At 37.5% G+C, this 1153433-nt stretch overlaps 21 protein-coding genes, 1 long non-coding RNA gene and 2 other non-coding genes across 32 annotated transcripts; 12 read left to right on the top strand and 12 right to left on the bottom strand.

Annotated features, from left to right (window-relative positions):
* Positions 1-56922: 56922 nt before the first annotated feature.
* LOC134670759 (cytochrome P450 6B2-like) lies at positions 56923-69656 on the bottom strand. Its single transcript, XM_063528574.1, has 3 exons — positions 67672-69656; positions 60293-60546; positions 56923-59060 (listed from the first exon to the last, which is right to left on the bottom strand). Exons 1-3 carry the CDS (start codon positions 68775-68777, stop codon positions 58882-58884), a joined length of 1539 nt encoding a protein of 512 aa, XP_063384644.1. The 5' UTR covers positions 68778-69656; the 3' UTR covers positions 56923-58881.
* Trnaa-agc (transfer RNA alanine (anticodon AGC)) lies at positions 57811-57882 on the top strand. The gene has a single exon. It is a non-coding gene; the product is annotated as a tRNA-Ala (tRNA).
* A 3112-nt stretch (positions 69657-72768) lies between the features above and the next one.
* Positions 72769-76049, bottom strand: LOC134670758 (cytochrome P450 6B6-like). Its single transcript, XM_063528573.1, has 3 exons — positions 74890-76049; positions 74169-74422; positions 72769-73619 (listed from the first exon to the last, which is right to left on the bottom strand). The coding sequence occupies exons 1-3, from the start codon at positions 75999-76001 to the stop codon at positions 73441-73443; spliced, it is 1545 nt and encodes a 514-aa protein (XP_063384643.1). The 5' UTR covers positions 76002-76049; the 3' UTR covers positions 72769-73440.
* Positions 76050-80894: 4845 nt separating this feature from the next.
* On the bottom strand, positions 80895-140931 carry LOC134670791 (U8-agatoxin-Ao1a-like). Of its 4 annotated transcripts, none has more exons than XM_063528612.1 (4): positions 140773-140931; positions 85635-85739; positions 83581-83656; positions 80895-81974 (listed from the first exon to the last, which is right to left on the bottom strand). In XM_063528612.1, exons 2-4 carry the CDS (start codon positions 85717-85719, stop codon positions 81812-81814), a joined length of 324 nt encoding a protein of 107 aa, XP_063384682.1. In that variant the 5' UTR covers positions 85720-85739; positions 140773-140931; the 3' UTR covers positions 80895-81811. The 4 variants fall into 4 exon arrangements, with proteins under 4 accessions (XP_063384682.1, XP_063384684.1, XP_063384681.1 ...); XM_063528614.1 differs by having other exon boundaries at positions 80895-81947; XM_063528611.1 differs by having other exon boundaries at positions 83581-83659; positions 140773-140929.
* Positions 140932-242627: 101696 nt separating this feature from the next.
* LOC134670545 (uncharacterized) lies at positions 242628-246193 on the top strand. Of its 2 annotated transcripts, XM_063528354.1 has the most exons (3): positions 242647-242797; positions 244910-245135; positions 245994-246193. In XM_063528354.1, exons 1-3 carry the CDS (start codon positions 242791-242793, stop codon positions 246154-246156), a joined length of 396 nt encoding a protein of 131 aa, XP_063384424.1. In that variant the 5' UTR covers positions 242647-242790; the 3' UTR covers positions 246157-246193. The 2 variants fall into 2 exon arrangements, with proteins under 2 accessions (XP_063384423.1, XP_063384424.1); XM_063528353.1 differs by lacking the exons at positions 244910-245135; positions 245994-246193 and adding an exon at positions 243756-244327 and having other exon boundaries at positions 242628-242797.
* Positions 246194-266003: 19810 nt separating this feature from the next.
* On the top strand, positions 266004-287648 carry LOC134670790 (uncharacterized). The gene is made up of 5 exons (XM_063528610.1): positions 266004-266163; positions 266324-266420; positions 281978-282151; positions 283278-283519; positions 287561-287648. Exons 2-5 carry the CDS (start codon positions 266328-266330, stop codon positions 287580-287582), a joined length of 531 nt encoding a protein of 176 aa, XP_063384680.1. The 5' UTR covers positions 266004-266163; positions 266324-266327; the 3' UTR covers positions 287583-287648.
* Positions 287649-313381: 25733 nt separating this feature from the next.
* On the bottom strand, positions 313382-322801 carry LOC134670757 (beta-1,4-glucuronyltransferase 1-like). The gene is made up of 4 exons (XM_063528571.1): positions 320999-322801; positions 319800-319920; positions 316113-316238; positions 313382-314936 (listed from the first exon to the last, which is right to left on the bottom strand). The coding sequence occupies exons 1-4, from the start codon at positions 322093-322095 to the stop codon at positions 314736-314738; spliced, it is 1545 nt and encodes a 514-aa protein (XP_063384641.1). The 5' UTR covers positions 322096-322801; the 3' UTR covers positions 313382-314735.
* Positions 322802-323555: 754 nt separating this feature from the next.
* LOC134670544 (uncharacterized) lies at positions 323556-325185 on the bottom strand. Its single transcript, XM_063528352.1, has 6 exons — positions 325053-325185; positions 324748-324878; positions 324589-324649; positions 324350-324458; positions 324138-324230; positions 323556-323603 (listed from the first exon to the last, which is right to left on the bottom strand). The coding sequence occupies exons 1-6, from the start codon at positions 325133-325135 to the stop codon at positions 323556-323558; spliced, it is 525 nt and encodes a 174-aa protein (XP_063384422.1). The 5' UTR covers positions 325136-325185.
* Positions 325186-327403: 2218 nt separating this feature from the next.
* LOC134671014 (uncharacterized) lies at positions 327404-330007 on the top strand. The gene is made up of 7 exons (XM_063528834.1): positions 327404-327479; positions 327557-327695; positions 329006-329136; positions 329233-329293; positions 329417-329525; positions 329653-329745; positions 329906-330007. Exons 1-7 carry the CDS (start codon positions 327404-327406, stop codon positions 329951-329953), a joined length of 657 nt encoding a protein of 218 aa, XP_063384904.1. The 3' UTR covers positions 329954-330007.
* A 9148-nt stretch (positions 330008-339155) lies between these two features.
* Positions 339156-400363, top strand: LOC134671013 (uncharacterized). The gene is made up of 13 exons (XM_063528833.1): positions 339156-339716; positions 342162-342318; positions 342805-342887; positions 379495-379660; positions 380048-380137; positions 386544-386645; positions 390568-390620; positions 397205-397369; positions 397587-397779; positions 397830-398039; positions 398256-398358; positions 398478-398640; positions 399416-400363. The coding sequence occupies exons 1-13, from the start codon at positions 339336-339338 to the stop codon at positions 399560-399562; spliced, it is 2013 nt and encodes a 670-aa protein (XP_063384903.1). The 5' UTR covers positions 339156-339335; the 3' UTR covers positions 399563-400363.
* A 10-nt stretch (positions 400364-400373) lies between these two features.
* On the bottom strand, positions 400374-417532 carry LOC134670783 (protein tumorous imaginal discs, mitochondrial-like). Of its 2 annotated transcripts, none has more exons than XM_063528599.1 (10): positions 417327-417530; positions 416954-417168; positions 415065-415298; positions 414175-414343; positions 413229-413323; positions 410942-411100; positions 409809-409880; positions 408892-408999; positions 407820-407925; positions 400374-401458 (listed from the first exon to the last, which is right to left on the bottom strand). In XM_063528599.1, exons 1-10 carry the CDS (start codon positions 417499-417501, stop codon positions 401304-401306), a joined length of 1488 nt encoding a protein of 495 aa, XP_063384669.1. In that variant the 5' UTR covers positions 417502-417530; the 3' UTR covers positions 400374-401303. The 2 variants fall into 2 exon arrangements, with proteins under 2 accessions (XP_063384669.1, XP_063384668.1); XM_063528598.1 differs by lacking the exon at positions 400374-401458 and adding an exon at positions 406258-406780 and having other exon boundaries at positions 417327-417532.
* A 208-nt stretch (positions 417533-417740) lies between these two features.
* Positions 417741-426684, top strand: LOC134670796 (protein king tubby). Its single transcript, XM_063528619.1, has 7 exons — positions 417741-418010; positions 418119-418242; positions 418379-418468; positions 420487-420671; positions 421331-421514; positions 422440-422639; positions 425596-426684. The coding sequence occupies exons 1-7, from the start codon at positions 417969-417971 to the stop codon at positions 425998-426000; spliced, it is 1230 nt and encodes a 409-aa protein (XP_063384689.1). The 5' UTR covers positions 417741-417968; the 3' UTR covers positions 426001-426684.
* Positions 426685-437998: 11314 nt separating this feature from the next.
* On the bottom strand, positions 437999-438548 carry LOC134670756 (large ribosomal subunit protein eL28). Its single transcript, XM_063528570.1, has one exon. The coding sequence runs from the start codon at positions 438457-438459 to the stop codon at positions 438040-438042; it is 420 nt and encodes a 139-aa protein (XP_063384640.1). The 5' UTR covers positions 438460-438548; the 3' UTR covers positions 437999-438039.
* A 2030-nt stretch (positions 438549-440578) lies between these two features.
* LOC134670794 (uncharacterized) lies at positions 440579-473809 on the top strand. Its single transcript, XM_063528616.1, has 15 exons — positions 440579-440846; positions 442409-442551; positions 454924-455198; positions 456435-456562; positions 457841-458016; positions 459073-460064; positions 460695-460806; positions 463706-464050; positions 464467-464577; positions 465068-465222; positions 466187-466306; positions 467839-467892; positions 469443-469533; positions 470151-470232; positions 471440-473809. Exons 1-15 carry the CDS (start codon positions 440755-440757, stop codon positions 471489-471491), a joined length of 2928 nt encoding a protein of 975 aa, XP_063384686.1. The 5' UTR covers positions 440579-440754; the 3' UTR covers positions 471492-473809.
* A 977-nt stretch (positions 473810-474786) lies between these two features.
* LOC134670778 (AF4/FMR2 family member 3) lies at positions 474787-785852 on the top strand. Of its 4 annotated transcripts, none has more exons than XM_063528591.1 (21): positions 474787-475226; positions 579156-579185; positions 630306-630486; positions 648986-649118; positions 723403-723494; positions 725870-725944; positions 728956-729000; positions 730673-730768; positions 732037-732094; positions 772214-772256; positions 772617-772721; positions 773035-773353; positions 774987-775106; positions 775274-775525; positions 775764-776484; positions 777056-777189; positions 777782-777897; positions 778834-779088; positions 780109-780214; positions 780798-781032; positions 781981-785852. In XM_063528591.1, the coding sequence occupies exons 1-21, from the start codon at positions 475216-475218 to the stop codon at positions 782097-782099; spliced, it is 3246 nt and encodes a 1081-aa protein (XP_063384661.1). In that variant the 5' UTR covers positions 474787-475215; the 3' UTR covers positions 782100-785852. The 4 variants fall into 4 exon arrangements, with proteins under 4 accessions (XP_063384661.1, XP_063384660.1, XP_063384659.1 ...); XM_063528590.1 differs by lacking the exons at positions 474787-475226; positions 579156-579185 and adding exons at positions 608211-608770; positions 611172-611396 and having other exon boundaries at positions 780109-780205; XM_063528589.1 differs by lacking the exons at positions 474787-475226; positions 579156-579185 and adding exons at positions 608211-608770; positions 611172-611396.
* A 1926-nt stretch (positions 785853-787778) lies between these two features.
* Positions 787779-790101, bottom strand: LOC134670799 (uncharacterized). Its single transcript, XR_010099132.1, has 2 exons — positions 788684-790101; positions 787779-788593 (listed from the first exon to the last, which is right to left on the bottom strand). It is a non-coding gene; the product is annotated as an uncharacterized LOC134670799 (long non-coding RNA).
* A 2434-nt stretch (positions 790102-792535) lies between these two features.
* LOC134670779 (RNA cytidine acetyltransferase) lies at positions 792536-813127 on the bottom strand. The gene is made up of 19 exons (XM_063528594.1): positions 812938-813127; positions 812633-812727; positions 812392-812551; positions 811693-811829; positions 810977-811139; positions 808781-808923; positions 807936-808212; positions 806916-807131; positions 806058-806285; positions 805256-805401; positions 803308-803455; positions 802275-802417; positions 801069-801206; positions 800353-800549; positions 798420-798586; positions 795858-796020; positions 795299-795381; positions 793480-793619; positions 792536-792656 (listed from the first exon to the last, which is right to left on the bottom strand). Exons 1-19 carry the CDS (start codon positions 813043-813045, stop codon positions 792554-792556), a joined length of 2955 nt encoding a protein of 984 aa, XP_063384664.1. The 5' UTR covers positions 813046-813127; the 3' UTR covers positions 792536-792553.
* Positions 813128-814806: 1679 nt separating this feature from the next.
* Positions 814807-865743, top strand: LOC134670793 (AT-rich interactive domain-containing protein 2). Its single transcript, XM_063528615.1, has 37 exons — positions 814807-815122; positions 815331-815421; positions 815670-815779; positions 816168-816295; positions 817177-817389; positions 818684-818928; positions 819602-819877; positions 820278-820439; positions 821065-821229; positions 823109-823231; positions 824364-824486; positions 825019-825188; positions 825943-826058; positions 828604-828686; positions 829802-829921; positions 833641-833712; positions 834417-834509; positions 835276-835303; positions 835387-835442; positions 835631-836062; positions 836609-836695; positions 837734-837778; positions 838487-838588; positions 839561-839644; positions 840856-840958; positions 841394-841468; positions 842139-842236; positions 842787-842876; positions 844721-844819; positions 847227-847568; positions 847933-848043; positions 848387-848496; positions 849410-849578; positions 850365-850511; positions 858102-858134; positions 862466-862557; positions 863901-865743. The coding sequence occupies exons 1-37, from the start codon at positions 815028-815030 to the stop codon at positions 864001-864003; spliced, it is 4791 nt and encodes a 1596-aa protein (XP_063384685.1). The 5' UTR covers positions 814807-815027; the 3' UTR covers positions 864004-865743.
* Trnar-acg (transfer RNA arginine (anticodon ACG)) lies at positions 841920-841992 on the top strand. The gene has a single exon. It is a non-coding gene; the product is annotated as a tRNA-Arg (tRNA).
* A 20683-nt stretch (positions 865744-886426) lies between the features above and the next one.
* Positions 886427-922556, bottom strand: LOC134671012 (chitinase-3-like protein 1). The gene is made up of 9 exons (XM_063528832.1): positions 922469-922556; positions 891072-891257; positions 890314-890414; positions 889816-889947; positions 889377-889504; positions 888452-888572; positions 887725-887910; positions 887213-887338; positions 886427-886627 (listed from the first exon to the last, which is right to left on the bottom strand). The coding sequence occupies exons 1-9, from the start codon at positions 922551-922553 to the stop codon at positions 886427-886429; spliced, it is 1266 nt and encodes a 421-aa protein (XP_063384902.1). The 5' UTR covers positions 922554-922556.
* Positions 922557-925552: 2996 nt separating this feature from the next.
* LOC134671011 (endochitinase-like) lies at positions 925553-928268 on the bottom strand. The gene is made up of 4 exons (XM_063528831.1): positions 928177-928268; positions 926911-927090; positions 926285-926385; positions 925553-925714 (listed from the first exon to the last, which is right to left on the bottom strand). Exons 1-4 carry the CDS (start codon positions 928259-928261, stop codon positions 925553-925555), a joined length of 528 nt encoding a protein of 175 aa, XP_063384901.1. The 5' UTR covers positions 928262-928268.
* A 1378-nt stretch (positions 928269-929646) lies between these two features.
* On the top strand, positions 929647-938221 carry LOC134671010 (acidic mammalian chitinase-like). The gene is made up of 9 exons (XM_063528830.1): positions 929647-929821; positions 933090-933272; positions 933806-933906; positions 934554-934685; positions 935261-935388; positions 935770-935890; positions 936681-936866; positions 937266-937391; positions 938085-938221. Exons 1-9 carry the CDS (start codon positions 929647-929649, stop codon positions 938214-938216), a joined length of 1284 nt encoding a protein of 427 aa, XP_063384900.1. The 3' UTR covers positions 938217-938221.
* Positions 938222-944642: 6421 nt separating this feature from the next.
* LOC134671009 (endochitinase-like) lies at positions 944643-947476 on the bottom strand. Its single transcript, XM_063528829.1, has 4 exons — positions 947392-947476; positions 946007-946186; positions 945326-945426; positions 944643-944789 (listed from the first exon to the last, which is right to left on the bottom strand). The coding sequence occupies exons 1-4, from the start codon at positions 947474-947476 to the stop codon at positions 944643-944645; spliced, it is 513 nt and encodes a 170-aa protein (XP_063384899.1).
* Positions 947477-956772: 9296 nt separating this feature from the next.
* LOC134671008 (acidic mammalian chitinase-like) lies at positions 956773-963981 on the top strand. The gene is made up of 9 exons (XM_063528828.1): positions 956773-956827; positions 957778-957960; positions 959724-959824; positions 960334-960465; positions 961021-961148; positions 961530-961650; positions 962441-962626; positions 963026-963151; positions 963845-963981. Exons 1-9 carry the CDS (start codon positions 956773-956775, stop codon positions 963974-963976), a joined length of 1164 nt encoding a protein of 387 aa, XP_063384898.1. The 3' UTR covers positions 963977-963981.
* The last annotated feature ends 189452 nt before the right edge of the window (positions 963982-1153433 follow it).

The following is a 1153433-nucleotide window of genomic DNA, read 5'->3' as shown; positions in this document are numbered from 1 at the left end:
ATGAGTATTAGTTGTCTGTCGTAAGAAAAGTACAGTCAGCGATAAAAGCTTGTACCAAAAATTAAATTTTTGCCAAAAATTTATTTTTCCTCAACAAATCAGTAATACGCACCTACACTAGACACATCACATATAGCTTCTATACGACAAAGAGCAACCGGCCGCCCGTATTTTTAGCGAGAACCGATTGACTCACACAAATGACAGAAATAAAAAAAAACCTGTAAACCTAGGGCCGTAGCCAAGATGACAATCGTTTATCTGACTAATACTGAGTCTCCACTCTAAAGTAGGTAAATGCCTTAAAGTTCCTTAAAGTTTCGCTAACCATTGTTACTTGGCTATGCCCCTTGATTATAAAATTATGATAGAAATAAAAAAAAATATTGAAATTGAAAAGCAATTTAAACCGGTTTACCTTGTGTTAGCACTAAGCCGGAATTAATCGACGTAATCCGATGAGATCGAATCGAGAGCACTAGAGCTAGTGCTGAAGTAGGCACTAATCGAGTATGAAGTGCCTAGAATAATTATTTGATTTGAATAACCTAGGTCTAGCTTTTAATTACTCCTTAAGTACCTACTTATAGGTTAACTTTTTAATTACTCCTTAAGTACCTAGCTATAGGTTAACTGGAAGAGATTCCTCTTAGGGATAAGTTCGGATTATAATTTGCGAAAATTTTAAGTTATTTTTTTCACAGAATCGCTAGTTCTTTCTCGAAGGAAAAGGAAAAAAAATGCTTAAAGATTTTTATTCCCAATCCGTTAACATTTTTCATAGGCTTTTGTATGGCGGTAACGGAACGGAATAACTACGAGCTATACCAAATGTATAATGAGCCTAACGTCATTAAGACCGTAAAGATTACAGGTGCACCGGATATCCGGTTACTATCCGATATCCGGCCTATCCGGCCATTATTTTACTATCCGGCCGGATACCGGTTAGTGACCTACTATCTGGCCGGATACCGGATGGTAACATTGCTTGATTTCGGAGTAAACAAATTGGATTTAAGAAACAGACACGGTCATAATCGTACTTGTTTATTATTTTAAAACAATTTATAATTCCATTGACTTGCACGCGCACTCATTTCGAACCTAGAAATTAGTCCGCGCGAATGTTACTAGGAAACAGGTCAAACCTCCAAAATGCGCACCTGAAAAACCGAAATGTAGGTATAGTTCTGCTGGCCGAATATCCGGCGGCCGGATACCGAATATTCGGCTGATGGTCAGGCCGAATATTGAATTGAAGATTAAAAAAAAAAACTAAACTAAAATTAAAATAAACCTACTTAAAAATTAAACTAATACTGGGATACTTTTTTTTCTCCTATTTGATGAAGCTCCTGGTTCTGACAATAAATAATATTAAATTTAAGAAAGTGTAGCGTACAATACAACTTTCATATCTTATCTTTATAATATTGATGAATGAAATTGTATGTAAATTGTATTTAATTTAATGTTTTAGAATTAAATGTGTAAGTTTACTAATTTTAAACCTCAAACTTCTATGAAATTATGACGTATAAATAACACTTGCACTGCGTGGGCCATCAAAATCGCTGCAGACTTTTCTTGGTGTAACTCTATCGATCTCGTATTGAGTTGCGCCTCTTTGGTAATTATTCGGCCGAGATCCGGCTTTGAGCGCAGCTTCGCACTCAATTATGCGATTTTCCGGAGATGTTTTAAACCACCGGCCGCACATAATGGCTCATTGTGTGGCAATAGCGCTCCAGATGATAGGGCTGCCACAAGTAAAGCCCGTTAATGTGTTTTTTTATTCAAATTGACTGGAGACTTTGTCAGTGGTGCTCTTGTTAATTTAATTTAATTTTGCTTGTGCAATTAAAGTGTATTTTTTTACTTTAGGTAACAGAAGCGTGAGTTTAACAAACAACGCGAAAAAGACAAAAGCCGAATGTAAATAATGTACAAAACTGGACATATCCACATTGAGGATCTCTTCCAGCTAACCTAATCCTTGTTCATAATTCTAACGAAATTATCTTTTGAGATAATTGCTATACTATTTACTAAAACTTTCGCAAATATTACATATAAATTAGGTACACCAATGTTAAAGAAAAAACAAAAAAAAATAAAACTTAAAGTTATTTGCTAAACTTGAAAATGTCGCATGGCAAAATAATTATACTACCTACTAATTCCATTAATTTGAAAAAATAATAAGGAGTACATTTTGAGGTGCTGGTACTCGTATTGTAGGTACTGGCTACATCTGATTTAAATTAAATTGATTTGATTAAATTGATTTGTTTAAAATCTAACTGACAACCCTAAGCACTCCGTCTCAACTACCAAGGCTTCAGCCTTTGTCACCCTCATTCTTAAAGCTTGACATTAAAATTCTAAATACCCGTAGCGGCGTAGCACAGGTGTAGCCCCTGGCGTAGACCTGCTACGGGTGCTACGGTATGCAAGATTTCTAGTACAAAAGTTTTTCTTAGGCTTAAGTTTAATATTCTGTCCTGAACCTGAGTAGGATAATGTCAACGTAATACGATTTCAATGCAATTAGAATTTTTCTTTATCTCAAACCAAAGGTTCTTAGAGTTGGACCGTAAAAAGTCTGCAACGATTTTGATAGCCCACGCGGGGCAAGTGTCATTTTAAACGTAAAACTTCTATGTTTTTTTTTGTATAGCCTATATTGTGTCCCACTGCTGGGCAAAGGCCTCTCTGCTGGGGAAAGGGTGTTTCGCCACACGTCACGGCTTTGTGCATGCTCCCGCCAGTCGCCAAAAAATGAGTACAGTTCGTTTATGAAATTATGACGTATATATAACACTTACACTGCGTGGGCTATCAAATCTGCTACAGACTTTTATTGGTGCGACTATAGTTTACTTGTATGTTTGCGAGTCGTACCTCTATAAGACAGGTAAAAAAAAAAACTACTTTAGAGTTTTTGTTTTGTTTCAAAAGGTGATAAAATGTGATAAATAGTAGGTGTTTTTTGGAGAGAGATGCACCTTTAGGTATATGGAAATTGTCAGTTTTACTCTTGACATGTCTTTGGCAGGTAGTGTTATATCCCCGGCACAGTTTGTATTCTTATTTTATCGCTCGGTCAACATTTTGTCGCCTGAGGCTGCGTCTACACAGAAGCTGTCTATAAAAGCTTTTTTTTCTTTTTCTTGGTAAGATAAAATTCCGATGGCTATATAGGGTCAACTTGACCCTATATAGCCATCAGAATTTTAGACCCGGTCAACGATGGAAACCATAGCGTATTTCACACGGCCCATACAATCGAAGCTTAATTTACGGTAGAACGGTGTGACTTTCAAATGCAGGGGCGACTTTAAAATTCTAGTTTTTAAGCCATAATATATTTTTATGCGAGATTTTTTACAGTAGCTGAATATGAATATATAGTAATCTAACTAATTATAGGGACATTTTCAGTTAATACTGAATAATAGTTATTCTATGGCCGTTTTAAATCTATCAAAGTAACCCCAAATTTTCCAAAGTCACCCCGGTCTACGGTACATTGTAAAACTTCTACTCGCTCTATTTTCTTTTCTCGTAAGTCCCCGCGTACTCGTACAAGTACAAATTAAATTCGAGTTTTGAACTCTTATAGAAATAAAAGAAAGTTCCAAATTCAAAAGCGCAAAAATTGACTTGGGTCTTATGAGGTTAAAACAACTTTTAGGAACGAAAGGACAGTCATCTGCAAAAATATGTTACAGAAGGAAGGCCGCAAACATTTCTCACACGATTTTATTTGTAGCGCAATAAGAGCACAGACATATTTTTGCGGCCTCAGGAGAGTAACATATTATTGCAGGTGACTGTACCTCACATAAAAGGCTAATTCAAATGTAAACTTTTCCGATTTGAACGAAAAGTCTGTGCAAGTGAATCTCTGTGGGCTAAATTGACCGCTTTACATTAGGGTGGTTCAAAAAAAAATTTTTTTTATTTTCCGACGGGCCATCCCCTTATTTTGTTACACTTATTATGCTGATAAAATACACCAAGTTTCGTAATTTTATCTCAACTACAAGGGGGTGCTCAACCACTTTGAAAATTTTGTATGTTGTATGAAAACCAAAAAAACAGAAGTATTTATTATTCAGATTTTTATTTAAGTATCTGTTTTCACATTATTTGCACATGTGATTTATAAGTTTTTAAGTAGAAAAACAGTTTTATTTCTATTTTTTATAATTTTTCGAAAAGTAAGATTTTTAGAATTTCACCTAAAAAATCATAAAAAATAGAAATAAAAATGGTTTTTCATCAAATAACTTTTAAATCACACTTTAAAATAATGTGAAAACTACTACTTACATAAAACTGAAAAAAATAATAACTTGTTTCTTTTGGATTTCATACAACTTTGAAAAATTTCAAAGTGTTTGAGCATCCCCTTGTAGTTGAGATAAGATTACAAAACTTGGCATATTTAGTCAACAGAACACGTGTAATAAAATGAGAGGGTGCCGCTTTTTCTAGCTGGAGTTTGAATTTTTCCCATACAAACGTGAACCACCCTACTTTACATCAAGCTTCTTTTATGGCTCCTCTACAGTCTACACGATGGGCCAACGCCGGCCACTCCAAGGGACGCATTTATGCGTTAGAGGGAGTGATATCGCTATCTCATTCTACCGCATGGCTGCGTCCCTTGGAGTGGCCGGCGCTGGCCCATCGTGTAGAGGAGCCGTTAAGTTTATTTGCCACCAGTTAAAAAGACCATGGTCCTCGTGAACAGCCAAGCGCCTCGAGCTTTATAAAGCTCCTATTGTCTGCACTTTTTGGCAAAACCTCTTTGTTTAGCACTAACATTGTTCACGGCTTTATGAAGTGGAAGCCAGATTCGTGCCTAAAAAGGGAATAAAATAAAAAGCGTCGGTGGGCAGTGTTTTTAGGGTTCCGTACCCAAAGGGTAAAACGGGACTCTATTACTAAGACTTCGCTGTCCGTCCGTCTGTCCGTCTGTCTGTCACCAGGCTGTATCTCACGAACCGTGATAGCTAGACAGTTGAAATTTTCACAGATGATGTATTTCTGTTGCCGCTATAACAACAAATACTAAAAACAGAATAAAATAAAGATTTAAATGGGGCTTCCATACAACAAACGTGATTTTTGACCAAAGTTAAGCAACGTCGGGAGTGGTCAGTACTTGGACGGGTGACCGTTTTTTTTTGCTTTTTTTTCGTTTTTTTTTTGCATTATGGTACGGAACCCTTCGTGCGCGAGTCCGACTCGCACTTGCCTGGTTTTTTTTCTTACTCAAAGGCAGTGAATATCATTAGGTACCTATTTTTAAATTTGTTCAGGTTTTGATATTGTTTGATTTATGATTTCACTGGCGCTGATTAGTGCACACTAGATGATTTGCGAGTCGTGTCATTACACATCTCATCATAATGGGCCCGATTCGGATTTTGAAATATATATCTATTAGACATCTTTTAGACAGAACTTCAAAATATTCACAAGAGACGACACGTACTAGATCCATTCTAGATACATTTATAGTTTAGATATCAACTAGTTCTCTTTTGCAGCGCAATTCGGGCAAGATTAGATAGAGTAAGATATCTATTAGATGTGAATTGGATCTTTAAGTCATAACCTGAGGAAATCGTTCAAGAGTATCTCCAGAATCGCACAAATGTCAAATTTGGCAGGTTAGATCTTAAACATATCGTTATCGTATCTTGGTGATGTCTAAAAAATATCTAATAGATGTCTATTTCAAAATCCGTATCGGGCCCAGAGACTAAGGAGTTAACGATTTGAACGTTGGCTACGCGCTCTGGTAGGGAGTTCCTATGTCGGTTAGGGAGTTCCTATGTCGATAGACTCAATTATCGACGCTTTTCCAGTGTTAGTCAGTGATCACTACATAGAAATAGATGTAGAAATAGATCTAGGTGTAGATTTGCTTGAAACAAGTTCTTCTTCTATATATTTTAAAAAGATTTTTGAAAATTTACTCATCATCACGTTTTCCTCAAGTGTGTAATTTCAAAAAACCATTCCATGTTATTTCTGTTTTCGCTACGCTATTTAATTATATAAAGATATAACTACTCGCATTCTTGATTTGGCAAGAACTCATTGTAGGTACCTGTACCCAGTTATTTCAGGCAATCAACTCTGTATGACCCTTGAAATTCGAGTGACACGATCATTGTTATATTGACCATCGTATCTTGACCCCCATGGACCTTCGCAGCTCGATTAAAACGGACCATATCGGTGACATTCAAGAAAATTGGAAGAGCATGTTATAGTGGTTAGACTTGCGAAAAATAAGACTACAGATACAATGTTCTACGTATTCTTTTAAATAATTGCTAATTGTACTTTATTACGCTACAAATAGCATTAAAATTTCCTTAACACTTTTTCTTCTCTTGCAACCCTTGTATTGTCAGCTTAAAAAGGTACAGTCAGTAGTAATTGTTACGCTGCTGATTGAACCACTTACATTATAAAAAATTCCGTTTCCGATTTAAGTGTCCTCAAACAAAATTGTAGCTTAGTATACCTACTTACATTTAATCTATCGTTAAATATAAAGATTTCCAACAAGTGTTCTTTATTCAATGTAGCAAATATCTAAAATGGTTCATATTTAGGGTTCCAATACTGACCTAATTTTATGAAATTATCCTGATCGAAGGTATATTATCATGCTAGACGCCTACTTAAATATTAGCATAGATTTATTTCTACCAAAGGGTGGGAAAAGGACAAGTTAAATGATATCCATACGGATGGAGATGAGATTAATTACTTTACTTCTCCAGCCACTGCCTCTACCAACCATTGCTTAAGTACTTTGTTTTCTAGAAATTTCCAGAAAATTAAATTGCGACTAGCCCAGCTCACAGCCTAGCTAGCTAGGTCTAGACAGCGTCTACAATGCTTAAATCCTAAACCATTCGAATAGAATAGGGACTATTTCAAAATTGGATTCCGAGATCGTGTTCTAGTGAAGTTTATTGCTTTTAGACTATTCTAACATCGACTTAGAAACGACGTAAGTGCCTATAGAGGTATCTTGAACGTGTAATATAAATAAGGTAGGTAAGGTTCTTTTAAATGGACTTAAAAGACTGCAGTATAAGATTCCTCACAATTTTAGCTCGGGAATTTTTATTTAATTCTAGACAACGTCCTTTGAATTCACATTTAATCACATTTTTGGTAACGAGGTATTTAGATTACTGTCTGTTAAAGAATACGAGACGGATTAATGTATTTAAAAAAATATCCTCCAGTTATTTGTTTACCATGGGTTACTTATTTATAGTAAGGTTCGTAAAAAAACGTTGTTTTTAGAGTTCCGTACCCAAAGGGTAAAAAACCCTATTACTAAAACTCTGCTGTCCGTCCGTCTGTCACCAGGCTGTATCTCACGAACCGTGATAGCTAGACAGTTGAAATTTTCACAGATGATGTATTTCTGTTGCCGCTATAACAAAAAATACTAAAAACAGAATAAAATAAAGATTTAAGTGGGGCTCCCATACAACAAACGTGATTTTTGACCGAAGTTAAGCAACGTCGGGCGGGGTCAGTACTTGGATAGGTGACCGTTTTTTTTTGCCTTTTTTTGCATTATGGTACGGAACCCTTCGTGCGCAAGTCCGACTCGCACTTGCCCGGTTTTTTTAACCAACTCACAAGAATAGGGAAACTAATGTAGAAGTGATCACTCTTTAAAAAAATAAGTTTTTACGTTTATATTTGTTATGGCGTGCAACAAGAAATATTTTACAGTAAGTACACTTGTAATGTAAACTTCTAAAAAACAAGTGTTTAACTATAATGGAAAAAAATCTCAGCAGATACCTCCGAGAAATGGAGACGGCACGTACTCAAATATATATTGTTCTCTATTCTAAACCTAGGTCTCATATACTATTCTAGACGTGACCCTTTTGTCACCCGCGCCCGTTTAGAATACTGAAATTTTAAATATTCTCCGCTTTTTCTAGAACCCAGGATGATAAACGTCCTATGTACATTAAAAGACTAAGGCGTTTAGTACATTGTAAAGTTACAGTCAGATTTTCACAGTCTTTGAGAAACGAAACTGCAGACACCTGAGATCGAGGAGAAATAAAAATGTAGGTTATTTTGCGAGTATGATAAGAGTATTGTGTATTTTATCTGTCTCGTGAGACTATGTTGAACTCGTGGATTTAGAGCTGAGAATATTAAATTTCAAGTTGAGCATTTTGTTTATTGTTAAGAGTCTTGTTTCCATTACATTATTATTGCATATTAATTAATTACTATGTAGGATGTGTATTTGTGTTTAATAGTCTCCATATTTACCTGTTGACTTTTGTATGAGTTCTACATTTCCTGCTACCCAAAGGTTATCTGGAAGAGATCGCTTTATAGCGATAATATCGCCTGTTTTTACCTGGTTCTATTTTCATGTAAAATTTCTTTGTAGTTTTACATGTATATATATAAAATTTATAATTATTGGTGCAATAATAGTACATTACTACAGAGGCCGGGACGAAAGGGGTTGCCGGCCGAAGACATATAGACGGCCGAGCGAAGCGAGGTCGAATAGGTCTGAGCGCGGGCAACCCCATTTCCCGCCGAGGTATGTATAGTGCTTTTCTCAAACATGCAATGAAATAAATAAAATAAAAAATCCACGAAACCCAAGTTTTATTTATAGAAAAAACTAAACGTAAACTACACCCAAAATATAACCAACACGTACCTATATCATTATCACTCGTATGTTTTACACGAGTCGTGTATTTTTACTACCCGTATATTTTCATGTATCTTTGATTTTTTCGCCATGTAGCCGTCTGACTGTCGTTTTCGTCACATACGTTTACATAGTCTTTCATGTTGATATCATGTTTCACATACATCGTTGCTTTATGCATGGAGTAAATAAGTATAATTTCCACAGTGTTGACGAATTTGTAGTTACATTCATTTAAAATATGCCACAAAACTGTTTCTAATAAACTGTAAGCCATTTTTCTTAGTTTCTCAAATAATAAAATTGCCATAAGCAACCATATACATACTTCGTCTTTGACTTGGCGGCAGAGGCAGCAAGTTATTTAAAATCAATTCTGCTTACGCTGCCAATTCCAACACCTACGATTACAATTAATATTAATTTCATTATTTCGTCAGAACTCATATTAAAGTCAAAAAATCAACAACGTACCATAAATCCAATAAAACAGAATGAATATTTTTCAACTTTACCTCCATAACAATTTAAAAAATATAACTACGCGTGTTTGAGTAGACCTTTTTACCGCTAACGTTTAGATGAAATATTTTAAATGTTTTTATTTGTGTAGTTAAATTTATAATTTAAAATTATAAAATTATAGAATGTATTATTTATTAAGTTCATGTTGATTTTATACAAATAAAACTGCAAATTACAGCAAACATTGTTTTTTGTTTTTTTTTTATAGGCGTAGTGGCAGAGTGTCATTACGAACCATAAAGCAAAGAATATTTACTTACTTATGTAGTTAAGCAATAAGTTAACCAATAAAATAAATATTGATCTCACCTTATTCCCCTATAGTTTTTTTTAGCATATTAGAAAGAACTTCGCAGAAGTAAGCTTGTGGTTTGAAATCCGACACTTATAGCGGTAATAATTTGAAGTAAATTATATGTATTGACCATGCTACATTAGATAATTCAATTATTATTAACAATTAAAGAGCCTGATAAAAACTGCACGCTTGCTTCTGTGGAGTTCTTTCTAATGCTAAAAACCGGGCAAGTACGAGTCGGACTCGCGCACGAAGGGTTCCGCACCATAATGCAAAAAAAGGAAAAAAAAAACGGTCACTCATCCAAATACTGACCCCGCCCGACGTTGCTTAACTTCAGTCAAAAATCACGTTTGTTGTATGGGAGCCCCACTTAAATCTTTATTTTATTCTGTTTTTAGTATTTGTTGTTATAGCGGCAACAGAAATACATCATCTGTGAAAATTTCAACTGTCTAGCTATCACGGTTCGTGAGATACAGCCTGGTGACAGACAGACGGACGGACGGACAGCGAAGTCTTAGTAATAGGGTCCCGTTTTACCCTTTGGGTACGGAACCCTAAAAAGCGTCAACTGCTCTAAGCAGTTATGTTGTTTTTGTAAACATCCCTTCAATTACTATGTGAGATGTGTATTTGTGTTTAATAGTCTCCATATTTAGCTTAGATTACCTGTTGACTTTTGTATGAGTTCTACATTTCCTGCTAAATACCCAAAGGTTGTCTGAAAGAGATCGATGCAATAAAGAATATTTACTTACTTAGTTAATAGTAACGCATCAACCAATAAAATAAATATCGATCTCACCTTATTCCCCTTGTAAGCAGGGGCCCACTGATTAACAGTCCGCCGGACGGTATCAGCCTGTCAGTTGTTCGGAACTGTCAAAATTTTGTTCTAACTGACAGGCCGAAACCGTCCGGCGAACTGTTAATCAGTGGGCCCTTGAGAAGCTTGCGTTGTGAATATTAGATAACGACGAATTAAATCACAAATACGAGTATTTCACCATCCGATAAAGTCCCTAGATTAACGTAAGTAGATCTGTAGTAAGCGATATGTCGACGTCGACCTCCATCAATCTTTATCGTGGATCGGACATGTTTGTCTTTGGGAACCATTTCTATACAATTCGCTGTATTGGCGCATAAACGGCTTCGCATCTCCTTTGTGTTTCTATAATAGGAAACAGATGCAATACGAATATTTGGGCTACAACGGTGTGATCAATATTCTATATTCTTTTTTTTACTTACTGTAAGATAACACATATTATCATCTACTATACTATGATAGAAATGAACTACTTAATAAAAACTATGAGGGTTCCGTACAGGGTGAAAACGGGACCCTGTTACTAAGACCCTACGTCCGTCTGTCTGTCTATCACCAGGCTGTACCTCATGAACCGTGATAGCTAGACAGTTGAAATTTTCACAGATGATGTATTTATGTTGGCGCTATAACAACTAATACTAAAAAAAGAATAAAATAAATATTTAAGTGCCCACACAACAAACGTGATTTTTTGCTGTTTTTGCGGTATGGTATGGAACCTTTCGTGCGCGAGTCCGACTCGCACTTGGTCGGTTTTTTGGTAGGTGCCCAGGTATGTTTATTATACTCGTAGAAACTATTTGAACTTATGAAACTAGCGGAATGGGGTGTTTCGAAAAGTTAAAATAGTTTCTACCTACTTGAGATTAAGTACTTTCGCAACGAAAATAGCAACAAGCAAGATAGGGACATCATTCAAAGTTGCGATATATCATCATATATTTAAGAGCAAGACTCTTGTAGGTGGAGCAATTTTTCTATTTGGCGTTCTTCTGCCTTCTCTTGCGGCCCGATTCGAACTTTAACATACGTCAGATATTACGGCTAGATACGATATGGATTAGATATGTCAGTGTCAAACGTGACTTTTCTTCAAATACAAACGTCATTTTTGACACTGACATATCTAATCCATATCGAATCTAGCTGTAATATTTGATGTACCTTAAAGTTCGGTTCGAATCGGCCGTGATACCATTAATAAAAACGTGTCATCGCACGTAACACCTCTGGAGTTGCAGGCGTCCATAGGCTACGGTGACTGCTTACCATCAGGTGGGCCGTATGCTTGTTTGCCACCGATGTGGTATAAAAAAAATCTAGCCCGTTTAAAGAAGTCTGTAAAGTGTGACATTGTTTTTGAAATGCCTTCAACTCAGTATGTCTTCGTCCTAAGAAGTAAAGAGCTTAGTTACGAAACAAAGGCGTGTTTGTGGCAACGTGTAGGGTTTTGTCGGTCCTGTGTAACCGCAGCCTATGTGGCAATGTGTAGTAGGTGTTGTGTAACCGCAGCCTAATGTTACACAGAGGTTGTTGTCGAAAATGTACTTTTCGTCGCTCGTCTCCAATGCCGGGCCCACACTAATGGGAAACGCAGTTGACTATCGCGATAATAGGGAATATTAGGCAAAGCTCTGCGTAGGTGGCACCACTAGCACATACAGTAAACAAACCTCATTGACATCATCAATGACACATCATGCGTCACTAGGTCAATCACATGGCCTACCGTGAAACACGATAATCGAAAGTTCGGTTTCTGCCTCTCTCTCACTCTTCTTATTCGATAGATAGAGAGGCAGATAAAGAAATTTCGATTTTCGCGTTTCGCGGTAGGCCAACTGTAAACAAACCGCCTTGGTGCATCAATGTCACGGTGAAAACTCGTCAAAAACTGTTTCTTGTCTATTGACACTTTTCATATTTCATACGGCCACACTGTAATTAGGTATCGCAATAATCACCGGCGTTTCCCGTTAGTGTGTCCCCGCCATAAAATTACACATACCGTAAAAACCAGGTTTTCAAGTAACAAGTATTATAAAATATATAAATTGTTTTCTAAATTTAAAGATACCTAACTAAAAATTACTTTAAACCATATTATGTGTTAGGTGGTGTAAATAAGCAACGATACCTTAATATTGCGTGTATATACATACCTCAAGGACGAGGACACAAGGAGGCGCTTGCTTCTTTTCTTAATATAGTTAGTGAAATTATCACCGATCGGCCTGATGATTTGTTTCTCTTAACAGGGGATTTTAACATACCAGACGCCAACTGGGCAGCTTCCTCATCACCTGATTTGATCTTAACTTCAAGTGGTACTTATGCAACGAATTTACTACAAGATTTTTTGAGTTTTACTGACCTAAAACAATATAATGGTATTTTAAACTGCAATAATCGCATTCTAGATTTAATATTAAGTAATTGTGTTTGTACTGTCACCGCTTGTGATTATCCTTTAACTATTGAAGATAGCCACCACAGATCGCTCACTTTTGATTTAATGCTAAACTGTTCCATTTACCCATTTAGATCGGCTCCTGGTTTGGCGTATAACTTTCACTTGGCAGATTTTAAAAATATGAATATAGAACTGTCTTAGATTAATTGGTTAAATTTGTTTGATACGTGTAATTTAGAGGAATGTACTGAAACCTTTTATAAAATTATAAATGATCTTTTTGCTAAGTATGTGCCCCGTCGAAAAATATACACCTCTTGTACAGCTCCCGTCTGGCATAGTAAAGCGTTAAGAAAACTTTTAAACGAAAAACGTAAGTATCACAAATTGTGGAAAACATACAAAAACCCTCTTGATTACCTTCATTTTAAAAACCTACGAAAGCGTGCCGAGAAAATGGAGTCACAATGTTATAAAAGTTATATTGCCTATTCGGAACAAAAAATAAAAACACATCCCGCTTTTTTTTGGACATATGTTAAATCCGTGTTCTCTAAAAATAAACTCCCTCAAACAATGTCTTACAATGGTACCTCTTCCTCAGACGCTAAACAAATTTGTGATCATTTTAACGATTATTTCCACTCTGTTTTCGAGAAATTTTCAGATAATATACCAAATATAAATAATAATTTAGATTCACCTTCGAATCCTCTCATTGATATAAATTCAATAGAAATTAATATTAACATAGTTCTTAAACATTTAAATTCCGTTAATGTCCATAAAGGCTCTGGTCCTGACGGGGTCCACCCTGTGTTCATAAAAAAATGTTCTAACTCTTTGGCAAAACCATTATGTTATTTATTTAAGAGATCTCTAAGTGAAGGCTATGTTCCAAAAATATGGAAACAAGCATGGATAACTCCCATACCAAAAGGAAAAGTTAGTCACGAAATTGAGAAGTACCGACCTATATCGAAACTTTGTCAATTTAGTAAAATTCTAGAAAAGATAGTAAAATGTCAACTCTTTGAAGTCGTCAAGAATCATATTACCCCCTATCAGCATGGTTTCTTTAAGGGTCGTTCGGTAGACAGTAATTTATTAATCTTTACAGGGGAAGTTCTTGGTGCAATGGAGAGTGGATACTGTGTCGACGCCGTGTATACCGATTTTGCCAAGGCATTTGATAAAATCTGTCACAGTACATTATTACATAAGCTTTGGCGACTCGGTATACATGGTGATCTGTTTCGATGGATTAAATCCTATGTCGAATTTAGGACTCAGGCAGTCGTATTGTCCGGTTACACATCACAGTACAAGGTCGTCACTTCAGGAGTCCCACAGGGATCCCATTTGGGGCCTCTTCTTTTTGTGTTATATATTAATGATATAACCGACTACATTAAGTACTCTAAAGTTTTACTCTACGCTGATGATGCCAAAATTTTTAAAATTATTAAAGATGTTTCAGATTGTTATTTATTACAAGAGGATTTATTTAACTTAGAGAAATACTGTACTGATAATAATCTATTTTTGAACAATGAAAAGTGTAGCATTATAACTTTCTCTAGGAAAAAGAAAAATATTGATCATAATTACACAATTTACGGTAAAATATTAAATAGGGTAACGCAAATTCGAGATCTAGGAGTAATAATGGATTCTAAGTTGTCATTTATTCCTCACATTGATAATGTAGTTGCTAAATCGTTTAAGCTATTAGGTTTCATCTTAAGAGTCTGCAAACCCTTTAAAAATTCTTTTAGTTACATAACTCTCTATAACAGCTATGTAAGAAGTCGTCTTGAATTTGCGTGTGCTGTTTGGAAGCCATTTCATGCTGTCCATATTGACAGAATAGAAAGGCTTCAAAAGAAGTTTGTAAAAACGTTAGATTTTAGAACTGGACAAAATTATGTTGATTACCCCTCCTCATTGCAATACCATAAAATTCAGTCTCTTAAAGACCGCCGTGACTGCGTAGACTCGGTCTTACTTTATAAAATCTTAAATTCTAAATTGGAGATTCCCTCACTACTTCAAAAAATAAATATAAAAGTCCCTCGTGCGCGTCAGCGCAAATGTCGCAAAAAGGAGTTATTTGCTGTCCCGTTTAGCAGAACTTGCTATGCACGAAATATGTTTATAAGGCGTGCCTGTAGACTTTATAACGAATGTTTAAATCTCTGTAATATTGATGTTTTTTACTGTGATATAGTCTCCATAAAAAAAGCATTTGTTTGTGAAAGAAAATATAGCTAGGAATATATTTTATTAAGTAAAATATATGTATAACTAGATATTTTGTATATGGCGTATATTTAGTTAGTATAGTATAGTAAGTTAATAACTTTGCAGTTAAACAAGTTTTGTATTTTTTAATAATTAGAGAAATAATAAGCACCGATCTTCTGTATTTTCTGTAGCAATAAAAATGTAAAAGAAAAACCATAGTGTATAAAAATTTAGCACGATTATATTCAATTAAGGAAACTGTAGGTCTAACCTTAAGATGCAATGTTAAACCATTACGCATTAATGTAAATGACCGTTTGTTTCTTGATTCACAATAAAAAAAAAAATTATACATGATATTTTGAGCAGACTAATGTTGAATTGGTGGTATTATTTCACAGTATAGGTCTGGAGTTTCCAAAGTAGGTATCCAACTGTAAAGTATTCAAAAAGCTCAGCAATATAGCATGGAATATTCACATTGAAACTCAGCGCAATATTGCACTACAAGTGTACATTGTACCACATTTCATATCGTTTCGAGCTAGGGATCGAACTGCCAATAAAGCACTTCAGTGTAGATAGGTGCATTCGTACTGGAGTAGATATGATTGGCCCTTGTACTGCCGTTGGCCCATTTTTGCTTTTAACCCTTCAATAGGCGCCAGCGAAAACGCAAAAAGTAGTCAAGTGGTGCCGCGGATTTGCGCAAAAGCAGTCACGTGGCGGGGCCCCGATGGATGGTCTGCGCAGATTAAAAGAATTTTACAAAATCGATTATTGGTTTTCGCATCGACCCGTGAGTGGTGGCCGCCAGTTTACTGCTTCTCGATCTGACCATTAACGGGTTGACCGCCACTTGAAAAATAATAGTTGTACACATTTTCTTAATTTAACAAATCTGTAAGATGGCCCGCCAGCCAAAATAAAACGAGCTAGTTAGTTTCAAGCTCGCATGGAAAACTTGCTGTATATTTCACACTAAATGTCTTTTAAAGTTTCGGATATCTCGAACGGTCGTGTCACCTGAAAAGTGGAGACACTTGCGAGTCCTAGTATTTTATAGGTATAAGTAATTATGAGCACCTGTGAGACAAATGGCGGATCTAAGACAAATGGCGCGGATAGAATTCATAACAGGGACTAAAGATATAAGATAAATAAGACAAGTTATTTAAATAGGCAACAAAATGTTATTAATTACAACTAATTTGAATTTATTTATGTATTTTTATAATTTGTTTTTAAGATAACTACGTTATTTCTGTAATAAGAGACCAAAGCAAGCTCTCACGCTGGGCAAATATTATTAGTATAAACCTCGGAGTATTTATTATTACAATAGAAAATACAGCGCTGATTATTAATATTAATTTTAGGTTTTATTTATTTATACTTGTAACTGTTGAATAAATGTAAATACTTACTCGTAACTAAATACCCCTGTAGTTTTTGGTTTTCAAAGTTTAAATCATGGTTTACCAACTTACGTTTTTGAATAGATATAAATTTTAATTTGAAATGTTGGCTAAATACAAATTATATTAGTTGGGTTTCTATTAAAATTTTAAAAGTAATAATAATTTCCCATATAATAACTGATATATTGGAACCTTTTTAGGTACTGACGCTAATTCGAAAGCTGAATTTGGTATAGGTACTAATGAAAGACTATAATATAAATATGATGACTAAAATACAAAGATAAAAACTATTAACGGGACAATTGCTTTGCAGTTCAAACTTTTATTAGTTTCGTGAGATCAAGTAAAAGTATAAACAAGTTTTATAATTTACGAAGGTACAGGATTCCTCTGAATCTTTTCTCCTTAATACTAACATGTGACAACGAGATAAAGTCAGACCGCTTAAATCCGTTGTTACTTAGATAAATACCTCTCAATTCCTTTCTGGCGACCCTCTAATAGATACCATCAGAAATGGATCAACCGCAACGCGAGGGTCACGCCGTTTATTCGATTTGTTCCAAAAACATTTGGCGTAAATACCCACATTCTTTCACCTTTATCAGACTACTGTCCTCTTGATTTATTCAAATGAAAACTTTCCTGCACAAGATAGCTACTTATATAATTTAACCTTTAAGGCTAGGCTAACCTTTTGGCGTTTTTCCCGTATACGGGATTTTATCGAATACTTTAGTGACAGCAAAATTTATACGTCTACTTACAAAATCACACGGCGTCTGTGCGTCTAAAGCCATCTTGTCGTGTGAAAGATTTTGAAAGTTACGGTTTTCAGGTTACGGCTTATATCGATCGATCGATTGGAGTTATTAAAATTAATAAGACATCGCCAATGCTATTATCCGTATGAATGTTAAATTATATATTTTTTTAATATCAAACAGCTTCTAAAATATACGTCAAACGAAACGCATTCAGTACGGGCAAGTACGGGTATGGCCGAAGCACCATCTCACGAAATCTATTATCAACATTGAGGCAAGACGAGAGCATGACGATAGTTGTCATTCAAACCCGTCAGATGACATTAATTCAGAATCACACTTATTGCAACATTTGACACTACTAGAGACATCTGCTATACTTTTGGGAACTAAATATAAAGTCACGCTACCCAATATGGCGATTGCTAGTCCTTATAGGCTAGTCCGTGATCGAGTGCAGTCAAAAATAAGTAGGTCCTTTTTTTAAACCATCACAATAAAATTTCTTGAACGAAAACCTACCCGTGTTATGAGGCCCTTTATAACTATTTCCTTGTAATATCGTTTGTACAGGAATTTAGGAACCTCATATCTCGATTGAAATAAAAGGAAATCACAAAAAAGAGAGCCCTTTACGCGTAACTGATGAACTTGTGACGGCAAAAGACATGTAAAAGGCCTTTGTAAATAAATGACACTTGCAGTTGTAGCTCGTATTTTTAAATGTTGCATTCCAGATCTACTGAAATTGCGGTGTTATAGTATAATAAATAATAATAATAAATAAATATTATAGAACATTCTTTACACAGATTGACCGAGTCCCACAGTAAGCTCAAGAAGGCTTGTGTTGTGGGTACTCAGACAACGATATATATAATATATAATATATAAATACTTAAATACATAAGAAAACAACCATGACCCAGGAACAAATATCTGTATCATCACACAAATATATGCCCTTACTGGGATTCGAACCCAGGACCATCGGCTTCACAGGCAGGGTCACTACCCACTAGGCCAGACCGGTCGTATAGTGGGAAATGACAATGTGTTTAATAAATATAGTGGCGATCCCTACCATACAAATATAAGTATTATTGGCGTGCGATTGCAAATCTTGAGTAGGTAACTGTAATCGCCACTGCCACTCAAATTATTTAGGGTTTTGACATTTAAGGATGACTCCCACTAGAACCGACAGGTTCCGGGCCGAGTCGTCCAACACTTCGGTTTGATGATGACATTGCCACACTTTGTCATTGCAAATGCCATTCAGAGTTAGTTTGGTCCAACTCTAAATACTTTTGACAGAATAGTCACAATTTTGACATAATAATTACTTTTGGTGCTGACTGTACTTAAACACGGCAAAATGATATACATATTTACAAAATAGCTAACTTCAGTTTTAACAACTCATAACTTCCTATTTTTACCGACATTTACAGGAGGAGCCATCTAGCGCCCGCGAAAATAACAGTAAACCAGCCCAAGCCCTCATAAACGAACCCACAGTTGCATTTGTCGTCCAAACGAAGCCTATGTCATTCCACCAAGACAACTTACGTCCCTCGCAAACTTGCGCCAACCTCGCGTCATCAAAACGTTATATTTTTACGGAGTTTCGGAGTTTTATAAGCTCTTTTGCTACTAAACAGAGGCGGCCCTAATGAATATATAGTGTTACTAACATTTTACTACCCGCTCGGAAGTTGGAGACGTGTACGCGTTTTACTCCAAGTTTTAGCTTACCGCTCGTATTTTTCTCAATTTGCTAGGAAAATAAACAGAAATGTCATGAATTTTTCAATCGAACCGCTGTCAGTTTAGAGTGACATTGGCAGTTGCCTCTTCTCTTGCGAGTGACGCCACCGACTAGTGACAAAGCTACAAGTAAAGACATATGTAACTTCGTATAAGATGAATAAAGTCTAAGGAAAAAACGTGCCTCGGAAATCAAGAAAAAGTCATTCTCGGATAGATGCCGCACACACCTTTAGCCTATGCTCGGCTAGATGGCGTAACGATACCGTTTCATATTTAACAATTTTAACACATAGATATGAGTGAATGAACATGGATCTAAATGATATAAAAATAATAAAATAATTTATCCATATATATATACATTTTTTTGATAATTTTATACGTTTTCATTTTGAGTTTTAGTCGTAGTATAGATGTGTGACTACAAAATTCACAATGACAGGACCCCTCTATACTATCTATTCTTTTTGCTATAAGTCAACGTGTCACGGTATGATAACCGTGCAGACAATGCATGGGGAATGACTCGAATTCTATAACAGTGACATTAATGTTTTAGAGTATATTTTACCACATGAGTTCATGTCATGTCACAAGTCATGGGTAAAATGGCTCTATGTCGTGCCTGTGTCACCGTTGTCTTGACAATTTTGCTATTCACTCCGATGTTGTGTGTTAACTTCCTTCAGATAACATAAGAAGTTACACTCATAATTGAATAAAGCCCTTCTACCATATTCTATAAACAATATTCTTATACCAAAACATCTTCGTATGTAGTAGAAGTCAAACACTATAAAGTACCTAATCTTGGAAATTAGCTTTACGGTATGATGGGTTTGCAGTAGAAAAAAAATCACTGCAAAAACAATGAAATAAGAATCAGTATAAATATACCACCGAGGAACATATTAAGTAATGGCACATTATTGGAAATACAAATTTGTCCTTGCTACTGCTCGATGCTCGAATGATATCATAAAAATTTGCATACAGATACCTACATACGTAAGAGCCAGTGTCGGAACAGATAGGTAGGTACGTGATATTCGCCAAAATGCACGGTCCCTAGAGAAGAAAAATGCGTTTGGATGGCGGGCCAAAAGTCGTAAAATAAAGGTACGTTAGGTAAACATTACCTAACATGGGAAAATATTTACCTACGTATAAAGGGTCCCATATTTATGCACCGAATAATACTGTTCCTTTTCATATATGTTCTCTAAGAAAATAACATAAAAATATTGCCATTAAGTAGTTAATTATTTCATACAGGCTTTTTAAAACTGGAAGGTTGAGTTATAATACATATAAAAATGGAATTCCCTACGAAATAACTACAAGTTTTACAATTTACATCGATGATATATTATAAAAAAATAGATACTTCCAACTAGGTACATATACTCGTATATTATGTATGTTATTAAATTATCATTAAAAACAAGTTGTAGTAGGTCCCTGAAATCAGGCAAGGGTAAATCAAATCAAATATTTGTGTCACTAATTACGAAACTTCACGAGCTTGGGCCCGATCAACAAAAACAAACTAGGGATTAACTACATGTCCGTGGTTTCCGAATAATTTGCTAATTAAAAATTGTTAGTGTGGAGGAAAAAACACAATAGACGATTTCTAGATATGGGTAAGTTCTTTAAATAGTTAGAGAATGATCAGGAAATCGTATACAATTGGCAAAATGGGGTTCAAACACGTAAATTAGTATCTATCAGGTAAGTAGGTAGGCTATATTGAGTGTCAAAGATAACCCAAACTTCTATACATCTCGTAGTGAGGCGAGTACAAGACGCACAAGGGCACAATACAAAAATTTGCTGCACCAACCTCCTTGCCAGTCCTATATTTATAAAAATAACTGTTACAATATGTGTATAACCTTGTTTAATAAATTACCTGACGAAATTAAATTAGAAAGTAGAGACGAAATTACCTGACGAAATTAAATTAAAATTAGGTTGACACAATGGCTCCACGAAAAATGTTTTTATAGTAGGTATTAAGGAGTATTTGACATAAATAATAATTTTAATAAGTAGGGTAATAATGATATTTGTAAATAAGTATAGAATTCTAGATTTTAAGTAGGTAATAATAAGTGATGCTTAGCAGCACATTGCATGTTAATTTGCACACCTGCTTGCAGGTTGAATACGTGGAACTTTTATATTTTTAAGACCTTTTATTGTAACCGTGTTCTTGCAAATAATAATTTTATGATTATGATTTATGAGGCATTTTACAGTATTATTACAATTTACAGTTATAATTATTATTGTAATTTTTCCTCTGTTGAAGTATTTTGAGAAATCTTACAAGGCGACAGTAGGTCGTGAACAACGCCCTTAAAATTTCGGTGGAAAAGTAATAAAAATAACAAAAGAACCTGACGAACATTTTATCTCGCCCACAATAGATTTATGGACTCTGGGTGCGAAATTGACGAAAAAAAAATAGACGAGAAGTAGGTTAATCCAATTTGGTCCTATTTTTGTTTTTTTCTCTCTTTACTTAAATAATATAAAATTCTTCCTGTATATATAAAACCCGAAGTGATTTTGCTGAGTCGCTCCTGCTTTTTAACTACAATTTCAGGCCATTTCGTACTAGGTGGATCAACTTTTTTTGTTGGTATTCTGTTCCGTCAGGTAAGTAGAAGCATAGTTTGTTAGATGAAATGTTATAGGTAAGTACCTACTACGTTCTACTAATATGATCATGACATGATCCACTATGGAAAGGGCTTATACAATTATTAATTGCTACAAATATATTAACTGCCATAATACATTAAGTTTGGTTATTTTAAATACCGTAAAACAAGGGTTTTAAGAGTGACCCAGGCGGCCGTAACGTTACGTGACGTGGGCGAAAAGAAAAAGATGGTTCACTCTGCAGCAAAAGTAGCGTTGCTTGATAAACGATTACGTTACATATTTTAATGTAGTTATTATGTTATAATATATATAACACATTTGTGTTATGATATACATTGTGATATGATATACATGTGTGTTGTGATATACATTTGTATATCTTAATAGAAATGCAATAGGTTATCTACACAGTTAGCAATACATCGATGACAGAATAAAGAGTAGGTACTTGCCCGTTACAAACTCCAACTTGCAGTACTTTTTCGTTTGTGTTTTACTCTGCAGCAACAGAGGACCTACTGCGAACCAAGTTCGATGTGTTGCCTCCCTGTCACGCTTACGTACGATTTAACAAGTGCGACAGAGAGGCAACACGTCGAACCGTTGCACCGTTGCAGCAGCAGGTAATGGGCGATGTTATTGTGAATTTCCTTGGTAAATTGCATTGAGTGATATCGTTTCCGCATAGTTTTGGCAAAAAGAAATCGACAGTGACATCTCCCATCTCCCGCTGATGCAAAGCTGCACCAGCACTAATATCCCTTGTATCCGTCTGTCAGCTTTACGTTAGCCATTTTGCGAGACGCATTCATCTAAGTATTTAGACACTTATAAGTGCTGGCTCTGTGTGCGCTGGTGCATGGAGCGGGAGAATGCCTATTGAACAATAGAATGGACATTAGGACAACGCTAACCGGCGCGAACTTGTGCGACAGATTTTTAAGTGGTATCCAGACGGGAGTGATCGCAATCCGTCATTTGATCAGAAATGAAATTGGTGTCAATCTCCAATTTTAGATTTATGGTGACATTAGAGCCCTCTAAATTGAAAAAATGCCCCAGAATGAAAATACTGGCGTCACAAATTGGTATCTTGCGTCCGCACCTCATTTTATCGATAATATCGGTCATTATCGGTGAGCCAAATTGGCGTTTGCGTCCGCACGTCGTGATTGGATCGGGCAATTTAGTCAGATTGGCGAAAAATTTACTAATCTGGATACGGCTTTACCTGCTACGTGCAATCACGCAAGACAGCGGAGGCACTAATTTTATTTATTTCAAAATACAGAAAAAGGAAAATGGCGCAATACTTATTCCTTTTAAACATTTTCTGTAATGTTCATTTAGTTTAAAGTAAAATACTGCACAAATGCTTTGCCATGAATTATTTATTTTTGCTCAAAGTTATTTGACTGAGACGAGCTTTTCATAAAGAAGGAAGTATTCGGGTGAGTTGTGCACAAAAGGGAGTAAGTCACAATTTCTTGCAATGAAAATACGCCATTTGGGCAGCGAATGAATGGACATGGAATAGCCAAACTGAGTTTGCGTTAGTTTGGCTTCGCTAGAACTAGTAAAGGAGCAGTAGGATTCATTCAATTCAGGAACAGATACAACTCAAGGGAGACTTTATTTAACTTTGGTAATGAGTACGTACCTAGGTACCAATAAGCAGAGCTCTGAAAGAACAATACATGCGTAGTGGTAATATTTATCCAGAAGGTCCATAACTATTATTTATATCCTATGGCATATGCCACAATAATTTTTCTTCCTAAGTTCCCAATAATACATAAATACCTAGCCCGGCCTTACTGGTCTAGTTCCCCCTCTGAAATGGAAGGTCTGATGGCAGTCGCTTTTCTAAAAGCAAGACCACTGCTTTTTTTAACTACGGAGCCGCAGCTGACGTTTGGGAGGCTTCATGGTCACAACTTTCTGAAGCATTTTCATAAGTAACACTTAATTTACAAATTCAGAGTGTAATAAAACAGTTTATTAGTTGCCTGCTGGCGGTTATTACATCTTACATATTCTGTGGCTAACTTTTATTAACAGTTTTCAACGTGATACCTCCAACGCGACCAAATTATCTTGTTTAACTGCGGTAACACGAAACACCGGCTTTAGACTTTAGACAGACACGGTGAAGCCACATGCTAAACTTGCAACGGATTTCAGAGTTGTTGACGGTTGGAAATTGCGTTTGAAAATGGAGTGAGATTCTTGAAAATGTTAACTCTTTAGTGTATAGCCAGACCAAAACCGTTCCACACAAGTGTTCGAAAATACCACGTACGTAACGTATGTGATAACGTTTAAAATTACTTATTGGGTGTCTCAACTAAACATTAAGTCACATACCACGCGTGTTCACTTAGCCACTTACTGTCACCTGAAAGTACATTCTCTCAGCTCACATACATGAGGAAATAACTCAAAATTTACATAAAAAATATTAACTTTACACTCGAGGATGAAATTCATCTTTGCTCACAAACAAAGAATAAAGACAGCTTTTGCTAGCGAAATATATTTTTACCGCTACCCTACTGTCGTATTATCGACTACCCAATGTAACTAGAACTGCTAAACGAACAGTTTTCTACGTGATACCTCCAACTTGGCCAAATTAACTTGTATAAACTACGGAACTCCGTCGGACAAGACACGCTGCACGCTGAAGCCACAGGCGAGCACAATGCCGTATGCAATACAGTGCAACTAGGAGGCCAATTTAAACGTACACTTTGATGTCAAATTATATACCGGGTGTGGCCTGTAATATGAGCAATAAATTAAACTGTAGGCTGTACTCCTCATTCTGACCAACTTTTGTTCAGCGACTTTTAAAAATAACTTGTGGTTTTTATTTTTAATACACTTCAAAGTTTATTCTAAGACGCAATGTATTGCGAATTTAGTTATGTTTAAAGGCGTGACAAGCAACGTCAATCACAATGATATGGCGTGACGATGGCGTCCATTGAAGATAATATTTATTTTGTATGAAAAATAGGGAGTCAAAATACTTTATAATTTTTAAAAGTTGTTGAACAAAAGTGTCACCGTTTGAGGAGTACAATCTAAGTTATAATTATTTGCTCGTGTTACAGGCCACACCCGGTATACCTGGCTAAATGTCAGTCGCCCGTGCGTTTCACTCGCGCCAATTCGCCATGTATGAGTGAAAAACACGCGCGACAGTCATCATTTAAATATAATTTTGATGCCACAATGTAAGATTAAATTGGCCTCTAGAACTAAGACAGGAGCAGAATCTTACTACTGGAATTTTACAGGCTTTTAATAGGTACTTACAACTATTCTGCCGTGCTAACAACATATGCAGTAATCGCAGTTGAAAAGTCATTCAATTTTTTATCTTGTTCTCTTTGAATAAGTTCTTTATTTAAACGATGATTTTCATGCAAGTACTGCACATACAATAAGCAGGGCAGTATTGTGTGGCTGTAATCAAATATTGCAAGTTCTTTAATGCCAATCTAGTATAACATAGCTGCGTACATATTCTACCTACCCACAAAAAGATCCTAGAAATTAATAGACAACAGCTTTGGTTATTTAGGTAAAATATTCATATATTATTTTATTTACATAACATAATTTATTTTAAATTACAGGTATTGTATTGTATTGTAGTACGGGCGATTTTCCGCAACTCGACGTCCTGCGCCTATTTTGCGTGATTATTATTATAAAATAACTGTCACTTTTTATCACCGCGGGATAGAAAGTGAGGGACACCGTTTTATCACGCTGTCACGTAGATAAGAACAACCATCATATTCGTACTGTGGGCGCAGCACGGTTCCATTTTTATCGACTATCACTATGCGCGTTCCTTTCGCACTTACATACTTGTTAGAACGTGACAGATATTGTGACAAGGGATAAAAACGCGACCGTGCTACGCCGCCTGGTATAAGATAATTCCCATATTCACACTGGTACAAGATAATGCCGCACGCATCGCCGATTTAATTAACCGGTTCTGCTTAATCCCCACTCATAGTTAATTGATTATTAACTAAATCCCTCTGCTACAGCGCGGTATGGTATCTAATCCTAGCAAATATCGTGGTTTTAGAATGTTAGTAGTTACCAGTAACGTTAGTGCTTGCTAGTTAAGCCTATTAGCCAGGATCTAGGTACTTGGTACCTAAGATAATCCCGATTGGCGTAGGCACTAGATACTGCATAGTTACAATTTTTAATCGTGAATTCATGAACATGTACCAAAAATGAGACAGAGAGAGATATATATTTTATTTAACACCACAAACATTTAGGTACATTCAAGGTAAATCTTAAAATCGACTTAACTACTTAAGACGAAACGGGAGCTGAATTTTAAATATTTTAGGTAAATATACCCGTCTCGCTAACGGAAGCGGCTCCTAAAACTAGTGCGATAAGGACAAGGCGAAAAATCCTGCATAAAAATCTCAAAAATCGAGGTTTCGTACTCGACTGTTTCCTCCTCCAAAACTTAACCAATCGTAACCAAATTTGGAAATCTAAATGATTATGAAATTATCTGTGTCGGACCGTTTTGCTTTTTTGGCTAATTGATATCAGTTTTGAATACTGGCGTAGTATTCAAAACTGATATCAATTATTATATTGCGGCATAGTCAATGAGGCCATTTTGGCCATATTTGAAGGGCTCTAGCGCTTTAAAAAACAAAAATATCAAAAAAAGCAAAACGGTCCGACACAGATATTGACAATATTAATCTGTGTTGAAAAAATCATTGCTCTTGCATCAAAACCCACGGAGGAAACAGTCGAGTACGTTTGTATGGAGAAATGACCACTCCTGTTGGCTCTAAGTAGCTCTGCGTGGGCGTAGCGTTGCATCCGAAAACGTAGACAACGATGCGCCGCGCCGGAAGCTCCGGCCCGGACACGGCGCGGGCTAACGTGAGTCATGCTTAATTGTTGATTAACAATATTAACATGATAAAACTCACCTTGAATATGTAAGAGATTAACCGCATGCATAACGGAGGCTTGTTTGTTCTGCGTACCGTACAAGGCTGTTATTGTCGCTGATTACAGAGCTTTTGTCGTGTTAATAAATAAAAAAACCGGACAAGTGCGAGTCGGACTCGCCCACCGAGGGTTCCGTACTTTTTAGTATCTGTTGTTATAGCGGCAATCTATCTATATACATAATCTGGAAAATTTCAACTGTCTAGCTATCACGGTCCATGAGATACAGCCCAGTGACAGACAGGCGGACTCAGTGTATCTCTATAAATTGCACATCTTCAATTGATTTTACAACCCCTTTGTTGCCCATCCACTCTCACACCCACCGCTGAACAGCTGCCAGGCGCCCGGATTAATAAATAATCGTAGTATGGCACACTAACTAGAGGGATTTCGTTGCTCTATAAATTGCATACCTATTTCCGTAGCTAGCTTTTAGACCATAATAATACGAAGTTGATAGGTACATACATAATTCAGTTCAACGTAAAGGCCATAAAATAATTAATAGTATTTTATGCAACCGTTGTTTAAGAGAGGTCAAAAAAGGAGAGTGGCGTGAGTAACAATTTGAAGCGAAGCCGAAAATTGTTAATAAAGACGCCACGAGTATTTTTTGACTCAGTTAAACAACGTTGCATACAATACTTTTTCTACGACAAGTCACTTACTTTGAAATAAAATTATAAATTTAACGAATATTTTTCATTCAAGAAATAGCAAAGAATGAAGGGTACGGGCGGGAAAAGAATGAATGAAAAAAAAAACATGTCTATGGTTCACTCATCTGTCAAAGATGACTATTAAAATTAGGTTGGCAACAATGTACAGTGAAACCTGGTTAAGTGGGACCTGGATAAGTGAGAAACCTCTATAGCTGGGACTCATGGTGCGGTCCCGACACTTTAGCACTTAATTACCTCTGTTACTGAGATAAAACGAACCTCTATAACTGGGATTCGTTGTTGTGATTTTATAGTCACATTTACCTCTATAATTGAGACAGAGAGTGTATTTTACCTCTTTTACTGAGACTATATTTATAAGATTACATTTTCCTACTTGTTTTTTAGAATTTTATAGAGAATTGACTTCTGTATCTGAGATAACGTCAATCTATGACCTCTCTAACTTGGACTTCATTGTACAATTTCCGTATTCTTATTCTTACTAACTTATTCTTAGTCTATCCACAAATTCCGCATTTGCCTAATTGTGTCTAAACAACTTCAAGTTTGATTTAGTTAATTTATGTAAGTAGTTAAAATTAAAACTATCGAAACGAAAGCTGAAATTTTGATAACAACACGAAAAAATATTTTTTTATTTATTAAATTTCTAATACGCAATGAACTCCGTATCAAATTTAATTTAATTTTGAAATATCTATCCTTTGGAGAATCATTCAAAATAAAATTCAAAGAAATATTTAAACAGACTTAAAAATATTTAGAGACAAGGATTATTTTACCTAAACATTTAAAGATAATTACAAAATACCTTATTAACCACCTCTATAACTGAAATATACTCTATTCTCACCTCTATTAATGGAACCCTCTGTAAATGAGACCGAAATTTATTTGTACCTGGCTAACTGGGAGCCTGGGTAAGTGGGAAACCTCTTTAAGTGAGACAAATTTGCTCGTCCCTTGAGATCTCACTTATCCAGGTTTCACTGTATTTCATACAATATTTTTTAAGTGGTGATTACACGAAGTATCGTAAAAGTGCCAAAAAGATACTGCGTGTATGCACAAATACTTTTTTTGAGAATAGACTAAAGACTTGTCTTGACAACTATAAGACAGGGGTTTAAAGGTATGTGCACAACCCTTTAAATGACAAATAAAAGTACGGGAGTAGAAAAATATATTAAAAAAAACCGGTACCGAGCCTTGGTTTCCAAGGCGATTGCTTTCCTGTACCGGGAAATACAGGAACGGCTTACCTTTCATTATTCATTACATCGATCTGACGTACGCGACTCCTGTGACGTCATTAGTTCGTATCGACTTGAACACATTCGCATTCGTAAGCCGATAAAGACATTAATGAGGTTAACTAATTGGATTAATTAACCAATTAGTTACACATGGATACATTTACGTATAGTGAAATCAGAGATGTAATCAGCATAAATGATTAATGTTATAAATATTTTAATAATGATGAATTTTTGACGTGATAAAGTCTTAAGGCTCCAAGTACACAGTGGTCAAGAATGGTCCATGCCAAGCCATGCTTTGCAATGCGCAACAGTAGGCCTATATCACGTAGGTGTTCACACAATGGTGCATCAAAAAAAAAAAATCAAAATTGCAGGCTCTGATTGATATAAATCTATAATAAACTGATAAGTCTCTTCGTTGCTCCACAATAATGACATTTTGGGTTATTAACATTTAATCAAGCGGTCAAAAATTCAAGAAACTAAACAAACAATGGCGACTGTGTGAACACCACAGGCCACGGTACGCCACGATTCGTTTGAAATGTGCCAAAAAACCGACAACTCCCCGATTGCTCACCACGGCTGACAACTGAAGGCAGTCGTCCGCTATTGCATACCATAGCCCCCTGTACACAATGGCCAGAGCGTGGCATGGCCCATCCTTCACCACTGTGTACTGGGGCCTTTATAAACACCGGTAGCATGCACGAAAAATTGTCACGTTGTGGACAGATCTCTATGGTAAAGATGTGGACAAATCTCCATGGTAACGTTACGTAATGTAATGGTAATATTTTCTTATGACGTTATTACGCAAAATTATCGTCCGTAAACCGACTTTACAGACAACCATATTTTTTTTAAAGGTTGCATATACCTCGTTCGTCAAGACCTTTCTTTATTGAGGAAGCATTTAATATTTATCCCACCAAAAACATTTTTATGTAAAATGTTGTCAAGACGAAACCATAAGGCTCGCACTGTCAAAAGTTATCAGATCTCTTGTAGAGCCAAGCTTATCTCTACAAGCCCTACTTCACAAACTCTACACTTTAGCCTTGTGGCTTGGCCTTGAACTCGCAAATACGTTAATACTTTAACTTTCCCACGATTGTCGGTGGTTAGCTCAAACTGCCGTATTCGAACTTCAAGATATTCACAAGAGACGACACGTACTAGATGCATTCTAGATACGTTATAGTATCAACTAGTTCTCTTTTGCAGCGCAATTCGGGCAACCAATGTCACTTTTACGTTAGATAGAGTAAGATATCTATTAGATGTGAGTTGGATCTCTAAGTCATATCCTGTGGAAATCGTTCAAGAGTATCTCCAGAACCGCGCAAATGTCAAATTTGACAGGTTAGATCTTAAATATATCGTTATAGTTATAGTATCTTTGTGATGTCTAAAATATGTCTAATAGATGTCTATTTCAAAATCCGAATCGGGCCCAAAGTCTCGGCAATATAAAATTAAACGACTTTTTCCGCCTGAAATGGGTAGAAAATGCACCCGATTAGTGAGCACTCAACACCCGATCTGTCACTGGCTAAGTGCGAACCCATAAACTAGGAATCCTCTAGCCTCTTGGAGTTCAATGTCCTAATACTAGTACAAATTACCTCCAATGAAATTTAAATCTTAATTCAAATTCGATTGTCAATTTTCCTTGTATGGTGGGCCGCTAGAGGCTAGACCGAGTTTAGAGCAATTATTTCATGCAACCGATGATGCCATAAATGCGGGGGTGCGCGGGACGAGGTGAGCGAAGTCCCGTGCCGTGATTGGTCCGTTCAAAGACACGGACGTCACACAAAGACACTTTCGACTCGAACATGGAGTAAAATTACCGTATGCGTGGCAGAGGGGGTAGCGCGACTATGCTCAGTCTGGAGGATGTTTTGTTTGTGTGCGAACCCAACAACCTGTCACTTAGGGTACAGTCGGTTCCCTAACATAAGTATCCACTTTTCTATGTACGTAATTTAGTATGGTAACGTTACTTAAGTTGGGGCACCGACCGTACCATATTAACTTCGGGAGTTAAAAACGTATTGGAATATTATATTTTAAGCAAATGATTTGTGTAAGTATGGATGAGACAGATAAAATTTGTTTATCGTTAATAAATCGTCACAATAAGAATAGCAAATATATGTTAATGTCAGGTAGTTTTTTTTTGTAAACAGTAGGGGAAATCTCTAAATTGTCGGGCTTTAGTGAGTTTACTTCGTGTCCACAAAAGATTATTTTATACGTATAGGTATGGCTTTAGGATTTTATCGCTTTTTTCGCTATGACCTTTATTCCCATTCTAAGTTGGTTACGACGTGTGCGTTGATCTCATTGGGCTCATAATATATATGTTATCTCTGCTGTTCTGCTTCGGAAAAAATGCCTTTCCAAACAAAGTAGCGAAGCGGCAAGGATATGGCGTCCAATCAACCATGTTTGATGGATTCGTATTCATTTTCGCTTGATGTGCCTCTCTGCCGTGAAAACATGAAAGTTACTCGTGTCGACTTGGTTTGGAATATTCGGTGAACTGGAAAAGGCCTGTCGACTAATTGATGTATTTCATACTCGTAATTTGAATACGAACTAAATAATAAAAACATTGTAAGTTGGTTTTTGGTAAAAATATTAAAAATGAATCCTTTTGATATTTTTATACGCCGTATAAAAATGTATCAAAAGGATAGACTAACGAACAACTAATGAAGTGACGAAAAAAGATTTAAATAAGTGTCTAATATTGACTACTCATCGGTTCTGAAATGAGTTTGCGTTTTCGACACGACTTGATATTTAGAGATAGAGTATCTGGGAGGCAGATAACGAAAATTCGATTTTCGTTTTTCACGGTAGGCCCTCTGTGATATGAGACACGACACGACATTAGATATTGGTTTTAAGTAGTAACACTGGGTGGGTCTTACATCAGCTGTGCACAGTTTTAAAAGCGGCAAACTCTGAATATCACGTGAAGACACGAAAAAGTTTAAAAAGTTGAAAAAAAAAGCTGTTAAAAGCTACGTCTATACTATAGTCTATACCGGGTGTGGCCTGTAATACGCGAGTAAATTAATTAAAACATAGATTGTACTCCTCAAACGGTGACACTTTTGTTCAACAACTTTAAAAAATGATGAAGTATTTAGGGTCCCTATTTTTCATACAAAATAAATATTATCTTCAATGGACGCCATCGCCACGACATATAATTGTAATTGACGTTGCTTGTTACGCCTTAATATAACAAAATTCGCAAAACATTGCGTCTTAGAATAAACTTCAATAGTACATTATTGTCGAGGCTCGGAAGTAGCTACTTGCAGGCTGAGGATTCGTTTTAAACGGACGACCTTGGGAGTCCGTTTAATTGAATCCGAAGCCAGCAAGTAGCCTTCCAGCCGAGTCATATATAGTGCTTTTCTCAAAAATGGTGCAAGAAATATAAATATCATAGAAATATTTTGCAAAAGCAACGTTCTTACGTAGACATTTTCACAGAAAAAAGCCCTTGCCGCCTTTTTATTTTTTTAATAATAAAATAGAAGTAGAAAATACGCCAACCGATTTGAGACAGCTAAATAGTCGCGGTACTAATCATCTGTTTGGCTGTTTAATGGGCCTGTGCCTTAATTTGATATGGCCATTTCAACTTTTAAAAAGTTTGGAACACGACAAATAATGGAATTTATATGCAACATTGCAGTCCCAAAATCGAGACTGCAATATTTTTAACTTTTTAATTTTTGACTGACCATAAACTACGCGCTTCGCGACCTATTTTGTAGACGGATTTTTGAGAAAAATGTATTAAAAATCAAACTACAAGTTATTTTTGAAAGTTGCTGAACAAATGTTGGTCACTATGAGGAGGACAGCCTACAGTTTAATTTTTTGCTCATATTACACGCCACACCCGGTATATATTATTTTAACTTGGGCTAGACAGTATCGTATAATTCTAGAATGATCCTGGTAAAATATAGAAAAAGGCTGCATGTTATTGCCCTGTACTGTACGCCGTAAATAATATTATACCAACAACCCGCAATAACCAATCCAATATCAATTTGAAGTAGAATATCGAGTGTACAAAAACGACGCACGATACCTCGAAAAAGTATCGAGTGTTTTCAGAGGACAATATACCTTGTGAAGTACTCCAATATACGAATAACGTGGTATGTTATTGGGTGGCGGTACTCACAGGTCAGTTCACATGGGCTGACACAAAGTCTGTACTTGTCAATATTTTTATAGACTTCGGGCTCTATAGAATTACTCTATCTAACCTAACCTAACTATAAAAATAAAATATAACTTTCACTGCGTCTGAATTGACAGTTTCATTAGCCTCCATCATAACTATAATTCTGGCGGATAAATTATTACGATTTTCTTTTTTCGCTTTTTACATGATATTATAGTGAGATAATACTTTAAGAAATCTCTCTAGCCATTAGTAGCGCCGGCAGCGAGTTATATTTATTATTTTCTCAGAAACTTCGCTCCCTCCAGTGGTTTGACAAATTACTTTTGCTCTTCTCTTTACAGTAGGCCTAGCCAAGGTTACAATCGCTATCGCTTCGACAACGAAAAGCTTTATGTCTCTCTATCACTCTTCCATATTAGTGTGACAGTGACAGTTGCGTTTCGATCGCTACGGAGCGTGAGCGATTGGCATCTTGGCTACGCGGCCAGGGATACACTATTTCATACAACTGTCTACGTTATTGATGTAAGGATACCTAATGGGCTCCACTGACGTCACCGATAATTGCATACGATTTGCGGTACAGTCGCCATCAGATATATCGGAGCGGCCAAGGTGTTCACAATATCTGACCACGCACTCTAACGCCTTGACAATAGAGGCGTATTCAGATATTTGTGAACACCTTGGCTGCTCCAATATATCTGATGGCGACTGTACATTGCTTATATTGACTACTCAGGCGCAACTAATTAAATGCCGCTATGTTCCGAAAGTCGAAGGCGATAACGGTGAGAGGTTTGTGTAGAGCCCCTGGGGCCAAATTCGACATGTACAACTATCAGATTTCGCATCCACGTCAAATCAACAGTTGATTTTATTGCATACTGAGTGTTGATTCCATCAACGGTGGATAATATCATTTGGTACAACCAAAACTCAACTCTAAACTAAGGGTGGTTCGGTTTGGTTTGCTTGTCACCCTAACTGTGGATTGTTAATGTCAAATTTTGACATTGTACGTATTCGAGAACTTATGATTTTTCCCACATCAACGGGAGATCAACACGATACGTCAAACGTCGCTTGTCGAATAGGGGTCCTGAAAGCTAAAATCATGTTTGTATGGTATTTGGCTACTTGGCATCCTAATTTAAAGGCCAAGTGCGAGTCGGACTCGCGTTCCAAGGGTTCCGTACATTACTCAATTTTTAACAATGTATTTTTTGTATGTGAAACGCGAGTGAATTGCCTTTACAAACCCGTAGGGGTCGAATCAAAAACTAAGTAATTAGTCCGACTCACGCTTGACTACATATTTCTAATAGGTTCTCCTGACATCTATGGGTAAAGACCTATTTTTTTTGTCAAAATTTTGGACCCAGTAGTTTCGGAGATAAAGGGGTGGGGGGAATGGTCATTTTTTGCCTATTTTCTTGAATTACTTCTAAACTGTTTATATTAAAATTATAAAAAATATATATTTGAGATTCTTATAATGAGCTCTTTCATTTGACATGTAACATGATATAGTTTAAAAAACTTTATTTTTTAATTTTCTCATTTACCCCCCAAAAGTGGCCCCTATGTTCAAAATTCATTTGTTTACGTTACATGCCCGTCTTTGGGTCGTAATCTTACATATGTGTACCAAATTTCAACTTAATTGGTCTATTAGTTTCGGAGAAAATAGGCTGTGACAGACGGACAGACAGACAGACAGACGCACGAGTGATCCTATAAGGGTTCCGTTTTTTTCCTTTTGAAGTACGGAACCCTAAAAAGAAAGTGATTCAAATTAAGTATAAAATGGTTGTTTGGTAAAGTCGGTTTAAGGACGATAATTTTGCGTGATAACTGATAACGTCATAAGAAAACATAATGAAAAATTACATACTTTGGCTGTAACGTTACCATGGAGATCTGTCCACAACGTGGCATGGAGATTTGTCCATAACCTGACACTTTTTCTTGCATGCTACCGGTATTCATCGATTTATAAGACGTTATCACGTCATATCACAGACAAAACATCCTCCAGACTGAGCATAGTCGCGCTACCCCCTCTGCCACGCATACAGTAATTTTACTCCATGTTCGAGTCGAAAGTGTCTTTGTGTGACGTCCGTGTCTTTGAACGGACCAATCACGGCACGGAACTTTGCTCACCTCGTCCCGCGCACCCCCGCATTTTTGGCATCATCGGTTGCATGAAATAATAACTCGGTCTAGAGGATTCCTAGTTTATGCGTCATATAATCTATAAACATTCGGACGATGGAAACAGTGGAATGGAACCGTAATATTCCATTACAATTTAACGTAACGTAGTCAAGGCGACAATAGTCAATCGTGGACGCTGATCGAAGTAACCACGTCACTTTTCGTTTGTAGGGGAGACCCAGGTGAGTTGTGACAGAGGAGAGTTGTGACATTGTCGATTTTTTGGAATCTATTAACTAAAAACTAGGTCGCAATAGCGCGCGTTTGTTAGTTCAAGTTGCGAGCTAACAAACGCACACTGGTACGAGCTCACTAACATTTTCAGATTAACAGATTCCAATAAATCGACAATGTCACAACTCTCCTCTGTCAAAACTCACTTTGGTCTCCCCTACCTACCTGTCATTTCAGTTTTTAAACCTTTTACTTTCATATCGACTAGATATATGAAGATAATCATCGTAGCTACGCCTCAAAAAATTCAGATAAATACTCAACAACAAAACCATCATATTATTTATTTGACAACAAAAAAATATCTATGAATACATTGTGACCGTTCTACTTCTACTAAGTACATAATTTACGAATGTAAGTATGTCAAGAACATGTCCTAAAATATTAAGCCAAGAAAACAAACATGTCCGGAACAGAACCTCCATTTATCCCCATTTATGCCACCAAAACTAAAATTATTTATTGAATATCTGATACATCGCTAGGACATAACACTTTTTGCAAACTTCTTAAGCGGAGTCCTTCGAGACTCCAAATATTGTCCAGCTTACAAGAAAAAGCTTATGTCGATATATTATTGTCGTTTCTCGGGTACGATAACTGTTTTACTCACTGTCGACACTTAGGCCCGGCACGATTTTGCTGCGCGAAAAGGAGATAGTAACTTTCCTATTATATTAGAGAGAAATGTAGTTATTTTATAAGGTTGACTAATGTATCGGCGATAATTGTATCGCAAGTTATTTATTTATTTTCTTTATTTATTTTTCTTCTTAAGTTAGGTTAATTATAATATGAATATAAAAGTAAAATATAAAAACACTTACAAAACAATAAAAAAAATTATAAACACACATTATTTATTTATTATTATTTATTTATTAAGTGATCACTTCCCAAATATTTTTGAAGTGAAAACTTCTTTAGCGGCGCTGTACACTTTTTGTGATAGGGAAAAAATGTTAAACTTGCGAGAGCGTAATGGTAACATTCCATTTCTAACCGCAGCTGCACTACCGGTACTGAACGCGTCGCTGTCATTGTCAATTTCCATAGTAAAATTGACAGTAATGCAGCTGCGGTTAGAAATGGAATGTTACCATAAGACGTAAGACGTAAGATGCTTCGTAAGACGGACACGGACGGACTCTTCACTTCTGCCGGCACTCCACGAAGTGCAACCCGTTGTTTTTTTTTTCAACATAAAATGGCACAGGTACAAAATTTCCAGTATATAACTTCTACTTGTTCTAATCCCTTAGTATGTATTACAATTTCTACAACGAAAACTACCACACAGATATATCGCTGGCTCATTATTACAAAGTTCTGTTAAATTTTCAAGATAGTTGAAATCCGACTTAATGTCACTATGACAATGTTCAAATTTCAGTTGGATAAAAGTGAAACAAAGAACCCTGTAATATTGGGCCAGCGATATGTTCCGCAAATGTTCATGGCAAGTATTTGTGTGACTTTGAAAAAACCTCTTCCAATCTCCTCATAGGCTTCAACAAAGTAATTTATATGCATTACCACGCGCGGTTGCTCCCACTCTTTTACCTGTAAAATAAGATGGATGGATTTGAATACACCATGCTTATCTGAATATTGCTAATGTATGTCACTCACAAAATTCTATAAACAAACCACAGGGAAAACGCGACCAAGTGTTCTTTAAGTTAAGGTTTAAATTTCAGTGGAGGGAATGGAGAAGAAGCCGCAATCCTGGTTGGGAGCTGTCTTAATGCGATTCTGTGGTATGTAAAGCAATTACTAAGACATATTAATGCTATGAGCTATGACATTCCGTGTAATGATAGCGGTTCTCGCTTCCTGATTGCTTCCTTTAGTTATCTAAATATGGAGAACAGGAACTATCTAGTTATTGTCTCTCTCTGGCTTCTAAAAATAAAAGCTAGTGGTAAATATCAGATGATATTTCGTACATAAGTTCCGAAAAACTTATTGGTACGAGCCAGGATTTGAAGCCGCGACCTCCGGTTTTGAAAGTCGGGCGTCATATCCACTCGGCCACCAACGCTTAGTATCGTTTTAGTGGGCATAATAAATATAAGTAAACATACAAACATGAACGCTGAAAACAATACACTCTTTTTGTTTGGGCAGTCGTGTAAAAAATTGACAAGTCTCACTAGTAGAAACCCAAATATCATTGACCTTGAGGCATCGCAGCCAAATCTTTTTTCCACGAATTTAATATCGAAAGGTAAATCTGATCCTTACCCAAGTTGCTATGCTCATAATGCTTCTCGAAAATCAACCTTAATGCTCCTTTAATAGGGTTGCTGGATTTATTGTTCTGATAGAAAAGGGTGTCGGAATAATGTAATGTGCGAATAAAAGGGTCGGGAAGGTAATTCGTGGCTACCGGGGTCATGTGAAGCTTTTGGAGGGTTCATTGAACATGGATAATATTGAACACATTTCCATTTCAATGTCACCTATTACCCAGCAGCCTTTTTAGGGTTCCGTAGCCAAATTGCAAAAAACGGAACCCTTATGGATTCGTCATGTCTGTCTGTCCGTGTATGTCACAGCCACTTTTTTCCAACTATAAGAACTATACTGTTGAAACTTGGTAAGTAGATGTAATCTGTGAACCGCATTGAGGAACAAAACATACGCAAAGCGACAATATTAAAAACACGTTTTAACATTCTTGACAACATACCAATAACAATCTACGTAATTATGTAGACGTTCCAAGAAGCAGTGGTGGCCGAGTGGATATGACGTCTGACTTTCAATCTCCGAGGTCGCGGGTTCAAATCCTGGCTCGTACTAATGAGTTTTTCGGAACTTATGTACGAAATATCATTTGATATTTACCACTAGCTTTTCGGTGAAGGAAAACATCGTGAGGAAACCTACATACATCTGCGAAGAAATTCAAAGGTGTATGTGAAGTCCCCAATCCGCAATGGGCTAGCGTGGGGACTATAGCCCAAGCCCTCTCGCGCATGAGAGGAGGCCTGTGCTCAGCAGTGGGACGTATATAGGCTGAAATGAAAAAATGATGTAGACGTTACGTATTCGGTCGGGTTATTTGTTGCCCACCATAAACCATACTAAATTTTTGGTGGGGAACATACAAAAAGTGAGACTGTGACAAGGACAAGAAATAATACCGCTTTCTCTGATACTCCTACTGAAATTTCCATAAGTGCATCTCGTTAGGTCGTTTGGCCCCTCCCCCGTGTCATCTCTATGTACCCCTCTGTATGTATCTCTGTGTATTTATGTACCTCTATATGGATAGAAGCTATATGTGATGTGTCTAGTAGTTGCATATTACTGATTTGTTGGGGCTGGTCCTCGCAGCAAATACGGGTGGCCTTGTCCTAAGTTTCCAGGTCTTCGCCGGGATTGGCGGTGTCATGGTGTAACCCAGCCAATTTTATTAGGTCTTATTAAAGGTTTTTAAGGTGTCAATTATATATTTCGTGTATTTGATAAAGGAATCAAGTGTGTCTTATTTTCCTATAATGTGTTTTACGGTTCTATGTCCTGGTACTTTCCGCAGATAGTTTCGTGGTCATATCTGGCATGTGCATATCTGGGATAATATAATTATAATTTATTTCATTTCATTTATTTCATTTATTCATTGTATAATCATCTACATAAACGCAAACAGGTGTAAATAATTAAATAAAGTCAGCCCATGACGCCCTGCTAGGGCACACAACATAGGTACTTAAAACTTGCTTTATTTGTTGCTGCCTGGGTTTTTGACATTTGCGGCATCAATGTCAACGCAATACTGCAGCAGGAATGCTGGAATAGGTAGTCTGAATTAGAGATGCACCGGATATCCGGTTACTATCCGGTATCTGGCCTATCCGGCCATTATTTTAGTATCCGGCTGGATACCGGATAGTGACCTACTATCCGGCCGGATACCGCATAGTAACATTGCTCGATTTCGGAGTAAACAAATTGGATTTAAGAAACAGACACGGTCATAATCGTACTTGTTTATTATTTTAAAACAATTTAATCATTCTACTCACTTGCACGCGCACTCATTTCGAACCTAGAAATGAGTCCGCGCGAACGTTTACTAGGAAACAGCGTCAAACCTGCAGAATACGCACCTGAAAAACCCGAAATGTAGGTATAGTTCCGCTGGCCGAATATTTGGCGGCCGGACACCGGATATTCCGCCGAATATTCGGCGGCCGGATACCGATAACGGCTGATGGTCAGGCCGAATATCCGGTATCCGGCCAAACAACTATCCGTTACATCTCTAGTCTGAATTCGAACAGTACCTTAACTGTTGTTTTGATTGATTGGCAGGGCTTACCCGCTGGCATGCCGCAATACAATGCTCTGCGGTGACACGATGTATGTATACTGCGTGTAGCCAATGTAAGCCGATTGTTAAAATGCTTCGTTCTATTTTCGTCGTTCCTCTATGTTTTCGCATTATGGATTATGACCAATTAAAGTATTTTATCGCGCGCCGTGCCGTCGCTTGCCCGAAGCTTGATCATAAAAAAGTGGCTGTGACATACAGACGGACAGACAGACATGACGAATCCATAAGGGTTCCGTTTTTGCCGTTTGGCAAAAATGAGTCCCTAAAAATTACCCTAAAAATGAGTCTTTGAAACTAAAAAAAAACCAATGCGTCACATGTGAATGAAAAAAAAAAACAAAGACAATGAAATTGTAGCTGGCAGAATGCTTACGCTACGTAATTTTCAACTACCACGCGAAGCCTTTTAGGTACTGCATAAACTCTCATTTTCGGCAGTTTCCGTTGCTGTCCTCGGGCCCGATTCGGATTTTGAAATAGATATCTATTAGATATCTTTTAGACATCACCAAGATACGATAACGATATGTTTATGATCTAACCTGTCAAATTTGACATTTACGCGATTCTGGAGATACTCTTGAACGATTTCCACAGGATATGACTTAGAGATCCAATTCACATCTAATAGATTATCTTACGCTATCTAACGTAAAAGTGACATTGGTTGCCCGAATTGCGCTGCAAAAGAGAACTAGTTGATATCTAAACCATAACGTATCTAGAATGGATCTAGTACGTGTCGCCTCTTGTGAATATCTTGAAGTTCGAATACGGCAGCTTGTTGTGTTATGTACTGAAGTAAACAAGGAACGGAAGTAAAGGAAGTAGTAACGTCTCTCCTAAATCTTTAGTCACTTAACACAGGAACGGACTCTACGGCCACTACATTAGGATTTATTCGTTTAAAGCAGGCAAACTTTCACTACATTTCACTATTAGGGTTGTCCAAAGCTATTTTTTTGACATTGGTAGGTTTGATGGCGCAGGATCGGGAATAGTGGCATGAGCTTGTTTCGGAGGTCGAGACCCTCTTTGGGTCGTTGAGCCACACTGGTTAGTTACATTGGTAGGTAGATACTCAATCCAAAATATGACGATGCAAAAACCATTCCTTTCTGTCTGTCAGGTAGTTCATTAGTTTATTTCGGGTGTAAAAAAGATTAATGATAATTCATTTCATAAAAAATTTGCAAGGACTTAATTCGATAAGTCTTTCTTTGTCCTAAAAAAAACTTGTCTTAAAAAAACTTAGACTTTTTGGTAATTTCTCTCAGGTCAGGCTCTATTTCAGTAGGTAACGTTTATGAGTACAAAAACGCAAGCGTAAATAATTTTAACAGAGAAAAGAAACAAATAAACCACGAGTACCGCACAATCCCAATCCAATCAATATGTCTTGAATATGTAAATAAGCGGTGGCGGCGGTCGACAGCCCTGTAGGCTAGGCTACGTAAGGGTCAGCACTTAGCCTTTATGTGCCACAAATTACTGGATATATATTCACATTGCTTACAGTACAGTTAACACCAGATTGGCACGGGCATAAACGCTCGTGAACGTAACTTACTTTCTATATAATACAACGTAATAATGCGTTTTTCTACATGCCAGGTTTCAGAAGACTGCTCAAATAACTTCGGATGTGAAGTTTTGTATAGAAAGTCGCAGTAATATTTCATCCTGTTGGTAAGTACCTAAACATAATTTCAACCCTCTATAGTTCGTTTTTTTTAGCATTAGAAAGAACTCCGCAGAAGCAAGCGTGCAGTTTTTATCAGGCTCGTTAATTGTTAATAATTATTGAATTACCTAATGTAGCATGGTCAATACATATAATTTACTTCAAATTGTTACCGCTAAAAGTGCCAGATTTAGAACCACAAGCAAACTTCTGCGAAGTTCTTTCTAATGCTAAAAAAAACGGACTATAGATTCTAGAAGGTACATAAAACATGGATTAGATTAGAATCTAATAGTGGGATTCCTAAGTCAACGTCTTTCGTCTTGAGACCATTTTAAGGACTTTAATAACAATACTTCCGTGAGACACAGACATATTAAATATCTTAAGAACGGGTCACTCACGTATTTTAAGTCGAAAAACGCTCGACATGTTTCACTCCGTACCGAGGAGTGTCATCAGGAGCTTGTGTTTACGGTGACGGACCGGCGCAGACTGCGGGCCGCAGCTCTCCGCGCCCGATGACTCGGCGCAGGCGCCGGTGGCGGCAGGGGGAGCGAGAAACTACCCTCGTTTATGGCATTATTGTCAAATGATGGGTTGCACACAATACTCACTACTCGGTACGGAGTGAAACATGTCGAGGGTTTTTCGACTTAAAATACGTTAGTGACCCGTTCTTAAGATATTTAACATTTTAAGGACCTTCAGAAACAAGCTTCCGTATTCGTATCTATCCTAAATTACGCGAAGGAGATCCAAAAGGGTCGGTAAATTAAATTAGACTTTGGACAAATGTTTAAATTGGATTATGAGTGCCTAATATTAACTCGTTGGACCTTGAGTTTTCCGCTACGTTCCGTAACTTCTGTAACTGTTTTAAATAAGTTCTTAAATTTTTTAGCAATTAATTTATAGTGAAACCATTGGATAATATAATGTTAACGTATTTAAATTTATAGAATAATTTGTTACTTATTGTCTGAACGTTTGCAAGATAAGTTTAAACCATGACAATAATAATGAAGAAATAGGTAATTGAAATTCCAACCTATAAACGCTGTTGCCGTATTTTATTCAATTTTTGTTTTGTAACTTTTGTATGAATATTGGTAACAAATGGGCCGGTCATATTAGCCGTAGAACCGATAACTGTTGGGGTACACGAGTTCTCGAGTGGAGACCGCCTCGGAGTAATTAACAATGGAGCCGCCATTAACAGGCGTTCCCCTCTGTCGAAAATAGGCGGCCAATGGTCAACCACATGTCAACCATATGTATGGACTGACGTTTATCTGACATGGCGTACCTATACATTTGATGTGCCCCTCCCCCGCAAAAAACGGCAGACTATTTTGTACCGAAAATTTTAGACATGGCGTCTCCATTGGTTATATCCTCTAAGGAGACCGCGCATCGGCAAACGTAGCGTAGGATGCCCGCAGACTAGATGGAGCGATGACCTTCGCAAGGCGAGGCGGCTGGCAAGAGCTGGATCAGAGTTGCCGCAAATCGTGTTCAATGGCGTGCAATAGGAGAGGCCTATGTCCAACAGTGGACGAAAGTAGGCTGATGATGATGATGATTGGTAACAAAACGCTTTAGTTTCGAAAAGTTCCAATGACATTCTGTACCCGTACCATGAGTCATCGACAGTATCAAAACTGATATATATTAGGTACGTAATTTACTTATATACATCTCGCTCACAGTAATATGCGAGTACGAACGAGATGCATAGGAAGTAGGTACTTAAGTTACGTTCATGTTATGTCAGTGCCAAACTGGTAGTAGCCACACTGTTCCATTGTTTCTGTTGTCGTTACCGATCTTACTTTTGCATAAATATGTATAAAGGACACAACGCAAATATCCAGCCGGCCTAGCCAAAGTTACAATCGCCATCGCATCGACAACGAAAAGCATTAAATTATGTCTCTATCACTCTTCCATATTAGTGTGACAGTGACAGTTGCGTTTCGATTGCTACGGAGCGTAAGCAATTGGCATCTTGGGCCAAATTCGACACGTACAACTGTCAGATTTCGCATCCACGACAAATCAACAGTTGATTTTATCGCATACTGAGTTATGATTCCATCAACGGTGGATAATATCATTTGGTACCTACAACCAAAACTCCACTCTAAACTAAGGGTGGTTCGGTTTGGTTTGCTTGTCACCCTAACTGTGGATTGTTAATGTCAAATTTTCGACATTGTACGTATTCGAGAACTTATGATTTTTCCCACATCAACGGGATATCAACACGATACGTCAAACGTCGCTTGTCGAATAGGGGTCCTTGGCTATGCGGCCAGATTCGTCATCGGTTCATTACCGAGCCGGTCTTTGATAAATCTGGGTCGTAGTAATTAAAAGCGTCGTTACATACTAGACTCGATCACAACTTTTCACAGCTAGCACAGCGGCCAAGTGCGGGTTGGACTCGCGCACGAAGGGTTCCGTACTATTACGCAAAAAAACGGCAAAAAAATCACGTTTGTTGTATGGGAGCCCCACTTAAATATTTATTTTATTGTGTTTTTAATTTTTGTTATTATAGCGGCAACAGAAATACATCATCTGTGAAATTTTCAACTGTCTATCTACCACTATTCATGAGTTACAGCCTGGTGACAGACAGATGGACGGACAGACGGACAGCGGAGTCTTAGTAATAGGGTCACGTTTTTACCCTTTGGATACGGAACCTTAAAAAGCTCTTAAGCGTGACCACACTTCATTTGACCTCAATGTCGATACCTACTCTACGTATTTGTCCCTTACGCAGAACGTATTCGTCCCTTAGCGTGTTCAAAGCTTTATGTAGCAACTTGTGAACTATTATGGTGAAATATGTTCAGGGCACGTGTGAGTGGGCTTACCGTACTTGGGCAATTTAGTTATACGACCGCCATATTCATATTATATTTGCTCACTTTGGGCGTTGGGCCGGCACGGCAGTACGAAGTTAGATCCATGTTTGATTGTTTGAAGTTCCACGCACAAATCGCTCTGTGGTTGATTTAAATGTTACTTTATTCGAATGTATGTACTTATCTGTTACGGTACCGTACAGTAGTTTTCTGTTGTCATAATATTTGTGTGATTTGGAGTGTTTGGTTGGCTTCGTTTACGTTTTATATCGGGATTTCATAAACATTAACTTTGAGGTTACTTGAAACATTTTTGTTAACGTAATTAACACGTACAGATACAGACTTTAATTGTCCTACACTATTGTGTGGTAGTCCTACACTATTTAAAGTGTTCTAGGTATTATTTTTTAAAATATGGCTATGTGGCTTAGATCCTGGCACTTTCAGTTATACCATACAGCTTATTTAAAAGACAAATATTGTATAAGTTGACCCAAATATTTTTTAAAAAATTTTTAGAATACAATAGATTAAACATACAAATTATAAATTAAAATAAACCTAAAAATGAGTAAAACTAACTTAACAAATAAAATATTGCCCCCCACTCTGATTGTCTCCCGGATCAAATGTGCCAAAAATACTGGCGGCATTACCCCGCTGAATGGCTTGTATAAGTTGTATACTCGTAGGGCCTTTTATAAGTTCAATGTGTGTCAGTGCCATTTAGCTAATTGGAGAATGTGTAGATGCATCACGTCAACACGCCTTTGCAAACAATAACGAAAGTAGGCGACGTATGGACATGTTATGATAGATTTTGTTTCTTATACTGTTAATTAATTAGTTTATTAATAGCCCATCAACGTGCACACTAGCGCCACTGCTTGATAATCATATTTAAATTTAACGAAAGATATTTAAAAGAGGGGGCCGCTACGTACTGTATTTTGCATTTAAGTAACTTTTAATACATCAAACTATTTTTTATGTTAATCTGACTCACAATGTGTGAAGTACCTACCCTACCTGTTGACCGTTTGCTGCTGTTGGTAACGCTGCCGGACCGGGGGCATTAAAAAAAAAACAAATACCAGTAGTAAATGGTAAATATCAGATCAGCCATATAAAAAGGAAATAACATTCCGGTTTACACTTCAAAACAAAATGATTAAAGAAAACTTGCTTAATGTAAGGAAATGAATATTTATGTAAACGGTTCATATTATAAATTTACGAGACGATAAAACCGTTTACAGCCTTTATAAATTCCTATATAAGCCTTAAGGTCGCACAAAAAAGAGGGGAAAAAACAAAAAGGCGGCAAATAGACATCGTAGTGTAATAGTGCTGTACTCCTAACTTAAGAAAAAGCGGTTTTTTCCGCTCTTGCTTTCATTTTTAACGATTAATACTTCACTACACCTTATAAAACAAAGTCCCCCGCCGCGTCTGTCTGTTTGTATGTATGCTCGCGATATACTGGAAAATTACTGAACGGATTTTCATGCGGTTTTTACCTATCAATATAGAGTGATTATTGAGGAAGGTTAAGATTTATATTTTTTTAAGGTTTTGTGTAACTCGTGCGAAGCCAGGCCGGGTCGCTAGTTAAATATTACAAGAGGGGATATAAGAGAAAGTAAAAGTTCCAATGTGACAGTTCATTCTGTGTGGAATGTGATATACAGGGTTGGGCAGATTAAGTGTCCTAGTTTTAAATAACCATAAAATTAAAACAAAGCTTCAAATCTGAATATTAAACTTGTTTTTATTTTAAGCATACTCTATATTTACATAATTAATTCATTAGCTCAAATCGCTCTCCTTTAACCTGTATAACTTTACGCATTCTACCATAGAATGAGTTGCACGCGGCACGCACTACCTCATCTGGTATATCGTCACATATCTTGACCAACCGATGATTGAATGAATTTAAATTAATTCCCTGTGTGCTGCCAATCCTGCTGAGCATGTATCCCCATATAGAAAAGTCCAACGGATTCAAGTCTGGTGAAGATGCAAGCCATTCTTGCCACGGTATAAAATCTGTCAAATTTGTTCGACACCAATCTTGTGTACGTTTAGCTTTGTGAGACGGGCCTGGCACTGTCTTGTTGAAAGCAATAATAGTCATCCCCAAACAACTTTCGGATATTTTCTAGCATATGACCCTGCAACACGTTCTGAATATAATAGTCGTAGTTAATTTTTACTCCCCGATCAATGAACAGCAGTGGTAGTTTGCCCCTAGGTAGAGATGGGTAACTACCCGGGTAAATACCCGAGAGCGGGTATTTACCCGGTAAATACCCGATATTTACCTACCCGCGGGTAAATACGCGGGTATTTTCGTATTTCTTCTAAATTTGATGTGTTTAATGGTATGTGAGTATAAATAAGATTACCTGTAATAAAATATACTTGTTGAATGATTATAAATGATGTTTGTATTTTTATGTTCTTTAATTTAGGAAAAACATTTAGGAACAAAGAATGGAAAACATCGGGAATATTCCAACTCCACATCCCCAATCATAATGGTAAAACTGCGCGCAATAAAATTTGTAAAATACTACGCAAAAAGCTCTATAATGGGTAATAAGTGCAAAATTATAGTCTATGAATAATTTATTCCTTCCAACAATATGAGGGATAAAGGAATTTGTGGATAATGTTTGATATTCATTTTCATTAGGTACCTAACTAAACCTCTGCGGAATGCCGGACGACTTGTGGGCCAAGTTAACCACAGAGTGTGAACCCCACAAATCTAACCGGGGAGCCGGCAGGCCTCATCGGCGATGGCGGGATTTGGACTCCTTCTTGAGAGGCTGGCCAGATATAGGACTAAACAGAGACGACTGGAAGAAGAGGGGAGAGGCCTTTGCCCAGCAGTGGGACACAGTGGGCTCTGAATAATAATAATAATAACTAAACCTCTCGTGTCAAATGATGGTCCTCATGACAATTCACTTAAAATTAATGAAGACATTTATTTTAAAGTTTAGCACATTCATTTAGAAATGTAACATTCCTTTAGTACCGTTTGGTAACCAAAATTTCGTAACCAGCTACAGAATGGGAATCAAGATTCCCAGTTTGTAGCCGGTTACGTATTGGGCCAGCGTGGTACCGCTTGGTAACTAAATTTGGTAACTTAGCTACAAAATGGGAATCTAAAATTCCCTGTATGTAGCCAGTTACGAATTAGGCCAGAGTGGTACCATTTGGTAACTAAATTTTGTAACCGGCTACAAAATGGGAATCCAAAATTACCTATTTGTAGCCGGTTACGTATTGGGCCAGAGTTAATGATCGGAGTTTTTTGTACCAAATCGAGGCTAACGGTGTAGGTACATACGAAAGCACTTCAGACCTAATGTCATTGCATACGTTTATTTTAAGTTTTAATGATAATTTCTCGCTGACTATCCATTTTATCAAAAATCTGTGAATGCCAATTGCCACCACTTAAACAGTTAGAGATGGCTTCCAAAGACCATTTTCGAGTGATAGCAAACTGCCTATACTGCCCCATCTCTACTTTCCACCCTTAATACAACTTAATGAACCACTTCAAAAGTCCCATTTTGTAACCAGTTACAACGCGGGATATTTTTTCCCGTTTGGAAGCTGGTTACCAACCGTGGCTATGAATCGGTAATTCAAAAGTCCCATTTTGTAACCAGTTACAAACCGGGATTTATTTTTCCCGTTTCGAAGCCGGTTACCAAACGTGGTTACAAATCGGTAATGGAAAAGTCCCAATTTGAAGCCAGTTACGATGAAGCCAGTTACGAATTGGTATTTCTTTCCCGTTTCGAAGCTGGTTACCAATTTATAGTTACCAAACGGTACTAAAGGTGTAACATTTAAGTAGTACACAGTAAAACATTTTTTTCAATTATTTTTGAAATACTTTAGGAAAAGTATGTAAACGAAGCATTAAAATTAAAACTAAACTATGATCAATCTTAACTTATACTTAAATAAATGCGAGTACGACCGAGATACTTAGGAAGTGAGGTACAGTCAGCAGCAGAAGTTGTTGAGCGGCCCAGGTGTTCAAAATGATCTTGACGCGGCTTTATTGTTAAGAGAATAAGAGCGTGTCAAGGTAATTCGGGTTAGCAACTTATGCTGCTGACTGTACACGCTAGCGAATAATATTTCAGTGTCAAACTGGTGGTAGCATCACATGTATACTCGTAAATCGAACGGAATTTTTCTTTGACGTAACTAATAGCGTAAACGCTTTTCGAAAGCGATGAAAAACAATCTCAGCCAAGCAATTATTTGAAGAAGAGTTCAATATTGGACAATCGTTTTTCAATCGTGTGTCACACGAATTGGTTTTCCGTTTCGCTAAAATCCGTTACACGTGATGAAAGTGGATTGTGTTTAGTTTTCCAATCAACGAGCGGTTTGCTTGGGATTGGAAAAGTACCGTGTTTTTAAAGGTAATAGAGTGGTGCAAATGCACTGAACATGGTTCAGACAGATTTTTGATCGAGTCGGAATGAAATTTTCTGTAAAAAGTAAAATATATTATTTTCAAACTATTAGGTAGGTCTCGAGATGAAATGAAATGAATTGAAAATTATTATTCACAACATACAGTTAAAGGTCAATACATAATGGGATTATATTACGTTTTGTATATTTAATAAATACTTAATTAATTACATTAGTTTCTATAATTATATTGCAAGTATTGCAAGAGGTAGATTGAAAATATCTTGATAATAATGAAATATGTACATATTGTATAATGTTAAGATAAGTTAAATTTAAGTGTTAGCATGTAAGGTTTATCTGTTAATGATAATATTAGATTATAAAATATATGAAATGAAATGAAAAATTATAGACATTATTTTCCTCGAGCCATGTCTTAAGCCTAATTTTAAAGCTTGATGATGTTTGTCATAAGAATTGTTGAAATTTACTGTTAATTCGGAAGATAAATTCAATAAGTAAAAAGAAAAGTAAAACAATTAAGTAGGTGAAGGTAAGATAAGTGGAAAATTTCACTGTCTTGGGGAATGGCATCGTTTGCAGACGTTTCTACTTGATAAAAAAACTCGGATGATGTTCAGTGAACATGTAAAATTCTATCATTATTCATTGTTTACGATGTAAATTGTATTTAGTAGGTACTTTTTGAGATATTTTTTCTTAGCTATGTAAAGCGCGCTGCAGAATTGCTTGAATGGATTTCATTGATAAAGTGTCCATGCACTTTTACAGCCGAGTGCATATCTATTAGTAACATTTTCTTTGATTTTAGTTTGCAGGTATACAATCTTATAATACGTAAGTACTAAATAAAAGCCATTCTATTTCATGTAGGTAAGGGCAGTCATTAGTTTCTTGCTGTTGGACGCAACTGATCTATAAAGAGGTCAGTCAGCCAAGAATGTGGTCTACCACTTTTCGACTCTATCATCTGATTGATCCTACAAGTATTTTATGCCCAAACTCCGTCGTCTGTTACTTAAGATTTGAACCGTTTTGACATCAACCGCTACGCTACTCTATACCTACTTACCACCATAGACTAGGAATCCTCTAGACGGAGTTTAGAGAAATTATTTCATGCAACCGATGATATGATGCCAAAAATGCGGGGGTGCGCGGGACGAGGTGAGCGAAGTCCCGTGCCGTGATTGGTCCGTTCAAAGACACGGACGTCACACATACATTTTCGACTCGAACATGGAGTAAAATTACCGTAAGCGTGGTAGAGGGGGTAGCGCAACTATGCTATGTCTGGAGGATGTTTTGTCTGTGCTTACCACACATTATGCATGATAACGAAGTTGCATCTAATCTAATTGCATTTGCATCTGGGCTAGCGGGCATGCTCACTTATTTTATTGAGGTAACCAATTTCGAACGTAGGATAATTTTGTAAATGGGTAATTAATCTGTGTAATGTTTCTCCTCGAGCCTAAATATTTATTGGCCAAGCGTTAATGTAGGTCTCCCTTTCATTTTGGGCAAAAATACTTTCGTCACACCAACACAAGGAAAAATAAATACTAAACTTACTGTTTTATGAAACAAAATCAAAGCAAATCGATTCAAAATGAATATTATTAAATATTTATCATTTAAAATTATCATCATCATCATCATAATCAAGCCAATTCTGCCAGGCAACATAAGGAAACAACTCAAAATTTGCATTTGATTACTTTGCTCCACATTTGGATAAAATGCAACATTTGTCATCAGTTTTTAACCTTTTAACCGCCAGCAATTTTTGATCGAGCGTGCTCGTACTGCTCGTGTCGCCGCCGACAGTAAGAGTGACATTCCATTTCCAACTGCAGCTGCAATACTGTTCATTTTACTATGGAAACGCGTCGCTGTCATTGTCAATTTCCATAGTAAAATGAACAGTATTGCAGCTGCAGTTGGAAATGGAATGTTCACTTTAATTGTACCACGCAGAGTAAGGTTGGCATAGTTACGGGAGTTATAAATGTGTTGTAAAAACCAAATCAGATCTCGGGCGACCACAGAGCAGGCTCCTTCTTTGCCCAGCGTTTAAGTCTGGCGGTGCAAAGGGGCAACGCCGCCAGCATCCTTGGCACCATTCCAGAGGCAGGAGACTTTGGTGAGGTTTTTTATATTTAATTCGTGGTTTAGTTTAGTTTTAGTATAAGTTAGTCAGTAAGCTAGATTAGTTAGTAGTTTTATGTTAATATTGTAGTGAAAATTATAATTTATTAGTTATTTTGATTATTATTGTGAGATAAATGAATAAATGTAACAAAAAAAAAAAATGTTTTTGTTTATATATGCGTATTTCACTAGAATAATCAGATCTTTGTCTTATTTATTTATTTAGACTGTGGCGAAATGAGCTGGATATCTAATGTCTTATATATCAGACTCTGGCGGTTAAAGGGTTAAACAATCAAGAGAGTGTTTATCAGCTGGTGTGGTGAAAAAACTATTGTGGATTGCAGGCACGGCACTACAATGTACTGTGTTAACCCTTTCACCTCAGAACTGAAAGCCATTGCGAGCCACTCGAACCAGTAATAGCCTGTCGTTCCGGTCCGACTGAACTGGTTGAATAGTTTTATTTTACGGTAAGGAAAGTCTAAATGATTTTTCCACGTGGATTCCTTGGATAGGTATCTTTCAAAATTATATTTACTTATAAAAGAAGTCTACTAGTATGTAATATTATATTAAGATACACGTGTATTGTACAACATTATATAGTAAGTACATGCAGCCCTTTAAATTTTTGACATAGGCAAAGCCGTAGGGCGGTAAAGTATCACCATATGTACAATCTACTGTAAATTATCTTTCATAGCTGGTTATAAATAACATTAACCTTTTCGACGCCGTGTCAAACACAAAAGCTGTCACGCGGGCGCCACGTCACCGAAGTGTCAAAACTGAAATTGAACTTTGTGCATGTGCTCTTTATGATGTTGCTCTGTGGTCTGTGACCGATTAATCAGTCTTTAGCGTTGAACCTGCGGTGCGGATATATCGGTCATTGGCGTCCAAAAGGTTAAGCGTAAATGAAAGGTAAAACTAAAAACGAAAATAAAAAAAACCTAATTCCGAGCTTCTAATCACGAACGAAACCCCCTCAGCGCCTGTCAAATCAATTACCCGGTCATGTTTATCATTTTTCCCAAAATAAAAAGACAAATTAGATTTTTGAGACGCGTGACTGGCGTCGGCGCAAATTGGCCATTAACACGCCTCTCCGAGTTCCCGACGTGTTTACTTTTAACAAGCGAAATATTACACTTTCGACCTTGTGATAGAGACGAAAAGTTATCTTAACTTTTAAATGACTTCATTTTCATCGTTTAACTAACAATCAAACGGGATAATTATACCTTTTACTCTGAAACTCTAGTAACTTTTCAGATTTAGTCATATTTTCTTTTAGGTTTACCTAATTTTATTTTAATTATTTAAAATAAGTTAAATGCTGGGCGGGCTTGCCCAGGTGGAAATGGCGGGACGACCTCGATGCCTTCTTTAACAACTGGCCGGAGGCAGCACTAAATAAAAAATCGTGGAAATCAAGTACCTGAGGATATTTGTGAATATGCGCACTGGTCATATAATAGTTTAAAAGGCCTAGTCCGTCGCTGCCATACTCACTGAAATAAAATAAAATCATGAGTCGTAGTGTAATTCGAAAATCCGATAAAATACACACACACACACGCATACACGTTACTCACACACACTTAAAAAATATGTATTTAAATGAAATTGAATGTTATTATAAAATATTACAGATCTTTAATTGTATTCACAATTATTAATTGATCTAAACTTGTAAATATTAATTGTAAATTGTATAATATAAATTAAATAAAGTACCTACAGTTTGTTGGTTTGTACCCTATTTTCCAATAGAAGAGCGGTGTCTCCCGACAACAGTAGGTATCTCTTTTCTTAATGGGTACTTAAGTACGGTACGGTCTTTCAAATACCAGCCATTTATGTTTTGTGTATCATGTGTTAAAACCAAATAAACTATTTTAAATTTTGTATTCTTTCATTTCAAGCTTAAGAATTTTAGACAACACTCTAGGGTTCGTTCAGCAGCTCAGGTACCAAATAAATGGTAATGTCAACGAAGGATGTCTAGTTTCTCACTAAAAGCACTTACTTAGTGCCTATCAGGCCGCAAGCACTTACGAGTAGTGCTACTTGACTGGAAAATGACAGCGGGAGAGTACAGTAGTTACGGGAGAGTTAAGTATACGTACCTACTTACCATGTACCTACACTTTTGTATCGTAATCTAGTATGTTACTAACCTAGTAGTATAATATTTAGGTGCATAATAAATAGATCTTTGACGTCAGTTCAGTCATCCGCACCCAAATGGTGCAGTCACCTGCTATATTGAACACTAGCAACCCTCCCCAGCTTCGCACGGGTTAACAAATTATAAACGTAAACCTTCCTGAAGAATCACACTATACATAGGTGAAAACCACATGAAAATATGTTCAGAAGTTTTTGAGTTTATGTAAAATATTGTACAATATACGTGCGAATAGGTAATTCGCAACTCGTGTCGATATTAAACACTCCCTTCGGTCGTATTTTAATTTATCACCACTCATTGCGAATTTCCTACTTTTCACACTTGTATCGTAAATAACTTTTATAAAATGAGTGACCGATTGAATTGTAAAATAAATTAGCTGTATTTGCACAAAATCCTTTTTTAAGCTTAAAATCTCCATTTGTCCCAAATTCCTCAGGGTTCAAGTATTTTAAACATAAATTATAAACATCTAGTTTACAAAGAATGCCCCCAAAAGACCCAAACAGAGCCCCAGAGTTATTATAACAAATTTAGCAGAATTTTGTTTCGGCATTTTCGTGATTAGGTACGAGGAAGCACAAATTGAATTAAAAATCCTTTGAACTGTTCCAAAAACAATCCCTTTTACCTGTGAACCGTGTTGTTTTTGCGATGAAATAAAGATGGGAAATTGTATCGGAGTGGAAACCACCGCTTGTCTTGCATATAATTTTTGGTACTTACTTATTAGAATCATAATATCTAATTAAAAATACGGAAATGTTAAATGTCTTAAATCAGTAAATTAAGACCGAGCCCGACTAAGTTACATTATCAACACACACATGTATTTTTAGGGTTCCGTAGCCAATTGACCAAGAACGGAACCCTTATAGATTTCGTCATGTCTGTCTGTCTGTCTGTCCGTCCGTATGTCACAGCCACTTATACTATAGCCAACTATACTGTTGAAACTTGGTAAGTAGATGTATTCTGTGAACCGCATTAAGATTTTTACACAAAAATAGAAAAAAAACGATAAATTTTGGGGGTCCCCCATACTTAGAACTGAAACTTTAAATATTTTTTTTCATCAAACCCATACGTGTGGGGTATCTATGGATAGGTCTTCAAAAATGATATTGAGGTTTCTAATATAATTTTCTTCTAAACTGAATAGTTTGCGCGAGAGACACTTCCAAAGTGGTAAAATTTGTGTCCCTCCCCCCTGTAACTTCTAAAATACGAGAATGATAAAACTAAATAAAATATATGATATACATTACCATGCAAACTTCCACCGAAGATTGGTTTGAACGAGATCTAGTAAGTAGTTTTTTTTTAACCGTCATCAATAGTAAACCGCAATTTTATTACGTTACTTGTTGCTACGGAACCCTTCATGGGCGAGTCCGACTCGCACTTGGCTGCTTTTTTTTTACTTTTGTCAATTATTTAAACCTTAATTTACGAAAATGCCTGTTAATTTATTTATATATTTTAAACTATAATGCACATCAAAATACATATGACGGATTTAATGCGAGCTTAATGTTTGATAAACAAAATAATTAAGCAATATGTGTTTAATATTTTTTATTGTGATCTAACTGATGGATGAAATATTATTATGGTATTATACCTAGTATTTTTTTACCCAGTAAACTACCCAATTTTATCAAACGATATATGCATTTAAAAAGTTGTTTGTGTTTATTTATATTTGATTAATGTTTATCTAGCAATACATATTTACACACCCAGATCGCTCTACGCCCACAAATGTAATGAATATCCACACAATTGATATTATTTGCTTTAAAAACAGTTCAATTTCGTTTCGGTTTGTCGGAGATTTTGTGTAGGCGAGCGTAATAAAGTAATAATGAAATACTTTTGCTAATAAAATGGATTTTATTGGTATTTTCTCGTTATATTTACTCGTGGTAGGTATACAACGGAGGCGTGCCTGATTATTTTTATAATTAAAGGTTAAAGTTTGTATAGAATTTTTATAATACCTACCTTTTGTACTGATCGGGACACCATCGGTAAATAAAAACAATGAAAACTTGTACAGTTTATTGCATACCCAATATATGTACACATGGAAAAATCACAGGATATTTAAAAACAAAAGTATTCATACATGATGGTTTACAAAAGTTGTGCGAACGATACATTTGTTACTTACATCTAGGAACTGTGAAAAATTATAAACAAAAGACGCGCGCTGGCAGCGGCATCCGTACCAGCCCGGCTGCCAGCACGCGTGCACCATACGAGTATAAAGGTTGGTAGTTCCGTCCTTCAGTCTCCTACACCTTTGTTTATCACAAAATAACTTATAATTTTTCACCACACCAGCTTGGAAAGGCTTACTTTGCACTTCAAAAACTGATAACAAAGTTGCATTTTATTCACATGTGATGCGAGGCAAAGTAATCAAATGCAAATTTTGAGTTGTTTTCTTATATTTGCTGGTAGAATTGACTTTTAAATGATGATTTTGGATGATAAATATTTCATAACATACATTTGGATTTGATTTTGTTTGATATTTTACATTTAATATTTGCTTCAGGTTGGTGTGGCAAAAAATTTTGTGTTTGACTTGAGAGCAAAACCCCTTGTAAAACAAATAACTATTACACTAATGTAAATATAATTAACACATTATGCAACTTTTGAGCGGTACTGCGGGCCTGATATTTTTAAAGGAATTATAAAAATCATAATATGTCAACATTTTTATGATATTTTCGGCTGTTTAAAAGATGTCCCTGCCTGTCATCAAACAATTAGAAACATCGCCAAAATATAGAGATGTTTACCTATTTCATCAATGTCCAAAGAAATTATGCAATTGAAGCGCTCTGACATTGCTGCTTTTAAGACATCGCCAAGGCTACAGGAAACTTGATGCCATCGTGAAAGGCTCTTTTTGTAATTCTATGCCGCTCTGCCTTTGCTTTCAGACGAGTTCTGTTGACTTATTTGCAGCTGAACAAAATTACAGACCGGTATACGATAGCTATAGGACTACACACAGATAGCCTAATATAGGCACATCACTACACCTTATAAAATAAAGTCCCCCGCCGAGTGTGGGCTATAAACCGCGAAAATCGAAGTTCGAGAATTGCGGGAAATTTTCTCTGTCATTCTAATTACGCCTTCGTTGGAGTAAAAGAGAAAGATCCCCGCAATTTGCGAATTTCGGTTTTCGCGGTAGCCGCTCTGTATGTTCGCGGATTAGGGATTCTTGAGGAAGGTTTAGGTACTGTATAATTTGTTAGGGCTGATTTAGACGGCGCGCGAACTCGCATGCGATTGTAGTTACATTGCGGACTGTGGGTTACGTCCAAAGCAAACCGACCGATCAAAAACCGCAATGTAAAAGGACCCACTGGACGGACGGTATCGGCCTGTCAGTTGTTCGGAACTGTCAAATTTTGTTCTAACTGACAGGCCGATACCGTCCGGCAGACTGTTAATCAGTGGGCCCCTTAATGAAACTCGCATGCGAGTTCTCGCATCGTCTAAATCGGCCCTAAAGGGGCCCACTGATTAACAGTCCGCCGGACGGTATCGGCCTGTCAGTTGTTCGTAACTGTCAAAATTTTGTTCTAACTGACAGGCCGATACCGCCCGGCAGACTGTTAATCAGTGGGCCCCTTAATGAAACTCGCATGCGAGTTCTCGCATCGTCTAAATCGGCCCTAAAGGGTTTGCCCGTACGAAGCCGGGGCGAGTCGCAAGTTATAAATATTATTAAAAAAACATTAATGGAAAGTAAAAAACAACTTGTTAAAAATATGTAAATTATAATTATTATTCTAGGTATATTACAAAGAGTACACAGAGGGTACACAGATACAAAGTAAATCGACTAAATTTGTAAATTTTACTCATAGTAGGTACAATCAATCTCTGCTTAGCCTTAAGGTGGTAGAGAATGCCTTATGGTATTAAGGCCGCCTTTTGTACTTTAAGGTTTTTCTTTTGTGCAAATATATTAAATAAATCGTTAAACTTTATACTAACTAAGGTTATCTGAAAAAGATCGTTTTTAGCCATAAGACCGCTTATTGTTGTATATTACCTACCTAGTTATATTTGCTTTTTAATGTCTTTGTTAGTAGCATTTTACTTATTGGTACAATAAAGAATATTATATTTATGGGTCACTAGATTTCCATAATTAGTTAAATTAGTTAATATTTACCGATTTTCCGTGTTCATAGAATCCTAAACAAATGTAGGTAATGATGTCTCGAATAAGGACGTTACGCGCTGACGTATTTATAGAATTGAGAGCGCGATGAGAAAGGAACCGCTGTGTTGACATAATATATGGTGTTTCGAGCTGATCACTACCACTGGATGGAGCATTTAAGCACGCCTTCCATTTGCTAAACTACCCGCAAAACAAACTGACAACTGAGGCAATAAACGGTGAGCGTAGGGATGGCAGCATGTCGATACTTACAGATACAGGATTTAAGTCGCTAAATTATGTAATTGCTTTTTATTAGTCTCATAGTTTAAGCTGTCCTCAGTTTTTAACTAATTGCATGATTAATTAGTGTATTAGTGTATGTAAACAAATTAAAGTACGGTTACTGTAGATGTCGGTAGAGCCTCCCAAAGCCTCATATTTGATGGAAATATTCGCTGTAGTAGGTAGGTACGGTCTTGGTAGCTTAGATGGCAGGCACTGGACTAGCGATCCAGTGGTCGTGGGTTCAAGTCCCATCCAAGACAGTGAATTTTTCCACTTTTCATTTGTTTCTAAGCTTAATTATATGCTAATTATTAATTATAGGTACTTCATGGCGCGCAGGATCTAGTTACAGGTATTCTGCGGCATCACGTCTGCCAAATTCCCCCCAAGATAGCTTCATATTTGTTGACACGGCCCCTTTCATTACCACTCACTGTAATAGAGTGGAAGAATTAATTATACTTATTACTTAAGTACGTTATGTTATTATTGGAGTCAATTAAGATACAGTCTGCGCCGAAGCCAGAAATGCTGCAATACTTAGATTGTTTATAAACAAACATCTACCAAATTGTTTATACGACAACGGTTTCACTCACTTGAATTTTTACTCGAGCCTGAGGAAGGACCCCCGACGGGCCCGAAACATGTCGCCAATAGCGACTAAAAATTCAAGTGAGTGAAACCGTTGTCGTATAAACAATTTAAAATATGTCTCACGAAAATTTAATATCGATTATTGCAAACATCTACCAATTATATTTTAGGTGTTAGTTAAGAGCCCATCAACGTGCACACTGCTAAATAATCGTGATTATTTAAATTTACGAAGATATTTAAAAAAAAAGTGCCACTATCGTATTCATGCGTCCAAAGTTAAAACGGCCGTTTTTGTTTTGATTTCATAGATCGACGAATCCAGAAACATAAAAACAAGTTTGATATATTCAAAAGGTAATTAAATACAAAATACAGTACGTAGCGGCCCCCTTTTTGAAATATCTTTCGTTAAATTTAAATAATAACGATTATTTAACAGTGGCGCTAGTGTGCACGTTGATGGGCTCTTAAAATAGATTAGACATTTGTGCTTTTTAGAAAAAGTTTACAATATGTAGGTACTTTATAGTTATACAAATTGTACTAAGCTCCTATATAAGTAATGATAAGGCATGTTACTTCGCATTTATTTAACATGACACGTGAGTCAACCATTTTTATTTACTGACAGCCTAGCAATTAAGTATGGGTTTTTTAAATCACACGTTCTTCTTCCTAGGGACCAGCATAAGCGGCATGCCGCCGAGCACGCTTTGCACAAGGAACACGTATGGATCGAGGGGTGGGTGACGCACGGTGCTCTTTCCTGCTGCCACGGAGAACTCGCTGAGCAGCGCCGCCAGGCCGGCCAGAGACTGCATGATTCCGAGACGCTCGCCTGCGAATCACAAAAAAACCAGGTATTCAATTAGAGGTACAATTAGACCAACTTTTTTAAACTACTAGGGTAGTTTAAAAAAGAACCTCTTTATTAACGAACTTTTTAGGGTTCCGTACCCAAAGGGTAAAACGGGACCCTATTACAAAGAGTCCGCTGTCCGTCCGCCCATCCGTCCGTCCGTCCATCTGTCACGATCCGTGATAGCTAGACAGTTGAAATTTTCACAGATGATGTATTTCTGTTGCCGCTATAACAACAAATACTAAAAAGTACGGAACCCTCGGTGAGCGAGTCCGACTCGCACTTGACCGGTTTTTTTTATGGCTTTCCCTTGTGTGGCAGAAGTGATTTTGCTAATGACGACGTATTAATTAATACGTATAGTGTGTAGCTTTCAAATAGAGCTCGACGGCTAATCCTATTGTCTATTGTCAAGTAAAACCGCTCGTGCCACGTGCCACAACCACCTGCATAAAAATACGTACTTCGGTTACTGAGTGCCGGCGAGTCGAACGCTACAGAACCAGTCTAAAATGTGTCATCGAGATGCGTAACAAAGGCGCGTTATCGGAGAGCGCAACTACACTGTTTTTTTGAGCGTTGGACTAACCCACGCTCAGGTGCCAAATAGAATAATTAAGACCCTTTTTTGCGGGTAAGTAGCACGTGCGGTTTTACTTAACAATAGACAATACTACACACTATACCACGCACGATAAGATTAACAATCGGTGAATAATTAAAGAATTTATTACTGAACCTAGAACATTCAAATTGAAATTTTGACAGCTAACAGATTGACGTCATCGTGGTCAACTTGAACAATTTGAAGAACTCCAGGGCAAAAGGGGTATTTGCGTGGGATTGGTACACTGGTCTTATCCCTTTGCGTGGGATTGAGTTTTTAAGTCGCATACTCGTACGCTACTAGAACTATTTCCATTATCTCGCTGTAAGTACATGTGATTCATCGAATAATTGTACCTACAAAAGTGATAAATGTATATTATTACCCGAAAAAACATTGTATTTTAGTAAATGTATTAATCATAATGACCTTGAATACCTTGATGTATTTGTCATCAAGATAAAGGCGGTATGCGAATTGGTAGTCGAAGTTAATACTAATATTTTTGCTCTTATCAATAAGGGTTAATGCACCTTTAATATTTTAACTATAAACAGTCATAAGAAATGCATAAGCAGTGCACTTTGTACTAAACACTCACCTATGCATTTCCTTGGTCCATCTCCGTACGGCAAATATATATTTTTATTGATTTTACCCATATTATCCGGGTGAAATCTGTCCGGACGAAATTGTTCAGGGTCCTCCCAGTACAGAGGATCCTTGTGAAAGGATTTGACCGGAACCACCACCTTGACTCCAGGATCCAGCTTAATGTGCGTGCCCGGGATGATATAAGGTTTTTGACATTTGCGCATTAAGAAACCAGCTGCCGGAAAAACGCGGAGCGTTTCGCTAAAACAGATTGGTACACATGAAAATTTAGTAAAATTGAGTTACTTACACCGAGTAAAAAAAAGCTAATATACTACATATTTGTTACGAGTACGCTAAATCGTGTTACAGATGTAGTACATAATTGTTCTCCATCCTATTTTCTCGGAAACGTTCGTATTTGTCATGCTACTTCCGTCAGTCTCAGTACTTTTTGTACTGAGACAAACGAAATAACATAAAACGTTCGTGCGTTTCCGTGAAAATACGATGGCAAACAAATATGCACTACCTGTACCTGAGAAACTTTGTTAGTGAATAATATTATAAAAAATCAGCGGCCTTACTAACCAAGTAAGCAGTGTGTATGTTTCTATGAAGCACATTAAACTCCTAATATTAATATTTTACTTTTATATTCATATTATAAATGACCTAGCCTAAGAAGAAAGATAAATAAAGTGAATATTAATACCTAATATTAATATTAAATTTAATACCTACATACATACTTACTGTACACACTTATATATTACTTACATACCTATTATATATTAATGTTTGTACCGGTCGATGAGAGGTGTGGGAGAATTAAAAATGCAGCGTTCATGCAGATAGGTAGTGCAAGACTATTTATTGAAGTAAACAAGTATGCTTGATGATTTTTAGGACCCGTAACGCCATCTATTCGAAGTAATGAGTTTTAATACATAAGATTGATAAGTTCAATGGTTCACATGCAAAATTAGGACTTGAAAATTATTGTGATTACATAGTAGATGGCGTAAACATCAAACCGTATATTAATTAACTTGAACATACTCCCCCGGAAAGGACGGAGTCCTTTACACAAGGCAAAACACATAATTTAGTAATAGATCTTTGTAAAACACCAGAAATTGTCCGTATATCGTAAGTCCGAGTTAAGCCATCAGGGCCTGGATGTTTTCCTATAATACGACCCATCGGCCAGCTTCCAGGCGGGAGTCGTTGGTCTTTGACCAGTACCAAGTCGCCTATGTCAAGATCTTTGGTTACGCGGTTCCACTTAGGACGTTGCTGAAGACGGGTTAAAAACTCCTTCTGCCACTGTCTCCAGAAATCTTGCAACATCTTTTGCGTTAGTTGCCATCTAGATAGTTGGTGAATCTTAAAGTCTGTATAGTCCTCATCAGGGATACTAACAATCTGTTCAGTGGTCAAAAAATGACCTGGGGTTAACGACTGTAAGGAGTCTGGATCATCATTGAGAGGATATAAAGGCCGAGAGTTCAGACAACCTTCAATCTGGGCAAGTAGCGTCGTCATTTCTTCAAAGGTGAGGGTTGAATTTCCTATGACTCTTTTCATATGATATTTGATAGACTTCACGCCGGCCTCCCATATACCACCAAAGTTTGGAGCTGCAGGAGGAATATACTTCCATTTAATCCTCATATTGTCCAACTGCGCTGCAAACTCGTCTGGGATTCTTGCTTGACCTTGGCGCCACATGGCTATCAAGTCTTTCTTGGCTCCTATGAAATTTGTGCCATGGTCGCTCCACATCTCTGCGCATCGTCCTCGTCTAGCTACGAATCGTCTTAAAGCTGCTAGAAATGCATCTGTGCTTAAACTACTCACAAGTTCGATGTGGAATGCTCTGGTCACCATGCAGACAAAGAGAGATATGTACGCCTTGGTGGATTTTGCCCCACGGCCTTTGCTCATACGCACGTTTATAGGTCCCGCAAAATCTACTCCGCTCATCAAAAAAGGCTTTGCGGGCTTTACTCTTATAGCAGGTAGATCTCCCATGAGCTGACTGCCGGTTTCTCCTCTCTGACGGATACACACGATGCAGTTGCGTACATATTTCTTTATTCTATTAGTCATGTTGATTAGCCAGTATTTGGATCGAAGATACATCACCATCAATTGCGGACCGCCATGAAGAGTGCTGCTGTGTGCTTCTGCTAGAAGAAGAGGTAACAGAGCATTGTCCTTCGTGATTATAATGGGGTGCTTCTGTTGGGTTTCTAAATCAGCATGGCGTAGTCGGCCGCCTACTCTCAACACACCCTTTGGATCTAAAAAGGGGGCGAGTGACAACAATCGACTTTTTCTTTTCAGCTGTCTCTTACTCTTTATATCATCAATTTCTTCTTGAAATTCGATTTCCTGGAATCGTCTTAAGCAAATAGTAAGTGCTTCATCTCTCTCTTCAGTCGTCAGGTTAGTTGGTAAGTGATCTTTATTTTCTCTCTTTCTTTTCAGGTGCAGCATCCATCTACGACAGTATGCGATTATTCTCACCAGTTTCCCGAGCGACGAGTATTTAGCGATCAAGGTAAGTATTAATTCCTCTTCATTTTCTTTAGTGGTAGTAACTAATGTTTTTATAACTTTTTTGCATTCTAAATCTGTTTCAGGTACTTCGGTTCCCGGCAGTTCTATGGCTGGCTCCTTGAGAAACGCCGGTCCATTCCACCAGAGTGTATTTGTCAAGAGCTTGTTTGGCATAACTCCTCGTGAGGCTGGGTCTGCTGGATTGTGTTTAGTATTGACATAATACCACCCGTTTATCTCATTCATTTTCTTAATTTCAGTAACTCGATTTTTTACAAAAGGAGTCCATCGACCTGGGTCGCCTTTTATCCATGACAGTACAACTTGTGAATCAGACCAGGCAAATACTTGATGTTTGTCAACTTTTAATATGCTTACAACATGTTTCAGAAGTCTACCCAGCAGAACAGCAGCGCACATCTCCAATCTTGGCATGGATATTTGCTTCAAAGGCGCTGTTTTCGTTTTAGCCGTGAGTAGCGATACTTGTACTTGCCCGTCTGTGTCGATAATTCGGACGTATATTACTGCTGCGTAAGCGCTCATCGAGGCGTCCGCGAATCCATGAATCTCCATCGAGCTTCTGTCTGCATTGGTATGTATCCAGCGATTTATCTTTACTTCTGTCAATGCAGGAATCTCTTTTCTAAACTTCAACCACTCTTCCTTCACGTCATCTGCGAGTTCTTCATCCCAACCAACACCTAACTGCCATAATTTTTGCATGATTGTTTTAGCGATGACTACCGCAGGCGCTAGCCAACCCATCGGATCAAATAATGAAGCTATATCTGCTAAAACATTCCTCTTCGTGACAGGTTGTTCAGGTAAGTCTTTCAAATTATTCGTTATTTGTAATTTATCTTCTTTAGTGTTCCAAATTATACCCAAAGTCTTAATACTGTCTCTTCCATCTACTTCTCTTTGGGCCTTTGGTGATCGTTTTACAGGTTCAATCTCTTGCATGAATTCTTCACTATTTGAACTCCACTTTTGAAGTTCAAACCCACCCCTTTTGAGAATTGCTGTGATTTCTTTCTGATTTCTTTTAGCTTCATCTTCTGTTTCATGCCCCGACAAAACGTCGTCCATGTAGAAATCCTCTAGTATTATACGCTGTGCTTCAGGATACTCTTGACCCTCATCTATCGCAACTTGACGTAAGGTTTTGATAGCCAAGTAGGGAGCGCAAGAGGTCCCGAAGGTAACGGTAAGTAGCTTGTAGTCTTCTATCGGTTTTTGAGCATCACTTCTCCAAACAATTCTTTGATAATTTGTATCTGTGTCATTAATTTCAATCTGCCGATACATTTTAATGCTATCTGCGACATATGCGATTTTGTGCGTTCTCCATCTCAGCAGTATATCGCGTAAATCTTCCTGCAGAATAGGACCTACGAGCAATGCATCGTTTAAGGTGACCCCATTAGTTCCAGCACATGACGCATGAAATACGACTCTAACTCTTGTGGTTTGTTTGTCGTCTCTTACAACAGCATGATGTGGTAGGTACACGCAATTCTCGGCTCTTTCTTCATCATCTACTTTCTTCATGTGTTGCAGATCTATGTACTCTTGTAAGACGTCGTTGTAATCTTGTTTCAATTTTGGATTTTTATCTAATCTTCTTTCTAGCGACATCCATCTCTTCACTGCTATCTCTCGTGAGTCACGTGGTAGCACAGGTGGTTCTTCTCTAAATGGCAACCTGACCACGTAACGACCATCTTCTTTTCTTTTGTGTGTCTTCTCATAAATGTCTTCTGCCTTCTTTTCGTCTGAGGTTAGTGTATTACTTTCTTCTTCTATGGTTTCTAACTCCCAGAACTTCTTCAGCATGTTGTTAAGATCAACATTAAGATGCATGCTGACGATGTTTTTTGTGGCAGTGTGCTCTGTCCTCACATTTCCGCAAACTATCCACCCCAGGTGACTATCTTGTGCTATAGGTGTTCCTGAGGGGCCCTTGATCACTCCAGGTTTAATAACTTCGCTCCAAACTTCGACTCCTAAAAGCAAGTCGATATGACCTGGAGTGTGACATGTTGGATCTGCGAGGCACAACTTCTCTACATGTTTCCAGTTTTCCATCTTGACTTCATTCTCCGGCATAATGTCGGTGATGTGACGCACAACGTAAGTAGTTGCCTTCATCTTCATCTTAAGCTCGATTCTTGATGAGAACTCTATTTCTGTTACATACTTGAGCGTAGTCTTCATTTTCTCAACTCCCGTGACATGCCCACTGACTGAGGTACGTCGTAAACGAAGCTTTTGTGCGGCGGCCTCAGTTATAAAAGACTCCTGTGAGCATGGGTCCAACAGCGCTCTCATCAAGTGTTTTTCTCCGTTCTCCGCGTATACTTGCACTAATGCAGTTGGCATCAGTCGCGCGTGACTCCCCGTAGTGAGGTGAGATATAATATTCTTTTTATTTTTATCTTCTTTTTCTTCCTTTGTATCTTCTTTTTCCTCTAAAAGCTGCGCTGATGCCTCCGGAACCGGCGCAGAGGTCTGAGACTGCGGGCTCCCCGTGCTGTGTAGCAGAGAGTGGTGTTTTCTCCCACATCGGCGGCAAGAAGATCGATGTTTGCAGAACTTGACTGAATGCCCCGGTACTAGGCAATTAAAACAAAGCCGCCAGCCTTGCACATATTCCACTCTCTGATCTGCTGCCAATTTCGTAAACTCCTTACAAGTGTATAATAGGTGGTCTTGGTTACAAAAAATGCATTTCTGTTCGCTTTTATTTACATGAAAACTTCTTTTGTTGACAGGTGCACTCGGCGACGGAGCTTGTATCATTTCCAAAACACGAAATCTGTTTTCCAGGAACTTGTTTAACATGTTTAGTGTTGGTAATTCACTAATCTCTAGGGACCCGAGCTCGAGTTCCCATTCTTTGTGTGATTCGGAGTCTAATTTATTCACAATTAAATGAATTACCAGTGTATCCCATGTATCAACTTGTATATCTTGATTTTTCAATTTATTCATACATTCACTTGTGGTGTCTAACAACTCTCGTAACCCTTTCGATGTTCCCGTACCTAATTTTCGTTGATTCACTAATCGTGCCAAAATAGTGTTTACAATAATTCGTTTGTTGTTGTATCTTTTTAATAAAATATTCCATGCCATGTCGTAATTACTCTCGCTGACAGGTATGTGCTTAAGTAATTGTTCCGCCTCACCTGATAAACTACTTTTTAAATAATGCATTTTTTGCACTTTATTGAGTGTGGTTTTATTGTGTATTAGCGATGTGTACATATCGTGAAACGAAGTCCATTCGTGATAACTGCCCGAGTACTGTGGAATATTAATTTTCGGCAACCGGACTTCATCACTCACACTAGTGGCAGTTGGAGGGTTATGTGAACTCGATGTACTTTCTCCGCTTCGTGAATTTAACTTCAATAACAAGTCCATCATATTTGACCGTATTTCGATGTATTGTTCTTCGACTTCCATAAAATAATCTTTTGTGAAATATTCATACTGTCCGCGATCTTGTTTAGGTACCAATTTTAACATTTCCATATGATTGTTGTGAAACTGATTCCAATATTCGGTCAATATTTCCATCCGTAACTGTACATAACCACTAGTTAATCTTTGTTTCGGCGATTTCTTATAATTTGAAATAGTTTTCGTCAACAACGCGTACACGTTTTCTTGTTCCTTTATATAGTCCTCCATAATGAAGATATACACACACCAACGTTTGTATACACTTATCAAGTCTATTTATCACTTATTATACAGTTTTTTCACTTTAATTTCTTCTTAAATCCATTTAAATTTGTAAAAACGTAAACAACATTTGAGGTTAATTTCGATGTCACACTAATATAGTTCTTATATCCGTTCGGTAAGGACCACTTTTGTACCGGTCGATGAGAGGTGTGGGAGAATTAAAAATGCAGCGTTCATGCAGATAGGTAGTGCAAGACTATTTATTGAAGTAAACAAGTATGCTTGATGATTTTTAGGACCCGTAACGCCATCTATTCGAAGTAATGAGTTTTAATACATAAGATTGATAAGTTCAATGGTTCACATGCAAAATTAGGACTTGAAAATTATTGTGATTACATAGTAGATGGCGTAAACATCAAACCGTATATTAATTAACTTGAACAATGTTAATATTAATACCTACTTAACAGACATGAAATTCTTTAAAGTTTAACTAACAATATTCCTACAGGCCTACTATTATGGTTAAGCTTATAGCGTCAGCATCGAAATAAAAATAAGTAAACTTCACTTTATAACACACATGATATCTTTAGGATTTCAATCAAAAATATTATGTGTGAGTTAAATAATCTAAATATACAGTGTGGAAAGATAAGTCGGGCCCTGGAGGGAAACTACCTTAAATCCTTAAGCTGGCTCATTTTACTTAAAGGAGACATTCCTTTATTTTTAAAAAGAAACAATACTGCATTCAAAGATTTTCTAAAACTCGCTTGCCTCGCCCGGGACTCGAACCGACTAAAAAATCCAAAAAATAAAAACCTGCAATTTTATTGTACTAGTCGATACAGTTAATGTTAATGATAATATTTCTCCAAGAAACATTAGGTCTTACACTCGTCTGTCGTACAAAATATCTATAAAATGTAATATTTAGTACTCAAGATTTTTTTATACAAGCAAAATTGAAGAAAAAAAGAAAAAATCTTTGAATGCAGTTTTGTTTCTTTTTAAAAATAAAGGAATGTCTCCTTTAAGTAAAATGAGCCAGCTTAAGGATTTAAGGTAGTTTCCCTCCAGGGCCCGACTTATCTTTCCACCCTGTATATTCACCTGTAACACATAGCCAGATACTTCATTTCCTTGATAGCGTCATAACACAATTTGTTTTCATATCGCGCGAGCACCTCATCAATTTCCTCTTGACACTTCTTCTGGTATTCAGGATGATAGGCTAACTCGTGTAGCATATAGCTGGACGAATTCGATGACGTCTCAAACCCGGCGCTAAAGAAGACGAATACTTGCGCAGCCATCAGCTCCTCAGTCAATTCTAGCTCCTCAAGACATGGACTTTCACTGAGATTTGTCTCGTATGAAGAATATTCCGCCCCTTTTGCTTTCGCTTCAAGAAGTAAATCAATGAAATCGTTTCTGCCCGATGGCTTATGCTCCCTCTGAGCCATTATACTTTTTATAAGTTCAAACATATTTTTCTCTATAAACTCGGAGAAGTAATGTAAACTCTTAAATAAAGCGGGCATCATTATTTTACAAAACATCACAATGGCATCACGTGTGGTCGTATGGAATATGCGATGTCCAACACGTCTAAACATCGAGTTTTCGTCGTTAAGAGCTTCTGTGTCGAGACCGAACCCGCAAGCTCCAATAAAGTCAGTGGTATAACGTGCCATGAGTTCTAGTACGTCTACTTCTGTACCTCTCGACGCAGCCTCGGCCGCAATTTGCTGTAATTTTTCGGTTCTAGAAATAATCAGAGGATACATGGCTTTTAATTTTGCAGATGAAAACGCGTGTGTCATCTTCTGCCGCAGAAACCTCCACAAATTTCCGTCGCAAGCAAATAGGTTATTCATTAACGGTTCTGGTACACCATGTAGGGGAAAAACTGATCTGGAGTAGAAATAGTTAAAATCTGTTGCTAAAAATCGCTTAACTAATTCTGGGTCTCTCAGGATGATAAGCGGAGTGGTCGCATAGTAATATCCAACGTATCTTTCCTGCGGGTATTTCCAGTACATCTCGTCAAAGATCTCAAAGTGACTGGTTTGAAAAAAGAGCTGTCGCTTGGCCGTGCCAAGATACGGAATGGGCGGGTCGTGCTTAATTCCTCGATTAGACCAATAACTGAAGGACCGGGTTCCATAGCAGTACACTAGGATCAATAGAACTACCACTGCTATAATGAGTACCATATTTACATTTTACATATAAATAATCTAAATAATATAAATAATGTAAATACATATAAATAATTAAATAAAGACTGACTACTTTAGCCGGCGGTGGCGTATTAGAAACTGGACGAGAATCTATAGTTTAATTTAAAAGAAACTTTTGAATGATAGTAATCTACTAAACATAAACAATGGTTGTACTTTATTATCTGACTTTTAATTATGGGACTTAATAATACAATGCGACAATAAATAGTCAATTTGATAAGCACTATTATAATTTAACTTTTCTATGTCTCATACTTTTATAACTAACACGGAACTTAATCGCGTAAAGCTTACGTTTATTTATGGCCTGACGTTTCGAACGTGACGTTACGTTCATGGTCACAGGCAGAGTCTGCCTTAGTTATATAATAATTTGGCCAAGTCCGAGATAGCTCGAGGCATTTAGTGTTCCGTACGGCTACCATCAGTTTGGCATTGACAGAAACGATATCGTGAACGTAATTTACTTCCTATAGGTATATCTCTTTTGCACTAATATGTCAGTACGAGCGAGATGCATAGAAAGTAAATTACGTTCACGCCCACGGTAGCGTTTATGTCAAGGCCAAACTGATGGTAGCCGTACCGCTCGCATCGTTACATTTTACAGAGGTTGTTTGCCTGTTTTTAGGATACCGTATTCAACTACACACACAGAACAATAGTACAAATTGTCTAAGTGCGAAGGTCGAAGGCCGAGCTTTAGCAAAATGTCATCGCTTTAGCACAGAGCAATAGTACAAGTGTCTTAATGTGAAGGCCAAAGGCCGACCTCCGCCTAGCCCGAAGGCCCGAAGCGTCCAGGATGTCAGTGCTTTAACACAGAACAATAGTACAAGTGTCTAAATGCGAAAGCCGAAGGCCGAGCTCCGCGTAGGGCCGAAGGCCCGAAGCGTCCAGGATGTTAGTACTTAAACACAGAACAATAGTATAAGTATCTAAATGCGAAGGCCGAAGGCCGAGATCCGCGTAGGGCCGAAGGCCCGAAGCGTCCAGGCTGTCAGTTCTGTTTTTAACCACTGACATCTTGCAGGCTTCGGGCCTTCGGCCCTACGCGGAGCTCGGCCTCCGGCCTTCGCATTTAGACACTTGTATTAATTACCTGTGTTTATAACTGACCCCTGCATGCTTCGGGCTTTCGGCCCAATGCGACTTCAGCCTTTGGATCTTGCGACTTAGACACTTGTACTTAAAAATACTTGGAAAAGTTACGGGAGGCGCGCGTCTGTCGGACGCTTCGGATCTTCGAATCGCTCCTTCGACCTTTGCATTTAGTTAGATTCTTGTACTATTGCTTTGTGTTTGAATACCGAAGTCGAGCATCTCGCGAATGCTTGATGTATTATAATAATTTAGAGTAAGGCCAAGCGCGCACCACGATTTTTTGTCCTGCGATAATTTTGTCGCAGAAATGCAACGTATGTGTTTATATGTTAGTGCGCGCATATGCGAAAAAAAAATCGCAGCGATTTTAAAATTGTGATTTGTCACATTTTTCCGCGATTGTTCGCGACGCGATTGTCGCAAAATTGCAGCATGCGGAGTTGTATAGCCCCGCGCGCACTATGATAATAAAATCGCACCCCGGCCGGACCTCAGTCGGCATTTCGCTCTCCAAACCCCAACATCTCGGCACCTGCATCTCCAATGGAGTCTCAAAATGAGACGCTAGATGTTGACCATTTAATTATGGAAATAGACGGGGATCACCTTTGTGTTATAAATGCTCAAAGTCATACAGCAATCGCATATTAAAGACACGTTTCATGACAAGCGACTGGTACGAAATCCATGTTGAGAATGAACAAATCGTCGACTTTTTCATCGCAGTGCGCGCAGTGAATTTTCTGCGATATATTACAGCGCGATTCTAAAATCGTGTCGCAAAAATTAATATCGTGGTGCGCGCTTGGCCTATAATACCTTAAATGTATACTCCTTCAATTTGAATTTAGAACTCATTATTTTTTTTTATTTGATTTTGTTTCTAGTTCTATGCCATATATATAGACTTTAATATTATTTAGAACTGCTAAAAAACAAGATCGGCTTACTTTAAATATTTCGTCAACCTTTGTTTCTAAAAACTGCGATATTTAACTGTCATATACTATTAATGTCTTCCAAAATTATATTCTTGTAACAGGACTGAGGGGCTACCGCGAAAACCGAAATTCGCAATTTGGGGGATCTTTCTCTTTTACTCCAATGAGGCGTAATTAGAGTGACAGAGAAAAATGCTCGCAATTTGCGAACTTCTATTTTCGCGGTTATAGCCCTGAATCTTGTTGCTCACCGATCCGTTCAAAAATATACATAAGTACTGAATATAATTAATAGATATTATAATTATACAATTAATACAGAAATGTAATGGTACTTAATGAAAAGGAATATTGTGTATATTGTTTCGACGAAACAGATACTCTCAATAAAATCTATACATGAGGCCAAAGCTGTTCATAAATATTAAATGACTTTTCTCAAAAATGGACGGCAAGGTCGACTTTGCCGTCTAAAAAATCAGTCGCGAAGCGCGTAGTTTATGGTTAGTCAAAAATTAAAAAGTTAAAACATTGCAGTCTCGATTTTGGGACTGCAATGTTGCATACAAATTCCATTATTTGTCGAGTTCCAAACTTTTTAAAAGTTGAAATGGCCATATCAAATGAAGGCACAGGCCCAATAAACAGCCAAACAGATGATTAGTACCGCGACTATTTAGGTGTCTCAAATAGGTTGGCGTATTTTTGGCAGAAAAATACACTTCTATTTTTTTATTAAAAAAATAAAAAGGCGGCAACGGCTTTTCTCTGTGAAAATATATACGGAAGAACGTTGCTTTTGTAAAATATTTCTATGATATTTATATTTCTTGCACCATTTTTGAGAAAAGCACTATATATGACTCGGCTGGAAGGCTACTTGCTGGCTTCGGATTCAATTAAACGGACTCCCAAGGTCGTCCGTTTAAAACGAATCCTCAGCCTGCAAGTAGCTACTTCCGAGCCTCGACAATAATGTACTATTATTATCTCTATACGCCTTACTAACTCTATGCGTCCTATTGTGGAAAAAAAAAACACAACGACAGTCAAGAACGGAATTCTTAATTTGAATTTTTCAGATTTTTGAAATGCCTAGTCCATTGGTTGGAAAGCCCGTTCGAAATTGAAACTTATTTGCAATAAAATAAGGTCGTATTTTGTAGATCTCTCTCATACTTATAGTAGGCTATTGAGATAAAATTAAATATCCCACAAAAATAAGCAAGCAGAATTAAACTTTGTGTCAAAGACATAAGTCATAAATTTCAATGCCAAAGTTTTAACTAAGGATGTTTCTCGCCTAATATGAATTGACCAGTGTAAGCATCAGTTAGCTAGCCCTAAGCAACCAAAGGTCAAGCTGCAGTTGAAAAACTAATAAAGATAAAGTTAAGCTGATAATTTTCCCGCCGTCTCCATGCTTCTTTAAGTTGGGTATTGACTGGTCAGCTGCCTGTTAGCTATAGTTTTCGCGAAAATCGCCAGGACAGAGGTGAAAATTTTTGTATGAAAACTTGCAACTTTAAATGCATTTTTTGACGAAACTATTGCAGTCTAAAATGAAGTCAAAATCAGTCCATCGACTCAATTTTTTGCAAGCTTTCTAATGGTACCCCACACGATTCTTACAAATGAAAAAAGTTTCAGACTACCCCTCTCAACCCCTTAAATTTCCCCCTTTAATAAGAAATAAGCAGTTTGGACTTATTTACAATATGAGTGATGGTAATTGCTATAACTGTTCCAAATTTTAGGTATCTATGTCAAACGGTCTCTGAGAAAAACGTATTTAACTGATTTGCAAGACCGAAGTGATCCCATAAGTGTTCCGTAAACAAAGTTTTGTACGGAACACTAAAAACCGGGCAAGTGCGAATCGGACTCGCGCACGAAGGGTTCCGTACCATAATGCAAAAAAAGGCAAAAAAAAACGGTCACCCATCCAAGTACTGACCCCGCCCGACGTTGCTTAACTTCGGTCAAAAATGACGTTTGTTGTATGGGAGCCCCACTTAAAACTTTATTTTATTCTGTTTTTAGTATTTGTTGTTATAGCGGCAACAGAAATACATCATCTGTGAAAATTTCAACTGTCTAGCTATTACCTTACTCCTTTGTAATAAGGCGAAAAGTATAAACATAATATATCTTTGACGTCGACTGTACAAATCGGGGGGAACATACGTTTACCTATTATTTATCTTGACGTTTAGAGTGGACCAGACCAGATGAATAATATAAATATGTTATAACATAACGATATATTTAACATACACATTTATAGATATAAGTAATCAGGAATCATATTTCTTGAGGGAGTATAAGTGATGTATGTTTGCGTCACGCCCACATTGATGGTCGACACGTCCTAAACATTTCGGGCTAAATATGACTGGCACGTGAGTAACCTTTAGCAACTTTGACAGTCCTCTGTTAAATTTTATCTCTTTCTAACTTAATTCTCAAAAAGCGGCAAACGATTATCATCTGTTTGTTAGATTTCCAAAAGCTTAGGAATAACGCCCCGTTATATTTTATTTACTGTGGGACTCGCAAGTGTTTGTCAGCTGACAATTTGGTTTACATCACAAGGTTTTGTTTCTAGGGACGAGCAGCAGCGGCAAGCCACCAAGCACGCTCTGAACAATGAACACTGTGGGGTCGAGAGGTGGGTGACGCACGGTGCTCTTTCCTGGTGCCACGGAGAATTGGCTGAGCAGTGCCGCCAGGCCAGCCAGAGACTGCATGATTCCAAGTCGCTCTCCTGTGAATTAAATTGCAAGTGAAATCAGGTAAAGAGTGTATTTACTGTGTAAGAAGCCTAAACAGGATGACAGTCGTTGATATAAAATGCCAATGGAAACTTAAATGTTTGGAAATTGTCGCGTAAGTTTTCGTTTGGCATTTGTCGATGTTTCGACCAGAAAATTATGAGAGTTCGATTGGCCTGTATACAACCTATCGTTCTGCTTTTGTATTGAGCTGATAAATCGGTTGAATACATTGGGGTAATCGAACTTACGTTTAATGGTACCTGGGATAGTAAAAGTGTTGAGTAAGCTTGAATTATTTCATTGTTACAGACTTAAAATCAAACAATCTAAATACTAAGATATATGAAATATTCCCAGCCTTGGGCAAATAAACTATTTCAGGAAAAGCTTTTTATATGTACCTATTGATTTGTATTTTCATATCTATATAGGTATGTCATCGACATAAAGCAAAACGATCCGTCAAGTTTTGCTAATAGGATTGCACTTTTTTTCCTTGTTACTTTAATATTGAGACTATGTACGAACAAAACCCTCACCTATACAATTCCTTGGTCCATCTCCGAACGGCAAATATATACTTTTGTTGATTTTCACTACATTATCCGGATGAAATCTATCCGGACGAAATAGTTCCGGGTCTTCCCAGTACCGGGGATCGTTGTGAAAAGATTTAGTCGGAATCACCACCTTTACTCCCTGGTCCAAGGTAATATCAGTGCCTGGGATGTTGTAGGGCTTCGTACATTTCCGCATCAAGTACCCAACTGGCGGGAAAACGCGGAGCGTTTCGCTAAAAACAAAAACAGTCTACCTAAATTCTTACCAGCACGAGTAATCAATCATGTAAGGGTATTTACTATTTGTAGGTATGTTAGAATGGGACGAGATTACTTCATTAGATACCTTATAGTTAGGTTTCACATATGTATAGTAAATATATATAGGTCGACTGTGCATATTTGTTTTAAAATAATTTCTGTTAGAAACTACAGCAAAGGTCACATTATTGATAGTTCCGTGATAGTATAAGATGCTACCTTTGTTATAGCGGCCAAGTAAGTGATTATGACTAACATGAGAGTTAAGCAATATACAATGAATGAATTACTTCACCTGTATTAGTTTTAGTTTTGTAGATAGTTTTAATTTTACGTTACTTTTTACTGTAAGTTTGGTGAAGTCAATGTACCTATGTACTTATATTTTAATAAACTTTAAATATAGGTTAAAAAAAATAAAAGCTAGTAAAAAAGTCACCTGTAACACATAGCCAGATACTTCATTTCTTTGATTGCGTCATAGCACAATTTGTGTTCATATCGCGCGAGCACCTCATCAATTTCCTCTTGACACTTCGTCTGGTATTCAGGATGATGGGCTAATTCATGTAACATATAGCTGGAAGAATTTGATGACGTCTCGAATCCGGCGCCAAAAAATACAAATACTTGCGCTGCCATCAACTTATCATCCAATTCAAATTCTGCAACGCACGGAGTTCCACTAGGACTAGTCTCGATGAAAGAGCTTGCCGCAATCTTCCCTTTTGCTTTCACTTCCAGAAGCAAATCTATAAAGTCGTTTCTACCTGACGGTTTATATTCTCTCTGAGCCATTATATTTTTTACAAGATCCATCATATTTTTCTCCACAAACTGGGAGAAGAAATGTAATCTCTTGAATACACTAGGCATCATAAACTTACAAATCATCACAATCGAATCACGTGTTGTGTTATGGAATATGCGGCGTCCTACCCGTCTAAAAATGGAGTTTTCGTCGTTTAGGGCTTCTGTATCGAGGCCAAATCCACAAGCACCAATAAAATCAGTGGTATAACGGGCCATGAGTTCTAGTACGTCTACTTCTGTACCTCTAGAGGCCGCCTCGGCCGCAAGTAGCTGTAACTTTTCGGCTCTAGAAATAATCAGAGGAAACATGGCTTTTAACTTCGCGGATGAAAAAGCATGTGTCATTTTCTGCCGCAGAAATTTCCATAAGTCTCCCTCGCATGAAAAGAGGTTATTTAATAACGGTTCTGGTACATCATCTAGCGGATGCACCGATCTTGAGTAGAAATTGCTGAAATCCGACGTTAAAACGCGCTTTACTATGTCTGGGTCCCTTAAAATAAGAAGCGGAGTCGTAGTTAAGTAATACCCGACGTATCGTTCCTGAGGGTACTTCCAGTACACCTCATCATAGATTTCAGAGTGACTGATCTGCCAAAAGACTTGCCTCTTGGACGTACCAAGTAACGGAATGGGCGGGTCGTGTTTTACACCACGTTTAGACCAGTAACTGAAAGTCCTTGTTCCATAGCAGTAAACTAGGATTAATAGAAGCACCAGTATCGCAATAAGCACCATAATTCACCACTACCTAAATCAAATAAGTCTACTTCAGTCGGCCGTGGCACTTCGATGACTGGCCGATGTCAGAAAATTACGAGTAGGTAGGTAGGTTACCTAATTATACATCATTATTCCAATCTTACGAGTTAATATTACGTAGTTCATGTTACGAGTACATATTTGTTATTAATTATTTAATGACGAGTCTTTATCTGCTTGACATGAACGCTTGCTGTACTTTAGCATGTCATCTCTTAGGGAGGTCGCACTCAGCGGCTTTTTACAGCATTTGCAGCATACAATCGCGATGCTATTGCTAGTCAATCATATACGTACCCTCTCACACGTACTTAAACACAATTCTCCTTTGCTACTATCACGATTCAGCATCGCTACAGTCGCGATATAGCTGCGACTCAGCATCGATACAGCCACGATTCAGTAGTAGCCTGTCTGAGTCCGCACAGCCGCGGCATCGGCAATCGGCACCCCGTTGGCAATGTTGGCATCGATACAGAAGCGATAAAACAACACGTTTGTATCGCCACTGCATCGGTTCTGTCGTACGTTGCAACTAGGGAATGCAATACCGGGATACCAGGATCCCGAAATACCGGGATCCCGCATGCAATTTGCGGGATTAATCCCGCTCGTAAATTAAGCGGGATCCCGCGGGATTTGCGGGATCGAAGAGCGACATGGTTCTTACGTGTTACTACAAGGAACACAGGCTCGGGCACGTGCATACTGGCGAAAATTCTTCACGGAACCTAAATGCATCTATGGAGGAAAGGGGTAATGACACGGAAGAACATTTTGCCCGAATTTGTCTATTTATTTCATCACACTTGCTCGTAAAAGGTGTTATTTTACGTAGGCGACGCGGTCCGTAAATCTTAAATTTGTACCCAGGGAATATTGTTATGTAGGTACGTCCGAAATTAGGCAGATTTTTTATTGTTTTCCCTCTTTTTTCCTCACAGGTGTGATGAAAAACATTGTGTGTGCCAGGAGTGGTACAGGACTTACGAAATCGCGTTAATTAAGCCTTTACACACGTTCTTAAATTCTTGATTACTGTTATTATACCGTATTCTTTTAATACAAAATGTACTATTTCTAATTTTAGTTTACTTATTGTTTTCAACCTTCAAATTTAGTACTAATTCGTAAAATTGTATACTAACTTGCGGGATCCCGCAAATACCGGGATCCCGCGGGACTTAAAATGGCAATCCCGCGGAATACCGGGATTGAGTTCCTCATGCGGGATTGCATTCCCTAGTTGCAACTGTGAGCGTTCACGAAACGCGCGACAGATTCGCTGCAAAAACTCACCCTGTGCGACCTCCCTAAATAGGTCATTAAGACAGTGTTATATTAAAGTCGATTAGCACTAATTACCTCATTATTCTCCATCAAGAAATCACGTCTCTGTTAAATTATTTGTTGTTATCGGACCTCTTTAATGTTTATTTCTTTGATAATATTACCGCTCAAAAATGACGACCTATGTGATATACTTATGTGAGATAATGCGTTTAAAAATATCTTAAATAAAGACAACTTAAACTTAAGTTTCCTTGTTTTTACTAAATAATCGAATCCGGAAAAGAGTTTTTGCCTGTTTGATGTTTTTTGTGTAGGTACCTACTACCTATCTTACGCAGCAATAACTGCAGCATCATAGTAAACATTACGTTACTTTTAGCCTTTTTACTTAGCTTATTTATAGGCTATTCCCTATACTACTTACCATAGCTTGACCTAAAGGGTAGTAAAAACACCATTCGCAATTAAACCCTCAAGCCAACAGATTGTAACTTGATGTAAATAGGTAGATAGCGCAGTCGGTGCTTCGTCGCTAAAGCTATGTAGCTTATCTACAAGTTACATTACAACCTATGTTAAAATTTCGGTTGGATCATGCTTGGGTGCATTTGGCTTTCGGGTAACGAGGGTAACATGGGTCCACGTTGAGTGAGGCAGGGAAGCGGGAGATACACTTGGTTACATCACAATAATCACATATTTAAAATGTGTATTCGTCTGGGTAGATTCTTATATCGATTAGGTGCCTATCGGTTTTGTAAGGCAGTAAACAGTTTTATTCTACAGGGTGGCCAAAAAATAAGTGCATTTCCGTTGCCAAGGAGGTTTTGGGATTATATTAAGCAACTTTTACTATGGGACCAACCCCGAAATCGCGAAAAAAAAATTTGGCTGTTTCATACATTTTAGCTGGTCCATTTTCTATGAGGGCAAATTTTTTTTCGCGATTTCAAGGTTGGTCCCATAGTAAAAGTTGATCAGTAGGTATAATCCCAAAATCTCCCTGGCAGCGGGAATGCACTTATTTTTTGGCCACCCTGTAGAGAAATTAATAAGCTTAGAGCTCTATAAATAAAAACCCATTTGATAAGTTCTAAGCGAATTTTGCGAAAATTTATTTAATACAATAAGAATGAAAATAAATATATATCCCATTAAACTTATTATTATTAAGTAAGCATAGGCTTGTATGGAGTGAGCTTTCATAGCTTACTTATTATCTACGGTTTTATATGGTTTTTATACATAGTTATTTGGAAACTGTTGGTGTAAAATGTGGCCAGTTAGGTAAGTAATTTCTGTCATCCCTAGCGTTGAAGGGGCCTCGTAAGATACATATATACGAATACATAGTCTACCATTGATTATCAGTAGTATTCGTCCGCTGTCACATTTCTTTTCCTTTATTAGGAGACGCTACGTGACTGGACCTTTAGTGGTCCGCTTGTCGCCCTTGTGGTATAACTTTGGTAACCCTAAACTAATCCTATTTTGTGTTTTTCTGCAAACCTTGTTTGAGTGTGTCAGGTAACTTAGCTTACCCCAGAGTATGTAGTATCTAAAATGAAATAAAATGTGCAATGATTTAAGTATTATTATTTAACGAGTAAGTATTATTATTTTTGACAATTTAATATAACTATGTAGGTACTTAGGTGTATGTGTTCTAAGGATTCAGAAATTTTACGTAACCCTGATTTTAGCTTTAAAGTAAGAGCAAATCTATCGAATTATGTTTCGTATATAATTTTTGATAAATTAATTGGTACCTGGACCGAGGTTCCAATAAGTTTCTGGATGAAAATTTTTTCACAAAATATTTTATTGCTCCTCGAAAATCAATGACCACAATCTCCGGTCTGGAGGCGGCATACTTATCCGCTTAGCTAGCTGTGGTTTTTCTACATTAAGTATTACAGTGAATATTGAGTAGATATAAATCATTTATTTACATACAATATATATACAGTGGTACAACTAAACGAAATTAATAACTAGCTTAAATCTAAAATAGGCCCCTGAGGCATTGTACCAAGGATGCTGGCGGCATTTCCCCGCTGTATCGCAATACTGATACGTTGTGCGAGGTAGCCGCCAGCTCTACATACAGTGCCAGCCACTTGAATAGCCTTGAGTAGATTAACTTAAAATTTGTAATAGAATCTCAAGGCAGATCATTTCTTCTGAACTGGAAATTAGGCGTCAGACTTCTAACTTTGGAATTTAATAAGTGCGTTTAAAAGGAAATGATTTATGCTGAAGGATTAGGAATGAGCGATGAAGCGTACCGTAACTTTCTGCAAAGTTCAACATCTAGGGAGTTGTTAATGATCTTTCTTGAGTTCCTTTATGTATTTGGCCGTTTCGCGATAAGTAAGAAGCGATGAATGCTTTTTTTTATATTTGCTAGCCAATACTTTATTTTATGGGCCACAAATCTGCTTCTTCGGAAAGTTTTGTCATGTAGCCTCATGAGCATCAGCTGTGACTCTGTCTCAACACCAGTGGCGTGCAGTGGAGATAAGACTTAAATCGGGCTCTAGAAGAGTCATTCTTGAAGGAATGTAACGCAAACTATAAAAATCGGCAACTTTTTTTTTGGTCATTTTGTATGGACTGCCTACCCTAGTGCCTACCTTTTTTTGTATGCACTGCACGCCACTGCTCAACACCTCGAATGTGAAATAGAACGAGAGCATATAAATAAAATAACTGTACACATAATTATGAAATAACTCGTGGTTACTACACGAGGGTCCCACAGTAGCATCCATGTTTACGACCTGTACCTAGGTACTTACCCTAGGCCCATCCGGGATATGGATTGCATTTTGTTTTCTCCCTTGACTACTGGGGCAGCAAAACTTATATTGGCCCGGGGCGCCAATCAAATTATACTAAGCTAAGCTGATGCCTTGAAGAAAAAGTTTCAGACGTTTATCTGTAGCTTGTTGCATGAAAAATGTCGCTCGCTAGTCGCTTTATTGTCGCCGGCCGACAGCCATGAGCATCTCAAGTTTTATAATGATTAATGAATCAGAGGATGAGGAATGAGGAGAGGATAAATGAAAAAAATAAAAACGAGTTATTCAGTAGATATTGATAGGAAATTGATTAGGCAATCATTTTTGTTTTATCTTTACACTTACTTTTGTCTTGGGATATCTATAATATTATCTCTGTTGTGGTCAAGCCTATTGTTACTTACCATGAGGCAGAAGTTAGGATGTCCACGGCTGATTTCGGAATTTAATAAACAAAGTTTAACACAGTAATGAAAACCATTGTACTGCGAATCTACGCCATAAAGGCTTTTCTCTGTAGCAACGTTAAGTAGGACTTGAAATTTAGGGTAACATTCCGTTTCTGACCGCAGCTGCACTACTATTACGAACGCGTCGGTGTTATTGTCAATTTCCATAGTAAAATGAATGGTAGTGCTGCTGTCGTTGGAAATGGACTGTCACCATTAAAAGTAATGTTGATAATATGTTTTCGTACCTACTCTTTTATATACATAAGTATGTACTTCTTGTGACTTACCTTTTGGATTTATATGAAATGAAAAAGCGACAGTCGTCCATAAACATTTATTAATATAATTTATCATTTTCCATATTCCAATGGTAGTAATAATACAATTATCATATTCCATAATCAGGAACGTACCATATAAGAAGCTACGTACAGAATTGTCTACTAGGCTGCAATACCGAGTACCCCCTGTCCGAGAGTAAACAGTACATCAAGATTCGTATTTTAATATGAATAATTATATTATGACACATTCATATTGTTAAAAGTCTAAGTTGCCAATCGCTAATACAAGTGGCGCTGTTTCATATAAAGGCTTAATATAGCGTCTTTCACCAAGTTTTATCGATAGTCTCTTAAAATTCTAAAACATTAATGTTACATTTTTTTTCTATTTTGTATTCGCTACTTCCTATTGACATAAGTTTACCACCAATTTTAGTAGCTACTGCTTTAGATTACTACGTTTAGCTTAGTTAACTCTACATACATACATTGTAAGAAGAATGTTGAAGCGCGCGCGGCACGTCCGCACTGCTGGCGAAACGAAAATGAACTCAAATATAACGGCCAGCGGCGCGGCGGCCGGGCGCGCTGCGAACATCTGATTGGCCGAGCTAGCGTCGAGCGTACTGATTGGGCAATAAGGCTGGGTGATTGCCCAACCACGTAAGCGGACACCCGACTCAATCAGACAAACCATAAAGACTACAAACGTATCAGAACTAACACAAATCCCAAGCTAAATTTTGTATACAAGGTCCAAAAATATTTCCAAACTAAACTTTAGGTCCCTGTTTTCGATTCGAATTCTAGGTTGAAATAATAGAAACGAGAAAGCCGAGAACGCAATATGTCCGTGTGTTAACGCAAGAGTTGTCGCGTCCGATGGAGCGGCGGGCAAGTCGGCTGGCGGGAGCTGGCCGCCGCTTCAGGGGAGCCGGGGTCGGATGGAGCCCTCACCCCCATTTCTGGAAGAGGCCCATGCGCTGGCAGCGGCAGTTGGAGCCCCAGAGGTTGCAGCGGCAGGAAGAGGAGTGGCAGCAGTCCCCGGGCCGGTGGTCGCAGTTCCCCCCGCGCCGGATGCAGGCTCTCCTGAAAACGTAGATCAGCGACGAACGTCTGAAATCACCATCCGATACTAAACTAAGTTTGTGCGTGAGAATAATTTACAATACACCCTGGCAAAAAAGAGTGGAAATTAAAAGTGGTAACATTGTAGTGTCGTCCCTTTCAAATCAATTTATATGAGATACTACAGTGTTGCCACTTTTTAATTTCTACTCTTATTTGCCAGGCTGTACCTATGTGTAATAGTGACGGTCATATAATACCTACTTTGGGCATATTTCTGGGACAAATACTATATTTTTGTGTTGTCTTTCGATGTCGTTTGACGTAATCGGACTGGTCTTTCTCAGGTCGATAGGTCTAGAATTCTAGATTATTATGTACTGTATGGATATGTTGTTTCTGATTTAATTGTCTTTTGTCTTATGCGTCGATCTCACACCTACAGACTTGTTAGGAAATGCCGGTCACGATGATAAGATGTGAATAGCGCATCTATATTAAATTCTAAGGTAGGTACTATATTTAAATGTCACTGTTACACTCGTATTATATCTTGAAGAGTATGAGTAGTTATGATATGACGGGTGTGGCAGCGTGATAGAGTTAGACAAAGAAAAGTCTGCAGCGATTTTGATAGCCCACGCAGTGCATGTGTTATTTATACGTCATAATATCGTAGAAGTTTGACGTTAAAAATAACACTTGCACTCCGTGGGCTATCAAAATCGCTGCAGACTTTTATTGGTCTAACTCTACCTACGTAATTTTATCGAAATCTGACGGAAAAACTAATATAATAAAAATCGGCGCAACTAGGGAATTAAAGCTTAAGCCGATAATCCGTGTTGACTTTGTCAGAGTCAAAACTACAGATACTACGAGTTATTGGCCGATTGTATTTGCACGGTCAAGGACAAAGTTATCGATGTAATAAATGTATTTATCGATTAAATATCCGAGGATTATAACAATAAATCTACAAATGCTGTTTATTATTATGGCATTCATATCTTTGCCCTTGACTGTACGATGACCACGCTCCGCGATTGTTGCGCCATTTAGGGACCTACTTAGTCCTAGGTAAATTGGTTCAATACTTACTTACGCTACAAAATTTCGAATTTAGCAACAACCCTAAATGGCATAACAATCCCGTGTGGTGTCTGTACCTTGTGTATAATTTTTCCATCGAATTTTCTCGGGAACGTTTGTTTGGATACTGATTACTGAACTAGCATTCGGTACTTTTTGTACCGAGACTGACTAAAATAGCAAGACACGTAGGTACGTAAGTTTCTTAGCCGGCGACGGCAGTCATAAGACATATTCTAAATATTAACAGATTTTTTAGTCTGATTCGAATCGCTTCGCTTTACGGGTTACTATACTCTATATCTTTAGGTATTTAAATAAAGGTAAACAAAATCTACCCTCAAATGGCTCCTTAAGCCAGTTGAGGGTAGATGAAAATATTATACGATCAAAATAATGTAGGTTAAAGTCAGGTCGTTCAGTGACTGATCCAGGCGGTTTTGTAATTAGTCGGTTAGCCAATAAATGTTATAACTACCCGAAAATTTACATTGTTTACTTTAATTTAAATACCTAAAGATACAGGCTATACTTTTGTCGTAGTAGAGAAAAATAGACTTACTTCCCAACATCCTGCAACAGCTGCAAGTCTGCCGGGTCCTCGCCGTAGTCGGGGACGCTGATCTCCACGTCCTCGTCTCCTAGGGCAAGATAAAATTATTATTGCTATTAATATTATGCGAAAGTATAACTATTAGTCTATTTAGATGAAAAGTATGAGATAGTTTGAGTCACGCAGAAAGACATAGGATCTTGGAAAGGGAGACGACATTCGTACTATTTCCCCACTGGATGAGTGACTAGGTACTCGTACAGACAGTGACAGTGAGGTACAGGTTGTACATATATATGGCCATCCGTTTAGTGACTCATCCGTACACAAATGATCGAGGTTTGCAAGATTTGTCTTCGACGTCTGTCGTTTTCTATGTGTTTGTGTCGTCATTACAGATTGGATTTTATATGTTAGTGAGTGAAAAGTGCGACCGTGTGCACGTTTCCCCCCCAAAAAAATGGCAGAATGATTTGTACCGTAACCGGCTCCTCCCTTCCGACATGTTGGAAGCCGGTGTTGATCGAAACATAGGATAGTTTTAATTTGATGCAGGTGTAACTAGTAGCCGAGACACTATCAACTTTTACAGATTCTCTTAGAATTTTCAAAATGGGTCAGGGATGACGACTGGACAGTTTTAGAAAATCATTGTTGGCTGTATGGTCTATGGGTAATATAAGGATAAAATGACAAAAAAAGGATATAAAAATAATATATGAATAAGAAAGATATAAGGATAAGAGGGATATAAGGGCAAATTATAATAAAAACAAACAACTTTTACGCATAAAAAACCGCGGAAAGGACCCAGTCATTAGTTAATTTCTGCAGTAATATTTAAAACTGCAAGTAACAGAAAATCACAATAAATATTAGAACTCCTAGCATGCACGAGATACGTTCTCGCACGCAAATTCATACTTGAAGTCGCGCAAGATGTATGGAATCGCGCTCGAGAGCGTTACTCGTGCTAGCAGGTAAGAGAGAGAACACACTAGCAACTCCCGAGCGTCGGCATCTAAGTAAGCAAGGCCTGGCGCAACTCCGCAGCGACACCATTTTCAATAGAGCTGACGGCGACGCTCAAAAGACGCTACTGTGGGGTATCTGTTACCTTGCAGACTCTTACGATAATAAACGTCATCTATCTTGTGAGAAATAGTAAAAATTTTATGACATTATATTAAGTTTGCAATAACTTAGACAGTTTTGAAATGTAATATCCTTTTACAAAGTTACTCTCTCATAACTGTTATTTATTACAACGCAAGGCAAGTGCTTTTGAGTTATGAAATGAATATTTCTTTCGAGTACAGCACTTTGAAATTGAATACAGTTAAAACCTTCGGATGGCTTTATAAAAATCTAGTAAAATATAACTTATTGTGATCACTGGTTAACTGTGCAACTATTTCTGAACAGGTTCACTGCCCTATTCGAACTTTAAGATACGTCAATTAATAGATCTCGAAACGATATGGATTAGATGTGTCAGTGTCAAAAGCGATGTTTTTGTTTGAAGAAACGTCACATTTGACACTGACATATCTAATCCATATCTTTTCTAGATCTATCAACTGACGTATCTTAAAGCTAGAATCGGGCCGTCAGTGTCGATGTCGATCGACCGAGTCCTATGACTGTCTAACGTGAAGTGTGTCTTGTTTTGTCGTATCGTTTTTTGATTTTAAAATGTCAGTTACTCCAAGTGTGTACGTAAGTCAGCCAGTCAGTCGGTGTCGGCTCTGCATGGAAGGTCCCGACAATTTCGATGACCGACATTATACGACTAAGGCCCAATTGCACCATTCCACAAACCCGGGGTTAACCGGATAAACTTGGCGTTACCATGGTTACCAGTACAATTTGACATTAAGTTAAAGGTTTAACCGCTTAACTACGGCCTTAGGCCCACTTGCACCATTCCACTAACCTAAGGTTAACCGGTTAAGCCGTTAACCCAGTGTCAAATTGCACTGGTAACCATGGCAACTCCCGGTTTAACCAGTTAACCCCGGGTGTGGGTGTGCAAGTGGCGCTAAGATGAGAGAGGAAATTACCAGGATCGATGTATGAGGCGTGCGTCCACTCCGCGACGAGCAGGAGCGCCGCTAACGCCAGCAAGAATGCGCCGGCGCGCGGCATGCTGCCGCTCAAGCGCTAGCCTGGAACAACATTATCGTGTTATGTCCGGTACAATTGGGCCAACGTGGACTGGTCCAACTAAGAGAAGAGATCCCTCTTAGGGATAAGTTCGCCCTTGTAAAATATTTATATTCTTACTGATGTAGGTACCTGTATTCCTCTCTTCCGTACAATAAAGTGTTATTTTGTAATATTTCCTTAAAAGGTTAAAGTTGGATTGATAGAAAAAAAACGAAACCATGTATTGTCTAATTTCGTTTATTTTTACTTATAAATCATTACCATGCGTAGCTATTATAGCAATATAGACGTGAGAACTAACGAGAAACAATTTAAACAAAAGTGTATTTTCAGAGTAATTGAGAAATCCTATCGAAGCGGTCATTTTTTCCATCGCAAGTTTCACGCGGCGATATGGATATTTTGTCCCCTTCTAATTTCCTCGCTTTACACCCTCTATTAATATAATAGAATAAACTTTACGAAAAATGGATGAAATAATTCAATAGTTAACGTCAATGTAAATAAATACATTGATTGAATTAGATCGTCACTGATCAAATTTTGGTATTAACTAAATATTAACAGCCTTATCGAGATTAAATTACGACGAGCAAAGGCACCATTATTGAATCGCGACAACACAACGTGTAGTCGCTTTGTAACTTTGTACACACGTTGCTTTTGCTGCACGTCGAACCTTTGTGAAATTAGCGGTGGAATTGCAAGCGTGTCGAGGCATCGGGTAAAATTTGTTAGGTATTTTAGGTGATGCACGTAGAGCGTCATAACGTTGATTCGCGTCGTGTTTCATTATTGAATCAATAGACATCGTAAATTTTATAGCGTTTTCGGTGCAGCGGAGTGGTGTTACTGTTAACGGAATTGGTATAAACAATTTCAACCTTTTAATGATTAAAATTGCTAATACCAAAAATGCTATAAAATTTACGTTGTCTGATTATCAAACATCGGAGTTGCGGGGGCAAAATTTAATGGGAGTTCCTGTATCGACAAACTCAATTATCGATGATTTTCTACTATTTAGTCATCACTCGCTTTGTCTGTAGGTAAGTGTATATTTATCATTATTGATAAGTTGTCCAACAGCAGTGTGATTTAAAAAAAATCATGAAATAGTTTCCGCTACTTAAAGATTGGTTCTCTGGACAAGATTGCTTTTAGCAAAACGACCGCCAGTTGTTTTACATCTACCCATTAAGATTTGTAACTTGTACTGAGTTTATTTGATTTTTAAGGTGTGCAAATAGTATTCATGTTATGTTGTGTACTCAAAAATAAGATACGATATCGCATCGCAGTTCTATAATGTGTTTATGCCCTTAGGGAAATCATTATTATTGTAAACACTCCAGCATTATTCGAAACTTTCCACCAATAACAATTTGCTTAAAAGGTATCGATGTCTTCCGTAACTTTTATCTAACAAACTCGTTATAACTTCATAGTTCCGAGTGTTTGAGTCGAGTTGAGTCCCGATTGATCCATTCGCGATTTCTCGTCGGTGCGAGTAATCCAACCGAAGTACTTAATTAAAGTTGGTCTTTGATCTCAGATTGTTTATGCGAGGGGAAGAACTTTATTTTGATTATTTATACAACTGAACAAAATAGACGCGTGGAGCTAAACAATAATTTAATTATGTTGACTGACCTTTAGTGTTACAGAGTACTCATTTATTGTATAATAAGTGTTATAAAATGAATATAAAACTAAAATTAACTACAATTAAGATAACTAAAGCTATAAAATTAAAAATACCTATCAAAATTTTGCACCCTTGGTAGGGTCCCATCACGCAGGCAGCGTTCCCGCGCTGGATTGCTATGGCCAAACTTTGCGCGAGAAAGCTGCCTGCGCGAGGGTCACCCTCACCTCACCTGTGGCCTCCCTTATGGCTCCTCTACACGATGGGCCATCGCCGGCCACTCCAAGGGACGCAGCCATACGGTAGAATGAGATAGCAATATCACTTGCTCCCTCTAACGCATAAATGCGTCCCTTGGAGTGGCCGGCGTTGGCCCATCGTGTAGAGGAGCCATTAGGCGTTTGCTGAGCGCATTGTGGAGCCCTCGAGCCCACCTACCCCACGGACCTAGTGTCTCGACGCCAAAGGCTACAAATTCGATTATTGTAATTTGACTTTATTTTATTGCTATGAAGCAAATCTATTAGGATTTTATCGTGGGTAATTTATTTCAATATTATATTACGCGTACATAATATGCGTTTAAACTCCGTAAGGTAAATGTGGCTAATTACGTCATAGGGGAAGGACAATTTTCTAACCGTGTCCGTATTAGACGTGCGCGCCGCCGCGGCGCGCCGCCGCCATAAGGAGTCAGCGCGCCGCCGCCGCCGCCGGTAGTTTAAAATTCGCGCCGTTACAAAGCCCGCAAGAGTACAAATTTAAAATCAATGGACATAAAGCGCGTGCGACGTGCCTAGCTTTAGCGTTCCGACTGTTCCGTTTTTTTTTTTTTAATTCATTGCTTGATTTATTTTAACCCTTAAATCGATAACGTCCACTATAATGGACATCCCAAGAAAAAAAATTCTGCACCAAATATTAAAGCATAGCGTTACTTTCCTCTGGTAGCGTACTAACACTATAGTTGAATCATCGAGAGCGTGGAATTGCATATGTAGTAGTATTGTTTGTTTACAGGCATTCTATATTTGAATTTTCTATTTTCTTGTACTATCAGCATACAAAGAGGTTGTTATATATATATCGAAGAACTAAAAACAAAAATAATGTCAGTGTGAAATTGTCAATATTATTTACGTTGTGCGTATATTTTTAACTCTGATTTGATTGTATTCTCAATTAATTATTGTGTCCGCCCGTACGACTACGAATAATTTTTATATTTTAAAAAAATATGGCTGTAAGTAATTTTGGTCCTATTGAGAGTCAAAGTAAGCAAATAATTTTCAACTGTTATAAATATTAAGTGAAGTTAAAGTGAAGAAAATAAATATCGATGTCAGGAAGGAGAAATGGATCAAATAACAGACAATTTTATTATCAATACTTGTGACAGCTCAGATGTAGAACATGATAGCGAATAAAAGAAAAAAACAGAGGACTACTACTTATTCCACTTCTTGGGTATGTCATTTTATTAAGTTAAGAGAAAATTATTCTCCTTTTGTTGCCAACGGTACAACCACTACAAATGCAATTCCATCTTCTCGATAATTCAACTATACCAGGAAACTACTAATACTACTTGAATGATATGTTATTTTTAAGTATGAGTAATTGGGTATATAAGAAAATATTGGGAACCAGTGTGAACATAATCTTTTTGTCAAAGTCCTACAGAACGCAGAACTTGCAAAGAAGCATCCGAAAGACTGACATTTTACCCATACTTCATTTTTTTTATATGACAGTATTAAGCAGCGTTAAAATAAAACGTGTAATAGGTTACTAACTGGTCTGTTTATTACGTGGCAATATGATTTACATAAAAATGTTTTTGTTTATGGGTAAAACAACTGTAAAAAGTGTAATGTCCAGTATTTTGCCCGTTGTAATCGACAACACGGCACTTTTGCTAAGTCCAATATGTTAGACGTTGCCAAGTATGCGAAGAGTAAAATTATTAAATTTTCTGGTAGTTTTTTTGGTAAACAAATTAAATAGAGGGATGTTAAGTGTTTCAAAATATTTTAAAAAGTCATTACTTGCGTATTACGTAATGAACCAAATAGATAAAAAAATATTTTTATGGATTTTTTCCCTGTGTATGTGGTGTGTGTGTGTTTGTTTCCTGTTTGTGTGTGGATTTGTTTTCATCAAGAGACATATTTCCGATTTCATTTGAGAAATTTATTAGGAAAATTTTGATAAAAGTGCATGCATTATTGTAAAAACGATTGCTTGCATGTTACTGCTGCCTAGGATAACCCGTTATTTGATTTAATGTCAAATAAATGACGTCAATGACTGGTAAAATTTTACCACCTACAAGCTTTAAAGTTATTCCAAAAATATAAAAATAATAGGTTTTACTTCAATTCATTATATAAGTTGACATTATCAGTAAGTGTATTTCTAATTAGAAAATGCAATTATTCTATATTTATTTAAAAAAAAACATGAATTGGACTAAAACAACCTTATGCACACAAAGTAGGTAGTCTATACTCGGCAACGTCTAAAATACTGGACGTCATTTCATTACGCGGCGTATCTTTTTAATTACACCGATCCTGGCAACCTCCAACATGTTTTTTTCATGATATTTCTACAATAAACCAAAAAAAAACGATGTAACACAGTTTTATTGAGATTTTCCCGTGTTGATTTAAGAGTTAATCTTGGTTTCTCATTATACGTATATTGAAAAGTTGAAAATCCCACGCCGCCGGCGTTACGCCGCCGCCGTGGATTTTTTCGTGGCGCGCCGCCGCCCGATTTTTTTCGACCGGCGCGCACGTCTAGTCCGTATTTTACCATAACGCCACTTACTAGTCTGTATCTTTAGGTATTTAAAAAAGAGTAAGCAAAATCTATTCAAATGGCTTCTTAAGCCAGTTGAGGGCAGATGAAAATATTACATGATCAAATAATGTAGGTGAAAGTCGTTCAGTGACAGATCCAGGTTGTTTTGTATTAGGTTGGCTAACTAATCAATAAATGTTATAACTACCCGAAAATGTACAAATTATTTGTTTACTTTTATTTAACTACCTAAAGTTACAAAGTATAGAACTGATTTACTTTCCACCCTTGTATCCGAAATAAAAATTATTCACTGGTAATTTTCCCGCTCATAGCAACACGCCTTTTAAAATCGTTTTTATACCGAAACAATGTATCGGGATTCCCGTTAAATGGTTTAAAAGAACAATGGATATCTTTTCCATAAACCCTTCCACTGCCATGTATCACACAAACGTGTTGTTATCATACCCATTTTTCACACATGTCAGGCACCATCGCCCATACTGTTAACAGTGTTAACTGTACAGTGGTGGACCTTAAGCCCTTTGGAATAAGGTCCACCGATGTACAGTTAGATGTGTTGTTCGTACAGGTAGAAATTAATTTGGTAAACAACGGAAACAAAGCACGTCCGTAGGCCGTCATAAATCCACTGGTTGCTCTCTGAATGCTGCAATTAAGCTGCCAGTTCCGACACACTTATCTACTTCTACTGTATACTATACCTATGTATATTTTATATTATACACGGTGATTCTCTTGTACAGTGAGCATCAAAATTAAATCAGAGTATACGTCAAAAATATCTGGGCATTTTCACTAAACTGTGCACCTTTAACGGCCCGTTAGCAATCGTTAATCTGACGGTCGATGTCAAAACCCATACATTTTATCAGAAATTTAACGGTTGGACGTTACTGAAACACGACTAAAGTCGCGCTTTAAAGTGCAAGTTATAATGAAAATGCCCATCTAATAGCTTAACAAAAATAGAAATGCCTCTATGTGTAGAACAATTATACCGGGTGTGGCCTGTAACATGAGCAAATAATTAAAACATAGATTGTACTCCTCAAACGGAGACACTTTTGTCCAACAACTTTTAAAAATTATGAAGTATTTAGACTCCCTATTTTTCATACAAAATAAATATTATTTTCAATGGACGCCATCGCCACGCCATTATCATTGTGATTGACGTTGCTTGTCACGCCTTAAACATAACAAAATTCGCAATACTTTGCGTCTTCGAATAACCTTTAAAGTGTATTAAAAATCAAAGTACAAGTTATTTTCAATAGTCGCTGAACAAATGTTGATCAGTATGAGGAGTACAGCCTACAGTTAAATTTTTTGCTCGTATTACACGCCACACCCGGTATATATTATTGTACAGATCACCAAGCCGATCGTTAAGGTCGTATCAAAACAACAAATTGTCAAATTTGAATCCGGCTCCAGTTTTCTAATACGTACCGTAAAAGTATAAAACTTTGTCCTTTCACATAACTTTGCCCACCGCGTCACAGTGCAGTGAATGCGAAATAAATAACTTAAAAGTAGTTACAGATACCTACACTTTCTGAAGACAGTGAATCTGTAATTACTTTTAAGTTATTTCGGTATTACGGTAACAGTTTCAATGCACTCCGTTCGTGACATCCTTTAATAATGAAATTTTTAAATCATGACAAAACAAAGCCGACTATTTACCACACTGATATGTTGCCATGTTGCTAACATCCGTGTCCACTATAGACGTAAGGCCCATTCACACCGGCACAAACCGACATCGGTTTTCATTAAGTCCGTCTTTGTTCCCGCTTCCCACGGGACCGGCTTGATTACACAGCTACCGTTCGACTGGTTATACTGCCGATCGCAATGACATATATCTAAAGACGGGCCTTACGGCACTAAAATGGTATTAGTTCAGCGGTGTCACTCACAAATTCGAGCCAAACTAGTTGCGATTGCGACCAATCGCGCGCGCGATGCGAACTCATCAACCAATCGCGATGTAGCGGTGTCACACCGCTGTACTGGCCCCATTCATGCCCCATTCTTATTGCCCGTAAGGCCACTCCTGAAATATACGTCTATGGCCGATCGACGCTCTAGGCTTCAAACACGAGTCCAATGATTGGACTCCTGGTGGACTCCAATGGGACAAGTGGTATTTTGATTGGGACAAAGGCTTGTCAGTCCTATTTCGTCGCATCGAGCTTGGACAAGAGATAAGGGTTTTGTCGAGCGACAAACTTGAAAATGCATTACGTTGCAATAACCCTTCAAGGGACCATCATACATCATTTTACTTATTGTTAGAGTTATTGAAATATAATAAACATGTCCCTAAGTCTTTCATTATTTACCATAAAATTACAGACTTGATATATTTTAAGTTGTATTGTAAGTAGACAATTGAACTGAACATGTAATACTTATGAAATGATAAGTGCTAATATCTTAAGTTATTAGGGAAATTTGGGGAATATACTGACACGATCCAATTTAAAATATCCGAAACATGATTTATTGAATGCGTCGATTTGAATACATTCCAATAAGCTTTGTTATTCTGTTCAATTACTCATATTATATTGCTTTCTATGAACGCGCAAATTGAATTGAGTTATTTGGATCATAATAACATGTCTTCTTTGCTCTTGGCTGATTTTTTCTTGGTACGTTCTATATACAACTGTGGTTGCGTATTGCCACGACTAATTGTAGGTACATATAACCCTTTTATACATGAACACGCAATATGTAGACTGGCGTCTAAGACATAATTATAAATAAGTACGTACAGGTTTTCTTGTTGCTAGTAGCTGCAAAATTATAAGCATTTAACGAATACAATAGTGTAATTAGTGCAATAATATTTGAGCTTGTGCATACTGGGGAAAGAGAACATTATAAAGACGATTATAATACTATCGCGCATAATCTAATAAAACATGGTCTTCTCTTCCCAGAGTGACACAAGCCTACGTCACAATAACATGGCCGCTATATATAGCGCTATCGCATATTATCATATAGCGCTGTGGCATGATGACGTAGGCTTGTGTCAGTCAGGTGACCTAGAAAAGATGGGAAGAGAGTACCAGGCGGAGTATATTATTATACCATGCTATCGCGTATATCAAAACTCGCGTTCGAACTGTACTTGATTGCTTTCATTCATTGTACTTCGGCCGGGCGTGTCCAATTTTTTCATAAAGCTAAAATACAAGCAAAATTAATAACGGTATGCAATCATGATGGAGTACGCTTCGTTTTGATTAATTGAATTTCTTTGTATATTTTCCTGTCCCTGTTAATACGTACATACGAAGTTAAATTGAAATCTGTCGTGACTTGTCCAAAGTCCGGGCTTTCATCGAGGCTTGAACTTCGCGGAATTTGTGGCATTCGAGAAAGTTTTATACTAGAAAATTACGGAGATAAGTTGTGAATTTAGAACAAATTAATTGTTCTAAATGGATCTGTAAATAATGAGACAATAGCGGTTCGATTCGGAAAATGAATTAGATTTCTACTAGACTTCAACAAGTTACGATATGGATATTTGTAAGATAGATATGTCAAATTTGACGTTTCCGCGATTCTGGAGGTCCTCTTGAACGATTTCGACAAGTTATGACTTAGATATCCAAGTCACATCTAGTCGATATCTAATGTAGATCTAGTTGATCTCTAAATCGTCTCTAGATCTTGTGATTATCTCGAAATCCGAATAGGCCTGTAGGGCATTGCAGATGCCCCTAGGTACTTATATTAAAGGATGACTCACGCTAGACCGGGTCGGGGCCGGGCCGGAGCTTCCGGCGCTTCGTTTTCTATGGAAAGCACCACGTGATCACCGATCAGCCGTCATAGAGAATGGCATGTCGGACGCCTCGGCCCGGGCGCAGCCCGGTCTAGCGTGAGTCATCCCTTAATCTTCTTTTTTTGATATGTTGCAGGAATTTTTTTGCCTCATCAGTGAAGACGTGCCCTTTCAGACAAAATGAGGATAATTTTTTACGTTACTGGTATTAATTATTTGGCATATTATCTATATATATAAAAATGAAATGCTGTTCGTTATAGGCTGGCTAAAACTCGAAAACGGCTGAACCGATTTGGTTAATTTTGGTATTGAATTATATGAAATGCTGTTCGTTAGTATGGCTAAAACTAGAAAACGGCTGAACCGATTTGGCCAATTTTCGTATTGAACTATTTGTAGTCCAGGAAAAGTGTAAAAATTGAGAAACTATTGAAAAATTCAGAGAAAGATAGTAAAAACAAACAATTTTGTAGATAGGTGATACGAAGTTCACCGGGTCAGCTAATCTATATATAGGTATAATATCATAGAGCTTTGTGGTAGGTATGTTATTGTATTTTGTATTTTACTGGACTTTAGGGACTTTAAAAAGTAATAAAATAAATTGTTCATTGAGTTAATGAAAACATAACGCTAAACGGCTTTTATACCTATTAGTTTAAGTGTTTTGAGCATAGATTATCTTTAATAGATCCTGCATGATGAAACATACACGGGACAGTTTAGGCATGAAAGGCATATTTGATCTATGATCATATTCGAGTCGTACGTTTTAAAACAATTCTCCTTCAAAAATAGCTTAAGTTTAAGAGTTTGCCCCTCTTAATAGCTTTGTTAGAGATATTTATCGTAGGACCCCTACTATTCGGTCTGTTTGTGTCACTCATATCACCTCACTCGCATATAGGGCTCGCGTCACAAATTCATTAAACACACCCGTAAGTACTTAATGAATTATTGTATTTGTGGTTGAATGATGACAATAAACTTATTCACTAATATATTCCGTGGGAGTGGGACAATAGTCCCACTACACTTAGTGGGACTATTGTCCCACGGAGTATTATTTAATAGTGTCATAAATATACTCGCACTCAAAAACCTACTACATACTACTACTAGGCAAGACTATTCTGTGAAGAGTATATACGAATAAAAATAATTATTATATGAACTGCTGTACGTTAATACGTTAGTACAGTAGAGTCGAACTACGTTAAATTTTCATGACAAATGCTACTTCACGTATGGATCTTATACGGATCTGTATATTATGTATGCATTCTTACTGCTAAGTTAGTGCACAGAAATCGTGGTCAGAGTCTGGTACATTGTATAGAGAAGCATACTGATAGATTGGATTCAGTCGTAGGTACTATGCTCCATCTAGTGGGCGATATGGTAGGTGTTATTGACTTTACGTAGCCTTCAATCGACCTTGTACTAGTTTACCCCTCGTTTGATATTGAACATATATATGTAAACAAACCGTAAGTTACTGTTGTGTGATCACTCCCGTTTTGTATCGTATAGCATCGGGTGCAACATTGTGCTATAGTATTAGCGATGTTGCCTGTATAAAAAAAATTAAGCCTCCGTTACACAGGCGCGTTTTGCAGACGGCGCGTGTGCGGGGCGCGCCGTTTTTACATATAAAACGCTTACGCCCCGCCCGGAATACGCGCATGTGTGACGGAACCTTTACACCGTGCACGAAAAAAACATCAGAAAACTTTCAGATAAACGTTGACAGCACTTATTTTTCAATCGTTTATGTATGACTTTTAAACAAAAAAAAAGGAATAAACACTTTTATGATAAAATATTTCTATTACTCAATACTGGCGATCCGTAAAACGACCGCAAACAGTTGATCGGAATAACTACGCGGCCAGCGGAGCGTGTGCTGAGGGTCTACCACGAACCACGTTCGACTTGTTGTCTCTCGCATCGCACTTGTAAATACTTAAGTAAGTGTGACAGGGAGGCAACACGTCTAACGTGGTTCGCGGTAGGCCCTTTGCTCGCAAGACGGTAACAAATTGAACACATAATTACCGTGAACGTCTAAGGGCATTACCTGGATAACTTATTAGGATAGTTTGTTGACGTGAAAATGATGACCTACAATACAAGGGATTTTTATTAATGAGGGTAATTGATTAGCATTTATCTGCGTTACTTTAGCGCAATGTTGTGGTCGGTATAAAAACGATAGGGTACTGCGATAGGTATTTATGAAATAAAACAATTTAAACGAATAAGTTTGTCGCCGCGCTAAGATAAAACTAGCTCAGCGGTACTCGCTCGGCGATGCTCGCTTCGTAGTTTGAACAAGTCTGCGACGTCTGCGTGTTCGGCTACGCTGCACCGCCAGAGCGAGTGACGCGAGTAATAGCCCGTCGCACTCGAACACTCGTCTATAGCCGAGCGACAAAACTATTGGAGCTAACACTCGCTTCTCGCCGCTCGCCCACTCGTTTATCGTTCTACTCGCTTATCGCTCATCGTCGGCGGTGGGACAGTGCCTTACGCAGGGGACAGACCTGGAAAACTCCATAGGTGGGTATTTTTACTTTATTTTTATTACATTTATTTTGTATAAGTGCTTAAAACGGGTCTTTGAAGTCCAATTGTTTTTCTTACAAATTCAAATAAACCACAAGACCAGTAAATGAAATGACAACGACACCCTCTCGCTATTTCAATAACAAGAGACCTTTGGGGAAACAATAGGAAAAAGATAATGGCGGCCATTCTTATTGGTTTCTTAATCTCGAATTTCCTTTTAGAAGCTTTTCGATTCTAAATGATTCGGCCCTTTTAGGCCTTTGGTTTTGTATTTATTGAGAAGCAATATAACATAGGTAAGAATAAGAAAGTAAATATCAGAAACCGTGGCTTCAGACATTGTAAAAACAAAGGTAGATAAAATATATCAAAAAATTGATCTTTTACGTTTTTTTGAAGATTTATTACCATTCAGCGCTAATCACGACACGTTGTCGTTTTACCTCTACTAAGAATTTTCACTATATACCAGGCTACGACGTAGCGCTACAACCCTAACTCAGCGGTGAATGTGTTAAGCCAGCGGTTCTCAATCTTTGTTTTTGACGGAACCCTTTTGGAAAGCGAAATACTTGATGGAACCCTGTAAGTAAAATTTAACCTAACCCTACATAAAATTTTTCGAGGCGACTAAAGCATAGTGTTCTAAATTCTTGCGGAACCCCTGCAGGGGTGTCGGGAACCCTAGGGTTCCGCGGAACACACTTAGAGTATGGCTGAATAAGGTCAATACCAGCAGTGTGAATGCCAGCCACACTTACCCCACAGCCACACTTCCCCGTGGACCGTACCAATAATCACTACACATATCTTAACAACCGTGAGGTTGCCGTAAGTGACAATTTAAGCTTTTGTTAACACATATCGAGTAAAGTTAGATGATAAGACAACAAACCTGATTTCGTCGGGTGACAAGCAAAAGTCACTAAGTACTATCAAAAAATTAAAGTAACAATGCATTTTATTACACTTGTAACACGGTTTATTGTCCAATAATTTCAATGGTGTTAGTTAGTGACTTTTGCTTGTCACCCGACGATTTCATCCTTATAACAATCAATAAAATACATCTAACATTTAGATATTTAAGTACAGTTATCCCGAAAAGTTGCTAAGCCCGCAAAATATTAATAGTGATAAAAAACTAAAAAACGTTTGCATATAATTTTGGGCAATTTACTTAGCAACTATTGCGGCTGATAACAATTAAAAATCGAATAACTCTCTTAAGATCTTTTTAATGAAAGGCAATGAACTTTCGTCGGGATTTAGACCAATTAAATTGAATTACGAGATTTAACGCTGAAAGCTCTTAAACACAATAAAGGAAATGGGAAAAACAACAGTGATTGCCTTTTTTAATTGTCATCATTTATTTCTGTTCTAATTCTATTTTTCCTTATTGTATTTTTGTCCCGGTTTTAACATTTTGATTGGTTACACAGTTTCGTATTTTTAAGGCTTTGTTGCTTCTTTTGTGTCCAATATTGTGTTATTTGTATTGATGTATTCAGACTTTTCATCATGTTTTCTTTTTTTATTTCAAAGAAGTTAAGTGAATGTGTTTAACCAAGGAATAAGTCTATTGTTAGATTTATTCTCACATTTATAGACGGGTTTAACGCGAACTTTATTCAATTAGGTACTAACCTTTATTTACCGACGTTTGTGAGTTACGTAGTATGTGTTCAAAACGCGAAAGTTTTAAATATTATATTGTTAGATTGTTTTGAAATTCCTAATTTTGTCATTCTACCACTTCAAAAAAATGTCTGTTCCAGTATTGGCCTACAAAATTGCATAAATGAAGTTGTTGTAACGTCAGCGTAAAATACCCTTTCAGAACCTTTCTCAAGAAACTCGACGCGCAGCGGGTGACATCAAAAGACTAAAATAGAATGGAAAATAACGTTGTGACGGAGGAGTGTGGGCTCACCGTGGACAGGTTAATTAATGTTGTACTGTTTGGTTTTTAATTGTCACGGGTACGAGAATTTTGTGAGCAGGGTCGGTAGTTAGATATTTTTTCTGTCGTTTCGTTTTTTGCAAAAAGTTTCATAATGGCGGAAATTGGCATAAAGAACTTAAGACTATTGTGAGTTATCTGTGATAATTAACATTGACTACGAAGTATTTTTATTTTTTACCACACAGATCCACTAGTAGTACAATTAGAGAAAATTAGAACACACGTGTCACGTGACATTATAGGTATTATGGGCTACTATTATCAAATTAGTCTATCAGGGCGTTTTCGGAAAAAAATATTTGGGTAAAATATCGCTGTCCTACGACTTTGGTATACTTTTTTACCGTCAAATACTGTTTTAAAGTGTACTACATGTATACAAAAATTGTAAAGTGATTTATTATCTGAGTATTTATGGTAAAAAAACTGATTAAATGGTACTTTAAAGTAAAGAAAATGTACAAAAACTGAAGAAAGGTAGATGATTTTTGAGTGTCCCATGCACACTTTGCATACTTTGGATTCAAATATTATATATCTGCCTCCTTCTAGGCCCGAACCTGGTTGTTGTGTGATAAGATCGTACCAGCCAAAATCTATTAAAAACCTTATTTTTTAGCACCTAAAGTAAAAATATGCATTAAAGTTTAATTTATTGTTGTCCTTCAATATCGACGTAGTGGAAATTTCCACCAACGTCACGGAGTTTTTACCAACTTAGTAGCAAAAATCTACTAATATCATACGGATTTTTACATGATCGTAACATTATGTTCCTATAATTACCCGGTGTTTAGGTTTTACAAGGCAATTGGGCTCGATAAAAGCTAGTGTAGGTTGTGCGTCACGATGTGCAGAAATTTGTTTTCCACAACGAACTGAATTAAACTGAAGATAAGGAGTCAATTATTGACTAAATATTTATGAATTACGTTAGATTATTATGTGTTGTATGATATCAAATAATTATAATTAAGAAAATTCAAACGATCAGACCGCTATTTCGCTTTATTAACCAACCGGCATGCCTACGTCACATCCAAAACGTTACGTGATGTATTAGTGGAACAAAAAAACGTGACGTATGGAATGAAAATGCACGGTTTACATGCCGTCAGTTTAAGTTGCCAAAATATAGTAGGTAGAGTGATATTAAAAACACACAAATAATTTTATTCTAGCTATATTCTTCTAACTACTCGACCTACTAGTAATTACTTAGCACCAGTGGCGGCTCGACCTAAGAAACGCTGGCAGGCGCAGGTTATGCTTTCGACTGCAGCAGTATTGCAGTACGACAATGCTGCTAACTGCAAATGTCAAAAAACTGGGCAGCAACATCTATTTTGATTTAGTTGTAGCAGTAATGCAGTCGGCAGTATTATCGTGCTGCAATACTGCTGCAGTCGAAAGCATAATTACTGCAGGAAATTTCAAAATCTGTTAAGTTAAACTGTAATAATAGGTATTAATTACTAAATTATTTAATTTAGTACAACATTAAGTAGGTATTAAATTAAGTAGCTATTTTCCGCATATGTAAACCCTTCATGTAGTTCCTAAACGCGATATTATGGTCCATAACGTCACTTTGTCCTACTGTGGCTGTGATTGATTTTATTAGAATTTATATTAATTTTTAGGATAATTGATACTGATTTCGATCTCATTTGCAAGAATAAATATATGATAATTATTAAAAACAACTTTTTATAATACCTTTACCTTACGTTTTTTATAACAAAATGATTGCAAAGCAACAATTAAAACAAAAATGTGACGTATTGGAAAGACTCCTTTAAATAACTTTATTGTAATACTTAGTATTGCAGTTGTTATTCGTTTTTAGAAAATTAATATTGTTATGTATTTCAATAAATAAAAATTGGTTCACTTAAAACACTCCGATCTTCACTTAAAACCTGCCTAAAACTTGTAACGTAATGGATCGTCACATTCGCTGTCATTCAGTTTAAAGTGATTTATTAGGAATATAAATAATTTATATAGAAAGAAAGTAACATTTTCATAAAATATATAAATAGTAGATTTCATTCAACCCATTTTTAGTCAATAAAATTTTTTTTTTGGGTTGTGGAATTCCATTACGTGACGGACTCTAATTCTAAAAACGCCCATCAACGAGCGTGAGACCAATAATTGGATTCCAATAAGTCAGTGCTGGAATCAAGTTTCATTCACGTGTAGCTTAATTTACTAAAGTAATGGTCACCCTGATAGGGGAGACTCTCCTCTGTCACAACTCACCTCGGTCTCCCCTACTATTGATTATATTTGACGTACTCACGGCTCGATACCACTGGCCGATTACCTATACAAATGAATATTTAATCTTACATCAGAATTACCTAGTATAAGTTAAGTTTTTAAAAATAAAAGAATTTTTCCTTGAGAAAGAATGAATGCTAACTTAAGGGTTTAAGGCACTTTCCCCTTTCCCTCCAGGACCCATTACTTTTTTCCACACTGTATATTAAAACCATAAGAGTATTAGGTACACTACACGGAAGTGGCATTGGCCCGTCACGGTATTATTTTGAGTCATCCTTCAGCCTGAAGGACCCACATTACTTATATGAGATTGTATTCCTATTGTGCGTCAAGTAACAACGTGTCAAGGTTATCCCCATTGTTATACGGCTTATAAAAAAATGTCCTTTTGGGCCTGTATTATCAGAGTATATTGATTGCTTCCTTCCGCGTTTTCTTTGTGAAGTTAGGCAGAATTATATTTTACGCGTCTGTGAAAAATCCTTTACATGTTACTATAATATGTCGTAAGCCGGTATTAGGAAAATATAATACCAATTGATATTTATTGTAAATCGGGAACACAATACCGGTCAGCTATAGAACGAGGTGTAGGTATATATTATGCTTTGTTCCGACAAAAAATAAAATGATATCACTTGGAAAAGCATTTGCATAGAGCAATATAGGTAAATAAAAGAAACTAACTTAAATTCATTCACGCGATCATTTCATGTAATTCGCAAAGATCTTTTAGGTATTCTTTCTAATTGTGGATACAAGTTATAATATACAGGGTGTCCAGTAATTAATGGACAACCTTCTAACCATCGACAGGGCACCAGGCTGGTCCAGAAAATGCACTTATAGGTCTAGTAAAAGTTTCGTGGTTTTCGAGATAATCGCACTTTTCTAATTTTGGTTCCTTGTTTCACTGTAATGATCGCTTAGGCCACAAATGAAAAGATTTTTACTTTCTATTTTTTTTTTAAACATTCCGAAATAGGCCTGCTAACCGATAGGCAATACAGTTTTCCATAGCCAAGGTGTATTTTTAGAAGACCTTAATCCAAAAAATTACATTGTACTCTAACATTTTCAAGAAGTCTGGTCGCTTGTGGTGAAAAAAAAAATGTATGGAGAACAGAGTGGCTAACTTTCTTAAAAATAGTTTATCTAATACTGATTCTAAAATAGTATCATACATGCTATTTACATTTCTACAAACAAAAATATAGCCTAGATGGTGATTAAAGTGTAGTGCTAACTAGTAAAAAAGACAGAAAAGTTAGATTATCTCGAAAACCACGAAACTTTTACTAGACCTATAAGTGCATTTTCTGGACCAGCCTAAGGTGCCCTGTCGATGGTTAGAAGGTAGTCCATTAATTACTGGACAACCTGTATAAGCAGGTATGTGAAATTAATATAAATATACATTTACATTAATAAAGAAATACGCTTTCAAAAGCAATCAGGGAACATTCGAAGAGCATAAAATTCAATTAGTGAAATGACGGAAGCATCAAACGCCTGATCTAAATTTGGGTCACGTCACGGGGTAATTTAACATAGGTGATTGGCTGCAATCAACGTAAAATATTTTATCTAAACCATACCCACTAGACGAAACATTTAAATAGGTCTACTCATTGATGAACTTCCGATGGCAATTAGGAAGACAAAAAGGCCAATTCGAACGTGTACTGACATCAAACCGATATTCCATTTCAATATATTTATTCTCCATACCTCTCTGCTGCTTTCTGCTCACCTGCTTTCTTTTCACACATCTCTCACACCAGACAGTCCATCCACCTTTTCCCTTCCTCTGACATCCCTTTAATACCTAATATTAATACTTTTCGCGTCACACAGACTTTCATTTCGCCGCATCACATGCCCGTACCATGGAATGGAATTCTCTTGGTATGGATATGATGGCTGCACGTTACATTAATTGTTAGAAAGTGATGGTTATCATGGCAGACAATAAAAACGCGACCATCTTAAGCCTTGTTCTTAATTTGACTTTGCATATATTTGTATATGACTGTAGGTACTTTATTAATATATACAAGACGTATTCCCTTAAAGCGTTACTCCTTTCCAGCGTCGAGAATTTAGAAAGTAAACATTAATTGCTTCTCATTTAGAAGAACACCCTCTAGATTAGGTTTTAAGGAAATTGAAATATAATTGAATTTCCTCTTCTTGTCTTTATAATTGTTCTCTCTGTGTTGTTGTCAGCTTGCGCGCTGCTTGTAAGGGGATTTAGAGTGTGTTTGTTTGCTGTGTAAACACATTTTAATAAGTTAAACGTGTTTAATTGAATATGTTTGCATCAACGTTTGGCTAATTTGAATGATTAATTTAGAGTTATTTACTGTAAAGCTTTTGCTTAGGTTAAGGTCACGTTAAAATGACCTAGAACTGCAACCAATTTATGTATGAAGTATAAATGTAAAAAACATTATATAGAGTCAGAACAAAGTGCATGCATGGCTTTTGCAAAGACAAAGTTTGGTAATGTCATCAATCATGTATTTTTTTATGAACAATTGAACATTTGAGGTTTTGAATATAAAAAAACTTTGTTCTGTTCAAGTCAGTGTAAATTAGCTTAGATGGATCTTTGTACTAAGTACAGACTCATTTCTAAAAATTTCAAAAGTAATCCGTGAGTAATGCCCAAATAATGATCAATATAAGTATACTAGAATACACACCGAAACGTAGAAAACGAAAACAACGTAATATCATGTACAAACAGCAACACAAAAGGCATAAAGTCCACCGATGTACAGATAACAGTGTGGGAGATAGTACCTTAAATAAATAACAAGTAAATAACAGACCAAACAGCGGCCGGCAAATTGCCTTCGACCTAAGATAGAGGAACGTGCCCCAAAATGTGTTTTATGGCTTACACAGTAAACAGAAAGAACAATATTTAAAGACGTACGAATTGTCTATTATGTTTGTCCTCTTATTACTCCAGTCCATAAGACTTCATTTGGAAGGTACATACCTGTATATTTTTAAGTGACCGCTATGAATGTTCAATTCCTGAATATTGAAGGATTAATCAATATCCTGCCTCGTACAGCTAAATTGTGGAATGGACTTCGCCTGCGATATTTCCGGACCGATACGACCTTCAAGAAAAGAGTGTACCTACCTAAGCGCGAAATAGAAATAGAAATGTGCCCGGTATCACATTTTTTAACTTTTTTTTAAGTTTTAATAATAATAAAGTAATCGATCGATAAAATTGAGGATTTGTAGAAGCAATTTTCATTGTTTAAGAATTTGTGCAAAAAATATTACGGATAACGCTACGTCTTACGTAGGCGAACAACGCGCGAAAGCGGCGCGGCGCGGCGCGGTGCGGCGCGGTGCGGCTAAATCAATCCTTTGATGCCCATAGAAGTGTCCTACGTAAGCGATCTCGTTGCGAACGCGGCGCGGCGAGACGCGGCACGGAAACAACAAACCGTTGTTGCGTATGGAAGTGTCCTAGGTGAGCGATTTTAACGCGATGGCGAAGCGGCGCGGCGCGGCGCGGATCTGGCGCGATCAATCCATTTGATTTTTAGACGCGAGTATGACGCGGCTAGAGGCGTGGCGTATATAGAATTTACGGCTTTGATTTGATTAGTCAACTCCCGTTTGATTTCTTTATAGGTTTTTCCTGTATTCTATAGGCACAAAACTAAAAAATATTCAAATTCGCGGAAATTGGCATAAAAGACTTAACTCCAGTAGCGTCTATGGCACTTACGACTATTCTGAGTTCGCTGTATTTTTTTTTTTTTAAGCTAATTGCGAAGTCTACAGCTCACAGAAAAGAGCAACTACTTTTGTTTTTAACCGCCTTAAAAAAAGGAGGTACTCAGTTTGACCTGAATGTATGTATGTATGTTTGTCCGTGTTTTTGATGCGGTTTTCAGTGGGATTTAGAGTGGGAGAGGGAGTGGGAGTGCGAGTGCGAGTGGGTGGGAGTGGGAGTGCGTCTCTATATTACGTGCGTGCAGCAAGATCAACTGATCGTCATAATGAAACAAAAATAAATAAAACGAAATAAAAAGTAAAAAAATAAATAAATCAATTTAAATAAACAAACATAAAAGCAAAATAACTTAATATAATTTCTTTAAAAAAAACCGGTTAAGTGCGAGTCAGACTCGCGTTTCTAGGGTTCCGTACATAATTCCGACTCACGCTTGACTTCACATTTTTAATAGGTTTTCCTGACATCTATAGGTAAAGAACTATTTTGTATATTTTTTAAAAAAAATTTTAGACCTACATAGTAGTTTTGGAGATAAAGACGGGGAATGGTCATTATTTGGCTATTTTCTTAAATAACTTCGAACCTATGTATTTTAAAATTATAAAAACCGGGCAAGTGCGAGTCGGACTCGCGCATGAAGGGTTCCGTACCATAATGCAAAAAAAAAAACAAAAAAAAGCGGTCACCCATCCAACAACTGACCACTCCCGACGTTGCTTAACTTTGGTCAAAAATCACGTTTGTTGTATGGGAGCCCCATTTAAATCTTTATTTTATTCTGTTTTTAGTATTTGTTGTTATAGCGGCAACAGAAATACATCATCTGTGAAAATTTCAACTGTCTAGCTATCACGGTTCATGAGATACAGCCTGGTGACAGACAGACGGACAGACGGACGGACGGACGGACGGACAGCGAAGTCTTAGTAATAGGGTCCCGTTTTACCCTTTGGGTACGGAACCCTAAAAACATGTCTATCTTTAGGTTACTAATGTACATATGTATACCAAATTTCAACTTAATTGGTTCAGTAGTTTCCGACAAAATAGGCTGTGACAGACGGACAGACAGACAGACGCACGAGTGATCCTATAAGGGTTCCGTTTTTCCTTTTGAGGTACTTTCAAAAACCCAACCCGCTGAAAAGCACAAAATATTTTTTTATATACCCAGATCCCACCCCTATCCTTTTCCAGCCCCTATCCCGTCGTAAAGCCAATTTCTGCCAAAACGTAATTTAATTAATACCTAATAATAAGCAAATTAATAACCACCGGGGTAATTGTGTACTTAGTTTTTGAAGGCGGTGCCAAATCAAAATGCCAGTAAACCAAAATTTCAGACAACGAAGAACGCTGCACTTACTTGCATTAAAAGACATAGTTTACTCATAATTTAAATACGAATTTTCTAATAAACCGTGTCTGTGTGCGGCCAAGGCGGTCGGGAGTGTCTCCCTAGCCGGACAAGGCCGCCGCGCCGCGCCGCTTCGCTGTGTGAGTAGGACACATCTATACGTATCAACGTTTTGTTTCTTCCTCGCCGCGCCGCGCCGCGCCGCATCGCTGTGTGAGTAGGACACACCTATACGTATCAACGTTTTGTTTCTTCCTCGCCGCGCCGCGCCGCGCCGCCGCCGCGCCGCACCGCGCCGCGTTCGCGCGTTGTTCGCCTACGTAAGACGCTGCGTAAGGTATATTTTAGAACTATGTTCGAAATTTTTTTTTAAAGAGTGAAAGTCAAAAGTCAGGTTTTGTAGCGATGAAGTTACTAGAGAAAATAGAGAAAGGCTGCCAATTAAATTTTTAGCAACCGTATCGTGGTCTAAAAAACGCTACAATTTTTCAAAACCTCTTCTGGCTTAACCTAATGCACCTAATGTAGTAAAATCTGCAGTTTATTTCAAAAACGATCGAATAGGTTATTTCCTTTCCATCTGCTGGCGGATTCAACTATTTTTACCAGCTTATATCATTTGCAGGCGAAGGGAAGTGTTAAAAATAGACCTCGGCCATCGGAAATGAAACTCTGGATTTTCATTTCAGAGATTTTAGCGGCGTGTAATTTAAATCCGATTTTCGCGGTAATGCAATGTGGTGGTTAAACGAATAACAGGGATGTTAACGGTAGTTAAAACCAATTATTTTACATTATTCGCAACGAAAATAATTACATAATTGGATTAACGTGGACCGCAGCCATTTTTGGACGTAATATTATATTTTAATTAATTGGAATGTGTAGAAAGAATAGTAATGGTTTCAAATAGTTATGGAGGGTATAAGTAGGTAGTTTCAAAGAGTACATGTACTTTTTGATAACTTTGACACGCAAGTATTTGATGTAAACTACATAGCTTACTATCGTTTCAACATTTCAAAAAAAAGAAGCTGATTTGATCTGTCGATCAATATATATTCTGAACAGCGACGCATTCTGAAGGGAAAAATTCGAACAAAACTATTGGGAATATTTTTCTTAGATATAATTTATATCATGAAATCATAGTAGGTACATACTTGTTTGCATAAAACAGATCAGAACAATACTTTAAGGACTTAACCGACCAAGAGTCCTTGAACAAAGAAGCATATATTTGCTGCGGTCGTACTCAAGGGTCGGGACTTACGAAGCTATTAAATTCATCTTAGCTAGGCTACGAATAACGTTTAAAAATATATTTTGGAAAGCGAAACGCAAATGTGTTCATAATTTACTGGATTGAAGTGAAATAATATCTGCTCAACCATTTACATAACCTTATCGTTCAGAATTCAGTTTTGTAAAACTCTTAACGTTAGAAACCCCAAAACTCGCGCATTCCTATTTGTTTTTAAACCACTGTAATGCGTTTACAAGGAATAATCCCATAAGCTTAAAGTAAATAAAAGGTATGTACGAGTAGGCATGAGATACTTACTTAGGGGTACTTAGAGGTGTTTTTCTAAACCGATTTGCTGCTCAAGAGGGTGGGGGTCGTAAAAGTAAGATTATAAGCCGCTTCGCGTATTTACGGCGTGTGAGCGACTCAGTTAAGGCTCAAGTTATGAACGGTTTAGAGGCAGTTAATGGTGCTATGTTGCAACATTGTTGACGATGGCTAGCCATACCCCAAGATCAAGTCTGTTTTTCAAAGTTTCTCCTATTTTTATTTATTTTTGTTCTATCGTTTAACTAAGGCGCTTATACTAAGAATTTATTATGGCTACGAACTGGTTGGAGGCTTGGTTGCGTGGAGCTGATTTGTAAAATGTTATATAAGTAAAAGTGTATATAAACTACTTTTAGATCGGAAACTTAGCTACCGTAGATCAAATATATCGGGGTCTAGATCGGGGTGACTTTGGAAAATTTGGGGTTACTTTCATAGATTTAAAACGGCCATAGAATTACCATTATTCATTATTTACTGAAAATGTTCCTGTAAGTATTTAGATTACTATATATTCATATTCACCTACTGTAAAAAATCTCGCATAAATATATATTATAACTTAAAAACTAGAATTTTAAAGTCGCCCCTGCATTTGAAAGTCACCCCGTTCTACCGTACTTCCTACTACAAAATCTGGCATCAGAGATTAGACCTATACTCGAAGTTGGCCCTTCGTCACTAATATCCAAAACCTCTTAAAATCTCCATCCAAACCTTATGCTCGTATTAACACACATTTCCGCTTGTTGAAAGTTTTACATAACATCATTTGTTATTAAGCTCCACCCCTTCCAATGATAAGGGTACTAAAGTGTAACAAAATCCGGTCCAATAAAGTTATATAATAATTTACACTACGGAACCGAGGTGCGCGCACAAAGTCATACCGGGTGTGGCCTGTAACATGAGCAAATAATTGAAACATAATATTGTACTCCTCAAACGGTGACACTTTTGTTTAACAACTTTTAAAAATTATGAAGTATTTAGACTCCCTATTTTTCATACAAAATAAGTATTATCTTCAATGGACGCCATCGCCACGCCATATCATTGTGATTGACGTTCATTGTCACGCCTTTAAACATAACAAAATTCGCAATACATTGCGTCTTAGAATGAATTAACTTTGAAGTGTATTAAAAATCAAACCACAAGTTATTTTTAAAAGTCGCTGAACAAAAGTTGGTCAGTATGAGGATTACAGCCTACAGTTTAATTTTTTGCTCATATTACAGGCCATACCCGGTATAACAAGCGAGGGTAAACAAGCTTGTTTACTCTTTTGGACGCAATTGCATATTGCTTGTTGAAAGTAAACATGTAAATACAAACCAACTGCAGATTATAACTAGCATGTTATTTATCAGAATATCGATATTGGCAACGCGTTTTCTATTTTCTCTGGGATATGGAATAATTTATAATCATTATATACAGTCAGTCTGTACCACTTGGAGATCTTGCGCAAAGTATCTGCCAATCTGGATTATTTTTCCAAATAGAAAAAGATATTTATCTACAGCGGGCCTATCGCTAACCACGTTCGACGAGTTGTCTCCCTGTCACACTTATTTCCGAATTTACAAGTGCAACAGAGAGGCAACACGTCGAACTGAATCGTGGCCTACCCCAGGCCCTCAGTTCGCGTTCAAAAGTATATGTCACAAAGCTGTTGAATTTGATATATGAAGTAGACGTGCGCGCCGGTCGAAAAAAATCGGGCGGCGGCGCGCCACGAAAAAATCCACGGCGGCGGCGTAACGCCGGCGGCGTGGAATCTTCAACTTTTCAATATACGTATAATGAGAAACCAAGATTAACTCTTAAGTCAACACTGGAAAAATCTCAAAAAAACCTTGTTACATCGTTTTTTTTTGGTTTATTGTAGAAATATCATGAGAAAAACATGTCAGTATGTTGGACGTTGCTAGGATCGGTGTAAATAATAAGTTTTAGGCAAAAATTACATTTGTGGTACAAGCTTTTATCGCCGACTGTACTTTTTTTTCCACAGGCAACTAATACTCATGGAGACAATTCTAAAAACCCCAAACACAATTAGGTTTCGTTGTTTTATCACTGAGTTCCTATGGCCACCTCCGGTCTCCATCATCAGATCAGCTCGATGACACCATATATTGCATTGTCACCCCACTTACGTATGTATGCAAAATTTCAGCTCAATCGGAAACCGGGAAGTGGATAAAATTTAACTTGCAAGATTTGATTACACACAGACAGACAGACAGACAGACAACGGTCAGGTGAAAGTAAATAAAAGCTTGTAAAAAGATACGCCGCGTAATGAAAAGACGTCCAGTATTTTGGACATTGCCGAGTATAGACTACCTACTTCATGTGCATAATGCATAAGGTTTTTTTTTAGTCCAATTCATGTTTTTTGAAATAAATATAGAATCATTGCATTTTTTAATTAGAAATACACATACCGATAATGTCAACTTATGTAAGGAATTGAATTAAAACCTATTACCTATTTTTATATTTTTGGAATAACTTTATAGCTCGTAAGTGGTAAAGTTTTATCAGTCATTGACGTCATTTATTTATCATTAAATCAAACAGCGGGTTATCCTAGGAAGCAGTAACATCTAAGCAATGGTTTTTACAATAATGCATGCACTTTTTTCAAAATTTTCCTAACAAGTTTCTCAAATGAAATCGGGTCTGTCTCTTGACGAAAACAAATCCACACACAAACAGGAAACAAACACACACACACACGCACACGCGCGCGCACAGACACACACACACACACACACACCACATCCACAGGGAAAAATCCATAAAAACATTTTCTTTATCTATTTGGTTCATTACATAATACGGCAAGTAATGACTTTTTAAAATGTTTTGTCAAACACCTAACATCCCTCTATTTAATTTATTTACCACAAAAACTACCAGAAAATTTAATAATTTTACTCTTCGCATACTTGGCAACGTCTAACATATTGGACTTAGCAAAAGTGCCGTGTTGTCGATTACAACGGGCAAAATACTGGACATTACACTTTTTACACTTGTTTTACCCATAAACAAAAAACATTTTTATGTAAATCATATTGCCACGTAATAAACAGACCAGTTAGTAACCTATTACACGTTTTATTTTAACTCTGCTTAATACTGCCATATACAAAAAATTATGAAATATGGGTAAAAATGCTTCCTTGCAAGTTCTGCGTTCTGTAGGACTTTGACAAAAAGATTATGTTCACACTGGTTCCCAATATTTTCTTATACACTCATACTTAAAAATAACATATCATTCAAGTAGTATTAGTAGAGTAGTTTCCTGGTTACACTACCAGGAAACTACGCTACCAGAGGAAAGTAACGCTATGCTTTAATATTTGGTGTAGAAATTTTTCTTGGGATGTCCATTATAGTGGACGTTATCGATTTAAGGGTTAAAATAAATCAAGCAATGAATTTAAAAAAACGGAACAGTCGGAACCCTAAAGCTAGGCACGTCGCACGCGGTTTATGTCCATTGATTTTAAATTTGTACTCTTGCGGGCTTTGTCTCGGCGCGAATTTTAAACTACCGGCGGCGGCGGCGGCGCGCTGACTCCTTATGGCGGCGGCGCGCCGCGGCGGCGCGCACGTCTAATATGAAGTGATCGCTATGGCGATTGTACCTACCTTATTGTGAAAAAATCGGCAAAACTAAGTTAGATAGGATATTGAAAAAAATCGGACTAACAGCGGACGGACACACGGACATGGCGAAAAGGATCCCTTATCGACTACGGAACCCTAATTTTTTACGCCGATATCTCGTCTCTCTTCCACCAAGTCGAGTAACTAGACCCCGAAAGACGAGAACCAATAAACGTACAAGCTTTAATGAAGGTAGTCAAAGGTGCGGATGTAGGCACACCGCAAACAACCTCCACTTAATGGCAGGATTGGCAGGTGGGTGGCGATGCGAGAAATCGGTTAGTTGAGGCGCCTTGTTAAGTGGTTATGCTAAACTGACATGTAACATTTCGGTATATTGTAGCAAAGACATATACAGGGTGTTTGGTACATCGTTTGCCAAATTAAGGTTGAGTCATTTGCTATCTTCCCAGGCCTAGAAATTTTTAATTTTTCGCACATTTTTTTTCAGTTCTATGGCAGTTTTTCGTAAATTTCAAATTTTTACTTGAGCAGTAGTAAAAAAAACATGGCCAATTTTTTTTTCTAGACATGAGCAGATAGCAAATGACTCAACCTATCTGCCGTTTTAATTTGGCAAACGATGTACCAAACACCCTGTATTATAACTTCGTATAAGATGAATAAAGTCTAAGAAAAAAACGTGCCTCGGAAATCAAGAAAAAGTCATTCACCTTTGGCCTATGCTCGGCTAGATGGCGTGACGACACCGTTTCATATTTAACAATTTTAAAACATTGATATCAGGGAAAGAACATGGCTCAGAATGATATAAAAAGAATAAAATAATTTATCCATACGTATATACACATTTTTTGATAATTTTATACACCGTCTTTATTTTGAGTTTAGTCGTGTGTCGATGATGGCAGTAATTTTACAGTGATTACAAAATTTACTATGACAGGACTCCTCTATACTACCTATCTGTTTGATTGTAGGTACCTATCGGGTTACAGATCTAGTATTTCATTAATTAGCTGTATTGGATGTTTTACACTTTTATAGTACCTTATAGTATTTTGGGTCACCGCGCCAACAAAGTAAGTAAGTTTATAGTACCTAGGTACCTATTGCAATAGATTTGTTAACATTCAAAGCAGGAAAGTGAAAAAAGTTACCAGGGTCTTTTTTTGTTAATCAATGTTTTGTACTTACAAATACGTAAAAATTGTAACGTTAAAAACCAGTAAGTTGTAAAATTCGAATATGTAAAACTGACATTTTAAACAAAGCTGAGAACTAGACGTGTGGATTCATCAAAATGCACATTTCAAAATGCACGTCTACGCCTCGGCTAGTCTGTGGCCATGAGTAAGCCCGTTCATAATAACAAAAAAAAAATTGAAAAAAAAAACTGCATTAAATTCACCAACATTCTGGATTGCGGGAGTCTGTGCTTGACAGACAGTTGAATGCCTGGAACGTATAACTTCCTTTTTTATGCAAAATTGTGTTAAAAAAGAGAGGATTACCACCACTGGCTATGAAAACTGGCCATTTTATGGTTTCGTTAACCAAATAAACGTTGTTTCCTATCAGGCTGTAAGGCTTGAAAATGCAAACTTATTGCAAACTACACAAGACATAAAGAGAATAGGTTTTACACTGCTCCCTGAAATTGTCTGCCAGGGATAAAGCCAGCAAAAAAGCACTGGTTAAGAACCACTGGTACATTATGATAGATTAGTAATTGAATGTGGTTTTACAGAGCCCTGAAATTGTGGTCCCTGAAATTTCTTCGGTTAAAATGTAACTAGGTGCGCTTTTCTCCCTTAAAGCTGCATTATTTCCACAAGAAGAATCAATAGACAATTGCGAACTAAAGCGTTGAGCGAGGATAGGTTAATAAAGTGATTATATTGGTTCTTAACAAACACATCCCTCGCTACGCATCCTCGATTCCTCGCACATCTCTGGCGAAAACGCAGCCTACGAGTAAGAGTGACATTCCATTTCCAACTGCAGCTGCAATACTGTTCATTTTACTATGGAAACGCGTCGCTGTCATTGTCAATTTCCATAGTAAAATGAACAGTATTGCAGCTGCAGTTGGAAATGGAATGTCACTCTAAGGCGCGTTTTTGGTGTAGTCCCTTCAGAATCTTCTTAAGCTTGTAAATACTAAGATATCCCACATACTCCACCATGTTTATAACAAAGTTTTTAAGCCATAAGATTATTCAACTTTAAGCCAACGTTAACCGTTACCGTCGAACCTTGTTATTCGCACACGTATTTAAGTTTCACGGAAACTTTAAAGCCATAACGGTAAATAAAGGAGTTGCCAGCTTGCCCGGCTTTACTCCCCTGGGGAGATATTTTAAATGTAAATTTTACAAGAAACCGACGATCTTGGCTACTGCCGACATTCCATTAATTTCCTGGTACAAAACCTCTAAGGCGCAGATATTTTAATTAAGCGTTCAAAAGTGTGTAGAAAACGGCGCATTGTTGGAGGATCATTAATAATTCATTTCTTTCTTTAGCGTCGCATTATGAGTTCCCAGATGGCTCAAACGAAACGGAAATATGATTATTACCGACCGGAGGGAGGGACGTCGAGAGACGATGTGAAAGTCAATCGATAGATTGACTCTTGTGATGATTGATGCTCATAGCCATTGTTTGATTTTTTAAGCCAATTTTATTTGCGTTCACTTGGATTTCACGGGACTATATATCCCGGTCGTTTGATAGGATTGCATGGGGATATAGATACAACACGTAGAGTCCACTTGGAGTGCTTTAATGTCATATAGAACGTGTCGTCTGCTGGAACCCATTCACAGGCGCAACAATAGATAGCCATGCCTATATTATTATTAGTTACAATGTCTATAAATTCGATTATTAGTTTAATCTACAGACGAGTGAAATTCACAGGTGTATAAGAAGATCGTCCTTCAAAGGGTCAGTTTACGCCGGTTGGCCGGAAAAAGATTTTCGGCCTATTTGACTCAAGAAAGTGGTGAAAGAGGCGACATGGCCACCATACGGCTAACAGGACAAAACTTTTGATCAGTAAGTATATAATGCTTAGGTTTCAACTACAGAACAATATTAGAGCTAACTATGCAATTTTATATCTTAAAATTATCAAATGGTGTGTGTAATTTAAAACCTTCAATTTCAATTCGTTTAATACTTTACCTTACCTACCTCCTACGGTATACCTTGTACCTTTTTGTGGGCTTTCGCTTAACCTATTTCACCTTAACAAGATTTTCTTCTCGTTTCTTTTCACTTTACTCAATTTAGAATATTCACCACGAAACTTAATTAATTGACTGATCTTTGCTATTCGACCTTAAACCTCGAGGCCTGAAATTGAGATGCATAAAAAATTCGGCTTCAAACGACTTCTCATAAAAAATGTAATGAGTTTCCGAAAATGTGAAAACTTAAAGAATATTTGTTTGTAAGAAGTCATTGAACGCAAATCAGAATTACTTCCTTAATTATGTCCGTGATATTTGACGTGGGTACCAACTCCGCAATTCCTACCTGTACAGTCGCCATCAGATATATCGGAGCGGCCAAGGCGATCACAAATATCTGAACACGCCTCTATTGTCAAGGCGTTAGAGTGCGTGTTCAGATATTGTGAACACCTTGGCCGCTCCGATGTATCTGATGGCGACTGTACATCGGTGGACCTTATTACAAAAGGCAAAAGGTCCACCGATGTACAGTTAGCAGTGCGGGCGATGGTACAAAGCGGGAAGCATTTTTTTTATTAAATTCATTTATGACTCGGCTACTCACTGAGTTCGTCTTATTGAAAATAAATAAATAAGTATGTACCTACATAAATATATGGAGGACAATCTTACGCAGATCGACCTTACCTCCAAACTAAGCAGTTCTCGTATTATGAGCACTACTTGTCGTAGCTATACAGGTTGGCCAAAAAATAAGTGCATTCCCGTTGTCAAGGAGGTTTTGGGATTATACTGAGCAACTTTTACTATGGGAACAACCCCGATATCGCAAAAAAAAAATTGGCTGTTTCATACATTTTGGCTGGTCCATTGTCTATGGGAGGGTAATTTTTTTTTCGCAATTTCGGGGTTGGTGCCACAGTAAAAGTATCTTAGTATAATCCCTAAACCTCCCTGGCAACGGGAATGTATTTATTTTTTGGCCACCCTGTATAGATCAGTACATACCTAAGTCAAGAGCACCCTAAACCGGCGAGCGTGTGTGAGGAATGTTATGAAAGTGAAGGAAGCAAAAGAGGTATGTCAGGATCGTAGCAACTGTAAATCCGTGGTCTCTGCCTACCCGGCAAATAGGCGTGATTATGAAAGAATGAATGAATGAATATTCTTTATTTCAGACCAGGTCCATATAAAATTAAAATTAAAATGAAATTAAATTATATGTATGTATGTATACCTAAGTATCTAAATACATAGGACATCAATAACGCAGGAACAAATATTCGTTGTGCACACAATTACTTAAATGCCCTACCAGGATTCGAACCCGGTACCTCCTGCTTCGTAGGCAGGTCCACTACCCACTAGGCTAGGCCGTTGACATTAAATCTCGAAAGTCAATTTGGTAGGTACTTTCCAATTTCCCCCTAACCCTTCTAACCATTCAACGCTCGGAATATTTAATTTTGGGTAAGTGTATTTCATCGTAAACCCAAATTATCTGTGTGCCAAACTTGTTTTATAGGATTTAGTAACAAACATGCGAACCCAAACTTTCAGATAGTCTGTGGTCAAATAAATACCTACTATACCTACTTACCCCCTTATTCATAAAACTTTACGGGCTTGACTTAGTTAAATTATGTTTTATCCGTTTCTTACAAATATATAAGTCAAAATGACAGATAAAGACAAACGATTATTAGCTGATTGAGGCTTGAGGCGCGTTTATGAATAAGGGAGTTAGTGTTGTTGGTGCCTAGCTATAGTGACTACTCCAGTAGGTAATTATGACGGCGGTTCCACCTTTTAAATGTATTAGTATTGATATTCTTTAAAATAAATAAATACGTATATAACGACGTAGGTACTAAGTTAGCCAAGGTCATTGTCCAATTAATCAAAATGACAGAAATACCACGATAATAGGTACTCGTGAAATGTTTGAAACAAACTAAAACAGTCATTACACCATGGTCTTAAAGTCTTAAACTCAAACACCTTCAACAATTACTGCTATTTACGACTGACGCGGCCGTATGCCTCAGAGGTCTTACCGCGAACCACGTTCGACGTGTTGCCTCTCTATCGCACTTGTAAATTTGTCCGTAAGGTTGGTTGAGGCAACACTTCGAACGTGGTTCGCGGTAGATCCTCTGGGGTGCCGTCACTGCCGTCACTTACCAACCACTTATTTCACCAATTTCGTATCTTGGTTCCTATCCTTCCTATTATCAAGCTTATCGCACACGAAATAAGGTGTATTTTATAACGTCAGAAACGAGTTTGCGTAGGTTAGTGGTAATTTTAGCGTTGTAAACTCCCGCTTTATAAATAAATTGTAATAAATTTAAATCCATTTGGTTTATTGCGGACTTTTGCTTGTTTATGTTACGCATTTCACGATGAAAGTCGGCGGGGGATGAAAAATGGAAAGCATTATCATTATTGCTCAGGCTGTATAGCCACCGCCCATAATAATATTTGCAGAGAACGTCGTTCGACAGATGAAAGTTAAATCCGGCGTTATGAAGACTTTGTTTTATTACCTACGTTAATTTCGAGGGATTTATGGAATAAAATATAACTAAAATACAGCTCACAAGGTGACATTTTGCAACGATACAGCCACGATATCGCCATTCAGAAAAGGCGTAGGTACTTAGTCATAACGTCATAACAGTTGCCTGAAAATAAATGTTTTCATTCATTCATTCATTCATAACGCAAAACCTCACACTAAAGTCCTTTGGGTACCGACGCTAGAGACTAAATAATATGAGAGCTAGCTAGACAATAATGTTACTCTCACAATACTGCTCTACTAAGCCAAATAGCGCTATCTCAAAAGAAAATTCATTGCTAATACCATTGACCGGGGTGACTTTCAAATGCAGGGGCGACTTTAAAATTCTAGTTTTTAAGCCATAATATATATTTATGCGACATTTTTTACAGTAGGTGAATATGAATATATAGTAATCTAACTAGTTACAGGAACATTTTCAGTAAATAATCAATAATGGTAAATAAACTATGGCCGTTTTAAATCTATCAAAGTAACCCCAAATTTTCCAAAGTCACCCCGGTCTACGGTACTTTAGTTTCTGTAGCTGATAGTTCCATTTTCAAAATCATTTATTTTTGAGATAGCTATTCGGCTCAGGAGGGCAGAATAACTAGCCTAACCTAACCAGCTTTAGCTGTTTGAATTTAGAGTTCAAATTACATTGCAGGGTGGCGGTTCGATTTCGCCATTCTAAAATTAAACTCTGTATCAAATGACTACGTCCATTAACGGGTGTAAATCTATCTAATAGTGGGTAAATTTGAATAGGCTTTTCAGAATTAATAACCGTCATAAATATGGCTTATTGTAATGGCGTAGAGATCGGTAATAATACAGTAACCTGCGCCTATTTTAGAAAGCAGCTAATTTTAATTAAATAAGAGACAAAATCCTGAAATGTCAGACTGTCATATGGTAAAACTTTAATAATATGGAACAGATCCATAGATAATCTGCAAGTATGTGATTAATAATTATAGTTTGTCAAAGGACTGTCTCATTTCAATCATAGACAGAGAGAATCATACTATCTTTGTCTTACACTAGTACTAGTACCCAAAAGAAAAGGATTAGTATATTTTTCTGGCACCCGACGAAATGGGAATAATAATGGTAAAAAGAAAGAGAGACTTCGTCACATTGTGTTTAATCAGTAATATTGGAAGAAGTACGACTTTCTTTGCAATTCAAAGCTTAAATAATTCAGACATGACAAGAGTAGAAATAGAACCCGAATCAATTCCCAAGAGTAAAAAACCGGGCAAGTGCGAGTCGGACTCGCGCACGAAGGGTTCCGTACCATAATGCAAAAAAAAAAAACAAAAAAAGCAAAAAGAAAACGGTCACCCATCCAAGTACTGACCCCTCCCGACGTTGCTTAACTTTGGTCAAAAATCACGTTTGTTGTATGGGAGCCCCATTTAAATCTTTATTTTATTCTGTTTTTAGTATTTGTTGTTATAGCGGCAACAGAAATACATCATCTGTGAAAATTTCAACTGTCTAGCTATCACGGTTCGTGAGATACAGCCTGGTGACAGACGGACGGACGGACGGACGGACGGACGGACGGACAGCGAAGTCTTAGTAATAGGGTCCCGTTTTACCCTTTGGGTACGGAACCCTAAAAATGAGACTTTATTAGATGCCTTGCTTAAAATTCGTCTTGAAAGCAATAACTGTCAATTTCACCCTGACAACTGTATACCTACTCCGAGGGGCTTGTTTTGTAAGGACCTTTTATTAGGGGATGCTTATATTTAACTTTCCCAGACTCCCAGTATACGTTTGAAATAAAATTAGTGTACGAATTTTTTATTCCCTCTTGGTTGATAGACGTTATTCATAAAAATTTCGTGATTGGTAATTTTGTGTTCGATTGTTTTCAAATTTGTCTGATCAGATATCGGATATTGGATGACCATTGGAGAAAGTCATCCAAAGGCAAAATTGGTTCTAACTCAGTATTCGATCACCCTATGACATATAGTTTGTGTATATAAGACGTACTTAGCTTATACTCAAACGGCTTTGGGTGTGTCGCGTCTGCTAAAAAAGATTTTTTTTAACTTTAAAGAAAAATAAGATATCCAAACGAAAAACATTTAAACTCAATCTCCTTCACGTAAACATCCGCCATAGTAATAAAATTCACTACAGAGCAAAATATATCAAATGCCTATTGGGTCTTTTTTGCTGAACGCGCCATTTTACAAGAGCCAGCCCATAATAATAATTAAATACGATATCGGCATCGAAAACCACTCGAAGCCTAATTTATCGATGACACAAGAGCGCCACTATCGTTTACTAGCCGCAATAAAACTAGAGATGTTTCATTGGATCCATAAAATTGTCGATAACTGGTGTCTTGATATTGGATGGTAATGTTATTGGTATGAGAAACTGCAAATGTTACGTTTGATTCATAAGTATGAGACGCTGTAACATCTATCATACTAAAATGTTGAGCAAAAACGACATTTTTTACAGCTTTATAACAGTTTGTATTGTAAGAAGGCAGTAAACGAGTTGTCAGTACCTACACTACATGTATAGGTTGAATGGATAACTTAAATATAATGTCGCATGATGGTCCTTATATTCCAGTAGAATGAGCTGCTATATTTTTGTATAACCAAGATTCGTAGAAAATATACTTTAAGAGTAATTTGTATTTAATAAACAGCACACAACTACATCAATGTTTGAAGACCCCGAACTGGGAAAAATCATATATTGTTGCTTGTAATGTATAAAATCATTTATTTATAAACAAGATATATAGAAAAGGTTTACTAAAAGGAAGTAATAACTAGCTTAAATTTAAAATAGGCCCTTGAGTTATTGTTCCAAGAATGCTGGCGGCATTTCCTCGCTGTATCGCAATGCTGATATATATTGTTGCTTATCTAACAACAAAACAAGTCGGGGTATGTGTCACAGTAAGTAGATTAAACTGGCAACTCACATAACTTATTGTTAGGGTCAAAGGCAGAGCTACCAGGGCCCGCCGGAGGCACATCGTTTCATGCCGCCCCCAAAGAGTTTCGCTATTTTTAAACTCTCGTAAAGATGTGTTTTCTTTTGTAGTTCGGAACATATGAATTGTAGATTTCTGAGTTTTATTTGTTTGCAGAAAGTTCGAGTTATTTTTGTCTTTTCATTACAATGGACCAGTGGCGGCGCGTCAAACATATCCATAGGCAAGCCGGGGCTAATTTGGCTTACATATTTCCTTTACAACTCTGCTCAAACGTTCAAAGACAGGGAAGCCGCTGGGAATCGGCTTTTATGGACGCGCCGCCACTGCAATACATATAACTGGGGTTACGGTGGACCCGGATATGTCCTTAAACTACGTCCAAGACCACCGGTGGACGGGCAGCAGCGTCCCTCAAATTCGGTGTACTCGACTGCGATCGCCAACCCGCCTGCCAAGCGTGGCGATTATGGCATTCACCCTCCATAACAAGGGGGAGGCCTATGTTCAGCGGTGGACGTCTTGTGGCTGAGATGATGAACTGGGGTTTGATGTTTCAACTAATACAAACTAAAAATCAGTATGTACAGTTACGATGAATTGCTACTTGCTCGGACATCGTTTTACCTATTTATTTGTTCGTGTTAGGACCGTCAAATTTACCTGATAGTTCACATCTAAACCCATTTTTAATGACACTATTGACAGTGACTAAATATTATAATTGGTCAGTAAAAAAAGCAAAAGTTGAATAATATTTCGATACTGGAATTTCATTAGAGATATTTAGAGCTTTAGAGTTATGTGAGTGAGAAAAGTACTATTGATGTATTATTATAGATGTATTTATTAAACAATTTTATTTTTTATTGAGATATAGATTGTCGGCGCTTTCCATTTTCTCTATCTTTAAGACATGAAACGATATTATAGCTTTACAATATAAAAGACCCTACAAAGCCATTTATAATTCTAGGCTGCATAGAAAGGCGTCTCAATGCAGAAATATCAATCTATTGTAACTTAAGCGAGAACTCGTGATTAATACTGACAAGGCACAATAGAAAAAGCTGATTTGTTAACTACCATACAATGTATTCAATTCACAGTGACGTAAATATAATGCCATATAGGAAATGTGAAAATGTTTCACAGTGGGTCAGAAACCGAGTTGTTCTATAGTATAAAGTCACTCGGAAGCAAATATTATTGACGTGTGTCTTCGCCATACGTAATGGCAACAGCCCAATATTTGATTGACCCATATTCTGGATGAACTGGAGTTAGGGAGCATTCTATTTAATGATTAGCTAGCTAGTTACTACAGATAGCAGGGGTTTTCTTGTAGCATTCCGAATTGATCATTTAAACTATGTATAGCAATAAGTTGTAGTTTGTAGTTAATCAAGGTGGCAGATTTTTATTTCTTTGTGTTATTATGTTTTCAATTAATAGCTATTGCAGAATAATTTTACAGTACACATTTACATACTTATTTCTTTATTATGAAACTTAGTCTATAATAGTAGAGTGCGTCTAAAGAAATCCTTCATTTTATAGGCTTTTACAGCATAACGAAAAATATTAACACAAGTCGAAAACGCGACATAAATGACTATAAATAATACCTACTTACTCAATTGAGTTTAGAACTTCCTTTTTAGATATTGTTTGAAAATGGACTTGGCATTTCCGAAAGTTCGTCGAACCGGCGCGTCCCTTGCTGTTTTTCCCGAAATAGTAGGCAATTTTCTTAGAAAACAATATTTCTTGAAAGAAGTTGATACAAAAATACTTCAAATAATCCGGACTTAACACAATATAGTAAATGAAAACCATGTTTGTAGGGGTTTCAAAAGAATCACTTTAGGAAATACTTGATAAATGATTTACAACACAAGACTACGGGCCCGATTCGGATTTTGAAATAGACATCTATTAGATATCTTTTAGACATCACCAAGATACGATAACGATATGTTTAAGATCTAACCTGTCAAATTTGACATTTGCGCGATTCTGGAGATACTCTTGAACGATTTCCACAGGATATGAGTTAGAGATCCAATTCATATCTAATAGATATCTTACTCTATCTAACGTATAAGTGCCTACAAGCTACTAATTGTTCCGCGGCCACTATCGCGTCTCATTCCAACTGCTATTTCAGCTAATGTTTCCTTGGGGGATATAGTCGTAAACTCCGTTTTTAGGGTTCCGTACCCAAAGGGTAAAACGGGACCCTATTACTAAGACTTCGCTGTCCGTCCGTCCGTCTGTCTGTCACCAGGCTGTATCTCACAAACCGTGATAGCTAGACATAGAATAACATAAAGATTTAAATGGGGCTCCCATACAACAAACGTGATTTTTGACCAAAGTTAAGCAACGTCGGGACTGGTCAGTACTTGGATGGGTGACCGTTTTTTTTTTGTATTATGGTACGGAACCCTTCGTGCGCGAGTCCGACTCGCACTTGCCCGGTTTTTATAGTTATTATAATGTGTTTTGTCTATAGAATTCTGGGCCGTTCGAAATGATTTATAGGGCATTGGCCTCTAGTGTGTGTGATACGCTTAATCCATGAAATACCCCACACGTATTTTGAAATTAATCGCCTAAGAGCGTTTTCACATCCGATATCCGATATCGGATCTTAAATGAGCGATAAAATTAGGGTTTGATCAAATCCAAACAATTTTGCATTTTAAGTGAGAATACCAGTTTGTTTGTGAGCTGTTTTATGGATATTTTCTCGGACTAAGATTGTTATACATAAATATTGGTTTTTATAAGGCTTTTGTTAAGTTTGGACAGTATAAGCATTTATGTTATTTAAACCAAAGCATAAATTGCTGAATATATTTGTTTAATTGTGTAATTTAGAGACATCGTATTTTATAGCATTTTCGGTGCAGTATCGTCTTGACTCGTCCCATTCGTTTTTCGTCAAGTTCTTAAATTAGTCCTATTCTGCTTTCGTCACTCATTCTACATTTTTTGTCACAATCGTCGGTGGCTTTCAATGTAGAATGAGTGACGAAAGCAGAATAGGACTAATTTAAGAACTTGACGAAAAACGAATGGGACGACCTAAGACGATACCTTCGGTGCAGCGTTAATTCGATACAGCGGAGTGGTGTTAACGGAATTGGTATAAATAATTTCAACCCTATGATTAATTAGCGTAATTACGTTAATTTACCATTTCAGTTGGAATTATCTATACGAATTCCGTTAACACAACTCCGCTGCACCAAAAATGCTATAAAATTTACGATGTCTGGTAATGACTGTCTGGATGGTCTTTTGTATTGTATTTTTGATATGTTTATATGACTGTTTGGTTTTCTCAATAAATTAAAAAAAAATATAACAAACTCAAGTAATAAGGCTCTTATGTTTTCCCGGATAACTTCAGTTAAGTAGAAACGGTTCAAATTCACAGAATCATTAAAAGAACATTAACCTTCGCCGTTTTGGGATCTCGAAAAATGATCCCGAATTCTAATTTTACCCTAATTCGACTCGAACAGTTTTTCGTAATTAAAGTGACATTCCATTTCCAACTGCAGCTGCAATACTGTTCATTTTCTATGGAAATTGACAATGACAGCGACGCGTTTCCATAGTAAAATGAACAGTATTGCAGCTGCAGTTGGAAATGGAATGTCACTCTTACGTTCCTGTTTCGCCATTCCTGACGCTTGCCAAGGGCGAGTGTCAAATAAGGTGCAACTAGGGTAGTGTAATACATAAAGCATTTATTACAACAATCATAAGTAATACCTATACAAAGGGTTAGGTAAGACATATGTATGTAGGGTAGAAAAGGGGTTTCATTCGATGTGTGGAAGGGCGGCACCGCCGTCGAACTAGGCTAGTGTCCCTCTAAGTTAACTTGAACATTGACTTCAACAGAACAAAGTGAGGAAGTGTCATCATAATCGTCATATTTTTATAGAATTTTTTTCATTGATGATGGCATTGCGACACTCTGAGAAATGCAATGAAATTTTAAGAAAAAAAAATATTTCAGGCAACTAGTGGCCCATACATAAATACCTTAAAACTAGCATACACATTATAAAAATATATTTTAAAACTAAACAATACAAATCATAGCAAATGCCCCTCAGAGTTAGCTTGGCCCGACTCTGTCAGATTATAAGTAGCCTTGGTCATTTTTCCTAAGTAGCTAAGTACGTTTATGACATCTATTTCAGGTTTAAACAAGGTCCGCTCTGAAAACCATTACAATTATACCGAAGAATATTTCAGTTTTTATTGTAAAATGCGTTAATGATAATCCAATTTAATTTGAGTACGTGATACACGGCCGTCGTGAACGCTGCTCGCACTGTCCGTGCTTGAGAAAGGAGACCTAGGCTCTCCGAAACATGTCGCGCGAGTGACTAAAAACAAGTGAGTTTTTAGATGATGACTCACTTAATTACGATTTACCGTAAAAGTGAGTCATCATTTTATCGGCATCAACTTCGGTTGCACCAAACTGTTCGAATCGTTAAAGAGTTCGTTAAATTTTTATGCATTAAAAGTTTCATAGTAAAGCGCCGGGGCGCGCCGGCTGACGTTGATCAGTCTGTCAAATGTGGTTGGTGCAACTGACCCTTAATGAGTTTTCCTCGCACAAAACGTCAGACAAAATTGCTTCTGAATCAGTCAAACCGGAACACAGGGTGGACCCCGGTGACCCTGGGGACCGATTTTTGAATTTCGATCGCTCGATTTCGTCACTCGAAAATCGGTGGAAAACAGCGAAATGCAAATTTTTGAAATACGAGCGATATAAATTTGGAATCGAGTGGTATTGACCACTCGTTTTCAATTCTATTAGTAGAATTTAAATGCCTAGTAGTGGAGATATTATGGAACGAAATACACGAAATCCAGCGGTCGAATTTCAAAAATCGGCCCCCTGGCCTTTTCATTATACCTAACTACTATGAATCGAATTAATTAATACTCAAACTTGTAATTATTTAATGTACTAATTTATTAATAAATTCTGTTGAAAATTAAATTCTATTTTTTTATTTTATTATGAATGGGCTTACTCATGGCCACAGACTAGCCGAGGCGTAGACGTGGCCTACGATGGAGCGAGCTCGCCCAGAAGGTGCCTGTTCACTCTTGATTTGAAGGTTGCCGGGTTATAAGAACACGGAAATATAGACGCCGGCAAGGAATTCCATTCCTTGGCAGTGCGCATAAGGAAAGTAGAAGCAAAGCGCTTCGTGCGAATTGGTGGAATATCTACCAAGTAAGGATGGAAACCGGCCGTGCGTCTAAAAGTCCGATGGTAGAATGGGGAAGGTGGAATAAGCTCGTGTAGCTCTTGGGCACACTCCCCGAAGTGCAACCTGTAGAATACCAACAGGCTGGCGACTTTCCGCCGATGGGCCAAAGACTGAAGCTTAGCCGTTAGCTTCTTGTCGCCAATCATCCTCCTGGCTCTGCGCTCCACTGAGTCCAAAGCGGCGAGTTGGTATTTAGCTGAGCCATCCCACAGGTGGCTGCAATACTCCATACACGACCGGACTTGAGCTTTGTAAAGTGTTAGAAGCTGTCCAGGTGTGAAGTATCGCTTCACCTTATTTAGGACGCCCAGCTTTCTGGCCGCAGTTTGTGCTTTAGACTCAATGAAGCTGCCGAAGCTGAGGACTGAACTCAGCTCCATGCCGAGGAGTTCCAGGCTGTCGGCAATAGGTACAGATGCACCCCGGAAAGAAGGAGTCAGGTCGAATGGACTCCGTTTTGCGGAAAATAGACACGTCTGCGTTTTGGAGGCATTGAACGTGACCAGATTGTCATCACCCCACTGGGAAACGAGACTAAGGGTCAAGTTCATTCGCTCAACCATGGCCTCTCTCTGTGAACGTATATCCTCCCTGCTGTCCCCTGCACTAGCCAAATATCTCTCAACAACCGTACTGTCATCTGCATAACCTACAATGCTGGGTTGCAGCATGTCGTTAATGTGGAGCAGGAAAAGGGTTGCGGAGAGAACAGACCCCTGAGGAACACCGGCGTCAATGGCCATGAGGTCCGAAGAGCAGCCATCAATAACTACTCTGATCGACCGTTCACTCAAGAAATCAGATCTATTTATAATTTCGTAGACTAATCATACAGTTTGTGTCTGAAAAAGGGGCTTTAATTCCAGGGCTTGATTTTACCCGCTAAACTGAGCTACTTTTACTATGGGACCAACCCTAAAACCGGGGAAATTTTTTGGCATTTCCATAGAAAACGTCGACATCTGATCAGAAGAAAACGTAAAAAAAATTTCGGGATTTCAGGGTTGGTGCCATAATAAAAGTAGCTCAGTTTAGCGAGTAGAATAGAGCCCCGGATTTAAAGCCAGATGGTCAGTAACATCCTGTATATGAATCTTAAATTTGAATCTTCGCTCTTCGCTCTAAGACAGTGCGACCTAGCTTCGCCATCGAATCGCTTTGTGTCTCTCTATCACTCTTCCATTAAAGTGACAGTGACAGTTGCGTTTCGTTCGCTTCGTAGCGTTAGAAAGAAAGAAAATATATTATATATATTATATTGTCTGTTTGGCCCTATGGTTGACTGGTAGAGAATGCCATTTGGCATTAAGTCCGCCATTTGTACATTTTTGTTTATACTTTGTGCAATAAAGTTTAAATAAATAAATAAATAAAAATACGGTGTACCCTTGTTTTGCCGACAATCTTTTCATCGAATATTATTTCATCGACAACGATTCATCGAAACGTTAGTACTAGTAATATTGTTTGGCGTTATTTTGTTTCATATACTATTTACTTCAATTTTTATTACTGCGTAGAAATACTATTCAACGAATATTACTTAATCGCTAATTCGTTTCAAATTATTTTAATTGGCACAACTACTAAACATTGCAATTCATTTGTTCGACGTATTACTTTAATACATTTTTATATGTCGTACTATACATTTATACATTTTTCTGTTGTATTGTAAGAATTTTAGATTTAGGTTAGGTTAGAACTGCGCCCCACACAGAAACGAACGGCTATCAAAGTCAGTTTAGGTTAGGTTAGAACTGCGACCCCACGCAGAAACGAACGGCTTTCAAAGTAGGTTTAGGTTAGGTTAGAACTGCGACCCCACACAGAATCGAACGGTTTTTAAAGTAGGTTTAGGTTAGGTTAGAATTGCGACCCCACACATAAACGAACGGCTTTCAAAGTAGGTTTAGGTTAGGTTAGAACTGCGACCCCACACAGAATCGAACGGTTTTTAAAGTAGGTTTAGGTTAGGTTAGAATTGCGACCCCACACATAAACGAACGGCTTTCAAAGTAGGTTTAGGTTAGGTTAGAACTGCGACCCCACACAGAATCGAACGGTTTTTAAAGTAGGTTTAGGTTAGGTTAGAATTGCGACCCCACACATAAACGAACGGCTTTCAAAGTAGGTTTAGGTTAGGTTAGAACTGCGACCCTACACAGAAATGAACGGCTTAAATTATTGTTACCAACCTATTTATAATTTGCCCAAAATGAAAATGGCAGCCTTGTAAAATTATAATTATCTTCAAAATTAGAATGCAAACTTAAAATTACCGCTTTCTCAAAATTATGTCTGTCCAGATAAACAATTTTATATCTTAAACTACCCACATAACATAGCTATAATCGCGCAGAGTGAGCCGACTGACATGACTGCGTTTCGATAACGAAATATTACAAATTGAAGTCATTTTACGCGTAATAAATTGTATTAAATACAATACAAAATGAAATAAGAAAACCCGTAAAGAAATACCACGATATAAACAATATACAAAATAACTCAAGTACCAATTAAAAGTCCCCGATTTAAATTTACTAGTATCGATTCTTCGACGCAATAACTTGTCGATGAAATGAAAATACTTGAAACGTTGTCTTCGAAATAACATTCGATGAAATGTCTGTCGGCAATTCAAGGGTAAACCTAAAAATACATTTATTCACGTCATCATAGTTACAAAACCAGTTAAATTAAAACAATATATAGGTCAGATGGACGTTAAAAGGACCCCCAACCAGCGATTGGCATGTTGTCTACGGGGCCTGACGGCTTAGCCAAGCTGACAACCGCTATCGCTACGACAGCGAAACGCTTCGTATCTCTCTATCACGCTTCCATATTAGTGCGACAGTGACAGACGCGTTTCATTCGCTACGTAGCGTGAGCGATTGGCATGTTGACTATAGCCAGACCGTAAAAAGTCTGCAGCGATTTTGATAGCCCACGCAGTACAAGTGACATTTTAAACGTCAAACTTCTATGAAATTATGACGTATACATAACACTTACATTGCGTGGGCTATCAAATCCGCTGCAGACTTTGTTTGGTGCGACTCTACAGGGCTTGGCCGCGTAGCCAAGATGCCAATCGCTTACGCTCTGTAGCGATCGAAACGCAACTGTTACTGTCACTCTAATAAGGAAGAGTGATAGAGAGACATAATAAGGGAATGCAAATCGGTTATTTTCGGTTATTTTTTGTATGGAAATAATCGGTTATTAACCGAAACCGCTGGTATTTCCATACAAAAAATAACCGATTTGCATTTCCTAGACATAATGCTTTTCGTTGTCGAAACGATAGCGATTGTAACCTTGGCTAGGCCGACTGGTTCGCCTAAGACGCCACGCTCAGAGAGCGATAGAAATAGGAGCCTTGATAACGCAACCCGAACGCCATAATGGCCTAACTTCATGCGAAATTCTTGGCACTGATGTTATTTTATAATTAAAAGCAAACGCTCGGCTTTTGTTAACAAATTATCCTTTTCACGAGTTCGCCCTTTATCTTATCACACTGAGTTGTATTAAATTTAGTGTTACAAATGGGATTTTAGTTTCTAATAAAATTACTATAGCAACGGCGGTTTTAAATTATAAACTCATATCTACTATAAGTAGTTATATTCTTGTAACTACACTACGCTTTGGGAGATACGAAAAATAAGTTTGAAGCTGCTAATTTGCTGAATAAATCTTGAATAAATTTATTTTCTTCTTCTTGTTCTTCTTATGGCCTCGGCCTCAAAAAATTTTTTTGTATAAGCTTTTATCGCTGACTGTACTTTTCTTCCACAGACAACTAATACTCATCTATACAATTCTAAAAACCCTAAACACAATTAGGTTTCGTTGTTGTATCACAGAGTTCCTATGTCCACCTCCTGTCTCCATCATCAGATCGGCTCGATGGTACCATAATATTACATTGTCACCTAACTTAACATGTACTTATGCAAATTTTAAGCTTCATTGGAAGACGAGAAGTTGGTAAAATTTAACTTCCGAAATTTGACCAGTAACTACTAACATAGTTACATAGATACATACTTGCATAGGTACATTGCAAGTTAAATAAAAGCTTGTAAAAAAAACCGGACAAGTGCGAGTCGAACTCGCCCACCGAGGGTTCCGTACTTTTTAGTATTTGTTGTTATAGCGGCAACATAATCATCTATATCACGGTAGGTACATGAAATACTCGTACAGCCTGGTAACAGACAAACGGATAGACAGATTGACGGGCAGCGGAGTCTTAGTAATCTAACCTTCGAGTACGGAACCCTAAAAGATTTTTTTACTGTAATATAATTTTGCCAGGTTTAGGTATCTTATTTCTCATTTTCAAAGCGGTTGCAAAATAATTCTCAACATAAATCAAGTGTACGAACCCGGGCAGGCAAAATACATGGAAGTTACAAACGAGCCGGGATAAACTTTACACAAATGGGCATTACGCGATAAAAATGCCAAGTCCAATGTAAGAGCATCATTTTCTCGTGCAAAATTTCTACCAAACTAGTCTGACAGCCTTATTCGAACAATGAGATACGTTAAATACTAGATATTGGAGCGATATGGATTGGATATGTTAGTGTCAAACAACGGCGCGATTAGGGAAATGGATTAGACATTCACTAGATATGAAATAGTAATGATATGTGACCTTCCACGGCAAAAGGTAGCCAATAGCGGGTGGCGCTTACGCTATTATTAACGCCGCTTCAATATTATTGCGGTCATAAGGTACCTTTTGCCGTGGAACGTCACATATCGTTAGTGAATGTCTAACGGCCCGATTCTAACTTTAAGATACGTCAATTAATAGATCTGGAAACGATATGGATTAGACATGTCAGTGTCAAATGTGACGTTTCTTCAAACAAATACGTCACTTTTGACTCTGACATATTATCTAATCCATATCGTTTGCAGATCTATTAATTGACGTATCTTAAAGTTCGAATCCGGCAGTAAGTCGTTTCCCGAATCGCGCCGTAAGTGTCAAAAGTGACGTTTTTGTTTGAAAAAACGTCAATTTTGACACTGACATAATCCAATCCATGTCGTTTCAATGTCTAGTATTTGACGTATCTTATTGTTCGAATACGGCTGTGGGCGTCTGGTGACCTACGAGCTGGCGCATTTTTTGCGCAAAAACCCAGCCTCACTGTCCAGAGGGGGAATGCGGCCAGTGTCATAGGAATGCCTCAGGCTAATTTAGGTTTAGACTTATGATTATTTGCTTAATCTCTGTTTTAATAAATAACTTTCTCGCTCTATAAATATGACACAGTTGAAGTTTCAGACTTCAGTCTCTGACATTTTAATTAATAGCGCAATAAATTAAATACTTCAGTACGGATATGATGGTCGTATTTGTCTACGTGACAGCGTGATAAAACGGTGTCCGTCTCTTTCTATCCCGCAGAGTTAAAAAGTGACAGTTGTTTTATCACGTGGATAAATGTGGATAAAGCGATCCATAATAGGCTTGCTGGGTGATGCATTCAGAAACGGATATTATTATCTAATTGGAATCATATTTAACATTCCTACAGCCATCCCTCTCTCTTTAATCAATCCGTGCGAAAGGGTCCAAAATCATGTCGGTATCATATTTCAAAATTATGACTACGCCTCCACAACATTTAATTTTGTGTGCGTAGCACAGCTATACAGGATGTCCCAAGACTATGGGACATCAAGGGAAAGTACCTTAAATACCATAGATAGGATATTTCGCTGAAAGAAGACATTATTTTAAATTAAAAAAAGAAACAATTTAAACTGCATTCATAGATTTTTAAATAATTTCATGGTTGAACAGAGCATCGAACCCACCACACGAGAAAAAAAATCATCCTGTAGTTTTATCATACCGATCGAAAGGCTTCATCATAAGGATTATTCTTTGCTACATAACATAGTGTCAGAAATAAAAGGAAGATTATGATTTAACTTGGGACGCCCTGTATACACATGCATTAAATTTTATTATAGCTGAACCAAACTGCCATAAATTGCATAAAGGTTAATTGGAAGAAATCCCTTACAGAGATAAGTTCGCCTTTGTACTGCCTATCCTGTACCATAAATTTGTGATTTGTGTTTTCTACAATAAAGAGTTTATACATACATAATTATACATGCTACGGCCTACGGCGTAGCACTTCGTAGAGCTTCGTAGCAAACATTGGAGGAAAATAGACATCTTTGGAATCTTTCATTTATGGGGCATCGCACACTGCCGATTCGCACGTCGCTCCGAAGTTTGAGCGAGACAACGCTATACGCGTATTATAGCGACATCCCGCTCGCACGTCGCAGTGTGCCATGCCCCTATATCCGCAGATGTTATAAAAGAACCCCGATTTAGTAAAGCCGGCGGATGTAAGAAGGCAAAAACTTACCTAACGACCGTTCAGTGTAAGTATTGGTTACAAAGAGGATCCCTTTGTAACCCACCGCTATAATTGCTGGCCAACATATAAGGGCAAAGAGGATATCAATAAAGTTGGGCAATTTCAATTTAATTTGTACTTTAAAGCGCGACTTAAGTCGTGTTTCAGTAACCATCTGTAGCGTTCAGTCATGTTTCTTTGTTTTTAGGGTTCCGTACCCAAAGGGTAAAACGGGACCCTATTACTAAGACTCTGCTGTCCGTCTGTCCGTCTGTCACCAGGCTGTATCTCACGCACCGTGATAGCTAGACAGTTGAAATTTTCACAGATGATGTATTTCTGTTGCCGCTATAACAACAAATACTAAAAACAGAATAAAATAAAGATTTAAGTGGGGCTTCCATACAACAAACGTGATGTTTGACCGAAGTTAAGCAACGTCGGGCGGGGTCAGAACTTTAATGGGTGACCTTTTTTTTTGCCTTTTTTGCATTATGGTACGGAACCCTTCGTGCGCGAGTCCGACTCGCACTTGCCCGGTTTTATTTCTTCCAATCAAAAGCATTCTTGAGCGAGCTCGTTCGTTCTTTTTATTTAGCGAGTTCCGCGTTTGCATTGTTCGAGAAATATGCTTTGATAAATACCAATTGTATTCTCCGAGTGAGCCTTATAAAGTAGAATAAGGTAATACGATATAATGATAACAGGGGACGGGGTGCCGTAGCCATGTAATTATATTGGCTACTATATTGCTACTTTCTGACAGACGATACCAGTAGCGATATATCTAGTACTGAATCGTAAGGCAAACTTGACCACGTAATTTTCTTGAAATTGATGGAAATTGAATGGGGGCCCATTAAAGTAAGCATTATAGGAGCTCTATACAGGGTGTAATCGTAAAGTGTAGCCAGGCGATAATTCAGTAAATATAACAGATATCAGAGAACTTCAAATTAATATCGAAAGTGCGTTACCCAATGAGTAAAATTACATTAATAACTTTTTTTTAATATAAGCATAAATATCCCAAACATTAACTTGGCTACACTTAACGATTACAGCCTGTATAGTGGAACTACCGTCACTACCGACCAGCCTAGGAGGCCGGCGAATCAAAAACCAAATTTAAATAAATGCAATATAATAATAATATGATAACTGGGCATTTTCACTTAACTGTGTACCATTAACGGCTGGTTAGCAATCGTTACAAAACTAACCGTTAATGTCAAATCCCATACATTTTGTCAGGACTGTGACGGTTAGACGTATAATTGTTTCTCATCGCATTTTCTCGGAAACGTTCGTATTTAACATACTAGTTCAGTCAATGTCAGTACTTTTTGTACCAGTACGGCTATTATAGCATCAGTTTGGCATTGACATTAACGCTATCGTGAACGTAATTTACTCTCTATATATATATCTCTTTCGCACTAATATGTCAGTACGAGCGAGATGCATAGAAAGTAAATTACGTTCACGATAGCGTTAATGTCAATGCCAAACTGATGGTAGCTGTACAGGACTGACAGAAATACACACGTTTGTATGTTTCCGTGAAAATACTATGAATAATAGTCATGTAGGTACCGTAAAACGGGGTGAATAGGTTTCGCGGGGAGAGGTGGGTTATGAATGGGGAGAGAAGGTTTGAGAGGGGGGTGAGAAGGGATTTTAAGGCTACTGCTACAAAAATAATGTATTCCAATTTAAAATGGATCTATAGTAATACGCATAATAAAAAAAAATCGATCCAACAATCTTCCAACGTCACCTTTGTATGAAAACCCCTCTCACCCCAAATACGAGGCACTACGGGGTGAGGTGGGTTTTCCTCTTTATCGTCAAAGTTATGAAATGGAACTACCCAAAATAAAATAAAAACGTCTCGAACACTTATAATATACACCATTCAGTTTTCGTATGTAAAAATAAAATGTTATCGAGGTTTTAATTACAGTTTTGACCCTACTCACCCCATTTTACGGTACTACATTTGTAATAATAAAATGAAACCTCATACATTCAGGAGGACCAAGTTCAACGATTTTACGTGCACGTTTAAACACTTTATTGCATCGAAAGCTGTAAAAGTAAGAGACAATATACTTTTTGCCTTACTGTAAATTTTATGCTTTTTTATTGGGGAGCAAAATATGCCTTTTTCGCACTTTTTATTTTGTTTAGTGCTGACGATACGTTTCAGTCGAATTTGGTTTTGAGATCACTCTCTCAGGGAATCCTCAGGGAGTTGAGTACCTATTCATGAGGTGTACCTACTCTGACCGTTAAAAGAGGTATTGAATTTGATCTGAACCATTAAAAAAATATTTTTCAGATATAATCGTGCATACTTACGAACTTGTATGCAAAAGGTGTAGATATCTCTGCACTTAATGTACCATTTAATGACTCATTTATCATATAACAAGCTTAAAATTCCGAGCCAGTTCCAAGGGACAAATCTAGTATCTAAGATTTATTAACTGAGACTAGTCTGGAATGAGAAATCCGGTCCCAGGAGAAAGAACAGATCGCGCAGAATCGATAAGACCCGTTGTTGCCCAACTTTGTTAGTATGTAGAGTTTTGTATTCAATTAAAAAGTATTTCCCTAATTTTCTAGGGCTAGGAACTACTTACAGAGGTTTTAAATTTCTCTAAAAAAGTGAAGTTTTATTTCTTAAGTATTAAAAGTGACAAATTATGTTATGGGCCATTTTATTTAAAGTTGTCCCCTACACTTTTTTTTCAAAATTGGGATTTGTACTTCTACTCAGTATGTTATTTCTACTCAGAATCATGAGCTCTTTTGATCCTAATAGGAGAAAAAAGTGTCCATGTGTAAAAAATCACAATTTTGAAAAAAAAGTGTAGACAACTCAATTTGACAGCGTTTATAAGTTATTATGTCCGCTGATGATGGTATGTGGCTCGTACGCTTGTTTCCCGCTGGAGTCTGGAGTAGTCTAAAAAACCAGCCAAGTGCGAATCGGACGCGCGCGAAGGGTATCGCACCATTACGCAAAAACGGCAAACAAATCACGTTTGTTGTAGTGGAGCCCCAATTAATTATTTATTATATTCTGTTTTTAGTACTTGTTAATATATCGGCAACAGAAATACATCATCTGTGAAAATTTCAACTGCCTAGCTATCACGGTCCATGAATTACAGCCTGGTGACAGACAGACGGACAGCGGAGCCTTAGTAATAGGGTCCCGTTATTACCGTTTGGATACGGAATCCTAAAAAGGATTTCTAAAGGCTGAAAATACGACCTTCTGCTGATTAAAATTAATATTGAATCTTATTCCACCTCGAGCAAAGATTTCTTTAAGCTCTAAATTTATATTTTACCAAACGAATAAACTTAATAAAACAATTCAAAAAGTTCAAGCAATTTGGTAAAACAGTTATTGCTCTTTTCTTTAGCATCTGTTTTTATACGCACGTAACCGGAAATTCCACTCTACCTAGTTTAGGGAACAGTTTAGACAAACTTTATTTTTCTGACTGTTTTATTTTACATATTGAACCCTAAAACCCTAGTAGCAATTATTTCATTAATCCCAGCATAGCGTCAGGCTGAAATTACCCGAGTAATAAACTTGATACTGGGGCGATGAGAAATTAAGGTTACCTAGGTTACCTGGGCTCTTCGGGCATTTTAATACTTCACGACGATGCCTCTTTATAAGCCGTATTGACATTATTTAACTGAGTAACGGTGCGATTCGGGAAATCATTTAGAGATTCACTAGATATGAAATAGTAAAGATATGTGACGTTCCTGTGACGGACCCGCAGGACTCTCAGCTTTGGCTTGCCTTCATTGGCCGTCCAGAGAGGAGTCGCTAGAGCTATATGCCCCAGGGGTGGAAGTGAAAGATGCATAAGACGCGAGTTGGCACAGTGGCTGGTAACAGCTACTGGGTAGAAAGCGGCGCACACCTCTCGACACCCCTGAGCCGCTCACATCGATGTTGCCCCTGGTCGTCTTCGCGACTGCAGTTTCAGGGGCCCATCTAGTCAGCGGCAAGTCACCGCCTGCCTCGATAACTTGTGAAAACATTGTTATGGCAGGTGTCTGACCTCTGTACAATAGCCCAGTCTCATTGTCCACCCAAACTTCAATCTATAGACCGGTATACTGTTCACTTTTTCTACAATAGTCCCAATGCATGCTGGGACCTGTTCATGGGTGTCTATTGTTGCGCCTGTGACCGGGCTCCAGCAGGCGTTCTACATGACATTAAAGCTCTCCAAGGGGCCTCTACGTGTTGGATCTATATCCCCACGCAAGCCTATCAAAAGGCCGGAATTTATAGGCCCGTGAAATCCAAAATAATAATAATAAAGTTTATGGAAGCCATTTATTTAATAAAAGAAGAAGTAGTTACAAATTCTGCTGCGGATTTGATAACCCACGCAGTGCAAGTGTTATTTTAAACGTCAAACTTCTATGAAATTATGACGTATAAATGACACTTGCACTGCGGGGGCTATCAAATCCGCTGCAGACTTTATTTGGTCCGACTCAACTCAATTCAATTGATAAATGAACATGACCGTAGCCAGTGAGTGTATAATAATATTAACCTCAATAATCTCAGCATTGATTGCCTTTTGAAGCTCGCTTGATTAGACACTAATTACTTCAGCTCTGTTATTGAGTTAACTATTGCCCCTATTGGTTTACGGATGAACGAATGTGTGGCTTCTAATTGCTTTGTTTGGAAAATAATAACACATTTAAATCCCTAAAACCCGTTGATTCGATTTAACATTCGGTTTGAAAGGCCTATAATCATTGAAAGATCTTTAGCTCCTCCTTCGCTTTAAGGATGACCCACTCTACACCGGGCCGTGTCCAGGCCGACGCTTTCGGCACTTACTTCTCTATGAACTGACAGGCGATCGCGTGACGCTTTCTATATAAGGGATGACTCACGTTAGACCGGGCCGTGTCCGGGCCGGAGCTACCGGCGCTTACTTTTCTATGATATGAGAGTCGATCACGTGACGCTTTCCATAGAAAACGATGTGCCGGACGCTCCGGCCCGGACACGGCCCGGTCTAACGTGAGTCATCCTTAATCTGTCATGTCCAAGTTCAGAAAACCATCTTAACTTTACTTTAAAACTTATTGCCCAGCAGTAACACACAACAGATAAATAAAGAGTTCAAAAACCTTCCTCATAAACCGCACTAAGCCGTAAAAATACGTCGTAGACAATTGCGACGCCGAACCGTCGTATTATGTGGCCTCTATAACACAAACCCTTGCGTTACTCGGTAGTAAAGTCTAACGTCAAATATATTCAGATATGAGAGAATATTCTAGTTGCTGGCTATGAAACCGGCTTATGTGATCATCATATCAGCTGAAAAACGTCTAACAGGCCTAGGATACACACAGGATAATCACAAGATCTAGAGACGATTTAGAGATCAACTAGATCTACATTAGATATTGACTAGATGTCGCTTGGATATCTGTCATAACTTGTCGAAATCGTTCAAGAGGACCTCCAGAATCGCGGAAACGTCAAATTTGACATTATATATCTTACAAATATCTTTAAATTATCCATATCGTAACTTGTTGAAGTCTAGTAGAAATCTAATTTATTTTCGAGCCGTAAGGCAGAAGGTAACTCACACATTGACATATATTTAAGGACGGGACTTACTGGCACTAAGAATGGTGCTAGTTCAGTGGTGTTACTCACGAATTCAAGCCAATCGTGCGGTCTAACGCAACTAAATAGTTGTGACCGATCGCGCACGTGATGCCAACACAGCAACCAAACGCTTTGTGGCGTAAAATTGACTGGAAATCATGTGCGTGACACTTCTGTACTGGCCCCATTCTTATTGCCCTTAAGGCCCTTCCTATAGATATACGTCAATGAACTCACAAATATCTTCACAATTCGCTCTTACCCAGCCCGCATGCAATGATTTCTTGTGATCTTGTCTAAGTATTGGAAACCAGTTGCCACGGGTTAACGATAAGTAGGCGCTTGCGGAGACACGTGCCTGCTCGCAATCGAGATATACGCGAACTAATTATCAAAAGGTAGTGTTTTCTTTGAACTTGGACGTACTTATTGATACCTCTTACGAAAATACTTAACCGAGTTTTTTACGCCGTCTATTTTTGTGACATTTTTTTTTTGGGAACAGGTGATAGTATCATAAGTGAATATTTTGAAGAAAGATATTTGTTTTTGACATATATATTATATACACTTAAGTGTTTTAGAGATCACATGTTACTGATTAAGCTTCGCTAAGCAATGTGGATACAAACCTCAGATATACGCTAAAAGTTAAAACTTTTTCCTACAGACCTATTAGTCTGGCATTTATCGTCTACACCAAGGGTTCGTCGGCGATAAAAGCCAAATAATGAAAGCGAAGTGACGTATTTTTATCACCTTCTTAAAGACATTCGTCTTATTGTGAATAGTATTTCTGACACCGCAAAAATATCTGACACCGGTAGACCATTAATAAGAGCGTATCACATATTTTTGCGGCTTTCAAAGAGTAACATATCATTGCAGGTGACCGGTACGCAGAAAATGTGTACATTTGTAAAACTCGGAAACATATAATGGATTTCTGCGACGTCAAATTTATGTAGTCTCATTTGTCACAAAACCTATGTAAATGCGGTAAATTCGGATAAATTAGTGTTATACAATGAGATCCCTGTAAAAACAAATCTTGTTTATAGGGTTACATTTCTTTTGAAGCGCTGGTGGCCTAGCTGTGAGAGCGTGCGACTTGCAATGTTGAGGTCGCGGGTTCAAACCCCGGCTCGTACCAATGAGTTTTTCGGAACTTCATCATTTGATATTTACCAGTCGCTTTTCGGTGAAGGAAAACATCGTGAGGAAACCGAACTAATCCCAACTAGACCAAGTTTACCGTCTGGGTCGGAAGGTCAGATGGCAGTCGCTTTCGTAAATCTAGTGCCTGCCTCAAATCATGGGATTAGTTGTCAAGCGGACCCCAGGCTCTCATGAGCCGTGGCGAAATGCCGGGATAACGCGAGGAAGAAGAAGAAGAAGAGAACATATTTTCCAAAAAATATAGCTGTAAGTATTATACTTAGGAGAGTTATGGCTTTATTTTATAGTTCGTTTTTTTTAGCATTAGAAAGAACTCCACAGAAGCAAGCGTGCAGTTTTTATCAGACTCTTTAATTATTAATAATTATTGAATTATCTAATGTAGCATGGTCAATACATATAATTTACTTCAAATTATTACCGCTAAAAGTGCCGGATTTGAAACCACAAGCTTACTTCTGCAAAGTTCTTTCTAATGCTAAAAAACACGGACTATAGCGACAGCTTCTTTACAACAACAACTTTTCAGACAACAAATTAGAACCCGGGTCCGGGTCACTCGGAAACTTTTCACAACGACAATTATTAAAGTCGTCAGGAATATTTATGGCTAAGAATTTGAATTAATGGATTGTACCGGTCTGCTAAATTTAACCTTAGGCTGTACGAGTAGAATATACAGGGTGATACTGCAATACGTTGACAAAAACTTTAGATTTTTTTTACTTAAATGTCTTGGCTTAAAAATTAAAACTACAATCATTTATCAATAAAAATCGAATTACCTTAAAAACATCCCTGGATTATTTTTCTCACTTAAAAGTCTTGGTTTAAAAATTAAAACCACAATCATTTATTAAAAAAATATATATTTAAGACATATCCTACTCTGGCTTTAACCTCTCGTGTGCCGTGATTATTATTTTCTAATATTTTCCTCGTACGCGGATCGCACATAGGTAAGGCGGAATACACAAACGCACAGGTTTATGAAAATTATCAACAATATGCATCAGTAAAAACTCTTCATCAGCGTATTTTTGGGCGGCCCTGTATCACTGTTTGCTTCTTTTGATTGATATTAAGCCTACATATTAATTTAGCTGATTGAACCAACAGAAAGCCAACAAATAATTCCGACAAATCCCACAATATTTCAAACAATTCGTCAGAACCTGGGACGGGTGTAAATACCCGGATCAGTATCGGCACCGGTATCACACCATCCCAAGCTATCTAGAAGGCCAATGTTTAATTAAGTTTTAAATTGGAATCTCAATAAGTACCGCTGTAGGGTAAAAGTAATACCGTCTATATTTCTCTTTCCGTGGTTTAATTTGTCCCGAGTCTTCTGGATTATTTCGATCTTGAAATATTTTGTTTTCCTTTAATTTCTTGAGAATGTTAAGAATCCAAGGTTTCGTGGGTTACGGTTTAAGAACATTTTTAAGTTTATTTTTCTACTAGGACGGGCCTCACGGGCACTAAGAATGGTGCTAGTTCAGCGGTGTCACTCACGAATTCGAGCCAATCGTGCAGTCTAACGCAACTAGTTGCGACCAATCACGCGCGTGATGCGAATGGATCAACCAATCGCGTTGGGGCGTTAGACTGCACGATAGGGTCGAATTTGTGTGCGTGACTCCACTGTACTGGCTCCATTCTTATTGCCCGTAAGGCCCATCCTTAGATACTTATATGTCAATTTTTTAGTTTAGTTAGGCCCACTTGCACCATCCCACTAACCTGGGGTTAAGCGGTTAAACCGTTAACCCAGTCTCAAATTGTACTGGTAACCATGTTCACTCCAGATTTAACCGGTTAACTCCGGGTTAGTCGAACGGTGCAAGTGGGCGTTAGATGTGCTTTCATTTATTTTTATTAAATTTTAATTGATTTATTGCCAACCCTATATAGACCGTAACACGAGTAATTATAACACATACCCATAAATATGGTAATTCATCTATGAATATTAAAACTAGTTATCTGAGGCTTTACAAAAACCCGGCGCTCGCAAACAAATCGGTTCCAATTTGAATACGAAATCCCCGTTTACATATCACGTACAAACCGAATTAAGCACACGTACACACATTACAAAATTAAACACACGTACAAAAAAAAACACATTACCAAATCCACGTTCTCCTTTGCCACTACACTAGCACTTACTTAGAACTTCGGAGACGGAGGCAGTATTGGTATAATTTTGAATGTAACTTTAGGTTCGAATTGGATACGTACGCGCGCGGTGGAAGGGCTAGGGTTGTCACCCTGGCGGCCCGTGCGGTCGGGAGGCGAGCGGAGACGCGAGTGCCGGCCGCGGCGACGCGGCAGCCCTTATACGCCGCCTCAACCCCTACGCGATGCCAGTGGGCGGATCTGGTATAGAGTTGTTGAAACGAATTTTGGTGGATGACAATTCTGTAAGTAGGTATAACCTACAATGGGTAAAAGAAAAAATGCTTACTATTGGCTTTATATTTTTGTATGACGTGTCATTATGTAATCTGTGGTCTATTTTATAAAGCTACAAGTTACAATTTACAAGCGGAAGTCTCGTTCTAACACATAGGGTTAGAAAGAGACTTCCGCTTGTAAATTGTAACTTGTAGCTTTATAAAATAGACCACTGGAAGCAATAGAACAAACTGTACAAAAAATTTTACTTGAGGATACAAATACTGCGGCAAAGAGGATGTTGAGACAAGATTATGGCAGATGGCGTTTGGGAGAAACCTACATCGCGCTTACGGAGTTCTAAAAGTCAGTTGCTATAATATACCTACAACTTCCAACCAACTCTCAGTGAAGGTGTTAGTCTGCTGTCCCCAGGCACCTTAACCACAATTATTATGATTTCACAGAATAAAAATATTTTAAGTTCAGAATAAATAGTAAAAGAAAAACATATTTTTTATTTATTTTCCGAGTGAAAAGAAGGTCTCCGTTTCAGCTTAGACAAAAATGCTTTTGTATGTCCGAATGGTCTCCTTAAAAACTCGCATTTCTCAACTGATTCTCATAAAATATTGTGAGCTGAATCAAGAATATAAAATAGATTTCTTCGTCGATTCAGTATTTGGAAATTATTCAAGGTTATGATTCACTAGGTCTACAACTTACAGTTTGTTCGTGGGTTATAATAATAATACAGCACTTATTTCAGGCAGGGCCCATAAAATTTCGATAGTAAAACTCACTAATTATTAATCAAAATAAATAAATAAATATTTCGTATTATTAATTTATGTAAGTTTAGACATTATAATTAAAATAAATTAAAATAAATAAGAATAATAAGCACAACAAATAGTAAGCCGTGTTGACAACATGCATGGACGTCCACCGGGCTAACACAGGGTTGTCCCAGCGTAGGCAGAGGGTAGGTTATAACAGCCCTCAGTTTATCTCTCTCGCATCTCTGTCACACCGCGTGTTGTCAACAAAATGTTATTAGCCACCATCTGCGGGCCCGGCGCTACAGCTACGTGGGAAAATTCTGAACGGACACGAAAACTATTGCAACCTCGCGAATTGCATTCCCTAGTTAAAAGGGTTAGGAGTTGCTTCGTTCCTTTGCTGTGGAAAATTCCGTCCCGCTTGAAAAAAAAACTAGTTACAACTGAGTTGTGGTCTTGAGAAGCAGTCTTCTTCAAATGTTGGTCTAGCGACCCGCCCCGGCTTCGTCGGTTCGAAAAATCCCGCGTAAAAATCTCAAAAATCGAGGTTTCGTACTCGACTGTTTCCTCCTCCAAAACTTAACCAATCCTAACCAAATTTGGAAATCTAAATGATTATGAAATTATCTGTGTCGGACCGTTTTGCTTTTTTGGCTAATTGATATCAGTTTTGAATACTACGCCTCTCATTGCGGCATAGTCAATTAGGCCATTTTGGCCATTTTTGAAGGGCTCTAGCGCCTTAAAAAACAAAAATATCAAAAAAAGCAAAACGGTCCGACACAGATATTGACAATATTAATCTGTGTTGAAAAAATCATTGCTCTAGCATCAAAACCCACGGAGGAAACAGTCGAGTACTTTTGTATGGAGAAATGACCACTCATGTTGGCTCTGAAGGGTCTCCCCAAATATATCGACGCGCATTCGGCAAAAGCCGATAGGAAAAAGCTTTATGTCCGCGCAATAAGAGCGAAAAAGTCGTCGTTCGGCTCGGCTCGCATCGGCCGGCGCCGGCCGACGCGTCGTCGGCTTCTTCGCTCTTATTGCGTGGACATAAAGCTTTTTCCTATCGGCTTTTGCCGAATGCGCGTCGATATACATATTTGGGGAGACCCGAAGAGGGCGGCTTGCCTTGTGGCTTAAAGCATGTAATAATTTGAGTCGTCTAACTATAAGAGCTTACCCCCTTGTGCAAACTTTTGTAGTGACTGACGTTTATCTGACATCTACAATGTACAAAATAGCCATACATTTGACGTGTCCCTCTCCTGTAAAAATCGGCAGACTGTTTTGTACTTCGAGCAACACGGAAGGGAGGCGGCATTCGCACTATTTCCCCTCTGCCGAGGTACAAGATTAGCGCGTCAATTTAATCTACCGCGGGTAATAAAACTAGTTGCACTTGGATTTTTCACTAGACCGAGTCCAGACGCGCGTGTGAACACTGCTGCCCAAAAATGCCTGTTTGCTCGGTTTTTTGTTATAAAAAGAGGTCGGGGACATCAAATTTACAAAAATAAAGTGTTACATTTCACATGTAATATTTTTTTTTACATATCATACGTTAAATTACAATTATTATATTTTAGTCTCAAGTAATTGTTGGATTTATCGATTTTGCTCGCTCAGTACAAATTGCGGATCGGTCGAGCGACAAATCCGACTTCTCATCTCTCAGAATACAATGACATACTTCAACGAAAATGTGTTAGTGTGCGTGTTGTGACACTAGTCACTCGTCCGTACACAAAAAGAGATCGAGGTTTGCAAGATTTGTCTTTGACGTGTGTCATTTTCTATGTATTTGTGTCGTCATTACAGATTGGATTTTGTATGTAAGTGTGTGAGAAATGCGACTGTGTGCACCTTTCCCCCCGCGAAAAATGGCAGAAAGATTTGTACGGCGAGATATCGCTTGGGCCCCTCCCTTCCGACATGTCGGAAGCCGGTGTTGCTCGAAGGTTTTGTACATACAGAAAATGAAAGACAAGCTTTGTGGTGAAGTGTCAATGTACAGTTTATGTTTCCGATTAAGGCCACAAGATGGCAGAGCCTCCAAAGAGCACGGCACAGGGAAAGGAAAATAATTTCCTCAACGTGCACTTAATTAAAGCAAGAGAACCGCAATGCTTAAATAAATAACACGGAGTAATTAAATAATTTATACCTGGTTGGTAGCGGCAAAGTCCAGCTAATTCATTTCAGAGGACACACTTAAATAGGGTTACACACAAACATTATGTACCCTAAGTAATAATTTAACAAAGTTTTTGATATAGTTAAACCGTGGGGAGAAAATTTGCCTTGTTATAGTGTAAATGTATCTTTCAATCAGTTCCTTATATAAAAATTAAAATCACCATCATCATCATCTCAGCCATAAGACGTCCACCGCTGAACATAGGACTCTCCCTTGGACCTCCATACGTGCCGGTTGGAAGCGACCCGCATCCAGCGTCTTCGAAAAAATTCCGACCTTTAGAAAAATTTAATGTTTAAATCTTGCAGCACGTAAAGGACAGGAATTTAGCCAGATCTTTAATTCTTATTTGATTTTCATTATCAGTTTTGTCACATAAACAAAAAATAATGCTCCTGAGATTTACGACAAAAAAAGTTGTACCTGGTAACCCTACTGTCCCTACAGGAAAAGGTTACTAAATTAAATGGTGGTATTGGTGGTTAATTAGTACCTACATTTTAATTTATGGCTCTTTATTGGATTTTCAAACAAGACAAACTTAGCAGTACCTACTATGGATACGCTGCTCATTATGCTACGAAGGAAACATTAATTAAAATTAATATGCTTCTGCTCATTGCTTTCCTGGTTTTGTTATCGCTGCTGCAATAGTACATTTCGATGCTAGTGCGGAAGGTATGTCATTACTTCACGAGTACCGAGATGTCTTGCCACGAGCCGCAGGCGAGTGGCAAGACTCGGGACGAGTGAAGAATGACATTTCCGCACGTGTATCGAACGACGTTTTTTAATACAGTTGCGAAAAAATAAGAAAAACATTGTTAATCGTACACTAAACAAAAATGGTAACAGTGACAGCTCGGTTAGACGTCGTCTTTAAGTATATTATATCTATGGGCGTTTGGCAGCTATTCCGTTCCATTCAGTCAACTTATTAAGAACGGAATTTTCAATATTGAATATTAAAAAATAAACGTGTTATAATGATGAAGAGGTAAGTAATTAAATATGAAATATGTAATATTTTTCGTATTCTTACATTAACGGTAGGTTTTTATGCTGATTACGACGTTTAAAGGAAACTAATATTAACACTCATCAATAAGTAGTCGTGAATTGGAACAAGTATAAATTTAAAAAAATTGGAAAAGTAAAAAGCACTAGTTCGAGATAGCCAACTTTCCGCACGCTAAACAGCTACGTAAAGTAGCACTTTTTGAGCAACTGTATTAAAAAATATATTTACAATTTACAAAGTATAGTATTTTTACAAGCTTTTATTTAGTTTCACCCTTCGAGCAACACGGAAGGGAGGCGGCATTCGCACTATTTCCCCTCTGCCGAGGTACAAGATTAGCGCGTCAATTTAATCTACCGCGGGTAATAAAACTAGTTGCACTTGGATTTTTCACTAGACCGAGTCCAGACGCGCGTGTGAACACTGCTGCCCAAAAATGCCTGTTTGCTCGGTTTTTTGTTATAAAAAGAGGTCGGGGACATCAAATTTACAAAAATAAAGTGTTACATTTCACATGTAATATTTTTTTTTACATATCATACGTTAAATTACAATTATTATATTTTAGTCTCAAGTAATTGTTGGATTTATTGATTTTGCTCGCTCAGTACAAATTGCGGATCGGTCGAGCGACAAATCCGACTTCTCATCTCTCAGAATACAATGACATACTTCAACGAAAATGTGTTAGTGTGCGTGTTGTGACACTAGTCACTCGTCCGTACACAAAAAGAGATCGAGGTTTGCAAGATTTGTCTTTGACGTGTGTCATTTTCTATGTATTTGTGTCGTCATTACAGATTGGATTTTGTATGTAAGTGTGTGAGAAATGCGACTGTGTGCACCTTTCCCCCCGCGAAAAATGGCAGAAAGATTTGTACGGCGAGATATCGCTTGGGCCCCTCCCTTCCGACATGTCGGAAGCCGGTGTTGCTCGAAGGTTTCACCTGACCGTTCTTTGTCTGTCTGTCTGTAATCAAATCTTGCAAGTTAAATTTGATCCACTTCCCGGTTTCCGATTGAGCTGAAATTTTGCATGCATGTATAGATCGGATGACAATGCAATATTATGGTATCTACCATAGAGCTGATCTAACGATGGAGACAGGAGGTGGCCATAGGAACTCTGTGATGAAACAACGCAACCTTATTGTTTTAGGGGTTTTTAGAATTCTCTCGATGAGTATTAGTCTGTCGTAAGAAAAGTACAGTCAGCGATAAAGGCTTGTACCAAACTTCATAACTTATAAATCACATTTACAAATAATGTGAAAACAACTACTTATTATATAAAAATCTAAAAAAAATATAATTTGTTTATTTTTGAATTTCATACAACGTTGAAAATTTTCAAAGTGGTTGAGCACCCCCTTGTAGTTGAGATAAAGTTACAAAACTTGGTGTACATTATCAGCATAATAAGTGTAACCAAATAAGCGGGTGCCGTTTCTTCTAGCTAGAGTTTGAATTTTTCCCATACAAACGTGAACCACCCTAAAGTACGTAAGAAGGACGGCCTGTATGCATTAGTAAGACATTTTTACCTTGATGCCACAAATGGAATGTTTACTAAAAATATATTTTATGCAATAGTATATTCTGCATTAAATAACAAAAAATTGAGGTTGTCTCTATCTCACAACACAAGTATAAAAAAAAGTTTAAAAAATTAAAAATATATTTTTAAGCCTTTATAAACAAGTTACAATCTTGATTTCTTTTTTTGAAAATGAACTACTATTTGTTCCATATAACATCCAAATTTCAAAACAATAGAATCACTAGTTTAGGTACAAAAAAATAAAAACGATAAAAAAAAAAATATTTGCCAAACCAAGGGGATTCTAGGCTTGAAATTTGGTAAAACGATATCTTATAATAAGACAAATAAACGCGCCTAAGAAAGGTATACATGTCAGCCAGGGGCAGTCTCGCTATAGGATTGCGGCTAGACCCTTTCAACTTAATTGGTCCAGTGCTTTAATTGGAGAAAATGGGCTGTGAGCTGTGACAGACGGACAGACAGACAGACGCATGAGTGATCCTATAAGGGTCCCGTTTTTTTTCCTTTTGAGGTACGGAACCCTAAAAAATAAAAATAAAATGTTATTTGCGCAACATATGTTTACGAAGTTCTTTAATATAGGTATACGTATTCATCATCATGTTTAAACAGTCATCAATTTTACATTTTATTCTTCCTTGATTCTGTTTCGTTTTAACGATGAAACAAGGAAAGAAATAATCTCGCCGAAATCTTTCTGATATAGTCAAACATTTATTTTTTAATTCTTCTTGATCTTATTTATATTCTATCTGTAACATTGCATTCTTGGAAACTCAAAGCATCAGCTGATATTGCCTAACTTTTTAATTTCCTTTGTTAAATTCCTTCTCTTGCCTAATTTATTCATCACGAATTCAGTTCTAACGTTTCACGCATAACTGCACAAAATGTACCGATATTATTAAAATACAACCTATCTATAACTGGTCAAGCAAATCTGGTCACTAAAAAAAGGCGCGGAATTCAAATTTTCTATGGGATGATATCCCTTCGGGCCTACATATTTCAAATTTGCCGCCTTTTTCTACTGACAAGATCTGCTTGACCAAGTATATCAGAGCTTGTTTACAGATTTGGTCAAACGGCTGGTTTATGTTACTGGGGAGTAGGGACAAAAGAGCTGGCAGCTTCCTCGCTCAACGAATAAACATCGAAATTAAGCGAGGAAATGCTGCCAGCATCTTTGGCACTATGCCCCAGAGGCTCTTTAGATTTAGATTTTAACATTTGAATTAGGTTAAGTTTTTATTGTATATTTAAAAAGACTAAAAATCTAGCGGGGGTCCGCTGGATGCGGGTGGCGCAAGACCGGTCATTATGGCACTCTTTGGGGGAGGCCTATGTCCAGCAGTGGACGTCCTCTGGCTGATATGATGATGATGATGAATTAATGGACGACCCCCTATATTGGACCAACAACACTGCTGCGGTCCAATTGTCATCTTAAAGGTGACAGTCCATTTCCAACGACAGCTGCATCGCCATTCATTTTACTATGGAAATTGACAATAACACCGACGCGTTCAGTACCAGTAGTGCAGCTGCGGTCAGAAATGGAATGTTACCTAAACTTAATAACTTATGACAAACGCGACATCGCGACGCAATGTAATAATCACATTACCTATAGCAATTGGGTTTAACAATTACATGTTGGAGACACCCGAGTGAATTAACCGAGGTGAGAGTTAAAGCATGTTTCATATACCTAATTTAAATTAGCGTAATGAACTTTCATGTACAAAAGGAGATATGAAGGTTTAGACGACAAACTAGATTGTATTTAATATGTTGTGCACTGTGAAAGCTCAACATAGTTGGTGATTCTAAAGTTTAGTACTCTCAGTAGTTAGACAAGTTCTAAACTACACGTGGAACGTACCTCATTACCAGAAGCACATTCTATTTCGCTGCTCTCATGAGGCCTCGGTATAAATTTAAATTTAAATGTTGGAGCCTTACATTAAGACCTAAGGAAACCAATTCTGTTTTTACAACTTGATATAGTTTAGCTTGTTTTGATATGCCCTTGTGTCGTCTTAATCAAGCCAATTAGTGTGAGCGAGCTGCCTAATGAGACGATTCCTGGTTGCATTTTGCCAGCACCAATCAGCAGTCACGGTTAAAGGATGACGCGCGCTAGACCGGACCGGGCTCGGGCCGGGGAGTTCGACATGTCATTTTCTATGACGGCTGATCGGTAATCACTTGGTGCTTTTCATAGAAAACGAAGGTCCGGAAGGTCCGGCCCGGCCACGCCCATACAACCATTTCCAGTCGCCGTTACGACGCGGTGTAGACACATCTTGTGTCGACACCGTCTGTTTCGGTCACAATTCCAGTCGCAGAGTCGTCGCCGTGTCGACACAGTTACCAGAAATGGGGAAGGGTCGACACATGACACAAAGTGACATAAAGTGTGGTCGCCGTGTGCACACATTGTTACGAGTTTGCGACTACTTTATGCCAAAATCATTCGTTCATTCGTTCATTTTGTTCCTGTCAAATGGAAACTGTCAGATGGAAAAATACTTAAATAAAAATAAGTGACATTAATACGCCATCTCTAAAACGGATTACAAGACGTAATTATATATTGTTTGCATTTATATTACAATAGGACTTAAATGATTATGGGGAATTAAACTGCTCGAGTGATTTGATAAACTAAGTGTAATATAATCAACGCGCCACCACATTGTTTTAGTTTAGCCGGAAATGAAATTGTTTACTTCTCAGTGCCTGTGTTCATAAATATATTATTTGATGCATTTTTAGTACTTCGATGCGTATACTATACTTAAATAACAGAAATAACGCTTTACATACTACGAAACTTGTTAATTATGATGTATAAATATGGTTTAAGACTGAGAAATATTGCAGTCACAAAGTAGTCGCAAATGTTTCGACTTTGTGTCGACTCTGTGTAGACACATGACACGAGCTGTCAAAAGTAATAACAAAGTTACTGGATTTCCAAAATGGCTCCTTATGTTCATTTGTTTTCAGATATTCTCAAAGTGTAAATATGCCGTGGTCAGAGATGGGCATTAACTGTTTATTCGACTAATTAATGGAATAAAAAAAGTTAATCCTCAAATTTTAATCGCGATTAGTTTAGTCGACCTAACATAGATTGAAATTGAATTAATCTGAATATTAATCGATTAAATCTCGGTTGGAAGTTGACAGTGGGCCATTTTTGTACGTAAAAATAATAGAAATGTCTTGCATGCAGATGGTAGCCAAACACTTTGTCATAAAAGTCAAGATGGGTGTCGATTTATAGGTTTTAGGGGGCCCCAATTTTGAAAATGATGACCATTTTGGAATCCAAAATGGCGGCCATGCACTATGCCATAAAAGTCGTCATGGGTGTCGTTTTATAGGTTTTAGGAGGCGCAGAATTCAAAAATGATGACCAATTTGGATTCCAAGATGGCGGCCATGCACTATGTCATAAAAGTCGTCATGGATGTCGTTTTATAGGTTTTAGGGGGCCCCGATTTAGAAAATGATGACCATTTTGAAATACAAAATGGCCGCCATGCACTATGTCATAAAAGTCGTCATGGATGTCGTTTTATAGGTTTTAGGGGGCCCCGATTTAGAAAATGATGACCATTTTGAAATCTATAAAGGCGGCCATGCACTATGTCATAAAAGTTGTCATGGGTATCGTTTTATAGGTTTTGAGGGGGCGCAGATTTAGAAAATGATGACCATTTTGGATTCCAAAATGGTGGCCATGCACTATGTCATAAAAGTCGTCATGGATGTCGTTTTATAGGTTTTAGGGGGCGTAGACTTCGAAAACGATGACCATTTTGGATTCCAAGATGGCGGCCATGCACTATGTCATAAAAGTCGTCATGGATGTCGTTTTATAGGTTTTAGGGGGCCCCGCTTTCGAAAATGATGACCATTTTGTAATCCAGAATGGCGGCTATGCACTAAGTCATAAAAGTCGTCATGGGTGTCGTTTTATAGGTTTTGGGGGGCGCAGATTTCGAAAATGATAACCATTTTCGATTCCAAAATGGTGGCCATGCACTATGTCATAAAAGTCGTCATGGATGTCGTTTTATAGGTTTTGGGGGGCGCAGATTTAGAAAATGATGACTATTTTGGATTCCAAAATGGTGGCCAAATACTTTGTCATAAAAGTCGAGATGGGTGTCGATTTATAGGTTTTAGGGAGTGCCGATTTCGAAAATGACGGCCATGCACTGTGTCATAAAAGTCGTCATGGATGTCGTTTTATACGTTTTAGGGGGCCCCAATTTTTAAAATGATGACCATTTTGGAATCCAAAATGGCGATCATGAACTATGCCATAAAAGTCGTCATGGGTGTCGTTTTATAGGTTTTAGGAGGCGCAGATTTCAAAAATGATGACCAATTTGGATTCCAAGATGGCGGCCATGCACTATGTCATTTTCGAATTCTGCACTCCCTAAAACCTATAAAACGATATCCATGACGACTTTTATGACAAAGTTCACGGCACACATCTTGGATTCCAAACTGGTCATCATTTTCGAAATCGGCACTTCCTAAAACCTATAAAACGATATTCATGACGACTTTTATGACAAAATACGTAGCCGCCATCTTGGATTATAAAATGATCATCGTTTTCGAATTCTGCACTCCCTAAAACCTATAAATCGACATCCGTGACGACGCAAGTTATCTTTATTTTCAGATCTAACAAATTGCTACAGAATACAAAGGACAAAAAAAGAAGCGAGGAGGTATTGAAACAAGCAAAAATGATGCTTCTTAAATTGTGTCCAGATTTTGTTGTCAAAAAAGTTTTTATTTTTCACATATTACTCTCATAAGTTCCGTGACATTTCGACCTTGTAATTTTTTAAGTAAATGTTTTTGTTTATCTATGAGGATCTCACTAGAATAATATAATCAAGGCATGTTTATATTTGATGATTGAAATAGTAACGCAAAAAAAAAAATATATTTGTGTCTTATATTCCTGCCGAAGACTTTTATTTTTCCTTTTCCTTCTACACAAGTTTGGCCAAGTAATAAGAATTTAGGGCTCTCAATTTTATTTTGACTTCTACAACAGTAAAGCTACGAGGCCATGTTTGGTATCGTTTTCGTATAAATTCGCAGTACCAAATTTAGTTATGGTATCACATTGACAGCATTCCAAAGTAAAAACATATAAACTTATTAAAATACTTTCTTTTAAACTCCTCATCACGCTTAAACTGCTGAACAGTTTTAATTTAAATTTAGTACACATATATTTTGAGTCCCGAGACAGGACATAATAAGTTATCTCAAAAATCATCCTTTAAAGGTGTGAAATGAGGTGTAGGGGGGAATTCAGAATTGACTTCTTGAAGTAAATACTGTTTAAGTTTAGGTTTGAAGTCATGTTTTTTTTATCATTTTTAACTAAATCAAAGATGTAGACCATCCCAAATTTCATATAAATCGGTTCAGCGGTTATTGATTTCCCGTACAAATTTCCACGCCACTTTTCACACCTTCAAAAGATGATTTTGCTTATAAGATCTATCCTATGTACTGCTCCTGTTCCGGGACGCAAACTATTTATATACCAAATTTCAACGAAATCGGTTCAGCGGTTAAGCGTCAAGAGGAGTTTAAAAAAAACCGGCCAAGTGCGAGTCGGACTCGCGTATTAAGGGTTCCGTACATTAAGTCCGACTCGCGCTTGACTGCACATTTCTAATAGGTTTTCCTGTCATCTATAGGTAAAGAACTATTTTGTGTATTCAGACGGACAGACATACAGACGCACGAGTGATCCTATAAGGATTCCGTTTTTTGCTTTTGAGGTACGGAACCCTAAAAAGATTTTTTTTAATTTTGTGGAATGGTGTCAATGTGATACCTTAAATGGATTCAGCAACCCAGATTTATACGAAAACGATACCATACACGGCCTAGCACCTTCACTGATGTAGATAGATAAAATTGAGAGCCCTAAATAAACTTTCAAGAGCAGATATCTCAAAAACTATTCAACATATCGAAAAAATTGACTAAATAAACTTGTAACAAATTAAATTAACTTTCATTTTGTATAAGTGGCCATGTCGCTATGATGCATAGTTTCCGAGATATAATCGAAAAACCGGAAAATGGGACCTTCAAAGCCCCCTCTCTTCCCCCCGCTCAAGGGCTACGGCCGGAGACTTTTGATATGTTCACCTCCTAACTTGTCCAAACCAAGTTACGGAGTCAAAAATTGTGTTCCGAGCATTTCCCTCTACAACTTTTTAGAGCATTCGTTGGCTGACCTAAGTAGCTTATTGCATTTCTTTAAAAACTTTTCTGTAAAAGGTTGACGGGTGTTGGGTGTTTATATGGTTTTGGTCGATTATTATCATTTGCATCGCCCATGATGACTTACTAGAATTACGAGCACACGAGACACTAATAGTAGTTTGACAAACCTTGGTTTTCAAGAGGTATTTTATATTGACATTTGCTGTCACAAAATTTCTGTCAGATTTAGTCGCAAACCGCACGCAAAGTGCACACAAATGTGTCGACACCTTGTTACGGAAAAGTGTACACACGGCGACGACACTTTGTTTCGAAACAATTCTAGACACATTGTGTGGACTCTGTTACGACACTTCTGACATTTAGTTACCACTTTGATGATTCTGCGACTGGAATGGTTATATGGGCGGCTCGGTCTAACGTGAGTCATCCTTAACGCTGATAGGATAAGACATCTTGCTCGTACTTTTCGTTGCACGTTCTGCCGGATGACAGTGTCAACTCAAGATGGTGTCAAAACAATATGAAAACCTATTCAAATTATTAAAACAGAAACGGCCTCTGGGTACCTAAGTACATTAATATACTAAGAATTACGGTTAGACCTACGCAAATAAAACCATGTTTTTGTTTTAAAGTCTGGCAGTTGCAAAAAAGCCTTAAGCAATTAACTCAGCCTTTCCTTCGTTGGAATGGGCAATTAAGTTAGTGAAAACTGAACAAACGGAAATTTATGACTTTTAAGAGAGCAGTAATTTTATTTATACTAAAACGAATAAAATAAGCTCGGGCAATTGACACACTTCTTAATAGACGTTATATTAAACCTGACTTGGTTTTTTAGCATTAGAAAAGAAATTTACAAACTTATAACTAGGTAAATATAAAAATTAAGGGTATTATATGCTATAAGCCATAGGTACCCGGCTAAATGTACCTAGCACGCTGCTGGCGTTTCCTATTTGCACGGCTAGCGAAATACGCTGGATTAAAAATGTAGCTTAATAATCTTAATTTACATGAATAATTAAGCCAGTCTTAATTTAATTTAAATTTTAAGTAAGAATGTAGGTAGGTTTGAACATTGTAATTTTTATGGAGATCAATATATTTTTCAGACGTCCGCTAGTCACGAGCGCTGTAACTAGGGTTCAAAACGTCGGAATGTAAGTATTTTGAATTCATTATACACAGTATATTCCGTTAAAATAGTTTCATTTGAAAATATATTGATCAGAAAATTATCCAACCGTAAAATGGTGCATTTATTATTGCTACCCACGCCTCAGCGAGAGAATGCTTTTAGTTTCTGTCAGTTGCTAATCTATCCGTCTCGAATAGTAAGAGGTTCCATTTCGCAGATTGAAAATGCCAGTGAACCTATCAGATATACATATTATAACCTTTAAGATTCTATGACGACCGGTCTGGCCTAGTGGGTAGTGACCCTGTCTATGAAGCCGATGGTCCCGGGTTCGAATCCTGGTAAGGGCATTTATTTGTATGATGATACAGATGTTTGTTCCTGAGTCATGGTTGTTTTCTATGTATTTTAAGTATTTATATATTATATGTATCGTTGTCTGAGTACCCGCAACACAAGCCTTCTTGAGCTTACCGTGGGGCTTAGTCAATTTGTGTAGATATGTCCCATAATATTTATTTATTATTATTTATACTATTCATAGTGTTAGCGGTGTTTAAAGATAAGGTGGTGATGAGGTGAGGTGAGTTGTCCTCCAGTTTCAAGTGAGATGATATTTCGCTGTGCGTTGCCTAACTTGCTTCGAGTAGTAGAAAGTATTAGGAATACCGGTTCAAATAATACTTAACATCTGACTGCGATATTGTCGCCGTAAAAATCGTTACCTCAGAAAAAACAGCTAAAGACATAGAACATAAAAGAATAAGAGTCGGTAGGTACAGTCAGCAGCAGAAGATGCTAAGCGGGCGGGATGTTCAAAATTACCTTGACTCGCTCTTATTCTCTTAACAATAACGTCGTGTCAAGATCATTTTGAACACCTCGCCCGCTTAGCAACTTTTGCTGCTGACTGTACCATAAAACCACTCAACTATAATCCAAAAGCTCATCTCGTAGGATAATAAGATTATATTTGACTAGTTTCGATTCGTAACCATTTCAGTGTTCTCTGTATTACATGTTTTTTTTTACTAGGTATTAAAATACCGTATATTTAGGTACGTTTGATTGAAATACAAATGCACTTAGAGAAGATTATATTTGACTAGTTTCGATTCGTAACCATTTCAGTGTTCTCTGTATTACATGTTTTTTTTTACTAGGTATTAAAATACCGTATATTTAGGTACGTCTGATTGAAATACAAATGCACTTAGAGAAGGCGCGGCGTCACAAAATGGACTGCATAAACTAGTTACATTATGGGGTTTTCTTCGATTTTCGAAGTCGCATGCCTAGTCACAATACCTACAATCGCATCAAGGTGACAGTACATTTACAACGACAGCAGCACTACCACTCATTTTACTATGGAAATTGACATTAACGCCGACACGTTCGTACTAGTACAGTGCAGCTGCGGTCAGAAAGAAAATAAAATAAAATAGTAGCTCATAAAGCTGCGGATATTTTACGGTAGTTACTACCCTAAAATATCCTCAGCTTTTTTAACTATTACGTTTACAAATGTGTTTTAGTTACTAAAAGGCAGAGGCGTCAAAGATCCTCATAGACAGTGTCGATTTATTTTTTACATGAAAAGGGTGGCCACAAAAAGGCTATTCCGTTTAACCTGAAAACCCTGGGGTTAGTGTAGCCGGCCTGTGGTTGCGTCCGCTTTTAAGGTCAAATGAAATGCCGGTTTCACGCGGGGATGCTATTATGCCAACGTGTCAAGTTACATTATTAGATATGTCACTCACAGGTTTGCGGTATGCTTTAATAATAAGTTAATTATTTGACAATTTATGTTTCGATGTTTTCGATAGATTACAAATTCTGTGTATTATAGGGAAGTTTACCGAATCAAATAAATACCTACCACTAGATGAAGCTGGTATTAAAAAAATGTTTGCTACTTAGGCACACCAAGAAAAAAAAACGAATACAAGATGGAGAGATAAGCTAACAAACTTCAACAGATACTGGTGGAGAACAGCACAGAATAGGATGAAATGGGAAAAACTGGGTTAGGCCTTTTCCGCACACGCGACATGCAACTAAAAATATTAAATTCTAAAAACAATAAAAGTGTAAAACAAAAACGCATGAAATAAAGGCTATATTCATTTAATGTCTTACATTAGGTTATTTATAATATGAATTTTGTTTCCCCGTTTTGGATTTCACGGGCCTATTTATCCCGGTCTTTTGATAAGCTTGCGTGGGGATATAGATCCAACACGTAGAGGCCCTTTGGAGAGCTTTAATGTCATGTAGAATTAACAATACTATAAATTATTATTACTATTACTACTTGTTGCATAACATCATTCAGCTGACCAAGCACTTTAAATCATTAGTGCCACGGGATAGACAAGACACGGGTTTGACACGTTTCAGGCATTTTCTAATACGGTTTGTGGACCGGCTGAATAATGGCGTTCTCGTGAGCTCCTGACAGGTCAACCGTACTACGATTTTGATTAATATTACATTTAATTAATTTAATCCTGTTAGATACGGACAAGGGAATGTTGTAGAATCAGGACGATTACGTTTAGGTTGGAACTGACCAAGGATGCTTACTACACTATAGCTACACACTTTATACCAGTTACACTACTAATTAATTCGTTTTCTTTAATACTTATTCGATTAAAAAATTATAGATATGCTATGTGGCGCTGGCCTGAATTACATAACAATTTACAAAGAGATTTTTTTTCTTTTCCAATCTGAGTACTTTAATGGTATTGAATATGTCGGTGGCACAAAGAAGTTTTGTTATTAAAACTGACACTCATATGGAAGCACTGGAAGTGACTAGGTAGTTGCACGCAAATCCTCTATCAGTTTTCAGGTGAAGTTTACCAGTTTATTAATTAACGTATATTTATTAACAAACTCAAATATACTTTCAACAAGTAAAAGTAGCTAAATCTTATAGAATAAAAGTAAAAGTAGGTTAATCTGTTTTTAACCACAGTGATATTTTACCAAGTTCTAAGACACATGTCCAAATGTTACCTAATAATAAATAGCCAGTAATGTATCGAATTTTCTAACCTTTGCCATTGCGATCCCTAGGTGCAGAAACTCTCAAAAGTTAACTTTAGATCTTATCCCCAATACATAAGGTCCAAAACGGCACACCATATTAGACATCACCGTTGTTCATCCGTTATTAATGCGACGTCGACAGCGGGGTGCAACGAATTGCACATCTGGTGAAATGTTGTACTTAACGTAGGTACTTGAGAATATTGCCCGGGAATATTGCCAGGTAATATTGCCGTCAACTTAGCTCGTAACATTGGTCGAGTGGGCATATCAGTATAGACTGATATGATTGTCCTCTGGTTTAACCCACGACAAAAAAAGAGAAGTACTTAGTATAAATTTTACGCGTATTTGTGTCTGTCTTCTGAGATGTGATAAGGTGAAGCGAATAAAATGGAAATGTTTGTCCATTGTGATGGTTCTTGGTTTCAACTAACTAGATAGGTAGTGCTGTTTTAATTTTGGCGGGGGTTTCTAATATTGAAAATTATTGTGTTAGTAGGTACTACCATTTTAGAAAATATTAAAAATATTTTAACCGGCTCACTCACGTAATTTCAGTGGGTTATTGATCACCAACTGGAGTTCCATCTGCATGCAACCAAAGCGCAGCGTGGCTACTTTTGAACAACTGGCAATAATGATGTAGTGGCTGGCAGTATTTCCGCGAATATGAGTACCACGGCGCACCACTAGTTTCTCGTATATCTCGTGATGGCTCGTGTAATTGAATAGCTGTTCCAGCCATTCCAACACTTTTCGCTATTTTTCTGCTCTTTGTGCATTGTGTTAGGTACCTACATTATTCGATATGACACGGCTTCCTATCTACTTACGTATTATATACTCCTTATAATACCATGTTTCTGAATACCATGTTATAATTTTAAGGTCTATACTTAGTCAGGATCCTTGCAGAGAAATTAGTAAAATATTGTACAGATACTTAACTGAGGGTCCGTAAATATTGTGTAACTAATTGGTAACTTAATTTTTCCTCGCGACTCCTGCCTTTTCAAAATATCCGACCTCTGCTAGCTGAAAATAAAATTTTCATAAACCAGTTTAGCACCTTACAGGTGTCGGTAAGGAGGAAAGGTACGGTATCTTCTCAGAAATATGAACGAAAAGGGACGGACGTACGACGTACCCTGCAATAAAATTTATGTGACGAACTGTGCAGTCAACACGATAGCAGAGTTGGCGCGTAGTCGCAACTACGCGCCAAAAGTACTCGTATCTACCATTTTCTGAATAACGCGCCACAAGTAATATCTACCATTTTCTAACTATAAGTACCTATAGAAAGCCCCATTTAGACAGTCCAAAAACTAACATGCAATATTCGATATATTCTAACTATAGAGTACAATGAATTCAGTGCAATACATTTGTGAATCAATTAGATATACCTTACTTTAGTTGCGCTATTTTATCAGCTATACATACAATTGATGCTGGTAGCAGGTACAGTCGCCATCAGATGTATCGGAGCGGCGAAGGTGCTCACAAATATCTCAACACGCCTCTATTGTCAAGGCTTTAGAGTGCGTGTTCAGATGTTTTTGAGCACCTCGGCCTCTCCGATATATATGACGAATCGTGTTCCTGCGTTTCACCTATTGAGAATAAGCCATCTATAGTGTGCATACAGATGAGTATTGATTCGATACACTACTTAGTGGTGGCTGACGTCATCTATGTGTATTGCAATGGTGTAACAGGGCCACAGCGATCGGAAAAACAGTGAACGACCGTGAAGACTATTTTAATAGAACTGCGGCGGTTGTGGAAGCCAAATCTGCGAAGGAAAGTAATAAGGTTTACTCGGTAATTGCGAATGTCTAAAACTGTCGGATAATTCCGAAAAGAGACTTTTATTATGATGGAATTAAGGGTGATTTTCATCTGAATTTCGGAATTATCCGACATTCGGTATTACCCGAATACACCTCACTAAAGCAATCTGATAATTTTGTTAACTAATTAGTCTTAGACATATTTACGCTATACTATACAGTAAATATCTTCGCTAATAAATATTGTTAAATAATGACCCGGGTATGTCCTTAAACTACGTCCAAGACCACCGGTGGACGGGCAGCAGCGTCCCTCAAATTCGGTGTACTCGACTGCGATCGCCAACCCGCCTGCCAAGCGTGGCGATTATGGCATTCACCTCCCATAAAGGGGAGGCCTGCGTTCAGCAGTGGACGTCTTGTGGCTGAGATGATGATGAACGTAGAGATTTCTAATTCAATCTCAACAGTGTAGGTGCATAATGTAAGTAAATATTTACGCAAATGACCTTGATTCTGAACTAGATTCGAACGCCTCCTATAATTAATGTCTGTCACATGGATATTAAAATAATGTAAAACAAAAAATACGCGACCTATAAATTCACTACGCAGAGTACCTTATTGGTTTATAACATTTCATCATGTATACCTTACATGATGACATGTTTTAAACCAATAAGCTATGGAATTCATGTCATTGGACGAAAAATAAAGTCACATATTTTTTGTTTACCAATACCACCAGCACCTGCGTACACGATTTAGATACCCCCTTAGATCAAGAAATACCCAAGACATTTGCAACGCAGCGACGCGGGCTCAAATAGCTTCCTTCCTACGCTGTTAGGAACGATCCGCTTTCTATCGAAGTGCTAAATTTTTATCACTTTTCAAGTCAGCGCTGAAAAATTGGCTCCAACACAGCACTTTTACGGGAAACTTTACTAGATTTTAGAGTGGATCTTAAATTAATGTACTACGGTACCATTGAATCTGAAACGTTGCTAGGCAACATGTGATTTATTTGGTAAGGCATACAGTTGAAAATGAGTTGAGAAATGCGTAGGTATATTTTTATTTTACAGTTTTACGGTTTCTTAAGTGAAATATAGTAAAGCAAGCAAATACCAAATATTATCTAGACTGTAACCTACGCTTTGGAAATGTAACGACTTACTGGAGCCGTTTTTAAGTACCCGACTATTACAAAGCAAAGGGAGGCCCATGATTTTGACCGCTAATTATTATAATAAGACTTTTTATATTTGTCTATGTCAGTAATGAATATTATTAAAAAATATATTTATTTTATTTATCTAAAAACAGAGGTAAAGGTAGCCGAATGAAGTACAACAATGTAACTTCATAAGTATGTTTTTAAATAAGGGTATCGTCAGATGAAATAAATTGCCCATGTGGCCCATGGTGAACAAACGAAGGAATGCGATCTGTGTCAGTTTTATTTCCAATCCGTATCCGATAAAAAAACCGAGAAAGCCAACTGGAAACCAAAAGTTAATTGAACTTTACGTAGTTCGTTTCTCATCAACTAGATAGCAAACTTTTCGTGCCGCTCCTGCCGATGCTTGCACACTGATGGCCGATTTTTGAATCGTCCGTTCGATTATTGTGTATTTCGTTCAATAATATCTCCACCACTAGGCATTTAAATTCCACTAATAGAATAGAAAACGAGTGGTCAATACCACTAGATTCCAAATTTCTATCGCTCGTATTTCCAAAATATGCATTACTCTGTTTTTCACCAATTTTCGAGTGTCGAAATCAAGCGATCGAAATTCAATAACTATAGCTAGAACTAAACAAGCACAAAAAGATTATCAGTGTGCGATTTGCTAATTTGACATTAAAATTAATTTCGGACAAATATCAACGTACAGTTAGGACAATAACAACAAAATTTACTGAGAAAAGTATGACAAGAGCTATGGCGAGCGAGACGTTCGGCTTATTGATTTATGGCTCAGTCTGCACGTAAGTTCCGAAGTTTCCGAACGGACGCTAACGAACATATAAATAAATCAAAGCACTGATAGGACAGCGGATGTCACATCTGCCGTTGAATCGACAACTGTTAAAGTCTGTATCTTTAGGTGTTTAAATAAAAGTAAACATAATTAACCTTCAAATGGCTCCTTAAGCCAGTTGAGGGTAAATGAAAACATTACACTATCAAATAAAGTTAAAGTCAGGTCGTTCAGTCACTGATCCAGGCGGTTTTGTATTTGGTTGGTTAACCAAAAAACTACCCGAAAATGGACAAAATATTTGTTTACTTTCATTTAAATAACTAAAGGTACAGAGTATAGAACAAGCGTTGTATGTTCTATAATACAAACATTTAATTATATTACTTCTTACTTACTTACTTTACTTGTTAGTACCTAGTATAGATATTGTGTATATGATGTATAATTATTTTAAATGTACTTATTACCATGTTCTTCTTCTTCTTTGCCTGTCCCTCTTCCCAGTTTATGATGTGTAATGAACAAACTATTATCTATCTATCTATCTACTAAAATGTAACATTGTTTCATAATACTCAACCACGGAGCAAGTCAAATTAAGTGCCTACTAAGTGACATTCCATTTCCAACTGCAGCTGCAATACTGTTCATTTTACTATGGAAACGCGTCGCTGTCATTGTCAATTTCCATAGAAAATGAACAGTATTGGAGCTGCAGTTGGAAATGGAATGTCACTCTTACTCGTACCTATATTATGAATGTCATTATCTGTCGTTTTAAATTAGTAACGCTTCGTACTTGTATAGATTAAAAAAGTAAACTGAAAAGGTCAAAGACGGGTCCCTTTCACGGATATATGTACTCAAGAAATTGATACGTGGGTGCCACCGTTTGCGATCAGAGAAATCGAACAACAACACAATAAAGGCCTGTGCACACCGGCTGCGTGTGCGTGACGTGCACGTGTGCGTGCTGCGTTGTAGTATACAAATCCTTATGAGAGATGGCACACCGCTTCCGTGACGTGTGCGTGTGCGGCTCCAACATTTTAGCGCACGCACACGCGCACGTCACGCACACGCAAGCCGGTGTGGCTCGGCCTTAAAGGATAGATATATATGGAAGATATGGATTAGATATGTCAGTGTCAAATGTGACGTTTCTTCAAACAAAAACATCACTTTTGACACTGACACATCTAATCCATATCGTTTCGAGATCTATTAATTGACGTATCTTAAAGTTCGAATAGGGCTGGATGACTCACGCTAGACCGGGCCGGAGCTTCCGGCGCTCCATTTTCTATGGAAAGCACCATGTGATCACCGATCAGCCGGCATAGAGAATGACATGTCGGACGTCTCGGCCCGGGCCCGGCCAAGTCTAGCGTGAGTCATCCTTTAGACTTTAGTACGCTACAGCGACATGGGTAATAAAGCAAAGCTGTTCGGACGGAAATAGAGGCTGTATGCTAATTTCGTGCCACGAGATTTGAATACCTTAATTGCTTTTGGAATTATTCTGTAACGTCTCAACGTCCCATGTTTGTATTGTTAGGTATATTTAGGTAGAAAAATAAAACAATGTAAACAGTATGACCCGTATGAATAATGCCTAGGTACTCGTTTACATTGTTTGATTTTAAGTTTCATTTCATATAGTTTATAACGAAATTTAAAATATCCTTGCCGATCGTAAGATCAGGCATATCCTGAAATTCCTAGGCATATCGTGAAACGTGAAAATCTTTGACTCGTTCCCTGAGTCGACGGAGCCCCGCGTAGCGCTACGCGGGGCTCCTATTTCTGGGTAGTTTGCCCTTCGGGCATCTGAAGTAACCTAACGAACCTATCCTACCTATATATTGGTTTAATGTGACTATCGTCAAAACATTACACAGGAACATTACGATCTGCCTGATTTTACGATCGGCCGCAGACATTTCCATCGCAGCGCTGTATAATTTCCCGGCCTAAGCCCTACACGTATACCAGCAACTCGACTAAAAACTCCATTGCGCATCGTGTGACCGCATCTTCGATACAAAGTTTGGTTTTGCTAGCCACATTAAGAGCCAACAGGAGTGGTCATTTCTCCATACAAACGTACTCCTCGTTTTTCTCCGTGGTTTTTGAAGCTAGAGCAATGATTTTTTCAACACAGATTAATATTGTCAATACCTGTGTCGGACCGTTTTGCTTTTTTTGATATTTTTGTTTTTTAAGGCGCTAGAGCCCTTCAAAAATGGCCAAAATGGCCTAATTGACTATGCCGCAATGAGAGGCGTGGCATTCAAAACTGATATCAATTAGCCAAAAAAGCAAAACGGTCCGACACAGATAATTTCATAATCATTTAGATTTCAAAATTTGGTTACTATTGGTTAAGTTTTGGAGGAGGAAACAGAGGAGTACGAAACCTCGATTTTTGAGATTTTTACGCAGGATTTTTGGCCTTGTCCTTATCGCACTATTTTTAGGTGCCGCTTCTGTGAGCGAGACGGGTATATTTACCTAAAATATTTAAAACTCAGCTCCTGTTTTGTCTTAAGGCATTTCATAATTCGGATAAGAATTGTTGATGGATTCGCCATTGCCGGATACGGCCAGGAAGATTGATGATAATTAACCTACTAATAACCTATAAGCATAAATGCTAGGACAGTAACTTAATGCAACATAATTTCATTAACAGTGCTAGTCGATAATTTGTTTATTTGTTTATTTGTTTATTTATTAGGATCACCAACAGAAGATACAATTTACATACTAAATATAAGTAACATACTAAGAGGGCACATTTATTATTGCTCCCCCACTTACAGGCAATCACAGCATGCATTAAGTATTATAATGTATAATTTACACATTTAAGTTAACACTCAAGAAAAAACTAACTAAGTATAAGTTACAATAATTAGAATAAGTCACTATAAAATACTAATTAACAACTCAATATTAACAATAATTTTTCCACACAACGTAACTAAGGTGAGTTAGACGAGCTAGCTGAGGTTGCCCGCAGATAATAATTTGTTTTTAAATGAGGCTTCACTGTCGTGAAACACATCCAGTGAGGGGACAATGTTAGCATGCTTGTTGTATAGGCGAGCAAGGCGAGGCAGAGGGGAGTGAGCTAATAGGTTAGTTCGACTACGACGCACATAGAGTAAGGCACAAGGATAACGTGGCAAACGAGACGGCACTTTTAGCCCTATCTGACTAACCATATGCATACAATCAATCTTGTTGTTTAGAAGCTTATGCATGAACATCAGGTCCAGCATAATACGCCTACTACTAAGAGATATTAATTTAAATTGTTTAAGTCTTGTATTATATCCTTGGCGGCCTGTTCCAAAGCGATACGCAAGATGTCTAGTAAATCGTTTTTGCAGTCGTTCAATCCTTTCAATATGTACTTTGTAACTAGGATTCCAGATAATGCTACAGTACTCTAGTTTACTTCTTACAAAACAGTTAAAGAGGGTCACCATTGTTGAACATTCTTTAAACTCCCTAGCACATCTTAACACAAACCCTAGAGATTTAAAGGCAGCATTTATTGTTTTATCTACATGACTCACAAAACGTAATTTGCTGTCCATTGTGACACCCAAGTCTCTTATTTCATTGACTTCCTGCAAAGCCTTGTTGAGAATGAAGTATTTTGATGGTATAGGATTTTGTTTCCGATTAAATTTTATGTGGTAACATTTACTAGGGTTCAGAACCATTTTGTTAGTCCTACACCACTTTACTAATACGTCCACGTCCTCTTGTAACAGATGGACGTCCGACGGATTTTTTATTACCCGTACCAATTTTAGATCATCCGCAAACAGCGATACAGCCGAATTATTGAATTCATAGGTAATGTCGTTAATAAATATGTTAAAAAATAATGGCCCCAAATTAGACCCCTGCGGTACACCGGAGAGTGCCGTGTAGCAGTCAGACTGAGTGCCTTCAATTACCACAGTTGAAGGTCTGCCCTGAAGGTAAGACTGGCACCAATTAAGTAACCTACCTGTAATGCCGAAATTGTGCAATTTATTAATTAAGATTTTGTGATTAACCTTATCAAAAGCCTTCGAAAAGTCAGTGTAAACCGCGTCTACCTGATGACCACCATCGACAGCTTCTGTAAGGTCAGTGACGTAGCTAAAAAGATTTGTACAAGTCGATCGCTTGGGCATAAACCCATGTTGATATGGAGAGAGCCCGCCTTTAACCTGATCAAATAGTGCAGCATACACCAGCCTCTCGAACACTTTGACCACCGAAGACATATGGAAACGGGTCTATAATTTGCAACTAATTCCCGACGGCCGCTTTTAAATACCGGAATAACTCTGGCTCGTTTCCACGCTGATGGGAATAACCCTGACTTAAGAGATGCATTATATATAATCATAAGTGGCATGGAAAGTGACTTCGCGCAGTTTTTTAGAAATACGGGGGGAATATCATCTGGGCCTTTACCCTTCGTAGCATTTAACCTTCGCAATTGTAATTCAACCTCAAACTGTGTGAAAGCTAATACACCAGATACATCTCCCGTCCGTATTACAGCTAGTTCCCCGCTACTCCAATTTGGTTGATATACACTATTATTCGTATCGCTGTCATCATACACTGAACTAAAATGCTCTGCAAATAAGTTACCAATCTCACTAGAATTACTAGCTTGTTTATCCTCATACAACATGACTGGAGGATAATTTGAACTATTTTTACGTATGTTCTTAATATGGGTCCAGAAATACTTAGGATTTTTTTTAATCTGTGATTCTATAGAATGTATGTAACTATTGTAACATGTTTTCATAATCTTTTCACAGTCAACCCTCAGGTAATCAAACTCTAGCTTATCTAGTGGATTTTGGTACTTTTTAAATCTAAGGTGATATTTGTGTTTTCTATTTAAAAGATATATTAGATGAGTTGAGTACCATACCGGAAAGGCACGGTTGCAATTGTGTTTAGTCATGGGCACATTTCTTTTGATTATGTCACGCAAAATCTCATAGAACCTTTCTACCATTTCATCTATATCGCTATATTTGTCTAGTACGTCGCGCCATGAAATTTTATTTAACTCTCTTACAATAATGTCATAGTCAGCTTTATAAAAATTAAAATTGGAACTAGATTTATTTATCCTAGGCACTATTTTACCAGGTTATTCAATTACTAAGTCCAACGGCGGGTGAAAAACATCTGTGTGTTTAATCGGAGACAAGCTTTCTGAAACTCTTAGAATTTCCTCATTACACAGTGCCAAATCCAAAATACGGCCTCTCGAGTTAGTCACCGCATTGAATTGCTTGAAATCATTTAACAACATAAAATCAACCAAAGTACTTTTAAGCAAGCAGTTATTATATTGAGTAGGCATAGTATACGAAGCATCGGCAGTCCACGTTATACCGCTGAGGTTAAAGTCCCCCACTACTATAGTATATTTACATGGAATCTCTAGAACATTATTTGCTTTATCAATAAATTCATCCAACGTTTTTTTCGAGATCGGAGGAGGCAAATAAACTGCGCATAACCTTAACTTGTCTACCTGCTCGCCACACCTTATGTCTAATGTGACCCACAAGTCCTCACACTCACTTTCCCACCCTTGCTCCCTTCTCGACACATGTTTATTATTAACAGCAATAAGAACACCACCGCCCAATTTTTTTGAGTTGTTTAAATTAGAGGTCTCGCGATCTCGCCTATAAACCGCATATCGATTATCAAATAATTCACAATCAAAAATGCTATCATTCAGCCAGGTTTCAGTAAGTATCACTATGTCATAATTTTTACTTAAAATCTGTAGACGTACCTCAGCAGTGCTCGACCTTAGGCCCCTAACATTTTGATAGTAGCCTAGTAACGGTCTAGACTATTATTATGTTATAATTGCATTATAACAAGCATTTAGCAAAGAGCATTTGAAATAGAGAGTAACTGTCATAGTAAATTATGTAGCTGCTACAGTACATTTTCTGCCAATGATCTACAGACGATTAAAACTGTTAAAACGCCATTTGACTTCGATCATTATTCTTTCACTGATATGTGTTAACTTGTTAAATATTAATATTATTGCCATCTACTCCAGAGTAAGCTAAAGGTTATGGCACCATCGCTCGAAAATATTGCATCATACCTTTGGCCTATAATGATGATGATGATGATGATGCTCTCCTGACCGATTTCGGCCACAGCGACTGTGTGCTCTGGAGTAGGCAATTTTTTACTCGTGTTATTAGAGTGTAGCTGATCCACTCTCTGGTGCGCCCTTATTAGGTGACTCACATATCCAATCTTCTTGCTAAATACTCGAGCGCATTTTAGGCACGTCAGCGCCTATATAATTGTAGGAAATTGAGGCTGGCGGCCGAGCCTTAAGCTCATCTCGTTTTTTGGCCAATAGTCGAGTAGATGGCGTTAATATTAATATTTAATAAGTTATTTATTCTATTAATATTGTGTTTAATAAACCTCCAAGTCTGTTTGTATCACCTCTCAGTTTCTCTATATTGTGTACAGTCGACGTCAGCAAAGATATGTTTACACTTTTTGCCTTATTACAAAGGAGTAAGGTGCAAAAGTGTAAACATATTTTTGACGTCGACTGTACATTATATATGCAGCATGACTGTTTGTGTTATTAATAAATAAATAAAAATATCAGCGAAAGAATAAAGATCGAAGTCAAACGGAGTTCTAACAGTTTTATCTTCTGTCGAAAGATGTCAGTAAATTTACAGTGGCTACATAATTTACTTTGATAATCCGTCTCTATGCATTCTATTCTCTTTGCATTTAGTTGACAGCCACTAGATTGTCCCATTGTCTGAAATCCAGTAGATAATTGTTATCATGCCAACGGCGCTCGGCGCAAGCAAGCTAAATGTTAGTCTCCTGAGCAACTCAATTCAATTATCGATAGTTAACTAAGACCGTATTCACTGGTATAATGGGATGTTATCGAATTTTATCATCATATGGATGGCATATAAATAGGCCACACAAAAAATATTCGGTTCAACATAAATATTTATGAGTAGGTAACTAAGTACAATAGCTTTTTGTTAAAATATTTATCACTGTGTTTTGTAGTCGTATGGCACAAGTACATACAATATAGGCAATTAATTAACAATTAAAATTACAACAAAATAATTATAAAGTCAGAGGTAACTTACCGTAACTTTGTAGTAAGTAAGTGGATTACGTTTAGGCAGGTGTGGCTCACTCCGCGATTTCGTCGCTTTGCTACAGGTAGCTAAAACTGCATCCGTTCCACACCAATTTAGGGGGGGGGGGGGCGCGGCGCTGTCGCCACCTAACGCCCATATCTGTGCTGATCGTAACAGACTCGTTTTGTTAGAGAGTGAGTCTTCTGTACCTAGTACTATTATTTATTCTGTGGTTTAGGTAAATATGTGTGATCTACCCTAAAGGTAACATTCCGATAGCAACCGCAGCTGCCGCCGCATTACTGCCGCGGTTGTGACATTCAATTCAACTTGTTTTATCAAGGAAATTGACAGATATACAGCGCTCTCGTCAACGCCGTAGCAGTAATGTCGCAACAGTAATGTAGCTGCATTTGCCATCCGAATGTCACCTAAAGGTAACGGATCTTGGCCAAACTAACAAGTGGCGCGCTCTAAAGGAGCTTTTCCGAACTAACAAGTGGCGCCCTCTCACGGAACTTTTCTATAACTAATTCCTCTCACCTCCCCTCGCCCCTTACTCCGCCCCCTCCCCTCTCAACCCTCTCAACTTTTAAAGTTAAAACGACAATCAAGGATAAAACGAAATCAGGTCACATTTTATAAATATTTACAAACCTGTTTTCATTGCTAAATGTATTTTTGAACAAACCGATTTTTCACACAGTGTGTAAAGCGACGTTCAACCACAGCACTTTCTCGTTCGACATTCTGTGAAAAAGCAAAAATAGGGTTAAAAGCGGTGACGTAACATTGTTAGCTCCATTTAGCACGAACTGGAAATATTCCTTTTTTCATTATTTTACAAAGAGTGTAAGATATTTTACAAGAGATTTACTACGAATACTAGCAGGAAAGTTATTTTTGTACTTTAAACGGTTCGCCGGATTTACTTGGTTGAAGAGGGCAATATTTTTCCCTTACATTTGTTTCCCTAGCTCTACATAATTTGTGGTTCTATTCTAAGTAATTTTGATAATAATATACAATGATGAATGTCTTTGCACCTGGCGGGGATCATCTCCGGATGTATCACATTGTGCGTTCGGGGATGGTATCCGTCACGTGTATCCCTTGCTTTTAGATTAAAGTGTCTTGAAGGGCCTCTGCGCTGTTGGCTTCGGCCCCACGTACGCCTCCCAAAGGTCCGGGACCCCATGGTCCCGAGATATGGAAAAGACATACAAGGATAATAAATTTTAACCAAAATATTCACAGGTTTTTCGATTTTTGACAAAGTTGCGTTCGGCGCTCAAGGTCACAAACTTCGATTATTAATTGGGCCAACATCATAAATAAGTCTGCAAAAAATTTGAACTACCGGATTGGACGCAGAAGAGCCACGTTACAAAATTCTACAATTTCACTGGATAATAACGTCAGGTGACAAGCTAAAGTCACTAATTACTAAAAAAAATTTAAACAAAAATCGACGTTCTTTTAGTACTAATGGTTCACTATGGCTATGAACTTGTGGTGGTACTTAGTGACTTTTGCTTGTCACCCGACGATAAAGATTTCCGAAGTTTTCATTGCACAGTCATCTCAAACGACTAAATGCTACAACTTTTGATTAAAGCTGAACTTTACGAGGAACGTAATTGACAAACAACTTTGTCTTCACCTTTTAGTACTCGTTCGTATTTTGCAGAATATTGCCATATTTCCGTTAAGCAGGCCACTGACGAGCCCTCCAAATGGATGCCGTTACAATGGATTCATCGAAATGGACGGCATCCTTAACATTAAGCATTGTACGTTTTTGGCATTCACGGACCGATTTTGGATTGCAGCCACGCTATTTGGACTGTTGGAAGGCTCGGCAGTGGCCACCTTTAGGAGTTGCTGATGAATGCAACTTAAAGGGCTTTGATGGGAAGATGTCAACAGAAGTCGTACAAAAGATTTCTCCACGACATATGGTATAATATAATAACCCCCTTATTCATAAACGCACTACAAACCTCGATTAGATAATAATCGTATGTCCTTATCTGTCATTTTGACTTATGTATTTGTAAGAAAGGGATAAAACATAATTTAACTAAATCAGGCTTTTATAGTTTTACGAATAAGGGGGTAAATAAATAATTTTATGTTCATATTGAAGACCTTTCTTTTGTCCATTTGCGCGTATGTCCATTTAACTGCCCCCATCACAAACGTTGCTCATAGCATAGCCAACATGTTAAGAGCCCTTCAACGTGTACACTAGCGCCACAGCGAAATAATCGTGGTTATTTAAATTTAACGAAAGATATTGAAAAAAGGGGGCCGCTACGTACTGTATTGTGTATTTAAGTATCATTTGAATATATCAAACTAGTTTTTGTGTTGCTGGTTTCGTTGATCTAGGAACTCAAAACAAAAACGGCCGTTTTAACTTTGGACGCATAGATTGACGAATACCGGTAATGGTATTTTACTCTCGGCACATCACTAGTCCAAATATAGTTATGTATAAGTACCTACGTATTTAATAAATAATTTTATGTTCACATTGAAAACCTTTGTCCCATTTGATTTTCCATCGCTCATAGCCAATATGTTAAAAATGCAGGATCTTGTAAATGATAATCTGTGAGCATAAATATCTAAACAATGCGTTATTACATATTTACATGTAGACAATGTCAATACTGAGCGCCTGTGACCTTTTAAGTATTGGCTTTTTATGGAGTTGTTCGTTACTTTGACTTGTACTTTGTTTGCCTTTGAGCGTATTATGAGTATGCGGACTTGCCTCAGAAATACCGAGCTTCCTTCATAGGATTTCTCCTTTGTACTGATATCCCGTGATGTAGGGGGAAGTCTCTAATAGCGGACGCCTAAGGTTTATTGAAGAAAATAAAAAAGTATAAAACATACATCTTTATTTATCCTCCTGACACCTAGATGCAATTGTTTTGTTTTTTAGGGTTCCGTACCCAAAGGGTAAAACGGGACCCTATTACTAAGACTTCGCTGTCCGTCCGTCCGTCCGTCTGTCACCAGGCTGTATCTCACGAACCGTGATAGCTAGACAGTTGAAATTTTCACAGATGATGTATTTCTGTTGCCGCTATAACAACAAATACTAAAAACAGAATAAAACAAAGATTTAAATGGGGCTCCCATACAACAAACGTGATTTTTGACCAAAGTTAAGCAACGTCGGGAGTGGTCAGTACTTGGATGGGTGCCCGTTTTTTTTTTGCCTTTTTTTGTTTTTTTTTTGCATTATGGTACGGAACCCTTCGTGCGCGAGTCCGACTTGCACTTGCCCGGTTTTTTAAACCCTTAGTTACACAATAAAAGTTCAAAATATACTGGAATATAAGTATACAAAAACTTGTACGCGGGAACTTAAGAGGTTAAGAATTAGTCAACCAACTTTTGAATCTGTTTATACATTCCATTTGGCATCATTACGATTTGGAAACTGTACAAACCGCCTTATATATCGCAAAACAAAATTTATATCGCATACTTATCTCGTTGCTTGCAAGTAGATACCTAAACGGTAATGAAATGTATGAACATTGTACATGAGGACTACAGATGTATCGGAGAAACGCGTCAAGGAATCTAATAAGGGCATTTGAGAGACGTGCCGCATTTATCTCTTGAAAGATATTCCTTTTACGCCATTATGCACAGAACGGCAAAACGAAGTGTTGAATAGTCTTTCCTTATGCCCTTTTATAAGTTATTTCAGTCGTTGTTGATTCATACTTCAGTAAAGTAGAATTTAAAACATGCATAATGCTTGAAGATATTTGAAAAGAGTTTAACGTAGGTATCGTAGTGAAAGTATGCAAAATGAATCGTTCGCTGGATTATTTGCTAGTATTTTTCAGCTGAGAGTTAGAAAATATGAAATAAATATACATGGATATCCAATATTGAACCATTTTCTTTTGTGAAAGCATTTTCTGTGTCTAAATACTTTTTTTTTAAAGCGCTATATCTCCTGCATGCCTCTGCAATATTCATTGGATGTCTACGTCTCTCTTTTAGTTTACGAGTCATTGAATATTGATGAAGTCTTTTTGCATCATACGAGTAGCTACCGTATAGTTGGCTTTGAACCAGGTTTGTTTTTAAAGATTTTCTAACGAATTAAATAGAAAAGGTTTCAATACGGCATGTCATATAGGTATACAACTGAAGTGTACCTATTTTTTTCCTTGCATAAGCTAAGCTAAGAGTATAGGTTAAGTTGGGCTGGGTCATAGTAGGAGTCATAGAGACTCCCTACCTAGAAGTTAATTTCACTTTGATATGATAATCAATCAACCTTCGGGGCCACATACAAGTATAATCGTACATACGAATATACATATTACGTGACAGCACAGAATAAATAATAGTACTAGTTACAGAAGACTCACTCTCTAACAAAACACGTCTGTTACGATCAGGACAGATATGGCCGCTAGGTGGCGACTTATGGCTAGCCGCCAAAATTGGTGTGGAACGGATGTACTTTTAGCTACCTATAGCAAAGCGACGAAACCGCGGAGTGAGCCACGCCTGGTGACAGTCAAAATATGATATTAATATTGGCAGAATGAAGTAAGTACATCTTGGCTCTCCAAGCGACCGTCGCGTGTTTAAATTCTCGCTTTATTTAAAATGATACTTATTCCTCGGAGTCTTTTAATTGATAAAAACCAAAACCAACATTATTTACCTCCAATTACTCGTACTGCCTCGTGAAATCAAATCTCGAGTCATGTACGGCTAAATTTAGCATATGCATAAAGGATTTTCCCCGTCTTGGGAACTGCGCCAGGCCTAACTTGGTAAATCTATTTATATACAGAAGTACCCCTTGAGCCTGCATCTGCTTGGCACCGTTTGAAACGAGATTAGGCTGAGGCAGTTTGAATGTTGTACATGACGTAATATGAAGGAGTGTTCGCTCTAATTGAAACAATAGGATTTGACATAGAGTTTACGCTGAACTAGGTACTATCAAATTTAACATTTAAATCTTTCGCGTTTTGAACACATAGTAAATCACGTACTTAATTTACAACTGGGTGTATCACGAATTTATATTGTTAGTTTTATTTACAGACATTTTGTCAACATCATTAAAATGGTGATGCTTAAAATAATAATGATAATGAATACTCCAAAGTGTTGTTATATTTTTATAAAGTAGCCTAAAAAACACGATTATACGGAGTCAGATCGTAGAAAGTAACTAAGAAATTACCTCTCATAATACCAAATTAATAATACACGTTCCATCGCGTCTCGATTTTATTGAATTTTAACCTTAAGTTTGACCTCATTTTTAACCTATTATTAGAATACATCACTATTATTAGTACAGAAACTCTTGAATCGGAGACAGTAAACCAAACATAATAATTCACATATCCAGCCAACAAGCTGCGCGGTTAATTATACTCGGCCAAATGTTTGTAATTCATTAGTGCGATGGTGCAATTTACGCCGTAAATTACCGTGGACGTAAAAGTGGTGGGAGTAAATACAGGCTGTGCAACACAAGTGAAATATCGATAAACTTGTCCCATTAATTATGTAATCGTTTATTTTCTTGGGTGAACTAGGACTCTGCTTTGAACTAAGCTAATTATAAATAGGTTCTATTTTTATTTATAGAGGAGCGTAGTTTATGCAGCTTTTTTGCCTTTGTATATTATAAAATGCACATTCTTTTAGGTATTATTCTTACACGATTTTCAGTGGAGATGATAGGATATATTACTGCTAATGGATCTAGAGAGGTTAACAAAAATATTACTTATAATTATTGAACCTGCTCACAAAATTTCACGAGAATGGGTTGAGAATTGCGACCTGTAGAGAAGAACGAAATCATTTATATCCAAGCTGAAACACAGACCTTCGCTCCGCTCAGTCAATGAACACAATCGTGATTCATGAAATATTTAATGGCAGTCATAATGTCACACGGTTCACGCTATTACAAAAGGAAATTATAGGTTGTTAAAAAGGCATTAAATTACTATTATAAATTACTTTTTCTTTAGACCACACCAGCGTTACTGTTGCAGTATTGCGCGGCAGAATTGCTACATTGCTGCGGCAATTCTCAGAAATCCGGGCATAAACAAAATCAATATTTTGACATTCATTTACACGTAATTTAGAAACTTCCATTAAAACTAAAGGTCACTGTCCACATTTAAAGGCCTCGTATTGGCTTTGGTGGTCCTACATTCAAGACGAATATTTCCAGAACCTGGGGGCTAATTTTTGAATTTCGATCGCTCGATTTTGTCACTCGAAAATCGGTGGAAAACGGTGAAATGCTAATTTTTGAAATACGGACTATCGAAATTTGGAATCTATTGGTATTGACCACTCGATTTCAATTCTATTAGTATAATTTAAATGCCTAGTAGTGGAGATATTATTTAACGAAATACACGAAATCGAGTAGTTGAATTTCAAACATCGGCCCCATGCTATTCAAACCAACATTAATTATAAGGCCCGGTGTCCATTACAGCTAAAGATCTCTTTCAACGCAATCAATTAACGGCCCTTGGAAGTGCGGTGAACGCCCGCAAGCTATCAATATCTTCAATAGTGGCTCGTCTAATCTAACCGCCATTGCGGTTCACTCAGGAACTGCTACGGTCTTAGCTCTTTGAGTGAAGGCGAGTATTTGCTTCAAATAAGTGGCAGCCGGCCTGCAATACGGTCACATCTCAAAATTTATGATTATTGGAGATTCAATCTAAATTAGATATAATAAAGTTAAGTTTCGTTTAAACATTTTGGTGCCCTAGTGGCCGTATTGCAGACACGAAACGAAGTGTGACCAAGGGATCAATTCCAATTGGATTGGATTTTAGTTGAAGGTTCTGTTTTCCTTTTCCTTCTCATTTTAGGGTTCCGTAGGTACCCAAAGGGTATAAACGGGACCCTATAAAAAGACTCCACTGTCCGTCTGTTTGTTACCAGGCTGTATCTCATGATTAAATGGGGCTCCCATACAACAAACGTGATTTTGGGCCCGATTCGGATTTTGAAATAGACATCTATTAGATATCTTTTAGACATCACCAAGATACGATAACGATATGTTTAAGATCTAATCTGTCAAATTTGACATTTGCGCGATTCTGGAGATACTCTTGAACGATTTCCACAATTTTCCTAATTCACATCTAATAGATATCTTACTCTATCTAACGTAAAAGTGACATTGGTTGCCCGAATTGCGCTGGGAAAGAGAACTACGAGTAGTTAATATCTAAATTATAAGTCTATAACGTATCTAGAATAGATCTAGTACCTACGTGTCGTCTCTTATGAATATCTTGAAGTTCAAATACGGCAGTTTTTGCCGTTTTTTGCGTTCTGGTACGGAACTCTTCGTACGCGAGTCCGACTCGCACTTGGCCGGTTTTTTTTTCATAGCATCATGTTGTAGGTATATGTATATATCTTACTGCTGGGCATGGGTCTCGTCTTTATTGTGGACAATGCCGATTAAGAACATTAGGTACTAATGTTCCTTGTCTTTAATGCAACTAATGCAAGTTTTGCTAAATTCAGCCTGATTTTAGCCTGCGAGTAAAATTATTTGCGCCTACTTTTTTACGAATAAAAATTAATATTAAGTTAATGTTGTATAAAAACATTGTTCTAGACTTATCTATATTCGTCATTACATAATAGGCATTGAAAATCTCAAAATAATAAGTAGATATAGACACCCTAACCCATACAATATAATGACATGTGACTTGCACTTGACCTGTAATATGACAAGGGAGCCTCACACGAGGCTGCGACGCCGCAGCGTCCCTGCTCCACTTTTGTAATGGGTCAGCACAATCAATCATTTCACTTACGGCCGGAACGAGGCCCGTCGTGATAAAAGCCTTACTAGTTTGCTGTATCAAGTCAAATTGTTTTATACCGCGTGTGGCCTGTAACATAAGCAAATAATTAAAACATAGATTGTACCCCTCAAACGGTGGCACTTTTGTTCAACAACTTTTAAAAATTATGAAGTATTTAGACTCCCTATTTTTCATACAAAATAAATATTATCTTCAATAGACGCCATCGCCACACAATATCATTGTGATTGACGTTGCTTGTCACGCCTTAAACATAACAAAATTCGCAATACATTGCGTCTTAGAATAAACATTAAAGTGTATTAAAAATCAAACCACAAGTTATTTTTAAAAGTCGCTGAACAAATGTTGGTCAGTATGAGGAGTACAGCCTACAGTTACATTTTTTGCTCATGTTACAGGCCACGCCCGGTAGAAGTTGTTAATTACACATTTACCATAATTTAATTGTATGGCTATATTAGTGAAATTACAAAAAAATATACAATCTTTTCTTAAGGCAACACCAAAATTTTTGGAGTTCGACCTTCCTAGGCAACTATGATGACTATTAACTCACATTTATAAACGGGTCTATCGCGAATTTATTTTATTAAGTAGGTACCTGCCTTTATTTACCGACGTTTCGACACAGGTTTCACTGATCGTGGTCGCCGTTTAAACCGTCTAATAATTGAGTCGCTTAACTTCAAACTCGGGTAATTACATCTGTCAGATTGCAATTTTGGTATTAAGAAAAGGTACCTAGGGTAGATATTTGCTGAGAGAGTCGAATGGATTTACCCGAGTTTGAAGTTAAGCGATGCATCTTCTTCCGGCATAATTCCGGTATCGATGACAGAAGATGTTACCTAAATGCTTCTTACTTACAACCCCTCTGGTATTGCGATCCATGGGCGACAGTAATCGCTTACACTGGTGGCGAATGTTATGCTGACTGTACCGACAACAAAAAACTACATGTTACGAATATCTGGTAAACCTGTTATTGACCCGTATCAGTACACTACAGAGTTCCAATATTGTTTTAATATTCATTGCAATCTGCATAGCGACCAATTGAATCGCTTCGCCCAACTACCTACAGAAGTCGGAGTAAATAAACAATGGTCTGCTGGATGTGATATCGAATGAAAGTTGAATACATATTCAGAATCGAAATAAATAAACTGCAGTGACTTTCAAACTGTGAGTCGCGACCCCCGGGGGGCCTCTGCCAGCCTTAAAACAATACATAAGCAAAACATTTTGTTCGTACTAAGGGTATCGCGTCATAAAAAGTTTGAAAAACACTAAACTAAATAAATAAATGTCATATACGTGTGGTTCAGGCACCTGTCCGGTAAACGGGGGACGCTGGTTCGATTCTGGCTTTGAACACTGGACACTTAGGTCATTATTTCCTTCGTATATGACATTTATTTCGGCTTATAGTTTAAATAGCAGTGTGTGTATACTTGAAAAAACACGGTATATTAAAATAGTTTCATGGAAAATAATTTAATTTGTTTTTAGAGTAGGTAATTAAACTAGGCTTCTAAATGCCTATATAAAAACTATGAAGTTTTTTTTAATATCAACTAATTAAAGTTTATTTTACCAATCATATTTTCTCTAATGGGACTTTGTAAAGACCTGAATAGATTAAGTATTGACATGTAAGTCGGCTGTTCGTTTGCCACAGCATTATTTAGTGGCCTTCCTACGCAGTACAAAGCGAAATTGAATTAATATTTAATGTGATTGATCACACAAACAGCGGTACATTTCGTCCAGTCTATTGTTGTACTAAATAACATGATAGATTAATTTGATCGATTACATTTTAGTGAACTTCCGAACTACACTACAATATTCTTAAGGTTTTCTTTTAAAAGATCAAAATCCGTACCATGTTGTTAAATCTGTATCTGGCTCCGTAATCTCCACTTCGGATCCGTTCGTAATTCCTAATGCAAATGTCAAATTAACTCCTAATGCGTTAATTAACTTCGTTCACTCCTAATGCGTTAATTGACTGCGTTAACTCCTAAGTAGTGCGTTTGTTCATTCCTAATGCAAATTTCACGATTCCTTTGCGTGCACCTTTGCGCAATGCGCATTGCGCACCTTTAGGAATAGGGAACTTAGAATAGGCAATAGGTTTTTTTTAGGGTTCCGTACCCAAAGGGTAAAACGGGACCCTATTACTAAGACTTCGCTGTCCGTCCGTCCGTCCGTCCGTCTGTCACCAAGCTGTATCTCACGAACCGTGATAGCTAGACAGTTGAAATTTTCACAGATGATGTATTTCTGTTGCCGCTATAACAACAAATACTAAAAACATTATAAAATAAAGATTTAAGTGGGGCTCCCATACAACAAACGTGATTTTTGACCAAAGTTAAGCAACGTCGGGCGTGGTCAGTACTTGGATGGGTGACCGTTTTTTTTTCTTTTTTTTCCGTTTTTTTTGCATTATGGTACGGAACCCTTCGTGCGCGAGTCTGACTCGCACTTGCCCGGTTTTTTTCGTATGACGGTTTGTTTGTTTTATTTATGTTGCATTTAGGCACGAGAAACGTTGAAACTTTCTTTAACTATTATATGAGACATATGTTTTTCTGTTTTAAAAGTCATGTTGTTATAGGTAGATAAACTGAAAAAAAAAACATATTTACAAAATAAATAAAGAGTTAGAGAAGTTGAAAAGCAAATAACACAATTAACAGTACTTAAAGTGAAGCCTTAACAAGATTCCTACTATTTCTAGTATGAAAAGAATAATTAAATTTCTACTAAAGTAAAATCTCGTTATGAAAGTAAATTCTCAACTAGATTAGTTTTCTTGGGCTTTTCTGCGACGTAATTTTCTACTACAGCTTCAGTTTTTAATATCTTCTTTCCCTTCTTGCAATTTTATCGTTTCATCGTTATTCGAAATTAGATATTTTTTTCTATTGGTTGTACAGAAATAAGTTACAATTTTTTTTTCTAATAGAAATGGAAAATAGGTTACACCCCCGGTACCTAAGGTTTCTGTACGTTCTAGGGCGAAAATTAATCGTACATCTTTGAGCGCAGAATTACAACAGTTCATTACAAATTATTTATAATTTTTATTAGTGTCCTAAAAACCATCATCATCAGGGAAATGTAGGCAAATAACCACCACTTTTCGCGCTAATTACGTTCACTACAATTACTCCCACCAATTTTTCTTTGTTAATCCGGCGGTTGTCTCGAGCTGGGCGCCAAAGCGTCATAAACGTCGTTTTTCATTTCTCGCGTAAATTATTCGAGAGCTAAAAAGGAAAGTTCTCTAGTTACGCTAAATTACGCGATTTCGTAATTATAGCGAAATTGGGTTAAAAAGAAACTTTATTTTCACAAAATAAGTGTAGGGTGACGGCACCAGTAATGGACACGGCACCAATTATGGACATTTTTTACGTTGATCGAATTTATTAAGCAACTGTCCCAACATTTTTCAACTGGAAACACTAAAGCATAACCAATAGCCGTTTGAGCTGTAATTTTGACACACGCCACCAAAATCGGTCATTTTGTTCTAAGATGACTGCGAAGTGAAATCTCGTTGCGCGCGGTGGTCATATAAATCCGTTTTTCTTGTTGAAATCGTTAAGGAGGTGAGTACATATTTGTGCATGGTGTTATCTTGTGTTATATTGTAATGAGATTTGATGTTATTATTACTGAATAATACTATATTGCAAGTAAATTGAGCTAAGTTGAATATGTCCAATCACAGCAATAAGTTTTTTGTGGGGTTTGTTCATTACTGGATTCGATATTTTATGAAATTCAGTAATGGACAAGTGTCCATGCTTAAGTTTATTATTACTTTTTTAGTTTATTGTATTACATTATTTAATTTGTTGCACTAAACATTTGAGTTGAGTTGATTTTGTGATTGCTCTTTATTTTTCAATAATGGACGATGTCCATAACTGGGTATTTTTAGTTGTCCATAATTGGGCTCTTTGTTTTGTCTTAGATGGCACCAAAGAAAAATTACACCCCCGAACAAATGGGGAGAGTATTGGATGCTGTAAGGATGGGAGAAAAGATAAGCACAGCACAGCTTCCTCAGCTTTTTTGGGGTTCCTCGAATAACCTTGCACAAAAAGGTGACAGGCAAAAGTCCTGCAGTTTGTGCTATGGGGCCTCAAACTCCTCACGGCAGAGGAAGAGGACATTCTGGTAAAATGGTTGCAATGAGAAAAAGTAAACTTTTTTGATCGTTTTCTTTATATTTTATATTGTGCTTTATGATGATTGTATTGCTAAGATTCTAATTTCTTACCTGATAGATCTCAGTTGATTATTATGTTACCAATTCTAAGGTGCAGCTGCTGGCCAAGAGGTAAAGCTTCAATTAATGTTTAATAAATGACTGTAAACCAGATGGTTGATTGAAAGTCTGATAGTATAACTTGGAAATCTAAGGCTGTTCATGTTGAAAGTTCAAATAGCGTTAGTAAAAGTTGATTTGTGACATCATTTGTTTCATTTATGTGTTCAATACAAAAGTGTCCATTAATGGATGTTCATAATTGGGTGCATGTCCATGACTGGGTGTCCATTACTGAATTTTTGATGTCCATCAATGGTGATTTCGTAAATTTCAATTTATATATTTTTTATTAATTATGTATTAAACATACAGAATTTTTGGTTTTGTTTAAATGTTCCTCATGTATTTAAGTGCCGAAAAAAAAATCACCATTTTTGTATCGTCAAAAAACATCCCATTTTTAAACGAAATTCTAATTTAGTGCGCTTAACATGTCCATGATTGGTGCCGTCACCCTAGGTAACTTTTGTTAAAATATTATGGTTGGGTCTACGTCGTCGTCGTATAGGGATAGTTATACTGAAAAGTTATTACATATATCAATGGGCTCGATTTGGATTTTGAAATAGATATTTATTTGATATATTTTAGAGAGCGCTGGTGGCCTAGCGGTAAGAGCGTGCGACTTGCAATCCGGAGGTCGCGGGTTCAAACCCCGGCTCGTACCAATGAGTTTTTCGGAACTTATGTACGAAATATCATTTGGTATTTACCAGTCGCTTTTCGGTGAAGGAAAACATCGTGAGGAAACCTGCATACATCTGCGAAGAAATTCAAAGGTGTATGTGAAGTCCCCAATCCGCATTGGGCTAGCGTGGGGACTATAGCCCACACTCTCGCGCTCGAGAGGAGGCCTGTGCCCAGCAGTGGGACATATATAGGCGAAGATGATGATGATGATGATATTTTAGAGATCACTAAGATACGATAACGATATGTTTAAGATCTAACCTCTCAAATTTGACATTTGCGCGATCCTGAAGATACACTTGAACGATTTCCACAGGATATGACTTAGAGATTCAATTCACATGTAATATGTAGATATCTTACTCTATTTAATGTAAAGGGGTCAATTTTTGAAGAGGATGTATTTTCGACATTTGTATGGCAATTTTTTATTTTTGAAAAATCTGATTTATAATCATCGTTTTAGGAAGGGTTCTTAACAACAAAAAATATACTGTAGGAGGCACCTCTGTACATTTTATAGTTAGCTAGATATGGACGTTTAAAAATCGACATTTGTATGACACTATTTAGCCATTTGTAAGGCGCTTTTGACATGTATACGGCATTTTTATTATTATTATGTTCGTCCTTTACATAATCTCGGGACCATGGGGTCCCGGACATTTGGAAGGCGTGCGTGGAGCCAAAGCCAACACGCAGAGGCCCCTTGTAAAAAGACAATTTACTCTAAAAGGTGATGTGACACCACCCGACGATTATCCCTGTATGCACTATAGTAATGCACCCAAGGATAAGCCCCGGTTAGTGTAGGACTATTGCAATGATAAGAAACAAAAGAAACTGGGCTATTGTGTTGAGATGTTAGTGTACTGGTAACCGGGTCTATGGAAATACTATGGCACCTGCCCCAATCTATGTTTAAAAACACGAAAAAATGGACAGGTGGTGACTCGCCAACTCACAATATGGGTCCCCGAAAACGGCCGCTCGCACAGAGCGACAAGGGGACAACATCACGTGAGCGGCTCAGGGCGTGGAGAGGTGTGCACCGCTTTCTACCCAGTGGCTGTAAGCAGCCACTGTGCCAACTCGCGTCTTAGGCATGTTTCACTTCCGCCCTGCGAGCATATAGCTCTGACACCCCACTCTGGACGGCCGGTTAAGGCAAGCCAGAGGTGAGAGTCCTGCGGCCCCTGCTCAGTGTTCACTCCAGCCGGCCAATTAAGGCAAGCCGGAGAGAGGGGCCTGACCGACTCTCGGGGGTATGGGACCCAAGGGACGTCACCCTAGTAGCATTTTCGTTGGGGCCCACGGTGCCAACGGTAGGGAAAACGTTGGGATGAGGTTCGTTCCGTAGCCAACATTAATTTTGTATTGGCCCACCATCGCATTTACCAACATTCGCTGTGGCACAGATGCCCAACAATGGGCCTTTGTGTATTTTGGTACCGTTGGCTAAACAACAATAATATTCGTTGGCCCAATGATGACATATATCGCATTTACCAACATTGGCAGTGGCAGTGATGCCCAACAATGGGCCTTTGTGTATTTTGCTACCGTTCGCTAAACAACGATAACATTCGTTGGCCCAATGGTGACGAATACCGCATTTACCAACATTGGCTGTGGCATTGATGCCCAACAATGGGCCTTTGTGTATTTTGGTAACGTTGGCTAATCAACGATATCATCCGATGGCCCAATGATGACAAAAATCGCATTTACCAACATTGGCTGTGGCACTGATGCCCAACAATGGGCCTTTGTTTATTTTGGTAACGTTGGCTAATCAACGATATCATCCGATGGCCCAATGACGACAAATATTGCATTTACCAACATTGGCTGTAGCATTGATGCCCAACAATGGGCCTTTGTGTATTTTGGTAACGTTGGCTAATCAACGATATCATCCGATGGCCCAATGATGACAAATATCGCATTTATCAACATTGGCTGTGGCACTGATGCCCAACAATGGGCCTTTGTTTATTTTGGTAACGTTGGCTAATCAACGATATCATACGATGGCCCAATGACGACAAATATCGCATTTACCAACATTGGCTGTAGCATTGATGCCCAACAATGGGCCTTTGTGTATTTTGGTAACGTTGGCTAATCAACGATATCATCCGATGGCCCAATAATGACAAAAATCGCATTTACCAACATTGGCTGTGGCACTGATGCCCAACAATGGGCCTTTGTTTATTTTGGTAACGTTGGCTAATCAACGATATCATCCGATGGCCCAATGATGACAAATATCGTATTTACCAACATTGGCTGGGGCACTGACGCCTAACAATGGGCCTTTGTTTATTTTGGGAACGTTGGCTAATCGACGATATCATCCGATGGCCCAATGACGACAAATATCGCATTTACCATTTGGTACCGGTGGCTAAATAACGATAACATTCGTTGGCCCAGTGAGCACAAATATCACATTTACCAACATTGGCTGTGGTACTGATGCCCAACAATACCAGTTGAGTTTGCTTGTGGCGTCACTAGGTGGCGTTACTGTCTCCAAACATCGAAGTTATAGTTATTTTCTCGATTATTCCGGATATAATCATAATATTTTTTAAAAGTAACTTATAAATCTAATAGCTATAACTATAAAATTTACACATAAATTTAAAAAATTGTATTTTACCAACATTTTCTCAATTTAAATCTCAAAAAACACAAATCTCGCTTACGAAGTTTCGAAGTGCGGTTAGTATATATACAAATTAGAGTGTATAGTAAGTGTACTTGCTTCGGCAGTACATATACTAAAATTGGAACGATACAGAGAAGATTAACAACAACTGCTGCCTAGGGCCTTCATGTGGATACAACCAATGCCTACCGTAGTGTAATTGTAATATTTATCAGCAAAGGCCCAACGTCGTATTAACAACCACTTAACGTAGGGTAACTGTAGGACTCGTAAACAAAAGCCCATTACATAATAGACTGTAGGCACACTATAAATTACACAACTATTTACCTACGGTAGTATTGTAAGAATCCTACATAAGGCCCAACCTTAAAGTTGCAATGTTGGCCCTTTGCGGGACAAGCTGTGTTGGGCCTTCAACCTGGTGCACGACTACCTACCGACCTACCTGACTTGCCGTTGGGTACTTGTTGAATTTGCAAACAGAAGCACAACGAAAAAATTGCCCTTTTTTATTTTTTTGCAGTTGGCCCTACAGCAAGCCATGCGGCCAAATGTGACAATTAACCAACCATCAAACAAATGTGTATAGGCCCAACCACGGCCCAACCAAAACCACCACCGTTGAATAATTGTATGATTTATTTAAATATGCCCAACGAAAAAATTACTCTAATGGCCCTCTGTTGGGAATCTTCGGGAGGGCCTTTGTCGAGGGCCCTCCAGCAAATCGTACGGCCAAATGTAACAATTAACCAACCATCAAACAAATGTGTATAGGCCCAACCACGGCCCAAACAAAACCACCACCGTTGAATAATTGTATGATTAATTTAAATAGGCCCAACGAAAAAATTACTCTTATGGCCCTCTGTTGGGAATCTTCGGGAGGGCCTTTGTCGAGGGCCCTCCAGCAAATCGTACGGCCAAATATAACGGTTGCCCAACTAATACGTAAACAAAGGCCCAACAAAATCCCTACAAGAAAATGCTATTAGGGCACTTCCCATTCAGCTCGCCACAAGCTGCCCTGGGGGTTTATTATTATTATTATTATTAAACGGTTTTATTTAGCTTGACCCCGTATCTTCTTTGTACCTACATATATGTGCTTCAAATCTTGCAATCGAATTTTCGACCACTTCTACTTAACCGATTTCGATGAAATTTGGCATCCGTATCAGGTCCCCGTGACAATGACTTTTTATAATATTTTCAACCTTGGATCTTCAAATCCTGATGCTGCAGAGATACTGCTTACCTTAACCGAGAGTATTACAGACTTGCTAGTTTAACTATATTATTGTTGCTATAAAACAAATTCTTAGTGACTTATTAGTGACCTCCAACTCTTCAGTTCTGATGCTGCACGGTTACCGCCTGCCTTAACCACCAGGATTGATACAGTTCTGATTCTAGAATAGGATTTTAAGTATTGGGCAGGGGCACTTGCATTTCATAATGACCTCCAACTCCTCAGTCGTGATGATGGAAGGTACCTGCCTGCCGTAACCGACAGGTTAGAGTATATGCCACTATTAAAGTAGTGCTCTAAGTTTTAAGTAGAGGTGTTTACGTTTCATAATGACCTCCATTTATCAGTCCTGATGCTGCAGGGTTACTGCCTGCTTTACCGGCAGGGATTGCGAAAATTCTAATTTTAAAGTAGGATTTAAAATATTGAGCAGGAGCACTTGCATTTAAAAATGAACTCCAACTCGTCAATCGTGATGATGCAAGGTTATTGCCTGCCATAACCGACCGGTTGGAGAATGTGTCAATTTTAAAGTAGTGCTCTATGTTTTAGGTAGAGGCATTTACGTATAATATTGTCCTCCCAAGTCATCAGTTCTGATGCTGCAGGGTTACTGCCTGCCTTAACCACCTAGATTAATAAAGTTCTGATTTCAAAGTAGGATTTAAAGTATTGGACAGGAGCACTTGTAGACGTGTAGCAAAATGTAGTTTTCTCGAGTCTGATTCTAAACGCCACTTTTCGACACCATGTCAGTGGATTAAGTATTAATCGGAATTTTTTCTGAGACTAAAATAAAAACGTGGGGCGTTAGTATTTAAAAATGTTGAGTAAGATCTAAAAAAGTAAAAATATACAATGAAATGTGGAGCTTTCCGGGGTAGGTATGACATAGGTGAAATTGTGTTATAATGATTTCTAGTCATGTTTACTAATATTTCTTTTCCAAATATATGAATGTATTATATTTCTCAACGTATTTTTATTCTAACGCCCCACGTTTTTATTTTAGTCTCAGAAAAAATTCCGATTAATACTTAATCCACTGACATGGTGTCGAAAAGTGGCGTTTAGAATCAGACTCGAGAAAACTACATTTTGCTACACGTCTTGCATGAATACTGCCCAGAAAAGAAACATAGGTAGTACATATGTAGAACTCCGATAAGTATAATAATTTTTATTTTCTAGTTTTTGGTACACTTTCTGATTAAAATAAAACCGTTTAACTTAAAACTTTTTTACCTTAATTTTATTTCGACATTATATGGCAGTATCAACATGTATATGCCACTATTTATTATTTTTGTTGCATTTATAAGACCCTGACGACATATGTATAACACCTTCTCGACATCTGTATGGCAATATGTCGACATTTGTATGCCACAATCGACATTTATACGGTCAAAATAGCCGTATAAATGTCGCCATACAAATGTCGCGACATGTCGCCAATAATATTTTTTAGCGATATTTCCTACACAATACAACAGATTCACTTATTTATTTTACTATATATTTTAACACTATATTTGCAACTATTATTATAAAAGAAACATTTTTATTCCAACTATGTACCAACGTATTCAGCGTCCATACAAATGTCGTTGTAGTCGTACCAAAATATATCGAAAGATATTTTTATCTGTTTTTAAATAAATTAAACTGTTTCCGGGTTTACATTTGATGTCAATCGATGCCCAACTAACCGCACTATTGCGTTGTAAATTTAATGTAACCGTTATTCAATAGACAAAGAAGATTATAGGGGGTATATTTAAGTCATAACAAAACAGGTGCCGCGCGGGACAGCGATAAAAAGGCTTCCCTTGTTTTATTAAATAACGCATTAATTTATCAATATAATTAAATCAACTCTCTAGAAAATGCTCTTTATAGAAATACAAAGTTGTTTATAATACGTTGCCTACATCCAAAGTTATGATTTTTTTTATTGCGCGATGCCGCCACTGGGACACGCGAAAAACGGCAAATTTCGCCGTTTTTGGAACTTCAAATGCGATTTTGTTAGGACCAAATAATATTTTTGGTACAGTTGTGCATGATTTTTAAAGCTTATAATACACTGAACGAAAATATATACATGCCCAGTCTTTTAGTCCTATGGACTTCCAGTTTTAGCCGTGGGACAGCAAAAAATGCCTATTTGAAAATTGACCCAGGTGACATTGGTTGCCCGAATTGCGCTGCAAAAGAGAACTAATTGGTATCTAAACTATAACGTATCTAGAATGGATCTAGTACGTGTCGTCTCTTGTGAATATCTTGAAGTTCGAATACGGCAGTTGGTGATTTATAAACTGCATCCTTGATGAACATAGAACAGACTCTATTAGCATATATATTGGGGCTTCTACTGGTCAAATTCTAACCTCTGGCCTTTCTCGATTGTGATATACGGTAGGTCATATTGAAAAATATATCAAAAGGGGTGAACTTAGAATATTGAAGAACATAATAACCAAATATTAGGTGATCAATGGGCCTTACTCCTATCATAAATGTTCCGAAAATTGTGTTTTACAGTACATAATATTATTGTCCTATTTTCCCGCACTAGTGCGTGAAATAGCAATTTTCGTGCGTATCGTATGTCAAAAGTTTAATGCGCCATATGTACTGTATAACTTTGTACGATACACGTGCGAATAGGTAATTCGCAACTCGTGTCGATTTTAATTTATCGCCACTCGTTTCGAATTTCTTCTTTTCCGCACTTGTATCGTAATAGTACATTTCGATGCTAGTGCGGAAGGTATGTCATTACTTCACGAGTACCGAGATATCTTGCCACGAGCCGCAGGCGAGTGGCAAGACTCGGGACGAGTGAAGAATGACATTTCCGCACGTGTATCGAACGACGTTTTTTAATACAGTTGCGAAAAAATAAGAAAAACATTGTTAATCGTACACTAAACAAAAGTGGTAACAGTGACAGCTCGCTTAGACGTCGTCTTTAAGTATATTATATCTATGGGCGTTTGGCAGCTATTCCGTTCCATTCAGTCAACTTATTAAGAACGGAATTTTCAATATTGAATATAAAAAAATAAACGTGTTATAATGATGTAGAGGTAAGTAATTAAATATGAAATATGTAATATTTTTCGTATTCTTACATTAACGGTAGGTTTTTATGCTGCTTACGACGTTTAAAGGAAACTAATATTAACACTCATCAATAAGTAGTCGTGAATTGGAACAAGTATAAATTTAAAAAAATTGGAAAAGTAAAAAGCACTAGTTCGAGATAACCAACTTTCCGCACGCTAAACAGCTACGTAAAGTAGCACTTTTTGAGCAACTGTATTAAAAATAACTATTTAGTACTAAATGGCGTAACTATTATGTAGGTATCTATGAAAAAAAATTTCAGTAAAGGATGACTCACGTTAGACCGGGCCGTGTCCGGGCCGGAGCTTCCGGTGTATTGTTTTCTATGGAAATCAGCACGTGATCGCCTGTCATGTCATAGAAAAGTAAACTCCGGCCCGAACACGGCCAGGTCTAACGTGAGTAATCCTTAATACGTTATAACGCTCAAAACTACTGTTCACGTTTTAAAATAATTTACGACTCACGTTTTAAAATGGTATATTGACTCTAAACTGGTTTTATCACCCCTTTGCCGGGTGTCGAGCGTAAAATGAGCAAATTTCAACCTGTCTTCATCAAAAACACCCATTATTTTGGTATTTTACGTGCTGGGTGATGTTAGGAAATGGAAATGACATTAAAAACACCTCAAAGAACGTACCTAATATTATGGTACAGATATATAATGTTATATTATAACTATGAACGCGTATACACGAGGCACATGATACTCTAATTATCTGGTGTTTTTACTATACTTATTTGGTGTAATTTTGTTTCGCATATATTTCTAAATACTACCTGAAATGTGTGTTTCAGGAAATGTTTTAATTGAACATAAATACCAGGAAGAACGTTTGACTGAAATTTTAAACCCATGCCTGGTAATCGGATTGTGTTTAATTTCCTGTTATTCCATACATTTTACCTCTCAAAGAGCTTACAATGTTAATTGCAGTTTACTATGTCAGCATGGACAAAGTAGATATTACATTTTTCCTTTGTTTTTGCGATATCCTTTGTAATTTTTTCACTTAAATATTTATTTTATTTTGTTATACTATTTGTTGTTACAGCGGCAACAGAAATACATCATCTGTAAAAATTTCAACTGTGTAGCTATCACGGTTCATGAGTTATAGCCTGGTGACAGACGGACGGACAGAGAGACGGACAGCGAAGTCTTAGTAATAGAGTCCCGTTTCTACCCTTTGTGTACGGAACTCTAAAATGGCCTTTAACTTTGCTAACCTATATAAATATGAAATATGAAATATGATTATTAGAAATATGTACCTACTTTACCAGTACATACCGGGTGTGGCCTGTAATACGAGCAAAAATTAAACTGTAGGCTGTACTCCTCATACTGACCAACATTTGTTCACCGGCTTTTAAAAATGACTTGTGGTTTGATTTTTAATACACTTTAAAGTTTATTATAAGACGCAATGCATTGCGAATTTTGTTATGTTTAAAGCATGACAAGCAACGTCAATCACAAATGATATGGCATGGCGATGGCGTCCATTGAAGATAATATTTATTTTGTATGAAAAATAGGAAGTCTAAATACTCTAAATACTTCATAATTTTTAAAAGTTATTGAACAAAAGTGTCACCGTTTGAGGAGTGCAATCTATGTTTTAATTATTTGCTCGTGTTACATGCCACACCCGATATACCCACAGTGTCCGACGAGAAAACTAAACTAAACCTAACTCGTAAAATGAGAAACTTGTATGACCGTGATGGGGAAGCTTTCTGACTGTCGGTTTCACAAATTACTTTGAAACTAAACGCGAAACAAGCTCGTCAGTCTGTCGGAAAAAATGCGGAAGTAACAAAGCAGTTTTCAAGTTTCTTCGCAACCCAGAAAGATCAACATTTAGTTGTAAATCTTTCTCGTAAAACTTTTACCAAAACACCTGAGATGTATGCAAATATGTAAAAACATTTGAAAACAAAATTTGAATGTAAAACATGCTTGGATATAAAATTCAAGGATATTTTATAAATGTTACACAAAGTTACACATTAAATTTCAGATAAGATATTTTTTTCTTCGATATATTTATCTTCTTCTATGGATTTATTCCCAGTCATGCAGCAGATAGGAAGGCATTCAGTAAAGTAATTATACTTTTGAAAATGAATGCCTATATTCATTTATTTCAGCGGGACCTGTATAAAAAATATATTTCTAAGTAAATTAGCTGATAGGTACCTACGAACCGAATTTTACGGATGCCCCGATGGAATATAGTTAACGTTATCAGTGTATTGTTTCATGGTTCCATCTGAGTGATACAGTTTGATGTTGAGTATATAAGGTGTTTTTACTTCTAATTTCTATGATCGAAAATTAATGACAAATAATATGACGTGTTTTCCAGAATTTCTGATTTGATATGTAGTGGCCCTGTACAACAGGCTTCAACACAAACAACTTCCTCAGCAAAACCCAAAATATTATCCTTTTGTGTGCCGCCTAAATGAAGTGATTTAGCCCGCGTCATATTTCCCGGCCTTGGGCGAAAAACGCCACAAGGGTATACGAGCATTGTAGGAAATCCGGTCATTACTGCACTAGAATTCTTTGTCGGCCTGTAAGCAGAAACGGAACCGCCATTTCTCTCGCGGGCAGTAAAAATTTCCGGGACTAGTTTTGGGATAACAAACGCCGGGAGATCTTGTTGATTTTGTTTTGAAATGAGACTACCTACTACCTATGTAGTAAATTATCTTTGAGTAGCAACGCAAAATATAAATGTATGTAGTGGTAACGTCTCAGATGTAAATCTGAGATAATGAAAATAATGAATGACTGATGAAGTGGCGTACACGAAAAGAGGCGTATATGCTGAGCGGTGGGTGACAGAAGGTTAAATTGATGATGATGACGAAGTTATAACCCACCTTGATTTTTGAAAAGAAGAAGAAGACAATACCTACTGAACCAAAAAGCATGTTATCTGCCCGAGCTTAATGGAAAAGCTTAGCGTGTAATTAATTTTCGATTTAAATTATACAGTAAAGTCCGACACTTTCACGCGGCGCTGAGCTTTTTGTAAGCTCCCACTCATTATTTAGTCTAACGGGCTTTTATTGCGACTAAAGCTTCGCCAGCCCACGTTGCACAGTGGGCTGGGCTGGAATGTCTTAAATTAGAAATTCCAGGCTTAAATTAAAATTTTAGTTTTCGACATTTAAATGAGTAATTACTCTTTATTGTGCACCATACAGTAATTAATATACATATATAATGAAATACAATTAAAAGCTAGGTAACAACAGGCTTTTTTCAGACCTGGCTTTGTGTATTTTTATAATGATAATGAAATGCATCATAAGGAGCTGGTTCTTGATGGCCTAGTAGCGATAAAAAATCTAAGAAAAGCAAATGTTGACAGTAAATTTTAGTGGCATATTTTATTTGAAAGGACACAATAATTGATATTATTTTTAGTGTTCCGTACAAAACTTTGTTTTCGGAACACTTATGGAATCACTTCGGTCTTACAAATCAGTTATTTAAATCGAATTTTATTTTTACCCGACTTCGGCTATACAAAATGTCACGATTTTAACCGGTATGTATATTGACGTATAAATGTTTGTATGTTCCTCTGTTCCGGTTGCAAATATGTTCACTTAAAAATACCTAAACTTGGTTCCTGGCTGAATATTTTTATTGTGTATTTAAACCACATACAAATTATAAATTACAGAATACTCCTTTTTATTTTCCAAGTGATTCACTGTGCAGCAGTATATGAAAACTAAATGGGGACATTACACATGAAGAAAATCGTCATTAAGGTACGGGACGCAAATAAAACGTCTGACGTTTTCACATTTACTAATTACGACCATTTTTCATTATTAAGGTAATATTAACTTCAGGTCTGATGACTGCGGGCATATTTAAGCCGAAAAAATCCAAGCTTTATTAGATTTAACTTTTACTCGTTGGTAATTTTTACTGAGAAAATTAAACATTAAGGCAGTCGCATACGGTCAAACCTAGAAAATAATTACATAATTAGGTATTTCATTCAGCGGGAAATTATATTTTATCAAGGACCTTGTCAGTTTCCGTGATAAGCGGCCCTCTTGCGGCCGGCAGCAATCGTGTAATAGATTAGGTAAACGTACTAGTGCTCGACATGCTAGTGCCCAATAGTTGACATCAAGGTGTCATCTCTATAGACAATGACTTAAGTTTCAAGATGACATGTAATGCGACCGCGTCGAGCACCAGTACCTGCCAGTACGTACGTACTGGCTGATAAGCGTTATCACAGTGACGTGGATCCGCACGCTACTGCGATGTGCGAGCAAGACATTACTGTATACGTATTAGACGATGTCCAGCTTGCAGATCGGAGCGGTATGCGGACAAACAACATGAAATTATATTTACATACCATCACGACACTTTATAAAACAAAGTCCCCCCGCTGCGTCTGTCTGTTTGTTCGCGATACTCGAAAACTACTGAACGGATTCTCATGCGGTTTTCACCTATCAATAGAATGAAGGATTTTTGAGGAAGCTTTAGTTGTACAAATTGTTCAGGTTTTGTGTAATCCGTGCGAAGTCGGGGGAGTTGCTAGTGAAAAATATTAACACTGCATGACCGCAAGCGCCGACTGTCGGCGGTTTTCTATATTTAAATTAAACCGGAGCGTATTAAACGCATCAACAAATGTAATTAAAACTCCGATCCCGAGGATCAGGCTGTGGACTTTAATATTACGAAGCAGCCAAGCATTCTCCTCACGCACACCAATGTAATTATGACCACTAACTACACATAGTCGTTGAAAACAAGGGGTCACGGTTATTTGGTTTTCTTTCGTCGAAACGCTCGGTAAGCGATTGGGAATGCAGAAGGCCTACCGCGAACCACGTTCGACACATTGCCTCTCTGTTTCACTTGTAAAATCGTACGTAAGTGTGACAGGGAGGCAACACGTTGAACGTGCTTCGCGGTAGGACTTCAGGGTTCGGGTTTAGAAGGATTTTTTTGCGTGGGAGATTTTGATAGCGTTAAAAGTAAGAAAATTTAAGCCGGAGAAAATTAAACCGAATTAGTGTTTACAATCTGGAACGACCTTTGCCAAGGATTAGATAATTAGTGCTGTATGACATTTAAACTAAACGGCTATCGTATCTAAACTCCACAGGCGTGTAAGTGGCTGCCTCGTTGGAGAATTGCGGTTGTAATTCGTGTTCTAAAGTCTACAGGTCACAGGTTTACAGGTACAATACAATAAAAGTCAACGACGCGGGTACATATACATTAGGACTGGAATAAAATAAACATTAGGTTCTTTATGTCGCAATTATTTTAAACCCTAAAAAAGTACATAAAACACAAATAAGTCATGAGATTGCGTTATCGCATTAATTAACAAAAACGTTACTTTTAATTATTTATGATAAAATATACATTATACCGTCTGCCCTCTAAATTACCATACCATCTTCTACGGGTGCTTGTTTTCAAATTGGTTTACCACCACGCACGCCGAAATATTTAACTGACTATAACTGAACTTGCGCACACATTGATATGTATACAGACATATCGGGGACACGAATAGACTCCTAAACGACTTCCGTAGTAAAGCAGACGAGACAATGTTTCGCCAATCTGATGAAATTCTCCGATCGAACACGGCCGTGCGGACGCAAATACCAATTTGATTCCCCGATCACATCAGCAGGTGCGGAGTTGCGGACACAAAAATGCCAATTTTCATAGTAGAATGCAAATTGGTGATTTAATTTGTATACGTGTGGACGCTAGATGAGATTGACCAATTATTTTCCTGAACAAATCGACTGATTTCATCAGTCCCGTCTGGATACCCCTTTAGTCGTGCCCGCCCTGTGTTCCTGAGTTAACCTCGGAAGACCCAATCACAGAATAACTAATAGTACTACCCATAGACATAATATATATATAGACGTAGTCTCAGCGAGCTGTCACTGTTGCCACTTTTGTTTAGTATACGATTAACAATGAGGCCCACGTTGCTGTAGCCATGTCGATAAAGTCATATCGATAAACTATCGACATTTCTTGCAATTTTAATTTTACTTCAAAGGCTTAACGATACCTAAAATGACCAAAAACGCTTTTATTCTTTATTGTGGTTATCAGATCACAATTTTATAGTCACGCCCCAGCAGGGAACCAAGGGAAAGTTCAGATATTTAATTAAAATACATAAATACCTCCTAAAATAGGTGTTCCGCAATAATTGAATTATATTATTATATTATAATATATTCATTATCCATTAGCATTTCAATAATGTTTATGTTTAACGAAGATATTGAAGCTTCAATTAATCGCTATTTCGTTCCGCTGTGTAGCGTTTATCGATATATAACATGATTAAAATCGACTTTTCACATCCCTAAAAGAGCACACATATACGCTTTTACGCACACATACACAGGGTGGGCGCATCTAGAAAGGCAACACTTGATTTGAAGTCCGCCTTGTCAACAGTATGGTTGTCCTTTTTTGACAAACGGCATTTTAAAAGAGCGAGGTGAGAGAAATGATACTAGTTGCTGCGTCGTGAAAGAGAACAGAAAAGGTTGGGCCCTTGGTACTACCGTACCCAATCCAATGTTTGTGCTTTTGAATTTGGATTTTTCTTTTATCTATATACCTAAAAGTTCATAACTCGAATTTAATTTGTACTTGTACAAGCGGGGACTTACGAGGGAAAAGTCGTAAAGACCAAAACATTAATCCCAATTAATTCGAAACCGGTTGATTAATCGGTTCGTCGTTCTGCAAAACACCAAATAAGTACAAGCACTAGGGAGTAAAGTAAATAAATTAATTGGAAGTTCAAAGGAATTTCTATCAAAGAGTTTGCGGGAACTCGATAATGTTTGGGGGTTGGCATTCGGGACGTCAACTGAGACTAATTCAATATTTACGAACAATTAATTAATTTTACTTCGACAAATAAAACAATACATTTTTGGAGTGGATATTACAAGACGTACAATTTATTAATTTTAAACCTTCATATGCGGTAAAGACTACGTTTTAAAAGTGTGTTTTAAACGGCTGCTATTTAACTGATCACCAGATTTAGTAAAATTTAATACCAAAAAAATATATTTTACCACCCTAAAATAATGAATGATCACCAAAATTATAACACCATTTTAATGTGAAACGATTACCAATTTTAGTACATTTTACTATCCTTTTAAAGGAAATGACACCAAACTAATCATTATTAACCCATAAATAGTAAATGATTACCAAATTTCAAACCCCATTTTAATGTGAAATGATAACCAAATTTTTACACCTTGCGATCCTATTGAAGAAAATGACACCAAAATAATCATTGTAAACCCAAAAATAGTAAATGATCACCATAATTAGAACTCCATTTTAATGTAAAATTATAACCAAATTTTTAAATCTTTCTATCCTATTAAAGCAAATTACTCCAAAATAATCACTGTAAACCCAAAAATAGTAAATGATCACAAAAATTGTAACCACATTTTAATTTAAAATGTGCAAATATTTAATATATCGTTATCCTATTAAATTAATTAATCTACTTTGTCACCTTTTTCTTGTAGCATTTTATTTCTGTAACAGTCGCAGTTCTAACCTAACCTAACCCCCACTTTTCTAGTAGCATTTCGTTTCTGTAAGGGTCGCAGTTCAAACCTAACCTAACCCACTTTTCTAGTAGCATTTCTTTTCTGCAAGGGTCGCAGTTCAAACCTAACCTAACCCACTTTTCTGGTAGCATTTCGTTTCTGTATCGGTCGCAGTTCAAACCTAACCTAACCCACTTTTCTAGTAATATTTCTTTTCTGTAAGGGTCGCAGTTCAAACCTAACCTAACCCACTTTTCTTGTAGCATTTCGTTTCTGTAAAGGTCGCAGTTCAAACCTAACCTAACCCACTTTTGTAGTAGCATTTCATTTCGTATTAGGTTAGGTAGGTATGCGGTGCGGGCTACGGGGGTATGAGCGAGAGGGGCTAGTGTAATTTTGGCATCAGTTTACTTTATTTGGTAATATGTATACATTTTTTTGGTAATCATAGTGGTTTATTTAGGTGAAAATATCGCATTAATTTGGTCTTCAAGATTTGGTGATCATTAATGATTTTTGGTGATCATTCAATATATTTGGTATTTGAATAGAATTTGAAGTGCAGTCGTAATTAAAATGGTGGTACTTTTGTATTTTTAGGCCTTATTTTTTTGGTGTTCAATATTTTTTTTGGTAAGCATGATTTTTTTATTTCGGGTACCAAAGTATTTTTTGGTGGTCATTATATTTGTAGCCGTTTTAAATGATATTATGAATAACAAACGACCTTAATTTAATTTCTAGTTATTACTAGAAATTAAATTAAGGTCGAACTATTGTTCATTATGATTTCAAATCGTTATTTATTTGTTATTAACCCATGAAAACTTGACAATGTTTCTATTATGAACAATATAATAAAAACAAACTACAAATAAGCTTAAAATAATAATACAAACTAGGTAAGTAAATAAACTTAAAATAAAGGCCTATAAATAAAATACGTCCTCCAAATCTCTGCCGGTAGGCAGTGTGCCCGAAGGCTGGCCGCATTGCCACGTTGAATGGCAATGCTAAAATAAAACATTTCCTCCAAATCACTGCCGATAGGCAGTGTGCCCAGAAGGCTGGCTGGCCACGTTGAATGGCAATGCTAATGCGTTGACCAAAATACTGGCCTCTCTGGTCCCTCGTGTTATACGTGAAATTAATTAGGATTATAGACAACACGCAGCTGACGGGTGACTGATTTAAGACTTTACTTTTATGTCCAGACAACTACTGTGGACTTGTATATGTCGGCGGCCGATCGTAAGATCAGGCAGATCGTAATGTTTTGACGATAGTCACATTAATCCCATATATAGGTAGGATAGGTTCGTTAGGTTGCTTCAGATAGTTCAGATGCCCGAAGGGCAAACTGCCCAGAAATAGGAGCCCCGCGTAGCGAAGCTCCGTCTACTCAGGGAACGAGTCAAAGATTTTCATGTTTCACGATATGCCTAGGAATTTCACGATATGCCTTATCTTACGATCGGCCGCTGACATATACGTAAATTACCTGTATAATTTACGATCTACCTTTAATTAAATACCATAGATGTGGTGTAAATTTCCTGCATAAGTTTGTTCTTTACACTCTGTAATGAAATGAGCTTCATTTTCCGAGGATACATTGTTTTTTGTTGCGTTCCCTTTTACCCGTTAACAACATAATTGGAAAACTTTTGCTTATTTCCGTAAAAAGTTGAGAAAGGGTTTTTAGAATTTGAATTGTGCTATGCGAGTTTTTTACTCATTCAAGTTAACCTTGCAGTTTGATAATGTACATAATGGCAGTAAATATCACGAGTTTTGTATCTATGATGTTTAATTCTATGGCCGTATATTTCGTGAGACTACCGCGTTATGAGGAATAACTTATATGTACTTTTTTATTAAATAAAAGAGCTGTTTTTTGCTAAATCGCTCAATATCTAAAACATCATCCTAAAAGCTATTTCATAATAAACAAAGTTATAACCACACAAAATCATTCCCGTGCCCAAAAATGAAAGAAGTTTCCCTTTTTAGGGTTCCGTACCCAAAGGGTAAAACGGGACCCTATTACTAAGACTTCGCTGTCCGTCCGTCCGTCCGTCCGTCCGTCTGTCACCAGGCTGTATCTCACGAACCGTGATAGCTAGACAGTTGAAATTTTCACAGATGATGTATTTCTGTTGCCGCTATAACAACAAATACTAAAAACAGAATAAAATAAAGATTTAAATGGGGCTCCCATACAACAAACGTGATTTTTGACCAAAGTTAAGCAACGTCGGGAGTGGTCAGTACTTGGATGGGTGACCTTTTTTAAAGTACCTACTGCTTCAATAAGACCAAAAACTATAAATAAAAAGTTCCCGTTTTCCTGTTTTCAATGCGCCTATAATATTAAACGCGTCAATACTTGCCACAGCTTATTAAAGGGCCTCTACACTCGAATTCTTTCATTATACCGTTACACGCTCGCGTTCTGAATAATTCAGGAGTCTAGTTAAAGGAAATGGCGACTCAAAGCAGTACATAGGGCGCAGGTACATAGATCGGCCAGTTACTACATTCGAAAAACGTTTGGTCCTAATGTTAAGCTATAACCAATTTATTTTGAACCTGGGCCTTTTTCTGAAAATCAAGAAGAAAGACGGTCAGAGGTAAGTACAGTCAGTCAAAAGTAGCGGATAAAGGATGACTCACGTTATACCGGGCCGTGGCCGGGCCGGAGCTTCCGGAGCTTCGTTTTATATGGAAAGCACCACGTGATCACCGATCAGCCGGCATAGAAAATGACATGTCGGACGCCTCGGCCCGGGCACGGCCCGGTCTAGCGTGAGTCAACCTTTAACCTTTTGGACGCCAATGACCGATATATCCTCACCGCAGGTTCAACGCCAAAGACCGATTAATCGGTCACAGACCACAGAGCAACATAGATCTAAGTAGGTACATAAGCATAAAGTTAAATTTTAGTTTTGACACTTGGGTGACGTGGCGTCTGAGTGACAGCTTTTGTATTTGACACGGCGTCGAAAAGGTTAACCAACTCTCTAAAGGTATCTGCCATCGTGGAATTAATTTACGAAAAGGTTCTATATCGAGTATTTGCTATTGTAATTTAACTCTATCCTTCAAGCAACAAATATGTTATTTGTTTAGAATATTTTGTTGTTGCCATTCATCGTCGGTAGTCTCTCAAGTGGATCCCGACATTTTAAAACCATGTGACTATATCTATAGTTCGCGTTCTAAATGATTTATCTATCACAGTCTAAATGTTTTACACATAGAGGCATATGTCTTTTTGTTTTGTTATGGAATACCATCTCTAATAAGAGTACTTTTGACGCGTAGTCTGTTACGTTACTTTTGCTGCTGACTGTACACTGTACACCATCTGCCCCTACTACGTAAATTTATGTATTCTGTGTGGGGCCTTTTCGTAGTCAATAATCACATTAAATCTAAATAAGCTCTGACGTGGGTAAACGAAGTGTTGAGCGAGATTTTACGCGCCCGAAACGAGCAAATATTTGGAGTTTGTCTATTTTATTCATTTACGCTTATTTTCAGCGAGTAGCTTAACTAAATTATTAAACTATTATTATTACTCGTAAACCTTTAAAATACATTATTACAGCCACTGATTTCATGCCATTTTGTGTATTTAATCTTTTTACTTTTATACCGGTTTTTGTAGGCGATGCGCTTGGTAAGCGCGTCTAATATTGCTAAGAGATCAAACAATGATTGTTCAGAGGCTTCAGAGCCTCTGAGACTTGAGAATTTACGGATTGAGAAATTTGTTGAAAGTTGACTTTAGCTATCTGTTCGTTTGTTTTATCGCGAGGATGCCTTTGATGTTCTTTTATATTTATTTTGATTAAAATTACATTGTTTCCTTACATGGTAGAGATATAATTATACTTCATTACATTAATAATACGTATCAAATATTCGATTTACGATATTTTGTTACAAAAAACCCCCTTTCCCAACTCAAATTCAATAACTGACGAAAACAACATTAATTTCCAAAATACTTTTACATCCATCAAATGAACGTTACGGAAAGAACGGAGACAGTTTATCTTAAGAACAATCTATTAGCTTGCCAAGTATAATGGGACCTATGATGTCTCTCAGAGTTATACAAAATTCTTAGAAAGGTAGCCAAGAAAGGGATCAGGTTATGCTGGTCACTATAAAAACAAAGCTCGGGGACGCGTCAGTCACGTTATTCACGCATGACTTATGCTTGTTTTCAACGAAGAATTCTAAACAGTGCTTCTGGAGCGTTGAGTGTGAATTTCGTAAGAGCCATAAAATATTTATTGAAGAAGCTTTAGCTCCAACGAACTAGAATAACTATAGAAGTCTCAGAAGTCTAACTAGAGCTCAAAAATGACCCCACGTGTATTGTGACCCTAGTAAACTCATCTTAAATGGATTTACCCGAGTTTGAACTTAAGCGACTCAAACGTACGTATAGGTAGTAATAAATAAATAACATAGAGCTTCGTCGCTCTTTAGTACATATTACTACACGTTTTGTAAAAATCGTAAATAATATCCAATATTAAACAAAGTTCCCATACACTTTTTCAAAGATCTCAATGATATTTACGGTGAAAGGGTATACAGGGGCGAGAGATCGATCTAGCTCCCTCCGGGAAAATTCATCTTGCTGACTTTTACGCACTCACAAAACTGCTCACTTATAACAAAAACTTCCGTTTCAGTCGAAAGTTGCTCCACATACGAAAATAACCCGAGTGACCCGTTTTAATATATTTTATATGCTGACTTATAGTTTTAGTTCCCAGTAAAATATGTTGCTTAATAAGTTACCTACATACCTTATTTACCAGGTAGGTACATAATGCGATCCTCTGTCTAACTTAACTGAAGTTTGTTAGCTGAATGAGGAATGAAGAATATTAATATTATATGAAAGTGAAGGAAGCGAAAGCGGTAGGTATGTCAGGATCGTAGCAAGTGAAAAACCGTGCGGTCTCTGCCTAACCCTCCGGGAAATAGGCGTGATTATATGTATGTACCTATATGTATGTATGGTAGCTAAGAGCAACTAATCATGCTGTTTTACCTTAACGGCTAAAGCAAGCAAGCTTTCTTTTGGCTACTTTCGGTCTGTTAGAACATTCATACTAGTATTTTTTTTGTTATCCACATCGATTCACAGACATACCTACCCAACCAACAATTTCTCGATCAAAAGAAGAAATATTGAAGTAGGTAGATAAGGTTATTTCTCTATATTTCTTAGAGAAAGATGATCTATTTATCACATTCTTCTTTGTATTCCGTCGCAAATGCTGGGATCGTCCCTAATCCTTGTTTTGAAACTAACGTTACTGTCATTGGGATATACCCACAAAGTATTTAAGAGTTTTCTTATACTATGCATTAAAGTAAGATTAATGTTAGACTAATGCAAAACTTGTGGTAAATATGTATAGATAGGTACTCTGATAGGTACACCGATATCCAAATTAGAAATAGTTATTTGAAAAGTCAAAGCCTGCTAAAGAGCAGGCGTGAAGTTGTTGGCATCATAGTATATATCTAATATGTATTTGTTATGTTATGAGTTAAGGATGACTCACGCTAGACCGGGCCGGAGCTTCCGCCGCGGCGCTTCGTTTTCTATGAAAAGTATCACGTGATCACCGATCAGCCGTCATAAAAAATGACATGACAAGGTTACTTTTATTATCATGGTTCTACTCTTTATAATTATTTTCACGAAAACTTATTGAAAGCGTTCCAAATATGGGGTGGTGCCTTGCACCAAATAAATTGCAACATCATAATACTTTTTATATGTTACGAATAATAGTGACTAAACACCCTTGTTACATGAAAGTGGCTGAAGCCTTGAAAGCCCACGGGATCCTTATGAAATACTTGAAAACCATGAAATTTTCGGTATTTGAATTTGACGATTTCCTCTGCTAAAGGCATATATTATGTTACCGCAGTAGTCACTAAGGAAAGTTTTAAGCAGACGTTTTTAGTCTAAAGCCCTCACCATACCGAGAACAAGCAACCGGACCGCTTTCAGGCTGCAGCCGCGTAGCGAGATAGAACACATTTTTCAGCCGTGATCCGGTACCACTGGACCATCTTAATGCCAGATATCTAAGACAGACTGCAAGCTTACGGGGTAATATTATTACTATTACCCCGTAAGCTTGCAGTCTGTCTTAAGTGCCTATAAATTTTAAGTTAGGTATTTTTAATCGGCTTCACAGTTTCGAAGGAGTTTCTTTAAATGTATTTTCCTCGAGTTCTCGAAGATTACTGGATGGATTTGATATTTTATTTTTATTATCAGGTCAAAATCTGATTATGCTGATCGTTGAAAAATCTAAAAACCCATGGGAGCCCCATTTAAATCTTAATTTTATTCTGTTTTTAGTATTTGTTGTTATAGCGGCAACAGAAATACATCATCTGTGAAAATTTCAACTGTCTAGCTATCACGGTTCGCGAGATACAGCCTGGTGACAGACGGACGGACGGACGGATGGACGGACGGACGGACAGCGAAGTCTTAGTAATAGGGTCCCGTTTTACCCTTTGGGTACGGAACCCTAAAAACATACTTACATAAAATTGGACATGATAAAAAAACAAAATCCCGCTGCATTGAAAACTTCCTCCTTCAAAATTTTGAAACCGTTTAATAAAATGTAGGTAATACCACCACCATACCCCACCACCTACCATTCAATAAAGCATAAAAAACGGTTACTAAGCAAAGTGCAGCACTGCCCAGAACAGAACAATATTATCTTACATGCAGCCTAATTATTAAGCGCCTTTTAGCTACTTATCCGCATGAAACCTCCGAAAGTCCTGCCTCTAACTTTACCTGCTATATTAACTTACTTCCAGTCTTCCACCAACAAAAGATCACAGACTAAAATTGTACCAAATGGAAAACTTATATTCTAAGCACAGTAATTAGATTCTAAAGCTCATAGTTTAGGCTGTAGCGCTAGGCAGAACGCTTGGGAAGCGAAGCATACGTAAAATTATCATATAGAGTGAAAATATCTCGAGCACATGTAATCTGGATATTCTGGATAACAGGGGTTCGGAGATGAGGGTTGAGCGTAATGAATCCGATAGCAGACGCCTAGTCGGATTACCTGCAAACAGATATGAAATAAACGAGTGATGAGGAGATTTCGTTGTTTTCGAACTTTAAAAAATTAACCTTTAAAATTTGCAAATAGTAAAGGTGTGGGTGTACAAGTATCAAAAACGAGGGTATTTTTTACAAATGTACTCATAATTCGTTCATAGTATAGTAGCTTATTTGTGTGGTTTTAAAAAAAAGATCTTAATACCTTTAAACGAGCAATTCTTGTAAGATTATTTATTTATATGTAGGTATATATATTTCGGGGATCTCAGAAACGAAAACGAAACGGAAACGATTTCGATGAAATTTGCTATATGGGGGTTTTCGAGGGCCAAAAATCTAGCTAGGATAAGAAGAGATAGAGATAAGAATCTCTAGGAAAACGCGCATTTATAATTTTTTATATGTTTTTCGAGCAAAGCTTGGTTTCCCAGATATTTATTTTTAAACGTCCCTCAAAAGTACGTCCTTCAAAAATTCTGATTTATACAGAACAATACCTAACCGATAGTACTGTTTTGCTGTTCAATTCGTTTTTAGATTTGAAACAGTACCCTTAAAAATATGTAAATAAATAGTTAAAGAAGGTGACTGATTTATTATTCAGGATCGTACTTAGCTAGTTAAGTAAAGTTGCAAAGTGCCAGGTCTAGTGAATATACATATATATTCACCGGCTAGTCGATTTTAAACTTTATGAACATGCACTGGAGACTTCATCTCAAACGTTTCTCAATTTAATTTGTACTCATATGGCTAGTTAAACTAATAGAACTTTCCAATTTCTGAATAATTTACTTAGTAAACGTAAGTGCTGCTATCTCTTGCAAACTTTTCCTTTGAATATATTGAGAAAACTCGTTATCGTGTTGCCGTATTAAAATTGCTAATGCGGGCTGCTGTTTGTATGTAAAATGCAAGGAAAACCTAGTCAAAGCCTTCGTGAGAATATGAATAAAATAACGTCGGTAAGGTGGTTTAATTACACGACTTTTTTTCGGTATGACTTTAATGATTATTTAACTTTAAAATTACAGCTGTCACTGGTACCAAGGTGTAGCTACGAGTAATAATAACAATGTCGCCTATAGGACGTCATAAGTCCTTAAGAGATTGCATATATGTACTTGAGAAAACTGCCGCCGTGACCCGGGTGGCTAAGTGGTCTAAGCATCTGCTACAAATGCAGAAAACGCTGGTTCAATTCCAACCCTAGGCACTGGAGGCCTTAGTTACTTCTTTTGTGTGACTTCCATTTTAGTTTATAACTATGAAATGAGTACGTACGGTAGAACTCGCTGCGCTCCTGATTCTATTATAGAATCTTTTGCCTGCTTATATTTAACACAAAATCGGCACTATGTGTTTGCTTGTTATTGTTGATCGGGTCGCCAGTTTCCCTAATGAAGGTTGAGGGAGGCGATGGCCGAGATACGCGTCATACTCGTGAACGGTTGGTTGCTATTTGTGGATTTATATAGATTTTTTAGGGTTCCGTATCCAGAGGGTATAACGGGACCCTATTACTAAGACTCCGCCGTCCGTCCGCCCGTCCGTCTGTCACCAGGCAGTATCTCACGAACCGTGATAGCTAGACAGTTGAAATTTTCACAGATGATGTATTTCTGTTGCCGCTATAACAACAAATACTAAAAAGTACGGAACCCTCGGTGGGCGAGTCCGACTCGCACTTGCCTGGTTTTTGTGTGGTTTGTATCTGTATTTTTTTATATTATTATTATAGTTTTTTTATGTAATTCGATATTAAGAGACCATATCCATCTCTAAATAATTGTAATACGTTAGTTTGAATTGGTACCTAGTTGCAGGTAGTTGTATTTTATAAAATTGTTAATGTATTGTTATTATTTCTGCTTGTATGTAAATTAAATGTTGACGTCACGCCCTTGTGGCCTATTTACTGAATAAATGTTGAAGTTGAAGTTCGTATTTTAACATAGTAAACGACAAGATATGAAGGCTTTAACATTACTAAAACATATATGTTATACCAGGTGTGACTCACTCCGTGATTTCGACGCTTTGCTACAGGTAGCTAAAAGTACATCCATTCCACCCCAATTTTGGGGAAAGCCTGTGGCGCTGTCGCCACCTAGCGGCCATATTTGTGCTGATCGTAACAGACGCGTTTTGTTAGAGAATGATTCTTCTGTACCTAGTACTATTATTTATTCTGTGGTTATACTAAAACAGTGCTCTATAAAATAAAATGTAAATCACAACAAACGATTTCATTAAAAGAATGTAGGTACCTAGGTGGCATTATATTTTCAGTGCACTAAATTTAAACGGTTTAAGCTTTTAAATGGTTTAGTGTAAAGTGCATAAAAGTATGATAATGAATGTGATCCCCAGAGCAGAGGGTCAGTCACGTTCTATTACTTGTGGTGTTCGCTTGCATTCTCGCTTTTGTTGTTGAGTGGGCACTTACTCTCCTTAAGGTGAATTTATGATAACACAAAACAATGAACTAGACCTAATAGGTTTCTCTTAGGGTATTTCAAGGTAATTTATAAATCATCATCATCTCAGCCATAAGACGTCCACTGCTGAACATAGGCCTCCCCCTTGTTTGGGGGGTGAATGCCATAATCGCCACGCTTGGCAGGTGGGCTGGCGATCGCAGTCGAGTACACCGAATTTGAGGGACGCTGCTGCCCGTCCACCGGTGGTCTTAGACGTGGTTTAAGGACATACCGGGTCCTTAAACCACCAATTTATAAATATGAAGTTATAAATACAAGTAGGTACCTACTTACTTGATTCATTTACCTAGTACCTACTTGAATCCTACAGACTTTCCTCCCAAGTGCTTATTGTACAAATTTTTACCTAATTTTTATCGAACCTAATATAACGAAAATCAAATAGATTTAAAAGGGAGGGCTTTTATGCCTCGTGTTTACAATTATTATAATATCAGATGAAGTTTGGTATTATTTTGACTGATAGGTCCCTATTGGGGGACTATTCAGCCATTTTCCACGTGGCTAAGGAATTTTATCAGCTTATTTTGATTTGAAAAAACAACCGCGTCTCGTGAGACAAAAGTGATGTGACGAAGCGAGCGCGAAGCGCCTTCGTTTCATGGCTCCTCTATATACACGATGGGCACGTCGGCCATTCCAAGGGACGCAGCCATGCGGTAGAATGAGATAGCAATATCACTTGCTCCCTCTAACGCATAAATGCGTCCCTTGGAGTGGCCGCCGTTGGCCCATCGTGTAGAGGAGCCATCAGATTCGGCATAAATGCGGCTACACTACAAGTTCAAGTAAGACTAAAGGATGACTCACGTTAGTCCGAGGATTGTCCGGGCCGGAGCTTCCGGCGCATCGTTTTCTATGGAAAGCATCACGTGATCGCCTGTCATGTCATAGAAAAGTAAGCGACGGAAGCTCCGGCCGGGATCCTTATCCCTGAGTCATCCTTAAGCCCGTTTTTTTATTGAGCTTAGTAAAAGCACTGTCGCGCGTATACTACGTACTTATGAGACCTGAACAATATACATATATATCTGTATAAAGGCCCGACCACCTGTAGCCTTCACCTATCACTACGTGAAGAGACTGAAGACGAAGATTGCATACTGCAGTCACATAAGGGCGCACGAGCGGGCAGACCAGTACGCATATGATGGTCGTTCTTGTCTACGTGACAGCGTGATAAAACGGTGTCCGTCACTTTCTGTCACACGGTGTTAAAAAGTGACAGTTATTTTATCACGTGGATAAAGACAGATAATGCCATCCATAATACGCCGGCTGCGCAGTTCTCGCTCCTAGGCACAATATACCTAATTAATGCAGTCGCTGTGGCCGAGATCGGTCAGCAGAAACGTGTATATATATTTTTCTCTTTATATATATTTATTTATGTATACATCTACTACCCTATCTGTTTATAGGCTTAAGCAGACATCAAACTTCGGTAACTTTCCGCCCAAATTGAATTATGGGACACATCCACGTGGCACGATATAACTTCGAGCAAACTACAGAAAGTACAGAATACCACACTAAAGAAAGTTGTCTAGTAGGTAAGGGTCCAAATTCGACATACATGTACAGTCGCCATCAGATATATCGGAGCGGCCAAGGTGCTCACAAATATCTGAACACGCCTCTATTATAATTGTCAAGGCGTTAGAGCGCTTGTTCAGATATTGTGAACACCTTGGCCGCTCCGATATATCTGATGGCGGCTGTACATGTATGTCGAATTTGGACCCTATACTACGTCAGATTTGGCATCCACGTCAAATCAACAGTTGATTTTATTACATGTTGATTGTATCAAGTCTTGATTCGATCACCTGTTGATAATATCATTCGGTACAACCGAAACTCAACTCTGAACTCGAGGTAGTTCGGTTCGGTTTGGTTTGGTTGTCACCTAACTGTGGATTGCTAATATCATGATCATTACATTTGTACGTATTCGAGAACTTTTGATTTTTCCCACATGCACAGGAGATCAACACGATACGTCAAACGTCGCTTGTCGATTAAGTGTAGCACGCGCCGTCTTTTATTTATCAGTAAGTAATAGCGTGAATTACTTTTATGAATCACTGCTTTCTGAATGCGACTTATTCGCGTGTGATGATGATGATAATGATTGATAAAAATTAGCGATTACCAAGTTTCATCTAAATCGGTTCAGCGGTTTAAGTGTGAAGGAGTAACATACAGAAAAACATATTGAGTTAATTTTGCATTTACAATATTATATAGTACGGTTTACCTCTAATATCATCATCAACTTAGTTTTTCTCTTGTCAGTGGAAATGTTTCAGCTTTCTCTTAAATGCTCCCATCTCCGACTTTTGACACGACCTCAACGTTTTTTCCCAGATCTTTTTACTGCCAGATTTTACTTTCTCTGTCGAGGACGAGTTAAGTCGAGCTAAGACGAGGGGATTCTATTAAAGATACAGTAAGCATGTACTTACATTTGTTAGACAATCGTCTGTTAGTAGAGTACCTAACTCTGTGATGACTTTGATAAAACAACGCAACAACGCAACCTAATTGTGTTTGGGGTTTTTTGAATTATTTCCATGAGTAAGGTTTACTCGGGTAATTCCGAATGTCGAAAACTGTCGGATAATTCCGAAAAGAGACTTTTATTAATGATGGAATTAAGGGTGATTTTCATCTGAATTTCGGAATTATCCGACATTCGGTATTACCCGAATACACCTTACTAGTTGCCTGTGGCAAGAAAAGTACAATCAGAGATAAAAGCTTGTACCAAAAATGAACTTTTTGCCAAAACCTTATTTCGGTAGATTTATGTACCTACCTATTCTGACGTGTAACATAATTCTTTTTCGTGGATTTAAAGGAGTGAGTTATCTTATTCCCAGTAATCTTCATTAGCTGGCAAGTTGAGACATGTTCGGTTACAACTAGTTACAAGTCGCGAACAGTTCTTAGTGTTCACATAGATAACATTTACATCCGCGGTTGGCTGCCGCTGACAGCTTGTGATATTAGTTTCGTGGTTTAGAATAAACACTCTTAAGTTACCAGCTGAGAATTAAAACACATTGTCTCTAATTTAACATGTAAACTGAAGTTAATAATTAATTAGGCAATTAGCTAAGTCACTATAAAAATGTGACCAAGTCCACCGGTAGACAAGTGCCTCTACTATCAGTTGGCAGAGTATTTTTCACTTACTTTCAGTGAATAAACGTGCCGTGTGTCACGTTTTACGTTTCTTTACGGTCTTATGTACCTAACTTCACTCCACTCCAAACGATGTTGTCCCTTTCTAAGTATACTATAAAACAGAGCAAGAGTTATATCGGAGTTTTATACAGCGCCTCTAGGATTCACCTATAGAACTAAATAACAAAATTGACACATTTTCTCACGTCTACGTAATTTACTATCTATGCATCTCGCTCTCGCATATTAGTGCAAGTGAGATGCACAGAAAGTAATGTTACATATACTGATGGTAGCCGTGAATATGGAGGGTAGAGGTAAGGAGAATCCTTTATGACTTTATGAGAAAACTCCTTTATGGGAGAATATTTGCAAAAAGTGGGCACGCTGTCAGCTATTATAATTTTTCTAAATCTCTCCAGAGTAGCGAAAAAAAGAAAACCCATAAACCTAGTTTTTCATTGTATCAATACCGTACTAAAAATCATGGAGAATGGAAGATACTCGTATTTACAAGTGGAAGAACGTTTTCTCTTTTTGTATGGACGATTACGTAGTATACTTCCCTCTTAAGGTTTTTGACGGACACTTTTTCATTATTAATTACATGGAGATTGTATTCGTTACCTCTACCATCCACTAAGAGCATTTAGAAGGGACATGTCATCGCTGTCATTTTCTTTACAAAACAGTCTGCCGATTTTTGCGGGGGAGGGGACGTCAAATGTATTGCTATTTCTACATGATTTGTACGTAACGTACAAATAGCCATGTCAGTCCATACAAAAGTTTGCACAATTGTGTTTTTCGGCAGAGGGGTAAGTAATAATGTCAACAAAAAAATAAAGAGTATACCTACGAGACTACTACGACTATGATATTTGATTTATTCGGTTGTCAATATAAAACAAATGTAGGTGTTCTTTCTTCCCGTATGAGACGCCATTACTATGTAGTCTTGCTTGAGATCAATAAACATTACCTATATGGTGTTAAAACAAGCTTTTCTTTCCTGCTTGGAACCCTAATCCTAAATCCTAACAGTAAGCACTCAATGGCCACTCCAGTTATTAAATGCTCTAAGACCAATTTTGTCACTTTGTTACTGACTCAACCTTCATTCTACAATTTTTTAAAGATTTGACGTTGCCATAGTTACGAAAATAATAAACACATCAATGTTAGTAAACAATGTATACATTAAAATATATTGTATTCAAGACAAAAAATGCAAAATATGATAATTACGTAAACATCATTAATAATCGAGTTAAAATTATGACTTTGCGTGTTAAAAAAAAGGGAGGAAGCAAAGTATACGGCGCGATTATACAGGCTACTTTTGGCTACATATTTATTACATATGATGAAAATAGTACACACATGAGAAGAAATCTTAAAATATTAAAATAGGTATGTATTATAATGGTCCGCTTCAGTCCACATCATGACAGCGGCCGTCTCCTACTGCTAAGTAACATTATCTAATAGAGTGTGCGGAAAGAGAAGAGTCGTGAAATTTAGGGGAGCCCATACATTATACCTACGACTCTTCTCTTTCCGCACAGACCCTACGTATGACCTTAATAGCGATCTTAATTTTATACTACCTATATGATCTCGAGTATATTTCAGTGCCAAGCGCCCCATTTCCAATACAAATGAAACCCACGCAGCGGGTATTTGGCAATAAATGTGTTTTAAATTTTCAGATTCTGAACCACCAGCAAAAGTTTTTGAAGAAAGTTTTATATTTCCTGTTACCAAGTTGACATGAAAAACGAGTACCTACCAAACACAATAATTTGAACAACGGAAAATAAAATAATACTTACTTAGTAAAGAAAAATAAATAAACTCACAGAACATTTGTATGTTTTATTTTATTTAAGATAATAATGCTTAATAAAATACGTAGCAATTCTTGTGTAAATATTCTTACTATGTGTATGTTCTTACTATGTGTTATGTGCACCCAGCAACAAAAACAGCAACATGTCTATGTACCGCTCCTTGTATTGAGCCTTAATTCTTAATACATATGTAACTTCTACATGCATACGCATGCATACATGATGCAATCCGGGTTTTCAGGGAAATGTTGTTTTCAATCAGCTTCTTGCCTAAAACCAAAAACTGCTCGTAAGCAATGTGATTTTCGCAAATGTAGCAGTAGAAATAGGAAAATATGATGTCAAGTATAACTCATTACCTTTGTACTAAATCAGCCTTTTATCGAACTATTAATTGATTTATCCCTTAAAGTTTTGCTTGAAGTTCACATACTGTTATAAATTTATACATATTACGTTGAAAATTGCATTAATATTCGTGAAAAATCTGCGTATTTGTTGTGTTTACAAGTTGACAGAAATGTCACGTTGGAAACGCACGTATTTTTCCATAACATCTGTCACGTTTACTCGCGTAAAGTATTTACGCCGAATAATTCTGGCTCAGTTTTCATTATATAATTAGAAAGAGAGCGTTTTAGGTGTGAAGTTAGGCAAGTATGGAAACCTCGCGTAAAAACGTTTGTAACTCATGCAGTGAACGCATATATTTAGTATGGAAACCGCCTTTAGGAACATTACCGTTCAAATTCTCGGGCCAAATTAGCACACATACAAAATTACGCCTACATTTAAATAAGACGACGCGTTTACAGAGCCTGTAATCAAAGCTGGTAAACAAAATAATAGTCATCTTTATTACACTAATGGTACATAGCTAAGTGTAGATGAAATGCATATAATGTCAATAACTACCAATCAGCGACATTAATCCGCTAATAACCTTCTTGCTGTACGTACTGGCCGCTGAGAGTTTGCGGTTCATATTTGATTAGAATATGACTTGGACAGGGATAGGTTTATGCCATACATTGAAGAACCAGTCAAATAATTCACGTATAATAATTTAATGCAGATTAAAAGATAACTAGTTAAAATGTTGTTATGAAATGACAGACTAACTCAACATAAGTAAATATATCATTGTTGTATAAATGTATTCCGCTATAATAAATATTTTGTATACTTTATTATCAATTTGTATGGCAGTGCGAAGTCACGTTCAGGTATAGTCTGTCCGTTTTTCTAAGATCAAGTACGCCATTGTAAAAGTATGGTAAACTTGATCTTAGAATTCGGACTGGCTATACAGCCTGCAAAATTTACATGGGTCCACGAATCGGGTCAAAAATATTTGAATAGGCGGAGTCACAATAAATCCCCACTTTCAGTTCCAATGGAAATATTTTATATGTATATAGCCGGTCAAGCAAGTTTGTCAGTAGAAAAAGGTGCAAAATTAAAATTTTGTATGGGACCACACCCGTTCGCGCGCTTACATTTTCTAAATTTGCCGCTCTTTTCTACTGACGGAAATGGCTTGAGAGAGGACCATATATGTGACGGTAGAGGGTGGATTCAATGATCAACATTTTCAGATAATGTGTGTATTTGTTAAATTAACTCAGTGGAAGTGTATCTACATATAGGAGACCGGGTATGATTATCTCACGAGTTATATCTCATGAATAGAACATATTCTAGATATCTTTCCAGGCATCCACTTAATTTCATGTCTCTCTAATTGGATAGCTTTTTCCATAGTTCTCTGCGAATAGCATCTTGTGGGAATTTGAATGGAAAGTAATGTAAAATGATAATAAATCTAATTTGATTATTAATTTGAAATAATTAGGTAGTTTTTTTACAGCTCCATCTCATGAAATAAAAAAGGAAAATACAAATCTGTAAGAAAGAATTCATTACTACATTTATAATTATATAGAAAATACCTCAACCAAGCACAAGTTAATAAAATAGTCTACTTCATTTGGCATAACACCATCCCTATTATCCTCGCAATTTAAAAAGTCTTATGTTGTTATGAAAGTCGTATGCAGTTGTTACGTTTTAGCTTAGCACGGTAGTATTGAAAACAAATCGTCAGGTTTATTCCAAATTTTACTGAAGTTATCTGTTTACTACAAGTGAAAAGTGATTCCACTATCCTTGGTATGAACTAAAATAACTTCTGCACCACTTCACGACACATGAAGACATTTTTAATTACAAAAAAACGTTGTTTTTATAAATCAATTTAGCCATCCGTCACTGACTGTCATCTCGGACGAACTGAAGTTGCGAATCGAATAGTTTGTAAGCACCGCCTACAATCGAATAGTTTACGTTGGGTCATAACTGAGCGGACAGAATACTTCCATGTATATCAGTTCGCTGAACTCATGGTACAAATTGAAATTTTTAGTTCTTTACGTGACCGGTAGAGGCACTGTACAATTACTCCATACATTTTCCTTAACTTTCTCACTATCTTCACTTCTCACTGTCATTCACGGAACTCATAGTAGAGCTAAAGGTCGGAATCGAACCGTTTCCTTCAATGACTCGTCTTATTTTTTTTATCAAGTATCTAACGAGATGTTCCTAAATATATCATTATAATTGTAACTGCAGACAGCTACCTCATTACATTTGTTTTTTTTTTTATTGAAATATCACTCTTAATGACATGAGTAGGTAAATCTTAATGCTCTTTGCTATATTATTATTCTTCTTCTTCTTCGTTACACTCTTGACAGAGTGGTCGTGGCCATTGTGTAGACTTTTGAGCGACTTGTTTAACGACACGTCGCCATTCCTCCCGTAGAGCTGCTTTCCGTGAGCATTCGCTTACTGGCTTTGATTTGGTCGGTCCATCTCATTGGCGATCTTCCTCTAGCCCTGTCACCTCCCACTCTTCCCTGCACAACAAGGCGTTCCATGGATTATTATTCTTACTATGTATAAAACTATGGCTATGCTATATTATTATTCTCGATATGTGCTATATCACCTAGCTATGTATATTCGTCAATAAAAAAGGCGACTAATTTAAAACCGATTAACAGACGTCCGGCAAAAACTGTATTATTTTTCTATTTTTAGGTTAGACGCATAAAAAACGTCCGTAGTTTAAAATAGTACATTACTACAGAGGCCGGGACGAAAGGGGTTGCCGGCCGAAGACATATAGACGGCCGAGCGAAGCGAGGCCGGATAGGTCTGAGCGCGGGCAACCCCATTTCCCGCCGAGGTATGTATAGTGCTTTTCTCAAACATGCAATGAAATAAATAAAATAAAAAATCCACGAAACCCAAGTTTTATTTATAAGAAAAAACTAAAAGTAAACTACACCCAAAATATAACCAACACGTACCTATATCATTATCACGCGTATGTTTTACACGAGTCGTGTATTTTTACTACCCGTATATGTATCTTTGATTTTTTCGCCTTGTATCCGTCTGACTGTCGTTTTCGTCACATAAGTTTACATAGTCTGTGATGTATTAATTTCGGTATGTAACAGTCATTATAACTTAAACAGTAGGGTTCAAGTTACAGTGCGCGCGAGTCATCGCGTCTTGTGGGTCTGTGACGTAGAACCAGCCAGTAGTGATCCGACTATTTCGCGTGTTTTCTCATAGTCACCGTGGCTTGGTGGTAAACCGAGCGACTTGTGTGCAGAGGGCCGGCGGTTCAAATCCCGGAATCGGAATTCTTTTTTCTTTAATTTTAATGTCTTAGAATCTTACTTATTTAAAGAGTAACGACATGCAATTGACCGATCATTCCAGATCATGTTTCAAAGGCGTGCGGTTGTTCATTATAATCATGTACCCGCCATGGCAATAATAGACTAGACAAAAAAATTCAAAATCGCTCTCCTTCTTGATGCGACTGGCAAATCATATTACTTTTAGGCAACCGGGTTTTTTAACCTAATTAGACCCCGCTGAATCTGAATTTGCCGGTTGCTCGATCGAAATCTTGACCGGAAGTGAGATATTTGACTTTAAAGGTCCCTTTTTTTCGTTTTTCGTAAATAACTCTTAAACGGTGGCGCATAGCAAAAAATGTTCTGTTACATAAGTAATCTACATAAAATTGCCTACAAGAAAGATTCAGTACAATTTTTTGCTAGGATCAATATTCAAAGAGATTTCAACGCGGGAAATTTAATTATAATCACTTCTAAGGTCCCGTTTTTTAGGTTTTCGTAAATAACTCATAAACGGTGGCCAATATCAAAAAATATTGTTAGACGTTAATAATCTACACAAAATTTTGAATGAAAAAGAATGAGTACACTTTTCGCAGGGATCAATATTTAAAAAGATAATAAATAGGTAGGGAAAGTTAATTATAATAAATTCTAAGGTTCCTTGTTTTTATTTTTTCGTTAACAATTTGAAAAGTATGACTCATAGCAAAAAAATTTTATACATAAATAATAAACGTAAAATTTCCTACAAGAAACATTTAGAAAACTTTTCGCTAGGATCAATATGTAAAAAGACAAAGCAGCGGGTAAGTTAATTATAATCAATTTTAAAGTCCCTTTTTATTTTTTTGAAAATAACTCGTAAACGGTGTCCCATAGTAAAATAGGTTTTTAAGAACAAATTATCTACATAAAATTTCCTCCAAAAACATCTAGAACACTTTTCTCTAGGATCAATATTTCAAGCGATATTAAAGGAAGAAAGTTAATTACTTACAATCAGTTCACAGGTCACTTTTTTTTAGTTTTTCGTAAATAACTCGTAAACGGTGGCCCGTTGCAAAACAATATTCTACATAAATACTAAACATAAAAGTGTCCACAAAAAAGGTTCTGTACACTTTTTCGCTACGATCAATATTTAAAGAGGTATTAAAGGGGGTAAGTTAATTATATTCAATTTCCAGGTCCCTATTTTTAGGTTTTCGTCTATATAGGTAAAGAACTATTTTATTTGATTTTATTTTAGAAATGTAGACCCAGTAGTTTCGGAGATTAAGGGGGGGGGGGGGGGGTGGTCATTTTTTGTATTTTAATGTTTTATTTTGGGGGGAGGGGCTTTATCTCCGAAACTATTGGGTCTAAAATTTTGAAAAAATATACAGAATAGAACCTCTATAGATGACAGGAAAACCTATGAGAATTATGCAGTCAAGCGCGAGTCGGGCATTATTTAGTTTTTGAACCGATCCCGACAGGTTTTTGAAAGGCAATCACTCGCGTTTCACATATACAAAATACATTGTTAAAAATTGGGTAATGTACGGAACCCTTGCAACTCGAGTCCGACTCGCGCTTGGCCGGTTTATTTTCATTTTGAGGTACGAAACCCTAAAAAGAGAAAAGTGTTCCATATGTTTTTCGTAGAAAATTTTATATCGATTATTTATTTACAAGAACATTATTTGCTATGAGACTTATTTTACGAGTCATTTACGAAAACCTAAAAATAGGGACCTGAAAATTGATTATAATTAACTTACCCCCTTTAATACCTCTTTAAATATTGATCGTAGCGAAAAAGTGTACAGAACCTTTTTTGTGGACAATTTTATGTTTAGTATTTATGTAGAATATTGTTTTGCAACGGGCCACCGTTTACGAGTTATTTACGAAACTCTAAAAAAAAGTGACCTGTGAACTGATTGTAATTAACTTTCTTCCTTTAATATCGCTTGAAATATTGATCCTAGAGAAAAGTGTTCTAAATGTTTTTTGGAGGAAATTTTATGCAGATAATTTGCTCTTAAAAACCTATTTTGCTATGGGACACCGTTTACGAGTTATTTACAAAAAACTAAAAAGGGACTTTAAAATTGATTATAATCAACTTACCCGCTGCTTTGTCTTTTTAAATATTGATCCTAGCGAAAAGTGTTCTAGATGTTTCTTGTAGGAAATTTTACGTTTATTATTTATGAATAAGATTTTTTTTGCTATGAGTCATACTTTTCAAATTGTTAACGAAAAAATAAAAACAAGGAACCTTAGAATTTATTATAATTAACTTTCCCTCTTTATTATCTTTTTAAGTATTGATCCCTGCGAAAAGTGTACTGATTCTTTTTCATTCAAAATTTTGTGTAGATTATTAACGTCTAACAACATTTTTTGATATTGGCCACCGTTTATGAGTTATTTACGAAAACCTAAAAAATGGGACCTTAGAAGTGATTATAATTAAATTTCCCGCGTTGAAATCTCTTTGAATATTGATCCTAGCGAAAAATTGTACCGAATGTTTCTTGTAGGCAATTTTATGCAGATTACTTATGTAATAGAACATTTTTTGCTATGCGCCACCGTTTAAGAGTTATTTACGAAAAACGAAAAAAAGGGACCTTTAATGTCAAATATCTCACTTCCGGTCAAGAATTCGATCAAGCAACCGACAAATTCGGATTCAGCGGGGTCTAATTAGGTTAAAAAACCCGGTTGCCAAAAAGTAATATGCTTTGCCAGTCGAAATCGTTTTTATGAAAAATATGACCAGTCTATAATCAAACAAAAATGTAATAAGAAGTTAGATTAGAAATGCAGTTACATTGCGATGTTACGGAAATATTATTTTGTTTAAATTTGTGATCCACAAGAACGACAAGGGGTAAGTGCTAGTATTTAAGCACAGTGTGAAATGTCAAGTCATGTCCTAGGACGTTAGAATAAAGTGATTCGTTTGTTTTAGCCTTTGGACATGCCCTTTTATGGACTGAGATAATCAGTGAAATAGATTAAATTCGCTCGATTACGCTAGCTGACGGCAGGATTAGCAGGGATCCCGAACATAGTTTCAAACCCTCTTGGCGCTCAACAACCTTTAGTCTTAAGAAAATAGTGTTAAGTTTCTGATAGCTTTTAGTTTTCTTTCTTAATATTATAGTATTTGTGTTCATCCCGTGATTTTATTCAAGAACCTCGTCTTCGACCCGTAACAAATAGCGCCCAACGTTAAAACTTACGGTGTTTGAAGTACGGGTAACGGCGGATGACATGCAAAATTGAATAGCAACCGTAATTTTTTTTTTTTGGCATATAGATTGTGTTATTTGTGTTCTGTAATTGTTGTTAGTTAATTTTAGGCTTGTGCGTTATTGTTTTTTTCTTAGGTGATATATATTGTGTAAGTGCTTTTCTGTGTATTCACATTTTTTTGCGGTAGATATATACTTATTTTTGAATGGTTGCTAACGTTGTACAGTTTTTTTAGCCTTAATTTTATATAGTGTTTGTGTGTTTTAACGTTAAGAAGTAACTTATGACGGGTGGATTTTAAGTGTTGTTTCCTGGCTTTTATGTTTATTTAAATATTCAAATTGATTTAGATATTTTTTTTTGTTTTTTTTACTATTAGGGCTTGATTTAGTTATTTGTAATAATTTCTTATTGAAGTAACATTGTGTTTTGGTGGTTCAAAAATGGATCCGAACTATCTTTTGAAGGATGAACTGGAGTATGAGCTCGAGTGCCGTGGAGTTATTCTACAGAGTACGGTGCCGGTTTTACGAAAGGTTTTGAAGGAATTGTTAGTTGCGGAGTCGTCGGAGGCTCAGGGGCGCGAGGTTAAGGCACCGGTTCGTAGTGTTCAGTCTGGTAGGTCTGAATTGGATATATGCACTAAGAAGTTGGGCGTTTTGTCTAGTTACATTAGTGAAATAGTAGGTAAGCCAGACAAAACTTTGTTCAAACGATTGGTGTCAAGGTTATACCATGTACAAAATAGAGTAAGCTTAGTGATGGAGGTTGAGGACGACGATGGCGTTCGGAAAGATGCGCTGGAGCAGCAATGTCAGGTATTACTGGAGAAATTAGAAGGGCAGGATGACAGGTCTGAGGATGAACATCTAACAGCGGATGATAAGGCTATTTTACAGCAGTCATTGGGGGACCTAGGCGTTAAGATAGCAGAGAAATTGAATATTAAAGAGGGGTCCAAGGAGATACGAGGGGCCGAGTTTTTACCGAAGGTAGAGGATCAAGGCATGACAAATAAAAGTGTGTACTTTGGGGTAGGACATTGGGAGGGACAGGAAGGTTCTGGCAGATCGAAGTTATTGCGATCGTCTACTATCGATGAAGGCGTGCCCAAACGGAAGCTGGTTCCTTTATATCAATGGGGGCTAAAATTCTCAGGTTCGAATATGAGCATAGATGCATTTTTGGAACGCGTGTCAGAGCTTAGAGATGCTAGGAACGCCACAGATCTGGATTTATGGCGTTATGCTATAGACCTTTTTGAGGGAGATGCTTTGATTTGGTATAGGGCAAATAGAGAATTTGTTCACAACTGGGAGGACCTAGTGCTTCTACTAAAGAGATCGTTTCAAAAACCTTTCTACCAGGAGGAATTGCTAGCTGAAATAAGGGCAAGGACGCAGGGTTGTGATGAGACTATTGTTATATATATGTCAATCATGCAAAACATGTTTAATAGGTTACCTAAAAAATTACCCGAGGGGGAAAAGGTTAGCATCTTGCTAAGGAATATTCAGCCTTATTATCAGCGGGCTGTGTGTAGGGATGAATTTACTTCAGTGTCGGATTTGAGCAATGTTCTAAGGATTGTGGAGAGAACAAAAATTAGTTGTGACAGCTTTGTAGAGCCAAAAAGTATGAAAAATAATTTAGAACCGGATTTGGCCTATAAAGTAAGCAACAAAGAGGGATCCAGTAAGGAAATTATGGAGATGGAAGAAGTATCTGTACTGCACAGCAAACCAATTGTGAATACTAGAAGGTGCTGGAATTGTCGAGAGTCTGGTCATTTATTCCGAGAGTGCAAGTTACCGAGACAGAGGTTGTTTTGCTTTAGGTGTGGGCGTTTTGGAACAACAACGAAGGAATGTGTATGTAAGGGAAACGCTCCAGGGGAAAGTCAGAAATCTGCCCCATAGGCTTTCCCCAACGTGATAGAACTTCAGAGTGGCTGAATTGGTTAGGGGTAATAAAAAAATATTTTTCGCATACAGACGACAAACTATATCCGGTTGTATTACATAAGGAGGGGGATAATCGGTCATATGTTAAGATAAAGGTGTTGCACAAAGATTTTGTGGGGATGTTGGATAACGGAGCTATGCGTACAGTAATGGATCAGGGCTTTGCTAATACACTGGCGTCTATTGGGTTGAAGAGCTATAAAGTGGCACCAAGGTTGATAACGACTGCTGATAAATCTAAGCATAATATTTTAGAAATGTTAGATGTTCCGATTATGTTTGATGACCAATTTAAGGTCATGTCTATTATGGTGATGCCATCTTTAGGGCAGCCATTAATATTAGGTAAAGACTTCTTTGATGAATTTGGGATAGAGTTGAAGTTCAGAGGAGCTACAAGTGAGGTATTGTGTTTAAATGACACCACAACGGATAGTCCCGTCATCATTTCCAGAGAAGATTTGAGTGCGGAACAAAAAGGCGAATTGGAACGGGTCATACTAAGGATGAAAAGTGAAGTTGGGTGTGGATTGGGTCGTACAAGTATTTTAAAACACAACATTGATACAGGTGACAATAAGTCAATTCACCAGAAACAATATAATTTTTCGCCAGTCATTAAAGCTGAAATCGAAAAGGAGTTGGATAAAATGTTGGCAGATGATGTGGTGGAACCTTCGCATAGCTCGTGGTGTTCACCTGTGTTAATCGTAAAAAAACCCAACGGGGAGAATAGACTATGTCTAGATAGTAGACAACTGAATAGGGTAACAAAACGGGATACTTATCCTTTGCCACGTGTGGCTAACATTCTTGACAACCTACGCAATGCCAAATTCTTAAGCACGATTGATCTGAAGTCTGCGTTCTGGCAAATTCCCCTAGATGATAGTAGTAAAGAAAAGACAGCGTTTGCGGTAGGGGGACGGGGATTGTTTCACTTTAAAGTGATGCCATTTGGGTTGGTTAATGCGTCTCAAACGCAGCAGAGGCTGATGGATATCCTATTTCATTCCAATGAAGATAAAGTCTGGGCATATTTAGATGACATAGTCATTTGTTCCGCGTCATTTGAAGAACATATAGAACTCATTAAAAAGGTTATAGAAACCCTAAAAAAAGCAAATTTAACTGTAAACGTGGAAAAGTGCAAATTTGCTCGTGCAGGCATGCGGTATTTAGGTTACTTAGTTGATAAGGATGGGCTTAGGACAGACCCTGAAAAAGTAGCGGCGATAATTAACTTTCCTAGACCACGAAATTTCACTGAATTAAAAAGATTTATAGGTTTAGCTAGTTGGTACCGGAGGTTCGTGAAAGACTTCGCAGAAGTTGCGGCACCTCTTCATGATCTTACAAAAGGTAAGAAAAAAAAGTTATCATGGACTAAGGAGGCGGAAGGGGCATTTGTTAAACTGAAGACACTTCTTACCTCTGCACCCGTAGTGACCTGTCCAGATTATACCAAAAAACCTTTTCTGATTCAGTGTGATGCATCTAGTAATGGTATTGGCGCAGTCTTGTGTCAGAAATATAAAGAGGAGGAACGGCCTATAGCATATTTGAGTAGGAAGCTAAATGACCGAGAAAAGAAATATTCTACTTCTGAGAGAGAACTTTTAAGTATAGTGTTTGCGATCGAAAAATTTAGGCACTATATAGATGGAGTACATTTTACGGTCATCACTGATCATAGTGCGTTACAATGGCTCCATAAAATGAAAGATCCACATGGCAGGTTAGCCAGGTGGGCCATGAAGTTGCAACAGTTCAGTTACGACATAATCCATAGACCAGGTAAGAGCAATATCGTTCCCGATGCGTTATCCAGGGGCATGGAAAGTAACGTTATGGCGGAAATAAATAACTTGGAAATTTTAGAGCGACATAAAGATGAGTGGTATAGATCTAAAGAAAAGGAATTGCAGGACAATGTCTCACCAGAGTGGAAAGTTATGGATGGTTCGCTATATAAAAAGGTAGTGTTAAAATCATTCCCAAACGCCGAGGACGTCTGGAAATTATATGTACCAGAACCGTTACGAATCAAGGTGCTTACAGAATGCCATGACAACATAACAGCAGGTCACTTAGGGGTCCGGAAGACTTATTTTAGGATAAAACAAAAGTATTTCTGGCCGAACCTTTTGAGAGATGTAAAGCGATATATAGCAAAGTGTGATAGTTGTGCCAAGCATAAGGTTTCACAACAGGGACCGTTGGGGTACATGGGGGACCATAGAGAGGTGACACGTCCATGGCAAATAGTTTCCTTAGATTTAATGGGACCTTTTCCAAAAAGTAAAATGGGTAATACAATGTTACTGGTAATGACATGCTGGTTTAGTAAATTTGTACTTCTGTTTCCCTTACGGACAGGTAAAGCAGAAAAAATATGTGATGTGGTAGAAAACCAGTTTTTGTTATATGGCGCACCAAAGGCAATAATATGTGATAATGGTCGACAGTTTTCTTCGCAGCTCTTTAGAGACTTAGCAGATAAGTACAATAGTAAGTTGTGGTTTACTCCAAATTATCATCCTCAGAGTAACCCAACGGAAAGGGTTAACAGAGTAATTGGTACCATGATCTCGATTTATGTTAAGCCAGGTAAACACAATATGTGGGATGAAAATTTACCAAAAATCGGACACGCTATAAGAACCGCGGCACACGAGACGACAGGCTATACACCGTCGTACCTATTCCTTGGCAGAGAGACAACTGTACCAAATGTTAATAGACCGAACTCACTGCAATTGATACAGAGTCCGGATAATGAGTACCCTATAAATATTTCAGGATATTTAGAGGAACTAGAACAGAGGCATGACATATATACATTGGTCCAACAAAGGTTACGAGCAGCTCATGAGCAAAGCCGGAAGTTCTATGACAGAAAGCGGAACCCATGTAGCTTTAAGGTGGGTGACATGGTATTGAAGAGGACAAAACTGCTATCCAGTACACCTAAAAAATTCATGGCTAAGCTAGCTCCAAAATTTGAAAAGGCGATCATAGTACATAAGCTTTCTGACACAGTGTTTCGTTTGAACAATGTTTATGGCAAATGCGTGGGTAACTGGCACGTAAAAGATTTTAAGCCGTTAGTACGAGCTTAAAAAAAAATATTTGTATAGACATATTTTTTTTTTTTAATGAGGGAGGAGGAATATGTGATGTATTAATTTCGGTATGTAACAGTCATTATAACTTAAACAGTAGGGTTCAAGTTACAGTGCGCGCGAGTCATCGCGTCTTGTGGGTCTGTGACGTAGAACCAGCCAGTAGTGATCCGACTATTTCGCGTGTTTTCTCATAGTCACCGTGGCTTGGTGGTAAACCGAGCGACTTGTGTGCAGAGGGCCGGCGGTTCAAATCCCGGAATCGGAATTCTTTTTTCTTTAATTTTAATGTCTTAGAATCTTACTTATTTAAAGAGTAACGACATGCAATTGACCGATCATTCCAGATCATGTTTCAAAGGCGTGCGGTTGTTCATTATAATCATGTACCCGCCATGGCAATAATCAAACAAAAATGTAATAAGAAGTTAGATTAGAAATGCAGTTACATTGCGATGTTACGGAAATATTATTTTGTTTAAATTTGTGATCCACAAGAACGACAAGGGGTAAGTGCTAGTATTTAAGCACAGTGTGAAATGTCAAGTCATGTCCTAGGACGTTAGAATAAAGTGATTCGTTTGTTTTAGCCTTTGGACATGCCCTTTTATGGACTGAGATAATCAGTGAAATAGATTAAATTCGCTCGATTACGCTAGCTGACGGCAGGATTAGCAGGGATCCCGAACATAGTTTCAAACCCTCTTGGCGCTCAACAACCTTTAGTCTTAAGAAAATAGTGTTAAGTTTCTGATAGCTTTTAGTTTTCTTTCTTAATATTATAGTATTTGTGTTCATCCCGTGATTTTATTCAAGAACCTCGTCTTCGACCCGTAACAAGTCTTTCATGTTAATATCATGTTTCACATACATCGTTGCTTTATGCATGGAGTAAATAAGTATAATTTTCACAGTGTTGACGAATTTGTAGTTACATTCATTTAAAATATGCCACAAAACTGTTTCTAATAAACTGTAAGCCATTTTGCTTAGTTTCTCAAATAATAAAATTGCCATAAGCAACCATATACATACTTCGTCTTTGACTTGGCGGCAGAGACAGCAAGTTATTTAAAATCAATTCTGCTTACGCTGCCAATTCCAACACCTACGATTACAATTAATTTCATTATTTCGTCGGAACTCATATTAAAGTAAAATAATTGGCCAAGCACGAAGTCGAGACTACGGTGTTCAGAGCACCGTACGACACATCCCTAGGTGGTTTTAAGTTTGGATACTAATACTAATTTATCCCATAAGTACATTTTATTGACTAGGAAATAAGAAGGTAATGTCTGGGAGCTCTGGGACCTTGGAGTTTGGACTTTTATTGAAGTCCTCTGGTCTAGTATAGGTAATGTAGAAGTTACAAAGCTTCTACCTTAGATATATTTTTTAGAGATTAAAGATTTTATTTACCACCTTGTCGGGTTGATTGTATATCCATACCAAATTACAGCTTTCTAACACTAACAATCAACCTCATCTTGGAGGTGAAAGAGGAAAAATCGTAAGTCCCATTTCGGCCAACCGAAATCAAGAACGTTTATATAATATAGGCCTAATACCGTTTATCTAAAACGTTTGGTGAAGGCACATTTCTAGTAGAAACAAATTATTATGAATTTCTCTGTAATTTGTACAAACCATTTCGTAAACTGACATCCCGCTAAACTGTTGTTTCTACATCTTACTAGCATCCATAACATATTGAAGTATGTATATTCTTCCACTTGTCTGAACATTTTCATTATTATTGATTCTTTTTTTGTGAGAATGGCTTTTTCTGCCACGGCACTTTGCCAAAATTATTGATCTTTCAAACACCAAAATAGTTGACAATTTAATATACGTCAGAGTTGACAGGCAACTTCGAGCATGAAAAACTAAATCCGTCAAAAATACTGGGTATACATACAGCCTCATAATCTTTGATAGAGTCTGGCTACTGAAATTTTACACAAATGTTTGGCGGGAAATTCAAAAAATCTTGGGCTGGTCACACTTTGTGTAGTTGGAATTATAGTTTTGATACTAGACAATATTTTTGATTTTCTGTGCACAAGTAAGTTACCTAAGGAAATAAGTTAAATAAACGTTTACGTGCACTTAAAGTCAGCTCACATAATTTCTACCACTATTTAAAGTACAGTCAACGACAAACACATATGTTTACGATCCAATATTTAGATTTTATGGATATTTTTCAGAACTTTTAGTTTATCCGTTTCTTTATACACTTATATCCTCTTTATGAGATTCAGGCATTAATAAATTCACGTACTTATTCAAAGTAATAGGCACATGTTAGAACTAGTACTTAAAGTATCAAAATATTTATAGAGCACCAACCTTCTAATTTGTTTACATTTGGTTAGGACTTGTAAACATTGCAGTTTTTCGTTATACAAAGCTACACGTCGACATCGCACATTGTCGTAATTATTTACGAGCTTAAATAATAGTTTGCAAACCTCACTCAGTATAGAAATTAATAATATTATTTAAAATAAACACCTTATAAACCGCAAACAATTTGAATGAATGACATAAATTGATAACTGACATTTAGCTTTTTTTAAATCATAGACAATTGGTGATACAACAACGAAATATCTGTCAACAATTTTTGGCTAGCCAGACTCTATAGTCGCAATTGTTGTATTTTAAACTTGTAGACTGGGCAGGCACGACTCAAAAAGGAATAATATTACAATTAAGTCTGTGATTCGGCATTTCTCGGTTTTTGACGTTAGGCTTGTTTCTGACTCAAAATGTAATTAACGTAAAGTATTAATCAATTTGCTCATGTTTCATAAAAGTCACAGAAATAAGTACCTAATAATAAATGTCTAAGTTTGGCGGCGGCACCCTAGGTTAGGTTTTTTATAATGTGTTTATATGTATTTTTTATTGTTTTGTAAGTGTTTTTATATTTTACTTTTATATTCATATTATAAAAACCCTAGCCTAAGAAGAATGATGAATAGAGAGAATGTCTAAGTTTTAGTACAAGTAGGGTAACTTGGCGGAGTTGCTACAAAGAATTGCGTATAATTTGAATATAAATCTAACTTACCGGACAATTTTGGACTTATTGTACATCAGTTTTTAAAAGCAAAAATATTTTAGTAGAACTGGAATTCATGAGTACCAAATCTTAACTGACATTTTTGTCACTCAAACAAGTTTGATCAAGATCGGTTTACTTTATATTTCGTCAACTTTACCTTTGTTTCCAAAAACTGTGAATTGTGATTTTTATTTTATTTTTCGTAACAGAACAGTATCTAGTTGCTGCTCTCACCGATCAGTTCAAATATACATATACATAGGTAGGTACTTTATACAATTAATACATAAATGTAATGGTACTTAATGAAAAGGAATGTACTGTTTCGACGAATCAGATACTCTCAGTAAAATCTATAGGTAGATGACGCCATAGCTGTTAATCAATATTGAATGACTTTATTATCTCTATTCGCTTTACTAACTCTATGTGCTCTAATGTGAAAAAAAAAAACACAACGACAGTGAAGAACGGAATTCTTAATTTAAATTTGAACTGATAAACTCCAATAATAAATATCTGGGTCAAGCAAATCTTGTCAGTAGCAAACGGCGGCAAATTTGAAAAATCGCGGGTTAGCAACACTGTGTTCGAATAATTCGAAAATCGCGTGTCATCTGTGTTTTATCTGTGGAATGTGGATCGCGAATGACAGCCATCATCTTGTTTGTTTACAAATGGTTTACAATGCTTACATTCTGAATCGATTCTATTTCAAGAGATATTTCTGCTGTGTCACCATTAAATACCAATATATTAAATAAGACTGTGCTTAATTAAAGCTAAGGTGCCTACAATGCCTACAGTGCCAACTGAGAAATCTAATAAAATATGAAAATCCAGTATGACATCTACCTGCTGAAGCAATGATTTTATTCATACATTCTTGTTTAACGGCATAGTCCACTTACAATTTTATTTTGAGATCTTCAAATTAGTTAATCATTTTTATCAACATCACACACCGCTTTTAAATTGTCCGTCCATACGTATTAATAACAATTTCAAACATTTTTAATAGAGAATCCGCGAGTGACAATTTGAATTGACGTCCGTGACAAGGTGCGCTCAGCGGAAAAAAAAGTTTTGGTTCGATGTACATTGTACATTGCTGCTTTTCTTAGCGCAATACTACTCTTTGAGTGTTGCCCTACTTTAGTTTGCTTTACATTGCTACTGACAAGATTTGCTTGACGCACTATATGATTCTTACTGAGCACACTGCGATAGTCCATTGGTTGGAAAGCCCGTTCGAAATTTAAACTTATTTGCTTTCTAACAAGGTTGCATTTTGCAGATCTTTTACTCTCTCATACTTATAGTAGGCTATTCAGAAAAAAAATGAAATATCTCACAAAAGTAAGTAAGTAGAATTAAACTTTGTATCAAAGACATAAGTCATAAATTTCAATGCCAAAGTTTTAAGTAAGGATCTTACTTACTAAAACTACTTTTTAATATGAATGACCAGTGTAAGCATCAGTTAGCTAGCCCTAAGCAACCAAAGATCAGGCTGCAGTTTAAAAACTAATAAAGTTAGAGTTAACCTGATAATTTTCCCGCCGTCTCCATACTCGTTTTAGTTGGATATTGACTGGTCAGCTGCCTGTTAGCTATAGTTTTCCCGAAAATCGCCAGGACAGAGGTGAACATTATTGTATGAAAACTTGCAACTTTAAATGCATTTTTTATCGAAACTATTGCAGTCTAAAATGAAGTCAAAATCAGTCCATCGACTCAATTTTTTGCAAGCTTTCTAATGGTACCTCACACAATTCTTACAATTGAAAATAAAATTCAGCCTACCCCTCTTAACCCCTAAATTTCCCCCTAAAATCAGAAATAAGCAGTTTCGACTTATTCACAGTGTTAGTGATGGTACTTGCCATAACTATTCCAAATTTCAGGTACCTACATCAAACGGTCTTTGAGAAAAACGCATTTAACCGATTTGCAAGACCGAAGTGATCCCATAAGAGCACCGTGAACAAAGTTTTGTACGGTGCTCTAAAAAATCAACAACGCACCATAAATCCAATAAAACAGAATGAAAATTTTTCAACTTTACCTCCATAACAATTAAAAAAAAATAACTACGCGTGTTTGAGTAGACCTTTTTACCGCTAACGTTTAGATGAAATATTTTAAATGTTCTTATTTGTGTAGTTAAATTTATAATTTAAAATTATAAAATTTGGTTAATAATGTATTATTTATTAAGTTTATGTTGATTTTAAACAAATAAAACTGCAAATTATAGCAAACATTGTTTTTTTTTTATAGGCGTAGTGGCAGTGTCATTACGAACCATAAAGCCAATACTGCCTCTAGTTTTTTTTTATGGATGAATGCCACGATGCTGTGTCACAAATATCTGTGAAAATAAAATTAAAAAAGAGGACTTTGCCGGCCTAGGCCTGCAAGATTTGTATGAAATTCCATTAAATACCTTTTGTCCTAGCCGCACCTGAAACGTCATACTTCGCAGCCTATTATAAGGAACATAACCTCAATATTTCATTGCATGTTTGAGAAAATGTCATTTCTTTTCTTTACTTGTTCATTTATTACTCGACGACACTGCACTAAATGAATATTCAAGAAGTTTGGAAGAGTACTAAGACAACCAATTTGTGTTCTAGCGGTGAACAAAGATAATAAATCAGATGAAGAACAGTATGGCACTTTAAAATACTTTTCACCATACCAATGTGAGTAAAATACTAATCTAAAACATCAAACAAAATCGTATATTAGATATAAATCATTGAACCAATCAAAAGTGAATTCTACCAGCCAACAGACTTTACTTTTCGATTGGTGTTTATGGATCTTTGATTATTTCGACATTCACATTGGCTAGACCCCCAGCACGATTATATCAAATTATTGTAGATATTATCATCGGAATTACAAACATCAAGTTTCATATAGGCTTGTAAGATTTTACATTGATAGATAGTTCGTTACTAAGGGTGGTATTCCACCTGTCAAATCTCTTGGTCCAATCTGAAATTTGCGTCTCACATTTTGCTTAATGAGAGAGTGAGACGCAATGAAATTGGACCAAGAAATTCGAGAGGTGGAATACCGTCTTTAGTTATAATTCGTTTTTTTTAGCATTAGAAATAAGGTAAACAATCTTGATGTGTCTTTTAATTGAAAACCACATTTTAAAAATAAGTTACGGCAAATATGTAACAATTATGAATCTAATACGATCATTTATATTCTTCTGCTTTCATAAGTAATAGTTTTTGAATACTAAAAAGCGTTTTTCAATTAAAAGACGTGTCAAGATCGCTTACCTTCTTGCAAGTTCTTTCTAATGCTAAAAAAAAGGAACTACAGAAGTGAGGCTACAATTTCCTCTGCGTTTCTCACTACTGTGTCGGCGCTAAATAACTAAATGAAACAACTTTCTAATTGTTTCCGACCATTTATCTCCGCGAAGCGCCTTTTGCATTTCAATACCCTTTAGTTTTAGTGCATTCCATTATTTCAACGTGCAAAAAGCATACAAAGCGGCTTGCCAGACGTGGCATTTTAAAGGTTGACTCACGCTAGACCGGGCCAGGGCCGGGCCGGAGTTTCCAGCTCTTCGTTTTTTATGGAAAACACCACGTGATCACCGATCAGCCGTTACAGGGCTATAACCGCGAAAATCGAAGTTCGCAAATTACGGGCATTTTTCTCTGTCACTCTAATTACGCCTTCATTGGAGTAAAAGAGAAGTATCCCCGAAATTTACGAATTTCTGTTTTCGCGGTAGCCCCTCAGAAAATGACGTGTTAGACGCCTCGGCCCGGTCTAGAGTGAGTAAATCAGTTTTGTATTATTCTGATACGTTATTATTACAATTTTATAATAATACCAGTAACGCGATATTTCAATAGCAACAAAAATAACCAGTAACGAACGGAAACTGTTACAGAATGCGATTGATATCTGATCGACATGCCTGGCCGCTTTCATATCATTCACCAAGCGGACACGAATCAGACGCTCAGTAAGGTTAACATACTAGTGCTCGACATGCTAATGCCCAATAGATGACGCCTTGCTGTCACCTCTATTGACAATGACTTAAGTTTCAAGATAACACGTACTGAGACCGCGTCGAGCATCAGTACGTTTACCTTATCTACCTACTCTTACGCCTGTAATGAAATTACGGTAAATTATGGTATTTACTTTATTTATTTGGGTGATCAACAGCAATACAAACATTAATACTGAGCGTAAACACTAAAAAATATGCCAATAAAGATGTCCACAAAAATATTACTATTATCTTACAATAGCAAGATGATATCAATTGTGTAAAAACTTGCAGAAGGCCACGGTATAGTACATTGTGCAACATGGGGCGTAAGTTGAATATTGCAAACGAGAGTAAGTTAAATCGCGACGGCTTGCCGGAGCGATTTATAGACTCGAGTTTGCAATATTATTACGCCCCGAGTTACACACAATGTTTTTCATCACACTTGCGATACAAAAATTAAGTATAAAGACAAAAAACTGTTAATTATGGCACTAGAAACTTCATAACTCCCGCTAAACCTGCGTGCAATTCCACATTTACTGAGCGAGTGTGATGAAAAACTTATTTATATATTTAAAACTTCAATAACAAGTCCAGCAACCGTCACACTTAGGTACCTAACTATAATCTTAATACCTACTATACTTATATACTGATCTACCTGAATTCTCAACTTAATGACTCGGTAGGCCATTGGAAGAACACACAGAGCGATGAATTACCGAAATGATAATTTTGGTCACAGTGCATTACGTATATAGGTGCTCTTGGATTTCACAGAACTATTATCTGTAATTTTGACATAAAATCAACATCACGTGCGGATACTCGGAAGAATCTTACCCGTTAACCGTTGCACCAGTCTTCATGCGAGCAAAAAGGCAACGAAAACTCTTGAGAAACATATAAATGTAAGTTTAATCCACTTTTCTATACCTCGCTAGGAAAGCGAGGTTACAGTTTGGGGTACTTACTTGTAATATGAAAGGACCCGGAGTTCGTATTATTAGCAACTTGCGAAGTCGGTGGCGCTGATCGTCACAAACACAGGTAATCTTATGGAATGTCCGACATTAGTACTAGCGGCAGCCGCTTGAACTAATTTTACTCCATAAGATTTAACGTAGAAATTCCGCCAAAATGAGGGCAGCAGCAGTCGTGCACATAGCGAATAGGTACACAAATTACACATACAGTGAAACGACTAAAACGACTGTCTGAAGCTGAGGGCCCGATTCGGAATATGAAATAGACATCTATTAGACATCACCAAGATACGATAACGATATGTTTAAGATCTAACCTGTCAAATTTGACATTTGCGCGATTCTGGAGATACTCTTGAACGATTTCCACAGGATATGACTTAGAGATCTAATTCACATCTAATAGATATCTTACTCTATCTAACGTAAAAGTGACATTGCAAGCCCGAATTGCGCTGCAAAAGAGAACTTGTATCTAGAATGGATCTAGTACGTGTCGTCTCTTGTGGATATCTTGAAGTTCGAATACGGCAGTGAGACTTGAGCGCTTTCAGCCGAAAAATTAGGTACTTGAGTAAATACTTACCTAGTTTACCTACGTAATAACAACCAGGATCAAAATGTTTACTAATAATTACGTAAACAATATTTATACAGCGACCTTTACGAAGCACGGGGCCTAAAATAGTGACATTAGATGAGAAGTGGGAGAGAAGGTCAGCCGAATCGGAAAACTGTCACTGAAAGCGGAAATTGAAACAGGCCGGGCAATTTTATTAATAAAAACCAATTTTCGGAGACTTTACGGAAAATATTCCGAAAATATGCCTATTTTTCTGGATACCAATGAAATTTACATTTTGTGTGATTGGCACTATAAAACGTCCATAATTTATGATACTAGAGATTAAATGTGACGTCCCACGGGTAAAGGTTACGCTATTAGTAACGCCGCTCCAATATTATTGCGGCGCTATGCGACGTAAGCGCCAACCACCATAAGGTACCTTTTGCCGTGGAACGTCACAAATACAACGAAAGTTAAATGAGGGTATGAGTGACATTCCATTTCCAACTGCAGCTGCAATACTGTTCATTTTACTATGGAAACGCGTCGCTGTCATTGTCAATTTCCATAGAAAATGAACAGTATTGCAGCTGCAGTTGGAAATGGAATGTCACTTTAACGCGATTACTTTACTTGATAAATTAATTTTATTTATTTAAAAACTATTAGGTACTTTTGTGTCTCGAGTTGGACATTTGTTTGTCTTTCCCATCACAGAACAATGGTGTTCCGGACCTTTGGAAGGCGTGCGCGGAGCCGAAGCCAACACGTAGAGGCCCTTTTGACACTTTAATTAAATGTAAGGGGTACACCGAGCGGATGCTGCCCTTGCCCGTGTCATGGGACGCACGCAGAGGCAGCACCCGTCAGGGTGTAAGGGCTATGAGAGTTGATGGAATCTAAAATGAACTAGGTAATTGGGTGAAAGCGATGGACCAAGTACTGGGCTATGGGGTAAAAAACCGGACGCCTGCCTAATAATGGCCTGTGCACACCGGCTGCGTGTGCGTGACGTGCATGTGCGCGTGCGGTGTTGTAGTATACAGATCCTTATGAGAGATGGCACACCGCTTGCGTGACGTGCGCGTGTGCGGCTCCAACATTTTTGTGCACGCACACGCGCACGTCACGCACACGCAAGCCGGTGTGGCTCGGACTTAAAACGGTATACAATTTTATTTGAGTTGGACATTTTATTGTTGATCTTTAATTTTACTGTGTAGTAGTGTACCTTTAACCTAAACTATTCCGTTATTATAAATACCTAATGCAATTAATATAACGTGCAACCTAAAGTACTTACCTAGGTACCTACTTATTACCTATACCTATTAATGTTACAACATAATGAATATGATTACCAAAATGGGAACACAAATCACTCCGGTATTCCTTGAATTAAGTAAAGTGTATTCAATCCTTACGTGTCTTATCATTTAAACAAACGTGGCGTCAAACGGCTCGATTCGGGAAATGAATTAGAGATTAACTTGATCGTCGCATAACGCCGCAATAATATTGGAGCAACATTAATAATAGCGTAAGCGCCAACCGCCATAAGGTACCTTTACCCGTGGGACGTCACATATCTTTACTATATCGTATCTAGTTAATTTCTAGTTCACTTCCCGAATCGCGCGGAAAGTGTCATTCCAACAATACGATTCATACTGCCGTATTCGAACTTCAAGATATTCACAAGAGACGACACGTACCTACTAGATCCATTCTAGATACGTTATAGTTTAGATATCAACTAGTTCTCTTTTGCAGCGCAATTCGGGCAACCAATGTCACTTTTACGTTAGATAGAGTAAGATACCTATTAGATGTGAATTGGATCTCTAAGTCATATCTGTGGAAATCGTTCAAGACTATCTCCAGAATCGCGCAAATGTCAAATTTGACAAGTTAGATCTTAAACATATCGTTATACTCGTAGTATCTTTGTGATGCCTGAAAGATGTCTAATAGATGTCTATTTCAAAATCCGAATCGGGCCCATAGACGATCTAGATATTGTATTATCAGATGTTTTTGAGGTTATCCGTTCGTTACTGCGATTATTAATGAAAATCTTATTAAAAATGATATTTTTCAGTGGTTATCTTGTTGATCTTAATACTTTGTAAGTTTCTTTAAGTACACAACAACATTTTAAGTGACGATTATTGTGTAATTCCAGAGAAAAATGTGATAATGTCTTCGAGAAGTGTTTGTTTACATGATAGGACAAAGGATGAATACTCGTCAGACAGTAAGACAGAAGGAAATGTGTTTTTGAAGACGGTCATAAACGAAGGAAAATGTCACAAGCATACGATTTCTTGTTATTTATGTTCAAATATAGATATTTTTAACGTCGAAAATAAAGTTACTCAATATTGGACGAGGAATGACGTACTCGAGTAAAGAGCAAGAATAAAGATGCCTACTAAATACCGTTTATTTTTATTTTTAAAGCATCGGTTTTATTTTGTTTCGAGAGTTTAAATTTGGGTTTCACAACTGTTATTTTGCAATTAGACTCCGAAACTTTTTGGGCATTTCCAAACTGTTTCGAGATTTAAAAATAATTTCATTACATAATGTGTTAGGTTCCCGCGATACTAATGAAGTACAACTATGGAAATGGATTATATCGCATGGTATATTGTTAGACTAGGAATCCTCTAGACCGAGTTTAGAGCAATTATTTCATGAAACCGATGATGCCAAAAATACGGGGGTGCGCGGGACGAGGTGAGCGAAGTCCGGTGCCGTGATTGGTCCGTTCAAAGACACGGACGTCACACAAAGACACTTTCGACTCGAACATGGAGTAAATTTACCGTATGCGTGGCAGAGGGGGTAGCGCGACTATGCTCAGTCTGGAGGATGTTTTGTGTATGGGTATAATAAATTTAAAATACATCCCGACTTTCGAACCCTTTACAGGGTTCGGGGTTAACGGGTGAGGGTGACTGAGGAAAAATATATACCTATTTACCTCTATCAAAATGAATTAGTAATATATCCCGGGATATATTTCGTTTCGTTTCCGTAGTGTTATTTCATGAATTCATACATGAGTCGCTTAACTTCAAACTCGGGTAAATCCATCTGTCAGAATTCAGATTGTGCGAATTTTGTATTAATTAAGAAAAAGTAAAAGGTTAGATAATTTTGTTGACAGGGTTGAATGGATTTCTGCCGCCTTAAGAAAAAAAACCATAACTGACAAAAAGTAAGTTTCGAAATTCAAGACAAAGGAAAAAAACACAAGTCGTTAATTTAGTACTTTTCTGTCTATGAATATATACTTATGCTTTTTCTTTCTCGAAAAGGCAGTGGTTTTACCAAAATGGCGTGTAGTTATGCTTGTTTAAATCGTGACCTGTTAGAGATAAAGAAATAACTGCTAGATAGAAAAATCACATTTTTCTTCCTGATTTCGAGGGTGTCAATAACTCAATTTCGCAAAAATTGTCACTTATGGTTTTTTTTTCTTAAGGCGGCAGATTTACCCGAGTTTACTATACATATTTAAAAAATAAACAACGTCTATGCTAGGTAATGTTGCCATCTATTTATTAGGGTTCCGTACCCAAAGGGTAAAACGGGACCCTATTACTAAGACTTCACTGTCCGTCCGTCCGTCCGTCCATCCGTCCGTCCGTCTGTCACCAGGCTGTATCTCACGAACCGTGATAGCTAGACAGTTGAAGTTTTCAAAGATGATGTATTTCTGTTGCCGCTATAACAACAAATACTAAAAACAGAATAAAATAAAGATTTAAATGGGGCTCCCATACAACAAACGTGATTTTTGACCAAAGTTAAGCAACGTCGGGAGTGGTCAGTACTTGGATGGGTGGCCGTTTTTTTTTTTGCTTTTTTTTGTTTTTTTTTGCATTATGGTACGGAACCCTTCGTGCGCGAGTCCGACTCGCACTTGCCCGGTTTTTTTTTTACTTAAAATCATTTACGATCGAGATCGGTTTTTGTTAAAAACATGTTTTTTTTTGTATTAGGAGACATAAATTACCAGCATCGGCATGACAAAAGCTAGTCTGTAACAGTATTTCATACTTTGACAGTAACAAGACCTGAAGGAGCACTAAACATTAATAAACATCAGCTTCGTAATAACGCAGACTAAAGACAGTTTTAATAAACGTAAATCATCTCAAACGACTTTAATCAACTAAGTGCTTAGACGTCTAATTGATTTTAAAGTGTTTAAGTGACGTCTCTAAAATAATAACCATAGTATTTCTCGCGCAGAGAATTTCAATCGCAATCCAGCGCGGGAACGCTGCCTGCGTGTTGCGCACCCTCCCGAGGGCACCTTAATTTTTATTAGTTTTGGTTATTTCAATTGTAGTTACTTTTAGTTTTATATTCCTGTTTATGTCTTTTAGTAATTTATATTAATAAATGAAAAATTGTATTTTTATTTGTGCATTCTATACCTATGTATGTACTTTATCAGAATTACTAGTTGTTCAGTTGTTTTCGTTTGTTCTAATAAATTCTTCTGTTCTCCTTGCACCATTTTTACATGTCTCTGTTTGGCCCGATGATTGACTGGTAGAGAATGTCATTAGAATGTCATTAGGCATTAAGTCCGCCATTTATATTTTTTTATGTTTTGTGCAATAAAGTTTAAATAATTATATTCCTGTTCATGTCTTTTAGTAATTTATATTAATAAATGAAAAATAGTATTTTTATTTGTGCATTCTATATGTACTTTATCAGAATTATTAGTTGTTCAGTTGTTTTCCTTTGTTCGAATAAATTCTTCTGTTCTCCTTGCACCATTTTTACATGTCTCTGTTTGGTTGACTGGTAGAGAATGCCCTTAGAAATGAAGTCCGCCATTTGTATTTTATTTATGTTTTGTGCAATAAAATTTAAATAAATAAAACTTTATATTGTATGAATAATCATAATAATACAAATTACAACTAAGACTTACAAATAAAAATTAAAACTATAAATTTAAAAATACAAACCGCTCCCTGCCGTTCCCGGTGCAAAAGTGCCCATGATGCTCGCAGCATTTCCTCGCTGAATCACCTTTACACGGGGAACGAAATAAGTAAATATCTGGTTGATAACTATTAATGGAGTAGCTTCTTCTTCGGGCATCTGAAGCTACCTGACAAACCTAACCTACCTAACCTATTAATTTAGTGTGACGTCCATGAAAAGTGGGGAAAAATGCGATCGGGAATAATGCTACGCGGAACTAACGCATTTGGGGCACTGATCTAGCTACTCAATTCATGGGCGATAAATTTGTGTGTCAATAATTATTTTACTGACAGTAGAATGTACCTAATGATAATGTGAAGATTTTTTTTTATTACGTATTATAAAACTCAAAAATTTATGAGGTTCTTAGACCTAAATATATCCCACCAAGTTTTTACCCTATTTGTGCACTATTTGTTAAATAATATTTTAAAATTATAAACTAAACTAAGACGTATACATCTAAGTTTCATTAAAGTCACCTTATAATTTTTGGGAAAAATAGCTCTGACACACGGACAGTCAGACGGACGGACGGACAGAAGGACAGAACGAGACAAGAATTTCATTTACGCCAATAACAACGGGATCCTAAAACGTATTCGGTACCTACTTACTTATTAATTTAATTTCTTTCAGAATAAGTACACTTAGTACTGTAACTGCAGTCTGAAGACGACTTCGAAACACTGGCTAGTTAGTTAGTTAATTAGTTTAGTTATTTTAAATAACTTAGTTGTATGTTTTTTGGCTGGGCACTTAAAATCAGTGTAGTCTAGCTAAGTCTCATCTATTTTACGAACAAAAAAATGATAAATTTGGATTTTTATTGTATAGGTATGCACTTCATTTTCGTATGCACTCTCGGACAATAAAATTGAACTATGTATGTATGTAGATACATGCTTTTAATAATTATGATTCCTATTTGTACATAATGATTGCTTTATTTCTTATATTCGGTTCAGAAAATCCCAGAAAGGAACGGATATAACTACCTAGTTTTCCCTAGATAACTCATCATATTGAGATATTGTATACTTTTCTGATGGTTTAATTCTTTATCATATAATATTGAAAATGTGGACTAGAAACGGATTTACTATTTCATTTTTATTATTCATAACAATTATTTTCTTCGCATCAGCTTGCTACGTAGATCACTATGAAACTACGCCTACTGTGAAAAGTGTACAAGTGCATACTACGTCTACTGTGAAAAGTGTGCAAGTGCAGAAACAAGGATGTGATATTTATTGTAAATTAAAGAGAATTGTTCGTTATATTATACAACAACTGTTATCCGATGATTGAAAGAAAGTAATCAGTGTCTGTCATCCTGATGATGATGATGATGATCCTAGACTTATATCGACCGGGATATGGACCGATGATTACCTTTTGTCGACGCTTATCATGAATAGTGGCACAACTCAAAATGAAATGCTATTGCATTTAATATTCTATCTTTTACTGGTAAGATTTAAAATCGAACGGCATTTCATTTTGTTTTATGCCACTATTCATGATAAGCGTCGTTGTGTTGTTAGAATTCACTGTGTGGGTATTATATAATATTGTGTAATATTTTTTCTTTAATTTTTTTTTGCATACTTCTTAAATCATTTATTTACATACAATATATATACAGTGGTACAACTAAACGAAATTAATAACTAGCTTAAATCTAAAATAGGCCCCTGAGGCATTGTACCAAGGATGCTGGCGGCATTTCCCCGCTGTATCACAATACAATAAATTAATTGAGGTGTGTGTAGTTTAGGTTTAATTAGTTTACTTAGATGTAAAATAGTATTTTAGTAGTAGTAGTTTTGTACTTTTAGTAGATGTGTGTGTGTGTGTGTTTTTATTTTTATTTTTGTATGTTATTGACATGTACGTTTACACCGTATTAAACGAATTGAATTGAATTGTCGGTCGATATAACTCTAGTGAAACTAACCGTAACTCATTCAAAGCAGTATCATCTTACCTACTAACAATAAAAATATAGCCAAATGTGACGTTTTCAAGCAAAAAATACCACATCGCTTACCATTAGGACGAAATGTGCTTGTCTCTTTATACGAATAACCTGTCAGAGCGTCCTTATGGCAAGCGACAATATGGTACCTTTTGTTTGAAAACGACACAAATAGCCAAATATATTAATAAACCATTTTGAAGGTCGATTGAGTATTTTCATTGTGCTTCCGAACACAAATAATATTGCTATTGTTCAAAATTAAATACAACTACATATACGTTACGTAACTTTTATTATACGTAACATTTAAACTGGTTACGTATTTACTATCGCTAAATAATAGAACACAATTATGTACTTAATTTACAAAGGTTACCAACATGCATGTAATACTTATTTATGAGAATTTACAAATGTATTAAGTGGTTTACTAACGAATGGGCCAAAAACGTTTCCCAAAGTATCACATCCCAAACTATGTATCCCAAATTATCATTTCCCAAAAAAATGTTTGGCAAAACAACTTATCGCAAATTTTCAGTTAGCAATAGTTTTTTTTGGCAAGTTATTGTTTAGCAAATAATTACTTGGACAAGTTTCATTTTACCAAATATTATTTAGTCAAATGTATCATTAAGCATAACTTACATGTCCCAAAATATTGCCTGGCATACAATCTAAATACCAATAGTGAGGAGGCTGCAGAATTTTATATGTCTGGTATTTAACTGATCATTACATATACACAGTAAAATATAACTTCAAAAAAAAAACATTCTTACTGCCATACATATGTAGTAAATGATCACTAAAATTAAAAATCCATTTTAATGTAAAATGATAACCAAATTTGTTACATCTTGCTATTCTATTAAAGCAAATAACACCAAAGTAATCATTGTAACCCAAAAATAGTAAATAACCACCAATATTCAAACCACATTTTAGTTTATCTACACACATGTCATTAGTGCTCTATAATACGTTCAGAAACCGTAGGAAATGACAAGCTTTATTACAACCAATTTTACTATGAGAACTTTCTTATCTGTGGTAGTAGGAAAATTTGTACTTTAATGTACATAACGTTATAGATTTTTGTAGGTTATGAGTTTAAATTTGGAACAGCAGTCAAAACTCAAGTAGGTCTCTATTCTAGTATCCATAGATATTAAAACAGTTATCGATACGAAACGTCAATTTAGTATGTTTTTTAAATATAAACCGCACGACATTTGATCTCGAGTGACATGAGAATAGGGACTTCATTCTTTTGTCTAGAATAAAAAAAAACTAAGGATGTGTGACATGCGTGAAAAAAGTTTTCATTCACCACCATTTGACGTACAGTTTATCTTTTAGTTAGTTTTAAGTATGTGTTTAGATAAAGTAGTGTATGTAACTGTACATAATTAGGCATTAAAACACTCGTGTGATCCTATTAAGAAACTCACTGACGTTCGTTTCTTAAACCCACACTCGTATTTTAATGCCTCTCATTATGTAGCAGTCACATAAACTACTATTAAAATGTCATACATTTTTTTACATCTCGTTATTCTATTAAATTAATTAATCCACTTCGATGACCTTTTTCTAGTACATAGAATTTCATTTCTGTAAGGACCGCAGTTCTAACCTAACCTAACCCACTTTTCTAATAGCATTTCGATTCTGTGAGGGTCACAGTTCTAACCTAACCTAACCCACTTTTCTGATAGCGGGTCCGTTTTGTGAGGATCGCAGTTCAAACCTAACCCAACCCACCCAAATGACGTAGAATTTAACGTACCTATATTAACATAACAAAAAGTGCTTTAAATAGAGCTAGAGGCCTATTTGTTAAATTTGCGAAGTGACAATTTTGACTAAACATCTTTTTGGAATATAATATTAGACAATAAAAAACGTTTGCTAAATAAGTTTTTGTCCTAATAACATTTGACAAAGTAAAATCATGCCAAATGATAATTTGACCAAATAAATTATATGCGAAGTGTAACTTTGCTAAAGGTTCCTTTGGGAAATGAAACTATTGCGATAAGTTTGTTGGGAAGTGAAATTTGGCGAAACGTATTTGGCCCAAAAGAAAGTACACCGTATTAAGTAAATTGTGTAAAATTAACTTCAACATTACATTCGCATGATTCTAATATAAGTTACACAATTAAGTAAGGAAAAATTGCTAGGACGAATTTATGTTCATATAAGTCACAGATAGTGAAAATAAAAACATAAGGGTGATAATTCCTATGCAAATAAATCACGTAGTCTAGAATAGCGATATCATGATAACGTTACGCAACACGCATCCACAAAAACACTATAGACCGAGAGCTAGAGGCTATTGTGGGTTCCTATGAGAGGTAGTTCGCGTGAAAGCAACGAAGTGACTTCAATACATCCTCCAACGGCGAGAGTAATGTCTGCAATTGCAGACATCAGACTCACCATTGAATTTGTTGGCCACCCATAATACCCATATGAGTGTATGTCGCGTCGAATTGGCTACGCGAGTTCAATCGGGCCCCTTTGTTTGACGTAATTATTGAAAGTCATAATGTAGTAATAATTGTCAAATTATCATTAGTTATAATTCTGAAACCGTTAACTTTTCGCAAGGTTATGCTATAAATGGGTTAGGTTAGGTTAGATTTGTTTTATGGCGATCCTGTAAAGTTATGCGTTTCTGAGAAAAACCAAATTATGACTAACGAAAATTCGGACAAACAATACATTATGACTTAAAACGTTATGGGAAAAAATAGAGAACCGAGTTCAATACATCCCCCAACGGCGATAGTAAGGTCTGTAATATGTAACTCGCCCTCCGTGGGTCCTGTGAACTTGTGGGCCACCCCTATGAGAGGACGTAGCCTGTCAACACCTGGGACTCGAGATGTTTCATTTAATACATCCTATGTCGACGTTAGCGGAACGCAGCAAACCACATCAAAAGCCATTAATTAACGTTAATAAATTTTCCAATTTTGAGAGGTCCAAAGCTCCCTCATTTTAGTTACACATAATATTTTGAAGATAATTTTACCTACGAATAGTTTGTTCTTACTCTTGGACTATATTACTTTGATAATATCTTTCTTCCAGAAAATATTATATAATGTGCTATCCTACAGGCCATTTGTCTTATGTAAGAATCCAAGGCGGACAAAAAACAGGTTGTTGCTATCTAAAGATGATTAAATAAGATTTACGTCCGCCATAACTTTCTGCTAACAGCCCCAGTTTTTCTCCTTGTTGGTCATAACTTAGGCACTAACAAGTAGGTACTAATAACCGAAGTTAATGAAAAATGAAAAGCGCAATAGGAAATATTGCAATAAGGTACGAGAAGCAAGCAAATAAATTAGTAGGTAATCAATTTACGATACTTTATGATACTTAACTGAAATTCTTAAACTTGTGACGCCCTAAAAAAATAGTTGTTGCTGTTTTTTTTTCCTTTTTCGCGGCACGACACGAGAAAATTGGACAAAGGCAGGTATGTGAATAATAAAATGACGTAGTTATATAAAAAGAGAAAAGAAGACTGAATGATTAGATGACAAAAAATATGTTAAATATACCTAATGCTACTACCTCCCGTATTGAGAGTTTAAGATATATTTAACTTCACCTCCCTCTAGAAATGGGAAACCTCAATAATTGCAATCAAAGGTCAGATCCCAGTCCATTGAGAGCAAAAAGCTTCTATAATTTAAATTTTGGAACCTTCTATAATTGCAATTCAGATTTTAATGATTTTCTTAATTTTCCCTCAGTAATTGATACTGTGCTCAAAAAATCCGTTATTTTAGCTCTTCTTATTACCCTTCTTTTTTCAGTAACGATAGAGATTATTTTGTTTCTAGCATTTAGACTAAAAATCATTCAATTTTTTTGACATTCGTTTAAACATACAATAATTAAAAAATGTTTGCATAACAGTAACACAATAATTAATTACATTGCTAGTTACCTACACAAAAATTTGTACTTGTGAACTATGTTTTACACCGACCAACAGGTTTATAGGTATCAAGAAAATCAGTTTTAAGATATTGATAAAAATTATTTCTTTATTACTTAAGTTACAGGTATTTTTGAATTAGTCAATGAGTTTGGCTGATTATTATTTCTCAGTAAAACATTGCCGTCATTAAACTTTACTATAACCACTATTCGCAACCTAAACTACATTCATAACTAAACGTGCATAAAGAAACAGCCGCTATCGCTTCGACAACGAAGAGCATTATCTCTCTATCACTCTTCAATATTAGTGCCACAGTGACAGTTGCGTTTCGATCGCTACGGAGCGGAAGCGATTGGCATCTTGGCTACGCGGCCTGGGCTAGTTACATAACCTAAGTCTACACCTGCGCAAGCTACTTTACGTCTTCGAAACGCTTATCGCCGCTAACAATGGCACATTGTTTCCTTTATCCTCAAGAATACATAAAACAAGCGCTGGTTTCCGAAACAACGTATTACAGCCTAAACACAGCCAAGAAAACTTTAGCTAAGAAATCACAGTATCCGCGACTGAGCTGACGGTACAATGCAGTGCTAGCTAAAAAGTGACTACATGAAAAGTTAAAATGGAAAGTAAGTTACAACAATTAAGAAAGTTTTAATGCGGAATATTAATGATACTTTTTTATTGCGAAACGGTGTAACGTAATGGAAGCGAATCGTAAAAGAAATCCGACTTAAACGGAGGAACGCGGGGGAAATACGGCAACAAAAGAATCTTTTTAATGTTCAAATGGAACTTTTGATTAATTCTTTTGTAGTAGATCATAAGAAAGTTTTCTAGGGATTAGAGAATCCATTTGTGTTACTCTGCTCTTGGGTAAAGTTACATAAGTATCATAATTTTAAATGGCAATCTCGTAAGTACCTACTTTATTGCGCGTTATGGGTCGTGACATTAATGATTACTTCAAAGAAACCTAATATCCAAGTGAATGTCAAGTTCCTACGTCGAATAATTAATTTTGAAACTCTTAAGAATATCTTCTTGCTACTTCCGTTGAGTAGCTAGTGCCCCAAACGCGTTAGTTCCGCGTAGCATTATTCCCGGTCGCATTTTTAGACGGAGCCCCGCTTCGGGGGGCTCCTATTTCTGAAGCTACCTGACGAACCTAACCTACCTACACTTTTTTCCCCAAAGTGTAATGTTTTCATGGACGTCACACTAAATTAATAGGTTAGGACGTCACACTAAATTGAAGAAATAGCTTCGCGGGGCTCCGTCTAGCTAAGTTGTGAAATAAATATGAACGAAAACAAACTCTAGTGGGGAAAAATGCGACCGGGAATTAGTAATGCTACGCGTAACTAACGCGTTTGGGGCACTCCGATCTAGCTACTCCTTCAGTTTTTAGTGGTTAGTGTCGCGTAATTAGTAATATTAAATATATACCTAAAATAATTTAATGTAACCATGTTAAATGCCTTCTAACTTCAATTATAGTAACCGCTCCCGCGAGTTCCGAAGTGGTGTCCATTTGAGAGGTGTGTCATTCAAGTGCAGGTTAATTATTTCTAACAACCATTTCAGAAATCATCGTGGTGTTATCGTTAGCCTTATCAGTGAACGCTTATAAGTTCTTCTCGAATAAGCTGGACAACGAACCATCCTTGTCAATACTGTATACTCACGACAAAAGCAGTGACGCGGTGGTCGAAGACTGCCTCAGCGAGATGTATCCGCGCAAGCTCTACAAGTATCCCCTACGTATTGATAGGAACGACGTACCCTGCATAATACATTGTGTGCTCAAGAAGTTCAAGATTATGACGAACGACGGAGTGATCAACGTAAGAAATTACTACAGGAGAGTGGCGGCTATACATAGATATGATCCGAGGATTCTCATATCGGATGTGGGCGACACGTGTGCGAAGAACATCAATAATATGAATTTAGATCATGATGTGTGTAAGAAAGCAAAAGTGTTTAACGACTGTACGCAGTTGTATGCCATCTCATTAACGGACAACTCCTAATAAATTGTGTACTCAATGTAATGAAAGATTGTAAGGATAAGATTTTTCTATGAATTGTGTATGTTTTTTAAATAAAATCGTTTCATAACAAAATTTATCATAAATAAAATGTAATGTGATGTGGATACTATTTTTATTCATCACAAAACGTAATTCATTACGATTCTATTGTAAATTACCTAAAAGAGGAAAAAACAAGTTTAGCAATATGAAGAGCATTAAAACCTGATTGATAGGTAAATAAAATAAGTAGCGGAAGCATATTTTTGGTCTAAATAACCAACAATCATAATATACTCAATAATAAAATTATTCTCCGCCTCCTCCTGATAAAAACTCTCCTCCTCCTTCTATGACAAAAAATGATTTCGACTTTTATAACAGGTCTACGACCGCCACATCGCCACGCAACTTTTTGATCTGCCACCTAAGATAAGGTGGCAGATCAAGAAGTTGCGTGGCGATTTTTAGTAGAAGAAAATCTTAGCTATTTAGAGAGTACTTAAATTATATTACACTTTTACCTCAGAATAAATAATAGTACTAGCTTTTACTTACTTATCAAAATGCAAATCAACTTCATTCAGCCAAGCCTTCAACCAGTCCGTTGCTGACCGTAATAATTTCTTCCCGCCTCAGTTAATTGTAGATATGTATAATCCTGGAGCTGAAGGTACCTGGTACTGAACAAGACGTTTGTTCCAGCATTATTCCTCCTACTACTGGCAAGCTGTGCCTCTGCAAAGATGTCCGTTATGTACACGCACGACCGGCTCAGCGACATGGTCGTGGAGTCCTGTCTCTCCGAGATGTTCCCTAAGTCGAAGAAGGTCGAGTTCCAGGAGTCTGACGAGGCGTGCATCATATTCTGTGTGCTTAAGAAGTTCGGGATTATGACGCCGAATGGGCTGTTCAATATGGATGTGTATAAGTAAGTTGAGATAAGGGGCCAAATTCGACATGTACAACTCTCAGATTTCGCATCCACGTCAAATCAACAGTTGATTTTATTGCATACTGAGTGTTGATTCCATCAACGGTGGATAATATCATTTGGTACAGCCAAAACTCAACTCTAAACAAAGGGTGGTTCGGTTTGGTTTGCTTGTCACCCTAACTGTGGATTGTTAATGTCAAATTTTGACATTGTACGTATTCGAGAACTTATGATTTTTCCCACATCAACGGGAGATCAACACGATACGTCAAACGTCGCTTGTCGAATAGGGGTCAAGTATTTAAACAGATCCAATTGATATTGATCCGCTCCGTTTACATAGTAAGCACTAAGCAGGTACACGCCGGGATAATGACGCCGAATGGGTTGTTCAATCTGGACGATTATATGTTGAGATTAGTCTTTAAACAAATCTTATTGATATTTATCCGTCCTGTTTATGTAAGTAGGACACACGTAATTAAGGAGAAGGTTAACTTTTTCTCGACTGCAGCAGTATTGTACCTCGACAATACTGCTGAATGCATTACTGCCGCAAATGATGTTGCTGCCCGGATTTTCGACATTTGTTCCCCGCTCCCCGAATGTCGCGCTGCAATACTGCCGCAGTAGCGCAGCTGCGGTGTAAGTGCTTTTGAAGTAGATTTGATAGAAAGTAGCATAAAATATTCTAGCCACCATCTATAATTGGTATGCCAAAGGAATAATCTTTGCTCAAATAATGGAAATATAAATCTAGAGGGAAAACTCATTCTCATAGGAGCAGTTCCGCAGTGTGATTTGGAAGATTGTATGTACTTTATTACTACCCAGATATAAACTATCTTTCAGAAAACGCGTAGAAACAGCGCACCAACTGGTTCAGCTGAACAACATAGCCGACGTGGGCTCTCGCTGCATCAAGCTCGCTAAAGAATCGCCGCACAACCAGGACGTCTGTCGGACCGCGAAGGTCTTTAACGACTGCACGCATTTATACAGGATCATGTTATAATAATAAAAAAATAACACCTATGTAACGAGTTTGTATAAAGTATAGTGATACGATACCTCTATATCCTCAGCCTTCAGTATGGGGTTCTTCAAAAAAGGTTATGAAAGGGTCGGCAATGAACATATAACACCTGTGGAGTTGCAGGCGCCATAGGCTAAAGACTAACTGCTTAACATCAGGCGGGCCGTATGCTTGTTTGCCACCGTCGTGGTATTAAAAAAAGCCTCAGCACTGGTGTCGCCATAGAGCTATCTAAGATTTCGCTCTTTATGTAACAGAGTGCAAGTCACTGACTGCCAGAAATAATATTGGATACTGTTTCCTTAAGCAGGCGTTCTCTGGCGAGGGAGCGAGAACATCACCCGTTTAGTGTGTTCCATACATTTCATTCAATTTCCTATATCGTCTCCACTCGCCTCCTAAATATTCTGGACCATTGTCCCATGGACAGGAAAAACAGAGACGATCATTTAAATTTTTAAACTGATGTTAAGATTCAAAGCAGTAAGATCAAACGCTTCGATTAAATCTTTGTAGTCGTCCAATCGGGTATCCATTAAAGTATCTCGACTCTCGACGTTCTCTGGTATAGTATACCCACACTAATATATATGGCAACAGCCAAACACAGATCCTCAAAGCTAATTCCTCAGATTCGAGATCTCAAAAGGATTCGGTGAATTTAAGGTTCAGCGAGCACACGACACACCAAAAGATCGATTTAGGTACAATCATTCTACCTAATAACATCGGGACTTTAAGGGGTCCGTTTTGTCTTTATTGCTTCGATAGATGACAGACTTAAGTGAATACAGTACCTATACATTTAGATGTGACATACCTACTAAAATGTCTTAAACTTTATAATAATGTTATTGCTGGTACAGGATACATACCCATCCACGCATAAAAACTGTAGCAACCATTGAAAAGTCTGAATTTCTGAATATTTAATTAATTATTCGAGATATACTATGGGTAAAAATAAGCCTAAATATTGCAATTTGGCGGCAAAATATGTACATCAATTAAAAGTAGTTTATGACCTTTATCTTGGCACTAGAAATGAAGATCTGCCTAGTCCTATAAAAATTTAGGCGTCCTAACCCCTTTACGGGGGGTATGTGCAAGGGGTTCATTTAAAAACAATCACATTTGACATACTAGGCAAGTGAGGTATGTATCATTTTCGTGTATTACCACATTTACCACATACCTACCCCGAAAAGGGGTTAGGACGCCAATTTTGATAGGACTCGGCAGATCCTCATTTTTAGTGCCAAAATAAAGGTCATAAACAAAGTTTTATGGATGTAGATATTTTGCCGCCAAAATATGCTACTTTTCCTATACTAATACGGTAAACAATTAAATTAATAGTTCAAATAGGTAGCCGGGCAGAGCTGAATACTAGCGCAGTGCCTACTCATGTAGGTTGTATGTATTATAGACTAGCTGTTGCCCGCGACTTCGTCCGCGTGGAATCTTATCTTCAACATTTTACATCTTTAGTACCTATAATTTTCATATCCAAGCAATGTTGAAATTAAGTACTTTTCTTTTTTAGCAAGTTGTATGAAGTTTTAAGTCAAGTGGATTTTGATGTTGGTTGCTGAAATTACTTTTCTTGTATTCTCATAATAGGTACCTACGCCCCGTTGAAGCAGAAGGAGGAAGCCGAGCGAGTGCGTGAAGACGACGTGAACGCACACCCGCTACGGCGCAGGCGAAGGGGAAGAAGGAGGTTACAATACATTAACCGCCTTCTTCCCCAGTAAAACCGCGGATTGGGGACCCGCAGATGAGGCTCTAAATAATACGTCTGGGGAGGGGTTGTAGCGTTACACAATCCCTCCTCCTTCGGCGCGAGGGTACCCCCGGTAAATTTGCTGGGGCAGCCGGGGGAGCATCGTGGTAGAATACTCGTGATCTCACGATGCTCCCCAAAAACGGCAGAGAGGGTAACGCCGCAGGGGAAGTTAGTGGGTATTCTCCTCCCCTCCCTCTGAGTAACAGAGGGAATACGGGAGGAGCGAGTCCCACATACCACCCCATCCCCAACGGGCCTCACAGCCCGGGGGTGAGATACGTAAATGTATTTACCCCTGCGAGAAAAAAAAAAAAAAAAAAGGTACCTACGCCCTTATACAAAGATTCAAGTTCCGCATTCCGCACTCACAAAATATCTGATCTCCATACAAACTTTCAACCCCTTTCTCACCACCTTGAGGGATGATTTTCAAAAATGCTTGAATTTCATCATTTCATTTTCATGTTTTTTAATTTATTACCTTTTTTCCAAAAAGTTAAAGTTCCTAGCTTAAAATTAAATTTACACCCCACGACGAATTTACATCCCCTTTTTAGCCCCCTTAGGGATTGAATTTCCAAATATGTTGCAATTACTTTTTTTTGTAATTGGCTATTACGTCTTTCTAAGAAGTTTCAAAGCATTGGTAATGGATTCAAACTTTGAACCCCATTTTAACCCTGTTAGGGGATGAATTTTACAAATCGCTGAAATCACTTTTATTGTCTTCTAATAATATCCCCAAATACAAAGATTCAAATCCCGCGCTCGAAAACATGCATGATATCCATACAAACTTTCAACCCCGTTTTCACCACCATAGGGATGAATTTTCAAAAACGCTGAAATTAGTTTTCTTGTATTTTAATATAATACCTTTTTACAAAGTTTCAAGTTCCTAGCTTCAAATAAAATTTGCACCTGAAGACGAACTTTCATCCCCTTTTTAACCCCCTTAGGGGTTGAATTTCCAAGAACGTTGTAATTACTTTTTTTTGTAATCGACTATTATGTCTTTCTAAGAATTTTCAAAGCATTTGTAATGGATTCAAACTTTGAAACCCATTTTAACCCTGTTAGGGGATGAATTTTACAAAACGCTGAGATTACTTTTATTGTCTTCTAATAGTATCCCCAAATACAAAGATCCAAGTCCCGCGCTCGAAAAAATGTTTGATATCCATACAAACTTTCAACCCCTTTTTCACCACCTTAGGGGATGAATTTTCAAAAACGCTGAAATGAGTTTTCTTATATTTTAATTTAAAACGTTTTTACAAAGTTTCAAGTTCCTTGCTTAAAATAAAATCTTCACCCCCAGACGAACTTCCATCCCCTTTTTAACCCCCTTAGGGGTTGAATTTCCAAAAACGTTGCAATCACTTTTTTTTGCAATCGTATATTTGTAATTTGTAATGGATTCAAATTTTCAACCCCTTTTTAACCCTGTTAGGGGATGAATTTTACAAAACGCTGAAATTACTTTTCCTGTCTTCTAATAATATCCCTAAATACAAAGATTCAAGTCCCACACTCGAAAAAATGTTTGATATCCATACAAACTTTCAACCCCTTTTTCACCATCTTAGGGGTTGAATTTTCAAAAACGCTGAAATTAGTTTTCTTGTGTTTTAATAATATATCTTTTAACGAAGTTTCAAATTCGTAGCTCAAAAGAAAACTTTAACCCCATACAAACTTTCATCCCCTTTTTAACCCTGTTAGGGGATGACTTTTACAAAACGCTGAGATTACTTTTATTGTCTTCTAATAGTATCCCCAAATACAAAGATTCAAGTCCCGCGCTCGAAAATTTTTTTGATATCCATACAAACTTTCAACCCCTTTTTCACCACCTTGGGGGATGAATTTTCTAAAACGCTGAAATTAGTTTTCTTGTATTTGAATTTGATACTTTTTTTACAAAGTTTCAAGTTCCTAGCTTAAAATAAAATTTGCACCCGAAGACGAACTTTCATCCCCTTTTTAACCCCCTTAGGGGTTGAATTTCCAAAAACAATCACTTTTTTGTAATCGGGTTGCAATCACTTTTTTGTAATCGGCTATTATGCCTTTCCACGAAGTTTCAAAGCATTTGTAATGGATTAAAATTTTCAACCCCTTTTTAACCCTGTTAGGGGATGAATTTTACAAAACGCTGAAATTACTTTTCCTGTCTTCTAGTAATATCCCTAAATACAAAGATTCAAGTCCACCACTTGAATTTTTTTTTGATATCCATACAAAATTTCAACCCCTTTTTCACCACCTCAGGGGATGAATTTTCAAAAACGCTGAAATTAGTTTTCTTGTATTTTAATAATATATCTTTTTACGAAGTTTCAAATTCCTAGCTTAAAAGAAAACTTTAACCCCATACAAACTTTCATCCCCTTTTTAACCCCCTTAGGGGTTGAATTTCTCAAAATCGCTTCTTATCTCTTGTACACTTTATAAATGCAATCTGGTGTGCAAATTTCAACTTTCTGGCTTTTGTAGTTTCGGCTGTGCGTTGATGAATCAGTCAGTCAGGACACTTGCATTTATATATATAGATAGATTAAGCTCAGAGGGCCTACCGCGAACCGCGTTCGAAGTGTTGCCTCCCTGTCAACCTTACGGATAAATTTACAAGTGCGATAGAGAGGCAACACGTCGAACGTGGTTCGCGGTAAGCCCTCAGTATATTGTATTCAGATTTATTAGCCCCCGGCGGCTATTTGCGTCGATCAAAGCAGATTGATTTGTTGTATGTCCATAGAACTATGTATATATTTGTTCAGCAGGAATTGAAAGCAAAACAGTAGGTAAGATCAACAAAATAAATAAACTAAACATTAAAATTAAAACTAAAACTTAACTATCAATTAAGTTATAGGCTATTAGGTTTTGTGTGGCGAAACTATAAACATTTTAAAGGAAGTGCGGCTCTAATTACCGCCTACTCTTCGTTAGTAAGGAATACTTTGGAATACTGTTCTAGTGTATGGAACCCTCAGTACAAATGGCATGATGATAGAATAGAAAGAATCCAGAAACAGTTTCTATTTTTCCTATCTATACATCAAAAGAAAGTCCGTTCTCTTCCGTCATATAAAGATCGACTAAATTTTTTCAAATTATCTTCTTTAGTGAAGCGCCGATGGATTTCAGATCAACTCTTGCTACATAAAATTTTGAACGGAATCATTGAATCTCCCGAACTTATAGGTAAAATAGGTTTTTCAGTGCCAAGACCAAACTCACAGAATAACTAATAGTACTACCGTACAGAAAATTCACTCCTTCACAAAAGTCAGTTTTAGGTATAAAATTATACCTATACTCGCCGCCTGCAGCAAAATTGAAACTTATAACCGCGCACGAACGGTGAATCTTCTTTGCGCGAGCGCCACGTGACACGACTATCGTGCGGTCGAGCGGCAGCCCGCTGCCATACACCTGCCGCTCCGCGCGGCGCGCCGGCCAAATGTACCTAAACTGCGTAGTGACACCCCCCTGCCAAACTCTCGTATAGTCAACTTCCGTCCTTTCGCTCTTAAAACTTACCGAACTAACCTTGGATCTCACGGCACCATACCCAGAATATGTAGGGAACACAACAAGTTATTCAAAGCCTCCCAAGTGGACATCTTATCCATAAGTCAAAGTAGTTTTAAGAATTTCTTGTATAAAAACGCTATAGTGTAGTATAGTATAATAACGCTAGCGCATAGTGTATAATAACGCTAGCTACATGTATGCTAATAAGTTCTAATTTATGTATAAGTATGTTATATTACTTTATACTTTAGGTCTTAATTAATTAGATATGTACTAAGAATTAACGCATGTTGTGTTTACCTATAATTGGATAGACACTTATTCATGTACTTATGGCTTTTATCTGTAATTTCTGTAGTGTTGTATCTGTTGGTAAACCTTAAATAAATAAAATAAAATAAAATGATATACACATCTTTATTTAGAACATCAATCTTGATGAGGATGTGATGTCAATCGCTTACATAACAATTCAAATTTGAATCAGAGAACGAAATAACATAATTTCTCGCCCTAAGTAAGATTTTACGGATATTTCGCCTTAGTCTTCGTCACAATTATTCTGCTTGCGAATCGTTTACGCCCAGTGACGTGGCTCGATCACACGGAAATTAATACCTATAATAGGCAATTAGCCAGGCCACGTCATATTTGAGACGAAACGCCCACGACATCCGCTCTTCGCCGCATATATGTGACGTATTTATAAAAAGGGACCTTATTGTCGATGGCGCTTTCGCCATTATTAACGATGCTCCGATATAAATGCAATGCCGCGCGACGTTGTGCGGCGTATGCGCCATCGACAAGGTCCCTTTTCATAGATAATGCCCGATATATGTGCTACTACAGAGCCTATAATTCTCAAGATTTTTGAGTAAATTCCTGGGTCATACACATTTATTTGGAAACTCGTTCGCGTCTTTCCTGTAGACATCGAAAATGTAAGGGAACCTAAAGCTAATTTTTACGCGGTACCTTTACAGGCGAAATACATTTCATTTGTAGGTACTTGAGACTCAAATAAGAAAAAAGGGATATCTATGTACTAACCAGAGACGTTAACTTTTATTGTATTGTCCACAGAAAAGCGACCTTTTTCTAACATTTGTTTGACCCACCTATACATTAGCCTGATTATACATTATTTATTTATTTATTTAAACTTTATTGCACAAAGTATATACAAAAATGTACAAATGGCGGACTTAATGCCAAATGGCATTCTCTACCAGTCAACCATAGGGCCAAACAGACATCTACAATTGGTGCAGAGAGAGAAATATACTTATTCAGTGAATAAAAAAAGCAAACTATACATATAAACTACATAAATAAATAAAATATATATAAACTACTACATATTTATACAATACATACTATAAATATAATAATGATGGATATTATTATTAGCGATGTAACTGTAATGTTTAAAACATCAAGGCTATTAACTACTCCAATAGGCGTTTTGTAGAAACACTAACGAATATGCGGGGTTTTTCCTACTAGTCACATGGTTTTCACGCTGTTCGGATTTTTAGGGTTCCGTACCCAAAGGGTAAAACGGGACCCTATTACTAAGACTTCGCTGTCCGTCCGTCCGTCCGTCCGTCCGTCCGTCTGTCACCAGGCTGTATCTCACGAACCGTGATAGCTAGACAGTTGAAATTTTCACAGATGATGTATTTCTGTTGCCGCTATAACAACAAATACTAAAAACAGAATAAAATAAAGATTTAAATGGGGCTCCCATACAACAAACGTGATTTTTGACCAAAGTTAAGCAACGTCGGGAGGGGTCAGTACTTGGATGGGTGACCGTTTTCTTTTTGTTTTTTTTTTGTTTTTTTTTTTGCATTATGGTACGGAACCCTTCGTGCGCGAGTCCGACTCGCACTTGCCCGGTTTTTTTTCATATCATTATTCACTAGTATAGAAATTCCAATTTATAAAATCAAACTAGAATATTGAAAGTAGAATTTATATATAGAGTAGAATATTCTTAATCATTAATCAACACATATTATTACACCCAAGATACTACGTAAATTATTAGATAGGTACAGTCACCTGCAATAGTATGTTACACAATGAAGGCCGCAAAAATATCTGACACTATCTTATTTGTAGAGCCATAAGAGCGCGTAACATATTTTTGCGGCCTTCGAATAGTAACATATTATTGCAGGTGACTGTACAACAGAGATTCAAGTTTTGTCATTATCTTTTTTAGGGTTCCGTACCCAAAGGGTAAAACGGGACCCTATTACTAAGACTTCGCTGTCCGTCCGTCCGTCCGTCCGTCCGTCTGTCACCAGGCTGTATCTCACGAACCGTGATAGCTAGATAGTTGAAATTTTCACAGATGATGTATTTCTGTTGCCGCTATAACAACAAATACTAAAAACAGAATAAAATAAAGATTTAAATGGGGCTCCCATACAACAAACGTGATTTTTGACCAAAGTTAAGCAACGTCGGGAGGGGTCAGTACTTGGATGGGTGACAGTTTTTTTTGCTTTTTTTTTTGCATTATGGTACGGAACCCTTCGTGCGCGAGTCCGACTCGCACTTGCCCGGCTTTTATTTATAACTCATAATGTTAACTAGCACATTTAGCATAACAAAATTGTTTATTTTATGTTTTAATTTAAGATTATATAGGTATGAATGTCTTTATGTCATAGTGATTGTAAAATCCTTGTATAAAATTGAAATATATGATTCAATAAAGGTACTGGAAAATCTAGAGAAGCGACAGAATTGCTTCAGTCAGGTGGGGCAAGGGAAACTTACTTTATTTTTCTCGGGATAAGAGGAACCAAATGAAAAAAGTCCTACTACGTAAATATTTTAGAGTTAACTTTATTTGTGAATTAGCTTTATTTTTAGTATTAGCATTTAATTTAGTTTTTAATATCCAACTGTTTATTTCCCCTACAAGTGTCCACCTTCCCCCATAGGTCCTGTTATCCCACCTGACCTTAATTCACTATTCGTTTGACTTTACAAAGGACTTTAGTTTTGATATAAAAATGCAATTGAAAGTGGAAACGCCTTTATTACCCAACGCTCAACCGCTCAACAACTGCGATATAACGAACATGGCTATCTTCTGAATCCAGCACCAGATGGAACAGCCCTTCTTCTGAGGTTCCTCTTCCTCCTCCTCTCCCCCAGTGGTCGCAGCCGTCGTGGCTGCGTTGGCCTCGTCTTGACAACACGCGAAAGAGACGAAAATAACTGTCACCACTCCCACCAAAATCAACTTAGAGATTACCTTCATTGTTTTATTCGTTCTTGGTTATTTCTTGGTTTAGACGTTTGTGTTTTGTTTTGGATTCTATATTTAAATTTTAAACTCGTGTTTGGTATTCGAAAGAGAGGTTCGCAATGAAATAATTTTGATGGTTCGTAGTTCGTAATAACCATAATTTTGATGTTTATCTGGGCGGAAATAAATATGGTACGAACAATTTTTTGGTTTATGATAGCAATTTCGGTGAGTTTAATGGATATTATTATTTGATATGATACTGATGGCGGATTTAATTATCAATTTCCGTTTGTTGTTTCTTTTTTAATAATTGTGTTTATAAATATTACATTGTCTAATTTTTTGCTACCTACTTCATCGTCATTGCGTTTTCTAAAGCTAATATGTACTTACTCGCATTTTAATACATACGAATGGAATTCCTTGCCGGCGTCTATATTTCCGTGTTCTTATAACCCGGCAACCTTCAAGTCAAGAGTGAACAGGCACCTTCTGGGCGAGCTCGCTCCATCGTAGGCCACGTCTACGCCTCGGCTAGTCTCTGGCCATGAGTAAGCCCATTCATAATAAAAAAAAAAAACAAATACGATTTGGCAAATAGTTATCTAGCAACAAAATACATAAGACATTAATTCATTAACGCTCACTTGCACCATTCGACTAACCCGGGGTTAAACTGTTACCCCAGTGTCAAATTGTACTGGTAACCATAGTAACTCGAGGTTTGACCGGTTAACCCCGGGTTAGTGAATGGTGCAAGTAGCCCTAACATAATTAAAAATCGCGCACATATCAGATTTGGTAAGCACAACAGCGATTGTCGAATTCCCGGTCGGTACCAATTTTTGCAGATAAGCAGATATTTTACAATTTTTCTAATAGGTACTTAGGATAAATTGAAACTTGACTTGACTCACGAACTCTGAACTCCAAAGCAGAAGCTGGCAAATGTTGAGTTTTCTCCCAATTTCAATTCATCTATACCTACCGAAAAATTCCTTGGAATGAGAGCTTTAATACTAATGACCCACATCAGTCAACACCGTAAAATAAATTAAACTTTAATTTGGACTGCTCAATGACAGCTCATTTCGCTTAGAAACTAATGTATTTTCGCGTACAAAGTTCCCTGGCCGGGAATTGAATTTACTCAGCTAACTTCAGTATTGAGTGCGCAAACAGCACGGGCTACCGTCAATAAGTCGAGGGAACACATTTTGAATCCTCTTTAAAAGAAATGCGAGCTGGGTTCTGTACACAGTTTGATTTCAGACCACGGTTCAGTAATAGAAAACATTTCAACAAACCTATTGCCTATCGTATGTACGAAAATGCTAGGGGAACTAAATATATACAAAACATATGCCATAGACAAAATGAACTTCTTAATACTACTTATTGTCACTGTCAGTGATGCCAAACAACTAGTATGGCCCATAGCCATCTCATTCGTGAAGATAGTCGGTTAATAGTGCCTTATAAGTAGCTTTCATGATAAAAAAATTATAGATTTGATAGTTTCCAGTATCGACCGCGGCACGCGCACCATCACGAATGAGCTGAAGTACACGGAATGGACTATGTGCCTAAGTTTAAAGAAGCACTTTTATAAGTATTGTAAAAGTTTGTACATACACGTACAGGTGTAGATGCGCCATAAGATTTACCCCAGACAACAGCACAAATACTTAGTGCTTCTTAGGAATTTTAAAATTAACTTCATTTGTAAAGAAGTTATATATATTTATAAAAGTTTCTGAAGTTAAATTAAAAATGTAATTGACATACGAGCGAAAAATGAACACAAAATAAATGAATTATTAAATTTAAATAGGTAGTTTCCAAATGATGATATTCGTAGGCCATGGTAGAATGAGTGGCGGACTGAAAATTCTAATGGCGACAGCAATGCGGTAGCGTAAAAAACGTAATATATCACATTACGCTGTGTACTAGCAACACGGCAGCATTAACTCAGCTGAAGTAACAATCCACATGTAACCTTTATGTTCTGACGAAGTCCTTAGACTTTTTAATAAATTCAAGAGAAAACATATGTAAGTAGAGGGTGAACGAAGAAATGAAAGAAGATATTAATAGAATTTTGTTTGCGTTTGCTTTTTAATTTCTGTTTGAATTTATTTTACTGTGCTTCACTCGGCATATAAAAATAAATACCCAATCACGATGTAGGTAGCCTCCTATTTGCAAAAGTTCAACGAATACAAATCAACTTTTGGTTATATCATTTTCAGTTTTTAATATTCGCCTACAACCAACTTACATAGCAATCAGTCGGGTGCGCCCTTAAAGCTTGATCACAGGCAGGTCAGATCGGAGGTCAGGTCGGGTTCGGATCGTCATTACTAAATATAATCTGAGGCCTTTTCCTGACATGGCAGAAAGGGTTCGGTGCGGTATTAGCCACAAGGTAATTGGCGCGGATCCGGGTGTGTATTCCGTTTCAGCGCCTCCGAGCCAAGCAGGAAGAAATACCCACTTTTTGTACCGACCTGGTCTAGAATAAGTTTGTGGCAAAAATCTTATTTTTGATGAATCAACATTTGATTTTTATCAAAATTTGAATCAGCCAATTGACTAAAACTTTTGAACTGGGCTAATCGAGTGAATATCCTATATATTAGTATTCTGTCTTGCTTAGTTTAAAATTAGTTTACTAAGCTAAGCTAATGACACCTAAGTGATCCCGATAGCTTGCTGCTTGCAAATCCAGGATACTAAATAAATACCTACTATTCGTGACTGTGGGTATGGGCTTTATCTCACGAGGAGGTTTTGGGATACGCTATGCTAGAGCCTATTTCTCGAACGATATTTTAGTCTAATATTATTACTGTGTTGCCATGGTAACCCATACGATTTGACAGTTCGTGGACTAATAATATTAGTCTAATACCGTTCGAGAAATGGGCCTCTAGACTATCTAATACAGGGGCCCAATTCTAACTAATAATATTAGTCTAATATCGACGACGAACGTGACGTGAACGGGACGTGTCTACGAACTGTCAAATCGTATGGGTTGCCATGACAAATACACCAATAATATTAGACTAATGTCGTTCGAGAAATGGGCCCCAGACAGGGACTTATTAGCTCAGGGAATTTAGATAACTATCACGTCATCAATACCTAAACGGTAGAGAAAACACGCTAACATGTTCCTGGAAAGTTTTGATCAGACCACTAAAACCCCGTGTTACAGACGGGTGTTATCAAAGCGGAGTAATTAAAGTGACAGCAACATCGAGCAACTATAAACAGTTTGCATCAAAACAAGTTAAATTGGACGGCAAGCCAAAGTGTTCAAAGATTCGTAAACAACATTTTGAAGTTGTAATCAGTTTAGTGAACATGACGAGATAGAGAACTCTATCAAATTACTAAAACGACGATTCTGCGATAGATGTAAACAAGGTTAATTCATTAATTTAATGTGTAAATGGCAGGCCCCAGACTAGATGGACCGATGATCTGGTTAAAGTTGCGAGAAACCGTTGGAGGACAGCGAATGACCGTTCGCTGTGGAGATCCTTGGGGGAGGCCTTTGTCCAGCAGTGGACGTCTTTCGGTTGTGATGATGATGATGAATGTGTAAATGTAAGTAATTGTTTATAAAAAAAGTTTATAACCACTACGTGCACCGTGTAGATAAATCTTTTTTGACACCTAAAAGACATACAATTGTCCGATAAAAGTAGTAATGTTCATATTTTATTTGCTTAATGGCCTCATAAATGGACCCGGGTATGTCCATAAACTACGTCCAAGACCACCGGTGGACGGGCAGCAGCGTCCCTCAAATTCGGTGTACTCGACTGCGATCGCCAACCCGCCTGCCAAGCGTGGCGATTATGGCATACACCCCCCAAAAGGGGGAGGCCTATGTTCAGCAGTGGACGTCTTGTGGCTGAGATGATGATGATGAATGGCCTAATAAATACGGGATACCAAGATTGCCAAGGCTAACTAAAAGAAGCAGGAAATCGCCAATCCTAGGTACTCGAACTTAACAACAGGAAAATGAACTGAAATAAAAAAAATCTTAATAAGAAGTTTTTAAGTATTGTATATACTTAGGTATATAACTAATCTAACGGATTTGACGCAAACGCTAAATGTATAACTGTATTATAACAAGAATGTTTGATATTTCAAATTCAATTATTATACAAGGACGCGTATGAAACAAAATTTTTATCTTTTGTTACGAAAAATTTGGCAGGCGTTGATCATGACAAATTAAATATTAGGTAGGTACGTAGCACCTACCCAAAATAATTATTTAATATGTAGACACCACATAAAAAATTGTTTATTCCAAACATAACTTCGAGCTCAATTTCAAATTGATTTTATCAAAATGATATACGTATGAGTAAGTGCAATTATAAGTTTCCTAATTGCTTTGAAATATTTTCATCGTGGCGGATGTTTTGAAACATTAATTGCCTATATTTCGATTGTTAAAGAAACATTAACCTTTATTTGTGTTAACTTGTTTTTTAAAGTTTCATTGCCTATCACCTATTCGCACGTATATCGTACAATGTTTTACAATACATCATCATCATCTTCCTCGCGTTGTCCCGGCATTTTGCCACGGCTCATGGGAGCCTGAGGTCCGCTTGGCAACAATACAATACTACATGCTTGTATGTTTTACAATACATATGGCCCTGTAAATTTTCGACGTAGTTACGTAATGTGTTTATTTATAGCACGGGTTGTCGTAATGGATCACAAAATGCACTATATAAAGTTATTAAATAACTTTAGGTATAGTTCATTTTTTTAGCATTAGAAATAGACTACGCAATCTTGACGTGATTTTTAATTGAAAAACGCTTTATAAAAATCATTAAAGCAAAAGAATGTAAATAATCGTAATTATATGATTCATAATTGTTAGGTACATATTTGCCATGAGGCCATGACTTATTTTTCCAAAGTGTTTTTCAGTAAAAAGACACATCAAGATGGTTTACCATTTTCTAATTCTAATAAAAACGAACTTATAAATATGGCAACGAATACATTACTGTTGTTCCCCGTTTGAATATTTATTTATTTACTAATGGTTTACTTATTTATTTTTCTCTTGATACATATTAAAAGCGACATTTTATTCGCCCAATATATCATGTCCTTCTTGAAATCCATTACTTACATGTATTACAGAGACCGTTTTCATGAAAAATAAGTAGCTTATTTTCTACGGATACAATGAACCACCATTTAGAATAAAAAATAGGGCTGCTTTTAAAATTAGGGCCCCCTAAAATATTAAGCAAGGTACATTAACATAAAACCTATTGTAAAGTATAATTCTGCTATTCATTAAGTTAAATTTACATGAATTTTGCATTTTCGAGATCATTTCACAAATTTGATAACAAATTGTTTATCATTAACATACCTAACGTAGACAGTTTTAAATAAAATCAACTTAAGGTCTGCAGTGTACATAGCTCTGGGTTCAGTATATCTATTATTAGGTAAGTAAACAAAAATTACACCACGTAAATAAATGTAAACCTTATGGTATGTAATGATATCCATAGACATACATACATACATACATTTTATAGCTGCGTTCGTGACCGCTGACTTTTGGGTTAGCATTAACTATGCTTAGGCGGGACCATAAACTATTTATTTATTTTATATTTAACTTTCTTTGTTGTTCTGTACTTGTGTATGTTATAGTTTATCACGAATAAATGTGATGATTATGATTATGATGATTATGATTTTTCTTTTCTCAGACCACAAAGTAGGTAATGGAATCACTCGACCCGACAGGCAGGCACGGTGAAGACAGGCAAATTGGCAGAAGGTAACCCAATTTAGAGAAACGATCGCTCGTTTTACTAAAAACATTTTTATGTCTTCCCAGCTTTGAATAAATTATTCCGGTTACTTCCCTAGGCTCTTTTACGACACGGAACATATTGGTGACTCGTCTCTTTCTTACACATTCTATTTAGTGCTGTAGAGAGGGAGAAAGCTAGCGCTGGTAAAGTTTGTTTCTTCAGTCCGTAAATAGCGATGTAACCAAATTAAGTTTTTGATCTTTGTTATTAGCCATACAGAGATTCAGATTTTGTTTCCAAAAGTTAGGGAATTTGTGAAACAGATTCCCGCAATTCCGGTATAGGCCGAAAATAAATAGGAGATAGTTTGGACAATCCAAAGGGTGACTCACCCTAAAACAATCTGGGGGGCTACCGCGAAAACCGAAATTCGCAAATTGCGGGGATCTTTCTCTTTTACTCCAATGAAGGCGTAATTAGAGTGACAGAGAAAAATCCCCGCAATTTGCGAACTTAGATTTTCGCGGTTATAGCCCTGTACCCGAGCCGAAGCGTCAAACTATGTTTTCTATAGACATCGTCACGTGATCACCGATCACCCGTCATAGAAAACGAAGTGTCGGACGTCTCGTACCGTTCTTAAGCCCCCTCCAGACTATGTGCGTGAATCGCGGCGCGACGTCGCGGAGCGAACATATCGCGAAGTTGATGAATGACTCCACACTCGCACACTTCACGGCGATTTCGCAGTTTGGTTTGCGGCAATATGGCGGAAAAGCATCAGCTGATCGAGTTTAACTGTTAGTTATCTATGGCATCATACGTAATTTAGCTGTTTTTCCATTTTGTTTCATTGTAAAACCGTAAAATATAGCTACTTCATATAATATAATCATAATATCATTCATATTTATCTTGCCACAGAGGAGCCAAAATATTGTGTAATGTGGAGTCTTGCAAGTTCGCGCTTCGCGTCTCCTTTGACGCGGGCCGAAATACCGACAAAAAACGGAAAACAAGGCGCGAAGGCGTGAACAATCTGCGAAATCGACGCCACACTCGCATTCGCGGCTTCGCCCGCGATTCACGCGCATAGTCTGGAGGAGGCTTTACTTCTTACGGGTTATCCGCAGATGGTCTAGAACGCAAAATGACTAGTGTGTTGTTTTGCCTAAGTCACAATTAGTCTAAATCGCAAACGGTCTAGAACGCAAAATGCCCACATTTTACATAAGTAGGTTAGGTTCGTTAGGTATCTTCAAATGGCCGAAGGCCAAACAGCACAGATTAGCGTTCTAGACCGTTTGCGATGTAGACTAATGGCGATTTAGGCAAAACAACACACTAGTCATTTTGCGTTCTAGACCATCTGCGGTTAACCCGTTCTTACGCGAGTCATCCTTATGTCTGTATGTAATATCTAACTAAACATTATTTGTTAACACATATTAGTCTCGATTTTCGACCAAAAAACTTAATAAAATACCGCTCCAGGGGCTTCATAACTTCAGCAACAGAACCAATCGACTGTAGAAAGCAAGCCGCAATCAAAAACTCCGTCCTCCTAAAATGTTGACGCCCAGCAAATACGTTCCACGTTGTGGGGATTTATTTGTACCTACTCGAATTTTTCCGACTGATTTGATATGAACTGATAGACAGCTGATTGGAATATGTGTGTGGGATGTATATTTATCGTAAAATGTGCCTATTTTGATCCACACTGCGTAATTGTGGTCCGACAGTTTTTATACATACATCAAAATTATACCTATCTCAACACGATAGTAGCGATGGTCTGTTTAAATTAAATCGGCATAATATAACAAATAACATGTTTTCAATAGGTATACATACCAGAATATAATAATTAAAAAAATCTTAAATGTCCAATTTTGGAGCAAAATAGGTACATTTTTCGGTAGGTAAGTAAGTACTTATACTCATTTTCGTACATATTGAGTTGGTTTTTAACCCAAGACTAAACGATGACGAGAGTAGCAACATTGCTTTCAAAAGTGTAAATTTACCTATACCACATGCAAACATGCATGTTATTATGTACCTACAATTTTTTACTTCGTTATAGCCATACAAGTAACATATAATTATATGTAGTAGATACATATATGTATATATAATTTAGTGTTCAACGCGAAGAGTAAATGTAAATCAAAATCGAAACCGGCCTCAAAACAAGACATCCACGATGAAAATGGCCCCAAACTGCGACCCCAAACGCGGCGAGACTTTAGCGCGTTTATTATATACCTACCCTAATCAAAAAGGGACAAAACCTCTATAAATATCTGTAATTACACATCTGACATTACATGACATTATCCGACATCGGAGAAAGTAACATAATAAATTCATGAACATGTAACATTTAAAAAATATAAACATATTGGGTACTGACAAGAGACAAGCTTTAAGACTGATTTGTATATTAACTTACTAGCGAAATGCATACTTACGTTTAGTACTTATCTACATTCGATCTAGGGCATGGATGCAGCCAAACAACTTGTATCTTCTTGAAAAGTCATCGTAGGTACTCGTCATTACGCTCAGTGTTGCCAACTTGGCATAATTGATGCCAGATCTGGCATATTTTACTAGCTTTGGCACCAAAATTTTCCATTTAGCATCTGGCATAATTTTTAGCATAATTTAGTCCTAAGCCAAGTTTTCACCAACTTGGCAACAGCAATATGCGCCATCGCCTTATGTGGTTCATATTTTCATATGAATTTTGACTTTTGTGGGCGGTTGGACATCGACGGACTATATTTGTATACATTTTTTAATAATGGCAACTATAGTTGGTCAAACAAATCTTGTCAGTAGAAAAAAGCAGCAACTTTAAAAAAATGTAGGCGCGAAGGGTTATCGTCCCATAGAAAATTTGAATTTTGCGCCTTTTTCTACTGACAAAGTACGGTGTTTTTTACAAAATATTTTTGGACACCATATTATTTTAAGTGTGTATTTTCATTAACATTTTAGCATTTTTTAGCATTGTTCAAAAAACTTTGGCATTTTTGGCATTAGTCTAGCATCTTTTCAAAATCAGAGTTGGCAACACTGATTACGCTGAAGGTGACTCTAACATTCCATTTGCTATTTCCCAAATAGTTGAAGCGCACTTATATTTACATGCAGTTATATAATACATAGTACTTATAAAATATTACCATATTGAGACAGTCAAGTTAATAATACAATTAATTTATTAGATATCGATAACGGACCATCAAGCAAAAAAGAATCTATGCAGGAGGGGATTTTCGGTGAAGGAAAACATCGTGAGGAAACCGGGCTAATCCCAATAAGGCCTAGTTTCTCCTCTGCTGGGTTGGAAGGTCAGACGGCAGTCGCTTTCGTTAAAACTAGTGTCTACGTCAAATCATGGGATTAGTTGTCAAGCTTCCATGAGCCGTGGCAAAATGCCGGGATAACGGGAAGAAAAAGAGACATAATAGGTAAACTTCATTGATAACTGGTCTAAAAGTGTTAAAATGCAGGCGTTCATTTTACCGTTGAGCGCGTATAGGCGCTACTCTTAAATGCCTTTTATTATTTCGATTATACAACTGGCTGGCACATCTGGCACATGGCGGCTGAAAAGATATAAACCTCCGTAATTCTTTTGTTCTTTTTGGTACCAACGAGCTCTGGTATTGTTAGGTATACAACAACGGCGTATTTTGTTAGGGTTCCGTACCCAAAGGGTAAAACGGGACCCTATTACTAAGACTTCGCTGTCCGTCCGTCCGTCCGTCTGTCACCAGGCTGTATCTCACGAACCGTGATAGCTAGACAGTTGAAATTTTCACAGATGATGTATTTCTGTTGCCGCTATAACTACAAATACTAAAAACAGAATAAAATAAAGATTTAAATGGGGCTCCCATACAACAAACGTGATTTTTGACCAAAGTTAAGCAACGTCGGGAGGGGTCAGTACTTGGATGGGTGACCGTTTTTTTTGCTTTTTTTTTTGTTTTTTTTTTTGCATTATGGTACGGAACCCTTCGTGCGCGAGTCCGACTCGCACTTGCCCGGTTTTTTTTCTTTTGCGAGGATTGTAACTTAAGTTGATTTCTTTGTGGATGTCCGGTACGCAATTTAACATAACGTTGAATACGAAATGTCTTAAGGGCTCATTTAGACGATGCGAGAACTCGCATGCGAGTCTCATTACCTTTCGGGTTCAACCGGTCGGTTGAATTGGACGTAACCTACAGTCCGCAATGTAGGTACCTAAAGTTCGCGCGCTCTGAAATCACCCCTAAGTTACATCTTGATGAATAATATTACCAGCCGAATGACGTCCACAAGCACACAACAATAAATTGTTCCCAAGAATCTCCACATCGACCGGTCGTATTCAGACTTCATGCAATGGTGTACTGTATTATTGACAAGATCGACAGTCAACTTCGTTTGGGTTAAACACAGGCCAAATACTCATTTCAAAATACATATAAGTAAGTTGCTAACACTACCAACATTGTAAAGGGTCTACAAAAAACAAATGCGCAATACTTACAACCTTACTGGAATGGTCAATTAAAAACACAAAAAGGATCCTCAATACGCGGAGTTACGTGAAAATCAGCTGAAATGTAATTCGCGCATCTGGTGCACAATAAAGGCAACAGAATTAGGACAATCCTCATTGTTCTTTCTTTAGGCGCAGAACACACGGAACGATTTCTCGCCGGACATCGCAGCTTCGCTCGAAACAGTTTCTTCACTATAAGGAAAATCATTCTTCGATTTTAAGCTGTCGTAAGTTTGATGAAATAAATTCTGTTTAATGTCAATCCTACATGTAGGTAACACTTTTTCAACTACTACCGAAATAAAAATTAATAATAATAGAATATACACATGACACGCCTCAATAAAATTAAACTAGAGGTAGACAACCACCACAACAATTTTTAAATAAGTACTTAATAAAAGACAGACATACATTTTTGATTTTGATGAAAAACACACCATTTCTTCACCACTTCATGGTGGGCGGCAATGCGCAAATATCGACTCAATTATTCATATTGTCATAAATAAGGCCATCATAAAACTCTTCTGAAATTCAGATCTCATTTTCTATGGGCTCTGGAGTTTCTGTGTCTATCAAAATAGATTCTTACAGAAGGCACCAAATTTTGATTGGTATTTTTAATTTTTAGTTTTAGTTGTTTTAATTGTAGTTAGTTTTAGTGTTATATTCCTGTTGATGTCTTTTAGTAGTTTATATTAATAAATACATTATTTAGTTAACATTGATTTCACAGGTTCAAAGTTTTCGGTGATGGTGGTGGCGGCGCCGCCGCCCCGTCCCGTGTGTCCCGTCCCTTAGAGTCTCAACGGCTCGTTGGCAGAGCATTTAAGTCCTAGTGTCGACGGGCGTTCAGCTAACTTCATTTGCGACATTTATTTCGTTACCGTCGCCTGCAGGAAATTGTAAATTTTCTCTTAAGATTTCTCCGTGTCATTTTTTTCTCTGAAGCTGTTCATCTTGAAAGGTACTTGGGTTAATTTTAGATGTTGCCTTATTCAGTGTAGTTTCAGCTCTGTTTATAATTAGTACGTGCTGTATATAATTATAATATTATTCAAACAGTGCAAAAATCCCTTATTAAAAAAGGCAATGAAAACGTAATTAATATTTTAACTTTCATACAGAACGATGCAGTTCATCGGGATCCTCGTCGCCCTGTTGCCGGGATTTGCGTTCGCGAGTCCACGTGGAGGGGCCTTGGTAGACTTCTCGGATCCTAAGGTAATCAACAAATTAGTCACTTCACAGATCTAATCTGCGACTCCAATAGTGAAAGTCGTAAATATCGATATGTCGCAGTAAGATAGATATAGCCGTTATATAGTTATAACCCTAGGGATATAATTATATGACGTAACATAGTTATAGGAAAGCGATTCATTACTATCTTACTAGGTATATAACTATAATACGGCTTTAGTTTAGTGATATAGTTATATTACTGGATTAAGTTTAGTGAAATAATTGTAAGTAGGAGTGCAGCGGTGCGGCGGAGGTATAGTTATATCCCTAGGGATATAGTTATATGCCGTATAGTACGTAACTACGTATTATAATTAGTGATGTACCGACTATTGATTTGGTCGACTAGCCGACTAACCGACTAATCGGCGCTCGAATGGCCGATTAGTCGGCCGACTAGTCGGCTAGTCGGCCAGATCATTAGTTTCGTATAAGTTCAGGTGAAAAACAATAGTTTTGCTTTTTTGGTTGCGCTATTCATATATTCTTGGTCTTTGACGAATGTTCAAAAGCTTTCCCTCAAGGTTTGCCAGAGAGCGATGGAGCGCAGTATTCTTGGTGTCAAATTGACTGACAGAATCAGAAATTCCATCTTGCGCTCCAAAACCAAAGTAGCCGACGTAGCCCTGACAGCCGCCAAGCTTAAATGGGACTGGGCCGGACACATCTGCCGTATGCCAAACGACTTGTGGGCCAAGAAAACTACCGAGTGGACACCAAACATAGTGCGGCGTCACGGCAGACCTAGAAGGAGGTGGCGGCACGATCTCGACGTCTTTCGGAAAGATTGGCCTAATATTGCCATAGAACGAGACGCGTGGAAGAAAGAGAGGGAGGCCTTTGCCCAGCAGTGGGACACAACAGGCTAACAAATAATAATTAATAATAATAATATTCATATATTAGCTTGGCTAAAAGGTGTTCTCTACAGGTTCAAAGACCTATCACAAGAATCTTCGTTCAATTTCTGTCTTTCTTTTATTTTGCGATCCTGAGCAGACCGTCACTAGGTACAACTTGTACCTCTATTTCTCGTACGTAGTCGCCAGTTAAGAACCTATCCCCTGTGGTCAGCATCTTTACGAGCAACGTGCCCTGTTTACAAGTCTATAAATTTTGCAATAACATTAATAGTTCCCCATGGCTCCACCATTAAAAACAAAACATAAACTGAATTATAATAAAATCCTTTAAGTATAGAACTTGGCCATGAAATTACAGGAGAATCAGTTGAGATCGACCTGTAGAGGAAAACACCAGCCCACCACCATACGATAACGATCAAACGGTCAATTATATGAACAAAAGTTTTCACACCCTGAATAGGTATTTTGGTAACATAGACATAAAACATATGGTAAATATTGACTGTTGGTTTCTTTTTTCTGTTTTTCTTTCACTAATAAAGTGCCGACTAATCGGCCATTTTTGCCGACTAGTCGCCGACTAATCGCCGACTACAAATGTGGCCGGATAGTCGGCTTTCCCGACTAGTCGGCGACTAGTCGGTACATCCCTAATTATAATCATATTCCGAGTAAGATAGTAATTGTAGGTATTAGGAGTGCGGCAGTGCGGCGGAGGTTTAGTTATATCCCTAGGGATATAGTTATATGCCGTATTATAATCATATTCCTAGTAAGATAACTATTATATATATTTTCATGCTGCTATTTTTAAGGGTTTATGAGGCATTACGATCGATTCACGAAAGCTGGCGCGAGTTTTGACAGAATTTCAATGAAAATAGCTGTCACTCAGTAGAAATCTCGCGCCAGCTTTCGTGAATCGACCTGTTACGTCGACCCTTTTACGTAATATTGCTAAAAAGTATTATACGGCATATAACTATATCCCTAGGGATATAACTATACCTCCGCCGCACCGCTGCACTCCTACCTACAATTATTTCACTAAACTCAATCCAGTAATATAACTATATCACTAAACTTAATCCAGTAATATAACTATATCACTAAACTAAAACCGTATTATAGTTATATACCTAGTAAGATAGTAATGAATCGCTTTCATATAACTATGTTACGTCATATAATTATATCCCTAGAGTTATAACTATATAACGGCTTTATCTATCTTACTGCGACAGATACACATCGCTTGCGTATGGGGCACGCCTCCAATGCAGCACGCACCTCAACCGATCAGGGCTATAACCGCGAAAATCGAAGTTCGCAAATTGCGGGCATCTTTCTCTGTCACTGTAATAACCCCTTCATTGGACTAAAAGAGAAAGATCCCCGCAATATGCGAATTTCTGTTTTCGCGGTAGCCCCTCTGTGCCCTAACATATAAGAGTTCATTTTCTATACTACTGTATATCATGCGATACCTCGAAGGAGGTATGCGTGGCCGTGCCCGCCTTCCGGCTGTGACGGCTGTTTCGGGTCGCTCCCCACCTCGTGGGGAAGTCAAACGTCATCATTTTATGGATGACAGTGCTTCTGTTGTAAGGTGGGTTTCTGTGCGTCCATGTTGCTAGCAGACGCGCTGGTGCTGCAGGAGATGGAGCTGTGGTGGTCGTTCAAGGTCGTGCGGGCGGTTAGGTCCGCTACGGCGATGGTGTCTGTAGTTGTAGTCGTGCGGGTGGTGTGGCCCGCTACGGCTGAGGTGCTAGAGGTGTAGAGGTCATGGGCGAAGCGGCGCATCTGGTCCGCAACGGCGATGGTGTCTGTAGCTGTAGAGTAGTAGAGTTCATGGCCGTGCGGGTGGTGTGGCCCGCCACGGCGATGGTGTCTGTAGTTGTAGGCGCCATCGGGTCGGGAGGTGAGTCCGCTGCGTCGATTTGTATTTGTATTTGTATTTTGTATTTATTTATTTGCGTTAAGTACATGTACATGCAAATACAGTTTTATAGGTACAAGGTAGGTATATACAATTATTTACAATATTTACATTAATTATTATCCATTACAATTTCAATTATGTTTATAATTTAATTGGCACAAAATTAGAAAAACATTGAAAATACATTAAAATTAAAATCGATATAAAATAAATTTAAAACTACACATACACACATAAAGCTTACAAATTACAGTCCAAACTATATAATAATTACAACTACAATTACTTAATAATTAATTTAACAAAACCCCCACTCATAAAAAGAACCCCCATTACAGTCATAATATCTTAAATCTAGCTAAAAATATAAATGAAGGTATAAAATAATGTCGGATGTTGTATAAATGTCAAGTTATGATGTAAAAATAAATAAAAAAGTGTACGAAGTTACAAATACAGTTCCTAAAATAATTTTAATCAAGTGCGTTGGCAAAATATTCGTCAATTGTGTAGAATGGTCTATTTATGAAATAATCTCTTACCTTTATGTCAAATGTTCTTTGTAACGTTTAGAAATAAAACCACCTTCTGCTGGCACTGAGTTTTATTTAAAAATAGTTTTAGAATATCTTTACAAATTAATGTGTTCTATCAAGCCGAATCAATCAGGGAGTCCTCTAACGCTAACCACCAAGTTACCCAGTTCATTCTTGTAAAAACTCCGTCTGTACCTAACAAATGCCGCTCGCTGTCACTGTTACTTTCACATGTATTGAGTCATTCAGTCTGTAGTTACGTTTCGTTGCATACATTACATCATCCCCCTTTTATAAAAAAATAAAAAAAAAATACTTTTTTTTTAAAGACTAACCAAACAATCTAACAAACTTAAAACATCCTTAACCCCTCAGCTGTGGGAGATGAATATGGCCGCTCCCCCTCATCTGTGGCAGCCTAAGGGGTCTGCTCCACAGACAGGGTTATGCAAGTGGAAAATTGCGATTTATTCCGTTTTTTACAATGATACAGTCTATAGTTTTTATTTTTTCTGCCCTTTATTTAATTATCTAACTGCTACTTAAAATTACGACCATTAAACTAACATAAAATAACTGTACAGTCGAATTCAAATTATAGGTACCGAAAAGTATCTTTCATTTTCTATTGTAATAAAAAAATAATCAGTTTTTAGGCGTATCTGTTACTCTAATTATGTACATAATGTAATCATACACATCAAAAAAACATAAAATGTCAGGCTTATCAATTAAATACATGATATATACCATTTGAAAACTTTATTGAAATTATGTCTGCCCTAAAATGGCGCACGTAAATAAGTTTCTAATTACATGCATTGTGGAGTCCTACCACACCCTATGTAATAATTTTATACATAAATAAGAAATTTAAGTTGTAAACTATCTGTGGCCAAAGTAATAGTAATGTAGGTGCAGTAGTTATATGGTAAGAAATGTTTAAAAAATGCTTTTATTTATTCATGCACCATTGATAGCCCACAAAATGTTGAAAAATCACAGCAACCAGCAGCCTTAATCCAAAGAAATTCCGTTTCTCAGGGTATTAATGAAACAATATTTAATAATAAATAATCGCACTTGTTCTTATTAAACAAAAAACATCTAAAAACTTGATCTGAAAACAAGACAAATATAGACCAAATCACATATATATGGTTTGATTAATATGGACATACCGTAAGAGCAATAAAGGGATATTTCAGAATGTGTGAAGAGTAACACCTAAAATCTTAGTAGCAAACCCCACCACCATCATTATTATTATCATCATCATCATCATCATCATCATCACTGTCGCCTAGTACCCATATTAAAAGCCTTGCATAATTAATTTATATTAAATTTTTTATACTCTTCAATCTCAGTATAAAGAAAGACTTCATGGACCAAACTATAATCTTACAAATTAAATGTCCAGCCCTTGCTCTCACTCATTACAGTTGCGCTGAGCTGTGTTATTATAGCCTATGTGGAAAGAGAAGTATCGTAGAATTTGTTAGTAAGTGGAATGTCCATGCTATGCAAACGTGCGTTAGTAACATGACAGCGCCGTCTGTGGCGACAGCCTGGCAGGTGCTCGTCCAGTCTGTTGCGACAGCCCGAGAGGTTATGTGCCGACCGTTATTTAGTTTGATAGCTATTATTCACTTTAAACAGATTTTAAACTAATTTCATTGTATTTAATATAATCTATATGAACTACCACATATTATGATTGTTTTGAGACATAGTAAAACTTATACAAATAATAAGAAACCAAGTAAGAAAATTTCGGCTATGACTTGGCACGTCATTTCTTCACACCTTTAGCACTTATATTATTCTAAAAACACACCCAAACATAATATTAACAAAAGTTTACTGACATTTCCTCAGCTTTTTAACGGTTTCACCATAAAAATCCACAATTTTACTATAAAAACACGTAACATCCTACTCGTCACAGTGGCTGTTTTTGACTGACGAAAGTTAACGACTTTTTCAACCGTTGAACATTCAAATGTTCGCTTGCTAGCTGTCTTGCTTCATTTACTCCACGATTAAATATGTCAGAGCGAGTTAAACATATGTTTCACTGATATTTTACCTTAAGTCTAGGCGCGAATTATGCGAACCTGGCAGGTTGAGCCACAGATAAACCGCCAATTTTATGACCGCCTGAAAGGCGCTCCCACAGTTGAGGGGTTAACTTAAGTTACAACAACTAAATTACAGTGCTCCCGCACTACACATTCTTAAACCATAAAGTAACACCGAATTATTGAGGTCGAACATGAAATGAAGTTCTAGTATAATCTACAACCATTACTATCTTCAATATTATAAGACCTAAAATTATTATTGCTAACAATCTTACCCAACAACCATTTCTTAGAACTTGGGTCTATTTTAAACCATACATTTTGACCTATTTGAAAATGAGGCTTCTCTTTAGTATTTTTATTATAATTATTTATGTTTCTATTCCTAACCTTAACAAATTCCATATTAGTATTATGATTCAACCTAGGTTTCAAATATTCAAAAATACAAGGTAGTTTCGTTTTTAAATTCCTATTCATCATTAATTGAGAGGGTGTAAAATGTGTGCCACATACAGGAGATGACCTATATTTTAACAATGCAATTCTATAGTCTGTTTTATCATCATTACATTTTGTTAACATTTTTTTAGCAATTTGCACGCCACGTTCTGCCATACCGTTGGACTGCGGATATCTTGGGCTTGAGTAAATGAATTTAAAACCCCATTCACTTGCAAACTGCTTGCATTGAAAGGAATCAAATGGAACGTGATCTGCTACTACTTCCAATGGTATACCAAAACAACTAAACACATCTGTTAAAGCATTAATTATACACTGAGAGGACTTATTCGAAATGGGTTTAATATCTAACCATTTAGACATGTAATCATAAATAACTAAGTAACTTTTCCTCTTAAAATCCATTATATCAATTCCAATTTTTACAAATGGTAAAGAAGGTACATCATGACACAATAATGGCTCTTTTATATTATTATTTTGATACGTTTGACAAATGAAACATTGTTTAACAAATGATTCAATATGAGCATCCATTTGTGGCCAATAGTATAAACCTCTAACAGTTTGTTTCATCTTTGTTATCCCTAAATGACCTTCATGTAATTTTTTTAAAATTGTTAATCTTAATGACTTTGGAACAATCAATCTATCATTCATAAAAAGTAATTTCTGATCTATAGTAACTTCATGTCTCAATTTAAAATAATGTTTAACATTATCCGGTATTATGTTAATAGTCTCTGGCCAACCTTCCTGTGTATACAATAACAATGTTGACAAAGTCTCATCTTTTGAAGTTTCTTCAATTAATTCTTGTTTCTGTTCATCTGTACATTGTAAATAATTTCCTAATCCAATACAATGTATAACTTCAAACATATATGATTGATCCTCATCTACTTCATTTAAATAACTACGTGACAACAAATCTGCAATATGCATCAAGCGGCCTTTTAAATATTTAAAATCTATATCATATTTTAATAACTTCAATTTAAGTCTTTGTAATCTAGCAGAGGGTATTTCATGGATACCTTTCTACCGACTGCGCCATGTAACGTTTAGAAATAAAACCACCTTCTGCTGGCACTGAGTTTTATTTAAAAATAGTTTTAGAATATCTTTACAAATTAATGTGTTCTATCAAGCCGAATCAATCAGGGAGTCCTCTAACGCTAACCACCAAGTTACCCAGTTCATTCTTGTAAAAACTCCGTCTGTACCTAACAAATGCCGCTCGCTGTCACTGTTACTTTCACATGTATTGAGTCATTCAGTCTGTAGTTACGTTTCGTTGCATACATTACATTCTTAGGTCACTACATTGTTTTATGTCGGTACTTAATTTATTAAAAATTTTAATTCCGATATTGTTAAGGCTGTTATTAAAATGGATAAAGTTAGATTTAATTTGAACAATTTTTGATTTGTTTCTGAGATTAAAATGATGGGTTTCTTCAGCCTTTCTATAATTATTTTGATTGACATACATATAAACGCATATTCGATATAAATACAATGCCGTAATTGTAAATATTTTGTGGTCTATAAACATATTGCGATGAGTGACTGGTATGTGTTTAGATCCCACAATAATTCGTAGTGCCTTTTTTTGCAAGAGTAGTATAGAGTTTATGTTCGTTCCGTTACCCCATACTTCTATACAATATCTGATAATACTCTCAAAGTAGGAAAAGTATACAGATTTAAGTATAGTTACATCGGCTACTTTCGAAAGTGATTTTAAGGAGTAACATGCACTAGCCAGCCTTTTGCATATGGAATCTATCTGGTTGTTCCATCTCAGATAAGGATCGAGTTCTACCCCTAAAAATTTAATACATTCGGCCTTCTGTATTGGTACATCACCAGAGCTCGGATAGGGTGAGCTATTTGCCTTATATATGACACAAGACATGTCAAATTATAAGGCAAATAGCTCACCCTATCCGAGCTCTGTACATCACAGTCGAAGTCGGTACTTTTAGGGCTACGTCGAAATATAGTGTAATAACTTTTCTCATGATTGATTCTAAGGCCATTGACAGTAAACCAATTTTCGATTTCTTCCCAGCATTTTTTGATCATTACTTTGAACTCATGGGTAGTGGTCGCATTCAAAATGACACTGGTATCATCAGCGTATAGATAAGGTGTTCCATAGGTAAGAGATTGGGGTAAATCGTTTATGAAAATTAGAAATAATAATGGACCTAGTACAGAGCCCTGAGGGACCCCGTATTTTACTACAGCTTCTTCAGAACGAGCTACGCTATCAGAATCTACATACGATATTTCTACATATTGAGTGCGGTTAGTTAAATATGACTCAAAGAGATTCAGAGCAGAGCCTCGAACTCCGTAATATTCTAGTTTGTCGAGAAGTATCCTGTGATCGACACAGTCGAATGCTTTTGTCAGATCACAGAATACTCCGCCACACTTATAACCTTTATTTAGATTAAACATTACTTCCGTTACTAAATTGATTACAGCATTTGAAGTATTTTTTCCTTTCCTAAAGCCATATTGCTGTGTAGTTAACATGTTGTGTTTTGTCAAGTGTTTTTCTAATCTCTCAGCTAAGCATTTCTCTAGTATTTTTGAGACGACACATAACAGGGATATTGGTCTATAATTATTTAGTTCAGAGCGACTTCCTTTTTTGTGTACGGTTATTACTTTAGCTTTTTTTAACAGGTCAGGAAAAATACCTTTTTCTATACAACTATTAAATATTATGGACAATGGGGAACACAATAAGTGAATATTATCTTTTAAGAATCTAGTATTTAAATTATCTGGTCCAGTAGAGTTACTATTTTTAAGATTTTTTACTGTTCGGATGATTTCCGACTCTGTTATCGGGCTCAAAAATATTGAACTACTGTTAGTTACTTTTAGCTTGTGCATAGCTTTTATATGTTCCTTATTTTTTGTTTTGCACGATGACATCCCTACATTTAAAAAGTAATTGTTAAACGCATTTGCTATTGCTTTTTTATCGCTAGTAATGCCGTTATCTAGTCTTAGAGTTATTTTAGGTTGAGTCTTTACACATTTGCCTGTAGTTTCCTTAACTAGATTCCATACAGTTTTGGCCTTATTTTTTGCGTTACTGATTGTACGATGCATGTTCATTTTCTTGGCATGGGTAAGGACGGTTTTGAATGTATTTTTATATTGTTTATAGTACTTCAGGAAGGATTCATCAGCAGTGTGGCGCGCTATACTATGCAGCTTACGTTTTGTTTGACTAGATTTTCTTATGCCTTTGGTTATCCACTTATTAGGTTTTTTTCGCGATTGTACCTTTTTTAAAGGAAAATATTTTTCGATCAGTGGCAATAGTATGTCATAAAATTGGTTTATTTTATTATTACAATCTTTATTAGCAAAAGCTGTGTGCCAGTCGATAAGTTCGAGATCATGCTGAAATTTACTTGTGGCATTTTTAGAAAATATGCGTTTTTGTGTAAATTTACATGGTTCAGCTTTTCGATTGAGTGACGCAGGCAACTCTAGCATTTGGGCATCATGATCAGAGAAGCTACATGGTATAACATAAGCTGTTGCGTACTCACTAAAGTCTGTCATTATATTGTCTATTACAGTTGATGTACTTGCAGTTACTCGGGTATAATCAGATATTGTAGGTTTAATATTATGTTCTAAGAGGGTCTGTAGAAACATTTTAGTATTATTATCGGTTTTAGATGCAAGATTGATATTAAAGTCTCCGCCGATTATGATGTTAGGAAACTTAAGTTTGCTTAACATGTTATTTAACTGGTTGAGAAAAAGATTGAAATTAGAATTTGGGGATCGATAGATTACAACACAATAAAAACCTGTGCCGTTCAGCTCTAAACAAATTGCACATACTTCAAATACTTTTTCTATGTAGTATTCAGAAACATCAATCTCTTTATAATTATTTGAACAGTCATTTTTTATAAATACTATTGTTCCTCCACCTTTAGTTATAGTTCTAGAAGTATGACTTGAAACTGAATAACCTGGCATGTTGATGTTTGCGTGTTCGGATGGTTCAAGCCATGTTTCCGTAAGCATAATCACTTTTGGTTTCAATTTTATTTCGCATTCTATAAAAGCTTCCATGCTAAGCAATTTATTTCTGAGTCTATTTATGTTTAAATGCATAATGCCAAGATTTTCAGCCTCAAATTTACTATCCATAATATCTTTGTTTATAAAAAATTGTCACTATTGTAAAATTTTTCGTTAATTTCTTTTAAACATACATTTATGGCAGATGCAATTTTAAATTTACCCTTAATTCGTAAGTTATAGCCGTTCTTTGCATAATCCTCCACATTAAGGTTCTCATCTATATTTTTAATTGTAACGTTGTTGTACTTCGTCAAAGTTTGGGTAAACCCAGCATTAACCTTATTTGGAAATAAATTAAACCCTTTGCTGTTATAACTGATGCTCACTGGTATAGTGCATACAACAATATTACAATGGGGGAGCCTCTTAACTGCTTCCTCTACCAATAAAACCGTTTCTGCTGGAGTGTAAACGTTGTAGTCACTTCCACCGCACATTATGACTACGCAATCTTTGTTACTGAAGTGTTCCGTCTTTTCCATAACATTCAGGAGGACGCGGTCAGTTGTACCGTTGTTGATAATGTCCGCAGTGAAATCGTAGTCCCCCCGGCGTATACGAGACAGCATTGAGGTCACTTCAGTTCCATGGAGGTCTGATAGAAGGAGAAGATTTGGTTTTGGCCTTGGCTGTTCTTTAGTCTTATGTTCCACGTTACTTGCAGACTTGTCGCGTAGATCTTCATGGGTTGACGTGTTCGGATGCTGTGTAGCAACTCTAGGGGTCGTATAGATTGTACTGGGGGCCTGTTCTATAAGCTCTTTTAACGCGTCTGTATTCTTTTTAAGGCATTCTACGGAATGCCTGATAGTGCTTAACGATATATCCTTACTTTTTAGTTCCTTATATTGTTTATTTAAGGCCGTATATTTTTTTATAACGTTCCGTAGTTTTTTAGTCAGAACTTTGATTTTTTGTCTAAATTCGTTAGTTTTTTCTTCAAGATCTTTAATTTTATCTAAATTGTATGGTGTCATCGAGGAAGGCTCGTTAATTTTAATCATATTACATAAGGTCGTATTTTCATTTTCTAGTTCTTCTATTCTCATGGCCAGAGAGAGATTCTCTTTTTCTTTCTTTGCAATTTTTTGCTTTAGTGGGGTTAATATTTGCATTTCATCAGTCTCGAGTGACCCCACACCTGGGCAAGAGCTATTTATTGGGTCGTTTGGTATTAATTTTGATTCAAGGCTGTTGTATTGTCGTTCTTTATCTGCTAGTAGCTGTTTTAATAACTTATTTTCATTATGCACATCAGAGTACTGTTGTAATTCTTGTTTTAACGTACGTATTACTTTATCACTTTCGCTTATTTTATTTAAGCATAATTGGTGGTCATGTGAACCCTCTTCGTCACTGCTCATAACCTGTGCTAATTCAGCGTTTTTCCTGGGCCTCAGCAGCGTTTTTCTGAGAGATTCCTTCTTTTTGTCCATATTCTTTGTTGCCATTTTTATCGATATAATATTCAGTTAGTCAAGGCTTTAAATATTAAAAAATTAGTTTGCGTAATTATTTCTTACAATATATACGCATGTGCTGCTCATTAGTTTATCTGTGGTTCTAGCGAGTTTTCGTTATCTGAAGTATCTGAACGCACCTTTTGTATGGCAACACAAGCTTATGATGTTGGTAGCAGTATAGCAATGTCAAAGCTGTCAATGTCACAGTTCATCCAATCATATGTTATTGAGCATGCAAGGTCCCGTTATTTTTAACCAGTTCTTTGTGTTTTTGAATGTTTTTAAAAGTCAAACGGTTAGAATAATGTATCTTACCGTACTTCTTTTTAGTCCTGTAGTGTTGTTAAGTGTCCAAAAGTAGTGCACTTTTAGCCGCAGCACTCTATTCGGCACTTATGTTTACATTGCACGAGTATACGTAAGTTAAATTGTCGTAGTTTATTTTAAAACACGACGAGCTCTCTCTTTTGTTGTTTATCTGGCCAGAGTTGCCAGTAGTCTAGATGGTGCTTGTAGTTGTAGGAGGAGCCATCGGGTTGGGAGGTGAGTCCGCTGCGTCGATGGTGCTCGCAGTTGTAGGGGTCTGTGTCTTGCCAAGATGTTATGCGTGACACACACGGCTTCGTGGCATGGCACGAAGTATGCGTGTGGTCACGACGGCGGCGCGGAGCGAAGTCAATAAATTGAATATCTATGATATGATCTTTTCTATACTAGTAGTACCTATTTGGCAACGTGGGTACTTAACGAACACTTAGTTACTGTACTATGCAGAGACGGAGATGTATTGCATGCGTATCCAGTGTGGCCTGGCGTTTAAATCATACACTCCAAACTTAGATTACCTAAACTGACAGCATTTTGAAAATACTTACTACAATAATATGTTATTAACATATTAGAAAATGTAGAACCTGGTTATAAAACTTTAAATTAACATCGTACATAATACATATTACGCATATTATTGTATCTAGTTCTAGATTTTACTTTACATTTCCACGAACTGAGTCGTCTGGCTTGAGTAATAGCTTCTAAACTAGAAGCACTTTATAGTCTAGCCTAATAGCAACGAGTAGGTACCTAAGTACTAAGTACCTAAGTAAGTAAAACGGGGTGAGTAGGTTTCGCGGGGAGAGTTGGGTTATGAATGGGGAGAGAAGGTTTGAGAGGGGGGTGAGAAGGGATTTTAAGGCTACTGCTACAAAAATAATGTATTCCAATTTAAAATGGGGCTATAGTAATACGCATAATAAAAAAATTCGATCCAACAATCTTCCAAAATCACCTTTGTATGAAAAACCCTCTCACCCCAAATACGAGGCACTACGGGGTGAGGTGGGTTTTCCTCTTCATCGTCAAAGTTATGAAATGGAACTACCCAAAATAAAATACAAACTGAAATACAAACGTCCGAACCATTCAGTTTTCATATGTAAAAATTAAATTTTATCGAGGTTTGAAAGTCAAATTTCACCCAACTCACCCCATTTTACGGTACCTAAGTACTACTAGTAATGTAGTAAAAGGTCTGGCATTGCGAAGGTAGGTTTCTAAGTGAATTTTATTACCGTATGTACATTGTGTACTGCGATTTTCGAAACTATCTCGTTTCCGAGCTTTAACACGTTACTTCGCGAAGTATCAGTAGTGCAGAGTATCATATTTCCTATACAACTTAACTTAACTTAACTTAGGGCTTTATAACACGATTGCAATACAACTCGTCAGTTTCTGCTAGCGAATAAAATACTGTTGACTTAAAGTTAGCTTGCGACATTCAAAATTAAGGGTTAAATGGTTTATTTACAAACAAGATATATACAGTGGTAGGTATTACTAATAGAAATTAATCATCATCATCATCATTTCAGCCTATATACGTCCCACTACTGAGCACAGGCCTCCTCTCCTGCGCGAGAGGGCTTGGGCTATAGTCCCCACGCTAGCCCAATGCGGATTGGGGACTTCACATACACCTTTGAATTTCTTCGCAGATGTATGCAGGTTTCCTCACGATGTTTTCCTTCACCGAAAAGCTAGTGGTAAATATCAAATGATATTTCGTACATAAGTTCCGAAAAACTCATTGGTACGAGCCAGGATTTGAACCCACGACCTTCGGATTGAAAGTCAGACGTCATATCCACTCGGCCACCACTGCTTCTGAAATTAATAACTAGCTTAAATTTAAAATAGGCCCTTAAGGCATTGTACCTAAATTAAGGGTTATATGGGTTCCAATGGGTTGGCCGATGGGGTCGAAAAGTGCTCGAGTGAAGACCACGGACTAGCAAGCGCAGCGTAGGACGTCCACCCACAAGATGGACGGACGACCTTGTTAAGGCCGCCGGAAGACGCTGGATGCGGTTTGCTTCCAACCGGTACGAATGGAGGTTCAAGGGGGAGGCCTATGTTCAGCAGTGGACGTTTTATGGCTGAGATGATGATGATGATGATGATGGGTTCCAAATCTCGCTTATTCCATTTAGTATTTGCAAGCAGCTTTTTAACGAAGGAAGATAAAAATCTTGATAAGGGCCAATGATCTCTGTTTTTGTAGGTCAGATCGCCATTGACCTAAAATGTAGCTGCACATAGTTCAAGGCTGTCTTACTGTCTGACCAATTTTAAAGAACTTTAATGCCAAATAAATTACATTCAGATTACCTACTTATCTAAATTATTTTCTTGCAACGTAAAATAATCATAGATGTATAGATAGACGGCGACCTTGTTAAGGCCGCCGGAAGACGCTGGATGCGGGTCGCTTCCAACCGGTACGAATGGAGGTCCAAGGGGGAGGCCTATGTTCAGCAGTGGACGTCTTATGGCTGAGATGATGATGATGATGAAAATAATCAAAGGACGTATTTTACTGAAACTAAATATTTATTCGAGAACAATATCATGAGAAAAATGGTAAAGCTTAAAATGTCTTGTGACTCTAAATCTTTAGGTTATTCTTTGGTTTATGCCTCGTAGGATAGATTATCTTTTCCCAGTGAGACTTTTCTTGAAAGAGCTTTGCATAAGATAGTGCGCACTTTCTGAGGCTTCTCTTACTCATAACATAAACGAACAGTTATCGTTGAAGAGAAACGAGAATGAGAAAGAAAAATAGAACTAGTCTGATACATTTAATGTAATTCAAACAAGATAAAATCAGAATTGGTTTCCTAGTCTCCGGCCTACTAAGTAACGCCTAGTTTTTTGACTAGCCATCCTTGGATAGATCCTGGATACCTGCAAACATTCCGTATTATTAAGGTTACACGCTTTAGACCTTCGGACAAACACGTACATGTTTATTTAGTTCTGTTACCGTGCCCTATGAATGTTTGGAACGCCTAAAACATGAAAAATAAACGCTTGTATCCTAAATAAAGTTCGAGGTTAACAAGGCTATTTATCCCAAGATTTTAATTTGAAAGTCGCAAGCTAAGCACCTGTACACCTGCTCTAAGGCCACCGCTGTTTTGTTTACATTATCAGAAATAATTCCAAGTACTTTTCGTGACTTTCGCGTGAAAAAACCGTAGGTACCTACTTAGCGGGACGCTGAGCAGAGAAGGGCAAGCAGGAAAATAAAAATTTGCGTAATCGCACTGGCCACTTCCAACCTCACTTAAATACTTACTACCTCCCTGCTTATTTCTACTGTAAAGATGCATGTTGTTGATGTTGTAAACATAAGTAAAGGTTAAAATCCATTTTGATTCTAAGATACCATGAACTGTGGTTGAGAAAAGAATTACCTGCAAAAATTGTGCTTTTTATTGATTTTAAATTAAATCGAAATATTTAAAAATATGCCAAGGACAAGGCCTCTCGTAACTGAGATGACAGGAATCGGACATTTTAATAAAAACGAGGATATTTCCCCGTATCCATTAAAATGTCCTAGTATTTGACTGCCTAATTTATGTAGTCTGTTGTCTATTTGTCACCCTTGTTGTTAGAAATTCAGATTGAAGTTGTATAAAGTTGTAATTATAGTAATAGTTGTTGTAGTTGTCTTAAACGAAGTATTTTCACAGGTCCAGGGCCATTTAGACGCCCTAGTCCGCATGGCGCAGTCCTGCGTGATCCGAGTGCGCGCCACGCCGAAGGATGTCCGTGCGTACTTCACCAACTCTGCGCCCGTGACCCGATCCGGGCAGTGCTTCGCTGCGTGCATGCTCGAACAGAGCGATGTCATCAACCATGGCAAGGTTTGTCAAGTTTTGAGAAAGACTTAATAGATTTTAAGCATGTTTAACATTACTTAGGTAGGCACAAATCTTAACTCTGTTAAGTCCAATGTAGGCCAGCATTCGGAGTACGCGGCGTTGGTATGATCGTTTAAATGTGTGCTTTATATCAAAGACGTACGATTAAACTCACGTGTCACGCGACGCGGCGCGCAGCAGTACCCGACTCGCGCCCATCGTGAACGCTACTCGCTCATGCACTGTTAATGCTTATAAATGGAGACCTAGGTTCTCCAAAACCGTAGTTGTCTCACGACAGTTTAAATTCGATGATGTACCTATGTAATTCACTAATTCCGCATCTGTGATACGCTTCGTTCAGTTCTTATCTGCGTGTATACCGAAGCAAATTTTGTCACCCATGAGGTTAGTTCAGACATAAAATTAGACCTAGGAGTGCGCGTGTGTTTAATTATTCGCTTGATCATTAGACTTATTGTCGAACTCGCAGCATGCGCCATTACAAAGTAAATAAAGAGCTCGCTGCACGGGTACACGTGAACAGTGTGTAAAGTTTGCTGCAGCTCGACATTCTTAGGACGCTGACTGCTTTTTACAGAGTTCCTTATTTCGAAATCTGGTGAAAATGCGCCATGCGTACACTGCACGTACTATGTAATGCACGAGAGAATTAGCGGGTCCAGCAAAGGAGCATTGGGAGCACATTTGAGGAACATTCGTCAGATCTCGATGAAACTAACTAAAGGTGATATATTTCCAACGACAGCAGCACTACCATTCATTTTACTATAGAAATTGACAATACCACCGACGCGTTCGTACTAATAGTGCAGTTGCGGTCAGAAATGGAATGTTACCCTTAAAGTGCATAGTAAGATTACCTGTTACGCAATCTTTGCAGTGAATATCACCCGTATAATATTTCTCCTCCTCCTTAGTCGTACACTCTTGTCAGGGTGGTCGTGGTTATGGGTTGTCCTTTCCTATGTTATTGCGGCTGTTGCGATACTCCTCCATCTCTCTCTGTTTGTGGCACTCCGAGCACACTCAGTCAGGGAACATTTCGTCGTGGACTTTATGAGATCCGTATAATATTACAAGTTATAAAATATTCCATTTGTCCCAGGTAAACCGTGAACTCCTCATTCACCTGGCCAGTCTCGTGAACGGCAAGAAGTCCCGTGTGGTGCGCAAACTGAACAGCGTCTCCCGAATCTGCCTGGACTCCATCGAGGGTCTGTCGGACCGCTGCCAGCTCGCCTCCACCTACAACGACTGCTTGAATGAGAACATGGTCGAATTCGCCTTCCCGCTTGACCTGGCTGAGGAAGCGGTCAGGAAGATGCCCTTCCATCTCATGTCGCCCAAGTAAGTATTTTAATGGAATATTTGCTTCCCTGTTGATCATCATACCAGCTGAAAGTCAATTGCCCAAAAATCGGGTCTCTATTGTTTCCCATAAAGTTTTAAGTCATACATTATGTATTGTTTCTCCGCATTTTCGTTAGTCATAATTTGGTTTTTCTCAGAAACGCGTAACTTTTCAGGATTGCCATAAAACAAACCTAACCTAACCTATCTATAGGATAACCTCGCGAAAATCCTAAAAAGTTAATGGTTTTAGAATTGACTAATGATTATCTGACAATCATTACATGCCTGTCTTTCAATAATTATGTCAAACAAAGTTGACACACGACCACCACATTGGCCTATACACCAAGCACAAGTATAGGCAATGCCTATTAGGAATGTGTAGGTGTATACGGGACGCCTAATAGTAGACGGGTATCCATACACTACGTATGTACCTATATGCTATTTCAAAAATATCACGTTGGTATCATAGTGTTTTATTGAACGCTGCGTATAGATCAATTCAAATTATATCATTTCAATACAATAATTGCTTAAGGACACTAAACAAAGACAAATACATTGAAGCGGCAAGTCTCATAGCCCACCCCGACAAAGTAAAAAGTGCCGTGAATCGAGAATTTCTTGTCTATGTATATGTATATGTAGGGGGAGGACCTGTCCTGTGTAACATAGGTTAATGACATGTGTCAACCTTTTTCAACAAAATGAAGAAGGGATCTTATGGATCCTATCGTAATTAAACAATGCCGATATCATAAAGTTTGTACTCGGTTTTGATAAAAATACATAAAACCCTGCTTGTTTACGGATCACTCTTTGAAATGGGTAAGAACGTGCCAAGCTTATGATTACAATCTGACCTTTTTCGTCATAAATATCTTTGCTAGAACACTTCGAAAATAAACACCAATAAATTGTAGAGGTACACAATGTCACCTTTACGAAAAGAAGGTAAATAGTTTCAAAAGACCGGTAAAAGCACGGTGTAAAAATTAAAAAGGTTGCAGTCTGATAATAAGTTGAGCTTCGTTTAACTGAGTAAATCCACGTCCCAAGGGCAAAAAACTTCGAAACTTTTTATGTTTTTCGCAAATTAAAAAGTGTTGTAAATATTACAAGTATTTGTAGGTATCATGGTTATATATTAGGTAGAAAATATCTGTAATATAAAGTTAAAGGTGTAGGAAATTAAAGATGTATGTAGGAGTAGGTAATATTAATATGAGTAGGTAAACAGATTTGTATAATATAACTTGCAAATCCTTTTTAACGAGTTGGCGTTGTCTTTTACCATAAAAGTTATGTGGTGTGAACCACACAGATAATATTTATAATATTGTGTGAACCACACATATGTGGTGGTGTGGTGGTGTGTGGTGTGGTGGTGTGGCCTGTAACATGAGCAAATAATTAAAACATAGATTGTACTCCTCAAACGGTGATACTTTTGTTCTACAACTTTTAAAAATTATGAATTATTTAGACTCCCTATTTTTCATACAAAATAAATACTCGTATTATCTTCAATGGACGCCATCGCCACGCCATATCATTGTGATTGACGTTGCTTGTCATTTGTCATGCCTTAAACAAAACAAAATTCGCAATACATTGCGTCTTAGAATAAACTTTAAAGTGTATTAAAAATCAAACCACAAGTTATTTTTAAAAGTCTCTGAACAAATGTTAGTCAGTATGAGGAGTACAGCCTACAGTTTAATTTTTTGCTCATATTACAGGCCACACCCGGTATAAGATACAATAGGTAGGTATTAATATTTGAGTATTTTACAAAGTCGGGTAATATCCTAAATCAGCCACAACATTTGGCCGCTGTTCAAGATTTTTCTTCTATGATATGGCCGATTTTTTTCACTGCGGTAATATTGCAAGCGAATTATTTAAGTTTGTTATTTTAGGTGACGTTAGGCGCATACGTAAAATTCTCGATTTGATTTTTTACGAGACTAACTTTATGATATCACACAGGTAGTTAAAGTAGGTACTTATAACCTTGAATGAAAATAATGACATTTTTTAAAATGTAAATTTCAAATATCAATGCATTTCGCACCTTAAACTGTATTTGCCATCACTTGATAATTTGTTCATGAACCTTACATCAACCACAATTCCAAATTTTCGCCATCTCATGAAAGGACTGTATCCTAAGGGTAACATTCCATTTCTATAGTTCGTTTTTTTTAGCATTAGAAAGAACTCCACAGAAGCAAGCGTGCAGTTTTTATCAGGCTCTTTAATTGTTAATAATTATTGAATTATGTAATGTAGCATAGTCAATACATATAATTTACTTCAAATTATTACCGCTAAAAGTGCCGGATTTGGAACCACAAGCTTACTTCTGCGAAGTTCTTTCTAATGCTAAAAAAACGGACTGTAACCGCAGCTGCACTACTGGTACTGAACGCGTCGCTGTTACTGTTAATGGACTGTCACCTTAAGCTGTTTTTAAACGTCTTGAATACTGCCTCAGTATTTCAGTATTGCGTCAAACATGCTTATAATGAACTCCCAGAATCGTTAATCTCGTGACATTTTAGCAACTCCGACGCCCCGAAGCCCTTTCTGTAGACATAACCCTAAAACTGAGATAACCTCTTCGTGTTCGCCTTCCGCAAACACACTGAGTCAAGTTTACAACCTCCTTGACTCAAAGAACTTTTTAAATTGGATTCAGAAGCGGGGAGTTATCTCTGAAGCGCGGGTTGCTGGGGGATAATATTCCCGTAAAATCTTTTAAGCTGTGTCTTTTTAGTGACACGGTTGAGATTTCTCACTTCGGTTATTCTTTCATGTTTATACTTGAAAGAACCGAGTGCCAAGGTATATCGTTAGCATTCAATCGGAAGGTAATGTTAAGAGTCCCTAGGATTCTCGGTTCTTCATACAAACGTAGTTACGCTCTCATTTTAAATCGACTTGCTGGATTGCTCTGAAACATCGTGCTTACCATAGGATAAGGTATATCTATTCCTGTAGTACGGTTATGTAGCTTCAGATATCATAGTTAAAAAATATAGAGATTTTTTATGAAAAACTTGTTTTTGCTCTATTTCGTTTGTTTTATAAGCTGGAGCTGTATAAACTAATTACAGGCATAGATATACCTCATGTCATTGTATGTGCAAAGTTTTATTACAATCCAACACGTAGTTTTGAAATGAGAACGAAACTCAGTTTTTATGGGAAGGTGAAGTAAGAACTATTATATAATCTGTGGTTCGGCCGGGCTTTCTGCGGATTCCTAATGTGTTTCGAAAATGTGGCCGATGCTAATACGGGTACTCAATACTTGTGAACAAAGAGAAATTTACGTTCGACGTTCGCAATGTCGAACGCATCACTCGTCCCGATTAAACCTGTTTAATCTAGGCTCACTGTTTCCCCGTAACGCGTTTACTACGCTATCTACATGTAAAGCCTGACTAGAGTTAGACGAAGAAAAGCCTGCAGCGATTTTGATAGCCCACACAGTGCAACTGTTAATACGAGTATGAAATCTGTTTGAAACGAACACTTGAATCGTGTCAGGCTTTACATATCAACTCTAATTTTATGCAAATAGATAGAAAAGTAACTACTAGTTTTACTACTTAGTAGCAGTAAAACTAGTTTTACTACTAAGTAGTAGCAGTAAATGCCTACGTCAAATCATGGGATTAGTTGTCAAGCGGACCCCAGGCTCTCATGAGCCGTGGCGAAATGCCGGGATAACGCAAGGAAGAAGAAGGAGGTAGAAAAGTAACAGGTTGTCTCTTAGGGCTCATTTAGACGATGCGAGAACTCGTATGCGAGTTTCATTACATTGCGGGTCTTGATCGGTTGGTTGAATTGGACGTAACCAACAGTCCGCAATGCAACTAAAATCGCATGCGAGTTCGTGCGCCGTCTAAATCAGCCCTTACTCTAGGTAGCCTAAATTATTGGACGTCACTAAGGAGTAAGAATACGTATATTTATTGTAAAAATGTTTGCTAATATTTTATTTCTTTTCTTTTGTTACAGTTTACCGGACGTGCGAATGTAGCTTATTTTTACAGAATTTTGAATATTTTTTTAATTTTATACCAGTAATAAATTACTTTCTCCGTTATTTACGTTGGTTTTATTTATGACTCGCCCTCTTCTTTAATTTTGCATACCTAAGTATACATTTATACCAGGTAAATCGTTGTCTATTTTTAGACCAAAATTAACCTCAGTAAGAATCATGAGTAAACGTGTTAGTAGACACCTATTTGTAGGTAAATAATATTTCAGAATTCGGTATCAGTGTATATATATTATATTATTATACAGGATGGCTAAAAAATAACTGTATTCCCGTTGCCAGGGAGGATTTGGGATTATACTGAGCAACTTTTACTATGGGACCAACCCCGAAATCGCGAAAATAAATTTACTGTTTCATACATTTTGGCTGGTCCATTTTCTTTGGGATGGTATTTTTTTTTTCGCCAACGCGGTGTTGGTCCCATAGTAAAAGTTACTCAGTATAATCCGAAAACTTTCCTGGCAACGGGAATGTAGTTATTTTTTAGCCACCGTGTATAAATATTTAAAATACAACCAGAACCTTTCTACATCAGTATTACAATAAAGGAAAAACCCTGGCACTTTTTAAAATTACGCGTTTATTTTTTTGGTAAAACAAGGAAAGTGTCCTGATTGTTAAATAAAAGAACACGTGAATTTATTTTGTACTCGTGAAAAACAGGAAAATGTCGTGAAGTAAACCAATAAAGACTCGCCCGTGGGTAGCTCTTGATTTAACCTCGTAAGTCCCCGTGTACTTGTACAAGTACAAATTATATTCGAGTTTTAAACTCATATAGAGATAAAATAAAAGTTCAATTTTTTTTTATTTAATTGATTTAATCCATCATCCGAGAAAAAAGAGGCGACCCCAGGTCCGGCGCATTAAATATCCAGCATATTTCGCTGGCTGTTCAAAGAGGTAACGCCAGCAGCGTGCTAGGCACATTTAAGGTGACAGTCCATTTCCAACGACAGATGCACTACTGTTCATTTTACTATGGAAATTGACAATGACAGCGACGCGTTCAGTACCGGTAGTGAATCTGCGGTTAGAAATGGAATGTTACCATTACCCGGGTACCTATCGACCCTAGTCTGTAAATTTCTATAATATTACTTTTTATATTTGTTATATAAATTAATAATTCAGTATTTAATAAAAAAAATAAAGTAATCCATAAAATTAACACAGTGTAATAAACGCACTTGTCTGCCAAACTGCAGAACAAAAGCGCCAAAGTTTCCCTGTAGGTACTCCAAGTCTTCTTATGAGACTGTACCTACTTTTTGTAGGTATAGTGCAGTCATTTTTAGTGTTCCGTACAAAACTTTGTTTACGGAACACTTATGGGATCACTTCGGTCTTGCAAATCAGTTAGGTAAATACGTTTTTCTCAGAGACCGTTTGACATAGATACCTAAAATTTGGAACAGTTATAGCAATTAAAGCCACCACTCATATTATAAATAAGTCAAAACTGCTTATTTCTTATTAAAGGGGGAAATTTAGAGGGTTGAGAGGGGAAGGCTGAAACTTTTTTCATTTGTAAGAATCGTGTGGGGTACCATTAGAAAGCTTGCAAAAAATTGAGTCGATGGACTGATTTTGACTTCATTTTAGACTGCAATAGTTTCGTCAAAAAATGCATTTAAAGTTGCAAGTTTTCATACAAAAATTTTTACCTCTGTCCTGGCGATTTTCGCGAAAACTATAGCTAACAGGCAGCTGACCAGTCAATACCCAACTTAAAGAAGCATGGAGACGGCGGGAAAATTATCAGCTTAACTTTATCTTTATTAGTTTTTCAACTGCAGCTTGACCTTTGGTTGCTTAGGGCTAGCTAACTGATGCTTACACTGGTCAATTCATATTTAGCGAGAAACATCCTTAGTTAAAACTTTGGCATTGAAATTTATGACTTATGTCTTTGACACAAAGTTTAATCCTGCTTGCTTATTTTTGTGGGATATTTAATTTTATCTCAATAGCCTACTATAAGTATGAGAGACATCTACAAAATACGACCTTATTATATTGCAAATAAGTTTCAATTTCGAACGGGCTTTCCAACCAATGGACTAGAAATTTCAAAAATCTGAAAAATTCAAATTAAGAATTCCGTTCTTGACTGTCGTTGTGTTTTTTTTTTTCACAATAGGACACATAGAGTTAGTAAGGCGTATAGAGATAATAAAGTCATTTAATATTTATGAACAGCTTTGGCCTCATGTATAGATTTTATTGAGAGTATCTGATTCGTCGAAACAATATACACAATATTCCTTTTCATTAAGTAAGTACCATTACATTTCTGTATTAATTGTATAATTATAATATCTATTAATTATATTCAGTACTTATGTATATTTTTGAACGGATCGGTGAGCAACAAGATTCAGGGCTATTTATTTAGATACCTATTTAATTCAGGCAACAAGGCCCATATTACAAATACTTACAGACTAACATACATATGTAGGTATTTTATAAACTTAAAACTAAACACTATTTAGACGACAAAACGGCGTGGCTCCGTTGTGTCGGCTGCTCTAGTGTCGGATTCGGCAGTTTGCCCCGGAACCTCCGAAACACGACACCTTTCCGACGATGACCGATGGTCCCCTGCAGCGGTCGCGGCACGCGCACCACAAAAGAGTTGAAGTGCACGTAGTGGCGCGATCGAAGCTGGAACACCCTCAGCGTGTAGCCGGTCTTTCGAACCGGCGACGACATCCGCGTAAACACGATGACGTGATTTGGAGGAGGCGGGGGGAGGGCGCGCGAACCGCGAAAATAGAAGTTCGCAAATTGCGAGCATTTTTCTCTGTCACTCTAATTACGCCTTCATTGGAGTAAATGAGAAAGATCCCCGCAAATTGCGAATTTCGGTTTTCGCGGTAGCCCCTCAGTCCTGTTACGAGAAAATAATTTTGGAAGACATTAATAGTATATGACAGTTAAATATCACAGTTTTTAGAAACAAAGGTAAAATTGACGAAATATTTAAAGTAAGCCGATCTTGTTTTTTAGCAGTTCTAAATAATATTAAAGTCTATATATATGGCATAAAAAAATAATGAGTTCTAAATTCAAATTGAAGGAGTATACATTTAAGGTAATGAGTTCTAAATTCAAATTGAAGGAGTATACATGTAAGGTATTATAGGGGTCAATTTCTGAACACGATTTTTTTTCTGTCCGTGATGAAAATCGCGGGTTAGCATCAGATAATACTTACCATTTTTTTTTTACATAAAGAAGCCACACTTTCACACCGGGTTCCATATGAATTCACTGATTAATTGGTTTTTAGAGTACACTTAAAAATACCTAAAGGCTCAAATTACTACTCCCGTGCCCTGTCCGGAATCTACTTTTGAGCATAATGAAAAATCCTACGAAAAATTCTACATTAGTATCACTAATTTTGGGTCAAATACTTAAACTAGATGATATTTACTATCACTGAGCACATACACTATTAACTTCATTGTGGTAAATAACTCGTGATCGAAGTTTAAATTTTGTCCGAGCGCGCGAGTAAAATTTCGTCGGCAAAACTCAAAGGGCTCTGACAGCCGACGTCTGTATCTGAACCGCCTCGAGTCCCGCCTCACTTGTACTGGCAGTATTCGGCTGTTTCTCAAAGCAAGTGGATGTACGTCAAGCCGCGGCGTGTTCGAGCAAATCGCATAAATATTTCGGAATCCGGGTGGGCGACAATTTTTTTCTAATTTCGATGCCCCTTATAAATTTTATTTCCCACATAGCTTTTCAATAACAATTGTCATATTTAGGAGCCCTTTATGTATCTTTATGTAAGCGATAACATAACAGTTTGGTTAAACACGATTTAAATTTTTGGTGAATTTTTTTATTACGAATTCTAATTTCCGTGCCCTAATTCCCATGGAATATTTACCTAAAACAGCTGATTAAGTGGCACGGGAATTAGAAAGTATTACATTTATTGTCAACATATTTTTAATTGGGGGCACTGTAAGTTAATTGGCAATGTTTACGTCATATTATTATTACATATATATATATTGGCATTGAATATATATTATATGTAATAATAATATGACGTATATCTTTCTATTTTACATTTAAGGAAATCTCAAAGAATGCACAAAAATCTATGAACGGTTTTTTAGTATAAGTACTATAGTACATACTTACAGGGTGGACCCGAATAACCCGGGCAATTTTAATACGTAAGGTAAGGTGGGGTAAGACGACACTGGGGTAAGACTATCACTTGTATGGAATCCTCGTACTGTTAGTCTTGCGCCACCTTACCTTATTCATTGACCATATTATAACATTAAAATATTATATAAACATAAAACTATTTTTGGAATTATTACATATTATAATACCCGTACCTAAGGTTACATGAAACAAAATGAATCAAATTTACAATGGTTTTTTTTTGTAAACTTGACAGCTGACAGCGTAAGCCGTATAAAGTTTAAATATCTGGGAGACCGAGCTTTGCTCGGAAAACATATACCTACCTAAAAACTCAAAAATGCGCGTTTTCCCAGAGACACCTGGCTAGATCGATTTTTCATCCCAGAAAACGCCCATATATGATCAAATTTCATCGAAATCGTTAGAGCTGTTTCCGAGATCCCCGAAATATATACAAAAATTGCTCGTTTAATAGATTAGTTGTTATAAATTAGTTTTTCTAATAGGTACAAGAAAAAATTAATATATCCTATTCTTACTATATTATAAATGCGAAAGTATCTCTGTCTGTCTGTCTGTTATCTCGTCACGCTTAAGCCGCTGAAACAATATCATCTTGATAATACATATTTGGCATGGAGATAGTTTGAGGCCTGAAGAAGGACAAAGGATCTGGGGGCACGGCAGTGCCGCCGCCAAGTCGAGCAAAACAAAGTGGCACGGCCGTACCATCAAATCTCAATAACATTCTATCTAAATAACATTTAATTTGAGCATGTAGTCTAAGAATTAATACACTTTAAAATCCCTTAGTTTTGTCACTGGCACAATCACTCTCAATCAATATTATTTTAAGGTACTTCTAGCATACCCACAAGTTCCAAATTTGAAACGTAATTAGGTTTTAGCTTTTTAAGCCAATAAAAATCTAATAATACTGCAATATTAGTCACGTTCTAAAGATAACTGCATAATTAAGTTTGTAATCCCATAGAAATATATGCGATAACGTTACATTTTAGTTCTTACAATTAGTAGGGAAAGTAAAGGTACACTACGATGGACGATGTGAGTATGAATAAAGATGTATATACATAGTATCAGTATGGCATGGGTATGATTACCCGAAAAGAAGGACAGCCTACAAAAAGAGATGAGATCCTATTAAAAAGAATTCATGTAAAAAGATGCAAATCTCGCAACGCAGTTCTTCTACTCTAGTACAAAAAAGTTTTGGGATGTAATGTGAAACCAAGTCGGTTATTTTAGTCAGTGCCAGGGGGTATTTTTTTAGCAAGTTTTTTTTTAGGAAGATTATGATATTTTTGAGAAATTACTTAACCAACCTACACTTTGAAGATTTTCCCGCAGGGCAGGGACACCCCGTATACCTATGTGTAAAGTAAGGCGGGGTAAGACTAACTTAGTTTATTTTGATCGGGGCAAGACTAACAGTATGAGGATTCCATACAAGTGATAGTCTTACCCCGGTGATAGTCTTACCCCACCTTACCTCATATGTGTTCAAACAATTTTTTGGGTTATTAATTTATGAAGGCAGCATATTCGATTTCTTCAGATTAACTTACACAATAACTTCTTCTCACTGTGCCCCTATTTATTTCTTAGTATCATTTCCTATAAGACCATATACCAGATCATACACCTTGTACCTATCTACATGCAGATACATAATGACACTTTTTAATGAATAGTTTTGTATGTAAAGGCGGACAAGTTTACGAAACTACTCAAAGTATTGTTTCGAAATACGTACATTTTACTAAGAAAGAGAGATTAGTTGCCATTAAAATAAAGGAAAGGATTAGTCAAATACGTAGTTTTTAGTGTAACATACTTTCGTAGATTTGTCGTTCGAAACTAAAATTAAAGAAGGTAAATATGTCCGATGCCACTTCAGTATGGTTGCAGTATATTATTGTAGATTAAAATATACATAAATAATAGTTTTAAGTACCAAAATAAGTTAAGAAAACAATTCCCGTGCCGTGTTCTAATTTCCGTCCTAGTAAAATCTAATTTCCATGGACACACTAATTCCCGTGCCCTGACCAAAATTTTAAATTTAAATAACTTTTATAGTTTTATGAATATTTATATCCCATAAGAAAATTAATATTTATTATATTTTTTATCAAATTCTCAGCATAGTTTTTTTTGTGTAATGTTGGTATTTCAAAATTCCATGGGAATTAGACAAAAATGCTCGTTTGGTGAAATTTACCCATAGGCCAAGCGCGCACCACGATTTTAATTTTTGCGACACTATTTTAGAATCGCGCTGTAATATATCGCAGAAAATTCACTGCGCGCACTGCGATGAAAAAGTCGACGATTTGTTCATTCTCAACATGGATTTCGTACCAGTCGCTTGTCATGAAACGTGTCTTTAATATGCGATTGCTGTATGACTTTGAGCATTTATAACACAAAGGTGATCCCCGTCTATTTCCATAATTAAATGGTCAACATCTAGCGTCTCATTTTGAGACTCCATTGGAGATGCAGGTGCCGAGATGTTGGGGTGTGGAGAGCGAAATGCCGACTGAGGTCCGGCCGGTTTGCGATTTTATTATCATAGTGCGCGCGGGGCCATACAACTCCGCATGCTGCAATTCACTTTGCGACAATCGCGTCGCGAACAATCGCGGAAAAATGTGACAAATCACAATTTTAAAATCGCTGCGATTTTTTTGTCGCATATGCGCGCACTAACATATAAACACATACGTTGCATTTCTGCGACAAAATTATCGCAGGACAAAAAATCGTGGTGCGCGCTTGGCCTTACTCTAAATTATTATAATACATCAAGCATTCGCGAGATGCTCGACTTCGGTATTCAAACACAAAGCAATAGTACAAGAATCTAACTAAATGCAAAGGCCGAAGGAGCGATTCGAAGATCCGAAGCGTCCGACAGACGCGCGCCTCCCGTAACTTTTCCAAGTATTTTTAAGTACAAGTGTCTAAGTCGCAAGATCCAAACGCTGAAGTCGCATTGGGCCGAAAGCCCGAAGCATCCAGGAGGTCAGTTCTAAACACAGGTAATTAATACAAGTGTGTAAATGCGAAGGCCGGAGGCCGAGCTCCGCGTAGGGCCGAAGGCCCGAAGCCTGCAAGATGTTAGTGGTTAAACACAGAACTGACAGCCTGGACGCTTCGGACCTTCGGCCCTACGCGGAGCTCGGCCTTCGGCCTTCGCATTTAGATACTTATACTATTGTTCTGTGTTTAAGTACTAACATCCTGGACGCTTCGGGCCTTCGGCCCTACGCGGAGCTCGGCCTTCGGCTTTCGCATTTAGACACTTGTACTATTGTTCTGTGTTAAAGCACTGACATCCTGGACGCTTCGGGCCTTCGGGCTACGCGGAGGTCGGCCTTTGGCCTTCACATTTAGACACTTGTACTATTGCTCTGTGCTAAAGCGATGACATTTTGCTAAAGCTCGGCCTTCGGCCTTCGCACTTAGACACTTGTACTATTGTTCTGTGTGTGTAGTTGAATACGGTATCCTAAAAACAGGCAAACAACCTCTGTAAAATGTAATGATGCGAGCGGTACAGCTACCATCAGTTTAGCATTGACATAAACGCTACCGTGGGCGTGAACGTAATTTACTTTCTATGCATCTCGCTCGTACTGACATATTAGTGCGAAAGAGATATACCTATAGGAAGTAAATTACGTTCACGATATCGTTTATGTCAATGCCAAACTGATGGTAGCCGTACGGAACACTAAATGCCTCGAGCTATCTCGGACTTGGCCAAATTATTGTATTTGAAGAGTTTTTACTTTAACAATGATAAGTTACGTCAACCTACTTAGTATTTTATTGTACCAACATATGTGACGTCCCACGGGTAAAGGTACCTTATGGCGGTTGGCGCTTACGCTATTATTAACGCCGCTCCAATATTATTGCGGCGCTATGCGACGTGAGCGCCAGCCGCCATAAGGTACCTTTTGCCGTGGAACGTCACATATGTAAGTACTAAACTGTTATAAGCTATAGTTGTTGTAAGTAATCTATCTTCTATATATATATATATATATATATAACGTGGAGTAGATAAATTAATGTTAATCCATGAACGGCACAGCTAAACGATAGAATTCATAAAATATTAATTATAGGAATGTAGCGAGGTTGACTGCGACACTTTTCCAATTCCAATCTGACTGACGGTTCCACTCAGGATGTCATCTCATTTCGGGCTGTCCTCAGAATCAGCCAGGAACCAATCCATTAAAGAAGCTGTTCGGGTCATTCATATAAAAGTCACTGTATCGCAGTCAAACACACTCAAGCATAGACTATTTCAATACTTGACATTCCATCAAACGCAGCCGTCATACATTCATTATGACGGTCTGCGACACGGCCATTCTGACCTTTCACACGTCCTCGTGGGAAGAATACTATCCAAGTCTAAACTCCACAGGAATAACAAGTCCACTCGGCTATCCTGACCACAATCATAAGTGCAAACAGACTTTACATACGTTTGCTCGATCAAGTTCATTCGAATTTTATTTATGAATATAAGAATTTTAAAGCCGAAACAAGTTCAAGTGCAAGTTCGCAATAACCTTATTTGCTTAGGGCTTTATTATCAGCAAAAATGGAACAGGTTATTCGACTAGTAGTATTCTGTCTGCGTCATTGGCTAAACCACCAATAAAAAAAACCACGACATATTGCGTAACCCGCAATCTGCATCATTGGCTAAACCACCAATGACAAACCACAACATAATGCGTAACCCGCAATCTGCATTATTGGCTAAACCACCAATGAAAAACCACAACATATTGCGTAACCCGCAATCTGCATCATTGGCTAAACCACCAATGAAAAACCACAACATATTGCGTAACCCGCAATCTGCATCATTGGCTAAACCACCAATGAAAAACCACAACATAATGCGTAACCCGCAATCTCCATCATTGGCTAAACCACCAATGGAAAACCACAACATATTGCGTAATCCGCAATCTCCATCATTGGCGTGCGTGGTGGGCGTGGGTTCGAATCCCACTTCTGATAACGTGGAGTAGATAAATTAATGTTAATCCACGAACGGCACAGCTAAACGATAGAATTCATAAAATATTAATTATAGGAATGTAGCGAGGTTGACTGCGACACTTTTCCAATTCCAATCTGACTGACGGTTCCACTCAGGATGTCATCTCATTTCGGGCTGTCCTCAGAATCAGCCAGGAACCAATCCATTAAAGAAGCTGTTCGGGTCATTCATATAAAAGTCACTGTATCGCAGTCAAACACACTCAAGCATAGACTATTTCAATACTTGACATTCCATCAAACGCAGCCGTCATACATTCATTATGACGGTCTGCGACATATATATATATAAATGCAAGTGTCCTGACTGACTGACTGACTGACTGACTGACTGATTCATCAACGCACAGCCGAAACTACTAAAGCCAGAAAGTTGAAATTTGCACACCAGATTGCATTTATAAAGTGTACAAGAGATAAGAAGCGATTTTGAGAAATTCAACCCCTAAGGGGGTTAAAAAGGGGATGAAAGTTAGTATGGGGTTAAAGTTTTCTCTTAAGCTAGGAATTTGAAACTTCGTAAAAATATATATTATTAAAATACAAGAAAACTAATTTCAGCGTTTTTGAAAATTCATCCCCTGAGGTGGTGAAAAAGGGGTTGAAAGTTTGTATGGATATCAAAATTTTTTCCGAGTGGTGGACTTGAATCTTTGTATTTAGAGATATTATTAGAAGATAGGAAAAGTAATTTCAGCGTTTTGTAAAATTCATCCCCTAACAGGGTTAAAAAGGGGTTGAAAATTTTAATCCATTACAAATGCTTTGAAACTTCTTAGAAAGGCATAATAACCGATAAGAAAAAAAAGTGATTGCAACGTTTTTGGAAATTCAACCCCTAAGGGGTTAAAAAGGGGATGAAAGTTCGTCTTCGGGTGCAAATTTTATTTTAAGCTAGGAACTTGAAACTTTGTAAAAACGTATCAAATTCAAAAAAAAGAAAACTGATTTCAGCGTTTTAGAAAATTCATCCCCCAAGGTGGTGAAAAAGGGGTTGAAAGTTTGTATGGATATCAAACATTTTTTCGAGCGCGGGACTTGAGTCTTTGTATTAGGGGATATTATTAGAAGACAATAAAAGTAATTTCAGCGTTTTGTAAAATTCATCCCCTAACAGGGTTAAAAAGGGGATGAAAGTTTGTATAGGGTTAAAGTTTTCTTTTGAGCTAGGAATTTGAAACTTCGTTAAAAGATATATTATTAAAATACAAGAAAACTCATTTCAGCGTTTTTGAAAATTCATCCCCTAAGGTGGTGAAAAAGGGGTTGAAAGTTTGTATGGATATCAAACATGTTTTCGAGTGTGGGACTTGAATCTTTGTATTTAGGGATATTATTAGAGGACAGAAAAAGTAATTTCAGCGTTTTGTAAATTTCATCCCCTAACATGGTTAAAAAGGGGTTGAAAGTTTGAATCCATTACAAATGGTTTTGAAACTTCTTAGAAAGGCATAATAGCCGATTACAAAAAAAAAGTAATTGCAACGTTTTTGGAATTTCAACCCCTAAGGGGGCTAAAAAGGGGATGAAAGTTCGTCTGCGGGTGCAAATTTTATTTTAAGCAAGGAACTTGAAACTTTGTAAAAACGTTTTAAATTAAAATGCAAGAAAACTAATATCAGCGTTTTTGAAAATTCATCCCCTATGGTGGTGAAAACGGGGTTGAAAGTTTGTATGAATATCATACATTTTTTCGAGCGCGGGATTTCAATCTTTGTATTTGGGGATATTATTAGATGACAATAAAAGTGATTTCAGCGATTTGTAAAATTCATCCCCTATCAGGGTTAAAATGGGGTTCAAAGTTTTAATTACGAAAAAAAGTAATTGCAACGTTTTTGGAAATTCAAGCCCTAAGGGGGTTAAAAAGGGGATGAAAGTTCGTCTTGGGGTGTAAATTTAATTTTAAGCTAGGAACTTGAACTTTTTGCAAAAAAAGGTATAAAATTAAAAAACATGAAAACTAATTCACGCATTTTTGAAAATCATCCCCCAAGGTGGTGAGAAAGGGGTTGAAAGTTTGTATGGAGATCAGATATTTTGTGAGTGCCGAACTTGAATCTTTGTATAAGGGCTTAGGTACCTATTATGAGAATACAAAAAAACTAATTTCAGCAACCAACATCAAAATCCACTTGACTTAAAACTTCATACAACTTGCTAAAAAAGAAATGTACTTAATTTCAACATTGCTTGGATATGAAAATTATAGGTACTAAAGATGTGAAATGTTGAAGATAAGATTCCACGCGGACGAAGTCGCGGGCAACAGCTAGTTAATTATATACGAAACCGTTTTTGCGTGACTGTGCAACTGAGTAAAAACCAAACATACAAACATCACTAGTACCTATAGGTACTTGATACTAATACCTTTTTTTCGCCACTCCGCATCGTTACTTTTCGTACCAATTACAACTGAGCGCGTTTCCTTGTTTTCTTTTCCCTTCAATTTACTGACAAAGGGCTCAAATTGAACACAATTCTGTGCATTGTATCGCGTAAACTCAGGGTCTAAGGGTGACCCCTAATCATTAACGTGGATACAGGGGTTGCGGACAATCTCAGCGCCAGCTGTCACCCCGGTTTTAGGATTTTGCTGCAAAAACGGAGCTTCATGCGTGCTGTACACACGCGTTGATAGACCCCCGGTTCGATTTGGAACATGAATTAGACTTCTACTAGACTGCAACAAGTTACGATACGGATAGTTTAAAGATATTTGTAAGATACTTAGATATGTCAAATTTGACGTTTCCGCGATCCTGGAGGTCCTCTTGAACGATTTCGACAAGTTATGACTTAGATATCCAAGTCACATCTAGTCGATAGGTATCTAATGTAGATCTAGTTGATCTCTAAATCGTCTCAAGATCTTGTGATTATCTCAAAATCCGAATAGGCCTGTCCGAGACAGGCCGAAAACGAGTGTTAACATGCTGCTCTCTTCTCGCCTCGCCGTTACTCGTCTCGTCTCGCCCTTCTGCGATTGGATCGAAGCGGTGCCGAGACTCGGCGAGAGGCTCTCGACGAGTGTGTACAGCCGACATTACAGTTTTGCTGGAGTTGAGAGTGATAAAAGATAGATAAAGCATTCGACACAATCTATCACATAGTTTGTGAAAGCAAAGACCGCCATGATAGTAAAACTACTTGATCTACTTATAATCTGAAGCAGTTGGTAAGAAGTAATTATGATAAACTACGAATTGGAGGAAGGATTTGGGACATTAAACTGATTTGAATTACGTTAAGTTGCAAGTTTGATACTTAATAAGTAGATTTGATCCCAAACTAAAAGATGACTCACGTTAGACCGGGCCGGTCTTCCGGCGCTTACTTTTCTATGACATGACAGGCGGTCACGGTCACGTGATGCTTTCCATAGAAAACGATGTGCCAGAAGCTCCGGCCCGGGAACGGCCCGGTCTAACGTGAGTCATCCTTAGCTACCTACTTATAGAAAACCACCGCGCAACTTTTTAACAAACGCCCGAGTTATTTTATTTACTGTGTTTCTTTTTTTTTAAACAAAACAACAACTACATACAAAAAGTGTTTAGTTATTTTGTTACCTTCAAGTATTCTTACTAACGGAGAGTGTAAATGGACAATAATGATTATTGACGTGATAACGTCTTATAAATCGATAAACACCGGTAGCATCTACGAAAAAGTGTCACGTTGTGGACAGATCTCCATGGTAACGTTACGGCCACGTTTTCTTATAACGCTATCGCGCAAAATTTTTTTTTAATCCTTCTTACACCTTACAAACCCGTCTTACACCTTAGCTTACCAACTATGAACCCGCAAGAAAACTTGTGACACACGTCTAACTTTATAAGATAACGTATGATGCCTTGATATTGTTTGACAGTAGGTTCGTGGCGCGCCTCTTAAAGGATGAGGAAAAACTTGGTAATATATATATCTCCAAATAAGTGTAATAATAATATTAATGTGGGGAGTTCTGTTACCCGCAAGGAGGGTGGGTGGGACAGGATTCTCTGCCTCTGGCTTGCCTTAGCCGGCCGGCCAGAGTGGAGTCGTTAGAGCTATAAGCTCCAGGGGTGGAAGTGAAATATGCATAAGACGCGAGTTGGCACAGTGGCTGTTAACAGCCACTGGGTAGAAAGCGGCGCACACCTCTCGACACCCCTGAGCCGCTCACACCGGTGTTGCCCTTGAGCCATCCTAGATGTCGCTTTTTTGTGGGGGCCCATCTTGTGAGGGCGAGTCACCGTCTGCCGGAAATAAAATTGCATACCGTTTTATTAGGCAGGCGTCCGGTTTTTTACCCCATAGCTCAGTACTAGTCCATCGCTTTCACCCAATAACCTAGTTCATTTTAGATTTCATCAACTCTCAATAGCCCTTACACCCTGGCGGGTGCTGCCTCTGCGTGCGTCCCATGACACGGGTAAGGGCAGCATCCGCTCGGTGTACCCCTTACATTTCATTAAAGTGTCAAAAGGGCCTCTACGTGTTGGCTTCGGCTCCGCGCACGCCTCCCAAAGGTCCGGAACACCATTGTTCCGTGATGGGAAAGACATATTAATGTGAGAGTATGTTTTAACATGCAGAAAACAGTTGAACAATGGATGAACAGATTTCATTCTTGTTCGTACAGGGCATACAGATATCTAAATACAAATACCTAAGGGTGGTATTCCATCTATCCAATATCTTGGTAGGTAGGTCAATGTCAATGCGTCTCACCCTCTTATTAAGCAAAATTTGACACAAAATACACATTGGACATAGAAATTGGACAGGTGGAATACCTGTCTAAAATAAATCAGATCTAGATCCAGATCGAGTTCATCCGGATTAACTTATAGAATGCTTTCATCCTGCGAATCATCTCCTCCTTAATCCCCTTAGTTAACAGAAGGTAGGTATATAGGGTAGTACTAATGAGGGTTAGGGAGGCGTAAGTTTAGTTACTTTTATATACTCGTAAGGCAGAGGCCGATAATAGACATAATAACAAAATAAAAGGAGTAACTTTGCCAAGCAGACGGAATGTTGAACAACTTTTAGGGCCCTTTTACATTGTTCTATAAGTTATCGTTGACACCTCAACATAGGTTATTTAATAAAAGCATAATTTAATAAGCGTTCCGACTGATCATCTAGCGACCTTCACCAAGGAGGAGTTTTGGCCGAAGGGTGTCAAGTTTCGGCGGTTCCGCGGCCGGCTCCCTGACACTGCGGGGTTGCGTAATGCATCGCAGCCATAATGTGATTTGTAGTGTTTAGTTTTAAAATATATTTTTATAATATGTATGCTAGTTTTAAGGTATTTATGTATGGGCCACTAGTTGCCTGAAATAAAGATTTTCATTTCATTTCATTTCATTCATAATATTAATATAACTTTTAAAGTATTCACATGAATAAAACGGTACCTATATTAATATTTGACAGAGATTTTTAGGGCTGAATGGCAACGATTTTAATTGAGATATTTGCACGAGCGGCAATAATAAAAGACTGGAATGTCATCAGAATTCCACATTTCTAAACGAAATAAGAAAAAACGAATATAAAAAGACGTTTAGACGTTTGTACGAAAAAACGAATAGAAACTTTAGGAGGTGCTCAGTTAATTCTACTGGAATATTACACTTCTAAGTGTGAAGAGAAAAATGGAAGACCGCTTCTCTATATAAATTACGTACCTTACATTATTAGACGAGCCGATCGAGCAAGTCTATGAGGCTCGGAACCTGGGTCTTTTGATGGATAGTGGCCTTCGCTTTGAGAAGCATACTTCTGACGTAGTGAGGAGGTGGTTTTACAAACTAAAAGTGTTGTACAAAATTAGACCTTTCATCAATGAAATACTGCGTGTTAGGTTAGTTGAGTCATTTATTTTATCAAAATTAAATTATTTGGATGCGGTATTTGGACCAAGACTTCTTTGTAAATCCAAAAGACTTATACAACGTGTCCAAAACGCCTGTGCTCGCTTCTGTTTCTGCATTCCATTGCGGGGCCACGTATCACCTTTCCTTAATCAGCACAACATTCTAAAAATGCACCACCGCCGTAAGCTGCACCTTGCTTCTTTGCTCTTTGGTGTAATAAACCGTCAGGCTCCTACTTATTTGTACGAGAAGCTGTCCATTTCCGAGTCACGCGGGGGTCGGCGATCTGCGACTCAACTTCTAACTCATAGACACACATCAGCAGCCTTCCGCGGCAGTTTTCGTTACGCAGCCACTAAGTGTTGGAACAACATCCCTCCTCCTATTAGGAACCTGCAAAGCATTCACAGTTTTAAATCAACTTTAAAAAAGTTTATGCTCGAACACCAATTAAACGAAGAGTACCTCAAACTTGAGACTAGCTACATTTAAGCACCCTTGACGCATTCCTAGTATTACTGCTTTTCGTCTCTTTTACAACCGCCACTCATTTTAACTGTCATATTAACTGTAATTTTAGTTTTATTATGTAATATTGTAGTCATAATGTGTTCTTTTATAATTTAGACGTAATAGTCCATGGCCCCGACGGAAGACCAGCGCTAGCCTTTAGGCTAGCACCTGCTGAGTCGGGACCATTTCGTGACCGTGGTAGTATTACCTGTTGTTTTATCTATTAAGTTTTGTCACGAATAAAAACATTATATTCTATTCTATTCTATTCTACCTACCATTTTCCTGTCTGGATATTATGGACATTAGTGAAAATATTTTTTACATCATAAATAAATGTTCATTAGCCACAGCTATCCCTATTTTTTACGTATTATGAGAATTAGGAGCTTCCAAAAAATTGTACGTATCGGTTTTTTTCATTCCTTTAGAAAGTTTACTTTTCACGTGAACTGAACCACGTGCACACGTCATGTCATACACACGGATATTTAATCAAAATACTGTCAAGTGCGATGCCGGCCTAAAAAACAGAATAATATTATACAATACTTATCCCGATATCATATATTTCGTAGGATAATATGAAAGGGCCCTTATTGAAACGTGACATATGGGAAATAAGGGCTGGGTTATACGCCCTTATAAAAACATCGTAAGTCGCTAAGGACTATACAATAGTCTGACTTTCTTCTTTCAACGCGAGTAGCCCTGTTGATAAATATTGGAGAAGCAATACGTTTTCTATTTTGAGCCGTATGGCATTGGGCTATAACCTTACCTTTGTTACGGTCAATACTTAGTTGATTTATAGGATTTTCCGGGCTATTGAGTCGAAAGAAACGTCTTTAAGGGGATATTTGCAATAGATACATAAGGAAAAATCATAAAGAAAGTATAAAGTGTTTAATAAAGAGTACTGTATTGTATTTACTCGTCAATTTATATAAATATTCGAAGAATGTTATACTGTATTATATATCAAACGACCTTTCATTCTTTAGAATGAGTTTGGTTTAATAATAAGTATTTAGATTATATTCATGTTGTGTGTTAGTCACTTTTCAGCTTTATCATGTTTGCTCACATCTGCTGGAACGGCCGGCCCATAGGATAACCTATGTCACGTCACGAGTGTCATAAAAGTGATCTAAAAGCCCAGTGGCAGCTTTGCAGTCTTTGCCGCCCTAGGCTCCAAGCCCTGTAGCCACCCCCCCTTTCTCAGCACTCATCATATTGACTACTATTTGAGTTATTTCTTGTTATCATCAGCGAATTTTTTGTCACAATATGCCGCGCCTAATATCTTGCCCTCGGCCCGGGCCTACTTGGCGTTAGGGCAAATCCACTGTAAAAGCCTAATTTAAAGTTATTAAGTTAAAATTAAACATCATGTGAACAAAACTAAGTGCTCTATCATTTTCTATTTTTAGTTATATATAAATGAAGCAACGATTGAATAAGGCATTTTAATATACCTACTTTATAATCATTGTAAAAAACTAAATTAAAACCACATACAGCCAATATAGATCACGATTTTTCAATCGGAACTCTATCATAAAAAAAACTGAACTCAGCTGTTACATAGGTATTATGTTCACCTAAACATCCAACATTTAAATAAAATTAGTTTACCCCTACCTCGAGGTTTATTGCCTAGCAATGAAGTCACTCTTCATAATTAGATGTGCAATTTTCATGTATTTCCCATGAGGTGTAAGCATTACGTCTGGTAACAAAATACATCCATCAAGTGCGTTCAAAGGGATACAAGAAGCATGAATATTGGTATCTTCTTCTTCCTCGGTCCCTCATTGCTGAGGATAGCGATCATGTATGCTACGTCTCCACAGTGTGCGATCATAAGCCATATGGGTCACGCACTGCATGTTGCCGCCAACCACTCTCTTCACAACATCAGACCATCTCGTGGGTGCTTTTTCTCGCGCTCGCTTGCCCTCTATTTGGCCCAAGATAATTTGCCTTTCTAGGTCGTGCTTTTTAGACCGCATGATATGACCAAAGAAGCTGAGTACGCGTTCTTGACATTTTGTAGAGAGCCGTGTGGAATATTGGTATACCCGTATCAATATACAAAAGTATGACGCAGGCTATGTTCTTGTTTCTCCAAATAAATACATTGTAACTTTATCAAGACAAGGATTATTTTCTCTTAGACATCCCGACATGTATAACTGCTTGTATAGTTATGGTTTCGTTCATTAGCCTACTGTTGAATACCCATAGGCCTTACATTATAGTTCGTTTTTTAGCATTAGAAATAAGGTAAACAATCTTGATGTGTATTTTAATTGAAAAACACATTTTAAAAATAAGTTACGGCAAATATGTAACAATTATGAATCTAATACGATCAATTATATTCTTCTGCCTTCATAAGTAATAGAATAGTTTTTCAATTAATAGACATGTCAAAACCGCTTACCTTCTTTCAAGTTCTTTCTAATGCTAAAAAAAACGATCTATAAGAATTTTAATTTCTAAGCAAAAAAGACATAATTTATTAATTAACATTTAAAAATATTTCTTTCACTTGTGCTCTCTTGACCAGGATCTTCTTCTTAATTCCAAAGTCCCACTTAAATTAGCCTATTGTATACCTTATTGCACCGACCGACCGAATGATAACTTGAAGTATGTACTTACCTATTCAATATTATTACACCTGGAAGTGTATTTCAGTTATTACGAGTGTTGTTCAAAACAGTCGTTTTAAGAAAAGTAAAACGAAGAATTTTACAATAGAGTTAACAGTAGGTATTTTTATCTGAGCCGGAATTTCAATCAAAAAACCAGTCACAGTCGTTTCTTGATTTTCATAAATACAACAGAACGCCGAGAAATATAAGTTTAATAATTATAATTCAATTCACTTCAGACATTCTTTACTAAAAGGTAACTGTATTAAAACAAAGGAAATACTCGTACATGTCTGTTTGTAGGTATATTTCGTCAAGCAAAATATTCTAGCAAAAATAGTAGCCCAGAGACAGATTTAATAATAGTCGCCGTCTATTTGCTACGAGCATTATTCCGTGTGGGAGATATTTCCTCCATTTCACATTGTTATTGTCTGTGGGAACGAAACAGCTGCAAAGGGCCATTCTGTCTAGGTCCATTTTGATTAAGATATTACAGTAAATGCCTAGGGAATTGTTGCTTTTACTGTATTTGTTGGCTGAAATACAACCTTTGATATAAATACAGTGAATCGGACGACACAAATAATGTGTACCTACATATGTACAGGTTTATAAATAGAAGTAAATGTATGTGTTTAAATATAACAGTGAAATAGCTACTTGCTTTAAGGATTTTGCTAAAAATAATTATTGTTATTTTTGTGTTGGAAAAATTCATTTCAAGAAGGAAAATAATATGTTTCTTTATTTATCATAAGTATACGAATCTCTCAGTTCCGCTCGAATGCCCATCATTGAATATAATAAATATAATAATGCTACTTACAGCAATTTTTGCTGGTTTCGTTCGGGGTCGTATTGGGATCTTAACGAAATAAAATGCTTACACAGATGATAATATACATATTTATTGTAAAGTGTTTCGAAGCTTGATTACAACTAACAGAAATTAGCCTTTTTGAATTGCCTTCCATTGTACTAACAAGAAAATAAATATAAGGGTGAATTTCAAGTATTCGGTACAAGGTTAAGACCTTAATAGAGCGTGAATGTGTTTCCAAAATTACCCGAATAAATGAAAGACTAGTAATTTTGATAACATAATGGAAACAATCAATTCTCAAGCATGTACCTACATTTGTTTCCAATAAATAAAATAGATATATTTAAGCAAAATTGTGACATAAACCAAGTCTGAAAGTAAAATATCACTGCTGAAATTCACAAGTCCTGACAAACACGAGTCCTGATGTTTTGTATTGTTTTCTGCATACATATGCCTAGATTAAAGATTTCATAGGTACACAATGTAATATTGTTATTGAATAAAAATGATGATGATGAACATAGGTATTGTTGAAGCTAGCTCTTTTACCAGTATAAAATGTTAACTGGATTCTCTTAACCCTTCCATAGCGCATAATTATCTCACATGGTCCACTGTGTGCTCGTATAGACCGGGAGATAGTGACACATTTTACTGGGTCATTTGTACCAGTATGGCGGTTCGTCAGGGGTCTAAGTACGTAATGAACGAAATAAAAATGATTGTCATAGCGCTGGTACCGGCGGCCCAATCGCGTGAGCGTTAGTCGAACGTGTCGGATAAAATACGAGTGTCGAACGATTTCAAGATGGTACAAATCGTTTCCAAATAAAAAAAAATAACTCCCTTGCGGCGGTATGGCGGCCATTTGGAACCGTCCGAAGAGTATGGCATGGTGATGTCCATGAATGGCTGCTCGACGATGATCACCTGTGCAAAAATTAGCTTGGCACAAATGGTTGAATTGTTTTTTTTTAATTAATGTGTTCGCCTCAGTATGGCGGGCTGTAAGTCACACCGGAGAAGTATGGCATTACGCTACCGCCTACTTCTTTTTTATGGACTATCGGAAAATACGAGGATTTTTGTGGAACAAATCGTTCGACACTCGTATTTTATCCGACACGTTCGACTAACGCCCACGCGATTGGGCCGCCGGTACCAGCGCTATGGCCATCATTTTTCTTTCCTTCATTACGTACTTAGACCCCTGACGAACCGCCATACTGGTACAAATGACCCAGTAAAATGTGTCACTATCTCCCGGTCTAGTAGCATTAGCTCGTCAAAAGATTTTTAACCCCTCGTATATATAAATTATGCGATCAACAACACAAACGCAATTCTTCCTATTCGGGATTCGGCCTGTCAACTATAATCATTGGAAAAGTGACCTTGGCATTTAAAACAATAAGGGGTTAAACATGACTCCAATCGTAGTGCTGCGCCGTAGTCCGTAGTACGGGTAGTAACGGCGCGATTCGGGAAATAAATATTCAGCCGGGGCAATGGTGCCTTTTGCCGTGGAACGTCCCATATCTTTACTATTTCATATCTAGTGAATCTCTAATTCATTTCCCGAATCGCGCCGTAAGTAAATATGTATTCTCCTCCTTGGCGTAGCGACTAACCAAACGATATGCTTGTAATACTTGTAATGCACAATAGACGGGTTAAGTTTGCCTTGACATGTAACTGAGAACTGAGTAGGCAAGCTTAATGGTTATTTTTTATTTACAAATGGTCAATTAAGTACGATCAAATTCTTTATACAATTCAAAAGATTATATTACTTAAAGATTTACAATATTTACATATAATTTCATTTCAAAATTTTACAATTTTAGTCATTTATAGATTATAGAAAGTAATCCTCCCCATGACAAACAAAGTACAATAAATAGCTGTTGATAATATGTAATACCCTCCATTAAATTCAGGTTAGCTAAATATTGCCATAATTGCTTGGGTAACTAAATAAACGATTACAGTGCAGCATAAGGGACTAGGCAGCCATACAAGCCAAGTGGTGAATTAGTTTCCGCAACCTTCATCTCGCAACTTCTAACTCACTTCCGTAACTCGCAACTAGCGCTGACGAATGTCTTGTGTCAGGCGGGGCTCACTCCGCGATTTCGTCGCTTTGCTACAGGTAGCTAAAAGTCCATCCGTTCGACCCCAATTTTGGGGTTTGCCATAAGCCGCGCGTGGCGCTGTCGCCACCTAGCGGCCATATCTGTGCTGATCGTGACAGACGCGTTTTGTTAGAGAGTGAGTCTTCTGTACCTAGTATTATTATTTATTCTGTGCTTGTGTCTAAACAGGCAGTATATTCCATTAGCTCGAGAGTAGGCTAAGGGCCCGATTCGGATTATGAAATAGACATCTATTAGATATCTAAACTTTTACCCCCTTATTCATAAACATTTACTAAAGTTGCCAAGCCGATAATAATCGTTTGTCCCTTTCCATCATACTAATACGTCGGAAAGGGACAAACGATTATTATCGGCTTGTCAACTTTAGTAAACGTTTATGAATAAGGGGGTTAGACATCACCAAGATACGATAATGATAGGTTTAAGATCTAACCTGTCAAATTTGACATTTGCGCAATTCTGGAGATACTCTTGAACGATTTCCACAGGATATGACTTAGAGATCCAATTCACATCTAATAGATATCTTACTCTATCTAACGTAAAAGTGACATTGGTTGCCCGAATTGCGCTGCAAAAGAGAACTAGTTGATATCTAAAAACTATAACGTATCTAGAATGGATCTAGTACGTGTCGTCTCTTGTGAATATCTTGAAGTTCGAATACGGCAGTAGCGCTGACGAATGTCTTGTGTCTAAACAGGCAGTATATTATTACCATTAGCACGAGAGTAGGCTAAGACTCGTGAGTACTCGGGTCATAAGGATGACTCACGTTAGACCGGGCCGTGTCCGGGCCGGAGCTTCCGGCGCTTAGGTACTTTTTTATGGCACTCACGATCACGATAGGCGATCACGTGATGTTTCCCATAGAAAACGATGCGCCGTGTCAGGTGGTTGGTTCTGCCTTATCCTACCGACCGCGCCAATGTTGGGTGAATAAAAGATCGAGATCCATAGCAGACTGATTTATTTCTAAAATGTGCATCTACCGACATACTTGTCAGTCTACCCTACATAACAATCTAAAGGATGTTAATTGCAGGCATTGCAGCTCCTTGATTTATCTCTTTTTATCGATACTACTCAAATATTTAAAACCGTTTTTTGCAAATTTGCGGAGCATCTTTGCAGCGTGTCATCAAGCGAATCATTTTCGCTTTTATGCATACCTACGCACAGCTAATAATACGTCACATTTACCTTTGTCACCACACCACAATTTGCTCTTTTTCGATTCCAAACTGTCTAGACACTTTGCTGTCTAGGGAATCCAAAGCAAAAATTCAAAGGCATGAATACAGGGTCTATCAATTTCTATTTGTGGTATTTCAAGACTGCCGCCGCCTACGAGCTACGTAAATATCGTCCAATGTTGCGTATATGAGGTACTTTGATGTCCCTTTATACCCTTGGCATCCATTCTATACGTTAATAGAACTGTCATGTCATTGTGCCTTTTAGGTATTATATTTACATTTCTAGAGGACTTCGATAAAGGACGTTGTGAAATATGACGCTAGCGGCACGTGATTCTAATACCTAAACATGTCATATTTATATTATATAATCCAATAAAATCGAATTCGGGCACAATAGGTCTAAAAATATTTTATTGTAGAACACAAAATTACCAAGCTATCCGTCGGAATAAAGTATAAGTAAACTTTTTACACGAATAACTGTTTAAATGGTTAGTTAAAGGGGCCTTAGCGCAATAGCCCCACCGATAACATATATTACAAGTATGAAATATAAAGTTGAGGCATTATACTTATTAGGTTTATATTTATTTATACTTAATAAGTTCATTACGTATTCAGTTTGAAATAGAATAGCAGTTTTATTATAGTCGCACCAATAAAAGTCTGCAGCGGATTTGATAGCCCACGCAGTGCAAGTGTTATTTATACGTCATAATTTCATAGGAGTTTGACGTTTAAGATGACACTTGCACGTGCTTGCACTGCGTGGGCTATCAAAATCGCTGCAGACTTTTTACGGTCTAACTATAGTTAGTTATTAAAATAAATGGTTTTTCCTAATAATATTAATTTAACCAAATCTGCTACGAATACAATTGAATACCTAATATAAGTAGGTAACAGACATTTAAACTAATATGTTATTAACAAGCGTATGAAGTCTCACAACAGCATAATCACAGTTAGATTTTTAAGAATGGTTTGACAGCTTCAATTGATTAAAATCAAAAACATAGTAGTAGGCTAGGTACATTTATGACATAACTTTTAAAGACCCGGGACATTCTGAAAATATTGCAACTTAGAAGTGGACTAAATTATACTGTTATAACTCATTTTAGTAACTATTATGATATCAACACTTAGTACTGTTATGTACCTAATTGTTAACAAATAATAAGCTACGTCACGGGTTATTATAAGACACGTTTTTGATACAATATATTATGTAGTAATAATGACTATTGCAATATTATCGATATTGCAATAGTCATTGTTATCGTGCAATATTATCGATATTGCAATAGTCATTGTTACTACATATATCAACCATATATTATTAGTGATCTCTAAAAAACCTAAGTACCCTAAAAAAAATATCTCGACAGTTCACGTTCAACAGTTTAATTGTTCTGTATATCGTGCCATATCTCATTTCAAATATAATAATAATAATAATATATTGGCAATAGCGACTAAAAAAACATTCATGTGAGTGAAACCGTTACATGTCGTCTATACAGTTTAAAATATGTCTCACGAAAGTTTAATTTAGATATCTCATTTTGTTAAGCTATCAGAGAATGTTAGATACTTTTAACACAGTCATATACGCTACTTTTGGATGCTGACTGTACTTCGTAAAGGGTTGGGTCAAACAGAAAACTGTGTTCGCGTCTTTCCTGTAGACATACACAAGAAAGAGTTAAGGGCTATAAAGGTTAATTTTCTTATTTAACCCTTATCCACGTGAAAAGGTCCTCCTTTTATTCAAAGAACTATGATAAAATCATTACTTACATGCCCACAAGCTGTTAACTATTGCCCACAGGAGAGAAAAAAGTACAGTTCGCGCGAACACGCTAGTTTTCTGCAAGCAAACACAGTTTTGTGTTTGACCCGGTTGTTGGTTCTGCCTCCCGCGTGGCGCCATCAGAGAGTCATTTCCGTTTATTCCGAGAGGCAACAAGATTACTCGCGGCCCTTATAAATTTCCGGTACAGTGGGTTTCAATCAAACATGTTTCTACCTATTTAGTACCGGTATCGGAATATGATTTATTTTTATGATGGGTATGTTCAATGCCAACAAAGTGGGCTGATTTGCATTTTTTTCCTCGGAAACTGATGTTTTCTATGTTCTTTTCGATCTTTACTCTATCATACATATACGTACATACCTATATGTAGGTTCATATCGTCGCGAAGTACCCACACTATACTCGTAAGCTTTAATAAAATAATAATAATAATAATGACCGGAAGGACCGCAAGGCGGTATGGAAGGATAAGCAGCTACACGGGCGGTTCTACAAGGCCCTCATGGGACCCGATGTAGACCTACCCGCGTCGGTGAACTGGCTACGATTCGGGGACCTCTTCGGAGAAACCGAGGGCTTTGCCTGTGCAATTGCGGACGAAGTTATCATGACGAATAACTACCGGAGATATATCCTGAAGGACGGTACGGTCGACATTTGTCGGGCATGCCGCCGTCCCGGAGAGTCACTCAGGCATATTATCTCCGGTTGTTCTCATCTTGCTAACGTCGAGTACTTGCACAGACATAACCTCGTAGCCAGAATTATTCACCAGCAGCTTGCCCTCCTATACGGCCTTGTGGACCGCGAAGTGCCGTACTACAAGTACACACCTGCGCCAGTTCTCGAAAATGGTCGTGCCACGCTCTATTGGGATCGATCTATCATCACTGACAGGACTATTGTTGCCAATAAGCCTGACATCGTGCTGATAGACCGATCGCAGCGCCGGGCCGTGCTCGCCGACGTCACCATCCCTCATGATGAGAATCTCGTGAAGGCTGTGAAGGACAAGTCCATCAAGTACCTAGACTTAGCTCATGAGATTACCGCCATGTGGGATGTTGACTCGACGATCATTGTTCCGATAGTCGTGTCAGCGAACGGTCTCATAGCGAAGAGTCTCGACCAACACCTAGAGAGACTCTCGCTGGGTGGCTGGATCAAGGGTCAGATGCAGAAGGCGGTAATTTTGGACACGGCGCGTATAGTACGTCGGTTCCTCACTCTGCGGCCCTGACCACCGGCAGCTTGGGCCCTGCCCCGCTGCCGGCGGCACCCTAGGTTAGGTTTTTTATAATGTGTTTATATGTATTTTTTATTGTTTTGTTTTAAGTGTTTTTATATTTTACTTTTATATACATATTATAAAAACCTAGCCTAAGAAAAATGATGAATAAAGAAAATAATAATATATTCTTTATTGTGCACCACATAATGAAAAAGAACAGATATTACATTAAGTAACAACAGGCGGTCTTATCGCTCAAAAGCGATCTCTTCCAGACAACCTTTGGGTAGCAGGAAACCAATAACTTACAACAATGAACGGGTAGTGCAGATACGAGATATTGAGCTTACAGTGACAATAATTAAATTTATGTAAAGATATTTCTATAACAAATACATATAAATCGAAATAAACGCAATGAGGTCACATAATAAGATAAAAGAGGACTTCTTGAACAACGCTGATCTTCCTTCAGGGTTGTGAAAACTGTCATTTATAAATTACTTACAAAGTTCAAAACAATCATTTTGAATCATTAAAAATATATTTTATAAATACTATAAGATGTAGGTGCCTACAATACCTACATACATAATTACATATACCTACCTATTTATTATTGTGTCAAAACTAAAACTAAGTTAGCGAATATGTCCGACCCCGGCGCGTGACATTCGTTATCGATGTGTTTCTAAATTTCTATTTACGTATTCCGGTGTGAAAAAAACAGGTGGCACAAGACACGAAGTGACAAGTACCGATAGTGATCGAATGGATAAATAAAAGCACCGTAAAATTATCATTGTAAAGGTGACAGTCCATTTCCAACGACAGCTGCATTACTGTTCATTTTACTATGGAAATTGACAATGACAGCGACGCGTTCAGTACCAGTAGTGCAGCTGCGGTCAGAAATGGAATGTTACCATTATAGTTCGCTATCAGATCGACAAGAGCGTGACCGGTGTAACATTAAATTAACATAATACTGACTTCGACAATTTGAATGACAACACTTCAAACAAATGTAACAATTGCAAACAATGCATATTAAATTTCATTCTCTAATTGTAGGTCTCCGGGCTTATAAAAACAGATTGGTTAATAAATACATTGCAGACTTGACAATCCGGCTATTTATTTAATGGCACCGGCATCTTTTGACAAATTTATTTAGGCAAAGATTATTACAAAGATGTAAAATACCTACTTATATACATATATACATACAATATATGTATAGTGTAATATAATGTAAAAGCATAAACAGTACTTACACTGAAATCACGGTTTGGTTATCCACTATTCAGCGATATGAAAAAAGGTTCATGTATACTGTGTTTATCCACCACCATATAATAACTTTGACTGTACCCACAGTCCAGTACAGTCAGATCAACATGTCAACAGGTATCGCAGCTCCACATGAATCGCTGATCCGTGCATATAGCGGCTATAAGAACACGAGAAAATGCTGCTAATTGCTGCCCTTGTTGCAAAAAATCTTACCGTACAATATGCTCATTGCTTAAGTATTACATCCCCACATCAGTTTACAAGCAGGCCTATCGGGGTACCGAGCCTTGAGCGTAGCGATGATCTTATGGTATTGCTGCGTGTTGGCGCGCTCGGCCCGGGTATGACGCGCCGGCGCGCGGGCCGCCGCGTGGCAAAGGAACCCTCCATCGAGGACAACCAGTCGGTACTCTTGCAGACAAAGCTCCAGCATCTAGGCAAAGTGATTTTTTATAGATTAGTCTGTCTTCGTACAAACAGCACACTCTAAGGGCCCCCCCACATCTAGCGTCTTTCGAGCGTCGGAGTCTGGTCAGCGCTATGGAAAATGACGTCGCTGCGCAGTTGTGTCGACGTTGCGTCGAGCAGCGGCCATATAGTTGTAGACGCCGACGCTCGAAAGACGCTAGATGTGGGGGGGGGGGCTTAAGGTAACATTTCATTTCTGACCGCAGCTGCATTACTGCTTCGACACGTCGATGTTATTGTCAATTTCCATAGTAAAATGAATAACAAGACAATGAATGACAGTAACGTTCCAACAGTAGTGCAGCTGTCGTTGGAAATGGTCTATCACCTTTAACTGTACATCGATGGACCTTATTACAAAGACGTAAGGTCCACTGATGGCCAGTTAACCGTGTGGGTGATGGTACGAGGGCCGCAATCATAATACAATACACGCAAAAAGGGGACACCACAGCTATTCTGGGATTGATCTGGATTAGTTAGGAAAACCGTTTCAGCCGAAATTTAAATGTCGAATGTTACGCATCAAGAATCCGTGAACGGCCGGAGATAAATTACCTACTGACATTGTCCCTATCCTGTGATTTGGGTCGGTAATAAATTACAGTCATACCTACTAAATCCTAAGTCTCTAATCTCAAACCTTCACAGTGCAGAGTGGGAAGTACCTATGTACTTAGACTGTTTAGTGTGAATTAAGAGAATAGGTATATCTCATAAGTAAGTAGTAAGTGTGACCATGTTTAGTCCAAGATTGACTGTGAGAAGTCCTCGACTAAACCAGGTAAATCTCACCGTTGGTCGAATACGTCGTTACCAAACTTAAATGGAGCTGGGCGGGACATATTGCCAAGCAGAGTGATGCTGCCACCACTCTGCTTGGCAATACGTCCCTGCATAGGCCAAAATGTTAACGGAATGGTGGCCGCTTACAGACGAAAGGGGCGCCTTGCGTCCGTTGGGTCGTTGGGTGGATGACATTCGGAAGATTGCGGGGATAAGTGGCGTACTCGAAGAGAGTAGGCCTATGCTCAGCAGTGGGCGATAAAAGGCTGATATGATTATGATGATGATGATGATGACGATGATCATGATGCTGATGATGAAACCTGCTAAATGACGTGATAACAGTATAGAATACCTGTGTCATCTTGTCCTGCCGTCCCTCCCACGAGAGCGACTCGCTGTACCACGGCTCCTTTCGAGTGCCGAAGTACAGCGGTTCCCATCTATGGAACGGGTACTCTCGCCGTGCTATCAACATGGGCTGAAACAATACATTCCTTTACCATCCTACAATACATTGCAATAGAGAGGTGTAGGTATATGACGTTTTCTAAATTATTATTTATGTGGTAATACATTTTTTCGAGTTTGAAATCGGTAAGGTGGTGGTACTGATGTTCGATGCGGTCCCAGTACATGTCATCTTGAAACTTAAGTCATTGTCACTATGGGTTCTATGCCTGAAATAAATAATTTCAATTTCAATTGTCAATTAGAGGTGACAGCAGGGTGTCATCTATTGGGCATTAGCATGTCGAGCACTATTACCACCACCACCACCTTAACCAGATTATTATGAATTAAGATTTGTTCTTCATCAATCTGACACCTTCACATTAATATCTCATTCACTCATTCCATAAGGAACAGGCCGCGTAGCCAAGATGCCGATCGCTTACGCTCCGTAGCGATCGAAACGCAACTGTCACTGTCGCACTAATATGAAAGAGTGTTAGAGAGACATAATGCTTTTCGTTGTCGAAGCGACAGCGATTGTAACCTTGGCTAGGCAGCTTAGCAACAATACATGAGTACGCGTAATTCGATAAGAAGAAGAATATACGGCCGGTATTGTTATCGTGTTACGGGTTATATATCTTGGTAACAACTCTTTTAACCAAATGGTTATTCAACTGGTCAGGTGCGCTCAGTTCGCGAATTAATTGGAGCAGTTGCTCGACAAATTGAACTAGAAATAGTCACAAAATACTTACTGTAGGTACACATTGTCTGAGCGATACACAAAGCTGATGTGTTATCAGCCGAAAAAAACGTCACATCAGGGAGGAATAGCCCGATGTACGACCTTCAACTGTCTACGTAGATTTTGTTAGGTAGGAAAACATCTGTAGGTTACGCATTTAATTGACTATAGGTAAAAACTCTATTTCGGTGTAAGAAGGTTCTAAAATGCTCAGTCAATTTACTAAATGTGTCAACGATAGTATCATGGTACTTTTATCGGCAATCGTTTTCTTTTATCTCTTTTATGTTCTCTAGTTACTCGTGTCGAAGTACATCTTATATCGTACAAGCAGAAGGAATACAGAGCCAGAACGTTTGAGCGACATCTCGTTCAGTTTAGGGCTCATTGTCACATGCAAATTGGCGCCAAACTCGATTCGCGCCCTGCTTACTGAAACAGACGCAGATAATTTGTTTCGAGTTCAATAACGCTTTTCTCTAGAGGGAAACGTAATAAATTACAAGAAACGATATATATGACCCATATATCACATTGTGCAGCTACCAAAAGTAACAATCGGCGCGATTCGGGAAATGAATTAGAGATTCATCTAGATATGAAATAGTAAAGGTAATATCTTAGCATAGCGCCGCAATAATATTGGAGCGGCGTTAATAATAGCGTAAGTGCCAACCGCCATAAGCCGCCATAACCTTTACCCGTGGGATCACATATCTTTACTATATCGTATCTAGTTAATCTCTAATTCATTTCCCGAATCGAGCCGAATGTCTTATGAGTAATTTCATTTAAGATTGTAGAATCGTATGTGGTCGTACAACTCCAGGGCCAACTTACGAAAACCGTGTTAAAACGGAAACTTAAACGTCAGTCTTGTTAGAAAGTTTACGCTGCACCAACTTTGCTATTCCAATTTCAAACGACATTGAGATCCCCGCGTGTGACAGCCGAGGTCTTAACGAATTTAACCCCCCTATAATCGGTTAGTAATTTTGGGGAGCGCCTAACTGGGCCGCTTTGGAGAATTATGCGCTGATACTAATTGGCAAAGGGGGGTTATGGTCTTTTAAATTTGGAGCGGGTTTGTTTAACAAGGCGCTAATGAAAGTTTGCGAGTTCCGGATTGTTATCTGCATATCTGGTGGAGTAAAGTTGAGGTTTCAGGGCGCGTATAATTCTTGAATGAAAATTATGCGTACTTAATAAGATGATAAATAGCAAGTAACGAGTTATAAAATGTGGTTCGACTACGCTGTTCGTGTATGTTTGGTATTTCTATGGGATGATAATGTGTGTATGTGTATAACCTTATCTCAGTAATCAATCTTTAATTTTTTTACAGAACAAATCTTCTGTTATTAGTTAAATATACCATATGTGCTTTTAGTTACATAATCCTTTTTCATTTTAGTGTGACTCACACGTATACACTTAGGTACATACATACTTACAGGGTGTTTGGTACACCGATTGCCAAATTAAAACGGCAGATAGGTTGAGTCATTTGCTATCATGTCAGGCCTAGAAATGTTTAATTTGGTGCAATTTTTTTTTTAACTTCTATGACTCTTTTTCGTAAATTTCAAATTTTTACTTGCGTACTAGTAAAAAAAACCATGGTCAATTTTGTTTTTTTAGGCATGAGAAGATAGCAAATGACTCAAGCTATCTGCCGTTTTAATTTGGCAAACGATGTACTTAACACCCTGTATGTATGTACCTAAGTGTATACGTGTGAGTCACACTAAAATGAAAAAGGATTATGTAACTAAAAGCACATTATTAACCCTCGCATTTACGTCATACAAGTTTGACAGTGAAAAGAATGATGCTTTTAGAAACTGTGTAGGAGTAATGCTTTGAAATACGCGTTACGCGCTACAAATGCTACAAAGACGCCCACAAGTGTCTGAAAGAAACTTCTTATTAAAGTTTATATAATGGAATAGACCGTCATGTAACCTGCAAAGCGCTTATGAGGTATCTTACAGCTATCAAGATTAGGAATTTCCAGAATACTAATATCATTCGAATATTTATTTGCAGTTGTTTAGATAAATAAAATGATTCCCACAGCTTCAACTTTTCTCAATGTCTGTTGAGGCGTAAATATAAAGCTACCTACCTACTTATAGAACGTATGTGGCGTGGAAAAGATATAAGAACTTACTACAAGCAGTGGGGAGACATTCCTTTTAGGCATTCTCGGCGCCGTTCGGCTCAGCATTACTCTGAGCAATTAGGGTTGGCACAACTTGAAAGTTTCTTTGCGTGCACGACCACAGAGATTATGACTTTAATTTTGACAACCTAAATATTCGAAAGGGATAATGCCATACATTAGAATAGCATAATTCTCATGATTCAAGTGTGCTTTCTGTACGGTAGTACCATTATTTATTCTGTGCTACATGCTACAAGGACAGGGCTAGAGTGGGGAAGGCAGGTCTTGAAACTCTATCAGTATAAACAAATATTGATGGAAATTTTGGCATGGTTGGAGGTCATCAACGTAATAGTAGTTTGGTGCTTCGAACCAAAACTAATCTCGACGAAACCATTCTCCGGAAGTGTGAACAAAACTTAGGGAGTAATCTAAACTAGGCTACGCTACTTCAACTTCGCTTTTATAAGATTACAAAGAACTCCGCTGAAGCAACCATAAAGTTTTAGCTCATTTACACCTACTTACTTAAGGTTTTAAATTGTAATACAATTTGAAATTAAATGCCTAGATTGTTTAACTATTTCATAATTTTTTCGCCATATTAGAAATATCCTCGCTTCCTTCTGCGGTGTTCTTTCTAAAGAAAAAAAAAACGAATATAGAATTACCTCGACAATGCCCGGCGACTGTCGAGCGAGCCAAGTTTGTAGACCGGGGAACCTTTGACAGTGTGAGCAGAACTTCTGGTGAAAATACATAGCACGGTTGGAAGCTACCATTTTAACCAATCTGAGGACAAAATAAATGGCATAAGGTCATGCGGGTCCCAATGGGGTCCAAGGATAAAATGTTGGATACACCCTATCTGTAATGCACTAACTCTTCCAAAAAGTTGCAAGTTCTAGGAAAATTCCACAGAAAAAAATGGAAACTTTCATTATGAAAATGGAAAATTTCGATGCCTATACAAATTGCGTGGAAATATTCACCATTTCGGAAATCCCCTACGAAAGTATTGTAGCTTATTGTAGTAAGTGAAGTCACTTACTTGTAAGAATGTGTTATTATTAAAATATTTCATAACATAACACAAACCTCACGCGTGAGTCATTCGTTTCAAAACGAGGTTGTTTTATACAAAATATATTCTATGCCGCCAATTCCGCTTCCTGAATGATGATATATGAGTAAGTATATGCACGTTCCCTAAATGATATTACAACGACGAATATGTATGAGCTGCGCTGGCTTAGGCGGTTTCTCCAATTATATTACGGAATTCGTAAAAATATGGAGATTCGTGTGAACCGAATAACAAGTACGAAATCCTTGGTGGAAAATATATTAAATGAGTTTTTTTTTCAATACGAGGTAAATATCTGGGTGATTGGTGTCGTCGTCGGACGTCGAGAGGATTAATAATAAAGGAATCCTTCGAGGATATTTCGAATAAATAATTTCTGATTTCTGAGGTGCTTTTTGATGAGAAATTTGATACACGTAATACAAAGAAAGCTCAAAGTCTTTACTTTCAACTTTAGTTTGACCACAGTCAGGACTAAGATTTATTTCTTAGATTTACAGTTTCGTTCTTCCTATTTAAAGTGCTGGATCAAGAAATACAGACACAAATGGAAGCAAATGTTATTCCTATTCTTAAAGATACGAACGATTTATCACAGATATTGTTAATGTTATATACACTATAGTGTTTTATACACTATAAAAATATCCCCATGGGAAATCTTTGCAAAGGAAAAATAAGGGCAAGAACTAGGACAATAGCGGTCCAACAGGTGGGTGAGACTTGGTAAAAGTCGCGCTCAACTGTTGCGAGTGAAGTAAATAGCTTCATTTGTCAACTTACGTGTCCTTATCGCGCGGAATCTGCTCCCCCTTTTCCACCTCAAACAATGGCACGACGAAAACAGTCTTGCCGAAAATGCAACCCTCATCTCTTTTCTTGTCCCCCATGAGTTTTCTAACCATGGTCAAAAATTTGGGCGCCAATCCGTCACTTGGCACCATTTCGATGTCCGACACAATGAAATAATTTGTCCTTGACGCATTTCGGGCGACGTTTCTACCTACATTTATATGATATATCAAATTGTTGTCCTTCTTGAATGTCATTATACCATAATCGATACCAGAACAATCGTTAAACATCAAGTTGGGGGCAATTATTCTTTTCGTCGGCATACGCGACATCATTCTCTCAATCTTACTCTTCCGCGCCCGTTGAATGTATTCATATCTAGTCTTATTATCTAATCTCCTGTAATTATCCAGTTTCTTCTGTAACATTTCTTCTAAAGTAATATTTGAAGTAGTTGTCGGCATTTCTGTCGTCGTCGTGCGTTGTTCTCTGCTTCGTAATTTAGGCGGATGTTTTTTAGGATAGAAAAGGTGGAGTGACACTTTTGACATTCCAGAATAGCAGCGGCAGAGTTGATTCATGATCTGCATAGTGATATCCAAATCGTAATTAGGTACAAAAACTGAGAGACTGATAGGGCCGTCCCAATATCTTGCTATTTCGACTATATGATAAATGTATTCCGGCGTCGCTTGAGTAGCGTATGTAACTGCGTTATATTTGCTGTGGTTCGAGTACGCAGTGCCCTTGACAGCATTGTAGATAACTCTATAAGGGCTCTGTAGACCGGCTTCCGGAGTAGGCATTACACGGAAGGTTCCCCATTTAAGAGTGTCTGGGAGGCCATAATTAAATTGGCAATGCGTTTTATTTTCGTTAGGTTGCTGTCCTTTGAGGAAAGCGCCCGGTTGGTAGTCAAAGTCACCGATCCTTGTTAGCGTGTGGTGATGATGATAGTGTCTGTGCGTGTAGAGGTGGAAGATGACGGTAAGGGTCACGATGAGGGATGCTATGAGGAGCAGGGTGGAGTGACGCCTCGTCAGCCGGTACGAGTACGCTCCGAAGATCCGCAGGCATCTCGACATGTTTATGTATCATCGTATTGATTCAGAAAGATGCTTTATATATAACCTTGACCGACTTTAACATTTTAACAAATAAATCTGTTAGTATCAATAAATTACGCGAGTGTTTACAACTGGGATAAAATATCTACTTCCGTTTAATTATCGTGATAAAGACGATGATTTTTGATGCAAAATTTACTTGTCCGCTTACACGCCTAATATTAGATTTATAGAACAACAAAAATCACAATGTAACAAAGAATTGTAGAAAAGTAGAAACTTTTGACAGGTCCGATGCTGGGAAAATGTAAGTATCTAACAAAGTTTCATAATATAGTTCGTTATGATTCCATTTGGTTAGTCCACTTAGTCCATATTAACACAGGCTAAAAGTAAAACAGGTGATAAACAAAAACTCTACACTAATAACCGAAATACGTTACGGAATAACAAATGACAACCGTCCGGCATTAAGATGAAATCATTAACACATTCAAAGATATAGTTAAGTATAATTTTAAGGTACACATAAGATTATTATTTTATCCTTTAATTTCAGGTACACTATCACAGTTTATTTTTCACAATTACTGAGCTTTTTGCTGAAATATTTATTATTTGGAGCAGAATAACTAATTTTGACAGATGTTGCGCGCGCACACTATGAAATCAATATCTCCGCCATGCTGCTATTCAGCAGTAGGTTTTCTATGCGAAGAACGAATGTTACGATATTGTTTTCTATTACAAGTAAAGATATATAAACTAAAGCCGTTCAAGCAAGAAAAAGACGCGAAATTCATTCGCTTTTCTACTGACGGATATAGCTTGACAGAATATAGTATATAAATTAGTAAAGCTTTTTATACCGGGTGTGGCCTGTAACATGAGCAGATAATTAAAACATAGATGACAAACCCTCAAACGGTGACACTTTAGTTCTAAAACTTTTAAAAAATATTAAGTATTTAGACTCCATATTTTTCATACAAAATAAATATTATCTTCAATGGACGCCATCGCCACGCCATATCATTATGATTGACGTTGCTTGTCTCGCCTTAACATAACAAAATTCGCAATACATTGCGTCTTAGAATAAACTTTAAAGTGTATTAAAAATCAAACCACAAGTTATTTTTAAAAGTCGCTGAACAAATGTTGGTCATTATGAGGAGTACAGCCTACAGTTTAATTTTTTGCTCATATTACAGGCCACACCCGGTATACTTATGGTTTCAATATTTTGGTTTGTTCAGTTCAAAAGTAGCTAATTATAATTTATTAGGTACTGTGATTTTTTTCTTACTGCAGGTTATATGTATAAAAGCAAAAATAAAAAAGGTTAATTGCATTCATTCTTATTTATTAATTAAAATCTAATATATAACTGTTAACTATTTGGTAAATAATTAATGTATATATTATGGACATATTGGACATTGATACACAAACTGAGGAAGCCCCCTGTAGTAGATTTACGTTGCCTTCTCCAGCAGCTCACAAAACTTGACGCCAAACTCCTCCTGTGACAAAACAGTCATTTACGCTAGTGCAAGTGCGGAAAAGAGGAAATCACCGAATTACCTATTCGCACGTGTATCGTACAACGTTTTACAGTACATATGGCCCTTTAAACTTTTGACATAGCACGAAAAGTGCTATTTCTCGCACAAGTGCGGAAAAATAGGACCATAATTAATAATTATGTTCGGTAAAGTAATTTACATGAATACTAATTTTATGGGGATTAATTTTCCTACGTAGCAACTGCGATATCCAAGCATTCTGAAGCCGACCATTATGTGGAAAGCACATAGGTACAACTAAAGGCTTTAATTCCCAACAGCTTCTGTAAATTTTAATGTACCTTTTTGTCCTGGATTTGCTTGTTCAAGGCTTCAAGGGTGAGTAATGTACGTTGATAACAATTCTAATGAGGGTCAATGGTCCTACCAACTGTGATTAGTCTAAAACCAAATATTATATTACATAGAAAGTTCTTACATACAACAAGATGCTATACCCAACAGATTTTATTTATTTTTATATAGGTATACCTTCTTGTCCTGGATTTGCTTGTTCAAGGCTTCCACCAACCCGTTGACGGTGTGGGAGATGTCGCGTCCAAGCCACTCCACTTTCAGGTCGGACTGAAACAAAGAATGGGTTTAAAGACAAGTGAGTCTAAACCGTAAAATTATTCAATGTTCAGTGTTTAAAGACTTCAAACGCGCATATTATAGTAGCGGGCTAGTCCCATCATGCGTACCTCCATGTTTGTGCTCAAGAGTAATGAGCAGTCGATTATGCTGACGCCACTGATGGGTCTCGCGCGGACGCGAACGCTGCCCTCCACGCGGGTGTTAGTTAACTGCAGGCTATAAGTAAAACAGAAACACGATATCATTTACTGCGACATGATATGTTCAGGAGTTTAATGTTATTATTGTCATTACTATTAGCCAGCCATTCAGCTGTTGGTAGCCGTCTTGAGTCTAATTAACTTACATTCCAGAATTCGAAGCTTCAATTTCGCGCCCGAGTACGACTGCTTTAGCTCCCTGTGATTCTGAAAAAATACAACAAATTAAAACACAGCCACTGTCATCCAAGACGCATTGTTTACCTAGTTAGATATCCTGCTTAATAGTAGAACCAAATACTTACGGACAGAGCAGGCTATCCTTGGCCACACTAGGTCGAAGTTAAGCCGCATGGTGAGTGAGTTGAAGCTGAGCCGGTCGAAATGGTTTTGGGAGGTTCCCGTGCACTCCAGGCCCTCCACGTGCGCGTAGGCCCTGCGGATCCAATATTAAGTAATTAGTATCTTCCAAGCCTATGGTACACTATTGTCTCAGACTCTAAATTTAATACCAGCTTTATTTAGTAACATCACAAAGAACATTATTCGGACAGACTCTCGTTCTTTTGTTACAGAGTCAATTAAATGATTGATGTCCCGTATTTCTCACCATCCTAAAGGCGTGTCTATCCCGGTGGAGCTGTAGGGGATGACCAGCGGGTCTAACCCGGCGTCCACGATGCGTCGGTTCATCTCGTTGACGGCTGCCTGGATCCTGTTCGTGACGGTGATGAACGCCTGGGCCCAGTTTTATAAAGTTACAAGTTACAAGTTTACAGGCGTTTACTGGCAACACTTGCTCCGTTTTTTACAATTTGCGTTTTATAAAAGTACTGTGTTACAATTTTACAAGTTACAGGTACAAGTGCCTGTAGCTCAACCATAGATGAAAATACGGGAGTTTTATAGTTTTAAACTCATAATCGAACAAGCGTTTTATAAAAATATTGTAAATTACAAGTGTAGATTGGTACACTTGTAACAAAAACTTACATACGTCTTGAGTCCTGTAACAGCACAACAGCAGTTACTTGTAGACTCGTTTTCTGAGAGATTTTAAACTTTACTCTTTATTGTTAAGCACCAACGCCAACGATTGTGCCAGGGCACGCATACTTTTCCATGCACTGACCTTATTAGTTTTTGTTAATGTATCTGTAATATATAGTAAATAGGAAATAAAGTGACAATATGTTTGATACTGATTTTATTGACGATTCGTTTTATTTTATCTACTTGGAAATGGAAAGGGATTATTCCCGATATTTGTCGTTGATTTATTAGCATTCGTCTCTTTATTTAAGTATTATAGTGCATTCACATTATGGTAAAGTGTACTATTCATAATTTTCGATACACAGCGTATTTATCTTTGAGCCGCTACCGAAACGATACATGTAAAAATGTGAAAGAGTACTTATTTACATGTTATTTTCTTATTAGGTAAATATTTCATGAAATCTAACTTAATCTGAATCTGAAAACGGCCCGAAAAGTATATCCTTGGCATCAAACACCGCTCTCAACCACTCGATTTCTCGTTCATTTCTGGCCATTTTTCCAATACTTAACAGCAAACAATAACACAGCATTTAGTAGAGCACAGAGTATCTATGAATTCTATGACAGACATTTTTTTTAAATAGTGATGTCCTTCGCACCTGTAAATTTCACATGTAATCGAGATTGACCGTGGTGCTTTACAACTGTAATTATCTATGTGTATTTATAAAACACCTGTAGCCGTACACAGTGCATTACAGGTGCCTGTAGCCTGTACTCTTGTAACCTGTAACTTGTAACTTTATAAAACTGGGCCCTGGCCTCCACCTGTCGGCACATAATGCACATAATACCCTCCGTTTCCATCTTTATGTAGTCCCGGTACATTCATCATCATCATCATATCAGCCAGAGGACGGCCACTGCTGGACATAGGCCCCATTATGCCCGATACATTATAGGGGACATTTACCACTTACTGAGTTCTATTTCATCCTGGGGCAGAGCGCATATGCCTGCGATCAAGAGGACAATTGTGAATGCGGTGAACTTCATTTTGGTATCTCAAAGAAATGAGGAGTTAGTTTTTTTTTAAATCTTCTTTGCTGTACTTCAGAAGAGACAACGTTGTGATATGACAACGTCACTAAAATAAGCGATATTTATACACAATTAATGTGTGATTATAATGCATTTCTGATTGTTATCTTACGGAAATCGGATCTTGACCTGTGATATCAAGTACATCTTACGGAAAAACAGATACCTGGCATAAAACCAACAACGAAGACGTACCAGATAACCTTAAACATAAATGTATTATGAAGTATGTATGTTCATCGGTAGGTGCACGACTGGCGGTGCCCCCAGCCCCTCATTTTGTGGATTCTACGTTAAATCTTATGGAATAAAACTTCTTCCAACGGCTACCTACCTAACATTAATGTGCAACAGCGACCTACCTTAGTATATTGGCCATATTTGACTCTAATCATTCTTCCTGGGAAATTATCAAGAGCTGCTGAGATAGGTGGTTCTCTGTAATAGGAAAGAATCACCTGAGACGCATAGGATACCTACTAGTATTCTAGAGTCATAGATATTCGGCATCTATTTGCGTATACACAACAAATAAGGCCATTTTTATCTGACTATCAGATAAATTTGAATTATTTTATCTTCATCTGCCCGGCGACACACAGGCTAACGACATACAGGTAGATATAAGGTTAGATCTTATTTTTCGACAATTAGTAAAGGACTGTCTGTTACTATCTTCGTTTCTTTTGTAAACCTGCAACTATCTTAAATTTTAATCTCAGGTTACTCGAGTATAAATAATGGATACTGTGGTAGAGACATCATCATTATATGACTGCATTTCCTACGTGCATCATAGTACGATATACCTATTACCTTTGTAGCTAACTACTATATTCGTGCATTAATAAAAGTATGATGAAATTCATCACAACAACATTCGTCCTCTTGATCGCAGGCATCTGGGCTCTGCCCCAGAATGAAGTTGAACTCGGTAAGTACGAAATATCTCCTATAATGTATTGGGACTACATAAAGATGGAAGGTATCATGTGTATTATGTGCCAACAGATGGAGGCCAGGCGTTCATCACCGTCACGAACAGGATCCAGGCAGCCGTCAACGAGATGAACCGACGCATCGTGGACGCCGGGTTAGACCCGCTGGTCATCCCATACAGCTCCACCGGCATAGATACGCCCTTAGGATGGTAATAAATGACAATATCTCAGTTATAGACGCGAAAACAAAAAACAGTAATACAAATTTTCTTCGACACGAGTGTTTGTCTGGGTGAATATTTTTTTCATATCTCATGCTCTGAAAGTGGGTCGTTGTTGTTCTAAAAGGTGCGCAGAAAGTGATACGTTTATGCTCTAGTGCAGAAAAGTGGTGTACTCCTCTGCGCCCCCGTCCCACGAACAACTGGGTGGAAACGAAATGGAAAAATAGTGTCTTTATTTCCTCGCCTGGAACAATTGGTAATTGTTTAATGTTACTAATCCCACGTTGATCCTTTTTTTTATAAATATGATGTCAGTGATTTGTTAAAAACAAATTAGTATTGATTTCTTTAATTCGTTGAATTCTATTTACTCGATTTCATAAGGCGGGAACCAAAAGGAATACACCAAAAATATTTTTTTAAACCTTACACTTGCGTAAATGAGCAAAGGCAGAATCCTATACAGCCACAGTTAAACATTAGTACGATATTAAAATTATTTTTAAAGTTATTTTATTCATGAAAATAAAATAAGATACAAGATAAAAATTACTTATATTATTAATTAATTTTTTATTTAATATTTAAAATACTTTTATTATGTTATTACGTGGTGTGGCGCACCAAGGTCGCGGTGCGGTCCGGTAGTCTGTTGCGGCTTTTAGAACGAAAACGTATAAATTTAAAAAGTAAGGGGCAAGCCCGCTGATTTTCATAATAGAATGAACAAATAATTTTAAAATTACTGCAGTTTGTTAAAAAATGTATGTTTACGTAACGAGCGCCAAACTACCTCGACAGAAATGGGTGCCTCTCAACCCTTGGTTAACAATCTACTATTTTACTACACCACCTCGGAAAGGCTTACTTTGCACTTCAAAAACTGTTAGCAAAGTTGCATTTAATTCACATGTGAGGCAAAGTAATCAAATGCAAATTTTGAGTAGTTTTCTTATGTTTGCTGGTAGAATTGACTTTTAAGTGATGATTTTGGATGATAAATATTTATAAACATTCATTTGGATTTGATTTTGTTTGATATTTTAAGTACATTTGCTTCGGGATGGTGTGGTGAAAAATTTTGAGTAGGTATCACTCGGGTTTCACACAAATTTTGTTTAACCCTCGTGCTTTGAAACCCTCGCATCGCTCAAGATTCCATTTTTCGAACGAATATTAGCACGAGCGGTTAAATAACTATTGTGGCCTTCCTCAATAAAATAGGTACCTATTTTAAGTCAGAAACGATTATACGTAGTTGATAAAAATGCTAATGAGTATTCGATCTGCCGCAGGGCCTACGCGCACGTGGAGGGCCTGGAGTGCACGGGAACCTCCCAAAACAAGTTCGACCGGCTCAGCTTCAACTCGCTCACCATGCGGCTTAACTTCGACCTAGTGTGGCCAAGGATAGCCTGCTCTGTCCGTAAGCATTTTGTTCTACTATTAAGCAGGATACCTAAAGGTAAACAATGCGTCTTGGATGACAATGGTTGTGTTTTAATTTGTTGTATCTTTTCAGAATTACAGGGAGCTAAAGCAGCCGTACTCGGGCGTGAATTTGAAGCTTCAAATTCTGGAATGTAAGTTAATTAGATTGCTACCAACAGCTGAATGACTGGCTAATGGTAATGACAGTAATAACATTAAACTCCTGAACATATCATGTCGCAGTAAATGACATCCTGCTTCTGTTTTACTTACAGCATTCAGTTAACTAATACCCGCGTGGAGGGCAGCGTTCGCGTCCGCGCGAGACCCATCAGTGGCGTCAGCATAATCGACTGCTCATTACTCTTGAGCATAAACATTGAGGTACGCATGATGACTGTACTGCACTAGCCCGCTACCATAATATGCGAGTTTGAAGTCTTTAAACACTGAACATTGAATAATTTTACGGTTTAGACTCACTTGTCTTTAAACACATTCTTTGTTTCAGTCCGACCTGAAAGTGGAGTGGCTTGGACGCGACATCTCCCAAAAGGCGAACGGGGTGGTGGAAGCCATAAACCAGCAAATCCAGGAAAATAAGGTATATATACAAATAAATAAAATCTCTTTGGTATAGCATCTTGTCGTATGTAGGAACTTTCCATGTAAAATATTTTTTATTTTAAACTAATCACAGTTCGTAGGACAATTGACCTTCATTAGAATTAGTATTAACGTACATTACTCACCTTTTGTTATAGGAGGCATTTGGGATCCAGTTGTGCAGGCTGTTGGAGCAGGCAACGTGAACATGACACACCAGGGACTACCTCGAAAATTGTATCTCCATGTTAATCATCCCGCGAGTTTCATGTAGTCTACCTTCATATTATATTATACTAATAAATAAATATTATCGGAATCAATTACTGAATTTTAATCAGCTAAATTTTCCCCTGTAGTTAACTCTGTTCACCCAGCTCAGATCACCCGTTTATGCTCAAATTTGAAAAATGTTAAATAGTTATTTATTAATGCACATATTGAGAGAATCAGCGTTAAATAGGCTATTTGAATATAGCGATTAAAAATGACTACCACCATAAAACAAATTGACGATTTGAGGTAATTGCTATTTACTCGTAATTATCTAAGGGCCACTTGCACCATCTCACCAACCCGGGATTAACCGGTTAAACCTGGAGTTACCATGGTTACCAGTACAATATGACACTAGGTTAACGGTTTAACGGGTTAACCACGAGTTAATGGGATCGTGCAAGTGGCGCTAAGTAAGGCTGTTATTTTTAAGATTTTTTTTACGTAAATATATCGTCTATTATATTTATTTATTTGTATGTCAATAACAAAGTGCAATTAAACTATATACTATTTAATTAAAACCTTTGCATCCGGTACAACCAGCGGAGGTCTTTTAGATTAAAATATTTTAATATTTACATATAATTATTTAAGTCATTTCTGTATGATTTTTTATAACCTTTAAGCTTTTGTATAAATAAATGTACCTATAGGTATTTTAATGCATTTTAATTTAATAATAATTTTAGTAGGGTGTAATACTTTATATTAATAACTAACTGTGCCCGCGGCTCCGCCCGCGTGGAATTCGATCTGTGTCAGTAAGCGGCTAATTTCTAATCCTAATTTCTCTCCCTCTCCCCTGGAGGCGGAACTTCAAGTAAAGTTGACAGATGGATATGCTAGAGATACAATATTTTACAATTAGGTACCACTAAATAAAACTACAATCCAAAATCGATATAAAACATTTTTCGATATAAAAACGCAATTTGATAGACATTTGTACATTTTTACTTTTAGTATGGAAATCAGTGACATCATTTCATCACGAAAATCAACAGTACTACAGCAGTACCGTTTAACAGAGTAATGCTGCTGCAGTCGCCACCTGAATGTCAGTTTTATCATATCTTGTAATGTTATTGTAAACGCAAGCGAAGCGAGCGCGAAAATTTATCGATATAAAAAACGCAATTTGATAGACAGTTGTACATTCTTTTTTACTTTTAGTCCCAACCAGGCACGAATCCAGGGGATTTCATGCAGAGAAGGGACGGGACAGTTTTCTATCAGCCTAGCTTCGCATAGGGCTCGACATTTAAGGGTCTCAGCGAGGTTGTTTTCATACAGAAAAGATGCAAGAAAGCAGAGCTTGGAATTGACCAAGTGAATTGAATTGGCGAAGTGTGAGCAAGGCAGAAGGCCCAGCTGCGAAAGAGGAAAGAGGAAAGCTTGGATTTGGATCCACGCCCAAGTGTAATTAAGGCAAAAGACCAACTTTGCCATAAGGCAGAAGACCTCGCGTAAGACCTTACGCCGAACTGCAAAAGAGTGTCTTGAAACCGAATCTATGCATGTAATCACGACTCTTCTACTGCTCGCTCTTTGGCTTCACTCGAAAGCGCTACTTCATAGGATGCTTTTAGTTTTCGGCTTTCACGGGGCCCCTTATAACACTTTGACAGTTGTTAGGTCTCAGGATCGCGGCTAAGAAGCAACTCGGCTTGGCCGACAAATCTGGCGTGCAAGAGAGCAAAATTCGCTATAAAATCGGTAACCTATGTCGAAAAAATCGGGTGGCCGCAAGCCCGAAAGCAAGATTTTTTTCCATGACTTTAAGGGCCTCCGCGTAAGGTCAAATCGAAAGCCTACGTTGGAGATGTTCTTACGTACCCTCACTCTCTTACTTGATCCCTACGGCCCTTCGTTTAGATGGGTACTTGTATGTACACGTATAAAAGTTTTATGCAGGTACCTACTCCACGACGACTGCAGTGCTGATGCAGCCTGCGCTTTTTTTGCCTACGGTTTTGGTGTCCAAAGCAAGTGCTTATTTTGCTTAAAAGGGTTAATCCGGCACTGCAAATGACAGAGGTCAATGTTTTTTTTTTTCAAAGTACCCACCTTCGTGGTCATTATTATTAAGTGCTTAAAGTAGGCGATACGTATGAACATAGATTTGATATGGGTGCGATATAATTACGATTAGGTATAATTCATGATGGAGAAAATTAATAATTTTAAATAACTATGCAATTATACGCGTGTTTATATGTGTGTTTATTTTACCTCTACGTAACTATTTAAACTCATTTTTAGTTTTCTTGATTACTTAATGTTTACTCAGTTCCCCAAAAGATGGCACTGTGCAATGAGGGGCAATTAATTTACTGTCGTTTAATTTTATTGTATTATTAATTTATTAAATCAACATAATTATTCAATTATTTTTGTTGATATATCCGTACCCCCTTTCTAAACTTAGAGTTAATTTGGCAAAATCTTTCCTCGGTGGCTTATTCATGTCACAACGTATTAAATTCAGCGCCATCTGTTAGTTTACCAGGATACTCAATAGGTGTAGCACAACTATTGAGCAATAGTTGAAAAGAGTTTGCCCCTCTTTCCTAAGTAGCGCCACAAGATTCAGGGGCAAACTTAAGTCAATCGAGTGTTGTGGCTACCCCCCCTTTTAGGGGTTGAATTTTTATAGCCTATAACCTGGCCGGGAATTTTCTCGACAGATTAGTAAAGTTTTCATCAAAATCCGTTCAGCCGTTTTCACGTGATGCGCGTTCAAATAAACAGACAAACAGATAAACAGACAAAAATTCTAAAAACTGTTGGAACGTGTTCTGTTATCGATTCTAAGTATCCCCAGCCAACTTTTTTTTAAATATCTTCCATGTACAGACTTTCGACCGTCTTCAGCTTTATTATATGTATAGATAGATAGATAGAAGATAGATAGATAATCATCCTACTTGGTCTCTGAATAAATTAAAATTAAAAACTAAACTTATCTAAATTAAAATAAATTTAAAAAAGGCCCCCACAACATTGTGCCAAAAGATGCTGGCAGCATTCCCTCCTGTTTTTAAATAAATAAAATAAATTTAAATAAAATAGCCTTTATTGCTGTTTCTTTCCTTACAATTAGTATATGCCTACTTACTAATAAAACTAACTAAATTAATTTAATCCTAACTTATGTCACTGATCGGCAACTGGATGTTTGTGTAGAACAGCTTGTCTGTCGACAAAGGCCTCCTCTAAAGATTTCCATGTATTCCTGTCTCTTGCTAAACGGGTCCATATCGGACCAGCGATTTTCTTAAAGTCTTCTTCCCATCTTTTGGTTTGTCTGCCTCTATTTCTTTTGCTGTCTCTTGGATACCATTCTGTTACTAACTTAGTCCATTTCTCTTTAATTTCTCTTAACATATGCGCCGTCCAACGCCATTTAAGCTGTCTGTAGACCGTGTGTGCATTTTTAAATTTTGTTTTCATTTTAATTTCTTGTAATTTCACTCTATCCCTTCTTCCTGTTTTTAAGATGAGGTAAATCATCAAAAGGGATCTAACATGGAATTTATTTTACAAAACAACCTCCTAAAAATCAAGACTGAACTCGGACTAGGCTGTCGCTCCCGAATGAATGGTCCTAACCAACAAATTTTATACCAAGTGTTTTTGTGTTTCTTATTACGATATGTTATCCTTGTCTAATTCCCTACCTAATTTTGGGCACTAGAAGAGCGTAACAATACTAAAATGCGTTCAATTTCATCTCTAAATACGACAACACCTTATTAGCCACTGACGGCCGACAGTTTACTGGGGCCAAATTCGACATGTACAACTGTCAGATTTCGCATCCACGTCAAATCAACAGTTGATTTTATTGCATACTGAGTGTTGATTCCATCAACGGTGGATAATATCATTTGGTACAACCAAAACTCAACTCTAAACTAAGGGTGGTTCGGTTTGGTTTGCTTGTCACCCTAACTGTGGATTGTTAATGTCAAATTTTGACATTGTACGTATTCGAGAACTTATGATTTTTCCCACATAAACGGGAGATCAACACGATACGTCAAACGTCGCTTGTCGAATAGGGGTCCTGGTTTTCTCATCGACCTTTAAGTGGTAGGGCCGCCAGTTTACTGCTTTTCGATCCGACTATTCGTTGGTTGACCGCGACTTGAAGTATTACAGACTCGAGCAATATTCTTACCATATATGTACTAGATCTTCCTCGAGCAAGTGTGATACAAATAAAATAACACGAATCATACCCAGTTCAAATGTCCCCATCACACTAGCAGCTTTACCGTACTAAATAGCCAATGACTTTTGGGCTAGGCCCCTCAGGCTCGCACCCCCAGTCTCTCAGCCGCTGACCCTAATCTCTCATGAATTTCTTGGCCTCTAAAGCCCAAGATCCCGCAGTCTCGACTGCAACTGATACAAAGTCTTACATTGGTTCCAGGGCAGAAGTACTTGGCATGTTTCACTTTAGCCGCATACTCCGCAGCTGACACAGCAGACGTGACAGAGACACCCAATTGGGATGGCGCAAATGCAAATGCAATAATATACATGTAGAAGAGGCAAGGCAATGTCAAACCATCAGGCCTCTTACTATCTGTGCGGCACAAAACACAACCCTGGAGGCTACAAAACGTGAGGAACGTTGCCAACGGGAGACCCTAGCGGATGACATCCTTGATGGCATGATGCGAAATAACACCCCGCGCACTTCATGCAACTAAGGCCATGGTGCCCATCGTCCTTTAAGTACCATGACCCCATAAATACATGTGCTTCGGAAACCTCACGTAGACCAAACACAAGGCAACCGCAATTTTCAAAGAGTCGTTATCTAAAAGTGTACCTAGCGAGAGGGGAGGCAACGCGTGCAGACACGCTACTGACCCAACCCTAGAAGCGTAGGTCAGTCAGTGCCTGTTAAATTTAATTTTTACTTTTTTTCGCTTTGCAAATAGGTAGGTACATAATTTTGATTATGTTCCACTACTTTTAGGGTTTCGTAACACAAAAGGAAAAAAAACCCTTATAGGACGACTCGTGCGTATGTCTGTCCGTCCGTCTGTCCGCCTGTCATAGCTTGTTTGGTCCAAAACTACTAGACCTATTAAGGTGAAAAAGGTGGAAAGATTTGCTGACTATGGATGAGGTCTTGGTGGGTCAGATGGCCGAGCGCTGGAGTATCGATCCAGAGGCCGTGAGTTCATGTCTAACCCAAGACATTAATTTTTCCACTTTTAAATTTATTCTAAGCTTAATAACAATGTTCGCAGACGTTTCTGGTTGTTAAAAATTATTAAGAATAAACGGGTACCTATTACGATATCTAATTATATTAATCGACCCGGGTGATCTGAGCTGGGTGAACAGGTTAACTACAGGGGAAGACTTAGTTCAAAATAAAATTAATTAATTGCTCCCGTGATTATTTATTTATTAGTATAATATAATATAAAAGTAGACAGCATAAAAGTCGCGGGATTATTATCATGGAGATACAATTTTCGAGGTAGTCCCTGGTGTGTCATGTTCACATTGCCTGCTCCAACAGCCTGCACAACTGGACCCCAAACGCCTCCTATAACAAAAAATAATGTACGTTAATAACAATTATAATGAGGGTCAATTGTTCTACGAACTGTGATTAGACTAAAACAAAATTATATAACGTAGAAAGTTCCTACATACGACAAGATGCTATACCCAACAGATTTTATTTATTTTTATGTACCTTCGTGTTCTCGAATTGCTTGTTCATGGCTTCCACCACCCCGTTGACGCTGTTGGAGATGTCGCGTCCAAGCCACTCCACTTTCAGGTCGGACTGAAACAAAGAATGTGTTTAAAAACAAGTGAGTCTAAACCGTAAAATTATTCAATGTTCAGTGTTTAAAGACTTCAAACTCGCATATTATGGTGTGTGTGTGTGTGTGTGTTATTAGTAGCGGGCTAGTGCCATCATGCGTACCTCCATGTTTGTGCTCAAGATTAATGAGCAGTCGATTATGCTGACGCCACTAATGGGTAACACGCGGACGCGCACGCTGCCCTCCAGGCGGGTGTTAGTTAACTGCAGTCTATAAGAAAAACAGAAGCACGATATCATTTACTGCGACATGATATGTGTGGGGTTTAATGTTATTACTGTCATTACCATCAGCCAGCCATTCAGCTGTTAGTAGCCGTCTTGAGTCTAATTAACTTACATTCCAGAATTCGAAGCTTCAAATTCGCGCCCAAGTACGGCTGCTTTAGCTCCCTGTGATCCTAAAAAAATACAACAAATTAAAACACAACCACACTGTCATCCAAGAGGTGCATAGTTTACCTAGCTAGATATCCTGCTTAATAGTAGAACCAAATACTTACGGACAGAACAGGCTATCCTTGGCCACACTAAGTCGAAGTTAAGCCGCATGGTGATCGTGCCGAAGCTGAGCTGTTCGAACCGGTTTTGGGAGAGTCCCGTGCACTCTAGGCCGTCTACGTGCGCGTAGGCCCTGTGGATCCAATATTAAGTAATTAACATCATCCAAGCCTACGGTACACTATAGTCTCCGACTGTCAGAAACATCACAAAGTACATTTTTCAGACAGACTCTCGTTATTTTGCTTTGGAGTCAATAAATAATTGATGTCGCGTATTTCTCACCATCCAAAGGGTGTTTCTATGCCGGTGGAGCTGTGGTCGATGTTAACCGGGTCTAACCCGGCATCCACGATGCGTTGATTCATCTCGTCGACGGCTGCCTGGATCTTGTTCGTGACGGTGAGGAACACCTGACCTCCATCTGTCGGCACATAATGCACGTGATACCTTCCATCTTTATGAAATCCCGATACATTATAGGAGATATTTAGCACTTATTATTTATTAAAAATATATACACGGCATACAGACAAGCCATCAATACAACGAGAAATTTTACATAAATGCTGAACAGCCTGCCATCCATCAACTCGCAGAACTTAAGACATTCACGGCACACAGTCGCCCATCTCCAAGCACACAGGTCATATTCAGGGTGCCGATGTCAGGAGCACATTGAGCAGCGTCAGCGCACGATAGAGCGGCGAATTCCTACGCGACTCCGTACGCGCTGCCGGCACTGCCAGCAGTGGACGCGCTCGCGGCCTCAAAGTGATTTTTGACAAGTCCGGGACATAAGTACAGCCGTAAAAAAACTTACCGAGTTCGACTTCATGCTGGGGCAGACCCCAGATGCCTGCGAGCAGGAGGACAAAAGTGGTTGCGAATAATTTCATCTTACTTTTTTAATGCACGAATAAATTAGAATAAACTATTATTTGTGTTGTGATGCATGTAGAAAATGCAGTCATGTAATGTTGATGTATCCACACTATACGATATTTATATTGAATTAATGTTAGATTAGGATTTTAGATAACTACAGCTTAACAAAAACAAACAAAGATAGGAAAACACAATCAGGTGAATCCGCAATTATCGAAAACTCTGATCTAATCTTACTAATACTTCGCCCCACAGACAAATATAAAACTGATTTTAATTACGATACACATGACTTCAGCGAATCCGTAAGTCAGACAACAATAGCCCTATTAGTAATAGCGGTACAGCCTGAAATTCGGGAATCAGCTGCAAATGGTGTTAAAGGTATGAAAATCGGCACGATTAATATTTAGGCCATTTGAATCAATTTGACCCGTAGCACCAAAAAAAAACAACAAACGGAAAGGAGTTATGACGTCATCTTTTTTTTGTATGGAAAAATAAAAAAAAATATTCAGAAACCTATCGTGTGTGGTATTAAATGAAAGGGCATTTTGAGCCGGTTCTAAAAATATATCACATTATTATATTTCCGTCACTTGCATTCAATTAAAATAAAAATAACTTTCAAAACATACCAAGTTTGGGCTCCTCCAGATACGAAACCGTTGAATTATTTTTTGCAAAATATACCTCAAGTAATACCCAATATCCTCATATCTAACCCCAAGAAATTAATTACGAAAATATTGAGTTTAAGTATTATTTTAAATTTTTTTATTATTACAAATTGTGATCTATCAATCTATCAATGAAACGGCCTCCTAGCCTAGTCGATAGTGACCCTGCTTATGAAGCAGGCAGTCCCAGGTCCGAATCCTGGTAAGGGCATTTATTTGTGTGTTCATCATCATCATCACACAAATAAATGCCCTTACCAGGGCTTGTATATATTTGTATATGGGCATTTATTAGCAGGATTCGAACCTGGGACCTCTTGCTTCATAGACAGGGTCACTATCGACTAGGCTAGGAGGCCGTTTCATTAATGGATTGATAGATTACAATTTGTAATAATAAAAATTAAAAAAAAAAATACTAAAACTAAATATTTTCGAAATTAATTTCTTGGGGTTAGATATGAGGATATTGGGTATTACTTGAGGTATATTTTGCAAAAAATAATTCAACGGTTTCGTATCTGGAGAAGCCCAAACTTGGTATGTTTTGAAAGTTATATTTATTTTAATTGAATGCAAGTGACGGAAATATAATAATGTGATATAATTTTAGAACCGGCTCAAAATGCCCTTCCATTTAATACCACACACGATAGGTTTCTGAACAATTTTTTTTATTTTTCCATACAAAAAAAAGATGACGTCATAACTCATTTCCGTTTGTTGTTTTTTTTTTGGTGCTACGGGTCAAATTGATTCAAATGGCCTAAAGATTAATCGTGCCGATTTGCATACCTTTAACACCATTTGCAGCTGATTTTGGTCAACCGCTACTACTATATGTGATTATACTTACATGGACTCTGATGAGCTATTGAAATCTGAATTTTAGAATTTTTAGAATGTTTTCTCTTAATTTAACAATATAAAGGTGTATCTAAGTACATAGTCAAAACTATTATATAAGAAATATGTTTGGTCAAAGATATCACTTTATTTATAGCGATAAAATCGCCTAATGTTGCAAAGTTTTAATTTTACTTTATGGTGCATGATAAAAATTTTACTCATAACAGACCTGATCTGACACACACACACACACACACACACACACAGATCTGAGTAAACTAATCTTACTTGTCTACTGAAATCCTGCTTGTTCCCTAAAAATTGTTAGGCAAATAAGTAGGCATCGCGGAAGTAACACAAACTATCAGTGCACTCAATTTGTGTCTTAACTTTCATAGTTGATGAGAAATCGCTTCCGCTATTCAAAACTTTGAAATGGAAGTAAGTAGTTTAAGTTTCCAACACGCCATCAACGAACCGCTTTTGGGTATTCCAGTCCTTACCTAGGGTTACAGCTGAGCTATCGCCATGAAAAAATCAATCTTTAAAGAAAAGTTTATTGCAACAAATTTTGTGAAACCTTTGTATGAAGTTAAATTCACAAAAACTCCTAATCATGTTGACAAAACTAATCTAGTTGGCGATGCCTACGCGTACAGTTTAAATAAAAATGTGCCTTATATTACGGTTAAAGAAACACAAAAATATAGAATATTACCGGGTGCGTGTGAGATTTACAATCAATATGATTTAAAATGTGATAGAAGTGACAATATGAAAGAACAAAACGATAATAAAGACGCTTTAAATGACGTTTTTCGAACTGTTGCTAATAATAAGCTCAAAGGAAGAGACGGAAAGAAACACATATCGTTTAGTGATTCTTTGGATTTGGTTTTAGATCATGATGTAAGTAAACGTGACTTTAAAGTCAATTAGAAAATTAAGTGCTTCCATATTCGGGTGGCAAAATATTGGCTTAGGCTTTAATAATATATGTAAGTACCTACTTGTTAAGACGAAAATGGTGCCGGCAGAGGTCAATCTAAATATATTCACTGACAAATTTCCCATAAAATGAAATTTAGCAAAAGTAAAGTATCTTACTACTCGTAAATAATTAATACCCGAAAGAATCCGCCATAAGTGGTCGTATTTTATATTGATCTATTGTCTCAAGGTTCGTTTTCATTTCAAATTCAAATTCAAATTCAATTTCTTTAATGTCAAAATAACACATGGAAACAAAATCACAATAGAACTACAAAATATACAACTAACACTAAACACTCAACTATTACAAAACACTAACCCTAAAATAGACACACATAACCAGATCAAGGAAAGAAGAAGAAATCATTAAAACTTATATTTAATTGTAACGAGAAGAACGAATTCAATCATTCGAGCCACGTGTCAAAAGAGGGGAACAGGTATAAAGTTAAATCTTGGCCTAAATCCGGGATTAGTTCGATTCCCAGTGGAAACACCTAAATCTTTCCAGGCTAGCTGACACAGATAAAGTGGGCGTACACTGCTGGTTTCAAATTTCAAAAGCTAAAAACATATTTTATTTTAAAATAGACGCACAGTATAGCGAAGAAGAATGTATAGGTACGTACAATATGCTCAATCAGGGTTATGCGCAGTGAAAATATGGATGGATTTGGAATGGGTATGTTATCATGGTAGATTATATGTAGGTAAATGTAAACCACAAATTTAATTGGTAAAAAGTACAAAATAAATAATTTTAAAGCGAAATTATTTTAACTGACTTCTAAATTCCTAAAAGAGGAGGTTCCATTCGACTGTATGTTTTTTTTTAAAGTTTGTTACCTTAGAACTCCGTTATTATCTCTAGCGATTTGGAAAAATAGTTTTATATGAAAGTATACATACTTACAATTCCTCGTGGATTCCATCATCAGAACTGGATTTTGCCAATAATGTATGCTGTAAGTTACAGATGATGGAATCCACGAGGAATCGAGGGAACGCCTCAAATCTTTTAGGTATAAATACATTTTTTTTTTTTGTGAAATGTTCTGAATTATAAAAAAGAGATTTGGAAAATATCTAACGAACTAAAAACGGGATAACGTCACTGTGGAACGGTGCAGCAGCCGCTTCAATGAGGTCGATCTTTTAAGTGAAGATCTTCTGGGGAATTACGGCACTTGGCAATCTTAAAGCACTTAACTTACCGCGTTAACAGCACTTAACTTTACTTACCGCGTTAACTGGTAGTGTTAGATTTCTCTTGGGAGTCATGTGTGCATTTAAGTACTTGATGAATACTGTTGGTTATTTGTTGCAGCTGGTTATCGTGGGATTAAATTATGCAAAGTTAAGCTAAGAAGTGCGCTTTGTGATATTTAGTTAGAGAACGCAAAAAACACATTTTCTTTTTCGTTTTCCCTTTCTATGTTTCGACATGTTACGTTTCGTTTTGATCACTTAAGATGCGTTTTTGACATGGTCCCTTGATAATCATCTTAAGGGGCCCTCTGATTAGCAGTCCGTCGGACGGTATCGGGCTGTCAGTTGTTCGGAACTGTCAAAATTTTATTCTAACTGACAGGCCGATACCGTCTGGCGGACTGTTAATCAGTGGGCCCCTTTAAGCGTTGTAAGCAAAGTTTTACTTTGAAAAGCGGCGGTGTAACTCCACCATTGTCCCGTCGTTCTACTGATCTTTAAAATAATCGGATATTTCTCCTCTTAATCGTCCCCCGGACGAAAAACTAAACAGAGTGCTCAAAAAGATTAAAGCCATTTCGAGTTAACGACACTTTTAACTTTTAAACTACATATATGAGACACATAATAATGTCCACACTGTTAAATGATGATTCGTAGGCTTTATTGCTACGGCATAAGGTCCACAAGTGGTCACAATATTGTTCCTGTTAGTACAAGTTATAGTCTTTTTGCTTTACAATGTCTGACGAAAAGATTTTTGAGACAACATAGAAAAATGAAGCACATATTTTATTCAGTGGCATTCCACAAAAAAAAAAAATTACTGTCCGGTAGTACGTGGCACTTTATCGTACTTTTGATAACATTTGGTATTACTAAGATAGCTTCCACATGCGTCCCATCAACGCTAAAAGTTATCATTCTGGCGGAATGTCCCTTCTGAAGTAGGTGCTAACATATGCAAAACGTAGCCCAATCATTTCACTTTTAAAGACAACTCACATTAGACCGGGCCGAAGCTTCCGGGACTTACTTTTCTATGACATGACAGGTGATCACGTGATGCTTCCCATAGAAAACTATTTGCCGGAATCTCCGGCCCGAACACGGCCCGGTCTAACGTGAGTCATCCTTTATGTGTTTTTGCAGAACGATGAAACTTGGCTGCGAGTTCGCCCGGCGCCTGTGTTGCCAGATGAAAGCATCGGCTCCATTTTGTTCAGATTCATGGCTTGTCAATTGGGCATCACTACTTTCATCATCATCTGGACTGCTATTTGGGTGGCCGTAATACACTCATACGAAGGTACACTTATCATTATATTTATTTATCCCTACTTAATAATTCGAAAAGAAAAGTGCTCGAGTGGAGACCACGGACTCGCAAGCGCAGCGTAGGACGTCCACCCACAAGATGGACAGACGACCTTGTTAGGGCCGCCGGAAGACGCTGGATGCGGATACGAATGGAGGTCCAAGGAGGAGGCCTATGTTCAGCAGTGGACGTCTTATGGCTGAGATGATGATGATGACTTAATAATTATAAACACACATGTAACTAAGTATCCTTCACGCTTAAACAGCTTCAGAGATGTTTCTTTGTGCCCTAGGGAATATAGGATTGTTTTTGACATTCTATGGTCTATTGCGTTTACGTGAATATTTTAGATGATCAAACGAACTTCTTGAAGTGAAGTTTGATCACTTTTATGTGAATCGCTTCATTCTTCAGATATAATAAATATAAATTGTACCGATTGCAGTACAATTCTCATTGGGTTATCTTTTTCAGGGCCAAATGAAAACTTAGTAAGTGAAGAATTTGCAAGCCAACAAAACCAGTTAGTCATCGACTTGGCCACAGAACTCCGCTTGGTAAGTATTCCTCTTCCATAGTTCCTTCCACTTTAACCCTTATCTTGGCAAGGCTCAAAATATCTTAAATATAAACTTTTTTTTTGTTTTTTGTCACCTATTGAGCATACTAGACTATTAAAAAATAAGAAAAAAAATCCAGGATTTTCCAGTTTCGGAAAATCATATGTATCATATTTGATACAATGCCAATAACTCGACAAAATAGTTACCTACTTTTTAGAAGAAAAATGAAGATTTTAATAAAAATAAAACATGTAATGCAACAGATATTAGCATTTACTGCTAATTAAACGCAATCTAAAGCATCAGATGACTATTAAACCTGTAAAAATAAATTATATCTACGAATACCTGATCACATGGGCGGAAAATTAGATCCCGTAAAGTTTCAAAAAAGTCGTCAGCAAAAAGTTGAGTAAAATATGAAAAGTAAACAAATAATTAAAAGTAAAAAAAAAATACTTTTTTTTTTACTTTGGGGCCATTTTTGCCATACACATATTTATATATTATAATGCTACAGCGTACGAATATATAGTTAAATAACATCTAATACTTAAAAAAAAACCAAGTTTAATAACTAAATAATACGACAACTAATATCAAATAATTGAAGCATGTTTTGTAACCCCACAAATATAAAACAAATAAAAAATCATGTAAAAATATTTTGACGATAACTTGGCAATGTATTAAATGTAATACAATCCTTTCGATATGTACGTTTCTGAGTTCTTGGCAGTGTATCAAATATAATACATAACAGTTTCATGTAAGGTTCTATGTATTAAATGTTTTTAAATTCGAAGGCATTGTAAATATGTATGCACTAAGAGACAGTAAAGATATCAAAATGTAGATTATGGAAAAATATATACTAACATAAGAAATAAATGCAAAACTTCCAGTACGAACCGAAATCTATAGTTTCCACGGCGCCATGTTGATTATTACTATTTAATTTACTATGACACTCGTGTCAATAATTTTTTTATATAAGTAAGAGGGGTAGCTCGACATATTGATGGCAGAATTATTGTGTTAGGTAATAAAGTGAACCTGCTAGATTTTTTTAAGTTCCATGTATCACGGGTGTTACGATGCCAAGATAAGGGTTAACACATTCACTGCCAGCGACCCGCTAGGCGGGTTCTCTGTTTGTAGGTGTTTTCGCTACCTCCGGTTTTTCCCGTGTTACGGCAGTGAATGTGTTAATACTATATTTAGCTGGAGATCAACGCAGAGCCCCGCCTAACTTTAGGGCCTTCCTAAACTTCTTTGGCGTACCTTAATGGGAGAATGACAAAGAACAGGATCATCAAGTTCATCAGCACATAATTCGCAACATTAGGTATTCATCTAAATATTTATTTACGTACAATACATTATAATTGTAGGCCCTATGCCATGCATTATAAAATCTACCTATTTATATAAGACACTTAAGCGCCAACATGAGTGGTCATTTCTCCATACAAACGTACTCGACTGTTTCCTCCGTGGGTTTTGATGCTAGAGCAATGATTTTTTTCAACACAGATTAATATTTTCAATATCTGTGTCGGACCGTCTGGTATCACAAAAAGGCACATGACTCAATTAAGTAACCGTCAAAAATATGTTTTTCCATCGAAGAGTTCCTTTGGCTACCTTCCGACTGCATCATCAGATCAGCTCCATGTTAGCATGTTATTGCAATGTCATCGGAAAAGTGGAAGTATGTGAAATTTCAGCTTAATCAGAGACCCGGAAGTGGTTTTAAGTTACAGGATTTGAAGCACCATAGGTACAAAGAGATATAGGTAGGGGAGACCGAGCTTAGTTGTGACAGAGGAAGTGCGTTTGCGTTTGTTAGCTCGTAACTTGAACTAACAAACGCGCGCTATTGCGACCTAGTTTCTAGTTAATAGATTCCAAAAAATCGACGATGTCACAACTCTCCCCTGTCACAACTCACTTCGGTCTCCCCTTATACGCAGTGAAGCTAAATAAAAGTGTGTAAAATTATGCACTATATACCTAGGTAGTATATAGTTAGGTACAGTAGGTACGAGTACATTTCTGACAATTGACATATTATCAGTTATCATCGGGGGAGTACCTTCTTAGCCGATTTCTATAAACATTAGAACTAAATTACAAACCGAGCGAAGATTTACAGGATTTTCAGGTATTACAGACTAAGCTACCCACAGACAACGATATGATTTATAGCATGTAGTAATCATAACTTAGTTGCGGCTTGGAGTTGAATATTTTATTAAAGATCTTCAGAATACCTACAATATTCAGTGATCAAGATTAATGAACGTTGGAGTAATAATTCATTTACTTAGATGTGTTTTTGGAGAAAGGGAGAAATCTGAAGATGACAGGGATGCCATATGATATGAAATACTTACTTAAGAAATTTAAATGATTCGAGTTAAACCAAAGAGAACGCAACGATATAGACAGCACACGCAGTGCAAACGTTATTTTAAACGTCAAACTTCTACGAAATTATGATGTATAAATGACATCATTCACTTCATTTCATTCGTTCACTTGCACTGCGTGTGCTGTCAAAATCGTTGCAAACTTCTCTTGGTCTAACTCTATGATTTATTTAATTTTGAAAATTTATTAAACTCGACCCTTTTAACATCAATACGCTAGCTATAGTTTTACTAAGAATCAGCTACATATAAACCAACACCTAAGAGAAAAGGTTAAAAAGCTAAACCAAAACATCCTAACGAGATTGACTGGCAGCTACAGAGATTCTCAATATGGTTACAAATTGCCCTCTGATTGATGGAGACGCTAATGGAATGCACGCATCCTCATAAAGCGTCATGTAAGGTGAGATTTAAAAAAAAACAAATTCAACCTTATCTTTTAGGCATAAGGCATAAACTGCATTAGAAATTTAAAAGGACGATTAGACACGGTTTACCGCTTTTACTCGTATCGATATTTTTTCATATTTTCACGTGATATTTAATAAAAATACGGCTTAGCTCCTTAACGCTGCATAAATTAAATTTTTTTCTGCTTAGTTACGTAATAATTATTTCGAAAGTTTAAGATGTAATAATTATTTCGAAAGAAAGTTTGGGAATCTGAAATGCGGTCTTTTTGTAAAAAAAACAGTAAAGATTTAGTTTGCATGTAATGCATACCCTACGTTCGTCTATTTTTTTTGAGAAGATGCCTATTATAATGTGATCTTATATTTACCCGTCAGACTTTTATTTGAAACGCGATTCGTGTTTTGATAATTCTGATGATACCTATTATGTAATTCGTGTTAACACGTGTCCACTAAGTAAATGTATCCATATCTAAATGCACAAATTGCCTCCCTTAGACTCCGTATGCTAGCTATAGCTATATAGCTCTATAGAGTGGCTTATACCTATTACAAAAACTAGAGATTACAGTACATAGACACTATGTAAAAGTACCATACTGCACCTCTCAGTCGAAGTCTAATACGCATTTTATACAACACAGGAGCGTAGTGACATAGCAAGAAAAGTGAGGAAAACCTAATATAAAAGAAAATGCATAGATTTTCTTAGGTACCACAAAAAAGACTTTTTATTTTCTTTAGGACTAGACTTAAAGAAAGGTTTATAATTGATACTTATAGATGGTCAAGCAGATCTTGTCAGTAGAAAAAGGCGGCAAATTTGAAAAATGTAAGGAAGGGATTTCGTCTCATATAAAATTTTAATTTCGCTCCTTTTTCTACTGGCAAGATTTGCTTGACCATCTATACCTAATGTAAGTGATCTGTGACTAAAGGTAATTAAATTCGGACTAACTTATACAGATCCCTGAGGAATGTAGATAATTAAGCTCCCCTCCGCCCATCGGAGCAGGAATGCGAGCTCTCGCCGTTTGATATTAACTTTAGCATTCCAGACATGGCAGTACAATAGGTACAAAAATGTACATTCGAATTGTTTCGCTCGCGTGTAAAATTTTACGAGTACGAAATGTTTTATTTATTCTATCTTTTGCCCGCGATTTCGTACGCGTAGACTTAGTATTTCCATAGCAAACTGGGATTTCCCGATGATTTCCGGGATAAAACTATCCAATGTCCTCCCCCGAGACTCAAACTATCTTAATACCAACTTTCATCTCAATCGCTTCAGCGGTTAAAGCGTGAAAAGTTACATTAACAAACAGACATACAGAGTATACAGACACGTTTTTGTTTGAAGAACCGTCACATTTGACACTGACATATCTAATCTATATGGTATTTAGCCGTCATATTTGAGTAATATTAGAGTAGGTATTCTACTAGTAAGTAGTAGTAGGTAGGTAAGTTCGAATCGGGCCGAGAGTACTTTCACATTATTAATATTATATTAGTATGGATATGAAGGCAATAAAGTTAGAAGTAATTTCAATGAAACCAGTTTAATTAGGTACTAATGTGCAAATTAATTATGCACATTAGAATCCAAATGCCTCTTAAATTGAAACTATTGTAATGATAATGCATAGCAGCTCACTTGTTAATTCGTCAAGGAGTTTCATCTGTTGACGGAATAATAGATTCACATAAAGACATGATATATCTTGAAATACATTATACAGGGTGATTTCGGGGTCGTGGAGAAAGAGAGCCAGACATCATACAGAATCCAAAGGTGAGCCTAATGATGTTGTTAATTATTGTTTATCACCAATAATGATGATTATTTTCCAGATGACAAGTAGGAAAAAACATTTTTGCATACAATTTGGTGACCCTACTCAATGTCTTGTCGCTTTCCATACAGCGTATGTCAAAAGTCATAGGGTGACCATAATTACTTAGTATAACATTAATTTTACTTGGTAAATAAGAATAATTTAAGTAATTATTTTAATCAAATACTACCATATGATAATGTGGATCATTTACAGAGTCAAAAAAAGTGGTTCTGGATCACGACCCAGAAATACACCCTGTATAAATATTAATGAACTGTGCAAATAAAACTTAACACCTCGGTCGTCTAGTACCTTGTACAGTGAGCTGCGAAATTGCATAGAGAAATTATGAATGAGTTTATTGATAAAGTCGCCATGCACTTTTACGCCTGATGGTACCTTGACGTGACGTCTTTAGAGTCAAACGTAGCCGCCGCCATAAAATACCCAGATATGTACCTACCTACCTTGCCTAGTTAGGGCCCCCCACATCTAGCGTCTTTCGAGCGTCGGCGTCTACAACTGTATGGCAGCGCTCGACGCAACGTCGACGTAACTGCGCAGCGACGTCATTTTCCATAGCGCTGACCAGACGCCGACAGACGCCGACGCTCGAAAGACGCTAGATGTGGGGGGGGGCTTAACTTAATGTATACAAGTGTTTTAAGTAGCATTAAAAAGAGGATTGTACGTCAGTGTGAATTTGTTTGCTTGACTTGGCGATGGCACTCGCGCGCCCCGACCTTTTGGTGGGTTACTTACAAGATTTTCTCTTTAACGCTGAAACCATTTTCCTCTAAATATTGAAGCTCCTTTGTCTCAAAGGAATTCATACATTTACGTCAATTTTATTAAAAGCCGCGCTGAAATATTATCACGCTGGCATCTTGGCTTTTTGCCAGAATGTTTAATGTTTTATCTAAGTTATGGTTCGCTGGATATATGGCGTTGGAAAATTGTTGAATTTCATTGCTTTCCGATCGGCTAAAAGTTATTAAATGCCTATTTCTTACACCAGGTTTACTATGTAGGAACTTTTATGTGCCTTTAGTTTTACTATAATAAGTCCAATACTAAAACTTTGGTCCACAGCTTCAATACCTACGTGTTTTTTGTCTGAGTTATTTCTCTCATTTATGCAAATATCATGCCTTAGAACTGCGTAATTTAAATAATACTTAGGTACTCCTAAACCTTTGTTTAGATATATTAGTTATTTTGGGTAGTTGGGAAATTTTGGACTGTGTTTTACCTTTTTAATAGGTTGAGTAATCAAATTAGACTTAACCTCCACCTTCTCATAAAACCAGACATTCATCAATTGCTCTTTTAATATTCTTTAGCGAGTATGCCATATTTTAAAATAATGCGCACAAAACTTTTCTATTTAAATTCAATATATTTATAGGTTTTCTAAATCTATTTATTTTGCTAGCTATAACATAGTTTTATTTTATGTTAATCTAGTGATTGTAGTTATTCCTTTGTTTTAGGTGTTCAATAAAAGCATTACATAATTTCAATATATTACCTTGTAGTAATAATAATAGGGCACATGGGCACCCATGGGTAACAATATTGAATGGTTAGGAACCACTTGACCTATTGATTTACCTACCTAGGTACCTACCTATTTAAAAGTTGGTGGCGTTTGACAAGTTCTAATCAGGTAAAGTATCATAGACTAGAAGGGCATAGGTATATCTGGAAAAGGGAATTTTATTTGAGGCGTATTTGGTGTCGTCGAGATATTTCGGCATCAAAATAAAAACGAGATGATCTACCTATAAAATATTCTGATTACATTCCTTTCACACGGGATTTCGCTGAAAATACGTTAGGTACCAATTTTGAGGTGATGCTGATGTGCAAATCTAATTTGAATACGTATAAGGAATCGCGGCTTAAGTAGTATCGATGTAGTTCCAAGCTGCTCATGTGAATGATATTACGCTCATGAGGGTGAATTTTATACATATCATCAAAAGAAAAACGTTGGCACCAGTAGGTATTGATACGTAGGAAAATTATATTTTTTATTCTGACGCGTCGCTCACAGATCCTCGAGAGTAGGGTAGTGTTGAAAACATAACTTGCTCCGTTAGAAAGAACGGCGTGTTGATTGTTTGACTAGGCTTAAACTCATAAACCCAGTTTTTTTGAATTAAAAAATTTATAACCTCAAAACTAGTGGTAACTTTTATCCTCCAAAATTAAATCTAAGTAACTATTATACAATGAATTATAGTGTAGTATACATATTATTGTATCGTAATATTAGCTATAGGAACTATATGCTTGGGATCATTTTGGAAGAAAAAGCTATATAACACTTTTGAGGTTAGAAAAATTCAAATCTTTTAAAAAAATGGGTTTTAGCTTAGACGGACTCTACTAGTAGCAGCCTTTTGAGGTTATTCACAACATATTTGAGTATAGAGAACAGAATTATTCACAAACCAAAGTTCGCTCACGTATAGGTACTCCAACAACGCCTCCGCGCCTATCTGCATACTTTAATATCGAATATCTTGGATGCTCAACATCCCATGGGACAACCCGACAATTCCCTGAAAAGTATTTTATTATAGGCAATATCATACCTTTTTGGACGCCGTCGTAAAACTTCTCCACCGAGAGCTGTAAATAAATTATCAAAAAAAAGCTGATATAAAAGGCGTTCCCGGCGGTATTCATTTTTTTAATTTAATGAACTTTAGCATTTTTATGAAGGTATTGCGAGGGTTGATTAATTATTGATTCGTTTTTAAAAGGTTCTATAATTAAAGAATCAGTGGGATACCTACTTATTATACCCAATAATTACATTTTCTAATTTCGATGTTCATGGTGTACCTACCTATATTTATCCGACTATGACAAAAGGAATGCTGTTGCTATGTGTTGAGTATCGGCGCGATTCGGGAAATGATTTAGAGATTCACAAGATATGAAATAGTAACGATACCTGACGTTCCACGGCAAAAGGTACCATTGCACCGGCTGAATATTGGAGCGGTGTTAATAATAGCGTAAGCGCCAGCCGCCGTAAGGTACCTTTTGCCGTGGAACGTCACATATCTTTACTATTTCATATCTAGTGAGTCTCTAATTCATTTCCCGAATCGCGCCGTATGTCGATGACATGTGTTCCTCCGCGGTGTCGAAGCGGAGACTTTGATGAATGAAATGTCAATCGAGTCAACTTCGGTTCGGGTGACATTGACATAGGCTAACCTAACCGTTTTCCAAAAGATTAACTAGGGTACCTACTTTAACGTTAATTTTAACCTTTAGGTTCATATTTGCATTGGCTATATTAAAAACTAAGTTATTTATTGCAGTTATCTACATATATTACCAAAAATATGTTTTATTTAAAAAATTGTTACACCTAAATTGAGATTTGTAAGATTGTTGGGAACTTTTTCATACATTTGGAAGGTTTTATGGTATTATATAGGATCGTCAAGGAATCCAAAGATTGAATAGAATGCCATAGAACGGAAAGTCCCAAGTATCGTGAAGGAACGCCAGTCGCATATCTTCCGCGAGCGACGCTGCAGAGCGATGCAATTTGGTAGAAATACCGAACGGTACAACCACCGCAACAATTGATAGTACGGTGTCTTTAGCCATCCAAAATCCGGTATGATATTCCCGTGAAGAAAAGAGCTACCACTCTCGCTCTGGTTCTTATCTAGTCCTATAAAGAATGAGTCACGTTAGACCGGGCCGTGTCCGGGCCGGAGCTTCCGGAGCATTGTTTTCTATGGAACACATAACGTGATCACCTGTCATGTCATAGAAAAGTAAGCGCCGGAAGCTCCGGCCCGGACACGGCCCGGTCTAACGTGTCATCCTTAAATATCACTGGTGGTTCAAAAGGGTAGAGTACAATCATTCTTTAAATGTATCTGGATGTTTGTGATTTTGCAACTATATATGTTCTTTTTTTGGCTCGTTTTGTTGCTATTCAGTCCGTAACTGTACCCAATATTTTACGCGTTGACGCACCCTTTCATTTATCATCGATTCGATACCAGTAACATCGTATTCAGCATATCTAATTTTATTTATACGACAACCAGCATACCAGAATCCTATCCTCGTTTTCAAAGCCTTTGCAAATATTACCTCAGCAAAAATATTGAACATGCAGCGGGGAAAGTATGTACTTACTTTCTAATCCATCTCGCTCTTACTCGCATATTTAGTGCGAGCGAGATGGCTAAAAAATAAGTTACGCAGACGTTGGCAAAAATGCCAGTTTGACACTGGTAAGGCAGTTAACTCTAACTTGCATTTTGTTGTTTAATGATTCAGATCTTTAAAATCAAATTTATGGATTAGATTATCCTATTTTCTAAGGCCGACTTGCACCATTATACTAACCCGGGGTTAACCGGTTAAACCTGGAGTTACCATGGTTACCAGTACAATTTGACATTAGGTTATTAGGGTTAACCGTTTAACCCCGGGTTAGTGGGATGGTGCAAGTGGGCCTAAGCGTTTGTAACAACGTCCAAGGATGGATCGAAATATGCGACCAAGTCACGATTATTGCACTGATTTAGGTGAATTCATTTAGAATTTCGAGGAAAGCTATTTGCAAGATATTAATCCTTGAAGTTGGAATCATATGTATAAATTGCTTAAACTGTTATGGGTAATTCTGAAGGAGGTTAGCGCGTGAGTAAGTAACATTCTTATTACAGAGCCGAGCCGATTGCATATACTCGAGTAGGTACCTATTTAGGACGGATACCTTCGAGACCGGGTGGCCTGAAGACGCCGGTTTAACCTCCTGAGACCCAGAGGCAATTGTTTTGTTATTGAAACTGGAACTCTTAGTTACACAACAACAGTTCAAAATAGATTTTGGAATATGTACAAAAAATTGTACGCAGGGGCTTAAGAGGTTAATTCCAGCCTCGGGCATTGAAGGTCTTCACTTTTGTATCAGTATATGACATCTATTTAATTTTATTACTGATTGATTAGTCAGATTAGTTAATTCTTATACTAAAGAGCAATAATAACAATTTACTTAACATAAAAATTCCCATAGATGTGACCCATTTTCGTCACGTTTGCCTCTTGTTTTCGTCTCGATAAGAAGATTTATTTGTTTTGGTCGAAATGCGATAAACTCACAAAAGTAGAACAGACGTTACATATCGTTGATATCCTAAACTTCTGTGGGTAGTAAAGGGTACAGCGATCCGTCAACGTCGCGGTACATGCGAACACTTATCGAGAAATTATCGACGCAAGATGGATGCCCTGAACTTTGGTTTTTGGTCCGCAAAGAGAAAAAAACCGGGCAAGTGCGAGTCGGATTCGCGCACGAAGGGTTCCGTACCATAATGCAAAAAAAAAAAACAAAAAGAAGCAAAAAAAAACGGTCACCCATCCAAGTACTGACCACTCCCGACGTTGCTTAACTTTGGTCAAAAATCACGTTTGTTGTATGGGAGCCCCATTTAAATCTTAATTTTATTCTGTTTTTAGTATTTGTTGTTATAGCGGCAACAGAAATACATCATCTGTGAAAATTTCAACTGTCTAGCTATCACGGTTCGTGAGATACAGCCTGGTGACAGACAGACGGACGGACGGACGGACGGACGGACAGCGAAGTCTTAGTAATAGGGTCCCGTTTTACCCTTTGGGTACGGAACCCTAACAAGGGTGTAGCAGCTGATAGGCCTGATAGTGGAATCACGGTCGGATAGCGGTGGGGTCAAAACAAAAGTTGCAGTAAAGAGTTATAATTATATAAGAGAATTTTTTTTTTTCTTGGAATTGTCTCGGAATTTGACAACTGAACTAGATGGCACTATGTGATGTAATATGGGTTAAAATATTCAGGATAACTGGCATCTTTTCTGTAGTATCATTGAAGTCAACGATTTGTATACACTTTTCTCAGACTTTTATCATAAAACTTTTAAGGAATTAGCAGGTTTTGACATGACTCTAAGGATAAAGTAAGAAAATTGGGCTTTGATGTCCATTTATTTTATGATGTCCACAGGAAATACGCATAAACTTAACTCGTAGTAATAATGTTTTTGACCCAAATGGTATTTATGTGTTGTTAAAATATCAATATCTGATGCCCAAAGTTATTATGTAATAACATTAGGAGTCAAAAGTTGACTGTAACAGTCATAATTCACGAGGCTGTACCGCAACATTTGCTAAAGCGGCCAAATTCAAAGCATCATTAGGGTTTTTTCATTTTAACATACCAACGTGCGTTGCTATTTCAGTCAATCTTGGTACAAAAAGCACTGAAGTTGACTGAAGTAGCATGACAAATACGAACGTTTCCGAGAAAATACGAAGGAAAACAATGCACTACATCTGTATGTTCTTATCCCATCTTACCTTCCAATTTTATTAAACGGACTATACCCGTTTTTTTTAGCATTAGAAAGAACTTCGCAGAAGTTCGCTTGCGGTTCTAAATCTGGCACTTTTAGCGGTAACAATTTGAAGTAAGTTGTATGACTTGTATGTATTGATCATTCTACATTAGATAATTCAATAATTATGAACAATTAACGAGCCTGATAAAAACTGCACGCTTGCTTTTGCGGAGTTCTTTCTAATGCTAAAAAAACGAACGATAGACAACGTCAAGCTGGCCTCGACTCTCGACACAATATGCCGTCCTTATTTGAAGCCTTCATGTTTTATTTTAAGGCAATCTCGCAAAGCTGCTGGAATGTATCCGTTCTAACTGGCTGTCATGTCGTCTAACGCGTGAGATATTAGATTGCATTAGCCTACACGAATTCGCAAGGGAAAGGAGTGCGTATTCTAATGCCTTTTTAATAAGTTCGCTTTCAAAAAATCCGTACGAGCTTTCTTTGCTAGCAGAATGAAAAAATCTTAGCGTATTATTAGTTTCATAATATGTTTCGTCGTTATTTATGTATATATATGTATAGGTATATGTATATATATGTGTACCTATAGTATATTTGTATAGGTAATTAATATGTTATTCGTAATTTATTGATTGTTTTTGCTGTTGTAACTGTAGCACCGCTCACAATCTCTCTGCTTGGCCTTAAGGTTGAATGGTAGAGAATGCCTTATGGCATTAAGTCCGCCTTTTGTACTGTACGGTTTTCTTTTGTGCAGTAAAGATTAAATAAATAAATAAAAAAACTGGTCAAGTGCGAGTCGGACTCGCGTTGCAAGGGTTCCGTACATCACACAATTTTCAATATTTGTTTTGTATGTGAAACGTGACGTGAATAAAACGTCTTGAAAAACCCGAATGGGTCAATCAAAAACCAGATGTAACATGAAGTTTTCTGGCGTGGTGGCTTATATCTCCGCAACTATGCAAAGTAGCTTAGATAGGAAGATTAAATGCCAAAGAATAGTACTAGTGTCCAAATGCGAAGACTGAAGACCGAGCTCCGCGTAGGGCTGATATCTCGGAGCGTCCGACGCGACGGGTCGCGCTTCCTGCAACTTTCGCAAGTGTTTTAAAAGCGAAGGCCGAAGATAATACCTACAGGGTGGCCAAAAAATAAGTGCATTCCCTCAGCCAGGGATGTTTTGGGATTATACTGAGCTTTACAACTTTTACTATGGGACCAATGCCGAAATAGAAAAAAAAAATGTATCCTCCCATAGAAAACGGACCAGCCAAAATGTATGAAACAGCCAAATTTTTCTCAGCGATTTCGGGGTTGCACGTTGGCAACTGGAATACACTTAGTTTGTTTTTTGGCCACCCTGTATATTGCTTTTTAAAATACGTAACAATAGTAACCTAATCAATCAGTACTACAAGTACTATTGCGGCTGTGTTCCAGATACAGCCTAGTCGCATTTTTTGTCTTCAGTCCGACTCACGCTTGAAGCTAAAGGCACGCCTCTTCGGGACGCTTCGGGCCTTCGGCCTTATGCGGATATAGGCCTAGGGCCTTCACAATAGCTGTCTACATCACGTTTCACCTAAACCATTGCGGCTGTGTCCCTAAAATAACCGAAACCACATTTTTGTTCTTAAATCCGACTCACGCTTGACTCTAGATTTCTAATAGGTTTTCCTGTCATCTTTAGGTAAAGGACTATTTAGTGTATTTTTTTTCAGAATTTTAGACCTTGTAGTTTCGGAGATAGAGGGGGGGGAATGGTCATTTTTTGTCTATTTTCTTGAATAACTTCTAAACTTTTTATCGTAAATTTGTAAAAAAAAATATTTGAGATTCTCACAATGAGCTCTTTCGTTTGATATGTAACACGATATAGTTTGCAAAACTTTATTTTTTAATTTTATCTTTAACCCCCCAAAAGCAGCCCTTTTGTTTAAAATTTATTTGTTGACGTTACATATCCGTCTTTGGGTCACAATCTTACATATGTGTACCAAATTTCAACTTAATTGGTCCAGTAGTTTCCGAGCAAATTGGCTGTGACAGACGGACGGACAGACAGACGCACGAGTGATCCTATAAGGGTTCCGTTTTTTCCTTTTGAGGTACGGAACCCTAAAAAGGCATTCGATTTTCCATAGCCACATTACTTACATACCACAGTAAGCTCAATAAGGCTTGTGTTGTGGGTACTAGACGACGATATATATACACATAATATATATATATATATATATAAATATATATATTTATATATATATATATATATATATATTATGTGTGTATACTATATATATCGTCGTCTAGTACCCACAACACAAAACTAGCTAACAAGCTAACACTCGCTTCTCGCCGCTCGACCACTCGTTTCTAGTTTATCGTTCTACTCGCTTATCGCTCATCGTCGGCGATGGGACAAGTGCCTAATGAACTTATTTTAGGTAGTTTTAGCCCAATCGAATATTCGGCCGAATATTGGGATTAGGTACGTACGTATTATGTTGACAAGGCTCTCCCTAAGTATGCAAGCGCGGGAAAGGCTAAGAAGAGGAGATAGTATTTGCTTAACAACCATGTCCACGGTGTTAATGGTCAAGAATCATATTTTTCTTTTACTTTTGACCTGTTCTCCTTCGACATTTGACTATGAAAAACTACTACTAACCGACTACTAAAAAAACAATTGGTTGCTTATCTTTTCGTTATGTCTACAACTAGAAGCCAAATTGAAAATCAATTCGAGCAGAGAATGGCTTTCGGTCCCGCATGCCGGGGCCGCTCGACTCACTAAAGGGACTTCTCTGCCAAGTGCTCTATACTCGTACTATTATTATACTTATTTTAATTTTATTGCTTAAACGACTAACAGAAAGTAGGTTGTTTTTTTAGCATTAGAAATAAGGTAAACAATCTTGATGTGTCTTTTGTGTCTAATTGAAAAACACATTTTAAAAATAAGTTCCGGCAAATATGTAACAATTATGAATCTAATACGATCATTTATATTCTTCTGCTTTCATAAATGATAGTTACTGATTTTTAATAAGCGTTTTTCAATTAAAAGACATGCCAAAATCGCTTACCTTCTTCCAAGTTCTTTCTAATGCTAAAAAAAACGAACTAGGTTTCTGTACGTATAGGTACTTTTTTTACTGATTAATAGTCTTACCTGCCTGTTTTTAAAATTGATAGGTACCTATTTACTTTCTTTAATTTAATTTTGATGAGTGCCTTCTTGGCACCCTGCCCCAAGGCACCGAGCTGGAGCCAGTTTTTTATTTATAATTTATTTAAGTATTTATAGTTTATGTAGTTTTATATTATATATAAAAAAAATTATAAGCCGAAATTAAAAACTACATTTCATTTCGGTTTATAATTTTTTGTTTATATTCCTGTACTCACCCTAAAATGTCATTATTTTGATGAGGCAAATTCAAATCACGCTTGGCATTAGATTAGTAGGTAGGTATAACACCCACCACAGATCGACCGAAAACTATCTATAATGTCTTTCAAAATCATTCGCAATCCCTGTCACCGTTCCGTTCCGTTCCAAGAATTCATCATTATCACATCCTACATATATGATAGGGAAATATCAGAATATATTTGATTTATAGAACCTTTCAGCGATATCGGTATGCGAGAACGGTAGTAGGTACCTATTTGTTTTTACCGCTGTAGCAACTTTATAGTCCCTCATCCTATGATAGGACGCGCGAATGCGCCACACAAATGTATATTGACTAAGAGCCTTTGTAGAAAATATATGAATATGTATCTATATTCATTTCGCTATGATAATAAAATCACTTATTTGTAACTTGGTAACTTAATTATAAGAATAACATGTATGAAACACTAGCTAAATTGTTAATCAATTTTAAAAATATTAAATTTCATTTCTTCCTCTTGGTTGTAACCTCATGTCTGAGGGACGTGACTCCTCTATGGGATATTCTCCAGGCCTCTCGATCTTCGGCCATCTGTATCGTTAATTTCATTTGCGTAATTGTTAAAAGGTAAATTGTAAACAAAAGTTAATAATCTTATATGTGGCTACCTAAAATAAATATATTATTTGAAACCAGGATCATGTCATGCCATGATTGAAAAGCATAATGTGTCTATCGTGTTTTCGATAATTACTTACGGGCGTTGTCACTGCATAAACCGTACCAGAAAAAAAAATAGTAGAGGTGGCTATTGGGCACCGCGATGTAAAGAAAAAAGCATTCTAAGGCATAGTAAAGTTTGATAGGTAGCAATTTAAATAATGACCACAGCCTCTCTCCTCCACCACACCAACAAAGAAAAAAATGGACGCGCTTGTAATATTTTTAACTTTTTACTAGCTAGCTCTTGGTACATATTCTTAAAGTTTCCGGAGCCTTTATTGCTGTGATCCGTCGCGAGCTCGGTGCTTCCGATACATTACCCTGACGTGGGTTTTACACACATATACATACACATAAACACATACACATGCTTTTAGTTGAGATGTGAAAGCTTTGAGCGTTGTCATTCTGAAAGAAAAATTACCTACTTATTTCATTACATATACTTACAGTAAAAGCTACACAATACAATCATTTTAATAAGTTATTAAAATGATAAAGCATTAATAACATTTCGAACATTTATAATAAGATTTCTCATGTTATGTATATGCCATTTTACGCCGGTCGCTGCAAATTTCTTCAGACTTTTTTCAAAGTTCATAACTAAAAAATATGTGTTCAGGATTTGAATTTCATTTATGCAAGCCCGCTCCCCTAAGTTTAAATTACATAGATCAAACTAGAGTTTGAGTTAGAACATTGTTTAAGTAAAGATATCGACAGTGCAGAGTAAATTAAGGTAATTGTGTCACTTACTCTGGCAGCGCTATTCGGGAAATGGATTAGAGATTAACCTGACGTCCCACGGGTAAAGGTACCTTATGGCGGTTGGCGCTTACGCTATTATTAACGCTGCTTCAATATTATAAATGCTGCTGCTAAATATGCGACGTAAGCGCCAGCCGCTATTCGGTACCTCTTTTAGTGGAACGTCACATATCTTCACTATTTCATATCTAGTGAATCTCTAATTAAATTCCCGAATCGCGGCGCCAGTCACCATAAAGTACCTTTTGCAGTGGAACGTCACATATCTTTACTATTTCATATCTAGTCTAATTCATTTACCGAATCGAGCCGTGGGACTGGGATACAATGTCGCGTGTGGCACGTACAAACAGTATCACTCCTAGCTGTATATCGGTGGACCTTATTACAAAAGGCATAAGGCAAAATATTAACAGTATGGGCGATGGTACAACTTAGATGTCAACGAAACCCTGAGGGGGCGGTATGTTGTTTGTAGACTTCTAGATCGAGATTGGCTGAACTAGAGCTAGAGTGCAGTCCGGCTAAGATTGCTTTACAACTTGGCAAGTTGAACTAGAAGCGACAAAGTGTGAGAGAGCTATCCACATCATATTTTCATAGTTAGGAACAAGGATGTTGCGAATATTCGCATCTGCTTCACAACCCCGGAAATTCCGCATTATATTCAAAATCCGCATCCGCAGAAAATCGATGCGGAGCTTAATGCGGATGCGGATGCCGAACAAGTCGGTACTGAAACGTCTTAGGGGCGACGTAAGTCCTAGGTAATTTCGTTATTACCTATAACGAAATCGTCTAGATTCAGAAAAGTCGGCCTAGTTACTGTGCATCTAAATTCTTGCTCAAATGTTCCGTTGCTACTAACTGTTCCGTTTCTATTTTTAAATAAAAATTACTAAAAATATAATAGTTGACGTTTTTTAAGTAACTAATCTTGACATCAGCATCCACAGCCCTGGATGTGAGCCTTTAATTATCCGCAGCCGCGGATGTCAAAAAATCTGCAACATCCCTGGTTAGGAACCGGAAAACCATCAAACCGTCCAGTACCTACTATGATCCACGAGTTCAACAGCCATATTCGAACAATGAGATACGTCAAATACTAGATATTGAAACGATATGGAATAGAAATGTCAGTGTCAAACAAGTGTCAAAAGTGACGTTTTTGTTTGAAGAAATGTCAATTTTGACACTTGTTTGACACTGACATATCTAATCCATATCGTTTCAATATCTAGTATTTGACGTATCTCATTGTTCGAATACGGCTGCAAGACGTAATTATGTGTTGAACTTTTTCAATCTTTTTTTGTTCTTTTTTTAATGATTTCTACGTGAATTGATTTTAAGATTAAGTGTTTTAATTTTAAATATCTGTTAATGTAAATGAGTATTTTGAATAGTGCAATTTCCAAAACCAAACAAGAAAGACGTCCGCGGTCCGGCTCAATTTAATTTTCTATGCCCCCAGGATTCCAAATAGCGCCACGCAACGGCAGTTAAAAGCATAAACTCTTCGTAAATTAAATAAAACCTCAACTCCGTATTCGCAAATCGCAACATAAACCAACATTCATATTTCAACCCGAGCTAATAATGCGTCTACAAGCTTCATAATCCGTTTTTCGCCACACAATTTAATAACACCGGACTATTTAAGCCGAGCATTTGCCGCGCTTAGTAAAAGTGTCTTAACTTCAATCTAAAATTCATTCGATTTTGTGCCTTACAGTAAAGGATTAGGGCACAAAATGTTATGAGATTTAAATAGTAGTTGCTTATGAAACGTTAGAACAAACTGACGAAGATTGATGGGCTCATCACAGTTTGTTTTTTAAGCTCTGTTTGCATTCAGCTGACTGCAGCGCCTGATTTTGATACAAATTGTGTGGTATATGCTAATGGTAATTACTTGGAGCGCTTAGCAAGCAAACGAGATAAAGGTAGAGGCATTTATATGAGTCGGTGTCGGTAGAAACATCATAAAAACAATGTAACATACTCGTATGTTGGGAAAAACATCCCAACGGCAACGTAAAGTTATACCTATTGACACGTATCTTTGTGAGTGTCGAATAACAGGCCAATTCGAACCAACATTGACATCAGAATGATATCTAAATGACGTAACCCTGGAGCGCCCTACTATCACACGTGTGACATTAACTCAATTTGGGTCGTAGCTACTCAGTATCAGACGTGTGTTACCACAGATCTATGTGGGTCAAATTGCTTTGCACCAATTGGTTGTATGATGTACGTTCGACGGGTTAAATCAGTTATCGTGCATTTCGCTTGTTTGTCCGTACATGTATTGGCGCCAGCGAGACGCACGATAGCTAAATGACATCATTCTGATGTCAGTGTTGGTGCGAATTGGCCTGTAAGGCTTGAGTATGGTGATAGATACGCTTGGGACTATCGCAGTCATCCCGCTTTACCGAGGCAAAAATGTAATAGAGGTTTTATCAGGACAGAGCTGCTAGACAATATTGGACGGGATGGCAGCATGGCACTTGAGTACTTCGCTGTCTCATAGTGATGTGACATAAATATAACAGACGTCGCAAATTTTATAGCATTTTTGGTGCAGCGGAGTGGTGTTAACGGAATTGATATAGATAATTCCAACTGAAATATTAAATTAAGGTTAGTATTAACTATTAACTTAATTAACGCTAATTAATCATTAGGGTTGAAATTGTTTATACGAATTCCGTTAACACCACTCCGCTGCACCGAGAATGATATAAAATTTACTATGTCTGGTCATAAAGCATACTGTTCTCGCCTTTCACTAATTACACATAATTAAAAGTCATTAAAGTCTTTGCCGTCTGAAAGTTTTGTACGGAAATCGAAATTTTCTATTTCCATGGTGAAAGTTTCTATTTCCGTAGTGAGTGTTTTCTGTGAACTTTGCAAACATACCATCTGTAAATGAAGCATATTTTGGATTAGAATCTCCCTTTTTGCGTCTTATGAGTACCGACAGGAGTAATGACTCATGCTTACAATCATGTAGGTAGAGTAGAGTGGGATTTGGTGTGGAAGGTGACAATCGTACAGGAAGGTATCCTTCCCCACGCTAGACCGGGCTCAGCCCGGGCCGAGGCGTCCGACATGTAATTTTCTATGACGGCTGATCGGTGATAACGTGGTGCTTTTCATAGAAAACGAAGCGCCGGACGCTCCGGCCCGGCTTAGCGTGAGTCAACCTTTAAGGCCAGCGCAAACCGGCCGAACCGAGCGCTGGCGGCCGGCGCACCAAGGAGCACTTCGGTGCAGGCCGAGGGATGCCGCGGCATCTATCACAAGGGATTAGTGACAAGTGTGCACGAGTTCTCCCCCGTCGTCCTTTAGCGTGCTCCTCGATGCCGCGGAGTAACAATCCTCCGTGATGCTCCCAGGTCGGTCTCAAAGCTTTTAAATTTATACCTGAAGCTTAATGACATAGGGAAGAAAATACATTGATAATTTTAAAGTGATCTGCGCTACTGTCCGCCGGTTTGCGCAGGCCTTTAATCGTTAACGCCACTCGGAATGTAGGTAAATAATGTAACGATATTAACCAGGTTACTTTTTATTCGAACTATCGTTACCGGGTGCGCCAAAGTTCATATAAAATTGCAAATTCGATTATTGAAACTCCGAAAATGTATCTCATATAATTTTACATTCTAATGATCATTGTACATTTTCATTTTAAACAATACTCATTGGAACTTCGAATTTATTATATTCATAATGTCATTCTACATAAATATCTCTATTACTAAAATTTATGCATATATTATTACTCGACATGTCGATTTTGACATATTTGATTTTATTTATAACAGAATGCACCTGTAGGTCAAGTCAGGTTAAAATCCTGCCAGAAAGGTGGGTTAGGTTAGAACTGCGACCCTCACAGAACCGAAATGCTCCCAGAAAGGTGGGTTGGGTTAGGTTAGAACTGCGACCCTCACAGAATCGAAATGCTGCCAGAAAGGTGGGTTAGGTTAGGTTAGAACTGCGACCCTCACAGAACCGAAATGCTGCCAGAAGGGTGGGTTAGGTTAGGTTAGAACTGTAACCCTCACAGAACCAAAATGCTGCCAGACAGGTGGGTTAGGTTAGGTTAGAACTGCGACCCTCACAGAACCGAAATGCTGCCAGAAAGGTGGGTTAGGTTAGGTTAGAACTGTGACCCCCACAGAACCGAAATGCTGCCAGACAGGTGGGTTAGGTTAGAACTGCGACCCTCACAGAACCGAAATGCTGCCAGAATGGTGGGTTAGGTTAGGTTAGAACTGCGACCCCCACAGAACCGAAATGCTGCCAGAAAGGTGGGTTAGGTTAGGTTAGAACTGCGACCCTCACAGAACCGAAATGCTGCCAGAATGGTGGGTTAGGTTAGGTTAGAACTGCGACCCTCACAGAACCGAAATGCTGCCGGAAAGGTGGGTTAGGTTAGGTTAGAACTGCGACCCTCACAGAACCGAAATGCTGTCAGAATGGTGGGTTAGGTTAGGTAAGAACCTCACAGAACCGAAATCCTGTGACCCTCACAGTGAGCGAGCGTAGCGAGCGTAGCGAGAGCAAATGCTCGCCTTAGACTTCGAGAAATTCTTACAAATAACATTATGGGCACAGATACAATCTCAGTGACAATATTATGAGTAAAAAAAAACGGATTATGTATCGTTATGAATAATGTAGGTAGTAGCACAAAAAACTATTAAAAAAAATATATGAGTAACAAGTTTCGGAGAAACGATGATTATGACTACAAAGCGGTATTATTAGAAATATTCGAATAATGAATTGTATATGAGCCAATATGGACCCATCGTTACCATTTACTTTTTAGTTGGCGTTAACGATCTCAAACCTAAATGGATAACAACTTGTGCCTCTATTTAGACCAACATGCCCGTCACTAGCCCCGGAACGCGCGGAATTCCCGGAGCGAGCTGTGATTTTAGGTTAAGTATTTAGTGGCAAGGATTCCCAGGGAAATTCGGGTCGGGATATTCGTGGACAACATTTTGGGACCCGACGTTTGAGGGATTGTACGGCACTCTAACCCGAAAGCCACGAAGCCTCTAAGCGAATCCGCTCGCTGACGTTGGCGGCGGCGTCAACGTCAATAGCATTCATCCGTAGCGTTTTTTCGTAGCGGGATACTCTTCTGTAGAGTATTAAATGAGGGGTTTATTCTCTGATGTCGGTGATAAAGTGATCCGTAGCAGGTCTACGGAATCTGTAGCAACGTAAGCAGTTCATAGCAAAAGCTTTGAACTTAAAAGTAACTATGGTAGGTACTTATGTTTAATTTTACTTTTTTTTTTTTGGTCCTTGGTGTTCCGAGGCGAAGGTTTTTGTGAAGGATCTGGGAAAACGCTTGCGGGATAGGGGTTGCAATCCTAGGTCTGGTTCGTACCTGGTCCAGCGTATATCGTTGGCTATTCAGCGCGGGAACGCCGCTGGTATTTTGGGGACGTTTTTGCCGGGTACAGTCAGCAGCAGAAGTCGCTATACACTCCAGGTGCTCAAAGAGAGGTAAACGTTTAAACTGTCAAAAAGTTGTTGACTGTCATGGTAGCATTTACTTGTGAGCGCTCAACATGTCACAAATATCTTAACAGTCGCTATTCATTAATTTCTACACTTACAACAAATCATTGATACCTTAGCTGTCAAAAAACCACTGGTATCTAAGCGGTCAACGTGTCGAATATATCTGAACAATATCGAAAAATAGACGTTTAAAGCATACATGTATGGTCGTATATTGAATGTATAATAGCTATGCTAATTTCAGGTAAAGCGTTTTGACAATCATCGAAAGCAGTACAGTCTTGTCATCACATACATCTATCTCACGTTTTGCCCTTCAACCATTGACAGAGGCCTGTCAGTCAGCTTACTGCAAACTATTTCTTTTATTTAATAGAATCATCAAAACGAATGACACATAGCGAAAGCTAACTGAAGCCGAATTTAGAGCCAATTGTCAAGGCACGTTGTGGTCTTGTTACTAAGGCGTTTGCTTTTCAAAGCAGAGACCGCGGGTTCAAATCTCAGTCGGGATGCACCTAGAGATTACAGCTTTTTTTTGGGTTTCATTTCTATTAGGTACCTATTACTTAATTTGAGGTTTTATATTAATTTCGCATAAGTTTATATGTTTTTTGAAGATATGTCACATGTAGAGTATGTACGACTTTCTAACAGGACGTTGAAGGTTTGAACCCGCAGTAAGCTTTTCTTAGATTACTCCTGTGCGAAATGCCATTTGATGTTTACTGCTAGGTTATACTAACAATAAGTTCAAAGATATACAGTATGTATCAGAACGAAAGGCCAAGAAAGAGACCCATTATTGTTAAGGTCATACTGAACAATTTTTACTATGGGACCAACCCCGAAAACGCGGAAAAATAATTGGAAGTTTCATACATTTTGCTGGTCTGATGTTGAAATTTTCTATGGGAGAGTAAATTTTTTTCCGGGGTTTCGGGGTTGGTCCCATAGTATAAGTTGCTCAGTATGACCTAAACATTAATGGGTCTCTTTCTTGGCCTTTCGGTCTGATACATACTGTAATAACTCCGTATACTCTATCCTTTCTGCTAAGTTGTAAAAACAAAATTCGTCATTCCTATGGTCAACAGTTAGCATATTACGTAGGTATATGCATGGCAGTGATGGTTTTAACGGCTAGCCTCTATTACAAAGCCATAAGGTTTACATGTCAGATTGGGACAGTGAACGTGTTAAGTTTCAATTCTATTATTTTCTCCTTCGTTCTTTGATCGATTCGGAGCATCGTATTTTAGTACTATATAGTATAATTTAGTACAATAAGCGGGCTAAATAAATATATTAACATATAATATGCTCTACGATTTGGAAGAACGGCCGCCTATGACAGTTAAAATAAAAAACCGATAATTCTCGTTAAACCTACTTATTTATTGTCTAAGTTTGACACTTGACGATAAAATACTTCTTTAAGAAAGGAGGTGTCAATTCGTAGCTGCTACAGTATTTTTTTAAAAGTTAAACAGATAAAATGTTGATGCTTAGTTACCATTGAAATAACAACTGCTTAGCAACTGGTGGCACCCTGGCTGCTGACGTACGTGATTGGCAGTGAGTGTAGGTATTAATGACAGCAGCTTGAATTTGAGTGTTTAGTTACCACTGAATTTTTAACCGTTGTTGTCATTGTGATTAAATAAGGGTGTATGTGTTAAAGAAAAACTCAGAAGTTAAGATATATGTGACGAACTGAAAGCCTACGTGAAAATTACAACTTAGATGTCCTTAGTTTTGTGACGATTGGAGTGTATATGTTTTCTTGGACACCTTGCCCGCTCAGGTATATCTGATGCTGACTGTACTTACCGGATTAGGATATAGGTTTATGGCTTGTTATTGTGTTGTGTACCAATTTTCTTTTAAATTTGACGATGCGTGTTGCGGATGACATATGTGAAAGTATACATTTTATGTTGACGAAACCTGAGGTGGATGAGCTATCTGTATAGTGACGAAGCCTGCGCTGTGGATCTGAAGGTACTGCTATTATTATGTTTTTTTTTGTGGGTCAATAAAAGTTTTTATTTTACTTAAACATAGCATTATAAAGTGTTGGACCGTTTTAAATGTTAACGAATATAATTAATTATTAACAATCAAAGCTTAATACAATGCAATATTTATATGTACCTACTTATATTTGTATATCAGCTCGATACATTCCATTCAATTTGATTGGATTTGGTTATTAATTGTATAATTGATTGAGCTATTGTACTGAACTGTAGTGGGCTATTGTTTTGTAATGGTTCCCAAGTTATGAAGTTAACTAACAACAAAGTTAACAAGAATGCTAACTTTCTTAACAAACAGCGGTTAGTAAAATAGTTGTGTAATGGTTTTCTAGTAGGTCCACGTGAGTCAAAAACGTTCCAGAAAACAGGCGTCTTTTCTGTGGACATTGCAAAAGTAAATTTTTGGATACATTTTTCGAGTTTCATCGTACATATTTTAAGAAGGTTTTTACATGGCTACAAGAATAAAACACAAAAAATGTAACTAGCTCGGCGCCGTATGGTAGGGTGCCCAGAAGGCTGGTGGCATTGCCGAGCTGTATGAGTTTTCGCACAACGCAAATGCAGATAGGTATATATTGTGTATAGGCACAAGGCGGACACGCCACACATCGAAAATCATTTGCGTTTATATGTGTGCACGGCACGTCTGTACACGCGTCATTGTGTGAGTAAGTGGCTTAGGGCTGACTCGTGCGGCGCGCGGGGAAGGCGAAGCCGAGGTTTGCCGAGGCCGGCCGAAGGACACGACGAGCGGCCCGCTGCGTTGCATAATTCGACCGAAATACGTAAAAAAACAAAATATAGGTTTATGTTTAACAAAATATAGGTTTATGTTTTATTTCGCTCCAATTGTTGAATTGGCTTTGTCAGTTTATAGTCCTGCACGTACTTGGACTTTCAACACGCCATTATTAAATGTACCTTATTGTTGATGCCTATTGATTATTTTATATAACATTTTAAGAAATAATTATGTAAATTATTTCTTAAATTCTTAAAATTAAATTAAAAATCAAACGCGAATGACCAACAAGTTATTTTTTGTGAAAAGAGTGTTAAACTAAAAATAAAACATTTACGAGAAATATCTGTGTAGAAGGTCTAGTTACCTTAGGTACTTTAAATATTAAATGTTGGCTTAACATTCACAAATTCAACGAACGGGTTTTAATTCATATGATATTATTATTTTTACGCAAAAGTATAGCCTTATTTACTGATACATATTTCGTCTCTTTGGAAAACTATATTATTATTCATTTCTACAATAAGTAGGTATCCGTACTACCCGTACATCGCACAATACACCGGCATTTTGAACGTTGCGTCATCGCGTCGCGGCGTCGCTAGCCGAACTGAGCGTACGTCAGGAGTCCGTCAGAACTCAGTCGCGGGGCGAGGTAATCCGAGTCGGGGCGGGGCGGTGCGTGTCCGTTCTGTATGATAATACTATTACTTATTCTGTGGTATAGGTGTAGTTGTTTGCTACGTTAGAATAAAAATGAAATTATTTCTCACTGACTATATGTAAATGCATTTTCTCATCCAAACTTCGCACTCAATTTAAAAATGTGGTATGAATAGGCCCTGATGCCAGATGCACACGGGATGCAGTCAGAATTTTAAATAGTTTCACAAGCGACTAAAAAACTGTTTGGAATTTCAAATGACACCCCTTTGCCTCTTAATTAAGTTTAAAACATGAAACAAACGAGTTGTTTAAAAATGAAAGCGTGTCAGAATTTCGCTGCAAATAAACTAACATAAATGCCGGAGGCCAATTTTTAACTAAAATGAAACAAAAGATAATGAATTCAATTAAGTGCTGAAAAAGGTTACTTGTACTTATATTAAATAATATTACGTTTGTTTTACTCATCACACCTACGGTTGATTATAAAGTTATGTAAGTACTTAGATATCACAAATTGTGATATTTATTAACAGAGAAAACTTGGCCATCAAATATATAAACCTACTAACCATCAAATACAATATGTTGGTCCAAGTTATCTGAACATGTACCTACCTACTTACCTGAGGAGATGGCCGATGGGGTCGAAAAGTGCTCGAGTGGTGACCACGGACTAGCAAGCGCAGCGTAGGATGTCCACCCACAAGATGGACAGACGACCTTGTTAAGGTCGCCGGAAGACGCTGGATGCGGGTCGCTTCCAACCGGCACGTATGGAGGTCCAAGGGGGAGGCCTATGTTCAGCGGTGGACTACTTATAGCTGAGATGATGTACCTACTTAATCATGTTCAGATTTATGTAATCAAAGAATACCGAAAGACTTATGGCGTTCATAAATGTTTGTCAAATCTATATCGTTAATAATCGTTTGTATGTATATCGTCTGCTTCTACCCGTCATTTTGATATTTCTGTTTGTTAGTAGGTAAGAGAAAAATAAAAAACCGGGCAAGTGCGAGTCGGACTCGCGCACGAAGGGTTCCGTACCATAATGCAAAAAAAAAACAAAAGAAAGCAAAAAAAATAACGGCCACCCATCCAAGTACTGACCACTCCCGACGTTGCTTAACTTTGGTCAAAAATCACGTTTGTTGTATGGGAGCCCCATTTAAATCTTTATTTTATTCTGTTTTTAGTATTTGTTGTTATAGCGGCAACAGAAATACATCATCTGTGAAAATTTCAACTGTCTAGCTATCACGGTTCGTGAGATACAGCCTGGTGAAAGACGGACGGACGGACGGACAGCGAAGTCTTAGTAATAGGGTCCCGTTTTACCCTTTGGGTACGGAACCCTAGAAATAGTTGTCTGTAAAATCGGTTTACAGACGATAATTTTGCATGATAACGTCATAAAAAATCACTACCATTACATTACGTAACGTTACCATGGAGATCTGTCCACAACGTGACACTTTTTCGTGCATATATGCTACCGGTGTTCATCGATTTATAAGACTTAATCACGTTAAAAAAATTAACACAGGTTTGGAAGAGGTGAGGTTGCTTATATAGTTTTATAAAATAAGGTGGTTAAAAGTTTTCTTATACAATGAAGAACCCAGTCTAGTTGAAACAAAAATAAAAATGTAACAAGCCCTTAAGAAGTAAAGTCCTGTTAAGCAACTTACCGTAAAATGAGATGGTTAAGTGCCACTAAACCTCACGTTCAAAGTTTGCAAGTACTTCGTAAGTTGGTTAGTGAGTTGCGAGTTTGTGGTGGCCAGTTATAGAGAAAATATTTCTTAAAGAAGATAACGTTTTTCTGGAATGTTTCGAATAAGGCACTGATTTGTATATTCTGTACCTTGTAGTTTTTATTTATGTAGGCAAGTTATAACATAAAGTTTACTAAATAACATAACATAGGTATCCTGGTTATAACATAAGTTTATGGGGTGCTCATTAACGCATTCACTGCCAGGGGGCGTGGCCTAGGAACAAACTTGTATGACGATGAACGCACATGTGCGTCGGGGACAGTGAATGTGTTAAATAATTTTTACATACTACGTTACTTAGCATTCCAATAAGAGTTTTAATTTTGTTTTCCAAAAATAGTTTTTACAGTACATATGGCCCTATTTTCCCGCACTAGTGCGTAAAATAGCACTTTTCGTGTGTATGTCAAAAGTTTAAAGGGCCATATGTACTGTAAAACGTTGTACGATACACGTGCGAATAGGTAATTCGCAACTCGTGTCCAATTTATCGCAATTTATCGCCACTCGTTTCGAATTTCCTCTTTTCCGCACTTGTATCGTAGATAACTATTCAAGATTACTTTGCCTTTTTACAATAACTTGAACCCATGTTTTAGTATACAGTATATAAAATCATAATTTCAAGCTTTATTTCCTTTGCGAATAGTAATAATGAAAGAAGTAGTAGGTATCCTGGTTATAACGTGCCTAAAAACTAACGTGCCTACCGTTCGCCAACAAACTGTCATGCAGTTTGGCGAAAACATATGTGTAATGGATTAAGTACTGTGTTTTATTGAGTAAATAAAAAAAAAGCGGCTTACATGTATATTAGGTATGTACCTACATATATCATTTCAATGGCACATGAGAAATTGGCTTTTTTTTTATATTACTTTAATGTTTTGAATTTCGTTTTGCCCAAAAACTCATCGAGTTAGGCAAATTGATTTGTACCCTGAGGTATTATTCGGATTGGCATTTAATTCGGGTTGATCAGGATTCGTGATCACTGTCATCAGCAAAGTAAATTTAATTTATTATAAATTCCAAATTTATTCATATTCAGCCCGTTTGTAACCGAGCAATAAGGGCTTGTACGACCTTGTGCTTGATCTGAAAGTGACTTTCAAAAGTTTCACTGCCGTATCCGAACTTCACATTCACAAGAGACGACACGTACTAGATCCGTTCTAGATACAATACAATAAAATACAATACAATACAATACAATACAATACAATACAATACAATACAATACTCTTTATTACACACCTCACATACACGTAGATAGATAGATACGTTGTAGTTTAGATATCAACTAGTTCTCTTTTGCAGCGCAATTATGGCAACCAATGTCACTTTTAGGTTAGATAGAGTAAGATATCTATTAGATGTGTAAATCGTTCAAGAGTATCTCCAGAATCGCGCAAATGTCAAATTTGACAGGTTAGATCTTAAACATATCGTTATCGTATCTTGGTGATGTCTAAAATATGTCTAATAGATATCTATTTCAAAATCCGAATCGGGCCCCCAATGTCTGAGTCAAGGGTTAACACAAAAGTACTTAAAAAATAGAAGTTAGTTTCTGACAGACTAGAAGCAGGTTAATATTAAATTAAATTCATGAAAGTTACCGTGAAATTTACAATTTAAATATTTTTCTTGAGGTTTGTATCTCTATGTATGTATGTAGTATGTTGATTGAGATAGCATGACAAATATGAACGTGTCCGTGTAAATACGAGGAAAAATAATTATACAATAAGGTATATATGGTCAAGCAAATCTTGTCAGTAGAAAAAGGCGCGAAATTCAAATTTTCTATGGGATGATATTCTTACGCGCCTACATTTTTCAAATTTTCCGCCTTTTTCTACTGACACGATCTGCTTGACCCAGTATATACCGGGTGTGGCCTGTAACACGAGCAAATAATTTAAACAGAGATTGTACTCCTCAAACGGTGACACTTATGTTCAACAACTTTTAAAAATTATGAAGAATTTAGACTTCCTATTTTTCATACATAATAAATATTATACTTCCTATCCAAATCCAAGACAACAAATATAATTTACAAGCAGCAGTACATGGAATCATGCCGTCCTTGTCACACATTTTAGAGATATAATATTTAAAAAACAATTTCGCGCTGTTCCCCTACCTCACTACGCCATCGTCCCTCGCCATCCCACTCTAACCCCGCTCCTCAGATACCCGTCATTACATGTTTTTGTGTTAGTCCGAGTCACACGTATTTTCGCCAAAATAGTGTTCCTCTAAAAATGTCTGTGTGTGTGTCGATTCATCAATCGACACACAGTTAGGGTGAGTAATTTTAATATGTCTATTAAGCGCTGAATGATAATTATAGAATCAAAACATTACTTGTACCGCCGGCCGCCGTGGCCGAGCAACAAATGAATGGTTTTTCAGCACGGCAAGTCTAGTCTCGTTTGCAATACTTTACATGGCTAGTAATCTTTAATTTGAAATCGTATTTTCATTTAGCGTTATAAACTCATTACGTAATAAATCAACTAAGTAAGTAATCTTTGCTTCCGTACGAAATCACTTGTTGCAACTACCTCCTTTTTAGAATAAAATAATTACGGATGAAATAAGTACGGAGCTATAAATAGATAAATCACAAAATGATCTTTAACCCAGTTATATGACTAATACAAAATCCAAAGATTATAGTAATATGTACCATATTACTAACATTTCATGTTTTGAATAAAATATGTTACATTCATACTATGCAATGTTCGCTCAGTAAATTGTTTACGAATGCGAACACCATATTATTATATTATATTGACATGCTTTCGCCTACAGATTTTATATACTGTATACTAGTAGGTACTAGGTATACAAACTATATCCGAATTGAATAAAAATTATATATCTACCCTACTGTGTAATAAAAAAGATAGGTAACAATATTAATCCTTGCCGATTGGTAATATTTAAGTGCCTATGCACGGTAGCAAATGTGTCTTTGTGCAAATAGACTTATTCTTTACTTAACCAATAAGTTTAATTAGCATCTTATGAGGAGGTATCCTCATACCTGTAGGTATACAGATACCTACATTTTATATGTAGGTACATAAAAAATTTCATTAAATACACAATCTACAAGATACTTGAAGAATAGTTTGACCGACTGTTGCCAGTGACCGATGTATACGACGAGCACGCGCTATGCGTGCTCCGATACCGACATAGTGAATGTATCGTAAGGATTAAAACGGATTAGGTACTTGTTTTAATCGCACATCGCAGTATCGTCGAGTCGTGGGTCCAGTCGGTGTGGTCGCCTCCTTTTGCTCATCAGATCTCCTGCTTTGTGATAAATAGACATTACTGATTGACACTATTATGTACCAATGCTATATGCTTAACATCACATAGCCAGTTACTTTCTACAACAGTACTGTATAACGGAGGCGTACCAAGTGTGAACAGTATATCTTTCTACGAGTAAGTAAACCTCATGAATGTGCTAACATAAATTTTTTTTATACACTCTCATATTATCAACTCAATGTAATTTTAGAATGAAATAAATCATGGTCAAAGTATTGGGACTTGATTTGTGTAATATTATGGACTACGTCAAATAATAATACTCCGCTAGTACAATAGCGTCGAGGATCGTAAACTCATGCGTAAATCGTATCGGAAATATAAGTAAACCTCCTAATGACAACTGAGATTCAGAATTTGGTAGTTTACGTAGAGTGAGTACTTAGAAACTTAGGTATACTATGCAACGAGATGATCATCAAACAGGTAGGTAAGTACTCGGTATAAACCGTGTTACCAAATAAAAGTCAATGACAAAAGGAGAGTTTATGATATTGCACATTAAATAACACATATAGATTAAAATTCATATAGAATAAATATTTAGTTACAAACGAGAAGTCGAGGCAAAATTTTCCACATTCATTGTGTCGAGAGCTCCGCCTTCACAGCGTTGAGGTTATATTTGCCCCACTTTAATAGTGAAGAGGCTATCTTAACTCCACATTAATTGTGTCGAGAACTCCGCTTTAACACCGTTGAGGGTAAATTTGCCCCACTTTAATAGTGAAGAGGCCATCATTACTCCACATCAATTGTGTCGAGGGCTCCGCTTTAACAGCGTTGAGGCTAAATTTGCCCCACTTTAATAGTGACGAGGCTATCTTTACTCCACATTAATTGTGTCGAGAACTCCGCTTTAACAGCGTTGAGGGTAAGTTTACCCCACTTTAATAGTGATGAGGCTATTTTTACTCCACAGTAATTGTGTCGAGAGCTCCGCTTTCACAGCGTCGAGGTTGAATTTGCTCCGCATTAACAGTAACGAGGCTATCCTTACTCCACATTTACTGTGTTGAAGATTTATGATGATAATTGCATAATATCAAAAACTACATAATAATGGCTGACTCGCTCTTCGATTGCTTCGGTCATTTGGTTTATCGGTCGCTTTGCTCTTCGGTCGCTTCGCTCTTCGGATGCTACGCTCTTCGGTCTCTCCGCTCTTCGGATGCTACGCTCTTCGGTCGCTTCGCTCTTCGGATACTACGCTCTTCGGTCGCTTCGCTCTTCTGATGATACGCTCTTCAGTCGCTTCGCTCTTCGATCACTTCGTTCTTCAGTCACTTCGTTCTTCGGTCTTTACGCTCTTCGGTATGTTTGTTCTGCAGACGCTTTGATCGTTATAAAATGAGTCAAAGATATATAACCGTGCTCCACTGTAACAGTGTTGATGCCAATGTAATGTACTTGTCATAGTCTGCATCCAGACCTTTATGTTGCCTCCACTTTAATAGTGATGATGTGACTTTACGTATGTGAAATACAAAGGAGATTTTAGTTACGTTGAAGCAATTTAACTGGTGTTAATGCAGCCTAAAATCCTGTTAAGTACACCAACAGTGCTGTATGACGAGTAAACAATATATGCAAAGAGATATAACCCTTTAACCGGTTTTACATTCACATTATTATACATACATATTACGAAGTTATGTGTTCCAAATAGCTTCAAACAGCATCTTTGACCTGCAGTCAAATATATACCATCTCAACGAGCCCGATTTACCTACTCGTAACAAATCCAGTACGATTTGCTTACTGGTTATCTCAGCTCTAAACTTCAGGGGACCGTCGCCGCAACTAACAAGGGCTGCACCGTGGTTGATGCATATATCCCACGACGCGAAATCAACGCTGGAATCCTTAGCTGAAAACCAATATGCACAATTGCACAACAATGCAACCAGAGTTAAATGCTGTAACCTGTTACATGAATCGCCATCGCTAAATAGCTAGATTGACAATCGCAATAAAAGATTGATATCCATCAACAATAATAAAATTAAATATTGTCATTAATTTAAATGCTCTAGGTTGTCATATTATACTGCTGTACAGTTATAATAGGGTATTTTCCTACTACTACTACTACTACTACTACAAATCAGTTACCTTTTTAGAACTGTCAAAACGATTTGCTAACATGGAATTTCTATGAAACATTAAATCGTGACGTCACGGTCAACTCACCTACTTTTTACACGACTACCCAAACAAAAAGAGTGTATTGTTATATTTCTATCAAATTTATAAAATAGAACTTGTGTTTAAAAATAACTCTAATCTGTGTATTTTATGCATGGTGTAAAATAATTTATTTAAATACTTATAGTACCTATGTAATACCCTATTGAATGCTACGTAACACGAGAAAGCTTAAATAATTATTGTTGATTGTGTATCACAAGAATACTGTGCACGCTGCACAGTATAATTGTTATTTTTAAAAAAGGTTACTATAAGTTACTCCTTGAATGATAAATTTCAAGTAAATGCCTTATACACAAACATATCATAATTTAAGACCTAACTACCTACACTACAATCTACCAAAGTTTACTTGCCACTTGTATCACGTGTAGTCGTCATCGGTCAGATACGTAAAGAAAGACGAGTTATTTATTAATAAAGGTAGTCTATCTATATACATTATTTAGCTATTTACATATCGTTTGAGAATGTGACTGTCTCATTTCAATCAAAGACAGAGAGAATCGTACTATCTTTGTCTTACACCAGTACTAGCACCCAAAAGGAAAGGATGAGTATAGTTTTCCTGTTACTGACTGACAAATTGGTTTGACCAACTATATAAATCTATAATTTGAAGCTGAATTATAATTGAAAATTTGAAAAATTATAAGTTTCAAAACAGCACCTACAGGCTTTTCTACTAGTCATTGTCCGGACTTAGTCTAAATGTATAGAAACATGATTTCTATGACAAGCTTACAATGAAGAAAAATCTCCTTTACCTAGGCTTTGTATAGAAGAGGGTATTTATTGTTGTATTGGATCTTCATTGCAAACTGTCATAAAGTTATGTTTTATTCTACTTGTCAATACTTAAAAAGACATACATTCATAGATTAATCATAACGCAAAAAATAATTACATCCAGTGAGTGTTGGTAAAATCTAAATGATAAAAAACAGCTTATTTATTATGTATAGTGTCTGACAGAAAACAACCTAAACCGTTGTAGTAATTATAATCTTGAAAATTAAAACAATGATATCTTAGTTAAATTTAAATTGAAATTCTAATAATATAATGGGTATAAAGTGCTATAAAAATTGGTTCAGAGCTATAACTAAAGATTGAACACACCTTTCAATGGTCTACATAAGCAAAGGCAAAATTACTTTATACAACAGTTATAACCATAATTTTAAGAAATTGTTTTTTAAAGTTATAGGTATTATAATAAAAACTAAGAAAGTTTAATTTATTTATGATTATTTTTTTCTTTCACCAAAAAGGAATGTAAAAGGTACCTAATTTTACCCGTTAATCAATGACGCTTATCATTATAATATACAATGCTATACTTGTATAAAATTACATTTGCAGGTAAATCTCTTCAGCTGAAATCAGTCATATCAGTAACGGTATACGTAACTTACTGATTTCATATCGATATTTCATTTTATTTTCGCACCTGTATTTAGATACAAGGCTCTGAACATCTGCTTGTAAATTATATTTGTTGTCTTGGATTTGGATAGGAAGTATAATTAATAATCAAACGAACTTACCTGTGAAGTTTGATTACAATTATACGAGTATCCAAATCCAAGACAACAAATTCCCGCCCCCCAACCCCGAAAATTAAAATAAAATAGTCTCTGTTCATAACACAAAAAAGATCCACTCTGAAATAATGACGGGTATCTGAGGAGCGGGGTTAGAGTGGGATGGCGAGGGACGATGGCGTAGTGAGGTAGGGGAACAGCGCGACATTGTTTTTTAAATATTATATCTCTAAAATGTGTGACAAGGACGGCATGATTCCATGTACTGCTGCTTGTAAATTATATTTGTTGTCTTGGATTTGGATACTCGTATAATTGTAATCAAACTTCACAGGTAAGTTCGTTTGATTATTAATTATCTTCAATGGACGCCATCGCCATGCCATATCATTGTTATTGACGTTGCTTATCACGCCTTAAACATAACAAAATTCGCAATACATTGCGTCTTAGAATAAACTTTAAAGTGTATTAAAAATCAAACCACAACTTATTTTTAAAAGTCGTTGAACAAATGTTGGTCAGCATGAGGAGTACAGCCTACAGTTAAATTTTTTGCTTATATTACAGGCCACACCCGGTATACGTACGTAAGGTATGTATAATTATAGGTGTTTTCCTTATTTATTGGGTCGCCGAGGTTACAGATTGATCTTGATAATTACATACATGTGTCTAATTCAATTACTTAGTATGTTCCTTGCCGGTTTTCATCCTAATTAAGAGTTTATACCGTAATTTGGATCCTATGCTCTTGAAAATAGAGACTAATGTGTAATGAAATAATCATAATATATTGGGGAATGTAGGAGGCATATACATATAATCATTAGCTGTCTATATAGATAGTTAGAAGGTAATAACTATTAATTATAACCGTATTACAATTTCTGGAAGTATAGAATAGATACACTGATATGAAGGATTCCATGGAACTGTCTACAGTTGTCCCATAAAATAGTAGATTGTTAACCAAGGGTTGAAAGGCACCCATTTCTGTCGAGGTAGTTTGGCGCTCGAACGCAGTGAGAGCGCCAATAGTCCGAGACAGAAATGGTGCCTTTTACCCGAGTTAAACACTCTACTTTTCATATCGAATGCGAGGAAACCAAACAAGACAAGGCAATTTCGCAAAATCAGTAATGGAAGTAAGTACCTAATAGATCTATGGCCATGATTTATTTTCCTTAGGACTTACTTGCAATCGGAGACTTTACATGTGTGAAGATTAATAACCGCTAGCGAAAATTATTTAGATTGCAATATTTACGAAACACACATTTTTTAACAAACTGCAGTAATTTTAAAATGATTTGTTCATTATAGTATGAAAATCAGCGGGATTGCCTCTTACTTTTTAATTTTATACTTTTTCGTTCTAAAAGCCGCAACAGACTGCCGGACCGTAATCCGGACGTAATAACATAATAAAAGTATTTTAAATATTAAATAACAATTTAATTAATAATATAAGTAATTTTTATCTTGTATTTTATTTTATTTTCATGAAATAACTTTATAAATCAATTTATATCGTACAAATGTTTAACTGTGGCTGTATAAGATTCTGCATTTGCTCATTTACGCAAGTGTAAGGTTTAAAAAAATATTTCTGGTGTATTCCTTTTGGTTCCCGCCTTATGAAATCGAGTAAATAGAATTCAACGAAAGAAATCAAGAATAATTTGTTTTTAACAATTCACTTACATCATTTTTTATAAAAAAAGGATCAACGTGGGATTAGTAAAATTAACCAATTACCAATTGTTCCAGGCGGGGAAATAAAGACACTATTTTTCCATTTTGTTTCCACCCAGTTATTCGTGGGACGGGGACGCAGAGGAGTACACCACTTTTCTGCACTAGAGCATAAACGTATCACTTTCTGCGCACCTTTTAGAACAACAACGACCCACTTTCAGAGCATGAGATATGAAAACCTTTTTTCTGAAGATTTGCAGGCATAGGAGTTTCTTTTTCTGTTCTGTAACAAATGATCAAAAATGTGCCCAGAAAAATAATCATCGGCTTATAAAACAAAGTTCCCCGCCACGAGTATAATAGGTATGGCTCCAAAATATTTTCAATAGAATCCCAAACTATATAAAGTGTCTGAAACCTGACTAGTTTAAAATACAACTAAAAACATACTTAATTAACAAATGCTATTACTCCGTAAGTGAATTTCTTGCAGACACCTGAAACAATTATAACTTGTCCATTTATTATTTTATTTAAAAGACCTTAACTGTCTTTTAAATAAAATAGTTCCAAAAATAAATGTTTACTTTACTTTATTTTACTTTACGTCTGTCTATTTGAGTGTTTGTTCGCGATAAACTCAAAAACTACCGAACGGATTTTAATGCGGTTTTCACCTATCAACAGAGTGATTTTTGAGGAAGGTTTAGATGTACAATTTGTTAACCCGTGCAAAGTCCCCGCTAGTTCTTTATACGTGGAAAGAAATTTCTATTACATCTTTTTTTTTTACTTTCCATAATGTCAAATGCCAGGCAGGAAAATGTGAACTACGTTTGTATGGAATAGTGGTCACGTGAAGTCGTCCCCTTCTCTTCTCGTCTTAAAAGCATTGAAAACGAGTCACCTTTCATGGCAGTGTTGTGCATAAATGAGAAAAATTATTGATAATGATCGCACATTATCTGTTCCAGATAACTCCAGTCTCGCCTAAATGGCAGAAGGCCATAACGGCCCGCGTGGAGGAGGCGCGGAGGCAGACCATGCTAGCGGCGGGAAGGGGGGCCAAGTTGGACCCCGGCCGCTACTGGAACCTGGCTGGGACCTTTCTTTTCACTGTCTTCGTCATGACTGCTCTAGGTATGGTAATAGTAGTTTATGTGACTGCTACATAATGAAAGGCATTAAAATACGAGTGTGGGTTTATGAAACGAATGAAATGAGTTTCATAATAGTATCACACGAGTGTTTTAATGCCTAATTATGTACAGTTACATACATGTGTGTAGATAAAATATCATTAATTTCAATTTTAAAATGATAAAAAAGGGAAAAGGCAATACTCTCCGTCGCAAGTTAGGTACAATACTCTCCGTCGCATCCGAGTGCTCATTACTGTTCTAAACTTCTAATACATGTTATCTTTGAATGTAAGTCTTTCTCGATAGAGGTCACAGCTGAGTGGCATCTATTGGGCATTAGTATGTCGAGGACTAGGACGTATATCTTAAATATTTTTGTTTTCAGGGTTTGGTGCTCCTGTGCCACAGACTATAGAAGGTCGTTGCTTTGCTCTCCTTTACGCTGTATTCGCTATCCCTTTCCACGTATATCTCAGTAAGTATCTGTACAAAAAAGTCAGAAGGACACATCAATATCGACAATATCACTTAAGTATTTGATCTGAAGCACTGCCAAACTATATTTGATGATGATGCTCTCCTGACCGATTTCGGCCACAGCGACTGTGTGTTCTGGAGTAAGTAGGCAATTTTTAACTCGTGTTATTAGTAGCTGATCCACTCTCTGGTGCGCCCTTAGGTGGCCCACGTACCCTACCTTCTTGCTAAATACTAGAGCATATTTTGGGCACGTCAGAACACCGCCTATATAATTGTAGGAAACTATATTTTATGTTTACTACAACAGGATTTAATTAAATTACCTATGCCTGTAAATTCCAGCCGACGTTTCGAAGACGACATTGGTAAAAACATAATTAAACTTCGCGTAATGCATTTACATAAGTCCCGTTTTTACAAGTTTTTATTTACTTTCACCTGACCGTTGTCTGTAATCAAATCTTGCAAGTAAAATTTGATCCACTTCCCGCTTTCCGATTGAGCTGAAATTTTGCATACATACGTAAGTCGGGTGACAATGTAATATTATGGTGTCATTGAGCTGATCTGATGATGTAGACCAGAGTTGGCCATAGGAACTCTGTGATAAAACAACGAAACCTTATTGTGTTTAGGGTTTTTAGAATTGTCTCGATGATTATTAGTTGCCTGTGGGAAGAAAAGTACAGTCAGCGATAAAAGCTTGTACCAAAAATGAAATTTTTGCCAAAAACTTTTATAATTCTGTGCCTCCAGTGTAAAAGGGTTAAACTCGAGTTTGTCCAAATTACAAATTTTGCCAGTACAAGGTTTATTACATGAAACTACATCTTTTGTGCTGACACCCACGGCCCTACGACTTCTAATTGCTGAGATATCGATTGTGCAAAAGGGTTTAAGTATGCCAAAAATCTTAACCATTATGTTCAAAACGATTTATTTTTATATAATCTCGTTTAAAAAATTGGTACTTAAGAATCGTGTTACGAACGATAGTTAAAGTAAAGTTTAATCATAATGAATAAACTACATTTCAAGAAACATTCGGTGTAAAGAAATCAAAATTCACTTAGATCTATTTCAACTACCGAGTCTAGTTCGTGAATGACGGTAAAACTTAAGTTTTTTTATTATTTACAAACATTTTTTAAGACGTCATGATGTGTAAAGGGGTATACATAATTTACTTTGACCGTTTTTCACCATGTACTTTCGCTAAATTGAGTTAATGATTCTGGTTAATGTTCACTTAGATTCCTTTCCATATAATTTTTTTTAGTTGGTCAATGTTGTGCAAAACGGTGGAAGTCAAATATCAAAATGAAAGTCCTGTAGAAGAAAAGACATCTAAAAGGCTGATTATGAAATAATTGTGCAGCAAAAAAAAACAAAGATGGGGAAGTAAGACAAACAAGTACAACTGCCCTGTTGTCAGTACAACACTACTACAGTACAACAGTACAACATTACTCTGTTCAGTAACCATTCACAATTTCAACAGAGTAATTAAATATATTAAGTCACTCTTTAATTACATTGATATTATTCTCTTTGGTTTGTTTTTTGTACCATCAATCTAAAAAAAATGCAATATTTAGTTCCCAAAATGGTTTCTTTACACATCACAAAAGTTCAAAAAGATTTTAGCAACACTAGAGAAAGTGCAGTTTAACCTTTTCACACATTCATTATTTTTGTGAAAAGGGATATAAGTTGTTTTTGAAAGCCAATATTTCCGTTACTTTCACATACGTCAAGTTAATTTAAATGACAAGTTATAATTCATGACTTAAACTATCTAAACTAAAAACAAAAACCTAATTTTTTTAGAAACAATGCAGAGAAATCACGGTTTGACACGTTTTTCGGCCATACTGAAAAATTACATTTTTTGAGTTTAACCCTTTTACACTGGAGGCACAGAATTAAACATCAAGTAATATTAAAATGAAAACTTTCTCGGTTTCCCCATGACTTGTCTTTGACTTTACATGAAGCCTTACAAAGGCAAAGCTTTGATGCATTATTTTAAAATAATGATGTGTAAAAATCGTAAAACTATTCAAATAATGTTTTATGCTTAAAACATCAGTTACAAACTTAATTAGGAGGTAGTAACTTAGTAAATTGGTAACACGATATCTGAACACAAAATATAACGTCCTAATTTAATACGTGAATTTCTGAAAGCAAAATAATTGGATTATATCTCAAGAGAACTATTTACCTACTCTAAAATCTGCTTTGTTCGCAACATTTATGAAACAAGTAAGGGGTTGTGCACAAATCACGCGAGGTGTTTTCGGCTACTTTTTACCCATATTTTATAAATAGTATTGTATACTTATAGAAAATCTTGTTTATTTTTCTATTTTCGTTATATAAACTCGCTAATTTGAAGTAGAGAGTGAAGATTTATGTTTAACGAAACCGAGAAAAAGTATCTACTCATGTGGTAGTTTTTTTTTCTTAGTTTCGTTCACTGTAGAAAAATACGCGTGAGGTTTTCTTATATCCCCCTCCCCCAACGTGATCTCTCGTGATTTTTTCGTGTGTCCCCTCCCCCATATCGAACCTCTCGTGAATTGTGCACAAGCCCTAAACGATAGCTTCATCGAAAATTAGTTTCTCGTGTACACAGTAATTAAATGAGAGTTGCACAACTTTCATTAATAAACTTGTAGTAGCCTAAATGGGACAATTTAAACCTTTATTAAATATTATCTACAGTCGAGTTCACAAACTTTTTTATAACACAACGTTCCAAAAATACATTTACTTACGCGCCTCTAAAGGGGCCCAAAGATTACCAGTTCGACGGACGATGTCAGCCTGTCAGTTAATCGCAAAGGTGACAGAGGGCCTACCGCGAACAACGTTCAACGTGTTGCCTCTCTGTCGCACTAGTAAATTCGTACGTAAGTGTGACAGGGAGGCAACACGTCGAACGTGGTTCGCGGTAGGCCCTCAGTTCCGAACAACTGACAGGCTGATATCGTCCGGCGAACTGGTAATATGTGGGGTTAAGACACTGACAATAAGGACATGTATATTGGTACTATGGCTTGTATAGATGTTTTTGAGCTCAAGCTCAGTTGTAAAAAATTTCTCTCCTGTTAATACCTATTTTTTCGACTTTCCTTTACATTAGGTACCTTAATACAAAGGCGTAGGTACAAAAAAGTAGCGTTAGTAGATTCGGTAAAATTGGGACACATTTTATGTAATTTATTTCACCGTGTTAAGGCCCCAGTACGCAATGGGCCATTGCCGGCCACTCCAAGGGACGCAGCCATGCGGTAGAATGAGATAGCAATATCACTTGCTCCCTCTAACGCATAAATACGTCCCTTGGAATGGCCGGCGATGGCCCATTGTGTACTGGGGCCTTTAGGTGAAATAGATTTATAATTGGAATCTTCAAGTACAATGCTCCCAATTTAGATTCTATTGTTTACCAAAACCACAGAGCCCTTGACGTTTAACGAAGTGCGTGCAAGACGGGTTGAACGAGTACATTCCTACTCAAACACAAATTATTGCCTCGACTGTACTCTTATGAATAGAATAAACTTGACCGCGACATCCTTAACCCCTTAATTTGGCAATGTTTGTCCTGACGAACTTAACTTTTGATAAAATAAGATAAGATAAGACAAGATAAGATAAGATAAGATAGATTTATTTCATTATAAAATACATTATAAATTTGCCTTAAATCAAACCTAAAACGTATTACTATAATGATCGTCAGAGATTACGTTCATGCAAAGGAATACCCAATTTGGCCCTCTTTTTGTATTATTTTCCTAGCCAGAACTATGAGGACTATTGAGGGTTGAGGGACAAGGAGACTTAAAGTTACTAGCTTGACTTTTTTGTGCCAAATTACTAAAGGGCTGGATTAAATTGATTGCATTTATCACGTACGTACAGCTACAAATCTAACGACTATAACAAATGTAGCAGACCCAACGTGCACACTCGGGGTCCGATTCGGATTTTGAAATAGACATCTATTAGATATCTGTTAGACATCACCAAGATATCAGCTAGGATGTTTAAAGGTAAAATGAAAAGGTTTTTATTAAACAAAATTAAGTTTAAGTTACCAGCATAAGCTATTGCTTTTATTTTTTTATTTGTTTTTATTTTTTAGGTACATCTTATTAGATGTACCTAAATAAGTTAACAATTAATTAAGCAATTAGCTAAGTCTACCCATCTATGTTTAAGGGAGTTCCCTCTGCCAACAAACTGCCCTGCAGTTTGGCAGAAGAAAAACGTCTGTAAAATAGGGTTTATTTCACCTGAATAAATGATTTATTTATTTTTATTTACGATAACGATCTAACCTGTCAAATTTGACATTTGCGCGATTCTGGAGATACTCTTGAACGATTTCCTCAGGATATGACTTATAGAGATCCAATTCACATCTAATAGATATCTTACGCTATCTAACGTAGAAGTGACATTGGTTGCCCGAATTGCGCTGCAAAAGAGAACTAGTTAATATCTAAACTATAACGTATCTAGAATGGATCTAGTACGTGTCGTCTTTTGTGAATATCTTGAAGTTCGAATACGGCAGTCGCACAATTAAGCAAAGCGTTTCTAACGTTGTGATTGTGAACAGCAACCGCTACAGAAATCATTTTCTCTTACTAAACTTTGAAGCGCCTTGTAAAGTTTTGTGAGCGCGGAAGTTGTTAACTAAGAATAGTGAGTGGAATACTTAAGTTCGATTACCGTAGTCGATACAAAATAAAAAGCAGTTGAAAAAGTCACACAATACCGAATAATCTACCAACATTAATTTGAATTTATGATGTTTTAATATACTTACTGGCTGGTTTACTAACGAATGGGCCAAAAACGTTTCCCAAAGTATCACATCCCAAACTATGTTTCCCAAATTATCATTTCCCAAAAAAATGTTTGGCAAAACAACTTTGCTAAATAAGTTTTTGTCCTAATAACATTTGACAAAGTAAAATCATGCCAAATGATAATTTGACCAAATAAATTATATGCGAAGTGTAACTTTGCTAAAGGTTCCTTTGGGAAATGAAACTATTGCGATAAGTTTGTTGGGAAGTGAAATTTGGCGAAAAGTAATTGGCCCAAACGAAAGTACACCTTACTGGCTACCTATAGACCTACAGTGGAACCTGGATAATTGCAATCTCAAGGGACCGGCCAGTTTTTGTCAATTAACCAGGTTTTTCATTTAAGCAGGTCGTGTCAATTAACGAGGTTCAAAAAATCGTTGTGTCAATTATATAGAGGTTTTCATTAATAGAGGTTGCGTTCTGACAAATTTCTTTTATGGAGGTGCAAATAACCATTTAAAGTAGATTTGCACGCTTACGTTCTGGGTTTCTGGTCTATATATTGCTTCTGTCTATACTTGCACTTTTACACTACATTAATTACCACTTTATTTTCTTATCATTTGGGTTTAAAAAAATTCCCTTGAATTGTAGAAGAAAGTTTTATTAGAATGTAGAAAGCATACTTTGTTTTTTATTGATCAAAACTATTTCACCTACTACAGGCTGTGATAGATACCCAATAACTAAATTAAATTCTGGATGGAGATATAAATAAAATGATCATTGCTATTAAAATATTGTTTCTGATGTCTACAACTACATTATTTCAATTATAGAGGTAATAAGCAAGACTCGTTTCAATAATAGAGGTAAAAACAAGAGCAAAAATAGCGGATTTTTTTGCACAGTGTCAATTATAGAGGTCTTAAGTTGCGATGTGGTCAATTATAGAGGCAAAATTACGAAAAGCACTAAAATCTAAATTGCAATTATAGAGGTTCCAAAATTTCAATTATAGAGGCCTTTTGGTCTCAAGGGACCGGGACCGGACTTTTGGTTGCAATTATTGAGGTTTTCCATTTATGCAGGTTCCAATTAACCAGGTTTCACTGTATTAGGTACAGTCGTCATCATATATATCGGAGCGGCTAAGGTGCTCACAAATATCTGAACACGCCTCTATTTTCAAGGCGTTAGAGTGCGTGCTCAGATATTGTGAACACCTAGAGTGATTTTGTTATGTTTGACCATGCCTACTCCGAGGAGTGATTATGTAGGTACTCAACAACTTTTACTACCTATGTGCCCAACCCCGAAACCGCAAAATAAAACCTAAGTATTATATAGTCTCATGCATTTCTGCGAATCATATGTCAATGTTTTCTATAACACAGCAAATTCTTTTTTCGCGATTTCGATTTTTAACTTAGTGCTCATACTAAGTTTATGTATCTAAGCATGTAACTTGTAGCGATAAAAAAGTTATAATGACACTGACTGACTCAGTGATATTAATGCTGATAATGAATGGGTCACCACTTCTCTGATATTCATTTGTTTCAGTGATGCAGGCTAGCACTTGCGCTGTGGCCCACGTGAACCATTACTTGGCGCTGTGTCAGAAGAACATCAGAGGGCCCAAACTGACGCCTCACGCTGATAATGGTTAGTGAAAACACAAAAAAGGCAGTACCTATGGCTTAGAGCAGCCATTCTCAAAGTGTGTTCCGCGGAACCCTAGGGTTCCGCAAAGCCTCTGTTGGGGCTCCGCGAAAATATACTTGTAATAATAAGAAATAAACCAGCTCTTCTATAGGTATATCTGGTCCACAGTAATGAACGAAAATTTTTGATTTGTGGTTCCGTCAAATATTTCGCTTGCCAAAAGGGTTCCGTCACCAAAAAAGTTTGAGAACCGCTGCTTAGAGCTTTAGCGTGTCCAGATGGACGAAAAAAAAGATAATGGTTAGTATTAGAGATGGGCCGCATATTCGGTATTCAGCATATTTTTCAATGTTCGTATTCGGCCGAATAGTTCGGTTCCAACTGCCGAATATTTACCGAAAAATCAAATTCTTTTTTAAGGGCGTCCGTTAGCTGGCACGGGTGCACTTCGCGGCCAGGCATGACTGGCATGAGACGGTTCCGTTTCTTTTCATAAACATTCCCGGTCGGACCGGAGGGAAAGGGTAAAAAAACACGTGCGAAGTGCAGAGGGGCTACCGCGAAAACCGAAATTCGCAAATTGCGGGATCTTTCTCTTTTACTCCAATGAAGGCGTAACTAGAGTGACAAAGAAAAAGCGGCCAAGTGCGAGTCGGACTCGCCCATGAAGGGTTCCGTAACAGCAAGTAACATAATAAAATTGGGGTTTACGGTTTATGACGTATTAAAAAAAAACTACTTACCAAATCTTGTTCAAACCAATTTTCGGTGGAAGTTTGCATGGTAATGTACATCATATATTTTTTTTAGGTTTATCATTCTCTTATTTTAGAAGTTACAGGGGGGGGACACACATTTTACCACTTTGGAAGTGTCTCTCGCGCAAACTATTCAGTTTAGAAGAAAATGATATTAGAAACCTCAATATCATTTTTGAAGACCTATCCATAGATACCCCACACATATGGGTTTGATGAAAAAAAAATTTTTGGGTTTCAGTTCTATGTATGGGGAACCCTAAAAATTTATTGCTTTTTTTCTATTTTTGTATGAAAATCTTAATGCGGTTCACATAATACATCTATTCACCAAGTTTCAACAGTATAGTGCTTATACTTTCGGAAAAAAGTGGCTGTGACATACGGACGGACAGACAGACAGACAGACAGACAGACAGACAGACAGACAGACAGACATGACGAATCTATAAGGGTTCCGTTTTTTTGCCATTTGGCTACGGAACCCTAAAAATGCCAGCAATTTGCTAACTTCGATTTTCGCGGTTATAGCCCTGATCGCAGACCGGTATGAACTTGTTTTCAGCGTTTTAGGCAGTTTTAGCCCAACCGAATGTTCGGTTCTGTATGATCTGAACCATATTCGGCCCATCTTTAGTTAGTATTAATAATACCTAGTTCCTTTGACCAGGCGTGGCTCACTCCGGAATTTCGTCGCTTTGCTACAGGTAGCTAAAAGTACATCCGTTCCATCCCAATTTTGGGGAAAGCCATAAGCCGCGCGTGGCGCTGTCGCCACCTAGACCATATCCGTGCTGATCCTAACAGACGCGTTTTGTTAGAGAGTGAGTCTTCTGTAGTACTGTTATTTATTCTGTGCTTTGACGAGAATCAACCCTTGTATTTTGAAGTCTCAAGCACAAAGTCCTAGAAATTGACAATAGCACTAACAAGTTTTGAACAACTTTAAAGTAAACGAGAAAGTCTGCGTTGTTCCAGAGTTCAACTAAAGTTTCAATGTCTGTCTGAAAACTACAAGGGAAAGTTATTTGTTCTTGAAACATTTACAATGAAGTTTTAAAATGAAAAATTATGATAGCAGCAATAGTAGCTAGCGCATAGCAATGTGTTCTTATTATTTTGTAAACCGACTTCGAATTTCCAAAAGGAGGAGGTTCTGAACTTGGATGTATAGATATGTATTTTTATGTATGTTACCTCAGAAAATATACTTACAGATTGGTCCCATTCGTGACAATATCTAGTTCTGATGATGGATTCCATGAGGAATCGAGCTAGGGAACTCCTCAAATCTTATTTCTCTTATTGGGATATACCTATTGGGATAAAACAGCTGATGTGTGGGGACTAAAAGAAATGGAACCTTATATTTATTAATAGTTTCTTATATTGGTTGTTTGAAAACACTTCAATTTGTTGGTAAAATCAGTCTCCTGCATATCTCGGGAGTACAGTATGAGTGCCTACAGTCCGTTTTTTTTTAGCATTAGAAAGAACTTCGCAGACGTAAGCTTGTAGTTCCAAATCCGGCACTTTTAGCGGTAATAATTTGAAGTCAATTATATGTATTGACCATGCTACATTAGATAATTCAATAAATATTAACAATTAAAGAGCCTGATAAAAACTGCACGATTGCTTCTGTGGAGTTCTTTCTAATGCTAAAAAAAACGAACTACTTATAGGGGTAGTGCTTATGATGGCTACCTAGATATCATTTAATTACCTACTTATTGTGATATTGTTAAGTAGGTAGCTATTTAAGTGAGACGTGAGAGAAATGTATCACTCAACGTAGTGCCCAGCTGCATTTATAATGGAAGTTGTACCAAGGCTGCAAAACTAATTTAGTAATGCATCGAGTGCAGCTGCTACTGGTAATGCAGTTGGCCTTCTAGTCGTCCATGTGTCTGGACCGGCTCACTTAAGGACGGGCTTTATAGGTTTACAAAAATCCAATGAAACTGGAACAGATTTTTATTTTCTTTTCGTCAGATTTCGATAAAATTTGGCGACCAAGTAGATAGATTCTGTGCAAAAAATCTTCTTCTGCGTTACGAAAACGCGTGGAGTTTACGTAACTAAAATTTTTAAATTAGTGTTTATTCCACCCGGAGTGAGGGGCACTTCAATCTTACCAAATTTCAATCAAATAAAAATCGACCCTTCGTTTATTTAAACGCGCCTCGGAGTAAATAAGTGGGGTCTCAGTTCTTTGGCTCTGGGAGCCAAAGACCTGAGACCCCACCCTGGGACAATAATGCCGTGCCACGAAAAAAAGAGGAAAATCCGAGTCTTGCAGCGCTGTCGCGTAGCCTTTGGGTCTTAAAAATTTTGCAGGTAAATATTGCGCTGTTGCCAGTGTAAACGTGCTCTTATGCACTACACCGAGCGGGAATAAAGTTACATTACACGGGTATTGTACAATTATGTAAGCCTTTATGGGTATTATCGTCTTGGGTCGTCCCATTCGTTTTTCGTCAAGTTCTTAAATTAGCCCTATTCTGCTTTCGTCACTCATTCTACATTCGTCACAATCGTCGGTGGCTTTCAATGTAGAATAAGCGACGAAAGTAGAATAGGACTAATTTAAGAACTTGACGAAAAACGAATGGGACTACCCAAGACGATACCCCTTTATGACCGAAACAACGGTAGCTTCTCATCAGTACTAACCGGTCGTAAAGTGGCTTTACTTTCACTGGAATGAATATATATATGTATATCGATTTGGATTTTAGTTTTGTTTTCCCTTTACTCGATAATTGGGTAGATTCTCATCTATGCCCTTGGAGACAAATGAGCATAAATAATTTCATTTCCATCCGTGATAATTGAGAAAAGATGGGAAAATCTAAATCTTATAGTCCGTTTTTTTTAGCATTAGAAAGAACTTCGCAGAAGTAAGCTTGTGGTTCCAAATCCGACACTTTTAGCGGTAATAATTTGAAGTAAATTATATGTATTGACCATGCTACATTAGATAATTCAATAATTATTAACAATTAAAGAGCCTGATAAAAACTGCACGCTTGCTTCTGTGGAGTTCTTTCTAATGCTAAAAAAACGAACTATAGTCACATTATTTTCCGAGATGCCTTTCCCAGCCAGTAATTAGTTATTTTTGAATTTCTGAAATGTAGAGATACTTTTTTTATTTTCAGACGGTAAAACAAATATGCATGTGAAGGCGTATCGACGACGAAAGAAGCTAAGCGTAAGTGTTAGAATAATTATATTTACCTACTTACAGTTAAAATTCTTTTGAGTAACGTTAGTACCTACCTGAACCATAGATTTATAAGGCATAGATCCCTAGTCCGTACACCCCCAGTGAAGCCATTTCAAGTGCGACGTCTCGTCACACTCGTATCGTCGTATTCGAACGGCCGTCGCAGTACTCAAAGTCAAATCGGTGTGTGTACACCTCCCGTTTAAAAATCAAAAACTACAGGAAAGATTGTTGTTTGTACAGTGAATGGGTGTCACGACACATCGTATAATAAAAAAAACCGCCCGATGTTACATTACACGCGTAAGTACCGAGTTTAAGGTGATATTTTTACATAATCGTAAATACAAAAATCCAAATTTTCGTCAGCTGCCATTTCTTCTAAATGTTGCCAGTGTAGTGAATATATTTTCCTCCAAATGGGACATGACGTCTACATTCTAAAATAAATACGCTCAATTGAATTTCATTGCATCATCACTTATCTCAGCCAAATAAAAAATAATGCGTCGTATGTGGAAATTAAAAGACTGGCACAAGAAAGAAATGATTGGCGATTGCTCCACCGACAAGAGCAAAGCTCTTAAGTTATGATGATGATGATGATGATGAATTTCATTGTACATATAATTGTAGAAAATTATAATTAAGTTAATTATTTAGGTACTTAGTTTTTTTCTTATTTTTATTATGTGTAATGTTCGTTTATCATTATCGGAGTTTTCTGACTGATCTGCTGTCTGCGAGGTGGAAGGAAAAAAATTAGACTAAATCGGAATGACGCAATATGGAAACATTACCCATTACCAACATTACATTAACATTACACATTACCCAGGAAAACCCTGACTGTTTGAGTTCCGAGTTGTTTAATTGTATTAAAAAGGAATTTGATGCCTGTTTCATTCAGAAAAAGGTGCAAGGCAAGGCTAAGACTAAATTTAGCGACTGGGCTACACCGGATATTCGCGAGAAAAGACGCCGGCTCTACGACTTATATGATTTAAAGGCAACTGATAAAAGACCGGAATTTCTGGAGTACGTCAAAAATTATTCTAAATCTTTTAAAATGTTGTGTGTCGCCGCTAAAGCCGATTATTTGTCGAAAAAGATCCTAAATTCCAGCGATAAAGTCAAAACTGTATGGCAAGTTATCAGTAATGAAACTGGAAAACGTAAACTGAAGGATCCGCACTACAACCTACGAATTGCTGACACTTTAGTAAGTTCCGACCGTGAAGTGGCAGATCATTTTGAGCGGTTTTTCTCGAATATCCCGGTAGAAACAACAAGATCCCTTAATTCATCGCCAGACGTCGCTGAAGAAATTTTGAAGACAAATGTGGCAGAATGTACAGAAATCTTCAAATTTTCGTATGTCTCATATAATATAGTTCTTAAGACTTTTAGGTCTTTAAATTTAAAGAAAACAGAAGATCTTTGGGGCCTGTCTGTCAAAGTATTAGATTCCATCATTGAGTCAATTACACCATACTTAGCTGAGATTTTCAACAGATGCATTGATGCTGGAATTTTTCCAGATATTATGAAACATAGCAAAATTATCCCTCTGTTTAAATCAGGAACGAGAACAGATCCCACGAACTTTAGACCGATTTCAATACTACCGGCATTAAGCAAAGTGTTCGAGAAACTTATTCTGAATCAACTATTGTCACATTTCAACAGAAACAAACTGCTTGACAGCAATCAATTTGGTTTCACCAAAGGTCGATCAACTACTGACGCCGGTGCGGTACTTCTAAAACACATCTTTGATGCTTGGGAAAAAGCTCAAGATGCTGTTGGAATTTTCTGTGATCTGTCAAAGGCATTTGATTGCGTTGATCACGAAAATTTAAAGAGAAAATTAAGCCGCTATGGGATAAAAGCTAGTGCCCTTGACCTGGTCTCATCGTACCTTTCGGATAGAACTCAGCGAGTAGTTATTAATGGAACTCAATCGGCGGGGTCCCCGGTAGCCCTCGGAGTGCCTCAAGGTTCAATTCTTGGTCCCTTCCTGTTCTTGGTATACATTAATGACTTACCAAAAGTTGTGCAAGATAGACATGATATAGTGTTATTTGCAGATGACACTTCCCTTATATTTAAAGTGGACAGAAAGGAAAATAGCTTCGAGAGCATTAATGACGCGCTATCTACCATTGTAAACTGGTTTACGGCAAACAATTTGCTTTTGAACGCCAAGAAAACCAAATGCATCAAGTTTACGCTACCTAACGTCAAGCAGGTAAATAACAGCAAGATTAAAATAAAAGGTGATACGCTGGAATTTGAGGACCGAACTGTTTTCCTGGGAGTCACTCTAGACTCCAAACTGCAATGGCATGCACATATAGGCACTCTAGCCGGAAAACTTAGTTCAGCAGCCTATGCAGTGAGGAGAATCAAACAGCTGACAAACGTAGAGACGGCCAGGCTGGTATACTTTAGTTACTTCCATAGTGTTATGTCTTATGGAATTCTGTTGTGGGGAAAAGCGGCAGATATTCAGACAATATTTGTGCTGCAAAAACGAGCTGTACGTTCCATCTATGGACTGGGCGCTCGAGTATCCCTAAGAGAAAAAATTCAAAGAAGTTAACATTCTTACCGTTGCATCTCAATACATACTAGAGAATATTATGTATGTTCGGAAAAACATCCACGAATTCAAGGTTAACAGTGATATCCATAACTATAACACTAGAAACAAACATAAACTTGCTGTGCCCGCCCACCGCCTCCGTAAGGTTAGTACGTCTTTCGTCGGGAACTGTACACGTTTTTATAACAAAGTCCCCACTGATGTAGTGAATTTACCACTTCATAAATTTAAGTCGCACATTAAGCACTCCTTGTTACGTAAGGCGTACTACACTGTAAATGATTTTATAAACGATAGAGATGCTTTTAAGCCGGTAGCTTGATTTCATTAGTATAATAAGAATTAAATAAATATTGTTTTTTTTTACATTGTGAATTAAATATGCTAGTGTCCAGTAGAATTGACACATGAGACAATGATGTTCTCGCTTGATTATATTGTTTAATTTAATTTTAGTTTTGGACACTTGGAGACCTTATACATCTCTAAGTACATATTTATTTATTTGATTTTTATTTTTGATTGACTACTTACCTATATTTTTAATGTTTCTGACACTTAGAGACCTTTACATCTCTAAGTCAACTTAGGCTAGTAATTATGTGAAGCTATATTACTGTCTTTTTATGTAACATATGAGCACAAAATGCCGTGTCTTACAGCTACATGTTATTCCTATTTTAATATTAATATAGGCCGGTAGCTTGAACATGTCATGCTCGCTTAAAAGTCTTTGCTTACGGTGGCGTTGTTGATCGGGTCGCCACTTTCCCGAATGAAGGTTGAGGGAGGCGATGGCTGAGATACGCGTCATACTCGTGAACGGGTGCTGTTTGTGGAGACTGGTCTGTTAAGCTAACACGAGCTATTATACTTAGTAACTTTTATTAATTAATTACAGTGAGACGCCTCATTCTGTTCTCGTATGTTTCTTTTCTTTTAATGAATGTATTAATTATACAGGATATTGACTCTTGGAGACCTTATACATCTCTAAGGATAACTTGATAAACTGTATAATCTTATAGTTCTGACACCTAGAGACATTTACACCTCTAAATATTATAGATTTTTTTTGTGTGTTTTTTTATCTGTATTTTGTATGTAATTCGACATTAAGAGACCATATACATCTCTTAGTAATTGTAATACGTTAGATTGAATTGTTAGTTTTATTTTATAAAATTGTTGATGTTATTATTTTTGCTTTTATGTAAATTCAATGTTGACGTGTAAAAGTGCCCTTGTGGCCTATTTGCTGAATAAATGTTGATGTTTGATGTTTGATGTTTGATTGGAAACAGACTAAATACAGTCGAATATGCTCTATCATATTTAAATGTATTCTTATTATTTTATGCACTTTTATTTTGTTGAATAAAAATAAAATAGTAAAAACTTATCAGCTATTTATTTAAACCTTATTTCACAAAGTACAGAAATGCAATAAATCCCAAAATAAACAAAAAGCTTTTGCTACAAAATCGAATCTACACACTTCCTAATTATTAATAACCAAGTGTGGATGTTGTTAAAAATCCCCTACTTTGAGAGATGTAAATGAATACTGGCAACATATTTTGTATATATGTGTGTGTTTGCTGAGCGTAAAACACGAGCGTCGCACGCACACATCCATCGTGTTTCGGCTTCACTTTTGGCAGGTTCACCGTATGGGGACTATCTGTCTATGCGTTATTAGTTTAAGACTGCGATCATATATAACTAAGGATACCGCCTTTAGGAACATTACCGTTCAAATTCTCGGGCCAAATTAGCACACATACACAATTACGCCTACATTCAAATAAGACGACGCGTTTACAGAGCCTGTAATCAAAGCTGGTAAACGAAATAATAGTCATCTTTATTACACTAATGGTACATAGCTAAGCGTAGATGAAATGCATATAATGTCAATAACTACCAATCAGCGACATTAATCCGCTAATAACCTTCTTGCTGTACGTACTGGCCGCTGAGAGTTGGCGGTTCATATTTGATTAGAATATGACTTGGACAGGGATAGGTTTATGCCATACAGTGAAGAACCAGTCAAATAATTCACGTATAATAATTTAATGCAGATTAAAAGATAACTAGTTAAAATGTTGTTATGACATGACAGACTAACTCAACATAAGTAAATATATCATTGTTGTATAAATGTATTCCGCTATAATAAGTATTTTGTATATTTTATTATCATCTGCATGGCAGTGCGAAGTCACGTTCAGGTATAGTCTGTCCGTTTTTCTAAGATAAAGTACGCCATAGTAAATGTATGGCGAACTTGATCTTAGAAATAGGACTGGCTATACAGTCTGCACTATTTACATGGGTACACGAATCGGGTCAAAAATATTTAAACAGGCGGAGTCACAATAAATCCCCACTTTCAGTTCAGAATATTTTATATGTATATAGCCGGTCAAGCAAGTTTGTCAGTAGAAAAAGGTGCAAAATGAAAGTTTTGTATAGGACCACAGCCGTTCGCTCGCTTACATTTTCTAAATTTGCCGCTCTTATAATATTTTAAACTTTCGCGTTTTGAACACATATTAACTCACATTATACGACACGAAACTGATTTACGTCGGTAAATCAAGGTAATTGAATATAATTCGCGTTAGACCCGTCTATAATGTGAGTTAATATGTTTTCCGCTCTTTTCTACTGACGGAAATGGCTTGAGAGAGAACCTACATAAATGTGACAGTAGAGGGTGGATTCATATGATCAACATTTTCAGATAATGTGTGTATTTGTTAAATTAATTCAGTGAAAGCATGATAGGAAAAATGTATCTACATATAGGAGACCGGGTATGATTATCTCACGGCACGGGTTATATTTCATTAATAGAACATATTCTAGATATCTTGCCAGGCATCCACTCAATTTCATGTCTCTCTAATTGGACAGATTTTTTCCATAGTTCTCTGCGAATAGCATCTTGTGGGAATCTGAATGGAAAGTAATGTAAAATGACAATACCAAATTTGATTATTAATTTGAAATAACTAGGTAGTTTTTTTATAGCTCCATCTCATGAAATAAAAAAGGAAAATACAAATCTGTAAGAAGGAATTTATTACTACATTTATAATTATATAGAAAATACCTAAACCAAACACAAGTTAATAAAATAGTCTACTTCATTTAGCATAACACCATCCCTATTATCCTCGCAATTTTAAAAGTCGTATGTTGTTATGAAAGTCGTATGCAGTTGTTACGTTTTAGCTTAGCACGGTAGTATTGAAAACAAATCGTCATGTTTTTTCCAAATTCTACTGAAGCTATCTGTTTACTACAAGTGAAAAGTGATTCCACTGTCCTTGGTATGAACTAAAATAACTTCTGCACCACTTCACGACACATGACTATATTTTTAATTACAAAAAAAACGTTGTTTTTATAAATCAGTTTAGCCATTTGTCACTGACTGTCATCTCGGTCGTACTGAGATTGCCAATCGAGCAGTTTGTAAGTACCGCCTATCGCGGGGTAGTTTGCGTTGGGTCATAATTGAGCGGACAGAATACTTCCATGTATAGCATTTCGCTGGTTTAAGACCTGAACACTCAACTATAGTTCGTTTTTTTTAGCATTAGAAAGAACTTCGCAGAAGTAAGCTTGTGGTTCCAAATCCGGCACTTTTAGCGGTAATAATTTGAAGTAAATTATATGTATTGACCGTGCTACATTAGATAATTCAATAATTATTAACAATTAAAGAGCCTGATAAAAACTGTACGCTTACTTCTGTGGAGTTCTTTCTAATGCTAAAAAAAACGAACTATAGGTATTTACAGTTTTTGAGCCAGTTTGATGATTTTGATGTTCCAACGAAGTCATTTTGCTGAGAATACCTACTTATTGATCTCTTGCATGCAAACTTAGCGTGGTCAGACTCTATTTCAATTCATGGTTGATATTAAACAACTTATTCTTCCAGCGTTTAGTGGCCATGCTAACAGCAGGCCACTGCGTCCCGATAGCCAGCCTGTTGTACTACGTGATTGGCGTGCTCATCTTCGGCCTCGGTCGGTACCAGGAGACGGAAACGGTCGACGTGTTAATGTTTCCCTTGCAGTTTACCACTAATGGCGGGCTGGCTTCGGTAAGTCAAGGAAACTCTTGGGCATTTCTGTTGTAGTTGTTATGTCAAGCCCTGTGGCCGTGCTAACAGCAGGCCACTGCGTCCCGATAGCCAACCTGTTGTACTACGTGATTGGCGTGCTCATCTTCGGCCTCGGCCGGTATCAGGAGACGGAAACGGTCGACGTGTTGATGTTTCCCTTGCAGTTTACCACTAATGGCGGGCTGGCTTCGGTAAGTCAAGGAAACTCTTGGGCATTTCTGTTGTAGTTGTTATGTCAAGCCCTGTGGCCGTGCTAACAGCAGGCCACTGCGTCCCGATAGCCAACCTGTTGTACTACGTGATTGGCGTGCTCATCTTCGGCCTCGGCCGGTATCAGGAGACGGAAACGGTCGACGTGTTGATGTTTCCCTTGCAGTTTACCACTAATGGCGGGCTGGCTTCGGTAAGTCAAGGAAACTCTTGGGCATTTCTGTTGTAGTTGTTATGTCAAGCCCTGTGGCCGTGCTAACAGCAGGCCACTGCGTCCCGATAGCCAGCCTGTTGTACTACGTGATTGGCGTGCTCATCTTCGGCCTCGGCCGGTACCAGGAGACGGAAACGGTCGACGTGTTGATGTTTCCCTTGCAGTTTACCACTAATGGCGGGCTGGCTTCGGTAAGTTCTGTCAAGGAAACTCTTGGGCAGAATTGTAGTTGTTATTCCAAGCACTGTGGTCGTGCTAACAGCAGGCCACTGCGTCCCGATAGCCAGTCTGCTGTGCTGCGTGATCGGAGTGCTCATCTTCGGCCTCGGCCGGTACCAGGAGACGGAAACGGTCGATGTGTTGATGTTTCCTTTGCAGTTTACCACTAATGGCGGACTGGCTTCGGTAAGTCAAGTAAACTCTTGGGCATTTCTATTGTAGTTGTTATGTCAAGCCCTGTGGCCGTGCTAACAGCAGGCCACTGCGTCCCGATAGCCAGCCTGTTGTACTACGTGATCGGAGTGCTCATCTTCGGCCTCGGCCGGTATCAGGAGACGGAAACGGTCGACGTGTTGACGTTTCCCCTGCAGTTTACCACTAATGGCGGGCTGGCTTCGGTAAGTCAAGTAAACTCTTGGGCATAATTGTAGTTGTTATTCCAAGCACTGTGGCCGTGCTAACAGCAGGCCACTACGTCCCGATAGCCAGCCTGTTGTACTACGTGATCGGAGTGCTCGTCTTCGGCCTCGGCCGGTACCAGGAGACGGAAACGGTCGACGTGTTGATGTTTCCCCTGCAGTTTACCACTAATGGCGGGCTGGCTTCGGTAAGTCAAGGAAACTCTTGGGCATAATTGTACTTGTTATTCCAAGCACTGTGGACGTACTAACAGCAGGCCACTGCGTCCCGATAGCCAGTCTGTTGTACTACGTGATCGGCGTGCTCATCTTCGGCCTCGGCCGGTACCAGGAGACGGAAACGGTCGACGTGTTGATGTTTCCCTTGCAGTTTACCACTAATGGCGGCCTGGCTTCGGTAAGTCAAGTAAACTCTTGGGCATAATTGTAGTTGTTATTCCAAGCACTGTGGCCGTGCTAACAGCAGGCCACTGCGTCCCGATAGCCAGCCTGGTGTACTACGTGATCGGAGTGCTCATCTTCGGCCTCGGCCGATACCAGGAGACGGAAACGGTCGACGTGTTGCTGTTTCCCTTTCCCGTTTTCCTATATAGATTGATTTGAAAGGGACGACACTAGTGTTGCCACTTTTTAATTACTACTCTTTTTTGCCAAGCTGTATCAGGAGACGAAAATGGTCGACATGTTGATGTTTCCCTTGCAGTGATACTGATATGGGGCTGGGTTCGGTAAGTTCTCGGACTATATACCAATATACCTACCAACCTATGTACTGTGTGATTTTACTAAAAATACATTTTTTATGCCCTTGCTTTGTTTTTTTTGGCCTTGTTAAGGCCGCCGGAAGACGCTGGATGCGGGTCGCTTCCAACCGGTACGAATGGAGGTCCAAGGGGGAGGCCTATGTTCAGCAGTGGACGTCTTATGGCTGAGATGATGATGATGATGACATTTTATCCTCAGGTGGAGTCCCACTTCCGCATACTGTACGGGTTTTACGTGGAAGGAGCCATGGCGCTCCTAACTTGTACCCTGGCAGCCCTACGGCGGTACAGCGGCAATTCGGTCAGCAACATGACTGAGAAATACCGCTTGTTTACGAAGGGATGATGGACGATGGAGGGAGGGATCAATGGAGGCCACGAATTATATGAGAAATAAAGGAAAGATTAACACAACAGATCAAATATAGCTGGTCAAGCAGATCTTAATTGTCAGTAGAAAAGGGCGCGAAATTCATATTTTCTATGGGATGATATCCCTTCGCGCCTACATTTTTCAAATTTGCCGCCTTTTTCTACTGACAATATCTGCTTGACCAGCTATAACTAAAACTCGATTTGACCTACTGTACCACAGACAAAACATCCTCCAGACTGAGCATAGTCGCGCTACCCCTGCCACGCATACGGTAATTTTACTCCGTGATCGAGTCGAAAGTGTCTTTGTGTAACGTCCGTGTCTTTGAACGGACCAATCACGGCACGGGACTTCGCTCACCTCGTCCCGCACACCCCCGCATTTTTGGCATCATCGGCTGCATGAAATAATTGCTCTAAACTCGGTCTAGAGGATTCCTAGTCTATGCCCTGTACCTAAGACAGAGTTTGACAGCAAATGCAGATGGCACTACACGTCTCCCTACATTAAACGGTTCTCTTTTAAGGGCCTACCGCGAACCACGTTCGACGTGTTGCCTCTCTGTCGCACATGTAAATGCGTACGTAAGTGTGACGGAGGCAACACGTCGGACGTGGTTCCCGGTGTGCCCTCTGGTTGTCAAAGTCAATGTTTGACAATTTCACAGGCACAATATTTTTTTCTTAACTTTAAACATGTGAAGTGAATCTTTGTTTACACTTGTGTCGAAGCTTTATACACGATCAATTGATTATTAATTATTAAATATAAATAAAACACATTATTATATTTTTTCTTGTAATTTTAATTACCAACCTACAAACTAGTCAACTGCTATTTACAGCTTTGATTACTATTACATAGCCTTCGCTATACCGTTAAATATCTGAGACACTAAAATATGTTTGGAATCAATAAGACCGATGAAGTTTCAAACAAAAATATGTTCTATAGCTGTAAGAAATAAATTCTAATTTATTGCTATCGTATCACAGAACTGTACCTACAGATATTGTGTAAAACAAAATCATAAGAAAATATGACGCAAATCTAAACAAAAACAGAATACAATACCAGAATGAACATTTAAATCCGTATGTCAGTCAATTAGTAGGAATTTATGATTTCAAATATTGGAATTATTTCTAAGCAAACATAGACTGAATTTCCAATCCTTCTCACATTCAGCGCCAAGAACCCGACTGTCGGGTAGGTACACTGTTCGTAGCGATTACGCGCTCCATACGGCGAAACCGTGGCTACTCGCTACGAGCGCAACCCGTAGCACTTAGTGGCAATGAATTGTGTTTAAGGCCGATTATGCGGGGCTAGCACAACTTGCTATCAAGTCACAAGGAGATAGATTCTCTCATGTGTGTACAATTAGTGAGAAAGAACCAGGTTTTTATTTTACACCAGTTGTGTTAGACCTAATGGCAATTCCTCAAGACATTAGCTACGATACACAGGTATATTTAATATGAAATGACTTGATATTTGGTCGGTGACCTAATATTCCGCTAATATACAAATAAATAGATGTGATGAATCCATACCTATATACATATATTTCATATTTCAAATAAGTTTATTAAAAGATAAAATTATAGGTAATACTTTTGTGCACGGATTTCTTAATGAGTTATAATAATTAATTCATATTATTTTTCCCTGCGTATCGTAGCTAGATCAAAGTCCTACACGAACAGTACTACGCTTTACTCCTTTTAGATTCTTTGTGTTCTTCCGTCGCTTCGGTGGCGCCATCTGCCTTCTTAGCTTCGGCTTCATTGGTCTTCTTGTCTTTAAGCGCTTCTTTGACGGCATCCGTGAGGGGTTGGTTGTCTGCTACGGACACCTTCTTGCCTGTGAATGTATTTTATAACTGTGTAATCAGTTATTTTTTCGGCGTAAGAAGTATATACTTGTTATCAAGATACTTTTCTAAAGCGATTTATCAATGAGGGTTTCCGCGATCGAGATTTTCACTAGATGGCAGCACCGTGAGGAGAGGTCTTTTTGACAGCTGCTGTCAAAATCCACAAATAAAAAAAACATGTTTAAACATGATTGGTGGATTATGGCAGCTAGAGCTCTCGCCACGGTGCTGTCATCTATAGTTCGTTTTTTTAGCATTAGAAAGAACTTGCAAGAAGGTAAGCGATCTCGACATGTCTTTTAAATAAAAAACGCTTTTTAAAAATCAAAAACTATTACTTATGAAAGCAGAAGAATATAAATGATCGAATTAGATTCGTAATTGTTACATATTTGCCGTGACTTATTTTTAAAACGTGTTTTTCAATTAAAAGACACATCAAGATTGTTTACCTTTTTTCTAATGCTAAAAAAACGAACTATAGTGAAAAACGCGATCGCGGAAACCCTCATTGAGGTGGTATTCCACCTGTTCAATTTCTTTGTCCACTGTCAGTGCGTCTCCCGCTCTCATTAAAGCAAAATGTGAGACGTAATACACATTAGACAAAGAAATTGGATAGGTGGAATAGTTTTACTTCATATAGCTACGATTACACCTTCGGTAGCTATATTAAAAAGTTTTAATATTTTTAAATTAGGAAAATAAGAATGAGACTAGAAACTCACAACCAGAAAAACAAAACATCATGAAAATAGAGTGTATCTCAGAATCTATCTAGTTGGATTGGAACTACTGACTTCTACTAATGATTACTCCAAATTACCTACTGTTGTATTATAACTGCTAGATTAATTACATTTAATTTAGCACCCCGTTTAACCTTTTGGACGCCAATAACCGATATATCCGCACCGCAGGTCCAATCAGTCACAGACCACAGAGCAACATAGACCTACGTGCATATGCATAAAGTTCAATTTCAGTTTTGACACTTCGGTGACGTGGCGCCCGAATGACAGTTTTTGTGTTTGACACGGCATCGGCATCGAAAAGGTTAATTTATAGAAGTGTAGATATGTCGTGGCCAGATCTTACAGTCGAACCAAGAAAAGTCTGCAGCGGATTTAATAGCCCACGCAGTGCAAGTGTCATTTATGCGTCATAATTTCATGGAAGTTTGACGTTTAAAATAACACGTGCACGCAGGGCTATCAAATCCGCTGCAGACTTTTCATGGATTGACTCTAGAATTGAACATTTCATGATGAAGCAATCATTTCGTGAAATGATCGGCTGGCCATATTTGGCCATATCATGAAACAAAGAAATACTCAAATCGGTCCACGGGTGTCGGCGTAATCGATGAACGTACAGTCGCCATCATATATATCGGAGCGGCCAAGGTGCTCTCAAATATCTGAGCACGCCTCTATTGTCAAGGCGTTAGAGTGCTTGTTCAGATATTGTGAACACCTTGGCCGCTCCGATATATCTGATGGCGACTGTACATAAAAAAAATATCCAAAACCGAATACAGAACCAGGAGGTTCTGTATTCCATCTATGAATTTGAAGTCGGTTAAAAGTCAAACCTAACCTACAGTTGCCTCCAGAAACCCGCGAACTAAATTGACATGAGTTTGACAAATAAAATGATACCAGGAATAGCAAAGAAAAAATAGGCAGGGGTATATGTCGATAAAATGATATCGATAAGTAAGATGCACTTACTACCCATACCCATGTGATAATTATAAAGGGGTCACAAACGATTTCGTTTTGTATGAATGTGACGAGAAAAGTGGTTGATTCGATTGTAAGATTGACGTTACCAATCAAATCAGGAGGTGCGGATGTGAAACTGACAAATTTCAATGTTAGCTGAGTTTTAAATATTTTAGGTAAATATACCCATCTCGCTAACGGAAGCGGCTCCTAAAACTAGTGCGATAAGGACAAGGCGAAAAATCCTGCGTAAAAATCTCATAAATCGAGGTTTCGTACTCGACTGTTTCCTCCTCCAAAACTTAACCAATCGTAACCAAATTTGGTAATCTAAATGATTATGAAATTATCTATGGCGGACCGTTTTGCTTTTTTGGCTAATTGATATCAGTTTTGAATACTACGCCTCTCATTGCGGCATACTCAATGAGGCCATTTTGGCCATTTTTGAAAGGCTCTAGCTAGCGCCTTAAAAAAACAAAAATATCAAAACAAGCAAAACGGTCGGACACAGATATGACAATATTAATCTGTATTGAAAAAATCATTGCTCTAGCATCAAAACCCACGGAGGAAACAGTCGAGTACGTTTGTATTGAGATATGACCACTCAGACCACTCCTGTTGGCTCTTAATATGCAGGTTTGGGGGCAAGTTGTTTATGTCAAGAGCATGCGGTTGTCGCCATAAATCTGAAATTGGTGATTTAATTTTATACAATGTGACCGGTAGATGAGATTGATCGATAATTAAAGTTTGACCAAGAAAAGTCTGCAGCGATTTTGATAGGCCAGGCAGTGCAACTGTTATTTAATACGTCATAATTTCATAGAATTTTGACGTTTAAAATAATACTTGCACTGCGTGGGCTATTAAAATCGCAGCAGACTTTTTTTGGTCTAACTGTATTTAAATTCTGACCTAATATTCAACTTGAATGTCCAGTTTAGGGACTGGTCTTCTTTACAATCGAAGCAGTAGGGTTCACCGCGACGATTTAATTTTTACGTCCACACCACAAAATAAATGAAAAATCTTATCTTATTTCCCCGTCTGGGTCGGCCTTATTTGTATTTTGAGCCAAAATCACTGTTTCTATGTTATCACCTACAACTTGTTACTCTAGCTGTAAGTTTTCCTGACAAATAAAATAAAATAATTATAATAAAATATTTATTTAATTATCTACAATATGTTTGTCCAATATCCTTGTATCGATTACTATAAAATTGCACAATTTTTGAAATACCAAGTAACATTTGTAAAATAATTTAAATTACTTAAAGATACATTTTAACTGACCGCGCAACAGTAGCGCCGCTAGCGGTGAATTCTCGCGATATTCTCTAATTCAAACTTTTTTGAAAATATCGATATGAACAGCACTGGCCAAACTGTGGTATCATTTGTGCACATTGACCTGTCAATTTAGTTCGCGAGATTCTGGAGGCAACCTTAGTCATATCTTGAAGTGATCAAAATCTTGTAACTGACCACGACAGATTTAAATTTACGTATTTCCAACCAAGCCAACTAAACGCAAAATACTGACAGTTTAAATGTGTATACAGCAACTCACACAGAACTAAGTAATACAGGATTTCCATTTCATTAGATGGTGTTACCTATGAGAAGCAATTTTATTAATTTATTCACTGTAGCAGGCGTGGCTCACTCTGCGATTTTGCCGCTTTGCTACAGGTAGCTAAAAGTACATCCGTTCGACCCCAATTTTGGGGTTTGCCATAAGCCGCGCGTGGCGCTGTCGCCACCTAGCGGCCATATCTGTGCTGATCGTGACAGACGCGTTTTGTTAGAGAGTGCGTCTTCTGTACCTAGTAATATTATTTATTCTGTGACTGTAGTCAAAGGCATGTTGGGACCAACGTGGTTGTTTCAGAAGTCTCAATCACGTATTTTCGAACTTTTCCGTACTGTAAGTGTATAAGTTACCACTTACATCTTTGTAACTAGGGGTGGTATTCCGCCTATTAAATTTCTTTGTCCAATGTGGATTGCGTTTCACTCTCTCATTAAGCAAAATGTGAACTAAAATTATAAGTAGACCCTTTTTTGTTTTAGAGTCTTAGGCGATTGGTCTAACTCTAAATCACAGACAAATGATCCTCTAGACTGAGCATAGTCGCGCTACCCCCTCTGCCACGCATACGGTAATTGTACTCGATGTTCGAGTCGAAAGTGTCTTTGTGTGACTTCCGTGTCTTTGAACGGACCAATCACGGCACGGGACTTCGCTCACCTCGTCCCGCGCACCCCCGCATTTTTGGCATCATCGGTTGCATGAAATAATTGCTCTAAACTCGGTCTAGAGGAGTCCCAGTCTATGCTCTAAATCTATAGTGAAATTTGCATTCTAGTGTAATGTTACCCCTCGTGCATCAAGTTACCCCATTTGACAGTATTTTTACACGACTGCCCAAACAAAAAGAGTGTATTGTTTTTACTAGAGACTATAGCGTGATGGTAAAGGGTTGCCAAATAGGATACAAAATGAAACAACAAAATTTTCAAGCAATTTCATGTATTCGTAACAATGTCTTTACATTTTCCTCACCATCATACTATATCCCTTTGGTAGCTAAACTAAGAACCTTTCAAACAAGCACTTATAATTAGTCAAACGTTCATAATAAATTAATAAATATGTGTATCAAATCCACAGGAAACTATCACTTTGTTCACTATTATTCATTAGGGCCCCCCCCACATCTAGCGTCTTTCGAGCGTCGGCGTCTACAACTCTATGGCCGCTGCTCGACGCAACTCGACGCATCTGCGCAGCGACGTCATTTTCCATAGCGCTGATCAGACGCCGACGCTCGAAAGACGCTAGATGTGGGGGGGTGCCTTAGATTGGCAGAAAATTCATTTTCTGAATGCTAAGTGGAGAAATATACCATAGAAGTAATTTTGACAGCTCAACTAGATAGCGCTGCAGGCGTGATATGAAGTCAAAAAGATCAAGTCTTATCATTCTAGCGCCGTACAGCACTATCTAGTTTAGCTATCGAAATATCTGCTACAATCTTCAATATGCTTTTCTTATGTCACGGCATTATCTCAGTAAACTTTATAAACTTTAGGTACACGTAAAAATTACTGAGCTGTAATTGTGTAAACAGAAACGGAATATAATACAGATTTGTCAACAAAAATGGAATCTAGTAAACAATATTTACATCCGCGTTTCCAACGCGACATTACACAACATTTTATCTACTAAATGCATTCATGCATCATACAATTCTGGATTCTTTTCCTTCTCTCTTTTTATAGCGTTCTGGTAACCTAACGGCCCTTTCACGCCTGTATCCTCGTCCCTCTCTCTCCTATTCACATAAGAATCCACCCCATACCTGTCTTGCGGGTCATTCATTATCACCATACTGCACACAATCAAAGACATGACGAAACCTATTATGAACCAAGGCTTGTTAACTCTGTAAGTCTCAACTAAATTATCTAGAAATGATGGTTGAGTTCTGTCACGTTGGGTATCCTCTCTGTCTCTGTTATCTTCGTGTATTGTTCCCTGACTTTTGTTGCTAGATTTAGAATTTTCTGGAAAACAAATTACTCTGATAATTTAGGCTAATTGGTCACCTAGAGTGATTTAGAAGCTCCAGATTGCATCGCGATTAATTTCAAAAGCCCCTGCAAGGTGGTATCCATAATAAGATTCTTGACTGCTATTCTAGAAAAAGTTTTACTGATTCAGGGCTGGTTTGAAAATTCTAATACACTAACCGTGAAAAATAGTAACTTCAATTCATAGTATTCATACTATAACCAAAGAGAATTTGAAATAGAGAGTTACTTTCATGGTAAATTATGTAACTAGCTATAGTGCATTTACTGTCATCTTTCGAGAGAAGATTCAATTTGTTAGAACGCCATTTGACTTTGATCATTATTCTTTCACTGATATGTTTTAACTTGTTAAATATTAATATTAACGCCATCTGAAGGTTATGGCGCCATCGCTCGAAAAGATTGCACCATACCATACCTTTGGCCTATAGTCGAGTAGATGGCGTTAATATTAATATTTAATATGAAATAGTTAATACATATCAGTGAAAAAATAAGGATCAAAGTCAAATGGCGTTCGAACAGTTTTATCTTCTATCGAAAGATGGCAGTAAATTTACAAGGGCTACATAATTTACTTCGACAATACGCCTCTATACACTCTATTCTCTTCGCTATAACGCAGTTAATGTCCTTAACTCAATGTCTTTCTTTTTTCATGGATACCACTATATCAACTAGATTAACCAACAAGTTAAAGCCCTTATCAAGTAAATGATAATTGTCAATTACTCTGTTACGTCTCAGGTATGGTATAATAAATTAATAATATACTCCGCCTGGTACTCTCTTCCCGTCTTTTCGTGGTCACGTGACTGACACAAGCCTATGTCATCTTGTGACAGCGCTATATGATCATGTGATAGCGCTATATAAAGTGGCAATGTTATTGTGACGTAGGCTTGTGTCACTCTGGGAAGAGCAGACCTTGTTTTATTAGACCACGCGTCTCAGGTTTATAGCGGCATCTACCACGAAGTATTCGCTTAGTTATAGTTTTATTTCTTACCATCTCTGTCATACGTGACACCTAGGATTTGGCCGGGCGTGTCCTGTTCTAGTTCGGCGTACGCGTAGATGAGCGCCTTTTGCTTCTCGTTCAAACTTGCGGGGACCTGACAGTTGAAATAGTGTTAAAAAGTGACGTCACTAAACAAACGCCTCCACAATATGGGTAAAACAGACAGCCCCATACGCATAAAGTTACCAGACGTCAGGAATTTTCCTCACATGTCAAGAATTTTGGCCGTTTGTCAGGAATGCGGCCGGAATACAAAAATGCCAGGAGTTTAAGTGAATTAACAGACTTTTTTATTATGTAGCTAAAAAGGTACATTATTCAAATATAATTAAGTACATAAATCCAAAACAAATCAAAAAACAATGTATCAAGCATACATAGATATCGCTTACGGCTAGATCCTCCCCCCGTCGTCGATATGAGCGTCAGGAAAAAAATTGCTAGTCAGGAATTTTGTCAGGAAATTCCAGATTTGGATCTGGCAACCCTACATGCGCAGAGCGTGCATCATCAAACAATAAAACACATACTCCTAGACTGCAAACAGGTAGAAGTATAAAGGAGCAAATATCTAGGGACTCCTAGCACACTAAAAGAGGCAGTCAGCGAGCATTGGTAGGCTTCATGGAGGAGCCGGGGTGGTTAGAGTAGCGCTACCTCGTTTCACGCAAAATAGGCACAATGGTTGTCGATTTGCGGAAAATGCCCAGAAGCACTAACTAAAGTGACGTCACTTTAACTTATTTAAATTATTTTATTCGCTGTACAGTTAAATAACAAGTTTTTAGATCGTTAATCATTATTATTCGTTTAATCTTCTTTCCTAATCAGTGTTGGGTTATAAAATTACTAATATTTATTCAAAAATATTTTGATAAAATATTCATAATAGGTACAACCTACTTAATTCGATTTGCCGGTTTCGTTGAAAAAAATGTGACGTCACACCAGGGGGGGGGGGGGGGGTTGCCAAATGTGACCAAGTGTGACAATGAGGGGGGAGGGGTCAAAAAACCTAGAAATTCGTGTAACGGATGACCTTGTTTCCATTAAAACCAACCTTTATTTTGATGTGGACGTAGTGGTCTCCGTAGCCGTGCTTGCTAACTAGCTTCATGCCTTTCCCCGACAGCCTGATCAGCCTGTGCGACGAAGTGCCTGGCATTATCTGTAACAAAGTTTCATATTTCCCGTAGGAGGGATCAAAGTGGAACTTTTCTTCCCTGGTAGGATCCCTCCTGGCAGGGAAGAAAAGTGCCACTTCAAAATGACACTTTTTTCCCTGCTAGGAGGGATCAAAGCGACACTTTTCTTTCCTGCTAGGAGGGATCAAAGTGGCAATTTTCTTCCCTACTAGGAGGGATCAATGTGACACTTTTATTCCCTGCTAGGAGGAATCAAAGTGACACTTTTCTTCCCAGCTAAGAGGGATCATAGAGATATTAGAGATACTTTTCTTCCCTGCTAGGAGGGATCAGCTGCACTTTTCTTCCCTGCTAGGAGTGATCAAAGCGGCACTTTTCTTCCCTTCTAGGAGGGATCTAATAGCACTTTTCTTCCCTTCTAGGAGGGCTCAGACTCTTGTCTTCCCTGCTAGGAGGGATCAAAGTGGCACTTTTCTGCCCTGCTACGAGGGTTAAAGTGGCACTTTCCTTCCCTGTTAGGAGGGATTAAAGATACACTTTTTTCCCTGCTAGGGCGGATCAAAGTGACACATTTATGTATTAGGTTTTTTTAGGTATGAGGAAATTATTATGTTCCTAAATAGTTTCCTGTTGGTGATGTGGAAAGCAGTATGTGTCACATGGGCGTTCACTCTTGAATCCTTCGCTTCGTTCAGGATTTAACGAAGTACGCCATTTTGCTGCCTTGAAAAACAGTTTACTAATATCACATATGGGTTGTTAATATTCTAATATAACACCAATGTATAAAGCATGGTTATGCAAAAAATACTAATTTACAGTAGGTACATACCTGCAGTGTATGGTCTTCATAGAGGCCCTGTATCCGGACTGTTCCTCCTAATAAGGCTTGGCATACGGAAATCTGTAAGAAAAATTAAATATTTTTAAAGTGTCTGTTTAAAAAAGTTTGGTACACGCTTTTAATGCTTTCTTGTCAGTATTGGGCAAAAAGTAATTGAATTACTAATTAACAATTGCAATTACAAAATGTAATTCCAACAAATAATTTCCATTACATGTGGAAAGTAATTAAATTTTGAATTACTAATTATGGAGAGGATATCTACTATGTACTGTAAAGGGGACGGCCTAAATAGGAGGACAGTCTATTTGTTGCGGGCTGATATTCTAAATTTAAATATTGTGACTAACCAGTCACAGATTAAAAAAGGCTGTAAACCTTTACAGCCTTTTTTAATCTATCTTCATAGAGGCCCTGTATCCGGACTGTTCCTCCTAATAAGGTTTGGCATTGGCATACGGAAATCTGTAAGAAAAATTAAATATTTGTAAAGAGTCTTGTTTAAAAAAGGTTGGTACAAGCTTATAATGCTTTTTTGTCAGTGTTGGGCAAAAAGTAATTGAATTACTAATTAACCATTGCAATTACAAAATGTAATTCCAACAAATAATTTCCATTACACGTGGAAAGTAATTAAATTTTGAATTACTAATTTTGGAGAGGATATCTACTATATACTGTAAAGGAGACGGCCTAAATAGGAGGACAGTCTATTTGACAGCGGGCTGATATTCTAAATTTAAATATCGTGACTAACCAGTCACAGATTAAAAAAGGCTGTAAAGGTTGCAAACCTTTACAGTACCTACAGTCAGCTGCAGAGAGAGGTATGCAGGTGGTGGGGAGGGGGGGTCACCTCTAAGAAGTCCCCCCACTGTTGCAGCACCCTTGAAATATTGTGTTGTGCTTTGCTTCTACTTTCCTTATGCGCACTGCCAAGGAATGGAATTCCTTGCCGGCGTCTATATTTCCGTGTTCTTATAACCCGGCAACCTTCAAATCAAGAGTGAACAGGCACCTTCTGGGCGAGCTCGCTCCATCGTAGGCCACGTCTACGCCTCGGCTAGTCTGTGGCCATGAGTAAGCCCATTCATAATAAAAAATATAATATAAAAACTCACCGTACAGTCGGAGTGCACGTCGGGTCCGTCGCGACGGAAGTACTTGGAGGCCTCCACCTTGAAGGTGACGAATATCTCCGAGTTGCCGACCGCCATGCGCACCGTCTGCCCGTCCTCCACGCCCGCCGGCACTGGGACCGTCACTTTCTTGCGTTGCACCTAAAAAAAACAGGGTCTCATAGAGTACTTGTAGAGATACGAGTCAATCAATTAATCAAATTTTACTTGAAAATCTGTCCACAAATCATGTGATCGTTTAGGGAGGGGGGGGGGGGGGTCATCATCATCATCTCAGCCATAAGACGTCCACTGCTGAACATAGGCCTCCTCCTTTTTTGGGGGGTGAATGCCATAATCGCCACGCTTTGCAGGCGGGTTGGCGATCGCAGTCGAGTACGAGGGCGGGATGATAAGTTTCCGAAACGGCACAGAAATAAGACAATATATATAAATGTTATATTTTATTTTTCAACGTAGGTCCCTTCTGAGTCCACGCACTTGGCCCAACGTTTCTCCAAGGCTATTATCCCATTTCTAAAAAACGATTCTTCGAGTCCCTCAAAATACCTATTAACAGCTTCTATGACTTCAGAGTTCGACGAAAATTTTTGTCCGCCTAGCCACTTTTTGAGATTTGGGAACAAATGGAAGTCGCAAGGGGCCAAATCTGGTGAATACGGGGGATGAGGTAACAATTCGTAGTGCAAATCTTCGATTTTAGCCATTGCAATTTTAGCCGTGTGAACAGGGGCGTTATCCTGATGGAGTAAAATTTTTTTCTTATTTAAATGAGGCCTTTTCTCTTTGATTGCGTTATCGAGGTTTTGTAGCAGATCAGCATAATATTGGGCGTTAATGGTTCTTCCCTTTTGAAGGTAATCCACGAAAACCAGTCCTTTGGAATCCCAAAATACGGTTGCCATTACTTTACCGGCTGACAAAACCACTTTTGCTTTCTTAGGGGCAGGTTCACCCCGATTTGTCCACTGCCTAGACTGTTCTTTTGTCTCAGGCGTGTAGTGGTGGATCCACGTCTCGTCAACCGTTATGTAGCGACGTAAAAACTCGTTAGGATTATGCCTGTACTTCTTCAAACACTCCGTCGAAACATCCTTGCGGGTTAGTTTTTGCTCGTCTGTTAAGAGACGCGGCACCCAACGAGCACAGAGCTTGTTCATTTCCAAGTGTTGGTGCAAAATGTTAAAAACACGTTCTTTTGAAATGTTTACCATCTCTGCTATTTCCACCAACTTCACACGGCGATCATCCAATACAATTTTTTTTACTTTGTTGATAATTTCCGGAGTCGTTACCTCATTGGGCCGTCCGCTGCGGGGAGCATCTGTACAGCTCTGCCGACCACGTCTGAAGTCGACAACCCAAGTGTGAACTGTGCTTAAAGAAGGCGAAGAAGATCCTAAAACGCGATCCAGTTTGGTTTTAATTTGTGTTGCAGTTTTGCCTTTCAAAACATAAAACTTAATTACCGCACGCACTTCCGATTTTTCCATTTTCACGAAAATGAATACAGTTTTTCTTTAGGTCGCTTTAATATATTATTATTTATATTATAAAAACTTGATATTGCTTCCGCATTAACGTAAAAGCCAAGAGGTTAGAATGACATTATTACTTTTTTAATTATATTTTTTTTAATCTTTCATTTCGGAGACTTACCAGCCAGCCCTCGTACACCGAATTTGAGGGACGCTGCTGCCCGTCCACCGGTGGTCTTGGACGTGGTTTAAGGACATACCCGGGTCCTGGGGGGGGGGGAATATCACGAATGATCACAATGGGGGAGGGGGATCAGAGAAGATATCACGTGTATTTTTTTTCAAAGCGGGAAAGCAATATTACTCAAACATTTTACATGCGTATTAATTTACCCAACAAAAACATTCATCGCACCAACTTTACGATACCTGTTTTTGAAGGATAGCATATCACGTGATCTTGTGGCATGTGGGGTGAATAGGCCAAATATGGATCCCATGATTTCTGGACGACCCCTAAGTAGTGTCCATAACAGTTTAAAGAACAGATGTAGTTTAACTGTCCATCGCATGCGTAATTACGATTGTGCTTATGCATCAGTGACGCGTTTGCATGGATTGAATAGGTGTTGCAAATGCAAAAAAAAGCATTTTCGCGGATTAGCAATGTAATATTTTTGGTTTTAATTAATATGGATTTCCGCAAACTAACGCCTGATTCTATTCACTACCCTCAAAAAAGCAGTTCATATTATGTACAAATTGCGCTAAGCATTAGTGCTCCGACTTACCGATTGGCCTTTTCCTTCACATTCGACGCAGGGGAATTTGATCAACATGCGGGTCCCATGACAGTGCCGGCAAGTGGACCGCATTACGAAAGGCCCTAGAATTAATAGCAACATGTTACAAAAGATATATTAACCTCGTAGGACCCACCATATAAAGTTTTCGAATTTTTAATTTGAACCTTATACAGTAAGTGAATTAGAAAGAATTTCGTTTGTTTTAAAAAGCAATGAAACAAAAGAAATGCAACTTTATTTGGTCCACGAAAGATTCCAATTAAATTGTATCAATATGTACATTGTTATGTACATTTAGTCGCAGGAGGTTAAGGAATGGAAGGCCTGCGAGGATAAGATTCATATCAAAAAGCATGCTATAATGGTAGATTTAACAGTTTAGAATATGTTTTTTAGTGAACACCGGTAACATACGCGAAAGTAACTTCACACAGCTGACATAATTATTATGAATCTGTCCTAAGAACTTGTCACCAAAACTGAAATACTAACGTACTAATAAAAAAAACAAACAACAGTAAGGTGCTAATACCATCATAAAAAAATACCATCATCAGGTACTTATTTAAAGAGTCAAGTATAATACTTTAGTTGAGGCGCGTTCACGTAATATCTGAAACATACTAATTAAAACCAAAAAATATTACTTTGCTAATCCGCGAAAAGATAATGTGCTAGGCAATCAGTGCTAAACCCATACATTAATTGCATGTAAAAAATACCCAAGTATAACGGGTTAGCACTGACTTAGCACGCGGATGAGCAAAGTAATATTTTTTGGTTTTAATTAAGATATGGATTTCTGCAAAGTAACGCCTGATTCTATTAGATGTAGATGTAGATGTAAATAGTGTAGGGACGCCTGGCCGGAAGCAGGCGGGCTATCGATCGCGTGTCGCTGATTCTATTAACTATCTGATCTGGTACATACCTCGCGAGAACGTCTCCATCCCTGTGCCATTGCAGTAGGTGCACTTGATGGCCTTGGTGCCGGGCTCGGCGCGGGAGCCCTGGCACTTCGGGCACGTGTCAACTATGTTCACGTTCACATCCTTGTTCACGCCACGCGCTGCCTCCGTGAAGCGGAGATTTACTATGACCTGTAAGTTAGTTAATTAAATACTTCATATTGCAAACACTAGAAATACTTATTTGTTTACAGTCGTATCTTGTATACAGGGCCGTCTCAAACTATGTTGGGGCCCTTGGGCGCAAAAGATTTTGGGGCCCTTTTGGAAAGTAAAAAAGCGAATTAAACGAACATTTTTCAACTATGATCTTCTATTTAATATGGGTAATCAAATATACTGTTATTGTCTGTCCTTCGGGGCCCCCTGAGGATGGGGGCCCTGGGCACGGGCCCCGTGTGCCCTTATGGTAAAGACGGCACTGCTTGTACTTTTGTTTAGTGAGTAATAGTGAGTATACTAACTGTATTGTCAACAAAGTTAGGTATCATAACCAACATCTTTATGAGATTATTTATAGTCTACACACAGACTACAATAATGTCAATAATAAAACATTAATATGATGTTTATTTATTCAGTTGCGTATTTAATAAAAAATAAAGAGTGAAAGTTGAAAAAATTTAAATCAACCTAATTTTTTTTAAATTCAAAATAAAAAGAAACTTTCTTAAGCCTCGTCTCCATATCGCGCGGCAAACCATCGAACATTGGCTCGCGCGGCAGCCGCGCGCAATGGATACCGGATACCGGGCTGCCGCGTGAGCCAAATCGATGATTTCCCGCGCGATATGAAGACGGGGCTTTACAGAAAAAAACGAATGTTTCTGGTATTTAAATAAAATTGACTTACTTCCTGAGCAGCACCAAAGCCAAACTGACTCTCGGCAAAATCACTAAACGATTCAGTCTTGAAACCAGCGTCTCCAAATATTTTCCTGAACAGCTCCTCGGGGTCTATGGTGGCCTTGTATTGCCACTGGTGGGTGAACCCGTCAGCTCCACCCGGAGCACCTCCCATGCCCATCTGCTCTGATGTTGTGCCAAAGGTGTCATACTGCTTACGCTTGTTCTCGTCAGAGAGTATCTGAAATGGAAATGTTAATGATTAATCCCGTACTGCAGGAAAAATTAAAGAAATTGGAACCACACATATTTTTATTATAAATTCGATTGCCTCGATTAATGGCTCTAGATACAGGCATTATCAGTTATTTCAACTGCCTGCCTGCTTCACAAATAATAATAATAATAAGCCCGCAGGGCAGCTTGTGGCGAGCTGTTGGGGAGTAACGACCCCACGGACCCGAGTGCTCCCGAGAGTCGGTCAGGGTCTCCGTCTCCGGTGTGTCTTCGTCGGTCGGAGTGGACCCCAAGGAGACCCGCAGGACTCTCAGCTCTGGCTTGCCTTCATTGGCCGTCCAGAGAGGAGTCGCTAGAGCTATATGCTCCAGAGGTGGAAGTGAAAGATGCATAAGACGCGAGTTGGCACAGTGGCTGGTAACAGCCACTGGGTAGAAAGCGGCGCACACCGCTCGACACCCCTGAGCCGCCTACACCAGTGTTGCTCCTGGTCGTCTTTACGACGACAGTTTCAGGGGCCCACCTAGTTAGTGGCAAGTCACCGCCTGCCTCGATAACGTTTAGAAGCATTGTTATGGCAGGTGTCCGGACCTCTCTGCAATAGCCCAATCTTTTGACCAGCCAAACTTCAACACCATAACCGGCACTCTTCTCCACTGTATTTACAATAGCTCCTATGCCAGCTGGGACCGATTAACGGGTATCTATTTGTACCCGTGGATGGGTTCTAGCTGGTGTATTACATAACATCAAACTTGTCTTAAAGGGCCTCTGTGCTGTTGGCTTCGGCCCCACGCATGCCTCCCAAAGGTCCGGGACCCCATGGTCCCGAGATATGGAAAGACATACAAATAATAATAATAAATAAATTCAAATATCTTCAATAGAATATCTGGAGTTATCAACTTCTTCCCGCTGTGTATGGAATTTTGCTTGTTCCTGAACAACATTATTAAATACAATCCTCTATTGCCACCTTATAGTCCAAAACTTTTGCTGGCAAAAATACAAAAAGATGATGTTATAGGATGGTAATTTTTTCCTTATATGTTAGCCCCATAAAGGGTATTACCAAAAAGAATAGATAGTATAGAGGGGTCCTGTCATTGTCAATTTTGTAGTCACGGTACATTTACTGCCATCAATACACACGATTAAAACTTAAAATAAAATTGCAAAATGTATAAAATAATCAAAATATGTTTACGGATAAGTGATTCTTAATTTTTTTTGTTCCATACTGACCCATGCTCTTTCACTGATATGTGTTAAAATTGTTAAATACCAAACGGTGTCGTTACCGCCATCTAGCCGAGAATAGGCCAAAGGTAATGGCGCCATCTATTCGAGAATGACTTTTTCTTGGCCGTCCGAGGCACATTTTTTTCTTAGACTTTATTTATCTTATACGGATATATATCTCTGGTATTACCTTGAATTATTAGTATTACAAGTCATAAGTCTTTTGAATATGACAATTTTAACACTAACAAATTATTTACTTGGATTAGGAAACCATATATTTGCAATTTCTATTTGTGTATGTCATCCGGAAAACATATATCTTTAATTACAATCATAAAAACAACCTTAAGGTACAATCTCAAATACTATTTACATTTATATTACACTATCATCACTTATCAGATTATTTAATACCTCATAAGCCTCGGAGACTTCCTGGAACTTCTTAGAGGCCTCGGGATCAGATTTATTTGCATCGGGATGATATTTCTTCGCAAGTTGATAGTATGCCTTCTTCACATCTTTAGCGGAGGCATTCTTTGAAATTCCCAGCACCTTGTAGTAATCCACGCGAGCGGCCAGACAATTGGTGGTGTGTATATATCTGTGTCTAGTAGTCCCCGTGTTATCTGAACGTGAGTTGAAAGTAAGAGGTTATGTTTCATTAAAGTGAAAAAAATACTTTCATTGAAAACCATTTGACTGATACATCTGACTGAAGGTCTTTCCTGGTAATATTGGTAATAAATAAAAGCCGGTGATGTAATAAAAGCGTGTCAAAACTTACAATTGAATTTATTGTGCACTAATGATGCAATAGCAATTGCAGGCCCTCCAAGAAATTTTTCACATTTATTACATTTATGGACGAACCGACACGTAGTTTTGTTAATATTATTACTAAACACCGCGGTAAGGGTTTTTGGATTTAAAAACCCGATGATACTCCGGGTGGGAGCCATTTTGAAAGAAATAGGTTAAAAACGTCAAATAAATGTCAAAAATTATTCTTTGTATGTTGGCGCCCGGTGCCCGATATTCAATGAAATGTTGCAAGCAAGACAAATAATCTATTTTTCCACCGTTTTGTATATTATGACTATTCTAACACATCTTTAAAAAGTAAATGCTTGGATATGTATTGTACCTTTCGAAGAACGAAATAACTAATATATTTAATTAAGATAGTTTCTCGAAAAATCGATAGGTTTGAACTTGACTACCACTGACATTTATGATTGACATTGCTGTTTCAATTTATTGGTAACACAGTATTCCTGGGCAACGGTAGGCAAGGATGATATATAAACAAAAAATGAGCTTAAAAATGCGAATTATCGTTGTATTCAATATATAATTGCTTATTTTTATGTGTAATTAAATCTGTGCGGTGTGGTGAAATTATAAGTTACAAGACAAGTGTTCAAAAATGGCTTCAGTAAGTGTTCGGGATCAGAAGATCGAACAGCAAGTGAGTATCAATTATTTAAATATTTCCTACTAAATTAATCATAACTCGTACTGCGCATTAAAGAAGGAAAAACGAACATAAGGCTGTAACTTTGACTTCTTCTTTTAGCGTCAAATAATGGAGCAAAAGATGAAACAAAAAAGACAGAATTCTGGTATGGTTCAGGCCAATGATCTAAGGGTTGGTTCAGCAAAGCGACCTATATCTGGAAGCCGATCCCGCGAACTACATGGTGAGTAAATTGTGAACCAATTTCATATAAAATTGTCGTGTTTATGAATGATAGATGTTTTAATTTAACCATGCATGATTGTGATTGATTTTCCTCATTTATTTTGTTATGCTATTGTCTTTTTGTTTAACAACAGGCTATGATGGGCCCATGCAATTCCTTATGTCGCCAGTGAATCCAGACCAAGTCATACCCCTCCAAACCAATAGAATATCAACCTACGATGGTAAGTACCAATGCTTGCTGTTTCTGTACACATTTCCATTAATTTAGCATGAATTCATGTTCTAGTCTATATTATTGCCGTTAAGGATTTAATATTCTAAAAATAAGTAATCTATATGGTAAACTTGCTATTGAATTGCATAAACTAAAGCAACATAAATAAAAATGTTTATGTAATAACATAATTTTTGTATATTTTATTATATGGTATCTTAGTATTAACAAGTAATAATATAAAATCAAAAAAAAAAATAGCAATCTCCAATAGTACATAGACACCTTAGTTACATTCAAATAGATACATTTTATACAGATTTTAGTTATTTCAAGAGTATATACGTCATATCAGCAGTTTGATCAATATCCATTGATACACACATCTAGTTATCTCAAATTATCTATAAGCCTCCAATATCTCAACCATATTGAACAAATATCTCGCTAAATTCATGTCCTTAAGTACTGTTTGTATTGGTTGTTATAGAAACGGCCATTCATCAATGAACTGACTCACTTATGAGTCAATCAATCACTCGGATAAACTAGAACACACTTGACTTGTGGCTCTCTTTGCTATGAATCAACTTGTGACTACATATTGGTCATGGTTATATTTATATATGGGTTTATATAAGTCGTTGTCATCGTAAATTTAAGAGTTAGACTCTTGTCGGTGTAGCTCTCTCCATTTGACTCCATCCAGGGCCGCCTCCTTGATTTCCTTATACTTCATTACAGCTACCTTTTATTTTATATAACTATGTAGGGCAAAAACAAAATTAAAAGTTAGTTTGTAAATAATACAGTACTTTACCGTCACATGTTGTTTTTCCCACATTTTATATTTTGTTAAGTTAGTACAAACTTGAATACTTTTTCATGTGAAGTATACGAAGATTTATATATTTTATTGATTCTCTTTATCAAGCAGAATTCTTGGAACATATCAAATGGAACAGAATTACTAATTAACGACAACCAATTTAAATGATCATTTGTGAACCTTATATTGTAGTGATAAGGTATTGAAATAATCAAGTATTAATTTATAGTAATATTGTTAGACATTTTATATCCCAAAGGATTCAACAAGTTTGTTTAACAATTATTTAACTGTGGATTTGTGGTTTTTAAGAACAGGACAAATGTTGATTTTAATGTGTAACCAGTACTTATTGGTGATTTATTCTTATTAATACTTATGTCATATTAAATATACTTTACCAATAACCGAGTGAAGCATAGGTAAACATCTTTGTAGTGTAGTTGATGATGAGTAAAGCAGTTTTTCCCCATTAGGTGATTCAGGAATGTAGTATGTGGTTTAGCTATGAGTAAAACATTAATGTCTGCCTATTGAAAGAAGAAACAAAGCAGATTTATTTTTGACCTATAACAATCTTAAATGCAATCAGTACTATCGTTTAACATATTATAACAAATCAGTTTGTTTATAGAGGAATTATTCCTCTATTATAAGGATATAAAATAATTAAAATGTTTTTACTGAAATTTTGCAATGGGAAATTCCAAAGAAATATTTTTATATCACAAATAATGACCCTAAACAAAAACGGGAGAAGAATAATTTAGATCATAGGGCCCGGCCACATGTCCACAGTGCGGCGCCGGCCACCGTGGACATGTGGCCGGGCTCTTAATTTTAATTGAAGATGAAGTTTGAAAGTCTATTTACGCGCGAGAACTGGTATGCTATATTCGATACATTGTAAACTTCGATCGACCAAATGGCCGCAATGTAAATGTGTATATATGTATGTCAGTGATCAGTGCACCTTCGATAAACTCTTTTAAAAACAAACTCGATGAACACTTTCGTAGACTACAAAACACAAGTGGACATTGATGTGCACGTATCAGCTTTAAGCTGCCTGTGCATTTACATATAATAATAATGTAATGAAAATTGTATGCAAGTTCTTGAAGCATCTAAATGGGGCTTTAAATCCAGGTTGGTTAACTCTGATGTCCCTGAGATTATTATAATTTGTATTTTAGAACTTGGCAACCAAATCGAAGTGCTAACGGTAGGCGATGGCGACCACAGCGGCGAGGGCGAGGAGGAGGAGGAATCCGTGCCCGTTTGCAGCTTCGCCCGTGACGTGAGCACGGATGACGTTTGTGCCGATGCGGCGGTAGCACCATTACAGCCTCGCGCTAAACGGGACTCGTCTCCCACCCAGGTAAATACCCAGCCAGGTAGTCATCATCGTCGGCCTTCGAATCTATTACAGACTATACAAACAGTGTCAGGTAGGGAGACAACGTTTTTCGTGGCTGTGTAAGCCAATACGGGAGCGGCAAACACGCCCACAGGCCTGGCAGGTGTAGGCACAGTAACAGCCAGGTAGTGTAGGCACAGTAACAGAGGGGACAAGGACGCGCTGTATGCAGGATGGCCGTGTCGATGGGCAGCTTCGCCCGTGACGTGAGCACGAATGACGTTTGTGCCGATGCGGCGGTGGCACCATTACAGCCTCGCGCTAAACGGGACGCGTCCCCCACCCAGGTAAATACTAGTGTAGGCACTACGCACGATTGTCATTAGCTGTGTCCACACAGAACGAGGCGGCGCGCGCGAGGCACATCTACACTGGCCGTTTTGTGCGCGAGGAAGTTGCTTCGCGCGTATGCTCGGTCTGTGTGGACCCGGCTATTAACGGTTAAATTCTTTACTAAGTTTTAAATATGGAATGACTAGAATCAAACCAATTGATCCTTGCGTTCTTGGAGCGCTTTAGTCCTACTCAGATACTTGTCACCTTATTGATTAGTTAAACTATTTAAGCCTACTGCTGTTATTGCAAATTAATTTTATAAGGTGTTGTCGTTTCTTCCACAGACAGTAGAAATTGAGGGTTCCGTAGAAGGAGCCGTAGAGACGTTCGTAGTGACACCGGCCAGACACGGAACCCTGTACAAGTGCAGAATAGCACGCGATAGAAAAGGCATGGATCGTGGGCTTTATCCAACGTACTTTCTGCATTTAGAGAAGGATTATGGGAAGAAAGTGTTCCTATTAGCTGGTAAGTTGAACACAAGTCTCAGTAAATGAGTACAGTAACAGTAATGTGCCCTAATCTGGCCCTAAGTCACTCTAATAATCCTAAACTGACATACATTGGATTTTTTTCACAAATCAATAGCTAGTAGGTACAGTCAGCCAAGAAAGTGGTTTACCACTTTTCGACTCTCATCATCATCATTGGCCTGTCACATCAATAAGATGATGGTTTAAACAGCGTCTATATTAGGAGTGCGGCACTTCCGCAAATGACTATTAAGCCCAATGCGAGAGCGGCAGCCGCGACCGCATAGCTGACAGGAGAATTCCGTGCCCGGTGACGAAGGTGGGAGAGCGGCGCGCTGGTGTCTCAGTTCTCGCCTAGTGTGAAGAAGGCTAAACCACGCTTTATCGTGTGCAACTAATACCCCCTACTACTACTACTTTTCGACTCTATCAATCAGATAATAGAGTAGAAAAGTGGTAAACCACTTTCTTGGCTGACTGTACTAGCCACGATTCTCCTCCCTGAAACCTAAGTTGTCGATGTTCACGTTTAATGGATTTAAAATGCAAGTACGTTTGATTCTGATTTACTAACTATTTTTGGTCTGTATGTACCATCACCCCACACTGTTAACTGTACTTCGGTGAACCTTATGCCTTTTATAATAAGGTTCACCGATGTACAGTTAGGAGTGTTGCTGTTTGTACCTATATTAACATGGAGAGTAAGCTACTTGATAGAAAAAATAAGTTCAATTAATCTTGTTTTTATCCCCTTATAAATAAAGCACCATAATAACTTATGTAGGTATTTTTACCATTATCATATTTAACAAGGAATTGGTAATTGTTAGACCTTATCTCAATACAGTAAGGTTTCCGAATAGACAGTTACTTGTGGTACTAAAAACTTCTAACAGTGATTTAATTTTGATCTACAGCTCGCAAACGGAAAAAGTCGGCAACATCCAACTACCTAATCTCCACGGACCCAACGGAACTGACACGGACCGCCGATAGCTTCGCCGGCAAACTGCGGTCTAATCTACTAGGGACTGCCTTCACGGTGTATGATAATGGCAAGGCGTGGCGGAAACATGACCGAGACAACACGAGGCATGAACTAGCTGCCGTCGTCTATGTAAGTCACTTATATTTAGAGTTTATGTGAATATGAGGCATTTTCAATATAAACTGCGGTCTAATCTACTAGGGACTGCCTTCACGGTGTATGATAATGGCAAGGCGTGGCGGAAACATGACCGAGACAACACGAGGCATGAGCTAGCTGCCGTCGTCTATGTAAGTCACTTATATCTAGAGTTTATGTAAATTGGATGCAGTTTCAATAGAAACTGCGGTCTAATCTACTAAGGGACTGCCTTCACGGTGTATGATAATGGCAAGGTGTGGCGGAAACATGATTGAGCCAACACGAGAGCTGGCTCCTGGCTGCCATAGTGAGCATAGAAGCCATAGAACAACCTTGCAAGGAATTCCTAACTGGATATAGGATTGTGAAATTTGCCTTTTTCACTTGTACATAAATCTGAAATCTATTGCTCCAGATCCGTGTACTGAATGTCGATTATTATTAACGCACTTTTTTGGGTCTAACTTTAAGGTGGTTCGCTTTTCATACAAAATTCAATCAAAGCTCATTAAGTAACTACACACTATTAGTACACAAATATTTCCACATTTATCTTCTTTCGAATATTCGTTTGCGCGAAATTAACAGGAAAACAATGTTTCATACAGAAATCATGCAAAAATCATAGTTAACTTTTCATCAATTTTACGTATGTGTGTGTCACAAATGTCGTGTACAGATACATTTGCGACGTTGCCATACCATTTCCGACGTTGCCGGGCTGACCACGGCTCGAATTTGGAGTGCCGTCATGTTTAGTGCAATTTTGTTGACACTGATATTTGACAGGTAGTTAATTGACCTAAGCGAGAAGTTCGTCAGCTTAGCTAAGAACTATCATGGCGTGTTATGCAAACAGTTGCTTTTTTGCTTGCAAACGGAAGATTCCCGGTTCGATCCCCAGTCATTGTATGCTGGAACATAACTTTTTGTATTTTTGTTACACCTAAATTTCGTATTGTTTTTTTATTGTTATTTAATTTTTCTTACTATCATAAATCGATTATTAAGTATGGGCTACACGTATTCTTTTATTTTTACAAAGATAATTAGAAATTATACTCTTCCTAATCTCTCTGATTTTTACAATCAGGACATCCTCACTGCAATAAAAACCGGGCAAGTGCGAGTCGGACTCGCGCACGAAGGGTTCCGTGCCATAATGCAAAAAAAAAAACAAAAAAAAGCAAAAAAAAACGGTCACCCATCCAAGTACTGACCACTCCCGACGTTGCTTAACTTTGGTCAAAAATCACGTTTGTTGTATGGGAGCCCCATTCAAATCTTTATTTTATTCTGTTTTTAGTATTTGTTGTTATAGCGGCAACAGAAATACATCATCTGTGAAAATTTCAACTGTCTAGCTATTACGGTTCGTGAGATACAGCCTGGTGACAGACGGACGGACGGACGGACGGACGGACGGACGGACGGACGGACAGCGAAGTCTTAGTAATAGGGTCCCGTTTTACCCTTTGGGTACGGAACCCTAAGAAGTCTTAGTAATAGGGTCCCGTTTTACCCCTTGGGTACGGAACCCTAAAAAGAAGTGTATAAAATTTCCTGTGGTTAAAAATAATGGATTTTGTCTATGAATGAAAAACACAATTATTACTATAGTTTGTTTTTTTTAGCATTAGAAATAAGGTAAACAATCTTGACGTGTCTTTTAATTGGAAAACACATTTTAAAAATAAGTTACGGCAAATACGTAACAATTATAAATCTAATACGATCATTTATATTCTTCTGCTTTCATAAGTAATAGTTTTTGATTTAAAAAAAACCTGATAACACTGAGTATGTGGGGGAAGCGCTGCTGGCCTAGCGGAAAGCAATTCGGAGGTCGCGGGTTCTAACCCCGGCTCGTACCAATTATTTTTCGAACTTTTGTACGAAATAGCATTTGATACCTACCTATTTATACACCGATACCTATTTTTCGGTGAAAGAAAACAATGTGAGGAAACCGGACTAATCCAAATAAGTTTACTCTCTGGGTTGGAAGGTCAGGGCAGTCGCTTTCGTAAAAACTAGTGCGCATGCCAATTCTGGGATTAGTTGCCAAGCGGAGATTGAATATCTGGGAGACCGACCAAAGCTTACAAAACATAAAAACTCAAAAATGCGCGTTTTCTCATAGACCTAGCTAAGAGATCAAACCCCTTATAGCAAATTTCATCTAAATCGTTAGAGCCGTTTCTGATATCATCCAAATATATAAATAAATAATTATATATCTAATAATTGCTCGTTTAAAGGTAAGATAACACAAAGGAGAAACAAAAAGAAATTACCTACTCGCATCAGTCTTGAACCCCAATCCTTTTGCACGTATTTCCACGAACATACCGTTACGCTATTGCAACATACTTACGTTGTGTGAAATTGTCTACTACAAGGATCACGGAAACACTGTTTGCATGTGTGAGTAATAGTAGGAAAGAGCGTGACAGCAACACTCCGTCGAATTAAAAAGGTGGTTTTTGCACAATGAAGTATTCAATGTTTATTTTAATAGTTCAATATTTACTTAAAGAGTGCGCGAAACATACTTTTAAGTATACAAATACCAAGACCATTTCACAAAAAAATTAAATCTGAAAATTTGCAAAAGTGGTGCCATCTAGCGAGAGTTAAGTTTTGAGTAACCTAGGCGAACCACCTTAACGCTGCATTGACTTTGCAATATAAGAGTGCGAAAGTTTCATAATTGGTATCAAATTACTATGTAAATATAACGATGCAGAAAGGTGTCAAAATCAGTGCAGATACCTAAAGCTTAGACTACATCACTGGCTCAGTGACCCAAATAGGATTTTGGCCTCTGACACAAGAGAGCGCCATTCTGCCCTATTCTGCGCCACTTCACGCTAAAAGCTTAGACTGACTCTAGAAATATTCACATATCACCAATATTCATTGAATATTTTATATATTTCAGGACACCAACGTGCTAGGCTTCAAAGGCCCCCGAAAAATGACCGTCATCCTCCCAGGCATGACGCCCGACCGCCAGCGCGTCACCATCGCCCCAGAAGACGACAGCGAAACTTTACTAGAGCGTCACAAACTCCAAAACTTAGACGAAATAGTCGTCCTACACAACAAAACACCAGTATGGAACGACGAAACACAATCCTACGTCCTGAATTTCCACGGAAGAGTTACCCAGGCAAGTGTGAAGAACTTCCAAATCGTACATGACTCCGAACCGGATTATGTGGTCATGCAATTCGGCCGTATATCCGAGGATGTTTTCACTATGGACTTTAGATATCCGTTGTGCGCTTTGCAGGCGTTCGGTATTGCGCTTAGCTCGTTCGACAGTAAGCTCGCTTGCGAGTGAATTTGACGATTTTTAGAACTTTTACAGCGAATAGGATTGGAATCCATAGGAATCAATTCACAATCATGCCGTTTTTTGCCATTAGTAATATAGTTGTATTTTACATTCCATTATGAATTTGTGTTACAGACCATACTTTATTTAAACGAATTTAGGCTTTACTGCCTAACAAATAGGAAAAATATTAAAGCATAATGCCTTATTTGGCGACACTTTAAAACTGTCACCACGTTCCAATATTCTGGCAACTAAACGTATTTAAACGTGAGTATAGTTAAACAAAGTCTGCAGCGATTTTGATAGCATACACAGTGCAAGTGTTATTTATGCGTCATAATTGCATAGAAGTTTGATGTTTAAAATAACACTTTCACTGCGCGTGCTATCAAAATCGTTGCAAACTTTTTTCGTCTAACTTTAGAAGTTTACCAGTATAACGCACATTTAGTTTTGGTATACATTGTGACATAGAATAGGTATCAGGGTAACACGTATTGTGTGTATCAATATCAATTGAAACGAAATAGATGTATTGACAGCACATTACACTTTAGATAATTTTGGGCAATCACAGAAAAAAAATACGGCTAGAAACAAAGTAGTGGGTTATGTTTATGTTCCGACATAACCGTAAAGATCGATTTTTCTAGGATAGCGGTGCCGTCATAAATATGGATGTCGTAGTTTTTGTATGGAGACGGCCGCTATATGACGGCACCGCTATCCTAGGAAACTAGAGCATAACAACCAAAAAATATAAGGGGGTATTTTAAAAGTTTGCACCTTCGAAAAATATACCAATTAGCCCATACAACCATTTCCAGTCGCCGTTACGACGCGGTGTAGACACATCTTGTGTCGACACCGTCTGTTTCGGTCACAATTCCAGTCGCAGAGTCGTCGCCGTGTCGACACAGTTACCAGAAATGGGGAAGGGTCGACACATGACACAAAGTGACGTAAAGTGTGGTCGCCGTGTGCACACATTGTTACTAGTTTGCGACTACTTTATGCCAAATCATTCGTTCATTCGTTCATTTCGTTCCTGTCAAATGGAAACTGTCAGATGGAAAAATAGTTAAATAAAAATAAGTGACATTAATACGCCATCTCTAAAACGGATTACAAGACGTAATTATATATTGTTTGCATTTATATTACAATAGGACTTAAATTATTATGGGGAATTAAACTGCTCGAGTGATTTGAAAAACTAAGTGTAATATAATCAACGCGCCACCACATTGTTTTAGTTTAGCCGGAAATGAAATTGTTTACTTCTCAGTGCTTGTGTTCATAAATATATTATTTGATGCATTTTTAGTACTTCGATGCGTATACTATACTTAAATAACAGAAATAACGCTTTACATACTACGAAACTTGTTAATTATGATGTATAAATATGGTTTAAGGCTGAGAAATATTGCAGTCACAAAGTAGTCGCAAATGTTTCGACTTTGTGTCGACTCTGTGTAGACACATGACACGCGCTGTCAAAAGTAATAACAAAGTTACTGGATTTGCAAAATGGCTCCTTGTGTTCATTTGTTTTCAGATATTCTCAAAGTGTAAAAATGACGTGGTCAGAGATGGGACTTAATAGATTAACTGTTTATTTGACTAATTAATGGAATAAAAAAAGTTAATCCTCAAATTTTAATCACGATTAGTTTAGTTAGTCGACCTAACATAGATTGAAATTGAATTAATCTGAACATTAATCGAATAAATTATCGATTAAATCTCGGTTGGAAGTAGACAGGGGGCCATTTTTGTACGTGAAAATAATAGAAATGTCTTGCATGCAGATGGTAACCAAACACTTTGTCATAAAAGTCGAGATGGGTGTCGATTTATAGGTTTTAGGGAGTGCCGATTTCGAAAATGATGACCATTTTGGAATCCAAAATGGCGGCCATGCACTGTGTCATAAAAGTCGTCATGGATGTCGTTTTATACGTTTTAGGGGGCCCCAATTTTGAAAATGATGACCATTTTGGATTCCAAAATGGTGGCCATGCACTATGTCATAAAAGTCGTCATGGGTGTCGTTTTATAGGTTTTAGGGGGCGCAGATTTCGAAAACGATGACCATTTTGGATTCCAAGATGGCGGCCATGCACTATGTCATAAAAGTCGTCATGGATGTCGTTTTATAGGTTTTAGGGGGCCCCGATTTAGAAAATGATGACCATTTTGAAATTCAAAATGGCGGCCATGCACTATGTCATAAAAGTCGTCATGGGTGTCGTTTTATAGGTTTTGGGGGGCGCAGATTTAGAAAATGATGACCATTTTGGATTCCAAAATGGTGGCCATGCACTATGTCATAAAAGTCGTCATGGGTGTCGTTTTATAGGTGTTAAGGCGCGCAGATTTCGAAAACGATGACCATTTTGGATTCCAAGATGGCGGCCATGCACTATGTCATAAAAGTCGTCATGGATGTCGTTTTATAGGTTTTAGGGGGCCCCGCTTTCGAAAATGATGACCATTTTGGAATCCAGAATGGCGGCCATGCACTATGTCATAAAAGTCGTCATGGGTGTCGTTTTATAGGTTTTGGGGGGCGCAGATTTCGAAAATGATAACCATTTTCGATTCCAAAATGGCGACCATGCACTATGTCATAAAAGTCGTCATGGATGTCCTTTTATGGATTTTAGGGGGCCCCGATTTAGAAAATGATGACCATTTTGAAATCCAAAATCGCGGCCATGCACTATGTCATAAAAGTCGTCATGGGTGTCGTTTTATAGGTTTTGGGGGGCGCAGATTTCGAAAACGATAACCATTTTCGATTCCAAAATGGCGGCCATGCACTATGTCATAAAAGTCGTCATGGATGTCGTTTTATAGGTTTTGGGGGGCGCAGATTTAGAAAATGGTGACCATTTTGGATTCCAAAATGGTGGCCATGCACATTGTCATAAAAGTCGTCATGAGTGTCGTTTTATAGGTTTTAGGGGGCGCAGATTTCGAAAACGATGACCATTTTGGATTCCAAGATGGCGGCTATGCACTATGTCATAAAAGTCGTCATGGATATCGTTTTATAGGTTTTAGGGGGCCCCGCTTTCGAAAACGATAACCATTTTCGATTCCAAAATGGCGGCCATGCACTATGTCATAAAAGTCGTCATGGATGTCGTTTTATAGGTTTTGGGGGGGCGCAGATTTAGAAAATGATGACCATTTTGGATTCCAAGATGGCGGCCATGCACTATGTCATAAAAGTCGTCATGGATGTCGTTTCATAGGTTTTAGGGGATGCAGATTTCGAAAATGATGGCCATTTTGGAATCCAAAATGGCAGCCATGCACTATGTCATAAAAGTTGTTATGGGTGTCATTTTATAGGTTTTAGGGGGCCCTGATTTCGAAAATGATGACCATTTTGGAATCCAAAATGGCGGCCATGCAGTATGTCATTAAAGTCGTCATGGCTGTCGTTTTATAGGTTTTAGGGAGTGCAGATTTCGAATATAATAACTATTTTGGAATCCAAGATGGCGGCCATGCCCTATGTTAAAAGTCGACATGGATGTCGTTTTGTTGGTCATGGTCATCATTTTCGAAATCTGCTCTTCCTAACACCTATAAATCAACATCTATGACGGCTTATATGACAAAGTGCACGGCAGACATCTTGGAATCCAAAATGGTCATCATTTTCGAATTCTGCACTCCCTAAAACCTATAAGACGATATCCATGACGACTTTTATGACAATGTGCACGGCACACATCTTGGATTCCAAACTGGTCATCATTTTCGAAATCGGCACTTCCTAAAACCTATAAAACGATATTCATGACGACTTTTATGACAACATACGTAGCCGCCATCTTGGATTATAAAATAATCATCGTTTTCGAATTCTGCGCTCCCTAAAACCTATAAATCGACATCCGTGACGACGCAAGTTATCTTTATTTTCAGATCTAACAAACTGCTACAGAATACAAAGGACAAAAAAAGAAGCAAGGAGGTAATGAAACAAGCAAAAATACAGATGATTCCTCGACGCAATGGGATGCTTCTTAAATTGTGTCCAGATTTTTTTGTCATAAGAGTTTTTATTTTTCACGTATTACTCTCACAAGTTCCGTGACATTTCGACCTTGTAATTTTTTAAGTAAATGTTTTTGTTTATCTGTGAGGATCTCACTAGAATAATATAATCAAGGTATGTTTATATTTGATGATTGAAATAGTAACGCAAAAAAAATATATATTTGTGTCTTATATTCCTGCCGAAGACTTTTATTTTTCCTTTTCCTTCTACACAAGTTTGGTCAAGTAATAAGAATTTAGGGCTCTCAATTTTATTTTGACTTCTACAACAGGAAAGCTACGAGGCCATGTTTGGTATCGTTTTCGTATAAATTCGCAGTACCAAATTTAGTTATGGTATCACATTGACACCATTCCAAAGTACTTTCTTTTAAACTCCTCTTCACGCTTAAACTGCTGAACAGTTTTCATTTAAATTTAGTACACATATTTTGAGTCCCGAGACAGGACATAATAAGTTATCTCAAAAATCATCCTTCAAAAGTGTGAAATGAGGTGTAGGGGGAATTCAGAATTGACTTCTTGAAGTTAATACTGTTTAAGTTTAGGTTTGAAGTCATGTTTTTTTTATCATTTTTAGGGTTTGTACCCAAAGGGTAAAACGGGACCCTATTACTAAGACTTCGCTGTCCGTCCGTCCGTCCGTCCGTCCGTCTGTCTGTCACCGGGCTGTATCTCACGAACCGTGATAGCTAGACAGTTGAAATTTTCACAGATGATGTATTTCTGTTGCCGCTATAACAACAAATACTAAAAACAGAATAAAAATAAAGATTTGAATGGGGCTCCCATACAACAAACGTGATTTTTGAGCAAAGTTAAGCAACGTCGGGAGTGGTCAGTACTAGGATGGGTGACCGTTTCTTTTTTTGCTTTTTTTTTTGTTTTTTTTTTGCATTATGGTACGGAACCCTTCGTGCGCGAGTCCGACTCGCACTTGCCCGGTTTTTAACTAAATCAAAGATGTAGACCATCCCAAATTTAATATAAATCGGTTCAGCGGTTATTGATTTCCCGTACAAATTTTCACGCCACTTTTCATACCTTCAAAAGATGATTTTGGTTATAAGATCTATCATGTGTCCTGTTCCGGGACGCAAACTATTTCTATACCAAATTTCAACGAAATCGGTTCAGCGGTTAAGCGTCAAGAGGAGTTTAAAAAAAACCGACCAAGTGCGAGTCGGACTCGCGTATTAAGGGTTCCGTACATTAAGTCCGACTCGCGCTTGACTGCACATTTCTAATAGGTTTTCCTGTCATCTATAGGTAAAGAACTATTTTGTGTATTTAGACAGACAGACATACAGCCGCACGAGTGATCCTATAAGGATTCCGTTTTTTGCTTTTGAGGTACGGAACCCTAAAAAGATTTTTTTTTATTTTGTGGAATGGTGTCAATGTGATACCTTAAATGGATTCAGCAATCCAGATTTATACGAAAACGATACCATACACGGCCTAGCGCCTTCACTGATGTAGATATATCAAGATAAAATTGAGAGCCCTAAATAAACTTTCAAGAGCGGATATCTCAAAAACTATTCAACATATCGAAAAAAATTACTGAATAAACTTGTAACAAATTAAATTAACTTTCATTTTGTATAAGTGGCCATGTCGCTAAGATGCATAGTTTCCGAGATATAATCGAAAAACCGGAAAATGGGCCTTCAAAGCCCCCTCTCTTCCCCCCGCTCAAGGGCTACGGCCGGAGACTTTTGATATGTTCACCTCCTAACTTGTCCAAACCAAGTTACAGAGTCAAAAATTGTGTTCCGAGCATTTCCCTCTACAACTTTTTTGAGCATTCGTTGGCTGACCTAAGTAGCTTATTGCATTTCTTTAAAAACTTTTCTGTAAAAGGTTGACGGGTGTTGGGTGTTTATATGGTTTTGGACGATTATTATCATTTGCATCGCCCATGATGACTTACTAGAATTACTTACGAGCACACGAGACACTAATAGTAGTTTGACAAACCTTGGTTTTCAAGAGGTATTTTATATTGACATTTGCTGTCACAAATTTGCTGTCAGATTTAGTCGCAAACCGCACGCAAAGTGCACACAAATGTGTCGACACCTTGTTACGGAAAAGTGTACACACGGCGACGACACTTTGTTTCGAAACAATTCTAGACACATTGTGTGGACTCTGTTACGACACATCTGACATTTAGTTACCACTTTGATGATTCTGCGACTGGAATGGTTATATGGGAGATAAGAGATTATCCAACACTCCACTTTTCGATATTCTCGTGCAAATAATAATGTATGTATGATTATACAAAAAATAGGCCATAAAATTATCTTATTGAGTATTATAATTTTTCTATAAAATTTTAGTTTATTGGTTTAAAAAAAAATTCAATTGGAGGCTATTCAAATATTGCTAATTTTTAGCTGGCAGGCCATTGTAAGATATATATGCATTTTATTTCAAGGCTGAATTATTACTTTTACAGTACATCAAGAAATTCTAATAAATGGTGTTGTTCATAAATTTACTTATATAATTTATTTTTTATTGTTTTCGTGAAACTTTATGAAATCATGACAAATTTGTGGTCCTAGTCATTTAAAATAGTTTTTAATTAGTTATAGTTAGTTAGAATTACTTTTTTTTATATAATTGAGAATTGCATTTAAATATCACATCACCAAATGTTGATATGTATGACAGTTAAATGTAAAAATGTAACTTACATAATTTTAATACAAAAGTATTATTACAATGGCATAAGAAGTATATTTTTACACTTAACTGTACTATTGATTATGTGTCATATCACTCATATCATATCATGGATAAACGCACAATTGTATGTGTTATTGGTTTAGTTTTAATTTTTATATCTTAAGATTCTTCAGTGTACTTTTCTGCACTCTTACAGTATTCTATTATTTTTATGTTGTTGCATTTTAGTTTAAACTGTAATAAGTATTATTATTTTACACAATCTTGTAATATGTATTTAGTCTCGTATTATTATAACTAAAAGTATTGGCACAAGGTACAGGGTCAATTGATCCTAAGACGCTGGTTTAACTTTTAAATTTATAATACAAGCGATAGCAAATCTTATCCGAATGCACGAAGGCTCATTTTAATCTGTACTTATCCATGAGCGCCTTTTTTACATCGCGTTACCATTGATCACTTCGTCCATATATGTAGTAATTTCTCTCGCCCTTTTTAATAGATTCGACAATAATCTGTCCACTGCCTTGTCTCATGTTTCGAATTGACTATCATTGTTTTAAGAACAATTAAATGTCTCATTCTCTGGGAAAGGCGACCCTTCTCGCGATATGCGTTTGCATTATTTTGTAAGCGCATGCCTCAAGTACCTTTTCTTTGAGAGAGACACAAATAAGAATATAAACTTAATAAACGTGTGCCTATAATAGAATATGTGTGTAGATAGCTAAAAAAGGAAAATAAAATGTATTGTAAAATAACTAAATGAATAAACTCAACGCGTCAATATATATGAGCTTTCTTGTAGTTCTATGTTAGTATTATAATGTGGCTGTCATGATAAGTCCTTACAGATTTTGAGTTTATGCTATTTAAAATACTGTGATGCCGCTTTCTTTTATATATTTTGACTATACGCGGAATGCGTGGTGGAGGAACTGAAAGCGACTTTCACACATGACAAAAATGTGACATTTCGTACGCTCAAATTTTCATAAATTTTACAACTTTCAACTGTCGAATTATTATTTTAAAGTTCCAGTTTATCATGACCAGCGACTAATATTTACTGAGTGGAAAGCACAATACAGATTATTAGTATATACCTAGTATTTTATAATCGAATAACTTGTATTGTATCGTCAAATATCAATTTCTATGTATGAAATAATCATGATTAATATATATTCTACACAGCTATAATAGTTATATGCTAACAATTCACATTGTACACTATTAAATGTATCATACTTTAAATTGTATCTGTACACAGGGATATACTTTTACCAAATATGAATATTATATAGCATGCATTTTTTTAAGGCCGCACGTTAGAGATGCGTGTTGTAATATACTGATGCTTGGAAGATACGGCACACCGCTTGCGTGACGTGTGCGTGTACGGCTCCAACATTTATCGCACGTGCACGTCTACACACACGCAGCAGGTGTGCTCTGGCCTTCAGTGGCGGCGGGTCAAACATATTCATAGGCAAGCCGGGGCTAATTTGGCTTACATATTTCCTTTACAACTCTGCTTAAACGTCCAAGCCGGTGGGAATCGGCTTTTATGAACGCGCCGCTACTGCTGGCCTTTACTTAATTTTCAATACGATCTACATTGCTTATATCAAACATTGATGTTATTAAACTGAGGTAAAGAATAATTTTACAGTATTAACTTCGGGGTATTGTGCCTTCTGTAAAATAATAATAGATTTAAGGCAGGATTTCTCAATCGATTTTTATAAATAACAGTCAAAAATATACAGAATTGGTCTAGAATGTGTAACTTTTTGTTTGTTTTCGGCTGTATAGTATTTGCGTTTTTAAATACATTAATATTAGGGAAATGTACCTACCTACCTACCTAGAGAAAAAGTACCTAACTAAATGTACAACGGTCTAGGCAACATAATTTTTGATATCCACCCATCATGCACTGCTTAAGACGGTGGGAAAAGAAATGAGATAAACCAATACCGCTCGAAAAAAGTTCAATTATTTTGAAAGTTGATTGAGAAATACCCTCTAAATGTTGTGCCTTTTATTTTCATTTCTACTATGTATTTTGTACCTGAGGATGTTCTTAGATCCAATTTAGAACCCTTTAGAACACTTTTACTAAAGCTTATGTGCGATTTACAACAAATGACAGAGTCAAAGGAATTCGAAACTTATATTACTATAATTAGATTCCATATTTCAGTGGCTGCCACAAATAAGACGCGCCCAGACCGTTTGATGTGAATCGTATATAAAGGTGGTATTCCACCTGTCCAATTTCTTTCTCCAATGTGCATTGCGTTTCACTCTCTAAGCAAAATGTGAAATGCAAATACACATTGAACCCAATATTGGACACATAATACCACCCTTTGACTCGTGTGTTTAAACTTAGGATAGAAGTAGTTATGTAGCTAAGTTTGCCACCTATAGGTAGGGCAGCGTATACATACATGCTCAAAATATGCACAATTAAACTTGAGCACTTTCGCACATGGTGTAATTGTAACTAAAAAAGTATAGTGCGAAATAGATAATGTGTCTTAGAGATCCATGTCGTTTTGTGTATGTAGTATTAAAAGTAGTTTTCCTATCCTCCTAACGCCCAAGGTCCTACTTATAGTACTTATTCAGTTCGATGAAATTTGAATCGTATTCAATTGGAAAAGAGTCGCATTTGTTTTGTTTCGTTCAATTTTCAAACAAAACCAAAATCAACTCTATTCCCTGCACTAAAGGTTCAAATTTCAGTGGCAAATTCTGGTTTTTTTCATTTGGCTGGGCCTTAGAAGGCTAAGGCAGGTTCAAAAACCTGATTGGTGAAGGAATAATTATGGTTACGGAAATATACACCTTAGTGCAAAAGGTTTCTGAGATGCAAAATGTATTTAGTACTTACATTTTGTGTATCTGGTAATACAGTATTTATTTCTTTACATACTGTGGTAAAAAACAATCAAAGTTTCAAATTACATATTTATAACCACCATGAAATTGTATTCTAAAAAACCTTCAACTATTGTCTGCATAAAATGAGTCCCTATTTGTGATATCTAATGTAAATATAATGTTGCATTTAATGTTTACCAAGTATTTTTAAGATTATACTTGTAAAATTGCATTTAAAAATATCGTCCAGTTTGAATATTATGTTAAATTCCGAAAATTGTACCTGTTTGAAAAGTTGAGGCTGTGGCTGGTCTGATGGAATCTACTTCTTTTTTGTAGACATGTCATATTTCAGGCTCGTAAATAAAACGCCATTCAAACCTGTCTATATTGTTAGGGTAAAAAACTTAGCCAAAGCCCCTTCTGCATATAGGTTAATAAAAACATTAAAAACCGGGCAAGTGCGAGTCTGACTCGCGCACGAAGGGTTCCGTACCATAAAGCAAAAAAAAAACAAAAAAAGCAAAAAAGAAACGGTCACCCATCCAAGTACTGACCCCTCCCGACGTTGCTTAACTTTGGTCAAAAATCACGTTTGTTGTATGGGAGCCCCATTTAAATCTTTATTTTATTATGTTTTTAGTATTTGTTGTTATAGCGGCAACAGAAATACATCATCTGTGAAAATTTCAACTGTCTAGCTATCACGGTTCGTGAGATACAGCCTGGTGACAGACGGACGGACGGACGGACAGCGAAGTCTTAGTAATAGGGTCCCGTTTTACCCTTTGGGTACGGAACCCTAAAAACCATGAAATAACTTTCTTTGGCAATTATTTCTGTTGATATCAAAGTTCTTAGAGCCACTTGAGCGTTCCAGGGATAGCCAACTAACTATGAGTTAACCGTTTTTACAGTACAGTTTAACCCTGTATAATCGGTTAACCCCCGAGTTAGTTGGCTAACCATAAGTAAATACTGTAAATAATGCGTGTGCAACATTTGGCATATTACAAATATGCAATATTTATCCGAATACACTATAGACCGATGACGGGGTAGGACGTTTAAGGGTGGCAGGGAAGCTGAAACCTGCCACCCACACCTTCCCTGCCACCCTTAGTCGCCCTACCCCGTAGCCCCCGTACCACGCAGGCGAGTACAGTCACCTGCAAAAATATGTGACACGCCCTTACGGCTCTACAAATAAGATCGCGTCAGATATTTTTGCGGCCTTCATTGTGTAACATATTATTGCAGGTGACTGTACTCTTTGATTTAAGCAGTTGGTCTGTCGAAGAGGCCTTTTCTAAATTTTTTACCTATACCAAAACTATACTTACTGGCTCAGCAACTTATCATGGATTTTGATTTGATTTAATAAGGTTATCATTACACAGCACTATGCACATATATAGAAATGCCCCACTGCACTCAAGGGGTTATTCTCACTAGTTACCACCAAGTTCTTACCAGTGGTAACTACTGGGAATTTTTTTCCCACCTTTTACCACTGGTAACTACTGGGAATAACCACTCAAGCAGTGCATGGATCAACATCCAAAGACCTATTTCTGTGTGTCATGGATTTAATTATAAATAACATGAATGTTTCATTTCAGTAGATTCTCAAGACTAGCCTAAGGAATTTGAGGCTTGCATTTATTTATTGCCCATTGTAGAGAGTCCTGTGATGTGAATATAATTTTAATTTACATTCCGTTTTGTAATATGAAAATCATGGTTTGTATAAATATATGGATTGATATAATTAGCATTGTATTTTTATTAAAAAACCCTTTGATTTTTTGACTACTCATGCTACTTATTTTTGTAGCTTTGTCATGACATACCTATCCACTTGCTTGATATTTTTGAGTGACCTCTATTATTATAATAAAATAAGGGTGACAGCTGGTAGCTACAGTTACCAAAAGCATATGAGTGGCTATGGGTATACGGGAATCCAAAAACTAAGAATGTTTTCTCACCATCAAAATATCCATGAAAAATTTCAATTGTGACCGGGCTGGTCAATTCAATGTGTGACCCAAGAGATGTATTCATGGTAAACAGTCAAACTAAAGTAAATTGTCCCATATGTGTCAAAAAAATTGCGGTTCTAATGTATAGATATTTATTTCAACAACAGCAATTTTTAAGAGTTCTTATTTGTACCCTCACCCCTCACTTGGAAAAGAAAGCCATTCTTACAGTATTAAAAAACACTTGACATCCACAAATAACTTTTAGTATCATTATTAGAGCACAGAAATAGGAAACTTACATGAGGTTATCATTAATAGAAACCAAAAAATGGTTTTTAGATTTTTTTTATTGTCAGCTTATATACAAAACTTATTCGGTCTTAGCGGCGGCTGCTTTAGGTTTCTTCGCCTTGATGGGCCTCTGGGAGCGGAGGATAGCGGAGGCACGGCGCAGAGTAGCCTTGGTCAGATCGGTGCGATAGTGGTTAGCTTTCAGCAGCTTCTTTACCTTGAAGAGTGATCGCCTGGCGCCAGCTTTGAATGAACGGCGTACGGTGTTCTTGACGGGCTTGTTTCCAGCCTTAACCTTCTTGGTGACAACTGTGAATCCTTTCCTGTCCGGGTTCTCGACCACGCCGACAGCTTTTTTGTGGATCAGGCCGTTGTATCTGTAGGAGTTGAGGTTAGTCACATTGTTAGGCTCCTTGCTGAACGGCTTCTTGACGTTACGCTTCTTCACGAGGAAGGCGTTGTTGTTGCGGATGATCATCCAGTTAAGATGGGACGACATTTTTCTAGTTTTATCGTAAAAACTAGCTACAGAAACAACGTGCTCACGACGTGTCCGTAGACAAAAGGAAAAGGAGTTTTGTTTATGGTTCTATGAACTGTCAAAATAAATGTTGCCCATACATGAAATCAGATCTCCCAACTTTGTAAATAAATGATCGTCTTTTTGGTCTTTATTTTCGAGAATAATAAAATTATAGTCAGGCGAACAAACAAACGCCGACCACCATGTTATCTCATAGTAAAGGCACTATATCACAAATAAGTGTTCAAACTGTACTTCACATTTGACCTTTTTTTTAATGCACTGTTATTATGACGTCACAAGGTCATAAGAATGGCGGCTACCTTTTTGGCTCGAAAATGTATCGTTATATTTTAAACCATTTTTCTTTGCATGTAGTGATTTTATTTTCATATCATATTAAATAAAAATACCAGTTGGCTATCAAAGCTAAGCGAACATTTATAAAATATGCTTAAAAAATGTAGAATAGCCTGTTAAAATCTATTAGGCCATTAATTATTATTATTACATAACAAAATATTACAAACCGGTTTTAATGATATAGTATAGTTTGTCAAAGGACAGAGAGAATCATACTATCTTTGATAATCTTTGTCTTACAGTAGTACTAGCACCCATAAGAAAAGGATGAGTAATATAGTTTTCCTAGTTCTTACTGACTGACAAATTAGTTTATTTGTGTACTTTTAATTAACTTGAAATGTTCGTTCTTCTATATGGTTTGAGATAATAAGTAAAGTCAGACCAAGCTAACTCGACAGTGATTTTGATAGCACAGACTGTGCAAGTGTTATTTTAAGTGTCATAATTTAATATTTAAGAATTTCGAACTACTGAAAACTATACTTGGTCAAGCATATCTTGTCAGTAGAAAAAGGCGGCAAATTTGAAAAATGTAGGCGCGAAGGAATATCGTCTCATAGAAAATTTAAATTTCGTGCCTTTTTCTACTGACACGATTTGCTTGACCATCTATACTTCTAAAATGAAGTCATCAAACTACCATTTTATTCTCAGGCTAATAATAATTCAGGACGTCGGTATAACAACGCAAGTTGTCTTAAAAATTTGCAAACAATACTTAAACGATTACTTGTTGGTGAAGCAAGAACACAGACTAGCAACTGGGTCAAGCAAATCTTGTCAGTAGCAAACGGCGGCAAATTTGAAAAATCGCGGGTTAGCAACACTGTGTTCGAATAATTCGAAAATCGCGTTTCATCTGTGTTTTATCTGTGGAATGTGGATCGCGAATGACAGCCATCATCTTTGTTTACATTCAGAATCGATTATATTTCAAGAGATATTATTGCTGTGTCACCATTAAATACCAATATATTAAATAAAATTGTGCTTAATCAAAGCTAAGGTGCCTACAATGCCTACAGTTCCAACTGATAAATCTAATAAAATATTAAAATCCAATAGGACATCTATCTGCTGAAGCAATGATTTTATTCATTACATTCTTGTTTAACAGCATATTCCACTTCTATTTTTATTTTGAGATCTTCAAATTCACCACACACCGCTTTTAAATTGTCCGTCCATACCATTTAATAACAATTTCTTTAACATTTTCAATAGAGAACCCACGAGTGACAATTTGAATTGACGTACCTACGTAACAGGGCGCGCTCAGCGGAAAAAAAGTTTTGGTTCGATGTACATTGTACATTGCTGCTTTTCTTAGCGCAATACTACTCTTTGAGTGTTGCCCTACTTTAGTTTGCTTTACATTGCTACTGACAAGATTTGCTTGACGCACTATAGTAAGTATCCGGCAAATGTATAAACTCGCACTTCTGATTTCTAATTTATTTATCATATTCCAATTTTCCCTGATGTTGAGGAATAACGTATATCCTGGCAAACTTGGGCATAAATAATCGGTGTAGAACCATAAAGAATGTTGTATTATCGATCAGGGTATTCTTTAACACAATTTCATTAAAAAATATTAATTAAATAAATGTTATTTTAAGCCTGTCATCAATTCAAAAATTAAATTAAATATTTAAAGTTTTTTGGTAAACATTATATTTTAGTCTATGGTTTTTACCGTTGTTTCTATTTTTTTTTGCATTATGGTGATATGTCAAATTCCGAACTAAACTTGTCTGGGACGTTTCGTGTTGGTTCTTATAATATAATATCTTTTTCTTTATTATATTTACAGTATACGATTTAGTAAATGTAGTTCTTTCATGTAAATTGTTTGTGATTTCGTACTAAGTGCCAAATTGATGTCTCGACGAAATTGGTATTATGAATCAGGGTGATCAAAATATAAACAAAGATATGATCGATTGTGATTTAATCGACGTGGAATCTTTGGATTTTTCCGATGAACAGACATGGTAAGAATGCATGTATACTATCCCGGAAGTCGATTTCGTATGCGGGACTTAGTTTTTTGGGTCAGGCATGCTGTGTCCGTTTGACATTTTAACTTCCTATTGGTACGAATTTGGCTTGTTGCTCTCCTTACGATATCCAGTATTACCAGTGCTACTCCTATAGAAACCTGTATTTACGGATGATTCACAAGGTGATGTAAAGCATGCTTTTTATTTATATCTGTTATCATCATTATATTATGTAAACAATGCTAAAATAGTGGGTAGTTTAGTTTTTAGTCCACTTTCGACACTCTGAGTCATAAGTAATGAGATGAAAATGGTTCAAAGTTTTGTAACAATTAGCAACAATTCAGTTGTTTTGTAAACAGAGAGTGTAAGACCTTGACTGATACACAATGTTTTCATGTAACCATGTAGGTCACCATAATAATAAAACTTAAGAAGTTACAAATACAACAATGTAACAAGTCAGACTAGAACCTGTTTTATATTATGTAAATACTAACACATAATCGTCTCTGTGCATATGTCTGTATTAATTTATTTATAGACTTAATGACAATAATAATTTACATAGTATCATTTTAAGTGCCTAGTGGGATCATACCAAGAGAGGCCAAATATATGTACACAGCAACTTTTTTTTTGTTAAACCACCTTGACCACAATAGAAACACCTCTGGGTATAATATGGGTACAATTTTTTTTGTAGTCTCATAAGACTCAGGCCAATTTTTGCTCTTTTGAATTTAGACCTTTCTTTTCTTTATATATAAGAGTTCAAAACTCTAATTGAATTTGTACTTGTTCAAGTATACGGGGACTTACGAGGAAGGAGTTTAACAGTTTATTTTTTACTCCTTCCAGATCCTTGTTTATGTGTCTGTAAATCATTGGCTGTATAAAACATGAAGTTAATGTTGACATGCTAAATTGAATGTTGGGATGCACTGATCATTGCTAAAGCATACCAAACAATAATGCAACATACAGTTAAAATAATTTATTTATTTATGTAAAGTTTGCTATCGCAGTCATTAGATAACGGGTTCATTGTGTCCAAAGCCCAATTGCAATTAGATAAGTCTGATGTGAAACTGAGATAAGATACTAGAGTTAGACCGTAAAAAGTCTGCAGCAATTTTGATAGCATACTCGGTGCAAGTGTCATTTTATATGTCAAACTTTTCATAGAAGTTTTTGTGATTGTGATGTATAAATAACACTTACACTGCGTTGGCTATCAAATCCACTGCAGATTTTTATTGGTGCGACTATAGATAAAATGAGATGGCAAACCTTTATTGATAAACATGCTATTTATGATACAATGAAAAGATACATAAAATGAAAAATCGCGGCAGTCCTTTCTTAAAATACTTTTCACATATTTTGTTATCTTGATGGTTTCAGTTTTCCTTTGGACACCATGCGTTAACAGCTCTCTACCAAAATACCTTGAAAATCTAATAATTATAAACATTTTTACAGTGTCAAGTTTAAATTGTAACCCATTTAAAAAAAAGTGGAAATACCATTAAAAAATATTATCCTTCCAGGCTCAATACTTCTCCAGAGGATGCCGGTGTGGCCTTAGACATAGTTGACTGGCAGCTCTCCTTCGACTGGCCGTTCACGGAGGACGATGACTATCTTAAGGCAGAAACGGAATTATACTCGGTGCTGGATCATTTACTCAAAAGTAAGTGTATTTTATAACACAACCCAGCCCTCTTTTTTCAACAACTTTCAACTCTTTCAGACCCTCATTTTACCTAAGCTTGTTTGTTGTATTGGTACAAAATATGTTTCGTGAACTTTAAAGATTTGTTATTGCGTCTCCTTCAACCTAGCGTTTTCCTGCTCAATCTTCTCCACTTTGCCCGGTCTTCGGTATCCTCAGGTGTGAGATTGTTCTCTTCCATGTCTGCTGTCACGACGTCCAGCCAGCGCTTCTTAGGCCTACCGCGGTCGCGTAATCTAAGGCCTTGAACAGATCTGTTATTAATTATTATCTGTTAAGTCCCGTTATTGTGTATAAATAATAAATAATACCAGTATTGGGTATTGGCCTAATAAACTGTCAATTCACAGTTTGGAACAAGATCGGAGTAACCCTTTAAATGCCACGCCTTAAAGCACGCGTCATTATAAACCTTATCCTAATGCACGAAGGTTAATATTAAACTGTATCCTGTGGATTTGGCGGTCAAAGGATAAAGTCAAAACAAAAGGCTAATTAAAAGTGAATTATCTATGCGCCGGTGCACAAATGACGGCGCTGATTTGCGTCGCTCGATACGCCTCATCAGCTTCAAACAAAGATCCGATTCCATATACTATATAGCAGAAAACTCTTACTGACCTTAGGTGGACCTTATGTCTTTGCAATACGGTTTATGAATGACTATTGTGAATTGTGAATGATGGTACAGGGATGGATAGAAGTGCCACTAACTAATGTTAATCCGTCGACATGAGAAAGTAAACATAGATAACGCAAATTACGCTAAACGCTAAAATTACGCTAAGGAGAACAATATTTAAATTGAAATATGGTTTTTTTCCTAACTAATGAAATGTACCTATATGCTAAACTAAATGACCAATTGCAGTATATCTCAGGACGGGCCTTACGGGCACTAAAAATTGCACTAGTTCAGCGGTGTCACTCACGAATCGAGCCAATCATACAGTCTAACGCAACTAGTTGCGACCAATGGCGCGCGTGATGCGAACTCTTCAACCAATGGCGTTGTAGCGGTGTGACACCGCTGTACTTGCCCCATTCATGCCCCATTCTTATTGCCCGTAAGGCCAGCCTGAGATATAAGTCAATGAAATGACCTTGTTTGGGGGCCGTAATTTGTAAATATATTATTTAGTAGCGCTGCAGCCTTGCACATAACTTACGTATGAGGAGTACTCAATTGTCTAGAAAAAATCTTCCTTAATCCAACCAAACACATTCCTATATCGAAACAGTATTTTTTTGGACGTCGGTTAAAGTAACAATGGCAATTCTAAACACTAATGGCCGCCCCAGTCCTGGTTCATTCATGTCACAATCGGTTCAATGCCAGCCCGATTATCCAATTGCAATTGATATACGTTTGTATAGCGGCATACTTGCATGTCTGAATGTTTTAGGACTGGTAATTAATTTGCAATAACAGGAAAATAGGTAAACTTTGGTCTGACCAATATCATGTACTTAAAATATCCGGGAGTTGTAAACATAAGTATGTTTACACAGTTTTTGATTTCGTAACTTCATACATTATCATATTTATCATTCATAAGAAAATAGTGTTTGTGTACCGGCCGAAAGTATTTTTGAAAACCAATACCATGCCAATCGACAATATCGACATGTTGGTAGCGGTCACCGTCTCTGAGCTATGTTCCCAATACCCATTAGGGAAGACATTAAGTTACCTATACTTCGTTTTTTTTAGCATTAGAAATTAGGTAAACAATCTTGATGTGTCTTTTAATTGAAAAACACATTTTAAAAATAAGTTACGGCAAATATGTAACAATTATGAATCTAATACGATCATTTATATTCTTCTGCTTTCATAAGTAATAAGGACTGTATCGTTTATTATAAATACAGATAAAACCTGGTCTAACTGTTGACGTGTGTATTATTTTGTATTACTATGTTCTTAAGGTATAATCTGGGGGTATTTTTAAGACATATCTGATATAAGAATGTTTTACATTTATTTTATTTTAGGGACTTTATGATGATTTTAATACCTTCTAGCAAATGTAATTCGGACAAGCCTATCGAGCTTAATTTGAGACTATTTCACCGATTCCTTAGTACGATTTAAAGAAACAAAAGGTTAATATGCTGCCAAAATATGCCATCTAAGTGTCCTTTTCATGATTGCTCAATTGAACATCCACAGAATAAATGTGGTGTATTTTATCTTTACATGAAAACGACTTTTTATGCAACATTTTGGATTCCCGTCAATTTCTGACGCCAGGGAAATGACGGAAACAGCTAAAAGAATCTACCGAAATCCAAAGCCTAACGGACATTCATGGCGTTGAACCATGGCTAGAACAGGTCGATAGAAACGCTCCATGATGGTTATATTGTATACCAAAGTCGGGGTTGTCGTAAGTAACATGCCATATTTTCAAAAAGGCCACCAAGCACAGATCCAAAACTTTTTTTCCAACTAAAAGAAATGATTAGACTATGCCCAGATGTTTCGCTTTACGACACATATGTAATTGCTGTTTACATAGTACGATTTTTTTTGTGTAATACTTATCTTGTTCGCAAACCGTAAATTTTCTTGTAGTATTTGTCCGAAATCGTTGTAGTTACTCGGGAGGATTGGGTAAATATTGTCCAAACCATATGCTTTACGTGATCTCCCAGGACGAAACGTTACTTATTATTAAAGCACTAATTAAACTATATGTGTAATTTTTTAATAAAAACATAATACCAGAAAAAACGGCTAAGTAAAGTTGTATTTATAATAAACGATACAGTCCTTAGTTTTATATTTTTATAAAGCGTTTTTCAATTAAAAGACATGTCAAGATCGCTTACCTTCTTGCAAGTTCTTTCTAATGCTAAAAAAAACGAACTATATACAGTTACACAAAGTACGAACCATAATAAATTATAAAATTAGTTATTATTCAGATTTAGCATATTACCTATAAGATATTTTTATTATGAAAAAAATTACTATTGATTTTGAAAGAATTTAATATACATACATCTTTGGTAACAGTTCATTTACGATCAAAGGGAAATGAGTAGGAAGTCGCGTGTTCGCCGTTTTCCCATACTAGGTATAGAAACGTAACCTTCTTGTAGTTCTTGTAGGAAGCAAAGCGTAACTTGATTAACCACCAGACTTTCTTACTCACACTTTTTAGACTCTGCTTAACGTCTATTATTCAGATGAGTATATGCGCGTGTAAGTTCGTTTTTTACTGTATGTCTGTGTTGTGTGATAAAAAATGTTAGATATTATTTTCTGTACACCTAGGTACTATTTGTCGCGAAATATTCAATCTATATATATAAAGCAACCCATTTATCAATCCGGGCGCCAGACAAGGACCGATATAAATCGAGAATAAAATGGGTAGGTATCTATCTGTAATTTGATCGATTGGTTGATTTCCATTTCGATTGTCTGTCCTTCGCTTCGATATGTTTGAGGGCACAGTAAACAGAACTTTTAAAAAATCATAATAAGAGACCTCGAAGAAGACTGTTTAAAACAACGAACTCAAATAACGCCGACGAGGGTTCTTGTTTATGTGGATGCTTTAATCTCTAGCCGCCCAGAGACCTATAAAAAGGTCTCCTGTCTGTTCTATTCTAATTTGAACTTTGTGTTGACAAAATAAAATTTCATTTTGCTTGGCAAGGTTTGACGTATGGGCGGCTTGAGGTTAAGTAAAGACTGCAACACATAGATATGTTTGTTTTTTCAATAAATATTAACGCCCTTCTTGGCTCTAAAGCTACTAGGAAATGCACGTTCAGCCGTTCACGCATGATCGTCTCACAACCTTGTAGAACCATATACAGCTGGGCTAGGGCTAGGGCAAATAGCACTTAATCTTAGACATATAACTCGAAAAGGTCGAATAGCCAAGTATAAACTTAGGTTTAGGTTTAATACCCATAGAGTCTATGGCATAGACCTTTAAACAATCGTTTTTTTTATACGGTCAGTGCCAGTGCTTGCCTTTATTAGGCTTCTACAGCCCGATTGATGGTAAGCGGTTACTGCAGGCTATGGGCACTTGCTATTCCAAGGGTGCCATTGTCGACCCTTATATCTAGGTATACGATTTCTTAAGTCAGGCCCGAGCTGTTAAATAATTTATTTTCAAGGTCTAAAATTAAACTGTTAATTACCACGACCTGATGATGATGAGTCACGGACGGGTCTTTCTTTTTACATTATAACTATTATAAGGTGCAATTTTAAACTAAAATTAATTTTGTATGTAACAACAACTGGAAAACAAGAGATTTACTTAAATAATAATTCTTGTGTCAAAAATGGTATTATTTTGAACAACGTTTGTACCTGCCGGTTAGTGTTTTATAATTATAAGCTATTAAACTGATTTTATATACCTACATATTTATAAGAGGTGGTATACTTATAATGGTCTGAATGGTATTTTCATTCTTCCACACATAAATACGCGGGAGAATGCTTCGTTAATCAAAGAACAACTAACAATTATTGATAAGCAGCCAATCAATACTGATTTCACTCAGTTTGCTCGCATACATTAAAATTCAGTTGGTATTACGTTACGCTTAAACCTTGCCTTGCCATAACCTATAAGTAGTAGAAGTACAGTCAAGGAATTTAAATTCCGACCCATTTCGTACTTTGTCACAGTGACAACCGTATATTTTATATTTTTATATTTGTTGAAGTGTATGGAATTGAGTTGTACCTTTTAGTTTCATTCTGAAAAAAAAAACACATGGAAACTGATTTTTTTATTAATTCTATGACGATTTTACTAAAATGATACGACGGAGTGCTCGCTTTCTTCAATAAAAAGAAAACGTATTCATCCAACCCTGTTAAAAAAGACTAACGTTCTAAATGTTCGCAAACGAGCGATTGCTAGGCCCAAAACTCAACTTTATTTACTTATAAGCTGAATAGCTTTTACACTAGAAAGAAGTTCCTGAACTAAAGACTACCAGTACGAATGAATCATTATCATCATCCCAGCCATAAGACGTCCACTGTTGAACATAGGCCTCCCCCTTTTTGGGGGGTGAATGCCATAATCGCCACGCTTGGCAAGCGGCTTGGCGATCGCAGTCGAATACACCGAATTTGAGGGACGCTGCTCCCCGTCCACCGGTAGTCTTGGACGTAGTTTAAGGACATACCCGGGTCCACGAATGAATACTACGAATGTATTATGACAGGAAACTATCATACCATGCATGAAGGTATTGGTACCTTGTTCATACAGACAATGCATTTGCATCTCCTTTATGCACTCCTACGCGCCGATTATTCGAACCTCACTCCATATATCGTTACGTTTCACTTTTATATTCGCGCAAGATAAGGTCAAGAAAGTACTTTATGTAACGGTAATACGGTTTATAATGAATTGGCGGTTGCGAGAGGCTTTGATTGGATTTTGTTTTTTATTGGCGAGACCTATGGCGTCATATTGAGTCAGCATGGTAGTGAAAGTGATCGTAGAAGGTGCTTCCGATTGCTATTATTGATAATTGATAGTTGTTCTATGTATGTGTCTGTATAGCTGTCAGTGTGTGAATGGTGATATGGTGATGGGAGCTATTTTACAAGATTTATTACTGAACCCATATGACGGAACTCAAATAAGCTGACCCCAATTCATTTCGGAGCCTGATGAATGCGTTATTTTTGTATCGTAAAGTTAGGCTGGGCTGATTATGGACATTATCTTAATTATCTTTGGAAGTCTGTTATAAATTAATGCAAAGTCTTAGTTTGTCTTTCATAAGTTTTGTAGATATATTGAGACACAGTAGCAATTCCTGCAATACAAATTAGCCTTGAGGCGAAAAGCGTGCGCAACATAGTTGTTAAACATACTCATTCCCGAATTACTTTTCGAAATCCGGACTGTAGTTTATTTACATACGTATTTTTGAATACTTTTAGTATACTTGTAGTTCTCTTCTCAAGATATTGCGTTGCACTGCTGACCATATCCATGCCTCTTTCATGGATAACAGATTTCCATGTTGTTCTGTATGCGGCGGTTCTATGACAGGTCGGCCCTGCCGTCTTTCTAATGTCGTCCGACCATCTGGCTCGTGGGTTTCTCGGCTTCCTAGTAGAGGTCTCCAGAACAGTACTCGCTGGCCCCATCGGTCGTCATCCTTGCGACAGATATGGCGAAAATAATGGAAAATACATACAACAAATAACAAACACATACAATACAATGTACAAAATAACCAATAGGTACTAAGGCCAGTGAAATCGCACCTCGAACCTCGGTGTAAAGTGTCAAGCCCACACGTTGCGACCTCGAAGAAAGCGCCTCGGGTCGGCAAACCGCGACAGCCGCGGAAAGTAACGGCCCCATTAACGCCTTTATTGTCGACCCAGGTCCACAATTACAATATTAACTAGTCATGTGCGGTTTATTATCTATGGGCTTTCCTTTCGGACAATTTTGTTCCTCCTCTATCCGTGCTAAGTTACGACTTACGACGCCCCTTGTTAAACCCTTCATACACACAACTTAATTTCTAAGTGTTAATTGTCTTTTCTGAGCATCATTCAGGCCTTTAGCATCTTGACAGATGATTTATGCAGCGTCTGTAAGCGAGGAACAACGTCTCTCGTGGCTGTATAAGCCAATGCGGGACCGGCATTTGCGACCGCATTTGTGGCAGGTGAAGCTGGGAACCATGTCGGCATCATCAGGTGGATTGTGCCTCTTTGCGCGTTTTTGGGCAAGGTCTTGGAACCACGCGTTGTCGTGAATTTCGCGACCTTTCACGATGGCACCCCTCCATCCATCGCGATCTGATGCGAGCTCCTCCCAAGTGTCCCTATCGATATCAAAAGCGACCATGTCGCGTTTCGCGCAGTCCTTAAAACGCAGCAAGGGACGTCCAATGCGGCGCTTTTGAAATGCTATCTGGCTCAACATAATCTGCCTAGGCAGACGAGTGTTATCCATCCGCTGCACATGCCCAAGCCACCGCAAGCGCCTCTGTTTCAGCAGGGCGGTGATGCTAGGAAGCTGTGCAATTTCCAGGACTCTCTCGTTAGTGACCCTGTCCTTCCATGTGATGTTGAGGATATTCCGAAGACAGCGCATGTGAAAGGTGTTTAGTAAACACCTTTCTGAGCAACTGAATTGATATTATCGTGTTCCTGAAGTTATATGTGTACGCACGTACTCCGGCACCACTAAGACTCATCAGTATTTGTCATACGGTTTACGATCATGTAGGCTTATCGACAAAAAAGGGGAAGAAAGGACAGTTAAGCGTCTGATTTCAAGCACAAGTTTTGGGCCAAATATACTACCGTACAAGTGAAAGCTTTCGTTAAGTACAGCGACGGCCAATCACTATCCCCTTTCCTTACACTGCCAATTGTTTATTTAAATTAAACGAACGCCTTCTATAGCATCAAAATAACGTCCAATCGTAAGCCACTTCGTATTTGTCAAGGCATTTTGACAAGTGTCACCCGATTTCCTGAGCGTGACCAGTGTGTATAAATTGTACGCGTTGTAATTTCTCTTACAACATAATACAGTATTGCGTTGTTATTATAAATTGTGACGAGCATGTCTAGATTGGTAACTTATGTACCTACATATGGTCAAATAGGCAATTATTGAGTTAGTTAGTTACTTAGGTTCAGGCAGGCCGGGGTTCAGGCAGACCGAAAAGGAGATGGCGGGACGATTTGGGCGCATTCTACCCCATACGGTGGGAAAATGCCGATGACAGGTCGAGTGGACAAAACGAGGGGAGGCCTTTGCCCAGCAGTGGGACACCAAAGTAGGCTAAAATAAGGTTATTATGATTTAGAACATTTACGTTTAATTGAGCAGTATGAAAATAAGTCATTGCACTGAATTCGGCTGCAAATTAAATGATAAAGCTTAATTACTGCCCAAAGATACGTTTACCAAGGTTAACGGGTTTGTTAACCCGTGCTTTGTTACTCTTCCTAATTTACTTAGAGCCACCTTGCACCATTCACTAACCCGGGGTTAACCGGTTAAACCTGGAGTTACCATGGTTACCAGTACAATTTGACACTGGGTTTACGGTTTAACCGGTTAACCCCGGGTTAGTGGGATGGTGCTAGTGGCCCTTAGTGTTCCAAGTCCTTGGAACGTAATATTATTTAATGTGACAAGGCATCTAATGTTGCTGTATGTTGTTTACATAACATGTTATCGGTCGTTTACAGTGAACCGTTTATGTAGTTACATAAATAGAATGATCACATTGATCACTATGCCCGAAAGCCATTAAATATGAAAAATCGACATATCAATCCTTTTCGGCATGGCTTGTCGATAAAAAAAGAGGATTTAAACAGTTTAGGATGTATTAAAAAAAAAACTCAAAATACAGCAAGACTTTATTTGATTAAACCGAAACTATTTTTTTTATAAGGGCCGTAGAATAAGATTCCCAAATAAAAACTTTTTACAAAAAAAAGAAAACCGACTTCAAAAAGGATGAAATAAAATATTATCCTTTTTAAGTCTATGCGTTACCAACTGATATGTTTGAAGTCGGTGCCAAGCCAACTTTTGAAGCATACCATTATTATAGTCCGATTCGATAAGGATGTACGTTGGATTGCCTTACAATGAACGTACTTTCTGTAGGTACAGTCGACGTTAAAAATATGTTTACACTTCTCGTCTTATTACAATGGAGTAAGGTGCAAAAGTGTATAATACCTTTCTTTGACGTCGACTGTACCTAAGAAGACACCTCAGAACACACGATCACGATCGATCTTCTTGGCACAGTCCGTACCGTATGTTTGTCGGCACGCAAGCGTGGGATTGGAACTGAAGTTATTTCCCGTCCCTTATTCAGAGGACTACATTTCAAAATATAAAACAATTCAAAGAATTTACGTTCTTGCCAAATTTCACCTAAAGCGGTTCAATTGTTTAGCCATAAAAAGGCGACAAAGAGGCAGACAGAATTACTTACACATTTAGAATAGTTCTAATGGTACACTTCTAATGGGATTTATAGTCATAAAGCTGATTATTTTTGACGGGTATTCTTTACTACTTGGCTTGGCACCGACTTCAAACATATCAGTTGGTAACGCATAGACTTAAAAAGGATAATATTTTATTTCATCCTTTTTGAAGTCGGTTTTCTTTTTTTTGTAAAAAGTTTTTATTTTTCCATTTTTAGTTTTAACGCATTGTTAATAGCGCGACGCGTGAATGAAAAACAACATCATGATTAACACTAAATTCGTGTATTTACTTTAATAAATATGTAATCTGGAATTTTCTCGAGTCCGTCTGGGAAATTATAATTCCTGTCACTACACTAAATCCATCCTCCGCCCCGCCACTGACCCAATCCCTCAACCCCCCCCGATCACTCAACCTCATAGCGTATCAACCCCTGATCCATGTACCCTTCGGCCCTGAACCAGCCGCCCTTCAACCACCATTACCCGACCCCTAAATCCCCGACCCCTTAACTCCTAACCCTAACCCCCGATCAGTAGCCTTACCAGCTTACCAAGAGTTTGACATTGATTTATTCGCTAGCGCGTGTGTGTAACTTACTTTCTTTGCATCTCACTCGTACTGGCATATTAGTGCGAGCGAGGTGCATAAAAAGTAAGTTACGAAGACGTTATTAGCGTCGCTAACTTAGCGAATATGTCAATGTCAAACTCGTGGTAAGGCTACACTTGCACTACGTCAAATTGGCGGTGTTCGGAAGCAAATGCTCGAGTTACTTTAGAAAACACCGAAATCACTTTACACGTGCCTTTAAAAACTGAGGAGTTCCCTCAATTCCTCATGGATTCCATCATCAGACCAGAACCAAAAATAATACGGAAACACCTTGGAGGCAACTCCTTCCAAACAAAAAAAGAATTACTCAAATCGGATCACAGGTGCCGGAGTAATCGCTGAACATACTGCATTTAAAAATCATCATCATTATCATCAAAACAATCATCATCATCAGGTCTACTTCATCAAAGTGATGGTTTTCGGGAGAAAATGCTCGAGTTGCTTAAGAAAATACCCAAATCACCATGCATGTGCCTTTAAAAATTGAGGAGTTCCCTCAATTCCTCATGGATCCCATCATCAGAACAGAACCAAATTAAAATGGGACCAACTAGGAGGTAGCTCCTTTCAAACAAAAAAAGAATTACTCAAATCGGACTATGGATGTCGGAGTAATCGGTGAACGTACATAGAAAAAAAAAAAAAATAGCCACAACCGAATACAGAACCTCCTCCTTCTATGAAATGGAAGTCGGTTAAAAATATTCAAATTGGTGGCATACGGGTTATGGACGTCTCGCCCACGACTACTTATGTCTATAATTTATCGTCCAGGCAAGCACGTTATTCTCTAGTAAGATGAATTTATTTGAGGTCCTAATTGTTTATATACAGCGTGGGAGACAAGACTATTGATTTTTTGAAGTATTCAACTTATGAATGCTGTACAACTGACGATATGCGAAATTCAATTCTTTATTCTTGAAATAAATACAAGTATAAGTTTACAGCTCTAGATATGCCAAAACACTTATACTCTTAATACATAGTCATAACTATCTCTTGGATCTTTATTTAACTTTACATATACGTGATTTATTTGCCGTTTTTTTTTGTATAATGGTACGGAATCCTTCGTGCGCGAGTCCGACTCGGACTTGGCCGGTTCTCTAATATACTTGGTATTCTCTTTGTCCCATACGAGGCTGGTTGTGCCTCAGTTACGATATGATAACACAACAATGTATTCATTCATGCGTGCATGGAAGGAAGCACGTCCTTAAACAAAGTAATCACTAATCAATTTATTATAGAGACACGGCGACCTCGTTTATTTGCTTTAATATCAATTACTAGTGATTAAATGATATGTTATCAACTTATCATTGCAATTAGGTTAATATTAGGATGATTAATACTCAAACAAATATAGGAGGTAGAGGTATCAATGCAATTCATTCATCAGCTTCGCGGCCTAATATGGGCGGGAAACCGAGTGAAAAACCCACCATGTTATTAGGTGTTTTTTTAGCTAAAGATCTTAATCGAACTAATCCGTTGATGGACATTATTTTGCAGCTGATTGTACAAACCCTAATTTACAAAGTCTCATGATGTGTAAACTACATTTCAATATCACGGGAGAGTTTCATCCTTGGTCGGTAGTACATTGTGCAAGTTTATTTTATGTTAGCTTGCTCTAATTATTATGCATATCACTAGCTCATTTGCGTTTGACACTCATGCACAAGAGAAGACTAGTGATTAGTAGGCCGTTTTATTGCAATATGGTATATCTACCTCTAAGAACTGATGTAAAAAGTAATGAAATAAATGCATTTGTGTATACGGTAGTATCTATAACATACTACCGTACAGTCACCTGTCACCTGCTATAATATTTCTTATTTGTTGTTAAATCATGGGATTAGTTGTCAAGCGGACCCCAGGCTCCCATGAGCCGTGGCAAAATGCCGGGATAACGCGAGGAAGAAGAGGAGGAGATTTGTAGAGCCATAAAAGCGTGTCACATATTTTTGCGACTTTCGAAGAGTGACATATTATTGCAGGTGACTATACTATAGTAAACGAAAATAGCACTTGACCGTGAATGTGTGGTTTTAGCACCTTACTTATGTGCTCATGTGCTACTACTCGTTCGAAAATAATGAACAGTTATTTTGTACCGGTGGAGTTGGTCACTTTTTCTTTAGTGTATGACATCTATTTTAGTTTATAAGTTATTTGTAGTTATGAATGTTTTTGATGTCTTCGTCGTATTTCTTTAGTTAACCTTTCATATGTGTGTATTGGTAAAAATCGTTCCTGATAATAAGCGCATTCAGACAAGGTACACGATGAAACGCCGCACACGATAGGCGTGGTATTGAAAGGGTTAATAATGTTGTTTTTAGTACAAACAGTCCGTTCTCAAGCAGTGGGGGATTCGCACTTTTGCAGTGTTGGCCGCCCTAGGCCCTGTAGTAACTACTAGCCGCCCCTTTCTCAGCACCCATCTATATACTGCCGCCCCTATAATACCTTGCCGCTCTAGGCCCGGGCCTACTGGGCCTTAGGGCCGCCCCACATCTAGCGTCCCTCGAGCGTCGGTGTCTGGTCAGCGCTATGGAAAATGACGTCGCTGCGCAGTTGCGTCGACGTTACGTCGAGCAGTGGCCATAGAATTGTAGACGCCGACGCTCGAAAGACGCCAAATGTGAGGTGGCCCTTAGAGCAAATCTGCCACTGTTTCTCATGTTCTCAATTGTTTTAGATGACGTCACAGCGCCGAACAAGCACAAATTCGACTCGCGGACCTTTGTGAAACCCAAGAAGCGGGCCCAACGGCCCAGCATACAGAGCATCGTGGAGAGCCCGCCGACCCAAAACAAATATCTCACGTACAACAAGTACTCGGCGCCGTTGGGGCCTTTGAGCCCCATATTGAGACTGAAGACCTTCAATGTGGAGACTGACACGGATAACAGCAATGCGATTAAAGAGTACGCGAGTAAGAGGCGGAGTTTGGTTAGTGAAGAGGAGGCGCAGGTGAGTTCAACTCTTTAATAATTTTTAGGGTTCCGTGACTAAAGGGTAACGGGACCCTTATTACTAAGACTTCGCTCTCCGTCTGCTGTCCGTCTGCCTGTCACCAGGCTTATCTCATGAACCGTGATAGCTGGACAGTTGAAATTTTCACAGATTATATATTTGTGTTGCCGCTATAAAAACAAATACATACTAAAAACAGAATATAAGTAGTAAGGCCGCTTCCCCATTTTGGTTCAAAATGTTCGGGAAAACTGACGTCACAAAATGTAACGATTTTGGTACCATTTTCTAAGAATTTCATCATACAAATTTAAAGAAGTAGGAGGTTTTAACATGCTGTGTTAGTGTGTTTCTGTCAAAAATATAAGTTGCTTTTATGTTCCATCTTATATCAATATATCATATTGCAATTTAGTTTAAGTTGCTTCGTAAAAACATTACACGGAAGTATAATCAACTCATAGATAACTTTTTATTATTACGGCTTTTAACGAATCCGATTATTATCATTAGCATTCTTAATATCAGTTCAATGCGTTCTTTGTATTTTACATGTCGATTTTGCATACAAGAACCTATAATAAAAACATTGTGTCATATATTTACATAGGTGTAAACTGCCTTGGCAAACACTACCGTGTTACGTAAACCGAGACGCACTAGTATATATGTTTGTTTACATGAGTTATCTCTTGCTTTTTTAACATATTCTATATTTATTATTGTAGTATGAAAGCATGCTTTTATGATGCGGTAATTATACAGAGCGCTCAAGAGTAGGTACTTTATACAATTACGCTCGGTATCCACGAACTAATATCACCTGAGTGGATTATCCAGAGGATATAGGAGAACGAGCTGACAGCCGTAGTACTGGCAGGCTGGAACGAGGCCAAGACGGTTGCTCAAGACAGGAGGGCGTGGAAGGATCTTGTGGAGGCCCTATGCACCTCCGGGGTGCCCTAGGACAGACAACAACAACATAGGAGCATTCCACGAAATTGTCTACCGCTGTCCCGTATTCTCAAGATTTTCGGATACCTAAGGGATTTTTTCTTTATTGTGACAAAGGATCAATAAGTATTTTAAGGGGCCTAAAAACTCTCACAAGGGTTCCAACATCAAAAGAGCCGCATGTTTTCCGACCCCTGGCCTATTATAATCTGTACTGTATAATATAAAGTTACTTTGATGGCGACTGTAAACTGTACCCAATATACTTCTTATTTTCAGTTGGAGGACGTAGACATGACGCTGGTGTCAGAAGCGTCAGAGCGTCTGTCCTCGGATCACCTGCCTTCCAAACCGATCAACATCGACCTGTCACAGCCAGCGCACAATCTTCACAATACATTTAATAAGTGAGTATTACAGCCGCCATCGGAGCGCTCAAAAATATCTGAACACGCACTCTAAAGCCTTGACAATAGAGGCGTGTTTAGATTTTCGATTCTAATAGTAGAACTCTTATCGTAGTAGACTGACGCTCTAAAGATGGTTAAGAGGAAAAAGTCTTCATTTTTAGGGTTCCGTACCCAAAAGGTAAAAACGGGAACCTATTACTAAGATTCCGCTGTCAGTCTGTCCGTCTGTCTGTCACCAGGCTGTTGCATAACTAGACAGTTGAAATTTTCAAAGATGATGTATTTCTGTTGCCGCTACAACAACAAATACTAAAAAGTACGGAACCCTCGGTGGGCGAGACCGACTCGCACTTGTCTAGTGTTTAAAGCTTACTAAATTCAAAAACGTAATAAAATCATTAAAAAGTTGTTTTATAATTCGATGACATAGCAAAATCAAAACGACATAAAAATAGAAGGCGAAAGTATAGAACGTAATATCGTCCCGTCATCAATATTTCTTACAATAGCTACTTTCAAATTGTTCAAGAGACTATTAAGTCTCTTACAATTTATTGTAGTGATGCAATTTAATTGCATTGCGTTCTAAAAATGCAATATACAGCTTGGCAAAAAAGAGTAGAAATTAAAAAGTGGCAACACTGTACTGTCGTCTCTTTCACACCAATATATATAAGAAAACGGGACGACACTACAGTGTTGCCACTTTTTAATTTCTACTCTTTTTTGCCAAGCTGTAGTTTGAATTTCAGACTAGTTTCTCACTAACCTTTTAGCTAACTTATATGTTTGAAAATCTTTGTAAACTCCACAAAAACAGTCATTTTTTTCATTGGAACATGTTACTTCATGTGATATCGATGAGGGTTTTATTCAATATCTCTTGTTACTATATTACATTCAAATCCCATAGCCAAAGTCATTCACTTGCCGTTATCCCATTTATTTGGGGTCGGCGCAGCATGTCTTTTTCTTCCATACCTCTCTCTCGCCCGTCATCTCATCATTCACTTGCGTTCGTTTCATATCATTTCTCACACAGCCAACCCAAACCCAAAGCCATAACCAAAGTACTCAGGTTATATTTCGTCGGGTGACAAGCAAAAGTCACTAAGTACTATCAAAAAATTAAAGTAACAATGCAGTTTATTACACTTGTAACACGGTTTATTGTCCAATAATTTCAATGATGTTAGTTAGTGACTTTTGCTTGTCACCCGACGATTTATGCTATAATTTATTATGTTATAATTTTCCATTCTTTGAAAATTACAGGGGCCTCACGAACATAATGAACGAACGCGGAAGCCTCAACATGTACCAAAGCGGCGAATCTTTAATGCGAATGTCTCCCCCAAGTCTGGTGTCCTCCCTGATGATGGAGAGCTCTGGCAATTTCAACCCTGAGTCCTTGGACAGTAGGAAGAGTTTGCCGTCGCAAAGAGATTCAGGTAAATTAATGTATTAAATATTCATACATGTTAGCGTTGAGTTAGTTTAGTACATCTATGATCCTGTTGTAATCATTTTTAATTGAGAAAGACTAGGATCAGTTTATGGACGTATTTAAGTCACTCACGCGAATACTGTGCTGTATCAGGGGTGCGAAACTCCTGACTTCGGTCAAACTCTCGCTTCGCTCGGCTCAGCATTGCTCCGAGCAATTATTAGGGTTGGCACCACTTGACTTCCTTTTGCGTGCACGACCACAGATAAGATAATCACTTGATTTTTGACAACCCTAAATAGCCGAAAGGGCTAGTGCCATATATTAGAAAGAGACGGCATCATTCGACCCTGAACCGCTGTCAAACTTCGTTTTTGTAGGAAGTTTCCTTTCTGTACGATAGTACTATTAATTATTCTGTGGCTGTATGTACAGATGTAGTGCATAATTATTTTCCTTCATATATTCAGGGAAACGTACGAAAGTATCTTGCTATTTCAGTCAGTCTCGCTACCAAAAGTACTGAGGTTGATTGAAAAGTAGCATGACAAATACGAAATTTTCCGAGAAAATACGGAGGAAACCAATTATGCACTACATTTGTACGCGCCAATATCAACGTGAACCATAGACTAGGAATCCTCTAGACCGAGTTTAGAGCAATTATTTCATGCAACCGATGATGCCAAAAATGCGGGGGTGCGCGGGACGAGGTCGAAGTCCCGTGCCGTGATTGGTCCGTTCAAAGACACGGACGTCACACAAAGACACTTTCGACTCGAACATGGAGTAAAATTACCATATGAGTGGCAGACGGGGTAGCGCGACTATGCTAAGTCTGGAGGATGTTTTGTCTGTGACGTGAACCAGTGGCATTCCTCGGCACTCCTGCTTGAAAAAGGAGACCTAAGGTCTTCGAAAAATGTTGCACGAGTGTCTATAAATTCAAATTGCAAAAGTAATTTCGTAAATTGTAATACTGAAAAACCACAAAGGTTCACTTTCATATTAAAAATTAAAGCTAAGCTTGGTTTAATAAATTCTTTTGTCGTTATTACAGGAATACCACCGTCAGGCCGAGAAAGCATAGACCCAATGATGACCAGCATGACCCTCTCCATATTAGACGAAAAGGACATGAGCACAAGCTTCCTATCGCAGACCACCTATCCCGACAACGATAGCCTCATGGACTCTCTACCCCCTTCCCTTGTCAGCTCCGTCAACTCTTCCTACATTGTCTCCAACATGTCCAAACAAGCCAGAGAGTCCACAGACTCCAATAACATCTTCAGTTCAGCAACCTTCACGCATCTCGATCAATCGGAGAAACTACTATCAGCTCGCCCGCGCCACCAACCCTTCAATCACTTCCAGAAACGCGAAAACGAACTAAAACAATCGCAAAGCTACACCAAAGCTAAAGAAGAAGCCTGTCAAATCGACCCGAGCAAGATACTAATGGAAAACGGCGAAAACACGACCAAAACTGCAAACAAACCAGAAATGTCAGAAACCGTTACTTTGCATTATTCCAACTCTAAATTCAGACGGGACGAAAAGGAGAATTTGAATTCTACGTTCGAGAAAGACGACGCATTTTTCAAGGATATGAACATGCCGCGAACGGCAGAATTGGGCAAAAACAGTTTAAACGTTACGTTAGACAAGCAGGAACTAAACGAGATTATACAGGCGCGTCAGAAGCTGTCTCTAGCTAGGAAAGCTTTGCCCGACGATAAACTACCTAATCAAGCAGACGCAGCAATAAAAACTATACAACTTCCAAATCAAACTATCACAGTGCCCCGACACAGTATGGAGAATGCTTCAGAATTGTTATCAAGGAGAAGAATGAATAATAGTTTTGATAAGGAAGAGCCAGCGACGAGAGACACGCCCAAAAGGAACGCTACCTTTAAAAAGGTGTCGCCGCGAGCTGCCTCTATAGATAGTACTGTAGTCTATGCTGCAAAGAAAGATGAGAGCGAATTGATTGATATCAATTTGGCGACTACGAACCTCATTGAGTCCGGCGAGAGGACGCTTGAGGTGAGATGAAATGGTTTGCTTAAAATTTTCAATGTTCAGAAGTTAGAAAGATTATTATTGCGTGTTACATATATGGGTCACTAGATAAGTTTTACAATAGACAAATATGAAACAAAGAGGTGGCCTATACTATAACATATCCCATCAAAAACATTACATGTAAAAGGATGCAAGTCTCGCAATGCAATTCTTCTACTATTCTTCTACTACAAAAGTTTTTGAGATGTTACTTATGTGAAACCAAGTCGGTTATTTTAGTCAGTGCCAGGGGGTGTTAAACCGTATCAATAAGACATATTTAATTTTCAATACGTATAATGACTACCACATGAGTAGATACTTTTTCTAGGTTTCGTTAAACATAAATCTTCACTCTGCACTTCAAAATAGCAAGTCTATTTAACGAAAATAGAAAAATAAACAAGAATTTCTATATACAATACTATTTATCTTAAATAGAATTAGGTCGAATGAAAAAAAAAACAAAAAAATGCACGTGAGGTTGTGTAGGGAGACGGGGGGTAGCCAAAAACCTCACCAAATATCACCAGAGGGGGGGGGGAGTCAAAAAGTAGCCGAAAATACCTCGCGTGATTTGTGCACAACCCCTAACGTGAGATATATTTACAGGAGTGGGGCTCGCAGCAGCGAGCCATGGTGTGCTCGAGCGAGAGCACGGACACCGGCACCTTCAGCTCGTCCAGTCCACCGGAAAGCGTGCCCGACACACAGCATGACCCAAGTACATATCTAATACCTTTAAACGAGCAATTTTTGTTTATTTATTTATTTATATGTATATTTCTTTATATACATACATATTTCGCGCTCGCGAAACGGCTAAACGATTTCGATGAAATTTGCTATATGGTGGTTTTCGGGGGCGATAAATCGATCTAGCTAGGTTTTATCTCTGGGAAAACGCGCATTTTTTAGTTTTTATATGTTAACGGTCTCCCAGTTATTACACATTAAGGTGGTTCGCCTAGGTTACTCAAAACTTAACTCTCGCTAGATGGCACCACTTTTGCAAAATTTCAGATTTTATTTTTTTGTGAAATGGTCTTGGTATTTGTATACTTAAAAGTATGTTTCGCGCACTTTTTAAGTAAATATTGAACTATTAGAATAAACATTGAATACTTCATTGTGCAAAAACCACCTTTTTAATTCGACGGAGTGTTGCTGTCACGCTTTTTCCTACTATTACTCACACATGCAAACAGTGTTTCCGTGATCCTTGTAGTAGACAATTTCACACAACGTAAGTATGTTGCAATAGCGTAACGGTATGTTCGTGGAAATACGTGCAAGAGGATTGGGGTTCAAGACTGGTGCGAGTAGGTAATTTCTTTTCGTTTCTCCTTTGTGTTATCTTACCTTTAAACGAGCAATTATTATATATATAATTATTTATTTATATACATATTTGGATGGTATCAGAAACGGCTCTAACGATTTCGATGAAATTTGCTATAAGGGGTTTGATCTCTTAGCTAGGTCTATGAGAAAACGCGCATTTTTGAGTTTTTATGTTTTCTAAGCTTTGGTCGGTCTCCCAGATATTCAATCTCCGCTTGGCAACTAATCCCAGAATTGGCATGCGCACTAGTTTTTACGAAAGCGACTGCCCTGACCTTCCAACCCAGAGAGTAAACTTATTTGGATTAGTCCGGTTTCCTCACATTGTTTTCTTTCACCGAAAAATAGGTATCGGTGTGTAAATAGGTAGGTATCAAATGCTATTTCGTACAAAAGTTCGAAAAATCATTGGTACGAACCGGGGTTAGAACCCGTGACCTCCGAATTGCTTTCGGCTAGGCCAGCAGCGCTTCCCCCACATACTCAGTGCTATCAGGTTTTTTAAAAATCAAAAACGATTACTTATGAAAGCAGAAGAATATAAATGATCGTATTAGATTTATAATTGTTACATATTTGCCGTAACTAATTTTTAAAATGTGTTTTTCAATTAAAAGACACGTCAAGATTGTTTACCTTATTTCTAATGCTAAAAAAAACAAACTATAGTAATAATTGTGTTTTTCATTCATAGACAAAATCCATTATTTTTAACCACAGGAAATTTTATACACTACTTTTTAGGGTTCCGTACCCAAAGGGTAAAACGGGACCCTATTACTAAGACTTCGCTGTCCGTCCGTCCGTCCGTCCGTCCGTCCGTCCGTCCGTCTGTCACCAGGCTGTATCTCACGAACCGTAATAGTCCGTAATAGACAGTTGAAATTTTCACAGATGATGTATTTCTGTTGCCGCTATAACAACAAATACTAAAAACAGAATAAAATAAAGATTTGAATGGGGCTCCCATACAACAAACGTGATTTTTGACCAAAGTTAAGCAACGTCGGGAGTGGTCAGTACTTGGATGGGTGACCGTTTTTTTTTTGCTTTTTTTTGTTTTTTTTTTTGCATTATGGCACGGAACCTTTCGTGCGCGAGTCCGACTCGCACTTGCCCGGTTTTTATTGCAGTGAAGATGTCCTGATTGTAAAAATCAGAGAGATTAATAATTACTAATTATCTTTGTAAAAATAAAAGAATACGTGTAGCCCATACTTAATAATCGATTTATGATAATAAGAAAAATTAAATAAAAATAAAAAAACAATACGAAATTTAGGTGTAACAAAAATACAAAAAGTTATGTTCCAGCATACAATGACTGGGGATCGAACCGGGAATCTTCCGTTTGCAAGCAAAAAAGCGACTGTTTGCATAACACGCCATGATAGTTCTTAGCTAAGCTGACGAACTTCTCGCTTAGGTCAATTAACTACCTGTCAAATATCAGTGTCAACAAAATTGCACTAAACATGACGGCACTCCAAATTCGAGCCGTGGTCAGCCCGGCAACGTCGGAAATGGAATGGCAACGTCGCAAATGTATCTGTACACGACATTTGTGACACACACATACGTAAAATTGATGAAAAGTTAACTATGATTTTTGCATGATTTCTGTATGAAACATTGTTTTCCTGTTAATTTCGCGCAAACGAATATTCGAAAGAAGATAAATGCGAAAATATTTGTGTACTAATAGTGTGTAGTTACTTAATGAGCTTTGATTGAATTTTGTATGAAAAGCGAACCACCTTAAGGAGACATTGCATTACTCCTCAAAAGCCCGATATAGACGACCTGTGAAAACCTCTTGCGGGCGCAAAACAAGCCATTTATTATTATCTAGGAATGTCATTTTAATAACGACTTTTTACAAAATTTATTTTATTGTTGACGCGTCATCGTTGTAATCAATAACACTAGCGAAAAGCGCCTTCGAATTGAGAACCCATCTAGCGAGTCGCTAACAATTTATCCATCTAAATCACTTGTTATGATGTATGTCCCATGTCGGTAGGTGCATATTATTTTTCATCGTATTTTCACGGAAACGTGTATTTATATTTCATTTAGTCTCGCTACATAAGTACTAAAGTAACATGACAGATATGAATGTTTCCGAGAAAATACGATGGAAAACAACATCTTATTTGTGACTGGTATAAACAACTAGGTGTATACCATAAACGATTATGATACTAAACTAAACCAACCTAGGCTACTTTATATTTACCTTGCATTTTTTCTCTTCCCAAACAAATATCTCCTTCCAGGTTCAATATCATCAACACCCCTCATAGGCCTCCGCAAACCTAAAGACCTCCTAAACATGCACACAACCATATCGCCCATCTACGATATGGTCGACGACAAATCCTACACCGTGACAAAAGTGACCGGCAACTCTCCAATGGAAAGAACTTACGACAAGTCATATAACATGAATAAGGCTAGCGCGAATTCGTCCATGGATAAGACATATGATATGCATGCGACGGTGATAAACAGCGCTACTATGATTAAGAAGAGTTCGGCTAAAAGGGATATATTGGCGGGGAAAGTTAGTCCCGATAAGAAAATGTTTGGGCCCAGCGTGCCGGTGAAAACTCAAAGCATGGGTAAGTTAGTAAAAATTGAGCAACTTTCTGACAGGTTGTGTTTAATGGCGCAGTTATAATCTTTATGAGATGGTTACAATTTATTGTTCTGAAATGATTAATAATAAGAAAAGCCATTCGAGTGGAAAGGTGCCAGGTGGGAACTTGATTGCATGCAAAGAATAGCAAAGTAAAATTATTTTCAAAAAGTGTTAAGAATAGCTTTCTTTTCAGTGTTGTACTTGTAGATATATACGAATGGGTATATTACGTTCAGTTAAGTCACGTGACTAGTATGTTGTTGGTCGTTTGTTTTGATATCTTGCTGTTGATGTGTTGGCAAAAAAGTTGTGTTATTTTGGTGTTGGTGATATTATATTAATATAAGGTTTAGTTTCGCTCGATTATTGGTTTCAATAACTTTACTTCCTGTACAGGTTCTTGTGTAAGTGCTATGGCGCCTCCAGTAGCGGTTCCAAGGAAAACTGGTCTTCCAACCTCCAAGCTGAGGCAGTATAGCTCACATAAGGAACTCAGCAGGATACCAGGTAAAATAAAATAGTATTGTAAACTGTTCTGTTGTTTAAGTGTCTTATATTCTTTTACAGTACATGTGGTGCTACTTTACAGCACTAATGCGATAATTAGCACATTACGCAACTATGTACAAAATTTAAAGGGCCATACGGACTGTAAAACGTTGCACGATACATGTGCGAATAGGTAATTTGGAACTAATTTAGCGCCACTTGTTGCGAATTTCCTATTTTTGGCACGAGTATCGTAATGTTTTGTTAAAAAAACACATAAGGTAGAAGTACTAGTGCTCGACGCTACACTAGTATTCGACATGGGCACTTTATGTCAAAGTAATATAGTATTAATCCTTGACACTTTGATATAAAGTGCCCATGTCGAATACTAGTGCAGCGTCGAGCACTAGTACTTCTACTTTAGATACGTTTGTTGAGATGTGTCGATAGGGTTTTTAAAGGCAGGACTAGCATACATATGATTTGTTGTATATTTGTTATCCAGCGGGCAACCCAGTGGCGGCGCGGGCGTTGCCGCGCTGCAACATGATCCGGCGCGGCGTGTACGCCTCCCACCCCGCGCTCAGCCCCACGCACCCCCACCCCGCGCACCCTACACACCCCGCACCCATACGCAGGGACTCCTATACGCTCGAAGTGGTACGTCACACCTTTAACACATAAACATAAAACCTAAGGCCCGGCGATTCAAATGAAAAATGAAAAATTTTCCACAAAAATTATTTGAATCAACAATGTAGGAAATAGAGTTGATTTTGCGTTGTTCAGCGAAACAAAGAAAAAGCAACTTTGTTTCAATCGAATATGATTTAAATTTCCTTGAACTAAATAAGTACTATAGGTAGAACTTTGGGCCTTAGGAGGATATTACAGCATGGAACCATGTATCTCCTACCGATTACTGTCTAATACAGATGTAATACATAATTGTTTTCCCTCGTATTATCTCGGAAACGGTCATATTTATCATGCTACTTCAGTCAACCTCGGCACTTCTTGAACCGAGACTGATTGAAATAGCAAGACACTTTCGTGCGTTTCCGTGAAATTAATTATGCACTACATCTGTATGCGATTTGTTTGTTCATTGCGCTAGTCATGTCAGCATAGTTGTTATTTAACCGCTCGTGCTAATATTGATACCCGAGCAAGCGTAAGATTCCAAAATTAAACCACGAGCGTGGCGAGTATATAGTTCATTTTTTTTAGCATTAAAAAGAAGGTAAGCGATCTTGACATGTATTTTAATTGAAAAACGCTTTTTAAAAATCAATAACTATTACTTATGAAAGCAGAAGAATATAAATGATCGTATTAGATTCATAATTGTTACATAATTTGCCGTGACTTATTTTTAAAACGTACTTTTCAATTAAAAGACACATCAAAATTGATTACCTTTTTTCTAATGCTAAAAAAACGAACTATGTATAATAATAGGCTAACATAAGCGTCGCATTCGCGTGTAAAAAAACAATAATTGCTGATGAGTGTTTCTGTAACCGAAATATTTATCAATATTTTATTGTTTCTAACTCTCCCTCTCCACATAATTGGCACGAAATCACCTTGTTTAAAAATGTAATGATATTGAATATTGTAGGACGACGAAACGAGGCCATCAGCGAAACCCGTCGCACCGAACCAACCGGCGCTGGTCCGCCAGGGCACCGAGACGCTGCGCAGGGAACGGCCGCAGAGCCAACTGGTGGCACCTAAAGATGTACGTATATATCTAGAAAGCAGAATGTATACAATATTATGCATTTTATGCCAGTCCATCAAATAATTACAGTTCATCATCATCATCATTAGGCCTTGTGCATCTTTACCGATGATTTAAGCAGCATCTATGACTTACCTATGTGATCTAGCGACAGCATCGCTCGTGGCTATATAACCCGATTCTTGAACGGCACAATCGCCTACATTTGTGACGACTAAAAGTGCATTGAGGATCCTCATCGCGCATGTGTTTTATTGCCCGTTTTCGGGCCAAGTCTTGAAACCAGGACCTATCATGGCTTTCGCGACCTCTTAGAAGGCTGTTCCTCCACTCCACGCGGTTCATAGCTAGGTCTTCCCATGAGTCGCAGTTGATGTTAAGCGCAACCATGTCGCACTTTCATTTTTTGAATCATTTTTAAATTTATTTCATCATCATCAACAATTCTACAACTACAAGAACCATGGAAACATGTTAACACATTTAGCATTTTTGTTAATTGTACATACATATTTTAATCTAAAGAGATCGTAACAGGAACACTACATCCAAACATGTAATTGTGTGGTATCTGTTTTCTTTCTCGGAATCCGGTATTCCTTTCATATGCTACTTGCTGCCATATGGTAGAGTTAGATCAAGAAAACAGCGTTTTCGACAGCCCACCCAGTGAAAGTGTTCATCATCATCATCATCTCAGCCATAAGACGTCCACTGCTGAACATAGGCATCCCCCTTGGACCTCCATACGAGCCGGTTGGAAGCGACCCGCATCCACGTCTTCCGGCGAGTTTAACAAGGTCGTCTGTCCATCTTGTGGGTGGACGTCCTACGCTGCGCTTGCTAGTCCGTGGTCTCCACTCGAGCACTTTTCGAGTGCAAGTGTTATTTATACGTAATAATTTCACTGCGTGGGCTATCAAAATCACATCAGACTTGGTTTAACTCTAACAGCATTCCGCTTTTTTTTAAGGCAGCAATAGTCCAGCAGCAAATAAATATTGCCTATAGTTTTTACTTTTTATTTATAACTGGTAAAGGAACTCGGTATATAACCGGCTAACACTTTTAATGTCCAATTTCTAAATGTTTACTTTGCAATTTTTATCATTCACGTAATTTATAATAATCATATGTACCTATTCAAATACCCTACATGATGCATATAGCCTGGCAAACAAATTTTTCAGTAATAAGTGCCGCGAAATTACAATAATCTATTAGAGACCTTTGGAGCCTACATTTTTCAACCGCCTTTATTTTACTGACAATTATGGTATGCCAGACTACATTTTATATAGTTTGGCAAGATTCGTTTGTCAGTAGAGCATAGGCAGAAAGTATCAGTGTCTTTTCATATGTAATATACCCCAAAAAGAGGAATCAATATAGTTTTTAATCTATTGTTACTGACAAAACTTGTTTGCCAGACTATATCGGCTTTGGATTAAATGTGAATGTGTCTAACTCTAACTTCATGTCATTGTGTCGTCCTAACCTGTGACGTAACATTGTGTTTGTGACGTCAGCTGCGCGCGAGCGGCATCGGCGTGCCCGTCGCAATGCGAAACCATCATATGCCGGTGAGTACCACTGTCGCACTGTTAACACCTAGTAGTAGTATATCATTCGATACCTCTCTATTAATAGAGAGGTATGAGTGGCCGTGCCCGCCTTTCGGCTGCGACGGCTGTGGCGGGTCGCTTCCCACCGCGTGGGGAGGTCAGTCGACGTCAATTTGAGGACGTCAGAGCTGCTGGTGTAGGCCAGCTTTTTCGCCACCGATCGTTTATCCAACCCCGCGACCCCTAGCCCGGTGATACCGTTTGAGCGGGGCCGGGCATCGGGGACGCAGGGAAGGCGACCGGCAGCTTAGGCTGGCGTGTGTGGCGTGGTGCATCCGATGAGTGTTGAGTATTGGGACTTGGCTTGCCTCTGCTACTGGTGTAGCAGAGCTCGGGGCAAGTCCCGGGCCCACCGTTCCGGTGGTCTGGTGGGGTGGTGTGGCGCGACTGTTAACACCTTCGCTGCGGCGCAGCAGTTATAGCAGCGGTCGGCAAACTATTAGGAGCCAAGGGCCACATAGTAGTTAACGAAGTTGACGCGGGCCGCACTTTGTTAATATTTATGACTACATATCGGTAACTCGTGGCATTTAGGCAGCACTTAAAAGATTTATTCTTAATTATTATTTGGGTTCATTAATATTAAACAAAGTTACAAATTAATAAACAACACTAATTCCTATACGAGTCGAGAAAAAGAAACCACTAAAAAAAGGAATTAATTAAACTAATCTTTTAAGTGCTACCTAAATGCCACGAGTTACCGATGTGTATTTATGACATTCCCATTTGTAAATATTACATACAAAATAGTCAGGGAGGTTCACGGGCCGCCTCTGTTGCCGACCGCTGAGTTATAGTATGCAGTAAAATAATCATTGTCCGTCGACATAGCGATGCTCGTAACCAACCAAATCGTTTCTGATTAGATAATCAAGTTCACAGTGACCAGTTGAAAGCATACTTTCTTATCACGAACGATTTGATTGGTTAAGACTGTTACGAGGATCCGGAGGACCGCTAGGCGGGCGGACAGTGATGATTTTACTGCATTCTTAACGCGAACGAATTATTGTGTAACTCGCTTGCTTTAAAGCTTTAGGGCTTCCGACTCCTTACCGCAGTAAACATGTCAACTGACCATTTCTGAAGTTTAATACAATGTTATGATTTATTTATCTTAGTTCCCATAGAATAAAACTAGAGACAGATAAACCTATGCTGGTGCCATCTATGCAAATCTTTGACAATTGCCAATCCCATTTCATAAGCTAGTATTTAATATTTTATTATGTGGTATTTTGGTTGAAAGCGTTTGGTGGTGGTTTGGAAATAAATATACTAATCGTCAGACCCCGTTATCAGTGGTGAAATTTTATTGAAAATTCAAGGCTTTGCACTCGAGTGAGTGCCAACCCTTGCATGGAGTCCCCACCGTGCGGGTAAAATTCCGCAAGCTATTGAAGCATCATGAAAATTTCAATGGCATTGTCAAATGTCTCCTGAACAATCTAGTTAAATAATATTTTTAACTGGCATAGTAATAGAGATGTATTTTCCTTAAACAGCCACCCACGACGCGGCCATACTCGATAGCGGGAGCGTCGCAACTCCGGGTAATGAGGCCGGCCACTGTACCCGTACAGAAACCAGTGCCCGGTATGTATTTTAGTTATATTCAGTAGGCGTAGCACAGGAGGGGTGCGATGCGACAGTATCTCGCCCGCGAGGTAGACTATAGTATGAATTATCTCAGGTGATTTTTTCAAGTTCGGGTGCCAATCCGTTAAACAAAAGCCTTTGTTTCTTTTAAGAGCGGTCTACAGCTCGTGCCAAAGTAACCATGTCGTTTAAAAAGCAACTATCGTGATAGTATTAAGGTTCAAATTCATATGACAGCTTGTTCAGAGAACAAATAGGTTGGTCTTGTTTTTTGAGATAGCAAAAACGTGTTATGTCAAAAATTAGAATGGTAAATTTGCTTTTTAAATGGGTTTGTTTCCGTTACTTATGTCGGGGCTATTAGCAGTAAGCATTGTAACCACTGCACAAAGGAAACAATATCTTTTGTTTAACAGATTAGGGTCCGAGCCCGAAAAAATCACCTGAGATTATTCATACTATACCCGTCTTTCGCTAACTGAATAAATTAAAGAGGAACGGGTAGAGTATCTTGCGGGCGAGATACTGTCGCGCCGATCATATGCTAGCCCGGCAGGAGTTTTAACCCTGGGTTAGTGGGACGGTGTCGCTTATTGTTGTTTATTTATGTGTAGCTGCGCCGGTTTCCGAGTCTCGGCCGGCGTCGTCGGCGCTGCCGCGGCCTTCGCGTCTGCCCGCACCGAGGCGTGCACTCAGGTAATTAACCTTTTTTTTTTTAAATGAATGGGCTTACTCATGGCCACAGACTAGCCGAGGCGTAGACGTGGCCTACGATGGAGCGAGCTCGCCCAGAACCTAATTGTACCATCACGCTCCGCTATTGTTGCGCCATTTCAGGTCCTGGCGAAATTGGTTGTTCAATACTTACGCTATAGAGATTCCAATTTAGCAAAAACCCTAAATGGCATAACAATCCCGTGTGATGACTGTACCTATAACCTACAGTTATACCTACCCCCTTATTTTTGGTATCGTCTTGGGTCGTCCCATTCGTTTTTCGTCAAGTTCTTAAATTAGTCCTATTCTGCTTTCGTCACCCATTCTACATTCGTCACAATCGTCGGTGGCTTTCATTGTAGATTGAGTGACGAAAGCAGAATAGGAGTAATTTAAGAACGTGACGAAAAACGAATGGGACGACCCAAGACGATACCTTATTTTTTCCTGTTAAATACTTACCTACCTAAGACCTAGTGTATAAATTGTTATGTACCTTATTTGACATGTAAAATATTATGTTTTACGAATAAATAATGAATGAATGAATGAATTCATAAAACTCTAAGGGCCTGATTTAGTTAAATTATGTTTTATCCCTTTCTTACAAATACATAAGTCAAAATGACGGATAAAGTATACGATTCATAGATAATTCAGGCCAGTAACGCGTTTATGAGTGCATAATTATTTTCCATTGTATTTTCGCGGAAACGTACGAACGTGTCTTGCTATTTCAGACAGTCTCGGTACAAAAAGGACTGAGGTTGAGTGGCATAACAAATACGAACGTTTCCAAGAAAGTACGACGGAAAACAACTATACACTATAGTTCGTTTTTTTAAGCATTAGAAAAAAGGTAAACAATCTTGATGTGTCTTTTAATTGTAAAACACGTTTTAAAAATAAGTCACGGCAAATATGTAACAATTATGAATCTAATACGATCATTTATATTCTTCTGCTTTCATAAGTAATAGTTTTTGATTTTTAAAAAGCGTTTTTCTATTAAAAGACTTCTCAAGATCGCTTACCTTCTTGAAAGTTCTTTCTAATGCTAAAAAAAACGAACTATACATCTGTAATGTGGTTATAGTTTTGACACTTCAAAATAAGATGATTTGACATGCGACAGCTTAGCACTCATCATCCGTGATTACTTCAACTATTTTTCATTCTGTTCCAGACCTCCCTCAGTATACTCCGTAGCGCCAACAGCGGACGTCGACCACTACTGACGACTCCCGTTAGGAACCTAGGAAACCTAGCGTCTAGACTTAACAAGTAAACACGACTGATTGGAAACTCGGTGTCTTTGAGAACTAAGTAGCGATGAGATGATCTTATTTTATATTCTTTTGTACGTTTTTAACAAATTTTAAATTTTACACGAATTAAAGGCTTTAGGGCTTCGGGCGTCAACCGCCTTGCTAACTTTCTATTAATATAATCTATCGTATTCAACCATCATGATTACCAAAAGGATAACGTCTATATGCAGTGACCTCGAGATCATGGTCATGCGGTTGTTTGCCACCACCGCAGTAAAATATGACAAGTTACTTTACTAAAAACTAGTGTCCGAACGAAGTTTCGGTTTCGGTCAAAGCTTAAGTTTCGGCCAGAAAAACTGCCAAATTTAGCCGCGCCGGAACTGTATATTTGTTAGTGTCCGGCCGAGGTTTCGGCATAAAAATCATGTTTCGGCCAATGATTCGGTTTCTGCTGAACCTAGAGCAAAACCGAATCTCCAGTTTCGGGAGAAAATCCGGTTCCGGTCGGACACTACTAAAAGCATCCGTCTTTTTTTGACAATGCGTAACTGTTTTAGCGAAAGATAATGCTAGTCGTCTCTTTCTATTTGAGGTTTTATCAATTCAAAAATGACTTGATTAGTATTGAACACTTGAAGGTCCCCAAGTGAAGTGCTATTAACGGTAATTATGACTTTTTAATTTTTTTAAATATTGATGTTATGGAATTGGACTCGCAATTCGTAATAGACCGTAAGTCGGTGTACTAAGGCTTAGTTTCACACTCACTGTGATTTACTTCATAATCATGTCCACATAGGAATTAAACATTTTTATAACTAAAGTATATGCAGTATTTGATCTTGTAGATGCAAGATAATGTAGGCAACGGAGACCCGTTTTTATGTAATAGTTTTACTACGTTGAGACAATAAAATGGTATTTTATCAATAATTTTGCCTGTCGCGTATAAATTGTGGACTGACTAATACATCTCATTAGTTAAATTTTATATTCATTAATCAAACGGCATTTGAAAGTTTTTTCATTAAAATTTTTGTAATGCCTTTAAATTGGGATTAGGAAACGTCTTTTCTTCTGATGAAAAGCTTTGCATTTCCAAGCCCTCAACATTGCTCTCTTCACTCGTTCTCTCAGACGGTAGAGCTCAAAATTTCAATATTCTTTCCATAAATGTTTGGTACAAAGACATACAAATTAAGTTATTATAATTCTTATATTATTTACAAATTTAGTATATAGTATAATACTGCGTTAGTAATTTATTTGTGAGTAAGGTATTGCATTTTGTTGAGAGATTGTAAACATTTTAGACATGTTTGTTTAAACGTGTTTTGCTTTAGATGTAAAATTTTGTAATAATGTTTTATACTGATGCTAACTTTGTAAAAATAGTTGAAATATCAAAAAAAAATATTATATATCGCACAAAAATCGTAACACGAATTTTTGTATAACTCTTTTGAACATGTTTAGTTATGAAAATATTTGAAAAAGATAACCGTTTTACACGTGCACATTGTAAAAATATTTTTTAAAGTTTCTTGTACATTATGTAAAGTTTCATCTAAAAGTATGTGCTATTTATGAATTGAAATCATTCTTAAACTGAAGATATTTCACATATCCATATTATTACTTAAATATTTTACTAATAACTTTGCCATATAACAAAGCTTCCTATGTATCCTAAGACTATTTATTCTAATATAATACCTACCTATTTAGACACTACAGATATTTATTACATCGATTGCTCCTGCCATTTTCAAATTAAAATTATTATATTTTGAGCTGGCACTCCATATAAATGGCGGCTGTTATTTTTGGCTTGCATGTTTCTGTTGCGTGCAAGTTACAATTTTGTACGTAAAAAACTGGCAACACCGTCCAGGAAAAGTTTATATATTTATTTAACTCTTTCAAATATTTCTGTTCTTACTGTCATTATACTGTCCTATTTTTGCTTGTTGTAATATATATTGTTAATTTCACCAGTATTGTAACTTTTCGGGCCAAAGGTGTTAAAAGTTGTTACGAAGTTGTGACTTGTTACTAAACATTATGATTACTACCAACTATGTAGAATGTAGATAATCCAGGATTGTTTATGTACAGGACTTTATTTTATATGAACATATTTGAATCGCTGTAAATCCGATGTTTTGCTGTTTGCCGCGCATCGGTTGCGCTTCGCTTGCGGTTGGTTTCGACACGTCGTGCCTTATTTAGGTAGTGTAAGGAATTTTGTTTTCATTTTCTAATAAAACAGTATGTATTTATGTTGCATTTTTAATTATCAACCTTTTTTGGTCAGCTACCTCTGAGCCTCTGACCCATTCGTTTATAGAAATGGCATATTTTATACATATTATAAGTTATAAGCAGTGCATTTCATTCCGTTAACGTTAAAATTACGTAATTTAACATACAGGAAGTTTTTATTTTAACACTACATTTGTAATCTAGACGTAAGTAAGGTTCCGTAGAATGTAGTGTTCCGGCTGTCTACGGATTTCTCAAACTAGTAGTAAAGTCAACAGTAAATATCTACTCTAAAAAGTTTCCCATCCTCCTGAAACCCAGAAGCAATTGTTTTTTTTTTGAAATTAGAACCCTATGTTACACAGTAAGAGTTCAAAATAGATTTTGGAATATGTATAAAAAATTGTACGCAGGGACTTCGGAGGATATGCCTAATCTAGCACTTTTGGACTGAACGCGCACGTCCACCCTTTTAATTTTTTATGTATTTTTCAAACAGGAAGGGTACGATGACAGATGTCATCCAATTTTACTCAAATAGTTTGTCAGATAATTTAGTAGAAGGGTAGGTATTTACATAATGTGTGCTACTGTCATACTTTATGTAAGTAGGTATTTTAGTTGCTAACTCGATAAACAAAAATATATTCGCTAATTAGTAATTAAAATATGCCTCCTTCAAGGTCTACCTAAATTCTACTATACTTACCATGAAAAGCATCTTACACTGTCGCACCTTGAAATTAAGTCTACTATTCAGGAACAGCTGTAATTAGGAATTAATTTACTACTATGCAATTAACGACATCTATTGGGGTTATAATGTAATCGTTTGATGAATGTCTACACTCATTGTCCGAAGTATACTCGGTGATTACAGCTCTAAATGGAAATAAAATCACAATCGATACTTAAGCTCTCAACTAGTGCTGTGGTGTTGCCATACTTAAATTTATTTTAGCTTGATTCGGACCGCTTCCGAGTTAATGCCCAACTGTCACTATCGTAGTGTGTGAAACGAAATCGCACGTTACGTTATGCGAGTGTGCGACGTCGCGAATGCTGTCTGTACGAGTAATTTTTGCTTTGTACGTTTTTATTTTTATAAATAACCCATGTAAATTATGTGATTATGAAAGTAATAGCCCCTAGTGATAACGATTGTGGTAGAACAACGCGATGGCCCTCAAAATACGTTGTGTTTTCTTATGCTATGTGAACCAGTGCAATCGCTCGTCACTACGGTTGTTTGTCAATGACGTCTGCGTTTAGCGCAGCGAAAAGTGGAATTTTAGTTTGATTGTGACAACTAGTGAAAACATAAATAACACAAATCGTGTTAACCGTTGAGTGCTTGTAAAATGGATGAGTGTGTTCCCGAGAGGAGACTTCTTCTATCAACGGGGGCCGTCAAAGGTGGCTCATGAAGAAAGGGTTAGTTTACCTGTTTATGTTTAGTTTTAACTCGTACGTTTGTATGTATGTGCGACTAGCATAGATGCTGCTGATATATAATTACAGCACCAGTGTCATAGTGTAATAATTAGTCATAAAACATAGGTATAGGTTATGAGCTTGTAGTACGTTGTTTACTATAGCGAAGAGTCGTTTTTGAAGCGTTTACAAGCTTCTTATATTACTAGCAAGGTTCTATTACTCATATAAAGCTTAAATACCTATAGTAGTTTCAGTATTGAGGCTGGGATGTGTTATTTTTCTTTTGTTACTTTCTCTTATCCATTCAGTGAATGGTGTGAGGGAGACGAGTAGACGTGCCCGCGTGTGTGTGGGAGCGAGACGTCGCTCTACTAGGCGATTATACTGGGCACTATTAGTGTCCACACATGACATCTTACCTCTATTACCTTATTATTCATGATAATGTGGGTATTTATATCTAGTAGAGATAGTACTATGTTGTTACACAAGGTGGATGAGGCAACACTATTTTATTTGATGTGATTATACACTGACCCAGCTTTGGATCCTTTTATTTAAATTGCTAAAAGTACTTGATTGTAATACTAAAGTGATACACTTGGTATCAAATAGGGACTTAATCAGCTTGTATTTGAAATGTACGTTGTGACCTCAAACTCTGCATCTCATTAGTTAAATCACATCAAATCTTGTAAAATCTATTGCTATTCTAATTTGGTTTTTGACTGTCTATTTAAAAGTAAAAGAGAGTCTTACTGTCAATATAAGTATCCTATAACCTTTTGTATGTGTTTGGCACACACAACTTTTATTGTGAGGAAATACCTAATTAAATTTAATTATTTGCCGGCATTCTTGTGTGCAAAGTAGGTAAAAACCGTATAAATACACGTCCGGGGAAAAAATGTGATATATGCCAAATGTCCAGGTTTTTTTGGTCTTTGTTTGGGTTCGGCGAATTTAAAGATGGCAGCCCTACCCATGACAAATGTCCCTGCTCATCACACCGTACAGCCCTACCCATGACTCAGGAACAAATGTCCCTGCTCATCACACCGTACATTCCACGGGCTGTCCCATACAAACGCATTCTATTTCCTGTGTTGCGACTTTTTTTTTGGACATTTAAAGCAGGCGATTATTTTTCTGCCCATATTTTTGACCATTTGTCATTGAAAAGGAAAATCTTCAGAAAATTCGCGTTTGTATGGGACAAATGGTAGACAATTTCATGGAATGCTCCATCATATGCCTTTACTGGTATTTGAACCCAAGACTGTTGGCTTTATAGGCAGGGTCACTACCAGGCCAGACACATCTAGGGATCTCACTTTGTAAGGTTTGGTACCTTAAGGTTTGGTGCCACAGAAATCCAATTCATTATACCTACTTCATTTCTTCTCTGCATTGATAGTCACAGTTGTTATATATAAAATTATATATTTTTTTAATTTTAAATATTATACATTTATTTAAAATATATTTAACTTTTCAGTGTAGTAAACTCAACATATAACTGTAACTTTATTTCACTATATGACTATACATACATGTATATTACCTATATGATGGTTAACATTTTTGGAAGTCTGTCCTTTTTACCTTTAGTGATTGGTATGTCAAGGGCTATAAACCTGTTCTGGTGTCATTTAATAAAGATCATTGTAAATCATTGCATTGCAAATTTATAAATACGCAAAAAATTCTGTCTGGCTCTGGTACCTCTTCACACTTAATCTTGGAACAAATGTAAGTTATAATAGATAGTTTAATGCCGGACGATGGACATAGGATAGTTTTTAGGGTTCCGTACTCGAAAGGTAAAAACGGGACCTTATTACTAAGAGTTCTCTGTCCATCTGTCTGTTCGTTTGTCACCAGGCTGAACTCATGAACTGTGATAGACAGTTGAAATTTTCACAGATGATGTAGTTTTGTTGCTGCTGTAACAACAAATACTGAAAACAGAATAAAATAAATTTTTAAGTTGGGCTCCCAAACAACAAACGTAATTATTATTGCTGTTTTTTGCGTAATGGTACGGAACCCTTCGTGAGCGAGTCCGACTCGCACTTGACCGGTTTTTCATCAATGATCATCATCATCCCATGCAAATGAAGTGGCGGGCAGACACTACAATACTAATAACTTAATATGTTTAGTTTTTGTTAAATGTCATGACTATGAAATGAATCTTCATAGGCAGAGTTGATAACAGCCTCCTAGCCTAGTTGGTAGTGCCTTTGAAGCAGTGGGTCCTGGATTCAAATCTTAGTAAAGGCATTTCTTTGTGTGTTCATCCCAAATATTTGTTTCTGAGTTAGAGATGTTTTCTATGTACTTATGTATTTATTTATACATATCTATTATTACATGTCATCGTGTAGTCCCCACAACACAAGCCGTATTGAGCTTACTGTGACGCTAGGTCAATTTGTATAAGATTGATCCATAATATAAATTAACTTCAGTCAAAAATCACGTTTGTTGTATGGGAGCCCCACTTAAATCTTTATTTTATTCTGTTTTTAGTATTTGTTGTTATAGCGGCAACAGAAATACATCATCTGTGAAAATTTCAACTGTCTAGCTATCACGGTTCGTGAGATACAGCCTGGTGACAGATGGACGGACGGACGGACAGCAGAGTCTTAGTAATAGGGTCCCGTTTTACCCTTTGGGTACGGAACCCTAAAAAGAGATGCTTTGGCTTAGCCGGAAGGTTTTTAAACAACAAATCAAACACAAACCTCCTTCCTGATTTCTTTTCTAAATTAACATCTTAATTAACATAAATTCATATTAATTACGCTGTTATGTCCTTCAGCTCTGCTTACCAACATAACAGAGATAAAGACCATAAACAGTTTTGATTAGATTAGATAGTTGAGTAATGTTTTGTCTGCTGGTGTGACTGGTGTAAAAGTTAAGGTGTTAAGATCTTGAAAATCATGATAGCAAATATTAAGGATATTATTACCTGGGGGCTGTCCATAAATCATCCAAAATCATCCAAAAATCATGCTTCGAATGACCCCGTTTCCTCCTACGTCATTCTGTATATAATAGTAAGTTAGATATTTATTATTATATTCTTTCACTTAGCCTCTTAGCGGAGGCAGTTATGAAGTTGACCCAAAAAATTTTTATTAAGCTATGAGCTTCATCACATATGTTCCTTGAGTAATTCTAAGCATTTCAAGCCTGGGAGGCATTAAGAAATGTGCGTCTACTCGGATTAGTAATGGATTCAAACTTTCAACCCCTTTTTAACCCTGTTAGGGGATGAATTTTACAAAACGCTGAAATTACTTTTCCTGTCTTTTAATAATATCCCCAAATACAAAGATTCAAGTCCCGCGTTCGAAATTTTTTTTGATATCCATACAAACTTTCAACCCCTTTTTCACCACCTTAGGGGATGAATTTTCAAAAACGCTGAAATTAGTTTACTTGTATTTTAATAATATATCGCTTTACGAAGTTTCAAATTCCTAGCTTAAAATAAAACTTGAACCCCATACAAACTTTCATCCCCTTTTTAACCCCCTTAGGGGTTGAATTTCTCAAAATCGCTTCTTATCTCTTGTACACTTTATAAATGTAATCTAGTGTGCAAATTTCAACTTTCTATCTTTTGTAGTTTCGGCTCCGCGTAGCAAAAATCTCCAACCAAATTTTTCACCTTTTTACGTTTTTCTTGTAAAATTACTATGAAACTGAAAAAACCAAATATCAGCAATGAATTATACGTCTTTGGTTTATACGAAAATGATACCAAACTTGCCCTTGTAGCTACCAGGATCAGAATAGATTTTTCTTAAAGATCCCCCACCCTCCCCGACTAGACGCACGCTTCTTTTGGCCTCCCAGGCTAGAAATGCTTAGAATTACTCAAATATCAGATGTGATGAAGCTCATAGCTTAATAAAAAAATTTTGGGTCATGTATGGCAGCGTTACATAACTGATTCCAGTATCTTGAGGTTCAATGTCTTGATACTAGTACAAATTACCATTGCATTCTTATTAAATGCAACAGAGTTGCTTTTGCTTTGTTATGTTTGATTTTAAAACAAAGCAGAATCAACTCTATTTTCTAATACCATTCATTCAAATTTTCCTGGCAATTTTTCTTGTATTTGAGGCAGCTAGAGGATAAGTTACAGAATGGCCTAGTCGGTAGTGATCCTGTCTATGGAGCCGATGGAACTGGGCTCAAATCCCGGTCAGGACATTTATTTTTATGATGAACATGTTCCTGAGGCATGGGTGTCTTCCTAGTCTTCCTACTACCCAATCAAACTGATAAATGTCAGATTGGGTAGTAGGAAATTTGTCCGATCAAACAGTCAATATCAAATCGGGTAGTATGAAGATTGCCCAATTAAACTGGCAATGTCAGATTGGGTATTTGGATTCAACTGTTTAGCTATCACGGTTCGTGAGATACAGCCTGGTGACAGACAGACGGACGGACGGACAGCGGAGTCTTAGTAATAGGGTCCCGTTTTACCCTTTCGGTACGGAATCCTAAAAATGAACACTAACTGTTTACGTTTTACAGTTTACGCCGTTTATTGTAGAAAAAATCTTGATCCATAATGGGCGCAGTTTCCGGCAAGTAATTGTTCAGGTTTATTAATCGTTAACTATTACGTTGTTCGATAGTTAGTGGGCAATTAGCGCGTGCGCAGCCTTTTACTGAGTTCGTTGAGTAGATTTCGATTAGATTTACTTGGTTTATTGCTGTAAATAAATTTGAAGTAATGGATTAAATCACAAAATTGGCATTCATTGATAATGTATGTATATTTGTGAAGACATTAATATACCTTAGTCGAGTTTAGACAAATTGATACTTGTTCAGAACCATTTCAATTTAATTACGTTTTCAAAAAAAAAAAACCGTATAAGAGCGAGTCGTACTCCGTACTTAATACATCATCTGTGAAAATTTCAACTGTCTAGCTATCACAGTTCATGAGATACAGCCTGGTGACGGACAGACAGACGGACGGACAGTAGAGTCTGAGTGATAGGGTCCCGTTTTTATCCTTTTGTTACGGAACCCTAAAAACTATACAACAGACGGGAAAAAACTTGCTTGTTGCCGATTAAAAATAGTTAGTTTACAAGGGGGCAAAGTTGTTGTTTAACCGCTCGTGCTAATATTGATACCCAAGCAAGCGCAAGATTCCAAAATTGAACCACGAGCGTTCGAAAAATGGAATCTTGAGCGTTGCGAGGGTTTCAAAGGACGAGGGTTAAACAAAATTTGCCCCCGAGTGAAACAAACAATTTTTCACCACACCAACCCGAAGCAAATATTAAATGTAAAATATCAAACAAAAAATATAATTTATAAACACTCGATAGCTAGTTAATGTCAGGTTTAAAATCAGTGGAAAAACATCAAACATCTTAATTTTGATTCTCAATTTAAGTTAGTTTAAATGTACTTACAGTAATCTCAATCCCGAACTTGGTAAAAGGGAAGCCAGTAGCCGGTATAGGACCACCCGGCATTGTTTGTTTTCGTTTCTAACTAGCTACATCTACCTAGGGTTGCCATACGTCGGGATTTCCCATGACATGTCAAGATTTTTGGTCCCACGTCAGGATTGCGGATGCCACTGGGACTTGGTGAGTGTTAGGGTTTTTTTAGAAAACTCAACTTTTTCACGACAACTCAACCATTAGTCAGCTTGGATTTGGGCAGAGGAAAGGGAAGGTTGATATGCTGTATCGGGGCGCGTTATGGGGCTAGTGTCCCGCGAAAGGTTTCGAAATAAAAGGAAGAATTATATGAGCCTTATTGAGCTTTTTGTGGGACTTACTCAATTCGTGTAAAAATGTCCTATAATACACAATAATTATTTACGTTTGTTTATTTTTGTGGTAAAGCGTGGACGACATCGAACGGGGAAATTTTTAAAGGAATTACACTGAGAGAAAAATCATCACCAGGAATTAAAAAACAGTTCTGTACTGGGGGAAAAAATGAAGTTTTAGTAATAATTATGGACGTTTCACTATTTCTGTAAAGTTTATTTATTTCTACAAACAGCTCAGTAATCCCAAATATAATTTCAACAAACATATAGGGTACATCGCCAATTACTAGCCACCCCCCAATTACTGGCCACTTAATTTGATTTCTATTTATAGGTGAACAAAGTTCATTTTAGTATATAAGGTACGAAAATCCAATTATTAGCCAGTTTTCAATTACTGGCCACCTATTCCAAAAATGAATTCTATTTACAGATAAATAAAACTCATTTTCAGTATAAGGAAAATGGCCAGTAACTGAAATTTATCCACAACCCACTCGTTCAATAACTGGCCGCCTCTTACAAAAATGAGTTCTATTCACCTATACACAGAATTCATTTTAGTATAGGTGGCCAGTAATTGAAAACTGGCTAATAATTGGCGATGTACCCTAATAGAAATTGCAAGAACTAATAAAAATTACAAAAGTCAATTTGTTCCTATTAGTTAACTCTCCTTGTCCCCGGATTAAGTTTATTTTTGTAATTCTAAGTGTATTTTTGTTGTACTTTTCTCTCAGTGTACCAAGTATGTCTAGGAATTGTCAGGATTTTTGGGGCCATGTCCGGGCTTTTGTCAGGATATTCAATATTTTTCATATGATAACATTGATATCCCTACATCTACTGGCATCACTAACTGACCATCAGTGAACCTTATGTCTTTTCAATAAGGCACAGCATCAGTTACCAGTGTTCACGATAACCTGCCTCCTTTCACCTGTACTTTTATAGGCGATAGAGGCTTAGCTAAGCACTTAGCACTTCAAACGCGTTTGCTCCAGAGTTTTTTTACGCTTTTGAGGTCATTCGAGTGGATGGGATTGTTCACTGTTAACGAACATGAAACATGATAATAAACTATAAAAATAAGCGTAGGGAAAAAACCGGCCAAGTGCGAGTCGGACTCGCGTTCCAAGGGTTCCGTACATTACTAAATTTTTAACAATATATTTTTTATATATATATGTGAAACGCGAGTGAATTGCTTTTAAAAAACCTGTAGGGGTCGGATCAAAAACTAAGTAATTGGTCCGACTCACGCTTGACTACATATTTCTAATAGGTTTTCCTGTTATCTATTTTCTTGAATTACTTCTAAACTGTTTATTCTAAAATTATAAAAAAAATATGTTTGAGATTCTCACATTGAGCTCTTTCATTTGATACGTGTAACACGATATAGTTTGAAAAACTTTATTTTTTGATTTTCTCATTTACCCCCCAAAAGTGTAATTGTTTAAAATTCATGTTTAAAATTCATTTGTTTACGATACATATGTGTACATATGGTCCAGTAGTTTCTGAGAAAATAGGCTGTGACAGACAGACAGACAGACAGACAGGCGCACGAGTGATCCTATAAGGGTTTCATTTTTTTCCTTTTGATGTACGGAACCCTAAAAATTATTTATTATAAAGCTGTTATGATAGGCTTGTTGTTCAAGTAACGTAAGTCCAATGTAATAAGCAAACCCCGTAATCAATTTTGCAGTTCGTTGAAAATAAGGGTACCCAAGACAAATTGAAAATGGTAATATGTACCTGGGACTGTGGCATCTAAATCGGTTCAGCTGTTTAAGCGTGAAGAGGTGACATACAGACAGAGTTATTTTCGTTTTTATAATATTAGTAGGGAAAGGATAAACCTACTTTAGGCCTTAGGAAGATTTTATATAAGGATTTTTGGCCGGCAACTCCTACAATACAAATTTCTTTATTGTCAAATAACAAATGATCCATTTTTTTGTTAGTGTAGTACTTACACATTAAATTCTAATGTCTTATTAAATTAAAACTTAGATAATCTAAATTTGTTTTGACAAGCTTGACTAATCCAAATATTATGGGACAGTCCAACCTGTCAGCTGAAGTATTCAGAATACGATTGTTACTGTCCCTCGAACAGAATTAACTCTTTAAAAAACCTTCAACATATTAATTAAATTGACAGCAACACAAGTTTCACAGCTCACAGAACCCACAAAAGTGCAGTGAAGGATTAACAGTTTATAACGCAACCATAAAAAGTTCACAGACCATAAACTAGGGACTGAGATTTGACGCGCTGCAGCAGCTGGCTCGGCGATTCGAGGAAAACTCGTAAAATTATTAAGTCCACCATTAACTGACTAAATAATGCGTATCTTAAAACAACACTTGGGAGGACACAGCTGATATCCATGTGTGTGTGATACTTTACTAGTCACGTAATTCCTTTGAGCCTTTCTCGAATAAATCATCTTAATGTAAACATGCGATAAACGTGTCTTTCTGTGGCTAAATAAAATAAATGTACGTACAGTCGCCATCAGATATATCGGAGCGGCCAAGGCGCTCACAAATATCTTAACACGCCTCTATTGTCAAGGCGTCAGGGTGCATGTTCAGATATTGTGAGCACTTTGGCCGCTCCGATATATCTGATGGCGACTGTACGAGTAAAATTGAATTGAAAACTTGAGCAAAACCTGTAAGTTTATACCTATTTAATCTTACGCTCTGGATGTTATTACTGTTGCAATGAAGCGTGCATATTGTTCACAGTTTTAATATATATCGTCTTACCTAACTCATTTCATTTGACAAACAGTACCACATTGTCGATTGTCGAGTACAAATTTTTTCATGTTTTGCCTCGTAATATAACTGTTTGCCCTTGAAGTAACAGTGTTGTGTTCAAGCTTTAGTCCGAAATGATTAATTAAATAATTCATTAAATCGTATTTAACTAATAGAAAAACTTGAGTAGGTAATACAGTCGGCGACGGAGTTATGTTTACATTTTTACCTACAAAGGAGTCAGATGCAAAATTGTAAACATATCTTTGATATCGAATATATACCATTCATTATCATTATCACTATTATACAAATTAAATTATGCCTATACAATACGTTACTTGCAAATTTGAACTTTACCCAGCACTATTCAGTACACGCGCACTTAACATCCCAATGCAAATAGTGTTGCCGAAATGTTTCTTAGAGTAAGAATGGTGCTTCAGGACATGTTCGAATAGTTGAGGTGAATAACCCCCCGGGCGGGCTGCCAAATCGCGGGTCTTATGTTGCAGTTACTTCCCTGCTTACACAAACTATTACATAGAGGTATAGTACGATTGTCTAGAACAATAAAGGCCGAGCCACACCGGCTTGCGTGTGCGTGACGTGCGCGTGTGCGTGCGCTAAAATGTTGGAGCTGCACACGCACACGTCACGCAAGCGGTGTGCCATCTCTCATAAGGATCTGTATACTACAACGACGCACGCGCACGTGCACGTCACGCACACGCAGCCGGTGTGCACAGGCCTTAAAGCATGCCAAGCTAGACATAAAGACAATCCAGGACAGAAGTACCTGGCGTTAATTAATTAGGAGAACCGACCCCACCTCAAGTGGGAAAAGGGAAAGAAGAAGAAGAAGAAGATAGTACGATTGTCTAGGTATCCTGGCTATGGCTGCTTTTCCATTGAGGCAGAGATGAGAGGAGAGGCCGATCAATCAATAGCGTTGATTCCTGCACGTCTTCCCTCATCCACAGAATAAATAATAGTACTAGGTACAGAAGACTCGCTTTCAAAACGCGTCTGTTACGATCAGGACAGATATGGCCGCTAGGTGGCGACAGCGCCACGCGCGACTTATGGCTAGCCACCAAAATTGGTGTGGAACGTATGTACTTTTAGCTACCTGTACCAAAGCGACGAGATCGCGGAGTGAGCCACGCTTGCCTCATCTCCAATCATCGCTGCATCAGTGGAAAGGCCGCCCATGGATCCTTAATGTTACATAAATGCCTTAATGTAATCAATTTATTCACGCAAAAGCAAAAAGTTATTTATTTATAATAGATGCGATGATAAAGTCGCTAAGTAAAGATGTTATGGCGTAGCGTAATGTAACAAGCCCTTGAGAATCAGTTGTCCCTAGCCGTTATTTTGACATTTGTGTTTGTTAAATTTAACAGAGGTTTGCTAATTTTTATGATAAAGGGGTAAATTTTTCAGGAAGGTTCTATACAAAAAAACCTGATTTCATTGCCCTTTAATGTAATATACATCTAGCAAATACTAAAAAGTACGGCATCCTCGGTGGGCGAGTCCGACTCGCACTTGTCCGGTTTTTACTACAGTCTTTTCTAATTGTCAATAAACCCATCGCAAATATGCAGTGTTTTGTTGTCATATAAACTTTGTTACCATACTTTTGGCCTGGGGCGTAAGTTCTAACAACAGAACTGATACAAATATTGCATTGTCACGTTCACGATACGTTACCGTTAAAAAGGGGCGTAAGAAAGGACATAATGTGTTCCTAAAGGCCCCTTACCTAAGGAAGGTCCTCACGTCTATCGAAAATTCGAAAAGTAGGTCACGTAGTTTATGTGACCGTTCTAATAGGCCAAATTCCATTACAATTTGATCGCTTCCGATCTACTGTTAGACTGCTGAACGTTGAAACTGATAAAGGAACTGAGAGGGTACCTTTCGTTTCTTTATAATTGCACTATACTCTTGAAATACTGTAGAAGTGTTATTTAAGCATTGTAGGTATATATAATCATCATCACCCGGGCGCTGCCCTCCTATCATAGGTACACAATAAATAATAGTACTAGGTACAGAAGATTCACTCTCTAACAAAACGCGTCTGTTACGGACAGGACAGATATGGCCGCTAGGTGGCGACATCGCCACGCGCGGCTAATGGCTAGCCACCAAAATTGGTGTGGAACGGATGTACTTTTATTAGCTACCTGTAGCAAAGCGACGAAATCGCGGAGTGAGCCACGCCTGCCCAGGTGTGTGTCTATGTTTCATGTTTAATTTCCATGAGGTTCTATATCGAGTACAAATGTACCTAATGAGAGTCTTAAAATTTTCGAGCCTTATAAGTTGTGACTAAAATACAACCGCAGGGTATACAATGTAGATTGCATTTTGCAGTATATAAGTATGCAGTTTTAATGCGACCTTCTAGTAATCGGGTATATAAATAATATAATGATAGGTGGTGGCCCTGTTTAGTGACGCTTTTGTCGACAGTTGTTTACTGATAATTTTAAAATTTGTTATTTAAATGTCCATTTTATTGTTTAATTGAGTCAACAGATGGTCTTGATCAAAGAAACTAGCTACAAGAACAAATATAAGGATTTTAATGTGCTTTACTGTATGTAGTTTACCAGCAGTAAGTAATACTTATAATATTAAAAAAAAACCGGGCAAGTGCGAGTCGGACTCGCGCACGAAGGGTTCCGTACCATAAAGCAAAAAAAAAAAAAACGGAAAAAATGCAAAAAGAACGGTCACCCATCCAAGTACTGACCACGCCCGACGTTGCTTAACTTTGGTCAAAAATCACGTTTGCTGTATGGGAGCCCCACTTAAATCTTTATTTAAATCTTAATTTTGTTTTTAGTATTTGTTGTTATAGCGGCAACAGAAATACATCATCTGTGAAAATTTCAACTGTCTAGCTATCACGGTTCGTGAGATACAGCCTGGTGACAGACGGACGGACGGACGGACGGACGGACGGACGGACGGACGGACGGACGGACGGACTGACGGACGGACGGACGGACAGCGAAGTCTTAGTAATAGGGTCCCGTTTTACCCTTTGGGTACGGAACCCTAAAAAATATGATTGAGAAGCCATAGAGATACGGATAATTATAATAACTTTAATGAATAAAAACTATTAGAGTATTAGTTGACCGTAATCCGAGAACATGATTAAATATAGGTACAAACAGCAACACAAACCTAACCTTATTAACCTGGACCTTATTACAAAAGGCATACGGTCCACCGATAATCAATTAACACTTAACAGTGTGGGTTATGACTGATGGTACATTAACAATCATAAGTTTACTTAAGCTAATTAAAAATAATTATGTTTTATTAACTTGCATGCGTAAATTAATTCAACACTGTATTTATTATAATATTTATGCTACAACTTGTTGATATTATTAATGAAGTCAAGAATTAACTATTTAATACAAAAACCGGGTTGTAGTCATTACTTGTCTGCGGTTTATATGTATTATGTAATAGGTTTATTTAGTAGCATTCTGCTTAAAGTAGTTCGATACGCTACGGTAGTACGGGACGGAGGTCACGTAGCTCTGGGGGTCTACCGCGAACCACGTTCGACGTGTTACCTCCCTGTCACACTTATGTACGAATTTACAAGTGCGACAGAGAGGCAACACGTCGAACAGGGGTCGCGGTAGGCCAATAACAATAAGGTCAATAATAAGTCTGTCTAGACGTCTGTCTGCTTCCTAGCGTCCTACTCATTCTCGATTAACTTAAACAAATTGGATTGAACTTAGGAACAACTTACCTAGGATACGTGTATTACTACCAATTACTTAAATAAGATCGAATCAGAAATGGGGAGATCCGTAGACGAACTAAAGTCACCGACATAGCCCACCGGATTAGCAAGCTGAAGTGGCAATGGGCAGGCCACATTGCGCGCAGAGAAGATGGCCGATGGGGTCGAAAAGTGCTCGAGTAGAGACCACGGACTAGCAAGCGCAGCGTAGGACGTCCACCCACAAGATGGACGGACGACCTTGTTAAGGCCACCGGAAGACGCTGGATGCGGGTCGCTTCCAACCGGTACGAATGGAGGTCCAAGGGGGAGGCCTATGTTCAGCAGTGGACGTCGTATGGCTGAAATGATGATGATGATGATGACTTAAATAAGAAAATAAGAACTTATGGATGTGCTCCAGCTGTTATGATGATTAAGTATACACCGGTTTTTCGTGGGCAAAACCGACCCAGTGCTAGTGGTTAATTAAATATTGATTCAAGTGTTATCGATATCGACGGCAAGCAATTTCTATATCATAATAATTCTATCGACGATATTACTATAAGTCTAGTTTCAAAGTTTCACTTGTACTGTAAAAAAGTCTAATTCAAATACATAAATATTTACAAATATAAATAGGTAGAAATATCTTGACCAATGTGTGATCGGCTCCGCTATCTACACGCCTACAGTGTGACGTTGCCTTAGATCAATTACGATGGCACGTTCGTTATAAACGAATCGGGGAGGTTGCGAGCCGTGTGCTATTTATAAAACGCTATTTTAGTGACTTGTGGACATTTAGGGTTAAATATAAAGACGCTGAATGATGTAAGATGATGTAATGAGGGCGTTTTGACAGGTAAAAATCGTTTGACGGGGCTAATGAGCTCGTCCTGTGTTACTTGACACGTTTAGGAATAGATGCAAGCTTATATCTGGGCGTGTAAATGTTATGAGTTATGAAATTAACTTTTATGAATTATTATTTCAAGGAACTTTCACAACCGTTCGTACAGTCAGCAGCAGAAGTTGCTGGTCTTCAATATTACCTTGACACGCTCTTATTCTCTTAATAAAGTCGCGTCAAGATCATTTTGAACACCCGGCCCGCTTAGCTACTTCTGCTTGTGACTGTACTTAGGATGTACTGATGTTCATCAGCAACTTAGCATGTGAGTTATGGGAGAGAGTATATATAAACAGGACGATACAACTTAGATATGACTGTATCCGGAAGAAATCGTTTGTAAAAGTCACCTCGATATGTGTTAGGTATAAGTGTAACTAGGGTTTGCACGACGGATCCGAAGTGTATACATATATGGGAAGAATCGCAGATCCGGATAATTTCATACATTTTGGATCCGGATTGCAAACCCTATGAAAATTGCTTATTACAAACTGTAAAAAAGGCGCATTGCTCTCAGGCGACACTTTCAAGGAAAGATTACTCTTCCCCTCGGACGAAAGGTGATATTGTATAACTGTTACACGCTCTATTGATAGTTTGCTTCTGAAAACAAGGCGATTTTGTACAAGGGGGAGACGGTCCCTTGATAGGAATTCATTGAAAAGGTTACCGCTTCCTTGGCTAAACAAAGGACACGTGAAAATGTTATCCCGGTTGCATTCTATTATAGGACTGGTGTTTGTTACGCTTGAGAGCTGTCAATGTGAATATTTTCATGTTAATTGGGATACCCAGTATAGAGCTCAATGCAACAAGACGTTATTTGTGACATCGTAATGTGAGCTTTATGTCATTGTCTCAAAGTTTCTATTGCTACAGCTGTTACTATTGGGTTGGGAAATTTGTATTCTCGGACTGGCTTAAAGCTGCGTACAGGATTGAACAGTTAAATAGAACAAGTTGATCATGTACAATCCTTATTCTCTTGATAATAGAAGCGTCATAAGCTCTTTCTTAGCAAGTTCGCGTGCCAAGTTATGCTGCTGGCTGTACATTAGCAACTTTGCAGCGCTTGTCTTATTGACTGAACTTCGCTTTTGAATGGTCTAATTACCGGGAGCCGCGAGATAATGCTTCTAAGGCCCACTTGCACCATTCCACTAACCTGGGGTTAACCGGTTAGACCTGGAGTTGTCATGTTTACTAGTACAATTTGACACTAGGTTAACGAATTAATCGCTTAACCCCGGGTTACTGGGTTGGTGCAAGTGGGCCAAAATGTGATTAGCAATAATCGGTACAACCCAGTCTGCGATGTTAGTGAACAGGGTTCCTTAGTAGCTGACATTACAATAAGCGTACTAATACTAATCTTACTATACCCGTTAATTTTGTTAAATAAAAGTTTTAACAAGCAATAGCGTTGACGGCATTCGAGTATATACCAAGGACTGAAAAACCGCAAAAGACCGGTAACCTAAAATAAAGGTATCAATTGAATAGGTACCCAACAGTAATGGTACCCGAATAAAACGGCAAAATACCAGTACCTAAAATAAAGGTATCAATTGAATAGGTACCCAACAGTAACGGTACCCGAATAAAACGGCAAAATACCAGTACCTAAAATAAAGGTATCAATTGAATAGGTACCCAACAGTAACGGTACCCGAATAAAACGGCAAAATATCAGTACCTAAAATAAAAGTATCAATTGAATAGGTACCCAACAGTAATGGTACCCGAATAAAACGGAAAAATACCAGTACCTAAAATAAAGGTATCAATTGAATAGGTATCCAACAGTAACGGTACCCGAACAAATAGAATTTAACAGGTACCTTTTTGAAACGGTACCGTTAAGGCTAACCGTTTGAAGTAGGTAAGGGTACCCGACCGAAAAACAAACCGCACAATACGGCTGTTCCATATCAAAACCTAGTAAATGACAAATTTCTCAAAATTTGTTTTTATGTTATTTGGACTAGCGTTGAAAATGCCGGAAAAATCAAATATTTATTTCGAGAATTTATTAAATTTTCGTTTTTGTCCGTTTGTTTCGGATTTTTAAAGAAAAAAACCAACCGACTGATAAGCGTAATGACACAACTGTGACAACTGAACTGAACTGACACTGACACCGATCCGATGTCAAATGTCACCAGTATTGAGAAAAATAACCGATTGAAACCTGTTTAAGTCGCTTTTTTCGTTTTATTCGGAAAAATTGAAGCGGTAAATCTCATGGTTTTTTCCGTAAAAATCCGAAAAAAACGAGCCGTTTGGAAAGAAACGGGATTTTTTCAGAATTTTTTTAACGCTAATTTGGACCCACCTAGTAAGTCCTCACCCGATTACAAAGACACCACAAGACACCAGACACCAGAAGACAGAGTAAGTAGCATGTGTAGTGACGGTTTAACAATATCTAGGAAGGCACTGGTAACAACTTGGTGGTAACTAGTGGGAAAAACCCCGAAATGTCTTGAATATTGATAAGTGATACACCAGGTTCACACCTAAAACGAGCACTTACCTACTAGGTATTGGAGTGGGAATATGTAACACAAAACATCGGTGCTCACGTTTTCAAAGTTAGTAAGGGGTATAAACGTGTATAAATACAATATTATTATATAATATTGATGTTGATACATGGAATAGTTACTAAGTAGTTATTCATGTAGAAAATTTAATTTATTAAAATTTAAAACATTTTTTGAGGCTGTCACATTTTATGTTGTTACGCTCTTCTGTAAAATTTGGTCGAATGCACTTACTGGGTTTTGCTATGGGACAGCCGAATAATAGCTTGTCAGATTTACTTCTAAGTTCAAACATTTGACACATCACATCACAACGCCCATAGAATGTAAACGTGCATGGCCATTGAAATTATAAATAAAATTCCGTAATAATATAAGGGCTTGTCAAGTACTTAAATCAGTAAAATATATTTATAATAAATTTTAAACATATTTGATTTTTTTAGATCATATGGGCATGGCACACTGCGTCCGATTCGCACTTCGCTCCGAAGTTTGAGCGAGACAACGCTATGCGCGTATTATAGTGATATCCCGCTCGCACGTCGGGTTGTGCGAATTGGACGCAGTGTGCCATGCAAAGAATATAAGTGCCATGCCCCATAATAGTAATTGAATATTTTACGATAATAATTTACCATGTGTTACCAGTTACCTATTTTTTTTTAAGCAGTGTTGTGACCGATTGCCGTATTCGAACTTCAAGATATTCACAAGAGACGACACGTACTAGATCCATTCTAGATACGTTATAGTTTAGATATAAATTAGTTCTCTTTTGCAGCGCAATTCAAGCAACCAATGTCAGTTTTACGTTAGGTGCGTAAGATATCTATTAGATGTGAATTGGATCTTTAAGTCATATCCTGAGGAAATCGTTCAAGAGTATCTCCAGAATCGCGCAAATGTCAAATTTGACAGGTTAGATCTTAAACATATCGTTATCGTATCTTGGTGATGTCTAAAAGATATCTAATAGATGTCTATTTCAAAATCCGAATCGGGCCCCGAGTCTGTCGTTTCGATTCATATGACATTTCCATAAGTTGATAAAAATCGATTATAAATGTATAACAATAAACAATAGGTCCATCTTTATCCACGTGATATAACACCTGTCACTTTTTAACACCATGGGATAGAAAGTGACGGCCACCGTTTTATCACCCTGTCACGTAGACAAGAATGACCATCATATCCGTACAGGTTAACTACAATTAATAATATAAATAAACGAAACAATGCTAACAAATAAAATAATACAAACATGCATAAATCCAAACATATTTCATGTGATGTGTTGCCAAGGCCAAGCGCATTATGTATAAAGCTTTTACACTCGAAAGTTATCAGATCCCGTAGTAGGTACCAAGAATTTTACTTTGTAAGTCCTAACTTACTTCTTACTCTATAAAGTCAGTCAGCTCCATCATCAGACCCTGAGTATGACCTAGTGTCAAAGATCTTGTTGAGACGAATCAAACGAGCCTAAACACGAAGTGGTTTAGTTGCATGGTTGATTGGTACTGGTGACCACCTTCCAGCTCCATCATCAGACCCTGAGTATGACCTAGTATCAAAGATCTTGTCGAGACGAATCAAACGAGCCTAAACACGAAGTGGTTTAGTTGCATGGTTGATTGGTACTGGTGACCACCCAGCTCCATCATCAGACCCTGAGTATGACCTAGTATCAAAGATCTTGTCGAGACGAATCAAACGAGCCTAAACACGGAGTGGTTTAGTTGCATGGTTGATTGGTACTGGTGACCACCTTCCAGCTCCATCATCAGACCCTGCGTATGACCTAGTATCAAAGATCTTGTCGAGACGAATCAAACGAGCCTAAACACGAAGTGGTTTAGTTGCATGGTTGATTGGTACTGGTGACCACCTTCCAGCTCCATCATCAGACCCTGAGTATGACCTAGTATCAAAGATCTTGTCGAGACGAATCAAACGAGCCTAAACACGAAGTGGTTTAGTTGCATGGTTGATTGGTACTGGTGACCACCCAGCTCCATCATCAGACCCTGAGTATGACCTAGTATCAAAGATCTTGTCGAGACGAATCAAACGAGCCTAAACCCGAAGTGGTTTAGTTGCATGGTTGATTGGTACTGGTGACCACCTTCCAGCTCCATCATCAGACCCTGAGTATGACCTAGTATCAAAGATCTTGTCGAGACGAATCAAGCGAGCCTAAACACGAAGTGGTTTAGTTGCATGGTTGATTGGTACTGGTGACCACCTTCCAGCTCCATCATCAGACCCTGAGTATGACCTAGTATCAAAGATCTTGTCGAGACGAATCAAACGAGCCTAAACACGAAGTGGTTTAGTTGCATGGTTGATTGGTACTGGTGACCACCTTCCAGCTCCATCATCAGACCCTGAGTATGACCTAGTATCAAAGATCTTGTCGAGACGAATCAAACGAGCCTAAACACGAAGTGGTTTAGTTGCATGGTTGATTGGTACTGGTGACCACCTTCCAGCTCCATCATCAGACCCTGAGTATGACCTAGTATCAAAGATCTTGTCGAGACGAATCAAACGAGCCTAAACACGAAGTGGTTTAGTTGCATGGTTGATTGGTACTGGTGACCACCTTCCAGCTCCATCATCAGACCCTGAGTATGACCTAGTATCAAAGATCTTGTCGAGACGAATCAAACGAGCCTAAACACGAAGTGGTTTAGTTGCATGGTTGATTGGTACTGGTGACCACATTCCAGCTCCATCATCAGACCCTGAGTATCACATAATGTCAAAGATCTTGTCAAGACGAATCAAACGAGCCTAAACACGAAGTTTAGGCGAATTTAGTTACATGATTGACGACACCCATGACGACTTTTGTGACAAAGTGCACGGCATACATCTTGGATTCCAAAATAGTCGGGTTTGCAGGTCCAGGTCCAGGTCTGCTTCGAAGTCCTTAGGCAACTGTATTTTTTTGATTCCATACAATATAAGTGAGACACGCGTTACCTCCCCGCTCTGGCGAGTGATCGGTTAGAATTAGGGTATCAGATCAAACGCGATAAGGTTTTTTTATTTAAAGGTACCGTTTGGAGGTAAGCTTTTATTTAACGGTACTGTTGGGACTAAAGCTTGTTTGGATATCTAAATTATTGATACCATTACCTGAATGCTATTTAAACGGTCGGATACCTTTTGAACATATCCGTATAGGTTCTTTTATTTAACGGTACCGTTTGGACTAAAGCTTATTTGGATACCTAAAGTATTGATATCAATATGGAATGCCAGTTTAACGGTCGGATACCTATAAACAAAACACGTAAAGGTACTTTTATTTAACGGTACCGTTTGAACGGAAGCTTGTTTGGATACGGGTACCGATTGATATTGGTACCGAAATGCTACTTTTAAAGGTCGGGTACCTTTTCAAAAGACCGGTCAAAACCGTTTTTAAAGGTACCTTTTCAGTCCCTGGTATATACATAAGTATGTATGTAAATAATTAAATAATACTTATTCCAATTGCTAATGGATATTACAAACGTTAGAGTTTAAATAATAAGATTGTATTAACTAGAGATGCCCCGAATAGTGGATTTGGCCGAATACCGAATATTCGGCCTCCCTCTCGGCCGAATACCGAATATTCGGCATGACATGCGAGCATTTTGAGTCACAATTATTACGAAAACTTTTCGCCAACAAAGCACAACGTTTGCTAAGATATATTAATATATTTTTATGTTGAACAGAATTAATGAATGAAATTAGCATCAATCAAATCAGACCCATGAAAAAATAAAATATTGTGGAATCAACTAATGCTCGAAAACGTGCCTTCGTATTTAACCACTTTCCAAGAAAACATTTTAAATATTAACTATACCTAGTTTTTGGTTATTATTTTGTGAAATTTTTCTTTTTAGGTAGGTGCAACAGATATTCGGTATTCGGCCGAGTAGTAGGCAACATTCGGCCGAATACCGAATATTCGGCAAAGTGGCCGAATAGGCCGAATACCGAATAGTTGCCGAATATTCGTGGCATCTCTAGTATTAACATATTTTTACCGATTTAATCGCATCGATATTTTCACCTTTGACTTTCCTTTGTTTGTCACTTCTGTATGCCGGTCCAAAGTCCAAACCGACCTAATGTTATGGTTTTCTGGCGCTTCGCATTGTTATCTTCAGTTGCAGTGAAAGTGAGTTGAACTGACGATTCGGACCCGCGACCCACATTACGCGCATACCTCAATAGACCTCAATACTTTTAATAGGCCTCTATAGAAAATAAAATCGGATAGCTGTGAGCGCGCCAAGCGTTATATTATGATTATGAATTATTGATAGGTGTTGCTTGTATGGGTTATAGGTACCTTTTATCGTGGTTTATTTATGCTGAATGATTATGGTATCGGAAGGCACGTACGAGTGTCTACTTTATCAGTTGTTTGATTTAAATAAGAGTGTATCAATTGATATTATTGTGGCTTTTACTCGTACTTCCATTGCTGTTATCAAAGAGATCTCATAAAAGGGATCAATTCACTTTTGAGATACATTTGTGTCATGTACAGTCGCCATCAGATATATTGGAGCGGCCGAGGTGCTCAAAAATAACTCAACACATTCTAATGCCTAAAGATAGAAGTGTGTTCGTGACTGTAGGTACTTACCTACCACTTGTTAAATAATTACTTACTTTACTTAGTTAACTTTAATTTGATTTCTCTAAAGTTCCATTCAATAAACAGTATAAACACGAACTCAATTTTATTATCGAACAGCCCTTTAGTAGCCTACTATTGTTTCGTAATACTGAAAGTATGTTGAAGTTTCTCCAATTGTTGTATTATAAAAATAACTACTGCATTCGATACGCCCTTCGACCTCATCGCCGGAAACGCGGCAAGCAGTCAAATATGACCATTATTGGCGTAAACTTATATAACTTGAAGAAAATAATCCTATGGCGGTTATCACACTGGATGCAAATCGCAAGTAGCTCTGGTGTGCGAGCGGGATGGTGCTATAATACGGGTATAGCGTTGTCTCGGTCAAACATCGGAGCGTCGTGCGAATCGCATCCAGTGTGATTTCGATGAATGCACTGGCCGCGTAGCCAACATGCCAATCGCTTACGCTCCTTACCGATCGAAACGCAACTGTTGGAAGAGTAATAGAGACACAAAGCGTTTCGTTGTCGTAGCGATAGCGATTGTCACCTTGGCTAGACCGGCTGTTGCAGGCATTGTCGGTATTAGCAATGCTCGGAATGTATTTAGGTTTATTTATTGAATGCTAGCCGTTGTATGTGTTACGGACATTCTTTACACTCACAGTAGGCCCCTTCCTGCGGTGCACCATTTTAGATAAGGAATGGTGTCAGAGAGATAAGTTAGAGATATTTATGCATGTGTTCGTATCTAATTAAAATATACATGGATAATATTAAAAAGAAATGTAACAGATATCACTGATGTAATTGGTTTGTAATTAATCGTTAAAGTTACGAGTTCAGGTGTCTAGTAATACTGTGGATTATAATTTCGGAACCATTACTTATTATCAATCTGACACCTTTAAACGAGCTATTCTTGTATATTTATTTATTTAGATATATATTTCGGAGATTTCGGAAACGGCTGTAACGATTTAGATGAAATTTGCTATATGGGGGTTCTCGGGGGCGTAAAGTCTATCTAGCTAGGTATTATCTCTGGGAAAACGCGCATTTTTGGGTTTTTATATGTATTCCGAGCAAAGGTCTGTCTTCCAGATATTATGTTCATGTTTTAAAGGTACTGAACCCTAATAATACAATACCATTCAAACATTAACATTTCACGTATTGTTGCAAACCCTAAGTATAAAGTTTATACGCTGAAAAAGTTAATCTCAATCCAAATAAATCATGTTGATCAAGCTTGGCCGTTTCACTGTTGTCCCGCGGACACTCCCATAGTGGATTTATAGTATAAAGTTGTAGTTACGGGTCTTGTGCCACGCAATGGTTCCATGTAATAGCCGATCCATACTTGATATGTGGCTTTCCATCAGAGACGGGTCCTTATACTTCATCTGCAATTATGGTCATGTAAATAAATGATAATATAATTTTTGGGGACAATTTTACATAGACCGACCTAGCCTCAAACTGTGCTATTGGTACTAGACGATGATTAGATAGGTACATACATAACATCGCAACGCAAATCAAAGCCCTTACCAATTCGAACCCAGGACCGAGTCTACCGACTTTAGTTAACCCTTTGATCGCCCAAGGAGTTAACTGATGGGTGCGGCTACAAGCTACTTATATACAGTGTGGAAATATAAGTCGGGCCCTGGAGGGAAACTACCTTAAACTTAAGCTGGCTCATTTTACTTAAAGGACGCATTCCTTTATTTTTTAAAAGAAACAACTGCATTTAAATATTTCTAATTTTTTTCTTCAATTTGGCTTGTCTAAAAAATCTTGAGTACTAAATATTAGATTTTATGGATATTTTCTACGACAGACGAGTGTAAGATCTAATGTTTCTTGGAGAAATGTTATCATTAACATTGACTGTATCGACTAGTAGAATAAAATTGCAAATGTTTATTTTTTGGAATTTTTAGTCGGTTCGAGTCCCGGGCGAGGCAAGCGAGTTTTAAAAAATCCTTGAATGCAGTATTGTTTCTTTTTAAAAATAAAGGAATGTCTCCTTTAAGTAAAATGAGCCAGCTTAAGGATTTAAGGTAGTTTCCCTCCAGGGCCCGACTTATATAGGTACACCGGAGTGGCGTCCGGATCCGCACCCAATATAAAAACCGGGCAAGTGCGAGTCGGACTCGCGCACGAAGGGTTCCGTACCAAAATGCAAAAAAAAAACGGTGACCCATCCAAGTACTGACCACTCCCGACGTTGCTTAACTTTGGTCAAAAATCACGTTTGTTGTATGGGAGCCCCATTTAAATCTTTATTTTATTCTGTTTTTAGTATTTGTTGTTATAGCGGCAACAGAAATACATCATCTGTGAAAATTTCAACTGTCTAGCTATCACGGTTCGTGAGATACAGCCTGGTGACAGACGGACGGACGGACGGACGGACGGACGGACGGACGGACGGACGGACGGACAGCGAAGTCTTAGTAATAGGGTCCCGTTTTACCCTTTGGGTACGGAACCCTAAAAATCGCCTAATACATGTTATGTGACGTCACGCGCGACGCCATTGACTTCCGTTGTTGCCTTCAGCTAGCATGCAAGCAAGCACACGTCATGCTGTCGTCACAAACCAGCCTACTCGTATAATATATGACCTACTGTTCTCGTTTTATGCTACAATAGATACATGACAACCTTGAGCGCATAAATGTTGCTAAGTTTTTAGCATATATAATGTAATGTGTGTGTTTTTATATGCATGGACCTATATTTTGCATATCATATAAAATTGCATAACATGTAATATGTAATAGCCAGGAGCAAATATCGTCAGTCATCGCCTCCCGCTTGATACTTTGTCAGATGATAGTTTAGATGCTATCGTGAATTTAAAAAAATCGTCGGCCGGCTGTATCGCGGTGGAAAGACCGTCAGTTGATCGTCATCGCCTCCCGTTTGATACTTTGTCAGATGATCGTTTAGATGCTTTTATAAAGGTGGCTACTGACGAGCCTTCCAACAGTCCAAATAGCGTAGCTGCAATCCAAAATCGGTCCGTGAATGTCAAAAACGTACTATGTTTAATATTAGGATGCCGTCCATTTGGATGGATCCATTGTAACGGCATCCATTTGGAAGACTCGTCAGAGGCCTGCTTAAGTAATAAAACCGTCAGCCGGTTGTATAACGGTGGAAAGACCGTCATCGTCAGTGGGGGGCGGGAGGACGTTAACCAAACTGCCCAGGACCGGAGTCGGAGACTATAATTCGAGCCCTATACCCCATCAGAGGGTAACATGATGAAAAGAAGAGACCATCGTAATTACAATATATAAACACAATAAACACTGGTTATTAGAAGAGGTGCTACCGTTCAACGCTCAAGTGGGGGGGATAAATCTCAACCGTCCTAATTTACGGGCGCGAGGAAAATTAATCGTTTCAGGAAGTCAACAGCCTAAAGCGGGGATCGCTTTGACACGGGCCTGGTTGAAATAAATGTTAACATGTTAATCTGGTGACATCTTAGAGTGCAGGGCTGAAACTATGTGATACTGTGGGCGTACTAACCACGTTCGACGTGCTAGCTGAAGCTACTTACGTATGAATTTACAAGTGCGACAGAGTGGCAACACGTCGAATGTGGTACGCGGTAGGCTCTCTACACGTATGTTGCGCGGTTGCGGGTTACCTAAATGCTAAGGCTGTGGATTCTCACGGTGCGAGACAGTGATATGCACTAATATGTATCTGTAAATTTCCTTGATAACTGACGGAATGAATTTCATAATCGCGACAGTAATGCATCGGCGAACGTCACTCATTTTATCAAGGAAACTGAGAGATTCAGCGACGGCGTTCATTTGGCATCCGAATGTCACTTTAAGTGTGATAATCAAATATATGTTGTATAATCAATAATAATGTAACTGAAGATTTAAAACAAGAACTGTTGAGCTGAAATGTGAGTATAATCCGACTTATCCGACTCACGCGTTGCCCGCAACGAGATAAGAATTCTTAACCGAAAGTTTCTATGATTAATGATCACACTAACGTAACGCCGCACAAGAACCGTACTTCTGCACGATTATCTTTTTCATAACGCTATCCCTACATACATTCAGCATCAAAAGTAGGGTCAAACTACACGTCAAAAGTATATATTTTTGTAACAGCTTAAATAAGTAAAATTGAATTGAATTTGTTATATATATCCCAGTATGTAGGACAATTCGACAGTATTTAGCAGATACTTTTAAATGCGAACTGTATGATATGTTACCCTTGACGGTGATGATGCTGTATTTCTGTTATCCCTCATTAGGGATATATGGCTCGCAGAAGAATCCTCTGCTGTGGCTGCTGTTAGGGCTGAACCCCTGGAGCTGGCTCGCTTTGGGTCGGCGGGGCCGGATTGGACGCGTCGCGGGCCAGGGTTTGGAGAGCACTGGTTTAGGTCATTCCAACGAACCAATTCTTTACCAAGCATATCCGACGAGCCCACTGATAGCAAATCACTAGAACTCAACATCTCAGGCCATCTCACACGTAATCAAAAATAACGTGGTAATTGCAGACTGTATTCATCATTTAGCGTCAAATGCTATATTTGACCTCTGAACTTTCTTCAAAACTCTTAAAAAACGAAAGAGAATCGTATATGATTTTGACACCGCAAAAACCTTTGGCATCGAGAGAAAGTGAAAGGTCGATTTTGCATCCGCGTAGAGCAACTAGGCTGGCGAGCTTAAACTTATACTAAAACAGAAAGGCAGAACTACATACGTCTTCAACTGATGCATATGCTCTTTTGCTATCAACAAAAACGTGGCGCGGTAAACTTGTAAACTGTAAAGGTGCTTAATGTAAACATTGCAAGAAAACATTGTAACGTAATACGTTACATGTTTCATAAAAATAGACCTTAAGAACTACTATTACCTAATTAAAATATATTTACAATACTAAACTAATGTACACACTAAAATATACAAAAATACTGTCTTAGAACTAGGTAATTTAGATTATAAAATCATCATCACGCTGGTTAATTTAAATATGTCGCGCCATAGTTATAACATTCACTCACAATAATGTTCACATTCGCGAGTGCATGAACGAATGCACTGATCGGTGCGCTGTGTCATCGCGCACGGCGTTGGCTCGTTCATTTTACCATTGCAGTTGAGTGGAACGCACGTCGCTTAATTATCGATCTCTGCTACGGATCAAATATAGAAACCGTAATCGAATTTTAACTTCGTCCCTACGTGTTCCTCAACCATTATAAAATCACTGTGGTGTTTAATTATGTTTTTAAGTGTACCCCGAATTGGGTAAGTGGATACATTTTATATGCTACTTGCTTAGAATGTTGTAGTGCTATTTTATTGCTTTGGAATTTTAACTTGCATATCATTTTAATCACAACCATTTCTTAGTAATTGCCATTTAACTAAAGATTTATAACTTCATCACTATAGTTTTGTTCATAGTCATCATGGCCAAATGTTAACCGACCCTCCATTTTGTATTAAAAATATAATTGCATTTAAATTTCTTTCTTTCGTTAAATTACTTCGCCTTTTTGTAATCTCCGTATCTGAATTGTGAACTTCCACGGCAACACAACTACCATAGTGCTTTCCCGCTTGCCGTTGGTGTTCACAAAAGGCTTATGGACCGTTTCTAACGCATTGTCTGATGGCGCGTTCCAGGGCCCAAAGTCCAGAGTGACTTGTTGGCTTCCTGCTTGCCGCCCGCTTGCCGTTTTGCTACTGGCGTGCTTCTGGCCCTTTCCCCGACTCAGCGCCACGCAGTTCGAAGCTGCGCTGAACTCAGCGCCGGACAGAAATACCCGCGCCTACCACCTCGGCACCGTCAGGGGAGTACTTCGGCTGCAAACGACTAGCGGAATCCGATCGTTATAAAGTATTAGCCCGACCCACGACATTTACCCATTTTTACCATCTGAGCTGGTTGTAGTAATAAATAATTATTTTGTACCGTTCTTCTGCCTACTCATTTATAATTTCCCATCCCTAGCGGGACATCTAGTAGGTTAGAATGCTTCAAGAACGCGACAACATCCATATGGGTAATAAATAAATATTTGGGGACAATCTTACACAGGTCGACCTAGCCCCAAACTAAGTAAAGAGTGTACTATGGGTACTAGGCGACAATATGTATAATACTTATATGTATAAATAAAGATACATAGATATTCGATTCGTTATAAACACATAAATAAATGCCCTGACCGGGATTGGAACCCGGCTGCCAGGCAGGGTCAATACCGACTGGACCAAAACCCTTCAAAACTTGACAAAAGTATACCTTTTACCATGATTTAAATATCTCAAGTTTACCAGTCAACGTACATTACTATGTCGATACATATTTATAATAATATTATTTATAATTAGCTTACAAATTAAACACACAAAGCCAGTCTCGCATTCGGAATTCCCACTTCTTATACACTAATACCAAACCATGTTAACGAACATCGTTCAGGCATTTTAAGTTGTCTAAAATGATACCATAAAAGAACCCATATCGGAACATCCTTTTAGGAATGTCCGAGTCGATCACGCTAATCGAAGCTGCGCGTGCGATGCGGTTTTTTCCCGTAGTATTCTGTTATTATTACCTATATTCCTTACTAATCAGAAGGGAGGGGAGAGTCAAGTACTTAGTCAAACTATTGTAACTTGAACTTGATATACTTAACAACTAGGTGTAGTCGGAGAGGATATCTTACACTGGGTGTATAGATCGAGCGAATTCGCTCGCGCTTTGTAAGCGATTGGATTAACACGCCTGGAGACGCATTCTCATTCAGCAACATAGAAATAATACATTATGATGTACGATTGTCTTTAACTTCACTGCATCTCGCTTGTACTTGTATATAGGTGCGACCAAGACCTACCTAGTGAAACATATCAAATCAAGGTAGTATTTTTATCAAAATTAGAATTTTCCTGTTTGGCATTTGTTTACGATGCTTACCAAACGTTCCATCTTAGGCGGTCCAGTATAAGTGGGATTTCTTACTACACATGGTTGGTACCAATCTCGGGGTCAAATTATGTTTGAAATGAGTTTCCAGACGAGACAAAATGTTCTGTTAATTTTGTTAGCTGGGTTTCCTCTTCGTGGACTTCGTATAACGTCTGCAAACTAGGTGGCGTTAGTGGTATCGAAGTGAAGTGTATGAATGTATTGACTCGTTAGCTCATTAGCATATTTAAATCGTTCACTCAATGGAAATAAAAGTGTTTTAGTGCCGTTTTATGAATTCAGAAACGCACAGCAGGTGTAGTTAGTTATCTTTTTGCATTGATAATTGTAAAAGTAATTAAGAGTCTTCTATGGAAGGTATGTTGCGTGCTTAATTTTAATGCTTAAAAGCACTTGATCAATAAGATCGTTCTATTCTTTGTGCTAATCATTCTTTTGTTAATTTTGCAAGTAAATTATAACTACATAAAGATAGTCTGTCTTTAATTTTAATCTATAATTCTCACGGGCATTGGAAGGAATCGTCTGCCACAGACGTTATAGGATCATGATAATATTGTTTTTGTGTGTACGTAAGTCTCACAATAACGACCTGATAACTATCAAATGGCTGATATACATACATTCTAATGTTGACTATTTCTTAATACTCGTTGCCATGGTTACCTTGTTCTGACGCATTCTTTAGGACTCGATATTAAATGGTATACACCCTTTTTTGGTACATACATGCCCTTTTCATACATTTACCAAGCGGATTAGTAGGATGTAGTATACAAATTCTTCTAACAAACTGTGCTACTATTTGTCCCCTGGCAGACGGGACAGAATAAATAACAAGAAGTAGTTAAAGAAAGTTAAAGACATTAGAAATAAAATATCTACCGCAATCAGTAATTAACTAATTATTGTTTAGAATTACGTAACACGAATTTCATTCAAACCTAAATCTGATTATGTCCTAGATAAACTGCCTGTCCAATGCAAACACATGTACACGTGCGTGGCACGTACAAACAGTTACCCAAAGTTTTCTATTTTAAGACCTTATCACGTTGTATTAAGGGTTAGGAAAGGTCAGTCGATGTGACGTCGATGGTTAAGCCTACTGGTCACGTTGTTTCACGTCCAGTCTTAACGCTGATTATCGTGTAGGAGTAGGACTATAGTCAGAGGCTGCGCTATTATTGTTAATTCTGAGGTTTAAGGTTCCGTCACACAGGTGCGTTTTCCGGGCGGGGCGTGAGCGTTTTATATGTAAATGCGGGGCGCCCCGCTCACGCCTCCCCCGGAAACGCGACTGTGTGACGAAGCCTTTAGGTAAAGTACATTTTTGGCGGTTGACTAGGTTTTTTACAGGATTCGATACTTTTTCTAATCTTCTCCTACGCAACCTAATTATCTATAGTTACTATACATAGAATGATTAGTATGTTGATATAAATAGTCGTATGCAGATAATTTTGCGTCGCTATTACTCGTAGGTATTAGCGTAGCACGATTGCACGGTCGACCTCAAACGTGTGGACAAAAAATGAACTCCTATACTTATTATAACCTTCAGAAAATTTGTGTTAGGTAGGTATACCTAACTTATATATCTCCGTATAACTCCACGAGATCCTTTTCTACCCCGTTCCATAGCAGGCGTGTCTCACTCCGCGATTTCGTCGCTTTGCTACAGGTAGCTAAAAGTACATCCGTTCGACCCCAATTTAGGGTTTGCCATAAGCCGCGCGTGGCGCTGTCGCCACCTAGCGGACATATCTATGCTGATCGTGACAGACGCGTTTTGTTAGAGAGTGAGTCTTCTGTACCTAGTACTATTATTTATTCTGTGTCCATAGTAACAGTGTCCCGAATGTAGAAATATTTATGACGTGTACGCCACACGCATAATCTAAATTACCGTCCGTCCTGATTGGCTAATTGAGCGAGACTAGGCATTGGTCGCAAGGTTACCTAAGCTACGTAACTGTATCTAATTGATACTAATTCGCGCCGAATACCGTGCAGTCTGACCTAGGTATCTTGTTGTAAGTGTGCCTGATAACGCTTCTTATCGTAACTATTGTTTATCATTGTAGATTGATATAATTTTAATAGGAATAATGTAATTTAAATATGACGTTACATATTTCACTAATATTAATTTAGTCCGTTTTGGACTTTGGACTGTACTGCAGAAAAAGAAAGTGAATTTACATTATAATATTGCTGAAGATCTATTGCACTGTAGCATCTAGAGATGTTAGGCCTTACCGCGAAAATAGAAATTTCGTTATCTACCTTTTTATCGCTCTTCCATAGTCGAGCCATTTTCATTTTTGCGGTAGACCTTCTGTTGCGAACGCTCAAACGAAACTAGCATCGTCGTATCGGTTTTATAACATCTCGATCGTCTCTATAATAATGCTTGTTGATAGTAAATTTTGACGGATCTACATCTCATATTACAATTTACACTTCCCAAATTCATCTAATAATATTAGGGATGTAACGATACATGATTTTGCCGATACGATACCGATACAGATTTTTAAAGTAAATAATCGGCGATACCGATACAGAAACCGATATCAATGGCACAGTAGTTAGCTAATAGATATAACAAATAAGGAATTATATACTTAGTATGCATAAAACATACATATGTATTAATAGACACTCGATTTTGCGAAGTGTGAAAAACTGTAAAAACTAATAAAGAAAAATGCCAAATCAAAATCAAAGAAAACATTTACTTAGGTAACCACCAAGCAATCAATGCAAAAGTAAATCCAAATCAGTAATTATAGTTCACTTTAGGTAGTTTTTACCCGGCTACGGCAACGCAAAAGGAGGGTTATTTGTTATTGAAACAAAGTGTATTCAAATTATTAGCAGCGTCAATCGTTGCGCGTGCTTTTCAAACTGTAATATCGGCTGAACTTAAATCGGCGATGCCGATATATCGGTCTGCCGATTATATCGTATCGGTATCGGTATCGTTACATCCCTAAATAATATCATCAATATCATCATCATCATCTTTATAAAATACAACCACGAGAATGTGTCGCGTGACTATAAGTAATCTTTGTAAGTGTAAGTTTATATTTCGCAATGACGTGTATGGCATGCGACGCGACCTTGCAATGTCACGTTTCTTTTTCGCCAGGTAATTGTTTTAGCGAACAATGTTTACTTACCATTATAATAATCAGAAATACCGCCTCTGTTTGAAGAAGCATTTACTTTTCTTCTACATATTTGAATTATAGTAACTACCTTTCGATATAATTCGGCTCGCATAGTCTTGAATAGGGGCATTTTCATTAACAAGCTTTTATTAGGTCGACCTGTATGTAACTAACTATGCAATGGAATCTAAGGTAACTAATTTCACCATCTTCCAAGGATCGTAGCGTCATGAAAATTGGCAGCTGTATGTAGTTCTGATGACAATACAATAATATGGTACTGTCAAACTTATCTGATGATGGAGACAGGAGGTGGCCATATGAACTCTCGACCTATATGTAACTAACTATGTAATGGAATCTAAGGTAACTAATATAACCATCTTCCAAGGATCGTAGCGTCATGATAATTGGCAGCTGTATGTAGTTCTGATGACAATACAATAATATGGTACTGTCGAACTGATCTGATGATGGAGACAGGAGGTGGCCACAGGAACTCCGTGATGAAACAACGCAACCTAATTGTGTTAGGGGTTTTTAGAATTGTCTCGATGAGTATTAGTTGTCTGTCGTAAGAAAAGTACAGTCAGCGATAAAAGCTTCTACCAAAAATGAAATTTTTGCCAAAAACTTATTTTAACTTGTCATTTAAAGCGCGACTTAAGTCGTTTTTCAGTACCTAACGTCTAATCGTCACATTAGTGACAAAATGTATGGGGTTTGACATTGACCGTCAGTTTTGTGACGATTGCTAACCGGCCGTTAATGGTACAATCACCTGCAATAATATGTTACACAACGAAGGCCCCAAAATTATCTGACACGATCTTATTTGTAGCGCAATAAGAGCGAATCACATATTTTTGAGGCCATCGCTGTGACTGTGCACAAAGTGAAAATGCCCATAGACACACTTTGACGTAAACCATTTTGTAAAGGATAAAGCGAACTAAAATATTTAACTGATAAGCAGGAACCGTTTCTAAGCAGCAGTTAAATCGTTTTATCTTGAACCGGAGGGTCCACCATATATCTCTTGATAACAAGGATAGTACTTTTATCAGTAGTATCAGTACCTCATGCAATTTGCTGGCTTCAGTCCGTGCCTTTATCTTATCATTATAATAATATATGATTCAAACTGAACATATATAAAATAGTGTTGGGGTTACCTAGTATGGTTTTTTGTACACCGACCCTGTGGACTTGTGTCCGGTGTTATTTTCGCTGATTTGCTTTAAAAAATGTATTTGATAGTAGATAGCACACAACTGCAAAAGGGAATATCTACTTTGTGAATGAATTCCATTCTTAAAGTGGGTATGCACTTTTGCAGCTTGCTGCATGTATGTACATGCCTGTGGATGTCCACAAACGAAAACTTTCGCAAAGGTCGCACGATTCAAACGTGAATGTACAGGGCACACCTAGCGCGGATTTAGTAGGGACAGTGTTGCCTCCTTCGAACCTGTCTTTAATCTTTATACTTCTTCTTCTACCTAGCGTTATCCCGGCCTTTGACAGGGTCCGCTTCCTACTTGCTTTCCTCCACTTTGTGCGATCCTGGGCGTCGCCTCGTGTGAGCCCGTTCACGCTCATATCTGCTTTCACAACATCGAGCCATCGCTTTTTTGGTCTGCCTTGGGATCAGGGGCCGTCAAGTGCTAGGAAGCATATGTTTCCTACGTAGTCAACTGGCCTGCGACAAACGTGGCCGTATAAACTTAATAAAAAATAGCTTCTCTTAATTTAATATAAAGCTTCCGAACGTTTCTTTATGTTTGAGCTATACGCGTTAAACGAACATGGAAACTTAACTTGCGTACGTGACATATCTCTTTCAAATATTCCCTGTCTATTATAAACTGTCTGAATATTATGTGCACAGTTGCATACATATAATATAATAATAGTATATATGCGTCACCGCACAGCTATCCGCTGACAGTATTATTGCAATGTCAAAATAAACAACAGCATTCAAGGTTGCCGTTTATTTTAATGTTTAAAGCTTATTACTAGCTCGGTAAATTGATAAGATATTCGTACACATATTATATTATATAGTTATGTAACGTAATTACTTTATCTATGTAAGTAAGTAAACACTTTATTGTACAAAAAGAAAAGAATATTGGTTACATGACAAAACATACCTAAATGTGTAGTACAAGGGCGAATTTATCCCTAAGAGGGATCTACTTCCACTATGATCCAAATATAGCTCGAATATCTTTGTTTATGTTTGAAAGACGCAGTTCTAAGGTAAAATATTTTCATAAGTGGAAGAAAACCGAAAAGAACATTAGTACTAATACTTACGTATTGAATATTTTGGACCACAGTTGTAGTATGGGAATATACAGGGTGATCAATCTAAATGGGTCAGTATGGTGAAGTCAGAAACTATAAGAGATAGCGAAATCTGTTCTTAGGAACCATGGCTTCGATTTTAGATTTAATAATAATGGCATACAATTTTTTTTTTAAATCTATCATACATAACCGGGATTCGAACATGGTCAATATTCTTGTTGTTTGTTTGTATGGCAACTTTTAAACGATGCGTGATAGGTGGGGGGTGCTCGACCAAATATCATAGAGGGCCCCGAGACAAAACAAAGTACATTAAAAAAAATCAAAATGGCCGACTTTTTTTTTAATTTTTTCAAGTTGGTCCGAGCGCGCTGAGAATTGGCATGCGGCCAGCCTTGAAGGCCCAAGATTACAATGTCAAAAAAATATTTTTGGAAAATTCCAAAATGGCGGTGGACACGGGCAAAGACAAATTTCTAAGTAGGTTAAGCGAGCCTGAAGGGCGAGCTTCAGGCTGGGAGGCCGAAGGCCGACCCCGGTGGAGGGCCGAAGGCCCGAAGCCTCCACCCCGATGCCCAAAAAGCGACTCCCAATAGGAAAAGTGTTGGGTCGTGTTTAAGCTCCAACTTCCCCCTCTCGTGTGACGCTTCGGGCCTTCGGCCCTACGCAGAGCTCGGCCTTCGGCCTTCGCAAGCCTCGACGCTTCGCCGTGGGGCATTCGGCCCGCCGGCTTCGGTCATCAAGACAGTTAACTTGGTAGAACGCTTGGAAGCACCGAATTCACGCAGTTCGGCCTTCGGCCTCGCGTTTTGGGAGTCGGGGTGGAGGCTCAGGGCATTCGGCCTTCCACCGGGGTCGGCCTTCGGCCTCCCAGCATGAAGCTCGCCCTTCGGGCTCGTTTAACCTACTTGAAAATTTTACGTGTCCGCCGCCATTTTGAATTTTTCCAAAAATATTATTGTGACATTGTAATCTTGGGCCCCCAGGCTCACCACATGCCGAATCTCAGCGCGCTCGGACCAACTTGAAAAAATTAAAAAAAAAGTCGGCCATTTTGATTTTTTTTTATGTACTTTGTTTTGTCTCGGGGCCCTCTATGATATTTGGTCGAGCACCCCCCACCTATCACGCATCGTTTAAAAGTTGCCATACCAACAAACAACAAGAATATTGACCATGTTCGAATCCCGGTTATGTATGATAGATTTAAAAAAAAAATTGAATGCCATTATTATTAAATCGAAAATCGAAGCCATGGTTCCTAAGAACAGATTTTGCTATCTCTTATAGTTTCTGACTTCTCCATACTGACCCATTTAGATTGATCACCCTGTATAGTCCTCCATGTCGTGTCCGACAACGGCGACCTTTACAAATTCCTCTGATGAGCACGTATGTCGTATATGTGGCTCGCAAAACCGAACTTAGTTTTAAATGTCCGATCGTACTGTGCAAGTGTGCACAATAAAGCTGCCTCTGATCGTTATAAGTGTAAGCGTAGGACGGCTTAGGTCGAGACTTCCGTTGAAGACGCTTTTGGTCCAGTGGTTGGTGGTTTTGGTTGGACTATAACTAGTTGGTAAATACATTAAATATCCTCCTTAAACTATGTACAGTTTCCGGAGTCAAAATGTATGGAAATCAAACGATTGCCCTTCACTAAACATTTGAATTTGACACGAGAATTGATAAGATTAGCGTAAGTACTGACATATCAATTTATCGACATTGTGTAATCGTTTCCGCACAAGCTGTTCATTATTGATAATCGACTACAATCGTAATTATGTTGTGCCAAATTTGGTGATGACAAAATACTGATTGCTACTGTTTTGTATAGGAATATACCAGCAAGATACGATTATTGGTTAGTGCAGTTTGCATTAACAAGGTATATTACCCGAGGAAGCTGTTAGTGTATAATTGTAATTAATACATACATACCTATTTGTAGATTGCGATTTGAGCCAAACGACTGTTGATTTTTCTGTTGTTCATCTTTATTTCAAGTTTAAAATTATGTAGATTGAAATATTTATCGATTCGTTAGAAGTTATTACAATACAATACAAATTTTCTTAATTGCTCACCAATTGCTATTCCTACAGCTCACCAAGCGCTAGTCAAGTTCTTGCTTAAACTAATGTTGTGCTGTGCAGTGAGAGTACCATATAGCATGTACCATGTACCATGTACCAGTACATACTATAGTCTGTATCTTTAGGTATTTAAATAAAAGTATACAAAATCTACTACAGGTGAGGGTTGATGTTTTCATCAATCATTACATGATCAAATAATGTTGGTTAAAGTCAGGTCTTTCAAGAGGTTTTGTATTTAATTGGTAAATTTTTATTTAACTATCTAAAGGTAGGTACATTTTATAGCTACATATTGGCGTCAGTCGACAGCCTGTACTCGGTAAGCAATGGGCAAACGGAAAAATCGCTTGTGCGTTGATTTGTGTTAATACGACAGTCACGCAGACGTGTCGGTGGCCTTGCCCTCGCCCGACCTTAATGAAGCGCGCGTAAAATAATCCATTTCCGAAGTACTCGGGCGCGCACATCAAATTCTTAGTATCCTTATAGCTGAGCTGCTGGTAAAAGGTGGCATACATAATTAATTAGTTAATCACTTTTTTTATGAGAACGAAATTGAATACAATGAATATAAACAACAGGTTGTCGTGCGGCTGAGAGTGTCTTATTTCAGATATCCTTGTAGGATATGAATAAGTGTGTTCCCTTCGAAGTACGAAAGTTTAACACTTCCTCCAACAAATGCTTCTAACAGTTCTATCCCAAGTGAGACAGAACTTTTATTTACTAATGCATTGTGTATTAGTTCGGCGAGTGACATATGCCGTTGCTGAAACGGGTCAAAACTCTTGGGATACAGGCAAGTGTGTCTTTGTATGGTTAAGAAACCTTTTATTACTGAAAGATGGCTAAGTTCAAAGTTTTAACTTTCGGAACTAAAATAGGTACCTATGTAGAGCCAAAAAAATGTAGTAGGTAATTGCATTTCTATAAGGTGGATTTTAGTAAAATGGTAAAAATTACTATCATCTTACTAAAATTCACTTTACAGGGACCACCAACCGTTTGGAAGTCAAGATCTGTGTTAAATGATATCAACAATATCAACATAGCATTATTCTGTTTATAATTCCCGGACCACTTCATGTGCTTAAGGTTGAAAACCACTGGTCCAATACACGATAGTTATTAATTAATATACATATGTAGTAGTTGTAAGGAATTTCTGACCTCATCTTTTATTAGATTCTGACCAAGATTATACGGTAGATAAAACATACATTGATAAATTGCACATGGGTTGCCTTACTAAATCTAGTACGAAATGTAAGCAGGAAGCCAAGTCTTCTATAAAGCATCTTACCGAAATTAAATGGGACGTAGATGGAATTAATCGTACCGAAGACAGGAAACCTATCCTCGTCACGCAATTAGTCTGGTAATTGTTCGGCCGTCAACAGAATTATATAATAGTATCATGTTACCTACTGCATCATTATAGCGACTACTGCGGTATGCCGTCTTAATTTTTTGGTTGGACATCATAGCTGCAACACATGGAAGTAACTTATTCTTAGTTATAGGACGAACATATCGTGAGTTATGTACAGTCACCACACGGGATTGTTATGCCATTAAGGGTTCTTGCTAAAGTGGAAATTCTATAGCGTAAGTGTTGAACAACCAATTTAGCTAGGACCCTAAATGGCGAAATAATCGCGGTGCGTGATGGTACACTGAGAGAAAAAAGTACAACAAAAACACACTTAGAATTACAAAAATAAACTTAATCCGGGGACAATGAGAGTTAACTAATAGGAACAAATTGACTTTTGCAATTTCTATTAGTTCTTGCAATTTCTATTATCTGTTTGTTGAAATTATATTTGGGATTACTGAGCTGTTTGTAGAAATAAATAAACTTTACAGAAATAGTGAACCGTCCATAATTATTACTAAAACTTCATTTTTTCCCCCAGTACAGAACTGTTTTTTAATTCCTGGTGATGATTTTTCTCTCAGTGTACGTATGTTATGTTACACAATCAACTTGAAATACATAAAAGCCTCGGTAAGTTTAATAATTTTTGACAAATTAAAATAGTTGATAGTATTTATAATTATATACCCTATGCATTATATTGGACACAATGCTGGATTTGTTTTACCCAGTGGTTTTATAGCTATATTAATTAGCCGACACTGTTTACGAAAACGTCTAATGACCCTACAGCTATACTAATGACGTACGAAAACACAAACTCCGCTTCCGCGAAGTTTTGGCACATACAACAAAGATCGTAAACATCTCGCTTAAAACATCTCATTCTGAAGCGAAACCTTGGACGAACAAATTGTCCATATTCAACGGATTTCATAACGTCAAATTGAAAGTTATGCGGTCGCGCTCCATAGTTCTCAGACCACTTTTCCGTGCCAGTGAAGAATTTCCCACGATGGATACTCTCGTAAATAGGTTGCAGATAGTCTATTTATAACCATGATATTCATACACTGTCTTAAGAAGGCCTGTGCATCTGTTTAATTTATTATACATTTTCTCTAAGTAGGTAATCATTTACTGTGTTCCGCTGGGCAACATTTGACAAATTGACCTTTTAATCGACTCTAACTAAACTAACTAGAATATATGAATAAAATGTATTTTTGATTCGATACTCAATTTTTCTTGTCTTCTCTAGCGCTCCGGAATGTTTTGAATTTGTCTCCTTTAAAAAACAACATGTTGTGGCATGTCTGACAAATTGTTATTTTCATCACACTCGCTCAGTAAATGTGGAATTGCACGCAGGCGTAGCGGGAGTTATAGATTAATCGTTTTCCGTAGGGAGTTATGAAGTTTCTAGTGCCATAATTAACAGTTTTTTGTCTTTAAACTTATTTTTTTGTATCGCAAGTGTGATGAAAAACATTGTGTGTAACTCGGAGCGTAATAATATTGCAAACTCGAGTCTATAAATCGCTCCGGCAAGCCGTCGCGATTTAACTTACTCTCGTTTGCAATATTTAATTTACGCCCCATGTTGCACAATGTACTATTATATTGTAATTATAACATTTGTTAGCTAATTTACTTAAATGATTTGGACTGATTGTGTGTCAATAAATGATAAAAATCCCTTTATTGAATAGGCCAGTCAAAAAAGTTAAGCGTTTTGAGGAATTAATTCCCATCAAGCTGGAATAAATCATTTTATTACGAGTATGTTCATTTGGTCCTAAATGCATATAATCCGAGCTTGGTGCTTCATCTCAGGAGGTATTGATGAATTTTGGGAGCCTTGGGAGATACATTTTACCTTGTATTGACAAAACAACTCGATGTAGAAAGAACCCACCATCAATTACAATGTCACTACCAACATGGTTGTTGTAGATCGTACCGTTTTTGAACTACAGGCAAAAACTCAAACTTAGCAAAAAAATTCCACAACTCCTGGAATGGAGCAAACTAGGATTACACTAATTTAGAACCAAATGAAGGTATTAAGACGAATGAATTCCAGTTTGCTTTCTTGTGATTCTTGAGAAAAATCTAATTTGATTGGCGTAGAAAGTTACCAAGGTTTTTCACCACGGGATAGAGTCCTAGTCCCGGTTAGATGTGTAGAGTGCTAACTGAGGCCGCTCGGAGGTCGAACAGTACGAATGGCAAGGTTTCTATTAAGTACCGGTCGTTTGAAAACGTTTCCCCATATCTAGAATAACCCTGGAGCGCGGCAGTTCCGTGGGGAACCACAAGCGACCTGATACAGTTTTTCATGTACAATTATTAATAATCTAAATGTAAAGTACTTCTTCTTTGTCCTCGCCTTGTCCCATTTCAGTTGGGGTCGGCTCTCCTAATCAATCTAAATGGACGTGGACGTACGTAAGTACGTGGAGTATAAATGTTGCTTCTAAATAATGTACACTATGATTTTTTTTCAAGTAGGAAGTGCTAATCAGTAATGATAATAATTACTTATCTAAAATCAAATTCACCACCACTAGTGATACAAGATGATTAAATTTGACCTTCTAGATACGCTAATTAGTCTCACTTGTTTTATATTTCCCACATAAATAAATATAAACGTCTCTTAGGTTAGGTTAATGCATATGATCTACACTGGATTGTCTATAGATCATCATCATCATCTCAGCCATAAGACGTCCACTGCTGAACATAGGCCTCCCCCTTATGGGGGGTGAATGCCATAATCGCCACGCTTGGCAGGCGGGTTGGCGATCGCAGTCGAGTACACCGAATTTGAGGGACGCTGCTGCCCGTCCACCAGTGGTCTTGGACGTATGTAGTTTAAGGACATGGGTGGGTTGTCTATAGATGTGTCTTTAAAAAGTAACTAAAGGGAAAAGGGATGTACTTATTTTCATAAATTACGAATGATGCGTCTTAAACATCAGGATAAGTTTCAGAAGAATGAAACCTGTTCAAATTGCATTGCGAATATGTTTATGATACCTATTTCCAATTTAGCATGTAAACTCGTATTGTATGCCTCTCGCATCTCCATATCAGTTCATTTTTATATGGAGTAGCTGTCATGTAGAATCTTTGTAGAAGTTTTTTAGCAGTTTAGCACTTTCGTTTATTTAGAAATGTAACATTTAAGTAATAAAAATACTGTAAAAACGTAGGTACTTCTACAAAAATTTAACATAGGTATTCCCTACCAAAAGAGACTTGCAGGCTAGCAGGACCATCATTCTATGCGAAAAGTATAGATAGTGACTCGAAGTTAGCCTTCTTCTTGGGTGGTCCCTATGAATGAAACATTAAAACACAAATGACGTATTGACACGACATATACATTATCTATGCCTATCTTAACTATCTAACTATCTTGGAAACAATTAGGTCTTATGTTGGGTTTCTGCTTTTTTTTAATATAATGTAATTTTAGCATTATTTTGTAATTAGGAATTCTAATCATGTGTATCTTTTGTTTACAGGTAAGCTACTAATCACGGTGCAATGAAAGATATTTACTCTTCATTAAGGTACTTGCTTACAGTAGTATAATATCCTTTATATGAATATTCATAATTAGATACATATTATATTTGTTAATTATTTCTTGGTAACGGTTCGAACAAAGACTCTCGTCTTGTCTCTCGCCATCTAAGTTTCGTTTCTGGGAAAATAATATTTTCTGACTACTCTGAGTTTTTAATATGAATTTGAAATAAAAATGCTTATAATCTTTATAATTACTTCGACGATTGACGATGACCTCGGCCACCCAGATATTCCATGCGTTGATACAATTGTGATGACTCTTATCATAATTGCTGGAATTCTTTAGATAAGCTATAGCAGGCGTGGCTCACTCCGCGATTTCGTCGCTTTGCTACAGGTAGTTAAAAGTACATCCGTTGCACCCCAATTTTGGGGAAAGCCATAAGCCGCGCGTGGCGCTGTCGCCACCTAGCGGCCATATCTGTGCTGATCGTAACAGACGCGTTTTGTTAGAGAGTGAGTCTTCTGTACGTAGTACTATTATTTATTCTGTGGCTATAGTAACATGCGTAAAATAAAGGCAAACTAACTTTTAATAATATTCACGCAATATTTCAAATCTTCACAAAACATGAACCAATTCTAATAAACAAAAGCCAAACGAAACAAAAGTTTGGCAACTTGGCACAAAACAATAGATTTACATAACCTTGCACAGGAACTATCGTCTGCCTATTCGACCGTGACATCTGTTAATGAACTTACGTACCTATCTACCCATTATTTAGTTATCTACTATTGATATCGCTTATCATTGTCGCTCCGTCGTACCTAAGAATGGTAATTTGTGCGATATTGTTGACCGAAATAGATACTGGACTTGATTAGTGAAATCGGTGTTATGGGGCGATGTGGGATGGTAATAAGTATTTTCAGCTGTATGATAGTGGCGTTTATATCATTTATTTATCGCTGTTGATAAAATAACGGTAACGTACACAATACATGTATGTGTTACAGGTAGATTATTATGGAAATGCCCCAAATTGTTTTGATAAATAAATACGTTTTCAGTTTACACTTCGCTGATGGGTTTGTAGCAAAATTTGAAACATGTTAGATGAATATACAATATTTATGTTTTATATAAGTACGCATTTTGATGGATTTCAAAGCAAACAATTGCGACAATGTATAGTTATTTGCGAAACACGTAAAGCGTAACAGTTTTTATGAATGAATATATGTAGAAATATGTATTATCAGAACCAGTCGACCAATTGATGAAACTGGAAACGTTGAATGTTGTTTACGTTAAATGCATGCATGGACTACCATAAAAAGGGTTTAGTCAAGTTTTTTAAATTAAATCGTGACATTAACAACTTTAAGTATTGTTTAATGCACAAAAAGTTGTTTAAATGGTTGTAAATATAAAGAGTTTTAATCGCCAAAACACTTCTTAAGTGTTCTCGCTGAAATAACTAGCTGCTTTCAAACAAACGTAATAGTTTTCGTGTCTAAAACTATTCCTAAGCTGATAAACATTCTAGTCCTACACTACCAACTAATAGTTTTTTACCAAATTCAGTCTCCAACATTTTATTTTCCTAGAGCAAATTTCCCCGCAAATGGTTTCCACTATCGCAGTATTTTAACCAATTTTCAGGCCATTAGTTCTTTTGCCAGACGACGAACTTTGGAAAAAGCAAGCTAGTCTTGCTTTTTGGGAATAGTATGTGTATTCGGCCAGTACCGCGGTATACTTTTGACGACCGGTCTGGCGTAGTGGGTAGTGACCCTGCCTGCGAAGCCGATGGTCCTGGGTTCGAATCCCAGGAAGGGCATTTATTTGTATGATGATACAGATATTTGTTCCTGAGTCATGGGTGTTTTCTATGTATTTAAGTATTTGTATATTATATATATCGTTGTCTGAGTACCCACAACACAAGCCTTCTTGAGCTTACTGTGGGACTTAGTCAATCTGTGCAAGAATGTCCTATAATATTTATTTATTATACTTATTTCTACATTTACAGTGTTATCATACTGTACAGTAGCCTGCCATGTGAATCAGTACCGTGTGCATGTGCTTAGACGTGCCCATCCGCGTGCGCTTAAAATGTTCACGTGCACGCACACGTCACGCAAGTGGTGTACCGTCTCTCATAAGAATCTGTATATTACAACCGGTGTGCACAGGCCTTAATAGTAGGAGCATACATGACCTATACTCGTGGCTTTCATGGAGCTGAAAGTACTGAATTATAAAAAGATATATTCCTCAGCAAGTGTCTTTTCTCCAATGATACAACTTGCAGCAACTTTGTTCCGTGCATTGCACGTTGAGGAAGGAACGGAGGGATTTAATCGCGATCCAACTTAAGAAGTAACTTCACCTTGTAGTAGCATAGTGAGTGGCGTAATTTTGATGATTTTGACATACCCAACGATTTATTATAACTCAATGTGTTATAGGCGTTCTAAAATTGAAGCGCTTACCTTGTGACAAATTGTACAAGTTGCCTTTAGTCGCATCTGGGCAAGCGAGACATGTGCACGTGCTAACGAGCTCCCGTTCGCCGCAAGAGAAAGAGATAAGCTCAAGTGTAACAAGGAGTATGACAAATATGAATTGAATGCGAAAATCAATCAATAATAACAGATTTCTTCGTAGGTATAGAAATAAATATGAAAGTATTTTTTGTAGGTACTACTTATGTACAGTCGCCATCAGATATATCGGAGCGGCCAAGGTGTGCACAATATCTGAACACGCACTCTATCGCCCTGACAATAGAGGCGTGTTCAGATATTTGTGAGCGCCTTTGCCGCTCCGATATAATCTGATGGCGACTGTATGAGTAGGTATAACTTATCTATAGTTAGGTATATAAGATCATTGGATATACCTACTCCATTTAGCTTCAGCTATTATATCTTCACAGCTCGAAATAATATCACCCTTGCCTACTTAAAAAAAGATAATGGATGACGTTTGTCGCGTGACAACACTGCGGTCATTTGTGTCCTACCGATATAGAAGGGCGTTTCTGTGTGTCTTACGCTGTAAAGTACGCCGTATCGCGCAAGGAGGACGCGGTGAACTGGGTCATCAGGGTAATAATTAAAGAGTAGTTATATAGGTTCTTATATACTATCGGCTTCGCAGACTAGTCCTTCTGTGTCAAGGAACTTATGGTCTACAACAAATGGAAAAAGTTGATGCAACTTAATAGGTTTGACTTGAGCCAGGTCGATTGCATTCGCTAGGGAAAGTTGGCTTTTGTCCATAAAAACTGCAGCAAGTTTCGAGGAGGGAGTTCCGGGTGATCATGCAGAAACATTTTTATTTATATACTTTCTGTTTTTTATTAGATAATATGGTATGGCATAGTCCAAAAGGCGAATTTAACACAGATTTGGTTTTTTATTAAAACTCCCCAGTTTTACACATAAATTAAATAGGTATTAAGCCGCCGATGGCGCCGGTTCGTTTCCGACCTCGGCCACTTGAGGGCTTGATCACTTTTTCTTTAGTATATTACAGTTACGGATTTTTTATTGTTTACGAGGGACATACTTACCTCTAGCGACATTCGCTACTATTTCCAAAAGTGATCAAATCACCTTAATCCCTAGCTGCTGCCTTGAAAATTCCAAATTTAATTTCTGAACATCCAAAGGCGCGCTAGTTAGCTATATCAGCGCCTACGTAATACGAAATATCAGATGAAATTTACAAAATACCATTTGGGTTAGCTGGCCTTGTACCTTTATCCTTACGATTCCCGCTAAAATATGTTAATTTCCCTACTCATTGTTAGTCTACATCTGAAATAAATAGCCTAAATTTACAACAATTTTACAGACCAATTATTCTTCTTCCAATCGAGACAGTTAACTGTAAACGTTTACTAAAGTCGACAAGCCGATAATAATTGTTTGTCCCTTTCCATCATACCAATATTACCAATACGTCGGAAAGGGACAAACGGTTATTATCGGCTTGTCAACTTTAGTAGACGTCTATCAATAAGGGGGCACACTTTTATTGCTTACGAATTCGCCAGCTCCCGACACCCGAAACACGATCTAATGAATCGCCACTTCATTATGCATCAGTCATACGGGGGCGTAGAAACAAACAACGTAGTAAAACGGAGCCTTTATCGCTAACCCACATGCGTACTGCTAGTACCTACACATGGGTACACTACACACTAGCACGGTACTAGTGTGGCCTAGATCAAGCGACTCCCTTTGACTCTATTATGTAGACCAAACACTCTTATATATTATCTTGTTCTGAGGAATTTGGCAGTCCTCTCCTTCCTGGCATTATCCCGGCATTTTGTCACGGCTCATGGGAGCCTGGGGTCCGCTTGACAACTAATCCCATGATTTGACGTAGGCACTAGTTTTTACGAAAGCGACTGAGCGACTGAGGAATTTGGCAGTATCAGAAGAAAAGGCAAGCAAAATATTTAACTCTTTTCGTGTTAATATCTTTCATTTTGGCGATTCTATAGTGCCGTAACCTAGTTTGATGTCATAAGATTATATCATGAATAGAAACTGGTCATTTTATTTGCAAAAAACATGGTCGAATTTATTATCATATGAAAGTGAATAGAAATGGAATCGATTGGCATAAAAAAAATGATATGATCGATTTTGACGCTGACCGTTAATTTTTTCCAAAATAGCAATCGTTCATTATTAAAAATTCTGGAAAGCTCTCTTAAGACCATTTTCGTGTAGCATAGGGTTGCCATAAGTGTGGGGGCTCAGACCGGGACATTTAACGAAAACCGGCCAAGTGCGAGTCGGACTCGCCTTCCAAGGGTTCCGTACATTACACAATTTTCAACAATGTATATTTTGATGTGAAACGTGAGTGAAATGTTTAAAAAAGACCCGTAAGGGACGATCAAAAACTAAGTAATAAGTCCGACGCACGCTTGACAGCATATTTCTAATAGGTTTTTCTGTCATCTATAGGTAAGGAACTATTTAGTATTTCTTTTTTAATTTTAGTAGTTTCGGAGATAAAGAGGGGAAGTGGTAATTTTTTGTCTATTTACTTAAATTACTTCTAAACTATTAATCTTAAAATTATTACTAAAATATATTTGAGATTCCCACAGCTCTATCACTTGATATATAACACCATATAGTTTGCAAAACTTTGTTTATTAAGTGTCTCATTTACCCCCCAATAAGTGCCCCCTATGTTTAAAATTCATTTTATTTACGTTACATGTCCGTCTTCGGGTTATAGATTGACATAATATATGTGTACCAAATTTCAACTTGACTGTCACAAATAAGGTAGGTACCTAAATGAAAACGCGAGCGAAGCGAGCGCGAAATTTTTTCGAGATAATAGTAGGTAGATTTTTAGGATTTCGTACTTCAAAAGGAAATAAACGGAGCCCAAATAGGATCACTTTGTTGACCGTCCGGCCGTCTGTCTGTCTCAATGCCCCCTACTGAATAACTATGATTTATAAACCGGGACAATTTGCTTATGGGCCGGGACACCGGGACATCATGCTTCAAACCAGGACATGTCCCGGCGTACCGGGACGTATGGCAACCCTAGTGTAGCAGCACGTGACATGGAAGCTGCCCGCAGTGTCCCATTTACAAAACCCTGTATAGTCTGTCATGACAACTGTAAAATAAGTAATGTGTCCTGAAACCGCTTCGCAACGTCACTAATATATACTTGCCAGTAAGCGGTAGTAAGTAAACAACCAACACAGTGTAGTAAAACGTTGCCTTAATCGGTAACCCACATGCGTGGCTACGAGTACGCCCTAGATCACCAGCGATATACTCTTTAATTATTATTCTCATGACCTACTTAATGTATGGCTCGTTTACACAATTGTCTATCAAATGGAACAGCAAATTTTCTTCAAAATGTATGAACGCAAAGTTTGCAAAAAAGGTCCCGTTGGTACCGTACGCGTACAGGGCTCTAAAAGGATTGTTTGATTTACAAGATGGGGTAGGCAGGCAGCTAACTGCATGATGTTTATAGTACTGGGAATAGCAGGATTGCATAATACGCAGCTCCCGCATTACTAACGTTCAAATTTTCAAATAGTACCTACTACTGAAGTAAACCTAATTAATAAGTAAATAAGGGGCAATTTCGTCATAGAGGAATAAGTCAGCTCTTAAAGCATAAGGGCATACATAGATAAAACCCTTTTTTTAGTAGTATTTTTTTTTAATAACATTTTGAGACTCATTTGTCTCCTCACTTTTCCTTCGCTGCATCTCCCATTTCAATAAAGTCACGCAATCCTTGATAAAAACTCGTCCCGATGACCTCTTATCCTTATTTATTACACAATTCCACATGTATATTGTTTAATATAACCCCCAGAATGTCGGAATCGCAACGTAATTTACCGTCATCAGTCCGCGATACCAAAGAGAATTTGAAATAGAGAGTTAATGTCATGGTAAATTATGTAGTTACAGTACTTTTACTGCCATCTTTCGACAGACGATTAAAACTGCTAGAACGCCATTTGACTTTGATCATTATTCTTTCACTGATATGTAATTTTTATTATCAATAAATTATTATGATTATGATTATGTTTTAACTTGTTAAATATTAATATTAACCCCATCTACTCGAGAGTAGGTTGAAGGTTATGGCGACATCGCTCGAAAAGATTGCACCATACCTTTGGCCCATAGTCGAGTAGATGGCGTTAATATTAATATTTAACAAGTTAACACATATCAGTGAAAGAATGAGGATCAAAGTCAAATGGCTTTCTAACAGTTTACCTTTGGCCCATAGTCGAGTGAATGGCGTTAATATTAATATTTAACAAGTTAACACATATCAGTGAAAGAATAAGGATCAAAGTCAAATGGCGTTCTAACAGTTTTATGTTCTGTCGAAAGATGGCAGTAAATTTACAGTGGCTACATAATTTACTTTGACAATCCGTCTCTATACACTCTTATTCTCTTTGACGATAGGTAGTCAGGAGGCTGTTTGGATGCAAATCGCCGTATGCGTGCGTGACTCGACTGCATAGCGTTTATAGAACATTTTGTGCTCCACTGTTTTCTCGTATTTATTATATTTGGTCTCTGAAATCGTTAAATCTATGAGTAATCGGAGGTCAGAGATAAAATGGATCGGCTGTAGGCAAACGCTCGGTAAGCATTACTAAGTTCTTAGTTATCCATCCTCACTTCGAAAGGTCACAAAATTTAAGAGAGCTCATCTGATAATGAGCCTTTCTTTTATTGATTTACGGTTCTTTTTTCAGTAACAGAGAATGCTACTATTGATGATGAAGCGCGATGGTACAGTTTAGAAGAGTTTTAAATGTTTAATTATAATATTTATAAAATGTTTGTGTTTAATCTTGTAAAAAATCGTTTCTGTATTTTTTTTAATAAAAGTTATTTTATGATAAAAATTATATTACTTACAATTTGTATATAAAAAACGTTTTTAATCAGTGCATAAGTAATCAAATTTAGTAGTTTCAGTTAATTACTTTGACCTGCCTTTTGAAAGTATCAGTAAGAGCACAGTAAAATTAGTCTATTGGTATGTTAATTGTTTTCAATTGTAGCATAACCAGCACAATCTACGACAATGATGAGACATGTTATCATGCTTTGCATAAAACAATTGCAAAATTTTATTTCTTGAAAAAGAAGGCGTGTTACCTTGACAGATATTATGATATCAAAACACGGCAATGCAACGTCATTGAAGTGATAAACAGGCCAGAAGCTATTTACCGACCTTTGAGCAATGAGAGGGAATTTCACGTCTTCCTGAAAATTAATGAGAAACGCCGCATACGACCTTCTCGATCGCACCTACACAATACGGCGACGGCGCGCCCGCGACTCGACGACTAATGACTACTGCGAGAAATCACTAACGTATAACCGTCCTCCTTCAATCCAGGGACAAATATGTCTTACGTTCCTTTCGCACGACACCCGGAGCGGCAACGTAGCGTTTTAACCCGGATAAATTACATCCTATTAACTTCGTTCCGGTACTCGAATCGCGCTTTAATGTCGCCAAGCGTAAGGATTGAAATTGCACAAGAGCATTTATTTGCCCGCTAATGTTTATTTAAGACTTTACTGGTCAAGTTATAAAGCCGATTTTACATTGTTGTTTATCGCGTTAAGCCGTTCCGGTTACGTTGGGGATTATTAATTTGCTGTCAAATAAAGGGGCCGCTCACTTGGGCGTGCGTGTCCGTGCAAATTTCTGCCATACTTCGGAATCGGTGATTATTTTTTGGTGCCTTGACTGGATTCGCAGACTGACAGATATTTTGGCGCATATTTTAGTTTTATACGTGGAATGTCCGGCTGGTCTTTAATTAGGCTATTATACTGGTTTACCGGCGGGTCCGTGGCAGATGCGGAGATACTACAGTTTAAGTGCCGTGCTCCCCGTGCGGAAATAGTTAATTGAGACTTACAATTGTGACGAGATCTGATATTGCGTAGCTAGGGCGAAGTCGCGGATTGCATTATAATTGAGTAGGTACTTAGATACTTCACTTTTATTACAAAAACGGATGTCGTTGGTTTTTAAGCAATTAATGACTCTTCATGCCCGCAAATTCTATTGCTTAGTTTTCTACATACCTATGTGTTACCCTGGAGGTAACTCTATATGTCTCTGGATAAATATGTACATAGTCAATTTATTTAAAATAAATAGGTGACTCATTTTTGATAAGCAGGTACTTAATATACATGCAAAAAGAATAGATAGATATAGGGGTCCTGTCATAGTAAATGTTGTAGTCACTGTAAATTTATTGCCATCTATCGACACACGACTATGACTCAAAATAAACACGTATAAAATTATCAAAAAATTAATATATATGGATAAATGATTTTATTATTTTTATATCATTTTGACCCATTTTCATTCACTTATATCTATGTGTAAAAATTGTTAAATATGAAACGGTGTCGTCACGCCATCTAGCCGAGAATAGGCTAAAGGTGTGTGCGCCATCTATCCGAGAATGACTTTTTCTTGATTTCCGAGACACGTTTTTTTCTTAGACTTGATTCATCTTATACGAAGTTACATATGTCTTTGGTACATGTTATATCATAACTTAACTTACTTAACAATTTAAGGATTAAAATATTTTGCCAGTTAAAATGTTGAGGGCATAAAACGACGCGAAATATGGTATAAAATTGTTGTGTAGAAATGGTGCATTTTATTGCCCTTCTAGGTATGACCACTACAGTATAGCAGTGTTGTTAAAAATACATTGTTGGAAGAAAGTTTCGAAAGGCAAACAAACACCTTGCAATATCCAGTTAAACATTAGGTAGGTAATTAGTTACCGTCACTGAATAAATAACAGTACTAGGTTCAGAAGACTCACTCTCTAACAAAACGCGTCTGTCACGATCAGCACAGATATGGCCGCTAGGTGGCGACAGCGCCACGCGCGGCTTATGGCAAAATTGTCAAACCCCAGGATTGGGGTCGAACGGATGTACTTTTAGCTACCTGTAGCAAAGCGACGAAATCGCGGAGTGAGACACGCCTGGTACCGTGAACATAATTCATGTGACATTTGCAACTTAGCTTACTACGTTTAGTTTATTCATTTAGACAATTAATTATAATATGTGGATTGCATTGCCAACCCTTAATAGCCGCGTGTAGTAGGAGTATGACACAAAACATAATGTAGTTATTATTTGGCTATAATCCCTCGTAAATCAGAGAGATAAACTGATGTATGTATATTAACTATTTATCGTACAGAACACACACATTCACAATATATTAACTTATTAACCCTTTGGGAGACCAAGGTGAGTTGTGACAGAGGAGAGTTGTAACATTGTCGATTATTTGGAATCTAATGACTGTTAGCGAGCTCGCAACAGTGTGCGTTTGTTACCTCGTAACTTGAACTAACAAACGCGCGCTATTTCGACCTTGTTTTTAGTTAATAGATTCCAAAAAATCAACGATGTCACAACTCTCCTCTGTCACAACTCACCTCGGTCTCCCCTACGCCACGCCTATCGTGCGCGGCGCGTCATTGGCGGTCGAATGCTTCTACCTTATTTTCAGTTAAAATAAAAAGACTGCCTTGTTAAATATGAGTCATCTGAATGAGCTTACGCCTATTACTACTAACGCGGTATCTGACAAGTTGCCGACCATACATTTCCGCGAAATCCACATCAAATTATTTTTTACATGTAAAATAAAGACTAAAGAGAGTCCTATGTGTAATGCCTATAAGGATTCCCAGTATTCCCACACTTTGATAATATAATAACATTATATTTTATCATTTTTCGCGGCACAATTCTATCTCTATAACGTAAAGAGCTGGAATGAAACAGTATTTGCGATTCAATCGTTCGAGATTTCAAAGTTTTCATTTGTTTAAAAAAATCATATCCCAAATCTTGTATTTTGTTGACATCTTTTAAAGGATTGAGTTGCTTTTTAACAGGCAAATTTAAACATAACCTCTTGTCTTGCTTAAATAACTTTTTGCTAGTGCACTGCGTTACAAGGTTTACTACGAAGTTATAGGTCAAGGCAAACAGGAAATACCGTACGATTATCTAAAACTAAATCTAATGAAAACGTCGAAATAAAAACGAAACAGTTTTTCAGCCAAAACAAAGATTCGATCGAGACAAAGACGTGAAATCGAAGTCCTATTCCCATTTTATCGTCAGAATAGGTACGACCTGATCTGATTTCAGGACATTTTTATTCAAGTCACTCCCTGAACGGATCCTGTACATTTGTAATGCATTAGGATTTTTATGAATATCCCCTGTATATAAGCCTCACGGCTTTGTCACAGGCAGGGTTGGTACGCACTGATTTGATTTGTAATTACTCCTACTTCGCCTGTTGTGAGGGTTTTAACTAGTGATGTACCGACTATTGATTTGGCCGACTGGCCTACTAATCGGCGCTTGGATGGCCAAGAAGCTAGTCGGCCAGATCATTAGTTTCGTCTAAGTTCGGTTCAGATGCACTTAAAAAACAATCGTTTTACCCCTTTCGCCGCGCTATTCATCATGTTATAGTAACGCAAAAAAAAAACCATTTCATACGAAAACCGAATCGGACATAAGAAAGTGACCACACGGTCGATAATTCGAACAAAAGTTTTCGTAAGCACCCTAAATAGGAATTTGGGTAAAATAGGTGAAAAGCTTATGCTGTTTATTTCTTTTTGCCCTGTTTTTCTGACACTTATAAAGTGCCGACTAATCGGCCATTTTTGCCGACTAGTCGCCGACTAATCGCCGACTACACTTGAGGCCGGATAGTCGGCTTTCCCGATTAGTCGGCGACTATTCGGTACATCCCTAGTTTTAACGATTCCGATTCTGTCTTTATTCGATATTCTCTGATCATTCAATTGTTGTTTTCCAATTGTCATCCGATTCCTTTGTGGCTAAGTTACAAAATGTATAAATTGTATTTTATAATATGGGAAACTTTACGATGGACTGATTGAAAATCTACCACAAGTAGAAATTGGGTTTTGTACGTAGCCGATTTCCAATTCACCATACTGATTAATTACCTACCGTGATTACAACAACTCCACCCATTTTAATTAGCAAAAATACGCCAAAATCCGGCCTCAATTTCACTAGTTGCCATTTTAATATTATTTTAATACAAACAAAAATAAGCAGTTAAAATTTGTTAATCATTAAACTCGCAAGCAAGTAAATAAATCAAACCCCATATTGAATGCCACGGCGTTTAATTTAGCTGATTAACAAATTAAGTCGATCCGTATCAAAATGAATGCTTAAAGAGTTAATTACCACCGATGAAATTAATTCAACGCGTGGTAGCTCAGAGATCAGAGACAGCCCACGCGCTCCAATATACTTACCCCAGTGATTGGCCTTTAAAGGTGAAGCGAAGGTTAGTTAATCGTCGATTATGGGGATGATCTTAATTACATTTTGTGTTTTACGGTCCGAGCTCTAGGTCCGCCTACGATACAAAGAGTTTCTGAATAATAGTTTCCATAAACTTCCATGTGATGCGGAGAGATGAAAGTCATGTGACGAAAAAGGTACTACGAATGAATGTGGAGGGAAGTACGAGGAGAGAAAAACCGAGGAAAAGGTGGATGGACTGTGTGAGAGATGATATGAAACGAACGCAAGTGAATGATGAGATGACGGGTGACAGAGAGGTGTGGACTGTGGAAGAGAAAGACTACTTTCATTTCTCGGGTAGCTATTTCACCAAGGAACTGTCTGTCAAATTGTATTATTTGAAAATGGATTCCACGTACTAAATTGATATATAGGAAATATTGTGACATTGTGAGCATGTCCCAAGAATCCCAAGACATCAAAAAACAAACAGAGGTGTTGCCCCAGATAATGTTGAGCAACAAATTGATGTTTAATTCATAATAAACTCCCATCACTTTTCAGAAAAAACGAAAGTATTTTTTTTGACGTAACCGTTAGTGAGCGTTATTAATAAACCCAAGTGCTGTCACTGTTTATATTACCCACTGTCATAAATGCAAGGAAATAATCGTGTCAATTTGTCTTAATAGCGGCACCGAAACTAGCATGATATCAAATTGGGAATGGCCGAAGTTGGCTCGCGGCCAGCGAGGAATTTGAGTTATGATACGAATCTTCTACTTAGCTGACTACAACGCGAGCATATTATGTACACCTTTTTGTAATAACCTAATTGTTCTCGTATGTTTGGCTTCATTAGGAAAATTGATCATTAGTAGCAGACATGGAATATGGTGGATTTAGTTAATCAAATTTAAAACTAGTGGCTCGGTGAGCTGTACTCGTAGACATCGGAAGCATAGCTTAAAACTTTTCTGGACTGGCTCAACCATTTTTGGAAAATTTCTAAAAACTGAATTGACAAAAAATAATCTTTTTTTTTTAGATTATATCATCAATTCTGCTCGCAAAATTTCACGAAAATGGTTTGACAATTACCTGTAGAGGAGAACATCCGGACATAATACTTATTTGAAATAATTTTTCCCAATCTGAAATGGAGACCTTCGCTCGGTCAATTAGTTGAATAATAAATGATTTTATGAAGTGTTATGTTATGACTGTGTTAAATTATGTTTTCATTTAATTTCACGAGTCAAATTAGGAGGCTTCAAATTGTTCAAATCTTCTTACTTAAGACGAAAAGTACCTAAATAAGATGTCTGAATATTATGTCCCTCGTTGTTTGACCGAGTTTGAAATTCTTGTTTTGATTTTGAAATGGAACGAACCCATTTTACACATCTTTTGATTATTCCGTTAAATAAAAATCGTTCAAGGTCATACGTATGGCTGCGGGGTAAGTGTAACTAGCCTTATGAACGGAACCTGTTTACACATCGCTTAGCCTTTAATGCGAGTTCATACGTTAGCCACTAAACCCAAGTAGCTAACGTACTTGTAATAAACACAAATCAATGTGTAAATAGGCCCCAATGTGAAGATCAGCCACACTTAACCGCATTGATCTTATGTCTATTAAGGTAGAGCGGGGCCAACGACCGACCTTTTGATTTGCGAGAAACTCCTGAACCTTTTTACCGCGATTCCCATATTAAACTAGGCTACATTTTACCAGGCTTATTCAAAATAAGTTATAACCTAGCCGCCCAGACATCAAAACTTGCCAAGACATTGCAATTTAGATTTGTCAAATTAAAGATTGAAATTAGAATGGAATGGAAGTCCTTTTTATAGGTCTCTGGGCGGCTAGAGGATAAGTATATAAAGAAAGGCGGGTGGTCGAATTAGTGTCAACACTGTTACAAACTTGAGCAGAACAAAAACGTCGAGAAGAAACTGACGTTAATATTTCTGCGGTTCACGATCATACTTTGTAGTTAAAAGCTATGGGAACTGGCTGCGCGCAGGATTGCCAATGTACTTAAGTTACAACTTTCTAAAATAATCATGAAATCTCCGAATTATGTTATATAATGCTAATATAGCCTCGTAAGTCCCTGCGTACAATTTTTTGTACATATTCCAAAATCTATTTTGAACTTTTATTGTGTAACTAAGGGCTCTAATTTCAAAAACAAAACAATTGCATCTGGGTCTTAGGAGGATAAGAACAAGTTAAAGTTAATAATCATCTATCTATCTATACATATAATAAAGCTGTAGAGGGTCGAAAGTCTGTACATGGAAGATATTTGAAAAAAAGTTGGCTGGGGATACTTAGAATCGATAACAGAACACGTTCCAACAGTTTTTAGAATTTTTGTCTGTTTGTCTGTTTATCTGTTTGTCTGTTTATTTGAACGCGCATCACGTGAAAACGGCTGAACGGATTTTGATGCAAACTTTACTAATCTGTCGAGAAAATCTCCGGCCAGGTTATAGGCTATAAAAATTCAACCCTTAAAAAGGGGGGTAGCCACAACACTCGCTTGATTTAAGTTTGCCCCTGAATCTTATGGCGCTACTTAGGAAGGAGGGGCAAACTTTTTTCAAATATGTGCTACCACTATTGAGTACCCTGGTAAACTAACAGATGACGCTGAATTTAATACGTAGTGACATGAATAGCCACCGAGGAAGGTTTTTGCCAAATTAACTCTAAGTTTAGATGAGGGGGTACGGACATCAACAAATTTAACTGAATAATTATGTCCATTTAATAACATACAACAAAATTAAACGACAGTAAATTAATTACCCCTTATTGCACAGTGCCATCTTTTTCACGACTACCCGAAAAAGAGAGAGAGAGAGTGTATTGTGTTTTCAGCGTTCGTGTTTGTATGTAGGTATAATATATTTATTTATCTGAGTTTCTTTATTACACCTTAACTTCTGAATGCCTTAACCTTAGCCCGACGTACGTGACACGCTGTACGCTTACCAAAGCCGTAGCCATAGTCAAACCTTCGGACCAGTGCAGGATTAACCAATAAGCAAAACAAGCACGTGCTTAGGGCACCATCATTCAGGGGGGGGGGCACCAAAATGCCAGGTTGAAAAAGTAGAACAAATTTTATAATTAGGGACAGACACATCGTTTTTACCACACGATTTTTTTAGCTGTCCAAAAGCTAATTTGCTAAACGAATGGCGCGTAATTCTTTGGGAAACAATCGGTAGCAGAAGAGTCGTGATTACATGCATAGATTTGATTTCAACCCACTCTTTTGCGGTTCGGCGTTAGGTCTTATGCGAGGCCTTCTGCCTTACGGCAAAGTTGATCTTCTGCCTTAATTACACTTGGGCGTGGATCCAAATCCAAGCTTTCCTCTTTCGCAGCTGGGCCTACTGCCTTGCTCACACTTCGCCAATTCAATTCACTTGGTCAATTCCAAGCTCTGCTTTCTTGCATGAAAACAACTTCGCTGAGACCCTTAAATATCGAGCCCTATGCGAAGCTAGGCTGATAGAAAACTGTCCCATCCCTTCTTTTTATGAAATCCTGGATTCGCGCCTGGTTGGGACTAAAAGTAAAATTGCGTTTTTTATATTGAAAAATTTTCGCGCTCGCTTCGCTCGCGTTTTTGATAACTTTCTAAGGTATGATAAAGGTGACATTCGGGTGGCGACTGCAGCAGCATTACTCTGTTGCAACGTTACTGCTGCGGTACTGTCAATTTTCGTCATAAAATGATGTGACTGATTTCCATACTAAAAGTAAAAATGTACAACTTTCTATCATATTGCGTTTTTATATCGAAAAATTTTCGCGCTCGCTTCGCTCGCGTTTTCAATCACTTTCTAGGATATGATAAAGGTGACATCCGGTTGGCGACTGCAGCAGCATTACTCTGTTACAACGTTACTGCTGCAGCACTCAATTTTCGTGATAAAATGATGTGACTGATTTCCATACTAAAAGTAAAAATGTACAGCTGTCTATAAAAGTTGCGTTTTTATATCGAAAAAATTTCCCGCTCGCTTCGCTCGCGTTTTCAATTACATTCTCACCTAAAATATTATAAAGGTGACATTCGGGTGGCGAATGCAGCAGCATTAAGTACTCTGTTGCAACATTACTGCTGCGGCACTGTCAATTTTCGTGATAAAATGACTGATTTCCATTCACAGCTGTAATGTTGCAATGAACTTCACTCAATTTACCAAAAAAAATAATGTAATCTGAATGACCCTAGGGAGAGTAGGCACCATGGTCTAGAAATGCTTAGGGCATCAAAATATCTTAATCCGGCACTGCTTCGGACTTAGCCCGACGTACGTGTCGCGCTGTACGCGTTCCAAAGCCGGGGCCTTCGGCGCCCTCATACTCAAAGCGTCGGGAGTAACCCGACGTACGTGGCGCGCTGTACGCGTTCCAAAGCCGGGCGCCTACGGCACCCTCATACTAAAAGTGTCGGGCGTAGACCAACGTACGTGACGCGCTGTACGCATTCCAAAGCCGGGCGCCTCCGGCGCCCTCATACTCAGAGCGTCGGGCGTAATGTACGCGTTTCAAAGCTGGGCATCTTCGGAGCCCTCATACTAAAAGACTCCGGCGGTCGGGCGTAGAACGACGTACGTGGCACGCTGTACGCGTTCCAAAGCCGGGCGCCTTCGGCGCCCTCATACTTAAAGCGTCGGGCGTAACCCGACGTACGTGACACGCTGTACGCTTGCCAAAGTTGGGAGCCGAAGGCACCCTCATACTCAAAGCGTCGGGCTAAGCCCGACGCACGTGGCGCGCTGAATGCGTTCCAAAGCCGGGCTCCTTCGGCGCCCTCATACTAAAAGAGTCGGGAAGTGCCCGACGTATGTGGCGCACTGCACGCGGTCCAAAGCTAGGCGACTTCGACTTTCTCATACTAAAAGAGTCGGGCGTAGTCGGACTACTACAAATTGCGCTCTAAAAAGTATGAAACAATAAGATTATCATGCAGGAAATTATGAATGTTATAATTTTTTGAATAAAAAAATACAGCGTAATGTAATTTACAATTTTTTATATATTTAGCAGCTTACTGACACAAACCGAATTCCACGCGGGCGGAGCCGCGGGCACAGCTAGTGAAGAATAAAACATAACGAAGTTACGAAGTAGACTAGGTACCCGCCTTTTGCCAACTGTATTAATTAGAGATATAGAGATAATAGAGATACTGTCGCGACGCACTTGTATTAAGCCTACTGGGTATGTTTCTATTAAATAAATTCCTTATATGTATAAATTGTTCTTCCTACAACTTATTTGCAAAGTATATGAATCCTTAACTGAACTGAATAATCAAAATGCCTGAAATTTAGATACGGTTAATGCAGATACGGTTACCGAACAGACTTCTAAGACTTCAGACTTCTTCTTTGGAGGGATAAGTTCGCCTTTGTACTGCCTATCCTGTGCCATAAATTTGTGTTTTGTGTTTTGTACAATAAAGAGTTTATACATACATACATACTTCTGCGTCTGAGTGATAAGTTGATAACCCTACAAGAGCCCCGCCTACCGGACCCACTACCCAGTGATGAACAACTAGGAATTTATTGCTACTTGCCTTTACACACGGTTTGCCCACGTACACGCAATATTTCATACTTAGACTACCCGTGTCCATACGTATGTATTACGCATATAATCTATAATCGTAACGGACCTCAGGGAAGTCAGGGAACAGAGGGCCTACCGCGAAAATCGAATTTCGCAAATTGCGGGGATCTTTCTCTGTCACTCTAATTACGTCTTAATTGGAGTAAAAGAGAAAAATGCTCGCAATTTGAGAACTACGGTGTTCGCGGTAGGACCTCAGACATAGTCGTTATAAGAATTGGGTTTCTTAGTAGTCTTAAGTTAAATAAGAGCACCGTGAACAAAGTTTTGTACGGTGCTCTAAAAACTGGATAGTAACGAAACGCTGCGATTGAAAGATTTTCAAGTATTTTCCTATCCTTTTTATACTATGACGGAGGTGAATAAGCAAGCGGTCCGCCTGATGTTAAGTAGCGCGCTGGCTATGGGCGCTTGCAACTCTAGTGGAGTTAATGTACGTCCCTAACCTAACTTAGCGTAATTCTTATTCGAGTGTTAACTAAACATGTTTTACATTCATGTCATGGTTTAAAGTTTTTTTTTTTGAGGCGTTTTTATAGACTCAAGGCACATGTAAAACAGAGCCGTTCTCCAAGTTAATAACTCCCCCGCTTTTACATAAATAACATATTATATTAGCTAACGTTCACTCACTCACAAACACAAATAACAAAATTAAGGAGGAATAAACGATTATTTCAAGTATTTTCAAGGGTTTGTTGATTTGACAGATATTTACGAATAACGTAATAAAATTCAGCTTCAACTAAATAATTCTAAAAACGACGTCTCGACTTACAGACGTCCTCGTCCTAAATAGGTTGTCCTTACATTATACCTACTTGGAACGTATGGAATGATCGCTACCATCTTTACCATAAGGGCACACGGGGCCCCCATCCTCAGGGGGCCCCGAAAGACAGACAGTAACAGTATATATTTGATTATCCATAATAAATTGAAGATATAGTAAACAAAATAGTTTATTTAGCTTTCTATACTTTCGAAAAGGGCCCCAAATTCTTATGTGCCCAGGGGCCCCAGCATAGTTTAACACGGCCATGGGTATGATCCATGAGTAGTTTAAAGTAATACGATTATACGTAGACACGCGTAGCGAACAAGTGCAAATAGCGAATAAATCAAACTAATAGCCACATCTGTGTTACATTAATGATGTGTTCGCCACACGCTCAGTCGAATGACGGCTTTCTCAGTGTACCGATACATCTTCAATTGTCTTCGAAGGATTAAATCCTTCTGTCGTTAGTTCTGTCTTCAGTGATAAGGCCTTAAATATCATATTTTACGTTTAAGTATGGCATCCGGCGCAGTATCATTATCGGAATAATCAATTTAATGCATTACACGTGTAAGCACACAATTCGGCTACAAAAAAAAACATAAGGCGCGATTCGGGAAATGAATTAGACATTCATTCACTAGATATGAAATAGTAAAGATATGTGACGTTCCACGTTCAAAGGGTACCCTATGGCGGTTGGCGCTTACGCTATTATTAACGCCGCTCCATCAATATTATTGCGGCCATAAGGTACCTTTTGCCGTGGAACGTCACATATCGTTACTATTTCATATCTAGTGAATGTCTAATTGTGAATATCTTGAAGTTAGAATACGGTAGATAAGGTTAATACGGATAAATGTGGCTATGGAGTAAGTGTGGCTAATAGCCTTCAGATAGATAGGGGTCTGTTTTACACATTGGTTACTGTTAATTGCTAATTATTTACATTTACTACTTGCGTTTAGTGGCAAATGTGTGAACTCGCACTAAACACTAATCATTGTGGAAGCAGGCCCCGGTATAATGTAGGCCAGTTAGTTACACTTATAACCTATAAAGAAAAAAAGAAAAAAACCGGGCAAGTGCGAGTCGGACTCGCGCACGAAGGGTTCCGTACCATAATGCAAAAAAAAACAAAAAAAAGCAAAAAAAAAAACGGTCACCCATCCAAGTACTGACCACTCTACTGACAAAAATCACGTTTGTTGTATGGGAGCCCCATTTAAATCTTTATTTTATTCTGTTTTTAGTATTTGTTGTTATAGCGGCAACAGAAATACATCATCTGTGAAAATTTCACGGTTCGTGAGATACAGCCTGGTGACAGACGGACGGACGGACGGACGGACGGACGGACGGACGGACAGCGAAGTCTTAGTAATAGGGTCCCGTTTTACCCTTTGGGTACGGAACCCTAAAAAGAAATACATTATCTCTTTAATTTATCGTTGAATATTCACTTTCTTATTATTTTTGCGTATTACAACCTGAGTAAACAGTAAAATAGTGAGCCACTGTGTACGCGGAATCGTTAGAACGTCGTAAAGTTAGTACATAAGTAAAAGTTCATAAGCTGTTTCGGTCTTGGTAGTGTTGGTGTTAGCATGTGACTTTCCTCGTTAATTGCAATGTGTTGCACTTGTGTCAATGCAGCATAGGCTCAAGCTTGTGGTTGGTTTCCATGCTGCTATGGTACATATGTATGTCCAATGTAAATCTGCACTTAAATACTGGAGGATTTAGATAGTTCACAATTACGATTTCCTACTCGTAACATTTGTTAAATGTGGTCTGTTTTAGTTAAAATGTCACGTAGAAAGCAGACAATATCATATAGCTACTTAGACCCCCCCCCCACATCTGGCGTCTTTCGAGCGTCGGCGTCTACAATTCTTTGGCTGCAACGCACGCAGCACGCGACGCAACGTCGACGCAGCGTCGACGCAACTGCGCAGCGACGTCATTTTCCATAGCGCTGAACCGACGCCGACAGACGCCGACGCTCGAAAGACGCCAGATGTGGGGGGGGGGGCCTTATTATAGGTATGAAAGACTATATCAGTAAAATCATTACATTTATTTCTTTGTTTAGCTAAGTTTATGTTTGTTCCTAACTACTGAATAATTTTCAATACATTTACATGTTTCGTAGTCTAATTTCGAATAAATTTTAAGTTTTTAGTATACCTAGTTGAAGCTAGCATTAGAAGTTAGAATGAAAAGGTCAAAGATGTAAGGCCGGGAGGGAAATTATCGCCGCTTGGTACGAAGACGGTATTAAATAGCGATTGAATGTCAGTTTCCGAAAATGGAGTATTTCAATTCGATTATTGATTACTTACGTTCGGATGGAAATTAACGGTGACGTCCTTCTTTCCTACTACTGAAACGCTGTATTAGCAGCGGTGCTGTAGCCATCCGAATGTCACCTTTATTAGTAGGCAGGTCCATCTATCTGATTATTCGTCCTATTTGATCTTGACACAGTTTTTGGTTTAAAATTTGGTCAATTAATCGAATGTACGTAGCTGTTAGATAAAATATAGGCAATACACGAAACAAAACGACTAATAATAACTTAGACAGGCATAAATAGGCAGGCATTAGGTACATCCCAACAAACAATTAAGTGACACTTAGCACTTATTTTATCTCCTAAAGACATAGAACGGCTGTAGAATAGCTACATATTCTAAGCTTACAGGCTCTGGTGACATCAAGGTCTTTAAGAGGTCCATGTATAGCTTTAAGATCCACAGTAGCCGTTTTGGCCGCTATAATGCATCTTAAGCCGCTAGTGTTATAGCTCATAGTGAATTCTACCACTTTAATATCTATATGAGTAATAAGCAGCTGCAATCAGGCGATAAAAAGTCTTTTATAGCTCCGTGTATCATAATCGCCACTTAACTCTCTTGTTTCACTTACAGTCGAATAGAGAAATTATGAGTCACCATTATCGATCATGTAGTCGCAGACGAGCGTTATTCAATACCTTAGTACATCTTATACTGTTATTAGAGTCTTACTTAGAACCTAACCCCCTTATTCATAAACGTTTACTAAAGTTGACAAGCCGATAATAATCGTTTGTCCCTTTCCGACGTTTGGGTATGATGGAAAGGGACAAACGATTATTATCGGCTCGTCAACTTTAGTAAACGTTTATGAATAAGGGGGTAAGCCTATAGCGCCATGTTAAGATGACCGATGAATCAATAAGCAAAACAAAAACTATTAATTAGAACGTAAATACTTCATAAAAATCGATACTTTTACTCAATATTGACCTAATGTTAGTATTGTTATATTTAAAACCGGACTTCACGTATATTGAGTAATTTTTCGAAAATTAAATACGGTGGACCACAAATAAAAAAATATTATATTCAGATACATATGCAAAGGATCAGAGGCCCATTAAAATTTTGTTAGTAATACATATAGTTTTAGACAGTGTAATTAATTTCGCCATCATAAATCCGCAGATAACTCCTGCATCAGTGAACTAAAATAATTATTTGCTTTTAATTATCCGCCATTACATTTCACTTCAAGCTGTCACAGAGCAAGCTTACGACTAATAATACAAAATGGAAACATCTGCAACCAAAGCAGATAGGGCTAAGGAAAAACTGTGCAATTACCTTCTTGAGTGTTACAAATATTGGCTTTAAATGCTAATATACCATCTAAAGCTGAAAGTATCATCTATATGGCCCTACACTACTACTCAAATAGTTAGTATTCGCTTATTTGGCACCCTTTTAAATCCTAAGTACTTAATCAACGCTATTACAACACTACTCTAGCGCTCTTCTACTACAACAGTTTGTAGTCACCTATATGCAACCCATCTAGCTCCTAAAGAATTAATTAACACTATTGTAGCTCCACTATACCGCTCGTATGTCTCTTTTTTTATACGCTAACCCTACTGTAGCACTGTTATAAATCTTATGGTGATAAAATTTGTGCCCAATCCGGGGTTAAAACGGGGTTATAGCCGGCTATAACTCCTATTTTTAGAGCACTAACCACACCTAAAGAGTAAATAGGCGCTTATATAAATCTCTTCTAACCCTTAAATTTAGCGCCTAATGTTAGTTGGGATGTAGGTAAATTAACATCACAAGGCAACGTTAAACTTTGACTAAATAATCTAATAACCAAGAAAACACGGCTTAACTAAGTTTAATAGTTCCTAATAATCCCTAAGATTCAACTAATCTAATCCCGAGACGTCTCCATTCCTCTCGACGGAAACTGTGGCGTATTCTGACGAAGTAATTATCTAACCTACGTGAAGTTTTGACAGCGGCTGTAACAATACTTATGACTCCTGTATTATTTTAAGTTTCAGCAAAGCATTTAAAGTTTTAATTCGACTTTTAAAAAATTCATGCTTGTACATTAATTAATCGTACTTACCGTCTTTGTTCGCAAGCACCATTCAGTCTAACTATTTTTTGTTATTTTATATTTTTATTTTATTTTATTTATTGGGAAAACTTACAGCTAAAATAACAAGTTAGGTAATAACATAGAAACAGTAAGCCAATTACAAGTTTCCACAAGTAGATATAGTTTAAATATAATAATGATTTGATTTAATTTATTTCATAACAATAAATTACAATTACACGAATTTATATTATGATCGTCAGTATATTAAGTACAATTTAAATGTCAATAATAGAAAGAATACAGACCCGTTTGTGTAATTAAATATGTGACTGACTGACTGTAGCTGTTTAACGAGCATAGAAGTGTCTGTGTGGTGGTTCTATTGTTCGTAAACGCATATTTAATGCCAAGTTAGACTACTGACACAGAAATAATCCGAACATACCTATTTATTAGCTTTTCAGACTTTATAACCGTTGTTAACTAGCAGATTCATGTATTTAAACGTACGTCTTTTGTTGCAGGTATGTTAACGGCCACGTTCCACGAAACACTGCTTCATCGTTCGGAATTTACTATCAGTTTGATCTCTTGAAACATAAAACATAAGGCCTGATTCGAATTCAATCTGCCAAATTGAAAACCCTATTAATGGTACTGAAGCTAGCTGAATCAAGATTTGTTTTTCCATAATTTATTGAAAATTTGTTTAAAAATTGTTATTTATAAGTAAATTCATCATTTTCCATTTCTTCCCGCTCCTGTCGTTAGTTTTGTTGTATGCCCTCCATCATACATCCGACAGTGTTTTTTGACAGTTTCTTAGTTTGAGTCCTATCAAGAACAATGTTTATTTTGAAATATTATATTGCATATAGTTTTTGTTGTTTTAACGAACTAATTCCTTGGACACTCCACTCCATACCGTTCAATAGGTCAATACTGTGGGACTTTGTTGAATCAAGTTTTTTGGTCCGATTTCGAGGGTACTGGCTTAAGCATGCTGATTGCCTCATAAACATCGTGGATCATCTCCAAATATTATCAAAGTAATATTGGAAATCCGCATTATTAAACTAAAGCTGCGAACCGTTTCTTTTAGTGATGTTGGTGTCGATTTCTCTGTCGAAAAGTAACCAATGCCCGGTAACTGACACCACATCGACGAAATTCCTGATACGCCAGATATTTGAAGATATGTCTAGATCCTCATTGTTTCATGGATATTGCAATGAAATTACCTTTCAGTATTGGTATAATATTAGGTAACAGGTTATGTTGGAAATTAGTTATGTGCAAGTTTCTTCCATACTTATCAAGTTTTTGACAGCAATTTGGCGCCTAATTAAAAAGACGGCGGCGTTTATTTGATTTTTTTGATCATCTTAGAATTGATAAAAAAAAAATTTTTTGGTATAATAATTTTGTGATTCTGATAATTATAATGTCGTAGTGTATATATAAAGTAAGCTAGAAAATATCCAAGAAAAATCACTCTGAATTTGTCAAATTTGTTTCGAATCAGGCCTTAGTTAAATGTTGTCCCGCACTCGGTCATTGTACCTATTTCATGGGTAAAGCGCACTCTACACTCCCGTGGGAATCACTAGTTGGGAACAGAAGAATATTTTAATATTCTGATGCTGCGAACTGCTTTCATACCATTGTGAAAAGTTCTTGCCCGCTATGCGTTCTAGTCGCAAAAGCCCGGTATTCACAAGCGAACGTGTTGTCGTTGGTCAAAAATTTGCACACATTTATCGCCAACAATTGTACTATAACTGAGTCTTTGATGTTGCCGCAGTTGTATTAGCCCTCGTAACAAAAAACCGGCCAAGTGCGAGTCGGACTCCGTACCATTACGAAAAAAAACAGCGATCTGTGAAAATTTCAACTGTATCACGGTTCTTGAGATACAGACTGGTGACAGACAGACGGACAGAGGAGTCTTAGTAATAAGGTCCCGATTTTATCCTTCGGGTACGGAACCCTAAAATTTGATGTCGTCCACGGACTAATCGGGAGTTCCGTGTCCATGCACTCGTGTACAGTCACCTGCAATAATATGTTACTCTTTGAAGGCCGCAAAAATATGTGACACGCTCTTATGGCTCTACAAATAAAATCGTGTCAGATATTTTTGCGGCCTTCGTTGTGTAATATAGTATTGCCGGTGACTGTACCCAGTGCACTCGGCAACGGACTTGCTACGAGTAGGTAGGTATATTCACAGTGCCGCTCACGCGAATCGAGTATTGAATTTTAAAATCCTAGTTCGACCATTAAAATATCTTATAAGGTCATATGGGGTTAGAGTAGAGATACATATGTAGTTTATTTTGCGCGGGGCAAGAGATACAACTTTATGAGTATAAAATAAATATTAGGGGGACATCTTACACAGTGATCAACCTAGCCCCAAACTCAGCAAAGCTTGTACTACGGGTGCTAGGCGACGATATACATACTTATATAGATAAATACATATTTATATACATAGAAAACACCCATATGACTCAGGAACAAATATTTGTGTTCATCACACAAATAAATGCCCTTACCGGGATTCGAACCCAGGACCATCGGCTTCGCAGGCGGGGTCACACTTAGGCCGGACCGGTCGTCAAAATTCCCTATAAGTGTTTCTCTTGCCCCAAATGAAAAATTCATTAATTTTAATCACGATGGAAAGTTCTAATGCATTTCTCTTCGGCTTTACTGAGTTGTGGATAACGCACAAGGGCATCTAGGCATTACGCAGTGAGAATTCATGGGGTGTATACAATAAGAGTGCGACGCGCGTAATGGATGCGACAATCGTAAGTAATGGCATTAGTGTGACTGCGATTTTATTTTAAACAAGCTTTAGAGATGTGTAGTGAAAACTGAATAATACATTGGTAAGTAATACTAAAACTTTATAACTTAACTTTATTTTAACTTTATTTTTTAGGGATAAGTTCGCCTTTGTACTAATGACCAATGTTATTTTTCCTGTTTTGTTTTGATTTTTGTACAATAAAGTGTTTTACTACTACTACTACTACTTTATTGCACGATAAAACATTCACAAATGGTGGACTTCATGCCTTAAGGCATTCTCTACCAGTTGACCATTGGGTCAAACAAAAAATTAATTACCCACTGTTACCAAAATTATTTTAGGGTGGCTATACTAAAGATTTTAAGGCGAGAAAAGAAAAAATACAACCACTGTAATTACAACGTTTATTCTCTTATAAAAAAAAGACAAGGAAAGTTATTAAAGATTGGAAGGAGCTGACCTCGTCCGCAGAGTTTAGGGTACCAACAACACCGCCACGTCGTCAACTTCTCAGTACAGGCCAAGGCAGCACCCGCCGATCACCAGTCAACGCTGTTCACCGGGCACACAAGTAGGTAGAACCCGCGCCGAATTACCAACGTTTGTTTTTAGGGTTCCGTACCCAAAGGGTAAAAACGGGACTCTATTACTAAGACTCCGCTGTCCGTCTGTCTGTCTGTCCGTCTGTCTACGTCTGTCCGACAGTTGAAATTTTCGCGAGTTGAATAATCGCGAAGTAATAAGATAAGATAGGATTTATTGTTAATCTGAGAAAGAGCGCAATTAATACACACACATCTTAGACACATTAAACGTTCTGTGACACAAAAACACAAACACACGATGATAAAAAACACATTATGATTGCTAAAACAGTATATAATCCACTAAAGACTGCTCCGTCGGAAATTAGTCGCCGCGGGCGGAGTGCAATGTGCACCCCCCTGCACTAACTCCTCACTTTAATACCCCCCCTCGTAGGCTGGGATGGTGTTCACGACACACAGCCGATCCAGCAACATTTGAATTTCAACTACGACCTAGCCAAGATGACAATCCTTGATAGAAAACGCCAATCGAAGTCTTGTCATCCCATTTTTTTTTCCTTTTCGTTTGGCGTTTGTCGATGTATATAGGTACGATTGACATACTGGCAAGGCCCCTAGGTATCCTTACTTGTTAAATAAACTTAGCGTGAGTTATTTCGCAGATGACTTCAATGACAGAGATTTGCACTTCCTTTGCACATCACCTTGCTTTTTACAAGCTTTTATTTAGTTTCACCTGACCGTTGTCTGTGTGTAATCAAATCTTGCAAGTTAAATTTGATCCACTTCCCGGTTTCCGATTGAGCTGAAATTTTGCATACATACGTAAGTCGGGTGACAATGCAATATTCTGGTGACATCGAGCTGATCTGATGATGGAGACCGGAGGTAGCCATAGGAACTATGCGATAAAACAGCGCAACGTAATTGTGTTTGGGGTTTTTAGAATTGTCTCGATGAGCATTAGTTGCCTGTGGAAAGAAAAGTACAGTCAGCGATAAAAGCTTGTACCAAAAATTAAATTTTGCCAAATACTTATTACACCTCATTTCACGTATTGTGTAAAAATATGGCAAGGCGCAGTTCGCAAGCTACATGCGGCTCTTTCGAGGTATGATTGCGACTCTTTTAGTTTTTCAGAAAGATAATATGATTTAGATTACATAATTAGAGTTTAGATGGACGTATTAGTCAAAGCCATCATTATCTTTGTCAGCTTGACAAGTAGGTAAACCTCATCTCGGATCTTAAAAATTTACCTGAACATAGTAATTGGAGGAGTTGGGCAAGACATGTTGCTAGGCAGAGTGACGGCAGGTGGACCAAAATGTTGACGGACTGGTGGCCGTTTTCGGATGAAAGAAGCGCCTGGCGGGTGGATGATGAAAATCGCGGGGCACGTTTGGATGAGACTAGCCTAGGACCGGGATAAGTGTCGTACACGAAGAGAGGCCCTATGTTCAGCAGTGAGCGACTGAAGGCTAGAATGATGATGATGATGATAGTAATGATTCCGTAAAATTACTTCCTATACCATATGAGTACGAGTTAATTTAAACTGGATACTAGTATTGCAGTCGGTTACACAATGCTTTCTGAATAATGAACGCTGGATTGTCGGATACGTCTAGTTCAAGTTTCGTGCCCAAGTCAAGGACTGAAAAACCGCAAAAGACCGGTAACCTAAAATAAAGGTATCAATTGAATAGGTACCCAACAGTAATGGTACCCGAATAAAACGGCAAAATACCAGTACCTAAAATAAAGGTATCAATTGAATAGGTACCCAACAGTAACGGTACCCGAATAAAACGGCAAAATACCAGTACCTAAAATAAAGGTATCAATTGAATAGGTACCCAACAGTAACGGTACCCGAATAAAACGGCAAAATATCAGTACCTAAAATAAAAGTATCAATTGAATAGGTACCCAACAGTAATGGTACCCGAATAAAACGGAAAAATACCAGTACCTAAAATAAAGGTATCAATTGAATAGGTATCCAACAGTAACGGTACCCGAACAAATAGAATTTAACAGGTACCTTTTTGAAACGGTACCGTTAAGGCTAACCGTTTGAAGTAGGTAAGGGTACCCGACCGAAAAACAAACCGCACAATACGGCTGTTCCATATCAAAACCTAGTAAATGACAAATTTCTCAAAATTTGTTTTTATGTTATTTGGACTAGCGTTGAAAATGCCGGAAAAATCAAATGTTTTGTTCGAGAATTTATTAAATTTTCGTTTTTGTCCGTTTGTTTCGGATTTTTAAAGAAAAAAACCAACCGACTGATAAGCGTAATGACACAACTGTGACAACTGAACTGAACTGACACTGACACCGATCCGATGTCAAATGTGACCAGTATTGAGAAAAATAACCGATTGAAACCTGTTTCAGTCGCTTTTTTCGTTTTATTCGGAAAAATTGAAGCGGTAAATCTCATGGTTTTTTCCGTAAAAATCCGAAAAAAACGAGCCGTTTGGAAAGAAACGCGATTTTTCCAGAAATTTTTAACGCTAATTTGGACCCACCTAGTAAGTCCTCACCCGATTACAAAGACACCTGCTCAAAAATCGGCATAAATAACGGAGATTTTGACACCTTCAAACCTAGTAAGTAGCATGTGTAGTGACGGTTTAACAAAATCTAGGAAGGTACTGGTAACAACTTGGTGGTAACTAGTGGGAAAAACCCCGAAATGTCTTGAATATTGATAAGTGATACACCAGGTTCACACCTAAAACGAGCACTTACCTACTAGGTATTGGAGTGGGAATATGTAACACAAAACATCGGTGCTCACGTTTTCAAAGTTAGTAAGGGGTATAAACGTGTATAAATACAATATTATTATATAATATTGATGTTGATACATGGAATAGTTACTAAGTAGTTATTCATGTAGAAAATTTATTTTATTAAAATTTAAAACATTTTTTGAGGCTGTCACATTTTATGTTGTTACGCGCTTCTGTAAAATTTGGTCTGATGCACTTACTGGGTTTTGCTATGGGACAGCCGAATAATAGCTTGTCAGATTTACTTCTAAGTTCAAACATTTGACACATCACATCACAACGCCCATAGAATGTAAACGTGCATGGCCATTGAAATTATAAATAAAATTCCGTAATAATATAAGGGCTTGTCAAGTACTTAAATCAGTAAAATATATTTATAATAAATTTTAAACATATTTGATTTTTAGGGTTCCGTACCCAAAGGGTAAAACGGGACCCTATTACTAAGACTTCGCTGTCCGTCCGTCCGTCCGTCTGTCACCAGGTATCTCACGAACCGTGATAGCTAGACAGTTGAAATTTTCAGAGATGATGTATTTCTGTTGCCGCTATAACAACAAATACTAAAAACAGAATAAAATAAAGATTTAAATGGGGCTCCCATACAACAAACGTGATTTTTGACCAAAGTTAAGCAACGTCGGGAGTGGTCAGTACTTGGATGGGTGACCGTTTTTTTTTTTTGCTTTTTTTTGTTTTTTTTTTTTTGCATTATGGTACGGAACCCTTCGTGCGCGAGTCCGACTCGCACTTGCCCGGTTTTTTTTAGATCATATGGGCATGGCACACTGCGTCCGATTCGCACTTCGCTCCGAAGTTTGAGCGAGACAACGCTATGCGCGTATTATAGTGATATCCCGCTCGCACGTCGGGTCGTGCGAATTGGACGCAGTGTGCCATGCAAAGAATATAAGTGCCATGCCCCATAATAGTAATTGAATATTTTACGATAATAATTTACCATGTATTACCAGTTACCTATTTTTTTTAAAGCAGTGTTGTGACCGATTGCCGTATTCGAACTTCAAGATATTCACAAGAGACGACACGTACTAGATCCATTCTAGATACGTTATAGTTTAGATATAAATTAGTTCTCTTTTGCAGCGCAATTCAAGCAACCAATGTCACTTTTACGTTAGATGCGTAAGATATCTATTAGATGTGAATTGGATCTTTAAGTCATATCCTGAGGAAATCGTTCAAGAGTATCTCCAGAATCGCGCAAATGTCAAATTTGACAGGTTAGATCTTAAACATATCGTTATCGTATCTTGGTGATGTCTAAAAGATATCTAATAGATGTCTATTTCAAAATCCGAATCGGGCCCCGAGTCTGTCGTTTCGATTCATATGACATTTCCATAAGTTGATAAAAATCGATTATAAATGTATAACAATAAACGATAGGTCCATCTTTATCCACGTGATATAACACCTGTCACTTTTTAACACCATGGGATAGAAAGTGACGGACACCGTTTTATCACGCTGTCACGTAGACAAGAATGACCATCATATCCGTACAGGTTAACTACAATTAATAATATAAATAAACGAAACAATGCTAACAAATAAAATAATACAAACATGCATAAATCCAAACATATTTCATGTGATGTGTTGCCAAGGCCAAGCGCATTATGTATAAAGCTTTTACACTCGAAAGTTATCAGATCCCGTAGTAGGTACCAAGAATTTTACTTTGTAAGTCCTAACTTACTTCTTACTCTATAAAGTCAGTCAGCTCCATCATCAGACCCTGAATATGACCTAGTGTCAAAGATCTTGTTGAGACGAATCAAACGAGCCTAAACACGAAGTGGTTTAGTTGCATGGTTGATTGGTACTGGTGACCACCTTCCAGCTCCATCATCAGACCCTGAGTATGACCTAGTAGTGTCAAAGATCTTGTTGAGACGAATCAAACGAGCCTAAACACGAAGTGGTTTAGTTGCATGGTTGATTGGTACTGGTGACCACCTTCCAGCTCCATCATCAGACCCTGAGTATGACCTAGTATCAAAGATCTTGTCGAGACGAATCAAACGAGCCTAAACACGAAGTGGTTTAGTTGCATGGTTGATTGGTACTGGTGACCACCTTCCAGCTCGATCATCAGACCCTGAGTATGACCTAGTATCAAAGATCTTGTCGAGACGAATCAAACGAGCCTAAACACGAAGTGGTTTAGTTGCATGGTTGATTGGTACTGGTGACCACCTTCCAGCTCCATCATCAGACCCTGAGTATCACATAATGTCAAAGATCTTGTCGAGACGAATCAAACGAGCCTAAACACGAAGTTTAGGCGAATTTAGTTACATGATTGACGACACCCATGACGACTTTTGTGACAAAGTGCACGGCATACATCTTGGATTCCAAAATAGTCGGGTTTGCAGGTCCAGGTCCAGGTCTGCTTCGAAGTCCTTAGGCAACTGTATTTTTTTGATTCCATACAATATAAGTGAGACACGCGTTACCTCCCCGCTCTCGCGAGTGACCGGTTAGAATTAGGGTATCAGGTCAAACGCGATAAGGTTTTTTTTATTTAAAGGTACCGTTTGGAGGTAAGCTTTTATTTAACGGTACCGTTGGGACTAAAGCTTGTTTGGATATCTAAATTATTGATACCATTACCTGAATGCTATTTAAACGGTCGGATACCTTTTGAACATATCCGTATAGGTACTTTTATTTAACGGTACCGTTTGGACTAAAGCTTATTTGGATACCTAAAGTATTGATATCAATATGGAATGCCAGTTTAACGGTCGGATACCTATAAACAAAACACGTAAAGGTACTTTTATTTAACGGTACCGTTTGAACGGAAGCTTGTTTGGATACGGGTACCGATTGATATTGGTATCGAAATGCTACTTTTAACGGTCGGGTACCTTTTCAAAAGACCGGTCAAAACCGTTTTTAAAGGTACCTTTTCAGTCCCTGGCCCAAGTGCAGCATTTCATTTTCATGCCGAGGATAAATAAGGCGCACGTGAGGGTTTTTGAATATATAATCATGTTTTCTGAGGGCTGCCTCTAATTAAGGTACTTTGTTGTTCGTTAAGGTAGTGTATCTTGAATTTCAATTTTGAGAAGGAGGGTATACAATACATAATACAGTCTACATGTGTGTGACCATGGGGCTTTAAATCCAGGGCTTGATTTTCTTCGCTAAACTGAGCTACTTTTACTATGGGACTTATGGGACTTTTTCTAGCTTTAGTGTTTACTCTTGCTTACCATAAGATTAAGTTATTATTATTTATAACCCAAGTTTTTGTTTACATACATTATTAGAATTACGTGCACTACAGATGACTATAGCCGTGTCCTAATATTTACATTTCATATAAAATTTACTTTATGTTTAATAAAATCCAACTGAAATGATAAACTTTATTTATTAAACAACATTAAATTCACTTACATCTGCCATAGACATAGACAGGGCACGTATTTATTACCATGGTCGCATCGCCAATACGTAAAAGATATAATCGACCATTAATGTGAAGGTTTAAGATTCAATTTGCTTTAATTGCGTCGTTTCCAATAACAACAGGTTGACATACACCTACTCGTTAATATTCACAACCTCACGTTGAACACATTGTGACGTATCACTTTGTTTTGATTCAATCGCGGGTTTATATAAATTATTTGAACACATATAACTAATGACGTTCATTGAACGTTTTGTAAAGTAGTTATAGTATGTTATCCCATTTAATTGCAATGGTGAAATTAATACGGCTTCCTATATAATAACTGTTCTGTAACATTCGTAAATCATAATTTCGTAAAGCCGAATGTTGTTTCAACGGATCATACTTACGCGATCGGAATTATTTATAAAGTCAAAACAATCTCGAAAGTCTCGAAACGATTGAAATATAAATAGAAACATTGATTACACTTATTTATGTAATCGCAAGCACAAAAGTCACAAAACTCTAAGACGGAATGCCATTTCGGAAATACGGAGAAAAGTAATAAGAAAAGTGATAAGAATAGATTTCCACAAATAACTTTTGGAACAAACAGGTTCGTTTATGACAAAACCTAAGTGAATTGAATGAAACAATGTTGTAATAATTAACCAATCTTTCAACTGTTGTTGTTTTCTTTAAGGTGGACTTTCTGAAAGAGTGTAATGACTTCATTATAAATCTTGTTTTTGTACCCTATTAGAACGAACCTATTCTAATAGGGTACAAAAACAAGACCGAAGTGATCCCATAAGTGTTCCGTGAACAAAGTTTTGTACAGAACACTAAAAAGTCATTGTAAAAAATAAAGTGGTACCAAAAACCCCTTTGACTCTTGGCTCCATAATTGTTTCCCACCTGTCTCCAAACAAACTTAAAGCAACAAAGAAAGGTTACAGTCGTACCTAAATCACGATTATTAAAAGAAATCCAGTGCCGGGAAGTTTCTCGGAAGGCTCGGCTCAAGTATGTCGGCGTTAGCGATATATCGCGGGATCTCTTCTGCAAACACGCTTAGCCATCAGATACTAAAATGATGTAACCACCACGCGTGTCATTCCCGAGGGCGGACGAGCGCTCGGGTCAATCGATTCAGTCTAAAGTGGCATCCCCAGTAATACATGTCTTACGAATTCCAAGCTTACCTTTATACTGGTTTGTGGAAAACACACGTTCGCCTACGCTAGGTAAGTACAAGAATATCTACGCAGAACGGAGGGCATGCCTATGTCCTTTTAAACGTGGTAGACTAAAACTCTTTCCTAAATAAAACGACGTATGTGTTTCACGATGATGTATAAAGCTAAGCTTTTGTAAATTGCCACGTCCGCCGGTTTGTTAACGAGACAAAATTCTTGAGGATTCATTTTAATTTAATACCAATATTTAGGCGGTCTCAGTTGTCTTTGACGGTGAAGTATTTTTGTTGGATTGTGTTTTATAAAACAAGTCTTTATAGCTTCTTCGATATTAAATATTTAAAACATAAAAGTTTTATGTTTTTTAAATATTTAATATCATCACCTTTTAGTGGCGCTGTTCTCTTTGATTCGTTTAAACCCTAGCAAGTAGATCCAGAGAAGTAGATAGAGAGAGGTGCCAATTTAAAATGTAAATAACTTTGTACAGTTGTCACTGATATAAAACATATTTCATTTTAATGATTTTGTTCTACTTCTTAATCCAGCTTTACGATTATAATAACTCAATTGTAGATCACTTAGATAACACTATCCTTTCAGCTCAGTCTCTAGAATGTATACAAGAAATGTTCGTAGTAAATAAAAGTGTGTATAAATATACCTACCAATATTACGCTACGTCTTACGTAGGCGAACAACGCGCGAACGCGGCGCGGCGCGGCGCGGCGAAATCAATCCTTTGATGCCCATAGAAGTGTCCTACGTAAGCGATCTCGTTGCGAACGCGGTGCGGCGCGATTTGCACGCGAATGTCAGGCGGCGCGGCGCGGCGCGGCGCGGCGGCGGCCGCTTTCGCCGCGCCGCGCCGCGCCGCGTTCGCGCGTTGTTCGCCTACGTAAGACGTAGCGTTATGTTGGAAAAGATTATGCTATGTGGTTAAACAAAAATAAACTATTTTTGTTACGCGATTAGCTCACTTATGTATTAAACAATAATTCGCTTATTTCAATATATAGAAGAGAAGCATTATTTACTGAAGTACTTAGACTTGTACAAATGTTTACTCGCCTAATGCTGTGTTCTCTGCTCTCTGGGGTTACGTCACACGGTATCGGTGTCTATAATTACCAATCGGACGTAATATATGAAAATGGATCCCAACCACAACAATCTGTCAATAAAATATTAATCGGGGTAAACTCGGGCTAAGCTAAGTTTGTATGAAAAAGTAGCAAAGTGGCGGACTTGTTAAGCCATTTATGGTTTACTTACATTTGACATTTCATACCGTTTAGTATTGACTACCAATTAGCTTGAACCCTAAATTCAAAATATATTTATTTCAAGAAAAACATAAATTTCAACAAAAGCACAAAAGCAGTGCAATAGTACTGTCTTAGAGAAATACCGAATACTGATGTTGTGGCTATTATTTTCACAGAATATAATTAATATCAACTACTACATTATGAATCAAGGGTCAAGGGGGAGGCCTATGTTCAGCAATGGACGTCTTATGGCTGAGATGATGATGATGATGACATTATGAATAAGAAATATTTCAACAATTAAAGTCCGTGACTGTACAGTCGACTTTTCGCAAGGAGTAAGATGCAAAAGTGTAAACAAATCTTTGACGTCGACTGTACCAGACAGATAATGTTACGAATGTTCATGCCAAGTTTCATGTAATTTGACATGTCGTTTTAAAATGCGAGCGTAAGTTAGATCGTAGTTATAACAGCGGCTTTTAGGCGGCGCGGCGGTTGCAGACTGACTAGCAAACTTTATTTGATTTCCCATTTGTACTCATTATGAAGTCCATTATCCACACAGATCAACGCATTACTATTCTGGCTGTAGCTATGTAATTTAATTGCTATTGATTCATCGCTGCAGCTTGTTTAACCTAATTCCAAAATGCCATAAGTACCTGTGATGTACTTGGCTTGTGTAACGTTTTAGTATTGTTAGGCTGCATTGTGAAGTGACTAATTTGTTGCCAGTCTGTCAACAATCTAGTGTCGGCGCGATTTGATTGGCTGGTCCCAGACAGAGTTGACATTTGACAGTCGCCGCCGGCCCGATAGCGGGGTGTGAATCGAGGTTCATTCATTATCAACTTGCAATTGAGATGCCAATTGTTCATGCTTGTTGGTGGTCCAAACAAAAAACTGCGAATATGCCTTACATCAGTGATATAAGTTATATTACTCGTATATCACTTATGCCACAGAACAGCGAAAGAATATATTCTTGTTTTTCTTTTTTGGAATAATTTTAAAACTGTGTCCGTTACGCTTCGATAAGATGATGACTGATTATACGCATTCGTTATATAAATCCATTTGCTCTATGGGTGTCGTCATGAGATGAACTTTTACCGTTATAATATCGCGTGGCCAACATTGTTGGCTCGCGGTTCGTCTGCACGCTCGTCCATCGCGTGTTAGCAACACGTGCCATTACTTTGAACACTTGGTGGAAAACTTATCACTCAAAGCTTCAATTGAAAATTTTCAAGAATTTACTTGGTTTCTGAACTAGCGCTAAGGAATAACGTGACCTGGTGAAATTTGCATGTCACATCAATGAAGGTATACAATGACACTGAAGACGTTCCGACATCTGTTTACCATTTGCTTACTACTGACGGCCTTGTTTCACAAGCAACATCCGATAGCATAGTAAGTAAGTACAACACGTATAAGTATGTTTTCTCCAATATGCTCGGAAATGTTCACCTTACTGTAGCAAAAATAGTACGGGAAGTTCTTCGTTAATGTCAAACTCTAACTAAAAAACATCAAACTATCGCTGTCCTGTTCTAGCGGACGGGAAGTAAAAAAACACTACAGTAATAACTTATTACTGTAGTGTTTTTTACTTTTTAATAATAAAAACGCAAACAGCCAATTATTATTGCCGCGAGCCGCTTCTACACGACCCGATCAGCTATCATTTCACGTGTATGATCGTGCGAATACTGCTTAATAAAATCAAAGATTATTTTTATATTTTTTTTAAATCTCATCCGTGTTCATAAAGCTTACATAGTTTGTCAAAGGACTTTCTCATTTCAAACATAGACAAAGAGAATCATACTATCTTTGTCTTACACTAGTACTAGCACCCAAAAGAAAAGGATGGGTGTAGTTTTCCTGGTTCTTACTGACTGAAAAGTTGGTTTGACAAACTATATTGCGCAATTATATTGAATGAACGAATATTGAATGGTACTGAATGGCAGAATAAGTTTGTGCCTTTAACTTTTAAAAATTAATTAAAGGGGGAAATTGTTTTTGACATTTTGGATGTGAAGGTTTGATTTGAGTGATGCTTGATGCTTAAATAATAATTATTTTAGCTTATTTCCTCGCATGTTTGGAGAAAAGCACTATATATGCCTCGGCAGGAATAGCAATTTGTGGATTCGTCTTCTTTGTCGGACTCCGCTTCGCGTCGTCCGACAAAATCGAAACTCATCCACGAATTGCCCTTTCCCGGCCTCTGCAATAATGTACTATTAACTCATGTAAGTGAATTGTAATATTCTTATGAGTAATAAAATTTCTTTAAACCTAACACAGCACATTTTGTGATCAATCAACTATACATATTTAGTTACAGCATTGTTATATGTGTATTTGCAATGCATTGTGCAAACGCGTGAATTCATGTTTCATAACATCATAATTCAAGATCAAATTACGTGAACGAAAAATTTATGCTACATAAACAAAAATGACATCATACGTGTTATGAGTATTTGGCCGAATAATGACGTTTTTTAATCGTGGTCGCTCGGGTTTCGGTTCGGCGGCCATCGTGCTCATGTACCAGGCTGGTAGCGGGCAGGAGGAGGCTGGTAGTTCGCAGGTCAAGGCGGTTCACGCCGTTGTCGCGCGGGTCGACGACCGCCAGCCGCCGCCCGCCGCGCTTGGGGTAGGTCCCGTTACTCCTCCTAACCCATATCACCCTGGTACTTGACTAGCGCTTGCATTGTTAAAAAAATGCCATCAATTTAATGTTTCCCTATTAAGTCAAGTAAGTACTCCCAAGCTCATTCGATTATTATCGAATGATCCGATTGAATATGATATTATGGCGAGAATAAAACGGAAAATGGACTCAATTTTCCAAAATAAACAGCACATAGTAGCATGTAACATAAAATCTGTGCAATCAAATTGAAGAGGTTCATTACACGAAATGGCTCGATAACAGCGGCGTAGCGAAGCGTGTGTGTTTCGTTTTGTTGGTTCGTGGGAACACAGAAGCGGGCGTTCGGAGTAGCTTATCTTGAAATATCGCCGCTGACAGCACGACTCGCGAGCCTCGCGACCGAAGTGCCGCCGTGGAAAATTGTTGCCGCTCCTGCCCATTAATTTCGTTTAACCGTCATTAGTTTAAACAAGCCGAGTCACTTTTGTGATGGATTCGCGAGATTTAGCAAATAGGGTACGTGTCAAAGGACGATGAAATATTCGAGTGATTATCTTTAGTTGAAATTTGCCGATCAATCTAGACTAGTAGACAATCTCTGTAATTTCATCATCATTCGAGATTTTTAATGACTCTTTCAGTTTTAATACAACACAAGTTCTTGAATAACAGAATAATCTTAAAATCATACGTAATCTCTAACGTCATTTATGACAGTATAATGTCTCATACGTACCATGTTATTGTGGGAAAGCCAGTTTGCATCGTACTCGGAATCAGTACAATAATTACCGAGTTAGTGGCCGCTCCGAGCTGGTTTTATGGTAATTTTACTGTTTTATATTGCAGGCTTGACTCGCGCTCAGAATGACGTACGTTAACAACTCGGGCACCTAACAGGACGCCTGTAGCTTACCTGCTACCTTTTCAAAAATCCCAACTGTTAGCTTATTAGCCAAGACAACTTGACCTGGAAATTCGTAACAGCGATATGTGATTAAAGATCGCTTCTATACTGGTTCTCTAAGCGATTGCGCTCGGTATTATGTATTCCCATTTATTTTATTGAGTACAGCAGAATCGAACGCCTAAGCGGACCAGATTAACTGAGACATCGAGATCTGTAACCATCGTGCCGAAGCTAAGCACGCACTTATATTGGATATCCTAAACTTCCGGCAGTCCAGTGCCTTTTGAGCGTTGTAATGCTCTGCCCTCACTCATCGAAATTCTGGTGGCACACTGCGACACCGATTGACAAGATCGCATATGAGATTGTTCGTCTTCCTTTTTCATTCCACTACCCTTCGCAAACTAGGACGTATCCTCTAGAGTTTTCAAAAGGATGCATACTAGAATATTCTCTATGAGAAATATGGTTGAACGGCGCCTTTGCTTCGCAAACAAGCGGTAACTCCGGCAGGTTCATCTCAAACTAACTTGCAATATAGCCTTGGTCTCGATAATGGATTTTACTAACTTGCGAGCTCAGCGGGCCTATGCCACTCGTGCAAATAAGTGGTCGTGACGTGGCTCATATGCCCACGTAAGTATTTGTAACTACGTCACGGTAACTTTTTATGAGAAACTTAGTATAATTTAGGTTTCATCAGAAATATACCGTGGAAAGTAAATATTTATATGTATTCGCGTATATAACCAAAACAAAACATACTGTATGACCTGCCGATGCCGTCTTGTAAATATCACGTTTTAAGGTCTTTGATCAGTACTATCGGAACTTAAAACAAATAGCAGAGATATATGTTCCGCGCTGCTATAAAACCGTCTTGAATGCATTAAATATCGAGGTTGAATTTCCAACTTCCAAGTCTAGCATAAAATGAACTCCGAATGATGTCTTCTTGCTTACTCTTACCGCAATTGGTGTGGTTGGTAGAATAAGACATAATCAAAAAGGTAGTCGATACGGAATCGCTACTTTGGCGCGCTTCCAGCTTTCCTACTAGCGGTACTGAGAACGCTCAATACACGATTTGGAAAGCTTCACTAATCTACGATTTGCTTAATAATCTCTGCTATAGTCAGGGACGAAACTGATTGACTGTGGGAGATGCGGTTTATGTCATGATGAGATGTTAGAACGCACTTGAGACTATTACGCACACATGCTTATGTATAGTATTTCTCGGTAATATTGTGAACGTATTTGCTTGTTATATCCAAGTATTGAGAAACGTACATACTTGCGCCAGGATTATATGATTAAGTCTTTTGTTCTGCACGAAATCTCTTATTTACGCAAACAATGATTATGCCAATCAATAAACTCCTCCGAGAAACAATAGCATCGTATTATAGAGTAAAGGCAAGACCTACATAACATTATGATTTATCTGTCAGCCCATCGACATTACGACTTGTTTACTGCGTGCTGCCTCTCACTTTCGCAAGCGGTGTAAAGAGAGATGGAGGGTGAAGAATGGACAAAACGCACGCCATAGATTGTAAGCTAAGAATGGTTGTTGCACTTTGGATGATAGGTATGACGAATGCATTAGGCTATGGCTACTTTTAAACAGCATAGACATTGACAATACATTTTCTACTTTCCTAAATGAACATAGACAGAATTTTAGTCATGGTTCGTATCACAAATCAATGTGTATAGTGAGAATTTTTTTGGGTGTCCGAATGCTTATGATAAGCCTATGATAATATTCAAAAATATTTATCTGACGACGCTTGGTAGAAACAGAGGGATGTTTTATTATGTTATTTGTTATCTTTATTATAATATTAATATATTGTCCTTCACTCTAAAAAAAATTTGGTTGGCCCTATCAATATCTTGATGGTCGTAATCAAGCATCTTGATTCCATACGAGCCTAACAAGAACTTAAACACATCAAACAAGGTAATTCTGATTGCTATTACTATTGTTAGGTAACTGAACCAATTAAGATCTTGTTCAATATTTACACGAAAAATAATTATGCTAACTAATTGATCTTAGTAAGATCAATTAAGGGCTTGATAATGAAAACAAACAAGTTAGTTCAACTAAGATGTAAATCAATGTTAACATGAAGAATTACTGTATTAACTATTTGACCCAAATAAGTTCAACTAAGAACATGATTACACCGACTTATGGCGTATTAGCCTGAAGTAAGATATTGGTCAATTTGAATCTTAATTGTTTAATCATTTCAACTAAGATGTAAATCAATGTTAACATGAAAAATTACTGTATTAACTATTTGACCTAAATATGTTAAACTAAGAACATGATTACATCGACTTATGCATCTTATTAGCCTGAACTAAAATATAGTTCAATTTGAATCTTAATTGTTTAATCATTTCAACTATGAAGCTTGTTTAGTACAATACCATTCTTGTTCAATTGTACTATGACTTACTTTGTCGCATTTACTAAAACATTTCTTTCAGATCTCTAGTTTTTATACGCGCCGTGCTGAATAATGCTGGTAGTCCTCGTTATTATTCTCAAGGAATTAGTCTTAAATACTAAAATATACATTATTTAAGACTATATATTTACTTAGTATTTAAGACTAATGCCTTGAGTATAATGCGAGTACGAGGACCAGCAATTATTCAGCACAGCGCGTATAAAAACTAGCACAAAGGAAATTTATAAAATTTAAACGAATAATTAGTGAATAAAATATAACAACAAAGAAAGGGATAAAACATAATTAAACTAAATCAAGCCCGTAGAGTTTTATAAAAAGGGGGTAAAAGAATAAAACAAAAAAATATTATAATAAGATGTTATTTATTCATTTAATCATTTTGAAAGTAAACGTTTTGCATTTAAATTCACACGCACGGATCCGTGTCTAAGCATACGAGGGGTTAACACTCGTTGGTCCAATCACGTTCACACTTGTTGGTCTATCCAAGCACACTACACTCACAGTGTCACTACGCGAGTTTGATTCGGATGTCACTGGTTGTTTTTTAGTCAAACAAATCACAAGATTCCACACATTTGACAGTTTAAAAACCCATCTTCACGATTAAAATTGTTCTATTTGTGAATTAAGGCTTCTCTTACCAATCTTGGTATATAGTGGCGTGCTTTCGAAATGACCTTGGGACTATGCAGCTCGATCCAGTGACTTATACCCGACTCAAGGTGACACTGAGCAATAGCTGACTTGCGAGCGTCGTTGTTCTTGACCGCAGCGATGTGGTCTTTAATTCTGCAGGCAATAGTGCGTTTGGTATGCCCACTGTACGAACTACCACAACTGCAATCAACTTTGTACACACCAGGTTTTTCCAGAGGAATAAGTAATTGAATGAGCTTAACGCAACTGTGTGCTACAGAGACTGACTGCTCGGTCGCACGCGCCACGAGAGGGGCGCGGGCGGGGCGGAGAGCGGGTGTACAGGCGATCCCCCTACTTATCTCTTGATTGATCGGATTAACCGATTATTTAATTTAATTATTAAGAAAATCGATTTAACAAATATTTCTTCGTAGAATGGAATATTAGTTTCGTAATCAATACAATAACTTGATCATAATGGGATTGAGTGTTTTATCTTCGTTGTTCTAAATATTATATGTTTAGTTGATTCAACTACCAAATCTTATGTAAATCAACAAAGACAAAAAAATCAAATAAACTATTAAAATGTTCATAACTATTAACATATTTATCTGTTTTAATTAAATTGTTAAGGATTGAATTAACCTACGTTACATAATTATGCCAACAAGTTAATAGTAGATGCAAAGTATACAATTGTTAGGATTAATAACATACCTACTTTATTAGTTCAATCACAGATACACTTATTGTTTTAAGTAATCAGCTTTCTTTGATTTATATAAGATCGTTATTGTTGTAATTAACTTAACGCCAACTAAGAGAAAACTGCTCTTAGTTGGTCTTAATTTTTTAGAGTGTTCTTCTTCCTCGCGTTATCCCAGCATTTCGCCACGGCTCATGAGAGCCTGGGGTCCGCTTGACAACTAATCCCATGATTTGACGTAGGCACTAGTTTTTACGAAAGCGACTGCCATCTGACCTTCTAACCCAGAGGGGAAACTAGGCCTTATTGGGATTAGTCCGGTTTCCTCACGATGTTTTCCTTCACCGAAAAGCGACTGGTAAATATCAAATGATATTTCGTACATAAAATTTTACAATTCATATATTATTAGATAATAATATAAATAATGAAATAGGCTGTGAATTTTAGTAAAACGTAAATCTAAGTTAAATTCGTCTCAATTATAACATTTGTTTTTTTTGTAACCTCTTGTCTTGTCTTGTGACATTATAATTTCGTACATAAGTTCCGAAAAGTCATTGGTACGAGCCGCGGTTTGAACCCGCGACCTCCAGATTGCAAGTCGCACGCTCTCACCGCTAGGCCACCAGCGCTTCCTAGGCCACCAGGGCTTATATAATATATAACATTAATATATTGTCCATTTCATATTTTTAAAAGACTGTAAACAAAAAACCATATGACTCGATCATTCGGTCAATAAGGTTACAACATTTTGCATCTAGTTACCTATTGAATTAGGGAATTAGCCTAACGACTTACACGGTTTTTTGCATAAGTACATTCTTTCTTGTACACGGATCTTAATCCATATGCGATAGTTTATAAGTAAAAAACAAGATCATGTGAGCTTGTGCCGATATCAGGCGTGGCTCACTCCGCGATTTCGTCGCTTTGCTACAGGTAGCTAAAAGTACATCCGTTCGACCCCAATTTTGGGGTTTGCCATAAGCCGCGCGTGGCGCTGTCGCCACCTAGCGGCCATATCTGTGCTGATCGTAACAGGCGCGTTTTGTTAGAGAGTGAGTATTCTGTACCTTGTACTATTATTTATTCTGTGCCGATATGTTAATGAAGGAAGCGGAACGTCTGCGTCTGCGCTGGCGGCGTAGCAATCTCGACAAATGACCGTTGGGGACGGATTTACATAGCGATGCGTGCGAGCAGACGGCGCGACTTCCGACCGCTGCAACACTGATTGATGCTTTATTGACAACTGGCCACAATTACACATGATTCGTACTATGCATTTGTACGATGTTTTTTGTGTAATATTGTCTTGTTCGCAAACCGCAATATTTTCTTGTAGTATTTGTTAGCAGTCGTTATTGTTACTACTTACTAGAGGATTCGGTAACTTTCGTCCAAACCATATGCTTTGCGTCGAGCTCCCAGAACGAATTGTGTACCTTGTTAAAGCACTAATTAAACACATGTGTAATTTTGAAATAAAAATATAATACCAAAATAAAACGGCTAATTTGTCCCCATACTTAACGATGCGGTATTTATCAGTAATTACGTGCTATAACTTTAGTGTTATTTAATATAACTATAATTTTCCAATTTCAATTTGTACTGGTGCAACAGTGGTTCCCGATCATTCCCGTAGCGCCAAAGTAAATGTCCCCCGTCCGGTGCACTTAATGAACGAAACTACTTTGTGTCTCAAAGCCATCCCCGCCAAACAGACTGCTAGGACTGAATCGGATTTAATTTACATTTTGATTGGAAATTCTATCATTCTTAATACTCTTACTGTGTGCGCGGAGACATAATTAAATTCGATTTTAATACATTATGAAATAGGATGCTATTAGGGTTTTCGTAGATGGGCATTTTCACTTAACTGTAACGTAACGGCCGGTTAGCAATCGTTACAAAACTGACGGTCAATGTCAAATCCCATACATTTTGTCAGAAATGTAACGGTTAGACGTTACTGTTAAAGTACAAGTTAAATGAAAATGGCCAGTTAATTATATATATTTGAATTTCAGCTTTTGTAGCTAATGTGTCTGCCAAAACTGACGCTTACTTAATATTTTATGATTAAATCAGATCAATTTTCAGGTACATTTTTACCTAATTGTGTGTTTTCACACACGATACATACATATTTATGTGTGAAAGTTAAAGGTTAAAGCCACAGTCGGAAGCTTTGTTTGGATATCTTCAAGCTTTATCTACGACTATTATTTTCTAGCAAAAATGTATAAAGTTGTCTTCAAGGCAAGATTTATGAGGTTTACTGAACCTGTAAGGTATATCAGTGGCGTTGTCCCCTTTCCGCTCAAGTAACTTAAAATCAATTAGTGTGTTTATAATGAAAACAAATACACACTACCACAATCATTAAATAAATATTCAAATTCCATTCTAACAATGTGCTATGCACAACTAATACGGCTGATTTTCTGAACGCATCCATAGTCTAATAAAACATGGTCGTCTCTTTCCAGAGTGACACAAGAAGGTGAACTCCTCAGAGCGCGTCTTGGCCTCCCTCCCACAGTCACTCATAATCAAATCCTTACACCTCATCCCACTCATAATCCTAAGCCTACGTCACAATAACATGGCCGCTATATATAGCGCTATCGCATATTATCATATAGCGCTGTCGCATGATGACGTAGGCTTGTGTCAGTCAGGTGACCTAGAAAAGACGGGAAGAGAGTACCAGGCGGAGTATATTATTATACCATGAACGCATCTCTATTCTGGTATAAGGCCTTAAAGTTTTGCCTGAAAACATCACACATTTCTTCACAAAACTAAGATCAACATGTCAGCCTCAATAGCGGCACACGTATCATCGACCGAGCGAAAGTGTTCCATCTTAACCTACGCTGACGTAAAACTGGATTGGTAACGAATCGGGCGGTTAGTGCGAATCGAAAGCCGCGGCAAGGTCGCTCGGACCGGACCGGTCGCGGCGGGTGGCCGCTTTCGGCCAGTGTCGTGTGCTGCGCGCTTAATGCGATCATTTCCCCCTAGTGGTCATTATCGTTACTTACTGGGTCCTATATGTACCTACAGCAATTTTTTTTCACGAATTCGGGGTAGGTTGTATAGTAAAAGTTGCTCAATAAGGTGCTTAGCTTAGGCCTAAAATGGTTCGGTTCTTAAGCTTTGCTACTTTTATAATTGTGAATGGGTTACAATTTTGCGTCCATGATGGCTAGTGCCATAGACAAAACTGCAAGTTCATATTAAGAATAATAAAAACGACAAAATCAATATAACGAAAGGTAATCAACTAATCATGATACAGTTAAAATGATAGGCACTGGCATGGCCTGCCGATTGATTAGATAATCTCTTTATCATGCATGCACGTGATAATTTGTTGTTACAAAACATATTGCAAGTAACAATGACATCTTCGGTATCTTCCCTTTTGTTTAAAATAATAAGTATTTCTTCGTCTTTTTATCACGGGCGGAACGGAGAGACCGTCACCGCTCCCATCATCATCATCACCAACCCCGTCATCAGCACCGTAGGCCTCGGCGGTTGGGGAGATGTAGATTATGAATTTACAAATAATGAAACAGATTCTCACGAGGCTCACGAAGCTGTTTATGTGATTGTTCATAATTGATTTAGTTGGGGTTTTTCTATAAAGGATTTGTGCATGAGCGATATTTCTTAGGTTTTAACTTAACTGTTATAATTTTGTAACGGGTATAAACTTAGTTAAGTAGGTATCAAAATTATCAAGGTACTCACTTAATAACAATTTCAGGGAAGATTAAAACCACTTGATCGAAATCACTTTGTCAAACCATATCTATATGACCAGTTTGATTTGCGTATTCAAAAATCAAATATCAAGTACCTACATAATATGTCCTTAACATGAAATGATATGTTTAATAAATTTACTTAGGAACTTCGACGCCGCAAGCAAACGTGACGTGACGGAGCAAATACTCGTATCAGACACACGGTAACTTCGCAAATTATTTCGTCAAAGCACTGATTACTTTAATTTCCGAAGTAATCGTCTACTTGTACACAAAATATAAGGATGTTGCTCTAGATAAGACGCTGAGATCGAAAATCTCAACTAGGATTCTTTATCCCGTCCGACATCTCTTGCCAACAAAGTTGGCGAAGCAGATAAATCTCCGAGAGGCGGATAATATTATAGGAAAACCGTAAGGCAACATGAAAAATGTTAGTGAAAACCGTACTTTCCATTCTTCACTATTGACCGGCGAAATATGTTGTGTAAACAAGACTTTTATTGAAAACTTTTGAATTTAACCGGATTTATTTACTTATTTATTCTATCGGCCTGACGCGTACAATTTTAGTTTTTAAGTCGCTTGTAAACCCAGCAATATTAAGATTACAATTATTAAGTTGGCCATTATACACTTTTACTGTAAGCTATTAACAATCGAAACAAGCAACAAGCTTGCCTCTCTAATGAGGGCCCGACAATTCGCAAGTAGTAATGAAGTCTATTTCATTCTAATTCATTCCGAACATAACAGATTACCTTTCTGCCTGACACGTACAATTATTCAAGTTACGTCGCGTGTAAAATTTAGCAATATTAACATTACCATTATTAAGGTCGCCATTATACACTTTTACTGTAAGCAGTGTAAGAAGCTAGTGCACTCGCATTACCCGCCTCGCTCGCCTCGCTAATGAGGGCCCGACAATTCGCAAGTATTAAGTCTATTTAATTGTATGAATTGATTCCCAACATATTAGATTACAATTATTTTAATTAATTCGCATGTAAAATCCAGCAATACTAACATTACAATTATTAAGTTTACTAAGCTATTAACAATCGAAATATATATACATAAGTACAATAAAGCAGCGTAAGATGCTAGTGCACTCGCATATTACCCGCCTCGCTCGCCTCCCTAATGAGGACCCGACAATTCGCAAGTAGTAAGTCGCTTCAATTATGTGAATTGATTTCCAACTAATCCCAACGTAATAGATTACGTCTCAGTCAGACACGTACGATTATACTGATATTAACATTAACAATTATTAAGGTGGCAATTATACACTTTTACTGTGAATCGAGACACAAGCAGTGGAAGAAGCTAGTGCACTCGCATTACCCGCCTCGCTCGCCTCCCTAATGAGGGCCCGACAATTCGCAAGTAGTAAGTCGCTTCAATTATATGAACTGATTCCCAACTAATCTCAACGTATAGATTATGTCTCAGTCAGACACGTACGATTATTCTGATATTAATGACGGCGGCCGATCGTAAGATCAGGCATATCGTGAAATTCCTAGGCATATCGTGAAACGTGAAAATTCTTGACTCGTTCCCTGAGTCGACGCGGGGCTCCTATTTCTGGGCAGTTTGCCCTTCGGATATCTGAAGCTACCTAACGAACCTATCCTACCTATATATTGGTTTAATGTGACTATCGTCAAAACATTACACAGGAACATTACGATCTGCCTGATGTTACGATCGGCCGCCGGCATTAACATTAACAATTATTAAGGTGGCAATTATACACTTTTACTGTGAATCGAGACACAAGCAGTGGAAGAAGCTAGTGCACTCGCATTACCCGCCTCGCTCGCCTCCCTAATGAGGGCCCGACAATTCGCAAGCAGTAAGTCGCTTCAATTATATGAATTGATTCCCAACTAATAGATTACGTCTCAGTCAGACACGTACTGTCGTTAGCAATTATTAAGGTGGCAATTATACACTTTTCCTGTGAATCGAGCCACAAGCAGTGGAAGAAGCTAGTGCACTCGCATTACCCGCCTCGCTCGCCTCCCTAATGAGGGCCCGACAATTCGCAGCTATCCCCGCTCGCCCGTTGTCATTGACCTCGATTTTTATCGCGCAATTAATGTACTGACATTTCTTGAGAATAATTGTGTGTTTGAATGTGACAACCGGACATGACAAGAGATCAATTCTGTAATTGGATCATATAATTTCAATTACCGATTTTAGATTTTAGCCTATACTAGCGACCTGCCCCAGCTTCGCGCGTGTTAACAAATTATACAACTAAATCTTCCTCAAGAATCTGTGTATTGATAGGTGAAAACCGCATTAACCGCATGAAAATCCGTTCAGTAGTTTTTTTTTATTTTATTTTTTTATTTATTTAAACTTTATTGCACAAAATACAAATAAAATGTACAAATGGCGGACTTAATCCCTAAAGGCATTCTCTACCAGTCAACCATAGGGCTAAACAGAGATGTAATAAAATTGGTGCGAGAAGAAAAGTAAGAGAATTTTCGCGAACAAACATACAAACAGACACGCAGCGGGTGACTTTGTTTTATAGGCTGTCTCTATTGGCTCTTTTATGGCACTCCTCTCCTACACGTGTGCATATCTGTAAGTACCTCGTACATACAACAAAATAATTTTATCTAAAATTCACTGGTATCTAATTGTTGTGTGATTAATCTCATCTGAAGCCAACAAAAAAACGCGTAGGCATTATCTCGGCGAAATCTTTAGGGATCCTACGCTACGTCCATATTATCCCGAAATAAGAAGCTAAGGGAAAATTAGTTCTGACCTTCTGACATTAAATTAGATCGACAAAAGAGAACAAACACATTTACTGCCCGAAATAGATTCTATATTTACCCCCTTATTCATAAACGCACTATAAACCTCAATTAGCTAATAATCGTTTGTCCTTATCTGTCATTTTGACTTATGTATTTGTAAGAAAGGGATAAAACATAATTTAACTAAATCAGGCCCGTAAAGTTTTATGAATAAGGGGGTTAACCTTTAGATGCTATTTCCGTTGGTGGTTTAAAAATAAATATTCTTTAGGGTAGAAGATCAATTCTTAAATGCAATCCACACATGGCGTATTATTGTGTATTTTGTATGTAACGGTATATACAGGTAAGTATTTTATTTAGTTTATCTTTTGGCTCAATGATCAACCGATGTAGAATGTCTTTACTCTTTAGCCATGTACACCCAGCTGCAAAAGTTAGGACATTTATTTTAGGGTTTATGTAGATTGTTAAGTAGATTTTAAGATTGACTTTGAATGTAAGTACAAAGTCAATCTTAAAATCTCTACTTAACAATCTACATATACCAGAACTTACCAATAATGTTTGTGGCTTTGAAAATAAAGAATAGTGGTAGTAGTGGTGGTGGGAGGTGGTGGTGGTGCATACCCTTGAATGAATTCCATTCGTAAAGTGCTCGCTGCTAAAGCTACATTTATGAAATTAAAAGTAGACATTTCTATTATTTTTGTCCAGGTTTTCAAATACGTCAATATAGGTGATACATTATTTCATAGAATATCATATATTTGGGAGGTTTAAACGATTCAAATAAAGTCCTTACCCCACAGTAAAACCCCGGTCTTAGCAACGTATGAATTAATAAAATATGTACTACGATAATGCACGATGAAGCCAACCTTTCTCAGAGTAGAACCCTGTTCCGACGCAATTAGATGGTACAAACACCGAACTCCTTTTCCGTGGAATAAATATTTTATTAGCAATTTGGATACGCATCCGTTAAAAAATTGTGGGCCGTGAGTTACCAAAGGGCCGAACTTATTATACGCCGTTTAGCTAATTCATCAAAAGCAAATTACAGGGTGCCTGCCGAACTCCGAGGTATGGTGCGTAAATGACCGCTCTGAGGGCCTACCGCGAACCACGTTCGACGTGTTGCCTCCCTGTCACACTTGCAAATGAATTTACAAGTGCGACAGAGAGGCAACATGTCGACGTAGTTCGCGGCAGGTCCTCTGAATGGAGTTCGAGGGATCGGGAAAGAAAGAAGCAAGGGTTTTGCTCCGTGGTTTGAAGTTGAAAGGAGTTTATGTTGATCTATTTGATTATATTTATGTATATATTTAGGTTGGTTATGACAGTTCCTTTCGTCCTTTTTAATGCTCACTGATGGTTTCTCAGATTTTCGTCATTTGATCGAAACTTCATTCATTTTTATCAAGTTGTGAAAAATTTTAGGAAAGACTCGACTTTTTACAATAATTTTATTTTCAAATACTAACAGGTAGGTACCCATACAAAGACTTAGTGAGTTTCTTTTATCTAATGTAATAGATGAAACTTTAAAGTAACATCGTAAAATAAAATGAATGCCTCTAAATATAACTTGATACTACGTAATTTGTTAGGTTAGGTACGCTTAATTACCTACGAGTATATGAGTATACCTATCCTATCATTTAACGATAGAGCGCTCTTCATAGCACTTAGAGATAAACTTTGATCTTGTGGATAGGTAAGTCTTGCGATAGGTAAGTGTTTACTTTTCCGTAGAGAAGTACCTATAGTAGAGAAGTATCAGTATGACGCCATGATCGAAAACCTAGTTTTAATGGGGTCCCGAGATGATCAAGCGCACTTGATTAGATTTACAATCGCTATTGATCTTTTATGAAGCGATTGTCAAGTACGCAGTTATCTATACTATATGTTACATTACAGTAATGACCCGTTTTTAGTCAAAACGCGTTTTCACTAGTAATCCTAGTTTTCCGCTCACTTCGCTCCCTTGACTTCGTACATACGCTATTTGGATAAAAGATAAAGATAAAAGATAAAAAATAGTTTATTCAAGTAGGCATATTACAATGCGCTTATGAACGTCAAATAAACTTATACCGGCACCAAACGTACACCTCTGCCCCGAGAAGATTTAAATCCCCCCTCAATTGGAGGAGGTTATCCCAATATGGGACCGGCAACAAACTCGGCGGGACACATCTTTTCAAAACATTATTACATCTTATAATTAACATGCATTACGAGTAATTAAGAAAAATACCAACCGCTACGACCAACCGGTACGAATGGAGGTCCAAGGGGGAGGCCTATGTTCAGCAGTGGACGTCTTATGGCTGAGATGATGATGATGATGATGAAGAAAAATACAATTTAAATTACTATAGAATTCATGCAATTATACTCAGTGAGTACATAACTTTATACAAATACGTAGCTCTTTCAGAAAACACATCAAATTCTTACAAAAGAAAAAGAAAATAAAATCAATAAAAGAAATGAGAATACATATTAAGTATATGAATCTGACTGATTGTTATGATGAAAGCATCTCTCATACAATTTGATGTGCTTTCTTACCTGAGCTGAGTCACCTTTAACTCTACACATAATACAATGCTTTTAATTGCTACTTGTCGTTATTACAGTTTCTGGTTTGGACCATGCATGTTTGTCTGTCAAGTAGTCCTCGACTCTGTAATAAGCCTTCAACATCAATTACTTTTTTAAGTTATTCTTAAGAGCTGGAAAGGGTAATCTTAAAGCATCCTCAGGTAACTTGTTATAAAAATGAATGCATTGCCCAAGGAATGACTTCTGTACTTTACGAACACGAAACTTTCTGATAGCAAGCTTGTTTTTATTTCTAGTATTATAGTTATGGACATCAGAATTCTTAGTGAAGGAGTCTAGATTCTTAACAACATAAATAATACTATCATATATGTATTGGGAAGCTACAGTTAAAATATTAATTTCTTTAAAAAGTTCTCTTAATGATTCACGCACCCTTAAATTATATATAGAACGAATGGCTCTCTTTTGTAAGACAAATATAGTCCCCATGTCAGCTGCTTTGGTTAAGTTGGTTAAGGTTAACCTAACACGCTCCTCCTCGCTTCGCTCGTTGTCGCACCTATCTTTCGACTCTGACAGGACACCGTGAAAACTAGTGAAAACGCTTTCGTCCTAGTCAAATCTAGTTTCCACTAAAATTTACTTATTTTGAATAATTTGTGAAAACTAGTTTTCACCAGAAGACTGCGCAAAATAGTTTTGACAAAAAAATCCCAGTTATAACTAGTTTTCACCGAAGTCTTACTGAAAACTAATAAAATAGTGAAAAGGCGTTTTCACGGTGACGTCTCCGTGATTTACTTAAGGCAATTGAGAAAAATTTTGATTAACGACATCGATTCATGGTTTCGCTGTGTGATTGACAATCGCTTCTTCTTGTCTACCATCCATTTGGAAAAATATCAAAAGTAATAATAAAGAAGATATTACTAAAAATAAATGAAGTATAATACTATATTTGAGTTATTTTTTATACTCTCTTTTCCCGTGACCCGTCCATAGTTGAACGCAATGTATTTTCGTCGCATAACAATATTCCCACGCACACCCATCGATACAATTACGCTTCTCACAAGAAATGTCGTCCGTTCGTTTTTCTCAGGAGTTGTCCTTTGAAAAGCACTTGATTGTGTCCAGCGGGGAATCATGGCGTACTCCGGGTTTTCCTCCGTAATTACACATTTCCGGTCTGCTAACAACCTATTTACTAGCAACAATAACCTTTGGAGTACTTATCAACGTAAGGTCAACCGGGGTAAAGCGTCTATCGGATTATTGCGACTATGTCGTTATTTCTCGAATACGATTGGTCGGAGCACCCTCTGTTTCGTTCATGAACTCATGTTAGTCACATTGTTAAAAAATAACTCTAAAATAAGCAATAACTCCAATGGACCTTATTTCATAGACAAGTCTTTCTGACCAATTATTGTCAACATCGTTCACATTATCTTCTTTTCCTTCGGAAGTTGAATTGAAGAAGTCGAATTGTGTTCGTATTTTAAATATCTGCCATTCAAATCTACAACCGCTACGGCAACAACCGACATTCCACTTGTAGAGCGAATCCTGGTAAAAAAAACACAAGGCGGCGCCTCTTTGCCTTTATAGCTTGTCCATTCAAAAAGTTTTTCTTTCCAATCTTCGCCGTGGAACACCAATAATCACAATTAGTTCCGATCGAATGCACACCCTATTCCCCCGCGTTAAAACACAAACTTGCATTGTAAGGAGATTTCAATTTGTGCTACAAAAAAGACGCATCTGAGTTTAGCCATTAAGGTTCAAAATCCTTTGATCTTTTTTTTATGGCACGACGAATTGCAGATTTACCTGCTCCGTGGATGTTATGTCAGTTATAGGCAGTGGTTATCTTAGTGCGTTACGATTTGCTCTATCCTAATATTGTGAGTGATTTACAAGTGATAGGACTAATACTAATTGATTTCAAAGTGATTATTATAAAAGTCAATTCAGTGAGATGATTGCGTGTGATTGTGAACCGTAGGAAGTGATAATTTTATCTTTAATGGCGATAGCGTACATATTGTGTTGACAATTACGATCGTAACCACATTTCGTGATAACTAATCTAACATAAGAACTACATTTGTATAATAATAAAAATGTAGCTTGGCCCTACATATGTGCGGTACTATTTATAGTCGGATGTCCTCAATTTTCGAATAGTTTTATCCATGTTATCGTCACCACAGCACTCGTTCACAGGATGTGGTAAAGACTTGAAAGATAAAATGTACTACAAATATCACGTTACTGGATTAGTTTCTGAATATTTCCTGTTTATTTGTTCTTTAACTGTTAAGGCATTAGATTACTCTTTATTTTCGTATGTAACGGTCGTTGAACTATCGATATTGGTTTAATGTTGATGTCCGTTTATTGACCACGCTTAACGATTCGTGATATCGTATGTCATCATAGTAATGACCAATACCGGATTATACACGGTGTAACATGAGGAAACCGAATAACAGCGTATTCCTGATCATATTTAGAGACGAAAATGTCCTATAAACTTTTTTGAAATTCGTCTAGTTTTAGAGATATTATTAATAAAAAAAAAACAAGTTATTATTGTTACATAGTGTAAAAGGCCTTTTTGATGGTGATGTTGCTGCTATGGGACGTATGTCAAAAAGTGACAAGTAACACTTTGCAAAAAGTAGATTTTACGAAAAAATTTTATGTACAAATACATTCAAAAAATTGAAAAAACTAAACAAAAATAATTTTTTTTTGCGAAATTGACCTAAATTCATATAAAATGTTTACTCCTTTTGACCTCAGAAATGCATGGTTAAAATTATTCGGTTCCCTCATGTTACACCGTGTATGTCTAATATTCGTTCTGCCATACGAGTATGATTAGATTTTTGTATGTGTAGCTGTTGCTGCTGAAGTTTAGATCACATGTGTAGTTAAAAAACTGGTTTCTGATAAGAATGAATTTGAATCTAAATGAGCTTATTATTCCATACTGGTCTTAAACGGCCTCGGTTATTATTCGATTACTATACATTTAATTATTATAATGCTCCTCCGAATATTAGAATTACTTCAATAAGTTGTTAATCTATATACTACCCATAAAGATTAGGGTTTCTGCTCGAGAATTCTCGAGGCGGGAAATCTCGAGAAATCTGTCCTAAGTCGAGATGGGAAAAAAATTCTCTATGCCTCGAGAACTCCAGAAATAAATCTCTTGTGATAAGTAAAAAGAAAACGCGTATAACACGTGGTGTGTATATAGTGTATTTATTTATGTAGTTAAATTAATGTAAACAATGTTTTTGTTTTACATTTTCATGTACTTAAACCATTTATTAGGTAGTTAACCAACCAAATAAAAAAACTGCCTTGATCCGTCCCCTAGCGTTCTGGCTTCAATCGATTTTCATGTTTTGAAACTTTTGAACTATCTTGACATTCATGACGTGTGTTTTTACTGAAAAACGCTATTATTATTTTTTTACTATTACTTATAAAAGCAAAATAATATAAAATATCGTATATAATTTGTTAATTATTGACATAAAAGGAAATCATTTATTATTCATTTTATACAATCATAATATTACACATCATTAATACAATTATTGTAAAAAAACCCTAAAAATAATTCAAATAAAACTTAACCTACACAAAGCTTAAAATAACCCACCCTGCATCGTACCTGGCTCAAAGGTCCCCATAATGCCTGCAGCGTTCCCCCGCTGAACTGCTATGGAGACCTGTTGAACCAAGTACGACCCAGAGCGAGGATCACCACCTCTCTCCCGCAAACGCCGGCCTATTTCCCCAAAAAGTCGGCGAGCTTCGACTCCCCACGGCCCCGCTGTCTCCAGTGCTACCGGCACAAAATCGTAAGCGGATGCCAGTGCGGAGTATTTAACGTGCTTTTGCTTGGCAGCAGTCTCCGCCGCCGAACCAGCACAACGCATGGTCTGCCCTAAATGGGATGCAGCAAACGTGCTCACGCAAGTTGCATCCCACAAGAGGCAGCGTCCTCTCCGCCACGGAACCAACGTAAGGCCGTCCGGCCTCTTCCCATCCGTGCGACTGAGACCCGGCGGCTCCAACACACAGGGAACGTTTGCCGAAACCATGGCCCTCCGCACAATCTCATTTATAGAGTGGTGTCTCGGAAAACGGCCAGCGCATCGTCGGCAACTCAAGCCATGATGCCCGTTCTCCGCCACCCATGCTCCGCAGCCACAGCGGTGAGGCTCACACACCTTTGCCCCCAATCTGAGTGCCACAGCTATTCTCAGCGAGTCATTGTCTAGCATGGTACCCAGTTGAGGTGAGGGCAATGCATGGAGCCACGCCCCTGATTCTGGCTCCGCGATGGCCTTGAGACGCGCCAGATCTGCTCCCGAGGCACCAGACACCAATGAGCTGTATACATGTTTGCTCCGCACGTCGTCCCATTCCCGCTGTACGGCAGGGTTGTGAGGCCGCAAATCGCCCGGGACTGTGACCGACCATCTTGCCAGCGCTTCAGCAACGAATGGGACCGGGGAAATGCCACCATTCAAAGAAAAAATGCGAGTGACAAGACCCTCAGCTCCAAACGAAGACGCAAGAAACGCCGCTAGTCCCACATCCTCCACGCGACGAATCCCCAAACCACCGTACCGAACAGGGAGTGCCGCTTGAACCCACTGTGCTTCACTGAGCTCCACGTTCAGAACTAGCTCCAAGGTCAACTTCAGCTGTCCATCTAACTCCCTCGCGTCGTCGACAAAAAGCCACGATGGCGACGTCCGTAAATATTAATTGTTAATTGTATTTGTTTTGTATTTGTTAATTGTTACATATTTGCCGTGATTTATTTTTCAAAAGTGTTTTTCAATACTTAACTTTTTATTAGGACGTCAAGATCTCGTATCTTCTTTTTAATGCAAAAGTGAATTGCCTATATAGACTAGACATAAAAATTCAAAATCGCTCTCCTTCTTGATTCGACTGGCAAATCATATTACTTTTTGGCAACCGGGTTTTTTAACCTAATTAGACCCCGCTGAATCCGAATTTGCCGGTTGCTCGATCGAAATCTTGACCGGAAGTGAGATATTTGACATTAAAGGTCCCTTTTTTTAGTTTTTCGTAAATAACTCTTAAACGGCGGCCCATAGCAAAAAATGTTCTATAACATAAGTAATCTGCATAAAATTGCCTACAAGAAAGATTCAGTACAATTTTTCACTAGGATCAATATTCAAAGAGATATTAACGCGGGAAATTTAATTATAATCACTTCTAAGGTCCCTTGTTTTAGTTTTTCGTAAATAACTCATAAACGGTGGCCAATATCAAAAAATGTTGTTAAACGATAATAATCTTCACAAAATTTTGAACAAAACAGATTCAGTACACTTTTCGCAGGGATCAATATTTAAAAAGATAATAAAGAGGGAAAGTCCTAGTATAAGGAATTCTAAGTTTCCTTGTTTTTATTTATTCGTTAATAATGTGAAAAGTATGACTCATAGCATTAAAAATCTTATACATAAATAATAAACATAAAATTTCCTACAAGAAATATATAGAATATGTTTCGCTAAGATTAATATTGAAAAAGACAAAGCAGCGGGTAAGTTATAAATAATCAATTTTAAAGTCCCTGTTTAGTTTTTTGTAAGTAACTCGTAAACGGTGTCCCATAGCAAAATAGGTTTTCAAGAATAAATTATCTACATAAAATTTCCTCCAAAAAATATCTGGAACACTTTTCTCTAGGATCAATATTTAAAGCGATATTAAAGGAAGAATGTTAATTACAATCAGTTCACAGGTCACTTTTTTTTAGTTTTTCGTAAATAACACGCAAACGGTGGCCCGTTGCAAAACAATATTATACATAAACATTAAACATTAAATTGTTCACAAAAAAGGTTCTGTACACTTTTTCGGTACGATCAATATTTAAAGAGGTATTAAAGGGGGTAAGTTAATTGTAATCAATTTCCAGGTCCCTATTTTTAGGTTTTCGTAAATGACTCGTAAAATAAGGCTCATAGCAAAATAAGTTCTTAGTGTTCTTGTAAATAAATAATCGGCATAAAATTTTCTACGAAAAACATGTTGAACACTTTTCTCTGGGATCAATATTTGACACGATATTAAAGAAAGAAAGTTCATTACAATCAATTCACATGTCACTTCTTTTTAGTTTTTAGGGTTCCGTACCTCAAAAGGAAAAAACCGGCCAAGCGCGAGTCGGACTCGCTTTGCAAGGGTTCCGTACATTACCCAAATTTCAACAATGTATTTTTTATATGTGAAACGCGAGTGAATTGCCTTTAAAAAAACCCGTAGGGGTCGGATCATAAACTAAGTAATTGGTCCGACTCACGCGTGACTGCATATTTCTAACAAAACTTACAAAATAGTTTTTTTAATTAAAAAAAAACTATGTTGTAAGTTTTCGGAGTTTCGGAGATAAAGGGGGGGGGGGGCTCTCCGAAACAGCTGGGTCTAAAATTAAAAAAAAACATACAAAATAGTTCTTTACCTATAGGCAACAGGAAAACCTATGAGAAATATGCATTCAAGCGCAAGTCGGACATTACTTAGTTTTTGAACCGACCCCAACAGGATTTTAGAATAGGGACCTGGAAATTGATTACAATTAACTTACCCCCTTTAATACCTCTTTAAATATTGATCGTAGCGAAAAAGTGTACAGAACCTTTTTTGTGGACAATTTAATGTTTAATGTTTATGTATAATATTCTTTTGCAACGGGCCACCGTTTACGAGTTATTTACGAAAAACTAAAAAAAAGTGACCTGTGAACTGATTGTAATTAACTTTCTTCCTATAATATCGCTTTAAATATTGATCCTAGAGAAAAGTGTTCCAGATATTTTTTGGAGGAAATTTTATGGAGATAATTTATTCTTAAAAACCTATTTTGCTACGGGACACCGTTTAGGAGTTACTTACAAAAAACTAAACAGGGATTTTAAAATTGATTATTTATAACTTACCCGCTGCTTTGTCTTTTTAAATATCGATCCTAGCGAAAAGTGTTCTACATGTTTCTTGTAGGAAATTTTATGTTTATTATTTAAGTATAAGATTTTTTTTGCTATGAGTCATACTTTTCAAATTATTAACGAATAAATAAAACAAGGAAACTTAGAATTCCCTATACTAGAACTTTCCCTCTTTATTATCTTTTTAAATATTGATCCCTGCGAAAAGTGTACTGAATTTGTTTTGTTCAAAATTTTGTGTAGATTATTATCGTTTAACAACATTTTTTGATATGGGCCACCGTTTATGAGTTATTTATGAAAAACTAAAAAAAGGGACCTTAGAAGTGATTATAATTAAATTTCCCGCGTTAATATCTCTTTGAATATTGATCCTAGCGAAAAATTGTACTGAATCTTTCTTGTAGGCAATTTTATGCAGATTACTTTTGTTATGGAACATTTTTTGCTATGCGCCACCGTTTTAGAGTTATTTACGAAAAACTAAAAAAAGGGACCTTTAATGTCAAATATCTCACTTCCGGTCAAGATTTCGATCGAGCAACCGGCAAATTCGGATTCAGCGGGGTCTAATTAGGTTAAAAAACCCGGTTGCCAAAAAGTAATATGATTTGCCAGTCGAAATCGATTTTATGAAAAATAAAACCAGACTAATAGGACCTATGATGTATTAAGAAAAGCCTCAAAACTAAATTACTATTGATAAATTAAATCGTCCCAATATATTTCTATTAGCAAAATACGTTCAGTAAGTATTAATATTACCTAGTAAAACTTCTGTAAGTTTGTCACATCAAGTTAAATTTATTAAGATATACACGACAAGATAAAGATATATTATACACTATATTAGCATATCACATAGCCGTCGCGCACGCCTGCACCTATAGAAGTATAGTTTTTGTTTGTTGTTGAATTTGTGATTATTGAAACGAGCAATTTAAGGTGACTAAAAATTTACCATACGTTTGATTATTGATCTCACCTACGATTCGCGTGAGTCTTATTTGTAAAAAAGCAAATAATGAAAATAACATGGTGTTTTTACAACTTTCAAAATTTCTCGAGATACTCGAGAAACTCGAGAAATCCTGGTCGAGAATTCCCGTGCCTCGAGAAATCAAAAAGGCCGAGAAACCAGAAACCCTAATAAAGATATTAGCGCTGGATTCGAATATCCGTATAGGCATTTATTTATGAGTAATGAACACGGATTTTGTTCCTGTGATATAGGTGTTATCTAGATGTATGTATTTACGTAATTTCTATGATGTATTTTCTCTGTTATTGCCTTAATAAAGTTGCTGTGGTACAAGGTCAACGTGTGTAAACTTTACCTACTATTTTTATTTAAATTTTTAACACAGATGTCACATAATAATCGATGATTTCCCATAATAATCCACAATCATAAACAATCGCCAATACACTGACAATCAAACACATCGCCTTGCAAATCGTCAGTTGATAAGTTGATAACCCGATACCGACATGATAAGGAGTGATAAGCCCTGACAATGGGCTGGCGGAGCAAGCGGTGGCAATACAAGAGCGACGACCTCGGGGACCTTGGGCGGCTGTTCAGTCAACTATGGTGAGGAATGGCCGCGTATAAGGAAACTTTTATTACATCTGATGAAGCTTTGTGAATTTGCAAACAATGCTGAATTATGAATAATCGGTTATCTTGTAGAGGATGAAGTCAGACGAGCGTAATTTTTTTAGTTGCGATTCGCGTAATTTCGTTATCAAAACTCACAACTCAAAAAGTTACGCTCGTATGGCTTCGCCCTTAGTTGTATTTGAATTAAAAGAATCGGTGTATGTAATTTCAAGGTGGTTGATCAACAACGATCTGACTACATCGATTCCTTTAACTCAACTGTGCTCTCACCAAAATTTTACGTGTTTACGTATTTTACTGGCGCGTAATTAGTACTTACTGATCAAAGTGACCCGTCTATTTAGGGAGGAGGCATGGGTATGGCTTGTATACAGACAGAATTTAGCCGATCATCCATTCGCAGCACACTGCATTATGAGCTGTCGCTTGTGTTGTTTTTCACTAATCGTGATTAACTCCACAACTCTGGAAATTGAGTTTTCTAACCCAGTCTTCTTAAATGGGTTACAATACAACTACTGCCAGTACTGCCACTATTTGACTTGAGATTATGTCGGTAGATTGCTTGGCTATCACTATCAGATATCTATTTAAGTTTAAAGGGCTGTGCACACAGGCTGCGTGTGCGTGGCGTACACGTGCGCGTGCAGCGTTGTAGTATATACAGATCTTTATGAGAGACGGCACACCGCTTGCGTGACGCGCACGTGCACGTCACGCACACGCAAGCCGGTGTGAACAGGCCTTAAATGTAATATCAGAAAACTGGATATGGCAGCCGAGTATGGCAGTCATGTCACAACTGTCATTTTGACAAGTTTAATAGACGCTAAAGTTCTTTCATCGAGTTATTACTACATATTTTGCTGTTCAGACTTCTTTTTGTAATAACTTTTACGTAAAAGGTATATCGTTGTGCCTACAACGTGCAATGTGCTATGTTTTTTGTGTAAAACCTAACAAGAACGCGAGTAATATAGTGACTCGCTGTTTTAAATTAAAGTTTGCTCGGTCAATGACTGAAATAAATAGACATTTGGTATCACAATAGGTACGTTAGCGCGTTACTCATGTGCGTTCACTAAGCTCTTTTAATGCTTTTTGAAAGTCCAAATGAAATATATATTTTCTGTAGTAAAATGGTCGGTGGCTTCGTCGTACATAATTCAACATTTTAGATAAGAATATGATTATGTACCTATATCTTTAAAATTCAATTATTAAGATTTGACCAAACCGGCTCAAGGCCACAAGGTAGTAATTTTACTATAAGTAAATAGTATTATATTCTTTGGCCAATCATAAATCTGAATGCTCAATTAATATTTGCTAGTTATGTCCATGAGACTGTATGTGAAAAAGAAATAGTAATTTATATTTTGTGAATATTTGCGCTAATCTAACTCTAAAGGATTATTTATTTATATCACCGTAATAAGACAACTCCACAAGTCAATAAATACGACATTATTAAGATGAAGTAGGTACTTACACAGTTAATAACGAATAAATGGCAGCAATCTATTTAAACAAGAAAATACAAGTAAACGGTTTTATTTTTAGATCAAAGACGGCTCAGAGACAATGAACCATTTGGTTTAAATTGTCGTGCGACGTGATTCACCAGTATTGGGCGCGTGCTTCAATAAAAATGGATTGTCAATATCGGTGTCACACGAATTGCTCGACTACTTTGGACAAATCGTATTACAATCCCATAATGGAACCGATATTTGTATTTGTTTGCATGTATTGTGTATGATTAAGCAAGTAAATACACAATAACGTAGTTGTCCTTTAAATAAACAATCGCTGACGGATATATACAGGGTGTGGCCTGTAATATGAGCAATAAATTAAACTGTAGGCTGTACTCCTCATACTAACTAACATTTGTTCACCGACTTTTAAAAATAACTTGTGGTTTGACTTTTAATACACTTTAAAGTTTATTCTAAGACGCAATGTATTGCGAATTTTGTTATTTTTAAGGCGTGACAAGCAACGTCAATCACAATGATATGGCGTGGCGATGGCGTCCATTGAAGTTAATATTTATTTTGTATGAAAAATAGGAAGTCTAATACTTCATAATTTTTAAAAGTTGTAGAACAAAATGTGTCACCGTTTGAGGAGTACAATCTATGTTTTAATTATTTGCTCGTGTTACAGGCCACACCCGGTACATATCCGATCATACGATACGATCAACTAGCTAGATTATGAGACAGTTTCAAAATTACCTCTCTATTAACTTTTTGAACGTCAGTCAAGTGAGCAGCAGTGGCAGATATCTATAATCTATAATGTACTAGGTAGGTACTAGGTACTTATGTAAATAAGCACCTAGGCACTAGGCACCAAAAGTGTTGAACATATCTTTGACTTCTTCTTGCGTATCGTTATATCCACGACAGGTACATTTATTTGTCGTACCTACATGCAACATCAATGTGAAAAGAGCACCTACATCTAATGCACTAACAAATTCGTATAAACTAGCAGGTAAAACAATAACTAAATTGTAAAGGGCTACATATTACACCGAAACCGATATGAAAACGTTAAAAGGGAATCTGATTTAATAAAGATCAGCAGACGGCAAAGCCGGCATCTATCTCGGTAATTCATTCACAGCGAGTTTACCCGAGCAACATCGCGAACAAGAGTAACGACCTATACGGAATTACGATTGTCGGGGCATTCAGCTTAGCGCGGCTTTTGAGCATCCTTATTACGCTTTAATTAATATCCTTTGACTAATTTACATTAAATTCTATTTTAGTATAAGTTTCGTAATTTAGTCAAATATTTTTGTAAATTTGTTGGGTACCTATAGGTAAATTCGTAAGGGTTGGCGTGAGATTTCTGCTCAAACTGTCAACATTTTCATAGAAAATCCGCGCCAGCTTTCGTGATTCGACTTTTTTTACCTATTATAATAAGGCAAAAAAGTAGCCTTTTTTGTACGTTACGGTCGTTTTGTGTTTTAATTACAAAAGACTTGTATGAATACCATCAGTCTGTTCCAAATAAACAGATAACATTATTGCGATTGCGAAAAGCCAAATACTTAGACAAATATCTTCAAATCATGCGCTTTCAAAATACTTAAACACAGAATCCCAATTCAGGTCGGCTTGTCACATCTTAAATTCTATTTTGAATTTCTGATGGCAATATATTATTTACCTTCCTTTTTAAAATAAATAAGTAAGTAGTAGCACTGATCGCTCCGGATTAGTCGCTCTATAAGTAAGTAGCTTGAACGTCTATAACCTCTCGAAGAAATTGGTTGGCTTTGAACGTAAGTCGGACTATCCCCCGGGGGGTTTCAGTTTAATGTTTGTTTAATATAAGTTCAGTTAATCTTTGTGGTTCTTTGTGATTTGGCTATGTTTTAACCATAGAAGTAGCATCTTATAGAAGTGGTATACGCGTGCCTCCGTGAGGGACAAAACATACGCAAATGCGACACTGTGATTGGTCGAATTCATTTGTTGCCCACCATTATCAATACTAAAAAAAAGGTGGGGAACAAATAAAATGTGAGACTGTGACAAGGACAAACAATAATAGCGCTTTCGCTGCTACTCCTACTGAAAGATACATAAGACTATCCCGTTCTGTCAGTTATCCCCACCACTCATGCCCAATCCAGTTTAATACTAGATTCATGGTTTTAACAAATTGTTTTTTTTTCGCAGGCCACACAAAATGATGCTGGAGTCGAGCCGGTGAGTTTACTTATACGACTAGTACATTAGACATTAACGTCTGTCAAATAAGTATCTTTTCGGTAGGTACGCCGGGACATGTCCCGGTTTGAAGCATGGTGTCCCGGCCGATAAGCAAATTGTCCCGGTTTAAAAATCATAGTTACTTAGCAGGGATACTTGGCATGCGTTGCGTATGACAGGTATGTTTCTAAGCATACATATGTTTATTGTTGGTATATTATATTTACCAAGCCAGATAAGTCCAGCCCCCTACTAAGTAACTATGATTTTTAAACCGGGACAGTTTGCTATAGTTTCAAATAAAACAGAAATGAATATATCTCTATAAATCTGACAGTCTTTATCATCTTCGTGACTTTATCAAATTTTCTAACATGTAATTAAGTAAGTGATATTCCGGGTGTGGCCTGTAATATGAGCAAAAAATTTAACTGTAGGCTGTACTCCTCACACTGACCAACATTTGTTCAGCGACTTTTTAAAATAACTTGTGCTTTGAGTTTTAATACACTTTAAAGTTTATTCTAAGACGCAATGTATTGCGTATTTTGTTATGTTTAAGGCATGACAAGCGACGTCAATCACAATGATATGGCATGACGATGGCGACCATTGAAGATAATATTTATTTTGTATGAAAAATAGCTTCATAATGTTTAAAAATTGTAGAACAAAAGTGTAACCGATTGAGGAGTACAATCTATGTTTTAATTATTTGCTCGTGTTACAGGCGACACCCGGTATATTGTGAAGTTCGATTATAAAAGTAAAGTCTTTGTATCCTGCAGCCCTAGCCTTAAGCGCCACAATTTCTATTCCCCGCCGCCGTCGCCATAATACGGGCCGGTTCGCCACAGCTAATTAGTCATGCTTATCGACCACTGTTTCACTCGTTATGTGAAATTTCATTTCTAATCGACACTGCTCTAGTGGCCTTTGTTTAGAACCGGCTTTTAATTGTGGTTGAACCACCGGCGGCGATTGTGGGAGATTGCAAACTGGAACAAAGAAAAAAAAACATACTGCTACTATGTGAATTATGTACCTGCTTATTGCGCCTTATTTTCTACCCATCATAGTTGTACAGTCAAGTTACTAAATATCGACACGGATAAAGAGCCAAACATATGTACACACTACCTTAATGTACGGGTTGTGTACGGGCAATGACTACCACCACCAGCTCAGACGATTCAATCGAGCCACGCCGTTTTGTCGTATATAGTGTTTAATTTTTAGGGTTCCGTACTTAAAGGGAAAAAAACGGTCCCCTATTACTAAGACTCCGCTTTCCGTATGTCTGTCTGACTGTCTGTCCGTCTGTCTGTTACCAAGGAGTATCTCTTGAACCGTGATAGCTAAGCAGTTGAAATTTTCACAGATGATGTATTTAAGTGGGGCTCCCATACACAAACGTGTTTTTTGCCGTTTTTTGCGCACTGGGCCGGTTTTTTATTTTAATCATATATTCAAATCGAAAATCAGTCGCTGGACATCCTGTACCTTATTATGTAGGTTGTTATACATATTGTAGTTGTATTGCTTAACGTGATCCTATTTTACTTGATAAGATAATTTACTGTACATAAAAAAAATCGTGTTATAGTCTGTTGCAATACTGCGATTGGATTCGACTTTGTATTATAACTATGAAAAAAATAGTACAAAACTAAACTGTTATTAAATTGTAACCAACACAGAAGAACGTAACTTAACCTTTATTTACTCACAAGATAAAATAATAACTTTATAGGCTCATAATCATAATCATGATAAAAGATGGGCGCCTTTATAGCTCTTTAAATCACTAAAGCAACATGCATTTACGATATTCCAACATAGTTACTCCCTTTTACCATACGGCGCCGTTCTTCGTACTAACTAGCAAGTAGCTTCGAATTATGTTAACTTAGTATGGCTATAAATCATCGCGTCAGAAAGAGACACACCTGCCTGTGCATTACTTTTTACATGGAGAAGAACGAGAAGGAAACTATTGTGAGAGCCTCCTTAAACTACAGACACGACAAAGGGTATAAAAGTATAATTTATTTATCATTCTGTTACCTACTTTGTTCGTATTATAAGCAAATCGCTCGCATGGATGGAATATCAAATGAGAATCGTATTAGATTCGAAACCTATGAGTTAGTTTTGATTGATACGTTCGTGCAGCTATGCATTGATTTCTACAATAGATATATTCAGTTAAAAAAACTACAAAAATAGTTTTTGATATAACTAGATAATTTTTTACACCGCGACTATCGCAAGTCATGAACAGATTTCTATTTATAGGTAAACCAGAACTTTGGGAGTATTGTCAAGAGGGCGCTCGTTTTGAATTTTATATAGCAACAATTTGTATAGTGGGGACAATGGAAATTGGCAGATGATTTTTGTTTTATTCCGACAATTTTAATAAGTGCGAAGTTTGATGTTTGGATATTTCTTCGGTTTTTACGCTTAAATGGCTGACTCGATTTAGATAAAATGAATAGCGTAAAGTCAATAAGTAACGCAAGAGTTATAAGTAAGAATTTATATAGATAATTTTACAAATAAAATTATTTAACGTACCAAATATGTTCTATTCAGCATAGTTGAAATCGGGATCTAAATATTCTTCAATCATCAAGGAATTTGACTCGTTCTCAACATTATACTCAAAATCGGGATCTAAATATTCTTCAGCCATTAAGAAATCTGAATCGTATTCTGACTCTGACTGACTAGACTCGCTGCTAGAATCAGACCCAATAATTTATAGACGTATATATAAATGATTCATCTAAATATACTATAGGTCAGTTTTTTCGTCGAATGCTGGCAATTTCAGTTAAGTATTTTTCACGCCAAGCAACAATATCAAATCTTTCTATTAAAATATATCTCTGGCTTCGGCATTTTTTGAATTTGTACCCCATCTTGTGCAATAACAGCCTTAATGATTCTCTACCCCCTGGGATATTTATGTCTTCTTTTAAAACAGTCCACAATTTTTTTATTGTTGGTATATCTTTTTTTTATGCTATAAAATTCGTGAATTTTACGACGTATGACACGTAAATCAATATCATCCAAATCTATTTTCCTTTTTTGTTTTATTTTTTTTAGGTTTGGTCGTTTAATTCCGCCCTTACGCCCTTCGCTAGCAATCCGTGATACCGATGCATGCGATACACCTAATACACAAATCAAATTATTACAAGACATCAACCAAATCGTGACGACCTGACTATAGTGACATTTGTCCATAAGTTTGAAACTTACCCGTCAATTCAGATGCTAATTTCGTTATGTTTTCTAATGGTAGAAATTTCTCTCCCGCACGTTTTTTTTACAATAAATAAGTATATACACTATTTACAACTTTTTTCTCTGTAAAATCTAAAACTTTCGGCATGATTTTCGGCAGTCTAATAATAATTCACACGAAACTAGACAAAGCAATGTTTACATTGTCAATATTGACAACTATCATAGAGGGTAGATGTTGTCTATTATTAAAATTGTTGCCATTGCTAGAAATTAGTACCAACAAATTTCCGTAACATGGCGCACCCTCAATAGATCCTGGTTCACCTATATATTTCTAGCGTCTCAGGCGATAATGATATTAGATTTTAGGGTTCCTTACCCAAAGGGTAAAAACGAGACCCTATTGCTAAGAGTCCACTGTCTGTCTGTCTGTCACCAAACTGTATCTCAAGAATTGGGGTAGACAGAACAGTTGAAATTTTCACTGATGATGTGTTTCTGTTGCCGCTATAACAACAAATATTAAAAAGTACGGAACTCTCGGTGGGCGAATCCGACTCGCACTTGTGCGGTTTTACATATTATATGTAAACTACTTACTAGTTTTAGGGCCCTAGACCTCGTATCAGAATTGTATTCGGTCGGCCGGGTCGGTTCATTCCGATATACTTTAAGTATTTCAACATAAATTTTCACATTAATACCCTATTAATTCCTGATTCCAGTTTTTTTTTGGCACCTACAATAAATAGATATGTGCTCCGTCTCCCAATTGACGAAACACTAAAACCTTAGGGCAATGTTTCCGAGGTCATTACCAATACAGATATAGTGCCATAATCTTTTACCATCGTATTTTCTCGGAGACTTTCGTATTTGTAATGCTACTGTAGGTTTATTTAAGGGGCTCCCCCACGCCAATGACCTTCGATCTGAATCCCTTAGTTTTCTAATGTTTTTTGTAGCTTATCATATTAACAGCAACGGCTTTAAGCAATATATTATCCCATATTTACTTTAAAGTTCACTGTATTCGAGATATTCGGCATCAAAGTTGAACAATTTTAGGCTAAAAAACTGGTTTTCTGGCCATAACTTTTGTGTTAATTAGTTTAAAATTAAAACCTGGACACGATTTTCGAGACTTCAAAGACGAACCCAAATATGTAGATATCGTACATGTAAGATCCTTCACTGCAAACTAGATACGAAAAAAGTGTTTGTTTAGACAATGTTTAAAAAAATCATAAAAAAATAAGCATTCATTTTTTTCAAAATCCGGTGGACAAAACCGGAGATAAAAGATTGAACAACCGATAACCGTTTGTCTTATAATTCTATCTGTAGTGCAAAAAAAGAAGATACGACTCAAAACTTGTCAAAAATCGATGGAAACCTCGGGTAGCCCCTTAAGGTTCTGACGGAAGATCAGAGCTGCGGTCTCTGCAGTATTTATGCTGAGTCAGCGCCTATTCTTTACCCCATCACATGACCCTCTACTTAAGTAAAACATGTCAAATATGTAAATTGCTATTACTGCTATTAGTGTAAAATTGTATGTTGCCTTTTTCTTTTTTTTTTGTCTCTTGTCAACTTTCTTTTTGTCTCTTGTTATTATTTATTATGTCACAAAGCATGTAAGTTGTGGTTGAATAAAGATTTTATCTGTCTATCTATCTATCTATCCACTTCAACCTCAGTACTCTTTGTACTGAAACTGACTGAAAAAGCATGTTGCGTAAAGGATTACGCACTACATCAATAGCCTATCTTAGACGCGCACTTAAGGCTTAAGAGAATATTGTAAAAGTTCCATTACCTTTTCGTAAAGTGAATAATGTTCTGGGTTTATCATCGGCCGGGAATTTGTTATGACGACGCGTTGTTTTACGATCTTGTGTCCGAAGCGATACATAACTCACCAATACTAAACAAAAAGGCACTTAGAGACCGTGTGCTTAATACTGTGTTTTTATTAAGATGGGTAAATACTATCGCTTTGTTTACTGATGACTAATTTAAATGTGAAGTTGCTATATTATTACTATTCGTAGCGTTATGTTAGATTATCTTACTATAACTACACAGAAATACATGAAACAATCAGACTTTTAGTTGTGATGTGATGAAATATATATGTTTTAAATTTTCCGATGTTAAATGACTAGAATAAATGATATTCTCACTCAAAGGTTGTCCAGAACGTCTCGAAGAGATCTCATTTTAAAGTTTTTCCGCTTTGTAGCTTTAACTTTTTATTTGTCGGGTTTTGCATTTCATTTTATTGAGTAATTATTTGTAATGTAATTATGTACAATAAAAATACTTTAATATTCATATTTCAAACTAAGGGAGAAGTGGCTATTCGTAGTTTGTTTTGTATGCGTGTGTGTGCACTATGTATACATATGTGTGGCTCGTTATCGCTGCATGCAAGAATGATTTGACAATATTCGCGGCGCAGCGGTAGTCGTGATAGTTAGTATGCCATCAACACCGTCTCGGAACGTAATCGCAAGCATAAATTACACGAGTGTTCGAGGTAATTCTGAATTCTGACTATTCTCAGCTAACATTTAGGTTTAACATTCGAATAAACCGGTTGGACAACATTGCACGGAGTTACGATATTTAAGTCTAAAATTATGGATATACAAAAAAACGAAGTCGGTACACCTATCATTCCGAGAATCATGTAAAATCATTTGTTAAATTTCAATTTAGTCTTTAAAATTAAGCAATAAAACCTAGAGTAAAATAAGATAGTGAACATAATAGGAAACCAGAAACAACTAGTCTTAACTACGCGGCTTTAGTCACAGGTCACGACGGCTAAGCATTGCGTGACCTATTTCCTTCCATATTACATTTCTTGAATCCAACGGCGAGCTCATGATAAATTATCGTCGAAATGACGAATCCTAATATCCTCGCGACGCCAAATACAATTTATCTCGTTAACTACCTCAATGTCAATCGACTGCCATTGAAAGCGGTGAAAATAAAACGATTAATCTTTTTTAGAAATCATTACAGAAGAATTTTAATGCTCTCGTTTGGACTCGGATCTAAGATGACGTATGGGAAGCATCATTCAAGTCGTGAGATGACACAGGTTCCTTAATAGCCATTATAATATGGAGTACCCACCTCGAATGTTCACGATTTGTACAGTTGCATTTAGATATACAGTAGCGGAAAAAAATCTATCATATTTGTGTTTTTATTAAATATTTCTATATGTGATCGACTAAACCTACCTTAACTATTATCATATGAAAGCTCTTTAAATGGAGAGTATAATCATATATTACATTCATATGATATCATAAAAGACACTCGTTTTGCACAAATTTATTTAAAAGTACCTAAAATAACTAAAACGCAAAGTATAGGTAAAAGTGGTTTATTAACAAAAAAAAACAACAAAAATAACAGATTCTTGACTGAAAATCAAAATATATGATTAGTACTTGGTACTGAAACCCTTTGCATCAAGAACAGCTTGGCATCTTCGGGGTAGTGATGCAATCAGCTTTGCGAGGAAAGAATTTGGAATGCGTTCCCATTCTTCCTTTAATTGCTCAAATCTTTCATTGATATTTCTTGCTTTTCTTGCACTCACACGACGTCCTAGCTCCTTCCATAGATTTTCTATCGGATTCAAGTCCGGACTTTGACTGGGCCATTCCAAATTCCTCACTCTACGTTTTTTGAACCACTGCTTAACAAGATTCGATGAATGTTTCGGGTCATTATCTTGTTGAAATATAAACGCCCTGCCGAAATTTTGGCGTGCCCAGGGAAGAAAAACATCTTGTAATATTTCTTCATATACTTCCTTTGTCATAATCCCGTTTATTCGATGTAACGGACCAACGCCACTTGCACTGAAACATCCCCATACCATAAGGGAGCCGCCGCCGTGCTTGACTGTAGGGAGCTGGTACTTGGGGTCATAGCGAGCATTGTCGGGGCGTCGCACGTACGTAATTCCATCTGTTCCAAACAGTAAAAACTTGGATTCGTCGCTCCAAATTACCTTTTCCCACATTTCGGCAGTCCAAGAAAGATGTTCTTTCGCATATTTTTTTCTAGCTGTCCGATTCTTCTTGGAAATAAGTGGTTTCTTAGCAGGGCGACGAGCACGAAGTCCACCATCAATCAGACGATTTCTTATAGTACGTACGGTCACAGAAACTGAATATCCAGCCGATATTTCTCGCATAATGTCGCTCGCCGTGAATCGTGGATTGTCTCTGGCTAATCTCAAAATGTTGCGGTCAACCAAATGTGATGTGCAGCGTGGGCGACCAGGTTTGTTGGGCTTTTTTACACATCCGTGAAGCTTTTCGTGTTTTAAAACCTTCGATATAGTCGACTGATGAAGTTGAAATTGCTTAACCAGCGTCGATTGCGTTAAGCCATTTTTGTACCCCATTACAATTGCTTCTTTTATAGCTACTGATAAGTTTTTATTTCCACGAGGTCTCCCCATGACGGAACTGATAATACTTACAAATATTGTTACGAATTAACACGATATTCTGTTTTTTATCGACTTATATACTACAAGTGACGGACGTCATGTTCCAGAAATACGAATTCAAATAGATTTTTGAAATATGTACCGGCCTGTTAGCATATATTGGGCCTAGAATAAATCAATACAACCTATTTTGATTAGTTATCAACAAATTCAGTCCATGGTTTCATCTATTTTGATATATTTTACAGAAAAATCACAATATGATAGATTTTTTTCCGCTACTGTATGTATCGTAGTGAAAAAGGAAATATCCAAACACGACTCTATTGTTAAACCAATTGAGTGCATCTTCAGATTTTTAGAGCTATTTGATATATTTCCCTACCCTGCTATATTTGGAGCGACAAATATAATGTATTCTCGACTGTACAGATTGTCATTTCATTATCCTGGGTATTTCTATTATTCGGTTAATATGACGCACAGTAGTGCACAATTCGACGAATTAGGGTCGCGGCGAGACGACCGTAAAGTTAAACAGAGCAAAATACATACATATGTACCTATTATGTAATGTGGGAATTAGATCTAGCCCGCTAATTCTAGTTTATAATAGGAGCTAGTTAGATTTGAACCAAATATTAATCCATGAAACGTATTTTTGTTGTAACAAAGTACGATTAGAGTATGCAAGCACCGTCAGCTAGGCTTATTCCCATGGTTAACCGACTGTAGGCGATCGTGACTGGAAACTGAATTAACTCCGATTTCGCATCAGATCTAACGTGCGTTGACATCTCGGCTACAATGGTTTTTATGAGACATACGCTCGCCTGAGCACGAGAGGCGATTGGAGTAACAGTCCTGTGCGGATCTCGGAAAACCGTACAAAAATTCCTTCTCACGGACGCAACGGTACCGCCGCGTGCGCACGTTGCGAAGGTCGCCGGGACAGATTTGCATCTCTGTCACCTCCTGCCTTTTTTGTCAAGCGCAAGCAAGACGGAAAGCTATGCAAATGAGATGTGGTAAAAAACGAGCGTTCGGCTCACTGCGGCGCGACTTCGAATGATTAGAGGCCCGTTCAGATGCCGTGCAGTGGCGTGCATTTCATGTCAGACCGGTATCAATCCCAACAGACAACTGGTCTCGGTGGAAAGTGACGTCAATAAACTGTGCAAATTACTTAATAAGGCTAGTTAACGATGTTAATTCTCAAGCTATCTGTAGCATTCGTATATCTTTGTCAAAATTCAACTTATCGAGAATATTCTAAAAACCTTAATTCGATTGGGTTTCAATGCTGAATTCCCATGACCACTTCTTACTTTCGTAGTTGAGAACAACTGACACCAAATTAATACTCTTACAGGCCCAAAAAACGTTTAAAAACGACCCTTCAATCTAACCCCTTGGATCTCAAAAGCCTGTATAAAGACAAATTCCAAATAAGACAAATTATGAAATCAAAAACAAAACAAAATCTTCTGGGCTCTTGGAGGCTATCATAATCTCTGATAACAGCAACCTCACTTAACGCTTCGTCGAGATATTGTAAATTATATTTATTTGACAAATAGCTTACCGAAGTACTAATTAAAACTTTCTCCGACTTTTTAAACAAATAAAGCGGGCGCTTAGTAACCTAATCCATTTTAATTAGGGGCCGAATTGTTGCCCCTGCATGTGTCCCGGGAAAGATAAATAGATGCACCTTTTTTGTGTGTTCCGAAAGGTTTTACTCGGAATCCGGTCCATTGTTTATTTCGATAAAGCTTGACGGCGGGCTGGTTGTCGACTGATTATCATATTTGGACTTTTAGATCATTGTGATGTGATTGTAGATGTTGGGTCTGCTTGCCTATTGAGCGTAATAGTTTCGTACATTCAACATAATTGTTCTAAGAATTGTGGGTTCGGGTTGAAGTATAAATAAAATGGATCGCCAAATTTGTGTAAATAGAGTTATGAAATTTCCAAGGCTTTCCGCGAAATTAAGGAAAATCAGGAAAAGGCGTGACCATGTTATCTTACCTTGTTAATATCTAATTATCTAGATTAAAAGTTACCGCTACGTCAGAGAATAAATAATTGTACTATGCTATGTTGAATATCGCCAAAATAGTCGGTTACTGGCAAAAATGGATGGGATATAGTATTTTCAGACGAATAATTAGTTGGCTCTTCAATTACATGCATTTACTCGATTAATCCTTTTTTAAGCACATACAATGTGTAATGGAAATCCAATACATGCAATCAAAATTCCGCACTCTATTTAACTTGTCCCAAATCTGATAATATTTAACCAGACACAAATTATATTACCTATTTTATAATATTGTTACTGAACTATTAATAACTAAACATTATGAATTTGCCATTGGATTAGAAATTAATGAACATAACCAAGGCGTTAATTTGATATTCCACATAAAACTAGTTGGTTTTACTCGTTATAAAATGAAATTGAAGTCTCCTGTAACCGAAGATGATAAAAGCGTGACAGTACAAATGAGATGCCATATGTTATGCGAGCAGATGAGGTGGCATAAAAAGTTTGATTGGCCCCGTGTAGCGGTCAAGGCAATCGAGTCTTGATGTATGGCTGCTCATACAATGTATGATGTCGGTGAGCGAGTATTGTTAGCCGCGGGGCGATACGGAGACCATAACTTCTTGAAGTTTCTATTGTTCCGATTGGACAATTGTTGGGTTGCATAATTTGTTTATCGTTTCCTGGTTGTATTGGGCAACACAATCGGAAATTGGCATTTATTTAGAACTTTAATTTGTAGGCTGCAGACGTTCTTTAAAAACATTTGCCGTGAAGGTTCACGAAATGACTGCATTTGAATGGCGCTTCATTTTGGCGTCGAGCCATGTCAGTCAAATTTTGCATTTTACTTTTAAGATTAAGTGAGATGAGGTGACATAGGCTGTTTGGGTGTTAGGTACCAGTTTAGTATCGTTGACATAATTAAGATTTTACCTTATGGATAGTTTCATATAAAATAGAATTTCATTCAAGTACGCGCATGAAAAGAAAAATGCTGTTTTTAGGGTTAGTAGGGACCCTATTAATAAGACTCCGCGGTCCGTCTGTCTGTCACCAGGCTGTATCTCGCTATCTTTCGCGCGCCAGTGGGCTTTTGCATCATATGCACAAGTGGTACCTACATAGAGCAGTTACAAACTAAACTTAAAAACTAGTGTTTCATAGCAATTTGTTACGATAATTTATATAAACTTTAACAAACGTCTCAGTAAAACGGTAGGGTACCTATACAAAATATGTACTCTGTAAATACGGTAGGGCTGTCGGAAGCGAGCTGTCGCTACCGTTTTGTTGTGGCCGCGGACTTCGTCATTATGACGCGGCGATATTTCACCCGGCCCCAACCTGCTGCAGCGATGATGTCACCTCGACAACCCTGATTCTGTTGACATCGCAGGAGAGAAATTTCACTTGTTTTTATTGGTAATTTGTTACATGGCGATCATGTGACAACTTTCGTGAAAATTTACGTCGAACTGTCAAATCGTGCTCTCAGTTGTCAGAAAATTAAAGCAATCTTTTTTTGTGTTGCTTGGTGCAGTTGATTTTTCTGCACGGAACCCTTCGTGCGCAAGTTCGACTCGCACTTGGCCGGTTTTTTATTAACATTCTATACCATTGAATTCTTATTATATATTTAAAGTGCAGTAAATCTATTGTTCGTTAATGTGTAATATTTGTTTAGTTTTAATACACAGCCACACTCTGTTTTTCTGTACATCAACCAATGTACAGAGCATCACTGGAATTTTCCAGTGAGCTCGTCATAATGGTAAAAATAGTATTAACGATGCATTAGACGAGCACTTTATGTTGTCCATTAAAATTTGTTTACTTCGCCTTGTAAGTGACATTTTGTAACTAATGTTTAAATTATTAAATGAAATTAAGAATTAAGTAAATACCACACCATCAATGACTAATTTTATAATATATTCTTCATCACACCAGCTTGTAAAGGCTCTCTATGTTCTTCAAAAATTGATAAGACGGTTTCATTTTATCCACAAGAGTGCAAATTTTGAGTTATTGCCTCATGTTGGCTGGGGAATTGACTTTTCAAGTTATGATTTTGAATAATAAATATTTAATAGCTTTCGAATGATAAAAATAATAATCGTTTGGATTTAATTTGTAATATTTAACAGTTAGTGTTTACTTCGCGTTTTATTTTCTGCCAAAATATGTATGTCACACAACAAAGTACTGAAAGCTTGCCATTTACATACAATTTTTCAGTTAAACGGCCACTCACACTATTCTCGATTGCTATTGATTGCTAACTTTATTTTAGTGCGCAATACGGTTAGCATTAGTTCAGACGAAATGATATTTTCCATCCGACGTTGCTCGTAGGTGGGTATTTATTTTCTAGCACCTCTTACAGTCAGTTTGCTCGGGTAATATCGAACGTCAACATACTCAAGTGCTTGTATTTCCAATGAAGATAGTCGAAATCACCGGGGATTCAACAGGTTGTATCTAAGACTCAACGCCGTCAATGTTTGTAATAATTGCCCGTCTTACTTCGACTTTTAGTTACATAGCGCTATGTATTTTGTTGTTTGCTTCGAATATCGTAATCATTTCGATTATTATTCAAACTTAAAAATGATCTGTTACCTTATTCTAATTCATGTGTGCTCTAAATAAACAATACATACGCAATTTTTCGCATTATTGACGTCAATCCTAAAATGGTGTCGTTGAACCTAATTATACTTTCAAACTCCCGTTTTGCTAAACAAGATATCACAATATCACGTAATTTCTTCAGTTTTAGAATCGTGGCGCTAAAATGTTAATGTTCTCCGAGATGGCTATCTCCGGACATTATAAGTGTAACTGTCATTTGGCGACCCCAAATTCACTGCGACCATTTTATTCCCGCAATGTTTATTTCACTATGAAGTTATTTATATGTAAAAGTTTATTCACATCGCCACTTCCAACATAGTCTGCCCTTTATGGGCAATTAAATAAATCTGGATGATTTACACATCCCGTGGTCTTTCGAACGTGAACATTTTACGCGACACTTGCAATTTGCTTTCGACAACACAAAGGGGTGGCGTAAAACGTAATCTTAAGATTTTTTGCGGGCCAACGCTGTCGTAAACGCATGTCAATCAATACGCAAGTATGTGCTTAACAAGTTTCCTGTTAAATATGATACAGGGAACCTTTTATAACAGAAGAAGTCTGGCTTCTGATACTTAATGGGTCGTCACCGTCACACCGTCGGGTCGTCACATGTCACTAAAGCTAAATAAAGTAGTTACTATAAGGGTATCTACTTCAGTGTTTTAGCTTATTTTCTGCATAGTAGGTACTCGTAGTATGAAGACAAAGCCCTGACGAGCGCCCTCCAGAGTGAGAGCCCTCTAGGAAAATTAAATATTTTCCCTTTTTTCGTGAAAATGTTGCGATATTCTCGCCGCAGAATTCGTGGAACATGTTTAATTAAAATGTATCACTTTTCCGTGAAGCCTGGCTGAACTTTTTAACGCTATTCCCGAATATTGATTGCCCTTTTAATTTAAGTTAGAAATTATAAATATAGATACCTATACTATGTAGAAACTTATAATGGTCACAATTTCTAAGACTGAATAGTTATACACCATCCTTCTGTAAGACCTAGTGCTGGACTTTGTGTCGTTGTAAGTGGGTGGGTGTGAGCTACATAATACATAAGTCCGCTGACTAGCGTCCGCCTCTATGAGAATTAGGGAATAAACACATAATATCTTATGTAGGTACTTTTGTTTTTTGTTACGAGTCGAGGTTAAAAACTACATACTCAGGTTTAGAAGCGGCACGCCTTACTACATTATTTATAATATCTGAGAGACCGAGCTTTGCTCGGATAACATATAAAAACTCCAAAATGCGCGTTTTCCCTGAGTTAAGACCTAGCTAGATCGAGTATTCGCCCCCGAAAACCCCGATATAGCTAATTTCATCGAAATCCTTAGAGTCGTTTCCGAGATCCCTGAAATATATAAATAAATAAATACTTATACTTACAAGAATTGTTCGTTTAAAGGTATAAGATTTATTTCTTATGAATTTTATTTTACATCCACTTATTCAGAGAGCTTTACGGAAAAGTGCGTGTATCGATTATTCCAAGAGCTGATATTTTTTTCCAAGTAGAGCCTTTTCTGAAAAAAATGTTATTCAGCCAACCATTTTTCCTTCTTGGAAGAACAATTTTATTCCATCCTACTTACTTAAGTGCTCAATTCTTTCTGTATATCGTACAATTAGCAAATAATAATCTATGATTGTAAACTTTCATATACGCAATATGAAGCCATTTATTTTTAGAAATCAATTTATTTTCCGGTGGACGGTATTCTAGATTTGTTTTAGTAGTTTCATGTTATAAACGTCATCTTTGCAATTTCTAAAGCTAATATCTATACATTCTCTATATTCCTGAAGTTTATTGTTGAAGATATTATAAGTACAGGAAGATATTGCTTTAAAATATGTAGTCTGACATCAGGAAGCCATCACCTAAGTCTTTACACAATATTTTTCTGCAAAAATTCCTGTTCGGTACGCAACAGTCTTAATAACCCTTTGAATCTGTTATCCCGACTCCCTAAAACATGACATTGATAAAGCAACAAGTCTTCGCCACATTCATGACATTTTATCCCAGGGGGAGGGTGGGGGCGGGAGGACATGTCGCCCTCGCGGTACCTATAATTATTTCCTACCTACTTCGGGTCTCGTTCGGTATAGAGAAACAATCGGTTCGGTAGAGCGTCGTATTTTTCCGTTTGCACGTCACCGGATGGGGTGGGAAGTGGGAATACTCAGCTTTCAATAAATGCAAGCTACGATGCAGATGTCGTTCATAGCGCAGCGTCTGAAAAATGGCGCTGTATTACTCTTAAACAGATCCGCCTCGTTGGATATTCTGAAGTTTTGCTATCAATTTTGTCGGTTTGATATCTACTCTTGCTTTGCAAGATAACCTATATCTATCGATAAAATCTTTGTAGTACCAGTACTACCAGTATGTTAGTAGAATCATGGGACTTTTGACTTCCTTAACAACTTTATTGTTGAAATCTCTTTGTTTACATCATATTCAACATTTGCATTACAGTGAGTATGAATGTTCGATTTCTTTACTGCCGTACAATGTAAACAGTTCGTAGGAAACCCGTTAACAAATAGACAAACAGTATCCTTTGCTGCATTTCGCTGATGTTAATTTTCGAATTGCTCGTTTTCTGGAGTCATAGTTTACGAGATAATTACTCCTGGTGTGTGGAGATAGCTTTGCTTAAATTGTCTTTAATCGTTTGAGTTTTTAAATAATTAAGCGTTACTTTCTTATTTATTGCCCTTGTTAAAACTTATGTTATTTTAAAGTCTAGACAATTCTGCGTAGTTTTGTGTTAAGTTCTTTTTTAGTACCGGAGTTTTATATCATTAGAGTTACTTAAAAATAACTCCGATTATTTTATATTTTCGGAATATACGTCATTTACCTATGAAGCGTAGTTAAAACAATAAAAATAACTTGTAGAATTTATCGATAACAGGTTTGCGTGACACGTTATGATTAGTATGTAGATACACGTGGCACGTGTGACACGTGTCTGTAAGCTTTTATTGAATTTTTTAATTTTAAGCTTTGAATTTTCTTAAATATCATTCCTCATTTGCTTTTCGTTTTTCGTAACAAGGCTATTGTCGCTTGTACGAGTATAACCACCTGATAATTGAATAAGGTAGGTGGCGGTGGGGCTCGCTACCTCAAAATAATTATCTCGCCTTGTTAATTTTACTATTTTTCATGACATGATTATACAATGATGCAGTAGATAGCCGAAGTTAGTTTTACCTCGTAAGTATGAGTAGGTACGACTCATGTAGAATAAAAAAATAGTTTGTAAGAAAAATATTAGAAATGCCTTAATTTTTTTCTTTTTACTTCGAAGTGTTCTTATTATAGTTCTTAAGTGTTCCCCTCCGGGAAATAGGCGTGATTATATGTATGTATGTATGTATGTATGTTCTTATTATAAGCTTACCAAACGAAAACCAAAAATTGCCAATCAGGGGAAATTATCGGACCTATTAAGCGTATTTTGGCATAGATGTAGGGAATGGTGTATTAAACAACATACTAAAAAGTACCGGAGGGTGGGTGGGGAAGGGTGGGGGTGAAACTAACGGGTAGGGGGGTTTATAGGTCCCTTTTTATGGTTTTTCGTAAATAACTCGTAAACGGTGGCGTCGGTGAAGAACGCCTGTGATAACCTATGCTCCTGATACCCCTTTGGTTACAAATTTGCAAGCCTACATAAACTAGTACTCGTAAAAATAATAACACCCAATATAATAGACGTTTGTTTACAGACACACCTTAAACACGCGCAATGACCACTTAAGTGGCCATTTGCGCACCTTACACCTAAGATAAGGTGTAATGGCTGCTTTAATGTCTTCGTTTGTGCTATGCCGCGTCCCGAAGCTGACCTTATTAGTCCAGTGCCAGCCCGGGTCGGCCGATCTATGCATATTTAACCTCGGGATTCCTCCCTTGCCCGGGGACTCTTCAAGTATTATTATTCAAATTATTCCTTAATACTAGACGATTTAAGTAAACCAGGAAAAATTTCAAACATTCAAAAACAGCGTACTCCTATCCTTCCATAACACATTTGCAATCCCTCTGGTGGTGGCGATTCGACTAATCGTTTGCCTCCTATATCATTAACCTCTAGCCGCCCAGAGACCTATAAAAAGGTATCCTGTTCCATTCTAATTTGAACTTTGTGTTGGCAAAATTAAAATTTCATTTTGCTTGGCAAGGTTCGACGTATGGGCGGCTCGAGGTTAAAAAAAAGGAAAAACTGAGCTGAACCGAGCAGTGAGGCGTGCTGATGCCAAGCAGTTGGTTCAAACCAATGGCGTAAGACGTTACGACCGAGTTGCTTTTTTACATGTACTCGTAGGTCGGCAAAGAAATTCAAAAATCTCTGTATAGTCGGTAATATTTAGGCAATAGAATAGCGTGAAGACTAGTTGGAGGCTTGGAGGACCGGCGGCATGTGCCTAGTAGTGGGACATATTTGGCCCGAACGTAATAGAAGTCAGAACCTCGATGTCAACGCAAGAAAAAAAATCTTGTAACTATTGGACAATTCTTGTAATAATTAAACAATTTATTTACTGAAAAAAAAAACAAAGATTTCACTACACTCTTTTAAATTGTGTTTTAATTCCGTAACAATTTCGACGTATATGTTTAAAGGTAAATAGTTCTGCGAAACAACGCTCGCAGTACGTATCGATTGGATGAATTTTCTCTTCGTCGAAAATTAAATTCCGTTGAAACCGCGCTAACTTTTCGACTTAGTCTGAAACCTAATTTTACATTAACAAGTAGGTAAAACGAATTATAAGAATCGGTACAGATGTAGTGCATAATTGTTTGCCATCGTATTTTCTCGGTAACGTTCGTATTTGTCAAGTAGTAATTTTTGTATCGAGACCGACTGAAATAGCAGGACACGTTCGTAGGTTTCCGTGAAAATACGCTGGAAAATAATAATGCACTACAGGCATCCCCTCATTTCCTATTTTTTTATAACTTCTTTCACTGACGACAAAGTGCTAATTTATAAAATACTGGAATGCAAATAATAATAATTACTGAATAATGGCATCCTTTATCGTAATCGTATCTCGCAGAAAGACAAAAGCTTGTTTACACGTTGTTTACTTCTTGTTCCTTGTATTCATTGATGAGCTATATATATGTACATTATGTACTAGATGAAAACCCGGCTTCGCTCGGGTAAAATAAATTATAATAATAGGTACTAATTTTGAATTGAGTAATTATTTACTTTAAGACTTCAAACCTTCATCAAGGCGGTTACATACCTATCTCATCTCCGATAACTTTAAATCCATAACATACAGTATAACTCTAAACGTACTATTCCGATATATCTAAAAACAAATATGTAATAAAAAACGTAATCTAACCCAGGTTAGGTTTTTTAATTACACTTTTCTGGTAGCAGTTCGGTTCTGTAAGGGTCGCAGTTCTAACCTAACCTAACCCACTTCTGGTTCCAGTTTGGTTCTATAAGGATCGCAGCTCTGATCTGACCCACTTTTCTGGTCGCAGATCGGTTCTGTAAAGCCCTTATTTATAACCCCCCCCCCCCCCCCAAATCATCCAAAAATCATGCTTCGAATGACCCCGTTTCCTCCTACGTCATGCTACCATCGTCCGATGTCCGGACCCCCCCCCCCCCCATTTGAAATGACGTAATTTATGAATAGCCCCAGAGGCGCGTTTTCCGGGCGGGGCGCGAGCGTTTAAATGAAAAAGCGGCGCGCCCCGCTCACGCGCCGCTTACAAAACGCGCCTGTGTGATGGGAGCCTTAAATGTTATATACTAAGAAAAACCGACCAAGTGCGAGTCGGACTCGCCCACGAAGAGTTCCATACTTTTTAGTTATAGCGGCAACAAAAATACATAATCTGTGAAAATTTCAGCTGCCTAGCTACTTACATATCACGGTTCATGAGATACAGCCTGGTGACAGACAGACAGACGAACAGTGAAGTAAACTGAAATAAATGTCATATACCTTCTAAGAAGGACCGGCCAAGTGCGAGTCGGACTCGCGCACGAAAGGTTTCGTGCCATTACGCACAAAACGGCAAAAAAATACGTTTGTTGCATGGGAGCCCCACTTTATTTATTTTATTCCGTTTTTAGTACTTATCTGTTGTTATAGCGGCAACAGAAATGAAATATCGGTGAAAATTTCAACTGTCTAGCTATCACGGTTTATGAGATACAACCTACAGACAGACAGACGGATAGAGGTGTCTTAGTAAAGTAGGGTCTTGTTTTTACCCTTCGGGTACGGAACCCTAATAAAGTGTATAGATTTGTAACCGGTCAGAGATGCAAAGAGAGATGCTTTCTAGTCACTAATAGCCTTGTATGCTTGTTTGCCACCAACATGGCATTTTAATAAAAACTTACTCATTTCATCGCTCATATCCAGCCTAGTATTGGCTTTAATATATATTGGATCTTATATATTTTTTAATATTTGTTGTTATAGCGGCAACAGAAAAACATCATTTGTGAAAAATTCAACTGTCTAGTTATCACGGTTCATAAGATCATGAAATACAGACAGACGGACAGGGGAGTCTTAGTAATAGGGTTCCGTTTTTACCCTTTGGGTATGGAACCCTAAAAAGTGACCAACGCCTCCAGTGCCCCAGGCTGGAATCGAAACAGCGTCCTCTAGCGGCTGGTGCCTGTGCCATTTGGCCACCGGACCCCAGCGGCATAGGTCGAATTTTTCCAAGTATATGCACTTCTTACTGAAGGCCCAGCGTTCCACCTGGCCACCCCTAAGGTAAAATTGAAATTATTTAGAATTGGGAATATGTAGAATTAAGCTTCTGTAAAATTGAAATTATGTAGAATTGGGAATCTGTAAAATTGAAAATCTGTAGAATTGGTAATCTGTGATAGGTATCTGTAGAAATGAGACTAAACCCTTAGTAATAGGGGTCCCGTTTTTACCCTTTGGGCGCAGAATCTAAAAATCAACCTTGTTTTGGTACTATGTACTAAGCTTCACTATGACTCTGAAATTGTAGCAGTAATTAATTTTGTTTTAGTTGTCACCTGACGATTTATTTAAGTCAAACTCTGAAGTTATTATTCACACTTTTATTTGAATCAGCATAAAATATATCTTTTTATACATACTATATTATATATATATATATATATATATATATATATATATATATATATATATATATATATATATATTAATCTTATATTCAACTTACATTGATTCCGGAGATTACTTCTTCTTAAACCTTGCGTTTTCCCGGCCTAGCGCCGGGGTCTGCTTTCCTGCTAAGTCTTCTCCACTGCCCGGTCTTCGGCATCCACTCACATCACTCAGATTCTTTGAAGTTAGTCTAAAGCACAAATATGTCCACCATACACTGTAGTTGTTCGCACTGGTTCACATCACACTGGATCATATAATCAGAGTGGAGTCAACTGATTCTTTAACTCAAGAGTTTCTTTGAATTACTTTTGTGACTTAACTTCACTTTCATCTCGCTTTAGTTTGTCAAGCACATTCCTTCAAGGTTCTTCCTTCCATTCTGAAATGTATAAATACAACTGAGTATACTGTATATAAAATGTGTGTCCCGTCTGGTCTAGTGGGTGGTGACCTTACCTATAAAGCCAAAGGTTTGAATCCTGGTAAGGGCATTTATTTGTGTGATGAGCCGAGATATTTGTTACCGAGTCATGGATGTTTTCTATGTATTTAAGTACTTCCAAAGAGACGTTCAGCGCTATCAGCTATGAACTTTGTAACATGTAATGGGTCTCACATATGGAATACAATGGGAACTATTGTCATAAACCAACAATTGTGGCAAGGTTTGTCCAAGTAACAAAATTATGTGAGAAATTATGTATCAACAACAAAACAATAATGAAAGTTGAAACAATTATATGGTTTGAAGATACTCACGATTTTCGGCATAGGTTTATATATTTGTTTTACGCGTTGGTGCCGTGACATCGTTAGTATTGTAGTCACAAACATGTAAACTGAAAAATAAGTTTTCGTTTTCGTTTTTTCGTCATTCCCATCAATAATGCATCTGTCATTTTACTTTTTTTTTTAAATACGCTTATTACACGCTCGAACCAAACATCTTGCCGTATGTCACACGCATGCCGGATCCAAAGGTAATTCAGAGTTTCCGAACGCACTTGTCAATGTCAACCAACATGGCCGGCCTTTTGTTTGACATTGATTGTCGAAATTTTTTCACTTTTAAATGCAAAATACTCGACAATACGAATTTTGCGGATACATGTTCTCGATTCAAAAGTGATATTTTTTCAAGCTCTTTCGATTGAGCATAATTTCATTTAGGTCTACCGTTAAACCGGCTCGCGTTTATATATAAAGATATATGTAGGTACTTGTAAACTCGCTTAACAATAACTTGATTTGAACCGACCTTGCTAAATCACCAATAGAGCATGAAGTTACTACGTGCCAAATTCGTCGAGAGCGTCAGTGTACACTGTACAAGAGCACAGCTTTCCCACACTAGTCGCGATTACCATCGCAAATCAAAACCGTAGAAATGTCGTAGACTGCGTGATGCCCCTGTTTTGGCTTTTTGCTTACAAGTTGCCTTTTAGTATTTTATAATTTGTTCAAAAATTGTAAGCAATGTATATAATTTTACTTCTCTATAACTTATCAATGCTGTTGTGTTGATATTCCAAAAATGTACCAATTTTAGAATCAGAATCAGAATTATTTTATTTGCCAGAATACTTAAAAACAACGTGTATAGTTCGTTTTTTTAGCATTAGAAAGAACTTGCAAGAAAGTAAGCGATCTTGACATGTCTTTTAATTGAAAAACGCTTTTTAAAAATCAAAAACTATTAGTTATGAAAGCAGAAGAATATAAATGATCGTATTAGATTCATAATTGTTACATATTTGCCGTAACTTATTTTTAAAATGCCTTTTTCAATTAAAAGACACATCAAGATTATTTACCTTATTTGTAATACTAAAAAAAAACGAACTATAGTTCAGGATGTTAAGGTACAGTAGGTAGAGGTAGGTAGGTAGTACATAGGTAGGAATTTAGGTGTGCTGATATTGGGAAACAGCGTTCAGTTCTGTCAATTTCTTTTTGTATTTGTTTGGGCTGCTATTCTATAAGATATTATTTTTTTACCGTTGTTCAACTTTGTACTTCCGTAATTCCATTTTTACTATCTTAAAGTTATGTAACACATTTTCAAGATACCAAACTGTGACCATGTAATCTAAATGTCACCATTAATTCTCCCGTGGAATGTTATGTGGACTTTAGTCATGGTATGACCGTGGAGGCAGTGCATTCATTTCCCTGCCTCGTTGACCGTACTCTGACGTCTCTGACTAATATGCAGACAGTGTCCTTGGCCTGGTTCGTGCTCGCTTCAAATTTATGACTGTTGCGTTCTGGAGAATCGGTATGAAGACTCTTATAGGATATTGGTGACGTTCAAGTGGATGCTGATAAGCAATAGTGTGTCAACCAACATTAATTTTTCAATAAGATGTCAACTCAAAAAATTGACGCTTAAAGTTGACATTTTATTGCAAAATGGATGTGGGATGACTCATTTTTGCTAAACACCATCCAGTATAGTAAGCTCTGTGCTAAGTTTGAACTTTTATGACGACTTTTTCAACTGGTTAGGACAGTCAAACGGTATTTTTTAACCGACTTCCAAATCTCAAAGAAGGAGGTTATCAATTCGGTTGTATGTTTTTTTTTATTTTTATTTTTTATTTTTTTATGTTTGTTACTCCATAACTCCGTCATTACTGGACCGATTTTGAAAATTCTTTTTTTGATTGAATTTATATGCATACAGATTGGTCCCGTTTTTGTCAAAACCCAGTGCTGATGATGGGATCCATGAGGAATCGAGGGAACTCCTCAAATCTTAAAGGCATACACATAGTGATTTTTGGTTTTTTATCAACGAAGCAAGCATATACATCCAAAAAAGTGACAATTGATGAAGTGGAACTGCTGATGATGATCAGAACGGAATTCTTCAACGACGCATAGTTCACGGTTGGCGATTTGTCCTCTTCGTTATGTTTGTTAAGCAAGTTAAGTTTTTAAGCCACATTTTTGTCAAGCTCGAGTTCTGATGATGGGATCCATGAGGAATCAAGGGAACTCCTCAAATGTTAAAGGCATGCGTATAGAGATTTTTGTATTTACATCAGAAAATCAAGCATTTTCATTAAAAACTGTCGCATTTGATGAAGTGGAACTGCTGATGATGATCAGAACAGAACTCTTCAACGACGCATAGTTCACGTTTGGCGATTTTTCCTCTTTGTTATGTTCGTTAAGCAAGTTAAGTTTTTAAGCCACACTTTTGTCAAGCTCGAGTTCTGATGATGGGATCCATAAGGAATCGAGGGAACTTGGGGGAGGAGATTTTTGTATTTACATCATAAAATCAAGCATTTACATTAAAAACTGTCGCATTTGATGAAGTGGAACTGCTGATGGTGACCAGAACAGAACTCTTCAACGACGCATGGTACACGTCTGGTGATAACGAATTTCGATTTTGACTTGGACTAGGACCCGGACTCGGAATCATACCCGGACCCGGACCTGGACTCGGATCCAGATTCGGACCTGGAGTCGGATCCTGACTCGGAACCGGACTCGGATCCGGTCTGGGATCCGGACACGGAACCGGGCTCGGACCCGGACTCGGGCCCGGACTCGGACTCGGACTCGGACCCGGACTCGGACCCGGACCTTGGCCCGGAAAACCACTATGATACCTTAACTAAATAAACCACTATGATTACCTACCATAAAATGTAGGTATAAAGTATGATGATGCCAATCTTACTAACCCCTCCCGCTTAAACCCCCGTACACCGCACCGCATGCGCCATTAAGTGGGTTAGGTTAGGTTTGAACTGCGATCCTCACAGAACCGAACAAGGGTTAGGTTAGGTTAAAACTGCGAGCCTTACAGAAACGGAATGCTACTTGAAAAGTGGGTTTGATTAGGTTCGAACTGCGATCCTCACAGAACCGAACTGCTATTTGAGAAGTGGGTTAGGTTAGGCTAGAACTACGACCCTTATGGCTCCTCTACACGATGGGCCAACGCCGGCCACTCCAAGGGACGCATTTATGCGTTAGAGGGAGCAAGTAATATTGCTATCTCATTCTACCGCAAGGCTGCGTCCCTTGGAGTGGCCGGCGTTGGCCCAACCTGTAGAGGAGCCATTACAGGGGGCCGATTTTTGAAATTCGACCAGACGATTTCGTGTATTTCGTTAAATGATATCTCCACTACTAGGCGTTTAAATTCTTCTAATAGAATTGAAATCGAGTGGTCAATACCACTAGATTCCAAATTTCGATCGCTCGTATTTCAAAAATTAGCATTTCGTCGTTTTCCACCGATTTTCGAGTGACGAAATCGAGTGAACGAAATTCAATAAGTGTTCCGTAAACAAAGTTTTGTACGGAACACTAAAAATCGGCCCCCAGAACCGAAATGCTAGGTGGGTAGTTTTACCTCCGTTCCTACATAGTGTACTATCTACAATAATCTTTCACCGGCCCCCAAAGAAGTCGGTTTTTTTTTCTTAAAAATTATTCTTATTATATGTTTATGTAGACGTATAATTAATGTAGTAGTTATATTAACTTAATAAAATATATGACTAACCTGTAACTGCAGAATAGTCATCTGTACCATCCTCCATCGGTCTATCCTATTTAATTTGACCCCACAGGTCAGGCGCGTAATTGATTTTGTTTTTGTAATAACAATTCGGCAAGCTCAATTTTAAATTCTGTAAAGGTGTAAAGGACTTAGCGTAAATCATGAATTGGCCTCGGTACCATTCGATTTACATTGTGTTGCCACACGTGAATATTTGAATAACTTAAATGTAGGCATATATATATTTCTACAAAAGTCGTCTGTCGGACTAAATCGGAATTAGGTTTTTGATTAAGTTATTTAAAACACAACTGAACATGCTTAAAAATGATAATATTCATTACTATTCAAAATTGCTATTGACACTATGTATGCGGCAGAAAATTGTCACGAGTTACATCAAAGACGAGTGCTATTACGGATTCTACAACGTTTAAAAACTACTCAGGCCCCCGGGCGCGTTCGACATCAAGACCTGTCAATACATCACCGATCAGAAACAATCAAAAGCTCGTGACAAATGTTCCAAATCACTTAGAGAAGAAAAACCCAGTTCCAGTATAAAAGTTGACATGTCCTGCCCCCTATAAGCGTGTCCGGTTGCCCCCCCCCCTCCTGGAAATTCCCACAGGACTCTCGGGACGAAGCCGCCTTCACGGTTCGCGTCAGCCGCTCCACTATGTCGTTACAAATTTGGGTCACAGTAGCTATGGATTAGTCAGTTTAACCTCGGAATTGTAAACTAATACATACGTTTTCTTTTACTAATACATACGGTTCAGGAGGAAAATTGCGAGAATCTTTAAATTTTGCTTTAGTCTATTTTGCCATACCTATCATAGGTGTAGGGATGTAAACAAAGGATAAGAAACTGTTATGACATCATAACAGCTTACTGTGGGACTTAGTCAATCTGTGTCAGAATGTTCTATAATATTTATTTATTTATTTGTTTACATCCTTAACATTCCTTCAATATCCATGTCGGATAAATTACATTTACTTGGACTACAATTTATCAAGTTGGAAATCAATGTTCTCGCATAAAGGAGATGTCAAAAAAACTGTAAACTATAGAAATATTATTATGAGTTGACTTAGACTTAAAAAAAAGACGCCACATTTTCGTTTTCTTACGAAACAATACAAAGAATGCCGGTCAGATTGTTATCGATATTGCGTAAAAGTGATTACACTTATGACTCAATCGTGGCGGGCCGTTCTTATTGTAAAGAATGTGCGTGACCAAAAATGTAATGTCAAAAATCGTTCACTTTAGAAACTTTTCGGGTAGTTATAACATTATTGGTGACCAACCAAATACAAACCGCCTGGATCAGTTACTGAACGACCTGATTTCAACCTGCATTATTTGATCATGTAATGTTTTCATTCAATTCTCGTATGTCTTAAGGAGTCATTTGAGGGTAGATTATGTTTACTTTTTAATTTAATTACCTAAAGACATAAGATAGCACCACGCAATAGGCACTATACTAAACTATATGTTTGAAATTTGTTCAGAATCTGGTAAACGCACACAAAACGTTTATTTTCTTGAATAGAACGCCTTTCATTCCATTATTTCAACACAATGGAATGGAATTACTCATCACAGGTAAAAAGTTAAAAGGAGTTAAGAATTCAAATTTTAAAATGGCGCTGACTTGACTATCTTAAGTTTATTTAATATGTGACGTTCCACAGAAAAAGGTACCTTATGGCGGCCGGTGCTTACGTCGCATAGCGCCGCAATAATATTGGAGCGGCGTTAATGATAGCGTAAGCGCCAACCGCCATAAGGTACCTTTACCCGTGGGACGTCACATATGTATTACAAGACGTGTTCTTGACTCTTCGTACGGCGCAATATTAATAGGAAGATTATGGAGAATTTTTTGAATAGAAAGTACGACGGTTGGTTAAAGCTGTTTGATTCATAAATAAGTCTGGACAACTTAACACTACATCGGAAAGTTTTAACGTAAAAATGACCACGACCTTACCGCATATGTAATGTATTATACATGTATGTAGTGTACATGTCGGCCGCCGATCGTAAGATCAGGCATATCGTGAAATTCCTAGGCATATCGTGAAACGTGAAAATGTTTGACTCGTTCCCTGAGTCGACGGGGCTCCTATTTCTGGGCAGTTTGCCCTTCGGGCATCTGAAGCAACCTAACGAACCTATCCTACCTATATATTGATTTAATGTGACTATGTTCGTATTTCTTAATCTAAAACGTAAATAAATTAGTCTTAGCCATAAGTACTCGTATAAGTACTTAGGTGTATAAAAACTGGGAATTTCCCTGCATTGCTAAAAATGCGTGCAAATGAAGTTTTCAAGACTCGGAACTGCTTGAATTTTTAACTTTGAGCTTTGGTTGTGCCGATAATACGCTACTTTGTTAGTTACTACTGTTAAAATTTATTACATACCTATGATTTTATAACATGAATGTGCCCCTTACGATCGTGGAAGGCAGTAATGCTTAACTTGAAGGTAGCTAAATTGGGTAATTTAATATTGATCTCTCTAAATTAGTTAGACCGCGCGTACTCATAACTTACAATTTCGAAATTTTGTTTGTATAATGTCTATAAAGATTGTTTCTATAAAGAGTCAACAGCTGCCATACTCGTGATCAAAATATTTGTATTATATGTAACTTATTAAAATATCTTTGGATATTTAAATATTAATCGCTTCCACATTATCATATCATAAGAAAACCGGACTAATCCCAACAAGATCCTATCGCGTCTGGATTGGATGCTAAATTGGTCATATGGGAGTCGCTTCCGTAAAAACTAGTCCCTGTGCCAATTCTTGGGATAAGGTTGCCAAAGCGGACCTTAGCCTTCTTTAACATACATACCTACATTCATTAATTTTGAAATTTATAACGAAAAACAATATATTATATTTTGAAATCACATAAAAACCAGTTGATTCATAATCACCATGTTTTTTATTGAACAAAGGGGAATGAAAGCGGATCGGATGCGGAAACGTTTGCAGGCTACAGTAACTTTTATTTCAAGATGAGCTGGCTATTGGAAATATTGTTTTCATCTCAGTTCCTGGTGTTGTTTCCACGTAAGTGTAAAAGGCGCTAACAGCTAGTTTTACTCACAAGGGAGTAATTAATTTTCTAATTAAACCTACCTTTATGGGTAGTGCATTATTGTCATTTGCTTAAAAATACATTCTCTCATTCAACAAAATTTGAGAAATCTGATACGAGTATCTGTCTGTTTGTATGTAATAGTCTATTTTCAACCGTAGCTGCATAACTTAAGTTACTAAGCGCCGCTTGCACCATCCCACTAACCCGGGGTTAACAGGTTAAAGTGTCAAATTGTACTTGTAACCATGGTAACTTCAGATGTAACCGGTTAACCCCGGGTTAGTGGAATGCCGCAAGTGGTCCTAATGGGACCAACATTTATTTTAGCTTAAAATTGTGTTTTGGATTGCTTTGATGCTGTTTCCACTGATATCTTGTTAAAATTATGGTCATACTTGTATCTTCCTTATTGCACAATGTAGATACATACTTACTACTTATTACTAGGTACTTCTGCTTGTTTTTTTTTCTCATAATCCAAGGTTCGGTCAATTATGTCCGATAAGTGATTTGCTGTGTTGTATGTATACATAATGACGGGGATACGCGTAATTATTATCTCTTGTTATGTAATTATGACATCAATTTTGGGGCGTTGAGCAGAATAACTTAATACTTGCCGCTTTTTATCTGACAAGCTGAATAGTGTATCTAATCTGCACAAAAATAGCATTCGCAAACATATTTCGGTACAAAAATAGCATTGGCATATTTCTGTTTTAACTATGCAATTGCGAGTGAATCTTATACTGGGTGTTGTATGTCGGCAATAAAGGATATCATGCATATCATCATTACAGGATGTAATGAATTTATAAAATAGACGCAAACTGTGGATTATGTAATCTATACATAACCTATCATGTAGTTCAGTTGCCATATTAAAAACTAGCTCCTTTACACCTGTGAGCAATCCTACGCGTTTCAGTGCAAATTATAAGAATTAATAAGCAAAAAAACATACGCCAATCCTCCTAAAGCCTGTAAACGTTACGGCTCTCACGAGATCTACCGCAAAAACCTCAACGAACTGTATCCATCAAACGAAACTCGCTTCTTAATACAACCAAAATATACCACCACTGTGCATTTATTACGCCTTGCTAAATGGAAATTCTCCGCTACTCGCTCGACAAAACAAAAACAACCTTAACCTCCCAGTCTTTAAGCCCCTTTTCGCACACGCTTAGTCTCTAAATAATACCTCTATCTTAGTATGACATTCGTATTAACGCGAGCGATCCGTTAAAGACTCAATGCTATCACGATACGGTGCACATTCGATTGATAGCTCCGAGCGCGAAAAGACAACAATATTCGATTTGACTTTATGGAGTGTGCGAGTTTATTGTAAAGGTAAACGATTTACAACCATGGGGCGTGGTTATAAGCACGATATTTGTTTTTGGCCGGAAAAGGCGAGGAACAATAAAAAATACGGCTGGTGTTTTGCGGGCGGCCGCTCTTCGTCCGCTTCTAAATTCTTTTTAGTACACAAATGCATGGATTAGATTTGCCATTTGTTGTAGATATTTATGATCGGTCGAAATACATCGGCGGGTCACTGATCCTCATAAAAGTCATAAATAATAAAATATTAGACGGTTACAGTCTACGCTTAACTAATAACCGTATCCGCTGTAACAACAGCCACTGAAGAAAAACTAATCCGTGTCTATTACAAAAAATGTTATTTAAAAGAACTGCCATGAGAAGATTGTCCTTCTACTTAATTGAGAGGAAATAAACATAATTGAATCGATCATTATCATAACAAAGCTCTCTTCGGCTCTGAAGATGATTGAGCATATCTGGACAATTCGGGAGATGAGTTACAGCGGCGTACTGGGAGGCTGACTGACGGTGCAACATCGAATATTGGGAACGTTTACAACATAATAGAGAACATTAGTCCGATCCACTTTTGACATCATTATCTGTGTAGTCGAGTGACGATAACCTGCGAGCGTAGTGCGTTCGACGCTCCCGCCCCGCCTCGCGGCAGTCGCGCGCGTCCTCGCCTGCCGTGCAGTCGTGCCACACCGTCAGCGCATGCCTGCTTCACCAAGCTCTCAAGGGTGCGCGGGGAACTCGGTTTTGGCGGGTTTTCGGACGTGATGCGCCTTGCACCCCCCCGCGGGATGCGCACGTGTTGCCGATGCGCGCTCTTGTATGTGCCGGCGCCCCGTCACAGTGAAATCTGTGGCGTGAACTGTCAGTGATCACTTGGATTGCAGTGTTGGATTGTAGGATCGGAATTGGACGCGGTCGCCTTCGCGGCTTTTTGTAAGAATCGCCCACTTCGACGGATGTTATGTCCATGATGTTGACTCACCCGTGACGCACTCGATCGCTGGAACTGGGAATTATTTCATGATGCTATCGACTGTAATTTACAATTCGTTACGATGTTACGCATAAAAACTGGCCTGTTGACACTCGGGGTTAATAAAATGACGATTTATGATTCGGACACTGGGGCTCTGTAACGTAGATAAAATGAAAACATTAAATTAGGGCACGAGTGAGACCAATTAAACGTCCGCAGTTATTTTTATCAGTCGCAAATGAGAATAATGTTCTGTCTTGCTTAAATGTACACTTAACAAATAAACTAAAAGTTTTATTGAGACCCATTCGTATTACATTTATTGGTCAACTAATTACAGAAACTAATTAATCTAATGATTCTTCCGAAGATAAAGTTAATGGAGGACAACGCAAATTACCTGAGCGCCTACCTGGCTTTGAAGTAACAATCGCCGTTCCTCTAAATAACGACGAACTCTTTCGTTTTTATACCTAAATAACAGGTTAGCATCCAAAACGACAAATCACAGCTCAATTATGTACTTGGTTATTGTTTACACTTAAACAAAAACTAATAACAATTAGCGGAATACGATAATTGCTTTTAATTCTTCTCATTTCCACACAACACCGTTGTATTTTTCTATTACCCATTTCACTGTCTGGGAATTTTTGCATTTCAACTTTGTAGGGTTTCCTCGTGTGTTTATGATTAAAATTCTTTGTGTTGGAGGTCTGCAATTTTGTATGCACAAATTCAGCAGTACCACAAGAAAATCAATTACATTATTTAAGAAAACTGTTGTAGGTGACCCGAATAATTACTCAATGAAGCTAATTAAACATGAGATCACGTTCAGTTGTAAGTAAGACGGGTGGTCCATCGAGTGGCCCTCGGGGTCTTTTCGTCTTCGGGTTACGATTATATTCCCACGGCCCGTCTTAAGGGTTACCTTCAATTGACTTGTAAAAGCCGAGGATTCCACAAATTGTGAGCCCTGTCTACATTACTCCACTGTTTACCCCTATATCGACCCCATTGTGCTGCCGAAAAGGGTCCCGGCCCACCTTATCCCCACATCTCAGCTGACGTTTTTAATCATACACTTACGCGGATAAAGAAAAGTATTTTAAAGCACTTGCGAATGGTTTTTGTAAAGACTACTGAGTTAAGCTTAGGTGAAAACTAGATGTGGTGGTTGCCTTTGAGTAAACGACAAAGTACTTACAGTTCGACCCCCGCTTAAATCTAGGTTAATGTTTTTGAGATGTGGAACGTAAAAATTTAGCTCACAAAGAAATATACACGGTTTACGACAGCCAAATTTTGATTGTTAACCTTGACAGACATTTTTGACGAAGATATTGTACCCGCATTCATACGGTAAGGGTGATCGTAAGGGGTAGAGCTTTTTTGTCCGCTCCCTCGAGTATTTATAAAAATGCGCACACAAAATTATCAAAGAACAAATCAGTCAGTTGGGCTTCTAATTCGTGGTTATTGTACTAAAAATTCTGATTGTCAAGGGTTGGAGTTTAACACAGTATGATCCTAAAGTCTCGTCTTGTCCAATAGCATAATTAACCGTAATGAATACGAGTATGGTATTAATAACAACAACATTAAATCCAACAGACTTAAACAGTGTCGGCGATGGTTAGACGCAACACCGATCAATCACAGGGGAAAACATCCGAGTAATGGCTCCTCATGACCCTAAGAAAAATTCGCCACATCCTATTTACTCGGTTCGGTGCTAAATAAGGCAAAATGTATCCGCGGCCCAGTCTCGCAATTAATCATCGCGCCGTCCGGAAATTTCCCAAGTAATCACTTCTTGAATTAAGATTACACTTTATTCTCCTCGTTATATAAAACGCCTTTATGCGGTCAAATCTGGAATCTGGCTGCCGTTATTAAAACATTTCTGGAATCCGACGTCTGAACTTGCAAAGGTTAATGATATTTTAACATTTCCACGTGTATCTATTCAATTAATCCCGACCTCGATTAATGTCTTTGAAGAGCAATGACGTCAATTTGCCTTTTGATTTATCCTTGTGACGTCACGCCGCTAGCGGATCCCCGGTGCTCCAATATTTTCCTTCTAAGCAAACTTATAACTCGATTCCGTTTATGAGTACTTGGGATAAAGTCGAGGAAAAGTTTTTATTAATTTGGTTTATCCTATTACTTGAATGTTGCCGCTTTAACCTATGCAAATAGCTCATGATTGTACGTCCACTTCGTGACTTTGTTTTGTTTTCCTTTGTCATCGGGCATGAATGCTAATTCGTCAGTTGCATCGATCGAGCGGAACGTGACACGAGTAACATTATGCCTCTAAGTCCTTTAACTCATCTGTCTGTTCCACAGTACTTGTTAATTGCGAATATTGACGATTGGTAAAACTTTTTCCTCGTCTAAAATGTTCGTTCGCGGAGTTGATTGAAACTCTGTAACTAATTTGAATATTGTTTGAGTGAAGTGCGCAGTGTTTTTGTGTTGTTGTGTTTGACAAGACGTTGCCGACGAGATTGCTGGTATGCATATGTGCTATGAGCGGCCCGGATTGGTCTCCGCCCTGAACGGCGCTGTTGGGTAAGATATGGTCTTTTATATGTTTTAAATGAGTACCTACTTAATTACAACGCTTGTCAGATTGCGTTATAATCGTAAGTTACTGAGAAAGATACTGTGCATAACTGTACACGTAAATCATCATCTTCCTCGCGTTATCCCGGCATTTTGCCACGGCTCATGGGACCCTGGGGCCTGACTACCAACCCAATCCCAAGAATTCGCGTAGGCACTAATATTTACGAACGCGACTGTCATGTGACCTTCCAACCCAGAGGGGAAACTAGGCCTTCTTGGAATTAGTCCGGTTTCGCATGATGTTTTCCTTCACCGAAAAGCGACTAGTAAATATCAAATGATATTTCGTAAGTACATAAGTTCCGAAAAACTCATTGGTACGAGCCTGGGTTTGACCATCAGCGCTTTTTTTAACTGTACACATAAATATAAAAAAAATCATAATCTTTTACTAAAAATAAAGTTCGTGTTGAACAACTAAATACAAGGAATATTTACACAAGTAAACAATCAAAGCAATAATTAACTCACAAGCAAAGTGCTTATAACAGGTAATTAGTGATATTGTTTGACATTGATACCCCTTGTCCAATTACTAGCGGCATAACTACACGAATTTGGTAATTCAATTTGGTCGTCCAGTCTATATAGACCCTGTTATCAATAGACAATATTTACAAGTGTAACTTAGTCGAATGGCGACGCCTTCAGAATTTGCAATTGTCATTTTCGAATTCTAAACTTTATCATTTCATTTAGAATCTTCTGCGTAGTGACTAAGCAATTTAGAATGTCCCATTGTAACGGTTCAGTGGCGCTTCTGTTCGTTTTAATTGTAGAAATATTGGGTTCGGTATTTTTAGGGTTCCGTACCCAAAGGGTAAAACGGGACCCTATTACTAAGACTTCGCTGTCCGTCCGTCCGTCTGTCCGTCTGTCTGTCACCAGGCTGTATCTCACGAACCGTGATAGCTAGAGAGTTGAAATTTTCACAGATGATGTATTTCTGTTGCCGCTATAACAACAAATACTAAAAACAGAATAAAATAAAGATTTAAGCGGGGCTCCCATACAGCGAACGTGATTTTTGACCAAAGTTAAGCAACGTCGGGCGTGGTCAGTACTTGGATGGGTGACCGTTTTCTTTTTGCATTTTTTTCCGTTTTTTTTTGCTTTATGGTACGGAACCCTTCGTGCGCGAGTCCGACTCGCACTTGCCCGGTTTTTTTTAATACTTACTTTTCTACCCTTGGCAATATTTTCGATGTGAATATTATAGGCCATACCGTGCAACTTTTGCTATGGGACCAACCCCATCATGAAAAAAAATTGCCTGTTTCTTATATTTTGGCTGCTGAAATGTTGTTGATGTTTTCTATCGGAGAGCCTAATATTTTTTGCGATCTTGGGGTTTAGCCTAAGCAAATTAGAAAAATCTGCGGAAATAATTCGTGTAGTTTTGAAAATTGGTACAGGTATACCTAGTGGTGTTCAGATAAACATACTAAAAGTCCTCGAGGGTAGGGGGTGTGCTGGGGGTGTAGAGGGGGGTTGAAGGTACCTTTTTTCATATTTTTGCTCATATCTCGAATATCTGTACGAATAGCATTATAATTACTTCGGACAAAAGTTTTGATATAAAATTTACTACAAATTTGGTTATGTTTATTTTTACTCTGCGATCAATACTTTAGGAGCTACAGGCTGTTAAAGTTAAATAAGTGATAAAAAATTGACGGTTTAAGAAAACGTCGTTTTTTTGTAATTGTTCATCACAAATAAAAAATTTAGCTTAGAGTAAGCAAGCTAAGCGACCTGCTGATAAAATATAAAAAAATAGGCCATGAGCATGTCGGGCCATGCTCAGTGTAGGCTGTAGGGTTCCGTAGTTACCCGTCTGTCAAAATAGACTATTTACCATAACTCAAAAATAGCTATACCGATTAGGTTCGCTATATTTTTCCTAGAAAGTATTTACTAAGCTATGTTTTCACGATTTTTTTCATATTTTTTGGACCCATGGTTCAAAAGTTAGGGGAACTAAGGGGTAAAACACAACTTTTTGCTTTCCGATCGATTATTTCCGAAAATAATAAGTTGATCAAAAAATGGTTCTAGAAGACCTATATTCATTTTAAAAGACCTATCCAACGACACCGCACACAATAGGGTGGAAGCGAAAAAAAATTTCATCCCCACTTTAATGTAGGGCAACCACCATAAAAAAATTTTTTTCCAGTTTTCATGTTTAAATTTGACACGAATATATAAATTAGTTACGCTGACAAAATAGTAAAATATAAATAAGAAAAAATATTTTTTTTAAGGCTGGCCCTACATTAAAGAGGGGATGAAATTTTTTTTCGCTCCCACCCTATAGTGTGAGGTGTCGTTGGATAGGTCTTTTTAAACGAATATGGGTCGTCGAGAACCATTTTTTGATAAACATAATATTTTCGGAAATAATCGAACTGAAAGAAAAAAAGTTGTGTTTTCCACTTTAGTTCCCCTAACATTTGAACCATGGGTCCAAAAAATATGAAAAAAATCGTGAAAGTAAAGCTTAGTAAAGACTTTCAGAAAAAAATAAAGCGAACCTCATTGGTTAAGCAGTTTTTGAGTTTTTGCAAATAGTCTATTTTGACGGACGGGTAACTACGAAACCCTATACTGAGCATGGCCCGACATGCTATTGGCCGGTTTTTTTAATATTATATCAGCAGGTCGCTTAGCTTGCTTATTCTAAACAATTTTTTTTATTTATGATGAACAATTACGAAAATACGACCTTTTCTTAAACCGTCCATTTTTTATCTCTTATTTAACTTTAACAGCCTGTAGCTCCTAAAGTATTGCTAGCAGAGTAAAAATAAACATAACCAAATTTGTAGTAAACTTTATGTTAAAACTTTTGTCCGAAGTCATTATAATGCTATTCGTACATATATTCGAGATATGAGTAAAAATATGAAAAAAGGTACCTTCAACCCCCCGCTACACCCCCAGCACACCCCCTACCCTCGAGGACTTTTAGTATGTTTATCTGGACACCACGAGGTATACCTGTACCAATTTTCAAAACTACACGAATTATTTCCGCAGCTAGCCCAAATTCGGCTTAATTTGACGTGGCTAGTTGGTCCTATAGTAAAAGTGGCTCAGTATGACCTTATCAACTTTGGAAAAGCTCATGAAAATACGTAGACTAATTATAAAACGCTATTAGAAGATATAATAAGAAATTATAATCCATCGCTAGATACAGGTATATTTATACTTTATTGTTGTTGCCAACTGAATCCAAAAGAAATTACAACCTGTGTTTGTTAACGTCTTACTTCAAGACGTTAACAAACTATAAAAGTGACATCATAGTAGAGCTGCCCAATGACTAGCAAGCCGTGGCTCAAGATAATCCAATAAGCTGTATTAGAAGCGCCCTGAACTAACCTTCCTAGTTAAATGTACTGTTACCGTGGCTTATTGTACTAATATCGTATATCTCTGGAAAATTTGAGAATTTTCCTTCAGTGAACGCTCCGACTGTGGCATATACTTGCAGCTGAGATTTTCTCAAGAGACTTTAATGATGGTTCCTAAGACGAAACAGGAGCTGAGTTTTAAATATTTTAGGTAAATATACCCGTCTCGCTAACGGAAGCGGCTCCTAAAACTAGTGCGATAAGGACAAGGCGAAAAATCCCACGTAAAAATTTCAATAATCGAGGTTTCGTACTCGACTGTTTCCTCCTCAAAAACTTAACCTATCCTCATCAAACTTGGAAATCTAAATGATTATAAAATTATCTCTGTCGGACCGTTTTGCTTTTTTGGCTAATTGATATCAGTTTTGAATACTACGCCTCTCATTGCGGCATAGTCAATTAGACCATTTTGGCCATTTTTGAAGGGCTATAGCGCCTTAAAAAACAAAAATGTCAAAAAAAGCAAAACGGTCCGACACAGATATTGACAATATTAATTTGTGTTGAAAAAATCATTGCTCTAGCAATAAAACCCACGGAGGAAACAGTCGAGTACGTTTGTATGGAGAAATGACCACTCCTGTTGGCTATATATATACAAGTTGAACTTTTTTCTTTTTTAAAACTTGTCCAGGAATATATGATCACGGTTGCGGAATTTCACTGGTACATGAGAATAACAGCGCCCTCTTGACAATAATCATATATTCTTACTCAGGCTTTAGTCTAAATTTTGAGGTGGAAAAACAATATCTCAAACTACTAAACTTAACGAAAACGTCATCATCATCATCTCAGCCATAAGACGTCCACTGCTGAACATAGGCCTCCCCCTTATGGGGGGTGAATGCCATAATCGCCACGCTTGGCAGGCGGGTTGGCGATCGCAGTCGAGTACACCGAATTTGAGGGACGCTGCTGCCCGTCCGCCGGTGGTCTTGGACGTAGTTTAAGGACATACCCGGGTCCAACGAAAACTTGCTTTATAGTTTTTATTTAACCGTAAAAAACTGTGTTTAAAACGAATTCTTTATCAGCTAACCTCGCAGGTCACGCTGATAGTAAATATTCTTGAACTAATCTTAGTAGGTAATAAAATGTCGCCATATTGTTTTGCCTACGCGCAGTCTCAAGTCGCAAATTTAATTCACCAAACCAGGTTGTAGGGTGTGCCAAAAAGCTATTCAACTTTTTTGTACAGTCACTATCAGATAAATCGGAACATGAACGCAAATTTCACCACACGGGATTGTTATGCCATTTAGGGTTCTTGCTACATTGGAAATTCTATAGCGGAAGAATTGAACAACCAAATTATGTATTAGGACCCTAAATAGCGCAATAATCGCGGAGCGTGATGGTAGACGTGACGGTACAGTAGAACTAAAGACAAAACTTCAAAAACCGGGCAAGTGCGAGTCGGACTCACGCACGAAGGGTTCCGTACCATAATGCAAAAAACGGCAAAAAAAACGGTCACCCATCCAAGTACTGACCCCGCCCGACGTTGCTTAACTTTGGTCAAAAATCATGTTTGTTGTATGGGAGCCCCACTTAAATCTTTATTTTATTCTGTTTTTAGTATTTGTTGTTATAGCGGCAACAGAAATACATCATCTGTGAAAATTTCAACTGTCTAGCTATCACGGTTCGTGGGATACAGTCTGGTGACAGACGGACGGACGGACGGACAGCGAAGTCTTAGTAATAGGGTCCCGTTTTACCCTTTGGGTACGGAACCCTAAAAACAAACAAACTGTGGGCCTTCTTTGTTGTTGCAGATACTTTATATCATTCATCTTACGGATGTAGTAATGTCATAATATCTGGCCTACTCGTAAGTGTATTCCAATTAAATAGCAATTAGTTAATTCGCTGAGCATAATATTCACAACTCCAACGGCAGTGTTTAGTGCCGCGGTACAATAATTAACTGCTGTAGCTGGCGTCCGTAATAACCGGACGACAAAGTGTAACACTGAAACTTACTGTCGCAGAACATAATGCATAGAGATATAACTACAGGCACAGATATTTAATTACACAGACGGGTCTACCAAGACGGTCTTTCCGTGACCACAGCTGGTGCAACTCATCTGAAAATTCGGAATTTAAGGTAAAAAATAAACAATGAAATTATATCGCTGTAGACTGTAGACCTGTTTGTGTAATTATGTGTACGCGAGAGTTTAAAGTGTTATATTACAAGCACAGATTAAGAATAAGAGTAATGATGACGCTAGTCTGTAACGTTAAATTAACTACTCTTTTTAGACTAGGGCTATTGAAGATTTATAATAGCCCGTTGGAATAAAATATCAGTAAGAAATGTAAAACAATAACTATATTGTTGTCGCAATATAGTAACTAACCTATATTGTTAAAATTAATATGTAATTTGTCTTACGGACGTCCCAATTAAATAGCAATTAGTTAATTCGCTCAGAATATTTACAAATGCGCACAAAGCCAACGGCAACGTTTAGAACAGTTGCCATAACTAACAGCTATAACCGGCGTCCGTAATAACCGGACGACAAAGTGTAACAGTAAAACACACTGTCGCAGAACGTAACAATGCATAGAAATATTAACTGCATGCACAGATTAACGATAATAATAATGATGACATTGATTACACTTGTAATCATATTAAATTAACTACTCTTTGTAGTTCTTTCCTATTAAATAAACATAAATTTTGCCCAATAACAGCTATGTACGATTTTCTAATAGGTAATTTTCTAGAACTTTATTATTGAATGCATGGTGGGAATTAATTAATTTTAAGTACAGTTAATATTCGATTAATTTATTTATGAATATTTGTTTATTTACAAGTTGATGTCGATAAAGAAAAGCCATTCTTTTACTACATTAGGAACTGAACAACATTAACGGACAATAAAATTAAATATAAATCCCGACACCGATTGCACCCTGTTGAATAATAGAATAAGTATTAGAATTTATTTGAGCAAGTCGGTGGGAAGCGAACGTTTTGTCGGAGTGGGCCTTAATTAAGTAGGTAGGGCCGAGTTTCATCCACCTTGGATCGGTATTAGAATCGTTTACTAGTCTGAAGCGATTCGGACGGAAGAACCAACGCAACTGTGCTCCCAATATTAAGAACCTCGGGTTCATTTCCACAGGTCTGTACGACTCGCCCCAATCTCGCACGTGGTGAGCGATTGGAACAACGCTTTATCGGAAACTTTTCGACACCAGCTCGCGACTTTTTCGGCTGTGTGCATATTTTATTCCATTAATGGCCTTTAAAACGGCTTAAAACTGAAAGAGGAAAAAAAATGGGTAGAAAAAAAGAGAATTGAAAATTATTTATTATGCTTTGATCTTATAAAGTTCTTAAGACGAAACGGGAGCTGAGCTAAAAGTCAATTTTGAGTTTTCAAGCTGAATATACCCGTCGCTCTGACGGGGCGTAACCGCGGCGTGAGAGACTGTATTTGTGTGTGTAATGCACGCACACAGAGCGTGCGGTGCGCCCGTACTCGCGCTGGCGCGCACCTCACTGATTGCAATTTGCATTGTCACTTTTTGTTACTGCTACTACTAAGTAGGGTAATTCGCCAGTAACTGGCCACTTTTAATAACTGGCCGCCCTAAACTAAAAATGAATCCTATTCACCTATAAACAGAATTCATTTTAGTATAAGGTTTCAATAACTTCAATAACTGGCCACCTTATACTAAAATTAATTCTATTTATAGGTGAATATAATTCATTTTTGGTTTGGGGTGGCCACTGACGAATTACCCTATTGCGATTGAACTTTTTTACTTACCCGGCTTACGTTTACGGAACTCGATATCGAATAGGGTAATTCGCCAGTAACTGGCCGCCCTAAACTAAAAATGAATTCTATTCACCTCTATACAGAATTCTTTTTAGTAGGTATAAGGTTTCAATAACTGGCCATCTTATACTAAAATGAATTCTATTTATAGGTGAATAGAATTCATTTTTGGTTTGGCGTGGCCAGTTACTAATAGTGGCCTATTACTGGCGAATTACCCTATTTATGTACTTAGTGGTTAATACTAGTATCAAGTAAGTATTTTTTTTTTCAATAATGCTCAGAACGTCACGTCACGTCTACGCCTCGGCTAGTCTGTGGCCCTGGCCATGAGTAAGCCCATTCATAATAAAAAAAAAAAGAAACGAAGTATAGACATGACACATATAAATATTAACGTCTTTGTAAGGCAGGATTGGACATTCTATAGAGTAAGAGTAAGTGTATGAAACAATCAATTCAGCTAGGACTAAAATTTGCAATCTAGATCTCGCAATTTCGAGATCTCGCTAGATCTTGCACGTATTTTCGAAATTTAACCTAGTTACATATTAACTCACATTATAGACGGGTCTAACGCGAATTATATTCAATTACCTTTATTTACCGACGTTTCGACACAGGTTTCACTGGTCGTGGTCGCGGCTGACTGATTGTCCCAGCAAAATGTCAAAACAGAGATTTGTGCATCTACCCGACGAAAAGTGTATGGAAAAGTTTGGGGTAGACATCACATTTTCAAACCACCCACCACACATAATGTTAATTATTGTCAATAGTCCGACACGCAACACTCACAATATCCACGCACCCGTCCGAAGATAGATCCTTTGGCTTTAGCTTCTGTATCACTGGTTCCCAAGTTGGCGATAAGTTGAAACCATCCTCCCTATTAAAATTCCTGGGGTGTTTCTTGATTTCAATTGCTTCCACACCACCACGACCAGTGAAACCTGTGTCGAAACGTCGGTAAATAAAGGTAATTGAATATAATTCGCGTTAGACCCGTCTATAATGTGAGTTAATATGTATTCAAAACGCGAAAGTTTAAAATATTATATTTAACCTAGTTGACAGGAAATCTCGATATATGCAATCTCGGTCGAGATCTCGAACAAGACTGAAAGTGAAATACTTTGTTTTAAGTAATATATGACCTTAGATTCATGTTGTTCAGGCAGTGCTATTATGTGTCTGGCTTTAGCTCTATTATTGTTACGCAGTTTCTAAGTAAATGTAAATAGTGGTTTAACATCGATAGCATTTCATAGAAGTAAAGTAAAAATTAAAATTGATTTTATATTAAATGTCAATTTAATTTGTTGTTGTTATTTTCAAAATATAACATGAGGTACCTTAAATAAGTAGTATGTCGGCGGCATATCGTAAAATCGTAATCCTAGGCGTATCATGAAACGCCACCATTTCCTGATCCAATATTAACCCAGGCATATCACGATCTTCCTTATGAAAGAGACGGCAGATCCATCAGAGCAATGCATTCTTTGATATTCCTAGCTTCATAGCGGGCGCATTGTAAAATAATTGATCGAGAAATCATATATTTTCAATGATTTTTAAATGACTACAGTTATGACTACGGTTATTAGAAACCAATTATAGTATGTTTAATATTCTTTCTAATGGTATACATCACCAATTGATCAGTAAAATAGAACCCGAAAAATAATGATCAGTTGAGGTCGGTCGCCCGCCATTTACGTGACGGAACAAAATTCATCATTACTTTGTTATATAATATCATACAGCAATAAAACTTATGTTTTTGGAAAGCTAATGAAACTTTTCGTATATTTTATAATAACATTAATTACGGTAAAGTTATAATTTATTGAGTTAGACGCATGTTTTTTCAGTACTTATGCCATCCATGCACGGTAAAAAATCATATATTTTAAATATTTTGTAAATGACTACAGTTATGACTACGGTTATTATAAAACAATAATTGCACGTTTAATACTCTATCAAACGACATCTCACACGAACCGATCGGTCCCACAGGATTAAAGACGTGAACAAATATCAATGCTGGTCGGCCGCCCACTTTTTCCTTCCTTTTTTTCGACACGTTCCCCCTCCCCCCCCCCCGTAAAATAAAAACCGGTCTATTCATATTCTGGAGACCACGAGGAACACGTCCATACCAGTTTTAGGTATTTAGAAGAGATGTCGACGAAAATCGTGAAGGAGACGACTTTGGTTTAATTTGCCTATATAGGAATATCAGAATATCACACCTTGAGGTTTGCACAAAATGGCTGGTGTTCGCTAGGCAGATCATGAAATGTCGGCGTTTCATTATATTCCTAGGAATATCTCGATACGCCCGATTTTACGATGTCTATATGTATGGAATTCTTAGAGATTTTTGATTAAAATAACACATTTTTAGTTACTTTGTCAAATTCGATCTCGTCGAGATATTAATCTCGATCCCGAAAATCTGACTGTCGAGATCTCGAAACACCCAATCTGGATTCGGATTTTTCGTGCGAGATCTCGAATCGCCAATCTTGGTGCGAGATTGCATTCCCTAGCTAGGACCTTAAATTGCTCGACAATTACGGAGCGTGACTGTACCTAAAAATTTTGTAAACCCATAACCATGCAATAAAATATTTTTGATTTTGATTTCTAATTTGAAATATTAGAATCAAAAAGTTCAAAATAGATTGTAGCTATGTAACTACAAAAATGTGTTCCCTCTCAACGCAAAACCCCTTGTGTCTTAGGAGGATCTAGATATTTTCACACAAGACGGTTTATCGATAACTTCTTACATCACTAGATTATCGACATTAAATGTCGACTATTGCCCATCACTTTTCTGGCTGTGTACGTATTTAGAAACTTGACTCCGCCCCTAAAATTAGTGCGATAGGGACAAATGCAGCTGAGGCGAAAAATCCTGCGTAAAAATGACAAAAATCGAGGTTTCGTACTCCTCTTTTTCCTCCTCCAAAACTTAACCAATCGTAACCAAATTTGGAAATCTAAATGATTATGAAATTATCTCTGTCGGACCGTTTTGCTTTTTTGGCTAATTGATATCAGTTTTGAATACCACGCCTCTCATTGCAGCATAGTCAATTAGGCCATTTTGGCCATTTTTGAAGGGCTCTAGCGCCTTAAAAAACAAAAATGTCACAAAAAGCAAAACGGTCCGACACAGATACTGACAATATTAATCTGTGTTGAAAAAATCATTGCTCTAGCTTCAAAAACCACGGAGGAAAACGAGGACTACGTTTGTATGGAGGAATGACCACTCCTGTTGGCTCTTAATCGTATTAATATTCTAGATATTAGATATAGAGTATTTTTTAACTAACCTTTATCAATGCATGTTCTCTGTCCGTCCGTCCGTCTGTCACCAGGCTGTATCTCACGAACCGTGATAGCTAGACAGTTGAAATTTTCACAGATGATGTATTTCTGTTGCCGCTATAACAACAAATATTAAAAAGTGCGGAACCCTCGGTGGGCGAGTCCGACTCGCACTTGTCCGGTTTTTTAATTTAGTCGATGTTCCAAAGTCCCGTTTTAACAAAAGACAGAGCCCACTCTGTCGAATGCTTGCAAGAAATTAACATGCATATCATAAGTTTTCCTCATCATCAATTTGCATACAACCCGCCAGAAGGCCGGAGTAAGGCGAAGGAAAATTTGCGAGGACACACCGTACTTCCTGACAGGAAGGAAAACGACAAACGCATGACGATTAAGCGATTATACCACCCATATGCTGTGATGAAAAAGATATACCTGAGGGTATTACCGTCTGTACTCAGTTGTAGTAGTATTCGATAATTCTCATTGAGATGTTTAACGTAAATCAGTTTATTGATTGCGCACTGGTAATACCTCCATACTGTGTTGATAATGATCATAGGCGAGCGTCATAGAATGCCTGCATCTTAAGGTAATTTGAAGTTTGATATCTTTGTAATTACTGACTGCATATACGCAATTACCTTATTGCATATAACTGCAGATACCAACCCAAAAGGCGTTCCAAAACAAGAGAAATATACAAGCTTGTATTCAACAACTAGTGTTACAAACATGTATGGTACTTATGCGAAAAGTAATCAACAAAAACCGATTCATTCGTAAGTAATGAAATAAATATGGAAGTATTTTTTTACTTCTTATGTATGAGAATCCTATCTATAGATATAAAATCATATATATCATTGGATATATGCAGTTGTCATGGATGAATGTTAGAATCATTAATTAACAATACCAATAGGTCGTTTCCTGAATTGGGATCTAATCATCACAGATATGTACTAGTTTTATGATCGAGGCTAATAATCTTTATTATTCGTATACAATGTATAGTTTAATGTAGCTTTTCGTGTCACTATATTTTTCGGCGCACTGATTTAGTTTTTCTAGGACATTTTATGGTTCAGCGCGCAAATTTCATCCGTGTGACCTGGAAATTCCGGCTGTCTTTAGTAGCCGTAAAAGACCCTAACTTTTAGTGGATAACTAAATAGGTACGCTCATAAAATTCGCGTCGCGTACCGCAAGGCGCTGCTATTGGTCCTATGCTCTTGCTTGATAATAATATATGTATTATTACATACTGTTTGTTACTAGTGTTTTGTTGGGTTACTTGTATCTCCGATCAACATGTTCTTTATTCAATAATTTCCGAATTTGAACAAACCCTTAATTCAAGTAAGTATATTAAAAAAATCGAAATCAATCATAGAGTATATTCTCAGCATAGCATATAACAAGAAGCCGAGCAACTACCAATTTCCCTTTGTAAATCCGGAGTCCGATAATTGATAAAACATGAAAATTCAATTTTGTATACTATTTGGGTAGACTTTAATTTAAATATTGTTTCCATGAAAATGACGTAATGTACTGAAGTTATATTAGACCTTTGTTGACCCAAGAATAACTTTTAATCAAACCGTCCAATCCAATTTAACGTTGTTCTTAACTATTCATAAACGAAAATTCGATGGGTTATACTCATACATAACATTTTCGATCTTATTTCCATACATTGAACGAACATATTCAGTACAGAATTCTCTAGTTGTGCCAATAAGTGGTAAATCGTGTTTAGAAACTTCCCGAGTAGTTACTTCATTAATTTGATTCCTAAATAGGAATGGATACGTGCATTACTTTATATTAAAAAGTTCCTAAGTAGATTCATTGCAGAGTTCGGTTATGTAAAAGGTTCACTTGCAAAGTACATCGCATTTGCAATTATAATGGTGTTGGAAGGAACAAAGAAAGTAGATATGTGAGTCACTGTCGCTAACAATAATTATACCTAATGGGTTTAATAAGGACACAGTAAGTTGATACTAATTTGTAGAAATACTAGAATGTCATCATAACGAAGCGCTGATGGCCTAGCGGTAAGAGCGTGCGACTTTCAATCCGGAGGTCGCCGGTTCAAACCCCGCCCCCGGCTCGTACCAATTAGATTTTCGGAACTTATGCACGAAATATCATTTGATATTTGCCAGTCGCTTTTCGGTGAAGGAAAACATCGTGAGGAAACCGGACTAATCCCAATAAGGCCCAGTTTCCCCTCTGCGTTGGAAGGTCAGATGGCAGTCGCTTTCATAAAAACTAGTGCCTACGTCAAATCATGGGATTAGTTGTCAAGCGGACCCCAGGCTCCTATGAGCCGTGGCAAAATGCCGGGATAACGCCAGGAAGAAGAAGAAGACTAGAATGTCATCATAACTAATCCGATTTCACATTGTTTAATGTTTTACATCAATGTACATATGATACTGACCTGACGCTACAATATAATTCACATTAAAACGGTCGTAATTGTATACTGTATGTTTGTGAGTGTACAAGGAGTGTTTATTTGTGTATGTTAATACGTGTCAATGTCAATACTCAGACCGGTAGATTAAGGTATATGCTTTATCCTTGACTCTGAATAATGTGCTAGTGTAACCTTATACATTTAGTGTACTGATTTCGACCGAATTCTCGTATTTTCCACGAGATTTTTACTGAGCGAACTTTTGCGAATTGAAATAAGTTCCGAACTAGTGACCTGAGCAAATAGAGTTGGCAGATTCGACAGATTAACCCACTACTTATTCATAAAGCTTTACGCGCCTGATTTAGTAAAATTATGTTTATCGCTTTCTTACAAATATGTAAGTCAAAATGACAGATAAAGACAAACGATTCGCAGCTAATTCAGGCCAGTAACGCGTTTATGAATAATGCCATAATACATTAAACCCTTCACCCTTTCTACAAAATTCTATGTAATCTTATAACTAAGAATCCTTAAAGAGTAAACTTCTGCCTCAAATTATTTGTTAAGTGAAAAAGTTATCTTCTTTCTACCTCGCAGCTCTTTTCGAAGCCTAAATTATAATTATTTTACACATACATATATGTTAAATCGCATTGAGAATAATATCGTACATTTACATTCCGACTTAACAAGTTAAGTATTATCCAAAAACCGGCTTTTTGATCATTACTCCGACCTTGCGCCAAGGTAACCTGTCTGCGGGCAAATCGTATGTATCTTATTAACGGATGAAAGTGATGTTTGTTATGGAGTTTGTACGGTACTTATTTTTACTGTTAAATCTAGTTTCGATTGGGTAATCCCTACTAATATGAAATTATAAATGCGAAGGTAATATTTATCAGTTTTGCTCACTAATTTAATTTTGTAATTGATTGTTGTGTTTTTTCTCATGTAAGTGAATAATTGTTATTCTTATGAGAAATAAAGATCGTTAAACCGAAGGTAACTCTGTCTAGTGTCTGTTAAGACAGAGTTGCCTCTTCACGCTTAAATTGCTGAATCGATTTTGAATTATCCAAGTAGTTTGAGGCACGAGAAAGTTTTTATCCGTAGGTAATCAACATAAGCCCCCGCAGACAAAATCACAGGCGGAAGCTACATAGTAAAAAAATTGCTCTTCAAAAATGCCGGAAAATTATACCTACTAATAAAAACGGGTATTTGCCATGCATATTTATTATTGTGTGTAAATAAATAGAAAATAGAAATAGAAATAGGAAATATTTATTTGGCGTAAAAAACATAAGTACATTAAATGATTTTAGCCCATTATTAACTATTAAAAAACATTTATTTTCCAAAGTTACCAATGATGAGCTAGTATGGTTAAAATATACTGAAGCTGTATTCTAAAGCTTTCTGGGTGGTCGGGCGGTCCAGCATTCATTCTAGTTCGATATAGGAACCGACTGCTTTCCATGATTCAATCCATCTCTAATGTAATTTTATACAGTATTTTTAACACATCATTGTGATACGAGTTTCGAGTGGGTTGTAAATTAATAATTAGTGTTAGATATAAAATTTGTAAACTGATTCAGTGTAGATGAACTGTTTGTACTTGTTTAATCTACTGTTCTATTTGGAAACAATAAAGAACTAACATATTATTAGCTAAAAAAATTGCACAAATTACAAACGTAGATCAGTTGGATTTATTGAATAATTGTTGAAATTTGTACGTGTTTTTTTTACTGTAATTGTGTAAATAATTAAACTATAAAAGTTCTTAAGAATACTTACCCAGTTTCAAGCAACACGGAGTTTAGCAAATGAATTCGCGTGTTTATTTACACAGTGAAAGTTATAATAAAAATGAATAGTTTGCAAAAGTCAATTACGTAGTAAACTCAAGTAATGTACCGCGTCGAATGTTTTCACTTCCTGTATTTTAGCATGAGATGACGACATTTTTGATGGCTTATGAGCGTATTAATGACCTATTGAAGAGGTAATTTGGCTTTTAAAGTTTTCCTGTTGTGGCATCGTTATCTTTAACAAACGTGTTTAAGTATGTGAGCGCCATGCCAATAGGTATAGTGTCACTATGCCATTAAGTAAAACAAGTCGAAGAGAGTCCTTAATGTAGGTCAGTAGAACAAGCAACAATACGCAATATGTATTTTATCGCGTCCTGCTATGAGTTACAGATGTTGAACTTATAAACTATGATGACATCATTGTGCCTTACCGCGCCATAATGTTGGCGTTACATTACACTGTTTTGGAACATGTGCTTAAAAAAAAACTATCCTTAAATACGTACGAATATATTATGTTGTATTTAAGAATAACACTTATTTTACAATCTGAAACTGAAAATCTCTTTCCTATAGACAAGAACTAAAAAAAAATATAACTTATACGTTACATTGAATATGGCGATAAGAAATAACGTCCCTAACAGAACTGTCATAGCATTTAATAAAATGTTTATAACATGAATATTAGATAGTTATAACACCTGAAATCCTTAACCTGTTGGCATTAACAATACTTATCGCCACTATTGCGACTCGCAATAGTGGCGATAAGATTTGCGAGAGAGGAGAATCATAAGGGAAGTCTGATGAGTCTATACTAACTAGGCAGCGAAAGTTATAAAACTTATAAAACAACACAAGCCGACCGTGTAACAGTTTTAAGCATGTGTCTTAATGAAATTCGTTGAAGTTAATAAAGTTTTCCCCAAACTCCGTTTCAGCTCATATGCTCGTAACATAGTTAAAAGGCGTTCCCGAGTTATTTACGACTTAGTGGATATTACGACTGAGTGGTAATTAATAATCATAAATCCGACGTCTTGCGGCAGTGAAAGTGTTGTCGATGTCAGTAAACCATGTTTTTTTGTAATTATCGCGTTCGTTAAGACAACAGCTGGTTCATTAGTCTGCCAGACGATGGTTAAAGACGTGTCAACTATTCGCAGGTGAGAAAACTGCCAATTTAAAAACTACATTGCTTTTTTCGTGTGATACGATGCTTAATTCTGTTGGAAGTTATTTTTAACTGTTTGTCATAAAAATATAGAAATATTATGATACAAAAAACGTTCATAAACGTTACGTAAAATAAATTGACGTGTTAAATACAATAGGTGCTCCTATCACTACACCTTACAAAACAAAGTCCCCCGCCGCGTCTGTCTGTTTCTGTGTTTATTCGCGATAAACGCAAAAAACTACTGAACGGATTTTCATGCGGTTTTCACCTGTCAATAGAGTGATTCTTGAGGAAGGTTTAGGTGTATAATTTGCTAACCCGTGCGAAGACGGGGCGGGTCTCTAGCTAGTAAATGTCTATTAAACGTGCACGCTGAACGCTATACCAATACAATAATGTGTTAGAATTTGTTAACTCCCAGACATACAGCATGTTCATAAAATAGAAATCCAACTAGCTATTACCACAGAATAAATCTCACTCTCACACTCACTCTCTAACAAAACGCGTATGGTACGATCAGCACAGATATGGCCGCTAGGTGGCTACAGCGCCACGCGCGGCTTGTGGCATTCCCTAAAATTGGGGTCGAACGGATGTACTTTTAGCTACCTGTAGCAAAGCGACGAAATCGCGGAGTGAGCCACGCCTGCTATTACTTCCAAGCCTCATTTCCAACGTACAACTTAGTTTGAGAACATTCGCACCTATCTCAGTGAAACTTCGTGCAGTCTTCGCATGAAATAAACCAGTCGCAGTTAGCATCGCATCAACTCTCCGTATCTCCATGACGTTTATTAAAAAGGGAATTTTATATCATATACCATAAAGTTCTCTTTCCGTTGTCAATATTAATCAAGTGACGAGTTTTAATAAGTAAGCGTGTATTAAGTAGCGTATTATGTATGAACTAGTTACACCTATTGACCGACTTGTTTGCGTCTTACTATCGTCCTTGGCGTTCCGGAACGAGTCGCGATATGCCATCGGAATGATATACATATGTGCTAACCTATTGCGGAAATACACAAGACTGTATATGATGTGGTAACTACAACGCATTACGACCTTTCGGAAATTAAAAGTTGTATATCGACTACTATGTTATTGTTCGGATTATATGTTACATTGTTCTTAGTTAAGTGGTTTTGAGATTTACTGCCGCAGATTATTATTCATTTTGTTTGAATGTGATATTAATGAGTGAGGTTGGTATATGTACATACTGATTATGCAAAAGCCAGTCGTGCTTAGAAGATATTCGTAAGACTTTACACAATATGAGCGTACAAAATAAATACTTGATTTTTATTTTCAATATGTGGTGCTGCCAAACATATGCGTAGTTTTTAGGGTTCCGTACCCAAAGGGTAAAAACGGGACCCTATTGCTAAGACTCCGCTGTCCGTCTGTCTGTCAGGCTGAACCGTGATAGTTGAAATTTTCACAGATGTTGTATTTCTGTTGCCGCTATAACAACAAATACTAAAACAGAATATAATAAATATTTAAGTGGGGCTCCCATACAACAAACGTGATTTTTTTGCCGATTTTGCGTAATGGTACGGAACCCTTCGTGTGCGATTCCGACTCGCACTTAGCCGGTTTTTTTCTCCAATTAAATGCAATTTGTTGGTTTAGTGTTTGGAGACTTTGGTGTGACAATTTTTATATCACTTTCTAATTATGAAAAAAAATAGAGGAAATTTACTTTATTTATATACCGATAGTAGGCCCTTGTCAAGTTAAATATGGACACTGATAATGAGTAATCTCGAGAGGATAATAATCAGATGGCTATGCAGATAGGCATATTACTACTTTGATAAACATGACAAAGTAAAAAGTGGTATTATTAATTTATTAAACCAGCTGTAGGTACATATCTTAATAATTTAACAGTATATCGATCTTATAACGGCAAAGTTGCTTCGTTATAATCGTTATCTGCAGCCTAACTAGCGATAAAGAAGTTAAGAAAAGAGAACCGCCAGTTAATACTTGGTAACACCCATTTAAGTACCCGCCTTTCATAAAAGACTTTCCATTATTATGACGTTTTAAACGGCCCGTAATAACAGACCGGCTGCACCGACTGCACTAACTGCAACGTTAATGTACATTGCGCTTTATGGCATGCGAAGGCAGTAATCCGTGGAACATATGAACCGATGGATGTTTCTAAAGAGCGAACGATAGCTTTGTGAATGCCGCGCGGTACCGGCCCTTGTTTTGTTGTTTAACCAACCGTAACGCAATAGATAACTTGCGTTATGTATCACTTTTATTAAATTTAATCATACGTTTTATTATGTTCGACAGCAGGCCATTATATAAATTTAATATTTCCCTATATTACTTCTGTTATGGTGGTAGTGAATACGTTCTTTTACGTATTTGTATACAGATAACTTACGGAGAAGTTTTCTTTTACGAAGTTTCCTGGAAAAATACATCGCTTTACGTCGGCATTCAGCTGTATTAAACCTAACTTCTGTCTTATTATATATGTAATTATACTAATTATAAGTTATAACATGTCTTAAAGATAAAGAGAGCCCATAGAAAAACTAATGGAGAGAATTTTTTGCGTCAGTCACACATCATCATCATCATCTCCTAGCCGTTTTCGGCTACAGCGACTGCTTTTCTACCGCCGAGAGCATCGCTGGTGCGCTCTCAGGTGACTGACGTAGCCAAGTCCAGAACTACGTAGCAGCAGCATGTACGGCAGCAGAGCTGCTACCTATATACCAATGATTTGTGTGTCTTTGTTTCCACGACTAACGACGGAACACGTTTGTTGCAGGTACGACAAGTGGGACCGAGACCGGGACCGCGGCGGGGGCGGCGCCGGCGCGCCCGCGTGGCCGGGCCGCGACCGCGAGCGCGACCGGGAGCGCGAGCGGCAGGCGCGCGCGCACCAGATGTCGCAGGCGCACGCCGCCGAGCCGGACGCCACCGCGTCGCTCTTCCAGGCTCCCTCCAGGGTTAGTATACTTACCATAACTCCTCCGATACAAAGATGTTCAGAAACGGCACATGAAAAGATGTAACATCGAGCCCTCTCAGTGGGAAAGTTTGGCAGCACAGCGTCCTGATTGGCGCAGGACGAAGTGCGCGATTTCGAGGAGCAACGTAAAGTTGACCTCGACGCTTAACGCGATGAGCTGAAAGCATGCCAGCCTGCTTCTATTCACTACCACTATGTGGCTGGTGTTCTCACGTGCCCTCAATGTGCGCGGGAGTTCACCTTAAAGATTGGCATGAGCGCCGAGGTAACTAGGAGTCGAAGTGGGTCGCCTTGGTCGAAATCGGCCGGAAGGATCAGTCAGTCAGTCACTTACCATGGCGGTTCTTACGCATAAAAGCTTCGTACGTAGTACGTAGTACGTAGTACGTTCGTAGTACAAATTCGCTAGATGGCCAGATGACCTTGCCAAACGAAACTTAAATATTCTATGGAAATGATCACGTAACTTTTACATAGTTGCATCACTTGCATCTGTCAGCTCGATGGTACATTATAATTTTTGATTCGCTTTTGTCTATAATCTTAGCAACGGCCTCTGATGTTGACGGCGTCGACCACTGTACATCTGTAAAAAACAAATGAATTGTTGTTTTCTATAGTTCATTGCTGGAACTTGGAAGCGTCAAGCAAATTCGCTTGGAGCGTTTTTGGTGCCCTTTTCGAGTTAGAACTGTAACCCACTTAACCCAGAGGTCATAGATATAAATATACCCGAGAATAGTTTGTAAAAATGTTGGAAGCAAACAAAGACATATAAACTACCCGTTTATGCTCCAATGTCCTAGTTTCTGAACAAGTTCACCCGGACCAGTCATGTTCAATTAAAAGTGCAATTCGTTAGAATTGGCCGAGCTATCGACACATCGGATCGGACAGCTGACGCCAAGGCCGGGGTGCAATCGGATTATTACCCGTCGACGCGGGATTACGGCCGGGAAATCAGACCAGAGCGATTCTAGTTACTACTAATGTAGTTCTGTTAACAAGAACTACAAGTAAAATGGGTCCAAAACGTTCCAGAAAAGGCCTTTGTGGACAATACAAAAGTTAATGATCTGGCTACATTTTACTAAAGCTTAATCATAAAGCTTTTTAGAAAATGCCTTATTTAATGATGTCCACAGGAAGGATGCGTAATCTTAGCTCATACTAAATAATCTTCTGACCGTAATACATGTTCATTGTGTTAGCGTTAGCAATGTGACAATCCATGATATGAAACGATAATAGAATAAATTATATTTAGTTAATAGCTGTAGTCATTTTGTTTCTGCGTCAATTGAAAGATCTCCACACACATCTTATCTTTTCGCGCGCTATGAAATATAAAGTCTGCATATGCAAACTGCAAAGCTGTTAGATACCACGTACGGCAACATACATGTGTTCAAATTTAGTACAGTAATGTCTAAAGATGTGTGGATCAGCATGAAACCAACGAAAAATGGTTTAGTAATACCACAAAAATGTTTTCTAATATGTTTATACCTGAATACGAAACGGTCTTCAAAACAGTCTAACGGTAAAACGCGAATTAAAATTGCAGAACACTAGAACACGCAATTTGTCATAATTCATAACAAAGTACTTATGTATTCAGACACAAATAAATGTGAACGTAATAACATGTTGTAAAATTCATTGCACACTTGTTTTGATCTCGAGAACATTGTTCGAACGTACGTGACTGTGACCGGTCCAAATCTTTTCAACGCTTATTATATATACAAAGCAAAAGAAAGCATTGTCTTGTTTGTATCGTTTATTTGTATAAATGTAACAATGCTTATACAAAAACTATACATAATTTAAATGGGTCAAAAGTAATCGACTCCTTGTTCATGCTCGTTGCTTGTATTCATTCGCATTTTCAGCGACACAAAGACAAAGGACTTGTGAAATACGTGAAAACTATAAACTATAGTACTGCAATTTGCTAGTATTTCTTGTTTTTAAATTTATGAAGAGCGTTAAACTAATTGTTTTGGGTAATACAGCGACATATTACACACACATAGAGATTTAATATAAATCTGTAGTCAATATTGTATGATTCGGTAGCTATCTTTAATTTTCACATTTTTTATTCAATCGCGTCGAAAATTAAATTGATGTCTATGAATCTACAGATTCTACTCTATAGTTTTTGGCTAAACGCGAGTTCTCAGTTCGGGGCCGAACTACTAGTTATTTATATGAGCTTAGATTTTAGATAGTAAACGTTAAGGGCTACTTGCACCATCCTACTAAACCGGGATTAAGCGGTTAAACAGTTAACCCAGTGTCTATTGTACTGGTAACCATGGTAACTCCAGGTTTAACCGGTTAACCCCGGGTTAGTGGGATAGTGCAAGTGGGCCTAAGAGGACCAGTTTAATTTCAAAGTTAACGGTCAGGTAACTCACACTAAGAAGTATATCACATCCAGACAAATTTATTTAAGCGCACAAAGTGTAGTCTGCGCGTCTACCGCGAAAACCGAAATTCGCAAATTGCGGGGATCTTTCTCTTTTACTCCAATGAAGGCGTAATTAGAGTGACAGAGAAAAATCCCCGCAATTTGCGAACTTCGAGTTTTGCGGTTATAGCCCTGATAGGTGAAAACTTGTCCCATGCGCGTGCGATATGTAGTTATGCGAGCGAAAGTGTCACGTTGAAATGCTAAGATTAAACGTTGAAAGTATATTCGAAACATGTGTTATAAATCGTTCCATTCAATAAATTCAACTATTAATCTCAAACTGATATGTTGAAGAAATTCAAGAAATGTATAGATTGTATAGGCGGCTTGCCTACGCGCATGGTGCATTCTTTGGTTTTTTAATAGCATCGAACATGCTATGCACTCATGCGACGGTATAAACATTGCGATATGATATGAATCAGAGCCAGTTCCACATTTTTGAGCATTTATGCAATAATGAATCTTGTGACCGCCATGTAATTTCTAAGTTTAAATGCATGTCGAATACTTAGAGCATTTAGTAGCCGGAGACGCCTTGGCTGTCATTTTCTGTACAAAACAGTCTGCCGATTTTTGCGGGGGAGGGGCACGTCAAATGTATGGGTATTTGTTCATGATTTGTACGCAACGTACAAATAGCCATGTCAGATAAACGTTAGTCCATACAAAAGTTTGCAGAGTCGTGCAAGGTTTTCGGCAAAAGCGTAAGCTCTTAAAGGCGACTCCAGTTATTAAATGCTCTAAGGTCGAATAGCAACTTTTGATGGCTCCTCTACACGATGGGCCAACGCCGGCCACTCCAAGGGACGCAGCCAGGCGGTAGAATGAGATAGCAATATCACTTGCTCCCTGTAACGCATAAATGCGTCCCTTGGAGTGGCCGGCGTTGGCCCATCGTGTAGAGGAGCCATGACACTTTATCAATGTCATGATCATGAACTATCAACATAATATATTAAATTTGTCTGATACCTGTTCTGTACGAGGAAACACCTTTTTAAATATCTCACGGGAAAGTCCGTTATCGATTCAGACATATCGTTCATAGCGTAATTTCCATGTCGATGTTAAGTTGACGTCAACATGAGTCCAAAAATAGACGTAGTAAACCTAACCTGTTAGCATTACATATTACATGTTTGGGTTAGCGATGTGACGAGTCCACTTTTTTTCGATTCGTATCATTCGAATCGATTCGGCCACTGATCCGAGTTGAAATTCGAACTGACTCGACTCGACGGTTTGCGTGGTTCGCGACAAGGTCACGAGCCGCGGAGCCGCAAACGAGTCAAGCGGCAGTTTTTATAAACAGAACCTTCAGGGCACCGAATTAAGGTTTATTTTTCAATGGCCATACTAGCAGTGAACTCGACTCGGGATGGCGAATCAAGCGGCAGTTGTTGTAAAAAGAACCTTCGGCCTACAGAATTAAGGTTTATTTTTGAATGGTCATAGTACCAGTCAACTCGGATTGAAACGGCGAATCAAGCGGCAGTTGTTGTAAAAAGAACCTTCGGGCTATCGAATTAAGGTTTATTTTTGAATGGCCTTAGCGTAGCGTTGACTCGGCTCGGAGAGTTGGTGAATTGGCGATTCATTCGCCGAGTCAGCGGATCGGATACCAAGTTACCAGTCAGTTTAGTGGCCGAGTTGATTCGGATTGCCAAACGTCTTGATTCGAATCAACTCATCTGTAGGTTGATTCGGATTATTCGAATCAGATAACTCGACTCGCCCATCGCTAGTTTGGGTTACAACCAAATTAGACTCTTGCTCAATCCATAACCGTTAAGCAGAAATATTATAAGCAAATAAACATGTTAAAATTATACAAGTTGTACTAATAAACTGGAACTGGAATTCAGTTTTGAAAGCTTAAGATGTTTCTAGTAGTATCGATAAGCTCTTAAAGGCGACTCCGGTTATCAAATGCTCTAAGCTCATCCATCACACATTTGGCTATCCAACAGCGTGATGATATTAGGGTCTGTTTAGATGAGTTTCACGCGCGTGTGCGCAGTTGCGCACGCGCCATCTGAGCAGGATCTTATGCAATGCATCAAAACCTCACACGAACCCGTGGTAATTATCACTGAGAAGTGGAAGTCGGGTGTTCGTCGCTTAGCTAGTGTATGCGAGCCGAACGAATAGACAAGCCAGTGTAAACAAGACTACAAGGTCTGTAAAATTAAGAAAAGGAGTTTTTCTAGGTTATTCGGGATGTAACCATTTTGAATAGAGTAGAATAGAATTGAGAATTTCATCACTAAGAAAGACTTAGCATTTGCATTATTCCTGGCGTTATATATCAGCTTTTAAGGTTTACTCTTGAAACTTTTTGAAACTATTGGCTAGGTAATACAGAAGATTCTTGTTTAGGTACTACAGAAAAGACAATTAGAGTATCAATGCTGTAATATATTTTGTAACAGTAATCGTGGATTTTTCCGTGACTACTTTTTTTCATGAGTAAGCTTATCATCATCATCATATCAGCCCTTTATCGCCCACTGCTGAGCATAGGCCTCTCTTCTAGTACGCCACTTGTCCCGGTCCTGAGCTAATCTCATCCAGCTTATGCGTTACCGAAAAGGGAATATAATAGTGGTTTGTATAAGAGTTAGACTCGTTTTACTCTCTAAGAGATTATAATAACTCTCCAGACTTACAGTAAAACGGTAGCGTGTCTAGGTGCAGTAAAAGTGAACTAGTTATGCTTGCTGTACCTCCGCCCGAGAAACACTGCAAATGTATGAAACCCATGTGTTTATACTACCTTCTTCTTTTAAAACAAAAGGACGTATGTACTGTCGCAAATATGATTTATATTAAGTATGAAATGTTGATTCATATTGGGCAACTAAAAACATACCTACCTACTTACACAATTGATAGTGTGAACTCGTTTATGCGAGTTGATGATAAAAAATATGACTATAAAATATGGCGGTTGTAAGATCAATCGCCGACTTGTGTAAGAGGACTTTCGCTATAAGTAAATATAATAAATAGTAGAAAACAGTAGTGAATAGTAATTAATAAACAAAACATAATGCAATAACATTCAGCAAACATCAAGAAAATGCGAACAATAGCCAAAATTAAACTCGTTTGTAAACAAGCTTAAATCGAAAAAAAATGTATCCAGATGGATGATGTGATGGAAACCATACATTAATTTAAGATTTTATTTTGTTTTCTATACTTATTACAAGTCACTTAATTAACCCCTTGATTTCTTTAAGACCCCTTTCAGTTAACCATCGAGTAAATGAATAAGTTCAACAATTAAAACGCCATCTTTTAACGCGTAATTAGCAACATAACACAAGTATATTAAGTATTTACCTAACACATATTACAACGTGCAAAATATTCAGTGATCTCGCGACCGTGAACCGGGCAACTGGTTTCGACACATTCGTGAACAATGGTAAATAGATAACACGTTAGGTTATTATATTATTTAATTAATACTTACAGTAGCTTGATTTACATTAGGTTATATGTGCGGTCAATACCGATTTATGACATTGGTAGACGCGTCAGTGTCTAACCTTTTTATACCATGTAGAAATCGCCTGAAAGAAAGAGGTCACCGCAGTCTATAGACGCCTGCAACTCCCAAACTCCTTTGTTGAAGCATCTCATACTGTAATCCTTCGAGATAACCTTGGCAATAAGTTGCTACAACCGGATATTGTTCGCGGAAGGAACATGTGATTGTTATTGTGTGATGAATGTAATGATATCGTATGCTTTACATTTACACGATTAACGTAAAATACCTTTATGTCTACTGTTTCGTACATTAGGTATTGAATTGTACAAAGGCAACCTACACCTGCTACATATATGTATACATTATTTTTAAAGACGAATTTTTGTCTTAAGACGTTTGTGGGGCATACGGATTTAAAATTTGATCGACTCGCTTGGTTAACAAGATGCCCTGCTTCTGATGAAGTTGTAGTTACTTAAATTCATTATCAGTGGATACGCAACGTTGAAATACCACAAAACGGTATTGTATCACAGCAATAAAAAACAGGTCTAGAACGTGTTGTCATAACAGATGCGGGTGCCGGCGCCCATCGTAACAGGGTCCCTGATAACGCGGCATCGCCCACTCACTGCCGCTCGTCCGGTGCCAAGCTATTCTGGGCCCTATCGCAATGTCAAGAGAGTTCGAGGCCGCGGCTTGTTTACTCGGATAGCGTAATTGCGCTTACGTTCCGTCGCTTCCGACGATTGCCAAATGATATACTGCCGTATTCGAACTTCAAGATATTCACAAGAGACGACACGTACTAGATCCATTCCAGATACGTTATAGTTTAGACATCAACTAGTTCTCTTTTGCAGAGCAATTCGGGCAACCAATGTCACTTTTATGTTAGATAGAGTAAGATATCTATTAGATGTGAATTGGATCTCTAAGTCATATTCTTTGGAAATCGTTCAAGAGTATCGCCAGAATCGCGCAAATGTCGTTATCGAATCTTGGTGATGTCTAAAAGATCTCTAATAGATGTCTATTTCAAAATCCGAATCGGGCCCAGACTCGTTTACTAAGTAATCCGATAATGACGTATACGCCGTTGACACTATTGGGAATTTAGATGTTTAAAATTCGCGCGTTAGTTTAGTAGGTTAGTAATATGGATGGCAGGAGTTTACTGTCCAATTAATGAAGTGGTTTCAAAATAGCGTTACATAGCTTTTTCTTGTTTCCTATAAATGTTTATTTTTACTACGTTAACACAGTCAGCATCAAAGTAGCGGATGAAACCTCTGTCTAAAAGTATCTGCCATCATGAAATTATTTTCCAAATATAAATAGGTATGTCTTTTACAGCCGGGCTAGTACATGATTGGCGCGATATATCGCGGCGAGATAGAGTACCCGACCTGTCCCTCTTTTATTAACATGTCATCATAAGACGGGTTAGGCTATCTCACCGCGAGATACTGTCTAACATTATAAAGACATAATTAAAAAGTCTATTAGTTAAGTATTAGAGAATGTAACTCTTTCTTTAGTGACAACTGGCAACATACTTGCCAAAGAACGTCATAAAAACTAACCAGGCGATAAAAGTTATTACAACTTAAGTACTTTAGTCGACTTTATAGCATTTATTAAATACTTACACTTACGTAAATAATAAAAGAAACTAGATAAAATATTTTTCGTATTTAATAGTGCCGCCATTTCCATGTTACAGAAAAACTGAATCAAATTGAACAGTAAAGGAACGCAAGCGCTATAATAACAGAAAAGCAATCGGCTTATCGCGAGCGGCTGCGCGCGACCCACTTCGGGATCACACATGTAGGCCTGTCGCAGTACCCGTATAGAAGCAGTACAGTGTCGTTCCTGTCGAATATTGGGGTTGCGGGGTGTACGGAGTCTTAAATTGTCGTGCTTAAAGTGCATCGAGTCACAAAAAAATTAAAAACTGTGCGAAAAATGTATGGGAGATGGAACTGCTGCCGTATGACGTATTATTAATCAGAAGGCACATGTTTTTGCCGTATTTTACGGTAATTAGCGTATTAGGAACAACATTAAAGCGGTATTCAATTTAAGCGGTACAAATATAAAAAGTTAATGGCTACCAAATTAAAAATTAATGCCGTTGACGCCGTTGTTCATAAACGCGCTACATGCTTCAAGTAGCTATTGATCGTTTCTATTTATCTGTCATTTTATAAAAGGGATAAAACATAAATTAAATAATATAGGCTTGAAAAGTTGCGTGGACAAGGGGGTAGGTATACTCTATTGCCGCATTCCCATTACTAAAATGTCCTCGAACCAAAATCGATAGGTGTCTCCAGTTTCAGCAAAGCTTAAACTTACGGATCGTATCATGGGATTAAAGTTTGGATATAAATAGGAATCAGGAGCTTTTCAACCTAATACACAAGAAAACAAAACATTTCTATACTCGAAATGGATGGATGGATGAAAAGAACTGTCTGTTTCCACTACATTACAGTTAAATAATAACAGATGACAGTTAAAATACTGATTACGATAGTAATACCGTGCTCTTGGACGCGAGCCCGAGGAATATGTCGTCAAAAGTCATAATAAGACCTGATGGGTCTGACGAAGGACGAGTGCTAACTACATTTGGAAATAATATCTACCGCGATCAACAACAAGATTTTATGTTCATTTATTTATAGCTTTAAATAAACTTAAAAGAAAAATAACATCTTTATCCAGGTACAAAATATTACATAAAGACATAGACAATGGACAGTGGCCCCCAAACTAGGCCAAGCCTGTATCCTGGGAACCTTTGAGAGGCCTTAGGTATTAAGATTACACTGAATATTATATTCTTTATACCTATGCATTTATTGGAAAGGCCTAAATTTAAAAAAAAACACTTCAAAACTCATAAAAATTTATACATTGCAATATTAAACACTATTAACTAATGATACACGTTTCAACTGGCTATATTAATTCATACAATAAATGAGTCACGGCTCCACAGTTGCCAATAAATAATAAATAGACCAATGAACTCAATAGTTGTTTATGAATGTAAACATTACATGTAACAAATGGCCTGAGCCTTGGTCGTTGGAGTGACCGAATGACCTGGTTAAATTTAATACGTCAGAGAACCAGGAGCTTTACTTTTTAGTTCAATTTAAAAATATATGTACTTACCTATTACATATTTTCTATATTGTTCTTATTGTACCAAACCATTATACCAGTCCGTTTTTAGGGTTCCGTACCCAAAGGGTAAAACGGGACCCTATTACTAAGACTTCGCTGTCCGTCCGTCCGTCCGTCCTTCCGTCCGTCCGTCTGTCTGTCTGTCACCAGGCTGTATCTCACGAACCGTGATAGCTAGACAGTTGAAATTTTCACAGATGATGTATTTCTGCTGCCGCTATAACAACAAATACTAAAAACAGAATAAAATTAAGATTTAAATGGGGCTCCCATACAACAAACGTGATTTTTGACCAAAGTTAAGCAACGTCGGGCGAGGTCAGTACTTGGATGGGTGACCGTTTTTTTTTTGCATTTTTTTTTGTTTTTTTTTTTGCATTATGGTACGGCACCCTTCGTGCGCGAGTCTGACTCGCGCTTGCCCGGTTTTTATAATACCTATACCAATTTTAGGGTCAAGTAGCCATACAACGGGGTCATTAGTGAGTCAGCTTGCAGGTATAAACAACAGGAATACATAACTTATTCAATGCACTTTATAATTCAATGGACAGTATGGGCATATTGTTATGTAGGTTGTAACATTGATCATTTAGATCAGCGGTCGGCAACCAGGGGCCCGTAGGCCGCATGCGGCCCGCGAACCTGTCACTTGCGGCCCGCGAGCCTCCCTGGCTAATTTGTATGTAATATTGACAAATGACAATGTCTCATAAAGTCATAAATATTAACAAAGTACGGCCCGCGTCACCTCCGTTAACTACTATATGGCCATTGGCTGCTAAAAGGTTGCCGACCGCTGATTTAGATTGTAAAGTTGCGAGATCGTTTCGTGATCAATAAAGCAATTATTAGTGTAATAAGTTAACACAATGTCTACTTCTTTCGTCAGATAACAATCGAATAAGTCTATAATTATTTTAGGTATGCACTAATATTTACTTTACTTTTAAATTAAAGTAAAACCTATATGGCTTAGCAATGAAGGTCATTGACTGTACAACAGTCAGTCAGTATTTATATGAAACTCGTCACAATTATCTCTCGCATTAGGTCATATAATATAATAAAATCAAGAAAGAACTTGGCTGACCCTTATATCTTTTAATAAAACTGAAGCTTCGGCTTCATGCTGAAATTTCCGCGAAATCCTAATCAACAAGCTATATCTTATGACATGCACAATGACGTAGATATAACGTAAAATAACATATTTGTAGTTACCGTAACGTATTTTATATAACGTGCGTGCTCTGAGAGATAAGATAAGATTAAACCTAGACAATATTATGTGGGCGAAAACAGCAACCAATTGGGTCCCACATCAAACCCGGGGTCGCGGCAAACCTCGACGGCGCGGCGTTGGCGAGATGACCTTGACGCCTTTGATAGGAACTGGTGGGAGACGGGTCAAAACCGGGATACGTGGAAAGGGAGGAGGGAGGCCTTTGCCCAGCAGTGGGACACTCTAGGCTCATATAAATAAATAAATATTATGATCATGACTCGTGGGCGTTTCAGGATAGAATACTTTGTACACCTCAATAAAAATAAAACAACTATTGAAAACGTTGAGATAGACAACATGTCTTTATTTAGTCGCTAATAGTGATTTCTTCCGGATAACCTTTGGGTTACGATTACGTTACGGAATAAAATTGTGTGTCAATATGTTTATTATTCGCTGATAGTGAATGCATAACTTTCTATACGGCTACCATCAGTTTGGCATTGACATAAACGCTATCGTGAACGTAATTTACTTTCTATATATCTCTTTCGCACTAATATGTCAGTACGAGCGAGATGCATAGAAAGTAAATTACGTTCACGATAGCGTTTATGTCAATGCCAAACTGATGGTAGCCGTACTAGTCGCTTAAAATTATTAAAGACGGGCAAAGAATCAGCAGCGATTAAGTTTCAATGTCCGTAGCGTACGCGAAAAGTCATGACAAAAACAAACAGATGGATAGCTGAGGCTTCAATAGTTGTAGGGTCCCGGTTGTTAGATTTTACTGAACCATGATAATAGACATGTACCTTTTCTAGTCCAGATAATTCAATAACGCAAGCCTTCAGACTACAAGTAGGTCAAGGCTTGTGCATCTGCTACCTTCGTCTCCACGGCCTTATATACCGAGTTAAATCATCACGGTGCCAAGTATAAGCCGAAAATTCTGTGGATAGCACAATGCGAGCACAATACAAATATATACTATTGCTACACAGGAGTCATTCCTAACACATACTGTGTAGAACACTCAGGACTCTCAAGGAAATCTGGTTGGTGCTAGTTTTCAAGGGACCTAAAGGTCTCGGTTACACTGGTCTTTCAGAACTCGTCAAGCGTGTAGAATATGCCCAAGCGGCGTCTAGACGGCCTCATTACTAAACCCCCTCCACTACCCCCTATCTACCTCATTCGCAAAATATTTCTCTCTGAATCCTACTCTAGTGTATCTTGACCTCCAAAGCAATAACAATTATCAGTATTCAGAGATTTTATTTAGACTGGTCCAATTGAAGTGAAGCGAATTTTCGAACGTGTAGTAGTCTTACATAAATATTACGATCGTAATTAACTCTGACGCTGATTATACTAAAGTGTAGTTCAGCTACCTCCGTGACCATATTTTATCTATACTTCGTTTTTTTAGCATTAGAAATTAGGTAAACAATCTTGATGTGTCTTTTAATTGAAAAACACATTTTAAAAATAAATTACGGCAAATATGTAACAATTATGAATCTAATACGATCATTTATATTCTTCTGCTTTCATAAGTAATCGTTTTTGATTTTTAAAATGCGTTTTTCAATTAAAAGACATGTTAAGATCGCTTACCTTCTTGCAAGTTCTTTCTAATGCTAAAAAAAACGAACTATAAGCTTTTAGTCTAATATATACAGTCAAGTGTAAAAATATGGATGCATGCAACTTACCTACTCAAAAATATGTCCCATAGTTCTTAATTCGCTGATATAAGAGCTATGGGACATATTTCTGAGTAGATGACGAGTGCACCCATATTCTTACACTTAATACTGTACGAAGTCTTCCGATTTTTTTTAAACTGCGTAGTTGCCAAACGTGTCCATTTTTACACTTCGCTGCTAAAATAAATATTATAGTTTGACGAACATGTTATTAACGTAAGAAACTTACTAAACGGTAGATCATATTTTTGGGAAAGGATATATCGTCAAGTGACAACCAAAAAACACTAGTTACTAAAAACGAATTAAACAACAATCAACCTTATTGTGGAACTAATACGGTTCACTATGGCTATGAACTTGTAGTGATAATTAGTGAGTTTTGGTCACCTGACGATATAGAGGTTAGCCATCACAATAGAGCAGACCAATTTGGGTCGAAGGCGTCAGGTCAACATCCTATGACATTGTTACTTAGACTAGAGAAAATTATATTTTAGTATTAGATGTTCTATATTTACTAATGGAGGTCAGATTAACCTTGATACTTGATATACTGAAGACAAGACTGGCGTTCCTGTACATGAAACCTGAAGTATGATGATACAATAAGTAACTTCTGTGGGACTTTCGAGGTTGCTTAACAAGGACGGTGCTTCCTTCCCGATCTCCAGATGCAGTCTATTATTAATTGAAGGACCTTCTGTTTCAATTTAAATAATAGGGCAAGGTTAAACATATTAGGGACAAAATTCGAAGTTTTAATGTATATATTATAACTATTATAAGTTATTTGACTTTCATTTGATGCAAACCAAGAATTGCACAAGGGCTACCATCAAATCAGCGGGAAAGGCACTAAGCTCATCATAGTTTTGCTAATGAAGTGAAGTCATACAACTTATTGTTACAAAAAGTATATTAAGTCATTAACAGACTGATAAAAATACATAATTAAGCCATCATCCTCATCCTCACTCTTCTTTCTTTCTTCTTTGTTTTTCCATAACTTATCGTGAACGTCTAGTCACTAGTGGATGCTGCCCCTTAAGTCTCATTTCGTTAAAATAATTCTACACCATTTATTTTACATTTAAGTACAATATCTGATCAAGTTTAATAAACAACGCACTTATTCGATTAACCCAAATCCAGAGATCGCACCCCCAGCGCGGTGCGTCGCACCTGGAAAGTCGAAGGGAGTCACCTAGGGCGTCCTCTCGCCGCGCCGAGCCGTGGGCTCGTCGGGTCACCGCCCTAACGTTTGAGCAAGCGTCTAGCGGGGACTGATAAAATATAGACTGGTAAAATAATCCTCACACCCTTACTCGTATCAAAGACATATGTAACTTCGTATAAGATGAATAAAGTCTAAGGAAAAAACGTGCTTTGGAAATCAAGAAAAAGTCATTCTCGGATAGATGCCGCACACACCTTTAGCCTATCCTCGGCTAGATGGCGTGACGACACCGTTTCATATTTAACAATTTTAACACATAGATATCAGTGAATGTACATGGATCAAAATTATATAAAAATAATAAAATCATTTATCCATATATATACATTTTTTTGATACTTTTATACGTTTTCATTTTGAGTTTTAGTTGTGTGTCGATAGATGGCGGTAAATGTACTGTGACTACAAAATTTACAATGACAGGACCCTTATACAGGGCGTCCCACGGCGATGCCACATGGAGGGAAAGTACCTTAAATATCATAGATAGCATATTTTGCTGAAAGAAGACTTCATTTTATTTTTAAAACTTAGTAAAGTTGCATTCATACTTTTTTAATTTTTTTTGAAAAAAAATGTATGGAAAAAAATTATCGCGTCATTGGAGGAAAAGTACCTTAATTATTGTAAATGAACATCTTACTGAAAGAAGACATTATTTCGATTTAAAAAAACAAGTTAAATTGCATTTTAAATAATTTCATGGTTAAACCGGGAATCGAACCCGCTACACGAGAAAAAAAAATACCTTGTACCAAAAAAATTATTCTCACATTGAAGCCTTTCGATCGGTATGACAAAGCTACAAGGTATTTTTTTTTCTCGTGTAGCGGGTTCGATTCCCGGTTTAACCATGAAATTATTTAAAATGCAATTCAACTTGTTTTTTTAAATCGAAATAATGTCTTCTTTCAGTAAGATGTTCATTTACAATAATTAAGGTACTTTTCCTCCAATGACGCGATAATTTTTTTCCATACATTTTTTTTCAAAAAAAATTAAAAAAGTATGAATGCAATTTAACTAAGTTTTAAAAATAAAATGAAGTCTTCTTTCAGCAAAATATGCTATCTATGATATTTAAGGTACTTTCCCTCCATGTGGCATCGCCGTGGGACGCCCTGTATACTATCTATTCTTTTTGCTCGTATTAACTTAACCTTATTTTTGTTATAATTGTATTCAAAAATATAGTACCCTAGCTTAAAGCTCTGTTTCAACAGATTACGTAAGTATTATAAATTATTAATTATCTATATGGATCGAGACGTTTGGCAATAATAACGTCCTGCAAGTTAAATCTGACACATCAAATGCGAATGATAAGATAAAAAATAATTGTGTTTGAGATCCACCTTTGACTTGGCAAAGGTAATGCTCTCACTTGTAAAGGTCTACGTTCTACATAAATATAGATATATCTTTTGACTTGCCTTTTCCGTAAAGCTTCCCGAGCTTTCCGTGAAGCGCTTTCAAAAATGTTTAACTGAAACTGAAATCTTCCTCTTGTCACAACATTTACAATTCTTGGTTTCCAAATCATAGTAGGAATTGTCTCAGGATGTAGGTTGCACTTACTAACGTATAAACCTATGTCCTCTTTTTGTATTATCTGCCTATGTCTGTTTTTTTCCCAATAAAAAAAAACGGAAACGCACCTTATGGAGTCTGGCAGTCTTTATTTATTACTTAGTCTCTGCGTCTAGTGACAAATCGTTACTCGGGAACAAGAGTTATCGCGCTGATGAATTTTTGTTTGCAAACGCTCGGGTTCATTGAACTCTCGTCATCGCTGACCTTTACTCACGTCCGGTTATTCGTTAGAGAAAACCTACATTGCAGATTGTAATTTAATTCAAACCAGTGAATTAAAATTCGAAACTATTTCTAGACGTATCGCTTAACAGCCGCACTGAGAGAAAAATCATCACCAGGAATTAAAAAAACAGTTCTGTACTGGGGGAAAAAATGAAGTTTTAGTAATAATTATGGACGTTTCACTATTTCTGTAAAGTTTATTTATTTCTACAAACAGCTCAGTAATCCCAAATATAATTTCAACAAACATAATAGAAATTGCAAAAACTAATAGAAATTGCAAAAGTCAATTTGTTCCTATTAGTTAACTCTCCTTGTCCCCGGATTAAGTTAATTTTTGTAATTCTAAGTGTATTTTTGTTGTTGGACTTTTCTCTCAGTGCGTATTCGAACAATGAGATACGTCAAATACTAGATATTGAAACGTACGTTTTGTTTGAAGAAACGTCACTTTTGACGCTTGTTTGACACTGACATATCAGATCCATATCGTTTCAATATCTAGTATTTGACGTATCTCATTGCTCGAATACGGCTGTTAGTATCTGTTGTGTTATTAAAATAAACGCATTGTTCTCGAAACCACCTGTCTGTATAATGGCTTCGATATTTATCGTCTCGCGAATGTGAGGACAATCCTCCTTGAAGTACGTCCTCGGCGCCACGGGTTTGCCCCAGAATCTCGCAGGGCGTTGACTCGGCCGCGCCGGCCCACAATCATTCGGACGTCTGGCAAAACCTCACTAGCGTTGTCCTTCACAAACAAACTGACAACATCTACAGTGCAAACGAGACAGCTTGAAACGATTCGATTGTTTTTACAGAATGATCTGGATGGTTCGGTTAAGAATTTATGAAGGCAGGAGATGCGTGTTACACTTTAACGTGTTCCAAAACTCATTCTATAGCGTTAATAGAGTTATTTATGTGATTTATATAGGTATGTAGAGAGATCGTAAAACCAAATTGTTGCACTTCAAAAGATTTGAGGATTTAAAAGGTGTCAAGGTTGGCAGACCGACTTAGTTTCCTAGTCGGTGTTTGAAACGTTGTCAGCCGTTAGTTAAATTGTCCTGATATGGTTCCCATGTCACCCATGTGTCAAATTTGGCTGTAATTTATTAATAACAGAAGGACATTTTTTTAATGCCTATACAAAGTCGTAGACTTCATAAATGTTGTATAATATTATGTTTAAAACTTTACGACTATGCTTTCTAACTTTCTATCTCGCTCATTAATTTGTAAAATTGTACATATTAACGAATTTTTAAATCTCACATTCAAACAGCTTACTGTTGTTTTATACCAGGGTTGTGTGGGAACCATTCTTATTAAGACCCTTCTGTGCTTAGACGGCAGGTGCGCAATTACCCCTACGTAGGTACTGCACAGTTGCCCTCAGGTTCAATTCCAATATTACTTTTATTACCATAAAATAAATTTTTATTAAGCTTATAAAGACTGGTTAGCGTCGTGACCAAACATAGAAATCATTTGCGTATCTCTCCGATGATACAGAGATGAATCACTCGGAATAAATGAGTACGCTTACAGAGCTGCCGTGAACCGTTAGGTGTCCATGTAAATAATGCAATTTAAGATTCTGACTCATTCCCATGAGTACGAGATCTCATTTAGATGTTTAATTGTGTTTATATTTTGTATGGCCGATTTAGATTTATGGACTTCTCCTTGACGTATGTGCGTAATGCTTTGCATATCTTTTGTTATTCTATAGATATCTTTATTATGAAATGCGGCGCATCACACATACTTGGGCATGATAAGGCAAAGTGGACCGTGACGAAAAATATGCATAAAAATAGTTTCCAGTTACATATATAAAATACCACTGTTCCTAGGGGTGTAAATTGAGTAGGTACAGTGGCGTTCAAAAGTAAATGAATAGATGTCGACCGTAATGCATTAATATTACGGTTGAAACATGTCCATGCGCTTTTGAACGCCAGTGTACAATATATCAATGTTGTAATTGTACAATTAAAGGAATCTTTATTTTCCTTTAGACAAGTTTACTCTAATCCTTCGTCTTGCATCTATTTAGTGATGTTGTTTTGTTTATGCATCTATTTAGTGATGTTGTTTTGTTTATTCATCTATTTAGTGATGTTGTTTTGTTTATTCATCTAGTTAGTGATGTTGTTTTGTTTATGCATCTATTTACTGATGTTGTATTGTTTATGCATCTATTTAGTGATCTTGTTTTTTTATGTATCTATTTAGTGATGCTGTTTTGTTTATGACCCACTTTAAAGCGGTATGTCCCCGTCCGTCGCGACATTGAGCAGTCTCATTTAGGACGCGACCTCGCTCCGAGAAGGACGCGATGCAATTTCCTACCTCCGACAAATTGTGTTTGGAGAAGCTACATGCGCTAGGTGTGTCCCGGCGGGGCATACTTTTATTGTTTTAAAGTAGTTGTTAGGAATTCGTCATGTCTGTCAGATTACTTAGGTTATATATTCGTTTTAACTCGATATCTTCACGCACACTTGAGAGAAGGGACTGACGGACGGACAAAGAAGTGCTCCTGTTCCTTTTTTCTTCTGGGGCTCGGAACTCTAAAAAGGAGATGTTTACATCCTTATTTGTTTCTTTATTATATATCGTATTAATCCCGTCTGTCATGTTTTTTAATAATTAAAGAACAATTGGGGCAAATTCACCGTTTCGGGCGAGACTTCTCTGTGACAAGTACACGCTCAACCAACTGAACTCGTGGTTGAATTAAAAACTTTTTTGTATCAATTGAATTAAGTTACGGTTTCTGTGGACATCATAAAATAAATGGACTTTAAAGCCCAGTTTTCTTACTTTACCCTTAGGTATAAGGCACGCTAAAACGTTTCACTTCTTACGAATCGTAAATCTTAAAAAAATATATCCAGTTCGTTAACTAATCCAAATGAAAAAACCCCGATTTTTCCGTAAGTTTTCGACGCAGCTAGTTCGTAATCTCGGCGAATATTTTCGTATCTTATCCTTCATGCCATATTTTTTTAAAGTATGTTATCTTGTCATTGCACGTAGAACCGATGGCTATTGGAGCGGAAAGGTTCTCGAGTGGCGACCACGTACTTGAAGGTGCAGCGTGGGTAGACCCCCACAAGGTGGACTGATGACCTGGTAAATCGCGAGAGTCCGCTGGATGCGGGTGGCGCAAGACCAGTCATTGTGGCACTCTTTAGGGGAGGCCTATGTCCAGCAGTGGACATCCTCTGGCTGATATGATGAAAATGATGATGATATCTTGTTATTCTCAGGTAACGGGCAACAAGGATCGCCAAAGCCAGCAGATCCAGACGAAGCTCGGCGACTACCAGATCGCGCAGGCGTTGATCGACGATCCTAGCAAATCGATCGGCATCTGCGCAGAGCCACCCAGCCCGGCGCCATGTGAGTACTTAACGCACTAGTAATAAGGTTTAATTTAGGCCGATAAAAGATTTGATATTTATTGAAATCAAATTTTACAGCATTACAGCTAACACCAATGCACTGTAAACTTAAGTTGTAAAATTAAGTAAGTAATAGTAAAGCGATTAATAAGCTACCTATTGCATGTTTGATTCGCAAAAACGTAAAAAATCTTTAAAAAGTTTATGACTTTGGTCGGAAAACATAATTCAGGTTGACAAAAATCGTACAGCGTAGAGCGTCTTAAAGGAGATTATAGTCAACAAAGAAAAGATAAATGAGATAAGTGTAGACTTGGTCATTAGTAAATTGTTTTTTTCTGGCTGGTAGCTAGAGTTAGTAGAGTATCAAACTAAATCTGCAGAGTTTTTTCAAGGACAATGTGTGGACTTCGTAAAATTTCAAGAGACAGCGAGTAATACATTAGATAGAGTGTAAGCAGATAATTTTGAGCAGTTTATTTGTATAGATATTTCTGCTGCAGACCGAACAGGGCCAGCCAATATTATTAAATTCAAGTTTCGCATATTTCGCCGCTGACAAACAATTTAACGTTGCGAAATGTCTGTGACATTGAAACAAAAGCAGGCTGGTACTGATAATATCACGAGCCATAAATAGTGTGTAACTTGCAAGTTGTTACCAAGTCGGCGTTGGTTGTTAAAATATGTAGAGGCGTGTTGTACCCGAGAATATTAGGGACCCGGCCCCATTTTGTTTATGGTTCTTTGCAGTTTCTCTGGGGAAGTCTATTTCTTGATGTTTATGTTGATGACTATGATACTAAATCTCTTACTTTGGTAACTCTGAACTTATACTTCTCGGAGGTTTTTAGGTCCCAAAAAACTTTTAATAAACGATGGAGGTTTAGGAAAAACTTTACCAGGTCAGGCGGAGCAGGATTTTTTTACAGTACGATGAAAAATGCTCGCTCTAGCACATTTAATAACTTGTTATGATTTCGAACAGATTTTGATGCGATCTTGATGATCAGTTAGTGATTACGGTGCATCTCACGCACGAGTTTCACTTCATTTTGCATGCAACAATCAGCGTGAGCGATATTCAAGGTCGTATCAAAGAAAGATCAAAACCGTAACAAGTTTCTTTTATTTTAGGTATCTACTCAATAAAAAATACGCAGTAATGTTCATTAGTCATATTTTTTCGCCTAACTGTATGACAGTTTGTTGGGTGATTGGGCTCTTGGGTAGATTATATTGTGTAAGTAACCTACATTCGATTTGTTCATCAATGTATCCGGAGATCCCCTCAGTACGCCGTTTGATCACAACGGACATACCGCTCAAAGGGTTCAAAGATACACAGCCCGTTCAAGCAGAAATTCGATTTAATTTCCTTGTGGCGTTGACTCTATTGCATGTTAGTTCCAATTCCGTGGCTCTTATCTAAGCCACTGGAACCAGTAATCGGAATACTTATAACTATGATCCTATTGTAGGTTATAGGGATGATGAAACACGTTGAATTTATTAACACAAATTCTAGTTAAATATTTATAAATTGACCATTTTACCACAATAAATTACACACTAAAATGGAACTTATAAAAATATACAAAACTTCAAAGTTTCGCAATTTCTGGAAAAAAGGAACCATTCGATTCTTTACATTTTATTGAAAAATAAATTGTATAGCAACTTAGATAACGAAAAATGTCACCGTCAAAATAGCAATTTTCTGGTTTTCCATACTGTCGTTTCTGAATTTTGAATTGCTTTAATTAATGCAATTGGTCTCATACAGACATTTGATCCTCAAAACAAACCGGACCGACTGATACCATTAAAAAACTTGTTATCTAGCCTAATATTAGAATTCTTTCCAACAATAGTTGTGAACTAGATTTCAGTTTCATAGAACTAGAAACAAGATGGAAATTGGAATATGTATGTTGCTCTTTATATTAGTATTCCCAAATTCTTTTCTACGGTACATTTTCGCCAGTGAACTTTACTCCAGAAAAAAAAACATCACGTCAGACGATTTTCCCGCCAAACCTCTTTTCGGTGGCTAATTTCAGAATCGCATTATCATAACAAAAGTATAAGTCATTTGATACCCGGCGCTCTGTTCCACTTTGCGGAATCTCCAATTTTTCAGGTGAAGCCGAAGGAGATATTCGATATTTTTTCGGCTCAGCCCTTGTATTTGCATAATAGCTTATTTAGGCCAATTTGTATACCTGTCCACATTCATATAAGCACAATAGGCATGTTTGGGTTGCTCCAAGTAGTTCGGCCTTTATGAAATACTGCCATGATATTTGATTGAGAACCTTTGCTATTGCGTCTGCTTTTTAGGCTTCCGCACCCAAAGGGTAGAAACGGGAGTAACGGGACCCTATTAATAAGACTCCACTATCCGTCTGCCCGTCTGTCTGTCTGTCTGTCACCAGGCTGTATCTCATGAACCGTGATAGACAGTTGAAATGTTCACAGATGATGTATTTCTGTTGCCGCTATAATAACAAATACTAAAAAGTACGGAGCCCTCGGTGGGCGAGTCCGACTCGCACGTTATTTGAGCTGTTTTCTAAGGCTACGGTCGTACTGCCAGTGTTGGCAAAATATCAATTCGAATTGACGATTGACGATTGAGGATTGACCGATCAATTCGAATTGACGATTGACGATTGACGAAACTAATTCTAAATCTACTGATTGAAGATTGACGATTACTAATCGTTAATTCGAATTGACCGGTCAATCCTCAATCCTCAATCGTCAATTCGGATTGACGATTACTTTGTATGTACACCTAATGTCCTTTTTATTTAGGCCATTTTTTGAAACTGACCAAATGCGTTCCGAAGCGGTGTCCGAGTTTACCAAAGGTTCCGAAACATGTTTCTGACGGCATTATGAAGGATGTCCTTTTTGGAACATTTTCGGGATTTTCCTTGAAATTAACCGATAGCGTTCAAAATCGATATCTGAGGTGCCCAAAGGTTTCGAAACTTGTTTCCGAGGGAAATATTGAGAGATGCCCTTTTTTGGGACATTTCTAGAAATTACCCGATTGCGTTTAAAATCGATATCTGAGGTAGCCAGAGGTTTCTAAACATCTTTTCGACTGCAATATTGAAAGGTGTCCTGTTTCGGGACATTTTAGTGACATTTTTTGAAAGTGACTGCTTGCATTCAAAATCGATATCTAAGGTGCAAAACATGGTTTCAACGGCAATATTTAGATTCTACCAGGGACAGGAACCGGTTACCTTAACCGGGGTTTTTCATAGGGTTATTTTAGAAGCGGTTGTAAAAACACCTACCATAACGGTAACCGTCTGATAAGGTAACACTTTGATTCGGTAACCGTATCAGATACGGTTAACCTCTGTTACCGGTAACCTAAATAAAAACCCAGTCTATTCAGTTACCTCATTATAAAGTTTTTGACCAGTTCAAACGATTGTAATCTTTATGCACACTTAAATTCAAGTTGTTATTGAATAACCGAGGTTGGCATGAGCGATCTATGAAGCCTCCAGCATAAACAAGTTTTTTTGCCGTTCCTCTGTTTATCTTTATATCTACCTAAAATAAAACGACGAGTTTGGTTCGAATGAAAAAAGTGACTGCTTTATTAGCTGAGAAGTTTCTTACAAGTTGCGCATAGATGGCGCTAGTAGTTATGCATATTTTGATATTTACAACACCCCCACTCAAAATATATCTTAAAATAACTAAATAAATCGCAAAACAAAATAAAGGTTGCCGCTACACTCTTACAATGCCTAAGGCATCCATAAATTTGTAATGCTTAACAGTGCATAAACTTTTTGTAAGTAAATCAGCTGGCATATCAGCTGTGCATAAATACTTTACTATAACAATATCTTTTGTTATCAGGTCTCTACAGTAATGAAATCTTACATCAATGTGTTTAGTTCTGTTATGAAATACAGGATTAACTAACAATTTGTGTGCACTTTGATTATCATTATGCAAAGTAATTTTATACATTTTCTGTGTGATTTCATACTGTAAGTTTCTTAAATATACTGCCTCCTTACAGGCTTCTGAAATACTAACATATTCAGCTTCGGTACTTGAAAGCGATATACATTTTTGTTTACTACAGCTCCAAGATATGACCGATCCAGACATTGTAAAACAAAACCCTGTGTATGATTTCCTATCATTAATATCACTACACCAATCTGAATCTACAAAGCCCTGAATGTTGTCATTACCATTTTTACAATATCTTAAACCTACATTTTTAGTTTTCTTTAAGTATCTTAGAACTCTTTTTGCATAAATCCACTGTTCTTCATTATTACAGTTATTAAATTGACTAAGATATGACACAGAATAAGCTATGTCAGGTCGTGTTAAGACCGCCAGGTACATTAAGCTACCTATAAGCTGTTGGTAGGGATTTTGACAGGATGTAACATTTTCCTTCTTACTCTTCAAATTTGCCTCCATTGGAGTATTTGCTGTCTTACATTCTGACATATTGAACTTCTTTAATATCTGATCAATATATTTTTCTTGACTTAGAGTAACAATATTATTTTTAGTATCAAATTTAACTGACATACCAAGACATTCTCTGACTCGACCCAAGTCTTTAATTTTAAAATTACTACTTAACATTTCTTTCAGATGTTTTAATTCTGATGGGTCATTTGAAAAAATCAAGAAATCGTCTACATATAATGTTACCATGGTTTTATAATTACCAACAATTTTAGTATATAAACATGGTTCTATTTTAGATTTATTATAACCATCTGCTAACATACAACTGTCCACTTTTTTATGCCAAGCACGGGATGCCTGTTTGAGACCATATATAGCTTTATTTAATTTAAGAACCTTTTTGTCATCAGCACAGGCTAAACCTTCTGGTTTCTGCATGTATATAGTCTCATCTAGGTCCCCGTTCAAAAACGCTGTCTTGACATCAAGATGAATCACATCTAAGTTTAACTGAACTGACAGTGCAAACAAAAGCCTTAACGTAGTATGTCTAACTACTGGAGAAAATGTCTCTTCATAATCTACACCATACTTCTGAGTACACCCTTTAGCCACGAGCCTTGCTCGATACCGCACATTATTGTCTGAGTCACACTTCTTTTTAAGAACCCACTTACACTTCACTATTGTACCACCACTTGGAGCATCGACAATTTCCCAAGCTTTGTTGTCCTGGAAACTCTGCAGCTCGTCCTGCACAGCCTGTTCCCAAAACTCCTTCTCTGGTCCTTCTAGTGCTTCTTTCAGTGTGAGCTCATTATCAGGTTGGACATCATTCATGCACATAAAACCATACATGTCAGGTTTTCTTCTTTGTCTCACTGGAAAAGCCCTTCTATTTTCTGTATTTGGGTCTTCATCAGAGACTGTCGACTCCTCCGAGGGCACATAAGTTTCATCATTTAAATTTATGCTACCTGTGGAAACAAATGAGTCCTCTAGCTCACTGACCTGATCTGTGTCCCCCACTGGTTCTGGGCATTGCAGACTTGGGCTCTGCGCAGCCTCTTCTAACATATCATTCACAGGAACAAGAGTTTCTTGGGAAGTATACTTATCTTCCATAATGATGACATCACGACTAGTTGTGATACTTCTAGTTGTAGGGTTGTATACTCTGTACCCCTTGACATCCTCAGGATAACCAATAAGTATGCATTTTTCTGATTTCTTGTCCCACTTGTGTCTCTTTTCTTTTGGTATATGCTTCATGACTGTGCTGCCAAATACTCTGATGTGAGCAAGATTTGGCTTCTTCCCTGTCCACAGCTCATACGGTGTACGATCATTCAGTCCATTTTTCACAATGCGGTTCTGTAAATAAACAGCACAATTAACGGCTTCTGCCCAAAATTCTTTGCCGAGACTTGCTTCGAACAAAAGGCATCTGGCCTTCTCTGTGACCGTACGTATTGTCCTCTCACTCAGACCATTCTGTTCGGGTGTGTATGGATTTGACTTCTGATGAATTATTCCGGCTTGCTTTAAATAATTATCGAAATCTAAATTACAAAATTCTCCACCATTATCACTGCGTAGGTTCCTTATTTTCTTTGATGTAAAATTCTCTACCTTTGCTTTATATTCCATAAAACACTGTAGAGCTTCACTTTTATTTTTTAAGAAAAACACATGAGTCATGCGGCTGTAATCATCGATAAAGAGAAGAAAGTACCTGGAGCCTCCAAGAGACGGACTTTCCATGGGGCCTGCAACATCACAATGCACTACATTCAGCAGCTCTGTACTTCTGTTACCTTCATTAGCAAAAGGCAACCGACTCTGCTTTCCCTCGCAGCACACAACACAATTTGACTTGCTAATATCTGCCTTCTCTTCCAACCTGATGCCTTCTACAGCATTCTGCATTTTATTCATGCTATGACTACAAACGTGCCCAAGACGACGGTGCCAAAGGGACGGCGATTCCACTACAGAAGCCACAAAACACGTCACTGTGTCCAGTTTATAAACACCGTTTATAAGTGTGGCTGTAGCTACCAATGTCCTCTTCTTATTATAGATTTTACATCCATTGACCGTAAACTTCACCTTATTTCCTTGTTTTATCAGTTGACTAACTGACAAAAGGTTTGTAGTCAGGCTAGGAACACACAGTACATTTTCGACCACTATGTCGTAATCACACTCTTTAGTTGTAGTCGTGATATTCATGTTTCCGCTACATATAACAGGCACTCTAGTCTTGTTAGCGACCATAATGTCTTTATCAAACGAGCCTGAATAACAAGCATCAATCACCCAATGTTTATTGCAAGTAATGTGACAACTCGCACCACTGTCAACGTAGAAATCACTTTTCTGAAAGTCTCCGGTATAAAATACAGCACTAAAAGCATGACTTGTTTTGTTTTCAAGTTTGTCGGCTTTGTCGCTTTGATTACGATAATGTCCATGACGTTTACAGTTAAAGCATTTGACATTGACGTTTCGTTTCTCCTTAACATTGACAGGTGACGTCTGTGCGGCCGCGCCATCCTTGCGAACCACAGACTTGTTATTTCTCTTATGTTAGCTGCGGAAACATGCTAGAGCGTTAGTCACATCACTATTTTCCGGTTCCATGTCCATCAACTTAGCTTTAATGGCGTCCGTTGTGATTTCTATGCCGGCATGTTCTATGGCCATTATCATCGGCATATATTTATCACTCAAGCCCGCTAGCATGATAGAACCGATCCACTCGTCACTTATGTTGAAACCCGTTCCCGACAATTTTTGACCCGTCTCGACAATTTGAGTCACATAAGACGCCATTGATGTACAGTTCTCAAGTCGAATTGATATAAGATTCCTCAACAAGCTAATCTTTCTTGTAAAGCCCGAGTCATCAAATAGTTGCTTTAATTTTGTCCATAACTCATACGATGTCGTGACACTTTTTATATGAATGTAGATAGACGGATCTATTGTCAAAATCAATTTAGCTTTCGTTTTGCTATCTTCTGTTGCTGACGCCGCCGGCGTTGTTTCATCCGGCTTTTTTATGCACTTAACCATGCCTTCCAGCACCAGAAAGTTCTCGACGGCAAAACACCACTCACTATAGTTCTCGCGACCTTTTAGTTTCGGTACGTTTACTAAATAACTTGAGCTAGCAGCCATGATTTTGAATAACGGTTTTCACGAATTACTATTTTCACACAGTTTTACTTCACTTTTTAGTCCAATCGTAAAACACACAAGTCCTTTAGTCCATCACACAAAACCTTGCTGATAATTCTGACTATTAACTTGTAAAATAGTAATTTGAAGTGGCTGGAGCACATAACCTAAAATAAAACGACGAGTTTGGTTCGAATGAAAAAAGTGACTGCTTTATTAGCTGAGAAGTTTCTTACAAGTTGCGCATAGATGGCGCTAGTAGTTATGCATATTTTGATATTTACAACAGTGTGGTGTGTTCTTATTATAAATCTTATTATATTATAAATAAAAGAAATAAAGTAAAAGAAATAAATAATGTAAATAAAAGTAATTAAATACAATAAATAATATTAAAAAAAAAAAAAATAAAAAAAAAATAAAAAAAAAATTAATAAATAAATAAAATAAATAAAATAAATAAAATAAATAAAATAAATAAAATAAATAAAATAAATAAAATAAATAAAATAAATAAAATAAATAAAATAAATAAAATAAATAAAATAAATAAAATAAATAAAATAAATAAAATAAATAAAATAAATAAAATAAATAAAATAAATAAAATAAATAAAATAAATAAAATAAATAAAATAAATAAAATAAATAAAATAAATAAAATAAATAAAATAAATAAAATAAATAAAATAAATAAAATAAATAAAATAAATAAAATAAATAAAATAAATAAAATAAATAAAATAAATAAAATAAATAAAATAAATAAAATAAATAAAATAAATAAAATAAATAAAATAAATAAAATAAATAAAATAAATAAAATAAATAAAAATAAAAAGAATAAAAATAAAAAGAATAAAAATAAAAAGAATAAAAATAAAAAGAATAAAAAAAATCAAGTAAATCAAGTAAATAAAATAAATAAGATACATTAAATAAATAATATATAAAATAAATAAAATAAGTACTCCCGGTCCTGTAATAATAAAATTATAGGTCGTCAGTCAATACTGACATCAGGAACATGTTTTCGAACCTCTGGGAACCTCAGATATCGAATTTAAGTCCAGTAAGTAAGTCCCAAAAACTTTTAGGGACCTATGGTCGACATCGATTACGAATATGAACTTAATCGGCCAATTTCGAAAAATGTCCCAAAAAGGGACATCAGTCAATACTGACATCAGGAACATGTTTTCGAACCTCTGGGAACCTCAGATATCGAATTTAAGTCCAGTAAGTAAGTCCCAAAAACTTACACCTTTGAAAAGTAATCTTAGGGACTATGGTTAATCTAGATTGAGAATTGATTTAATCCGAATTGAGGATTGATGCGTTAATTCAAATTGATTCAATCGGATTGCCGCGTCAATCAGAATTGATTCAATTCGAATTGATCAATCCGGATTGATCAATTCGGATTGACGCGTCAATTCGATTGATCAATCCGGATTGATTTAGTTCAGATTGATGCCAACACTGCGTACTGCACACGCCGCACGCAGCCGACAACGTCCCGTCGCATGATGGAAGACGCTGGATGCAGCCGACAGCGGGTGTTTTGGTCGTTTTGAGACCGTAGCCGCAGCGGCCAGTCGCGGCAGTTTCTGAGAGTTTTTGTAGCGAAAGGACGTGTGTGTGTAGGATGGAAAAAACTCTAGCGTATTTACTGCTTAAGGAGGAAGATGATGAGGACATTTTATTTATAATATCAAGGAAGCAAAAGAAAAATAAGAACAATATATTTAAAGCTAGACAAACGGAGGGTGCCTACAATATTTTGGTGACTAGGCATTTAATTGATAATGAACTAAAATTTGTGGAATATTTTCGACTATCACGGTTAAATGACGTTTTTGACATTGTCTCTGTTCAAGACAGGGGGCTGAAAATTAGGGTTTTTCTATATTATATTGTAACGTAGTACATTTTTCTAAATTTAAAATAAGTATTTTGGGTCGATTGATAATTAAAAGAAAAATACCTCTTCTAATTTCAACGTTTTTAACGGTGTCCAAAACAAACCTCATTGATTGCATTTCTATGCATAATCTGTTGCATTCAGATGCACCTGATATTATTGTTTTTGAAGTTTTTATCACGTGTATCGTACAAAATACTATTCGACTTTACTAACTCAATCAATAACTCGTCTTTTTCTTTCGGAAATTTCTCCATTTTGAGCTAGCGTCCAGCCGCAGCAATGCTCCAAAATGACTAAAGACGCAACGGCCAGCGGGCGGCTGCAGCGGGCGGCGGGGGGACGCCGCACGCAGCGAGCGAAAACGACCACTCCCGAGCATTCTCGAACACACCATTCAGACGCTGCGTGCGACGTGACGTTGTCGGCTGCGTGCGGCGTCTGCAGTACGACCGCAGCCTAAAGCTGTTATTGCGTTTGGTATCATACCTATTGATATTACAAGATATAATAATATTTAGGTACTAATTGTGCGATAACAATTGTAAAAAATCCTTCACTACCAAATCTGCATAAATTCGTAATCAGATTAGTAACTGATAATTAGTATATCGCAGAGATTCACTACTTTAAATCCTGATTACCATTTTAGATCTTCAGTTTACACAACCCCCAACCGCGGGTTAGCCTGCGCGGTAATAATAGCTCGTAAAATATTGTAATACGCTCGGCAGTCGGGGTTTTCGTGGAGCGGCGTGATAGATAATAAATGATTCAGTGCGTCCCCCGACCGAGGGTGCGATTCCCAGCGGTTTAATAGCGCATCGCTGCAGACAAACTATTATGGGCCTGATTATAACTTTCATACACGTCAAAAAATTGCTAAAGATACGACAAAGATCGAATATCTCAGTGTCAAAAGTGACGTTTCTTCAAACAAAACATCACTGACATAGCCGATCCATACGTGAAAAATTTGCTAAAAATAAGCAAATTTTTGACGTATCTTAAAGTTTGGATCTAGCCATATAAGTCTAATCTCCGGTTTCGCTAATCCCAGTAAAGTTAGGGAAATTTATAAAATAAAATGGGTTGGGGGGTCATGTAAGTAGCCGTCATAATGCCAAGAAGAAGATCAATGAGTAAATTTTTGTTCTAAGCGGAGACGGATGTCTGCTACTAAAATTACTATGTAAAAAAAAAGAAAAATGGGAAAATGTAATTACAAAAAAACGAGAATGGGTCTGCCTATCCGGTTGTTGTGAGGTTTGATTTCTTATGGCCACGTACCTATACCGGGATAATAGATAAAGTTTAAGGTATTATCGCCTAATTTTTGCAAATAAATGCGGTTTTTGATCCACTTCGGGTCGCTGAGCCAGCGAAGTAAGTAAGTAAGTTAAGGTATTATCGAAGCACTGGGAATACTCGTCGGTCGCGTCGGGCGTCAGTGTGACGACACATCGCGGTGACGAAATATCGGACGCATCATTAACCGTCTTTTGTTACGCGTCCTTTGCGTCTAATCGTCTTACGAGAGCGATCAAAGCCTTTGACGCTCTCTTTGGCCTACTGTTAATTCTTTGTCTAGAGTTGAATGGATAGACGTGTGATAATTTATGGACGATAGATAGTAAGTATCATATGAGTATGTGGTATATTTTGTTCCAATTCTATTAGCCTCTCTGCTGGTACACATATTATTTTCGTCAATTAATTGATTATAATATCATTGAAGAATTATTCGTCTGCCTGTCTGTTAAAAAACATCGTAAATTTTGTAGTTTTTTGTTTTATCGTATTTGTGGTAAAAAGATTGTGATACCGAATTCTAGTCGAAATGATAAATGAAAGATTATTTGTCAATTTCATAATTTCTTACTTGATCATTTATATGAAATGGTTATAAGTTTCCTTTTACGCTGAAATAACAATAAGATATTCTACGATGTTTTTTTATAAAAGTGTCGCAACATTTATAGACTATTTTTAAACAAAGTTAATCTCATTGGAATACTTAAGATGTCTTAAAGATCGCTCCTAATTTTTAATGGCATACTACGGCTGGACATTTTAGTTTAATTTTGATTCATATTAAATATTCGGTACCTTTGAAAGAAAAGTAATCTGGTTATTTCAATTTGTTATTAGGAATTAATCGTCAACTAAACATGCAGATTTAAGAAGTTAATTCATTAATTTAAAATTCCAAATGCTAAAAATCATTTTTTAGATCATTTGAGAATCATAATTTGAAGTTGTGTGAACCTAATTACACACGAAAGCGTTTTAATAAACTAAACAAAGGCTTCTGAAGACGCCTTGAAGAAAATTCCATCAACCAAAATAGAACTCGAATAATACAGGGCCGATCAAGCTACCCCAGCGAATTAATCTGAAGGCTACGGCTCCCTCAAGAACAGACGTAAAACTCGCCCCCATAAACCCGCCGTAATAACCCGGCCAAAATAATACCAAGACACCCATACATCTACGCACTTTACTGCCTTGTCGGTTAACATCTTAAATGAGTCATCATACAAAGAGTTACAGCGACTAGGTACTTTAAATTTAACGATCATTCAGCCACTAGACTTAATTAAGACGGTCGAAGTAACTTAGCCGTTTGATACAAATTATATATGCGAGCCGCATCCGACTATTTAGTATTTATGTCGTAGTCAGATCGTATAATCCGCCGTATTACATTACGGCTAGCCGTTTTCAAAAACAGGGGCGTTTTGGAATGCGGCGGTTCGACGATTAGCCGGATTGTCACTGCGATACGTTCTTCAATAAGGCGGCCCACGTTTAGCCGCATCGTACATTGTAGAGTGACCAGTTCTTTCGGTCGCCTTCGTAACCGGAGTTTGACAATGTTTGCAATTTAATTTATTTCTACCATGGTCCCACCGCACTACATGTGTTTCTTTTCCAAAACATTTCCTTCACAACTTAAATAGACGGAGCCCCGCAAGCGGGGCTCCTATTTCTGGGCGGTTTGCCCTTCGGGCATCTGAAGTTACCTAACGAACCTAACCTAATTACCTACCTACGCTTTTTTCCCCAAAGTGTAATGTTTTCACGGACGTCTCACTTAATCAATAGGTAGGTAGGTTAGGTTCGTTAGGTAGCTTCAGATGCCCGAAGGGCAAACCGCTCAGAAATAGGAGCCCCGCGAAGCGGGGCTCCGTCTAGTTAAGTTGCGAAGGAATTTTTTTTTTGAAAAGAAACAGTTCGACAAACTCCAGATTTGATGGACACCCCAGCGTTTGTCAGGCAGCGCCACAAGTGTTAAAAATGGGAACTAAAAACTGTCAAAGCGGCGGCTAATGACTCGCTGTATTACATTACGGCTAGTCGTGTTGAAGAACGTATGGCGCCGAATACATTCCGGCGGATTCTCATTCAGCCGCATTCAATACGGCTAATCGTTAAACCGCCGCATTTCAAAACGCCCCTGTTTTTGAAAACGGCTAGCCGTAATGTAATACGGCGGATTATACGATCCGACTGCGACATTTACATTGCGTTTTAGAGAAAGCACTAAAATGCTCGCAGGCGGACGGTCGACTGTAGCTCTTAATTTAACTGCTTAAGCTCTGTAATGCTAATAATTAATAATTATTAACCGGGTAATATAAAGTACACATAAGCACAAAACGCTGGTTAATAATACCGCTGAGTTTTATATCCATTGCTATATTTTTATTTGATTATCTTATATTTTTCAACCTGCGCTAGTTTGTATTGGAAGATCTCTTAAATTATATTGCTTCAGCCGCCTAGTTTATTAAAACGAGATTTTAATATGTTTGCATGAATGGCAAATCTATCGAGAGCTGTGTGACTGAATGCCTAATATAGTGTACAATGCAAATGTATCAGTTACGTGTACATGCACATTTGCAAACATGATTCAGGTTCGATGTATTGATTAATATTATTTCGCAATGAATGTACTGAACTAACGTACAGTCGCCATCAGATATATCGGAGCGGCCAAGGTGTTCACAATATCTGAACACGAACTCTAACGCCCTGACAATAGAGGCGTGTTCAGATATTTGTGAGCACCTTGACCGTTCCGATATATCTGATGGCGACTGTACCATTAGCTAATTTAGCTATTGAGGCGTATCAATTCAGTCACTCTGTTTGCAGCCCTCATTTTCCCTTCTCAGGAATCTCAGGACTCTCAGGAGATATTATCATGCCGCGATCAGAAAGGGATTAGAAATGACAGATTTCCATACACTTACGTCTAAATCAATATGGATTGACAGCTATCTCAATCCCTTTTTAATTGCGATTCAGTAATACATTCGCTAAACTTCGATATCTATTCCGCAGTATTTTTTTGAAATTGTAGGAAACTTATGGCAAAGTTGATTAATTTATAGAGAGCTAACAAATGTCCATGAAAGATTATGTCAAAGAATGTAGACGCGTCAAAATTTTGAGTGTGGGAAAATTCGTAGGTGTCAACCCTTTTACGCCTACAACTCGGTTAAATTATGTGGATGATATTTATCTTACATATTGCTGTGCTGAGATGAGATTTTGATTTGCCCGGTTATATAACGCCCACAGTCTGTGTAGGTATGTACGAGTATATGTATCGTGCCTAGAGGTTTTAGTAAAGATCATACTCGCTTTAAATATAGAGGAGAAAAGAAAGTCTCTGTAATCTGTAGCGTATTGGATACATTTCACGACCTTGACCCAAATTTCTGACACTGTTTACAGTAACAGCCAATAAGATTTCGTATAATTACTAAAGACCTTGTGTTTTACTTCCTAAAATATTAACATATACCTTAAACACCAGGTGTATATCTAGGTGATGTACATTTTTCTGATCGTTATTGGACAATATAGCGACGACTAGACTCGGACATATTTTCATTGGACAGTCCTTTATAATCTTTATATATGACTTATCCACTATTGTTCTGGGATATTTTACTATAAATGCATTAGATGCATTTATTTATTAAAACAAAATGTTTAATGACTTTAGAAAGATTATAATTAGATTAGATTAGATTTAAGATTAGATTAGATTATTTATTATTGTGAGTAGAGTACACTGTACTACTAATTTTACTGTATTTATTTTATTATTCACTGTATTCTGGCAAATAAATAATTTGTATTTGTTTATATTTGTATCTAATTAATGTATATTAATGCTAATATCAGTTAATGTAAATCGAAAGAAAGATTAATTAGAAGATTTTATAGTGGCTATATGCTATATAATTGTTCGTGACCACTTAGCCTTACAGATGATCTTTTAATAAAGTAGAATCACATCGAGCCTAAACGAGCGACCTAGTTCACCAGAACCGGTCATATAGCCAGGGTAGACAGTATAAGTAATTCAAGAAGCTACGGGTCGCTTCGTGCAACATCTCGGTCGCATTGAGAGGGTTAAGGCTATTGTGGGGCAAGTAATAGTTTTATGTTCGATCTTGATACAGTTTTATTTGTTTACCAACATTGTTATCTATGTGTGGTGAATGCAATTTGAGCCAATCATAATTGATGAACTGATTAACGTAACTCAACAGAATTATAATTCATTAACTTTCCGTAGAACAAAAGTTAACGAACCTAATTAATTCAGACAGATTAAATAGTGCAATCAATTATCTATTCAATTGCTTTAATCGGCATTATTTGCATAGAATCGTCTATCACTTTTAAAATAACTATATTTACCTGTTTCACTTAATTACTGTCCAAATACATTACAAGCTTTTCTGTCGCTCGAGGTCTCGCATTGTAAAAACAAAACCGACCAAGTGCGAGTCGGACTCGCGCACGAAGGGTACCGTACCGTTACGCAAAAACCGGCAAAAAATCACGTTTGTTGTATGGGGCCACTTCAATATTTATATTATCCTGTATTTAGTATTTGTTGTTATAGCGGCAATAGAAATACAACATCTTTGAAAATTGTAACTGCCAGACGGACAGTGGACAGACAGACGGACAGTGGAGTCTTAGTAATAGGGTCCCGTTTTTACCCTTTGGGTACGGAACCCTAAAAAAAATCTCAAATGAAAAACAAACATAAAACTTGCTGCCGGGCATGTAGCTCGGCGCCCTCCGTACGTGGAATATAGAGAAAAGACGACTGTCACCCACTTTTATTCAGAATAGTTTTAGTTTTGCGTATTGTCTTGTCAAGAGTTTAACGAATTTTCATTCTTTTCCACATACCGAATACAAAAGCCGACTGCAAACCTTAGCAAACCTCAGCCAATGTGAATATTTGCGTTAATATTTCTATTGGGTACTACTGGGTATACTGACATAATTTTCAAAGGCTGTGTTTGATAAATGACTGCTGCTGCGTGACGAATCCGTCGCCGGTCAGTAGATAAAATACAGCCACTAACTATTCATCACCCATATGTCAAGATCACAGAACACATGCCCTATAGATTGAACAAATGAACATACATTTGACCCGTAAAGGGTACTAGGACAACTTGTTTCATGACCCGCTGTGAAACCTTTTTACATTTAATACGTTATAAGCATTAAATGTTTAAAAAAAAATTTTTTATGAGGCTTTATTGTAAAAAACGTTTTATGGTGTGTACAATCTGTTTGTTCGATTTTACATAGAGTAAACAGTGCGATCACTCTATTTGCGTTGCGGACCACGTTTGCGAAATTATCAACATAAATTGATTCCCATGATGAAAATCGCTTGCCGACAAATGCCATTCGAAAATTAGTGTATAAATGTGTCGGGATCATGCGACGACAAGGATATGAACGTTTCCATAGATTATTGTCATTTTCTATAAATGATTGTCATTTAGCGGGACGTCCAAGGATGATCATGGTTTGTTGTAGTATAAAATTTAAGTGACGGCAACTTAGTGTAGTTTGAGAGTACTGTACTCGTAGAAATATAATAAATGAATTAAGTTGAACGCAAATGTGTGGTCACTTGTACGGCTACCACCAGTTTTGACATTGGACGATACGCTCGCGTCTACGTAAATTACTTTCTATACATCTCGCTTGCACTAATATACGAGCACGAGCGAGATGCATAGAAAGTAAGTTACTTAGACGCGAGAGTATCTGTCAATGTCAAAACTGGTGGTAGTGGTTTTGAAGTCTTTGTGTATCAGTGGCGGCGCGTCTACATTGTTCGTAATCAAGCCGTAGCCGAGTTGCTCTTCCTTTTCTTTATAAGTTTAAAGAAAATGGCCCAAGAGCCTGAATATCAGACAAGCCGATGGGAATCGAGTTCTATGGACGCCCCGCCACTGTTGTGTATGCTTCACAATACCGAGTCTATTTTTAGCGCGTCTACAACTACATTCTAAGGTATAACACATAATAAATAAAAGGTTAGGAAAGGGCGCAGTCACGATGACATTGATTTGCGCTTTTACCATTGAACAGAGGGCTTTACGTGTCGTTGGGCGGACTGTAATGAGGCGTAGTCTCCGCCTTAGGATTTGTGGATGACTGGGACTTACACAAAGCGATCGTATCAACCTACCTATTAGTTCTGTTTCAAGTACAATCGCTCTCTGTCTTTTTTACTGAGGCGAAACATTTGCTTAAGAAAACTAAACATTCGAATCATCATCATCATCATTATCTCAGCCATAAGACGTCCACTGCTGAACATAGGCCTCCCCCTTGGACCTTCATTCGTACCGGTTGGAAGCGACCCGCATCCAGCGTCTTCCGGCGGCCTTAACAAGGTCAACGTCGTCCGTCCATCTTGTGGGTAGACGTCCTACGAATCATATTAACAATAAATTAATTTTAGGGTTTAACTGATCCACTACTGGTGCACTGTGCACTTGAAAATAGAGACCTCACACTAACTGAAAAATCAAATTTTTTGGGGTTTAATTTTTAAGATTATTGTGGGTTACTTCTATGTTTATAATCAATTCTTTTAATAAATTAAGTAACTATTGGAGCATTTAATCAAGTTAACGAAATACATTGTTACGATCAATCAACCGGCAAAAAAAGTAACACGATAATCAATTAATCATGTACCGCGTTCGCGATAGACGGTACTCCTGTTGAGGATCCTCTAAACGGATCGAAACATGTCGAGCTATTTTATGCCTATACCGTGAGTAGGTAACCCATTTAAAATAATTTTGATTTGTTTGGAATCTCACGGGAGTTTTATAATGAAAACACACAAAATCTATTTTTTAACGGTTTATTACTTATAAATCCAGCAAAATAGTTTAGCTAAAAATATGACCGCCGCTACGCTCGGGCTGCATTCGGTACGTAAACAACGATAACGAACAATGGCCCGGTTGAATAATTCAGAAGGAGCAGTGCTAAAAGCTGCTAACTGCCAATTTGGAGCTATCGGCGCCGACATGTTTTGACGTGGTGTCACAAAGAATAACGACCGAAATTTTAGGAGTCTGTCTACTGGTGTTTTACATTCAGAAATGTTTTGAATATCGGTATGTTGGCTTACTTCTTTCATTATTTGGGTCTTTAAAATTTAACATAACTACCTAATTACATTGTTTTCGTGTGAATATGAAGTTAAGAAGCTATACATTGATATGCTTACGATTTGGTAGTAGAAGTAGTAAACACTTTATTCCACAAACAAGTACATAACACAGAGACAATACAGTAAATGTGTGCAAAGGCGAACTTACCCCCTTATCCCGCTAAGGGGGTATTTAATGAAATCTTAGTATGATTGACTATGAAAGTGGCGGGACAATGTTTTTTCCTACTTACAACTAAAAATAAAACGCCCATACCTCTCTGTTTGTAGGTTGTTGATTTGAATTCTAAATGCAACATTTACATTATCACCTACATATAATAGTACATAAATGACGTAGCTAATGTATAAGTACACTAACTTTATTAAATATATACAAAAAAAGGGAGGAACTGTCCGTGTGATATTAATACCTATCGTGACAGTTGAATAAGTTAATTTCTTTCCGTTTAAATTTTAAGAGCATTTTTCTGAAACGTACTGTAATCTTATTATTGATCATTTATAAAAAGAATATTTTAGATCATATCTCGCAAAGATATATTTCTCAGTTGTAGCATTTTGCCAACGGGCCGTTAATGTATCGGACCGTGACCAATTCACGTGATAAGGCGAGCGAATGGTTTCGGCTCCTTCGCCACATGAATAGCGATAGTTCGCACGCGAAAGTGCACCAGAAATATTATATTGACAGTTACCACACTTTGGCATCAGCTTGCAAATGGGAGTCTTTCGTCAATGTCGGATTGAAATATGAGTGGCAATGTAAAATGTATAATAAATCTTAGGGGTTAAAAAGTATGCGTTATTCCAACAGCAATAACAAATTGTGTGCCTGAATAGGGTAAAACTGTAGATATTCATAAAAATAATTGGCCAAGCACGAAGTCAAGACTACGGTGTTCAGAGCACCGTACGACACATCCCTAGGTGGTTTTAAGTTTGGATACTAATACTAATTTATCCCATAAGTACATTTTATTGACTAGGAAATAAGAAGGTAATGTCTGGGAGCTCTGGGACCTTGGAGTTTGGACTTTTATTAAAGTCCTCTGGGCTAGTATAGGTAATGTAGAAGTTACAAAGCTTCTACCTTAGATATATTTTTTAGAGATTAAAGATTTTATTTACCACCTTGTCGGGTTGATTGTATATCCATACCAAATTACAGCTTTCTAACACTAACAATCAACCTCATCTTGGAGGTGAAAAGAGGAAAAATCGTAATCCCATTTCGGCCAACCGAAATCAAGAACGTTTATATAATATAGGCCTAATACCGTTTATCTAAAACGTTTGGTGAAGGCACATTTCTAGTAGAAACAAATTATTATGAATTTCTCTGTAATTTGTACAAACCATTTCGTAAACTGACATTCCGCTAAACTGTTGTTTTTACATCTTACTAGTACTAGCATCCATAACATATTGAAGTATGATATTCTTCCACTTGTCTGAACATTTTCATTATTATTGATTCTTTTTTGGAGAATGGCTTTTTCTGCCACGGCACTTTGCCAATTATTGATTCTTTCAAACACCAAAATAGTTGACAATTTAATATACGTCAGAGTTGACAGGCAACTTCGAGCATGAAAAACTAAATCCGTCAAAAATACTGGGTATACATACAACCTCATAATCTTTGATATAGTCGCAATTGTTGTATTTTAAACTTGTAGACTGGGCAGGCACAGGCTTGTTTCTGACTCAAAATATAATTAACGTAAAGTATTAATCAATTTGCTCATGTTTCATATAAGTCACAGAAATAAGTACCTAATAATAAATGTCTAAGTTTTAGTACAAATAGGGTAACTGCGTCAGGTTGCCGTCCAGTACCTGTTTCCGTCCACTTGGCGGAGTTGCTACAAATAATTGCGTATAATTTGAATATAAACCTAACATACCGGACAATTTTGGACTTATTGTACATCAGTTTTTAAAAGCAAAAATATTTTAGTAGAACTGGAATTCATGAGTACCAAATCTTAACTGACATTTTTGTCACTCAAACAAGTTTGATCAAGATCGGCTTACTTTATATTTCGTCAACTTTACCTTTGTTTCCAAAAACTGTGAATTATTAAATTTAATTTTTTTTTCGTAACAGAACAGTATCTAGTTGCTGCTCTCATAGATCGGTTCAAAAATATACATACTTTATACATAAATGTAATGGTACTTAATGAAAAGGAATAGGTACTGTTTCGACGAATCAGATACTCTCAGTAAAATCTATAGGTAGATGACGCCATAGCTGTTAATAAATATTGAATGACTTTATTATCTCTATTCTATCGCTTTACTAACTCTATGTGCTCTAATGTGAAAAAAAAACACAACGACAGTGAAGAACGGAATTCTTAATTTAAATTTGAACTGATAAACTCCAATAATAAATATGATTCTTACTGAGCACACTGCGATAGTCCATTGGTTGGAAAGCCCGTTCGAAATTTAAACTTATTTGCTTTATAATAAGGTTGCATTTTGCAGATCTTTTACTCTCTCATACTTATAGTAGGCTATTCAGAAAACAAATGAAATATCTCACAAAAGTAAGTAAGTAGAATTAAACTTTGTATCAAAGACATAAGTCATAAATTTCAATGCCAAAGTTTTAAGTAAGGATCTTACTTACTAAAACTACTTCTTAATATGAATGACCAGTGTAAGCATCACTTAGCTAGCCCTAAGCAACCAAAGATCAGGCTGCAGTTTAAAAACTAATAAAGTTAGAGTTAACCTGATAATTTTCCCGCCGTCTCCATACTCGTTTTAGTTGGATATTGACTGGTCAGCTGCCTGTTAGCTATAGTTTTCCCGAAAATCGCCAGGACAGAGGTGAAAATTTTTGTATGAAAACTTGCAACTTTAAATGCATTTTTTATCGAAACTATTGCATTCTAAAATGAAGTCAAAATCAGTCCATCGACTCAATTTTTTGCAAGCTTTCTAATGGTACCTCACACGATTCTTACAATTGAAAATAAAATTCAGCCTACCCCTCTTAACCCCTAAATTTCCCCCTAAAATCAGAAATAAGCAGTTTCGATTTATTCACAGTGTTAGTGATGGTACTTGCCATAACTATTCCAAATTTCAGGTACCTACATCAAACGGTCTTTGAGAAAAACGCATTTAACCGATTTGCAAGACCGAAGTGATCCCATAAGAGCACCGTGAACAAAGTTTTGTACGGTGCTCTAAAAAGTACCTAGTTATACATTAAATACAGTTTACACAATATTTTTTTGTGATTCCTGAACATTACTACTAACTTACCGTATTTGAATGCGAAAGGTTTGACAATTATTAATGTGTCTCTGTTTGTCCAAGTGCATTAGGTATCGCATTGGCCCATTTCGCCGAAGGTTACAAATGTAACAATTTTACAAACGTAATCGCCAGATATAGAAGTTTTTGTGGCATAAACAAGTGTTTGAGAAAATGAAACGTCGATAAATCGTCGATAAAAGATCGATAAAATGTTATCCATAAGTCTGTAACAGATTAAGAATTAAAAGATGTAACTTTCTACTGCCGTAAATTACCGACAAATTTTAACAACGCAAATCAATTACAAACTGATACATCATTTCTTAATTTCTATATTTAGTGCATCTACTTAAAATAAAAACGTAAACAGTAGGATACAGGACAGTGCCAAAAGAATAGAAAACTAACAAAGTATCAAAGAAAACATCGAACGTGTTGTGTACTTTGCGGTAGCTATGTTAGGGATCATCCATTAATTACGTCACACGAATTTCTAGGTTTTTTGACCCCTCCCCCCCTCCGTGTCACACTTGGTCACATTTTGAAAATCCCTCCCCACCTGGTGTGACGTGACATTTTAGGCAATTTTGTTTTCAACGAAATCTGCAATACTAACTCGGCATAATTTTTTTTTTAAATATTTTTGGTAAAAGAAATATTAGTAATTTTTATAACACGAAACCAATTAGGAAAGAAAATTACCTACTTCCAAAACCTCATTATTTAAATGTACCGCGAATAAATAAATATAAATTAATTTTCGGTTACTGATGAATAGTGATGACTGATGAAGTTAAAATGACGTCATAATGTTTGTGACTCCCCCCTCCCCCATGTCACATTTTCTTGACCCCCTCCCACCCCCTAAACGTGTGACGTAATTAATGGATAACCCCTTATTATATCTATGATAAAGTTAAGGTAACATCGATAACAGACATGTCGATATTTCATATTTCAAATACTTTATTTTGCCACAATAAATTCTATGTCTAGTAATCGCAAAAGATCAGACGGATTCTAATTTATATTTCACCGCTGCCACTCTGTTATGTACATAGTTATTCTTCCAATATATGTGTTCCATTTTTAAATATTAAAGGGTGCTTTTAATACTAGTTTATGTGACTAATGAAAGGCATTAAAATACGAGTGTGGGTTTTTCTTTGTGCTGGCCACAATTTGCGGTTTCTAAACGCATCATTAGGTCTTATAAAATGTGTAGAAAAATACATAAGCGTCCTGACTATAAACATCAAGCTCTTTTATTTTCCAGAACCTCGGCGAGCATAACTAATCTTCATCATTTTGTAAACACGCTATAAATAAATGAAGTACCTTTTTTACATGAGTTCTATTTTTTGTATCGTTAACTCGAGACCTTTAATCGCAATGAATGCCATGTTGATGTTAACAATGACATAAAAACTTCGTTTATGATCACTGCAATTAGGTATACTGATAGTGAAGACAACTCGTTTCGGCTTAATCATACACCTATCACTTGTTTTTGCCTTCGACTTCATTAACTTTGCATTTATTTGCTCTCCCATATAATTTTCTTAATGAAAGACTTCAGCATAAACAGAAGGTAAACAACAAACAATATTTAACTAAGCTAATTACAAGAAAATATAAAAAAGAAACGGTGCACGTTTTGCGCTGAATACAAACTTACTTTACCATCTTGCATCTGTCCAATTATAATGACAATAAAGACAACTCATTCCATTTTAATCATTCCCGATATCAATTGCAGTACGGATATGATGGTCGTTCTTGTCTACGCGACAGCGTGATAAAACGGTGTCCGTCACTTTCTATCCCACGGTGTTAAAAGTGACAGTTATTTTATCACGTGGATAAAGATGGATAAAGCTATCCATAATACGCCGCCGGATTGCATGTTTAGTATCGTTAACGATCATCTATTAACACTAACCATTGATAGACGTTATGTCTTTACAATAAGGATTATGACTGATCAATTAACTGGATCAACAATGGTACAGTCGACGTCAAATATATGTTTACACTTTTCGCCTTATTACAAAGGAGTTAGGTGCAAAAGTGTAAGACATATCTTTGACGTCGACTGACTGAATATTACTTACTCCATTGTGATTAATGCATTTGCCGTTCACAACGTTTTACTTCTACACTAGCTTCTGCCTGCGACTTGTTCTGTGTGGAATAATAATGACGATGATTGAAAAAAACTGTCCAAACTATTTCCATACCAAATTTTAATTTGAATCAGTGTAGTGGTTTAAGCGTCAGCATCAAACAGACATACAGACTTTCGCATTTATAATATTAGTGGGGATGTCCTTTAAGCAGATAAGATAGCGTGCTTGAACAAATTGATTTTACATTTCATTAGTTCTTCGTATCGAATTTTCTTCCCATCTGAAGTATTTTGCGTACAATACGATTAACTAATTAATCTTTTTAGCAATCAATCGGGGAACAAATAAGAAACTAAGGACCACTTGAAGCAATTACCCTGCGTAGTTAACTTGATGTTTACTAGTATTATTTTGTGAATATTTTATACTCCAATGACATTCCGATCTTTCCGTTCTTTAATATTTAGGTACCTATTAATCATAGTTATTAACAACTAGTTAAGGATCGTAACAATAAAGTTATTGTAATTATTGCTTATTTAATGTACCTATTAAAAATAAACTGTAAAACAGAGTTGTTTTGTTTCTGCATGATTAATGGTCCATGTTCTTGGAAATGTCGATACAACCGCATTCAAACCTCAACGAACGAGTACGTTTAAAACTAAAACATTAATTTTGCCAACCGGTAGCCCTACATATTCTTTATTCCGAAATTACATTAACAACTTTATTTTAATAACGATAAAGTTGACTTCACAATATCGCTCCGAGTTTTTATCAGGTGTGCTACATTCAGAACAGCGTAACGTCGGCGTTTTTCAAACTTGCATACCTCTTTGTGAAAATATCAGATCAGTAACACGGAGGTGGATCCAGAGATATTCCTACCGCAGCACATACCGAGAGCAGGCAAGTTTTCGCTTCAACCGAATTAATGGGTGTAAAAGCTTCCTAAACTATCAATTCAGATTGCCAATGTGACGTAATTATTACCCAATGACAGGCGTGGCTCACTCCGCGATTTCGTCGCTTTGCTACAGGTAGCTAAAAGTACATCCGTTCGACCCCAATTTTGGGGAATGCCATAAGCCGCGCGTGGCGCTGTCGCCCCGTAGCGGCCATATCTGTGCTGATCGTAACAGACGCGTTTTGTTAGAGAGTGAGTCTTCTGTACCTAATACTGTTATTTATTCTGTGCCAATGACATTATTTACAATTCGTTGAAGTTAATGTAATTTAAAACAATCCGTCAATGTTTGGATTTCTTCTTTAATCTTGCACAATTTAGGGTAAACAAATACGAAACAACAAAAAGTGATTGTCAATGACATAGTGAAACGATCATTGGCTTTTGCTTCAATAGCGTCAGTCAATTAATAGTACATTACTACAGAGGCCGGGACAAAAGGGGTTGCCGGCCGAAGACATATAGACGGCCGAGCGAAGCGAGGCCGGATAAGTCTGAGCGCGGGCAACCCCATTTCCCGCCGAGGTATGTATAGTGCTTTTCTCAAACATGCAATGAAATAAATAAAATAAAAAATCCACGAAACCCAAGTTTTATTTATAGAAAAAACTAAAAGTAAACTACACCCAAAATATAACCAACACGTACCTACATCATTATCACGCGTATGTTTTACACGAGTCGTGTATTTTTACTACCCGTATATTTTCATGTATCTTTGATTTTTTCGCCTTGTATCCGTCTGACTGTCGTTTTCGTCACATAAGTTTACATAGTCTTTCATATTGATATCATGTTTCACATACATCGTTGCTTTATGCATGGAGTAAATAAGTATAATTTCCACAGTGTTGATGAATTTGTAGTTACATTCATTTAAAATATGCCACAAAACTGTTTCTAATAAACTGTAAGCCATTTTTCTTAGTTTCTCAAATAATAAAATTGCCATAAGCAACCATATACATACTTCGTCTTTGACTTGGCGGCAGAGGCAGCAAGTTATTTAAAATCAATTCTGCTTACGCTGCCAATTCCAACACCTACGATTACAATTAATTTCATTATTTCGTCGGAACTCATATTAAAGTAAAAAAATCAACAACGCACCATAAATCCAATAAAACAGCATAATTTTTTTTCAATTTTACCTCCATAACAATGAAAAAAAAAAAACTACGCGTGTTTGAGTAGACCTTTTTACCGCTAACGTTTAGATGAAATATTTTAAATGTATTTATTTGTGTAGTTAAATTTATAATTTAAAATTATAAAATTTGGTTAATAATGTATTATTTATTAAGTTCATGTTGATTTTATACAAATAAAACTGCAAATTATAGCAAACTTTGTTTTTTTTTTTTTATAGGCGTAGTGGCAGTGTCATTACGAACCATAAAGCCAATACTGCCTCTAGTTTTTTTTTATGGATGAATGCCACGATGCTGTGTCACAAATATCTGTGAAATGAAAATTAAAAAAGAGGACTTTGCCGGCCTAGGCCTGCAAGATTTGTATGAAATTCCATTAAATACCTTTTGTCCTAGCCGCACCTGAAACGTCATACTTCGCAGCCTATTATAAGGAACATAACATCAATATTTCATTGCATGTTTGAGAAAAATTATATAAAACGTCACTCAAGTATTCGCTTCAATTGGGGTTGTAAACTGTCAATCGTAATTATCAAGATAATACGACCGCAATTGATCGTCTTGGCCGCTTTAGTCGTATCGAAACGTAACTCTTTTGCTGCCAGCGTACCTATTAAGAATGGCTTTATCCACGTGATAAAATAATTGTCATTTTTTAACACCGTGGGATAGAAAGTGACGGTCACCGTTTTATCACGCTGTCGCGTAGACAAGAACAACCAGTACTGGTTCGCTTCGAAACGATGGCTCGTCAGCGTTTCGCAAGCGATAACAATACATGCCGAGTGCGTTTTAAATCACTGTAGGTGTAAATATCCCGCTGCTCCGACGACGTAAACCCATTCGTTTCGTGCAGTCATTATGTATCCGACGCACTGCCGTTCCGCTACTGATGATGTTGAATGACTTTAATCTTCTGAGGGCCTACCGCGAACCACGTTCGACCTGTTGCCCCTGTCACACTTACGTACGAATTTACAAATGCGACAGAGAGGCAACCCGTCGAACGTGATTCGCGATAGGCCTCTGGTGTCACACTGCGAGGGAAATGCCGGTGTAAGTGCGTTTTATATTCACCTGTGCTCAGTTTTTGCAGTATTTTTAGCGTGTGCTAGATATGTTTGATGAGAAGTGACATGAATGGGTTCGCTTTAGTAAATTCTCGCGAAAAAAGTTTCAACTTTCGGTCGTCACATTTTGAATGATACCTTGATTGTCGCATCCTACGCGAGAAACGGGACTTAATCGCGTACACTTCTTTTGTTTATTGGTCCCGATGTGTCGAAGATCTTCAAAATAATGATCTTACTCACCAGTTTTGGTAATTGACGAGCTAAAAACGATGGCCCTCGTTTACAAATGCGCATTTAAGAGTAGCAAAAAACTAGTAAAAGCCTTGACGGCTACGTGTCATGATTAGGATACTCCACAAAAGAGATTCGTACAAGAGCACACACATGGCTGAAAATATGCCCTTTTTTCTATAAACCTCGATTTTTAAACACGATAGAGATGTCATATTTAAGTTGTAATTTATATACGCGACGGCGCAAAACCTGTCTCGGCGTAAATGCAACTTTGATTGACCGAGACTAACGATGCAAAAACTCGTACGCACTAAACTAAAGGATAAGTTAGGCGTAAATGTCAGATATAGATCTGTGAATCCAATTATGTTAAAAGCTTTATAGTTTTATACGTCTTTATCTTGAGGATTGGACAATGACGTGTTTTATTTTTACCGATAGTTATCTTTGATCCTGTACTTACTTACTGTTATTACTTTTTTTGCTATATGTTCTTAAAAACTATTCGCTATGTCGCAAAGCGGAGCAGGAAGTTGTTTATAAAATATTTCAAAATGTTGATCGTTGTTTTAGACTTTAGTGCAAACGAATTTCATTTATTGAGTATTGAAATCAATCGTTATCATCATCATCATCTCAGCCATAACATAAGACGTCCACTGCTGAACATAGGCCTCCCCCTAGGACCTCCATTCGTACTGGTTGGAAGCGACCCGCATCCAGCGTCTTCCGAAATCAATCGTATTGTCTGGAATAATTTCAACAATTTCCATAAAACAATAATCTAAAACACCCTAATGCGTATTTCACGCAGATTAGTTTTAATTAAGCATTACGGTACAAATTATCATTCCATAATGCGGAAATAGTACGTGCCGTAATCGTCAAAGCAGATCGCATCTGTTTAATGTACCGAATGTATGATCGTTATCGGACATGTTTGTTTTCGCACGTACACACACTTAGCCCGATACGAGTATTAATTAATTGCAGTCCAACTACTCATTTAAAATGATTACGGAAGGAGTGAATATTATCTAAACTACCGTATTGTTAGGAAAGAGGCTATTCGTGGCATCTGATGGAAGGCTGAATGCCGGCTTATCTTACGGCCCAATTCGAACTTTAAGGTACGTCAAATATTACGACTAGATACGATATGGACTAGATATGTCGGTGTCAAATGTGACGTTTCTTCAAACAATAACGTCAATTTTGACACTGACACAATTAGCAGTGTTGCAAAGATAATTTTCCCGGATTCAGAAGTTCAAAAGAGTGGCCACCCTACTCGCCTGATCTAAATCATAGTTTGATGGGTGGATTATAGTTTGCGGTCAATCTTAGAGATAAGGGCATGTGTTACTAAACACAAAAGTGTAAACGCTCTAAAAGCAACACTTTCCAAAGAATGGGACGATATATCCTTGGAGGAGCTGCGGCATTTCGTTGAAAATTTTAACAGACGTTTGCGTTTCTATATCAAAGCGAAAGGAGGCTATTTTGAAGATAATTAATTTTTGTTGCATAAAAAGAATGTAGTTTTAGTTTTTAACTTTGTACTAGTCACATAAGTACCTACAAAATAGAATCGTTAGAAAAAACGTTGTCAACGTGTTTTTGGGCCATCCGGTCGTTAGCTAAAATTAGCAATAACGCATTATTATAATAAAATTCTGTGTAGTAACAGTACAAACGGCTTTGTAAATAGCGCAAAAAGCCCACGGATTTGTACATCACGGCCCAAGCCCACTCCAATCAGCGTAATGGACGTCGGTATTTTGTAACACAACGCGTACCATCGTCGACGCTTCATTGACCATCCGTGGATTTTATTGCCCGGACATAAGGCTTAGAAAGGCTCAGTCAATGTAGTATAAAGCGGCGGTAAACTGAGGGGTATCGCGGTATAAACAGGGCTAATATGAGCATCCAATATGGTTTAATATATATATATAGCCGTTATTTAGATGTTTGCATTCCTTAAGTTGAAATGTCAGTTTATTTGGTTGTTTAAAAACACGTTGAGGGCGCAGGTCACGTCTGCCGCATGCATCCGGATAGGTGGGCTAGTATACCAAATGGATGCCGCAAAATAAGCGCAGAGGTGGCAGACCCAGACGGAGATGGCGGGACGACTTAGACACCTTCATTAATAACTGGCCGGAAAAAGCTCAACAACGAGAGTTATGGAAATCAAGGGGAGAGGCCATTGCCCAGCAGTGGGATACTAATATAACAGGTTAAAAAAACACGTTGAGGTCACGGGTGCCGACGCCATTAAAGAGACCGAAATGACATTAAAAGTTAGTATTTATAAATATTAACTTTATTGAATCAATATAAATGTTGTATAAAAACTTACATTAAAAGTTACATTACAAATTTAATACATCTATGTCCTTTTTTAACTGGAAAATGAAAACTTTACGGGTTGACGGTCATATCTACTTACCTTTTCCTTAACAAAAAGTGTCAATTATTTCACCAACGTTCCTTACGTTGGTGTAATAATTTTTTATCCACTACATTAGTACAGGCCAAAACCGCGTCCGTATAAGTAAGACCATAATTAGTCACAAATAGCAATTATAAAGCTCCAACTTTTATTTTATCTATTTATATTTATTGGTTCACCAACAATTGTTTACACTTTGTGGAATATAATTACAAACGTTTTAACTATTATCGCTTAGCGTAACAATTACTTTTTCACCACACCAGCTCGGAAAGAATCACTTTGCACTTCAAAAACGAATAGCAAAGTTGCATTTTATCCACATGTGAGGCAAAGTAATCCAATGCAAATTTTGAGTTGTTTTCTTATGTTTGCTGGTAGAATTGACTTTTAAATGATGATTTTGGATGATAAATATTTAATAACATTCATTTGGATTTGATTTGGTTTGATTTTGTTTGATATTTTACATTTAATATTTGCTTCGGGTTGGTGTGGTGAAAAATTTTGTGTTTCACTCGGGGGCAAATTTTGTTTAACCCTCGTGCTTTGAAACCCTCGCAACGCTCAAGATTCCATTTTTCGAACCACTCGCTACGCTCGTGGTTCAATTTTGGAATCTTTCGCTTGCTCGGGTATCAATATTAGCACGAGCGGTTAAACAACAACTTTGCCCCCTTGTAAAACAATAGTACATTTCGATGCTAGTGCGGAAGGTATGTCATTACTTCACGAGTACCGAGATATCTTGCCACGAGCCGCAGGCGAGTGGCAAAACTCGGGACGAGTGAAGAATGACATTTCCGCACGTGTATCGAACGACGTTTTTTAATACAGTTGCGAAAAAATAAGAAAAACATTGTTAATCGTACACTAAACAAAAGTGGTAACAGTGACAGCTCGGTTAGACGTCGTCTTTAAGTATATTATATCTATGGGCGTTTGGCAGCTATTCCGTTCCATTCAGTCAACTTATTAAGAACGGAACTTTCAATATTGAATATTAAAAAATAAACGTGTTATAATGATGAAGAGGTAAGTAATTAAATATGAAATATGTAATATTTTTCGTATTCTTACATTAATGGTAGGTTTTTATGCTGATTACGACGTTTAAAGGAAACTAATATTAACACTCCTCAATAAGTAGTCGTGAATTGGAACAAGTATAAATTTAAAAAAATTGGAAAAGTAAAAAGCACTAGTTCGAGATAACCAACTTTCCGCACGCTAAACAGCTACGTAAAGTAGCACTTTTTGAGCAACTGTATTAAAAATAACTATTGTGTGTTTACCTTTAAAACACCACATGCATTGAATAAAGTAAGAAAATTGCATTTACGTTACATACGAGTACCTAATACCGTTTACAATAATAATGATATAATAATTTTAGAAACAGAAGAGACGTACTTTTTGTTATACTGGCGTGTGTATGATCGATTATACGAGTAATAGTGTGAGAGCGAAGTGTGAGAGCGCCGCAAGCTCGGAAACGCGACGATAATTCTAAGTACATATATGGGAAGTGTCAGCTGTTTGATTCCTCGTGCTAATACATAATTATATAAAATATCGTCGCATAATCGATTTTAGAACTTAAATGAGTTTAATAAATTATCTTATAACATCGCATAATGGATTTTAAAACTTAAATTAGTTTAATAAACATCTTTTAGTACGAGTATGCGCTATTTTCATAATGTAATGTAAGTTAGTGAGTCAGTATCTAAATCACGCGACAGCACCGTATGAACTGAAGTGTAAGATAATGCGGTAGAAATGGTAGAATGTTTAGTAAAAAAACATGTGAAAAAAAGCTACAGAGATGAAAAATGAGGCGTGAAAGGGTTCGTGTAAATAAACATACACAATACACAGTATCACTCGGCTTTTTCTCCTAACTTAAGCGCATTGCCTGTACACTGAGAGAAAAGTACAACAAAAACACACTTAGAATTACAAAAATAAACTTAATCCGGGGACAAGGAGAGTTAACTAATAGGAACAAATTGACTTTTGCAATTTCTATTAGTTCTTGCAATTTCTATTATCTGTTTGTCGAAATTATATTAGGGATTACTGAGCTGTTTGTAGAAATAAATGAACTTTACAGAAATAGTGAAACGTCCATAATCTATATATATTATTACTAAAACTTCATTTTTTCCCCCAGTACAGAACTATTTTTTAATTCCTGGTGATGATTTTTCTCTCAGATATGTAACAGTAAAGACAATCTGCCGGTTACATGTACATAATTTATAATTAACTGTAACATCTTCAGTCGATTCCTGCATATAAGGGAAACATATTTAGGGTATATAATGGCCGTTTGAGTAAACTACGTCCTTTATGAACCATTTCCTTAGATTTATGTACAATAGTGTTATCGTTATAAATAACGTTTTGCGTTCGTTTGACAAGTTAGCGCATTAATTGCCTCGAACAGACGAGTTGTTACTATCGCACACTAAGGGCGGAAGAGTCGAACACTCGTTCTAACTAATATAATTGCCCATTAAGTACGCATATTCTTTAAGGATTTCAAGTTCCAAGTTAAACTGGATTCCCTGGGCGATCGACTCGCCAGCTTACGTAAGCAATCCGAATACACTACTAACACAGCTACTAATATTGTTCTCTGTTCTAAAGCGGTTCTAAAGCTTTGGGATCTCAATGGCTCTTATGCCTTTTCTGCCCTAAGACAGATTGTATGTCAAAGGATAGGATTTAAGTGATTTAGGTCACAGTTTTAGGCACATAAATAACTGCGAGTTTACTCGCAAAAGGACTATTGATTTATGCTGTAGAAATTCCTTTATGCCTTCATATGTTGTATATGTCTGCTCATTATATGATTATTTAACAAGTTTTTTTTTTAATTTGACTACTTATTTTTAAATTCATAACTTGAAAACTTGCGCTTTTTTAAAATGTTTTCAATTGATATACAAATTATATTGTTCGATATTTGTGATCACTTTGAAGTCACATCATAAGGGGCCCACAGATTACCAGTTCGCCGGACGATATCAGCCTGTCAGTTAAAAAAGGTGTCAGTTCCGACCAACCGACAGGCTGATATCGTCCGGCGAACTAGTAATCAATAGGCCCCTTTAATATCAGCGGCATATTCGGCCATGTCATTAAAACGTGTTGAATAGGGTCTTAGTCACCTAATGCTCGTGTTCTTGCCAGCAATCTGAATTAACAAAGTTTTAAAACTCATATAAAAGCCGGCGGTCGCGTTTGCATTTCAACAGTTAGACTTTCGAGCGGTGTGTGACGGTATTTTTAACTTTTTTAATGTCTAATAGACCGGGAGATAGTGACACATTTTACTGGGTAATTTGTACCAGTATGGCGGTTCATCAGGGGTCTAAGTACGTAATGAACGAAATAAAAAATTATGGTCATAGCGCTGGTACCGGCGGCCCAATCGCGTGGGCGTCGAACGTGTCGGATAAAATACGTGTGTCGAACGATTTGTTCCACAAAAATCCTCGTATTATTCGATAGTCCATAAAAAAGAAGTAGACGGTAGCGTAATGCCATACTTCTCCGGTGTGACTTACAGCCCGCCATACTGAGGCGAACACGTTAATTTAAAAACAACAATTCAATCATTTGTGCCAAGCTAATTTTTGCACAGGTGATCATCGTCGAGCAGCCATTCATGGACATCACCATGCCATACTTTTCGGATGGTTCCAAATGGCCGCCATACCGCCGCAAAGGAGTTAATTTTTTTTATTGCTAAACGATTTGTACCATCTTGTAATTTTTTTTCAAGACTTTCTGTGTGATCATAAATGGAAATCTCATAATGCCATACCTGTAGGAGGTGGTAAATGTGTACAATATTTTTTTTTTATTTCAAGTATGGTGCCCCTTTTTCCCCCTATTAGAAGTATGGCAAATATAATAATGGTCACATTGCATCATACAATTTCCAAAAATCCAAATGCCATACTGGTACAAATCGTCAAAAAATTGTTTTTTGTTTTAAGTCTTGGCTTAAGTCTCACAGTCGTCCGCCCCGTAGTTATAATCTGAAATATTTTTTTTTTAGGTATAATTGTATCCAAACAAACAGAATATGATGATGCCATGCTGTAAAAAATTATTTTACGTATACATAGTCGTATTTTTGAAACGTGTCGATTAAATAAGTTTTTCAAGTATGGCAGCACTTTTTCCCCCTACTATAAGTATGGCAATTATAATAACGGTCACATTTTATCAAATACTTTCCAAAAATTTTAATGCAATACTGGTACAAATCGTTTAGCAATAAAAAAAATTAACTCCTTTGCGGCGGTATGGCGGCCATTTGGAACCATCCGAAAAGTATGGCATGGTGATGTCCATGAATGGCTGCTCGACGATGATCACCTGTGCAAAAATTAGCTTGGCACAAATGATTGAATTGTTGTTTTTAAATTAACGTGTTCGCCTCAGTATGGCGGGCTGTAAGTCACACCGGAGAAGTATGGCATTACGCTACCGTCTACTTCTTTTTTATGGACTATCGAATAATACGAGGATTTTTGTGGAACAAATCGTTCGACACTCGTATTTTATCCGACACGTTCGACTAACGCCCACGCGATTGGGCCGCCGGTACCAGCGCTATGACCATCATTTTTCTTTCCTTCATTACGGCTTCCCTTTATCTTGCATAATATCGATTGTCCGAAATACACTTCGCATAGCAGGTTTCGCAGAAACATTTTTAACCGAATGATACTTTTGCATAATTGTATAATTAGCATAACTGTCATGTCGCATAACATTCATTTGGCAGAATTTTGAATAGCAGAATACTACTATCGTCGATTTTACATACGCAGAATTGTATGTAGCATAAATTACATTCCACCGAATTTCTTATGGCATATTGCTCATATTGTAGACTTGAATTTCGGAGAATGTTATGCAGCAGAATAAAAGTTCTGGCGAAATTGTTACCGCATAATACTCATGTCGCTGACTGAACCTACACAAAAGGAATTGCTGCCAGAACTACGGGTTAAGTTAGGTTAGAACTGCGACCCCTACATAAAAGGAATTGCTGCCAGAACTATAGGTTAGGTTAGGTTACAATTGCGACCCCTACACAAAAGAAATTGTTGCCAGAACTGTAGGTTAGGTTAGGTTAGAACTGCGACCCCTACTGAAAAGAGGGTGCGTAACGGTCCATATAACAACTTTTGATATATTTTTAGTCGATATAACGATTGAGGGACATAATGCACTTTTGCTATAACAATACATGGTATATTCTTAAAGAGTCTAACTATCGTCAAGTATAATGAACTTGTAATATAACAACTTCTAATCTAACATTAACAGCGTATATAATTAAGTTCGATATAACGCTCAGTTGGCATAATGTAGTACTGGTATAATTTGTAATATTTACTACTATTATAACAACCTATGTATTCGAACTTAAGGCAGGTCTCAGTTAGGTACGACGACGAGCGAAGCGAGGAGGAGTGTTAGGTAGAACTGCGACCCTACAGCGCGCGAGCCGAGCGAGCGAAGCGAGCGTGCCGCGGTAGCGGCCGGCGAAGCGCCAGAACCGAATTTTTTATTATAACCTCAACTTATTATTATACATTTGAAAACATTATACCATAAATACTTATAACAAATATTCATTATATACAGTAAACGTTATATCAAGAAATATTGACACATAAATAAAATTATTAGAGTTAAGTGTCTTGTGAGAAATAATTATTCCTGTAATTATTTATGTTGTGTTCATTAGTGGTTATCTCTGTGTTAAAAACTTCTACCGGTCGTTGTCTTGGCGGTCTATTTATAGGTCGTCTACTAGTTGCGGTTCTCATAGAGATGTCGCTATCTAAATGGTCGTTCGATCTTTGGGGTTGTGGCTTTGGCGGGTACATTTGCCGCCATTGTTCTGGAGTTGGTCTCGGTTGGTTGGCCCATTGCATTTAGTTATTATTATTTGTTTGCTGATTAGGATAAGATAATTGAACGAATTGGTTAGGTGGATGTTGAGTAACACGGTTTTGATTAAAATTATGTTTTATTGTAGGATGTTGATTAAAGGTTTTATTATTGTAGTTGAATTTTGAATTATATTTAAATGATTTTTCTTGTTTTCTTTGGAAGTATTCCGGATGTACTTCCAATTCGTGTTTTAATTGATTGTAAGCCTCATCAAAAGTGGTGTGTTGTGCTGAACGGATTAATCGATCGGTCGCAATATCCAAGTGTTTACATAATTGGTCGATGCAAACGTTCTCTAAAATGGATGTTGCTTGCGGAGAATCGGCTTTATTTTTAGCTGCGTACAAAAGTTCTTTTATTTTATCAGCAAATCCGAGTGCACTTTCGTTAGGAAACCGTTTAATGCGAGTGATTTCAGATAGTATTTGTTCGATACTTCTAGTGTCACCAAATTTAGATCTTAAGGAATTTACAATGTCTTCAACCGTGTTGTTCGGCATGTGAGCAATTGCTTTAATTGCTTCCCCGCGTAATTTGCTTTTTAATATAATTGGAAACAGGGCCCTTGCTTCAGCATCTGCTGCTCTAGCCAGCATTGTTACTTGATTTAAAAAGAAATCTAGAGTTTGCCTATCGCCTTCATATTTCGGCAAATATTTCTCAATCGTAGTATGGTTTAATGCCATTTTTAATTAATTAATTCGTATTCAAATTAAATTAATTAAATCGTTATTATTAATAAATTAATTAAATCGTATAAATAGATACTGGCTCTTGAATAAAAAGAAAAAAAAAATGGTGGAAATGCACACAAGTAATTAGGAAGTTCAAAGGATAATGTAGGAAAACTCACAGGGTTGCCGCCAGTGCGATGAATACTGTGGTCTTCATAAGGCAGTGGTTGAATCTCTTCAGGTTGAAACCTTCCAGCTCGCGCCGACGATGTGTAGCCGCTGCTTGCTGGGAGACTCGCCCGTCGCTGTCACCAGTTAAGTGTCTTGTGAGAATGGAGGTCTTCTTATAAAACACCGATGAGGAGGTATTTACTTTATTGGGTTTTACAATTATGAGGTTAATTAAATATAGTTGAGAAGCGCGAGGGTGTACCGGTACACCGAGCGATTCGGAGCTCACGTGTAGCCTGGTCGCTAGATGAGGACTCGATGCCAACTGGATGAGAACTGCCCGCCGCTGGTCGGGGTTGCTGTTTATATTCATCCCGAAACCGTGGGAAGATACGGGGATGCGTCGTCTGGAGTCACGTAGGCCACGAGAAGTTTCTGGAGCGTTTATGCTGTCGCTGCGGTGCCATTAAGATAATGAAGAGTCGATCCCGTGGGAGCGGCACTAATTGACAAACGCCATAAAATAGGTGATGCTTTACATGCGCCTGCACTTGTATCAGAGGGTGCGTTTGTTTATGCGGTTAGGTGCCCATTAGTTAGGCGCGTCTGCAACCCTTCTATCGACGCTGAAGATAATGTTTAATGTTTTGCCGTCGGTGTCTTGCTGGAGGTCGGGGCTGCGTGGGAAGCGTTCCTTAACTTTAGACATACCCACCATAACCACCACTATCAGCGCCTACTAATAGTATTTGTGCAATTTACGCTTTATACGAAAGTACTATAACATAAATCGAATTACAATCAAGAAATTCAAGAATTAGCAAAATATTATTCGATTTTATATCTGTATGCGATACCTATTTCGGCGAGAAACTAACTATCCATCAAAATATTATTCTCATCAACAGTATGCCAATGAATTATTCTGCCTAAGGAAATTGTGCGAAAAGACAGTATGCCAAGTACATATTATGCGACGCAATTTTCGGCAAAACAATTATTCGATTATAGTATTATTCTTCAAATTGAGATTATGCCATTGCATTATTCTGCTTTACAAAATTGTGCGAAACAACAGTATGCCATGAAACTTATGCAAAAAGTAATTCTGCGAAATGATGATTCTGCCAAGGGTTGCTATGCGAAAGTAAAATATGACAATAAATTTTATGCAACATATTAGTAATGCTTAGACGCCTGACGAACCGCCATACTGGTACAAATGACCCAGTAAAATGTGTCACTATCTCCCGGTCTATAAGCAGTCAGTCTAGGAGTAAACAATAACATAAACATGTTTACTTTTTTAAGATTTCATTTTATTAAAGTAAGGTTAAAATGCAATACTTAAACTAATTTTAACTCAGTGTACAGCCTAAGGGAGCTCTCTCAACTCAGATACATGTACGTATTAAACGCCCTAGAAAACAGGGTAATTTTGAAAATGTCAAATATCTACTAAATTAGAAACACTTTCTACTGTAACAACAGTAAGCGTAGATACCTTGTTAAGCGTTGCACTAGTGTAAGTGTTGCTAAAGTATGAAGTGATCCTGGTTTTATTGTTTTATTGATATTTGCCGTTTTCAACAAACGGTCGGACAAACGATTATTACCTAATTGAGGTTTGTAGCGCGTTTATGAATAAGGGGGTAAGTATTTGCAGAGCGAGAGTGAGCGTGTTCTGATACTATTAATTGTTTAATTTAAATTACATCCATTTTCTTACATTTATTTGCCCACAAACTTGTTTGGCAAACGGTTAAAAATTATCATTTATATGTTTTTATAATACATACATCACTAACTTCGAATTACTAATAATGCATTCTTAGAATGGTTAGCCATAATGCGGGGACGTCGGGTTGGCTGCTATGTGAGTTGTTTAAAACTAATTTGGACCATTCCTAGTTATTTATTAAAGTGGTGCAAAAATAAATGGAATCATTTCAGACATTTATAGCGAGGTCAAAGACACGGTACAAGTAAAATATAGGTAGAATATTACACGAGCGTACTTTAATTATAATTTAGATTTAGAAATACGTGAGGTGGAGAGATGGTTAACTCTGATACTCGTAATGAACTACAAAGACGTGCTTCAGAAGCGCACCAAATTCATCAACACAAACACAATCATGATTCATTTCATCTATTTTTGAAGTGAAAACTTCTTTAGCGGCGCTGTGCACTTTTTGAGATGGGGAAAAAATGTTAAACTCGAGACAGCGTAACGCGTAAGGCGCTTGCGTGACGTCATGTGTGACGGACAATGTCATTGTTTTTTTGTTTAAATGCCATCTAGCGAGTTTTCCTCAAACTGGTATTAATATAACTGTTAGACCGGGAGATAGTGACACATTTTACTGGGTCATTTGTACCAGTATGGCGGTTTGTCAGGGGTCTAAGTACGTAATGAACGAAATAAAAATGATGGTCATAGCGCTGGTACCGGCGGCCCAATCGCATGGGCGTTAGTCGAACGTGTCGGATAAAATACGAGTGTCGAACGATTTGTTCCACAAAAATCCTCGTATTATTCGATAGTCCATAAAAAAGAAGTAGACGGTAGCGTAATGCCATACTTCTCCGGTGTGACTTACAGCCCGCCATACTGAGGCGAACACATTAAATATAAAAAAACAATTCAATCATTTGTGCCAAGCTAATTTTTGCACAGGTGGTCATCGTCGAGCAGCCATTCATGGACATCACCATGCCATACTTTTCGGATGGATCCAAATGGACGCCATACCGCATTAAGGAGTTAATTTTTTTTTTATTGCTAAACGATTTGTACCATCTTGTAATTTTTTTTCAAGACTTTCTGTGTGATCATAAATGGAAATCTCATAATGCCATACCTGTAGGAGGTGGCAAATGTGTACAATTTTTTTTTTTATTTCAAGTATGGTGCCCTTCGAGCAACACCGGCTTCCGACATGTCGGAAGGGAGGGGCCCAAGCGATATCTCGCCGTACAAATCTTTCTGCCATTTTTTGCGGGGGGAAAGGTGCACACAGTCGCATTTCTCACACACTTACATACAAAATCCAATCTGTAATGACGACACAAATACATAGAAAATGACACACGTCAAAGACAAATCTTGCAAACCTCGATCTCTTTTTGTGTACGGACGAGTGACTAGTGTCACAACACGCACACTAATACATTTTCGTTGAAGTATGTCATTGTATTCTGAGAGATGAGAAGTCGGATTTGTCGCTCGACCGATCCGCAATTTGTACTGAGAGAGCAAAATCGATAAATCCAACATTTACTTGAGACTAAAATATAATAATTGTATTTAAATGTAATTTAACGTATGATATGTAAAAAAATATTACATGTGAAATGTAACACTTTCTTTTTGTAAATTTGATGTTTTCCGACCTCTTTTTATAACAAAAAACCGAGCAAACAGGCATTTTTGGGCAGCAGTGTTCACGCGCGCGTCTGGACTCGGTCTAGTGAAAAATCCAAGTGCAACTAGTTTAATTACCCGCGCTAGATTAAATTGACGCGCTAATCTTGTACCTCGGCAGAGGGGAAATAGTGCGAATGCCGCCTCCCTTCCGTGTTGCTCGAAGATGGTGCCCCTTTTTCCCCCTATTAGAAGTATGGCAAATATAATAATGGTCACATTGCATCATATAATTTCCAAAAATCCAAATGCCATACTGGTACAAATCGTCAAAAATTGTTTTTTGTTTTAAGTCTTGGCTTAAGTATAATCTGAAATATTTTTTTTAGGTATAATTGTATCCAAACAAACAGAATATGATGATGCCATGCTGTAAAAATAGTACATTTCGATGCTAGTGCGGAAGGTATGTCATTACTTCACGAGTACCGAGATATCTCGAGGTACTCGGGACGAGTGAAGAATGACATTTCCGCACGTGTATCGAACGACGTTTTTTAATACAGTTGCGAAAAAATAAGAAAAACATTGTTAATCGTACACTAAACAAAAGTGGTAACAGTGACAGCTCGGTTAGACGTCGTCTTTAAGTATATTATATCTATGGGCGTTTGGCAGCTATTCCGTTCCATTCAGTCAACTTATTAAGAACGGAATTTTCAATATTGAATATTAAAAAATAAACGTGTTATAATGATGAAGAGGTAAGTAATTAAATATGAAATATGTAATATTTTTCGTATTCTTACATTAACGGTAGGTTTTTATGCTGATTACGACGTTTAAAGGAAACTAATATTAACACTCATCAATAAGTAGTCGTGAATTGGAACAAGTATAAATTTAAAAAAATTGGAAAAGTAAAAAGCACTAGTTCGAGATAACCAACTTTCCGCACGCTAAACAGCTACGTAAAGTAGCACTTTTTGAGCAACTGTATTAAAAAATATTTTACGTATACATAGTCGTATTTTTGAAACGTGTCGATTAAATAAGTTTTTCAAGTATGGCAGCACTTTTTCCCCCTACTATAAGTATGGCAATTATAATAACGGTCACATTTTATCAAATACTTTCCAAAAATTTAAATGCAATACTCGTACAAATCGTTCAGCAAAAAAAAAAAAAATAACTCCCTTGCGGCGGTATGGCGGCCATTTGGAACCGTCCGAAGAGTATGGCATGGTGATGTCCATGAACTTCAACTTCAACTTCAAAAATAATTTATTCAAGTAAATTAATAAGCACTTTTGACATGTCATACAAAGTATACGTAAATATTACAATCATTGTTTAAAACACAAATAATAATAATAAAAAACAATACAATTGGTAACAATTAACAATAAATAAAAACACAATGTCAAACACAAAAAAAAAATATAAAAGTCAGCGGAAACAATATAAATAATAGGAGTGCGTAAGTCAACTGAGTCCCAGGCATTTTTGTCATTTACATAATCCTTGATATTATAATAGGCTTTACAAATTAATCTATTCTTAATATGTTTCTTAGATCTATTCAATGGAAGTTCAGTTACACTACTTGGCAGTTTATTGTAGAACCGCACACAGTTACCCTTAAAAGAGTTTTTAATCTTTTGCAGACGTGTTGCAGGCACTGCCAGTTTGTCCTTGTTTCTGGTATTAATGTTATGTATGTCACAATTCCTTTTGAAGTCATCTATATGTTTATGGACATATAAAATATTTTCATAAATGTATTGGGAGTATACGGTCAATATATTAATCTCCTTGAACTTATTTCTAAGCGAATCCATAGCACTCATTTTATAGATCGAACGTATGGCGCGCTTTTGCAGAACAAAAATGGCATTGACATTAGCAGCACTACCCCAAAGCAAGATGCCGTATGACATGATGCTGTGAAAGTAGGCAAAGTAAACCAATCTAGCTGTCTTTTCGTCTGTTAGGTGGCGTATTTTACATACTGCAAACGCTGCAGAACTGAGCTTGTTTGCGAGAACATTTAGGTGGGAACCCCATTGCAGCTTGGCATCTAATGTTAAACCCAGGAACACTGTATTGCTGGTTGGTTCTAGTTCCTCATCTTTGATGGTGACAGTCGTTTGTGTAGTTTTGACATTGGTAGTTACGAACCTTATATATTTAGTTTTCTTCCCATTCAACAATAGGTTATTGATGCTGAACCATTGTACTACATTTGATATAGCACTGTTTACGTGAACGTTGGCATCTTCGTGTCGTTTGACCTTAAAGATGAGGGAAGTATCGTCAGCAAACAGTGAATGGCTGGTCGACGATGATCACCTGTGCAAAAATTAGCTTGGCACAAATGGTTGAATTGTTTTTTTAAAATTAATGTGTTCGCCTCAGTATGGCGGGCTGTAAGTCACACCGGAGAAGTATGGCATTACGCTACCGCCTACTTCTTTTTTATGGACTATCGGAAAATACGAGGATTTTTGTGGAACAAATCGTTCGACACTCGTATTTTATCCGACACGTTCGACTAACGCCCACGCGATTGGGCCGCCGGTACCAGCGCTATGACCATCATTTTTCTTTCCTTCATTACATGCTTAGACCCCTGACGAACCGCCATACTGGTACAAATGACCCAGTAAAATGTGTCACTATCTCCCGGTCTATGTAGTAAGTAAAGTCAAGTCATACACAGTGCTGCAGATATTTTGCGCTAGATGACGCTGTTATTAATATTTTGAGTTACAATGTCGTTGAGTTTTCACTTCTGCCGGCACTCCCGGAATGCACCCCGTTGTTTTTTTTATCACGGACAGTCGCTATCAGATATATCGGAGCGGCCAAGGTGCCTACAAATATCTGTACACGCCTCTATTGTCAAGGCGTTATAGAGTGCGTGTTGAGATATTGTGAACACCTTGGCCGCTTCGATATATCTGATGGCGACTGTACAAAAACGTTATTATTATTCTGCGAGTTCGCTCGCATTATTAAGCTGCACTTTATACTCGTGTAATTCACAGTACATATTAAATTTAAACGTGTGAGTCTAGTGGCTGTCTGCATACAAATCTATCGTCTCGAGACATAGACATATGGTAGTAATGGACTTGCATTTTGATTGAAATGAAAACGTAGTAACATAGAATGACAGTATTCAAGGAATTTTATGTACCATTTCGTACCTTGTCATAGTAACCGATTACCGCCAGGTCCGAAATGGTACTTATAATATCCCTGACCGAATGTTATTTATTAAGCAAACAAGTGAATTTTGATATTCTTTGTTGACCCGATATTGCGTCGTTGGGGAGTGACGATATAGAACATCAAAAAAGGCTTCGGTCACCTTACATTGGTCTGGATTTAAACAATCTGGTTGAATTAAATGCTTTTGACGGATTTAGTCCGTCGAATTGATTTGAGGTGCATCAGAATTCACATAAAATTTTTTTTCGAAGTGTATGAAAATATAACATTTAGAAATTGTATTTTTAACTTTGTTATTCGACTTTATTGTCATTCCTGTTGTTATATTTTTGGTTTTAGGTGTTTGACCGTTTATTTATTTATTATTTATTTTAAACTTTATTGCACATACAAAAAGTACAACAGGCGGACTTAATGCCTAATAATATGAAATAAATATGTATTCTATAAAAAAAGGTGATTTCGCGTCCAGATGTTAGAACTCGTTGGATCGAGTCGACGTACGTTATTCATGCAACATCCTACGTTGACGGTTATATGCGAAATTATTTTCAAACCTACAGCGTAAAAAGCGGAGCATTTTAAAATCTGTAGAGAAATGTTTTTAAGAACTATTTAAACTGTTTGATATCGTTTTACAAGGTATAAACTTGTCAGCTGTTAACATTTCAACCCCAATTAATGTAACAACAGGAATTAACATATTTTATTTTAACGTATTAACTTTCAATCAGTGTCCGACAAAGACGGACGATCATACATTTCGATTATCAAAAACTTAACTGTTTTAATGCACTCGTAAGCTAGATATCGATAAACGTTAAAACTGTCATAAACTCTACACGATTAATAAAACATTATTTACATGGGAACGCCTACTGGCAACATTTCTTGTGACACTACATAACTACACTCTCAACATATTCATACCGCATTACAGAGCCTTCACCTCGGTAGACACCTGTATAAAAGTAATCCAGAGTTCCTTAATAATTACGCACATTTAGAGATCACGCTTCGTTAGAGGCAAATACCTCTCTACATAAAAGGCATGTCCCCGGACCCGGAGGCAGGATCCGGGTATGTTTTAAGGACCCGGGTATGTCCTTAAACTACGTCCAGGACCCGGGTATGCCCTTAAACCACCACGTCCAAGACCACCGGTGGGCGGGCAGTAGCGTCCCTCAAATTCGGTGTAGATACTCGACTGCGATCGCCAACCCGCCTGCCAAGCGTGGCGATTATGGCATTCACCCTCCAAAAAAGGGGGAGGCCTATGTTCAGCAGTGGACGTCTTATGGCTGAGATGATGATGATGATGATGATAAAAGGCATAAGAATGGTTAGACACTAATACACTTACGCTCATCTGGATATGAGCGTCGCTTTTCCGGAATCATACACTCCTAATAGGTCCACAAAAGTGCCAGTGCTCAATGCTAAAACGTCCTATATGCAAGGAAATTTGTAATGCTCTTATGATCTTTGGAATATACACTGTGTGATGAGAAGGGGAGGCCGCAAAACATTAATTCTAACAAGTCTGCTCCGCCACGTTTAAAGACATCGCATTATATTATTTTCCTCATTTTACTATGTTAATATTTGCATGAATGAGACAACTGGGAATAAAGGATTTTTCCAAGAATGAAATGTAGATATGTAGATTAGTTTTATTTTTCTTAGGGCCACTCCATCCCACTAACCCATGGTTAAGCGGTTAATACATTAACCTAGTGTCAAATTGTACTGCTAACCATGGTAACTCCAGGTTTAACCGGTTAACCCCGGGTTGGTGGAATGGTGCAAGTCATATCCTGTGGAAATCGTGCAAGAGTATCTTCAAAATCGTGCAAATGTCAAATTTGACAGGTTATTAGATCTTAAACATATCGTTATCGTATCTTGGTGATGTCTAAAAGATGTCTAATAGATGTCTATTTCATAATCCGAATCGGGCCCATAGTGTCTTTTGACCAAAGTTTTTCGTAATTCGTGCCTTTTGATTTGAGTATCTGAAAAACTTAATTTTACATTATAGAATTTCACCAGGTGCTGTTTACTGCTCAAATTCAGTTTTAAGCTATGTAAAAATTTAGTTTAGAAAAACACAAGTAACTATCAATATTAATGGAGTTCATTGTTTATTTATATAAACTCTATTGCACATAAAATTTATATAGTACAAATATATAAGTACAAATTACGGACTTCATGCTATAAGGCATTCTCTACCAGTCAACCACTGGGCCAAAAGACGGTTGTTAGGTGCAGGTTTTATAATAGAAAAGTAAAAAAGGATAATCACAAAACTACTACTAGGTACTATTATATAAATATTACATAGTATCGTTAAATTAATAATCGATAATACTATAAACGACTGACAATATGCCATACGATTAAATAAATAAATAATCGATGCAGAGTAAGTAAGAGTCATCACCCTCGCCACGCTTCCCCCCGTCGTAAAACAATAAACATCTCCCATGTAACGAAACGAAGGAAAACGTTTAACACGCCCTGCACAGTCGTATACAAAATTATTGATTAATAACCAATCTTTCATCTATCAGTAGAGTGATTCTTGAGGATTAATAACCAATCTTTCATCTATCAGTAGAGTGATTCTTGAGGATTAATAACCAAACTTTCATCTATTTAATTACACAAACGGGTCTACCGCGATATAATTTCATTGTTTTTACCTTTAATTCCGACGTTCAAACTTTAACACGCCCTGCACAGTCGAATCCAAAATTATTGATTAATAATCAATCTTTCATCTATCAGTAGAGTGATTCTTGAGGAAGGTTTCGGTGTAGGTATAATTTGTTGAGGTTTTGTGTAACCCGTGCGAAGCCGGGGCGGGTCGCTAGTTAACAATAAAAGTTTTAGCGAGCTATAGATATAACAAGCATAGCCATATTATTCCGTTTGCTTACAAAGCGTGGGTGAATCGAACTTGCAACAATCCAGAGTAACAGCGATCTCCAGCTCCGATTATACACCGACCGCTTAAATGAGTCCTCGCCTGCGCGGTACGGGGGCGACGGGGAAGGACGATTAAGGGCGGCGGGGAAAGTGCGGGCACCGTACGCTTGCCGCCCGCACCTTCCCCGCCCGTTAATCGTCCTACCCCGTCGCCCCCCTACCGCCTAAGCGGTCGGTCTATATATTATTATGCGTAATGTGTAAGTCAAGTTAAGCTGGTTTGTTAAACCATTTCACTAGTCAGCGATAAGAATAACGCCGTCGGTCCGAGTTGCATAGAACGGAGTCTCGTATGCAACCGCCATCAAAGAGGCATCTACGAACGCAGCTGCGAGTGGAGTTCATAAACTTACGGCGCTTAACTAAATTGGCACTAACCCGAATTTCCTTTTTGCTTTATTCTTAGGATGAATAACAGAAGGAATGAGATAGATATTTGGAATACATACTTATTTTTTTGTAGTATCCCACTGCTGGGCAAAGGCCTCTCCCCCTGATTTCCACAACTCCCGTTGTAGTGCCCTAGTGCCTTCTCCGGCCAGCCACTGATGAAGGCGTCTAAGTCGTCCTGCCATCTCCGTCTTGATTTTTTATCGTGAAAAAATTACTGGGATAGGAGACAAATTAGACTTATTTAAACCATTATCAATATATGTCTGTTTTTACACCTATAGGTACAATGTTTAAAAATGTCATCGGCGAATTATTTTACCAAATTTTAGATTTTTTGATTTATAAAAAAGTGTGACGAATTGAGATTGATATAACAGCTGTCAATAAACCATAATGTGGAATGTGGAACACTACTGTTTGCATATCGCGAAATGGCAATAAAAATAATACCTACCTACATAAAATTGGGTTTGCTTTGAGCTCTTAGTTGAAGAAAACATAATCAACGTCGCTTAGAGAGTTTTCCTGAGTTCACTACAATCGTTCACAGTAACCCAAATGTTGTAGTAGATTTCCCAATGATCGGCTAAGCGTGGCCTCTGTCACACTGACACCCCGCCAACATTTCACACACCAATTTCCAAGAAAATCGCTTTTCTAAAACTTTAATCCGTTTTGCGTATTTGATTATTCAATTGAATCTGAATCGTGAATGTTAAACCAAGGTTGTTGAAATTATAATGTTTAAATGTAATCTTATAAAAGTTTCTTAAAGTTTTTACGTTGATTTACTAAGAATAGTATTTCAAGTTTAATCTCTGTTCATTGAATTGATTATTTATTGCCATTTGTTGCTGCTCACACTCAGAGGCGCTACTAGGGCTTTCATGAAATATGTCAGACTCAATCGTAACTTAAATAACATTTTTCACTGAACCTTTACATGTTACCCGTGTGATGTGTAAGCGGCTCCTAAAACTAGTGCGATAAGGACAAGGCGAAAAATCCTGCGTAAAAGTCTCAAAAATTGAGGTTTCGTACTCGACTGTTTCCTCCTCCAAAACTTAACCAATCGTAACCAAATTTGGAAATCTAAATGATTATGAAATTATCTGTGTCGGACCGTTTTGCTTTTTTGGCTAATTGATATCAGTTTTGAATACTACGCCTCTCATTGCGGCATAGTCAATGAGGCCATTTTGGCCATTTTTGAAGGGCTCTAGCACCTTAAAAAACAAAAATATCAAAAAAAGCAAAACGGTCCGACACGGATATTGACAATATTATTAACCTGTGTTGAAAAAATCATAGCTCTAGCATCAAAACCCACGGAGGAAACAGTCGAGTACGTTTCTATGGAGAAATTACCACTCCTGTTGGCTCTTAAATAACGGAATAATGTTAGACGGTAGTTTCGATTTACAAAGAGCAACAGAAACAAGCGACATTTCAACGATATTTCATGATAAGTTGCAATGTATCGAGTAGGGATTTTTCTATCGCGCTGCGTGCTTTCCCAATATGTCAACAAGAGGGTACGGGGGTCAGCGCGATGTTTGTGTAGCGGCACCACGTTCTAACAGAAACAATTCACTGACTAATTTTAGACCTTGTTCCGTAGCAATAAGGATTAGGTATGGTCAGTTAACGATGGAACATGGATAAAGGATTGCAAACATGATATATGACAGCGAATAATGGCGATTTCGCGAGGACAGGATTTGTGGTAATTTATGGGATAAAAGTTTAGAATTCAATGGCGATGCGTATTTTTCCGGTCTGGTGTGTCATGTACAGAAAACGCCTACTGTGACAAAAAAAAATTAGTTAAAGAAGGATTTGTTTTACAAAAATTCTAAAACTTTACTGCTTAAATATGAAAAAAAATCATAATGGTATTAGGAAAAGTTTAAAAATCACAATCTCGGGCGAGACTCGAACTCGTGACTTTGGGAGACCAGCCCGCCGCCCTACCGACTGAGCTACCGAGACTTGCCCGTTGACAGCGAATATTTCCACCGCAAATATCTAAAAGTCCATTATTATCGTAACGATCTCAAACGGAATATATGTCGGCGGCCGATCGTAAGATCAGGCATATCGTGAAATTCCTAGGCATATCGTGAAACGTGAAAATCTTTGACTCGTTCCCTGAGTCGACGGGCTCCTATTTCTGGGCAGTTTGCCCTTCGGGCATCTGAAGCAACCTAACGAACCTAACCTACCTAATATATATTGGTTTAATGTGACTATCCTCAAAACATTACACAGGAACATTACGATCTGCCTGATCTTACGATCGGCCGCCGACATATATACAACCAAAGTTACTCGACTAGCCTGTTACTTTGTTCGCATTATTTAAATACTAAAAAGTAAACCCGCGTATTCTACATAACCGTGACATGGCCCAGTCCCTGCGGATGGCATAACACCACGCGCCCCGCTTCCTCTTCCTGCCGAGGAGAAAGCCATGCGCAAGCGCAACTGCATGTTTAACCAATCCCCTATAGCCCTAATAGACGTGCGTAATGCGTATGCAATATAGCTTATATAGCTAAAACATATTACCCCTTTAAACAATTCTAATACCTTTAAACGAGCAATTCTTGTATATTTATTTATTTATATTTCGGGGATCTCGGAAACGGCTCTAACGACTTCGATGAAATTTGGTACATGGGGGTGTCCGGGGCCGAAAAATCGAAGTAATAATCGTTTGTCCTTATCTGTCATTTTGACTTATGTTTTTGTAAGAAGGGGATAAAACATAATTTAACTAAATCAGGCCTGTAAACTTTATGAATAAGGGAGTTAGAAGTTAGTTAGTTAGTACGTCAAATTCCTATGAACATATGACGTATATTAGTGGCACCCACACACTTTAGTCCAAAGCTAGCTTAGACGGATTATCAAACATCTCTTTATTTTTATTATAAAACGTAATTCATCATTAAAACTTTAAATTCATAAACCACGGGTACAAATTAAATAAATAAACAATTATAGTGTAAAGTTATTTGTTATGTTTCATTCGTGTTAAGTTGAACTACGAGTTAATTATGTTCTTGAACACAAAGGATTTCGCGTCCTATTTTGCATTGTACATTGTGTAACGTAGACATTTTCTTAGATTTTAAATTAATATTTTTGGGTTGAATTCCTTTTCTTATTTCAACGATTTTAACAATATCCCAAACTAACTCGATTGATTGCACTTCTTTGCATAATCTGTTGCATTCAGATGCACCTTTTGATGCTTATCTGTTGTCGGGGTTGTCATATGAGTAAAAATAATTAAAACTTGAGATATTTATGTTGTCACTCCAGGAAAACTTTGTATGATTTAGGTATGATTTTTATAGATAGAAAATAAGTTTGATGTAAAACAAAACATAGAAATTACAGACTGACAAAGTGGCTCTGAAATGAAACATTATTAGATTTAATGATAAAATATATTTCTTAGGCTCGGGAGTGAATTTGTCTAAATAATCAGTTCAGAATTTTCGAAGAATTTGTGTCTTCAGGGAATTGGCACCCTACTTTTGTTTTTTTGGCCTTTTGTTCTCAACATATGAGGAGATCATTCTGAGGTGACATGCACTTTTGATGTGTGGACCCCTCCGGGGACGCACGCTCGCATGAGCCCTATTTTGTGATAAGACCACACATTCCACATGGTGGTCAAAATGGTGGAAGCAGTTCGAGTCCTTCGGTGTGTTCCACTGAGTAAGTATAAATGGAATTTAGTTGTGATCAATTCCACAATGGCGCGAAACATTGTGGGTTTTTTCTTAACCAGGTTTTGGTTCTTTACAGAGTTGAATCCTGCTCGAGGGTTGGGAGTGCTCCGCGAGAAGTCCTAACAACTTCCAGTGCGGTGAGCAAAATTTCCAATTGTTTCATATTTTCTTTAGCGGCCATTAAGGCGTCGGCTAATGTATCCATTTCTCGCTTTGCAGGAGCCGGGATGTTTCTAGAAGCTTCCGATGTTTCTAGAAGCTTTTGATGTTTCTAGAAGTTTCAAGATGTTTCGAATTTGAAGTTTTAAAATGATGCTGTGGGATCTGTCCCACGTCATCTGCACTGGCCGGCTCCAACCAGATTAGCAGTCAGCTTCCCGGGGATAGGCGAGGTCACTCCCCGCTGCTCCAGGTCCGGTAGCAGTTTTTGAGGTCGGTCCGATGCATCTTTAATTTTTAAATTGCGTCTGCGCTCGGCTACAAATTTAAAATGTGATTTAGAGCAATAGTTATTTTAATTTAAAGTTTTGAAAGTTCTGGTGCATAAAACTTAGGTATTTCGAAATTTAGTCTTTAGTAATTAATTAATTGGTGTAAACCTTATAACATGAACCTGTGAAGCGACCCAGCTATACCACTGAGCTTTTACATAATAATATTAGGTTAATAAAGTTTGTTAGATATCAATTTGTTTAATTGTTTCTCCTCCTAGCTTTCCTACAGCAAGGTTTCCATTTAGTTTATTTTATTTTATTTTGATTTAATTTAATTTTGCTAACATGGCTGTTTCCATTTTAGACAAGCCGGAGCTTTCCATTCATTTATTTTACCCCCTTTCAAAACACCCGTGTTACAATGGCGCCCAACGTGGGGCCGGCCAGTGCAGATGACGTGGGACAGATCCCACAGCATCATTTTAAAACTTCAAATTCGAAACATCTTGAAACTTCTAGAAACATCAAAAGCTTCTAGAAACATCGGAAGCTTCTAGAAACATCCCGGCTCCTGCAAAGCGAGAAATGGATACATTAGCCGACGCCTTAATGGCCGCTAAAGAAAATATGAAACAATTGGAAATTTTGCTCACCGCACTGGAAGTTGTTAGGACTTCTCGCGGAGCACTCCCAACCCTCGAGCAGGATTCAACTCTGTAAAGAACCAAAACCTGGTTAAGAAAAAACCCACAATGTTTCGCGCCATTGTGGAATTGATCACAACTAAATTCCATTTATACTTACTCAGTGGAACGTTTCTTGGAAGTGGAATGTTTCTAGATGTTTCTAGAAGCTTTTGATGTTTCTAGAAGCTTTTGATGTTTCTAGAAGTTTCAAGATGTTTCGAATTTGAAGTTTTAAAATGATGCTGTGGGATCTGTCCCACGTCATCTGCACTGGCCGGCTCCAACCAGGTTAGCAGTCAGCTTCCCGGGGATAGGCGAGGTCACTCCCCGCTGCTCCAGGTCCGGTAGCAGTTTTTGAGGTCGGTCCGATGCATCTTTAATTTTTAAATTGCGTCTGCGCTCGGCTACAAATTTAAAATGTGATTTAGAGCAATAGTTATTTTAATTTAAAGTTTTGAAAGTTCTGGTGCATAAAACTTAGGTATTTCGAAATTTAGTCTTTAGTAATTAATTAATTTGTGTAAACCTTATAACATGAACCTGTGAAGCGACCCAGCTATACCACTGAGCTTTTGCAATATCTAATGTTTAGGAATAAAGTTTGTTAGATATAAATTTGTTTAATTGTTTCTCCTCTTAGCTTTCCTACAGCAAGGTTTCCATTTAGTTTATTTTATTTTATTTTGATTTAATTTAATTTTGCTAACATGGCTGTTTCCATTTTAGACAAGCCGGAGCTTTCCATTCATTTATTTTACCCCCTTTCAAAACACCCGTGTTACAATGGCTTGTAACACGGCTGTTTTGAAAGGGGGTAAAATAAATGATTGAAAAGCTCCGGCTTGTCTAAAATGGAAACAGCCATGTTAACAAAATAAATTGAAATCACAATAAAATAAAATAAACTAAATGGAAACCTTGCTGTAGGAAAGCTAGGAGGAGAAACAATTAAACAAATTGATATCTAACAAACTTTATTAACCTAATATTATTATGTAAAAGCTCAGTGGTATAGCTGGGTCGCTTCACAGGTTCATGTTATAAGGTTTACACCAATTAATTAATTACTAAAGACTAAATTTCGAAATACCTAAGTTTTATGCACCAGAACTTTCAAAACTTTAAATTAAAATAACTATTGCTCTAAATCACATTTTAAATTTGTAGCCGAGCGCAGACGCAATTTAAAAATTAAAGATGCATCGGACCGACCTCAAAAACTGCTACCGGACCTGGAGCAGCGGGGAGTGACCTCGCCTATCCCCGGGAAGCTGACTGCTAACCTGGTTGGAGCCGGCCAGTGCAGATGACGTGGGTCAGATCCCACAGCATCATTTTAAAACTTCAAATTCGAAACATCTTGAAACTTCTAGAAACATCCCGGCTCCTGCAAAGCGAGTAAAGGATATATTAGCCGATGCCCTTTATGGCCGCTAGAGAAAAAATGAAACAATTGGAAATTTAGCTCACCGCACTGGAAGCTGTTAGGACTTCTGGCGGAGCGCTCCCTTCCCTCGAGCAGGAGACACCTCTGTAAAGAACCAAAACCTGGTTAAGAACAAACCCACACACGTTTCGCGCCATTGTGGAATTGATCACAACTAAATTCCATTTATACTTACTCAGTGGAACACACCGAAGGACTCGAACTGCTTCCACCATTTTGACCACCATGTGGAATGTGTGGTCTTATCACAAAATAGGGCTCATGCGAGCGTGCGTCCCCGGAGGGGTCCACACATCAAAAGTGCATGTCATCTCAGAATGACCTCCTCATATGTTGAGAACAAAAGGCCAAAAAAACAAAAGTAGGGTGCCAATTCCCTGAAGACACAAATTCTTCGAAAATTCTGAACTGATTATTTAGACAAATTCACTCCCGAGCCTAAGAAATATATTTTATCATTAAATCTAATAATGTTTCATTTCAGAGCCACTTTGTCAGTCTGTAATTTCTATGTTTTGTTTTACATCAAACTTATTTTCTATCTATAAAAATCATACCTAAATCATACTTACTTCTCATGGCGCCCAAGAATTTTTCAGGTTTCTAAATAATTACTTGCTGCAGGAAAAGTCTAGACTTATTTTTATGCACCAGAAAATAATTTTGTTTCACTCACCTTTTGTAGAGTATTTTGTTACATTTCAAAGATTTTTTGGGTATTGCATACCATAATTGGGGCATTTGCTCACATTTATGCTGTTTTCTGTACATTTACATGTAATTATTTTCGAAAATCATAGAATTTTGTATGATACATTTAGAGGTTATGAAATTTTGCTGACTTGACAGATGTCAATAACACGTGTTGCATTTTTAGTAAATTTGGATACTATTTTGAAGTTTTGACACTAGAATTTCGTTTGGTTTCACTTTTAACATTTAAATTTCAATGAAAAAATAAGAATTTTGTATTTTGTAACATAAGATAGGAGAACACAATTTTGCCACTTGTGATCACTTGAAGTAATCTATATTTAGTCCAGAATTTCATATTTAGGAGGAAAATATGTGAATTTTAGTAGAATGTTGTTTTGTGATTTTCATAGATTTGATGGAACTGTACTTTCATAAATGTTTTATAGTGAATTTTTTTTAATTTTTATGTTTTAACAGTTAAGCCGGAAGGCATAATAATTTCACCACATTTCAAGTTTGTTAAGGAAAACAATAGTTATCTTAACATTATTTTATTTTATTTCCTTACACAGCACAGTTTTTGTAAACATGAAGCACCAGAAATTTCAATTCAGTAGTATATGTAGTAAATAAAAGTTGAAACGCAACACTTAATTTCACAGCGTATTGATAAATAAATTTATTTAGGGTGGTCAAGCAAATCAGGAGCACATCCTAGTTCCAACGAGCTGTGGAAGCAGTGTCGGCATTTTATTTTTCAGAAGTCTCCGCATAGCCGCAGGGGAAACAGTTTAGTATGGAAGTCAGGTCTGGCAGTAGTGTCCGGCGAGATGCTTGTGGTGTTTCATGATCATTTAACTTCTTAAAGGAAGATATTCTTCTTCGGCGTGTTAGCGCTTATAGTTCCAGAACAATGGACATGATTTCATTTTCAAATTTAGAAATTCCTGTGATCCGGATGTCCAGTTGTAGAAATGGCTGGATGCTTTTATTTTTGTAGTGGTAATATCCAAATTCAGCACGGTTTTGATGTAATCTGTAACAAGTTCACTTCAATTTTGAGGTATGCAATACAAATTTTTGGTTAGTTTTTTTAATTGACTTTGAAATGAAATTTAGCGTTTATTTTGAAATGAGAGGGATAATCGTATGAAATAAGATGACCCCTGATCTCATGATTTAGTGTTTTACCTGATTTTTGGTAATTTTCGGTTAACTCTGTGTAGTTTTGAGTCGCTGATTTGGCGTATTTAATATTTACCGTAATTCGAGTTTTTAACGGTACTTCACACAACGTAAGAATTGTGTTTCATATTAGATGGTAATTTTCCAAATTAAAATGGTATTTGCAACCAAAGTTTTGTTCTTTGTAGTTTAAAGTGCAAAGTAAGGTTAAGCCATGAAATTGTTTTTTTTTGACACAGAGTAAGGGTGCGTTCGGAAACGCGTAAACTTTAGTAGTGTTTTCTTTAATTCGTAAAGAGTTCAGCGTTTATAAAAACGCTCGTTTTTGGAAATACATTTTGTAATTTGTTTAAATATTGATATTTATTTAGTTAAATACAATATAGTTTTATGGTTTAGAATGTTACGAAATTTGGATTTAACACTCAAATTTAATGAGATAAATTGTTTGGAAGTAGTTTTTTTTATTTAGACCTTATATCGCCAAGAATACAATTTGTAATCTCGGTTTGAGAATTGGCGGAAATTTCGAATAAGGCTGGCATGTTTAGGATTTTGACACAAGTTTTGGTAGGTTTTCAAGAAGGTGGTATTTTCCAAGGCCTCGCCTACACAAGAACGTTTTGTTTCACAGTTGTCTCGTACTTATGGAGTGTTGGGTATTAAGGTAAAATATCCAATCACGACTTTATGCACGGTACGTGGTGAACAGCACTGACTGTATTCACTACTAATTTTGTTGCGGAGATGGAAGAACAGGATTTGTAATGCGTGAAGTATGGTAGGGGCGAAAGATGAGATATGAACGGTATGGTGAAGTGCGTGATGTATAGATGGGGCGAAACAACTTGCTCACTTTTTAAGGTCAGAGCGAATCCTTAACATAGCCAAGGGTTTGTATTTCGGTAGTAGGTTTCGAGTGCTTACCACACTCGAGCACGGTTTTGTGCAATTTTGCGTATTTGTGGCTACGCATTTGGTCGGTATGGGGTTCATACCCAGCAGTTACCATTTTTGAGGGGCTGTTTTAAATTGGGTTCTTGCTTTTTTGGACATATCGACCGCGGTACCCCTTTTGGTTTGGTACCTTTTGTTTATCGTGTTGACGATCCAATGAGCCATTTTTGAAGGCATTGGAACGGCACTCGGTGTCTCCGCCACCTTTTTCATGCCTGCTACCGCAATGCAACTCAGCCAAATGGTTGAAATTTTTTTCGGTGTAGTATGGTTTTAGAGTTTAGGGGAGTTATCCTTGGACGCACGACCCCTCGTCTTGTACCAGTCGTCGTGCCGCCAAGGACGACAAACCACTCACCTGCTATATACCTCGTTTTTGTTTAGGTATACCATTTTTTTGTTTTGGTTTTTGATTCCGGAGAGTTGGGGGGACAGGTGTACCTCATCAACTCAAAGGGCCGTTTTGGATTTTTTGGGTTTTGATTTGATGATTGTTGTCTACCTGAAGGGTTGGGACAAGCCTTAGTGTCCTCAACCGGTAGGGTTACAACAAAGGTTTTCGTTGGAAGCTTATATTTGGTGGACTATAGGTCTGATTTTCGCCCGGTCTAGCTGAGTTTTTTTTGAGAAATGCTGAACATCGGTCCTGGCGGTTGGTTTTTGGCTTTTTCAGCACAACAAGCTTTTATCGCGTTGTGCTGAGAAGGCCAACGGTTTGTTTACGGGTTGGAAAGATAGACGGAAGTTTTTTTCTATGTGCAGCGCAGTTGGCCGCATAGTTTTTTTTCACCTTCCGTGGTACTGACGTGGGTTCGAGATTATTATTTAGATTTTTTTTGTTCGGTCAGAACAGCAGTATTTTTAAATTGTTTAACGTTAGTATGATTTTACTTTTAGATTATTTTAGAGCATTTTTGGTATGTTTTGAATCTCGAAGTTGCGTCAGACTTTTTGTTTAGATTCTAGGTTTTCTAGATCAGTTTGAATAGGTTAGCTTTCTTGCCTTCACTTTGTTTTAAATTTTGTTTTAGGATGAAAGTCGCTGAGGACAGCGAGCGGTTCACCTACGTTGAACCTTAAAATCGGGGAGGGGGGTATTGTAACGTAGACATTTTCTTAGATTTTAAATTAATATTTTTGGGTTGAATTCCTTTTCTTATTTCAACGATTTTAACAATATCCCAAACTAACTCGATTGATTGCACTTCTTTGCATAATCTGTTGCATTCAGATGCACCTTTTGATGCTTATCTGTTGTCGGGGTTGTCATATGAGTAAAAATAATTAAAACTTGAGATATTTATGTTGTCACTCCAGGAAAACTTTGTATGATTTAGGTATGATTTTTATAGATAGAAAATAAGTTTGATGTAAAACAAAACATAGAAATTACAGACTGACAAAGTGGCTCTGAAATGAAACATTATTAGATTTAATGATAAAATATATTTCTTAGGCTCGGGAGTGAATTTGTCTAAATAATCAGTTCAGAATTTTCGAAGAATTTGTGTCTTCAGGGAATTGGCACCCTACTTTTGTTTTTTTGGCCTTTTGTTCTCAACATATGAGGAGATCATTCTGAGGTGACATGCACTTTTGATGTGTGGACCCCTCCGGGGACGCACGCTCGCATGAGCCCTATTTTGTGATAAGACCACACATTCCACATGGTGGTCAAAATGGTGGAAGCAGTTCGAGTCCTTCGGTGTGTTCCACTGAGTAAGTATAAATGGAATTTAGTTGTGATCAATTCCACAATGGCGCGAAACATTGTGGGTTTTTTCTTAACCAGGTTTTGGTTCTTTACAGAGTTGAATCCTGCTCGAGGGTTGGGAGTGCTCCGCGAGAAGTCCTAACAACTTCCAGTGCGGTGAGCAAAATTTCCAATTGTTTCATATTTTCTTTAGCGGCCATTAAGGCGTCGGCTAATGTATCCATTTCTCGCTTTGCAGGAGCCGGGATGTTTCTAGAAGCTTCCGATGTTTCTAGAAGCTTTTGATGTTTCTAGAAGTTTCAAGATGTTTCGAATTTGAAGTTTTAAAATGATGCTGTGGGATCTGTCCCACGTCATCTGCACTGGCCGGCTCCAACCAGATTAGCAGTCAGCTTCCCGGGGATAGGCGAGGTCACTCCCCGCTGCTCCAGGTCCGGTAGCAGTTTTTGAGGTCGGTCCGATGCATCTTTAATTTTTAAATTGCGTCTGCGCTCGGCTACAAATTTAAAATGTGATTTAGAGCAATAGTTATTTTAATTTAAAGTTTTGAAAGTTCTGGTGCATAAAACTTAGGTATTTCGAAATTTAGTCTTTAGTAATTAATTAATTGGTGTAAACCTTATAACATGAACCTGTGAAGCGACCCAGCTATACCACTGAGCTTTTACATAATAATATTAGGTTAATAAAGTTTGTTAGATATCAATTTGTTTAATTGTTTCTCCTCCTAGCTTTCCTACAGCAAGGTTTCCATTTAGTTTATTTTATTTTATTTTGATTTAATTTAATTTTGCTAACATGGCTGTTTCCATTTTAGACAAGCCGGAGCTTTCCATTCATTTATTTTACCCCCTTTCAAAACACCCGTGTTACAATTGGATATCCAATTTCCTTTACGTTGCTAACTAGGAGATGAACATTTTATTAAAGGCTTTTGTCTCGTTTCAAACATGTTTTACTTTCTTTATTTTCTAACATATTTTGAAAACGCCATATCACAAAATGAGCCACATTTTCCCTTCACTTTAAGATAATGTTAAAAGCTAAGATTTGACAATTCGCAATTGATATCGCCGCTTTTCACAAATGGAAAAAGAAAATCGCTGTTACTTACGTGAAATAGAAAACAGACAGTAGGTATATATAAGATTTATAACGTAAGGGACATTTCATTTTTTGTTCGCCAGTTCGCCACAGTCCTTACTTCCATGAAAAACGTATCTAATTTTACTGTCGCACTAGAGCCGTTTTAGACTCAACGTTTTTCTGCGAAGGCAGCTGTCAACGCTATTTTAGATGCAACCCGCTCTAAGATATAGCGTTGTTCGGGTTGTACCCGCCATTTTCAGGTCGGCCAAAATGTGATTGTGTCGTGTGTACTCGTTACACGGACCGGGTCTGTTTATGCAGTCGCCGTTCTGCATACAAAATGCACTGCGACATTTCTATAGCCTGCCAAAGCATTCCTCTTGCAAAACCAGTATATGTTAAATCTATGATCACTTAAGGTTGTTACGGATATCAAGGTCACCGTTATACTAGTTGGCTTGAAGCGAACGTAAGGCTGCGCTTATATAGTAAAGTATAGGAAGAACAGTCCTATCCCAAGTAACACACAAGCAGGATAATAGAGTAAAATTATCATCTTATTCAAATTAAGGTTGCATAAATTTTGTGTATATGCGGTGGAAATTACTAAATTCGGAATAAGAAAATATGTGGGCCTAGTGGGGCCTTTATACCAATAAATGCTGAATAAATTTTGCATAGTATCGGTTTTGCATATTAAAGCTGAATAATACCTATTTCTTACACAGTTACTTAGACATTATTCAGCTTAAAGCATTTGTGGTTACTAAAAGCTGCATAATAGCAGCATTAGCAGCAATTAGCTGTATATATTCTGTGTTGTATGATTTTAAGCAGACAATATTAAGAAAATTGTGATAGTGGCTACTAAATGCTGAAAAGAAGCGTCGGTGAAGACTTTCAACTGTATAAAAGCGGTTGCAGTTTCTGTTTTAACGCTAGTTTTTTAATAAAGGTGGACGCTATTACTGGAAGCTGTAATAACATCCACATATTATTTGTTATTCAGTAGCTGCATATATGGGTTAATTATGGCTTTTATTGACATAACGTCTGAATAATAAATACTAAAACAACACTTATAGTTAAGTTATAGCGATTTTAGTACACATATACTATATTTTCTTGCTATAAGCTGCAAAATGAACGCAATGAGAAGCGCTATTCAAACTACTGCTTAGTATCAACAAGTGCGCAGTGGAGAGGGTTCCGTAGCTTTATACACGGTCAACAGTGCTACTTGAGTCTGATTGCTTTGAGCTTGAGCGTGTTTTTATTTTATTTTGAACGCATCAAGAATAAATACGCATATTCTTTAATCCAACCATTATTTAAAACATCGAGGTTTAGTTTTCTTAACAATTCTCTTCGATTGGTTATTTTACACAAGATGCATAGTCCTTTTAATTAGAGATGCACCGGATATCCGGTTACCATCCGGCCTATCCGGCCACTATTTTACTATCCGGCCGGATACCGGATAGTGACCGTCTATTCGGCCGGATACCGGATAGTAACATTGCATGATTTCGGAGTAAACAAATTGGATTTAAGAAACAGACACGGTCATAATCGTACTTGTTTATTATTTTAAAACAATTTAATCATTCCACTGACTTGCACGCGCACTCATTTCGAACCTAGAAATGAGTCCGCGCGAACGTTTACTAGGAAACAGGTCAAACCTGCAGAATGCGCACCGGAAAAACCGAAATGTAGGTATAGTTCCGCCGGCCGAATATCCGGCGGCCGGATACCGGATATTCGGCCAGTGTCCAGGCCGGATATCCGGAATCCGGCCAAACAACTATCCGTTGCATCTCTATTTTTAATGATGTAAAACAATTGCTAGTTACCATCGTAAACACTGTTAACTGACCATTTTCATACCTTACTGCAACGAGATAAAGTTTACCAATGGCCATTTAAGGTTGTTGTTAGTTGGTAAACAATGTGTTAAATGCTAGTTATTCATATTGTTGCATTAAAAAGTTGTAGACTGGACTGGGTAAGAGAAAAATAAAATAATCACCCTCATAGCGAAATCGATTCTCATGTCGATTTTGAACAGACTGTTTTTAGTTTTCAAGTGGGTCTACTCATACCCATCCTACACTGTACTCGTACTCATACCTAAACAATACTGCCCATATCAAACTATACTTAATTGTACTCATACCCGTGATACCCGCTACTAATATGAATGAATGAATGATATACCCTCACCTTCGCACCTATACCATATTCATATTCATACCATACTCGTAACCATACCACTCATACTATATACATCTTCGTACTCACGTCGTACATCTTTGCGTTACCTTTACCTACTACATATTTGTCGGAACTGATAACGGAAAAAATAACTGTGTAAACTGCCGTGCCCCCAGATTTATCATATAACTTATATATTATATCGCGTTTATAATATTAGTGGGAAGTAGGATTGAATATTGCCCGTGTTACATACCTATAATGTTTTATCATCAAAGTAGTGAGGATCTATGTGGTTTTTACTATTTGTGTATAGAACCCTAATAGGCTTTAAGATTGAGAAAACAATTACTATTATACTTATGTTATTCAAAACTTGTTGTGTTAAGACCATTATTATCTAACATGTTGCTTAGTAACGCGAATAATGTGAATGCTTATTCAGAAATTAGCACAATAATAGCTGTGGCAGCAGCTTATATTCAGCACAGTCGGACGCCATTACGGTTGCTCACTTTCTAACCTCTACAATTATATAGGAATTGAAAATGAACTGAAAAACCCATTTTATTCATTTGTAAAACTAGTTTTATCGTAGCATAACTTGTTAAAGAACATTTTCTATCACTAAAACATCTAAACACCGCAGAAAAATTACAAATTTAAATGTGGAGTAGTAAATTTTCTATATTTACTTTTGAAACGGTGCATTATTTACGCGGCGCTTTAAAATTTTAAATAAAATGCATATATATATTAACAGTAAAGTCGCATGCGCAATGAAATTGAAGTTATGTAAACATCAAATAAATATATGGGTGATGTCCTCCTTATTTTGTAAGTTTTTCACTACAGAAACTACACTTTGACACGAGTTCACAAATTAAAATGGAAGACAAATCATTGATTTAACACAAATATCTGAATATATTTTCTGTAAAAATGCACTTTGGAACCAAAAGCTTCATAACGTGTGAATAACTGATTCATTGTGTACAAAGCTGGATAACTTTGGTTTAAAAGCGGTATATAAGCTTTTGACAGCCTCTATACAAATGTTATTCAGCGATTCAATGTGTGGGCATACACTTATATAGCTATTACATTACTGTTATTCAGAAATAAGCGGCGTGGGCACTGCCCACTTTGCGCCCAAACCTTCTGTATAACGTCTGTATAACGCTTATTCAGCTGTTATACAGCTACCTTATTCAGCATTAAGTACGGCATGCTCTATTATTCAAACAATATTCAGCTACGTTGTGTTACTTGGGATACAGCTACGTAGGCAAAACGACGTAACGGACAACATATTCTAGCGAACATACGCCGTTCTTGCTAAAAGAGGGTAGCGCAGCTCGCGCTGCAAACTTTCCCAACTTTAACGAATTTCTTATACGTGAAATATTAAAACAACTGCGGTTATTGGATATCGCTTGTTAATATTATGCTAAATTATGCAAGTTCCATTGAGCTTCGTACTAAAGTACAAAGGTTTTCCAACTTAACTTTTACTTTGTCCTTGTGGCTGTTATGTTAACCTTGCAAGTAAACTTTCAGTGTCTATTCGGCATGATAACCGCGATATGGCAAATTATGCAGCTAATTTAAAATTTAAAAAGTCCTTTGTTATCGTCGATAGTAGCCTACTATCGAAGATCAGTATATAGATCACTATTGGTAGGTCAAACTCATCGAATTTTTATTAATAATTAGGTACATATATAAAAATTAAAAACCGAAATGTGTTATTGGCGTAGACAAAAGACAGCTTTAGGTAAATGCTTATGTAATTAAATTTTTTTAACAAAAGACAGCTTTAGGTAAATGCTTATGTAATGAACTTTTTTTAACATATCATATAAAATAAAAGAGCCCACACAGATTTATTATTTGCTCTGAAATATTTGGTCCGCCGTTATTTGCCGGTTCAATATCCAATTATGAATAATTTATCGACTGTCGTCCGCCGCTGATGAATCAATTTATTTTATCACTTATATTATATGGGCGCACTTGCAGACGGGTTCACACACAAGTCATACAACTAATTGGTTTTTTGTACTTACGTGCCTTTGGCATGGGTATCGTGGGATTCGTGTGAATCGACGATGTACCTACGGGATTTATGGACGTGATTTTTCCGGGATTCCCGGGAATATTCTCAAAACAAGGTCAGCCTGAAAATGATTGTAATGTTCTTTTTAAAGGAAAGGATGGAATGGATTTTTTTAAGCATACACTTTAATAACGTCGGGAAAGCATAATTTGATTAATTTGCATCGCAGTTTTCAGTTCCTTCTATGAATTCTTCTGTACCTACATATGAGTCACTTCTTAGAGTTAAAGTGTTCTGTAGCAATAATATATGACCTATAAAAAATACAAATATTAGGTATCTGACCCTATTAAGGATTATAAACTGTCGATGAATATTGAATCTTCTATCCATAGAAATCGCACGCCGCTCCCTGGCCTGTACCTAGTGTACCTACGTCTGTTGGTTGTGAATTAAATATGACCACGCTTAACCCGCGGCTCTTTTGTTTAAGGAAAAAAAAACATATAAGACTCATGTATGTATACCCACTAATATTATCTGTAAGCCTAGTGTGATGGCTGCGCGAATGCATTTTGTATGGCAAGTCATAACATGTCGCGAGATAAGCTAAGTTGCGAACGTTCTACCGTCATTAGAATTTCAATATTTTGATTTCAATTGTTTTGCACTATAAATACTACAATACAAGTACCTTTAGGATCATCTAAAGTGTATTTTTTTAATCTCACATTTTTTAACCGAGCATGCAAATGGTCTTTTAATCCCATCTTATAAAGGGAATTGTGACCGTGACGGATTTAATGTTCTCAATGCAATAACCATAAAACGATGCACTTATGAGCGGTCGTAAAGACTTCCTTTTGGGTGAAGGAGACCTCCTCGCGAATGACCTCGCCGTGGCATAAATGAAGACTCGGAAAAGGCATGCTTATGTAAAGCCACAGAATAACTAATAGTACAGTCGCCATCATATATATCGGGGCGGCCAAGGTGCTCACAAATATCTGAGCACGCCTCTATTGTCAAGGCGTTAGAGTGCTTGTTCAGATATTGTGAACACCTTGGCCGCTACGATATATCTGATGGCGACTGTACTACCGTACTAAAGCCGTAGTAAAGCTGCTGTCGGAGGCGCCAGATGCTCAAAAATATCTGAACACTATATCATCATCATAGGCCTTTCAGTCTATTGCAGACTATACAAACAGTGTCAGGCAGGGCGACAACGTTTTTCATGGCTGTATAATACCACGACCGCAAAACTGGCAGAACACTATAACGTCTTGATAATCGACGCTTTGTTAAGATACTTGTGAACACCATGGCCTTTCCGTTATATTTGATGGCGAGTGTTCAGTCAACAAAATTGTGCTCAATTTGATTTGAACACAACTTTGTTCACGCTAGGTAATATACCTAACAACTTGTGTTACGACGGGCAATGCGGTTAAAATATTCATCATGAATACGATTTTATTTTAAATGTATAAATAAAAAAATACTATCTAATATACATACATGTACTAATAAACCACGAATAGGAACGTTGTTTGTGCCAAAAAGTTTTCATGCCGAAATTCGATATTCGGAATCTGTATTTGTTTTGATGGCTGAATCTAATCGCTGCATTCCTTTAACGGTGTGGAAATCTGAAATTACGTCATGTGATTTTTTTTACCTTTCGACGATTTGCCAAAAATCAATAAATAACTAACATTGCTTAACTTAGCATGCCTATTTTAACCTTTTGATCGCCAAACGGCGCATCCATTTGCTGTGCCACTGACGCCACGGGGCTAAAATTTAGTTTTGTGAATAAATAATGCCAACCTAAAAGTGGGGTGTTTTTCAGTTGATTTTCATCATAAAAGATCGACGTCAAATGCCGTCTTTGGCGTCGTTGTCACGATTTTGCGTTGACGTCAATTGCCGTCTGTGGCGTTCAAAAGGTTAAAGTTGATTTTGTGTATTTTTAGGGTTCCGTACCCAAAGGGTAAAACGGGACCCTATTACTAAAGGGGCCCACTGATTAACAGTCCGCCTAACGGTATCGGCCTGTCAGTTATTCGGAACTGTCAAAATTTTGTTCTAACTGACAGGCCGATACCGTCCGGCGGACTGTTAATCAGTGGGCCCGTTAAGACTTCGCTGTCCGTCCGTCCGTCTGTCACCAGGCTGTATCTCACGAACCGTGATAGCTAGACAGTTGAAATTTTCACAGATGATGTATTTCTGTTGACGCTATAACAACAAATACTAAAAACAGAATAAAATAAAGATTTAAATGGGGCTCTCATACAACAAACGTGATTTTTGACCAAAGTTAAGCACCGTCGGGAGTGGTCACTACTTGGATGGGTGACCGTTTTTTTTTTTGCGTTTTTTTTTGTTTTTTTTTGCATTATGGTACGGAACCCTTCGTGCGCGAGTCCGACTCGCACTTGCCCGGTTTTTATATAACAATGACGTCATAATCATAAGGACGAATAAAAGGAAGTGCTACGTGAAATGGCTGGCTTTCTGTGACCACCAGTTTCGAAATCTATTTACCTATTTGAAATTTCATTATTATAAGTGCTACATAACTTTATATCTTAACGAGGGCAATCTTATAGCCTGCGCCGTTGCGTGTTACGGAATTTAACCCCTTGTATTATATCTGAATAATATGCTTTGTAGGGGAATGAACACATTATTGAATCAGACAAGGTAATATTAATCAACCTAAACTAACTATTACTAATTCTAGGTTAGGTTAGTAAGGTACTGGTGTGCAATAGTTATAAAAGCGATTGGCGACATAAATGATATTTAAAGCGATGTAACCAGTCTCCTTAAGGACTAGTTCAGTTCATGAACTGGACTCTTTCTTAAAGGAGACAGACAACACTGACCAGAGATTTGTGAAGAAATTGGGGGGAGGCCTTTGCCCAGCAGTGGGCCACGACATGCTATAAATAATAATATATCCCATTAAGTCGGATACTAAGTAGAGCAATTAGGCGGTCTTGACATTGGATGAACATGTGCGAACGGGACCTCGCTACTTACGTACATAGGGCTGTCTCACTCGCACACCGGAAAGGCTAGCGGATCCGCATCAGTGTGATCACTGTTACCGGTGCGCCCGCGCACGTGTCAACGAACGCAGGTGCGCGCGCATTGGCCGGCGGCGGCCATTGTTGGCGTGAGACACGCCCCAAGGATATGACACCCCGTTGTAAATGCTAGTTGGTTTAATTGGATGAGTTAATTGCTGTGGGTTATCTGTAAAACTTTATATTAGCGCCTGCTGTTACCTATAAGGTTCTATACGGAAGCATTATATTTGATATGTCTAACTTATTCCGCCAAGTCTACCCTGGTTTATCTTTTTCTTTTCTACATGACTCGCTAATAAGCACTCGGAACGAGTAAGCTTTTAGATACGTGGATTACGTAACTTAAAATGTGTATATAAACTTTCCTTAATATCATGTTAACTAATGATGTTAAATTATAGCATTAAATAACTGTAATGTGAACGCGTCAATACAAACAAACATCGTTACAGAAAACGCTTACGGCAAACACCTTATATTATGAACCGTACTGTTTAACACTGTAGGGTGGTATTCCACCTATCCTTTATCTTTGTCCAACGTGTATTGCGTCTCACATTTTGCTTAATGAGAGAGTGAGACGCAATGACATTGGACAAAGAAATTGAATAGGTGGAATACCAACCGTATGAGTAAAACCCGACTAAATTTGTCGGGGTTACACGTGTTCTAATTTCCACGTGCCCCGTGAAGGCTGTTGAAAGGGGAAAAATACAGATTCCGTGGATGGACTCACGGATGCGCGTAGAACGAATTGATGGACCTTCAGTGGCGTAACAAGGGGGTGGTTGGAGGTGGCACGTGCCCCGGGCGCCGTCCAAGGGGGGGCGCCAAAATGGGCAAAAGACTACCTCTCCGCCTTGCCAAAGGCACAGCAGGGATACTTTCGTCAGTCGTATTTACCACCACTGTGAAGTTTGAAATGCGGATGGTAATCTGGCCCTCCGGCAAATTTGGTGCCTGCCCCGGGCGCCATATCCTCTAGCTACGCCACTGTGGACCTTAAGTACATAGGGAACTTTTAAATGTCAGGGGTTGAGTATTTTTCACTTATCATGCTCGTAAAGTTGCTCTTTATGTATTAGTGTGGGGTGCATGTAATAGTTTTTATGATCTAGTGCATAAAAAATGAACACATACCTACAGTCACTAGGCATTGCTGTCTGTGCCCTTTCGAGAAGCGTACGGACTGGAGTAAGTGGCGTACTTGAAGAGGGACCTTTGCTTAGCAATGAACAATATAAAAAAAAAACTGGGCAAGTGCGAGTCGGTCTCGCGCACGTAGGGTTCCGTACCATAATTAAAAAAAACCGGAAAAAAATGCAAAAAAAACGGGCACCCATCCAAGTAGGTACTGATCACGCCCGACGTTGCTTAACTTTGGTCATAAATCACGTTTGTTGTATGGGAGCCCCACTTAAATCTTTATTTTATTCTGTTTTTAGTATTTGTTGTTATAGCGGCAACAGAAATACATCATCTGTGAAAATTTCAACTGCCTAGCTATCACGGTTCATGAGATACAGCCTGGTGACAGACAGACGGACGGACAGCGAAGTCTTAGTAATAGGGTCCCGTTTTACCCTTTGGGTACGGAACCCTAAAAAAGGGTCGATATGAGCTTAACTTGAGACAATGAGACATGAGAGAAATGATTGAGAGATGTGTCTTTGATTTCCGAAATAAAAACATAACACTTTAAACACTTTAAATTCCTACAATGCAAACATTAACTTTATCACACTCCCGCCTGACTTAAAAATTCCCGACTTTACGTATAAAAACAGGAATGCAAATGACTACCTAAGTGCGGAAAAAACACTAACTCCTCGCTAAGTAAGAAGGCGGCAGATAAACGTGCCGTTGCCTTGCAACTGCAGCGGCTCAGTACAAACTCGTTATTATTACAGCCGCAACACCATTTTAATTAATGCTCCCAGCATTATGCCCGCCTCTTGGACGTTACGGCGAAATGTCTCCATCGAGAATAATCCGATCGCTTTTAAATACAACCGGGGCTGTGAATTTAAAGCGACGCTGTGCCGCCTGTGCCTATACGACGCTTGGTTCGGTAGTTTTTCAACAGCCGTTTTCATTGTCAGTTAAAAATTAACGTGTGAATCCGGCATAATTGAAATTCTGAAAGTCAGATATTTAATACTTATTATGTATTTTTTATAATAGGTAGTTAAAAAAAATGTTTTTCTCAAACTCAGTTGTTTTAATGATACCTAACTAAATACTCTCGATATGATTTGACAATTTTGAAGTCCAAGCATTGAACCGTTGAACGTTAACTTGTGTAAGTATATATTTTGGATTGTAATTTTTTTGTAGTCTTGTTGCTCTGCTCTGCGCAATAAATTAATCAGTTGTGTTGTACTTTAATTTTTCATGATGCTCTTAAACGTCATAAGTCATAACAAATGGCGCGTTTTAAATTGAAAATAAACTGTAAAGTTTTTGCTTATAATGTACTACCTACAAATAAAGTAAGTAGCATAAACAATGAAGCATATATTAACTATATATTACTAAAGCCTTGAAACTTTACAAGTGGCTTTCTGATTTATACACCGAGCAAATAACTCTTGCCACAATTTTATGTGAACTTAAAGACGGTTGGTTCTCCATTGTTGGAAATAAAGTTAGTGGTCGAGTGCCCGCTAAGTTAAATTGTAAAGCACTTTAAAATGATTTTAATAGAGATTTTAGTGTTTCCTTTAGTTTTAAGAATTAAATTTGAATTATGGAAATTTACTTATTTGAGTGAAGATTACACTACGGTCATGACGTATACGCTGATTGTTCATGTTCATGGTTATTCATACAACTTTTATACTCTTCAGTCTCTTCACAGTGTTTAGGGTCACTTCACAGTGGGTCGTAACTTGGTGAGTGGTGACCTTTTCTACTCGGGTCATTCTTTTCCTTGGGTTGACGCGCCTGGTTCCCTTGAGTTGGGGACAATTTATTGCGGTTTTGGTCGGTTTACCTCGAATGAGACCTCCCGTGTATTTTTTCCCAGACATTCAACTTGTACTTTTCAGGTGTTCGATCGACAGGTCTCCGCAAGCTTAAACTTCAGAATGTTCATTTTCGAACTTTTCAATAATTTTCACATGCTTTATTTTAATAATGCACCTAAATTAACCGATTAAACATTACTGATCGAAACTGTGTAGTGTGTATGAATGGTAAGCGCACTCGGGTAATCGAACTTTTATAAACCCCCTATCAACCCTCTGCTTTCACTCCAAATATACACTTTATTATCCAAGAAACACGATTCATTTTACCAATCATAATATCAGTGGCGTGATCCGCGTGATTCGTAATGTAATCCTCCGTAATGTGAAATAGTAATTGGTCAATCACACGTGGTCAATTGAGCGTGGTGCGGTAACGTGCGTGATTTGCCAGTATCGATGTTATTTTATCTGACTTGTTGAGTTACAGGAATGTGCAGTTCCACTTGGTTTTGTTCGTGAGGTTTTACGTCTGTTTTTGAGCTTTTTTCGTGCTTGACTTCTTGTTTGAAAATGTTTAATTTGTTAGGATAATTTTTTGAACTCTTTCATGCTTGACATTTTGTTCGAAAGTGATAGTCCCAAAAAACGTAAACGTAGCTGTGACATCTGTTCAGTTTTAATTATGATTGAAGAATAAAGGTTGACTGGTAGTGCCGTGTAGCATTAAGTCCGCCTTTTGTCACTGTGTATTTTTTACTTTTAAATAAAAATAAAAAAAGAATTTGTACTTAAATGGGACCGAAATATTTCGGTAATTACAATAAAAGCTGAGGTTAACTAAGACACCGAAGTCTATATTTTTTTAACGTTTTGTATTGGTACTGCCGCCTACATATTAAACGCGTTTAGTGATACTAAGGATCAATCTCCTTAGTTAAGCATTTGTAGTTAAATAAACTGTTTAATTTAATTTTGGCCATATTACTTTTTATTTTTAATTTCATCGCTTATGTATAAATCCTATTATGTATCAAGAAAGACTAATGAATACAACAATTTAAATACGATTTCCAAAAACCTTCATTAGGTACTTAAGTAGTACTGAATTCACATGATTACCACACAGCAAGTTATCACATAAATTCGCTTTCCATGACTCTCGAATGTAAAAGAACCTCCGGTAAAAGGCGAAAGCCTTTCATTTAAATTAAATCCGGAGGGCTCTTATAAAATCCCTACTACTTTCTGCTTCGCGTTAATAAGTAAAGGATCCGTAAAATATCTGAAGAGGCACTCGATTACGGTAGGTAGTTGAACTAAGCCTATTTGTAACGTTTTCAAACAAAATTTATCTTATTATCGATAGTCTATTAGGCGCTACTCCTACAAATATTCAATTAGCAACAGACGTTATCAACAACCGATAATATAATGATACTTTTTCTCTGAAAAATCATATAAGATAATTGCTAAGAGTTGTTTCAAAACGTGTAAGGGATATATTTAATGTTCCGACATTTGAATATTGAATCACTGATATGATTGGTTTCTTGTAAAAAAGGGATATTATGGCGTCTCGCGCATACGTCCTGAAGTACCACTTCTATTCAAACATTGTTGATAATATGTGATCGTATTAAATAGAAATAATGTGTTGACATTGACATGTAATATACTTCTACTTTATCAATAAAACTTTGATTGATTCAATGATAAATTGATTGAATCAACGCGAATCAAAAGTTGGTCATATTAATCGGAACTGCGCAATTCAAGAGATTTTTACATTAGATATACAAAGCAATTTGGAATCAGGTTATACTTAACAAGTTTCATCCATTTAATCCCTAATTGCAGTTTCATCAAATCAGCCATTAAAAAACAAATCAACGTTCACCTCAACTTGAGTAGGCGAAGTCGCGAAATCATAGGGCACTTTAACTCCCGCATATCTAAAGAGTGGGGGTATCGGGTGCCCCCATCCTCCCCAGCGGGGAAGCGGGGGAATCTCGGCTAGGGGCCCGATTCGGATTTTGAAATAGACATCTATTAGATATCTTGTAGACATCACAAAGATACGATAACGATATGTTTAAGATCTAACCTGTCAAATTTGTCATTTGCGCGATTCTGGAGATACTCTTGAACGATTTCCATAGGATATGACTTAGAGATCCGATTCACATCTAATAGATATCTATCTTACGCTATTTAACGTAAAAGTGACATGGGTTGCCCGAATTGCGCTGCAAAAGAGAACTAGTTGATATCTAAACTATAACGTATCTAGAATGGATCTAGTACGTGTCGTCTCTTGTGAATATCTTGAAGTTCGAATACGGCAGTAGGTGTTTAGCTGGTTTATGGAGATTGCGATCGGGACAAAGGAGTCCGAGTTACGATGCCTGAGGGGCTACCGCGAACCACGTTAGACGTGTTCCCTCTCTGTCGCACTTGTAAATTCGTACGTAAATGTGACAAGGAGGCAACACATCGAACGTGGTTCGCGGTAGGCCCTCTGGATTGCGCGGTGATCCGAGGTACCCGCTTGAGTTATTGTGTTTTATGCTAATCTAATAGAATGGTTTTGGAATACATTAGTTTTTTAATTCGTGTTAGGCTTATGGACTTTTCATAAATTATAAATACAAAAATTATCAGTCTAAAAGAGAATCACATCGATTTTGTAGACCCGCGCGCGACCTGTGGGATTTTAATGAGTTAAAAACGCCAATGAAATTGTTAATTTAACAAAGTAGTTAAAAGTTAAAAGGGTGTCTGTCACATACGGTTTAGTAGTGCACACTTTTCTTTAACCCATATATGCGCACTTGCGCAGTAAGTCGTTTTAGACCGACTGCATGGAAAAACTTACGCCTACTAGTTAGAATGAATATGTAACCTCGATGAGTTCAGACCAAACATATTTCGGCTAAGAACTTTTACTAAACTAAACCGACTGTAGGAATATAGTTTTTGAGCTATCCTAATATGGAGATTATAATTTAATGATCCCTAGAACCCAGCGGTTACGTAGCCATTAGATGCTTGTTAGGGGTGTCACATGCGCATCCACTCTTGAAGAACCCCCATACTGTAGTCCCTCGAGCATTGCCTTACTTCGATACAGAATCGTGATTAGGGTTACCAGATGACAGGAATTTTCCTGACATGTCAGGAATTTTAGCCGTTTGTCAGGAATGGGGACGGAACGCGAAATTGTCAGGATTTTTTAGAATCGATAGAATTTTTTATATATTAGTTTGTAAGGGGACTTAAGATAGGTGTAATAATACATTTGATAAAACTTAAATTAATAAAACGCGGCTATCGGCTCAATCGGGTGGCCAAACAGCTAGTGTCCCCCCCCCCCGCCCCCCTCCCTCGTTGTCAAACATATGAATGTCAGGAAAATTATATCGAAATCAGGAATTTTGTCAGGATATTCTAAATTTGTATCTGGTAACCCTAATCGTGATAAATATGGAGATGCGTTCTGCCGCACCACGAACGGCTCGCGGCGGACCACACATGCGACATGATAATTTAGTGCGCACGAACTGTGGCCACTCTAATAGGCTTTCAGGCTTAAGGTTGGAAAACGAAGTGGTACAACAGCTTTACTTAATAGGTACATCCTTTTCAATTACTCGTATTCAGGTTAATAGAGTTTGCCACATGATTAACGTCGTCGTCGTCATGGTCATTGTCGACTGTGTTGATGCATTTCAAAGGACCCCGCAGGCCCCGCAGCAAACATAGGGAAAAAGTGGTTTCAGTTAAATCTCACGAAATTTTAGTATGATGTTAATTTGGCTCTCCTGATTATTTTTTTGTATGGGCACAATTCTCTCTAGAAGTATACTTTCAGAAATAATCAAGTATATATTTTTCTATTTACGCGACATGTTTTCTAATATCGATATATTGTTATGACACGCACTGACAGTTACTGACATTATAAGTTGCAGCCACCAACTGTCAAGAGGAGGAATTACGTAAATAATGGTTAACAAACACATACATATTTTGTATAAAAAAATTATATTGATTATTTCTGAAAGTATACATCTGAGAGAGTTGTGCCCATACAAAAAAATAATCAGGAGAGCCAAATTAACATCATACTAAAAGTTCGTGAGATTTAACTGAAACCACTTTTTCCCTATGTTTGCTGCGGGCGGGGTCCTTTGCTGATAATATGACTTATATTTAGCACCATTTTGTTTATTACTAAGAACTTGTGTGAGCGGTTAAGTATAAGGGAATCGCGTCTTAATGGGGTTGGCAACTGTCAAAGGTTTGCATAGATGGCGCCATCATAGCTTGCCCCTTTTTCTATGAGATTTGGCTTAAAAGGCAGGCATCCAGGGTATTAAAAAAAACAAAAATTTGACATAATTCTAGGGATTGACGGGGCAAGCTATGATGGCGCCATCTGCTAAAAACTTCCACCGGCCAACCCCATTAGTCAGTTTGAGACAGAAAATAAATATACAGAAACAGAGATTGATACAGAGACAAATGCAGAGACAAGTGCGCACGAACTGTGGCCACTCTAATAGGCTTTCAGGCTTAAGGTTGGAAAACGAAGTGGTACAACAGCTTTACTTAATAGGTACATCCTTTTCAATTACTCGTATTCAGGTTAATAGAGTTTGCCACATGATTAACGTCGTCGTCGTCATGGTCATTGTCGACTGTGTTGATGCATTTCAAAGGACCCCGCAGGCCCCGCAGCAAACATAGGGAAAAAGTGGTTTCAGTTAAATCTCACGAAATTTTAGTATGATGTTAATTTGGCTCTCCTGATTATTTTTTTGTATGGGCACAATTCTCTCTAGAAGTATACTTTCAGAAATAATCAAGTATATATTTTTCTATTTACGCGACATGTTTTCTAATATCGATATATTGTTATGACACGCACTGACAGTTACTGACATTATAAGTTGCAGCCACCAACTGTCAAGAGGAGGAATTACGTAAATAATGGTTAACAAACACATACATATTTTGTATAAAAAAATTATATTGATTATTTCTGAAAGTATACATCTGAGAGAGTTGTGCCCATACAAAAAAATAATCAGGAGAGCCAAATTAACATCATACTAAAAGTTCGTGAGATTTAACTGAAACCACTTTTTCCCTATGTTTGCTGCGGGCGGGGTCCTTTGCTGATAATATGACTTATATTTAGCACCATTTTGTTTATTACTAAGAACTTGTGTGAGCGGTTAAGTATAAGGGAATCGCGTCTTAATGGGGTTGGCAACTGTCAAAGGTTTGCATAGATGGCGCCATCATAGCTTGCCCCTTTTTCTATGAGATTTGGCTTAAAAGGCAGGCATCCAGGGTATTAAAAAAAACAAAAATTTGACATAATTCTAGGGATTGACGGGGCAAGCTATGATGGCGCCATCTGCTAAAAACTTCCACCGGCCAACCCCATTAGTCAGTTTGAGACAGAAAATAAATATACAGAAACAGAGATTGATACAGAGACAAATGCAAAATTTGACATGTATTGACAGTATTGTATCACAGTGACTACCTCGTCAATGGTGACACGGCGTTATTCATAACCGCTTGTCAAGTCCACCAAGCCCTAGATAATCGTTTGTCCTTATCTATCATTTTGATATTTGTGTTTGTTAGAAAGGGAAAAAAATCAACTGAGGTTTGAGTGAACAGCTGTTGAATGAAGTTCTGTCTTGTCCGCAGGCCATCCGTCGCGAAGGGAGAGCGAGTTCAAGAAGCCGTCGCACGCGCCGCAGAACGGGCGCGTGCACCACCGGCCCTACGTTCACAACAAGGTACGTCCACCTTCCGTCTCTGTTGCACTTGTAACATCATACCTAAGTGTGACAGGGAAGCAACACGTCGAACGCGGTTCGTTGTAGGCTCTCTGTGCCGCAAACCTCAAACTCAAGGTTTTATGAAAGGTTCGGTTGGCGAAAGTCTGGAAGACTTGACGCGGAGACCAAATTCATAACGCTAGTACTATTCTTCAAATTCGAGGAAAATACAGAAGTATTAAGGCGCTAGTCTGTATGAGTCGGCCGAGACTTAAAGGATGGCGCAGCTGGCCCTAATAGGTCTGCCATTTAACTGAGGCGGTTGGTATCAAGTTATTATTTATGGTCAACCGTGGACTGGTTAAAGCTGAATTGTATTATGTTCTTTAGTAACTGCCCAAGATAAGTGGTAGACCTATACAACGTGTCCCAAAATTCAACGATTAGCTGGCACCAGAAGATGGACCTGCTCATGAGTACCCGAGGAAAAAAAAATGAAAAAAAAAAATGCAAACCTGGTCGTTAAAAATACCACTAGGGGTGTCGATTTTCATTCCATAATAAATTGAGATATGTATATATTTTTTCTTTTTTTTTCCTCGGGTAATAGTCATGAGCAGATTCATCTTCTGGTGCCAGCTTATCGTTGAATTTGGTACACGTGGTATACCTATGTATAGTCCTAGATAAGTAGTGTCCTGTCTTTTGATCGGAATTTGGTTCCGATATTCCGGATTTTCAATATAATCGAAAACCGCGGTGTCCATTCTCTAGTGCAGCCTGAAAGCGTTAGGACACTGACGGTAAAATACTATTTTTAAATTTGTCACGGCTTCAGAGAGTTAGTATCTGAATAAAATAAATATGTACCTATAGCGCTCCATTTGCTACGACAGAACTGTTTAAAATTCATGTCATAACTCATTTTAAATGCAGTCTTTTAAATCTGTGAGGGTTGACTTCAAATTCTCTGAAGCTGTGTTCAATTACAAAATCAAGCTACGAATAAAAGCTAGTATTAAAAATATCTAAAGTCTTGTGATCGCTAAATAAGCCCCCGGAACGAACCAGCGGCTCGGAAACTTTTGGTTTTGAAAGTTTAACAAAAAATAAATTTATGGGAGCCCACAAGAAAATCCATTTTGTACAATAGCGGTATTTTCAGACCTTCAGCGGAGAGTTGTTGTTTCGATGATGACTTATAAATTTTTCAGACGATTGTTGTACGCGGACGAAGAACCGTTTTATTGTAACGTCAAATAAAGTGTCTGGGTACTGTGTAGGTGTTCGGATAGCAAGATTCTTTATCCTTTCACCTTTTAACATTTGGACATTGTTTAAAAATAACACAATAAGTTGAGAACAGTAACAATTACCGGTTTAAAGAGTTTGCTAAAGACTCTGCATATAGTCTGAATTAATAAGAAATGTCGATCTATTTTGCTTAGCCGAAGAATTTATATGTATTGTAAATACTGTTGAGCATCCTTACCATCGCTATATAATTACGTATAACATTTTCCTTTATATGTCGCATCATTTGAACGTATGAGTGTTGTGCTCCGAGATATAACATTTGGTGTTGACATCAAAGACTTTCATTTCGTCTGTTACGAAGACTATAATCGGGCAAGCTGTAGACGAACAGATAGACGGCATCTTGAAAAAAAACGTCAGATAAACACACTGATATGATATTATAAGGGTTCTTTTAAATAATTTGTTTTCTTTTTCACTTATCTTAAATTTCATGAGGCAAACCCTTGAACTGAGCAACTTCGATAAACCAAACATGATTCAGCGTAAAGAGGAGGTTGGCCTTCGACACTCATGTCGCCATTTCATATTCTCAGTCACTTAGGCACTTCTAGCCTTATTATTATAGCGTTATTCAATAAAATTTATACATTTTCAACACACTTTCTCGTGACGTGAAACTTATTGAACCTCTAAAGCCTAAAGGCTTGTAATAATAAACCCGCAACATATAAGTAGGTATATTAAACCCGCGTGCTTTTTAAATTATGATTATCGAACTTATCGGGTTAAAATTTGATTAACACATAAGTTTTGTTTTGGAAAACGTCGTAAGAAACACGTGTGCAAGTGCATGGTCATTACACACATCGGCTTTCATATTGCGCGCTCGCTTTCAGCTCGCGCCTCGAGAGTAATAACCAACGTACAGCCTGGCAAAAAAGAGTAGAAATTAAAAAGTGGCAACACTGTAGTGTCGTCCCGTTCTCTTATATAAATTGATTTGAAAGGGACGACACTACGGTGTTGCCACTTTTTAATTTCTACTCTTTTTTGCCATCAGGCTGTAGCACACTTGTATCAAAATCTACTATCTATTATGTATTCCGTGTTATGATATAACATTGTATTTTCAGAGCGATGGGTCAGTCTTATCGGCGCCGCCTACGCATCGACCGCCGCCCCTAAAAATCAACGGCATCCAATCACAAGTGAGTTGAACAATTCTAAATTTAAAAAAAAACTTGGAGGCGAATTCTGATTGATATAACAGGTTATGAGAATAGAACACTGAATTTGATACTATACATTTGAAACTGTCACTAATTGTTTGCCATGAATACCGAGAAGGCATAAAATATAAATTAGCGTTGAATAATAAAATAAGAGTATTTCTTTTATTACAAGTTTTGATACCACATCCCAAGAATGTAATCCGCGTATTGGAAAAACTAAAAATAGCTCCCAAAATAAAGTTTGATTGATTCTCGTTCAACCCCAAGACAAGTGCGTGGGCACTCTTCATGAGAAGTTCCGACGATTTTTCATTTGTATTGAATTATCTATTCGCCAATAAAATGAAAAGCGAAGATATATTTTTTGCAGCCTATTACAGTGTTCCACTGCTGGGCAAAGACCCCCCTCTTTCCCGCCGTTTGGTCCTATCCAATGCACACTCCCGACACTCTTTATAAAATGTATTAAGGTCGTCCTGCCATCTCCGTTATGATCTTCCTCTGCCCCGAGATTCATTCAATGGGACCCAGTCTGAGGCTAGTTAATTATCAGATAATTATACAGCTACCTAAATAAACATAGCTTCAGCCTTAAGTTACTATTAGGTAACGAAGGTCTAAATTCAGTATCGTAAAGCTAAGTAGTCATCAGATTTGTACAGCACCGGCCTAACAACGGGACACAATGGAAATTTTATACGAAAACACCGTTTTCATTGCTCTTGTAATATATCGCCTTCGTATTGCCTTCATATAACCAGCTCCGAGACAGCCAAGAATCCTCTGCCATTATTGTCAAATACTCATATTAATTTTAGGTCCAGTATAAAAACTATTGGCAAATTGGTCGAAAACCTTGACTTGACAGTACGTATAATGGTTTATAAATATTTTCTACATAGTAATGTAGACAATATTACCAATACCTAGTATATGTAATCTGTATGTCCCAAGTGAATGGGACAAGGGCAAGAGAACGATGATGATGACCTAGTATATGTAATTTTGTAGCTCGCTGTACTTACTTCTGTAAAGTGCGTCACTCATGTCAACAAATACATTGTTAATTTGTAAACCAAACTGACGTGGCAATCTCTCGAAACGCGCCACAATAACAATACAATACTTTTACTGCCGCCAAGCCGTAAATCATACGGCCGGGCCGTAAACGGGCCCTAAATTTAATCGCCCGACTGCTAAGGAGGCATAATGTGTACATAAAACTAGTTTTATATTTGCGCTTCAATACCGTACGAAGTTTCCTGTTAATAACCCTGTTTATCTTGGGATCTTGTTTGTTACTCGTAACTGTTCGTTAAAGGTATTAAGTAATTAAAGTTTAAAGTTGGTAATTAACATCGTTTTGTTATTTGTTTTGATTAGTGTAATTACTCCAATAATCGACATGTTAAGACCCAATATTCGACACGTTGCTGTCAACTTTATTGCTATGACATTATGGTTGAAAATATTTATTATTGGAGCTGTGTCGGGCACTGGAGCCTCTACGTTAGTAAGATGTGCGGTGCATTTAATTATAATATAATACCTAATTAGATACAAGTATAAGGTGGGTAGTAGCATACGACAACGTGGTAGCATAGTTTTTTAGAAGAAAATGTTTTATTAACTTAGTTTGGAAATGGTCCTCTACCACAAAAATGCATAAATGGTTACTATTTAAATAAGTACGATAAAACCACTGTTTTTAGAGTGACCCAGGAGACGGTAACTATAGTAACGATTAACTATAAAAAGTTGATTCACTCTCAATGTCTCGTTTTACAAGGCATGATGACTTGATGACTTAACAACATATACACGGTGGCGAAAATGGACCAGCGAAAATGTATGAAACAGACAAATTTTTTTTCGCGATTTCGGGGTTGGTCCCACAGTAATCCCAAAACCTCGCTGGCAACGGGAATGCAGTTATTTTTTAGCCACCCTGTATAGCTTACTCGTAGGTTTCAATTGTTAGTGTTTTTGACACTATTACATTCAACGAGAATCGAATTCCGTAGTTAAATATTTAAAAATTATATTGTATCACATTTTACAAAAATGGCATGTACAGTTTCCACATAAAAGCATCGGCAAAAACCGCCACTGAACAATCAACATTGCTCCAAACGGAATATTTCATTTTATTTGTATTCCGTCCTACAATATACGTTTTAAACGTTAACATACGCTGCCTGTATTTGGCACGGCGTAACGTTTTGTGAAATAGTATTTTTGTCATTGTTTATTTAGTAGTAGTAGTAGTAGTAATCAGTTTATTGTACACAACACAGGTTTACAAAAATAAATTACAGTAATGGAAGTACAAAGGCGAGTTATTTAATCGTGTTGCATGAATTCACTCTGTATAAAATACAAATATCAATCATCAGAGTGGTATCTCTAAGAATTAGAGGAACGAGAAGAAAGATAGAAAGATTTGGTTCTGAAGACGGCTGTGGAATACCCATCCTTGAAGAATAGATTTCTCTTCTTTCTACCGTACAACTGTTTTTAAATACGTTTAAAATTGTATTATTTAATGTAATAAATGTTTTTCCCCCTTGCAAAAAAAAATTCACTCTGTAACGAATAAAATTACTATTAAATCTAAAATAACTAGTTTGGTAGGAAATTGGTTTTTCACTCAGGAGTAATTAAACAAAACAGAATAACAGCTTCCATCAAATTTGCTGGAAAAGTATCGATTTAAATGCTCCGTGGTTATAATACTATATTGCTTTCTTCTATTAACTGTTCATTAATGTGGTAGAGTCCACCTAATCTAACATATCACCGACTTGAACAGAAAAAAGTGAGGGAATGTCGTTTTAAACGTAAAGCATAGTAATTTGACATTAATGATGACATTCCACACTTTGATTGCAAATGCCACGCAGAGTTAGCTTGGTCCGCCTCTAAACCCTTATTGTTTGATATCTTTACTCCCCTAGTAATAACATATATATGTTTCATTCTTTCAGAGTGCAATTGACAGTTGCCAGCCGCCTATAGAAAGTATATTAAAGGTAAGCTATTTGTGGAAGGTAATGTTTAGTTTGTATAGTTGCCCAATTAAAGCTAGATGTCGCTGTTCTATCGGCTACTTCGCGCTGTTAAGATTTTTTCCCCAGCCCCTTACAAATAGTTGGCTTCGGAATATATGAGTTTTAAGTTGTCAAGTGAATGTTTCATTAGTTTCATCACAAAAGGTAGGAAGTGAAACGCAGAGTAGTCAGTGAACACTATTTTTACCACCGCGATCTCAAATGCTTCCTGGCCCCTGTTTCACCAACGTGACAGGTGCGACGAATTGTAAAATCACTATTGCTCACGTCACAGGCATCCATGGGCTACGGTTACCGCTTCCCATCGGGCGGGCCGTATTCCTGTTTGCCACCATCATTGTATTATTTAAAAAAACTTTATTATATCGGAAAAAAACAGATATTTCTCCTGCGAAGTTTCTGACAATTGTCAAAGATTTAGAAGAATTGTAGGTAATTCTTGACAGGTAATGAGTTATATGTCGGAATTTCGTGACAATTGTAGTGTTTCTTGTGACAATTGTCATAAACTTAGCAAGAGAAATATCTGTTTTTTTCCGATATCATAAAGTTTTTTTTAATAATACAATGATGGTGGCAAACAGGAATACGGCCCGCCCGATGGTAAGCGGTAACCGTAGCCCATGGATGCCTGTGACGTCAGCAACAGTGATTTTACAATTCGTCGCATCTGTCACGTTGGTGAAACAGGGGCCTGGATACGACACAGTTGCAACACCACCCTTTGAACACTCATCGCGGCTATTTTCTATTTTATGTGCACCTATGACACATTTTCGTATTTATCTCCTATTCCGCGGAGTATTAAGGTCGTCTGGGAGATGATGCAACTATGTTGTTTAACCTTTGTTTACAAAACAAATACGATTGTTGCTTTGTTTTGTATGTTATAGGTATACGTTTTTATATTCTCTTTATTTGCTTAAGTAGCGTTTTTGTACCGGCAAACGAGTGTTGATTTTAAATTTACTATGAACAATTTTTAAAAAAATCGATGTGAACGCGTTGTACATTTTTTTATCTATTAAAACAGCACCTACCATGTTATTTAATGTCAAATACTCAGACTCAGTATCAACCTACTTCAGCGGCTGGCTTGCCAACTTAACTTATTTATTTTGTGGTTTTCCTGCACGTTGCTTGCCCTGGAAATCTAGGTCCTCATTATTAGCTCGAATTCTAGTTTTAAATACAGTAAACAAACACCAGATTTGAAAGATGACATGGACGTAGATCTCAGAAAGATCTACACGCGGTTTAAAATATAAGTTTTAAAATAATGTCAAGAAATTAAACCATGTATTGAATTCTGCTAATTATAAAATACTCTACACTTTAATATGTATATTGATTTATGTACCTATGAATCTTCGTTACCTACTGTTTTGTGTTTTGTTTGATTACCTTTTTAAGTAAATACATAACTAAAAGTACAATGATTTTAGTCATCTCTCAAAGCGAAATACCCGCTATAAAAGGTACAATCAAAAGGTAGAAATACCTACACGTGGAGGAAAGTAAAATGAGCCTTTAAAATTAAAGGTCAAGGGTCTATTGCTCTGATATCACAATGTTATAAAGGTCAGGCATCAAAAGTGGTCTCGCAACTAAAATAATGACAATATTTTCGCAGGAAATGAAGTCCCTACCGCAGCCGCTGTCAGTCATCGCCGCTACGCCACGGAAGGAGCTTGAGAATAAGTTTATCTTCGACCCCTTTACGAATAAGGTAATAATGGGTATCTATTGTTTCCCAAATAGTTTTAAGTCATAATGTATTGTTTGTCCGAATTTTCGTCAGTCATAATTGTTTTTTCTTAGAAACGCGTAAGTTTTCAGGATTGCCATAAAACAAACCTAACCTAACTGTTATCTCTAGAATAACCTTACGAAAATCCTGAAAAGTTAACGGTTTCAGTTTTATGACTAACGATAATATGGCAAACAATACATTATGACTTAAAATTTTATGGGAATAAAAGGGACCTCGGTAACAATATTTAACACTCCGTATTAGTATTACCAATAAACTAAGTTATATAACAAAATATTGGAAGAGAACAAATGAATTCTTGTTGAAGACAAGACATAGCGACAGCGATATATCAAAGGCAAGCTGACGCTGTATCTTGCCCTATGTAGCGTAAATTTATCTGTAGCGAATTATGTATTGCGTTGAATCGCTTGTACCGATTCACCAGAGCTGTGCGCGGTTTTTTTTTATGAAATAGGAGGCAAACGATCAGACGGATCACCTGGTGGTAAGCGATTACCATTGGTGTGAGTTTGTGTTCCTATACCTTTTTTAAGCACTCTTCAAGTTCATCGCACAGATCTGGTGGATACTCAATTACTCAGCCTTTAGCTAGGATCGTTGACAAGTGGCGAAAGTGAAGTATTCCCTCCCGACAAGGGACAAAAGACGAAATTTTGTATAAATTATTTTACGCCGCGACCATTGTGCCTTTAAAATCACTCTTTATCCTCAACAAATGTCAAGCTAATTTTTGATGAAAGATTAAACAAATTAGTATACACGTGGACTCAGTTCTAGCCTACAGGGTTCCTCTGAGTGTTCGCCCGTGATAAAATCCTTGCTAATTTTTGAGGATCAATAATAACCACGGTCTAACTAAAGACTCAGATATTTCATCTGTTCGTACATATACATGGTGGCTAAAAAATAACTGCATTGCCGTTGCCAGGGAGGTTTTAGGATTATAATGAGCAACTTTTACTATGGGACCAACCCCGAAATAGCGAAAAAAAATTACCCACCCATAGAAATTGGTCCAGCCAAAATGTACACAGCCAAATTTTTTTTATCGATTTCGCCGTAGTAAAAGCTGCTCAGTATAATCCCAAAACCTCCCTGGCAACGGGAATGCAGTTATTTTTTAGCCACCCGGAAGATAAATGTTCCAGGTTTACACGGATCCACGTTCCGATATCCCATGTTTACTCTATTTATTACTTATTATGTGTTTTTATCTATAGGTCCAAGAAAACCCCCAATTAATCAACAACGATCTCAAAACACCTCTCCCTAAACCCGGTAAGTGCTAGTTTTTATTACACACATAATTTTAAGTACAAAAAAAAACGTGTTGATGTATTAACCTGTCAAACAATTTGATAGGCTGTTGATTAATTAATAGTCAAATTAAGTTATTTCTGATCGTATCAATGAGGTTTAATGACTATGTCTATATTAATTAATTGATTTTATACCAGATAAACGGTCGAATTACGAGCGTAGCAGTTAAAATATTAATTTAGAATTAGTTAGTGAGTCAATTCTCGTAGGCAAGCTATCGCTCGACAGAAATTATAACTAGGTACATTTCATGAAAATACGCGGAAAATAATTAACGATTAAGTTTATTATAAAAAGATTAATTTTTGTTTTACGCAAATGATGCGACTTGATGTATTGCAAACTCTTAGATCATAGTGTATTGTATATTTTATTTATACAAACTTCATCGATTCGACGTCTCATTGGCCGAGTTTTGACCTAGGAAACTTGCCTTATACAAAGTACACAACTTTTGACGTTAATAATTTCAAAAGGTTAGAGGTTAACTCGCAACAAGATTACTAAAACGATTCCACGGAATTGTGGTTAAAATCTTATTATTCTAGATCAGACCTTGGAACAAGGCTAGGCGTGGATTCCGACTAAATTGGAGTTGTTTGGGTACAAATTGGGGCGAAGACAATTAGCGAGGAGGATCTGTCAAACGTGCTATTATATCATCAGAATGTGGGTGAGCCTTGACCCAATTTTTGGCCGGCTTAAATCCGAGTTATGAGTGTCCCGGTTTATCCGAGCGTGCAACTGTCGATCGGGACCCGAGTAATGTTTGGGTAAACTATTAGAGAATAATTTTGTTTTAAAATAAAACGTACATTGCTTTAAAAATTCTGTCAGTCAGAAAAGTGATTTGGTCATTTTGAGTTTATATTATATTATGTTCCTTCCTAAAATGAGAACGTATACTAAATTATTATATTTGAATTTAAAACGATATGTTTTAACTATAAAATACATTTCCAGTACATTGTTTGTTGAAAAATTCTTAAACAACACATACACAAAAAACTCAAATGCAAACCTCCCCTTGATTAAACCAATACTGCAAAATATTCAGTCGAAAACGCTGTAAATTTTAGTATGCGCGGTCGAATAGCGAACGAAAGCATATGAAATATTAAGTCACTTCTGTACCCGTAGCGCCATCTGTCGGGAGCGGGACAGCAACTGATTGTTAAAATGCAAGGTGCAAGCGTTAACCGCGATATAATTTGTTTTGATGGCAACGCGGGCATTTTAATGTTTGCCGTTTGCGTTCGTTCGGGTCCAGGTGCTGCGAAAGGGTTGATGTATTTTAACAGAGGCTTTGTTATAATTATTTTAAAGCATAATGAATGTGGCGTACTACGGGAAATTTGAGATTTTGTGCAATATAATGAGGGCTATACCGTATTTTTTATTAAGTTTATATTGACAACTTAGTTCTGGATTAGCATCGAAGCCGTAATTGATATCTATATTTTTGATATATGTACATAAATGCACCGTCTTTCTATGTCTTTCCTATGAAACGAGTGTTGGAAACGACTTCATGATGAATATTCTTTAATTAACATTTTAACATAAGTTCTACTTTAACATGGTTTAGGTTAAGCAAAATTCAAAAAGTACTTATTCTAGAAAAGTTACTTTTGAACGGTACATGGCCTAAATGCACCAAACCGCAAGTGGAATGATGCCGTGCAGTTGTAAGTAGAATCGCAGTTACCAGTAGCAGCTAACAATCTCTTTGTACTGAGTTTTCAGCGGTGTTGTGTTCAAACTGACAGACTCCTGAAGTTTCGTTACGGCAGTTTATATACGGTGGCTAAAAAATAACTGCATTTACGTTGCCATTGAGGTTTTTGGATTATATACTGAGCAAGTTTTACTATGGAACCAACCCCGAAACCGCGACAAAAACAAAAAAGCTCCTGGATAAATAAAAGGAAAAAATACATCTCTATTTTCTAGACGCACTAGAAAAACACATTAAAATTCAACCTCGATAATATGAGAAAATCATCTAGGTAATATCAATCGCCAATAGAACTGAAATAAAAAATAAACGGGCGTGTCCTATGCTATTCTGGTAATAGTCGATAATATATTCTCTTTCTAGTTAATTGCCGCTCTTCTAAGTCCCGATTTAGATAGCTGACACTCGCAAAAACCTATGCCAAGCACACACGTTTTGTGTTCGGGCTACATTACTTTGTACGTGTTTGTAAATGTACGATCCATCATTCTTATGTTTTTCACGTCTTTGGGGTTTCCACGCGTATGACCGGTTTTGGTTATTAGACGATGGAATATTGTTTTTTACAAAAATGCTAGGGGAGTTGATTTTGTATCAAAAATTGAAGGAATAATGCTTTTAAGATGTCTTTTAGGGGGTTCACAGCAATGAAAATACAATCTTCAGAAGTTTTCATAACAAATAGTTTTATTTGAGTCTTATTTAATCCAATGACTTGACAATTGCGTATGACACAATACCATATTAAAACAACGCTCAAAAACCCATTTACCATCGACGTGACATAATGTTGGCACTCGCATTCAAACGTATAGAAATGTTCGAATAGTGAATTACTTCACGCCACCGCAGACTAAAGCGTACAATCACATATATTACCCAGGGCTCTATGCGAAAACGCTCTTGCGGTGTCGCCGCGCGCTCGGAATCGACCCTCGCCGCTAAAGCCTTGTTCAGACTAGGCTAGTATTTTAGTCTAGTGGCGAGTAATTTAGTAGCTTAACTATTCGCTACTGCCTAAAATCGTTCGCATTACAGTCGAGTAAAGCTCACAAGTCAGTGGTACTCTGCTTCACGTCAACTAATGAACTCGACTAAATCGACAGGTTCGGACTTGTTTAGCCGGCGGCCGAGTGAGCACGGACGCGTGGTGGGGGTGCTACTCGCTACTAAACTACAAAAAAAAATAGAATAAAATGGATTGACTCGACTAAATTACTTACTAATCCACTCGACTAATTTTTTGGTGTTCAGACACGTTTAGCTACTAAATTACTCGCCACTAGACTAAAATACTAGCCTAGTCCGAACAAGGCTTTAATCGCATAATAATTTTATTAGCCAGCACAAGATGACCCCGGCGGCCTATAATTATATCGGGCCGGGCGTTCATTGTGTTTGCGTTGGGGGCTCAGGTTTAATTGGTGCCGTTCTGTTTCGCTGCTCCTTCGTGTGTGGTACAGTCGGCATGGTTTTGCAGTATTGTTAGGTGAAATTTGAGTTGACCCACTTGTGTTTAGGAGGCTGTAGATTTAAATGTATAGACATAAGTATATGTTGTTCTTAAGTAAGAGGTATAGGGAGATGTAGCTTGTTTGTGTCAATGACAATATTAAATATGCTTAAGATGGCTTTCAGACTGGAATTCTCATGTTTATGTTGTCGTTTAGTATATTGTAGTTTCTAATTGACGTCAAGAATGGTAATTAGATATATTTTAAGTGTTCTTTTAGAAAATGAAAGGATTATTTCAAAAAAGAATACGTAATTTGATGTATCTATGTATGCATTGTGTATTTATGTATGCTGATGTAAATATAAATTAGCAGATCAAAGTGTGACAACGATAACATACGTGTCAGACTGTACATATCTTCCACCTGGCGTCAGGGGTCGCGAATCGAACGTCAAATGAAAAATAAATGCAGCAAAAACTGCGATATAAATCGTACGGTATTTCCTAGACTGCGCTATGATTGTTCCATACATCCTGCTTTGGCCCCGCCTCCAGGGGTCGCCGACCTTTGCCGACATAGATCTTTTATTTTATTAGTTTTATAGTCTTTAGTTAAGTCACGACTGATTGTAATGTATACATTGTTGACGTTTGTTAAGGTAAAGAGACGACGCTATTGTTGAATGCCGTTAGTCTGCTGTTCGTTAATTGTTGAATCCGTTAGATTAAAATGACAACGTGAATAATAAGTACTTAGTAAACAGTAATCCTTGTTTATCTTCAAATATTGTAATTGATATGTAGCACACTAAATAATCATAACTTATCAAACTAAAATAAATTTGAATAGAACCTTAACGCGTAAATCAGATAGTAAGAAAATAAAACAGCACAAATATACGCATGAACTTTATTCTATTTGAATTTTACCACTGCCACTACTAAATTGCTATCAAAAATGAAAACTTATTTAGTCAAATACGCCAAAACCAATTTGGACGTGTCAATTTTTTGCTCTAACATCTAACCGAATTGAGCTAAATCAATGTTTATTTTTTATGCTCGTTTTAGCTGTTTCCAATTTTAGCGGTTGCCAGTAGATTGGTTTTGATTTATCCCATTTCAAAAAAACTATTAAGAGCCGTATTGGTTTGATATTGCCTCCTTTTCGTGTGTGTGGGTGAAGGGTAAGACGGTTAGACTAATCGTAGGATCCGATTGTTGAGTGATTTCGAATCGAGTCGGGCCCTGCGCGTGACATGTACGCGAGGAACGGGTATCGGGAAATATATTTGTTTTATTTTTACACGTCTGTTTGCAATTTCATCGGGATATGGATAAACTGTTTATTTTGAGTTTCTGTTACTGTTTTTAGGGTTCCGTACCCCTGGGTAAAACGGGACCCTATTACTAAGACTCCGCTGTCAGTCCGTCCGTCTGTCAGTTGAAATTTTCACAGATGATGTACGTATTTCTGTTGCCGCTATAACAACAAATAAGTACTAAAAAGTACGGAACCCTCGGTAGGTATCACGCGTCACCCAGGTATTGTACTATATTAGAATACATAACTAAGCTAGATATCTTAACTATCTTAAGTACCTTCGGGTACATATATTTAAAAACTTGTTATTAAAATGATAAAAAAACCAATCACTTAAAGTACTAGTTCGATATTTACGGTATCTCGTTGCGTGCAATATATTTCATAGAGCTATGAGTGACAGCTTTTATTTACAACCCAATCTCGGAGTACCCTCGAGCAAGCATTTTACGAAATAAATAGTGTGTTTTATGAAACTATAAGAAGGCTTCGGTGTAAATGATGGCGGTCGTTACCTTACAATATCTATGTAGATATTTTGTATTTCGTTTAACTCACTGGTTAAATGTATTTAAATATGTGCTAATAGTTATCCAAAATATTTGACACAGATACGATTTATAGAAACTGTCTTTGTGTTCCGTTGCTACTGTAGTACCGCTGAAAAGTTTTAAAATATTCGTATAAAGACGTTAAAGAGAAATGCCGAGATTTGGCTTTCATTAATCCTTAGATCTATTCATTAGAAAGCTTTAGTCTTAGCTTTTCTAACGAAATTAAAGTATAATGCTCAGTATTCTTGGATTATTTATTTTTTGATCAATATCCACATTAAATAGGTATGGAAATTAGGCGTGCCACGAAATATCAACTTGGAAGTAATGTTATATAAACTTCAAGCCTTTGGATCTCGCGACAAATTCTAACAGAGCGTCTTGTGACAGTTGTGACGAATCTTATTAAGTTTATTGTGAATATTAAATGAACTTTAGAATAAATTGAATCATTTAAATATTGTAACTACGTACTCTTTGAGTCGCTTGCAAAATAACTTTATTTCACATAAACTTGGAACCGAATCATTTGCTATTGCGATCACAAAATTTTCGAAACATTTATCAACTCGAAAAAAAACTCGGCACAATTCGCTCCGCTTTTCGAGGTCCTCATTAACCGAGATGGTATCGGAGTCAAGATCCTATTACAGTTTTCAAGTTTTACGTCCGGATCGTAAACGCCGATGGTTCGGTCGGGTCCCCCCGGTGCCCGTATGAGCTATGTATCGGGTTGACTGGTGATACATAAATCAGTGGCGCGAAGAGGTACTTTTATTGGAGATTATGCGTCTGCGATTTTGAGGCTGGTAATTGATTAAGAAGATTGAGTAAGAAGTCTAAGAACCAAGTAATGTATCGTTGTTGATTGAATTTTTATTTTATTTAGAGCTGTGTCAAATGCTTCGTGGCTACTATGTGTTTGGAGTTACCGATTGATTTTGAGATGTGACCTATCGCAGTGGTCATCGGCGGCCTGTTACTTATACATGTAAAAGGAACGAAATATTGGAATAACAGCTAAGCGCTCGTCAAAGCAAAGTTGTATTTCTTGTATTTTATTTGCGAAAAGAACATCACCGGAATCTACACAATATTCTTACAGTCCTTTAAAAGCTCTGTTTGCCGAACTGCCGCCGGCACTACACCCTGTGTTATCGGCGCCGGTTATGTCTATAACAGATTTAAAGCGATCTCACCCTATTGTTTCCTAGGCCGGATGCCTTTGGTCCGATCCGAAGAAAACTCTATTGTGTTTTTGCTAGAGAAAAATGCTTCACTTTTGTGCTTTTTTCAATTTGAGGTTGGCGTATAATATAAGGTTAAATTTATTATACCTCATACAACAATAAACACTTTGATTAATTTATATTCTGACATTCATAATGCTATTGTACAGTGTTTATTTAATTTTAGAGTTAGCAAAACGTGTCGGCGGAGAAAAATTTGCGAAAGCGAATTTAATTAAGCTTTTGTTTGAACGTTCATTAGAAATAAAATCCTTTTAGCTATTGTCCAAGAAATTCGGTGTATTTAATGAAATAAGGTTAAGGATTATTTAAATGTTCAGCTACACAGATGTCCAAATTATAACCCAAGGAATAGAGAATCGTATGGTTTTTTTTATGTTAGGCTTCAGTTACACATTATACACAAATTATAAGCCAAGTAATAGTATCGTATGAACTTGAATCGTTGATTTTATTATTGCAAGCGAAATATACAACATAAGCTCATTAAAATGAAAGTGATGTAACTAGAACCGCTATATATTTCCAATAAAGCCGGTGGCCGGAAAACTAGGGGGAAACCGGTCACTCTTAGCGGAATACGGTGCTGTATTGCACAAACTCGTACTTGATAGTTAATTCCGTTTCTGCATCGTCAGCAGCAGTTACCAAAATAATCTTAAATATTTAGAGCCGTTTCCTTGACTATATTTATAACTATGTATAGGTACTAGGTACATCAGTTTCTCATTTTAAACCTAAATTATATTATGTGCTATTTGGTTTACCCAAAGCATTTACTTATCCAAGGTTATACCAACTCCGGTCCAAAGGGTGAAAGTAGTATATGTTTCCTTTTTATTACTCTATTTTATGGGCTGAGCGTAGCAGAGGGTAGTCTTTAATGCTCGTTTGCATGCAAACTCATAATAATTAGATAGGCAAATAATTAACTAACACAGCCTTTAACTACTTTACCTACTTTACTTTATTTAAAAACAACATTTTCACCCCGTGAAAACTGTATGCTAGGCTCTAAGTGATGTGAATGTAAAATCGTAAGATTTGAAATTGCTTAAAAATAACACTAATTGCCTACTTAGTTTTGTGGCAATTAATTTATTATTTATCGTATGGCATTACAGTTACAGGATTTAAATTAAATATTAATCTAGAGATTGAGATTAAATATGTCATAGCAATACTTAATTAAAATAATAAATATATTTGAGTTTTCAAGAGAAGTTAATTTTTAGAATGCATATAAGTAAAAAAGTAGCCCCAAGTTGTTTATAAAAATAAACAGTCACGTTCTTAACGGTCCATACATGTTATTTATTTATTTTAATTAAGAGTATTTAGTTACTAGTGGTTTTAAACTTTCTAATTACATTTTGAGTAAATTAAACACATTTTTATGAAGCCGGCTACCTGACCCGGGGCTACGTAACCCTAAAATAGTTTAGCATCCCCGAACAGTTGTGGATTTCATTTGAGGTTGTTTACCAATATCCGTGCCCCAAACCGGATTATACCGGTATTCGCTTCCCTCATTCCCGACTAGTGTTGATTTAGTACCAGTTATATTGGTAGCAATCCATTGTGTAGGACACTATTTGTCTAATGTCTAATGGCTACCAAAATTGACCATCATACTTAAAAGGCTCTACTCAATTTGCGACAAATCACAAGCGATTTTAGGTACCTTGCCGTCTAAGGCCCACTTGCAGTTTGCACCATCCCACTAACCTGGGGTTAAGCGGTTAAACCGTTAACGTAGTGTCAAATTATACTAATAACCATGGCAACTCCAGGTTTAACCGGTTAACCCCGGGTTAGAGGAATAGTGCAAGTGGGCCTGAGTAGGTTCAACGAATTCCATTAATCATTCAAAAGAAGTCTTTTGAGTACATAATTAATAGACAGTTTTTTTAGACTTTTGATTTTTTTTCGTAAAAATAAAATTTAAAATGTGAGAATATTTTTTTTTCAATGTGCATAGTCACCTGCAATTATATGTGTCCGAAGGCCGCAAAAATATGTGACACGCTCTTATTGCGCTTCAAATAAAATCGTGTCAGACATTTTTGCGGCCTTCGTTGTGTAACATATTATTGCAGATGACTGTACATCTGTAAATACAATTTATAAGTTAAAATTAGTCGTTAATTATGCCAGTGTTCAAGATCGAATGGATATCGATGGTGTTCCGACGGTGCACCTGTAGTTCTGCTCGCCTTTCAATGTGAGTTACGCTAACTGCTCGGAAATCTGCAACGGGGCTACAATTCAGGGATGCTCCATTGGATTCCTGTTGGACGGACTACTGTTCCCTTACCTTAGTATTTATCCATGCCTTAGTCTAGTCAACTACGATTTCGTAAGGTTAAACAGATTTAGAAACCGGCTAAGTGCGAGTAGGACTTGCGCACGAAGGGTTCCGTACCATTACGCAAAAAATGGCAAAAAGATCACGTTTGTTGTATTGGAGCCCCACTTAAATATTTATTAATTCTGTTTTTAGTTTGTTGTGATAGCGGCAACAGAATTACACCATCTGTGAAAATTTGAACTGCGTTCATGAGATCAGCCTGGTGACGGACAGACGGCCAGCAGAGTCTTAGTAGTAGGGTGCCGTGCTTACCTACCCTTTGGGTACGGAACCCTAAAAAATTACACTCCTGCGGACAACAGTTAACTTATTGTGATAAAATAATTGTGTGGTAGTTTGTGAGGTGTACGGTTTATTTTTTAATTAGACTACCTGTCTTTAAAAGAAAATTCCCAAAAAAGAGGCAGACGCACGTAGAAGTTATTTTATATTTTTTATAGCTACTAATTAATCGAAATTAGGTAACAAAAGCTTTTGAGGCAATGGATCGGAGAGCAGAGTTGTTAGGCGTTACTAATCGCCCTGACGAGTTGAAAATGTCGAGGGAACTTTTTGTTTGGCTCGCGACATTGGCTGTTGAACCGAGCGTGCCCACTGCTAGCGACGCACAGTCTCTTAATTCTTTTTTAATCATCATCATCATATCACCCACTGCTGAGCTTAGGCCTCTCTTCTAGTACGCCACTTATCTAGGTCCCGACCAATCTCATCCAGAAGTATACCGCAATCTTCCGGATGTCGTCCACCCAACGACCCAGTGGACGCCAGGCCCTCTTTTCGCCTGTAAGAGGCCACCATTCCGTTAACATTTTGGCCCACCTGCCATCACTCTGCCTGGCAACATGTCCCACCCAGCTCCATTTAAGTTTGGTAATGACGTATGGCTGGTAACACCTTATTTCCCTTTCTTATAGCAATATACTAATATTTGCAGCGTAACGCAGCCTTGCAAGTCGCGTGTCTTTTGCGCACAGTCCACTAGGACATGGATATTTGTGAGACTACTGTCAAAGGTTAAAAACTTGCTCGTTTTTTCCTAAATGTCCCGGGACAGAATGGGACACGATAGAATTAGCAAAACAATAAAATTATACCCACAGGCGTACTCTGTAGTGTCCAATTAATGTTTCATTGTCCACTTTCCGCATTTTTAAAACCCGCATTTTAGTGGTCAAATATACATCTAAAACGTCGGATATTTATACACCGCTCTGTCTACATTAACTTATAAGTTGAAATATTTGATCAAGTAAAATAAATAAAAAATGTATAAATATTTATACAAATACTTTTGTGAAGTAAAATGTTCTTTCTAAATTTTAACTGTATTTGAACTTAATGAAATATAATGAACAAAGGTTCTATCATTTTGAAATGCTAATGAATTATCCGAAATTGAGAAATCTGATCATAGCGGGCATACTGACTCTTCCCCTTACTAATGCCTATTACGTCACGGCCAAGTTTGGAGAGCAGTTTGTTTCAAATACATGGGTTGGATTTGCTCTCCACTTCACCCCGAGGATATAATCTACATAAATTATTTACCCGCTGCCGTATTCGAACTTCAAGATATTCACAAGAGACGACACGTACTAGATCCATTCTAGATACGTTATAGTTTAGATATCAACTAGTTCTCTTTTGCAGCGCAATTCGGGCAACCAATGTTACTTTTACATTAGATAGAGTAAGATATCTATTATAGTTCGTTTTTTTAGCATTAGAAATAAGGTAAGGTAAACAATCTAGATGTGTTTTTTAAGTGAAAACCACATTTTAAAAATAAGTTACGGCAAATATGTAACAATTATGAATCAAAAACGATCATTTATATTCTTCTGCTTTCAAAAGTAATAGTTGACTGATTTTTAAAAAGCGTTTTTCAATTAAAAGACGTGTCAAGATCGCTTACCTTCTCTCAAGTTCTTTCTAATGCTAAAAAAAACGAACTATAGATGTGAATTGGATCTCTAAGTCATATCCTGTGGAAATCGTTCAAGAGTATCTCCAGAATCGCGAAAATGTCAAATTTGACAGGTTAGATCTTAAACATATCGTTATCGTATCTTGGTGATGTCTAAAATATATCTAATAGATGTCTATTTCTAAATCCGAATCGGGCCCCCGCTCTCGCTCGCACCGTGGCCAGGCCCTGTTAATTCTCGTGCCGCTAAGTGGTACTTTTATTAAATAACAAATTTGCCTTTATCTCTTAACTTTTTAATTTCGTGTCAACTCTTAAAAGTTAGTAGATGTAAAATTTCGGGGTTTGTTATCATTTTATTAAAGTTAATTGAACGCTGTATAATAGTTATTTTCTGTGCTATTATTACTTGAAAGTCTGTGGAACGGTTAAAGTGCAATATGAAGAGTAAGTAAGTAAATTATTACTTCGAAGCGCGTCTCCATTATACTCGCTACTGATGCCGTCTAGACGAGACGCCTTTTGACGATGTGTATTATGTATGTGTATTATCTTAGTTGAAAATTATAATCAACCTCTTTACACGGCGTTTCGCATTTGAAACTTAGTCAATCTATTATGTTTCAACATATCCTATATGCTATAACAAAGTGGTGACAGTTTCACAGCATTTACACTTAAGTGACCAGTGGTAGATTTCATCTAATTTTTATTACAATGATGCAAAGAAAAAAGTGTATACGATCTATTAAAATCATCATTTTAAAGAGTAGTCCTCAGGAGATCTACAAGTTGAAACTGATTAATTAGCTCATAAAATAAATGTAAACCGAGTGAACCCCATTATATTGAAATTAAACTTGCAAATTGTCTATTTATATGTATTGTTTGAACAGGGTCACCTTAATTAATGTATAACAGAACCTTAAGTTTATATCCGGGTCGTAAAATCCACAGTGCCGGTGTTACCCCACTGTCCCCTGGGTATTTGCCAGTTCCCACCCGCCCGCCGAACTTTCCTTTGAAGGCTGAGGCCCTACCGTGAACTACGTTCGACTAGTTACCTCCCTGTCACACTTGCGTACAAATTTACAAGTGCGACAGATAGGCAACACGCCGAACAGACCATGTCAATGTAATCTGCAATTAGAGGTAGTTATTAAAGATTTGGAGTTCTTGTTTATATTGGTTTTCCTGAATAGGAATGGTTTGAAGTGACGGTAATAACTACATGCTTCATCCATATCTACAGGAAATCTTCTTCGTAAATAATATTGATATGCGATACATTCTTACAATAAAACAACAATATTGTTATTGCTTTGATAAATAAGAACCGTACGAGGAGATTTCTTTTTTATTACTTTTTACTATTTGGTTTTCCATCATCAAAATATTTATGTATGTACTTAACAATTAGACACTATTCTAGAATATCGCTGCACATAATTTATCATCATAGATAACAACTCAAAACTGGCCAAGTCAGAGTTGGACTCGCGCACGAAGGATTCCGTACCACTACGCAAAAAACGGCAAAAAAAACACGATATAGCGGCTATAGAAATACATCATCTGTGAAAATTTCAACTGCCTAGCTAATACGGTTCATGAGATACAGCCTGGTGACAGACAGATGGACAGCGGAGTCTTAGTAATAGGGTCCCGTTTTTACCCTTTGGGTAAGGAACTCTAAAAATAATGTTTGTGCACTTTGACCCTATTTACATATAAATTTAAAAGTGGAAAAATTACTGTCTTGGGTGAGACTTGAACTCACGGCCTCTAGATCGATACTCCTGCGCTCTGCCATCTGAGCCACCAAGACCTCACCACAGCCAGCAAATTTTTCCACTTTTAAATTTATTCTAAGCTTAATAGCATCGTTCGCAGACGTTTCTGCTTGTTAAAAATTAAAATTATTTACATATAGGCATTGTAAGTACATATACCGGGTGTGGCCTGCAATATGAGCAAAAAATTAAACTGTAGGCTGTACTCCTCGTACTGACCAACATTTGTTCAGCAACTTTTAAAAATAACTTGTGGTTTGATTTTAATACACATAGTACAGTCATTATAGATTTTGACCCGTGAATAATTAGTTCTTGGATTTTTTTTTCGTAGGTCCCTCGGGGGGGTCACTGGGAGTGTAAATTCAAAAAGTAGGCTGAATCAGGCTCCTGCGTATATTCGAAAAATTGTTTTTTTCCGAAAAAACGGTTTTTCTTCAATAACACGGCCATTTTTGATTTTACAGTGAAACCGTAAGGACAAAAATTGTAGGAAATTTGATTCTCTACAAGTTAGTCCAGTCATTACATCCAAAAAGCCGACCCTTCCCGTGAATAATCAGTTCTTGGATTTTTTTTCGTACGTCCCTCGGGGGAATCACTGGGAGTGTAAATTCAAAAAGTAGACTGAATCAGGGTCCTGTGTATATTCGAAAAATGGTTTTTCTTGAATAACTCGGTCATTTTTGATTTTACGGTAAAACCGTGAGGACAATAATTTTAGAAAATTTGAGTCTCTACAAGTTTGTTTCCCTTCATTTATGCCGTAAAGCGTGGGACATAGGAGGTAATGATAATATTTTGAATTTGTCGCCTTTTTCAGGTTTAATTTCTAAAATATCGATTTTGGGGGAAAAAAGGTGGGAACCAAAATTGTTCAGAATTTGATTCTCTACAAGTTTAGTCCTCTTCATTTATGTCGTAAAGTTGAAAATAAACGAGATGCTGAAAATATTTTAAATTTGTCGCTTTTTTCAAATTTTATTTCCAAACTATCGATCCTAGAAGAAAAATTGTGAGGACAAAACTTGTAGAGAATCAAATTTTCTAATTTTTTTTACTGTAAAATCAAAAATGACCGAGTTATTCAAGAAAAACCGTTTTTCGAATATACACAGGACCCTGATTTAGTCTACTTTTTGAATTTATACTCCCAGTGATTCCCCCGAGGGACGTACGAAAAAAAATTCAAGAACTGATTATTCACGGGAAGGGACGGGTTTTTGGATATAATGACTGGACTAACTTGTAGAGAATCAAATTTCCTACAATTTTTGTCCTTACGGTTTTACTGTAAAATCAAAAATGGCCGAGTTATTGAAGAAAAACAGTTTTTTTGGAAAAAAACCATTTTTCGAATATACGCAGGAGCCTGATTCAGCCTACTTTTTGAATTTACACTCCCAGTGACCCCCCCGAGGGACCTACGAAAAAAAAATCCAAGAACTAATTATTCACGGGTAGGGTCGGTTTTTTGGATATAATGACTGTACTAACATTAAAGTTTATTCTAAGACGCAATGTATTGCGAATTTTGTTATGTTTAACGCGTGACAAGCAACGTCAATCACAAAGATATGGCGTGGCGAAGGCGTCCATTGCAAATAATATTTATTTTGTATGAAAAATAGGGTGTCTAAATATTTCATAATTTTTAAAAGTTGTTGAACAAAAGTGTCACCGTTTGAGGAGTACAATCTATGTTTTAATTTTTTGCTCGTGTTACAGGCCACACCCGGTATAGAACGTAGCCACGTAGGAATCATGTGTGAATGAATGATAACCGTAATAAAAAGTTTCAATATTCCAATAAACGAAAATTGTTGAACTCGGTATCCGGAACCCAAATAGTTGGCGAGCCTCGCGGAGAACTGAAAAGTTACAGAAAAGTAGGATTTCCACTGACACGATTCCTTCCTTTTTGCTGCGATTGCCGACTGCGAGACGACGGGAAATTGAAGCATCTATCCGTCCGCTATCTAAAAACAGAATCGACGGGCTATCTCATCATTTTAATGCCGTTTTATTCGTCTTTTTTTACAAATACTCTCTTTTAAACAGGCATGTCAGTGCTTTTATGGGCTTTTACTCGAATGTGTGGTTATGTTACCGACAGTTTGTTGATTCAGCTAATGCGTGCTATTTCAAACTTGGAACGTTGATTTATTAAGTACTATTCAAGACATAAAAACGTTATAAAAGTAATTTGTTCCTAATACGTGCTAGTCGTAGAAATAGTCATTCAAGATGAAGATAGTTTATTATTCAAGTAGGCATTATTTACATTACGCTTATGAACCCATTATTTAGGTATTCAATTTATATGCAAGAGTGCACTAAATTATCGCCAGAAATCTTCGCAAAGTTGTAAAGAGGTGCTCGAAAACCTCGAGATTCAGTAACGAGGCAGTTCCGGTGAAGTATCCAAAGTCTAGCCGATATTCTCACGTGACTTAACTGCACCCGCGATTTTATCAGCCGAACAAATTCATCGAACAATACCGTAGATACCGCGCGGGTAATACGGAAATAGTGTTCCGTTCGCGTCACGACTGAATCGCATCCCAATATGCCAATTTAATCGCGTAGCGCCACCTATCGACCCGCATACTTACCACGGCGGGGTGGCGCCCACCCCATGCCAACCCCCGTACTACGTACTACGAGGCGTCTATTTTGAGATGGTAGTTTACAACCGATAGCACTACAGCTGCTGTATTGATGCTCGGTGCACCGATTTAGATTATTGCGTGCCAGGGTCCCACGTTTAGACAGACCTATAGCCTTGTCACGTTTCGCGTAGGTGTGTTTCTGTATTTATTTACGTACTTTCTGCGCAGTAACGAGATTGTTTACCGGAAACTTTCGAGATCCAATGTCCACTGGGAACGAGGATTTTTATCGCTGTAATACCGTTGTGGTTTCAAAATGAGGAAAATAAGGAATTTTTAAGTAAATATATTATACACCTTTACTTAGTGTTTTAAGTGGTTTAAGCTTGGCCTGGTCAATGATTAACCTTATGACAATTGAACAATACTTAATGTTTAAATAGATATGTGACGTTCCATGGGAAAAGGTACCTTAATGCGGCGGGCGCTTATGTCGTATACCACCGCAATAATATTGGAGCGGCGTTAATAATAGCGTAAGCGCCAACCGCCATAATGTTGGTACCTTTACCCGTGAGACGTCGCTTATATTGTCATACAAATCGCGATGGTTAAGAGATTAAAGTTGAAACTGAAAGCCAGATTTCTAAAGTCAGGATTTTATCAGACCCTTAATCTAGATTATCACCTAAAACCTCGTAATACCTTGTTACATCATTAGCGTCTGAAAGTCACTAATTAAAGAGATTGTGATCCACAATGGCTATAATGAGTGGTTATTGCGCATTTTTCGTGGAGCCCGGACAAAGGAAAGGGGACGCGGAGTGGGAGATCGTTTCCTTGCGAGTTGCTAGGAGTGAGGCGCACTGGGGGCGGGCCGCAATCGCGACCCATAATTATTACAACTTGCACAATTACACTGAAAAAAAAAGGTTGTCTGTAAAGTCGGTTTACAGACGATAATTTTGCGTGATAGCGTCATAAGAAAACATTACCAAAGGGTTGCCAACCGTACTATATTATATACTATTTTACTATATTTTTGCTCTTTGTACTATATATTTTTGGAAAAATATATAGTACGCTAAAATACTATATTTTCGATTAAACATAAATTACACCCATGTTTAGTATTTTATCTAAAAGTACTATATTTTTTTGAAATGTACTATATTTTTGATGCCTTATTCTGGAAAATACTATATTCCACCAAAAAAAAGTTGGCAACCCTATTTACATTACGTAACGTTACTATGGAGATCCGTCCACAACGTTACCATAGAGATCTGTCCACAACGTGACACTTTCGTGCATGCTACAGGTGTTTATAGATTTATAAGACGTTATCACGTCAAAAAATAAAAATGATCTATCGAGCACACAATAAAGTGATTTCATTAAGATTAACTGCTGTACAATATCAACTAATGTACGTTCATTTGTACGTAACGTACAAACAGTAAACTTTGCTGCTTGGTTCGATAGGCAGTATGTCAGTGTTTTCTATGCAACAGCAGATTTTTTTCTTGATTTCGGGGTTTGTATAGTATATGCAATATATGTCATATAGTATAATTGAATACCTACAGGCTATTTGTTAGCTAATTATGTAATAGGAAATTAATAATTAGTAGTTTGCCTGATCGCCGTTCTTGTGTGATATATTGACGTTCTTTACGTTGATAGATTATAGAACGATAGTTCCTATATAATTTTCATTTTCATCATTTCATTTTTATTTTCATCTTTTTTCTTTTTTGTGTTTTGTTTTTGCACGCAAAAATAGCTCTGTTTTACTGTGTAGAAACTACTTAATAAACATGATGTTCAAATATTCTCATTAAGGAAACTGTAAGTCTAGTTTTAAGAAAGGTTCCAGTGTTATATATAACTATGAAAGACTGTTTGTTTCTTAAATAAATAAATAAAATAAATAAAATAATTATGTAGTAGGTTTCTGCTCTTAAAGATGGAAGCAGGACCCATAAACCAATAAGAATCTATAATAATGTCCCTTGTGTGTCACCAACATCGATGTTTTACTTTTATAGATACCACCTAGTAGGTGCGGTGATAAAACGCGCACCTACATCTTGTGTGTCGGGGGGAGGGGTGGCCAACTGTCGGTTCACGATTATGGAGCCATGCAATGTACTGATCCGTTTGGAGAATTGTTGTGTGTGAAATGCATTTATTTTGTTACTGAACATCGAAATGTATGTGGGTTAAACACTTTTACATGTTCAATATGTTTTGTTTGAATTGTTTTTCGTCACATTTATTTTTTACTTTAATTCATGTACATTTTGCCAAATGTTTATACCTCTCAATCGTACAGGAATAAATAGCCGATTTAACTCGCGAGGGATGAGCCGATTTTTTTATTGAGTAAGAATACTTACATTTATCTCAATGTCGGACCTACTACTATACTTACCACAAGAGATACAATAAAACTTTCTTTTACATAACTCGCAACTCGGCCTAATATTAAACTGATTATTTGTCATTGGAATTATCGAAATGATTGCACATTTTGATGACCCTCATTTGACATAATAAATAAATAAAATATAAAAATAAAAACATAAGAGTGTAAAAATAATTGTTCCCACTCCCACAATTCCCACTTAAACTTGGTTTCGTAGTAAGGGTGGTCCACATTAGTATGCAGCGCGCACGCCGCCCGGGCCGCTCCCGCACCGAGTGTTCGCGCGAACATTCGCACGATTGCTCGCCCGCAACTCTTATGCGCGCTTCTTGAGATTTGATTTGTGTTAAAGGAGAAATCACTTTGGCTCATTGGCTCAGAAGGTTAAGTTGTAAGTATTGTTATTAAACGTTTATTTGCCAAAAAAACTAAAAAGTAATAAGGAATCGGATAACATCTCAGATTTTCATCACAAACACTCGCTCCAACAAGTACGTATTTCATAAAAATACACATGAAATTTTCTCATAACGTCTCAACAAGCGGTTCGTAAAATTGTGCACAGATTCCTCGCGCTGCGCAGCAATCCCATATGCATGCACTTCTCACAGTACTCTCCCTAAGCCCCGATATGAAAGAAGACTCGCCCCCACAAGGACTCCTATCAACCTCCACCGCGCACCAGAAACGTCCCAACCGCCACCAAGCGAAACAAGACTTTATTGTTTCAAAACGCGGTAAAGAAAATTATGAAAATCCATTAACAAGCTACGGTTATGTCGATCAGGAAATGAAAATCTTGGGGACGACTTTTGCGATCTCTCTAAAATGTTTGCTGTAACTTGAACTTTAATCTTAAATACGCGAGTTAAGATTTTGATTTCAACACAAAATTATTATGTTGTCTTCTGAAAATATCCTTTGTTTTCATATTGCAAATGGAACTCTAAGGTATAGTTTTCCGGTTTCGTGTCGCGTTTGATCAAGAAAAGTCGACTGACCGAGACGATCCATTTTTGCTTGTCCTTGTCACTCCATTATTTTTAAATGGGTAGCGTAACATGCGACAACGCCGTTCAGTTTTAGAAACCATGGCGTGATAATATCGGATGAATATAATAGCGACTGAAAAGCTAAAGGCGGTTACAGTTTTTTTTTTTGGCTCGGCTGAAATTTGTCGCCACGTCGCTTTTAGCTGTTTTTTGACGCGGCTTTAGTAACTTTAAACGCCGGCATAAAAGACCTTTGACTGAGGGAATTTAAAATTTTCAAGCCATGATTACGGCACTTTGTCGGTCTTTAGCTTCTCTAATTAAAACGAACTAGACCAAACAATTACTGTTTTTATTTTTGTAATGTTTAAATAAATCTAATAATTTGATAATAAGACAGTACCAAAATCTGCATGTGAAATTTTTAATATGTAATTTTTTCAACTTAGTTCGACTCAGATGTCCGCTAACTTCAAACTTATATTTAATAGAATCGATTAACTTTTGTACTCGTTAACAATGTTTATAAACAGAATAGCAAACAAGATGGCATCGGCACCTAAACTTATAAATATCCGAGCTATTGTAATAAGGAAAGTCCATCGGGAACCGGGCCGGATCTTGTTTACTGATGTTGGAGTGATTTATTACCCGAGCCGAAGGTTGGGAGCCGCTGTCTCTAATTTTCCAATCGCTTTATTTTAGTTTTTAAACCTATGTACGAGTATTTACGGTAGTTTATAGCTTAGGTATATTAGGAAGCAGTAATCCGCATATTTATTTACCTACTAGCATCTAGTCTAGGTTACTAAATCGACAATTGTCACTTGACAAACATAATTCACCGTTCACAATTGACCCAAAAAGTATTGACAATATGCATATTTGCGGATATATATTACGCTTAAAATTCCTTCTAATCTTATGACCCCCATTTCGAAAATTTTAACTTAATCAATTTACTGTAGGTTAAGAAATACCCATATGAAGAACAGCGGCTATTTGAGAGCGAAGATCAATCAAATATTAATTACTGAGAGTAGAGAGCCTAACTTCAGGACCTAAGGGAATAAGGCTGAGAAGTAGGTCAGGATACTCAGGACGGTCATGAAGTATAATAATTGCATTACGTGCAGTACTGTAGCGCTGAATTATAAGTTACACCTCATTATCTAATGTTCAGTTTGGGGGCAAGTGATGGGGCAGTTGAGATAATTAATGTCTGGAATGAATGTCTAGAGCATTCACAAAATAAGAATTTTATTTTGACAAACAACCCTTTATAGATAAATATAAATCGACTAATAATGTGAAGCAACATCACTATTTGCCCCCAAACTGAGCATTAGATAACATAAATTGCCCACTTGTATGACCATGTTCAATTTTGACATGTATCAATTAATAGGCTTTGCTGTTTCCTTTCTTCCAAAAATTCAGCCCAAAATTTGCAAATTTTGCATTATTTATATAAAAATCAACATATTATACAAATAATATGTATATCTAGAGGTAGAGATGGTATTTTAGCTTACTGCTAGAGCGCTATTATTTTTAAACGGACGCATTCCTGTCGAGTCCCTAGTATGGTGGTCCCTATGACTAGAAGAACTGTCAAAAATTGAAGCCAAAAGACGCGCCCCAAAACTAACCTAAAAATCTGCATTATTTAGATGAAAATCAACGTGTATCACGCGTTCAATAGTTCCTTTCGTCCCATAAATGTATGACTGGTTGTCAATACCAGGTAAAATTTGTCACGTAGCTAAAATAAGTGCCAAATCGATTATCGATCATCTATTCTGTAGTCAGTTCTTTCTCACGCCACCGCTCGGGGGCATGCAATAAACTGGGCTATAACCGCGAAAATCGAAGTTCGTAAAAGTAGCGGGCATCTTTCTCTGTCACTCTAATTACGCCTTCATTGGAATAAAGGAGAAAGATCCCCGCAATTTTCGAATTTCGCTTTTCGCGGTAGCCCCCCTGTTTCTCTGTTGACCTTGCGCCCTATTGCGAGGGTGCGCGCCGGCTTCTGCCAAACCACGATTTGATTTTAAAATGTGTCATTATTCTATTAAGTCGAACATAAATTGGAAAACTAAACAAAACTGTCTCTGGGTTGAGCTTATTACATGCTTAATAAATTAGTTGCTGAAAGGAAGCCTCGTTTATTTTAGCAAGCTTTGATATTTATTTAAGTGTTAAAATTTAAGTTTAGCTACATTTTATTTGCTTTTATTATATTGCTTGATTTTCGGAAAAAATCTAGGTCAGACATAAATTAGGATTTGAACTCAAATAATGTTTTTAAACCAACAACAGGAGAAAAACTACACTATTACCCAAAGCGATATTTACAAAAGTAACTAACATTATTGATCTCCATCGGTCATAATAAACAAACAATTTAACGTGTTACACATTAAGCCATTGAGGGGAGCGCCTAACCGGCCGAATGAAAACAAAACTCCGCACCTCCACCCTCTATGGTCGCAGCGTGCTATATTATCTGACAAGGTTGCAACAACAAGGCGGATGAATCGGAGAAAGGGCTTATGTTCAGTTTAAATACACTTTTTAGAATTATGACCGGTAGTGATGGGCGCTGGGATATGCCCAAACATTGAATAAGATAATAACATAGACAAAAGTTGTTTTTTTATGTCTGATTTCTGTCAAAGTATCTATTTAGCCCCGTATACCTACTCTAGGTTAGTATAGGCCTCTTCTTTATTACCCGATTCCTCGGCCCTGTGCTAATCTTATCCTTGCCTTACTGCATACGTGCCGTACGGAAGATGTCATACGATGATTTAATCTATGGTCTCCACTTTTTTTTATCCAACTACTAGAGTCTGGCTAGCCAAAAATTGTTGACAGATATTTCGTTGTTGTATCACCAATTGTCTATGATTTAAAAAAAAGCTAAAAGTGAGTTGTCAATTTATGTCATTCATTCAAATTGTTTGCGGTTTATAAGGGGTTTATTGTTAATAATATTAATAATTTCCATACTGAGTGATGTTCGCAAACTATTATTTAAGCTCGTAAATAATTACGACAATGTGCGAAGTCGACGTGTAGCGTTGTATAACGAAAAACTGCAATGTTTACAACTCCTAACCAAATGTAAACAAATTAGGAGGTTGGTGCTCTATAAATATTTTGATACTTTAATTACTAGTTCTAACATTTGCCTATTACTTTGATTAAGTACGTGAATTTATTAATGCCTGAATCTCATAAATAGGACAAGTGTATAAAAAAACGGATAAACTAAAAGTTCTGAAAAATATCTATAAAATCTAAATATTGGAACGTAAACATATGTGTTTGTTGTTGACTGTACTTTAAATAGTGGTAGAAATTATGTAAGCTGACTTTGAGTGCACGTAAACTTTTATTTAGCTTATTTCCATAGGTACCTTACTTGTGCACAGAATACCAAAAATATTATCTAGTATCAAAACTATAATTCCTACTAAGCAAAGTGTGACCAGCCCAAGATTTTTTGAATTTCCCGCCAATAATTTAGGTAAAATTTCAGTAGCCAGACTCTATTTATAAATTATTAATATTTATGTCAACAGTTTTTCAAAATTAAATACCCAGTTTTTAAACATTTGCGAATTTTATGGGCAATGGCACAACCCTAATTGCCAGTGAAATGAATTAGATATTCAGTAGTGCTTAAACGCGGCGCTGGTAAATGCTGCCCGTTCAATTTCAGAGTGTTTACGTTATGCTACAGTTATTCCGTACCTATCTTATGTAAAAATTGCAAATGTGTTTTAAGATGAGTGAGACCTACATGAAATATTCATCATCATCATCATCATCAGGCTATAGCGGTCCACTGCTGGACATAGCCCTCCCCTAAAGAGCGCCATAGCACATGAAATATTACCACGGTATAAACATGTACCGCCTTATTCTTAAAAAAATTGTAAAAACTAAATGACAGGTTAAGACAAACTATTAATAGCTAATTGAGACTTGAAGCGCATTTATTAATAACGCCACTAAACTTTGCTAAAATATTTTAAAAATCCCTAAAACATGGTTAGCTCCTAATGTTCGCGAATTTTCTGGGGAGTCGCACAACCCTAATGGCCGGTGACAGTGTGGTGAATTAGATATTCAGTAGTGCTTAAGCGTGGCGCTAGTAAAGGCGGCCCGTTTAATTTTGCAGGGTTATGTATATTGGGGTGGCGATTTGCGTTGCCACGCTGACTAGTCGGACCCCTCTTTGATAGAGACGTTGGTTTTATATGGATCTTCGTTTGATTTTTAATTTCAACTATTAGGAATTTATTAAAAAAATGAACTGCAAGGTTGACTTTTTCGGCTTAAAATAAGGAGGTGTGCATTGCATAGACTCCTAAGGTCGTCCGTTTAAACTTAATTCTCATTACTGAAGCCTGCAATGTGAGCATTCCTTACCTGGATAATAATGTACTGTCATTTAGTTTCTAGTGGGGGAATTTATTACCGATAAATTATCAACATGTTTCTTAACACTGTTAATGGTTTCAGTATATATTTTTTATCAGTCATTAGCGTGTCAAATGTCGCAGTTTCCTATATTTCTTCACAATGGGTATTACTTTAAATGCTTAGTATTGACATGTTTTATCACTGACATGTTTGGTAACAAGTCACCTATTAATATTAGGGTATAACCCTATTAACAAAGTTCTAAGTTTTCAAGTAGACAATAGACTAATTTTGTCTCAACTTTGATTCAGGCTGACATTTCCAAGTACTGAATATCACTATTTTATAAAGGAAGTTACATGAATTTGAGTACCTACTCGTATATATGTAGAGGTAATTCAGAACCCCTTGTGTAAATTTTATTCGTAGGCGTGACGAGAGTTCGCATTTGCGTTATGTCTATTTTTGTATGGGATTTTGAACAGCGCGCCAAGCGTACGTTTTGGAAATTAAAATCCCATCCAAAAATGACACTTAACGCAAACGCGAACGTCACGTCAAGCTATCGAATGAAACTACACTATGGGTACAGAAACCCTAGGAGAAAAGTAAAACTTTTCAGACCTTTTTTATACGAAGTTTGTAACTTTTTACACCGGTGGTTTCGATGGCATTTAATCTAAGTTTAAATTAAATTTAGAATAGAATAGAATAGTAAAGAAATACATTTATATATGACAAACAAATACAGATGACAATACCATGTTGACAAATATACAATGTATATCATTTAGTGCAAAAATGCCATAAAAGGGTCACAACTTAGCATGAAGTTGGCAAAGCCAGCGCTGTTCTTCCGTTGTGAGTGTTGTGACCCAGGCGTAAAATACAAACATTACTTAACACCCATGAATTTACTAAATGATCAAAACAAAACCTTAAAAATAATCCAGGGTATAAGATATCGGCCACGCAAACTCCGTCAGGTGGCTATAAATGCAAATCAGCTACATGCTTTTGCAAATGCAAACCAGCAATTACCTTTGAGAGATCATATTGAAAATTATGACTATTAGTTGCGTTTTAACTGTTTGTTTATTACAATATTTAATAATATCGTCACATATATACCTTACGTCGGGTAGTTGCACAAATCTCTGTTTTGCCATTTTGCTGGGACATCAGTTAGCCGCGACCACGACCAGTGAAACCTGTGTCGAAACGTCGGTAAATAAAGGTAATTGAATAAATTTCGCGTTAGAGCCGTCTTTAAATGTGAGTTAATATTTGTTTATTGGTTGCGCTGGTTGCACATTCAAACTATCTAGATCTAGTTTACACCGTAAACACCGTTAAGTATAAAATAAGTTTGTTCCACTTTATTCCAGTCTCTCGTATGGCGATGGTCGGTGTAGTCACTTGTATTGATAAGGTTTTATAGCTCTTAAGCAACGCTCGTAATCAGTGTTTACAACTGCTTTGGTCATTAACGACACGTTCTCATTTGTTTTCGAAGTTATGCTTTGCTTGCTTCATATTTCTGCTGAGAGCCCACCGCGAAAAATGAAAATCGATAGTAATCTGCCTCTTGGTCGTGCATATTTGATTGTCAATCTAGTTTTGAAATATGGTCGATGTACCTTCGTATGTAATAGATGATGTCCAAAGTAAAAAAAAAAGTATAGTTTATTCATATTTAGTGTTCATTGTCACTAATCGTTTGCGAGCAAGCGCTCATATACCTACTTTGTGAAGAACCGGGTTGTGGATAAAATTAGTTAACTGAAAAATTAAAGGTATCGATATTGTTTATATGTTAACCGTGTCGTATTTTAGAAAATAATGACATTATAAAGTGATATTGTTCCTACCGGTATTTCATACCACACTGAAAAGATGTCCTGGACGCGTATTCTGATTGTAATAACAGGTTATGAATTTAATCTAGATTTGTCAAAAAGTGACACTTCTTCAACCAGAAACGTCACTTTTATCACTAACAGATCCTGTCCATAACAAATCCAGATCAAATTTATCACCTGTTATTACAGTCAGAATACGCCTCCTGGAAGCTTCCACATTATACAGAGTAAAGTTGTAATTGGTTCGTAACTAGGCGGGGCGTTCGCATCGCGACTTGAAAATATCCTCTTTACCGGCTTATTTACTCCCGTACTTACCCCAACTAGTATCTGCCACAAGTTTACTCCATACTTTGTTAATTAAAACGTTCCAGCTTCAGAATCACCTACTTGATTGGATTACAGTCTGTGGGCCCGATTCGGATTTTGAAATAGACATCTATTAGATATCTTTTAGACATCACCAAGATAACGATATGTTTAAGATCTAACCTGTCAAATTTGAGATTTGCGCGATTCTGGAGATACTCTTGAACGATTTCCACAGGATATGACTTAGAGATCCAATTCACATCTAATAGATATCTTACTATATCTAACGTAAAAGTGACATTGGTTGCCCGAATTGCGCTGCTAAAGAGAACTAGTTAGTTGAAATCTAAACTATAACGTATCTAGAATGGATCTAGTACGTGTCGTCTCTTGTTGTGAATATCTTGAAGTTCGAATACGGCAGTTAGGCAAGGTTGCGTTACGGCAGCCCCGCAAGTACGGTAATAACATGATCGTTTACAATTCCAAATGAAATACACTTACTGATGTTACTTGTGATTCCCTTTAATAAATACGCTGGGCAATGAGTAAGAAAGAAGTTATGCAAATAAAAAGTAATATAAATTATCGTTATTACTTGTGCAATAAATGGAAATGAAAAAAAAACAATACAGGGTACATATTAAAAATAGAGTAGAAAATTTGCTCTTTGAGATAACAGTGAGCTGCAGAGTTGGATAGAGTACGTTATAATTAATATGTCAGGCGCAAGTAGTTTCTGCATCATGACTTACCGTATTCATTTTTATTAGATAGTTGGAAATACTTGTTTCTTATTAGATTCACATTCTTCTAAAGACTAACCCCCTTATTCATAAACGTTTACTAAAGTTGACAAGCCGATAATAATCGTTTGTCCCTTTCCGACGTATTTGTATGATGGAAAGGGACAAACGATTATTATCGGCTTGTCAACTTTAGTAAACGTTTATGAATAAGGGGGTAATTAGATAACCCGACAAGAAAAAAAGGCGTTTATTACGAAGTACGTGAAAAAGTATTAGGTATATCTTTTCCCTTCATTACTTTTCACACTAATAAATGCCCTTGCCCGATTCGAACCCGGGACCATCGACTTCATAGGCAGGGTCACTACCCACTAGGCCAGACCGGTCGTCAAAATGTATAATGTAAAACGTTAAAAAGTGCTTGTTTCTAGGACTACACGAATAAAGTATATTTGAACTTGAACTTTAACAATTTGTAAATAAACTTCTGGATTTATTTTTGAGTTATAGAGATGCCTGTACATTTACACGCGAAGCCTTAGAAATTTAATTTAGAACTTTGTTGCTTAGGTTTTGTAATAAAATAGTCATTTAATGCTTAGGTTATGTAATAGTCATTTAATTACCGTGGTTTTTAAGAAAAATATGGTTTGGGTCGGACGAATGTTTATCGCCCTCTGTCATTTATTATTTCCCAGCTCTCGTATTATTGATCGGACCACAAATAGACATCCATTGATTATGGTTAATGGCCAAAGAGCATGTGTAAGATAGCCATCGTTAATAGTATTTTATGCAACCGTTGTTTAAGAGAGGTCAAAAAACGCGAGTGGCGTGAGTAACAATTTGATGCGAAGCCGAAAATTGTTAATAAAGAGTATTTTTTGACTCAGTTAAACAACGTTGCATACAATACTTTTTCTACGACCAAGCACTTTGAAATATAATTGAAATTTTAACAAATCTTTTTAATTCAAGAAGTAGCAAAAATGGAGGGTACGGACGGGAAAAGAATGAATGAATGAATGAAATTAAAAAAAAAACATGTCTATGGTTCACTTATTTGTCAGAGATGACATTTAAAATAAGGTTGGCAACACTGTATTTCATTCAATATTTTTTAAGTGATCATTACACGAAGTATCGTAAAATCGCCAAAAAGATACTGCGTGTATGCACAAATTCTTTTTTGGGGAATAGACTAAAGACTTGTCTTGACAACTATAAGATAGGGTTTTAAAGGTGTGTGTACGACCCTTTAAATGACAAATAAAAGTTCGGGAGTAGAAAAAGTAATAAAGCGGATTTCTTGTAAGTAGCTTATGATTACCAGTAACAGCATCTACAGCATATAAACGATTAAAATTGAGTTACATTTGTCATAATTTAGCGCATGATACTTTTATCGTGAACTAAAATATATTTCCTGTTTCCTGTTCCTTTACTTGGTATTTAAACTATTTAGTACATTTTAGTATGATCTCTCGAACAAATAATAAAAGCTCTCTATCATTTTATTTATAGCAAAGTTATTGTTTAAGAATTGATCCTTAAGTCCAACAACAATCTATTTCATATGTGACTATTCCCCATCCCATCCTAAAAATAGTTAATTCAAATGTACATTTATACTGAGTGGCCGTGTGCTCGAGTGAATGGCTCGGGCTCGAGCAAATATTGGCTTATTAGTTATTTGTAACGAGGCTCGGAAATAGATCTCCAGCTCGGGCTTCGTGGAATCCGAGCCTGTTCGATACCAGTGCTCGACTACTGGTTGTTTCTGATTAAAACTTATATGCTTGATTAATACGATAACGGTAAGTAAGTATGGAATAGACGAGACGGGTCGAACACGCCAGATAAAGGTTTCTTCTAAATATGTAAATAAATAATAAATATTATAAGGACATTTTTACACAAATTGACTCCCACGGTAAGCTCATGAAAGCTTGTGTTGTGGGTTCTCAAACGACTATAAATATAATATACAAATACCGACTTAAATGCATAGAAAACATCCATGACTCAGGAATAAATATCTGTGCTGGTCACAAATAAATGCCCTTACCGGGATTCGGACCCAGGGCAATGGGCTTCACAGACAGGGTCACTACCCACTAGGCCAGACCGGTCGTCTAGTCTCTTCTGTAGCCAAACAAAAACAATAAAGTTTAATGACCTCGGTACATGTCACATTTTTCATATTTTTATTTGAGTCTCAAGTAGTGAAAGAGAATCCCAGCTGAAACCGGTACAAATGTTAAATATACCTAACCAATAACAAATAATAAATATAAGTAGGGAAGTGTGTTTATTTAATTGAATGTAAGCTACTGGGGCATTTATTTACATTAATAGTCATTTGGAATAAGACATTCGTTATTGAAAATAATAATAAAAATTAGGTACTTAATCTCGGTCACAGAAGTTATAGGGACGTTTATGTAAATATGACATAATAATAAAAACCCTTAATTGCAACTATTACTTACCTCTTCAATTATTGTGTAAGCTACTGTGACTACCTATTCTATATTACGTAATACATCGGTTATTAGCCTCGATATTAAAATATATATGTATGTTCTCGATTGTTAGTTTCGACGAGCTGAAATTCTGTTTGTATATTTTGAAACACTAACTCTACATAAAAATATACCTTGTACCTACTAAATAATAGTGAAAAATAATTAGAAATTTAGCATATTTTTAACGTAGTGATATTAACCTAAAACAAAATTTATTAAGATTCTTTCTAACAAGATTAACTCTACATAAAAATATACCTTGTACCTACAAAATAATAGTCAAAAATAATTAGAAACTTAGCATCTTTAACGTAGTCATATTAACCAAAATAAAATCTAATAAGATGATTTCTAAATTTTCTAATAAGACCCGTCCACACTATGCTAGCGGTGCATAACGCGTTGAGCGACGGACGCTACGCACGACCAGTACGCTCGCGTCCGCCGGCGCGTCGCGACGTCCGCTTTCTCGCGCGACTGTACCCACGTGTCCCACAACAACAAATACTGTAAACAGTGCACGAGTTAAATATGTCGCTACAGATGATATTTTAATTATTAATCAACGGATAGTAAAACTATTTGGCTTTTGGACACGTTCGGACGTTGTCGACAGCCGAAATCGATGCAATGCACACACGTTAATGCGTGCATAATCAAGCCATCAACCCCCCCCGTCTGGTCCGGTAATAATAGTCAACCCTCTCGTGCGCCCACCCCCCCACTGTACGGAGATTTACATCTTAGATATTCACTACGGTGTTATGAAGTGCTAACTATGCTATCATGAGTTATTACTATTACCATATTCGCTAACAAGAATTATTTTGTAGATGCGAGAATGTTTAGGACTGGGAGAGGAGTTTGGCTCTAAAAGTGTATTATTAGAACAATTTGTCTTTAGCTTTAGCTCTATTAAGGCCGCCTTTAGAACTTAAATTACATTTAATACTAATAAACTCTATCAAAGCATAACGTTTTAATAAAATCTTACAAAAGACGTTCAACTAAAACTCTCAAAGAATGAACTAGAATACAATTGGTTCGATACGCACCCTCCTAAACTGACTACGTGACTGCAGCATGCACTTTGCGCTCGATCGATCCGGCGACTAGTCGGGCGACCGGCATACGGGGCGAGGAAGAACCCCATGTCACCACCTGTCCGTCGTAATAGCTTTCGGAAGACGGTCGCACGCGCGTACGCATCTGCCGCTGTTTCGCGCCAAAAACGGAACATGTTTTAAATTCAAAATGGTTCCTCAGTGTATCGATTGATCCAGTGTTGTGTGGACGTTCGTGTGTTTTGTTTTGTGCTGTGATGTTTATAATGTGACACAATGCTTGGATTGCTCACGACGGATTTCGGTTATCAGAACCGATTAACACTGCTGCAACAGCTGATCGAATGTGGCGATGTGTTGTTGGGACCCGAATTCGTCTACGGTACGTTTAGTTTTATTATATGGCAGTTATCATTTTATTGCAAGCCATGGTCTCCATTAGATAAACACGTACCGGGAAACGTATGAGTCAATATGACTCACATGGAATTCATTAATTTAAATCTAGCGTACGTCTGTTATGCTTGTTTTATACAATATCTGGCTAAGATCCGTCTAAAATAGAAACCGTCCGTAAAAGGAACGAAGTTCGTTCAATTTTACGACGGAAAGATTCCTTTTACTAATTTAGATCGGCTATTTTTAAACTGAACAAAATGTCGGTAAACGTCAGCGTTACCTACACTAGAATTCACTCACTGAAACATACCTTAACAAAGTAGTCATAATAAACACACTTTTGCGAAGTTATCGATTTGAAACAGTTAACAAATACATAAAGTATAGTTAGGTAATGACGGTATAAAATGCACCTGTTAAGGAAAAAACGACTCGAGCACACGCTAACATTAATGGCGCCGACAAGTCAATTCAATACGAGTACAGCTTGATAAAGATGATTGCATTATAAACACAATCGAGTACATGCCTACATTTCGTAAAACAATAAGGTAAGTAGTTTACTGTCGGAGAGATGAGATTGTAATCTGTTTACGTGAACATTGTAAACACTCAATGTAAAATGACTGATATGCCTACTTAGGCTATTAAAGTGAGGTATAATCAAGCCAAATGTTGGTATTTACGTCGTTTGTTAGGTATCGTCGCTAGTTCCGAACTAGCCAAACGATTAATTGTTTACATATACATAGTTCGATATTTGAACGTTAGAATTTGGTCTAGAATCTCGAAAACACCATCGGTCGGCTCAGTCATACCCTGTTTTAAACGAAACTCTTAAAACACGTCTCGCTTATAAGTTTACGTGTCTATTAAGTTTTGTCAAACAATCAATTGAATCAAGTATTAATTATGCCTGCTTCTCAAGGACTAAGCAGAGATAGATTTCCACTTGCCACCACCCTGAAGGATAATTATTTAGCCTACGTTCATAAACGCAGTTATAATAGGCATCATAGCCTTTGTTTTAAGATGATTTAGAATTAGTCAGATTCAATTAATCAATTAGTCAATTCATTCATATTCGTCAAGGTATTTTGCTTCCTAAAGCCGACTTCCACTCTCTCATTCAATTCAATTCAATTCAATATCTTTAATGTCAAAAAACACATGTCAAAATATACAATAGGTACATTTATTCACTTTGTGAGTCTCCATTTGTCTATCTTCTCCGCGTGCTAGAAGTACTATCTTATTAATACCTAATACCATACCTCACATCACTAACATTACCATAACCTTCTCAAGTATTGTCAACATATAGCTACAGCTACAATAGCTTCTGATGTGTAAGACTTGCGCAAATAAAAACTTCATTACATCACTTTGATAAAGGTTGCCACCGATTCGCTTCCCGTTGATCCGATTAACCTGCAATTAAGCCTACACGTGCAATATTGCATCCGTCATGCGACGTTCAATACAAATGCACTTATGTCCACGGAACGAACAACCACCTGCACACATACGTAAACTTCATCAATCATCACGTTCGTCTACATTGTACATGCAAACTTGTAAATTCTTATCACATCTGAATGTGCAAAATCTCTACTCTTTTGTTTTTATACGTATATTTGATTTGTATTTGATCAACATGAGAATTGGTCTTCTGATAACTGTTTGCGGTAAGACTGCAGCGCAGTAGGATAGATAATACAAATGGCGAAGTTTGTACTCTTAAATTGCTATTGCTTAACCTAAACCCGCTTTTGAGACAAGCCCTCATTGCCCAGGCGTATACCTACGAGTATATGCTAGTGATGGTGCTACGATTGACTTGGAAACAATGTATCCATGAATCTTGTTTTTGTGAGGATAATATGCATTAAAGCCATCGAATATTTTGAAATAAAAGTGCAACACTTTGGATGTCGCCGTCACCATCCTCGTTCCTTGTTTCTGCTGAACGTATGACATAACAAGTAAATTCGTATTATAACTGAGACGAAGATAACATACATGGGACTATCTAGACTATCCAGGTACATCGATCTTCAACTCACACGATTAAATGTCACCTCGGCCAGCGCACGCGATGGCATTGTCCTCACGATAATACCGCTAACGAAAAGTCACCAAGAACACCTTTATTTAAACAATACTAAGTCCATTTTCCTTTAGACGGGTGAGTTATCCGATTGCCATCATAATGACTCGAATCTTATTAGCGTCTTTTTGTACTTCCTGATGCTGATTAAAATGTGCTAATATCTTGCTAGTACCATTAGGTTTGCGTGGTAAATCACTTCTGGTTTCGTTATTCAGCGTTAGGAGACAAGCTGAAAGATGAAAGTCCTTATGAAGTTTCCCTGTAGTCGTCCCTTCATATCTAAACGTGGTGAATTGTATGACTTGCATAGCTTAAAATAACTTGTATCAGCCATGAGTTGCGTTCTCGCTCACGACTCCATACATCAAGCGCGAATTCAATAAGGTATTCGCGCGCGAGAACGCAACTTATGCTAGACCGCCAAGTTTTCGTACCTACCTATATTGCCAATTAATCTGAAAACCTGAACAAAATAGTTTAAGGGTTGAGAATCAAGAACTAAATAGAAGAAGTCAGAGAGAAGATGAAGAGTAGCCTAAAAACAATATGTATGTCTTTTCAGACCGCAAGGTGGCCAGAAAATATTAGTACTTATTGTATTGACCTGAAACTGTATTTCTAGATACTGCTGTTCTTTGTTGTTCCAGTACAACAGTAAACTCATTAACAGTCGTGACAGTATGGCAGCAATGTAAAGCGAGTAATAAAAACTATCTCAGATCAATCCAGCGAAGCGCATTCCGAATTGGCTGTGGTCTGTGGTGCATTCTTGGTCTCCATCATCACTTCGTGTCATTTTCGTCTGTTTGTGTCTGGGTCTCTACGTGACACGCGCAAATATATATGGCTCTATTTGCCTCTTATGCTTTACCGACAGCAATGCAATTTTGCGATGGGTTTTAATTGACACGACACAGATGGCATTAAAGGATAATGGTTATGATCAATTTTTATTTGCGTTTCTAGGTCTTACTTAATATGTCGTCAACTTCCTTTTTTGTTCACAAGTCCTCAGGCGTTGGCAAATATACAATTATACATAAATATAAACGTACATTTACTTATTTAGGTATATACGGTTTCTCGGCTTTATGTGTAGCGACTGGACCAGAAACGTGTTAATTGCAGATATTTATACTCATTGCCTGCGAACACGCCAATCTCACTGCAGTTGCACAATTAAAAATGCATTGCTTGGCTTATTTAATTAAAAAAGTTGATCTTAAATAAAGTTTTTAGGTGATTATGTATTGATTTGTTAACACTCTTTCCGAATAAATAACAAAAACTACACTGAAGAGAAATGAGATATAAAGACATCTGTTTTCTTTATTGTGTAGATACCTACCGTATAAAATATAGGTGCATATAATATGTACAGTTGATTTATTCAATTCAGCTATTATTCTTTTCTAAAACTTTTCAAGTAAGCGTTTCCCAAGTTCCATCAAATTTCCTAAATTTGGTTGTAAATCGTCGGCAGCTATTTCCTACATTCTTTATATCTTTTACCTTGACACACTTCTCAAATCCCAATAGGCCTTTAGATGGCAAAATTTTACGACACACCTCAATGCCTATGAGCAGAGCTGTAAATGAAAGCAGAAGAAAATATACTTTGGTTGTGATGTGGATGTGACTTGTGAGAAAGAGGTGTAATGTTTAAATTTAAGTAATTATGATTTTTAGTGGGCCGATCCGATGATTAAAAGGCCTTGAGCACACCGGTAGCGTGTGCGTAGACGTGCACATGCGCTAAAATCTTTGAGCCGTACACGCACGCGTCACGCAAGCGGTGTGCCGTCTCTCATAAGGATCAGTTTAATATAACGCGCACGTACGCACACTGGTGTGCACAGGCCTTACGAGTTTAGCTTAGTGTAGACACAGGCATTTAACTAAACCACTTACACTTTTTTTTCGCTGTCGAAAAATTCGTCTGCATAAAACCAGCAAAAAAAAGAAACTAAAGTAAAGTTTATGGTAAACTAAAGTATTAATTACACCGCGCATGATGATATCATTCCTTATACAATTCTGTTGTGGGTAAAACACTATTGTTCTGCTTTTCTTCGAATGCGACTCTTTTTATTGTACCGTCATTCAATCAGACTTCCGTCTGCGGCATGTGTTTAGGTACCCTCTTTATTCACGCACAAAAAACACCACATCCGCTGCAGGCCAGGTTGTTATTTAATTGTATTGGCTAAATAAACCTTTACGAGTAAATTATACTAAATATTCCTTTCGTTTTTAAATTGCAATACTTAAATTCGCTGCGTCAAAGTTGTTTAATAGATATTTCAAAAATGATCTTGATAGCCTAGACGTTTTCAGTAACGTCTGCATTCATAAATACTCAAGTCACGGGTTCAAATAACTGAATAGAAATTTCAATGTCACCTTTATTTGTGTCCCTTCGGTACGTTTCGGGCCTTCTGTCCCGCCTTAATTGTTTAAAGCAGACAAAGAAATTAGAATAAAGCCTTAACATAAAACCCTTTCGCGCTATACGGTACAATTTCTAAGAATGACATATTTTATGAGTTCAGTAAAAGACAAAAAGGCTTAAACGTTTACAATGGAATAGAAAACGCTTGACCATCAGTTATTGTTTTACGTCTTAACTCAAATAACACACAAATACAATTCCCACCTTATCCTGATGACTTAAGGTGTATAACTCTATGACGTCAAGCGTACATTGCGTTCTCAAACAGATGTATGTGTGTAAGGATCTCAAAGACACATACGCCTTTTTGTACATCATTGTGCACCGTGGGCCGTGACGGTGTGTGATCGTGACGCCACGGTACACGCTCACGAATTAACCTCGAGACGAACGCACTCGGGCCGATGACGAGGAATACTAACTACTTATTATTGACAAATGAAGCGGCGCCTTCTTCCTTTTTCAACCAATGTCATGTTAAAATATACTGCGAGTAAAATTTTAATGTTTAGTCATACACTATTTGAAAGTTTTTGTAAGTTAGCTACCTTAATTTAGAGCATCACTTTTAAACCAACTGACATATATTATATAATTTATATACCTATTGCTGATTTGCATTTCTATCCACCAGACGAAGCCTGCGTTGCCGATTTCTTATATATACATACAAAAGACAAAGATAGTAATTAGTTAAGAATACATATCAATAAATAAGTTATTTAAGTAATGTAAGCTACACACCTTCAAGCACATATTCGTAAGAACTTCACGCTTTTATAAAGTAGCCAGAACGGGAACACAAAATCACCACAACTGATCACAAGTCGACCTTAACTTACTGCAATAAGGCATACAAAAAGTCAGTTGACCGTGCATTTGACGTAACGATTGTGACTCGAAGCAACGTTCCCACAAATTAGTCTCAAGACACGACACGGATGACGATGGCACTCACCTCAATGGCCCTCCGTGCCTCCTCGATCCAAACTACATACGCCGATGCATTAGGCACGGTCAATTATGCTCTAATGTACGGCTATTAGCGATATGCAGCTATTTTGTCTTCTGGGGAATATTTGAACTAGATCGATTTCATTTTACTATTTGATAGAAACTTCAAGAACGCATGATGGAATGTCGATCTAGATACCTTTCATTCGTAGAATAATATTTTTTTTAGGACAATATACATTGCTAATAAACTTGCAATGGAATTCACTTGGGGAAATAATTAAAGTCGGGGTATAATAAACGTATGTACCTATGTTCTAGGTATGTACTTTAATGTCTTCTTTGCTCAAGTATACTAGCAACTACACAACTCACACGTATATAACAAACCATAGTAACGGTAAGGATTGCGTCACGGCAATAAATAATGTTAACAGAAGTTTATGACGGTACGTACATTATATTTTTATCTACGGCGATTTACCGTCTAGTCCGAAGGTCTCAGTCTCTTTAACAATACTAGCGAAACGTAAACAATGTAAATGTGTTGCAATTTAATTTATGGCCTGTATTTAGTGTTCGCTGAAAGTGTATCGTGACTTTTACAATCCTTAAAATTTCATTAAATTTAAAGCCCATTTTCTAGCGTAGCGAAAGGAAAACATAAAAAAGAGTCTTTGTTCAGACTTGTCAAAAAAACGTTTACCCTTAAAATAATTAAACCTAGAGATTAAGTATACTGGCAACCGAACAGATGCCTTTTTTACAATGTCGTACTGAAAAAAATTCCATACATTTCAGTATCACTAATAATAAATATAGTATTTTTTGAACTTTGGCAAACATTGCGCATATGAGGGTGGGAAGAGGCAATTAGTATTAGTGTCGAATCAAAGCGAGTAGTCGTAATTACGGTAAGGACTGAGCTAGACGGAGAGATAATTAATATACATTTATTACTTTTATTAGGGTTGTATTTCTTATTAGATTTTATAGTAGCTTTTAAGTGATGCTAGCACATAAAAGTTTTTACTTTTAAAAAAGATACCTAACTATTGCAAATATTGGTCAAATTGATGTTGTCTCCAATTTTACTCGATTGCTGCTTTTGTTAGAACAATATTTGTCCGATAAACACACTTATACATAGTTAATCGTTTCGATATAATTTATAGTTTTTCGTAGGATTACAAAACCACTGCTCTGCAGTATTAGAAGTAAGAATAAGGTTTTAAAGCAGTAACGTTTTTAATAATCCAGTCAATACTTAAAGTTTATACCAACATATAACGTTTCCAACAATAAACCCCTCGTTTTACTTCTGCGCAGTTTTTCTTTAAAAATAAAACTAATTATTGCAGCCTAAATTTCCAATCAAATGGCGTATTGTGTATTGTAGACCTAACCTCCGACACCCCGGTCCGTACGCTGACCGTCAGGAGGTCACTAACCCGTCACCGCCGATGCCCGAACTCTGACGTTTTATTCCCATTGCTAAAACGTTAGGTGTACCAGTATAACAGGGACCCTTTGATTGTAGTTCTTACGAATGTTAAAGTCAGGTGACATTATTGTTAGGCCCAGAACTCGACTCCATAATGCTGCCATGGGAATATATAGTTTACTACGTGACGTGACGAAAACCGCAAAATACAAATCTTTAATACGATAGAAGTTTCTATAATGCGAGGTGTATATTTCAGAGAAAATTGCTTTTCTTCCAGAATGGCTTTCAGTTCAAGATGTTTATTAGAGCGAGAGGGTAACTTTATCAAAGCTTTGGGCTTTATGTTTGACAGTTAAGGCAGTTTCTATTTAGTTTTGGTATGCTTGGGCAACTTAAAATACACTTTCAATTTGTGTCTTATTAGATCGTCTTATTTCATGCATAATTAAATACATATGTTTACATAGCACGTATAGCTTAGCTTTTTTCGAAAAACTTATCTACCTAGGTACTTGCGAGACAGTTATTGGAGTCTAGACATGTTTGTCTGTCTATTATTTAAGAGGGGGTAAAGTTAGGAAATAAGAAGTTAACACAAGATAATATGGCGCGCCGAGCGAAACTTGTGATGGAAGATACGGCAACTTTAAGGTTATGCCCTTGTTTGGTTTAGTCTACTTATAAGTTTCCGTGTGATTATTTATGGCATCTGTCCTTGATTACGTGTAAAATTTCGATATAAAAATCACAAATTTGCGTTAGCCTCTTCTTAAACCAACAGAAATTTCTATTTATCTATCTATCATCATCATTCGCTCGCCCTTGGGGGTTGTGCACAAATCATGCGAGGTCCGATGGGGGGTGGGGGGTCACGAAAAAATCACGATAGATCACGTTGGGGGAGGGGGGGTATAAAGGAAACCTCACGTGTATTTTTCTACAGTGAACGAAACTAAGAAAAAAAACCTACCACATAAGTAGATACATTTTCTCGGTTCTTTAAAAATGGATCTTCACTCTGCACTTCAAAATAGCGAGTCTATTTAACGAAAATATAAAAATAAACACGATTTTCTATGTACCAGACAATTTATCTTAAAATTAAATCGAATGAAAAAATTTCAAAAAAATACACGTGAGGTTGTGTGGGGGGAGGGGGGGTTGCCAAAAACCTCACCAAATATCACCAAGGGGGAGGGGGGGTCAAAAAGTAGCCGAAAACACCTCGCGTGATTTGTGCACAACCCCTTGTCACATTCATTCGTGATCGACGCAGCGTCATTCCTCCATTTCTCTCTGTCGCCAGCCATCTCATCATTCACACGCTTCCATTGCTCATCTGCCTGTATAAAATCATAAATGCTTATTAAAGTACACGAGGCAACCGTAACACATCGCTGCAATGTTTACGTAGCCGCTGGCCGCTGCCCTAACCAAACACGGCCCTTTCCCAAGCACCACCTATAAATTAACTACTAATACGCAGTGTACACGCCGCTTTATTATTCATGGAGTTATTCGAAACGGTCGCGCGGTCAATGCGGTATATGCTTTAAGGGGCCCACAGATTACCAGTTCGCCGGACGATATCGGCCTGACAGGTGACGGTTCCGAACAACTGGATGGTGTTTAGATGTCAACTCAAAAAATTGACGCTTAAAGTTGACATTTTATTGCCGAATCAATGTGGGTTGACACATTTTTGCTAAACACCATCCCTGACAGGATGACGTCGTCCGGCGAACTGGTAATCTGTGGGCCCATTTACAAGTTACGCGTTCTCATCTGACACCTTCATGTTCTTGGAGTTTGTATGTTACTCGTACTTATTAAAATATTGTGAAATAGGTAGTTTTTAACGATGCACCTACGCGTTTCACACGTAAATTTAAGGGTTAGCGAGCTGAATGAGAAGATATTTTTGCCGTTTTTATGCGTAATGGTACGGAACACTCCGTGCGCGAGTCCGACTCGCACTTGTTTTTCAAAAAAAAACTATATTTGACTTAGCAGGAATAGCAATTACTGCCGATGTCATATTTCTGAAGTAGGTACGTACTTAACAGTTAGACTTAATGTAGCTACTGTTAAAGCATTCACCTCCAGCGTGAGCTACGCGCTACGATTGTAACCGGTAACAGATTTTTCTCGCTTTGTAGCGAAAGTCTCCTAAGAACAGAGAACTCGCATAGCGGGTCGTTGCCGGTTAATGTGTTTGACAGACATCGGATAGGTGCAGGGCCGTCTTAAGCTATTATGCTGGGGCCCTGGGGCACATAAGAATTTGGGGCCCTTTTGGAAAGTATAGAAAGCGACTTTAACTAACATTTTTCTACTATGACCTTCTATTTATTATGGGTAACTAAATATACTGTTACTGTCTGTCCTTCGGGGCCCCCTGACGATGGGGGCCCTGGGCATGGGCCCCGTGTGCCCTTATATGGTAACGACGGTACTGGATATGTGACCGCGGACCTTCTGTATATTACTAATCTATGCTCGAACTGAAATTAATCTTCCGATTGCAATTTTCAGATGTCATATTCATACTGAACAAACTTGTATGTCTTACTTTTTATTACTTGTGATTTATGATGACATTGTAATCCGTTCTAATCCGTTCTCAGGGAACTCAAATTCTAAACAAAAAGTGCTACCAACCGATGCGTAACGGGCATCAAATAAGGCATAATAATGTTCTTACCGGTCGGGAAACTAAGATCAGTGTTGAATATCACGGTCCAGTGGTACCAGTGATACCACCGTTTAGTGTCTAGACACTGAATGTCTAGACTAGGTAATGTGAACATTGGAATCCAATGCATTGATTGATCATTAACCATAGTTCTTATGGTTCACTGTCATGCACCGTGTAACTATTGAAATTATTTGAGGTGTTTGTGATTATTGTGATTATTGTTGTTGCGAATTAAATCTTCTAGCGTAGGCTGTATAGTCGATGATTGAGTAATTCAGTCAATTGTACTCGTAATGCGCGCAGAATATACATATACATATGTACCTTACATTACACTTTTCTTATGTATACAGTGTTATTCCTGACATTGTTGATATCTTAACAGATAAAAATAAATGTTTTGTTATTCGATTTCAAGGCAATTTCAATTATTTTAAATAAAACTCGGTTTTTCATTTGTATCATCGCCATAATAAAATCTTTTTAATCAACCGTATGAATTTAAAATTTTATTGTCATAGGTACCTCATTTTACGATCAGATGTAATTTTTTATGATTAATTTCGTGATTGTTTGTTGATTTTTGTACTGATTTTATTATTTTTTATTTACAGGTATAGACAACCGGATATCACACTCAAGAAGTGTAACGCCACCGTAAGTATATTAATTAATTCTAATATAAACGAGCGTAGGTATGCACCACTTCATGCTGTGGGGTCACCTACTGTTTGTAATAAAAATTGCTAGGTAATTTGGATTAATACGCAAAACTTTTTCTTTAATTATGGTATGTCTACTTCTATGAAATCAGGCGAACTCAGATTTACCTTCCGGACCCTCTAGCAGCAATCTTTGAATTATCAACTTGTACATTCGCCTCGCACTCTGACGTCTTAACAACATAACAGTGATCGGATATTATGAGCACATTGAACGCTCTTCAATATCTGACGACTGTCTAATGAAATGAATCTAATCCAAGACGAACAATTTTCAAGGTCAATGTCCTTACAGGTGTGACGGGTTGAATAAGGACCTCGGGTTGTCGGAGAGCGATGACGAGGTGGCGGCCAGCACGCTACACCACACCACCAGCACTACTGCGCTAGAACTAGAACCGTAAGTTAAACTTACACGTATTTCCCTGCGACCCGATGGTCAGATGATTGCTGATCTTAGAATGGTCGGCATTGGTTAAGTTAGATCGAAAAAGCTTAGAAATAATTGATAATTTTGGTGCAATCACATCGCATGGGTCAAGGGGTCGGTCACAGAATGCAGTGTGAGGCTGCCAGGCAACCAACATTGTTTTCATGTTTATATTCTCATTAAGTTCGGTAGTTTTATTTCCTAATAAGTTGTTTATCCTTTGTAGCGTTTTGAAGCTTAATTGAATTGAATACTCCTGTTAAACGAAGTTTTTTAATTCCAGCATCCTATCACCAATCGTCTCCGGCGGCAGCCCGTCCTCGGCCAGCGAGTCCTCGGACTCGGAGTCCGAGTCGTCCTCCGCCGAGTCCAGCGGCCCTCCGCCCCGAGAGACCAGAGAGCCCAGAGAGGCCCGAGAGCCCAGGGAGGCTAGAGAGCCCGCAGCGGCGCCGGCGCGGCTCAGCTCCGCAGCGGAGTCGCAGCCTGTGCAGCGGCCGTCGTGGTCGCTCTCCAACTTCGCGCCACCCACTGCGCCGCTGCCCGAGCCCTATGATACGGGGAAAGAGCTGAGGCATGCACTCGCGGATATCAAGGGGAAGCCGGTGAGTACAACAACATATTAGTGGACTTATCATCATCATCATATCAGCCAGAGGACGTCCACTGCTGGACATAGGCCTGCCCCAAAAAGTGCCACAATGACCGGTCAATGAGTGGACTTGTGGTGTTATTATCGCATTTAGTTTAAGTATTTCCCTAGGAAACCCTCCCTTGCAGAGTAAACTCCTCGTTTGTGCTGGACATGTGGCAGACAATTCCGTACAATGCTCAATAGGTTAGAGAGAATCTTGGTGGTCAGTCGCGGCAGTTTGATCAAAATGATAGAAAGCAAGTACTATAGAAGCGCAGGAATAGCAATGTGGTCTTCGTTGTTAGGCTCGGAGTAATTAACAATGGAGCCGCCATTAACAGGCGTTCCCCTCTGTCGAAAATAGGCGGCCAATGGTCAACCTCATGTCAACCATATGTATGGACTGACGTTTATCTGACATGACGTACCTATACATTTGATGTGCCCCTCCCCCGCAAAAAACGGCAGACTATTTTGTACCGAAAATTTTAGACATGGCGTCTCCGCTGGTTATATCCTCCAAGTTGTTAGGTATCGAACTTCCAAAATTTTTACATAAATAATAAATAGTTTATTTACCAATAACAAATAAAATGATAATAAAACCATTAAAATTAAAACTAAAATTTAACAGATAAATTAGGTTTAAAGTTAGTACCTTTAGACAATGTTTGTTTAACACCTTCGCTGCGGCAAATAGGGTAACTCTTAATCAACCATACTTTAACTCATGTGCATGGGGTCTTTCGACCCCCTACCGCAGTGAACGTGTAGGTATTTTGGCTAAAGCTACAAAACATCAAAACGGATTTTATGATTAGCAAACGACATGACCTCCCAGAAATAACACACGTTTAGCCTTCCCACGTATATTTCTAACTCGTCAACAGTAACACGATCATCTTCTAGCTTAATATGCGGGATTACTGCCCTTTCCCAGGTGTCCCCTTACAGATAAACACTTCCCCGTATTAGGATGCTGACACACACTGTTTATGCACGAACAATTGCATCAGTGGCATCTCCCATTTTGAACGAAGCTGTCGTCTTTAGAACGCATAAGCCGTGTTAAAAGTCACATTCCAATACTCGCGATATGGAAAAATCTTTAGAACTCCTTTTCCGACTCCTCAATCAAACCATGAGCGACGATGACGGCGTCCAGCAGAGATGGATCAACCTGGCCGTGTTGAAGTGTAACTTGCGAAGTTGTCTCGTCAATTACGAGAGAAATCTTACGTGTTACTGGCCAAGGGAGGAGCGTCCGAGGATTTTTAGGGAGTTTTTAGCGTTAAAAGATATTCTGTGGCAGGCAGTTGGGGCTTTACATGGAAGCATGATTATATCTTCAGGATATGAGGTACAGTTCATTTTTCCATTCGTCAAAATTCATGAGTCAGTTTCACCAACTTGACATGTCATCTGACAATTTCCTGTACCTTTCTAGGGCAGCAAATAACGTTATTAGGCTACAATTAATAATTACTTATTGCACTAGTAATGTACGGTGATTATGTCATTGTCAGGTGACAATGTCTGAATGGTGAAACGGGAGCCAGGTTGTGACTGTTAATTAAATGTGTGTCTTATCGTTGTCGCAACAGAGTCCTATCTCGGATCTATCGGACTCGGAGGCGTCGTCGCCGTCGCCGGGTCAGAGGCGGAGGCGGTCGTCGAAACTGACCGTGTCCAGCGACGATGACTCCCCGAGGCCTACTAATACGGTAAGAACAATTCATGCACTGAAGTTAGGTTTTCCGGGAACTGAATACGGATTTTTTTCATTCAAACCGTCAAACTAGTTATTTAAAATCAAACATGGCCGTATAGGGCATTTGACGTATATTTCGAGGTCCCTCGTAGGCGCAATTTAATTCAAGTGTGATTCCAGCCTTCCCCCCGCGTGGCGGCCACCGCGGCGGTGAAGCGCGGGCGGCCGCCCAAGCCGCGCGCGGAGTCGCGCGAGCGCCCCGCCAAGAAGAAGCGCGGCCGCCCGCCCAAGCCGCGCCCCCCGCCCTCCCCCGCGCCCTCCCCCGCGCCCGCGCCGCGCGCCCGGGACCCCTCCCCCGCACCCGCGCCCGCCGCGCCCCAGCCCGCGCCGCACCCCGTGCTGCAGGACACGAAGACGCATATATTTCGCAAGGTACGTTTCTAGAATTAATGAATGTTGGTGCGCGTGAGCGCCCGGACGATCTGCAAATCGGGACGCAAAAGTTAAAAGGGAAACTACCCCTGAACAGCAAATTTTTAGTGTATATGCTTTCTGTCAGATGAGATCACACTTTGAGTTAACAAACTGACTAAATAAAAAAGCTGTCTTCTAAACTTCCAATTTTATAAATCTGATAAGTGTTTTTTTCTCACTATAAACTTTTTTCTAGGTTTTCACTCCCAAAAAGGGTGACGAATGTGGCGGGAAAGGTGGCAAAGGTGGCAAAGGAAAGGGTGGCAAGGGCAAAGGGCAGGTCACTATAATAGAAGTGGCGGCCGAGTCCGGAGCGGACGACGACGAGAGGAGGCATCGAGAGCGCTCGGCGGAGAGGCGGAACGAGGAGGCCCTCGCCAGGGTCTCGCCCCCCCAGGAGCCCGAGACGTTGACCAGGAAACGAGAGGCCGAGAGGGTCGCCAATGAACGGATACAGGAAAGAGTGTCTCTCGAGCGGCCCGAAAGGGACCGCCCCGAGCGGACGAACGACCGAATATCAGATCGCCTCCCCATACCCTCCGCACCTTCCGACAGAATACCGGATCGGACGTCCACCGACCGGTTATCCTCGGAGCGAGCCGACCGTTTACACGACCGGTATAGCTCTGAACGCCTGTTAACCCCCAGCCGGCATTCGAGAGAACGGATATCGTCCGAGCGCTCGGATAAGATAGAGAAAACCTCCCTCGACCGCCTCTCCGGGGATAGGATGGATCGTCTGTCAGGGGACAAGTTGGATCGCCTATCGGGGGACAAGTTGGACAGACTGTCGGGCGACAAGTTGGGCATGGAGAGGCTCGACCGGATGCCGGACAGGTTCGTCCGCGCCGAGGCTGACGTCGGGTCCGGCTTGAAGGGCCGAGGCTCGGAGAGACTCGAAGAGGCTTCTTCAATTGGTGAGTAACTTTTTCTTATTGATAGTTTGTATTTTAAATTGCATTTCTAAACTTTATTTCTCGTAAACCTGCAAACTAATTTACCTTGAAAATCTGAAACGGTGTAAAAGATTTTCCGCCTACTTAAATTTTCTAACCTAATTATCGCAGAATGTTTTTTGGACAAACCAACGAGTACTAAATTCTTATTTTGCATATTTAATTATCATTTGGCATAGGTTAGATTCGTATTCTAAATAATCAGTTGCGAAGGATACGTATGCAAAAATAAACCTTATTTCTACTACTACTAGTACTACTAAAATCACAGCCTAAGGGTCAGTTGCACCAAACTGTTCGTATCGTTATAGAGTTCGCTCAATTTTTATGTATGGAAAGTTTCATAGTATAACGTCGGGACGCGCCGGCTGACGTTGATCAGTCTGTCAAATATGGTTGATGCAACTGGCCCTCAGTTTGCTAGTTGATGATCGGATCGGAACGGGAAAAGTCTGTTTCAGAAATGATAATTAGCGGTGAATTTTTCCCCGATGCATTAGGGAACGAAATATAATGTAATATTTGTGTGCAGTGGGCCGGCGCGCGCGCCTGCCGGTGCGGGTGCGGGTGCCGCTGGAGCGGCTGCGCGCGGACACGGTGCGCAGCCTGCTGGCCGCGCCGCCGCGCCGCGCCGCCAAGCGGCCCGCCACGCCGCCGCCGCACCAGGTATACTATTACTTTTTTCTTTTTGGCCATCCACTTCACAGCGTACTTAAAAATACAGAACCATATTGAAGGCCCATAGGATTATAAACTCTATCTGTATGAACGATAGATTACAAGTCCGGCCCGGTGGGTCGAAAAGATTGTTCACAAACGTAAATGCGGTTGGAGTCTGTCTTGGCTCGAAAGCGCGTCTCGCTCTAAGAGGAAGTCTACCTTCAGCCTTCGCACTCTTCGCAGCATCTATGTCTTCCGCCTTGTTTTCCGTCTTCCATGGGCTCACGTTGAGGGTGAAAGATTCTTCTCTGAATACTTGTATGTAGGTCACGGCATAAGTCTTGTCGTATGACAAAAGTATTTATTGTTTTTCGAAATAATTTCCACCGCACTCAATACACTTTCCCATACGCAAGTGACGTGACAGTGACCTACGTATATCCCTTGATTTGGCTACAAGAAATACACTTCCGTTTATATCTGTGACCTTGAATTAATTACCAAGGCATCGGTCAAATATTGCTACATTACAGTTCATCGTCCAGTTACAACCCGAACATTTTTCTGTATTTATATTACTAACAAGTTAATTATCCAGGCGGGAGAGGTAGCCGCGACCAACCACGAGCGGACGGCGGGCCAGACGCCCATCTACTACTCGTACTTCGAGCGGCTGCCCGCGGACGTGCTCTCTGACGAGGAACGCGACCACAAGTAAGACACCACCACCACCACAATTATCACCATTTCACTACCATTTCATATGTATCTCTCAGTTACTTAAAGGTTAGCTGGAAGAGATCCCTTAACGGGATAAGTTCGCCTTTGTACACATTTACTGTATTCTCTCTGTGTTATGTACATGTTTTGTGCAATAAAGTGTTTACTACTACTACATATTTATGTATGCGAGGACGTGCACAATTTCAGGACAGCCGTGTCGGAAAAGAAATTTGTGCTTCAGCGCCATCTATTGGCTTCTCAGCAATTTTGGTTGACTGGTTACAGCCCGTCTTAACTAACTCTGCAGCATTATGACAAAGTATGAAAGTGCCAATTCAAACGTCATATTTTCGTAATATTTTGACGTTTATGGCATACCCTAATTTATTTCCAAGGGCCATTTCTTATGAAACTAAAATTAAACCTATTTTAAAATTCAAGAGAACGTGAAGATAATCTCGAAAACTGAACTTACAAGTACAGGGCCTGGAGCCTTAGGGTGGTATTCCACCTGTCCAATTTCTTTGTCCAATGTCATTGCGTCTCACTCTCTCATTAAGCAAATCGTGAGACGCAATACACATTATACCAAGATATTGGACAGATGGAATACCACGGTTTAGACGGATGTCAATAAAGTAACACGACTCATCTGTAATTCCCCTTTCAGATATTACCTCCTCCTCCTTGTGTCGTATTCCTCATTGTTGAGGGTCGTGGCCTCCACGAATTATTTTGTGGACGAACTCCTTCCACTTGTTGCGATCTTCAGCAGTGTGCAGTGCATCGTGGATTTTAGATTTAGTGCCTTCGCGGATCTGATCTGTCCATCGCATTGGGCTTCTTCCACGTGGTCGCCTTCCTAGGACTTTCCCCGTTACCAGAACCATTTCCAGGTTGTCATTTTTCTTTTTTCTTACTTTTCAGATATTACCTAGACCAAGCGAAACAGCTGAAATGCGAAGCGGAGCGCGAGCAGAAAGCGTTACCCCGCGTGATGCTCTACCTCGAGTCGGTGCTGTGCTTCGTTCTAACCGGTCGAGTACTGGAACTAGAGCTGGACACCAAACGAGCCTTCACCATATACCGGGAGACCATAGAGTACATCAAGAGCATACACTCCATGCCGCAGCGGTTCAGGGCGTCGCCGCATTCCACCTTCAACAAGCTTGATATATTGAGGTGAGTACTTATCCTCCTTAGGTCCACTTGCACCATTCCACTAACCCGGGGTTAATCGGTTAAACCTGGAGATACCATGGTTACTAATTGGACACCGGGTTAACGGATTAACCGCTTAACCCCCCCGGGTTAATGGGATGATGCAAGTGGGCCTTATGGACTTAAACCTTTATAAGGCATAAGGGTGTTGTAATTATGTTAAATTGAACCCTATCACTTTGAAATAAAGTTCAAAATCAGGTGGGAAATATATTCCTTATATATCTTACCAAAATCACTCCACCACCAAAATTATATTGTAGAGGTGTCATAAGTCTCATAAATAATTCTGTTTAGAAAATTTGCATTGAGGTCCGCTCCGTAGACCATAAGGGTATGAAAGTAAAGTCATGTGACGATGTCCTTACACCATGAAAGGCCTCTGCGCACCGGATATTGAGCGTGCGCGCTGTAATATACAGATTTTTATAAGAGACGGCACACCGGCACCGTCTGCGTAACGTGTGCGTGCACGGCTCCAAGATTTTGCGGTGCGCACGCAGCCGGTGTGTTCTAGCCTGTACGGCTAAGTTGGTCGCCTTTTTATCATGTCACCATGCCTGTCATGTTCTAACAAATATGAAAGTGCGATAGCGACGCATGACATGACAGATTGACAGGTGATTAAAATGCGACCATCATATCCGTGCTGAAGGCCGTTTTGTTTAACCATATTAGCAACAACCATTCGCTATACATGTCAATTATTAAAAATTGGTCTTTTAGTTATAATGTATTAAACCCCCCTGGTTTCTCCAAACTTTTTTACCTGAGGCCCATATTGCGCCTCAGAAACTTTCGCGCGGGCCACCGTCGGCGCCGGGGGGGCGGAGGGGGGACCTGGTCGCTGCTGTCAGGGCTGAACCCCTGGAGCCTGGCTCCCGCGGGCCGGACGCTTTGGGTGTCGGCGGGCCGGATAGGAACGCGTCGCGGCCCGGGGTGTGGAGAGCCCTGTATTAAATCGATGTGTTTTTTTTATAGCTTACGTGTGCAAGCCTTGCTGTACTTGCGCATGTTCAAGATGTACAACCGCGAGGTGAAGGAGTACTACCGGATAGTGCAGGACTACCAGCAAAAGGTAAATGATGTTAGTAACACCTTCTTTTTTTGTATTTATTACTTTGATAACTTTATTTTTAAACTGAATTGGAATGCATTCAATCAAAATATTCAATGAAAAATAGCAACTAAAACAGTCATATAAAATAAGTTTCCTACAGGCATCAAATCGTAAACATTTGAATGTTAACAAGTTTTCCTTCCAAAATATTTTTTGAAGTTTATTTCTTTTAAATTATTTTCTTTTCTATAAGTATGTGAAATTGCGTTACATGTTATTCGCCAGTAACTGGCCGCCCTAAACCAAAAATGAATTCTATTCACCTATAAATATAATTAATTTTAGTAAGGTGGCCAATTATTGAAAGCTGGCCAGTTATTGAAACCTTATACTAAAATGAATTCTGCTTATAGGTGAATAGAATTCATTTTTAGTTTAGGGCGGTCAGTTACGAAAACCGGCCAGTTACTGGCGAATTACCTTATAAATGCCTAACGCTTAATTCACATGTTAGTAGCTTAGGATATTGTATGTAAGGTACCTTAAATGTCAGAAAATTAATGTTTTTGAGGTCCTAACACTAAACTTGAACTTTCATATTTGTGTACAGCCGGCGTGCGCGGAATCCGTCTCCCCGCTGTCCCCGACGCCGTCGCCGGGCGGGTCGGTGGGCTCCGTGGGGTCGGTGGCGTCGGCCTCCTCCGGGTACTGCAGCATGGCGCACTCGGTGCCCGCGCAGGCGCACAACGCGCTGCTGCAGCTCACCAAGTACTACACGTTCCTCTACGTGGCGCACGACCTGTGGGAGCAGGCCGACAACCTCTGCCGGCTGCGCGCCAACCAGGGTGCGTAATATTCTGTACATTTTTCAGCTCTTATACTGAAAATAGTAATTCAAGACCAAAAAAGTAAGATGATGTTGCCACTTTTTACTAGCGCGTCTTGTATTTATGTAAAAATAAGTAAATAAAAGTACTTTTTTAAATCGTAGGAGTAAAATTACCAATAAATAAATTATCTTAGCGTGTTTATTTATAAAAAGAAATTTACTATTTTACAAACAAATTATTGCAGTGGCAATATTGTTTTACTTTTTTCAGTTTAGATTCTTCTTCCTCGGTCCCTCATTGTTGAGGATCGCGGCCATGTATGCTCCGTCTCCACAGTGTGCGATCATAGGCCATATGGGTCACGCACTGCACGTTAACCACCTTCTTCCCAACATCAGACCATCTCATGGGTGCTTTTTCTCTTAGATAGATAGAATACTTTTATTGGTATATCTGAGTGAAAAGATACGAAAGAAAAGAAACAACCTCAACCAAACCAACCTCAATCTTAGGTCTGTATTTTGCACGCAAGCATTTGCTTCGAAGCGTAAACATGTGAATTTAGGTGCTATGTTGTCTTTTAGGGTTCGTGCCAAAAAGGTAAAAAGGAAACCTTATGGTGCGATTTTGTCCGTCTGTCTGTCACATCGCAGTTTATAATAGATTAATACGACAAGAGATCCGTCCGAGTCAACGGAGCTACGACTTTCTGTTCGAAAAATAATAAAGACATATAAATTTCATAAACTTGTTACTAAACATTAACCCCCTTATTCATAAACGTTTACTGAAGTTAACAAGCCGATAATAATTAATGAATTTGAATTATCGCGGCTTGTCAACTTTAGTAAACGTTTATGAATAAGGGGGTAAGAACATAAATGTACTTGCACTGTGAGCCTTATTTACTAAACCCTAGGTAATACTAATTTTAAAATAATTCATAATTTATTTCTATTCCAGATCTATTCATAGCGGTGGACCGCAAATGCGGCCCTCTGACGTTATTCTCCACGTTCCGGCATCTCGTACAATACGTGCGCTACGCCATCTCGCTCATCAAGAACGCGGCGCGCGAGTGACCGCCGCCCGGCGCCCGGGAGGCCGAGGAGGCCGCCGGCCTCGGCCCCGCCGGCCCCGTCGGCCCCGCGCACCCGACCACGCGACTGTTCCAGAAACCTTTTGGCAATGTCGCGGCGAAAAATGCGCAGCAGTATCAGTGAAATGATCTGTGGTATTGGTAGATAAACGTTATGTTTAGTGGTACGTTTCGGGATTTGCAGCTAAAAATGTGTTCATGACCGATTGACAAGTTTCACTATTTAAGGCCAGAGCGCACCGGTTTCCTGTGTGTAAACGTGCACTAAAATATTGCAGCCAGCGCACGCACACGTCACGCAAACGGTGTGCCATCTCTCATACTGATCTGTATATTACAAAGCGCACGAGAACGTTCACGTCTACACGCAGCCGGTGTGCACAGGCCTTTTATGATAGCGTATCTTCGCTTTTAGTATTAATGGAGTATGGTCAGTTTATGCGTAATGAGACATTATATGGTAATTTTTTTGGTAAACCATTAAGTGTAATTTTAAAGTTTAGTGTAGACTGACTGTACTACAAGTAATGAAATGTTTTCACCAATATCGCTGGTCCATCGCGGTGACATTGTCATTTGGTTTAGTGAAGAAATTCAGTCACTTTATTGACTTGTGAGATTTAACTTTGGAATATCGTTATTCAGATACTTTTCTAAAAGCAATTCTAATAGATAATAATTGTTTAATACAAACTTAATAAAAAATGTCTAATTTAAATATTTAATAATTAAATTATTTATTTCAAATATCTAGTTACATATTAATTTATTTTTAATTAAGTTTAATATTTATTTTGAAATCAGAATTTAATCTCAATTTTTTCATGAAATCGTGTTATTATTTTATATAAATTTGCTTATAGAAAGGGCTAATCTGAAAGCGAATATACCCGAAGTTCCAAAACAGTTAGGAATATGTCGTCAATAAAGTACGTTGGCATCAATTACCTATGTATATTGTCGCCTCGGGTTCATAAGTAGGGTACGCCCGGAAATCGTAACTAAGTATTGACTTCGCATGTCCTACAAGATGACCAAAAATGTACAGACAACCGCGGTTGCCTAGCAACGACCCCTGGTTACAAAACCGAATGTAAGTTTAAGTGATAGAGTAATCATATCGTAAGTGTTTTTCGTTGTAGTACCTACCCTATCAGAAAGATGTACCATCGGGAACAGGTTATACGAATTATTTTCGGGTGTTATACGAAAATATTTAGAGTGTGGGCCAATCGAGTTATTATCTCAATATGCATGGGATCACTTCTCTTGTAGTTTTTCGCAATAATTTTACTGATTTCTATTCGCGTATACTTTCGCTTGTTACTCTGTGAGTGTGTTAGAATGAGAGCTTTAAACTAATTCGTACTTTAAGTGGTTCGGTTAGGGTTGATTATTGAGCGGACGGCGTAACGTTGTTTTGTAATCACGAATAATATTGGTGATTTTTTTCGATCACATTAGAATATGAAATCATTTTTATAAATCACGATAAGAAAACATCTGGACGTACGGACACAGAAGCATACTCGCGAAATGTTAAAAATAAATACTTAAAACACGTATATTAGTGTCATATGAGGTCATGTATGTTCTCTTATCAAGAATTATGAGAGTAACCCGTTTATAAGATACAGCTAGAATACAGCGAACAATATTTTAAGTTTTATGAAACTGTTCCTACATATTGAGTAGTGGCAGAACAATTATTGAGCAAAAATAGATTTTCATGTATCAATATATGGATCATATTTTCGTATATACATATCAAGTAGTTCGGTGACAATCACGTGGTTCGTAGGTAAAGTAAATCAGGATATATCTAGTGACTTCAGTAGCAGGATTACTCGGTAAAGATTGTTTGGAGTGACAATAATACTCTGGTAAGGGAGATAGAGTAAATTCCGAAAATTTTGATCCATCCGATTCAGATCAAATAAATCTAAATCGTAGCTTCAACCGACAAAATGAACTAAATATTTTTTTAAACTTCACTTTTGAATGGTACAATTAAAACCGTGGCTGACCGAAAGTGACGGATGAAATGAACATTGATATAAACCAATGAAATTATAAACTAGGCTAAACTGTGAATGTGAAACAGTGAATGTTACTTTGAAACAACAAGCCGTAACACCAATTATATTTCTCTCGGTTGTTTATTAAAATTTATGTTGTGATTGTACATACATAATAATGATTATATTATACATTTTGTAATGGATATACATGTTAGTGCCAGATAGGTTTTTTGTACGGTCGTTTATGCGCGCGGCGCGGTGCGGGACGTCGAGTGTTACTAGAGAATGACAAGACGATGCCTTGTACATAGTTAACGTAAGAAATGTGTAGTTTTCATTTATGTTTTAATTTATATGTAAACTATATTTATATTTAAGGCGGACAAGGAAATATAAACAATTAAACATAATAAAGTTTGATTAGGGATATACGAAATTGTTTGCGCGCGTGAGCCTAGCGTGTGAGCGGTTTTTTTTTTTATAATAAGACAATTTGTATATTTTTAAAAGTGGATATTGTAAATGTATGTAGAGAGCTTGCAGCGTTCGGTTAGTAGAGGATAGTTAGGTTAGGTCCGTCAGTTACCCGCTGGTCGCCACAGCCCGACTTAGCCGCTCATTTCCAACTATTGGTACTTACTATCCGCACAAATAACTGTATATTTAAGTTGGTTATTTATTTATTGTGGCATTGTATAGTTAATTTTGTTGAACACTAAGCGAAGTTTACTTAATTGCAATAATTGTGAGGCAAATTAACTTTGATAAGCAATGAAATAACGTTGAAGTGCCTTGCGAAACTGCGGCTCTTCCCGCCACCTGAGTAAGCACAAAGCGGTAATCTGGCGTCTCTATTTAACTGATCGTATGAGTTAGAGACAGAAATTCCGCCAAAAAACGTGCAAATCACAAATGCATTATGTGCATCTCCTTTGGAAACTCGCAAATTATGTACTTGGTTTTTTGTTATCGTTCTTAGTTCTTTTTTTTTTGCGTTACGCGGTGTATAATTTTCTGTTGTGTTTTTGTGTTGCTTATTTAATTTTAGGCTGATAGGTACTTCCTCTTTTAAAATGTAATGATAGTGACAAATTGTGGTCGATTTACCCTGACTTGCATTTTTGACATGCATGCATGACATGGTGATTATTAAAATATACCTAATCAAAGACGAGATCTTTATATACCTATGAAATTTAATAATTTAAGAGAAAATGTGGATGGCATAACAAATTAAATTTATAATATTCGTACGCAAAGCAAAGTGCATGCATACGAATATCATCATCACATTTATTTTCTTAATTGCATTTTATTCTACATATGACAGCTGGACAGTTTCATTGATTCTTGAAATCATTAGAGCAATATGTTGCCTTTAAACATCAGTAATACCTTCGAGGAATACAGAACATAATATACTTACCTTTAAAAAAAATCTGATAGCCACTTTTGACGCCAAAATTATTCTCATTTTTTAAGTAAGTATGTAAATGGACTCGGACGCTGCGCTGGTAAGCGTAACCCGATTGGTTATTAGGAAATTGTAAAATACTGTTTCTTTTATTGTAGCAATCTTGTGTTGATAGCATGTATAATTTGTTTTTTTTTATTCGCGTTAAGAATATGTATAAATTTGTTTTCTCTTAATATTATTATTTGTGTAACTGTACCTTATGTTATTGATGATAGAATACATTAATTTTTATGTATGATTTTTTTTGTTTTTGTTTGGCCTTTTCCTTTTATTTTGATTTGCTTGTGCTTTAAAAAAAAATGGAACATGTTTTTCAAGGGTATTTTAATCTCAATAATCGTACGTGTGAAAGCTAAATTACACCCAATTCTGAAACCCCAATAGCGATTAGTTAACTTATTGTATGGTAGTAAATGCCTTCGTCAATTTTTGCCTGTATTAATAACGCCACGCCAACACATCCGCAGGAAAATATGCAATACGTGTTTGCAATAAGATTCATTTTCCTGTGGAGTTACGGTCCACAGTATTGCCTTATAGCAAGTGTCTTGACAGTTGCCATTTAGATTAATATCTGAACGTTGCGGCTTCTGTACTGAATGTACTGATTGAGATATGCACAATTAAAGTAACCTTGAATGCCTTAAAATGCCTATAGTGAATAGACCCATATTATAAGCAGTGGAGTATCTGATGTGACATCGTATATGATACAGTATTATTTGCACCATACGCTAGAAGTAAACACATTTTTAAATTTCAATTATTACATTTTGGATCTTATCACTGGTAAATAAGGTTGGTGTTTAGAATACGAGACGCTCGTGCAGATGACTTAACTACTATGCAACTTGACATTTTATTAACATTAGAATCAATAAATTCAAGTTCGTTTACAAACGGCTGAATAGGCTAAAGGCACTACGGATACCTACGGCCGCCTACGATAAGAAGTTGCATGGCTATGTAAAGTACATATTCCAGAATTTTATATAAGTATGTACCTACTTACCGAAGTTTACGGGTACGATAGTGTCCGTTTTCCTAAAATGAGCGAGCAAAGTTATCAAATATACTGACGTAAATATTTCCAAAAAATTCTACGCAACCCTGTACGAATGATACTGTATCATGATGGAAATAAATAATCAATTGCAAAGCCTTATAAGAAGTACAGTCACTGCCAAGTCAAAATCAAGTTAAGTCAGTACAGAGCGCAACTGAAGCTTACCCAATGTATATCAATTATTAAGGGTCATAATAAATTTTGTATGTCGTGGCATCAGCCATCGCTGCAAGCTCATAGGCTTTTGACGCGATTGTACAATCGTGTGAGACAGCCTTTATCATAGTATAGGTAAAAAAAACTCAAGATGTGCCCTTTGTCTATGAACTTTGTTTACTGAACTATGATTACCAGGGCTATAACCGCGAAAATCGAAGTTCGCAAATTGCGGGCATTTTTCTCTGTCACAATTATTACGCCTTCATTGGAGTAAAAGAGAAAGATCCCCGAGAAATTTCGGTTTTCGCGGTAGCTCCCCTGACACCGTAAATTTTATAGCACTTTCGGTGCAGCGGAGTGGTGTTAACGGAATTGGTATAAACAATTTCTACCCTTATGATTAATTAGCGTTAATTACGTTAATATTAACCTTAATTTACCTTTTCAGCTGTAATTATCTATACCAATTCCGTTAACACCATTCCGCTGCGCCAAAAATGCTATAAAACTTACGATTTCTGATAATTACACGTCAATATTCATTAGTCAACTTTGTACAGAATTGCAGACTAGTTTCTTGTACATAATAAGGGGCATTTCTTGAGATTTTTGGCTGTAAAGCGCTTATTGTATACGAGTAGATTATGAAATCATTTCGGATGGCAAATATGTTTCGAAAGCTTATTTTAAGTTCGATAACAGTGCCTGACAGTACACACCTACGATATAACACCAATATCATTTATTACAGCAATATGAATAGATAAACTAACAAGTAAATTATACTTAGTAAATATTTCACGCGCCTTTATACACCGTGTTTTTATTGAATTCCGTTAACTTCGGGGTATGGTTAAGAACGTTTAAGTGAACTAATTGGCATAGTTAATTTTCAAAAAAAAACAATTTTTTGCTTTTTTTTTAAGAAAAAATTAAGTTTAAAAAGTAATTAAATATAGCATATAGCGTTGTTGTAACACGGGCATTACATTTAACTCAACCAAACAATTGAAATCTGTGACATATCAATGTCATTTCGAACATCGATCGACCGAGATTGTACTTAAGTTTAGTAGCAAATGTATGAACTCATTCTTAACACTAACCAATATGTAAACCAGCCCTAAGTAAAGTGTACACGCTTGTAGAGGCCTTATAGGAAAAAAATAAATTATTGATTATCTCCGAAATGGAGTTAATTAGAAAATCGGTGTCTTTGAGAAAGTTACTTAATTTAAGCTCAGGAATGCACCCTCGAAATTAACGGACATAAAAAAAAACACGGTGTATATTCGTGAGTTTTCTACAGGGCAAATGTCATTATTTTAGCCATTGCATTCCATTATAATACTGACAAACAACCGTCTATTTAATCATTTGCTTTTTTTCTCATAACAAGTTTAATTGCATACATATAAGTCGAATGACAAACTAATCAGAGCAACACCCATAAGGTTTGAAATACAGCAATACCTACCTACAGTGGCAATAAAAATCTAAGTTATGATTTAAAATTACATACGAGCATAAATACTCTTAACTGTCCATTGGTGGACCTTATGCCTTTTGGAATAAAGTCCACCGATGGACAGTTAACAGTGTGGGCGATGGTACCATCTGCCTTGAAAGTATCGTACAGAAACCAGACTAATCCCAACAAGGCCTAATTTCCCCTCTGGGTTGGATGTCAGATGGTAGTTTCTATCGTAAACACTCTAATATATTTATATGTAACGTTCCACGGCAAAAGGTACCTTATGGCGGCTGGCGCTTACGTCGCATAGCGCCGCAATAATATTGGAGCGGCGTTAATAATAGAGTAAGCGCCAACCGCCATAAGGTACCTTTACCCGTGTGACGTCACATATTATAGCCCCCTTATTCATAAAACTTTACGGGCCCGATTTAGTTAAACTATGTTTTATCCCTTTCTTACAAATGCTTATGACAAACAAGGACAAACGATTATTAGCTAATTGAGGTTTGTAGCGCGTTTATGCATAAGGGGGTTAGACTTCAGAGCGGCTACCGCGAAAACCGAAATTCGTAAATTGCGGGAATCTTTCTCTTTTACTCCAACGAAGGCGTAATTAGAGTGACAGAGAAAAATCCCCGCAATTTGCGAACTTCGATTTTCGCGGTTATGGCCCAGGCTCTTTTAGCGACCCATGACAGCGAAGGTATATGAATAATTGCCATGTAAAATGACTGGTTCGAGAAATATTCGGAGTATCTATTAATTTCCTCTTTTATATCAAAGTGGACATTTTATTGAGTAGGTATTATATTTTCGTCTTGCTATGAAGCAATAATTATATGAAACGAATTAAAACGCATGCAATGGAATGTTTATATCTTATGTACGTATCAGTTATACCAACAAAATAACGGTAAGTACCCATCTTTGTGTTCGTTAATTAAATGGCTCCAATTAAATATATTGTACATAAAATAATAAAACTAAATTCTAAATATGTCGCAATTCAAATTCTAAATAGATATCGCTTACATAAACAACAATAGTGTACCAACACCATCGCAATAAGTCAATGAGTTTACAATGCTTAGTACAAGGATCCCTAGAATGGTACATTTTGGCTTCACTCAAATGCTACCAAATCACAAAATCTGTTAACAATAGTTATTAAACAACCCTAATCTATTCAACTACTCAACACTGACTACATAAGAAACATGACGTTGTAAAAAGTACCTTACTACAAGAGAATAAGGTCGATTACCGATAGGCATATTTTTGAGTGTTGCCAAATGTAGCCATTTCAGTTTGTTATTTGTTAGTAGATAACAATATGCGGCTAAGACCACTTTAGCCGTTTTAGGAGGGATTTGTTTTTTTTAGAATTAAATAAAAGTTCAAAGTGAATAGTTAAATTGTGCCTTAGTGAGAAATGGTTTAGCCTCCAATTTCGTTTGGACACAAACATGGCGGCTTGAATTTTCGATTGCAGCTCGACTAGCATAGGAGTTAGTTAACAAACTAATGTAACTTGCTAACCTCGTAATTTTGATGTAATAAGAAGGAGATAACTTTTGGTGTGTTTATTTTTACTTGTAATTATTGAACATTCGCGCAATCGAGGGTTCAATCGAAGCCCGTTTATTTCAATGGTTGAAGGACTCCAGTATTCTTTCTCTGCACTGTAAACTAAGCACTGATTGTAAAGAGTTTATACAATTGTTTAACTAAAACCCCTTCTCAGTTGATAGATGAACTAACGCAATAATGTTTAACGATGTTTCTTTCTATTGGATGTTGTAATTGATTATATTTACATTTATGTAAGACGTAGATCAGTATATTATGTCGTAGCAATAACTTAAGAGTCGCAATAAGACCTAGAGCATTCGCTTCATACTATATGACCCGACCGGCTGTACACTGCTTCCTTTGTATACAATAAGATCAAATTTTGGACGTTTTCAAATACATATATATATTTTATATCGCACGTGTTTAGACGAGTAGTGTTCGGTGTACGAATTAATTTTAAATATGCTGCTCACGCTTTAACCGCCGAACTGACGGAAGCACGTCATCAAATAACAATATATAGGTATTATATTTCTCGCTCTTATTTATAACGGCGTCCCTTTAGCGGCGGCGTTTAGGGCGTTTTGCGGCGCTACTGCTTCTCCCAGTTCTACTAGCATCTCCTATGGCAAGTATACATGTAAATCAAATTTTTGTAAGTACGTTCCTCTGTCGACACCCATTCGTTTCTCCGAGCTTTACTACATACGAATAAAGTTCAGACCAATTTTTATTTGACTTCTCTAGTCAAGAAACAAATTATTAGTGTAAGACGAAGTGCCAAGAGTCGCGAATACTTCTTTCCTAAGTGCAATTCCTTCTCAATTATAACCTATGTATTGTATTGTATTTATATGTATTGACCGGCCTGTCAGCAACGACCGGCCGTCTTCATCCTCTCGCTTAGCCAAAGCTGCAGGCGGGGTATTTTTAATTATTCGTGTTACCACCAAATATATCTTGACCTCTCAACACTTCCAACTATAAGGGCTCATTTGGACTTTCATTACATTGCGGGTTTTGATCGGTCGGTTGAATTGGACGTAACCAACAGTCCGCAATGTAACTAAAATCGCATGCGAGTTCGCGCGCCGTCTAAATCAGCTCTAATATTTTGAAACAGTCAAGTTTGATAATAATTAAAAATGTCCCGCCAGATTGAGTGAGAGAAACTGTATAAATGAACGAAAATCGCGTAAAGTTAATACTAACAATAAACGGCTAATGTTAATAATATTCTAAATTTATGTTTTGTAGTGGATGTTTTATTATATAATAGTGTTAAAGTATGTGAGGCGACTCGTTTGTGTCATTATGTAACTGTAGAGGCGGGACCGCGACTATAGCGACGCTCGTAGAAAATCATCCTTAAAAATGGATTATTTATTCTTCCACACGTGTAACGCATCCGTCTCTCTCCAACTAAACAATTCTTCTAAGACGGATGCCTTGACTATAAATCATGTAAAGTTAAGAATGATTTCCTCTGGGCTAATACCCGCCGAGCCGGGCCGCTCGCGGCATTTCTATGTCAGTAGACGCGTGTACTAGTTAAGGGACAAACAAATTATAGTATAAAATTGTTTACCAAACGCCCGACTGGCGTTAGACGAAAATATTATTTTTCTTAGATCATTATATTGTAATAAAATGGTAAAGTATAGAAATATGACGGCGCGGACGCGTTGGCCGGCGCGGGAGCGCGTTAAAAAGTTATTTTTTTACAAACCGGGTCGGCGACCGCGCTCTGCGCTCCTCATATTTGTTATGTTTAAGAGGAAATATCTATTGTCTATTCCGAGGGTTGAATAACTACCAACACTTTTTTATATTATAATAATTATAGAAATTATTATTGAATTTGGCTTTTACTTTTCATTATCCTAACACCCACCGAAACTATGATAGCCTCGACTAAACTCACTATTCTACAGATATGTGCATTTGCAACTCTTGTTTTATGAAACCTTTAATAATCTAAGGACGGGCGCTTTTAGAGATCTCCTCGTGTCACTATTGATCTTGTGGAAAATGTGTAGGGGTCAACTATGTTATGTAAAAGAGCGTCTTCTCTTGTAAATAACATAGTTTCCTACCTATCTATCATGATGATGATGATGATGACCATTCTACAATCTGAACACCAAACTTGGGCAGTTGAAGACCTAATGTAACCTCCGAATGTGTCTTCCCTAAAAATCCAAATATATTCCAATTGTGATGGTTAATTTGAACCCAAGTCACATTTCTAATCGAATCTAATTTGAACTTTAATTTGGGTTGCTAAGGTTGAAATTATATTGGCGGGTATATGGTCGATAAATCGTAGGTACTATGCGTGGAAAAGGGTTAAAAAACAACAATCTAAGGGCTCATTTAGATCATGCGAGAACTCGCATGCGAGTATCATTACATTGCGGTTTTTGACTGGTCGATTGAATTAGACGTAACCAACAGTCAGTAAAACAGTCACTAAAATCGCATGCGAGTTCGCGCGCCGTCTAAAGTCAGCCATAAATCAGTCATTGTTTAAATACAGGATGTTATGTGCAGTAACTTGCAGAGATTCTTAAAGCGTGGAAACCCACTACTAACCAATAGTGGGTTCGGAAGGTAATTAAATGCTAAACAGAAACTCGTGGTGTACTAGCGATCGGTTTATTCACACGTCTTTGCGGTTGTGTTTCCTCTTCTTCTTCTTGCCGGGCTCTCGCTCTAGAAGATCGTCTAGCTCCTTGCTGTCGTCGCCGAGCCGCTTCTCGCCGCTGGAAGTTGTATTTTGTATATTAACCCTTTGAACGCCAACCCTATCACGTGCGTCGCATCATCGTGAAACTTATCGGAATGCACGAGGGTTGATAATGGGCTGTAGCCGCGGGTGACGTTTTTGGGTAACATTCCATGTCTGACCGCAGCTGCACCGCAAAAATATGTGACACGTTCTTATTTGGAGCGCAATAAGAGCGCGTCATATATTTTTGCGGCCCTAGTTGTGTAAGATACTATTGCTGATGACTGTACAAACGCGTCGGTGTTATTGTTAATTTCCATAGTAAAATTGCAAGTGCTGCTGTCGTTGGAAATGGACTGTCACCATTTGGCGGTAAAAAGGTTAATGTCAAATTCATTAGAACATTGAGTACCGGGGGATGGGTTGAGTGTTTGTAGTCGCTTTCCTCTAAAAAGCGGAAAAGCCCTGGAATAGCTACGAGCGAAGCGCTTCGAAAATGCTGACAGTGAATATGTTAAAAATCAAATATTAAGAGCAAGTTTATTCTGAGGAAGTATAGGGACCGTGCGCGTTGAAGAATCTGAAATCTTGTGGGTTAAATTGGAAACATAAACTTGACATTAACACTTTCACCCTACAGTTCATTCCATTAGAGTTAGACTGAGAAAAATCTGCAGTGATTTCTTAAAAGTCAAACTTCTATGAAATTATGACGTATAAATAACACTTGCACTGCCATCAAAATCGCTGCAGACTTATCTTGGTCGAACTCTATTACATTTTGATAGCACAGTGGCGCCATCTGTATGAAGCTGTGACGATGTAAACTAATAGATGATTGAAGTGACAACACATACCTTTTAACGGATAGCAATCCCTTAGCCTTGGACGCCGCGAGCGCTTGGCCCCAGTCCATGTCGGAACCCTTAATGCGGTACTGTGCTAAATCTTCTCCCATCAGTTTTGACAGCTCCTTGCGTTGCTTGCGTTCCAATTCCTGGAACCACGCATGATACGTTAGTATTGTTATCTAAATACTAACACAGAATAAATAATAGTTTAGAGGGACTGGGTAAAGTGAGTAAAAGCCTCCGTTGACTGGTAATCTTAGACTGATTTATTCAAACATACCTAAGCGTCTATACATCCTGTTATCTTTACGACACATGCAATATCTCAACTGAATCAGCGCATGCTCCAACCTATACTAAGTTATCGACACGCGCTGATTATATTTTGCTGACCGCTATAAATAGTACAGAAGGTTCACTCTCTAGATATGACCGTAAGGTGGCGCAAGGCCACAAGCGCGAGCAGACGTCCGTTCCGTAGAGGTGCGCAGCAACTACTACTGCTAGACGCCAAAATTGGTGTGGGCCGCATGTACTTGTAGTGACGCGACGAAATCGCGGAGTGAGCCACGCCTAGCTGATATTACCAGACCGCCAAGCATGAGTTGAGATCTCGCGCGCGTGTCCATATTTGAAGTCGCGCTAGATGTATGGAGTCGCGCGCGAGAACGCGACTCATACTAGCAGGTCTGATTTAACCTTTCACTACACCGGAGACAAAAGAATCGTAGTATTCATTTGTATTCCGTTGAAGAATGTAGCGAAAATACTGTGGTCGCAAATTTAACCTTATGAACGCCAAACGGCGCATCCATTTGCCGTGCCACTGACACCACGGGGGTAAAATTTAGTTTTGTGAATAAATAATGCCAACCTAAAAGTGGGGTGACATTTCAGTAGATTTTCATCAAAAAACGATTGACGTCAAATGCCGTCTTTGGCGTCGTTGTCACGATTTTGGATTGGACGTCAATTGCCGTCTGTGGCGTTCAAAAGGTTAACACGTAAGTAAATGGCGCTGTAGGACGCCAACCTTTTTCTTTCGGTTGTCTAGCTACCGCTTCACAACCTAGTTACCGAATAATGTACGAAGCCGTACAGCGCCATATAAAAATAAAAATTTGCTACTACAACATTATGCACTCCTTCGCACGTGTTTTATTTCTTTGGCTTCACTAACTTTCCTAGCATTTTAATACGGTTTCTCAGATTATATTATTCTTATTCTGAACTGTAACTAATCGTTATTACAATTATTTCTCATAACTTTCTTTGTCATTTATCACTCTTCTGTCATCCCTCACCCTCTCATCACATTCTCAATAGGACCGTCTTATTAAGTATCAAATTGCACTCAATTTGTTTGTAGTCAATCAGCTCGGATGCGCAGCATTCACAGAGAATAATTAAAAGAATTACAAACTAATCATCATCATCATCATCATCTCAGCCATAAGACGTCCACTGCTGAACATAGGCCTCCATAATCGCCACGCTTGGCAGGCGGGTTGGCGATCGCAGTCGAGTACACCGAATTTGAAGGACGCTGCTGCTCCCGCTGCTGGACCCAAGTATGTCCTTAAACTACGTCCAAGACCACCGGTGGACGGGCAGCAGCGTCCCTCAAATTCGGCAAACTAATATTTTACAAGAATACCATACATAGAATTTATTAGTTCATTGAGAGTAAATACTGGTGAAATATACAATGTCCTGGAATGATTGTAAGCCTTAGGTGCAGCGAAATAAAACTTAAAATATATTCATCTCATTTATTCCTAATCGCCCACACGAGAAATACTGAAACACCAATCAAGACAATTACCTTAGCGGCCTTCGTGAGTTCCTCGTTCAGACTCTGTTTGACAGGCCCGTTCGTGTCTACTTCTGCGCTCATGTCTTCAATACCTAGAAAAAGATGAAATACAATTTATTAGCGAGAGGTAAGACTTAAATGTTCTTTGTTAATCAAGTGTTTTGATTAACAAAGAACACCATTTGATCGACAGCAGACGTCCACTGACGCGCGCGGCTACAGCCCAATATCAACCTTCGTGCATTCCAAGCAAGGTTCACGATAACGCGCCGCGTACGTTGGTTGTGGTGTTCAAAAGGTAAACTGAACAATAGAAAGATTTCAAAATGTTGATGAGCATGGAGAAGCTTATGTCACGAAAGATAAACAAACGTTGTCAACGAGAAAAACACTAAAATTTTTGTCTCGCCACCGCAATAGGTATTGATTTCAAAAAAAACGCGCCAAACATAGTTCTCACGAGTCAGGATTTGCGTTGCATTAGTTTATCGCTTTACTTAGATTATAAAATCGACAATCGACTTTTGAGAACTATTGGACGGGCGGGTCTGTGAAACCGTGACGTTACCTATTTCCTTGGCTACAGAACGTTCTAGCACCGTGTTGAAGCTGGCGTTGATCTTCTTGCAGGCCTCGTAGAACTTGGCGAGGATCTGCGACCCGGGCAGCCCGAGCTCCTGCGCTATGTCGTCTGGTTCCTTCATTTGGAAACCCATGGCCACGAATATCACCTGCGGAATGACGTTACAGTTATTCTTTTAACACGTTGATTGCCACATCACGCGACGTCGCGTGATGCAGTCCAATACCCTGTGGCAGATGACGCGATGTCGCGTGATAAAGCCATACAATTTTGTTCGCGCCGCAAAATGGTGGCCGTAGCGTATTGGCTTATGCCATTAGTTTTGGCCATTAGAGAAGGGATTTACCTATTCGACATTCGTTGGCCATCTCGGTATGTTCGCCATTTTTGGCTTGGCAATCAACGTGTTAACACTACAAAGATTCTTTTGAGATTTACTCTAAAACTGGCTTTTTGAGATTTAAAAGTATGTTTTGGTTGGCCCGTTCCGTAAATATCAGTTTAAAATATCGCATTTTGAAATGAGTTATTAATTATTTTAAGTTAGAGTCTGTTTGAGTTAGCGTCTGTATAGGGCCCGATACATTTAACGACTCTTCTCTTTCCGCTCAGACTATGTGCGTATATAATAATAGTGATTGCACACTCTATGTGAATATACAGGGTGCTTCCTGTAACAGGAGCAATAAATTAAACTAAAGGCTCTACTCCTCAAACTGACCATCATTTGTTCAGCAACTTTTAAAAATTATGAATCCTTTACACTTCCTCTTTTTCATACAAAATAAATATTGCCTTCAATGTACGCTGACATCAGTGTGTTTGACGTTACTTGTCACGCTTTTAACGTAACAAAATTTGCAATACATTGCGTCTTAGAATAAACTTTAAAGTGTAATAAAAATCAAAACATGAGTTACTTTCAAAAGTTGCTGAACAAATGTTGGTCAGTTTGAGGAGTACAGCTTACAGTTTAATTTATTGCTCATGTTACAGAAAACACACTGTATAATAATTGTGACTGCACTTGGAGCATATACCTTGTGCAAATACCAGCGCAAGCCCGGGGCGTAAGAGATCCGGCATCTGTCCTCTGGAGCAAGTAAAGCCGCAAGTAGGACGCATCTTATTAAGCTCGAGTGTACAGCTCGTGCAAGTCGCGCAAGTAATCTGACCTATTTACTCCAGTTACTTGCGCTGTGTGCAAGTACAATAAACCACAATCACGTGCAAAACAGTAACTAAAGTGACACCAAGAAAAGTCTGCAGAAATTTTGATAGTCCACGCAGTGCAAGTGTTATTTTAAACGTCAAAATTCTATTAAATTATGACCGTATGACGTATAAATACCACTTGCACTGCGCGGGCTATCAAAATCGTTGCAAGCTTTTCTTGGTCTAACTCCAAAGTGGAATCTGGCATTCCGATCGATCTACAGTCAATTTTGTTACCATAAATATTTTAAATTTTATACATACTTGTTGCACAGCATCCAACTTAGCCACTTTGGCATGGAACACTAAGGTGGCTATGGGAGCTAGCAAGTCCGTTATAAGCCTGTAGTCCGCCTGCTGTCTGCAGTATGACTCCAACCGTACCTAGTTACTATTAGAGAAGTTATTTTAACGCACCTGTTGCACGGCATCCAACTTAGCCACTTTGGCATGGAACACTAAGGTGGCTATGGGAGCTAGCAAGTCCGTTATAAGCCTGTAGTCCGCCTGCTGTCTGCAGTATGACTCCAACCGTACCTAGTTACTATTAGAGAAGTTATTTTAACGCACCTGTTGCACGGCATCCAACTTAGCCACTTTGGCATGGAACACTAAGGTGGCTATGGGAGCTAGCAAGTCCGTTATAAGCCTGTAGTCCGCCTGCTGTCTGCAGTATGACTCCAACCGTACCTAGTTACTATTAGAGAAGTTATTTTAACGCACCTGTTGCACGGCATCCAACTTAGCCACTTTGGCATGGAACACTAAGGTGGCTATGGGAGCTAGCAAGTCCGTTATAAGCCTGTAGTCCGCCTGCTGTCTGCAGTATGACTCCAACCGTACCTAGTTACTATTAGAGAAGTTATTTTAACGCACCTGTTGCACGGCATCCAACTTAGCCACTTTGGCATGGAACACTGTGGCTATGGGAGCTAGCAAGTCCGTTATGAGCCTGTAGTCCGCCTGCTGTCTGCAGTATGACTCCAACCGTACCTAGTTACTATAAGAGAAGTTATTTTAACGCACCTGTTGCACAGCATCCAACTTAGCCACTTTGGCATGGAACACTAAGGTGGCTATGGGAGCCAGTAAGTCCGTTATAAGCCTGTAGTCCGCCTGCTGTCTGCAGTATGACTGCAACCGTACCTAGTTACTATAAGAGAAGTTATCTTAACGCACCTGTTGCACAGCATCCAACTTAGCCACTTTGGCATGGAACACTAAGGTGGCTATGGGAGCTAGCAAGTCCGTTATGAGCCTGTAGTCCGCCTGCTGTCTGCAGTATGACTGCAACCGTACCTAGTTACTATAAGAGAAGTTATTTTAACGCACCTGTTGCACAGCATCCAACTTAGCCACTTTGGCATGGAACGCTAAGGTGGCTATGGGAGCTAGCAAGTCCGTTATGAGCCTGTAGTCCGCCTGCTGTCTGCAGTAGGACTCCAACCGTGCTAAGTCGTGATTGGATAGGTGTTGGGCGATCAGTTCCTTTGTGAGCGCTGGAATATAAAAACAAACAATTATTAAATTATAAAAAAAAACCTTATAAATCAAAGTCCTCCACCGAGTCTGTCTGGCTGTATTTGCGCGTTAACTCAAAAGCTACTGAACGGATTTTCATGAGGTTTTCACCTATCAATAGAGTGTTTTCCCGTGCGAAGCCGGAGCGGGTCGCTAAAAGTTGTCGCTAAAGGTCGCTAAAATATGATTTGAATACTCTGATGGATAATAACGCTCTGTTCTTGTCCAGTCGCAATCAGATATATCGGAGCGGCTAAGGTGTTAACTAATATCTGAACAAAGCCTGTATCATCAACACGTTGCAGTGCATGTTCAAATATTTTTGAGTACCTCGGTCGCTCTGATATATTTGATGGCGATTGTCCATCGTTTTATGGCAACATTCATTGGCAATATTACTAGATGCCAGGCGGGGAGGGCGCGCAGGATGCGTCCTAATAGCCTGACCACCCGACGCCGGAATTCCGCGCTGTATGTCGCCAGCTACCAGCTATCGCCGAGCTTTAGGGCTGATTTAGACGGCGCACGAACTCGCATGCGATTTTAGTGACATTGCGGACTGTTGGTTACGTCCGAATCAATCGACCGATCAAAAACCGCAATGTAATGAGACTCGCATGCGAGTTCTCGCATCGTCTAAATGAGCCCTTACTTATATCACTGGGCGTGTCTGTCAAGTATTACCAGGTTTGTCCACGCTGACGCTCTCGTTGACTAGCGTGGGCAAGGCGAGCGAAGCATGGAGGGTGCGCAGACTGCGCCCCAATAAATATATATATGTATATATGTGTAAATATATATATGTGTATATGTTTTAAATTTATAAAATACATTATGTATGTTAGTCTGTAAGGTATTTGTAATATGGGCCTTGTTGCCTGAATTAAATTTCTAAATAAATAAATAAATAGCCTGGCCAGCAGTCTCCTGAAGTCAGCGCTGTAGGCCGCCGGCCAGGAGTTGTCGCCGAGCTTAGCTTAATATCGCTGGGCGTGTCTGTCAAGTATTACCAGGTTTGTCCACGCTGACGCTCTCGTTGACTAGCGTGGGCAAGGCGAGCGAAGCGGGGAGGGTGCGCAGACTGCGCCCTAATAGCCTGGCGAGCAATCTCCTGAAGTCAGCGCGGTAGGCCGCCGGCCAGGAGTTGTCGCCGAGCTTAGCTTAATATCGCTGGGCCTGTCTGTCAAGTATTACCAGGTTTGTCCACGCTGACGCTCTCGTTGACTAGCGTGGGCAAGGCGAGCGAAGCGGGGAGGGTGCGCAGACTGCGCCCTAATAGCCTGGCCAGCAATCTCCTGAAGTCAGCGCTGTAGGCCGCCGGCCAGGAGTTGTCGCCGAGCTTAGCTTAACATCGCTGGGCGTGTCTGTCAAGTATTACCAGGTTTGTCCACGCTGACGCTCTCGTTGACTAGCGTGGGTAAGGCGAGCGAAGCGGGCAGGGTGCGCAGACTCCGCCCTAATAGCCTGGCCACCCGACGCCGGAATTCCGCGCTTTATGTCGCCAGCTACGAACTGTCGCCGAGCTTTAGTTATATCACTGGGCGTGTCTGTCAAGTATTACCAGGTTTGTCCACGCTGATGCTCTCGTTGACTAGCGTGGGTAAGGCGAGCGAGGCGGGCAGGGTACGCAGACTGCGCCCTAATAGCCTGGCGAGGCGTCGCCGGAATTCCGCGCCGTATGTCGCCAGCTACCGGCTATCGCCGAGCTTTACTTATGTCACTGGGCGTGTCTGTCAAGTATTACCAGGTTTGTCCACGCTAACGCTCTCGTTGACTAGCGTGGGCAAGGCGAGCGAGGCGGGCAGGGTGCGCAGACTGCGCCCTAATAGCCTGGCGAGGCGCCGCCTGAAGTCCGCGCTGTATGCCGTCAGCCAGGAGCTGTCGCCGAGCGCGCGGAGCATTATGCAAGAGTGCTCGCCCGTCAACTCGTTCGCTTTTTGGCTGAGGATAGAGAATTATATAATGAACTGAAATAAATGTCATATACAAAAGAAAAGTAACCAGGGCCTCCAGTGCCCCAGGCTGGAATCGAAACAGGTGCATTGTAGTTAGTTGGTAAATAAATTTGACAACTAAGAGCCACTTGTACCGTTCACTGAAACGGCGTTGACCGGTTAAAGCTGGAGTTACCATGGTTACCAGTACAATTTGACACTGGGTTAACGGTTTAACCCCGGGTTAATAGGATGGTGCAAGTGGCGCTATTATGTGATGTAGTTAGACCTAGGGTCGGCAATGCCGCTCTTCACGAGACGCCCAAAAATTTACACTTAGGAGCTGTTAGATCACTCGAAGCAACTTTTGTGTATCTCTGAAATTCCTAGAACTGATATTTTTTACTGCGGTCGGACGTCAAAACTCGGCCAACCCTGAGGTACGAGTGGGCTGTTAAAATATAAATATTTAATTTACTATTCAAAACAGCGAATAGAAAACCATTGTATGATGGCACTAACTTACCTTAAATAAACAGGCACGTATTTCTGAGACTTCCAAAACTTTAGTAGATCTTCTGTAAGACCAAAACTGGTGCCTAGGTAGTCTAAATGCTCTGCTTGCACTTCTGATAGCCGCTTAAGGAGTGTTGGTGGTTTTGCTCTGAAAGAAATACAGTTTGTTAAAAGGTGGAGGTACCCTAAATGACCCCTAAGCGTCGGACATAGCAAAAACTACTCCTGATGCTAGAGGAAAAAAGTATTTTAGCTAGGGATGTACCGACTAGTCGCCGACTAGTCGGGAAAGCCGACTATCCGGCCTCATTTGTAGTCGGCGATTAGTCGGCGACTAGTCGGCAAAAGTGGCCGATTAGTCGGCTTTTTATAAGTGACAGAAAAACAGGGCAAAAAAAATAAACAGTATCTATTTTCATACACTTTTTACCTATTTTACCCAAATTTTTATTAGGGTGCTTACGAAAACTTTTGTTCGAAATTATTGACCTTGTGGTCGCTTTTTTATGTCCGACTGTCCGGTCGCCGTGTGAAATATATAACCTTAGGATTTTTTTTAATTTTTTTAGCGTTACTATATGATAAATAGCGCGTCGAAAGGGGTAATACGATTGTTTTTAGGGTTTTGTACCCAAAGGGTAAAACGGGATCCTATTACTAAGACTCCGCTGTCCGTCCGTCCGTCTGACACCAGGCTGTATCTCACGAACCGTGATAGCTAGACAGTTGAAATTTTCACAGATGATGTATTTCTGTTGCCGCTATAACAACAAATACTAAAAAGTACGAGTCCGACTCGCACTTGTCCGTTTTTTTAGTGCATTTGAACCGAACTTAGACCAAACTAATGATTTGGCCGACTAGCCGACTAGTCGGCCGACTAATCGGCCATCCGAGCGCCGATTAGTCGGCTAGTCGGCTAGTCGGTCAAATCAATAGTCGGTACATCACTAATTTTAGCGTATGTGTAAACGCTTTCTCGTTATTCTATATTCTAAGAGCTAAGGGACTTTCATCCCTTATTTTTGACCGAGCGCTAGCTAAGGTCTCCGTCTCAGCTTGGTCAAAAATGCTTTCGTACTCGTATGATCGGATTTTCTCCTCTAAATGTCGCATTTCTCAACCGATACTCGTGAAATTTTTTGAGCAGATTCAAGAATTAAATATATATCAACTCACAGAGTAGTTTATCTATTATTGATGGTGGTTGACTCACCTGGGCACAATAGTCTCCGTGTGCAGACCGCCTGCTCTTTTGTCGGGCACCTCTTCAGTGTCAGAATGCTGCTCGTCGAGACAGGGGATGTCGCCCGTGTAGTATGATGCCAGTTGTTGCAGCGCCCGTTTGCCGTAACCCATCTGTTTCAAATATAAGCTTTCTTAACTTGACTGCGACTGTTCTAATGTTATTTAACCCGTTACCAGACTTAGGCCCACTTGCACCATTCCACTAACCCGGGGTTAACCGGTTAAACCTGGAGTTGCCATGCCTACCAGTACAATTTGACACTAGGTTAACGGTTTAACCGCTTATCCTCGGGTTAGTGGGATGATGCAAGTGGGCCTAAGGGATATAATATAATTCCCGCGATTCGTACCAATGTGTTTACATTTACTTACTACTTGCTCTTCTTTGGTATAGAAAAATAGTGAAAAAACCGGAATAATCTAGGCCCTAGGGCACCCATTTACTTCATCTTATAAGATGTTGCTTCCGCAAGCTTAGTATAGTACAGTCAGTAGCAGAAGTTGCTAAGCGAGCTAGCGGTTCAAAATGATCTTGACGCGACTTTATTGTTAAGAGAATAAGTTTGAATAATAATTTAATTTTGAATACCTTGCCCGCTTAGCAACTTCTGCTGCTGACTATGACTATACCTATTGATTTAGTATTATGTCACTACCTGTGAGTTCCTGTAATTAGCTTCCTGTATCTACTATCTTTATTATGTTAGGCTCCCCCCACATCTAGCGTCTTTCGAGCGTCGGCGTCTGGTCAGCGCTATGGAAAATGACGTCGCTGCGCAGTTGCGTCGACGTTCGGCCATAGAGTTGTAGACGCCGACGCTCGAAAGACGCTAGATGTGGGGGGAGGGGGCTTAATGTCACAGCTGTGCCTGCGTCAACTCCTACCATACCATAGGGTATGGTAACTTGATCCCTTTAGGATTCGTACTAATTATAGATTTCACTGCTTACACTACAAAATGAAGGCTGAATTCCTATCAATAAAGTGTGAGTGTACATACCCGCTGGTAAGACGGATGCGTGGCTATGCGCACGATCCTGGCGCCGGAGAGTTTGGGGAAGTCCCTGTCTCCGAATTGTTCGCAGATGTTCCAAGGTATGAGGTCACCTGCCGCTTTTCGCCCGCGTCCGAGGTTGTCGCGGACTGATCTGTGGGATATGGTTAATTCATGAATCTAATACCTTTAAATGAGCAATTCTTGTATATTTATATATATTCGATGAAATTTGCTATATGGGATTTTCAGGGGCGATAAATCGATCTACCTAAGTCAGGCGTGGCTCACTCCGCGATTTCGTCGCTTTGCTACAGGTAGCTAAAAGTACATCCGTTCAACCCCAATTTTGGGGTTTGCCATAAGCCGCGCGTGGCGCTGTCGCCACCTAGCGGCCATATCAGTGCTGATCGTGACAGACGCGTTTTGTTAGAGAGTGAGTCTTCTGTACCTAGTACTATTATTTATTCTGTGCCTAAGTCTTATTTCTGGCAAAACGCGCATTTTCGAATTTTTGTATATTTTCCTAGGAAAGCTCGATCTCCAAGATATTCTAGTATAACTGAATCAGGCATGAGTGGTGCTGAGGCGGGCGTCGATTGTTTTCAGGCGACCTTGCGTGTGCGCGCCGCATCCCTGGTGCGCCGGGTGCGGGACAGTCCCAACACCATCTTGAGAATGATAGCGGAAAAGCCAGACTGTCCCATAATGCTCCACTGTGAGGGACTACATTCCCCTACAAGTGTGATACAGTGGTAGCAAAAATTAAGAGTTTGGCTAGCACTGTATATCTTGTGTCAATTTTAATGTGTATATGTTGTGTTTATGTGTAATTCTTGTAAGTTTTTTGTTTATTGTTGTGTATTGCTATGTGTGTACCGAAATCACATGAAATAAATAGAATAGAATAGAATAGAATAGATTTATTCGTAAGCACAAACAATCGGAACAGTACATAGTATAAAAAAAAAACACAAAATAAGATTAAAGTGCCACGAAATGGCCCCATCTCAGCATGTTGCTGGTGGCTTCCAGCGCTGATCTTCCGATGAGACCATCAAGTGAGAAGAATCACGGAAGGTAACAAACAAGAAGAAAAAAGACAGAAATAACATACAGTCGACAGTTAATTAAATAAGAAAAAAAAGTTACACAGCAAGAAGATACAACATAATGACTATTTACAATTAAGATTAATTAATACATAAAACAAGCATCGTGCTCTAAATCGCTGTATCGATCCGGTCCGACCATATCTTGGCTGAGCATTACAGCTGTATATACTACTAGCGCCAACGGTGGCTACACTAACTAAAAAGCAATGTCAGACCAAACCAATATCGAGCGTTCATTAAATCTACGTTAAAAAATCTTGTAAGATTAGCTTATTAGCAAAACAGCATTGTAGAATGACGAATTTACGAAAATGTACGAAATACTAACATAACAGCACTCTACTAAGTATGGCGTATAAGGAATGATGAACCCTTGTCAGGCCAAAGGAACAAAACACTTGAGGTAAGCATAAGTAAAATAACAAACTACAGGCAGCTGGTATCAAGTCTGTAGGTTTCTTGGCTAAGTTGGTAAATAATTTTGAAATTTTTTTGTGGTGGGGGGAAATGACCGACCGGGATAGTCTTATGTATATTTATATAGGAGTAGCAGAGACAGCGCTATTATTGCACGTCTTTGTCACAGTGTCACATTTTTTATTCCCCACCGTAAATTTAGTATGGTTTATGGTGGGTAACCATAACCCGACCAACTTTTCTTTTGTTTTAGAATTTGGAAGCTTGTCTTAAGTCTGTATAAAAGTTAAAAACAAACGTTGGAATGTGACCTTTGTAAAGGCATTTGAATTCAGAAGTATATATTACAAATTTAAAATATAGAACTTCTGTCGGAACACGTCACTCCGACGAACACGTCGAAGATTTTTACCAATACTTACTTATCTGATATGTTGCCCTCAAGACACATCTGTACCACGCAGAGTACCTCTGGCATGGAGGTAGCATTCGGTGGGGTAGGCGCCAGCAAAACGAACAGATTATGAGCTGGTGCATCAGCCAGGAGTTGGAGGTCGTTGGGACTGTTCTGAAACGATTTGTAAACAAATTGGTTTATAAAAACTATTCATACGGGCGTATTAATCCTCCTTGCAATCTGCTTATTTTCGTAGTCGACCTCTGGCGTCAAGTAGCGGATTTATCAGTACCGCTACTTGACACTAGATGTCACGAGTGTCGCGACAAACTAAAAAAATATTGCTCAAAAATTTACAACTAATATTTGAAGCAGAAGGATTTGAAAATAGAGTTCCAGTTATATTAGATGTTAGCTGAAAACTGTTGAGCATTAAACTTTTCGTTTATCACGACATTCGCGACATCTAGTACCAAGTAGCTGTACTGATAAACCCGCTCCTTGACGCTTGACTACGAAAATAAGCAGCGTTTTGGTTATGTCATGAGCATGTCAGGGGCATGACAAGGCGATTGATAGTCTATTACTATTAGTCTATGGTAGTAAAGAATTGAATCAGACTACGAAACTAACCTTGTAGTGACTAGGACGTATATAGCGACCAGTCTGTGCACTTGTAGGAACGCCTCAGCACAGAGCGTAGCAGAACAGAGCGTCCCTGTTCACTCGGAACAGTTCACAAGCCGCCGGAGTGAATGTTCTGACCCCTACAACTTCTAGCAAGACTCTAGTCATAGTGGAGAATTGAGGCAGGCTTCATAACTAACCTTATAGTGACTAGCGACGTATATAGCGACCAGTCTGTGCAGGAACGCCTCAGCAGCCTTATGGTAGCAGAACAGGGCGTCTCTGTTCACTCGGAACAGTTCGCAGGCCGCCGGCGAGGGCGCTCCGACGCCTACGGAGGGTGCGGGGGACTCCAAGCACAGAAGGGAGTTGAGCCAGGCCTCGACAGGGTCGCCGGAGCGGTAACGGATGGGCTCTTCTAGCTTTATCTGATAAGGTATAACATATTTTTAAAGCCTGCAGGAGGCAAATGTATAATTGTATATCGATAGAAAAAATACTGATAATGTCCGGGGCAACCTGCCGAACCCTACGCCGAGTCAGGCGACGCTACGGAGCCACGCCGTTACGTCGTCGCCCAAATCTAATGTTTAGTTAATATCATTTTTAGGTGTAGGTAGGTATTGTTTTTCTTTGTCTTTTCTTTTACTTTGTAGTTTCACAGTGCCTTGGTTTTATACTGTAATGCTGTGTTACTTATTTGATCAATAAATAAATGTATTTGTGGCGTTCTGATGACGATACCAATTACCATATAGTTAATGGTATGGGTTTAACTATAAACAAAATTCTACTTTGCAAGAGCGCCATATTTCAAATAACGAAGCACGTTTCGTCTGAAAAAATACGAACAGCCCAGCGGTGACTTGAACGCAGTTTCGTTTCGCGTTCGCGGGAACGTTTTTTACGATACGCTACGTGTGCTGAGGGTATTAAGCAATTTGGGGTTTACTGTGGTCATTTCGTAGTGTAAGCATTAAAAGATCTAATTAATTTGAATCTTAAAGGCCTCAAGTTACTATACCCTTTGCATCTCATCTCATACCACTGTATCTTACCGGTGCTGGAGCGTCGTGTTTAGTCTGCAACATCGCGAACAGTTTCAATGAAAGCGCGCGGCCCGTTCCCTCGTACCCAGAGACCGTCGACGATAGCAACGCCAGTGGTGCCTTGGTAGCGGCCGCGGAGACGTGCGTGATGGGTATGGCGGCCGCTTCGTCTACTAGTACGAGGTCGGCGGCGCTTAGCAGCGAGTGGTCGTCTGGGGTAATGTACTGGAACGGAAAAAGAATAATTAAATTACATATATGACTATATAATAAATAATAATAAATAAATAATTAATATTATAGGACATTTTTACACAAATTGACTAAGCCCCACGGTAAGCTCAAGAAGGCTTGTGTTGTGGGTACTCAGACAACGATATATATATAATATATAAATACTTAAATACATAGAAAACAACCATGACTCAGGAACAAATATCTGTATCATCATACAAATAAATGCCCTTACCAGGATTCGAACCCGGGACCATCGGCTTCATAGGCAGGGTCACTACCCACTAGGCCAGACCGGTCGTATATAAATAAATCAATTTCCACCCTACAAAAGGCCATCACGAAATAACTCACCGAGCGAATTCGTTTGACGCTGACGCTAGCGACGATCGCCTATTTTTCTTCTAGAAATGTAACACTATTAAGGATGTAGTATTATTTGACTAAGGTTGGAAACACGTGTCGAGTATTATTCTTTTGGTAGTGGTTTGTTATATTTATTTGCGTATTTATTTTTGCGGTGGGAGGGTGGGAACATTAATTGCATGCAAAAAATACGCAAGCAAGTATAACGGGTTAGCACTGATTGACTAGCACGTTATCTTTTACGCGGATTAGCAAAGTAATATTTTGGTTTTAAGGTTGGAGTATGCCAAATCTGTTTGTCAATAGTTGACGTATGACAATATAATAATGTATGTGTGTGTGACGTATGTAATAGTTGATGTATGAACAGACTGTTCTGGTGTTTAACTCGGGGACAACGCTTTTTCTTAGAATTAAGCCAACACTTACTTGAACAGTCTGCCTCGAATTCCTAGCAATATTGATCCTCACAATCGCCTTCTTAAAATCCGGGTTCGTCGACCTCAATATATTATAATCTATATGCTCCTGGTATAAACAGGCGTCCAGCCCTTTCAGCACGAACTCGAAGAGAGTGATCAGGTTCTCAGGGTGGGGGGAGGTGACGTAGATGTTGACGTAGCCGAGTGCTACGGCGGCGGCGACGGCGAGGCCGAGGCAGGCGGACTTGCCGCGGCCTCGCGCGGCTGTTAGGCAGTGGGGAGGCCTATAACAAACATTATTACATAACTTGATAGAATTTATCTATACTTAAGTACAGAGTGAGCCACTGATAAATTCTGTTTTCGTCTGTGAGCTGTAGACTTCGCGTTAAGCTTAGAAAAATGTGAAAAATGATCACAAAATTTCATGAGAATCGGTTAAGAATTCCGACCTATAGAGGATCTGATCCTGACATACGAAAGCAAAATGCCTAGTTTAAAACGGAGACCTACGGTCAATTACAAGCTTTTCCCCGCGACTTCGCCTGCGTGGAATCAGTAATTTTTATTTCTTATTACATGGGTAACAGACACAGAACAGACAGAGAGACACACTTTGGCATTTATTATATTGGTGAATAAGTTTTCACTAATCTTTAATCAAAGTAAATAAATTTTTAACTCTCATAGGGACGAGATTTCGACGCGAGAAGTCATATCATCTTTCATAGGATTTATTTATTTATTTAATCTTTATTGCACAAAAGAAAACCTTTTAGTACAAAAGGCGGACTTAATGCTATAAGGCATTAAAGTTAGGGTTTATTATTTTTTTAAGGATTGATAAAATACCTGGAAGTTTTCGAAGCCAATGTGTCGATAATGGCTATAAGTGCCGTAGCCTGGTCGTAGGTGCGACAGAGAGCGACAAGAGGCCCCGCGGGCGGCGTGTCGGAGAGAGACGACACTAGTTCCGTCAGCTTGGGATTGGTGCGCTGAAATAGATATAAGAATCATGGTGATATAGAAGCATCTAGAATAGTCCACCCCACACTTCCAAAGCCCTGTCTTGGACAGCCCAAAAATGTTCAAAGGGTTGGCCGTTATGATAATATTGATGTCTATTTTGCTGAGGACCATTATAAAAATACACTCCAGGCCACTTCATACCAGAGCAATCAAAACCAGTAGGTATAGCTTATATCTCCAATATCTCCATTAACCGGACTTTATTAGGTCTTTTAACCCTTTGAATGCCTCAATATCAACCTTTGTCAGGCGTGGCTCACTCCGCGATTTCGTCGCTTTGCTACAGGTAGATAAAGGTACATCCGTTCCACACCAATTTTGTGGAAAGCCATAAGCCGCGCGTGGCGCTGTCGCCACCTAGCGGCCATATCTGTGCTGGTCGTAAAAGACGCGTTTTGTTAGAGAGTGAGTCTTCTGTACCTAGTACTATTATTTATTCTGTGCCTTTGTGCATTACAACATGATAGACGTGGCATTCAAAGGGACAATTGTAGTTTAGTTTGATTATACCTCGTACGTACGTATGTTGGGCTGACGACCTAACCCAGGCTGTGCGAAAGCGTTGGATGGCAATAGCTTTAGACAGAAGCAAATGGATTGAGTTAGAGGTCTTCACCCAAAGAGGGGTTCACCACTAAGGGCCAGTTGCACCAACCACATTTGACAGACTAATCAACGTCAACCGGCGCGCCCCGGCGCTTTAGTATGAAACTTTTCTCAAAAATTGACGGCAAAGTCGACTATGCCGTCTAAAAAATAGGTCGCGAAGCGCGGAGTTTATGGTCAGTCAAAATTTAAAAAGTTAAAAACATTGCAGTCTCGATTTTGGGACTGCAATGTTGCATACAAATTCCATTATTTGTCGAGTTCCAAACTTTTTAAAAGTTCAAATGGCCATATCAAATGAAGGCACAGGCCCATTAAACAGCCAAACAGATGATTAGTACCGCGACTATTTAGTTGTCTCAAATAGGTTGGCGTATTTTCGGCAGAAAAATACACTTCTATTTTTTTATTAAAAAAATAAAAAGGCGGCAAGGGCTTTTCTCTGTGAAAATATATACGTAAGAACGTTGCTTTTGTAAAATGTTTCTATGATATTTATGTTTCTTGCACCATTTTGAGAAAAGCACTATATATGACTCGGCTGGAAGGCTACTTGCTGGCTTCGGATTCAATTAAACGGACTCCCAAGGTCGTCCGTTTAAAACGAATCCTCAGCCTGCAAGTAGCTACTTCCGAGCCTCGACAATAATGTACTATTCCATACATAAAAATATTGCGAACTCTTTAACGATACGAACAGTTTGGTGCAACCGACCCTAAGTAAAAGACAATTAAATTTATACATACAAATGTAAACAAAACTTACAGTGGTTTTAGTGTCACGCGGACCGTCCGTGCGGATCGTTCCGCACCGCTAAATTGTATGAGAAAGCTGCCCCCATCAGCTTTACTCTATAACGCTCCCTGTACTTACTACATCAGGGATGTTGCGGATGCATATTTTTTGACATCCGCGGATGCGGATATTTAGAGCCTCACATCCGCGGATGCGGATGCGGATGTCATGATTTGGTACTTAAAAAACGTGAAAATATGACATTTTTAGCATTTTTTAATTTAAAACAAAACGAAACATTTAGTATTTGAGCAAGAATAATATATGTGCGTTTTATTTAATAAACAGTAACTGGGCCGACTTTTCGGGATCTAGACGATTTCGTTATATACATATAATGACGAAATTACCTAGCACTTACGCCACCGGCGCCGCCGCAAATACGTTCCTGTTACCAACTTAGGTGACATCCGCATCATGCGGATGCTCCGCATCGATTTTATGCGGATGCGGATGTTGAAAATAATGCGGATGTTCCGCGGATGCGGATGTGTATATTTGCAACATCCCTGTACTACATATTGGTCCGGTGCGGAGCGCTCGGCACGGACGGTCCGCGTGACACTAAAACCAGCCTTAGTGTGAATAAATGGCTTTTTGTTTTATTTTATTTATACCTCTGGTGTAACATTGACAGGCTCCACTTGCGCCGTTTTGGAAGAGATCGGCAGCACTGTGAGATTATCGTCCAGAATGAGGCAGCGGGGATTATCGGCTAGGGAGAGGAGGAACCTCTCGTTGAAGCGGTTCACTACTGTGTCGTGAGCCTCCGTTTTAAATCTGTAATATAGAAATTTTAAAGTAAGATAAAAATAAAATTTATTAAAATTCAAATGCAGGAGCGTATTTACTCAAGTGCCAGCAATGAATCTCAAATCATGATTAAACTTGGGCGTCAAATCATTTGGTTGATTGACATTGCTTCTCATTTTCTCACTAAGCAAAATGTGAGGCAAAGTATACATTGGTATTCCACACTTAGGCAAGTCCCCTCAGTATGTAGGTGTGCCTCGCCCCCAGGCATCTTGGCTGTGATTACCTACTATTAGAAATATCTAGCTTTCCAAACAATATCTAATTTCAGTTTTATAAGTGTCACCCAAAATCCAACCTATCAAAAAAATTGTCATTCGGGCATAATGGCTCCTCTATTAAACTACATTGCATTGCCAAGAAATAGGTTAGGGAGGTATTCCCCCTGTCCCATTCCTTGGTCCGATGCGCATTGCCCCTCACTCTTTCACTTAAAGCAAAATGTGAAATGCAAATACACATTGGCCAAAGAAATTGGACAGATGGAATACCACCCTTAGGTATAAGGATTGCAACTAACCTTGAATGGACATCCATAGTAATGGAATGCAGTTGTCTCAGGGAGTCCATGGTCTTGAGCAAGAATATGATAAGTCCGCCCCCTTCAACTGTCTCCACTGTGCGAGCCAGCAAGTTGGGTGTTAGGGCTTCAAAGTCCTGGACAAATAAAGTTATACTTAGCGATTATTAATCAGTGATTTACTGACAGCTTAGTTAAAAAAATTACAAGTGCAACTTTGATAGAAATGAGTAATTATGGGGTTACGCTTAAGCCACTGCTTTTTATGATTTCTAAACAACATAAACACAGTTTTATTGGTCATATCATGCCATCTAAAAAGCATTACTTATAAAGGTAGATTATCTTGGGACAAATAGAACAAGTGTGTGCGAGGTAAAGCACCCACGAGATGGTCTGATCTTGTGAAGAGGAAGGTTGGTGGCAATATGCAGTGTGTGACCCATATGGCTAATGATCGCACACTGTGGAGACGGAGCATACATGGTCGCGAACTTTTTTTTTTTTTTTTTAATATGCATGGGTTTACTCATGGCCACAGACTAGCCGAGGCGTAGACGTGGCCTACGATGGAGCGAGCTCGCCCAGAAGGTGCCTGTTCACTCTTGATTTGAAAGAGATCAAGCTTGATTGCGATCCTCAGCAATGAGGGACCGAGGAAGAAGAAACAACATAAACAAGTATTCAAAGTAGAGTCACCTGTAACACACACACTCCATATGTCTGACCGAGCATCGCATGACTCTCAGAGTAATACCGTCCATGTATGGTGGTTGCTACCCTGAACGCATCAAACAGTGATTCTTCCGATACCTCCAATTTACCAGCTGCTATTTTCTTGGCTCGTTTACGACCATGACTGTAATTTACATGTAAAATTTTAAATTACGTTTGTTAAGAGTATACAAATAATTCTCCTAATTTTCTTTACTTTACTTACTTGCTTATAGCTTCATCTTTGTTTTTGTAGCACCAGAGAACTGTTGGTCTAGACTTGACTGTTGATTTCACCAAAATATCATAAAGAATTGGCACCTTCAAAAAAAAACATGAAATATACTACATGAGTAATGAACACCACCCAAAAAGTACTAAATTTTTTACTGCATTCATAATTAGCACTTTATGTCTGTTTCATCCAGTATAATAGGCACACTATGTAATATTTAAACTCAATAAGCCTCCATCTCATACCGTGAAAAGCTATCTTTAAAAACATTACACAGAACCTTAAAGTTAACTTACTTGATCTCTGCTCTTATCTCCAACTAATAGAAACATTGTACGGTGGCCCAGCTTGACTCCGTTCTCTATCATAACCCTTATTCTGTTGTCAATCTTCTTTTTAACCATTTTAATAAATTCTTGTGAATTATAAAATGTATAAACAAAAACAACGTTTGAATCTAACCTCAAAGATCATACCGCAATGACATTAGGCATAACCTCAAAATACATTGTAAAGTTTGACAATTATTGAGTTTAGTTATTTTGAAATATCACTGATGATGGTGGATTTATTTATATTTAAAGTATTATTTATGTACCATCTAATTAAAATGTATCTTTTTATGAGTTCATATTTAGTGATACAACAAGTTAGTTTGCATTAATTAATTCTTGATTATTTCAAATTCCTACAAAGTTATTGAATGCGTAACAAAACGCAGTTTAATAGTGTGACCATGAAACAAAAAATATTAGGCTATGTATTCACTTTTTCCAGCGTACGTACCAAAGCATCCAATTCAGTAGAACAATCAAATACCGCAATGTAATGAAACTCGAATGCGAGTAATGCGAGTTCTCGCACCGTCTAAGCCTGAGCCTTTAAGCCCCGCATCTACACTCCTACCTTGTAGTCCGCCTCGTTGGTAGGATTGTGTATGGGGTTCGCGGACTACGAGCCGTCCTACAAACGGCTAAACGGTAGGACCTTCGAGCAACACCGGCTTCCGACACGTCGGAAGGGAGGGGCCCAAGCGATATCTCGCCGTACAAATCTTTCTGCCATTTTTCGCGGGGGGAAAGGTGCACACAGTCGCATTTCTCACACACTTACATACAAAATCCAATCTGTAATGACGACACAAATACATAGAAAATGACACACGTCAAAGACAAATCTTGCAAACCTCGATCTCTTTTTGTGTACGGACGAGAGACTAGTGTCACAACACGCACACTAACACATTTTCGTTGAAGTATGTCATTGTATTCTGAGAGATTAGAAGTCGGATTGTCGCTCGACCGATCCGCAATTTGTACTGAGCGAGCAAAATCCACGTAGTGATTATATGCTCTTTGGCAAAATCGATAAATCCGACAATTACTTGAGACTAAAATATAATAATTGTATTTAAATGTAATTTAACGTAACGTATGATATGTAAAAAAAAAGCATTACATGTGAAATGTAACACTTTCTTTTTGTAAATTTGATGTCCCCGACCTCTTTTTATAACAAAAAACCGAGCAAATAGGCATTTTTGTGCAGCAGTGTTCACGCGTGCGTCTGGACTCGGTCTAGTGAAAAATCCAAGTGCAACTAATTTTATTACCCGCGCTAGATTAGATTGACGCGCTAATCTTGTACCTCGGCAGAGGGGAAATAGTGCGAATGCCGCCTCCCTTCCGTGTTGCTCGAAGGGTAGGACGGCTCGTAGTTCGCAACTCCCATACACAATCCTACCCAACGAGGCGGACTACAAGGTAGGAGTGTGAATGCGGGGCTTTAGTCTTGGACATGAACGTGGTTCAGAATACTCACGACAGAGCATATGACATAATTTTCTTAAATTCAAATAAATTCACGCGACCACGAATTAACACGCGACAGTTTGGCGACGGTATGATCTTTGGCATATCTTTGGCGATGTCAGGCGTGATTCACTCCTCGATTCCGTCACTTTGCTACAGGTAGCTAAAAGTGCATCCGTTCGGCCCCAATTTTGGGGTATGCCATAAGCCGCGCGTGGCGCTGTCGCCACCTAGCGGTCATATCTGTGCTGATCGTGACAGACGCGTTAGAGAGTGAGTATTCTGTACCTATAATAGTATATACTATTATTTATTCTGTGGCGATGTTTGATTGCTTGTGTTGTGTAGTGTGTACACCCAGCCTAACTATTCTGTCAAACGCTCTGAACGAACGGGTATTTTTGCTTGCTCCCGAGTTTTAGATTTTTCTTGTATTTTGAATTAATTTCTAGTAATTTTTGATGATTTTAGTTACTATGTGACATATTCAACATTTACCCTAGTCTAGGCGCTATAAACTAAGTGTTAGTGTTAAAATATAGAGTTTTCCGTGTACCGCTATTCTTAGACCAAAAATGTCTAAACCACAAATAAATACGAAATCGAGCACGTATCTTAAGGATAAGGAGGCATTTCTGAAGGAATTAAAACAGTTTAACGACAGCAAAGGGTGAATATTCATTGAAAATTGTTTGTTTATATTATGTATTTATGTTATAGTTTGCCATGATGCTTCTGGCGTTATCTCACTAATAAGAATACATTAATGACCGTGGCAAGGGTAATTGTAACATAAAACAATATTAAAGTAGTTTAAGTTGGTGAATTACTTTATTTATTGCAAAAAAAATAATTATAACCTATTTTTGTACTTTCAGAATACCATTTAAGACTCCGTCAGTAAATGGCATTGATATAGACTTATATCTATTCTATACACTGGTACAGCAGCGAGGCGGTATTAGTAAGGTAAGTTTTATGACTTATAGTGTTCCATGCAAAACCTTCTTCACGGAACACTTATGGGATCACATCTGTCTTGCAAATTTGTTAAATTATGCGTTTTTCTCAGAGACCGTTTGACATAGATATCAAAAATTTGGAGTCAGTTTATTATAAATATAAATTAATATTTATCAATTTGATTGAATTTTTTGTAGCTTGTCAATTGCAGTACACTCCTAATCCTAGTGTGATTTTTGTTTGTTTTTGTACAGGTAAATTTGTATGATTTGTGGGATTCATTTCTGCGCCCCCTTCGTTTGCCACACCCCTGCATCAATGGCTCTACACTGCTGAGAAGAATATATGGGACATATCTAGAGAAGTAAGTATTTTATTGTAATAGTTTTTTTTTTAAGAATCCATATGCTTACACCATGAGAGTAAACTTGCTAAATTTTATCTAAAAAAACAATTATGGATATCATACTGCTTCATTCCTAATTGTTGATAATTATATCAATATCATGTCTACATATGAATGTTCTAATATTTATTATTAATGCTTCTCTACTTTAGTCATAAATTCATTGATACTTAGGTACCACATTTACTTTTTAACATTGCACATTTAAAAAAAGTTATTTATGGTGAATATTACCATTCTCTAGCAATCTTACTATTTTTATTTGTTATACTTGATTTACCTTAACTGAGTTTATAAATATTTCATAGTTTATAGATATATTTGTTAAACATAGTGATTGTTCTAGGTATGAGAAAGCTAAGGGCCCACCGAGCAGAGATGATGATAATGACCTGGATGAAGACCTCAGAACCACCCGGGGGAGGGGCAGAGATCCACCGAGGACACCATATGGAGGGGGGCAGTACTATTCTGGTAATTTACTATGTTTGTGTTTATTATAATTATGTAAAAAAATAACTTATGCACCATGGTACCCAAGAGAGGGCAAGAGAAAGAGAGGAAAACCTTTCAGAAGATGGGAGGATGATTTGGTAAAAACAGCTGGCAAAACCTGGAACAGACTGGCACAGAAGAGAGAAGATTGGAAAGTGTTGGGGGAGGCCTTTGCCAAAGGGCACACAGAATAATTACCAATGGAAAATAATTAAACAAACGATATGTCACATATCGAAGTTGAAGGGGGAGGCCTATGTTCAGCAGTGGACGTCTTATGGCTGAGATGATGATGATGATGATGATGTCACATATTCTGATACAAGGCTATAAAATAAAAATAAAATAAAATAAAAAAAGAACTTAATATTGGTTATTGTTTACAAATGCTTAGCCATGGAATATAACAGATAATTTTTGACTTACATTGATTCTTTTTGTAGTAAAATAGAACTAAATTCTCACTACATTTTTTTCTATTAAATATTTTCATAGTAAACAATAGTGGAAAGGCACTGTCACTCAATATATGTTACATTTGATAACCACCACAAAAAATTACTGTCCAACCGAAGTTTCGGTTTCGGCAGGTTGTGCCAAACCTTCCGAACCTTTCGCCTGTGCCGAAACTGTATTTTCGGTAGTGTCCAACCAAAGTTTTGGCTTCGGCAAGTTTCAGCATAAAAAATATGTCTCGTTCGATGGTTCAGTTTCGGCCGAAACTAGAGCAAAATCTAACGTTTTCGGTTGGACCCTACAAAAACTACAATCTACAGGTTTTTATTATTGAGAAGGATTTGCCTTGTACAATATTCGCACTAATACAATAAAAAATTCTTTTCACATATCTTTTTCCTCAGCATCTGGCGAGCCAATCCGCACAGCGCAGACCCGTGTGGCAGGGCCCTCGGAGCGCCTCGCCCTGTCTCTCCTTTCACCCATGCCTAACGAGCAGGACTTTGCTGTCAATGTGTGCACAGTGCTGGCTGCGGACCACTCTAACCGGATGCCTTTGGGGTCAACTCCGCATATATTGGACTTCTTACTAGCTCATGCTGGAGTTTATAATCATGGTAAGAATTTTCTGTTCAATGTTTATCAATGGGTACTGGAAAAGAATATTCAAAATTGATTTTAGTTCTGACAGAAAAATGCTAATAGATCAGTTCAACAAGTGTTAGTTCAATAAATCAAATGTTGTTTTATGTTTCTCTCTGAAACCGACACGGACGCAGAGTAGTAGCAACCTCAGACGACACTTCCTATCTAACCGCGTAGTGAAAGTGTGGAACAGTTTACCTGAGTTAGTGATCAGTGCACCTTCGATAAACTCTTTTAAAAACAAACTCGATGAACCCTTTTGTAGACTACAAAACACAAGTGGACATTGATGTGCACGTATCGGCTTTAAGCTGCCTGTGCATTCACATTTTTTTTTTTTTATTATGCATGGGTTTACTCATGGCCACAGACTAGCCGAGGCGTAGACGTGGCCTACGATGGAGCGAGCTCGCCCAGAAGGTGCCTGTTCACTCTTGATTTGAAGGTTGCCGGGTTATAAGAGCACGGAAATATAGACGCCGGCAAGGAATTCCATTCCTTGGCAGTGCGCATAAGGAAAGTAGAAGCAAAGCGCTTAGTGCGAATTGGCGGAATATCTACCAAGTAAGGATGGAAACCGGCCGTGCGTCTAAAAGTCCGATGGTAGAATGGGGACGGTGGAATGAGCTCGTGTAGCTCTTGGGCACACTCCCCGAAGTGCAACCTGTAGAATACCGACAGGCTGGCGACTTTCCGCCGATGGGCCAAAGTCTGAAGCTTAGCCGTTAGCTTCTTGTCGCCAATCATCCTCCTGGCTCTGCGCTCCACTGAGTCCAAAGCGGCGAGTTGGTATTTAGCTGAGCCATCCCACAGGTGGCTGCAATACTCCATACACGACCGGACTTGAGCTTTGTAAAGTGTTAGAAGCTGTCCAGGTGTGAAGTATCGCCTCACCTTATTTAGGACGCCCAGCTTTCTGGCCGCAGTTTGTGCTTATACTTATTAGTAATTGTATATTTAGTTGAAGCAGGTAATAGCGCAGGTAAGGGCCCCCCCACATCTGGCGTCTTTCGAGCGTCGGCGTCTACAATTCTATGGCCGACGTCGACGCAACGTCGTCGCAGCGTCGACGCAACTGCGCAGCGACGTCATTTTCCATAGCGCTGACCAGACGCCGACAGACGCCGACGCTCGAAAGACGCCAGATGTGGGGGGGGCCTAAACGAAGTAATTTAGCGCGAGCTATACATATATATAACACATTGATAATAGTGTAATACTATCTATAATTTTCTAATACTGCCTTCTTGATTTCGTCACTCGCAGGGAGTCTGCGAGACACAATCGGCCGCTCGTACTTCGAGGCCCGCGGCCGCTACCCGCACGAGTTCTGGCAGCTCCGGGCCGGTGGCGGCGGCGCCAAAGAACTCGCTGATGAAACCAAGTTCTCGCAACTTACTGGCGACCAGCCGGAGTTGATGGTGCAGGCGTTAGCGGCCCAGAACACATTGACGGACTGTCTCATGAATGAATGCGGGGGAGAGGAGTTGATAAAGGAAATTATCGAGGAGGTAAGTGCTATATTTCAGCCAGAGTATATAGCAAGCCAGAGCTTGTTGATAAAATCAAGTTCTCACAACTTACTGGCGACCAGCCGGAGTTGATGGTGCAGGCGTTAGCGGCCCAGAACACATTGACGGACTGTCTGATGAATGAATGTGGGGGAGAGGAGCTGATTAAGGGAATTATCGAGGAGGTAAGTATACCATGGGAAGCTTGCTGATGAAACCAAGTTCTGGTAGCTCAGTAACTCACTGGTGACCAGCCCAATCTGATAGTGCAGGCGTTAGCAGCCCAGAACACAATGACAGACTGTCTCAACAAATCTCCCAGAAGTCAAAGCTAAGGAACTTGTTGACAGAGAGAAGTTCTCAAATTTCACTGGCGACCAGTGGCCAGAATGACATACCGATTGGCTGAACATTCTATTAGCAACATCTTTTTTCGCATCAAAACTTTGGAACTAATCAATAACTTAGAAAATCTAACAGATTTCTCTAGCTAGGCGTTGTTGTAACCTAGCGACCTTTTAAAAAAGGAAAAAAATTAAAAATTTATGCTTCCGGCAGGAAAAGAGGGGATAAAATTTGGAATATCGCTCGCAGACGTATATCTGCATGTTTATAAATAGGTTAAATCACGCTAGAGTAAATAAAATTAACCTTATACGTTTTTTTTCTACAGGAGGCACACGAAGACTGGGTAACAGAGCCCTCAGAGGACGAACAGCTGTTCGCACCCGAACTCCCAGGCGGCGCGGCCTGCGTGTACACCCAACGCGTCCTCCAAATAGCCTCCATAGTCCGCTCGCTGTCGTTCCACGAGGAGAACGTGCAGTACTTGGCCAAGAATACCACACTGATAAGGTTCCTGCTGCTGTGTGCCAACTGCTGGGTGGGTAGTCTTCGGCAGTCGGGGCTGGACGCGCTTGGGAATATCTCGACTGAGCTGATTATAAAGGTACGTAGACCCAGCGAGACTAATCCCAATAAGGCCTAGATTCCCGTCTGGGTTGGAAGTTCAGATGGCAGTTAAAACTAGTGCCTATGTAAGAAGAAGACGCTGCGAGTGCGCGCACGAGATAGACTACAGTTAGAAAAAGACTAGTAGTCTTTCTCGTCTCGCACTCATGCGGTGGCACCATGGTTCCATTTTCATCGCCTGTCACTATGCCGGTCACTTTCACTAGAACTAAGTTTTTCATACAATACTGAATTGGCAATAACAGCGCCCTCATGACAATGATCTTATATTACTTGTCAGGCTTGATATACTTTAAGAAAATATATGAAAATTGCTAATTAAAATTTAACTATACCTGTTTTTTTTCTTTACTGATATACTATAATGAATCGTACAGGACCCAGCTACCTGCCTCATCTCTCGCCACATCCTCTCCACCATCCAATCGGCACTGGTTTCCAGCGATCGAGCTAGAGTTTTGGCAGCGTTGGAACTGCTGAACAAGTTGGCTCAGAATGAAGCGAATGAAGACGCTTTACTCAGATCTTTGGAAGCTAAGGTTAGTCAATATATTTATTTAAAAAAATGTTTACGAAAGTGTTTTGAAGTTCAGTTTGAAGGTCCAACAGCACTGCATTGATTTATGGTGTTTTTGGTTATGGTATTGCCACTTTATCAAGTATTAAGTTGTCTCATCACAGCCCAGCTGCACACTAGCGCCACTGCTAAATAATCGGGATTATTTAAATTTAACGACAGGTATTTAAAAAAGGGGGCCGCTACGTGCTGTATCGTGTATTTAAGTACCTTTTGAATACATCAAACTAGTTTTTATGTTGCTGGATTCGTCGATCTAGGAACTCAAAACAAAAACGGCCGGTTTAACTTTGGACGCATAGATTGACGAATCCATTAAATTTAAATAAACACGATTATTTAGAAGGGGCGCTAATGTGCACGTTAATGGGCTCTTAATATCAAATCTAAATGCCACTGTGAACGTCAACGTCATATTTTCGTTGGAATATGACGTTTAGAGTGTTACTTCCACACTGTCGCTTGCCAAGTCAGTGCAGAATTAGTTTGGATCGGCTGCTAAATTTAAATGGGTATTTAATGTTTTCATGGGGTTTTTGAAGATTTTAAATTTAGAGTTCTTCCAGAGTAAATATCTTTCTGTACAGGTGTACCACGATGTGTGCTCCCTCCTGACGCTGCGCGACATCATGGTGCTGGTGTGCACGCTGGAGTGCGTGTACGCGCTGACGTCGCTCGGCGACCGCGCGGGCGAGTGCGTGGCGCGCGTGCCCGGCCTCGTCGCCACGCTCGTGTCGCTCGTCACCGTCGAGGTTAGTGTACCCTAGTGTGACGTGTGCTCCTCCTGACGCTGCGCGACATCATGGTGCTGGTGTGCACGCTGGAGTGCGTGTACGCGCTGACGTCGCTCGGCGACCGCGCGGGCGAGTGCGTGGCGCGCGTGCCCGGCCTCGTCGCCACGCTCGTGTCGCTCGTCACCGTCGAGGTTAGTGTACCCTAGTGTGACGTGTGCTCCTCCTGACGCTGCGCGACATCATGGTGCTGGTGTGCACGCTGGAGTGCGTGTACGCGCTGACGTCGCTCGGCGACCGCGCGGGCGAGTGCGTGGCGCGCGTGCCCGGCCTCGTCGCCACGCTCGTGTCGCTCGTCACCGTCGAGGTTAGTGTACCCTAGTGTGACGTGTGCTCCTCCTGACGCTGCGCGACATCATGGTGCTGGTGTGCACGCTGGAGTGCGTGTACGCGCTGACGTCGCTCGGCGACCGCGCGGGCGAGTGCGTGGCGCGCGTGCCCGGCCTCGTCGCCACGCTCGTGTCGCTCGTCACCGTCGAGGTTAGTGTACCCTAGTGTGACGTGTGCTCCTCCTGACGCTGCGCGACATCATGGTGCTGGTGTGCACGCTGGAGTGCGTGTACGCGCTGACGTCGCTCGGCGACCGCGCGGGCGAGTGCGTGGCGCGCGTGCCCGGCCTCGTCGCCACGCTCGTGTCGCTCGTCACCGTCGAGGTTAGTGTACCCTAGTGTGACGTGTGCTCCTCCTGACGCTGCGCGACATCATGGTGCTGGTGTGCACGCTGGAGTGCGTGTACGCGCTGACGTCGCTCGGCGACCGCGCGGGCGAGTGCGTGGCGCGCGTGCCCGGCCTCGTCGCCACGCTCGTGTCGCTCGTCACCGTCGAGGTTAGTGTACCCTAGTGTGACGTGTGCTCCTCCTGACGCTGCGCGACATCATGGTGCTGGTGTGCACGCTGGAGTGCGTGTACGCGCTGACGTCGCTCGGCGACCGCGCGGGCGAGTGCGTGGCGCGCGTGCCCGGCCTCGTCGCCACGCTCGTGTCGCTCGTCACCGTCGAGGTTAGTGTACCCTAGTGTGACGTGTGCTCCTCCTGACGCTGCGCGACATCATGGTGCTGGTGTGCACGCTGGAGTGCGTGTACGCGCTGACGTCGCTCGGCGACCGCGCGGGCGAGTGCGTGGCGCGCGTGCCCGGCCTCGTCGCCACGCTCGTGTCGCTCGTCACCGTCGAGGTTAGTGTACCCTAGTGTGACGTGTGCTCCTCCTGACGCTGCGCGACATCATGGTGCTGGTGTGCACGCTGGAGTGCGTGTACGCGCTGACGTCGCTCGGCGACCGCGCGGGCGAGTGCGTGGCGCGCGTGCCCGGCCTCGTCGCCACGCTCGTGTCGCTCGTCACCGTCGAGGTTAGTGTACCCTAGTGTGACGTGTGCTCCTCCTGACGCTGCGCGACATCATGGTGCTGGTGTGCACGCTGGAGTGCGTGTACGCGCTGACGTCGCTCGGCGACCGCGCGGGCGAGTGCGTGGCGCGCGTGCCCGGCCTCGTCGCCACGCTCGTGTCGCTCGTCACCGTCGAGGTTAGTGTACCCTAGTGTGACGTGTGCTCCTCCTGACGCTGCGCGACATCATGGTGCTGGTGTGCACGCTGGAGTGCGTGTACGCGCTGACGTCAGCAGCAGAAGTTGCTAAGCGGGTGAGGTGTTCGGAACGATCTTGACGCGACTTTATTGTTAAGAGAGAGTTTAGCAACTTCGGCTGCTGAATGTACTAGCCCTTAGTACTTTTTTGACTTTGAAAAACGGTTCATATAACTGACACTGATTTGACACATAACACTGAAAGTTATCCCTTCTCCATAAATCCTGTTTGAGATGAAATTAAAATGGTGGTATGTTCCAGGCACAAAGCTACGGGCCGCGGGCCTGCATCCTGATGCGCGTGGTGGAGACGGTGAGCGGGCCGAGCGCCGCGGCCGCCGCCGAGCGCGAGCAGGAGCGCCACAACCCGCCCCAGCAGCTGCAGGTGAGACCCCTTCTGCATTTTGCCCGCGAGATCATCATCGTATCAGCCAAAGGACGTCCACTGCTGGACATAAGCCTCCCCCAAAGAGTGCCACAATGACCGATGCCGCGCCACCAGCATCCAGCAGACTCCCGCGACGTTTACCAGGTCGTCAGTCCACCTTGTGGGGTATCTACCCACGCTGCGCCTTACGGCACGTGGTCGACACTCGAGAACCTTTCCGCCCCAATGGCCATCGGTTCTACGGGCAATGTACCCTACCCACTGCCACTTAAGTCTAGCGATTCGGAGGGCTACGTCGGTTACTTTGGTTCTGCTGTGGATGACCTTATTTCTGATGCGATCACGCAGAGGCTCCATTGCCCTTTGGGTGACTTTGAGCCTTCTTATGAGGCACACAGTAAGCGGCCACGTTTCAGTTCCATATGTCATCACTGTGCGCGAACGAGGGTGCTCGGTCACTTCAATTTATATTGCATCTAGATTGCCGCATTTTACGCGCGTTCCTACGCGCGATGTGCGACTGAGGGTCTCAGCCGGTCATAAGACTCAGTCGCGTGTGCCACTTAACGCTGCAATAGCACCAGATTATCTTGACTCGCGGGTAAGATGAGCGAGTAGAGAGGCCGACGTTTTACGCGCGGATATGGAAGTGCGCGAGTACTGCCGGCCTGTCACGAAACACGAAAATCGAAAATTTGTTATATGCAGCTCTTTATCGAAGCCAACAATGAAATTTCGATTTTCATGTTTCCCGGTAGACCCTCTGGACGGTGTATCTCGGGAACGCGGGAGTGTGTACGCGTAAAATGCTTCGTCTCAACAAGCTCTGAGACTATCTCACTGAGCTTCAGTTCTGCTGGAAGATTTTTTTATTTCCCGGGCTCTGAAAGTGGCTCATTGTTTATCTATAAAATGGGTTGAAAGTCTTACGTTTCGACCCTAGAGCGTTTTACTTTTAAAGTGTATTTTTGAATTGATTAATTTTGCCATTTTGTACATAATTGTATATATTTGCGCCGTAAAGTTCCAATTAAAAAAAAAACTTCAAGACGCGATTGCCAGATGTGGACGCATATTAATAACGTTAGTTTGAAGTTTCTTATATTGTCATACCTTTTTTTGCTGACAGGCGGTGCCCATGCCATCGACGCCGACGAAGGCAGTGGAAGTACCGGCGCAATCGCAATCTCCGCAGCCCGCAGCGCCGCCCAATAGCATACAGCATTCGCACATGCAACAACGTACTGTACAGGTAATATAAAAACCGGGCAAGTGCGAGTCGGACTCGCGCACGAAGGGTTCCGTTCCATAATTCAAAAAAAAGCAAAAAAAAAAAACGGTCACCCATCCAAGTACTGACCCCGCCCGACGTTGCTTAACTTCGGTCAAAAATCACGTTTGTTGTATGGGAGCCCCACTTAAATCTTTATTTTATTCTGTTTTTAGTATTTGTTGTTATAGCGGCAACAGAAATACATCATCTGTGAAAATTTCAACTGTCTAGCTATCACGGTTCGTGAGATACAGCCTGGTGACAGACGGACGGACGGACGGACAGACGGACGGACGGACGGACAGATGGACGGGCGGACGGACGGACAGCAGAGTCTTAGTAATAGTGTCCCGTTTTACCCTTTGGGTACGGAACCCTAATTAGGTGCTCACTCTCATACACATACATTCTAGTCATACACATATACTATCATTCTAGCAGGATGCGGTGACGTTCCGATAAATTTGTGTGTGGTAATTAATAATTGAGAATTTTTACATTTTGTACTCAGGAAAACGAGCACTTCGCCCAGGCGTGGCTCCGTAACACATACGAGGCGCTTCCAGTGGGCGACAACAGCACTTGTGACGCGCCGGAACTGTACCGACAGTACCTCGCCTGCTGCGCCAAGCTCAACAGGAAGGGGCTCATCGCGCCCGCCAACCTGTCGCGACTTGTCAGGTGATGTGGTTACTTAACACATACGAGGCGCTTCCAGTGGGCGACAACAGCACTTGTGACGCGCCGGAACTGTACCGGCAGTACCTCGCCTGCTGCGCCAAGCTCAACAGGAAGGGGCTCATCGCGCCCGCCAACCTGTCGCGACTTGTCAGGTGATGTGGTTACTTAACACATACGAGGCGCTTCCAGTGGGCGACAACAGCACTTGTGACGCGCCGGAACTGTACCGGCAGTACCTCGCCTGCTGCGCCAAGCTCAACAGGAAGGGGCTCATCGCGCCCGCCAACCTGTCGCGACTTGTCAGGTGATGTGGTTACTTAACACATACGAGGCGCTTCCAGTGGGCGACAACAGCACATGTGCCGCGCCGGATCTGTACCGACAGTACCTCGCCTGCTGCGCCAAGCTCAGCAGGAAGGGGTTCATCGCATCCGCCAACCTGTCCCGACTTGTCAGGTAATGTGCACGCACACTAATGTGCGGCTGGCTGGCTCTGTGAGCTGTGGTTTTACGACTCCAAATCCGCTAATTTGAATAAAAACTAAAAACTGAATCGACAAAAGATTTCTATGTGAATTTCAACGGAGACGCTTCGCCCTGACTCGGTCAATAAGCGTGCTCCATAACACATACGAGGCGCTCTTTTCAAAATTTAGCATAATAGCCTAACTTAAAAAAAATTGACTGCAAAACCAGACAATGCAATAAGATAGCAATAATCTTGTTTTAATGAGATCAAAAATAATTATTATAGGACCGTGTTCGGTGGCACCGTGGGCCCTAACACGGTCACGCTGCCGTCGGGCGAGACGCAGCAAGTCTACATCGGCATTCGAGCTAAGAACCCGCAGAACAGGAACCCACCGGCTGGTAAGTTGTTTTTCACCTCAGCAGCTCGAACAAGGGTTCTTTGCTTCTTAAAAACAGTGAGCAAAATGCGATTTTGCTCACTGAGTCATTTTGTCTCAGTCAGTGAGCAAAATCGCATTTTGCTCACTGAGTGAGACAAAATGAGTGAGCAAAATCACATTTTGCTCACTGAGTGAGACAAAATGTCATTCATGTGACCTTTATAGTCAAATGTAGGGCATGCAGTACCGGTCCCGGTACCAAGAATTTCATTTCCCGGTTCTGGGTGTGGCCGGAACCGGGATTCCCGGTTCTTCCCGGTTCTCAAGGCATCTTTTGATTACTTTTAAGAAATTGTTTTTGTTAGCGTACAATCTTTATGTATAACTTATTTTCATAAAAATTATTGCATAAGAATTAATAAATGACTTATTTTATTATAAACAAACACTTAATTGGCGTTCCAACCTAATTTACGAAATTAACCGGCACACATTGCCTCCGCCTGAGCCGAGCCACACGGCCGTAGCGTAGTCCATGCACTCAGCACTATATGACGGCACGGCCTGCCTGCACGAATGCCTACTTTACTAGGTTAGTTTGTCGGGTTATTTGGGTCCCCCGTTTCATAGCACCATTATTAAATGTTATATAATGTCCCGAGTTAAAGTACTAAAACATTACTACTATTGAAATGGGAATATTTATTCCATTAATATAGTCATATGATGAGAACCGGTACCGAGTCTTCAGTACCGGTTCTTAAAACACCATAAAATTCCCGGGAATTCCCGGGAATATAAGAACCGGGAATTCCCGGGAGCATGCCCTAGTCAAATGTCATTTCAACATGCGGTCTAATACAAGTTCGATATACTTGTGTTCTATTATCTCTGTCCCTCTAGTTATGTTCTCACTGCTTAGGGTGAAAAATTTTGTGTACTACACGAGATCAAAGTTATTTACATCTCGTGCGCTTTTGAATCCCTTACTACGCTCAAGATTCTAAATTAGATATTATAGAATCTTTCGCTTGCACGGGACTCAAAATAAGCACTCGAATAAATATCAAACTTTGATCTCTTGTTGTACAAATAACTATATTTACATCAGCGGTCGGCAACCTTTTAGCAGCCAAGGGCCACATAGTAGTTAACGAAGTTGACGCGGAAGTGCGGACTTTGGTAATATTTGTGACTTTAGCAGACATTGTCGTTTGTCAATATTACATACAAAATAGCCAGGGAGGCTCGCGGGCCACAAGCGAAAGGTTCGCGGGCCGCCGGTTGCCGACCGCTGATTTACATCTTCGCAAATAAATTCCTATAATTTTCGTACCGTCAACTCTGTTACAGCATATATTATATGACATAAATCTCAAAATAATTGGAGAACAGGTTTTAAAGTCTATTTGCTTACTTAAAGCTATAGTATTTTATGCAACAGTTTTATAAGAGGGGTCAAAAAATGTGAGTGGCGTGGGTAACAATGTGAGCCGAAGGCGAACATTGTTAATAAATACGCCATGAGCATTTTTTGACTACTTATACAACGTTGCATACAATGCTTTTTCTATGAGTAGGCAACATTAAATAAAATACAAAAAATTATAAACAAAATTTTATTTATGAAAATGTCAATGTAAATTTTGGATAGTAGGTATTACTATATGTATGTAGCTCTTGTCTGCGACAAGCACCCATAATACCAAATATTACTGCAACCTGTAACAAGAAAAAGGAGAATTAAATAATATTCAGTTTCAATGCAAAAATATAAAATGTACATAAATAAGTATAGCTCGTTGTACTGTGTACCCTAAAAATGTGTATCAAAAATTTTTATAACATATACCAACCTTGCTTAAAAGATAGATCTGATCCGGTGCTTCCAATTAGTCTTTGAAAATACACCAAAGACGTTTTCAGAGAATGACGAAGTTTTGTGCTCTAATCTCCACGCCATGCACTTCTCATAAGATTTGTCGTATAGGTGCTGAGATTTAGTACTTAGGCAACAAATTTTCGGTCGCTGCTTATGCTGCAGCGGATATTTCTTCAGGTGTAGAAACGATGTAGTCCTCTTTGTCCATTTTCAATACTTCTTATGAACGCAAAACAAATAGTAACACAAAGTACTCAAAGAACAATAAATTACCGGGAAAGGCGGGAAACGAGAAACAAACGAGTAATGTCTATGGTTATGTTTTTTTAAGGCCGTTACACACTACCGCACCGCACCAGGGTCGTGGTGCTGTAGGGTATAAAAGTATTTTTTATTATGTTGGTAGCAATGAACTCAGTACAAATTTGTTTCTTTTTTAACAAAAACTGTATGCATTCAATCGTTTGTCACGTTGGTAGCAATGTACCGGTATGTGGCACCTGCTACCCTGCACTAGCTTACCGTATCGTAATGTCTCTAAAACGACACAAGTGCTTTTTTGGGCAATAGACTATAGACTTTTAAGGAGTATTAATAATGTATGCCCTTATATGTTCGTTCGTGACTATGTAAATGACAGATAAAAGTACCCGAGTAGAAAAAATACATTATTTTTGCGTAGGACCCGCGTCACCGATATTGAAAGCGCAGCTGACGAATAAGACGGCGACGGTAGAAGTCAAACCTGCCGTATCGCAACCACAGGTAAGTGCAATATAATAATAAATAAATATTCTCAAACCATGAACGAGAACGTCATGCGCGCCTACTATGGGGCTACAGAGGGGGGAACCGACTTATGCGCGTACCGTGTCCGAATGCTTCCACTGTTTCAGGCCCTCGAACCAACCATCGAGCGAAGAGTCTCGACCAACACCTAGAGATACTCTCGCTAGGTGGTTGGATCAAGGGTCAGATGCAGAAGGCGGTAATTTTGGACACGGCGCGTATAGTTCGTCGATTCCTCACTCTGCGGCCCTGACCACTGGCAGCTTGGGCCCTGCCCCGCTGCCGGCGGCACCCTAGGTTAGGTTTTTTATAGTGTGTTTATAATTTTTTTTATTGTTTTGTGTTTTTATATTTTACTTTTATATTCATATTATAATTAACCTAACTTAAGAAGAAAAATAAATAAAGAGAATAAATATAATTATAAAAATTATAAATTTAAAAATTAGATACCCCTGACATAATTATATCTAGAGCACTATACATATTATATCAGTACCGTAACCAGATGGATCAAGCCGTTTAAAACGGTACAATTATTCGTGTGCACATACAAACAGAAAGTTAAAAACAATGTCGTTACCAAATGTATATGTACAGTTTCTGTTCCGTCGAGGTAAAAATACAAATGTATTTGCATAACCTTTCACACAGCAATTGTCTCATAGTGACACTAATTCCAATATATTTATTGTCTAGGATTTGATTGTCCGCTAAAGTGCATGTAATTCTTGCTAAATGCTAATATCAAAGGTTCAATTTCGGCGGGATTTTAGACGGACGTACGACCGTACGTAAAAAAAAAACATTTATTCAGGCGAAATAAACCCTATTTGTACAGATTTTTTTCTTCTGCCAAACTGCAGGACAGTTTGTTGGCTGAGGGAACTCCCTTTAAACACAGATGGGTAGACTTAGCTAATTGCCTAATTAGTTCTTAACTTAAGTACATCTTATTGCTTATGGTGGTAACTTAAACACGTTTACGCGTTTACAGGTTTTAATACGTTTAGGTAGCTGTTATATTTTGCGCAAGAAATCGCGTGAGAAAATTTTTCTGTCGTAGCTTTCACGAAAATGTCTGTTTCCAGGCCGCACCGCAACCGCAGCACCCGCACCTGTCGCACTCTCTCGACGCGAACACGACCAACACCACTCTGATAAAACACCTGCTCGCCAATAAAGTAAGCCCCGCCCTACAAACGCAACAAGTAAGTTGAAATAACACTACTAACATGTTTGCTGTGGACGTTGTGGAACGCGTGTATCACCCGTGCCTCTGGTACAAACCAGGGATGTTACGGAGCTCCGTTTCCGTTTCCGTTAAGACGGAACTTCCGTTTGTATTACACATCCGTTTCTGTGCCGGTTCCGTTACTTTTGAAACGGAAGTATATCGGATGTCAATGCTTAGCGCGGCAGCGGGACATGAGCAGTGTCCATCAAAAACAAACAGGTTTATACCAGTCATTCGCTCATCGCCCCGCTTGTCACATGCTGCACTGATTTGTTGTTTGGGGGACACAACTCCACGGACTATAACATCTCGTCTACCTATCTATTACTCAGGTTCTATTCTGGTTCCGGTTCCGTTTCTGGTTCCGATTCCGTTAAACGAAACTGAAAACATCTTTTTCTCAAAAATGGACGGCAAAGTCGACTTTGCCGTCTAAGAAATAGGTCGCGAAGCGCGGAGTTTATGATCAACCAAAAATTAAAAAGTTAAAAACATTGCAGTCTCGATTTTGGGACTGCAATGTTGCATACAAATTCCATTATTTGTCGAGTTCCAAACTTTTTAAAAGTTCAAATGGCCATATCAAATGAAGGCACAGGCCCATTACACAGCCAAACAGATGATTAGTACCGCGACTATTTAGTTGTCTCAAATAGGTTGGCGTATTTTCGGCAGAAAAATACACTTCTATTTTTTTATTAAAAAAATAAAAAGGCGGCAAGGGCTTTTCTCTGTGAAAATATATACGTAAGAACGTTGCTTTTGTAAAATGTTTCTATGATATTTATGTTTCTTGCACCATTTTTGAGAAAAGCACTATATATGACTCGGCTGGAAGGCTACTTGCTGGCTTCGGATTCAATTAAACGGACTCCCAAGGTCGTCCGTTTAAAACGAATCCTCAGCCTGCAAGTAGCTACTTCCGAGCCTCGACAATAATGTACTATTTCCGTTTTCGGCTCCGATAAAACCACATCCGTTACATCCCTGGTACAAACAGCAATACTCTTAACTATCCATCGGTGGACCTTATGCCTTTTGTAATAAGGTTTACGAACTGTCAGTTAACAGTGTGGGCGGCACGCGGCACGAAAACCATGAGTATTGTACATTATGATTGAGATAATTTAGAAATTGCTTCATATCGATAACACTTGTGTCGTGTTTAATTGATCACTGGCACTGATGCTTATTACCACCATCAAACCGCCTTTATTGCACAATGTATGTACAGTGAGTGCAGCGATAATGGACCCCCCATGCAAACAAGTCTCTATACAGGGGGGTCAGTAATCTCTGCAGCTTACTGTACAGTCGAGTGTAAAAATATGGGTTCACTCATCATACTCAAAAATATGTCCCATAGCTCTTACGTCAGCGAATTAAGAGCTATGGGACATATTTTTGAATAAGTTATATGCATCCATATTTTTGCCACATTGCGCGCAGAGAAGATGGCCGATGGGGTCGAAAAGTGCTCGAGTGGAGACCACGGACTAGCAAGCGCAGCGTAGGACGTCCACCCACAAGATGGACAGACGACATTGTTAAGGCCGCCGGAAGACGCTGGATGCGGGTCGCTTCCAACCGGTACGAATGGAGGTCCAAGGGGGAGGCCTATGTTCCGCAGTGGACGTCTTATGGCTGAGATGATGATAATGACCCATATTTTTACACTTGACTGTACATTGTACAATAATCGTGGTGTGGTAAGCACTCTCTGTAGTGAGCAATAATATTGACGTCACTGCTTCATACGGAGTTCGCGCTGCGTTCCCGTTCTTAGGGAAGTGAGGGGGAACTAAATTGTGGGTGTGAAGGACATTTTAGAGGACAACGGTTGATATACGCGTGATTAGAAAGTGTGTTTAAAATAGGGTACCCCCACTATTTGAAATAAAATGATGAAATTTTCTAACCTGGCGGCGTAGCACGGTCGCGTTTTTATCCCTTGTCACCATGCCTGTCACGTTCTAACAAGTATGTAAGTGCGAGAGGGACGCGCATAGTGATAGTCGATAAAAATGGAACCGTGCTGCGCCCGCTGTTATGTTGTTTTTTGACAATTGGATGGGATAGTCGTGGTACCCATATTTGGTGTTTTTTTAGATATACTGTCGAAAAATGGGAAGACTTGGCTTAACATATTTTGATATTATTATTTTTATTTATTAATATACCCTGTTAATTAAATAGTGTCAGTATAGTTCCTATCAATTTTAATACGATAGTTTTTTAACCTCCTGCCGCCCAATGTTCATTAGGATGTACACTCAGTTTCGATGGAATATCAACTTTAATTAAAAACAAAGTAGCATTTCATTTGTCTCGTAATATTTTCGTACAAATGAAATTCAACCTAATTGAAAATACAACAAGATTCTAACTTCCTTGGCTATAATTTTGTATGGTGGGCGACACGAGGTGAGACTATATTAGTTGTACAATTTGTGAAGACATTTGAACAGGGTATATCATTTCAATGGGATTATTTTACTTAGGCGTTTTATTTTTCAGTTCGATTTGTGTTATAATTTTAGAGAAAGAATGTGAAAGCTGGTGGAAAAACGGGTAAAAGAGTTGTCAAAATAACGATGACTGGTCCTAAAGATAAATTGCATGGGTTTAAAGTGTTCATTGTGAGTTCTTAAAAGATTTTTGCGTAGAAACAGTATTGGATGATCGTAAAAGTTTGATTTTGCATGGTTGTGTTGATTTTGCGTTTTTTTTCGGAGGTCGCGGGTTCAAGTCCTGGCTCGTACCAATTAGTTTTTTTTGGAACTTAATATGTACGAAAAAGCTTTTGTTACGTTTGTAGTTTTGTTGTAGGTAGAACATGAATAGAGTTAGACCAAGAAAAGTCTGCAACGATTTTGATAGCACACGCAGTGCTAGTGTTATTTTAAACGTCAAACTTCTATGAAATTATGACGTAGGTATAAATAACACTTGCACTGCGTGTCCTATCAAAATCGTTGCAGACTTTTCTTGGTCTAACTTTAGTATATTAAGCATGCCAATCAATAGTAACAAGCAGACTAACAATTGAAATAATTTGGCATGACGAGTGGTGATTATGGAAGCATGAAACCAATGAATTTCAATGTATAATGTTATTTGCCTCACTTGAAATAAATCAATTTTTACTTGCGAAGTATAAAATAAATACAATGGACTTTAATAACAAGACGAGGTTTATATTTTGTTAGTTTTTTGTACAATTATTATTATTTTTAATCGAATTTGACATATCGGCGTCGGCTTAGATCACTTTAAGAAATGTTGTTTCGTATATTTAATGCAATATCTTTGCCTTTCCATGCAGTGGGACAGACATCTTTTTTAGGGTTCCGTACCCAAAGGGTAAAAACAGGACCCTATTACTAAGACTCCGCTGTCCGTATGTCTGTCACCAGGCGTGGCATGAATCAGATCATGAACCGTGATAGCTAGACAGTTGAAATTTTCACAGATGATGTATTTCCGTTCTCGCTATAACAACAAATACCAAAGAGTACGGAACCCTCGGTGGGCGAGTCCAACTCGCACTTGTCCGGTTTTTTTAAATAATATAAAGTACCAAATCTAGTTTCTATCATGCATTTTGATTCAATAAAATATTAAAGTAATAAAGTATAAAACGCACATTAGCGTAGTTTTATTTTGAGTTTTAATACAATTTGACTGATACAGGTAGCGCAAAGGCAACAAAACCAGCAGAGAGGCGGTCCGTCCGGTACAGTCGTAGTACAGGCTAACCAATCGGTAAGTGTTGTTGCTTACTTATAATGGGGTTGGCAACTGTCAAAGGTTTGCATAGATGGCGCCATCATAGCTTGCCTCTTTTTCTATGAGATTTGTCTTAAAGGGCTGGCATCCAGGGTATTAAAAAAACAAAAATTTGACACAATTCTAGGGATTGACAGGGCAAGCTATGATGGCGCCATCTGCTAAAAACTTCCACCGGCCAACCCCATTGACCGAGCGTTAGCGAAGGTATACCTTTCAGTTTGGGCAAAAATGCTTTTGTATTCTCCTCTACAGGTCGCAATTCTGGACTGAATCTCGTGAAATTTTGTGAGCAGGTTCTATGCTTGAATAGTTTTTTTTGTCGATTCAGATTTCGGTTTTCTTTCAAAATGGCGAAGCCATACATTTATTAAGTTTTATGTTACTCGCGAGTTCTATAGCTCACAAAATAGCACAGCATTAAATCCTAGTATCTAAATTTTAAATACAAAGTGGGGGATATAGGGGTGATAATTTAAGCTAAACTTCTGTAGACTAACTTTAGAGTTTATGGTTATTATGTGACGCGTTATTCGTTATATTGTAGAAATATCATTGTTAAAAATCTCTAAAATTATAATTCATACCCACTGTTGTTATGTTAGCGAAATTAGTTCAAACATTCTTATGTTATTAACGTCATGTGTAGATTACTACAGAACTTTTGCAACCGTTTTCAGGTAATGGACGTGGACCCTGAGGCATTAATAAAATGTACGACGATCACGTCGGGTGGAATTGCCAGTAGCACGCCTACTATTCAAGGAGATAAGGTAAGCAATACTATCTCCCTAAATATACGAATATTGGTGGTTGGCCAGATGTCTAAAAAATATTTCTAATAATATATAATACAATACAATACAAATACTCTTTATTGCACACCTCAATAAAAGAAGACAATACAAAAGAAAACAGAAATACAGACAGAGGTAAACAACAGGCGGTCTATAATACATTTGTTCTTAGTTAATAAAGCTGGTTCTTTGGTTAATAGGGCTTTTAGGGCCAGTTGGAACACTTTGAACTTGTTCCCTGGCCAGAGCCGACCTTTGCTTTTTCCACTTCTCATGTTCGCAAAATTCGTATACCGGGTGGAACAGAACAGAAACAGAACAGGGACTTTTATGCAAACGGGGAATTGTTTAGGCTACGTACTTTATTTTTCACTTATTAATCATGTTAATATTTCTAACCGTTTTTGAGACACAGATTGTCAAAAATTAGTGCAAAAATCGGCATGTTTCAACCCTAGCAAGTAGATATGAGGAAAGACATGATATGTGTCATTTTAAAATGTACAAACAATTTTGTAGGGTTGTCACTGCTATAAAAATACTTCATTTTTATGATTTTATTTTACATTTTAATCCAGCTTTACGATGATAATAACTCGATTGTAGGCCACTTAGACAACACTAACGTTTGACAGTCGCTAGAAATGTTCCACCCGAATAGATGAGTGTAAAAGCTGCGTAAAATAGACTGTCTGAATATTTAGAAAACATTCATTACTCATTATTGATTTTTATTCTACAGGTGCTGATTAAATCTGAGGAAAATACAGGTAAATATGAATTGTCACACACTCTATTGCCTGTTCTTATTGTTACATAATGTTTTTATAACTTTCTTTTTTCATTATTTCAGCTGTGAAAGATGAACCAATACAAATACAGATCGACGACCAGGCGCAACTGACTTTAGTAAGTATCCCAGTTAAAAGCTGGTCCAAGTTTAACTTGGATACATCTTCTTCGCGTTATCCCGGCTTTTTTGCCACTGGGGTTCGCTTGGCAACTAAATCCCGAGAACCGGCGTAGGCACTAGTTTTACTGTGTAATACCAATGTAACACCAGTGTAACACATAAAATAAATATGGCTTTATTTCAGAAGTCGGCGCAAAACAAAATGCTAGCGGACCTTCTCGAGAAAAAGTCCAACCCGCCCGTCCAGGTCGTCCAAATGGGCCCCCACATGAACGCACCCACCATTCAGATCACAGAAACCGGACAGATAGTCCAAGTTAAATCTGACGCTAACCCGGTTATACAGTACAATGAGAATATAGTTGCACAAGGCAGCCAGTATTTTCAAATTAAGAACGAACAAGGCCAACTAATTCAAATCAAGAACGAACAGGGACAAATAATACAGTTAAAAACCGACCAATTGCAAAATCCGCTGATACAGTTCAAAAATGACCAGGGTCAGGTTATACAGGCGAATCAGATTATTCAGAGCGTGATTCAGAGTCAGGTGAAGGAGGAAGCGGAATATAATGAGCCGCCTAATAAGAGGGCGAAGGTCGAGACCAAACCTGAGGTTAGTTTAATATTTTTAAAGATAATAATCAGGGATGTTACGGGTACAGATTTTTGACATCCGCGGATGCGGATGCGGATATTTAAAGGCTCACATCCGCGGATGCGGATGTTAAGATTAGGTACTTACAAAACGTCAAATGTTACATTTTTAGCAATTTTTATTTAAAAAAACGAATTGTTTTGTATTTGAGTCATAATATAGGCGCGTTATATTTAATAAACAGTAACTTGGCGGACTTTTCTGGATCTAGACGATTTCGTTATAGGTAATGATGAAATTATCTAGCACTAACGCCGCCGCTAAAACGTTCCTGCACCGACTTGTTCGACATCGCATCCGCATAAGCTCCGCATCGATTATATGCGGATGCGGATGCAGATGTTGAAAATAATGCGGAAGTTCCGCGGATGCGGATGCGGATGCGAATATTCGCAACATCCCTGATAATAATATATCTAAGTAACATAATGCTAAAAATATAATGTTTTTTTCTGGCAGTGAACTAAGCTTTCCAAAATTATTTGCAAAGTGGAATGTTTTCAGACCCCTCCTCAAGAAAGTGTATCGAAGACTGCCGCTAATCTCTATGCAGCCCTGGCTGCGTCCGCTCTGGAGGACGAAGACGACTTGGTAAGTTAGTAATCATAAGATCAAGGGTTGCGCACATATCGCTTTAGTTTTACTAATACTAGAATAGCCAGAAGTTGATCACAAACACCCCCACACCGTTTCTCAACGAAACAAAAAAACCGGGCAAGTGCGAGTCGGACTCGCGCACGAAGGGTTCCGTACCATAATGCAAAAAAAAAACACAAAAAAAAGCAAAAAAAAAAAACGGTCACCCATCCAAGTACTGACCACTCCCGACGTTGCTTAACTTTGGTCAAAAATCACGTTTGTTGTATGGGAGCCCCATTTAAATCTTTATTTTATTCTGTTTTTAGTATTTGTTGTTATAGCGGCAACAGAAATACATCATCTGTGAAAATTTCAACTGTCTAGCTATCACGGTTCGTGAGATACAGCCTGGTGACAGACGGACGGACGGACGGACGGACGGACGGACGGACAGCGAAGTCTTAGTAATAGGGTCCCGTTTTACCCTTTGGGTACGGAACCCTAAAAAGGACTTTGTATTTGACTAACCCCAAAAACATTTACAAGTTTTGTTTATTTATATTATAAGGCGTTTCTCTATATCTGTATTTTACTAGTAGTCAAATCAGTTTCTTTTTTCGAACTGTCAAAACGATTTTGCTACTATGGAATTTATATGAAACACAATCATGTGACGTTACAATCAAATTACCTACTCTTAATAGTTTTATACGGGTTTTAAAATAGAAATTGTGTCTAAAAATAACTGCTGTCTACGTTTCTCTATTATCATCTGGTGCTTTGTTTCATGCATGGTGTAAAATTATTTTAAATACAGTCAAATACCCTATTTGTGCGTTATAGTTAACCCTTTAACCATTTGACATTCCTTTGTAGTCATTCGATTTAATACCGTAATTCTTGTAGTAGAGATGCGTTTTTGTTTTAATTATGATGGCAAGTATGTTACCGCTACAGACTAAAGAGTCAAAATACTAATAAATAATTTGAATTTATATAAATAATGGGCCTCGTGTAATAGCCGATGATTTGTTCCATGTCTGTACATAGCACCGACCTCGAGGACTCATTTTGGCAGGAGCTCTCCGCGCCAAGGTGTTATCTCCAATAAATTTGTGTTTATGTTGTATCATTGTCATGTAGTTCAGTGTTGTAGGTACTTGACGCCACCATAATAACGTCATTTTATATAAGTCTGACTTTTGCGATGGTATTGCCAAATATATAGCGGCAGAATTTAATGTGTCCGCTCTATGAAAACAATTTCGATGATTGCTTTGGGCACATGAAAATTTAGTATAGTAGTGCGGAGTTAAAGAATATTTTGTGCTTATCGTTGTTCTGAAATACTATTTGATTTTCTATACTGCGAACTTTATACATATTACTCTTATATATGTCACCGAAAAATTGTAAACACTCGTCAGTTTATAATCTCGCTAGTTAAATTATAAACTGACGGTAGGGAGAGTATAATCTAACCTAACCTAAACCTACGTTAGATTATAATATACATGCTGTTATACATTTATTGATGTCGCAAGTTGAAGGACCGAATTGGTAACTAAATACGCATATAAAATGGAATCGAATAGGCTGGTACGCGCGCTAAACGAGTATGTATGTATGTATGTATTTACTTTATTGTACATAGAAATAAAACATGAGAAACACAGTTACAGACCCACAGAGAGACAGAGAGTTACAGTTTTTTGGTATTAATCGAGTTTTATCGAGCGAAGCTATGAAGTTCGCTCGAATCGTATGTAATCGACTGGTATACTTAACGAGTGTTATACCTAGGTGCCGGTAAAGCAAGAATCAGTTGACGTGATCCAACCTCAAGTCATGGTCGGAGGCACTGAGCAGACTGGCTCTGTTATCATACAGGAACCCATTTTACAGGTTGGATATTATCAGTTTTGTTGTCATTGTCTATTTTTTCATTATCTATAATATAACATATCAACTTTTTCATCTCTTAGCTAATACTGAAATAAGTTAAGGTATTGAAGGAATACCATGTTATAGTAAGTAAGTATAGTTAAGGTATTGAATGGTTGGAAGGTCATGTGTGTGTAATGGACAGCTCTATTAAAAATAAGTGTTCCGTGAACAAAGTTTTGCACGGAACACTAAAAATATCGACATGGAGTCACTCCAAATGTGAAAGAAGTTTTCGCGATTTTTGTGTTGGTTCCATAGTATAATCATGTATAATACAGAGTACAGATATTGGACTATCGTAGGCCAATTCATGCCTTTGAGCGGCTGAACTTTAACTATTTGCATTGGCTTACGTCGGCCCAATATGTGTACGAAGTTGTTCAGTATATTCTCATTATTCTCCCTAATTACCTGTGGATAAATATTGAGAAAAAGCCTTGTATCCTCGTGCTACCCACCATACAAAATCATAGCTAAGGAAGTTTGAATCTAGTTATATTTTTAATTGGGTTGAATTTCTATTTGTACAAAAAATCTACAACTCTTAAGAAATACTACTTAGATTTAGATTTATTTATTTCATAATACATATATGAAATTACAATATAAATTATTTTACACTAATCTATACGAATTTGTTTGATTGATTGTTTGAAGGTTGAAATTGAAACACTGTGTACATCGTAATGTACATTGATCGGCACCTAAAGGCCTGTGCACACCGGCTGCGTGTGCGTGACGTGCACGTGCGCGGGCGGCGTTGTTGTATACAGATCCTTATGAGAGATGGCACACCGGTTGCGTGACGTGTGCGTGTGCGGCTCCAACATTTTAGCACACGCACACGCGCACGTCACGCACACGCAAGCCGGTGTGACTCGGCCTTAAATGTAAATACCCTCGTATTTACAGTTTAAATTGTATCCTCAGGTCCAGCAGCCGACACTGCAAGTGCAGCAGCCTACGTTGCAGGTGCAACAACCGACGCTGCAGATGCAGGCGCCTACAATACAGGTACTTGCACATCGTTTGATAAATAGCGGGAATGGAATGTACGGTCAGCAACAGAAGTTGCTAAGCGGGCAACTCGTTCAAAATGGTCTTGACGTGACTTTATTGTTAAAAGAGATATATAAGAGCGTGTCAAGGTAATTTTGAACACCTCGCCTGCTTAGCAACTTCTGCTGCTGACTGTACGAATCTTCGAGCGCCATTGACATAATATATCCAAGGACGTGCCTTACGGGCACTAAGACTGGTGCGAGTTCAGCGCTGTCACTCGCCAATCGTGCAGTCTAAGGCCCCCCCCACATCTAGCGTCTTGCGAGCGTCGGCGTCTGGTCAGCGCTATGGAAAATGACGTCGCTGCGCAGTTGCGTCGACGCTGCGTCGACGTTGCGTCGAGCAGCGGCCATAGAATTGTTGACGCCGACGCTCGAAAAACGCCAGATGTGGGGGGGCCCTAACGCAACTAGTTGCGACCTATCGCGTGCGTGATGCGAACTCATCAACCAATCGCGTTGTGGAGTTAGACTGCACGATTGGCTCGAATTCGTGTGCGTGACACCGCTGTACTGGCCCCATTCTTATTGCCCGTAATGCCCGTCCTTAGATATATGTCAATGTAGAGCGCTTTTTCCGCTCTACAGGCATATAGTTCGTTTTTTTAGCATTAGAAATAAGGTAAACAATCTTGATGTGTCTTTTAATTGAAAAACACATTTTAAAAATAAGTTACGGCAAATATGTAACAACTATGAATCTAATACGATCATGTATAGCCTTCTGCTTTCATAAGTAATAGTTTTAAAAAGCGTTTTTCAATTAAAAGACATGTCAAGATCGCTTACCTTCTTTCAAGTTCTTTCAAATGCTGCGGTGTCACTCACGGATTCGAGCTAATCCTGTAGTCTAACGCAACAAGTCGCGATCAATCGCGCGCGTGATGTGAACTCAACAACCAATAGCGTTGTTGCTTTAGATTGCACGATTGGCTCGAATTCGTGTGCGTGACACCGCTGTACTGGCCCCATTCTTATTGCCCGTAAGGCCCGCTTTTTCCGCTCTACAGGCCTAGCACAGGACCTGCTGATTGCAGCTCTACGGGTCGGTACAGACGGACTGCACCTTGTATGGAAACTGCACGTCGACGATGCAGTTGGCGTGCAGTTCCCATTCGGGTTGCAGTCCGTCTGTATCGCCCCTAACTCCCTTCATTGTTTTAGATGCAGCAACCGACCCTGCAGGTCCAACAGCCCATGTTGCAAGTGCAGCCGATGGATGTGCAGAACATTCTTACCTCGCAATCGGGGCAGCTTATCCTGCAAGGTAACCCTTACATGCATGTTTGTAGAGAAGAAAATGTGTTAAAAAAATGAAAAAACAAAATCACGGCCCTAAGGCCGAGGACTTAGCTTTGGAAGTTTCGCTTTGTTTCTAAAATTGTTTTTATTACCATACGGCTCTACTATAGTTGGTGTAAGTTAAGAAGTAAATTTTGACAGTTGTGAATTGACCCCTTATGATACTAAGGCTATCAGTTAAACGGTAGGTCTTAGCTTCGTAAATATGAGGGTCAATTCAAAACTGTCAAATTAAAAAAATATAAATGAATGTTGTTCCATGTTTTTCTGAATACACTGTTGTGAAGATGAAGTATCCGTTTTTTTTACAGAAATGGATACTTCACTTTTATCATAATTTCTTATTGATGGCGCGAACTTGGCTGTCTAACAACAAAACTAATTTTTTTTTTATTTGTAGAGAAAATAACTTCGCCGCCTCCGCAGTTCGTTCAGCAGCCAATGCAAATCATCGCCACTCCTGGAACATCGCAAGGTATTTTAGTTAAAAGTCTTAGAGAATGTCTACATTATATATTTTTATTAGCCTAATTTAGTGTCGTTTTCTCCACTCGATGATGACATAAAAACCAGTTGAACAGTTGAAGTAATCGTTTAATGAATTAAATATATGTATACAAAAAATATAAGTTAGGTACTTAACATAGCCGTAATAAAAAACAATATCATCAATATTTGAACGCGTTAACGTTAAAAATATTGATGTCAATATTGTGTTATGACCTTGAAGTTTACTTGCATAAAATTAGAGGTCCAAATCGTTCGCCGTCAACTGAGACAAGTACTTATTATTCGTTGCTTTGGTTTTCGAACGTTCCTCTGTTTAAATATCACCTCAAATTAATTCATAACTTGAACACAACACAACAAAAATATAGGTTACGTTGCTTAGCATGGTGTTACATAATTCGTCGACTCGCACAACCGGCCCTGTGGCGCAATGGATAACGCGTCTGACTACGGATCAGAAGATTCCAGGTTCGAATCCTGGCAGGGTCGCAAATTATCTTTTTGCATTTTTTTTTGTTACAGTTATTTATAGCTATTTATTTACTTTTTTAAGTTTTTTTTATTATTAAAACACATGTTATGGTATAATAAAATAAATAAAATATTGGTTTAATAAAATTCAATAATAATTTCAGGTCTTAGTTATATAACTCAAAATATGCCCGGAAATATGATGCAAAAGACAATTATTATAGTACAAGGACCGACAGGCGGGGGTCCACTTACATTAACGGTACGTACCTACACCATTTTGATTGTACTATGGACTACAATATACTATTAATACCTATATTTGATTAAATTGTGGTAGGTAAGTTGTTTGGCGGTTTTGCAATACACTGCCGTGGAAAAATAACGATTTTTGTGTATTTTTTTATTATACATATTTTATTAAATAAATTAGCAAGCTTGTTTATTTTACAATGTTAGTGAAGCATATAAGCTGTATTTCTGATTTAGATAAAACTTTCTTTAGGATATATTCGGACAGATATTTCTTATACTACTCATTTAACAGTTTTCATAATCTATTATTTATTTCTTTATGTTCAGATAATATTTTAGTACGTGTTTTTTATTTCAGTAAATTCTACCTGCATCGATTAATTTATCGTTTATAAGACCCGTTATTTTTGTAAACCGAATACTTAGTGTTTATTCGGAGACTTTAATCAGAATCATCTCTTAAACCCAAAATAACTCCACACTTTTCCTGTAGTATATCTTATAGTGTTTAATATTATTATATTGTACTGTTCTAAATATGAACGTTTGCGAATAAGGTGAACAACCCTGGCGGGCTGGACGAGCAGACTCTAAACAGCCTTATTGCCCAGGCCACAGAGGCGATAACCCAACAGCAAATCATTCAGGTTACAAGCCTATGTGCTAGCTAGCTTTTGTCACTAAATCACTAACATTTGGTTTGGTTTCTCATCGTTAGAATGGTATTTATGTACTAGCGCAGAGAAACGTAGTTTTTCATAGTTTTCATTAACTGTCAATAGATGGCGGTAGCGTGCCTCAAGGCCAGTCGATGGATATCGAGTTCTATGGACGATTGACAGTACAATATTGACAGTTAATACTTAAACATTACATGATAAACTATGTGGCCTCTGACAGTGCATAAATGCTGAGTGCTGTTTGATTGTATGGGCATAATGGCATATTTTCCACGAATATTTTTTCTCTGACTACTGAACATTAACTGAACTCACATAATTTCATTGTTTTGTTTTTGAAATATTACTTGTTCGGTGTATAGTTTTAAATAAATAATAATACACTCTTTTTTTTGGACAGTCTTGTAAAAACACGCACCTATATAAAACAGTGCATAAATTAATACAACATCTTAAATTTTAACCAAACTTTATAAAAACACTGCTTGCTTAAAACTTTTATTTAAAAAATATTGTATTTTCTAATAATTCCCCGAAAGTTTACACGAACAGCCCATACAATAACTCGCACGAATTCATTATGGTTCTCAATTATTTCCAAACACTCATTAGTCATTCTCACAATCTTATTTCGTTGCTTGGGTTCATATCACCTCATATGGCTACAGTCAAACAGTTTCTCACGCCACATCCATAATCTATAAACTACATAAATAAAATTATTGTTGACTATGTGTATGTGTAGGGACAAATTCACTATAGTTCGTTTTTTTAGCATTAGAAAGAAGTTGCAAGAAGGTAAGCGATCTTAACACGTCTTTTAATTGAAAAACGCTTTTTTAAAATCAAATCTATTACTTATGAAAGCAGAAGAATATAAATGATCGTATTAGATTCATAATTGTTATATATTTGCCGTAACATAATTTTGAAAATGTGTTTTTCAATTAAAAGACACATCAAGATTGTTTACCTTATTCCTAATGCTAAAAAAACGAACTATAAAGCTGGCGCCGGATGTCGATGAACATATCTTGTAGCTTTAAACGAGCAATTCTCTAACGATTTGGATGAAATTTGCTATATGGGGGTGTTTGTCTAGTAAAAACTAATAAAATGACGTGAAAAGCTTAAAAAATGAACTTTTAAATAAATATTGTAAAATACATGTTTCCATTCAATTTTATTTGAGATAGTGGACCATGAAACCGTTTGACTGTACCTGGCACTTATTTCGCTATAACACGAAATTTCATTTGTAACTAACTGTATATTCGGTAGTTGTATTGTTCCTCATAATCGATCATAGTATCACTAATTATTTTCGATAAAAAGTGGGCCATATAGATATAAATTCGCCGCTAGGGCCGCTAGTGTCTTTCAAATATCAGTGCTCAATGATATGACCGTGCTCGCTATAGTAGACGCAAACTAAAGTGACGAGTTGACGACCGGGGTCATATCACTATATCTCTCACCCTGTAGTCTGACAAGAAACTGTAGAAAATTATTGAGGGCGCCACTTCCTACGTAACTGTCACATTTTTGACATAAAATGCTTAAATATGGCAACAATTTAGTATTAAATTTTTGTAGTTCCATTTAATTTAATTTCTACTGTTTTATGTCACACTATACCTAAGACTATGCGAGTGTGAATGAGAAGTTTCACGGCGCCGGTCGCCAGTTTGGTTTGCGCCTATTATAGGCGCCAACTGGTGAGTAAAAAATAAAACTATTTTATTTTGTTTCTATATGGCCCACACCGGTAAAAATTAACTTTACCGGCTAACATATAAGTGTTGTTATAGAACTCAGGCGTGATACAATCCGCGCAGAGGGTGATAGTGAGTCAGCCAACGTTAGTGAGCACAGCACAGCCTATCACGGTCGTTAAGACTATGTCGCAGGTTTATAATGACTTTACGCTTGACTTGTAGTCAGTGGCGTAGCTAGCATGGGTGGCACCCGGTGCGGAAATTATGGGTGTCACCCCAAAATTCAATCAAAATTGTAAAATATATTTAAAAAGAATAATTGTAATTTTTGTTAAATAGCTCAGGATTTACTCCATTGCTTTCATTTTACGAATTTTTATAGGTGTCACTACTGATGTTCACGGTCGGGTGTCACCCCTAAATAGGTGACACCCGGGGCGGACCGCCCCCGCCGCCCCCCCCTAGCTACGCCACTGCTTGTAGTGTTTATCGACTTAGATATGAAGAGAGTTGTACCAGAAAATGTACAATAATTTGACATTGTATAGATCGGGTTTCTTAGGATTAGAAATAACTCCGCATAAGTTAGCATGAGGTTTTAAATAAAAATATATGCGGAAAGTTTTGAAGTCATTAATGTAACCCTCTAAGGGATATATATTTCCCACATACGGCACTTCAAATATGTGTTCTATTTTCGATCACTAAGACTAACATTCGTTTGTCATTTTTGTACTGTCAGCCTAGTAAAGTGTTAAATTATTTCATTCACATAAAGTGCCTGATAAAAATCCTCAGGCTTACTTTTGCGGAGTTATTCCTAAAACGAAGTATAAATCGCCCCTTCTAGCCGAACCCGTGTCTTATTTTGTAACATACTTTCTAGCCTCACGCAGTATACATACCACTTTAAAAAGCTTTACAATTCGTTAAAAAAATATATCGTATGCTTTTCTTTTGTTTGATAGTTTAAAACAGCGGTCGGCAACCTTTTAGCAGCCAAGGGCCACATAGTAGTTAACGAAGTTGACGCGGGCCGCACTTTGTTAATATTTGTGGCTTTATCAGATATACTATTTTTCCAATGTTATAATGATACCTACTTTTAATTGTTTATATTTCTGACATACTTAATGTAAATTACGCATCTAATATATTCTGTGACAATGTATGATCAATACAAATAAAGAATATGAATGTTGTCGTTTGTCAATATTACATACAAAATAGCCAGGGAGGCTCGCGGGCCGCAAGTGATAGGTTCGCTGGCCGCATGCGGCCCGCGGGCCGCTTGTTGCCGACCGCTGGTTTAAAAGCTTCAATTGTTCCATTTTTGTTATAATGATAATAAACTTCTTTACATAATCTAGTTTTGAGTATATTGTTTTTATGATTAAGTCTTAGAGGATATAACCAACGGAGACGCCATGTCTATAATTTTCGGTTCAAAATAGTCTGCCGTTTTTTGCGGGGGAGGGGCACATCAAATGTATAGGTACGTCATGTCAGATAAACGGGGTCCCTTTGTTTCCCATAAAGTTTTAAGTCATAATGTAACGTTTGTCATATTATCGTTAGTCATAAAACTGAAACCGTTAACTTTTCAGGATTTTCGTAACGTTATCCTATAGATAGGTTAGGTTAGGTTATGTTTGTTTTATGGCAATTCTGAAAAGTTACGCGTTTCTGAGAAAAACCAACACATTACACATTACATTATTACATTATTATTATTGCGTTTATGACTAACGAAAATTCGGACAAACAATACATTATGACTTAAAACTATTTGGGAAACAATAGAGACCCCAGATAAACGTCAATCCATACATGTAGTTGACATGTGGTTGACCATTGGCCGCCTATTTTCGACAGAGGGGAACGCCTGTTAATGACCACTCCGTTTGGTTATATTCTCTAAGGATTAAGTGCTTTTACTAAGTGAGGTTAGACAGTTTTTACCGAACAAGACGATACAGGTTGAATGGGTTTTAGGTCAGTTTTGTTTTAAAGTAGTGTCTGTTAATGTATGTGAATGCTATGAAAAGGTATATGCTTTAGAAATGTGGAAGAAGGGCAACAAATACGTGTTTTTTCTTTCAATGGTCTACTATAATTTTAAGTATTAAATTTATGTAGGTAATTTGAATATGCTATTCGTCTGAAAATAGTTGTGAAAACCAAAGAGTATTAGAATAGTATTTTAGATGCATTAAAGCATGCATAATTAGTGCTGTCTTATTTGCTCAGTATTATTTGTCAAAAACAAGCATTCGTTCGATAAACATTTTACATGTATTTAGACATTATTGTTTATACAGGCTGTGTACAACTAGGCTGCATGACAACGGGTAGTTTTTAAAACAAATTCATACGTATTACATGAATCAATTACAATATGAGTTAGAATTTATGTATTGTAAAAATATCGGTTGACTGAATTGTTCTAAATTATCAGCTTGTGGATATTTCGTTTTCTGTTGGGTACTTTCTGGTTTTGGTTTAAGGTGTTCATGGTGACATCTTCATAGTTGGTAATGGCTTTGTAGTAATTAATCAATATCATTAATTCCTTTATACAACCATTATTTATTTTTAGCAGAACGCCCCGCAACTGACAGCAAGCCAGCAACCAATAATAACATCTCAGCCCCAACCACATAAGGCGCAAATCGTCAACCAACCACTAATGGTTACCCAGAAACAACCGCCGGCGTTAATAAGCACGACGACGAGCAACCAGATAGTGACGGGTAGCCCTCAGATTATTCCGGGCAACCAGCAAATTATAGTGTCTAGCAACCAGCAGATTATTATGAATGCGCCGATTAAGCAAGGGGTGCATAGGGTGGTGCAGCAACCACAGAGGTCGCAGCTGGTTACCAATGTTAGCGTCAACCAGCCGGCGCAGGAAGATAAATCTAGTGTAATTAAAACTACGGTAAGATAGTTTATATTTTTACACACTGAATTAGTTTAGTTCAATCAAAAAATATTTTTGATAGCCAATCCCCTTGCCATAGGTAGTTACGTGGACTTTTTAAACACTCTTAATTGCCTTAAGTCTGCCTTTTATTAGTTAAGATTATGTTTTGTTCAATAAAGATATAAACTACAGATTTCGAATTTCCCATATTTTCTATAGATACTACTTGAAATCTCGTTATTTTTTCGAGTAATTCTTTGAACATTTAAACACCCTAAAGTAAGTAAGCTCGGCATTAACTACTAGACTAAATATTTTATTGTTATGTATGTAAAATATGGAAAAATAATTGGCTAAAAGCGTTAATTGCTCACAGAAGCCAGCTGCACAACCACAAGTACGACAAGTGATAACCCGGCAACCAGTTATGGTCGGAAACACCAAAATAGGAGATCGCGAAGTGGTTGTCAACCAACCTGTGACGCCAGAGGTAAACCATCATGAAATAAGATAAAAAAAAATTCAAGTTAAAATATATAAATTAATTCATTGTTTTGAGTGAGGCTCTTACAGTGTGAGGCACCAAACACGGCTCGGTTTGTTACTACAACAGAAAAATACGGGACGCTTGGTTAGATTGATTGAAGTTATTTTTGAGGGTACTAGTTTCATCTTTTGGACGTTGGTTTGAGATTATTAAGTTTCCAATTAAGATTTTACTCTTCGTCCCTCGCTGTAATCACTTTTCTATACCTTGACTGCAACCTATGTAAGCATCGCTTGGTACCATGGTAATGGTACGTTTGGTCTCTCATAACTATAATTGTCGTCAGAAGCCTGCCGCCCCGGCCACGCCAAAACCTTCCGCCACGCCTCCACCCACACCGATACAGAACGCACAAGATGACACGCCGTGGATCTGCCACTGGCGGGGATGTGGCAAGTAAGTATACATTCGTTTTTACATGAGCTCTATCCTGTCCTGTAGTTAGATTTTGGGGCTGTCCGAAGGTGACTTTATAGCTCTGGCTACAATAAGAAATCTATAACCTCTAGCGGCCCACCATACAAGGAAAATTGGCAATCGAATTTGAATCAACGGTATTAGAAAATAGAGTTGAATTCGTTTTGTTTTAAAATCGAACGAATCGAAATAAAAGAAACTCTATTCCATTTCATTAAGATTTAAATTTCATTGGACGTAATTTGTAGTATTAGAACATTGAATCCCAAGAGGTTAAAATTTATGAAACTATACTCTTACTTGGCTGAAACACCACTAAACTGGTGAAAGTTGAATCGATAGTACGTATTGGCGCTCAGATTACATTAGCATTTTAGAAAAAGACGAATTACACAATGATATAATATTTATTGCGGCACTGCAAAGAAAAATACGTAAGTTGATTAAACTTTGTACGCGCTGCAAAGTAGTGTTTGGTGATGTTTTAAATATGAAGATTAAAAAATAATGTAGACGTTTTGTATTTTGCTTTTCGTATGTCAATTAAGTACCTACCTACTATTAATGTTTACAGGGAAACCCTTATAAGCCAAACAAATGCAATTTAAACTCTGCGAATACGCCTCTGTGGTCTACGGGTATCGTCTTGGGTCGTCCCATTCGTTTTTCGTCAAGTTCTTAAATTAGTCCTATTCTGCTTTCGTCACTCATTCTACATTGAAAGCCACCGGCGATTGTAACGAATGTAGAATGAGTGAAGAAAGCAGAATAGGACTAATTTAAGAACTTGACGAAAAACGAATGGGACGACCCAAGACGATACCGGTCTACGTTATAGTATTCATAATTATAATAAAAAAGGCGCTGTTTCAAAACTTATTTTTTTTCTCAGAACGTTCTCGAACGCGTCAGAAGTGTTCGCGCACGCGGCGCACACGCACGCACACGCCGCGGGCGGCGCGAGCGGCGAGACCCCTTGCCTGTGGCTCGACTGCGACCGCGTGCCGCGGCGGACATTCGCGCTGCTCAACCATCTCACCGACAAGCACTGCTCGCCGCAGGTGTGTAGAACGTTCTAGAACGCGTCGGAAGTGTTCGCGCACGCGCACGCGGCGGGCGGTTCGAGCGGCGAGACCCCTTGCCTGTGGCTCAACTGCGACCGCGTGCCGCGGCGGACGTTCGCGCTGCTCAGCCATCTCACCGACAAGCACTGCTCGCCGCAGGTGTGTAGAACGTTCTGGAACGCGTCGGAAGTGTTTGCGCACGCAACGTTTACGCTCCGAAACGCAATTGTCGCTCTCGCACTAATATGGAAGAGTGATAGAGAGAGATGACTACGCTACGCTACGGAGCGTTAAGCATTGCCATATTTACTAAGCACCCAGATCTTGACAAAATACTATCAAGTTATCACTTCAATTCAACGTCTACCTATACAATTCGTCTTTTTTATCACTAGAAAAAAGTTATACAATCGTTTTGTTGAAAGTTTTAAAAAATGTGTAATTATTACTTATGAAACCAAAAGAATGTAAATATATGTATATATATGCAAGCAAGGACATCCTTGATATACTGTGATTGTTATGTTTTAACTTATTTTTCAAAAGTGTTATCCAATAAAAAGACACTTCAAGATTGTTTACCCTCTTTCTAAAGCCGACCACTGACTAACAGGCCGCGGGACGATATCGGCCTGTCAGTTAGAACAAAAATTTGACAGTTCCGAACAACTGACCGGTCGATATCGTCCGGCGGACTGTTAGTCAGTGGTCGGCTTAATGCTTAAATACGAAGTATATGTCACAAGCTACATACAGTATATTAGCTTGTGGTTACATTCCCAGGCACTGAAAGCGTTGTTCAACTCTCGTCGACACGCCGCGGCCGAGTCGGAGGCGAGCAAGCCGGTGGTGCTCGGGTACCCGCCCAACGCCGCGCTCGCGGCGCTCAACAAGCATGCAGCCGACATGTTCAACCCGAGGGAGCTTATGGTAAGTTCGAATGGATTTAACGTTGCATCGTTAACGTTACGTCGAGTGCATCGATCGATAATCGTCTAGCTAGACCTAGACAATGACAGACAAGACAGAATAGAAAAGTGAGTACGAGGTGAATACATGACATGCTCTAATGGCGTTCGCGCAATATAACGGTATAAATATATCCATTTATCGCTATAGGCATGTTGACATGAATCGCGAATATATAACATGTTATGTTTTTACCATAGCATGGGAATATTAGAATGCTGAAAATCATATTTTGCAAGTGTAAATATGCGTAATAAATTAATTAAAAATAATCAAAAGTATTTAAAATAATGCCCAGTATCACGTGACTGCAAACGCCAATTGGAGCGCGTGACGTAATGACATGAGAATCACCGACTGCACAGACTAGTCGTCAAACTTGACCGTAATCCATACGACACCGCCAAAGAGTTTGGATGTTCAAAAACTGTATGTATTTTTTATTTCGACAATAGACATTTATTACGTACAAAAATATTATTACATGATATAAAACTATATATTTATTTGTTATTAAATAAATAAAATGTTATATATAGTGCGTCAAGCAAATCTTGTCAGTAGCAATGTAAAGCAAACTAAAGTAGGGCAACACTCAAAGAGTAGTATTGCGCTAAGAAAAGCAGCAATGTACAATTTACATCGAACTAAAACTTTTTTTCCGCTAAGCGCGCCCTATTACGTACGTCAATTCAAATTGTCACTCGCGGATTTCTCTATTGAAAATGTTTGAAATTGTTATTAATAGGTATAGATGGACAATTTAAAAGCGGTGTGTGATGTTGATAAAAATATTAACTAATTTGAAGATTTCAAAATAAAATTAAAAGTGGATTATGCCGTTAAACAAGAATATATGAATAAAAACATTGTTTCAGCAGGTAGATGTCCTACTGGATTTCAATATTTTATTAGATTTCTCAGTTGGCACTGTAGGCATTGTAGGCACCTTAGCTTTGATTAACCATAATCTTATTTAATATATTGGTATTTAACAGCAGAAATATCTCTTGAAATAGAATCGATTTAGAATGTAAACAAAGATGAAGGCTGTCATTCGCGGTCCACATTCCACAGATAAAACACAGATGACACGCGATTTTCGAATTATTCGAACACAGTGTTGCTAACCCGCGATTTTTCAAATTTGCCGCCGTTTGCTACTGACAAGATTTGCTTGACCCAGTATAATATGATATTTCACCAAATTTTTTTAATAATTTGGCTGAATGGAACTCTGTTGAATGGATCATCGCCATGTTGGCTGTCGGAAACAAAAAAAAATAAAATTTAAAAAGTTATATCTGGGCCCACTATATTTGCGCTCACAATTTTAGTTGTATCATAATAATTCATTTTAAATTGTAACTGTAAGTGTTTGGGTGAAATCAGTTATTGTGATTCATTTTTGAAATGGTTTTATCATCGCTGAACGTAATATGTATACGTATAGTTCGCAAGTAACAATATCATTCAAGTCAAAATCCGTAACTGCAACGTAAGTATCATGTAACAAATATTTGTTTTATACTCTAGGGTCTTGATTGTTGTTCTTTTACACATAGGCACTGCATAAGACATGTACAACTTGTTATTCGTTATTTTAGCTTATATATTTACGTAATAGTGAACTATTAGAAAGAGAGATAAATTAAATACTACAGCTTTTGTTCTACGCTAGGACTGACATTTTGGCAGCAGTTTGTTTATTTATCTGTTGGTGACGTCACGTGACAGCTTGGAGCGTTTAGGCTCAAACTTTAAACACTAAACTAATTAAGCTCTATTTAGTATTTAAAATTAATGAATAAAAATTTTAAATATTTTTTATTGTAATAATTACGTGTCTATCTATAAAATGAATACAGTTCTAGAAACTTGTCAACATGCCTATTATGGCGATAATGACAACTACGACTGTCATGGCGTAACGAATTAAAAAATATGACTCGTACAATCACATGCGATAATATGTTACTCTTCGTAAGCCGCAAAAATATCAGATACGATCTTATTTGTAGAGCGATAAGAGCGTGTCACATATTTTTGCGGCCTTTGTAGGAGACTGTACGAAGGTTTTCATTAATACGACGATGACAAAATAACGTAAAACACAAACAAGACAACGACAAACATGACGATCATAATCATAACTATAACGAATTTGGAGAGAGCGAGTGGCCGTGCAGATCACAATGCTTAATTTTTAACTAGTGTTGCCATTGACAACATAAATAATGCTGTTGTATTTACATGCGAAATAAACTGATAAATCAGTGCAAGGAAACCAAATATTACCCGTGGAAAGGAACACGATAAATCTAGGAAAACAAGTTGTTTTATATAGGAACATAATTAATTATAATTTGATCTCATGGAAAGATTCCTTATACTGATTTATTTACAAGCTATTTAGTTGAGACTGCACCGCTTTTAACACCTAGGTATTGATATTAATAAGTTCTGCTTATATCATGACTCCGATGTACCAGAAACAAGGTCGTAGCCATAAAATGTACCACTAACCTAAAGAAAAGCAGTTGGCGTTTATATAAACTATGGCAGATTTTAGAAAATTAATATAAAAAGTGTCAAAATGAAATCCTATTGCATTTAATATTCTATCTTTTACTGGTAAGATTTAAAATCGAACGGCATTTCATTTTGTTTTATGCCACTATTCATGATAAGCAACGATATGGAATATTACGCAAACTCTGCGTTGGGGGCGCCACTACCAATATCCATCACAATCCCCAGGTCTACTAACCTAACCTAGGTTAGGTTATCACTCTTGCATATCCGAGCGATAAAGAGGCAGATAATTAAATGTCGGTAGGCCACCTGTAATCAAACCGCCTTGATGCATTAATGTCATAATAAAAATTTGTCAATAATCTGTTTAAGGCCTAATATGTATAAGTTACTCTATGGTTTACTTACTTAACAAATTAGTGCTGCACTCTGGCGGCAGAATATTGCAGTAATACCCCCTATTGTATGCTCACAACTTTTTCACCTGAACTGTTGTTTGACTCTTTAAAAATGAGTATATACCTCGTAATCGTTTCCCATGATGCAGCGTTCACGAGAGTGTAATATGATGTAGTATAAAGTATGTAATTCAATGCACACGGCACACTCTGCCGCAATCAGGCCTATAACCGCGAACATCGAAGTTCGCAAATTGCGGCCATTTTTCTCTGTCACTCTAATTACGCCTTCATTGGAGTAAATGAGAAAGATCCCCGCAATTTCCGAATTTCGGTTTTCGCGGTAGTCCCTCAGAATTGAACCATAATGATTAAGGTAAATAAAATAAATTAATAAAATAATTAAAAACACGACTGCTGAATTTTAAAGCGAACTGAAAAGCTAAAAATAATGTTAATATGTTAGTTACATAAGGGGTCATGCACATTATGACCGTGACTGTAAGTAGGTACGTGTGCATTTAGTTTCAATTACAGTCGGGGGACCTTCAATTACCTACTGCATTCTTTCATTCAAAAGGTCCCCCGACTGCAATCGAAACTAAATGCACACGTACCTATTACTTACAGTCATGGTCATAATGTGCATGACCCCTTATGTAACTAACATATTAACATTATTTTTAGCTTTTCAGTTCGCTTTAAAATTCAGCAGTCGTGTTTTTAATTATTTTATTAATTTATTTTATTTTACACATTTTAGTGACAAAGCGAACTAAAACTATTATTTATAAAGATTACCCGGGCATTTAGTTTGTCCACGAAGTTCTCTTTATATGGATATTAGCTCCTGGGACTGGGACCTTTTAATTACTTAAACTCACCGTTTCGGAATACCGGTCTTTTCTGTGGATAATATGTGGATGTGTTCACGATATGGGACAATTGATATTTTCCCATATAGCTTCTTAAAAAGAAGTAGAATTTTTTAACATGTCCATGAGTGTTGTGAGTGAACGTCCACAGTAAGTTTAACTCCCACTAAAAAAGTTATTGACTCAATTACCTTCGATGCGGCTTTAGCAGGACGCACATGGCCCCAGGCTAAATAAATGGCAAGTTGCTAGCAATAAATCGAACAACAATCATATGCATCAGATTGCATTTCATTATTCAGTCTACGCGACGCTAACATCTTTATGTGGCAGTAATTACTACCTACTTTTACAAATGATGAACTGGCGAATATAGGTAGGTAGCCCCGACAGACTAGATGCTGAGGGCCGAGCTTTGCGTAGGGCCGAACGCCCAAAAAGTTCAAGAGAAGCACGCTTCTACGCGAGGCTGAAAGCCATGCTGCGGGACGTTAGCGGTGAAACACAGAACCATTGTACATGTGTCAAAATACGTAGACTGAAGACCGAGCTCTGCGTAAGGTCCACGGGTGCAATTTCTTCAAATGTCTGACCGAGTTCCACGAGTACTAAACTCCCGCAGGTCGGTCTTCGGCGTCGCGTGGAATCCCGCCTTCCCAATTAAGATACTAGGGGAAATTGAGGATAACGCATGTACCTGTCGGACGCTCCTCCGGACCTTAAGCTTTACGCGGAGTTCGATCTACGGGCTTCGCATTAGACACTTGTAACATTGCATTGTTCTGTGTTTAAATTCTAAAGGTACGCCTCTCTCGGACGCTTCGAGCATTCAGCCCTACGAGGTTTGCGGCTTTCGGCCTTCGTATTTAGATACTTGTATTATTGTCTATATTATGGTATGTTGTTGTTTGAATACTAAAGACGCGCCTTTCTCGGACGTGAATCGTTCGCCATTGGCTTTTTTAATGCTACAAAAGGGGAGATTGCAGCTATATTAGGGGAAATTGCAGTAAGTGAGTTCCACCTGTCAGACGATCCTGGCCTTCGACCCTACCCCAGCTCAGACTTTGGCCTGCGCATCTAGACACTTGTTCTATTGGTCTATGTTTGAACACAACACTCTTGCAGCTCGGCCTTTGGCCTTCACAATTAAGATATTACTTAGGGGAAAGTTGCGAAAAGCGCTCGCTCTGGCCGTTGGACCCTACGCGGAGCTCACATTTCGGCTTTTGAATTTAGACAAATGTCTACTACTACTAGTTAGGTTAGGAATGAATAAAGGAATGTTCGAAGCATTCGAGAAGGAAGGAAGATACAGGGCTGGCCGCTATTTCGCCCAGCGTATTAGCATCGCTATACAGCGGGGAAATACGGCCAGCCTTCTGGGCACCTTGCCCGTTGACGGCGACCTGGGGCAAATTTTTTATCTATAGTCTTGTAAGTTTTATTATGTTTGTTTATTCCTTTCTTTGTTTTTATCAATAAATAAAGATTTCATATGTATAAACATTGTCACATAGATAATTCTTACAATGGGGAATATTACGCGAAACTCTGCCTAGGGGGCGCCACTACTACAATCCATCACAATCTCGGGCTCTACCGCGAAATAAGAAAATTATTCGAAGCCCATCACTTAAATAGAAGTTCACACGTTTAGATTTCAATAGCGCGATTTAGAACATGTTTGTGTTTAGTTCCTGTATTTACCTTAGATATACCATATGATTTATATATATATTTATGATCAGCGGTAAAAACCCTTTCATTTGATAGCTCATTAAATAAAATAGAAGGATTTATTTTTCTTAGCACATTTTGTGAATCCTTATTCTACCAAAATAAGACTTGAACGCGTATGTTGCATATACAATATTTTAAATCATCTTTCAAAGCTCTTCATTTTGAGGCCCCACTCGATAGGTTTGCAAGATTTTTTTTTCAAAACATCACGCAATATCATGTATTATGTCCGCCATATTGATTTTATTATGACGTCACATAGCTTATGTTAGTCGGGATGACGTAAGGATTCTAATGATATATCATTTATCTAAATCGGTTAAGGCATTCAAAAGTTATGGTGGAATAAAGAAACTCACATACAAACATGAACCCTGAAAACAATACACTCTTTTTGTTTGGGCAGTCGTGTAACAAGGTTGCAGTGGGTGTAGTGTTTTACGGTTTATCACACTGCGGTTTATCACACGCGGCTCCGGTATGTGAGTGAGACAGCGCTATGCACGTAAAGATGTCCCTCTCACACACCACAGCTGCTTGTGTTTTTTAAAATAAAATAAATAAATAAAAAAAATAAATAAAAAAATAAAAAAATGTTTATTGCCAAAAAAAACGAAATCTTACAGTATAAGTACATTATAGCTTAACAAACTATTATTAATACTAACAAGTTTTATCCCACCAAAAACATTCTGTAAAAAACTAGCCAAGTCTCGATTTTCTTGATTTTGAAGTCTGGTTTTGTACCCTTGTGTACCCTTCAACGGCCAAGTCACACAACATTAACTATAATAATAAAGAAATCGCAGTAAGGAACCTTAGACTTGGCACGACTTTGTCTAGATTTCATTACTTTTTAGAGATAAACAAGCAGCTCCATCGAGACTTGGCTAGTTTTTTACAGAATGTTTTTGGTGGGATTTCACTTCTTTTTGTAGGCAGTCCTTCTTTTCGGGTACTCATACCCATACTATGTATACACATATCATAACTAAACATATCTTCATTCATACTCACATCGTACATCGTAGTGTACCTTTACTTTACTTTACCTTTATTTGTAGGAACTGCAACAGTAACTTTGTAATATCATATATTTATATGGGATTACAAACTTACGTATGCAGTTCTTAGATCTTTAAAACGTGACTGATATTGCAATATTTTTAGGTTTTCCCTTTATGTGGCCATTAAACCCTAACTCTGTACCAAATTTCAGCTCTCTGAGTTTATGGGAAGTACTATAATTCTATTCTGATGATCATGAGTGAGTTTCATAAATGCGAAACTTTGCTTTCGCTTAACTTCAGAACTAAATGACCTACAGACTTGAAATTTTGGATTTTAAGTATGTGATTATAGCTTACTGGATGACCAAAATTTCTGCGTTCTGGTCTTATCCAGAGGTTCTCAAATAGGGGCCTGAAAATGCGGCGAAATGGTTCCAGTAAAGGATGGTACGGCAGTGTTTGCTTCGCGCTCGACTTGGCGGGGGCACTGCCGTGCCCCCCGACAAGTGCAGGACAGCCTTTCTTTTGGTACATAGGCAATGGGCACCAGTCTCAGGTTTTGCTAGATTGGTGGTATTATCCAGCCCTGATTTTCAGCCTGATCCCTCTGGTCGGAAGGCGTTTGGCGCAACTGTGTGTGCTTGTGTGTAGGTATGTGTGTGTGTGTGTGCGTGCGTGCGTGCGCGCGCGCGCGCGTGTGTGTGTGTGTGTGTGTGTGTGTGTGTGTGTGTGTGTGTGTGTATGCGTGTGTGTGTACCTAAAGGTGTGACTGTTACAGGAGTGCTTGTGTGTATGCTATACATATACATAGATATCCAGTACTTTATTTTTATATGAATATTATATCATTATTTATCTATACATATTTTGTACACTAAAAATAAACACAAAAAAAAAAACACAAACCGTGTTGTGTACATATATTGTGGTACTGGCTACGGCCTTGGCCGTCCTGTGACGTCACTAACGTAACGTTGTCTTTTGGACCAGCACCGAGCGGTCAGTCGCACGCCGGAGCAACTGGTGAGCACACATTAACACTCAACCCGTTTGTGTTTGTCCCTTGTATTTGTATTAAAAGTCTCTGCCCACTACACCGTATCATACCATAACCGTGCTATGAACGTGTCAGGCAAAAAAATATTCTTTGTATGAAAAAGTATGAGACTATGACCACTAGGTCGTTCCGTCACCGACCATACCCGTCGCGTGCCATGCACGGACCGGCAAAAATTGTCGGCGAGGATATTTTGCCGGTGCCGAAATGGTCCGTTCATGGCACGCAACGTTGCCAGAACGGCGGCGAAACGGTGGGCATACGGGTTATATTATAACCGCGTATGGTGACCGTTCTAAGCCCGTTATAAACGCGTTGCTATATTTCTTGCTCGCTCTTACCAGTCTGATAACTATTCGCTAGCTCTTTCTGACAAGTCTTACTCTCGCGAATAAAACGCGGGTACTAAGCGGATGAAACGCGGATGCTATGGAGATTAGGTGGATGCTATGGAGATGATGCGCGGTTACTACGGGCACTAAACCCGTTATGTACGGATATGAAACAATGCGGACACGGTGTAGTGGGCATAGTAGTCCGTATCGCGTTACATGCCGTGCCTGATACGTTCACAGCACGGTCATGGTATGATACGGTGTAGTGGGCAGAGACCTTAATCGCTGACGTAAATCATTTATACAGGGAAGTAGAGAATTTCGTTTCGGTTCCGGATTTAACACATTCATTGCCACCCAGCCAAACAAGACGTCCGCGCCAGGCCACAACAATTTCGTTATATAAAGCAGTAGTACCACGATCCCGACTATCGGGTAGTTAGCGTGGGAACGAAATCATAAAATACCCGATAGTCGGGTTTTCGGCACTGAAAGCGTTAAGGAGACAACTTCGCTTTGAGGTTCATAGTGCGTTACTCTGAAGTAGGTCCATTATACTCTGTAGGACATTTATACACCAAAACGACTTCAGAACTATTGCCAAGGATGGGAGGCGTCAACCCTACCCGTTGAAGTCAAGAGTTTATTTGGCTTGTTTGTTCTTCAACCTGTAAATTTAAGTGCTCAATTGTTTCAAATAAAAGAAGCCCATAAAATCGAGTTCTATGGACCCTTCGCAACGTCTAAACGGACTCCCTGCGATGAACTTGGAAAAAAAGTTTTATGACATCATTTCATCATTAGATGATGCGGTTAGGTATTTTCTTCGACCAAATTTAAATACAATTAATCACCCTAATATCTTTAAACATTTTTCTTGATTTTTTAAATATATTTAATTGTTTATACTTATCAGGAGCCGAAACAACATCTAAAAAACGAATGAATTGAATTACAATCAATGCTTTACGTCAGCGATATGTGGTACTGTGATAGGTAGACGGGTATAATATATGACAGTTGCTTTATTTATTTACTTTATATTAATGAGTTATGTTAAAAGCTACCGTCATAGTTTTGCTAAATGTTGTATCTGTCTATTGAAAGTCCCCCCTTAGCTTTTGTTTTTAAAGTGTTAAAATTTATGTCAGCCTAAAGGCGGGATTCCACCACGGCACAAGCATGTTCAGTACAAAAATGCTTGTGTACACTGGTCGAATCCCGCCTTAAGATATGCCAACATCGTGGAATAGGTCTAGTTTGTTTTCCTCTGTGATATTATAGTCTGTCGATTTGTAGCTGGCCCCGAAGCGATAATCCTTTGTCTATTGTTAAGTAAAACCGCACGTGCCTCTACTTGTAAAAAAAGGGTCGTGTAATTCTCTACGGTTACTGAGTGCTGGCGAGTCGAACCAGTCTAAAATGAGTCCAGATGCGTAACAAAGGCGCGTTATCGGAGAGCGCACCTACCCTGTTTTTTTTTAGCGTTGGACTAGCCCGCGTTCAGGTGCCGGTTAGAATAATTAAGACCCTTTTTTGCAGGAAAGTAGCACGTGCGGTTTTACTTAACAATAGACAAAGAAGCATGTTAGCCCGCAGTTCAGGGCCCGCTACAAATCGACAGACTATACACTAATAGCAAACAGTTATTAATAGTAGAAGAGGTAGTAAAGGTGTAGATGTTGCTGTACCGCCTAGTATATCCTTTAATACGGAACGCGGATCCACGTTAGTAGGTACTGAGATTTGGTATCGTCTTGGGTCGTCCCATTCGTTTTTCGTCAAGTTCTTAAATTAGTCCTATTATGCATTCGTCACTCATGCTACATTCGTCACAATCGTCGGTGGCTTTCAATGTAGAATGAGTGACGAAAGCAGAATAGGACTAATTTAAGAACTTGACGAAAAACGAATGTGACGACCCAAGACGATACCTGAGCTTTAATTAAAATTAATTAGCATTCATAAACGCATCTACGTTCATTATACGAGAGAATATTTGCACACGATCTTTTCTTATCCCCTTATTCATAAACGTTTACGAAAGTTAACAAGCCGATAATAATCGTTTGTCCCTTTCCGACGTATTGGTACGATGGAAAGGGACAAACGATTATTATCGGCTTGTCAACTTTAGTAAATGTTTATGAATAAGGGGGTTAGACTTTACATCTCTTCCATAATCAATAACTGTTTGCTAATAGTAAAGCCATCAAGCTCTCACGTTTCACTACAATGTAGCCCCTCACGTATGGGCTGGCATGTTTTTAGGTGTTTTACTACATTTTATAGGGTAATTCGCCAGTAACTGGCCACTTTTAGTAACTGCTAAACTAAAAATTCTATTCACCTATAAATATAAATATAAGGTGGCCAGTTATTGAGACCGTATACTAAAATGAATTCTATTTATAGATGGCGAATTACCCTACTTACTCTTTTCGGTTATATTTCTTTATAATCTCAATATTCCTTGTTTTAGTTTCGTGGGAGAATTTCCTAATTTCTATCTTGGTGATACTTATTTTTGGTTTATAAATGTGCTTTCGACTGGATGATTCATAAGTCTATTTGAAATTGTTTTGCTTTTGTTTTGTCGTCTTATATTAGGGATCATCTATAATAAAGCCAGTATCGTTTATATAAAAAAAAACTTTTATAAGTGATCCTCAATATATTTAACTGAAGAAGCTTTTTGTGTTGTTATGCACTCTCTTAGTATTAACTTTTTTGTATTTCATGTGAAAATCCGTATTATTGCATTAGAACATTTAGAATTAACAATAACAATATTTTTATTCACAATAAAAGTTTAACAGGCACGTTACAGTGAACCCCGCACTAGGCATGGCCTGTATTCGTTTAGCTATTATTTCATACGTTTTATAAAGACTGTATCGTTTATTATAAATACAGATAAAACCTGGTCTAACTGTTGACGTGTGTATTATTTTGTATTACTATGTTCTTAAGGTATAATCTGGGGGTATTTTTAAGACATATCTGATATAAGAATGTTTTACATTTATTTTATTTTAGGGACTTTATGATGATTTTAATACCTTCTAGCAAATGTAATTCGGACAAGCCTATCGAGCTTAATTTGAGACTATTTCACCGATTCCTTAGTACGATTTAAAGAAACAAAAGGTTAATATGCTGCCAAAATATGCCATCTAAGTGTCCTTTTCATGATTGCTCAATTGAACATCCACAGAATAAATGTGGTGTATTTTATCTTTACATGAAAACGACTTTTTATGCAACATTTTGGATTCCCGTCAATTTCTGACGCCAGGGAAATGACGGAAACAGCTAAAAGAATCTACCGAAATCCAAAGCCTAACGGACATTCATGGCGTTGAACCATGGCTAGAACAGGTCGATAGAAACGCTCCATGATGGTTATATTGTATACCAAAGTCGGGGTTGTCGTAAGTAACATGCCATATTTTCAAAAAGGCCACCAAGCACAGATCCAAAACTTTTTTTCCAACTAAAAGAAATGATTAGACTATGCCCAGATGTTTCGCTTTACGAATCATATGTAATTGCTGTTTACATAGTACGATTTTTTTTGTGTAATACTTATCTTGTTCGCAAACCGTAAATTTTCTTGTAGTATTTGTCCGAAATCGTTGTAGTTACTCGGGAGGATTGGGTAAATATTGTCCAAACCATATGCTTTACGTGATCTCCCAGGACGAAATGTTACTTATTATTAAAGCACTAATTAAACTATATGTGTAATTTTTTAATAAAAACATAATACCAGAAAAAACGGCTAAGTAAAGTTGTATTTATAATAAACGATACAGTCCTTAAAGTATGTATTTTCTATAATGAATACATTAATTTAATTAACTATGATGATATATTTCATTCAATTGTAAAAACGATGATTAATAATTAAACCTGACAATAATGATGTTTTATTGATACATTTTGGCATTGTTCGACAGGACGAGAATGAAGGCCCGGTCACCAAGAGCATTCGCCTGACCGCCGCTCTGATACTAAGGAATATAGTTATTTACTCCAATACGGGACGACGGTAAGACTTTTAGATGTTAAATATGACGCGCAATAGGGTCATCATCATCTCAGCCATAAGACGTCCACTGCTAAACATAGGCCTCCCTCTTGGACCTCCATTCGCACCGGTTGGAAGCGATCCGCATCTAGCGTCTTCCGGCGGCCTTAACAAGGTCGTCCGTCCATCTTGTGGGTGGACGTCCTACACTGCGCTTGCTAGTCCGTGGTCTCCACTCGAGCACTTTTCGACCCCGCGCAATAGGGTATTTGACTTTATTTAAAATAAATTACCCGAACACGATCAACAGTCATGATGGATGCGGCCAAGAAGAATTTTACACCCTGCAAGAAATAAAGCACCAGAAGATTAATAGAGAAACGTACACAGCAGTCATTTTTAGACACAATTGCTATTTTAAAACCCGTATAAAACTAAAGAGTAGGTAATTTGACCGTGACGTCACATGCTAGTGTTTCGTATAAATTCCATAGTAACAAAATCGTTTGGACAGTTCGAAAAAAGAAATTGATTTGATTAGTAGTCAAATACCTTATTAAGCTTCTTGTGTGTGTAGCGTACAAAGGTGCCTTAGTCTTTTTATACTAACATTAGTAGATCTCACAATTCTGCTTCTACGAGTATATTCGGGTATAAAGACACTATGTACTTCTAGAGCCTTATTAAACTTACTGTGGAATTTGTATGATATTTATTTCTTATTTGCATTATGTAATCGATATTCAATTTTAAACTTCACAATAATTCGAAAAGTTACACAAACAGAAATAACTTGTAATATACATACAGGGTGTCCCAGAATTCGACGTCAAGCCGTAAACGGATGATAGACCAAGTCATAACAGTTATCATAAAAATACAAAGAAAAAACCAACTCATGTTTTTTTAAAATTATGGTCACTTTAAAAATTCACTAAAAAATTCACACCCTGTAATTGTTCTTTAACTCTTGTTACTACAAATTCCATAATTTATTCTAATTTTTTTATTATTGTGTAATCTTGAATAATTACAGGGTGTGGATTTTTTAGTGAATTTTTAAAGTGACCATAATTTTTAAAGAACATGAGTTGGATTTTTTTTTGTATTTTTATGATAACTGTTATGACTTGGTCTATCATCCGTTTACGGCTTGACGTCGAATTCTGGGACACCCTGTATATCTTCACAACATGCCACTAATGATATCCTTACATTAACGTTTGCTTACACATGTTTCTATTTATTAATCTATGATACTTTGAATTGTCAATAATAGCAACATGAAAAAGTTATGCAAACACACTAATTGTGTTAAATTTAATAAAAGTATGAAAATAAACATATGTATTTGTTGTCGCCAGCCAACTGCGTTCATACGAAGCGCACCTAGCGACGATAGCGCTCAGCAGCGTGGAGGCCTCGCGGACCATCGCCCAAGTGCTATACGACATGAACAACATCTGAGAATCGTAAACGGGCGGCGGCCCGCCTTCATTCAGTTATCTCAAGTCTGCAGTTATCGGTGGACATTTCAAACATGGCTTCTTGTAAGGGCCAACCCACACTAGCGTCTTTTGAGTGTCGACGTCTATAATATAGTCAGCGCTATAGACAATGGCGTCGCTGCGCAGTTGCGTCAACGTTGCGTCGAGCAGCAGCGATAGAGTTGACTTGACGCCGACGCTCGAAAGACGCTAGTGTAGGGTGGCTGTAATAATGTGCGTACAGAACGTTTCCGAAAGTTATCTTTATAGTAAATTTGCCTTATCAGTAACTTTGAAACTGCGCTCATACCAAGGGCTGTATGATATAAACGAGATCTTTTGAATCTTAACTGGGGGGCGCGGCGGCCCGCCTTCATCCAGGAATGAGTCTGCAGCTACTTACTTGAAGGTCCTTGAAGTTTAGTGATCTTTATAATACATATTATGCCTTATCAGTCATTTTCAAAATGCGCTCATACCAAGTCAAGACATGAACAACAGAGAACCGTAACCGTTTTTTCTTTGTTGTCCTATACTAGTGTATGTTATAGTTTATCACGAATAAATGCGATGATTCTGATTCTGATTCTAACCGGGCGGCGGCCCACAACCCCACATTCATTCAGTATTATTCGTAGCGAACATTTTCAAAGTCAAAGTGTCAAAGTGTTTTTATTTGTGAGTTTATGTCAAACTGATTACAGTGGTGGTAAATAAATATTTCAACATGGTTTCTTTACTGATTTGAACGGAACGGTTGCGAACGGAAAGTTTCAGTAATTGAACAATATTAAAATTTTCTGGACTTTCACTTTCCAATTTTTTATGGGGAAGGTAATTTTCCGTATTGAGAATGGAATCTTCTTTTATTTCTAAGGTGTTTTTCTAAAATCTAACTTTTTTAAGTGATATGCATAGTATTATCCCTCATATATATTGAAACTGAAAAACGGACACACGCGGAAGTACCTACTCAAACGGAGACATGTTATAAATTTGAATTTTGATCCAATCTGTCAGACATTTTCTGGTTGTAGAAACGTCACTTTTGACACTCACAGATGGTAGCTATGTCAAATCCAAATTCATCCTCTTATTACAATCGGAAAATAATACTCGTTATAATAAGATCTATGATTGAATAGTGAACTGTTTCGTCAGTGGTAATTTCTCGCTGAGCCTAACTGTATTTAGACTCCTTTAATTCTTTTGGAATAATGTAAAGCTATTCTTGTTTATCTAAATTATTGTCATTGTATAAATGTATACAAACGTAAAATAAAATACATGAGTTGCAAATTAGGTACCCATTTGCAAATCGTACAACGTTTTACAGTGCGCATGGCCCTTTAAATTTTCGACGTAGTTAAGTAATGTGCTTATTACAGCACAGGGTGTCGTAATGGTGCATCAGATGTGCTGTAAACAATATTTTGTAACTGTTGTGGACAGTGACTGATTTTAGTGCTTCTATTTTATTTTATTTTATGTAAGTGGAAATGAAAATGACTAGGTAACATTGTTATGTAAAACTATGTTGAGTTCCCTTTAGAAGGCTAAGTTTAATTAAACTAATTAAACTTAACTTAACTTTAACTAATTAGTTAAACCTAAGTTTAGTATAAAGTGTGTGTATATTAACTACATATAAACACGAATAATATTAAGATGTACCTAAATGAAGATAGTACTTAGATGAAAATAAAAGTATTGTTAAATATTTCTTTGTTTTAATTACCTACACTGATCTCACACAATAAATAACCTTGCAGAAATATCTTTAAAGCCTTTATAAGGCAGAAGGAATATATTACCCGCCTGATTTTCAACTTTATTTCAATGTGATAGGGTCCATTTTTGCATAATTCCTGAGACCCTCATGCCAGATAAAGGGTTAAAGTTTTAACCGGGAACGACCAGTTAACCCTTTTTAATTTGGACAAAACATATGGTAGGTCGAGAATTCACACCTCTGCGTTCAAAACCTATAGTTAGAATGATTCTGGTTAGAAAAAAAAAACAAAAAGAGGGTCAAAGATAATGGCCAGTATTTTGGTCGTTTAATTAAGGATTTAATTATGACTAACCTTAGGTATTCCATTAAATACAATAAAACCGGTAGATAAATATTTAAATTTACCAATTTATTATATTAGCCAGCATGGCCTAGCCAATAATGCGAGCTCTCTTCAAGTATATAAAAGTAAATTCAACATAATTTAATAACACTTAAAAACGACTAGAACCTTCAGTCGTCATTCTAGACATTTAAGTTTGAAAAGGTTTGCGACGACGGGCCAAAATAAATGAAATTTTGATGCGCTCCGCTTTGCCATTCCCCATATCTCATTGGCTCTGACAGATATTAAAATCAAGAGTCGGGTACGAAATTCGTTTCCTGCCCGGAACGTACATTTTTCAAACAGGATTTTCTGGTTATTTGAAATTTAAAAGATTAAAATATATTGCGGGAAGGTATTATCCTTATTTTTATTATTCTTGAAGTTTGTGTGCAGAATATTAACCAAGTACGAATACGAAGTAGGTAGCTAGATGTCACAGCATATTTATAATGTTTAAATAAAAAATAAGTTCAAAAACTAAAACCCAACTACTGCAAATCGCGCTCTAAAAAGTATGAAACACTCTTCAGGCAAACTCGGCTCCATTCGGCTCAGCATTGCGTGTCTTTGTGTCGTCCCTTTGCGTGCACGACTACAGATAAGATAATGTCTTAAATTTTGACAACCCTAAATTGCCGAAAGGGATAGTGCCATATCTTAGAAAGGGACAGCGTGATTCGTCCCTGAACTGCTGTCAAACTTCGGTTTTGTAGGAAGATTCCTTTCTGTACGGTAGTACATAGTATTATTTATTCTGTGGTGATGCATAGAACCAAGGTTCCTTCTAGAATTTTTTGCGTACCCATGGTTATCCAGTTTTAGGCTAATGATAGGACCTTAACCATATACATGGAGTCAAATCGAGGATTTGGTTTCATTGCGCTTTAACTTCGTTTTACAAAACTCCAATCGGTTTTATTCCTACATGTTTTCATCTCAGCTTGTCAACCCAAACATGGCACAGTTTTACCGCATTCGCGAAACTTTTTGGTCGGGGTTACTTAATGACTTTATATTCCATTTTACTGCAACGCGCATCCAGAGTTTGATCACGCTCGGTGCTAACTAAATAAATTCGTTTGATCCCGCTTTGTGTCTGTTCTCTGTAGAACTTTTAATTTTAACTACCTTTTACTGAAAAGTATGATTTCAAGCTATCTCATGTCTCAAATTAAGTATATGACAAATACACTGCATCAATCTTGAACAACTCATCATCATATCACCCCTTTATCGCCCTCTGCTGAGCATAGGCCTCTCTTCTAGTACGCCACTTGTTCTGATCCTGAGCTAAACTCATCCAGAAGTGACCCGCAATTTTCCGGATGTCGTCCACCCAACGAGCTAACGGACGCCAGGCGCTTCTTTCATTTGAAAGCGGCCACCATTCTGTTAACATTGTTTGCATTTGTAGTCTGCCATTTTCGCACTCATGAAATGTTCATACCTATATGTGATGGGTTCCCTTTTGCACACATCAATTATCTTTAAGTGTACGCGTCATTATAGACCTGTGAACGACTATACTTCGTCAATCGGGCATAGCATGACACGTCAGACTTGTCAGGCATCCTTCTAACAACAAAGGAAAGCTTTCCCGAGTTGATCGACGGCCCACTCCATCATCATTGGGCCCCCAACTACTCGTATGAGCGGAAATTAATACGGTATTGCGTCACCTCATAAATTAAGACGGTGATTGGCAGAAATGTGTTGGGGAATTTTCGTAGTAACGGTTTTTGTGGGAGAAAATTTAAGAAGCACCTGGTAGATGTACCGAAGCAATTAAGCATAGACAGGTGCGGCTCACTCCGTGATTTCGTCGCTTTGCTACAGGTAGCTAAAGGTACATCCGTTCCACCCCAATTTTGGGGAAAGCCATAAGCCGCGCGTGGCACTGTCGCCACCTAGCGGCCATATCTGTGCTGATCGTAACAGATGCGTTTTGTTAGAGAGTGAGTCTTCAGTACCTGGCACTATTATTTATTCTGTGGCATAGATATTAAGTAATCCTTGTTTTTATGTCCCATATAATATAATTAGATAGACAGATAGATAAATCAAGTTACCTACACATATTTAATTACACAAGCGACCGAAGCGGTCTACCGCGATATAATTTCATTGCTTTTACCTTAAATTCCGACGTTTCAGCTGAGTTGCACCAGCTGTGGTCACGGAAAGACAGTGAGTCTTTCTGTGACCACAGATCAGTAATTTCGAAAGCAGGGTGATAAACCAAAATCACTCTCTGCTGATGCAATAGTAAGCATTGCACCTTGGCAAGCGTTGCAGTATACACTACGTATTTGTGTTGCTAAGGTTTTATAAATGTTTACCATTTTCAAAATTCCCTCACTCGTAGTTACCCCAATGCACTTTACCAAAAAAATCACACTGTAAATTAGCAAATTAACCTTTTAGCATATGCCTTTTAGTATCTGGATATAAACGTAGAGCTTCATAAACATTACAGTGTGCTACTTACTAAACACTACTTTGTTTTCAATGTTAATTGTTATGTGGGATTTTCTTTACCGGGTGTGGCCTGTAATATGAGCAAAAAATTAAACTGTAGGCTGTACTCCTCATACTGACCAACATTTTATTCAGCGACTTTTAAAAATAACTTGTGATTTGATTTTTAACACACTTTATAGTTTATGCTAAGACGCAATGTATTGCGAATTTTGTTATGTTTAAGGCGGGACAAGTAACGTCAATCACAATGATATGGCGTGGCGATGGCGTCCATTGAAGATAATATTTATTTTGTATGAAAAATCGGGAGTCTAAATACTTCATAATTTTTTAAAGTTGTTGAACAAAAGTGTCACCGTTTGAGGAGTACAATCTATGTTTTAATTATTTGCTCATGTTACAGGCCACACCCGGTATAAATAACCTTATTTTTGTGCAATTTCCAGTCAAAATTGCGACCTAATTGAAATTACTAGTGGTTACAAATGCTACTTTTTTAACACAGGACTTACCTTTGAATATTTGTAATCTATTTATGTAAATAAATTAAGCTAATTAAAAATAGATAATTGTTTTTTAAAAAACAATTTAAAGTCTATTAAGTCAGTCCCGTTTTTTTCTTGATGGCTCTTTAAACTTTGACCTAACTCAGTCCCTTAAGTAGAGTCATGCAAAAATAATGAAGCCGCATTAGACCTAAAATGTTACCTACTAGCTACTAATGTTCAATTTGCAAGACATCTCACTTGCACCAATATAAAAGTACCTACGAGTTGCACGGGCGACTGATATCAAAATTGGATCGCATTTACATAACTTTCTGATTTCGAATGTGCTTCAATTTATCTCACTCTTCTAGAAATGGATAAATGAGAGCTCGCGGCGAGAAAAATATTTAATGAGTGGAAAATCCTAATTATTCATGATTGCTTTACTAATGGCTGCTAATAGCTCCAGAGTTACACTTAGCGAAGTTCTTAGCTTTATAGCGCTCTAGAACTTATACTTATTACTAGAGATGCCCCGAATAGTGAATTTGGCCGAATAGCGAATATTCGGCGACCGATATATTCGGCATGACATGCGAACATTTTTAGTCAAAATTATATACATATTATGAAAACTGTTCGCACACCAAAGCACAACGTTTGCTAAGATATATTTTTATGTTCATCAGAATTAATGAATGTATAGTAACAGCACCAGTCATGGGACATTTAAGAGGGAATTTGGAGTATTTGTGATATTTCCCTAATACATGTGAATGGTCTACCGCTTAGCGTATTGAAAGATGAAAGTCCTACCCGTCTTTCATGTTTCAGGCGTGTTGTATCAAAGATACTGCAATGAGTTTCCACATACTTAACAAATTAAAACTATGCTATTTTTCTCCAGTCATGGACACCAAAGCTCCAGTAATGGGCCCCCCAGTAATGGACACTGCTCTATCAGTATAAAATATTGAAATAGGTCATCAGATCTGGTCCATGTTATCATAATATTGCATTATCATCCGATTTGCATATTTAATTACGAATACAAAATTTCAACTCAATCGGAAAACGGGAAAGTGGCTCAAACTCGGCTACCAAGATTTGACCCACACTAAAAAACGATATTAATTTATCCGAAGTCCGAGCATACCTCCTGGTTGACATATTTCGTAACTACATTTTACTTCTGTATTGTTTAAACATGAAATGATGGCATGGCAAGCATCATTATGTAAATTGTCCCATTATAGGAGGTATGCAGTTTTACAGCTCCTATAATGGGATTGGGCCAAATACCACTATTTTTTTACATCTGTGGAGTCACAACATAGTATGTTGTATACCTTATCTCATGGTAAATGCAATTAACAAAACACATTCTAGTTTTCATCAAGTATTAATTAATTAAAATTTAATAAATTAACTCGCCTCTCTTAGCGAAGTTGTTAAGAATTCGTAGTGGTATTTTTTTTCAGTGACACGACAACTTTTGGGTTGACGCCAATTTCTTAAAAAACAACCAAATTTAATAAAAATTCAAACTGAAACAGCTCTAGAACTCTTATTTATGATAATATACAGGCAGTGTTTATAAACTACTTTTAGACACTTATTTTACAGGATTTGTGGTTTTTTGTCCCATTACTGGTTCCACGCCCATCATAGGGTACACTACTATAGTAACGTTGAACTTTCTCGCTCAACGTATTAGCTTAGCAATACAGCGGGGAAATGCTGCCAGCGTCCTCGGCACCATGCCAAAGAGGCCCAATTACTTAGATATATTTTAATTTTATCTTATTTTATTTAGTATTAGTTTTTAGTTTTAATTTAGTTTTATTTTATAGATAAGTTAGTTTATTTTCATTTTTAATATTTGTATCTACCTTATCAATAAACGATTATGGATGAATGTAGTTAGAGTCAATCAAATCAGACCCATGATAAAAATAAAATATTTTGTAATCAACAAATGCTCAAAAACGTACCTTCGCTAGACATGAAGATACATGGGGTGAAGAGAGGTGAAAACTTGAATAGAACACTGTAGGTATCTAAATAAAATATTAAATATTTCATAGGAAAAAGACAGTAGAAAAACAAATAGATATCTTATGAACTAAATACATCTATAAATAATACTAAATTAAAACTAACAACCCTAAATATATCTAAAATAAAATAAGGAATATAAAAACTACTCAAAGAGGCCTCCCCGCGCTACCCCCGGCGCAAAGGTGCCCATCACACTCGCTGCGTTACCGAATAAAATAAAATAAAAAAAATATCAGATATTAAATTTGATTTGAGAAAGTGACCGACCGAGTGAGTGAGTGAGTGAGTGACCGTTGACCGTGTCTACCATATGGCTTTGCTATTTTTGTGATACACAGGTTTAAGAATTAAGGATAGTCACATTTTCTACTCATATTGATGCAGTCATCGAATGTCACGCCAGTATGATACCTAAACTGCCTTGCTTTAATACCAATAGGTACCTATTGTTAGAGAAAGTATAAATCAATATCCTGAGAAGCAAACGGCTCCGTCATAAAATCCATAAACATTTTTATTTTACTACCTCACGAGACGGAAATGCAGTTAAACGTGAAAGATTATATTTCTAGAAAGCTGCAATACATACGAGAGAGATCTGAAAAATGTCTAAACTTGAAGTGCTTAGGATGATAAAACCTGAAAAGAGCAGTAAACTGTGACCGCAACTAAGTTTGAGAAATGAAAGTACTCAAGCGCTGCAGGTTTCCCATTTAATGTTATTTGCCGTTTAGGTAAAGGAAAAATTAACGAGCCGTATTTTCAGCTTTTAACTGGGTAGCCTATTAACGGATTTAAATTATTTATTAGACCACAGCTAACTGAAAGTTAAATCGTGGCAACAAATTCATAGTTCAATAATTTTACGGTTTAGACACGCTTGAATTATTGTTTCAAGTTTCTTTATTTGGCCAAGTAACAAAAGAACGTTACATCTAGCAAGTCAAATACAGGTCATTGCTAAAACTAATCACGCAATGTCTTAATAGGTAGGTAGATAAAATTATATAAATCAAAATTCATTATTTACTTAGTATAGTAACTTAGTAATGTGAGTAGGTATGTCTCACAACAGTTTAAATTCGATTAATTCATAGTTCTTTGATGCGAACCTTTGATGGAACCCTAGCGTCAATTAATCTGTTATTTAGTTTAATTATTCACGACATTTGTGAGCTAAGGCCTCCACTCATTATACGAGGGTTAGGGGTTAATATAGTTTCATGCTAGCCTAAACTATCTCTCTACTTTCGAATTCCTTCATGTTTATTTGTCTATAACATTTCTATATGTAGGTATTACCTACTTGACGAATGTTCGACCTACAGATGTAGTGCACAATAATTGTATTCCATCGTATTTTCTCGGAAATGTTCGTATTTGTCATGCTCCTTCAGTCAACCTCAGTAGTTTTTGTACCGAGACGACTGAAATAGCAAGACGGAAACGTACGAAACGTTTCCGTGCAAATACGATGGAAAATAATTATTAGTCTTCCTCATTTCTTTGGATATTAATAAATATAAATATATATATAAATGTTTCGACATTTTGATAGTTTTTGGTTGTAGCATTTATAAACATTATATTACTATGTTTGACGATCTTTTTGTGAAATTCTTAGTATTAAATTTGATCTGTATAATTTTTATTATTCATTTTATACAATCGATACTATTAAAACCCAATTGGACAATTTGTGCCTAAATTACCGTCAATTCTCTTAAAGTACAGCATATTTGCGGGTAGTTAAAGGCATGTTTTTCTTTAGCAAATACATACTTCTACAACGCACATAAGTATTTTAGTAACTATGTAACATCGCAGAAAGATTTAAGAAATTAATTATAATTAGGTAGAGGCCCCTGACTACTATCAAACTACCAGAATAATCATTGATTACTTAGATACCTATCGACAAAAATGTGCCTAAATATATTTTCCCCTTGAAATAAAACTATGTGAACGGATTACCTATATCAGTATAATCAAATTAACCACCATTAGTGGTCAACTAACGCTGCTGTAAAGGGTTCCAAACGTCGGGATGTATTTTAATTTCATTACACGCGATATAGGTAATTCGTTAACATAGTTATTTCATGAGTAACTATCACGGTAACCCACAGACAAGACATCTTCTAGACGGACCTTAGATCAATTACATATTTCATGAAACCGATGCTGCCAAAAATACAGGGGAGCGGGGGACGAGGTGAGTGAGTACCGTCATGCGTGTCTCACTCCGCGATTTCGTCGCTTTGCTACAGGTAGCTAAAAGTACATCCGTTCGACCCCAATTTTGGGGTTTGCCATAACCGCGCGTGGCGCTGTCGCCACCTAGCGGCCATATCTGTGCTGATTGTAACAGACGCGTTTTGTTAGAGAGTGAGTCTTCTGTACTTAGTACTATTATTTATTCTGTGGTCTCGTGCCGTGATTGTTCCGTTCAAAGACACTTGGGCGTCACACGAAGACACTTTGGCATTGACATAAACGCTATCGTGAACGTACCTAATTTACTTTCTATGCATCTCGCTCGTACTGACATATTAGTGCGAAAGAGATATATAGAATGTAAATTACGTTCACGATAGCGTTTATGTCAATGCCAAACTGATGGTATTGTAATTGACGGTAGGTATTAATCGAAAATGGAGTAAGGTAAACGTACTAGTGCTCGACATGCTAATGCCCAATAGATGACACGTTGCTGTCACCTCTATTGACAATCACTTACTTAAGTTTCAAGATGACATGTATTGGGACCGCGTCGAGCACCAGTACCGTAAAACTACCGTATATTTGTGGCAGAGGGGGTAGAGCGACTATGCTCAGTCTGGTAACCGAAGAGAATATTATTTATTTCTCTGTTGTAGACCCAACCATCATTGAGTCGTGTCAAGGGCGGCTACTTCCAGTTCAAGTTCGCTCAACTAGTTTTAAACTTTAACAAACTTAAACTTTAAATGCCTCATTACGCTTTCAGTTTTATCTTAGCTCATTAGCTGTAAACTTGTGTCGATCAATGAACCTGTCCACGGAAAGTGAAAGTAATATTTAAAGTGCTGTGGAAGTTAAAACCTGGTTATTTTATTTTATTGTTGCTCTCGGGATGCTTGCTCAAAGAAAAATATTTATTGAAAATAAAATATTATAGTTTTTGGCATAGATTAAAATTTTCGTACAAGCTTTTTTCGCTGATTGCACTTTTCTTTCCACAGGCAACTAATACTCAACGAGACAGAACAACCCCATTTTCTGATTGTAAAAATAGGTTATGAATTTGACAGAAAACAGATTGAAAAATATTTTTATCTTTTAAGTTTTTTGTTATTGTATGAATGTTAGTTTCTAAGGTACTAATTGTACTATGTATTTATCTATGGACCTTAGTTGCCTGAAAATAAAATGATATTTGACTTGATTCATGGAGAGAACACTTTCCATATTCATGTGAGAAGAATGTTCTGGGTAATGATAACCGACGGAATATACGTGCAATGTATACAAGTTGAATAATATATTTCCAATGGTACTCTGGATTAATCAAGTGAAAAGCCTTATTATTCATTCTACGAATGTTTTGGCTATAATAAGGTATTTTATATTAACGAGGAGTGGATATTGATGAAGGTTGAATAAATATTATACGTTGCGTATGTAACCAATAAAAGATATATTTTCATTTATTTGATATACGTGTAATTAAATAAGAAAGTATCTCTGAAGATGAAATTTTCAGCCTTTAAGGTCAAAAAGGTAAAACTTGAGATTTCCTATTAACAGGAAATTAGGAGTGTTACAGTACAGTCGACGTCAAAGATATTTCGGAGATAAGACATTTTTCGCCTTATTATTATTACAAAGGAGTAAGGTGCGAAAGTGTAAACATATCATTGAAGCCGACTGTACATAGGTCGTCGACATCCTGCTGAAACCTTTGCCATAACTAATATTCATGGCGCAATGCGACTTTACAAATACGTAGACCATCTATCAATCTCTAGCTGCGACACACCAGTATCAACGGGCAACTTTGCACCAGCACCTTAAGCTCTGGCTCGCGTTACTGGTCACGTGTGCCCGCAATTTGTTCTGGCAGTCGGTCGGTCATTAATTGCGTCTGACGCGACCCGGTCACGACGCTTTATATCGGAAGAGGCGAGGTGAATACGGGAGTTCGATACTGTACAAAACTGTAAATTATGTGGAATATTTGAACCAAGATTCTAAAGTAAAGGAGCGGTATTCATATTTTATTTTACTAGGCCTTATTGGAATTAGTCCGGTTTCCTCAGAATGTTGTTTGTCTTCACCGATAGGTAAATATCAAATGATACGAATACGAGTATGTACAAACATAATCTATGTATCATAAAACTATAAACCCACGGATACCTAATAGTATATTACGATACAAGTGGGAAAAGTAGGAAATTCGCAACGAGTGGCGATAAATTGAAACACGACCGAAGGGAGTATTGTACAACGTTTTACGGTAGGTACATATGGCCCTTTAAATTTTTGACATCAATGACACGCCTTGCCCTGAATCCCGCTTTAGCCCTTAAATTGGCATGGCATACGACCATCATATCCGTACAGTAGTACTATTGAGCTCCGAGGAGACCTTCCACATTCTTTGCCAATTTAAGGGCTAGGGCGGTAAAGTAGTAGTGCATATGTACTGTAAATAAGAATACCAGCCAATCCAAAAAAAAATTCAAACGACTTTAATTTTGACGAATGTCACGTTTTCCATCGCGGCTGCGTATGTAAATTAAATTGAGAGAAGCTAGACATTCACGAGGTTTCCCCTTTTATTTTAATATGTAAACCCGTTTAACGCGACGTATCCCGCAATTGGAGATGCAAATTGAAAGTGTGTCTCGGTGCCGTTTTATTTTGTTGCTGGTACATAGGAATTTTATTTCGGTTGGGACAGGAGTACATTTTAGAAAATGTAGCAGTGCTTTAAGCACTTGGTAAGAATAAATACTCGAGTAGAAACTAGCTAGGGTCAGACCAAGAAAAGTCTGCAACGATTAAAAGCATTGCAAGTGTATGTATAGTTAAATAAATATATTTATTTATTATACAAAAGGTTAATGGTATATAAATAATCATACAAAAGCAACTTAAATATATCTAAGTATTAAAATATTTTAATCTAAAAGACTTCCGCGGGATGTACCGGGTGCAAAGGTGCCCATGATGCTTGCAGTGTTATATATACATACGTCATAATTTCATAGAAGTTTCACGTTTAAAATAACACTTGCCCTGCGTGTGTTATCGAAATCGTGCAGTCTTGTCTTGGTCTAACAAGAGATCCATTGCAGGTGCATGTATAGTACAACAGTGGCGCAAAACAGAGCGGCTACCGCGAAAACCGAAAATCTTTCTCTTTTACTCCAACGAAGGCGTAACAAAAGGAAGGACAACAAGGCGTAACAAGGGAAGGAGTGACAGAGAAAAATCCCCGTAATTTGCGATTTTCGCGGTTATAGCCCAAGCGATGTCATTCGGCACATAGGTACTTAAACAAAGTATATATATAGAAGAATCTTTAACTTTTCTATATACCTACCTACTTTGTTTAATTATGTGCCGAAAACTTCCCTCTGCCAGTACAAAAGGAGCATTCCATGAAATTGTCTACCGTTGTCCCGTACAAACGCGAAGTTTCTGAAGATTTAAAGGTATAAGAGTTTTCTTTTCTATGACAAATGGTCAAAACTATGCACAGAAAAATAATCGCCTGCTTTAAATGCCGAGAAAAAAGTCGCAACACAGAAAATAAAATGCGTTTGTACGGGACAGCCCGTGGAATGCTCCAAAAGTGAAAAAGCCATCTTTAGCGACGTCCACAGTTGGTCATCAATTTCAATGTGCGACGGCATCCGTGACGGTCGTGACGGATTTACAGCGCCCTGAATTAGGGCAGCGGCGACAGGGTTAACGTCACGGTACGTTACTTGTCGACTAATGGTATTATACATTACTGTACGGCTACCATCAGTTTGGCATTGACATAAACGTTATCGTGAACGTAATTTACTTTCTATATATATATATCGCACTAATATGTCAGTACGAGCGAGATGCATAGAAAGTAAATTACGTTCACGATAGCTTTTATTTCAATGCCAAACTGATGGTAGCCGTACTGAATGGGTATCGTATAAATTATTATAAGTATGTTAAATACTTAGGTACACAATTTGATAGAGATATACAGGTTACATGTTAGGTATATTAAATACATTAAGAACGGGTCACTCACGTATTTTAATATGTCTGTGTCTCACAGAAGTTTTGTTACTAAGGTTACATGTTGATTAATATATAGCATTGTTTCCTAGATTCCTCTGCAAGTCACTTTGGGCCTTCTAACACCATAACCCCTTGATGGATTTAAATTTCAATTCTAATTTCGATCCTGTTCATGATAGAACTTAAAAAACAAAATTAATCCTACTACGCTCTCACCTATTCTCATTTTAATTAGAACAAATGTACTGAAGTTATCGTAGAACAATGAAAATCTAAAAACTTTGAAATGCCCAAACATGGCCAGCCTAGCTAGTCTTCTATGTTCTTCGGTTCGCTCACTTGTTCGACAAGTACCTTATAGTTCTATTAAGTATCTAATTATGTATTTTTACAAGTATTAGAACTGTGTTTTGTACTTACCATGGCACGAGGTCAGACGTCTGACGGGGGTCCCTGTTTCACGCATCGCCAGACCCCGGGATTTATTGATGGTCCTACGCTAGCTGAATTTATAGCAGTTTGTGTTACTGACACTATTGGAAGAACTATGAAAACTATTACGTTTATTTAATTTGTAAACTCTACAACGATTCATACCTACCCATCAGTTGCACATATTTCGTAGATAATTTTGTAGCAGATTCGATTATGTACATTTTATTCAATTAACATTATAAGACACGTTTTCAGTTTTATCTTAGCTCATTAGCTGTAAACTTGTGTCGATCAATGAACCTGTCCACGGAAAGTGAAAGTAATATTTAAAGTGCTGTGGAAGTTAAAACCTGGTTATTTTATTTTATTGTTGCTCTCGGGATGCTTGCTCAAAGAAAAATATTTATTGAAAATAAAATATTATAGTTTTTGGCATAGATTAAAATTTTCGTACAAGCTTTTTTCGCTGATTGCACTTTTCTTTCCACAGGCAACTAATACTCATCGAGACAGAACAACCCCATTTTCTGATTGTAAAAATAGGTTATGAATTTGACAGAAAACAGATTGAAAAATATTTTTATCGAGAGTCGAGATAAGACATTTTTCGCCTTATTATTATTACAAAGGAGTAAGGTGCGAAAGTGTAAACATATCATTGAAGCCGACTGTACATAGGTCGTCGACATCCTGCTGAAACCTTTGCCATAACTAATATTCATGGCGCAATGCGACTTTACAAATACGTAGACCATCTATCAATCTCTAGCTGCGACACACCAGTATCAACGGGCAACTTTGCACCAGCACCTTAAGCTCTGGCTCGCGTTACTGGTCACGTGTGCCCGCAATTTGTTCTGGCAGTCGGTCGGTCATTAATTGCGTCTGACGCGACCCGGTCACGACGCTTTATATCGGAAGAGGCGAGGTGAATACGGGAGTTCGATACTGTACAAAACTGTAAATTATGTGGAATATTTGAACCAAGATTCTAAAGTAAAGGAGCGGTATTCATATTTTATTTTACTAGGCCTTATTGGAATTAGTCCGGTTTCCTCAGAATGTTGTTTGTCTTCACCGATAGGTAAATATCAAATGATACGAATACGAGTATGTACAAACATAATCTATGTATCATAAAACTATAAACCCACGGATACCTAATAGTATATTACGATACAAGTGGGAAAAGTAGGAAATTCGCAACGAGTGGCGATAAATTGAAACACGACCGAAGGGAGTATTGTACAACGTTTTACGGTAGGTACATATGGCCCTTTAAATTTTTGACATCAATGACACGCCTTGCCCTGAATCCCGCTTTAGCCCTTAAATTGGCATGGCATACGACCATCATATCCGTACAGTAGTACTATTGAGCTCCGAGGAGACCTTCCACATTCTTTGCCAATTTAAGGGCTAGGGCGGTAAAGTAGCAGTGCATATGTACTGTAAATAAGAATACCAGCCAATCAAAAAAAAAAAGACTTTAATTTTGACGAATGTCACGTTTTCCATCGCGGCTGCGTATGTAAATTAAATTGAGAGAAGCTAGACATTCACGAGGTTTCCCCTTTTATTTTAATATGTAAACCCGTTTAACGCGACGTATCCCGCAATTGGGGATGCAAATTGAAAGTGTGTCTCGGTACCGTTTTATTTTGTTGCTGGTACATAGGAATTTTATTTCGGTTGGGACAGGAGTACATTTTAGAAAATGTAGCAGTGCTTTAAGCACTTGGTAAGAATAAATACTCGAGTAGAAACTAGCTAGGGTTAGACCAAGAAAAGTCTGCAACGATTAAAAGCATTGCAAGTGTTATATGTATAGTTAAATAAATATATTTATTTATTATACAAAAGGTTAATGGTATATAAATAATCATACAAAAGCAACTTAAATATATCTAAGTATTAAAATATTTTAATCTAAAAGACTTCCGCGGGATGTACCGGGTGCAAAGGTGCCCATGATGCTTGCAGTGTTATATATACATACGTCATAATTTCATAGAAGTTTCACGTTTAAAATAACACTTGCCCTGTGTGTGCTATCGAAATCGTTGCAGTCTTGTCTTGGTCTAACAAGAGATCCATTGCAGGTGCATGTACAACAGTGGCGCAAAACAGAGCGGCTACCGCGAAAACCGAAAATCGCAAATTGCGGGGATTTTTCTCTTTTACTCCAAGGAAGCCGTAATTAGAGTGACAGAGAAAAATCCCCGTAATTTGCGAACTTCGATTTTCGCGGTTATAGCCCAAGCGATGTCATTCGGCACATAGGTACTTAAACAAAGTATATATATAGAAGAATCTTTAACTCTTCTATATACCTACCTACTTTGTTTAATTATGTGCCGAAAACTTCCCTCTGCCAGTACAAAAGTGAAAAAGCCATCTTTAGCGACGTCCACAGTTGGTCATCAATTTCAATGTGCGACGGCATCCGTGACGGTCGTGACGGATTTACAGCGCCCTGAATTAGGGCAGCGGCGACAGGGTTAACGTCACGGTACGTTACTTGTCGACTAATGGTATTATACATTACTGTACGGCTACCATCAGTTTGGCATTGACATAAACGTTATCGTGAACGTAATTTACTTTCTATATATCTCTATCGCACTAATATGTCAGTACGTAGCCGTATTGAATCGTATCGTGTAAACTATTATAAGTATGTTAAATACTTAGGTACACAATTTGATAGAGATATACAGGTTACATGTTAGGTATATTAAATACATTAAGAACGGGTCACTTACGTATTTTAATATGTCTGTGTCTCACAGAAGTTTTGTTATTAAGGTTACATGTTGATTAATATATAAGCATGGTTTTCTAGATTCCTCTGTCAGTCACTTTGGGCCTTCTAACACCATAACCCCTTGATAGGATTTAAAATTAAATTTCAATTCTAATTGCGATCCTGTTCATGATAGAACTTACAAAACAAAATTAACCCTACTACGCTCTCACCTATTCTCATTTTAATTAGAACAAATGTACTGAAGTTATCGTTAGAACAATGAAAATCTAATAATTTCGAAATGCCCGAACATGGCCCTAGCCAGTCTTCTATGTTCTTCGGTTCGCTCACTTGTTCGACAAGTACCTTATAGTTCTATTAAGTATCTAATTATGTATTTTTACAAGTATTAGAACTGTGTTTTGTACTTACCATGGCACGAGGTCAGACGTCTGACGGGGGTCCCTGTTTCACGCATCGCCAGACCCCGGGATTTATTGATGGTCCTACGCTAGCTGAATTTATAGCAGTTTGTGTTACTGACACTATTGGAAGAGCTATGAAAACTATTATGTTTATTTAATTTGTAAACTCCGTAACGATTCATACCTACCCATCAGTTGCACATATTTCGTAGATTATTTTGTAGCAGATTTGATTATGTACATTTTATTCAATTAACATTATAAGACACGCCTATAAACTTCTTTTTTAAAGTTCTTATACAAGTTTAGATAGCGATCGGAAGGGTTGTTTTTCATACCTAAATGATTACATAAAAATAGAGCAAAAAAGCATATTGATCGCGTCTGAAAATATCAAGAGGTAAATGCTACATTTGTTCCCATCTCGGGTCTTATCTCCAAACATGCAAACGTCAATTTAGCTCCACCTAGACGTACAAGAAAAATACAACCTTATGCTGATATATTTAAGTTCATATTACAGTAACAGCCTTACACACAATATTCAATATTAGAGCAGCATAAAGTTTGTAGCATCACGTAGGATCAATTCATCAGTAAAAATGATTGATCATTCGTTGAGAATTTTTTTGAGTGTTATTTCACCCGAAAATAGTCTCTGGGTGGCTGTTTTTGGAGATCGAATACGCGTGAGTCGTGCTCAATGGGAGATGATGGCTACGAAGGTCAAGTTCGTTCGGTTATATAACAGGACGTGTTGCGTCTCGATGAAAGGCGTCGGATAAAGTCGCAAACCTCTTATCTCCTCCAAAGGAGTTAGGTAAGAGGTTTGCTACTTTAGATATTGTTAGCTATGAAAATATTGAACATAATAGTAGTTATGTAACTGCTACATAATGAAGGCATTAAAATCCATAGGCCAGCCGGGGCTAATTTGGCTTACATATTTCCTTTATAACTCTGCTCAAACGTCTAAAAACAGGCAAGCTGGTGGAAATCGGCTTTTAAGGACGCACCGCCAATACCTATCCGTCACAATAGGCATAAGGCCTTGAACGGGGGCTATTAGTGGGTATCACGAACATAACAAGCAAAACGGAGTACCTATACCTTCGCAGCACTTCTACGTATTTTTACTAAGAAGGGAAGACTTTTTGCGAATACTCAAAACGACTTACCCGATCAGGTTTGTTTTATTTCATTTATTTAATCTTTAGTGCACAAAGAAATACAAACGTACAAAAGGCGAACGTAATGTCATAAGGCATTCTCTACCAGTCAACCTTTGGGCAAATTACTAACTTAGTTAATAACTTTAAAACATTTTATTTGTAGGAACGTTACTGTTGTGTTTTGTTTTGTCAAACCAGCGACAACTTTATGCTGACATACTTTTTTTGAATTTTTAACTTGTTAATTAATTAACTTGTTAAATCTCTCTACACAACACATTCGGTTAACTAACCAAACTAACTTTCCGTAAAACTTTATTGTAATAATATTTTTCAATGTAAAATGTACTACATACCAGCCAGCCAGCCTCCCATGAGCCGTGGCAAAATGCCGGGATAACGCGAGGAAGAAGAAGAAAATGTACTACATACACTCAGCTAAATTTAGTCTGAAAATAATGAAGCTGAGGTAACGTATCTACTCGTAACATGAGATAATTTTAAACTAAAATTAGTGCCTTCAGCCCAGTGGCTTTGGCAAGGCTTGCGCAATTCTTGTTTAGTATAGGAATGATAAATAAATAAATAAATATTGGGGCCATCTTACACAGATCAACCTAGCCCCAAACTAAGCAAAGCTTGTACTATGGGTGCTAGGCGACGATATACATACTTATATACATAGACAACACCCATGACTCAGGAACAAATATTTGTGTTCATAAAAAAAAAAACAAATAAATACCATTACTGTGATTCGAACCCAGGTCCATCAGCTTCGCAAGCAGGGTCACTACCCACTAGGCCAGACCGGTCGTCGAGGAATGATAGCTGCATAATTTCGGTTTATTTTACTGTGTGCTTTTTTTTACTAGAAAATCAGTCGTAATAAGGCAATTTCCCCATTTGCGTAAATCACAACTTAGAAAAACTCCGGAAACTTCTCATATTTTAGTATAGAAATCGAAATTTTCTGTTCCCAAACTCCTGTGAAAAATTCTGAAATTCCCGTAAACTTATTTTTCGAAACATTCCAAAACTTGCACATCTAACCTTAAAACCGACTACAGTAGTATTCTCCTATATTGCAAATGCAAACGGGCCAGTCCCTCGGGGGAGCCCAAAGCTTAAATAATAATCGCTGTCTGTCCAGCCCGATAACATTTGGAACGACTCTCGGTATATATTCATAAATAAATGTACCCGACTATGAGCCAAGTCCAGTAACCCTGGGCGCTTAGCCAACATTAAAATCATACTTCGACAAATGCCGATCGATAAGTAAAAATGTATAAGGATGATAGACGCAATGCAATGAAAAGCCAAGTGATCATTTTCATACATTATTACACTTTAAATTTGCGTTTTCTACCTACGATTGTCACTTGGCTAGGGCCCGAAAATTGTTACAATTATTTGTTACCAACTTGACAATTGACACCTGAGGCCTTACTGAATCGCTAAAGGACACGGAGCTATATAACTTATATAGCTCCGTCCTTTAGGTCCTAAACAGAATTGCAATAAGGACATCATGATGTAAGGGCCCTGACACTGGCAATTTTTGGGTCAGCAAGTAATGATACCTATATAGCGCCAATATTTTCTTGTTGGACCAACATTGTACGGTGAATCGGCAACCCCAGGCGGCATTTATCAGCGTGGTGAAACCAGTCTTTTGGCGCGAGCGAGACGCACAAGCGAATGATATCAAAAATACATAATTTTGTCATCAAAATATACGTTAGAATTGGCCTACAGGTTTATACTGGCCTAACTATGAAGAATAGAAGTTATAGTTACCTTTTTGTGAATCACATACCTCTGCATTGTTAACATCCCGTTCGCTTAACCAACTGAACAATCGCAGACATGGTTATATTGTTTCAATCGTATTTCTGACGCTATAAGATTGAAATTAGGTATTATTTTAAGTTAAGGTTATGTTATTGCGCGTTGAATGTTCCATTAGTTAAAGGCAGTTTGGTTGTAAGGTTTAATTAAGTTTTGACATATATGAATTAATAACTATATAGGTATATATATATATATTATGATTGCTGCAAATATGTATATTCATACATTTATTGCCACACTAGAGTTTTATAAAATAGAAATACGATTTCATGAGTAATTACTGCGGTAAAAAATAACATAAGTCATACCTAATCTTTTTATGTCGCAGTTTTCTCAAATATTTTCCCCTTTTGATACTTTTCGACGTCTCATATAATTCTAATTCCTACTAATAAGTTTTTCCATCGGTTATTATAGTAAGAGCCACTCAAAATGAAGTAAGGCACGTGAAATTACCCGAGCATTATTCCCTTAATGCTCTGAGTGAGCCGCATTCGAACCATAAAAATCTGTCATTGGATTGTAACTATTGATACAGATGTAGTTCGTACTCGTAATTGTTTGCCATCGTATTTTCGCGAAACGTGTTCGTATTTGTCATGCTACTTCAGTCAACTTCAATATTTTTTGTACCGAGACTGACAAAATAACAAGACATGACACGTTTTGTACATTTCCGTGAAAATACTTACGATGGGAAATAATGATTACACACTAAGTACTCGTATATCTATGTTATGATACGTATTTACGTATATCGAAACGCATCTTGTTGTGGGAGCTCAATAGAAATTGAGAGTTAGTACTTAATGTTAACAAACCAATTTACCTTCATTAGATCGACATCTTGGAAAACCATGATCTACTCAACAATTAATATAAGTAGGTACTTACAACTAATATTTATTTATAGGTACTTTTAAAAACAGCCTTCGTACCTACATAAATATGTAAGGTAGAGTAGGTACATGTCAAATGGTAGCAAACTATTCAATCTACTACCTATCCTCCTAAGGCCCAGCCATACAAATGAAAAATCCAGAATTTGTCATTGAAATTTGAACCTTTAGTGCAGGGAATAGAGTTGATTTTGGTTTTGTTTGAAAATTGAAAGAAACAAAACAAATGCGACTCTGTTCCAAATAAATATGATTTAAATTTCATCAAACTGAATAAGTACTATAGGTAGGACCTTGGGCCTTAGGAGGCTATAATAGGAGCAAGATTTTTGATTGTACATAATAGAGGTTTGGTGCAAGTCTAAGAAAATATCGTGCCATCGCGTTTGACAGCTGAAGAAGATGGTGCTGTGTGGTGCCATGATGTGTGGTGATTTTGATCGAAATTACCTATCTAAATCAATTAATCATGGGTAGGCACGAGTCAAGAAGCAACGGCGAGGTGATAACAAATTTAGATCAAATTGGCAACAATTTATAAGTTTGAATCGCTCTAAAACGGCTTGAACTTTGTATTGGAATCGAATGAACATTGTCATTATAAGGGTTAGTATCGTAACATTATGCTTGGAGGGTTGAGTTTATTGCTTTGAGCGCTCAATTTGTTGTGATGGCTTCTTTATTATACCTAAAATAAGTTAGTACTTTTAGCCTCACTTGCAACATCCCACTAACCCGGCGTTAACCGGTTAAACCGTTAACCCAGTGTCAAATTGTACTGGTCACTATGGTAACTCTAGGTTTAATCGGTTAACCCGGGTTAGTTGGGATGGTGCAAGTGGCCCTTAAAGAACGTTGGATTCTGTTACAGTTAGTGTCGTAAATTAGATAACTGGAATTGTTTAGTTTGAAAATACGCAGAGTGGAGCAAGTTAGTAAAATGCCTAGTTTAGCCGGACTTCTCATAGCCAGTAAAACTGAAAAGGCTGGAGGTAATTTCTAATTAGTTTCATTTCATACTTGTTTTAAAGCCGTTTTTGTAGAATAATTTACTAAGCCTGTGCCAAAGTGCAAAACCGTCGGCATTTCTCCGATATGCTCACTAACAATTTATGTCAGAACATAACTAAGAAAACTTTTCATATCCGTAGTGAAACTAATGAATGAATTCCTTGCCTTGAAGTAACACGAGGTATTCTCGTCTTTCATTTCTTAGATCGTTGAACTGAAGCAAATATAATTCTTGCTGGTATTTCGTGTTGTAATTTTGCGAACAGAGCCTATGTACCTGGTTATATTTTTGTGCTTTTATAATAAAGTAAAATACAAAGAAAAAATCAGTCTTTCCTTCGGCAAAGTTTGATTTAGAGAAAAGGTTATAATATAACTTGAATCCAATAAATCAACTGTTTCACTTTTTATTTCATTAAAATCCTAAAATAAAACAATAACACTATTAAATAGAGAGACTATTAATAAAAACATTGCAGCACTGGTAATAGAAGCAGATGATTTGAATCCTTCGATGCCCGCCGTGATAAGAGGGAATTTGTCCCCACATACGCCGTTGAAGTCGTCCAAATCCACCGCCCAGTACATGATGCCGGCTAGACCCATTTGCTTGGCGTATCGTGCCTGTACATGTAAGAAACATGACAATTAGGTATCTGAACATAAATGTGGTCCGCAAGATATCAACTGTGACGCCAAAGATGTGCTTCGAAACTTTCACCTTTCAGGGTGGTTAGGTTAGGTTTTCATTACACAGCACAGTTAGGTACTATGTGGTTAGAAAGCGTGTTGTGATTATACCTCGTTTTTTTAGCATTAGAAAAAAGGTAAACAATCTTGATGTGTCTTTTTATTGAAAAACACATTTTAAAAATAACTTACGGCAAATATGTAACAATTATGAATCTAATACGATCATTTATATTCTTCTGCTTTCATAAGTAATCGTTTTTGGTTTTCAAAAAGTGTTTTTAAATTAAAAGACATGTCAAAATCTTACCTTCTTGCAAGTTCTTTCTAATGCTAAAAAAATGAACTATAGTTTGCAGAATAACTTCAATACTTGCAGTGTTATTAAAAATGCTAGTTTTGAATATGGTCATCTGCTACTTTTTATTTCGATTGAAATAAATGTGAAATCGCATTGCATTCTCTGCACAGTTGTCGATGAACAGTTTTAAATGCATACAAAAATTGCTACAATCTTACCTTAGCATAGATAGTATTGGCATTATCGTAGCCGACCCACAAGTGATCCTTGTTGGCATACACGTAGTTGCCCTCTACCTCGGTGATGTTCCATGCAGATGGATTGTTCTTCTGGTCTTCACAGATCTAAAAACAAACGGCAGTAAGTCACGATTGTGGATATCAAACTTAAATGGGTAAAGGATGACACGCTAGACCGGGCCGGAGCATCCGGCGCTTCGTTTTCTACGGAAAACACCACGTGATCACTTATCAGCCGTCATAGAAAATGACATGTAGGACGCCCCGGCCCTGTCACGGCCCGGTCTAGCGTGAGTCATCTTCGCTCGCTTAGCACTTAGATTTATTTATATTAACGCTTCAAAATCTGATAATAAGACTCATTAATGAGATGCCGAATTGTTAATATCATAATAGAGTCACATCCATGGTTAAGGTCAGCATAGGTGGTATAGTGGTTGATGCCAGGTGATTATCAGAGCTTGAGGGTAAGAAATAACAAGACCACTCACCTCATAGTAAGCCAAAACGCCAGGTTCCTCGGTATAAGGGCCACCTTCTCCTGGCCCGTCGAAGGGCGCCCCGGTGCCAGTGTTGTCCAGATCGGTCAAGTTGAAGGTCTTCCCGTAGGATGCCAGGCCAAACAGCAGCTTGGATGGAGACGCGCCGTTTTCGATCCATACGTGGACAGAGTGGTTCTGTAGAAATTATATATTATAGTATGTATGTATACGCATATAGGCAAAATAATGTTGATGGACGGAGAGCGGATGGTAGACCCAAAAAACGACGGATGGATTGTGTGAAAGAGGATATGAGAAAGAAAGGAGTGAGTGCTGAGGAGACGAAAGACAGCAGAATGGAAGAGAAAAACATGTTGTGCCGACCCCACATAACGTGGAATAAAGGCAGGGGAAAGTGTAGGTATGTATAGTATGTATACCCTGTTGTGGCTGCTGGTTTCATTGCTAGATTAACGTTTTTACCAGTTAGCTTGGCAGCATCAGCAATGCCTCCAAATCAAACCACCAACCAGCCAAACCAGCATCACCAAACTGTGGCAGCGCCACTATAACCATCCTATTTTATTATAAAAAACACATTTTTGCCGACGCTTTCACACTCTGTACCATGCCAAAAAGTTGAGTTGGCTTAGATGGACTGTTCTTTTAGTTCCTATTTTATGTGGCTTGTCATATGAATGGCAAGTTGTCAAAAAGAGGCCAAGGAATTGCTTACCCCATTCAAATTTACATCAGGGCCATCAGTTTCCTGTGGGAAAAGAGGCGCGTTTGCGCCCGTCTCCGGATCCCAGGTGCCGTGAAAATCGTATGTCATCAGGTTTATGAAGTCCAGGTATCTGGAAAACATATGTCTATTAGCCTGGTCCAAATTCATATTTTATTGAGGAGTATATGTAGAACAGAATCTCATGAATTAATATATATGAGAGGGTTACCTCAGGAGTGATAAAATAATACTGCCGTGTAGGTTATAGTCAATCTATTCAATCACAACAACAGAATCCGTACACTAGCAAGTTATTTTTGTTCACACAGTTTGGGGGTTCAAACCCAATAATCACTAAACTTAATATACCGTTATTCATTAATTATTCACAAAATAAACAAAACTCTTCGAGAGCGCGGGTTTATTGTTGTGTGAATATTATGTCAGATTATGATCGTGATCACGCTTTGGCTCTTTCCCGACTTACCAATATGAAATGTGACATCAGTGGGTAGGTTATAGGAGATACGAGTAAAGTAGATGCTTAGTGCTTGTCCCGGTTCCGCAAATCAGCACAAAATACTACACACTTCTCGACTTTTTCCATCTTGGTTAAGCAGGCTTTTGTCTTAAGAATATTTTTTAGGCTTCCGTACCCAAAGGATAAAACGGGACCCTATTACTAAGACTCCGCTGTCCGTCCGTCCGTCCGTCCGTCTGTCACCTGTATCTCACGAACCGTGATAGCTAGACAGTTGAAGTTTTCACAGATGATGTATTTCTGTTGCCGCTATAACAACAAATACTAAAAAGTACGGAACCCTCGATGGGCGAGTCTGACTCGCACTTGTCCGGTTTTTTTCCCTAGCCTGCTTTGGTGTCCCACTGCTGAGATGCTGTTAAGAATAATAATTTCTCTTTTGTATCCACTTACTCATTGAGTGCTAAAACGTCATAGGAAAGGTCGATGTGTGCCTGGGTGACGGCCACGGCGGAAGTCAGCAGATATCCTTTAGGCGTGAACGCTTCCTTTAACTCCTTTACCAACAAAACGAACTTTTCCTGGAATAAGATATGTATTTTATTTTTCAGTGGATTTGTAGAGCGCTTGAAATACCTAAAAAGTTTCGTACTATAAAGTAGCCGGACATATGTACAGTCACCTGCAATAATATGTTACACAACGAAGGCCGCAAAAATATCTGACACGATCTTATTTGTAGAGTCATAAGAGCGTGTCACATATTATTGCAGGTGACTCTACTGTTGTTGTGTCTAGATATTATATATGTTGCCTTAAAGAGGGTCATTATTAGTTACGGGTTAGTTAACCAAACCTAAATTAATTTAAAACATTCGTAAACACATGTAACCTTGTCAGACTCTAGGCCTCCTCGTTGCGCAGGGTACTCCCAGTCCAAATCCAAGCCATCGAAACCATTGGTGTCGATGTACTCGTACAAGTTTCTGACGAAGTTTGCCCTTAGAGCGTCGTCGTTGACCACCTGGCAAGAGAAATAATACTTCAGTGAAGCAGTAATATTCATTCTACATATTAGAAAGAAAGAGAGAGAGAGAGAGAGAGAGCGTTAATCTATTGCTTGACTTTTTTAACTTAACCGGTCATTAGGAAGTTCTAAATTTATCACGATCTTGTGAATCGTGAATGGAACACCATAAAATCCAACACCATAAAATGATGGCTTAAGATGCCAAACTATTTTTTGTAACCTGTATTTTTGTTAAACGTTATTAATATTATATTATTGAAAATAACATTGCCTATGAGTACTATTTCAAATAAAAAAATATTGAACAAGCTTGATAATTTAGTTAAGACTAAACAATTTTATTATTCCATAAAATCTTACCGGTGAAAAGTTGTCCGAACTCTCTACCCAACCGCCAATTGCAGCTAAGATTTTTAAATCGGCATTGGACTGTTTCAAGGCTATAAGATCGGCTACAGCATCTGACAACAAATGTTTAAACATGGTGTAAACAATACAAGTATCGGAAATCATAATGATGCATGATTTAACGAAGAAACGAAGTTCCAGTTCACAGAAACCATGGAGTTAAATATTTCTTTAAATCTAACAAGGAAGGGTACCCAACTGTCCGACTCCGATTTGATTTATTTTGATATATGTTATAGCTCGGTGTTATAGAGTAGTCTAAAATAACGGACACGTATTTTTTTTAGCTGCCCAAACTCAACCTGTTAGGAGAAAATGGCCTTCAAAGTACTGAAAATTGACCAAACCTTCTAATTTCTATGAAAAACTTTTTTCAAAAATATTGATAATTAATTACTGGTTTCGTTATATGTTGGATAACATGAATAAAGAATGGGGACGTGTTTTGTCATTACACCCACAAACTCATTTTTTATATAAAAAATATATATATATATATATATAATAAATAAATATAATAAATATTTTTTTTATATAAAAAATGAGTTTTTACCAACTGGGATATACATCTTCACTTAAATATAAGGGTTATTTTATTATTAAATTCGCATGACGTCTGAAATGACTGCAATGCGACAATATGGCCGACTCTGGGCCCCGCGTTGGTCTATTTTCTGTAATGGCAGAATACCACCGTATGATTATCTTACTAGTTTTTCCTTCAAACGTAGATTCAACAGGGTAAGTCAGGTTCCCCGTAGGCCCGTCGAGCAAGAGAAACGAGTAGACGATGTGCGTGCAGAGATCCGTGGGCAGGTCGCTGACGCCGAAGCGGCCGGCTCCAGCCCTCTCGTTGGACCATTCGCCGTAGTAGCAGAATACCACGCCAACTGATTCTGAAAAATTATACTGGAATTTTGTCAATCTGACTTTTTTTAGTCCAGTTTCCTTCATCGTTTCCTAGTCAAACAAGCTTTGATCGTGCAATTGTGTACTTGTGATTGTACTTCAACCAATAGGTAGTGTAGTTCTCAAATTCATCAATTAGGTACCTATATACCTGTCTAACGGATCTTGGACCCGATGGAAAAAGATGACAGGGTTTAAGCTAAAGCTCACTGATTCTAATCAATGATGATTTCCGAGAGCATATTCCCTAATCAGTTTAATTGTGCTTTTAACATTTGAAGAGATCCATCTACTCATGCTTTTAGTATTTTGACCATCGGATCCTAGTCTTTCTTCTTTTTCTTATGATAAATCTTCACTGGAAGAAGATAAATATTCGGCAGTTGGCTTCTCCTTATAATTTACTAGACTAGTATTTAGATTTTATTTAGTCGCTAGGCGAGGTAACGACTCCATAGAGCGACTGGCTGTACAAGGAAGAGTGGAGGGAACCAGATCGCGCTGCAGACTGACCAAATAAAACCCGCAGTGGGAAACCGAGTATCTGACTGTGCCAGACAGTCTGCCATGCAACAGGGAGAGATGGCGGGAGAGCGTGCGAAGAGCTGTGTCCGCCTCTATTACCGATGCGGACGCCTCAACGTGACCACGACCGCTCTGTCAAGAGCGATACGACAGAGAAGAAGTATTTAGAATTACATTTACTTACCACTTCTGGACGCTGCTCCCAAGCTAGGCCAAGCGAAGCCAAAAAATAGCAATGTACCGAATAAAAGTGAACACTTCATTGTACGTAATAGCTGAACTAATCTTATTACCTATTATATTTCCATTATATATATGTTATCGTTAAGATAACATCTTTGATTACAATCAGGGGCCTTATTCCACTTGTGCAAAACTGACATTTCAAATCAACATCACATCAACAGATGATTGTATCGCATTGTTCAATGGAATCGCGTTCTATCGCAAACTTGTGATCGAAAAATAAGTAAGAAAAAATCAACTTTGTTTTATTACTACTATACGGTTTATAATGACTTTGAACTCGGGGTAGGTCGGTTAAGTCGGTTTGGTTCGGTTGTCACCTAACTGTGGATTGCTAATGTCAAATTTTGACAGGCATGAATACTATCGCTAGACTTTTTTGTCCATGGGCTTGGGCACCATCTTGGAGTTTTTGACGTGCGAAAGGGTATTTTATAGCATAGAGTAAAGCTTTTTTTTTTTTCAATATATACGTTTACAGGAATTAATGACATCTTGTGAGCGATAGATGAACTAAAGCGCTATTCATGGTGCGGCGGCGAGTAGTGGAACTATATGTGACAATTTCCATCAATCAAAAGGGGACTACACTGTTGATGGTCGATAAAGGCTATTATTAATTGAATTTTAACAACACGAACGCCTTATTGACAAGCGCTCTTTTTGTTGAACCCACACCTACACGTCAAATAATGCTCGCTCCACACATTCACCTATGAACGCTCAAAAATGCCTATTCACGCAAGTTGTAATTAAACCATATTTAGAAAAGTCAGTTTTTATTACTGGGTGGAATTAGGGATGAAAATCCCGGAAAAAAACAAATGCTTATCGCACACACAAAAAACAACACAAAATTTCGTTTTTTCCGGTTTTTTTCCAGTTTAGGATGACTCACGTTAGACCGGGCTGTGGCCGGGCCGCCGGAGCTACCGGAGCTTCCTTTTCTATGCAAAGCGTTAAGCAGGCTACTGACCAGCCTTCCAAATGGATGCCGTTACAATGGATTCATCCAAATGGACGGCATCCTAATACTAAACATTGTACGTTTTTGACATTCACGGACCGATTTTGGAATGTAGCCACGCAATTTGGACTGTTGGAAGGTTCGTCAGTGGCCACCTTTATGTCATCACCAGGGCTCGGGAATGGCACGGTGCGGGCCCGGCTCGGTCTTGCTATGTGCAAAGCCCTGATCCCCCCGAGTTTCTTGACAATTTTCACTATGACATTGATGCATCAAGGTGATTTGCTTACAGTGCCTATGTTTACAGATAGGCTACCGCAAAACGTGAATCGAAATTTCGTTATCTGCCTCTCTGTCGATCGAATGGCCATGAGTGATAGAGGCAGAAAACGATATTTCGATTTACGTGTTTCGCGGTAGGCCCTGGGATGTGCTATTAACGCAGGGTTTTGCGTAATATTGCCTATTTCCTGCCTCAAATTACAGTGTGACAAAAACCAGTAGAATATAAATAAGGGCGCCACTTTCTACGTTACTGTCTCTCTTTTTTGACGTAAAATGCTTAAAAAAATGGCATCAATTTAGTATCGAAGATTTTTAGTTCCAGTTTATTTAATTTCTACTATTTTATGTCGCACTTTGGGTATAGGCACTAACTACTGAAATAATACAATAATACTCTTTGTATATATATTTTTTATAATAAACTAAACGGGGATTGGCTCTAGTCACACCTGATGGAAAGTGAAAACAGAGCCTAAGATGATGGAGCTTACCGGCTCAGTAAGTAATAATAGCCTATTCACTCTTGCTTTAAAGACACCGAGGCAGTGGCGTAGCTAGAGGATATGGCGCCCGGGGCACCAAATTTGCGCCCCCCCCCCCCCCAAACTAAATGAACTAACGAAAGGGTCACTTTGTTACTTATTAAAGTTTACTTACATATAACTTAGACAAATACAGTGTATACAGGGCGTCCCAAGACTATGGGATGGGACATCAAGGGAAAGTACCTTAAATATCGTAGATAGGATATTTTGCTGAAAGAAGACATTATTTTAATTTAAAAAACAATTTAAACTGCATTCATAGATTTTTAAATAATTACATGGTTGAACCGGGAATCGAACCCGCTACACGAGAAAAAAAATCATCCAATAATAATCCTTATCATGAATCCTTTCGATCGGTATGATAAAACTACAGGTGATTTTTTTCTCGTGCAGCGAGTTCGATTCCCGGTTCAACCATGTAATTATTTAAAAATCTATGAATGCAGTTTAAATTGTTTTTGAAATTAAAATAATGTCTTCTTTCAGCAAAATATCCTATCTACGATATTTAAGGTACTTTCCCTTGGGGTCCCATAGTCTTGGGACGCCCTGTATGTGTTTTTTTGGTACATCGGTGGCTAACAAGCTTACGACCCACCTGATGGTAAGCGGTCACCGCATCATATGGACGCCTACACTCCAGGGGTGTTATATTACATGCGCGTTGCCGACCATTTTAAAACGTATACACTTCTTTTTTGGAGGTCACCATAGCCTGTAGCCTCTCGAGAAAAGGGAATCTTATTTAACTTATTGTGAATGAGCTCCCTTTTCTCGACGAATTTCCTCCCGCCCGCTGTGAAGGGAATTCCTCTTAAACCGCACAGAGCGCGACCATTTAGATTCTAGGGTGTGAGGATAAACACTCTGCCTACGGCGAGCGGTGCAGTGATGGCAAGCTGTAACCGATGGCAGTTGCCTAGTTAGACAGCATGTTAAACAATTTTTCAGACAACAGCTCATTGTACTTTACCTTTTTTTTCTTTATAAGGCAAACTTTTTTTTCGCGAGATCGTGGTTGGTCCCGTAGTAAAAGTTGCTCAGTAAAATCCCAAAACCTCCCTAGCAACGGGAGTGTAATTATTTTTAGCCACTCTGTATAGGAATCCCCAGTACCTACTGTCGTCCGACAGATACGCAGCAGCAGCTGCTATTGGAGCAGGTTCCGTCTACTACGGCATATATGTGCTTGCCGGACAAAGGGCTAGCGATCCATTTGCATAGGTAGTCTCTTGGACAGTCCATAAGATGGTAACTTCCCGACAGGAGACCCCTGACGGAAAAGACGCGCTAACATGGGACACAGCTCTGAAGCACTCAGCCCGCTCGCCTTATAAAATGAAAGCATAGTAACTCCCGCCGAATATCCCTCTGCTTGATAGGAGTACCTAAAAGATCGGCTTTCTCTTTTGAGCTGTGGGCCAGATTACCATCCACATTTCACACTTCACAGTGGTGGTAAATACGACTGACGAAAGTATCCCTGCTGCTGTGCTTTTGGCAAGGCGGAGAGGTAGTCTTTTGCCCATTTTTGCGCCCCCCTTTGGACGGCGCCCGGGGCACGTGCCCCCTCCAACCCCCCCCCCTAGTTACGCCACTGCACCGAGGTCAAATTTCCCAGGAAACACAGATGACGGGAGCGCATTCCATTCCTTAATCGTCCTTACAAAAAAGATGAGGCAAATCGTTTTGTGCGGACAAATATAGATGGTCAAGCAAATCTTGTCAGTAGAAAAAGGCGCGAAATTCAAATTTTCTATGAGACGATATCCCTTCGTGCCTACATTTTTCAAATTTGCCGCCTTTTTCTACTGACAAGATCTGCTTGACCAACTATAGAATATTAACAACGAACGGGTGCAGTCGCTTTGCTCCTCCCGCCTGGACGTCCGACATTCACATAGACCTAGTATTAGGTACATAGATGAGCTATACGCGTGCCTCCGTGAGGGATAAAACATTCGCAAAGCGACAATATTAAAAACACGTTTTAACATTCCTGACAACATACCAAAAACAATCTACGTAATTCGGTCGGGTTATTTGTTGCCCACCATAAACCATATAAATAAATTTTGGTGGGGAACAAACAAAAAGTGAGACTGTGACAAGGACAAGCAATAATACCGCTTTCTCTGCTACTCCTACTGAAATTGCCATAAGTGCATCTGGTTCGGTCGTTTAGCCCCACCCCCGTGTCATCTCTATACACCGTGTTTTTATTGAATTCCGTTACCTTCGGGGTATGGATAAGTACGTTTAAAGCAGGCCACTGACGAGCCTTCCAGATGGATGCCGTTACAATGGATTCATCCAAATGGAAGGCATCCTAATATTAAACATTGTACGTGTTTGACATTCACGGACCGATTTTGGATTGCAGCCACGCTATTTGGACTGTTGGAAGGCTCGTCAGTGGCCACCTTAAGAGAACTAAATGGCGTAGATAATTAAAAAAAAATCTTTTTTTCCTTTTTTTGTAGAAATATTAAGTTTTAAAAAGTAATTAAATGTAGCACATAGCGTTGTAGTAACACGGGCATTACATTTAACTCAACCAAACAATTGAAATCTGTGACATGTCAATGTTATTTTGAACATAAATCGACCGAGATTGTACTTAAGTTTAATAGCAGATGTATGAACTCATTCTTAAACACTTATCAATATGTAAACCGGCACTAAGGCAAGTGTACACGCTTGTAGAGGCCTTATAGGAAAAAAATAAATTATTGATTATCTCCGAAATTGAGTTAATTAGAATATTGGTGTCTTTGAGAAAGTAATTTGATTTAAGCTCAGGAATGCACCCTTGAAATTAACGGAAATAAAAAAAAACACGGTGTATTATTGTACCTCTATGACGTCCGATGATGAAAAGGGAAAGGTGGGATCAGGTCGTGCAATTCTTTTGGGTTATTCCCACTAGTTAACACCAAGTTCTTACGGGTGGTAACTACTGGGATTTTTTTCCCCACCTGTGGTAAACCACTGGTAACTACTGGGAATTTTTATTCCCACTAGTTACCACTGGCAAAAGGTGGGAATTTTTTTCCCAGTAGTTACCACCAAAATATTGCTAGAATGCAATACTAATAAAAACAGTATAAATACTAAAGGATAAATGTAGCGTGCTGTAATAAATAATTATACATCAGTTAGTGATTCAGTAAACTGCTTTAAAAGTGATCAAACATATTAAACCAGTTTTACCGGTATAAGCGTAAACACTAAAGTAGAAGAGTCTCATTCTAGTTAAGAAGAAATTAACTTATTATCCGGATTAAATTTATCTTATTAGCTGTAAATTGAATTACATATTTATACAAACGTACAATTCTCAAAACTCAATTTAAGGTTGTTTTATGCGATTTTAATTACTTACACGGTCTTCCGATAAACATATTTTCCAAAAGAATAAAAGTAAAATAAAAAAAAAGAAGTGTACCCTCTGACTACTGATGCCCCACTGGTAGAGTGTTATTACCGTCCCGCTAGCGTGGGTGTTTAAAAGCAATCGAGCCAACCAGCGTAACATGACCGAGCGATGTACCCGAGCGTAATTGGAATGCGAACCTACGCTGGTTAGTCCGAGCAGTCAGCCGTCAGCCCATCCGAAGCGCGCCCTAAGCGGTTTTAATAACAACCATGCCCTTTTATTTAGCCTGACTACAAATTATGAATACCTACATATTCCAGCTCTGCGTCGTGTTATAATACTTATAATAGAACGAAATGAAGTAGCTCTAAATAATAAAACGAAATCAGTTCTGTCCGTTTTTGACTGATTGGTTTGTTCGTTTGTATAAATATGTAATTCAATTTACAGTTAATAAGATACATTTTATTCGGATAATAAGTTAATTGCTAGTTAACTAGAATGAGACTCTTCTATTTTAGTTTTTAAACTTATACCGGTAAAACTGTTTTAATATTTTTGATCACATTTAAAGCAGTTTACTGAATCACTAAGCGACACATAATTATTTATTTCAGCACGCTACATTTATACTAAACTATTTATACTGTTTTTATTAGTATTGAATTCTAACAATATTTTGGTGGTAACTACTGGGAATAAAAATTCCCAGTAGTTACCACCAAGCCGAGTTGGTGGTAACTAGTGGGATTTTTTTTACCAGTGGTAAAAGGTGGGAAAAAATGCCCAGTAGTTACCACTGGTAAGAACTTGGTGGTAACTAGTGGGAATAACACATTCTTTTGCGCACTCCCTAGGATATATCCGATAGAACACCGATAGACATGTAACTCGTCGGCGATGATATTATGATCGAGGCTTTGTAACTTTGATTTGACAGCCATCGCCAAAAAGTATATGAGCCCGGCGCTCTATCGAGTCCAGGGCTGCCAGCTGATAGTCGGACCAAAAAAAGTCTGCAGCAGATTTGATAGCCAGTGGCAGCAGTATTCCATGCACGAGCGGACCTATGTTTAGTGCCGCCTCACCTTAAATAGGACATCAGGTTTTGGTAGCAGGCCTGGACTCAATTGTCGACCCGAAATTTTGGTTGGATTATTATTGTTCTAATACAAAGGCCGCAATGAGACTACCATAAAAATTTTGTTTTGTACCAAGTTTTGTTTCTTTTTAAAAATAAAGGAATGTCTCCTTTAAGTAAAATGAGCCAGCTTAAGGATTTAAGGTAGTTTCCCTCCAGGGCCCGACTTATCTTTCCACCCTGTATATGGCATCCTATTTGAAAGCAATCCTACAATTATGGTCATACACGCCAAATTTGTCAAAATTGTTGTTATTACACCATCATCTGTAAATATGTAGTTAGTTAATAAGTTTGTGCGTGTATCCTACTAACATTTGTTGTAAGATTTAAATTAAAATGACGAAATTGATCCTTAGTTGGCCTTAAATAAATTAAATTAAATTATTAATCACAGGATAATTAAATAACAACAATCTTAACAAATATAGCGTGTATGATCATGATTGTAGGATTGCTTTCAAATAGGATCAATAAACATTCTTTGAATAGGTAGGTATATCTTCCTTTGACGTGGCTGCTATAGTCTTCAGAATTTGATTTGCCGTGTGATCATCGCTTTCTGGTTGCAACTTGGTGCCATCGAGGAATGTCCATAGTATATAGGTATATGAAAGAAAAATATTTATCACAATACCTTCTACTACTACAGGGCGGCACCTTTAACCTTATTTTGGCAGTGATAATAATATATCCTTACTTAATATAAAATAGGTTAGGTGTCTACATAATTGTGTATCAATAATATTTTCAGTGGCTCATCTCTGTTATATATATACTAGCTTTTCCCCGCGACATCTTCAGCGTGGAATTATTAATTTAGGTAGGTAGCTATTATTTTATTCAATCAGTTAAAGGGTAATTTCTTGAATGAAAACTACCCTTTGTCATTCCCCGGGACTCAAACTATCTCTATGTACCCAACTAAATCGTGCACCAGCACCGGTGCTACACCGCGCGGGCGGGACAGTTCCTATATTGACAAAGTTTGTTGTCCAGTTTGTGTTAAGTCCCCATACAAAGTTCCACCCCTTTAAGGGATGATTTCTGGAATAAAAACTATCCTATGTCCTTCCTCGGGACTATAATACCAATCTCTATACCATACCTATTTCAAATAAATCGGTTCAGTGGCTTAAGCGTGAAGAGGTAACAGACAAGACAGACAAACAGACAGCCACACTTTCGCCTTTATAATATTAAGTATGGATATGCACTAGTCCAAGCACCAAGGGCGTGTAAGCGATAAGATAGAGATTCCGTGTCGGTAAAAGACAATAGATAGGTACCTATATTAATAGTTGATCGCTGGCTGTTCACATTGCCGGCGAGGACTCTCTTTGCACTCTTTACTCGCAGCGATAAAAGCTGTCAACGATAAAGTCGCTTAGCGGTAGGTACTCGCTAAGCGATGTTCGCTTGGCGGTCGGAGAGACCATGCAACTAGAAAAAATAGTCGTATTGTTTTACCACATCTATATCGATATTACTAACGAACCTCTGTAACTCAAAAAAAAAGAAACTGTATTTTTACGTGTCTATGTATAATCACCTGCCTAACACGAATTTTAATGTGTTTTTAAGACTAACAAAAACCTACAAGAACCTCTCTAAGTCGATGCACTCTATAAGATAAAACCTCGTTAACACGAAGTTTTGGCGTTTCCCTTGAGATCCGTGCTATCGAGGTTCCACTGTACTACTATTCTGTGACTAAGGTTACAATACTTAATTCACGAAGGCTGATATTTGCTTGTAGACCTTCATCATCATCATCATCATCTCAGCCATAAGACGTCCACTGCTGAACATAGGCCTCCCCCTTGGACCTCCACTCGTACCGGTTGGAAGCGATCCGCATCCAGCGTCTTCCGGCGGCCTTAACAAGGTCGTCCGTCCATCTTGTGGGTGGACGTCCTACGCTGCGTTTGCTAGTCCGTGGTCTCCACTCGAGCACTTTTCGACTCCATCGGCCATCTTCTCTGCACGCAATGTGGCCTGCCCATTGCCACTTCAGCCTGCTAATCCGGTGGGCTATGTCGGTGACTTTAGTTCGTCTACGGATCTCCTCATTTCTGATTCGATCACGCAGAGAAACTCCGAGCATAGCCCTCTCCATAGCTCGTTGAGCGACTTTGAATTTTGAGATGGGGCCGATAGTGAAAGACCACGTTTCGGAGCCGTAAGTCATCACTGGTAACACACATTGATTAAAGACTTTCGTCTTGAGGCACTGAGGTATGTCGGACGAAAAGACATTACGTAGTTTCCCGAACGCTGCCCAACCAAGTTGGATTCGGCGGTTGACCTCCTTCTCGAAGCTTGTAGACCTTATTAACCTTAAATACGGTGTTTAAAACGTCAAACTCGCATTCAAAAACTCGCTTCGGCCGCAGCCGGACGCCCCAACTCGTTTCCAGTTTTATATTTCTAATCGCTTCTCGCTCATCGTTCTTGGTGAAACCAATGCCAGTATATTGAACCTAAAAAATAATATATTATATTTACATTTATAACACGAGGTACGATAAATATACCAATTATTTTACACTACTGAAAACTGCAACTAAAACGTTCGATATGTTTCGGAAATGTTTGGGCACAGTCATTTGTAAGGTCAAATATCCTCCCATCACCCATCTAATTAAATAAAATGTTCCGTAGGTTGTATGTATAACTATATACAGGATACAGGTGTATAAAGACGGGCCAATAACACCTGCTTTGTAGGTATCTTAGTTCAGTCATTATAAATTTTGACCTGTGAATAATCAGTTCTTGGATTTTTTTTCGTAGGTCCCTCGGGGGGGTCAAGGGAGTATAAATTCAAAAAGTAGACTGAATCAGGCTTCTGTGTATATTCAAAAAACGGTTTTTCTTGAATAACTCGGGAATTTTTGATTTTACAGTAAAACCGAGAGGACAAAAATTGTAGGAAATTTGATTCTCTACAAGTTTGGTCCTCACAATTTTTCTTCTAGGATCGAGATTTTGGAAATTAAATTTTAAAAAAAGCGACAAGTTCCTAAACCTACGTATAATGAACACCAACTACGCCGGTATCGTCTTGGGTTGTCCCATTCGTTTTTCGTCAAGTTCTTAAATTAATCCTATTCTGCTTTGGTCACCCATTCTACATTCGTCACAATCGTCGGTGGCTTTCAATGTAGAATGCGTGACGAAAGCAAAATAGGACTAATTTAAGAACTTGGCGAAAAACGAATAGGACGACCCAAGACGATACCACTACGCCATATTGGTTAGTACCATGCAACCCCGCGACCCGCCCCGGCTTCGCACGGGTTACACAAAACCTTAACAGATTATACACCTAAATCTTCCTCAAGAATCACTCTGTTGATAGATGAAAACCGCATGAAAATCCGATCTGTAGTTTTTGGGTCTATCGCGAACATACATACACACAAACCGCGCGGCGGGGGACTTGGTTTTATAAGGTGGAGTGATTCTATACTCGCTGTGGTCAGTTGTCTTCCTCCCTCTCTTCCGCCCGGGAGGGTATAAATAATAAATAATTAAAAGCCTAAGCCGAAACACCTATTAAATACTTGTCATGGAGAAGTTACTTTCTGGTCTTCATGAAAAAGTTCCATTCACCAAATAGCACTGTTTAAATGCAAATGTAAAAATATACTATAAGTACCTATATATAAAATATTTGAAAAGTTTCGTCTATTCTTTCTGGAACCCATCACCAGAAATAGGTCTCGACTAAAATGATGCTTAAAAATAACTTGCAGATTAAACATAACGAAGAAGACATATTGCCAAACGTGAAATACGCGTCGTTAGGGTGTTCCAGCTGGTCTTCATCAGCAGTTCCACTTCATTAAATATCACTCATTTTATTTAATCTGAATGCTTGATCATCATATGATTCAACAACAAATTTAAATGTATTATGTCTGTAAGATTAGACGAGTTAGGAATAAATTCTTACGGAATGATCATTCACAGAGATAGGTAGAAAGATGGACAGACGGACGGATGCACAGACGGATAGACGGACAGACGGACGGACGGACGGACAGACGGACAATAAAGTGATCCTAAAAGTGTCCTGTTTTTTCCTTATGAAGTACGGAAACCTAAAGAATTACTTTCTGCTTATCATAGCGTTCTTTCTTTAGACATACGAGTACTTTATAGTAAGTAATAATCGTATTAACTTTATTCCTCTTCAACTCGATACCTACACCCGTTCCCGAGATAAAGGGCCTTGACTTGACAGACAGACAGACGGACGGATAGACAGACAGACGGATAGACGGACGGATAACGAATTGATCCTTAAAGGGTCCCGTTTTTTCCTTTTGAGGTACGGGACCTAAAAAAATAACTTGTACTGATCATAGCGATCTTTGTTTGGACATATCGTATAGTAATACTCGTATTTACTTTACACCTCTTATTACATATTTCGGTCCCTTTTACATATTACTTACATAGGTGAAAGAAAAACTATTAAGTTAAGTATGTATACCTATATATATACTAATATTATTTCTAGTACCAAAAAATCTACTTACTAACATACCTACACGTAATTTAAAAAAACCGGCCAAGTGCGAGTCGGACTCGCGTTTCTAGGGTTCCGTACATAAGTCCGACTCACGCTTGACTGCACATTTCTAATAGGTTTTCCTGTCATCTACAAGTGAAGATTTTATGTATTTATATTTTGTGTATTTTTTGTATTTCAAAATTTTAGACTTAGTAGTTTCGGAGATAAAGTAACTTTTAGGCTATTTTCTTAAATAACTTCGAATAAATGTATTTTAAAATTATTAAAAAAAAACTACTACTAATTTACATATGTGTACCAAATTTCAACTTAATTGGTCCAGTAGTTTTGGAGCAAATAGGCTGTGACAGACGGACAGACAGACGCACGAGTGATCCTATAAGGGCTCCGTTTTTTTTCTTTTTGACGTACGGAACGCTAAAAACAAACCTCCTATGAGTAGATCCACTTCACTAAATGTCACTTTTTTTGAACGTAAATACTTGCTTTATTGATGAAAACACAAAAATCGCTATATGTATGCCTACTTATAAGATTCGAGGAGTTCGGATGGACCCATCATCAGAACTGGGATTTGATAAAAACGGGATACCTATACTTTAAAAAAAAATCCAAATCGGTTCACCACCGCCAACCGGTTGAAATTCTAACCTACGAGTAAGTAGTGGCTTACAAAATTAAAAATACCTACTTTCCAAATTTCATTATAATATAGTTTTTGAGTAAAATTGCTGTGGCATATGGACGGATAGACGGACAATTCTACCTTAGTGTACTTATGAGCTTAATCACAGAATAAATAATAGTACTAAGTACAGAAGACTCACTCTCTAACAAAACGCGTCTGTTACGATCAGCACAGATATGGCCGCTAGGTGGCGACAGCGCCACGCGCGGCTTATGGCAAACCCCAAAATTGGAGCCGAACGGACGTACTTTTAGCTACCTGTAGCAAAGCAACGAAATCGCGGAGTGAGACACGTCAGTTAATATTTACTTACTTCTTTTTTTTACTTTGAGACATTCTTAGCGGTAAACGTATTCGCTATGGCCGAAAACAGTTTATAGATGATTATCTTATATCGATGCTTTAAATTATTGTTGCTTTCCCACAGCCATCGTAAATTTATTATCTTTTAAACTTTCGTTTTTCATGCGTTCCTGAAACCATAAAGTAACTATAATCTGTGCTGAAACTGAACAAATCTGTACACATGAACACTGAAGAACGTGAGATTGATGGAAGAAAATAATGCCAAAACCTGAAAGCTGAAATCTAAATTTGAAGAATGTAGCAGAATGCATTGAGCACTGTCAGTTTTTTGATATTCCATATTCCATAATATCAATATCCAGAGAGGAAAATTGCGACTACGTTTGTATGGAGAACCGGACATCCCCTTGCCTCTTAATAATATGCTTCGGCACATGATTACACATATTTATATGTAGGTACGTGCATTGTATTTCCATATCTTACAAGCAGAGAGCCAGACGGTGCTTGCTGGATATTGGTTTCTGAAATCTTCGACTAAGTCTTGGGTCATATGAAAATAAAGCTCTTTACATAACATTGTATAATATTTTCCTTTTTCATAATTTTTTTTATATAATATGCATTTTTTTCTTGGATATAAATTTCTTGACTTCGATTGACGTGTTTATTATTTTCGTTACTATGACAGCGTGAACATTGAAAAAAAAAATATAACGTGAAGGTTGAGTCCGCAGGTGAAGGTACAGTGACATTTATAGTTGATCAAGCAGATTTTGTCAGTAGAAAAAGGCGGCAAATTTGAAAAATGTACGCGCGAAGGGATATCGACTCATAGAAAATTTGAATTTCGCGCCTTTTATAACTGAAAAGATTTGCTTGACCATCTATATAACTCACACAAGCAAGAACCACCAACGACGATTTAAATTAATATGATAAGCATTTAAATAGCAACTTTTTGGCGTTTATCGTGCGTACTTCTATTCGTCTTTTGGGAAAAATTACCACAAACAAAGGGCCTACGGTGAAACACGAAATTCCAAATTCGTTAACTGCCACTCTATCACTCTTGCATATCCGAGCGATAGAGTGGCAGATAAAGAAATATCGCTTTTCGGGTTTCGCGGCAGGCTGTAAACAAACCGCCTTGATCCATCAATGTTATATAAGTAGTTGGTCAAACCAATTTGTCAGTCAGTAAGAACCGGGAAATCTATAGTCGTCCTTTTCTTTTGGGTGCTAGTACTAGTGTAAAGTGTAAGACAAAGATTGTATGATTGTCTCTGTCTATGATTGAAAGGAGACAACCTTTGAAAAAACTATATTTATTCGAAACATCTGTGAAAACTTGATTACTTATGCATGCAAATTTTCAGCTTAATTGAACACCCGGGAAGTGGGTATTTAGATTTGATTGATACAAACAAACAACGGGGCAGGTGAAAGTGAAACTACATAAAAGCTTGTAAAAATGTGGCTTCTGGAATTTCCAAGTTCTATTGGAATTTCAGATGAAAACGTCCTTATTGCATTTGAAGCATAAAGACGTACCCTTATTATTTTATGGAAAGCCACAAATAACAACCAATTCGAGGCTACTATTATTAAGGTGGCAAAATACGAGTAGGTCAAAGTAACTCGTAAGCCTCGTAACACAAAATAAGTTTCACAGAACAAAATTATTTACATATTCTAATAAAAGGACTGAAGTGTAGTGCTGCGAAGAAACGGTATTTTAATGACATAATTTTATTATGGATACCTATACATGGTAGAAGAAGACAAGTAGGCATGGAATCCTCCATTTTGCGTGGTCTGACGCATCTGGCCGGGCTTTCCCGATTTTCTGTCGATGTCTGTGAAGACCTTTCGTCACAAAATACCTAAAATAATAAGTTTTAAATTAATCAAAAACTCTCCAGTTTGCTATTCATTCAAACTGAAAACATCCAAATTTCTAAGTCGTTATACGACCGGTGTCTTATATGCCACTGAAAATTCAACATCAATAACAACTAATTAGGCATTAGCGTCCAATGTAGAGAATGGCACAGGCACTTAGTTCTTACGAATTTTACCTGAATTTATTAATCAAAGGAGCTGATTTAAAAGTGAGTTGGGAAAGTTGGCAGCTAGTCGCCGAAGGTCCGGTTTTCCAGAGTTTAGCCCCTAATCAAGTAATCATGCACCTCACATACCCTGGCTCATGGCTTAGGGCTTTTAACAACACAATAAATGCTTATTTTGCCGCTTTCTCCACTATCTCTCCCTGCCATCTAACCCAGAGGGGAAAAATATATACCTTATTGTGGCTACTCCATCTTCCTCATGATAATTATTTTACTTCACAGAAAAGCAATTGGTTAAGATAGTTACAACAAAGTCATTGTTAATAGCCGGGGTTAGGACCCACGACCATTGGTTTAAAAATTATACTTTTTACCTATATGATTTGTAAGTATGTTTATAATAAATCTGTTTTCTTTTTGCCATTTTGAAGTAGTATTGTATCGCTTTATATTATTATTTGTCAATTATTTTTTTAATCATAGACAATTGTCACATGTTCGTTTCATGATAGATCTACACCCACGCAACTGCATGTCATGTTCTTGCGGTTTACTTTTATAACGCCAAGATCGAAATTTGACTGCTAACTCCATCTTGCGTCCAGTAGAAGAATCAAAGTATTGTAGAAAAATGAGCATGCAGTTTACTCTATGCCGTAGGATCCCCTTTTGAATGTCATAAATCCAAATATGGCAGCCATACCCATCGACAAAAAAGTCTAGTTTCATTGACAGTTACGATCACAAGTTGTCAAATGTAACAACTTGCGATACATTGTGATCCTAACTAGAGCTGGGACACGTTGGCAAAATGCGTACCAAAAGTACGTTTCTATGAAAATACCAGTTTTACGTGTACCACCCCAAATAGGCAATTTACGTGTTTACCGTACTTAAGCGACTTACAAATAAGGGTTATTTATGCAAATATCGACTTTTCATTAGTCTGATTTGACGTATCGTGACGTTTTGAGCCAAGGCCATTAATCAAATGACATATTAACAATGTAAAAATTATTTCCATTATTTTTTGATCCAACAGACACCCAGACGACTGTCTGTTAACAAAAAAATATTTTACTTAAAGTAAAAATAAGAATGGAGGTACGAGGTGTTGGCAACTTCATATTTGTTATATTTCGAAAAATAGAGTCCGTGCTTTTAAATACTCGACAAACAAAACGTCGTCCATTAGGAAAAACCTGTCCCAAAAACTATTTCAGTACAACACCCCCACCTCTAGTGTGGATAGAGTTCACTGACAGGTGGTGATTGTACGCGATTCCACAAGTCATGATTTATCCGCATCAACTGGATATCCTCATGATACGTCAAATGTCCGTTCTCGAATACACCCCCAGGGGCCCCATTCAAAACGATTTTAGTTAATCATTATCACATTGCCAATTTTATGACAAGAACAATTATGTAAACTTTAGGTAATCTACATAATATAGGTATTGATGCGGTTTGTAGCTATAGTGTTGTTAGGAATACCTAACTACGAAGATCATACAGCTTTTGCTCTAAAAAATTCTCTTAGGTGAGGTTTCTCTTTCTTTCTCTTCCTCTTCTTCTCAGTAGGTATACACCAAGTCTACTTTTTATTACTTAGAAGGTAGTAGTAGGTAGGAAAGTTTAACAATAGGCATAGGTAACTTTCTTGTATTACCAAAATAGATAATCCGATGCTTTTCTTGATACGTCGACGTGCGATTATTACTTACACGTTAAATCCATTGCGATAAAATATTTAATGAGGTCTAGACTTTTATATATGTAGCAAACCGGCTGATAAACAGCAGATAACGATCAAATAAAACCGCAAATCGCGATTCTATAATCAGATTAGGTCCACTTCACCATTCGCTATCCCGAGGTTAACCGGTTAAACCTGGAGTTACCATGATTACCAGTATAATTTTACGGTTAACGGTTTAACCAGTTAACCCCGGGTTAGTGGGATGGTGCAAGTGGCGCTAAGAGAGTTAGGTAAAGACAATCACAAACAAGTGTCTTTATTTGACGTGCGGAATCTGAGGAACCAAGAAGGAGCGGGCCATACGCCTGAGGGCACAGAGGCATGGACGTGGACCATGCAGCTACTCCTCTACTCCCCCCTCTTCTATAGATTAAAACTTAGGCAGTTACGAAATTCTTATCAACTTATATCAACTTGCCGCTCCCCCCTAGGCCATCGGTTAGCGACGCTCTTGCGCAGAGGCATGGTGGGCAAGGAGGGTTTGATCGAAGAACACCAAACTCAGGGTGTCAACAGAACTTTATATAACCATGTTTTGGATCTTTTTTCAAGCTTGATAAGTTATGGCTTATGTTAGTGAGAAAAGTTGAAAACCCATGTTGCTCCTGAAGATAATTTATGATAATGAGTGTTTTACAGTTGTCAGTCTGAAGCGTAAGGGATTTTCATACTTAGTAGGACTTAGGTAATAAAAAAAGTTAAAAAATAAATTACATCTGAAATGACTTCCATCCATAAGGGTAATAAGGGTCGATATAAAAACAACTTAATTAATTTAATAGTTTTATTTACATTTTAATTTTTACATCCTTAAGTTGGCAACTGATATTACAAAAACCTAAGTCTAACTATACAATTAAACAGTGACACTATTAATAATAACTTTGCGACACTGATAACAGAAGCAGATGATCTGAATCCCTCGATGCCCTGTGTGATGAGCGGGTACTTGTCCCCACAGATCCCGCTAAAATCGTCCAGATCCACGGCCCAGTACATTATGCCGCCTAAACCCATTTCCTTGGCGTATTGTGCCTGTAATAAAATAAAATAAAAATTAATTTATTTCAAGCTAATTGGCTTATATCTCTACAATATTAACACAATTCACATAAAGATATACAAAATTAATACCTAACAATTCATCATAACATTCATAAGATATGAAAATAGACAGTAAGTCAATGAATAATAAATATATTAAAATTTTAAAGTGATAATAATAACTATAAAGGGATAATTAAAAAAATTGCCACGACCACAACCAGTGAAACCTGTGTCGAAACGTTGGTAAACGAAGGTAATAAAATAAATTCGCGATAGTCGTCTATAAATGTGAGTTAATATGTGTTCAAAACGCGAAAGTTTTAAATATTTTATTTAAAAAAACTTGAGAAATTTTATCCTAATAATGACTTCGTTTTTCACACATATGTGAGAGCTGGCTTATCGGCGTGTAAAATCAAAACTACCGAGTATGCTACGAAATTAGATTCCATCAGTTACTTACAGCTTTATTATATTCCCGGATTCACTGTTTACTTCTCGTATGGGACGCTTATAACTTATGGAGGCATTACTATACTAGACTATTTTTTTTATTACATTTGATATTTCTCTATTCTCAATGGCAACGTTTGATCTAATGACTGAAATCGACAATTCATTTAACTTCGAATGCCATTCTATCTCCACTCCTGAAGAATGTTGTCCCATAATCTCAAAATACACACTCAAATTCTTCAAGTAAATATAAGAAGTATGCAACGAAACTTTGATAACTTCTTACTGATTTTTGCACGATTAAATATCAGTTTTGATATTATTATTTTCAGTGAATGTTGGATTAACAAAAGCTCCACTATTAGACAAATTGAAGGATATATATCGCACAGTACAAAAAAGTATATAAATAAATCTGGTGGAGTTGTCGCTTATGTAAATAACAAATGGTCACCTAACGTTTCAGAACCAGACATAGCGGATGCAAACTGCTTAATGATTGAAATCCCGAGTGTTTGTACAGTTTTAGGTCTCTATCGGTCTCCGTCTTTTCCTAATACTGTGAACTTTATTCTGTCTCTGGACCAGCTCCTTAAATCCATCTGCCGAAATTCATGCCTAATAGTGTCAGGTGACATGAATATTAATATTTTAGACACTGCAGCTGATGATGAACATGCATCCAGTTATCTAGATTTACTCGCTTCGCATGGATTACTATCAACTATAAACAAACCAACTCATAGCAAAAGCTGCATAGATCATATATTCATCCCATGTATTTATAACGGTGAATCAATTGTTTGTTCTAGTGACCTGACTGACCATGACTTGATTATGATCGGTATCAAAACAGGACGATATATGAACGCAACTCCAAAGAGATCTCGATTAAAAGTTAATTACTGTGAACTGTATAAAGAGCTTGAATCTGTTGACTGGTCTCATGTTGTACAAGCAAGCAATGTCGATAACGCAGTGTCTCTTTTTTCTACAATTGTTTCAAACGCGATCTCTAAAAACTCCAAAATGATTCAAGTTAGCCACTCTAAATTCTGTATCCAACCCTGGATGACTCCTGGACTCATTAGGTGCTCAAAACAAAGAGATAAGCTTCATCGAATCTCTAGGCAGTTTCCTAACGATGAAACTAAAAAACTAATTTACACAAGATACCGTAATTTTTACATCAAACTTCTTAGAAATCTTAAAGCTGAATATGACAAAAAAGAACTGACTGCAAACACCAAAACACCTAAAAAACTGTGGCAAACCATCAATAAAATTGCTCATCGGAACTCGACAACATCTACAGCGCACGATCTAACAAAAATTAAAAAATGCGAGAAGGAATCCTTAAACGTATGCAATGACTATTTTTCTTCTGTTGGACAAAATCTTGCCAATGTAATTCTAAGCAAAGAAAATGAAACACAAGAGTCTCTGGCTGCTAAAGTTAAAGTAAATCCACTCACATTAAACTCTATATACATGCCCCCTACAGACTACAATGAAGTGCTCAGTCTTATTCAGAAATTAAATCCAAATAGTTCTCCGGGTCTTGACAATATAAATAATAAGATTCTGAAAGCCATCGGTCCCAAAATTGCAGAACCACTTGCAGCGATTTATAATCTAAGCATTGAGACTGGTATTTTCCCCAAAGTCTGGAAAATCGCGGCAGTAGTTCCGATCCATAAAGGAAATACAAAAATTGAACCCAGCAACTACCGCCCAATATCTCTCTTGGGATCATTCTCAAAGCTTTTGGAACGAATTGTAAATAAAAGAATAGTCTCTTACCTCGAACGAAACTCTATTCTATCAGAGCGTCAGTTTGGTTTCAGAAAGGGGAAATCAACCGAAGATGCAGTTACCCTTCTTACTGAAACCGTCTCGTCGCTGTTAGATGAGGGTCGGGCCTGTGTCGGAGTGTTCTTGGATTTAGCCAAAGCCTTCGACACGGTTTCGATTCCCATCCTACTGAGGAAACTAGAAGCATATGGGTTTCGAGGGACTATACTGAAGTGGTTTACAAGCTACTTAACGGAAAGATACCAACGTGTCAAAATTGGTGAACATCTCAGTGACCTGAGACCAGTTCCCTTCGGCGTACCACAGGGCAGCATTCTAGGCCCTACTCTTTTTCTTTTATATATAAATGACATCTCACTTCTTCCTTTACAGAATGCTGAAATCTTGTGTTACGCCGATGACACTTCTATCATTTTCCGAGGGTCCTCCTGGGAGAATGTTTGTGAACATGTCGAGAATGGTATGGCACAAGTGTCAATTTGGTTAAGGCAGAATCTTCTGACACTTAACACAGCAAAAACCAAATTTCTCTGTTTCCATAAGACTTCAGCTTCTGCGCCAAAACTACATCGAGATATTAAAGTTCATAATCCTAATTGTAATAATGCCCCTTTTCCAAATTGCACTTGTGACTACATGATCAGAACAAACACAGTGAGGTACCTCGGAATTACGATGGACGAAAATCTAAACTTCAGAGAACATGTTTCCGTGGTTTCAGGTCGGGTCCGAAAGCTGATACATACAATGAAATTGCTACGAGAATCAGCCGATTTTGCACTGTTGAAGACTATTTATTTAGCTCTTGGCCAGTCAATTATTAACTACTGCATTCTCGCCTGGGGAGGTTTAACCTCCTCTCTCATTCTAAAACTAGAAAGAGCGCAAAGAGCGGTGTTGAAGGTCGCATTGAGGAAACCAATTAGGTATCCTACGATCGATCTATACAATGACACCCAGGTACTCAGCGTCCGAAAGCTCTACTTAATAAGGGTCGCGTTGTACGTACATAGAAAAGTACTTAGCTCATCCAATTACAACACATTACTTAAAAATCGAATTTTTAAGATTCCTGTTACTGCTGTTAAAACTACATTTGCACGTCACTTCTCTGCTTTCTTATACCCCCGAATTTACAATAGATTAGTTAGGTTATATGAATTCAAAGAACACTCCATTTTCGAGGCAAAAAAAGTGTTATCAAAGAACTTAATGCACCTAGGATATGAAGACGCAGAAAATCTAATCAAGATACTATATTGAATAAACTCACAATAACCACACACACACACACACACACACACACACACACACAACACACACACTCCACGTACACACACATGTTATGTCAAGTGTTATTATATTTTTAATTTAATTTCAAAAAGAATGTATTTTTTTTTGTTTCTAATGGAAAACATAATTTATGTTTGTTTTATTATTTTAATATAAGTTACTTTATTCGATCTTTTTTATTCTTTCTCTTTTCTTTATCATCCCTGGTAACTGTATCTCTTTAAATTCCATCCTTCACCGTTTTTTTTTTTTTTAACCATATAATTGTTTCCTTTTTTTCCTTCAAGCCTCATTGTATTATTGTTATTACTTGTGTCCGTATTATGTCCACCACAGGACAGGCTTTGCCTAGTGTGGTGGCTAGCATAAATGTAATATTGTTATAATTTTATTTCCGAAATAAAACATTTGTATTTGTATTTGTATTCTGAGAATATAGCAGATGTTCTCAAGTAATATATCACAGCTGGCTATATATCAGACAGAGAGCGGTCAAAAGATCGACCGTTGACCGCTTGACTTGATATATGAAAGCGTTCTAACGTACTTCGTGCACAGAGTGGCGTATAAAATTTTGCGTTTGATTTTTGTTTCGTGGTTCATCGTAAAGGTGGAATTTACGTGGCACCTGAAGCCGTCAAAAGAGCATTTAGTAACCGGAGTCGGCTTTAAGAGCTCACCCCTCAGCTGCCGAAAATCTTGCACAATAGAGCAAACTTTTGTATGTACAAATAGCCATACATTTGACATGCCCCTCCCCCGCAAAAATCGGCAGACTGTTTTGTACAGAAAATGACAGCCAAGACGTCTCCAGGTACTAAATGCTCTAAGGTTTCATAAGATAAATATGAGAATAAATAATGATATAAGTAAGTACCTATAGACCTTACCTTAGCATAGATAGTGTTGGGGCTGTCGTAGCCGACCCAGAAGAGGTCCTTGTTGGCGTACACGTAGTTTCCCTCTACCTCGGTGATGTTCCATGCCGAGGGATTGTTCTGCTGGTCTTCGCAGAGCTAAAATGCAAAGGGCCAAAACTACATTTGAATACATAAAAATTTCAATAATATCTTCTTATAACTTAGAATGCATTCTCTCGGCAGTATTTGGACCTGATAAGTTCAGGTTCAGATTCATGGTCGATGTCACAGATAATGGTGAGGGATTTAGGGTTCTAGCTGAATTAGTCATTACATAGCGTAAGTATTGAACAACCAATTCAGCTAGGACCCTAAATCACGCGTATTCGGGAAACGAGATAATCACAAGATCTAGAAACGATATAGAGATCAACTAGATTTACATTAGATATCGACTAGATGTGACTTGGATATCTAAGTCATAACTTGTCGAAATCGTTCAAGAGGGCCTCCAGAATCGCGGAAACGTCAAATTTGACGTATCTATCTTACAAATATCTTTAAATTATCCATATCGTAACTTGTTGAGGTCTAGTAGAGATCTAATACATTTTCAGAATCGAGCCGAATGGCTCATCAATTACGAAGCGTGACTGTATCTGCCCTCATGGTAATTTATACTTTTCAAAGACGTTTGTCGTTATTCTACTTGCTAAACTGAGCTACTTTTATTATGGCACCAACCCCGAAATCACGAATAAAATTTTTTACTCTTTCATACATTTTGGCTGATTAAATGTCGACGTTTTCTATGGAAAAGCCAAAAATTTTTCCCCTATTTCCGGTTGGTCCCATAGTAAAAGTAACTCAGTTTAGCGAGTAAAATCAAGCCCTGGAATTAAAGCCCCAATGGTCAGACACATACTGTATTAGCATAAACGACGACATGTCTGGCCTACATAGTGGGTAGTGACCCTGCCTATGAAGGCGATGGTCCCGGATTCGAATCCCGGTAAGGGCATTTATTTGTGTGATGAGTTGATGACAGAGTTGTTCCTGAGTCATGGTTGTTTTCTAAGTATTTAAGTATTTATATATTATATACAGTGCCGGATTAAGATATTTTGATGCCCTAAGCATTTCTAGACCATGGTGCCCCCTCTCCCTAGGGTCATCAAGATTACATTGATTTTTTTGGCTGCTATTTAACTGATCACCAGATTTAATAAAATTTAATACCAAAAAAATCTACTTTACCACCCTAAAATAATGAATGATCACCAAAATTATAACACCATTTTAATGTGAAATGATTACCAATTTTAATACATTTTACTATCCTATTAAAGGAAATGACACCAAATTAATCATTATTAACCCAAAAATTGTAAATAATTACCAAATTTCAAACCCCAATTTAATGTCAATTGATAACCAAATTTTTACATTGTGCTATCCTATTAAATAAAATGACACCAAAATAATCATTGTAAACCCAAGAATAGTAAATGACCACCAAAATTAGAACTCCATTTTAATGTAAAATTATAACCAAATTTTTAAATCTTGCTATCCTATGGGTTGCAGTTCAAACCTAACCTAACCCACTTTTCTAGTAACATTTCGTTTCTGTAAGGTTCGCAGTTCAAACCTAACCTAACCCACTTTTCTAGTAACATTTCGTTTCTGTAAGGTTTGCAGTTCAAACCTAACCTAACCCACTTTTCTAGTAGCATTTCTTATCTGGAAGGGTCGCAGTTCAAACCTAACCTAACCCACTTTTCTAGTAGAATTTCGTTTCTGTGTGGGTCGGAGTTCAAACCTAACCTAACCCACTTTTCTAGTAGCATTTCGTTTCTGTAAGGGTCACAGTTCAAACCTAACCTAACCCACTTTTCTAGTAGCATTTCTTATCTGGAAGGGTCGCAGTTCAAACCTAACCTAACCCACTTTTCTAGTAGAATTTCGTTTCTGTGTGGGTCGGAGTTCAAACCTAACCTAACCCACTTTTCTAGTAGCATTTCGTTTCTGTAAGGGTCGCAGTTCAAACCTAACCTAACCCACTTTTCTAGTAGCATTTCTTTTCTGTAAGGGTCGCAGTTCAAACCTAACCAAACCCACTTTTCTAGTAGCAATTCGTTTCTGTAAGGGTCGCAGTGTTAACCTAGCCCACTTAACTGATAGCAGTACAAACCTAACCTAACATACTTTTCTAGTAGCATTTCAGTATGCCTACCTAAGTTATGCGGTGCGGGGTACGGGGGTTGAGCGGGAGGGGCTAGTAATTTTGGCATCATTTTACTTTATTTGGTAATATGTATAATTTTTTTGGTATCATAGTGGTTTATTTAGGTGAAAATATCGCATTTATTTGGTCTTCAAGATTTGGTGATCATTAATGATTTTTGGTAATCATTCAATATATTTGGTATTCGAATACAATTTGAAGTGCAGTCGTAATTAAAATGGTGGTACATTTGTAATTTTAGGCCTTATTTTTTTGGTGTTCAGTAATTTTTTTTGGTAAGCATGATTTTTTTATTTAGGGTACCAAAGTATTTTTTGGTGGTCATTATATTTGTAGCCGATTTTTTTTGGTAAATTGAGAGAAGTTCATTGCCGCATTACAGCTGAGAATGGAAATCAGTCACATCATTTTATCACGAAAATTGACAGTGCCGCAGCAGTAATGTTGCAACAGAGTACCTAATGCTGCTGCAGTCGCCACCCGAATGTCACCTTTATCATATGTTAGAAAGTGATTGAAATGCGCGAAAATTTTTCGATATAAAAACGCAATATGATAGACAGTTGTACATTTTTTAGTGTTCCGTACAAAACTTTGTTTACGGAACACTTATGGGATCACTTCGGTCTTGTTTACTTTTAGTATGGAAATCAGTCACAGCATTTTATCACGGAAGTTGACAGTACTGCAGCAGTAACGTTGCAACAGAGTAAGGCTGTAGTCGCCATCCGAATGTCACCTTTATCATACCTTAGAAAGTTATTGAAAACGCGAGCGAAGCGAGCGCGAACATTTTTCGATATAAAAGCGCAATTTTACTTTTAGTCCCAACCAGGCGCGAATCCAGGATTTCATACAGAGAAGGGATGGGACAGTTTTCTATCAGCCTAGCTTCGCATAGGGCTCGATATTTAAGGGTCTCCGCGAGGTTGTTTTCATGCATAAAATATGCAAGAAAGCAGAGCTTGGAATTGAATTGGCGAAGTGTGAGCAAGGCAGTAGGCCCAGCTGCGAAAGAGGAAAGCTTAGATTTGGATCCACGCCCAAGTGTAATTAAGGCAGAAGATCAACTTTGCCGTAAGGCAGAAGGCCTCGCATAAGACCTAACGCCGAACCGCAAAAGAGTGGGTTGAAATCAAATCTATGCATGTAATCACGACTCTAAAAAAAGACACAGCTAAAAAAAATCGTGTGGTAAAAACGATGTGTCTGTCCCTAATTTTAAAATTTGTTCACCTTTTCCAACCTGGCATTTTGGTGCCCCTCCTGAACGTGGTGCCCTAAGCACGTGCTTGTTTTGCTTATTGGTTAATCCGGCACTGATTATATATATCGTTGTCTAAGTACCCACAACATGAGTCTTCATGAGCTTACCGTGGGGCTTACTTAATTCGCGTAAAAATGTCCTATAATATTTTTTTTAATGTTCCTTTTTGGTGTTCAAGCTACCCACAGGGCTAAAACAGAACCGTACCTCATTGTAACCACAATACCCGGGTTCCTCAGTGTAAGGGCCGATTGCTCCCGGGCCGTCGAAAGGCGCACCAATCCCGGTGTTGTCCAAACTCGTCAGGGTGAACGACCTTCCGTATGCCCCCAGACCTAGGACCAGCTTGGATGGGGACGCACCGTTATTGATCCACACGTGGACAGAGTGGTTCTGTAGGTATTAGATATATATAGATACAATAGGTACAATACAATAAAATACAATACAGTAAATCTCTTTATTGTACAACTCACGCAGTTTACAATACCCTTAACAGGTCGCGTAGCCAACATGCCAATCGCTTACGCTCCGTAGCGACCGAAATGCAACCGTCACTGTCGTACTAATTTGGAAGAGTGATAGAGAGACACAAAGCGTTTCGTTGTCGTAGCGATTGTCACCTTGGCTAGGCCGGCAGTACATATTATGGTGCTACTTTCCCTCACTAGTAAGTGCGGGAATAAGCACTTTCCGTGTCTATGGCGAAAATTTAAATTTATATGTGCTGAGTTAGCTCGGTCTATGGACTATAATTGTGTAAACCGCGGTAAGGGGTCATTAAATAGAACAATAGTTTTGCATACCACATTCAAGTTGAGGTTGGGGTCATCAGTTTCCTGGGGGAAAAGGGGCGCGTTGACACCTGTCCCCTCCTCCCAGGTGCCGTGATAATCATACGTCATCAGGTTTATGAAGTCCAAGTAGCTTTAAAACGTACATAGATAGTATGAATTATCTCAGGTGATTTTCTCGAGTTCGGGTGCTAATCCGTTAAACAAAAGCCTTTGTTTCTTTTAAGAGCGGTCTACAGCACGTGCCAAAGCAACCATGTTTAAAAAGCAACTATCGTTATAGTCTTAAGGTTCAAATTCATATAACAGCTCATTCAGAGAAAAATCAGGGTCTTGTTTTTGGAGATAAGATAACGTGTTATCTCCGAATGGCTTGTTTCATGAATTTGAACCATATAAATAGAATGGTAAGTTTGCTTTTTAAACGGACTTGCTTCCGTTACTTATGTCGGGGCTATTAGCAGTAAGCATTGTAACCACTGCATAAAGGAAACAATACCTTTTGTTTAACAAATTAGGGTCCGAGCCCGAAAAAATCACCTGAGATAATCCAGACTATAATTCAAAGTCTCAATCTGACTCAATTTGGGTCATAGACAGATTTAAGCTGTAATTTATCTTTATTCCCTGAAGGTTTGTTTAATTTAAACTTAATTTTGATAAAATGAATGAACAGTTTTGGCCGATATGGATCGCAACTAGAATAAGAAGACATTATCTTCGTAACAATAAAGTGTAAAATTCATTAAAGTTTATATCAACATAGGTACCTATTTGTTTTGTTTTTGTTGATTTCTCTACAAACAAGAATTTATTTATCGTTTATAAATAAATAAATAAACAAACATACATACAAATAATATACGCCCCACTCCAGATGCCTTCTCCCATGTGCGAGAGGGCTTAGGCTATTATAGTCCCCACGCTAGCCCAATGCGGATTGGGGAGTTTTGCTTATAATCTGATTTCGTACTTATTGAGTTCCGGGACGTCATAGGACAGGTCAATGTGGTACTGTGTGACAGCCACGGCGGAGGTCAGTAGGTATCCTTTAGGTGTGAACGCTTCCTTCAACTCCTTTACCAACAAAATGAATTTTTCCTGAAACATATACGCTATTTAGCGGTTGTTTATTTTACTGTACCTTCTGTTAATAGGTAAATATTTACTATTGATTAATTCAAATTCCAAAGTGTATGTGAACAAAATAAAACGTAGTAAGGTTTAAAATATGGCATAAGAAGGTTTGTATCATAACATCATAAAGCAGCTGGATATATTTACTTACACTTGTTTTGTAAAAATATCTATGTATGTGTGGACCTTGGGAAATGTTATGCGAATTACCTTAAGATTACTAATATTTTACATACTTAGTTTAGTCAAGTTTAGTCCATTCGAGTAAAATTTAGGAGCAAAAGCGTAATGGTAGTGGCCGGGCGCTTTAAACTAGCCAAAACTGACCTTGTCAGACTCTAGGCCTCCTCGTTGCGCAGGGTACTCCCAGTCTAAATCCAAGCCATCGAAGCAATTGGTGTCGATGTAATCGTACAAGTTTCTGATGAAGGTTGCCCTCAGAGTATCATTGTTGACCACCTGATTAGAGGAATAATAATAGGCACGTATTTAACCGGTCAACTAATTAATCGAATTTGGATAGTTTAAAATAATAGAAATGGGTACTAAAATTAATAGTTTGGCAACTAAAATAAAGCCTTAAAATATATCAATATGAGTTGTATTTTAATGCCGTTACAGCTTTTGTTTATTTTTAGGCAGGTACCAAATATTAATTTGGCAACTGAATTATTAGATTAGAGACTAGGTATTTATGAAGCACATTTTAAAAAGAAAACGGCTATCTATTAATTTAAAAATGAAGTTCTTTTAAAATATTTTGTTTTGTCACTACACGGTCAACCTAATACGCTCCTCTTCGCCTCGTTCGTCGTCGCACCTATCTTTTTACTCTGGCAGAACGTGCTAACTCTTGAAATTAGTAATTTTAAATTTAAAGACCTAATGGTATAATGGTTATTAGGTGTTTCATAACTATAAGTATAGTAGGGCATTTACGTAAATAAATTTGTGGTGTTTGTGGATTAGGAAATTTGTCAATTTAAAGTACTAGGTATGCATATGTTTAAATTTAAATTATTTAAAAATGAAGTATTTAAAGCTTATGTTTATAGGTATCTTAGGTATTCTGTTTATGTACAAAATATATAAACAACCAAATTTTATGATCGTTTTACAATATTAGTTGCCAACTTATTATTTTAGACGCCAACCTATCAATTCAAGTTCCCTATATTTTTTTGGGTGGCAAATTTTGCTGTCAGTTTTTTAATAATATGATGCTTAAATTTGAGGCTAATATAAATTTATTGGTGCTAAAATATTAATGCACAGCCAAATTATATTATTATATGCCGAGTGAAAGTTCCTGGTTAATATTTTAGTTGCCAGGTTAATAATAAGCCCGATTCGAACTTTAAGATACGTCACTTAATATATCTAGTAACGATATGGATTAGAAAAGTCAGTGTCAAATGTGACTTTTCTTCAAACAAAAACGTCACTTTTGACACTGACACATCTAATCCATATCGTTTCCAGATATAATAATTGACGTATCTTAAAGTTCCAATTGGGCAGATAATGTAGTGAAGCTGATAGGTATTATATCGAATGAGAATTTACCTATGAATGTACCTAAATACAGGGTAAAATTTTAACCACTGTTCATACTCTAGTAGTGAATTTGTAGGTCATATTACTGAACAACTTTTATTTTGGGACCAATGCCGATATCGCGAAAAAATTGGTCTGTTTCATTCCGGCTGACGTGATGCCGCTGATTTGTATGGGTCAATTATTTTTTTGCGATTTCGGCATTGGTCCTATAATAAAAGTTGTTCGGTAAGACCTATAAAGTTGCTACACAAATTTTGAACGTTGGTTAAAATTTCACCCTGTAGGTATCTATATGCTGAATCGTCATATGAGAATTCTTGGATATTTCATAATGTTCTTACCGGTGAAAAGTTATCCGAACCTTCTACCCAACCGCCAATAGCGGCCAAGATTTTTAAATTGGCATTGGAACGTTTCAAGGCTATTAGATCCGCTACGGAATCTGAAAACAGATGTACAAACAATCAATGGCGCTATTATTTTAAAGTTGGTGGTGCGGAAAAACAGGCGAGGCCTACGCACCACATGAAAATATGAACTTTTGTGTATCTTCATACTATTTGGCAGTAGCCAACTGTCATAGCAATATGGCCCACACCCAGTAGGGCCCGCCACAGTCATGCACGGAGCGAATATGGGCGCATATCAACAATGTTATAGGTATTTATTTACAGATAATCGCAGGAAACCGAATCGCGGATAAGACAGTCTCCTTGAAGCGTGAGGAATGAGTAGATAATGTGAGTGCAGAGATCTAGAGGTCCACTTTACTCGTAAGTCGCTGACTCCGACTGACTCCGAAGCATTCGGCTCTGGGCCTCGCGTTGGTTAAGCAAGCGTCGTCTAAAGTAGTCATCAAAAAAAATTTCAGCAAATAGGCTACAGGGACACTTTTGCATGTCAAATTTTTAGAAGTAATAAAGGTAACCAATAATTACAAAATAAACAACAAATATGATTAGGGTCACTTACTACTTTTCTCTTCATGCGTTGATTCAAGAGGGAAAATCAGATTCCCTGTAGGTCCGTCTAGTGTCAGGAAAGAGTAGACGATGTGTGTGCAGAGATCCGTGGGTAGGTCGCTGACGCCGAAGCGGCCGGCTCCGGGGCGCGTATTGGCCCATTCTCCGTAGTAACAGAAGACCACACCGTCTGATAAAACAACCAAGCCAAGTGTGAGTCTCACTCGCGCACAAAGGGTTCCGTACCATTACGCAAAAACGGCAAAATATCACGTTTGTTGTATGGGAGCCCCACTTAAATATTGTTTATTGTTTTTAGTATTTGTTGTAATATAAGTGTCAACAAAAATACATAATCTGTGAAAATTTCAACTGTAACTGTAAACATTTCTAGCTATCACCGTTCATGAGTTACAGCCTGGGGACAGATAGACGGACGGACTGACGGACAGACGGACAGACTGACAGATGTACAGACGGACAGCGGAGTCTTAGTAAGAGGGTCCCGTTTTTACCCTTTGGGTACGGAATGTTTATTTTGGGTAGGTCTACTTTTGTCTAAATTATCTACAGCGACTTTTTCTATCAGTCAGGGTTCTGTTCCACTTTCCATCTCTCTCAACTCCCTACTTTCTCTTTTTTCGCTTTTGTAATAAGCATGAATTATGTGTAATTATAGATATAGACGGGTAGGTAGTAGGTACACTTGATAACATACAGAAATAATTACTTAATCTAGTTTACAAATCTATAAATTACGTAATGGATGATTAAGATTAGATTAAGATTTATTTATAGCATAATGATAAAATGAAATTATGTATACCTATAGATGTTTAGGAGTAAACTAGTAAGATTTAACATTTCGGGCTTTTACCGATCGGCATCGGTAAAACCTAGATTTTACCGGTAAATCGTAGGTTTTGCCGTACTTCGGGCTTTTACAGTAACATATACACAAAAGTACAAATAAGCACAATAAAAGCCTAAATCCTAAGCCTCAATCCATATTTAACATTTTTAAACCTTTTCTAATATATAGCAGTAAGATGGCAGTTTTTTTTATCAAATAATTAATATGTAAAAAATATATTTAAAATATCATCTACAACCATTGGCAATTCTCGCTGCATTGTACAAGAATTGTCAGTCTTCTTTAATATACTAGACTTTAATTTATATCTGTTAAGTATTTAAGACAAATCATTTAGGTACACCCATCGAAATATAATTCCTAACACAATTATATGACGACGAGGCGAGATTGAAAACCAATGACATGAAATATACTTACCATTTTCTGAGGATTTCCACAAGCTAGGCCAAGCCAAGCTGCCGCCAAAACACAGCAGCGCACAGAGAAAGAGTACACGCGTCATTGCAAGCAATTGCTAACACATAACTAATCTTATTGCTTGCTAATATGCCGATGTAAATATTATCTTTGCGATAACACAAAGGGGTCCTAATCAAACCGGACATCACAATAAGCAACAGTAATAGAAAGAGAATGATATCATTTAATGCCAATTGCGTCAAAACAATCAGTTGTGGATTTGCGAGACAATCAGATTCATTAACTAGACTCGCTGCTACAAGAAAATGACTGTCCAAATGTTCATACGATGTTACATTAAGTACCTATACCGGGTGTGGCCTGTAATACGAGCAAAAAATTTAACTGTAGGCTGTACTCCTCATACGGACCAACATTTGTTCAGCAACTTTTAAAAATAACTTGTGGTTTGATTTTTAATACACTTTTAAGTTTATTCTAACACGCAATGTATTGCGAATTTTGTTATGTTTAAGGCGTGACAAGCAACGTCAATCACAAATGATATGGCATGGCGATGGCGTCCATTGAAGATAATATTTATTTTGTATGAAAAGTAGGACGTCTAAATACTTCATAATTTTTAAAAGTTGTTGAACAAAAGTGTCACCGTTTGAGGAGTACAATCTATGTTTTAATTATTTGCTCGTGTTACAGGCCACACCCGGTATAAAATTAAAATCAACTACGACGATGCTTCTTAAAGTCAGATGATGGCTGTTAGCCTTAAGGTAGACTGGTAGAGAATGCCTTATGGCATTAAGTCCGCCTTTTGTACTATAAGATTTTTCTCTTGTGCAATAAAGATTAAATAAATAAATAAAATAATCAAACTAAAAAAAATACATTTATTCTTATTTAATTCTGAAAATTATTTAATTCTCATTTTAGTTTTGTAAGTTTTATTATGTTTGTTTATTTCTTTCTTTGTTTTTATCAATAAAGTTTTTGGAAAAATGCATTCTGAAAGATGCTAATTTCATTTGTAAAGTTTTTGAATCATCAGTTTTATTTGTACAAACTTACGATGCCTAAAAAAAGAAAAAAAAAAAAACAAGAAAATAATTTCATGTAAAGTATTTTCAAGATTCATTGGGTCATAAAGCCACCGCATGACTGCTACAGTTTAGCATTTTGTATTACGAAGATATTATATATTTTGTGATACTGCGTATTAAAAATGTTAAATTTGATACTTTTATCTAACTTAAATTATTTAAGTATATCTTTTATCTAGATCATTCGAGTAAGTCCTTATACTGTTAAAATTTAAAAAGCAAATTACCCATAGCAAAAAGAAAAGATAGTATAGAGGAGTCCTGTCATAGTAAATGTTGTAGTCACTGTAAATACTGCCATCTATCGACACACGACTATAACTCAAAATAAACACATATAAAATTATCAAAAAATTAATATATATGGATAAATGATTTTATTACTTTTATATCATTTTGACTCATGTTCATTCACTGATATCTATGTGTTAAAATTGTTAAATATGAAACGGTGTCGTTACGCCATCTAGCCTAGGCTAAAGGTGTGTGCGCCATCTATCCGAGAATGACTTTTTCTTGATTTCGGGGCACGTTTTTTTCTTAGACTTTATTCATCTTATACGAATTTACATATGTCTTTGCCCATATTAGGAACCCACAGGTAACAGATATGCTGGAGGATAGAACAGACTTCTTTAGCTCATTCATGTAGGTACATACATGTCTGAACAACAGTCTGCCTGTCAGTCTGCCTGTTATGAACAACAGTAAATTATAACTACTTAACTAATATGGCTCAGCGATCCAAAGAGGGTCTTGGCCTCGGAAACGAGAGCACGCCACTTTTCCCTATCCGGCGCCGTTTCCTGCCAATTATCGGCTTGAAGCTGACGCAGATCCGCTTCCACACTCTCCCCAGCGGTATCTGGGCAGACCTACCGGGCGGCCACCAGTCGGTCTTCCCAAGTGCGCCCTCTCGGCAGCCCGATCCTCTCCCATTCTTTGTGACCGAACCAGCGAAGTCTGTGGGATTTCGTTTCGCCGATGACATTGGGTCCGGCCACCAACTCCTCGATTTCGTATTCGATATCGTATCGTATCGTTTCGTATATCGGTTCTTCCGTATCCTCCACGTGCCGTTCTCACAGTAGGTACACTGTAAATTATGATAAATTGTTCGATAATAGAACATTAGGTACCTATACATAATTGACTGATAGATAGATCAAGCCGGTAGATATCCACCAATAATCAACTAAAATTTATATATCGATTAGACACCCAGGCAACACAAAAAACCGGATACAAGTACTTAATTGTTTAGTAATCGTGAACGTTTAAATCGGTGAATTCTAATCAAGTACCTAGGTACCTACTTGTAGTTAGGGTTGCCATATGGAAGAATTAAATGTTCTGATAAAAATCCTGACATCACGCTAAAAATCCGGAAATTTCTTGTAACAGAGATTTGGCGTAGCTTGAACGACGCCGCGGCGGCGCGTTGCTCTCTGCGGTGTACGTATAGTTGAAAGAAATATTATTGTTTTCGTTGATTACTTACTAATACTTTTATGTATCCTTTCATTCATGAAAACTGTGTTAACTTTGTAATAAATATATCACGTAAACATTTTTTTTATTGGGTCATATCTAAAAATCCGGACACTTGTCAAGTCCGACCGCAATCCGGACAAAGGGTCAAAAATTCTGACATGTCCGGACAAATCCGGACGTATGGCAACCCTACTTGTAGTCCATACATCTTTTGAAAACTCATTACCTTTCGCTGCCTTAAGTTCTTTTTATTTATGGTAGTATAATAAGTATATTATGTATGTATATATTTTCTTATAGAAGTAAGTCAGTAAGTAAGGTATGTATGTATTAAAGTTGGTATACAATCGTTCGCGTTTTCAGTTTCTTGAATTAAATGTATATCGGCACTAGGTACCCCTCCAATGTTGTGAGTTCTTAGTTTCCTGCATGCTATCCAAAGGTTGTCTGAAAGAGATCGCTGCTTAGCGATAAGACCGCCTGTCGTTGCCTAGCCTGTAACCTCGAGGAGTTCAGAGCTAAAACAAGTTTTGGGCTTATCGGTGAAGGCTTTTTTAAGTGCGGTTAGTAAAGCAACCTCCACCATTTTGGCGCTCGAACAAAATGAGAGCGCTAATAGTTTGAGAGTGAAATGAGTTGTAGGCACTTTCATCTGAGTTAACCAATATACTTTTCATATAACAATAAATATATTTCTTAGACCAAGTTAAAACTATAAATAAAACAACAATATATAAGTAAAATAAATTTAAGGCACTCTGTGAAATATCGAGCATGAATGAAACAGCTATCTAAAAGTAAATACCTCGCGTGATTTGTGCACAACCTCTTATAAGTTCTGAATCCGTAAGAAATTAATCGCAGTGCGTTCTAAGTCTATGCTTGATTACTGCTTGGTTGGGTTCTTAGTTTACAAGCGATTTTTGGGGTCTGATACAGGGTAAAATTTTAACCACTGTTCATACCTACTCTCCGTAGTGAATTTGTAGGTCATATTACTGAACAACTTTTATTTTGGGACCAACGCCGATATCGCGAAAAAATTGATCTGTTTCATTCCGGCTGACGTGATGCCGCTGATTTGTATGGGTTAATTAAAGTTGTTCGGTAAGACCTATAAAGTTCCTTACAAATTATAAACGTGGGTTAAAATTTCACCCTGTAGGTACCTATATGCTGAATCGTCATATCAGAATTTTTGGATATTCCATAATGTTCTTACCGGTGAAAAGTTATCCGAACCTTCTACCCAACCGCCAATAGCGGCCAAGATTTTTAAATTGGCATTGGAACGTTTCAAGGCTATTAGATCCGCTACGGAATCTGAAAACAGATGTACAAACAATCAATGGCGCTATTATTTTAAAGTTGGTGGTGCGGAAAAACAGGCGAGGCCTACGCACCACATGAAAATATGAACTTTTGTGTATCTTCATACTATTTGGCAGTAGCCAACTGTCATAGCAATATGGCCCACACCCAGTAGGGCCCCGCCACAGTCATGCACGGAGCGAATATGGGCGCATATCAACAATGTTATAGGTATTTATTTACAGATAATCGCAGGAAACCGAATCGCGGATAAGACAGTCTCCTTGAAGCGTGAGGAATGAGTAGATAATGTGAGTGCAGAGATCTAGAGGTCCACTTTACTCGTAAGTCGCTGACTCCGACTGACTCCGAAGCATTCGGCTCTGGGCCTCGCGTTGGTTAAGCAAGCGTCGTCATAAGTAGCCATCAAAAAAAATTTCAGCAAATAGGCTACAGGGACACTTTTGCATGTCAAATTTTTAGAAGTAATAAAGGTAAATTACAAAATAAACAACAAATATGATTAGGGTCACTTACTACTTTTCTCTTCATGCGTTGATTCAAGAGGGATAATCAGATTCCCTGTGGGTCCGTCTAGCGTCAGGAAAGAGTAGACGATGTGTGTGCAGAGATCCGTGGGTATGTCGCTGACGCCGAAGCGGCCGGCTCCGGGTCGCGTATTGGCCCATTCTCCGTAGTAACAGAAGACCACACCGTCTGATAAAACAACCAAGCCAAGTGTGAGTCTGACTCGCGCACAAAGGGTTCCGTACCATTACGCAAAAACGGCAAAATATCACGTTTGTTGTATGGGAGCCCCACTTAAATATTTATTTTATTGTTTTTAGTATTTGTTGTAATATAAGTGTCAACAAAAATACATCATCTGTGAAAATTTCAACTGTAACTGTAAACATTTCTAGCTATCACCGTTCATGAGTTACAGCCTGGGGACAGATAGATGGACGGACAGACGGACAGACTGACAAACTGACAGATGTACGAACGGACAGCGGAGTCTTAGTAAGAGGGTCCCGTTTTTACCCTTTGGGTACGGAATGTTTATTTTGGGTAGGTCTACTTTTGTCTAAATTATCTACAGCGACTTTTTCTATCAGTCAGGGTTCTGTTCCACTTTCCATCTCTCTCAACTCCCTACTTTCTCTTTTTTCGCTTTTGTAAGCATGCATTTTGTGTAGGTATAATAAAAGATAGACGGGTAGGTAGTAGGTACACTTGATAACATACAGAAATAATTACTTAATCTAGTTTACAAATCTATAAATTACGTAATGGATGATTAAGATTAGATTAAGATTTATTTATAGCATGATGATGATGATGAATGAATGATATGATAATGTATACCTATAGATGTTTAGGAGTAAACTAGTAAGATTTAACATTTCGGGCTTTTACCGATCGGCATCGGTAAAACCTAGACTTTACCGGTAAATCCTAGATTTTGCCGTACTTCGGGCTTTTACAGTAACATATACACAAAAGTATAAATATAAGCACAATAAAAGCCTAAATCCTAAGCCTCAATCCATATTTAACATTTTTATTATCAAATAATTAATATGTAAAAAAGATATTTAAAATATCATCTACAACCATTGGCAATTCTCGCTGCATTATACAAGAGTTGTCAATCTTCTTTAATATACTAGACTTTAATTTATATCTGTTAAGTATTTAAAACAAATCATTTAGGTACACCCATGGAAATATAATTCCTAACACAATTATATGACGACGAGGCGAGATTGAAAACCAATGACATGAAATATAGGTACTTACCATTTTCTGAGGATTTCCCCAAGCTAGGCCAAGCCAAGCTGCCGCTAAAACACAGCAGCGCACAGAAAAAGTGTACACGCGTCATTGCAAGCAATTGCTAACACATAACTAATCTTATTGCTTGCTAATATGCCGATGTAAATATTATCTTTGCGATAACACAAAGGGGTCCTAATCAAACCGGACATCACAATAAGCAACAGTAATAGAAAGAGAATGATATCATTTAATGCCAATTGCGTCAAAACAATCAGTTGTGGATTTGCGAGACAATCAGATTCATTAACTAGACTCGCTGCTACAAGAAAATGACTGTCCAAATGTTCATACGATATTACATTAAGTACCTATATAAAATTAAAATCAACTACGACGATGCTTCTTAAAGTCAGATGATGGCTGTTAGCCTTAAGGTAGACTGGTAGAGAATGCCTTATGGCATTAAGTCCGCCTTTTGTACTATAAGATTTTTCTTTTGTGCAATAAAGATTAAATAAATAAATAAAATAATCAAACTAAAAAAAATACATTTATTCTTATTTAATTCTGAAAATTATTTAATTCTCATTTTAGTTTTGTAAGTTTTATTATGTTTGTTTATTTCTTTCTTTGTTTTTATCAATAAAGTTTTTGGAAAAATGCATTCTGAAAGATGCTAATTTCATTTGTAAAGTTTTTGAATCATCAGTTTTATTTGTACAAACTTACGATGCCTAAAAAAAAGAAAAAAAAAAACAAGAAAATAATTTCATGTAAAGTATTTTCAAGATTCATTGGGTCATAAAGCCACCGCATGACTGCTACAGTTTAGCATTTTGTATTACGAAGATATTATATATTTTGTGATACTGCGTATTAAAAATGTTAAATTTGATACTTTTATCTAACTTAAATTATTTAAGTATATCTTTTATCTAGATCATTCGAGTAAGTCCTTATACTGTTAAAATTTAAAAAGCAAATTACCCATAGCAAAAAGAAAAGATAGTATAGAGGAGTCCTGTCATAGTAAATGTTGTAGTCACTGTAAATACTGCCATCTATCGACACACGACTATAACTCAAAATAAACACATATAAAATTATCAAAAAATTAATATATATGGATAAATGATTTTATTACTTTTATATCATTTTGACTCATGTTCATTCACTGATATCTATGTGTTAAAATTGTTAAATATGAAACGGTGTCGTTACGCCATCTAGCCTAGGCTAAAGGTGTGTGCGCCATCTATCCGAGAATGACTTTTTCTTGATATCGGGGCACGTTTTTTTCTTAGACTTTATTCATCTTATACGAATTTACATATGTCTTTGCCCATATTAGGAACCCACAGGTAACAGATATGCTGGAGGATAGAACAGACTTCTTTAGCTCATTCATGTAGGTACATACATGTCTGAACAACAGTCTGCCTGTCAGTCTGCCTGTTATGAACAACAGTAAATTATAACTACTTAACTAATATGGCTCAGCGATCCAAAGAGGGTCTTGGCCTCGGAAACGAGAGCACGCCACTTTTCCCTATCCGGCGCCGTTTCCTGCCAATTATCGGCTTGAAGCTGACGCAGATCCGCTTCCACACTCTCCCCAGCGGTATCTGGGCAGACCTACCGGGCGGCCACCAGTCGGTCTTCCCAAGTGCGCCCTCTCGGCAGCCCGATCCTCTCCCATTCTTTGTGACCGAACCAGCGAAGTCTGTGGGATTTCGTTTCGCCGATGACATTGGGTCCGGCCACCAACTCCTCGATTTCGTATTCGATATCGTATCGTATCGTTTCGTATATCGGTTCTTCCGTATCCTCCACGTGCCGTTCTCACAGTAGGTACACTGTAAATTATGATAAATTGTTCGATAATAGAACATTAGGTACCTATACATAATTGACTGATAGATAGATCAAGCCGGTAGATATCCACCAATAATCAACTAAAATTTATATATCGATTAGACACCCAGGCAACACAAAAAACCGGATACAAGTACTTAATTGTTTAGTAATCGTGAACGTTTAAATCGGTGAATTCTAATCAAGTACCTAGGTACCTACTTGTAGTTAGGGTTGCCATATGGAAGAATTAAATGTTCTGATAAAAATCCTGACATCACGCTAAAAATCCGGAAATTTCTTGTAACAGAGATTTGGCGTAGCTTGAACGACGCCGCGGCGGCGCGTTGCTCTCTGCGGTGTACGTATAGTTGAAAGAAATATTATTGTTTTCGTTGATTACTTACTAATACTTTTATGTATCCTTTCATTCATGAAAACTGTGTTAACTTTGTAATAAATATATCACGTAAACATTTTTTTTATTGGGTCATATCTAAAAATCCGGACACTTGTCAAGTCCGACCGCAATCCGGACAAAGGGTCAAAAATTCTGACATGTCCGGACAAATCCGGACGTATGGCAACCCTACTTGTAGTCCATACATCTTTTGAAAACTCATTACCTTTCGCTGCCTTAAGTTCTTTTTATTTATGGTAGTATAATAAGTATATTATGTATGTATATATTTTCTTATAGAAGTAAGTCAGTAAGTAAGGTATGTATGTATTAAAGTTGGTATACAATCGTTCGCGTTTTCAGTTTCTTGAATTAAATGTATATCGGCACTAGGTACCCCTCCAATGTTGTGAGTTCTTAGTTTCCTGCATGCTATCCAAAGGTTGTCTGAAAGAGATCGCTGCTTAGCGATAAGACCGCCTGTCGTTGCCTAGCCTGTAACCTCGAGGAGTTCAGAGCTAAAACAAGTTTTGGGCTTATCGGTGAAGGCTTTTTTAAGTGCGGTTAGTAAAGCAACCTCCACCATTTTGGCGCTCGAACAAAATGAGAGCGCTAATAGTTTGAGAGTGAAATGAGTTGTAGGCACTTTCATCTGAGTTAACCAATATACTTTTCATATAACAATAAATATATTTCTTAGACCAAGTTAAAACTATAAATAAAACAACAATATATAAGTAAAATAAATTTAAGGCACTCTGTGAAATATCGAACATGAATGAAACAGCTATCTAAAAGTAAATACCTCGCGTGATTTGTGCACAACCTCTTATAAGTTCTGAATCCGTAAGAAATTAATCGCAGTGCATTCTAAGTCTGTGCTTGATTACTGCTTGGTTGGGTTCTTAGTTTACAAGCGATTTTTGTGGTCTGGCGCCTTAAAAAAGGAGCCCTGAAATTTCATATAATTCTTTTGAAATTAAAGACTAAAGAGAGAGCTGAGAAGGCGAGAATAGTTATTTGTACAACAAGAGATCAAAGTTTGATATTTCTTCGAGTGCTTATTTTGAGTCCCGTGCAAGTGAAAGATTCTATAATAGATCTAATTTAGAATCTTGAGCGTAGTAATAACTTTGACCTCGTGTAGTACTTGTTCGAGCTGCTGAGGTGAAAAAAATATGTTATTACTTAAATTTTAAACTCTCGCGTTTTGTACACATATTTAATTAATAAATAACTAAATTAAATAGAATTAAGTAGGAATTTAAGGTGAAAACAATGAAATTGTATCGCGGAAGACCTGTGTAATTAAATATGTTTTTCCCATGTTCTTTGGCACCTGTGCCTACACTACCAACCGTCGATAATTGTTGAAATTTGAATAGATTCCACCACTATACAATTATAACAATGACAATATAAAGAACCCAAATTTAATATTAAGAGTAAAATAAATAGACATTTACATTTATATAGACTGGTTCGTTTTTAACTATTTGCGTTTTAAATGCTTAATTATCAATCAAGACAGCAGTTGTTTAAACACGAAATATAGTAGATTACAAGTATATAAAGCCGTAGTTTTTCAACTGAACCCTAAGTGCTATCTCAAATTTTGTAAAGATAAGATAGAGGTTTTAATAAAAGGCATTTGAATATTCGTATTGGTAGCCTTTACTCTATTAACCTTTAGCAATGAAGGTTTTAGCAGTTTGCGCGTTGTTGTGCCTCGGCAGTAGCCTGGCTGCTGGTAAGTTTAGAAGTAGATTCTAATTATACTTATTTTTTTAGCATTAGAAATAAGGTAAACAATCTTGACGTGTCTTTTAACTGAAAAACACATTTAAAAATAATTTACGGCAAATATGTAACAATTATGAATCTAATACGATCTTTTATATTCTTCTGCTTTCATAAGTAATAGTTTTTGATTATTAAATAGCGTTTTTCAATTAAATAGCCTTCTTGCAATTCTTTCTAATGCTAAAAAAAACGAACTATAGGTACCTACCTACCAACATCATCTTCAATTCACTTTGTATGAATGAATATTCTCTAATCTTTTTATTTGCATGGTATATTGTTTGTTTTGTGTGTATTTTGTTATAGGACAATTTCATTTTGTAATTGAAACACCTACTGACATGAATTAGAAGTATTAGAATAAATTAAATTATTTTCAGAAAAAAAAAATATTGACATGACGGGCCGTGTCCGGGCCGGAGCTTCCGGCGCTTACTTTTCTATGACATGGCAGGCGATCACGTGATGCTTTCATAGAAAACGATGCGCCGGAAGCTCCGGCCCGGACACGGCCCGCATGGCCCGGTCTAACGCGAGTCATCCTTTTATTGAAATGTTTTTTTTATTTATTTTTTCCATTGTTGTATCATTTCTATGAGTCAATCGGTCCTCGCTAGAAATACGGGCGGCCGGTTGCCCTTTGTCGGATAGAAGCTATAGGAATGTGATGTGTCTAGTAGGTGCATATTACGTAGGTTGCCCCTACTGACATGTGTAAATTTAATAAAAGTTATAAAATAAAAGCATTCGATCGAATTGAGAACCTCCTCCTTATAAACTGCGTAGTCCGTCGGCTCAATAGGGGATCCTGGGGTCCAATTTGGCAATCGGAGTGAAGAAATAAATCGAATTTTCTAAATTAAGTAAATATTTGCAGCGGACGGCGTAGTCATCTGTTACTACGGAGAATGGGCCAACGAGAGAAATGGGGTCGGCCGCTTCGGCATCAGTGACCTGCCCACTGATCTCTGCACCCATATTGTCTATTCTTTCCTCTTGCCTAACGGAACCACGGGAGGCATTATTCCTCCTACACAAACTACTTACGAAGGAAAGGGCAGTAAGTGAACTAATCGATCATTTTTATCCCTCTGGGGCCCTTGGGGCCCAAAACGATATTAGTCTAATATAATTAGTGTGTTGTCATGACAACCTATACCATTTGACAGTACGTAGACTAATAAATAATATTAGTCAAATGCCGTTCGAGAAATGGGCCCCTGTTTTATCACAAATATTGGTGTATAGTCCTTATTAAGCTTTGGTTATTCTTTGCCGACCAACGATAAATCGCAAACCAGGGTTAAGTAATTCACTTGTTTCACAAACACAAACGTCAAATCGACGAAAGAGAGAACTTTATTAGAGACATTTGAATTTAAATATAATCTTTTCGGAAAGAGAAGAGTCGTGGAATATATGGGGTCCAGTACATTCCACGACTCTTCTCGATTATCTAGGATTGATTGAAAATATGTATGTAACTCCAATATATTAATGTACTTGATGGTAAGTAAATCAATTTGTGAATTTATCGATAGCAAAGTTGAGCTTTGTAAGCGCACACACAATGATTAATTTTACGTGTTACAGATTCTGTTGCTGACCTCATTGCGTTAAAAGAGCAGAATGCCGATTTGAAAATCATGGCTGCTATTGGTGGTTGGAATGAAGGCTCAACTAACTTCTCAACGGTAAGATAGCTTGTATCTGAATAATCCTGTAAGTATTTAATCAAAACTTCTTTGTTATCAGTTAGCTGCTGAAGTACACAGACTTCTTTATCTAGTTCTGTTTCTTTTTAGTATTTTAAAAGTAAAAGTATAAGTCATTTATTTACATACAAGATATATACAGTAGTACTATTTGTAACTATTATATAATCTGTGGTACAGTCAGCATCAATAGTAACGGATGAAACAACGCTCCAAAAGTATCTGCCACCCTGGATTGCCCTGGAATTATTTTGCTAAATAGAGAATACATCACAAGAAATATACTTTAGAACACGAACTGTAGAGATGTATCTCTATTTGGAAAATAATTCCAGGGCAATCCAGGGTGGAAGATACTTTTGGACCGTTGTTTCATCCGTTACTATTGATGCTGACTGTACTACTAAACGAAATTAACAAATAAATAGCTTAAATCTAGAATAGGCCCTCGAGGCATTGTGCCAAGGGTGCTGGCAGCATTTCCTGTATCGCAATGCTGATACGTTGTGCGAAGTAGCCGCCAGCTCTTCGGTCACCAGATATCCAAACGAATTGTATGTGTATGTAGGTTGAAGTTTTATACTATTAGACGGTTGAGTAAAATAATGTATCTTTTTGTAATGCAGGTTGTCAACAACGATACTTTGAGGGCAATCTTCGTCAGTAACTTGTACAACTATATTGATTCCAACGGCTTCGATGGTTTGGACCTGGACTGGGAGTACCCTGCACAAAGAGATGGAGTAGATACTGATAAGGTACCTTCTTCTTCCAGTGCCATCTCCTACCTGCTATCATGAGGGCTATACGAACTTTAGACACAGCTGCGCGGAATAATGAGCGTGTGCTCTGTTGAACCAAGTTCGGATATTTTAGGTCGTTTTCTTTTTCCCGTTATGAGGATAGCAGTTTTTACTGATAAAACAATGGCAAGCCGGTTTTGCTTTCGCCATTCCTTTTAGTATATTATAGGCGATACCTGTTTTCATTAATTTAACGTTCTTTCTTTTAGATTTTTTACCCTTTTTTCCTTGTAAGTAATCGGCTTTTGAACTAAATAATCTTAACAATTTGCTCTTCATCTAGGTACTATTAGGAATGACCTGACTGAATGTGTTAAAGATGACTCACGTTAGACGGGGCCGTGTCCGGGCCGGAGCTTCCTGAGCTTCGTTTTCTATGGAAAGCATCACGTGCATTACCTGTCATCTGTCATAGAAAAGTAAGCGTCGGAAGCTCCGGCCCGGACACGGCCCGGTCGGCCTGGTCGGCCCGGTCTAACGTGAATCATCCTTTATACGTTAAGGAGTCGTTTAATATGTCCATTTTTCAGGAACAATTCGTGACTTTAGCCAAGGAGTTGAAGGAAGCATTCGCAGAGAAATCTTATCTGTTGACCGCTGCCGTCGCCGTCACCCAGTCCAACATCGATTTATCCTACAACGTCACCGGACTTAACGAGTAAGTGTTGAAAGAAAATCTACTTAGGTACTTTTATAAAACTTGCATTTCTATTACGTTTCCTGTGAAATGTTCCTCCCTAAACTACTCCAACTTATTGGAAACCTTCGGCAACTTGCGCATCTGCACTTATACTTACTTAATACCTACCTTTTAGGTTTCCGTAGCCGACGGGAAACAGGGACTTTATTACTAAGACTCTACTGTTCGTTTGTCCGTCACCAGGCTGTATCTCATGAACCGTGATAGACTAGACAGCTGAAATTTTCACAGATTATGTATTTATGTTGCCAATAACAAAAACACTAAAAAGTACGGAACCCTCAGTAGGCGAGTCCGACTCGCACTTTTCCGGTTTTCTTACTTAATACCTTTTTCTAGATACCTGGACTACTTCAACCTGATGCTGTACGATTTCTACGGCTCTTGGAATACCGAGACTGGAGTAAACGCGCCCCTCTATGCTCAGTTAACTGACGCCGCCGACTTAAATTTTAATGTTGTAAGTAAACTAATTAATCAGTACCTATTAATCACTTTAAAGTCAACAGTTATTCTTCTAAAGCCTACATGCACCAATCCACTAACCCGGGTTAACCGATTAAACCTGGAGTTACCATGGTTACCAGTACAATTTGACAGTGTGTTAACGGTTTAACCGGTTAACCCCGGGTTAGCGGGATGTTGCAAGCGGGCCTAAGTATGAGGAAAGTTATGAATGACTTAACTTTTTTATTTTCTAGCAAAATGTAACTATACTCTTTATAGTAGCTTTAAGTATCGTTTCTTTGATCTTTAAACAAACAGTCGGAGAATTTTCGCAAACAATGTAGGCGCCTGTCTTTATAATGATTCCATTCCTTCCGTGAAATTCTTCAATGTTTATTTGGTAGGATTTTTGTACCTAGCAACACCTTATAGGTAAGTAATCATGATTACAAGTTTCCTCTCTATATATTTACATACTTAATTTTACTAGGCATTTTCCGTAAATCTACAATCATTGTGCCTATTATGCGTGAAAACGAGGTAGTGCTAATACTTTAACCAGCTCAGCTCCTCCGCGAAACCTAGCAAGCTTTTCAGGTTAAGGTGTGTGTACACTGTAATTTGTACAATTTCTGCAATTTGTACATTGCTACTGTACAGCCGCCACACGGGATTGTTATGCCATTAAGGGTTCTACCTAAATTGGACATTCCACAGCGTAAATATGAAACGACCAATTTACCTAGGACCATAAATTGCGTAACAATTGCGGAGCGTGATGGTACATAAATTGTTTATTATAGAACAACTCTGTCAACGTCTGGATCAACAACGGCGCGACCCCCTCCAAGCTGGTGTTGGGCATGGGAGCGTATGGAAAGACCTTTAATCTGACCAGTCTGAACAACACTTCAACCGGAGCGCCAATCACCGGTGCTGGAGCAGGTGGCCCTTATGTTGCAGAAGATGGAACTTACAGTTACTATGAGGTAACTTTTTCACAAAAAAAGAGGGTTTTTTTTTTCTTTTTTTTTGAGGTCGTTTTGTATGATTCACGGTTAGATTCACTAAACTTCGACCGGGATATGAGCCGTGATTACCTTTTGTATTGTTTTTGAACTCCCGATATTTCGATGCAGCAGCATCTTGTTTACAGGTAATAGCGGATAGCGATAAGCGAAGCGAGGGATAATAGATGATAGCGGATGAGTTGAAACAATACAAAAGGTAATCACGGTTCATATCCCGGTCGATATAAGTCTTATGAGGGATCTACATACAGGTACGATCAGGGGTACGATTGACATCTTGACTACGCCCTCAAATGTGAGAGTTTCTTGGCTGACGAGTTGACGATACTGAATTAAAAAGTTTGGCAATTATTTCAGATTTGTGAAGACCAACTGAACAACTCCGCAGAATGGAACATTACCGAGGTAGAGGGCAACTACGTGTATGCTAATAAGGACCTCTTCTGGGTCGGCTACGACAACCCCAACACTATTAAGGCTAAGGTGAGTTTAGGTGTATAATTTGTTAAGGCTTTGACTTTTATATGTCGGCGGCCGATCGTAAGATCAGGCAGATCGTAATGTTCCTGTGTATTGTTTTGAGGATAGTCACATTAAACTAATATAGGTTCGTTAGGTTGCTTCAGATGCCGGAAGGGCAAACAGCCCAGAAATAGGAGCCCGCGGGGCTCCGGCGACTCAGGGAACGAGTCAAAGATTTTCTCGTTTCACGATATGCCTAGGAATTTCACGGTATGCCTGATCTTACGATCGGCCGCCGACATATATAACACGTGCGTGGGCGGGTCGCTAGTTCAATATAGTTAAATTCATCTCTTTGACGGATATGATTAATTAGTCTAGTCTAGTATTTTGGAATCATCTTACCGTACCGGATTCATGAAGCATTTATTATTTACCTATTTCTTGCAGGAAACGGACAATATCACTGTCAATCTCCTTAATAAAATGAATTACACAATTAAACGTTTCAATCGCGACAGCAATCCGGCAACAGCAACTCAATTCATCAATGAAATTGACAGTGAAATCGCCCGATACCGCAGCTGCAGTCGCAATCCAATTGTAACTTTTACTTTAATTTTCTCATCAAGCTGACTGGAAAAGCGTACTTTGTCTCTTTTGAGATTCCTTGAAATCCTATTTCAAAATTAAAAGTTTATTTTGTTTTTGCAGGCACAATACGCCAAAAGCATGGGCCTGGGAGGCATCATGTACTGGGCTGTAGACTTGGATGACTTCGGTGGCCTCTGCGGAGACAAGTACCCTCTTATCTCAGCGGGCATCGCTGGGTATAACTCTGCTTAACTTTAGCAGTAGTTTTGCTGCATAAATAAAAGGTTTTCAACTAAAGTCAGACGACGCAACGGAGCCACGCTGTTACGTCGTCGCCCAAATCTAATGTTTAATTTGTCTTTGGTTTTTATTTGTAGTTTCTTTGTACTTATTGTATTTTATTTTGTAGTTTCACAGTGCCTTGGTTTTACTGTAATGCTGTGTTACTTATTTGACTAATAAATAAAAAATAAATAAATAAATAAATATGTGGATTTATTTGTGTTTTATCGCACCTTGTTTTGGCACTTCCCCGAATGCATCTTTATAACGTCCTACCCTTCCCCCCTTCCCCTCTCTCCTCCCCTTCCCTCATTCCTCCCCTGACCCTTCCCCCTCCACCTTCCCCTTATAGGGATAAGTTCGCCTTTGTACCTTTATTTCTGTAAAATTTATGTAAATCTGTGTTATGTACAATACAGTGATTACTACTACTACTACCTTTACTACTACTAATACGTTCTACTTTTACAATTCACTATAAGTATTTTATTACGATCTATGCACATATATGTAGATCAATTAGATCACATTTTCTCACAAATCTACCGACAGCGAAGTATTAGTTTAAATTACAATTATTGCATTAGCTATCGAGTTAAATATACAATGATATTTCGTACCTAAAAAAACTTATGTTTACATGTCGGGGTTCAAGCCCGAGACGTCCTTATACAGTCAGCAGCAGAAGTTGCTAAGCGGGCGAGGTGTTCAAAATTACCTTGACATGCTCTTATTCTCTTAACAATAAAGTCTCGTCAAGATCATTTTGAACACCTGGCCCGCTTAGCAACTTCTGCTGCTGACTGTACGTACCTACTGCTTGAAAAGGTACAGTCGTCATCAGATATACCGGGGCGGCCGAGGTGCTCAAAAATATCTGAACACGCACTCTAACGCCTTGAAAATAGATGCGTGTTAACATAATTGTGAGTACTTTGGCCGCTCCGATATATCTGATGGCGACTCTAGTTTTAACGCATTTACAGAAATACAACCTAAAATAATTTTGTACATTTTATACAATGTAGGAGTCTAAATTTTATTTAGATAGGTACAATAGCAGTCTAAATTCTTCCTAGCCTTAGAATCGTATACTTACAACCAAGATCGAAGGAAATTCCTGTAAACGAAAATATTCTCGCGAATCCGATTTTTAAAATATCAGAAGGCGCTCTAATGGATGTTGGTTCCATCTTCTACTGAAATTCAATATTGTATCGAGTTGGGTGCAAATCAATTTCAACTCTAAATAGATGCAGTTAAAGTTGTATTATCATTGTACTATTACCGTCCTTTTTCGATTCAATTTTCAAGATAACTAAAGAGTTTTGCAGTACTATTATCAATTATAAATGCAAATGTTTATTTCCATCTTGCCTGGTATAAACATTATAAATGCAATTTTACATATTATACATAGTGGTTGCCTATTTTTGGACTATGTCGAAATTTCATACGACTCAATTGATCGCCATTCAAGTAAGTATTTACCAGATTTATGTTATTAAAATTTGGATTCCCTTTATAATACACAATAGGTACCTAATAAGTACCAATTTATTTCAAAAAATAGTTCAAACGGATAAATAAAACTATGTGACAAAAATACCAAAAGTTGGGAAATCAGTACCTAGGACAACAATATTAATATAGGTACTCATTTATACAGAAATTACCTAATTGGTTTATTAGAAAACACAATTATCCTAATGAAAACGCCACTTAAAGGACGACGCAGTCTTAACTTAAGACTATTTACCTACAGTTCTTAACTGCCTACGTAATTTTTTTAATATTCATTTATTAATATATATTACTAAAAGACATAAACAGGAATATAAAACTTAAACTAACTACAATTAAAATAACTAAAACTAAAAATAATAATAATAAAGAGATTGCCTCTGCGTGCGTCCCATGACACGGGTAAGGGCAGCATCCGCTCGGTGTACCCCTTACATTTCATTAAAGTGTCAAAAGGGCCTCTACATGTTGGCTTCGGCTCCGCGCACGCCTCTCAAAGGTCCGGAACACCATTGTTCCGTGATGGGAAAGACACACAAATAATAAAGAGATTGAATTAATAAAAAAAAAACAAAAAAAAATATATCTATCAAAATTTGGTGCCCTTTGGGAGGCATCGTTCCCGCACTGGATTGCGACGGCATTAATTATTAACTAATATTTTGAAAGATGTGAATGCCATCCCGGACGAGAATAGCGAGTCCTATCAATTAAACGAACGAGATGTATCAGGAAATTGAGTGTTCGGCAGCTATTGAGTTGAAACAGACGGACGGATCGGCACGAGCCGATAATTAACGGACAGAACAGTTTGATTGAAGGAACGAGGAACGTAAATGCCTACGTACTGTAGATATTGGATAATAATCCTCTACAATAGTGGCACATTTATTATTTACCTATTTCTTACAGGAAACGGACAATATCACTGTCAATCTCCTTAATAAAATGAATTACACAATTAAACGTTTCAATCGCGACAGCAATCCGGCAACAGCAACTCAATTCATCAATGAAATTGACAGTGAAATCGCCCGATACCGCAGCTGCAGTCGCAATCCAATTGTAACTTTTACTTTAATTTTCTCATCAAGCTGACTGGAAAAGCGTACTTTGTCTCTTTTGAGATTCCTTGAAATCCTATTTCAAAATTCAAAGTTTATTTTGTTTTTGCAGGCACAATACGCCAAAAGCATGGGCCTGGGAGGCATCATGTACTGGGCTGTAGACTTGGATGACTTCGGTGGCCTCTGCGGAGACAAGTACCCTCTTATCTCAGCGGGCATCGCTGGGTATAACTCTGCTTAACTTTAGCAGTAGTTTTGCTGCATAAATAAAAGGTTTTCAACTAAAGTCAGACGACGCAACGGAGCCACGCTGTTACGTCGTCGCCCAAATCTAATGTTTAATTTGTCTTTGGTTTTTATTTGTAGTTTCTTTGTACTTATTGTATTTTATTTTGTAGTTTCACAGTGCCTTGGTTTTACTGTAGTGCTGTGTTACTTATTTGACTAATAAATAAAAAATAAATACTTAAAAAAATATGTGGATTTATTTGTGTTTTATCGCACCTTGTTTTGGCACTTCCCCGAATGCATCTTTATAACGTCCTACTCTTCCCCCCCTTCCCCTCTATCCTTCCCTTCCCTCATTCCTCCCCTGACCCTTCCCCCTCCCCCTACCCCTTATAGGGATAAGTTCGCCTTTGTACCTTTATTTCTGTAAAATTTATGTAAATCTGTGTTATGTACAATACAGTGATTACTACCTATACTACTACGTCCTGCTTTTACAATTCACTATAAGTATTTTATTACGATCTATGCACATATATGTAGATCAATTAGATCACATTTTCTCACAAATCTACCGACAGCGAAGTATTAATTTAAATTACAATTATTGCATTAGCTATCGAGTTAAATGTACAATGATATTTTGTACGTAAATAAACTTACGTTTACATGTCGGGGTTCAAGCCCGAGACGTCTTCATACGTACCTACTGCTTGAAAAGGTAAAGTCGTCATCAGATATACCGGGGCGGCCGAGCTGCTCAAAATATCTGAACACGCAATCTAACGCCTTGAAAATAGAGGCGTGTTAAGATATTTGTGAGTACTTTGGCCGCTTCGATATATCTAATGGTGACTGTAAGACTGTAATTAGTAGTTTTAACGCATTCACAGAAACACAATTTAGATTATTTTTGTTCATTTTATACATTGTAGGAATCTAAATTAGGTACAACAGCAGTCTAAATTCTTCATAGCCTTAGAATCGAATACAACCAAGATCGAAGGAAATTCCTGTAAACGAAAATATTCTCGCGAATCCAATTTTTAAAATATCAGAAGGCGCTCTAATGGATGTTGGTTCCATCTTCTACTGAAATTCAATATTGTATCGAGTTGGGTGCAAATCAATTTCAACTCTAAATAGATACAGTTAAAGTTGTATTATCATTGCACTATTACTGTCCATTTTCGTTTCAATTTTCAAGATAACTAAAGAGTTTTGCAGTACTATATCAATTATAAATGCAAATGTTTATTTCTATCTTGCCTGGTATAAACATTATAAATGCAATTTTACATATTATACATAGTGGTTGTCTATTTTTGGACTATGTCGAAATTTCATACGACTCAATTGATCGCCATTCAAGTAAGTATTTACCAGATTTATGTTATTAAAATTTGGATTCCCTTTATATTACACAATAGGTACCTAATAAGTACCAATTTATTTCAAAAAATAGTTCAAACGGATAAATAAAACTATGTGACAAAAATACCAAAAGTTGGGAAATCAGTACCTAGGACAACAATATTAATATAGGTACTCATTTATACAGAAATTACCTAATTGGTTTATTAGAAAACACAATTATCCTAATGAAAACGCCACTTAAAGGACGACGCAGTCTTAACTTAAGACTATTTACCTACAGTTCTTAACTGCCTACGTAATTTTTTTAATATTCATTTATTAATATATATTACTAAAAGACATAAACAGGAATATAAAACTTAAACTAACTACAATTAAAATAACTAAAACTAAAAATAATAATAATAAAGAGATTGCCTCTGCGTGCGTCCCATGACACGGGTAAGGGCAGCATCCGCTCGGTGTACCCCTTACATTTCATTAAAGTGTCAAAAGGGCCTCTACATGTTGGCTTCGGCTCCGCGCACGCCTCCCAAAGGTCCGGAACACCATTGTTCCGTGATGGGAAAGACACACAAATAATAAAGAGATTGAATTAATAAAAAAAAACAAAAAAAAATATATCTATCAAAATTTGGTGCCCTTTGGGAGGCATCGTTCCCGCACTGGATTGCGATGGCATTAATTATTAACTAATATTTTGAAAGATGTGAATGCCATCCCGGACGAGAATAGCGAGTCCTATCAATTAAACGAACGAGATGTATCAGGAAATTGAGTGTTCGGCAGCTATTGAGTTGAAACAGACGGACGGATCGGCACGAGCCGATAATTAACGGACAGAACAGTTTGATTGAAGGAACGAGGAACGTAAATGCCTACGTACTGTAGATATTGGATAATAATCCTCTACAATAGTGGCACATTTTGTCAGGAGAAATATTGATTCACGTTCTACCACATATATGACACGCTTAGTATCTACTAAGCGTAATATATGCCCCTCTGGGCAATTATGGAAATGGGTTATAAAATTATTTTACATGTCTCCGTTTGGCCCGATGGTTGACTGGTAGAGAATATCATTAGGCATTAAGTCCGCCATTTGTATATTATTTTTATATTTTGTGCAATAAAGCTTAAATAAATAAATAAAACACTAACTTAAACATTGAATAATTTTACGTTAAACCGTATATCGCGTAATGCGGCGCGCCGCGTCGCACATGTAAAGATCGTTTACCTTCTTTTAAGTTCTTTCTAATTCTAATGCAACAAAAACGAACTATAGTGCTCGAGAAAGGAGACCTAGGCACTCCGAAACATGTGCGAGTGACTAAAAACAAAGTGAGTCTAAACCGTAAAATTATTCAATGTATAGACAGGCAGGTGTTTACCCAGGCATGCCTCACAACAGTTTTTGTACGACTAATTTAAACTTTTAAGATTCCTACACATTATTATTTAATTATAAAACGCGGCTAGAGGCTAGACGATATTGATGTCAACTTAGCCAGTCTTCTCTGAGACTACGGCGACATCGCGCTGCCCTCGATACGTCGGAGGTAAATCTTAAAACTTAATTGATTAGCTTATACAAGCACAAAAATTCATGTTTCGTAAATTTAAATAAAGTAAAATCAGGATTATAAGTGCCGTTTTTCCTCTGGACAACTAACTGTAACTATAGCAACGTGTGACACTAAACGAATAAATTTCCAATCTAAAATGCAATAAATCTCGCCTTAAGGAAACATAAAAATCGTAAAATAAGTCAGCATCTTACCAAGAGCATTGTATAGAATTTGCAAACAGAGCCACAAAACCGGAACAAAATGAATTTTTCCTGACACATATACGCTATTTAGAGGTTGTTTATTTTACAGTACCTACTGTTCATAGGTAAATATTTACTCGTACTATTGATTAATTCAAATTCCAAAGTGTATGTGAACAAAATAAAACGTAGTAAGGTTTAAAATATGGCATAAGAAGGTTTGTATCATAACATCATAAAGCAGCTGGATATATTTACTTACAGTTGTTTTGTAAAAATATCTATGTATGTGTGGACCTTGGGAAATGTTATGCGAATTACCTCAAGATTATTAATATTTTACATACTTAGTTTAGTCAAGTTTAGTCCATTCGAGTAAAATTTAGGAGCAAAAGCATAATGGTAGTGTCCGGGCGCTTTAAACTAGCCAAAACTGACCTTGTCAGACTCTAGGCCTCCTCGTTGCGCAGGGTACTCCCAGTCCAAATCCAAGCCATCGAAGCCATTGGTGTCGATGTACTCGTACAAGTTGCTGATGAAGGTTGCCCTCAGAGTATCATTGTTGACCACCTGATTAGAGGAATAATAACTTTCCCGATTCGAACTTTAAGATACGTCACTGAATATATCTAGTAACGATATGGATTAGATAAGTCAGTGTCAAATGTGACTTTTGTTCAAACAAAAACGTCACTTTAGACACTGACACATAGATGTGTCCATCTATATCGTTTCCAGATATAATAATTGACGTATCTTAAAGTTCGAATCGGGCAGATAATGTAGTGAAGCTGAATTTACCTATTAAGGTACCTAAATACAGGGTAAAATTTTAACCACTGTTCATACCTACTCTCCGTAGTGAATTTGTAGGTCATATTACTGAACAACTTTTATTTGGGGACCAACGCCGATATCGCGAAAAAATTGATCTGTTTCATTCCGGCTGACGTGATGCCGCTGATTTGTATGGGTTAATTAAAGTTGTTCGGTAAGACCTATAAAGTTCCTTACAAATTATAAACGTGGGTTAAAATTTCACCCTGTAGGTACCTATATGCTGAATCGTCATATCAGAATTTTTGGATATTCCATAATGTTCTTACCGGTGAAAAGTTATCCGAACCTTCTACCCAACCGCCAATAGCGGCCAAGATTTTTAAATTGGCAGTGGACTGTTTCAAGGCTATTAGATCCGCTACGGAATCTGAAAACAGATGTACAAACAATCAATGGCGCTATTATTTTCAAGTTGGTGGTGCGGAAAAACAGGCGAGGCCTACGCACCACATGAAAATATGAACTTTTGTGAGACGATATCTTCATACTATTTGGCAGTAGCCTACTGTCAAAGCAATATGGCCCACACCCACTAGGGCCCCGCCACAGTCATGCACGGAGCGAATATGGGTGCATATCAACAATGTTATAGGTATTTATTTACAGATAATCGCAGGAAACCGAATCGCGGATAAGACAGTCTCCTTGAAGCGTGAGGAATGAGTAGATAATGTGAGTGCAGAGATCTAGAGGTCCACTTTACTCGTAAGTCGCTGACTCCGACTGACTCCGAAGCATTCGGCTCTGGGCCTCGCGTTGGTTAAGCAAGCGTCGTCATAAGTAGCCATCAAAAAAAATTTCAGCAAATAGGCTACAGGGACACTTTTGCATGTCAAATTTTTAGAAGTAATAAAGGTAACCAATAATTACAAAATAAACAAATATGATTTGGTAACAAATATGATTATTGATTACCAAAACCATACCGATTGATTAGGGTCACTTACTGCTTTTCTCTTCATGCGTTGATTCAAGAGGGATAATCAGATTCCCTGTGGGTCCGAATAGCGTCAGGAAAGAGTAGACGATGTGTGTGCAGAGATCCGTGGGTATGTCGCTGACGCCGAAGCGGCCGGCTCCGGGTCGCGTATTGGCCCATTCTCCGTAGTAACAGAAGACCACACCGTCTGATTCAAAAAAATTAAGTAGGTACTTATATACTTTGTCTAAATTATCTACAGCGACTTTTTCTATCAGTCAGGGTTCTGTTCCACTTTCCATCTCTCTCAACTCCCTACTTTCGCTTTTTTTGCTTTTGTAATAAGCATGAATTATGTGTAGGTATAATTAAAGATATAGACGGGTAGGTAGTAGGTACACTTGATAACATACAGAAATAATTACTTAATCTAGTTTACAAATCTATAAATTACGTAATGGATGATTAAGATTAGATTAAGATTTATTTATATCATAATGATAAAATTTAATTACGTATATTATGTGACACTAAAGTAGATGTTTATATGTATGTTGGTGTAAGTACTTACAATTCAGCATTCATTATATTCAGCCTCAATATATATTTAACATTTTTAAACCTTTTCTAAGGAAGGGATCAAAATCCTTTATTTACAATCAAAATACAAGCCCAATTATACGAGTACGTTTTGAAATTATAAGTAGGTAAGTAATACTTATAGCAGTAAAGTGGCAGTTTTCATTAGCAAATAATTAATATGTAAAAAACATATTTTTCACCACACCAGCTAGGAAAGGCTTACTTTGCACTTCAAAAACTAATGGCAAAGTTGCATTTTATTCACATGTGAGGCAAAGTAATCAAATTTTGAGTTGTTTTCTTATGTTTGCTGGTAGGATTGACTTTTAAATGATGATTTTGGATGATAAATATTTAATAACATTCATTTGGATTTGATTTGGTTTGATTTTGTTTGATATTTTATATTTGCTTCGGGTTGGTGTGGTGAAAAATTGTGTGTTTCACTCGGAGGCAAATTTTGTTTAACCCTCGTGTTTTGAAACCCTCGCAACGCTCAATATTCCATTTATTGAACCACTCGCTACGCTCGTTGTTCAATTTTGAAATCTTTCGCTTGCTCGGGTATCAGTATAGCACGAGCGGTTAAACAACAACTTTGCTCCTTTGTAAAACAAATAACTATAAAATATCATTTATATCAGGCATTATACAAGAGTTGTCAGTCTTCTTTAATATACTAGACTTTTATCTGTTAAGTATTTAAAATAAAAATATTTAGGTACACCCATCGAAATAAAATAAAAATTTCAAACACAATTACAAAAATTCTAAACATTATGACGACGCGTGGCGAGATTGACAACTATTAATGACATGAAATATACTTACCATTTTCTGAGGATTTCCCCAAGCTAGGCCAAGCCAAGCTGCCGCCAAAACACAGCAGCGCACAGGAAAAGAGTACACGCGTCATTGCAAGCAATTGCTAACACGTAACTAATCTTATTGCTTGCTAATATGCCGATGTAAATATTATCTTTGCGATAACACAAAGGGGTCCTAATCAAACCGGACATCACAATAAGCAACAGTAATAGAAAGAGAATGATATCATTTAATGCCAATTGCGTCAAAACAATCAGTTGTGGATGTGCGAGACAATCAGATTCATTAACTAGACTCGCTGCTACAAGAAAATGACTGTCCAAATGTTCATACGATATTACATTAAGTACCTATATAAAATTAAAATCAACTACGACGATGCTTCTTAAAGTCAGATGATGGCTGTTAGCCTTAAGGTAGACTGGTAGAGAATGCCTTATGGCATTAAGTCCGCCTTTTGTACTATAAGATTTTTCTTTTGTGCAATAAAGATTAAATAAATAAATAAAATAATCAAACTAAAAAAAATACATTTATTCTTATTTAATTCACAAAATTATTTAATTCTCATTTTAGTTTTGTAAGTTTTATTATGTTTGTTTATTTCTTTCTTTGTTTTTATCAAGTATTATTAAAGTTTTTGGAAAAATGCATTCTGAAAGATTGCTAATTTCATTTGTAAAGTTTTTGAATCATCAGTTTTATTTGTACAAACTTACGATGCCTAAAAAAAAAGAAAAAAAAATACAAGAAAATTATTTCATGTAAAGTATTTTCAAGATTCATTGGGTCATAAAGCCACCGCATGACTGCTACAGTTTAGCATTTTGTATTACGAAGATATATATTTTGTGATACTGCGTATTAAAAATGTTAAATTTGATACTTTTATCTAACTTAAATTATTTAAGTATATCTTTTATCTAGATCATTCGAGTAAGTCCTTATTATACGTTAAAATTTAAAAAGCAAATTACCTATAGGAACCCACAGGTAACAGATATGCTGGAGGATAGAACAGACTTCTTTAGCTCATTCATGTGGGTAGGTACAATGTACATACATATCTGTTATGAACAACAGTAAATTATAACTACTTAACTAATATGGCTCAGCGATCCAAAGAGGGTCTTGGCCTCGGAAACGAGAGCACGCCACGTTTCCCTGTCCTGCGCCGTTTCCTGCCAATTATCGGCTTGAAGCTGACGCAGATCCGCTTCCACACTCTCCCCAGCGGTATCTGGGCCGACTTACCGGGCGGCCACCAGTCGGTCTTTCCAAGTGCGCCATCTCGGCAGCCCGATCCTCTCCCATTCTTTGTGACCGAACCAGCGAAGTCTGTGGGATTTCGTTTCGCCGATGACATTGGGTCCGGCCACCAACTCCTCGATTTCGTATTCGATATCGTATCGTATCGTTTCGTATATCGGTTCTTCCGTATCCTCCACGTGCCGTTCTCACAGTAGGTACACTGTAAATTATGATAAATTGTTCGATAATAGAACATTAGGTACCTATACATAATTGACTGATAGATAGATCAAGCCTGTAGATATCCACCAATAATCAACTAAAATTTATATATCGATTAGACACCTAGGCAACACAAAGAACCGGATACAAGTACTTAATTGTTTAGTAATCGTGAAAGTTTAAATCGGTGAATTCTAAACAAGTACCTAGGTACCTACTTGTAGTTAGGGTTGCCATATGGAAGAATTAAATGTCCTGATAAAAATCCTGACATCACCCTAAAAATCCGGAAATTTCTTGTAACAGAGATTTGGCGTAGCTTGAACGACGCCGCGTCGGCGCGTTGCTCTCTGCGGTGTACTGTATAGTTGAAAGAAATATTATTGTTTTCGTTGATTACTTACTAATACTCAGAGATGGGCATTAATCGATTAACTTTTTAATCGACTAATCAATCATCGATTAAAAAAGTTAATCGTCAAAATTAATCGGCGATTAATTTAATCGCGATTAATTTAGTCGACCTAACATACGATTGAAATTGAATTAATCTTAATATTAATCGATTAAATTTCTCGATTAACTCTCGATTGAAAGTAGACAGGTGGTCATTTTTGTATGTAACTAAAAATCAAAACTTCTTGCGTACACATTAAAAACCATTCCAGTGTTATAAATGTGCTTCAATAATATAAGATGGTTACATTGGTTACTATAATAATGCGGATAACTTAGCGCGGCATCTCTATAATTCGTTTTTTTTAGCATTAGATTCTAATGCTTAGAAAGATAGAATGATTAGAAAGAACTTGCAAGAAGGTAAGCGATCTTGACATGTCTTTTAATTGAAAAACGCTTTTTAAAAATCAGTAACTATTACTTACGAAAGCAGAAGAATATAGATGATCGTATTAGATTCATAATTGTTTCATATTTGCCGTAACTTATTTTTAAAATGTGTTTTTCAATTAAAAGACACATCAAGATTGTTTACCTGATTTCTAATGCTAAAAAAAAGAACTATAGGTAAGGGTTTAGGGCTTGTAGCGCAGGTATAAAAATTAGAAAGAGAACGACGTATGTGTATGTAAGAGCAAACACATTACTTACCTCTTATCAGTTGTTTTCTATAAGGTTTCAACTTGTCAATGCAGTAATTACTACTTACATCGAACGCTACACTTACACTCCAAACCTTTTGCGACACGGATTTAAATTTTGTGAAAATGAGTGCCATCAGACGAAATGTCGAAAACCTTGGAAAAACCCGGAAGTTGATGATTTTTAGTACGTGATTTTGGGCACATTTTTCGGGGTTTGTAATAATTTTATATTTCAAGAATTTATCATAGGAATATCACAAATAGTATACCTTTCTGATGGCAGTAAGATTTTTCCTATATCTCTTACTAGTATGTAATTATATATTTACATAAAATATGATTTAGCCTATGAAACTTCCAACACTGATTTCGCAGTAAAAATCGATGCTATATTTTTTTTACCATTTTTCCTAGAATCAGGAAACAATTATGTGATACATATATTAATTTCCGGCAAAAAGACAAAATCATGCATTTAAGGGTTAAACACCTGGGTAAGTTGAGAAACTAATAACACGTGGCATATAATACAGTGACATAAAATACTAAGCATACGTACTCTTTGTCGGTTTGTTTTATTGTTTACACAGGACTAGAAATTGCAAAATAGATAACAATCCGTTTATCCATAATTTGCCATTGTTATACGACCTTAAGAACTGTCAACATAACCCGAGATAAGAACAACCTTTAACAAAAAAAATTGCCTACAGAGCTTAAAATGCCATTATTATATCTTCGTCAGCCGGTCTATATAATTCGCACAATAGTAAGTACCTTTCGAGAGCAAATGCACGTGTTTGTTTAAAAAAAAGATAATTTTGCTTTAGGTATGCCTATAGCGATTTCAGTATTTTATTGATAACAAAATGGGACGAACTCTAAAACATCCCTTTTCAAACAAAAACAAAATTCGAAGACGGTCGAAATTAATAGTCTCCAAGTGAACATACATAAAAATTCGTCTGTTACTTATATTATTTATAAATGTTTCAGACGAATTAGGCAGCTCGTTCTTTTTTTAAAGTCGGTTAAAAAGACCATATTTATTGCTAAAATTAATCGAGAGAAAATTAATCGAACTAATTAATCGATTAAAAAAATTAATCGCCGGTAATTAGTCGACGATTAATTTAATCGTGACAATATTAGTCGGAGCTTTTCGACTAAAATTAATTAATCGTCACTTTTAATCGTTGCTCGCGATTAAGTCGGTTAATTTTAATCGTTAATCGTCAGTCGATTACATTTTGCCCAACTCTGCTAATACTTTTATGTATCCTTTCATTCATGAAAACTGTGTTAACTTTGTAATAAATATATCACGTAAACATTTTTTTTATTGGGTCATATCTAAAAATCCGGACACTTGTCAAGTCCGACCGCAATCCGGACAAAGGGTCAAAAATCCTGACATGTCCGGACAAATCCGGACGTATGGCAACCCTACTTGTAGTCCATACATCTTTTGAAAACTCATTACCTTTCGCTGCCTTAAGTTCTTTTTATTTATGGTGGTATAATAAGTATATTATGTATGTATATATTTTCTTATAGAAGTAAGTCTGGTATGTATGTATTAAAGTTGGTATACAATCGTTCGCGTTTTCAGTTTCTTGAATTAAATGTATATCGGCACTAGGTACCCCTCCAATGTTGTGAGTTCTTAGTTTCCTGCATGCTATCCAAAGGTTGTCTGGAAGAGATCGCTGCTTAGCGATAAGACCGCCTGTCGTTGCCTAGCCTGTAACCTCGAGGAGTTCAGAGCTAAAACAAGTTTTGGGCTTATCGGTGAAGGCTTTTTTAAGTGCGGTTGTAACCGGCTAGCTAGAGCGGTAAAAGAAAACCAAGTTCTTTGCAATAAACAATATACAGTGAAACCTGGTTAAGTGGGACCTGGATAAGTGAGAAACCTCTATAGCTGGGACCCATGGTGCGGTCCCGACACTTTAGCACTGAATTACCTCTGTTACTGAGAAAAGACGAACCTCTATAACTGGGATTCGTTGTTGTGATTTTATAGTCACATTTACCTCTATAATTGAGACAGAGAGTGTATTTTACCTCTTTTACTGAGACTATATTTATAAGATTAGATTTTCCTAATTGTTTTTTAGAATTTTATAGGGAATTGACTTCTGTATCTGAGATAACGTCAATCTATGACCTCTCTAACTTGGACTTCATTGAACAATTTCCGTATTCTTACTAACTCTTAGTCTATCCACAAATTCCGCATTTGCCTAATTGTGCCTAAACAACTTCAAGTTTGATTTATTTCATTTATGTAAGTAGTTAAAACTATCGAAACGAAAGCTGAAATATTGATAAGTAACACGAATTAATAAATTTTCATTTATTAAATTTCTAATACGCAATGAAGTCCGTATCAAATTTAATTTAATTTTGAAATACCTATCGTTTGGAGAATCATTTAAAATAAATTCAAAGAAATATTTAAACTGACATAAAAAATATTTAGGGACAAGGATTATTTTACCTTATTTATTTTAAAGATAATTACTAAATACCTTATTAACCACCTCTATAACTGAAATATACTCTATTCTCACCTCTATTAATGGAACCCTCTGTAAATGAGACAGGAATTTATTTGTGCCTGGCTAACTGGGAGCCTGTGTAAGTGGAAAACCTCTTTAAGTGAGACAAATTTGCTCGTCCCTTGAGATCCCACTTATCCAGGTTTCACTGTAATATGAAAATATGTACAATAAAATAAACTAATTTCTGTCAGTACTTGAATCTAAACCAATAAAATATCGTCACTGGCCTTAGCGTTCTTGAATCCCATTCTTTGTCGAACCGTACGATCAACTTTATGAGGCCGCGGTTGCGGGAGTCAGCATTGGCAACGCAGGCTCAGCGAGGTCCGTGGCTAGAGAAAAGCTTCAGCAGCAAACGTCCAAATAATAAACAGCAACAGTAATAAGTAGCTCTTCAATTTAAAGGTAGAAGAAAGGGCTGGAACAATCGTACGTTCTTAGACTTGTGGTCGAAACCTAACCCAAGCCTTATTCCGTTACGAGAACCAGTGACGTACCTTACGTACAAATAAGACTTGGATTAGGTTTAATTTCAACATAAACCTAAACTTAATGCTATATATACAATTATACAAACTTTACCTGCATTAGTGGCAGCCCTAGTATTAAACTTTATCACTAATTATAATCATACAGTCGCATTAAAATAATAATTACAGAATTGTGCCATATCTGACAACATTTCCAAAGGAAAATTTTACGAAGAAAAAACAAAAGACGGCGATACCCTTAGTTTTTTTATTTCCAACCGGCCAGTGCGCGCGGTGGCTGTACATGCAGGTTTGCCATGTTACACGGTTAGTAAAGCAACCTCCACCATTTTGGCGCTCGAACAAAATGAGAGCGCTAATAGTTTCAGAGTGAAATGAGTTGTAGGCACTTTCATCTGAGTTAACCAATATATATTCCATATTCCATGAACAGCTTACAAATATACTCGATAAATGTATTCCAAAAAAGGTCATACCACTGAAAAAAACAACTCGCAAAATATGGCTAAGTGTTGGTTTAAAGATTTCGTGTAGAAACAAAAGACTTTTGAAAATGTTAACTTTGCAAACTGAGAGTACAGTCTTAAAAAGTTACTATAAACAATATGAAAAGACATTGAAAAGAGCCATAAAAATATCTAAAAAGATACAATTTGCTAAACGGATCGACAAGTCCAAAAACGTCACCGAGTCCATGTGGCAAGTCATAAAGGAGCAGACTAACAGAGTCAGCAAATATGTTAAGCAGAATATACAATTAAGTAATGGTAATGCAATTATAGAGCAGCCTGTGGAAATTTCTAATATTTTTAATGATTATTTTATATCAATAGGTGTAGATAATACATATAAAAGTAAGAAAACTCGATCAGTTGTCACTAACATAAGCAATTCAATGTTTTTATCCCCTGTCACTGAAAATGAAATAAGTACTATTATTAAGGACTTAAAAAATAAAAAGAGCTTTGGTTTTGATGAATTTCCACCAGTACTTGTCAAACAATGCAGAGAAGAACTTGTGGGACCTTTAACATTTATGATAAACCAATCGTTTTTACTTGGTGTCTTTCCAGAGTTATTAAAAATAACCATAATTAAACCTGTACCAAAGATGAAATCAGCAAATGAACCTAAAAATTTTCGGCCAATTGCATTACTTTCAACTTTCTCAAAAATTTTTGAGTGTGCCATGGATAAGCGGCTTACAGATTTTTGCGACAAATTTAACATCTTTCACGAAAGCCAAAACGGTTTTAGAAAGAAAAGATCGACCGTATTTGCTTTATATCAATTGCAAAATGAAATACTAAATATAATAAATGAAAAAAAGTACGCGATAGCCGTTTTACTTGACATGAGCAAAGCATACGACAGAGTGTCACACCAAATTCTCTTACATATTCTACGTCAACTAGGAGTTCGTGGACAAGCTCATGATTGGTTTTCATCATATTTAAAAAATCGCAAACAAAGTGTAGAAGTTGAGTACCATAATTTCGAAAAGAATATAACCAGCGTTGTTAGATCTAGTTACCAAATAACAAATAATTCTATACCACAAGGTAGCGTGTTAGGATGTATTTTGTTTTTGTTATATATAAATGACTTACCTAATGTTTTGAATCACAAGTGCATCCTTTACGCAGACGACATAACTGCCGTTATCAAGTGTACCAGTGAGGAAGATTTAAAGATACAATTACAATTATTTTTCGACCAGATAACAAATTGGCTTAGTGATCATAATCTTATGCTAAACGTTTCTAAGACAAAGTTGATACAGATTATACCTTGTCAAAAAAAACCCTTAAACATTGAATATGTCTACAATACTAACCAAATAGCAACGGTTAACTCATGCTCTCTATTAGGAGTTGAGATCGACTCTGGACTAAACTGGAAATACCATATAGAAAAAGTATCGGGAAAACTAGCTAGCTTTACATATGCACTTTGTGAATTAAAAAAGTATACTAATTTAAATACCGCTACTAGTGCATACTATGCTTACGCTCATTCATTGTTAAGCTATGGTGTCCTATTGTGGGGCAACAGCGCGCATGTTGACAGCGTATTTAAACTACAAAAAAGATGCATAAGAATTTTAGTAAATATTAGCAGTATGGATAGTTGTAGACCACATTTTATTCGTTTGAAAATTTTAACTTTAGCTTCAATTTATATTTTTGAGCTGTGTAAATTTGTAAGGAAAAATCAACAGCTATTTAGGCAAGCAAAAGACAACTGTAGTTTGTCTCAAAACCTGAGAAATAGAGATAGGCTAGTAAGCTCTTTCACTAGATTACAAATTGTTAGTGCAGGCACACATCATATGTGTGTAAACATTTATAATACTCGTAGACTACCAGAAAATATAAAAATAATAGAAAGCGAGACTTTGTTTTTAAAAAAGCTTAAAGATTTCCTTGTTACCAATTGCTTTTATGATATTAACGAATATTACAACTTTATGGAGTCTAAATAATATTAAGAGCCTATACACATGTAAACCTTCTGCATGTATATGTTGTAAATATTGCATGCTATTTTTAATAGTTTATAAGTACATAATAATGCGGTGCCCTAACAGGGTTTGTGGTAAACGTACTGATTTTTAGTTATAAGACCTATTGTAAACCCACAAAAGCAATAAATAAATGAATTATGAATTATGAATTATATACTTTTCATATAACAATAAATATATTTCTTAGACCAAGTTAAAACTATAAATAAAACAACAATATATAAGTAAAATAAATTTAAGGCACTCTGTGAAATATCGAGCATGAATGAAACAGCTATCTAAAAGTAAATACCTCGCGTGATTTGTGCACAACCTCTTATAAGTTCTGAATCCGTAAGAAATTAATCGCAGTGCGTTCTAAGTCTATGCTTGATTACTGCTTGGTTGGGTTCTTAGTTTACAAGCGACTTTTGGGGTCTGGTGCCTTAAAAAAGGAGCCCTGAAATTTCATATAATTCTTTTGAAATTAAAGACTAAAGAGAGAGCTGAGAAGGCGAGAATAGTTATTTGTACAACAAGAGATCAAAGTTTGATATTTCTTCGAGTGCTTATTTTGAGTCCCGTGCAAGTGAAAGATTCTATAATAGATCTAATTTAGAATCTTGAGCGTAGTAAGGGACTCAAAAGCGCACGAGATGTAAATAACTTTGACCTCGTGTAGTACTTGTTCGAGCTGCTGAGGTGAAAAAAATATGTTATTACTTAAATTTTAAACTCTCGCGTTTTGTACACATATTTAATTAATAAATAACTAAATTAAATAGAATTAAGTAGGAATTTAAGGTGAAAACAATGAAATTGTATCGCGGAAGACCTGTGTAATTAAATATGTTTTTCCCATGTTCTTTGGCACCTGTGCCTACACTACCAACCGTCGATAATTGTTGAAATTTGAATAGATTCCACCACTATACAATTATAACAATGACAACATAAAGAAAAGCGAACGGTAAATTACCCAAATTTAATATAAAGAGTAAAATAAATAGACATTTACATTTATATAGACTGCTTCGTTTTTAACTATTTGCGTTTTAAATGCTTAATTATCAATCAAGACAGCAGTTGTTTAAACACGAAATATAGTAGATTACAAGTATATAAAGCCGTAGTTTTTCAACTGAACCCTAAGTGCTATCTCAAATTTTGTAAAGATAAGATAGAGGTATTAATAAAAGGCATTTGAATATTCGTGTTGGTAGCCTTTGCTCTATTAACCTTTAGCAATGAAGGTTTTAGCAGTTTGCGCGTTGTTGTGCCTCGGCAGTAGCCTGGCTGCTGGTAAGTTTAGAAGTAGATTCTAATGATACTTATTTTTTTAGCATTAGAAATAAGGTAAACAATCTTGACGTGTCTTTTAATTGAAAAACACATTTTAAAAATGAGTTACGGCAAATATGTAACAATTATGAATCTAATACGATCATTTATATTCTTCTGCTTTCATAAGTAATAGTTTTTGATTTTTAAATAGCGTTTTTCAATTAAATAGCCTTCTTGCAATTCTTTCTAATGCTAAAAAAACGAACTATAGGTACCTACCTACCAACATCATCTTCAATTCACTTTGTATGAATGAATATTCTCTAAATCTTTTTATTTGCATGGTATATTGTTTATTTTGTGTGTATTTTGTGACAGGACAATTTCATTTTGTAATTGAAACACCTACTGACATACTATTAAAAGTATTAGAATAAATTAAATTATTTAAAAAAAAAAATATCGACATGTTTAGGATTACTCACGTTAGACCGGGCCGTGTCCGGGCCGGAGCTTCCGGCGCTTACTTTTTTATGACATGGCAGGCGATCACGTGATGCTTTCCATAGAAAACGATGCGCCGGAAGCTCCGGCCCGGACACGGCCCGCCCGGCCCGGTCTAACGCGAGTCACCCTTTTATTGAAATGTTTTTTTATTTTATTTCTCCTATGTTGTATCATATCTGTGAGTCAATCGGTCCTCGCTAGAAATACGGGCGGCCGGTTGCCCTTTGTCGGATAGAAGCTATAGGTATGTGATGTGTCTAGTAGGTGCATATTACGTAGGTTGCCCCTACTGACATGTGTAAATTTAATAAAAGTTATAAAATAAAAGCATTCGATCGAATTGAGAACCTCCTCCATATAAACTGCGTAGTCCGTCGGCTCAATAGGGGATCCTGGGGTCCAATTTGGCAATCGGAGTGAAGAAATAAATCGAATTTTCTTAATTAAGTAAATATTTGCAGCGGACGGCGTAGTCATCTGTTACTACGGAGAATGGGCCAACGAGAGAAATGGCGTCGGCCGCTTCGGCATCAGTGACCTGCCCACTGATCTCTGCACCCATATTGTCTATTCTTTCCTCTTGCCTAACGGAACCACGGGAGGCATTATTCCTCCTACACAAACTACTTATGAAGGAAAGGGCAGTAAGTGAACTAATCTATAATATTTATTCCTCTGGGACTCAATTCTCGAACGATATTAGTCCTTATTAAGCTTTGGTTATTCTTTGTCGAAAACCGACCAACGATCAATCACTAGGTAGTCAATCACTTGTCACTAGTAGTAACGTAAGGCATGTGCAAACAAGTGTCATTGTGAAGGATGAGGAATTGGAATTAGTTGATAGTACAGTTTTTCTTGGTATAACTTTAGATTCTAAACTTCAGTGGGGTCCCCATATTGCTACTCTTTCGAGTAGACTGAGTTCTGCAGCTTTTGCAGTGAGCAAAATCCGTCAGTTAACTGATGTGAAAACAGCTCGATTAGTATATTTTAGTTACTTCCATAGCATTATGGCATATGGTATTTTACTGTGGGGCGGTGCTTCAGAGATAAATAGCATTTTTGTTCTGCAGAAGCGGGCTATTCGAGCAATATATAAATTGAACCATAGAGACTCACTTAGAGATAAATTCAAGGAAATTGACATAATGACAGTGCACTGTCAATATATTTATGAGAATATTCTGTATGTACATAAAAATATTGTTAATTTTAGGAAAAATTGTGACATTCATAATATTAATACTAGAAATAAACATAAGCTCGCAGTGCCCTTCACACGGCTCCATAAAATTAAAAAATCATTCATGGGTAATTGTGTAAGATTTTATAATAAACTTCCAAACCATATTACTGAATTATCAATTAATAAATTTAAAAATTATGTAAAGCGTAAACTTATTTCTAAAGCTTATTATACCACACAAGACTACATGAGTGATAAAACAACGTGGGATTAATGGTGACTCGAAATAGATAATTCAATGTATGTACTTCTTTGTTAAGTTTTATTGACATTTGTTATTGACATTTAGATTTTATTCTAGAAACATTCTAGACTAGTATTTTTTATACAATTTTTTTTTATGTTTGACGATCTTTTTGTGAAATTCTTAGTATTAAATTTGATCTGTATAATAATCCAATATTACTATGGAATAATATTAACTTCAATAAATTGCTCTGATAATTAGCTTAAGATAATATATTATTATGTAAAACGTTCATAAGTGCTTGTTACTAGGCCTACATGAATAAAGTATTTTTGACTTTGACTTTGACTTAGGCTTAAGTAATTCACTTGTTTCACAAACACAAACGTCAAATCGACGAAAGAGAGAACTTTATTACAGACTTCTTCTTCCTCGCGTTATCCCGGCATTTCGCCACGGCTCATAAGAGCCTGGGGTCCGCTTGACAACTAATCCCATGATTTGACGTAGGCACTAACTAGTTTTTACGAAAGCGACTGCCATCTGACCTTCCAACCCAGAGGGTAAACTAGGCCTTATTGGGATTAGTCCGGTTTCCTCACGATGTTTTCCTTCACCGAAAAGCGACTGGTAAATATCAAATGATATTTCGTACATAAGTTCCGAAAAACTCATTGGTACGAGCCAGGGTTTGAACCCGCGACCTCCAGATTGAACTTTATTACAGACATTTGAATTTAAATATAATCTTTTCGGAAAGAGAAGAGTCGTGGAATATATGGGGTCCAGTACATTCCACGACTCTTCTCGATTTCTCTTTCCTCACAGACTATCTTATCTAGGATTGATTGAAAATATGTAACTCCAATTTATTAATGTACTTGATGGTAAGTAAATCAATTTGTGAATTTATCGATAGCAAAGTTGAGCTTTGTAAGCGCACACACAATGATTAATTTTACGTGTTACAGATTCTGTTGCTGACCTCATTGCGTTAAAAGAGCAGAATGCCGATTTGAAAATCATGGCTGCTATTGGTGGATGGAATGAAGGCTCAACTAACTTCTCAACGGTAAGAAAACTTGTGTTTAAAAACCCTATATATAACTATAATAAAAACTTCTTTGTTGTCAGTCAAATGCCGAAGAACACACTTCTTTATCTGGTTCTGTCGCTTTTTGGTCTTTTATTTAGTTCATAGTTCATAGCTTATCTCCTAAATGTTAATCATAATATTTATTGATAATATAAATTACATGTCACATTTTATACATTGTATAAAGATTATATTTAAGCATGAATTTCCACTACATAATGTAGGTTGTATTTAATTAATATATTACATCTACCTTACTTTCTAAATTTTAAAGAACTCTTTATGGTCGTAGAACGCTTGCTCGACTAACCAATTTTTTAATTTGTTTTTAAATACTGCTACGCTTTTGGCAACTACTATTGAATCCGGGAGTCGATTGTATACTTTTGGGCCTAATAATTATGAATGAAATGTATGTGTGTAGGTTGAAGTTTTATAATAATAGACGGTTGAGTAATTAATGTAAGTATCTTTTTGTATTGCAGATTGTCAACAACGATACTTTGAGGGCAATCTTCGTCAGTAACTTGTACAACTATATTGATTCCAACGGCTTCGATGGTTTGGACCTGGACTGGGAGTACCCTGCACAAAGAGATGGAGTAGATACTGATAAGGTACCTTCTTCTTCCAGTGCCATCTCCTACCGGCTATCATGAGGGCTATACGAACTTTAGACACAGCTGCGCGGAATAATGAGCGTGTGCTCTGTTGAACCAAGTTCGGATATTTTAGGTCGTTTTCTTTTTCCCGTTATGAGGATAGCAGTTTTTACTGATAAAACAATAGCAAGTCGGTTCTGCTTCCGCCATTTCTTTTAGTATATATTAGTAGATGCCTTTTTTCATTAACGTTCTTTCTTTTAGATTTTTTACCCTATTTTCCTTGTAAGTAATCGGCTTTTGAACTAGATAATCTTAACAATTTGCTCGTCATCTAGGTACTAGGAATGACCTGACTGAATGTGTCAAGGATGACACGTTAGACGGGGCCGTGTCCGGGCCGGAGCTTCCGGAGCTTCGTCTTCTATAGAAAGCATCACGTGATCACCTGCCATCTGTCATAGAAAAGTAAGCGTCGGAAGCTCCGGCCCGGACACGGCCCGGTCGGCCCGGTCTAACGTGAGTCATCCTTTATACGTTAAGGAGTTGTTTAATATGTCCATTTTTCAGGAACAATTCGTGACTTTAGCCATGGAGTTGAAGGAAGCATTCGCAGAGAAATCTTATCTGTTGACCGCTGCCGTCGCCGTCACCCAGTCCAACATCGATTTATCCTACAACGTCACCGGACTTAACGAGTAAGTGTTGAAAGAAAATCTACTTAGGTACTTTTATAAAACTTGCATTTCTATTACGTTTCCTGTGAAATGTTCCTCCCTAAACTACTCCAACTTATTGGAAACCTTCGGCAACTTGCGCATCTGCACTTATACTTACTTAATACCTACCTTTTAGGTTTCCGTAGCCGACGGGAAACAGGGACCTTATTACTAAGACTCTACTGTTCGTTTGTCCGTCACCAGGCTGTATCTCATGAACCGTGATAGACTAGACAGCTGAAATTTTCACAGATTATGTATTTATGTTGCCAATAACAAAAACACTAAAAAGTACGGAACCCTCAGTAGGCGAGTCCGACTCGCACTTTTCCGGTTTTCTTACTTAATACCTTTTTCTAGATACCTGGACTACTTCAACCTGATGCTGTACGATTTCTACGGCTCCTGGAATACTGAGACTGGTGTAAACGCGCCCCTCTACGCTCAGTTAACTGACGCCGCCGACTTAAATTTTAATGTTGTAAGTAAACTAATTAATCAGTACCTATTAATCACTTTAAAGTCAACAGTTATTCTTCTAAAGCCTACATGCACCAATCCACTAACCCGGGTTAACCGGTTAAACTTGGAGTTACCATGGTTACCAGTACAATTTGACAGTGTGTTAACGGTTTAACCGGTTAACCCCGGGTTAGCGGGATGTTGCAAGCGGGCCTAAGTCTGAGGAAAGTTATGGATGACTTAACTTTTTTATTTTCTAGCAAAATGTAACTATACTCTTTATAGTAGCTTTAAGTATCGTTTCTTTGATCTTTAAACAAACAGTCGGAGAATTTTCGCAAACAATGTAGGCGCCTGTCTTTATAATAATTCCATTCCTTCCGTGAAATTCTTCAATGTTTATTTGGTAGGATTTTTGTACCTAGCAACACCTTATAGGTAAGTAATCATGATTACAAGTTTCCTCTCTATATATTTACATACTTAATTTTACTAGGCATTTTCCGTAAATCTACAATCATTGTGCCTATTATGCGTGAAAACGAGGTAGTGCTAATACTTTAACCAGCTCAGCTCCTCCGCGAAACCTAGCAAGCTTTTCAGGTTAAGGTGTGTGTACACTGTAATTTGTACAATTTCTGCAATTTGTACATTGCTACTGTACAGCCGCCACACGGGATTGTTATGCCATTAAGGGTTCTACCTAAATTGGACATTCCACAGCGTAAATATGAAACGACCAATTTACCTAGGACCATAAATTGCGTAACAATTGCGGAGCGTGATGGTACATAAATTGTTTATTATAGAACAACTCTGTCAACGTCTGGATCAACAACGGCGCGACCCCCTCCAAGCTGGTGTTGGGCATGGGAGCGTATGGAAAGACCTTTAATCTGACCAGTCTGAACAACACTTCAACCGGAGCGCCAATCACCGGTGCTGGAGCAGGTGGCCCTTATGTTGCAGAAGATGGAACTTACAGTTACTATGAGGTAACTTTTTCACAAAAAAAGAGGGTTTTTTTTTTCTTTTTTTTTGAGGTCGTTTTGTATGATTCACGGTTAGATTCACTAAACTTCGACCGGGATATGAGCCGTGATTACCTTTTGTATTGTTTTTGAACTCCCGATATTTCGATGCAGCAGCATCTTGTTTACAGGTAATAGCGGATAGCGATAAGCGAAGCGAGGGATAATAGATGATAGCGGATGAGTTGAAACAATACAAAAGGTAATCACGGTTCATATCCCGGTCGATATAAGTCTTATGAGGGATCTACATACAGGTACGATCAGGGGTACGATTGACATCTTGACTACGCCCTCAAATGTGAGAGTTTCTTGGCTGACGAGTTGACGATACTGAATTAAAAAGTTTGGCAATTATTTCAGATTTGTGAAGACCAACTGAACAACTCCGCAGAATGGAACATTACCGAGGTAGAGGGCAACTACGTGTATGCTAATAAGGACCTCTTCTGGGTCGGCTACGACAACCCCAACACTATTAAGGCTAAGGTGAGTTTAGGTGTATAATTTGTTAAGGCTTTGACTTTTATATGTCGGCGGCCGATCGTAAGATCAGGCAGATCGTAATGTTCCTGTGTATTGTTTTGAGGATAGTCACATTAAACCAATATAGGTTCGTTAGGTTGCTTCAGATGCCGGAAGGGCAAACAGCCCAGAAATAGGAGCCCGCGGGGCTCCGGCGACTCAGGGAACGAGTCAAAGATTTTCTCGTTTCACGATATGCCTAGGAATTTCACGGTATGCCTGATCTTACGATCGGCCGCCGACATATATAACACGTGCGTGGGCGGGTCGCTAGTTCAATATAGTTAAATTCATCTCTTTGACGGATATGATTAATTAGTCTAGTCTAGTATTTTGGAATCATCTTACCGTACCGGATTCATGAAGCATTTATTATTTACCTATTTCTTGCAGGAAACGGACAATATCACTGTCAATCTCCTTAATAAAATGAATTACACAATTAAACGTTTCAATCGCGACAGCAATCCGGCAACAGCAACTCAATTCATCAATGAAATTGACAGTGAAATCGCCCGATACCGCAGCTGCAGTCGCAATCCAATTGTAACTTTTACTTTAATTTTCTCATCAAGCTGACTGGAAAAGCGTACTTTGTCTCTTTTGAGATTCCTTGAAATCCTATTTCAAAATTAAAAGTTTATTTTGTTTTTGCAGGCACAGTACGCCAAAAGCATGGGCCTGGGAGGCATCATGTACTGGGCTGTAGACTTGGATGACTTCGGTGGCCTCTGCGGAGACAAGTACCCTCTTATCTCAGCGGGCATCGCTGGGTATAACTCTGCTTAACTTTAGCAGTAGTTTTGCTGCATAAATAAAAGGTTTTCAACTAAAGTCAGACGACGCAACGGAGCCACGCTGTTACGTCGTCGCCCAAATCTAATGTTTAATTTGTCTTTGGTTTTTATTTGTAGTTTCTTTGTACTTATTGTATTTTATTTTGTAGTTTCACAGTGCCTTGGTTTTACTGTAGTGCTGTGTTACTTATTAGACTAATAAATAAAAAATAAATACTTAAAAAAATATGTGGATTTATTTGTGTTTTATCGCACCTTGTTTTGGCACTTCCCCGAATGCATCTTTATAACGTCCTACTCTTCCCCCCCTTCCCCTCTATCCTTCCCTTCCCTCATTCCTCCCCTGACCCTTCCCCCTCCCCCTACCCCTTATAGGGATAAGTTCGCCTTTGTACCTTTATTTCTGTAAAATTTATGTAAATCTGTGTTATGTACAATACAGTGATTACTACCTATACTACTACGTCCTGCTTTTACAATTCACTATAAGTATTTTATTACGATCTATGCACATATATGTAGATCAATTAGATCACATTTTCTCACAAATCTACCGACAGCGAAGTATTAATTTAAATTACAATTATTGCATTAGCTATCGAGTTAAATGTACAATGATATTTCGTACGTAAATAAACTTACGTTTACATGTCGGGGTTCAAGCCCGAGACGTCTTCATACGTACCTACTGCTTGAAAAGGTAAAGTCGTCATCAGATATACCGGGGCGGCCGAGCTGCTCAAAATATCTGAACACGCAATCTAACGCCTTGAAAATAGAGGCGTGTTAAGATATTTGTGAATACTTTGGCCGCTTCGATATATCTAATGGTGACTGTAAGACTGTAATTAGTAGTTTTAACGCATTCACAGAAACACAATTTAGATTATTTTTGTTCATTTTATACATTGTAGGAATCTAAATTAGGTACAACAGCAGTCTAAATTCTTCATAGCCTTAGAATCGAATACAACCAAGATCGAAGGAAATTCCTGTAAACGAAAATATTCTCGCGAATCCGATTTTTAAAATATCAGAAGGCGCTCTAATGGATGTTGGTTCCATCTTCTACTGAAATTCAATATTGTATCGAGTTGGGTGCTAATCAATTTCAACTCTAAATAGATACAGTTAAAGTTGTATTATCATTGCACTATTACTGTCCATTTTCGTTTCAATTTTCAAGATAACTAAAGAGTTTTGCAGTACTATATCAATTATAAATGCAAATGTTTATTTCTATCTTGCCTGGTATAAACATTATAAATGCAATTTTACATATTATACATAGTGGTTGTCTATTTTTGGACTATGTCGAAATTTCATACGACTCAATTGATCGCCATTCAAGTAAGTATTTACCAGATTTATGTTATTAAAATTTGGATTCCCTTTATATTACACAATAGGTACCTAATAAGTACCAATTTATTTCAAAAAATAGTTCAAACGGATAAATAAAACTATGTGACAAAAATACCAAAAGTTGGGAAATCAGTACCTAGGACAACAATATTAATATAGGTACTCATTTATACAGAAATTACCTAATTGGTTTATTAGAAAACACAATTATCCTAATGAAAACGCCACTTAAAGGACGACGCAGTCTTAACTTAAGACTATTTACCTACAGTTCTTAACTGCCTACGTAATTTTTTTAATATTCATTTATTAATATATATTACTAAAAGACATAAACAGGAATATAAAACTTAAACTAACTACAATTAAAATAACTAAAACTAAAAATAATAATAATAAAGAGATTGCCTCTGCGTGCGTCCCATGACACGGGTAAGGGCAGCATCCGCTCGGTGTACCCCTTACATTTCATTAAAGTGTCAAAAGGGCCTCTACATGTTGGCTTCGGCTCCGCGCACGCCTCCCAAAGGTCCGGAACACCATTGTTCCGTGATGGGAAAGACACACAAATAATAAAGAGATTGAATTAATAAAAAAAAACAAAAAAAATATATCTATCAAAATTTGGTGCCCTTTGGGAGGCATCGTTCCCGCACTGGATTGCGATGGCATTAATGATTAACTAATATTTTGAAAGATGTGAATGCCATCCCGGACGAGAATAGCGAGTCCTATCAATTAAACGAACGAGATGTATCAGGAAATTGAGTGTTCGGCAGCTATTGAGTTGAAACAGACGGACGGATCGGCACGAGCCGATAATTAACGGACAGAACAGTTTGATTGAAGGAACGAGGAACGTAAATGCCTACGTACTGTAGATATTGGATAATAATCCTCTACAATAGTGGCACATTTTGTCAGGAGAAATATTGATTCACGTTCTACCACATATATGACACGCTTAGTATCTACTAAGCGTAATATATGCCCCTCTGGGCAATTATGGAAATGGGTTATAAAATTATTTTACATGTCTCCGTTTGGCCCGATGGTTGACTGGTAGAGAATATCATTAGGCATTAAGTCCGCCATTTGTATATTATTTTTATATTTTGTGCAATAAAGCTTAAATAAATAAATAAAACACTAACTTAAACATTGAATAATTTTACGTTAAACCGTATATCGCGTAATGCGGCGCGCCGCGTCGCACATGTAAAGATCGTTTACCTTCTTTTAAGTTCTTTCTAATTCTAATGCAACAAAAACGAACTATAGTGCTCGAGAAAGGAGGCCTAGGCACTCCGAAACATGTGCGAGTGACTAAAAACAAAGTGAGTCTAAACCGTAAAATTATTCAATGTATAGACAGGCAGGTGTTTACCCAGGCATGTCTCACAACAGTTTTTGTACGACTAATTTAAACTTTTAAGATTCCTACACATTATTATTTAATTACAAAACGCGGCTAGAGGCTAGACGATATTGATGTCAACTTAGCCAGTCTTCTCTGAGACCACGGCGACATCGCGCTGCCCTCGATACGTCGGAGGTAAATCTTAAAACTTAATTGACGATTAGCTTATAACAAGCACAAAAATTCATGTTTGGTAAATATAAATAAAATAAAATCAGGATTATAAGTGCCCTTTTTCTTCTGGAGAACTAACCGTAACCATGGCAACTTGTGACACTAAACGAATAATATTCCAATCTAAAATGCAATAACTCTCGCCTTAAGGAAACATAAAAATCGTAAAATAAGTCAGCATCTTACCAAGAGCACTGTATAGAATTTGCAAACAGAGCCACAAAACCGGAGTTCCGTTTCGCCGCGTCCGAGACACGGGACAAAATACGACAAAGTAACCGAAAAATATCATTTCAAACATATTTCAACGAGCCTAACAGTACTATATTACCAACAGTACAGCAATTATAATACCTTAGATTTATATTACCTATATTAATATTCAATAATGTCTGGGAGACCGAGCTATGCTCGGAAAACAACCAAAAATTCAAAAATGCGCGTTTCCCCAGAGATAAGGCCTAGCTAGACCAATTTTTCACCCCCCGAAAACCCCCATATAGCAAATCTCAGCGAAATCGTTAGAGCCGTTTCCGAGATCCCCGAAATATATGTATAATCATATAAATTAAACACAGATGTGTCAGGTGTGTTCTACAAGAGCTGTAGGTACAGTGAGATCAAAAATTAAACAGCAACATTTTGACTAACAGTACCTAAGTTAAAAAAAAATAGACTAGTTAGTGTGATTTTATGAGATTATTATATGGTACCTGCGCTAATAAGGCCATCTTTATTTTTATTTTTCTTATGATTAATATGAAGTTGCAGTTCTGTCTATGGTAATAGCCGTCATGGACAAACAATTTGAACCCATTTACACATGTAAAAGTATGAAGTTTTGAAAGTAGGCTTTAGAACCCGGCCTACTTTGGTACTGGTGCCTTATTTAAAGTACTTAAATCATAACCACAGCTCGGTTTTTCAGAGTCAGTGTACCCTCCCCCTCATATAAATATAAATAAATATCCCCTTAATAAATACTCCTAATGTTTGGCCTCGTAATCGTCTAGTAAACAGTTAGGACCCCTCGAAGTGGACCGCGGAAACCTAGATCCTTTAATGAGTAATGCTTATTTTGGACTCTGTTTTATTTTATTATTACCTAGTTCATAAAATAGAGATTTTATTACTGAGAATATTTTTTTATTATGTTATTAAAGGAAAATTTCAGGAATATTTTATTAAGTTATTGTCGCAGCATATTCAACGTGTTCTAAGGTAAAATATAAATGGTATTGCTAAAAATATTAGAATGGTATGGTAATGCAGTATATAAAATATTAAGAAAGTTATATATTCTTGATAAAATGAGTTTAAAAATTTTGTTGGTAAAAACCTGCCACGCCTATTAAGCCTCCGGGATAACATATAAGTAGCATTCCTGGGCTATGCCCGCTTACACCCTAACTTTTCAAGATTATAAATTAACTACCAGCTTCTTGCGAAGATGCTACTCATATGCCCGATGCAGGATTGGAGGCTCTTAGTCCAGTCAACAAGGTTAGTCGGAACACCTACCCTAACTTGTTAGCCAGACGGGCTTTTACCAACACTTCGGAACTTATGCGTATCTAGATGACTATGAAGAGAAGTGCCAAATATTCATCAGTCATCAAAATTAATCTTTTTTACATTCAAAAGCTAAGGGATATTAATCCCATTTCCATTCCCCAAACTAAAATATAAGCTGCATTTCTGGTCTCTTAGTAGTATAAACAAAGTACTAAATTTACTATGAAACTGAAAACGAACTATGAATGTCAAAATGAGTATTATTTCACTCAAAGTATCCTCTGGTTTACTCTTGTCTGCCAAAGGTCCCCTAAAACAGCTATTCTTTGATATTCCATCTCAGAATAGACTGCATTTCCTAGCAACTCAATTTGATATTTTAGAATTTGTTTTATAAATACCTTGGAAACCTGATTATGTTACTCAGTACTTCATCTCTACTCCAGACGACCAGAATTTTAATAGAATAAGATGGAGAATACCCTTTTACCCAGATAAATTATAAGTTCATTAGCAGTAACAGTTAACTCCGCATAATTTTATAATGAAGAAACCATATTCGAAGGTTTTAAACGAGGAAAAATATCAACCGTTTCAATCTTTGACCCTAAATCTCTAAAGAAACCCTAATTCCCTAGTAATAGTGTGCGATTCTACCCTATTAACCCTATCCTCTGTCCCTACTTTAGTATAACCAAAGCACAGTTCGTACTTACCATCGACCCTGGTACTTTGGAATATACGCAAGTGTGTCCCTATTAGATGCAAGCTAAGCATTCGGTGAGTGACTCCGAGATTGCAACCTATCAACTCGAGTTATTGCCCCCCTCCATGGCGTTTTGCACAAAGGCAGGGAAGCAACATGGATAGGACAGGTCCCTATTGTGTATATAATTGGTATAAATAAATATATTTAAAATACAAAGCCTTCGAATACTGTAGATTTCAAGCAAGCCCAGGTTACCCCGGATGACGCACACGTGACGTCCTTGCTATTTATCTACAGTTGGACATCGAAAAGCTAGGGAGGGAGACGTTTTAAGTCTGCTATGTTGATAAAAAGCAGACCCCAAGACAACCCTCATCTTGGAACAAAATAGACCTCCTTCCATCCGCTGTTTGTCACCGTTAGGATAGCAGATGAAAGGCTAGACTAAACTGTATGTCTAGGCACTGATTTGGTTTTGAATCATATGAAAAATAAAAATTAGGAGTTTTCAGATTTAGGACAAGTAAACACTTTCCAAACAACTACATTTCTATTGAAAATCTCCTATAGAAAACCATTAGTAAAATGGGCACACTCTAACCAAAGATGCTTAAGTTTCAACAAAACGGAAACATATTTCCGCCATGCCAAAACAAAGACACAATTCCAAGTGCTACTCTATGAGATTTGGGACTTGCGTCTTAATCTCGATAAAGCCCAGCGACTCAGAAAAAATTGGACAGAGTATCCCCACCCCTCACCAATAATCTCCGCGTATTATACAAAAACCAAAGTCAGTTGTCGGTCCGGACGCTAGTAAAAGACTAACTCGCGTCCTTCCCCATCAATCCTTTTATACTATTACCCATGTCGTCACTGAAGACAACCCATTGTTCTCGGACATTCCATCTGTCGTCAGTGAAGACAAAATTGACCTTGGCGAGTGCAACCCATTGTCCTCAGACATTCCATTTGTCGTCAGTGAAGACAAAATTGACCTTGGCGAGTGCAACCCATTGTCCTCAGACATTCCATTTGTCGTCAGTGAAGACAAACCATCGTCCCATATTATACCCACTTACTTTACCGAAACATAAGTCTTACATACTTTACTTAAAGCTTATTTTTGGTTGGATAATTTAATAAAGCCGTTTAATGCCGATTCTTGACATGCTTCGCATGTAGTCCCTATGCCTTATACTTTAAGATTTACTCTTGATTAACCATGATGATTTTAATCTGAGCCACCTATGAATCTCTTACGTAACTACTTAAACCTTATATCCTACATGTTAAGGTCCATATTCTAATAATAAAATGCTGATGAGGGTAGTTTTAAATTGTATTTACGCACGCGCAAGCACAACGAAAAGTACGTTTGAGTCAACATTTTTCCCTTTATGATTCCAAATATTGCGTTCATACTGAAGTATTTCATGTTTACCTTTATAATAATGTTTTTTAAACATATATAAGAAAATAATTATTTAATTATTGTAACCTTTTATCTACCTCACGCTTTTTGAGTTTTACGGTTTAAAACAATACCTAAATGGCTCCTCGCCCATACCTGTCAAAGTCAACGTAAACAACCTTTCTTACTGTCAAATGTTTTCGTAAACAAATCCTTGTCGTTATTTTGTTTTTACTAAGTCAATTAGCTATTAATTTTATTGTGGATACATGTGATAAAGACTGGACTATGAAATCAAGTGCTTTTAGCTACCTAAGTTGTTTAGAAGTTCAATCAAAATCGCGAACGTAAACACACGGCCGACAAGAAAGCTCCCGAAAGCTTTCCTTCACCGCTAAAATGTAAGTTTTATATTGATAATTAAGCTTAATACTATGTAATAGGCATATGGCCAGTCACATCCGCCCCCAATTTAAGTGTTTTATGAATTACTTCAGGAATTTATAAAAAACTTCAATTTCCCCTAGATAAGTCGGATAATTTCCCTCCCTTTTTAAACGTGTTGTGTGTATTCCAATACTAAATGACTGTTAGCGACTCAGCTCTGAAATCAGGCCATTAGAACTCTGTCAATGAACCATGACCGCTCTTTCCCCAGCCACCTCGCTTCGCCAAAGATATTAGGTTGTGAATCTAATAAGTTAATAGTTAACTCGTCCTTGCCAGCTTAACCCGGTGCATCGAGTATTACTCTTGTCTCTACCCTTTGCGCCGCACACTTCCGTAGAAGAGCATAAGATGAGGCAGCAAAAACCTCCCAAGCGAAACGAAGAGACCTTTAATTTCTATAAGTACGAAGCTTTCAAGCTCCATTGCCAGAATTCAAACCAAATTTCATTGCCTTATTACCCTCAGCCACGTTTTCTTGGTGCGTGTCTCATACTTGAATAAAATATACCGACCTTTAAGCTTGTTTGGGTGTGTTTTTTTTTCATTAAACAAACTTAAAATTGACACAATTATGTACCTCAATATGGTACATCAAAATTATTTTAACTTAAACCTAAGAACCATTTGATTAAGTAGTAGGAAAATGATAATTACGTATAATAATGAAAACAAAAAAATATATATATATTTAATTAAATCTTGAGTAGGGCCTCGTCCTTCTAGACGCTCACGGCCCATGATAATATGTCTAATGTCGAATATATCTCATCCAAGACAAGGTGTGTAGAATTCGTAAGGGGTTTATTACCTTGTAGAGTATATAGCCACAAAATAATGCCCATTTGGAACGGGCCTTAATCCAATGGATTCTAACCTACTGATAAAAATTTTCTGGCTATTTGTGTATCCCCGCCCCCCCCTTTTTTTTCCCAGCAAAATCCGACAAATCTAGTCTGGATTACCCTTTAGCCTTTGTCTATCTGCATCAATCCAGTTTTCCAAAGCCAGTACATTCGTCCACTAAACATTTTAGCATTCATACATCTCTTGCGTAAAGCCTCATAACTTTAATTTCTTAATGCACACAAACTTTTATTCCTCCTCAACTACGCTATCACACGATTCATACACTTTAATTTCTTAATGCACACAAACTTTTATTCCTCCTCAACTACGCTATCACACGATTCATATAGACAGCCAATGCTCTGATAAGTAATCCAAATAATATAAAAATAATTTTAAGTCTGCATGCTATTACATTTAAACTAAAAAAAAAACAACCCCTATCCCGTTTTGATTCAATATTAACCTTTTAATTTTATCCCTATATGATAATAAAAAAACTATTGGCACTTATCCTGAGCCTACCCTTTAATTATTTTGAGCCTTAAGCGATTAAATCTGTCATTAACTTTAGGAATTGTGTTTGCTATTTATTTTGACCAAGTATCGCCAGAACCGCTCCCGAGATCCTCTTTAACTCAGTCCAGCTGCCCACAGCTTGGCGTTGATGTACGCTGCCACGTTTGCGCCGACCGACCCCGTCGCCTGTTGTAGTATTAGCAACCTACAGCAAAACAAACTGAAAAACGTCATTAAGTAACCTAAAGATTATTGACATGCCACATTATTACATTACGCCAATTAAAAATACCTACAAAATATACAAGAATAATTTCCCTTTACGAAACATTGGGTTTAATTTTATTTGATCTTAACTATGTACCTCATATTAAAATATATTAAACAGTTTTAAAATTGGCATACTCAAAGAGAGGCATATGTTCCACAGAAAGCGTCAAAAGGAACTGATATGATGATGATTAAGTTTTAAAATTACATAAATTGTGTATTGATCGTTCTTAACTTCTTCTTCTTTCTTCTATCCGGAATATTGTATCTTGAAATTACTCTTGCGTCTTGAAATTCCTGTCGGCAGTTCTTATAAAGGTTGTAAAAGTTAGCAATGATTCTTGTTACTCGCGATCTCCCTAGCAGCTAAAGACTTCCTCTTCTTATCTTCTACAAATTGATAGTACAATCATCTTGTCACGAATATCCGATTGCCAGCGAGCGATGTGACTAAAGTAGCCAATTATCCCGAAATTTCACTGTACTCTGTAATCTTTGTATTCAAACGCACGTTAACTCATTTAATTTGAACATACTTAGCATAAAACCCGAAACATAATAATATTAAACATTTCTATTTCTTAGAAACTAAGTAGGTGTTCTTAATCTACTGACCGTAATTTTTTTTTCATAACTCCATCTTCAGTTTATATTACTAGGCTACATAATATCCAAAACAACTTAGAAAAGATACTAAGAAAGATAGACCACCAAATAAAAATAATTTAAATAAAATAAAGCCATAAAATGATCCAAATAAAATTGCAAAATTGTCTAATTTATTAAAACCAATTCACAAAAAATAATGAAATTTTAAAATGTTTTCACCATGCGGGATTCGAACCCAGACCTCTAACGTGTATAATGTCTCATACTTTAGCCCACGGTCGAGACCATTAAGCTATCAAAGTGTCAAGAGACTGGACAAATTTAGCAATCACCTTTTGAAATTATTTTTTTTATTTTTTAAATGTCTTACAAACATAATTTTTTTTTTTCATTATAAGATAGAAAGTTAAAACGGTACGCAAATATCTACACATATATATACAACCAAACTTCACGAAATTCTTTGATAAACGCTATTAATCGAGAAGCATGTAGATGGAAAAATCAAAAGAGCATTTTATTACAACTTTGGAACGTTTGAAAGATTATATATAAATCCTATATACTGTGAACAAGTGATAACATAATTCATAATAATGATAACCTAAAAAATGTTCCAGGCTTGACAAATTTTTGTACTTACATGTTAAATGCACATTCCTTGATAATTAGAACTATTTCCACTACTTTTACGCTTGACAGACTTCACCCACTACACTATTTCACTATTTTAATATAGATTTACTACAGGAAAACACATGATTATTGGTTTGTTTACAAAATGCACTCGATACTTGAGGCTGCAAAACGCACGTAAAATAACCCAATTTTTACTCGAATACGCGTTCGCACTCATTTATGAACCTTTCCCGGGGTAGAATCTACATTTATTTTCGTCCAAAACACTGTCCATTTCATTTTATCACTGCCTCATACCACAATTTCGTCCAAACAAAGTTATTTGTTTACGATTCCGACATATTTTATTTTAACACGATTTGACTAGAAAACATGGCCCTAACTTGTTGTTGATGCACTTAAACTAAACTTCACAATGATTCTTTTTCGTCTCACATAAGGAATTCCATTATTAAAACCAATCTACAGTCTTATTTAACGATTACAAGTACTTAAAAACAAAAACAACTACTCCATGTTCACAAGTTCCGAGAACTGTCAAAAAGTACAAAGACGTATTTTCTTAAACTATACTTGGCAAACCACGATCGTCAGTAGCAAAGGCGGCAAACTCGAAAATGTATGCGTGAAAAACTGCACTTCATTACAAATAACTTAACCCCGCACATGACGATGAATTGGATTTTATTTTATGGATTTTTAGAACTTATCCTTTTATTTATTTCTAATGTCTAATGTTATACGAGTAAATTTAACAATAACTTTTCAATAATTGTTTTTGTAAGTAGCAACACCATTACGATCGTTATCTATTATCTTCCGATATCTATGATCTTCCGCCATAGATGGTAGTATTCTATAGATGCGCTAAACGTGTGCGTCTGTGAGAGACAAAACATACGCAACTTGTACAAGATTGTGACAAGGACAAACAATAATAGTGTTTTCGTTGTTACTCCTACTGAAAAATACATAAGACTATCCCGTTCTGTCACCTAGTGACAGTAGCGCCACAATTACGATCGTGTAAGTAAATTCATTTTTTTTACAAACGGACTTCCGCGTGCTTACGCAATGCGACGAAATTCAAAAACACGTTCTTAAGACCCTTACAATACTCGAAACACAACCTACGCAATTTGGTCGCGTTCATTTGTTTACCTATGAATGGATTTTATGGAACTCAGTAAATTTCCAATATTTTTCGTGAATAATGCGAAATTGAAATAAACCCTTATGTATTATCATTTAAGTTTTTATTTTTATGTAGAATGTTTTGAATGATAAAACGCATTTTTACAATGTGAAAAACTAAATAATCGATCTATTGATTGATCCAAACCATAAGCTATTCTAGACTGAATGTTCTACAACTTCTACATTTGGCTATGTGAATTTTTTTTGTCTATGGCAATTTTACCAACTGTCAATCTCCTAAGTTCCGTTGTAGATTGTATTTTTCCTTGCAAAAAAAATGCTTTAACAAATATCCAGGCAAAAATTATATCACGGAGCTAGATTTAAAGATAGAACGGTAAAAGAATGTCTCAGAGAACGTCCATAATGATTTCCATCTATTAAAGAACCTACAAGATCATGAAAATGGAATTCAGATCATCACACGAAGTTACTTCTACTTATTTCATCAAACTAAATGATCAGGGAACCTAGTGCCCGTATTTCTGATCAAGCGTACTTATTTATTTATTTATTTTATGTGCCTAAGTATTGACAATTCGAGTGTGACAGTGTGAGTGAAATAAATCCAAAGTTGGGAATCGTTTCTACAAACAAGGTAAGATTATGTTCTTGCTTCTTCTTTAGACAAGTTACTGCTATCAAGACCCTGTTAAATACTCTTGAATATCACCAATCAGGAAATAATTGTTCGCAATTTGACCTACCTATCATTAAATTTGTTTTTCTGACTGATCATATCTGTAAATGGCTATGGCATTCGTTTCTTTACTTTCAACGTTCTACTTATAATGCTAATGCCTAGTAGATTGCGTTTCCTTCTTAATACTCTTTATTCAATAACATAGACGCATTTCTTCCTTATAAATTAAAGAGAACAAAGTAAAATCTGTATTTAAAAAATGATGTGTTGATTTTCGTTTTACACTGTCTAACCTAAAACATACTATTAGACCCCCACTACACTATTTGTATTACAATAACATTTAAAAACTATATTTGATGTTTCAGTAAGCTGACAACTACATTTAAAAGATCCCCTGTGCCTGATATAAACAACTGTTATTGAAGAGAAATAAGTAGAAATTATGGTGTGGAAAACTCCATTTGCTGATTTTGAAGAATGTTTCCTGAGCCTTAACAGTAAGTATAACTATCCTGTTACCATATAAATACCCTTAGGCTTGCCCTTACTGTACTTTGAATTTTAAATGTTGTTGTTCTAAAAGATGGTTTGACTAAAATTATTTTTCCTGAAATAAGAGTTTCTCGAACTTGGAAATACAATATATTATAAAAATCATAACTATATAATAACGTCAGCTAAAATAAAGCGATTCCTTTGCATGTTAATGGCAATTGATGATGAATAAGTATTTTTCTCTTGAAAATGACCCTATATCATAGCAAAAATATGTGAAGATAAATCTGGACCTGCCATAGTTATTCCTATTGTTGCTATAAATCTTACTATTATGTATAAATAATGAGAGCAGGTTTTGACATTTGTGTACAAAGTGTGGCAGCTATGAAAAAGCAGAACCTGTGAACCCGGACCAGTATATGTATGACGAGCATGTGAGATGTACAATAAAGAGTATTGTATATTGTATTGTACATGTGCTTGGACCCCTAAACTGTGAGTTATATTACTTACTATGTATGTTCAATTTTTCAGCAAACAAAACCAACTCCGATGACTGCCCGCTACCCAGTGACATTCCCACTGTTGCCCACAAAGGCCCCTCCGAGTGCTTCGACACTACCCTAGTAAGTATAAAAGCAATTTCTAGACTTAATCCTACTTAGAAAATAAATAAATTGAAACTTTTTCATTTGTTCTACAAAAAAACTTAAAATTTTCATTTTTTCTGTTTTCTTAACTGTGAAGACCCTACCTGTAGTAAATAATAAACACTGTTAATGAGACTTATAAATAGATTTTCTTAAATATACCCTACATTAGCTAACTTTTCCATAATTCCTGTTTCAGTGTTTCCCGGAGGCTGACTTTGTCCCGGAGAGTCAAGGTGCCTTCACTGTACATCTACTGGCTGCTTCCATTTATGACAGGTATTTTATCACATTATTAAATACATAACTCGTTATAAACTAACCAACTCATGATTTATGTTGGACACTTATTTCATATGCTTGAGCGGAGAGTTCTTGATGATAGAGCTGTGAGTTGAAAAATTGTGATTAGCCTACATACCCTATTCTAACTCTATTGACTACAGAAACTTAATCTAGCTTATTAGTGACCTAACTGTATGGAAATATGTCCGGCAAGGCACAGATTCTCAAACTTTTTTGGAATTTGAAAAATATGAAATACTGCCCACTTTTGCTTTTTTCAATCCTGCTTCCATGGATGTATTTATACCTATTTTTTTTTTACTATGTTATGATATTGGCGATAATATTGTTGAAATTCTGGAGAGCACATGTAATGCTATACTTATTTAAACTTAAAACACCTGTAATAATACTATGGATTGCGACGAATAAATAATTATGATTGCATACGTCCCTGACAAACCCAGACTGGTTTTGTTGAAGTACCCACGTATTTCAATGCACTACACATGCATTAAAAATAATAACGCGCCCCCGCGAATGGATGTCTTAAGAAAAATGTTGACGTATTGCCCAGCTAAAACTGACTCTAAAGAAAACAAAATCTAAAGCTACTTATGCTACTTTGTTTTACCTGAATTTTCTAATGTATGTGTCTAACTTATTTCAGCCTACCAAGACACTGCTGATACATGAAGACTTCTGTTTGCTGGCTTCATCTCAAGAATGTTGCTGCAAAAATGGCTGCTGTCTACACATAGAGAACTACAGAAAAAATTGAACCCCCCGTTTTTCTTCACGTTAGGTAGTTTAACCAACTGTATACTATTATTTGACCACAATCAAACACGGTTTAGAAGTAACGTCAGTAAAACAGTCCTGTAATCCTAGGCAACGATGATGATGATGATATACCTTTGTATAGAGTACAAATATGCTTATGTATGCCCACTGCTAACCCAGGTGCTTAGCACACAACATATCCTTATCAATTTTAATGAAATTTATTGTGTAGCTTCAAAAATGAGTGAGGAGGCCACACAAAGTAGCTCGCTGAGGCTTTAAACTATAATGATAAAACAATAAATAGTCATTACACATACTTTAGCTCTTATCTAGGTAAATATTGTGACGTTTAGGGTTCCGTATCGAAGAGTATGTAGATACATTTTCTAACATGTGTATGTTCCACTAAATTTCTACTAGTTTGCAAAACTTTGCCGACTTTTAAAGTGGGAAATAAGAAAGTCGCAGAATAACTACGCCCCCTGTACCTTGGTATTCTCCCGTGTAAATGAACTGTTACACGCCCCCATAACTTTCGACTAAAGCATGACTTCTTACACAACTAGATACTTATTTTAGATAATATTATCTTAAGTCTATTTGCAACGGCGTGCTAACACAATCTATAGAAACCCTGCCTGCAAATGCTGCCAGACGGGCCAGACGCGTCTATCACGGGTCATGGACATTATTTGTTTATTTTATAAGTATGTGTTTATTCCTACAAGTATGTACTACGCCGCGTGGTATCTAAAACAGCACAACCTTTCCCTGAATGTGAAGGACTGCCCCGAATATATTTATTTATTTATTTGTCTCATTATTGTTATTGGTACCTGCGACGAAACTAGTTTATCAACGAATCTAAGGTGCAAGAGAATCAAATGATCGTTTTCGGTGAAAATATCCGTAATAAACGCTACTGTTGGTATACATGTACCTACTTTAACTTTGTTACTTTATTTTTCAGATATCAATGACACAAGAAGATGGATTTATAGTTGTGATAACACACATCTTTAGCTGAGAAATATGAAAAGGAATCCCTAACACCGCCGAGAACGAGTGAAAATAATAATGTAGTTGTACCTAAACTTCGTCAAGAGATGACGCCACCTCCAAGATAGAACGCGCCAACGATGTGTCGACGTATAATCATGGCGTCCGAGATACAAATTACCGATCGATTTAGAATTTTAGGAGAAGGTTAGTGCCTGTTGGCTGCATAAGTGCATACCCCTGTCAAGGCTTGTGCGTAACTAGTGTAGCCTTTTACATAGTGTTGTAATAAATAAGCTAACTAAAATAACTACCTTGTTTTCGACTGCGGAGAGTAACCCTTACTACAATAGAATAATAATAAAATATTAGACCATATATTTTATAAGCTACTCGAGTTTTATTTTCTGTGTACATAGTAACTATGGAATAATAAACGTAATGTTTCATGACTTAAATAAAAAACTATAGAATAATAAAATTAATGTTTCACGAATATTATTTAAGACACCACAGAACTACCCAAAAATAAGCATACTCACTCCGTTTTCACGCCAACAAAAGCCATAAAGGCTACTTATACGTAAATATTTCTAGAAAAACCGTAGTAATCCAGGTAAACTACATCCTGGTCACGGCACCAAAAATGTACCCTCCCCCTCATATAAATATAAATAAATATCCCCTTAATAAATACTCCTAATGTTTGGCCTCGTAATCGTCTAGTAAACAGTTAGGACCCCTCGAAGTGGACCGCGGAAACCTAGATCCTTTAATGAGTAATGCTTATTTTGGACTCTGTTTTATTTTATTATTACCTAGTTCATAAAATAGAGATTTTATTACTGAGAATATTTTTTTATTATGTTATTAAAGGAAAATTTCAGGAATATTTTATTAAGTTATTGTCGCAGCATATTCAACGTGTTCTAAGGTAAAATATAAATGGTATTGCTAAAAATATTAGAATGGTATGGTAATGCAGTATATAAAATATTAAGAAAGTTATATATTCTTGATAAAATGAGTTTAAAAATTTTGTTGGTAAAAACCTGCCACGCCTATTAAGCCTCCGGGATAACATATAAGTAGCATTCCTGGGCTATGCCCGCTTACACCCTAACTTTTCAAGATTATAAATTAACTACCAGCTTCTTGCGAAGATGCTACTCATATGCCCGATGCAGGATTGGAGGCTCTTAGTCCAGTCAACAAGGTTAGTCGGAACACCTACCCTAACTTGTTAGCCAGACGGGCTTTTACCAACACTTCGGAACTTATGCGTATCTAGATGACTATGAAGAGAAGTGCCAAATATTCATCAGTCATCAAAATTAATCTTTTTTACATTCAAAAGCTAAGGGATATTAATCCCATTTCCATTCCCCAAACTAAAATATAAGCTGCATTTCTGGTCTCTTAGTAGTATAAACAAAGTACTAAATTTACTATAAAACTGAAAACGAACTATGAATGTCAAAATGAGTATTATTTCACTCAAAGTATCCTCTGGTTTACTCTTGTCTGCCAAAGGTCCCCTAAAACAGCTATTCTTTGATATTCCATCTCAGAATAGACTGCATTTCCTAGCAACTCAATTTGATATTTTAGAATTTGTTTTATAAATACCTTGGAAACCTGATTATGTTACTCAGTACTTCATCTCTACTCCAGACGACCAGAATTTTAATAGAATAAGATGGAGAATACCCTTTTACCCAGATAAATTATAAGTTCATTAGCAGTAACAGTTAACTCCGCATAATTTTATAATGAAGAAACCATATTCGAAGGTTTTAAACGAGGAAAAATATCAACCGTTTCAATCTTTGACCCTAAATCTCTAAAGAAACCCTAATTCCCTAGTAATAGTGTGCGATTCTACCCTATTAACCCTATCCTCTGTCCCTACTTTAGTATAACCAAAGCACAGTTCGTACTTACCATCGACCCTGGTACTTTGGAATATACGCAAGTGTGTCCCTATTAGATGCAAGCTAAGCATTCGGCGAGTGACTCCGAGATTGCAACCTATCAACTCGAGTTATTGCCCCCCTCCATGGCGTTTTGCACAAAGGCAGGGAAGCAACATGGATAGGACAGGTCCCTATTGTGTATATAATTGGTATAAATAAATATATTTAAAATACAAAGCCTTCGAATACTGTAGATTTCAAGCAAGCCCAGGTTACCCCGGATGACGCACACGTGACGTCCTTGCTATTTATCTACAGTTGGACATCGAAAAGCTAGGGAGGGAGACGTTTTAAGTCTGCTATGTTGATAAAAAGCAGACCCCAAGACAACCCTCATCTTGGAACAAAATAGACCTCCTTCCATCCGCTGTTTGTCACCGTTAGGATAGCAGATGAAAGGCTAGACTAAACTGTATGTCTAGGCACTGATTTGGTTTTGAATCATATGAAAAATAAAAATTAGGAGTTTTCAGATTTAGGACAAGTAAACACTTTCCAAACAACTACATTTCTATTGAAAATCTCCTATAGAAAACCATTAGTAAAATGGGCACACTCTAACCAAAGAAGCTTAAGTTTCAACAAAACGGAAACATATTTCCGCCATGCCAAAACAAAGACACAATTCCAAGTGCTACTCTATGAGATTTGGGACTTGCGTCTTAATCTCGATAAAGCCCAGCGACTCAGAAAAAATTGGACAGAGTATCCCCACCCCTCACCAATAATCTCCGCGTATTATACAAAAACCAAAGTCAGTTGTCGGTCCGGACGCTAGTAAAAGACTAACTCGCGTCCTTCCCCATCAATCCTTTTATACTATTACCCATGTCGTCACTGAAGACAACCCATTGTTCTCGGACATTCCATCTGTCGTCAGTGAAGACAAAATTGACCTTGGCGAGTGCAACCCATTGTCCTCAGACATTCCATTTGTCGTCAGTGAAGACAAAATTGACCTTGGCGAGTGCAACCCATTGTCCTCAGACATTCCATTTGTCGTCAGTGAAGACAAACCATCGTCCCATATTATACCCACTTACTTTACCGAAACATAAGTCTTACATACTTTACTTAAAGCTTATTTTTGGTTGGATAATTTAATAAAGCCGTTTAATGCCGATTCTTGACATGCTTCGCATGTAGTCCCTATGCCTTATACTTTAAGATTTACTCTTGATTAACCATGATGATTTTAATCTGAGCCACCTATGAATCTCTTACGTAACTACTTAAACCTTATATCCTACATGTTAAGGTCCATATTCTAATAATAAAATGCTGATGAGGGTAGTTTTAAATTGTATTTACGCACGCGCAAGCACAACGAAAAGTACGTTTGAGTCAACATTTTTCCCTTTATGATTCCAAATATTGCGTTCATACTGAAGTATTTCATGTTTACCTTTATAATAATGTTTTTTAAACATATATAAGAAAATAATTATTTAATTATTGTAACCTTTTATCTACCTCACGCTTTTTGAGTTTTACGGTTTAAAACAATACCTAAATGGCTCCTCGCCCATACCTGTCAAAGTCAACGTAAACAACCTTTCTTACTGTCAAATGTTTTCGTAAACAAATCCTTGTCGTTATTTTGTTTTTACTAAGTCAATTAGCTATTAATTTTATTGTGGATACATGTGATAAAGACTGGACTATGAAATCAAGTGCTTTTAGCTACCTAAGTTGTTTAGAAGTTCAATCAAAATCGCGAACGTAAACACACGGCCGACAAGAAAGCTCCCGAAAGCTTTCCTTCACCGCTAAAATGTAAGTTTTATATTGATAATTAAGCTTAATACTATGTAATAGGCATATGGCCAGTCACATCAGAAAATGTGCAATTGCTATTGATTATAGTTCGTTTTTTTTTGCATTAGAAAGAACTTGCAAGAAGGTAAGCGATCTTGAGATGTCTTTTAATTGAAAAGCTTTTTTAAAATCAGTAACTATTACTTATGAAAGCAGAAGAATATTTTTTGAAATATAAAAAATTAAGAAATGATCGTATTAGATTCATAATTGTTACATATTTGCCATAACTTATTTTTAAAATGTGTTTTTCAATTAAAAGACGCATCAAGATTGTGTACCTTATTTCTAATGCTAAAAAAAACGAACTATAATTAAATTGCGAATAAAAAAACATTGCTTACTGTTTTAAACTCTTTTACCTATGCCGTAACATAGTCAGGTGCACTCAGAGTCGCAGCTGCAGTGCAATACGTGCGCGAATGTTTTCTATTCAAAGCCTTCTTCTTGAATTTATTACGAGACGTTATTGCTCTTTGACTTTTACGACATGTCACTAAAAGGCTCTGCTTAGATGCCTCTGCAACCGAAATAGGGAATTTGATGCATATTTCATTTTATTGGGTTATTTTATAGCCGCAATATTTATTAGGTGGTTTGACATGTTTGTTTGGCTTATTTTGCATTTTGCTGACATTTGCAGGATCTCGGAAGATAGTTGCCTAACTTGATAATACTATCAAAAAATTCTACGCGACTTTTTCATTGTTGTGTGGGTTACATACGTAACAACAGAATACATTTCTAAGTCCGAAATTAAATCAAATCATTAAAATCGAATTGATTAATCAAATTTAAAGAATGAAACTGAATATTTGAATAAGTATGCCTTTCAGACGATTGCACCAACGTCCCACATTTCAATGGTATTCACACACGAAACTGTGCCGAACGCCTGATCGAGATAACCGACAACATTTCCTTAACACAAATCATACGATAGTGAACTCTTTGCTGTTGAAATAGGAACTATGGAACAGCATAGATATGTCGAGGTTCCTGTAATAACACTTGGTGGGTTGAAGGGGTCCTAAGACAATATTTGCTGTTGGGAGTGCGATTGAACACGGAGCGTTACGCATCAGTATCTAGGGGCCTTTGTTCTGAAACGCGCATTAATGAAAATAACATTAAAATCGTTTATATTTGGTGCTGATATTATGATGAGAATTATGGTTTTCGAATATTGTCCGCGAAAATGAGCGCACGATAAGTAAATTACATCATTTAGACACAGTGGCGGATTTGCAGTCTTTGCCGCCCTAGGCCCCAAGCCTTGTAGCCGCCCCTTTCTCAGCATCAGCACCCATCATATTGACTACATTTAGATCAGGCAACGAAAATATATATTTTAGAGGGAAATGCTTGGGACACATTTTTTACTTAGTAACTTTTTTGGACTCGTTAGGAGGTGAACATATCAAAAGTAGGGGGGTTTGGTTTGAATGTCACATTTTTCGGTTTTTCGCTTATTATATCTCAGAAACTATACGTCCTTGTGACATGATCATAGGAACATAGGTTTTACGAAAAAAATAAGCAAATACTTATTAATTTTAAGTGACAGTTTGACCAATAACATTCGACTTTTTATGTACCTACAAAAACATTCAAAAAATCTAAAAAAAAACATAAGAAAAACATTTTCTTGCCTATTTTCTTGAATAACTGCTAACCTATTTATCCTAAAATTATTAAAAAAAAATATATTTGAGATTCTTACAATGAGCTCTTTGATTTGATTTGTAACACGATGTAGTTTAAAATACTTTATTTTAAAATTTTCTCATTTACCCCCCAAAATGGCCTCCATAATAGAAATTCATTTATTTACGTTACACATCCATCTTTGGGTCACAAACTTACATATGTGTGCCAAATTTCAACTTAATTGGTCCAGCAGTTTCGGAGAAAATAGGCTGTGACAGACGGACAGTCAGACGCACGAGTATAAGGGTTCCGTTTTTTCCTTTTGAGGTACGGAACCCTATAAACGGGGAACAAGGCGCGAAGGCGTCAACAATATGCGAAATCGACGCCACACTCGCGTTCGCGGCTTCGTGCCGCGATTCGCACACAAGTGTGGAGGGCCCTCCAGATATCGTAAAAATTTTAGCTTGTAGCAAATTTAACCAACTTTCATTTTGTATAATGATCGATCATGTCGTTAGAACGCATAGTTTCTGAGATATAAGCGAAAAACTGAAAAATGTGACTTTCAAACCTCTCTCTTCCCCGGCTTAAGGGCTACGGCCGGGGACTTTTGATATGTTCACCTCCTAGATAATCCAAATAAAGTTAGGTACAAAGTCAAAAATTGTGTTTCAATTTTTTCTCTATTAGGTACCTTTTTTTGAGAAATCGTTGCCTGGTCTAATTTTGAGTTATTTTTTGTTATCATCAGCGAATTTTTTGTCACAATTTGCCGCCCCTAATATCTCGCCGCCCTAGGCCCGGGCCTACTGTGCCTTATGGGAAATCCGCCACTGTTTAGACATCATTGAACGTTCGTATGGGCAGGCACGCCTCACTCCGCGATTTCGTCGCTTTGCAACAGGTAGCTAAAAAAAAGTACATCCGTTCCACACCAATTTTGGTGGCTAGCCATAAGCCGCGCGTGGCGCCGTCGCCACCTAGCGGCTATATCTGTCCTGATCGTAACAGACGCGTTTTGTTAGAGAGTGAGTCTTCTTACCTAGTACTAATATTCTGTGGTATGGACCTGCAGAAATCTCCAAACTTTTTACCAGTCAGAAAACTTTTTGACCCGCAGGCCACGGGCAAGCTTACGCTTCCTTTTTACGGGTTTGTATGAATTTTTGCTCTTTTCGTGGGTTTATGCTGAACCCGGCCCGCGGCCGGGGGGCATTGTGTGGAGACCCTTGGAGTAAACAAACATTAATATCATCAGGACAAAGACCCAAAAAAACCACGAGGGCGTAAAAACTGTGGAAAGTGATCGGAAACGTTTCCTCATAATAGATCAGGGGCGCGATTTTGGTATTTCGATCGCTCGAAAATCGGTGGAAAACGGCGAAATGCATATTTTCGAAATATTTACGAGCGCAAGAAATTGGGAATCTTGTGGTATTGACCACTCGTTTTTAATTCTATTAGTAGAATTTAAATGCCTTGTAGTGGAAATATTATTGATCAAAATACAGGAAATCGAGACCCATGCAAGCTCTAGGTATGTAAAAGCGCCAAAATAAGATCTATTTACAATGCTTCCTAACCCCTGCATGTCCTAAATGAATATTTGGGGTTTTCTTGAATTCCGTTATAACAGGATCGCGGGGTTCCCTCATTCATAATTCATAGGACGATTCCACGGGTTGATGGAATTAAAAGTAATTTCTGAGAATTATTCCTTTTTGATGTACAAATAATTGATCACGCACCGTAGGAGCCAGGTTTACTCCAATTTTCGTCTTACCGAGCGCCATAGGCGTACCCACGGTGGGGCAAGGTGGGGCAGTTGCCCCACCCTGGGCCCTGGTCTCTGACCATAAGCTAAGAATTTCTGTTTCAACCGTACCCTGTTACAATGTACCCAGCCTCCAGTACTTCTGCCCCACCCCTTAAAAAATGCTGCGTACGCCCATGCCGAGCGCAGCTATATTTCTAAATCAGGTCAAAAGCGGTAGTGGCCTAGTGCCGAGACTTTTAATCCGGAGTTCACGGGTTCAAATCCTGGCTCGTACCAAGAGTTTTTCGAAACTTATGTACGAAATATCATTTGATATTTTTTTAGACTCACTAGCTTTTTGATCATGATGACAAACATCGTGAGGAAACTTGTATAGTCCGACAAGAAATTGTAGAAAATGATTGATTGACACGTAACTGTCACATTTATGATGTTTCGTTACATGATGTATTAAAATGTTTCATTCCACTTACCCGTCATCAACTCTAAATTTTGTAAACATTGTCATTTTTGAGCTTGAATCGCCTAGTGCTGATTTTTTACTAGTGTAAAATTATTCGTCACGCGCAAAAGTAATTGGCTACTTTCCTACTAGTCAAATCAGCGTCTTTTTTAGAATTGTCAAAACGATTTTCTAGTATGGAATTTATATGAAAACTTGTGTAGTGACGTCACAGTCAACTCACCTACTTTTTATACTTCCATCTGATTTATTAATGATAAATTATGTTTAAAAATAACTGCTATCTATCTTTTTTCGAATAATTATCTGGTGCTTTATTTCGTGCACGGTGTGAAATAATTTAAGTATAGGAAAGTACCCAATTCCCGCAAGCCGATTTTGTAAGGTTTCCCCATGTTTTTCCCGTTCATCACATAACACAAAGAATATTTAAACGATTTTGACAAACGCATACCATAGATAATGACGTTTAATGACTGCTAAAAACCATTTCCATATATAGTTTTTTAAATCGCTATCCAATTATTGCGCTGCAAAGTTTCTGTGGTCGAACTCTATATGGTTTAGTAAGATAACAAATCTCCCAAATAGTATCTCATCTATTTCTATTTAGATGGTAATCGAAACCGAAATCGATTATAAGAATTCGATATCCGCCCTTCAATATGGATGATCGCCAATATTTCTTTCATCTTTTCCACGCTCAAGTGCTTTAAATTTCTATCGAGAGTATCGAGACATCATAGGGTATTGCATGGCAATACCAAATTCAATTTACTGGATTTCTTTTTGTCTCGTGAAAGTAACAGAAATTGGCACGGCTACTTGACATGAAATACCCTGATATGAGGCAACTAAGGGCCCTTAGCTTTGTACATAGCTCATAACATACAATTTTCGTAATCGTAATATTTTCCTAAGCCTTCGTAAGGTAATGTAGACGGGACAGACGGAACACATAAGCGGTGACGTCAGCGATGCAGGACGCAGCAAATGGTTGACAAAGTGTGGTACCACACTTCAGTGGCGTAGCCAGCATGGGTGGCACCCTGTGCGGAAACTGTGGGTGTCACCCCAAAATTCAATCAAAATTGTGAAATATATTTAAAAAGAGTAATTGTAATTTTTGTTAAATAGCTCAGGATTTACTCCATCGTTTTCTTTTTACGAATTCTTATAGGTGGCACTACTGATGTTCACGGGACGGACCGCCGCATTTTAGCGTAAACCTCAAAGTATAATAAAAATCACGTTTCATTTTTACATTTACCTACTTATTTTTGGTGGTATAATCGAATTACGGTTTTTATGGTCCTATCGCACTCAGGCCTGGCTTCAGTTGAGTATTACTTCTTTATGGCTTTATCTAATTATTTGACTTTTACCATTAGGACAGGTTTTTACAACTTTTGGGGTTATTTAAGTGACCGCATCCTCAGTCTTCATTTTCATTGGTCGTTTTGAAATTATAAATTACGATTGACCTTTTATGCAGCGATGAGATGTTTCTAGAGTTAGACCAAGGAAAGTATGCAAAGATTTTGACAGGCAGTGCCAGTGTCGTAATTTTATAGAAATTTGACGTTTAAAACAGGTGTTTCTACACGTCACACTGCGTGTGCTGTCATAATCTGTGCAGACTTTTCGTGGTCTAAAATATAACACTAATTGAGTTCTGTTTTTAAATACTCGTCTGTCAGTTGTTCTATTAAAGGGTAGATATTAAGTAGAGTCGGACCAAGGTTACTCTCTATAGCATTTTTCAATGACAATGTGTGGTAATGTCAAAATTCTATGAAAATATGATGTTTTTAATGACACACCCTCACTTTGTTCCGTTTTACTCAATGCAAAATTAACTTAGACGGACTCTAGTAAGATAAAAATAGAAATCGATCTGTTGGAAGGTTTTTGAAGGAATCAATCAATGTTACTCGTATTATTGAAGTGCTAACTACATTTCTCGAAGCTCTCAGACTTCGTGAATTCTATTTTTGTACAGACGAAAGGCTATTTCTGCTACGACACGTAACACTTAATCAATCTAGAGCCTTAGTTGATTCAAAAAGTCCACCCTAGCAATGTACAAGTTGCGGAATATTCTCAAAAATTCAGTAACATTCTCGGGAATTTCCGGAAACTTACACGAGAATTTAAATTAAATTTCCAATGAGAACATTTCCTATGAGAATTATCAAAAAATGTACTATTAGTATTTTAATATACTCGTAAATAAGACAGTCAGTTAAAATAATTGATAACGGCGGTGTCCAGCGAATTCCTGAATAATTTTTGTGGTTCGTAAAATTTAAGTTCTGAGAACATTCCGCGTGGAAAATTTCGCAACTTTGGAAACTTCTCCTTGGTGCATTGCTAGTCCACCCTGCAAAAAGTCCTGCGATTTGTTTGCGGACGGCTGGACGGTTATTGAGAGAGATTGTTTGAAAATTATGCGAGTTAGTGACCTAATGGTTGAAAGGATTTAAAGTACCTATTTTATGACATAACCTTATGTAATTATTTCATAGTTGTAAATTGAAATTGAATTGAAAAAGTGATGCACATTGCATTGGGGTATCTCCGAAAGGGGGTGCCACTCTAGTCAAATACAGGCTCAATAGTGTCATTGTAAATAAAATAAATGAATAAAGGATAATATTTAAACTACTTAAAATTTTACAAGTAATGTTGTCACAGTCAGAAGTATTTTAACAATAAACTGAAAGTTAGTACGGGTTTCCGGATCGGAACTAATTATGTTCCTGAAATTCTACGTACCATTCACTAAACCAAGTTAGAATTCCGAGTTTCTGGAATAGGTAAGTACTTAAATTTTAAGTTAACAAAATGTCAAACTTTATAACTCGGAATCCAAATTGGACTAACAACGTTCTAGCCTAAACAGTAAACATTCCACTTTTAAATCCACAAGAGGTTACTTAGCTACATAGTTGTGAAAATAATGTATATATATAGTTCGTTTTTTTTAACATTAATTACAAAAAGGTAAACAATCTTGATGTGTATTTTAATTGTAAACACACGTTTTAAAAATATGTCAAAGCATATATAATGTAACAATTATGAATCTAATACGATCATTTATATTCTTCTACTTTCATAAGTAATAGTTACTAATTTTTAAGTAAAGTAAAGTAAGTAAAGTAAATTTTATTTGTAAAACACAGGTGATACAGTTCTTAAGTAAAAATGGGTAATTACAGAGCTCTGTGTTTTGCCTATTGGCGTACAAATGTTATTTAAAACTTAAATAACTATGGCGACTATGGTATTAATAAATTCTTACAATTATATTAGCATGTTATCTGAAACGAAAACAATTAACATTTAAGGTATTATTTATACATCATATTAAAGATACAACATATACAATTTAATATTCAAAACGCACAAACATTAAGTAAACAAAATATTGAAGTAAAGATTAAATCATTATATAGACTGGACAAGTTATAATTGGGTGTTTTATGTATCGCTAAGAAAATCATTTATTGAGTAGTAGCATTTATTTATTAAATATGATTTTAATTGTATTTTAAATCAGTTGGCAAGGACTTTATACTATTTGGGATACTATTAAAAAATTTTGGGGCCATACCCAATATACTTTTGCCCAAGAAAGCAGTGTTGTGTTGACTATTGCAGATGTTGTTATGATATTGTATACGTACGGGTAGCCTGCGTTGTTGAGATACCATTTTGAACTGTTGCGGATTTGTTTTTATAAAATTTGCTAATTCATATATATACAGTGCTGGAAACGTTAATATTTTTAATGATTTATAGAACGGAACACAGCTTTCTCTCATGTTTATTCCACAAATGGCCCGCACGCATCTTTTTTGGGCTATAAAAACAGCGTCTCTATGAACAGAGTTCCCCCAAAATAAAACGCCATATCTTAATATTGAAGCTACGATGCCATGATATGCGGTTAATAGGGCGTCTTTATTTACAATTTTTGAAAGTTGTAGTAATGCAAATGCAGACTTATTAATTTTCTTACAGACATATTCTACGTGGTTTTTCCAAGTTAGTTGATCATCGATCATAAGTCCTAAAAATGTTGTCACAGCTACTCTCTCTATTGTATTGTCAACATATTTAATATTCATATTAGGTACTGTTTGTCGTTGGTGAAAATGCATGATATTGGTTTTACTTAAATTAATAATTAAATTGTTATTATTGAGCCATGTTACCATTTCATCTAATACTAAATTTATATCATGTTCATAGTGAACATTTTTATTAAAACTTACAATTGAGGTACCTACTGTCGTCGGCAAACATGATCATTGGATGGTGAACTTTACTTGGGAAATCGTTTATGTAAACTAAGAAAAGGAGTGGGCCAAGTACACTGCCTTGAGGGACGCCATATTGTACATTTAATTCATTTGAGATGTTTTTTTTCTTGAAACTACTTTTTTTACAGATTTTAGATATTTCAGTATATTGCGGACGATTTTTGAGATAAGATCCAATGAGATCCAAAACATTACTCCTTATTCCGTATCTATTTAATTTATGAAGTAATAAAGTGTGGTCAACATAGTCAAAAGCTTTGGTCATATCTGTAAACACGGCACATACTGGTGTTCTTTTATCTATATTTTCAGTTACAATTTTTCTTAGGTCATATATTGCCATGTTTATGGTAATGTTTTTTCTAAATCCTTTCTGTTCTTTGCATAAAAGGTTGAATTTATCAAGGAAAGAGTATTTGATATATTATTTTCTCAAATATTTTAGCAAATACTGGGATAAGGGCTATTGGTCTATAATTTTGTGGATTTGTTTTATCACCTTTTTTATGCACTGGTTTAATTACAGTTTTTTTTAAACTATCCGGGTAAATGCCAGCACTGATGGATAAGTTGATAATGTAGCTTAAATGTTTGTCTATAATGTCACTAACATGTTTTATGATGCTTGTATTAATGTTGTCATAACCAACGCTATTTGTGTTTTTTAAAGACTTTATGATTAATCTAACTTCCTGTGCTGATGTTGGACTCATAAACATGGATTGTGGATTAAAATCTATTTTTGTGTGTACTTGTTCACTTTGTGGAGATATATTAGGCCTATGTATAAAATAATCGTTAAGTTTATTAGCAATTTCTGTAGGATCAGTGATAATTTGATTGTGTAAGGTTCGAGTAAGTTAAAACTAACTGTTATTACAATTTTATAATTATTTAACATTTTTACAGTTGGTAATACTGACAATATTTTTAATGAAGGTAGTTTGAGAGTTGAAAATAAAAAAATATAGAAAACGGGTAGAAGGCAGTCAGCTAGTTCGGGGGTTAAAGAATGTGAGAGAGGACGAAAAAGAAAGGAAAATAAATGCTAATTGTGGATTACCAGTACAACTGTCTTTTATTGAGGAAGATTTTAACAAGTCAGAAGCGGAAGAACCAGCGCTAACGAACGTAAGTTTACACCTGATACTCAAATAATAGAAAAGTGAAAGTTTAGAACATCATAAGTGCTCATAGGTACAAGGAAAAAGTTGTATTTTCGATTATCTTATTATAATATTATAGTAGTATTACATATAACTACAAGTATTTCAAGTACGAATGTGTACAACGTTGTTGTTTTAATTGCTGTAAGATTTACGAGGTGAAAGTATAGAAATTCAAATGAAGTCGGTAAAATACAACCACATATTGTAACGTCGCAAATGTAAATATATACATATAAATAGATTTTGTTTACTTATTAAATCTTAAGGCTTGTTCGGCTAACGGTACGAGTACCGTGACATATTTTGTGTTTGATGTATTTAGTTTTGAATTACAGATAGTAATATTTTAGTATCTAGTAGTTAAATAGGGACATGGACATATTATATGTAAACGTGGCTCATGCTTTTATGTTTCCAAGTTCCAGAAAATGGGTGATGCGGCTGACAATGACCGCAATGGAGGCAATCGCAGGCTATTGACTCCATTGCGGCATGAGCACAATGAGACAGTAGACAGACGCTCCCGAAGCCGGACGCACGCGAACAGGCGCAGTCGTAGTCGCGTGAGCAGGCGCAGCAGGAGTTCTAGCCGCCGTCGCTTACAAGATCGGGAAAGAGAACTGGACATCGAACGCGAACGCGTACGTCGGTTGGAACGAGACCTGTTACGAGAGCGCGATGAAGACCGTAGGAGACGCAGCGAACGCATCAGCCGTCGTTCCAGCTTTGAAAGGAGCTTACGCCGCAGCCGGCCTCGCAGCACTGAGCCAGCCGAGCGCCGCAGTCGACATCCTAGCAGAGATAGGATCGAGCGGCGGAGCCGACGTCCTAGCACTGCAAGGAACGAGCGTCCGAGTCGCATCAGTGAGCCCAGCCGCGACCGACACACTCAGCAACCGGAGCCGTATCGACAGCGGGATCGTCACCCGAGCGGGGAGCGTCGACAGATAAGGTCACGTAGTCCTGTATTTTCTAGTAAAGATATTGTTGGCATTATTCAGTCACTGAAGAGTGGTCAATCGTCGCAGGCTGTAAATCAGAGTACACAAATGAATATTAAAGGTTTGGATTATAAAAATATCGTACCGGAGTTTGATCCTTCCGCGAAAAGCCAACGTATTGACGTTTGGCTACGGAAAGTTAACGAATGTGCCTCTGTTTACAACTGGGACGAAAAAACCACTGTTCATTTTGCGATGCAAAAACTCCGGGGCCTGGCCAAGACCTGGTATGAGAGCCAGAGCTCTATTTTGTTCACTTGGCCAGAGTGGCAAGAAAAACTTACGGCCTCATTTCCTTGCGACCAGAACTATGGTCAGTCCCTGGAGGAGATGCTTAGACGACGTAGTCGATTTAACGAGCCAATCGAGGTCTACTTTTATGAAAAACTTGCCCTTTTAAATAATTGCGAGATTAAAGGAAAACGGGCGGTTGAATGCCTAATTCACGGAATTACGGATAAAACTACTAAGTCTAGTGCTTTGGCGCTCAGGTGTACTGAACCGGAGGCTCTATTACAGTTTCTAATGAGCAATAAAGAAACATATTTGCCTCAATATACATCTTTTAAAAATAAAGCTGCTAATGGTGCACCTGGTTCAGGCGATAGCAACAAAACAAATAGGCCACCAACCAAATCCACTCCCAGCTCGAACACTAACGGCATATATTGTTTTAACTGTAAAGAAAAGGGGCACCCTTACTTACAATGCCCGAAACCTTTGCTTAAGTGTAATCAATGTAATAAAGTAGGACACTTAGTCGAAAATTGTTACTTGAAAGAAAAATCTACAAATTCAGACACGGCGAAAACTGTAATGTGTGTTTCAAATGAGAAGCCAAACGAAAAATATTTCAAGAATATAACTGTCAATGGCTTGCCAATGGATGCATTTGTAGATTTTGGCAGTGAGGTGACGGTAGTGAAAGAATCTACTCTCTCGCTATTGAATGTTACTCACGATGGAAAACCGGCTGTATTGACAGGTTTTGGGGATGGTCTGGTAGAGGCATTAGGATCCGTTCTTTTAAAACTGTCTATCGACGGAGTAGATGCAACCGTTAAATGTAAAGTTGTTAAAGACCACCTATTGAATAGGCCTATATTGGTTGGTCAATCGTTCACTGAACAACCGCATATTCTTGTTATTAAGGACTCGACCAGGTTACTGTTTTATAACATTGGCGTCGAAATACCTAGCCATGACCCGGACTCCGAGAATGAACATTGCGTTAGGGTTAGCATAAAGGATCACAGTATTTTACACGGTGTAGCCAATGTGAAGGCCGTTTCTGAGCCCAAACTTACGGGAAATATATTTTTAAGCACCAAACTCATAGGAAAACCAAATCAACAGTTCGTCGTAAGTGGAGGAGTTTACCCCGTTAAAAATGGTAACTTGAATGTCGTGATTACACCTTTAACAGTCCCGTGCTTATTACAGAAAAATGCAGTGTTTTCCCGTGGAGAAAGGGTAGCATTAGTTAATCGTATAGTAACGCATTCAACTGAGATGCTCTCACCAAATGGTAAGTCAAGTTCTAATCCTACTTGCTTAATAGGTGATCCGATAGATGTTAACCAAATAAGTGTAGGCGAAACGGTGTCAGAAGCAGATAAACTTAAATTAATGGATTTGCTCGAAAAGTACAAACATTGTTTTGCATATAATCTGTCGGGTTTAGGTTGCACAGACTCTGCCGCAATGACTATCGAGTTGAATAGTCAACGCCCAGTGGTATACAGGCCCTACAGACTATCCTATCCTGAACGGGAAAAAGTTCGAGGCATGGTAGACGAGATGCTTGAGGCCGGGATAATACGTGAGAGTGTGTCTAGCTATGCGAGTCCTATTATTCTGGTTAGGAAGAAGGATGGTAAAGTGCGTCTCTGCGTTGACTATAGGATGTTAAACTCCCTTACCGTGAAGGAGAGGTATCCCATGCCCATAATAGAAGACGAAATAGCTCGTCTTTCCGGTCAGGCCTGGTTTGTCACCCTAGATTTGATGTCAGGTTACTACCAAGTGCCCATTTCTGAACAGTCGAAACATCTGACTGCTTTTGTCACGCCGGACGGCCAGTACGAGTTTAACCGTATGCCGTTCGGCCTGGCAAATGCACCTGCAATATTCCAAAGGATGATGAACCAGGTTCTAGGCCCGATCCGGTTTGAAAAGGCTACAGTATATATAGATGACTTGTTGGTGTATGGAAAAAGTCCTCAGGAGTGCCTCAATCGGTTAGAGGAGGTCCTGCAACTTCTAGAAAAAGCTAACCTAAAATTAAATCTTTCGAAATGCAGTTTCTTGCGAAATAAGATAGAGTATTTAGGCTATGAAATTGATGCAGAGGGTATGCGACCAGGGAAGGCTAAAATACAATCAGTAGTTGACTTTCCATGCCCGGAGAACGTTCATGGTGTTCGCCAGTTCATAGGGCTGGTTAGTTATTTCAGAAAGTTTATTTACGGTTTTGCTCAGATCGCATATCCTCTGACTAGACTGCTAAAGAAAGATGCAGCCTGGCAGTGGGACAAAGAACAGGAGGATGCATTTCAAAAGCTTAAATCTAAATTAATTGAACGTCCCGTGCTAGCCATATATGATCCGAAAGCAGAGACTGAGCTCCATACAGACGCCAGTCGGCTGGGGGTAGGCGGCATCCTATTGCAGCGTCACCAACCGAGTGATAGTTTTAGGCCAGTAGCTTACTACAGTCGGCAGACGACCCCTGAAGAGAAAAATTTTCACTCGTATGAGTTAGAGACGTTGGCGGTAATATGTGCTTTAAAAAAGTTTCGAGTGTATCTGTTGGGCAAAGAGTTCAGGGTCGTTACCGACTGTAGTGCGCTGCGGTCTACTTTTGAGAAACGGGATCTCATACCCCGCATAGCCAGATGGTGGTTGGCTTTCCAGGAGTTTAACTGCTCAATAGAGTATCGAGCTGGAGTTAAAATGTCCCACGTGGACGCGCTGTCAAGAAATCCTATCATTGATAGCGAAACGGAGAACATTGATCCATACCCAGCGGTGATGGCCATAAGTGATGAAGACTGGTTGCTTACTCTGCAGCTAGGAGATAGTGAGTTACACAGGATTCGAGGTATTTTATGTAGCGGGCTCGATGAGAAAGGACTAGAATACATTAAAGATAACTATGTAATCAAAGATAATAGGCTTTTTAGGTGTATTGAGGGAGACAAAGATAATTTACGATGGGTTGTCCCGAAGGGCGCGAGGTGGCAGTTGTGTAGGTTAAATCACGATGAGATGGGACATATTGGTTACGAGAAAACTTTGGAAAGGATCAAGAAGACTTATTGGTTTTCAAAAATGGCCCGATTCGTTCGAAAATATGTAAATTCATGTATTGAATGCGCTTACGCAAAACATAATCACAGCAATCGCGAAGGGCTCTTACACCCTATTGAAAAAGTGGCAAAGCCATTCCATACCCTACACATCGACCACCTCGGGCCTTTCGTTAAATCAAAGCAGGGGCACACCCATATTTTAGTTGTGGTCGATTCTTTTACTAAATTCGTTTTCATCAAATCCGTTCGCAACACAAAAACACAAAATGTGATTAAAGTTTTAGACCCGATATTCGATACCTTTAGGGCACCGGATCGATTAATTAGTGACCGTGGTAGTAGCTTCACATCCCATGCTTTCCGCAAGTTCTGTCAGGATAGGGGTATCAACCACGTGTTAAATGCAGTAGCGAGTCCAAGGGCAAATGGACAAGTAGAACGCTACAACCGTACCATATTGGACTCGTTAACTGCATCTAACCTCTCTCATAATGAAAAAGATTGGGATACCAAATTGGGAAAGATTCAATGGGGTTTGAACAACTCTGTTCAGAAAACGACGGGTAGGGCACCGTCGGAGATAATGTTTGGCACGGCGATGTTAAGTGAAGCTACACCGATACTTAATGAGCTAGCTGATATAGTGCGCCATGACCTTGATGTAGATACTATAAGGGACCAAGTAAAGACTAGGATTGACTCTGAACAGGCTAAGCAAAAGCAACGTTACGATAAGGGCAGACGACCTGCTCCTACTTACAATATCGGAGATCTAGTTAAAATTACTAAAACAGTTTTTCAAAATAAAGGAAATAGCTCTAAGTTACTACCATCTTTTGAGGGGCCTTACAAAGTAGTTAAATCTTTAGGAAATGACCGGTATAAAGTTGCCCCGATTCCCGGCTTTGAGGGAATGAAGAACAGACGCAAAACCACCGTAGCCACTGATAGAATGCGGCCGTGGATACATTTACCTGCATTAGAATTAAATGAAGACGATGATGTCGCTCATGATCTTAATTGTAATGAAGACGCGAATGAAATGTCAGACTAATATATTTTATACAATTATGTACTTAGAGGTTTCTCTGTTGTTCCAGGTCAAGGGCGAGAACAGAATGGTTTGCACCTTGACGATGAAATGCTAGAATTGATTGGTTCGCTAAATTGATATGGCCAGTGGGTAAACCTTGAGAATTGATTGGTTCAAGGAATGCTTATTGGTAAAACCTCGAGAATTGATTGGTTCGAGGTTTAGCTTAAGTCCCTCGAGAATTGATTGGTTCGAGGTTTAGTTTAAGTCCCTCGAGAAGTGATTGGTTCGAGGTTTAGTGTAAGTCCCTCGAGAAGTGATTGGTTCGAGGTTTAGCTTAAGTCCCTCGAGAATTGATTGGTTCGAGGTTTAGTGTAAGTCCCTCGAGAATTGATTGGTTCGAGGTTTATTCAAATGTCTTGAGAAGCGATTGGTTCGAGGTTTCATAAATCATGTACAAGTAAAATATGTCGAGCAGTTTGACCTAATTTTATACTAGCATAAATTTAAACGCAAATTCAAATTTAAGAGGAGAAATTGTTATGAAGTAATTTTGTGAATGGAACCCAAGAGTAGGTTTAGTATATCATATATTGCAAATGTACTTACTTACCAAATTAGTGTGATAATACGATGGTTTTGTTGTTAACTGAACTAACTGACCGAATGTAAGGTTCCACCAGGCGCGTGTATGGGGACCATACACGACGTCAGGATGGTCGAATGTAAGGTTCGAGTAAGTTAAAACTAACTGTTATTACAATTTTATAATTATTTAACATTTTTACAGTTGGTAATACTGACAATATTTTTAATGAAGGTAGTTTGAGAGTTGAAAATAAAAAAATATAGAAAACGGGTAGAAGGCAGTCAGCTAGTTCGGGGGTTAAAGAATGTGAGAGAGGACGAAAAAGAAAGGAAAATAAATGCTAATTGTGGATTACCAGTACAACTGTCTTTTATTGAGGAAGATTTTAACAATTGCCAATCTTAATTTTCGAGATGCTTTCTTTTGGTAAATTCATTTTACAGTTGTTTATAATTTGCCATGTAGTTTTTGCCTTATTATTAGATGCTTTTATTTTGTAATCATTCTGTGCTTTTTGGGTTAATCTAATAATTTTCCTATATTGGCGCGTGTAATTTTTTAAAAGTACTTTATTGTTTACAGAAGGTGAATGTCTGTATTGCCACAGTAAAGCTCTCTGTTTTTTGCTACACACTTTAATGCCACGTGATATCCATCTAACTCTTTTATTAGTTTGAATAGTTACTATTTTCTTAGGGAAACAAAGATTATATAGTAAAAGAAACGTTTCTAAAAATGACTCGTATGCTACATTTGGATCACATGTATTGTAGACATCAGAAAAGGACAAACAAGTAATGTAATTTCTAAATTTTTCTATATTTTCTTGAGAGTAATTTAGTTTTTCGATCTTCCAAAATGGCAATGAGCACGATTTTTTAATAGGTATTTTAAGCACTTGAGCCGTGTGATCAGAGAGTCCAAGGTCAAGTACATAACTTTTTTGACCTCGTTTAAGATTATGTGCAAAATTATCAATACATGTGTTACTAATGAGTCTTGTTGGCTGCTTGATTTCTAATTTTAAATTATAGCTATATAGGAATGTTTCAAATTCAAATGTTAGATTATTTCTATTTAATGTGTCAATATTGAAATGACCACAAATTATTATGTTCTTGTCCAATTTGTCATATATTTTACGAAGTATTATGTCTAGTTTTTCATAAAATATATTCAAATTGTTTCTCTTAGGAGTTCTATATACACAAACAATTATTGTTTTATGTTCAAGTAATTCGATGGCACAGCATTCGAAATCTTCTGCTATTGAAAGTTTCTCAATGTCTGGTAACACTTTATATTTAATATCTGCTTTAACAAGAATACAGGAGCCACCTCGTCTCTTATTTGTTCTCGAATAGCATGCCGCTAGTTGGTAGTTTGGTAGAGTTAAAAGTTCTTCGTATCCGGCCATTAGGAAATGTTCTGTTATACATAGGATATCGATGTCGATTTGTTTCTCATTTTTTAACTCATTGATATGGACAGTCAGTTGACCAGCTTTATTAAGACCAGCAATATTTTGATGCATTATATGTAGCGTGTTATAGACGAAAAAACTCTTCCTTTTCATTTTCACTTTCACTCGTTAGTATGTTTGTTGTGTTTTGGCAGTTAGCCGCTGGTTTATTACCGTTATTTGTAATGTCTTCATTGACTTGGTCTACATACAACATTAATTGGCGTATATTAAGAAATATTTTTTTCATGCCGTAGTTATTAATCTCCCCAGTTCTTCTATAGAACATGTCATATTCATATGACAGGTCTTGGTTGGAGTCCAACAAGTATGCGTAGTTATGTGTTCCATTGTCGAGTAATAGCAGATTGTTAAAAGTTTCTATCCTCCAATTGTATATACTGCTGCCGTCAATACATTTATATGTCGGTGTACAAATAATTATGTTCGTGTTTAATATATTTATTAACTGCTCTCTAATATATATAACTAAGTCGTGGTAGTTATTTGTTACTTCAAAATCTCTATTTCCTAGTAATATGATACAATAATCATTCATTGTAAGGGTTTTTGTTTTTGACTGTATATCTTTTAGTAGTTCTATGATACCAGCATTTGGTGATTTATAATGGGTTATATGCGTGTTGGTCTGAAGAAAAGCGTTTTTCAATTAAAAGACTTGTCAAGATCGCTTACCTTCTTTCTAATGTTAAACAAGTGCGAGTCGGACTCGCGCACGAAGGGTTCCGTACCATAATGCAAAAAAAGGAAAAAAAAACGGTCACCCATCCAAGTACCGACCCCGCCCAACGTTGCTTAACTTCGGTCAAAAATCACGTTTGTTGTATGGGAGCCCCACTTAAATCTTTATTTTATTCTGTTTTTAGTATTTGTTGTTATAGCGGCAACAGAAATACATAATCTGTGAAAATTTCAACGGTCTAGCTATCACGGTTCGTGAGATACAGCCTGGTGACAGACGGACGGACGGATGGACAGCAGAGTCTTAGTAATAGGGTCCCGTTTTACCCTTTGGGTACGGAACCCTAAAAAAGGAACTAGTCAAAGGCTAAATACACAAAATACTAATACTAAGAACGCTAAGCATGAAAAATTTCGTACATAAACGCGCCTTTTCCTATGACTATCGCACGCGCACAATTATATTGCTGTCCTGCTCGCACTGTGGCTTTGACCGTCGGCATCATGGTAGGTTTTTTGATGGTTACATATAAAATTATAATATTATAGTTATACCTAGAAAAGTCTGCAATGATTTTGATAGCATACGCAGGGCAAGTGTTATTTTAAACGCCAAACTTCTATGAAATTACATATGACATATAAATAACACTTGCATTGCGTATGATATATATCCAAATCGTTGCAGACTTTTCTTGTTCTAAATCAAGAAACACACAATTTCAAATTCGAGCTCTTACCAAAATAATTATTGTACCTACTTACTTACAATGTATTACCTACTTATATCTCAAGTATTGTAAATAAATACCTTATTTCTAATTCATAATTATTTTATTGCCAGTTGATACGTCTGTTCAGTGACAGTCCCATTGTGTTGTGAGATGGATTTATTACCGGAATACCGGAAGCCGAGGGAACGAGAGACAGATTAATGAAAATGTCCTCATTCATTTATTAGGCTTTGCAGAAAACGCGGCATTTATTAGCGATTATAATAATAATAGCGGCAATTTATAATACCCACGCTTTGTACAAATAAAATTACATCAAATTAATAGTACTAATAATAGAAACGTTTATTATAATAGCGTTTTCTGTGAGTTTGGATTTAGTCTTTTACCTGAACCTAAAGATTGGGGCAGGCACGCATTTTTGCACAGCGGATATCTAAATTTTGATCCAATATTTCAGTTTTTCTTAAAAAAAACATTGTATTACTTAAACATCAGGTTTCGTAAATGAGTAGCGTACCAAAAACTAGTAGTATATTAATAAGAACTTACACAGAACACTGAGCTCCGAAGGAATTCTTTATAAAATACATAATTATATCTCAGCGACGCTATCCATCCGACTGCGTAAATCCAAGATGGCGCATGCCAAGTGTCAATGATGGGGTATGCTCCGAAAGATAGTGTTGTGTTTTTTTGAATCGTCTTTTCAATAGTTAACAATATGATTGTTATTCAGTCCAAAAGTGGGGTTTCTATTTGAATTAAGTTAGTTGACTGAATAGAACAGTTGTGTAAGTTTCGATTGAAAACAAATCTAGATTATGAGGATCCGGAGCTGATAGCTTGAGGGTTTATACATAGAATGACGAAGGCAAGCTACTTCACAAGTAACAAGCCTTAAATACACTCAAATATCACTTCAAAAACAAATATACCTACTGCTTGCACAGTTAGGTATGCGGATGTGAAAGTTGCGGTAAGTTTTCAAAAGGTCGGAAATGTCCTAGGAAATTTCAGGAAACTTCGAGCGGAAACAAGGGAGATTTTCATTATGGAAATGGAAAATTTCTATTTCCATACAAAAATATGAGAAGTACCTATGCGATCATTTTCATGTGGAAATTTCGCAATTTAGGAAACTGTCTTAAAATAGTCAAATGTGCTAGTGCTTATGCTTTGTCAAATTAAATCTACTTCTATCATAAGAAATGTTATTAATACTAAGGGTGTCCCAGATGTAAAGAGACAATTTTCAAAGTCTCACTGGCTGAAAAAAATATTCACAAGAAAAAAAAGTTTTGATGTCATGGTGTCTATGGCTTTGCTATCTGTCATTTAAAGCGGGAATGTCGTTAGTGGATGGTAATTTTTCAAAATGAAACGTCAAGAATATGCTAATAGAGTTATTCTATTTTATGAGTCTCACAATAGAAATGATACAGTAAAACACTTTCTTCAAGAAGGAGCTAGACGAACTAGTATATATAGAATAATAAGACGTTACGAAAAAACGGGTGAGGTTCGTTTTAGGAAGATTCCGGGCAGAAATAGGACAGTGACGGTACCTCGAAATGTAAATCGAGTTAAATCGATTTTTGACAAGACTCCTTCAACTTCCGTTAGAGTAGCTGCGGATAAATTAAAAATATCGAAATCGTCTGTTGCCAGAATGAAGAGGAACGATCTAGGTTTAAAAGCATACGTGAAACAATCAGCTCCTAAATACATAAAGGACCAAGAGGAACGTGCTAAAAGAGGGTGTCGAAGAGTTTATAACAGTCAGCTGAGGAAAGTGCTCGTTATTGACGATGAAACTTATGTTCCGGCGGATCCCAGCGATGTTCCTGGAAAACAGTATTTCCATTCAACCAGTCGCAAAGATCTGAGTTACGACCAAAAAATTGTACCAAGAGTCAAATTTTTCACGAAGTATTTAGTATGGCAAGCTATCGACGAATTTGGTAATGTTTCCGAGCCATACATATCATCAGCCTCTATGACCGCAAAGGTGTATCTGAATGAATGCATTATTAAACGGTTGATACCATTCATAGACAAGCATCATTCCAGAGATCAGGTTATCTTTTGGCCGGACATGGCAACGTACCACTACGCTACTGAAGTTACTCGGTACTTAGAGTGTGAAGAGATCAACTTTGTACCTAAAGAAAAGAACGCTCCAAATGTACCACAAGCACGCGGTATCGAAATGTTTTGGTCCCTATGCAAAAAAGAATACAAGAAACTATCAGAAAAACCAAAATCCATAAAAGCTTTTAAGCAACGGTGGACCAAATTGTCCAAAGAATTGGCAGCTAAATCTGGAACAGCCGTAATGTGTCGGGCCGCGGACAATCTTAGAAAATTGCTTTTAAAGGTGTCGTGGGCGCAAATTTAATATAAACATGATAATTCAATTAATTTTGTTACAACTTTCAACCAAAATAATTACTTTAAATGCTTGCTTTATATTAAAAAATTAAACATAAATTTGTCTCTTTACTTCTGGGACAACCCATTATTTCGTCCGTAGAATTCATAACAATCTATAAATTGCACAGCCAAGCTTGACTAAGACCACTTGACTAATAAGTAAATTACCTATTTTTCTAAAAAGCCTGACATTTTCCTGATAAACCCATAATTAAAGTACAGGTTTCCCTCAAACTTAAGGTATGTTCCGTTAAATGTTAAAAATATAAAAGTTTCACAGAGTCAGAGCATAATTCATAGGGTCAAAAGAAACACCACAGACTGCCGTGTCACGCCTAACTCCGTTAACTCGAGTTACATGAGTTACGGATAACCAGTCTAAATCGTCTTAAAAACCATTACAGATACATCTTCTAAAAGAAAGTTTTGAAAATCTTCATTATTTACTGAGAAAAGCTTATGACTAACTCATTTAACTTCAATTTTTTGCCGATGGCGTCAGGCTCAACTCAGTTAACTTGGGTTGCATGACTGACACAGCCAAAATATCACCATCGTTTCTTAAGTTGCCGGAGTTAGGCATGACTGGCCAAGCGCTTGGTTTATACGACAACAATATTGGTCAAGTAATACGTGTCACGTTTGATCACGCGTATGTCATGTAACTTGACTTACATGACTTCGTGTGACCACTATAGTATGGAAGAGTTGATCATGCGGAACCATTTAATTCGAATAAAAAAAAATATTCAATTATGCGAAAAAAAATTAAAGGGCCTATTCTGTGACCATATTTCCTACATGTAGATTAAAAAAAAATAATACGATGAACCGTCGACGATAACAACATTAGAATCTTTAAAACTTTAAACGTAATTGTCTCGAAACTCAACTTTTAAAGTTACATGAGATGCGCGTGACACGGCAGGACCAGAGTTCAGTTGACCGTACGGTGTGATACATCTTGGTACTGCATACGCTGTGGTTAGACAACTGGACAACGGACATCTGTGCTTTCTCACAGTCGATATTGAATCAGACTAGTTCAGATAACTCTTCATATTGCATTGTAGAAAATCTCTTCATAGGGCATTTTATCTTAAAAAGAAAGTGGAGGATAAGCGCGAAATCGCCTTTTCCGCGTACTCCTCATTTTCCTCTCTGGATATACATTATTGAAACTAAATATACGTTTGATTTGTTTCCGATTTCTTTTTTGTGTTTTTTTTTGGTTTTTTCTTTGTTTTTCTTATTTAGTATTTTTTCTAATTTTTATTATAAAAGTTAAGAGCTATTAACAAAATGTCTGAAATCTGTTTTTCGTCCCAAATTATTATAATAATAAAATAATCTTTCAACAAGCCCTCGAGCTTGGTTCTCTCCCACCTTCCTTAACAACTGGTGTCACCTTCCTGCTCTATAAGTCCGGTAGTACCACGGAAGCGAAGAACTACAGACCCATCACATGCTTGCCTACACTCTACAAGCTCCTTACATCCATTTTGAGAGCAAAAATCAACGCGCACATTGTCGCAAACAATATTTTGGCCTCTGCTCAAAATGGATGTAGGGTTGGGTCCCGTGGTACTAAAGAGCTCCTCCTCATAGACATGACCATCTGCCAACAAATCCGGCGGAACAGGGGGGCCCTCTCAGCAGCCTGGATTGACTACAAGAAGGCCTATGATTCGGTGCCTCACTCATGGCTGGAGAGGGTCTTAGAGCTGTATAAAGTTGATACAGCTTTAAGAGCCTTTCTAAGCGCGTGTATGAGGCAATGGACCACAGTTCTTCGTCAACCAGGAGGCGGGGATGAACGCCCTGGCCCGCAGGATTTTATAAGGATTGAGCGAGGAATATTTCAGGGTGATAGTCTGAGTCCCCTGTGGTTCTGCCTGGCTCTGAATCCTCTCAGTACCTTGCTGATGGATTTAGAACTAGGTTGCCGGCTTCGGAGAGGGGGTGAAGTCATTTCTCACCTTCTGTACATGGATGACCTCAAATTATTTGCACCAAATAGCCAAGACTTGCTGGAGCTACTGAAAACCACCGAAGTCTTCAGTAATGCCATCAACATGGAGTTTGGTGTCGATAAATGTGCGGTTATGCACGTACAGCGGGGGAAAGTTGTAAATTCAACAAATTTACAACTTTCTGAGACAATGTCTTTCAGATCCATCTCTGAATCAGAAACCTATAAATACCTTGGTATGTCACAGTCGTTGGGTATTGAGGAAGAGGGTATTAGACGGTCGGTGAAGGAGCGCTTTTTTAGTCGGCTCACAAAAGTACTTAACAGTCTTTTGTCAGGAGGCAACAAAGTGCGCGCCTTCAACGCCTGGGTAATGCCTCTACTCACATACTCCTTTGGCATACTAAGGTGGACTCAGACCGAGCTGGATGCCCTGGATCGGAGGGTCCGACAGCTGCTCACCACACACCGTATGCTGCACCCACGCTCGTCTGTTATGAGATTGTATATCCCACGGAAATGTGGAGGTCGCGGCTTTCTAAACGCCAAAAATCTCCACAACCGTGAGGTGTACAATCTCAGGAATTATTTCCTCAACAATGAGTGTGGGATGCATCGTGATGTGGTGGCAGCTGACAGGGGCCTCACGCCGCTCTCCTTGGCGAACGAGAACTGGCGCAAACCTGTAGTACTAAGCACCGAGGACCGCAAGGCGGTATGGAAGGATAAGCAGCTACACGGGCGGTTCTACAAGGCCCTCATGGGACCCGATGTAGACCTACCCGCGTCGGTGAACTGGCTACGATTCGGGGACCTCTTCGGAGAAACCGAGGGTTTTGCCTGTGCAATTGCGGACGAAGTTATCATGACGAATAACTACCGGAGATATATCCTGAAGGACGGTACGGTCGACATTTGTCGGGCATGCCGCCGTCCCGGAGAGTCACTCAGGCATATTATCTCCGGTTGTTCTCATCTTGCTAACGGCGAGTACTTGCACAGACATAATCTCGTAGCCAGAATTATTCACCAGCAACTTGCCCTCCTATACGGCCTTGTGGACCGTGAAGTGCCGTACTACAAGTACTCACCTGCGCCAGTTCTCGAAAATGGTCGTGCCACGCTCTATTGGGATCGATCTATCATCACTGACAGGACTATTGTAGCCAATAAGCCTGACATCGTGCTGATAGATCGATCGCAGCGCCGGGCCGTGCTCGTCGACGTCACCATCCCCCATGATGAGAATCTCGTGAAGGCCGAGAAGGACAAGTCCAGCAAGTACCTAGACTTAGCTCACGAGATAACCGCCATGTGGGATGTTGACTCGACGATCATTGTTCCTATAGTCGTGTCAGCGAACGGTCTCATAGCGAAGAGTCTCGACCAACACCTAGAGAGACTCTCGCTAGGTGGTTGGATCAAGGGTCAGATGCAGAAGGCGGTAATTTTGGACACGGCGCGTATAGTACGTCGATTCCTCACTCTGCGGCCCTGACCACCGGCAGCTTGGGCCCTGCCCCGCTGCCGGCGGCACCCTAGGTTAGGTTTTTTATAATGTGTTTATAATTTTCTTTTTTATTGTTTTGTAAGTGTTTTTATATTTTACTTTTATATGCATATTATAATTAACCTAAGTTAAGTAAGAAGGAAAATAAATAAAGAAAAATAATCTAACGTACATAAGCATCAGTTGCATTAAAAACAATTAGGGGCATTCATTTTCAAATTCAGACACTTTTTCTTAGAACGTCGAACTAACACAAAACTTAGAAAAACCAAGACAAATGAGAATTTAATGGAACTTCGAACACATTGTCGGTCGGAACAAGTTATGTTTCAAAGCACATTAATTTCACTTTAGATTTTGTTAAAGGTTTTTGAAGTGAATTTTGTCTAGTAAGTTACTCGTCTCTTTATAGTTTTTTACTCGACAGTAATACACGACAACACACACACACACGACACACAACAGTCGATACACGACAGTAGTGATAATGGTAATTAAATTCAATGACATTGCAAGTGCAAAGTTGTAATTATAAATTCAAAAAGTTGAAGTTTAAATCAAAAGCATTATTTTTTTAAATTTTGATTAAGTTTATATATCACATTTTTTCTGGTTTAGGTCAACTTGAAAGTAGCGTACCTACTTACCTATATTATTCTCATATGTATTCACAATACGATAGACTAACCTGATGTTTGCGATTGTTAATTTCATAAGATTCCTTCATGGTAGGTATATATATATATATATATATATATATTAAACTTTTATTTAAAGTTACTATTTACTTTGATATTTTAAATATGTCTATTTTTTTAAAACTTAGTACTGTCATTTTACTTTCAATATGATAGATTCTGAGATTTTACAATTTTTCGCTTTATACTGGCCTGACTCAAAACACACACACACACACACACACACACAGCCCTCCAAAATATTGCATTTTACTCCCTCAAAATATAAAAGCGCTTATTGGAGTTACTAAACTTTAATAATACTTAACGCGGGCATTTGCGCACAGATTTTTATAACGGTCACGTAGAGAGTTAAGAAGTGCGATTTATGCTTTTATTTTCATCATACCCAGACGATAATGAACTAAGTTGTGAGATACGACCGGATAGATCAGATTAAGCGGATGAGACCGGATGAAATAACTTTTAATTACGAGAGAAATCTTACGTAATTCTCGGATTAGGTCATGACAGCACTAACGGAATGACTAATGTATATTGTTATTGTTACTTTTAGTTCGTCATATAAATTATTTAATGTGTAGCTGTTCCGCGCGACACATATAATTATCCTTATTATGTGCGTAACTATCCGGATTATGTATAAAACTGGTTTTATTTCAGTGATCGGCGTATTCTACTTATGAAGCGTAATATAAATCTTTTGTGCCTGTATATTTTTTGTAGAAAATAGGTACCTACCTTTACTAAATGCAGCTAAAATAAGATGGGTTCAAATGTACTATTTCACTGAATAAGACACATATTAAGGAAACCCTTACGGATCGCGCCCTCAATTCCTCACGGAACCACTGACCGAACGAATTAAATGACTCCCCATTCTTGAAAATCACTTTCATGAACTCCACAAAGTCTTCAAGACACGCCATTTACTACCTTATCTCTGCAACACAATTAGTACAATCGCTTAAAGAGTGACCTCATTGTGAGAGTGACAATGCTTTTAAGAGTTTTTCGCCCGGAATAGTCCATCATTCTCCTTCCTCAACACGGACTTGCTTTATTTAAACCAGTATATGTGCGACCTTTAAGTCCGTGTTTCTGTTAAAGGTCTCAAGTCTTCATTATATCGGTACTCCGTTGTAAATGCGCGTTATATAATGGCAAAAATGCTTGACCTATTGACGATTGCTAGGTTGTGTAATTGCTTGAGCAGCATTTGTATTGTGTAGGGTCCGCGTAAGGCACTGGTCCCACCGCGAGCTAGTAAGCTATGAGCTATCGGCTATAAACACGAACAAAAGATAAGCACTCCCGTGTAAATAAAAGAGACACGGCGATATTTATAGCTCATCGCTGGGCGAGTAACTATAAATATCGCCGTGTCTCTTTTATTTACACGGGAGTGCTTATCTTTTGTTCGTGATTATAGCCGATAGCTCATAGCTTACTAGCTCGCGGTGGGACCAGTGCCTATGGAAGCAATCAACCAGATACTGGACTTGTACTTAGTCCACAGTCATCTTAGTAAACAGAATACCAAGTAAAGTTTTATTTTCGCTTGTCCCAATTTGTTAACATAATATACAGGGTGTGGCCTGATATCAGCAAAAAATTAAACCGTAGGCTGTACTCCTCATATTGACCAACATTTGTTGAGCGACTTTTAAAAATAACTTGTGGTTTGATTTTTAATACACTTTTATCTACGCACATATCATTAACGCTCTAAAATGCATTCAGAAACCATAGGAAATGACCAGCATTATGACAACCAATTTTACTATGAGTACTTTCTTATCTGTGGTAGTAGGTAAAATCGGTACTTTAAAGTTATAACTTTATAGATTTTTGTAAGGTTATGAGTTTAAATTTGGAACAGCTGTCAAAACTCAAGTGGGTGTCTATTCTAGTATCCATAGATATTAAAACAATTATCGATACGAAACGTCAATTCAGTATATTTTTTTAATATAAACCGTACGACATTCTATCTCGAGTGACATGAGAATAGGGACTTCATTCGTTTGTCTATGAATTTAAAAAAAAAACTACAGATGCGTGACATGTGTGAAAAAAGTTTTCATTTACCGTCATTTGACGTACAGTTTATCTTTTAATTAGTTTTAGGTATAAAATTAATTTGTTTTGTTGTTTCTAAATAAGTTTTAAGCAAAAGTTTCATATAAAATGAGTGATAAAAAGATATTTAAGGAGACGGCACCTCTCAAATCTGCGAGTTCCGCCAGAGAGCAACGATGGATGTCGACTGAAATATGAGGTTAGTGAATATATAAAAGAAGGTAATTATATGTGTGTAGATAAAGTAGTGTATGTAACTGTACATAATTAGGCATTAAAACACTCGTGTGATCCTTTTAAGAAACTCACTTCGTTCGTTTCTTAAACCCACACTCGTGTTTTAATGCCTTTCATTATGTAGCAGTCACATAAACTACTATAAAGTTTTAAACTTTCACGATTATTTAACATTATGAAACTACACAACGGGACTTAATCGCGTATTTAAGTTTTAAGATTTACCTCCGACGTTTCAAGGACGGCGTTGTCCCCGTGGTCTCGGAGACTCCTAGACTCCGAGACTCCGAGACCACGGGGACAACGCCGTCCTTGAAACGTCGGAGGTAAATCTTAAAACTTAAATACGCGATTAAGTCCCGTTGTGTAGTTTCATAATACTTTAAAGTTTATTCTAAGACGCAATGTATTGCGAATTTTGTTATGTTTAAGGCGTGACAAGCAACGTCAATCACAATGATATGGCGTGGCGATGGCGTCCATTGAAGATAATATTTATTTTTTATGAAAAATAGGAAGTTTTTATACTTCATAATTTTAACATTTGTTGAACTAAAGTGTCACCGTTTGAGGAGTACAATTTATGTTTTAATTATTTGCTCGTGTTACAGGCCACACCCGGTATTATAAATTCACTAAAAGCAAAAGACCCCAGGCCCGTGTTTTGTTACACGTGGTAGAGTATAATGTTAATTATGGAGAATAACATTCTTGTCTTCTTAATAGTAAATCTTCTTGTTCCAAGAGAAGTCTACAACGATTTTAATAACACACGCAGTGAAAGTTAACACTTTATACGTCATAGGGCCCGATTCGGATTTTGAAATAGACATCTATTAGATATCTTTTAGACATTACCAAGATACGACAACGATATGTTTAAGATCTAACCTGTCAAATTTGACATTTGCGCGATTCTGTAGATACTCTTGAACGATTTCCACAGGATATGATTTAGAGATCCAATTCACATCTAATAGATATCTTATTCTATCTAACGTAAAATTGACATTGGTTGCCCGAATTGCGCTGCAAAAGAGAACTAGTTGATATCTAAACTATAACGTATCTAGAATGGATCTAGTACGTGTCGTCTCTTGTGAATATCTTGAAGTTCGAATACGGCAGATACTTAATTTCTAGTCTTCTTGTATTATTCTTTACATTATTTTATAGGGCATATACCGGGTGTCTTCTGACATTATTTGATCTGTACGATAAAAGTCACGTCTTTGTCGTTCATCATTGTGGAATAACATTTGCCACGTAATGCTGTGGTTCGCAAAAACGCCAACCTGTGTTTTCTTTTTTTTTGCAATCCGATAAACAATTAATGGCTCTATAAATATCCCATATTTGATCCACAATTTGTTTGGATGACTTAATATAATATAGTAATATAAAGTTAGGGTAAAACATTTATAAGCTTCATAATTACTCATGGATATAGTTGTCGTGCATAATTCTTTTACATCGTATTTTCTCGGAAACGTTCATATTTGTCATGCTACTATAGTCAACGTCAGTACTTTTTGTAACGATACGTACTGAAATAGTGAAAGAGCAAAAGATCCCTATGGGTTGAAGTGTATCCGCAAAGGCCCCCGAAAACAATAAGATAAATAGCGAGACACGTTCGTACGTTTCCGTGAAAATACTTTCAAGTCTCAGTAGTAATTGCCAATTTGCAGCTTATTATTTGACAAATTGTTCAAAACGCAATTTAGACCCATTTCCTCCCACAGCTGAGCGTGCCGCGCACTGACGCAGGCAAAATAAAATGCATGAAGAAGTAATTGGCGGGGCGCTCGACGAGCCCCGTGTCAGGCTTGGCACTGCGTATCATGAGCCGAATGATGTCATGCTTTATATACCGGGTGTGGCTTGTAATATGAGCAAAAAATTTAACTGTAGGCTGTACTCCTCATACTGACCAACATTTTGTTCAGCGACTTTTAAAAATAACTTGTGGTTTGATTTTTAATGAACTTTAAAGTTTATTCTAAGACGCAATGTATTGCGAATTTTGTTATGTTTAAGGCGTGACAAGCAACGTCAATCACAATGATATGGCGTGGCAATGGCGTCCATTGCAGATAATATTTATTTTGTATGAAAAATAGGAACTCTAAATACTTCATAATTTTTTAAAGTTGTTGAACAAAAGTGTCACCGTTTGAGGAGTACAATCTATGTTTTAATTATTTGCTCGTGTTACAGGCCACACCCGGTATAGATTGTTTTCTAGGGAAATCATATAAGTAGGTCGATAGTTGCATATTTTGAATAACAGTTATCTCGGTATTTTTCGTATAACATTGGCGCAGTCGGTAGGTTTTTGAATACTTTGGATGCTACCTACCATATGACGCTGATAATATAGGTACCTACTAGGATTAAAACTCACGACAGTCGTCGTCACAAACACTGTCGCGGCTAGAAGCTAGATTTGCGCGTGAGTAAAGTATTTCGTAAAACTGTCCATTATTTTTTAAAAATGTTGTGCCATATTCACATTTTACTATAGGTAGGATAATTACACTCATTGTCAGTATATTACAACCTAAATAATATAAACGTGTATATATCTATATATTACAAACTAAAATGTAACTATTGGAGGGCTTGTTCATTTTTTAGGGTTCCGTACCCAAAGGGTAAAACGGGACCCTATTACTAAGACTTCGCTGTCCGTCCGTCTGTCACCAGGCTGTATCTTGCGAACCGTGATAGCTAGACAGTTGAAATTTTCACAGATGATTTATTTCTGTTGCCGCTATAACAACAAATACTAAAAACAGAATAAAATAAAGATTTAAATGGGGCTCCCATACAACAAACGTGATTTTTGACCAAAGTTAAGCAACGTCGGGAGTGGTCAGTACTTGGATGGGTGACCGTTTTTTTTCGCTTTTTTTTGTTTTTTTTTTGCATTATGGTACGGAACCCTTCGTGCGCGAGTCCGACTCGCACTTGCCCGGTTTTATTCTACAGGTGTGTGGTAGTCGGCGATATTTACCCGCTAGGGAAAAGTGGGACGGTTCGCCAGTTCTTCTGTTATTTAAACACTTGTGCTAGCGCTCTGTGCAGCGGAAATTGGTCGTTAGTTGTACTTGACCCCTTCGGAACAATGAAAGGAGAGAAGGGGCTTTCGACCTGACTCCTGCAAATAAAAAAGTTACAATTTATTTATTTTTTTAATACTCTAGGACATTCTTACACAGATTGACTAAGTCCCACAGTAAGCTCAAGAAGGCTTGTGTTGTGGGTACTCAGACAACGATATATATAATATACAAATACTTAAATACATAGAAAACACCCATGACTCAGGAACAAATATCTGTATCATCATACAAATGAATGCCCTTACTGGGATTCGAACCCAGGACCATCGGCTTCGCAGGCAGGGTCACTACCCACTAGGCCAGACCGGTCGTCAATTTGATGCGATGCGATCGTGCCTAATTCTACAAAATTAATATTTAGCGAGACTTATAATTAAGTTTATAAATAAGACCAAGTGCGGGTAGTTTGAAAAACAAGCGCAGCTAGGAGATATTGATGTCAATTTTGCCGAGACCGAGACCACGGGGACAACGCCGTCCTCGAAACGTCGGAGGTAAATTTAAAACTTTGAAAACTTATGTCCCGTTATGCTACCTTAATAATAATTAGCAAAAATTGTGGAAGTTTAAATCAGTGTCATCTACAAAATATACGTAGAGACTACATATCTTTGATTCATTTTACTTATATGTATATGTATATCCTAGCTCTTTATCAGTATATAGGTACAAATCGGTTATTTTAACCATTCATCCGCTGCCATTCTATACAATCTCTACCTACTTATATATTTGGGTTAAGAACATTTTTAGTAGGGACGTGTTAATGTTATTCCACTTTCCTATGGACATCATAAAATTAATGGATTTAAAGATTAATTTTCATACAGGACCCTTATAATCATTCCAATCTCCTACTTCTAAAAACTGTATGATTTTACATTAATATCCCTAACATACTTACAAAAATTCAAAACAATTTGAAGAATACAGACAAGAGACAACGAAGTTTTAAAATAAATATAAACTTAAATATATAAAAAAGTCAATTTAACTTCTAAACAAACAGAATGGATCTATTGGTCCTTGAAATTGTCTTTGCTCGAATAAAATGGAGAAATAAAAATGTGATTGTTAAAGAAAAAACTTTGTTTCTTTTGTCTTTTTGTGTACTGTGAAGTTATAATCGATGGTAGTCTTATTTATAGGGTCCCGCAAAAAAAACAATGTCATAATTAGGTACCATCTCATTTCCAATCAAAAGATAGCCCGAGCGTTTAAACAACGACTTTGCCCCTTGTAAAAAAATAGCTAACAAATAATCGAGAATAAAATTAAACAAAGGTACTTCTAATAATGCAGTAATTAAGGTACTTTTTAGGGTTCCGTACCTCAAATGGAAAAAACGGAACTTTTATAGGATCTCTCGTGTGTCTTTCTGTCCGTCCTATTTTCTTGGGAACTATTGGGCCAATTAAGTTGAGGTACACATATGTAAATTAGTAACCCAAAGATGGACATCTAACGTAAACAAATGAATTTTAAACATGGAGGCCACTTTTGGGGGGTAAATGAGAAAGTTAAAAAATAAAGTTTTTCAAACTATATGGTGTTACATATCGAATAAAAGAGCTCATTTTGAGAATATTAAATACATTTTTTTATAATTTTAAAATTCATAGGTTAGAAGTTATTTAAGAAAATAGACGATAAAGACTATTTCCCCCTATATCTCCGAAACTTCTGGGTCTAAAATATAAAAAAAAATACACAAAATAATTCTTTACCTATATATTTTTATGACAGGAAAAACTATTAGAAATATGCAGTCAAGCATGAATCGGACTTAATGTACGGAACCCTTGGAACGCTAGTCCGACGCGCACTTGGCCGGTTTTTTTTAAAGAACCCTCCCTTCACTATTTGTTATTTCTTAAGAGTATTTCATTCTGAGTTTCTCTGAGCATTTAATTGGGATCGCCTCAGTAGGTTCTTTGTTCTTTAACAAAGAGGTATTAGCAAGATCCGGGGTGCGAGGCTTCATGTTTGAATACGTTAATCGTTTGAAAGAGCATCATGATGGGTATATGGGGATCCTGACTGCCTTTAATGGCTCCTCTACACGATGGGCCAGCGCCGGCCACTCCAAGGGACGCCCTCTAACGCATAAATGCGTCGCTTGGAGTGGCCGGCGTTGGCCCATCGTGTAGAGGAGCCATAAGAGGCGAGAAATACATTGGAAATAAAACAGAATTTTGTATAATTTTAGTAGACAGTGGAAAAATCTAGTATTATTAGAGGTTAAGTAAAAATTTACGATAATTAAAAACCTATTATAGTAAAACGCTCACCAAATATAAATATATTAACTTATAGAATCTACTCGTAACGGCACTAATATGATGTGGCAGTAAAGGCAGGCGTGGCTCACTCCGCGATTTCGTCGCTTTGCAATAGGTAGCTACAAGTGCATCCGTTCCACACCAATTTTGGTGGCTACTTGTGGTTAGCCATAAGAAGCGTGTGGCGCTGTCGCCACCTAGCGGCCATATCTGTCCTGATCGTAATAGGCGCGTTTTGTTAGAGAATGAGTCTTCTGTGCCTAGTACTATTATTTATTCTGTGGTAAAGGTTGCATCGTCGGTCAACAACAGTAGAGCGCAATATCAGTCGTGGCGCCAGAGGCCCTATCTGCGAAAAACGAAAATCTATTTTATTATATATTATTATATTATATATATTTTCTTAATCTGCTTATCCTTTGATCGAATATGCAAGGAGTGATAAAGAGGCAGATAATTAAATTTCGATTTTAATTTTTCGCGATAGGATTTCTGTTTACTGATACGTCTAAAAACCTAAGCATCATTTACGATGTAAAAAGAAAAAAAACATTTTCACCACACCAGCTCGGAAAGGCTAAGCGCCTTTCCGAGCTGGTTGCACTTCAAAAACTGATAGCAAAGTTGCATTTTATTCACATGTGAGGCAAAGTAATCAAATACAAAATTATTTGTGCTGCCAGAATTGACTTTTAAATGATGATTTTGAATGATAAATATTTAGTAACATTCATTTGGATTTGATTTCGTTTGGTTTTGTTTGATATTTTACATTTAATATTTACTTCGGGTTGGTGTGGTGAAAAACTTTGTGTTTCACTCGGGGGAAAATTTTGTTTAACCCTCGTGCTCTGAAACCCTCGCAACGCTCAAGATTTCATTTTTTGAACCACTCGCTACGCTTGTGTTTCAATTTTGTAATCTTTCGCTTGCTCGGGTATCAATATCAGCACGAGCGGTTAAACACCAACTTTGCCCCTTTGTAAAACAAAATAACTATTTAAGCCGTCTTGAGGCACGCTAATGCTGCTTGCAGTCGGAGCTAGAATGCAATCTTTACACATTTATCACAAATACAGATGTTTATTACCAGGGTATTTGTGTAATCTAAGGCATAAAAAGCACAGGAACCAGATGAAATAGCCAAAAATCTGTCCGAAAGTAATAAAGGGCCTATAAATATCCGGGCTGGATGCGAGTTTGCTGTTCGGGACACTAAATACGAAATAGTCGCTAAAGCCGTCTTGAGGCACGCTAATGCTGCTTGCAGTCGGAGCTAGAATGCAACCTTTACACATTTATCACAAAGATAGATGTTTATTACCAGGGTGTGTATTTGTGTATGCAAAAAAAGCACAGGAACCAGATGAAATAGCCAAAACTCTGTCCGAAAGTAAAAAAGGGCCTATAAATATCCGGGCTGGATGCGAGTTTGCTATTCGGGACACTAAATACGAAATAGTCGCTAAAGCCGTCTTGAGGCACGCTAATGCTGCTTGCAGTCGGAGCTAGAATGCAACCTTTACACATTTATCACAAAGACAGATGTTTATTACCAGGGTGTGTATTTGTGTAATCCAAGGCATAAAAAGCACAGGAACCAGATGAAATAGCCAAAAATCTGTCCGAAAGTAATAAAGGGCCTATAAATATCCGGGCTGGATGCGAGTTTGCTATTCGGGACACTAAATACGAAATAGTGGAAGTAAATAAGGGTTGATTTATAAAGACGGAGCACTATTTAGTGTCCGTCATTCATTAGACGTGGGAACGAGGCTTGGTGCAGGGGTAAAGAGGTTACGATATGAGTTTAAAATGTATTTATTGTAAAATTTATTATCATCTACTTACAACTAAAAATATCTACTCTCATTTACGATAATAAAGCAGGCCATGCCGTTACAATGGATTCATCCAAATGGACGGCATCCTAATATTAAATATTGTACGTTTTTGACATTCACGGACCGATTTTGGATTGCAGCCACGCTATTTGGACTGTTGGAAGGCTCGTCAGTGGCCACCAAAAGTATCATTTTGGATTTCACGGGCCTATAAATCCCGGTCTTTATTGTTACTATTATAACTTTTATACTAATGAGGACGTTGTTTACGGTAAGTGCCTCATTATGTTGATTTATTAGAAATTACTTCATTCTAGAAGAGAAGAACATATGATTTCTTGGAGACACGGCAAAAGTAGGTATCATAGTGGAATAATCAGTAGTGGTACTGATAATTCCACTACTTGAGGCAGGCGTGGCTCACTCCGCGATTTCGTCGCTTTAAATTGCTACAGGTAGCTAAAAGTACATCCGTTCCACACCAATTTTGGGGAAAGTCATAAGCCGCGCGTGGCGCTGTCGCCACCTAGCGGTCATATCTGTGCTGATCGTAACAGACGCGTTTTGTTAGAGAGTGAGTCTTCTGTTCCTAGTACTATTATTTATTCTGCCCTTGAGGTTAGACGTCGACTACGAAATAACTCGCGTTTTGACAAGAAAACTGATATTCTCTATGGATTAGAGGTCGGTAATACGTTTCGATACCTACCGCCAACCATGATCGACGTGTAGCCTCTCTGTCGCACTTGTAAATTCGTACGTAACTGTGATAGGGAGGCAACACATCGAACGTGGTTCGCGGTAGGCCCTTAGACTAGAGATAAACGCCTGTCGCACCAAATCGCTAATTACTTACACCGCACCACGACCGCCACAAAGGACATGTCGGGACATGAAATGAAGGCTCGCAGAACGCGTGGTCACTCAAACGTTACAAGGGAGACGCCGGGACCGTCGTCAAACGGGCATTAATCTCCAGTGGGAATTATGGTGCTTGGTACGAGTATGGCCTAAACGTTTGTTCGAGTTAATAGGCCGTTGTTTGATACTCGTACCATCGGCCACACTGTTAACCGTACATCGGTGGACCTTATGCCTTTTGTAATAAGGTCCACCGATGTACAGTTAGGAGTCAACACTCCTAACCTACTGCCGTATTCGAACTTCAAGATATTCACAAGAGACGACACGTACTAGATCCATTCTAGATACGTTATAGTTTAGATTTCAACTAGTTCCCTTTTGCAGCTCAATTCGGGCAACCAATGTCACTTTTACGTTAGATAGAGTAAGATATCTATTAGATGTGAATTGGATCTCTAAGTCATATCCTGTGGAAATCGTTCAAGAGTATCTCCAGAATCGCGCAAATGTCAAATTTGACAGGTTAGATCTTAAACATATCGTTATCGTATCTTGGTGATGTCTAAAAGATATCTAATAGATGTCTATTTCAAAATCCGAATCGGGTCCCTAGCAACGCTGTTTGTACTTACAGTTATTTCGACGGGGTGAGAGCACCAGTTTGGTTACATTGCGATATTTGATCATTCGATTGAACTGGATACACTGTAGTGGACTGCAATGTAACAAAACTCTTAATGTGACTGACAATCTGAGCCTTATAATGAAGCTCCAATGTATGTTGGGGCCAATGAAATATGTAGATATATAAAAAGCAACATTGATATCCGTCCCACGTGCCTAGAACATTGATGAACTATTATTATTACTCCGTATATAAAACTGACACAAAGAACCAGTAAGCTCGCGACCCCCGCGCGGGCAGCTTTCTCGCGCAGCGAATTGCCATCGCAATCCAGCGCGGGAACGCTGCCTGCGTGTTGGGCACCCTCCCGAGGGCACCAAATTATGATAGGTATTTTTAATTTTTAGTTTTAGTTATTTTAATTGTAGTTAGTTTTAGTTTTATATTCCTATTTATGTCTTATAGTAATTTATGTAATTTAATATTTAATAAAATTATATTAATATGCCAGTAATCTCGCGACCTAAACGCGTAAGCGTCATGAATTTGGCACTTACGACGTTTTGGTCACGTGGTACATACAGGTTGCGATTACAACAATTTCACAGTTTGGTAGGGCTTCTCTATAGTTTTTTTTTTGTCAGAGGTGGAGGTAATCCTCATTGGATACAGCCGGCCCGGTATCCGGCACCATGCCCGACTCGGCTGTGTCGGAGATTTTTCTCCCAGCCGACTACGGACTAAACCCTTCCACCCTGTAAAGTGTTTTATTGGCAGAAACTCAGCGCTATCAGTATACCTAATAACTCAATGGTAGAGCCAAGGTTTCCAATAAAAAATATTGTGTTTAATAGATACTGTCCTAATCGGTTTAAGTACGCCAAAATGATTTTTAACCAATAACAACACAAGGACATTTTCACTTAAAGTTGCTTATATTTGGTAGGGCATAATCCAATCATCATCTCTTTAAGAAATATCTCATAATAAACGTTTAATGTTAATTTACCTGGCGGACTTAATTTTCCGGGAAAAAAAGTATGAAGAGATTTAAATATTTATAAGAATTTAATATCAGTATTTATGAAATACCTTACCTAATTTTACCTTATAAAATAACGTGGCGGCTTTCATATATTCGTTTTTACCTGTCGCTCAAATTCATTCATTCATTCAATCATTCATTATTAATTCATAAAACATAATATTTTACATGTCGAATAAGGTAGGTACGAGTACATAGACAATTTATACACTAGGTCTTAAGTAGGTAAGTATTTATCAGGTAAATACATATGATATTTAATTACACAAACGGGTCTACCGCGATATAATTTCATTGTTTCATTGTTTTTTTCATTGTTTTCGTTTGTGTAATTAAATATGTGTACAAAACGCGAGAGTTTAAAGTGTTATAAGTACATATGATTACTAATTTATTTCTGAGTAGGTTTGAAAAAACAGTTCATAACTTAGATCTAAATATTTGGGTCACTTCACGCCTCGACAAATTCGTCAATGGTATAGCAAGCGAGGTTCGTAAGTAATGTTTTTAGGCGATTTGCAAAAACAACATCGCTTTCATGCCATCATTCATGATTCATGATTTTTTGCATGCTTCATTGTTGCACAGATGGTATTAACAGAGATGTGAAAAATACTTTATAAAAAGTATTTAAATACAAAATACAAATACTTCCTTGATAATACTATTTCAAATGCAAAATACAAAATAGTTTTTGAATTTGTATTTAAATACAAAATACGAAATAGGTATTTTCAAAATACTTTTTAAAAATACAAATACTTTGCGATAAAAGATACTCTGAGCAGTGAATACCTAGTCTGAATTAAAAAGTATTACTCGGAATTTCCGAGTTGAAAAGACTCTCTTTATTCTTTGAAATCAATCCCCTATCTAAAGTGAAATTTTCTAGTTGTTTGCTCATATTAACCGGTAGGATGTAGGTATGGATGATGGTTTTTAACGGCCAACTTCTAAAGCATTAATTTGTAATGTTTTACAGCTAGTACAATGCCTCTCGTTAGTGTGATGAAAACGTCTCGTTTGTGTTTCACCAGGACAGAAAAGTTTGTTCTCCTCTCGTGCCTTGAAACCCTCGCAAGACTCAAGATTCTAATTTTTTTACCACTCGCTACGCTTGTGGTCATGTGCGATGTTACTAAACAGATTCAACAGTTCCATGTTAAAAGAATGAGAGAGTTGCCAGGATTGTAACATCAGAAGAGATTGTAACTCCTGCCTACATTACCTACCTACTATAAAGTATTTTGTATTTTGAAAATAGAAAACTATTTCAAATAAAATACAAAATAGTTTTCTTCAAAAGGTATTTAAATACAAAATACAAAATAGGTATTTTGCATTTTGTATTTGCATTTTAAAGACAAGTATTTCAAATAAGTCACACCTCTGGTAATCAAATATCAAATATATAAAAAAATCTCTTTAACCCGAAACATCACAACTTCAGCAAATGTACATAAGAAACCTTTTATTAGAATACGTTAAAGTAATTTCATAAGTATTGGCAAAACATCAAAACCTAGTTCCCCTGACATTGGGAATACGATTCAAACCAAAACTTGAGGCGAATGTCACAACTTGAACAAACAAATTTACTATTGCCGTTATGATATTTACAAATTTGCATCACTGGCTTTGCTTGTAAGCGTTTTAAGGTGAATTTTGTAAAGAATTGGGTTTTAGGGTGGCATGTTGAAGTTTGTACAGGAGTTTTGTTTGGAGCCACGCCAACGTTCGGTGAGGTAAACAGGGGGGTCTGGGGGGTAAAGGCAGCTAGTGTTCCGATATAAATTAGGGCTTCAAAATAGGTTATCGGTACTTTTTGTCTAGGCCATTGCGCTTTTTGTTATGACTGTCGAGAATGGCTGTGGCAGCATAAATCCAAGGCGATATGGGTCATTTTCGATCAGGAAATAAGTACGTTTGAAGCCTAGCTCGTACAGTGAGATAACTTTGGGACGATATACGAAGTAGAATTTAATATTTGCCACTAGTTTATCGACTATAGCGTGTAGCAACAATACAATTAAATTAATATATACAATACGATTAAAATTAATTCGACCCATCCCTTGACAAATAGGAGACGAACGAAATTGGTTTCATTTTAACATTATTATTTATTACAAAATTATTTTCTGATATTGTATTGATGGCACAATTGATGGGATTGATGCTACTGACGGCAACAGGAGACTAAAGGATGACTCACGTTAGACTGGTCCGGGCCGGCGCATTGTTTTCTGTGGAAAGCATCACGTGATCACCTGTCATGTCATAGAAAAGCAAGCCCCGGAAGCTCCGGCTCGGACACGGCCCGGTCTAACGTGAGTCATCCTTAAAACTAAAATAAATTGAAATTTAGAAGTAACGTAAATGCTTCGTGAGATCATACGCTACGGTAGAAGTACTAGTGCCCGACGCTGCACTAGTATTCGACATGGGCACTTTATGTCAAAGTGACAAGGATGAAATTTGAATAAGTACAGAAAAATTTTCGTCGTTCAAATTTAACCTATATTACTTTGACATAAAGTGCCCATGTCGAATACTAGTGCAGCGTCGACCACTAGTACTTCTACCTTACATTGACCACACCAATTTTGTTTAAGGTCTCTTTTGTGTCGATATTTCCGAAATTCTATCGATATAGTGATGGGGTACAGCACTGGCCAGAACAAACGCATATGTTGGCTGACGAATAAAATCAGCTTTCTTTTGAGGAAAATTTATTTGTAGCTATTTAGTTCTTTCTTGTTACCTATTTTGATAGCGGTTACGTAAAGAACTTTTTTAGGGTAGGTGCCTTCTAGTCTAATAATAAAAAAAAAAACTATTAAAAGTGGACTACTAGAGCACTTTTACAGAACTTTAAAATATTTACCGTAAAAGTATAAAACTTTGCCCGTTAATATAACTTTGCCCACTGCGTCATAGTTACTGTGTAGTATATATAGTATAGTTACTGTTGTCACAGTTTAACTTAATAGTTACAGATACACTTTCTTCAGAACACACACACTTTATTCACTTTCTTCAGAAAAGTGTGGGCAAAGTTATGTTAAAGGGCAAAGTTTTATACTTTGGTACATCAAAAAGAAACCCACCCTATGTCATATTCTTTAAGTAAGTATTGGTCCCTTTGTTGTCAGAAGTAATAACAATGTTGCCAATGTTAAAACTCCGATCCAGGACAGCCAGGACAACCAGGACTAACTTAGTCCTGGAACCCTGGTATAAAAAACAAAAAATGTGCCATATGAAGATGAGATAAAGCTGGTTTTCCTTTACACGTCGCATGTTTCGCCTCTCAGCATGTAAAAAGTTAGCTGATAATTGTCACAAAAGTTTTAATCGATCACACAAAGTTTTGACGTTTGGCAGCTCTCGTTTCAACTTTTTGTGACATATTTTTTTTGCTTTGGCACATTGACAGGGTAAGTAAACGTGAAATGTTTTGTAAGTAACTTATTAAATAAGAAATGAAACAAAAATAACAAAATATTTTCAGAGCAGTGTCGTAATGTCGAGGAACATTTCACTTGGCTGGGGCCAAATTCGACATGTACAACTGTCAGATTTCGCATCCACGTCAAATCAACAGTTGACTTTATTGCATACTGAGTGTTGATTCCATCAACGGTGGATAATATCATTTGGTACAACCAAAACTCAACTCTAAACTAAGGGTGGTTCGGTTTGGTTTGCTTGTCACCCTAACTGTGGATTGTTAATGTCAAATTTTGTCATTGTACGTATTCGAGAACTTATGATTTTTCCCACATCAACGGGAGATCAACACGATACGTCAAACTTCGCTTGTCGAATAGGGGTCCTGGTATTTCAGAGTCATATTGCCGTTAATAAAGTACAGGCACCTGAGGCTTTTTTTTTAATAAAAGTAAAAGGTAAAGGGGAGGTGATAGCGGGGTCCAGAATGACTTCAATTTGCTGATTAAGGGGAGAACGTTCTTATCATTGATCTGATTTGGTAAGAACTTCGTAAAGCAGAAAGTCTGATTTTTGGTCCAACACGATGGTGAGAAATAGCGACATCTACTATCCATCTAATGATATCAGATTGATATTATATTTTTTTATATGATATTAAATGTGCTTACATGAGATAAACTACACTTTGAGATTGTATTTTAAAAGATTATGCAAATTTTGGGTATCGTCTTGAGTCGTCCCATTCGTTGTTCGTCAAGTTCTTAAATTAGTCCTATTCTGCTTTCGTCACTCATTCTACATTGAAAGCCACCGACGATTGTGACAAATGTAGAATGAGTGACGAAAGCAGAATAGGACTTATTTAAAAAATTGACGAAATACGAATGGGACGACCCAAGACGATACCAAATTTTGATCCGACGTATTCCTCGGCGAGATAAAACGCCTTTTATATTCAAAGATACACAGAAATCATCATCAATCAATGTTTTATAAGAAACATCTGAAATGAAGGGAAATCTATATCCTGGATTTATAAAGGGAACGTGAAGTAAGCCACTTGATACTTTATTGCAAGCTGAAAGGGTTGAATATTGCTTGAATTTTAACCATCATTACGCAGGTCTATTAATAATATTTTCAATTTATTATCAAGAGTATTTTAACACGATTTACGAGACTTTATGGAATATTCAAAGAGTCCTCCCAATGTTTCAGGTAAAGTTTTTCGTACTTTTATTTGACAATCCGATCTTGGAGTATTAAATACATTAAATCGTAAAATGACACTCACGTATTTATAAGTCAAATCGAGTTAGACCAAGAAAAGTCTGCAGCGATTTTGAAAGCCCACGCAGTGCAAGTTTTATTGTCAACGTCAAACTGCTATAAAATTATGACGTATAAATAACACTTGCACTGCGTGGGCTATCAAAACCTCTACAGGCTTTTCTTGGTCTAACTCTGTGTTTGTGTCTAACGAGAAATTATGTATTTTAAAGAACTTGCCTTTAATAAAGAACAAAACCTCTTTCCAGATGTTTTTATGCAAAAAAGAACAACTAATTATTAGTAAACAAAAAAATCTACTGCTGTTAAAACCGGCACATTTTTCTTTTCCTTTAGCAATAATAAACCGAAAAATATTTGTTTTGTCGTCACTCCTTACCTAATTATTTTCGTAATTAAAATGTTTCAACGTTAATGAAGAAGGCAAAAGCTAGCCAGTAAACAACATTTTTTCATAACAAGGCAAAATAAGCCTCTCCTAACCAGAGATAATGAAACGTGTAATCTCTGAATAATGAAGTTATCCTCGATTTTCCTTCGTAAGCTTGGTGTTCACTGCTGCCTGGTTACACGAAAACCGTTACGAACGAAACGCTATCTGTCTCCCTGTCGCACTAATAACGAAGAGTGATAGAGAGACATTAGCGTTTCGTTTACTACAGTGCAAACGATTGTCATCTTGGCCAGGGGCCCATTTCTAAAAAGCCTGTTACTTTTAATACAAGTAGTAGTCCATTTCTAACAAAAGCTATCAAAAATGACATCCGCTTACGTTACAAGTTACAAGCTTTTGAGCAACGGGCCCCAGGTCCCCCTGAGGAACCGGGGTAAGCGCTACGTCTGGACATTAGGGACGAACTTTGCGTGTGAACGGAATTGGCCATATGTGGTGCGTGATGGGGCAAATACAAGCGACAACGCAAAATGGGATGAAAATATGTTAGACGACATTATAATACTATTTGAAAGCTGTCAACTGTCAGATAAATAATGTGTCATGTGTAACAAAATAGCCCTAACCTCTAGGCGCCCAGACGTCAAAACTTGACAAGACAATTGCAATTTAGATTTGTCAAAGTAAAGATTCAAATTAGAATGGAATGGAAGACCGTTTTACAGGTCTCTGGGCGAGTAGAGGATAAAAGTGACGCCTCAAAATTGCACATCAACTTATCCTTATCGAGGATTATCGGTTCACAGCCATTTGTAAAACAACAATGTTTATGTTGGACCCGGGTACCTATGTCCTTAAACTATGTCCAAGTCCACCAATGGATGGGCAGCAGCATCCCTTAAGGGGCCCACAGATTAACAGTCCACCGGACGGTATCCGCCTGTCAGTTAGAACAAAATTTTGACAGCTCCGAACAACTGACAGGCCGATACCGTCCGGCGGACTGTTAATCAGTGGGCTCCTTTATAAGTACGGTAAATTATTCTGCAATCACCAACCCGCCTGCCAAGCGTGGCGATTATGGCATTTACCCCCCAGTATGATAAGCATTTAAACAAACCGCGGCCCCGAGTTTCCAGCGACTACCGGTGCTCTGGCTATGGTAGCGGTCAGGGCACTGGCGAAGTCAAGGGTGCATAAGAATCTTCGGCAAAGATCCGGTTTCTGGAGGAGGCCTATGTCCAGCAGTGGACGTCTTTCGGCTGATATGATGATGATGATGATGAATGTTGATGTTCTGTACTCTGGAATTTTAACAGATTTAGTTATTTTTCAAAAGAATCATGTTTCTCTACTCCTAGCCTGCCCTTATCTTATTGACGTAATATTTTAGCTCACCTACCTACAGCCTTCCGGAATATTTTATAAGAGAAACATGCTTCTTTCTCATAAAATCTGCTCCAGGAAGTAACTTTTATGGTGCATTGTAATTTTATTTTCACGGACGAAAGAAAACAGACTGTTAATATAAGCCGGGAATGGCGGTATTGTGTAGGATTAGCGAAATCTTTTCAAGTAGTAATTTAATTAATTAGTAGGGCGCTAATGTAGTAGGGGACGTATAATTTGTCATGGGAGATGTTTTTAATGACACTGTTCCTTCTCATTTTGTAACAATGTACCTTATTTTGGTATTATTTTTACAAAGGTCATGGTTGAGCGAGTTTAGGTCGAATTTGGAAGTTTGGAAAATTATAAAATAAAGCAAAAAAATATATAGGTATAGGTAGGTTTTTCAATTGGTACAAATACGACATATTTACATACGTATCGTAAAACTGTATATAATTTCTCCAGTACTTTTCGCTATGCCCGAAAGCGAAGATATAGTGGAACATTTTGTGAAAGTGGGTTAGAGCTTTGAGTATGTTTATAATATTTTAGCATCCTTTTTCTTTAAAATAACTACTGCTATAAAGTCTGGTACAGGGAAACATTTCAGCATTAACCAGTGTAGTTCTTGGAGAGATCGATTGAAGAAAATGACGGCCCACTGAGTCACAAAATCTCACAGAAAGGGCATGAGATTATTCATATGTGGCTGTAAAACTGTTTCAAAATATCTTGGAGAGATGGGCATCGGCAAACATAAAAAAAAAGGTCACCGTTTCCGAAAATAAAAAAAATAACTTGGAAAATGTGGGTTCGTCATACCGACAAAAGTGTACAAAAACAGCTGTTTTCGCGTAATGGGATTTATGGGAGACTAATCATATGTCACTTATTTAAAATGGAAATTCATGGCAAGGATACTATTATTTTGAGAACTACAATCGTCCAACGGACGAGAATGTGAAATATGTCGAGTATACGAAGTTTCCTAAAAAAGTTTTCTTACGGAAGATAAAATTGTAACTTCAAAAAATACAATATTTGTGTTTTCGACACCGATGGCTTTAAAGGTACCACAACTTGAAAATCTTGCTTTTAACGTTGTTAAATAGGTACATTATTGAAATACATGAAAATTTATGAAAAATAACCATGTCCGCATACCTACGTTAAAATTAAAATTAAGTACCCAACGTCCATCATCATTATCCTGCTTTATCATAATCTTTATATTTTGAATTCAGAGCTCTGATTTGTCCCGCCTGAGCCTGGTAACTATTTTCTAAGGCCAAGGATTATGAATTCACCAGTAAAACGTCGATTTGTTAGCATAGGATGTGGAAAAGTAGGGCTTTGCGAGGAAAATATGTCGGTAAATTAGGTTTAGGAGATTTGTTTGGGTGAAAAACTACTTAATTTTTCGTATCTTGTTGTCTTTTGTTCCATTTGCTTTTATGCATAGGATTTTTTTGTTATATAAATAATATAGGATTCTGGTTTAAGTATTTTAGTTTTTGAAAGTAATTATGTTGGTGGACTTTCGGTTCTAGATAATTTATATTATTTGGAAATTAACACGCAAGTTACGCAACCAGGTATGTGCAATTTGACCGAAAAAAAATATATTGAGATTAATAGATTAATTTAAGATGTCTGACTGTGACAAATTAGTTTCCTTACACAAGTCCAACACGATAGAACACAGCCAGATTTTCATAATGATATTTATAATTTTTTTTTACATTTGGTCTTAGTCAACTATGGTTGATATTAATTTTACACAATATGTACAAGTTTAAATATATACCATAGGTAGACGGTAACGCGCGGTCTAATAACAGGTAATCTATATATTGCATTAAGTATTCAGTTTCAAAACAACCTTTGTTGTTTCCAACAGTTCAATTAACTTCCCCTACCGTGCCCCATTAAACAATATAGAGGCTACAATTGCAGATAGTTGCTACTGAATAATCCGAGTGCCAAACAGATCAAACGATCATTTCTTCCCACAAACAGATCCTTTTGTTGATGGGCCATTAGCATATGAAAGCGTTGTCCATCATTCTCCTTATCTGTACAAGTGTATAGGCGATTGTCTGTCCCGTTGCTTCAACCTACATACATATATTAGAGCCGTTTTCACCGACGGTAGCTGGTATCTCTCTCTGTGGCCGCTCTCTCATGACTGAGGATCGTGGTCATCGCTGGATGTGGGAGCTGGTATATATGATCATTATCATCTTGGTGGAAAATGGTCTAATACTGGAAATAAAGATCTCTCAACGACTAGGAGGTGAATTCTAGCTTACGTTTCAATATCAAAATAATATCATTTTATTATTCAGCAGTGCATCTCACCGCACCACGGAGTCAATATTATGTAGGTACGAACAAGTTCGAGCAAAATACAAGCATGAATGATAACAAAAAGACATCAGTGGCCTCTAGAACGTTGGTCAGCCTTAAATATTAGGCAAGCTTAGTTATTGTTATTGGATTGATTAATTTAAAAGGTACGAGTGTCTTTCTGAACACTCCGAAAGCACCGGCTCGAACCAATGTTTATTAAAACTTGCTTGTACGAAACAGCATGATGAACATAGTAGCTTTTTGTTGGAGAAAAACTTTGTAAGGACGCCAACTAACCTCAAAGTAAGACTATTTTCCGTTTGAGTTTAAAGGGAAGATCTTTGCTCCTGAACCGCCATAACTCTCCAGCCAGAAGTCAGCTTATTGAAAGCTGAACCGAAAACTTTTATTTGTTGACTTTAGGCTTACATGAGAGGGCAAACTTCAAATCCTACAATTTATGTAGGTACATGGCTTGTGCCGAGTTAGGAAATCAGAGAACCGCCGTTAAGATAAAGCCTGACGTTTACCGTAGGCCCGGGAGTCGACAAAGGATTACAGAGGCCGCGATAAAAGCTGATATTGTGGCACAAACGAAGAAAATAGGCATGTAAACATCAAAGGTCTAGAAAGCCTTTACACCGGAAAAAATTAATATAAGGGGTGCGCCTTCTTACGAGGGTTGCACTGAAAATGTCGGGAATAGAGAATACTGTCGCATCTAGACAGTCAATCTTTATTTTAATGCATACTTAATCTCAAACTGACCACGCATATAAATTTTCTTTTGAAAGTAATCATTCTGTAATGCACACGGCTCATAATCCCAAAGTCCTTTTTGTATGGCGATTTTGGAGCCTTAGTGGTTTTGTATGAAATTCGTGGAGTAGCCAACGGAATTGAAGTTTTTTTACATATATATATAATATATAATATTTTTTTACTGTTGTCATATGAATATTTAGGAATGTCGAAATCTGCCGATATGCAACTTTTTTGGCAGTCTTTTTAATTAACAGCACAAATGCGATTTTAATTTTTGACGTCGCTTTGGAATGACATGCTTCTTTAAGATCATCTATGGGATAAAATGAAAGTGACTTTCATATTTAATTTTAACCGCAAACGAGCGTACGATGAACTCTAGTTCATAAAAAAATAACAGAAGCCCATTGTAACTTTTATTTGTTCGCTGAGGGCATATTGAAAACCGTTTAAAAATTTGATCGGAAAAATCACTTTGCCAAAAATTCAAATAATGTTCGACATACAATTTTCAAATTGCCAGTAATTCTTAAATACAAATGACAACCAAATGAAATATACCTTAAAAGTTTTATAAAGAGTTACATTTTTATAAATTATATGCCTCTTTCTATTATGTTATTTCTAAGTGTCCCATTCCCGAATATTTCAGTGCGACCCTTTTGAAGCGAGACAGATTTGAAGAGAAACAGATCGGTGCGGCTTGACATTGAGCAATCGTGACATGATACGACAACCGTGACTGGCTTATGAAAGGAAGACGCATAGTAGTTGTTACAACAGGTACCGCTGCGCCCATGCCCATTTCTCGAACGGTATTAAACTAATATTATCAGTACACGAACTGTCAAAAGGTTTGGGTTACCACGCACCAACACACTAATAATATTAGTCTAAGGTCCACTTGCACCATTCCACTAATCCGGGGTTAATCGGTTAAACCGTTAACCTAGTGTCAAATTGTACTGGTAACCATGGTAATTCCATTTTTTTACCGGTTAACCTCGGGTTAGCTAATGGTGCAAGTGGGCCTAATTATATTTACTTACAGACGAAACTAACTGGGCCGTGTTGCATAATAAACTACAACTAGTATTACAAGCGGAACTCCTTTTCTAATTTCACGCATTATTACTAGTCTACTGTTAGAGTTTCCGGGAGTTTCGCTATCTTTTGCACATTAGACCAAGCATCAAGAATATTGTGTCTGGCAGCAGTGTGTCTTCGCCTACAATGCCTTTATTCCACACCCGAAGCCTCTGGACAGCCAAAAGTTGTTCCGTAACAAACAGGAAAGACTCATGGAAATCGCATTGTACACAATGATTTCTTGTTAGAACTTTTAAGGATATTAGCGGAGTATAGCAAAAATAAACTAGCAGATTTGTTATGCCCAGTTAATAGGGATGTTCCCTGTATTTAAAATAAATTATTTCACACCATGCACGAAACACGGCACCTGATTCTTAGAAAAACATAGCTAGCGAGAATATTTCGACACAATCTCAATTTAATAAATCAGATGGAACTAAGAAACTAGGCAATTTGACCTATGGTTTTCATATAAATTCCATACCGGCAAATCCTTTTGAGAGTTTTAAAAAACAAACTGATTTTACAAGTAGGAAAATACCCTATTGAATAAATGTTAAATTCACATAGATTTTTATTTGTAACATTTCAAATTTTACACGTCAACTCAATTGAAAAACCCTCCACGAGAGACCCTCGTCTCCCTGCCGTTTACGTAAAAACAAAATAATAATTTTAAAATTTCCTGTCAGCAAAATGGAGCGGTATATTTTGAAATGATTTACGAAAAGTTATGTTTTTCAGGATCGTTATATCAATCCGGTAGTCCCGAGTTCTTGTACATACAAAGTTAAATTCATTAATTATAAAATTTAGATTAGCATTACGAAACTTTCTTTTGCCACTTGAAAGAGACAAAACAGATCTCTTAAATGTTGTACTTATAAATAAATCCGATTTCCTACATACGTAACCTGCTTTTCAGCCTGCGTATAACCTGGTTAGTATAGGTATTTATTAAAGTTTAAAGTACGAAGGCTTTTATGAAAAAATAAATTAAATTCAACCGCCGGCTAAAACAAAAGTAACACCCGTGGTGTGTCTAACTCTAAATAGGTCACATATTGTTTTTTGCGTCAAGCCCAGTTTAGCGTAAAATAGTTATTTACGATACAAGTGCGAAAAAGAGGAAATTCGAAACGAGTGGCGATAAATTAAAACACGACCGAAGGGAGTGTTTTAAATCGACACGAGTTGCGAATTACCTATTCGCACGTGTATCGTACAACGTTTTATAGTACATATGGCCCTTTAAACTTTTGACATACACACGAAAAGTGCTATTTTACGCACTAGTGCGGGAAAATAGGGCCATATGCACTGTAAATGATATTTGAAATTTTGTGAGTATAAAAACGGTGAATATTAAGTTATCTTTATGGTTAAATCACAGGGTTAACTAAAATTTCTTCGCAGTTGTGCCGTGTTGTTGAGCACGCCGCCTACAATTCCTGAATTAGGCACTACGTGTGTGTTTTGTAAGAAATTGATTCATTCGTTTCTGCAATTATCTTAATTAGTCTAGTCGCATGAAGTCGAATGGACTACCTAAACGTATATATATCGTAGTGAGCATAACAGCTTGCTCCCACGATGTTGACATCGGCCAAAATAACTAACAATATCAAATAACTAGAGACCTAATAACGAAGCCTATATAAAGCAAGGGAGTTAGGTTCAATACGACGCCAATACGTATATAAATTTGCCCCAGACAACGCGTAGGTGTTCGTACGTGTTCGTATATGACAAGAATAGATCTACATTAACTCTGAAGAAGTAATTGAAATGTTTACCAAACCTTTGCCTAGCAGAGAAACATTTTAAATAGGGTTTCAATCGTAGGTCCACAATTTCAATCATGCACTGAGCGGCGGTAGGTAATGTATGCTTTAACTAGATAAACCTTGAGTGTTAAGGTTTAATTCAAATTGCTACTGCACTGTTGTTGGCTTCATTACTCCGGTAACTAATTGTAATTAATTAAGGACACGGGCATTTTTCACAGCAATGCGCGCCAATTCGTCTGTTGGTGGAAATTGTAATTTATTAAAGATATTAAAATTTACGAGAACGTTTCCCATGGCAATGCAATCGAACGCAATGAAACCCGACATGGCAATTTTCCTTTTTATATTAATTCAGCTTTATATTTCGAAACTTGATTTAAAAAAATATCTCAAGTCTTAATTTGCCGCATATTTAATACCTAACTGGTATCTCTAGCGATATCTCTATTATTATCTAAGTTGGTAGAATTATTTCTTCTGCCCTTAGGAGTGGATTTAAAGTACTGATAAGGTCAAATATCTTATATTATGATATATATCTTTCCACTCTAACTTCGGGACACGTAGCTCTCTCAATTATGATTCATATCCACACGCGTTCGAGAGATATCGTGATTTCATTCACACTAGCACTGACTGGGAGTTAAAGGGGGTTAAGCCAGAGGGGATTCCGAAATAGAACGACGCGATAGGTTTGTTACATGTTACAGTCGCCATCAGATATATCGGAGCGGCCAAGGTGGTCACAAATATCTGAACATGCCTCTATTGTCAAAGCGTTAGAGTGCTTGTTCAGATATTGTGAACACCTTGGCCGCTCCGATATATCTGATGGCGACTGTACAAGCAAGGTCGTGGTCGTGGACGGGTAGAGGGAAATAGTTTAATATGAATTTGAGACAAAGCTGACTGCTAGAGAATGTCTTTTGGCATTAATTTCGCCTATCAATTTTAAAATGACAACATGAAAATCGCACGTCTACCTGCTAGACTGAACCTGATGTTAAATTCTATTTAGTTATTTATTAGGTAATTTATATTTTCGATATATTTAAGATTTCTATTCATTTTTTGAGAAATCAAAGACTTCTTTCTGATTTCTCGAAATATCTACGACTTTTCTTTAACTTTCTGATAAATCTAAGAATTCTTCACGATGTCCGCATGTTACTTAAGAACTATTTATACCTATTCCACAAAGGTAGGCAATGTATGCTGACTTTAAGAAACTCTAAATGTTGTTATTCTGCTGTGCTCTGACAAATCTCAGTAAAAAAACTTTTTTTAATGCTTTACGACGATATTGTATAGGTATATTTGACATGATCTAGACTTGCTGGCCTGTTTAATACACCCTTGACCTGACGTGTCCCGTCTCCACAATGTCTCAGGGGAAGTTAAATTGCGTAATGAACTTTATAGACTATGTGAAGGCTAATGTCCCATCGGCTGCAAACATTGCCAAGGTTTCCGTCTGGGTATTCGAATAGTTTACTATTTGTGCTTGCGGCTTTAACTCCTCGAACGCCCGTGTCAAACATTTGGTATTGAATTAATAACCTTGAAATTGTAAATTAAAGTTCAAATTGTCTGTGACGTATACGGGACAAGGCAGTCGACGGGTTAAGGATGAATCACGCTAGACTGAGTATGGTAACCAGTGTCATAACAGGTCATGGACTTTTTAACAAACATCTTTTTATAACAGGTGTCACAGACAGTCCCCTATGCCGTGGGTGCATGGAGAAAGAAGAAACAGCCTCTCACGTGGTGTTGGAATGCAGCGGATTGGCCCCATACAGGGCAAAACATCTCGGATCCCCGAGAGACCTCCCCGAGGTCCTACTCAACATCAAAGGTTTGATAGGATTCCTCGAGGAGCTGGGCTGGCAAGACTAGTCCACCCCCTATCACGCAAAATAGGCGCAAGACGTCGAGTTGCGGAAAATCGCCCGTACTACAATACAATACAATACAATCACACTGGACCGGGTCAGGGCCGGGCCGGAACTTTCGGCGTTTTGTTTTCTATGGAAAGCGCCACGTGATCACCGATCAGACGTCATAGAAAATGACATATCGGACGCCTCGACCCGCGCCCGGCCCGGTCTAGCGTGACCCACCTCATTGACCTCAGGTTGTGAAAAAAGACCTCATTTCTTTTGACGTTTCGTCCTTATTCTGACGTTTACGTACATCATACTCGTAATTAATAATTATTAATTATTCGTAAACCGTAACAACACTGTTTGAAAAAAAAGCTGCAATTTCTCCATAATACTTGTTTGTTGGGAAACGTGTTTTCGTTTTTCTTCCTTACTCTTATTTACGAAATGCTTTTAGAAGACGTGAATGACAGGCGAGCAAGTAAATATTATTTAGAAAACGGGCCACTTGCACCATCCCACTAACCCGGGGTTAAGCGGTTAAACCGTTTACCCAGTGTCAAATTGTGCTGGTAACCATGGTAACTCCGCAGGTTTAACCGGTTGACCCCAGGTTAGTGAATGGTGCAAGTGGCCCGTTTTCTAAATAATATTTACTTGCTCGCCTGTCATTCACGTCTTCTAAGATCATTTCGTTTCGGCTAAGCATACGAGTAGGTACTTATATGCACATTTACAGAAAGCTGCATTAACTGAGGAGCTCGATTCAGAATCAACAATTTGTTATGGTTTTGAATGGTTTTAATAAGGCCTTGAAGCCCACGCTAATTGGTGCATGCGAAATGAAGTGAAAAAAGTCGTGCGTGAAACACCAAGACGCGTCTCAAGTCACCAAGACGGTCGTCAAGGTCGTATCAAAACCAGTACAAAACTATAACAAATTGTTTAAGGGGCTACCCCACGCCAATGACCTTTGACCTGAATCCCTTAGTTTTCTAATGTTTTTGTAGCTTATTATATTAACAGCAACGGCTTTAAGCAATATAGTATCCCATATTTACTTCAAAGTTCATTGTCTTCGAGATATTTGGAATCAAAGTTGAACAATTTTTTGGCTAAAAACTGGTTTTCTGGCCATAACTATCATGTTAATTAGTTTAAAATTAAAACCCTGGACACGTTTTTCGAGACGTCAAAGACGAACCCAAATATGTAGATTTCGTATATGTAAGATCCTTCACTGCAAACTTGATACGAATAAAGTGTTTTTTAGACAATGTTTAAAAAATTCATAAAAATAAGTATTCATTTTTTCCAAAATCCGGTGGACAAAATGGTGGAGATAAAAGATTGAAAAACCAATAACCGTTTGTCTTACAATTCTATCTGTAGTGCAAAAAAAAGGAGATACTATTCAAAACTTGTCAATAATCTCTGAAAACCTCGGGTAGCCCATAAATCTAGGCCCCTAGTTATTCTATTAATTTATTCAAGGCAGGTTGCTTATCAGCAATAATTATCCCGCGTTTATGCATACAGATCTGCAAACCCAATAACGTAATTATACCCACAATAGACCTTGATAGACTTGACACGCATTGTGTTAGGTTATCTCTTGTTTGTGTGATACGTGTAATTGGAAGAGAATGGGGTAAGGTGGAGTAGGGGACAAGATGGAGTACGCGGGAGACAAGTGAATAATCAACCCCATTATGTACAGTGTAAGTGTACTGATACAGTTTACATACAGTGTACAAAACGGGGTTGAAGCGAAAAAAATATCCTAAGAAAACTTATAATACTATACATACGCGTACTATCTTGATCTTGGTTTTAAATTTAAGCTAAAACAGTTTGAGTAACTATACTGAAAGAAAAATGAGGAATAGCCCGGTGATTTGACTTTGGCCAAACAAACTACATAGAGTCAGACCAAGAAAAGTCAACAAAATACTTTTTTTGATCTAACTCTATTTGAAATTAGCATAAAATCTATTTACTAATTTTATGCATGACTTTGAATAACTTTGACCAACTGGGTAGGTATCGAACCACCTTTAGTGGTAAGGTGAGATACCGGTTCGCGGTATTTTCTATTCCTTTTTATATCGAGCCAACTTTTCGTAGCTGTGTGTGTGTAAAAATTTATAGTATTATTCATATTATGCATAAACACGCTGCAAGCCTTAAATACCTATTAATCGTTTCTCTTATGTACCTATTTGAAAATAAGCGTCCGTCTAAGCTAACTCTGCAATGACTTGAAAAGATCAATTGCAAATGTTATGCCGAGTTAGCTTGGTCCAACTATAAGCATGTTTGTATTTTGTATCTTATCTTAGCTTATAAGTAGTTTCCGGGGCCCTTGCCTCGACCCATACGGATCCTTTGTGCAATTACCCCCCATTAGCATTAGCATTTTTGTAACTATTGTTTGTTGGTCAAAAGAAACCGTTAATGTAAAAATAGTGTAACTGGATGTATAATAAAGCGAGAAAAAAGCAATTTAAAGACAATAACATGTCATTACAGTAAAAATTTAAAAGATAGAAATAGTTGGCAACGCCTTTGTGATATACATTATACATAGGTATATGTGGAATTCAACATCCATGGATTAGGTATACCATTAGGGAATGCAAATCGGTTATTTTTTGTATGGAAATAACCGCGGTTTCGGTTAATAACCGATTATTTCCATACAAAAATAACCGAAAATAACCGATTTGCATTCCCTATATATACGATGTCCGCAGACTTTACGCTTTTTTGCCAACATAATGGTATAAAAGAAGTTCCAATTCAAAGTGGTGTTACTCGTCATGTAAATGGTCTCACTTTAGAACTGTTGTTGAAAATTTATCAAAATGTTCGCTCCAGAAACTTTTTCATACTCATCAATCAGCGTTACTTTCTTCACAAATAATTTACGATTGGAAACAAGGATGGAAACAAACCTTTCACTCACACAGAAGAAAGGTCGAACTTCGCAGACCGCAGATTCCTCAAAACAATTTAACTTACCTCAAAATACCACGCAGGGGTTTCCGAGGGACGTTTATTTTCTGTTGGTATGGGCAAAGCTATTCTATTAAACCGGTAAATTCCCAATCCGCCACTCGGATAGAAGGCACTGGAAATAATTTGGACGACAAACTACACCCACCGAGCTACATTCTTATGGCTTGCCTTAGAAGTAGTGGGAGCAAAATAATGTATCGATAATTTATTATTTGTCGTAGGAAATGTTGAGGGAATTTGTGGCAGTTTGCCTGACTTTTGGTCTGATCAATTGTTCTTCTATTGGCCGTCAGGCCTATTCGGATTTCGAGATAATCACAAGATCTAGAGACGATTTGGAGATCAACTAGATCTACATTAGATGTCAACTAGATGTGACTTGGATATCTAAGTCATAACTTGTCGAAATCGTTCAAGAGGACCTCCAGAATCGCGGAAACGTCAAATTTGACATAGGTATCTATCTTACAAATATCTTTAAATTATCCATATCGTAACTTGTTGAAGTCTAGTAGAAATCTTATTCATTTTCCGAATCGAGCCGCGTGTGTATTGCTCTACTGAAGACAACCCCATTGAAGTCATTCGGTCAGTCAGCCTATTGTCAAGTCAATATTTGATTGTTTCATACCCCAACTTCGGTTTGGAACTTTTGACATTATTTAATGTAAAAAAATATACCATTTTTCCGCCGTAAAATTCACTGCAGTGGCTGCCCTACGCCAAATATCATATATTGTATTGGGCTCTTTAATCACACTCATGTTTTCATTGTTGTTTGCTTCGGTTTTGCTGTCGCTACTGCGTTTTAGCAGTTTACTACATTATACAGTCCGTAGTGGCGATACCTTATATCTGGCCGGGCCACGCTTATATTTCGTGGACCCTGCATATTTTACCCGCGTATTTGTGTACTGGGGTCTGGGTGGGGGTTTAATAAGTGCTGACGAATCGAAAAACGTAGGCGCGCAAAATATTTATTTAATGCCTACGAAAGTCAGCAGAATGGAAATTAAGCATTTGTATTGAAATAAGTACAGTCAGTTATAAAAGCCGAAAATGTAAGAATTTTTCACTGAGATGAACATGTCGCTTTCGGGAAAGCATCCAGATACATATATTGTATTATACACCAGAAGAATCGTACCTACCATGTACGATTCTTCTGGTGTATAAATGAAGTTTATTTAAATTAATAATTAGTAGCCGTTCTTGCCATAGTAAACGTTCGGGTTCGATTCCCGAGCAGAGTACACATTTTTTTTAAATGTATGATTACAGTTTTTCTTGTTACTAAAATCGATGACATGTTTCCTAAGAAGAGGTCGTTGTATGTCTTCTAGTTTCAGATTTCTCCATACTAACCGATCTACATGGGCCAAGGTATTTATATTAAGTTTTGTCACGAATAAAAACATTCTATTCTATTCTATTCTATATTTAGGTAAGGTATTTTGTTGCAAAAAAGTAATATACCTTCTTCAATTATGATAAAGTTGGTATATGTAATTACAAGTTGCAGATAATATAGGCTAATTTTTTTAAGTGACCATTATTAACAAAACTTTTTATGTCATCTAACTTCGTCCCCAAACTTAAAAACAAGCAGGGATTTCAATAAATCAATATTAAATTCAGCCCAACAAAATCGGTAAGGACAAAGTAAGTAATATAAAGTTGGGAACTTTCTTAATTCGTTTCATTACGAGAATGATAAAGTCTTCAAAAGGATTTTAAGGGTTAAAGGAGAGTGACGGTCATAAAACGAACGTATATTCAATAAAACAAAATGTGACATTGAATAGAACTCTAAACAAAGGGATTGAGAGGGAATGCTAACAAAAAGATTAAAGCTTTTTTCTCGGGATCAGGGAAGATTTTGTTGAGAAAAATGCACATAAAATTATAATTATTGCAATCTATTACCAAAGAGTTAAGAATGATATTTGGTAAATTTACTGGTGTTTATTATTTATAACAATTTTAATGTAGTTTAATAAGTTTCTCGTGAATGTTATGTAACAAACAAGATGGTGTTATTAAGAGTAACTTAATTTAGAATTTCTAAGATTTTTACGAAGGTAACGCTTAAAAAATATATATCTAGCCAAGAAAAGCTTCATTTTGAAATATTTATTTCAGACCGTGGTCTATAAAGTGTTAGTACAGGTACAATTAATATTTACATGATATTTAAATTATGGTTAGTAATTACATAGGACATAAAGCAAAACAAAATCAATAAAGTTCCCTACACAAACCTGTAGTTCTTTTTTAGAACGAACTGCTAGCTCACCGGATTTGTCGCCGTGAGAAATGCTTGCGTGTGAAGCAGATATACATACATCAATTGCTACGCTATTTTAGTGCCGGAATAGGAATAGCCACGTTTTTGGAGATACACAGTGCAGTTTGTATCTTTTAAATACTTAATTAGAAATGTTATTTAATTACCTACCAGCTTTAATTGAGTTCCATCTGTGTTGACTGTAATTTAATCTTGGAGAGTCAACGATAAAAGCATATATCAAAAAATATTTTTTTTTGATAATGAAAAATTTATTTAATGATACAATTTAGTTGAGTACTTGGTAAAAGAGCTAGAAAACGTATCAAAGTGTATCGAGACCTAAATGTTATTGAATTCTATAAAATAATCTAGTGGAGTGGCTACAGGCGTATCAATATAAAAATAAAATTTATATAAAGAAAAGATAAAAGCCCGCACAAATTTGAAACCTTAAGATAATTTATCATGAAAAAATTCTAACGAAATTATTATTTCGATTACTTATTATAGTAATTTCATCATTGATAACCATAGGCCCGATTTAAACATTGCTTTATTAGTGTTAAGTAGCGAGTTGTACCAAACATGTGAACACTGTGAACTCGCACTTAACACAAATAAATGTGTAAATCGGGCCTCTTCTTCTTCCTCGCGTTATCCCGGCATTTTGCCACGGCTCACATAGGAGCCTGGGGTCCGCTTGACAACTAATCCCAAGAATTGACGTAGGCACTAGTTTTTACGAAAGCGACTGCCATCTGACCTTCCAACCCAGAGGGGAAACTAGGCCTTATTGGGATTAGTCCGGTTTCCTTACGATGTATTCCTTCACCGAAAAGCGACTAGTAAATATCAAATGATATTTCGTACATAAGTTCCGAAAAACTCATTGGTACGAGCCGGGGTTTGAACCCGCGACCTCCGGATTGCAAGTCGCACGCTCTTACCGCTACGCCACCAGCGCCATGTGTAAATCGGGCCTATAGTTATCAATATTCGTACGGTGGCAATTGCTAACAATAATATTAGTCCTACATATTGAGTACCTAACTAGGTTTTATATATTTAGGTACCTATTACTCGATATTATGTATCTATCAATTCTGTTATCACAAAGAAAAATCTGTTTATATATATTTTCAGCGTAGAAGAACCCTATTAGCAAATACGAAGCGCTTACAAATAGCTAGAGAAGAAGATAAGTGAAGGAACGCTTGATAAGAAACAGATATCCTGGCCGACCATTTTCTTAAATAAAATATATCTAGGGACTATTTATTGGTGCCGTATAGCTGTATTTTAACCTGTCGACCGTAACTTTAATACGAATCTTTTTCAAACAGTACCTAAGTATATATTTTTCTAGAAATAATAGGGTCAGCCGCCAAATAATTGATACTACTTTCATTATTAAGTACCTAGTGCCATGTAGCGCCGAGTTTAAAGTTTTGGTTCGTACACATAGGTACCTAAATCCATCTTCGGTCACAAAACATCAAAAGTCGTCACAGAATGGGTAGGGGAGACCGAGGTGAGTTGTGACAGAGGAGAGTTGTGACATCGTCGATTTTTTGGAATCTATTAACTAGAAACTAGGTCGCAATAGCGCGCGTTTGTTAGTTCAAGTTACGAGCTAACAAACGCACACTGTTGCGACCTAGTTTCTAGTTAATAGATACCAAAAAATCGACGATGTCACAACTCTCCTCTGTCACAACTCACCTCGGTCTCCCCTACCTAAGTAAATGTAGTCGCAGTGCTGCAACATTAACAACACATACTAATTAGTTACAATCCGGTCGCGATGACCGGTAATTTTGTGAACACTTTGTAACCGTAACAGAATTATACCTTTCGCGTGGAATACCCTAGGTAGGGGAGACCGAGGTGAGTTGAAACAGAGGTAAGTTGAAACAACGTAATTTTTGAGACATATATAATATAACTGATATCGAGGTGGAAAAAACGATGGTTAGCTGCGTCCTAGTAACCCGCTGGTTCCTCAATATGCGTCCTTGCCTCAAGACGATTATAAATACCGCAAAATTCACGTTGTTTCAACTTACCTCTGTTTCAAGTCACCTCGGTCTCCCCTACCTCTCGCGTTTTCCGTCCCACATTACACATGTTTGACACGCATTTATAATGTTACACGTGTTCCAACAAAGCTTCCGTGTATCTTCCGTCCGTGTATGTTCCCCGTTCTAAACTTTATCCATGTAACATGAGCTAAATAATGAATAATTCAATTTCTCATGGATGGATGTTACGTAAAATTGAATATTGTACGAAGCTTGTGTTAACACCGCAAATTGTGGTCACAGATTACTGAATACGACAACCTATCTATATTTATTTTTGTTTATCTGGTTTTTGCTACATGTGAAAATAAAATGAGAGAGTAATATATGTATTATAAATATGGAGTCTCTCTCTCTCTCTCTCTCTTCCTAGCTATCCATCCCACATGGTGGCGGGGTCAGCTTCATAAATATGGAGTAAGTTAAAATTAAGGTTAGTAAAGATTTTTTATTTATTTATTTATTTAGAACACAAACAGTCACAATAAACATATTACATATGTTGTACACAGTGTACAGAAACGGAGAGGTAATACAAACAGACCCGTGGCCTATTTTATAAAGCTACAAGTTACAATTTACAAGCGGAAGTCTCGTTCTAACACATAGGCTTAGAAAGAGACTTCAGCTTGTAAATTGTATCTTGTAACTTTATAAAATAGGCCTCTGGAGGTTTAATGAACCTCCAATACAACCAACACAATATTAATAAAATAAAAAGGTAGGTAAGAACAACGTAGTAATTTAAAAATACATAACTATAAGCATACAATCTCAAGGAGCAATGAAAACAAGTTAGGAATTAGGTACTAAAAGAGTTTACGTCTCACAAGCATTTTTAGACTAGGCAAGGAATTATTAAAAGGATCAATATGGAACAAATGTTTATTATAGAAACTGGGGACTCGTCTGAAAAAGGTATGTCTAGCATAGTTCTTACGAGAAAAGCTCACATGGAAAGTGAAAGTGGTTTATTTAATCATATAGCGAAAAAGATTCAAGTAGCTCAAAAAATTAACAAAAACATAATTTTTTTTAAATGTATTGGCTCATAGGGCTGCGTCTTCACCGGGCGCCAGCTGCGACGGTAGCATGGTCGCATTTTTATCGCTTGTCACCATGCCTGTCACGTTCTAACAAGTATGTAAGTGCGAAAGTGACGGGCATAGTGACAGGCGCTAAAGATAGAACCATGCTGCGCCCGCAGGTCTGAATGGGTGCCATTAAATTTTCTCTTAGGGCAGTCGTGTATTATGTGGTGGATAGTCTGCTTTGGGGCTTTCAGTAAAATTATTTTATTGACACACTATGGGAAATAGACGGTTTCAGATGTCATAAGTTTCATAACATTGAGATAGCAATTTTGTAAAAGTAAACGATTCCACAAATTTGATTGACGCATTTAACTGTTCTTATTGTAGGTATATGTTATCACTTTTGTTCACTAACGTTCATTATTTGTAATCTGCCAGTTTGTCCCATCAAAGCAAAAAAATGTGTTACGTAAAAAATAATAACAAGCGAAATTACCTTGCACTTTTGTGTGGCGTATCTTGTAACTAATGCATTTAATCTATGTTGTGGTTTTGTGATTATTTTTGAACGCGCGGGACGAAACGGATATTTAATTGTATTGCGTAGCTTTTCCTTATTAGATACGAATTATATCATCTAAAGAAGCACCTGAGATTGAATAATTAGATTACAAAACCGCTGCCGAGATAAATTTGTTTGATTTTCGTTTTACGTCGAGTTATACAAAGTGGATTTGTTGACTAAATCATATTTTGCTACTTTATTAACTTAATTGTATATATTACGCTGTTTCGTCTAAATGCTAATATTAGCTAAAATGATTTATTTCATTATGTTTTAATAATATAACCGAGTCAAGCGGTGAGGTGAGAGGCTTGAAAGAGTAGGTACTTATAAAAAGTAAAAAAAAGCTAATTTCATAGTTTAATTAGTATGTAACATAATCCTATTTAATTAAGAGTTTCTATTATTTATTATAATGAATTTTGCAATGTATTCTCAAATTATGTTATGACGATTTTAGTATTATTTGTAAATAGTTTAGTATTAAGATTATTGCCATGCCCTAACGGGGTACCATGTACCGACTTTATATAATGTTTTAATACCATCCTATGTACAAATGAACATGGACGCAATAAAGATATGAATATGAATATGAACATTGTGCGTATACTGGGTTGTCCTCGAAGACCTCGTTTCTGCCCGGGGTTGGAAGGACAGAATGTAGTCGCTATCTCAAAAATTTTCGTCTGGGTTAACAACGTTCGGAAAAAAAAACCAGTGTCTTTTCTGTGGACTTTACAAAGTTAACGATTTGGATACAATTTTCTAAAACTATCATCATCAATTCAAAGAGGTAGGTTTTAATATGCAATATGCCTATATTAAATACTTACATATATTTTTTGTCCCATATAATAAGGATAAAATACGAAAATAGGCTTTAAAGTCCGTTTATTAACTCGAACTGTAAAAGTTTTCGACCCGTCTGCACCAAATATTGAAATATGGTCACCGAGCGGCCTCCGGGCGGATATTACAAGCTTACATTACGTGGATACTTTGTATTATCATATATCATTTTATCGTTACTTTATGATAAAAGGAAACATGAAAAAAAACCTGCATACTTAGGCCCCCCCCACATCTGGCGTCTTTCGAGCGTCGGCGTCTACAATTCTATGGCCGACGTAGACGCAACGTCGACGCAGCGTCGACGCAACTGCGCAGCGACGTCATTTTCCATAGCGCTGGACCGACGCCGACAGACGCCGACGCTCGAAAGACGCCAGATGTGGGGGGGCCATGTGGCCTTACATATATAGAAATTGGAAAGTGTGTTCCGCAATTCCCATTGGGATAGCGTCGGGAATATACCTAGATAAAACAAGGAAAAAAAATCCCTGCTGTGTTAAATAAAAAAAGAACACATCTTTTTTAACTTAGCACAATGTGGCACAATTAAATCAGCCGTTTGGCCTCTGAACGACCTGAAATTGAGGTCCCTTTTTAATTTTCCATCGCACCACCGGTCAAGGTCTGTCGGTAATAGGCTTCGTTTTTCTCTTTCATTATGTTTTATTTCGGTTAGAAATATTTTAGGGCCTCTTTTATTGTTTTCAGAACTTAAAAAATCTTTATTCTTTTACACTTTGATTTAATTGTTAAACATAAAAAATATTTCAAAGTATTTATGACGATATTAGTACTAATATCGTACCAGTACTGGTGACACTGAGAATAATGTTTAATGTTTAAAGGCCACATACTAGTTCTTAAAGAAGCATACAAAAATACAATTAAATCGAAGGTATTTAGTTTTCTCCCTATAGAATTTTAGGAAAATAGTGAAAGCAATAGTTATTCACGATACAGGTGCGGGAAGTAGGAAATTCGCAACGAGTGGTGATAATTTACATACGACCCAAGGGAGTGTTTTAGATCGACACGAGTTGCGAATTACCTATTCACACGTGTATCGTACAAAAAGTTTTACAGTACATATGGCCCTTTAAATATTTGACATAGGGACGGAAAGTGCTAAATGCCGCACTAGTGCGAGAAAGTGACACCATATGTAGTGTAAAGTATGTTTTATATACTTATAGTATTTACTCAATACACTTCGGAATAATAAATCTAGTCTAGCATTAGGAGATTATTTTAAGCAAGCAGGCCATTTGTATTCAGTCCGCCGATTCAGACGCCCCTTATGAGCAAATAATGTGTTCGAATTTTTCTGTCGTAAATATAACATAGGTATATGTCTAGGCATCTGATAAGATCAGTGTCAGCTGGTAAGGCCATGAGGGTATCATCATCATCATCTCAGCCATAAGACGTCCACTGCTGAACATAGGCCTCCCCCTTGGACCTCCATACGTGCCGGTTGGAAGCGACCCGCATCCAGCGTCTTCCGGCGGCCTTAACAAGGTCGTCTGTCCACCTTGTGGGTGGACGTCCTACGCTGCGCTTGCTAGTCCGTGGTCTCCACTCGAGCACTTTTCGACCCCATCGGCCATCTTCAAGTACCATGAGGGTATAAGTCGTATTAAATATTTAAATATTATGTTTGTAACATTGGACCATTTGGACTGGGTCATTTTTAGGATCCGCTAGTTTCAATGTACAATTTTTTCATTGTGATTGACATCTGTATTTACATTTTATAGATTCCGTAAGGGTATTAAACAGGACAAGGATTTTTTTGTTTCTTTATAAGTGCGACTATGAAGTTCTATGCTTTTATCCTTGTTAAACTAAGACTTCGAAATTTTTTGCAAACAATTACTGTAAGTGAAAATGCTTTTTTATAACATGTCTGCTCGCTTCGCCACAATCCATTATATGGAAATTTCCCTTGGGCAAATAAAGTCTGCATGAATATCTGCTCCAGTGTTCATTAGAATGATTGTTATGAAAAAAAAGAGAAGTGTCGGCACGTGAATGAGCATATTTAGGGACGCATTATTTTAAAATGTTTGTCTTCTGTCTTAAATTTCTTTTTTAGGACTTAAAACGGAAATCTAAAGACTTAATTTCACATTTTCCGTACGATCGTCGATCGTCCAGGCGTAGGGAGAGATCTCAGTCTTAAAATGGGAATGTACTTATTAAAGGTGCAAACAGATTTTTTTCCGTGAATTGTCTGCCGGAGTTTTTCAAGTGACTACAGTTAGTGTTCATCAAAAAGCAGTTTAAGTACAGTACAAATTTTAAATGTGTAGGCAAAGCTTACTGATCTGAAATTGCATGCTTCGAGAGGCTAATGGTGGTTATGGACCACCCCTGCCCATGGTAAGCCATAATGTGGGCTGTATAGGTACCTATACACAAAAAGACTTATTATACTTGTTTGCCACTGGCGAGATTTAAAAAGTAAACTGCTGAAGATTGCCAATTTACCGTCTTCGTAGGTATTATTTGATAGATACGATCTAGATCTTCAAGGCAAGAAAGAGAAATTGGTTATGGAATTCATATGACCTGCTTTGTCATAATCTCATGACGGCGGCGGCCGCTTCAGAAATATTTGATGAACGATAAGGTAAGATACCTAAACTTGAATATCTAGAGAAATAATCCCATTGGGCGCGGAGGGAACGCGACCCTTGTGCTACGTCGATAAGAATTTTATGTTTATCGATACATAATAACTTTTTATTTTGTTAACAAGGAGCCGTGAAATTTAGTAAGGCAATTATTTCATGCAACCGATGATGCCAAAAATGCGGGGGTGCGCAAAACGAGGCGAGCGAAGTCCCGTACTGTGATTGGTCCGTTCAAAGACACGGACGTCACACAAAGACACTTTCGACTCGAACATGGAGTAAAATTACCGTATGCGTGGCAGAGGGGGTAGCGCGACTATGCTCAGTCTGGTGGATATCTTGTAGAAATTACCTATTTATTCAACTACAAATATTGTGTATGTATTAGTATGGCATCTGCATATCTAAGTTGCGTGTAATATAATCCGATCGTGGAGCTTCGATCGATCGACAGATGCGCGTTACATTTAAGTACCTAAGCGCAACTTGCACCATCACACTAACCCGGGGTTAACTGGTTAAACCGTTAACCTAGTGTCAAAATGTACTGGTAACCATGTTAACTCCAGATTTGACCGGTTAACCCTGGGTTAGTGAATGGTGCAATTGGCCCTAAGTTATGTAAGTAGTAGACGGTTGTGCGAAATTTCTAGTGACAGGAAAATTATTAAAAAATGGAAGGAAGGCATTAAAATATTTAAATCTGTCAAAAGGAATTCTTTTCGTAATTATTAGGTATCGTATTAATAGTGTCTGGTCCGCATCTCTCTCTCTATAGCTCTCTCTAGTGTCTGGTGGTGGCTTTGGGTTGGAAGGTCAGATGACAGTCGCTTTCGAAAAACTAGTGTTCACGTCAATTCTTGGGATTAGTTGTCAAGCGGACCCCAGACTCCCATGATCCGTGCCAAAATGCCGGGATAACGCGAGTAAGAAGGAGCATAAGAAACTCTCAATTAAAAAAATCTAACCGTTAAGCGTTAAATGTTTTGTTATAGATTGTCTGGTGTCTGGTCGCAAAAAGTGATTCAGCCGTCAACACATAATTTATCTTCGGCTTTAGGATGCAATAAATTACAGCTTATCTTGTATCCCATTCAAAAGAGATTTCGCTGCCGACGCCTTCCTTGTACAAAAAGGGAGATATTACTATGAAATTCTCGGGAGTTTTGCCGTTTTAGATCTGAGTTACGGATGTAATCCTTATAATGGGGGTGTGTGGATCCGTGGCGTTGGCGTCGGCATTTCTTAACGCACGTTTAGGTACAGTATATTCAGGGCCTTAGATGACAATTACTGTACTTATCTTGCTGTATTCCCACTTATTTTGCTTGCCGGCCCGAATACGAGTATTTCGATGCATGCTGATAAAACAAGCGGACTGTATTGAAGCTGCAACTTGTTAGGTAGCATCAGATTGGCTGTACCTACATCGACTCGACTGTAGTTTTTAGTCGAGTTGCAGGTGGAATTCAGTCGGCTTATCCAAGGTGACAGTCGCTATCGCTACGACAACGAAACGATTTGTGTCTCTGTATCACTTTTCTATATGAGTGGGACAGTGACAGTTTGCATTTCGATCGCTATGGAGCGTAATGATAACATTCCATTTCTGACTGCAGCTGCACTTAGTAGTCACTACTAACTACTACTACTAGTGTACTGAACGCGTCGCTGTTATTGTCAATTTCCATAGTAAAATGAACTACTAATGCAGCTGTCGTTGGAAATGGACTGTCACCTTAAGCGATTGGCGTGTTGACTAAGAGGCCAGAGCCATCTGTAGGTACGCGTCAAGTGCGCGAGATACAAAAGCTTGTCTCCTATCGTCTGTAAAACGTATGATCAAGAATTGTATACAAATGTATTAGGTACAAGTAACAGATATCAGTGTGTGTCCATAATAATGGAGAGCTTTCGTAGGTAAATCATAAGTCCGGTACAAGAGCGGCGGCCGCGACCGCATAATATCTAACAGGAGAATGATAAATCTGACTACGAAGTTGGAAGGGCAGCGCGCTAGTGCTTCAATTCTTGTTATTCTAACATCAGATTGACTGCATATCGACTGAATCGGATCACATTGGATGAATACCAACCCAATACTAATATGAATTACGAGTAAAAAGATTTGTCTGACAGCTAAAATCGCTCGTGACCGATTTTACACAAAAATAATACCATCTGACTCCATCATTCAGTTTCGATCTGTTTGTTTGCGTCGCTACTCGTAACATCAACAAAGTAACTCAAATACAGACGAAGCTTTAAATCCAATTAGTCAGCCTGAATGTATGAACGGAATATCGAAGATCTGAGCATATTTACTCGGCGAGGCAGGTAAGCCTGCCTTTATCTAGGGCTATCAGAGTTTGAGGATTTTCCAACGTAATTTTGTCATTCACCAGAACGGCGACCATATGGAAATGTCGAAAATGTATCACTGAAGATGTTTGGCCATAGTAAAATAGCCGGTCAGTTAAAGTCAAGAACTTTTCCATGAGGGTTACCCCTTTTCAGACCCGTCTAACACATTTATTACAGTTGACTACATTCGATCCTTTATTAAGTAATGTAGGTTAGAAACAACTCAATTTTGACCCTCTTTTTCTTTTCTTTTTTTCAAATCGGAATCAGGACTATCGAGCGTCAAGAAGGCTTGAACATTTTAAAGGGTTAATTGTCAAACATTTAACACATGCCCCCAAGCTAAGTTAGCAGATCTCGACTTTGCGGGTCTAGAAGTTTTAGGAATATTGTTTAATAATTTGACAATGGTATGGTGACCCTGCCTTTAATCCTATAGTGCAGCCAAATGAGATGGGGTCTGAACATGTTGTTTGTAAAACTGTATCATATCAATCTTCATTTGGTTGCCCTTTTTCCTATTAACTTGGGGTCGTCGCCGCACATTTTTCTCTTCAATGTCTCGTCGCCATCTTAACACAAACTTAAGGAGGTTCGGAAACTTAAGAAGGTTCGTATTATCTCTAAGACCTTTTTCTAAGTCTACTACTTCTCTTCGCATAGAATCGTTTTGTAGAATCCGAAACATGTTCTTGCCTCTCACTTAATGGAATTTTAATGTTGGCACGTGAGCTGCGTGCTTCTATTTCTACTCGTAAATGCTGGAGCTATTTGGAACTCTGTATCAAGAGTTTTCGGGTACAAATATTTATGCTTTTGAAACAGTTGGAGATGGAACAAATGTTTAATGACGACATATTATACTCAGATACCATTGCGATGAGAAATGAAATTGTGATTCAAATTTTCGCGTTTTGTACATATTGTACCTACCTACTATTTGTAATTCATGTTAAGATAAACATCAAACATAAATTCACAATTCACATATCGTAGGTATACCTGTGAATTATTTATGACGTAAGTGGTTCATATTAATTTGCTCCGCACACTTTTTGACATCTATGCACTGTCAGTACTTACGGATAATGTAGTGCATCATTATTTTCCATCGTATTTTCACGGAAACGTACGAACATTTTGCTATTTCAGTCAGACTCGGTACAAAAAGTTCTAGGTTGACTGAAGTAGCATGACAAATACGAACGTTTCCGAGAAAATACGATAGTAAACAATTATGCAGTACATCTGTACCTATTATAAATAAATAAATAAATAAATAAATATTATAGGACATTCTTACACAGATTGACTAAGTCCCACAGTAAGCTCAAGAAGGCTTGTGTTGTGGGTACTCAGACAACGATATATATAATATACAAATACTTAAATACATAGAAAACACCCATGACTCAGGAACAAATATCTGTATCATCATACAAATAAATGCCCTTACTGGGATTCGAACCCAGGACCATCGGCTTCGTAGGCAGGGTCACTACCCACTAGGCCAGACCGGTCGTCAAACCTATTGATTTGATACTCGTAACATTAACCATAAGAATTACATTACTATTGACAGTGATTATAATGAATATTGGAGTGGAACAAAGGAATGAATATTATTCTTCATTCGTACTTATAGTTTCTGTAATGTATTAGTTATCCGTAACTACGACTGGTGAAATTCACATCAATATTTCGTAAAAAAAGATATCGAGATTCAAAATAGGTGCGATCACCGGTATTAGATGACAGCGGCAATATATGTATGTCGAGGTGCCTATACCTATTTGTATAGCTACTTGCCTGAGGGGGCGATATCGGTTTATCTATAGGCGAATTTGCTATTCAACGCGTAGCTCTGTTTTCACAATACTTAACGCTGGCGAGAGTTCCAGTTCGCCTTGAAACCAGTTTACAAGTATATTTTCAATTACGGTGGTATTTAGAGAGGGCCAATAGAGATAGGTACTCTCAAAGCGGGTGTTGTGTCTGGGGACCGAAGTCCAAAGAAAGTTGGACCCCTATTCGACAAGCGACGTTTGACGTATCGTGTTGATCTCCCGTTGATGTGGGAAAAATCATAAGTTCTCGAATACGTACAATGTCAAAATTTGACATTAACAATCCACAGTTAGGGTGACAGGCAAACCAAACCGAACCACCCTTAGTTTAGAATGGAGTTTTGGTTGTACCAAATGATATTATCCACCGTTGATGGAATCAACACTCAGTATGCAATAAAATCAACTGTTGATTTGACGTGGATGCGAAATCTGACAGTTGTACATGTCGAATTTGGCCCTTGGTTAAGAGTTGTATTTAATTGCAATATACATTACGAACTCTGTAAGCGCGATTTAGGGAATGCATGGCGATGCATAGAAGGTTGCTGCAGGCTTTGTGTGCAAGTAGCTGTTTTTTTAAACGTTAAAAACGTCTATGAAATAATGACGTATAAATAACACTTGCACTGCGTGGGCTATCAAAATCTCTGCAGACTTTTCTTGGTCTAACTCTAACGCAATCTCTTAGAATCTTATGGCACGACGTTGGCGTGACAGAGGAGACGGCACTTTACGATGTGTGGTTACTGAAATCGACTTTATGACCTCTCTTTCGAATGGGCAAGAGCGATAGAAAGGCGGATAACGTAGTTTCGATTTTCGCGGTAGGATCAACCGGTCACACTTATACTGGTCAACAACTTCAATACTGGTTCAATGAGAATAACATTCCTGACATTATGGTAAATGCCAGCGGGAGTTGTTGTCACGACTGAACCAGAGAAGGGAAAATAGGTCATTAAAGTATGTCAGTTTTTGAACGCAAAAGTAGGCTAACTGAGGTCGAATGGTTGCTAAGCTTATAAATGAATGTATTTGGTCTTATTTGCACTTTCATAAATAAAAACCTAATATTATAGTGCCTCTGGCAAAGTTGAGTTGTTTTTGAGCGTAGGTGTAATATGTATATCCTTAGATTACCAACGATTCCTGAGTGGAATATTTTCTTCAAATTGAAATGAATATCAGGGGCCCATTATAATAAAATTGATGCTCATACCTATGCATATTTTAGTGTAAAATAAGGAAAGTAATATGATATTTTTTTGCCTATCTGCTAGACACGAGACCTTGACTATACCCCTGATTTGATGCATAAAAATATTGAATATCTAATCATTAAAATCAGTCTCTTTTTTAGATATTTATCGAGCCTTTTGTAATCCCTTATAAAAAAAATTGGTAAGTACTTGCACAAAATTATGGGGCACCTCAATAACATATACTAATCTATGGGCTCCTCATCCAAAGAAAAATGTCGATCGAAGGGTTACTGTCAAATACCTAATTTAAGGCTTATAACCGAGGGCAACCCCGTAAAGTACGGGATTAAAACTGTAATACAATACGAAAATGGAAATTCGGGGGAAAGCTCATCGGAGAAAATTGAGAGGGCGACGCAACGGCAACACGACGGTTACTTTTTAAAAGTCGTTTGTAAGGGCACGTTCGATAGAAATGTAAATTTTATTATATTCTGAACAAGGGCGTGTCTAAAGTAAGATTCTGAAAGAGAAGATACTTACAGTGGTATTACTAAAAGAAATTAATAACTAGCTTAAATCTAGGCTCTTGAGGCATTGTACCAAGGATGCTGGCGGCATTTCCTCGCTGTATCGCAATGCTGATACGTTGTGCGAGGTAGCCGCCAGCTCGTCGGTCACCAGTTACGTTAACCAGACGCTTCGCAGAAGGCAGAATGCTTCGAAGAATGCAGTTTCGTTTCTTTTAAAAAATAAAGGAATATCTCCTTTAAGTAAAATGAGCCAGCTTAAGGATTTAAGGTAGTTTCCCTCCAGAGCCCGACTTATCTTTCCACCCTGTATACTTATATACTTACATGTACCTATGTAGTAACGAGTAAGTTCAGATTTCAGCATTCGAGCGACATTGCCCCGTCATCGTTGCTAATGGGAAGACAGAGCGGGTTGATTATAGCTTGACGATAACGTCGATAACTATACGATACGATATATTTTATTTTTATATCTAGGGATTAAGTATTAAATCAGAAGGCTAAGGTAAATGAGGAATCGAGGACATGGAATTGTTCTGGCTAAAGGATGCCTTATGCTAGACCGGGCCGGGCCCGTACAGAGGCGTCCGACATGTCATTTTGTATGACGGCTGATCGGCGATCAGGATCACGTACTTTCCATGGAAAACGAAGCGCCGGAAGCTCCGGCCCTGCCCCGGCGCGGTCTACCGTGAGACATCTAGAAATTATCTGTTTTCTAACTTTTTCTTCTCTACTTTTTGTGACAGCCAATCTCAGACCACAGACAAAACATCCTCCAGACTTAGTATAGTCGCGCTACCCCCTCTGCAACGCATACGGTAAATTTACTCCATGTTCGAGTCGAAAGTGTCTTTGTGTGACGTCCGTGTCTTTGAACGGACCAATCACGGCACGGGACTTCGCTCACCTCGTCCCGCGCACCCCCGCATTTTTGGCATCATCAGTTGCATGAAATAATTGCTCTAAAATCGGTCTAGAGGATTCCTAGTCTATGCTCAGAATTATCAACCAGCGTTCATTAGGCTTCCACTTTCAATATCGTTACAATATCGTTTACTAGAAATACTATACTTGCTAATACAGGGCTTCTGACGACGTCGTAATGTAAGTAAATTAGGTATTAAAGTTTCACAATACCTACACGAAAGTTAATGATTACCTGAGAGGAGTAAATTGATCATCATCATCATAACTTAAGAGGCTCTTAAGCTCTTAATAAGAGCTTTGTTCTTGTCGGTGGAGTAATTGCCAATAATTTCTTTCTTGTGGCAATTGAAAAGACAAGATTAGAGAAGAAGGGAGACCTAGAATCATTTATCTCAGCCAAATCAAATATCATTTATTATCAGGCAACTAAGGCCCAAATAACATAATTAATAACGTAATATTGATATATAACTTGCTCTAGTTGCTAAGAGCAGGAAGAAATATAGCATAGATTGGACCTGGTGATCCGACCCTTGCCCCTTCCTTTTTGGGGGGAGGCACGGTACGATTTCGAGCTACCTGGCCAAATCAGTTTTGTTTGACCTTAGGAATAATCGTGCCAAGCGGCATCGCCTGAGACAAAAGTGCATACTCACTGCACTTACTCTACAAATACAATTTCAAAAAAATATAAATTTTGAAAGGTTTTATTTCGGAAACTACTAGATCTACAGAGACAATTTTAGTGTCGTACTGTAGCCAATTTACTCCATTTTAAAAACGCCCTGAAAAGGTACTATCAAAAATTTGTCTTTTAGGGTATAATCGCCCAAATCTAAAAGAAAATCGAAATTTTCGCGGGTTTTCGATTTTTGACAAAGTAGCGTTCGGCGCTTGAGGTCACCAACTTAGATAATTCATTGGGCCAACATGAATAAGTCTGAAAAAAATCAAAACTACCGGATTTGACGCAAAAGAGCCAGGTTACAAAGTTACTGGATTATTAAGTGAATAATGTATATTCTTATGAGCAGAGTTCGGACGATTTTTCGCAAAACTAAGTAAAGTATGGAACATGATAAAAAAAATTTTAAAATATTGTGAACTGCAGTTTTTGAGTATAATCAGGATATTTTATAATGATACTGTGTACATAATATGAGTTGAACAAATCTTGTCCTATTTTGAGATATAAATGATTTTTGATGGTTTTGCGAAGATTTGACCGATCACTGTTTATGAGAATAAATGTCTTTAACCATAAACCATATATGATGATGATGATGCTCTCCTGACCGATTTCGGTCACAGCGACTGTGTGCTCTGGAGTAGGCAATTTTTAATTCGTGTTATTAGAGTGTAGCTGATCCACTCTCTGGTGCGCCCTTAGGTGGCTCACGTATCCTATCTTCTTGCTAAATACTCGAGCGCACCATAGCACCATAACACAATAATAACACCCAGATAATACGGAGCTGTTCATAGCTATGAGCAGGAAATTCTTCTCTAAGCTGAAAGCAATAGCTGCGGAATGAATTCCGGAAATTGTTTTCCCATCAGTTCGCACTACTAGCCAGTAGTTTAGTAAGTAAACGGGCCCCGATCGTCCATGTTTAATCGGTCGGGTCGAGTCGGGCCTCAAAAGCTACTTGGCAATCTCAGAGCGCAGTGTATCTAGTTATAAATGAGAACATTCTTCGAAGGACTGATTCGAAAAAATAATTACCGTTCAGTGGCGGCGCGTCAAACATATCCATAGGCAAGCCGGGGCTAATTTGGCTTACATATTTCCTTTACAACTCTGCTCAAACGTCCAAAAACAGGCAAGCCGGTGGGAATCGGCTTTTATGGACGCGCCGCCACTGCTACCGTTTTGAACTTTTAAATACCGTTAATGACCCGATATGTGAATATCGTGTCAAAACCGTGTCAACTTAATAGGTAGATGATCATCGCATCAGACTATTCAAGGTTGAAATTAAAATTAAGTATTTATCAAGGTCGAGACTTCAAATAATACAAAAACTACCCAACACATTGTGCCCCCTGTGTCTAGCTACATTACAGCTGGTATCTAAGATATAATCTAAGATTCAGGTTTTTCAGACGAGTGCCCAACTATTGTAATAGACATCTAGGCAGGATTGATCCCTTTCACAAATCACTTACTACACTTAAAATCATATTAAAGGAAAAAATATTATTGCTGTAACTACCTACTCTCTGAGATTTTATTTTGATAGCTATTGTTCCTTGATTTTTATCTATTTTTCTGTACTACGCAATTTTCAGAATTCTATATTTCTTTTCTTGACCCTCGCTGTAATTATTATTATTATTCCGACTTTTTACTGTAAGTATTAATGAGTTATTCTTGCTTCTTGTTGTATGTATCCTAGCTATATGCTTGTACCTATTGTATACCAATTTTCAGTTACATGTATATTTTATGAACCTCCAGGTCTTTTTAGTATTAAGATTTATATGCGTATTACGCACCTCTAACATATGTATCTTATATGACTGTATGTGTTCTGAATAAATAAAATAAAATAAAATAAATAAAATAAAGATAGTTTTTAAACTTTTGCTTACTACAAACGAGTGGACGACGATTAAGAAAACGATCATTCGACAATCGCTTCAAAACCCTTGATTTAAATGGCTAGAAGTCCAGTAGCTTAGTCATAATTCTCATAATACTCGTATCCCAGCTAGCGCGAGCTAAACGAGGCTCGGCAGCATTCATGAGTCATGGCACGTAATGTGGGCCGCCAAACTGGCCAGTAATGATCAGAAACAACCCTCCTATCAGCCGTGTATGCGAACGTACGTGGATTTAATAGGAAGGGGCGGACGGTGATAAGATAAAGGTAATATTCCGGTACCCGTGTATCATATAGAGTAATATTCGGGCTATCAAAAGGAAAACTATACACTGTCACTAACAGTTTATAGGGTTTCTAGAGTTGGACCAAGTTAAGTCTGCATGGCATTTTAAATGATAAAGTGTGTCATCATTAATGTCAAATTCCTATGAAAATAATATATGACGTGTTATAGAATGACATTCACTCACTTTATTCTGTTGATTCCGTGCAAAGTTAGCTTAGACGGACTGTAGCTGCAAGTTTTATCATTATTGTTTTAATTATGAACAAAATTGCTTACCCTATACTGCAGAAGGTTATGATATTTTCCGTACTGTGAATGTTATTAGTAAATAAGTGAATAACCTAATTATACTTCCTATCCAAATCCAAGACAACAAATATAATTTACAAGCAGCAGTACATGGAATCATGCCGTCCTTGTCACACATTTTAGAGATATAATATTTAAAAAACAAGTTCGCGCTGTTCCTCTCCCTCACTACGTCATCATCCCCCGCCATCCCACTCTAACCCCGCTCCTCGGATACCCGTCATTATATGTTTTTGTGTTAGTCCGAGTCACACGTATTTTCGCCAAAATAGTGTTCCTCTAAATATCTCTGTGTGTGTGTCGATTGATGAAGTTAGGGTGAGTAATTTTAATATGTCTATTGAGCGCTGAATGATAATTATAGAATCAAAACATTACTTGTACCGCCGCCGGCCGCCGTGGCCGAGCGAAAAATTAATGGTTTTTCGGCACGGCAAGTCTAGTCTCGTTTGCAATCCTTTACATTGCTGGTAAACTTTAATTTGAAATCGTAATTTCATTTAGCGTTATAAACTCATTACCTAATAAATCAACTAAGTAACTTTGCTTTCGTACGAAATCACTTGTTACAACTACCTTCTTTTTAGAATAAAATACTTACGGATGAAATAAGTACGGAGCTATAAATAGATAAATCACAAAAATGATAGATTATAGTAATATGTACGATATTACTTACATTTCATGTTTTGAATAAAACATGTTACATTCATACTATACTAGGTATGCAATGTTCGCTCAGTAAATTGTTTACGAATGCGAACACCATATTATTATATTATATATTGATTTCGCCTACAGATTTTATATACTGTATACAAATTATATCCGAATTGAATAAAATTTATATAGGTATTTATATGTACTAGGTAATCGTTTCACAAAAACGGTTCTTACCATGTCCGACCTACCCTACCGTGTAATAAAAAAGATAGGATATATTAATCCTTGCCGATTGGTAATATTTAAGGCAACGGTATAAAAAAGTCCTCTTTGTGCAAATAGACATATTCTGTAACCAATAAGTTTAATTAGCATCTTATGGGGAGGTATCCACTATCCTCATACCTGTAGGTATACAGGTACCTTTATATTTAGGTACATGAAAAATTTCATTAAATACACAATCTACAAGATAGTTAAAGAATAGTTTGACCTACTGTTCAAAGTGTTTAATGCCAGTAACCGATGTATACAACCAGCACGCGCTATGCGTGCTCCGATACCGACATAGTGAATGTACCGTAAGGGTTAAAACGGATTAGGTACTGGCTTTAATCGCACATCGTGGTATCGTCGAGTCTTGGGTCCAGTCGGTCTGGTCGCCTCCTTTTGCTCATCAGATCTCCTGTTTTGTGATAAATAAGACATTACTGATTGACACTAAGTACCAATGCTAGATATTAAACATCACATAGCGAGTTACTTTCTACAATAGTACTCTATAACGGAGGCGTACCAAGTGTGAAGAGTTGATCTTTGTACGTGTAAACCTCATGAATGTGCTAACATCGATTCTTTTAATAAACTCGCACATTATCAACTCAATGTAATTTTAGAATGAAATAAATCATGGACAAAGTATATGTACTTGATTTGTGTAATATTATGGACTACGTCCAATAATAATACTCCGCTAGTAGAATAGCGTCGAGGATCGTAAACCCATGCGTAAATCGTATCGGAAATATAAGTTAAACCTCCAAATGACAATTGGGATTCCGAATTTGGTAGTTTAAGTAGAGTGAGTACTTAGAAGCTTAGGTATACTATGCAACAAGATGATCATCAAACAGGTAGGTAAGTACTCGGTATAAACCGTGTTATCAAATAAAAGTCAGTGACAAAGGAGAGTTTGTGATATTTCACATTAATTAACACGTATAAATTACAATTCATATCGAATAAATATTTAGTTACAAACGAGAAGTCGAGGCAAAATTTTCCACATTCATTGCGTCGAGAGCTCCGCCTTTACAGCGTTGAGGTTATATTTGCCCCACTTTAATAGTGAAGAGGCTATCTTTACTCCACATTCATTGTGTCGAGAACTCCGCTTTAACAGCGTTGAAGGTAAATTTGCCCCACTTTAATAGTGAAGAGGCCATCTTTACTCCACATTATTGTGTCGAGAGCTCCGCTTTAACAGCGTTGAGGCTAAATTTGCCCCACTTTAATAGTGACGAGGCTATCTTTACTCCACATTAATTGTGTTGAGAACTCCGCTTTAACAGCGTTGAGGGTAATTTTGCCCCACTTTAATAGTGATGAGGCTATTTTTACGCCACAGCCATTGTGTAGAGAGCTCCGCTTTCACAGCGTCGAGGTTAAATTCGCCCCGCATTAATAGTGACGAGGCTATCCTTACTCCACTTTTACTGTGTTGAAGATTTATGATGATTATTGCGTAATATCAAAAACTACATAATAATGGCTGACTCGCTCTTCGATTGCTTCGGTCATTTGGTTCATCGGTCGCTTCGCTCTTCGGATGCTACGCTCTTCGGTCGCTTCGCCCTTCGGATGATACGCTCTTCAGTCGCTTCGCTCTTCAGTCGCTTCGCTCTTCAGTCGCTTCGCTCTTCGGATGATACGCTCTTCAGTCGCTTCGCTCTTCGGATGATACGCTCTTCAGTCGCTTCGCCCTTCGATCACTTCGTTCTTCGGTCTTTACGCTCTTCGGTATGTTTGTTCTGCAGACGCTTTGATCGTTATAAAATGTACTTGTCATAGTCTGTATCCAGACCTTTAAGTTGACTCCACTTTAATAGTGATGATGTGGCTACGTATACTGGCTTACGTATGTGAAATACAGAGGAGACTTTAGTTACGTTGAAGCAATTTAATTGGTGTTAATGCAGCCTAAAATCCTATTTAAAAAAAAAAATGTACACAAATAGTGCTGTATGACGAGTGAACAATATATGGAAAGAGATATAACCCTTTAACCGATTTTACATTCAAATTATTATACACATCACGACGTTGTGTTCCAAATAGCTTCAAACAGCATCTTTGACCTGCAGTCAAATATATACCATCTCAACGAGCCCGATTTACCTACTCGTAACAAATCCAGTACGATTTGCTTATTACGATTTGGTTATCTCAGCTCTAAACTTCAGGGGACCGTCGCCGCAACTAACAGGGGCTGCGCCGTGGTTGATGCATATATCCCACGACGCGAAATCAACGCTGGAATCCTCAGTTGAAAACCAATATGCACAATTGTACAACCATGCAACCAGAGTTAAATGCTGTTACATGAGTCGCCATCGCTAAATAGCTAGATTGACATTCGCAATAAAGGATTGATCATCCTTAAACAATAATAAAATTAAATATTGTCATTAATTTAAATGCACTAGGTTGTCATATTGTCTTGCTGTACAGTTATAATAGGGTATTTTTCCTACTACTACTACTATTACTACAAATCGGTTACCTTTTTAGAACTGTCAAAACGATTTGCTAATATGGAATTTATATGAAACATTAGATCGTGACGTCACGGTCAACTCACCTACTTTTTATATTTCTATCCAATTTATTAAATAGAACTTGTGTTTCTAAAAATAACTCCTATCTGTGTATTTCATGCATGGTGTAAAATAATTTATTTTAAATACTTACAGTATACATATAATACCCTATTGAAAGCTACGTAACACGAGAAAGCTTAAACAATGATTGTTGGTTGTGTATCACAAGAATACTGTGCACGCTGCACAGTATAATTGTTACTTTAAAAAAAAAAAAGGTTACTGTAAGTTACTACTTGAATGATAAATTTCAAGTAAATGCCTTATATACCGTCCACAAATATATCATACCTTAAGTCCTAACTATATACCTACACTACAAGCGCCCAAAGTTTGCTTGCCACTTGTATCACGTCACGTGTAGTCGTCATCGGTCATATACGTAAAGAAAGACGAGTTATTTATTAATAAAGGTAGTCTATTATATACATTATTTAGCTATTTACATATCGTTTGAGAATGTGACTGTCTCATTTCAATCAAAGAAAGAGAAAATCATACTATCTTTGTCTTACACTAGTACTAGCACCCAAAAGAAGAGGATGAGTATAGTTTTCCTGTTACTGACTGACAAATTGGTTTGACTAACTATATAAATCTATAATTTGAAGCTGAATTATAAACGAAAATTTGAAAAATTATAAGTTTCAAAACAGCACCTACAGGCTTATCTACTAGTAATTGTCCGGACTTAGTCTAAAAGTATAGAAACTTGATTTCTATGACAACCTTGCAATGAAGAAAAATCTTCTTTACCCACATTTAAAGGCTGTGTATAGAAGAGGGTATTTATTTTTGTATTGGATATTCATTGCAAAGTGTCATAAAGTTATATTTTATTCTACTTGTCAATACTCAAAAAGACATGCATTCATAGATTAATCATAACGCATAAAATAATTACATCCAGTGAGTGGTTGGTAAAATCTAAATGATACAAAATGGCTTATTTATATGTATAAGTGTCTGACAGAAAACAACCTAAACCGTTGTAGTAATTATAATCTTGAAAATTAAAACAATGTATATCTTACTAAAATTTAAATTGAAATTCCAATAATGTAATGGGAATAAAGTGCTATAACAATTGGTTCAGAGCTAAAGATTGGACACACCTTTCAACGGTCTACATAAGTAAAGGCAAAATTACATAACGTCGCTGTGCCTACAAAAGTCGCCATGTGTTTTTAACCTACTTTACAGGAGACACAAAAAACTGTTTATTTCGATAACTATTGAACATATTCAAATCATAATTTTTATGATAAAAGTATTTGCACTTTAACATATATTACGGAATTACCATAAATTATATTTTAGTTTCAATAGTGTGAAAAAAATATTTTTTTATAAATATGTTACATAGCGATTTTTGTTTTAGTCGTAAAAACCGCTAAGTGTCTTAACCAGTTCATAGGTAGATTTAAATAAAATGATGGGGGTGTTCAATAAAACAGAAAAAAAACTTTTAAGTCGATATAATGGAAATTTAATTATGATTGAATAGTCTACGTACTTTTTTATTATAAGTAGATATTACTACATATAAATATTTCCTTGTTTGTAGGCAACACAAGGGTCACTGCGGTATTAACGTGGCTTGTAAATTGAAATTTTGTTGTCTTCTAATATTTCTTTAAACTTCTTTCTCCCAACACAGCATACGAAAAAATAATTCAATCGACTCTTTTACATATATTCTGGTACTTATTATTTTCCTTTGAAAAGACATGAATAATTAATAATGTATTTGTCTGATGTTTACTGGTTTTTTTTTCATTTATTATCTAAGTTTGTGTTACAATATTAAACACGACACGATATTGCCTAGCTGAGTTGAAAAGAAACCATTTGTATTTAAGATATTGACCCTGCCTGTGAAGGCGATGGCCCTGGGTTCGAATCGGGTCCATATTGGGTCGCATAATAATTGATTGTCCTAATGTAATGTTACGCATAAAACTCATTTCGCATTATTGTTATTGTGCTGGAAATATTAACATTTCTGAAAATTTTTAACACAAATCATTTGCAATGCAAAATATTTTCGAAAATACTTTCTGTTTCAGTTGGAGAAAAAATATGCGAAAAGAGATTTATGCGTAACATTACATTATGACAATCAATTATTATGCGATGAGACCTTAGGACCCCGTTAGAATCCCAGTAAGGGCATTTATTTGTGTGATGACACAAATATTTGTTTCTGAGTCATGGCTTGGTCATGGTTGTATGTAAATATTTATATATTATATATATCCTTGTCTGAGTACTCACAACACAAAGCCTTCTTGAGCTTACTGTTGGACTTAGTCAATCTGTGTAAGAATGTCCTATAAAATAACATGATTTTTTTTTCTTTAAGTAATGCATAAATGCACTACATGTTCATGTTATAAAGTACATTGCGCTAACTTTATTAATTTTTTTTTATCAGAGATAAATCAAAATTACATAATTATTTGATCCAAAAGCATCGGTAAACCAGAATGGTTTGTCTCGATACTCCATTCCGCAGTACTTAAATAAGTAAATATACAATAGGCAAAACATATTTCTATTTTTTTATGTAATTTTTCATTCACTTGTTACCTTTAAAACTGCCAACAACTTGTAACGAAAACTCACAAAACTCAATTATTTGTACACACACGTTTTAACATACGGTAGACTGGATACTGGATTGTTATAAGAAAATTCCGCCATGTGTCGTAACAGGCACGGTCTGGGAACATAGCATCGACTCCAACTTGTACAAAAATTATCGCTATGTGCGAGGAACTACATATAGGGCGCAAGCGCATCTAATCATTTTTCAATAAACTAGTAGAAAATATCGCTATGTGTCAAGAATGACATAGCGAGCGCACGTCTGTAATTGCTGTTGAAGTAAGCTAATGTAGTTATGTGATTTATTCCAGTTAGCGATTATAGGAAGAGCATTCATTGTATGGGCATCACATACCTACATTTGTTAAATCCTTAAATAGTGAAATAAGCTCAACGCTGTTTTTGGAGCATATGCGTATGGAAATAAGGTTCAAAATGGCATTAAAACCTAAAAATCGTCAAAAATCACATAGCGACTTTTGTAGGCACAGCGACGATAAACAACAGTTATAATCATAATTTTATGAAGTTGTTTTTTAAAGTCTATCAATAGGTATTACAATAACTTCAAAGAAAGTTTAATATTTTATTATTTTCTACTTTCACCAAAAAGAAATATAAAAGGTACCTAATTTTACCCGTTAATTAATGACGCTTATCATTATAATAGACAATGCTATACTTATATAAAATTACATTTGCAGGTAGATATATCCTACTAAATTGTGAGCTGAAATCAGTAATATCAGTAACGGTATACGTAACTTACTGATTTGATATCGATATTTCATTTTATTTTCGCACCTGTATTTAGATACAAGGCTCTGAACATCTGCTTGTAAATTATATTTGTTGTCTTGGATTTGGATAGGAAGTATAATTAATAATCAAACGAACTTACCTGTGAAGTTTGATTACAATTATACGAGTATCCAAATCCAAGACAACAAATTCCCGCCCCCCAACCCCGAAAATTAAAATAAAATAGTCTCTGTTCATAACACAAAAAAGATCCACTCTGAAATAATGACGGGTATCCGAGGAGCGGGGTTAGAGTGGGATGGCGGGGGATGATGACGTAGTGAGGGAGAGGAACAGCGCGAACTTGTTTTTTAAATATTATATCTCTAAAATGTGTGACAAGGACGGCATGATTCCATGTACTGCTGCTTGTAAATTATATTTGTTGTCTTGGATTTGGATACTCGTGTAATTGTAATCAAACTTCACAGGTAAGTTCGTTTGATTATTAATTATTTTGTATTCACGAAACCCATAACTTAGAGAAGATAATTGTGATAAATTACTGAGCAGCAAAGTATGACTACTGATCACAGCATAATGACTAGGTACCTATACATTTCAGAAAAAAACATACTTTTCATCATACTATAAAAAAACATCATTTATTTTTCGAGTCTTGCTTTAAAAAAAACCCGCACAACAGTCAAGAAGACTAAGTTCATTTTCTTAGAATTAAAACTACAATAATATTTTTCCTATCTCAATATTCCAGCCAAGACAAAATAATAATTGGCTAGACTTGTCTTAAATAATATTTTTTTTATTTTAATATTCCACAGCTAAAATGATAATTTGATTAAACAACCTTTAATTTAACTAATTAGGTCTGCCTAACTGATCTCCGACCTTTTCTATTTATTATCCGAAGTAAGATGAGATGAAATATCTTTTAACGCTTATAGAAATGTCTAGACGGTCATGTATGAAACTATGTATTACTAGTACCAAAGTAAATGTCTGTTATTAACAAAATATTGCAAGTTTAAGTAGGTATAGTCTCTAATTACTTATGGTTTTGTGAATAAACGTAGGTACTTTACAATATCATAATTACTCAATTTTTTTCCCTTTATTTTTTTTCAACTTCTAAAATGTTGTCTGTTAACCAAGGATTAGACTACGCGTCAAAACTTTCTAGCATTCTCTATTTAGTGACTAAGCAAAAATAAAAGTCTCGTTTTGAACGTGAACTGTAGAATCTCAATTCGAAAAAAAAAACCAGGGTGGCAGATACTTTTGGTCCGTTGTTTCATTCAATGTGGATGCTGACTGTACCATTTCTGATGTAAAATGTCGTATGAACTAGGTACTCGAGAGCAAAGATCCCTCTTGTTGCTGAAATAACTATTCTAAATCACGTGTATAGTTTCGATATTGACATTTATGGGTCGTTATGTCTAATATTGTGAAGCCGTTATTATGCTGTAAATAGATCATAACTTACATGGCGAACTCTATCATAATGTTTCCATATTTGTTGTTTGTACCTACTTACAAATGGCCAAAATCGAACAAGCTCTGGAATTAGTAGGAATTAAAAACAATATCTATCAGTGCGGTAAAAATACATGCCGGTAATTTAACTTAAGATAGATTAACAATACTACATACATATTAAAGCTCGTGACTGTACCTACATACGAGGAGTTACCTATCTTGGAACCAATTTTGTTTTAGCGGTCGAATTGTTTGTTATTGTACTCGTAAGACGCACAGATCTGTGAGTAAGGTTTACTCGGGTAATTCCGAATGTCGAAAACTGTCGGATAATTCCGAAAAGAGACTTTTATTATGATGGAATTAAGGATGATTTTCATCTGAATTTCGGAATTATCCGACATTCGGTATTACCCGAATACACCTTACCTATTAAAGATCAAAAGACTAGTTGGATCAAATTGTTCGTAGTAAATAGACTTTCCTGTATAGTAAGCTGAGGGTCTAACACGAAAATTGAAAATCGAAATTTTACGCAGATAAAGAAATTGCAATTTTGGTTTTTCGCGATAGTTCTATTCTCTGTAAGAGCAAAGCACCTAAAAAGTAAATAATTATCGTTTTGCAACAAAATATCGTCGTCAAAATGATACCGTGTCAGCTTACTTATAAATTACCTACAGCGATAGCTTGAAGGTGTTAAATACCCATTATTTTGTAATAATAGTACATTATTGTCGAGGCTCGGAAGTAGCTACTTGCAGGCTGAGGATTCGTTTTAAACGGACGACCTTGGGAGTCCGTTTAATTGAATCTGAAGCCAGCAAGTAGCCTTCCAGCCGAGTCATATATAGTGCTTTTCTCAAAAATGGTGCAATAAAAATAAATATCATAGAAATATTTTACAAAAGCAACGTTCTTACGTATACATTTTCACAGAAACAAGCCCTTGCCGCCTTTTTATTTTTTTAATAAAAAAATTGAAGTGTATTTTTCTGCCGAAAATACGCCAACCTATTTGAGACAGCTAAATAGTCGCAGTACTAATCATCTGTTTGGCTGTTTAATGGGCCTATGCCTTCATTTGATATGGCTATTTCAAATTTTAAAAAGTTTGGAACTCGACAAATAATGGAATTTGTATGCAACATTGCAGTCCCAAAATCGAGACTGCAATGTTATTAACTTTTTAATTTTTGACTGACCATAAACTACGCGCTTCGTGACCTATTTTTTAGACGGCAAAGTCGAGTTTGCCGTCCATTTTTGAGAAAAATACCTTATTGCAACAGTACAAAGTATCTTATGTACGATCTACCTATTTTAGTACTAGCTGGAACTATATAAAGTCTTACGGCCTTTAAAGCCGCCTTTACAACCCTTAACCGAGGTAACTATCAGTCCCTGTACCTAAAGCACCTTCGTAAAGGTCGGAAACGTATCAGCGTCATTCGTAAACAAGGGAACAGGGGTGTTGTTCAAAAGGATTACAAGGCGCTTCGCCTCGTGTAATATGTAAAATCGTGAAATCCGAGGGAAAAAATTGATAGCTTGAAATCACAATCTTTTATATGAATCGCCAATCGGCTAACTAAAATTATGTATGACAATGATCATGCGACTTTTCGTTCGCATACTCGGTGGCTAAAAAATAATTGCATACCCGTTGCCAGCGAGGTTTTGGGATCATAATGAGCAACTGTTGTGGGACCAACCCCGTAATCGCGAAAAAAAAATTGGATGTTTCATACATTTTGGCTGGTCCATTTTCTATGGGAGGGTAGATATGTGTTTTCGCGATTTCGGAGTAGGCCTTTAAGCATATTGCACCAAAAGTTGTTACAGATCATCTTACACCAGAAGCAAACTGACACCAAACCCAAAAGGTTGGTGAATCAGGTGGCAGTGTCTCTAAAGCCGCTCAAAGCGCCTGCGGGTCCGACCATTTGCGCCGAACACGGGGCTTTCTGCCACTTTTGATGCGACGAAAGCCGAGTGGAATTGTTTTAAATAATAAAAAGGGCCAGATTTGTTTCTTTATTGTTACGACAGGGATTTATGTCACATAGCAGTTTGGCCCAGTGGATGGAGTTTTCACAATGGAATTGATTACATTGATGCTGCAAATGTCAAAAACCTGGAGAGCAACATCGATTTTGACACAAGTTTGGGAACAAATCATATTAAGGGCCATTTGCACCATCTCACTAACCCGGGGTTAAGCGGTTAAACCGTTAATCCAGTGTCAAATTGTACTGGTAACCATGGTAACTCCAGGTTTAACCGGTTAACCCCGGTTTAGTGGTATGGTGAAAGTGGAGCCGCGGGCACAGCTAGTATTAAATAATTATAATCCAGCCTATATAGGTACGTACGTGCTGGGCACCGGTCCCCTCTCGCGAAAGCGCTTGGGCTGGTTCCGACGTTAGCCCAATGCGGGTTGGGGACTTCACATACACCTTTGAATTTCTTCGCATGTATGCAGGTTTCCTTACGATATTTTCCTTCACTGAAAAGCTAGTGGTAAGTAAGTACCTATCAAAAGATATTTCGTACATAAGAGTGACATTCCATTTCCAACTGCAGCTGCAATACTGTTCATTTTACTATGGAAACGCGTCGCTGTCATTGTCAATTTCCATAGTAAAATGAACAGTATTGCAGCTGCAGTTGGAAATGGAATGTCACTTTAAGTTTCGAAGAACTAATTGGTACGAGTTAGGATAAGTACTAACCTGATGCGACCTCTGGATTGAAAGTCGGATGTCAGATCCACTTAGCCACCACCGCTTTTTGTATATTAGATTAACATCTATAAATTTCATAACAGACTCCCAGACCCACAAAAAAAGTTGATTTATTGCCTTTAGACACTGCACATTTAAAAGCGTCACTTAGAAAACTGACAAAGGCTTAAATGATTTAGTGAACGGATTCTTCACTCGAGGCACAAAACAAAAATCCCCCGAGTCCCATTCCTTTCATTCAAAGAAACTCTTTGATTTATTGCAAATCCATTTTCCTGAGGCCCTATTTTGCATGGAAAAATGGACACATTGTACTTGGAATCTTGATGAAATGAAGATGTATTTTCTAGGAGTCTTACTGTGGGATAAGCCTTTCTCAATGGGATGCCCCTGGGGCCCGTAGTTGGCTAGGCCGGCTTACCGGAAGCCTTGAGTTGTATAAGGAGCGAAAAAATCCAATGCCTTTGTAATCCCATAGTATTTGTAAATACGTTCAGTATTTTTTAGATAAAAGTTACAAATTGGTTCTTGATATGCTTAGTAGCATGCCATACCTCGCAATCGAGCTAGCAAAACCGTAGCAGTTGCACATTAAGGTTGATGCATATATACGTATTTACTAAGTCAAATACAAAAAGTATGTTTTAAATTAATTATTTAAGATCTGTTTGCGTGTGATTACGCTAAATAAGGTATTTATATCCTTGTGCTATACACACATCATTACGTTATAAGTAGGTAGAATTTGTTTTGTATTTCAAATTAAGAGTAAACAAATTGACATCAAATAAACAAAAATTTTAAGAAGTAATTTAATAATTTACTTTCCTGAAACACAAATTTAACTTTAAAATTTAAAAAATAGTGACTATGTTATCATGAGTCATGATGATGATTCATGACATATGAACGCTAACCTTTACATTCAACTGTCATTTGCTACGGTTTTGCTAGCTCGATTGCGAGGTATGAGCATGACACATAATACGAACGTTTCCGAGAAAATACGATGGAAAACAATGCACTACATCTGTAACACTGAGTAAACATTCGTTTTGATAAATCAACTTCTTGAAACCATAGAAACGTGTACAAATCGGTATATTTTTTAAGACATTACCAATGGAGGTCTAAGTATTTCTATTCTTTTATTACAATGTTATAAAACGTCAACGACAGCGGTTAATCTTTGCCGAAATTTGTCGGAAATAATCCGATTTGCGTGATAAGGGTCGCTGCTTATTGAACTCGACGGTTCTGGATTCTTTTTTCTTTGCAGTTCTGATGATGTATAGCTAAAGTTGCAAAAAATTAGATGTAGTTCCATTTTATGTGATTGAAAAATACCAAATACCTATTCTAATCTACTTTTCCTTAATTAGAAATCCGCTAGGCAAAAATGTAAAGCAAAAAAAAGTAAAGTAGGCAGCAATCGTAGAGAAGGTTCAATGACATGACGCGTAGGGTAACAGTGCCGTTCAAAGGGCCGACCGACTTTAACCATTCCTACGGCTCGATTCGGGAAATGAATTAGAGACTCACTTTACTAGATATGAAATATTGAAGTTATGTGACGTTCCACTGAAAAAGGTACCTTATGGCGGCCGGCGCTTACGTCGCATAGCGCCGCAATAATATTGGAGCGGCGTTAATGATAGCGTAAGCGCCAACCGCCATAAGGTACCTTTACCCGTGGGGCGTCACATATCTTTACTATATCGTTTCTAGTTAATTTCTAATTCATTTCCCGAATCGCGCCGCTATTTAATTGATAGTCTTTACATTTTTATAAAGTAGACGTCACACGGTACTTTCGATCCTGACTGATTATGTCGGTCTGTCATCTACTGAAATTAATCCGTTAAACACTAGAACATTTAGTACTGCCGTCTCGATTGACTGATTAATCAAAGCACAACTGAGGCTCACTTGCACCATTCTACTATCCCGGGGTTAATCGGTTAAACTTGAAGTTGCCATGGTTACGAGTACAATTTGACACTAGGTTAACGGTTTAACTGCTTAACGGTTAAACCCGGTTAAACCCGGGTTAGTGGGACGGTGCAAGTGGGCATGAAACAGCTACTAAATTATTCATACCTCGTTATGGTGGTCATGGTAACCATCTCATAAGTCATGAAAACACCCATAAAGCGGTCTTAATTTTCACGGGACCCTTTCCATGCTTTTAATAGGAATGCCCATTATTAAAAAAGTTTGCGACATTAATTTAATTGCTATGGCGCTTGCTCACTTCATGCATAAAGGCGGGATTCCACCAGTGTGCTGCACCAGCATGAATAAGATAAGAATAAGAAAGGTTTATGAACACAACTAAGATAAGATTATCTTTATTGGTAGCATACTGGTACACGTAAAATACAATTTTGTACAATAAACATACACATTCCAGAGTACTTATTTCGTACGCAATACCTATACAATATTGACTAATGTCCGTTATTCTGAATAAAATAGTTATTTTCACCTCAGCAGTTCGAAAAAGGGTACTTTGCTTCTTAAAAACAGTGAGCAAAATGCGATTTTGCTCACTGAGTCATTTTGTCTCACTCAGTGAGCAAAATCGCATTTTGCTCACTGTTCGAGACAAAATGAGTGAGCAAAATCGCATTTTGCTCACTGAGTGACACAAAATGTCATTCAAGTTACCTTTATAGTCAAATGTCATTTCAACATGCGGGGTCTAATACAAGTTCGATATACTTGGGTTCTATTATCTCTGTCCCTCTAGGTATGTTCTCACTGCTTAGGGTAAAATTTTTTGTGTACTACACGAGATCAAAGTTATTTACATCTCGTGAGCTTTTGAATCCCTTACTACGCTCAAGATTCTAAATTAGATTCACTCGCTACGCTCGTGAATCTATTATAGAATCTTTCGCTTGCACGGGACTCAAAATAAGCACTCGAAGAAATATCAAACTTTGATCTCTTGTTGTACAAATAATTATTTCACCTCAGCAGCTCGAACAAGGGTACTTTGCTTCTTAAAAACAGTGAGCAAAATGTGATTTTACTCACTGAGTCATTTTGTCTCACTCAGTGAGCAAAATGCGATTTTGCTCACCGAGTGTCTCTCACTCAGTGAGCAAAATGCGATTTTGCTCACTGAGTGAGACAAAATGACATTCATGTGACATTTATAGTCAAATGTCATTTCAACATGCGGGGTCTAATACAAGTTCGATATACTTGGGTTCTATTATCTCTGTCCCTCTAGGTATGTTCTCACTGCTTAGGGTGAAAAATTTTGTGTACTACACGAGATCAAAGTTATTTACATCTCGTGCGCTTTTGAATCCCTTACTACGCTCAAGATTCTAAGCTATTCGAATTCGAATATTTCGAACCACTCGCTACGTTCGTGGCTCAATTATAGAATCTTTCGCTTGCACGGGACTCAAAATAAGCACTCAAAGAAATATCAAACTTTGATCTCTTGTTGTACAAATAACTATTGTTTTACAAGGGAGCAAAGTTGTTGTTTAACCGCTCGTGCTAATTAATATTGATAATTAGCGAGCAAGCGAAACATTCCAAAATTGAGCCACGAACGTAACGAGTGGTTCGAAAAATTTAATCTTGAGCGTTACGAGGGTTTCAAAGCACGAGGGTTAAACAAAATAAACAAAATTCGCCCCCGAGAGAAACACAAAAATTTTCACCACACCAACCCGAAGCAAATATTAAATGTAAAATGTCAAACAAAATTAAACCAAATCAAATCCAAATTAATATTATTAAATAATTATCATCCGAAGTCATCATTTAAAAGTCAATTCAACCAGCAAACATAAGAAAACAACTCAAAATTTGCATTTGATTACTTTGCCTCACCTCTGAATAAAATGCAACTTTGCTATTCGTTTTTGAAGTGCAAAGTAAGCCTTTCCGAGCTGGTGTGGTGAAAAAAATATTACATACATACGAATATGCGTGTACGTACTTACTTAAATACTAGTTTGGCGCGATGACCCAAAATGAGTCTTGGCCTCCAACACAAGAACACGCCATTTTAACTGTGCGGTCCTATACGGATTCACGCCACCGAGACGCCGAGCTCCCGGAGATCTGCCTCCACTCTATCCGCCCACCAATACCTACTTAGGTATTAAGGAGGATTCTGGAACCCGGGACGACGGCAGTTGGAGGACTCGGAAAAATGTCGAAATCGAAGAACTCATACCCGAACCGAATATAAAGACCAAATCACATCATCTCCATTGGCTGGGCCACCTTGAAAGAATGGGTGAACATCGTGCTGTAAAGAGGGCATATTTGGGTCGACCGACTAGACGTCGTCCCGTAGGTCATCCTAAGTATCACGCCGTCCTGTAGGTCATCCTAAGTATCGGTGGGCGGAATATTCTTGTGTCTGTTGGAATTCTCTCGAGCGTCGGCGTCTAGTCCACTCTAAGCGACGCCATTTTCCATAGCGCTGACCAGCCGGCCTAGCCAAGGTGACAATCGCTATCGCTACGATAACGAAACGCTTTGTGTCTCTCTATCACTCTTTCATGTTACTGCGACAGTGACAGTTGCGTTTCGATCGCTACGAAGCGGAAGCGAGGCTGCGTAGCGAACATGCCAATCGCTTACGCTCCATAGCGATCGAAACGCAACTGCCATTCGGGAAATGGCAATCGGCGCGATTCGGGAAATGAATTAGAGATTCAGAAATAGTAAAGATATGTGACGTTCCACGGCAAAAGGTACCTTATGGCAGCCGCAATAATATTGGAGCGGCGTGAATAATAGCGTAAGCGCCAACCGCCATAAGGTGCCTTTTGCCGTGGAACGTCACATATCTTTACTATTTCATATCTAGTGAATCTCCAATTCATTTCCCGAATCGCGCCGATTGTCAATCTAATATGGAAGAGTGATAGATAGACATAAAGCTTTCGTTGTCGAAGCGATAGCGAAATGTAAGCTTGGCTAGGCCGGCTGACGCCGACGCTCAAAGGACGCTAGTGTGGGGTGGCCTTTAAGAGGCACCGTCTACGCAAATACGCGGTTTTTAGGTCCTTTTTTGGGGTATAAAAGGGTGGTGAGATTAATTTGGAACAGTAAAGAACACTTTAACTTTATAAGCCCTAAAGGGCGAGCGCCGTTTGTTTTTAATCGTGTCATGCTTTCGTTTTAACGGAAACACTTAATAATAATTATGTCCACATGAGGCTTTCGGGGGTTTTCTCTAATTTATCGTGGGCTTAAAACAGGGTCAGTATAAAAAAAGAAAGTTTAAGGTAGAAGAAAAAAACTGGATTTTTATGTTGCAAGCTGTGGATACTACCTATATTTTTGCACTGTTCAATTTAATTTGAATTTATATAAGTATTTTGATTGATTTCGATGCTCTTGCTTCCTCTGACTGGTAAATGCGTTAAAATTGGAGGCATGTTATTAAAACAATTTTATTTACTAATGACGAATGTTATTTTTCCTGTTTTGTTTTGTTTTTTGTACAATAAAGTGTTTTACTACTACTACTACTTTATTTATGTGTACTGTATAATGGCGGGCGAATATCATATTTTGTTATGAAGCAATGTCTACGGCGTATCGCTACGATAAATTTCGTAGCATTCTCGTAGAGGTTGGATTGTTAAGCTTGTGAAGAAAGCGCGTTCTCTTTGTGGGAAAGTTTTATTTTACATAAAGAAATCGCAAAAATGGTTTTAGAAACAATTTAAAGAAATAATCGGGGACATTTTTACTGGGTTATATCAGGGACCGTTACCGGTATAACTAAAAATCAAAATGTCTCATAGCTTTCACATTATTTTTTGATATTATAGAATATTATTTAGGTAAGGATAAGATCAGATTAGCTATATTAAGTGCAAAAATATACATATGCAACCAAGATACCGAAATTGAATACCGGTTAATTTGTATGAAAAATATACCGGTATCGGTCCTTGGGTTATATTGAACAGATAAGGGTTCAATTTATTTTGCCCGTTAAGTATCACAAACCCAGAATCACTTATTTTGTTTTTGGAACTTTTAGGGTACTCAATAAAACTTCATAATTGAATGTGGAACATGTACAACATTTTGAACGTAGGGTCTCAAGAGAACAGAAAGTAAAGAATATTGGTTAAACAAATACCCACAAGTTAGCTAAAGGATCGGTTTTAGCTAAATTAACTGCTGTAAACAAAGTATCAAACTTTTTTTTTGCATGTTTGTGTCTGCTCAGCTTTCAATATTCGTTAACAACAACAACCTCGCTGGCTTGCATAGCAAATAAACTGATATTGTTTTTAGAGCAAAACATATTTTTAAATCGTGAACTAAAAGCTGCACGAATTGATATAATGGAAGAAAACAACGCGAACAAAACAATTTGAACTCACGTTTGGATATTATTTTGCATATCGTGGAGATATGGTGGGTATTATGGATGGTTGTATCCTCGCGATATAATAACCGTCAATTTTTAACACCGCGGGATTGAAAGAGAGGGGTACCGTTTTATCACGCTGTCATGTAGATAAAAACGACCATCATATCCGCATTGATGATCGTACAGTAAGTAGCGGCTAACAGAAAATGGCATCGTCAAAATTAACGACATAGCCCGCTATTTGCATTTGAAAACAATAAATACTCAAAACAGAATTTAGTGATAGTGAACCTTATATGTACATAATTCAACTATGTTCTCGCAATAAAAAATATTGATTGATTGATTGATTGATTGAATATTTCAGTGGGGCTCCCATACAATAAACGTGATTACCAAACTATATGCGCGAGTTCGACTCGTACTTGGCCGGTTTTATTTAACTTCTGTGTCGGTTCCTCAAGGCTGAGTTTTTAACTAAGCATCTGAATTTCAAATACCAATCCTCTCTAAATTTATTTCAAGTCTCGTTTGCGAACGTATATTAAAACTACGAGTAAGTCGGACACACAATTTATTTCCTGCAACGAAATTCTAAAATAGTGGGAAGAGTAAATCCCGAAATGAAAGTGGTGAGCCAAAATCGCCGAGCCGCTGTGTCGGCAGACGTGACGCCTCGGAAAAGGGATGTGTAGTTGTCGGTATCGGTGTCGATTTAAGTTAAAAAAAATCAAATAACACAAACAAAAAAATTAGCATGAGCTGCGGCAATAAGCCGGTATAAACGTTTGGAAGAAGACGAGTAAGTACCCGTAATAAGACATCATCATCATCATCTCAGCCTATATACGTCCCACTGCTGGGCACAGGCCTCCTCTCGAGCGTGAGAGGGCTTGGGTAAAGACTAATAAGATTTAAAAAATATTCCTTTCTCTCTCGGAATGTGCCTAAAGCTTGATATACTTTAGTCGTATAAACAAGAACACGCGAGTTAGACCAAGAAAAGTCTGCAGAGATTTTGACAGCACACGCAGTCATAGACGTTTGACGTTTAAAATAACTCCAGCTCTGCGTGTGCTGTCTTATATCTCGGCGGGCTTTTCTTGGTCTAACTCTATCCCTCAGCCGGCCTAGCCAAGGTTACAATCGCTATCACTTCAGCAACGAAAAGCATTATGTCTCTCTATTACTCTTCCATATTAGTGCGACAGTGACAGTTGCGTTTCGATCGCTACGGAGCGTAAGAGATTGGCATCTTGGCTACGCGGCCAGATCGATTAAATTTTAGGTACATATTTACACATCTCCATGTATAAGGCATCCTATTTCAACCCTCGACCTATTTACAACGTAAAGCGACTCCGAGACACGGGTATGGTAATATTAACATCTTATAAATATGTAGGAACAAATAATTCTTAATAGAATGCACTGTCACTCTGCACCTGATATCGTTCTTTGGTTTAGCCTAGTTCTGACTCAGTGTTGTAAAAAATACAGTCGAGGGAGTGAATGAAAAATATTGAATTAGATTTTTTTAAACGGATTTTTAAGGATTTATCGATAAAAATATATCCCATCCCTATTTCTAAGCTGCAGCGACCCCGCGGCACTAGAATTTGATTTATAAGCTATCAGCGGCGCCGGCGACGTTGTTACGATGGACTCTGGCCCCGACAATGACATTGACTATTATTAGGTATTCTACAGTTAATGTAAAGGGTATACTTTGCATAAAGGTGTCAGTCCATTTCCAACGACAGCTGCATTACTGTTCATTTAACGACGCAGCTAGGAGTGCAGCTGCGGTTACAAATGGAATGTTACCATAATGCAAACAAAAATATTCAAAATATAAATAGAAATATATATAAATATAATATGCAAACAAGATTATTCTTCAATATGTGGCTTTTCATCAGAGAAGGGTAGTTATGCTTAATGTCCAATAAGGACGTTTTTATCAGAATTTTAGTTGAAATTTCAGATGGAAAGGACCTTATTGCACTTGAAGCATAAGGACTTCTGTGATGGAAAACCACATAATAGGCATACCTATTTCAATGCACTCTTGAATGTCAAAAAAACCTACCACCGGTTCGAGATGATACCGCCGTAAGAAACTCGCCGAGATTTTGGGTAGGTAGTTTTTCGGCATTTATTAAAAAGGAACCGCCGGTAACTGCGAGGGTTTTCACTTAAAACGGGTTTACACTTAAAACGGGTTTTCACTAAAAACGGGTTTTCACTAAAAACGGGTTTTCACTTAAAACGGGGTTTCACTGAAAACGGGTTTTCACTTAAAACGGGTTTTCACTTAAAACGGGTTTTCACTTAAAACGAGTTTTTACGGTAACAGCTCTATCTCAAAATAAATAATGTGTTTACTGGTGTAAAGCTTGTCCAAAAGGTAATTTCCACGAAACCTAACCGTCTTTACCAATATTTCATGATACTGTAGCCCTATCTCGTCTGCGCGACTTTCGTCCATCAAAGTCCCGGCGCGAATTATATCCACTTAGCGATCTGATGTGTGAGACGGGTATCGGCGCAGATTATTAGTGAAGTTAGTTCACTTTGACTATTAAACGCTGCTGGCGATATTTTCATGTACAGTTTTTTGTGCATACTTAACGCCTTAATTTTGTTTGATTTCCTCCACATTTTAATTAATTTAATTGTATTTATATCATGAATAATGAATAATTTTGGTAATACAATGGACATCATAAACACATTCATTGTCAAGAACACGCTAGCGAAACTGGCACTGAAAGCGTTAAAATAAGACTGATAAAAGTTTAATATACGATTTTGTATACTTAATATGATTATTACGAATGTTTGTGAGAGTGTATTTAATGAAAGATTACAGCGTCAAGCCATAAACTTTTTATGAAATAGAGTAACTTCTATTCACGTGGCTTCATGCAGTTTAAACCAGAATTTGACACAAAATATGTATGTATAAATATGCCTAAAATAAAAACTTTTGTTCTTTCTTTTTTTTGTTATGAGTATAATATAATAATGTTCATTTTATATTTCTAAGCCTTATTTAGAAAGGAAAGATTCATATTTTTGCTATTTTATAACCGACTTCTCAAGGAGGTTCTCAATTCGTACTTATTGTTGTTGTTATTGTTAAGTATTCAAGAATGATTTAATTTTCTTGGAAACTACTGGACCAATTATGACCCAAAGATGGACCGGTTTTTTTATAATTTTAAAATACATAGGTTCGAAGCTATCTCCGAAACTACTGGGTCTAAAATATTGAAAAAATACACAAATTAGTTCTTTACCTATAGATGACAGGAAGACCTATTAGAAATGTGCAGTCAAGCGTGAGTCGGACTTATGTACAGAACCCTAGAAACGCGAGTCTGACTCGCACTAGGCCGGTTTTTGTTATGTTATATTTTTAGACGTCAGTTTTTTATATTCATTGTTAAATCGAAATTGATCAATGAACGCTCTGCATGACTTATCTGTGTCCATCCTTATTACGCTACGTCTTACGTAGGCGAACAACGCGCGAACGCGGCGCGGCGCGGCGCGGCGAAATCAATCCTTTGATGCCCATAGAAGTGTCCTACGTAAGCGATCTAGTTGCGAACGCGGTGCGGCGCGATTTGCACGCGAATGTCAGGCGGCGCGGCGCGGCGCGGCGCGGCGGCGGCCGCTTTCGCCGCGCCGCGCCGCGCCGCGTTCGCGCGTTGTTCGCCTACGTAAGACGTAGCGTTATACCGATATTTATATCTAGTAACTAAGACTATTAGACATGAGGGTAAATATGTGTCGTCTTATTCGTCTTCCTTAAAAATGAACTTTAATACAACTAGCAATAAGTCTATTTTTGTGGCGTCCTATATTTATAGCACAAGATGACGAAGATTAGTTATAATATCATGTTTACGCCAGTTTTAGTAGATAATTAATAAAATAATACGGTAAACTTATAGATACTCACTACTAGTCATAACTTATTTTGCGCTCCTATAATATAAAGCGCCTACTAATCACTTGCACCATCCCACTAACCCGGGGTTAATCGGTTACGCCTAGAGTTACCTTGGTTACTAGTACAATTTGACACTGGGTTATCGCGCGGTTTAACCGGTTAACCCCGGGTTAGTGGGATGATGGAAGTGGCGCTTAGTGTTATGCTTATGTACGACTTCTAAGTTAATTAGTACTAGAGTCTGGCTAACCAAAAATTGTTGACAGATATTTCGTTGTTGTATCACCAATTGTCTATGATTTAAAAAAAGCTAAAAGTCAGTTGTCAATTTATGTCATTCATTCAAATTGTTTGCGGTTTATAATGGATTTATTTTAAATAATATTAATAATTTCTATACTGAGTGACTAACTGACTATAGTGAGGTTCGCTAACTATTATTTAAGCTCGTAAATAATTACGACAATGTGCGAAGTCGACGTGTAGCGTTGTATAACGAAAAACTGCAATGTTTACAACTCCTAACCAAATATAAATAAATTAGGAGGTTGGTGCTCTATAAATATTTTGATACTTTAAGTATTAGTTCTAACATTTGCGTATTACTTTGATTAAGTACGTGAATTTATTAATGCCTGAATCTCATAAATATGACAAGTGTACAAAGAAACGGATTAACTAAAAGTTCTGAAAAATTTCTATAAAATCTACTATATTATATATTGGAACGTAAACATTAGGTGTTTGTCGTTGACTGTACTTTAAATAGTGGTAGAAATTATGTGAGCTGACTTTGAGTGCACGTAAACGTTTATTTAACTTATTTCCTTAGGTACCTTACTTGTACACAGAATATCATAAATATTGTCGAGTATCAAAACTATAATTCTTACTACACAAAGTGTGACCAGCCCAAAATTTTTTGAATTTCCCGCCAAAAATTTAGGTAAAATTTCAGTAGCCAGGCTCTACCTATCTAGAAAGCAGGTCCTGGGTTTTTATTTATTTATTTGTTTGTTAACGAATATTTTCCTCTTATGGATGTTTTCAGTGAGTATCTACAGTGAAATGTGACTAACGGCGCGATTCGGGAAATGAATTAGAGATTCACTAGATATGAAATAGTAAAGGTATGTGACGTTCCACGGCAAAACGTACCATTGCGCCGGCTGAATATTGAGCGGCGTTAATAATAGCGTAAGCGCCAGCCGCCATATAAGGTACCTTTTGCCGTGGAACGTCACATATCTTTACTATTTCATATCTAGTGAATCTCTAATTCATTTTCCGAATCGTGGCGTAATTGGAACCTGGATAAAGAATGACTCACGCTAGACCGGGCCAGGCCCGGGCCGAGGCGTCCGACATATCATTTTCTATGACGGCTGATCGGTGATCACATGGTGCTTTCCATAGAAAATGAAGCGCCGGAAGCTCCCGCCCGGCCCCGCCCCGGTTTAGCGTGGATCATCCTTAAATGGGAAACCTCAATAAAAGCAACCAAATGTCGGTTTCCGGTCCCTTGGCATCAAAAGGCTTCTATACTTAATTGAAATACCTCATGAAACCTCTTAAAATGAAATTGATATTTTAGTGTTTTTCTTAATTATGCCTCTGTAATATATAATTACGCCTATTTCCCGGAGGGGTAGGCAGAGACCACGAATTTCCACTTGCTGCGATCCTGTCATACCTCTTTCGCTTCCTTCACTTTCATAACATTCCTCATTGCACGCTCGCCGGCTCCCATACAACTTATTATCATTCAGTAAGGAAATCCATGTATGGAATGAGCACTCTAAACATAGGCACTTATTTCTCTATGGTTTGGTATACGAAGTTTTAATTCGACCATTAAAGTCTTAGAGGATATAACCAAACGAAGTAGCAGAGGGTCTACCGCGAACCACGTTCGACGTGTTGCCTCCCTGTCACACTTACGTACGAATTTACAAGTGGAACAGAGAGGCAACACTTCGATCGTGCTTCGCGGTAGGCCCTCTGTAGCCAACGGAGTAGCCATTAAAAACAGGCGTTCCCCTCTGTCAAAAAATATGAGGCCAATGGCGATACAAAATGTATGGACTGACGTTTTTCTGACATGGCCTTTTTTACGTTACGTATACATTTGACGTGCTCCTCCCCCGCAAAAATCGGCAGACTGTTTTGTACAGAAAATTACAGATAAGGCGTCACCGTTTGGTTATATATGGTTATATCCTCTAAGATTAAAGTAGAAAAAATGTATTTTGCTGTAGTCTGACGTCGATTGTTATCACACGAGAAAGGACGATAAATTCCGACAAACAATTCGACGCAACACGACACGAGTTTGGACAATGACAATAAATCTTGTTCCTTTCATAGGTATCTTAACGGACATGACTGTCATAATATTTAAACTGTTTTCTAGTTTTTATAAATTTACTTATAAGTTTTTTATTGTAATTTGAGTGATATTATTGAATTTTTATAAAAGTGTAATTATGCGCTATCGAAGTAAAACAAAATAGGTTTGTCATTGTTTGTTATTTTACATGACAATCACTACTGACCAAAACCCTTACAAAGAAAAAAATATGGGCTCTAATGTGTTTGTTGTAAGTACATTATAAAAATGTATATGTATTGTACAACAAATCCATTAAAACCGAAATTTTATTTGCTTATTGTAAAAAAGAAATAAAAAACGTAGGTACTTAGAAAATAAAATGCTATAGTATAATAATAAATAAATAAATCCTAACCTAAAATATAAAAAAAAATAATATATAAATATTATAGGACGCGATAAGGGGTGCTTAGACGTAATATGATCTTAAAAGTTGCCAGACCCAAGTGGCAATAAGCAGGCATATTGCGCGTAAAACCACTGGTACAGTAAGGTTCTTGTGTGGAGACGAAACTGAAGGCGCTGCGTGAAAAAGATAAGATATCCACATATTTAAAATAGTATCACTAAAATCCTTTCACTAAACCGTGACACCATGACATAAGATTACCGTAATGATTTTCAATTATCTATAATGACTCTCATTCCGACGCAACACTTTAAGTGCCTTCTAAACAACTTAGCAAAAGTCATTTACATAATTTGCGACATTGAAGATAGTTGTACTTTCTAAAGCACAATAAGTCCTAAGTTGTTTTTCGGGCAATCGAATATAAGCTTTAGACTATTATTGATAAGGTTGACTTTTCATGGATGGAGGCGCCCTGGTTAAAGGTGTTATATGGTCCTTTAAAGTAATTTTACCCGAAAAGGGATGTTTAAGACTAATTAAATGTATCAAGCCCTTATTGCGAGACTATTGGGATGGTGAGTGGACAAATAAATATAATTAAGAGGTGTTTTGGTTAATTCAGATTAATAAATGAGGAAAGTTGATATCCGAAGAGTAATAAATAAAAATAAATAAATAAATATTGGTGGACAGATCAACCTAGCCCCAAACTAAGCAAAGCTTGTACTATGGGTGCTAGGCGACGATATACATACTTATATACTTAGATAAATACATACTTATGTACATAGAAAACACCCATGACTCAGGAACAAATATTAGTGTTCATCACACAAATAAATGCCCTTACTGGGATTCGAACCTAGGACCATCGGCTTCGCAGGCAGGGTCACTACCCACTAGGCCAGATCGGTCGTCAAGGAGTATTTTAAGTTATCAGGATTGTACAATAATTATTATTACACTGCCCTAAAGAACACACACACACACGCACGCACTTGCACACACATGTATTAGTGCGTATAGGTTACTGACCTAGGGGCCTGGCCAAGTTACTGGATTAATTCCATAGGTAGTGGGTAGTAGGGGTTTCTCTCTTACGATCTTTCTCCATCTGTTTCTGTACTGTAGGTAAATAGTAGGCTAGGTAGGTATTATTTAAGTTTATAGTGGCGTTTTGTATTGTGTGTTGTGTGTGAATAGACACTAATTACTACTCCGTTCCGTTATAGTCTGCTTCTGTGCCTGAGTCTGGTAAACAAAAAATCAGTAGATAAAGGCGCGAATTTTAATTTTGTATAGGAAATCGAACTATACTTCGTTTTTTTTAGCATTAGAAATTAGGTAAACAATCTTGATGTGTCTTTTAATTGAAAAACACATTTTAAAAATAAGTTACAGCAAATATGTAAAAATTATGAATCAAATACGCTCTTTTGTATTCTTCTGCTTTCAGAAGTAATAGTTAATGATTTTTAAAAAGCGTTTTTCAATTAAAAGACATGCCAAGATCGCTTACCTTCTCTCAAGTTCTTTCTAATGCTAAAAAAACGAACTATAGGATAGGAGATTGTAACTGAGATTGTTTGTAAAACTAACCTATTAAGTGAAAATAAACAGATTAATTTTTTTTAACTTCATGTCTACGTTTTGTAACTTTTTCTGCTAAAAAACTGAATGTTAACCCGCTTGCGAGCCACCCGAGACACGCCACTCGACAAAGCCCCTAAGTCACGTTGTTAATCATTACACGTCTGCTGAGTTTCATGCCTACGTCATAATAATTCATCAACATCATTAACGAGTAAGTTCGGGACCCATACTTCGCAAGTGGGTCAAAGGCATAGACTAGGAATCCTCTAGACCGAGTTTAGAGCAATTATTTCATGCAACCGATGATGCCAAAAATGCGGGGGTGCGCTGGACGAGGTGAGCGAAGTCCCGTGCCGTGATTGGTCCGTTCAAAGTCACACAATCGGCGCGATTTGGGAAATGAATTAGAGATTAACTAGATACGATATAGTAAAGATATGTGACGTCCCACGGGTAAAGATACTTTATGGTGGCTGGCGCTTACGCTATTATTAACCCCACTCCAATATTATTGCGGCGCTATGCGACGTAAGCGCCGGCCGCCATAAGGTACCTTTTTCCATGGAACGTCACATATCTTCACTAATTCATATCTAATGAATCTCTAATTCATTTCCCGAATCGCGGCGCCAGCCGCCATAAGGTACCTTTTGCAGTGGAACGTCACATATCTTTACTATTTCATATCTAGTGAGTCTCTAATTAATTTTCCGAATCGAGCCGAATGACACTTTCCACTCGAACATGGAGTAAAATTACCGTATGCGTGGCAGAGGGGGTAGCGGTAGCGCGACTATGCTAAGTCTAGAGGATGTTTTGTCTGTGGTCAAAGGTGACGCAAAGTTGCTTCTGAAATTTACATACCACCCTTTATGAAGTACAAAAGCGACAAAAAGGCCGAATAGTTAGGGGAATCTTAGGATAATTATACCTTATGGTAATTATAGTAGGTACCTAATTTTAATACAGGTGATTAAGGGCCCGATTCGGATTTTGAAATAGACAACTATTAGATATCACCAAGATACGATAACGATATGTTTAAGATCTAACCTGTCAAATTTGACATTTGCGCGATTCTGGGGATACTCTTGAACGATTTCCACACGATATGACTTAGAGATCCAATTCACATCTAATAGATATCTTACTCTAACGTAAAAGTGACATTGGTTGCCCGAATTGCACTGCAAAAGAGAACAAGTTGATAATTATCTAAACTATAACGTATCTAGAATGGATCTAGTACGTGTCGTCTCTTGTGAATATCTTGAAGTTCGAATACGGCAGTCAGGCATTTGTACAAGTTTTGGATTTGTTGTTTAACATTTCGTTCTATTTCTGATTTAATAATAATCAGGAAATTCACAAACCTCCCTGCTTAAGAGGTTTTTTATAGCGACTGGCGACAGACTTGCTACCTACCTAAAATTTAACGCTAGATATTTTCCAAGATGTTTTGCCATAAATAAAACATTAATCCTGAACATAAATATAAAACTTTTATACTGCCTCAGATAATGTCAGTGTTTATGTGTGTATTATAGTTATTTCGATGGAGAGATTATACATAAAAAGACAGGCCAATGGTCTGTGCCTAAAAATAAATAATTATAGTTTCCGTCATAAATATTGTTTTCTTGGTAAATTGCTAAATTTTAATCAATGAGGTGAGAAATACTGATTAGGCATAGCTGACTGATTAGGGAATGTAGCCAGACTTATGGGCACCCTTCAACAGGGGACAGATCTGGGGGACCTAAGAAAGGTGGGTAAGTTTTATTTATTTTATTAGTTTTAATTTATTTAGTATATAGTTACATAATATTAATCAAAGTTTATAAGTTTCGTTATTGAATAAATATTTTCCTAGCTAAGATCGATCCACAGACATGTTCAAAATGTATGATGTTTAATCATCTTAAATACTACTCACGTTTCCTAGCCTAGCTATAAAATTGCCTCAGATATACAAGATCGTCGTAGGCAAAAATAACCGTAACCACTCTGCACTCTTATTTACAGTTTTTGCTTCGATGCCACGAATTTATTGCCGCTATCGCACACAATAAAACTTTGGCAACTATTTTTGCTACAGCGATTATAACAATAATCGAATAAGAACTATGTTTATCAGTATTTTTGGGTTGAAAATATTATCGAAGTCTTGACAAATCGTTACGTTGACATTGTAAAGAAAGGAATAAACATAAGTAAATCTACATATAACTATCCCCCTCGCCTTTGTTGTATTTAATTGACTCTGTAACTGTGTTTCTCGTGTTTATATTTCTATGTACATAAAGTAAATACATACATACTATTAGAAGTATTAGAAAAAATTAAATTACTTTCGGAAAATATTTCAATTTGTTTTTATTGGTCCAGTTAGAAGGTCGAACCATACTGTTCTTACCTGTACCTTCAGTAAGAAGTGCATTCCTATACTTGGATAAATTCGACCTACGCCGATATGGCCCGTTGGCCGTTGGCACATGCACCAGCCGCGATAATAGAGGACGCTGGTTCGATTCCAGCCTGGGGCACTGGAGGCCTTGGTCACTTTTATTTTACTACTTTACCCGATAACTATAATAACATTGTGATATTTAACATTTCAATGCAGTTGTCAATGCTCTGGCAATTGCACGTCAGAGAAATCGTCAGAAGTGTAATAGGTACTAGATTTAAATCGCCCTGGATTGTTAGAAGTGCAATAGTTTCTAAAGGCAAAAATCAAAAGCAAGATATACACAGAACAACTAAAACAGTTTTAATCTATTTGATTTTTTACCTTAAGTAACAAAGCAAATGTTTGATATACCTATTTGTGCTAAAGTTCAGAGTGTTTTTGTATAGGTACAGTCACCTGCAATAATTTATGCTTCACGATGAAGGCCGCATAAAAATATCTCATCATCATCATCATCATCATCTCAGCCATAAGACGTGCACTGCTGAACATAGGCCTCCTCCTTATGGGGGGAGAATGCCATAATCGCCACGCTTGGCAGGCGGGTTGGCGATCGCTGTCGAGTACACCGAATTTGAGGGACGCAGCTGCCCGTCCACCGGTGTTCTTGGACGTAGTTTAAGGACATACCCGGGTCCATAAAAATATGTGACACGATCTAATTTGTAGAGCCATAAGAGCTTGTCACATATTTTTGCGGCCTTTGAAGAGAAACATATTATTGCTTGTACCTAATACTTATTGTCTTCATGATTATTCCTATAATGTAGTAAAATCAAATACAAAACCAACCGTCAAGTACAAAATGAAATAAAAACATTGTACTAAGATCTAGAAAAATATTTATTACAACAATATTAAATAAATATAAAACATTAAATTTGCTTAAAAATAATAATACAAACTATCTCTAAACTAAATAAACTTAAAATAAAAAGCCTATAAATAAAAAACGTCCCCCAAGTCACTGCCGATGGGCAGTGTGCCCAGAAGGCTGGCCGCATTGCCACGTTGTATGGCAATACTAACGCGTTGAGCAAAATAGAAAATACATATAAATATAATATCTTAGTATATAACTATAGAATATGGGGAAAAGTTATAATTACTGGACATTACACTGTAAATGCAGCTACGCTGTCACGCGACCCATGTGGGTTAATTGTTACTTCAAAGCCTTCAATTTCCTGAAACGTCCATTTTATGGCCGTTGTAAAAAGCCACTTAGAATCAGGTACCTTTGTATTTAAATGCTTTGCTGTTGCGTTATTAAAAACCTATTTAAGAACCGGGAAGAAAATAAGATTAAAAATATTTCCTCAAAAGGAATCAGCTTTGGTTTTGTCGTTATGTCCTTTCGACAAATCTCAAAATTGAAACAAACTATATGCATGGTTGACTTAATATTGGATTCGGATACGAATATTAGAATACCCTGCTGAATTAATTAATCCCAAAATTATATTATATCATCATTCGCTTGCCCTTGTCCCATTCAATTGGGGTCAGCGCAGCATGTCTTCTTCTTCCATACCTACCTCTCTGTAGCCCGTCATCTCATCATTCACTTGCGTTTGTTTCATATCATCTTTCACACAGTCCATTCTCCTTTTCCTCGGTTTTCCTTTCCTCGTACATCCATCCACATTCATTCGTAATACTTTTCTCCGCACATGACTTTCATCTTTCCACATCACATGTTAAAATTTACGTACTTATACCTATTTCATGATTATGCATTGCTATAATTTTTGCCACTGTAGTTTATCTATTGTAGGTTGTCCCTATCCCCCCTCGGTCCCCCCTGAGACCGAGATGAGTTGTGACAGAGGAGAGTTGTGACATCGTCGATTTTTTGGAATCTATATTAACTAGAAATTAGGTTGTAACAGTGTGCGTTTGTTAGCTCGTAACTTGAACTAACAAACGCTCGTTATTGCGACCTAGTTTCTAGTTAATAGATTCCAAAACTTTGACGATGTTCAAACTCTCCTCTGTCACAACTCACCTCGGTTTCCCCTACTTAAATTCTCCGACGAATATGCAAAGACTCGTGATATCATACGATGAACGTATTCATACATTTAGATTAAAAAACGCATGCCATTTTATTTAAAACGCTTGCAGACAGCTTTAAAATGGTTTTATCCTATAAGCATTTTAAGAGCGAACGGAGCGATAAAATTGAACTCAACGGGCTTAGCCCGTTGGCGCGTTAATACGACATCTTATTTTGCTTAACTACTTCAGTTGGCAGAAGGAAACGACGATTATGTCTGTAACTAAAGGCAAATGTTTTAATCACTGTTAAATACTCCTGAGTTTCATATAGGAAAAGTAGTCTATCATATAGTTATTCATTATACTTAATTGTTATGATATACAGGTATGTATGTATGTAAACATTTTATTGTACATAAGACAGGTTAAGATACAATTAAAAGAAAGTATACAATGTACAAAGGCGAACTTATCCCTATAAGGGATCTCTTCCAGTCAACCTTTGAGCAATTGAGAGTAGACAAATGAAAATGACAGACAAACGAACACATGTACAGAAAAGTAAATTATGGTTCAATTAAAACCTTTAGCCTACATTCTAATATAAATACACATACGAGTATCTGATACATATTAATATAAATACATACATAGAAATGAATATATACATAATCAAATAAAAAGACTTAGTACTCAGCCAGAACACAAGTCATTGGATAGCCATAGTTTATGCAATTTAATCTTGAGTCCAGAAAAACTTTTTAGTTACCTATTAAAACTGTTTCCTATACGAGTATATAGGCCGTTCAGGCGTTCACTCGCCTAATATTTTATTTGTCTTTCAGAGATAATTTTAAGCGTGGGTAGCTTAAAAACAATTTAATGATACGGACTGGTCTCAAGGTAGCCAATAGCTAACAAAAACAACGCGAAAATACTCTCTCATTTCGTATAAATAAAGCAACCTTTAATTAATTTAACTAAAATTGAAATCAGAAACGATCGTCATTTCTAAGCTGAACATTAATTATGTAGCTCGTAACTAGAGGCCTTAATTGACTGATTATACTTAAGAACTTAAGCATCAAACGAATTTAATATATAATTATCCCCACGGGCTTGACAAAAGTTTGTTTAAAACATTAAGGAAAGACGCATTCTGAATAATACCGGAGCTAATTCGAGGCAATTATGGAACCGCAGTCGGGGGACCGTGTGATTGACGCGGCATTCGCGAATCGGATGTGGAATGGATACGAAATTATCTTCACGCTCCACGCAGAGCAGTGAAAATCAACAGTAGGAAATTAAATTTATTATTATGGAAACATTATTTAGTGTCAGATTATAAATTTGAAACTACTATTACTGAATTAATCTGGAGAAGCCCAACTAGGGAAGTAAAAGTGCCCAGAGATCATAAACATGAACTGTATTGGCAGTCAGGGTTACGTGATGATTTTCGTGAAACTCATTAGTACCTAAATGAAATGAATATTCATTACCTTGCCAAATGAAGATCTTACTCTTTAACTGTTACCTACCCAATCAAAGATACCTAGTAATAAAGTTAGGTAGAATAAGAGAAACTACGAGGTAAGATAAACTCTTGTAGTGAAAATAAACAGAGAGTAAAGATAACGAAGTTAAATGATAATACTAAAAATGAAACAAATTAATAAAGTTTACTTAAAAATACTTACGTAGAAGGACTTTCATCATACGGTTTCTCTTGTGCTGAGCAGAATAAAGTAGGTATGTTTTTTTTAAACCCACCTGAACATACTTAAAAAATAAAGTAGGTCAAACTTATGCCGTTAGGATGTACATACCTACACAGCCACGGGGTACTAAAGCAAGAAAAAAAGCTAACCGATCGTCTTTTTGATTCTTAGTTTTCATACTGTTTCTTATAGCCTTGTTATAGCCTTGTTGCGACATTAACTTTAACACCTATAATCCATAAAGCGTGTATAATTTGTATGTACAAACTTCGGGCTTTTGCGAGTAAGATTAACGATGTAGCGCCTCGAAAGGGTTGTATTGTTCAAATGCTTGACTGGAGGAGTACTCTTGTGAAATTTTTGTGAGTGAATTTTTAAAAGCGTTCATTGGTCAGGCCGCCGGTAAATAAGGAAGAGAAAGACAAGTATTACATTAATGAAACCCATATTTGGCAGCATTATTGCTGATAAAGGGCTTGGACAAGACCCGGTCTAATATATGGGCCAAGATTTGGCTGCCTATCGTGCTGTATTAAATAAATAGGTATGTTACTAGATATGAGTCTTCCATAAGGTATTTTTATCGTAGTTAATTAACCTATATTTATATACAGAATGATGATCACTGCTGTTTAAAATACGAGTATATATTATATACTTAGGCGTAACTAATGTAAATATTTATGATTGAGAATGTACGAAGTAATAAATGGGACTTTAAGTCATAAAAAGTATTCGTTTTGTACGAGAATGCGGAAACCTCATGAAATACATGCTCGCATATCAGTTCACTCTTTTTTTGAAAATACTGAGGCCGATGCATAGAGAAAACCATCACTTTTTAAAAGCATGTAATTCAAAAGTACAATTAAATTATCATTTCATAGTAAGGGTTTGTGAATTGTGATTGAATGAGTGATCCGGACAAGTTTGAAAGTGTATATAATATAGGGTGCTTCCTGTAATAGGAGCAATAAATTAAACTAAAGGCTGTACTCCTCAAACTGACCAACATTTGTTCAGCAACTTTTAAAAATTATGAATCCTTTAGACTGCCTCTTTTTCATACAAAATAAATATTGCCTTCAATGTACATGCTGACATCAGTGTGTTTGATGTTACTTGTCACGCTTTTAACATAACAAAATTTGCAATACATTGCGTCTTAGAATAAACTATCAAAACATGAGTTATTTTCAAAAGTTGATGAACAAATGTTGGTCAGTTTGAGGAGTACAGCCTACAGTTTAATTTATTGCTCCTGTTACAGAAAACACACTGTATAATTCTCGAATTGTAGCAATATTCGAACGTCACTATAGCTATGTATGCGTGTATTACAATTATAAATTAATCCCTTTGACGTATTTGGCATTGATTGCTCTGTAAGCTTTGCGTAATTACCTAATTTATGTTTAATATTAGCGATTTGTACCGTTAACTATATCGGGTGGAACAGAATGAGGGACTTATAATATATATTGCGAACATCACACTTTTGACAGATCATAATTAAAAACAAATCCAAATTAATAATCTTTACAAACAGAATAAACCTCATTTGGCCAAAACATAAAAGTAATTAAAACAATAGACGGAATAATAATAAGAAACAAAATTAAATTAAACTAATAATTAAACATACTAAACTAAAACTAACTAAAAGTAAAACTCTACATATAAAAAAATAAATTTCAATTAGAGAATTTTATGTAACTCAGTTTAATTTAAAAAAAGTACGGACGGTATTGTTAAGTTAAATTAACTGTTTAAATCCCTGAAAAACAAAACAACCGTCGGACCGTCGAGGTATTTTTAACATAAAGATCTAAATCCACAATTAAAATGCAAATGGGCCCGATCAATCAGTATTTCCCAAATTCGAAAAACATTTACCGAAATAAATGTTTAACTTTATCAACATCGGAAAGATGGATAAATGTTTCCGAGCGTCCAGTGGGGAATTAACGAACGGATTATATTCATTAAATTGTAATTTGGAGTTAAATTCGTCCGTACTGATATTCGTGTTATATTGTGATGGCGAAACTTTCGGAGAGCTAAAAATTGAGAGCGCGTCATTTTTGAATATGCCCGGGAGTGAAGCGTAGTGGTCACACTGGGAATAAAAAATCTCTTACCACGGGTAGAAAACTCTACTTATAATAATAACAATATAGATAATGACAGCGTAAAATTGGCCGCCGCTCCAATCCGTAAATCACAAGATTTCGCTACAATTTTCTATTAAATTTTGATTGACATTGTAGTTTCGTTTATCGAACTTGTTGTCTGAATTCTAAGTAAATAAGCAAATAACACATTTATTTGATGTTAATAATATTAAAAGGTTGGTATAACAATATTGTGACATCAAAAGGTCATCACAGATATATAAGCTGGGTCAATATTATCATGACATGCGCTAAATGCTCTTATCAGTTTGACAATAAATCAACCAGAATCGCCATCCAAACGGCAAACATCCGAAGCGAGAAATCAAAATAAAATTTGAATGAATTGATAGTTTCTAGTTCCAATCTCAGAGTCAATCACATTCTAAAATCAAAGTAGTTGCAAAAATCATCTGAAAAAGAGTTTCTATCCTTCCTGAACCTATAGGCTTAAAATAAAAGCATAACCCTCCAAACGCCGCATGATTGAACTATAAATCTTAAGCTCGACCATCAATATCCCAAACCTTTGTTATGTCCTTCCATGAAATCTGCCATCCGACGTAAAATATAGAGGACATTGTAAGCGGTTTTATAGAAATTCTAATAATGTTGGCTAGTGATCTTAGGCGGATACAATAGAACCAATGGATATTCTTATTTCGTTCATTTATATTCTCAAGGCCCTTTTGAACACTGGAGTGATAGATATAGAGATGATAGATAGGTAACAGGTTAACAATTTGATCTCGATTTTGGTATGAGAGAGAGAGAGAGATTCTTTATTTGTGAAAACACAGGTACAATGATTGATCTTACATTACAGTTTCGTAGTCTCACCATGCTCTGCCAATAGTGGCGTACAAATACTATACTACTTATAAACATAAAACATGCATTATTTCAAAATTTACAAGTTGTAAATTAAATATTAATCATTAGAATTTAGAACATAATTATACACTTAAGAAATAAAATTTATACATACATTTAATTTTCATTCAAATATTCATTTATTTTATAATAACATTTTTCGATTTTATTCAAAATCAAAATCAAAATATACTTTATTCATGTAATCATAATCATAATCATAATCATTTATTCGATGCAATCCATGGTGTTTATAAAGGTGTTTAAGTTTCATTCAGTACAGCATGGACCCTACTAGGGCGTGGCAACATATTATACGTAAAAAAAGTAAGACTAGCAACAAGCTCTTATGAATCGTAATTAATCTTAATCTAATTATCAGAGCAATTTATTGATGTTAATATTATTCCATAATAAAATTGGACTATTATACATGTCAAATTTAACACTAAGAATTTCACAAAAGGATCGTCAAACATTAAAAAAAAAATTGTATAAAAAAAATACTAGTCTAAAATTTCTAGAATAAAATCTAAATGTCAAAAAAAGCATAAGTAACAAACAAGTAGATAGTATTACATCGGAATATCCATTTCCTCATCAATAATCAAATATACCTAATAAATAAATAATCATTTCGAATAACAATTAATCCCACGTTGTATTATCATTCATGTAGTCCTGTGTGGTATAATAAGCTTTGGAAATAAGTTTACGCTTTACATAATTCTTAAATTTATTAATAGATAATTCAGTAATATGGTTTGGAAGTTTATTATAAAATCTTACACAATTACCCATGAATGATTTTTTAATTTTATGGAGCCGAGTGAAGGGCACTGCGAACTTATGTTTATTTCTAGTATTAATATTATGGATTTCACAATTTTTCCTAAAATTTACAATATTTTTATGTACATACAGAATATTCTCATAAATGTATTGACAGTGCACTGTCATTATGTCAATTTCCTTAAATTTATCTCTAAGTGAGTCTCTATGGTTCATTTTGTATATTGCTCGAATAGCCCTCTTCTGCAGAACAAAAATGGTATTTATCTCTGAAGCACCGCCCCACAGTAAAATACCATATGCCATAATGCTATGGAAGTAACTAAAATATACTAATCGAGCTGTTTTCACATCAGTTAACTGACGGATTTTGCTCACTGCAAAAGCTGCAGAGCTCAGTCTATTCGAAAGAGTAGCAATATGGGGACCCCACTGGAGTTTAGAATCTAAAGTTATACCAAGAAAAACTGTACTATCAACTAATTCCAATTCCTCATCCTTCACAATGACACTTGCTTGCACATGCCTTACGTTACTACTAGTGACAAACTTAATACATTTAGTTTTTTTCTCATTTAACATTAAATTATTAACATTGAACCAATTTACTACTTTTGAAATAGCATTGTTTACATCATTGTAAGCTTGTTGCTGTCGTTTGACTTTGAAAATAAGTGAGGTGTCGTCTGCAAACAATACTATATCATGGTGGGTCTTAACAAGGAATGGCAAGTCATTTATGTAGATAAGGAACAGGAAAGGCCCCAATATTGACCCCTGTGGTACACCCATAGAGACCAATGACCCAGGTGATCGCTGTCCATTCACATCGACCCTTTGTATTCTACCATTTAAGTAGGACTTAAGTAAGTTCAGTGCCGATCCTTGTATATTTTACATCATTGTAAGCTTGTTGCTGTCGTTTGACTTTGAAAATAAGTGAGGTGTCGTCTGCAAACAATACTATATCATGGTGGGTCTTAACAAGGAATGGCAAGTCATTTATGTAGATAAGGAACAGGAAAGGCCCCAATATTGACCCCTGTGGTACACCCATAGAGACCAATGACCCAGGTGATCGCTGTCCATTCACATCGACCCTTTGTATTCTACCATTTAAGTAGGACTTAAGTAAGTTCAGTGCCGATCCTCTAACGCCGTAATAATGAAGTTTCCTGATTAATGTTTCATGACAAACACAGTCGAAGGCCTTAGATAAATCACAGAAGACACCTAAAGCATCTCGTGACTCCTCCCAGGCATCGAAAATATGCTTAATTAGCTCAACACCAGTATCGGTTGTTGAGCGACCCCGTGTAAAACCAAACTGCTTATTATGCATCAAATTATTAACGTTAAAATGTCGTACTAATTGAGAAAGAACTAATTTTTCAAAAATCTTGCTAAATGTTGGTAGCACAGATATCGGTCTAAAGTTAGTGGGGTCAGAGCTGCTACCAGATTTAAATAAAGGAATTACTTTACTATGTTTCATTAGATCAGGATTAATAGTGCAGTCAGTTATTTCTTAAATTGTGATATTGGTAATGATTTTAAACAATCAGGAATTTTGTTATATATTCTGGTTGCCATTCCAAAAATGCTTTTTCGCATCAATGTGGTGTTCCGTTGCTCATTGTGCAACTTCTGGTCAGTGAACGCATATATTTAGTATGGAAACCGCCTTTAGGAACATTACCGTTCAAATTCTCGGGCCAAATTAGCACACATACAAAATTACGCCTACATTTAAATAAGACGACGCGTTTACAGAGCCTGTAATCAAAGCTGGTAAACAAAATAATAGTCATCTTTATTACACTAATGGTACATAGCTAAGTGTAGATGAAATGCATATAATGTCAATAACTACCAATCAGCGACATTAATCCGCTAATAACCTTCTTGCTGTACGTACTGGCCGCTGAGAGTTTGCGGTTCATATTTGATTAGAATATGACTTGGACAGGGATAGGTTTATGCCATACATTGAAGAACCAGTCAAATAATTCACGTATAATAATTTAATTCAGATTAAAAGATAACTAGTTAAAATGTTGTTATGAAATGACAGACTAACTCAACATAAGTAAATATATCATTGTTGTATAAATGTATTCCGCTATAATAAGTATTTTGTATATTTTATTATCAATTTGTATGGCAGTGCGAAGTCACGTTCAGGTATAGTCTGTCCGTTTTTCTAAGATCAAGTACGCCATTGTAAATGTATGGTAAACTTGATCTTAGAATTCGGACTGGCTATACAGCCTGCAAAATTTACATGGGTACACGAATCGGGTCAAAAATATTTGAATAGGCGGAGTCACAATAAATCCCCACTTTCAGTTCCAATGGAAATATTTTATATAGCCGTCAAGCAAGTTTGTCAGTAGAAAAAGGTGCAAAATTAAAATTTTGTATGGGACCACGCCCGTTCGCGCGCTTACATTTTCTAAATTTGCCGCTCTTTTCTACTGACGGAAATGGCTTGAGAGAGAACCTACATATATGTGACGGTAGAGGGTGGATTCGAATGATCAACATTTTCAGATAATGTGTGTATTTGTTAAATTAATTCAGTGGAAGTGTATCTACATACCTATAGGAGACCGGATATGATTATCTCACGAGTTATATCTCATGAATAGAACATATTCTAGATATCTTTCCAGGCCTCCACTTAATTTCATGTCTCTCTAATTGGACAGCTTTTTTCCATAGTTCTCTGCGAATGGCATCTTGTGGGAATCTGAATGGAAAGTAATGTAAAATGATAATATCAAATTTGATTATTAATTTGAAATAATTAGGTAGTTTTTTTACAGCTCCATCTCATGAAATAAAAAAGGAAAATACAAATCTGTAAGAAAGAATTCATTACTACATTTATAATTATATAGAAAATACCTAAACCAAGCACAAGTTAATAAAATAGTCTACTTCATTTTTTTTTTTCTTTTTTTATTATGCATGGGTTTACTCATGGCCACAGACTAGCCGAGGCGTAGACGTGGCCTACGATGGAGCGAGCTCGCCCAGAAGGTGCCTGTTCACTCTTGATTTGAAGGTTGCCGGGTTATAAGAGCACGGAAATATAGACGCCGGCAAGGAATTCCATTCATTCATTCATTTCATTTGGCATAACACCATCCCTATTATCCTCGTAATTTAAAAAGTCCTATGTTGTTATGAAAGTCGTATGCAGTTGTTACGTTTTAGCTTAGCTCGGTAGTATTGAAAACAAATCGTCATGTTTATTCCAAATTTTACTGAAGTTATCTGTTTACTACAAGTGAAAAGTGATTCCACTATCCTTGGTATAAACTAAAATAACTTCTTCACTACTTCACGACACATGAAGACATTTTTAATAACAAAAAAACGTTGTTTTTATAAATCAATTTAGCCATCCGTCACTGACTGTCATCTCGGACGAACTGAAGTTGCGAATCGAATAGTTTGTAAGCACCGCCTACAATCGAATAGTTTACGTTGGGTCATAACTGAGCGGACAGAATACTTCCATGTATATCAGTTCGCTGCTTCTGGTCATATTGTGATCGCGTTGGATATTTGCGGTACTCTGAGACTTTAGCGAACAAATTAGAGTTGCAATATGAATATGGCCAAGTCATTATACGTATTAAAAATTAAAGATATCTTATTGATACGGTTTTACACCCCCTGGCACTGACTAAAATAACCGACTTGGTTTCACATTACATCTCAAAACTTTTTTGTAGTGGAAGAATTGCATTGCGAGACTGGCATCTTTTTACATGTAATGTTTTTGATGGGATATAAATAACGTCTTTATTCAATGTTTCTTCATCAAAGTCACGTGTTCATCTAAGTCAATTATTAAGCCTCCAGTTACATTCTCCAAAAAGTTAAAATTATAATGAACGTAATATCATTATTACCTACGCGTGTAAATTGATGACATGTTTAAACTTGGCGGCGAAGTTGAACTTTCCTGCCTAAAGTTAAACGTGTGGTAAAAGACTATTAAACAATAAACATTACTTTACTTACATAACAAGGTGAGTTTTGAAGACTGGAGTAATTCGGAAAGTTTTCGTTCTTAGGCAGATTGTATGTGACAGTTTTTTGTTCAGTAAATACGTAAAATACATACGTTTTTATTCTATCTTTGTCACAAAGGCCTTATTTTCGAAAACAGTGATGTCTTAGAGCCAGTAATCTATTAAGTAACAAAAACTAACAACTCAATTGCAATTAAAACCCTTAGAGTCAGACCCGGACACTTTATTTTTTGATTTTCTGATTTTGGGGGGCCAAAAGTGGCCCCCATATTTAAAATTCATTTGTTTACGATACATGTCCGTCTCTGGGTCACAAACTTACATGTGTACCAAATTTCAACTTAATTGGTCCAGTAGTTTCGGAGGAAATAGGCTGTGACAGACGGACAGACAGACAGACAGACGCACGAGTGATCCTATAAGGGTTCCGTTTTTTTCCTTTTGAGGTACGGAACCCTAAAAATGCTAGGAATATTACATTTCACTACTAAGCTTTTTTCTTAACTAAATATACCGAGCAAAGATCTAATCCCTTAACTTAAAGAATTGAGAATCATTTAGTTTTAATTCACTTCGTACCGAGATTCTATTTTCCGTCCCGTTACACTTGGTTTCAAAGCAATCGCATCTAGATTCGTGATTCTGCTAATCTAATGATTTTTCGGGATTTGTACATATTCTGTTTGTTTAAATCTAATGCAAATTCTACTTTGAGAATGACTTATGCTAGACCTAGGGCCACTAGACCGGTGAGTTATCTTTTATATAAATATCAAATATTTAATAAATAAAAAAATAAGTAAGTAAGCTATTGCATGGTTTCTATGATGGCAGAGAAATCCCCACTGTACCGCAATAGGAAATTTAACTTTCAATTTTTATCATGTTGCGCAAATGCACTTAACCCTTTTCCCATTACGTCGTCCAATCTAAACGCCAAAATTACGCAACGCGCTAACAAATATCACATACATACGCAAACAAATGTTTGTTTATAGTCACTTACGTAGGTGCTTATATTCTTATATCTACACGAAGAAAGTGTCTGATATTCTTGCTGCGGCTGTACAGTATTATATGACTTACAAGTAACATGATATTGCCATAAACCATAAAGTTTTATAACTAAAGCATTGTAACCACACGGTTGTAAAAAACATAGACTATATGTAAAAAGATGGCCATGTTTGGTGTTTTACGTTTCTGTTTTTCTTCACCTTTACGGTCACATTCGGGTGGTAACTGCAGCCGCATTACTGTTGCGGAATTACTGTTGCGGATTTTACGCGGGCCTGTCACTCAATTTCTTGATCAATTAAGTGACTGATTGAACGTCATCGCGTCAGTAATGTGGTTACGAACGTCACTTATTTAATTGACAGTGACAGCGCCCGCTTCAAGGTCGCCGCAGTGGTATAAAGATAAGATAAGATAAAAAATTGTTTATTCAAGTAGGCATATTAAAATGCGTTTATGAACGTCAAATAAACCTTTACCGGCTCCAACCGTACACCTCTGCCCCGAGAAGATTTAAATCCCCCCTCAATTGGAGGAGGGTATCCCAATATGGGACCGGCAACAAACTCGGCGGGACACATCTTTTCAAAACATTATTACATAGTGTAGTTAATAAAGGTAGTGGACCCCGCAGTAATTCCTCAGCCAGAAAAAGCTTTACAGTATGATAAAATATCAATAAATAAAAGGTATTGTATAAATTTCCAAAGAATAATAATAATAGTATTTAAGTAAATACCTAAAGTCTTAAATCGTTAATATATTTTTACGGAAGATTGCTCCGTTTAAACTTTTTTCTCCGGACATGTTCATGTAACGTATTGCAACAATATATGAAATATCAAAAAAAAAATCCCCGCAGAAATACCAATATTAACAAAATATATTTTTTTGGTGTGGCTTGGACCGGATAATTGCTCAGTCTAATTTTTTCACTGGAATGCCATTTTATTGCCGATTTATACATACAAATTGAAAATCTAAAAAAATTACCATGTAACTATACTTTTTTTCAGAAATTGCCTTTTTACTCGCTGTGGAAAATTTCTCTATCCATTTAATTTATTGAATTAAGTTCACAGTTTTCTTTTCATTCAACTATAAAAGCATCCAAAAAAATAACGAGCGTATTCAAAACTAAACATATCGGGAGCAGTGTATAGGGAGCGCGGTGTACAAGGGATGACAGTTCTTTTAGATATTTTGGATTTAAGTATATACGTGACTACTTAGTATATATTTAAAAAGAAATCAGGCTGAGAAATTTTCCACTCTCAGTTTTTTATAGTTCTAAAATACATAAACTTGGGTATGCTTTTTTTTTTGGATTTTCTTACCCACTACGCCAAATTATATTCTAAGATCATATAAGAAGGATAAAATGGCAGAGCAATTTTCCGATGAAAATGAGCGCCAAAAAAGGAATTATCGTAAAAAAAATATTCTCATGTTTGACAAAAGTTTTAGATTTTTTTCTAGTATCACATACTGATACAAATGACTTATTTGGTAAAATAATTTTGGACGGAGGAATTACTCGGTTCAATATATAAACAGATTTGTATTTTTACGTATAAATACCTAACTTAGTAGTGGTTTTTTTTTGGATATTTATATGTTAGTTTCGGCTCATACTATACAATAACCAAGCAAATTTTCATCGACTGAGAAATTAATGCATTGGTCTCCATACAACAACTTGCTTCGTTTACTACACTATACATCTTATAATTAACATGCATTACGAGTAATTAAGAAAAATACAATTTAAATTACTATATAATTCATGCAATTATACTCAGTGAGTACATAACTTTATACAAATACGTAGCTCTTTCAGAAAACATATCAAATTCTTACAAAAGGAAAAGAAATAAAATCAATAAAAGAAATGAGAATACATATTATATGAATCTGACTGATTGTTATGAGATGCTTTCATACAATTTGATGTGCTTTTTACCTGAGCTGAGTCACCTTAACTCTACACATAATACAATGCTTTTAATTGCTACTTGTCGTTATTACAGTTTCTGGTTTGGACCATGCATGTTTGTCTGTCAAGTAGTCCTCGACTCTGTAATAAGCCTTCAACATCAATGACTTTTTTAAGTAATTCTTAAGAGCTGGAAAGGGTAATCTTAAAGCATCCTCAGGTAACTTGTTATAAAAATGAATGCATTGCCCAACGAATGACTTCTGTACTTTACGAACACGAAACTTTCTGATAGCAAGCTTGTTTTTATTTCTAGTATTATAGTTATGGACATCAGAATTCTTAGTGAAGGAGTCTAGATTCTTAACAACATAAATAATACTATCATATATGTATTGGGAAGCGACAGTTAAAATATTAATTTCTTTAAAAAGTTCTCTTAATGATTCACGCACCCTTAAATTATATATAGAACGAATGGCTCTTTTTTGTAAGACAAATATAGTCTGTATGTTGTAATGGAAAAATATTTAGATAACAAAATACTTCTATGAAGCCGGACGGGCGATTAAATCTGTGTCTCGAATAGTGTCGATGGACTGTCAAGTTGGCAGCGATTCCGTGTTGCCAGGGAGATAGGTCTGAATCCCTTCGAAACCAGTTCGATCGACAACTAGTTCTTACCAAAATAATTATTATCATTCTCCATGAAGGGGTAGGAATGTATAGATTGTCGAGTCTTCCTTTCCCTTTCTTAAAAAATATCATACCGTGCTTGTCCAGCAGCGTTTACCACGCTCTGTTCTAATTTCTGTATTTAGAATTTCACGTCAGTTTTGTTAAATGCCTTGGGATTGTAACCCTGGCAACATCGAAGAGGAGGCACCGAGGGAGAGGGATTCAGCCATTTTGGGACTTGGATTTTCTTCCCCGACCTAGCCGGGCTCGGCTTTATATTAAATAATTGGGACAACGTTCTCATCTTTGCTTGCCCTCAGGTGTACCTTGAGGTTAACCCGTTTCCCGAAAGGGCGAACCAGGAGCGTCCTGGGCACTTCGGAGTTGATATTCGATCACTCATAAACCCCGGCAAGACGATTTTCCTCCGACAGGAGGTGTCTACTAGGGGCGCGGCCTTTGGTAGGCCAGATTCTGTGCCAGTCGACCTGTGCAGCTGGCCCCGCCAGAGTCGGAGCTATTGGAACCTCCGGCCATCTGGTCGAGAGAGAGCCGTCGACTGTCGCTACAGTGCAGCTAAGCCTTTCACTACTTTTTCCTAAACTGCGATTTTGGACTATTCACCTTTTAGTATTAACTATCCAATAGCGCAATCGACCAAGTATCACCAACAATAATTAAAACCCGGTTAGATAAATATAAATTTAGTTTACTATCAATAAGTCGTTAAGTAGTGTTTAAGCTCAAAAGTGTAAACTTAACCAGGCCGGCAATTAAATTGTACCTGTCCACTATCGGGTTGTTTGTTTTATCCCCTTCAGGACCCTTAGTTTAAAATTGAAGTATTACAATGTCAGCTGCTTTGCCCCAAACCAGAATACCATATGACATTACACTATGAAAATAACTATAATAAACAAGGCGAGCTGTTTCTACATTAGTCAATTGTCTAATTCTCCTCACAGCGTAAGCGGCCGAACTTAATTTGTTTGCTAGTGTTCTTATATGAGGACTCCATTGTAGATTTTTGTCCAATGTTAAACCAAGAGTGCTTTATCTACCATCTCTAAGCATTCATTATTCAAAAGTATCTTAGTATCGACTGGTTTAACATTCGGCAAAGAAAATCGAATGCATTTAGTTTTCTTAGCATTAAGAAGCAAATTGTTCATAGTAAACCAGTTAAGTACATTAACGAGTGTGCTGTTAATTACACTGTAATCGGTAGATTTCCGATCAACCTTAAAAACTAATGATGTGTCATCAGCAAAAAGAACAATTTCACAAAGATTTTCTACTACACATGGCAAATCATTTATATAAACCAAAAACAGGAATGGACCCAAAATAGAACCTTGTGGCACTCCTAATTGGACTACAGTACCGCTAGACCGGGTTTTGTTTACAACCAACTGTTTGTGTTCTGTTGCTAAGGTAAGAAGACATAAAGTTTAGGGCATTTACTGACAGACCATAGTGTTCTAATTTCAAAATGAGCGTTCCATGATCCACACAATCAAATGCTTTAGAAAGATCATAAAATATGCCAATTGCATCACAAGAATTTTCCCAAATATCATAAATATGTTTAATAAGTTAAGTACCGAAGCAGCGTCGATCGTGGAACGGCCCTTTGTGAAACCAAACTGATTGCTTGTAAGTAAAGTATGTCTGTTGAAGTGACCCAGTAGATCATTTAACATTAACTTTTCAAAAACTTTACTTAGTACAGGAAGTATTGATATTGGACGGAAATTAGCCATATCACTCGAATCACCCGATTTAAAAAGAGGTATGACTTTGCTTTATTTCATAAGATCTGGAAAGACGCCTTGTGAAATTGAAATATTATAAATTACGGCTAAGTAAGGCGCTATTACGTCTAAGACATGACTAATGACTCTAACGGATGTTCCCCATAAGTCTTCCGTTTTCTTTAAATTGAGTGACTTGAATGTTTTAACAATAATTGCTGAATCTACTAGACTAAACTCAAAGTTAATATTACATTTCTTAACATTAGCACAAAGCAAGGAATGAGCTCGAGACGAAGATGAATGTAAACATTTCGTGGTATTAATAGCTATTTTAGAAAAATAATCTTCGAATGCCGAGGCAACATCGTTGTTTGACATGGGCAGTTGTTTATCCGAGACAATGTTGACTTGACAGTCGCGTGATTTACATTTACCAGCTTCCCTATTTATAATACTCCATGTTGTCTTCACTTTGTTGTCCGACACTTTCAGTTTAGAACTTGTATAGTTTGCTTTGGCTGTTAAACACACTCTCTTGAAGATTTTTGAGTAGTTCCTCACATAGTCCAGGAAATCTGTATTTTTGTTCAGCTCTCTCTCACTATAAAGTTCATAAAGCGTTTTTCTACTTTTATAAATGCCTGCAGTAGCCCATTCACTAAACTTTGTTCCAGTTTTTGACCCACTAATAGTTTTCATACTGAAATTTTGATTAAAATGATAAAGAATTACGTTAAAAACATCTTCATACAAACTATTACAGTTGTAATGTGAAAATGGTAACTTACAGAGACTATTTTGAATTTCATTTTTGAATAATTCCAAGCGACTACTAGTAATGGGTCTATATGTTATTGTTTGTGGAGTATTATGAATATCGCTTAAAAAAACAGCCCTTTGACCGCTATGATCAGAATGAAAACAGTTAAATATTTGCTTATCTATACATTCACAATTACAAAATATATTATCCAGACATGTTGCACTAGTTACACCTACCCGAGTAGGTTCAAGAAACAAGTTAAATAAATTGAATGATTTAAACAAACACAGCATTTTAACAGTATTACTAGAGGACTCGAGCAAGTTAACATTAAAATCTCCACAGACTATAACATGTTTTTGGCCCTTACATACTAACTTCAGCACACTTTCCATTGTAGTTTCAAATGTGTTGAAGTCAGCTGATGGTGGTCTGTAAACACATACAATAATATATTTTTCTAATTCTACACAGGAAATTTCAATAATTCTTTCTATGGAATAATTTACAATATCTTTACGCTCTTTAGATTTCATGCAATTTTTAACAATTATCAGGGAACCACCATGAACAGCAGACTTTCTAGAAAAAAAACTGACTAATTTAAAGTTAACAATATCAAATAAAAACTGCCCATCTTTCAGCCAATGTTCAGTGATACACATAACTTCAACATTATTATTATCTAAAAATAAACCTATTTCTAATTCTTTGCTGGAAAAACCCTGAATATTCTGGTGAATAATATTCATACTCAGGCGTTTTTCCGCTGTCTTACAATCTAGTTTAAATTTGGCATGGGGTCCTTGACTTTGTCAGCTGACTGAGAATTAGCTATAACACTACTAAATCTATTTGGCTCAATATTATAGGCCAATAAATCCACTAGGTATACAAAATATTTCTTTGGCACAAATACCTTCCTTGGAGCTAGCATGAAGCGCTCAATGAATTTATTTAAGTCAAACAAAAGGTACTTTTTATTGACCGATATGGCATGGTACATCAAAGAATTGTAGTGTGCTACTTTACTATTATAGTCATAAGACATATTCTCTGCATAAGGCAGTGCACATAAAATGATTTTCCCCACACCAGATTTTTCAATAATATTTAAAGTGGACATCAACTTATCTATGCTAAGCTTATCTACATTAAGGCTATTTCCTAATAAAATTACAAGTGTAGTACTGCTATCATAACATCCCTTTGAAATAAGGTCACATAAGTGAGACAAAGTAATGTTTTGATAACAGTAATTTGAGACTTTCTGCTCTAATCTGTAGTTTAATAATGGGCCCATTCCTAGCCCAATCTGATCTGAAAAAACAACAGTCTTACTGACTGCTCTAGGGGGCTGTGTGACTACTGGTACAGCTGGCCTAGAAGTGTTGAGGGCCACATCGGCTTCAACAACCTTTGCTGGTGGCATTTGGCCACAATTACAAATATTTCCATTAAGTAATGACTTGCATCGCTCCTCTAAATTTTGATTTTCTTGCAGCAATTTATTGAAAGCCTTGATGTGCTCCTCAACTTATTTTTTAGTGGTTTCATACATGGTGGTTATTACCAGAAGCTCATCTTTTAACCTATTTATATCGGCATGTAACTTCTGGAAATTTGATTCCTTGGTTTCAAGCTCCAAATGACAGTTTTGAACCCTATTTTTCATAACTGATAATGCATGTTTTAATTTACTATATTTTTTAATGCATGCCTGGCCTTTGATAATGGTTTGTGGTTTAAGATCATTTAATCTCATTAAGAATTTTACAATTCACTTGCACGAGATAAAACATTAATAATAAAAAGATTATAATAATATGGATATGAGCGTACAGGCACTAAATTATAACAACATTTTAAGACGTAAAAAAAAGGGTACCTGATCAAACAACTATTTGTTGACCGCGCGCTTTGCATGCAACTAGTGACAATAACACCAAAACAAGTAATACATGGAGTCATTACAGCTAGATATGGCATGATGCGTACACTGAGCGTAGTTCGGTTTGTATACATGAGGTTATAACTATACTTGTTTGCTCGTTTTATTTGTGTTTATATCATTTGCCAGTATATTTAAGTTTAGTTAATAAGTAATATATATATATCCCCATGTATAATTTGAAAATAATATATGGTTTTTTAAATAAGTTATCGTAATTCTACATGTTAATATATGCCTACGTTATTTAATAATTATTTGATATATGTTTTTTTAATAACGATTTAAAGTGAGATATTGATTTAGTTTCTTTTATGATTTTTGGCAGTTTATTGAATAACTGAGCACCTTCGCAAAGTATACTTTTTTTTCCATAGTTCGTTCGCGACGGACGTGGAATTAAGTCATCAGCGTTTCGTAGTTTCATTTTTTGCACCTGATATTTTCGAGTAAATTTTAGCTGTGATAAGATATCATTTTGAGTTATTTTTCGTACAGTCAAGGAATTTAAATTCCGACCCATTTCGTACTTTGTCACAGTGACAACCGTATGAGGTCTCTAGCGGCTTTCATATTGATTGTCACTGTGACAAAGTACGAAATGGGTCGGAATTTAAATTCCTTGACTGTACCAATATACAATTATAATATATGTAGGTTTGAGTTACGTTTAAGATTTTTGTTTCATTATATAGTGTTTTGGTTGGGGTTAAAAAGTCATAGTGAAACAGTACTTTGATTAATTTGTTTTGTGCTATTTGAATAGTCTCAAGATTGGTTTTAGCAGTAGTACCCCAGACTTCTATAAGGTAGTCTATGTGCGGTTTTATGAGCGAGTTGTATATAGTGTGGCGCACTTGCGGTGGAAGAGTATTAGCAAAGTTACGCAGAGCACCAGTGAGAGATGTTAATTTCGATTTTACTTTGTCGATGTGTGGTTTCCAGGTTAAGTTCTTATCGAGTATTAATCCTAAGTATTTTTCACTGTCTACTTGTGTGATAATTTGATTATTTATTGTTAGTGGTTGAAAATCGGTAATTTTTTTATTCTTTGCTGCGAAAATGATGTAATTTGTTTTGTTTACATTGATCGTTAACAAGTTACATTGAAACCAAGTGTTTAGCAAGTTTAAATCGTTTTGCGCATCTTTAATAACATCGTTTATTGCATCTCCAAAATAAAACAGACTAGTGTCGTCTGCATAGAGTGTGATATCGCCCTTCAGATCGAGTTCTTTGACGTTGTTAATGTAAATAAGAAATAATAGAGGTCCTAGTATTGACCCTTGAGGAACACCGCAGGTAATCATTTTTGGCTCACTTTGATAATTTTGAATTTTGACAATTTGACGGCGGTTAGAAAGATATGATTTTAGGATGTCTAATGCTACATTAGTAATACCTAGCTCTTCTAATTTTCGTAGGAGTATGTTGTGACTGATTGTGTCGAACGCTTTTTTGAGATCAATAAAAATACCTAGTGCTACTCGTTTTTCGTCTATTTTGACTTTAATATTTGTCACAAGGTCTATTGTTGCTGATAACGTATTGGATTTTGGCCGGAAACCATACTGCTTTTCGTAAAGGAAGTTTATACAATTTAGATGTGATTCAAGTCGACAATATATTATTTTCTCAAATATCTTCGAAATTACTGGAAGAACTGATATTGGACGATAATTGCTTGGATCGCATTTACTCCCCGATTTATAGATTGGCGATATTTTTGCCAATTTTAGACTATCCGGAAAAACACCCTGATCAAGACAAGTATTTATACACATAGTAAGCTCTTCAAGTATGAAGCTTTTGATGCATTTAATTGTTTTGGTGTTAATGCCATCCATACCACAGCTCGTGTTTAGTTTTAGACCCTCTATTACTTTAGAAACTTCATCGCAAGTAGCATGCTTGAATTTAGATATTTTGAGTGACATTGAAGTACAGGTGGGTGTTATATTGTTATAATCGTTTTTGGTGATTTCATTTGCTAATGTTGAGCCAATACTCGAAAAAAAATTATTAAAAATATCACACATGTCCTTTATGTCAGTGGTAGTTCCCGTTGCTGTATCCAGTTTAGTCGGTGTCGAGTGTTCTTTTGTTTTATTTGTAGATAAACTGTTGATAAGCTTCCACATCTTGGAGGGGTTATTCTTGCAATCCGCGAAACATTTATAGTAGTAACTTTTCTTTGCGTTTTGTATAGCGTTTGCTACTTTATTCCTTTTTGTTTTAAATTCTTGACTTAATTTATCGTCCATTGGGTTGCACTTCATTTTTTGCCATAGTATGTTTCTGGAGTTGATTTCCTTTATAATTTCCGCATTGATCCAGTCTTGCCTCGGAAGGTTAAGGATCTTTGATTTAGTTATTTTGTTCTTATTGATGCTTGCAATCAGTCGGCTCTCCAGGACGGCGTAGTCCTTGTTCCCATTTCCCTCGTTTTCAATTTCGATTGTCTTATACAAATTATCATAGTTAATTTTTTCATAATTGAGTTTTTGTTTGGGATTTACGTAGTATTTTTTTACTTCGAAGTAAATTTGCTTGTGGTCGGACATAGCCGATTCAATAACGGCAAGGTGAAAGTTATATTCGGTTAAGTTCGTACAGACATGGTCCAACAAAGTTTTCGTTGTACTGGTTTCTCGTGTGCAGTAATCTATGTGAATCTTGTTAATAATCTGATAGCTATTTTCTTTGAGAGTTTTTTTATAATTTTTGACGCATTCATCTGTGGACAGTAGATTTATGTTAAAATCGCCAAAAACTACGGCCCTTTTATGGTTCTGCAATTGTGATGAGTATATTTCCAAGAAGTTTTTAATGCTGTCTTGATTTGATCTATATATAACTCCAACATCAACAGAGAACTTTTGTAGATGTACCCATAAGTAGTGGTTTCCATTCAAGCACTGTTCTTCCATAATGTGGTGTCTTAAGTGGTTGTGAGCGAATATGAATACCCCTCCGCCTCTTTCGTTGGTCCTTGTATTGAAATAGTGTGTATAGCCGGGTAGCTGATAGTTCATGGCTTCCTCCTTAGATTTTAGCCAAGTCTCAGTTAACACGATGATATGCACAGTACTTTTTATAGCTTCTATAGCACATTTCAGTTCGTCAAATTTTCCAGTTTTAACTATACTCCGAGTGTTAGCATATAGACAATTTAAAGATGCTTTGCTTGTTATTACATCATTGTAAGTGTTGATCGCTTGGTATGTTATTTTGTCCGTCGTTCTATGTTTATCAGAGGGTGCCGTCAGTTGGAGTTTTTTGGCAATCTATATATATAAATGCAAGTGTCCTGACTGACTGACTGACTGACTGATTCATCAACGCAGAGCCGAAACTACAAAAGCCAGATTAGGGGATGAAAGTTCGTCTTGGGGTGTAAATTTAATTTTAAGCTAGGAGCTTGAACTTTTTGCAAAAAAAAGGTATTAAATTAAAAAACATGAAACGTAATTCAAGCATTTTTGAAAATCATCCCCCAAGGTGGTGAGAAAGGGGTTGAAAGTTTGTATGGAGATCAGATATTTTGTGAGTGCCGAACTTGAATCTTTGTATAAGGGCATAGGTACCTATTATGAGAATACAAAAAAGTAATTTCAGCAACCAACATCAAAATCCACTTGACTTAAAACTTCATACAACGTGCTAAAAAAGAAAAGTACTTAATTTCAACATTGCTTGGATATGAAAATTATAGGTACTAAAGATATGTAAAATGTTGAAGATAAGATTCCACGCGGACGAAGTCGCGGGCAACAGCTAGTGTTTTAATAATTTTAGGAACACCTTTAACATACGATAAGCTTCTGGGTTCTCCTAATATACCTATTAATCTTGATATACTTTTTTAACTTATTGCTACTATTAAAATATACTAAATATCTAGAGTCCTTACTAATTTGAGTTTCACCGCTTGCCAACTCTTGGTACACATTTTGTAGTTCCGAAGCATCATAGTGCTCCCGCTCTCTCCTAAACAAATTAAGTTCATCATTAGCCGCACCCAGTTCCTCTTCCAAATGTGTGATGCGGGTTAAGGCCACTTCATGCGTAGAAGCGCACTGATTGAACGAGTCTATTGCCTCTTGCAAACGGTCCACTTCACCACGGGCATCAGTCAACTGCACATCATTGTCTGCCAGGTCCCGTCTTAAATCTGAGTTTGTGTCGACCAATTTCTTCAACTGTAGTTCGCTCTCCTCCCTATCCTGCAACAACTGCTTGGACAAGGCCCTCGACTCCTGTAGATCTTGTGTAGTAGTCTTCAGTTGCATCTCTAGTTGGCGCGCAGTTGCCTTGCGAGTGTTGGCAGCGCTTTTGGTGGTCATTGTCACTTGTCACGATTTCTGAAAGGTGTAAATAATAAAGGATGAGTACTTATCTCAATAAAATTGAGAGTGGAATTTTGCCAGGACAAGAGAGATGAAAGCTAGAACATATGAGCTATGAACGATGTATGCAGTGTGTCAGTAGTGGGCTGTGTCTGTGGCGAATGTGCCTTGTCTCAACTTTTACTTCCACTAGTTCGTCAAGCAAAGAGAAACTGCACTGAGCCAATGTATTTGTGGTTTGACGTTGCTCACGGCTGTACAATGAGCTTTGTATAAATGTAATACTAAGTAATATATGGTATAATATAATAATAACAGTGTGGTAACAGTAAGATAGAACAAAATACTCTCCCGGTTTCAAACACGAAAATCCAACGGCGATCACTCGTTGACAGCTAGGTAGTTCCGCACCAAAGTCCAGTAAATACTCGATGTATCGTTGTCAATTGCACATAAATTATATAACTGATGTTTCTTTACTCCTTAAATCTATTAAAGTTCACCATAACTCTAATTTTAAACTAATAAAAAATAAGTTCAAAAACTAAAACCCGACTACTGCAAATCGCGCTCTAAAAAGTATGAAACAAGATAGAATTCTTATCTGAAATTATCAAGCAGGGAATATTATAAATGTTACCATTTTTTTATATAAAAAATACAACGTAATACAATTTACTAAATTTTTTATATATTTATAGAGATTCAGAGGATCGCCGTGGTCGTATGCCACGATTATAAACTTAAAAATAATATGGCATACGACCACGGCTATCCTCTGAACCTCTGTAAATATATAAAACATTTAGTAAATTATATTACGTTGTATTTTTTATATAAAAAAATGGTAACATTTATAATATTCCCTGCTTGATAATTTCAGATAAGAATTCTATCTTGTTTCATACTTTTTAGAGCGCGATTTGCAGTAGTCGGGTTTAAGTTTTTGAACTTATTTTTTATTTAATTAATTTTGGGGTCATGATTTCGTTACTAACTTTTTGAAGTCACTTTATATTATTGTTGCGAGGGCGTCCTCAGTACAGAAATGCACGAAGTAGTATGAGGGCGCCGAAGGCGCCCGGCTTAGGAACGCGTACTTCGGGCTACGCCCGACTCTTTTAGTATGAGGGAGCCGAATGCGCCCGGCTTTGGTACGCGTACGTCGGGCTACGCCCGACACTTTTAGTATGAGGGCGCCTTCGACTTTGGAACGCGTACGGCGGGCTGCGCCCGACTCTTTTAGTATGAGGGCGCCGAAGGCGCCCGGCTTTGGAACGCGTACGTCGGGCTCCGCCCGAGTCTTTTAGTATGAGGGCGCCGAAGGCGCCCGGCATTGGTACGTGTACGTCGGGCTACGCCCGACTCTTTTAGTATGAGGGCGCCGAAGGCGCCCGACTTTTGAACGCGTACGTCGGGCTACGCCCGACACTTTTAGTATGAGGACGTCGAAGGCGCCCGGCTTTGGAACGCATACGTCGGGCTACGCCCGACTCTTTTAGTATGAGGGCGCCTTCGACTTTGGAACGCGTACGTCGGGCTACGCCCGACTCTTTTAGTATGAGGGCGCCGAAGGCGCCCGGCTTTGGAACGCGTACGTCGGGCTCCGCCCGACTCTTTTAGTATGAGGGCTTTTTGGTACGCGTACATCGGGCTACGCCCGACACGTTTTAGTATGAGGGCGCCTAAGGCGCCCGGCTTTGGAACGCGTACGTCGAGCTACGCCCTTGGAACGCGTAGGTACGTCGGGCTACGCCCGACACTTTTAGTACAAGGGCGCTGAAGGCGCCCGTCTTCGGACCGCGTACGGTACGTGTCTTGTAAAAAAAATTACTGTTTCATACATTTTGGCTGATCAGGACTTCTATACCTATTCACGTTATAAAATGTTGCAGGACATTATAAAAACACCATGTATAGCGGCCAAACAAATTTCTTTTGCAAAAACCTTCTTGTGTATCCGTAGTCGCGTAACACGCGGATAGATTCCAGAGCGCTTGTAGGTTCATAGTTCGAATTACCTAACCGATAAATAAATTATTTTTTTATATAGCGCATGCAAGCAAAGCCGGGTGCAAAAGCTAACAATATTTATATATTTGAAATGTGCTAATTGAGCTCTTTAAAATGATGTATAACACGTCATCATTACATAATTTATTTTTTTTGGTTCATGACTTTATGACCTCTAGAGGGCGCCGTGTTCATTTTTTTGTGACGCCATATAGCCTATAACCAGCGGGCGATTAAGACGATTCGAATGACATATCGTTTGTTAAATTATAATAAGTACTTTAGAAGTTATGAGGGAACAGATGAACATACATACATACATACATACATACATACATACCCACATACATACCGGTCAAAATCATAACCCTCCTTTTGCGTTGCCGTAGTCGGGTAAAAATATAATTAATTTTCAATATTTGAAATCAGCTGGTCTCAAGTCAGCCTGACAGCTCGGGGACCGTTCGGGTATAGTCGCGGACGGTCTACAACGCAAAATGACTAGTGTAATATTTTGCCTATTTCGCTTTTAGTCTACATCGCGAACGGTCTAAACGCAAAATGACCACTTTTTTATATCACTAGGTAGGTTATGTTCGTTAGTTATCTTCAAATGGCCGAAGGCCAAACCGCACTGAATAGGAGCCCCGCGCAAGCGGGGCTCCGTCGACATCGCTACCGTAAAGATAAATCGACGAAAATGATGTAGGCATTTTGCGTTCTTGACCATTCGCGATGTAGACTACAAGCGATATAAGCAAAATATTACACTAGTCATTTTGCGTTCTAGACCGTCCGCGAATAACCCGCCGCAGTAATGCATTAGCAGTTGACATCCGAGTGTTATCTCAGTCGGACATCTGACTGTTTGTCTGTATTGCGACCGCTAGTCGCTTGAACTAGGACAAATGCTAGCCTAGTCCATCTACGATAAACGGAGAATAAGGCCTATATAGCGTATGCGGATAAAATCACACAATTGAATACAATTTCCCACAACATTTATTCGAGAATCGACTCCCAGATATTTCCCACGGGGCCTGTCGATATACGTGTACCATTTTATCCATTAGTTGAACAACCTTTGCTTACCAAGGGCTTTACGTACCTATCAATTTCGCCACGTTTTCGACTGAGCGTAAGTTTATACGGTTCCTTAGGGGATAAACGGAAATAATTATATAGTCTAAGGCAGCGGTCGGCAACCTTTTAGCAGCCAAGGGCCAAATAGTAGTTAACGGATGTGACGGATGTGATGTTTGTTAATATTTATGACTTTATGAGACATTGTCGTTTGTCACTATTACATACAAAATAGCCAAGGCGGCTCTCGGGCCGCAAGTGACAGATTCACGAGCCGCATGCGGCCCGCGGGCCGCAGGGTGCCGACCGCTGGTCTAAGGTATCAACACATCTATCATTAGGTATCAACGGAAAGTCATCGATAGGTCAATGTATTTCCTCTTCTTCTTTAAAAATATGATAAAATGTATCATATTTTTAAAGAAGAGGAAATACATTGATTTTAACGCCATGCTCAAAAGTCAAATTATTTATCTAAGTAAATAATTACATTTCAAAAGGTTTTTCACACATAAACAAAACGTGACCATAATTATTTAGCCTCCATTTCTGCAGCTGAGTGCTTAAGGCAACCCTAATTATAGCACTCGGTTGCCTTGGGACAAAAACAGGGGCTAATGCGTTCCGGTTAATTCACTAGACTTTCTTTCGACTGTAATCAGTGTAAGTTGGGTTTGGGATCCGTACAAATTATGCTCCGTATCGGTAATGGTCTGATCTAATAACGGCTATTTGTTAATGTGTGTAGTGGAAGAACTAAACTAAAAGCCGTGGAAACAAAGGTATATTAATAAAATTTAAGAGTTATATGAAAGTTCTATTGATAAAATTTACTTTTCAGAAGCTGGGATACAATTGTTTTCTAAAATTGTTTTAATTATAAACCTCATGTTATACTAATGTCTAGTTTTATTACATACATACATACACATACATCACTGGCTCAGTGACCCAAAGAGGATCTTGGCCTCTGACACAAGAGAGCGCCATTCTGCCCTATTCTGCGCCACTTCACACCAGTTGGGTAGTATTCCGAGGGCGGACAGGTCTTTTTGGGCTTCGTCACTCCAGCGGTATCTGGGACGCCCAGACGGACGTTTTCTCTACGTCGTCGTCTAGTTTTATTACTAAAACTTTTTATGACTTTGATTTTAGTTCAACCACAGGAATATTTGGGCATACAAGATTCGAATTCAATGAAAACACGTCAAAAGGGCATAAGAGAGAAAATACGGAACGTATTGACACCATTACCTATTTTGATTTTTTGAAGCCTTTTTTTTTCTTTTGATATTTTGTTAGATTTTGCATGCGTATATGAGTCGCTTAACTTCAAACTCGGGTAAATCCATTCGACCCTCTCAGCAAGTATCTACCCTATACCACAGAATAAGTAAGTATTATCATACAGAACGGACACGCACCGCTTCGCCCCGACTCGGATTACCTCGCCCCGCGACTGAGTTCTGACGGACTCCTGACATACTCTCAGTTCGGCTAGCAACGCCGCGGCGCGATGACGCAACGTTCAAAATGCCGATGTATTTTGCGATGTATGGTTGTTTTTCAAATTCACGAAATAAAGAACATTTATTTTTATTATACATATATTAAAAAGTAGCGTTTTGTAATTATTTATATTTAGTCCACGCTAATTGTGTATCGACAATTCGACATGACATTTTTGGTAATTTATTGCCGCACCATACTTTACGTAATATTTTACGGCCTTTACGGGTTACGGGTGAGTTCGCATATACGTTCAAATAATATTAGCTGTGACCTGTGAATAGTGTGAATAGAACAGTTTATTATAGCAAGGATCTAGGACAAAATATAATCTTGTAAATTATGTTTGTTTCTTTAATTTTAGGAATAAAAATGTTTGATATTTACGTTACGAGTACAACGATAACGCTCCGTGAACTCAAAAACATGTAAATAGTAGCCCTAAGCGACTTACTCACACAATGACGCGTGTACAGACGTACCGTTCACACATATACACGCAAACGAGTTTTGATGTATGGCGTGTCCGCCCTGTGCCTATACTAGCCAATACCTTTTTTTAAATACCAAGATCGCATAATCTGAGATGATTTACCTGAGTCTGAAGTAAAGCGACTCATGTAGTGCTGTGTTATTTAACCACTACGTCCTCAGGGAGCTCTACTATTATATTAAAGCTGCTATGTTTTCTTAACAAGAAAAAAAAACAAAGGAGCGAAAAGACACTACGGATATGAAAAATATATAAAAGAGTATTCTAATTTAGAAAAATGTCAGTTAATGTGCAAGGTGTTGAACAAAGGATACTTTGAGCAAGGAGTCGCAAAAAGATCTGCCTCATTAAGTGCAGCAGAATGTAAAATGCTAAGCTAGCATTTTTTAGAGTCGTAGTTGTTGGGCCAATTTACAGAATTTTGCGTTTTTAACGGCCACAGTACTTTTATAATTAAGATAATAGCTGAAAAGCAATAATAGCCGCAATCCATTGTAGTGCGGGTTACAGCATTATTGCTTTTCTGCGACAAATGATAAGGTAAGATAAGATAATATGTGACGTTCCACGGCAAAAGGTACCTTATGGCGGCTGGCGCTTACGTCGTATATCGCCGCAATAATATTGGAGCGGAGTTAATAATAGCGTAAGCGCCAACCGCCATAAGGTACCTTTACCCGTGGGACGTCACATATTAATATTACTCATTAAAAATATATTATTTTGATTAAACAATGCTAATTATATTATCTGTACTTAAATACTAGGTTATTTTCATTAAAAAAGGATTTTGTATAAAAATCATTTAGTATTTTTTGGTAAAGGGTCTAGCCGTGTTTGTATGGGGCATCGGCCCCAGAAGCCAAATTGATTGCCGTTTTGCCAATTTATTAGGCCAGATGTAAGATGCTATTTCACCAAAAAAATAACCCTAAAATGCTGCAGGTTTTTGAGAAAATTAAAAAAAAAGAAAATTGGTTTTCATTTTTTTTATCTAAACTACCAAACCGATTTTTTTGTACCTTATACACATTATGTAAGTAATCTAGATGAATTATGTAAAAAAAAATGGAGTTCCAAATATCCTTATAATTAGTAATATTTTCACTTTTAATTTTTCAAAATTTTTTTTTTATATTTCCGAAATAGGGACACCCACCAATTTTGGATATTTTATGTATGAATTAATGTTCTATAACATATATTTTTTTCAAAAATATTCATTTGGCTCAACAGGGTAAAAATACCGTATGTATGTATGTAATGCATGAACAGACACAACCGGGAGAACTCCCGGTCCCATATCGACCACCGCGCCGCTCTGTACGAATTTGAATTTCGAACGTAACAAATTGCTAAAATGGACTATATTATTATTGGCTGTATGCGGCTTGGTTGTCGTCGCGTCACGAAATTAAAAAACCGGCCAAGTGCGATTAGGACTCGCGTTTCTAGGGTTCCGTACATAAGTCCGACTCACGCTTGACTGCACATTTCTAATAGGTTTTCCTGTCATCTATAGGTAAAGAACTATTTTGTGTATTTTTTTCAAAATTTTAGACCCAGTAGTTTCGGAGATAAAGAGGGGTATCCTGTTCATACATTACATACATACATACGGTATTTTTACCCTGTTGAGCCAAATGAATATTTTTGAAAAAAATATATGTTATAGAACATTAATTTATACATAAAATACCCAAAATTGGTGGGTGTCCTTATTTCGGAAATATAAAAAAAAATTTTTTTGAAAAATTAAAAGTGAAAATATTACTAATTATAAGGATATTTGGAACTCCATTTTTTTTTAATAATTCATCTAGATTACTTACATAATGTGTATAAGTTACAAAAAAATCGGTTTGGTAGTTTAGATAAAAAAAAAATGAAAACCAATTTTCTTTTTTTTTAATTTTCTCAAAAACCTGCAGCATTTTAGGGTTATTTTTTTGGTGAAATTGCATCTTACATCTGGCCTAATAAATTGGCAAAACGGCAATCAATTTGGCTTCCGATGCCCCATACAAACACGGCTAGACCCTTTAACGAACTGACTAACTAAGCCTCTTAGTTTGTTTAATCCCTGACGCATCCTACGGGCTACGTAACTATGACTACTATGAGTTACGTACTAGCTAGTGCTCGTCACGGTCCCAGTACATGTCATCTTTAAACTTAAGTCATTGTCAATAGAGGTGACAGCAGGTTGTCATCTATAATAATGTCATCTATAATATGTCGAGCACTATGACATAGACCGACCGCTTAAATGAGGCCTCGCCTGCGCGGTACGGGGGCGACGGGGTAGGGCGACTAAGGGCGGCGGGGAAGGTGCGGGCGGCAGGCGTACGGCTCATTTAAGCGGTCGGACTATAGTACCTTATGGAGTTCTGAGCAACACTAAACATTTTAATTTTTATCACAGAAGTAGAGTGCCGTACCGCTTTTGTGAAAAGAATTTACAACCTGAGGGCCTACCGCGAACCACGTTCGACGTGTTGCCTCTCTGTCGCACTTTTAAATTCGTACGTAAGCGTGACAGTGAGGCAACACGTTCGCTTTATTAAGACGAAAGTGGAAGACCGCGCGAGAACGGTTTTCCATACAATATTTTACATAGGCATTTGGATTTATAATAGCCAAGGCTTTTTTTTTCATTATTATTAGAGCTATGGAGCATTTAAATTTTTATAATGAGTAATAATAAAAAAAAATCGAAAAAGTCAAACAAAGGGATAGCTATGTTTAATATCGGGGGGCACGGCAGTGCCCCCGCCAAGTCGAGCGCGAAGCAAACACTGCCGTACCATCCTTTACTGGAACCATTTCGCCGCATTTTCAGGCCCCTATTTGAGAACCTCTGGATAAGACCAGAACGCAGAAATTTTGGTCATCCAGTAAGCTATAATCACATACTTAAAATCCAAAATTTCAAGTCTGTAGGTCATTTAGTTCCGAAGTTAAGCGAAAGCTAAGTTTCGCATTTATGACACTCACTCATGATCATCAGAATAGAACTAGTACTTCCCATAAACTCAGAGAGCTGAAATTTGGTACAGAGTTAGGGTTTAATGGCCACATAAAGGGAAAACCTAAAAATATTGCAATATCAGTCACGTTTTAAAGACCTAAGAACTGCATAAGTAAGTTTGTAATCCTATATAAATATATGATATTACAAAGTTACTGTTGCAGTTCCTACAAATAGTAGGTAAAGTAAAGTAAAGGTACACTACGATGTACGATGTGAGTATGAATGAAGATATGTTTAGTTATGATATGTGTATACATAGTATGGGTATGAGTACCCGAAAAGAAGGACTGCCTACAAAAAGAGATGAGAACCCATCAAAAACATTACATGTAAAAAGGTGCAAGTCTCGCAACGCTTTATAATAAATAAAATAAATCAATATGCCCACGTTTCTACAAAAAGAAGTGAAATCCCACCAAAAACATTCTGTAAAAAACTAGCCAAGTCTCGATGGAGCTGCTTGTTTATCTCTAAAAAGTAATGAAATCTAGACAAAGTCGTGCCAAGTCTAAGGTTCCTTACTGCGATTTCTTTATTATTATAGTTAATGTTGTGTGACTTGGCCGTTGAAGGGTACACAAGGGTACAAAACCAGGTGCTCCATGACACCATTGCACCAATCTGCCATTGCACCAAAAAGAAGTGTTTGTTTCAGGCTCGCCCATACATAAGTATTATTGAAATACGCAGCTTTATCAAGCCTACAATTGACTGGTTATTGAATCAACGTTTTCCAAGTGGCAATTTTCCATCGTCAATGGGTAGCGGTTCTGGCGACAGATTGGTGCAATGGTGTCACGGAGAACCTGGTTTTGTACCCTTGTGTACCCTTCAACGGCCAAGTCACACAACATTAACTATAATAATAAAGAAATCGCAGTAAGGAACCTTAGACTTGGCACGACTTTGTCTAGATTTCATTACTTTTTAGAGATAAACAAGCAGCTCCATCGAGACTTGGCTAGTTTTTTACAGAATGTTTTTGGTGGGATACATATAATACATCAAATTGGATAAAAATATTTTCTATAATATTATATTTAGAAAGAAAATAGGGGACTACGCCTGTTCCATATCATCACGTGTCCTATCTCCTCTATTCTCTTAAGGATCACTTACGTTAGACCAGGCCGTGTCCGGGCCGGAGCTTCCGGTGCATCGTTTTCTATGGAAAGCATCACGTGATCGCCTGTCATGTCATAGAAAAGTAAGCGCCGGTAGCTCCGGCCCGGACACGGCCCGGTCTTACCTGAGTCATCCTTTAAAGTATGTATACGTATAAATACAGGAATGTATAAAATCATGACATTGTCAGGCACGCGGTATTGTAATTATATCAGTATTTGTGTATTTACTTGTTTTGGACGTAAATCTCATAATCCCCGGTCACGTGAAGTGACATGAAGGCCGTGTAATTAGTGTCAGGCCTTTCAAAGCCTGGCTTCTATGTTACTGATGTAGGTACGTAAAAGTCAACTGCTATTTGCTAAACATTTGTATTTTCTCTCAAAAATAAGCTAAATAACGGATAAAGGTTTTGGGTAAATTAAACGTAGATATCAAAAAAACCGGGCAAGTGCGAGTCGGACTCGCGCCCGAAGGGTTCCGTGCCATAATGCAAAAAAAAAAAAACAAAAAAAAGCAAAAAAAAAACGGTCACCCATTCAAGTACTGACCACTCCCGACGTTGCTTAACTTTGGTCAAAAATCACGTTTGTTGTATGGGAGCCCCATTCAAATCTTTATTTTATTCTGTTTTTAGTATTTGTGGTTATAGCGGCAACAGAAATACATCATCTGTGAAAATTTCAACTGTCTAGCTATTACGGTTCGTGAGATACAGCCTGGTGACAGACGGACGGACGGACGGACGGACGGACGGACAGCGAAGTCTTAGTAATAGGGTCCCGTTTTACCCTTTGGGTACGGAACCCTAAAAATACAATCGTCTCCACTATCTTAGAATAAACAAGTAGTAAGTACATACTTAAACAAAATAAAACTTCAAATTAAACTGGTGGATTAAAACGGAAGGACAAAAAAAAGCGATTTTTTAAAATATAACAAGTGAAAAATACTTACGTAGCACACGTAATCACTTTATAAAAAGTGTAAATGTATCTTATATTGGGTGTAGCAGTAGTTAAATTCTGCTTTCTACGGTTTCCGGAAATGGATAAAAAAACAGAAAGCGAGGCTTTCAGGGCGAGATCTCGATGACAAGAAGGCGCTTATCTTACAGGGCTTTAGGGCTTGGTATAAAACAAGAGAGCGCGATTTATTACTTTCGGTCCGATTCGAGGTTTAAAATACGTCAATTAATAGACCTAGAAACGATATGGATTAGAACCACTACCACCAGGCCCCAATTTCACAACGGTGACAGGTGCGACGAATTGTAAAATCACTGTTGCTGACGTCACAGGCATCTATGGGCTACGATTACCACTTACCATCGGGCGGGCCGTATTCCTGTTTGCCACCATCATTGTATTATTTAAAAAAAAACTTTATTATATCGGAAAAAAACAGATATTTCTCCTGCGAAGTTTCTGACAATTGTCAAAGATTTAGAAGAATTGTAGGTAATTCTTAACAGGTAATGAGTTATATGTCGGAATTTCGCGACAATTGTAGTGTTTCTTGTGACAATTGTCATAAACTTAGCAAGAGAAATATCTGTTTTTTTCCGATATCATAAAGTTTTTTTTAATAATACAATGATGGTGGCAAACAGGAATACGGCCCGCCCGATGGTAAGCGGTAACCGTAGCCCATGGATGCCTGTGACGTCAGCAACAGTGATTTTACAATTCGTCGCACCTGTCACGTTGGTGAAACAGGGGCCTGATTTGACATTAACATTGAAACAAAAACGTCACTTTTGACACTAATCCATATCGTTTCTAGATCGTATCTTAAAGTTCGAATCGGCCAATTTGTTGTTTTGCGTCTAATTTTGTAGCGGTAATAAAGAGATGAGGGCCTACCGCGAACCACGTTCAACGTGTTGCCTCTCTGTCGCTCTTGGAAATTAGGTAGTACGTAAACCCACGGGGGTACACGCTGTATTTACTTGCAGAGATTGTCGCCATCGCCAATTCGAGACGCAACAACGTTCCCGATTGGTTTGAATGATGACAACATATTTGCAAGGAAATAGTGTTTTCCTATACGTGTGGCGAGGATCGATCGGATGATAATCCGATTTAAAACAAAGAACAATTTTTACCCTCAACGGTAATACGGTTTTTGAAACTCTCTCAGTGTTTTCATATCGCGGAACCTAATACGCAATTGTAATTGCTGTGACAGGGAGGCAACACGCCGAAAGTGGTTCGCGGTAGGCCTTTTGGGGTCCTAGCCAAGACGATAATCGTTTATCGACAAACGTCAATAGAAATGACAGTATCAGAATAACAGATAAACTTGTCACTTTCCCTCTTTCTACAATCTTGCTATGGAATTAAATAAGAGATATCTGGGAGACCGAGCTTTGCTCGAAAACATATAAAAACTCAAAAATACGCTTTTTCCCAGAGATAAGACCTAGCTAGATCGATTTTATCGGCCCCGAAAACTCCCATATAGTAAATTTCATCGAAATCGTCGGAACCGTCGTCCGAGATCCCCGAAATAAATATACAAGAATTGCTCGTTTAAAGGTATAAATGATAATCTGTTATCAAATTAGTCTGGCAAACCAAAGTACCTAAGTAAATATACAGGTAGGTACAATATTCAAAATATTAATGGGAGATTGATCTTTTGCGCCTACATTTCTAAAATTTGCTGCATATTCTTACTTACAGAATTGGGGCCCGATTCGGATTTTGAAATAGATATCTTTTAGACATCACCAAGACACGATAACGATATGTTTAAGATCTAACCTGTCAAATTTGACATTTGCGCGATTCTGAAGATACTCTTGAGCGATTTCCACAGGATATGACTTAGAGATCCAATTCACATCTAATAGATATCTTACTCTATCTAACGTAAAAGTGACATTGGTTGCCCGAATTGCGCTGCAAAAGAGAACTAGTTGATATCTAAACTATAACGTATCTAGAATGGATCTAGTACGTGTCGTCTCTTGTGAATATCTTGAAGTTCGAATACAGCAGTTGGTTTGCGCGACTATATACTAACTTTTCTGGCAACACATACGGATATCACTAAGTCAATTAAATAGTGTATGAAACTATAAATCTAAATTATCATATCACAGGAAGCCATATTGTTTCAGTAATACGCCGAAACGGTATAAATCTCATAGTGAGTAGGTATTTAGCATTGCAAATTTCCCGTCATTCATGTGTCGTGTTACTCTCGCTCCATCTGCGCTATAATGGATTGACATTTTGATGCGATATAGGCGTATCAGGTGTTACAAGGGATATCTAATTAATTCCTTATCGGTTTAAGTGGTTCTAAAATGTATTTAAGGTGCTGTTAGCAAGCTAAATTTTAATTAGGATAAGTATAGGATTGAATTTTGTTAGATATCGGAACGGGACGAGTGAAACGAAGGCTGCTCAGATACCCACTGACGTTTATTCGCAATGATACCTTATTATAAGTACATGCATACATTAGCATATGTAACATTTCTTTCCGTTTTTAATGGAGAGTAAGCTTCTTAACCTAAGTTACAGTTTCGTATATTTCATACAATAATAATAATTATATAGGTATGTACAGTCGACGTCAAAGATATGTTTACACTTTTACACCTGATGCCTTTGTAATAAGGCGAGAAATGTAAACATATCTTTGAGGTAGGACATACTCATACTTACTGTTGCCTACGATTTAAGAAGACATTTGAACTACTTAAACCAGCAAACTAGAGGACAATTCATACGAAAATTTTTATATCTAAATTAAATGAAATTTTGTTATCATTTGCGTATGAATTTCGCTCGTATTTGTACGTACATGTACTGGCGCGAGCGAGGCGTACAGGCAAACGATAACAAACAGACATCATTTTGATTCCTTTCCTTTCCATCTAGCATTCATACATTAATGTAACCTGTCTCTACAATCGAATCTTGATCCTTGATCCTTTTACAATTAGACTCTAAGTGCCACTTGCACCATCCCACTAACCCGGAGTTAACCGGTTAGACCGTTAACCCAGTGTCAAATTGTACTGGCAACCTGGTAACTCCAGGTTTAACCGGCTAACCCCGGGTTAGTAGGATGGTGCAAGTGCCGCTAAGTAGTCTCAATAGGCGGTAATGGGCTAAAAAAGTGTCCTTGTAATTTATAGTGACATTTAAGTCAGCATGGTGCCAGCATCATAGACTACCTCTTATATAGACTTTGCATTATTAAGTTATACTAAAACTCGCAGTTATCACACAGACGCTTTATACCGCGTGAAGTACCTACTTACTATGCTATGAATGGCGCTGCTCAATTGCATCCCACACCACTATATACCATATTAGCCCATAGTTATCCTTGGAAATCGCTTAGGCCGCGGACTGGACGCACGTGACGGGCACTATTCTAAATACTACAACTTGAAGTCTATGCCCGGCACCCAGCGACTCGGTCAAAATGTATCGACTTGAATGAATCTGTTTTTTAAGAAAGAAAGTTTATGATATTGTTTAAGATTCAGGATTATCTTTACATTTTATTAAGTTTTTAATAATTTTAAATTTCACACTAGTTGTATTATTTTTTTAAATAAATATATGACGGCGGCAGTGGCGCCTGAGAGCGCTTAACCGGGATGACTAGAATGACATCATTATATGCTCTGTCTTACTTATGGATAAGTGCTCAACAGGCACGTACTTGGTTCCACCTACTTGCATAAGTAATGGGCCAACTTGGCCCATTAAATGATTTAACTGCCGCTCGCTGAATTGCCATTTTTATGTACCACTTAACTTTTTTCTTAAGTTTATGGCGGCAGCAATTTTAGCGTACAAGAGAAGTGAATCCTACTGTACAAGTATTTTAGCAAAGTTATTATACGTTCTTCTGTTTTTTTTTTAATTAATCAATCATTTATTGCACCATGGTAAAAACAAGAGGTTTTTTTTTTTTAATTTTGAATGGGCTTACTCATGGCCACAGACTAGCCGAGGCGTAGACGTGGCCTACGATGGAGCGAGCTCGCCCAGAGGGCCGATTTTTGAATTTCGACCACTCGATTTCGTGTATTTCGTTAAATAAAATCTCCAATACTAGGCACTTAAATTCTACTAATGGACTTGAAATCGAGTGGTTAATACCACTAGATTCCAAATTTCGATACCTTGTATTTCAAAAATTAGCATTTCGCCGTTTGCTACCGACTTTAGAGTGACAAATCGAGCGATAGAAATTCAAAAATCGGGCCCCAGAAGGTTTAATATGATTGACAGCGATCCTTCTTCTTCTTCTTGTTATGGCTGTATAACGCTCCAAAACCTAAGTATGTATCGCTGTGACCGTCCTTGATCTATTGTGACCGCCTCCTACTACAACTCTTGATCCAAACCTGCAACTTTAAACAACTGCAGGATCTTTTTGATCTCGAGAGACTTTACTCTACCGGGCGCAATATGTGTCTTCCCAGGATTAAGTCACGAGGACGCGTCTCCTCTGACGGCGATTAATAGTCCCAATGGTATTCAGAGTAATGAAAAGTACTACATTATAATGTTTATCTTGATATTTTTGTGAACGTCTGCTGGTGTCTGATTTTCAACTAATGCAATGTCATGGTTTTGTTTTGTATTAGAAGTAGTTAGGTATTTTTAACTAGATTACTTATACATTTTACAACCGGTTTATAGTATTTCTAGCGTATCGAGCATTTGTGTGTATTGTACATTCTCGTTGTTTTCTTATCTTTGTTATTTTTAATCGTTATATAATGTAACTCAATGGATGACTGTTATTGGCCTTATTTTTATGTAAGCATTAATATGTCTTAGTTATATTTACGGCTGTTGTTATCCTGAATACCAATAAAATAAATAAATAAGGTCAAATTGAACTTGGAAATTCCACCAACATACAGTTCAATTCGAATGAACTCTACACTGACAAGAATGATATTAGAATCTCGTTAGTTAGTTATTTTGCGTCTCGCCCGCGGTAGACACGTACGAGAGTAATGCACGATAACTGAATGATATCAGTTAGACGTCATTCTGATATCAGTGTTCGTTCGAATTGGCCTGATACACAAACTTTGAACAGAAATTTGAACAAATACGAATTTCAACCTTTTCAAATATTCATCGGGATCAAAAGCCGGAGCAACACGAGTATGATATTAATTCATGTTATTCTCAAATCATATTCTCTCCTATTCGAATAACAAAACTTCCGTGAGGCACGGACATATTAAATCTATTAAGAACGGGTCATCATCATCATCATCATCATCTCAGCCATAAGACGTCCACTGCTGAACCCCCTTTAAAAACGGGTCACTCACGTATTTTAAGTCGAAAAACGCTGGACATGTTCCTATTGTTCCTCGACATGTTCGATGTGCTCCTCGGTACGGAGTGAATCATGTCGAGCATTTTTCGACTTAAGAGCCAACAGGAGTGGCCATTTCTCCATACAAACGTACTCGACTGTGTCCTCCGTGGGTTTTGATGCTAGAGCAATTACTTAATTATTTTTTTCAACACAGATTAATATTGTCAATATCTGTGTCGGACCGTTTTGCTTTTTTTGATATTTTTGTTTTTTAAAGCGCTAGAGCCCTTCAAAAATGGCCATAATGGCCTAATTGACTATGCCGCAATGAGAGGCGTGGTATTCAAAACTGATATCAATTAGCCAAAAAAAAAAAAACAAAAAGGTCCGACACAAATAATTTCATAATTATTTAGATTTCCAAATTTGGTTACGATTGATTAAGTTTTGGAGGAGGAAACAGTCGAGTACGAAACCTCGATTTTTGAGATTTTTATGCAGTATTTTTCGCCTTGTCCTTATCGCACTAGTTTTAGGAGCCGCTCCCGTTAGCGAGACGGGTATATTTACATAAATTATTTAAATCTCAGCTCCTGTTTCGTCTTACAATACGTGAGTGACCCGTTCTTAATAGATTTAACATGTATTAGGGCCACCTGCACCATTCACTAATCCGGGGGTTAACCGGTTAAATCTGGAGTTACCATGGTTACCAGTACAATTTGACACTGGATTACCGGTTTAACCAGTTAACCCCGGGTTAGTGGGATGGTGCAAGTGGCGCTTATTCTCTCCTTTCCTACCTACCTACTCGGTATAAGACAGGTAGTTTTATGTAGGTATATCCCAAACACCGGATAGCAATATACTTAGGTTGTTGCCATATATTTTCACATTCTAACAATATTGCTGAATTGTAACACGGAAAATGGCGGCAAAGTGTAATAAAGACTGCTTACATTGACGCCGAAAGTGATTTTAAAGTGTGATTTTGAAAAGAAAATATCAAATTATATGTATTTTAGTGTCAAACTTTACAATACCTATAATACAAATACTTTTCATTGCACACCTCATTACAGAAAACAGTACAATGAAAACAGCAACTTAAGTAGGTAAAAACAACAGCCAGTCTGTTTGCTAAAAGGCGATCAACTATGTCTTTTTAGCAATGAAATAACTTATCAAAACGGTGGACTCATGTTACTTGAAAATTCTCATACAACAGTATAAAAAGTTAAATCTAACATCACAAAAAATGTAGTTTATTAGAAGATAAGTGAAGAAAATAAATTTACTTACTTAAAAATCAAAAACGATTCTTGGATAGAATTATACGTAGCATAAGTTTTTAAACCATAATATAGTGTTTTCATCAGCAATATCAGCATCATCATCTCAGCCATAAGACGTCCATTGCTGAACATAGGCCTCCCCCTTGCACAGTGTTTTGGCTAATACTTTAAACTTTGGAAGCGCTGTAATAGTACCTAATACCTACTGCTGGCGTCTTAGAGGCAATAATTCCAGTAAACGTCAGGAAATAAGCTGGCTCCATAAACAACAGCTCCGTTGGTCTATGGCTTTTAGTGTTGCTCTTAAACTTTCCGCCTTCAATTTATTGTATGCGTATAATGCTAAATTGGAAGGAAAATTGTTTTTCAATCGGAGCGAATGAATGTAAAATTCGACCACTCGATTTCGTGTATTTCGTTAAATGATATCTCCACTACTAGGCGTTTAAATTCTACTAATAGAATTGAAATCGAGTGGTCAATACCACTAGATTCCAAATTTCGATCGCTCGTATTTCAAAAATTAGCATTTCGCCGTTTTTCGCTGATTTTCGAGTGACGAAATCGGCCGATCGAAATTCAAAAATCGGGCCCCTGGTCGTAGGCTTTTTTGGGTTTCGATAAGTATAGTTTTAGGTCATGGATTTGCCTGATAATCTTGCCTTTTTCAGAAAATATCTAGTCAGTCAATAATCCTATTTACGGTGCCCAGAAGGCTGGCAGCGTTACCTCTTTGTTTGACCTTTTCGCCGCCACGTCAATGAAGTAGAAAAGTGTCATCAAAGCCATGTCAAAACTTGCACATATACAGCCCAAAGAACATATAAAATCGTGGCGTATGGGGCAAGAAATATACTGACTTTATATCAAGTTAATGGCGGCAAAAAGGTAAGTACTATAAATAAGATTCGATCTATTTGTTATTTTTTGTTATGTCTGTACGCTTATTTTTAATATAACTTGTACTTTCTAAGCGGTAAACGAAACTCCTATTAATGTGCCACTCAGCTTTTGTCAACCAAAAAAGTTTTTATTACATCTCATTTAGGTATTTTTAGCAGTAAATTGTTCTTTTTCCGCACAGTAACATCAATCCTAGTAATTTCGTCCGCAGATTAAATTACCTTCATTCATAAAAAAGCACGAAATTAATGCAAAGGATAATGATGATTGCGCGATGAGGAATTACACTTTGAGAGTAGGTTTTATAGAAAAACCAGCCAAGTGCGAGTCGAACTCGCGCACGAACGGTTCCGTACCATTACGCAATAAACGCCAAAACATCACGTTTGTTGTATGGGAACCCCTTATATATTAATTTTATTCTGTTTTTAGTATTTGTTGTTATAGCGGCAACAGAAATACATAATCTGTGAAAATTTCAACTGTCTTTCTACTACTATTATCACGGTTCATGAGGTAGGTACCTACAGCTTGGTGACAGACAGACGGACAGTGGAGTCTTAGTAACAGGGTCCCGTTTTTACCCCTTGGGTACGGAATCCTAAAAAGGTCGAGTGGGAGTTTATCCGAACACCGGAGTCGTAGATATTGTCTCATCTGGGATGATGGCCTAAGTCATTTCGTAAGAATTGTTTTTGTGGAATGGAAATAGATTGTTTTATATTAAAGGAAAAATGGAAAAAATCTTTCGGAGCATCGGTCCGGTCACTTTTAACCAACTGAGCTAGGTACTAGTTACTTTTTTTTTTCATCATCATCATCATCTCAGCCATAAGACGTCCACTGCTGAACATAGGCCTCCCCCTTGGACCTCCATACATGCCGGTTGGAAGCGACCCGCATCCAGCGTCTTCCGGCGACCTTAACAAGATCGTCTGTCCATCTTGTGGGTGGACGTCCTACGCTGCGCTTGCTAGTCCGTGGTCTCCACTCGAGCACTTTTCGACCCCATCGGCCATCTTCTCTGCGTGCAATGTGGCCTGCCCATTGCCACTTCAGCTTGCTAATCCGGTGGGCTATGTCGGTGACTTTAGTTCGTCTACGGATCTCCTCATTTCTGATTCGATCACGTAGAGAAACTCCGAGCATAGCCCTCTCCATAGCTCGTTGAGCGACTCTGAGTTTTGAGATGAGGCCGATAGTGAAAGACCACGTTTCGGAGCCGTAAGTCATCACTGGTAACACACATTGATTAAAGACTTTCGTCTTTTCGTCTTTTTTTTTTATTGGTAGGAAAATCCGTTAAAAAAAACGTACTAGTTACTTACCGAAACTTACCAGAAGCGTGCTTCTTCTCTCTTCTATTCCTTCCTTTTGAGGGTTCCGTACCCAAAGGGTAAAAACAGGACCCTATTACTAAGACTGCGCTGTCCGTCCTTTCGTCCGTCTGTCTGTCACCAGACTGTATGAACCGTGATAGATAGACAGTTGAAATTTTAACAAATGATTTATTTCTGTTACCGCTGTAACAACAAATTCTAAAAAGTACGGAACCCTAATAGGTGGGCGAGCCCGACTCGCACTTGTCCGGTTTTATTGCTAAATAAGGCGCCACAACAACGTAATAAAAATAAATATAAAAATATCAAAAACGCTACTTAATATTAACAACTGAGTCAGAACACACACTGCTATCGTTTCACAAATTTTAACCGAATATGTTAGGTATTCTGCTATACTGCACTGAATGGCATATGTACCTATTATTTAGGTATGCGATATAGAGTGCCACCCAAAACGTGGTTTTATTTTAATTGTGCGATAGACAGGCTATCAATACATTTAGTTCAATTTTACAGTTCCCTTTTACCAACAGCAGGCGTAAAAAAATGCTGCTCGGTCACTAACTAAAATTGCGGTTTGAATGACGTATACGGCAACCGGGTGTCAAAATCGTTCAGCTTTAGTGAGCTGCCAACAAAAATACAAGCAAAAGTGTTTTATGCTCCGCTTTGCTTTTAACCGTTCCATCGAATACAGGCGCAAAATTTGCATTTTCAAAGAGCTTTTAGAAATGTCAGCGTTTTTGGACTTAAGCAGAAAGGAGCCCTTTCCATACCAATCAAAATTTGAAGAATATTTTCATATTATTATTTAATTTCTTTAAACTTTATTGCACAAATTTACATAAAACGAGTACAATTGGCGGACTTAACGCCTTTTGAGGCATTCTCTACCAGTCAACCAATAGGCATTGGCGTATTATCGCTTTGGGTAGAAGTTAACAATACATATGATATCATTAACTCGAACTTCATCAACCTTTTCGAGTAGGTACACGTAAAATCAGATTTAGTTCATTGGGGATCATCATCATCATCATCTCAGCCATAAGACGTCCACTGCTGAACATAGGCCTCCCCCTTGGACCTCCATACGTGCCGGTTGGAAGCGACCCGCATCCAGCGTCTTCCGGCGACCTTAACAAGGTCGTCTGTCCACCTTGTGGGTGGACGTCCTACGCTGCGCTGGCTAGTCCGTGGTCTCCACTCGAGCACTTTTCGACCCCATCGGCCATCATTGGGGATATATATACTTAACTACTATACTATGTAAGCGTTTCTCTAAAGCTGGTAAGACAGAGGAATCACTTTCCAATTGCACCTCATTATATTTTATTTATGGTTAAACACTGCCATAAAACGGAATCACAAACCATGAGACGAACGACTGATTTAATGATTGATGAATGATTTAATTTTAATCCAATTTAGAGTACCTATATACAGATGATGTAAAGTACCCATTAATACTATCTCACTTAAGCACTAAGCCCGTTAGTTCGGCTAGATGAGCGCCTTCGGCTGTTATTCTATTACAACATGTTAGTGCAGATTACTCTAGAGCACTAATTATGCATTTAACCCCGCCTGGCCGCAAACTGACACAGCGTCGCGAGCAGAAAGTGGTTTTTGTTCATGTTGCGGGGAAAAGAGGATAACGTTTCGAACATTACGTATGCATGCTGAAGAAGAGTCTAGAATAAGAGATAATCGAGTTTTTGCTTGCAAAGCGTAAGCTAAATAGTAAAACTGTAACTGCACAACTTTAATGACGGATTACATACATACATACATATAATCACGCCTATTTCCCGGAGGGCTAGGCGGAGACCACGGATTTCCACTTGCTACGATCCTGACATACCTCTTTCGCTTCCTTCACATTCATAACATTCCTCATACACGCTCGCCGGTTTAGTGTGCTCTTGATCTGGCCTTTCTTCAGGATTTCCCCGATCTGATCAGAGAAAGTCCGCCGAGGTCCACCCCTTCCAACTCCCACTTCCACTTCCTCATACACTAATGACGGATTCTGTGAATATAAAGTGGCTTAACCCTAAAGAATTACAATCACAGCAATTTTCAGATTCTACAAGCACGTCAGGATGGGAAAGGAAAAATGGGCGTATAGAAATTATCCTTACGCACAATAAAAATCGTTACCTTTTGTTATCGTTTATCTTCACATCCTTTTGAATTTTCTCAAAGGTTAGCTGGGTAGAATCCCTTTTAGGGATAAGTTCACTTTTATACATAACATCTTTTTTTGTTCTTTTTTTGTCTGTTGTATGTAAACTTGTTTAATATGTGCAATAAAGTGACGTACTTACATACAATACAAAATCGTAATTATGTTTTCCTAATAGATCACTTTGCTAAATGTGTTATTTTTACTCCGTTTCAGATCACATGTCATTATCATTAGGTCAAGATAAAATACTGGCTGAAAAATCAAGTCCTCATGTAAAATAAATCGACAAGATTGCCCGCTTTGTGGGAAGTGATCTATATCCTTAAAAGAACGCGATAGGTAAAATTTATCGTGAGGCAGTCGTCCTAGAACACGCGGTACTTGAATCATGAATGAACCAATGAAGAATAGAGCACTTCTCTCATCACGCTGAAATCTTCAACCACGCAACGTGGGGTGTTTGAAAAATGGCCGCCATTAGTCTCACAGTCAAATCGCAGGCCATTACCCGTCCAACCGCAGTGACAAAAAGGTCTTAAATGACGTTTAGAGTTGGCTAACATCGAATCTTGTGAGACATTCTAAGAACTCGATTTAGTTTTACGACGACTAAACTTACAAGTGTTTTGGATCTAGTATTTTCGAAGTATACCTCAATAGAACCCGAGTCCTGTAATAGAATCAGTCATGTTTTTTTTACTTATTTTATGTTATAAGTGAAAGAAACAATAGATAATATTAGATATTATCTTTTTCTTAATTTTTTTTCAAAGCAAAATGTTATTATTTTTTCTCAAAAAGATGTAAGATGAAAGTATCGTAAGACATCTCCAGAACCGAATTCGAGATTGTTAAAATAAGTATTGCTTAGAATCTAAAAACTCAATTGAATCTCAAAAGTGAAGATTTCAAAGACTCGAGAGACTCAACAACACTATCGCAATTTGTAGCAAAACACCTACATTTGTAGGTTCTCCCGAGTTCATTTAAAAAGGTCTTGTAATGTGTTGTATTTAGTTGGTACCAAAATAGCACCTTTTTGTGTAGGTACCTAAGTGTTGTCTACACAAACTATTAACCACTAAACTCACAGACTCCGTTGGTTGGGCCATCTTAAGAAAATGGATTAAGATCGGAACGTGAAAAGAGCATATCTGGGCCGTCTAGCAGAGGACGTCCTATCGGACGCCCCAGGTATCGCTGGTGCGACATAGTGGAGGCGGATCTGCGCAAACTTAGAGCCAACAATTGGCGAGAGGTCGCACAGGACCGAGAAAAGTGGCGCTGTCTTGTGAGTCGGAGGCTAACGGAGTAAGTAAGTACAGTGGGAAGACACTCCTGACTTCGGTCGAATTCGGCTCCGCTCGGCTCAGCATTGCTCCGAGCAATTTTTAGGGTTGGCACCACGTGACTTCCTTTTGCGTGCACGACCACAGATAAGATAATCACTTGATTTTTGACAACCCTAAATAGCCGAAAGGGATAGTCCCATGTATTAGAAAGAGATAGCATGATTCGACCCTGAACCGCTGTCAAACTTCGGGTTTGTAGGAAGTGTCCTTTCTGTACGGTAGTACTATTATTTCTTCTGTGGTAAGTAACAGTAATGCAGCTGCAATTGGCAATGTCATCTACCCCAAACCCCCACCAATGGCAAACTTTTCGGTTTCAGGACGTAGAGTCTGGATGTATAATCCGACAACAAAAAAAAAAAGTGTAGCTAGTTTAATTTGTAAAAAATTGTAAAGTCATAATACTTATGTAAGGTAGGTACCTACGAGTACAGTAGGTATTAAGTGGTTATAAGTTAAGTGTGCGCTCACCGAAAAATATGTATTTTGCATGAAAAAAAAAATAAGAAATTCTCATGTAAGTGAATATTATGTATTCTTATGAGAAATAAAGATCTTTAAACCTATAATACTCTTCTTTTTAATCTTTTTTTTCAGGGGTTTTGTCACGCAGTGACGATGTCACCCAGGATGTATATTTATAGTGACTTTTCACGCTTCTAACGTAAACTTTCATAAAAGTTTTACACTTAAACTTGGACTCAGGGCTGCTAACTAGTTAATAACTACGGAACTAGGGCATTCGAGATCAATTACTTTGATATTTGTTACTGAAACTGTTTGCAACTGTTTTGTTAAGCCTATGTGTTATCTATGCCTGGTAACGAAATAAATTTTTTGTATTTTTGTATTTTTTTTGTATATTAAGTGAATTTGTGTATGAATCTTAACAATAACGCGGTTCTTGATACAAACTTTTATATTAAATGACATATTTAGATCACAAGAGGATAACATCATCATCATCTTAAGTAGTCAAGTTAGATAACTTAAGTAATAACAAAATAATATTTTTATACGGTGTATAGAACATACTTATGTATCTACTAAAATATTTAATTGTTGCAAGTAAATACCTATAGTTCACTTAATTTTTAACGCCAATTGATTATGAAGATGCTCATTATTTATACCGGGTGTGGCCTGTAACATGAGCAAATAAATAAAACATAGATTGTACTCCTCAAACGGTGACACTTTTGTTCAACAACTTTAAAAATTATAAAAATAAATATTATCTTCAATGGACGCCATCGCCACGCCATATCAATGTGATTGACGTTGCTTGTCACGCGTTAAACATAATAAAATTCGCAATACATTGCGTCTTAGAATAAACTTTAATTAAAGTGTATTAAAAATCAAACCACAAGTTATTTTTAAAAGTCGCTGAACAAATGTTGGTCAGTATGAGGAGTACAGCCTACAGTTATATTTTTTGCTCATATTACAGGCCCCACCCGGTATATGTATATTTCAGAACGTATAAATGTATATTTTAGTATATGTACAATAATTTTTTACCTAAATTGAAAGTGAATACTCGATATCATACTCACTCATGCACAGAATACTAGGTTATTTAGTTGAGCAACGCAAAAACAAAAGGGATAGAAGGAGACCATTCAATGAATACTGTAAAATATACGCATGTACCTACAAATATTTAATTTGTGTAGTCTCGCTCTCTCGGGAAGGTTTCCACGGAAGACCAACGACATTAAGCTGAGTGGAGATTTTCTCAGTGACACTTAATGATAAGTTGGTTCTGTATGACCATACAACACTTTAAACTCTCGTGTTTTGTACAAAAATTTAATTACTGTGATATAATTTCATTGTCTTACCTTAAATTTAGACGTTTCAGCTGAGTGGCACCAGCTGTGGTCAATGGGTATCTTAAGGGTAACATTCCATTTCTAACCGCAGCTGCATTATTAGTACTGAACGCGTCGCTGTTATTGTCAATTTCCAAAGTAAAATGAACAGTAGTGCAGCTGTCGTTGGAAATGGAATGTCACCTTTAGTTAAATTTAAGCGTTTTTTGATTAAAATTTCTTCCTTTCTATGGAAAAAAATGGCAAAAAATTTAATTTTTAAAGGCAAAAAATGGGCTATTATAATATAAAATTGTACACTATTAATCCTGCAACGATTTCAAGACATTCTCAAGATCGTTTACCAAGGATCGCTTGCGCGGTACCGATTAGCTCCCAGTTGCTAATAGGCAATTCGTTAGGCGCGCCGCTAAAATAATTAACCGCCGAGGGCTTACTGTTATTACGGTCGCCGCACAACACGGTCGACAGGATTACCTGAGAGAAGCTCTGGCTTATTTGACATAGCTAAAATCTGTTTCTTTATTATTTTAACGCAACAATAGTTTTGTTTTTAAAGTCAAATTAACTGTCTTCTTATTTTTCAAGTAACTCTCAGTCCTGTAAGTCAGCACCGCTCGCTTTTGATGTAAGAAGGCCGCAAAAATATGTGACACGCTCTTATGGCTCTACAAATAAGATCTTGTCAGATATTTTTGCGGCTTTCGTTGTGTAAAAATAACAACACCCTTGAATATAATTATCCATTTATTTTCTTGTCTTGTTCCAATTCACAATAACCTCATCTTATGACAACCGTTCGCTAGCACGACTCAACAACCAACTGAGACCCGTCGGCCGAGTGTAGTTTCTTTTTATACCCAACCAATAACAGTCTTTCAATTTCAAACTACCCTTAATAATAAAAACGAACTAAGTAGGTATGCTAAATACCAAAAACCCTACACTCGTCCATCCTGACTCCGTGTATGTCCTCATACACGTGCCAGGTGGAAACCCTACACTTGGCCGACAGACTACGCATACTTAATAGTGGATACACTAATCGCAAACCGATCAATTTCTTGCGATCAGAGTTAATGTATAGGATACGAACCAGTTCTATTCTCGCACCTACTACTTATTTGTGTCAGCACACGAACCGATCATTTTCTCGTGGCTTAAAACAGTTTCAATCAGTCATCAGCATATCAAAATCTCGAAAACATCGTGTAAATAACCTTTCGTATGCCTGGTCCCGTATATGTACCACACAATTTGGACTATAATTTACAATTTCAAGGTTTTATTAATTCAGTAGTAAATTTTGACTAAGGCATACGAAGGGTTAAAATTGTTACTCTTCTGCCGGAGACATCCATTCGACATCGACCAGAGGCCGACACCGATGTCATCAGAATGGACGACCGTCGAGTGGTGAGAAGGGCCCTGGCTCTGGAGGTGAGCGCGCGCGCTGCGGCGCGGCCGGGGCACGGGAGCGCGGAGCGGCGGTCGCCGTGCTCTAGACGCGCACCGGCCTCTGGCGGCGCCGGCGCGAGGCGGGCTCCTGCTGGAGGCGGCCCGCAACCGGACTCTGGCGGCGCGAGGCGGGCTCCTGTTGGAGACGGCTCGCACCGGACTCTGGCGGCGCGAGGCGGGCTCCTGTTGGAGACGGCTCGCACCGGACTCTGGCGGCGCGAGGCGGGCTCCTGTTGGAGACGGCTCGCACCGGACTCTGGCGGCGCGAGGCGGGCTCCTGCTGGAGGTGGCTCGCAACCGGACTCTGGCGGCGCGAGGCTAGCTCCTGCAGGAGGCGGCTCGCAACCGGACTCTGGCGGCGCGAGGCGGGCTCCTGCTGGAGGCGGCTCGCAACCGGACTCTGGCGGCGCGAGGCGGGCTCCTGCTGGAGACGGCTCGCACCGGGCTCTGGCGGCGCGAGGCGGGCTCCTGCTGGAGGCGGCTCGCAACCGGACTCTGGCGGCGCGAGGCGGGCTCCTGCTGGAGACGGCTCGCACCGGACTCTGGCGGCGCGAGGCGGGCTCTCCTGCTGGAGGCGGCTCGCAACCGGACTCTAGCGGCGCGAGGCGGGCTCCTGCTGGAGGCAGCTCAGTCATCGCCTGTTGACTGTACTTGCTTCTGGCTCCTGGTGTCAGTGTCACGCGAAGCGAGGGACGCCGGTAGAGGTGCGGCGCTCAATTTGCTAAAAATATCCAACATTGACTAAGTAATTCAGGGTAACAGATGTATTGATCAAGTCTATCTGCAGGTAGACAGTACACGAACCAATTCAATTCTCGTGACTGAAACATCTCTATTAAACAGTACACGAACCAATTCAATTCTCGTGACTGAAACATCTCTATTAAACAGTACACGAACCAATTCAATTCTCGTGACTGAAGACACTATCAATCTTCCTGCCATATAGAATACGAACCAGTTCAAAACTTTATTATTATCTTACTTAGCTGTGTCAGCACATGAATCAAATCAAATTCTCGTGGGTTCAACATCATTTTCAAATATCATGTCAAGAAATCATCAATTATAAACCTCACTCTTGAGACAGGAATATTTCCTGAGAACCTTTCAATAACTTTAACCCTGATTATAATTTATAAAATATTAACTATGATGAATAACAGCGATAATTAACTTCACATATTCATATGCAAAACATGTGTAAAACTGGGACCTTATTGTGTACAACTTGACCTATTACGTTTCCATTATCAATGCATCAATTCAATCATCAAATTGGCAACTAAAAACCTGTAATAGCTCCCCTCCCAATGTTTTCAGAGAAATATTGTATATCGTATATATCGTATATTCTATATATGTCGTATCGTATATGTCGTATATTCTAGATTGTTAGGATTTATCCAAGCTGACAAAGTTCCATCAATTGCAAGACGCGTTGGGATTTCAAGACCATTAGATTTATTTTTATAATATGCATATTGTTTTATGAAAGACTTGAACAGTATATTAATACTACACTAGATGTTGTTGTAAAATAACTGAAGTCTATAAACCTAAATTTCAACTTTATAGAATACCAAATCGCACAGTTCGGGAATAAACATACTTCTACAACACTTAGGTCTGTTTCCGTAGAAAAAGGATCAGTAATATTTTTTTTACACGTTAGTTGTTTTTCATAAATTAAAATAAATTATACGTTTTAAATGTGACACGGCAGACATAAACGATAGAACTGCAAAAACCTGTTATGCTTTACTTACCCGTACCTTCTAACTTGTTCTAAAAATGCCCTCAAAAATGTTTACTATGGCATCGCATATTTCGTACCTTTAATATGGTATCATTTAACTACTGGGGTTACGATGACGTAATTATGTTATGTTGTAAGAAAACTACTCACGCAACATATTTCATTTACACTACCACTATCCACTCAGAGATCATGTATCATTTACACTACCACTATCCACTCAGATTTCTTCAAGGAAATGAAACTACTTGCGTTAACTGAGATCTATAGATCTATAGATATAGATACTGGAGCTTCGCCTTTTTTGTAAACACAATGGAAAATACTAAGAATAAACTTTTCAAGTTCAACAATAAGTAAAAGTATAAAAGTGAATTCATTACCGTAATACGTGTCTTTAATAACCTCCCAGTTGATTTAAAATCTCTTTTTTTTTTTAAACTGCCTCATTGGTAATCTATTATTATTTGATAACGTACAAGGATATACAAGAAAATAATTATAAAATAATCTATTTTATTCAAGTTTGATTAACACATAATAATATAATCAATAAGAGGCTATCAATCCTCCTTGATCTCGGTTTAATTGTGGTGTTCTGTTCTAGTAGCTTACGAACCAAATCAAGTTCTCGTAAGTACAAACAGGTTCAACCATGCAGTCTTCATTATCGCTTTCATTTCAATGTAATGCTGTAACATTAACTGCAATAACCTATTAATTCAGTGATTCAACGATTCAATAATTCAGTGATTCAACAATTCAATAATTCAGTGATTCAACAATTCAATAATTCAGTGATTCAACAATTCAATAATTCAGTGATTCAACAATTCAATAATTCAGTGATTCAACAATTGAATAATTCAGTGATTCAACAATTCAATAATTCAGTGATTCAACAATTCAGTGATTCAACAATTCAGTGATTCAACAATTCAGTGATTCAACAATTCAGTGATTCAACAATTCAGTGATTCAACAATTCAGTGATTCAACAATTCAGTGATTCAACAATTCAGTGATTCAACAATTCAGTGATTCAACAATTCAGTGATTCAACAATTCAGTGATTCAACAATTCAGTGATTCAACAATTCAGTGATTCAACAATTCAGTGATTCAACAATTCAGTGATTCAACAATTCAGTGATTCAACAACTCAGTGATTCAACAACTCAGTAATTCAACAACTCAATAATTCAACAACTCAATAATTCAACAACTCAATAATTCAACAACTCAATAATCCAACAACTCAACAATTCAACAACTCAACAATTCAACAACTCAATAATTCAACAACTCAATAATTCAACAACTCAATAATTCAACAACTCAATAATTCAACAACTCAATAATTCAACAACTCAATAACTCAACAACTCAATAACTCAATAACTCAATAATTCAATAACTCAATAATTCAATGACTCGATAATTCAATGACTCGATAATTCAATGACTCGATAATTCAATGACTCGATAATTCAATGACTCGATAACTCAATGACTCGATAACTCAATAACTCGATAACTCAATAATTCGATAACTCAATAATTCGATAACTCAATAATTCGATAACTCAATAATTCGATAACTCAATAACTCGATAATTCAATAACTCGATAATTCAATAATTCGATAACTCGATAACTCGATAACTCGATAACTCAATAACTCGATAACTCAATAACTCGATAACTCAATAACTCGATAACTCAATAATTCGATAACTCAATAACTCGATAACTCAATAAGTCGATAATTCCATGACTCGATAACTCAATGACTCGATAATTCAATGACTCGATACTTCAATGACTCGATACTTCAATGACTCGATACTTCAATGACTCGATACTTCAATGACTCGATACTTCAATGACTCGATACTTCAATGACTCGATACTTCAATGACTCGATACTTCAATGACTCGATACTTCAATGACTCGATACTTCAATGACTCGATACTTCAATGACTCGATACTTCAATGACTCGATACTTCAATGACTCGATACTTCAATGACTCGATACTTCAATGACTCGATACTTCAATGACTCGATACTTCAATGACTCGATACTTCAATGACTCGATACTTCAATGACTCGATACTTCAATGACTTAATCCAAAACTCATTAATCGAAACTCATTAAAACTCATTAATCGAAACTCATTAAAACTCATTAATCGAAACTCATTAAAACTCATTAATCGAAACTCATTAATCGAAACTCATTAAAACTCATTAATCGAAACTCATTAAAACTCATTAATCGAAACTCATTAAAACTCATTAATCGAAACTCATTAAAACTCATTAATCGAATAACTCACTAATCAAATAACTCACTAATCAAATAACCCATTAATCCAATAACTCATTAATTAAAACAAATCCAGCTTTTTATAGTTCGATAATTCAATTACCTACTCAATTCAGTAATCCAACAACTCGATAATTCTAAGGGTAGAATAATTCCACAGTTCTAAAATTCAATAGCTCGATAATTCAATAATTCCATCTCTTTGATTGATAACTTCGATACACGATACGCGAAACTCGATACTAGATATTTGATCAATAAATCAACAAATCGATTCACAGGAAATGTGCCGTTAATGAGCTAATTATTGTCTAATTTTGTTTATAATTACATGGGATTATAAATGTGGAGCTTCCTTGCAGCTCCATTAGAAATCACAAAAGTCGGTCAAATGGTTAGGGTGAGAACCACTCATCGATCGTAAGATATATACATATTTAAGATGCAATCTATACGCGTTATTATATCGCATTGATATATTTAGGCAAAATTTTCTCATAATTGATACACAAGTAATAGTTTTCTATCGGTTCATCAAATTTATTTTTCTCTCAACTCAATATGTGCTAGATTGTCGATGAATGAGATGAAGTCTCCGTTTTTAAATCAGTTCACGGTATCCAACACATTATCATATCAAATCATTCATAATATAATAGTAAAAGTAGGTGTACATGACCTGATATCCAGTGGCGCGTGCCCCTCGCTAAGGCTGTCGAAGCGGGGTTACTCCAGACTTTCACAACAGGACTCTGCTTCACTCTGGATTCCTTTTTCACTGCCGCTGTAATTCCAGCTACATTCTCTTTCGCGAAGACCGAGACTTCTGGTATTTGCAAGCGCCGTTGATCATCATGAGTCATCGTCAGCCATATTCTCCAACAACTCGGCATGAAACGTAAAAGTATCCGGTGTTACATATAGGTACCTATATACTATATTATAATACCTTATAAACTTTAAAGCAATTTTATTATATACATACAATTATGTTTAATGGTAGTTCAAATTATAAACATTCATTTATCTTAAAAACGTGCGTCGTAGCAAAAAATGAATGAAAAATCAAGCCCCCTTTAATGCCCCGTTTGCATAGTAGTCATCTATTTATATTCCACAAATTTTAACATTAAGGATCAAAATCAAAACTCAATCATCAATCAATTTGAGAGACCTGGTTTTAAATCATAAATATCAATTTATCTCGGAAACTATGCGCCGTAGTGAAAAATAATTAAAATTAAGGCACCCTTTAACACTCCATAACCGACACATATATCAAGATTCAAGACCCACGCGTTGACATATTCTGCCTAATTTCAACACGTGTAGTGTAGGTACTTGATTTTGTTAACTGAACATTTATTATACACCTAGCTGTCGGTGGTATGGTGGTTACTTTGAATTCTCGACCAACGGACGCATATATATTCTTATCTTATGCAATTAGATAGCCTATAATCATAATCATCATAATATTATGTAGGTACTTATTTAAATTAAATAAAAATGTTACCAGTACCATATTTCTTACGTAATCCATTAGAATTTGTATATTTAATTATCTCAAAGCTCAAAATAAGGGTCATGTTTGTTATCAGTTATCTCACTAAATCCATAAGTAATAACAGTAGGCGTGTACTTACGTTCTGCACACTTCTGAAGTGTAAAAATAACAACACCCTTGAATATAATTATCCATTTATTTTCTTGTCTTGTTCCAATTCACAATAACCTCATCTTATGACAACCGTTCGCTAGCACGACTCAACAACCAACTGAGACCCGTCGGCCGAGTGTAGTTTCTTTTTATACCCAACCAATAACAGTCTTTCAATTTCAAACTACCCTTAATAATAAAAACGAACTAAGTAGGTATGCTAAATACCAAAAACCCTACAGTTGTGTAACCCATTATTACAGGTGACGCACTTAAGTCTCAATAAATTTTAGTAATTATATAATTAAGTAAAGCCTTGTGACGGAATATGGCTATCACGCGTCACGTTTTACCTCAATAACTCTGAAAATATACTCTTATACTACTTGCTCGTCACGTCCCTCCGTTATATTACTAGCTATTTTATTATAAAATTATACTGCTAATATGCAGAATAACGATATAGGTACATATATCACACAGTTTGGTGATTTTCTTCCATATAGCCAACTTTATCCTAGTAAGGTTTTGCCTGGAAATGGGATCAACTCTTGGAAATAAAAGTTAGTTTCGTGAATTTTTTCATAGTATTTGCCTTTGTAAGAACATATAATACAATATAAATACTTTTAGTTGTCTTGTACCTATGCTATTTACTCACTTTCCCTCTTATTTTTCATTTTTAGTGTTCCGTACAAAACTTTGTTTACGGAACACTTATGGGATCACTTCGGTCTTGCAAATCAGTTATTTATATTGTTAGGCAGACGATATAAAAAATTAAAAAACACAGAAGGACAGACAGTTAAGACTTAGTAACAAGGTTCCGATTGTTACCCTTCGGGCACGGAACCCAATCAAGACAAAACATAAGACAAAACACAGAGAACAATGCCCATCATTCACTTGACAATAACACGTGACGCGATTATACGATAGAAGGCATAGCTGTCGATTTCAGATGATTACGCACAGGTAGGCCGGATAGAGCTGGGCTTTAATCCCCTTAATTGGACGTAGTTAACCAAAGGGGAGCCAAGAGCAAGTACAATTTTGAATAGACCTTATGACTTCAGCAAAATGTTCAAATTTCCGTAGTCACTGTCACTATTTTGCCAAGCATGCATGCGGCAGATCCTTATGATGATCTTTTGAGCCTATGATGGTCGGTTTAATCGTCTTAGATTAACCACGAGTACCCATTACTATTTAGCTGTTTGACAACAAGAAAAATTCAAGATTATATTAAATCACGAGGCAAAATATTGGCCTGCTGGAAAACCACTATGGAGCAGCCTCCAAATCAAAATTGTTGAGTCAAAATCAGCATTGAGTTTAGCATCAGAATTGATTGGTGCGCATCTCACTACGACTTTCATTATATTACACGTGCAATAATCAGCGTCAACGATCTTAAAGGTCGTATCAAAACAAGATCAAATCTTTAACAAACTGTCAAATAAGAATCGCCTACCAGGTATCAAAATATGTACATAGGTGACCATCCATTCTACGCTCAATAAGTTCTAGGTATGAATATAGCACTGACGGAATATATTAAGGACCCAGAAGTCAAGGACAACCCACACCCGGCACACGCAATTAGGTATGACGTAGCGTAGCATGCGAAAATGCCTTAAGTTATGCCATCATTTTATTACATCACCAAATAACGTGGGTACATACGATAACATTCGGTGCTTGATATTTATTACCGCGCTTATTAAAATATTTTATTCATATACACGCCCTATAGTTTAATAATGCTACGCGTGACGTCACAAAATGGCGTGGGTAGACACCATTTTGTAAATGTCGCGAGGCCTTCAGATTGTAGTTCATTTGTAGAAAGGACCTTAATGTCCTTGTAATAAAGCTGATGTCAGCTTATAGGCTTTTATGTCAAGATGTTAAAATAATTTGGAAGTTTTTCCGTCGCTTTGTCATTGACGAGCGCTTCGAATTTTTCAATGCCTTTGAAAATATTCGCGTGACGGTTCGTGATGTTGCGGGAGTGGTGACACAAAATAACACACAAAAATGCTTTTGAAAACTTCAAAGAAACATTTTAAAAAGTTTGAGCTGTTTGACATGAACTGTCAATATTGTCCTATTAATTTTAATTTGCCAACATGGACCATACTTTTTTTGTAGGTGTGCATGAAAGAAAGTATGATTATTGAATGTCCCACAAAAGGCGCCACCTAGAATTAGTTTTACCGATTGTAAATGTTTTTCTCTGAAAAATTAGAGACATTTTTGGGGTATTTTTATTTATTTTTTATTAACCGTAATACAGTACTCTTGATAGATATACACTTTCGCTTGTATTTATGAAACAGTACGAGCATAATAATTATGCTAGTGTGCGGAAATTCCGTATTTTTTTAATTCGCTATAAACTGTTTGACTAATTAATGTGACTAACACATTTAATCAATCTACCTAGTAGATAATTTTGTGTTTTCTGTATTTCTATGTGCAATAAATGTATTTTGAAAATTTTCGAGAGATTTTGTGTAAAGTTAAAAATATGACATGGAATAGTATACGTTCCCCTGACAATCCAATTTACAAGCAAGAAACAGTTTATTCCGTGTTCTAAAGGTTCTTCGAACAAAAGTTAACATTTTCATGGTACGTTTCTGGCACTTACGGTCTTTTAAGTGTCCTCGTAGGAAATACGAGGAGACTAGAAGCTAATGAAACTGTCACTGCGCTGCAGTAACGTGACTTATAGACTGCAGCCTAATAGGTTTGGGGTTTGGTCACAGAATAAATAATAGTACTAAGTACAGGAGACTCACTCTCTAACAAAACGCGTCTGTTACGATCAGGACAGATATGGCCGCTAGGTGGCCACAGGCGCCACGCGCGGCTTATGGCTAGCCACCAAAATTGGTGTGAAACAGATGTACTTGTAGCTACCTGTCGCAAAGCGACGAACTCGCGGAGTGAGACACGCCTGGCTTGGAACACAATTACACATGGCTGCAACGGGTACAAGTACACGGTGGCTAACAGTTCTATTCTAATAATGAGTACTACGTAATTAACTTCAATGACATTTAAACTAATCGATATCAATTTTAATTGGAACGCAAGTTTTTTGATGCATTTATTATATTCATTTTAAACCAAAACATCTATCCTATTTTCTAGTGCTATTAATTCAAAATTCACTGTCATATTTTCGGGGTGTGGTTGTAATGTGCATAAAGACTCTGCTCCAATGAAAAGCTACAATATTCGAAAGTTTCACTTTAACTGGATGTATCTTCTTCTTCCTCGCGTTATCCCGGCATTTCACCACGGCTCATGAGAGCCTGGGGTTCGCTTGACAACTAATCCCATGATTTGACGTAGGCACTAGTTTTTACGAAAGCGACTGCCGTCTGACCTTCCAACCCAGAGGGTAAACTAGGCCTTATTGGGATTAGTCCGGTTTCCTCACGATGTTTTCCTTCACCGAAAAGCGACTGGTAAATATCAAATGATATTTCGTACATAAGTTCCGAAAAACTCATTGGTACGAGCCGGGGTTTGAACCCGCGACCTCCAGATTGCAAGTCGCACGCTCTCACCGCTAGGCCACCAGCGCTTTAACTGGATGTATAATAATTAAATATTCAAAACTGGAGATTGACTGTAAATTAAATAGGAATTTAATCGGTTTACGAGTATGCTGAATGCAGCCCCAAGCGAGTTAGAGGCTAAACATAAGTTTGGAAAATTACGGAGCTTTCGTAACATAGATACGATGTTGCTGATTAAATCCCCTGTGGCGTCCCGAGAAGGACCCGGAGGCACTTTGGGTGCTTTTCCAAATTTGGGTACAAAAAGGTAGTTCAACTTCTGTGTTACTTTTTTCTGTGGAAGTCTTAAATGTGACTTATATTCGTAGACATTTCTAAGATTTACGATATGATTTTAATGTGAGATGCTTGCTACGAAATGTTTCACAATGTAAGTATTAAATTATTATTTCTATGCATATAAATATTCGTGAATTACCTATTTATGTTTTTAATTCAATATTGAAGTGACCTAATACAACCAAATAAGTAGTTTAAAATATATTTTTTTGCGGATAATTCTTCAGAATCTATTTTATGTATTTTTTTTATTAATAACCTTTTTTTGTCGTATATATCTTCGGATCATTAATGATCGATTGATTTATGGAACTTAATTATTGTTTATGCAATCTAAAAGTAAACATGTATATTATATACAGTATACCTATATCTACAATATAATCTGAGAAAATTTCAAGAGGCATTTTATTAAACACTTATACAGGTCTTATTAAACGCTTATATATCGGATAAAGGAGCGAAAGTAAAAAAGAGCCATTGAATCTCTCAAAAGACCCTTTATAAAAAAAAACCGAGCAAGTGCGAGTCGGACTCGCGCACGAAGGGTTCCGTACCATAAAGCTAAAAAAAACGGAAAAAAATGCAAAAAAAAAACGGTCACCCATCCAAGTACTGACCACGCCCGACGTTGCTTAACTTTGGTCAAAAATCACGTTTGCTGTATGGGAGCCCCACTTAAATCTTTATTTTATTCTGTTTTTAGTATTTGTTGTTAAAGCGGCAACAGAAATACATCATCTGTGAAAATTTCAACTGTCTAGCTATCATGGTTCGTGAGATACAGCCTGGTGACAGACAGACGGACAGACGGACGGACGGACGGACAGCGAAGTCTTAGTAATTGGGGCCCGTTTTACCCTTTGGGTATGGAACCCTAAAAATCGTCTTCAATCGTTCAACAAGTCACGTTCAAAAGCCACCCAAACGTCACATTTCATCCATATTGTTTTCCTTTGGTTTTCCTCCTCAAATTTCCTTAGCAACACCACCGTAATATTCCCTGACTTATGACACAAACTCAACGTGCCTCTAACCTAATTGTATTAAATTTAGGCGGGTGTATACGACACCCGCGGAAACAAATTTCCAATTCTGATACGACGCACACATGGTTGCCCCTTCTCGCCTTTATAAATATGTATTGTGGGAGTAGATATTGAAAGTTTTGGAAGTACCTACACACTTTGTTAGCTTAACCTTTGTTAAATTATTTGTTAATATGTTGTTTATTAAGAAAATTAAGTTATGAATGTGAAGGAAGCGAAAGAGGTATGTCAGGGTCGTAGCAAGTGGAAATCCGTTGTCTCTGCCTACCCCCCCGGGAAATAGGCGTGATTATATGTATGTATATATTCTTCTTCTTCCTCGCGTTATCCCGGAATTTTGCCAAGGCTCATGGGAGCCTGGGGTCCGCTTGACAACTAATCCCATGATTTGACGTAGACACTAGTTTTTACGAAAGCAACTGCCATCCGACCTTCCAACCCAGAGGGGAAACTAGGCCTTATTAGGATTAGTCCGGTTTCCTCACGATGTTTTTCCTTCACCGAAAAGCGACTGGCAAATATCAAATGATATTTCGTACATAAATTCCGAAAAACTCATTGGTACGAGCCGGAGTTTGAACCCGTGACCTCCGGATTGAAAGTCGCACAGTCTTACCCCTAGGCCACCACTTACCTATATGTATGTATATATTAAGTTCATTAAATACTTATTTTATTATCGACTCCAAATTTACACACGATATTGTAGCAAGAGCTAAGGAAAATACAGCTCGTATATTCCATAAAATACCGAATAGACTGATCGTACCTATCGTATTCAGTAATATTTGAAGTGCAAAAGTATCTTAACGACTTATAAAGTTCTTTTTTATCCGCTAAAGGCACTAGGTATAGGTAGTTTTGCAAACTTTGAGACAGAGGCTAAGTTCCAAAACTTCCGCACCTAGAAGCTCTACGTAGTGTGTACTTACTTCTATGCTCAATTAATGGCCTGGTTAAACCGTCAAACGTTAAATCAATTTTAAGAAGCTGGCGGCTACCTCGCTCAACGTATCAGCATTGCGATACAGCGAGGAAATGCCGCCAGTATCCTTGGCACAATGCCTCAAGGGCCTATTTTAGATTTAAACTAGTTATTAATTTCTTATTAGCAATACTACTGTATATATCTTGTTTGTAAGTAAATGATTTTTTCAATTTTAAGGAGCTTATGAGCGAACAATTTACTAACCAAAACTTTATGAGAAATCCTTTTACTATGTAACGTTTCCAGGTAAAAAGTTGGTATCGCTGATACTCAATCGGTCAATCTGTTTATGAATTAAATATGCTGCATATTCCAGGTATTTATGCAGCACTAGGCCAAGGTCATCAGGTGTATCAGGATTTCATCAGGATATAAAACAATCTTTGTCAACTCATTAAATATTCAACAAAAAAACATCGCCTTTGATGCATAAGCAATCAGACAAATATATTTTTGCCACACTCCTCATTTCAGCGTTGAAAATAAAATAAAATTGGACTTTCTTACACAAAATGTCTCAGTCCCACAAGAAACTCATTAAGACTGTGTTGTGGGTGCTAAACAACGATTAGATAAGTGTATTTATACTGATACTTACCTATAACACAGAATAAATAATAGTACTAGGTACAGAAGACTCACTCTCTAACAAAACGCGTCTGTCACGATCAGCACAGATATGGCCGCTAGGTGGCGACAGCGCCACGCGCGGCTTATGGCAAACCCCAAAATTGGGGTGGAACGGATGTACTTTTAGCTACCTGTAGCAAAGCGACGAAATCGCGGAGTGAGCCACGCCTGCCAATAACAAAAACTAAACATTGCTTAACTAGCGTTCTGTGCACCCGGGCGTTCCGGAGCTTTTCTCTCCTTTCTCGGCAACTTAAAAACTTAGTATAAAGTGCATGTGACTCCTGGCACGAGCGCTTAATCGCACGGATAATATTAATATTAGGTTTAAAACACCCTCATTGTTGATGAAAGCCTTCAGTTTGTCGAATTGTTTATAAAACAATAATGTCGCAATTATTCGCTAGACGGATAAGAATAAAAGGCTGACATTGTCTTTTTTCGCCGATATACGAGATGATTCACCTAGGTTTTCTACCAAACGACCAAATAAAAATATAAGTGTGGTAGAAAAATAAAAACTTACTGGTAGGTAATTATTGATAAGGTTAGACGGGGAAGAGAAACACTGGGGCGAGAGAAACACCAGTAGGACATCCGCGTTTTTATTTCATTCGAGCAAACCAAACAATTTTTTCTTACCCCAACTGACCCTAATAAATTTTTGTTGGAGTAATGTTAGCCCCTTTAGACAGCCTCTAAAACCCGTTTTTAAATCGCAAAATGATCACACATCATGGAACAGTGTCAAAATGGTAGTTGTTAGACAATATTTCCTGATATAATAGCGCGGGGTCGAGAAAATGGGGCTGTGCAGTGTTTCGAACGCTTTGATGTGGTAACACATCTTGAGGGTATTATAGTGCTGGAACATTTTTAAACTTTTGATGCTGTATTTTTACAATTTTATTTGAAAGAGCTTCTGCAAATATGCTGGTTGTTCTTGTTTTTGCAGTAACTTCAAAATGGTGACACATATATTCTTCGTAGGTCTCAATAATCTGACAGATGTTATTTGATTGTTATGGTTAAGGTCATTAATGGAGGGGTTAGTAAAAACAATGACATAGGTAGGTTGATTTTCGGAAAGTAATCAACAAATGGTCCTTAATCTTATCATGTTACATTTGGTCCCCAAACACAATCCCTTTTCACGAGTACTGCTGAACTCGTATATCTTGTAAAGCTATTGCACATTGTATTAAAACTATTCAGATATAAACTGTACACCGACTGTAGTTCAGACACCACGAAACAACTGACTGATTTTGGCATTGCGCCAAAGTGACTAGGGTTGTCGATAAAACACAAAAAATGGGTAGGATACTGTCGCTTTGTCTCATACATAGGCCGTTCAGATATTTTTTGATTTATTATTGCTTGATTGTATGACGCCTACTATCCTTACCAGATTTTGATCACTTATTTTAAATGTTATATGACTATATGACATTTCTACACAAAATGACTTTTCCGAAAGTTCCGAAAAGTCATTGGTGCGAACCGGGGTTTGAACCCGCGACCTCCGGATTGAAAGTCACACGCTCTTACCGCCACCAGCGCTATTCCCTAAATGCCCTTACCGGTATTATATACCTATATGTATTGAACTTCTAGGTCTGTATAACCAATGTTGTTTGTATAACCATTTGTGCATGTTCTGCACAAAAGAACTACGTCTATTTATGATATAAAAATAATTTAATAACTCTGACCACACTAATTTTGCGCTAACTTGGCAATAAAAATGTATAATTACAGCTTATAGGGACAAGCTCCATACTTGAAGTAGCACTTGAAATAAAAACGTAGCGTGTAACTCTAAGAAATAAACCAAACCCGAAAAAAACTTTCTAAAAGTCGACCTCAGTTTTTGTTTCACCCGACGCGCTTGATTAATGTTCCCAGATATTTTTTGAGAACAGGAAGTTTTCCCCGCAAGGAAATAACTTTCCTGCGCGGAATAAATAAGTGTAAATGACAGAATATTCGGTCGTAGATGGGTTCGCGACATGTTGAAATATTGTCAGATGCATTGAACGCGACGTAATACGGCAGTCATTAGATAAGTTATTACCTATATTCGTAACCAAAAACTCCTTGGAAACTTGTGATGATTACTGAATTAACGGTACATAAAATAATGTATGTTTGCGTTCAAATATTATCCATATTCACTCTTGACAGTTGTTATTGTTTTGACCAAAAGCTGTTTAGTCAGGTTTTGAATCAATGTAGTTACTTTAGGCATGAAGTTACCTCAAATTAGCTCTCAAGAATGCTTTACATATTTCTTGCAACGGTATTATGATCTAAAATAGAACTACGATTTTTCAAAAATCCGGTGGGTGAACCTACGGCACATTATGTACCTATAAATAGTTGCTGTTGCGTATGTGAAGTCTCCAACCCACTGTGAGCTAACGTGAGCATAGCCCAAGTCCTCCACGCATGAGAGGAGGCCTGTGTCAAGCATTGGGATGTGTAAACTGATTTTTTTTAAGTTATACAAAATGCGATAACCCTAGTTCAACTAACTATAGTTCACAAATAGTAGGTCATAACTTCGGAGTAACAGTGCACCCAGAGCACAGTTGGAAAAAAAAACTACACCGCATTCTCATTATTATTGGCTTAAACTAAAAGCCTTTAACTAATGAAAATATATTCTAAACTTTCTTTAAGAAGAGTTTATACGAGTAACTATACTTGGTAAAGATATTAAGGTATCTAGCAGACGAAGTTTTTTAACGAGCTTTATAAAATGTTTTAGGTAAGTTTTAGAAACTAAGGGCATTGTTATTTCTAGGCTGAACACTTTCTGCATATATTTAACGCATTATTAAAAACCTTATTACATTTTATAATATCTTTATAATTATTAAAGTAGATACCTAATACACTCAATAGCAGAGACATCTATCCTGAATGAGTGTTAATTCCAGACCACGGAACCGGTATTTTTAAAAACCCCGAAATAGCGAATAGAATAGATTTTGAATTATTTTAAGCTGTCGTAGGACTGAATCAAGTATTTAGGTAATGAGTTTGTATTATTAGATTGTCCCATTCAAAATGAAAACGAAAGAACGAAAAAGAACGAAATAATAGCGGTATTTTTGTATGGAGCAAATACCGGTTTCTGACCCCTGGTTTCTCTATCCCTACTATTGTAGTATTCAAAATGCGATAGTAATTTCTGTTTGTCTGTATCTCTTCAAACTCAAACAGCTGAAGCGATTTAAAAAAAAAGTATGGAGATAGTCTGAGGTCCGGGGCAGGATACCTATAGAAGAGCTCGCCATAAGAATTGCTGACTCTACAAGTACTGAAAAATACTAAATAGTAATTGTACAAATATGATTGCAGCTACTAATGTGTCGTCATGGTCTAAATATATTAAATAGCCTTGACCATATTTCTTTAGAAAACCCAATTTATTTATGTTCAGGAACATATTTTCTTTCATAAAATATAAGTTTCAACCGTCAGACGTATTGGTGAAGGTCGATCATATATATCGTATCTCCTACTACCTATCAGAAAGTTTCTGAAATTGCGAAATTTCCAAGTGCAATTTTTCAGACAGTTATCATAGATTTGTATGGGGACCGAAATGTTTTATGTCCAAAATGAAAGTTCGCTTTATTTCCTGTGAAATTTCCGAGAATTTTTCCAACTTCTTGGAAACTTCCTTCAACTTGCGCCGTAGGTATCTGTAATTGGAACTGTTTTTATGACGCTCTTATTACGTACCTCTCGTACTCAACTGACATTAAGATTTATAAGCAATATATACTCTGTCTAGCAATTTCCGTCCGTAGAAAAGAGTGGCAAATTTAAAAAACGTAAGCGCGGAAAGTAATGTTGTTGTTGTCTGTCCTAGGGCACCCCGGAGGTGCATAGGGCCTCCACAAGATCCTTCCACGCCTTTCTGTCTTGAGCAACCGTCTTGGCCTCGTTCCAGCTCAGTCCTACGGCTGTCAGCTCGTTCTCTACGCTGCGCCTCCAGGTGTGTACAGGGCGTTTGCGGGCTCGCTTCCCGCCCTGAGGCCGCCACTCGAACGCGATACTGGCGTTGTTCGTATCTCCTCTTCGCAGGGTATGACCGATCCATCTCCACTTCCGCAGCGCTACTTCTTGGGCGATCGGAGGTTGTCGGCACATACTCCACAAATCCTCATTTCTTATAGTCTTCGGCCAGAATATGCGGAGGATCGACCGGAGGGACTTATTGACAAACACCTGTAGCTTGTGTGTCAGCCCTTTTGTCACTTTCCACGTCTCACAGCCGAAGAGCAAGCAGCACGGACTTGACGATGGATTCGAAGAGGGAAATTTTTACGCGGCGAGTGAGAACGTTTGAGTCCTAGACAGGCTTGAGATGAGCAAATGCAGCTTTTGCCTTCTTGATTCTGCTCTCGACGTCTTCGTCAGTCGCGGAAAGTAATCGTCCCATAGAAATCAGTTCCAAGTTTTGTTTTCCGTTTTTTTTTTACACTTCTTCAACACAACCTTAGGACTTTACGCTTTCATTTACGCTTAATCACTAAGTGCAAGAGATTAACTCAAGGGGTTGCGGGTAAATAGGGCTGAACCAATTACCCCAGTTTTATTTACGCTCGCTTTACGGCGCCACTTTTATGGCAACCCTGATTATCGTGGCCCTCTTTATGTGGCCCTCTTGAACGTTACGACAGTTCCTTTTAATTCAATTTACCTATCAGATTTTGTTTAACAATTAATTCCTGTCTTGTTTTAGTGGCAAGCGTGACAACGGTAAAATAAAACTTGAAAATTGTGATTGGTGTGCAAATTGTGTTAAATACTATTTATTTATTGAGCCAATATGTAACACAACATTACAGTAAAAACCAAGACACTATGAAACTACAAAATAAAGAAAAACAATCCACATAAAAAGAAAAATAACTATATTTAGTAAACATTAAATTTGAGCGACCGCGACGACGTAACAGCGTGGCTCCGTAGGCGTAGCGTCGTCTAAGCTGACTCGGTGTAGGGTTCGGCAGGTTGCTCGGGAACCGCCGAAACACCACACCCATTTTACAATGAATTTTATCGTCGTCAGTTTAAAAACACAGGAAAGTATATGTGCCTTTGCTTAACTAAACTTGGAACACATTTCAATGAGGTAATGCGATGTGACGTATCAAGATACATAAGCATGTTTACATCAAAATACATAATATGCTGCGGGTATAGGTATTGAAGCCAAAAATCCAATTGCCCAAAAAATATGTTACCGAATCGACAAGCATCGTTCAACCCGTCTGTTATACGTCACTGTAACGATTGAATTTAACACCTTTCTCCCCCAAAGAAAGGGGTGTTTCTGTCATAACAACAAATCATTCATTCATTTCGCGTCTCGACGATTTGAGGAAAATTGTGTACATAATCTTTTGTGAGCGGCATACGGAAATATGGTGGTTCGGTTTCTACGGAGATTTAGTTTGGGATCGAATGCGATTTGTGTGCCGTCGTGAAAGCTTATTATTAAATCCCTCGGAATAGTTTGAATCTTTGTCTTTTCTACTTTTAGTCAAATTTTGCGAAGTGAAACCAACCCTGAAATAACGTATAAACATTGGCGCTCTCATAGACAACTTATCAGCCAAACTATATGAGACATATAGTTTCATTTTTGCAATTTTTGGGTTGGTCCCATAGTGGAAGTTGCTCGGTATAAATTATATACATATTCACCTTGCAAAATATGGCTGAGGGTAGGAAAAACAAACCACGAACAACATTAGTAGGTACGTATTGGTTTTATTGTTTGTTTTCATGTACATTTCTACATAAATCATCTGTTATTCATGAACCAATATCTATGTAAATTTTGTAAATACCTAAGTGACATTTTGATTAACGTATTCAGCATGTCAGGGTTTGACACGGGTTTTGTATTTTAAAACAATTGACAAAGCATTTTTTTATATTTGCTTTTTCGATAGACAATTTAATGATGGATACGACATCATAATAAAAAAAACATAACCTCGTGTGATAGAGTCGCACCAAACAAAGTCTGCAGCGAATTTGATAGCCCACGCAGTGTAAGTGTTATGTATCGTCATAATTTCATAGAAGTTTGACG

This window comes from Cydia fagiglandana, chromosome 14 (genome assembly GCF_963556715.1).
Source record: "Cydia fagiglandana chromosome 14, ilCydFagi1.1, whole genome shotgun sequence".
NCBI lineage: Eukaryota > Metazoa > Arthropoda > Insecta > Lepidoptera > Tortricidae > Cydia > Cydia fagiglandana.
This window is presented reverse-complemented; position numbering and strand designations above follow the sequence as displayed.

What these genes read in the sequence shown, in the direction of transcription:
- LOC134670759 (XM_063528574.1), bottom strand. Translation starts at nt 68,777, where the DNA reads ATGGTACTCATTATAGCAGTGGTAGTTCTATTGATCCTAGTGTACTGC. An exon ending in TATCTGGCTATGTGTTACAG is followed by an intron (nt 60,547 to 67,671) that starts GTGAATATACAG and finishes AATCTGTTTTAG; the next exon opens with CGAAACGCTCCGCGTTTTTC. An exon ending in TGGACCAAGGAAATGCATAG is followed by an intron (nt 59,061 to 60,292) that starts GTGAGTGTTTAG and finishes TGTGATTCGCAG; the next exon opens with GCGAGCGTCTCGGAATCATG.
- LOC134670758 (XM_063528573.1), bottom strand. Translation starts at nt 76,001, where the DNA reads ATGGTGCTTATTGCGATACTGGTGCTTCTATTAATCCTAGTTTACTGC. An exon ending in TATCTGGCTATGTGTTACAG is followed by an intron (nt 74,423 to 74,889) that starts GTGACTTTTTTA and finishes TTTTGTTTTTAG; the next exon opens with CGAAACGCTCCGCGTTTTCC. An exon ending in TGGACCAAGGAATTGTATAG is followed by an intron (nt 73,620 to 74,168) that starts GTGAGGGTTTTG and finishes TTTAATTCACAG; the next exon opens with GAGAGCGACTTGGAATCATG.
- LOC134670791 (XM_063528611.1), bottom strand. Translation starts at nt 85,719, where the DNA reads ATGCCGCGCGCCGGCGCATTCTTGCTGGCGTTAGCGGCGCTCCTGCTC. An exon ending in CGCCTCATACATCGATCCTG is followed by an intron (nt 83,660 to 85,634) that starts GTAATTTCCTCT and finishes ATCTTGCCCTAG; the next exon opens with GAGACGAGGACGTGGAGATC. An exon ending in CTGTTGCAGGATGTTGGGAA is followed by an intron (nt 81,975 to 83,580) that starts GTAAGTCTATTT and finishes TGGTGATTTCAG; the next exon opens with ACGTTCGTCGCTGATCTACG.
- LOC134670790 (XM_063528610.1), top strand. Translation starts at nt 266,328, where the DNA reads ATGCAGTTCATCGGGATCCTCGTCGCCCTGTTGCCGGGATTTGCGTTC. An exon ending in TAGACTTCTCGGATCCTAAG is followed by an intron (nt 266,421 to 281,977) that starts GTAATCAACAAA and finishes GTATTTTCACAG; the next exon opens with GTCCAGGGCCATTTAGACGC. An exon ending in ATGTCATCAACCATGGCAAG is followed by an intron (nt 282,152 to 283,277) that starts GTTTGTCAAGTT and finishes CATTTGTCCCAG; the next exon opens with GTAAACCGTGAACTCCTCAT.
- LOC134670757 (XM_063528571.1), bottom strand. Translation starts at nt 322,095, where the DNA reads ATGTCGAGATGCCTGCGGATCTTCGGAGCGTACTCGTACCGGCTGACG. An exon ending in ATTCCGCGCGATAAGGACAC is followed by an intron (nt 319,921 to 320,998) that starts GTAAGTTGACAA and finishes TTTTGTCCTCAG; the next exon opens with ATTGGTTAAAATGGTAGCTT. An exon ending in GGCAGGACAAGATGACACAG is followed by an intron (nt 314,937 to 316,112) that starts GTATTCTATACT and finishes CACTTTGCCTAG; the next exon opens with ATGCTGGAGCTTTGTCTGCA.
- LOC134670544 (XM_063528352.1), bottom strand. Translation starts at nt 325,135, where the DNA reads ATGAACCGACGCATCGTGGACGCCGGGTTAGACCCGCTGGTCATCCCC. An exon ending in TCTTGAGCACAAACATGGAG is followed by an intron (nt 324,231 to 324,349) that starts GTACGCATGATG and finishes TCTTTGTTTCAG; the next exon opens with TCCGACCTGAAAGTGGAGTG. An exon ending in AGCAAATCCAGGACAAGAAG is followed by an intron (nt 323,604 to 324,137) that starts GTATACCTATAT and finishes GTTTTGTCACAG; the next exon opens with GAGGAGTTTGGCGTCAAGTT.
- LOC134671014 (XM_063528834.1), top strand. Translation starts at nt 327,404, where the DNA reads ATGAAATTCATCACAACAACATTCGTCCTCTTGATCGCAGGCATCTGG. An exon ending in CCAGAATGAAGTTGAACTCG is followed by an intron (nt 327,480 to 327,556) that starts GTAAGTACGAAA and finishes ATGTGCCAACAG; the next exon opens with ATGGAGGCCAGGCGTTCATC. An exon ending in TCTTGAGCATAAACATTGAG is followed by an intron (nt 329,526 to 329,652) that starts GTACGCATGATG and finishes TCTTTGTTTCAG; the next exon opens with TCCGACCTGAAAGTGGAGTG.
- LOC134671013 (XM_063528833.1), top strand. Translation starts at nt 339,336, where the DNA reads ATGAAAAAATCAATCTTTAAAGAAAAGTTTATTGCAACAAATTTTGTG. An exon ending in CGTAATACACTCATACGAAG is followed by an intron (nt 342,319 to 342,804) that starts GTACACTTATCA and finishes TATCTTTTTCAG; the next exon opens with GGCCAAATGAAAACTTAGTA. An exon ending in CCCTTTCCACGTATATCTCA is followed by an intron (nt 380,138 to 386,543) that starts GTAAGTATCTGT and finishes CATTTGTTTCAG; the next exon opens with TGATGCAGGCTAGCACTTGC.
- LOC134670783 (XM_063528598.1), bottom strand. Translation starts at nt 417,501, where the DNA reads ATGGCTCCCACCCGGAGTATCATCGGGTTTTTAAATCCAAAAACCCTT. An exon ending in AAGTCTCCGAGGCTTATGAG is followed by an intron (nt 415,299 to 416,953) that starts GTATTAAATAAT and finishes TTTCCATTTCAG; the next exon opens with ATACTCTCTGACGAGAACAA. An exon ending in ATGAAGACCATACACTGCAG is followed by an intron (nt 409,000 to 409,808) that starts GTATGTACCTAC and finishes ACTTTGTTACAG; the next exon opens with ATAATGCCAGGCACTTCGTC.
- LOC134670796 (XM_063528619.1), top strand. Translation starts at nt 417,969, where the DNA reads ATGGCTTCAGTAAGTGTTCGGGATCAGAAGATCGAACAGCAA. An exon ending in CCGATCCCGCGAACTACATG is followed by an intron (nt 418,243 to 418,378) that starts GTGAGTAAATTG and finishes GTTTAACAACAG; the next exon opens with GCTATGATGGGCCCATGCAA. An exon ending in TAGAATATCAACCTACGATG is followed by an intron (nt 418,469 to 420,486) that starts GTAAGTACCAAT and finishes TTTGTATTTTAG; the next exon opens with AACTTGGCAACCAAATCGAA.
- LOC134670756 (XM_063528570.1), bottom strand. Translation starts at nt 438,459, where the DNA reads ATGTCGTCCCATCTTAACTGGATGATCATCCGCAACAACAACGCCTTC.
- LOC134670794 (XM_063528616.1), top strand. Translation starts at nt 440,755, where the DNA reads ATGAATCAGGGTGATCAAAATATAAACAAAGATATGATCGATTGTGAT. An exon ending in TGCGAAACCATCATATGCCG is followed by an intron (nt 467,893 to 469,442) that starts GTGAGTACCACT and finishes TTCCTTAAACAG; the next exon opens with CCACCCACGACGCGGCCATA. An exon ending in CGTACAGAAACCAGTGCCCG is followed by an intron (nt 469,534 to 470,150) that starts GTATGTATTTTA and finishes ATTTATGTGTAG; the next exon opens with CTGCGCCGGTTTCCGAGTCT.
- LOC134670778 (XM_063528589.1), top strand. Translation starts at nt 611,341, where the DNA reads ATGCATATGTGCTATGAGCGGCCCGGATTGGTCTCCGCCCTGAACGGC. An exon ending in CCCCGAGGCCTACTAATACG is followed by an intron (nt 775,107 to 775,273) that starts GTAAGAACAATT and finishes GTGTGATTCCAG; the next exon opens with CCTTCCCCCCGCGTGGCGGC. An exon ending in CGAAGAGGCTTCTTCAATTG is followed by an intron (nt 776,485 to 777,055) that starts GTGAGTAACTTT and finishes ATTTGTGTGCAG; the next exon opens with TGGGCCGGCGCGCGCGCCTG.
- LOC134670779 (XM_063528594.1), bottom strand. Translation starts at nt 813,045, where the DNA reads ATGGTTAAAAAGAAGATTGACAACAGAATAAGGGTTATGATAGAGAAC. An exon ending in ACTATGGATGTCCATTCAAG is followed by an intron (nt 811,140 to 811,692) that starts GTTAGTTGCAAT and finishes TCTATATTACAG; the next exon opens with ATTTAAAACGGAGGCTCACG. An exon ending in AACACGACGCTCCAGCACCG is followed by an intron (nt 806,286 to 806,915) that starts GTAAGATACAGT and finishes ATACCTTATCAG; the next exon opens with ATAAAGCTAGAAGAGCCCAT.
- LOC134670793 (XM_063528615.1), top strand. Translation starts at nt 815,028, where the DNA reads ATGTCTAAACCACAAATAAATACGAAATCGAGCACGTATCTTAAGGAT. An exon ending in TGCTGGAGTTTATAATCATG is followed by an intron (nt 817,390 to 818,683) that starts GTAAGAATTTTC and finishes CGTCACTCGCAG; the next exon opens with GGAGTCTGCGAGACACAATC. An exon ending in CGACTGAGCTGATTATAAAG is followed by an intron (nt 819,878 to 820,277) that starts GTACGTAGACCC and finishes TGAATCGTACAG; the next exon opens with GACCCAGCTACCTGCCTCAT.
- LOC134671012 (XM_063528832.1), bottom strand. Translation starts at nt 922,553, where the DNA reads ATGACGCGTGTACTCTTTCTCTGTGCGCTGCTGTGTTTTGGCGGCAGC. An exon ending in GTTCGGACAACTTTTCACCG is followed by an intron (nt 889,948 to 890,313) that starts GTAAGATTTTAT and finishes TTCTCTTGCCAG; the next exon opens with GTGGTCAACGACGACGCTCT. An exon ending in CCAATACTATCTATGCTAAG is followed by an intron (nt 886,628 to 887,212) that starts GTAAGATTGTAG and finishes TTACATGTACAG; the next exon opens with GCACGATACGCCAAGCAAAT.
- LOC134671011 (XM_063528831.1), bottom strand. Translation starts at nt 928,261, where the DNA reads ATGACGCGTGTACACTTTTTCTGTGCGCTGCTGTGTTTTAGCGGCAGC. An exon ending in GGGGAAATCCTCAGAAAATG is followed by an intron (nt 927,091 to 928,176) that starts GTAAGTACCTAT and finishes TTGTTTTATCAG; the next exon opens with ACGGTGTGGTCTTCTGTTAC. An exon ending in AACGCATGAAGAGAAAAGTA is followed by an intron (nt 926,386 to 926,910) that starts GTAAGTGACCCT and finishes ATCTGTTTTCAG; the next exon opens with ATTCCGTAGCGGATCTAATA.
- LOC134671010 (XM_063528830.1), top strand. Translation starts at nt 929,647, where the DNA reads ATGGCTCAGCGATCCAAAGAGGGTCTTGGCCTCGGAAACGAGAGCACG. An exon ending in TACTTACGAAGGAAAGGGCA is followed by an intron (nt 933,273 to 933,805) that starts GTAAGTGAACTA and finishes TACGTGTTACAG; the next exon opens with ATTCTGTTGCTGACCTCATT. An exon ending in GCTCAACTAACTTCTCAACG is followed by an intron (nt 933,907 to 934,553) that starts GTAAGATAGCTT and finishes TTTGTAATGCAG; the next exon opens with GTTGTCAACAACGATACTTT.
- LOC134671009 (XM_063528829.1), bottom strand. Translation starts at nt 947,476, where the DNA reads ATGACGCGTGTACTCTTTTCCTGTGCGCTGCTGTGTTTTGGCGGCAGC. An exon ending in AACGCATGAAGAGAAAAGCA is followed by an intron (nt 945,427 to 946,006) that starts GTAAGTGACCCT and finishes ATCTGTTTTCAG; the next exon opens with ATTCCGTAGCGGATCTAATA. An exon ending in GTTCGGATAACTTTTCACCG is followed by an intron (nt 944,790 to 945,325) that starts GTAAGAACATTA and finishes TCCTCTAATCAG; the next exon opens with GTGGTCAACAATGATACTCT.
- LOC134671008 (XM_063528828.1), top strand. Translation starts at nt 956,773, where the DNA reads ATGAAGGTTTTAGCAGTTTGCGCGTTGTTGTGCCTCGGCAGTAGCCTG. An exon ending in GCTCAACTAACTTCTCAACG is followed by an intron (nt 959,825 to 960,333) that starts GTAAGAAAACTT and finishes TTTGTATTGCAG; the next exon opens with ATTGTCAACAACGATACTTT. An exon ending in CCGACTTAAATTTTAATGTT is followed by an intron (nt 961,651 to 962,440) that starts GTAAGTAAACTA and finishes TGTTTATTATAG; the next exon opens with AACAACTCTGTCAACGTCTG.